The sequence below is a fragment of the Bombyx mandarina genome, chromosome A1 (genome assembly GCF_030267445.1).
Source record: "Bombyx mandarina strain Sakado chromosome A1, ASM3026744v2".
Taxonomy (NCBI): domain Eukaryota; kingdom Metazoa; phylum Arthropoda; class Insecta; order Lepidoptera; family Bombycidae; genus Bombyx; species Bombyx mandarina.
In genome coordinates this window covers 13,110,745-14,264,177 of record NC_143234.1, presented here as the reverse complement: position 1 = coordinate 14,264,177, position 1,153,433 = coordinate 13,110,745, and the positions used below count along the sequence as shown (strand labels likewise).

The 1,153,433-nt window shown below is 38.4% G+C and overlaps 19 protein-coding genes, 4 long non-coding RNA genes and 2 other non-coding genes across 36 annotated transcripts; 13 read left to right on the top strand and 12 right to left on the bottom strand.

Moving 5' to 3' along the window:
- Positions 1–34,089: 34,089 nt before the first annotated feature.
- On the top strand, positions 34,090–37,625 carry LOC149499569 (uncharacterized). The gene is made up of 2 exons (XM_089739691.1): positions 34,090–34,503; positions 35,071–37,625. Exon 2 carries the CDS (start codon positions 35,075–35,077, stop codon positions 37,364–37,366), a length of 2,292 nt encoding a protein of 763 aa, XP_089595817.1. The 5' UTR covers positions 34,090–34,503; positions 35,071–35,074; the 3' UTR covers positions 37,367–37,625.
- Positions 37,626–260,632: 223,007 nt separating this feature from the next.
- Positions 260,633–679,826, top strand: Sox102F (transcription factor Sox102F). Of its 3 annotated transcripts, XM_028170974.2 has the most exons (9): positions 260,633–260,883; positions 320,517–320,550; positions 398,095–398,150; positions 564,833–565,369; positions 587,434–587,578; positions 657,545–657,712; positions 663,905–664,127; positions 676,281–676,575; positions 676,994–679,826. In XM_028170974.2, exons 4-9 carry the CDS (start codon positions 564,837–564,839, stop codon positions 677,241–677,243), a joined length of 1,614 nt encoding a protein of 537 aa, XP_028026775.1. In that variant the 5' UTR covers positions 260,633–260,883; positions 320,517–320,550; positions 398,095–398,150; positions 564,833–564,836; the 3' UTR covers positions 677,244–679,826. The 3 variants fall into 3 exon arrangements, with proteins under 3 accessions (XP_028026775.1, XP_089596036.1, XP_028026767.1); XM_089739910.1 differs by lacking the exon at positions 320,517–320,550; XM_028170966.2 differs by lacking the exons at positions 260,633–260,883; positions 320,517–320,550; positions 398,095–398,150 and adding an exon at positions 507,001–507,397.
- LOC149499568 (uncharacterized) lies at positions 286,133–286,969 on the bottom strand. The gene has a single exon (XM_089739796.1). The coding sequence runs from the start codon at positions 286,967–286,969 to the stop codon at positions 286,133–286,135; it is 837 nt and encodes a 278-aa protein (XP_089595922.1).
- Positions 347,595–350,915, bottom strand: LOC149499567 (uncharacterized). The gene is made up of 2 exons (XR_016325622.1): positions 349,036–350,915; positions 347,595–348,591 (listed from the first exon to the last, which is right to left on the bottom strand). It is a non-coding gene; the product is annotated as an uncharacterized LOC149499567 (long non-coding RNA).
- A 1,198-nt stretch (positions 679,827–681,024) lies between the features above and the next one.
- pink (WD40 repeat domain-containing protein pink) lies at positions 681,025–693,672 on the bottom strand. The gene is made up of 5 exons (XM_028180925.2): positions 693,452–693,672; positions 691,951–692,061; positions 688,209–688,445; positions 684,895–687,138; positions 681,025–684,050 (listed from the first exon to the last, which is right to left on the bottom strand). The coding sequence occupies exons 1-5, from the start codon at positions 693,545–693,547 to the stop codon at positions 683,715–683,717; spliced, it is 3,024 nt and encodes a 1,007-aa protein (XP_028036726.2). The 5' UTR covers positions 693,548–693,672; the 3' UTR covers positions 681,025–683,714.
- A 2,611-nt stretch (positions 693,673–696,283) lies between these two features.
- On the top strand, positions 696,284–744,341 carry LOC114240602 (hemicentin-1). Its single transcript, XM_089739839.1, has 62 exons — positions 696,284–696,553; positions 697,724–697,962; positions 699,532–699,654; positions 700,374–700,457; positions 702,135–702,260; positions 702,639–702,801; positions 706,195–706,379; positions 713,421–713,478; positions 716,013–716,073; positions 717,131–717,351; positions 717,929–718,092; positions 719,276–719,405; positions 720,363–720,435; positions 721,906–722,105; positions 722,189–722,329; positions 722,538–722,675; positions 722,975–723,047; positions 723,199–723,398; positions 723,482–723,622; positions 723,831–723,968; positions 724,252–724,324; positions 724,476–724,675; positions 724,759–724,899; positions 725,108–725,245; positions 725,529–725,601; positions 725,753–725,952; positions 726,036–726,176; positions 726,384–726,521; positions 726,821–726,893; positions 727,045–727,244; positions 727,328–727,468; positions 727,677–727,814; positions 728,114–728,186; positions 728,338–728,537; positions 728,621–728,761; positions 728,969–729,106; positions 729,406–729,478; positions 729,630–729,829; positions 729,913–730,053; positions 730,262–730,399; positions 730,699–730,771; positions 730,923–731,122; positions 731,206–731,346; positions 731,555–731,692; positions 731,992–732,064; positions 732,216–732,415; positions 732,499–732,639; positions 732,851–732,988; positions 733,288–733,360; positions 733,512–733,711; positions 733,795–733,935; positions 734,147–734,284; positions 734,568–734,640; positions 734,792–734,991; positions 735,075–735,215; positions 735,424–735,561; positions 736,595–736,707; positions 737,357–737,590; positions 738,245–738,398; positions 739,876–740,489; positions 742,287–742,415; positions 743,445–744,341. The coding sequence occupies exons 1-62, from the start codon at positions 696,334–696,336 to the stop codon at positions 743,643–743,645; spliced, it is 9,291 nt and encodes a 3,096-aa protein (XP_089595965.1). The 5' UTR covers positions 696,284–696,333; the 3' UTR covers positions 743,646–744,341.
- Positions 744,342–748,155: 3,814 nt separating this feature from the next.
- On the top strand, positions 748,156–766,138 carry LOC114239751 (hemicentin-1). Its single transcript, XM_028170117.2, has 17 exons — positions 748,156–748,491; positions 749,273–749,502; positions 750,874–751,008; positions 754,029–754,115; positions 755,322–755,450; positions 756,593–756,755; positions 758,414–758,583; positions 758,899–758,968; positions 759,297–759,457; positions 760,073–760,244; positions 760,926–761,174; positions 761,566–761,638; positions 762,029–762,237; positions 763,334–763,520; positions 763,732–763,826; positions 763,976–764,126; positions 765,991–766,138. The coding sequence occupies exons 1-17, from the start codon at positions 748,284–748,286 to the stop codon at positions 766,112–766,114; spliced, it is 2,613 nt and encodes an 870-aa protein (XP_028025918.2). The 5' UTR covers positions 748,156–748,283; the 3' UTR covers positions 766,115–766,138.
- A 42,005-nt stretch (positions 766,139–808,143) lies between these two features.
- On the top strand, positions 808,144–892,302 carry zye (zona pellucida domain-containing protein zye). 8 transcript variants are annotated; one of them, XM_089739814.1, is made up of 11 exons: positions 808,144–808,269; positions 870,789–870,841; positions 876,462–876,736; positions 877,336–877,495; positions 877,959–878,156; positions 878,619–878,797; positions 879,297–879,432; positions 879,545–881,034; positions 881,155–884,736; positions 885,208–890,264; positions 891,307–892,302. In XM_089739814.1, exons 2-11 carry the CDS (start codon positions 870,809–870,811, stop codon positions 891,528–891,530), a joined length of 11,334 nt encoding a protein of 3,777 aa, XP_089595940.1. In that variant the 5' UTR covers positions 808,144–808,269; positions 870,789–870,808; the 3' UTR covers positions 891,531–892,302. The 8 variants fall into 8 exon arrangements, with proteins under 8 accessions (XP_089595940.1, XP_089595945.1, XP_089595939.1 ...); XM_089739819.1 differs by having other exon boundaries at positions 879,545–882,945; positions 883,897–884,736; XM_089739813.1 differs by having other exon boundaries at positions 879,545–882,945; positions 883,066–884,736.
- A 1,507-nt stretch (positions 892,303–893,809) lies between these two features.
- Positions 893,810–919,401, bottom strand: CYP49A1 (probable cytochrome P450 49a1-like). Its single transcript, XM_089739245.1, has 13 exons — positions 919,254–919,401; positions 916,406–916,518; positions 914,066–914,242; positions 903,031–903,196; positions 902,782–902,871; positions 901,246–901,362; positions 900,562–900,638; positions 899,853–900,048; positions 899,422–899,569; positions 898,735–898,898; positions 896,063–896,141; positions 895,395–895,595; positions 893,810–894,026 (listed from the first exon to the last, which is right to left on the bottom strand). Exons 2-13 carry the CDS (start codon positions 916,503–916,505, stop codon positions 893,919–893,921), a joined length of 1,623 nt encoding a protein of 540 aa, XP_089595371.1. The 5' UTR covers positions 916,506–916,518; positions 919,254–919,401; the 3' UTR covers positions 893,810–893,918.
- A 12,582-nt stretch (positions 919,402–931,983) lies between these two features.
- Positions 931,984–964,413, bottom strand: LOC114246256 (putative cytochrome P450 301a1, mitochondrial). Its single transcript, XM_028178713.2, has 8 exons — positions 963,904–964,413; positions 943,852–944,045; positions 939,735–939,936; positions 937,473–937,635; positions 935,839–936,008; positions 935,482–935,560; positions 933,712–933,909; positions 931,984–932,835 (listed from the first exon to the last, which is right to left on the bottom strand). Exons 1-8 carry the CDS (start codon positions 964,374–964,376, stop codon positions 932,728–932,730), a joined length of 1,587 nt encoding a protein of 528 aa, XP_028034514.2. The 5' UTR covers positions 964,377–964,413; the 3' UTR covers positions 931,984–932,727.
- LOC114246253 (uncharacterized) lies at positions 951,180–954,635 on the top strand. The gene is made up of 2 exons (XM_089739244.1): positions 951,180–951,333; positions 951,415–954,635. The coding sequence occupies exons 1-2, from the start codon at positions 951,219–951,221 to the stop codon at positions 953,970–953,972; spliced, it is 2,673 nt and encodes an 890-aa protein (XP_089595370.1). The 5' UTR covers positions 951,180–951,218; the 3' UTR covers positions 953,973–954,635.
- A 5,161-nt stretch (positions 964,414–969,574) lies between the features above and the next one.
- LOC114246279 (uncharacterized) lies at positions 969,575–971,388 on the top strand. Its single transcript, XM_028178741.2, has 3 exons — positions 969,575–969,935; positions 970,405–970,518; positions 971,061–971,388. Exons 1-3 carry the CDS (start codon positions 969,660–969,662, stop codon positions 971,385–971,387), a joined length of 717 nt encoding a protein of 238 aa, XP_028034542.2. The 5' UTR covers positions 969,575–969,659; the 3' UTR covers position 971,388.
- A 2,086-nt stretch (positions 971,389–973,474) lies between these two features.
- LOC149499566 (uncharacterized) lies at positions 973,475–974,868 on the bottom strand. The gene is made up of 2 exons (XR_016325581.1): positions 974,731–974,868; positions 973,475–974,354 (listed from the first exon to the last, which is right to left on the bottom strand). It is a non-coding gene; the product is annotated as an uncharacterized LOC149499566 (long non-coding RNA).
- Positions 974,869–975,146: 278 nt separating this feature from the next.
- On the top strand, positions 975,147–978,012 carry LOC114246293 (GDP-D-glucose phosphorylase 1). Its single transcript, XM_028178763.2, has 6 exons — positions 975,147–975,319; positions 975,718–975,853; positions 976,353–976,497; positions 976,680–976,782; positions 977,068–977,350; positions 977,511–978,012. The coding sequence occupies exons 1-6, from the start codon at positions 975,167–975,169 to the stop codon at positions 977,618–977,620; spliced, it is 930 nt and encodes a 309-aa protein (XP_028034564.2). The 5' UTR covers positions 975,147–975,166; the 3' UTR covers positions 977,621–978,012.
- Positions 978,013–979,146: 1,134 nt separating this feature from the next.
- On the bottom strand, positions 979,147–980,691 carry LOC114246313 (uncharacterized). The gene is made up of 2 exons (XR_003624823.2): positions 980,518–980,691; positions 979,147–980,323 (listed from the first exon to the last, which is right to left on the bottom strand). It is a non-coding gene; the product is annotated as an uncharacterized LOC114246313 (long non-coding RNA).
- Positions 980,692–990,917: 10,226 nt separating this feature from the next.
- On the bottom strand, positions 990,918–994,917 carry LOC149499565 (uncharacterized). Its single transcript, XM_089739243.1, has 2 exons — positions 993,493–994,917; positions 990,918–991,829 (listed from the first exon to the last, which is right to left on the bottom strand). The coding sequence occupies exons 1-2, from the start codon at positions 993,936–993,938 to the stop codon at positions 990,962–990,964; spliced, it is 1,314 nt and encodes a 437-aa protein (XP_089595369.1). The 5' UTR covers positions 993,939–994,917; the 3' UTR covers positions 990,918–990,961.
- A 43-nt stretch (positions 994,918–994,960) lies between these two features.
- LOC114246299 (uncharacterized) lies at positions 994,961–995,827 on the top strand. Its single transcript, XR_003624822.2, has 2 exons — positions 994,961–995,107; positions 995,184–995,827. It is a non-coding gene; the product is annotated as an uncharacterized LOC114246299 (long non-coding RNA).
- A 2,539-nt stretch (positions 995,828–998,366) lies between these two features.
- LOC114246261 (small integral membrane protein 20) lies at positions 998,367–1,001,027 on the top strand. Its single transcript, XM_028178719.2, has 3 exons — positions 998,367–998,646; positions 998,733–998,789; positions 999,285–1,001,027. Exons 1-3 carry the CDS (start codon positions 998,532–998,534, stop codon positions 999,335–999,337), a joined length of 225 nt encoding a protein of 74 aa, XP_028034520.2. The 5' UTR covers positions 998,367–998,531; the 3' UTR covers positions 999,338–1,001,027.
- A 10,568-nt stretch (positions 1,001,028–1,011,595) lies between these two features.
- Positions 1,011,596–1,025,827, bottom strand: LOC114246287 (WD repeat domain phosphoinositide-interacting protein 4). Of its 2 annotated transcripts, none has more exons than XM_028178753.2 (8): positions 1,025,582–1,025,827; positions 1,023,421–1,023,495; positions 1,018,864–1,019,041; positions 1,015,809–1,015,983; positions 1,014,630–1,014,841; positions 1,013,905–1,014,056; positions 1,012,755–1,012,843; positions 1,011,596–1,011,760 (listed from the first exon to the last, which is right to left on the bottom strand). In XM_028178753.2, exons 1-8 carry the CDS (start codon positions 1,025,634–1,025,636, stop codon positions 1,011,731–1,011,733), a joined length of 966 nt encoding a protein of 321 aa, XP_028034554.1. In that variant the 5' UTR covers positions 1,025,637–1,025,827; the 3' UTR covers positions 1,011,596–1,011,730. The 2 variants fall into 2 exon arrangements, with proteins under 2 accessions (XP_028034554.1, XP_028034555.1); XM_028178754.2 differs by having other exon boundaries at positions 1,012,755–1,012,840.
- A 375-nt stretch (positions 1,025,828–1,026,202) lies between these two features.
- Positions 1,026,203–1,030,067, top strand: LOC114246285 (uncharacterized). Its single transcript, XM_028178751.2, has 5 exons — positions 1,026,203–1,026,381; positions 1,026,491–1,026,568; positions 1,027,022–1,027,190; positions 1,028,602–1,028,695; positions 1,029,703–1,030,067. Exons 2-5 carry the CDS (start codon positions 1,026,504–1,026,506, stop codon positions 1,030,038–1,030,040), a joined length of 666 nt encoding a protein of 221 aa, XP_028034552.1. The 5' UTR covers positions 1,026,203–1,026,381; positions 1,026,491–1,026,503; the 3' UTR covers positions 1,030,041–1,030,067.
- Positions 1,030,068–1,046,256: 16,189 nt separating this feature from the next.
- LOC114246263 (salivary endonuclease) lies at positions 1,046,257–1,048,067 on the top strand. Its single transcript, XM_028178721.2, has one exon. The coding sequence runs from the start codon at positions 1,046,774–1,046,776 to the stop codon at positions 1,047,980–1,047,982; it is 1,209 nt and encodes a 402-aa protein (XP_028034522.2). The 5' UTR covers positions 1,046,257–1,046,773; the 3' UTR covers positions 1,047,983–1,048,067.
- Positions 1,048,068–1,049,760: 1,693 nt separating this feature from the next.
- LOC114246284 (uncharacterized) lies at positions 1,049,761–1,058,716 on the top strand. The gene is made up of 3 exons (XM_028178749.2): positions 1,049,761–1,050,023; positions 1,054,429–1,054,958; positions 1,057,174–1,058,716. Exons 1-3 carry the CDS (start codon positions 1,050,012–1,050,014, stop codon positions 1,057,286–1,057,288), a joined length of 657 nt encoding a protein of 218 aa, XP_028034550.2. The 5' UTR covers positions 1,049,761–1,050,011; the 3' UTR covers positions 1,057,289–1,058,716.
- Positions 1,057,172–1,136,907, bottom strand: LOC114246283 (alpha-N-acetylgalactosaminidase). 2 transcript variants are annotated; one of them, XM_028178747.2, is made up of 10 exons: positions 1,136,724–1,136,907; positions 1,097,868–1,098,262; positions 1,096,684–1,096,858; positions 1,067,173–1,067,266; positions 1,066,107–1,066,282; positions 1,065,214–1,065,375; positions 1,063,911–1,064,108; positions 1,061,177–1,061,344; positions 1,061,024–1,061,099; positions 1,057,172–1,060,373 (listed from the first exon to the last, which is right to left on the bottom strand). In XM_028178747.2, exons 2-10 carry the CDS (start codon positions 1,098,038–1,098,040, stop codon positions 1,060,264–1,060,266), a joined length of 1,332 nt encoding a protein of 443 aa, XP_028034548.2. In that variant the 5' UTR covers positions 1,098,041–1,098,262; positions 1,136,724–1,136,907; the 3' UTR covers positions 1,057,172–1,060,263. The 2 variants fall into 2 exon arrangements, with proteins under 2 accessions (XP_028034548.2, XP_028034549.2); XM_028178748.2 differs by having other exon boundaries at positions 1,061,027–1,061,099.
- Positions 1,136,908–1,149,482: 12,575 nt separating this feature from the next.
- On the bottom strand, positions 1,149,483–1,149,572 carry TRNAY-GUA (transfer RNA tyrosine (anticodon GUA)). The gene is given in 2 exon segments: positions 1,149,483–1,149,518; positions 1,149,536–1,149,572. It is a non-coding gene; the product is annotated as a tRNA-Tyr (tRNA).
- Positions 1,149,573–1,152,737: 3,165 nt separating this feature from the next.
- TRNAN-GUU (transfer RNA asparagine (anticodon GUU)) lies at positions 1,152,738–1,152,811 on the bottom strand. The gene has a single exon. It is a non-coding gene; the product is annotated as a tRNA-Asn (tRNA).
- Positions 1,152,812–1,153,433: the final 622 nt, after the last annotated feature.

Here is a 1,153,433-nt window from a genome sequence, read left to right as displayed (position 1 = left end):
TGGTGACCGGTTTTTTTTTTGATAACGCCATCTTGTTGTGTCTTTAAAGCGGTTAGTTGCCCTCAATTAATACAAATAGTATTATTACTCGCCAATAGATGTCGGGAAGAGTTGATTATTGAAAACACGAATATCATTTTCAACATAACAACATTTTCTGAAAATAAATCGTAGCTAGATCGATTTATCGCCCCCGAAATCCCCTGTAAACTAAATTTTATGGAAATCGTTGGAGCCGTTTCCGAGATTCAGATTATATTATTATATATACAAGAATTGCTCGTTTAAAGGTATAAGATGTAGTGTTTACCTACAACTTGAGACACGACAATGTATGTATTAGATTGTACCCTATATTCTGGCCTAAAAAGCAGAATGCGTTGTTTGCCGAAATTAACCAAAAAAAATGTACACTTCACCCACTAGTACTAAAGATAGAAATTCCATTGCTAAAACGAAGGGAATAGATCATGACTATTCGTAGCGCATAACATTGTCTGTTCAAAGCAGCTAAAATATCTCTTAAAAACATAGTTCATAAAGGATATGACGTCTGATGCATACGTGTTGAGCGATGCAACGGTATTCGGATTCTAGGCTGGTACCAATTTTTCTAATGAAATACGTACTCAAAAAATGTTCATGATTGACTTCCACGGTGAAGGAATAACCGTGTGTAATAAAAATCAAACACGCGTAATAAAATAAAATTTGCGTAATTAGTGGTGGTAGGACCTCTTGTGAGTCTGCGCGGGTAGGTACCACCACCCTGCCTATTTCTGCCGTGAAGCAGTAATACGCAGTAATGCGTTTCGCTTTGAAGGGTAGGGCAGCCGTTGTAACTATACTAAGACCTTAGAACTCATATCTCAAGGTGGGTGGGCAGCTTTTACGTTGTGGACGTATATAGGCTCCTGCAACCACTTAAAACCAGGTGGGCTGTGAGCTAGTCCAACCATCTATGCAATAAAAAAAACACAAACAAATGAAATAAGCAACACTTAAATTAAGAAAAATATATATTAAAGGACCCGCAGCGAATCGCGGCGAGTTGTAAACCGATTGTTCAGTGCTTACGCTCGAAGGTACAGTCAGTTTTTATGTTTGCCTCATTATGCGTACAGAGCGGTGATTTACGCCGTGACCGAAATATCATCGTGCTATTAACCGTGGCTCTCACGTCGAATTACGGCGAAACGTTCGACAAAAACCACCCGGCAACCCGAAAACATATCAAAGATTTAAAACTCGAAACGTTATTCTGACGGTCAATTTTATTTACGTAATGAAACCTTTGGAATCAATACGTAAATAAGTGTCTACGAAAATTGTTTTACCACAACAACTGACTGAGACAGATTTGATTGCGTTGAAACCATTTATTGTTAACAAATTGTTAACAAAAAAAGCACACAGATTTCTTTCTAATGAATTTTTGAATAACTACACGAACTTCGTATTTGGAATTTATTAAAGTTCAATTTGATTTTAAATCAATTAAGATTCAACAACCGAAGCGGCCTTATTGTAATTATCTAAGTTTTGTCATGGTTTAGTTATGTGTAACGAAAATGAGGCAATGACAAACATTACTTTTTGCATATATTTTTTTTCCTACCTAAGCTATATCAGTGGAACCTTAACTAGTAGGTGAGCTCACGGAGCTCAAACCTGACGACGTTGCTAACACGAACCCTAGCAAGAGCGGTGTTTCGCAGAATCTACCACCGGATCGGAAACGCGACCCACTGAGAAGATCCGGCGAGAAACTCAGTGGGCTGTGTCTGAGGGTTAATTTACTCGTGGAGCCCTTCGCCGCAAGCGACAGGTTCGACGAGAATGATGACCGGTGCTTGAGGTACCTAAAAGCACCGTTAATGGATCGGGAGGATCCGAAATGACGTGTTTGGGGCGACGTCGACTGCTTTCCATTCTGTAAGCAGGATCGGGAATGTAGTTATCGGCGGCCACGATGAGAGGGTTCTCGTGTCGTGTCGCTTTATCGAAGTGAAGCATCGACGCCGACTGCAGATACTTACTGATGGACTCTAAGTCCAGGTCGTCATGGAGGTCGACGTTCCTGACGAACCACGGATCTCCGATGGCTATCCTGCAAAAACGGGATTGAATGATTTGGAATGATTTTAAGTTAGTGCGGGCCGCGTGAGCGAACACTACACTTGCATAGGTCATGACGGGGCTTTTTGCATTACGCAATGTAACACATTCATATCGCCGGTGCCCGGGGTCATTGGCCTCCTGCATATACTATTAATTCCGTATTAGTGTTTTTGTGTGATATGTTTTAAATAGCTCCTAAAAATAAAATAAAAGCGTCATCAATTAAAACAGACATTCTACCAATGATTACTGCGCTGACGCAACTATAAGGGTTGATGTCGTTTGTATTAAGGAATCCACCTTTTTTTTTTGCTCTTGAAGGTGAAAGAGCTTATGACCCACCTGATGGTGAGTGGGTACCGTTGCTCATAGTCCTCAGCAATGCCAGGGACAGAGTTAAGCAACTGCCAACCTTTAAGGACTCTTGATAAGCCTCGTTTGAAGAAGGACATTTCATTACGCCTGGGAAACCCTGTATTTCATTTCGTCAATATATTTATATTTTTGTTTATAACCAATTTTATGGTTTAATATCGAGTTCTTTATTGTCATTATGTTATTGCGGACATTTTGAGTACTTCACTGTTTTCATCGGAAATAATTTAATCATTAATTTACACGAGATTAGAAACCGTAAGAATAGTTTTAATTAATGATTCATTAATAATTTAAACTATACATATAAATAAAATTAGAGTGTCTGTTTGCAGTATTGAAATAATCGCTTTTTATTACATGCATATGAATTTAAATATGGTACATACACCAAAATAATTTTTTTACTATTTTTGTCTGTCTGTCTGTTTGCTCCGGCTAATCTCTGGAACGGCTGGACCGATTTTGAGGAGACTTTCACTAATAGTTAGCTGATGATATAAGGAGTAACTTAGGCTACTTTTTTTAGACCAGCTTCGCCCCGCGGCGTCACCCGCAGCTATTGTCGTACCGCGCGCAACATGGCGGGCTTCGCCTATCAATCAATAATAAAATTTAATGTTTCCGAAGCGAAGCGAGGGCGGGTCGCTAGTTAACTATATAATTTAAATATATGTATGTCAAGAACGTTAACAATATGATAATGAAATTATGAACTATACGATCAAAATACACTGAAGACGTATTTAAAATATATTATATTACCGTAAACAAGAAACAGGCAATTTGGTTACCGTAAACAGGTAATTTTGTTACATATTATATTAACCTGAATTTTGGTCGGCTCTCGGTGAATTCTTTGTATTATCGGATCGTTGCAAAAAGGGCACGATCGAGGTCACGAATTCAGTGTTTTTCGACAAGTCCCGTAAGAGCAAACACGCACTGGAGCTTTGAATAGGCTGCGAGAGAAAAAGAAAACCTTTGCTATTTTTTTAATCAACAGTCATATCGGGAAAGTAAACTCTTACAATGAATATTCAAAGATATTTAAAATAAACATACCAATTTTTTTCTTATAGCTAGTTTCAGAATTCACTTTTTTAATTTTGCGACAGAAAAAGAAAACCTTTGCTATTTTTTAATCAACAGTCATATTGGAAAAGTAAACTCTTATAAGGAATATTAAAATATATTAAAATAAACATACCAATTTTTTTCTTATGGCAAGTTTCATCAGAATTACTTTTTTTAATTATTTGATTTTTCAGTTTACATTCTATCTTTAATGCTTACATTTTTAAAGGAAAATCCAGTAATTTACCTGATTTCTGATTCTTCACCTATTATTAGACATTCGAAGATTTTTTTTATTGAAGCAGATTTCTCAATAGTCTTATCAGATCTATCTAGTCTTGATTCATCATAACAATGATATGATAACAACGCTACTAGCGTTAGCATTGTTATGATTCGCAGTTCAAATGTCCTGGCAGTACCAAAATTGAATCTGTCCACAGTTATTCCAAGGGACACCAACTCTCTCCACTGTCGATTATTTTTTACATTCAGGCAGAGTTAGGCTAAGCCCAAGAATAATCATAAATCAGTGGTTGGTTTTTTAGATTCACAAATGTATGTATGAAACCGCGTTGTAATGCAATAATTCAGCGCTAGTGCGTGTGAAACTTGAAGGAATCACGAAAGTTCGATGGTAATTGTCGAATGCATTGTTCTCTTGAGAGATAAATGCCGAAACAGGCTTTTGTTTAATTAAAAATTTGCCTCGACCGAGAATAAGACTGGAATGTTTGATGTTTTTTTTTGTTTTGTTTTCTTGTGCGTAAAATAATTCCCTATTTACAAACTCTCTCTCTCTCAGGATCTCTCGTCCTGGTCGTCGAATGACGACCGGGTATCGAAGAGTTTGGCGGTATATGTCAGCAGATTGGGATGGGTTGCATGAATTTTACGCATCCTACCCATGGGGGCGGCACTGCTTTTCCTCTGGTGATCCTGACGTCTGTGCGGACCGACTTAAAAACGTGGTGCTTCGGGGGATGGAACTGTTCATTCCTTCTTCCAAGGTGCCCGTCGGGGGTCGCAGTGGACCCTGGTATAAAAATGCCAGTCGGGACGCTGCACGCCTCAAGCGGTCCGCATACGCGGCATGGAATGATGCCAGGAGACGCCAGGATCCTAATACCTCTGAGGAAAGGCGGAAATTTAACGCCGCTTCTAGGTCCTATAAGAGGGCTATTGCCAGGGCGAAGTCGGAGCACGTTGCCAGAATTGGCGAGCGACTGAAGAGCTATCCCGCCGGGAGCCGTGTTTTCTGGTCGCTCGCTAAGGCTGCAGAAGGTAACTTCTGCAGGTCTAGTCTCCCACCACTACGCAAGTCCGATGACAGTCTGGCCCATAGTGCGAAAGACGGCTGACCTTCTGGTCAAACTCTTCGCCTCGAACTCGACTGTAAACGACGGAGGTGCCACACCACCGAACATCCCCCGGTGTGATAGTTCCCTGCCGGAGATCTGCTTTACACAGTGTGCAGTCAGGCGGGAACTCCGACTCCTGGACGTCCATAAGTCGAGTGGGCCGGACCGGCATTCCTGCTGTGGTTCTGAAAAGGTGCGCCCCTGAGCTGACGCCTGCGCTAACGCGTTTGTATCGCCTCTCTTATTGCACTAACAGGGTTCCGTCTTCATGGAAGACTGCCCACGTCCACCCTATCCCCAAGAAGGGTGACCGGTCGGACCCATCGAGCTATAGGCCTATCGCGATAACTTCCTTGCTTTCCAAGGTGATGGAGCGAATTATAAATATACAACTCCTGAAGTATCTTGAAGATCGCCAGCTGATCAGTGACCGACAGTACGGTTTCCGTCACGGTCGCTCAGCTGGCGATCTTCTTGTATACCTTACTCACAGGTGGGCTGAAGCCTTGGAGAGCAAGGGCGAGGCTCTTGCTGTGAGCCTTGATATCGCGAAGGCCTTCGACAGGGTCTGGCATAGGGCACTTCTGTCGAAGTTACCATCTTACGGAATCCCCGAGGGTCTCTGCAAGTGGATCGCTAGCTTTTTGGATGGGCGGAGCATCACGGTCGTTGTAGACGGTGACTGTTCTGATACCATGACCATTAACGCTGGCGTTCCACAAGGTTCGGTGCTCTCCCCCACGCTTTTCATCCTGTATATCAATGACATGCTGTCTATTGATGGCATGCATTGCTATGCGGATGACAGCACGGGGGATGCGCGATATATCGGCCATCAGAGTCTCTCTCGAAGCGTGGTGCAAGAGAGACGATCAAAACTTGTGTCTGAAGTGGAGAACTCTCTGGGGCGAGTCTCCAAATGGGGTGAATTGAACTTGGTTCAATTCAACCCGTTAAAGACACAAGTTTGCGCGTTCACTGCGAAGAAGGACCCCTTTGTCATGGCGCCACAATTCCAAGGAGTATCCCTGCAACCTTCCGAGAGTATTGGGATACTTGGGGTCGACATTTCGAGCGATGTCCAGTTTCGGAGTCATTTGGAAGGCAAAGCCAAGTTGGCGTCCAAAATGCTGGGAGTCCTCAACAGAGCGAAGCGGTACTTCACGCCTGGACAAAGGCTTCTGCTTTATAAAGCACAAGTCCGGCCTCGCGTGGAGTACTGCTCCCATCTCTGGGCCGGGGCTCCCAAATACCAGCTTCTTCCATTTGACTCCATACAGAGGAGGGCCGTTCGGATTGTCGATAATCCCAATCTCACGGATCGTTTGGAACCTCTGGGTCTGCGGAGGGACTTCGGTTCCCTCTGTATTTTGTACCGTATGTTCCATGGGGAGTGCTCTGAGGAATTGTTCGAGATGATACCGGCATCTCGTTTTTACCATCGCACCGCCCGCCACCGGAGTAGAGTTCATCCGTACTACCTGGAGCCACTGCGGTCATCCACAGTGCGTTTCCAGAGATCTTTTTTGCCACGTACCATCCGGCTATGGAATGAGCTCCCCTCCACGGTGTTTCCCGAGCGATATGACATGTCCTTCTTCAAACGAGGCTTGTGGAGAGTATTAAGCGGTAGGCAGCGGCTTGGCTCTGCCCCTGGCATTGCTGAAGTCCATGGGCAACGGTAACCACTCACCATCAGGTGGGCCGTATGCTCGTCTGCCTACAAGGGCAATAAAAAAAGAAAAAACTTGCAATGATGAAGTGACGTGCCAGGAGACGATAATGTTTTTATCGATAATACGTTTTGATGAATTCCGTAGTACATTATTTTCTGATAATTAGATTTGTCGGGTAAAGAAGTGTTGGGATATGGAAACATCTAGGGAAAGTAGTGGTTTTTATTTTATTTATTTTTTTCCGTATAGGTAAACGAGCATTCTTGATGGTGAGTGGTTACCGTCACTGTCGGACAGCAATGCCAGGGGCAGAGCCAATCCACTGCTCAGAATCAAGTGGTATCAAGTGGTGCGGCTATACCCAATTTCAATTTTATATACCAATAATTAATACGTGAAGCCAAAACTTTGTATCCCTTTTTACGATATTTGGGGGGAACAGAGGAGTATGAAATTTTCCACACTTATAGAGAATATAGAGAAGAAGTGCACAATGCTAATATTTTTTTAAAGTAATGCATAAAAGATACAATAAATCAATAAAGAAAACATTACACACACTACATCATGTATTTGACGCACACACGCATGCATACTATTTATTGTCAAACTTTGGTTCTTGACGTCTGTTGTCAAATTGAGAATAGATTACATATTGTTTGTCTTTGTTAATATTTTTTATAGTGTAGTCTTGGCGAAATTTGTGATTATAGAAGTATAAAATATAATCATAATAGTGTATAGTAATCGGCAAACTTCTTGAGCAAATGACCTTGACTGCGCAGAACCGAATTTTAGATCACTTTGGTGGTGAGGGTGAGGCGCGACGGCAGGGGAAATCGTATCGAGCGCGTTATTGGTAGATCAGTCGAGCCTTGCGTCCCGCACCACGCCCTCATTCCGCTTGCTCCCAAAAGTACGCTTGCGTACAGTGGAAAGTCTATCGTTATTAATCGTTAAGTTATTTGTTATAATTGCTTGTGGACTTTGTTGCCATTGCTATTTGTTGAGTGTTTGTTGATTTTTTATAAAACATACACTATGCCGTGACAAACTGGTGTAGTACTTAAAAGAAAGGGTAGAAAATTTGTGTACGATGTATATTGCTTCATTATAAAACAGGGGAAGAATGATATGGAAAAATTAAAACAGACTTCGGAAGCAACAAAAACATCAGTGAGTACTGTTAGGTGCATTATTAACGAAGCTAAAGGCTCTGGCTTGCTCGCCGTGTTTCGGACTCCGGGTAAGAAAAGATCAGGGAAGAAGAAAGTTACCGGAATGGATAGTTTCGTTCAATCTGTAATAAAAATATGTAATCGTAATAACTACATAACAAGCAGCGAAACTCCGTACCGTAGAAAGGCTTCGAAAAATTTAAAGAAGATATAAATTTTAATGGCTCGGAATGAAGCTTACGACGAATTATGAAAGAGCTAGGCTTCAGATGGAAGAAAAGAACAGAAAATAATCGGAAGCTGGTAAATGAAAAAAGTAACATTCGATTACTACGAATCGAATATCTTCAAAAAATAATTAATTATAGACAAAAAAGAAGACCGAATCGACCGAGTTGTAAACTACGCCGATGAGCCCTATGTCGACTCATCACGATGATAGCGACTCGGGTGATGAAAACAGTGATGATGATGATGGTCAAGATAATGATAACGAAAAAAAAAATTACAAATACCAGCTTCGCTTCAACTGAACCAAGACCTGGCAACAGCTCTAGTTTTGACTTAATAGAAGGAATATCTATTTTACCCCAAGATTAAATTATTACAATTATTAACCTATATGTTTTGTTGATGTTCTAATAAATATATAAATAAATACATATGTTGATTTTAATAATTTAATAGCATTATGACGCAGAGTAACTAATGTTTTTGCACGTGAGTGTACCATGCGCAAACTTACCCCCACTACGTCAACAAATGCTCAAGAAGTTTGCCGGTTATTATACCAACTTACAATTCCAATTAATTATAGTCGTATTTCGACTACTGCGGGACCTCTAGTAATATATAAATCTACAGTGGTTTTACGGATGTTCCGTTATAACTACTGAACCATGCATCCGATCGACTTGAAACTTGGTATCCATGTAGAAAATACATGTGCTTAATGGATAGGCTAATATTTATATGAGTGTTGAACTCTCTAATAATAATGATAATAAATAATAATGCTAATTTTAAATGCCCAGCGAAGCGGGCGAGTACGGCTAGTAGTAGACATACAGGTAGATTCTTCTTTGTCGGTATAATTCTTGACAAAGTGATCGTAGTCATCACTTCAGGTGTTGGTGGCATTGCCGCAACTCTTCTCGCCTTCAGCACGATGCTTACGCGAAAGGTGTTCTGGCCGTCGTGGGATGTGGATGTCCTAATAACACCTGTAGATCTAACAGACATTGTCATGTACACGCGTCTTAAATCCGAAAGTTTTTTTTTTCTGATTAAAAATGAATTAAAAATAAATCTTCTGTAGTGGACTGAATTGCGAATATCAACCATTCTCAAGTCCACGTGAACACGTATAAAAAATCATCAAAACCGGTCCAGCCGCTTAGGAAGAGTTGAGTCACATACACACGCACAGAAAAATGAAATATATTTTATTTTTCCGAATATAAACGGATGTTTGTTTTTCACACAAAAACCACTTGATAGATTTTGATGATACCTCACAGTATTTGGCATCAGCGTACAAAAGTTGTGTGAACTCGTCCTAAAGGATCCATCAGGTCCAATAGCTGTTACATTAGACGCCTTTAGCTCTAACACTAAGAGCAAGCTTAGGGACCCGTACTCGTCGAACTCGGCAAAGAGTTCGACATACAAGCTAACCTAAACATCAGCCCGACTTTCCTGCCCGTTATGCCCGGTGCATCCAGGCCAAGAGGGGGAGACAGGGCTGCGTATTTTTCGTGGCTCTGGACCACCTCTCCAAGGGTGACCTCGCCCGGCTGTATTCAGTTAACGAACTGTTATACTTGCCGGGGGTGACGGTCGAGGGATGGCGTCCAACCCGGGGACCTGCGCAGTGTCACCGCTGCCAGGCCTTCGGGCACGCGTCCACGAACTGTCACCGTGCGGTCCGCTGCGTTCGATGTGCCGGCGAGCACATTGTGGCGGACTGCCCGAGGCCAAGGGATGGCCCATTATCCTGCGCTAATTGCGGGAAGGACCACGCCGCCACCGATCGGCGGTGTGTGGTCTACCGCAAGAGGGCCAGGATGATGGGAGTAACCATCCCCCCTCCTGTTCCACCGGTGCCACGGCCCAGGAATGTCCCAGCTCCAGCTGCTGCTCCTGTCGTGTCTGCACCCATCCCCAAGGGGAAGGGGAAGGGGAAAGGGAGAAGAGAAGAGGCGAATAGGGATACGACCGAGCCCGTTGTGCCGGATCCCCCACCAACCCCTGCGGAGGCAATGTCAGCTGACGAAGCCTCCTACAACGACCAACCCCCGACTAGTGACGGCCCGGTACTACCAGAGGCCCCATCGACCGAAACGAATTACCTCCGACAGCCCCCTCTTCCCCCCCGCCCACAGCGCGAGCGGCGCAGTGACCGACAGGCTCAACAGCCTGCAGGGTTCGCTGCATGGCTCCTCGTAATGTGGGAAAAATTGTCCGAGGTGGTCTCCGGAGTGATCCGCGAGATCGCCTCGGGAGCCAGCCCTTTCGGGGCTCTCTTGTCGGGGTTCTACCGAATGATTGCGCAGTTCAATGGCTAGCCAGGAACTGCGCATCATTTATTGGAACCCCGGCGGGGTAAAACCCCGCAAGAACGAGCTCTTGGTTCTCGCCCGGGAGTACAACCCTGAGGTTGTGCTCCTGGGCGAGACCAAGCTACGTCCTCGGGATGTGTTCAGGATTCCAAACTACTTCATGTACCGACGTGACGAGGTGAGTCCTGCCGGGACGCCGTTCAGGGGCACTGCGGCGCTCGTCAGGCGAGACGTGGTGCATGATCAGTTGGATTTGCTGGCCTTCACATCGACAAGGTCGATCGGTGTGAGGATCCACACCTCGGGGGGAGATATGCGGGTTTATGCCGCGTATAGACCCCCGGGGCCTGATTTTCACCCCGGGGACATAAGACGGGTCCTGAATTGCGACAGCCGCCCAGCTCTGCTGGTCGGGGACCTCAACGCGAAGCACGTCGCGTGGGGCTCCCGACTGAACTCAGCAGTGGGCAGGCGGCTGTTAGAAGATGCCGATAGGGGCGACTACTCTGTGGTCGGCCCCGACGAACCCACGCACATTCCGACCGCCGCGCAACTCCAGCCCGACGTGTTGGATGTGTGCGTTCATAAGGGGCTACGGTGCCCCTTAACTATTGAGGCACTGTACGACCTGGGTACCCCCCATCTCCCTATCCTGGTCACACTGGGAATGGGGCTTACCCGGGTTGCGACCTCGCCCCTACGACCGAAGGTCGACTGGGAGCTTTTTAGGAGACTCCTAGTCGACCTTCCCGTAATTCAGGACCCCAACACCCCTGAGGGGGTCGACGACGCGGCAGCCCGCCTTGTCGACTCCATCAGGGGAGCGATCGACCAGGCGACGACTCTTGTGCCCAGCGGCGGGCCCAGAGGTATACTCCCGGCCCATCTGAAAGCGATTATTCGCCGGAAGAGGGGCCTGAGGAGGCTCTGGGCGACAACTCGTTGTCCCAGGATCAAGCGCGAGCTTAATGAGCTGGAAGCGGAGTTGGCGGCGAAGATTAGCTCCTATCGGGGCTATGCGTGGGAGGAACGGATCGAGGAGGCCCGTGAGGACCCCTCGTCCGTGTCCCTCCACCGACTTTGCCGCCAGCTCTCAAATCGGCCTGCCCCGACTTGTCCACTCGTGGACGAGAGGGGCAACCGATGCTTCTCGGCTCAGGCCCGCGCCGATGTCCTGGCCGTAATGCTGGAGCGGCAGTTCGCTCCAAATAACTCTGCACCCTCAGAGGCCGCATTCCACCAATCGGTGGAAGAGAGCGTAGCAAGCCTACTCTCCTCCCCGGTGCCACCGTTGGGAGATGGTGATTTCATCACTCCCAGTGAATTGCGCCTCTCCATCAAGCGGATGAAGAGGCGCAAGGCGCCGGGCGAGGACGGTATTCCCTCCCTCGCATTTTTCCACTTCCCCGAAACGGTCGTGTCATGCATGACACGACTGTTCAATTCCATTCTGTCCACAGGACACTTCCCGGGAACTTGGAAATTGGGCAAGGTTATTGCCCTGCCCAAACCCGGCAAGGATAGGAGAAATCCCTCCAGTTATCGTCCGATCACTCTGCTGTCGCATATGGGCAAGTTGTTCGAGCGGCTGCTGCTGAGAAGGGTGTCGCCGCACATCCTTCTCAGACCCGAGCAATTCGGGTTTCGCAGCGGTCACTCGACAACGCTGCAATTGGTCCGCGTTATGCACCACTTGGCGGATCGGTCCAACGCGCGCCAGTACACGGCCGCAGTCTTTCTCGATATCGAGAAGGCCTTCGACCGTGTCTGGCATGCGGGACTGATCTACAAGCTGTTGCAGAACACGGACCTCCAGCACGCCTATGTGCGACTGCTGGGGTCGTACCTGGAGGGAAGATCCTTCCTTGTCGCGGTCGAGGGCGCAAAGTCGTCGGTGCGCCCAGTCACGGCCGGAGTTCCCCAGGGAAGCGTCCTGGCACCAGTCCTCTACGCTCTCTACACCAATGACATTCCCACGCTTGAGGGCAACCTCCAAGCGTGGGAAGCCGACGTGAAGTTGGCGCTGTTTGCCGACGACAGCGCCTACTTCTCGTCCTCTAATTTCCCCTCTGCGGCCATTTCGAGGATGCAGAGGCTGTTGGACCTACTGCCCCAGTGGCTGGACCGATGGAGGGTCGCGGTCAACGTGGGGAAGACCGCGGCTATCCTCTTCGGTCCGGTCCGCACAAGAGCCGTCCCAGGACAGCTCAGTCTCCGTGGAGTCAATGTCGAGTTTAGGCCCAGTGTCCGATACCTGGGAGTCAGTATCGACCGGAGTTTGAGGATGACCGCCCACGCCAAGTCGGCGTTGGCGGCCGCCCGCTATGCGAGGTTTCTCCTCCGGCCGGTGTTGGCCTCCAGGTTGCCGACCAGGACTAGACTCGGCATTTACAAGACGTATGTTCGTTCCCGTATCACGTACGCAGCTGCGGCCTGGTATCACCTCATCCCGCAGATCATGCGGGTGAAGTTACAGGCCCAGCAGAATCTGGCTCTTCGCACGATAGTCGGAGCAGGGCGTTACGTCAGAAATGACGTAATCGCCCGGGATCTAGATGTGGAGTCGCTCGAGGAGTTCATCCGGAGGCTAGCTCGTAATATGTACGAGCGGGCTGACGGTGGACCCCACGAGCATCTCCACAATATAGCTCCCTTGCACGCCAGACCACCTGATGGTCAGGCGCTACCAAGGGAGCTACTGGAACCCCCGGCTATGGTAAGATAGTCGGCTTAACCGGAGTGATATGGGAGTGCTCATAATGAGTGCCCCCATGGGACTGAGCTGTCCACACTCCTCATTTCCCCCCACACTGTTGGGGTGCCCCCCTATGGGGACCCATTTCTATCACCCGTTTGGGTGAACCACTCCCCCTTAAGGGGAGTGATTTACATCGGTCCCTCCCCGCGACGGTCTTCCCCTTCTGGGGAGCCCCTAGCGGGTGAGCGCCAAACCAGTGCCGCGGCTCCCCCTCTGACTTGTAGAGGTGGGGCCGCGGCATGGGGCCGGTGGCGGGCCCCACGGTTGCTGACTGTTGTCCCTGTATTGTATATAGTAGTTGTAATTAGGTTAGTTAGTTTAGTAGTTTTGTAGTTAGTAGTAGAAAAAAAAAAAAAAAAAAAAAAAAAAAAAAAAAAAAAAAAAAAAAAAAAAAAAAAAAAAAAAAAAAAAAACCGTAGGAAGAAGACGACAGCAGCCGGCGCCGGGGAGACTCCTCCACGGGCATCACTCCAACCATGACAAGCCCATCGTATTATATATAAGTATTTATTATTTTGTCGATGCTATGCAACCGTATACGCGCTGCGAACAGTCCTTCCCCGTCTCGTCCTGCATTTATACCACCCCTGCCCTATGTGGCAGGGAGCTCCGTCCCGGGTAGTGGGGTTTGCCCCGAGGCCCGTTCCATGCCCCCGTGAGGGGGTATGACGACCCTTCTTCTCATCAGCCCGCTGAGTTTCTCGCCGGATCTTCTCGGCGGGTCGCGATTCCGATCCGGTAGAAGATTCATTCGCAAAGCAGTTACCCTCGAGTTGTTAGGTCTCCTTTGGAGGCGCTCTGGTAGGTTTTAGCAAATCTCACCCCTCCTGGCTGAGCCCTTGCTCACCCTGGTGAAACTGGAAAGGCCTCCAGGTCACCAGTAATCCCTCAATCATAAAAAGGCAGTGTGAGGATTTTGAATTTTTTCAAATAAATAATTAGTAATAGAGCGTGCGGGGTGCGGTGATCGGATTTCACCTGGAAACTTGGAATATATATTTAATAATAATACTAATGGGAGAGTGTTTTTTGTGAGGCAACAGAGCTATGCACCACCATCCCGCCACAAACATTTAGTTTGAAGGATAGAACAGCTGTTCTACTATACAATCGAGACTTCTTATTCTAAAATGGGCATTCATGTAGTGATGTCTATGGGCATCAGCAATCATTTAAATTCGTTAGTAATACATGATTACGATCTTAGCTGAAAAGGCCTACTTGTTTATTATTATTAATTGTTTATTTTATTTTATTTTCTATAATAATATTTATGTACCTATTTGTAATTTAATTTTGGCTTAAGCGTGTATCTGAATATATAGGTTATTATTATCTGATAAATAAATGAGTTATTATTATTATTAAACCTAAGAGAGCCGTGAGTCGTTCATCTAATAAATGAAATAAAAATAAATAAATAAACTCATATTTGTTAGCACTGTCTCTTGCTCTATGAAAATAAATGAAAACGTAAGCTTATAAAAAGCTATGGTAGTGCAAAATAAAGTAAAGTTTTGTAAGATTAAGGCTATTTATGTAGGAGCACGCCTTGATGCCTTCGGGCGATGTCGGGATCGCTCGGGTGCGGTCGGTAATTGCACAGATGCCCGCTCGGGGCTAATGGCGCTACTGTCTAGCTTACTGGTTTTATTAAATTACATTCTATCTAGAATATTAACAGAAGTTCTATCTTATTAATACGCTTTTTTTTATTAGCTTCAGACGTATGTCTGTTTGTAACGGAATCTTTGAACATGATTTTGACCCCCTTCAAAACGTCGGATTAACACGAAATTTAGTATACTTATTAAGGACCGATGACAATTCAATATTTAAAAAAAATGATTGAATTACTCAACTAAAATATGAAAAATAAATAATAGTTTTAAAAAATCTAACAAAATACGCTTTTATAGAAAATCCAACTAAAAAATTGAAAATAAATTTCAATAAATTGGAATTAAAAATAGTTACGTCCTGTGAGCCCGCCCGGGTAAGTACCACCGCTCTGCCTATTTCTGCCGTGAAGCAGTAATGCGTTTCGGCTTAAAAGGTGGGGCAGTAAAAGCTGAGATTCGGAACTCATATCTTGAAGTGGGTAACGGCCTCCACGCTGTAGATGTCTAGGGGCTCCGGTGACCACTTAACATGAAGTGTGCCGTGAACGCGTCCACAAATCTAAGAAAAAAAAAGAAATAGAAAAAAAAGCGAGTTGATATTTTCTAATATAAATAAGAAACAAATTCTCCAATTAAACCTTTTCAGGTTGCTGCTACATTATATATTTAATTTTGTTTCTTTTTTCTTTTGATCGTTATTCTTTTCTGAAATTAGTTTTTAGTACTGTTATCTTTTTGAATGATACTTTTTTTTTGTTACATTATATTGTTCTTAATGAGTCATTTAGTTGTATTAATTGTCTTCATTTAAGCACCTTGGTATCTTGATAAACTGTGTCAGATAACTGCTGCGACAGTTTTAATTGCTAGTAGTTATTATGAATACTGCCTAAAATAATATTTTATTATTTATGATATACATGATTTTATTATTGTAATTTTTTATTATTTGATTTCCGAATAATTCTCTATCAGCTGAACCAGCAGTCTCCATAGTTATTGCTTACATACATATATAGTGTTATTTGTAGTATACATAGTTATGGTATAGTATATAGTACAACTCATTATTTTTCTTAGGGTTTTAAAATCATGATTGGCATCTTATCATCAGACACTTTCGAAACCAAAATGAATGTTAAAGTTTTAGGGAAGAAGTTACTGGTGGTAGGACCTCTTGTGAGTGCGCGCGGGTAGGTACCACCACCCTGCCTATTTCTGCCGAGAAGCAGTAATGCGTTTCGGCTTGAAGGGTAGGGCAGCCGTTGTAACTATACTTGAGACCTTAGAACTTATATCTCAAGATGGGTGGCGCATTTACGTTGTGAATGTCTATGGGTTCCAGTAACCACTTAACACCAGGTGGGCTGTGAGCTCGTCCACCAATCTAAGCAATAAAAAAATAAAATAAAAAAAGTTAAATGTAACAAACAATAGTGCCATGTATATTAATTCTAAATTTTAGTTTGCTTTGGGTTTATAATTACAATAAGTACAGAATATTTTTATTCTTAATTAGTGTATATGAGTTCGTGTTCAAAATCGAGTGGCCCGTTCTGTATCCAGCAAATGAGTGTCATAAATTAAAGAACAATCGAGTCGGTTTAAGATGTGATAAACGAAGCGCGCCGAAGCCTTAGTGCGAGCGATCGGAGTATTTAGCTGGTAGTTTTTAAAGCTGGTGCCTAAACAGGGATCAGTGTGCTTAGCGCGAGTTTTTTAACGTCTTTTGAAGTCGTCGTGGCCTGACGGATAAGACGTCTGGTGCATTCGTGTTGAGCGATGCACCGGTGTTCGAATCTCAGGCGGGTACCAATTTTTCTAACGAAATACGTACTAAACAAATGTTTACGATTGACTTCCACGGTGAAGGAATAACATCGTGTAATAAAAATGAAACCCGCAAAATTATAATTTGCGTAATTAATAGTAATGCGTTTCGGTTTGAAGGGTGGGGCAGCCGTTGTAACTAAACTTGAGACCTTAGAACTTATATCTCAAGGTGGGTGGCGCATTTACGTTTTGGATTTCCATGGGCTCCAGTAACCACTTAACACCAGGTGGGCTGTGAGCTCGCTCACTCATCTAAGCAATAAAAAAAAAGTTCTCGATATCGTAAAAGTTAACTCAAATTTGTATGGAGTTCGAACGTTTGTCTACGTTTGCCGCTAGGGGCGCTGTTCCCACTGCATACAAATTTGAGTTAACTTTTACACTATCGAGAACGTTAAAAAACTCCCACTAAGCATAGTAGTGCTAAACATTTATTTTTATTTTTCCCTACCTATGCTGATAGCCTTGACAGGCTATTTCAGCTTCTCCTTGACGTATAGGTGAGGTCACGGGGCTCAAACCGGGAGTGCTGCTAGCACTAGCCCTAGCAAGAGCCGTGCTTCGCAGAATCTACCACCGGTTCGGAAACGCGACCCACTGAGAAGATCCGGCGAGAAATTCAGTGGGCTGTGTCTATGGGTTAGACATTTATACATACAATTGTCGTTTTAAAGAGCTCGTAGTGCGTTTCACATTTTACAACAATGAAAGTGTCTGCATTGTATCAGATAATATCGCTTCAAAATCGTAGTTTACAAACAAAACCATACGTCAAAAAAATCAACATCTCATGAGAAACGTAGATCGTAATGACCATTTCTGCTTATTTTGGTTGTTAAATAACTACTTAGAGTGGTATGGTTTTTTTTTAAATATACACCTATCAATAACCTGACAATATTAGCCGGTGAGTTCACCTAGTTTCACCGATTAAAAAAAAACCTGTGCAATTATGAAACCACTTTCTCATACTTACTGCTGTACCTAAATCTGATTTTTAATTCTATATATATAAATGAATTGCTGTTCGTTAGTCTCGCTAAAACTCGAGAACGGCTGGACCGATTTGGCTAATTTTAGTCTTGAATTATTCGTGGAAGTTCAGAGAAGGTTTAAAAGGTAAAAAATATATTTTTTTTTTTTTTTTTTTTTTTTTTCCTACCTAAGCTGAGAGCCTTGAGAGGCTATATCAGCGTAACCCTAACTTTAGTAGGTGAGCTCACGGGGCTCAAACCTGACGATGTTGCTAACACGAACCCTAGCAAGAGTCGTGCTTCGCAGAATCTACCACCGGATCGGAAACGCGACCCACTGAGAAGATCCGGCGAGAAACTCAGTGGGCTGTGTCTGAGAGTTAATTTACTCGTCGAGCCCTTCGTCGCAAGCGACGGGTTCGACGAGAACGGTGACCGGTGCTTGAATTACCTAAAAGCACCGTTAGTGGATCGGGTGGATCCGAGATGACGTGTTTTGGGCGACGTCGACTGCTTTCCATTCTGTCCGCAGGATCGGGAATGTAGTTACCGGCGGCCACGATGAGAGGGTTCTCGTGTCGTGCCGCTTTATCGAAGTGGCGCATGGACGCCGACTGCAGATACTTACTGATGGACTCTAAGTCCAGGTCGTCATGGAGGTCGACGTTCCTGACGAACCACGGGGCTCCGACGGCTATCCTGCAAAAACGGGATTGAATAATTTGGAATGATTTCAAGTGTATGCGGGCCGCGTGAGCGAACACTACACTTGCATAGGTCATGACGGGGCGTATGCAAGTTTTGTAGAGTGTCACCTTATTTCTAAGGGACATTTTACTTCGCCTACATATCATCGGGTAGAGACGTCCTAGAATGAAGGCGGCACGATCGCGTACCGTCTTGATGTGGGGGCGGAATGTCATCCTACTGTCGAGGGTGACGCCTAAATATTTGACCTTCGGGGCCCACGGTATGGGCTGGTCGAACATCGTGATCGGGCGAACGGCGGGGGCGGGGGTATTGACGCGCCTAGTCGGGAGGGGGATGCTCAGCGTGGTGTTCGGAGGGCGACCCCTTTTGAAGAGCACCGCTGTGCTTTTCGTGGGGTTAATGTCGATGCGCCACTTCCGGAACCACTGTCCCATGGTGGTAGCTGCGGTCTGAAGTCGTCGATGAAGCAACGCCTTCTTCCTACACGAGTAGTAGATGGCGGTGTCATCGGCGAAGAGCGCCAGATGGGTCTCCGGAGACCGGGGTATATCGTTGATATACAGACTGAATAGTAACGGGGAGAGGGCGGAGCCTTGCGGGACTCCGGCTGAGACGTGACGGGGCCGGGAACGCGTTCCCTCGACTCGATATCGGAACGAACGGTTCGACAAGTAGTCTCGTATGATGAGCACGAGTCTGTCTGGCACTCCCATGTTATACAGTTTGAATATCAAACCGTTGTGCCAGACTTTGTCGAACGCCTTCGCTATATCGAAGAAGAGGGCTCCTGTCGGAATGGGTTTCCGCCTGTTCAGCCCTAGTAAGATGTGCTCCGTGAGGCGGTGCACTTGATGGACGCACGAGTGTCTGGCGCGGAATCCAAACTGCTCGTCTATAAGAATTTTATTCGCGGATACGAAATCCCAGAGGCGTTTACGAAGGAGCCGTTCGTATAATTTGCCTATCGCCGGGAGGAGACTGATGGGGCGGTAACTCGCGGTTTCGTTATTCGGTTTGCCCGGCTTGTGTATGCCGATAACGTCCGCTTCTTTCCACGCCGCGGGAAAGATGCAGTTCGTCATAGCAGCATTTAATATCGTGGCCAACATCGTTATCAGTTGGGCTGGTAACAGTTTTAGCGCGCGGTTGCGGATGCCGTCGGAGCCGGGAGCTTTCCGTGGTTGTAGGCTGTCGATCGCCTCCTTGACCTCGGAAGTGGTAATGGGGGGTAACGCGTCCGAGGGCGGCAGGGAAGCTCTGCGCTCGACCTCCCTGTCGACGAACTCGGTGTGTTCGGGGTCCGCGTGTTGAGTGCTGGTGGTGCACTGTTCTTGCAGTGCATCGGCCAGCAACTCTGCCTTGTCATCGTCATCGTAAGCCGGTGATTGGCCTGAGGGGCGTACGAGAGGCGGCATAGTGGCTATAGTTTCGGACTTGAGGGTCCTAGCTAGTCGCCAGTATGCTTGGTGGGTGGGCGCGAGTTCTTCTAAATAACTATCCCAGTTTTCGTTTCGGGCGTCGCTTAAGCGGGATTTGACCTCCCGCTGTAAGCGACGCATCCGAGTCCGGTTTGAATCCGTGGGATATCGATCGTAGGCCCGGATCGCCGCGTTTCTAATTCTAACGAGGTCCCTAAGATCGGGGGAAAGTCTGATGCGGTGGAAGCAGTCCTCCACATCGACTTGTTTCGAGGATCTTATGATCGCCGTCGAGACGTGATCAGTGAAGATGTTTATGGATTCGACGGTATCCTCGGGGGATGGAGTTGAATCCGGGCCGCAAGGGAGGATTGGTGGAGCGGTGTCAGCTAAGCACGTGCCCAGCTTCTTCCAATCCACCATGGTCCTCGTATCTGGTTCGCGGTTGACTGGGCGACCGAGCTGCATTACGACAGGTCGGTGGTCTGAGTCGAGTTCTGACATTGCCTCGATGGAGCGCAAGCGCAGAGTTACGTTCCTCAGCAGTGCCAGATCTATTGTGCTCGGACGACGCGCGGCGTTGTACGGATAGCACGTGGGGGTCGGGGGGTTGAATATCTCGAATGTGAGGTCGTCTATGAACGCGTCGAGACGCCTACCGTTCACATTCGTGCGATGGCAGTTCCACCTAGTGTGGTGGCAATTTAAATCGCCTGCCAGAATGACCGCGTCCCCCATACCGAGCAGTGTCTCGAGGTCACTGCTCAGTAGGGGTTTGTCAGGAGGGAGATATACGGATGCGATGACGATCGGCTGGTGTCCCGTCAGCGCGATGCGGCACACTGACGCCTCGATATGTAAGAGCGAGGGAGTATCGAGAGGGACGCAGTGCAGGGCCCTCCTATAGTAAATGACAGTCCCGCCCTTGCGGGTGGAGAGTCTGTCATTCCTAACCATGATGTAATTCGCGACTTTGGGGTCGCGACGCGAGGGCTTTAGGAAGGTCTCCTGCACCAGAAGGATGTCGATGAGATTGTCACGTAGAAACTCATAAACCTGGTCGCGCTGACGCGCGAGTCCGTTAGCATTGTAGAATGCTAACTTCAAAGAATGGGGTTTTAATCTCGCGTTGCACGCCATTGATTACCGGTAATCAAACCAGCGTGCGCTGGACGGACTCGATGACGTCGATGTACTCGAACGTCGCGTTTAGGCGGTCTTCGGCCGTGACCGCTCTGCGCATGGCGTCGGCGAATGCACGCATGCGGTCAATATTTATCGCGGCGATGTAGTCGCGAATAATTGTGAAGTCATTTGAGTGCGCGGGGCCGGGGCGAGGCGCGGGACCGGGCGCGGGCGCGGGGGCGGGGCGCGGCGCGAGTAGAGGTTGCGGCGCGTACCGCGGTTGGGGTGCCAGTGGTTTCCCTGCCAGCGTGAGCGGCAGCGGTTTTGCCCACGCGGAGACGGTGGGCACCGGTGCCGGCACGAAGGCAGGCTTCGGCGCACGGGGCGCCGAAGTCTTTGGGCCGACGGTTTTTGGAGGTGCGTTGGCCAGACGCTTCCGCGGGGCCTTGGGGCATCCGCGGTAGTTGGCTGTGTGGCCCTGCTTTTGGCAGAGCACACAGCTCGGAGGTTCGGTCGCGGTCTCTTTGACCCGCGAACAGTCGGCTGTCGCGTGGTCACCGAGGCACTTTACGCACCGTGGACGCGCGTGGCAGTTGCGCGCGGAGTGGCCGTAAAGCTGGCAGCGGTGGCACTGCCCGGGAGTGCCTTTTCTATATGGGGCCTCGACGGTGACCCCGGATAAGCCGCAAACGGTGCGGAGGCTTGAGGCAATCCGTTTGCCTTCGGCGGTTGGTTCTAACGCGACGAGAACCATATTATACGCGAATTTATCGCGCCCGCTGTGCATTCGGTGCACGCTTACAATCGGGTACGCCTGCCCGATGAGGTCCTCCTTGACTAGCTCGACGTCGAGCTCCTTCGGTACTCCGCGTATTACTACGCGGAGCTCGCGATCCTCCTGGAGCGCATAAGTGTGGAAGCTTATGCGTTCCTTTCGGAGGTGGGCTGTCAACGCCCTGTGGTCGTCCGGTGAGGCCGTTTTTATCTGTATACCGTGCGCGATGTTACGCGCATGGATGACGGCGACGTTTTGTGCCTTACAGGCACGGGATACGCGATCCCACGCGGTCTTGTCTTGTAAAATTACCGGCGGCGGCGCGGGAATTTTGCGGACGGTAAAAAATATATAAAAATGCTCTTAATTATATAAAAACAAACAGTTTTGGTTTATTCTTTGATGTGTCCTCCGTCGGACGGATTCCTTTTGTTTGTTTTAAGTTTATTTTATACAAAAGTTTAGGTCTTTTATTTATCGATTGAGGCACTACAAAGTCTGCCGGGTCAGTTAGTTACTTTATAATAACGAAAATAAATACGAAATTAATGATTCAGAAACCTCTTACAGGAACACCACGGCCTTACCATAGATCGCGTGTCCAAACGAAACGCATATTCCGATACATTGAGTGTATGTAAACGCATCCACTTACCATCGACAGCCGGTCCTGTTACATTGTAAAGTTGTAGTGTTGAAGCTACACTGTTTTATTGTTTTTAATTAGATAAATAAAACGATAGGTTTTTGTCGAGACAAGTCAACAACAACTTCCAATTCCATTTTTTCTTAGATGGGTGGACGACCTTACATTCCAGCTGGTGTTAAGTGGTTACTGGAGCCCATAGACATCTACATCGTAAATGCGCCACCCACCTTGAGATATAAGTTCTAAGGTCTCAAGTATAGTTACAACGACTGCCCCACCCTTCAAATCGAAACGCATTACTGCTTCACGGCAGAAATAGGCAGGGTGGTGGTACCTACCCGCGCGGACTCACAAGAGGTCCGACCACCAGTAAACTTTTAAAGTTAAACGTTGTTAATATGCATTATTTTATCTGCAGTCTATCTATAATATACACAAATAAATATCCAATAGTGTAAATTCCGACTTGAGAAAAAACGGCTGGAACGAATTATATGTAATTTTCAGAAAATTTTAATTTTGGCACATCAAAGTCTAATCCGAAATCAACCAGCAAATAGTTTTGAGTTTGACCAGTCAAAAGCTCAGGTATAAGTCTCTCAACTCTTTGTTTTTTTTCTGATTGAAAGATTACTGGTGGCCCGGAGGCCTTTCCAATTTCACCAGGACAGGTGGGCGAGCAAAGGCTCAGCCAGGAGGGTGGGATTTGCTAACAACTGCCCCTCTCAACTCTCACCATTGATGTCGGTGTATTTTTGTGGATCGATGGTGAACTTGTGCGGACCGATGCGAATGTTCCTGGGAATCGAATCCTCGCAACTATCAATTTTTGTATTCTAGAATGACTCTCACGACGCAGGAATATCTTCTTCTGCTTAATCGGTTCGCTCGTGAAGAGTTGTCGTGGTCGTGATCTGGGCTTGGAAGGGGCAGCTTTGATGCATCTCACCTTCAAGGAGGAAGGAGTAGCGTCATGCAATTTAAAATTTAACACAATCCATAAATATGCATATACATATTTTCTGGTGACATTATCGACTCATTTCAATGAAGCTTCAATAATTTTATAGAAAAGCTACTAAAGGAACATAATATTCGTTTTTTTTTTCAAGCACTATCATTTTAACGAGTTATATCTTTGTTTACTTTACTGCTTTCGTGAATCACAAATCAATGGATCTGAAATGAGATAGCTCTATGTCATTACATCAAAGACTGCTGATATATCATTAATTATTGAACAACACATAACAATTCAGAAGACATCCTATCTACGATATATATACGAAGATATACTTACTCGAATAAATTCAAGACTTTCACTTTATATAATATTTACGAGTAAACTTAAATAAATCTGAAATTATCGAACGCTCCCTTTGAGAAAAGAGAGAGAGAGAGCATACTTTATTGCACACCAAAACACAATTAACATCAGAAAACAGTCAATAAACAGATTTGTATAACAGGCGGTCTTATCGCTAAAAGCGATCTCTTCCAGACAACCGTTTAATTACCCAAAATTCTGGACAGATAAAGATACAGCAGGTATATTGCGGTATACTATTAACAACACATTAAAGAAAATACATTTATGTACATACAATAAATAGATATATACCGTTAAAGGCAATATGAAATCACCATAAATTTATTAATTTATTACTGGTGGTAGGACCTCTTATGAGTCCGCACGGGTAGGTACCACCACCCTGCCTATTTCAGCCGTGAAGCAGTAATGCGATTCGGTTTGAAGGGCGGGGCAGCCGTTGTAACTATACTGAGACCTTAGAACTTATATCTCAAGGTGGGTTGCGCATTTACGTTATATATGTCTATGGGCTCCAGTAACCACTTAATACCAGGTGTGACAGGCGGGTTGTGAGCTCGTCCACCCATCAAAGTAAGAATATTTTTTTTTGTTATATTTATGGGAAGGTGGTTTTAGAAGATAAGTCTGTTCTGTAACGATCGTTCGAAGTTAATTGAATGCGTTTCACAAAAAAGCTTTCCTTCTAAATGGTATTTAACGTGAAAAACTTGAATCATTAAAGCTCGAAGATAAAACAATTAAGTGAACTTTCTAACGAATCCTGTACCGGGGCTGGTTCAATTGAACCCGATCGAGGCGGAACCGCGGACACGTAACCGTTAACCAGGTCTACCTGTTCTATGGGCCGCTGGACGATGTCCCCTGAAGCGAAGCTATGCGATGCTAAGCGTGAAACGACTTTTTCTTTTATGAAGAATGAAGTCGTCGTGGCCTAATGGATAAGACGTCTAGTGCATTCATAATATGTAGCGATGCACCGGTGTTCGAATCCCGCAGGCGGGTACCAATTTTTCTAATGAAATACGTATTCAACAAATATTCACGATTGACTTCCACGGTGAAGGAATAACATCATGTAATAAAAATCAAACCCGCAAAATTATAATTTGCGTAATTACTGGTGGTAGGACCTCTTGTGAGTCCACGCGGGTGGGTACCACCACCCTGCCTATTTCTGCCGTGAAGCAGTAATGCGTTTCGGTTTGAAGGGTGGGGCAGCCGTTGAAACTATACTTGAGACCTTAGAACTTATATCTCAAGGTGAGTGGCGCATTTACGTTGTGGATGTCTATGGGCTCCAGTAACCACTTAACACCAGGTGGGCTGTGAGCTCGTCCGCCCATTTAAGCAATAAAAAAAACGAAAAAACCCACAGGGAATCCTGGTTTGGGGTCGTATGATCGTGTTTGATTTGTTTGTTTATATTTTATTATAGTGTCATTCTAGCATTGTCATGTCTAAAGCTTTCTTTCCAATAGCGTGGCATCGCTTCAGCAGGACTGAAGTACTTTCGCTGGACCAGCGTCCACAATGGCATCTATCGTATAAAAATATCAAGTGGCTTCACTCTACCTTATATGCAGTACAATAGGCGACGTGCCTTGCGGGACAGAGGGCGTAGAATGTAAAATGATGCGTTTTACGATATAAAAATGAAGTACCTATATATTTTATTTTAGAATTTTTTTCTTACACGAGACTGACGAATTTATTGTTGATAGGATGTGAAAATAATAATGTCATCCTTGAGATAATAGGAGATTTATTTATTTATTTATTTATTTATTTATTTAATTAGTCTACTTACAAATTAACAGTATAAACCAAAACATTTGTAAGGTATTAATAATTAGCTTAAGTAATTCCTGACAACAACAATAAATCGCTGCAAACCATCATGGAATATATCCATTTCCGGAGCACAGGCTAGCAAGCCATTGAGTAGCGAGACAGCACGATGCGTCGGGGAGTTAGCGGTGTGCTGCGTACGCGCGTGCGTAGTACTAAGAAGCTGCCGCTGGCGACGCACCCCTCCACACATACATCCGCGCATGTAGCCATCAGGCACATATAACGACACTGATTCCAGTGCAGTGGAGTTATCAATTTTGTTATGCAATAGCTGATAATAATGCACCATAAGAGTCATCTTCCGTCTGAGCTCAAGAGTATCTAATCCGACCATACCAGTCACATAAAGTGATGGATACAAGAACGGATAGTATCCATACATTTTCTTGAATAGGAACCTGCAAAATTTTTTATGTAGTTTTTCCAGCATTAGCTTTTGAACTGCTTCGCGAGGACCCCACACGAGTGCGTTATATTCAAGACTACTTCGCAAATAGGCATCGAACAGCATAACAATCACACGATGGCCTACAAAGTCGTGCGTCTGACGAATTATGAACCCGAGCAGACCACTACCCCTTTTACATATATTTTGTATGTGATCTTTGAACGTTAGCTTGGAATCGAAAATAACTCCCAGGTCACGCATAACTGCCACATGATTCAAAATGACTCCAGATAAATGGTATGGAAACAACACGGGCGACCGTGACCGGCTGTAAGCAACGACCTTGCATTTATTAGTATTAAAATGCAAGCGGTTACGCTCTCCCCATTCTGCAACCCGAGTAATGTCGCGTTGCAAAGCATGGCGCTCAGCATCACACCCGACTCCAACGTACAGCTTAAGATCGTCAGCAAACATAAGACACTTGGTCCTCTCACTGAGAATAGAAGATAGATCATTTATCATGATTAAAAACTGAGTGGGACCAAGGGTACTACCCTGACTGACCCCTGATCTTGTAAAATAAGTTTTAGATTTGAAACCCGCTAACTCAACATGCTGAGACCTATCAGAGAGATAAGAAGAAAATAATTTGAGGAGTTTTGGGGTAAATCCGAATGAAGCAAATTTCATCAACAGTACGTCATTATCGACACGGTCGAAGGCTTTTTCAAAGTCTAAGTATACAGCGTCGACTTGTTTCCCTGCATCCATTTCAGCAGCAACATAGTTGACGAAATTAATATGGTTAGTTGCCGTAGATCTACCATCTCGAAAACCATGTTGACTGTCAGTCAATTGGTTCCGGATCTGCGCACTAACATGTTTATTAATAATGGACTCAAATATATTTGCAAATACTGATAATACTGCGATGGGTCGATAGTTTTTCACATCTGTGCGGTCACCACCCTTGAAGACCGGAGTTACTCTAGTGTGCTTCCACGTAGATGGATATGTGGACATTTGGAGTGAGAGATTATAAATATGTAGTAGTGGTACACTAAGCACACTTATACAATCCTTAGCCAAAAAGGAAGGGATACGATCTGGACCTGATGCGGAGAACGGTTTAATGCGCTTCACAGCACAGCGCAGGTCGGAATTATCTACAGTCAATAAAGCTACTCGAGCACTGGAATAAAACTGTGATGTTATTGCTGCACTATGCTGGGCCTCAGTTGGATCTAATTTGGGTTCATCGGCTAAGAAAACTGAACTGAAGTAAGTTGCAAATGCATCTGCCGCGTATTGTCCTTCCACAGGTTTTCCCAAGTAATCATAATATTTATTACAATTATACCTACTTTGTCGCTTATCTTTAATAAACTTCCAAAATACTTTTGGATTATCACCGATGTCTCTCTCTATACTCAACAAATATTTTTTATACGCTGTCTCCATCAGATATTTTATTCTACTCCTATAATATTTAAACAATTCTAAATTTACTTCTTTTCCCTCAGCTTTGTACCTTTTGTGGTTAAAATGTTTGAATCTTAAGTTTTGTATTATTTCGGAAGTAAACCAAGTTGGGTATTTATTGGTTTGATTTGTTACTATACAACGTTTGGTCGGCACACAGTAGTCGAATATAGAGTATAATTTGTTATAAAATGTATTAAGAGCGATGTTCACATCCGTCTCAGAAACAATGTCACTCCAATCAATCTCAGCAAAAGATGCATATAGTACATTAATATCAGCTTTACGAAAATTCCATTGGAAGCCGCGATCCAGTACGTAGGCTGGATCGGATGATAGAGGGAGGGAGGGCATGCCGGCGCCGACACAGCTCCGCCTGCTAGGCCATCGCACGGATACTTCAAGCGTCGGATGATAGCAGTCCTCCGGCACGAGAGCACCGATTCCCCTCACAACACAGACACGCTCTCTGTGTAGTCCACTCAAAACGAAATCCAAGATACCTCCATGATGATTTGGAATAGTATTAAATTGCGTTAATTTACAAAAATTTAAGAAATATTCGAATTGCTCGCGTACATAGGTAGACACAGAATTTAAATTGAAATCACCAATAACAACTACTTCCACCGGTGCAAGTTTACAAATAGCATTTTCGATGGTTTGTAACACATGTATATACTCCATATTATTATAATTAGGCGGTAAGTATACTACACAACAGAGAAACTTAATATTTTTATAAGTTATTAATACAAATAAAACCTCCTGCGCAGCCGTGAGACCATCAATATTAGTAATACGGCGTGAGGAGAAAGTGTCGCGAACAGCGAGCAAGACGCCACCCGCGCCTGCATCGTTAGCACGATCCTGTCGATAGACAGTATATCCCTTAGGGAACAGCTCTCCATCATATACCGAACTAACAAGAAATGTCTCGGTAACAGCTATCAAATGTGCATTCGTATTCAAAAGTGATTTTTTAAATAAACTTAACTTAGATCTAAGACCGCGTACATTTTGATATAAAATATACACTGAAAACGATTTACCTATATTTTTTGTATTTTTAAATGTCGCTGGGCTTACGAAATCCCCGCCGCCATGGCTTAATGCAAATATCCTCTGGCCAATTTGCCGAAGACATAACCAAACCCTCCATTTTAACGGGAACGCTTATTTTGAAAGAGGCGTATTTACCGCGAGGTTTTAGTGACTCGACTATACATACATCTTGTTTACAAATCTGCGTAAGGTGATCGCGAATGATGTCATCGGTAGTTCCCTCCTTAACAAAATAAAGGTGTAAATACTTCCATCTCTCAGCAGCCTCGATGGTCATAGTTCCGGGCGTGGCCGTTCCTTTGAGTACATTAGCTGGTGGACCTCGGGAACGACGCGACTTAACCTCAACCCATTTTTCATTGAGTGTTCCAGATTGAACCTCAGCTGTCCCGGATGAAAGCGATAGTTGCGCTTTAGTGACGTTGTGATGGGTAACAGGGGCATCCAATGAAGGTTGATCCAGTGGCTTGTCATGCAAAGTGCAAACGGAATGTGCGGCAGACGTAGGAAATACTGCTGTCGCACTCGTTGTCCCTTTCTTGCGTCCAGATGCCATCGCTGTAATTGCTGACACGGCCCGAGTACGAGCCAATCGAATCGGTACTTTCTGCTTATTTGTTAACGCAGGAACAGAAATATCACTATCTTTGTGGGTACTTGTGTCATTAACTGATGTATTTGTTGTCATAGCCAGCACCTCACATTGATTTTTGATGATCGTATTTTGTTCAGAAATAACACGCTCTAACCGCTCGACTTTAGTAACCAAATCACTGACCACTTGGTGTAACTCGCGAACAGTTTCTTCAATGCGTAGCGAAGCCATTTTCTAATTATAATTTTGTTTTTGAGAAATACGAAAGTCACTATAACACGTCTATACTCGACCGACCCACTTAAGCAATCCGCAACCGAGATACATACAAATATGCTATTACAGCTAATTCTTCTCTTCTTCTTAGTCTGGTGGTAGGACCTCTTGTGAATCTGCGCGGGTAGGTACCGCCCCTTTGCCTATTTCTGCCGTGAAGCAGTAATGCGTTTCGGTTTCAAGGGTAGGGCAGCCATTGTAACTATACTGAGACCTTAGAACTTATATCTCAAGGTGGTTGGCGCATTTACATTGTAGATGTCTATGGATCTATGGGCTCCAGTAACCACTTAACACCATAAACACCAAGTGGGCTGTGAGTTCGTCCACCCATATAAGCAATAAAAAAAAAAAAGTCGGTCTCTTTATTGCTTAAAAGCGTATTTTGTTAGTTTTTTTAAACTATTATTTATTTTAAACGTCTTCGATAACAATTTTATTTCCGGATCACTTGAAATATTCAGTCGAAACGCAGAACTTAACGTTTGGGAGCATTGCGTGTCTCACAGAAACGCGAAAATCACAATTTATTGTCTAAGTGACGAGCGATAAATCGCGGCGACCGTCGCCAGTCGCCCATTGTGGACGCGGTTTTATTGGCATCGCGTTTATTGAATACGCCCGTTTCCGATTGTAGTGGAAATTGTTGATTTTAACATGAGAATGACAGTTAAAATGTACCGTCCCAGTGATTGCTGTGCGATTTTATTGAATACCAAAATCCGCAGTCTAGACTATCAAATTGCAATTTTAGTTGAACCTGGGAATTGTTATAGCGTGTTTCGAAGCAATTTCAAAGCGAACATGCGTTACAGTTCGAAGTAAAAGAGCGTAGTCACATCCAGCCGTATTATGCCTCACGTCTCTAGATTGAGAAGATTCATTGAGACATTAATGATCTTCGATAATCATCCAGCATTGACGAGCTGAAGTCGAAGAAGATATAATAATAATAAGAATATATCAATAATAATATTTATCTATTTCTCTTTTAAAGGTGATTAGATATGTTAGTTATATATTATTGGTCTTTTTGTAGTAAACGGTTTGTTCACAGCGAGAGCATATAATTGAATTAGAAGGTTGCATACCTTATAACTTCCCCATCATCTAGCCAAAGTCGGATCCTGACTCACAAACCAAGGCTTAGTCTTCACATCGGTTTGAAGGGAGTTAGGTTACGGGCATTATATATAAATAGGTCAAAAATTTGACACATCCAGCCTCAAGTTGATATGAGCCATTCGAGGTGTGATGTCCATGGGCTTATTCAGCGTACTAGTGCCAAAAAAATACTTATAGGTATACTTATAGGAAGATGCTTACCTGCTACAGATTTTATTAATGTCACCAGATAGGTGGTGGATTCCACTATGATCTATAGATTCGGCGACACCCAAACACCAGGTGGAAAGTGACTGTCCATAGAAGTTAAAAACAATCATAATTTCAGAATGTTAGCAACCTAATAATGACCATTACCTCTCAGGAACAAGTTAATAACATGTGTCGACGCACGTGTTTTAAGTGCACCAATAATCATAGATAGCGTTTTATTGAATAATATCATCACACAATTATCCAAAGCTGAAAGGGTAGTCGAGGTGCTTCACGATGATAAAGTTAATGTTCACACTAAATTCAAGTTTCTATCGGTTAATGAACTTGTAATTAGTGATTAGTGGTTATTCATTATGTTGATCTTAATTGAATTTCGAGTGCTTTTTAATATTAATATTTATTTCTACTCAATGGGCGAGCACAGCGATTGTTTTATTTAAAAAATAAAAACTTGAGCGAGTAGATTGTACTAAATACAATATAAATATTAAGTCGGAATAAAAAAAAGCTTATTACATTCGTTCATGTGTTGTTAATGAAACAAAAAATCAAGTTGTTGCTGTGCAAAAAGCTATTAATTATTATTATTTTATTAACTTATTTCTACACTTACAATTATTATAATTATTTTCGAACCTGCAAAGAGAAACAACATTGAAAGCTATTGCTTCAATATTTAGACCTTTTTTTAAATCTGCAAGATTTTTAATTTTTTAAGAAAGCACGTTATCTTTTTGAATGTCCAAAGCCAGAGAGCAATTCCAATTATAGAATTAACGTAGCTTCCACCATAGACAATACTATTAGACTATAGTCGAAGCTAATGCGCGGGAAATTTAAATGTACTTAAGGGCCCAGAGAGCTTCATTAACATGTATGTTTTTTTTATATTTTTTATTGCTTATATAGGTAGACGAGTTCACAGCCCAGCTGGTGTTAAGTGGTTACTTGAGCCCATAGACATCCACAACGTAAATGCGCCACCCACCTTGAGATCTAAGTTCTAAGGGTCTCAAGTATAGTTACAACGGCTGCCCCACCCTTCCAACCGAAACGCATTACTGCTTCACGGCAGAAATAGGCAGGGTGGTGGTACCCACCCGCGCGGACTCACAAGAGGTTCTACCACCAGTATGTTTGCTGAGTGTTGAATTTTCTGTGACTGTAAGTACACATGTGCGAGTTTACACGTATATAATGGGTACCAATGGAATTCGTGGGCGATTTCATCGTAGTCGTAGGCTAAATGACATTTTTTTTCGGAACCTCCCGATCATGATTATGATGCGTTCCAAAGCATCCGTCACCGCTTTCTTGAAGAGTTTGACGTGCAACGTAACCTAACGCACTTAATTTCTCGCCGGATCTTCTCAGTGAGTCGTGATTTCGACTGGGTGGTAGATTCAGCTAAGTACTGCTCTTTCTATGACAGATATTAGCCAATTCATACTGAGCCCCGCGAGCTCATCCACCAGTCAAGGTGAATTAAAAAATAACCTCAAGGCCTCTGCTAGGTATTTAGGCAAAATAAATAGGATTAATACTAGCAATAATACATCTCTGCTCGCGATACAATAGGCAACTGGTAAAACCCCGAAGAAACTCCATTAGAATAAGCATATCGAAAAGATAATCAGTTTATAAACTTGTTCCGAGTCAAAAATCAAATTTCACATTCTAAAGTGTGTCTTGCTATATGTCAGCGAGTACGTGAGATGTAACAAAGCTACGTACTGCATTTGACTCCGGCGTTAATTCCCAGACCTGCGCCGCGACATCGCATGCAAAACTACAATACGTATTACAGGCTAAAACGTGAGTATAACATGGATGTCCGGTTTTTTTTTATAGAGAAAATGCTTGTGGCTATGCGGCATTTGTATGACAGCTGGTCTAGCTCAGGGGCTCTGCTAAGAGGGAGAGTTTGACGGCAGCTTGAGAGGCTTGATAGCTTAAAGATAGCGGCTTCGCGAGTGCGTCTACGGTTGAATTGGGATTGCGATTCGCTAAGAAAATCCGTCAACTTAGTGGGCTGAGTTTCTGTGTTTTATTTCAAGTGAATCTCGTGTATGACTTGTGCTTTGAATTTTTTAGAAGTAGAGTCTAAAAAATACTAATAGTCCGAACGCTATTGGTGGATATTTGTATTTCTGCGCAATCTAGCGCAATTCAGGCATCGGTCAAATATGTTCTGTTAAATGCTAATTCCGCTAAAAAAGCTCCAGTTAAAGGTTTTTTTAGTTGTTTTTCTTTTATATTTTTAGATTCAATCATTTTAATTCTTCATTTCTCGTTCAGCCATTTTGAAGAGTAACAAACTGCCAAGACCGCGATATCATTTCGAGTGATCGAAGTCATCTGACATTTTGCACAATACCTGCGTACGTGGCAACCCATCTTGCATAAATACAACAATACTAATATATACTGCTTAGATACTGGTGATATGGTTATTTGTAAGCCCGCAAGTCTAGCCGGATCAGCCGGATTTTATAGGTGGGAGAGACTTAATACAATTTGATTCAGATTTCGCCTTCATATTCGAAGGTGTAGGGCAGTATTCCTGGTGTGATGTCTATGGGTGGCGATAGGCATTTAGCCATAGACTACGAAGTCGTAATCCATTTTATTTTTCATGCATTACGCATTTTTGTGTACAAGCTTTACAATGTTACTACGATGTTTAGGTATTAAAATTAAAGACATATCCACAATAAGTCTTGTAGTAGATCGACACCCATCGGACGGGAATAACAGTCTTGATATTTTCTTTATCCGACATCGCCGGGGCGGGTAATGTTACCTGTTTGCGGATTATTCGCAAATATTACTTGAATAGATATGTTCTGGCTGTCTCGGTCGGGGCACACTGAGTGGTTTTATGTAACATTAGTTCTTCTTTGGTCACATCTCCAGAGAAGAGCACTCGATGTAGAGACTAGTAGTCCAAGGCCGGGTGGAAGGCAGGAGATCACGTGGCCGCTCACCAACCCGCTGGACTGACCCAATAAAGAAGGCGACTGAGTCCACTATGGACAAATGTACTCGAAACGCTTCGAACCGCTAGACCTGGAAACGCATTGTCTGGAGGGCGGTCCTCGGGAGCATGGGCGACCTAACGGGTGCTTCTGCACAGCGCTGTATAGCGTCAGCGCAACCTCGACCACTTCGTCTTCTTCTTGCCATTATCTCACATTATGCGAAGCAGCATCTTCTCTTATTATGGTGTATATACATGAGATTTACGACCGGCCGCCTGCCTAGCGTCAACCCTTCTTGGGTTACATTTCTAGTAGGGATAAACTTCTGTTTCTTGTTTTGATGTTCCTTTCACTACATCCGTTTTTCGTTCTATGATTGCAATTTATTATTGGGTCATACACATACATAAGTTCAGGGTGTATGTTGTTTAAAAAGAATGGATTTTATTCAAATTAAATTATATCGGGACATGAATTACAGTTACCATTTTAAATACAAATGATAATCAAGCAAAAAATTATTAAATTACTTTTGTAACTTATTTTTTAGTTTCCTATTATCCCTTTCTGTGGACTGTTCGCAAAGGCAGTTGCTACATTTCGATATCATTTATTGTTGTTTGGTGAGAGTTATCGTATAATAAAATGCAAATATATCTTTAGTATATATGTCAAATATTTAAAAATATGCATATAATTATTATAAATAGATTAATTTATAATAAAATTTTAAATAAACATTTAGTTACACGCAACCGCATCACTTCTGTGGACTTAAAATTTCGCCAAAAAAATCAATATCTACTAAAAGTACTACTCACCACATTTTTTTTATACTGGCCACATTATAAAGCTAGCATTGGCCATTTTGGATACAGCTACTGAGCGTTGGCGATCGTTCGGAATATTTTTTATAAATTCAGTGGTGATTTCGTAAAAGATCGGTAGAACTTTTCTGTTCCTGATATATTTCGGTAAGTAATTATTGATTTCAACAATTATCACGTAACCGTATGGCCGTTCATGGAGTAATTTCGGAAATGTTTTTGTCTTATTTTCTAACCTTAAAAACTAAAAGAGCATTGTAATTTTTTTATTGAATGTCCTTTCTGTGGACCCCTTTTATGTGGACTTGAATGTCCACGCGAAAGACAATGTCTGCAGAAAATATCACATTATTGATTTCAAAACTAAAACACTGTCTTACTTATCTCTTAACTAGATGACGTTGACTCCTTTGGTCGTGCATGCTATTAAATCTACATAACATGAATTTTAAAAGAGGTTGTCTTGTATTTTGGCCAATGCCTACACGAAAGAAAGTGTCCACAGAAAATCGTTCTTAAGTTTTCCAACTGATTCAGCAGCTTGTTTGTAAACGTGAACAATGTGCATTGTGTATCATCGGTAGCTGATTTATATCCCCTGCTAGACCTCTGCTCCAAGACACGCTTCTTGCGTATAAACTAAAAGGGTTTGGCTTATTTGTATCTATTGCATGGTATGGTAGGTAGAAGTAAATATAGTTTAATTTGTTCCAGCTACATGATGCCACGTTCAAGTAGATCTAGGTTACAACTGAGTGAAGAACAAAAGAAAAAACGTAGGCGTGAGCAAAAAAAACTAAGTATGCGCAGAGCTAGATCAAAGTTAGATTCTGTTGCTCTTGAAGAAAGACGCAAAAAGGACCGAGAAAGGTATCATCGTAAAAAAGAAGAGGGGCTGATTAAGACCATTAAAGACTTGAAACCCCGAGACCAGCGACAATTACGGAAAATGTGGCGAGAGAAAGCAAAACTTAGACGTGAGAAAGAGAAAATAAAAAGAACGACTGAGCAAATGTTACACGAAAATACACCCCCTTCAAGTCCACAACCATCATCTTCACCACAACAATCATCTTTTTCACGAATTCGGTCAGGAAAAGCAGTAGGTGCACGGAATAAACGAAGATTGAAGGCTAAAAATGAATATTTAATAAATAGATTAATTGTTTTAGAACGAAAGCTAGCTAAATACAGAATGCGTCTACACAGAATTAAAAAAGGACAGAAACGAGATAACACTGTACTAGTCAAACGAAAAATACATGACTTTTTTATTGACGATGAGCATAGCAGACTCACAGCAGGCAAAAAAGAGACTATCACACGACGTAAAATAAAAAAGCAAATACGTCTGTTGAATGACACAATTCTCAATCTACACAAGATATTTAACAATAAGACGGGTTTAAACATATCATATGAGACATTTCGTAGACATCGTCCTTTTTGGGTGATATTTCCTAAAACAACTTCTAGAAATACCTGTTTGTGTCGTCAACATGCCAATAACGATTACATTGCTAGCGCTCTACATCAAGCTAAGATAATATCATTTTCTAACGCCACTGATGTTGCCAGGTCGCTTTGCTGTGATAACATTCTGAGGGTTTCTTGTCTTGAACGAACATGTACCCTATGTTTTGAAAAAACTTTGGACTATACGGTCATCAATGGGAATGACACGATTCTTTACCAAAGATGGGTCACTAAGAAAGTGCCCCAAATAATTAAAGGCAATGAAAAATTATGTCAAAAAACACTCAAAGAATGCGTCAGAACTTCTCATCAATTACTTGTTAATAAATTTAATATAAGTTTGTCGACATTTATGCAACATCTTGCAAATATAATGAACCAATACAAGGTTATTCGATATATTAAACAAAACTTATCGCCATCACAAAGTTTACTGCATATTGATTTTTCAGAAAATTATTCCTGCAAATATGGATCAGAAGTTCAGTCAGCCCACTTTGGTGGATCCAAATCACAACTCTCGTTACACACTTGCGTTTATTATTCTGTTGATTCTCAGCCACCAACAAACCTTATAAAAACAACATCCATTTGCACTGTCTCGGAGAACTTACGACACGATCCTGTACTCATTTGCGCCCACTTGAAACCCGTAATTGAAAAAATTAAATTGATTACACCAGATTTGACAGAGCTGCATATATTAAGTGATGGACCCGCTACTCAATATCATAATAAAACAATGTTCCATATGTTAGCAAACTATGTGAGCAAAATTTCAAATGTAGAAACTATTGTGTGGCATTTCAGTGAGGCTGGACATGGCAAAGGTGCTCCTGATGGCGTAGGTGGCTGTGTAAAACGCACATGTGACAAGGCTGTTGCAAATGGCCAAGACATATCAGGTATTGACAGTTTTGTTGATTGCGTAAAAGTCACCTGTAAAGGCATTGACATTATTCGTATTAATAATGATGTATCTGATATACAAAAAATTGCCGATGCTAACAAAGTACGCCCCTTCAAAGGGACCTTAAAAATTCACCAGATCACATGGAGCTCAAAATCTCCTAACATTATTCACTGCAGGCGACTAAGTTGCTTATTGTGTGCACCTCACATTAGGTGTACACATTTTGAAATTGGGCAAATTCAGATTGAATATATTTCACGAGATACAAAAGAATCTTCGCCTACGATATCATCATCTATTTTATCAAGGACGGGTACCCCCAGACCAGTATCTTCTATTGATACTGCATCAGCGTCAACCGTCACTGGACCAAGAACACCATCTCCGCTCGAATCGTTTTTAAACACACCGTCTCCTGAATTAACAACGAGAATAGTCCGTCAACCACTAACCCCACGGAAGCAAAATATAGTATATACTGACTCAGATGACTCAGCAACCCCCAAAAAATCCAGATTCCATACATTCTTTGATACCAGCGACACGGAGGACTCAATTCCATCCCCAAAAAAAGTTAAGTGTCAGTCGCTTTTTGATTATAGCGATGAAGAAAAATTTTAAAGTGTTTTTTATTTTAATATTAATAAACTACTGTTTAGACATAAGTATATTTTTTCAATTTTGATTCTTTTCTGTACGAGTCTGTCCCTTCTGTGGTCAAGAAAAAAATTAAAAACCCTCTATTTCAGCAAAACCTGAAAAACGATCTCGTTTTATATTATAATTTAGATACTATGATTAATAACTAATAAATGAAACTGATTTTGTAAAAATACGAACGATGTTTTTTTTTCCAAAAATTTTACCTTGTTTTGTGTATGACCCTATTATAATCATTTACATAAAAAATTTAGACCCTTAAACGCAAAAAAAAAATTGCGCTACCTGTAAAACAAAATGAATTTATTCCCAAAGTTTGGTAGAGTTGTTTTGTTTGTTTTCGAAATGTTTGACTATTCTGAAGATCAAATTTAATACAGACAAAATCTTGAATTGTTTTGGAGGTGATCTCAGTTTCGCTATAAGCTTTATAATATTATTATTGATGTCTATGTCTATGCTTATCAACAGATGACTTGTAAGCTGTAAGCACCCATCGGTACAACAGAAAAAAAAAGTGAGATTGTTTTTTCCTCAGTTTAATTAATTCTGGGTGTTTTGTGTGCCTCTCCCCTTAATCTGGACCTTGCCCGTAAGTACAAAGATACGCGCTAAGGGCGATTATATTCTGCTTTTTATTAACTTTGAATCGAACGATAATGAGCTTTTTGTCATTAATGAAATTAAATTCTGAAATTGTCAGCCACGGGCTTATGTTTTTGTTATTTTAAAGAATATTTTTTTGGGGATGCTTGCTTAGCATATTCGAGTTTTGATACTATTTCTTTTGATGCTTTTTCTGAACGAATTGGCAGTAAGTAACATTTAAAAATTAGACTCACAATCTAGTAGTGTTTTGGTATTATTTTGTGCAATATATTATATTCTTAATTATTTTTCTCTCTGTTATACTTGTTATATTTTTATGCTGTGTATAAACGTGTATAAGATTATATAATATATGTATGTATGAGAATTTTGTATGTTATGTTTATATATTATGTGTACCGTGTGTGTATTTGTGTATGTATATAATATCATTATTATATTTCTTGAACCTACCAGAGGATTCTTTACGTCACCCTTGGTTGACTGGTAGTGAATGCTTTAGACATTACGTCCGCCATTGTACTTTTGTGCATAAAGCTGAATAAATAATAAATAAATAAATCTTTATTCTAGGTTAAGAAATAAATATAACTATATATAGGCACAGTAGCGTAGGTATAGCTTGAATTTAAATTCTAACTCTTCAAAACATTCTAAAAGTAAGTGAATAGTTGCGCAACCAACTCGAATTCAAAGAGTTCGATGCCTAAAATACCCGCGCCGCTTTATCTAAACCATTTAACAAATTCAACGACCAGTATTGAATTTTTAATACAGTAGTCAAAAGATAAGAATGATAAATTCTTAAAATAAATATAAAACACGCTAATTAAAAAAAAGAATTCTATACATTAATCTTGTTTGTTAATCAATTCATCGGACTAGACTGTTTTAATTGATTTCGGGTAACTTACTATGGGAGATGGTGTTTCACAGGGATGTATTGAAATTATCTGGAGACTTTCAAATAAAAAATATTGGTGGTCTGTAAAGTCGATTTACAGACGGTAGTATTACGTGTTAACGTCAGTGGCAGAACTGTTCGAACTGCTAGCTCTGACGTCACGCGAGAAGAGAGATAAATGTGTCACAAGCCAACGCTTGGGCCGATCGAACCTCTCTATCGCTTATTCCACGCTCTCGCTTGCACGCTCAAGCTCAAGCGGAACGTGACACTTTTTCATGAGTACAGTCAGTGCTCATCGATTTACAAGACGTTATTACGTCAAAATAAAGTCTTCCTCCAAGCCGATTGGCCTGTCTTCTAGCTTGTAGTAAACTTTGATACACCGAAATTTCAATCAATAAGGTTTAAGCAGTCCAACAAAACAATGAGAACAAATCTAATTTTCCAATTCGAAGTGATAACGATAAATATTTATATTAAAGTTATAATTTAATATAACACGTTAAATTGATTGCTTCAGCGCTGTATAAGTTATAATAACCTAACTTTTGATAAATCTAAATAAGTTATCGTGATAGTAATATACGTCCTTGATAGATAGATGGCAGCACACGCATTCTAGATGCGACGTCATTTATGGATAATAATTTAATTTTGTCGAATTTTAATAAGTAAATATGCATAAAGCTTTGATGCTATAATAGATGGGCTTATTTACCCCCTTCGCCTTTTATATACTGAATGGAATCGAACTTAAAATCGCATAACCCAAAGAATTTAACAAACTGCTGAATTTTCCTGTTGTCAGAACCTGTGCTCTGTCGCTATAGGCTTTTTTAAATAATAATATAGATCGATATTATGATTGAGTACCTAGATTACCGGTATTTTGATTTTGATTTCCATCTGTTGGAAACTTATTATCATGTAGTTTTTTTGACTTGTGTTTTCGACTTGTATTACAGAAAAAAATATACATAATGGAACAGTGGTGAAATTGGCACATAATAAATATATTCTAATCTCACTTACAAAGTATGTTTTAGATCTTTCACGCGTTCGATGATACATATCTATGGAATTTTCCAAGACAAACACTACTCATTATTAGATATTAATAAGAAAAAGCGGTTACTAAAGGTGGACAGAAGAAAAAATATTAGAGAATTGTATGACGTTGATGTTGAAGTCGTCGTGGTCTAAGAGATAAGACGTCCGGTGCATTCGTGTTGAGCGATGCACCGGTGTTCGAATCCCAGGCGGGTATCAATCTTTCTAATGAAATACGTACTCAAGAAATGTTCACGATTGACTCCCACGGTGAAAGAATTACATCGTGTGATAAAAATCAAACCCGCAAAATTATAATTTGCGTAATTACCGTTGGTGGTAGGACCTCTTAGACCTTAGAACTTATATCTCAAAATGGGTGACGCATTTTCGTCGTAGATGTCTATGGGCTCCAGTAACCACTTAACACCAGGTGGGCTGTGAGCTAGTCCACCCATCAAAGCAATAAAAAAAAGTTATTTATAACGTTAATTACAAAAAAATATTACGTAACACAATAGTTTTATAGCACGCACTCTAACTTCGGCCCTGAACTCCGACGAAGCTAAGTGAAAATGTCTAAATCAGTCTTGATTGCTTAATTTTAATTTAACATTAAGCATTAATTAATAATTCGTGAGAGAAAAGCGGATAGTTTTTGTTCAATTAACATACATTGAATTGTAATTGTATCTTTACATTAAATTACATGAGTTTCTATGAGAAACTTTTAAATACGGACTGCTCATGTAATTCTCACCCACTGCTTAGGACACCTATAATTTATTCCAACTAAGATGTTATGTCACATTTTTTATCTATACTAATATTATAAAGCTTAAGAGTTTGTTTGTTTGAACGCGCTAATCTCAGGAACTACTGGTCCGATTTGAAAAATTCATTCAGTGTTAGATAGCCCATTTATTGACGAAGGCTATAGGCTATATAAAATCACGGTAAGACCAATACAAGCGGAGCACCAATAAAGAATGTTTCAAAATATTTTCACTCTCTACGTAAATGAAGTAAAATAAAATGCCAAAGTAACGTAATTCCACGCGGACAGAATCGCGGGCAAAAGCTAGTTTTGTTATAAAGTAGATGACCTATTGAGGTTCGCGAGAATCGGCTGGAAGCAGGTAGCACATGATAGGTCGTTGTGGCGAAGCTTCTGGAGTGCCTACTTCCAGCAGCAGACGTCTGTAGATAGATAAGGCAGTCGAGAAAGCCCTAGTGACGATAAGTGTTTACTATGATTCTTATTGTACTGTAAAAGTAACGTTGTGTATATTCATGGGCTCCGGTATCCATTGATTTCTAGATAGGCCGTGCGATCATCCATCCTAAGCAATAAAAGTAAAATTGTACAAAAAAACACTGGGGGTAGGACCTCTTGTGAGTCCGTGCGGGTAGGTACCACCACCTTGCCTATTTCTGCCATGAAGCAGTAATGCGTTTCGGTTTGAAGGGAGGGGCAGCTGTTGTAACTATACTGAGATCTTAGAACTTATATCTCAAGGTGGGTGGCACATTTACGCTGTAGATGTCTACCACATAGCATCAGGTGGGCTGTGAGCTCGTCCACCTATCTAAGCAATAAAAAAAACACCTTCAGATAGTGACTAGATGAGAGTAGATACACGTCTAAGCAGTACATACATTCAAGAGTCTATATATCGACTTATGTGTTTAAGGCAACGGAACACTTTAAAGGCGTCGTTTTAAATAAATATATACAAGTCCAGTTCGGTATCCCGTCCGGATAGTGAACCATTATTTATTACGCATGGATCATTATACATTTAATTACAGATCACGCTGCGTTGCTGATTGAAAAAAACCTTCGTGTATTCGGTTAAGTGTATGCACGCTTATATTGTTTGTTTAGCGGTCGAAATGGGGGGCTGGGTTAATATATTGTTCCGCCTCATTTCTTCTCACGTATTGAAATTCTTTTTTGACGTTTAAAGAAATCGTTGGAATTCGTTTCGGGTTTTCGTTGGTAACTTCTAATATGTACGATTAGATCCAGGCAGGTATGACAGTCTGTACCGTTCTCAATCAAGATAATAGTTTGTTTTTGGAACGAAGTTCCTTATGGGACGATTCGGAGGGGCACCTTAACCGGAAAAAACGTCCGTAACGTAAGATTTTTATTAGTAATGCACGCAGTGTACAACTTAACTTTGTAATAACGTACAAATTAGTAATGCACACAGTTATAATAAGGAACTTCGTTCCTATCCGGTGTCTCACGACACCACACATATTTTTTTCTTGTTTTGTATTTAGTAAATATAGTCATAGTTTAATAGTAACTATACTGAGACCTTAGAACTTATATCTCAAGGTGGGTGGCGCATTTACGTTGTGGATGTCTATGGGCTCCAGTAACCACTTAACAGCAGCTGGGTGCTCAGTGAGCTCGTCTATCCATCTAAGCAATAAAAAAAATATATATATGTGACTTTGGCTGATTTTAAAATTGATTCACTATGTAAATTAAATCTTGTTCACAATTATAACATGGGTTATATGTTTTTGAGCGAAACCCAATTCTTTTTAAATAAATGTACATAGATCAATTTGCTCCTTGTAACATCAGCTATCAACGTCACAAAGTGGGTCTTTGAAATTAACACGAGCGAAAAAGAACTTGAACAATAATATATTTTTTTTTTTAATGCTGATGTTATAACGATCGTTGTTGAGGTAAATATCCTCTTTCATATTACTGATAATTTGTAAACGAGTTCTATATACGTTACCAATAATCAGTTACGCAATAAAATCTTTTTGTTATTATATGAAAACAATGCACTAATGCCGGCGATCGTGCATACATAATTAAAAAGCAGGTGGATTCACTGATTCCTTGCAGATAATTTGCTTAACTGGTTCTTAGGCTGACACGTTGTACCAAGAAAGCGAATGGTTCTAACTTTACAGCTGGCCGTGTTGTGCATTGCTCGCTCTATAGCGAACGCCTATGTGCCTTCAAAGGAAAGACAGCAATGGTGAATGTCCAGTTAATAAATGTTGGTGTTTGTTGTTGTCAAAGCGAGGAGGACTGGTCAGTAGCATCATCCGAACGTCCGGTTGATGAGGTTCGCGTTGATTGACTTAAAACGAACATTGGTAGTTGATTATTTCGTTTGATTCCCGATTTTATAGGTGGATTGTTTACAGCCGTCAATTATCACGAGCCCATGGTAATTGTTTAGCTTGAAATAAAATATTCCGAGTAGTAAGTCAGTTGAAGTATAACAGGATAGAGAAAGTCTTTTATTTTTTTTATTTTCAAATTTTACTGAAAACTATCGAGAAATGTTTTAGCAATGAAGCATATTATGGAGTTAATGATTACTTAATAGACAAGTGGCTACCAAGTCTTCTTTTTCTGCCTTTATCCATATTATATGGAATTGGCTTAGCATGTCGCCTTATCGGCACTTAATTTTGAGCGTATAGCGTACGCTGAAACTTAGACCGTAATATGAACTGCGAAATTTTAATGTCTCAGAGCTCTTGAAACCGTTTAACGCCCTTAACAACTGTGAGACCGTGAGCTAATCCACGCGTCGTACAAATAAGATAAAAAGGAGATCACGACATAGGGGTATGGTTTATTTATGCTATAATATGTGTAATGTTGTTGGGACTGGGGAAAGTAATATTACGCTGGTAAGAGTAACGCCATCTATCGCCGAATAGCCGCACGAATATCGAAGGATTTAGTAACATCTAGAACCTCGAAAAGTGCAACACCATCTATTATCATATGGCGGAAACACATATCAAAGGTACTCGACTTGTAAGGAATGTTCTCGACGATCCTAGGGATGTCGTATTGACCATAAAAGCGTTGCAGATATGGCACGCGGTCAGTTAGTAATCGGAACTACCCTAAGCGAAACAGCGAACGGATGATATGAAGCGAAGCGGAAGAAGTGAATTGAGAATTTTAAAGTGTTTTAAGTGTTCTAAGCGTTAATGCAGTTTTAAGTTGTACTTTGGTGGAACATTTATTTATCCCGAACCTCAGCGCGTAAAAGTAATAATTGAAGTAATTGTAATAATTTAAGTAATTGTCTCACTTCGGAGCTCCTTGTTGCAATTTTGTTTTCTCACAGACTGCTTTCTACGTAAATTGTAAAAATAAAAATTAAGAATTTTTAGTTTTTGTACCGGCATTGTTTTTCAGAAGACGCATAAGTTGTTTGACTTCGATAATGGCCTTGTTGATCAAGTTACTAGCGATATCATACCACGGATCCGAGCTCTAGTCGGATATAATGTTTGTTAAAGGTATTTTGGTTTCGAGGTCTACATGAGCTTATTCTCGTCGCGTATGTACTTTTAAGAACTCAAGTTCGACTCAAGTTCAATATCAAACGTTTCTTTTTTTATAACTAAACAACAATAACCGAACATTACCGAATTCGCACACAGAAAAACGTCGCAGGTCAATCGGAAAAAAAATGCAACACTTAATTATAAAGATCACGCAACTGTTTCAAAGAATGGTAAGCCCTCTTGTTCTTTATTTTCTGGGAGATATGTTTTTTTTATAATACCTTGTCAGTCATTTCTCGCGAGCGGAGATAACAAAAGATAAACATTTGCATAATGCAGCGAGACTCGTTTTAGAACCAGTAAGTGGTACACTGTCGGACATTTGAACGCGTCTCTACAATTGCGTTGATGAGATAAACAAGTTAAATTCTGTGCAGTTTCAAAGGCAGTTTTTATTTATTTGACTTTATGTACGAAGTGTGCTAAGACATTGGGTGACGTAGAAAGCAATTGGATTTATTATTAACTAGCTGACCCGGCAGACTTCGTAGTGCCTCAATCGATAAATACACGACAAACAAAAGGAATCCGTCCGACTGGGGACACATCAAAGGAAAAACAAAATTGCTTGTTTTTATATAATTCCGAGCATTTTCATATTTATCTAACCTTTTAAATCTTCTCTGGACTTCTACAATTAATTCAAGACCAAAATTAGCCAAATCCGTCCAGCCGTTCTCGAGTTTTAGCGAGACTAACGAACAGCAATTCATTTTTATATATAGAGATAGATGGAGAATAAACTTTTTTTACACAACCAAATTACACACAGCATTCGTATATAATCGTATAATAAATATGACGGAGCGGCCGATAATATTGTCACGCTCATTGCGGGCTCAATGGAGAAATCCAGGCAAGAAAGTCAAGTTCTCGATATTTAGGAATGACTATTGATCAGAACACACAACTCGGTCCTAGGTTCAGTACGATCAATCCAATAATGGCGCAAAGCAGAGTCTGCTTACCCCTTTTATTTCACTATACCCCACCTCTGTATACATTTACAACGTTTGACTCTCGTTAAACTCACAGTGGATTCGATGTATCTTCATAATGCACTTACTAGTGGTAGGACCTCTTGTGAGTCCGCACGGGTAACTCAACCGCCCTGCCTATTTCTGCCGTGAAGCAGTAATGCGTTTCGGTTTGAAGGCGGGGCAGCCGTTGTAACTATACTGACCCCCGTATCTTTAGTCGTTTACACGAGCTTAACTCGACTCGACTCAACCTCCAACGCGCGTTTTGGTATGATTAGTCGTAAAAATAAACTCCACTCAAACGTCCTTGGAAAATTTTCCTAACCGGAGTGAAGTAAGCGAACTGTCAAGTCAAGGTACGTCGCGACGTACCTTGAACGTTCCTCAAGGCTGGTTTTCTATCAATGTCCAAATAGTATGTGGACCGCAAATGGAAATATATGATATTGTTGTGCAATGGCCTGGATTTGTTCATGATTCCCGCATATTTTGATAATATTTATTAATAAAGTAAATAGTTCGAGGTTAGACATTTGAAACTCTTTATTTTATTTACCTACATAAGAGTCATATTTTGCTTACTACCTGATAAATAAAGTCAATGCGATTATAAGTTTTATTTATATAATAATAAACTGGTGGTTGTGGAAAAGCACTTCAACAACACGATGCAACCAAAATCACACAAAAGCGGCGAATAAAAATACAAAGCCGGATTCGAAATCTAAAATAATAATAGGTTAGAAAATAAATAATACACTTTCAGATTTACCGCACGCACACATATTTACGAATAACTCAGCAACCAAAACATCAAACAAGTTCATCTAGTGTCAAACAGACAGCGGCAGCTTGACTTTGACATTAAACAATGACCATAGACTACAGAACTCTATGGGTTTGATGCTAGCTTGATCAAATTTTCATCAATATTACCTCACTTGAGGACAGTTTAGGAATATTGTAATGGTCGACTAAAAATACCAAACTCGAGTAAGTTTGGAGGGAATGCTCGAGCATCATCGATGAGTTAAGAGTGGAGGACTATTTTACGAAACGTCTAAAGATACGGGCATGAGACCTTAGAGCTTATATCTCAAGGTGGGTGACGTATTTACGTTGTTGATGTCTATGGACTCCAGTAACCACTTAACATCATGGGCTATGAGCATGTCCACCCATTTAAACAATAGAAAAAATATATTATAGTAATATACAATCAATTTACACTTCCAGTATCCATTAAACCACATAACAAAATTACACTTCGTATATTGCACGTCATAACTAGTCATCCGTCCGTGTTGATCAGGAAAACTGTAAATAACGAATCAAAAAGAATAACAATGAAAAAAATCGTTGAAGTAGCTTAAATTTGCCTAATCATGTAATGCGATCCTGTTTGAAGCGGTTGATTGTTTATTAATTAATAAAATAATAAATGAATTGTGTTTTTTTTTGGTCAGGAGGAAATCGCCGGACTTCCGGGCGGGGCATGTCAGAGTCGAACTGACTAAAACCTCCTGTCGCTCACAACCAACGTCCAAACCTCGCATGAGACAGAACTCATGAAGAGGCAGAGGGAGGAAAGTGAAGCGTTTAGTGCGGAGCACATCTCTCCCATCACGAGATGGTGCACTCGCAGAAGTCGAGCATCGCCTTCCACGACTCGTCGTCGCCGAGCATTGATGCCACAACACTCGGCAACGACAAGACCATGACTCCAGCACGGACCGCCGAGATTGGGCCTCCGCGCTCTGACCACACTGGGCTGATGAATTGTGTTTATTTGATGAAGTTTGGCTGAATGATTAAGTTAGCAATAAAACGTATTTTTCACATGCCATGTGCGCTGTTGCGAGTTCAAGTACCATTGAAGATAAACCGTAAGTAAGAAAGTTCTGTTTTCTGTCTGTATCAATGTAAGGTTTCACATATAATTCGATTTACATTAAATCCGAAAATCCAAATATGAAGACTTTGCTTAAATAGCTTTGTTTATAGCGAGCTGAATTGTAATGTCCTATTCGTTTTCATTTTATACCCTTAAAACAAACAAAACAAGTTAATCTTTAACATAATGGGCTATGTCCAACATGCGATCCTATTATGAAGGGGTTGCGAGGAACAATGGAGCTATAGTTAATTCGGGGCAGCAAGGCCAGAGCAATACCGCAGACAATGGGACAATTAACGCTACACGCAATTAAATCAGCCGGACTTGTTGTGCTTCTACAGACGGATTTTATAGAGCTGATGATAGTAACTCGATTTTAATTGGTGCGCAAATTTTATTGGATTGAATAAGAATTTGCTTGGTTCTCTATGATTTTTAGGTGAAAAATTTTTTTTTATCTTATCGCCTCATTTGATCAAACCGTTATTTAACTAATCGGCGATCACAAAATTAATGAAATATATTATATTATTATAAGATTTTAGTATAATTTATGTAAAATAGGCAATGTGCAGTTAGATCAAACTAATAATTTAAAATTCTTAATTTGATATCTAATGATGTTTAAAACTTCGTTGTACATAATAACTGTATGGATTTTTTTCTTCTATAAATGTGACATCCTCTGATCAGCTCTAATCTAACTGGTTCTATATTTGAAGGCTAGATAAGTGTTGTTTTTATATTCTAACACCATGCTCTTGGCTTTAATTCGAAACACGGCTCACTTGTGTTTTATAACAACAATTTAAATTCTGTGCTAAATTTCCACAACTTTTTTTCGGTCAGCGGGCTGAACCTGCCACGAGGTATCCGCGTTTAGGGGCCCCGCGGTGGGACTTGATGATCTGCAGATGTTGGGAGCAGACTGCGGGCCCAAGGATAATTTTAGGGCCCTACCGCACCAAACAACTCCCTTAGCACTCTCACACCCGACGTCCGATCTTCCCTCGGGGTCAGAAATGCGGTCAGAGTAGGGGAGTTCCTGCGGATTTCCACAAATACGTCAATTCAACCATACGTCCCACTCAATACTATACAAAACTAAAGATCTTTACCCAAGACCAAATTTTATTTAAACAGATTCTCCATAAATAAACGTACCAAAAGTTTATCTACACACTTAACTTATAATTTCCAATGTTAGCGACGCATGCAACGCGAAAATAGCCTACTGAGTTTCTCGCCGGATCTTCTGTGGGTCGTGTTTCGGATCCGGTTGTAGATTCTGCGAAGCACTACTCTTGCTATGGTCAGTGCTAGCAACACTCCCAGTTTAAGCCCCGTGAGCTCACCTACATGTCAAGGAGAAGCTGAAATAGCCTCTCAAGGCTATTTAGCAAGGAAAAAGAAAAAAAAAAACGCGAAAACGTTCTCTTCTGCAGCATATTCCACATAAAGCTGACTTGTAACATCTCTATACATTCCAGTCCCGTCTCGATACTATCCGCCCACTCTCAACGTATTGTTAGACTCAATCGAGCGAGTTATTATTGCAGATAATACTTTATTTATTACTTACACTCGTACATTGGCCTGTTTCGTAAAACAATGATTCGAGATGTTAATGAAATTTACTTTGCTGGTACGCTAGTAGGGTTGTTGAACGATATTTGAGGCGTTTGTTTAATTATCGATGTTAGAAATAGAAGAGTAACTGAACATAAAAAGAAAACATTTTTTTAATTATTCAGTGAGATAATTTGTTGTGAGCGGAATCTGATAATGACTCGTCTATTGAAATACTGTTTCAGGTTGGTGTCCGTAATTGTGTTAGCATTTAGTTATATTAATAATATTATTAATAAATTAGCATCAATACTCGTGAAATAATTTATCTTTTAGTATTATAAGGCAGTTTTTATGTGGATAGATCCGCCATTGAAGTCACGAAAACTCATTGAAATAAATAGTCCTATAATAACAACAAAAAAAAGGTAGTATTATTTTCATACGAATTTCCTCACTCACTATTCTACTAGCACCGTATATCTTATTACACTCGGTGGTCTGATTGTCGATTTACCTAATATATGTCGATATATAAATCTTGGTTCGAACTTGGAAAACAAAAAATAAACCCCAAATCACGGTAATGTAGTTACAAACTATCAAACCAGATACGCATTGAAATATTACCGAAGTATTTCGAGCCTAAGCACGATTTACGACTTGTTTTAATGTAAAATGACAAATTGAATGTGTTTATTCACCACTAAAAATTATTACTTTATTACGAAACACGATTCGTAAGGCGAAACACGTAAATGGCGAACAAAATTTACAATTCAGCCGTTTAAATACATTAAGTAAACTGTATTAGGGAATGGCTTATCGATATCAGATGCATCGATACAACTAAGTTTCCACCGGAAGCGAGATTATATTTAATTGGCGTGAAAACTCAATAAATGTAGATAAAAATCGGCTGTGCACGGACTGCGCAAACCAATTACTGCAACGGTGATGTGGTTCTACGCATCCAACCGCGGCCACCGAGTCCAGTGTCTCAGTGATGCGACACGTCAATGTATCGATAATTTAAAATGTCAAATTTCATATTCCTCCTCCTTGCGTCGATAATCCTCAATGCTGAGGGTCGTGGCCTCCTCTAACAACGTTCTCCTGTATTATCCTGCGCCAAACTGCCTATCCTCGGCTGTGTGGATAGCAACGTGGACTGAAGTATGAAAGTGGAGCGTATCTGGTCCGACCAGCGCATTGGACTTCTGCCTCTGGGCCTACTCCCGCATACCTTGCCCGGCAAATTTCATATTAGCATTCATTAACTTATTACGACCCACTTTCAACTTTATTTTTCCCTAATATTTTAATGATTCCGATATCGGTGATTCAATTTTTTTCCTATCTGTGCTGATAGCCTTCAGGCTATTTCAGCTCCTCCTTGACGTGTAGGTGAGCTCAAGGAGCTCAAACCGGAGTGTTGCTAGCACTGGCCCTAGCAAGAGCAACGCGCATCGCAGAATCAACCACCGGATCGGAAACGCGACCCACTGAAAAGATCCGGCGAGAAACTCAGTGGGCTGTGTCTATGGGTTAATTTACCGAGGACGGTGACTGGAGGTGATTCAATAACCTTCAGACAACCCATTGAGTTTCTTACTGAACCTCCTCAGTGGGTCGCGTTTCCGAACCGGCGGTAGATTCTGCGAAGCACTGCTTTTGCTAGGGCTAGTGTTAGCGACTTTCTCAGGTTAAGGTCCCGTGATCTCACCTACTCGTTTTGTGAAATTAATATGATCCCTCGAGGTCCCTAGAATATGTAGGAAAAAAATCATTCTAGCTACACATGTGAACTGGTTTCTGAAAAATAAAAAAAATAATGTAATTGATACCTTATATTTGTTAGAGCGTGTGCTTGCGAGATTTACTCACGAATTACTTCTTATTATGGTGGAACTTAACAAGACAATACATACGCAGATATGGATTAATACGAAAAGATCAATCGTATAATCTCGATAATCGATAATCGATCTCGATCGCTCAAAGCATCGACACGTCCCAACACTAAACTCGCATGCGGTTTCCGTTGAACTCGTCGCGGCTCTAACAACTCATTAGTCGGTACTCGACCAGGTTTTATTTGCGGCGACTGTATCCCCACGACAGGGTTAATTGTTTTAATTCGACCTTTTTATTCCTTAATGCTTTTACTGAAAGTAACTAGTGTTAAAAATCAAAACAATTAGCGGAAACCGTCTTGTTTTTCTAACATGCAAAAATATCATATTAGCAAAAGTACGGGTAGTCGGCTAAGAACATGTTCTTATTTTTTATTTTTTATTGCTTAGATGGATAGAACGAGCTCACGGCCCACCTGGGGCCCATAGACATCTACAACAAATGCCCGCAAACCTACCTTGAGACATGAGCTGTAAGGTCCAGTTTTAACAGTACAACGGCTGCCCGCTTTTCAAACCGAAACGCATTACTGCTTCACGGCAGAAATAGGTAGGGTGGCGGACCTACCCGTGCGGAATCACAAGACGTCCTACCACCAGTAAACTATAATTTGCAGGTTGATTTTTATTACACGATGTTATTCCTTCACCGTGGAAGTCAATCGTGAACATTCTTAAGTACGTATTTCATTGGAAAAAATGGTATCTGGTTGGGCGGGATTCGAACACCGATGCATCGTTACTTACCATTGCACCGGACGTCTTATCCTTTAGGCCACTACAACTTCTGTGTCATGTCATGTAAGTCAAAAGCCAGTAATACGCACGATGGTACTTTATAGCTCAAAAAAATTAGGAGAACAACGCTGGAAGGAAGGAAGGAGGCAGAATGTTCCAAACTCGCATTCTTAACTATCTCAACACAGATTGTTTGATCTCAACAAAATTTCGTTACAAGTAATTTTTAATAGACCAAAGTTACTTTAGTATCCTTGTAGTCAATTCTATTTATTATTACTAGTGGTCTCGTATGAGTCGAAATTCGACTATAATGAATTGAAATTATAAGTTTGAACATTATTATGGTTCTATTTTCAAAGGACTATTATACTTCTATAATCACAGATTTCGCCAAGACTACACTATAATATTAAACATAAACAATATTACCTATTCTAAATTTGACTACAGATTTTAACAATAACAAGTTGACAATAACAAAGAGTATATGGTGTGTGTCAAATACATGGTAGTGTGTGTAATGCTTTCTTAGTATTTCAAGTATATTTATGCATAATTTAAAAAAAAATATAGTATTCTGCTCTTCTCTATATTATCTATAAGTGTAGGAAATTGCATAGTCCTCTGTCCGCGCAATTTTCGTAAAAAGGGGTCAAAGTTTTTTTCACGTAGGTATTAATATATAGATACTTGATTCGTTCAGCAGAATAATCGGGTTTAAGCTACTTGTAGAGATTCCGAATCAGAAATTATATCAATTCAAAACATCTAATTAATATAATCATAAGTGGCACATGTACATTATATACATACGTCCTTTAATTAAAAACAAAATCGTAAGAATGTTAGGCTTCGTAACACAAATACTGTATTTTATCGTGCCGACGTCCGCAGGTGACACGTTTTGTCGGACGTTACAAAATATTCAATGTCGTGTATCGATATAATCGCGGGACTATTCCGAATATCGAGTTCGAAATCACGGCTACTACTTTTTGTATCGATTGTGTTTTTTAGAGATGGAAAGCGCCACACATGGATCCCGTTATGAAAACTTACAAATGAAAGCTATATTTCGTTGCGAGATAATATAACTTGTGACTTTTGAGCCGAAATGTTTCGGGGGTATAATGAATAAGACATCTCTACTCGCAATATTTAAGGTAGGAATAGGGTTAGAAATCAGTGAGCCAGCGGAAAAAATGCATTAGCTAGTGTTGCGTTGTGGTAAATGAGAGTGGACTGTATTTTTGGTTTTTGGATATCTTATTAGTCCTTATGCAACAAAGTAAAAATACTAGATGATGACCGGTTTTTTTTTTGATAACGCCATCTTGTTGTGTTTTAAAGCGGTTGGTTGCCCTGAATTAAGAAAATAGTATTATTATTCGCCAATAATGTCGGGAAGAGTTTGATTATTGAAAACACGAATAAAACAACATTTTCTGAAAATAAATCGTAGCTAGATCGATTTTTACCACCGAGATCCCCTGTATACTAAATTTATGAAAATCGTTGGAGCCGTTTCCGAGATTCAGATCATATACATATATATTAATATACAAGAATTGCTCGTTTAAAGGTATAAGATATGAATATATGAAATATGAAATCGATGTGTCGCCCTTGGCGGCTGGAATTGAAAGGAAAATTGTCATAGCGGACGTGGCTCGTTGACACTTTGACGTTCCTAATTGAAACAGCTAAGTAGATACTCCTTCAGCGGGGTATTCAGGAATACCAGCGGTACTGTCTGAGGTGGCCCGTCGGGCTGCCGTACCAAATTCAAATTCAAATTCAAAATCATTTATTTCAACTTGGATGTCATCAAAAACACACTTGTTGAATGTCAAATGTAAAAGAAAATGTTAACTCTACCACCGGTTCCAAAAAAAGCCACAGTCCTGAGAAGAACCGGCGAAACAAACTCAGCGGGCTTTTTTTTTTTTGTATTTTCTCAACTATTTTCTTTTTTTTTTAAACAAGAAAACATATTTACAGTATACAAAAAAACAAGTCAAAAAAATACAATTCAAATAAATAAAATAATAATGAAAAATGAAAAGGCCAGGAGCGAACGCCTCATTCCCACGTAGTGCCATCTAGTAAAAATCCTTAACTTTATAATATGCCTTGTTGCACAAACGTTCCTTGACAGTTTTCTTAAATCTATGAACAGGTAGTAGTGAACGTTTTGTGGGATCTTGTTGAAAAGCTGTACACCCAGCCCCCTGAAAGAGTTGCTTATTTTCTTAATTCGAGCCGCCGGCAACGCAAGCCTATGTTTGTTCCTAGTGTTCACATTATGCAAATCGCAGACTCTGGGAATTCTACAATGTTTTTACGCACGTACAATAAATTTTCAAAAATGTTTGGGACGCTAAAGTTAGAACTTTGATTCCTTAAACTTGTCCCTCAAGGATTCCCTCGGGTGCATATTATAAATAGCACGAATAGCCCTCTTCTGCAGGATGAAAATCGTTTCGACATCGGCAGCATTGCCCCATAGCAAAATGCCATAGGACATAACACTATGAAAATAACTGAAATAAACTAGACGTGCCGTATCTTCATCAGTATACGTTCGTATTTTTTTTACCGCAAACGCTGCAGAACTAAGTCTATTCGCTAACTTGCATATGTGAGGACCCCACTGCAGCCTGGAATCAACTGTTATACCAAGAAAAACTGTCGAATCAACAAGCTCCAGTGTCTCTCCACTTACAATGATATTAGTGTCTACTTGTCTAACATTAGGTGTGGTAAATTTTATACATTTTGTTTTTTTGTTATTTAATAACAGATTATTAACACTAAACCAATGTACCACGCGCGAGATAGCATCATTCACATCGTCATAATCTTCCAATTGTCGTTTAATTTTAAACAATAAGGATGTATCATCAGCGAATAATACGACCTCGTGACGGGTTTCAATAAACTTTGGTAAATCATTGAATACACAAGAAATAAGAAGGGACCCAATATGGAACCCTGAGGAACACCCATATTAAGTAAGACACCGGAAGATCTCTTTCCTTTAACGTCTACCTTTTGGATTCTTCCGGATAAATAAGATTTAATAAGTTCTAATGAAACGCCCCTAATACCATAATGGTGTAATTTCCTCAACAATGTATTATGCTCAACACAATCAAAGCTTTAGATAAGTCGCAGAATACCCCAAGGGCATTATGCGATTCCTCCCAAGCCTGAAAAATATTTTTAATAAGATCTACACCTGCATCAATAGTCGAACGGCCTCTAGTGAATCCATATTGTTTGTTATGAAGCAGGTTATTGGAATAGAAATGGTTCAAAAGCTGTTCCAAAATAATTTTTTCAAAAATTTTACTCAAAGTTGGTAGTACTGAAATGGGTCTAAAGTTAGTGGGGTCAAAAGTACTACCAGATTTAAACAGAGGTATTATTTTACTATATTTCATTAGATCAGGAAACACACCACTATCAATACAGTCATTAAATATTGTAGCAAGGTAAGGTGCGATTATTCAATAATGGATTTTATAACCTTCATTGATATTCCCCATAAATCACCAGTTTTTTTAATATTAATGAGCTTGAAATTATCAATTATGTTCTTTATAGCAATATTTGTGAACTTAAAGTTAACACTGCATTTATCAACATGATCTTGCAGTAATGATTCGGCGACGGTAGGAGATGAAATTAAAGATTTTGTAGTAGAAGATGGGATATCAGCAAAGTAGCGCTCAAAAGCACTGGCCACTTCTTGATGAGAAGTTATTATTTTATCATTGATTTTCAAAATTGATTCAGCATTGCTGTTTCTGACATTCCCAGTCTCCCTATTAATGATATTCCAAGTCATTTTAATTTTGTCAGGTGCATTTTTTATAAGATTGCCTAAGTGCAATGACTTGGCCAATGTACATACTTTTTTAAACAACTTGGAATATTTACAGACATACTCATGAAATGACTTATTATGATTATATGATTTTTCATGATAAAGGTCATATAATCTCTGCCTACTTTTGTGAATTCCAACAGTCGCCCATTCATTGAATGATCTTTTATTATGTAAGATCAGAGTTTTAGAAGTAAAGATGGCACTAAATTCATCATTAATGCAATTAAATAAATCCATGTAGTGAACATTAGGATCTTCACTATAACAAACATTCGCAATTTTTGCCAAAACTTTACCTCTAAACTTCTCCATACGTCTAATATTAATAGGAACAAACTGTAGGTTTCTTGAACTATTAACATCTGTAACAGATTTAATTTTAAAAGATATGAATTGTCCACTGTGGTCTGAACTTAAATGATTAATAATATATTTATGCAAAGGTTTACGTTTGTGAAAATATTATCTATACAGGTTGCCGATGTGCTAGTTTTTCTTGTGGGCTCTGAAAATAAATTGCTAAGGTTATATGATTTAACAATGTTCTGAATCTAATAGTGGCATTTGTATTTTCTAATAAATTTATATTAAAATCACCACAGATAAAAATATGTTTATTAGAAACAGAAAGCTTTAATAAAACATGTTCCAATATATTTTCAAAAGAATCATATAACGAATTCGGGGGCCTGTACACACTTACAACAATGAATTGCTCAAGCTCTACACATGCCATTTCAATAATCCGTTCCACAGAGAGGCTCACAATGTCTCTACGTTCCTTACATTTATAATTTTTATTAACAATGATAAGAGAGCCTCCTCGTATAGCATTCTCTCTGCAGAAGGAACTCATAACCTGGTGATTTTTAAAATTACAATTTAATTCATATTTTTTAAGCCAATGTTCAGTTACACATAGAAAGTTGACTTTATTGTAATCTAGAAACAATCAATTTCAAGTTCTTTACCCATCAAACCTTGTAAGTTCTGATGCACCAGGTTGATCACAGTTGTTTTCAAAGAAACAGTATTTGTTGATGGGCTGTGTCCAAATAAATCATATTTACTGCAAGAGGTAGACTCTGTTGTCTTAGTATTTAATTTAAATTGCTTGGAACGGATTCCAAATTAATAGATGTCATATTTTTTCCTGCTCAAAAGAAGCAGTAGGTTGATTAGCCAAATTCATGGCTAGATAAATGTGTAAAAAATAATGTAGCGAGTTTGCTACTTGTCTAAAATTGTAGCTACCTAAATAGTATTTGTTAGGTTTTGTCATACTAATACATTTATTTTTATCATGCAATTAATGTCAATAGTGTAAAATATATTTTGTGACTTGCATGGTGTCATGACATAATAATTATTTACATTTGAAATTGTTTGCATAAAATCATTAATACTATGTCTCATTTTGTTTTCCGCTGGCATACTCTGAATAAATGGAAATGCAAACATGATGATCTTTTTCACCTGTAGTGTTAATAATTGATTTATTTACCGACACGGCCGATGTAGAATCGTCGACAATCGCCTCGATGGCCCGTCGGTCGGGCGTCCTAGGGGTGGCACCGCGAGTCTGGTTCTAGTGTTGACCGCGGAAACCCCTGGGTTCTGACCCCAGGTGCAGATCGGACGTCGGGTGAGAGAGTGCAAAGAGAGTCGTTTAGTGGGTAAGGCCTTAAGCATCCTTGGACCCGCGGTCTGCTCTCAACACCTACAGACTGTCAAGTCCTACATACACGCGCACCCCCTAGACGCAACCTCACATGAGGTTCAGCCCCGTGACAGAAAAATATAGATACCCCTTTTTATTTTAATATTACTTTTATTTCATTAACTATTGTATTACTATTATATGGGTACAATAATAAACAATAAACCTTATTAGATTTGGTGAACCTTATTATTAAAGTGGGTGACGACCTTCGCACTGGAAGATTTTTGGTCTCAATTGAACACTTAGTAGTGGCAAGGTCAAGGGCAGTCAAATATAAAAAAAAAATGGACCACGACTTCTATAAGAACAGTTCTCACTTTTCACTCACTTGCAATCGAATTACAAAAGTAGGTGTAGAGACGGCCGCTGACATCCGAAGCTCGCGTGAACGATGCCATCGACTTCGCCGGAATCGAATACATTATCTCGAATGAAAGAATCCGAGTTCTCGCATTATTTGTATCAATATTCCACTCGATGCTCACAGCTCGATATGAAAATCGATATTTGTAATGATAGTGCTGTGATTTTATTTTACTTTTATTATTTTTGTATCAGTTGTATTCCAAATTCAATGAAGTCGTCGTGGCCTAAGGGACAAGACGTCCGGTGCATTCGTATCTAGCGACGCAATGGTGTTAGAATCCCGCAAGCGGTTACCAAATTTTTCCAATGAAATACGTACTAAAAAAATATTTACCATTGACTTCCACGGTGAAGGAATAACATCGCGTAATAAAAATCAAACCCCCAAAATTATAATTTGCGTAATTACTGTTGGTGGAACCTCTTGTGGGTCGGCACGGGTAGGTACCCCCCCCCCCCCTATTTCTGTCGTGAAGCAGTAATGCGTTTCGGTTTGAAGGGCGGGGCAGCTGTTGTAACTATACTGAGACCTTAGAACTTATATCTCAAGGTGGGTGGCGCATTTACGTCGTAGATGTCTATGGGCTCCAGCAACCACTTAGCACCAGGTGGGCTGTGAGCTCGTCCACCCATCTAAGCAATAACAAATAAATAAATAAAAAAGCGAAGAGGGACCTGTGGAAGTGAGAGCGTGACCTTTTGGATCTAATTTCGCTAAAGATTTTTGACCTAGTTCAAGTTTCATATAAACTGAACTAATTTTCTAGGACATATTTTTTTTAACTGTCTAACATTTTCGGTCTGCGCAATTCATATAGTATAGAAATATATGCTCTGAAATCTACATATGTTTGTTCCAGTGGCAGTGGAAACGACGGGTGTGTGGAGTTCGGAGGCCAAAAAGTTTTTGCCGCAATTGGCCACCGCCTCAGAGGGCAAGGCCACGATCCTCGGTTTGGGTTGTACCTGGTTCAGAGATTATCCATTGCCATACAGCGTGGCAATGCTGCTAGCGTAATGGGTACTTTCGGGCCGGGTGCGATCCAGCGTGGCTTGTTTGACTAGCCGATGCCTACGCGCGCATTGCTGTTAGCGTGGACCTATATGTTACTTATGACGACGTTTGTAGCTGAAAGTATGAAATAGATTATAAGTTGACAGTTTGTTACAGCCGGGATACTAATTAATAATTTGTGTCAATGAACTTTTTCGGGCGTTTGATTAATCATTAAGTGCAGTTGGATTTTTACGACGTACCTACATAAATTTACGCTTTTATTGGCTTGGTATGTATCGAGTCGGTGGCGTCATTTTTGGAGATTGCATCTACCCTTAACACTGCTCTCTGATCTCTCGTTGGAGAATTCTTCTCTACGTGTTTCTGTCGTGGCAGTCTTTAATGCTTCAGGTATAGCGTGTTAACTTAGATTTGTATAGAGTTGGAACGTTTACCTACGTTTGCCACTAGGGGCGCTGTTCCAACTGCATACAAATTTGAGTTAACTTTTACGCTATCGAGAACGTTAAAAAATTCGCACTAAGCATACTAATTCGAATGACCTTATTAGTCTGGCAGTTTTAGTTCTATGCTCGATCCAAGTCAATAATAATGTAATTATTACGTATTATGAGCGTTTTCATTATTACCTAGGTGAGTTTACTAACCCTTTGTAGCATTAAATATAATATCGATTATTTTACATCTTCTATATAATAAAAACCAATTGATTTGTTAGTCTCGCTAAAACTCGAGAACGGCTGGACCGATTTGACTAATTTTGGTCTTGAATTATTTGTGGAAGTCCAGAGAAGGTTTAAAAGGTAGATAAATATGAAAATGCGCGGAATTAAATAAAAATAACAATTTTGTTTTTCCTTTGATGTGTTCCCCGTCGGACGGATTCCTTTTGTTTATTTTAAGTTTATTTTATACAAAAGTTTAGGTCTTTTACTTATCGATTGAGGCACTACGAAGTCTGCCGGGTCAGCTAGTCGAAAATATAGTTGGTTTTCAATTATCATTTTTAACGAAGAGTGTTAATGTGGATAAAAACCATTCTATAACTATTTGTATAATGCGATTTTAGCTCTTATTCACAAACGAATTACGATCGAACAGGGCATAAGAAATAATATGCTTGTAATTATTTATTACGGTGCCTTCACGAGACAGTCCTAAACGAATGCATTAAATGTTTATTACGTGAAAGTTATATAACGTATTTCGTCAAGTGTCGTGATTGACAAACGCCTGTTGTATTCGCGAGTCACACAATTTTACAACTTAATGTGGCTTTATACAATAATAAGAATTATAAGTAATATGATAATAACCGTGTATAAAGTCATATGCGGTCATTTGGCCCCAAATTAAGATGACTATCAGAGACTGATATTTACAGTTAAATATTATCGAAACGGAGAGCAAGCAAACCTGTTCATCACATGATTATTACTAGTGGTAGGACCTCTTGTGAGTCCGCACGGGTAGATACCATATTTCTGCCGTGAAGCAGTAATGCGTTTCGGTTTGAAGGGTGGGGCAGCCGTTGTAACTATACTTGAGACCTTAGAACTCATATCTCAAGGTGAATGGCGCATTTACGCCGTAGATGTCTATGGGCTCCGGTAACCACTTAACACCAGGTGCGCTGTGAGCTCTTTCATCGACCTATGCAATAAAAAAATAAAAAAAATCTGTTCTTTTGAATATTTGATATCAAAACAGCTGAGATCTCTATGTCAATATTTAAAAACAAACTATAAAATTATCTCCAAGACCATCCCCAGCAGTTTCAAATGAAAAAAAATATATAGAACGCAATGTATTTCGAAATATAACGCATTACATTCATTTACAACCGTAGCACTTGATCTTTAATCTTCTTTAGAATATTTGATATCAAAACAGCTGATATCTCTTTGTCGATATTTAAAAAAACTGTAAAATTTTCTCTAAAACCATCCCTAGCAGTTTTAAATGAAAAAAAAAGATAGAACGCAATGTATTTCGAAATTTAACGCATTACATTTATTTACAACCGTAACACTCGATCTTTAATCTTTTTTAGAATTTTTGATATCAAAACAGCTGAGATCTCTATGTCAATATTTAAAAAAAAACTATAAAATTATCTCCAAGATCATCCCCAGCAGTTTCCAACGAAAAGAAAAAAAATTAGAATGTAATGTATTTCGAAATTTAACGCATTACATTCATTTACAATCACAACACTCGATCTTTAATCTTCTTTCGAATATTTGATATCAAAACAGCTGATATCTCTATGTCGATATTCAACCGTAACACTCGATCTTTAATCTTTTTTCGAGTATTTGATATCAAAACAGCTGATATCTCTATGTCGATATTTAAAAAAACTGTAAAATGATCTCCAAGACCATGCCCAGCAGTTTCAAATGAAAAAAAAAATAGAACGCAATGTATTTCGAAATTTAACTCATTACATTCATTTACAACCGTAACACTCGATCTTTAATCTTCTTTAGAATATTTGATATCAAAACAGCTGATATCTCTATGTCGATATTTAAAAAAACTGTAACATTATCTCCAAAACTATTCTCAGCAGTTTCAAATGAAAAAAAAAGATAGAACTCAATGTATTTCGAAATTTAATGCATTACATTCATTTACAACCGTAACACTCGATCCTTTTTTTTTTTTTTTTTTTTTTTTCCACAGGAGAAAATCGCCGGATCCCCACCCGCGCGGCAGGTGGGGTATGTGGGAGTTGAACCTCACTAAAAACTCCTGCCGCTCACAACCGGCGCCCTACCTCGGACCGGGCCGGAGCCCAGTCGGGGCCATTGAAACGGCGGGACAGGGTTGACGCAGAGCACATTACATCCATCCCACCGTCCCACGGACGCCGGACCGGTGGCCGCCAGCGACACGACCACCGGTTCCCTCGTTCAGCGGGCCGAGAGCCCGCTTTGATGGCGCCGCGTTACACCTTCCCCCAGAGCGGTCGGGGGAACGCGGTCTACCATCACCCGGCTTCCTATTGCGGGTGAGCGTGCAGAGCACGCCACCCCACGTCTGGGTCCCTCCCCGCACAAAACGGGTGGGACCCCTAGCTCTTAGGGGGCCAGGTCACGGATACGACCCCGGTCCCGACCCCCTGCTCGGCGGCGGCGGGTTTCTGCGTAGTGAGGAGAGCTTTCCCTCACTCGCCCCGCCGCCTCCTTCTGCGAGATGGTGCAGTCGCAGAAGTCGAGCATAGCCTTCCATGACTCATCGCTGCCAAGCATCGACGCCACGACGCCAGGCAGCGACAAGTCAGGTCCTATCTTTGCGACCAGGACACGGCGCTGCACCTCCCAAGCGGGGCAGACAGCGAGCGTATGCTCCGCCGTGTCCAGGTCGTGTCCACAATGGTGACACCTCGTCGTCGGCTCAGCCCCTATCCGGCGCAGGTACTTCCCGAAGCATCCGTGCCCGGTCAGCACCTGCACCAGACGAAAGGTGAGACGTCCTTCGCCACGATTCACCCAGTCATCAAAGACCGGGTAAACCGCCTCGACGGTCCGTAGCCCCCACGTGGGGTTGGCCAATCGCCTCGACCACGACTCGAGCACGGACCGCCGAGAATGGGCCTTCCGCGCCCGCAGCTCACTTTCGGGGAGACGCGCCACGCCCCTAGCACGAAGCTCGCTGCGCCACCGATAGTCGGCAGCGAGCGACTCCGCCTCCAGCTCCCATGGCGGCGTCCCCGCCAAGACACACGCCGCCTCGAAGGAGACGGTGCGATATCCGCGGATGACCCTGATGGCAACGGTGCGCTGCGGCCGGCGCAGGAACCGAGCCATAGTGGCCCGGTTGCGCGGCTCAGCCCACACAGGTGCACCGTACAGGGCCATCGATCGCACCACCCCCGCGTAGAGACGGCGCACAACCTGATCCGGTCCCCCAATATTCGGGAGCAGCCGGCTCAAAGAACCGGCCGTCCCCATCAATCGGGGGACCAGCTCCGCAAAGTGAGCACGAAAAGCCCACCGGCTGTCCAACACGAGGCCGAGGTACTTCAACTGCACCCCGACCCCTATCCGGACGCCTCCAACCACGATGTGGGTGTCAACTGGTGGCGCCCTCCGCGGCCCGTGAAACCACAAAGCCTCGGATTTACTGAGCGCCACGTCGAGACCCAGCCTCCTTATCCTTCTGACGACGAGGGCCACTCCCGCTGTGGCGAGACGGGCAGACTCCCTAAAATCATCCCCCCGGGCCACGACCAACGTGTCGTCCGCGTAACAAATAACGCGGAGGCCCGGGAGGAGGGCGCCCCTCAGCACCCAGTCGTACCCGATATTCCACAAGAGGGGGCCGAGAACCGACCTCTGCGGAACACCACGCACGACCGGAAAACGATGAAGGGTCCCACCGTACCCGGTACATACGACCGACCTGGCCCCCAAATAGGACCCAACCAGCCGGCGGAGGTAGAGGGGCACTCCATGCCTCTCCAGTGCCCCCCCTATCACGGTCCAGGGCAGAGTGTTAAATGCGTTGGCGATGTCAAGAGACACCGCCAGCGCCACCCCACCCCGAGAAACGGCCTCGTCCGAGAGGGACCGCACGCGAAGAATTGCATCCACGGTCGAACGGCCCTCCCGGAAGCCGTACTGCTCCGCCGACAGGTCAGGCCCCACCCCGACCAGGTGCCGAACGATGCGGGCAGCCAGAATACGTTCCAGCAATTTTCCCGCCTCGTCCAGCAGCACGATAGGACGATACCCGGCGGCTGTATCCACCGGGCGCCCCTCCTTCCTCAACAACACAAGTCTACCCGTCCGCCAGAGCGACGGAAACCGTCCCGACTCCAAGCAGCCATTATATAGCTCAAGGAGCCGGTCCCCCAGGGCACCGAGGGCCAAGGCCAATACCCGGCCGTAAACTCCGTCCGGGCCGGGGGCCGTGTCTTTCGCAGTCATCTTGACAACGGCCACCCGGAGCTCTGCCTCGGTAATACGGGGCACCTCAGCAGGAGCTTGGCCGTCGACGGTGTCAGACGGCCCGCCCATAGCGGGAGGGACAAAACCCTCCCGCTCCTGCGGGAACAACGCCGAAACGATGTCCCGCAGCTGCTGGGGCTGGAGACGCTCAGTCATAGAGGGGGCCCACGGGCGCAACTTGCCGCGTACCAATTTGTATGGGCTCCCCCACGGATCCGCTTCGAGCGCCTCCAAGAGTCTCTCCATGTTCTGCTCCTTGGCCCGCCTGATGGCCAGCCGCAGGGCGTCCTTCGCAGCGCGATATTCGCGGTGCAGCCGAGCTTCCTCCTCCGCGAACGCGACGGGCTCGTCGCGCCGCAGGCGGCGGCGACGGCGGTGTCTAGTGCACCGGCGGCTCGCCCGAATGGAGACCGCACGCAGTCTTGCAATTTCGGGCGACCACCAGGGCGACTGTCGCCGTCCAGAGTGCCGAGAGCCGACCCGGGGCATCGAGGCATCACATATGCGGTGCATCGCGCCCCGGAACCATTCGGCCTCGGTTTCCACATCGACAGGTTGTGGGCGCTTGGGCGCCCACGCCGCCACCATAGAGGCCTCCACCAGGAGCTCCCTGTTCAGGAGCTTCTGTGCCCACCTAGGGAATGACCGGGATGCACTCTGCGGGGGGTCAACCCCGCGGGCACCTGCAGCTGGCGTCGGCGCAGGGGCAGAAAGATCGTACCGGATATACCGGTGATCGGACAACGATTCCGCCCCACCACCACTCTCCAGCCGAGGATGCGCCGTGCGACGGGCGAGCTCGCGAACGTCAAGTCCACGATAGACTCGCCCGTCCACCGCACGCAAGTCGCGATCGAGCCCCTATTAACGATACAGAGACCGACCGCGACCGCCCACTCCTCCAGCAGCCTACCACGAGCGTCCGTGAATGGGGAACCCCAAGCGACAGACTTCGCATTGAAGTCCCCCGCCAGTATCACTGAACGGGGAGCGAGGTGACGAGCGATCACCTCTAGCCCGTCCAGGAACCGCTCGAACTCGACGGTAGGCCGATTCGGAGAAAAGTACACCCCGATCACGACGATATTTTCTAACTGTACCGCGACGATCCCGGGGCCCCTGGTCACCATCGCCAGGGGGGGGACCATCGCGGTTCTTCTGATATGTATGGCCGCCAAGCCATCAACGTCCCCAAACCAACAGTCATCCGCTGGGGGAACGAAGTATGGCTCGGCGACCACAGCCACGTCAATTGACCACTCCGCCATGGTCTGGAGCAACATGTCCTGAGCCCCAGCGGAGTGGTTCAAGTTTCCCTGCAGGAAGCGATAGGTGTGATCCATTAAGGCTGAACCACATCCATCGCTCCCTCCCCTACTCCATTGCCCCCGCTATCGGGCGCGAACGCCTCAGCGGGGGACATAGTGCCGGCCGGTGCTCCCCCGGCCAACCGCTTCTTTTGACGCCGCTTAGCTTGGCGGCGCCGATTTCGTTCTGCATTCTTGCTGGCCGGAGGGCAGGCCTTGCCCCCGGCCCGGTGGTCAGCCTTGCGCCCGGCCGCCGCACATAATAAGCAATGCGGCGCAGCCGAGCACACGGCCGCCTTGTGTCCCGGCTGACCACAGCGAAAGCACAATCCGCTGCGGTCAACCGCACTCGCGCATTTAGCGAGGCAGTGCCCAGTGCTGAAGCATCTGAGGCACCGCCAGGCGCGTGGCTCGAGAAGGCGCACGCGGGCCGCTATCCAGCCCACGCGTAACCTGCCCGGTTCCCCCGACGGTCTCCCGGGCGGAGGAGCAGCCAAGGAGGTGGCCGCCTCTATCGGGCAACGCACCCAAACAGAGCCAGCCCCGGTATAACCGAGGCGCAGCTCGCCTACAGTTATATTCTCCAGGGCGCAGTTGCCCCGGGCGGCAATAGCCGCCGCCACCTCATCCTTAGTGGTGCAGTCGTCCAGGCCGGTCACTCTCAATTCAGCCATTTTGACCGGCCTGTGCACTCGAACCTCCTCCTCAGGCAGAACCGTACGGAGCTTCGCCGCCAGACGCTCCGCGATGCCGGAACTATCGGCACCGGGACACTCTAGTAGCTTGGCCCCATTGGCCGTCAGCCTACAGCGGAGGCCCTCCCCCGCCCCGATCTCGTCTAGATCAATAGCCGCGCGCGCCCGGGAGACTACATCTCCGTATGACACGCCCTTGGCCTCGGCGGCCGGCAGCAGCGTTAAGACCACTGCCGCCGACCGCGGCGCGCGCGACGACTTCTTCTTCGTCTTCTTTTTCTTGGCGGCCACAGGCGCTCGACCCTGTTGGGGAGCAGCCTGAGACGCCGCAGTGGCCGGTGCTCCACCCACTTGGGGAGCTGTCGGTACGGCCCTCTTGGCACCCCGCCGCGCCACCACATTCCACCCCTCGTCCATGTTAGACGGGGGCGGGGGCAGCGGACGGGGTTGAGGCGCTTGCGATGTGCACTTCGCGTTAGCGCCGCCCCCCCGCTTGGCTCTGTCTCGCCCCGGGCCCGCCCTAGTGGCTGGAACCTGTACGGGGGTGGAGCGGGTCACTGCAGCACCCGACACCGCGGCATGTGTAGACGCAGGCCGTTGAGCGTCACTAGCGACAATACGTTTCGCTTCGAGAGCCGCCAGCCCGCCACCCAGCCTTTCCATTACAGCCTGGACGGTGCGATCGATAATCTCGTCCAGGCTGTAGCAATTCGATTCCGGTAGGCCCACGATCCGTGGCCCCGCGGATCCCTGCTGCCGCTCGACGGCCGCCGCCTCCCTAGACCGCGGCGACGGGAGACGCGAACGCCGCTGTACCGCGCGCGATGGTGGCAGCACGGGCCACGGGTCGCCAGCCGCCGCTGAGGGACAGGGACCCCGGGGGACCCCGGAGACCAGCGGCGACACCGCCGGCACAGATGCCGGAGGAGTCCGCGACCCAGCGGCACGTGGCAACGCGGGCGACGACCTCGTGGCGGCTACCCGCTTGGCAGCAGCAACCCTGCCATCGAGCCGCTGCTGCGCCTGTAGCTGTGCTCGGAGCCTCGAATTCTCCGCCATCAGCTGCACCACCTGGTCATTGGCGGAAGCAACCGAAGGCAGAACCTTCGAGACTCGCGAGACGACTTCCCGCAGCCTGCGGCCAGCAGCTTTGGTTTTGGCACTGGTCGCCGCATACGACTTGACGGTCTTCATGGCCCTGCCTATGACCAAGGCAGGGTCCCGAAGACCGCCCTCCTCCTCTTCTGTCGTCCGCCCGTCCAGCGAGGCGACAGACATCGACGCCGATGACGGCGCCGGTGACGGTGCGCCCTTCCCCCGAGCGGGTCTCCCTTTAGGGGGCGGCATCTCCTCCGCGGCAGAGGCCGAATCGGAGACTACCACCACTTTCTCCGGTGGGGCATCCGTGTCAGAGGACGACGTTTGCCCCTCCCCTTCGCGGGAAGAAACTCCCCTCGACTTTCTCTTCCGCCTAACTTTCCCTTTCGGGCCAGCCGCCTCACAGTCGCTGACGAGCGCAGAGCGCGTCGAGCCAGCGCTGGCACACCTCGGTTCGACGGGTTTTCCGCTGCCCGTCGCACAGCCCCCTTCATCGTGGCATGCTTTGCCCCCCCCAGAATACGTGGGGCAGCATGCTCCCACCGAGGTGGAAGCACGGAGGGATTCTCCACCTAGAGTGGTACCCTCCTGGGGTAATTTTTTCCTTAAGTCTGCCATCATTTATTTATTCCTTTATTATTTAACCAGGGGTCGGTCCCCTGGGACGGCCCTCACGACTGGACACCCTCCAGCCACTCATCCCATCGCCGGGCACGTCACAGGCTTAGGATTAGGGCATTTTTTATAGAGGTTTGCATCCTCGCGGCCCCTACTAGGCAGCGGCCCCCGCCCCCCACCAAGTGGGGATTACGGTATGGGACAACCCTTGGGACTAGACTCCCTCCAGCCATTCATCCCATCGTCAGGTGTCAAAAACTTGGGATTGGGGCATTTTTTTATAGAGGTTCGCATCCTCACGGCTCCTGCTAGGCAGCAGCCCCCGTCCCCTACTCGGTAGGGATTGCGGTGTGCTTCTTCGAAGCCACGCCGGTAAACCGGTACCCCCCTTTGGGGGGCCTTCCCCTGTAGCCGCCAAGAGGCAGCCGGGGACATGGCAACCAGCGACCAGAAGGGAGTGCCCTCCGGTTCACTTCTCATCCACGTGGGGTCTACCATTACTGACAGACCCACACGTCTGACCACGGTGTGGCCACGCCGGCGTACCGGTACCCTCCTCTGGAGGGCCTTCCCCTTTAGCAGCCAAAGAGCTGCCGGGGACATGGCCTAGCATCCAAGAGGGCTCCAGAAGAGAGCCCTCTCCCGCTTCACGCACCCTTTGTCCAGCAAAGGTGGGAAACGGGAACACGGTGTGCAGTCTTCTTTGTTCACGGCACCCCTGTGCAGACAACGCTGCTCCACGGTATCGGGGTGCACGCTTAAGCCCCACCGCCGCGACAAGGCGAGACCACGTTCGGTGGGGAACACTCGATCCTTAATCTTCTTTAGAATATTTGATATCAAAACAGCTGATATCTCTATGTCGATATTTAAAAAAAACTTTAACATTATCTCCAAAACTATTCTCGGCAGTTTCAAATGAAAAAAAAAGATAGAACGCAATGTATTTCGAAATTTAATGCATTACATTCATTTACAACCGTAGCACTCGATCCTTAATCTTCTTTAGAATATTTGATATCAACACAGCTGATATCTCTATGTCGATATTTAAAAAAACTATAATATTATCTCCAAGACTATCCTCAGCAGTTTCAAATGAAAAAAATAAGATAGAACGCAGTGTATTTCGAAATTTAATGCATTACATTCATTTACAACCGTAGCACTCGATCCTTAATCTTCTTTAGAATATTTGATATCAAAACAGCTGATATCTCTATGTCGATATTTAAAAAAACTATAATATTATCTCCAAGACTATCCTCAGCAGTTTCAAATGAAAAAAATAAGATAGAACGCAGTGTATTTCGAAATTTAATGCATTACATTCATTTACAACCGTAACACTCGATCTTTAATCTCCTTTAGAATATTCGATATCAAAACAGCTGATATCTCTATGTCGATATTTAAAAAAACTGTAACATTATCTCCAAGACTATTCTCAGCAGTTTCAAATGAAAAAAAAAGATAGAACGCAATGTATTTCGAAATTTTACGCATTACATTCATTTACAATCATAACACTCGATCTTTAATCCAATCGTTGAAAGCTTCGAACTATAGATACGATCTTCGTATCAGATCGAATTGAGTTGAGCTTTGTACGTAAAAGCTGTGTTATTGGCTGCAATAAATGACCTTTTCATTCTCAGAGATCCTTAAGTGATTTGAAGGCCAAACGTTTTCATTAATACAAACGTTCCAATTTATAAAATTGACTTTAGATATATTACGATTTAATTGAGACTTCGAATTCAAGTGTCGAGAGGAAAGATAAAAATTATATACTTAATGAAATAAGCTTTTATTTTTTCCCTAATTATGTAAAGTTTTTTTTTATTATTTTGATTTTTTTATCCTACCTATGCTGATAGCCTTGAGAGGCTATTTCAGCTTCACCCTAACGTTAGTAGGTGAGCTCGCGGGGCTCAACCGGAGAGTTGCTAACACTGACCCTAGCAAGAGCAGTGCTTCGCAGAATCTACCACCGGATCGGAAACGCGACCCACTGAGAAGATCCGGCGAGAAACTCAGTGGGCTGTGTCTATGGGTTAGTTCGCTCGTCGAGCCCTTCGTCGCAAGCGACGGGTTCGACGAGGACGGTGACCGGTGCTTGTGGTGCCTAAAAGCACCGTTAATGGATCAGGAGGATCCGTAATGACGTGCTTTGGGCGACGTCGACGGTTTACCATTCGGTCTACTGGGTCGGGTATGTAATTTCCAGCGGCTACGATGAGAGGGTTCTCATGTCGTGCCGCCTTCTCAAAATGGCGCAGCGATGCCGACTGTAGATACTTACTAAAAGAGTCGAGCTCCAGGTCGTCGTGGAGATCCACATTCCTAAGGAACCAAGGCGCTCCGACGGCTATCCTGCAGAATCGTGATTGAATAACCTGAAGGGATTTCAAGTTGGTGCGGGCTGCGTGAGCGAACACTACGCTTGCATACGTCATGACGGGGCGTATACAAGTTTTGTAGAGAGTTACCTTATTGCGGAGGGACAGTTTGCTTCGACTACAAAGCATTGGATAGAGTCGTCCTAGAATAAACGCGGCGCGGTCGCGTACCGTTTTTATATGGGGACGGAATGTCATCCCTCTATCGAGGGTGACGCCTAGATATTTGACCTTCGAGACCCACGGAATGGGCTGGCCAAAGAGAGTGATGGGACTAACGGCGGAGGTGTTTGCGCGCCTACTACGGAGTGGGATGCTCGAAGTGATGTTCGGAGGGCGACCCCTTTTGAAGAGCACCGCTGCGCTTTTCGTGGGGTTGATGTCTATTCGCCACTTCCGGAACCACTGTCCCATGGTGGCTACTGCGATCTGGAGTCGCCGATGAAGCAGCGACATCTTCCTACACGAGTAGTAGATAGCCGTGTCATCGGCGAAGAGCGCTAGATGGGTCTCCGGAGACCGGGGTATATCATTGATATACAAACTAAATAATAACGGGGAGAGCGCGGAGCCTTGCGGGACTCCGGCGGTCAGTTGACGGGGACGAGAACGAGTTCCCTCTACTCGATATCGAAACGAACGGTTCGACAAGAAGTCTCGTATGATGAGCACGAGTCTGTCTGGCACTCCCATGTTGTACAGTTTATAAATTAAACCGTTGTGCCAGACTTTGTCGAACGCCTTCGCGATGTCGAAGAAGAGGGCGCCGGTCGGGATTTGTTTACGCCTATTTAGTCCTATCAGAATGTGCTCCGTGAGGCGGTGCACTTGTTGTACGCACGAGTGTTTAGAGCGGAATCCGAACTGTTCGTCAATGAGAATTTTGTTCGCGGTAACAAAATCCCAGAGGCGTTTCCTAAGGAGCCGTTCGTAAATTTTTCCTATCGTCGAGAGGAGACTAATCGGACGGTAACTAGAAGTTTCGTTTGTCGGTTTGCCCGGCTTATGTATACCGATAACGTCCGCTTCTTTCCACACCGCGGGAAAGATGCAGTGCGTCATAGCGGCATTTAAAATTGTAGCCAACATTGCTATCAGTTGGACTGGCAAAAATTTTAGCGCGCGGTTGTGGATGCCGTCGGAGCCGGGTGCCTTCCTAGGTTGGAGGTTGTGGATCGCGTCTCTAACTTCGTCAGTGGTAATGGGGGGTAACGCGTCCGAGGGCGGCAGGGAAGCTCTGCGCTCGACCTCCCTGTCGACTAACTCGGTGTGTTCGGGGTCCGCGTGTTGAGTGCTGGTGGTGCACTGCTCTTGCAGTGCATCGGCCAGCAGCTCAGCCTTGTCATCGTCATCGAATGCCGGTGGTTGGCCTGAAGGGCGTATGAGGGGAGGCATAGTAGCGGTAGTTTCGGATTTGAGAGTCCTAGCTAGTCGCCAGTATGCTTGGTGGGAGGGCGCGAGTTGTTCTAGATAACTATGCCAATTATCGTTACGCGCGTCGCTTAAGCGGGAGTGGACTTCGCGTTGTAGACGACGCATCCGAATCCGGTTTGAATGCGTGGGAAGACGATCGTAGGCCCGGATTGCCGCGTTCCTAACTCTTAAGAGATTCCTAAGATCGGGGGACAGTCTGATGCGGTGGAAGCTGTCCTCCACATCGACTTCTTTAGAAGATCTAATGATCGCGGAAGAGATGTGATCGGTAATGATGTTTATGGATTCGACGGTGTCCTCGGGGGATGGATTCGAATCCGGGCCGTAAGGGAGGATTGGCGGAGCGGCGTCGGCTAGGCACGTGCCCAGCTTATTCCAATCCACCATGGTCCTCGTAACAGAGACTGGGTTGTGAGGGCGACCGAGCTGCATAACGACAGGTCGGTGGTCTGAGTCGAGCTCTGACATTGCTTCGATGGAACGCAAGTGCAGAGTTACGTTCCTAAGCAATGCCAGGTCTATAGTGCTCGGACGGAGCGCGATGTTATACGGATAACATGTTGGAGTTGGGGGACCGACTATTTCAAAGGTGAGGTCGTCTATAAACGCGTCGAGACGCCTACCGTTGACGTTTGTACGATGGCAGTTCCACCTAGTGTGGTGGCAATTTAGATCGCCTGCCAGGATGACAGAGTCTCCCATGCCGAACAGTGACTCGATGTCACTGCTCAGAAGGGGCTTGTCCGGGGGGAGATAAACGGATGCGATGACGATCGGCTGGTGTCCCGTCAGCGAGATACGGCACACTGACGCCTCGATATGTAAGAGCGAGGGAGTATCGAGAGGGACAACGTGCAGGGCCCGTCTATAGTAAATGGCAGTCCCGCCTTTGGAGGCGGTGAGTCTGTCATTCCTAACCATGACGTAGTTCGCGATTTTCGGGTCGCGACGCGAGGGCTTCAGACAGGTTTCCTGCACTAATAGAATATCTACAAGATTATCGCGGAGGAATTCAAAAATTTGATCGCGTTGCCGCGCGAGTCCGTTAGCATTATAGAATGCTAACGTAAGGGAATACGGTTTTTCTCTACCTTTTTGCGCCATTGATTATCGGTAAAGATTTTATAACGTACGCGACACGGACTCGTAGACGTCCATGTGATCGAAAGCGGCCGCGAGCCGCTGTTCGGGGGTTACCGACCTACGTATCGCGTCTGCGAACGATCGCAGACGGTCGAAGTTGACTGCGGTGACGAAGTCACGCACGAGCGCGAAGTCGTTGACGGCAGAGGGTTGCGGGGGACGGAACGCGGGCGCGGGGCGAGGTGCGAGCAGGGGCTGGGGCGCGGGGCGTGTCACGAGCGGGGGCGGGGGTGCGGTTTCCGTTCCCGCCTTCGTATACGGCAGCGGTTTTTTCCACGCCGACACCGTGGGAACTGCAGCCGGCACGAAGGCGGGTTTCGGCACTGAAGGCGCCGAAGTCTTTGGGCCGACGGTTCGGGGGGCTGGGTGGGTCGGACGTTTTCGCGGAGCCCTAGGACATCCACGGTAGTTCGCGGGGTGCCCTTGCTTAAGGCATAGGACACAGCTTGGAGGTTCGGTCGCGGTTTCCCTAACACGCGAGCAATCTAGTGTGGCGTGGTCGCCGAGGCACTTTACGCAGCGGGGGCGCGCGTGGCAATTACGAGCCGAGTGGCCGTAAAGCTGGCATCTGTAGCACTGCCCGGGAGTGCCACGTCTATGGGGGGCTTCAATTGAGATCCCGGATAGGCCGCAAATGGTCGTGAGACATGCGATCTTCTTTTTGGCCTCCGGGGTGGGTTCTAGCGCTACTAGAATCATGTTGTAGGGCTGTTTGCCCCGCCCACTGTGCATCCGGTGCACACTAACTAGCGGGAGGGACTGAGCGGTCAGATCCTCCTTAATGTACTCGATATCTAGCTCTTTTGGGACTCCGCGTATTACTACGCGGAGCTCGCGGTCCTCCTGAAGAGCATAGGTGTGAAAACCTATGTTCTCCTTTCGGAGGTATGAAGAGAGGGCCCTATGGTCGCCCGGCGTTGCGACCTTTATCTGAATCCCATGCGCGACGTTACGCGCATGGGTATAATTAATTTTATTTGCCTGAAGGGCCTGGGAAACGCGGTTCCACGCAGTTTTTTCCTGGAGAATCAGCGGGGGCGGGGCAGCTACTTTAGGAGCGGGCGCGGGTTTGGGACGCGGCGGTGGGGTTACACGGCGAGCGGAGTCCGACTCCGGTGTCACGACTACCTGCGGGCGGGAGGCGGTCGCGGATTTATTCTGCTTCGTCGTGGAGCTCCGGGACTCCACGGCGCGAGTACGCTTTTTACCGCGCGTTACGGTTTGGAACCCATCCGAAGTTCCAGGCTGAGGGCTTGACGCGGATTCGAAATCCATCTCCGATTCGGTATCGGAGCCTGAACTCGAAACGATCGAGGTCGCGACGGACGAAACGCGCGATGACGTAGTCGACGCGGGCGCGGGGGTGGGGGTAGCGTTAGGCGCTTCGTGAGTCGCTACGTCGGAACGTGCGCTCGAACTTGACGCGGCGGCGGGGGTCGCGCGGCGTGCCTCCGAGGCACGTTTGAAGTACGCGGCGACGGACGCGGGGGGGGAGGGATTGCCACGGGCGGCCCTAAACTCTAGGTACTCGGCCCTAATTGATGGGTACCTATCCCGGAGGAACCCGACAATATCACTAGCACAATCTTCTTCCATTTTTCGGTCTTCTTGCCCGGGGGGGGGCGGCCCCGGGACTTTTGTTGAACTCGCCGAAAGGCGAGGCCCCGGATAGGATTTGTAACCCCCCTGTGCTGCAGGACAGCAAGGAGCAGGGGGGGGGAATGCCTATGCCGTGAAAACGGCAATCGGCGGGGAAAAGGAAAGGAACCCGCTCGGGCTGTATAGTGCTACAGCAGGCAGAATCGCGAGCGGGGGTCTAGTCTTGAAAAAGACTGTTGTTTTGGGAAGGGTTAGGAAATCGCTAGCCTGTGAGTGCCACAGGAAGCCTGAACGTAGCGATTGGTTTTGCCTTGAAAAAGGCAGTTGGTAAAGGGTGGGTTCGCGGTTACAAAACTTTAGCGCACAAAAATGGACTCCGAGACGCAAATCGCAAGCGACCAACGGATCGGCACGTCCGCACTACCGAATTGTAAGCACGATGTATTCACGGTCACTACACTGTCGAGCACAGCTGTGAGTTCAGAGACGCAGCTCGCAAGCGGGCCACGGATCGGAAAGCACGTCCGCGCACGACCGAGTCGTGAGCGAGAATGTGTTATTTTGATACTTAGTAAAAATGTATTTATTATTCTAGATTTTATATCTGTTATTATTCGGTTATTCTTTTTATTTTTATTCCAGGAGGTTGTCAATTATCGCACTGTCGTTTGCGGTAGGCAGTGGGTTGGCTCTCTGCCTATGAGTGCTGACTTCCGATGCGAGATCATCATCATCATCAGGACGAGTCATCATCAGCTGAGCCGTAAAAATCTATTATCCAGGTGACATTTGTCACGTACCTTATTGTCGATTCGTCAAGATCACTGTATTGGTGATCGCTTTGTTAGTACAATTAATGAAATAATATGTAGTTAAAAGACTGTAACGCTTAAATCGCAAATCGAACTATTAATTGATTTAACCTTTTTTTTAACCTGATGATTAGGACATTAAAACGATTTTTTTAAAATATCCCAATTATATAATTACTATCATAGACACACCATCAGCGGCAATATATTTTTGTACAGTGTTTTTTTATTAATAAAAATAGTATTTTTACTAATCATATCTTATTATTTTAAATATTAAATGACATTTTATATTTAATAAGGTTTAAATATAGTAGAATAATGATAATAGTAATAATAATAGATTTATTTATTAGTCGAGCTCCAGGTCATCGTGGAGATCCACGTTCCTCAGGAACCATGGTGCTCCGAAGGCTATCCTGCAGAATCGGGATTGAATAACCTGAAGGGATTTAGAGTGGGTGCGGGCTACGTGAGCGAACACTACGCTTGCATACGTCATGACGTATACAAGTACACAAGTTTTGTATTATTTTGTTATACAAGTACACACGTATACAAGTTTTGTAGAGAGTTACCTTATTACGGAGGGACAGTTTGCTTCGACTACAAAGCATTGGGTAGAGTCGTCCTAGTATAAACGCGGCGCGGTCGCGTACCGTTTTTATGTGGGGACGGAATGTCATCCCTCTGTCGAGGGTGACGCCTAGGTATTTGATCTTCGAGGCCCACAGTATGGGCTGGCCAAAGAGAGTGATGGGGCTAACGGCGGAGGTGTTTGCGCACCTATTAAGGAGTGGGATGCTCGAAGTGGCGTTCGGAGGGGGCGATAGCGTAAAATCTAACTCAAATTTGTATGTTGGAACAGTGCCCCTAGCGGCAAACGTAGGTAAACGTTCCAATTCCTTTACTACGCTATACCAGAAGCATTAAAGACTTCCACGACAGAAACACGTAGAGAAGAATTCTCCAACGAGAGGTCAGAGAGCAGTTCTAAAGCTAGATGGAATCTGCAAAAATGACGTCACCGAATCGATAAAAGAAGAAGATCATTCCTATGCTATCTCATGACATGATTTGTTTCTATACGACTCTAGTGCAGATCGTCTGCTGTGTCTAAAGTTTAAATTATTACGGACATCCCTCAATATAGAGCTATAAAATTCAAAAACAGATTACAAAAAGGCTCTACTGTCTAATATCTGTACAACATTATCGAAAAGGTCACAGATAATAGATCGGACACTTTAAAACGAAAAGAGGCGTTCAATCTCTCCCGGTGATTGATGATCGAACGAATGAATGAATGACCGAATGGAATCGATTTTGTGGGCAATGGCTTCCATTTGCATATGTATGGGAAGAAGAAATGAAAGTCCTGATATTGAAAGACTCGAGGATATCTTTGTGCTTTTGATATTCTTAAGGATTATAGTCAGGGTTTTATGTAATTCAAATGTTAGAGTGGTTATTGTAAATCTGAATGTACTCGATATATCAGTATTTCAACGTAAACCCTTCATAGAGTATTCTAAGTAAAATGGATGAAGTCTTAAAGGCTGCCCATTATTTGGTTTTATTGAGTTTATACATGAATTATCAGAGGCATCAATATTAGATCGGAAACCTAATCAAAGGCTGCTTGTGTTGGAGGTGTATTATAAAACGGATTGTATATCTATTGAATGGAGTGTGATAAAGAGTCTCCGATTAAGATTTATGTTAAAAAAATTGTCATATTTACTGGCGGCAGGGTGTGCCGTTAGTAGGTACGATTAGTAATATGAGAACACAGTTTTAACAGATTTTTTCAACTTAGTTTGTATGTCCTTGAAATTTTTGAAAATGATGACACGCATGAGGCATCTTTGAAGTATCGATGATAGTACAATGATTTTATAGCTTCACTCTTTATGTCCTGACCAGGATTAACAGGATAAAAAAGAGATGAAACATTTTAATTTCTTATTTTTTATGTATCAATAGAAAATTTTAGATTTCAGAGCTTTCAAATTCTCTGAAATTCTCTCTGTAGTGAAACGCAGTCACCTCACTGTGATTGCCGCTGATTGTAAGAAAATCTTCGTCTATGCTTAATGAAATGTATATCATAGAAGTCTTGGCCTGACCGTTACGAATGCACGAGCACCCACTAATAATATTTTGACAGAAACCTTCCGTAGCAGTTCCAATGCGTCGTAAGTTTAATCACAGTCATCACAGCTAACAAGCATTTAACATTTGCTTAAGAATGACTTCCGGGATGAAGAAATAGCGTTGTGATATAAAAATCATTTCGGCACAATGTATACATTGCGTGTAGGCTTCGAACACGCAATAGAACTGGCATTGTTGTCATGTCTACGAGCTGGTTACCACTCATCACCAGGTAGCTTGTCTGTCCATGTAGACAATAAAATAACTAGATTATTAAATCATGTCAACGTAGCAGAAGATATCAAAATGCTCAACAGAAGCGAGACTACATTTGATCTCTCTCTCTATGTGTGATCTTTACAATCCCTCGTGGCAATAGCTAACTTGTACATACAATACTTGTTCACGAACCCTTTATATCTAGTACATACAGCTGTGATTCTCAAACACGAAAATTATTTGCACGGTAGTATTAAATTTACAAACAAAAGTGAATTCAATACCAAAATTGAATGAGAAGTAACAATTTCTTATACAAACGATAGCTTTTCAAAGCTCTGCCCGTAATATCGGAAGCGCCCGCCGGCGGATCAATGACGGTTAATGACCACTCTGCGATACGTTAGTAATAATGTGGATGTTCCACTTTTTTTTCTATTTTTGAAACAATACTTTTGCATGTTTGACAGTGAGATCAAAGTTTCAGACAAACTTAAAATTAAGTGAGTCTCATTTGTTTGGTAGCATTATTTGGATCTGATCAAAGTGCAATTTTAAAATTCAATTATAATTAATTACAGTGCTAAAAATATGTATTTTACTAACATTTAACAGTACACAGTGATATAGGACTATTGTTTATTTCTCGTTTTTCCTTAGTTATTTTTGCAAATAAGCATGTAATTATAAAAAAACTTTCGTCTATATCATTAACAGAGTTAATAGCTTACTAAGCCCTCGATAGTTTGGAGCATGGATGTTTAAATATTTTTACACACTTAGTAAAACAACCTTCAAGTTTTTTTATAAAATGCTATCCATGTTAACTCAACATCGAACGCTGCGTAATTCAGTCGCGTACACGAAACATACAATCAAACGCAGGTGTACCTACACCGAGACAATGCGAGTATTGGTCACGTACGCCAATCTTGACTTTTATTATTGAAATTATACGCCGATACGTTGGTGGCCAGCTCTATTTGTTTATACGCAATTTACTGGTTTTAGCGATGGTACAAACATTAAAACAAACATTTATGTATGTTGAGAAATTATCTTCTTTTATTATTTATAAGGCTTTTTGGGGGTATAATAACTACCCCATAGAAACAAGCCACTGAGTTTCTCGCCGGACTATCTCAGTGGGTCGCGATTCTGACCTGGTGGTAGATTCTGTGATGCACTGTTCTTTCATGAGCCAGTGCTAGCAAACTCCCAGTGAACTCAAGCTTACCAACCGGTCTGCGGTTGTAGGTAAAAAAAAAAAAACAATATCAAATAATCTCAGATCGCGCTATATGGACATTTTCTTTGCTGGGGTGTAGGGCTCGAACCAAATCCTTCCATTTGCATCGGATTTGGGCAGTCTGTTCTAGCTCCTCCCACGTCATGCCCAAGACACCTAGCTCCTGATCCACCGAGCGACGCCAAGTTGCTCTGGGACGGCCTCTCTTCCTTTTGCCAGACACTTTCCAGGTCAGTGCTCTTTTGGATAGGTGGGTATCGAGCTTTTTCACTATGTGCCCAATCTAATGCCACTTCCGTAAGGATCTCCTTCTCCATTGGTATCTTTTTTTTTATTGCTTAGAGGCTGGAGTAGCATTAGCAACGTGAACTTGTGTGGATTGTAGGCTTGTCTTCTTTATGGTCAAGTTCGAAACCCCGAAAAAAGTTTAAGTCGATCCACCAGTAGAATTCATTTCAGCTCACGTCTTCGATAAGGAAAAGTATTGAACCATTTTAGTGAGATCCATTGAAATTATTTCTTTAATACTAAATTGATAAAATCAATCGACTTGTAACAAACAATATGGCGTTTAATGTATATTCAATTAAATGTATTTAAAAAAAATATGATGCCATCGTGATTTACTTTTTAAAAACAAATTACTATTTTCTCCGGTTTTTGAGAGTCCGTAATTAAAAGTATTCTTACGGTTTATCTGACTGACCGTTTAAGCTAGTCGTCCGTGAGCATGAAAACTACAAAGTATTAGAAATATCGGAAACAATATAATGACAATAATAATTGCAAGTTTAAAGCTTAAAAATAATTTCGATTAGGATCAATTTAGCTAAAATTTTATGTAATGTAAGAAAACCTTTGAAAACAAACAAAACTGCATTATTCATTCATAGTTATTTATTTATCGAATTCCAAGGAGTGGATTAGTAACTAATCAAAAATTGCAATTCAAACGAAAGCATAGGTATATGTTTTTAACATAATTACACAGAGTAGATACAACGAACTCTCGCGTTGATTATTGCGGTAACAAGAGTTTCTCAAGCAACGGAAAACGGGTCCTGCACTTGTCCATTGACAATCTAATTGCAATCGATTATGTTTATAGAGCTGTTAATACCTGTTTCCGTTTGATTAGAAAAACACTTGTAATCGGTTTTTATAAATAATTAGTTTTGTTTTATTTTAAATTGAGTTTATCGCGCTGATGAATGTAGTGTTAAGAAGATTGAGTGAAGCTTCGTCGAGACTTTTAATTGATAACAGTTAAGATTTCCTTTTGTAAATTACTTTTCATTACGGTTCGGAATGAAATTTATGCTTCTCTAACATTTTTTTTTACCGTATTAGTGTTTTTAGTTTTATTTTTAAAATCTTTGACTAGTCAATTACGTCTTAGCTTTATATAAGTATTAATATTTTTTTATGTAAGCTACCTAACACAGCTGGGTTGTATAGAATGTTAGTGGTATGCGTACTGGTTTACACTGTTGTATTTTAATTGCCCGCATCTTGGCTAGGCTAGGTATACATTAATATACATTAATACAGCTTCTTTATTTAATAGTTAAGTCTATTTTGATCTCTATGAATATTTTACTTAGTTACACAACAATGTACCTGAGATCTTTTCAGTAGTCACGTGCGTGAAAACGGTTCTCTGAATGAAATCGTTTTTCGTGATAAGACCGCCTTTTGTGCATATTTTGCGTTTATCTGCTTTTCAATGTTAATTACGTTTTGGCGGCCCTAAAGACATCATAATGAATACTTCCGATCCATTAACGGTGCTTTTAGGTACCTCAAGCCACTGGTCATCGTCCTTGCCGAATCCGTCGCTTGCAACGACGTCACTCAACGAGTAAATTAACCCATAGACACAGCCTACTGAGTTTCTCGCCGGACCCGAGTGGGTCGCGTTTCCGATCCGGTGATAGATTCTGCGAAGCATTGCTCTTGCTAGGGCCAGTGTTAGCAACACCTCCGGTTTGAGCCCAGAGAACTCACTTACAAGCTAGGGTGAAGCTTATCAAGGCTATCAGCATAGGTAGGGAAAATAAAAAGTTTTGGTGTGCAATAAATTACACCCTCACCAACAATCATTATTCAAATCAGTGATATATAAATTAATTCAACCATTCGGGCTTATACAGTCATTACAAAATACAGATGAGGATTAGACTTCATGACTTAGGATGAGGGGCGGCGTTAAAATCACGTTGTCTGTGTATGGTTTTGAAAAAATAAAAAATGCAATGTTTTCATAGGTTGTACTCATCAGCACTATATTAATCTTTAATATTTTACAAAGTACACGCAACTGGATATGATTGTGGCGACCGGCGGGACAACTGACAAACAAACAGGATTCCGCTGTTGCGTAATTTATCATTTTGTACATTAACTTGTATTACACGATTATTGAACTGTTAAAAATGTCAGAAATATTTTCGATTCCAGTCTCATATGTGATATATACGTTTGGTAAATTCAATTTTTCCATATTTTTTTTGTATTGGAAGTTAAAATTATTTAAGCCGGACCACAGTTGGAAATATGTTAGTGTGCAAGGTTTGACAACGGAGGAAAGATCTTCCACGGAGCGGTTGATATTGATCGGTAGAATGACGGTCCGAATGTTTTGTTCAGAACTTGTATATATACAAGCTTACCTTGAAAATGTCGTAAGCGAGATTCAGGCATCTGTCAAATATCTTGTGTAGTATGATGGCTACTGCCACATTTACAATTATTTTATCGCATTCGCTTTAGATAGAAATGCGATTCAAGCGTGATCATTTCCGTTATCAAATTCTTTATTGCTAAAAGTGCCCCCAAATTCCTTGCGATAGAGGACAGATGTTAGAGGAAGTCTAAAAGTGGCACCTGTGACAGAGAAGCTGAGAAGTGCGCGTTTAGGATGGTATGGACATGTGATGAGACGAAATGAAAATGAGGTTGGTAAGAGAGTGTTAACTATGAATGTGGAAGGATATAGAGGAAGAGGTAGACCTAAGAAGAAATGGATAGATTGTGTGAAAGACGATATGGGTAAAAGGGGAGTGAGCGAAGAAATGGTATATTATAGAAGAGTATGGAAGTAGAAAACATGTTGCACCGACCCCAGGTGACAGGGAGAAGTTCAGGATAATGATGATGATGAGAGGACAGATGCGAATATTTCAAAATATTCTCTATCCTACTATTATTAGGTCGAGATAGGTTCAACGACAGAGAAATCACAACTGAAATGCTGCCATCCTCCATTAGATATAAGGTCGAAGTTTCAATCGCATCAGTGATTGCGCAAATTACATTGTTTGATAAAACTATTAATATTAATATTACATCGTGGCAGTGACTCTTAAACGCGAGTTATGTATCCTAAGTATTTTGAAAAATAGTACATGCTTGCCGGATTCGAAATTATGAATTATTTAGGTATATTTTTGGATATTTGGGTGCATTGACCCTAACATTTCAAAGAAGGTTTTTCGGTTCAATCTACTCACTACACCGGGATAAAAACAACAACGCGGGATTTTTTTTAGTAAATGAGCGTATTCCTTCTGCTTTGCTACATAGCGTAGTATTCAGTAATAAATTATAAATTTTTACACCATCTATACTAACATTTACAGTGCAAAGTTTAATTTAACAAGCTCTTATAAGGACATGAAGTTTGCTAGATTTAATCAGTATTAAAACGGAGTAATTTTAGACATGGTACAAGTAAGAAATATGTCTTATACTACAGTTATTATGGAGTGTAATTTTATTTAACGGGATAGCTTTTGATGGAATATAGAGATAATAGATTTTCAAATGAAGTTTTAGCGCAAAACGAAGTTCAATTTTTAAATACCTACTGGTGGTAGGACCTCTTGTGAGTCCACGCGGGTAGGTACCACCACTTTGCCTATCTCTGCCGTGAAGCAGTAATGCATTTCGGTTTGAAGGGTGAGGCAGCCGTGGAAGAACTCACAGCCCACCTGGTTTTAAGTGGCTATTGGAGCCCATAGACATTTACAACGTAAATGCGCCACCCACCTTGAGATGTAAGTTCTAAGGTCTCAAGTATAGTTACAACCTACCCGTGCGGACTCACAAGGGGTCCTCCCACCAATTTATAAGAACATATATATATATTTTTTACATATTACGTTATATTATCGTCGAAAATTTATTTATGGCTATCTTTAAAGTGTACGCAATGCACACGTTGCACATTCAAAGCTTGAGCGAGCCGTGTGCTCTTGTAACGTGTTTGTGAGCTACCTTCACTATACATTGCGGCTTTGATAAGTGATTTAATAAGCCTGCAAAATTTGAATTTATATTGACCTTGTGTGTTGGAATTATTGCAAAGCATTGAAGAGGTCGATTGCTGTTACTACTAACGTCGTCTTCTTATATTTATATAAAATCCAGATAATTAAAGTTAAGATAAATTGATCATGCGCCGTATTTGTCTAATCTATAAAAATATTGTATTAATTGTTTATTCAGATGTTTGGTTTACAATCACGCAAATATGGCAGAACGGATTTGAATGAAATTTTGTACATCGATAATCTAGAACTTTGACAAAAACTTACTATGAATATTATGGCTACAAATTCGTTGATTTCCATAGAGACTGTTAACTGTAAATAATCTTACAACCTACTTCTTAATTAGATGAATTTATTAAAAGGTAATTCTGTGAATTTTTACTACGAAATACAACATGTATTCCGGTCCGAAGAGATCACCCTTATTATAATGTGGCATCGACACGATGTTTTGTGACGTCACTATTTAAATTATACCGATTAGAGAAGATAGTAGTAGATAGTTTGATGTTTCGTTTCCTGCGAAAAAAAAGCGAAATGCAACAAGTGTACTTTCGCATTTGATTTTCGCATTATATAAAAATAGATTAGTGGAGTTGGTTGTATCAGCCCTATAAACATATACCGGTTGTACAAGTAAACAGTAGCTGTTGTTATTATAACATGCCTCATACATACGGGTACGTTGACTCCCTTTAATAGTAGATTGCGTATGTACTTGTATTAGAAGCTTGGGTTACATAGATATTTATGTGCTGTGAACTTCTACGTCTAGGACTACGACAGTATTTATTATAAAATACAGATTCAACATCCAAGGTTGGTAGGAACATTCAAGTTGTGATGCCTATTTTAGATACCTGTTCAGTATTCAACATATCGACGCTTGAAAGGCAAACGTGACTAAGCGACAATGCGTGAACTTTACAGTAGACTAATTTAAAGTTGAAATACCTGAAAAACATTCTATTTTAACGAATCTAGCTGTAGGAGTGAAATGATTTTAATAGACCTAGAAATATTTTTTTTTTTGCGCATCGAATATGGTTATTGCCTATCATTTATGTACAAAGCAGTTATTGTCGCTTAGTCACGTTTGCCTTTCAAACGTCGATATATATAATCAAATAAAGTAGATTCTTCAAATTTTTAGTTTAATTTCAATAAAGCTGGATAAGAAAAGTCTAGTTATTTGTTTGTTCTGTCGCTTAGACAGTTGATGTGCGCGCGCGTCTTTTCTTTTTAGAATGACTTAATCGTTATGTCGCTATGTACCGTCGTCGACACACCAACAAATACTTAGCACTGTGCGGGTTGAGAGCTCATCTTCTCATTCACATATTATCTGGCTTGTCCGATGCGTGTAACATCGACGTAAACTTTAGTTGGTAATCAATAACGGTCGATTTCGTGGTGTAATTTAAAAAAAGTAACGAGGTACTAATGATGCGATTGAAAGCCCTTCCTAATAGTATTTTATTTACTTATTTTTTCTTCTGGTAGCCTAAGAGGCTATTCCATTACGTCCGGACGGGTAGTTGAGCTCACTGGCTCAACCACAGAGAATTTTCTAACACTAGCCCTAGCAAGAGTAGTGCTTTGCAGAAGTTACCACCGGATCGGAATTGCGACCCACTGAGAAGATCCGGCGAGAAACTCAGTGGGCTGTGTCTATGGGTTAGTTCGCTCGTCAAACTCTTAGTCGTAATCGATGAGTTTGACGAGGTCGGTGACTGGTGCTTGAGAGGCCTAAAAGGCACCGAGAGTGAATCCGGGGGATCCGACAAGACACGTCTCCCAAACCCCTGGCAACGAGCGCCTTAAGAAATTTCAATATTTAAATTAAAATCACTACATTCATCTAAAGTACTTACGTACGTACCGCCTGTGTGGAATTTCAAAGATTCCCTCACAAACATTCAGTTTCAACATCTAATAAATAAATCATGTAAACTTAGCATTATAAGGAAAAGATTGGCACATCGGGCGGAGCCTACGGGCGACGTCTTACATAATCACACTCATTTTGTATGTATTAACTTGTATTCCACTAGATTAGGATTTGTATTAATTTGTGTTTCACTGTTTCCCGTTGGTTTTCTCTTGTTTTTTCGTTGCAATAGTTGTAGAGACGAGCTTACGGCCAATGATAAGTAGTATATTACTCTTCGGACTTATGTACATGGTTGGTTTGCAGAAGAAATTGTTAGGATGGTGCTATTCATCCGTGCAAGATTAAAACAGTCTGCCATTCATTCATACTGGACATCGCCTGGGAATACGTATTACGTCTTTTCTTGGGAGAACTTTCGGCCATTTGATGTTAAATAAATAAATATTTGCTAACAATCACACTGCGTTAACTGGTCCCGTGCTAAGTTCGTAAAGAACTTGTGTTACAGGTACATATATTTATTATACATCCTTAACCCCGGAAAAGACATTTCATATTTATCATACAAAATCTCTTCTTTTGGCGGGATTCGAACCCGCGACACCCTTGTGTAGTGACCATGTCACTTACCACTACACCAGACGGCCGTTAAGTGACTATTGAAACCTATATACACGTGAATACCTTGAATGCATAAATACACGTGAATGCAATTATGAACCATGAGTTATTCTATAAACAGTCAGGTCATAAGTATTGTCACACAGTAAAAACTTTTCTTTTAGAATGCTGGCCACAAAAAAGTTTATTGAATTCGAATTTCGAATTGTTCATGAAAATAAAAAGGGAATACTTTTAGAATTTTACTCATTTTTAAATATGGAGTGGACGCTTAAAGAAGACCGTGTTGCAGTTATTGCGTTGCATCGTTGCGGTTACGCGCCAATAAAAATTTTTAACATACTGAAAAATTTGAATATAACCAAAAGATTCGTTTATCGTACCATCAAACGATACAATGAAGACTCTAGTGTATATGACAGGTCAAGAAGTGGTCGCCCTCGGTCTGTTAGGACTCCAGCAGTGATAAAAGCTGTGAAGGCGCGAATTCAAAGAAATCCCAAACGTAAGCAGAAACTGTTGGCCCTTCAGATGGGGTTAAGCAGAACCACGGTGAAAAGGGTGTTAAATGAAAACTTAGGGCTTCGGGCATATCGAAGAAAAACAGGACATCGTTTGAATGCTCGTCTAATGGACCTGAGACTGAAGAGATGCTGCGCTTTGTTGAAGCGGTACGCGGGAAAAAAATATCGGGAAATTCATTTTTCGGATGAAAAATTTTTTACCGTAGAAGAGAGCTACAACAAACAAAATGATAAGGTGTACGCACACAGTAATGAAGAAGCGAGCAACCGTATTCTGCGTGTCCAACGAGGTCATTTTCCATCCTCGCTCATGGTATGGTTGGGAGTTTCTTATTGGGGCTTAACAGAGGTACATTTTTGTGAGAAAGGTGTAAAAACGAATGCAGTTGTGTATCAAAATACAGTCCTGACGAACCTTGTGGAACCTGTTTCTCATACCATGTTCAATAACAGGCACTGGGTATTCCAACAAGATTCGGCGCCAGCTCATAGAGCGAAGAGCACACAAGACTGGCTGGTGGCGCGTGAAATCGACTTCATCCGGCACGAAGACTGGCCCTCCTCCAGTCCAGATTTGAATCCGTTAGATTACAAGATATGGCAACACTTGGAGGAAAAGGCGTGCTCAAAGCCTCATCCCAATTTGGAGTCACTCAAGACATCCTTGATTAAGGCAGCCGCCGATATTGACATGGACCTCGTTCGTGCTGCGATAGTTGACTGGCCGCGCAGATTGAAGGCCTGTATTCAAAATCACGGAGGTCACTTTGAATAAACTTTAAGTTCATTTTGGTATATGAATGGTTACATAATGAATAAACTTGTTTCAATTATTTTACATTAAACATGTGACAGAATTTATGACCTGACTAGGTATAATACAATTAAGATATCGGACATATATTTGCGTCACCGTCATACAGGACTTAAGCCGCAACCAGCTAGTGGTGTATCAGATTCTGATCTGACACGTTCTTCGGTTCATTTCGGTTCCCTCTGTATTTTGTAAGGCATGTTCCATGGGGAGTGCTCTGAGGAATTGTTCGAGATGATACCAACGTCTCGTTTTTACCATCGCACCGCCCGCCACCGGAGTAGAGTTCATCCATACTACCTGGAGCAACTGCGGTCATCCATAGTGCGTTTCCAGAGGCCTCTTTTGCCACGTACCATCCGGCTATGGAATGAGCTCCCCTCCACGGTGTTTCCCGAGCGCAATGACATGTTCTTTTTCAAACGAGGCTTGTGGAGAGTATTAAGCGGTAGGCAGCGGCTTGGCTCTACTCCTGGCATTGCTGAAGTCCATGGGCGACGGTAACCACTTACCATCAGGTGGGCCATACGCTCCTCTGCCTACAAAGGAAATAAATTAGTTTTGGTCCAGTGGAATGTTTCAAAACACTAACGCGAACACACGGAAGGGCTGTCTTTGGGGTAGCCGGTTGATTTCAATGTTAAGCGCACTCACCTTTTCTTCTACCAGGCTCCGTTCTGGGAGAAACTCGGACGTTCGGGTAAAAGTCTAGGAGGATTGATTAGTGGAATGTCTTTAGTGATCCCACTGGTTTACTGGTGGTAGGACCTCTTGTGAGTCCGCACGGGTTGGTACCATCACCCTGCCTATTTCTGCCGTGAATAGTAATGCGTTCGGTTTGAAGGGCGGGGTACCTGAAGGTGGGTGGTGCATTGATGTTGTAGATGTATATGGGCTTCAGTAACCACTTAACACCAGGTGGGCTGTGAGCTCATCCACCCACCTAAGCAATAAAAATGTCGATAATAATGTCGTAATCTCGTGGGATATTCAGACCGGAGGGCGAGGTAGTGGTGAGAGTGGGCGGTCTGTGATCTCGTTAACACATTTCAAGTAGGTACGAGTAAAATACAATTGTAATCCCACCATTCAAGCTGATAAGCATGATGCATCGTCGCAGAAAAGGTCAGACTGGTTGCAGCCACCTGGTTGCAATATATCGTAGCATTAGTATCGGTTGAGGTTAAACTAAACTAATCTGTTGCTAGCATCGAATGGACATTATTCAGGTTTTCCCCGGATAATCACAAGCAGTTTAAATTTAGAATAACATTAGACTGCTTCTTGTCATGGATTCGCTAAGTTTGGATTCGGTATTATACGGAACCGCCCACAAGCAAATAAATAATAAATAAATAATAATAAATATTTACTAACAATCACGCCACGTTAACTGGTCCCGTGATAAGTTCGTATAGAACTTGTGTTACAGGTACCAGATAACGGATATAAATGTAAGATTTTTTTTATACACATATTATATATATATATCATACAAATATCTTCCCTTGGCGGGATTCGAACCCGCGACCCCCTTATGTAGTGACCATGTCACTTACCACTACACCAGACGGCCGTTAAAAAATAAATAAATTTAATATAATTAGCACATCCAAATTTTCTTTAATCCACAGACGTAATACTATAATCTCGTATGTATACTTCAAATGCGATACTATAGAAAGCAATTTGCATACAAATGAATTCTTCGCGTGCAATTCAACTTTTTACTATTGTATAATTTCATTAACTTACTTTAATAGAACTTTAAATATCTATATATTAATACGTGAAGCAAAAACTTTGTATCCCTTTTTACGAAAATTGCGCGGACGGAGGAGTATGAAATTTTCCACACTTATAGAGAATATAGCGAAGAAGTGCAAAATGCTACATTTTTTTTTAAATAGTGCATAAAAGATACATTTAATCAATAAAGAAAACATTACACACACTACATATCATATTGACGCACACACGCATGCATACTTTTGTTCTTGACGTCTGTTGTCAAATTGGGAATAGATTAAATATTGTTTGTCTTTGTTAATATTTTTTATAGTGTAGTCTTGGCGAAATTTGTGATTATAGAAGTATGAAATACAATCATAATAGTGTAGAAACTTACAATTCCAATTAATTATAGTCGAATTTCGACTACTGCGGGACCACTAGTTTTATTTATTATAAGACTTATTTTAAATTTTTAGATGACATATTATTGATTGATGTTTTAAATGAGTTTTTATGTTTTTCTTCGATGGATACATAATTTGTTTTGATAAAAATTACATACCAAATGATAAGTGGTTTAATTAAAGCTAATTGATGTGGGTCTGTCAGGCTGTGAATCAAATTATGTGGCTGTAGAGCTTAAGCAAGAACGGACGAGGATAATATCGGTTTTTATCTAACAAGTGTCCGCGTTGGTAGGCGATAAATTATATAACTGGAAGATAAAAGCGAATTAAAAAAAATGATATATTTTGTGTCGGTTTTCGCGTGTCGATCACACCATTAAAAGTACTTTTAGTACTTTTTGGAAATTAATTTCCTTATTCAATATTGTTTTCGACGCCTCGAACATTTTGCCTCCATGGACAGAGTCAGGATTCTATTATTATCTAGTATTTTCTGAGGGTGTTTGTTGTGGTGACAAAAATTATAAAATTTATAACTTATTTTTTTACATAATCGGATTGATGACAATTATGCGTATACTCTTAAAAAGCGGGTTCGATAGACGATGTATGTATATATCGGTAGGTAGCCACAAGTATTACGTGTACGGTAAGGTTTACGACAACGACCATCCGTGTCCTTAGAAACTGTAAATAATTATTAACGTCGGATATATGTGTGACGACGATAAAACCGCGAGATTCATCTGTAAAAATACCTTTACCACATTGACCACCGTTTAGTTCACCGGTGCCCTACGCGGCGCACTGAACTAGTTATGTCGAGTTCTGTTACTTTTTTTTTTCTACCTATTCTAGTATCCTCAAGGGGTTATTCTAGATTCACCGAGCTTGTAGGTGAGCTCACGGGATCAAACCTGACGACGTTGCTAACACGAACCCTAGCAAGAGCCGTGCTCGTTGAATCTACCACCGGATCGGAAACGCGACCCACTGAGAAGATCCGGCGAGAAACTATGGTTGTGAGTTAATTTACTCGTCGAGCTCTTCGTCGTAAGCGACCAGTTCGACGACCATGTTGACCGGTGCTTGAGGTACATAAAAGCACCGTTAGTGGATCGGGAGGTTCCGAAATGACGTGTTTTGGGCGACGTCGACTGCTTCCCATTCGGTCCGCAGGATCGGGAATGTAGTTACCGGCGGCCACGATGAGGGGGTTCTCGTGTCGTGCCGCTTTATCGAAATGGCGCACTGATGCCGACTGTAAATACTTACTGATGGACTCTAGGTCCAGGTTGTCATGCAAGTCGATGTTCCTGACGAACCACGGGGCTCCGACGGCTATCATGCAAAAACGGGATTGAATTATTTGAAGGGGTTTTAAGCCAGTGCGGGCCGCGTGAGCGAACACTACACTTGCATAGGTCATGACGGGGCGTATGCAAGTTTTGTAGAGTGTTACCTTATTTTTAAGGGACAATTTACTTTGCTTGCAAATCATCGGATAGAGGCGTCCTAGTACGAAGGCGACACGGTCGCGTACAGTCTTTAAGTGGGGGCGGAATATCATCCCTCTGTCGAGGGTGGCGCCTAAGTATTTAACCTTCGGGGCTCACGGCTGGTTGTACAATATGATGGGGCGAATGGCGGAGGTATTAACGCGCTTAGTCGAGAATCTGTTACTGAGCGCCTAGATTCCGTAACTTGGCCTTCTTTTGTTTGTTAATGTATATTTTTAATCTTTTAGGTCTCTTAGAAATACATAGGTTCATTCTCAGTATTTTCGGATTCGCCCTTCTTATAATCTACCAGATATTCCGGCGCCATTTGACATGACAGTCAAATGATTAATTATGTCTAGAGTCGAAAAATAAAAGGTAACCACTTTCAATTCGAACGGCAGACTAGCCTTACCTCATCGTATATCATTAGTGAATTTTCGATTGCATTGACATTATTGCAGGAGAGAAATAAATTACTATTGATAAAATAATTTATTGTAGCCAAATTTAGAATGGCCATTTGGATGCTAAAAGACTAATAAAAATGACATATTAAATTTAACTCACATAAATTAATGAATGAACTAGAACAGAGTCGGATCGGAATGTTTTGTTGTTGGTGACAATGAGTAGTTTCGAGATTCGATTATAAGTTGGAGTCAGTATCTTTTACGTATTTAGTATCAGCAGTCTGAATATTAATTTATCTGTTTTGTGAACTGTTTTGTGAAATGCAGTAATCAACTTTGTACTACTTCAATAATGTTACGTCAGTAAGAGTAAAGGCATCTATCGCCGAATAGCAGAAATGAATATCAAAAGAACTAGTAAAATCGAGAACGCTCGAGAAGTGCCTTGTGGTCGTCGTGGCCTAAGAGATAAGACGTCCGGTGCATTCGTGTTGAGCGATGCACCTGTGTTCGAATCCCAGGCGGGTACCAATTTTCTAATGAATTACGTACTCAACAAATGTTCACGATTGACTTCTACGGTGAAGGATAACATCGTGTAATAAAAGTGAAACCCGCAAAATTATAATTTGCGTAATTACTGGTGGTAGGACCTCTTGTGAGTCCGCGCGGGTAGGTACCACCGCCCTGCCTATTTCTGCCGTGAAGCAGTAATGCGTTTCGGTTTGAAGGGTGGGGTAGCCGTTGTAACTATACTGAGACCTTGGAACTTATATCTCAAGGTGGATGTCGCATTTACGTTGTAGATCTTTATGGGCTCCAGTAACCACTTAACACCAGGTGGGCTGTGAGCTCGTCCACCCATCTAAGCAATAAAAAAAATAAAAAAGTGCAACAACATCTATTATGAAATAGCGAAAACCCACATCTAAACGACTGGCCTTACCGAGAATGTAATGTAATGTAATGTAATTGTAGAGATGTCGTATCGACTATAAAAGCGTTGCAGAGATGACACGAAGGCTACTGCCAGTAATCGATTCTACTCGAAGCGAAACAGCGAACGGATCACCCGAAGCGAAACGGAATAAGGGAATTACGAATTGTAAAGCGTTCTTTAAGTGTTCTAAGTGAATCGAATGAATTTTATTTATCCCGAACCCCAGCCCGTAACAATAAGAATGCAATCTGATATTAATAGTGTCCCTAGTCGTTTTGGGATTCTGCCGCGCGCCAGTTACGGGTTCCAGCTTGAAGGGTAGGAGAGCTTTTAAGTGACGGTCATACGGATCTATCAGATCCAATAACTGTTGCATTAGATGTCTTCTAACACTAGAAGCAGGATTGTGGTAGCCGTACTTGAACTCTTTGCTGAGTGCAAGCTAGTTCATACATCAGACCGCTGAGTTTCTCGTCGGATCTTCTTAGCGGGTCGCGATTTTGTTCTAGTAGATGCATTCGCGAAGCTGCTGCCCTTGAGTAGTTTAATCCTCCTTCGAAGGCGCTCGGGCAGCCGTTGGCAAATCTCATATCTCCTGGCTGAACTCGTCCACCTGTCCTGGTGAAACTGGTAAGGCCACCGGACCACCAGTAATCCTTAATTTAAAAAAAAAAAACAATACAAGTGTGTTTCTGTCTCATGTCTCAAGGTGATCCGGTGCTATCACATTGAGATGCCTATAGGGACTCCAATATCCAGTTAACCACACGTAGACTTCGTTCATAAATCAACGTAATCAATATTTAATAATAGCATTCGTTTGCACGGTCTCTCAATTAAATGCACCGAATTCGAATTTAATAAGGCTCATTTAAATTTGTCACCAACAATAAAATGACATGGGATTGTACGTTCATAAATTCACAGAACGCTAGTCTAAGTGATAACAGGTTTGTCATAAATCACACGGCGGTTAATAGGTTCTTAATATATTGAAACGTTAGCGGATGCGGGAGGCTAGACTCCTAACACATAGATAAGTAATGGGGTCGGTGATTTACTGCATTTTATTTCGTTATTAAACACTATTGACTTACGCGTTGCATCACCGAGATAAGCTTCTGAATTTTCGGTACATTAATAGGCGCATTAAATAAATAAATTATATGTTTTAATATTCAAAATAGCGTCCGGCAATTAAATTGAACTTCATTAAAGTGTACATGCTATATCGGAAGCAGCAAAAAGTTATAATAGCTGAAACAAACCTACGAAATATATTAGATACGATGTTAATATTGCCATGCATTGTTTAAAGGAATTGTATTGGTTGTGTTTTTTCGTATAATTTAAGCACAATAAATCGTATATTAATAATATTTATGAGTTGACCATAGCTTGCCCTTGAGATTAGTTGAGAATGTTATTATAAAATAATAAAATAAATGTAATAAACATACCAAATTAAATACGATTTTTTATGAAACTAAATAGCAAAAGACAACTAACTACTTGCTTTTTTTTAACAACAATTCAATAAACTATTACGAGTATGATAAATTTGAACAGGCGAAACCCGACAATATTGCAGCAATCAAATAATAAGTCGAATATCCGATAAGTATCGACACCGGCCATTTATTTAACAAAACTGCATAGTTTAGACGTTATTATGAAACTAGATATGAAGTCGAACAACAAAATATAGACTTATTAAGTATACAGCGCAGATCAATGTATTGCACAAAAGTAGCTTTGTCGGATAATAATGTACGTAATAAATGAAATGTTCGCCTAAGAACCGTCTGAGAATTTTAGTTATAATAACTAGCTAAGGATTACTTGATTTTAATTAGTTACTGAAATTAATTTTAATAACAGCGAATCCTGGAATGTTATTTTAGTTAATTTTATGGAATATACTTAGAAGATGTACAAGCAATCTAAATCTGGAGCCTCTGGGTCTGCGGAGGGACTTCGGTTCCCTCTGTATTTTGTACCGTATGTTCCATGGGGAGTGCTCTGAGGAATTGTTCGAGATGATACCGGCATCTCGTTTTTACCATCGCACCGCCCGCCACCGGAGTAGAGTTCATCCATACTACCTGGAGCCACTGCGGTCATCCACAGTGCGTTTCCAGAGGTCTTTTTTGCCACGTACCATCCGGCTATGGAATGAGCTTCCCTCCACGGTGTTTCCCGAGCGCTATGACATGTCCTTCTTCAAACGAGGCTTGTGGAGAGTATTAAACGGTAGGCAGCGGCTTGGCTCTGCCCCTGGCATTGCTGAAGTCCATGGGCGACGGTAACCACTCACCATCAGGTGGGCCGTATGCTCGTGTGACTACAAGGGCAATAAAAAAAAAAAAAAAAGCATAAATGTATTTTAGTTACATTGCTGGTTTTTAATTGGACTTGTAACGATGAGTTTTTAGGTTATCCCTCCTCCTCGCGTCGTTTCCTCACTGCTGAGGGTCGTCACCATTATGTTTCGACAGGATGCTGCTTCTTGTAATGTTCCGCCAGCGCCTCCTATCATTGGCCGCATGAGGCATTGGGCCCGCATTGGACGCCGTATTAGGTTATCCAAAGTTATCGAAATAGCACAGTGGATCAGTTAGCTGAAGTGCCAGTGGGCTGGCCATATTATTTAGACAGCCGATAGCCGCTGGGTAAGCGTGTACTTGAATGGAGACCACGAATTGGCAAACGTGTTGCTGGACGCCCTCAGGCGCGTTAGAGTGACGATCTACGCACGGTGGCTGGCTAGAGCTGGATGAGAGAAGTAGTGGATCGTGCAACTGGAGAGGCTTATGTCCAGCAGTGGACTGCTATAGGCTGATCATAATGATCATTAATGGCAATAGATAAATGGCATTGGTAAGCATTAGCATAGAATAGCACAACCCCATCTATTCGCATCAGTGCTGAAAAAGGCGACAAAAGAATTCATTGGAGACGAGTAGCAACATTATCTGAGGATCATACTTGTTGCAACTGCCAACTGGCATTGCGATTAGTAGTATAAGTCAGTAAGGGTATGTATTACCATGTCACCGATGTTTTTTTTTTTTTTTTTTTTATTGCTTGGATGGGTGGACGAGCTCACAGCCCACCTAGTGTTAAGTGGTTACTGGAGCCCATAGACATCTACAACGTAAATGTGCCATCCACCTTGAGATATAAGTTCTAAGATCTCAAGTATAGTTACAACGGCTGCCCCACCCTTCAAACCGAAATGCATTACTGCTTCACGACAGAAATAGGTAGGGTGGTGGTACCTACCCGCTCGGACTCACAGGTTGTAATACCACCAGTAATTACGCAAATTGTAATTTTGCGGGTTTAATTTTTATTACACAATGTTATTCCTTCATCGTGGAAGTCAATCGTGAACATTTGTTGAGTACGTATTTCATTAGAAAAATTGGTACCCGCCTGAGATTCCAACACCGGTGCATCGCTCAACTCGAATGTATCTGTCTTATCCTTTAGGCCACGACGACTTCAAAAATGTCTATAGTCTTCATTAAGTATACAATTTACACAATGTTTATTAATATTTACACAATGTTTGTTAATTTAAAAAATAACCAAATAAATCTCAATTTACTGGTCCAATTTCGGATTAAAGTTCAACTACAACAGTAAATGAGTACAGTTTCTGTTTTAAATTCACACTAATCAGCGTGAGACCACAAAGAAACAAATAAGACTGCTCATAAATCTGGATTCATTAAACCAACGATGAAAATCAGTGACACAACTCTAACTTGTAAAATACGTCAGAAGCGAACGCGATTGTGAGATAGCGAATGATTCCGTGCAAGTAACGCTTGCCAGGCAATAATTTAACAAGTACACCCCTCCAGGCCATGAAAGCATTTCACGTTGATCCCATTGAAGGCATAAATCTAGAACTGACTTACTGTGTGAAGGCTGTTGCAGTAGCGTTATCAACAGAACACTCGAAACAATGTATTGCGAATGTATTTTGAGCTTTACGTATAGATGCAGTTAGGCTCGAAGTAGATGCTATTGATGCCACAGATGCGTAAGGGCCCATTGACGCAAACAATACAAATGCGAATGTAATCTATTTCTTAAATATTAGAGTACAAATTTGAAGTTACGGCGCTTGGATGGGATAAGACAAGTGGCAAGAACAGGTTATGGTGTAAGTTGCTTGAGGCATCGTTTAGCTTGGGAGTGGAACGCGCGAATTTATAAGACGTTCGGTTGGCACTCAAAAGCTGTTTCGTTATGGCTTGTACTAACACCGGCAATATTTATTGAACTGTACGTAATAGATTAATAAAAATATTCAAGACTTGCATGATAATAAAATTGTGCTTACCGTGCGACTTTGATTGGTCAGGCAGCTGTTTTACAATACTGCTGAATTAATTATTTTTTCCCTGCCTATGCTGCTAACCTTGAGAGGCTATTTCAGCTTCTCCTTGACGTGTAGGTGAGCTCACGGAGCTCAAACCGGGAGTGTTGCTAATACTGGCCCTAGTAAGAGCAATGCCTCGCAGAATCTACCACCGGATCGGAAACGCGACGCACTGAGAAGATCCGGCGAGAAACCCAGTGGGCTGTGTCTATGGATTAACTCGTCGAGCCCTTCGTCGCAAGCGACGGGTTCGGCGAGGACGGTGGCCGGTGCTTGAGGTATCTAAAAGCACCGCTATTGGATCAGGAGTATCCGTAATGACGTGTTTAGGGCGACGGCGACTGTTTACCATTCGGTCTACTTGACCGAGCCAAGTTCCCGGACCTCACATTATTGACTCCGTTATATATAACTAGTCAGGTCATAAGTATTGTCTAACAGTAAAAACTTTTATTTTAGAATGCTGGCCAGAAAAAAGTTTATTGAATTCGAATTCCGAATTGTTCATTAAAATAAAAATGTATACTTTTAGAATTTTACTCATTTTTAAATATGGAGTGGACGCTTAAAGAAGACCGTGTTGCAGTTATTGCGTTGCATCGTTGCGAATCGTCAAGTAGTGGTCGCCCTCGGTCTGTTAGGACTCCAGCAGTGATAAAAGCTGTGAAGGCGCGAATTCAAAGAAATCCCAAACGTAAGCAGAAACTGTTGGCCCTTCAGATGGGGTTAAGCAGAACCACGGTGAAAAGGGTGTTAAATGAAGACTTAGGGCTTCGGGCATATTGAAGAAAAACAGGACATCGTTTGAATGCTCGTCTAATGGACCTGAGACTGAAGAGATGCCGCGTTTTGTTGAAGCGGTACGCGGGAAAAAAATATCGGGAAATTCTTTTTTCGGATGAAAAAATTTTTACCGTAGAAGAGAGCTACAACAAACAAAATGATAAGGTGTACGCACACAGTAGTGAAGAAGCGAGCAACCGTATTCCGCGTGTCCAACGAGGTCATTTTCCATCCTCGCTCATGGTATGGTTGGGAGTTTCTTATTGGGGCTTAACAGAGGTACATTTGTGTGAGAAAGGTGTAAAACCGAATGCAGTTGTGTATCAAAATACAGTCCTGACGAACCTTGTGGAACCTGTTTCTCATACCATGTTCAATAACAGGCACTGGGTATTCCAACAAGATTCGGCGCCAGCTCATAGAGCGAAGAGCACACAAGACTGGCTGGCGGCGCGTGAAATCGACTTCATCCGGCACGAAGACTGGCCCTCCTCCAGTCCAGATTTGAATCCGTTAGATTACAAGATATGGCAACACTTGGAGGAAAAGGCGTGCTCAAAGCCTCATCCCAATTTGGAGTCACTCAAGACATCCTTGATTAAGGCAGCCGCCGATATTGACATGTACCTCGTTCGTGCTGCGATAGACGACTGGCCGCGCAGATTGAAGGCCTGTATTCAAAATCACGGAGGTCATTTTGAATAAACTTTAGTGTCATAAGAATCTATGTTTTGTTAAGTTCATTTTGGTATATGAATGGTTACATAATGAATAAACTTGTTTCAATTATTTTATATTAAACATGTGACAGAATTTATGACCTGACTAGGTAGATCTGGCAGCCCCGCACACCTGGTACATGTTGGACCGTCAATTAATCCAATTGCCTACTGCAATACAGCATATCAGACCATCATAAGAAGACACAAATTTAGATAGGAAGCGCGCTCGCTTTCTTGAAAAATGACACCACAGTTTCCATTGTCGGTACGTTCGACATTGTTTCTTATTATGTACGTTATAATGAATAATATAATGCAGCCCTGCATAATTCGTCTGATAAGCAAATAGCCTTTTACTTAGAACGAAATTGAATTAATTTTCCGACAATATTAAAACATCATTTTCAGGTTTCAAAATGGGATACGGGTTGCGGTGTATCTGGACTCAGATAGCGGCTCAGCACCCGGTGCCGGATGTCTGCTAATCAACACTGATAAATAGTTTAATTAAAATCTCTGAATACACTTCTTAATATCCATTTATGTCACAAAGCACACACTTAGCTGAACAGTGGACTTGACATTTTTTTTTTTTGGTGTAGCAATAAATCGTTTATCCGTTAGGATTATTTTTAAACACGCATACAATTTGCTGCTCTAGGTTCTTTATCATTTATTTATTGCTGTCGATATGCAAATGAGTTCACGGTCCACCTGGTGTTGAGTGTTTACCAGGGTCCATAGAGATCACATCGTGAATGATACGTAAAGTATGTACTTGGAGACAAGCTGTCAAACCTTCAAACAGGAATGCTTCATTTATGGTAAAATAGACATTTGTAGTTTTTAAACATACAGAAATATTCCTATTTTTTATTGCTTAAATGGATGGACGAGCTCACAGCCTACCTGATGTTAAGTGTTTACTGGAGACCATAGACATCTACGACGTAAATGCGTAAATTGAGATATCAATTCTAAGGTTTCAAGTACTATACTTACGGCTGCCTCACCCTTCAAGCTGAAACGCATTACTGCTTCACGGTAGAAATAGGCAGGGTGGTGGTACCGCCCCGCGCGAACTTACAAGAGGTCCTACCACCAGTCGTCCTGATACTTGCTCTTGAAGGTACCTGTAGGATTTGAACCTGGATATAGTCGCATCGCTTGCTAATACGCCGAGTGTCTTATGTTTAGGGCCACGTGTGTTTCTTGGAATCGTTTAAGTTATATTACATTTAATTAACATACAAATATAATTCCAGTTTTGTCTTTGTTCCCACAGGCATACGACCATAGGAAGTATCTTAAGGCAGCTTGCGGAAACTGTTGACTCGTAAACATCGTCACGTAACGAAAAATCGTTATGCCTACAGGAGCACTTTGCACGGCTGGAGTTTTGGAACGAAGTTCCTTATCGCGCGTTGTGAAAGGGGGCTAGACGGAAAAAATTCTTACGAAAAGTTGTCCGACACTTTTTAGATCCGTCATTCTGACCAATCAACGTGTAGGCGCTTATCGCGTGACATTGCTCGTATCCGATTGGTCCGCGTAATGAGTACAGTTTCTCGAGATAGCGTTTCAACAATAGTAATTTAGTTCATAGTATTGTTTTTTTCTTCTTCATAATGCCGTAATTTATTATTATAACTTAAAAGTAAAAATTACAATTCCTTCACTAATTAATCGAAAGGAACTTCGTTCCATCTGGGTGTCCCTTGACACCTCTAAAGTTTTTTTTTATTTTTTAAAAGGACTTTAATTCCGTATCTCCCGACCGCACATGTTTCTGTTTTAAATCCTACAAATGTGCGAGCGTTTATTTTGACCCAAACTATATGATTAAGCGGGCAACAATGTCGATGATATTAAAGTGTAAGCCTGGTCATTTATAAAATGAAATTTCGTCCTGTGTACATATAAAATGAATGCGACGAAAATTACTTTCAAATTTTAAGGAAATTACCATCGGTTATCGAAGACAATCTAGTATAAACCATATTTTACCGAAGGGTATACCAATGTAATCATTATATTTTGTCGGATGAGCTTGACTTTTGGCACCATCTGTCATTGGCGCAGAATTCATGCGCTTCAAGCAGCTATAGCTGTATTCTTCCACAGTACGTGTCCAGTGACCATACTTGCCACGTACCAATCGGCTTGTATGTATATTGACTTTGCATTTCCTGATCGGTACAACAAATCGGTATCTTTAAATGAGGCTTAAAAGGAGTCGAAGAAAAAAGTCGCGAATGCACTTCAAAACATCGAGACCTATGCGCGTATGGTGTTCGCTCACACGACTCGCACTCACACAGACATCCTCCTATCCCTGCAATTCCGCTTTTGCAGGTTAGCCGTTGGAGTTCCGTGGTTCATCAGCAACGTTGACTTACACCACGACCTGGGCGTCGAATCGATCTGCAAACATATGAAGTCAGCGTCGGAACCATACTTCGATAAGGCTATGCGTCATGATAATCGCCTTATCGTTGCCGCCGCTGACTACTCCCCGAATCCTAATCACACAGGAGCTATCACCAATAGCAATCCATAACACTTGCATTAGACGCCTTCAGCTTTAACACTAGGAGAAGGCTTAGGGACTCCGTATTCGTCGAACTGGGCAAAGAGCTTGACGTGCAACTTAACTTATACAGCAGTTCGTTGAGTTTCTCGCCGGATCTCAGCGGGTCGCGATTACGATGCGATAGTAGATTCATTCACGAAGCAGCTTCTTTTGGGTTGTTAAAAAAAACAACTTCCAAACCCAACTTTCTGCTACGTTTACCTATAGCATCTTTGAATAATGATTATTAATTTCCATTTTTTTTTCTAAAATCGACTTTATGCGACATTTGAACAAATGGTAAACCTGCAATTCCCAAACGATCTCTGAGACGGCTGGAATAACGATAATTTATTCAGATGACCGGTCTTTTGTTTTGCGGTAATAAACGGGTGGCTACTGGAAGAATTTTCAAGTCACCAAAAAACATATATATAACGAGACAATAATAAATTTCAATCTCACAAAACCGGTTCTTATAACTTCAGGCTGTGTCAAATTTGATATTTTATATTATTCATTGGATGGATATTTAACGATCGATTTGCTACTATTAGGTATACCTGTTGGTCAAAAAGGATAGGATTGGCCACCAGCATGCCTATACCTGAAACACTACCGTATAGAAACATGTGGACAAGAATTTTGCAGGGAGTTTTCAGATTCAGAATTCAAGATACCGACTGGGACGTAGAAGGTAGCTACTGCTACTTTTATGTTAGTGACCGTTGTATCTGTCACATTGAGAATACAGTTTAATTTTTTTTTGTCATAGTATCAACCTACCTTTTCGTCCTGAATGCTTAATTACTTCGATTTCATAAACTGCTTTGGTAGTACCGTCTTGTCAAGGTTCAACGCCCTAGCAATTGGAAAATAGAACTATTTTAGAATAGTTCTATTTTCCAATTGGTAGGGTTATTTCATTAGTTCAGTTCAGTTCATTAGTGAAGTTAGTTACTTTGAAGTGAGTTACTTTCACTTTTTTTTTTTTTTTATTGCTTAAGTATACATTCGGAATTCACAAAATAAAATTGTCTCCTTTACTGGTGGTAGGACCTCTTGTGAGTCCACACGGGTAGGTACCACCGCCCTGGCTATTTATGCCCTGAATCAGTAATGCGTTTCGGTTTGAAGGGTAGGGCAGCCGTTGTTACTATACTTGAGACCTTAGAACTTATATCTCAAGGTGGGTGGCGTATTTACGTTGTTGTAGTTGTCAATGGGCTCCAGTAACCACTTTACACCAGGTGGGCTGTGAGCTATTCCACCCATCTGAGCAATAAAAAAAAACAATATCTAAGTGATTAAATTGTCTACTGTAATCAAGGAAGCAGCGAGATGATTATAAAAGATTAAAACGTAAATGAATTATTATTTGAATAACCGAAGGTTTCATAAAAATGAAGGCTATCAGTAAATAAAGCGAGAAACAAAAGCCTTTAAGATTTAAAGTGTAGATATTGGTCAGAACGTGAAGTGTACGGAGCGATTATTCGCTGCCCCTCGACGGCAACGCCGCCGGCGTGCGCCACTCTTTATAATTTGATCACATTTGTAGCGCGGACAATGCCAGCCGAATGCCTGCCGAGACGACAAGCGAACAGGGAAATATATAGAGTTGATTCTTTTTTTTGGAACGAAGTTCCTCATGGGACGATGCGGAGGGGGGGGGGGTACCCTAACCGGGCGAAAACGTCCGTAACGTAAGATTTTTATTATTAATGCACACAGCTTACGACTTAACTTTGTAATAACGTACAAAAAATAACATATTTTTATTATATATTTTTTATAAATCATTGTGAATAAAATAAAGTTGATAATTTAGTAAATTAGTTTTTTATTTTTTTTTATCAATAAAAAAATCATAATAAAAAATGTATACCCGAATAATTATTTTCCTTATACCTCGAATAGAACTTAAAATTAATATTTTTATAATAAGGAAATTCGTTCCTATCCGGTGTCCCACGACACTACACATCTTTTTTTTCACTAAATAAAAATCTACTACATTGTTTGCTTCAAAAACAAATTTTGAAGTGAAACCAATCCTTTAAATAAAACTATTGTTACGGTTTTTATTTTTAATTTAATATTTTAATTTAATTTCTACTGACGTTTTTAATAGTTTCCAATTTTTGTGACGTACGACTAAGCTGTTACTGAACATCATTTAAATAGCATATCAGCTAGTTTGCTTTTTTAATAAATATTTATTAAAACTAGAGGTCCCGCAGTAGTCGAAATTCGACTATAATTAATTGGAATTGTAAGTTTGTACACTATTATGATTGTATTTTATACTTCTATAATCACAAATTTCGCCAAGACTACACTATAAAAAATATTAACAAAGACAAACAATATTTAATCTATTCTCAATTTGACAACAGACGTCAAGAACAAAAGTTTGACAATAAATAGTATGCATGCATGTGTGCGTCAAAAACATGGTATGTAGTGTGTGTAAGGTTTTCTTTATTGATTTAATGTATGTTTTATGCATTATTTAAAAAAAATATTAGCATTGTGCACTTCTTCTCTATATTTTCTATAAGTGTGGAAAATTTCATACTCCTACGTCCGCGCAATTTTCGTAAAAAGGGATACAAAGTTTTTGCTTCACGTATTAATATATAGATTTGCCTTTTGCACACTTGACTATTGGTATCTAGAGGACTTTTGGTTGCTGTTATTTTTGTGATAATATTGAAAATGATTTGTTTTCTTTTTTGGAAGGTTTAAAAGGATTTTTGTCATCACGCACTTTTGTGTGGTCTTCGCCCTGTTGACGTATCACTCACCCGATCAAGCTGAAACTTCATGAGGCAGTTTTAGTATTCAGGAGTAGGTACTCACTCATTAGATAAGAGACAGAAGACTACAGAGAATACAGCTTTTATATAGTACCATCGTATGTAACGCCACGAGTGTATGGCGAAGGAATCATTTTAGTATCCAAAATTTTCTGACGCAATCTGCCAAAGTATGAGTTTTCCTACATTATTGCCTATAAATTATAACTTAAAACACTATGCCGTCGAAATAGATCGATCGATTTTAAACAAGGCTAACATTGACATTGCTGCGCGGATTTCAATTGTAATTTTGGAACAGTGTGTGATGTTTTTAAAGGTTTGCAAATTCGTATCTAAAGCACTCGGAGGAGAGCACAACGTATGTTTTTTAATATGTTTCATCTTAGACGGGTAAAAAGCTGTTCAACCGTATTATCAACAAAGCACTGTTTCGTTTGGCTCGTGTTACAAAAAAACAGTGAACGGTTTTGTGTTTTAATTAAACCAACCGACTCCATTCCTTGACGTGTTCGCGGCTCCTTCAGCAGGTTCGCCTTAGGGCACGCCACAATACTTGGCTACTTTTTCCTGTACATAATAAACATTTGTATTCACAACGTACAACGCTGACCGAGACTCGCCCGGGGACCTCGCGTTACAAAGATTATCTTAAAAATTGCCTGTTCATTCCTAATTTCTACAGGGTAGAAAAAATTCGAGTGAGATGATTTAGGTCAGCTAACTGACTAAGACTAATGCGTGTGTACAAGAACTACTTTCTCACTGAGGTCAGTGTATCCTACACTGATGGTCTTTTTTATTGCTCAGATGGGGGGACGAGCTCACCTGGTGTTAAGCGGTTACCAGAGCTCATAGATATCTATTACGTACATGCCGCCACCTATCTTGAGACATGAGTTCTAAGGTCTCAGTACAATTACAACGGCGGAAATAAGCACCCTGCTTCCTATCCTAACCTAACCTGATTTCAGTGGTACCTATCCGTGCGGACTCACAAGAGGTCCTACCACCAGTAATAAGTATTTTAAGTGCTTCTACAAAATTCCCTTATCTCATCTGTAGCATTATCCTCTCCTTAATTAATTTCTTCACTACCTTTTCCCTCCCCTCGATTTCATAATCGACTGTCAATAACCCAAATGGGTATTAAAATTCTGTCCGTTGCTCTCACGAAGCATAATATGTGTTCCGTGTCTTTCCCCAAAAGAGGCCTTCAAAATGTATAAATTACTTTTCTAGGCAGATGCTTGGTTTTTTCCCTAATTGTTCCGGCGTTTATGCGTCTCTTATGCCCAGTAAAGCTATTCGCTGGACTGTTTTTGATAGTAACAAGAAAAACTGGCAGAACATTTTTTAAAAAATAGCAGAAGTTAGCGGGATTTTGTATCGATTTATATGCAAAATCGAGACTTAATTATCTGGTTCTATACAATCAACTGCCAATTTATGGAGAGATTCAGTCTACATGTCGCCAGTCATTGACATCAGGAAAAGACATAGAACAGTACTGTTAATTAAATTATGAAGAGATTTATTTAAAATAAGCTTATTATTAATGATTTAGAATTAGCGGCACTCTGCCTTCAACGCGATAACGAATTGGAAATATTTAAAAGCGTTTTAGAGTCAGTAAGATAGCTGTTCGTAATATAGGTAGCTGAACTTTTCCGTGGAATCGTGTGAATTTACAGAATGATATGACGTTTGAGCTACTTCACAAACTGGAAACTGTCAGTATGGAAATGGGGCTTGCTATTAATAAATCCAAGACCAAGCTAATGATTATTGACCGTTTCAAAGCTATCCAACGCAACAATCTCCTACATGACTACGAAACCGTAACCCAGTTCCCATACCTTGGCTCACTGATTACCAACAAAGGAAGTGGCGAACCGGAAATACGGAGACGGACTGGCATGGCAAAATCTGCAATGACCCAACTGAGCAAAATCTGGAGAGACCGTAATATTACCCACCGAACTAAAATACATCTGGTCCGCACCCTTGTCTTCTCCATTGCTCTATATAGTGCAGAGACGTGGACACTCAAAGCCGCAGATAGGCAGAGAATCGACGCTTTTGAGATGTGGTGCTGGCGACGAATGCTACGAATACCATGGACGGCCCGCCGCACCAACATATCTATTCTCAGGCAGTTAAAAATAGAAAAGATTCATCGTCTATCCACAATCTGCCTACAAAGAATATTGCGGTATTTTGGTCATATTGCACGTAGGGATACCAGCAATTTGGAACGCCTTGTGGTGACCGGTAAAATAGAGGGAAAAAGGCCTAGGGGTAGAGGTCCCAAACGATGGTCGGACCAAATAGCGGAGGAACTGGGAATACCTAACAGCGACGCACTCCACCGGGCTGCAGGGCGGGATCGATGGAGACAGTTGGTTGACGAAATCGGATGGAGTCACGATCCTCAGCAGTGAGGAACCGATCGAAGAGAGAGAGAGATGACGTTTGAGTGTCTCCGTAGTATAAGCGTAGTATAAACAGAGCGTGAAGTAATCGATCTCGAAGATGAAACCGAAGAAAGTTTCCAGCCTGAAATTGAAACTAATATGAGTTTGTTATTAAATTTAAAGCTACGTTTGTGCTCACATCAAGCAACGTGTCTGCACCGATATTTAAATCCAGCCTAATGATGTACCTGACACGTTTTAAGCTCCATCATGAAGGAACAAACGAATGTAAAAAATCAAACTTACCGAATTTCTTTTGCGTTCCACACGGACTGCTGCCATAAACTAATCGTTGCCGCAAGCAGTCGTCTCAGCTTAAAGAGCGTGACATCGGTTATAAAATTCAACTGCGATTTCGACCTTATGACCTCATGACTTAGGGTCCGTGGCGGCATGTACGTTGGTTCCGCCACTTAAGATCCGTTTGTCGTCTACCACCCCGCAACGACTCGTGGGTCGGGCGTCCTTGTAGTGGCGCTACAAGTCTGCTTGTAGTGTTGATCGCAGGAACCTCCCAACTCTGACCGGGTTGTGACCCCGGGTAGAGATCGAACGTTGCATGAGAGGATGCAAGAGGCTTGCCGCCGAGGGAGGCCGTTTGATGCCCTAAATCATTCTTGGGCCCGAGGTCTGCTTCTAACATCTGCAGACCGTCAAATCCCGTATACCCTGCGTTTCCCTTAGGCTTATTCTTTTTATCATATATCGTATTAAAGTTATCGTCCATATCACACTAATCTGTCATTGTTTCGAGTGTACGAGCGTTATCACACTATATGAGGTGGGAACAGTATGTTGAGATTTCTTGGTCTTTCTATCGGTCTCATCATGCTGAGGATGCTTAGAGGAACCGTATGATATTACAAAAGTTTCCATATATCATTTATCTACCTCGTTATGATAAAACATCGCAAGGCATATTACAGGCAAATAAAGAAAAAAGATAACCAAAATGAGATCTGATCATTCACATTATCTTTTAAAATATTTCGAATTTGCAATTCAGTTTTTTAATATGAAACCTACTACGAGTATAGCCACCACACAGCAACAAACACATATTTTATCATATTCAAATCACTGTAATAAAGACATCACACGGCGGTGTACTCAAACGAGTAGAGCGGAACGTAATAATCGATAACGTATCGATAAGGGATCGCCGTTTAATCGATTCATTAAAACAATTTAATCGAGACACATGCGTGTTGCTGACCGAGATGAGTTTCTCACATATATATTGTTGATATTCAATTAGTTTCAAAAGAAATTCTAAAATGCCGAATGCGAGAGAAAGTGGTTCCAGTTAGTTACGATTTGAGCTTCAGTTTTTTTTATTTTCACTTCGTTAATAAAATATGAAAAATATTATGCAAAATGCTAAACTACTTTTTATAGCCTAGAAGAGAAAGACGAGTATAAGGTCCACTTGAGGATGAGTGGTTACGGATGTTCATAAGCAGCAATATCAGGGACATAACGAATCTCAAACCTACTTCTTAAGCCTGTTTCGTAAGCTTAAGTTTTTTTTAAACAACGACTGATCGAATAGAATTCAGAATGAAGCAACCGAACAGATTGAAGCAACCAGAAGACTAATCATCATCTACTCTCATTATTCTTGGACCTTATAGTTATAACGGTAGCAGCAACCAAAGCACAGGTCATCGTACTTGCCCGCTAAGTTTCTCTAAAGATACTAAGAAGGATGACTCAGAGAAAATACAAGAAAATACGTTGCTATAGTCGAAATTCAACCAGTTTTCCCTGTTAAACCTACCAATCACCGGTATATTTAGCACCGTTATTACTAGTTTTAAGATGCTCCTGTAAAAAAACTCTCCACGAGACAGGCAGTGCCTAGTGTGGAGAGTTTTTAGCAAGCTGTTATGTGTAAATGTTTTCAAGGTTAATAAAATATAAATTATTATTATTATTAATCATTTCATAATGTTCGCTAGAAGCATATCGCGAGTCGCTGTCATTAAAGCTTAATTAATGAGTCAATTTTACAATACTTTATGATATGGAAATGCAAAACTTTTAATAAAAATTTTGTTGGGTTTTAAAGGCTCGTTTAAACGATACGATTCTCGAATAAAACGAGTAACGAGCGAAAATATCTGGTATGTATATGCTATATTTTTATTCTATCCATTGATTTTTTCCACTGAAAAGGAAGGTGTATTTTTAAAAATAAAAATTTTTCGATTTATTTACGTTATATTACCTGTCAATTTGGACTAGTTTGTTAATTAGAAGAATCGGTATGAAATTAAAGTCGGGGCGGAGTTTCAAGCAGTTATTTGCGACCCAGCCTTCTTTCTCTAGTCTTTAAAACTAATTAGAACTGGTCGTTCATTACACAGCATTGACCAACTGAGACTTCTTGAATAAGTCGTGTTTGCAGAAAATTCGATAGAAAATCGGATATAGGAATTTATTTTGGCTTCTCTATATCTTCTAGAAGGTTGTCCTTGCGATGGTCCGATCAAGTCAAGTTCGCAATTGGCGGTTGTTTGCATGAGTGTACCGGGCTCACCACAAACCGGGAGAAGTGGCAATTGCTCGTGAGGGGCATAGCATCTGCCCACAGCAATGATGCTGAATGATGACCACGACTTTTCTGACAAGAGTGATACGACAAAAAGAAAAATATTGTTAGATATTTATCTTCAGATATTTCATTCTCCGTCTTCCATGTACTTAAATATAATCGACCTTCCTTATATCCCTAATTCATATCTTGTGTTTACGAATTGTGAGCACATATTGTCCGAAACTGCTTGGGTGACTATGACTATTTGTGCCTGTGAGATTTTGACCAACGCTGATTTGTCTGGCCTCCTACTGTCATATAAATAAAAACCAGAATGTTCTATGAACTGTCATCCCATAAATTGCTTTTGATTTTGTCCCGATTGGTGCGATACTTTATTCCCAAAACGATAGTCGTATGAAGTGTACATATTCGCACCTGACAATCTCGCCGCTTATATCCGAAAAGCTCTCAATGTATACAGTCCCTTAATTATACAACATGACAAACACTTCCATTTACATAATAGCTTTTAATATCATCATTTAATTTAAAAGTTCTTCTGTACGTGTGTTCGTCTGAAGCCGGACTGTTTTTGATAATTTTTGTGTAGTTTTAGTAAATCTCTGAATGGTTTAAATTTATAATTAGATTCTCATGGCACTAGGATGACAATCCAAGGTTGCTTTTTCTTTAAGGATTAGGCAGGGCAAAATCTGTTGAGCTCTCTAGTTATTGATAACTTAAGTATCTGTTGCCTAAAACATTAACTGTCAAATCAAGCCGTGAAATTAAATCATCGATAAATTCATATCAGTATTAGAGCAATTTTGTCCTCAATTTTAAAAGTGCGATCAAAAGTCTTCACGTGATCGTTCAATGGTTAGTGAACGAAAAGAGATCATTGATAAATTAACAAAAATAATTTGTGCATTGAAAATAGGAAAACTGTAAGCTCATTCATCTATGTATGTAAAAATGCAAAACGCATTAAGGCCCACCTTTTCGTAAAAAGGCTTGTAAAGTTTTTCATATTTCATTCAAGTGCATATACTTTACTGTAAAACTGGACCTCAATTTATTTTTTATTGCTTAGGTGGATGAACGAGCTCACAGCCCACCTGGTGTTAAGCGGTTACTGGAGCCCATAGACATCTACAATGTAAATGCGCCACCCACCTTGAGATATAAGTTCTAAGGTATCAGTATAGTTACAACGGCTGCCCCACCCTTCAAACCGAAATGCATTACTGCTTTACGGCAGAAATAGGCAGGGTGGTGGTACCTACCCGTGCGGACTCACAAGAGGCCCTACCACCAGTAAAATGTCGACAAACTCCTTCTGAAGAGTTCTCAAGGCGCGGATTCGCCGACCAACAGTCGGGGTTAGGGACACCCAATGCTTCTGCATGAAGACGATTAGTGATAACCGCTATCATTTTATTACGGGTCACGCCACTAAAGCAAAACAGTTAAAAATGCTTTTCAGTCAATATAGGTACAATACTAGTATAGTTAGTTTCTTATCCTTTTTTTTTCCACAGGAGGAAATCGCCGGATCCCCACCCGCGCGGCAGGTAGGGTATGTGGGAGTTGAACCTCACTAAAAACTCCTGCCGCTCACAACCGGTGCCCTACCTCAGACCGGGCCAGAGCCCAGTCGGGGCTATTAAGACGACGGGACAGGGTTGACGCAGAGCACATTACATCCATCCCGCCGTACCAAGTTTCTTATCCTAGCCTATTCTAGACCCTCCTTCAGAAATGACTTCACCCTACTAACTAGTCATAATTGTAAATAGACATGCTTTAACAAAAACCGACTTCAAACAGAAAAAAAAAGATATTCCCAAAACAAATTAATATGCACTAAAAACAATAATCATCGAAATCGGTTGGCGTGATATTGAGTTATTGAGTTATTCATCTATTTGTCGCGCACAAACTTTACGCAAATAATAAATAAATATTTACTAACAATCACGTCACTGGTCCCATGATAAGTTCGTAAAGAACTTGTGTTACAGGTACCAGATAACGGAAATAAATGTAAGATTTTTTTATTATACACATACATATATTTAATATACATCCATAACCCTGGAAAAGACATTTATATTTACCATACAAATATCTTCCCTTGGCGAGATTCGAACCCGCGAACCCCTTTGTGTAGTGAGCATGTCACTTACCACTACACCAGACGGCCGTTTAAGACTTATATGGTTTTCTCATGGATATCATTATCAAAACTGGACTAAATTGGAAATGAGAGCACACGGTAAGCGCCAGCTTTCTAATAAAAAAAGAATCATCAAAATCGATACACAGTCGAATTGAGAACCTCCTCCTTTTTTGAAGTCGGTTAATAAATAACAGAAACAATATAGAAATAGCCTCTATTATAAATAAATAAACAATAAATACTAAAGTAACAAATCCCCGGCTTTCCTATGTCATAATGCAGTGCAGTAGCCGTCCGCCTCGCGTTTAATTGGCCACGAATATTTATTGTTCGCGATGAACATATCACCGGCTTCGACGGGGACATAAGTCAGGCCTTCTGTGCATCCTGATACTCCATTTTGTATCGGCCCGTGCGATAAGCGTGGCTACGAGTGGCGTGAAGTCGACATCGAGCTAAAAATATTATGTTCTGTGGTATTTAATGTTGACTCGAATTTGAGTCGTTACTTTTTAATAAGACAGTAATTATCTTAATAATTGGTTCGTTTTCAGATAGTAAAGACCAGAGTGACTTTTTTATTTTTTATTTATTTATGGCTTATATGGTTGGACGGGCTCATGGCCCGCCTGGTGTTAAGTGGTTACCGGAGCCCATACACAACGTAAATGCCGCCACCCTCCTTGTTAAATGAGTTGTAAAGTCTCATTTTTAATAGTACAACGGCCGCACCACCCTTCAAATTGAAAATCATTACTGCTTCACGGCATAGGCTGATCGTACCTACCCGTGCGGACTCACAAGACGTCCTACCACCAGTAATTACGGAAACTATAACTCTGCGGGTTTGATTTTTATTACACTGCCGTCAATCGTGAACATTTGTTAAGTACGTATTTAATTGGAAAAATTGGTACCCGCCGGCGGGATTCGAACACTGATGCATCGCTACATACGAATGTACCGGACGTCTTATTCTTTAGGCCACGACAACTTCAGAACTTCGACTAATTAATTTTGACGATATCACGGCCAATCTGGTGTGAAAGAGCAGCCTAGAGATAAATATTTGCCTCAACTGACCTTGAAACATGACATTGGAGTTTCGGTTTTATTGTATGAAGATCTAACCCAGTCCCAACCACAAGTAAGGTAATAATCGTATTTGGCGAATCAAAGGATAGGTACTGTAGAAAATTTAAGTCGTGTTCGTGACTGAGATGAAATCTTCGGGTGTCATGAAGTCTCCTGCAAATTTTTTTTTTTAGGTTAACACAACTGGATAAAATCTGCACACATAAACATTGAACTTATTCACATATAAAATAATACATTATAGAATTCACCCTTTTGGGTGTGAACACATCTTGCTTAAGAGCGTTTATGCTTAAGATAAAAATATCGTAAACTAATATTAGAACTAAGACAAAGAAAAAAAAAACAACAACAAAAAACTGCATAATATAAAAACTTACAAAAAAACAATCAACAATAAAAATAAAAAATAAAAAGAGGGATATTAATGTTCAATAAAAATCAAATGTGGCTAGTCTACAGCTCGGTGAGGATCATGGATCTTAAATTTATTTTAAGCGAGGCTGGAGAAGCGTGGCAAAAGTATTTAAGTAACTTAAATAGTAAAGTTTAATCAAAAAATTTAAAATTAAACTTAAAGAGTAAAATAGGGTTAAGTAACAAATTCCAATTCAAATTCTAATTCAAAATCATTTATTTCAACTTAGATGTCAGTATAACACGCTTGTTGAATGTCAAAATAGAAAAAACATTAACTCTACCTCCGCACCGGTTCCAAAAAAGCCACAGTCCTGAGAAGAACCGGCGAAACAAACTCAGCGGGCTTTTTTTTTGTTTTTTGTTTTTACTCAAAATATTTCCTTTTTTTTTAAATAAATAAAAATATTTACAATAAAGGAAAAAACAAGTCAAAAAATACAATTAAAATAATAATAATAAGAATAATGAAAAATGAAAAGGCCAGGAGCGAACGCCTTATTCCCACGTAGTGCCATCTAGTAAATAATCCATAACTTTATAATATGCCTTGTTGCACAAATGTTCCTTGACAGTTTTCTTAAATATATGAACAGGTAGTAATTGAACGTTTAGTGGGATCTTGTTGAAAAGTTGTACACCCAGCCCCCTAAAAGAGTTGCTTATTTTATTAATTCGAGCCGCCGGCAACGCAAGCCTATGTTTGTTCCTAGTGTTCACATTGTGCAAATCGCAGACTCTCGGGAATACCTCAATGTTTTTACGCACGTACAATAAATTTTGAAATTCAACAATATTGACTATTGAAATATTGATGTAGTAACATCGTCTCCACGGCATCCCAATGAAGGTGGATAGCGGTTTAACGAAGCTGCATCACAGGAACGTCTTCATTTATTCAACACGTTACAAAAAAAAAAAAAAAAACGAAACGAAAACGGATTACAATATCAATTTAGGAAAATGGATCGAGTGATTTATTGTACTCGTCTGAGTCGCTGCCATGACCCCTGTTGTGAGTTCAAATTGCTTGTTGTGTATACATTACGACGTATTGTTTTATGTGTATCTATATTAAAAAGATTTGATACTTGTAATCGATGTTGTTAAACAAATATAACCGCTATTAAATTTTTTTTGTAATGTTTTGACGTCATTGTTAATTTCAGGGAATAACAAAATTTATTAATTTCGCTTCTTACTATCATTAGTCTTATTTCAATGTTACACTTTTCTTTTTTTTATATTTCTCCTTCTAAATTCATTCTGCCTATTAACCTAATTTTATATCAGTCCTAAATCTGCTCCGTACCGTCATCCTAATCATTTCCGGCACAAGCATTCGTGTCTGATTTAGGCAGCGGCTTGGCTCTGCCCCTGGCATTACTGATGTCCATGGGCGACGGTAACCACTCCCCATCAGGTGGGCCGTATGCTCGTCTGCCTACAAGGGCAATAAAAAAATGAAAGGTAAACCAATACCACAGCTTCTGACTGATGCTATGACGTCTATGTCCTTCGGTAATAAATTAACACCAGGCAGACATGATATCGTTGGTTCATCAAAAATATTAATTTTAAGTTCTGTTCGAGGTAGAAAGAAAATAAAATTATTCGAGTATATATTTTATATTATGATTTTTTTATTGATAAAAAAAAAAAACTACTTTACAAAGCTATCAACTTTATTTTATTCACAATGATTTATAAAAAATATATAATAATAATATATAAAGAAACAGTTATTTATATAAAAAATAATAATAACCGTCATCACGTCGACTATACATTAGACACTGTATAGCCATCATACTAAAACTATACATAAATAATAAAAATCTTACGTTACGGACGTCTTTTTCCGCTTAAGGTACCCCTCCGCATCGTCTCATAAGGAACTTCGTTCCAAAATTGCAGCAAAAGAATTAAATAATGTACAATTTTAATAATAATTTAAAGTATTCTACAAATGTTGCTTAAGTTGTGAACAAGGATATTTAAGATCTCGTTGTCTCTCGCATTTTTTTTCTTCATGGGATATGCTAGTTGTGCGGCCAGTATTTAAAGTTAGGAATTAAAAAGCTGTTTGTATTATTTAATATAAATTATGTGTGAAATTAAATTATGTATTTTTTCAATCAACAATAAATGGAATAGCGTGTGGTGCACCATAAATTATAAGAAACACGTAAACGTTCGTAAATTTTATTTATGTATCTACATAATATAATAATATTGTGTACATCGGATATGTTTTTTAACGAAATTTTATGTTATTTAATCGCGAATGTTTTTTAAAGGATAATCTTTTTGAATTATTGCACTAAGTCGACGACTCCGAATGCCGAAGACATTTAATACTTTTTATTTATGTTAATAGTCGTATATTTTATTTTTGATTAATCAAATTCAGATTTTCATCGTAATTTACCGTTTTTACCGTTCGTTGATTGGTTGTTTGTTCTAATAAAATTAGAAAAGTAAAAAAAAAAAAAACAATTTTTTAAAATGATACTCGAATTCACAAAACATAATCTTTTTTTTTATTGCTTAGATGTGTGGACGAGCTCACAGCCTACTGGTGTTAAGTGGTTACTGGAGCCCATAGACATCTACAACGTGGATGCCGCTACCCACTTGGAGATATGAGTTCCAAATCTCAGCTTTTGCATTGCTGAAGTCCATGGGTGGCATTGCTGAAGTCCACGGGCGACGGTAACCACTCACCATCAGGTGGGCCGTATGCTCGTCTGCCTACAAGGGCAATAAAAAAAAAAAATAAAAAAAACGGAGTCTTTTTTTTATTGATTAGATGGCGGGACGAGCTCACCTGGTGTTAAGTGGGTACCGGAGCCCATAGATATCTATAACGTAAATTCCGCCACCCACCTTGAGATATGAGTTCTCTCAGTATAGTTACAACGGCTGCCCCACCCTTCAAACCGAAACGCATTACTGCTTCAAGGCAGAAATAGGCGGGGCGTTGGTACCTACCCGTGCGGACTCACAAGAGGTCCTACCACCAATAAAAAGGTTTAAAAGCCCCTGTAAATAGTATTCGAATGAAGTGTGATTGCAATACTTTTTGTTTGCAGTCTGTACGTTTCTTGTATTCGCGCTACATAAGTATTTTTCGGTCCAATTTATAAGTTCGAAGGTGTGAAAATAATTAATGTCCAACGAATGTGTCAGAATTCAGAATCTTATTCGTTTGTTTTAAAGCTGAAATTGAGGTATTTTGGGTAGCTGCTGAAAAAATTAATAAATGAGGAAACAAATGATAGAGACATTAATCAAACTGATACCGACTGCAATTCTGCTGTTAATGTAAATATATCTATTGCCATTGATTATTTTTCGAGATGCAAAATATATTTTTTGTATCGATCCCATCAATGAGGTTGATTTATTAATCAACTAAAAGTTGTTACCAAACTAAAACACATACATGATTCAAAGATAAATTTATAGATATATTAATTATATATATCGACGCTTGAAAGGCAAACGTGACTAAGCGACAATACGTGAACTTTACAGTATACTAATTTGAAGTTGAAATACCTGAAAACAAAATTTATTTTAACGAATCTAGCTGTAGTAGAATCTAGCTAGTAGCTGCAGGATTGAAATGATTTTAATAGACCTAGAAATCTTTTTTTTTGCGCATTGAATATGGTTAAGGCCTATCATTTATGTACGAAGTAGTTAGTGTCGCTTAGTCATGTTTGCCTTTCAAGCGTCGATATAATAACTGAGATCAAGTCACGCACGGTCATCCGGCGTCAAATTAGGATTCCCTGTGTTATGGGTACCAGAGATTGATATACATACATAAATGTGTTTAAATATATACAATATATGTATATAGATAAGAAACAACCAAAAGCAGAGCAAATAACCTGTTCATCACACGAATGTTTGCCCGATGTGGGAATCGAAGTCAATATTGAATTTTTTATTTATTGCTTAGATGGGTGGACGAACTCAGAGCCCACCAGTTAAGTGATTGCTGGAGCTCATAGACATCTACAATGTAAATGCACCACTCACCTTGAGATATAAGTTCTAAGGTCTCAAGTACAGTTACAACGGCTGCCCGACCCTTCAAATCGAAACGCTTTACTGCTTCGCGGTGGAAATGGGCAGGGTGGTGGTACCTACCCGTGCGGACTCACAAACACGCTACAAAATAACTTGTTAGATTAAAAAATACGGGTCAATGTTTCCAAATTATGTTATTGTGTATTGTGCTGTAGATGAGGAAAAACGCAAATCATTTTGGATCTTCCCGATCCAATATCGCTGCTTTTAGGTGCCTCAAGCACCAGTCACCAGCCCCGTCGAACCCGTCGAAGAGCTTGGCAAGCAAATTAACCCTCAGACACAGCCCACTGAGTTTCTCGCCGGATTTTCTCAATGGGTCGCGGTTCCAATCCGGTGATAGATTCTACGAAGCACTGCTCTTGTTAGGGTTAGTGTTAGCAGCGCCCTCATATAAGACCCCGAACTCACTTACTCAATCGGTGAATTTAGCATGACTCGAGGTAACTAGAATATGTAGCAAAAAAGGAGGAAAATACGTAGGTAAAAAAAAACGAACAGCAAGAAAACAGGAAGGAGGAAAAAAGGAGGGAAGAAAATAAGAAGAAAATACGGAGGATTTTTTTTTTATTGCCCTTGTAGGCAGACGAGCATACGGCCCTTGTAGGCAGACGAGCGTACGGAGTGGTTACAGTCGCCATTGGACTTCAGCAATGCCAGGGGCAGAGCCAAGCCGCTGCCTACCTAAAATACGTTAAATTGGCTAGCTCCAGACTGTAAATGTCACATTAAAAAAAACTCCACTTTAATTTATTATCCGTTCCAATCACTTTTACGCTTAGACCATAATACACAATCTAATTAAATACGAATAACGTCTTGCAAATTATTTATATTAAGGATTATCTTTTTCGTACAAAATAATTAAATACAATTCAATTAAATAAGCATTATATTAATAAATTAAATTAATTATGTATAGATTTGGAGTAATCAAAGCCGTTCAGAGGTCACGATCGGATATGGTAAGAGATAAACTTGTTTAATTATTGTTAGAACTATTTTAATCAAATATTGATTATCGGATTGATAAATAATTGATACTAGGGGTCCGTAGTAGTCGAAATTCGACTATAATTAATTGAAATTATATGTTTGAACATCATTAAGATTTTATTGTCAAAGTCTATGAAGCTTCTTTAATCACAGATTTCGCCAAAACTACACCATAGACAAATAATATTAAAGATAAACAATGTTATTAACCTATTTTCAATTTGACCACAGACTGACAAAAGTTTGACAATAAACAAGAGTATGTGTATGTGTGTGTGTGTGTGTCAAATACATGGTAGTGTGTGTAATGTTTTATTTATTGATTTAATGTATTATTAATGCATAATTAAAAAAAATTAGCACGCTGCACTCCTCTATATTCTTTATAAGTGTGGACAATTTTCTACCTCTCCGTCCGCGCAATTTTCGTAAAAAGGGGTACAAAGTTTTTGCTTCACGTATTAATATATAAATACATCACGACGTGACGTGACGTGGCCGTAGTTTTACTTAGTCTCTTATAAGTTGCACCGAGCCTTTAGTCCGCAAACAAGTACTCCGTCATCACATAGATCAGGTTGTGGTTATACACTAGTATACGGGCCGTTGCACCGACGCATTTGGCAATATGCGACATTTCACTTCACTAGACGACACAGTGCAAACTTAACAGGCACTCAAGCAATCTTGATGAATCACCTTATAAATTATGTATTGAAGTCGAAAAGATCAAGCCATAAAATTGTTGGTTGATACATAAATTATTTGTGAATTTTGTTTTCTCAAAAACTAACTTATTTAAAAAAAAATGCAATGCAAATAAGCGATTCTCTTGGATATTACGATAAGTAAATTTTTTACATAAATAATTTATTTTTGCTTATATTTTATTCATTAAACGATGTAGGCTAGACTTGTTCACATGAAAACGCGCGGAGACAGAATAATGAACAATGAAATGAAAAAAATAATGAAATAATTCAATTATTTTTTTATTTTATTGCTCTTATAGGCAGACGACATACAGCCCACCTGATGGTGAGTGGCTACCATCACCCGTGCACGTCAGCAATGCCAGGGGCAGAGCGAAGCCGCGGCCTACCGTTAAGTACTCTCCCTCCACAACCCCCATTTGAAGAAGGACATACATGGTATGAAAACACTGTAGAGGGGAGCTCTAATTCTAAAGCCGGATGGTAAATGGTAAAAAAGAGCGCTTTCACAAGTAACGGTAAACGGTAGGTAGCGGCTTGGCTCTGCCCCTGGCATTGCTGAAGTCCATGGGCGACGGTAACCACTCACCATCAGGTATGCTCGTCTGCGTACAAGGGCAATAAAAAATAAAAATAAAGTACCGGTCACCGTACTCGTCGAACCCGTCGCTTGCGACGAGGGACTCGATGAGCGAATTAACCCATAGACACAGCCCACTGAATTTCTCGCCGGATCTTCTCAGTGGGTCGCGTTTCCGATCCGGTGGTAGATTCTGCGAAGCACTGCTCTAGGGCTAGGGCCAGTCTTAGCATCACTCCAGCTTGAGCCCAGTGAGCTCACCTACTAGTTAAGGTTACGCTGAAATAGCCTCTCAAGGCTATCAGCTTAGGTAGGAAAAGAAAAATGGAAACGTAATGTAGATGAATACAGTGGCTCTAGGTAGTATGGATGAACTCAACTCCGATGGCGGGCGGTGCGATGGTAAAAACGAAATGATGGGATCATCTCAAACAATGCCTCAGAGTACTCCCCGTGGAATATATGGTACAAAATACAGAGAAAACTGAAGTCCCTCCGCAGACTCAGAGCAGCAAAAGCACTTTTATAAAGCAAAATTCTTTGTCCAGGTGTGAAGTACCGCTTTGCCCTGTTGAGGACTCTCCCCGCATTTTGGACGCCGACTTGGCTTTGTCCCCCAAATGACTCCGAAATTGAAGATTGCTCGAAATGTCGAACCCAAGTATCCCAATACTGGTGGAAGGTTGCAGGGATACTCCTTGGAATTACGGCACCATAACAAAGGGGCCCTTCTTCGTAGTGAACGCGCAAACTTGTTCTCCCGTGTCTTCAACGGGTTGAATTACACTAAGTTCAATTCTAGTTCTAATTACATACTAACATACGTCTGAAGCTAATAAAAGCGTATTAATGAAAATATAAAAAGTATCTTAGTATATTGTCTGAGAAATAAAATTATTTTTCTAACGTTTGAATTGGTTTGCTCTTCATCACATTTACATGGATTTAAATTAAAAACACATAAATAAATAATCCCAACCTTTTAATCCACACCTTTTTTATTTTCAGAAATAAATCAACAGATCCGCAGTTTTTAGTCGAATGCAAAAATTACTTATACGAAGTTGAAAGTTTGAATAACATATGAACTGTAGAAATAAACGTTCGCTCCTCATTTTAATTGGCGAAGACCTAGAATTCAGATTATGGCTTTATTACAAAACATCTAAAACTAGATAATGTTTTTGCGTATTTACTACCAAGTCAATGATTTAACTGTGAGTGTGAATTTATCGAGAACACAGTTCAGCTATGAGCTTAGATCACTTGAATATTGATGGCAACACTGTGGCATTAATTCTCCCTGTTTCTGAAGTGAAGAAGTGACGTGTTGCCGTATGGTCGGGTAGCCGCTACAGACCTCGACCTCTTTGTATTATTTATGAGCTCTAGTAAACATTCCACTCCACGTACGCTGGGCATATGCTATCCATGTAAATATATCGTTAGCGAACTGTAGCATAGGGGCATTCGATTCGATATCTATGGACTTTAGTAGCTGCTTAATACCACATGAAACCCATGAAATTACTTGTCTGAATCCAAATTAAGGTAGACGATTTGGTAAATGTGTTTTATTATTAACTAGCTGACCCGGCAGACTTCGTAGTCCCTTAATCAATAAATAAAAGACCTAAACTTTTGTATAAAATAAACTTAAAACAAACAAAAGAAATCCGTCCGACGGGGGACACATCAAAGGGAAAACAAAATTGCTATTTTATTTAATTCCGAGCATTTTTATATTTATCTACCTTTTAAACCTTCTCTGGACTTCCACAAATAATTTAAGACCAAAATTAGCCAAAACGGTCCAGCCATTCTCGAGTTTTAGGGAGACTAACGAACAGCAATTCATTTTTATATATATTTTTAATAGCTAATCGACAAAAATAATACACATACCTTTTTTAATTTTTTTCTGCGAGTACTTGCTCGAGCTAGTTGCCTTACCTTGTGTTAAGTGGACATCAAAAAACTCTTAGTGAAAAAAAGTTTAAAAAATTTATAATCGAAACCTTGAGGTGTTAGTGATGGTCCAGTTTCGAAGATTCTAGATTAATTACAGAAAAATAAAAACCAAACTTCGAGCCTAATAGAACTTACAGATCCAAAAACAGTAGGAGTCGAAAGTCAATATTTGAAAAACAAAAGCTAATCTAATTTTAGTTTCATTTCTCAAACAAAATAAAAGGTCATTTAAGTCATTCGCCCTAAATTCAGAAAAGTAACAGACTATTTTTAACACCGCCTTATTCAAGACAAAGGAATTTAGCCGGCACGTTTCAAAAGGTGCTCTCGAAATATAAAAATCTTTGTACTCACGAACGCAATCAGGCTCACGACACGAGATGGGACTCCCGGAGATAAATAAGAACAAAAAAGATGGATTAATTTTGGGGTTTTTTTTTTGGTAAGAAACCGCTTTGCTTCGGTTTTGCATTTTTGGCTACTGACGCGCTAAAGCCTTAGTGTTTGCTCATTTTGTACTCACAATAATTATACGACTAAATTATAGTGATAATTAATTAAAACCGATTATTCTCTTAGTATCGTAGCCAAACGTATGGTTAGGGTGTACTGTAAATCCGCGTCTGACAGAACTGCTTTGCTTATTTCCGACGAAAAACATGCGGTTTGATCTCAAAGACTTAATAGTCATTCATTGAAACAGCTCTGCCGTCCCAAATGTCAATCTCACCTGCACGCGCTGGATAGCGGTGGAGGACAATCGGGTTCCGTGATACCTCCTGCTAGATAACCAACGGGGCTTTGGCGACCGAAGAAGTAGCGGTATAACTACACGCCTACCTAGAGTAGAGGCTACAGCAGCCTTGAGGTGCAAATAATCTCTCAAATTCTGCTGGAACGGAAGGCAACGGGAAACCACTGCTACTATTTTCCATGAGAGTTATGGAAATGTCTGAATAAGACATAAAACCACGACAACTCCGCCAGGAATGTACGACTGAGAAGAACAAATATCGGGGTATAGACCTTGCGTCCCTATGCTTAAATAGTTACATAAAGACATTCTTATTGGTTTCAATCCACAACATTCATTACCCGAAAACTAAATGGAGAATTTATAAACAATCAATAAAGGAAGGCTCTAAATTTTTACAGCGCCATTATGTATTTAACATTCAATCTTTATCATCGCTACGTCGTAAACTAGAGCCGGTAATGTATTGGAATAGTGAATATTTATAATTTCATTATTTATTTATATTACACCAGTTTTAGTTATTTGTTTAACGCGATTTTAATAGTTTGTTGTTTCGTTTTGAATGAGACCGCTCACCCAAAAAAATTAGTTTGCATAAGACGAATAGATCCAAAAGAATTTTATACCAAAGTGAATTTTGCCATAAACCATTTATACACTATTTGTAGGAAGTCTAAAAACTATTCCCACATGTATGTATGTAACTAGTTTAACTTTGCCCTATTTGTAGACCAATCTTTGATTGGACTTTGGTTCGATCGATACCAAATTTCAGGGCTTACCCTAACGGTATTTTTGGGAAAATTTCATCGAAATTGGTCCAGCTATTTCGGATTCTATAAGGAACATACAAATGCACATCGCCTTTTGCGTAATAATAAAGATTTGTCAGTGCACATTACTGCTTTAATAACTTTAATATATAGTTTTAATAACGAACAAAATCATACCGAGGAACTTACAACTACACTTTATAACATTACAATTTCTTAAAAAATTATGTCCGCAAATACATTTGGATACCTTACCTATAAAGAAATCGAATTTTAAAACAACGAATCAACACACAGATACCCTATTAACATTATTATATGATCATAAATATCGAAAGTAATTAACAATGTTACGAATGTAAATAAGGTATTTTGTTCCATTTATTCATTAGATTAATGGAAATCTAGGGTCGTTTATTTTTTGCCAAAAACTAAAAAGCTATTGTCGGTGCGTTTAACATAGAAGGAAATTACAATAAAATACAGATTTAGCGATATAATAAAATAGCGGAATAGCATCTGCATTCATAAGCGTTTTTCAATCAACAGTTGTTTTTTTTTTAATGATTATTTGAACTGTTAAAAACCAATTAAGAACTAAAAGCGTTGATATGTTTTTTTTTTCTAAATGATGCTTTCATGTTAACATAAAATCACTATATCAGCGGCCTTCTTATCTCGATTTATTTAGAGATTCCGTTTTAGAATTATGAATTTACAAGTTTAAAAGTTTTGTATGTAAACGCCGAATGAGCTCCAAAGACCAGAGGGTGACCATGATTTTAAACGCACCAACATTTAATATTTACTGTTGATTATTTTTCTAATAATACGATTATTTATAGATTTCGAGTAAGAGAATATTATTTCAGTAATTTATGGCAGTGTGCGTAGTGTGGTTGCCTAATTCTGCAGTAACGCAGCCGTTTATTCCAATTAAACTGACTGGCAAGCCATTAAGAATTTAATCATATATCTTCAAGTGGGTTTTAACGAGCCCGCAATCTAAATCAAATTTGGATGACCTCTGCATGAATGAAGTGGGGAATCCCCACGGCGCGTGGACTTCGAATTTTAATTGTGTTACATTACGTGCTAAATTACTTTATTAAAAATATTTTCAGAATTCGTGTTCTTTTTTTATAATGTTTTCTCTACACCCTTTTATTGACAGCGATGAATATAACTATAAAAATATTCAAACCGGTTCAAAAATTATGGTTATGAACGTTTTTTTTTAATTTATACTTTATTAGAGCCGCACACCTATTAGAACGTTAAAATACACAAAGAGCCTTTTATTTACGAAATTAAAGTAGACCGGGTGTAAATTTAAATCTCAAATGCTTTTCATATAATTAAAATAGGGCACATAAATATTCCTTAATTTAATTTAAGCGGCCAATTAGCATTTATTTAAAATATTTATGTTTATATCTGAATGATAAAAAGAAAGCCGATTATTACCTATTAAGATTCACACGCTTCTTTTACTATTATTGGTTTTTATGGTTTGCCTCGTCTTCGAAATGTGATAAAAGTTGAACCTTTAAAAATTTTTTATTCTCATACAATAGACAACTTTTATGAGGGCACGAAGGCTCACGCTTGAATTACTATCGGAACTAAGAATATCAGCGTATTTCTAAAGGGTCAATCTAAATTTTTCTTAAAACGATACAAGAAAGTTAATTTTACAAACATTTATAAATGTAATTGATTGGTGCGGGTACAAGTTGAGGGTTCGTGAATGCTGTGAGAAAAATTAGCAGAATAATTTTGGATTGATGTGTGATCCGTTATTATGTTACTATTTTATGAAAAAAATAATTAAGTTCCTATTGCCGTATAGTACAATATTAGTGGTCGCTCGGTAATCGAAATTCGAGTATAATTATTTAATTATAATTGGACCATTTATTTTGAAAGTGGTGTAAGTCCATTTTTGAGAGAAATGAGCTATCACGTAATTCATGCTTAATTTAATGTAATTTTTTATGTATAACTAGTCCGTGTTTAATTTCTCAAAAAAATCCCATGTTTTGTACAACTTAAAATCGGTCGGTAAATGAAATTGCATAATCATCGATTAGGAAAGTGGTGTAAGTCCAATTGACAGAGGTAGGTGGCATAGCCAGACCTCATATGATTTGCCTGTATTTTTAAATCAACAAATATAGTAGTAACCTTTAATTTTCTCGAAACAAAAGAAAATGGACTTACACCACTTTCAAAATAAACCAATCCAATTATAAGTTTGAACATTATTATGGCTCTATTGTCAAAGACTTTACTTGTATAATCACCAATTTTGCCAAGGCTACACACTATAGACAAATACCTAATATTAAAGACAAATATTATTAATCTATTGTCAATTTGACCACAGATTTTCACAATCAACAAAAGAGTTTAGGTATATGCGTGTGTCTGTGTGTCAAAAACATGGTAGTGTGTGTAATGTTTTTTTATTGATTTAAGGTATCTTTTATCCACAATTAAAAAAAAAATTAGCATTCTGCACTCCTTCTCTATGTTCTCTATATGTGTGGGAAATTTCATATTCCCCGGTCCGTGTAATTTTCGTAAAAAGGCGTACAAAGTTTTTGATTCACGTATTAATATAATATATGCAATTATATACATAGTATATAAAAGTTAGTCTTCTTTATAACACAATATATACACCCGTGGTAGCGATGCATGTCTGCTACTGCAGTGGTTCAATATCCCTCTTGAAGAGAACTCCTCAAAGGCATTGTAGAGTTTGTACTGCCTCCCGGATGTTGATTCTTTTCCTAGCCAAGAAGCTGTCCAAGCTTTAGAAAAAGTAGAAGTCTGTCTCTGAAGCAAGGATTAGTACGGTGGGTGACCGTGCCTTTTTATGGGTAATTTTTCGTTTAGGGCATTACCTAGGTGTTGAAACAGGGTCTAACAAACATGAGGACTGCTTCGGTCATCAAAAATAATACGTTTTTCATTGCAAGTGACAAGTTTATGCATATGTTAAGAAACACAAGCTATAACATAACGCGTTCATCGCACTGGCCAGTTCATGCGGCACTTACTTAACGAGTTTTTTAAATTTTAACTTTGACCATTTGTCGGACTAATATGCTTTTGATGGTTGAATTAAAAGCTGTTGCTAACTCAGCGGTGCATTCAGCACCATTAGCTACCACAATCGCCTTTAATGCGATATTGCTGACTTTAATTTTCGGGCAACCACAATCCACTTTTTAGGCTGCGGCTTGCACTGGCATTCCTGAAGTCCGTGGGCGACGGTAACCGCTCACCATCAGATGGGCCGTATGCTCGTCTGCATAAAAGGGCAATAAAAAAAATATTTTTTTTTAGATCAAAGTTTCTAAGTATTTCTTACTTGAAACCAATCACGAGTCATGCGTTTGTTTGTACTATTTTTCACTCCGGACATGTCATTAATGCTGTCAGCCATTTTTTGTGGCATTGCTACCGGGACGGAACTCGTGTTATATAATTACGCACATTTACATTAATACATTAATATTGATGAAAAAGATACATATTTTATGTAGTGATGAGAAAGGACTAATCAATAAAAAATATTAGAAATTATTGCTGTATTTTTGCTGTGTTTGAAAATAAAATTCCATATTATAAAAATAAAGTTCATTTAAATTTAGGATTTATTGCCAGCCAATACATAAATTAGATTTCAAATGACAAGTATTGTAAAACGGAAACTTTGTAGCTAAAGAAAAGCTATCATTTACGCTTATGACAATGTAAATAATAAATAAATAAATAAATAATAATAAATAAATATTTACTAACAATCACGCCACGTTAACTGGTCCCGTGATAAGTTCGTAAAGAACTTGTGTTACAGGTACCAGATAACGGAAATAAATGTAAGATTTTTATTATACACATACATATATTTAATATACATCCATAACCCTGGAAAAGACATTTATATTTATCATACAAATATCTTCACTTGGCGGGATTCGAACCCGCGACCCCCTTGTGTAGTGACCATGTCACTTACCACTACACCAGACGGCCGTCAATGTATAGTAGTTATGTAGATTTTTGTGTGTATTTTTTGTGTTTCATACTTTTTTATTGTTTTTATTGGAATATGTTAATATTTGTATGTGTTTGTGTGTTCAGTTAATGTATCAATGCACCTACCATTATATTCTCTGCATTAATTTAACTGATAGATCATGGCTTAGACATCAAGGCCGCCATGAAACTTCTAACACTGTCAGTGTTAGAAGTTAGCACAAACAGCAATAAGTTAAAAAATTATTCACGAGAAATTCCAACTTAACCAACGCGTATGTACATAAGCTATCATGACAGACAATGTCTATGTATTTCTAAAATGATTTTAATCCTTGAATTTGTTATTATCGGTACGTATTTTTAGAGACTTACCCAAAACGATCAGGACGGTTTGAATCCTAATTAAATAAAGTTTTTTTATTTTTATTTATTTATTGCTTAGATGTGGCGTTAAGTGGTTACTGGAGCCCATAGACATCTACAACGTAAATGCGCCACCCACCTTGAGATAAGTTCTAAGGTCTCAGTATAGTTACAACGGCTGCCCCACCTTTCAAACCGAAACGCATTACTGCTTCACGGCTGAAATAGGCAGGGTGGTGGTACCTACCCGCGCGGAGTTACAAGAGGTCCTACCACCAGTACAAGATAAACATCTTGCTTATAACTAAATAGACTAATAATTTGATGTAGTCTTTGTGTAAATAGTGTAAGTCGCTTAGTTTCGGAATTAATTAATAATAAAAATAATAATTAATACCAAATATTTTGAATATCATGAAACGATTCAGTCAAGCTAATAATATGATATTCTTCTTCAATCTTAATCAATTCAAATTCATCTTTTTTTTATTGCTTAGATGGGTGGACGAGCTCACAGCCCACCTGATGTTAAGTGGTTACTGGAGCCCATAGACATCTACAACGTAAATGCGCCACCCACCTTGAGATATAAGTTCTAAGGTCTCAAGTATAGTTATATCTTCTATCAATTATTTCGATTAAATAAAACAAATTACCACGTCTCTGACTGTTTTTGTCGTTACCTACGTATGTTTTATAAGAACTAGGCACCCTTCAGAAATACAGCAAAATGTAAAAGGCACAATAAAAAAAACAGTCAACACTCTACAAGTAAAACAAAATGAAAAAAAATTATCTAAAGTCTGTCTGCGCATTAACGTTGAATTAAAATATTTTTAAATTTTAATTAAAAAAATCACCATCATCAATGCAGTCGAACCTAATTAAATATTATTATGCAATATTAAAAATCCTTAAGGATAACACAAAAATTGTTGATCAGATCTTGATTAAATTTAAGTGGACAAATAAGAAGCATCAAGAAAAGGTTCTGAAGTCACCACACACATAAAAATAAAGGTGAAGAGACAATTTACTTCTTTTTTGAAGTCGGCTAAAAATGAAACTAACCTTTAGGAGTCCATGGCTATCACGGAAGTATTTTTAGACAGAATAGGAAACAGCAAGATTTTTCGAAGAAAATCCATTGTTCGGAGTTCTCTGCTCCAGCGTTGCCTCAATTTTCGATAGGTTATTAAAAAATCAGAACGTTTGCATATCATTATCGATATTGAATTAAAACAGCTTAAATTTTTAATTACTAATCTAATAATATAGGAATCAATAAAATATATACAATCTGGGTAATAAAAAATCGTAAAATTAAATATTAAAAACTACCACGAATAAGCTTTTAGCTTTTTAGAATACGATAAAAAACGTAGGAGTTAAGAATTCAGTTTACCTCATGGAATAAATAAGTGCCGCATCGCTTCAGTTTCTTCAATGCTGAGGGTCATGACCACTTTCTCGCAACAAGAGTTTCTTGGGGATCACTCGACTCCATTTGATTCCTATCTGCTGCCTTGTGTACAGCACCGTGGACTGCGCTGTCGTGGTCCTTTTTCTTCCGTTAATGACCATTAACTTTTCTAAAGTGCCATAATCCTTTCTGTCAATGTGGCCAAAGTATTTCAGAATTCTACGCAGGCGGATGGTAAAAAGCTTTGTCTGAACCTTTAGTTCTTGCAGGATTGACACGTTGGTGCGATGTGCTTTCCAGGAAATCCCTTGCATCTTTCGGCAGTACCACATCTCGAATGCATCAATACGCTCACGATCGGCTTTCTTCAAGGTTCATGTCTCAGCACCCTATAAAATATGGAGAAAGCCAGAGTGCGTAAAAGATTGATCTTGGTTTTGAGGGAGATGTTTTTGTCCCTCCATGTCTTCTAAAGTAGCGTCATGGCCACTTTTGCCTTTCTAATTCTTGTTCGTATCTCATTTTCACATGAGCGATTACCACTAATGTTTGCGGTCAGGTACACAAAGTTGTCAACTACTTCTAAGTCAAGTCCCTCTGTGAGCTTAAACTTGCCTGTGCTACTATTCTAGCAGATTTATTCGCAAGTCATAACCACTTACCATCCTGCGAGTTCCGCCAATATAGAGCACACCACCTTCTGAGTTTCGCCAAAATAGAGAATATCACCTTGTGAGCTCCGCCAATATAGAGCACACTGTCCTGTGAGTTCCGCCAATTTAGAGCACACTGTCCTGTGAGCTCCGCCAATATAGAGCTATAAAAAAACATTCTGTACATGCAGACGTGTAAGTGCATTTTACATTTAACGGGCGCTAAAACGCATTACTTGTATAAATATGTCATTGTCGGATGTGGCGGCTTTTATCTGATCGTTTACATCTAAAACTTGTACGTTTTTATGGTTAATTAATTTTATTGATGATATCTCGATAATTCGGTGAAAATTATAAAAAATATATATATGCTCGTAAACTCGTTATCGGAGCGATGGAATTTATCTTTGAAATTATAGAAATACATTTTATTTTTCGGATATTGTGGGAAAGAGTCTTTTTTTTAATTTTGACAAATTTTTTGTCGACCGTGAAATTATATTCTAGTGGTTTTTAAATAAAGTTCAAATGATGATGTATTCTCGTTTGTATTTTTTTTAATATACTAGCTGATCCGCCAGACTTCGTAGTGCTTCAATCGATAAATAAAATACCTAAACTTTTGTATAAAATAAACTTAAAACAAACAAAAGGAATCCGTCCGACGGGGGACGCATCAAGGGAAAAACAAAATTGTTATTTTATTTAATTCCGTGCATTTTTCATATTTATCTACCCTTTAAACCTTTTCTGGACTTCTACAAATAATTCAAGACCAAAATTAGCTAAATCGGTCCAGCCGCTTTCGAGTTTTAGCGAGACTAACGAACAGCAATTCATTTTTAGATATACTTATATAGAGATACTATACTTATATAGATTACGAGGCCACTCTGCGGGATTGCATGAGCTGATTTTAACTAACGCTAAATTTACCACTGGAGTGGAACTCATTACTATCAGAGAGAGTGCGGTTCCAGAAATATGTTTTGGTCTTCCAGGCCTTCTAAATACATTATCAAACGAGGTTTTGAAAAGACTCCGTACTGGTGGTAGGTATCAGCTTATCTATGACCCTGCTATTGTTGTCCACGTTCACAAAAGGTAACTACGTTCACAGAGCGTGGATCAGAATCTCATCATAGTTAACTGACACCCACCTTGAGACATGAGTTCTAAGGTCTAACTTTTAACAGTACAACGGCTACCCCGTCTTTCAAACTGGAACACATTACTGCTTGTCGGCAAAAATAAGCAGGGTGGTGGATACCCGTGCGGATTCACAAGACGTCCTGCAACCGGTAATTATGCGAATTATAATTTTGCGGATTTCATTTTTATTACACGATGTTATTCCTTCACTGTGGAAGTCAATCGTTTGTTAAGTACGTATAGTATTGACAAAATTGGTACCTGCTAATAGGGTTCGAATACCGATGCATCGCTACTTATGAATGCAGCGGACGTCTTATCTTTTAGGCCCAAACTCGAATTTCATAAATAAGAAAACGTTTTCACTAACATCACTATGCATACAATTTGGGAAATGTAATCCCTATCGCACTTTCATTCCTCAGCCTCCAAAGAACATTGTAAGGAAAATTTTCCCCTACTATAAATTAAACAACAATAATCGCCGTTTCCCTCGTCGTAAATATGCTAATACAAAGGACGTAACGACGTCCCGGGGGCCCGACGGAACAGGGACCGGCGAGGGGACCGATGGGAAAAATGTAGACAATAAAGACTAAATTACAACCGGCCAATTGAGCCGCTTGTAAACTTGATCCCCCTATTGTTTCCGCACTTAAATGTTTATGGCGACCAACCGGTTTTGATCGTTTAGTTTATTTTTAATTCCTACTAGCTGACCCGGCAGACTTCGTAGTGCCTCAATCGATAAATAAAATACCTAAACTTTTGTATAAAATAAACTTAATACAAACAAAAGGAATCCGTCCGACGGGGGGACACATCAAAGGAAAAATAAAAAATTTATTTTTATTTAATTCCAATTTTTTATATTTGTAATTTTTGATATTTATCTACCTTTTAAACCTTCTCTGGACTTCCACAAATAATTCAAGACCAAAATTAGCCAAATCGGCCCAGCAGTTTTCGAGTTTTAGCGAGACTAACGAACAGCAATTCATTTTTATATATGTAGATTCCTATTCCTATAAGTATTATGAAACGTTAGATTATTAATAGTTACTGCTGTAGAAGAATAGGTACGAATTTAAAACATACCTTCTTTTTTCAACATTTAATTTTTTTATCAGTCACAATATCTGAACAGTATTTTACAGTAGCATGTTGTATCGAGACACAGATAGGTGATTTATTAATAGCTCATTTATTTTATTTTAATATTTAAATCTGCATTCACACCTTTCAGTGTGAACAAATTTTTTCTATTTTGTTTCATAAATTAATTCGTATGATAGAACTTAGTGAGAACTTAGAGCTTAGAATGGCGAGTCTTTTTTTTTATTGCCCTTGTAGGCAGACGAGTACACGGCCCACCTGATGGTGAGTGGTTACTGTGGCCCATGGACTTTAGCAATGCCAGGGGCAGCGCCAAGCCGCTGCCTACCGCAAAGTCTAATTTGACACGGCTCCGGTTTTGGTATACAAGGAACTGCCAGGACAAGAAATGTATTTCAATTAATAGTTTATTTATTTACATTGTTTAATAACAAACATAGTTCCTTTGACCTATATTAAGTGATTTTTTATAATTTCCTATTTATATAACTTTTTTATCGTTTTACTGGCTAACGAGCTAACTCTGCCACTCATCTTGAAACATGAGGTTGAACTTTGAATTGTATTGTATTACTACTGTCCGACCCTTTAAGCCGAAATGTGGTATACTTCAAGACATAAGCAGGGCTCTGGTATCCATCCATGGGAGTTCACAATACAGCTTACAAATAGTAATTAATTATGCATAAATTTTATAATTTTGAATTTTATCTGTCATTCCTTCATCGTGAAATTCGTTCTTCGATACGCTTAGTAAGCATTTCCTTGGATGTGTCGGTATCTGCTCGCAGGATTTGATTACGCATAGCTTGATTTAAATACACTAGACGTCTTATCCTTGATTCTACAACGTGTTGCGATAATTAATTCATTTTATTGTAAAAATATATATTGTGGGTAGTATAGCAGCCCGTTCCAACTAAAACGAATATTTTTCTTTTGGCTTTCGCCTCTTCTTATCCTTAGGTGCAGAACTATTCGTCCCTAGATTATCTGCGTATTCAGCTGACCTTACTTAGTGTCGTCGTGGCTTTTATTCACCATATGATATTCTTATCCTTTTCTTTTTCTTTAGGAAGCATAATCTTTTCTACAGTGTGTTCGTCATTTTGCCTCATCAAAGTCGCTATCATTTATGCGTTCCAACTAATGAAATCAAATTTTAATAAAGATTTAATGTTTAATATCTCGTGTGAAAATACTGCCAGTATCAAGATTAATATTTCTCAGTACATAGGTGCGATAATACAGGCCAATTCAGCCGCGTCAACGCTGCTCTATTTAGGTCTTCGTTTGTTCCGTGTGATACTTGATTTATACGATTGTTCATTTCTGGACGTGATGATTCAATTTTGACGTTTGTTTCTTGTGATGTTTCAAAATAAATTCTGAATTTTGTTCCAAATCTTGTTATCCAACAGGAAACCAGACTGTTGTAATGTACCGAAATGGTGGAGAGAATTAAAAAAAATACTTCTCATGAGACATTCTTTGAGGCCAAAACAAGCGACGAGCTACTCATTTTATGATGATGATAATGATGATCCATACTGATTTCCGCAACCAGCACCTTCTACTCTTGATGAGTATTGCTGAAGTTTAAGTGTATAACGTAAGTGTGATTCATTTAGCTTAGCAACTTCGAGCTTAGCAAATTATAACTATTAGATATAAATGGGATATTCGTTGTATTTTATAGAAATTATATTCATCTAGAAATTTATTCAAAGATAGTGTTGAATGAAAGGTCGTTGTACTTTAAAAAACATGCCGCATAACAATCGGTTCGTCGACAAAGTCAAAAACAGTCAGAAAACAAGTGCTATATTTATGAGTAGATTTTCCAAGATTCTGTCCACTTCGGCCGCGAAACAGCAATCAATTCTAGTTTCAAAGGTAGAATAGTTGTTATACTTTTTCTTGACCTTTTTAAAAAAACACACACACGCACATGATTGTGTAATTGCGTTCGTCTTCTTCTCAATCATGTCACTCTTGACAGAGTGGTCGTGATCATCACGTGTCATGGTCGTTGAGGGGACAGATTTGATCCGTCTCACGATGTACCGTCATCTCTCCCTGCTCAAGGCCTTTCTACTGCACTCATTTAGGGCATCTTTCACTATAGTAGTAATTTGGTAGCCCGCATTGGTGACACACGCTCGGTCTTGTACCATCTACCTTTTCCTATACCTGTCCCTGTACAACAAAGCGTTCTATGTTCCACGCATCCGCCATTATTTGAGATAAAAGCCCCCAGAATTTTTATATAGGACTGGACCACATCGCAATCCGCTTTTTGAGTCTTATCACATATGTATTATAACGGCCGTCTGGTGTAGTGGTAAGTGACATGGTCACTACACAAGGGGGTTGCGGGTTCGAATCCCGCCAAGGGAGGATATTTGTATGATAAATATAAATGTCTTTTCCAGGGTTATGGATGTATATTAAATATGTGTATGTGTATAATAAAAAATCTTACATTTATTTCCGTTATCTGGTACCTGTAACACAAGTTCTTTACGAACTTACCACGGGACCAGTTAACGTGGCGTGATTGTTAGTAAATATTTATTTATTAATTAATTTATTTATCACAGCAATTGGGTCAGAATTTCATATAAATATTATATATTTAACAACTAAATTTGATTTAAATACATATATTGGCATAATATGAACAATCTTAATTTCGGAAAACAAATGCTCTGATTTATATAGAAATTAATTATTTTATGAAAAAAACCAGCAGGCCACCCTCTTACTTATAATAATTATTAATTAATTTAATATTTAATGTATAACAGTTATTACATATAATATAATACATATAATACCACCACCTTACTCGCCCATCTGTCATGGTGAAACTGGAAAGGCTTCCAGGCCACCAGTAATCCTTTAATCATAAAAATAATAATATTTTTAAGTACCATACATAGCTGTAAGCACTTTCAACTGAATTAGGAGAAGGATGCATAGATTATGTCCAAACAAAAACGCAACCTCGATTCTTTTTTTTTTAATCAGAAGATTAGATTAATGTGAGAATATTTTGAATTTATTTTCCGTATAAAATAAAAAAGTGTATTTCAAAAAGATGTATTAAAAAAAAAAAGCGATAGGTTATCGAACGAATGACATTTAGAAGCAATATCTGGAAAGTCTGGCTGAGAACTGGATCCAGGTGTAATACTAGATTATTTACAAGATACGGTTTTAAAATTACAAAACTATAATTGCTGAATAAAATATGGAAAATTAATTAATAATTAAATCGTTTTAAAATTAACGGAGAAATGTCATTTTCGTTAGTTACTAGTGAGTCCCGGCAACGTTCCACTATGAAACTACAGATGTATGCGACTTATCGTAAGTTTGTGGTGATAAGACAGAAGCTTATTCTATAGCGCTAACAGCTGTGCAACTAAGTTTCATTCTTTCTTCTTTTTAATCAAGCTTCTTAATCAGCAATGCCAAGGGCAGAGGCGAGCCGTTGCCTACCGTTAAGTTACTCTCTACAAGCCTCGTTTGAAGAGGGTCATGTCATAGCGCCCGGGAAACATCGTGGAGGGAAGCTCATTCCATAGCCGGATGGTACGTGGCAAAAAAGTCCTTTGGAAACGCACTGTGGATGAACACAGTGGCTCCAGGTAGTATGGATGAACTCTACTCCGGCGGTGGGCGGTGCGCTGGTAAATGGTTTATCCAGTAACTAAGACTTAGCACACTTGCTGACGACTCTACAGGAAAACTTTCTGTATAGTATCATCGAGTGATTATAGATGGCGCGCCAGTACTTTCAAGAAATTGATGTTTTCATTATACTTTATTTTGAATACAACCATGAAAAGCTATTAGCTAATTTTCCCGGACTAGTGCCAGCGTCCGCTTTACCTCTTAAGATATTGGACGTTACATGAAAAATCGAGTAATTTCATTCAGGCCACGGGGCTCACCGGTGAGCCTATCTTACTGAACCCTTCGGAGCATGAGGGTCACCCGTGAGCTGCGTGATGGTTCCAACGTAAAGGCTTCTTACAAGCCACACATTACTGTCAAACGAAACGCGTATGCAAGTGAACCGCGTGGTCTTTTAGCCAAACCGAACGGCATGGTCTTGAAATCCAATAGAAACTTATAGTTTTTATCAAGGTTAAACCCACAGACACAGCTCACTGAGTTTCTCGCCGGATCTTCTTAGTGGGTCGCGTTTCCTATCCGCTGGTAGATTCTGCGTAGCACTGCCCTTGCTAGGGCCAGTGTTAGCAACACTTCCGGTTTGAGCCCCGTGAGCTCACCTACATGTCAGGGTGAAGCTGAAATAGCCTCTCAAGGTTATCAGCATATGTAGGAAAAAAAATCAAGTTTACAATTTAATATCTTTTAAAATATCTCAAATAATTTACGGTAGAAGTAGTTAATTTTTATTTTCCGTTCAACTTAACGCATTTTATGAATTTTAGAATGAAAATCTGAAGTTGATAAAAATTACTGATTCCCTGATTTTTCTTGGGCCAAATGGTACTCTAGGTCCACCAGTGGGTCCTAAATTGTACAACGTGTTAATATTTCAACTTATAAATAACTATGTGATAATTTTTAAGATAATATATTTTATTGATACACTAAATTTTAAGACATAGATAGACGGAAGATTGAGACATCGAATAGCTATACGCGAATTTGTTTAAAACAATTTTATGAAAACTAATCGTGATTTATAATTCTTTTTTATATTTTTAGTTAGGTAGACGAGCTTATGGCCCACCTGGCGTTAATTGGTTACCATAACCCTAAAAATTATCAACGTGAATGCCGCCACCGACCTTGAGAGATGATTTCTTAGGTTTACAACGGCTGCCCCACTCGTCAAACCGAAACGCATTACTGGTTCACAACAGAAATAGCCAGTGTGGTGGCACCTACCCGTGCGGACTCACAAGAGGTTCTACCACCAGTATAAAGACTAATCAAACCAAACATACTACCTGGAGCCACTGCGGTCATCCACAGTGCGTTTCCAGAGGTATTTTTTGCCACGTACCATCCGGCTATGGAATGAGCTCCCCTCCACGGTGTTTCCCGAGCGCTATGACATGTCCTTCTTCAAACGAGGCTTGTGGAGAGTATTAAGCAGTAGGCAGCGGCTTGGCTCTGCTCCTGACATTGCTGAAGTCCATGGGCGACGGTAACCACTTACCATCAGGTGGGCCGTACGCTCGTCTGCCTACAAAGGCAATAAAAAAAAAAAAAACCAGCAGAAGATGGTTTTTATACGAATCTAGTATATTTATTCACAGTCTATTCAGTATACAAATGGACGGCACATATGTTAGTTCACTTTATAGTTTGCTTTTCAATGAAGTTATCCAACATGTAAGGTAATTGTATAAATTAGACGTATTTGGTGCTTACTCGTATGCACGGGTATAGAATTGGGTAACGAATATGATAGTTATGATCTGCGTTCGAACGCTTGGCTCATTGAGACCAGTTTTTGTATGTTATTTGAATCAGATTGTATGAGTTTAAATAAGAATTTTAACGCGTTACTAGCTCAACGGTAGCCATTGGAGGAATTAGTAGTCAAAACAATAGAACTAAGCCCCCTATTCCCGACTGCTGTGTCAAGATAGGTATTGGCCGTATTTCCAAATCAAACGTAGCGATAACATCATAGATACAAAAACTAAAATAATTATTTGTTTAAATACTAATTGATTATTAAAGAACGCTGAGATAAAATTCACACGCATCCGATGACAATCAAACACGCAAGAATTCGTTCGACAGTCCTGACGAGCACTCATTAGCAACCAAAAAGAAGACATAAAAAGCATTCACGAACACCTCATACATCCCAATCAGCGCCACATCAACGCTAAAAGAAACGTTTCGACAACAAATCAGTGACAACCCTGGAGTGGCCGTACACATGGACGGTTAAAACGTCCAATGTCCAATGTGGTCTTTATTTTTTCGAATTTAAAAATCGTTGATGTATTTTTAATGTATAATATATAGCGGGTAGGTATCGCAGAGCGAAAGATATTTGAAAGATGTCCGAATCTCGTTAACGTTATCTTCTAGATAAGTTTGGATATATTCAAGTCCCGAACACTAGCATTCGGACCGTTGGTCTACCGAGCAATGTGTAATTGCTCGATGGGAGATCTTGACTGTGTCGTTATTCATAAAATTTTTTGCATAATAACTATCATTAAACATGTTCCAAATTAAATTGACGAGATTAAAACATCGTAACTTTTTTTAAAGCGCTCGCTAAGACAAAAATCTTGCATTAAAAATATCCGAAATTCTAAAAGTGATTAATCCGTCTAATTAAAAAAAATATCCATATACCAAATAGTGTGATCAATTATAATCGTACAATAATGTTCACAATTAATTATAACTAGAGAAAAAAAATGGCTAAAATTGTTTAAATCTAATATTAATTATTAAATTTAAATCCGAAAGTGTATTTTTAGTTTTGGCTTTCTCACGAACCAACGGCTTTTTTTGCTGTGATCTGTTCAAGAACGTTATGTATGCTAATTTTAGTACAAAGATTTAATATAGACAATACCACGGAATAAACCTTGACAATAAACAACAAAAAACAGTCAATCTGTTAAAAAAAATATGGAAAATAGAACATTAAAAATACATAATACATTTTTAACTGGTGGTAGGACCTCTTGTGAGTCCGCACGGGTAGGTACCACCGCCCCGCCTATTGCTGCCGTGAAGCAGTAATGCGTTTCGGTTTGAAGGGTGGGGCAGACGTTGTGACTATACTGAGAGCTTAGAACTATATCTCAAGGTGTGTGGCGCATTTACGTTGTAGATGTCTATGGGCTCCAGTAACCACTTAACACCAGGTGGGCTGTGAGCTCGTCCACAAATCTCAGCAATAAAAAAAATAAAAAAAACATAAAAACTAAGTCCAGCAAATGTTGGCACAAATATTGGCTATCTTCAAAACCCGTCATTCTAACCAACTATACCGACGGCTTTAAACAACGCGACACCCAATTAAGGGGGTTGAGGAGCAAATTTTTCACGACACAGCAAACCCTATTTGGTTCCAGCTCTCGTCAAAGTTCACAGCGAACTAAACTTGTACATACAAACGCCTATCAAGTCGAGATTCTTAACACTCCTGTACTTTATAAGGAGCCGCGTGTTAAATTAGTACACGGAATTGTTCGGTACAAGAGTGCTCTTGTTCCCTATGCGAATTGTCAATCGAATTTATCATTCTGTGCTTACAAGTCAACGCTTGTTCGACGATAGTCTTAGCTTTAAGTCTTACTCTTTGTTCTCAGGCTTCAAAAGGCCTTAATCTATATATATGTATATATAAAAATGAATTGCTGTTCGTTAGTCTCGCTAAAACTCGAGAACGGCTGGACCGATTTGGCTAATTTTGGTCTTGAATTATTCGTGGAAGTCCAGAGAAGGTTTAAAAGGTGAATAAATATGAAAATGCTCGGAATTATATAAAAATAACAATTTTGTTTTTCTTTCAATATGTCCCCCGTCGGACGGATTCCTTTTGTTTGTTTTAAGTTTATTTTACACAAAAGTTTAGGTCTTTTATTTATCTATTGAGGCAAAACGAAGTCTGCCGGGTCAGCTGGTTATCTATAAGTTTTTTCTATTTAGTGCCTTACTATGACTGATATATATTTAGTCTATTTATTGATAGCTACTGAACGTTGGCTACGGAGTCAATATATACCGAAGCTGAATTCTTGATAGAAATTGGATTTAAATTTGATGTTTTCTTGCTCTTAAAACTGGATCCCACAAATGATTCGCGGTAGACTTAGAGAGGCCGATGACGGTATGAATTAGTATTGCGGTTTAATATCCCGCTTATCACTTCTTACCATACTATCTGATGTCTCGAATATTTTACAATTAATTATAAAAAACGATTCTGGGATTGTTAATAAATTAAGACATAGCTATTCGGAATACATTAGAAGAATATTCTACATTATATTATAATCTGACGTTTGAAATATGACATTATACATAAATCTAAGGTTCAAAAGGTATCAGATTTAGCGTGTTCAAATCACTTTGTGGTCGTTACTTCGAAGGACAAGAAGGAACAAAAGTAACATCTTCCACCGAGCGGATGAAATTGCCCTTTGACCTCTGTCATATCTGTTCTATGATAGCTAGCACCACCACACCATTTTTAATGTACTGAGTTAAAATACTTAGATCAGAGACGGGCATCCCACTGTGGATATTATGCTTTTTGCAAGTATATTCATTTTAATAAAAAAAAAATCTACGTATCTTTGATAATCTAAGGAGCTATTCCAATTATATAATAGTATAATGAACAGATTTCCTTTTGTACATTTTACTTCTCTCATGTCCAGCGCTTCGATTTAGCTATTCATTTAACGCATATTTGGACAAGAATTTCTGTATTTATTTAATCCAACAGTCGTTAAGTTTATCTTTATTAGTCTCAGCTATGCTATATAATGGGCACCTCGTAAACACAGGGTCGCAGGTTGAAGCTACATACGATCAAATCTGGTTTGTCTGAAAGCATGTTGAAATATTTTTAAGTTTTTTTTTATGATTGATAGATCACTGGTGTCCCGGAGGCCTTTGTAGTTTCACCAGGGCAGATGTGTAAGCAAGGGCTCAGCCAGGATGCGTGGAATTTGCTAACAGCTACAGGAGACCTAACAACTCAAGAGTAACTGCTTCACGAATGAATCTATCTACTACCGGATCGAAATCGCGACCCGCTGAGAAGAACCGGCGAGAAACTCAGCGGACTGATGTTTAGGTTAGGTTGTACGTCGAACTCTTTGTGAGTTCGTCAATACGGTTATCGGAGTCCTTGAGCCTGCTCCTAGTGCTTGAGCTAAAGGCGTCTAATGCAACGGTTATATTTTGGCGTTTACTCTATGGTGCAATATTTAGCGCTCCTGACGGAAAGATCCAGGGTCGTGAGTTCGATTCCCATAGTGGACAACCATTTGTGTGATAAGCATACTTGTTTGCTATATGCATGGGTCTTTAATATCAATATATATGTGTTTATATTTAAACATATACAAGTATGTATTTCAGCCTCAGCTAACGATAATACCCAAGCTTGGGTTAGATTTGATTTGTACATAATTTGGACGTACTGAAAAATATCATTTCTAGATCTATACTTTTCTAGTGGTGGTAGAGTGTCTTGTGAGCGGTGCGGCTAGGTGCCACAATGCGGCGTTAAGGGGTTCTTGTTTGAAGGGTGGGGCGGCCATTCTAGAATAGAACGTTGGTATTTATAATGTTGATGTCTATGGCCTCCCGTAAATGCGATATGAATTCGTTTACCCATCTAAGTAAATTTAAAAAAACTAAACCGTTACTTACGGAGTCTTACACCAAATAGTGCTGAGACACGTTTTAGAGTCGATTTATTAATCCTTCGGCCCGATTAATACCGAATTTAAACTGTAAATTAGATTGAAAGAGCAACACTATGTCAAAAATATTATAAATGTTGAAATACATTAAGCAGTTCAGTGTCATACAATTGGAGAGTCCTATGTGCAGCAGTGGACTCCTACAGGGTCCTACAGGGTCCTACAGGGTGATGATGATGATTTCCTATTCGTACACTCTTGACAGAGTGGTCGTGGTCATGCATCAGTCGGATCCTGCGATACCGATGCTCTCGCGATGCGACGCCATGTGGCACGATGTTTCGCAGAGTGAGAGCAAACATTTATGTTGGAGTGAGTAACAGATTTTATGAGGTCGGTCCATCGTGTTGGAGATCGTCCGCGAGATCTTTTGCCCTCGACTTTCCCTTGCACCACCAACCGCTCAATGGAGTCCTCATTACGAGTGATGTGCCCGAAGAACTTGAGGATTCGTAATTGGACTGTTGACGATAGTCTCTCCTTGATGTTGAGCTCTTTCAGGATCGAAATGTTGGTACGGTGCGCGGTCCACGGAATTCTGAGGAGACGTCTCCAACACCACATTTCTAGTGCGTCGATCTTACGACGGTCTTGCATCCTCAGCGTCCACGTCTCAGCCCCATACAGAAAGATTGGAAAGACCAGGCATCTCATTAACCGAACTTTTGTATTTTTGGTTATTCTGCGGTCTCTCCAAATCTTTGTTAGCCTCTCAACTGAGGATCTTGTCAAATCATGATGATGATAGCATTTAGCAAACATTTAGGTAATGGTTTGCGTTTGATTTTGTACTAACGTATAATGATATTCATGAACACCAATAGGTTTGTTTGATTATGTGTGGGGACGCTTCTAAATGGTGATAGAATAAAATTTGTTGCGGTTAGAGATGCTTTTAAAGAGGTTCAGCTTCCCTCTAACGCCTCGTGCCTCAAGATTTGTTGAGAGTGTGGTATTGTAGGCTTCGAGAAGCACTTAACAAAAGTTGTATCGTGATCTAGTCTACAAGCTCATAGTGCTGATGGCAGATTGTCGGACACCAATAAAATACTTACCTCACTAAAAATGTTTGTTAATAATCTAACCACAAATGAGGACGTCGGCGCAATAGTGGCCTAACACACAATTTTTCATAATCTTGCTTATAAATATTTTATGTATATTGCAATTTATTTAAAATGTAATACATTTTGATGCAAAGCCGGTCTATCCATAGTTTCACCAATACAATAAGCTTTGTAAACATTATTTTTGTGCGTATTGTTTTTTTGCCTACTCAAATTCAAATTGATGAAAACTTAAACCTCATTGCTTTATAATAACTATGGTAAGCTTAGGCCACTTTTGCGCTGACGGCCTCAAATATAAGACGAATAAAATTGAAATTAAACTTGGTTGTTTCTTAAAAATCTCCATCGAGCAATTCCCACACATCCCGCAAAAAGAAACTCAACGCAGACCAAGAAGTCCATGCGAATTAAGACATCTTGCCTGTATACGTATAAATTTCACTCGAACAACATTATTCAAAGTAAAAGTGAATTCACAATCAGCTCCTCACAATTGGAAATCGTATGAGTATTAGAGCCGGTGGACAAATGAGGCGATTGGAAAGTGTATCATTTAAATAGAAAACTAGATACTGTCACACGTTCTTAAGGTACGTGTGTGTGTGTCGTGTAATAAGAGATACAGGGTGTTGATTTTAGTCAAAATAAATGAACGTTGCTTTACTCATTAAAAAAGGCTGAATAGAATAAGAGCTCGATTTCCAGTGAGTACTCAGTGACAGTTTTCTTATGAATGACTTGCAACAAACATCGATAATAATTTTTTTATTACGAATTGAAATACATGCAGCATTAAAAACTTCGTATTCATGTCATAAACAGGATTTTTGCCCTTACGTGGGTATTTAAAATGTATATATTTAAACATATATAAGTATGTATATCATATCTTTAGTTCCTATTCCGGGAACCCAAGTTTTGGGCCAGATAACCATGGTTAATTCGATCCCGATTTATTTAAATAACGACATTACAGTTTTATGCAAATGTAGCATAATTTTAATAAACTTCGCTACACAAATATTCAATCTTACATTGTTATTTGAAACGGCTCCAGATACTTTCATTAAGCATTTAGTAAACATTCCGCTTAAAGTACCTTTAAATATGAAAAACCATGCTCAGTAGGAAATTATAATTAAATAGTACATTGTGCACCAAGGGAGAAAAGTTGGACATTTCCTCCCGCGTGTAGAATTGCCACCCGAGGCGAAGGCGTGGGCTGTTCAGCGGGAGGAAAATCGAACTTTCGGCGTAGGTGGGAAAAAAATAACTTAATTTTTTCCTACTGAGTTTCTCGGCGGATATTCTCAGAGGGTTGCAAGTCCGTTTCGGTGGTAGATTTTGCGAAAATCGACCTGAGTCCAACTAGACTAAACCTAAGCTTACAAATGACCACCAAAAACATAATTATAGTAACGAATATTTAAATTAATAAGCCTTGAAAAATTATAAAATAATTCTTAGAAAAATCTTTATTAACGAGTATTTTCAGATTCCTAACAATTAAAAAAAATATCAAAATTGTTACATTACTGTTCTTACTTATGCTCTGTGAATATAAAGAAGTTAATATATCGAAATTACCTCACATGTGAACGATATATCCTCTAAACGGCTACCAGCGTAATAGCGTAGGGTAGGGCAGGAGAAAATCACTTTTACTCTTGTCTCTCAATGATAGATTGAATTCACTTTGCTTTTATTTATAACTTCCCTAGTCATATAATTATTGCGTAGGTGACCTAATGTTCATTTTAAACTGGAAAACCTTAGCATGGCTTAACGATATAATGATTATTTAAGTATGTTACGAAAGTCTAGCGACTCAGGTCTTTTCGTATTAAATTTTATTAGCAGACTTAGATAAAGGTGGATATCAAACAATCTTACGATATTTGAATTGAGGTTATTTTTTATAAGTGTCACTACATATTTTAAGTAAAACATCATCATTTTACTGTAGAACACTTAGTAATTAATAAGATTATTTATTAAGTAGATCAAGGTAAAAAAACATATCCTGTACTATCATACATTCAGTAATAGCCTCTCAAAAGTTTCAAATTCTCAAAACTATGGTTTTTACATGTTTATCGATTAAACTGATTTTTTTTTGTTTTTTTTTTAAATCAATATTAAAAAAATAAGTTAAGCTTCCCTCGTAAAAAATATCGAAAGTTGATCTAATAATAGAACTAGAGTAATCATAATTATGTATTTTGTACATTTATTTATTAACATCTATTTTTCCTTCAATTTATAAAACAAATTATCTTAACGTTCTTTTCTGTATCATCCTTCGTTTATTGGTATATTAATGCCTTAGGTATAAATAAATAAAATATTTTACATTTTTCACAGCTAACATGGTTGTATTCAAAATAAAGTATACTGAAAACATCAATTTCTTAAAAGTACTGGCACGCCATCTGTCGTCACTCGATGATACTATACAGAAAGTTTTCCTGTAGAGTCATCAGCAAGTGTGCTAAGTCTTAGCTATTGGATAAACCATTTACCATCGTACCGCCCACTACCGGAGTAGAGTTCATCCATACTACCTGGAGCCACTGCGTTCATCCACAGTGGGTTTCCAGAGATCTTTTTTGCCACGTACCATCCGGCTTTGAAATGAGCTCCCCTCCACGATGTTTCCCGAGCGCTATGACATGTCCCTCTTCAAACGAGGCTTGTGAAGAATACTTAAAGGTAGGCAGCGGCTTGGCTCTGCCCCTGGCATTGCTGAAGTCCATGGGCGTCGGTAACCACACACCATCAGGTGGGCCGTATGCACATCCCCTCAGAAAGGCAAAAATAAATAAATAAATAAATAAACGGTTTATTGAGAGCATTGAGGTCAAATATACAACATACGTACCGACTTTGATTTTTGTTTATCTCAAAGATAAGATAAGATTTATCTTATAGATCGTGCGGGAATCTTCCTGCCCAAGACTTTCTCACTTTTACTACCCTTCCGAATTCTTCTTTCCTTTCTAGATATTCTAGTGACCTCGAGGGGCCATACTAAATTCAACGGGCAAGTAGGTGAGCTCACGGGGCTATAATCTGACGTTGGCTAATACTAGCCTCAGCAAGAGCAGTGCTTCGCAGAATCTACCACCGGATCGGAAATGCGACCCGCTGAGAAGATCCGGCGAGAAACTCAGTGGGCTGTGCCTTAAGGATACTGTTGACAGTTACAACTGTTGTATATATATTAGTCGATAATCCCTTGACGCCAGATGAGCTGTGAAAGTTTTTCACATTTAGGAACAATTATATTTAAACATTACAAGTTTTGCTTTATCGTTTCCAATTAAAATCCATATAAAATTTATTGGCACAACGCGTTCTAATTACAAAATCATTTGTCACGGATAAACATTTGTTTAATGATTACGAAACGGCAAAGGGAAATCGTATGACACGACACGAAACAGTCGATCTATATGACTTCCTCTGCGGAGATGTTTGTGCGTTTATTTATGAGAATTCGCGATAATAAGTTTGAAGCTAACAAGCCTTCTGCACAGATTATTGTTTATGTTTGTTTCTATAAATACAGATTAAGACTTGGAAATTTTTGAAGACCGGTAGTTGAGTGGACTCACGTCGAAACGTTATTTCAATTGAACTATGATTCTACAGAAGTCATTCTCGCTCACGACTCGGTCGTGCGCGGACGTGCTTTCCGATCCGTGGCCCGCTTGCGAGCTGCGTCTCTGAACTCACAGTTGTGCTCGACAGTGTAGTGACCGTGAATACATCGTGCGTACAATTCGGTAGTGCGGACGTGCCGATCCGTTGGTCGCTTGCGATCTGCGTATCGAGGTCCATTTTTGTGCGCTAAAGTTTTGTAACCGCGAACCCACCCTTACCAACTGCCTTTTTCAAGGCAAAACCAATCGCTACGTTCAGCTTCCTGTGGCACTCACAGGCTAGCGATTTCCTAACCCTTCCCAAAAACAACAGTCTTTTTCAAGACTAGACCCCCGCTCGCGATTCTGCCTGCTGTAGCACTATACAGCCCGAGCGGGTTCCTTTCCTTTTCCCCGCCGATTGCCGTTTTCACGGCATAGGCATTCCCCCCCCCTGCTCCTTGCTGTCCTGCAGCACAGGGGGGTTACAAATCCTATCCGGGGCCTCGCCTTTCGGCGAGTTCAACAAAAGTCCCGGGGCCGCCCCCCCCGGGCAAGAAGACCGAGGAATGGAGAAAGAAGACGCTAGTGATATTGTCGGGTTCCTCCGGGATAGGTACCCGTCAATTAGGGCCGAGTACCTAGAGTTTAGGGCCGCCCGTGGCAATCCCTCCCCCCCCGCGTCCGTCGCCGCGTATCTCAAACGTGCCTCGGAGGCACGCCGCGCGCCCCCCGCCGCCGCGTCAAGTTCGAGCGCACGTTCCCACGATGCGGCTCACGTAGCGCCTAACGCTACCCCCACCCCCGCGCCCGCGTCGTTTACGTCATCGCGCGCTTCATCCGTCGCGACCTCGATCGTTTCGAGTTCAGGCTCCGATACCGAATCGGAGATGGATTTCGAATCCGCGTCAAGCCCTCAGCCTGGAACTTCGGATGGGTTCCAAACCGTAACGCGCGGAAAAAAGCGTACTCGCGCCGTGGAGTCCCGGAGCTCCACGACGAAGCAAACTAAATCCGCGACCGCCTCCCGCCCGCAGGTAGTCGTGACACCGGAGTCGGACTCCGCTCGCCGCGTAACCCCGCCGCCGCGTCCCAAGCCCGCGCCCGCTCCCAAAGTAGCTGCCCCGCCCCCGCTGATACTTCAAGAGAAGACAGCGTGGAATCGCGTGTCCCAGGCCCTTCAGGCAAATAAAATTAACTACACCCATGCGCGTAACGTCGCGCATGGGATTCAGATTAAGGTCGCAACGCCGGGCGACCATAGGGCCCTCTCAGCATACCTCCGAAAGGAGAACATAGGTTTCCACACCTATGCTCTTCAGGAGGACCGCGAGCTCCGCGTAGTAGTACGCGGAGTCCCCAAGGAGTTGGACATAGACTATGTTAAGGAGGATCTGACCGCTCAGGCCCTCCCGATAGTTAGTGTGCACCGGATGCACAGCGGGCGGGGCAAACAGCCCTATAATATGATACTCGTGGCGTTAGAACCCACCCCGGAGGCCAAAAAGAAGATCGCATGTCTCACGACAATTTGCGGCCTATCCGGGATCTCGATCGAAGCCCCCCATAAGCGTGGCACTCCCGGGCAGTGCTACCGATGTCAGCTTTACGGCCACTCGGCTCGTAATTGCCACGCGCGCCCCCGCTGCGTAAAGTGCCTCGGCGACCACGCCACACTAGATTGCTCGCGTGTTAGGGAAACCGCGACCGAACCTCCAAGCTGTGTCCTATGCCTTAAGCAAGGGCACCCCGCGAACTACCGTGGATGTCCTAGGGCTCCGCGCAAGCGTTCAACCCTCCCAGCTCCGCGAACCGTCGGCCCAAAGACTTCGGCACCCTCAGTGCCGATACCTGCCTTCGTGCCGGCTGCAGTTCCCACGGTTTCAGCGTGGAAAAAGCCGCTGCCGTATACGAAGGCGGGAACGCAAACCGCACCCCCGCCCCCGCTCGCGACACGCCCCGCGCCCCAGCCCCTGCTCGCACCTCGCCCCGCGCCCGCGTTCCGCCCCCCGCAACCCTCTGCCGTCAACGACTTCGCGCTCGTGCGCGACTTCGTCACCGCTGTTAACTTCGACCGTCTGCGATCGTTCGCAGACGCGATACGTAGGTCGGTAACCCCCGAACAGAGACTCGCGGCCGCGTTCGATCACATGGACGTATACGAGTCCGTGTCCCGCACTTTATAAAAATCTTTACCGGTAATCAATGGCGCAAAAAGGTAGAGAAAAACCGTATTCCCTTACGTTAGCATTCTACAATGCTAACGGACTCGCGCGGCAACGCGATCAAATTTTCGAATTCCTCCGCGATAATCTTGTAGATATTCTACTAGTGCAGGAAACCTGTCTGAAGCCCTCGCGTCGCGACCCGAAAGTCGCGAATTACGTCATGGTTAGGAATGACAGACTCACCGCCTCCAAAGGCGGGACTGCCATTTACTATAGGCGGGCCCTGCACGTTGTCCCTCTCGATACTCCCTCGCTCTCACATATCGAGGCGTCAGTGTGCCGTATCTCGCTGACGGGACACCAGCCGATCGTCATCGCATCCGTTTATCTCCCCCCGGACAAGCCCCTTCTGAGCAGTGACATCGAGTCACTGTTCGGCATGGGAGACTCCGTCATCCTGGCAGGCGATTTAAATTGCCACCACACTAGGTGGAACTGCCATCGTACTAACGTTAACGGTAGGCGTCTCGACGCGTTTATAGACGACCTCACCTTTGAAATAGTCGGTCCCCCAACTCCAACATGTTATCCGTATAACATCGCGCTCCGTCCGAGCACTATAGACCTGGCATTGCTTAGGAACGTAACTCTGCGCTTGCGTTCCATCGAAACAATGTCAGAGCTCGACTCAGACCACCGACCTGTCGTTATGCAGCTCGGTCGCCCCCACAACCCAGTCACTGTTACGAGGACCATGGTGGATTGGAATAAGCTGGGCACGTGCCTAGCCGACACCGCTCCGCCAATCCTCCCTTACGGCCCGGATTCGAATCTATCCCCCGAGGACACCGTCGAATCCATAAACATCATTACCGATCACATATCTTCCGCGATTATTAGATCTTCTAAAGAAGTCGATGTGGAGGACAGCTTCCACCGCATCAGACTGTCCCCCGATCTTAGGAATCTCTTAAGAGTTAGGAACGCGGCAATCCGGGCCTACGATCGTCTTCCCACGCATTCAAACCGGATTCGGATGCGTCGTCTACAACGCGAAGTCCACTCCCGCTTAAGCGACGCGCGTAACGATAATTGGCATAGTTATTTAGAACAACTCGCGCCCTCCCACCAAGCATACTGGCGACTAGCTAGGACTCTCAAATCCGAAACTACCGCTACTATGCCTCCCCTTGTACGCCCTTCAGGCCAACCACCGGCATTCGATGACGATGACAAGGCTGAGCTGCTGGCCGATGCACTGCAAGAGCAGTGCACCACCAGCACTCAACACGCGGACCCCGAACACACCGAGTTAGTCGACAGGGAGGTCGAGCGCAGAGCTTCCCTGCCGCCCTCGGACGCGTTACCCCCCATTACCACTGACGAAGTTAGAGACGCGATCCACAACCTACAACCTAGGAAGGCACCCGGCTCCGACGGCATCCACAACCGCGCGCTAAAATTTTTGCCAGTCCAACTGATAGCAATGTTGGCTACAATTTTAAATGCCGCTATGACGCACTGCATCTTTCCCGCGGTGTGGAAAGAAGCGGACGTTATCGGTATACATAAGCCGGGCAAACCGATAAACGAAACTTCTAGTTACCGTCCGATTAGTCTCCTCTCGACGATAGGAAAAATTTACGAACGGCTCCTTAGGAAACGCCTCTGGGATTTTGTTACCGCGAACAAAATTCTCATTGACGAACAGTTCGGATTCCGCTCAAAACACTCGTGCGTACAACAAGTGCACCGCCTCACGGAGCACATTCTGATAGGACTAAATAGGCGTAAACAAATCCCGACCGGCGCCCTCTTCTTCGACATCGCGAAGGCGTTCGACAAAGTCTGGCACAACGGTTTAATTTATAAACTGTACAACATGGGAGTGCCAGACAGACTCGTGCTCATCATACGAGACTTCTTGTCGAGTCGTTCGTTTCGATATCGAGTAGAGGGAACTCGTTCTCGTCCCCGTCAACTGACCGCCGGAGTCCCGCAAGGCTCCGCGCTCTCCCCGTTATTATTTAGTTTGTATATCAATGATATACCCCGGTCTCCGGAGACCCATCTAGCGCTCTTCGCCGATGACACGGCTATCTACTACTCGTGTAGGAAGATGTCGCTGCTTCATCGGCGACTCCAGATCGCAGTAGCCACCCTGGGACAGTGGTTCCGGAAGTGGCGAATAGACATCAACCCCACGAAAAGCGCAGCGGTGCTCTTCAAAAGGGGTCGCCCTCCGAACATCACTTCGAGCATCCCACTCCGTAGTAGGCGCGCAAACACCTCAGCCGTTAGTCCCATCACTCTCTTTGGCCAGCCCATTCCGTGGGTCTCGAAGGTCAAATATCTAGGCGTCACCCTCGACAGAGGGATGACATTCCGTCCCCATATAAAAACGGTACGCGACCGCGCCGCGTTTATTCTAGGACGACTCTATCCAATGCTTTGTAGTCGAAGCAAACTGTCCCTCCGTAATAAGGTAACTCTCTACAAAACTTGTATACGCCCCGTCATGACGTATGCAAGCGTAGTGTTCGCTCACGCAGCCCGCACCAACTTGAAATCCCTTCAGGTTATTCAATCACGATTCTGCAGGATAGCCGTCGGAGCGCCTTGGTTCCTTAGGAATGTGGATCTCCACGACGACCTGGAGCTCGACTCCCTTAGTAAGTATCTACAGTCGGCATCGCTGCGCCATTTTGAGAAGGCGGCACGACATGAGAACCCTCTCATCGTAGCCGCTGGAAATTACATACCCGACCCAGTAGACCGAATGGTAAACCGTCGACGTCGCCCAAAGCACGTCATTACGGATCCTCCTGATCCATTAACGGTGCTTTTAGGCACCACAAGCACCGGTCACCGTCCTCGTCGAACCCGTCGCCTACGACGAAGGGTTCGACGAGCGAACTAACCCATAGACACAGCCCACTGAGTTTCTCGCCGGATCTTCTCAGTGGGTCGCGATTCCGATCCGGTGGTAGATTCTGCGAAGCACTGCTCTTGCTAGGGTCAGTGTTAGCAACTCTCCGGTTGAGCCCCGCGAGCTCACCTACTAACGTTAGGGCGAAGCTGAAATAGCCTCTCAAGGCTATCAGCATAGGTAGGGAAAAAAAAAGGAAAAAAAAAAAAAAAAATACAGAAGTCTTAACCCTTAATTTGGCTCAGTCTGCTACAACGAACAATTAAATAAATAAAATCTGGTGGGTCTATGAAAACGTCTATACGGCTTAAATATCTAACAAAAACTTTAAAATATATTTCTATTATGGTAAAAAAAATAAAATTCTTATTTGGTAATCTTGTATCTGTGATTTTGAGACAAAATGTCGACGAAGCACAAGCCATCCGTTTTACTCAAAGTATTTATAATTTTTTATAAAGGTTTTACTAATAAATGTGCACGTTTGTTTACTGAAATAACTTTATAATATTGTAATTTATTAAATCACTTATAGATCTTGTAATTTTGTATGGTTTTGGTGACTTTTTTTTACTAAAAACAATGTTTGTCCGCCACAGCAAACAAAATCAATTTCATAAATATTTAGTGTTTGATTGATTTGTCCGCCACAACGAACATTGCCAAAGTTATTGCGGGCTACTAATATTTTACCTAATTATTAAATTTACATATTTATTTGTACTTATTTGCAAGAAATTGATGCAGGTAAGGAAAAGGAAATGAAGAAGAAGGAGAGAGGTGCATTTTCAGAATCGACATGCGATAATAACTGCCTACCTGTTGTTCGGTGGAACGATAATAAGGCTGTTACGTTTATAAGCACATGCGTAGCTAGGAACCCCATCGAAAAAATTCAAAGATATTGTAAGGAATCGCGAAAAAATGTTGACGTGCAATATCCTCAAAGTACGTCAATATAACAGGCATATGGGAGGTGTAGATCTTGCAGACATGCTGATATCATTGTACAAAATAGCTTTCAAAAGTAGAAGGTAGTACTTAGGTATTTTTGCACAAATAGTTGATATTTGCCTGAATAATGCTTGGCTTGTTTATCGAGTCCAGCGCGGGCTTGGAAGTAAAATTTCCCTAAAGGTATTTAGACATCAGGTATATGAAAACCTATTTTTGCCCAATCGAAGTGCCAAAAGAATGTAAGAGAACACTCAAAAATAAACAAACCTTAGGCAGCAAGACCTTCAAGCCCTGTAAAATATGATGTTGTAGGTCATTTCCCGTCAATTATGGATGAAAGACGTTGCAGATATTTGCCAGAAAAAATGTTTTTTTTGTATTTATACATTTTGTATTTATACACATTAAATTTACTGACATTGCGTTAAAATGCAATGTCAGACTTTGTTTTGTAACTGGCAAAAATGCCAGAAACTGTTTTCTTAATTTTCGTACTAAATTAGATGTGTAAATGTCATAACTAAATACTTTTTTATTATATCTGTCCACAAAATACTTCAACTTTTTATTTACCGCATACTTAGTACTGTCCGCTACACCGGACATGTATTTTTATGACTCCTTCATAACATAATTGTCAATGATCGCCACAGCGGACATTGATTATCTCAAAAATGGGAAATGATATATTTTATTTATTTATTTTACAGAGATCCTAATGTCTATACAGACATAGGAAAATAACAGAAATTAAAAAAAAATTGAAAAAAATTCTTGCCAAATTAAGGGTTAAGATACTTTGATTACTTTTATTACTAGGTAGCTAGTCTTGTGAGCCCATACGGGTAGGTACCACAGTCGTGAAGCAGCAGTGCGTTTTGGTTTGAAGGATAGGGCAGCCATGATTGTACTGTTATAACTGAGACTTAGAACTCATGTCTCAAGTTAGTTGGTAGTGTTTATGTTGTTGAAGAGCTCCGGTGAAAAAAAAATGGTTTAGAACAACAGGATGATAAATATTGAGTATTAACAGAAATATGCCAGTTGATCGACTAACAATGTAATGAACTTATTCTGCCATTCCCATAAGAGGAATGCTGGGTTTCATTATTTATTGATTTTAAACGAAATAAATGGAGCCCTTTATCCGTCTCGGAGTTAGAGGTTGCTATTGCATAGTGAATTCCTGAAATAATAGACTCGCGTATGTAAATAAGCCACGAATCTACATACATCAATCCCGTACTAGATCCGATACCAGGAAAGAGCCCACGACATGTGGTTGTCCATCGTAATCGACACGTGGCTCATGGAACAAGATTTATCCATGATTTTTGATTTTATTATTATTATTCTCAGTCGTATGCACTCTTGGCAGAGTGGTCCTGGTCATCACTTGGGTTAGTGGTGCGCTTCACCAGACGACGCCATTCCTCGCGTACCGCGGCCGTTCTTGTGCACTCGTTAATTATTTTTGATTTTAATAAACTTAAATTCACGCATTAGATCATCATAGAAACATTAAGATCACGCATTAGAGTTCACAGTTATAAAAGTTGAAAGACTGCTGAAAGACCTAGTGGCTTAGTAGCAGAAATAGGGTAACATATTAGTGTGAACCTGTCTGTACTCACAGCGTATTAACTATCAAAAATAATTACGTATAAATTTGGCCATAAGTTTTACATAATAATATGTACATGATATTGTGCATCTATTGGAAAAAAAATCCACCAAGTGCCAGGGTTTTTGTTGCTTACCTATTTGCTAAGGACATCTTCACCCTGATTCCAGGCGAGCTCACAAGGTCTAAAAGAGTTTGCCAACATCTGCCCTAGCATGAGAAGTGCTTTGCCGAGTCACGGTAAGGTTGCAAGACTACAGCAGGATTAGTAATTATGAGTCCAAGGCATAAAATTGGTGCCCGCATAGCTTCCATACGATTACACTGGATATGTTATCAATTGGCCCACTACCTCTGATTCATTCACATTGGTGCTTTTAATTCATTTTAGACAAAAATACTCTAATTTCAAATGAGAAAAGTACGTTTGTTTCATCAATTCCATCTAGAGACTTTTTTATTTTTATTTTTATTGCTTAGATGGGTGGACGAGCTCACAGCCCACCTGGTGTTAAGTGGTTACTGGAGCCCATAGACATCCACAACGTAAATGCGCCACCCACCTTGAGATACAAGTTCTAAGGTCTCAAGTACAGTTACAACGGCTGCCCCACCCTTGAAACCGAAACGCATTACTGCTTCACGGCAGAAATAGGCAGGGTGGTGGTACCCACCCGCGCGGACTAGCAAGAGGTTCTACCACCAGTAGACTGTTCTTGATGAGGCTATGCAAAAGCAAGCCAGATCAAAAAGCTAAATCGTTTAGCGATTTTATTTTATTTTCTCGTAAAACCAATGGAGAACTACAAAAGTGTTATAGCGATGTGGGAATGTGAGTAAAGAAGCCTCTTCATGTCACCGCAGTACACGACCGTGTTCGAAGACAGTTTTTGTATTAATCATTAATTTGGTTTGCTGATGTCTTAATCAGTCCTTCTTCTAGAATTTTCGAATGTGTGAACATGATCGATATGATTTAGTCGAAATTGTTCTAGAACAATTTTGTTAAATGCTTTAAGAAGAGACTGAATTGAGTTCATTTTTGATTACCCTAGATAGATCTCACGGTTATATTATTATGATGTTTAACTGCTAATGAAGTCAATCTTAAGCCAAACGATACTGCCTGTTGATCTTTAGGAACTAAATATCTCACTGCCAAATTGAAATTATTTTGTTCCTTTACGTTGATAGTTGATTTTGATTTTGTATTCATGATCCATTGTCTTTAAAGCGTTTTCCAATGAGTGGCTATCATAATATTCATAGCTATTGTTTGTATATTGTTAATGGGTAATGAAATTCGAGCGGTCGTGATCTCAACGTAACGTTGGTTTCTAGATTCTATTTATCGACTAGCTCGCTCGCAAAAGGCCAAACAAATAGTCTTTTTTTTTATTGCTTAGATGGGTGGACGAGCTCACAGCCCACCTGGTGTTAAGTGGTTACAGGAGCCCATGGACATCTACAACGTAAATGCGCCACCCCCCTTGATATATAAGTTCTAAGATCTCAGTATAGTTACAACGGCTGCTCCACCCTTCAAACCGAAACGCATTACTGCTTCACGGCAGAAATAGGCAGGGCGGTGGTACCTACCCGCGCGGACTCACAAGAGGTCCTACCACTAGTAATTACGCAAATTATAATTTTGCGGGTTTCAATTTTATTACACTATGTTATTCCTTCACCGTGGAAGTCAATCGTGAACATATGTTGAGTACATAATTCATTAGAAAAATTGGTACCCACCAGGGATTCGAACACCGTTGCATCGCTCAACACGAATGCACCGGACGTCTTATCCCTTAGGCCACGACGACTTCATACTAAAATGATAGACAATTTAAATTTAAATTCTTTTCCTTCGTTCATTTTCGATTCAACATTAAAAACAAACATTTAAAAGTCAATTCAAATCTTCGAAAATGCACGTTATAAAGGCCAAGATCACATTGCGATGGTCCGAGAGATAGCTTTGAAAAATCGTTTAATTATTAAATTGCCGCTTTTAACATAAGGGAAAAGGCGTTGTTGAGAACCGCGATAAATAAAAGTTAAGACAAGATCTTTTGAGAAATGATCATTACATACACCACATTCGGTAGTTATCTTAAATTTCATTTTGTAAAAAAATGTATAGAGCTGTTGCGACCTACTTGCGTGTTTTTTTTATCTATTACCAGTTATGTTATGAATTATTTTCTCGATCATATTTTTTTCCTACTTAATCTAGTAGCCTTGAGAGGCTATGCGAGCATAACCTAACGAGTAAGTGAGCTCACGGGGCTCAAACCTGACGATCAATCTTCAATGGTTTTGCATTACAATAAACTCGTTGTAGGGCAAAGGGAATTTTTTTTTCTACCTTTTTTTTGCCGATACATATTTCTTAACGGTTCTGTATTATTTCTTTATCTTTAAGCTAGACAACATTCATGACTGATAAGAACTAAATAGTAAAAACTAAGTTTTTTATTTTTCCTATATTAAAATTTAAATAAAATATTTAAAATGATATTCCGATTATTTATCTAGAAAAAAAAAACAACTTTAGCTTAGTACTTTATTTTAGAGCTTCATTTAGATTTTCGTGTGCATACTTTTGATGTTATCTAAATGAAATCAAATATGTATTTAACTTATTTTGTTTGTTTTTTATCAGCATATTTTGGGGGATGCAATTATCATAATTTAAATTTCACTAGTGTTTTTGTACAACTTATCACATTCACTGGATCTTTGCTACGAATATAGATACTTTTATTAGCAAGTTATCTAGTTTCTGTTAATTATTTTAATAATTTTTATTGCCCTTGTAAGCGGACGACCATACGCCCAGCCTGATGGGGAGTGGTTACCATCGCCCATGGACTTCAGCAATGCCAGAACAAAAGTATAACTTTATTTTTACTTTTATATGTAGATAGCTTAGTATTTTCTTGCAAAAACAACTCTTCAGTTCCGGACGGCTACTATAGAAATAATAAAATAATAACAGCTCTATATAATTACATCAATTGAACAAGCGTCCGAAACTCGCGAATGCTCGAAATATTTCTTGAGGTTTTTCTGTAAAAGAATTCATTACAATCTAAACTGTAGAGACGATAGATTTCCTTCGATATCATATCTAAGTGTTTTTAATGGCTCCCATGAGCACAAGAACCGACAAAACGCCGGTAGAGGAAACTTTATTTTTACTTTTTAATAACATAATTAAAGAAACACATCCATTAATGGTAGAGCTCCACATGCAAGTAAACGTTTTTCGGTGATAGGTTAAGTTAATGTGGAAATACTCGGGTTTTCGTATCCAAAATTGAGAATGCCCAGCGTCTGATCAATTCGATAGTTTAACTGTGTAATATTTTTGAGCAGGTGACTTTGTCTACATTAGTTGATCTTTGTTGTTATCTTCGTATGGACATATTTGTATAATATTTTTATTCGACAATAATGAATTTCAGTACATTTTATCTATTAAATTTTTTTAGGTAAGGTAGCGTTGTAAATGTTGCATTTGTATTAGGGGTTGATCTAAGAAACTTTTTCGAAATTATAGTTGATAGCAATTCGTTAGTAAATACATTACATAACAATTAGACAAATATTTTCGATTTTGCCGGCTGTATCTTATTAGCAATACCAACCACAAACAATTCTTGGTCACGTTGCGTTCTACTGGGATCTATTATCAATGAGGAGAATATTGTCGCCAATAAGCCTGATATCGTGATGATAGATAAGTCTGGGTTTCGTGCTGTGTTGGTTAATATTACCATTCTTCATGACGAGAAACTCGCGGAGGCAGACGATTAATTAGGACCTCTTGTGAGTCCGCGCGGGTGGGTACCACCACCCCGCCTATTTCTGCCGTGAAGCAGTAATGCATTTCGGTTTGAGGGTGGAGCAGCCATTATAACTTTACTGAGTCCTTAGAACTTATATCTCAAGGTGGGTGGCGCATTTGCGTTGTAGATGTCTATGGACTCCAGTAAACACTTAACATCAGGTGGGCTGTGAGCTCGTCCAGCCATCTAAGAAATAAAAAAAATATTAATAGCACTACTTAAAAGATATTAAATAATTAATCAAATGAAATAATAATTGTGCATGTAAAAAAATGTATTTGTCTGAATAAAGGCTTTATGATATAAACTAGTGGTCACCCGGTAGTCGAAATTCGACTATAATTTATTGAAATTATAAGTATGTACACTATTATGATTCCATTTTCAAAGACTATTAGGTATACTTCTTTAATCACAAATTTCGCCAAGACTACACTATAGAAAAATATTAATAACTAGCGACCCGCCCTCGCTTCGCTTCGGAAACATTAAAATATCCATGAAACCAAAAAATAAAATAAAAAAAATAAAAAAGTAGCATATGTTCATCAGGGACAATGTCGGCTTCTAATGGAAAAAGAATTTTTCAAATTGGTCCAGTAGTTTCGGAGCCTATTCGAAACAAACAAACAAATCTTTCCTCTTTATAATATTAAGTATAGAAGACAAACAATATTAAATCTATTCTCAATTTGACAACAGACGTCAAGAACAAAAGTTTGACAATAAATAAATAGTATGCATGTGTGTGTGCGTCAAATACATGGTAGTATGTGTAATGTTTTCTTTATTGATTTAATGTATATTTTATGCATTATTTAAAAAAAAAATAGCATTGTGCACTTCTTCTCTATATTCTCTATGTGTGGAAAATTTCATACTCCTCCGTCCGCGCAATTTCCGTAAAAAGGGATACAAAGTTTTTGCTTCACGTATTAATATATAGATTATAAAATTTATGAGTTAAGTAATTCAATTTCCAATGACGCTGAAGTTGGGTGACGACACAAATGACGCTATGGTATTCACTTGTCACATGGTACTAGAACCGAACCGAGCTAAAGAAAGTGATCTAAAAAGCCAAAGCGATGTTTTCTTTCTTTCTTTTTTTTAACAGAGATTTATAATCATGGAAAGTTAATTATTCTGCAGGACAGTAGCTGGTATTAAGCGTCGGTCGTTGAACGACATAATAAATAATAGCAGTTACGCAACAGGTTTCATTAGAACCACTGTAAATCTAGACGAGATGTAACGTCGGTAGGGATTGCAAAAAAAGTAATTATATATAAATATGTATATATCGCAATCACAAATCAAAATCGCAGCAAACAATTCATTAGTTACGCATATACGCAATTTTTTTAATTTTTTTTTTATTGCTTAGATGGGTGGACGAGCTCACAGCCCACCTGGTGTTAAGTGGTTACTGGAGGCCCATAGACATGTACAAGGTAAACGCGACGCCCACCTTGAGATATAAGCTCTGAGGTCTCAGTATAGTTACAATGGCTGCCCCACCACTCTTCAAACCTAAACGCATTACTGCTTCACGGCAGAAATATGCAGGGTGGTGGTACCTACCTGCGCGGACTCACAAGATTGTCCTACCATCAGTAATTACGCAAAGTAATTACGCAATACACAAGTTTAAATGCCCCATAGCTAAATACCGACAAACAGAACAGTTATCTCTCTTGTATCACAGAATTTTTTGAGACAATTCTTGTATCAGGAGACTTTAGGCCTTGAAGACTGTACAAGATTTAAATGCCCAGTCCATCTTGTATGTTGAAACTAAATTCACTGAAGACGATTGCCAGAAAATTAATGCCTTTTAGAGTGCCAAAGAACAGGATAATGTAATATCAAAGATTACGTCAAAGTTACTGCACAGAGAGAATATTTTACTTATTCAAACTGTTGTAGCGACGGAAGTTACGCGTTTTAAGACATGAACAGTTAAACAATTAACAAAGTCATTAAGCTATCATTAGCTATTCCAAATTTAAAGGAGGCTTGGTAGGATGAAAGAAGTTATTCCGGTGAATTTGATAAAATCGGAAAAACGCTTTCAATGGCAACATCGGCTTTAGTGCTGGTAACATTAAAAATAGAGCTTTATTTTTGTACAAAAACCCTAGCAAATCGAAATACATCGAATCATCGTGAAAAGCTTATGTGCCAATTAAGCCTTTTAACTTTGCCTTCTACAACAAAATCACACTTCTTTTCGATTACGGGTCTTGAACATCGATCTATCACCTATTGATAAAGTAAATCTCTGCTTCATTTTTATGAAAATAAGGTTAAATTTAGAACAAAAGTTATTGTAAATTTCTATCTCTTTCTGTCATTCATGGCGTAAGGTCGTAAGTGAATGTTAAAACAATCTAAACCGCACTTTATTACTTCGAAAAAAGGCATAGTTTAGGTTACAATTATTATACGTTTACATCGTTTTTCTCCACTTGATGGTATAGTCAGATTAGTTAGTCGATGCCATATTTGTGTTTGGCTTTTTTTTGTGAGGCGTTATCTAGTGGTAATAGATCGATGGTCTTAAACAACAAATTATCTGTATTTACAACAACAAAAATATATGTGTAGTTTTTATGCCCTCAGTACTTGACTTCTAATCTATTTGGCTATTAGCAAGAGTACGCGAATCGCAATGGTTATTAAAAGTGCATATTCTCAGGACATGTCCTCGGGGGATGCGCCAGAGTTTAACTATGGACAACGAAACTCTTCATTAACAGAATCCATAGCTTCGAATTATTGCGTGCTAATGGCTTTCAATAAAATTTATTGCATTGTGAATGTTTGTTTCATGTGAACGTTTTTATGTCAGTCCCTTATCTTTGCAGATTTAAAAAGAGTATTTATCGACGGTTGAAAAGCTATTTCGTTTAAGCGACATTTTGAAGTTGTCGTGGCCTAAAGGATAAGACGTCCGGTGCATTCGTGTTGAGCGATGCACCCGGTGTTCGAATCTCAGGCGGGTACCAATTTTTCTAATGAAATACGTACTCAAAAAATGTTCACGATTGACTTACACGGTGAAGGAATAACATCGTGTTATTAAAAATCAAACCCGCAAAAATTATAAATTGCGTAATTACTGGTGGTAGGACCTCTTGTGAGTCCGCGCGGGTGGGTACCACCACCCCGCCTATTTCTGCCGTGAAGCAGTAGTGCGTTTCGGTTTGAAGGGTGGGGCAGCCGTTGTAACTTACTTGAGACCTTAGAACCTCACCTTAAGGTGGGTGGCGCGTTTACGTTGTGGATGTCTATGGGCTCCAGTAACCACTTAACACCAGGTGGGCTGTGAGCTCGTCTACCCATCTAAGCAATAAAAAAAAAGCTTTGCAGGAGAGCCATTTAAAGTATAAAATTTTGGAAAAGAATATCAAAAATATCATAACAAAAAAAAATCTATAGCTATATGACTGGAGTAAACTTAATTGAGGTTCAATTAAAAACCCCGAACTGTTGATACGAATACCAAATAAAACGCACCTTTAATTACGCAGATAAATGTCGCGTATTAACCGAAATATTGCTTAAATCAAAATGTCCTTTTACCCCTCGTTATCAATTTTAACAATGGAAATGATCGATCTCGTTTATAAAAGGATTTTACTATTCCATTTGATAGAACATAATTGAAGATTCCATTTCCAGTAAAACTGGACTTCGTTTATAAATTTAACTGCAATTTTTTATTGATTTCTCCACTATTTAATGAATGTTATTATACATATTATTATAAACCTTCCTCTTCAATCACTCTATCTATTTAAAAAAATCGCATCAAAATCCGTTGCGTAGTTTTAAAGATTTAAGCATACGTAGGGACAGACAGATATAGGGACAGAGAAAGCGACTTTGTTTTATACTATGTAGTGGCTACTATGTAGCATTATAATTATGTTTAAGTTCTTAAATCAAATACCAGAATAAGACATTCGACGCATGACAGCTTTATAAAAGACAATAAATAACAACATTATGTACGGAATCCTATGACCCCGCGTCACATGACCCCGGATGAAGGGTTAATCTTCTAAGGGGTTGCCCAATAAATCATGTTACGTTTCAAAGTACACCGTAGGGTTGGCATTAACAAAGTTTTTTTAAACAGTGGTTTATTCTTGTCATTATTTATTAAATTACTAGCTGACCCGGCAGGCTTCGTAGTGCCTCCATCGATAAATAAAAAACCTAAACTTTTGTATAAAATAAACTTAAAACCTAAAAAAGGAATCCGTCCGACGGGCGACACATAAAAGGAAAAACAAAATTGTTTATTTTATTTTATTCCAAACATTTTCATATTCACTACCTTTTAAACCTTCTCTGTCTGGGCTTCCACAAATAATTCAAGACCAAAATTAGCCAAATCGGTCCAGCCGTTCTCGAGTTTTAGCGAGACTAACGAACAGCAATTCATTTTTACATATATAGATAGCTTTCGAAAATATATTCTGCCATTTTCTTGAATACAGAAGAATTGGTTGTCTCTCTTTAATATAGATTTAGCGGAATGTACAAACACGATCTCAGCTAAAATAATTTTAATAACACCTAATCTTTATGTGAAGTTTTTTTTTTAAATTATGGAATGCATTTTGATAAATCGTGCCTTAAATGCCGCCTCGTTAGAACAATTTCATGTGAATTCTAGTTAATATTTGCGAATAAAACTAGTAATATTATAAATTTTAATTTTATTGATACTATATAGATAAGTGATAATACAAAATTATTTAATAATGGAGTGTTTTATCTTAATGTTCATTCGAGCATGGATCTCACATTAAACTCTGGATTTTAATGTATAATCTTTATTGAAATCATAAAATTTTAAAAGATGCAAACATACTTATTTATAATTCGAATTTGATACACTAAATCAGTGGCTCTCAACCTTTTTACTCAGCTACATAAACAATAATGCATCTTCAATCCTGCACACTCAATGCCAATTTTTTATAGTTGAGATGAAGGTATATTCGTTGAATTATACATCATTAATATATTACAGTTTCAAGGTAATCGATATTTTTTTTAAATTATTGCTTAGATAGGTGGACGAACTCACGGCCCATCTGGTGCTAAGTGGTTACCGGAGCCCAAAGACATCTACAAGTAAATGCCGCCACCCAGCTTAAGACATGAGGTCTCACTTTTAACAGTACAACGGCTGCCCCATCCTTCAAACCGAAATGCATTACTGCTTTATAACAGAAAGAGGCGGGGTGGAGTTACCTACCCGTGCGGACTCACAAAACGTGCTACCACTAGCCAAGTTTTTTTATGGGCATACAAGTATACCCATAAGTTTTTTTAGAAGTATATCACGTGTCGTGTCCGCTAGACCAAGAGGTCTTCAAAGTGAACGACGTTTGGGAAGTCCTATCTCCTATAAACTTCGGTAAAGACTTTGAGCAAAGAGGTGAGCAAATTTTTCACTTTCATGGCTTTAACGGCTTTTACGCTTTCACGTTTCATTTTACGTTCTAACGGCACGGTTACGGTACCTCTTGCGACAATATTTTAAGGGTGTGTGGTAGAGCATCCTCGGAATTAGGACAGGTAGGTCTTCCTACTTATTACTGTCGCAAACTCGCTCATTTCTGTTCGAAAGGCAGCAAGATCGCTATTTCAGAAAAAATTGGCTTTTCACTTAATATGAAGTTAATAAAATAGAATTCATAAAAAAAATAAAAAAAGCATATATACTAATAAATTAAAAACTAAATTCATTAAAAAAATATGTTTAGCACAACCCTAATGTGTAATAACTCATTTAGTTGACACAGATGGCGTCGTTGTAGATCAAATGGGCGCGGATTAGTGTCCCGAGTGATTTATACACATCAACTATTTGTATGTAAATACGTTGCTACTTGTGTTCTTTTGAAATTCGATTGTTTTTTTATTTATTTTAATGCTGTAGTTGGTCAGACGAAGTCAAGGTCTATCTAGTATTCAGTGGTTATCAGATTTCATGAGGCCTTGAGAATGTGACCGAGCAATTAACGCTAGAGTAACTATCTATTATACCCTTCAAATTGGAATGCATGACTACTTTGGATCAATAAATAAGTAAAGAGGACGGTAGCTTAATAATAGTGCATATAAAAAAAAACCTTCGTGATAGGACCTCTTGTGAGTCCGCGCGGGTGTATACCACCACCCTGGCTATTTCTGCCGTGAAGCAGTAATGCGCTTCGGTTTGAAGGGTGGGGCAGCCATTCTAACTATACCTGAGACCTCAGAACTTATATCTCAAGGTGGGTGGCGCATTTAAGTTGTGGATGTCTATGGGTTCCAGTAACCACTTAACACCAGGTGGGTTGTGAGCTCGTCCACCCATCTAAGCAATAAAAAAAAAGTTGCCATCCACACACCCGAGGATAGGCAGAAAAGGCGCAGGATAATCCATGAGAAAGTTATTAAAGGAGGCCACGATCCTCAGCATTGAGGATTATCGACGCAAGAAAGAAGTAATAGGTACCTACGTTTGATATTGATCAAACAAGCGTTTCAAATGAAATATTAAGAGTAGTAATAATTTAAGATAAATGCAGAATTTTATTCAAAGAAACAACTCATAAAGTAGAGTTATTTATTAGACATGCTAAAGCAACCGTCTTTTTTCACAACTGCCTTAATATACATTTTAATTATTGATTGTCGTTGGTGTGAATTTTTCTTAATCATCAAATAGTTTTCTCTATCTTAAATATTTTTATATAATACTAGCTGACCCGGCAAACATTATTTTGCCATATATAAGATTTCTAGGGAATTTCTAGTGTAGAAAAAAAAAACTAACTTATTGTAAGTGTGTAAGGATGTGGTAAATGAGTGAAAGAGTTATGTAGTGCTGTGAACGATGAGGGAATATATAATAAAAATAACAAAACCTCATTCAACCACAGAATACCTCACTATAACAAAAAAAAAATCCAAATAAAAAAAAATATGTTAGGGGTGGACAACCAAACACTTAGGGGTATGAAAAATAGATAGTAGCCGATTCTCAGGCTTACTGAATATGCATAAAAAATTTCATGAGAATCGGTCAAGCGGTTTCGGAGGAGTATGGGAACGAATATTGTGACACGAGAATTTTATATATTAGATTATAAATAGTCGTCGTAATTTAATAATAAGAATGCGAAATTCATCCTAAATTTTGCTCCGCCATAAACTATGCTAATATTTAAAGTAACTGTTTTCTATAAAAATCTACAAATGATCCACATATCATATCTCGATTATTCTTGTAGAAATTAAAGCAAAAAACAGGTTATTCGGTTAAAAGTGCATTATTTTACTTAAATAATATATTTTTTTAAAGCTTTCTCGGATTTTCAATGAATTAATGCAAAAGAGACAGTGCACTTGTAGATTTAGTCACAATTAAAAATCTAATCATCTTATTCTAGCGTTGTATTTTCGTATAAGCCATGTAAATGATTCAATTAGTTGCAAGCCATTAAAATAATAACATTTACATAATATGTTTAACGAACTTAGAACCGACATTACTTTATTAAATAAATAAAATAGTTCAATCGTTTCCGAAATGCCGTTTTGAATTTAATATGCATTTAAAAACAAGTATATTGCATTTACATTAGGATATTCATAATATATACGATGAAGCAATAATATCAAATTATAATATTAAGTATTTAATTATATTATCGTTACATTAGATAGACTATCGATGCGAAAGATACGGTATCTAAATATTAAACAGTATTTAATGCGTCACAAGAAAAAAATCGTAAAAACACTTACAAATTTCTAATTAATCATAATGCAATGTAATTTGATATGTCTGCTGGATCTTTATTCGGTTAAATAGATCATAGGTACATTATGCACCCAACTGATCAAGTATTCCCTGTATGAAGCATTCTCGTATTCATAAATTGGGCCGATTAATTGAAAGAGCGAAGGGTTAAATCCCTCTTGACGTTTGTTTGACAAATAGGCAATGATTTCGGAGTTTATTAGATCGTTGCTTTGTGGGGTGGTCGTGTTGTGTACAATTACTAATGCGAAATGAATTGAGGCTTGCTATGCTTTTTTTTTTAAATTGAATATGCAATTTCGAAAAGGGCACATCTCTGAAAATGTAAAATGTTCAGGAAATGAAAAAAGACTGATTATTTTCTAAAGCAGTGTAAAATTTTAAATATTAACTTTTGAGATATATTTTAGTGTTAATTAGCAATTGAAAATTACGGGAATTATTATAAAATGGGTGTAGGTAAGCCTCAAAACTACATGTATATGAAAAAACGTATTTGACAAAATATGTGACATGTGTCCTTTTCGAAATTACATATTCAATTAATGTTACAAAATTTCGCAGAATAAGGTTTTTTTTTCCCTACCTATTCGCTAGTATCCTAAGAGGCTATCTCAGCTACGCCCGGACGGGTAAAGTGATTCATTCATTAATACTTCTATACATAATAAAGTCATTAAATTATGGCATGCCTACTCTTAACACTGACAAACCGACGCTAAGTACAAAAGCTCATAAATTAAGCTCAGCAAAAAACATTTCATGTTAAAAATCTTTAAAAAGTCGCATCAAGAAACTGAATGTAAGTGATAAAAAAAAATACTAGAAGATACCTAACTTTTTGATGCCTTGGAATTTATCAAGATGTTAAAGTGGCAATGGACGGGACGGCACATCATAAGAACGCCAGATGCAAAATGGACGAAGTCAATGAGAGATAATGGACCTGTAGGCACGAGATGACGAAGTAGGTCATGAACATCAACATCATCTTCATCAACAGCCCACAGTCGTCCACTGCTGGACATAGGCCTCTCCCAATCCACACCACTGAGCCCGGTCTACGGCTCTCCTCATCCATTTCTAGCCGGCCACCGTTCGAAGGTCATCGCAGTTCCTAGCCAGGGGTCGTCCCACGTTACGTCCTCCGCTGCGCGGTCTCCACTCGAGAACCCGTCTGCTCCAGCGATCGTCAGTCCTACGGCATATATGGCCAGCCCACTGCCACTGCAGCTTGCCGACTCTTCGAGCTATGTCGATGACTTTAGATATCTGTCGAACAACCTCATTCCGGATTTTATCCTTCAGAGAAACTCCAACTCCAGAAAGGTCATGAACACCATACGTATAATAATATTGCGAAACTAAAACCAAGGACTGAATTGCCCTGGCATTTAATCCAATCTGCTGGATGAGACTGGATGAGGTCTTTACGAGAAAGGAGTCGCAGTGCTCTTCTTCAATATCTAAATTATTTTTGGTAGTATATACTAGTAGTAGTAACTATACTTGAGACCTTAGACATTATATCTCAAGGAGGGTGGCGCATTTACGTTGTAGATGTCTATGGGGCTCCAGTAACCACTTAACATCAGGTGGACTGTGAGCTCGTCTACCGATCTAAACAATAAAAAAATATGCATGCTAATATAATTTTTTATAATAATATAGTCTGTTTGAAAAATTTCCAAGTCACAGACTTAATTAAAACTACTTTTACGAATTAATCTCGTGTTTTTTATTGTCATTTTATTTCTTTATAGTTTTTGTGATTGCTCACGACTGAGTCGTAATACGATGACACTAAAAAGATCGAAAATAAACAGTAAAATTACTTTTAATTAGTTTACTTTAATATTTAGGCTATAACGGCTTTTATATTTTATAATATACAGTATATATAGTAATTCCTAATTTATTATATTATTGCTAATTTAAAATAAAATGTCCGTGTAAGGTGAAAGGTATTTAATGTATTCTTTTTCCTTAAAATGTATTTTACATATGAATATATACATATATATTACTATAAAATGTAAATTTATTGAATAGAAAAAAATATGTATTCATAAAATACAACAGTTTATTGTGTGCTTCATAAAAAAAACATTTCAGTGAAAATTATTGTTAAACAATATTCAAATAAAGAACTTTGACATAATGAAAGTGACAATATGATAACGATAGTAATCTGAATTTAAAATTAAAGATTGACAATGAAACGAACAGAATGTTGTCAAAATTAATCTATGCCAATATTATAAAGAGGAAAGATTTGTTTGTTTGTATTGAATAGGCTCCGAAACGAATGAACCGATTTGAAAAATTCCTTCACTATTTGGAAGCTACACTATTTCCGAGTGACATAGGCTTTATTCTTTTTTAACAAAAATTATGGATCCTTACTAAAACTCCAATAATGTAACCCAAGGTGTAAATAAATTACCTAAAATGTTCTTTACATCGCGTGCCCTGCGAATACTATTGATGATAGAATAAAATAATGTACTACGACATTATAGAACACATGATTATTTACAAAAAGTGTCGCGACAGTATATGTCTAACTATTACAGCTATGCCGCAATAAGTGTTCTTTTATTTAAAAAAAAAAAACAGCGTCAAATATCGTTGAAATTTTTGTTAAAGACCCGAGCGGAGCCGGAGCGGGCCGCTAGTTTATTATAAATTTAAAACTGAGCCCTGAATCGAGGACTGAAGGTATGAAATTGAATGTTTAGTTTCACCCTATACGATAATATATTATTCAATGCATATCTTCTAACCTTTTCAAAAAGCATCACACATGTTGCTACTTTAGTTTACGATTTTATTGTAATTATAGTGATGATTAAAAAAATATGTCCAATAAACTAAGAAGACAAACTTTAAGTGAATTATTTGTAATTTATTATTTTCGTATTACTGCACATCTGGTTTATTGTTTAAAATAATTAATATTTAGACTAGAAAAAATAGAGTAGAATTTTATAAATAAAATATTATATTTATATATTTTATTAATAGATAGAGTCTAAAAATTTGTAGGCAGCGGCTTGGCTCTGCCCCTGGTGTTACTGAAGTCTATAAGGTCGGCCGTGTGCTCGTCTGCCTACAAGGGCAATAAAAATAAATAAATACAAAACTTAGAAAAAAACAACATGAATTCAGAAAATTTGTTATGATTTTGAAAATTGCCGGATAAGCTGAAATAGTGCCAAATAAATTTAGGTTCAGCCCAATATCATTTTTAATTTTCAATGTAGTTCAACAATCTGTGGTTGTGGGACTTGACGATCCAAATACTGTTAGTGTTAAATTTAACGGAAAACCGTAAGCAGGCGTGGTCTCCAAAACATCTGAAAAACTCATGTCTCTAAATGATAGTAACAAACATTGGGTAGCGTCACATTATTTCTGTTAAATGCTCCATTCAAAGTTGTGAAGTCAAATACTGTTTATTACTTTTTAGTTTTAATTCAATTTTGACATGACGTTTTAATAATTATTAAATAAAGCTTCACGAATCCTTTGTAATTCTATAAGACTACAAAGTGACAAGAATGGACTTGGACTTTTAATTTTTTTATCGTAAACGACATTTTTCGTATATTTTAAATAAATCGGAGAGGCAGAATTCAAATATTATTATAATCAATAAATTAGAAGATCATTTTCATAATTTATACGTATATTATTATTATGTACATAATAAGTTGAGTTAGATAATATATTTAAATATAAATTACTTTAACAACTGAGGTTATAGATTCTACAATAAATACTATTTCAGAGCAACAAAACAATTTAACTAAAACTACACAAAAAAAATTCACATTTATTTATTTTTGTTTAAACGGGTGAATGAGCTCACGTCCCGTCTGGCGTTAAGTAAAACAAAAACGCATTGCTGCTTCCGGCAAAAATAAACAGGGTGGTAGTATCTACCCGTACGGGCTCATAAGAGATATTTTTTTCGAAATACAGATTATTAATGTCATTGACTTGTGGATATTTTTGAATGTAAAGTAATCAACTAGCGAATACACTTTCGTGTTAATAACGGATATAGCTGTTGCTTGAATAAAGGTATTTTTATGAATTGATTGAAAAATTTCGTCCATTTTTCTACATACATACAAACTTACACATTCATAATATAAGTATAGATTATTAATGCAAAACCTTCAGTATCTTAGAGGTCAGTACCGAAGCCTGCCTCCTTTGATGTGGTTACACAGTTAATTTGAAAATGTCACTGATGGTCGATAAGGATTTTTTAAATAAAAATAGCGGTTTTATATTTTATTTCAACCGCTGGAAATTGCAATATTTTTTTTTAAATAATACCGCGTTTCATATTATAGATTGTATTAATTCATATCTGGTTTCAGTGTGCATTTTTGAATTTCACAAGCAAGTATAATTATCAATTATCGCAGAGTAATCGCAAACTGTTAACAATGCGATCGATCCTATAACACCCGAATTAAGGAATGCGATTTCACAATGATGTTTACCTTATACTGTTACAATATTTTTCCTTCGAGTGGCTGTATCGAAAGAATACAATAATGCGACTTACATATGTATATGATTTCTAATTATTATACATACAAACATTTAGTTATCCTGATCATTTAGTTATCTATATATTAATACGTGAAGCAAAAACTTTGTATCCCTTTTTACGAAAATTGCGCGGACGGAGGTGTATGAAACTTTCCACACTTATAGAGAATATAGAGAAGTGCACAATGCTAATTTTTTTTTAAAGTAATGCATAAAAGATACATTAAATCAATAAAGAAAACATTACACACACTACATACCACGTATTTGACGCACACACGCATGCATACTATTTATTGTCAAACTTTTGTTCTTGACGTTTGTTGTCAAATTAAGAATAGATTAAATATTGTTTGTCTTTGTTCATATTTTTTATAGTATAAGTATAAAATACAATCATAATAGTGTACAAACTTACAATTCTAATTAATTATAGTCGAATTTCGACTACTGCGGGACCTCTAGTACTTAATACAATACTTTATTAACACTGTCAAAAAAATTAAGATGAGATAGTTAGAACAAAAAAATATATTTACAAATGTTAAAAAAAGTTTTCAAGTAAATGGCTAATGTGGTATAAGCTTGAAATCGATAGAGCGGAAAGCTGTCTTGTGTCACACGCCCAATTTATAGTAACTGCTTATTAATGTATATTTATAGTTTAGTTAAAATGTCAATCGTTGAATAGTTTACTGCATGATAAGTTATAATAATACTGAACGTGGTTTCATTAATTAGTAGTCATGGCGTAAAGAATAAGACATTATGTATAATGTTAAAAAAACTCAATAAGCTTGGTGCACACAGGTTTTTACGCAACGCGCTTTTTTAATCCGCAAAATCGAACGGCTAATTAATTTACTTTTCGTTTTAAGAAAGCGAATTCTAATCCAGTTGCCACTCCTGTGTGTTGTCAAAGTTGAGACCGAGCCTTCTAGTAGCGTTCAAATCGGCTTAATTTTTTTAAAATTCAAATTTAAAGGCTTAAACTTTGTTAGTGTAGTAAATTGTGAATTCAATACATAAATAATGTATTTTAATCATATAACAAGTTATCTGGCGATGAATGTTGTAATTAGTGAAGTTCGAAATCTTAAAGCACTTGCTGATAATGTGCTCAAAAATTTATTATCACCTCCGAAGAAGCCTGTCACTCACGGACAACAACATTGCCAAATTCACATCTGACAATGTACTGACGTTAAAATGATGAATGCGGCGGCTTCCTGTAGTGGGCTTGAAAAAGCTGAGAAATATAACCATAACTCGCCCCCTGTAGATTCCTATATTAAAAGCTATGGATCCCTCCAGAACTGATGTCTTATGGATAATCTATATATAGATATAGATAGTATATATAAAAATGAATTGCTGTTCGTTAGTCTCGCTAAAACTCGAGAACAGCTGGACCGATTTGGTTAATTTTGTTCTTGAATTATTTGTGGAAGTCCAGAGAAGGTTTAAAAGGTATATAAATATGAAAATGCTCGGAATTAAATAAAAAGAACAATTTTGTTTTTCCTTTGATGTGTCCTCGGTCCGTCGGATGGATTCCTTTTGTTTGTTTTATACAAAAGTTTAGGTATTTTATTTATCGATTGAGGCACTACGAAGTCTGCCGGCTCAGCTAGCTACAATACATTTCTAGCGTAAAATTTTGGCTCTTTCGGTTCTATTGACTCTGTCAATCTTGAAATTCTTATGGCTTCTTTCCTTAGTCAACATCTTTAGCCGTTACTGAGAAAATTTGTGTTAAGCATTCGAACAAATAGGATGAGAATAGAGTGATCCTATAAACTAGACGGTGGAAGTTTTCCACCAATTTTTTTTTAAGACCGTAATTTATAAAAAAAATCATAACTAGCAAAGTTTGATAAGGCGATGTCATTCCACTTCGATAATTTTCATTGTGTGTAAGTAGAGGTGGCATTGATTGGGTCACACTAATACAAATTCGCTGTTGCTTGTCAACGAGACCTAATCCTAAAATAGGAGCATTACCCTCTTTGATTACTAATCACTTCAAGTAGGCTAAGTTTCCTTCGAACAAGCTTTATATGACCACTAGAATTCAGTTTTGACTATAACAATGTGTAAATACGTTTTTGAATTGCAAATTCTCTTAATATGTATGTTGAATTAGGCCATTCCGCTATGGAAGAATTTAGGTCTAAGCATGATTATGTTTGATCGATATAAATATAGAAGTCAGTTCTTGGGTCTCTTGTAAACGAGCAGGATATCTGAATGCGTTTGAGGTAGTGTTTATTAAGTTTTGCAATAGATCTCTCACCTAACTCATTAATAAAGCGTTGCTAGAGAAATTACATTAATGTGGTTTTATAGGAATTGGTTGGAGTTCTATAAGTCGTCGTGACCTAACGGTTAAGACGTCCGGTGCATTCGTGTTGAGCGATGCGCCGGTGTTCGAATCTCAGGCGGGTACCAATTTCTCTAATGAAATACGTACTCAACAAATGTTCATGATTGACATCCACTGTGAAGGAATAACATCGAGTAATAAAAATGAAACCCGCAAAATTAAAATTTGCGTAATTACTGGTGGTAGAACCTCTTGTGAGTCCGCGCGGGTGGGTACCATCACCCTGCCTATTTCTGCCGTGAAGCAGTAATGCGTTTCGGCTTGAAGGGTGGCAGTCATTGTAACTATACTTGAGACCTTAGAACTTATATCTCAAGGTGGGTGGCGCATTTACGTCGTAAATGTCTATGGGCTCCAGTAACCACTTAACACCAGGTGGGCTGTGAGCTCGTCCACTCATCTAGCAATAAAAAAAAAATTGGATTAATGCAATTATTTCTACCTGTGTAACTCTCGTTGCGTCTGACCAAATAATTTCTTGACGCGCCATTATATAAATTTAGAAACTAAGTCTATGTAAATTTGCATATAAGCACATACAATTGGATTATTAGATAAAATTAAATAATTGTTTTAGTTCCATTGCCGGTTATCTTTTAAAAGAGCTCAAATAGTTTTCTTGAAAAACTACTCTTCGAATACTAAGAAATAAGATATCTGGATGAAAATTCTAAGATCAAACATATTCCCACAGGGTTGCCAATAATTACCGTCTGTTTCTCTCGAAGCACAATATTCCTGATGCATCTCTTATTAGACTCAACGCTCGTAGCTTCCTAAGAATACGGTTCAATTTTAAGTTTCAGCGTGTGTTATTTAATTGGTGATTCTTTAATGAGAAGCGGCGGTCTCATCCATCAGTCGACGCCAATTACAGACGATCACGCGTTCGTTCAGCTGGCAACCCTATTTCACGTCATGTTTTTTATGATATGAACACTCGTTTACCGTTGCAAACGTTTTTCTATTGTGCCATTAAAATTAGACTAATTATTTGTAGATTATTTTTACATGAGTATTACCTACGATATTTTTTTTTCAATAATCTTCTTTTATAAATAAATAAAAAAAAACAGACTAAAATGTTACTTTCACTGGTGGTAGGACCTCTTGGGAGTCCGCACGGGTAGGTACCACCACCCCGCCTATTTTTCCGCCGTGAAGCAATAATGCGTTTCGGTTCGAAGGGTGGGATAGCCGTTGTAACTATACTGAGATCTTAGAACTTATATCTCGAGGTGGTTGGCGCATTTACGTTGTAGATGTCTATGGGCTCCAGTAACCACTTAACACCAGGTGGGCTGTGAGCTCGTCCATCCATCTAAGCAATAAAAAAAAAATATTCGAATTAATCGGAGGTCTTGAGGTCCCAGAAAATAACGTTCAAAGATTTCGTTATATATACACACAAATATACAAACATACATCTCAAGATAACAATCAAGTTAACAAACAAGAGTTAAAAATGATAAATGCGTTATCACCACAAAATCCCACCACTAAATGTTTCAAACAGCCAACAATTGTTATAAAATAGAGTGTCATAATTTTCACTATTAAGGTTCTCCAATCTGCTTTACTCTGCGACAGACATTGACAATGCCACTATCCTTTCCATTGCTGCCGTGACCTACTCAAACGTTATTTCATCAGACTCAAGCCTCAAAGCGGACGGTGCACTCCCGTTGTGATATGACTACGGTCTTCCAATATCATTAAATATGGCGGTAATCTCGTCTGAGCAGTTACATCACAAAAAAAAAACATTAATTAAGATTCTTTACGTTTAAACACGAAATCTAATAGATTTTTAGTAATAAATTTAATCGAAACACACAAAGACTGAGCTCATAGAATGTTCGCATAAATCAATCGAGTTGCACGTTTAAAACTGTTATCGATAGAGCCGTGCGTCTTCTGATGCATTAAACCTGTCACTTAACTACAGATAACAATATGATAAAATTGGTCTTTTGGATCGAACATTATGACTTTTGACCTCGGGTACGATTTGGTTATTGAAGATTTAGCGGAAACGCAGCGTGTAGTGAGTGTGAATTATTTAAATGGGTGGATTATTTCACTGCTTTTTTTTTTATTGCTTAGATGGGTGAACGAGCTCCCAGCCCACCTAGTGTTACTGGAGCCCCTATACATCTATGACGTGAATGCGCTACCCACCTCGAGATGCGTTACTGCTTCACGGCAGAAAAAGGTAGGGTGGTGGTACCTACCCGTGCGGACTCACAATTTTTTTATCCATTAAACTCACAAGAGGTCCTACCACCTACCACCTACCGTCCTACAAGTTCATTACTGGTAGGACTTCTTGTGAGATTACTGGTTATAATGATTAAAAAAATTGCAGCAATCAACACGGAGGAACACAAAATACACAACATAACGTATGGGTAATGTGAAAAAACTCAGCGAATAGAAATGTAGTGACTATACAGCACGACCGTCTTGTTGCGAGTGAGAGATTAAACAAACAAACACAAAATGGCGGAAGGCCATTGAGTGTTCCCAGCTTGAAAAAATATATTCGAATGTTTTTGTTGTATTTGTCTTTATTCAAAACATAATAAATATATGCGATCGATATCATTACTTATTTGGTCACAGCACTAAAACTATCAAATTAGAACGAGAAGCGTGATTGCTTTGTGACCGGAATAGCAATCAACTAGTCTATAATGTATTGTGTATTAACTCGAATAAGATATAAAATATTTATATGCCTACACAAATTGTGAATTAAATTAATATTTTTATATGTTCGACCGTCATATTTGTAATAAAGTTATATAGATTAAGTACTTATGATCGATTATTATTTAATGTCGCTACACTTTTATTTACTAGATTCAATATGCCACTGTACTCAACCTAATACATAAAACACAAAATAGAATGAAACACATAAATAATAAGATAGAAAACATATAAACCGCGTATTCAAAAAACAAAACCAAAGTAGTGTAAATACGAATTAATTGATAAAAAAAAAACAAAAAAAAAACCTGTGCGTCTGGGGACGCCCGACGGAAGTGATAACTTAAACTAATTTAAGTTGAACTATTTAATATTGAATTGAAATTGTTTAACTTAAGAACAGCTTAGGTTATTACTTAAATATTGTGTATATTAATTATGATAATGTAAGGAAAGGTTGTTTATGAATAAAATCTTTTATTTATTATAAAATATATTTTATTCTTAGTTACAATTCATGAATATGATGAATATGTAAATTAGAATTTTGTCTATGTACATTATTAGTATCTAGATTAAAAAAAATATATATATATATATTATATATATATATATATATATATAAATGGTTAGGAGTTGCATACGTTTTCACTACCGCTGCCGTATGAGTGAGAGAGAGGGAAGCCAGACGGACTGGCGTCGTAACACGTTACGTAACGAAACGATTTAACTTCTCATAAGGAGTTATCACTTCAAAAATTCAATGTAAATCAAATTATAACATCTAATAAATAGATATGTATGAGGTTTCGGACCACCCGATGCTAAATAGTCGGTTCTTATTTTAAATACAACGATCCTGTTATTGCTCGCCCTCAATTGAGGTCTCAATGTCATCAGTTTTAAGTAACAATTGTCTTTACTGAATTAGAATTCAATAGACATCGCAATAGAAATCAAAATAAGCAAACAAACGATGACAATCAGTCGCGGACATTTACTTTACACCCTGTTACTAATATAATTAATTTTAATTTTATTACTGGTGGTAGGACCTCTTGTGAGTCCGCGCGGGTAGGTACCATCACCCTGCCTATTTCTGCCGTGAAGCAATATTGCGTTTCGGTTTGAAGGGCGGGGCAGCCGTTGTAACTATACTGAGACTTTAGAACTTATATCTCAAGGCTCAAGGTGGGTGGCGCATTTACGTTGTAGATGTCTACGGCTCCAGTAACCACTTAACACCAGGTGGGCTGTGAGCTCGTCCACCTCTCTAAGTAAGGTTTCATTTGGTCGCAATATAAGTCATTCACGGATCGGCGATCAAAATAATAAGAAAAAAAAAAACGCTTTTCTTACTGCACTGTATCCTCTACACTTCACAAGTGTTAAAACATAAGTAAATACTCAAAGCATCGGTTGGAGGCTGGTTACTGTGGTTTGATAAATGGCACTAGCCTCGAGAGACATACGTGGGAAATTTTGATTTTATTACGAAATTATGTTAATATTTATTTGAACGAATCCAAATTAACAGTTTTAATACATTTGTGATATTGTTTTTATGTTTTTTTTAGATTAATGTAGTTGGCTTCGTATGGGAAAATTGATTTTTAAATTGTTGCGACATAGAGGCATTTATTCTCTAGCAGAAGAATGCTTCCAAGTGGATTTTAAAATAGGGTTGGGATGTAACCTCAGGCCGATGCTTGGCTCTGCTCCTGACATTGCTGAAGTCCATGGGCGACGGTAACCACTTACCATCAGGTGGGCCGTATGCTCGTAGATTTTTTTTGTTTCTATCAGTGCCTTCACATGCATATCATATTGTAGAGATTCTTAAGCAGCAAGGAAAATCGTAAAAGTATCATTGTTAGCTAAAAACACGATCTTTTCCAAACAATTCACCGACATTACTCAAGTAAGGCGATCTGTCAAAGGTTTAATGGTATCGAAACAATTTAACAACAAAAAAGGAGGAAACACACGTCCCCGAGCGCCACTTCCGTTTCCCGAACAGTAGAAAAAAAAACAAAACCTCGAAAGGCATTCGAGAAAAGTCTAGTCAACTCCGGGGTGTATTTACCCTATATTTTGAGCTTAATGAAAAAAAAAACCTTAGCAACATGTCACTACAGTTCAATTCCCTCTGACGCAGTTTCATTTGGACAGTGATGTGTGCAATTACAAATTGTTCATCGTTGAAATTTTACTAGAGATCCCGCAGTAGTCGAAATTCGACTATAATTATTTGGAATTGCAACTTTGTACACTATTATGATTGTATTTTATACTTCTATAATCACAAATTTCGCCAAGACTACATTATAAAAAATATTAACAAAGACAAAAAATATTTAATCTATTCTCATTTTGACAACAGACGTCAAGAACAAAAGTTTGACAATAAATAGTATGAATGCGTGTGTGCGTCAGATACATGGTATGTAGTGTGTGTACACATGGTATGTTTTCTTTATTGATTTAATGTATCTTTTACGCATTATTTAAAAAAAAATATTAGCATTGTGCACTTCTTCTCTATATTCTCTATAAGTGTGGAAAATTTCATACTCCTCCGTCCGCGCAATTTTCGTAAAAAGGGATACAAAGTTTTTGCTTCACGTATTAATATAAAGATATTGTAAACTTTCTCAGATTGAACCTTGTATTGCAATTTACATTTTAAATCACTAAATAAAATCGATTTTCCCCTACCTATTCATTGATCAGCCTAAGAGCTTTTCCACCTACTCTCTGTCTTTTAGGTGAGCTTAGGGGCTTCAACAAGAAGAGCAAGAACAGTGTTTCACAGAATCTATCACCGGATCGAAATCTTACTCATATCGTCTTTCATGCAATCAATCCATTTCCTCTTAGGTCTACCTTTTCCTCTATAGCTTTCCACATTCATAGTTAAAACTCTCTCACAAACCTCATTGTCATTTTGTCTTATCACATGTCCATATCATCGTAAACGCGCACTCGTCAACTTCTCGGTCACAGGTGCCACTTTCAGACTTCCTCTAACATATTCATTCCGTATAGACACCCATAGGGGAGTGAATCTAATCTACTTTCTTCAAATCAACCTTGACACAGAATAATGGCAAACGTTATCGTTGTACTATCTGTGTGTTGATTCGGTAACAACTGAACAAGAAGTAGTCGGTGAGCTGGTTTGCCGATATGAGCAAAATAAAAACTGATTTATTGAATACGATGAATGTTAAAAATGTTAAGATTAGATATTTTGACGTGACAACGTCTTATAATTCGATGGAGCCGGCTGCACGTACGAGAAAACGTAACGTGACGTCATGGTAACTCTCGTCAATTGTTTATAGCAACGATAATTGCGGCGATAAAGGTAATGATTCTTTCGATATTAAATATATGTTCAGTGATATATTGTCGAATATTCGTGCTTTCATCATTAAAATAAATAACATCGGTCTGCTAGTGTAGCGATTGTAGGTTATGCTATAATTGGCAAAACTATAACAATAACTTAACAGAACTATTTCACGATGAGTAAAAAACCATTCCATCAGTATTTTCTTATGTCACGTTCAACTATCGTCAGTAAACCGACTTTACAGACAACCGATTTTTTCCTAAATACTAGTGAAATTCAATTTATCGATAGTTTGATTCATCATACGCGTCCCACCACTAAGCTTCAGTAAGTATCCCCATAAAGGAAACCATTATTTCCGAGGGGCCACATACATTTGTATCGAGAATTTGAAGAAGTTCGACAGTTTGTTCTCGAGTGCATTTCACCATTAATCAACGTTTTGTTGGCGGCGTTATGAGAAAGTTTTTACCTGTTTTCCCTTCGTTGCGACGTTTTTCATTGGTAATTGATAGTCTGCATTGTTTGCGGTCGTGTGTATGTTTGTCTATGTAATGTGATACGTAATGGAATGAAGATATTGCTTAGATGGGTGTTAAGTGGTTATTGGAGCCCATAGACATCTATAACGTAAATTCGGTAGGCAGCGGCTTGGCTCTGCCCCTGGCATTGCTAAAGTCCATGGGTGACGTTAACCACTCACCATCAGGTGGGCCGTATGATCGTCTGCCTACAAGGGCAATAAAAAAAAAAAAATGCCGTCACCCACCTTGAGACATGAGTTTTGAGTTTCAGTTTTACGGTACAACGGCTGCCTCAGCCTTCAAATCGAAACGCATTACTGCTTCACGGCAGAAATAGGCGGGGTGGTAGTACCTACCTTTGCGGACTCACAAGACGTCCTATCATCAGTAATTAGTCTAATTTTAATGACTACTATAGAACGAGTATAGCTTTTCTCGAAGGCAAATAAATTCGTACTTATACTGGATTCTTTTAAGGCTTTAAAAGAAGAGGTAGACCTAAGAAGAAATGGGTGGACTGCGTGAAAGACGATATGTGTAAGAGGGGAAGAAATGGTATATGATAGATGAGTATGGAAGGAGAAAACATGTTGCGCTAACCCCAGGTAACTGGGAGAAGGGTGGGCGAATGATAATGACCGGATTCTTTTAATTAAATTTCCATGGTTAAAACTATATACTTTTATAGTTTAGTTTACGGAGTCAGTTAGTCGGTCGTTTGTGACCAATAAAACTGTAAAGCATCGAAACATCTGAAATAAGGGCAGTGTAAAACGCAAGATCACATCGTGACTCGGTGGTGCAGTATTTAGCGCCCCTGACTGTTGTGCCGAGGGTCGTGGGTTCGATTCCTAAATCACGCAAATAAGCTTTATGCAGGCTTTTATGTGATGAACAGCTCTGCTTACTCATTGTCTGGGTGTTTACTATCTAAATATATATTTAAACGTATATAAGTATGTGAGTCTCTGGTACTTATAATACAGGGAATCCTAATTGATGAGCCGGAGGACCATGCGTGATTTGTTCTCGGCTAGTAAGTCGTTTAAAAATTCATAAAAATAGTTTTAATTAGTAGTACTGTGACCCGCGAAAACCGAAAAAAATTACGAATTTTTCGTTCTTAACAGTAAGAGATTTTTTGTTACTGTCTGCGTTTTTTTAAGCTATTGCATAGCTTTTATCGCGGGCCTTGAGCGCGGCTTACTGTAATCATGAAATTCCGTAACGAAAAAAACCTTACATCCCTCACTCCGCCTACCATGTAGCTCGCTTTCAACACATTCACACGTTGCGCTTGTGTAGTGTTTGTGAATAAGCGCGTGGCGTGACGTCACACTGCATGCGCATCATGAAAAGTCTGCCCATCTCTCTCTCGCGCGGTCTAGCTTATGAGTGTGAAGGGTACAGTTAAGGTTTTGCTTTTATTAATGTTTAATATAGCGTGGTCTTGTTTTATTATTGTTTTATATTTAATATTAAATTATCATTGCCTAATTATAATTGCATAAGTTGATAAAAAATGCTATGCAATAGCTTTACCGCGGCAGTCCCCGAGTGCCACACGTTTGTTTTTTTTTTCCTTCCGAAAGCGTTCCTATGTCTGGGCAGCGTTATAGTGATTACTGCTGTTCACGGGCGTCAGTAATTTCAGGACACAGCTCAGATGCTGTCTCCTATTAATGACCAATTAAACTTACGTAGCTATTCGAATTTTACTCGTTTAAGCCGAATAAAGTTTCATAAAACGCAAAACCTTTTTTTTTTTTTTTTTTTTTTTTTTTTTTTTTTTTTTTTTTTTTTTTTTTTTTTTTCCTACCTATGCTGATAGCCTTGAGAGGCTATTTCAGCTTCGCCCTAACGTTAGTAGGTGAGCTCGCGGGGCTCAACCGGAGAGTTGCTAACACTGACCCTAGCAAGAGCAGTGCTTCGCAGAATCTACCACCGGATCGGAAACGCGACCCACTGAGAAGATCCGGCGAGAAACTCAGTGGGCTGTGTCTATGGGTTAGTTCGCTCGTCGAACCCTTCGTCGCAAGCGACGGGTTCGACGAGGACGGTGACCGGTGCTTGTGGTGCCTAAAAGCACCGTTAATGGATCAGGAGGATCCGTAATGACGTGCTTTGGGCGACGTCGACGGTTTACCATTCGGTCTACTGGGTCGGGTATGTAATTTCCAGCGGCTACGATGAGAGGGTTCTCATGTCGTGCCGCCTTCTCAAAATGGCGCAGCGATGCCGACTGTAGATACTTACTAAGGGAGTCGAGCTCCAGGTCGTCGTGGAGATCCACATTCCTAAGGAACCAAGGCGCTCCGACGGCTATCCTGCAGAATCGTGATTGAATAACCTGAAGGGATTTCAAGTTGGTGCTGGCTGCGTGAGCGAACACTACGCTTGCATACGTCATGACGGGGCGTATACAAGTTTTGTAGAGAGTTACCTTATTACGGAGGGACAGTTTGCTTCGACTACAAAGCATTGGATAGAGTCGTCCTAGAATAAACGCGGCGCGGTCGCGTACCGTTTTTATATGGGGACGGAATGTCATCCCTCTGTCGAGGGTGACGCCTAGATATTTGACCTTCGAGACCCACGGAATGGGCTGGCCAAAGAGAGTGATGGGACTAACGGCGGAGGTGTTTGCGCGCCTACTACGGAGTGGGATGCTCGAAGTGATGTTCGGAGGGCGACCCCTTTTGAAGAGCACCGCTGCGCTTTTCGTGGGGTTGATGTCTATTCGCCACTTCCGGAACCACTGTCCCATGGTGGCTACTGCGATCTGGAGTCGCCGATGAAGCAGCGACATCTTCCTACACGAGTAGTAGATAGCCGTGTCATCGGCGAAGAGCGCTAGATGGGTCTCCGGAGACCGGGGTATATCATTGATATACAAACTAAATAATAACGGGGAGAGCGCGGAGCCTTGCGGGACTCCGGCAGTCAGTTGACGGGGACGAGAACGAGTTCCCTCTACTCGATATCGAAACGAACGGTTCGACAAGAAGTCTCGTATGATGAGCACGAGTCTGTCTGGCACTCCCATGTTGTACAGTTTATAAATTAAACCGTTGTGCCAGACTTTGTCGAACGCCTTCGCGATGTCGAAGAAGAGGGCGCCGGTCGGGATTTGTTTACGCCTATTTAGTCCTATCAGAATGTGCTCCGTGAGGCGGTGCACTTGTTGTACGCACGAGTGTTTAGAGCGGAATCCGAACTGTTCGTCAATGAGAATTTTGTTCGCGGTAACAAAATCCCAGAGGCGTTTCCTAAGGAGCCGTTCGTAAATTTTTCCTATCGTCGAGAGGAGACTAATCGGACGGTAACTAGAAGTTTCGTTTGTCGGTTTGCCCGGCTTATGTATACCGATAACGTCCGCTTCTTTCCACACCGCGGGAAAGATGCAGTGCGTCATAGCGGCATTTAAAATTGTAGCCAACATTGCTATCAGTTGGACTGGCAAAAATTTTAGCGCGCGGTTGTGGATGCCGTCGGAGCCGGGTGCCTTCCTAGGTTGGAGGTTGTGGATCGCGTCTCTAACTTCGTCAGTGGTAATGGGGGGTAACGCGTCCGAGGGCGGCAGGGAAGCTCTGCGCTCGACCTCCCTGTCGACTAACTCGGTGTGTTCGGGGTCCGCGTGTTGAGTGCTGGTGGTGCACTGCTCTTGCAGTGCATCGGCCAGCAGCTCAGCCTTGTCATCGTCATCGAATGCCGGTGGTTGGCCTGAAGGGCGTATGAGGGGAGGCATAGTAGCGGTAGTTTCGGATTTGAGAGTCCTAGCTAGTCGCCAGTATGCTTGGTGGGAGGGCGCGAGTTGTTCTAGATAACTATGCCAATTATCGTTACGCGCGTCGCTTAAGCGGGAGTGGACTTCGCGTTGTAGACGACGCATCCGAATCCGGTTTGAGTGCGTGGGAAGACGATCGTAGGCCCGGATTGCCGCGTTCCTAACTCTTAAGAGATTCCTAAGATCGGGGGACAGTCTGATGCGGTGGAAGCTGTCCTCCACATCGACTTCTTTAGAAGATCTAATGATCGCGGAAGATATGTGATCGGTAATGATGTTTATGGATTCGACGGTGTCCTCGGGGGATAGATTCGAATCCGGGCCGTAAGGGAGGATTGGCGGAGCGGTGTCGGCTAGGCACGTGCCCAGCTTATTCCAATCCACCATGGTCCTCGTAACAGTGACTGGGTTGTGGGGGCGACCGAGCTGCATAACGACAGGTCGGTGGTCTGAGTCGAGCTCTGACATTGCTTCGATGGAACGCAAGCGCAGAGTTACGTTCCTAAGCAATGCCAGGTCTATAGTGCTCGGACGGAGCGCGATGTTATACGGATAACATGTTGGAGTTGGGGGACCGACTATTTCAAAGGTGAGGTCGTCTATAAACGCGTCGAGACGCCTACCGTTAACGTTAGTACGATGGCAGTTCCACCTAGTGTGGTGGCAATTTAAATCGCCTGCCAGGATGACGGAGTCTCCCATGCCGAACAGTGACTCGATGTCACTGCTCAGAAGGGGCTTGTCCGGGGGGAGATAAACGGATGCGATGACGATCGGCTGGTGTCCCGTCAGCGAGATACGGCACACTGACGCCTCGATATGTGAGAGCGAGGGAGTATCGAGAGGGACAACGTGCAGGGCCCGCCTATAGTAAATGGCAGTCCCGCCTTTGGAGGCGGTGAGTCTGTCATTCCTAACCATGACGTAATTCGCGACTTTCGGGTCGCGACGCGAGGGCTTCAGACAGGTTTCCTGCACTAATAGAATATCTACAAGATTATCGCGGAGGAATTCGAAAATTTGATCGCGTTGCCGCGCGAGTCCGTTAGCATTGTAGAATGCTAACGTAAGGGAATACGGTTTTTCTCTACCTTTTTGCGCCATTGGTTACCGGTAAAGATTTTATAACGTACGCGACACGGACTCGTAAACGTCCATGTGATCGAAAGCGGCCGCGAGCCGCTGTTCGGGGGTTACCGACCTACGGATAGCGTCAGCGAACGATCGCAGACGGTCGAAGTTGACCGCGGTGACGAAGTCACGCACGAGCGCGAAGTCGTTGGCGGCAGAGGGTTGCGGGGGACGGAACGCGGGCGCGGGGCGAGGTGCGAGCAGGGGCTGGGGCGCGGGGCGTGTCACGAGCGGGGGCGGGGGTGCGGTTTCCGTTCCCGCCTTCGTATACGGCAGCGGTTTTTTCCACGCCGACACCGTGGGAACTGCAGCCGGCACGAAGGCGGGTTTCGGCACTGAAGGCGCCGAAGTCTTTGGGCCGACGGTTCGGGGGGCTGGGTGGGTCGGACGTTTTCGCGGAGCCCTAGGACATCCACGGTAGTTCGCGGGGTGCCCTTGCTTAAGGCATAGGACACAGCTGGGAGGTTCGGTCGCGGTTTCCCTATCTCTAACGCAATCTAACGTAGCGTGATCGCCGAGGCATTTCACGCAGCGGGGGCGCGCGTGGCAATTACGCGCCGAGTGGCCATAGAGTTGGCACCTGTAGCACTGCCCGGGAGTGCCACGCTTGTGGGGGGCTTCGATCGAGATCCCGGATAGGCCGCAAATTGTCGTGAGACATGCGATCTTCTTTTTGGCCTCCGGGGTGGGTTCTAACGCCACGAGTATCATATTGTAGGGCTGTTTGCCCCGCCCGCTGTGCATCCGGTGCACACTAACTATCGGGAGGGCCTGAGCGGTCAGATCCTCCTTAATGTAGTCTATTTCTAGCTCCTTAGGGACTCCGCGTATTACTACGCGGAGCTCGCGGTCCTCCTGAAGAGCATAGGTGTGGAAACCTATGTTCTCCTTTCGGAGGTATGCTGAGAGGGCCCTATGGTCGCCCGGCGTTGCGACCTTGATCTGAATCCCATGCGCGACGTTACGCGCATGGGTGTAGTTAATTTTATTTGCCTGAAGGGCCTGGGACACGCGATTCCACGCTGTCTTCTCTTGAAGTATCAGCGGGGGCGGGGCAGCTACTTTGGGAGCGGGCGCGGGCTTGGGACGCGGCGGTGGGGTTACGCGGCGCGCGGAGTCCGACTCCGGTGTAACTACTACTTTCGGTCGAGAGGCGGACGCGGATTTCGTCTGTTTTGTCGTGGAGTTCCGGGACTCCACGGCGCGAGTACGCTTCTTTCCACGTGTCACTGTTTGGAAACCATCCGAGGTTCCGGGCTGAGGGCTGGACGCGGATTCAAAGTCCATCTCCGATTCCGTATCGGAGCCTGAACTTGAGACTACGGAGGTCGCGACGGACGATACGAGCGATGACGTAATCGACGCGGGCGCGGGGGTGGGGGTAGCGCTAGGCGCTTCGTGAGTCGCATCGTCGGAACGTGCGCTCGAACTTAACGCGGCGGCGGGGGGCGCGCGGCGTGCCTCCGAGGCACGGTTGAAATACGCGGCGACGGACGCGGGGGGGAGGGATTGCCACGAGAGGCCCTAAATGCTAAATATTCGGCCCTAATTGTCGGGTACCTATCCCGGAGGAACCCGACAAGATCACTGTCACAAACACTTGCACTTTCTTCCATGTTTCTTCTTGCTTCTTGCCCGGGGGGGGCGGCCCCGGGACTTTTGTTGAACTCGCCGAAAGGCGAGGCCCCGGATAGGATTTGTAACCCCCCTGTGCTGCAGGACAGCAATGAGCAGGGGGGGGGAATGCCTATGCCGTGAAAACGGCAATCGGCGGGGAAAAGGAAAGGAACCCGCTCGGGCTGTATAGTGCTACAGCAGGCAGAATCGCGAGCGGGGGTCTAGTCTTGAAAAAGACTGTTGTTTTTGGGAAGGGTTAGGAAATCGCTAGCCTGTGAGTGCCACAGGAAGCTGAACGTAGCGATTGGTTTTGCCTTGAAAAAGGCAGTTGGTAAGGGTGGGTTCGCGGTTACAAAACTTTAGCGCACAAAAATGGACCTCGATACGCAGATCGCAAGCGACCAACGGATCGGCACGTCCGCACTACTGAATTGTACGCACGATGTATTCACGGTCACTACACTGTCGAGCACAACTGTGAGTTCAGAGACGCAGCTCGCAAGCGGGCCACGGATCGGAAAGCACGTCCGCGCACGACCGAGTCGTGAGCGAGAATCATGCAAAACCTTTCGGAATATTTTCGTATTATATAGTACGTTCGTAGATTACTAGCTGGACACCCGCCGTACCTTTGAGTTCGCTGTGCCGTCGGCTGGTATTGATAGATTTTCTATATCCGTTCGCTTCCCTTTATGCTACGTGCAATTTTATCCGAGCACCGTTATGAACTTCCGATGTTGGGGTTATAGTGGATATGTCTCTTTTTTTTTAATGAACAATGTCACACTTGGTTTTAAGATATTACTGGAGGGATTCAAGTATTAAGAAATTTATAAGCATCATTCGACATGAGGTTGCTAATGCCTGTCCCGCTCTTCGAACTAAACAAAGACTGTTTCGTGGTAGTATTAGACAATATTCTGATGCCTACTCGTGCGACAATGTTACCTAATACCAGTAAATTCCAATTAACGATCGCAGTGCGCTGGCATAGGTAATGCTCAAGGAACGCTGCTGTCCATTCTCAGTTGGACGCCTTAGTCGCTTTCCACGATGCTCTCTGGAAGAGATGAGACCACAGTAGACCGAAACAACAGAGCATAAATTAATACTTGAGAGAGATATAATATCTCTCTCTCTCTTCCTAGCTAGCCATTCCACATGGTGGTGGGGTCAGATTACATTATTTTTCTCCTCCACTTCGCTCGGTCTTCGATATGATTGTCAGTAACATTGCGTTCCCTTTTGTTTTTCAGCACCAGATCTTTCTAACTTGTTTTATTCGGATCTTCCTTTCCAGCTGGGGAGATCGATCTGCAGCGCTGAATTTCCGAAGCAGTTTGATAAAGAAGATAAAGTTATTTATTTATCAATAATATATTAATTTATCATCGCCCATAATTGAATTTCAGTATTTTAACCGCTGTTCCGGTGTACCATTTGGCCTATGCTGCGAAGCTTAACGCATTCCGGTTTGAAGCGTGGGGCAGCTGTTGTTTTGCACTTAGACTTAGAACTCATGCCTCGAGGTGAGTGGCGACATTTACGTTGTTGATGTCCATAAGCTCCAGTAACAATTTAATGTGGGACATGAGCTCGTTCCCTCGTATAAGCAATACCATTATTGAAATATAAAGAAAATCACAAACACTACACAATCGCAACGTGTGAATGTGTTGAACGCGAACTACATGGTAGGCGGAGTGGGGGTGTTAGATTTTATTTTCGTTACGGAATTTCTTGATTCGCTCGCCACGCTTAAAGCCCGATAAAAGCTATGAAATAGCTTAATTATTAAAAAATATATTAAAATATGATTTTATAACTAAAAGTAACATCCACAAAATACTGTCGTATGATCGGGCAACGTTTCCTTGGTTCCTCTAAGAAAATGCAGCTGACTGGTGCACTCTATAGCTTGTACCAATAAATAAGTTTTCATTTTTATTAATATCTTAGTTACACAGCTCTTTTGATGTAACCGAAGCGATCATGATGCCAGTGATTCCTGATGTTTTAATAAAATCGTGGAACGTTGCTCGTTTCTAAATTCGATCCGTTATTGAACCCGGTAATTGAATTTAAATTTAACCTTAACATAATTGCTTTTGAAAATCTTTATGCCAATTATCACAATTTAGTAATATACGGTCGTTTTGTTGCAGACGGATATTGTGAAATACTAATATCAGCAGCGACTAGTGATGGGTTGGCTGTGAGTTCTATGATACTAAACATCTCTGATATAGTTTGTGTGCTCAGTGCGAGCTTTTTAACGTTCTCGATAGCGTAAAAGTTAACTTAAATTTGTATGAATTTGGAACGTTTTCCTATATTTGCCGCTAGGGGCGCTGTTCCAACTGTATACAGATTCGAGTTAACTTTTGCGCTATCGAGAACGTTAAAAAACACTCGCACTAAGCCCACTGATCCCAAATTGTACTACGCCCAATTTCCTAGACATGTCCTTTTCGAATAAACAATCGGAGTTCCCACGGGAGACCGTACCAGGGCCAATTACGAGTTTATTTAAAAAAGTAACAAGTGCCCCGCGCTCACATTCACCGCCCGGAGAGCAATAAATCGGAAACCAACACCACCGACGTGGGACATCCAATTTAACTTGAAACCTAATCATTTTCTTTTTTATTGAAATACTTCTGAGAATGACTGGCTCGGTAGTGCCGTTAGTTAACGCTCCTGACTGCCGAGTCCAGGATTGCTGGTTCGGGCTAATATTCGTGTGGTTGCTATTTAAACGCGTCTACCTATGAGTATTCCAACGTATAGGAAAGGGTGGACGCTACAAGACCACACGGGCGGTCCCCAATGCGGTGGACCAGGCTAGTTAAAACTGCACTGGGGGTCCCCTAAATCAGTGCTGTAGGTGACCTCAGCAGAGAGTGATGGCGGGACATTGTGATACCCATCAGGTCTGCCCCCTACAACACTAATTACATATTATATTATATATTAATTATTATAATACTTTTTGATTGATATGTAACAAGAATTTACTTTTTTAGATACTAGCTGACCCGGCAGACTTCGTAGTGCCTTAATCGATAAATAAAAGACCTAAACTTTTGTATAAAATAAACTTAAAACTAACAAAAGGAATCCTTCCGATGGAGGACACATCAAAGGAAAAACAAAATTGTTATTTTTATTTAATTCCGAGCATTTTCATCTTTATCTACCTTTTAAATCTTCTCTGGACTTCCACAAATCATTCAAGACCAAAATTAGCCAAATCGGTCCAGCCGTTCTCGAGTTTTAGCGAGACTAACGAACAGCAATTCATTTTTATTTAGATTGAAGATAGAAAATTATGATGAAGCAAGATATATGGATTGAAGTGATCACTCCAGTCCATTCCATTGATTTATCATAAGTAAATAGATGTCATTCTCGGGAGCACAACGTTATTTTTACAATAAACACAAAACATCAATAAATTTAAAGACTAAACCAACTGAGCTTGCATGATTGGGTCCTTTCTGGATGATCTCCTCTACGACCTGTCAATTGGATCTAGTTGGATCTAGTTGAATTAAATTTTATAGTTTCATAAAATTTAATTCAACTAGATTAAAAAATTCCGTCCGACGTTAGCTACACTACAAACATAACCCACGCTGAATGTTTAATTCAAAACAATAATCGGGTATGCGAGCCAAATGCGTGGCTCCAAGTTTCCGTGAACAAAAAAAAAAAACCAAGAATTTTTTTGTAAAGTTCATCAAAGCATCGAAACGCTGCTTACGTTCTAAGAAATTAAAATAATTATCGTAAGTAACTGAATCTAGTGGTAACATCACCGAAATGTATTTGATTACGAGAACTTCCGATGCTATCGACGATCTATGTAACGACCGTGTCTCGAGACGTGCCTGTAATGTGAGAATGTTTGTGCTTTATCTTTGAATTACACGGGCGTTTATAGTGACGAGCTAACTAATGAACAACAAGATTTTTTTTTAAAGAGATGTATTTTTTATTGGTGGTAGGCCTTCTTGTGAGTCCGCACGGGTAAGTACCACCACCCCGCCTATTTCTGCCGTGAATTAGAAATGCATTTCGGTTTGAAGGGTGGCGTAGCCGTTGTAACTATACTGAGACCTTAGAACTTATATCTCAAGGTGGGTGGCGTATTAACGTTGTAAATGTCTATGGGCTCCAGTGACCAATTAACACCAGATGGGCTGTGAGCTCGCCCACCCATAACCTATAAAAAAAAAGAGAAAATTCCACGGAAGTGATACAAATATGTCGATTTGAACATTAATACTACATTCTTTTTTTTTATGATTGAAAGACACTGGTGGCTCGGAGGCCTTTCCAGTTTCACCAGGACAGATGGGCAAGCAAAGGCTCAGCCAAGAGGGGTTTTGGGATGGGATTTGCTAACAACTGCCCGAGTGCCTCCGAAGGAGACCTAACCGGAGAAGATCCGGCGAGAAACTCAGCGGGCTGATGCATGGGTTAGGTTGCACGTCGACCTCTTGTTTGATTTGGACGAGTACGGTTACCATCCGTACCATATCCATTTCTGTAACCGAGAATTTTAGTTGCGAATTGTCCAGATGATCTTACATCGTAATAGAATTTTACTCAATGCTGTTTATCTACGGGCATATCAGCTCAATTAGTCGACCATCGATTTTTTCATTATATTTATAACTATAATGTATTCAGCTTCTCCTATGAGTGCTAGTCGTGTGGGATGTAATACCCGAGAAAGGGAGCTATGGTTTTCCTAATCCTACTGCAAAATTATTAAGCGCTCTAACTTAAGGGGGACGCTAGTCGTTCCTAGAGATCATTTTTAGTATCTCGAAATATTTTTACTTTCTCACCTGATAACATATCTTCTCACTTTTCGATAAGTATTCGTTTCTACTAAAAGCAAATAAAAATGCGACCATCATTTAAATTTTCTTTAGTTTTGTAAATATTGTCAGGTTATATGTCTCAACAATCAGCTACCAGAGAATTCTCAGCTACTTCGGTCACATTGCCGCCGATAGCCGGATAACTTAGGCAAAGTGATTGTGACGGATAAGGTGGAAGGTAAGAGACCACACGGCCGATCACCTAGCCGCTGGTGTGACTAAATGACCACCCTAAATGGGCTACCAGCCGCAAGCAGAAGAAGATGCAGAAGCTGAAACTGAGGACCAGACGAGGTGGAAACAACTCACGGGACAGGCCACGGTTAAGTTTCAGGGCTTCACGACCTTCAGTAATGAAGAAAGCGATGAAGAAGAAAATGTTTTTCGAATCAAAGGCATTTTGAATCTCAAGTTTGCTCGTCAAAATTCAATGCCGTGTATTCACAAAGAGTGCCGCGCGTAATTTCTTTACCCAACCCTATAAATCGATGGTTACTCCATATTAATTAGGTTGCATGTACCACGGCTACTGTACACCGTGCGCGTAATATATGCGTTCTGTTGAACATATTTAAATTTATTTATGAAAAATGTGTCCATTTATTTTATAGATACGACGGTTGCGTGTAGACCATATGTTTTTTGTTTAATTTACAGTAGAGTATTGTAGACTTTTTGTTTGTTAAGTACCTACCTATTTTAAATAATATAAATATGCTACTATATGTTTTACCTTCATTTTTGGGTGATTCAAGTTTTAGCTCGAAAGACAAAATGTTCAATTATTGATCAAAATTTGTGTAGAATTGGGATCACTCAAAATAAAATTATTCTAGTATTGTAACTTTTATTCTTTTTTTTTTAAATCTTCTATAATGTAATAATTAAAAATTAATTTACGCTTTATTACGTCTTACTCATTTTAATCGTTTTCGCCATCTTCCTTTACTCTGTCATTCTCTTGTTCCTTTCTTACCGTTTTCTCTCACTCACATCTTAACGCTCCACACTATTTTCATACGTTCCATTATTACCACACCTACAGTTGTAACCCGGATGAATTGAGCGTCATTTTTATATTTCTTACTAGCTGACCCGGCAGACTTCGTAGTGAATCAATCGATAAACAAAAGACCGAAACTTTTGTATAAAATAAACTTGAAACAAACAAAAGGAATCGTCCGACGGGGGACACATCAAAAGGAAAACAAAATTGTTATTTTTATTTAAATTCCGGGCATTTTCATATTTATCTACCTTTTAAACCTTCTCTGGACTTCCTAAAATAATTCTAGACCAAAATTAGCCAAATCGATCCAGCCGTTCTCGAGTTTTAGCGAGACCAACGAACAACAATTCATTTTTATATGTATAGATAAATGATTTTTTATTTGTTTGCCAATACAAATCTCGAGACACGTGCATGTACCCTGCAGCGTACTTTATGAATAATACAAGACTTAACTTTGTGTGGTTAAGTGCTTCTGTAGTGCCAAGTTTATGTGAACGACATCTATTCAATTAGAAGTTTTTAATAAGAAGTCAATTTCAACGAAGCATTATGAGTACTGTGAGATTGAAGATGTATTTGTAATCTATTTTTTATTTATTTTTTGCTTAGATGGGTGGACGAGGTCACAGCCCACCTGGTGTTAAGTGATTACTGGAGCCCATAGACATCTACAACGTAAATGCACCACCCATCTTGAGATATAAGTTCTAAGTATTAATCTTTGTTAATAAGTTCTAATTGTTGTATTTATTACTTTTATATAAGATAATGCACTTTAGTTTTCAATTATTTACCTTGACCATTGGTGTGCGTATGTATGTTAAGGTTGCCCTGTATTGTTCGGACGGAAAGTAATCATATTGTGCAATTAAAAAAATGTTTTAATATTTTAAAGATAGATAACATAATTGCTGTTTATAATTACGATATGCGAACGGTGAGCTTGTTTACGTAAAAATAGATTGCGACAAATGCAATTTTAAACGTACGCTCAATATAATAGTATATTTTATATACATTCGATCTTAATGAAAATTCATTATTATACTTTTTTTTTGTTTTTTTTTTTTTTTTTATAAGAGGCGGGTGGACGAAATCACGGCCAACCTGATCTTAAATGGTCACTGGAGCCCATCGTCATCTGCAACGTAAATGCCGTCACCTACCTTGAGATGTGAGTTCTAAGGTCTCAGTTTTTACAGTACAACGGCTGCTCCACCCTTCAAACCGAAACGCATTACTGCTTCACGGCAGAAATAGACAAGGCGGTGGTATCTGCCCGTGCAGACCCACAAGACGTCCTGCCATCAATGCGGGCTCTTGGCCCGTCGACCGAGGGAACCGGCGGTCGTGTCGCTGGCGGCCGCCGGCCCGACGTCTGGGGGACGGCGGGATGGGTGTAATATGCTCTGCGTAAAGCCTGTCCCGCCGTTTCAATAGCTCCGACTGGGTTACCCCGGTCCGGGGTAGGGCGCCGGTTGTAAGCGGCAGGAGTTTTTAGTGAGGTTCAAATCCCACATATGGCGATTTTCTTCTGTGGAAAAAAAAAAGCACCAGTACAAAACATCCTACCACCAGTTAAATAGATTTAACTGAAACATTTAAATGAAAAATATTTCAAACCAGTATTTCCTTTAGACTTTTTTACAGTAAGTGAATGCAACATTATTACAATCACTAGTTAGGTTATCGTTAACTTAATTACTATACATTGACGATTAATTATTCGAAAAACTAGATAACAAAATGTTTCGCGTTTAGAAATAGCGTGAACGGCACTTACCCTGACACCTCTAAGATCTAAGATAAAATCTAGATCATTTTGTAGTTTATCTCCCGCTGAATAATTGGCCGATCTGTTCTTTTATACATATTTATAGTGAAGTATCTGTCCGGTGATGTTTATGTTAATTAGGTGGACGCTACCTCAATAGAAACAGAGGGGCGGGTTGAATCGTTAATTCTTCAAGTCTTGATCACAGTTTTTTTACTGGCGGTAGGACCTCTTGTGAGTCCGCGCGGGTAGGTACCACCACCCTGCCTATTTCGGCCGTGAAGCAGTAATGCGTTTCGGTTTGAAGTGTGTGGCAGCCGTTGTAACTATACTGAGACCTTAGAACTTATATCTCAAGGTGAGTGGCGCATTTACATTGTAGATGTTTATGGGCTCCAGTATCCACTTAATACCAGGTGGGCTGTGAGCTCGTCCAGCCATAAAGGCAATAAAAAAAGTGAAATTTGATAGAATTATGTATTTATTTTTTGCCTGATTGAGTTCAGGCAATCATAGCGTATCTGGTATTAAACAATAGCACTTTAAGATGTGAGATCAAAGTCTCGAATGTGCAATGTAACGGCTGACTCAAAATATATCAATTCAAACATATCCAATAGATAATTTGAGTAATGAAAAAAAAGTGTTTTGATAATCAAAATGATACTATTTACTTGCGTGTTTATTTTAAATCTTTCAAACTAATTACTCGTACCAGCTTATACCCGAAAATGAAGGCTGTATTTTATTAAGATGCTTATGTTTAAATATTGATTAATAACTTTCACGCATTAAAAAACACGAATCATTTTCCGGCGCAGAGCTTAACCGAAAATTAAAGCCTAAAAGTCATATTGATTAGTTGTTGCGTGAAAGGAAGAATACTTTATATAATAATTATTATATATTATTATATAAACTAGTGGTCCCGTAGTAGTCGAAATTTTACTTTAATCAATTGAAATTTTATGTTCAGACATTATTATGGTTCTATTGTCAAATACTATTATACTTATTTAACATAATCACAGATTTCACCAAAACTACATTATACATAAATAATAATAAATACAAACAATATTCATATATTCTCAATTTGACCACAGACATTAAACACTAACAAAAGTTTGACAATTGACAATAAAGAACAAAGAGTATATTTCATAGACCTTTACTTCAGTGGTATATTTATATATAATATATGTGTTGTGTCATATACATGGTAGTGTGTGTAATGTTTTCTTTATTGATTTAATGTATCTTTTATGCATTATTTAAAAAAAAATATTGCACTGTGCACTTCTTCTTTATACTCTCTATAAGTGTGGAAAATTTCATACTCCTCCGTCCGCGCAATTTTCGTAAAAAGGGATACAGAATTTTTCCTTCACATATTAATGTATGCATAATCAAAATAATCATAAATAGATAATATATAAATATCAACCTTTTTTATATTAGCTACATTATATATATTAGCACATGGTGCTGTCTTTTTCAATATCATTGTTTTTTAATATGTTTATAATATGCTACATACATATATCTTCTTGTATTTACTCTAGGACACTGCACAGAGTCGTAAGCATATCCTTATTACGTAAAAGAGGTTACTTTTATTACTCGAATGTACATTTTTGAAATACAGTTTTTTCCACCTGACTAATTAACAACGAATTAATCACGAATTAACTGATATTTAACAATCATTCGATATACCCGACAGTGAACAAACTGGTAAGTCTACGATGACCCCTGACAAGACTAATGTTCGCGCCGGGCGTCTCCTGCATTGTGCTTTATTTGTATTCGATAATGTATACAATCTCTAATTACACGCAACGCCTTCTGATTGCTAGGGTTGCAGAATATTACTTTTAGAAATAAAAAATTAAAAAAGTGTCTACTTTATATGAATGTTATTTACAAAAATATGAATTTTATTCATACAGAGGTGAATTGAAAATCCCTACTTCAAAAAAAGATGATGTGTTTGTGGTTTATTGGTTAATCCATATTAAGCGGTTATATGAGGCTTTAGGCACATGATTGTTTTCTTTCACCTTGAAACAAAAACTGTTTCATTCACATTACATAAGTCTATTTTTTTCACTTCAAATTTACACTCTATGTGGGTTCTTTTTTTCATATGCTATTCAATGTCATCTAATGTAAGATTTTAAATTCGTTTTAGTGTCTTTCACCCTCAAAAACTGTTTGATTGCTTATTGTGATTACGATTCTCCACTAGATGTCGCTATGAAACTCAATCGAGTTTTTTTAGGAGGGTACCATAACTAATAATAATAAGGGTACCATAAGGCCGTGGGCGAACACTAGCCAGATGGTCCGAGCTGATTAAGAAACCAATTGGTGGTAGACCATGCCATCCATGATCGAACACCAGGGAGGAAAGTCACATGTAGTCGTGATCCTCAGCAGTGAGGGAATGATGAAGAAGAACCATAAATAGTGGCTCGAAGGCTTTTCCGCAGCAGAGAACGGGATTTCTTAACAGCTTCCCGAATGACTCGATCGTTTGTGACCGCGAAAGCTATAAAAATAAATACGTTAGTATCTTTGAAAAAAAAATTTTCAATATTTTTGAAAATAAGCAGTGAAGCAGTAATGCGTTTCGGTTTGAAGGGTGGGACAGCCGTTATAACTATACTGAGACCTCATAACTCATATCTCATGGTTGGTGGCGGCATTTAGATTGTAGATGTCTATGGGCTCCAGTAACTATTTAACACCAAGTGGCCTTTTTTTTATGATTGAAGGATTACTGGTGGCGCGGAGGCCTTTCCAGTTTCACCAGGACAGGTGGGCGAGCAAAGGCTCAGCCAGGAGGGGTGGGGTTTGCTAACAGCTACCCGAGCGCCTCCGAAGGAGACCTAACAGCTCAAGAGTAGCCGCTTCGCGAATGAATCTACTACCGGATCGGAATCGTGACCCGCTGAGAAGATGCGGCGAGAAACTCAGCGAGCTGATTCATGGATTAGGTTGCACGGCGAACTCTTTGTCGAGTTTGACGAGTACGGTTACCGAGGTCCCTAAGCCTGTTCCTAGTGTTAGACCTGAAGGCGTCTAATGCAAAGGTTATTGGATCTGATGGATCCGTAAGGACGTGTCTAGGGCGTCGACGGTGACTGGCTCCTGCGTGATACGATAAGGCGATTATCATGACGGCCAAGTGGGCTGTGAGCTCGTCCATACATCTAAGCCATAAAAAAATCTTTCACGCATTATTTGTTAAATGACAGCCCTATATAAATAAAATCCCTGCTAGAATCCGAGTCGTATAGGTGTTGTCTCAGCCCTAATTAGGAGGGGCCCGAGGTGTCGGGACCGTTGTCAATGTTTATTCTGGAACGTGTACTGAAAAGCCTTTTGTTAAATAGTAACTACCTTCTATTTGCAATTGTAATTACTTTACCGATTCCTACCTTACTGTTTAATGTTGAGAGTGTTGTTGGAGAATATCGATAATGACAATGCACTGTTTATTAATGTATTTAAAATCATTTTTAAGTCACAATGCTCAAGCGATTGCCTATTTCTGCCGTAAAGAGTAATGCGTTTCGGTCTGAAGGGTAGCGCAGCCGTTGTAACTATACTGTGATCTTAGAACTTATATCTCAAGGTGGGTGGCGCATTTACGTTGTAGATGTCTATGGGCTCCAGTAACCACTTAATACCAGGTGGGCTGTGAGCTCGTTCATCTATCTAAGCAATAAATAAATAAAGCGACTGTTTTAAACCTTGATAATCCGCCATTGAGGGTAGTCTTTTTCTTGTAACGTTTTTCATTTAAACAAAATGGCGGTAAAAGCGAAGTCAATTTCAAAGAACTCCCCATCTCGGTTCTACGTCATTCGAACTCATTAACGTCTTATCGCTTCCGGTTCAAAGCGTATCTATAGTTAAATATAATTTTCCTTCGTCTAAATAATATAGACTAATGACAATTCCAAATACAAATACAAGAGTTGTTACTTCGTGAAACTCATGCGCACGACTAGTATGTAACGGAACTTTTTATGTTCTATTGTTTTTCAAACGAACGCTCGTCATTGGTCGAAATATTTAATGGGAGGTGGTAAACGAATGTTCGATTGGACGAAACGTAATGAATGCAAAATAATGATGGCTGTCTGATTGGCATTAGGCGTTCTGTCGAATAAATTAATTAAGACACAATGTGGTAAAAAAAAACATATTTCTATTAGATTAATTGTTGAATCATAATATTTTGATTGATCTTATGAAGAACTAGCATTTTAAATTAATTTTCGTTATTCTTGTATTGATTATTCGCAAAAAGAACAGTATTGTTTTGAATCTGATAAAGTGTGTATACAGGGTGCTCTACAATTTCCTTAAACAAAGAGTGTTACTTCAGATAACTTAGCATTAAAAAGGCCATCGAAAATTTATGACGGCCCTTTTTTATTTCAATCTAATCTCGTACCCAGTCTCACTGGATAGCACATGAGGCGACTGATAACTGCTTTGGGTTACATCCCACAGGTTTTTTTTATGATTGAAGAATTACTGGTGGCCTTGAAGCCTTTCCATTTTCACCAGGACAGCCTAAGGGGCTATTCCAAATTCACGCGGACCGGTAAGTGAGTTCACGGGTTCAACTTGAGAGAATTGCTAACACTAGCCCTATCAAGAACATTTGCTGAATCTACTACCAGATCGAAATAGCGACATAAGAGGAAGATCCGACGAGAAAGTCCATGGGCTACCGTGAACCTATGATAAACAACTACATTTCAATTTCAATGTCATCAAAACGTTTAGCGTGATTTGTTAGACATCAAAAACCCACTTGACTCCGATGACCCGTTAATTCTTCATATCGGAGACTAGGAAAAATTATATTCAATTAATACACGTCATTGTGATCGAACGTATCAATAAAAGAAGTCGTTGGTAATTCATCGGTAGCCGAGACGAATTCTTAAATGCCTACATAACTCTTGTGTGCTAAGTTAATTTAATTCAATTATTCATAATGCGCTTAATTAATTTTGTTATTAAATAAATTTTGTCGTCGTAAGTCAGCCAAGGTTGTTTTTAATCGGATGATGAGACCTCGGGAAACATCACTAACCAGTCGTATCTCCGGAGTGTTGACAGTTGAATGAATGATTTTAATCGTAAGGGGCTATTCTCACAACGTGTGTACGGGTAGAGGAACTTGCAGGGCTCATCCTGGGAAAGCTTGTCGGTGGTAGGACCTCTTGTGAGTCCACGCGGGTAGGTACCACCGCCCTGCTTATTTCTGCCGTGAAGCAGTAATGCGTTTCGGTTTGAAGGGTCTGGCAACCGCTATTGGTTCAACTAAATGTTTGTTATAGAGTTACTGGCGGTAGGACCTCTTGTGAGTCAGCGCGGGTAGGTACCACCGCCCTGCCTATTTCTGCCGTGAAGCAGTTATGCGTTTCGGTTTGAAGGGTGGGGCAGCCGTTGTAACTATACTGAGATCTTAGAACTTATATCTCAAGGCACATTTACGTTGTAGATGTCTATGGGCTCCAGTAACCACTTAACACCAGGTGGGCTGTGAGCTCGTCCACCCATCTAAGCAATGAAAAAAATAAAAAAGCAGCCCTAGCGAAAGCAGTGCTTCGCTGATTCTATTACCATCCGGTTCAATGTTCAATGTTCACGATTGACTTCCACGGTGAAGGAATAACATCGTGTAATAAAATTGAAACCCGCAAAATTATAATTTGCGTAATTACTGGTGGTAGGACCTCTTGTGAGTCCGCACGGGTAGGTACCACCGCCCTGCCTATTTCTGCCGTGAAGCAGTAATGCGTTTCGGTTTGAAGGGTGGGGTAGCCGTTGTAACTATACTGAGACCTTACAACTTATATCTCAAGGTGGGTGGCGCATTTACGTTGTAGATGTCTATGGGCTCCAGTAACCACTTAACAACAGGTGGGCTGTGAGCTCGTCCACCCATCTAAGCAATAAAAAAAAATAAAAAAAAATTACCATCCGGTATCGCAACCCACAGAAAAGACCACGCGGGAAATTTAGTTGCTTATGTCTATGGGCTAGGTAGGCCGATAAGACATGTTTTGGGCGACGGCGGTTTTATGTTGCCCAGTCGCTTGGGTCGCATAGAAACCAAGATCAACACCAAGGGTTGTCATTTCTGGCCGCTTTTTCGAAGATCAGAAAGTACTAGATAGACTGAATAAGTTTATGCCTTAAAAATATGAGAGGAATTGTTTGAGGCGATCAAATCTCTTCCCATACAGAGTGCATCGGTGACCACCAAAAAGCTCATGACTGAAATACCTCACCTTCTTCATTGATAGTGCATTTTCAAATATAATAAATGTATGTATCACGAGGTACGATGGACTTTTTGTGAATTGGCGGTAGTTCTTTTTGACGTTCAACAAGTGTGTACTTTCAATTATGTTGAATATATATATTTTTTTTATTTTGATTTTGATTTTTTTAACTCAAATCTGTACGGAGTTGGAACAACGCCCCTAGCGGCAAACGTAGGCAAACGCTCCAACTCTCTACAAATTTGAGTTAACTTTTACGCTATCGAGAACGTTAAAAAACTCGCACTAAGCACACAAGTGGGTTACGGATACCATCACCAATATTACCCATTACGTAATATCACTCAGATTGAATAGATGCGTAGAGTGGACTGAAGTAATATGTATAATGCATTTGCGGAACGAGTTGTACGACTGCTTCGTGGCAGATATGAGCAGGATGGTAACGCGTACCTACTCGTGAGAACTAAAAATGTGCCCTGCTAAAGCTAGGTTACTCGAGTCAATAAAATATTGCTGTAGTTATAATCGATAAAACTTTTTTCTTAATTCCTCCGGCATTGGTGACCATGATTGAGTTTCTCAATAAATGTCAAGACAAATTATCAGTTTTTTAATCATAATCGAGACGGATTTACGATATTTATAGGCTGGCTGTCTCTTTAACTGGTATAAATATCACTGTTTTTAATTACTGATGCTATGTATTTATCTCTGTCGATTTAACGCTAAGTTTATTCGGAATGATAATTTTTCACTTAGGCTCGAGCACGCTTGCAGCTTGATTAAGGTGGATGCTGAGATTTTTTTATTTAAACATAGAGTAGAGCCCACGCATATGACAGTCTACAAGTCATAACCAACTTTGATGTGCTATTGAAATTTCAATATTATCCTTCGAACCAGAGTGCAATTTTCTATGACATGAAATAATAATCATGGATGCTTGCAATGTGTTCAGCGCATCGATCTAGGCAAGTTGAAGTGTCTCATCTTTGAGACTTGAGGTCTCAATTTTTGAGGGATGTCCTGACTCTTCACTCTGGAACCCGTGACTGCTTCGTGGCTACTCCATGTGAACTACCAGTAAAGTACTCCCATTCAAATCTATGGTGACAATATAATACGTAACATGTAATATGGTGACAATATAATATGATATGTGTGGCTCTGAAATGGATTTTCCTACCTGGGGTTCTTCGTGCACTGTAACAAGTCCTTCCTTAACAACAGTTTTACCGATTAACAGGAGGGGTACTCTCCAATACGTAGGTGTACTGGTGGTAGAGCATCTTGTGAGTCCGCACGGGTAGGTACCACCACCCCGCCTATTTCAGAGTTGAAGCAGTAATTCGTTTCGGTTTGAAGTGCGTGGTAGCCGTTGTACAATAAAACTCAGGCTTAAGAGTCTCAAGAGTGGCGGAATTTGCATTGTTGATGTCTATGAGCTTATGGGCTCCGATGACCCGTAAGCACACCCATTCACCTATACAAAAAAGACAAATACAAACAGTAGGTAGGACGCAATCTGGGCTGGTGATGTAAGCCGTGACATGTAGCGGCCAGTTTTGTTTGCTTTACAATGCGGGTTAACGAAATATTATTATAAACATAGATGATATGCGACCATTCAATGTAGTATGAATAATTATTGATTCACGTAGATGAATAACGCTATACATTTACTACAAACTAAGTGGTTAATTCCCGTTCGACTTCGGGAACCATTTGGACACACCCTGTATAACAAAGTTAAAATATTTATTGCGGTTTTTTCGTTCCATTAAGCAACTAGTAAATATTTGATTAACCTCATTGGTTGGTCTTTGACCGGGAATATTGTATTCATGTTGGTTTCTCGACCGCTTTAGGCTTTGTATAATAATTAACATTTATATTGATATTTGAGCGAACCTACATAGTCTAGTCTCAAATGCGTTTCCCAATATCCAAAATACAGAAGAAAATCTCAGCTCTAGACCGGTGAATTATAAACGCTTATTTACTAATGAAATTATTAATTATAAGCTGTCGATATTGACATAAATATTAAATCCCAAAGACATCTCCTACATCGATAGCAAATAATAAATACATTCAAAGCTTTCTTGAGCTTGAAGCTTCAGTGATTCCGCACCTCTGACCTTCCAATCTTTAACCATATAATTACTTGCAATTCAATTACTGGTGGTTCTTGAATCTGATTACGTTACGTCTTACTGGAGAGATCTAAATGTATTTGAGATGGTGATACGCGACTCGGATTAATTATAGTTATACGCAACTCTTTACTGTTATATTCCTTTCGAAATACAGTTATACTTGAATTGGCATTAAAAGAGTTTGAAGACATGAGTTCGAAGTCTAAGCTATATATATTTAGAATACCGACGGCTCTGACCTTCGAAGACCTTCGGCGTATTCGTCGAAGATTTTGACGTGAAACCCACCGCTCTTAGCTGAGCTCATGCTCGCCACCTAGCCTAGGGAATCTTGAAAATATATCTATGTCACCAGCAATCCATCTATATCAAAAAGCAGCGGTGATAGCTACCCGAGTGTATTCACAACAATTAATAAGAATAATAATTAAATTTTTCAAAAAAATTGTAACTGTATAGTGGATATGGTATTAGCAGCATATTCCTGACAAAATGTTAAAGATGATTTAGTGTGAATGCAGGCAGTGGACAGTAAACGACATTATTACATAACGAACTTTCTCGCCGGATCTTCTCAATGGGTCGTTATTCCGATTCGGTGGTAGATTCTGCCAAGCACTGCTTTTGCTAAGGCCGGTATTGGCAACTCTCTTAAGTTAAGTCCGTAAGCTAACATACCGTTCCGCATGAAGCTGGAATTGCCCCTTAAGCTACAAACGAATAGGTAGGAAAAAAATGTGTGGTGTCGTGGGACACCGGATAGGAACGAAGTTCCTTATTACAAAAATATTAATTTAAACTTCTATTCGAGGTATAAAGAAAATAAAACTGGAGGTTTCGCAACAACCCACGGTCATTCGGTAACGTGCGAACTTATTGTGATACACTTCATTCATGGTTGTTTGCTTAAGAGTTAGTGTATTGCGCAAACGAACGCTCTGAGATCGTGGTCAATTAATGATAAAAAATATGTTATTTTTTGTACGTTATTACAAAAGTTAAGTCGTACACTGTGTGCATTACTAATTTGTACGTTATTACAAAGTTAAGTCTTATACTGTGTGCATTACTAAAAATATTACGTTACGGACGCTTTTTCACGGCTAGGGTACCTCTCCCCAACGTCCCATAAGGAGCTTCTTTCCAAAAAAATACGAATTCAAAATATAATATTAATTTACTCTTAAATTCGATGAGGTTAAATAAAATAAAAGCACTAACCGTAAAAAAACCGTAGCGTGTGTTGCAAAGTTGCGAGCAACCGAAGAATGTGTAAGCGAATGAATGAAAATTGCGAAGGCGTCGCCGGGTCGCGTCGGATTGACCGCCGAGCGAACACCTGTGAGCGCTGCACGCCAACTAAGCACACATGCAACATGGACTATAATAAATTCTACATCAAAAGCGAAATCAAGAAGTTGAACTTCTTTATTCAATGAACAAACGCGACCATTCAAATATCCATAGCTTTGGTACCGATTGAGAGTGCAAGGGCATTGAGATGAATTACAATGAAATTAAGACCTTGTTCTTTCCCAAATATTACGTAGATTATAATACAGTAGTTAATGGAAAAGTATTAAAAATTTAATCCGGTAAATATCCACTGAGAAAGTCTGAATTACAATGACGACGAAGATGCTCTCAATTTTAAGTTTAGGCGACATTTCGCTTACTACGCAACATTTATCTATACCTATATATTAATACGTGAAGCACAAACTTTGTATCCCTTTTTACGAAAATTGCGCGGACGGAGGAGTATGAAATTTTCCACACTTATCTATATCTATACTAATATTATAAAGAGGAATGATTTGTTTGTTTGTTTGTTTGTTTCGAGTAGGCTCCGAAACTACTTGACCGATTTGAAAAATTCTTTTTCCATTAGAAGCCGACATTGTCCCTGATGAACATAGGCTCCTTTTTTTAATTTTTTTTATTTTTATTTTTTTGGTTTCCTGTGTGTTTTAATGTTTCCGAAGCGAAGCGAGGGCGGGTCGCTAGTAGAGAATATAGAGAAGAAGTGCACAATGCTAATATTTTTTTAAAATAATGTTTAAAATATACATTAAATCAATAAAGAAAACATTACACACACTACATACCATGTATTTGACGCACACATTACATACCATGTATTTGATGCACACCCGCATACATACTATTTATTGTCAAACTTTTGTTCTTGACTTCTGTTGTCAAATTGAGAATAGATTAAATATTGTTTGTCTTTGTTAATATTTTTTATAGTGTAGTCTTGGCGAAATTTGTGATTATAGAAGTATAAAATACAATCATAATAGTGTACAAACTTACAATTCCAATTAATTATAGTCGAATTTCGACTACTGCGGGACCTCTAGTCTTTGTAATTAAAGGTCCGTTTTATTTTTTTATTTTTTTTTATTGCCCTTGTAGGCAGACGAGCATACGGCCCACCTGATGGTGAGTGGTTACCGTCGCCCATGGACTTCAGCAATGGGCCGAGCCAAGCCGCTGCCTACCGAATTTATTGGTATTATTTGGTATTCGCTTCAACAATCCGATGTTTTTAATTGAACTTCAATTAAGTTTAGTCCATTTAAATAGCTGAAGAAGCTTTTTTCAAATTTTACACTTTAAATGGCTCTCCTGTAAAGTTGCAATTTGTCACTTAAATCAAACATCCTTTCACCCCTCAATATGTAATCGATGGTACAGGCTACTAAGTACTTGAAACTTTAATTTTAAATTGTCAAACGTCAGGTCTTGTAGCTGTAGGGAATATACTGTATACCCTGGCTATCAGAAGCATGAGGTTGCAATAACGTTTTTCAAAAATCCTTTATATATTAGGTAGTAAGTAAACTTGTAATTTTTACCAGTTTGGTAAATAAGCTATTTCCGGGCTGAGTTTTCAATTTTAAAATTAACTTTAATTAACATAAAATTTTATGCCTTTTAACTCTTTAAATAAACGTGGCGCACAAAACATTCCAATTAATTTTGCTTTATCTGAATTTTTATTTTCTTATCTAACTTATTGCTCTAGACGAATACACAAGCTCACAGTCTGGCTTACCTGGTGTTAAGTGGTTACCCAACCTTAAACGAAAATCAAAGATATCACACTGCTGCCACCCACCTAAGTAATGAAGTGGAAATCTCAATAGTACTGATTCCGTCTTGGATCTCAATCTCTGAACGACAATAGCTTAGTTTATTTAAGTAATTATTTATATAGAACCAATTAAAACATTAAGCATTCATGAATTGTCGGAGTCGTGGAGTCAGGAGATAAGAAAACGGATGCGATTATGACAAGTTTACAGTGAAAACATTTATTGATTGCGAAACTAAGTACATGTTGTTTAATCTATGAGATCCGGTAATCATTAGTGAGCGAAAACATTAGTAGAAATGCTTGTTTTTAAGATCTCTCCAAATACTATTTTCAATGTCGCTCAAGGCAAAATTTGAACCTAACAAAACTTCATATACCGAAAAAAATGGAAGCTAAGCTTGTGATTTTATGGTTCATCTTTTATGGCCACTCGACATAAACGATGCATGAGTAAACGTTGGTGACATATCCATAAGCTACGTACTGGTGGTAGGATCTCTTGTGAGTCCGCACGGGTAGATACCACCACCCTGCCTATTTCTGCCTGCTCTTTCTGTGTAATAACTCATTTAGTTGACACAGATGGCGTCGTTGTAGATCAAATGGGCGCGGATTAGTGTCCCGAGTGATTTATACACATCAACTATTTGTATGTAAATACGTTGCTACTTGTGTTCTTTTGAAATTCGATTGTTTTTTTATTTATTTTAATGCTGTAGTTGGTCAGACGAAGTCAAGGTCTATCTAGTATTCAGTGGTTATCAGATTTCATGAGGCCTTGAGAATGTGACCGAGCAATTAAGGCTAGAGTAACTATCTATTATACCTTTCAAATTGGAATGCATGACTACTTTGGATCAATAAATAAGTAAAGAGGACGGTAGCTTAATAATAGTGCATATAAAAAAAACCTTCGTGATAGGACCTCTTGTGAGTCCGCACGGGTAGATACCACCACCCTGCCTATTTCTGCCGTGAAGCAGTAATGCATTTCGGTTTGAAGGGCAGGGCAGCTGTTGTAACTATACTGAGACCTTAGGGCTCATATCTCAAGGTGGGTAACGCATTTACGTTGTAGATGTCTATGGGCTCCAGTAACCACTAGCACCAGGTGGGTTGTGAGCTCGTCCACCCGTCTAAGCAATAAATAAATAAACTTGTTAATGTTATGAAACCCTGTCGACATTATTATTTGTCAATTGGACAAGTAACAACATTTTAGTTTTTTTTCAGTTTAGTCGGTGGAGCGATCTCACGGTCCCCATTATATTTAGTGGATTATAAAAGGTCCAAAATACAAATCTAAGATTCATTTTGATCGCGATCATTAAAGTACCAATGAACTTATAATATAATGAGGAGATATAGGGTCTTTAGTGAAGCATTGTCGCTTGACCAAACTGTGATCAAATTTAAGCCCGCCTTTTCTGAATGGCCCAATGTAAACGCAGCCCTAGTCCGGCGTGCCTCGCCTGTGATTACAAGCGGACGGCACCTGTTTAAATGGTTTCCTTTAAAAAAACGAAACGCTTCTGTTTCGAGCTCCATTACGCTCTACCTCGCACAATGCCTTTAGCGTTTTGGGATCATTACTTACTTACAAAACGTAAAACTGGGGCGGCAGAATCATGCGCAACGTTTGTCACTTAAAGTCCGGTAGTCAGTCGCTTTTGTTCGTAAACTGCTGCGGTTTTCAAATAAGGGGTCCGAGGTAACAATTCGGGCACGTCCGCTGGATTCCTTTTCTTTTGGACGTGGCTAAATTGAGAAAATTGCCTGTGGATAATTTCGCATCGTTTCTTACGTCCTATGTTGATAAAGTGCCATTATTTCGCACGTAAACGGTCAATTAAATAGATTGTGTGGTGGTTGAAAGATGTGTGTCGAATTTATGTGTAGATATATGCAATGTTTCCGGTGTTCGAGTAGTCGTCGTGGCCTAACGGATAAGACGTCCGGTGCATTCGTGTTGAGCGATGCACCGGTGTTCGAATCCCGCAGGCGGGTACCAATTTTTCAAATGAAATACGTACTCAACAAATGTTCACGATTGACTTCCACGGTGAAGGAATAACATCGTGTAATAAAAATGAAACCCGCAAAATTATAATTTGCGTAATTACTGGTGGTAGGACCTCTTGTGAGTCCGCGCGGGTGGGTACCACCACCCTGCCTATTTCTGCCGTGAAGCAGTAATGCGTTTCGGTTTGAAGGGTGGGGCAGCCGTCGTTACTATACTTGAGACCTTAGAACTTGTATCTCAAGGTGGGTGGCGCATTTACGTTGTGGATGTCTATGGGCTCCAGTAACCACTTAACATCAGGTGGGCTGTGAGCTCGTCCACCCATCTAAGCAATAAAAAAAAAAAAAAAAAAAAAAAAAAAAAAAAAAAAAAAAAAAAAAAAAAAAAAAAAAAAAAAATTATCGAGAGTCGATTTTCGTGTTACAAATTCATTTCTGAAATTACGCAACTGTATTATATGTAGTTTGATTTTAAAGGATCTTGTTTTAAATTTCATTTGCGTTTAAAAGTCGACGGTAGACCATGAATGAAATAAACCATTTTTACATGATGGTCTGGTCCAATAATAAACATAAGGTTTTTGCCAGTTTTCTATACCACGTCTGTATCAGTATCTGTACTAGTATTAACTAGTATTTTAAAAATATTTTGTAGCTCACCGACTTCTACTACAGTAAATTTAGGCATTTTGACAAATCGACTGAATTTGGAATTTTGGATAATTACTGAATAACTTATTTCTGCTGAGTGACAGTATTGTGTTACAGATCGAAGGTTATAAGAGTATTTCTTTGTAATTCACCTTATGTCCCAAAATCTCTTTTTTTCTACCTATTCTATTAACCTCGAGGGGTTATTCTAAATTCACGGAGCTAGTAGGTGAGCTCACGGGGCTCAAACCGTGAGTTTTGTTAACACTGGCCTTAGCAAGAGTAGTGCTTCGCAGAATCTAGCACCGGATCGGAAACGCGGCCCACTGAGAAGATCCGGCGAGAAACTCAGTGGGCGGTGTCTATGGGTTAAGTAAAATCGCTAGCCACGTATGAGCTCTACGGACTCCACTTTAAAAATGAGTGAGTCGTGTCCTAATCTGCTTTTTGAACAAAAATCGAAAACATTAAAACCCGAATCGTCGATAACGATCGTCTCAATTTTTCGCAAACAATGCTCGTTTTTAATAACACGAAAAAGAAAAAAAAACGCTAAAAAACCACGCTATTGATAATGCAAAAAATAATAATAATAAATTACCGTGCGGTCAGTAATAAACAGCGATTTGCTTCGGGCGACTCCAAGCGCTACCAGTGCCTGCGAAGAATTGAGATAAAAAAAAAAAGAAGCATTCTTATATCAAAGGTGTATCGTTAATGCATTCGTTGCCTCGGGCTGCATGTCAGGCCTACATTGTTTTCTGAGATGTGATTTTAAAAAGTTGCAATTTTTTTTTCAGTGATTCATGTTCACTAATTTTTTTTGGGCACCTGTTTCGATGTGGCTACGATTGTATCATAATCGAAAGCTCGCTTACTCATAATCGGAAGCACGAGCATATGCCGGTGCTCATATATATCGAGTATCATAAAGAAGTCGTCGTGGGCTGAAGGATAAGCCGCCTAATGCATTCGTACCTAGCGCTGCGACAGTGCTGGAGTTCGAATCCCGCAGACAGTTACCAATTTTTCTGATGAAATGCGTACTTAGCAAATATTCACGAATGACTTTCGCTATGAAGGAACAACATCGTGTGATAAAAATCGAACCGGCAAAAATTATAACTTGCTTAGTTATTGACGGTGGGGAGTTTTATGAGTTCACGCGGATAGGCACCACCTCTATGCCTATTTTCCTGTCTATTTCGGTGTTCTTAAGTAGTTAGTATGGATAAACTCCAGTAACGAGTTGTGCGACGGTAAAAACGAGAAGACGGAATCATCTCAAATAATTCCTCATAAGACAGCTGTACAAAGACATTTTTTGCCACGTACCATCCGGCTTTGGAATGAGCTCCCCTCCACGGTGTTTCCCGAGCGCTACGACTTGTCCTTCTTCAAACGAGGCTTGTGGAGAGTACTCAACGGTAGGTGGTTCTGCCCCTGGGATTGCTGAAGTCCATGGGCGATGGTAGCCACTCACCATTAGGCAGGCCGTATGCTCGTCTGCCTACAAGGGCAATACAAAAATAAAAATAAATTATAAGATAATTAACAGGACAAATCTTTTTAACAATTATGATACTTTTCAGAACCGTTCTTAAACAATAAATTACAGCAACAAAAGGCGAGGTGTCGTATTTCTCATACAAATTATAATGTTGTACATCAAACCGTTTATAAATACAAGTGTAAATGAATGTATATAGAGGTGGTGTCACAGTGAGGTCGGAGTGGCTATTTGTCGCCAGTAACGAGCAACAATACGCGGCCAGGTCGCACGCAAATGCACGCCCCCCGACCGCGTGCATTTGTAACTCGAAGCTGTTATGATTGTATCACACTGAGTGCAAGCTAGCTGCTTTTTAATACACTTTCATTAGCTTCAGACGTATGTATGTTTGTAACGGAATCTTTGAACATGATTTTGACCCCCTTCAATACGTCGGATTAACTCAAAATTTGGTATACTTATTAAGGATCTGAGTGCTCAACATGCACACGTGTCCAGTATTGCATCATTGGGCCTTAAAGATAAGGGAATATAGCAGTAGTAGCTACAAATAACCTTGATTGTACTGTTGTTGATGTAGGGTAACTTATATACTTGACTTGATAACTTATATAACACTAACTTGTATATATACGTCGGTATCTAACTGACTGGTTTGAAATTCTGCGAGCGATAAAAGTGTTGATGAATATGATTAAAACAAATTTTGGTATGTCATTATTATATTAACTTTTGTAGAGCTTTCGAGTTTACAAGCTTTGTAAAGTGTTATATGTCGTCACGTCGTTGAATATTTTGCTGAGAACCGTAATTTTTTTTATTATAAAATATTTTAGACTTTTCGGTTTCATTTCACACATCATAAAACTAATAGTATCACATATCGGTACTGCGATTGATCTAATAAAAATTGTGACTGCTCTGCAGGAATAAAAAGTAATTTGAGGACCAATTTTTTTTAACTAGTCGCTTGTAACCGAAGGGGCTATTCTAGCTACTCCCGAACAATGACATATATTATTTGTGTCTCTAAAAGAATGATACAGGACCAGCCAGCTGCTGACGCGAAGCAACCCTGCTTCTAAAATGGACTGACAATATCATAATGAAATTGAAAATCATATTCGAGTTTTTTTTTATTCCTTATTTGAGTGGAAGACCTCACAGACTACCTGGTGTTAAGTGGTTACTGGAGCCCATAGACACCTAAAACGTAAATGCGCCACTCATCTTGAGATATAAGTTCTAAGGTCTCAGTAAAGTTACAACGGCTGCCAGTCAAGCCTTCAAGCCGAAACGCATTACTGCTTCACGGCAGAAATAGGTGGGGTGGTGGTACCTACCCGTGCGGACTCACAAGAGGTCCTACCACCAGTAATTACGCAAATTATAATTTTGCGGGTTTGGTTTTTATTACACGATGTTATTCCTTCACCGTGGAAGTCAATCGTGAACATCTGTCAAGTACGTATTTCATTACAAAAATCGGTACCCTCCTGCGGGATTCGAACACCGTTGCATCACTAGATACTAATACACCGGACGTCTTATCCTTTAGGCCACGACGACGACTTAGTCGAAGCGATTATTCTTAGCTGTGAATTTACTAGAACGGTACATTTAAAAACAACAGTCGATTTAAAAATTCTCGTTATTTATATTGTTGCCAGTGCAATTTATAACACATATTATATTAAAGATATATTTTGAAGCCAATCGTTATATATGGATTATAGGTAACGAACAACAATGCGCGCTTAGGTCGAGCGCCCCCCACCGGCGCACATTTGTTACACGTTGCGTGCGCGTCTAGCCACAACAAGTTGTTACTACACCGAGTGCAATTTTATATTATTTAGTTATCGATTTTGAGATGTCTTCAATTAAAAGAATATCTGCCCACCTATTACCAAATTTTTTTATATGTTGCTTGATGTGAATATTTATAATTGTTTTTTTTTTCTCTAAAATGGAACGGGGTCAATTTTTTATGTGATTATTCAGTGATATTTGGGAAAAATATGGATTTCTTGAAAATACTCACGCGTCACTTTCCTATGTTGATGGTACTATCAAACTTTCTCTTGAGTTTCGAACATATTCGTAAATCGAATACGGAGACAATGAAAATTACCTCGATTTCTTCTTTTAGGACTTTTAACGTGGTTCTAATGTTTGATTTTTAAATTAACTTCCTCGTGAAATTTGGACCTGTTATTATGTTTAAACAAATTAAGTAGTTCTGGCCATATACCTCCGTATCCTTTTTTAATAGCAGCGACGGGCTTACGACCCACCTGGTCACCTCCGAAAAAAACCTTCGAAGCCCACTGATCAGGTGACCGCCACTCGTTCACGCTATCATCAAAATCCCAAAATCCCATTACGCGGTTCCAAACTGCTGTTCACAAAAATAAAAAATAACAAATTCGTTTTCCAGGTCTCCCGTTGTGCCCCCAACTTAATTCAGCGCCATAGCAACGCGTAACTAGGCAACAGACCATCGGTTATGCATTACAGTCATTGTGTTCATTTGATAAATACACCGCAGCCAGACTCGTTAATAGAACGCTTCGTTACTTTCACGGCTATTATTTGTCTTAGATTGTACGTTTTATGTTTTGATTCCCAACCGCATAGACTTGGCCATAAACATTTTAGCAGAGACTTACATATAAGCTGCGTAATTCTTAAACATCAAACGTAATAGTACAATAGGACACTCGGTAATGATACACGATGACTACGGCTATGCTATTATGATCCATTAACGGTGCTTTTAGGCACCACAAGCACCGGTCACCGTCCTCGTCGAACCCGTCGCTTGCGACGAAGGGCTCGACGAGCGAACTAACCCATAGACACAGCCCACTGAGTTTCTCGCCGGATCTTCTCAGTGGGTCGCGTTTCCGATCCGGTGGTAGATTCTGCGAAGCACTGCTCTTGCTAGGGTCAGTGTTAGCAACTCTCCGGTTGAGCCCGTGAGCTCACCTACAAACTTTAGGGCGAAGCTGAAATAGCCTCTCAAGGCTATCAGCATAGGTAGGGAAAAAAAATGCTATTAAATAATTTGCGTAATTACTGATCGTAGGACGCCTTCTGAGCCCGCACGGTTAGGTACCACCATCCCGCTGTTATCCATGAAGAAGTAATGCTTTTCGGCTTGAAGGAACAGCCGTTGTACTGTAAAAACTGTGACTTAAAAATCATGCCTTAAGAGCGGGTGGTGGAATTAAAGGCTGGGTGAGCTGTGGGCCTAATTTAGCTATGAAAAAACATGTCGAGTTTATCAATGTATAGTAATGTTTAGTAATGTTTTGATTTACAAGCTTATGTTAACAGCTTAACTCTTACTTCCTAAAGATCGTAGATATAGCTGACTTAAAGGGAACGAAGTCAGGGCCCTGATGTTAAGCCATAAAGGCCCATAGACATCATAACGTGACGGACGCGACCCTGAGATATAAGGCCCCATTTTATGGTAGCTTTGTGAAGCAGTAATGCGTTACAGTTTGAAGGCTGATATTGCTACCATACAATTGAATCTTCATGTCTCAAGGTGGGTGGTGGCAACCATGTTATATGTATAAGTTTCGGTAGCATCAGCTAAGTCGTGACATCATTTACACGTCTATGCAATAACAACGTAAACCGAATTCCACTACTAATTTTGAGGTGAGGTGAAAAGTTTGCTTTTTTCAACGGGCGATTTCATACTGGTCAAGAAAAGCGTCATGAGAAAAACGAACCGAAAACTTAGGTTCGAAATTTAAGATATCGTACCATTCAAACTAGAATCTTATAGTTTCTCTCCGAAAATAATAATGAGGAACTACCCTCCAAAACATCAGTTTTATATTTTTTTAAACAAAACACACAATCACATAACTCATCTCTATTTTGGGCAAAGCTACTCAGTACCTTTTCTTGTTTTTCTAGGCTCTGTAAACGCTTGCCACAAACTTACGTATCTGGAATGCGGAGCGTTGTATTTTTCCTTGTGAGCATGTTTTTTGTGATCGCAATTGACCATCAAGTAACCGATCAGAACGCATTGTGGCGCCAATGAATAGATCGTCCACCTTCATTGTAAGATAATGCAGGGCGCATCTGACACACGGTTCGAAAAATCATCCAGCGAATCCTTAAAAAAATCTCCATGTAGTCGTCGTGGCCTAAAAGATAAGAGGTCTTATGTACTCGCATCGAGAGATTCAATCATCCCGGTGTTCAAATCCCGCAGCCTGGTATTAATTATTATTCTTCTAATGAAATAGGTACAATGTTCAGGAATGATTTGGACGATGATGGAATAGCGTCGAGTAGTAAAAGCTAAAATGGCAAAAAAATATAATTAGATTAAAATTATAATTAAATTATAATAGACCAAGTATCATGGACTCCGGGAACCATTTACCAGCAGGTATTCCGTGACTTCGTTCATCTGTAACAATAAAAAAACTCAAGAGCATTCCAATTGCCAAAATTCTAATATTTTATAGTTTTATAAGTAACAGTGTTTTTTTAGAATATAAATTTTCGTGGAGATAAACTACACAGTAATGAATATTACTCAATAGATTTTCTTGTTTTGGATTTTTATTTACATAGAGATATAGTACTTTATACGCAACTATGATTGTTGCAATTTCCAAAGGTGAATAAGTAATTGACACATTATCAACCATACATCATGTAGAAGACTTATGTTACGTTCCCAGCCTCATAACTGTTTGTTATTTATGAAAAGAAAAGCGTCTGAGTTTGATGGCCCATCCACGAAATTCGTTGCTGTGCTAGTGTTTATTTACATGGATTTTATTATTTTTGATGGCCGATCTTCAGGGCCGTGTGTCCAAAACCGACTCGTCTCTCCAGAATGGTGATGCAGCTTCAACAGGAAGCCTTCAGCTTTTGTTCTGCGCTCGAATTGATAAAAACGTCAAGCGAAGCAGCGCGACGTGCATTGTTTTGCGACCGGTTATTTTATACCATATATTTTATATTTTTTATTTGTTGACCATTGTTCGCGGCGGTGGGTGCGCGTATGAAGTTATAGCAACCATTGTTGTTTTTTTTTTGCAATTTAAACAATGTTGCCCCGATCATGTGGCTCGATCCACTTTTTTTTGTTAAGTTATTAAAACTCAAAATCATTTGTTCCTTAATTACATTTGCATGTGTTAAAGATATTAAAAGCGCAAAAGACTTTTAATTGCGGTTGTTAAAATAAATAAAATATGTACTTGATTTATTAAAGTTTTACCCGTTCATGTGTTTTTTGTTATTTCTAGGTCCACTTATGACGTATTTTTGTTTATTTTCATTCACGTATTCATTTTCAAAGATCAAAGTAGAAATAAAAAGTAAAGTTGAAATGAGCCTCACTTTGTTTTCGAAACTCAATGTCTAAATTACTTATTAGTTCGTGGTATATTTACTTTTAATTGAAGAATGCTGAAAACGAAGAAATGCCATGTTGAGACTTGAGGTCTGTGTCTCAGAAATAGGCAGAGCACCTAACTGTCTGGGTTCACAAGACGTCTTACCAGTAACAAAGCAAATTAGCTTTTTTTGGGTTTACTTTTAATTACACAATTTTATACTTTCTTCTTGAAAGTCAATCATGAACTCTAATATGTACATTAGAAAAATTGAGACCTACCTGCGGAATTCGGCCCGGTCGCATTGCTTGATACAAATATGTACATCGGGCATTTAATGCTGCAGGTCAAGACTACTTCTTTTAGAAGTATCCTCGATATAATATTCAAGTTTTATTTTTTATTACTTAGATGGGTGGACGAGCTCACAGTCCTCCTGGTGCTAAGTGGTTACTAGAGCCCATAGACATCTACGACGTAAATGCGCCACCCACCTTGAGATATAAGTTCTAAGGTCTCAGTATAGTTACAACGGCTGCCCCACCCTTCAAACCGAAACGCATTACTGCTTGACGGCAGAAATAGGCAGGGTGGTGGTACCTATCCGTGCTAAGGAATTACATTGTAAGTACCCGTCAAGTACGTTCCTAAGGAAGATTATTGTATGTCATTCCAAATAATAATCATTGCATGAACACAATACCAAGTGACATTTGAACATCGGCACCGGTGCATGGCTTAATACGAATATACAGCCACTAAGGTCTCAATATTAAAATATCATTATGAGGCTATGAATTTCCTGCTTGCTATATGCCAGAACTTGTTAACAACAAAGTACAGTGCAGCACCTGCAAAACACTCGGGCAGTCCGCGTCATTGATTGCCGCATTGTACCGTTCACAATAACTCGATTAGTGGCGGACGCACACCGGACATGCCACCGGAAGGTATAGCATGGATGTTCCTTATTTTAAACGTACCCTTGACGGGCTATTTTGATTTCATCTCCACTGGTAGGTGAGCTCACGGGACTCATAAGAGACGTTGGTAGCATCTGCAAGAGCAATGCTTCGCTGAATCTATCACCGGATCGGGATCGCGACCCACTGAGAAGATCCTTCGAGAAACTCAGTGAGGCTTCGATGATAACGATTCATGTTCTAGCCATAGCCAATAGAGTGGAGCAGATGGAAGATCCAATCAGCTATCATAGTCTAAAAACCTTCGTCAGGAACGTCGACCTCCATGACGACCTGGACTTAGAGTCCACCAGTAAGTATATGCAGTCGGGGTCGATGCGCCACTTCGATAAAGCGGCACGACACGAGAACCCTCTCATCGTGGCCGCCGGTAACTACATTCCCGATCCTGCGGACAGAATGGAAAGCAGTCGACGTCGCCCAAAACACGTCATCTCGGATCCTCCCGATCCACTAACGGTGCTTTTAGGTACTTCAAGCACCGGTCACCGTTCTCGTCCAACCCGTCGCTTGCGACGAAGGGCTCGACGAGTAAATTAACTCTCAGATACAGCCCACTGAGTTTCTCCGTCGTCAGGTTTGAGCCCCGTAAGCTCACCTACTAGCCACGGTTACGCTGAAATAGCCTCTCAAGGCTATCAGCTTAGGTAGGAAAAAAAAAAAAAACTAAAAAGTTGTTAAGCTAAAATGGTGGCGTCAGGGAAGCTACGTGTGACGTACGAACGGTCATGGTGGCGTTTCTTCGGCTAATCTATGACCAGCAGCAGATGTATTTCGACTGATAATACGATCACACAGATGTTCCGATGTGAAAAATAAAAAAAATGCTTGTAAAATATTTTTAATATTGTTTGTTCATCCACTTTGTCGTATTAAATAATAAGTTGGATAGTTTTTTAGATTTTATTAATATTTACTATAATGAGACAAAAACCATTGGTAGAAGGAAACTTCTACCAATGGTCATTGCATTTTCTCTCCATTACTGTTGATTGTACTGATAAGATAGATTATAGAAACTCAACAAATATTATCATTTATAATTTCGTTTAGTAGCTGTAAGTACATTATAGAATTTTTGTTTTCTTATCCACGTTTACCGAATGTCTGGCCATTCCCAATTAAGCGAGTAGCGAGCGACCAAAGCACAAAGGCAAAGATAATGGTCAGTTAACTTAGTTCCGAAGATAGTTCACTTAGACCGAACTTAACTTTATCAAGTTGCAATTAAGTTAGCTTTAATTGAATATTCTCACGGTCCGTATCACAATTACGACCTTCGGAACTAGACGATATCGATCGTATATCGTCTCTTTAGGTTATGCAAGCGTCCTCTTGACTTGGCAACTGGTTTTTGTCAGTATGGCGACTTGTTCGGAGTCAACAATCACATATTTCGCAATATTTAAACGAATTGATATTAGACATAAGACGAACTAAGAGTACCTTGAGGTATAGCGGCTTGCTTGGCTTGGATTGTCATCTTGATAATAAGTAAATCCCGAGTATTTAATACCCGTAAGTACCTAAGCTCCAACTATCTATTTAAACCGTTTTACTGTAGGCAATGGCTTGGCTCTACCTGGCATTGCTGACGTCCATAAGCGACGGTAACCACTCACCATCAGGCAGGCTGTACGCTCGTCTACCTACCCGGGCAATAAAAAAAATTCGCCTAAAACCTCGCGCATTCAGAAGCGCAGTAAAAGTGACTTGTTCTCTTTAGCGGCTAATTGGGATTTTATCAAACCTTATAAAAATGATTGTCACCATTATTCATTAGAACTAATGTCTCAAGGCGAGTGGCGCATTTACGTTGTAGATGTCTATGGGCTTCAGAAACCACTTAACACCAGGTGGGCTGTGAGCTCCTCACCCCATTAAAGCATTAAAAAAAATGGTATTGTATTTTCATTGCAATAGATCTTATGTGTGACAACTCTGCCGTAACGCCCACACATACGTCAGGTGTCTCGATCTTCGGTGACCACAAAAACTATCAAATATTCAAAACGTCAGAAATAATAAAATAATAAACAAAAAAAAGTAATATAACACCGATTTACGGTTCGGTTTTAATTTCTATATAAGTATTTACGTCGCAGATATTTGAATACAACGCGAATTCAAATTTAAACTAGCATCATTAATCTCACGGACGGAATTCGCTTGACAAAACTTTGAATGCATCCATTTAACGATAAACAAAGTCTCGTTTCTATGTAAATGGTCAGTGAACAGTCAGAGATATGGTTAAAGGGCATTTTTCCCAGCCTCCTACTAAGTACATGCCAATCTGTCAGTGCGCATTCACTTTGTAGATTGCATGCAACAAATCGGCAGTATTGCTGGAACGCATCGTACTGTGATGGCACTTTATGACGTGGCCTTATTTATAAGCGTTAGCGTTTTACTAATATGATTTCGAACACTAATAATAATAATTATAGCGAATCGAAACAATATAAAAAACTACACATTAAATATGTTAGGAAAAATAAAAATTCGTAATATCCCTTTTTAAATTATATTTTTACACAATAATAAAAATAATCTTAGAACTGTTATTTGTACAATAGAATTGGGAATACAGTGCTGATTATAGATCCGCATTAAAAACAATCTAAATATCATTGTCAAACTTTTTTTATGATTGATGCAATTTAAGGTCTGCATGAAAATAACTAGTATCTATCCACTTATTAGTCTGTATTTTACGTACAATCTTAGCTTTAACTAATAAAATTAGTAATAAAGACAATTGATCAGATATTCTGGTAGGCAACGATCTCACACTCGTATTTATAGGCTCTGTTTAAGATTAAGTTGACGATGAGTTGGTTTAAGAAACGCGCTAAAAGCACCGAACCATTAACTATGCACGAAGTCATTATCTAATTACGATACGTATGAAAATTGTCATAAAACGACCATAAAAAATGCAGCTTCCTCTCATCGCGTCACGTATTCCCACGAGTCAGATATTATTCGTAAGGTCAACGACCCGTTCACATAAAAATCATTATAATACGTTTCGTTTATAACTTTTATACCATACGATAAGATTGTCGGCGCAGCGCACACAAGAGGCGGCCTTCTCTACAGCGCGACAACACCTGTTCGTCAGCTTTGGGTTCGCCGCGAACGATTGTCAAACTCGTCCGGCGATTTGTGAGGGTGTGGAGTCATTATTAGTTTTTTTTTTTAGTATGGGACGATGCGTAGGGTTACCCTAACCGCGAAAAAACGTCCGTAACGTAAGATTTTTATTAGTAACGCACACAGTGTACGACTTAACTTTGTAATAACGTAGAAAAAATAACACTTTTTTTTATCATTCATTGACCACGGTCTCAGAGCGTTCGTTTGCGCAATGCACTAACGTTTATACAAACAACCGTAAGTGTACCACAATAAGTTCGCACGTTACCAAATGACCGTGGGTCCGGCGAAATCTCCAGTTTTATTTTCGTTATACCTCAAATAGAACCTAAAATTAATATTTTCATAATAAGGAACTTCGTTCCTATCCTGTGTCCCACGACACCACACATCTTTTTTTTCCATATAAGGGTGGATGAATTTAGCTACATTATTAACTGGAAATCTAAGCCTTAAGAGTATTTTAATACTGGTGTGTATTAAAGCTTTTTTTTTTCTCGGGCCGGGGGCCGAACCTCCTACGAGGTCCCCGCGGGCAGGGGGCGCGCGTGGTATGTGGGACTCAACAATCTGCAGGTGTTGAGAGCAGACCGCGGGCCCAAGGTATTTTAGGGCCCACCCACTAAACGACTCCCCCCTGCACTCTTACATCCGACATCCGATCTCCGTCCGGGGTCAAAACCCGGTCAGAGTAGGGGGTATTAAAGCATCCTTTAAGGTATAACAAGAAGTTTGATACTCTCTTATCATCAGTAATTTGTTATGAAGTTTGTTAACTCGTTTTTTGCTATCAGACGTTATTGCATCAGATTAGAACTGGTTCGTGAACGTCAATTGGGCACGTAGATTTTATTCTAAATCTTTACAGTCCTAACGTACGACTCTAAGCATTTCTTATTCGGGGTGATCAATTAAAAACAGACACATAATCGTATTCACGTCCTCGACGTCAATCTTGTGACTGATCAATCGGACGGTTGAATAATGAAAAGAAACCAATTTTTTTTAATTGTAGTTGCTTGGATTTTTCAGTCTTCGTTACAGGGTAAAAAGAAAAAAAAATGTATCGTCAATAATAATGAAAGCTAAGATCGTAGATTCGCCATGTAGACTTGAAAAAAAGGAATTAACTACAAACTCGGAATTTCGGTCACTTCTCGATGTAGGAGCCGACATTCATTCGCTAGTTTCTATGGGTTTCGGTAAGCACTTAATACCACATGACGCGTTTTCGGGTCAAACCATATGGATAAAGAAAACAGCTTTTGAAATTGTCTACTTCTGCCGTGAAGCAGTAATGCGCTTCGGTTTGAAGAGTGGGGCAGCCGTTGTAACTATACTTGAGACCTTAGAACTTATATCTCAACGTGGGTGGCGCATTTACGTTGTAGATATCTATGGGCTCCAGTGACCACTTAACACCAGGTGGGTTGTGAGCTCGTCCACCCATCTAAGCAATAAAAAAGGTAGGGAAAAAAAATACCACGTTCTAACCATATGCATGATACGATTTCCCAATTATTTAAATGGAATGCATGAAGTCGCGGGTAAAGACTAGTCTTTAGTAAGACTTATTCCCTTTTCTATTTTATTTTGTCCAGGTCCATATTTATTCCTTACTGATAACGCTTGATTGTCGACTAATTGGTTCTTAAGTACTGCACATTAATAAGATAAAAGGATTTAACGTAATATATCTATACGAATAAGTTTTGGTTTTTGTTTGTCTGTTTGTTTGTATGGAAATTTATTTTTGAAATGTTTCAATAAAGACATAGCGAAGATGAATCAAGAGTAGATTCTGACTGTAACATCGTCATTAAAAACAGAGATAAGATGATTTGCGATGAGACTTTGCAATATGAGTTTTTTTTATTTATTGCTTAGATGGTTGAACGAGCTTACAGCCCATCTGGTGTTAAGTGGTTACCGAAGTCCATAGATATCTACAACGTAAATGCCGCCACTCACCTTGAGATATGAGTTACAAGGTGTCAGAATAGCTACAACGGCTACTCCACCCTTCAAAACTGAAACGCATACTGCTTCACGGCTGAAATAGGCAGAGTGGTGGTACCTACCCGTGCGGACAGGAGGTCCCAGTACCACCAGTAAATTTATATTATTAGAATTATGAACTAATGATATATGTGGTACTGGAGGTCGTTGGTGTTTGTTATTACCTCTGCTTACCTTGAGAATGACATCCGAATCTGAATTGCTTTAATGCATCGTCGGTACAGACCCACTACTCCCACCACCGCCCACTAGTCCAGAATTGCAACATAGGGCTTGTATCACTTTTTCTTCGTTCCTCACTGTTGAGGATCGCGACCAGATGTGACTTTCCTCCATAGTGTTAGTTCATGGGTGGCTTGGTCCGCATAGTATAGACCGCTTTCTTAACCAGATCTGACCATCAATTGTAACACTTTTGCACAAATCTAATATGACAGTGACGCTTCAATGAGAAGATGATATTTTAAATATCATTTTGCTAGCTTAGCTTAAGCATAAAGGGTTTCATCGTATTTCTGATACTTGAGTTGTTTTGAATAAAATAAAAATAAAAATACTAAGATTTTTAAAAATATTTTTAAAATAAAAAAAAGAAAATTCTAATCGCAGCTGTCATCGGAGGTAACATATCGTTGAATATGGGTTTAATGAGACAAAGGGTTAATGAGTATAACAATGGCCGCCAGTAAAATATGGGATTTATATTTGTATCTCGGACAGGCCGGGCGATGATCTGATAACGCGACCACTTAGTTAAGGCGAAGTTTGTTTTAAGTGTATTTGATAACAAAAATGTTCTTATGTTCAAAACTAGGAGCATAGTTTTCCATTTTAAATATTTATATTATATTAGATGATGATGTTAGTGATGGAATGGATTAAACATAAGCGTGAATGCAGCCACCCACCTTAAGACTTACGGTCTATGGTCTCAATTGTGAAGTAATTACGTAAATTACAATTTTCGAGGGTTTATTTTTTATTGTATCATATTATTTTTTCATCTTGGATGTCATACGTGAGGCATGTATCAAGTTAGTATTTCAAATGGAAAATGTTGGTACTTGCCTGGGATTTGGTCAGCGGCATAGACTTATAGGTCGATAAGAGTATATCGTGTGTCTAGAAGATATAGTGACCGCCAGTTTGGTACCCGATTATCTACGGGTTAGTAGTGAAATTTTGCCTTCACTTTGCAACCAAATTGTTGAGAACTCATAAATATTGTTAATAAGGTCTTCAAATAAATATTGCTATTTTACACTTATATCTGAAGGATTAATTGCACTGAAAAGTTGATGCATTTGCATTAGTTCGAATTTGAAAAGTGGGTAGTATCAATCTACTTCATCGCCCCCTGGGAATTAACCGATTTACACACAATCAAATTTAAACATAATATTTTAAATATCACGCCTAAACGCACACAGGTGAAGCGTAGCCTTAACGCCACCTCGGTCACAAAGGCCACAATGATCAAATTTCGTTTTTATTGTTAATCCCGAACGCTAAATGAGCGACGCCACTAAACAAAACTCGTATGAAACAAGAAAAAATAATCATCTCACGAGATTCCGGGGACCGAATAATACTGTTGTGGATCGTATTTTTATTAATTTCACGTGTATTACGATTGTTATGGCCGAATGAATTCGTTTAAAGGTAGGACTTCTCGAAATTCGACAAAAAAATCTTCGGATAAATAGGTTCATCAGATTTTTAATGAGTGCGAAATTTAATTTCTTTATATTTTTAAATTTCTAAATACTTTCGGAATCCTGCATATTTCTGTGGTGTAACATTTATGCGTACCAGCTTTAAAGAGTAGCTGCTTGCGTTTAGCAATTAAATTTTTAAACTTGTGTACCCATCGGCTGTTAAAAACACAGTTTATTTATTAGGCTTTCTGGAAAATTCGATGTTTGGAAATAGCTCGTTTTGTAATTTTTTTGTTTGGCTGCTACATAAAAATAAAGCTATAAATTTCAGTGCTATATTCGTTGGGCATTCAAAATTAACATTATTATTTCTCACCCCCACAAAGATTCTCATCATTAACGCTCCCGCAACTGGTTTAAAGAGTCCAACACTCATATAAATATTAGCCTATACATTACGTACATGTATTTTCTACATGGATACCAAGTTTTAAGTCAATCGGATGGATGGTTCAGTAGTTATACCGGAACATCGGTAAAAACCACTGTAGATTTATATATTAGTATCTATACGCCTATACTATATCTATAATGTTAATTTTAAATGGCCAGCGAAGCGGACGGGTACAGCTAGTAGATTTATAAAATACGGCCCAACTGATTGAAAATGTCATCGTCGGGCATAGAGATCAGCTAATCGTAGAACCAGAACTTGGTTACAACCCAAGCAGAAACCTACCGGTGAGGTGTTGATCAATTGTTATTGTACTTTTTTTTCTAACTATTTGTTGTTAACTTAAGGGGCTACATTAGCTTTGCGCGGTTGGGTAGGTGAGTTCACCGGCTTATCCTGAGAGAGATACTGGATAATTACTGGATAACTTATTGCTGCTGAGTATTGCGTTACAGATGGAAGGATAGAAGAGTATTTCTTTGTAATTCACCTTATGTCCCAAAATCCCTTTTTTCCTACCTATTCTAGTAACCTCGAGGGGCTATTCTAGATTCATCGAGCTAGTAGGTGAACTCACGGAGCTCAAACCGGGAGTGTTGCTAACACTGGCCCTGGCAATAGCAGTGTTTCGCAGAATCTACCACCGGATTGGAATCGCGTCTTACTGAGAAGATCCGGCGAGAAACTCAGTGGACTGTGTCTATAGGTTAGTTCGCCAGTGTTTGAAGAGCTTAAAAGCACTGACAATAGACCCAGTGGCTCTAACTAGACATGTTTCAGGCGACAACGGTTTGCGTTGTCCCGTCGCCTGGGTCGGATGTGTAAATTGTACAAAAACATATCAAAGTATTCAAGAAACATCTTTACTACATCTGAATGTACTTTAAGGCTCCAAAACACTCACAATGGCACTAACAAGTTCGGCTTAAAAACCGCCAGCACTGATACAAAACAAAGATAATACCTTAAAGGTATCAATTGTCGCCTTCACGACAGTAATGCAAGCGCACTGAAGCGCAAAGAATGACGGAACAATGCCGTGTTATAGATCACGTTAACATTATGTTCACATGGTGAGCGCTGTCCACCATTGTCCACTTACGTTCGCCGTGAGCGTTGCTTGGTTTACATGTTACTGGGAATTGCGTCAATAATTTTTTTTGGTAGTATTAATCGAACTCCGCAGCACGGATCAAGTAAAGGCTGCTTTGGATAGTTCAATACACGAGTGGACCAGGAACGCAGTGGTGCAAATGAAATGGCGACGTACAAAAGAAGCACCAACACTCCTGTGATAACTTCGACAATTCTGTCAATAGGTATGAATGAAAAGGAAATGAACGAATGAAAAGGAGCTCTGGTATTCTCAAATATTAAAATTTAGTACATATTTTGTAATTAATTTTGATAATTTTTAAACTAATGGAATAAGTATTTGCAGCATCCTTAAGAAAAGTATGGTTTTGTTCGAATGGCCATGAGTGGCTCATGTAAGCCCACCTCGTCTCATTGTGTCGGCATTGCTCATTGAAGGAGGCTACCTATTGTTATTTCACTTTAATATAAAACAATACGCTAACCTTTTCACGTTGACTAAGATCTTTTATTTGTTCAAACCGCCCCTTTGTGGTTGCCGATGCGGCTTTTATCTTCCCGCGACTCATTAATGATCCTTAACTCTTTTTAATTCATTGATTTTTTTTCTTCAGCGCGTGAGTGAATGAAATTATTTATATCAATTCATTGAGGCTTGTACGACTGCTTCGAGGATGCCGGGAATGTAAGCTAATTTAATTTTCAGACTACCCCCCGGAACATGCGAAGAAGAGTTTGTACATATTGTTACGCGCTGGGGTCCGGGATAAATAAAACTTCTACCGAAGTACAAATAAAAACTCTATTAAACACTTAGAACACATAAGGAACAGCTTATGATTCTTAATTCACTTCTTCCACTTCGCTTCAGGTGATCCGTTCGCTGTTTCGCTTCGAGTAGAGCCACTGACAACTGTCTTCGTCTCATCCCTGCAACGATTTTATAGTTGATACATCTCTATAATTATCGAGAACATTCCCGGCAAGACCAGTGGTTTCGATATGTATTTCCGCTATTTGATAATAGATGGCGTTACACTTCTCGAGCGTTTTCGTTATTACCAGTTCTTTCGATATTCATTTCTGCCATTCGATGACAGATGGTGTTACTCTTACCGGCGTAACAATATTCTATACAACTCCAATTATATTCTGGGCTATAAAAGATTTACAGTACCCATCAATAAATATTGCACATCGACTTTTACAATGAGTCAATCGGCAAATTTCGCCTTCATAAGTATTTATTTGAAAAATCATATTTTTTTTATTGCCCTTGTAGGCAGACGAGCATAAGACCCACCTGATGGTAATGGTTACCGTCGCCCATGGACTTCAGCAATGCCAGGGGCGAGCCAAGCCGCTGCCTACCGCTTAATACTCTCTAAAAGCCTCGTTTGAAGAAGAACATGTCATAGCGCTCGGGAAACACCGTGGAGGGGAGCTCATTCCATAGCCGGACAGTACATGGCAAAAAAGACCTTTGGAAACGCACTGTGGATGACCGCAGTGGCTCTTGGTAGTATGGATGAACTCTACTCCGGTGGCGGGCGGTGCGATGGTAAAAACAAGATCTCTATCATCTCGAACAATTCCTCAGAGCACTCCCCTGAGAGCACTTTCAGGTAATACGAATGAAGACATATGGTGGTATGAATTTATATTGTTATATATTATTTCTATTTAAAATATTACAATAGCATATAGAGAGACGATGCTTTATGATTCTAGAAGAGATCAATAACACCAGCGTCAAACGAGCCAATAGAACCAAATCTAAAGTCAAAATGTAAGAATTTTGCAAAATTTTAACTTCAAAAACATGAGTGCACGACACTTCCAGTCCACAAAAAACTTTGAGTTGCATTCCATAATATCATTCTCACATAAGATACGTATGCTTGTAAGTAAGTGTTTTAGTGACATTTTCCATTTCAGCGGCGTTAAAATCACAACGCTGATGGAGTTTTTAATTTCAAACGAGAACGTTCCTCATTTATTAGTTCTACGCGGTTTTCCTTTAGGATTTTCGCAAGTTATGGCTATTGAAATCATTCATACATCATAGGGTTCGCATAGACCTCAAGTACAAAGCTGAATTAACGGAGCCATAACGCGATGTATCAAGTATCCAATCCAATCCAATACAATCAACCCAAATATATAAGCCACATCGAATCAGCACTAGTCCTATCTAAATTTTAACTAAAAAAATTGTCTTTTTTACAGAATGTATATCCATTTACATCCATTTTGAATCCAGAGAAAGCATATCTTAATAGAAAATACTATCACCCACTTATCGTTATTTAGATTAATAACAAATAAAACTTTTTAAACAACCATCCAGCTATTAGTTAGCTGTATCGTAGAACAAAATATATCTTGAGATTATATCAGAAACCGATACATTTTCCACACAAACTGGTACGTAAGTTAATACAAATGAAAAGAAAATAAGATTGTAATAAGCAGTTGTGTTTGTTGGTCAACAAGTGATTCGGGTCGGCTTTTTAATTCAATTATATACATTTTACCCGAATGTCAAATATAGGTGTCATTCTTTTATCATGGTGTCCTCAACAAAAAAAAACAGAAGTATTTTGACTGAAACATTAATTTTATTCTTTAATACAAAACTTAAAAGTGAAGAAGAAAATTGAATTACCTAATAAAACATAAAAAATAGCATTAAAAGTACTGACTGTGAAGCAAAATAATTCAATCGATACATATTCGCCTGTAATGCCTTTACTAAAATTAATGGTTTTTTTTCGCTTTTTGGTTAGTATTTTTAATGCAATCAGGCTCTTTTTTTTATTGCTTAGATGGGTGGACGAGCTCACAGCTCACCTGGTGTTAAGTGGTTACTGGAGCCCATAGACATCCACAACGTAAATGCGCCACCCACCTTGAGATACAAGTTCTAAGATCTCAAGTATAGTTACAACGGCTGCCCCACCCTTCAAACCGAAACGCATTACTGCTTCACGGCAGAAATAGGCAGGGTGGTGGTACCCACCCGCGCGGACTTACAAGAGGTCCTACCACCAGTAAAAATCTCTCTTTATCGGCTCTTTATCGGGAGGTACAATCAGCAAAACAATTTGTTTTTCGAATGTTCCGTGAAGTTACTCTACAAAAAAAAACCTCACGCGTCAGTGTTAGTGTGCCTTAGTAGACGTCAAACTTTATCAGTGACCGTCTGTAAGTTGGAATTATCTCGGCGACAAAGGGTACGAGATTGTGAACGCAATAAACCCTATGTTGTATTGAGTCGAGAAAATTTTATTGAAATACCTTATGAGCTCTGTAGATTAGCTGCATACGTGGAGTCGAAATACTAGTAATTAGACGATTGTTTTTTATCATAGCATATCATATCACAAGAGGATAGCCCAGTAGTTATCAGCCGTAGGAGAATTTTTAAGTCCTGTTTGATTGTTATGTGGTATATTTTCCGTTGTAAGACCTTTATTAACACGTCTTGTTTTTTACTCATTAATTAGTATTATATATGAAAATATTTATTAAGGAAACAGTCTTTTTATTTCACTTACGAATTAATTTTTATTTCACTATTTTAATTGTTTCATTAGTGTTTTAACTAAAGTGGATTTATTCCATGCTCTATTTTATCGAATATAATTCTTATTTAGAACAGAGTTCATCCGTACTATCTGGAAATACTGCGTTAATCGACAGAGCGCTTCCAGAGAACTTTTTCGCCACGTACCTACCACGTAGCTCTGGAATCAACTCACTCCATGGTGTCTTTCAAGGCTTTTGGAGCGTACATAGTGACAAGTAGTGGCGTGGTTGCTACATTGCTGACGTCCATTATCGACGAGAACCAATTACCTTCAGATAGCTCCCATGCTCATCTATCTACAAAGGCAATAAAAATACTACCTTTTTTTCGTGTAAGCATTACTAAAATACTTCCATAGCTCACATGAATCTAATGACACCACTTTAAATTATTGATCTATAGAGAGTGCCTTAGGCGTCAAGAACGCTACCGTATTCTTTTTGGATAATTTTGAAAATATAAATAAATGGCATAAAACCAGTTGCTAACAACACCACTACTGTAATTATTTCTATTCCAAAAAAATAAATTCATTCAGGACTATAGGATAAGATAGACAGTAGACACTACCGAAGAGACCAACCCTCAAAATTCATTGTGGCATTAACATTATGTACAACGGTATATATATCTATGATATATATTTTGTTTATTGTATGTATATATTTTCTAGAATAATGTATTATCTATAGTACACCGCATTTTTTTTTTTTTTTTTTTTTTTCCTACCTAAGCTGAGAGCCTTGAGAGGCTATGTCAGCGTAACCCTAACTTTAGTAGGTGAGCTCACGGGGCTCAAACCTGACGATGTTGCTAACACGAACCCTAGCAAGAGTCGTGCTTCGCAGAATCTACCACCGGATCGGAAACGCGACCCACTGAGAAGATCCGGCGAGAAACTCAGTGGGCTGTGTCTGAGAGTTAATTTACTCGTCGAGCCCTTCGTCGCAAGCGACGGGTTCGACGAGAACGGTGACCGGTGCTTGAATTACCTAAAAGCACCGTTAGTGGATCGGGTGGATCCGAGATGACGTGTTTTGGGCGACGTCGACTGCTTTCCATTCTGTCCGCAGGATCGGGAATGTAGTTACCGGCGGCCACGATGAGAGGGTTCTCGTGTCGTGCCGCTTTATCGAAGTGGCGCATGGACGCCGACTGCAGATACTTACTGATGGACTCTAAGTCCAGGTCGTCATGGAGGTCGACGTTCCTGACGAACCACGGGGCTCCGACGGCTATCCTGCAAAAACGGGATTGAATAATTTGGAATGATTTCAAGTGTATGCGGGCCGCGTGAGCGAACACTACACTTGCATAGGTCATGACGGGGCGTATGCAAGTTTTGTAGAGTGTCACCTTATTTCTAAGGGACATTTTACTTCGCCTACATATCATCGGGTAGAGACGTCCTAGAATGAAGGCGGCACGATCGCGTACCGTCTTGATGTGGGGGCGGAATGTCATCCTACTGTCGAGGGTGACGCCTAAATATTTGACCTTCGGGGCCCACGGTATGGGCTGGTCGAACATCGTGATCGGGCGAACGGCGGGGGCGGGGGTATTGACGCGCCTAGTCGGGAGGGGGATGCTCAGCGTGGTGTTCGGAGGGCGACCCCTTTTGAAGAGCACCGCTGTGCTTTTCGTGGGGTTAATGTCGATGCGCCACTTCCGGAACCACTGTCCCATGGTCGTAGCTGCGGTCTGAAGTCGTCGATGAAGCAACGCCTTCTTCCTACACGAGTAGTAGATGGCGGTGTCATCGGCGAAGAGCGCCAGATGGGTCTCCGGAGACCGGGGTATATCGTTGATATACAAACTGAATAGTAACGGGGAGAGGGCGGAGCCTTGCGGGACTCCGGCTGTGACGTGACGGGGCCGGGAACGCGTTCCCTCGACTCGATATCGGAACGAACGGTTCGACAAGTAGTCTCGTATGATGAGCACGAGCCTGTCTGGCACTCCCATGTTATACAGTTTGAATATCAAACCGTTGTGCCAGACTTTGTCGAACGCCTTCGCTATATCGAAGAAGAGGGCTCCTGTCGGAATGGGTTTCCGCCTGTTCAGCCCTAGTAAGATGTGCTCCGTGAGGCGGTGCACTTGATGGACGCACGAGTGTCTGGCGCGGAATCCAAACTGCTCGTCTATCAGAATTTTGTTCGCGGATACAAAGTCCCAGAGGCGTTTACGAAGGAGCCGTTCGTATAATTTGCCTATCGCCGGGAGGAGACTGATGGGGCGGTAACTCGCGGTTTCGTTATTCGGTTTGCCCGGCTTGTGTATGCCGATAACGTCCGCTTCTTTCCACGCCGCGGGAAAGATGCAGTTCGTCATAGCAGCATTTAATATCGTGGCCAACATCGTTATCAGTTGGGCTGGTAACAGTTTTAGCGCGCGGTTGCGGATGCCGTCGGAGCCGGGAGCTTTCCGTGGTTGCAGGCTATCGATCGCCTCCTTAACCTCGGAAGTGGTAATGGGGGGTAACGCGTCCGAGGGCGGCAGGGAAGCTCTGCGCTCGACCTCCCTGTCGACGAACTCGGTGTGTTCGGGGTCCGCGTGTTGAGTGCTGGTGGTGCACTGTTCTTGCAGTGCATCGGCCAGCAACTCTGCCTTGTCATCGTCATCGTAAGCCGGTGGTTGGCCTGAGGGGCGTACGAGAGGCGGCATAGTGACGATAGTTTCGGACTTGAGGGTCCTAGCTAGTCGCCAGTATGCTTGGTGAGTGGGCGCGAGTTCTTTTAAATAACTATCCCAGTTTTCGTTTCGGGCGTCGCTCAAGCGGGATTTGAGCTCCCGCTGTAAGCGACGCATCCGAGTCCGGTTTGAATCCGTGGGATATCGATCGTGGGCCCGGATTGCCGCGTTCCTGACTCTTACGAGGTCCCTAAGATCGGGGGAAAGTCTGATGCGGTGGAAGCTATCCTCCACATCGACTTGTTTAGAAGATCTTATGATCGCCGTCGAGACGTGATCAGTGAAGATGTTTATGGATTCGACGGTGTCCTCGGGGGATGGAGTTGAATCCGGGCCGCAAGGGAGGATTGGTGGAGCGGTGTCAGCTAAGCACGTGCCTAGCTTCTTCCAATCCACCATGGTCCTCGTATCTGGTTCGCGGTTGAGGGGGCGACCGAGCTGCATGACGACAGGTCGGTGGTCTGAGTCGAGTTCTGACATTGCCTCGATGGAGCGCAAGCGCAGAGTTACGTTCCTCAGCAGTGCCAGATCTATTGTGCTCGGACGACGCGCGGCGTTGTACGGATAGCACGTGGGGGTCGGGGGGTTGAATATCTCGAATGTGAGGTCGTCTATGAACGCGTCGAGACGCCTACCGTTCACATTCGTGCGATGGCAGTTCCACCTAGTGTGGTGGCAATTTAAATCGCCTGCCAGAATGACCGCGTCCCCCATACCGAGCAGTGTCTCGAGGTCACTGCTCAGGAGGGGTTTGTCAGGAGGGAGATATACGGATGCGATGACGATCGGCTGGTGTCCCGTCAGCGCGATGCGGCACACTGACGCCTCGATATGTAAGAGCGAGGGAGTATCGAGAGGGACGCAGTGCAGGGCCCTCCTATAGTAAATGACAGTCCCGCCCTTGCGGGTGGAGAGTCTGTCATTCCTAACCATGACGTAATTCGCGACTTTGGGGTCGCGACGCGAGGGCTTTAGGAAGGTCTCCTGCACCAGAAGGATGTCGATGAGATTGTCACGTAGAAACTCATAAACCTGGTCGCGCTGACGCGCGAGTCCGTTAGCATTGTAAAATGCTAACTTCAAAGAATGGGGTTTTAATCTCGCGTTGCACGCCATTGATTACCGGTAATCAAACCAGCGTGCGCTGGACGGACTCGATGACGTCGATGTACTCGAACGTCGCGTTTAGGCGGTCTTCGGCCGTGACCGCTCTGCGCATGGCGTCGGCGAATGCACGCATGCGGTCAATATTTATCGCGGCGATGTAGTCGCGAATAATTGTGAAGTCGTTTGAGTGCGCGGGGCCGGGGCGAGGCGCGGGACCGGGCGCGGGCGCGGGGGCGGGGCGCGGCGCGAGTAGAGGTTGCGGCGCGTACCGCGGTTGGGGTGCCGGTATCGTTCCTGCCCTCGTGAACGGCAACGGTTTCGCCCACGCGGAGACGGTGGGCACCGGAGCCGGTACGAAAGCCGGTTTCGGCGCGCGGGGCGCCGAAGTCCTTGGGCCAGCGGTTTTGGGGGGCGCGTTTGCCGGGCGCTTCCGTGGAGCCTTGGGGCATCCGCGGTAGTTGGCCGTGTGTCCCTGCTTACGGCAGAGTACACAGCTCGGCGGTTCCGTCGCGGTCTCTTTGACCCGCGAACAGTCGGTGGTCGCGTGATCGTCTAAGCATTTCACGCAACGCGGTCGCGCGTTACAGTTACGCGCGGAGTGGCCATAGAGTTGGCAACGGTGGCACTGCCCGGGAGTGCCGCGTTTGTAGGGGGCCTCTACGGTGACCCCCGATAGGCCGCACACGGTGCGGAGACATGAGGCAATTTTCTTGCCCTCCGGTGTGGCTTCTAGTGCTACGAGCACCATATCATACGCGAATTTGTCGCGCCCGCTGTGCATCCGGTGCACGCTTATGACGGGGTAGGACTGACCTACCAGGTCATTTTTGATTTGCTCGACGTCGAGCTCTTTTGGGACTCCGCGTACTACGACGCGGAGTTCGCGCTCCTCCTGGAGCGCATAGGTGTGATAACCTATGCGTTCCTTGCGGAGGTATGCTGTCAAGGACCTATGGTCGTCGGATGACTCTACTTTGATTTGTATTCCATGCGGAATATTCCTCGCATGGACTACATTTATCTTGTTGGCCTTAAGGGCCAGGGATACGCGATCCCAAGAAGATTTTTCCCGCAGGATGACCGGCGGCGGCGCGGGAACTTTTCGGACGGGCGCGGGCCCGGGGCGCGGCGACGGGGTTGCGCGGCGAGGGGAGTCCGGGGTTATTACGGTTTTAGGCCGCGAGGCGTTCGCGGTCTTTGGTTGTTTGGGCGCCGTGGGCGGATCCACAGCGCGGGCGCGTTTTTTACCGCGCGCGACGGTGGTGAACCCTTCCGAGGTTCCCGGTTGAGGACTCGCGGCGGACTCGTACTCCATTTCCGACTCGGAGTCGGAGCCGGAGCCGGCTTCGGAAGACGCGATCGACGCGGGCGCGGGGGTGGGGGGCGACATCGGCGAGTCGGGGATAATCGCGGCGGTGGCGACCGGTACGTGGGACGCTTTCTGGTTGGCCTTATAGGCCCGGAACTTCGATATTATGTCCGGGCAGAACTCCCGGACAAACTTCGCGAACATCGCGGGGTCGTCATCGTCGCACATCTTGGTTTGCCCGGGGGGGGCGTCCCCGGGACTTAAGGCACACTCGCCGAAAGGCGAGTCCCCTGAGTAGGAGTTCACCCCCTGCGCTTTACCAGCTACAAGGGGGGGAATGCCTATGCCGTGAGAACGGCAGTCAGCTGGGATTGGGGTGGAGAGTTGGGCAGGTGGGGCCCCACTGGGTTGTGAGTGCCACAACAAGCGGTGATCTCAGTGGGGGTTCAGTCTTTAAAAAGACTGTTTTGCACGCCGAATAAGATAATTAAATATAATAAATGGAATGAATGAATGATAATGAGTTGTCGTTTTCGATTGCAGAACTACGAACTCGAAATACGCTTTTCTGAATCAAGGTCGCGATGCCAGCGACAGAGCGTCCGGAATGCAAAACAAAGTCGCGATCAGAGCGACAACGACGATGTCGTGCAAACTAGACACACAATCGCGACAGCAGCGACAATTTTTCAGGAAAACGCGTCCGGGCTCAACAGCGTTGCGATCGGAACTGATACACCGCAACACACCTGCTATATTTTTATATTTTCCAGAATTTCTGTAAATTAAACGGTTGTCTGGAAGAGATCGCTTTTAGGGATAAGACCGCCTATTGTACTAATGTATCTGCTTTTTTGATTGTGTTTTTTAATTTAAATTGTATTTTGGTGTGAAATAAAGTCTATTCTCTCTCTCTCTCTATATCTATGGGCTTTGATGATGAATTAACAGTGTAAGATTGTCCTTAAAAAAATCTTAATATGTGTGGCGGGTAGCCATCATACAACGCAAGATAATTGACAGATGCCTGAATCTCGCTTACGACATTTTCAAGATAAAGCGCATATATACAAGTTCCGAACAACAATATTCGGACCGTCGGTCTACCGAGCAATATCATCCGCTCGGTGGAAGATCTTCCCTTTGTCGTATATTCCTACATATGGATACTTCTGTCAATAAAGCTTTTTAAGTATTTCCCTCTTGTGTCAACTAAATCAATTGTATTGGTTTCCTATACGCTAGTTAAGTAGTGTAGTTTGCAGGGAAATGTGGCCGGGTCAAAGGAAGCCATTGGAACATTGAACGTCTCCCAAAATTAAGTTACGTTGAAAGCTGTCTACCCCTTTGACGGTGATTAGTGAACGAAAACTTCAATTTGCATTTCATTTACGCTATGCTATAAAGTGAATTTAAGATAGTTTTGATATTTTTTAAATTGTTTTATTAATTCTTGAGCCCTTAGGGGACCCGTTCACGTAATGATATATATGGGCTCTAATAAAAAGGTAACTAGGTAGGTAAAATAGGTAAAAGTTGCTATAGAGATTATTAGTGTGTGTGCTCTGAGGAATGGGGAGTGCTTTGAAGAATTGGGAAGTACTTTGGGGAGTGAATTGGGAATTGTTTGAGATCTCATTTCTTTCATCATCTCATTTTTACCATCGCACCGCCCGCCACCGGAGTAGAGCTCATCCATACTATCTAGAGCCACTGTGTTTATCCGCAGTGCGTTTTCAGAGATATTTTTTGCCAAGCATCATCCGGTTTTGAAATGGGCTCCCCTCCACGGTGCTTCCCGAGCGCTATGATATGTTCTTCTTCAAACGAGATTTGTGGAGAGTACTTAACGGTAGACAACGGCTTGGCTCTGCCCCTGGCATTGCTGGCGTCCATGGGCGATGGTAATCACAAACCATAAGGTGGGCCATATGCTCGTATGCCAACAAGGGCAATAAAAAAAGAAAAATAGAAATCTTGATATACGGTAGATCGTATCTTAGGCGGCTTATCCTAGTATTAACGGAAAGCTGTTGACTGTCAAATCTAACGAGTTCCTGAGAGATTTTAATAAGTTTTCTTTCTTAACAAATTCTTGGAGTCACCACGGTCTATACGATAAAACACGTGGTTCATTCGTCTAAAGCGATGCAACTGTGTTGGTGTTTGAATCCCGCAGACAGATACCAATTTTTCTAATGAAATTTGCACTAAGTACATTTACACGAATGACTTTCACGATGAAGGAATAACGTCGTGTACTTACAATCGAACGCACAAAGATAATAATTTACGGAATTACTGTTAGGGCGTCTTGTGAGCTCGCGCGGGTAGGTGCCACCGCCCTGCCTACATCTGCTGTGAAGCAGTAATGCGTTTCGGTTTGAAGGGTGGGGCAGCTGTTGTAATGTTAAAACTGAGACTTAGAACTCAGGTCTCAAGGTGGCTATTGGCGTTTTGGTGTAGATTTTTATGGTCTCCGGTAACCATTAACATCAGGTGGGCCGTGATTTCGTCCACCCATCTAAGGAATAAAATATTAAAAAAACTCCGTTGTAATAAATTTGGTGAGACATCATATTTATGTATGTATGGCCATATTTTCTTTCTACTTGGTATTATTGATATTAGCTAAGGGCATAGACATAGCAACGTGCTTTTTGCGGGGACTGAAAATTTGCCTTAATTCGACTAAATTTTTTTTTTATACACGCGTCTTATTTTTTTTCGCTACGCTAAGTTGTTTGGTCTTTTATGAGTAAGTTTGTTGTGCACGAAGCAACGAAACTTTATATTGGTTTGGCACAGGTTGATACATTGTCATCATCGCTTATGGACATCAGCAATGCAAGGGGCACAGTCAAACCGCTGGCTACTGAAAATTTAATCAGCCAGATGATTCGAAGCCCAGTGTAGTAACATCTTGATACGAGAACACCAGCTGTCTTGTCCATAGGGCTACGGACACTTCATTATTATCATTTAAGATCTCGGAAAGCTTGATAATTCATTTCAGAAGTTTTTTCTGCCCACGTTAATGTAAATATTTATGTGAAGTATAAAGCAATGAAAACTATTAAAATATGTTTAAAGATAACGGTCTCCAAAAAATCATTGTATGACAACGTTTGGTACATTTAATAACCCTGGATGCGTGTTTCGCACTAGAGTTTTTTTTTTAACGGATATTTAAAAGATTCACGAAAATAAAATGGTGCTCATTTATTCTATGTAACTATACTTGAGACCTTAGAACTTATATCTCAAGGTGGGTGGCGCATTTACGTTGTGGATGTCTATGGGCTCCAGTAACCACTTAACACCAGGTGGGCTGTGAGCTAGTCCACCCATCTAAGCAATAAAAAAAAAAAATCTAAGCTGATCTTCCCTCACTGCTGAGGATCGTGACTCAGTTCGATTCCATCAACCAGCTGTCTCCATCGATCCCGTTTTGTAGCTTGGTGGAGTGCGTCGCTGACAGGTATCCCCAGTTCCTCCGCAATTTGGTCCAACCATCGTTTGGGACCTCTATACCCCTAGGCCTTTTTCCCTCTATTTTACCGGTCACCACAAGGCGTTCCGGAATAGTCATATTAGACCTAAGCATTTGGCAGTAGGACGTCTTGTGAGTCCGCACCGGTAGGTATCACCACCCTGCCTATCTCTGCCGTGAAGCAGTAATGCTTTTCTGTTCGAAGGGCGAGGCAGCCGCTGTACTATAAAATAGCGTATTATAACTCATGTCTCAAGGATCTTTATGATAATGGTATCAGTTATCTGTTGTGTAATCTTGTATAACAATATCTTTTACTCTGCAATTTTTCTTGGCATTTAAACAATACTTCAAATTCTATTTAAAGTTAAGTTAAATGTAGACGAAGATTGAATTCACAAAATTCAAGCTTAAATTCTTCAACACAAACTTCAAAAAGCTAAATAATAATAAACATATAGAATACACACGCGATTAAATTTTCAGCAGTATTCTTTGTAACTCGTTCTCTTGCTAGCAAAAATCTTGCCTAATTGACTTTATTTTTATTTTTATGTAGTTTAATCGAGTTTCAATATCACAATAATACTATTATAAATAGTCTTTCAACATAAACACACATTTTTTTTTATTGCTTAGATGGGTGGACGTTAAATGGTTACTGGAGCCCATAGACATCCACAACGTAAATGCGACACCCACCTTGAGATATAAGTTCTAAGGTCTCAAGTATAGTTACGACGGCTGCCCCACCCTTCAAACCGAAACGCATTACTGCTTCACGGCAAAAATAGGCAGAGTGGTGGTATCCACCCGCGCGGACTCACAAGAGGTCCTACCACCAGTAATAAGCGATAAGAACGAACAAAATATTCTTGTTTACACTTTGAACGTTTTTAATATCGCCGCAGCGTACAAAAGCTCCAGTGCGAAGCATATTATAGTCATCAAAGACAGATTTTATCTGAATGACAGATGACGTATCCTCAAATTTTACGAAGACCAGCAACCTACATGCGAGCAGGTTTTATCATCTGCCGACGAAATTAATTGTTTATGGGGTTTTTAATTTAAAAGACGGGAAATACTCGAAGCTTTTCTGCAAATTCTTCTAACGCCATCAACTTAATCATGGTTACGTACAAAAGCAGTAATTTGTTAATATTAAGGATTAAAAATAATTATGTATAATGGTATTTATAATTCCGTAGTAATAATATTAATATTTCAGTCATTCACGTTAACATTTCCAAGTTAAATTTTAATGTCGATAAAATAATCAAAAATATAATATATATTTACAAGAAGCATTTGCAGCAATTATTTTTGCACACATTGTAAAATAATTAAAATCAGCTAGTGATTAGTGACGCAGAAGACGGCTGTCAGTTGCCACTGTCGGTAGTTGGTCATTTTACAACATATGACGCAATTAAACGACGCCTATGCTTGAGTTTTGGGTCGTGTGATTTGTTTTATTTAGTGTAATTTGGTGATTCTTCAGATTTATACGTACACTAGTGACCCGCCCTCGATTTGCTTCGGAAACTGTAATTTATTATTGATTTCTCCACTATTTAATGCATGTTATTATACATATACACCTTCCTCTTTAATCACTCTATCTATTAAAAAAACCGCATCAAAATCCGTTGCGTAGTGTTAAAGATTTAAGCATACATAGGGATATAGGGACAGAGAAAGCGACTTTGTTGTATACTATGTAGTGATGATAGTGATATAATATTGGTGCTTTATTGACAGTGAAAATGCAAATGCATGCATTTGGGATGCTCGTTAATTGTCCATTGAAGCCTTAGTAAATTTAACGGTAGGCAGCGACTTGTCTATGTCCCTTGCATTACTGACGTGGTCCATGGTCGACAGTAGCCACTCACCACCTGACGGGCCGCATTCTTGTCTGCATAATTAGATAATTAAATAAAAAACTGTCTTTTAACCGGCACATTACTGCATTTTATTCAATTTCATACGACCATACAATTTGATTTCAGATAAATCAAATTCATTTCATTCAATTTCCTTTTTTTTTCATGAACTCGACACTGGCAATAACAGAGTCGTGAACTCGAATGTCATGCTGAAAAAAAAGCATACTTATACCCAGGTTCGTAAATTGATTTATTTGCTCTTTATTTTAATATTGATGTCTAAGCCGAGAGAAATGTCTCCTAATATGCTATACGCATATACTATGGAGTTTTATAATATAATTTCAATCAAGTACACTTGACAACAAAATATAGTCCAAAGATAGGATTATAAAAGCTAATACAAAGGTTTATCTGAGTAACAAACGTCGCTCAATAAAAAGTACGATGAACCTCGACGGTAGTTGGATGAGAAACGTGGATGCATTGTGTGTGTGTATAGAGGTGATACAACCAAGTGAAAATGCGGTTCTGTCAATTGTAAGCTCTGAAACGCGGTGAAATTATAAATGGTGAAAGTGGAACAGAAATCACTAATGGTGAGTGTGAGTGAGTCTGTAAAATTACATACTATTTTTTTCGAAGCTTTAAATAGGAAGAACACGGTTCATTGAGTACTAAAAGTAATGTCATCTTCCTTGCAATTTGAGATGCAAGCCTCTTATATCTTAAGACTATTATTTTACCTTTCAAGTAGGAGCGCGCAAGATAACTGAAGGATCTAAGCTGTAAAGCCGCCACTATTATAATGCAATTGAGATTTTAGCATCCTGACTTAAGTAAAGACATTCGCTTTATTGCATCTATCTGCTCTGGTAATCGCACCAGATCAGCCGTGTCCCATTTGCTCATATCAATAAAACATCATCATCATCATCATCAACAGCCCACAATCGTCCACTGCTGGACATAGGCCTCTCCCAAACCACACCACTGAGCCCGGTCTGCGGCTCTCCTCATCCACTTCTTGCCGGCCACCGTGCGGAGGTCATCGCACCACCTAGCCAAGGGGCGTCCCACGTTACGTTTTCCGCTGCGCGTGCTCCACTCGAGAACCCGTCTGCTCCAGCGATCGTCAGTCCTACGGCATATATGGCAATAAAACATACAAGCTTAAAATCTGACCTTCTCAAATATATCTACTTTGTTGTGGCTAGGATATCTGACGCTTGGAGGAACACAAACACTTACACCAAAAACCTAAAAATATAGACGAACTGAAAGCAATAATTTTCAGCACTATTATTGTAATTCAAAATTTTGTCAAATTCAAACTAGACTCATCAAAGTTGAGCAGTTGGATTACTCGGCGAGTAAATTAACCCACAGACATAGCCCACTGAGTTTCTCGCTGGATCTTCTTAGTGGATCGCGCTTCCGATCCGGCGGTAGATTCTGCGAAGCACGGCTCTTGCTAGGGTCAGTGTTAGCAAAAACGTCAGTTTTGAGCGCCGTGAGCTCACCTACTTGCCCGTAATGCTGCAGTGATCTATCAAGACCATCAGCTTAACTAGGAAAACAATAATAATGGATGAATGAAAAAATGGAATGAATGGATTATGTCAATGATATTGTTTGCTATAGCCGTTTTGAATACGCCTAAGATTTGAGAAAAAATTGGCCTAATACCATTGATTTAGTGAGGAACAACTTTCCAAATGTCCGACAAACACAATGACTGTCACACTAGTCGGAACAGCACTATATAAATCTGAAATCAATCCTGTGAAGTCCGCCGACCGGTGTGTAGCCGATAATGCGGAGACAAATACAAATTGATAAACAAAAAGAAACAAGATATAAACCCACATACTTTATACGTATTTAATGTATGGGATAATGGTGTAGAATACTTTGGTCTGGTTGTAGTTTCGAGACTAATTATTCGTTTTATAGTGAACAGTGGGACATTTAGTTTTGTTATTGAAGTGTTGACAAATAAATATATATCAAGGTCCTATTCGAATATATTACGTATCTATATACGAATTCGAATATATTACGTATCTAACGGCCGTCTGGTGTAGTGGTAAGTGACATGGTCACTACACAAGGGGGTCGCGGGTTCGAATCCCGCCAAGGGAGGATATTTGTATGATAAATATAAATGTCTTTTCCAGGGTTATGGATGTATGTTAAATATGTATATGGGTATAATAAAAATTTTACATTTATTTCCGTTATCTGGTACCTGTAACACAAGTTCTTTACGAACTTATCACGGGACCAGTTAACGTGGCGTGACTGTTAGTAAATATTTATTTATTTATATTAGTACGGGAAGTAAAAACTTTGTACCCTTTTTACGAAAATTGCGCGGACATTCCCTGTCTGTATGAAATTTTCTACACATATAGAGAATATATAGTAGTGCAGAATGCCAATTTTTTCTAAAAATGATGCATTCATAATACATTAAATCAATAAAAAAAACATTACACATACTACCGTGTGTTTGACACACACACACACATATATTATTTATTTATTGCCAAATTTTATAATATATTATTTATTTATCTTTGTTTATTGTCAAACTTTTGCTTTATGTCTATGGTCAAATTCAGAATAGGTTAATATATGTTAATATCTGTAATATTATTTATCTAAAGTGTAGTCTTGGCGAAATCTGTGATTATAGAAGTATAATAAATAGTCTTTGATAATAGAACCATACTCAATAATGTTCAAATTTATAATTTAAATTATAGTCGAATTTCGACCACTGCGGGACCACTAGTTTTAATAAGTTTACATGTTACGACATTTACCACATATCATCCAGCTTTGGAACGAAATCTCCCCTCCACGGTGCTTCCCCAGCGCTATGACATGTTCTCTTTCAAACGAGTTTTCAGCAATAGACAGGGGTTTGCTTTATTGGTTGGGCTATTACGCTTGCATTGCTGATGTCCATTAACGACAGTGACCATTTTTTATTACGTGAATCTTATGCACATTTACTTAAAAGGACAACCAAAAAAAAACCAACCCGCCTAATTCTGCCGTGAAGCAGTATGCGTTTCGGCTTGAAGGATGGGGCGGCCGTTGTAACTATACTGAGACCTTAGAACTTATATCTCAAGGTTGGTGGTGCATTTACATTGTAGATGTCTATGGGCTCCGGTTATCACTTAACACCAGGTGGGCTGTGAGCTCGTCCACACATCTAAGCAATAAAAATAATTAAATATTCGATAACTAAAACGGTCGTCTAATATTAAACGGTAGGCGGAGTCCGTCGACGCCACAATGCAATTACCGCTCTGAACATCACGGGCTAACGTCCGCAATAATGTCACTCGTTCAGTCTCGTCTTGCTTTATATCAATAATTTTTATTATCCGTATTCATTATCTCTGCTTTGTTTTTAGACTAGGGTGTACGAATATACGGCCTGCTTGGTGTTAAGTGGCTACCGGAGCCCATAGATATTAATAACGTGAATGCCGCTACCCAACTTGAGATATGACTTCTAATGCTCAATTTTATATTAGAACAGCAGCACTTTAAGCCGCATTATTCCTTCGCAGCAGAAACAGGTGGTGGTATCTACCCGTGCTCGCTGACAGGAACACCATCCATCCATAAAGGCGCAAATAAAAACTTCACAGGTGGGATTTTAGTTACACGATGTCATTACTTCAATGATGAAGTCATTCGTGAGCATGGTAATGCCTGTTTTAATTTGGTGAAAATAGCCACATAACTCTGACAGCTTATTTAAATTAGCATTAAGTCCGATAACACTATCTACAAATAACATAAGTTTGGCGGTCTTTAAAATGTTCGCCTCATAGAATTACCTGTACCTTAGACCAAACTAGATTAAAATTAGTGACTTATATGAAATTCTTATCAATTTCAGAAGGAGTGATAAATAAATTAATAAAATTTTACTAACAATCACGCCACGTTAACTGGTCCCGTACTAAGTTCATAAAGAACTTGTGTTACAGGTACCAGTTAACGGAAATAAATGTAATATTTTTATCAGACACATACATATATTTAATATACATCCATAACCCTGGAAAAGACATTTTATATTTATCATACAAATATCTTCCTTGGCGGGATTCAAACCCGCGACCCCCTTGTGTAGTGTCCACGTCATATACCACTACACGAGACGACCGTTAAAATTGATTCAAATTGATTAATTTATTGATTCAAATAAAGCTTATTTTTAGATGCAACCAAAGTAAATTTGTCATCTTTTTCTCTCGCACACTAAATCCTATAAATGTATACGGTTGTCACTATTAGAGTCAATTTTCGAGTGTCATCTCTGTCTCATAAACGATCTTTAACACTAATCATACCAACACTTACTGGTACCTATTTCTACCATAGCAGGTAAATAATTGTATACGACAAAAAAATACCAAAATAAACAAAACAAAAACAAAATAGTAATTAATTTGTAAGAAAAAGTCATGATGTAGTCAAATGTGCACAAGCAATAAGATGATACGCGCATTTTCAATACAAAAGTTCAAAATGTGTCATTTGACCCGGGTATGCTTAGTGTTAAAATCGTTCCCACTTAAATTTTGTTTAGTTTTCTTCCAATTATTCACACACCTACAAAGAATTTTAAAACGGATTTAAGAATTAGCTAGAAATATTCTACTATAAATAACGAAAATTACAAAATAACAAACTTCTTGTCGAAGTCTACTAAAGATTCCTTAGCCTTTGTAACTCTTTAATGGAAGCACAGTGTCGCGGGCACACCCAATTACCGTACAGCATCTATCAGCGGGATCCAGGAATGGTCAGCAAATGGTAACCGTCGCGGCGCCGCGCATTGCCATTGTCAGTGAAGCGGACAGATCAATGGTCAGTGGTAAAACGTGGTAACTAGAGGCTGTGAATGCTACAAATAGATGCACGTACGCATCTACTCAAATTTAATGTGGGTTGGGTCCTATGTATTCAGGTGAGCTTGTTGCCTTATTTATAAAAGGAATACGAACAAACAATGAAAAAAAACGGACAAATATGTAGTCTCTAGTTTAAAATAAAGCTTTATAATTCTTCTAATAATGTATCTAATATAAGATATAAGAAGACTATGGGCTATGGGTGGATTAACCACCGTTATAATATAGCATGACATTGTCAATGTCCGTGAATGACAGTGCAAATTTACCGTGACATACAAAACCGCAATCCCCATGTGTAGACTTCGACATGTGAGCTATCGTTATCCATATGACTGTTTCATCTTCTAAACCCGAATGCATGGCTTCGCCATTGACTCAGTCAGTAGTCTATGGGTTCACAATACCCTATTTCTACGAATATCTGGTGGTAGCACTTCTTGTGAGTCCGCATGGGTAGGTACCACCAACCTGCCTATTTCTGCCGTGAAGCAGTGATGCGTTTCGGTCTGAAGGGCGGGGCAGCCGTTGTTAAAAGTGAGATCTTAGAACTCGTGTCTCAAGGTGGGTGGCGTCATTTACGTTGTAGATGTCTATGGGCTCCGGTAACCACTTAGCATCAGGTGGGCCGTGAGCTCGTCCACTAATCTAAGCAACAAATAAATAAAAAATGCCCCCTTAGTTTTCAAGTCCATCCCTGCATTGGATTTCAAGCCATTTCAAGTTGACTGCTTCAGAATTTCGATTGTGATTTAAACTGTTATGTATATGTTTTACTGAACCAAGACCGAAGTGAAACGTAACATATTTATATAGTTTTGGCACTGATCAGCATATTAATGGGTGTTGGAATGTGGAATTAGAATAACTAAGTTTACATGTATTTTTTTAAGGTATCCACTTTTTTATTGCTTGGATTAGTCAACAGTTTCGCGTAGTTCAAACATGTAGATAACGTGAAATTTTTAATTAAGCTGACAATTATTAACAGCATCAAATATTCAAAAACATTTTACTTCTTTCTTCCTATTCGTACACTCTTGACAGAGTGGTCGTGGTCATGCATCAGTTGGATCCCGCGATACCGATGCTCTCGCGATGCGACGCCATGTGGCACGGTGTTTCGCAGAGTGAGAGCAATCATTTATGTTGGAGTGAGTCACAGATTTTATGAAATTGGTTCATCGTGTTTGAGATAGTCCGCGAGATCTTTTGCCCTTGATTTGTGATTTTTACTACTACTACGCAAATAAAAATACAACATAACTAAAACTACATTAAATACTCTACGTCAGCCAAACTACCTCTACATTTTCACAAAGCCACACAAACTTACGGACCCCATAAAAAATTCCACAACGGACGCGTATTGAAATTGTATCGTAAAAATATCGATTGTGCCCCGAGGCTTAGCAGTCATAATGAAATCAAACAAGTGCTCCGTTGGTAATTTCATGAGATCGAGCGTAATTGTAGAGGGGTAGGCATTACGACGCGTGCTCGCAATTATCTTTAGAGCGCGTAATAACCGTGGTAATATATCTATTGTGGTCGGAATAGCTTTGTTTAGTTACGGAACTATGTGAGTTTTTTAGGTAATTTTCAAATAAATTCCTGTCTAATCTTCACATGGTAATAGGCGGTTCGAACTCTTTTAATTATGAAATATTAGCCCAGTGATTTTCCGAAACGGTGGTAGATTCTGCGAAGCATTGTCCTTACTAGGGCCAGTGTTAGCGACCCCTCCGGCTTGAGCCCCGAGAGGTCACCTACACGATAGGCTAACGCTGATATAGCCTCTCAAGGCTATCAGCATAGATAGGAAAAACAAAGCGCAATAATGAAATACTTACGTAATGGTAAAGAAGGAAATGTATACTCGTAGTAATTATTGAAACAAATGTCATAGTTATGAAATATGAGATTTTCGACGGACCACCCATGTCTTTTTTTTTAATTTTTATTGCTTAGATGGGTGGACGAGCTCACAGCCCACCTGGTGTTAAGTGGTTACTGGAGTCCATAGACATCTACAACGTAAATGCGCCACCCACCTTGAGATATAAGTTCTAAGGTCTCAAGTATAGTTGCAGCGGCTGCCCCACCCTTTAAACCGAAACGCATTACTGCATCTGTGGAGTGTGGAGTGAAATCACCGCAAATCTCTTCAGATGAAACTTGAAAACAGGCTGCCTCGAGTACCTTATATATGTCATTGTATGTACATACCTACACCGGGTTGTAGACAGAAGTCTATGAAAATAATAAATAATAGTGAAGTAGCCGCCGGCTTGATCTTCATGATAAGACTATGGCATAATTCAGTCATAAGTCAGCTACCAACTTTTCTGAATACCAAATTTAAAAATAAAATTACAGGATTTTGAACTGGAAATACAAGTGTAAACACGATATTTTTAATTTTCGAATCATATCGACATATGAATGTTTGATTATATTTAGCAGGTAATTTAAATTCAAAAATAGATTTCGATTAAATAAATACAAATATTATAAATGAGTACTGAAACATTATCACTATTGAACGTAACAGTCGATTTTTGACTTGATATTAACGAAAATTGGGCCGACGACCTATTGAGGTTCGCGGGGATCCGCTGGATGCAGGCAGCGCAGGAACGGTCTTTGTGGCGAGGCTTGGGGGAGGCCTATGTCTAGCAGTGGACGTCCATGGGCTGATAGAATAGAAAAATAATAATAACGAAAACAGCCTCATTGTAAATCATGAAGCTTCTGCTCATTATTTTTACTTAGTTACAAAAATGCAGCGTATTTTCTCTTTCCAATTAAATATACATGGTCAGATGAGCTCAAGGCCAACATGGCCTTAAGTGGCTATCAAAGCCTATTTCCAGTTTGAAACATACTCGTAGTGTTTGTCAAATGATTCTACAAACAAAAGTTTTCACTGTTCGGTACGCTAATGAGCTGGATTGAATTTCCATTTCCAATTTGACCACCATTGAAGGTAAATATACCCTTTGTCAGATCTTTTGGTGTGCTCATAGATGGATAGTCAAGCTTCCTCTTCTACAACCTGTGGCCACATAATACTGAGTGTAGGTCTTTACATATGCACTCTTTTTGCTCTTTTGCCTTTCGCATCCAGTCCTTACCAGCTATTTAGACCAGGTCATTGCTCCACCTCATTAGTTTTCTGTCCACCTTACGACGTTAAGTTAGACAAGCTTTTTTTATTTATTGCACTTATAGGCAGACGAGGATAAGGCTCACCTGACGGTGAGTGGCTACGTCACCCATGAACGTCAGAAATGCCATGGGCAGAGCTAACCTGCTGCCTACCGTTGGATTATGTAATGTTAATCATTTAGCAGAATATACTCAACGAGTTTCTCGTCGGATCTTCTCAGTAGGTCCCGATTCTGATCCGGCGGTAGATTCAGCGAAATACTGCTCTTGCTGAGGCAGTTATTAGCGAGTCCTTCCAGGTTGAGCCCAGTGAGCCCGCCTACCTAACCACGCGTAGTCCGAATAGAGCTACCAAAGATCAATTAGGGAAGAACCAGAATATACTAGCCGGTAATCTGAAGACAATAATATAAGACAATAATTATCTTACTGGTGGTAGGACCTCTTGTGAGTCCGCGCGGCTAAGTACCATCACCTATTTATGCGGTGAAGCAGTAATGCGTTTCGATTTGAAGGGTGGAGCAGCCGTTGTAACTATACTTGAGACCTTAGAACTTATATCTCGGGGTGGGTGGCGCATTTACGTTGTGGATGTCTATGGGCTCCAGCACCAGGTAGGCTGTGAGCTCGTCCACACATCTAAGCAATAAATAAAAAAAATGACACCCGACCAAGAGTAAAATAATTGAAGTCCGACCACAATTTATTCAGTGTAGTGCATTATCTAATAAAACGCCCTAACGCTTTGTCTCACCGATCGTCGACAATCAAACAAGCCATTACACGGTTCTTCGCCTCGGTAATTGTTCACGCAAAAACTGTTATTCTTTTTACTGACACGCTTTGAGTGCTCAATGGTTCTGTACATTTTTAACTGGATCCAAAAAGGGGAAGAGGCTCTCAATTGTAATATTTTTTTGGGTGCTACTTCAGACCTTTTTCTTTCATTTGAAAGCTGTTGTTTCTCGTGTCGTCCCATTTTATGAAGATCAAATAAAGTAATTTTTGAAATACGATTACCTTTATAAATGCAAATTTAATTTAATACCTGGTGTTAGTTTGTCTGTTTTTATTTTATTTAAAAGATACTTTGTAGTATAAAGTTCACTTAATCACATGCGTGAGATTGAATAGTTGTTAGAATAAGAGTAGGAAAAGCAGTTAGTTTTAACCACTTATAACCGAGGTAGTTCGATTGTTTGCAACTTAAAGAAGAACTTGTTTTTTAAGATACGTAGAGAAATTATTGGCAATATATTTTTTTAAACAACTAATCCTACAATAGCTTCAATATAAAATTTAAAAACTCCAGATTGAATTATCGTTTACATATTATTATTTTTATTGCCTTGGCACGCAGCGAGCATACGGCCCACCTGATGGTAAGTGGTTATCGTCGCTCATGGACGACAGCAATGCCAGCCAAGTCGCTGCCTACCTTATATTGTTTGTTTACTTAATTGTTACCTTATATCTTTGTACTTTATATAAACCTTATACAATTGTTTTGATTGCTATTATGAATGTGACGTAACAGCGCCCGTAGCCATAGGACCAACTGTTTCTTAGCTTCGTGAATACATCAAGGAACCCAAACTAAGCACGTGCTTAACGTGTAATCCTGCACAATCAAACGAACACAAGTACCCCACAAAATATACCCGCTGTTTGAAACTCAACCTTATTTCCCTAGCCAGAAAGACCAAACCGATATTTTCCATCACCAAGCGATGTGCAACCAAGCGTTTAGCTACCGAATTTGGCCTATCGTCAGCTCGTCGAAGTCAGTAGACCTGAAAAATACAGGCAATTAGTCGATAATGCTACACGTGTTGTTTAATTAGTTAGGCAGCTTGAAAATTTATCGCCAGCAATTAATTAACTATAGAAACATTGCTTAATTTACGATGCAAATCTTGTATTTCTTTGCTAATTTTTTTCTTCGATTTTTGCTTGTTGTACACGTAATTAAGCTTCCACTTTAATGTAATTACGATATAAACCTGACAATAAATCTTCAAAGTGGTTTTAATGTTGTAATTACTTATTGTACACTATGGTAATTTATTTGTACGTTTTAGTATTAGCCCGACACGTTGGACTGACCAGATCCGCACTACCCTCGATACCACAGTTCACGATGCTCTACACTCGGCGGCAGATAGAGGCAAATGGCGTGGAATGGTCCGTAATAAGCTCTTGTTGCGAGGAGGTGGTCACGACCCTCAGAATTGAGGAAACCGAAGCAAGAAGAAGAATTTCAAGAAAACTCTGCAACTTTTCATTTATCATCATCATCTTAATCGGTTGCTCTTGACAGAGCATTGTCATGCAGAATTCTTGTTCATTAAAGCCTTGACAGATGTTTTCCATAGTAGTGAGCTGAGGTTTGGTGCACGCACTCGTTATGTGGGGTTTCAGTAAGGTCTTTCACCTGATCAGTCCAATGCATGGGGATTCGTCCACGAGATCTCTTGCCATTGACCGTACCCTGAACAACAAGCTTCTCGATAGACTATGCTGGACGTCACGATAAGTGTCCAAAATATCGAAGAATCCTGAATTGCACTATTGACGACAACCTTTGAGAGACATTTAGTGCTTTTAGGATTGAAGCGTTAGTGCGATGCTCAGTCCAAGATATACGGAGCATCCTTCTCCAACACCACATTTCTTATGCATCGATCCTTCTTCTTTCTCTTCCTTTCACAGTCCAAGTCCAAGCCCATATAAAAAGATGGGGAACATCAGTGCCCTTGTTAGTCGGACTTTGATGGTCTTGGTGATATTCCGGTCCTTCATTTATACTTAGCTTCAATTAAAGTTCAAATTAAGCAATTATTAAAGTTCTCAGACTTCAGTCTCGCGTTTACTACTTCATTTTATCAATTTTCATTTTATTATTTCCTCCTGCTTTAGTCCTTAGCATAATATTCAAATATAGACAGATAACAAACACCTTAGTTGTCCGTGAACACGTGTTGGAATTAAAAAAATACCTTAGTTAAGTCTAATGGCTAATAATTAATAAGTAATTAATAATAAGGTATATAAATACGTGAGTATTTAACTTCTTTATATATATCTTTGATTCCCCGCGCCGCGAGCACTCAATCTTTTCCTAGTGTCAATTCGTTAAAAGTATTCTAAAAATACAAGTTGCCATAATAAAAAACAAATTGAGATTCGATTTTGAAATTCGTTCTTTTTAAAAGCGATTCGTTGTTCCGATTACAATTCGAATTTAGAATACATGCGACGCTATAAAACTGTCTGTTTTTGACTTTCACCGTCAGTTCGGTCCCGTCTTCCCACGATGTTAGTTGTTTAGTAGGCAACAATTAGACAATTGTCGGCCATTTTAACGATCGACCATAAAATCGGGTTTCAGCCTCTCATTAACCGCATTCTTCTGATACTTCCGCTTTTATAGTTTTACTAATCAACGCTTCGAGATTAATACAGTCTCGTACGTAATGGCGTCGGTTGTGCTTAGATTAATTTTATTGGCTCGGTCTTCGGACAATTGGTCGTAGAGATAATTGAGTTTCGGATAGGGCGGCTCTTTTTGAAACTAAGTTTACTGTTAAAACACTACGTTGCTTATCATCTGTCCCGCGACTGGCAACAGCTTGATATTGTAATTAAGATTATTTGAATGTATTAATATTTTTTTTTACATTAAAACGATTTTAACACGACCCAAATATTGGGCGGGTTATTAAATTTTTGATTACGCCCGCGTAAACATCGGCGGATGTCTTTATAATACGAACCGTGGAATATTTTATTTCACAAAAATACGTGTTACATAAAATGTTTATAGCCACTGGATTTTGTCAAGTTATCTTCCTTGTGATGATAATACATACCTATTTTCAATTTTGTATCTGACTTATAATATTGAACCTTATTCATAATGAATCGAAATATTGGTATTGCTAGGATATTAAAACCAACAAAACTAAGATATGAATGATCCAAAAAAATGTATTAAGAATTAAATAGAAGGAAAAACCATAATTATATGTATATTTATCATAACGTCGAAAATTGATTTGCTCAATTTTTATTTTTTTTTCCTTAAAACATACAGGCAACTTAGGTACCTAATGTTTGCTATCCTTTATGACGTATATAAATATATATTAAATTAACTATAGAATGAAACTGTAGGTTAAGCCAAACGAGTCTTATGTCGACATCTGAAATAAAAAATATATTTGTTTAATAGCGAAAGACTTCAAAGATAACTGTTTTTTTTTAAGTTTTATTGCTTGAAAGGGTGGAGCACACGATCCACCTGGTATTAAGTGGTTATTAGAACCCATATTCACCAACAATATTAATGCTGTCACATCATGAGCTCTAAGTTTCAGTTTTAGAGTACAACGTCTGCCCCATCCTTCAAACCGAAACACATTACTGCTTCACGCTATAAAAAGGCGGGGCGGTGATGTCTAACGTTTGATTGTTGACACGATGTGATTCGTTCTTCACTCAAGTCGATTGTTGGCACGTGTCAGGTGCCTGATAATCATGATAATGATCCATGAGCACACGAATCAACCTAACGTGCAACGAAAATATCACCTTCAACCACATTATAAAGTACCGAATTCAATTACCCTATAATTAATTGTTGTGCAGTGATTAATGCATTAATTAAAAACGGAGGCGTCATAACGCATAAGTAATTATACAAACATCATAACGTAAAGTTCAGATCGTTCATTATCGGATTTCGTTTATTTGATTGAACAAAAAGAAAAGTTTGATATCTGTTCTGTAGATCCTAATTTAATCGATTTTATTTTTGTGTGTCCCATTTGAAGTCAAATAAGATGGCTTCTAATCTAATTACAAGCCGGCCGAAGCATAAGGCATAAGATGTAACTATCCCAATGAATTTTATTGAGTGTTGTGATTACATAATCTATCTATATTAATAAAAATGAATTGCTGTTCGTTATTCTCGCTAAAACTCGAGAACGGCTGGACCGATTTGGCTAATATTGATCTTGTATTATTTGTGGAAGTCCAGAGAAGGTTTAAAAAGTAGATAAATATGAAAATGCTCGGAATTAAATAAAAATAACAATTTTGTTTTCCCTTTTATGTGTCCCCCGTCGGACGAATTCCTTTTGTTTGTTTTAAGTTTATTTTATACAAAAGTTTAGGTCTTTTATTTATCGATTGAGGCCCTAAGAAGTCTGCCGGGTCAGCTAGTTTAATAATAAAAAACCTTTAATCTCATGAAAGTAACTTATAAAAACCAAAATTTAATCTATGTTAATTAATTAACTAACAAATATGCTTGTTGCATAATAATTAGGTACTATTTCCACTTGCATGAACCCTTCCTCGGGTAAAGGCCTCCTGCAAAGATTACTCCAGACTACATAATATATCATTTAGCAAGGGATATTTTCTCGAATAAGAATTAATAATTTTAAAATAAAGCTAAATTTAATTTAGAGAAGAATTTCTACAAAAGCTTGGTTCGCAATTAACAGATTTTCAAGAGAAGCTTTCAAAATACACGCAAGTCTCAAACAACATTTTGACTGTTGAGTTCACTTGACGATCATTACACTATCGTATTAATTTCTACATGTCATATAAGCTGATTATCTGTGACGGAAAGTCTTTAAAGATATTTGGTGGTCTTGATGTCTATGGGCTCCAGTAACCACTTAACACCAGGTGGGCTGTGAGCTCGTCCACCCGTCTAAGCAATAAAAAAAATACCGCCTATTTGTAAGTCTAATTTTTTTTCTGGATGTGGTCGACCTCTGACCTCTGACCTCTTCCGAGGTTGCCGCGTATAAGGTACGCGCGAGTACGTGGGGCTCAACAAGAACAAGAAGGGTCGTCGTACCCCCTTTCGGGGGCACGGAACGGGCCTCGGGGCAAACCCCACTACCCGGGACGGAGCTCCCTGCCACATAGGGCAGGGGTGAAGTAGATGCGGGGAGGACATGGGGAAGGTACGCTGTTCGCTGCGTGTTCGGCGGCAATTTACATCTATATATACTTATATATAATACGATGGGCAGTCTGGTCGCGGCTCGATGCCCGCGGCGGTGACACCCCGGCGCCGGCTGCTGTCCTCTGCTTCCTTACAGCTAAATTTTTTTTTTTTGTTTTTTTTTTTTTTTTTTTTTTTTTTTTCCCTTATTATCTAACTACAACTAACTACAACTAAACTAAAGCTAACTAAACTACTATATACATACAGGGACAACAGTCAGCAGCTACGAGGGGCCCGCCACCGGCCCCATGCCGCGGCCCCGCCTCTACAAATCAGAGGGGGAGCCGCGACACTAGTTTGGCGCTCACCCGCTAAGGGCTCCCCAGAAGGGGAAGACCGTCGCGGGGAGGGACCGATATAATCACTCCCCATAAGGGGGAGTGGTCCACCCAACGGGGGTGGGAAATGGGTCCCCATAAGGGGGCACCCCAACGATGTGGGGGGAAATGACGAGTGTGGACAGCTCAGTCCCATGGGGGCACTCATTATGAGCACTCCCATATCACTCCGATTAAGCCGACTATCTTACCATAGCCGGGGGTTCCAGTAGCTCCCTTGGTAGCGCCAGACCATCAGGTGGTCTAGCGTGCAAGGGAGCTAAGTTGTGGAGATGCTCGTGGGGTCCACCGTCAGCCCGCTCGTAAAGATTACGAGCTAGCCTCCGGATGAACTCCTCGAGCGACTCCACATCCAGATCCCGGGCGATTACGGCATTACTGACGTAACGCCCTGCTCCGACTATCGTGCGAAGAGCCAGATTCTGCTGGGCCTGTAACTTCACCCGCATGACCTGCGGGATGAGGTGATACCAGGCCGCAGCTGCGTACGTGATACGGGAACGGACATACGTCTTATAAATGCCGAGCTTAGTCCTGACCGGCAACCTGGAGGCCAACACCGGCCGGAGGAGGAATCTCGCGTAGCGAGCGGCCGCCAACGCCTTATTGGCGTGGGCGGTCATCCCCAAACTCCGGTCGATATCGACCCCCAAGTACCGGACGCTGGATCTAAACTCGACATTAGCGCCACGGAGACTGAGCTGTCCCGGGACGACTCTTGTGCGGACCGGACCGAAGAGAATAGCCTCGGTCTTCCCCACGTTGACCGCGACCCTCCATCGGTCCAGCCACTGGGGCAGTAAGTCCAATAACCTCTGCATCCTCAAAATGGCCGCAGAGGGGAAGTTGGATGACGCGAAGTAGGCGCTGTCGTCGGCAAACAGCGCCAACTTCACGTCGGCTTCCCACGCTTCGAGGTTGCCCTCGAGCGTGGGAATGTCGTTGGTGTAGAGAGCGTAGAGGAATGGTGCCAGGACGCTCCCCTGCGGAACTCCGGCCGTGACTGGGCGCACCGACGACTTGGCGCCCTCGACCGCGACAAGGAAGGATCTTCCCTCCAGGTACGACCCCAGCAGTCGCACGTAGGCGTGCTGGAGGTCCGTGTTCTGCAACAGCTTGTGGATCAGTCCCGCATGCCAGACACGGTCGAAGGCCTTCTCGATGTCGAGAAAGACTGCGGCCGTGTACTGGCGCGCGTTGGTCCGATCCGCCAAGTGATGCATGACGCGGACCAATTGCAGCGTTGTCGAGTGACCGCTACGAAACCCGAATTGCTCGGGTCTGAGAAGGATGTGCGGCGACATCCTTCTCAGCAGCAGCCGCTCGAACAACTTGCCCACGTGCGACAGCAGCGTGATCGGACGGTAACTGGAGGGATTTCTCCTGTCCTTGCCGGGTTTGGGCAAGGCGATAACCTTGCCCAATTTCCAAATTCCCGGGAAGTGTCCTGTGGACAGAATGGAGTTGAACAGCCGTGTCATATATGACACGACCGTCTCAGGGAAGTGGAAAAAAGCGAGGGAGGGAATACCGTCCTCGCCCGGCGCCTTGCGCCTCTTCATCCGCTTGATGATGAGGCGCAATTCGCTGGGAGTGATGAGAGGCCCAACGGTGGCACCGGGGAGGAGAGTAGGCTTGCTACGCTCTCTTCCACCGATTGGTGGAATGCGGCCTCTGAGGGTGCAGAGTCATTTGGAGCGAAACGTGGGGCTCAGTGGCTGAAGATGTTATTCATTACGTTAACCGCCTATAGTAGTCCACTGCTGGATACAGGCCTCTCCAATTTGGACGCCAATGAGTAAGGTTTCTCTCACCAAGCTCTTACCTGGCAAATTTTTATTTCTACCCTGCCGTCACTCCGCCGTGCCTGAAACATTACTGTATACTTATCCATCACTATTCTTCAGTATAAATTATATATCGATACGTCTACTCTAGTCTAGTGTTGCAATCTAAAAAAATAATCAAATCGATTAAAAATAATTTACCGAGTGAGTAGCGCAGCGCACGCATCCTCGTTCCAAATATTTGTTAATATCGATGTTATATGAAATACGACCGTTAATTAATGGAAGCGTAATATCTTATAATTGTACATCGAGTTGATTTACGTGCGGTGGGCGGGCCGGGGCGAATTCATTGTTTCGGAGTTTCGCGGTTCTGGTGTAACGGTTTCGGGAAATGGTTTCAGGGTTCGGTCTTTGTGATGGACGCAGAGATTTTTTAATATATTTTTTTTTCGTTGCTATCAACCTTAGGTTCTAGTTTTTATTTTATTGCTTAGATGCGTAGCTGGCAGTCCACCTGGTGTTAAGTGGTTACTGGAGCCCATAGACAGCTAAAACGTAAATGCGCCACGCACCTTGAGATATAAGTTCTAAGATCTCAGTATAGTTACAACGGCTGCCTCACCCTTCAAACCAAAACCCGTTAGTGCTTCACGGCCGAAATAGGCGGGGTGGTGGTACCTAACCGCGCGTTCTCACAAGAGGTCCTGCCAGTAAAAAGTTCTAGTAGTTCAAAGTAGTTCGAGTTGTAGTTTCATTGTACGGTTTTTAACGCAGCACGTACTTGTCCGACCAGAATGCATGTTTAAAAGCGGAAATCGGTAAGAAACAACACAAACATAATGATTAGCGGCCGTAAATGTTTTGGTAAGTTGACAGTTTTACAGGTAGTCTTAAAATTGTATATATCAGTACCATTGCTATTTTTAGATTGTTTTCAGAACGTGTTGTTATTTTGGTAATAGAAAGACGGCAGTCGATGGTATTTGCCCCTAAAGTTCCACAAAAAGCTTTATCATAGATATGTAAATAGGCAAATAAAAAAATTACCAGCTTGACTTTGAGAATTCGATTTAACTGCTTCATTATTGTTATTATTCGTAAACACGTGTGATTATTGCGAAAAATATTTCGAATTGATTATAATAAAAGACGTTTTAATAAATGTCTTTTAATTATTAATAATCTATTCTACTTTATAAGCAGTTTATATTTAAAAAAATAATAATTACACGTTGCTTATTTTACAACTATTGAAGTCCTTTAGGTGAGCCATATACTCGCACTCTATCGATTCAGCTTAATAACTCACAAATGAAAACCATGAGGCATATTTGGTGGATATTAAATCGCTCGTCCTATTAGTAAAGTCGCGACCTTATCGAGTATGTACTATGCCCCATTCATTTTTATTATAAAATTGTTAATTCTTGTTAAAAATTGCTTTCGCAAATATACTCTACTCGGCTGCTCGTTACGGTATACTATCATTTTTATTGATTCGAGATTGGGTAGAAACGATGCTGTCAATATGACATGTGTCATTCAACCTACTTTTTTTTTTTTAAATATTTAATTTAAGAATACGTCTATTCGATACTCATTTTTAGACAAAAAAAATTATTTTTTATTGAAAAAATTGATATTCTATCGAAACATAAATTTAAGATTGCTTCGTGGTAACGATGGGCAGGATTTCAGTACTAAATTATTCGGGCTCACAATATACCTAAAAGTGGTTAAGTAGGTAGCACTATTAACTTTGCCGAGTCTATGAGCACCGGTATTACTTATTATCACATTACATCAGCTGCGCTGCATAAATGCGTTAGTAAAAAGTACATGAAGCAAAAGTGAAACAAACGTAATGTGAATTTAATGGCTTTGTCCTTGTGTGTAATGAAAATAGAGAAAAATTAAGAAAATGTTATATGCCCATTTCGTAATTGAAAAACTAAAAATTTTAGTCTAAATGTTAATGACACAAAACATGTCGCCTAAAAACGTATGAAGTCAAGGAAACGCCTAAAAGAAGAAATAGGAAAATTCCCTCCTTGTGACACTTTCCATTGGATATTTGTAGATATAATTCCCTTGATGTGACACCTTGTATTGGATATATGAAAATTTAACCCAAGGAGAGTTAACGTCAGGCAGTTTTATTTCTGCCGTCAAGCAGTAATGCGTTTCGGTTTGAAGGGTGGGGCAGCCGTTGTAACTATACTTGAGACATTCGAAATTATATCTCAAGGTGGATGGCGCATTTACGTTGATGTCTATGGGCTCCAGTAACCACTTAACACCATGTGGGCTGTCAGCTCATCCATCCATCTAAGCTAAAAATTTAAAAATATAAAAGACAGCCACTCCTAAACCTCATGCCAAATCTCTATGCAGCATAATGTAGAATAAGCGCAAGAAGGCTTTGTCTTGATATGTCGGGGTGCGTTGTTCCACCAGACACTCACTTGGGACTTCGTAAATAAAGACAAAACCCTGAAACCAGTTCACGTATGAAACAGGAATACTCGTTTTTTAAAACCACTCTCTGATTCACGAACTACACGATAACAGTTACACAGACAAAAAACGCTAAATGCTACATGAATCGGGAACACAACAAAACATAGGGTACGAGCATCGTGGAGCGCTGGCCAACTGGACATTACAGGAGGTGACTAGTTTTTTTCCTAATGCTGCAGTCAAAGTACGAAGTATTGTTTTTGACGAAATGTCTGAGTACTAAAGACGTTTGAAGTGGTTTTTTTTTCTAAAACAAGATCCCTTAGTGCGATATATAAATTGTCAATTTAACAGTTTATATAAATACCGCCATTAGTGATAATTGAGTCAAGTTGTCTACAGTCAGCTGTAGTAAACCTACAATCGTCTCTGTCCATCATTTGTCGTCCGCTACACTTATAGTCTTAATTTTAAAGTTATCTGGGAGCTGTGCCGTTATAGATTCTTCATTAAAGACGAGAGATGAATAAAATTGAAATAGTGTTTGCAAAAACTGTGGTTTTAATACCATCAGCTGTGTCGACAAATCGACTGTATCAAGCGTTGTTGTAATAGCTACTGCTAGTATCATTATCTCCGTTTGTCATTGCGGAATTTTAACAGTCTTATTCATGGTGTTTTCTTCGGTTTTCGAGAGTCGAGATAGTTTTGACATAACCAAAACTATATTTTTTTTCGAGAAGTTTTGAATCTCAGTTCTCAGGCCACGTAAACTGTAAATTATTCATAACATCGGTTAATATAATAGAATTTAATGACAATAAAAATCGCGAGATTTAACTGTAAAAGCAGTTTTAATGCAGCCTTATTCATAACGAGTTATCGGAAGTTTATGATAGCGCGGAAACAAAAATGCAAAACAGCGTTATTCAAAATGACTAACACTATGCAACTAATATAAAATCTTAAGTGGTGAATGGTGCCACTAAATTGGAAATAGAAAGTATGTGTATTTTTTACTTTAAAAATGGAATAGTTATATTTTAATGAAAGGGAAACAACATGGAAATTGGCACTTTAAAAATAAACTTCTAATTGTAGCACAATTAGAATTAAAATTAAAACAATTAAAACAATTCCACAACATGAGTTACCATTAATTAAGTACCATCAAAATAGTATTTTAACGCAATGTCTTATTTCATAAAGCGTCTGCAGCACGCACATTAAAACCTCCAAGTGCATTGTATTACAAATTGTAATATTTTCCTTGTACGGTGTCTTTATGTGTTTTAAAACGATAAAATAAATTTACACCTGAACTTACGTACTTAGAGTGAGAGATACGAACGTTCTAACCACTACGAGATAAATGTTAGATTTTAGATAAGCTTAGTTGTTACATACGAACGATTTTGTTGTTGGAACAGTTGTTTTTGTAACTGCAATTTTGAATTCTGCTTACTTGTCTAAAATTATTTAAGCGTCAAACAATCGTCCTCGCCGGAAATTTTCAAGTCCAGATTGAAATCGCAATACTTTGCACAATAATATGGCTCCTATGATATGACTGTATAAGTTCCTACTTCTTTTGTATTTTATCTTGTATATTTTTAGTATTTATTTGTATTTAATCGTATGTAAGTTTATCTTATATGGTATTTATTTTTAACATTTGTATATAAGTATATATTTTTATGTAAGTTTATTAAAATATAGCACTGTCCAGGTAACTTATTCCTCTCCCTGCAAGGTTGCCTGGAAGAGATCGCTTTCAGCGATAAGGCCGCCGATTTATATCACCGACTTTTGTTTTATTAGTTTACTCTGTACATATTAAGTTGTTAAATAAATAAAGAGTTATGTTATTATTATTATTATTATTACTAAAAATACATTTTTACTCTTATTGATTATCCAGAGAAAATGGTAACTAGAATGTCAATGACGTCAGCCAATTTCATACTCGAGATCAAAATTTCAATGATAATGTCTCAAAAGCTAGACCTTTCTAAGCGAAACTTCTGCTTTAATGCAGAATAGTATCTATTTGCATGTCCATTCGTTTTGAATTCAGCTTATTTGCCTAAAAGTACTAAAAATACTTTTTTAATATTATTGATTATCCAGAGAAAATGTAGAATGTCAATAACGCCAGCCAATTTCATACTCGAGGTCAAAATTTGAATGGTAATGTCTCAAAAGCTACACTTTTCTAAGAGAAACTTATATTTTGATGCACATCTATTCCCACATCCATTCTCTATCACTAATAATGCTTTATTGAAATTTTGATTACACAAGTTAATGGCGCACGATAGTCGGTTTAGATGAAGTGGCACACCAGGTTAGAGCCCCGTCAGCTACTCGTTTGATAACGCTGGCATAAGACTACCAGACTAAGAGCTAAGACTACCAGAATAGGTAGGGAAAAAAATGAAGTCCCTGTGAACGTCTTCGTGGCCTTGCCCCATATCATGTGAGGTCAGCGCAGTTTGTCTTCTTATGATGCTACATAGGGATTTGGTACGAGTTTTAAGGTTTTGGTTTTTTAAGGTTTTGGTGAGAGAGAAAGAGAGCAGATAATATACTTTATTGCACACCAAAATACAATTCATATTAAAAAACAGTGAAGAGACAAGTATAATTGTATAATCACGATAATTAATCAATCGTTTTTGGATCTAGTACTGTATTAGACTCTTCTTCTTTTTCTCCACCTCATCCCACTAGATAGAGTCGGCACAGTTGATTTGGCTATTGCATTCTCCTTTATCAGCCGTCATTTCAATACTCACTCCTCTTTCTCTCATATCGTCATTTCGACATTGCATCCATGTCTTCTTCGGTCGATCTCTTCTCCCTTTAATCATTTCTATACATCTCCTAGTCACATGCATCTCCTCTCTACGCATCACATGTCCATGCAACGCTAACTGTCCGCTCTTTAATTTGTCAATCATCGGGGCTACATTCACACTTCCTCTGATATACTCATTCCTTATCTTGTCCATTCTTGTCACTCCACACATTCATCTCAACATTCGTATCTCTAGTGATCTATTAGATTTTTTTATTTTTTATTTTTAACCAATTACGCTAAATTTAAGTTGTATAACTACCAAAAATATAAAAACATTACATTTTATTCGTTTTTCTGTATTTTCGACCGAACCGATTTGACTGAACTAATTGCCCTAATAAAACATTAGAAATCAGAGGTCCCATATCTATGGTCGCAAGTAGCCGCTTTTCATCAGCCGGGCTGTAGCCATATGTTCATCACAGACAAATATAAAAGGACAATATTATAGCATCACACAAACGTACTAGGAGCTCTACATACCTGAGTTAACAAGTCGATCCATAAGGAAAGTGAAAAAATCGAATATGTGTGAAAATTCACCCAGAAAGCTTAAAAGCTACATCCGGTTGAAAGAACTAAAAATTTATTACCCGTAAATTTTTGGTGCGGTAAATTTCAAAGTTCGTTTTAAGACGTAGGGCAGGCTCGTTGACCGTAAGCCATCAATTCTCACTATCTAGTTTTGTGGCTTTATGGCTGTTTATTTAAGACGAGAATATTATGCGCGTTGAATACTTAATGAAGCTCATTTAAGCTTAGTTCAATATTGATCAGGCAGTTCACTAATAATAAGAAATCTTAGAAAAAAAAATCATCTTGAAATAAAATAAATTATATTGCAACAAAGTACAACAAAAAAAAGTAGCATCAACTTTTATATGTGAACCATCTGTTGCACTCTGCACTGTGTCACCACTCCGACCATAAAGTAATTGGTCAAGTTGACCCGGTGTACGCACCTCTATTCCCGGTTCCTATTTTAAACTTAAATGATGTTACTTACAATGCTTTAGTTTTTGATTAAAAAAAAAAAGCATTTAACGTGTGATGTTTCTGAATTTATTTTAATCATTTTTGCTTTGTCGCGTTACTTCAAAGTTCCAAAAAAGATATGTACAAAATAAAATCATTCGTTCTAATATGAAGAGAAGACGAGATATTTGTGGTGGTCGGTTGTATTCTAACCGGATAGGTGGCGTGGTAGTGTTCATACTGGTTTTTAGGCTGGGATAGCTACTATTACAACACAATTAAGACTTAGACCTGGTAATGATTATGAGCTCATCTCAACAGCGATCTCTTCATACCGGTTGAGCCAACCTCATCCGCCCTTCTAAGCTAAGCCTCTTAGTCGTTAGTCTGAGCCAAAAATTGTTAATGCTAGTACTCAACTATCAGTGGAAAACTACCGGTTAGCTTTTAACCCATTGACATTACATAAGCTTTTTCACATTTATGATAAGTTGAAAAATATATGTAATCAATTAACACGTCGATAAGTTTGTAAACAGCTTATAGTAATATAATCCATTAATAGTAAATAAATATTTTGATGCTTACAAACATTTCCAGAATCGTGAATAGTAATTTATCATTAGATTTGCAACGTGCCTCCACTAATTCGATATCCTTACCGAATTCAGTCCGCAGTTACACTAGCTTTGTTACATTCAAAATTCCTCTGCTACTGATTTCTGCCCTAACTCAATAACAATAGCCGATGGTAGAGCGCCTTGTGAACCCCTACGGATAGAACCCAACATCCTACCTATTTCTGCCGTGAAGCAGTAAAGCGTGTCGGCTTAAAGGGTGGGGCAGTCGTTATGCTATAATACTGAAACTCAAAATTCAATTATCTTAAGTTGGGTGGCAGCATTTAGGTTATTGACATCTATGCACTCCGGTAGCCACTTAACATCAGGTGGGCCATAAATTCGTTCACCCTGATCTAAACAATAAAAAACAGAGATAATGAATACGGATAATAAAAAATATTTATATAAACCAAGACGATACTGGAAGTTCTGAACGAGCGACATTATTTCGGATGTTAGCCCGTGATGCTCAGAGCGGTAATTGCATTGTGGCGTCGACGGACTCCGCCTACCGTTTAATATTAGACGACCGTTTTAGTTATCGAATACTTAATGTATTAATATAACATATTCTTCAATTTCCGCAAGTCGTAGACACAATCTAAACTACGTTCCATGGTCACGGATATCCATGACCACGAAAACTGTAAAATTAAAAGTCGGAAATAGTTAAATGACAATAAAAAACGCGAGATTACATCTGTAAAAATAGTTTTTAATAAATAATTGTAATTAATGTGCAGTGTCTCGTTAATTTAATCCAATTTCAGCTTAATTGCTTGGTATGTGTTTAAGCGTCAATACTGCCAATTGTACTTTCGTTTTTTTTTTTGTCATGTATTGTTTTCTTTTGAGGAAGTGTGAAAGTATTGATCCGGTAATTGACAAATTAAAGAACAGACGGTTAGCGTGATATAGACAGGTGATATAGATATGGTGGTGCAATGTAGAAAGGGAAGAGGTCGACCGAAGAAGACATGGATGGAGTTTGTGAATGACTATATGAGAGGGAGAGGAGTGCGATTTTTTTATGATTGAAGGTTTACTGGTAGCCCGGAGGCCTTTTCAGTTTCACCAGGATAGGTGGGCGAACAAAGCCAGGAGAAAAGGAGTGAGTGTTAAGATGACGGCTGAGAGAAGAGAAAGGAATAGAAAAATTCGCTGTGCCGACCCCACCTAGTGAGATAAGGTAGAGACAAAGAAGAAGCATTGTTTTCTTTATATGCAATTTATCATAAATCTACGATAATTAAAATAATATCTTGGTTGCCAACTAAAAGAGTCTTAAAACACATCGTTTCGTTGAAGTTTTCAAACGCAAAACAACGACACCTACAATCAACATTTACCAATCACTGCTCGGCGCCATTGGTAGCGAATTAGAAAAATATATTACTGATTAGATTCAGATACGTAATTTATTGTCCACCAAGCACAATGCCCGCTCGAGCGAGAGCGACAGATGTTTAGAGCGAGAGGTCGGAATGGGCCTTGCAAGGTAATTTCAGTTGAGCGCGCGCAACCTAATCGTCAGGTTGTCAACATTCGTGACAACGTAACCTATCCCGATATTACGATCGCTTTAAACGGAATGTCCGGTACAGTGAGAAAGTAGGTGGAAAATGACAGTTTTTCACGAAATGTCACTTTGACAGTTGCAGTGGAGGTCCGATTTTATTTTTTTATTTGCATATGCTGTGTGAGTGCGTGTGATTGTTGGGCTGTGATTATGGATTGTTGCTGTTAATTATTGATTATTTGCGGGACATGAGGTATGTCAAATTACATTGATTTTTTTACTGATGTTCTTCTTATTAGAATTGTATGAGCGAAAGGGTCTTTCATTTTGGTCAAATGGTGATCCCAATAGCTACCTATTAAAATTTAAATTTGCAGTAAAGTAGTACAAAATGTATTTGACGCACAAAGAAACAAAACGCAGCGTAATAGCAAGTCGAACTAAATAATAAAAAGCATATTTTTCGTTTAATAAAATTATAGATGTCAATTGGTTCTTGATAGGTATGCAAATTTTTCAAATCAGGCGGACGTCTTGAAGAAAATCAGAATTTAAAATTCCATTACACAGATAAGCTAATAAAAGCGTGTTAAAAATATTAAGACATTCTACATTAGACGTTTTGAAACTATGTTTTTGAGACAAAAACAAATTAACTCAGAGCTTAACAATCAAATGTCACTAACAAAGATATTTACCACAATCTAGAGTGAAAAGAATACAGTAGTTGTTATCAATCAACACTAGAAAAAGCGTGATATTAAAATCATTTTTATTTTCTCATACATCATGACAGAGATTTCATCGGCGTTTGATTGTTGTAACCAGCGCTCATGGGCCTGGTTTTGCTGATGTCCACAAGCGACGGACGTTTACCAAATGCGCTATACTAGTCGTCTCCTTAAGGCAATAAAAATACTATATTCATCTAAAATTATACGGATATATATCGTATTTCTTCAGTAAAATTTGTGTATGTATGTATGTGTGCCAGCTTAGAAAAATCTCCACGAAAAATCGGTGCTAGCTAGATAAGAAAAGATTTGTAATAAGCCTTCAGTGATACTTAGTGGTACGTCTAGGCTCTATCCTTCAACTAGATGACTGACAGTAACTACTTACCCTCAGCTAAAGTAGAATATAGTTAAGCAAAATCAGCAACTTCAGCAATAGAAATATTGTTTTAATTATAATCAATACGTGACTATTTATTTAGAGCCCACTGAGTTTCTCGCCGGATCTTCTGAGTGGGTCGCGTTTCAGATCCGATGATAGATTGTGCAAAGCACTGCTCTTGCTAGGGCCAGTGTTAGCAACACTCCAGCCTGAGCCCCGTGAGCTTACCTACACGTCAAGGAGAAGCTGAAATAGCCTCTCAACTTTATCAGTCTCGGTAGGAAAAAAATAAATTATTGAACACAACAGAACAAAGGTTAAAGCCAATTTTATCTGAAAGTGTCACTGTAAAATATATTACGCGAGATGGAAATGTATTCAATACACAAATAAATTTCAAATTATAAGTAAGTATATATTGAAGGTTTTTTAACGTTATCTGAAGATAGGTTTTCGTCATTTAGTTGATGATCCTAGTCGCTTCGTCATTGAGCACAAATCTTTCTAATATCTTAGTACTAGTAAAATGGTATAAAACTTAAGTTACCTGTGTGTAAAACATGAGAATTCAGTTTATAGAATTAAGGCGTAGAATTGAGGCTTTGAGACGTGAGGTCTAAAGCACAGTTGCATTGCCTTCTTCTAGCTGGAAAGCCTGACTGATTAGTGGCACAAGTAAGCAGTAACTTCGCCGCGACGGCTTAAAGTGCGCCTATAAAGATAGTTTGTGGACGTTGTATACCGAGAGAGCTTTCTTGGTGGTAGGACATCTTGTGTGTCCGCACAGGTAGGTACCACCACCCTGTCTATTTCTGCGTTTATGCGGTAATGCGTTTCGGTTATAAGGGTGGGGCAGCCGTTGTACTATACTGAGACCTTAGAACTTATATCTCAAGGTGGGTGGCGGCATTTATGCTGTAGATGTCTATGGGCTACGTTAACCGCTTAACACCAAGTAGGCCGTGAGGTCGTCCACCCACTTATACAATAAAAAAATACAGAGAGCGCTGCTGTCAATTCCCCGATGATTCTCTTGGACACCTTCTACGACTCGCAATTGTTGATGATCCTAACGAATATAAATCGAATCTAATCTACATTTACTCTACATTTCACAGTTTTCTATACTCTATATTTTAGTAATTAAGTGCTTAAAATAGACGACTGCAGTTTAAGTTTGTTTCAAGTTAACACGTGTTGCGAGATAAATATTAGGATGCACTTTTTTTTTAAAACATCTATCTTTGTTTTACAGCAATATTGACTTGCTCTCCTGACGTTTCGTGCTCAAATTTATGTGGTCGCGTGCGCTTTATCTGTAATACACTTTAAACTTAAAGATAACGAGTATATAAGTCTTAAAATTTCCAATTTTTATTTAGTATATTATTCTTAAAATTTAGAAAATTTTTCATTTTGTTCAATGAATTGCTTCGTTAATTTATCGTGTATTTTTTTGGCTTCAATTAATGTATTCACTGACGGTCTACCTGGTTAGTGGTTAGTGGTCATTAACGCCTGTAGATATCCAACGGGAATACCGGCTTTTATTGACTTTGGATACATTTTTAACCTTCTCCTCCTCGCGTCGTTTCCTCACTGCTGAGGGTCGTGACCATTATATGTCGACAGGATTTTGCTCCTTGTGATGTCCCGCCAGCGCCTCCGATCATTGAAGCCGCATGAAGGGCGTCGTGGAATGGGATCTCTAGTATGGTGCGGATGGTGCGTGGTGCTAGACCTAGTCTTTAAACAAAAGACATGATAGATTCCTAACAAAACAAACTGGACAAAGCTATCCATCGGAGCAGGCCAGCCAATATATCCTCTCCGAATTTTCATCATCAGTACATGGATAGAGACTATTGTTTTGCATGATTGGAACTCATTAAATAACCATTACGCTTGTCTTGAAATATAACATGGGATGCGTCTATGCCTATTCCAATATCTCTAACTCATATTCTTTTTTTCTGGTAGGGGACCTTATAGGGTTTATCTGTGCCTAGGGAAAATGTTTAATACCCTAAGCTAAAGGTATTAACAACTGGATTTCCTTAGTACTCGGTAATTCTAGCTTTTGTGTTTAATTTCAAGACACCTTTTACTTTAGTTACCGGTTTTGCTGATTTGAAAATGTTCTGCATATATACCTATACATAGTACGTTTGTATATATATAATCTGATAGAAGAAGTATCTTGTCTATTGCGAAGCTGCTTAATAAATCATTAGTATTGTAGTGATGGCTTAAAGCTGCAAAGGACTATTTGAATAAAAGCAAGTTCTTCTCTCTCCAGTCGATTTCCTCATCTCTGATGGTCGTAACCACCTAGATCCGTATCTTTCTTCCTCACGATGCTGTTATCTCATCCGGTCTTCAGTTACTCGTAGAGCATCGTAGGCGGTAGTAGGACAGGGGGTGGATCTGGTCTGACCAGTGATTTGGGTTCCTCTTTTTTAACACTGGAGAATCCATTTGCGGACACCCGGTCGAGGTGGTAATGGCGATTTGGGTTCCTTGCAAAGACAATTACCCCGTAAAGCGAAGGAATTTCGATAGTCGGGAAATACTAGTAATTATTGTAATCCACAAAGCATTTGTTACAACCTGCTCTATGCGTGGTAGAGCGTGATGGATTCCGTAAGCATGGCAATTGATACGTTGAAAGCCTGCTCGCATATCTTCGACGAATATATATTTTTGAATGAGGCTTCGGATTCAAGAATGCTGATTGTCTTTTAAGACTTACATATAAAAAAACTTATATTGATAATGCCCTTTATCTGAGATCATAATTAACGCAGGGATTGTTATTTAATACAAATAAATATTTCGTAAAGTTTTTTGAGTTGTTTTAACGTAAAAACCATAAAAAAATTACAGACAAAAAACTTATCACGAAAAAAAACAGCAAAAAACAAATCAAATTGTAAATAAATTAAAACGAAATTAAAATATAATTGTTTGTCTGCATATTCACCAGTTAGTAACGCGTGGACATGCATCAGACACTGATTGACAAGCGTTCGAAATCGTATCAGAAGCTATTGACGCGCGTTGATGTCTTTCTTTAGCGAGGTGTCGGAGCCGACGGAAGCTCCGCTCAAGAAATTAACTTTCTAATGAATTGAATAAAAGTGTCTCGTGCATTAATTTATCATTGTATATGTATGTAGGTTTTTAGGTTCTAATTACTATAGACAGCTTAAGTTAAATCTTCGGTTAACAATAAATGACCATGGTCGATTAATATTGGGTATGTGAACCGAAATTCGATTTTAAACATTATGAATGTGGGCTGCAGTTACACTAGTATAAATTTGCAGTTAATTTTTCTTTTTTATTGTTTAGATGGGTGGACGAGCTCACAGCCCACCTGGTGTTAAGTGGTTACTGGAGCCCAAAGACACTTAGAATATATATACTATATGTATACTCTAAGCATAGACATCTATGACGTAAATGTGGCACCCACCTTGAGATGTAAGTTCTAAGGTCTCAAGTATAGTTACAACGGGTGCCCACCTTTCAAACTGAAAGGCACTTCTACTTCACGGCAGAAATAGGCAGGGTGGTGGTACCTACCCGCGCGGACTTACAAGAGGTCCTACCACCAGTAAAAGTAATTTCATGAAGCATTTGTCTAATACGTGTATCAAAGGCAGTGTAAGCCTCTTTCGGTTAAGCTTATATAAAATTAGACGAGGAATATTTTTAATAAATATTATTTACGTAAAACATATTTAATATATTTAGCGGATTCTTAAAGCAATTAAGATTAATTACCTTAACAGTGCTCAAGAAACTTTGAATTATCCATTGATGCGGATCATAACTAAACAATCTTCAAGAATGAGATATATTTACACTCATTTTTTTTTTTTTATTGCTTAGCTGTGTGGACGAGCTTACAGCCCACCTGATGTTAAGTGGTTACTGGAGCCCATAGACATCTACAACGTAAATGCGCCACACACCTTGAGATATAGTTCTAAGGTCTCAGTATAGTCACAACGGCTGCCCCACCCTTCAAACCGAAACGCATTACTGCTTCACGGCAGAAATAGGCGGGGCGGTGGTACCTACCCGTGCGGACTCACAATAGGTCCTACCACCAGTAATTACGCAAATTATAATTTTGCGGGTTTCATTTTTATTACACGATGTTATTCCTTCACCGTGGAAGTCAATCGTGAACATTTGTTGAGTACGTATTTCATTAGAAAAATTGGTACCCGCCTGCGGGATTCGAACACCGGTGCATCGCTTCAACACGAATGCACCGGACGTCTTATCCGTTACGCCACGACGCACGTTCGTACGTTCCTAAATAAAGTTTTCAAATAATTTAAAATTTTACTATACTCATGGAAAATATCAAATAGTGATATAGATCCGACTTCCAGATCACACTGAGTCTACCCGATAGAACTTCTCCACCCGACCGAATCATAAAATGTAAGAGCGCCCAAAGCTTTTTCAGCCTGCCTTATATAGACAGCGACAACCTATCCGAACATGAAATGTATCAAAAAAGTAAACCATCGATCACTTAAATATAAATAGGAAGTCGTCTAACAACTTTTTTGGGTTTTTACGGAGCCCGAACCGACGACCTGTTAAAAGTCGCGGAAAGCCGCTGGATGCAAGCTACATAGGACCGTTTAATCTGGTGATGACGTCAGTAGGCAAAAAAAGGATAGTCAGGTATAGTCAATGTCAACAACTACTAGGCTATGTAAGAGGAAAATCAGGAGTCGTAAAATCTCTTGCCTATTAAGTCAGCAAATAATTTTGCGTTAATAAGAAAGGTTGGAAAATTTAGATTCTAGTGCGCATGGGCAGATGTTCTGACGGGTCGACCACTATTAAGTAGCATTAAGGTCCCAGGAGAACGCTCAACGCCTGTCTGCCACCTGCCTGCAGCGCATAATGCGCTACTTTGGCCACGTTGCCCACAGAGGTGTAGACAACTTGGAACGTCTGAAAGTCACTGGGAAAGTAGAAGGAAAACGTCCTAGAGGCCGGAGCCCCAAACGTTGGTCCGACCAGATCTCCGAGCAAACCAGCGGACCACTTAGCGCTGCACTACACCAGGCAACTGACCGGAACCGATAGAGACTGGCAGTCGACAAGCTAAAACGGAGTCACGATCCTCAGCAATGAGGGAGCGATGGAGAAGAAGAAGGTCCCTGGGATACAGCAAGGCGATCGCCCACCTTGAGACAGTCGTGTTCTGAACAAATAAAAATTATAAATTCCCACGCATTAACAAACATTTTACAATCGTAATTAAAATGGACTTATCTGTTCTGTCACAATGAAATCAAAATTACGGCACGTTTTCGTCATCAATTCATTCTTAATGCACTTACAGTGTTTTGTTAAATTAATTTAGAATTTTTAATTGATCATTAACTATGTTAATTTATAGGAAGCGTCGTTATCGAATTAATGAGCCGAAACGTAAGTCCGAATTGTCTTTAGTTGCAGCGGATTTCCTACTACTAAAACGGAGGGCTTTAACGAGATTTGTTTTGTTGATATTCCTCGATCGCCTATTCGATTTGTGCGTATTTGAAATGTTGGAATTTTTTTTAAATGCCGTTGTTGCGTTTCCAAAGCTTGAATTAGCGTTCGTTAGATGGCGCTGGGCATTGTTTCTAACAAATATATACGTATGTATACATATGTATAAAAAATAATCAAGGTTTTGATATTGACCGGTTGATATTGTGTAACATCGTGTAATAAAAATCAAACCTGCAAAATTATAATTTGCGTAATTACTGGTGGTAGGACCGCTTGTGAGTCCGCACGGATAGGTACCCCCACCCTGCCTATTTCTGCCGTGAAGCAGTAATGGGTTTCAGTTTGAAGGGTAGGGCAGGCGTTGTAACTGTAGAACTTATATCTCAAGGTGGGTGGCGCATTTACGTTGTTGATGTCTATGGGCTCCAGTAACCAATAAACACCGGATGGGCTGCGAGCTCATCCACCCATCTAATCAATAAAAAAATTTATCGAAGCAACCGGACCGGAGCTGTTAGTCTTCAAGAGCGCTCAGACAGCTAGCTGTCAGCAAGCCCATTCATCTCATCTGAGTCCTCAAGTTCACCCACTCGTCCTGCTTAAGCGTCAAGGTCTCTAAGACAACCCCAATCCTTCCAATCGCTGCCACAAACAATCGAAATACATAACAGGTAAGTGCATTGTAATATTGTGGCCGGAAACACAGTCGATCCAATTTTGATAGATAGCGTATCATTCGTCAGATCCTCCGGTCATCGTCCTCGCCGAACCAGTCGATTGCAACGAATGGCTCGACGAGTAAACTACACAACCCACTGAGTTTCTCACCGGATCTTCTTAGTGGGTCGCGTTTCCAATCCGGTGGTAGATTCTGCGAAGCACTGCTCTTGGTAGAGCCAGTGTTAGCAACACTCCGGCTTGAGCCCCGTGAGCTCACCCATACGTCACGGAGAAGCTTTCCTATGCTGATAGCCTGATGGCTTTGAGAGGCTTTTTTATTGCTTAGATGAAAGGACGAGCTCACAGCCCTCCTGGTGTTAAGTAGTTAATGGAGCCCATAGACATCTACAACGTAAATGCGCCACTCACCTTGAGATATAAGATCTAAGGTCTCAAGTATAGTTACAACGTCTGCCCTACCCTTCAAACCGAAACGCATTACTGCTTCACGGCAGAAATAGGCAAGGTGATGGTACCTACCCGTGCGGACTCACAAACGGTCCTACCACCAGTCATTTTAAGTATTTAATATTGTTTTTAAAAGCAAAAAACAAAAGGCACGTGGCGTCACCGTAGGCGCTCTCGCGTGTTGCATGCAACTTAGTTTGCTGTATGTTTTTGCTCTCGTTTTTAATGATAATCGGACGCTTAAATTGAAATCTGTTTATTTCTGTTAACTTTATAGTGATAAAGTGTTTTTTTTTTTATGTTTAGATGATGAAATCGCGAGTGAAATAACGAAAAAAGAACGCGTAGTTTTAATTGTGTTTTTTTTGTCCCTGATGGAGGAAGAGTCTATTTGTACTGTCTATCTATAGAACCCACTCTTATGAAGGGGCGAAGATCACTGTCTTTGGGACTCTGGACCATAGTCTTATTGTCTATTAAATAAGCGCTTAAAACTATGGCCCTGTTCCAGTTCTCAAACTTTAATCATAGATGTTGCAATATGTCATTGTAATCGAATCCAAAACTTATTCTAAAAAAATTATGAAGGCATTTTATTCATTTTAATGTTATAGAAAAAATACTGTTGCTGTTTTATACAAAAATTTGAGTCATTTTTAAACGGTTTTTTTTTTTATTTATTACCTTCACGTGCCATAACTGAGTGAGTGTAAGTAATAATATGTTAACGACATTATTGAAAATGTTGGTGTTCAAGATCTAGACAGCGTGAAACGAAACGCATATGCGCATTTTTTTATATTATCTGTACATTTTTCACTCACTCGCTAATTTCGCGCCTTTTTATAAATTTTCAAATATTTTTATATAATTATTATTGTCGGACTAAAAATGACAGTTAATATCACTTCCACAAACTGACTTATTATTTGTGACGAGCGTGGATATTCGGAAATTCTCTTGTGAAAAGCGTTAAAAAAGTACTTCTGTCTTCATCATTTTGTGCAACTCATAAAAATGTCATAGAAAATTATACTAAAGTGCGAATAACGTTTCAAATATCAAATAATATATGTTATTAGCATCTAAAAACAAAACTAAATTTTTAAAACAATTTCTATTTAATTTTAAATGAAATACTTAATGTCTTGGAAAGATTAGTTTTGGATTAGAAGTTTTTATATAAAACACATTCGAAATCCATCGTCGACAATTTCAAATCTTCAAGGAAACAACGAGTTCGACTTTAGAACATCCAATATATATTTAATCAGTCAGTTTTAGTATCATTTGAAAGCGCGTATAACTGAAATAAATACTAGAACAGTTTTAAGAATCCAACAAGCATTTTTGGGACAATTTATAACATTCATCCAGTCTCGGATTTCATTTTAAATATAAAGTAATGCAAATAAACGGAAATCATAAACACGAGCTCGGACAATAAAATGATTACTAAAACTAAAAATGAAAATATCGTATGATTTTGCTAAAAATAACAAAATTTATGGCATCCTCGTGACTTCGAAAAAAGATTTGCTCGCCGATAAAAACGATAAATTATCTGAATTGAATACGACGTCATTGCTATGCAATCTAGTGTACTATGAAGCGTTGTGAAAAAAAAACTCGACTCGAAGCCGACATTTTTGGCTTTTAATTTTGCGTATTTATTTCGCATTTTTTAAGAAAATTCACAACATTTTGAAGTGAAAACTTCTTTAGAATCGTTGTGATTTCAAACCGGATGCAACGGAAAAAATGACAGGTAAGAGACACAAATACGAAAATGTGTAGGATGAAGCCAGCAAAGAATGAGACAGAAATATACATACTATTTAATACAGCGCCATCTGTGAGATTTTTTAATACTAACGTGTGTATGAAAGCTCTTGTAGTGAATTTTAATTTAGGATTATACGTGAAATTAAAATATCAATTCACAGAGGGCCCTACCTTACAATTATTTACTAATGACAAAATTTTACATATACTTAAGACGTTTAGGATAATTGTATTTTAATTTTGGAAGGTTTCACTTCTACCACGTGTGAATTGCACACATTTTGTTTTTTTTATTATAATTTATTTACATTTAACTAAAGTATATAGGTATTATTTTGTTCGATAACTTTTTGCCGTTTTATAGGTAGGGATATGATCCCATTGCTATAGAAATTTTGAGGGCTTCTGATCAAAATACCGCGACAATTGGTTTTGGCAGTCCTCTCGTGATGTTAACCTGACATAGCCTAAAGAATTCGGAAGAGACCGAAACAGGTGGAAATCTGAAGGTGCAAGGTCACGACTATATTATATTAATACTACGAATTTATAAATTCTTAATTTTTAGCGTTTCAGCAGCTTTATCCTCACATATAACTTGTTTCATGCGAAAGCTTCACCAATACTTTTCTCGTTCTTGAATGGTATTAGACTTAATTAGACGTACCTATCTTAAGGGAAAGCTTGTCATTCAATAATATTGAGATCAAATATTTAGTTGCTTGAACTATAGTAAATAATATCACGCCGATACTTTAAAAGTTCTTCACGCACCGTTTATAAAAAAAGATCATTGATGGTGGTTATGGTTTTAAAGGGAAAATATTGGGAAAATTTTAAAATATTATTTAACGTTGATAATGTTTGTTTCTTTATTACTGATAAACGTGTGCGCCTGTTCTATCTGATTGAGATGAAGTTTTTTATTTATGACCCTATAGGGATTTTTTATCACTGTACCATCAAAATACCATCAGTGTCTTGCGAGAATTTTTAATAAATAGATGCATGTAACAATTGTCATAAGAAAGTGTGATTGGGTTCCACCACTGATCGATTTGATGAGATGAGATAGGCATGGCATAATCACTGCCTATTAAACGGAGATGTCAGCTCTCTATCGATGCCAGGAAAAACAACGTTCACTGATCAAAATATTAGTAACTGTCTCGTAAATTTTTCACACCAAACAAAATGTTATTAACAATAAATAAAATGTTACGAAGTTTTTATTTCCCTCACTTAAGTTATGATTGTGTATTTTTGTGCGCTTCTCGACCTCATAACTCATTAAGTTTTTGTTGGATTAAACTTATTGTCACAATGTGAGATGATTGCTTTGCTATAAATTGCTATAAAAAAAAAGAAAAAAACTATTCCATCTCAATATTCAATAAAATTATATTATGTTATGATATAGTATAAGCTAATGTTTGACGGTAACTAAAAATACATATATACATATAAGATTAAATTTAACAAATATTAGGCTTTTTTTTTCTTAATAAATTTGGAGAAAATAAGCAATGATAGATCGTCAAGGGGGTATCTAATAAAATATGAAGAAGCCACTCAATTAGTCTAATGGGCTAAAGTCAACGGAAACAATTATCTTTTTAATAAACTACTTACTTACACATTTGTAAGCCTTCGATATAAAGCAAAGAAAGTTACTTCCCGCGTCCCATAAGGTACGTGTAGTTTGCGCGTCAAATAATCTTTGATTAAAATGACTTTTTGGCGGGAACGCGAGTAATAATGTTGTGTGATTTGTTTTATTTTGTCTATTTAGTGTTACTTCAGGTTTAAATGTGTAATAACTGTGATTTATTAACTGTTTACTATCTGTAAAAGTGCACAAATGTGGGAAAATAAAACAAAGCCACTGAACGTAGCTTCTCGGGATCCTCCAAAAAGTCCACTGGAAAAGTCTTTGTAAATTACCACCATTTTACCGAGATTATATTTCATCCCATATCATCTCATCTCATTACATTTCATTTTCATTTCATGCCATGTTTCATATTAATCAACTTCATTTCATTTCATATCATCATTTTTCATATAAAATAAGTTTTCATTAAAATTAAAAGACTTGACCTAAAAGGTCTTAGTTACCAGGTTATAATATCCCTTAAAAAATATTTTCAAAATTTCACAAATGAAATACGGTTTTTTTTTAATAAATTTTTAGTGTTAACACCTAACGTTTCTTGGAATATTTCTATGAACAAAATATTTAGGCTTAAATAAATTATTAAGATCATCAAGATATTCAATATCGTATATAGCTTATTATTTAGCAGAGCCCTCTTGATTTCACTTGTGCCTCGCGTGTATAGGGACAACTCAGAAGTGTTTGTTCGGCCTCTGTTAGCTGATTTTCTCTTCGAATGATTGTGTTGAATGTATTGTGGTCAGTAATGTTGACACCGTTCACTTTTTTTTAAATTTTCGGATGACAATTGTAAATTTGCTTAGAAATAACACCGCACGGACTCTGTCGTAATGTAAATACTCATCTTTTAATGCGATTTGCGTCCGTAATTATTGTTTTAAATGCGTCAGTGGCCTATCAGGATTATATACGTTCCTCTAGTATTAGGTTATTAGGATTTTAGGTTGTTTTTGAGGCGAAAAGGATCTATGGTATTTATGGTACATAAATATGAGGGCTCTCATTTTTTTTTTATTTGGTAAAAATCTTTAAAACTTTTGAAAAACTTTATGCCAACATTTTGAAAATTACTAGTAAGTATTTTAATTTTATTTTTATTGCTTAGATGGTTGGACGAGATCACGGCCCACCTGATGTTAAGTGGTTACAGAAGGCCATAAACGTAAATTCCGCCACCCACCTTGAGACATGAATTCTAAGGTCTCACTTTTAACTACGGCTGCCCCGCCCTTAAAGCTGAAACGCATTACTGCTTCATGGCAAAAATATGCAGGGCGGTGGTACTTATCCGTGCGGACTCACAAGACGCTTTACCACCAGTAACAAGATTGATATTTGCTATCGTCGATTGACTCAGAAAACTTTGAATTCGTTTGACTACTGCTAATAAGGGCCTTTTATTTCATATTTACCACTGCCGCTAATAACGTAGCGATTTAATCCAAAAATCAAACCAATTAAACTAATAACTTGCGTTACTGTTTACATATCGAAGTAACAATTTGAAAAAAACCTAACACATTTAATTGTGGTCTTTTATTTCGATTGCGTCAGAGTGCCTCTTCTAAATCCAAAAGCCAATTACATCAAGACAATAAATACCTAACTGTTGTCCAATGCTGAGTTAGTTTACAATCGACCTGGCGCAGTGTACAAGGCACAGGAGAGAAGCGGGCGGCGAAGCGAATGTGTATTACGGCTTAGTTTTTTTACTTTTAATCGAACGCTTGTGGGAGCTATATAAATATGTGAGAAAATGATATAGAGCATTCCAGAATGATTAAACAATAAAATAATTACTTGTGTTTTTTTGTGCTATAATGAGAAAATAACATTTAGTGCCCATAATCTCTTTTTATTTATTGCCCTTGTAGACCTAATAATCTAACTTTTAAACTCTTTTAAAACTAATAATTATTAAAAATTAAACAGTAAACAGTATTAATAAACTATACAAAACTGAGCTCTTTCTTTTCACTGAATGACAGTCTTTACTTCATGCCACTGAATAACACTGAATGTATGAAGAAAAATTAAAAAAAAAACAAAACAGTTTTAAATAATAAAGGTTTTTATTTACGTGTAAATAATAAATAAATAAATGGTCTGATCAAGAAATGTCAAACAAACCAAGCTCATTGAAATACTCATCTTTTCTGATACATTTACATATTGGATAATATATTTAAATTTGTTCTAGACTTTGACTCTAGACTCTCCATTATAAGCGCTAATATTTAACGCGTACTTAGGTGCTATTGCAAGCGTCTTGGTAACAGGTAGACCAACCGAAATAGCGCGCCAAAATATTTAAATGTGGTAATCGCGAAAAAACGGTTTAACTGGTGTTCAATAATGCTGTTTCTAAATTTATAATCAAATTTATGTTCTAAAGTATTGCTAGGTGAATGACATTTGTGATATAAAAAATATATAATTAATTCAAGTATATTATAACCCGCTACCGCTTGTCACGTGGACAGTTAATGTACGCACAGCGCGGACGCTGCGTTCCACTTTTTAGAGGGTCTACCTGCAATCCCCTATAAGGCTACACGTCCACTGTACATTTCTTGCGAAACTCGCCTGGCTTGTACTCTGTTACATTGAAATAGTCTCGTGGATGAGGCACTTAATGAAGCAGAAATTGTTTTGTAACAATTTATTATTATGATACAACGTAGTCCGAGGAGACAAGTTTAGTTGTTACTAAACCAAAATACTGTACCATGGGTCCAATTCGCGGTCGCAATAATTATAAACGTGTTAAAGTTATTTGGGATTTGCTGTCTTAGTGTATCTGGTATGTGTATGTTTCCGTTACCCATAGCAAAGAAGATAATCTTAGATTTATCTTGCTAGCTGTAGAACATTGAAATCTATAATGAATTGGAGGCAAATCACACGTAGTCACTTGGACCAAAACTAAGATTTCCTATCGTACAAGAACCATAGTGATTGTCATACTAAAACACGCTTAAACATACAGATATTTAAGATTTAAATACGAAGCGAATATATAATTTCGCCACACGAATGTCTGCTCGATGTGGTACCCAAAACCATGACCCTCGGTCCAGAGTTAGGGGCAATTAGCTGCTGGGTAACTGCATCAGTTGATGTGTTTGTCTGTGTTCCTATTTTATCCGTTTGTAAGAAGCCCGAGCTAGTAAATAAGGATTTCGTAATAAATCTAAACAAAAGCAATAATAAAAAACGGATATAAATTATAATTATGTAGTTCTACTATCAATAAAATTTAAAAATAGTTAGCAAAATACATAGTTTTCGAAAGTTTTCATTTTTTTTTTTATTGCTTAGGTAGGTGGACGAGCTCACAGCCCACCTGGTGTTAAGTGGTTACTGGAGCCCATAGACATCTACAACGCAAATGCGCCACCCACCTTGAAACATAAGTTCTTAGATCTCAGTATAGTTACAACGGCTGCCCCACCCTTCAAACCGAAACGTATTACTGCTTCATGGCACAAATAGGCGGGGCGGTGGTACCTACCCGTGCGGACTCACAAGAGGTCCTACCACCAGTACAATTCATTGTTAGATTTTAATTTAAAATGTCGTTCGACAAAATTTAGAGGTTACATTAACGTAACGCATTCATTGGCTTTTAACGCGCTCATGAGCTCTAAATAAAATAACGAAACATTGGACGTTCTCGAATTTCAAGAGACAAAAAGCAGTATAATTTAAATAAACACAACCGAATCTCGTTGTAAAGCTCAATAAGTCCGCGCCTTATCCCGCATCCGAGCATATGGGTGCCAAGAACATACATGGAAGTTTAATTTCCGTGGCGTTGTGTTTCGTTGTGGCTATTTTCCGAACGAACTCCGACCCGACGAGTAAAAAAAAAAGCCTGGCCATTAAATAAAAGGCGTTCGCTTCTAAGCTCATAAAGTAAGTGGCCGGCTAACCGTTTATTATCACGCACATAAAACCAGCTAATAGCCGTATTACAATTACGATTTCTAAATTGTAAATATACAGGGGGCTTCGGTTCAGTTCTTTAAGCTTTCGGGTCCCGATGAAGATGAGTGTTTATGGTCGAGATGAGCGCAATGTTTATGGAGGCTAGAAAATAATTTGATTTTTTTTTTTTTTTTTTAAATGTATTGAGTATCATTTTTAAGCAATTAGTTTAATGAGTTATCTATGAAAAGCTTTGGATACAAAAGAAAATTTTCTTAATGCAGTTTCGACAAAATCCCAGCCTTCTTTTATATTTGAATATTTTGCCCTAAAATTGTCAATAAGTATTTAAATTTTTGGTGGTAGAGCGTATCACAAGCTTTACCGAGTAGATCCCTACGTCCTGCTAATTTTGCCGCGTTCCACTTTAGGGGTAGATAGCCGCTATTAAAAAAAAAAAAGACCGCAAGCTATTTGACATGAAGACATATGATCTCAATTTAATTTCAAAATCCTCTAAAAATAGAAATAGTTGTTGTATCCAAACATGACGCTTCAACGCATCCCTTATGACATCCCCCATATAGCCACAAATTTGGTGTTTTCATCTTGTAAAATTTCTTGATAGTTTTCTAGTCGACAAGAATGGTATTATCTACAGGGTCGTGGGAACAATAGCTCAATCTCGGTAATGCGTGCGCGCACCTGTCAGATCATCATATTAGAGGCCCGTACCAAGTGTTCTCGATCGCTTTTTAGATTAAAAAAAATTTTTTTTTTGGTTTAGTTCGTTATTGCTACTTATCATTCTCATGGGTTCAGGGACGAAACAACAGTGTAATTGTAGTATTCGGTTAAGGTTAGTGTATTTCATATTAAGAGATAGAAATATTGCGAGTTTTGCTGCATGGAAACTGTAACTAAAATAATTTCTATATTAGTTTCTACCGTAACACATCTAGTGCGATTGCAACAAAAAAGCAATTGCTCATCAAAAGTTGAAACTGCGTGTAACTATTTTCTGTTACTTTATTATTATTATTATTTTGCACTGGGTGTGGTAATGACGTCACTATCATCTTTGTATGAAGTTTTTACCGAAACGCACAGATCACAATAAAAAAGCTATTGTATTATAAAACGTATAGACAAGGCAAGTTAGGGTAAACACTTATCTCATAATATACACTTAGGCTCATAACACATACATATCTAGTTTAATTAAGCAAATTTACATAATTCGCACTTTCCTTGTTGGGCGATAATATTTTGATCGAGTTAAACAGTGTTTTTAGGAACCTCAAGTACCGTTCACCGTCCTCGCCGAACCCGTCGTTGGCGACGAAGGGCTCAACGAGTAAATTAACCCGTAGACACAGCCCACTGAGTTTCTCGTCGGATCTTCTCAGTGGGTTGCGTTTCCGATCCGATGTTAGATTCTGCGATGCACTGCCCTTGGTAGGGCCAGTGCTAGCAACACCTCCGGTTTGAGCCCCGAGAGCTCACCTACACATTATGTTGAAGCTGAAATAGCCTCTCAAGGCTATTAGCAAAAGTTGGGGGGAAAAAACAAAGATCGAGTTATATTCACGATCGAATTCCCAGAGTAGGTCACTCTGTCAGTCTATCATAGCACCGCTACACTCAACACTTTACTTATCATACGATAAGCTAAAACAATGGTAGTCATCGTACCGATCGTGATGAGAATTGAGTGCTTGTTTTAAATATATTATATCTTTTTTTTTTGTAACACCTTAAATTCTTATTAGTTCATACTTCGTTGCTTGAAAATGTTTTTAAATGTTAAACAGATTTTGCAAAACTTTATGGAATAACTTGATAGAGTTCTATGATTTAGTTGTTAGTAGCCAGCCCCATTAATTCCTAATTAACAGAATTTGATGATCTGTCGAAATCAGTGCCTTTGTTAACACTCTTTAGTATCTGGAGCCTGGACATAAGTGTTCATGTACCATGTTTGTAAAGAAATTTCCAGAAACCACAACACAGGAAAAAATACGAGTACAAAGCCGGCGAATGTAGATTTTTTGATCAAGGCATCTAAAATTTACCCAAATGTAATCTGTTGGGTTTCTTTAGTAAAAGTAGTACTTTTTTTATCCTCTACCTGTGCTGATTGAGAGGCTATATCAGCGTTACCCTAGCGTGTAGGTGAGCTCACGGGGCTCAAACCGGAGGCGTTGCTAACACGGGCCCTAGCAAAAGCAGTGTTTCGCAGAATCTACCACCGGATCGGAAACGCGATTTACGTAGAAGACCCGGTGAGAAACTCAATGGGCTGTGTCTATGGGTTAATTTACTCGCCGAACCCTTCGTTGCAAGCGACAGGCTCAGTGAGGACGGTGATCGGGTAAAAGTAAAATTAAACCTACATTTACAGTTTAATATCACCTTTTTTATTGTCATTTTTAAGGTCCGTCGTTGAATCATTCGTGACCACGAAAACTGAAGTGTTTCAAACATACAAAATAACGTTATATTAATGAAAAAATTATATAACACGAGATTAAATCGTAAAAGTAATTTAAAATATTTCTACGACTTGGGAAAATCGAAGAAAATACTAAACTACAAGTAGTTCAATTAATTTAATTTTCCATGTACGCGATGCCAATTGAAGATATTAAGAGACTCTTAATATACATATTTCTGCAGAAGACGTAGACATAGACAATTATTTACAGCAATATAATATGTTGGTAATATGAAAGTTTTTGTCACTTAAAAATAATTATTGTTGGTTTTTGTGAAAACATTTCGTCACGCACGCAGCTTTCGTTCCTTTTGCTAATTAAATCACCAATAAATAGTTAGATTAAATAAATTCGAGTGCCCTTATTCAGTTTTTAAACGCGATATATGTAAAATGATGTATATGCATAAATATGCTATTTTAAATAACGAATTTAGTACTGTCAATTTATTTTTAAAATTTCTAACCAAATTTCCTTTTCACGAACATTAGCAATGCATAAAAATTCTAAATCAAGTCTTAAAGCATTTCAACATAAGAGTCACTTTCAATTAAAATTTAGGTGAAGCGTGGGCGAATCCGTCACGTATTTTACTGCAGTGCACGTAATTAACATACTATTTTGTTAAGTTTTATAACCTATCAAAATGTTACAGGTCTCAAGATGAATTAATCAAAATAAGACAAACTGTGATAAGATATTTTGTGGACCTCTAATGTGTTTCATAGATAGCGCCGGTATCATCTCACATTGCGTACTCTATAAGTAAAAAATCCCATAGACACAGCTGACTGAGTTTCGCGCCGGATCTTCTCAGGTAGGGATTTAGATCCGGTGACAAACTCTGAGAAGCACTGCTCTCGCTAGGGCCAGGATTAGCAAATTCACTCCGCCTAAGCCCATGATATGGGATAGCTCCTTAATCAACCAGCGAATAAGTAAGAAAAAAAAAAGTAAAAAGTTAGTAATCTTTATTTACTTTTTGTTATGAACCGAAAAAATATACGTCAACAGGCGATCTCAGGCGTGATTTTATGCATACCAATAATATAGTAACATAAGACGGGTGGTAGGACGTCTTGTGAGTCCACACGGGTAGGCACCACCACCCTGCCTATTTCTGCCGTGAAGCAGTAATGCGTTTCGGTTTGAAGGGTGGGGCAGCCGTGGTACAGTAAAAGTGAGACCTTACAACTCATGTCTCAAGGGTGGGTGGCACCATTTACATTGTAACTGTCTATGGGCTCCGATAACCGCTTAAGATCAGGTGGGCCGTGAGCTCAACACACATCCAAGCAATAAAAAATAAAAAAGGAAGATTTATACACGGAAGCTTCTTACAGAAGTATTCATCTGGTGCTCAGTAGTTACCGCAAAGTGAATATACTCGATATGACATGAGGTCGAAGTGGATGAGGTCGAAACGCACGATTGTTTCTCAGAATAAATAAACCAAATAGTGGTGACGAGCCCGCGGGCACACAATACCACTGCTCCCCACATACATACCTCTTGTAACAAACGTCAGTAATCAACTTCGAGTGACGGATCACATGTCATTTGATTTTAATTGTATGATTAATTGAATCAAAATTTGCCATTGAATTTTCGATTCTAAGTCCGGAACTCTAACACACGTTTTACTGTACAACCATCGAGCCATTGTAATTAATTAAATTATTAATTGTATTCATAACACGAAACTCTTCGAGTGTTCATTTTTATTCAGTTCATTTCACTTTCTTTTTTGTTGCTGAAGAAAAGATCGTATAGGTAGATAGATAACATTGTCAATTTGATATATTTAACAATGACAGCGATTTTATATGCTTCAACGGATACAACTGGTAATTGTTATTTTTAAATATAACAATTATTGTCGTTCGATTTAAAAAATAATTCAAAGTGAGCTTTTTCTTTGCTACCAATGCTGATAGCCTTGAGAGGCTATTTCAGCTTCGCCCTAACGTGTAGGTTAGCTCACGGGGCTATAACCAGGAGTGTTGCTTACACTGGCAACACTCCCGGCAAGAGCGGTGCTTCGCAGAATTTACCACCGGATCAGAAACGCGACCGTTATACAGCTTGTAAATCAAACCGTTGTGCCAGACTTTGTCGAACGCCTTTGCGATATCGAAGAAGAAGGCTCCGATCGGGATTTATTTACGCCTATTTAGCCCTATCATGATATACTCCGTGAGGTGGTGCACTTGTATGCACGAGTGTTTGGCGCGGAACCCAAGCTGCTCGTCTATTCATATTTTGTCTGCGGTAATGAAATCAGCCAGAGGCATTTCCGAAGGAATCGTTCGTATATTTTGCCTATCGCTAAAGGAAAGAAACTAATCGGACGGTAACTAGATGTTTCGTTTTTCGGTTTGCCCGGCTTGTATATACCGATAACGTCCGCTTCTTTCCACACCGCGGGAAAGATGCAGTGCGTCATAGCGGCATTTAAAATTGTAGCCAACATTGCTATCAGTTGGACTGGTAAGAGTTTTAAGGCGCGGTTGCGGATGCCGTCGGAGCCGGGTGCCTTCTAAGGTTGGAGGTTGTGGATCGCTTCTCTAACTTCGTCAGTGGTAATGGGGGGTAACGCGTCCGAGGGCGGCAGGGAAGCTCTGCGCTCGACCTCCCTGTCGACTAACTCGGTGTGCTCGGGGTCCGCGTATTAAGTGCTGGTGGTGCACTGATCTTGCAGTGCATCGGCCAGCAGCTCTGCCTTGTCATCGTCATAAAGTGAGCTTAATTTTATGGAACTTATTTATACGTGTCGTAACGTGAATACCCACCCTTAATGCGAAATGAAGAGGACATTGCAATTCTATTGTAGTCTAATTGCCTCATTAATCAAATTACAACACATATCCTATTTATCTAAATTATTAGCGAGCGATATTTTTGTTCAAATTTATTAGTTAAATAACTATATTTAATAAAAATATTTATAATATAATAAATTCAAATTTTTGCTTCGTAATCCTGCTTCGATTTCAGATTTACGGATTTCCGAAAATATCAATAAAAACAATCTCATCACACATACACATATAAATGTTAATTTATGTAGCCGTGATTGTTTGTTGTTTGGTTTCACGACGAATTAATTAAAATCGATTGCTATAAATATTAAGTTATTATATATTATTTTAAACTAGCTCCGTTCGCTCGACTTTATTTGCATTTATAAAAATTGTTATCGTTATAGAATATTTAAATAAAATTAAAAATTAACGCTCAATAATACATTGCGCAGAATATTGATATTCACTGATATTTCCGTTTAATCTTTTATTCAATCGTACAGATCCAAAACGAGATGCTCTTCAGGTGAGGTCTGGATAGAGTTGGACGTGGTATATGCCTCTACTATTTAATACGAGTATGGTAGTCTTTGGTTTTGTTTTTTACTTCTCATCAGGCTGAAATCACTGGACCTCCGAGCCTAATCTACGTCTGAATCTAGCTAGACGACACTCGGTTGACACACCGGAGATAGATGAAGCTTTCTCGCGGTGCTTTTTTTTAAGTAGAGAGGATTACTTGTGGCCCAAAGTTCTCCCCAGCTTTACCAGGATAGGTGGGCGAGCAAAGGCTCCAAAGGAGACCAAACAACTCAAGAGCAGCTGCTTCGTGAATTAATCTACTAACAAATCGGATTCGCGACCCGCTAAGAAGATCCAGGGAGAAACTCATGAGGCATCACAATATACATCGTCATCTAGACCGAACCCTAGCTTCGTTGATATTTGACAAAAAAAAACATAATTTAATGTCATCAATCATGGCGTGTGAATAAATAAATAAATAAATATTTACTAACAATCACGCCACGTTAACTGGTCCCGTGATAAGTTCGTAAAGAACTTGTGTTACAAGCACCAGATAACGGATATAAATGTAAGATTTTTATTATACACATACATATATTTAAGATACATCCATAACCCTGGAAAAGACATTTATATTTATCATACAAATATCCTTCCTTGGCGGGATTCGAACCCGCGACCTCCTTGTGTAGTGACCATGCCACTTACCACTACACCAGACGGCCGTTGAATAGTATGTAGCTGCCACTATGAGACAAACTCATTGCAGTTTAGCAAAAAACTCATCTGGAGTATATAGTGGAGTATTTATATATGCCGCTCAAGAAACACAAAACATACATATTTAGGTTAAATAGTTTTTTGTCGATTTAAATTACACCACTTTAGTCAATGAAATTAATCACTAAAGGTCCAGGTTTAATATTTATTTACATACAACAAGTTGAACACGCACAAACAGGAAGCACAGCACAGACGAAGAATAATTAGTTCATAGAATTAATAGTAAGATAGAAAAGCAAGGTGGAAACTGAATTTAATAAACATACAGGAAACAAAGAGTTACGAAATAAGTAAGCTATCGATAGGCGACATGCGATCTGCGTGGTGTCGAGAGAATCGCTGTCGGTTGGGACGATGCGCCGGAGCGGGGTTGTCTCCCCGCACACTCCACTGCAAATACCGTTAGAATGTGCGTTTTCGTTGCACATTCTATTGGCGTTATTTTATCGTGTGATGTCGGTGTAATTATAATAAATATGTAAATATACTAATATTATGGTTGTAGTATAAATGTGTGCGTGTTATTATTAAATGTATTTATTATATGTATATATTATATAAATGACAATATACATAGTAAGTGTGCTAGTGTGTGTCTGTGTGTGTTTGTGTGTGTAGGTGGATAGGTAGATGCCACATCACTCCCCCGCGGAGACCGTTACTACGGGCGGTAAAAGTCAGGGAAGTGTACTCTGCGACCTGATCTGGTACGCCTCTCTATGCTAATTTCCTTTTCAGGTTGGTGTTTTGGTGGTTGTTCATCAAGTAAGTAGGCTGGTTTCACTCGGTCTATCGTTACTTTGATGGATTTCCCTTTTATGAGCAGTGTCAATGTTTTATCATCTCTGTGCAGCACGGTGTGAGGTCCTGTGTATGCAGGTTGTAATGACCTGCGCTTTGCATCATCTCTCAAATAAACGTGGCTGCATGTCTTGAGATCTTTAAATATAAAGGTTGGTTTATGTCCGTGTCGTAATGCTGGTTGTGGTTTTAATTGCTGGGCGAATAAACGTAACCGAGCAATAAAGTCAGACACATCATTGGTTGGTGTCACACTAGGACTGTCAAAAAATTGTCCCGGTAGTCTCAACGTTTCGCCATAGACCAATTCTGCTGAGGAAGATTTCAGGTCTTCCTTGTAAGCGCACCGTATGCCAAGTAAAACTAACGGTAGTATCTCCGTCCAGTTCTCTTTGGCGTGGCATACAATAGCGGCTTTTAGATGGCGGTGAAATCTCTCCACTAATCCATTGCAGGAAGGATGGTACGCAGTAGTCCTTTTATGAAGAAAACCTGTCAGCTCCGAGAGATGTTTGAACAGTGATGATTCAAATTGAGTTCCTCGGTCTGTGACTATTTCTGTAGGACAGCCAAATCTTGACACCCAGCACGTTAGTAGAGCCTTGGCTACTGTTTCAGCTGTTATGTCGGTTATTGGTGCTACTTCAGGCCATCTTGTAAAGCGATCTACGACGGTCAGACAGTAGCGGTAACCTTGTGATATCGGTAGAGGACCAATCAGATCAATATGGATTTGTTGGAATCTGGCTTGAGGTAGCTGGTAAGTGCCTAGAGGTGCTGATACATGGCGTGTTACTTTGGCACGTTGACATGCATAGCACGATCGAGTCCAGTCTCTACAATCCTTGTTTATACCGGGCCATACGAAGCGCTGTGAGATTAGCTTGATTGTAGCATTGGCCCCGGGGTGACTGAGGCCATGGATATTATCAAAAACTTGACGTCTAAACTGTCTTGTTATGAACGGTCTAGTGTGTTCAGTGCTGATATCACAGTATACGCTGGTTGTTGTTGCAGGAATTTGGATTTTTGTAAGACGCAGCGACGATCCCTCTTTTAACAGATCTTGGAGCTCTGCATCAACGGCTTGATCTTTAGCTAGCTGTGCATAGTCCAGTGGTGCTATTACTTCTTCTATTCTAGATAGCGTGTCAGCAACTACGTTGTCCTTTCCCGAAATGTGACGGATATCAGTGGTGAACTGAGATATGAATTCCAGGTGACGATGTTGTCTGGGTGAGCCTTTTTCTTTACGTGCGTGGAATGCGAACGTTATAGGTTTGTGGTCCGTGTAAATTGTGAAATTTCGAGCTTCCAGCATGTGACGGAAATACCGGACTGATTCATATATCGCAAGCAACTCGCGATCGTAAGGTGAGTATTTGCACTGACTGGGACTTAGCTTGCGGGAAAAGAATGCCAATGGTTGCCATCCTCGATTCTTGTATTGTTGGAGTACAGCGCCGATGGCGTTCTCAGACGCATCTGTGACCAATGCCAGTGGTGCTTCGCAGTCTGGATGTGCCAATAATGTGGCACGGCACAGACTATCTTTACAGTCTCGAAATGCTTTTAGTTCCTGTTCGTTAAAGTTGACAGGATGTGAGCCCTTCACTGAGCCTGTAAGGAGGTTGTTCAATGCAGTTTGAGTTTGTGCAGCTGATGGTATAAATCTTCTGTAAAAATTAAGCATCCCTAGGAACCTTCTAAGCTGTTTTATGGTTTTCGGCTCAGGAAAGTTTTGGATGGCTTCTACTTTGGCTTCGAGAGGTGTTGTTCCTTCAGCCGAGATCGTGTATCCCAGAAACTGCACCTTTTCAACTCCGAAAACACACTTGGAACTATTTATGACCATGCCATAATTTTGAAGACGCTTGAATATTTCGCGTAGATGCGATTGGTGCTCATGCTCGTTATGCGAAAAAATTAAAAAATCGTCTAAGAAAGTGTAGCAAAAGTCAAGTCCTCTAGTTATTTCATCGACGAATCTTTGGAACGTTTGGCCAGCATTACGCAGACCAAACGTCATGAAGGGGAACTCGTACAGGCCAAAAGGTGTGGTAATAGCTGTCTTTGGTACGTCCTCTGGAACAACAGGAATTTGCTGGTAAGCCTTTTCTAGGTCTATTTTGGAGAATATGGTACAACCATTGATGCAGTGGGCGAAGTCTTGGATGTGGCGTATCGGATAGCAATCAGGTATTGTACGCGCGTTTAGCATGCGGTAATCGCCACATGGTCTCCATCCCTTGTCCTTTTTTGGAGCAAGGTGTAACGGTGATGCCCATGGACTCTCTGACGGCCTAGCGATGCCATTTCGTATCATTGACTCGAACTCTTGTTTAGCGATTTTTAGCTTGTCAGGAGCCAGACGTCGAGGGTTGCAGGAAACTGGTGGTCCAGGTGTTGTCCGTATATGGTGCACGGTGTTATGATTAACTGTACGCGGAGCTCCAGAAGGTCGAGTTATATCTGGATATTCCTTTAAGATTTCGTGATAGTTCGTCTTCACCAATATCGTGCGAATCGAAGAAATGACGTCAGACCGGGCTGGTGTTGCAGATGTTTGTAATGTGGTTGTATTGTCCACAAGACGTTTGTGTCGGCAGTTAACAGATAAGTTGTAGAAACTTAGAAAGTCAACGCCTATTATGGCTTTGGAAACATCGGCTACTACAAATTTCCATGTATAGTTGCGGCGAAGTCCAAGGTCCAATTCCAAATGTTTATATCCGTAAGTATTGATTAGTGTCCCGTTTGCAGCGTAGAGTTGATAATTGGTTCTTTGTCTTCGTTCTTTAATTGCAGTCCGTGGAAAAACACAGAGGTCGCTTCCTGTATCTACGAGAAACTGTGTTTTGGTTTTTCGGTCCGTGATGAACAGGCGACCAGAACCAGGGCAATCGTGAGTCGCCATTACCGACTGCCCGGGGCGTTTCCCGAATAGAAATCGCAGGGTTTCACGCATTTCTTCGCTTTTGTGCCGAATTTTGCATGGTACCAACAGTTGGGATATTTCTTGTGAGAAGAATGTGATCTGCTAGTGCTACGGCTTCTTTTTTCTCTTCTATATGTGGGCCTTGATCGTATTGTGTCTCGAGTTGATAAAGCGTGGACTTGCTTGGTGAGTTGTGCTATCATTTTGGCCATTTGGTCGATAGTATTCTGTGTGGTAGCAGAAGTACTAGCGACTACAGGTGTTGCTGGTACTATATCATTCACCCTGTCTGCCACCTCGGCGAGTGTCTGAAGCGGAGTTAAAGGCTGAGCAGCCAGGACTGCCTGTATGCTGCTGGGCAAACGGCTGGTCCATATCGTCTTCAAAAAATCCTCTGGAATGTTCGGTCCTGCCAGGTGTTGCAGATGACGTAAAAACTGGGAAGGCTTACGATCACCGAGCTCTTCGTGCATGAGAAGCTGTTGCACTTCCTTTTCACGTGATGCGGATAGTCGCTTAGTTAATTCCGTTTTTAATTTCTCGTATTTGTTTGTTTCAGGTGGAGCGATAATTATGTCTTTTACCTCGGCAGCATAGATGTGGTCAAGTTGGGCGGTGACGTAATAAAATTTTGTTGCGTCACTTGTGATGTTCGCCAACGCGAACTGTCCTTCCACTTGTGCAAACCACAATGCCGGTTCCTGCGGCCAAAACGGTGGGATCCGTACTCCGACACGACATGATTCACCAGATGAGTCAATGGAAACGTGCGCTTGGTTTTTCGAATCACCGGCGATATTTTTTGTTGTATTCATTTTATTTTATGTTTAAAATGTTCTTGAACCGGGGTCACCACTTTAGGTTAAATAGTTTTTTGTCGATTTAAATTACACCACTTTAGTCAATGAAATTAATCACTAAAGGTCCAGGTTTAATATTTATTTACATACAACAAGTTGAACACGCACAAACAGGAAGCACAGCACAGACGAAGAATAATTAGTTCATAGAATTAATAGTAAGATAGAAAAGCAAGGTGGAAACTGAATTTAATAAACATACAGGAAACAAAGAGTTACGAAATAAGTAAGCTATCGATAGGCGACATGCGATCTGCGTGGTGTCGAGAGAATCGCTGTCGGTTGGGACGATGCGCCGGAGCGGGGTTGTCTCCCCGCACACTCCACTGCAAATACCGTTAGAATGTGCGTTTTCGTTGCACATTCTATTGGCGTTATTTTATCGTGTGATGTCGGTGTAATTATAATAAATATGTAAATATACTAATATTATGGTTGTAGTATAAATGTGTGCGTGTTATTATTAAATGTATTTATTATATGTATATATTATATAAATGACAATATACATAGTAAGTGTGCTAGTGTGTGTCTGTGTGTGTTTGTGTGTGTAGGTGGATAGGTAGATGCCACACATACATGCATACTATTAAATTATGGTTTCTTATAAAATCTTTTTTTATTTCATTTTCAGTATTATTTTTCTTTGTTTTCTTCTTGGATAAAATTACCGTTTAAAAATATTATCGTTTTTAAAGTACTCTGAGTTTCTTAACTTATGTGTTCAGTGTGTTTGAGGAATATTATGTTGTACTATAATTACAATTGTATACATCTATATATATAAAAATGAATTGCTGTTTGTTAGTCTCGTTAAAACTCGAGAACGGCTGGACCGATTTGGCTAATTTTGATCTTGAATTATTTGTGGAAGTCCAGAAAAGGTTTAAAAGGTAGATAAATAGGAAAATGCTAGGAATTAAATAAAAATAACAATTTTGTTTTTCCTTTGATGTTTCCCCCATCTGACGGATTTCTTTTGTTTGTTTTAAGTTTATTTTATACAAATGCTTAGGTTTTTTTATTTATCGACTAAGACACTACGAACCCGGCAGGTTAGCTAGTTTGATAATAATTTTCTATATAACTTTTACTTGTGAATGTTCAAATAAGTTACTTAAATACTTACATTTGTTTTCAAATCTGCAATATACAGACACATTTCCGTTTGCTTCAAATTGGCTATATAGAGAAATCATGTTTCATATAATAATATGTTTATAAATTCATCCAAAATTGCTTTGTTATTTGCTCTTTTGTAATTTAATAAGAATTTATGTTCGGCACAGACGCTAATCGACGCTTATATTTCATATTTACATGAAAATTTTCGGGTTAACGAAACTTTTATAAATTCACATCTAGAAATAACACGCAAAATGTCAAAATTTTGAACATTATTAATATTTAATACGAACAAAATGATAATTTCAAAAAAATAAAAAAAAACAAGGATGAAATTTTCTACTCTCTCGACTAGTTTTTTTAAGATCAGTGATTAAAGATTTGACTGTTCTCGAATTTTTTCTCGTTAATGACAATATGAAAAATTAAAATAAAATATCAATTTAGTCCACACCATTTAAAAATTTAATCAGTGAGAATAACTGTTCTAAATTTTAAATTAAATTAAATTTTTCCTGATTCACGTGCTATTTTCAATATTCTTCTAATTATAATTTTGCTCTGTGGTTCAGAGATTGATTTTTGAATTATGCGTCTTAAATATATATTTTTTTTTTACAGAAGAAGCGTTTAGGCCTAAAATCTGGACAGTGTTGCTTTTTATCTCACATAGTACCACCGTCCACTGCGAAATCTCGCATCGAAGTTGCATTGTAGCAATGATTGGTCTTCGACTCCGTAATGTTCGCAACACACGTCCTAAAACAACCCGGCCGACACAATACAAAGACTTGAAACTATTCCAAAAATCTATTGTTACATAGTGGTTTTATTTCCATACTTAATCCCTAGTAGCGTTGAGGAGCTATACCAGCTACGCACGGTTCGGTGGGTGATCTCACGGGCCTCAACTTCGGAGGACTTGTTAACGGTAGCTTTAGCGAGAGTAGTTCTCCGCTGAATCTTACTGATGATAGGACCTCTTGTGAGTCCGCACGTGTAGGCACCACCAACCTGCCTATTTCTGCCGTGAAGCAGTAATGCGTTTCGGTTTGAAGGGTGGGGCAGCCGTTGTAATTATAATGAGACCTTAGAACTCATATCTCAAGGTGGTTGGCGGCATTTACGTTGTAGATGTCCATGGGTTCCGGTAACCACTTAACACCGGGTGGACTGTGAGCTCGTCCACGCACATAAGGAAAAAATTTTTTTTTTTATAAAAAATCGATAAAAGGAAAAATACGACACCACAAAAGAAGAAGAAAAAAACTACAGTATATATTTTAGCTTGCGAGAGAATGAGATAGAAGACTTGATGGCTTCACTTCTAACTTTTGTGAACTTCAAAACGTCTTTTTTATTGTACGTTTTTATAGCTCGGTCTTAAAATAACAATTGTAATTGGCAGCATTTACGCTGTAGATGTCTATGGGCTCCGGTAACCACTTAACACCAGGTGGGCCGTGAACTCGTCCACGCATTTTTTTTTATTGCCCTATTAGGCAGACGAGCATACGGCCCACCTGATGGTGAGTGGTTACCGTCGCTCATGGACTTCAGCAATGCCAGGGGCAGAGCCGAGCCGCTGCCTACCATTTAAGCAATTAAAAAATATCTACGATCGCAATTGCGTGCGCGTTCATACGGCGACTCGCGAAAACGTCACAATTGTACTAGTCAAACATTAGAAATCAACTAGTCGTAAACTTAAGTGGCGTTGTGAAATAGATTTAGTTTTTTTTTTTTCGAAAACAAACGTCATCGCGTGGGCGTAAAGGGACGCCGCCTCAGCTTGTTGTTTGTCAAACAAGTGCACCGGACCGGTCCGACCGGGGCGATCTGAATGTGACAAATCCCGTAACATTAAAGTGAAAATTATTGGAATGGCTTATCGATATACGAAATTTTTTGAATTTTCAAATATTTTCTCTTTTTCTATGTTGGAATTCGTGTTAGCGGTATTCTAGTCAGCTGTTTTAATTTAATTTAGCGTTTCGGTTTGAAGGGTGGGACAGCCGTTGTAACTTTACTTGAGACTTTGTAGATGTCCATGGGCTCCAGTAACCACTTAACACCAGGTGGGCTGTGAGCTCGTCCACCCATCTAAGCAATAAAAAATAAATAAATAAAATTATCTATGCATTAGTGAATTTTCTTTTTGATTCGATTTGTGTCGCGTTATTAAATAAAAATAATAATAATACAACTCATGGCTTTTCACACAGATTTAGATTATTCTTCTTCTCAATCGTACACTCTTCGCAGAGTGGTCGTGGTTATGTATGTCTTATTTAGACATTTCCATAACTCTCGAAATAGTAGCAGTGATTTCCCGTTGCCTTCTGCTCTAGCACTTTTAGAGATTATTCGGACCTCGAGGCTGCTGTAGCCTCTACTTTAGGTAGGTGTGTAGGTATACCGCTACTCCCTCGGTCACCAGAGCCTCATTGGTCATCTAGCAGGAAATACCACGGAAATCGACTGTCTTCCGCCGCCATCCAGTGCATGCAGGTGAGGTTGGCATTTGGGACGATAGAGATATTGATTACCTTCCCCTTACCTCCCTTAGCTTAGATTATTACAGGTACATAAATAAAGGAAAAAAAACAATGAAAAGGCAAGAGGAGGTGACTCGGCTAATGCTGTTCAAAGTGGATACATCAAGCAGCGCTGATTTTAGTCACTCCCATTCTCTTTGGTTTATTTAGTCAACCCTATTCCCTTTGGTGTATTGCCCACAATCCCGATTTAAGGTACGTGTGTACAGACTTAAAACGTGGTATAATCTACAATAAAAAAAATATCAAATGAAAAGATGAACCCGAATACAAAACATACATAGTAACAACAACCTGTGGGCATCTTATCAGTTTTATATAAAGTTTCGACATAGATATTTCGTTTACACGTCTTTTTTTATTGTATTTTAATTGGAATAGAAACAATTTATTGTAACATACAGAAAAAAAGAAGATAAGTAGGTTCTTTTAAAGGCATTTTCGAAAGTACTTAATACTAACACGAAGCACATCAATCTCTTTTTAAAACCCGTTGTTTATTATTCGAAATTCAAATTACTTCACAACAAACACTAAGTACGTATTCAAATTACGAATTAATAAACTAATAAAGAGTAAAACGATGTACGCCGGAAGCGAGACGAACGAATACAATCTCTAAACGACCGGAAGTCGGTAATATTATATTGATTGCAAACGCATCGGTTCGTTGGAAACATGATTGTGAACTAGAAAATAGGCAACTGTCTTGTTTTCAATGACTTTCCGCTGATCGGTTTATATAAGCATTATACACTTAATGTTTTTTTGTGATTCGCTTACGGCCATTGGTTAGAGATCTTTTAGCTCTAATAATCCTCTGTTTTTACACTTGTACTTTTACTTTTGTAGGGGAATTTGCCAACATTTTCAAAGAACTCGAGTAGCAAGTTCAGCTTTTGAATTCCGTTTATTAATGGAAATTATTATTATTATATTAATAGAAACCCAAAGGGAAAGTAAATTAAAATAAAATTCGCATCCAAGCTTATTTTGTTTGCCTTAAAATGACAAGATACTCGCTATTTCTAGAAGCATATGCCTTAGTACTTTACGAATTATATAACTATTACTCCCCTTACTCCGAAATCAAAACAAAACTGAACTCTCTTTTGAATGGTTCTGTATGTTTTGTGTTTGTATTACCCACAATATATTGTTCTTCTTCATCTTCTTGACCTTATCCCACTGTGTGGGGTCGGCGCAGCGTACCCTCTTTTTCATTTAGGCTGATGACGTCATCTCTCCACTGACACACTTCTCTCGCATAGCCTCAATCACAAAGTCCATCCAAGTATTTAAGGTCTTCCCCTTATTCCTATTATTTTTTTATATAAAGATCTGTCTGTTAAGTTATTAACCAGCAGCAATGCCCTATACACACGACGTCAATAAACACAACAATCCTATTTGAATAGCAGCTTTGAGCTCACGCTTGAAATAAGCAGCATGGCGATACTACCCACGCGATACCCATGTGATAATAGATACTAACAACAGTGGACTATCAATTGACGCCCAATTTTGACAAACAGCGTGTATTCACATCCAAATTTGACAATATTAAGCATATAATTAAACTAACTAGTGGCCCCGCATTAGTCGAAATTCGACTATAATTAATTGGAATTGTAAGTTTGTACACTATTATGATTGTATTTTATACTCCTATAATCACAAATTTCGCCAAGACTACACTATAGAAAAATATTAATAAAGACAAACAATATTTAACCTATTCTCAATTTGACCGCAGACGTCAAGAACAAAAGTTTGACAATAAATAGTCGGCATGCGTGTGTGCGTCAAATACGTGATATGTAGTGTGTGTAATGTTTTCTTTATTGATTTAATGTATATTTTAGCATTATTTCAAAAAAATATTAGCATTGTGCATTTCTTCTCTATATTCTCTATAAGTGTGGAAAATTTCATACTCCTCCGTCCGCGCAATTTTCGTAAAAAGGGATACAAAGTTTTTGCTTCACGTATTAATATATAGATAAAGTTTGAAATTTCACACACGGAACACTCGCGTAATATACGCAATTAAATCGTAAAATTGCTTCTAACATATTGTTATTACGTTTCATTCTTATCGAAAAGCAGATAGCGTGCTTATTATTTATTGTAAAATAATCATGGTAATATCATGTTAAGATACATATAAAAAGCTAATAAATTTAATATGTTATTGCTATATCTATCGCTTGTCGGATTTGAAGGAGTGTCAATATTAGAATTAGTTGATTGACCGTTTGGAACACGTATTTCACTTTAAATAAATTTTTGAAATATCAAACGCTAAATCTGTTGCAAACTTGATTTTTAATAAGACTGTTTCTTTTTTGACAACGACTTTAGGACGTATCGCCAACTACACGGGTAAGTATCACCAGATCAGACCACCACATTTGAGTCCGGTTGTCTCATGGCGGGTGGCGGCATTTACACCTACGTTATAATAGCAACATATGTTCTATTTGCATAATCGCAATTAATTACACCCCGATTTGACTAACGTGGCAACCATCGACGCTTCAGATACATCATCATGGATCGTTCGGATTCTCTCTCAGTGCTGCACTGTTAATACCTGTGCTAGCCTAAACAAATGCACACAGATCACCGGGATCATCAGTGTTCGATGTAACACTTAACCCATAGCATCAATCAGCACGCTGCGCTTATAGCCGCATCTTCTCAACAAGTCGCGATTGTTATCTAATCACATGACTACTACAAATATTGTGTGAATTTGGCCAATTGAAAAATGTCTCAGTATCAAACTAGACATTAAAACTAATATACTAGTCGAATCATACCCAACCTCGAATATACCATTTCCCCGTCTTGGGACTAATCGAACAGATTCGAGAACATTTTATCGTTTGAACCAGAATGCTTGTCGATCGACACGTAAGAAAAAGGTGGCCCACTTGTGGAACTCGTCACCCGGGCCATTAAAATTGCTAAAAGTCTTCCAACCGGGTCGCACGACACAAGACTTTGTGATTTCCAAATCAATAGAAACCGGTATCTTAAACCAGCATCTCCAGACATACGAAGCACAGCGGAAGGCTTTGATAGTGTAGCGGTATTTATGGACAATTCGAACAAATGCGATAAATAGCCAAACTCTTGGGTCGAGGTTGAATTATCACTCACCTAAACCAGACTCTGCAGTACTTTTAATGGTTGGTAAGGCGCATTGTAATCCTCAAGAATGGGTGCTACCATCCCGCGTAGTTTTGAATGCGTTTTAGTTTGAAGGATAAGTCAAGCGTTATTTTTTTATTTTATTTATTATTGCTAAAATAGATGGAGCTCACAGCCCACCTGGTGTTAAGTGGTTACTGGAGCCCATAGACATCTACAACGTAAATGCGCCACCCACCTTGAGATATAAGCTCTAAGGTCTCAGTATAGTTACAACGGCTGCCCCGCCCTTCAAACCGAAACGCATCACTGCTTCACGGCAGGAATAGGCAGAGTGGTGGTATCTACCCGTGCAGACTCACAAGACGTCCTACCACCAGTAAAAAGTTATACAATACAATCAACCTGTTTCATGGTAGGTGATCAATATTCACGTCGTTATGTTTATTGGTTTAAGTAGTAATTTTGTAGTGAATTGGTCGAGTGAGCTTGTCCACAAATCTATGCAATAAAGTAATCAAAAGTATCCACAAAGAATTAGAATGAACTTCGCTTCAGGATGTTTCCTGAGCGCCATAAGATATTTTGTTTCAAACATTACTAATTGGCTGTGGCTCTATCATTGAGTTATTCCTGAGCCTAGAGATGAGTTTACAAAGGCAAACAAAAAAGATGGACCGTTAGATTAACTTTAAAATCTATGTGTGGCGGCAGCCATCACACAACGAAAGATATTTGACAGATGCCTGAATCTCGCTTACGACATTTTCAAGATAAGCTTGCATATATACAAGTTCCGAACAACATTAGGACCGTCCTCCCGATCCACTAACGGTGATCTAGGTACTTCAAGCACCGGTCACCGTCCTCGTCGAACCCGTCGCTTGCGACGAAGGGCTTGACGAGTAAATTAACTCTCAGACACAGCCCACTGAGTTTCTCGCCGGATCTTCTCAGTGGGTCGCGTTTCCGATCCGGTGGTAGATTCTGCGAAGCATGACTCTTGCTAGGGTTCGTGTTGGCATCGTCGTCAGGTTTGAGCCCCGTGAGCTCACCTATTAGTTACGGTTACGCTGGAATAGCCGCTCCAGGATACCAGTTTAGGCAGGGAAAAAAAAAAATTAGGACCGTCGCTCTACCGAGCAAATATCACCCGCTCGGTGGAAGATCTTCCCTTTGTCGTATGACCTACACTATGAAACTTTCATTTCGAGTAAACAAACAGACAAGGCTACACGCAACGAGTTCAGATTACATGTAATGCGGTATCTAATGAATAAGGAAGCGGAGAAGATTGGCATATCAATTTACAATGGTAATGGGTCGGCCACCTGCCCGTCCAGAAGACAATTTCGAGAATTCGCATGGTTTCGCACAAATTGTTTACTCGTTGGCGGTTGTGAGGTGATGTTATTCTGGATACGGTAGTTGCGAAAAGACGAAGGCAAATTTTTAAGAATTTTTTTTTCGAAATTTTATTTAGTACTAGCTACCGGCCCTTGCTTCGCTACGGAAACATTAAATTTTATTATTGATAGCCGAGTCCCACGGTTATTGTCGTACCGCGGGTGACGCCGCGAGGCGTAGCTAGTCTAAAAAAAGTAGCCTAAGTTACTCTTTATATTATCAGCTACCTATCAATGAAAGTCCCGTCAAAATCGGACAGACAGATAAAAATTGTAAAAAATGTTATTTTAGTGTATGTACCGTATATTCATTAGCATGTAGTAAAAAGCGGCTATTTCAATATTACAAACAGACACACCAATTTTATTTATATGTATAGATGTAGATGGATGAACCAGCTCGCTTTCCACTTGTCGCACATACGGTGCAATAACATTACTTATGCAAATTTTCAACAAAAAAAATTCAGCATCCTATTATATAATTCTTATATAGTTCTGCTAGACTATAGAAATAAAATGATAATATTTAAACTACAACTTTAAACTTCATCAATACAAGCAAACATCTCTCTCATCTGACTAATAACTATTAAAAAAATTATTTTCTCATACTCAGTTCAGTGTTAACATAAAAATTGCATAAGTGACTTTATAGCACCGTATGTGCGTTGTTATTAAGTCATTATAGATAACTACATATCACAAGATGAATGCCGCCACACAACTTGGATCTGTGTCAAATTTATTAGTTAACATGCCCCACCTTTTAGATCGGAAGGCATTGGTGTTTCTCGAATGGAATAGCCGGGATTGTGGTACTTACTCCCGCAAACCACAACACCTTACCAGTATTTTCTTTTTATTACTATACAAAACGTTGTGCATTAGCGAATTTCTGAATTTAAGATAAAATAAATCCGATTCAAAATAATCTCACATTTCATCTTGCAGATATCTATTCTCGTCGCAAAATAATGTATCACTTCTAAATTCCACGCATATTCAGTATAAATGTACAAAAAATTTAAGATGACATTTTTAATTCCAATAAAATTAACATCTAATTTTACAACTTAAACTAGAAAATTTGTGTGTGTTGCTTCACGATGATCCTTTATGTTTCACGTAACATTAATTTCCAGGCATTAAGCGTGTCCGAACAAGCTCATAAAGTCTTTAATTTTAATATTAGATCCTTACATATCGAATTAGCGTTTTGTCGTACTGACCACTCTTATCTAAAATATCTCCTCTTTGGTTAAGAATTCAAATTTATTAATTCATTTAGCTGGTACATTTGAGTTTTGAAAACAGTCAATCATTTGTTTTTTCCTCATTATTTTTTTTCTTTTGCCTCGCTTATTACTGCTCAATGGAAAACATGAAATATCGGTATGTTTACAAGAACGAGTTCTACCGTGGCACCAGTGCTGCAGAAACAACTCGAAGGATCAATGTTGTGTACGGCGCTGGTGTCGCAAAAGAAAGCACAGTACGTTTTTTGCTTCAACGTCTTCGTTCTGGAAATTTCGACCTTCACACACACTGCAAAACAAACAACCACTAAGTTAGATGAGCTACAATTGGAATATCTGCGACATTCACGGTACTCCCCGGACCTTGCTCCAACAGATTACCATTTTTTCCGGAATTCGGACAATTTATTACAATGAAAAAAATTCAATTCCGATGCGGCAGTCCAAACCGCCTTCAAAGAGTTTATTAATTCTCGCCCCCATGTTTTTTTTTAGTAAATATATCAATGAACTACCTATGAGATGACAAAAGTGCATAGATAGCAATGGTGCATACCTTGATTAATTAAATATATTTTACAAAAAAAAAACTGACTTTATATTCCTCCCGTATAAAACGCCAATTTCATATTTAAGGACCTAATAATATTACTATATCAGCGGACCTCGTTTTAAATCTGTACTGAAATTAGCTCTGTAACAATAGTGTTTTAAAATTTTACCACATCCATTGAGCACACCATATTTATTATGTTCATTGGACGCCGTAAATGAAGATTCAGTTATAAGCTCAGATTTAACGTTCTTGTATAACATTACTCCTTGCGGTACAATAACCACTGTTACATGAGCCCTACATAGCGTCGGATAAATCTACACAAAGTATCCAAGCCATGTGGTTGTCTAAGAATTATTACCATGTTGCGATGACCTCTATGATCTCAGCGTTTCCTTTATCTTACGGGTCACGTTACAACGGTGAGTTGCTAATAGCCTAGTAACTGTAAGTAGATGCTGGTTTCACTTGTTAAGATTTTAATAGTGGCTGATAGAGATATTTATATTGGACCATTAAATTTAGCTTCCTACTACTATGATACTGGAATTATGTGTAAGCTGTTTTTGTTCATATGATTTATAGTCCATTTTATAATGGCAAACGGGTCCGCTGTAATGCGTTTCACAATAATTTTATGGGACCAGTAAAATTAACAGTTACTTCACTTTGCGTAATTCGACGATAGCTGTAACCTATCATCGTGATAACTGGTTAGTGACGGATCCAAGACATCCGAATTTATTGATACATCTACTGTTAAGTATTGCTGGTAACCGTTTCCAAGCCTAGTTATTTTTCTTTTATTATATTTATTTATTTATTTTTTATTTATGTTTTGTTTATGTTATGATAGTCGTCGTGGCCTAAAGGATAAGACGTCCGGTGCATTCGTGTCTAGCGATGCACCGGTGTTCGAATCCCGCGGGCAGTTACCAATTTTTCTAATGAAATACGTACTCAACAAACGTTCACGATTGACTTCCACGGTGAAGAAATAACATCGTGTAATAAAAAATCAAATCCGCAAAATTATAATTTGCGTAATTACTGGTGGTAGGACTCATCCACCCATCTAAGCAATAAACAAAAATATAAAAAAAACATTGTAATTCTAGTGTTGTGCCGCATTTAGGTTTTGGTACATTACATTAAAAAAAAGCGAAAATGTTTCATGCGTTATGTAATTAAGACCTTAAATAAAACGTGTTTAAGGTAAGTAAATAAGTAAACAAGAAATAGTTTTTTTTTTTAAATACAGGGTACTGTTTTATTATTTATTACTTAGATGCGAGTTAAAAGTTTCAACTCTATTTATTGACAGCAGACCTAAGCCTTCAGACTGAAACGCCTGGATCCTTGGCAGAAATATCCCAACTAAGTACCACAGGCTTCCAATTTGCTTTATCACCAGTTAATTAATATAATTTTACTGGTGGTAGGGCCTCTGGTGAGTCCGCGCGGGTAGGTACCACCACCCTGCCTATTTCTGCCGTGAAGCAGTAATGCGTTTTGGTTTGAAGGGAGGGGCAGCCGTTGTAACTATACTGAGACCTTAGAACTTATCTCAAGGTGGGTGGCGCGTTTACGTTGTAGATGTCTATGGGCTTCAGAAAATGTTTCATGCGTTATGCAATTAAGACCTTAAATAAAACGCGCTTAAGGTAATAAATAAGTAAACAAGAAATTATAATGAAATAGTTTTTTTAAGGAAAATACAGGGTGCTGCCTTTTATTTATTTGTATGTGAGTTACTTAGATGCAAGTTAAAAGTTTCAATTATATTTATTGACAGCAGACCTAAGCCTTCAGACTGAAACGCCTGGAACCTTGGCAGAAATATCCCAACTAAGTACCACATGCTTCCAATCTGCTTTATCACCAGTTAATTAAGTTTATATTAGACTGACGCGTAAACAACAGTCAAGTGTCTTTCTAACACGCTTTTATTGGCTTGGTATTTATGTTAGTATGTAACGGAACCTTTGAATTTAGTTTCCACTTCAAGACATTCGATTAACTTGAACTCCACACGCGTTTAGGATTGATGACAATATAATAATTTACGTTGCAGCTCCCGATAAACTGGTCGGTCTTCTTCGACGCTCGGACGGTTCTTAGTGAAGCCACTCATTTGAATTCAGCATGTGCTCCTAGACCTATTTTAGTGAATCACAAAAACCAGATAGGTTGCTTTTTTTTCTACTCATTCGCTGTTAGTCTAAGAGGCCAACTACGCACGGAAGGGTAGGTGAGATCACGAGATAGAATTTCCTAACACTAGCCCTAGCAAGAGTAGTGCTGCGCAGAGTCCACCACCAGATTGAAATTGCGACCTATTGAGAAGATCCGGCGAGAAACTCAGTGGGCTGTATCTATAGGCTAGTTCGCTCGTCGAACTCGTGAACTCTTGACTCGTCGAACGGAGAGTGAGTTCAGGGGATCCGCCAAGACATGTTTCGGGTGACGACGGCTTTGCATTGCCCCATCGCGCGACGCTGCCCGTGCGACTAGTCCACCAACTAAAAGTTACTCAGCGAGCTATGGAGCGAGCTATGCTTGGTTTGTCATTGCGAGACCGAATACGTTATGAAGTCATTCGGGCAAAAACCAGGGTGATCGATATAGTTCGCAGAGTCAGTAAGCTGAAGTGGCAGTGGGCTGGTTACATATGTCGCAGGACCGATAACCGTTGGGGTAGACGTGTTCTGGAGTGGAGACCGCGAACCGGTAAACGTAGTGTAGGCCGCCCTCCTGCTAGATGTAGCCACGACCTGCGCAAGGCAACTGACTGGATGCGTAGAAACGAAGATCGGGTTCAGTGGCGAGCTTTGGGGGAGGCCTATGTCCAGCAGTGGATTGCCGCAGGCTGATGATGATGATGATCGCGATCGGATAAGATAGGCTGCAAGCATCCGGAAGAATCCAAAAGGTAGACGTTAAAGGAACGAGATCTTCCGGTGTCTTACTTAATATTGCTGCAAGCGTCCGGAAGAATCCAAAAGGTAGACGTTAAAGGAACGAGATCTTCCGGTGTCTTACTTAATATGGGTGTTCCTCAGGGTTCCATATTGGGTCCCTTCCTATTTCTTGTATATATCAATGATTTACCTAAGTTTATTGAAACCCGTCACGAGGTCGTATTATTCGCTGATGATACATCATTATTGTTTAAAATTAAACGACATTTGGAAGATTATGACGATGTGAATGATGCTATCTCGCGCGTGGTACATTGGTTTAGTGTTAATAATCTGTTATTAAATAACAAAAAAACAAAATGTATAAAATTTACCACACCTAATGTTAGACAAGTTGACACTAATATTACTGTAAGTGGAGAGACACTGGAGCTTGTGGATTCGACAGTTTTTCTTGGTATAACAGTTGATTCTAAGCTGCAGTGGGGTCCTCACATATGCAAGTTAGCGAGTAGGCTTAGTTCTGCAGCGTTTGCGGTAAAAAAAATACGAATGTATATTAATGAAGATACGGCACGCTTGGTTTATTTTAGTTATTTTCATAGTGTTATGTCCTATGGCATTTTGCTATGGGGCAATGCTGCCGATGTCGAAACGATTTTCATCCTGCAGAAGAGGGCTATTCGTGCTATTTATAATATGCACCCGAGGGAATCCTTGAGGGACAAGTTTAAGGAAATCAAAATTCTAACTTTAGCGTCCCAATACATTTTTGAAAATTTATTGTACGTGCGTAAAAACATTGAAGAATTCCCCAGAGTCTGCGATTTGCACAATGTGAACACTAGGAACAAACATAGGCTTGCGTTGCCGGCGGCTCGAATTAAGAAAATAAGCAACTCTTTTAGGGGGCTGGGTGTACAGCTTTTCAACAAGATCCCACTAAACGTTCAACTACTACCTGTTCATAGATTTAAGAAAACTGTTAAGGAACGTTTGTGCAACAAGGCATATTATAAAGTTAAGGATTATTTACTAGATGGCACTACGTGGGAATGAGGCGCTCGCTCCTGGCCTTTTCATTTTTCATTATTATTATTATTTTTTTAGACTTGTTTTTTCTTTTATTGTGAATATTTCTATTTATTTAAAAAAAAGAAAATATTTGAGAAAAAACAAAAAGAAAAAAAAAGCCCGCTGAGTTTGTTTCGCCGGTTCTTCTCAGGACTGTGGCTTTTTTTGGAACCGGTGGTAGAGATAACATTGTTATTTGTATTTTGACATTCAACAAGTGTGTCATACTGACATCTAAGTTGAAATAAATGATTTTGAATTTGAATTTGAATTGAATTGAATTTGCAACCCGTTACATTACAAAATTTTATTTCTACTGTAATCTACAAACATAACATTCCCACGTTTAGAACCGTCTTAAGATCACTCTATTCGCATTAGAATTAACAATAAATTGTTCACTTAATGCGACAACGACAAATGGCTGCTCATATTTTTGTGTAAATTCGAAGTTTCCCTTAACATTGTAAGCCTCGGGGTCAACAGAGAAACATCAACATCCATAAAACATCACCGTGTATCGTTTTACTTGAGAAATAGCCTCGAACAACACCGTCGGAGAACAATGCACATTATTTATCCGCCGTATTTTGGAGTCTGTGAGAAAAATTCTAAAGTCGAAAGTAATTTATTCAAAAACCTACGGTAGAGCTGTTGATGGAATGACTCTATCCGCTCTGTCGATTGTAGAGATGCATTCGATTTGGTCGTATATTAAATATTTACATCTATTTCGTTTGGTCATTGTAAAAATTTTGAAGAATCTATATTTATCGCTATCGTCTACGAATTTTTTTCCAATCCAATCGGCATACTTAGAAGCTTATGTTAATTCATTCGTCCGTGGGAAATTTAGTTCTGAATGAAATGTACGTATTTTGCATAGAAATTTGCCATCTATTTGGTTTGAGAGAATTTTGAGAGCGTACATTTTAGTTCAGGAATTCAAGGAAATAAATAACAAGCAATAACACTGAGGTTTTATTTGATATCTGTCGGTATATAAAATTCGTTAAAACGGATTTATTATAACAATAAAATGAAATCAGCAAGAAAATCTCTAAAAATAATATGCATGCTATTGCACTTTGACCTCCGAACTTTAGTACTGTTAAATTATGAATCTAATAATCTTTTAATTTATTGATACATATTATATGAAGACTACTTTGACTACAGTAATTGCTGTTTGGTAAAAAATATCTTTGATTTGCTTTAAAATGCAATTCATAGACAAGTTTGTAGTAAGCAGTTGTAGATATACTGAGACTTTAGAACTTGTATATCAAGGTGGGTGGCGCACTTAGATGTCTATGGGCTCCAGTAACCACTTAACACCAGATGGGCTGTGAGCTCGTCCACTCATCTAAGCAATAAAAAAAAAAGTATCTCACTTTGACAAGTTTAACTTGGGTGTAAAATCTTCAGTGTAAAAGATTTTCACCAATGACAAAACCGAAGAAAATGTAAACAAACTGTAAGCGATAAGATATAAAGTTATATAAACTAAAGTATCTCGTAACTGACATTCCGTATGCTCGATTAGCCCACTGAGTTTCTCGCCGGATCTTCTCAGTGGGTCACAATTCCGATCTAGTAGAAGATTCAACGTAACCCTGCTCTTGCTAGGGCTAGTGTTAAGAAATTCATCAGGCTGAGCCCCGTTAGCTCGTCGCCTACACATTCGGCAGTATAACCCTAATAGTTTCCTAGGATAGGTAGAATAAAAAAAGCTCAACTATGAGTAAATGAGACTGACCATCCATAGACAATAAAGTGTTTCACAGGCGTAGTCGTAGAGCTTAATAAAATCGTTGTACCGAAATACAAAGCTGAATAAAGTTTACTGAACCTTTAAGAGTTCTTTTTTCGAACTTTTAAAACGACATTCTATAAATAAACATAGCGTTTGATAAAACAAAAAGAATATATTGATTTCGACAATAAAATCAACTTAATGTGAGAATTCAAAGGTCACGCATATTTCGAAAATATAAAATACAATTCTGACCACTAACTTTCTGAATATAACAAAAACATCTAACACTTCAATCTCTTCTATTTTAATCATCGCAATGATTACAGCTGCGTTTTAAATTATTATAATTACCTCATTTCCATAATAATATTAATATTGAAAACACAATAACGACAAAATTTTTGGAAATCGATATGACCGTATCGAATGTAATCGTGTTTAAAACACACACAACTAACAGCTTCGTAATATATTTGATACTTTAGAAAGATGAATTACCCTTGATACGATACATCGATTTTTACTTGTATCGATTTAAAAAACACATCGTTCAAAGACAGAACGTTTCGTCACTTCATTCCAAAATTGAAAATACTTTTTAATGTATGTACATTGTTTCTTTGATTTTAATCTTATTGTAGTGTTGTTATTTGGTAATGTAGGACTGTTTCAGTGACGTTATTAAAAAGGGACCACTAGTCCCTTTTTAATCCCCTTTAGCAGTACTTCGCAGAATCTACCACTGGATCGAAATCGCGACCTTCTGAGAAGATTCGATGAGAAACTCACTGGGCAATAACCTGCCAACAGTCGTACAGCCCTATATGTTTCCACTATATTTTTACACAATATTACTGACAGTTCATTTGACTTCTAATTTTATGTCGTAGGGCATCACTAACAACATCTAACACGTACTTAAGAGGTAGATGATATATAGAACGCTTATGTTTAGATATCCTCATGCGCAGACGACAAAATCTCGCGTTTGTTCGCTTCAGGCTTTTTCTCAGAGTAAGATATTGATAGTGTCATAGATCATAAAGTCTATGGCGAGACTATACGCTAATATACGCACTCGTAAGAGTATACTAGTGAACGAGGGCAGAGAACAGCTTGTTCACTACTATGCATGAGTTATATATTTTATATCATAGATTTTATACCATAGACTATTAAATCTGTGTTGTTTTTCGGCTATAATTCTTTTTATTTTTTTAACTATTATAAAAAAATACTATACTATTATACCTTTTGTTTATGCATATAGATAGAAGAGATATAAATAGCCAATAGATAATTGCGACAGGTCAATTAATTTCATCCTCTATGGCTAAATATGCGCGACTAACTGTAAAAGTGATTCCAATTTCTTGGTTGGTATTATTGTTTGAGAAATTTGGCATTGGGGGTCTAAAATACACATGTTCTTATTTTTTATAATTATGTATTAGTGTTTTTGACATTCACAGCGCAGAATAAAATCTTCGTTTGTGCATTTTCGAAGGTGGAATACTTTACGTACAAAAAACTAAGCCTTTTTTGTACGATAGTAAAAATATTTTGGTTTGAATACATGCAATTTTTTCCTCGTTTTGTATTTTCCTCTTAATTATAACAAATATAAATTAATTATTATAATATCTTTGCTGTATTCATTATTTTGAAAGATCATAATTTTATAATAATGTCTTGCATCTCAACTTTTGATTTGCCTTATTTTTAAATAAAAAACACATAACTATAAACCAGTTTATAAATTGGAATCTTGCATCAAACTTCTATATCTTAATGAGTATTATGAGTTGCGTATGAGTGCTAGTAGATTAGTGCCTATATACTATCAAGAGATCGATATATACAGGATGTATTAATATGATGTGTGTGTTCTAAGCAGATCGTCACAGACACAAGGCATATTATAACGCACGATAATTTCTACTTATTCAATACAGAATCAGTAGCTCCGTGAAAATTTTGGACTTATTTGAACATACTTCTGCAAAGTCATTTCAATTTGACTTAAAAACTTCTCTGTACCTAAGAGCTTATACTTTGTTTCAGGATAAAATTGGTTTTAAGACTGGCTCTTGTGTACATGACGTGCCTACCTTAGGAATATTTAACTTTAAAATATTATAACTTAACATTCCTTTACACAACTCAATCTATGCAACGTAAAACCCTATTATAAGCTAAATAACTTGTACTTAATCTCTAAATTACGATTATTGGGCAGTAAATTTCTTGTATAATACATTCTAATTTGGTCCAGTGGAATAGAATTTGAATTTCAATAGGTTTTTGTGGAGTTGACCATTAGTTGAGAACATTAACTTTGTGTTGGGCTTGTGATTGTAATCGTGGCTTTAAGTAGGTGTCAATTAAAAACAAGTAGTGTTTTAAAATAACGAACTATGAATGGTTTAATCAGGGTAAATCTTCCTGGTGTAAATAATCAAAATAAAAATAAAAAAGTGTACTAGGTGTACGCGACTTTTTGGCGGGAACGCGAGGAGTGAAGTTGTGTGATTTGTTTTATTTTGTCTATTTAGTGTTTCTTCAGGTATAAATGTGTGATAGCGGTGGTTTATTAACTGTTTAATATCTGCGAAAGTGCACAAATGTGGGAAAATGAAATAAAACCGCTGGACGTAACTTCTCGGGATCCTCCAAAAGGTCCACTGAAAATATCTCAGTAAATAACCACCATTTTACTTTCATACCATATCGTCTCATCTCATTTCATTTAATTTCGTCCTAATTGATTAATGTCTCAAATTAATCATCTTAATTTCATTTCATTTCACCCCGTATTATCATTTTTTATAAATATAATAATATAAATTATAATAAGACATGACTTAAAGGTCTTAGTTACCAGGTCATAAAATCCCTTTAAAAATAAGGTGTACGCAAGGATAAGAAAACAGAAATCCTGTCTTTAACGCTCACAAAGATATTACTTATCCTTATGTAATTGATTTAATTTTTTTCCTTGCTTCATACATACCCGGATATGGCCCATCTTATCATGAGTAGCTATTGGTGCTTATGGACACTCCTTAGAGCTTATTCTAACAAAACATTTAGTTGGAAAGGAGCTTTTCTTTTCTTTACCGTCATGCGTGAAATAAAATTTCAACTGTATTAGCATGACGGTCCTCTCTATTATTTCTATTGTAAGTCAAACTTGGTGGACAGCCGCTAGATAGAATTGTGTTGACAATGAGTTACCTTTTCATCAAAACTAAAAAAGTATTCTAGAAATGGATAGATTATTTCGGAAATCCAACACGTGTCCAGTATCTACAGACAAAAAGGCTCCCAAAATACTTACGTAAATAAAATCATAGAAATAAAAATTTAAAAATTTAAATATACGAATCCGAATGATTAATAAGACAGTCAGATAATAAAGTAACAGTTACCACACATGCCACGGTTTGTGAGCAGACAAACGGACAGACACCTGTTCGTGTAGACATTAATTACGATCACGTAATTAGGGTCGCTATACCCGGAGCCACGAACGGATTGATGTTGGATGTGGCATATACGTATTCTCTTGATGTGTTTGTTTTTCGTTCAACTCAAGAGGCTGCCGGGTCATTTGATGTTACTTATTTGACATTTGACTTTTCAGCAGATTTGAAAGTTAAACGATTCGGAACAGGTCTGTTGATTGAGACTAATAAAAAGAGGTCTGATAAATGTTTGTTAAAAATCATATTATTGTTCTTTTATTGCATAGATGGGTGAAAGAGAGCGCGACACCTAACCGTCAATACCGCCACACCCTTTAAAACATGAAGTCTAAGTAAATTGTTAGTTTAACTGTCCAATCTCTCAAACCGAAGCAATATACTGCTTCCCGAGAGAAACAGGCAAAGAGGTGGGCACCTACCTACGCTTGTGAGCTCACAAAATGTCGTAGCCCTTGTAAATGTTATTTAGACAAAATTCTTGGTTCAATTAAAGAGGTATCCTACGTTCTCGACTAGAATTTTAAAACTCATATAAAGAAATTAGTTCATTTCCAATTGTGAACATCAATACAACAACAGACAATAAACTTGGTCCAGACGAGGTCGTAAAATAAAAAAAATGACCAGTTTTTTTAATTTGCCTCAAAAAATAATTATTTTTCGTGACACGCTGTGATTTAATGTATCCAGTTATTTGTATTAATTGTGCCACTGCCGGCTTAATATTCTTAATAATATAATAGATGACGTGATGTTGTCTCGTAACGGAAAAGGATGAATCGAATAATTTCACAGCCAAATTCATTTCTAGAATAAACGTTATTTATTGATTCATAATTATAACATTCACATCAAATTGAAATGGCAATCGATTATAGTTAGGCTGAATGGCATCGAAATTTCGAATTCTACTTAATCTTGTTTGTAAAATTAATATTTGTATGTCCATTTTCGATACGATCGCGCATTTATGTGACCGAGACTATAAAAAATATTTGTATTTTTTATTTTTTATTTTCGACATTTTGCTATTGACTTGCTTTTTCCTTTTGCTCTTTTCCCACATTACGTTAGATTCTATATAGCATCTCCTCTTATCATTTTTATTTTTTTTATTTTACGAGATTTTGCTATTGACTTGCTTCTTCTTCTTGCTCTTATCCCACGTTACGTTAGATTCTATACAGCATCTCTTCTTATCGTTTTTAAAATTTCCGACATTTTGCTATTGACTTGCTTCTTCTTTTTGGTCTTATCACACATTGTGTTAGATTCTATACAGCATCTCTTCTTATCGTTTTTAAAATTTCCGACATTTTGCTATTGACTTGCTTCTTCTTTTTGGTCTTATCACACATTGTGTTAGATTCTATATAGCATGTCCTCTTATCAATTTATTTTTAAAATTTCCGACATTTTGCTATTGACTTGCTTCTTCTTCTTGCTCTTATCCCACATTACGCTAGATTATATATAGCATCTCCTCTTATCATTTTTATTTGTAAGATTGCCGAGATTTTGCTATTGACTTTCTTCTTCTTGCTCTTATCCCACACTACGTTAGATTCTATATAGCATCTCCACTTATCATTTTTATTTTTAAATTTTCCGACATTTTGTTGTTGCCTTCCTTCTTCTTCTTGTTTACCGGCCGTCTGTCCGACATCAATCCTCCTTGGTTTATTTCTACGTACACCAATTGCGATGTGCCATAAGCAGATAATATTTATGTTTTATTTTTTGTTTTCTCATTTACTTCATCCATTTTTGGTTCTACGATTTGCATTTTATTATTATAATCATTTACGCTAAAATATAGATGTTCAAATATCAAAAAGATAAAAATATCACCTTTTATTAGTTTTTATTGTTATTGACTTGCATTGGGTGATTTATTATTTTTTGTTTAATTGAGTTTTATTAAATCAAAATGTTAGTGACGATATGAACTTTGTCTAGAAAGCATAAAATTTATTTAGGTTATCTCTACTTTTTTTATCTTTGAAAATGTAAAATTTGCGAACTAAATGAACGGAAATCATAAAATTATGTTCTTTCGGAACGAAGTTCCTTATAGGACGATGCGGAGGGGTACCGGGAAAATAGGTCCGTAACGTAAGATTTTTTCTATTTAGTTTGTTATGAACAGATGTCACTGCACGTAAATTCAACAATTCCTGAATCGCGGTCACGAGATGTTTCACAGTTGATTTACGTTCTCGCATTTCTCTTGCTAAGTCATACCTACCTGGTGTAGGGGATACCGTGATCATGCAGGTGGACCCCCAGGGCGAGGCTGCACCTTTGCACTGCGGAGTGGTTGACTCTTGCGATTATTTTTATTTTTATCAATAAAAAATCCCAAATTAAAAAATTTATACCCGAATTTTTTTTTTTATACCTCGAATAGAACTTAAAATTAATATTTAATAGTACGGAACTTCCTTCCTATTCGGTGTCCCACGACACTACACATCTTTTTTTTTTTTATTGCCGTGATGGGAGGACGTGCTCATACGCCCTACTGGTTTTAAGTGGTTACCGGAGGCCATAGACATCTACAACGTATTGACACAATTGGTTTCTACAAAGTATTGACGTTGTAGATGTATATGGGCTGGTATGATATGAGTTCTAAAGTCTCAGTATAGTTACAACGGCTGCCCCATCCTTCAAACCGAAACGCATTACCGCTTCACGGCAGAAATAAGCAGGGTGATGGTCCCTACCCGTGCGGACTCACAAGAGGTCCTAACACCAGTTTTAAGATGTACCTTAAATATTCACCCTTACCGCTACTTGTCTTATTCGAGTATAGTTACAACGGCTGCCCCGTCTTTCAAACCAAAATGCATTACTACTTCACGGTAGAAATAGGCAGGGTGGTGGTGGTACCTATCCATGCGCACTGACAAGAAGTCCTACCACCAGTTTTAAGATTTACCTTAAATATTCACCCTTACTGCTACTCTTCTTTTTCGGGCAATGCTATGAAAGCAAGACTTTTGGTCTGCATAAAGCCTCATGTCTCAATGGCGGTGTTAGCTTTATTAATGGCCACTAGTGACGCAGGCCAGCCAGTAAGTTTTATAAGAATAAATGAATATACTTCACAAATACCTTATCCTGAGATTCGTGAAGCCTGGTTCTAAGGCACAGTACAGGCAAGCACAGTAACTTTTTTTTCTCTCTCATACAACTCGGATTAAGGGGATTAGTATCAATCATCCCACAAATTGGTAGTTGCACCAGCGCTACCACGGGATTAAGACTTTACAAACCAGATTCACGATCGTTGATTGGATAAAACTTATACCACTTGACGTTTATTATAAAAAAGTTAATTGTCGTTGTTTTAAATGTTCGCATTTGATTGATTTGTTCCTGTTTTTCATTTGGTAATAAATATCATATATAAAAACTGTTTATGCAAATTTCAAAGGCATTGGGACATAATGTAAAACTAATAGTTTTTTTATAGCTTATATGTACAGACGGGCTTACGGCCTACCTAATGTTAAGTGGTCACCGGAGTCAATAGACATCAACGTAAATGCCGCCATCCATCATGAGACATGAGTTCCAAGTCTCAATTTTCAATGCAGAACGGCTGCCCATCCCTTCAAAGCGAAACTCATTACCGTTTCACGGAAAAAATAGGTAGGATGGTAGTACCTACCCGTGCCAAGCAGAATTTTTGTTTTTTATGCTCACGACCCACCTAGTGTTACGCGGTTACCGGAGCCTATAGACATCTACAACGTAAATGCCGCCACCTACCTTGAGATATAACTTCTAAGATCTCAGTATATTTACAACGGATGCCCTACCCTTTAAGCCGAAACGCATTACTGCTTCACGGCAGAAAATAGGTAGGGTGGTGGTATCTACCACCAGTAAAAAATCTTCCATAACTATATCCAATTAGAAATCATGTCGATGCGTTTGGCGTCTGCTTTAGCCAATTTTTGAGTATTTACTTTCTATTGTTTATTATATGCTTTAAGACATAACAATATTTATGAAAATTATTGTGTGTTTTTTTTCTAAAAGAAATTGATGTAGTAGATGTTGACACTACTAAGTAGATATAGAGAACTTCTATCTTCATAAAACAAAATAAAATTCATATAAGATAAGGAATACCAGTATATATTTTTCGAATTACTGTACCTTCATTTTTTTCTACCTTTGCTTCGCTTTATTTCAAGTTAGAGCCATCAATTTATCAAACAAAACAAATACCATTTTCTCTACTGTTTATCGACTGATTTTTTTTGTTTAATGCCTCTTAACAAACTTTAGTGTGCTCAATTTCTTTTGGAAACATTCTGGGTTTTTTTTTCGGAACTTCAATAGCACAACGAAAGAGAAAATTTAATATACATAAATGAATTTAAATCTCGATGCGTCAATGGCTATTTTTGAATTTAGATTATTGAATTATTAAAATTCACCAAATCTATCACCGCTGTCGTTCACCATAAATAAGTAATCTACAGGAGGATCATTAATTAAAAATTTCGAGTTAAAACGGCTACATATATCTTAAAGCCCACCAACAAAGCTCGAAGCTCCGTTAAAACGAAAGCCGCACCATTTAATTTATATACACCATCTGTATTGTTTCAATTATAAAATATGAAATAAATGTATTTTGGTGACGCCCAAATTGCTGGATCTTAAGTGTCATAATTCAGAGCTTTCCGTTGAAGTAATTATTTATTTTTCAAATATCAATAAACTAAGATGCGCCCCGAGCGATGTAATAGTATAGCTTCGGTCACGCCTTTATTGTGTTACCGCTTAAATGTTTCTAGTCAAAACGAAATACTTTCACTTGTTTTTTGGGTGAGTGCAATTTTATATATGAATTTTTAAGCTGGCTATTACGGCTGACCTCGGCATTTAATTCTATGAACAAAACATTGGTTTGTGTACACCATTATAATACATTCTTCAAATAAGTTTCACCTCAAATAGCTTTGTTACGTATGATGAACATATTTTACAAATGATTTCACTTACAAAAATTGTATTTTTCAGCATATTATAGAAAAAAAAATGCCGCTTAGATTTTACACTAAAAAATATATTGCTATTCTCACGAGCGTTTTCTTTTATAGAATAATTAACTTACCTGTCCTTATGTAGCTGAAATAGCCCCTAAGGCTAATAGCGATTATGTACTGGAAAAGCCCACTGAGTTTCTCTCCGGATCTTCTCAGTGAGTCGTGTTTCTGATCCGGTGGTAGATTCTGCGAAGCACTGCTCTTGCTAGGGCCAGTGTTAGCAACGCCTCCTGGTTTGAGCCCCGAGAGCTCACCTACACGTTAGGGTTACGCTGACATAGCGTCTCAAGGCTTATCAGCTTAGGTAGAAAAAAAGGGAATCTAAATAATGCCGATATACTTTTCATACTTAGATAGATTTATTTGTTTTTTTTTTTAAGTATTTTTACTTGTTATTTTTAGATCCTAGAAATTCGACCTTACCCTGTACGAATTAACATCATCAATAAAAGCTTTCGATTCCACCAAAATCAAAAGACCACATGATTGTGTCGTCAGTAGATAAAATCAAACGTCGGACGCAAAGCAATAAGGATGATATTAGAATTGTAAGAGACATACAACTTTATTGTTTTAGTAAGAAATATTGAGATAGTCTAATATAAACTTGGAATATAATTGTCACCATCAACAATCGTAAACATTAAGCAATAAAATAAAACTTGACTCAGTTTTATTGTCTTACAATACGTACAAATATCACCCTTCTCGCTCGACAATTCTGTGTTCTATGTAAGCGTGAATGGGACACAAAATAGATCTGCCTATTTTATTCGACCGTAGATTACTGTGGTAAATTTTTATTGATTTACGCCACTCGGATAGTGTTACGAAATCGTTTTTTTTTTTAATGAACGCTAATAAATAATTAGCGGCTTCATTATTGTTATTACATTGAATTAAGTTTTAGAATTGTCTGTTACAAAATTTTGTTTGTAGTTATAGGTTTAATTACGTTTTCGAACGCTGAATTTAAAGCCTTGGCCTCTTTAGAATAAATTTACTGAGTTACCTACTACTAATATTAGTGCGTACTAAATACGTATCTGTTCTGGGTACGTACTTAGAATGAGGGCTGAAATTACTTGGAAAAATCATACTTTATAATAAAAAAGTGAGTATTGTTCTACCATGAATAGATGGGTGGTAAAAATTGATTTAAAAATTAAACAAAAAACACAATCGAATTAAAAATGCTAACTGAAAATAAAAAAAACAAGCCCTATAACTTTATTTGAAGACAATATAAATATTTGTTCAGTACGTGAAGGTATTCAAGAGAATAAATTACTATCCGGATCAGAAGCTACTGTTCCTCTTTTATTTTCTCGGCCACCAAATCAAAGAGTCCACTTCTAACATAATACACGCGTTACTCCTAAAACTCAGATGTTTATAATAACACCTCATATACTGAAATCCTTCAAAAGTTGTAATGTACCAAAAAATTAGAATTGTATACATACGCTCAAAAATAATTACTCTATTTTGGCAGTTGAGTAAGAATGATTAAAGACAGCCAAAATGACACACGTATATTCTCAAACAACCAACTGAAACGCCTTTAAAAACTCGTAATCTATTCACAGTATCACAGTTCATCGACAAGTTAATGATTCGTATATAAAAATCTAAAAGCAAGCGTTCCGTTTGTCTGTCATAATTCATGATACAGAAACCGCACGCAGACGGACGCTGGGCAATGTGACACCTCCGCAGGTGGGTAGAAAGTCGCCATCATCCGACCACAATGAATATCGACGCATACCACTGATTCAATTGAATCGTTCTACCATTAATTATGTTGCTCTATTCGTACAGACAGCAAAGTAATAGTTTTTTTTTTCCCATATTGCACTCGTTATGAGCTCGTCTAGAGATCACATCGAATCCGTTGCTAAGCAACCAGCATATGACAAACTATTTTTTTTCCTACCTAAGCTTGATAGCTTTGAGAGGCTATTTCAGCGTTATGAGCTCACGGGGATCAAACCGGAGTGATGCTAACACTGACCGTAGCAAGAGCAGTGCTTCACAGAATCTACCACCGAATCGGAAACGCGATCCACTGAGAAGATCCGGCGAGAAACTCAGTGGGCTGTGTGGCTCTATGGGTTAATTCTTTCGTCGAGCCCTTCGTCGCAAGCGACGGGTTCGACGACGATGGTGACCGGTGCTTGTGGAACCTAAAAGCACCGTTAATGGATCGGGAGGATCCGTAATGACGTGTTTAGCGCGGCGTCGACTGTTTACCATTCGGTCTACAGGATCGGGTATATGACAAATCATAAGTGTCATCATATGAAGCTCATTCGGAAAGTCTTTTTCAGCCCACGAATTATTTGAGATGTTACTATCATCTCGTTTTTACCATCGCACCGCCCGCCACCAGAGTAGGCTTCATCCATACTACTTGAAGCCACTGCGTTCATCCATAGTGCGTTTCCAGAGATCATGTTTGCCACGTACCATTCGGCTTTAGAATGAGCTCCCCTCGACGGTGTTTCCCGAGCGCTATGGCATGTCCTTCTTTAAACGAGGCTTGTGGAGAGTATTAAGCGGTAGGCAGCAGCTTGGCTCTGCCCCTGGGATTGCTGACGTCCATGAGCGACGGTAACCGCTTACCATCAGGTGGGCCGTATGCTCGTTTGCCTGCTCGAGCAATAAATAAAAAAAGCCGTAGACATACAATAGGTTATTTACTATCTTGGCTGATTTCCATGAGTGTAACTATACTGAGACCTTAGAACTGATATCTCAAGGTGGGTGGCGCATTTACGACGTAGAAGTCTATGGGTTCCAGAAATGACTTAATACCATGTGGGCTGTGAGCTTGTCCACGCATATAATCAATAAAAAAAACTCTTGGATGAAACATGAGTGTATCGTTCTTCGATTGCATTAAAAGCGAGTTCTGGAATCGATGTTTTTTTCGCTTTAATAATAATAATAATAATAAGCCTTTTATTTCATGCAAATAATAGATTACATGCACGTTTCAAGTATGAAGAAGAAATTATAAAGAAGAAAAGAAAAAAGAAAAAAAAGGAAAGAAGAAAAAATAATAGTGATGCTGTTTACACTTGTTTACCCCTTTCTCCTTCCTCCTCTCATCCCTCTTCCCTCCTGCCCCTCGTTTAAAAAATTATAAATGTAGATAGTGCTTTTAAAAAAGTTTATAGTGTGTTTTTCGCTTTACGACACACAAAAATAATAACAAACTATTACGGTAACTGTACTGTATTTTTTAATTGTGATTGATACCTGATTTTGTCCAACCGACCGTGATCTGAGATCCGTTCGGAGAGATGTCAATCCGATTATGTCATTTTGCAGCTAGTAGTTAGTACTCGGGGTGTTATTTTCCACTATTGCTTTTGTTGTTTGAGTGTGGAAGCGGAATAGAATCTTCGAAGTGCCGGAGGAATGTTGTTACTATGTCCCGTTTTTTTTTTATTGCTTAGATGGGTGGATGAGCTCACAGTCCACCTGATGTTAAGTGCTTACTGGAGCTCATGGACATCTACAACGTAAATGCGCCACCCACTTTGAGATATAAGTTCTAAGGTCTCAAGTATAGTTACAACGGCTTCACGGCAAAAATAGACAGGGTGGTGGTATCTACCCGTGCGGACTCAGAACAGGTCCTACCATTACTAATTACGTAAATTATCATTTTGCGTGTTCGATTTTTATTACACGATGTTATTCCTTCACCGTGGAAGTCAATAGGGAACATTTGTTGAGTACGTATTTCATTAGAAGAATTAGTACCCGCCTGAGATTCGCTCAACACGAATGCACCGGACGTCTTATCCGTTAGGCCACGACGACTTCTTTTTATAATCACAAGTTTTTCACTCAAGCATCAACTTTGAGTAGAGTTTATTTGATGATCTTTCTACCGCGTACATTTATACGAGTTGTGATGTTAACGGCCGTCTGGTGTAGTGGTAAGTGACATGGTCACTACACAAGGGGGTCGCGGGTTCGAATCCCGCCAAGGGAAGATATTTGTATGATAAATATAAATGTATTTTCCAGGGTTATGGATGTATATTAAATATATGAATGTGTATAATAAAAATCTTACATTTATTTCCGTTATCTGGTACCTGTAACACAAGTTCTTTACGAACTTATCACGGGACCAGTTAACGTGGCGTGATTGTTAGTAAATATTTATTTATTTATTCATATTATATTTATTCAATTGGCTCCAGCGGCCATTTTACACTGGATAGACCAGGAGCTTGTTCAACCATCTCCGCAATAAGAAAACTGTCCAGAAGCTTTTAAGTACCTACATGAGTGAAGTTTCTATTCCAAAACGTTCTCTTCGATCTATACCGGTGCTCTCTATCTCTACCTCATTCATTAATTTTTATCATCATCTCACGGGCATTAGGTGTAGCTATATGTAAGCGGAAAGTACGATCTTGGCTGATTCTGTCGCGAATTCGCCTTCCTGTTTGACAATACAGAGAGCTCAGCATATCTTAAGATAGGCGGTGACTTTCACTAGTGATGGATATACCTCAGTAGCCACTTACAATCAGATGAATGATGAAAAATAATATGAATTAATTTAAGTTAGACAATAAAATAAAAAAATAGTTGAAAAAAATCCAAAAAATACGCTTTTATAGAAAATCCAACTATAAAATACGCAATTAAAAAAAGTGTCGGGTGCTTTTCAGGATATTATCAAAATAACCCTTCTACTCATATCTGTTCATAAAATATTTATAACTACTGATACCATGCATCACACGCTTTTTTTACAATAAAATCATTTTTTATTACACTATTTTTAATTCAAATATATTAAAATTTATTTTCAAATTTTTTGTTGGATTTTCTATAAAAGCGTATTTATTATTTATTTTTAATTTTTTAGTTGAATTCCAATTTTTGCAAATCTTTTTTTTTTTTAATATTGAATTGTCATTGTTCCTTAATAAAGTATGTCAGAGTTAATCCGAGATTTTGAAGGGGGTCAAAATCATGTTCAAAGATTCCGTTACATACATACCTACATACGTCTGAAGCTAATAAAAGCGTATTAAAAAAGATGGCTACTGCTATTTTACCTATTCCTCGGATGCATCATAAACTCGTTATAAATTACACATATATATTCTCTGAAAGTGGATTTTGAAATACAGACATCTTTTTTTTTTTTAATAATGTATGCACTTTTGAATACTAATCAATTAGGACGAAATCTCTGACATGGAAAACGAATCAAATTTATCTTTTTATGGTGCGTAATTTAGAACTGCTTATCGTGAGTAAAAAAAATATTCAACTTTCGTATCTATTTGGCAATCAATTAGCAATATTATTTTAAAGGAATTTATTACTTTGACAGACTTTTTCGTTTGTATTTCATTTGGTCGTTGACAAGTAGATTTAACGGTAGGCAGCGGCTTGGCTATGCCCCTGGCATTGCTGAAGTCCATGGGCGACGGTAACCGCTCACCATCAGATGGGCTATTAGCTCGTCTGCCTACAAGGGCAGTAAAAATAAAAGATTTTAAGATTTCTAAGATGCTTTTTACTGGTGGTAGGACCTCTTGTGAGTCCGCACGGATGGGTACCACACCCGCCTATTTCTGCCGTGAAACAGTAATGCGTTTTGACTTGAAGGGTGGGGCAGTCGTTGTAACTATACTGAGACCTTAGAACTTATATCTCAAGGTGGATGGCCCATTTACGTTGTAGATGTCTATGGGCTCCAGTAACCACTTAACACCAGGTGGGCTGTGAGCTCGTCCACCCATCAAAGCAATGAAAAATAAAAAAGATGCTGCTTCTCAGAATATTCCAAAATTATTATAGCATTGTACTACATTTGTAATAGGATTACTATTTCGAGCGGTGAAAGGCTGTTTGGCTTAAGCGACAATTCGCCTAATACGCGACATTTATCTTTGTTATCAAACGTTCGTTTTATTTGGCATTAGCATCAACAATTCGATGCTTTTAATTGAAATTCAATGAAGCTTACTCCGTTCAAATAGCTGAAGAAGTTTTTTTTTTGTTATGATATTTTTTTCAAATTTTATTCTTTAAAAGGAGGGATTTTCCTTTTAAGGGATCTTGTAAAGTTACAAAAATGTCGTTTAAACCAAATAGCCTTTGACCTCTCGATTTGAATAATTGTAAATCTAGTATAGTTTCTTAATGAAAACAACCCAAAATAATATTTATTCCTCAAGCTATGTTTTAGTAATCATCACTCTACTAACTTCCTTTTAGTCGTCAAATGAATTAGTGAAATCACGACGCTGTATTTTTTTAGCACATTTGAAAACTTCAAGCTTGTTTGCATTATTATCTACCCAGGGTTTTTTATTCGAAAATCATTATTCAATTTTACTATGTTACTTAAATACTATTTTATGTATGTAGCTATTAAAGTATTTCTTAAGCGTGCTGAAACCTGTAATAGCTTATTAAAGAACGAATAAAACACGAATTGTTCCATTATTATTAATGAAAAGAAATCACGGAATGTTTCTTCCATATTTTTTTCTCAAATTAATCTAGAAGTTTCTATTGTTAACAAGAAAATTATCTACATTAAACAACCCGCGGTAGAAATTCATTCTGTATAAACTAAACTTAACAAATCGTTCGCCTCGATAACCCCTTCTGAATAAATCAATAATTTTCAAAATCTGTCGACAAACGATAGAGTAATTGATTAACTTAACTTAAAACAAATTAAAGTCGATTAAAAAACTTTCTCATTTCTTAAGTGTATGGTCAAAAAGCGACCGTATTTGTTGTATTTTAATAGTTATATCTCTACGTAATAGTGGTTATGGTGACAATAACATTTCATAAAATCTAAAGTTAGTCTTGTTTACACGGGAATAAAACTGCAAGTTCATTGTAATAGCTATTGACTATATATTCCTTACCAACGATAAACAGTCTCCATCACCCAAATCACGTCACTTCGGCTCCTTTTTGTTTTTTAACGCTGGGCAATCCATTTACGGATACCCGGTCGAGGGGGGTAACGGACCGGGTTATGTCGGACTCCGGCGCCTCCTGAGAGGAAGAAGGGGAGAAGAGAAGGGTCGAGGTCCTTCACCTCCCCTAATTTCTCACAGGAAACTACCCCTTGACCATACGGGCGACGATAGCCCGCAAAGAGAAGTCCTGCCCCAACACCCGGGTGCTCCCACCGTGGGAACGTCACTTCGGTTCCTCCCGATCCACTATCTGTGCTTTTCGGCATTCTAAGCACCGTTCTCTGCGAGCCTGTCGAATCCAACGAAGGGTTTGTCATGAAAATTAACTCACAGACACAGCACACTGACTTTCTCGCCGGATCTTCCCGGTGGGTCGCAATTCTGACCCCGTAGTAGATTCAGTGAAGCATTGCTCTTGCTAGGGCTAGTGTTAGCAAATTCGCCAAGTTGAGTATCGTGAGCTGGTGAAGCTAGTATAGCCCCTGAGGTTGCTAACAGAGGTGGACAAAGATAAAGTAGCAATCGCAATAGCAATGAAATGCAGTTTTTGTAAGTCGACCAGCATAACTTAGCTATGGTAGCTGATGATAGATAGCTAGCTTCTTGTCGTTTTTATCTTATTTTTTTCCATTTCTCATTCCTGAATTCCATTCCAATACTAATGTTTGAAATTTCAAGTCTAGCTCATCAGAATTAAGTTTAAAATGAATTGCAACAACCGACCTGGATTCCAATCATTGCAGAAACCGTGCTAATAAAAGTCGTTTTAAAATGTTCAGAATTCCTTTACGTTAGCGCTAGATATTTTTGAAGAACGATATAATTATATTTAAACGTATTAACTGGTTGGATATAAATTTTTACTTGTCAGTCTGTGACATTTCTCATTCCTCATTCATTCCTCATTCCTCATTCTTCTTCATTCCTCAAATCGCACCGTCTACTAATACTAGTTGATATTTCACGAACTTTTTTTTAAAAATCTATATATTAATACGTGAAGCAAAAACTTTGTATCCCTTTTTACGAAAATTATGCCTCGGAGGAGTATGAAATTTTCCACACTTATAGAGAATATAGAAAAGAAATGCACAATCATAATATTTTTTTTAAATAATGCATAAAAGATACATTAAATCAATAAAGAAAACATTACACACACTACATACCATGTATTTGACGCACACACGCATGCATACTATTTATTTATTGTCAAACTTTTGTTCTTGACGTCTGTGGTCAAATTGAGAATAAATTTAATATTTTTTTTGTCTTTATTAATATTTTTCTATAGTGTAGTCTTGGCGTTGAAAATACAATCATAATAGTGTACAAACTTACAATTTCAATTAATTATAGTCGATTTTCGACTATTGCGGGACCTCTAGTTAGTATTATTAACCGAGAGACTTAAATTCCCTTTCATTTGTAAGTCTTTAGTTGTACAGGAGGTACCAGAAATGATCAGAATATAACAATTTCTCTATTGAACTTTATGTGTGACGTTTAGGTAAGCGACTGAGACGTATTCAAATCTCCGACTTACTTTTGAGATGCACGTATGATTCCGCCGAGCCACACGATCCAACTTATTGCTTCATAACTTTTGTTTTTAGCTGTAAAACACATTAACCATTGTGGCTCTTATGAATTATTTAAAAAAAATAAAAAATAACAGATACCTGATTTTGCTCAACCGAGCGCAATGAGAAATCGTTCTGACAGATGTCAATCCGTATCTTTTTATGTAAAGTTTTTTTTTTTATTCTTAATACAAAAGCTTTTTACGACAGCGTTCCAAATGAAATCGATTGTAGTGAAGTTTTCTTTTTTATTTATTTATTTGACGCAGGTCATAATTCGTTACATCTTTATTTGGTTTAAAGGATTATGGACAATCCAAAAGTGCACCATGCCATCTGCGAATACATGGTAACTGGATCCACCTTGAGACATGAGGTCGAGTTCTCAATTGGTCGTCCTGCCTTCGAAACTAGAACACGTGAGTGGTTCGTGCTCAAATTTTGAGCGAGATATTGGAATCTAGCGGTATCTAAAACATCCTATATTTTTAGACCAGTAATATAATGAACATCAATTAACCAAAATAATTAACACTACATTTTTGTTTTTCAGGTACATCAGTAACTACACATTCGATAGGATCAACGTAAGTACAAAATTAAACAAGGCCATTTATTTATTAAATACATATTATACGACATATTATATTTTCTAATACACGTTTTAAACATTTTCTATACTCGGTGTTAATTCTTCTCAATTGTCACTTAGAATTTTCCAAGAAAATATCCGGATGTCTGCATTCTGGTCACTTTCTCAAGCCGCGTTTGAATAGTCTATTCGACTTGATCGAGTTACTTACTTTAGTATTTATTGAATAATTCATGACCAAAAATGAGAATTGCACATGAGGGTTTTTAAGATCGACCGTTAAACTCAATACAAAAATGATAATCATAAGCGCAGTCCAGAAAATACTATACTAAGCTGTAAAAAGTACTCTTAAAACTTAAAAACGACTCAGAAGTCAAGCATAGCTATTAACTGAAAAAATTGTCTATATTTCGCGGCCAACAGTATTGTTTTACGAGGTCACTGTCGCTCAGGTACATCACTAATATGCCAGGGCTAAAACCATATCGCTGCTTACTGCTAAGAATTGTTTTCAAAACTCGAAGAGGACAATAACTTGAAGACTGACTTGCACTGTGCAAGTCAAACTTTATTTTATTTTTTTATTGCTTATATGGTTGGACGAGCTCACAGCCCACCTGGTGTTATGTGGTTACTGGAGCCCATAGACATCTATAACGTAAATGCGCCACCCACTTTGAGATATAAGTTCTCCCCACCTTCCCAACTTCCACCCCAATCCCCAGCCGACTGCCGTTTTCACGGCAAAGGCACTCCCCCCCTTGTTGCTGGTAAAGCGCAGGGGGTGAACTCCTACTCAGGGGACTCGCCTTTCGGCGAGTTGCTTTAAGTCCCGGGGACGCCCCCCCTGGGCACAACCACCATGGCGGACGACGACCCCGCCATGTTCGTCCTTTTCGTCCGGGAGTTTTGCCCGGACATCATGACTCAATTTAGGGCCCATAAAGCCAAACTAGCAGCTCAGTCCCGCGCACCGCTCGCCGCCGCCGCGAATATCCCAGACTCGCCGATGTCGCCCCCCACCCCCGCGCCCGCGTCGATCGCGTCATGCGCGGCATCGAGCTCCGGCTCCGACTCCGAGTCGGAAATGGAGTTCGAGTCGGCCGCCAGCCCCGAACCCGGACCCTCGGATGGGTTCCAAACCGTCACGCGCGGCAAAAAACGCGCCCGTGCCGTGGAACCGTCCACGGCGCCAAAACAGCCTAAGGCCGCGAACGCGTCGCGTCCTAAAGTCGTGGTCACACCCGACTCCCCTCGTCGCGCAACTCCGTCGCCGAAACCCGCGCCCGTCAACAAAATCGTCGCGCCCCCGCCCGTAATCCTACGTGAAAAATCCGCGTGGAACCGGGTATCCCAGGCCCTTACGGCCAACAAAATCAACTATTCCCAAGCGCGTAATCTTGCGCACGGGATTCAAATAAAGGTCGCAACGCCGGGCGACCATAGGGCCCTCACTTCTTACCTCCGAAAGGAGAGCATAGGATACCACACCTATGCACTCCAGGAGGACCGCGAGCTCCGCGTAGTAATACGCGGAGTACCAAAAGAGCTCGACGTCGAGCTAATCAAGGAAGACCTAATCAGGCAAACGTACCCAATCATAAGTGTGCACCGTATGCACAGCGGGCGCGATAAATTCGCGTATAACATGGTTCTCGTCGCGTTGGAACCAACCGCCGAAGGCAAACGAATTGCCTCAAGCCTCCGCACCGTTTGCGGGTTATCAGGGGTCACCGTCGAGGCCCCACACAAAAAAGGCACTCCCGGTCAGTGCCATAGGTGCCAACTGTATGGCCACTCCGCGCGCAACTGCCACGCACGTCCGCGGTGCGTAAAGTGCCTCGGTGACCACGCGACAGCCGACTGTTCGCGGGTCAAAGAGACCGCGACCGAACCGCCGAGCTGTGTGCTCTGCCAGAAGCAGGGCCACACAGCCAACTACCGCGGATGCCCCAAGGCCCCGCGGAAGCGTCTGGCCAACGCGCCATCTAAAACCGTCGGCCCAAAGACTTCGGCGCCCCGCGCGCCGAAACCTGCCTTCGTGCCGGCACCGGTGCCCACCGTCTCCGCGTGGGCAAAACCGCTGCCGCTCACGTTGGCAGGGAAACCACCGGCACCCCAGCCCCTGCTCGCGCCGCGCCCCGCCCTCGCACCCGGTCCCGCGCCTCGCCCCGGCCCCGCGCGGCCTGCCGTAAACGACTTTTCAATCGTGCGTGATTATATCGCCGCGATAAATATAGATCGCATGCGCTCGTTCGCCGACGCCATGCGCAGGGCAGTCACGGCCGATGACCGCCTATACGCGACGTTCGACCATATGGACGTCATCGAGTCCGTCCAGCGTACGCTGGCTTGATTACCGGTAATCAATGGCCAACAACGGTAGGGTAAAACCGCGTTCCTTAAAGTTAGCATTTTATAATGCTAACGGACTCGCGCGTCAGCGCGATCAAGTTTATGAGTTTCTTCGCGACAATCTCATCGACATCCTTCTGGTGCAGGAGACCTTCCTAAAGCCCTCGCGTCGCGACCCCAAAGTCGCGAATTACGTCATGGTTAGGAATGACAGACTCTCCACCCGTAAGGGCGGGACTGTCATTTACTATAAGAGGGCCCTGCACTGCGTCCCTCTCGATACTCCCTCGCTCTTACATATCGAGGCGTCAGTGTGCCGCATCGCGCTGACGGGACACCAGCCGATCGTCATCGCATCCGTCTATCTCCCCCCTGACAAACCCCTCCTGAGCAGTGACCTCGAGACACTGCTCGGTATGGGGGACGCGGTCATCCTGGCAGGCGATTTAAATTGCCACCACACTAGGTGGAACTGCCATCGCACGAATGTGAACGGTAGGCGTCTCGACGCGTTCATAGACGACCTCACATTCGAAATATTCAACCCCCCGACCCCCACGTGCTATCCGTACAACGCCGCGCGTCGTCCGAGCACAATAGATCTGGCACTGCTGAGGAACGTAACTCTGCGCTTACGCTCCATCGAGGCAATGTCAGAACTCGACTCAGACCACCGACCTGTCGTAATGCAGCTCGGTCGCCCAGTCAACCGAGAACCAGATATGAGGACCATGGTGGATTGGAAGAAGCTGGGCACGTGCTTAGCTGACACCGCTCCACCAATCCTCCCTTGCGGCCCGGATTCAACTCCATCCCCCGAGGATACCGTCGAATCCATAAACATCTTCACTGATCACGTCTCGACGGCGATCATAAGATCTTCTAAGCAAGTCGATGTGGAGGACTGCTTCCACCGCATCAGACTTTCCCCCGATCTTAGGGACCTCGTAAGAGTTAGGAACGCGGCAATCCGGGCCTACGATCGATATCCCACGGATTCAAACCGGACTCGGATGCGTCGCTTACAGCGGGAGGTCAAATCCCGCTTAAGCGACGCCCGAAACGAAAACTGGGATAGTTATTTAGAAGAACTCGCGCCCACCCACCAAGCATACTGGCGACTAGCTAGGACCCTCAAGTCCGAAACTATAGCCACTATGCCGCCTCTCGTACGCCCCTCAGGCCAATCACCGGCTTACGATGACGATGACAAGGCAGAGTTGCTGGCCGATGCACTGCAAGAACAGTGCACCACCAGCACTCAACACGCGGACCCCGAACACACCGAGTTCGTCGACAGGGAGGTCGAGCGCAGAGCTTCCCTGCCGCCCTCGGACGCGTTACCCCCCATTACCACTTCCGAGGTCAAGGAGGCGATCGATAGCCTACAACCACGGAAAGCTCCCGGCTCCGACGGCATCCGCAACCGCGCGCTAAAACTGTTACCAGCCCAACTGATAACGATGTTGGCCACGATATTAAATGCTGCTATGACGAACTGCATCTTTCCCGCGGCGTGGAAAGAAGCGGACGTTATCGGCATACACAAGCCGGGCAAACCGAATAACGAAACCGCGAGTTACCGCCCCATCAGTCTCCTCCCGGCGATAGGCAAATTATACGAACGGCTCCTTCGTAAACGCCTCTGGGATTTCGTATCCGCGAATAAAATTCTTATAGACGAGCAATTTGGATTCCGCGCCAGACACTCGTGCGTCCATCAAGTGCACCGCCTCACGGAGCACATCTTACTAGGGCTGAACAGGCGGAAACCCATTCCGACAGGAGCCCTCTTCTTCGATATAGCGAAGGCGTTCGACAAAGTCTGGCACAACGGTTTGATATACAAACTGTATAACATGGGAGTGCCAGACAGACTCGTGCTCATCATACGAGACTACTTGTCGAACCGTTCGTTCCGATATCGAGTCGAGGGAACGCGTTCCCGGCCCCGTCACGTCACAGCCGGAGTCCCGCAAGGCTCCGCCCTCTCCCCGTTACTATTCAGTTTGTATATCAACGATATACCCCGGTCTCCGGAGACCCATCTGGCGCTCTTCGCCGACGACACCGCCATCTACTACTCGTGTAGGAAGAAGGCGTTGCTTCATCGACGACTTCAGACCGCAGCTACCACCATGGGACAGTGGTTCCGGAAGTGGCGCATCGACATCAACCCCACGAAAAGCACAGCGGTGCTCTTCAAAAGGGGTCGCCCTCCGAACACCACGCTGAGCATCCCTCTCCCGACTAGGCGCGTCAACACCCCCGCCCCCGCCGTTCGCCCAATCACGATGTTCGACCAGCCCATACCGTGGGCCCCGAAGGTCAAGTACTTAGGCGTCACCCTCGACAGTAGGATGACATTCCGCCCCCACATTAAGACGGTACGCGACCGTGCCGCCTTCATTCTAGGACGTCTCTACCCGATGATATGTAGGCGAAGTAAAGTGTCCCTTAGAAATAAGGTGACACTCTACAAAACTTGCATACGCCCCGTCATGACCTATGCAAGTGTAGTGTTCGCTCACGCGGCCCGCATACACTTAAAATCCTTTCAAATCATTCAATCCCGTTTTTGCAGGATAGCCGTCGGAGCCCCGTGGTTCGTCAGGAACGTCGACCTCCATGACGACCTGGACTTAGAGTCCATCAGTAAGTATCTGCAGTCGGCGTCCATGCGCCACTTCGATAAAGCGGCACGACACGAGAACCCTCTCATCGTGGCCGCCGGTAACTACATTCCCGATCCTGCGGACAGAATGGAAAGCAGTCGACGTCGCCCAAAACACGTCATCTCGGATCCACCCGATCAACTAACGGTGCTTTTAGGTAATTCAAGCACCGGTCACCGTTCTCGTCGAACCCGTCGCTTGCGACGAAGGGCTCGACGAGTAAATTAACTCTCAGACACAGCCCACTGAGTTTCTCGCCGGATCTTCTCAGTGGGTCGCGTTTCCGATCCGGTGGTAGATTCTGCGAAGCACGACTCTTGCTAGGGTTCGTGTTAGCAACATCGTCAGGTTTGAGCCCCGTGAGCTCACCTACTAAAGTTAGGGTTACGCTGACATAGCCGCTAGGGCTATCAGCTTAGGTAGGAAAAAAAAAAAAAAAAAAAAAAAAAAAGATATAAGTTCTAAGGTCCCAAGTATAGTTACAACGGCTGCCCCACCCTTCAAACCGAAACGCATTACTGCTTCACGGCAGAAATTGGTAAGGTAATGGTACCCACCCGCGCGGACTCACAAGAGGTCCTACCACCAATAATTACGCAAATTATAATTTTGCGGGTTTGATTTTTATTACACGATGCTATTCCTTCACCGTGGAAGTCAATCGTGAACATTTGAGTACGTATTTCATTAGAAAAATTGGTACCCGTCTGAGATTCGAACACCGATGCATCGCTCAACACGAATACATCGGACGTCTTATCCGTTAGGCCACAACGACTTCAATTCAACCTTCAAGTGACTATACAATATAATCATTTAAACGGTACTCAATCATCTAGTACATACATTGTGCTTGATCTTGACTTGAATCGCATCAGTAATACATCGACCGTTTGTAATTAATATAATTCGTATTCTTAGGGCGATCTTTCCTAATGAGAAGAGCTTAGTAAATAAACAATATAATTGTTTTTTATAGTTAATAAAGCTAAGTTAGTGAAATAATGATTGATTTTATTACACGGTCAGCATTTATCGTTAATAATTTCCACAAAAGAGTTTGACAAAATCTATTTATTATAGATTTAGTACACGTTGATCGAAATCAATAGAAAAATCTACTTTGACGATTTTTGCTGAAAACGAAAACAATAAAGGGAAAACAAAATTGTGATTTTTATTCAATTTGGAGCATTTTCATATTTATCTAGCTTTTAAACCTTCTCTGGACTTCCACAAATAATTCAAGATCAAAATTAGCCAAATCGATCCAGCCGTTCTCGAGTTTTAACGAGACTAACGAACAGCAATTCATTTTTATATATATAGATTAACAGCCTTTAAGGCTGAAAATCATTTGATATGCACATGACTTTTACACAAACACTCAATAACACTAAAGAATCAGTCAGAGTTTCCAGTAATACAATAATTTCGCAGTCTTATCAACAATATTGTTACTAAACTGCACTTGCAATATGATAGGTTGATTAACATACAAATCGCCTACAGTACTATGTTGGGTGCATGCGATGGCAATCGAAACTCGAATCAAAATGTATTCGACATGAAACGGGATAAGTTTAAGAGGAATGCCGGTGAATGCGCCTTATTTGAAAGTTGATCTAATTTTAGAAAGAAATTATTGTTATTGTGTTGTTGGTTCGAATTCCGTATGTGAGGAGTGAGATAATGAAAAACGTGTCTTTTTGATGAGATGCTTTGACGTAGGCTATTACGTAATCGTTTCTAGAAAATAAAGGAATTGAATTCTTCGTTTCATTAATTAACTTGAGTATTTTGAATGAAACCTATAAAGTTGTAAAAAAGTATCTTATTTAAATATCAGGAAAGGTTTTTTTTTGTCTAAAATTTGAGAAAGAAGTAATAATTTTACGAGCTGAAAATTTCAGGGCCTTTTATATTAGTGGAAAGGAAGTTTAATTTGCCAATCACAGTATTATGTAATTTTCGTCTTAGTAAATATGGTTATTAGGGACCCTTAATCTAAAGCTAGCTCTGACACGTATGTACATACGCAACACAACTAATTGCAGTCAGTACATTACCCGTAAAAAAATGTTTTTATACTATCCGAAATTGTTAGAGCTGTCTATTTGCCTTTTAGAATTTTTGTAGGCATATAAGATGATTTTTTTTATTGCCCTTGTAGGCAGATGAGCATACAGCCCACCTGATGGTGAGTGGTTACCGTCGCCCATGGACTTCAGCAATGCCAGGGGCAGAGCCAAGCCTCTGCCTACCGCTTAATACTCTCCTCAATCCTCGTTTGAAGAAGGACATGTCATAGCGCTCGGGTAACACCGTGGAGGGGAGCTCATTCCATAGCCGGATGGTACGTAGCAAAAAATACCTCTGGAAACACACTGTGGATGACCGCAGTGGCTCCAGGTAGTATGGATGAACTCTACTCCGGTGGCGGGCGGTGCGATGGTTTTTTTTTTATTGCTTAGAAAGATGGACGAGCTCACAGCCCACCTGGTGTTAAGTGGTTACTGGAGTCCATAGACATCTACAACGTAAATGCGCCACCCACGTCGAGATACAAGTTCTAAGGTCTCAAGTATAGTTACAACGGCTACCCCACCCTTCGAACCGAAACGCATTGCTGCTTCACGGCGGAAATAGGCGGGGTGGTGGTACCTACCCGTGTGGACTCCCAAGAGGTCCTACCACCAGTGATTACGCAAATTATAATTTTGCGGGTTTGATTTTTGTTACACGATGTTATTCCTTCACTGTGGAAGTCAATCGAGAACAATTTGTTGAGTACGTATTTCATTAGAAAAATTGGTACCCGCCTGCGGGATTCGAACACCGGTGCATAGCTTCATACGAATGCACCGGACGTCTTATCCTTTAGGCCACGACGACTTCGAACCTCACCTATCCCTGCGGACTCACTAGAGGTCTTACCACCAGTAAAAAAAAAAGTTAATTCTCCCAATAACTTACTAAATATACCGTTTACAACCGTGCAGCCACTCGCGCGACTAGTCGACAAGTAATGGCTAACATCCGAGTGTTTGCGCAAAGTCGCCATATGCCGCTTCCTTCATTACGAAACTGGGCGTGAAACGAGATTTTTCTCAAACCAGTAATCGTAGACCGCTTTTCTGGGAACACGAGAATGCTTAATCGCCGTGAATCACTTAATTGGGCAAATTTACTGTTTATATACGACTCAAGTTATTAGGAATGTGGATGTTTTATTCGCTGATAAGAACTAATTATACAGCTAAGATAGAAAGCGACGGGAGTGCTCTGAGGAATTGTTCGCGATGATACCGGCATCTCGTTTTTACGTTTGAAGTCATCGTGGCCTAAAGGATAAGACGTCCGGTGCATTCGTATGTAGCGATGCACCGGTGTTCGAATCCCGCAGGCGGGTACCAATTTTTCTAATGAAATACGTACTTAACAATTGTTCACGATTGACTTTCACGGTGAATGAATAACATCGTGTAATAAAAATCAAACCCGCAAAATTATAATTTGCGTAATTACTGGTGGTATGACCTCTTGTAAGTCCGCAGAGGTAGGTACCCCCACCCTGCCTATTTCTGCCGTGAAGCAGTAATGCGTTTCGATTTGAAGGGTGGGGTAGCCGTTGTAACTATACTGATACCTTAGAGCTCTCTGGGGCAGCCGTTGTAACTATAGACCTTAGAGCTCATATCTCAAGGTGGGTGGCGACATTTACGTTGTAGATGTCTGTACGCTCCGGTAACCACTTAAAACCAGGTGGGCGTGTGAGCACGTCCACCCATCTAAGCAATACAAAAAAAATTCTTCTTTTTTATTTAAAAATGAAACATGTTTGTTTGAAGGAAAATAATTTTACTAATTAAAAAATCTAAATTTCCGATTTAAACGCAATCGTATTGAGGTAGGTCATTGACTTCCACAAAAAAGCCGTTTGATTAATTAGAAAAAAAAAAAAAATTGATAAGAAAACGATTTGTAAAAATAGAGATTAATGAGTGAGATCACTCCATAATCCTGCAAAAGTATGCCGCGTAGGATTTATACATTTCAACAGTCCCTAAATTCTCGAAACCACTGAACTTCAAGATCTCCAACTCAAAAGCCTTCAAGGTTTTATGATAAAAAACGTTTAATTCATTGCTTAAATTAAGAATTAATTCAATATTAATAGCAGTGGTCTCGGTAGGCACTACACAATTGATGACAAAGAAACATTAAATTCCTCCAGAATGACACTTTTGTTCCCAAAAGCTGATTAGTCACAGTTTCTTAGTAATCTCTCGGAGAACCCGCCTTTTCCTCATTTCTGAGTTGAATTTTTATCGATACCGCTAATAGATTCACGAATAGAACGGACACATATTAGATAAATTTTAATATTACGTAACTGAGAATTCGGCGGTTACTGAAACAAATTGATAGTATTTTTTTTCTTCTGTGGCCAGTGTTTATACGAAGTATGTAATCATGGTCGATTTACACAAAATAGCTCAGAATTACACTTCGTCTTTGAAAATCGAATATAATTTACTACACCAGTGAACCTTCTAGAATTATTGTTAACTTTGAAAATATTTAATTCTATGTAAAGTAAGCACGCGTAGTTTCCGTCTGGCCTCTGCGAAATTTGGACACTATTCTACTCATTTAATATGTAGGTAACACAATCGATTAATTCCCTCATACGTACGACGATTAACAAAAGACTCTGTAACGTATTCATATTTACGCGTTAAGCCTTTAAAGCGATATCTGGCTTAAGTATAGGCTGTAACAAATTCCAAATTAATAACATTCCTTTGGGCATCGCGCCGCATCTTCCGCTTATACGGGATGTTCAATTTTACGATGAATTAATTTTAAGATTATTTTTCTTTTGATTTCACTTATAGCTTAAAGTATAGGTAAAATTACACTTAAAATATGGTTTGCCGGTACTCGAAAATTGAGCCTATTTTTATTGAAACACACATGTTTTTTGAAACAATATTTCTTTTTAATCTAAGTCATAAATTATGAACTTTTTGTATAAATTATGTGTCTATTAGCTAGAATACAGAGAAAAATAGCATTGTCTTGTTTTAAAATTAACATAGCCTTGAAATATTCGAGAATGAGAATTAGAGTTCAATGAACTTAAAGAAAAGAGTTTTATCATATCCATTATTTTTTTTGGAACTACCTGTATGTATATATCGACTGGTTTTCAAACACCTGTCTGAGCTGCCGATACAAACAGGTATAAATAACCTAATCGAGGTGAAATTCGTCGCTTTGGGAAAGCATCTATTGTGTGCGCGCATACACATACATATGTATAGGAATGTATTATGTATTTAGATGATAGGCTGTTGCGTGAGAATCGATGTTCGGAGAATTCGAAATTTTATCGCGTATTTTTTGTCTTAAATCGAACGTGCAGAAGTAGCTGCCTCTCATAACGGGTTACTGACCCTATTTTCTTTATTTTTTATGATGGAAGTATTACTGGGGGCCCGGAGGCCTTTCCACTTTCACCAGTACAGGTGGGCGAGCAACGAGCAAGGGCTCGGCCAGGAGGGGTGGGATTTGCTAACAGCTGCCCGAGCGCCTCCGAAGAAGACCTAACAACTCAAGAGCAGCTGCTTCGCGAATGAATCTACTACCGGATCGGAATCGCGACCCGCTGAGAAGACCCGGGGAGAAACTCAGCGATGCATGGGTTAGGTTGCACGCCGAACTCACTGTCGAGTTTGACGAGTACTGTTACCGGGATCCCTAAGCCTGCTCCTTGTGTTAGAGTTGAAGGTGTCTAATGCAAGATTTATTGGATCTGATGGATCTAATTAACGGGTAGTAATAATACTTCATTCTTCTATTTAATATGTTATATTTCATAAAACAGGAATTACAAACAACAAAGAACGAAGAGCGGTTTTCAATTTCAACATTAAAAACAAAAATGTAATCAAATTACCCAAGAACCTAAGCTAAAACGATTTTAATCGTCGACATAGGCCTCGTTAAACTGGATACTATTTAAAATCGATTCGTCACGACCAATCGATACTGTGTACGGATAATTAATTTACAGAACAGAAGTCGTGAATAAAATCGATATAGAGAGAGATATGTTGATTGCGATTGATATATTTCAAAGTTATTGTTTAGATTTGAATTTTTTTATAGAACACCAAATAGATTTAATCGTACTTATAGTGTTTTTTTTTTATTTGAATGCTGACGAACTTGTGGCCCACTTGAGAATGAGTGATCACCGGCGCTCACGAACGTCAGCGATCTCAGGGGCTTAGCCAAAGCACTCCTTTCGCTGAAGACAGATATAAAAATACGGTTGATATCCTCGTGGAGATTCACAATACGGCCTCCCATTTTAGGCACGAAATGTTATTATTTCATGAAAATTGGAAAAAGTAGGGAGACGAACTTATGACCCAACTAATGGTTGGGTGTGGAGTGGACTAATGGAGCGATTAGGGTGTATATAGGTTTATAGTTTAGACCGTGGGAACCCCCTACTTCGCCTGGGTTCTGACCTTGGAGAAGAACGTGAGCGTGGAGGTACATCGCTTAGTCTCATGTTCAAGAGTTCGTGGATGGGTCGTGTATTAAAACCTACGAATTAAGGGTTATGTAAGTATTGCGAAATCATCTGACTTCCTGCCGAATAAACAGACCAATTGGTATAGAATATCCTTGGTGTATTTTAAATATATATAATATATAATGTCAATAACCCGACCATGTTATTGGTTGTATTACATGTTCAGTTATCAATAATCAAAAGTCGTTAATTAAATATCTAACTGTCCATTGTTTGAGATTAGAGACAACGATGAGATATGTTATCAGGTAAATGCTGAGCCATCCAAATTAGTCATAGCCTAAAATTATTATCGAAATAAATTTAACCTTTCATACAATGGTAATAAAGACGAAAATTGCCATTTCGCAAATCCGTAGACCTGTTTAAATGATTTTGGTGTCGATAATATACGACTATGAATAACATGATATTATTGTTCCTTATTATTTCGAGATATAAATTGTTGAAGATTTTACAGTACCGGTTAGTTCATGAGGTTGTTTAATTGATAATATAAAATGACCAAATAAATCAAGACCAATTAGGAAATGGCATCTTTTCCATATTTTGGATTATCTATATATTAATACGTGAAGCAAAAACTTTGTATCCCTTTTTACGTAAATTTCGCCGACGGAGGAGTATGTAATTTTCCACACTTATAGAAAATATAGAGAAGAAGTGCACAATGCTAATATTTTTTTAAAATAATGCATAAAAGATACATTAAATCAATAAAGAAAACATTACACATACTACATACCATGTATTTGACGTACACACGCATGTTTATTGTCAAACTTTTGTTCTTGACGTCTGTTGTCAAATTGAGAATAGATTAAATATTGTTTATCTTTGTTAATATTTTTTATAGTGTAGTCTTGGCGAAATTTGTGATTATAGAAGTATAAAATACAATCATAATAGTGTACAAACTTACAATTCCAATTAATTATAGTCGAATTTCGACTACTGCGGGACCTCTAGTATAGTTTCATCGGTTAATGAATCTTTTTTAGATAAACTGGAATTAAGAAAAAAAAAGGGAGCCATTCGATGTACAAATCACATCAGATCATCATTTAAACAATGGAGTGTTTTTCAAAACAAACTTTCTGAGACGAAATACAGCATTGAGGTATTGCTGTTAAACCTAAAACCAGCTCCATACTTACCTCAAGACTTGGATCCGAACTGATTAAACTTTCTGACTGAATTATTTAATATTTAAAAAGAATGTTCGCGTTTTGTGTGTGAATGACGTGTGAGTGTTGAGATGACGACTGATAGAGGAGTATGGAAAAGAAAAATTCTCTGTGCCGACCCTACCTAGTGGGATAAGGCAAAGACTAAAGAAGACGAAGAATAAGAAGATCACGTTTTTTTTTGTTGTTGTTATTAAACACAGTTTACAAGTTTATTGTTTCTCCAATTAACGCCGCGAGGGACGCCGCCCCGTAGGGAGGCCCAAGTACCGCTGGTCTGACGCTATGGAAGGAAATTTACGGGAGCTCCAATTGTCGGACTGGCAAGGTGTTGCGCAGCGCCGGGATAAATGGCAAAGCTTATTGTCGGAGGCCAAGACCCACTTCGGGGTCAAAGCGCCAGCTCAGTAGTAGTATTCTATTTGCTATTTTATCAAACTAAAAAGCGAACTGCGTACGTTTTATCCTAATCCAAACGATTCTCGTTTCGGAGAAATCTTAACTACTAAACGGGGCATATATCGTATGTATCTTAATCCCGTCTCTGTACCTGTTATCATAAATCTAAATCAAGATAAGCGACATTTGAGATTTTAATGACGCTGACAATTTATTAATGCGACATCGGGATCCGTGGAATGTAGCTGTGTGCGGCCATTGTGGCGGCTGTTCTTAATTGTCTTTTTAATTGTTTGTTTTTTATTGCTCTAGACGGGTGAACGAGTATAGGAGCCATCGGTGTTAAGTTACTAAAGATCATAGTAACTAGCTTGTAGCAGGTGAGGTTGTAGAGCTCTCAGTGACACCAAGGACAGCCATAGAAGGAGGAGAATCATAAAAAAAACCTCTCGTTGGAGAAGTCACAACCGTCGATATTGAGGAAGAACTCGCCGCACCCGTCGCTTACGACGAAGGGCTCGACTAGTAAATTAACCCATAGACACAGCCCACTGAGTTTCTCGCCGGATTTTCTCGGTGGGTCGCGTTTCTGATCCGGTGGCAGATTTTGCGGAGAATTGCTCTTGCTAGGGCCACTGTTAGCAACACTCCCGGTTTGAGCCCCGTGAGCTCATCTACACGTTAGGGCAAGGCTGAAATTAGCCTCTCAAGGCTATCAGCTTAAGTAGCAAAAAAAATGGAATGTAAATAATGCTAATTTACTTTTCACACTTAGATAGGTTTATCTGTTATTTTTAAGTATTAACTTGTTATTTTGAATCCTAGAAATTCGACCTTACCCTGTACGTATTAACATCATCAATAAAACTGATTAAAGCTTGAATAGATAGGAAAAAAAGGCCCAAGTTTAATGGCAACATAACCAATGCGATTTCATTGGGCTGCTGCGACCACTCACCAACAGGTAAGGTGTGGGTTCTATAGATCAACTGTCTATGCAATTAAAATAATCGTATTCATTGTGTATACATTTGTTGCATGAAAATGAAGTAGACATTTTTATCTTGCTATTTCACGAACAGTCGTCTCTGGTTTGCCGTATACGGGTTGGGACTTTTTTTTTTTATTGCCCTTGTAGGCAGACGAGCATACGGCCCACCTGATGGTGAGTGGTTACCGTCGCCCATGGACTTCAGCAATGCCAGGGGCAGAGCCAAGCCGCTGCCTACCGCTTAATACTCTCCACAAGCCTCGTTTGAAGAAGGACAGAATATAAAGTATAAAGTTCTTATGTATAAAGTTCGTGCATTCGTATCGAGCGACGCGGCTTGTGGCTTCAGATTTGAGTATCGGTAGGGCGTCTTATGAGCTTGCACAGGTAGGAAGCAGTAAGGCATTCCAGCTTGAAGAGCGGGGCAGCCGTTGTACTATATAACTGACACTTAGAATTCATGGCTCAAGATGGGTGACGGCATTTATGTTGTTCATATCTGTGGGAACCGATAATCACTCAACACCAGATCGGCTAGAAGCTTGTTCACTCATGTCTTCATTATTTCAAAGATTTGTTATTTTTAAGAAATACGGGCCCGCAAATTGAAATGAAAATCTCGTCATTACGCTCTGCGAACAATAGCAGCGAACTATGTATTCATAATTCGAAGAACCAATTAATTTTATTTCATTAAAACACGATATCACCTATAGATATATTCGGCAGCTGTGTTTTAAATATATAACCTGTAATAATATGTAAAAGCCTACTGTTCCGCACAAGGCTATGAATGCTTGATCCCCTAATTTATTATTGTGAAAGTAGATTTGTAAATTTCACTTTCACTTGTAAGCGCGGTTTGGTTGATTACAATTGAATTTGGTACTAAAGTAGCTTATATGTTAATTGATTAAAAATTATAATGGATCTTCTCAATGGGTCGCGATCCGGTGGTAGATTCATAGCAATTCATTTAAGTTCAGCCCGTGAGCTCACCTACCGGTCCGCGCGAACTTGGAATAATCCCTTATGTTTTTTTTATTGCTTAGATAGGTGGACGAGCTAACAGCCCACCCAGTGTTAAGTGGTTACTGAAGCCCGTAGACATTTACAACGTAAATGCGCCACCCACCTTGAGATATAAGTTCTACGGTATCAGTATAGTTACAACGGCTGCCCCACCCTTCAAACCGAAACGCATTACTACTTCACGGCAGAAATAGGCGGGGTGGTGGTACCTACCCGTACGGACTCACAAGAGGTCCTACCACCAGTAAATACTAATACTAAATAAGTAAAAAAACACAGTACATATTTTTTGCACAAATCAATATTAATCAGAATCATGTGTAGGTCAAGCTTTTTATAAAATATATTTCGGCTTATGGCAACCATACCATTATACCAAGGACTACGTCGAGAAAACCAAAAAATCCTGTTTCTACATAATAAAAGGTGCTAAATTCATTTTTCTTCATTTTTAACCAAAATTTTTAGCTTAGCACCGCAGTTAACCTAAGTACGCTATTTTTTTCGTTGGTTCAATGGTTGTTTTTATTATGTCAATGGTATAATAATATGACGAATCTATACTAATATACAAATCTACAGTGGTTTTTACGGATGTTCCGTTATAACTACTGAACCATGCATCCGATTGACTTGAAACTTGGTATTAATGTAGAAAATACATGTAATTAATGGATAGGCTAATATTTATATGAGTGTTGGACTCTTTACACCAGTTGCGGGGACGTTAATGATGAGAATCTTCGTGGGGGTGAGAAATGATATTGTTAATTTTAAATGCCCAGCGAAGCGGACGGGTACAGCTAGTTAGTTTATAAATGACAGTTTCGAGGCTTTATTAATGAAAGAGGAGCTTAGAAACACTTTATTTTGAAGCTTTTGGTTGTATTTCATGCATGGGTCAACAAGGGCCGTAGCCCATAGACACGGACAACGTGCATGCCGGCTCCTTGAGACATGAGGTCGCAGTCTCATTCGGATTATGTCATATATGTGCTAGTTCATTCGGCACCAATTCATCCGTGAGCTCGAATGAGAAAACAAACCTTTGCTTCTTTTAAACCTTCTTTACTTAACAAACACTTAAATGTAACTTAACAAAAATAACACAGCTAAAGTTGTTCGCAATCGAGTGTCAAGTGAGGACTAAGTAAATTGTTTACTTAAATGTGTTTTGTATTTTACCGGCGTTGAAGGACGAAAGCTTATGGAATCCTCACTTTGCTTTAATATACTACTTAAACCCACAATATTCATCTTTGAATTCGAGCTTTACATAATTTGTATCTTATTAAGTATTGACATTGTCAAAAATCAAATTAATGAATAGTCACGATAGGCAGCGGCTTGGCTCTGTCCCTGGCATTGCTGAAGTCCATGGGCGACGGTAACCACTTACCATCAGGTGGGCCGTGTGCTCGTCTGCCTACAAGGGCAATAAAAAAGTGACCTAAAACATGAAGAAGTTATTTAAAAAATGTGTTGATTTAACAACAAAATTAAATATCTATGGGGGCTCATTCCGGGCGTAGCTGAAATATTCTTTTAGGCTACCAGAAAATAAATAGGGAAAAATATGGAGGACGATAACAACTTACCATCAAATGAGCCGTATGCTCGTTCTAACCTCTAAGCTAATGAATAGCCGCAGAAATTTCCATGTGAGCATTTACATCGATAAACTATATTGGACATTCGGAATGCCACATAATACTCAATATAAACCCATAAAAAAGTTACTAAGTCGCAAAATATTCCCAAAGTAATAATATAGTTTGTATTTCAATTGTTATTAGAGTATCACCATTGAAATGCTTCAATTATCATAAACTCAGGTCGTCGTGGCCTAACGGATAAGACGTCCGGTGCATTCGTGTTGAGCGATGCACCGGTGTTCGAATCCCGCAGGCGGGTACCAATTTTTCAAATGAAATACGTACTCAACAAATGTTCACGATTGACTTCCACGGTGAAGGAATAACATCGTGTAATAAAAATCAAACCCGCAAAATTATAATTTGCGTAATTACTGGTGGTAGGACCTCTTGTGAGTCCGCGCGGGTGGGTACCACCACCCTGCCTATTTCTTCCGTGAAGCAGTAATGCGTTTCGGTTTGAAGGGTGGGGCAGCCGTCGTTACTATAAATGAGACCTTAGAACTTGTATCTCAAGGTGGGTGGCGCATTTACGCTTCAAATTATTATTAGAATATTGAGACTCACTAAAATAGTCTGTGAAATGTGTTGCAAAGCTTTTGTAAAACAATCTTCGTATACTATGATATAGACTACTCATTATCCTGTTTACGCTGTAGGTTTCAATCGAATTTAAGTCTTAAGCTGCACATAATTAAATTTAAAATGCTTAGAAGAAAGAGTTCGAAACACGTGGACTAAGATTTTCATAAACGCAGATTAGATTTTCTAGAAATGAGTGAGAGCTGTTTTAATACATTTTTCCGCTGACTCTCCTTAATAGGGACGCATCGTTGCTTTATGAAATATATCAATAGAACGGTCTAGGTAATGAGCAATATCACATCAAGCCTACGCACAAGGCACACGTAACTTCCATATTCCATAGCCATAAACTTAAAGTTTCAAATTTTGAATGAAAATTCTTTAGCACCGTTTTTACTGGTGGTAGGACCTCTTGTGAGTCCGCACGGCTAGATACCACCGCCCTGCCTATTTCTGCCGTGAAGCAATAATGCGTTTCGGTTTGAAGGGTGGGGCAGCCGTCGTTACTATAAATGAGACCTTAGAACTTGTATCTCAAGGTGGGTGGCGCATTTACGCTTCAAATTATTATTAGAATATTGAGACTCACTAAAATAGTCTGTGAAATGTGTTGCAAAGCTTTTGTAAAACAATCTTCGTATACTATGATATAGACTACTCATTATCCTGTTTACGCTGTAGGTTTCAATCGAATTTAAGTCTTAAGCTGCACATAATTAAATTTAAAATGCTTAGAAGAAAAAGTTCGAAACACGTGGACTAAGATTTTCATAAACGCAGATTAGATTTTCTAGAAATGAGTGAGAGCTGTTTTAATACATTTTTCCGCTGACTCTCCTTAATAGGGACGCATCGTTGCTTTATGAAATATATCAATAGAACGGTCTAGGTAATGAGCAATATCACATCAAGCCTACGCACAAGGCACACGTAACTTCCATATTCCATAGCCATAAACTTAAAGTTTCAAATTTTGAATGAAAATTCTTTAGCACCGTTTTTACTGGTGGTAGGACCTCTTGTGAGTCCGCACGGCTAGATACCACCGCCCTGCCTATTTCTGCCGTGAAGCAATAATGCGTTTCGGCTTGAAGAGTGGGGCAGCCGTCGTAACTATACTGAGACCTTAAAACTTATAAGCCGACTTAACCTAACAGGTGTATGGCTCTAATAAAGAATAAAAAAAAATAAAAAAAGTTGGTGGCGCATTTACGTTTTAGATGTCCATGGGCTTCAGTAACCACTTAACAACAGGTGGACTGTGAGCTCGTCCACCCATAGACGCAATAAAAAAAATCGATTAAACGAAAAAAAAGACACAAAAAAGGAAGAAAAAGCTACAACAGGATTTAGCTTTCGAGAGAATGAGATAGAGAACTTTTGATGGCTTCCCTTCTAACTTGTGTGAACTTCATAACGTCTTTTTATTGCACGTTTTTATAACTCGGTCTCAAAATAACAATTGTAATGATAAAATAAGAGATACAATACACTTGTAGAAAACAATAGTCTTGTCAACATATGTGACTGCCCACTCCTTACAGATAAAGGCGTGATGTCATACCATAGCTCGTGAGCAAACGATTTGCGATCATAAAGAAACTAGATGAACCAGTATCTTTAGTTCGGTAGGTTATTATATTATTATGTGGTCATTATACTCCATAGATGTCGCAACTTGAATATGAGTTCGAAGTCTCAATTACGTATCGACTTAAAACAAGAACATAATCTCATCAATGCAGTAAAAAAGCAACATGGTAGCAGGCCGGAAGTCATCATGGCGTAAAGGATAAAAGGTCCAGTCCATTCGTATTCGACAACTTAGCACTAGGTTGACCGTGAGTGACCGTAGTATAGTATAGTATAGTATAGTATAGTATAGTATAGTATAGTATAGTATAGTATAGTATAGTATAGTATAGTATAGTATAGTATAGTATAGTATAGTATAGTATAGTATAGTATAGTATAGTATAGTATAGTATAGTATAGTATAGTATAGTATAGTATAGTATAGTATAGTATAGTATAGTATAGTATAGTATAGTATAGTATAGTATAGTATAGTATAGTATAGTATAGTATAGTATAGTATAGTATAGTATAGTATAGTATAGTATAGTATAGTATAGTATAGTATAGTATAGTATAGTATAGTATAGTATAGTATAGTATAGTATAGTATAGTATAGTATAGTATAGTATAGTATAGTATAGTATAGTCGCATCAAGCGATGCATCGGTATTCGAATCGTGCAGGCAGCTACCAATTTTTCTAATGAAATACGTAATTGGCAATTGTTTACGATTGACGTCCACGGTGAAAGAATAACATCATGTAATAAAAATGATACCCACAAAAATATAATTGGCGTAATTACTGGTGGTAGAATATCTTGTGAGTCCGCACGGGTAGTTACCACCATCCTGCCTATTTCTGCTGTGAAGCAGTAATGCGTTTCGGTTTGAAAAGCGAAGAAGCCACTGTATTGTAAAAACTGAGACCTTAGAACTCATATCTCAAGATGGGTGGCGGCATATACGTGGTATATGTCAATAGGCTCCGGTAACCACTTAAGATCAGGTGGGCCGTGAGCTCGTCCACACAACGAAGCAATAAAACAAATAAAAAATTACCATCGTTACAATACTGATTTTTAGAACGAATGCAATTCACGAAGATTGTCCAACAGAACTGTTTTAGTTAAAATTGCTTGACGACGCTTGCAGCTGAAAGTAAGTATTGTACTTTTTGACGAAGCATGTTGCTGATAACTTTATTTCTGTAATCTGACGAAGCATGTTGCGGATAATAACATGTACTTTTAGGTTAGGAATATTGTGTTCTTTTTTTTTTATAATTGAATAAAAATTTACCATTAGTAAGCTGTTAAAATTGCCGCATCTAGTGACTATGACTACATCTATGACACAAGCGCAAAGTATTAAAACACAGTGTAAAATCAATGTTTGCTGCGAGCCGTGGCTATTCTCAATGCTGCCGCTTGCTATTTACAAGTTGGAAATTGTTAAAATTATATTCATAACAATAGCCTTTGTGGCCTAGATCAAGATTTCTAACTTAAGGAGCGGTCTTGTCTTATAAATAATGCTTAGTTATTTAGTTTTAGAGAACTTGTTACTTAGATATATATTAATAAGCAGGTCAGAGGATATATATCGGATCCGGTTATTATTCAGAAAATACAATTATACGACCTTTGCTTCCTTGATATTCTACCCTAGTTCCTGCAGTGCTTACGATAGTAGAGTCCTTAGTAGAGCAGTTTCGATAGTGCGCTTGAGTGTCAATATGATGTCAACGCACTATTACAATGCAAGTTTACTTGGGCATCAACAAAAGCTCCACACGGCGCAGAGCTTCCCATTTTTTTATTCATGACAATAACAATAAAATACTTGAAAAGAAAAAAAATGAAGAACCTCACTATTTTTAATTGCAATTAGTCAAAATAAAAATACAATGCATCTCATAGCAATAAAATACAAAACGACTACACAAAGGTCAAAGCTACATAAAAGCTCCGAAGTTCCCAATCAGCTCGACAATTAACCAACTTTTCTATAAGCGCCAATTAAGGTAGCCGATACATTTGTTACCGTACACAATGGAAACACAATCAAGTACAATTTTGATTTATAAACCAAAAATTTACAATCAATACGTTTATTGTGTATGGAAAATTGAAAATCATATCTATATAGATAAAAAACAATGTTTGTCGGTCTGTCCACTATGCGTTCGTAAACCATATAGTATAATCGTGATGAAACTCGGTACCGTTTTTGTTGGCCCTCTATGGAAGGTTTTTGTCGAAGTATCATTAAAGTAGAGTCAGTAGCGCACGAGTAGCATCACCAAATAATAATAATTTAAATAATAGTAATGTACTTCCAAAAAATGTATGATTTAAATAAAAAAATTCAGCAATCTCCGAACTAAAGACAGCATGTATCATAAATACATATAATAATATATATATCCAACTACGTAAGTTAGGTAGGTATAGGTAAACATAGGAGCATACTATTTTTGACAAATAGTTCGAACTATAAATGTAGTTATCCGAATAAGCATCGAAGTAATTTGACAGATGGTATTGCCCCTATCTATATATTAATACATGAAGCAAAAACTTTGTATCCCTTTTTACGAAAATTGCGCGGACGGAGGAGTATGAAATTTTCCACATTTATAGAGAATATAGAGAAGAAGTGCACAATGCTAATATATTTTTTTAAATAATGCATAAAGTATACATTAAATCAATAAAGAAAACATTACACATACTACATACCATGTATTTGACGCACACAGGCATGCATACTATTTATTGTCAAACTTTTGTTCTTGACGTCTGTTGTCAAATTGAGATGCATTATTGTTTGTCTTTGTTAATATTTTTTATAGTGTAGTCTTGGCGAAATTTGTGATTATAGAAGTATAAAATACAATCATAACAGTGTACAAACTTACAATTCCAATTAATTATAGTCGAATTTCGACTACTGCGGGACCACTAGTTTTTAAAACTGTGTGTGTGTGCTTAAGAGAGTTGTGTGAAAATAGTAGGTTTGAAAAAACAAAATTAGCTACAGCTTAACAGAATATTTTCCGAGTCATGAGGTGATTAGCAAACGTCCAAGCAAAGCATGACCGGGTTTCACCAGTCAATTACATTTTTTAATTTAAAAACTGTAGTACAGAGATAGAATTACTATTATTCCCTTCGGAATTCACCACGGATAATAGTCATAATTGAAACTATAATACTTTTACGGTTTAATCTTGACGGACGACTGGTATCTTCGGTGGGACGCGATCACAAGAACAGTATAAAAGTATTCGAAGCGTCGGCAATAATAAACGCGAGATTAAACCGTAAAAACAGTTTTAATTAAAGATTATGTGTGTGCGTGTGTGTGTGTGCGTGTGCATGTAAAAGCGTTTTGGCTAATTCGAATACATCAAATTGAAGTCGGATGTGTATCATGTCTTTTGAAAAAAAAAAAAAAAATTATTTTTTGCGTTTATGTTTTACTGAAAATAAAACTGCTTGACGTTCCATTGCCAAGAGCACCTAAAATAAAAAATTAAATCGTCTAATAAGGAATTAATAACTGAAATAATTAATGACCGGGAAAAGGTCACGCACGAAAATTCTGCCCCCAATTCGGATTCTCCGTACCTTGGGAAACAAATACTGATATACATACTTATTTATATGCGTTTAAATAAAAATATATTTAGATTATAAAAACCCACACGAATATTTTCCTGATGTGGGAATCGAACCCCATGACCAGAGTAAGACTCTACTGCTGCACTGCACTACCGCACTACCGAATCATTGCCATATACTAATTTTTATATTGATTCCAACTCTATCTAGAGTCTACTATTTCTATTTATACTAAATAGAGGAAGCTCTTTTAACCATTTTAACAAAATGATAGCCTTCTTGAATACATCTCTACATGTCTACGTAGTCACATCTCTACATTTTTTGCACGATGGGCACTATGCACTGTTATATTCAGTATTAAGATACAATTTTAATTCTCAGATGAAGAGCGCTATGATTGGGAATACAGCCATCAAGCCGAGTTCAGGCATGGAAACAAAATTTATTTTATTTTTAAGGAATATTTACAAATATTTGCTCTATACAAAACCCGCATTCCACACAATGATAACACCACGAAAATAACTTTAAGGAATGCACGTACAAAAAATTATATCATATTAGAAAATACGCAACGATTTCTACCCAATTTAATTATAAGCAATTAAAAAGGTAACAGCATAGTTCATAGCTGTCATATTATATTCTGGAAAATGTTTTAAGAAACGCAGCAGACATTATCTGTGGCAAGTTGTTCAGATATATGTCGAAAACTAGTAGACTTCATACATTGTAAATTGTTACTACATATTACATATAGCATGAGCAATAGCTTATTAGATACGACGTACAGTGTTACAGTAACTTATGGAATTAAGCTGAAAAACCACGCTCCATTCAATTCAATAGAATAAAAAAAAAAAGGAATTGGCTTTTCTCGGGAGTTCGAAATCCGCTCTCGAACTGATTACGTTTAGTTACTAAACTTATTATTTTATATAGCGATCTAGGATATTATTTCTTAAATCATTTTGAAGCTATAGTACTTACTTATTCGGTATTCCTCGCGAAATAGTTAAAGAAATAATATGTGTTCCCTAAATCTTCATAGTCCACGTTGAGCGCTTTCCATCTAGAGGACTGTAAACACATCTACCCTTGTGTAGGGTCACATACCCATGCTTAATAACGTACACGGCGTGTTACCTGGCTACGTAATGCAAGGTGTCATCTTCACCATTCCACGCTTGTGTGAAAAGGGTATTGGGACGACAGTCCAGTTGTAACGGTCATACAGCGAACACAGTTCCACTTAGATAGCTATAATAAAACTGTATGTACCTATTGTATTTTCGGTAAATATACAGTGTGTGAGTTAATAACGACTTTCATTTACAACAACTGGGCTCATCCTAAGCTATCGTTATCAATAAAAATGTCATTAGTATTCAGGTAGACTTCACAGCGTAATTCTAAACGGATTCATGCCTGCTTGCTGCTTGAATATTGACTGCATACAAAATCCGAACTATAATTAAACACAATCAGACTTAACAGAGATTCAACTAGATGCTAATAAATCCATTAATATACACGGAACCTTCGCCCGAACGAGTGAAATGCGCGCTTGTCTGGTTTTTCATTTACAATACCAGTACCGCTTGTCTGACTCGACAGTGTGTAGGAGCGTTATCTCGAAAACGTCTCACTCGGATTACTGTTGACGATCGCTATCTTAATGTAATCAATGGTCAAATGATTACAATGTAAACGAGTTGAAACGTAAGCTTTTTGAGTTTTACAACTCTAAATAATTACCGTCAGCTTTGAGTATTGAAGGAGATACAGATCGAATGCGTTTGAGGGAAACGGTCTGTTCTGTTTTCCGTAACTGTATAGTATTTAGGCTCTACAAAACAAGTGGAGATAAGCTTGTTTTTTTTTCTTTGGAAATAACGGATTGCTGGTCACCCGGAGACCTTTCTAACTTAAGTTATTTGGACTACGGGAATTTTCTAACAACTACCCGAAGACGTCCAAATGAGGTAAAACAAAGCAAAATAAAAATGTGAGCTGTGCTAGCTAACTATCAACCATATACTGATACACAATGATTTACATAATTATGACATCATTCGATGTCCTGCTTAGCTTGTCGTAAAAAAAATAATATTTTAGAATTTATTTTGTGTATTGAAATTTCACAAAAATATCCATTGGACAATCGTTTCAGGCTTTTGATAGCTGTATTTCAATGTGAGTCGATCCTAAGCCGAACCTAAATCACTCCTTACTCCTTACTAGATCTATCATCAGTGCTAACATCTACCCGTTCTTTCTAGTAAAAAATTAATTATTATTCAACAATAAAAAATAAAACTGGTTTGTATATTTAATACAATGATAACAAAATTTTAAGCTATTTTTTTTAGAGCAGTTTCATTCAACTTTCACTACCAGACTATAAAGCTTTACGAACTTTATCACCAGCATCCGCTTTGTTTGAAGCGAACGTTTTGGTAGCCTATTCGAATCTGGGATGAACTCTACTTTAAATTGTTTTCAGGTCTAAACAACTAAGTACATGTGCTCCTGACATTGCTATTATGTGACGCAGACTATGCGCAAGAATAAAATCTAAGTCTTTACTAGTGGTAGAGCGTCTTATGAGCCCGCTCGAGTAGGTACCACCGCCCTGCCTATTTCTGCCCTGAAGCAGTAATGCGTTTCGGCTTGAAGGGTGGGGCAGCCGTTGTACTGTAAAACTATGACTTAAAACTCATGTCTCAAGTCTACACATTGTCTTCTAGCGTACATATAACACACACATGCGACAACCGGTAAGTAGACCCGATAAAATACTTTGTAAGAAATTGCAAGCGCCCCACAAGTTTTTAAGTGTATATATAATATATAAAGTTTCAAAAGCTAGCCAGCTTTCAAAGCTAACACAAATTCCCATGTGCATTACAAAATGCTTACACCTATGTCCGTGTTTGCAGCTCATAAAATTTGGATGAGACGAAGCGATCTTTTAAAAAGAAATGGCACGCGGTTTTATTTAATTCAATATCTACCGTCCCTTAAACTCAAAAAAAAATTGTATGGAAATGAGGAAAACTACAAAGATTAGAAAGAATTTCGTGGCAGCAAAAACTTGCTCCAAAGCCTTAGCTAAGACAAAACTTATGGTTCCTGAAACTATTAGCTTTGTTAACGACACCCGGAAATCACTACACAGTATAAAACAAAGTCGCTTTCTCTGTCCCGATATCCCTATGTATGTTTAAATCTTTAAAACTACGCAACGGATTTTAATGCGGTTTTTTTTAATAGGTAAAGTGATTAAAGAGGAAGGTTTATATGTACAACAACATCCAGTAAATGGTGGAGAAATTAATAATAAATTACGGTTTCCGAAGCGAAGCGAGAGGGGGTCGCTAGTATTTAAATAAGTCGTAACGTGATAATGGCATGCTTAATCAACATCAAAGTAGTGTATGATTATTTTTTAAATTGTACTTAACTATTTTATTATTACTCTTAAAGAAAAACTTGTAAGCTTGAGGGTAGATATTATCTTGTTGAACACCAAGTAAAACGAAGTCACCTTTGGTTTCTGATTTAATCAACAATATGTTAACTTGACAATTCACTTTAACACTTGTCCAACTTTAACCAGTACGTACAACAGTCACTGAATCACACAACGTAACAACGATATAGTAAGTGCACCGGGCAAACGCAGTCGAACGAATCTTCAATTCAAGGCACGTTCCGCCTTTTTATACTAGCCGGCGCAGCGGGCTTATGAGTCACTCTGTTGCAGCTGTTGTTTACGAGTGGAACGACACGGCCGGCGCACCTGGCTTGTGTGAGTCACTCCTATTGCACGTGCTATATAACATAAATATCATTAACGCCGTCACGGCCATACTGACGTGCGCTCGTCCTCGTGCGCGCATTCTTATGGTATGTCTGTGAACAACAAACGTTCGTTCATCCTGACATTAACGGATGCAACTTAAAACGTGGTCTATGATATTAACAATCTAGTACGGTTCGGCTCGCATAATTCTTCAGAAAATCCTATACTGGCTATAAATAACCTTCAGACTGCTTACATACCTGGGCCAGTTCATTTAAAACTCTTCAGGTATGTAAGTATGTCCCTTTTAACTTAGACCGGAATTGTTATCCCTTCAGTTTTTCGAACTGGACCGGATAATGCTAGACCGAATCGCAATCCCTGTAGCTAATTGTTGTGGCTAATCTGGATGAAAATCCCTATAGCCAAGCCATTGGACCGGACAGACCCTTCAATGACTTCACACTTTTTTTTTTTTTTTTCTCTTTTTTTTTGCTAGTCCGGATTAACATCTCTCTAGCCACATCGTGTACGGTAGCGTTTGTTAAAACATTTCTTAAACCAGAACATTTATACGGAATTTCTTCAGAAATAGTGCGAGACCGACCATCGTTTTCTATATTTCCAACACCTGCACCTGAGGTGCCTGAGCTTACAGACATTGTATCACTACCCACAGACTATGTTTGCTGTATCGCTATTTGCGGACAAAAATTTCGCTTCTATTGTCAGTGATAGAGTCGTCATCATTAAGATCAGTTTCATGAACAAGATTAATTAACCCATCTGTGTACGCCGTCACGTCATCGTCACTATAATTTTCAGAAATTTCTAGTAGGCCTGACGGGCCTCGAGGTATTTCACGTAAGTTTTCATGGGGAAATTTGTACACTCTATTAGAACTATTTACATGTCTCAATTCATACCTATCGTTTTCCAAAACTGCAGTAATGTTGAAGGGATCTTTACATTTTCGGTCAACTTATGAAAACAAAATCCCCAGCGGAAAAAAGTTTGACTTTAGCTTTGCCTCGACTAAACCAAGGGATTATCACTCTGTTGAAACTTTAGATATTTCAAGTGAACTACCCTGAACGGTAAACATCTATTCTATTGGAGTAAACCCTGTTACTTGACAACGTGTACTATTAAGGGCGAGTTGAATATCCCCTAACTGCTCTTGCCATGATTGGTCCGAGTTACTTTCAGATCAAAGAGTGACTTGTTCATGAAACCGCTTACCATTGAATAAATTACTATGACTTTGTTTTATAAGACTACATTCTGACCCTGAATGGAACATAAAGGGGAAGCCAAAACCACTTATCTGTAACACACTGAAGCTCTGGAACACACGTTGACGTCTCTGGTTGCACCTGCCACAGCACCTGGAGCAGTGTCGTTTTTCTTCTTGTAGCGCATGGAACACCCAGAAGCTACATGACTCGCATCACCGCACACGTAACAGCTGACTTGCAGGCGAGAGCCGGGCGCCCACGGATGAGGAGGTTGTTCAGGTTTTGCTGGAATATCGAAAAAAGTTTGAGAGCAGTATCTGTCGCAACACCCTTCGGCACGATGGCCAGGTTTTCCGCAGAAATGGCAGCTTCCACGGAAAAAAAACTTCGAGAGCGTTTTGGTTCTTTATCAGGATTTTCGTTTTTTCTTTTGAGGGTAAAGCCACGTAATGTGTGAAATAGACGATTTTTTGTGGTAATAACGACAGAGTTCAATTCCCGACGGATTGTTTCATCACACTGCGACAGTATTGATATAACAAATCCGGTGGCTATTTGTTCTGGCACATTAGCGTCGGGAATCTTCTTTATAAGTTGCCATAGCCGGATACCGGCTTCAGCTGGTCCCTTTTTGCTTTCCATTTCAAATTTAATAACCAGGTCGAAGTGGTCTTGCATCATTAGATAATTTTGTCAGCATCTCTTTAATAGTAGGCCAGGATATCTTACCAGGCTGTATTTTTGCGAGGAAAGTAGCAGCTCGAGCCTTAAGCGAATGTGTGAGAGTCAAAATTAAATCGACACCATCCAATACTTCAACTACTTTAAACGGCCCTTTAAACTTCGTATCTAATTTCGTTTGATTATGCTCTTCGTATTAATGTGTGGACGAGCTCACAGCCCACCTTGTGTTAAGTGGTTACCATAGACATCCACAGCGTAAACGCACCACACACCTTGAGATAGAAGTTCTAAGGTCTCAGTATAGTTACAACCGCTGCCCCACCCTTCAAACCGAAATACACCACTGCTTCACGGCAGAAATAGGCAGGGTGATGGTACCCGTGCGGTCGATGGCACTATACGGAGCACCCGTCTGGTGCCACGTCCTTACCCACGAGAACGTCGCCGCGCTGCGACGCCGGCAGCGCGCGATCGCAGTCAGAGTTATTCAATGATACCTCACAGTCTCCTACGAGGCGGCGCGCCCTAGCGCAAGTGCAGCCGGAGCGCGGGGGCTCCAATATCGGCAGTCCGTGCTGGAGGCGTGGTCTCGTCGTTTGGCGGACCCGTCGGCCGGCCTCCGTACCGTCGAGGCGATCTGCCCGGTTCTCGCGGACTGGGTGGGCCGCGACCGCGGAAGTCTCACCTCCGGCTACCTGTGCAGACTCACAAGACATTTTACCACCATGCAAACTTCTTACCGCAACAAATCTTACCAGCCACCACGCAAACTACAATTTTACGGGTTCCACCTCTCTTACACGATGTTACTCCCACACTGAGGAAGCCAACCGCGAATTCATGTCAAGCACGCACAAGCACGCACTTCACCGGAAAAACCTGCATCCGCCAGCGGAACCTGAACACCGCCGCATCGCCAGACACGAACGCACCGGACGTCTTATCTTACAGGTCACGACGACTTCAGATGTGTCAATTTTTCTTCCCCACGGAAACTTGCTTGCTTTCTTGTTTGCTTGCTTGCTTGCTTGCTGGAGCCCGAAGTCATCGAACGTGTAGTGTTATTGGTATTGAATCGAGTAGATTCTAAAATTTCAGCGACAATTCACAGTCTCATGTCCTGGTTTACTGTACTAGTGCCATGTAACTCTAGCAGTAGTCATTGGCTTAAAAACGATTCGTGTCGGAACTACCCACTCGTCATGACAGATCCATTATTGCGATCGAAGTTTCACTTGAGATTTGCACTTGCCTTAATTTCTTGCAATAGCTTGTTACGTGTTGTATTTCCGTTAGTAAATGCCATGTGATGAAGTCGACAGTCAAACTGGGCAACATGAGCCAGAACGTAAGATGTGACGATTTCTTCGTGGCTCAGATCTTCCATCGAGGTAACAGAGACGTTATTACACGACTTACGTATGCTGCATTCACGCTCTTGTGTCGTACCACTACTAGTATTCTGATCTGCATCATGTTTTTTTTGCTGTACTTCGAACATGTTCAAACACGTCACGCCAGTGAGTGTAGAGTCCTGATCTCACTTCTGATGTAAGCTTGAGGGTAGATATTATCTTGTTGAACACCAAGTAAAACGAAGTCACCTTTGGTTTCTGATTTAATCAACAATATGTTAACTTGACAATTCACTTTAACACTTGTCCAACTTTAACCAGTACGTACAACAGTCACTGAATCACACAACGTAACAACGATATAGTAAGTGCACCGGGCAAACGCAGTCGAACGAATCTTCAATTCAAGGCACGTTCCGCCTTTTTATACTAGCCGGCGCAGCGGGCTTATGAGTCACTCTGTTGCAGCTGTTGTTTACGAGTGGAACGACACGGCCGGCGCACCTGGCTTGTGTGAGTCACTCCTATTGCACGTGCTATATAACATAAATATCGTTAACGCCGTCAAACTTAATAAAACATATTTGCCAATAAATATATTATTAATCTAATCAGTGATCACTTGTTAATTCATTCGACTGTTTCTCAGAACTGAGTTATCTAGGGTTTAAGTCGTCTTGCTGATCGCTGGAATTCGTTAAAAAATGACACTTAAATAAGTCAATATTAGGGTTTATAATCCACATTGATTCCACTTGAACACAATGCTACCGCGACATTAAAACAATGCTGAGATATTTTTTTCAATCAACACACAAACAGATCATTACATTTAAAAAGATTCCTACTAAAATTCTCCAAGTTTTGGCAGCCTCAAAACTTTGAAGTACACCAATGCGAACTATATTTAATATCCACGCCAATCTCCGTTGAAGACAGGTCAAAATAACTTTATTATTTTCTCTTATACACAATAATATCAAAGAATGTTTAACAGTAAAGGGAAAACCAGTAATGCAAGTTGCTTCCATCGCGCTCTTCCATTCGGATTAGCGAATGAGTTTACCGGCTATTAGTGCGTGATTTATGGTGTGACTTGCTAGGGCCCGATGGACTGCGTTGCGTGAATCTTAGAGACAGGTCTGAGTCGATATTTTTTTATGCTTCAATAATGTTTTCACAGTTATTAATGTGCTTCTGTTAGCTTGACTCGTAACGTGTATGCGTATGTAACGGGATCTTTTAATGTAATTTTCACCAACTGTATAGCTTTGGATTAGCTTGAAATTTCACACCGTATCTATAGACAGACAAAGGTTACTGTTAACATTATTTTATTACTTCGGCTCAATGCCCCAATCAGGAACACAAGGTTAAAAGAAATTACGTATTTAATTAATTAATTCGGCTAACTCTTCAGCTGTGTTTTTTTTCTTAGTATTTTATTTTTATATTTTTAAATACAATATTATAATTCGTAACTCGTTTAGACTAAAAAAAATTTAGTGCGAATCAAATTTATTATAGCAAGTAACCTTTAGCCAGAATCTAGAAGCTTCATTTTATTTTAACTATCGTTTTCAAACCAAAAGTGCTGAGGTTCAGGACAGAAAAGAACAGCATTATATACCTATCATTCACAAAAAACTACCAGCAATAATTACGGAACTAAATCGAAAGATTTGGTTTTTAATATTACGATTTATTTAATTAATCGAGGAAGTAATTTGTCGATATATACCAAGTAGAGTGTATTTACTTGGTATATATCCACAAATTATATAACTATATTATAATTATATAATATAAGTATAGAAGGCGCCTTGCTCACGAGAAAACAAATGCTTGGAGGGGTACATAACATAAAGTAGATTGTCGATATAACAAAACTATCGATAACTGAAAGTATGTTGGGACATCCCTAAAGTCAGCAGGTCGATAGATACAGGTGCGCTGAGTTCTCACCGGGCCGCAGTGTGCGTGCGCACACATGCCGATTTGTCCGCTGATAAGATCTCCAGTTCATCTCTTATTTTAATTTGTTCACTCATTACAAAGATTCTGAGTCAGTTGCCTTCTCATTTCTGCGCTATTTTGTTTTGTGTTATCCATTAAACTAGAATATACTTTGTATTATAATGCGTTGTTATACAGTTTATCAGCTCGGCTCACGATTATAAACTACATATGACCACGATTTAATACGACAATGGCCCAACCCTGAATCGACAAAAGACTTTCTATTTATAACTTAATTTACCAGTTTACCGGTCAAAAAATTCATTATTAAAACATAAATTTTACTCGTGGTAGGACCTCTTGCGGGTCCGCACGGTACCACCGCCCTGCCTATTTCTGCCGTGAAGCAGTAATGCGTTTCAGTTTGAAGGGTGGGGCAGGCGTTGTAACTATACTGAGACCTTAGAACTTATATCTCAAGGTGGGTGGCGCATTTACGTTGTAGATGTCTGTGGGCTCCAGTAACCACTTAACAACTATGTAGGCAGTGAGCTCGTCCAACCATCTAAGCAATAAAAAAAATGAACAATAATTATATTTAAACTGATCTAGAATATTTTATTTATTAAATAGCATTGTTTTTATTAAACATGGAACTTCGCTTCCATATATATTATGTATTTATTGCATAGATGACCAGTCTCTTCCGGCCCATAATTTTTTTATATAAAAACACGTCTTTAATAATATTATTTTTTAGAGATAAGATCAAAAATTTACATAAAGCATATTGAAATTTGGATGAATTGACGATTCGTAAGATTATATTGTACGATCTTAACGTTTATTATGGATCATCAAAAACGATGTTAGATAAGAATGAAAATATATAATTCAAGCGACATAATATTTAAAAAGAATACCTTTTAATATTACATTGAAATATTACTGTATTCAAAAAACGATATTTATGACCGAATATATAATATAATGACCAAAATATTAAAATATGTATAATATAATCGCGTATAATAAAATCTATCTAAAAGAATTTAGTCTTGCAAGCAGCAAACATCCCCGGCTTGTCTATGTGTACCACGTGGTCCAATTTGAATGTTGATACAGATACACGTCATTTCGGATCCTCCCGATGCACTAACGGTGCTTTTGGGTACCTCAAGCACCGGTCATCGTTCTCGTCGAACCCATGGCTTGCGACGAAGGGCTCGGCGAGTAAATTAACCCACAGACACAGTTCTAGCCGGATCTTCTCAGTGGGTCGTGTTTCCAATCCGATGTTAGACTCTGTGAAGCGCTGCTCTTGCTAGGGTTAGTGTTAGCAATGTCGTCAGATTTGAGCCCCGTGAGCTCTCACCTACTTATTAGGGTTACGCTGACATAGCCTCTCAAAGCTTAGGTAGGAAAAAAACACGAAACAACCAAACATACTATTGAGTCTGAAACATGTCTCTGTCGATTCGTAATTAAATTTCTATTACTAAATTTTCATTAAGTAGAGTAAAAGATTAAATAGTCCATAAAATAAAATAAATTATAGATGGGTAGATAACATTATTTTGCAACTTCATCTCCTAAGGTTTGAGCTTCCACTATACTACTACATATGCTATGCTAACATCCAATAGCATAGATTCCAGTAACTAAGTACCTCAGCTATTTAAAGGATCGCGTTAAAAAAAGCATTTTTTCATCAGGAAACAAGTTAGAAGAAAAGCTTAAGCTTAAGCTTATCTAAATACAAAACTTGGCTCAAAATACTAGCAAAGTTCCAAGATGCACAAAATTTATTCAAACATTATTTATTATTCGCTTAAAGATTTTAAATTAGATAAATAAATAAACTAAGAGTCAAGGCCGTGAACGAGTCTATAAAATTGTTTCTCAATTAATCACATCCGTTGAAAGCAATTATCAAAGCGATTGTGTTTTGCACAGGAAATTATTTTAAATTAATACCTTTTATTAATAACGGAGTGCTGTGATTAAAAAATTTCAAAACACAGACAATAATAGATACTAGTGGCCCCGCAGTAGTCGAAATTCGACTACAATTAATTGGAATTGTATAATAAGTTTGTATACTATTATGATTGTATTTTATACTTCTATAATCACAAATTTCGCCTAGGCTACACTATAAAAAAATATTAATAAAGACAAACCATATTCTATTCTCAATTTGACAGCAGACGCCAAGAACAAAAGTTTGACAATAAATAGTATGCATGCGTGTGTGCGTCAAATACATGGTATGTAGTGTGTGTAATGTTTTCTTTATTGATTTAATGTATATTTTATGCATTATTTAAAAAAAAAATTAGCATTGTGCACTTCTTCTCTATATTCTCTATAAGTGTGGAAAATTTCATACTCTTCCGTCCGCGCAATTTTCGTAAGAAGGGATACAAAGTTTTTGCTTCACGTATTTATAATAGATAGATGTTAGTTACGTACAAATTTTAATCGACCACAAATCATTATTACGACAAAAATAAGTGCTTTGTATATTCATTCATATTTTAAAACAGCGATTCCAACATTTTGACTATTATTACTACCTACATGAACAAACTTGTAAAATTGTTACCGTAATTCAAACGTAAAGCAAATGCCATCGACCTAATGAATGAGGGATAAGGTTAGTTTCTCGCTGAATTGGCACGTATGACTGATTGACTAAAATAGCTAGGACGATATACCTACCAGAGCGGCCGCACAATACCCCCTAAAATCTTTAATACACGAATAAATAGCTGTTAAATACTGAATTCAAACTTCGATTTGAAAACGTATAATAGCTGGCAAACGGCCAGCCGTTTTTACATAAAACACGGGTTGAGGTAGTACTTGTACTTCCTATGTCAATGTTGGTAACATTTTCTTTCGTCTATAAACTCCAGAAACAACTTAACATCAAGTGGGCCGCAAGCTCATATGCAATAACTATTAAAACGGCACGATAAACTAAGCGACTAATTTAAGCTATTGACAGAGTAATTCATAGTATTTAAATACACGTCGGATAATGGCTGTGAAATTCGACCTTGGTTTCTTTGAATTATTTTTTTTATTGCTTAAATGGGTGGACGAGCTCACAGCCCACCTGGCATTAAGTGGTTACTGGAGCCCATAGACATCTACAACGTAAATGCGCCAAGCACCTTAAAATATAAGTTCTAAGGTATCAGTATAGTTGCAACGACTGCCCCACCCTTCAAACCGAAACGCATTACTGATTCCCGATAGAAATAGGCATTGTGGTGGTACCTACCCGTGCGGACTCACAAGAGGTCCTACGACCAATAAATAATATTCTAGTTACTCTAGAGAAATACTCTAGCTCCTCTCCTGCATAATAAAATCAATATTTGTCTGTTCGTCACGTTTATTTTTATTAAGCTTCGCGAACTCTTAGACCGAACCTTCACCGGGTTTCGCTGGTAAGTCATAACGGATAATGAATTTCCTTAGAAAAAAAAAAAAAAACTCGTCTTCAAATATGTGTGCGTAATAATAATCTAGAAAGTGGTATGACGAGCGCACACATGTGGACTGTCGTTCATTAGGTGGCCACAGAAGTGTTGCTATGGAACCAATATGGAGTAGATGTGGCATGTACCATTAAAATTTTTGACTTTTGTTTCGAAGCGTATGTAGTACATGAAAGATACAGCGAATCGTGATCTAATTAAACTATAAAAAAAATATGCGTGGTGTCGTGGGACATAGGATAGGAACGAAGTCCCTTATTATAAAAATATGAATTTTAAGTTCTATTCGAGGTATAAAGAAAATAAAACTGGAGTTTTCGCAACAACCCACGGTCACTCGGTAACGTGCGAACTTATTGTGGTACACTTCATTCACGGTTGTTTGCATAAGAGTTAGTGTATTGCGCAAACGAACGCCCTGAGATCGTGGTCAATGAATGATAAAAAATTAAGTAATTTTTTGTACGTTATTACAAAGTTAAGTCGTACATTATTTGTGCATTACCAAATCTTACGTTACGGACGTTTTTCCCGGTTAGAGTACCCCTCCGCGTCGTTCAATAAGGAACTTCGTTCCAAAAGCTGTAATTAATACGAAAATCGATGTAATTAGACTCAAGATTAAAATTGTGGATCATCTCTTTGCGTGAATACAGAAAATACGCGTATTTGTGACCTCTTGTAGCTACAGTAGTAGTAGTGATTACTTCAACACTATGTACCAATAATATTAGCATCTTGGCTTTACATTTCTATTTGAGAATCACCGACCTTCAAAACGAGCTTCGTAATTGTACGTGACCATTAATTTACTAACGTAGATGACAATTCACAGTTTCTTTGTAAATCTTACATATGAATTAATAAATGTAGGAATTCTGTTTGTTCATATTCGGAACACACGACATTACAAAAGTTTCTAGCATATAAAATTCCGAACTGGAGAATGCTTATTTAAAGTACATATTAATAAGCGCTCTAGATTTTTACCGATAATGAGTGAAATTCATCAATAATTTATTATACCGCTATTATACTACTACTAGGTGGCCCGGCAAACGTTGTTTTACCATATAAATTATTTCTAGGAAAGATAAATAACCTAGATACCGACTGCAGTGCCATCTGCCGGGCTGATTCGTAAATCTAAACCATTCTCAAATCCACCTGAAGGTACACAGAAAATTTCATCAAAATCGGTCCAGTGACAAACACACGCACAGAAAAAAAATATATATAAAGATATGCCACATCCAATGTTTCTGGAATCCGGCTTCACACACCGGTTTTCGCTCCTTTTACTGTTACTTGTAAACAGATACGCGTTTATTAAGGATGTAACCTCTCTTAGATATTACTTACATTGTACTGAATTATTGCGAAAGATGATAGAGCTTACTGCGCGTTGGAGCTATGAAGGCTTACATGAGTTCATTATCTAAGTTCGATAAGTTTTCTTGACTTTACTGATGGTAAGACATGATTGGCTTCTTTTAATTTTTTATTGTTTAGTCTAGTGTTTTTTTGTTATATTATTTTGTATTTTCATAGTGATAATATTCAAATCTCACGAAGAATTCAAATTCAAGCGTCGGCGAATAATATGATAAATAATATAATATAAACTAGTGGTCCCGCAGTAGTCGACATTCGACTATAATTAATTGAAATTGTAAGCTTGTACACTATTGTGATTCTATTTTCAAAGACTATTTTATAAATCACAAATTTCACCAATACTACGCTATAGAAAAATATTAATAAAGACAAACAATATTTAATTCTCAATTTGACCACAGACGTCAAGAACAAAAGTTTGACAATAAAGAAATAGTATGCATGCGTGTGTGCGTCAAACACATGGTAGTGTGTGTAATATTTTTTTTATTGATTAAATCGTTGAGCCGTTTCCGAGCTTCAGATTATATACATATATATATTAATATACAAGAATTGCTCGTTTAAAGGTATAAGATATAGTCCAAAGCACTCTCGCGAAAGAATCTTTTCATACATCACTTGAAGAGAGATAAGTAAATGTCTAAATTTTATCTAATATAGCTGTTCTTAGATGGGTCCATTTTCAACAGCCGCACATTCCAGCCGGATAATTTATGAACTTAAAAAATTTCAATCAAAAAACACGCCTATCAGCTTTCTTGAGCACATCAAATGTATTCTAGCGATCCGAACCATAAATTTCTATGCCTAAAACAACATTCACTAACGAAAACCACATTTGCTAAAATATATGAGCCCGTTGGTCACATAAACATTAGAATCAGTCTCGTGAACAACTTTCCTAAATTCTCGAGACGAGGTCAAGGTCGTATCGTAGCGATATTAGAATGATTTAAAAAAAAAAAGAAATGGAATGAAAATCATAATAAATTAGGAACGGAATTTTTTTGTATGTTAATGTATGTTTTTTATTCTTACATTTTACGACTATTAGAATTCGTGTCACCGTTTGAAGGGCCGGTTGTCTGTGCTGCTAATTCAGTCACGGCTTCGGCAATGATGTTCACATTGTCATGTTTGATCTATCGTTTTACGTTCGTCCTCGCCTTATTTTCTGGTACTATCTAGTATTCAGGTCAGCAACGCCAGAAGCATCTGAGACACAGAAGATTAAGTACTTCCATACCATATAATGAAAGATAATAATATGTCATAGCACTGCCTTCTTCTTCAGTCCTGTGCACTTTTACTGGTGGTAGGACCTCTTGTGATTCCGCACGGGTAGGTACCATCGCCCTGCCTATTTCTGCGTTAAGCAGTAATGCATTTCGGTTTAAAGGGTGGGGCTGCTGTTGTAACTATACTAAGACGTTAGAACTTATATCTGAAGGTGGGTGGCGCATTTACGTTGTAAATGTATATAGGCTCCAGTAACCAATAATATTTACCTTATGGCTTGGCTCTGCCCCAGGCCTTTTTTTTTGGATAGAGATTTGGTTGGAGTCGTTGACATAGCTGATGACTGTGAGCAACATTACGATACCCGCTAATTATTAATTACGATTTGCTATAAAGAAAGAAAACAGCAAAACCGGGAGCATAGCAATAAAAATAGAGTTTAATAATGAGACAGTAGAATATTGGATTTTAATCGACCATCAAAGGCTGGACCGAAGGACCAACGCATTATGGCTATTTAACTCCCCATTTTATGTTCGGCCAGGTCGTTTTATGCTTTCAATGAAAACGCTTAAAATAAACTTTGAACAATTAAAATTTCTATAGTTATTGCTTTACACTTCTAATACATACATATACGTTTTCGGTATTCCATTATGTAATTTTTTAATTTTTTTATTGCTTAGATGTGTGGACGAGCTCACAGCCCACCTGGTGTTAAGTGGTTACTGGAGCCCATAGACATCTACAACGTAAATGCGCCACACACCTTGAGATATAGTTCTAAGGTCTCAGTATTGTCACAACGGCTGCCCCGCCCTTCAAACCGAAACATATTACTGCTTCACAGCAGAAATAGGCGGGGCGGTGGTACCTACCCGTGCGGACTCACAAGAGGTCCTACCACCAGTAATTAGCAAATTGCAAAAAAAAAAACGGTGTTTCCCAATCTTTAAATTATAGTTTTTTTTTTTGTATAACAATTCTATTTATTTAAAATAGTGTAATTTTTGCGCGTTCATCCATAACTATCGCTAAATGTACTAAAATTATTTTGTTATTAAAACTACTAGAGATAATTCTGGGATATGACAAAAACTTTCCCTAATATGTACAACAAACAAACTTTTATTTTGCAAACTCAATTAATTTAGAAGTAAACCGACGGCCTAGTTTGTGTGCACCAACCCAAGTACACCGGCAATGGAAATAAGACCTTAATGCATTAAACCTAAGTCTCATTTACGTAATAGTAACAGTGCAATGAAATCGAAACGTATTATTGCTCTGCGTCTTATGAACTTCTCATATATTTAATGCACCCATATACTGCGAAAATCCAACACCCTGTATGCTAAAATTTCCCTAAAACGATATCAACCAGTAAAATGTCTCCAAAAGCTTCAAAGTAAAAGATCGACCGTAAGGTTTCTTATATCGAATTACATTTTTTTTTTTTTTATTGCTTCGATGGGTGGACGAGCTCACGGCCCACCAGGTGTTAAGTGGTAACCGTGCGGACTCACAAGAGGTCCTACCACTAGTAAAAAATTCTCAACGAAACGGCGACTGTGACTATTAAGAGTCCTTTAAACACACTACCATTGAAAGGAAATATCCTTTTCGTAAATGTTAACTGATTCATCGCCACTAATGCATTCTTGAATTTCCGACCACAACCTTCCTTCGCCCACTTTCCAAACGCGATTTGAGAAAAAAACAATAAAGCACGTTCAAATAACAAGTATAATATTCACATCGCTAACTCGGTATTAAATAAAAATAACATAACGTAACCACACAGATCCGTATGTTAGCTGAGAAACTGTCATCGATGTAAGCATCGTGACCTCGGCCGATTGTTTCACTACCATGATTGATGTACCGACCCGCTGTGCACCTGTCTAGTTGACGTTTGGTGCAAGTTATAACATTATAAATATTTAAGTGTATATTTTTTATAAACATTTTTTTTAATAACAGCAAATGAACTTATGAATAAATATTGGAAACGAAAGGCTTAACGTTTATTTTAATTAATTGTTTTTTTATTTTTTATTTATTGCTTAGACGGTTGGACTAACTCACGGCCCATTTAGTGTTATGGGGTTACCGGAGCCAATAGGCATCAACAACGTAAATGCCGCCACCCACCTTAAGACAAGGTTCTAAAGTCTCAGTTTTTGCAGTACAACTGCTGCCCCACCCCTCAAACCGAAACGTATTACTGCTTCACGGCACAAATAAGCAGGGTTGTGGTCTATCCGTGCAAATTCGCAAGACGTTAATAATTATTACGGTAGGATAGTAATTTTAAATGTCAAAATATGGAAGTGACATTTGTCGTTCGGTCTTTGTTGCCATTTTTATTAGGTATACTATTACGAGTATACGATTTCCATAAATAGTTCGTAACTCTTCAAACTACTTAGAAAACTTTAGTGAGTATACTTTTTTTCTTGTTTTCTGAGTTTCTTGCCCATTGCACTCACCGTTGAATTCGCATGCCGTACTAGTGATAAAATCATTATAAAGTCAGACCATTAAAAAGCGCCGGTGAAGGACTAATTGAACATAAATTATTTTTGTGACTTTGTTCACTGAATCTAGGTATACTCCAAGCAAACACATATATTTTTTATAAGGCCATATAATGGCATGTTACGAGAATTCAGTATGAATCTGTCATCGCAACGTAACTTTTGACCCCAGACGGTGATTGTTTCACTACAAGATTGATGTACCGATCCGCAGAGGTTCTGGCGTGATTATCGTTGTGGTGCAAGTTGAACGCTTATTAACATTTTTAGATCTTTACGACGACTTTAACTTAGAACCAATTGAGTAAGTATCTGAAGACAGTGTCAGAACGGTATTTCGAAAAACTGTTGTGATACGATAAACATCTTATCGTAGCCACCACAATTACATCTCCGACTCGGAAGATGGAATAACATCGACGGGAACACATCCGGCACCCTAAAAATGCCAGGCTTTTAAAAGTTCTAAGCACCGGTCACCATCCATAGACACATCCCACTGAGTTTCTCGCCAGATCTTCGCAACCGGTCATGATTCTAATTCATTGGTAGATTTAAAGAAGCACTGCTTTTGCTAGACATAGTGTTTGCAAGTCCTTCCAGGTTGAACACCGTGAGCTCGTCTACCAAACCTTTCCCCTTTCCCTTTAATAGAAAAAATAACTAATTTCTTAAAATAACTGACATTGGTTGATAGAACCAATAGCTCAATTGATCGGCTGATTAGGTAAATCCGTAAATTATCGTGAATTCGTGTTTACTACTTTTACAAATAGTCAGATGACAATTTTATGTGATAATACAGGCTCGATCCATTACCATGGATAATATATTGTTAACCAGCTTCTAACTTTAAGGTCAAGCTTCAGGGTAAGTGAATTCGAGAACTGGTAATTATTTGTTTTTTGATTCCATCATTATTTCTTTAATTTTTATTACAATTACTGTTCTAGTGAATCGCTTCTTCTTCTAAATTAGGTCATATTATATAAACAACCCGATGTTAGTGTGAAATCAAACATTAGGTATTATACCATCAAATAGAGACTGTCATACATAGTGTTCAAGTGGATAATCGAACAATGATTTTATATTTAGTTCTTATTGAATAAGACACCAACACTTCATGGCAGAACTATACTTCTTGAATTAGGTTATGTCCAAAAAAATCAATTATAAAACGACTTTAAATATTTTTTTATAATATAAACCCTGATTTAGCAACTCATCAATAAGCAACTCAACTTAACTCAACTTTTTAAATTATTTAGTGAGTTTTTAATTTATTTTCTTTAACTATCAAAATACTTTTAAATGCAATTTTTATTGCATTCTGGGAAATTAAGGGTTAAAGAAAAAGGGCTTATTCTTAAAAACAAGCTCTACAAATTTTAAGACATTAAAAAACAGTATGTCCATATGAGAGATACTATTTGACAGTCTTCTTCAAAACCCTTAATAAAGTCCCAATAACGCAGCGATGTATTTAGCAGGTGATTGAATATTTTAGGAATATTTGCACGCAAACATCACCCCGCACATAAATGTACATATTATTTTCTAACTAACCACTGCCTTTCGAAGCCACTCGCCTTCACATACTACTAACAGAAAGATAGATCAAAATTTAAGTTCAACGACCTTAAAACAAAAATATTTAAGCAACACTATACATATTTTGATAAAAAGAAAAATCGTCGATCCGTTACACCGATGCTGGATTTTAAATCTCCACCCTTTTCACTCTTACCAGAGTGGTGATTCTGTTGAATTAAACGGAATGTTCTAGACTAATGAAATAACATTTTTTCCTTACTTAATTTCTGGTAGCCTAAGGGGCTATTCTAGCTACGCTAGGACTGATAGCTGAGCTCATGTGCTCAACCTGAGAAAAAATTTAACACTAGCCCTAACAAATCGTCTTCTCGCATTAAAACTGTATAATCTAAAAACTTACTAAATTTTACAGGAGAGTGTTTTAAAGATTTAACATATATTATGATATTTTTAATATTAGTCATCTTTGCAACATTTATTTTTTAGTTTTTACCAGTCACATTATTTGTCTTTTAAAGTAAGATAAAATTATGTATTAATTTTGTTAATATTAGTCAAAATATACGTAATCTAAAAAAAAACGAATCTAAACTACGCTCTTTTAACAGTTTTTATGAGAAAAATACTGGTGATACCAAATGATTCGGAATATTAACTCAATTTCGAATATTTTTGGAAATTGTACACTTTTAATGCGAAAAGATGAAATAATGTTGTTCATCACGAATTCAAAGCAATCTTCAAAGCATGAATGAAAGCCAATTTAAGCACGACGGTGTGATGCGCGGATGAATCGACACAAAAGATTTTCGGTTTCCCATCTTGTTCGTACTAATGACAATATTATTATAAATCGATGTTGAATGTTTGGAGATACTCGTCTCGTTGCTAAGCGCTTGTTGAACGCTCGGTAGAGATAGCAGATTTATTTATCGCATGGACATCTCTACGATACGTGTTATTAAAAAATACAGAATAAGTAAGTATATATTATAATTTAAAAACGTTTTGTCTTAGAAAGTAGACGTACTGACAGCCCATCTGAAGTCACCGTTAGCCGCTGTCTAATAGGAAGGGGAGGGAGGTAGGGAGTCCATTTTTTTTTTGTTATTGCTTAGGTGGGTAGACGAACTCACGGCCCACCTAGTGTTAAGAGGTTACTGGAGCCCATAGACATCCACAACGTAAATGCGCCACCCACCTTGAGATATAAGTTCTAAGGTCTCAAGTATAGTTACAGCGGCTGCCCCACCCTTCAAACCGAAACGCATTACTGCTTCACGGCAGAAATAGGCAGGGTGGTGGTACCCACCCGCGCGGACAAATGTAGAAAGTAATGCTAAGAAAACAGAACTGTAATTCGTCTCTAGGTAGAGCACATTTAATTGTCATGAGCATGTTCGAGGTGCTTTCATAATTAATAAAAGCAATTGAATCTTCAACTCCACGTCTTAAAACGGACAGTTTCGTTATGGCGGTCCAGAACCCGTTCGTATATGTGAAAGATAAATGCTTGTTATTTGAAAGTACTTTTTTTTGTGACGTTAGTTAATTTGGCAAATGAAGTTGTAATATATCGGCATAGTTTTCAGTAAAACTAACGGCATTTCGTGTACAAACAGACGAGCTTGTGGCCCATGTGTATTGAAGTGGTTACCGGAACGTATCTAAATCACAACGCGAATATTAGCATGAACCTTCACACAAGAACTACGTCTCATTTTTCTCTTTATACTATTTTACTCCTCAAACCAGAACGCATTACTGCTCCAAGACAAAGCACTGTAACAAAGTGCTAATTATAAATAATTATAATAGACCGTAGGTGTTGCTAATGCTTCATAATAAGAGCTATTAACATATTTAAATTTAATAATATTTAATTAGTGTATAGCTCACGGCTGGATTTTTATTGCTTCAATAGGTAGATGATCATATAGCCGACCAGATAGTAAGAAGTCGCCAATACTCACTGACAGCAGCAATGCTAAGAGAAAAGTCATCGTGGCCTAAAGGATAAGACGTCCGGTGCATTCGTATCTAGCGATGCAACGGCGTTCGAATCCCGCAGGCGGCTACCAATTTTTCTAATGAAATACGTACTTAACATATATGTTCACGGTGAACCTCGGTGAAGGAATAACATCATGTAATAAAAATCAAACCCGCAGAATCATAATTTGCGTAATTACTGGTGGTAGGACCTCTTGTGAGTCCGCACGGGTAGGTACCACCACCCTGCCTATTTTTGCCGTGAAGCAGTAATGCGTTTGGATTTGAAGGGTGGGGCAGCCGTTGTAACTATACTGATACCTTAGAACTTATATCTCAAGGTGGGGGGTGGCCTTTACGTTGATGTCTATGAACTGGGATGACCACTTAACACCAGGTAGGCCGAGAGTTCGTTAACCCATCGTAGATATTGATAAAAATTCTCATGTCTGATACTGACTTTATACATACGACTCCATACATGAGCATTACTATCCTAGTATATGATCCTATCCTATCCTAGTATATGATTATCGTCCTCAAAATTTTGTGTCATTTCGTCCTGTCTTCAGCAACTCTGAGAGCATTGTAGATTGTGGAATCTACAGTGGTCTGGACCTGGAGAGATGAAAGTTTTAGCTGCATTTAAGTTACAGAAACCATGGCGATCAGGCCAAAACATATCACAATTTCGTGCATAACAATGACAGTGACGTAATTAATCATCATGCCTTTTTCTATCATTTGACACTCATCGCCAACATCCACCAATAGATTTCATTAATTTCACTTGGAATTACCTACAAGGCGGATTTAATGATCATTCTATTCTGAAATTTTAAAAAAGAGTATTCATATAAGTAATAAAAATACTGCATCCAATATTTTTGTTCCAACGGTACATTCAAGCACAAAACTCGATACAAACCGACAATTACATTATCAAACACAAAACGCGGAGTCATCACGCTCATTGTTAAGTGGTGAACAGTAATAAAAAGAAATCTATTGTCATTCAGAAGTTTCAATACGGTAGACTCTCGAATAGACGTCATTAAAACGTTTTTTTTATTGTTTGTTACGGAACGGTAAATGTTGCGATTGGTAAATCAGTTTTGTTGTTGATTGTAATTTTAAATTTTATGCTTGTTGTAAATTTCGAATATATTATAGATTTTCGAACTTGATTTGAATTCTACTCTATTCCACATTATTTCAATTCACGTAACCCGAACACAATGGGAATTAAACCGCCAAATAAAGTTAACAGTTAACGTATTAAGCTTATAAAGATATTTTCGTAATCAAATATTATTTTACTTTGTCTCAACGTTTAAGATTTCTCAGTCCAATGTAACAAACTTAACAAAAACAAAGTTTTTATTACATTCTTTGGCATATTCAATAAATTATTTTATACCTAAGTCAATCTACTATTACTCATATGAAATGTAATGAATACTAACTACAATTTTTTTATTCGTATATTCCCATTATTTGGCAAATAAGGACCATAGTATCTACCATACAAGAAAGCTTATAAGACATTTTACTTTAAAGCACTTATTCAAGATCAATAAATTAAATGCCACATCTAAAGTAAAAATATATTGGTAATACCAGTTTTATCTTAACAAGACTTATTACTAAAGAAGCGTACGTTGAAAAGATGTCATTAAAAACTCTTGTGATGTGAAGAACCCGTCAGGCATGCGTTTTACGAAAAATATTTAGTTACAAAAAACTTCTCAAAATTCTAAATTAACTGAGGTACGATAGTCAAAGTCAAAAATTACTAGACTAGACTAGACTAAACTGGGGGACTTTTTAATGTTATGTATCATTTAATTATCAATTTAAACTACTTAAACTAAAGCTTAAAGATATTTTTTATTAAAAGCACGAGTATCTGTTACACTATGTTAACGCTAATTTGCGAAATAAATCGAGCGGGCTTTTAAGTTCGTATATAAGCTTATATAAGACTAATAAGCGTGGAAGCGTAAGCTTGCTCGGGAATCGGATCTGTACTATTGCGACCATAGTTTAATTTTTTGTAGTAAGTCAAATTAATATGTGGTCGAATTTATGAACCAGTAATAAATAAGAGCTCTAATGTTTGATCTCGACAGTGTTTTATCATTTTAATTTTAATCAAAGCAATAATTTCGTAATATTTTAATTGTAGTTACATATTTAAAAACTACGAAAATTTGTTAAGCAATCCAAATTCAACTTTCTCCTACGCGGTTTCAAGTATCAAAAACATTACATAGAACACGATTGTAACCAATATGTATCGCGCCTTCTGTGCTCTCTTACGCTTTTGTTTGTTATAACCATACAGATCAGTTCATAGACCGCCTGCTATTAAGTTTTCACTGGAGACCACAGTAACCAAAACGTGAGTGCTCCATTTCAACTTATCTCCTAACGATTGTCGTTTGTTTCAAAGCCATTGTGATTTGAAACGAACTTGACTTACTGTCTACAACTCCACTAGTGCGTAACCTCCACGGGTCACGCAACATAATTGATTTACGCCGCACCGGACTATGCATTAACATATGATAATGGTTGACCTCTGACCCGGCTCTTAAAATTTCACTTCACTATTTTAACAAGCGTCTTTGTGAGGCAATACCTTAGGAGCTGCGGGTATTGTGTTTCAAAATTACACACCGCATCGATCGTGTTTGTGAGCACGCCTACTTACTGCTTGGTTAAGGTTTTTCGTTTATTGAGCGCTTAATCGAAACCCGTAGATAGCATGAAGCCATTGCCGCGGCGTCTCTTGGAAGACGAGGTAAGATTCCCAAATGCGGAAAAGCAATAGGGATGTGTCGTAACATCATTGTGTTCAGAGTTTTGATAAATTTCACGTGTTTAGTTTGATAGCGCAATTTAGTTCTTTCTTAGTTTATATAATTTTTTTATATTGCTTAGTTGGGTGGACGAGCTCACAGCCCACCTGATGTTAAGTGGTTACTGGAGCCCACACATATCTACAACGTAAATGGCCACCCACCTTGAGATATAAGTTCTAAGGTCTCGAGTATAGTTACAACGGCTGCCTCACCCTTCAAACCGAATCGCATTACTGCTTCAAGGCAGAAATAGGCAGGGCGGTGGTACTTATCCGTGCGGACTCACAAAACGTCCTACCACCAGTATGCTTAGATTATTGCAAACAGATATATTTTATAAACATGAATACATCAGTAGTACTTAAACAACTAATCGGCTAAGCATATCACTTCAAGAATATCAATACGTTGCTAAATGTGAGCACTCGTAGATATTTTCAGCTTTTTATGACCATTAAAGATATTTCCGAAGTTCAAAGTCTATTTTGAAATCTAATTGTAAACTTAATAATAATACACTGTGAGCCGAGCACATTCTCGGACCTGCCATTGGAAAAAACGGCATGTACAATACTACTGATTCACACGTGTACATTACTGGTGGTAGGGCGTCTTGTGAGTCCGCACGGGTAGGTACCTTACCTATTTCTGCCGTGAAGCAGTAATGCGTTTCGGTTTGAAGGGTGGGCCAGCCGTTTTACACTGAGATCTTAGAACTCATATCTCAAGGTAGATGGCGGCATTTACATTTTAGATGTCTAGGGGATCCGTTAACCATCGGATAGGCCGCGAGCTCGTTCACTCAACTAAGCATTAAAAAAATTAACAAAATAAAACCATCGAGTTTAATGCTCATGGAACCGTAAGCCACTAACTATGTCACGATACGTATAATTTATAACACCGTCTTAAAGCACTCATCAATATTTATTTATGTTCAAACTAAAGTTTTTGTCAGTGATTTATTTTTGTATTATTCGAGTGTTTGATTAAGGCACCGACAATTATGTATTGTTAGACGAAGTTTGAGGTCGCTTGAAGAACTCGAACCGGATCCGAGGTTCAGTATTGAGATGTTTCGTTTATAATTCATGTAACCTTAATTTATTAAGGACTTTTTCCTGTTTACTATTCAAATACATATTATTTATTATATTGGCGATAATTGTAAAATGAAACTGAGAATCATGAATAAAATAAGTCACAAAAGTTTTTGATTTTCGAAAGCTCTGTGGAAAAGTCCACTAGTCGAATAATGGTGAGATTTATCTGTCAGTGTTTTAAATCATACTTTAACTCTAACTTTAAATACTCTAACTATACTCTAGCTTTAAATACTCATAAAATATCAAAGCTATGGATGTGATTTTCACCGGTGTGTTTAAAATAGTTTAAATAGGCTTTAATTTACATACGTGGTTGTTTATTGAAATCGATTATGAAAGATATACTTATAAATTTTCAACTAACAGATAAGTTTAAGTACTAAAACTAAATGCAATAACACTTATATTCTCAGACGAGAGTACCACAGAATACGATAAAAGAAATCAATAAATGACAAGCATATTGAATTGCGTAAATAACACAATGGCTTTCGCCCGCCATAGCTTTCGCGTAGGCCAGTTAATTGTGAAAGCTCCTAAACAAAAGCCACGAAGCTCGGTGGTCTGGGACCACCACAAGTGAACACACACTGAGTATTCATGTTTGTTTAACGTCTACTGTGACTTGTTTACATAAAGAACAAACGACGAATCTTCATACTTTTACTGTGGCTTTATCAAATTTGGATGTGGCAGTTTGCATTGACAAAATTATAAATGCCGCGAACAAATCACTGGGTTTTATACTTAGGAATGGTAGGGAGTTTAAGAAGGTTTCCACTACGCTAATCCTTTACAACAGTTATGTTAGAAGCAAACTTGATTACTGCAGCACTGTGTGGTGTCCTACATACAAAACCCATATTAACAGGATTGAGAGAATTCAAAAAAGTTACTTCGCCACATGTCGTACCCTTTTAGGCCGCCTAATTATATTGAATCTTATGTTGATAGGGCTAAATATTTTAAAATGCAAACATTGAGTGATCGCCGCGATATGTTAGGCTTGTGTTTTTTACATCAAGTTATGAGCGGTGCTGTCGACTCCCAATCCATCCTCAATAAATTATCTTTGAAGGTGCCATCCAGGTTACCTCGTCGCCCCGTTGCTCTTTTCAGCACCCGCTTTAGCAGAACCAATCTAGGCAAGCACTCACCTGGGTTGTACCCAACCACCCTGTCTATTTCTGTAATGAAAGAGTATTGCATTCCGATTTCAAGAGTGGGGCAGTCCATATCCTACCTATTCTAGTACTACTATTAGAAGTAGTGTTAGTAAGAATACATGTAGTAGTACTAGTAGTAGTAGTAGTAGTGATAAAAGTAATACCAATAATTTAATTTTGATGTACAAAAATTATAGGGATCTAATACAATTATAATAGATTGGACCGGGATTCGCCGTATATCATTATTAGCTCCGTAAAGTTATCCGCTATTTTTAAAGGTGTTTTTTTTAAGATCTGAGGAATTGCTTGAGATGATATCATTATCTCGTTTTACCATGGCACCGCCCGCCGCTGGAGTAGAGTTCATCCATACTACCTGAAGCCGCTGCGTTTATCCACAGTGCGTTTCCAGAGATCATTTTTGCCACATGCCATCCGGCTTTGGAATGAGCTCCCCGGTGTTTCTTATTATTGCCTACAAAAAAAAGATCAAGTGTTGAGATTTATTGACTAAAAAAAAATCCTTTAATTTAAATTTAAACAAATTTTTTTTATTGCCTATGTGGGTGGACGAGCTCACAGCCCACCCGGTGTTAAGTGGTTACTGGAGCCCATAGACATCTACAACGTAAATGCGCCACCCACCTTGAGACATAAGCTCTAAGGTCTCAGGTACAGTTACAACGGCTGCCCCACCCTTCCAATCGAAATGTTACTTTCAATGTTAGCATGTCCACGATTTTTCGTCCAGCAATGTAAGCGTTACAATTGTTTGCCAGAGACCAAATGTGTGCTCATTTCGTTTCGTAATTGAGACCGATTGTTGAATAGAATTGACAAATATGTTTGTTCCCTGTCTTTATTAGTAGCCAATATACTTTAAAACTACAGCTATTTTCCGTATTCGTGAGTGAGCGTCTCACACTACTTCGAATCTAGTTCAAATAGAGATGTGAATGCTCTTTTTCTTATTGACTTGTTTGCGTGAACGATTTGTGTACTTAGCAATTATGTAGTTCTAGGTTTTTTTTTAATTTAAATATATTCTACAAGTCTGCTAGTTACTTGATTAAAATGTTTGTGAATTACTTTTGTTTATCAGGGCCATGAAAATTATTTATTTTTTCCTTAGATTTTCGCGAATTATACACAAAATGTAAATTACTTGTAAGGTTTTTTTCTCGCATCTATTGTTTTTACTTTTTTTTATTTTCCACTGCTTCGCGTTCCGAATACATTACAATTTCCGTGGCAGTTGACAAATTTAACGCTGATTAAGCCATATGACTCTTTTTTATCAAACCAAATCAAATCAAATCATTTTTTATTTATTTAACATAAATGAAAGCACATACTTGTTGAACGTCAAAAAGAACTACCGCCAATTCACAAAAACTAGCCTCCGTCCTGAAAAGAAAGAATATTAGTTTTTTTTTAAATAATTAATTATTTTATTTTTTTTACTTTTGTACTCCGAAAAAGAATTTTAAAATCAAACGATTAAATCATACCAAATATGCTGTTTGTTTTTACGATGTGCCATAATTATATACACGTGTTAAGCGAAGTACTAAAGAATTTATTCTATTCGCTAGAGTAAAAATATTAGTTTCCTGTATTATGCAGATAATTAATTTTACCGAAACGCGTGATTACCTATATTACCGAAAGTATTATTTAAAGTTAAGTAAATTGTGAACTTTTTCAGTAGGATCCATGAAGCTGTAACAATAAAAAAATAAAACAAACACATACTTTTTGTATGCACACGCATATAAATTTAGAAAAAGTTTCTTCTTGCCATTGAATGTAACCATCTGGTGGGCTGTAGTTTGAGGCTTTCATTTTAGTCTCATTGTCAATAAAAAATCCTTGACCCGCTCAGAGAAATTCCGCTTGCACCGAAGCAACAATTGTAAAGACGTTACTTATTATAAGACACTTACAGACAAACGGAATTCAGTACAGTTATTCGAGCTGTTGACATAACACTTTGTCTCGCGCACTCGTTATTACTGATTACACAAAAAAAAAACATAATATTCATGGGTCAATAGCACTCTTGACACTGTTCGGCCCACTGAGTTTCTCGCCGAATCTTCTCAGTGGGTCGCGTTTCCGATCCGGTGGTAGATTCCGCGAAGCACGGCTCTTGCTAGGGCCAGTGTTAGCAACACTCCCGGTTTGAGCCCTGTGAGCTCACCTACACGTTAAGGCTGAAATAGCCTCTCAAGGCTATCAGCATAGGTAGGGAAAAAAAATAAGACACTGTTGTAGACACTGGTCTCATCACACGACGTAGCTTTCACGAAGCCCCAGAGCTTTTCATTAAAGTGTAACTTTTTGGGTTACCATTGCAATTTTGTGTTAATATCATTATTAATTTCTAAAGAAACTGATAATTTTAATGCATGTTTTTTAACGCATCAATTTTCATCTTATTTAGTGTCTTAATGTTCGGTGTTAATCACACAAAACTTGAATAGCTTATCTACAGCTTCTGGTGTAGGTTCGTTTCAGATATATCTCTATCTACCTAGGATGTATTTTTATTTCTCTGGTGGTCTCATTGGTGACGGCATGGATGCGAATTGCAATTGCGATGCAATACAAAATTATATATATATATTTAACTCGAATGGTCTCTTAGGCTACCAGAGAATAGATGGAGTAAATATGAAGCTACGATTCTCTGTAGAAGTTCGCAAGAAGTTTACAAAATACTGTGATTCGTTACATATGTTTACGGGTAAATTAATTATGACGCACTACATATGCTGATTATCTTATAAAATATTAGCCGATTTCGAATTAGCATAGAATTTTAACATATAAATTAATAATACCGTCCTTTCATAGCGCTACGCTATAAAACTAATCGATTCTGCTACAATATAACCGGCTATCGATTAATCGTGTTCGATATATCGTGCATAGAAACATCATCTGTCAATCATGAATGAGAAATCGATGTTGTTTGATTGGCGGAGGAGCTATGAAGATCTCACTTCGAATGTTTTGTCAGCTGTTTTTTTAATTAATGATCGCTGTGAGAACTATATTTTTATCGACTGATGATGTAGTAGTATACACGTATACCAATCTATGTATCGGCGGTTATGATATTGTAGGGAAATAATACGCAAGTTAACATAATTGGTGCTAGTTATATCGGGATACTAACTAATCTGCCTTAAGCCGAAATATATTTTACCTACACATGATTCTGTTTAATATCCATTTGTGCAAAAAATACGTACTGTATTTTAGTATTAGTATTTACTGATGGTAGGACCTCTTGTGAGTCCGCGTGGGTATGTACCACCACCCTGCCTATTTCTGCCGTGAAGTAGTAATGCGTTTCGGTTTGAAGGGTGGGGCAGCCGTTTTAACTATACTGCGACCTCAGAACTTATATTTCACTATTACTGTTTACAAAGAATTTTTCAATTCGTACTGGTAGTAAATAGCTTGGCCGTACTCCCGGCGTGGCCAATAGGCATGAATGGTGACCAGATCGAACCTCTCGTCTCTCATTTACAACAATGCTATAACATGACGAGATGCTTCTGCGCTTAAAAATTTTTTTTGCTCTTTTCTATTCTTAAGCCATCAAACTCTCCGCGTGTAGAGTTGAGCAATTAATCGAAAAATATTATTTTGAAAACAAAGTTAATAAAAGGTCGTTCTTTTTATTCCCAACGACCTTTCGGCCAATGATTCGAAAATAAAAAAATCTATTCAGTATCTGTTTGTAATTAAATTGAAAACGTATAGTCATTGCGATTAATAATAATTCAAATGAGATTTAATCACAAAAACAAACAACTATACGTGCTAATAAAAACTGTTAATTCAATAATGATGGGTAATATAAATATTGACCGCTTCATCGGTTACTGACCTGAGTACTCCAGGTGATCTCAGATTGTTAAAAAAAACATAAGTCTGGGCATAGAGTAAAAGCCCCTTATTCGCGCTTCCTTGACTCGCGTTTTCACTATTCGCGGATTAAAAAATGCGACCCAATTCCTATATTCGCGGGTGGCTAAAGATTTCTTTATTCGCGGATCAATCATCAAATAAGTGCAATCGGCACATACATGCACATTGATAAAAATAATAATATCTTTTGTGAACGCGCTTTTTCATATTCACTGTTTCGGTATACGCGGTATATTTACGGAACGTATACCCTGCGAAGGAGCTTTTACTGTACATGTTTTTTTCACGTATTTTACACATACCTAAATGACACTTCATACTCAATCCTGTGGACCGAATGGTAAGCAGTCGACGTCGCCCTTAACGCATCATTACGGATCCTCCCGATCCATTAGCGGTGCTTTTAGGTACCACAAGCACCGGTCACCGTCCTCGCTCATAGTACGTAACAAAATACCAGAAATAGTTCGGCTATTTAGTTTTTAGTCTTTCATCTTTGCAGCACAGAAGCACTATACCTACCCATCGCATATATTATACATTTGTAAAAATATAGACTTATATTTCCGACGTCACAGTTAACTTTCTCTCTCGTCCGTCGACTTCTAAATGGCATGGGAATGAACAGTTTTTTTTTTAAAGCATCATAAGATTCGCAATTACGGGTCGTATGTCAGACAACGATTATATACATGTATCAATAAATACACGTGACCATAACAATCAATTAAGGAGGATGCGAGAGATAGTTTGGAACAGATTTTTCGGAGGCCACAGATATACCAAGGATTAAAGGTGGCAATGGAAAAAATACTATAATAAGGTGATAGTTAATGTCAAAGTGAAGAGAGGACTAAAAACTTACCGTTATTCATTTAGGCTTAAATGCTAGAAGTGTAAGTATGTATTTGACATTTAAAGTGAAAGTGTCAATCATAACAAGCTTAAGCTCGTAGCTGCTAGCTAGCTACCATATAACACAAGATATTTGATAGATGCCTGAATCTCGCTAATGACATTTTCAAGATAAAATGGCGCATATACAAGTCCCAAACGCTAATATTCGGACTGTCGGTCTACTGAGCAATTACATCCACTCGGTGGAAGATCTTCCTGTTGTCGTAATCAAAAAAGAGTTTTGAGACGGCACCATTAGCGTCTGCGTGATGTGAACCAAAATGCTAACAGTCCTTAAATTTGATTTATCTGAAAAAATAAAAAAATAAAACAATCTTCATATTTAAAATTTAACGAATTCATCACAAATATTGTACACAAACAGACAAAATATACCAGAACGATTATTACTATATCCTACAAACGATACATCAAAATGACGTAAATATGTATAGTGGCAGTGTGCATCGATCATCATCACGACGAGTCTAGTAGACGCATAGCTCTGTATGAAACTAGTTTATAATATGATCGCGAGTTACGATTGTCTTGCCATTAGACCGCGGGCACACATGTAATTTAGCGCGTTCAATTATATAGTTTATTGTTATGTTCAGATGAACTATTTTGTGTCCAAATTAGGGGCTTTTGTATTATATCTAATTTGTGACATGTCGCACGTTTTTTGACGCATTTAACAAAAATGCTGTCTATGCGATATTTGATCTATGACAACATATGCGACAGTTCATTTTAATCATCATTCTACGTAGCTACGATCAAAAAGTTCAAACGACGTCTATAGACTATTAGTCGTGGAGTATTAGAGCAACTTGTAATTGTAGAGGCAGTTATATTGTGAGCCCACACGAGGTACGACGCTCCTGCCTATTTCTAGAGATATTTTGCCCCTCGTCTCAAGTTGAATAGTAGCATCAACAGTATCACGTGTATAGGCTAATAGACTAGGCTGCCTATCCTCAGTAATTAACTCTATTTCGACTCTATATAGACGACTCGTCTATTTAGTTATTTAAAGAAGGCCATTGAAAAATGACCACTGCCAGTGAACCGTCGTCTTTGTTCAATCGTTTTTTCGGTGCTTTTAAGCTCTTCAAGCACCGGTCACCGTCCTCGTTGAACTCGTCAACTCGTCGAAGAGTTCGACGTGCAAACTAGCCCATAGACACAGCCCACTGAGTTTCTCGTCGGATCTTCTCAGTGGGTCGCGATTCTGAACCGTCAGTAGATTCAGCGAAGCACTGCTCTGTCTAGGACTAGTGTTAGCAATTCTCTCAGGTTGAGCCCATGAGCTCACTTACCAGTCCGCGCGAAGTTGGAATAGCCTCTTAGACTACCAAAGATTAGGTAGGAAAAAAATTGCTTTTTTTTTCAGTCTAGAAAAGTCCCACTTGTCAAGTTTCTGTCTTAGTCGATGTCTAGTCATTGTAGGTCGTATTTCATGTCAAAGTGGTTGCACTACAGTAATAATAATAATAGAATTTTTCAAATTTTTTTTATTGCTTAGACGGATGGACGAGCTCACAGCCCACCTGGTGTTAAGTGGTTACTGGAACTACAATGTAAATGCGCCACCCACCTTGAGATGTAAGTTCTAAGGTATCAGTATAGTTACAACGGCTGCTCCACCCTTGAAACCGAAACGCGTTACTGCTTCACGGCCGAAATAGGCGGGGTGGTGGTACCTACCCGGGGGGACTCACTAGTACTACCACCAGTATGTTACTTATACACTGACGCCCGGTTCCAATATCCAAAAAACGAATCGTTTTATATTACGATCCGTTACAATATCTACGAATCGTAGGACAAAATAGTTCCTATAAAAACGACTCGTTTTTAAAATTACTGATGACTTGCTACTAACGGATGGGAGGGCTAACATAGCGGTTCGTACTGCGTTTTGTATGGAGACTGTTGTCTGTAGTGTTCCTATATTATTTTAGAAATGTCAGTGAGCTGTCAAAACTACCACGCGTAGAGCATTATTTAACCTACCGATTTTGTTCGGTTGTGCTTTGGAATTTTTGTGTTTGTGTTTTTTCTTTTAAAATGTCGAGTTCAGAAAGTGATAACGAAGTTTTAATGTTACTGAATTCAAGCGACGATTCAAGTGATGATACGCGAAGTAATAGAGTGTATAAAACAAGAATCAATTATTATTCAGAGCTCGATAATCAGGAGTTTCAACTAAGATTTCGGCTCGACAAGCAGTCTGTGCAATTACTGTTAGGTGAAATTTATCCTTTTTTAAAGGTAAAAGGAACCAGGTTCGTATTTTTAATGCCAGCTGTTAATTGGTATTTTATGAAGTAGTTAACTATTTAACACGTGATTACATGAAAATAGTATTTACTAGTTTATTTTAATTCTAGGAATCATGGAATATCTCCCTTACATTACAATTTATCAGTTTGTAATGAAATAAACGAACAACAAAGTACGACGCTAACACAAATTTTTTGGTATTTTGGCGCGGTCCGGCCGACATCTGGCGTTTCCTTTGTCTCTTCATGGCGTTTTGTTCACTTTACAGTTAAAACTAAAGTAACTGTTTTTAAATTGTGAATGTTCAAATAAAATTACATATGTGATGAATTATAATTAATTTATATTATTTTAAAACATTTATGTAAAAATACTAATAAAAACTTATGTATTTTGAAAAGAGTTTTATTTCTAAAGGATCTTTGTGACACAATCATTTGCATTAACGAAACGCAGAGGGATTCGTTAGTAAGCAGCGCGCCGACGGATGCTCGTAGGTAACGCGGCAAGTAAAATAGTTGTGGAACGCTAATATACGCCTACGTATTGGTAGCATGATTACGATTAGCTGTTATAATACAATGACGATTCGTTATTTTTTGGAACCGGGCATAAGTACTTGCGCGATTTTAAATCAAATACATTGTGTGTTCAGAGCTCTACGATAGCCGCAGTTTGGTTTGTTTGTTTGTTACGCAATATGAATCATCCACTTTCAATGTGCAGGTGTGGGCGATCGCGTAGTGTAAAATGTATACAGGGTGTTTTATTTAAGCGAACTTTAAGTTATTTCTAGGTAAGAATTGTAGGGGGTAGCTATGTGAGTAACTACCTATAGAAGTAAATCTTTGGTTGACTGGTAGAGAATGCCTTAGGCATTAAGTCCGCCAATGTAAATTTTACATGAAGTGTAATAAATAAATAAATAAATCTAGTATTTTTTATCTAACCTTAGGTCTGTTAAATTTAAGGCTTTTGACTCTACCTACTCTTTACTTTTAAATGACACTATTTTTATGAATTACATAATCACTTCTAAATCTACTATCCACCAGAGACAAGTCTGGTAATCTATTCAAACTCACAATAGAGCCCCTATTGTACTAATAATTAATGATATGATTCAATCTATCGCTTACAGAGAGAAGCCGACGAATACCTTCTGATAATTTTCATATTAAGAACAGCTCTACATATTAATGTAAAAATATTTTACACTAGAAAATTTCAAATCGTATGTACCATAAATATGGAATTCACATTTATAGAATACTGTTTGGTTAAATTAACATTGAAATGTTCTGAAGAATATCATAACAAATTATTAATATATTCAATCACATTCCGATTTAAATTATTAAAATTTTATACAATGTTCTTGTATAAAATTGCAATATTAAAATATATTCAAACGTTACTAAAATTGCCAAACATATTTATAGATGATTTTTATCATGCTGTATCACGACAACCCAAAGCAAACACTAGGCAGGTTGCTCTACTTTATCGCGAATATAATTTACTGTGAGAAATCAAAAGGCGAAGCTTGTAAGACGGCTTTCATTATGCAAACGAAATTCTATAGCATTTTTAATGTAATTTAGCAATTTTTACGATTCAGACGGACGGTTCGAATTTACGAAATCGCGTGGGAAAAAAATGTTTGTTTTTATAATTGTTATTAACTAATAGTTTTATTTACGATCAATCAAAGATAACGAAAGCTAGACGCGATTTAGTGTTTACGTAATTATTAAGAAAGAATTATGAGCCTTTGAATGAAGCATGTTAAGGTTGTTTTTTGCTTTTATACAAAATAATCAAATACACCTTTTTGTTGTCCGTTTTATAACCTACTCACAGTGTAGAGGTCGAAATATTTTATTATAGTAACACGTCTGACATGAAACGACGTGCTAATGAACTGTGGATTACTTTGACGTATTTTGTTTGCAATCTTTTCGATCGTAAAATAGTATAAAGTCATCCACATCTGATCAACATCGTCTTCAATACAAACGTGGACTTCCAGACATAGGCCACTAGCAAAACGTCGCCTTTATTAAATTACATGAAAAATTAATTAATATATTTAGCAAGCGGCTGGTATAAATGCAAGTATTGTTAACAAACTACCTACTACACATATATCATCTACTACAATACCACAAGATTGCAATATATCTTTCATTGAGTACCATCTTCCAACGAAGATCGAATTATTGAAATGATTGAAACTTTAAGCGCAACAGATTTAAACAAAGAATGATTGCCTTTGCAAAACTACCACCACGAGCTTTTTCAGCTACGATTATCTCATCCCTAAGGTCGTTTTTCTTTGCGACTTTGTCTCGATAATCAGCTGTTTCATCAGTTGAATAATTGAAACAATTAAAATGACAATTGGTCCCTCCGGAATCCGGTTACTGCACTGTTGAAGGTCTACTTCTATTTTATGAAAACAATAAATGCATTCATTCCTATGTCATTTTTCTTAGAACTCTTTATTTAAGAATAACAAATCGAAATCACCCTCAAAGAACAAAGTACAAATAAATATTTGGTTTAGTGTTTTAACAAAATTATCTATACTAATATTATAAAGAGGAAAGATTTGTTTGTTTGTTTGTTTCGAATAGGCTCCGAAACTACTGGACCGATTTGAAAAATTATTTTTCCATTAGAAGCCGACATTGTCCCTGATGAACATAGGCTACTTTTTTTTAAATTTTTTTAATTTAATTTTTTGGTTTCATGTGTGTTTTAATGTTTCCGAAGCGAAGCGAGGGCTGGTCGCTAGGTTAGGTTATAACTACATATTACAATTGAAGTAAGTTAAAGTAAAGCTTAAAAGCCGTTGCTTTAACCCTCTTCCTGTTTTTTCTTTTTCTTTATTGCATAGTTGGGTGAACGAGCTCACAGCCCACCTGGTGTTAAGTGGTTACCGAAGCCATAAAAATCTACAACGTAAATGCCGCTACCCACCTTGAGATATGAGTTCTAAGGTCTCAGTATAGTTACAACGGCTGCCTCACCCTTCAAACCGAACGCATTACTGCTTCACGGCAGAAATAGGCAGGGTGGTGTTACCGGCCCATGCGGACTCACAAAAGGTCCTACCACTAGTAAATATGCAAATTAAAATTTTGCGGCTTTGGTTTTTATTACACGATGTTATTCCTTCATCGTGGAAGTCAATCGTGAACATTTGATACGGCATTTGAACACCGGTAAATCGCTCAACACGAATGCACCGAACGTCTTATCCCTTAGGCCACGACGACTTCAATAATAGTAGAGTCCGATGAATTTTAGCCCAAAGAGTTAGTAAGTACTGAATCGTCCTGCGAAACACAAATGGAGATAAATTGTATTATCATTTAAAAGAGAAGCTGAGTTCATTTTACTAGCAATTCTCAAGCCGGTCGTAATTTTTTTTTTGGAACCGGTGAAGTTATCATTTTCTGACATTCAACATAATATTCTGATGACATTTAAGTTAAAGCAAACTTGATTTGTTCCATTTCCATATTAAAGACGTATAGATTATATTATATGCATGTATTAAAGTAAAATAATGTCTCATTTATGATAACACTATCATTAAAACTATCGATAAACCGTTGGTTAATTAACGATGATTATGTAATTAGCGATTTCGTTTTGATCTTCGTAAGGTTACTGTGGCTTCAAATCTCGCATTAATAAAGTTAAATGCTAAATAACTAGCTTTTTATAGCCCTACTGATGGTAAGTGATTACCGGAAGCTATTATTGCTGTTTGTGGTGAAACACAGGTACGGCTAACTGTTTTCTAGCTCTGAAGGATTAGCATAAAACGCTTCTAGAGTTGTTCCAGAGCTTTTTAGGTGAGACCTCTTAGACCAGTCATTCTCAAAGTTTTTTGTGACGACTATACACTAATAAAAACGGATTGGTGATCGCAGTATGTATGTTCAATATTCAGAGAACGTTGATGTCCATTCTCTGTTGGACCTCAGTCTGTGGTTCATTAAAGTATTTGGGTGTGTTAAAAGTAACACACTCAAATACTTATTTATAAAATAATAATCGAGTAAACAATATTGCATTGAATTTATTTGCGAATATGCCCACCTGGTGTTAAGTCGTTACTGGAGCCCATAGACATCTACAACGTAAATGCGCCACCCACCTTGAGATATAAGTTCTAAGGTCTCAAGTATAGTAGTAACGGCTGCCCCACCCTTCAAACCGAAACGCATTACTGCTTCACAGCAGAAATAGGCAGGGTGGTGGTACTTACCCGCGCGGTCTCACAAGAGGTCTTAACACCAGTAATAATTCACATATAGCATATATTTGTAATACATATTCACATCAAAGATTTAAACCGGCACATAAAAACGTTCTGGAAATATGTGTTGATATTAACACCACAATATTATTATCTTACATCTAATTACGACCTAAAGAGAACGATCCAATTGTTAATTAATTCACGCGGCGAACATAACAATCGATCAAAATAATGCCTCGCCAGTTAGTCGGTAAACCGTCGGATAATATTTAATTTATTAGTTCACTAAAAATTCCCGTCAATCTCCAGAAAGAATACTTTATACAACTCAAATACTTTATCTAACTTGCGTGCGTGCAACTTATAAGAACTCAGATGAGGTAGCAAAAACTTAAAAGTTTGTTTTAAAATCCAAAGGTACAGTTACATAAAATGCTCTAGACATTGACGATAGGTCTCGAGATAAATCTGAAGCTTAAGAAACAAAAGTGAATGCTAAATTGATCATTATTAGCTTGAGTCTTTTTAAATGTGAATTTATTTACTCTAGTTGATTGGACGGGCTCTCAACCTATCTGATGTTAAGAGGTTTCTTTATATGTAGATAACATGAACAGAAAACCTCCACCCACATTGAGACACTTTGAGGCGGAAACAAGAGAGTGATATATGTCCTTGTGGTCTCACAATACCCACTATCATTACATTACGTTTTTACAAATCCATAATAGTGAATTCTACTAAAAAAAATAATTAAAGTTACTTTTCATTGAGTTTGGAAATACATACTTTTTTTTTATTGCTTAGATGGGTGGACGAGCTCACAACCCACCTGGTGTTAAGTGGTTACTGGAGCCCATAGACATCCACAACGTAAATGCGCCACCCACCTTGAGATACAAGTTCTATGGTCTCAAGTATAGTTACATGTGCATTTAAAATCAAATCGGTTTTCCCAGACACATTGCCCAGACCGACCCACCAAACAGAATAACATAACTTAGTCTACACTAGCATGAAATCGCCGCTACATTTAACAGATGTGGAACGTAAATCAATTTTTCGCAACAATACATCACAACACTCAAACTCGAAACATAACCACCGATTCAAGTTCATAAAACTTTGGTTCATATTGTTTTAGCGCAAGGAGTGTTTTCGCTCGCGTTTCTCGTCGTGGTTACCACGTTTGCGCTTATGTGGAATCGTAACAATATACACTTGCAAAGCCTGAATGGTTGCGCCAGATCTTAAGTATTAACACAGGAACTATTGACATGTTATTGCGTATACAATAATTTATTGACATCCTCTACAGTACGAGTTTAGTTAATTTAAATGAAGGACAATTATCGTAGTATTTATTTTTGATTTAATTAATTGCCTTTGGTTAGAATATAAATTGTGCTTTTTAGGGTTATTGTGTTTTTTGAACGTTTTTATATTGATTGATGTTTCGAAATTGATTCAACTGTTTCCATGGGTTTTTATGGGCTCAGATGAGGTCATAATCTACGGGGTTAAGGTGCACTTGTAGCACGACGGAATGTGGGTAAGCGCCTCAAAGCATGAGGTCGAAACGTCAATTGTACTGTTAAACATTTGTCTCCCATTGACACCAGAACTGGTGACTGTTTAAACATTAAAGTAATAATCGGAATGGTGCGTCCTAAGCGTGTAAGCTATCTACAATTACCATAAGTCGATGTCTAGCGTATGCCTCTACTAAACATTTTTGATATGCAGTACGCATGCAAGATCTATGGGACAACACTTAAAGATATGTAGAGACCGAGAGAAGACAGACTTATTTACAACATTATGACAAAGTACTGTGGAAGCCTTTTTTTGAAGTACTTATAATCTTGGAAACATCACATGATATCATTGCATCTCGAAATCCATTAGGACATTTACTTTGCGATATAAGTTCACTGAACCCTAAACTCGTCAAACTGTGTGCCACTAATCATCATCATAGCCGGTTGCTCTTGACAGAGCAGTCGTGGTCATGTGGAATCATTGTTTATTAGAGCCTTGACAGATGTTCTCCATAGTTTGCGAACTAAGGCTTGGCGCACGCACTCGTTAAGGAGGGTTTTGGTAAGGTCTTTCACTAGATCAGTCCAGCGCACGGGGATTCGTTCACGAGGTCTTTTACCATTGACCCCACCCTGAACAACAAGTTTCTCGATAGACTCTGCTGGCCGTCGCGATACGCGTCCAAAATATCGAAGAACCCTGGATTGCACTGTTGACGACAGCCTTTGAGAGATATTAAGTACATTTAGGATCGAGGCGTTAGTGTGATGCTCAGTCCACGAGTCCATGCTATTAATAATACTCCTACGCTGATAAGAGTAACGCCATCTATCGCCGAATAGTCGAACGAATATTGAAGGATCTAGTAGCATCTAGAACGCTTGAGAAGTACAACGCCATCTTTTGTCAGATAGCGGAAACACAATACTCGAAGTGTGCAATATTCTCGATAATTCTAGGGATGTGGTATCGGCTATAAAAACGTTGCAGAGATGGCACGCAGTCAGTTAGTAATCGGAACTACTCGAAGCGAAACAGCGAACGGATCACCTGAAGCGAAGCGGATGAAACGAATTAAGAATTTTAAAGTGTTTCTGAAGTGTTTTAAGTGTTCTAAGTGCTAATACAGTTTTAATTTATACTTCGGTGGAATTTTATTTATCCCGAACCACAGCGCTTAACAATATATTTTTTTTCATGAAAAACGTTCGACTTAAATACTAGAAATCCTAATAAAGCCTACCTTAATACACTTTGGACAGACAAACGCACAAATCAAGGTTAAAACAAACACTATTTTCTTATATGTAGATATGTATATACACGAAACAATGATTATGCAAATATATGAACCGATTTCCAATGGCCGCTATCTCACATGTCCGATCTGCAATAATGTGCGAGCCTTGACATGATATAAATGGAATGATTTATTAAATTCATCATCGCGTTTCTACATCATTACGTTCATTAAACCTTCACTTTGCTTGTCATTGTTACGATATAATTATTTGTCGTAAATAGTGTGACTGTGTTTTTTGTCGGTAAACAATTCAGTGTTTCGACGACCGTCTGGTGTAGTGGTAAGTGACATGGTCACTACACAAGGGGGTCGCGGGTTCGAATCCCGCCAAGGGAAGATATTTGTATGATAAATATAAATGTCTTTTCCAGGGTTATGGATGCATATTAAATATATGTATGTGTATAATAAAAATCTTATATTTATTTCCGTTATCTGGTACCTGTAACACAAGTTCTTTACGAACTTATCACGGGACCAGTTAATTAACGTGGCGTGATTGTTAGTAAATATTTATTTATTTATTTATTAGTGTTCTTTGTGTTTGTGTTTGTGTTTGTTTTGAAATTAACTTATCTGTGTCATAGGTATTGTGTGTTTATTTAATAAACTAAGCAGCCCTTTTTTTCAATTGTATCACTGACAATCGTAAGGGTAGCCGCTTTGCCGTTTTTTTCACTATTCATTGGTAGCCTAAAGGAGTTATTAAATAAGTTTTTTTTTTTTTTATTGCCCTTGTAGGCCGACGAGCATACGGCCCACCTGATTGTGAGTGATTACTGTCGCCCATGGACTTCAGCAATGCCAGGGGCAGAAGCCAAGCCGCTGCTTACCGAAAATTACTCCCTTATATTAATTGCTCCCTTATAAGGGCTTATAAGTATCACAAAAATGTTATACCACCTTGAAGCGTGAGGTTAAACTCTCAATTGCGTTGTATAAGACTGCTACCCATCCATAAGAAGCTAGAATAGTTCAATAGGCTACCAGGGAATATGTAGGAAAAATAAGTTCGGAATGCAATTCAACAAATGTGCACTCTATGTCAATTAAGAATGTAACAGTACGTATGGGCGTATTAAGTATTCAACTATTATTTTGGGGCCTTTTTTATGTCCTTAACGTCTTCCTGACGTCATCGACTATAAACTCTTTATTCTTTAATTAATTCATCTATATACAAAGAGACAAATACCAAGTAATATGTACACTTGTCGTTTTCAAGCGTTTTTAACCGTATCAATAAAAAATAAAAAATAGTCGTGACCTTTCTTTTTCATAATATGCATATTAAATTATATGAAAATGTTGTATTTAAAATGTATCTAAATCTCGGAATGTCGGCGGCTATCAATCGATTATGATAGAACCGATCATTGGGCGAGCACTGGTTTAGATAAAATGTTGGTCGCCTTGTTTCGAAATATGAACATTTCAAATAATTTCCCACTAGCTTAATGGGCCCAGATCTTGAAGGACAATTATCTTTATGATCAATACGCTGTGAACAAAGCTACGTCTGAAGAGCTTCTAGGGTGTGGTGTGAATTCACGCGGGTTTGTTTAAATTGCAAGATCTTAATTGGGTACTTCTTTTCATAGGTAATAACTTCACGTTGTATTTGAACCCTAGCAGAGTGGAATCTTTGAAATATATCAGTTTTTTATTAGAAACTGACTTTTTCCACACTGTAGTTGAACAGACGCGTTTGCTACATTTAGAAACGTAACAGATCTTCTAAGAAATACGTACTTACAGAAGAGTGTGCTCATGAATGCTCACTGTCTGCAGTTTATCAGCAGTTTAAATGTATTTTCCAACAACATCTGCCACGATTGCATTGAATACAGCCAACTTTAGTGAAAAACAAAAATTGTTTCGTCTCCACACATTTCCCTGTCCTTCACTATAAATTGTTTGACAAAGGATATTGTATGGAGAGAGGCTCTCTATTGTTGTTTGTTTTAGCCGCAACCGGTGACAAGTTGTTGACTTGGCTCACGCGAGCTCATCATGTTGCTCTACTTGAATTTTATAGACATTTAATTTTAAATGCCCATTGACAAGTGGGACGGTTGGAATATTAAGCAATTGATACTTCGACTTTGTGTGTATGGTTTTTTTTCCTGCCTAAGTTGCTGGTCTAGAGAGACCAGCGTCACCGAGCTAGTAGGTGAGCTCACGGGGCTCAAACCTGACGACGTTTCTAACACGAACTCTAGCAGGAGCCGTGCTTCACAGAATCTACCACAGGATCGGAAACGCGACCCATTGTGGGCAGGCGTATTCAAGTTGTAATATCAATATACTTCAATAATCACTTAAGACCAGGCTGGCCTGCTCTACCACCAGACAGTGCGAAAATACTTGAAAACTTTAATACAGAATCAGTATCGAATGCAAATTTATTTGAAAACTAGCCGTACTCGCCCGCTTCGCTGGGCATTTAAAATTAACATTATTATTTATTGTCATTATTATTAGGAAGTCCAAAAATCATATAAATAGCCTATCCATAAAGTACATGTATTTTCTACATGGATACCAAGTTTCAAGTCAATCGGATGCATGGTTCAATAGTTATAACGGAACATCCGTAAAAACCACTGTTGATTTATATATTAGTATAGATACCCTCAATGTAATATTCGAATTCCAATTTGAAAATTCGCTTACATTGTCCATAACTTCTATACGCGTAACCAATTAATTGTTTCATTGTACACCGACCCTAAATCTAGTCAAGTTCGAATCGACAAGGTGGCTGTCGTACTATTGACAGCGCCCTGCTGACTGCAACGCAGGTACACACCGTCGACTGTATTTCATGTCATTGTGCTGCTATGAATAAATAGCTGACTAAAAATAACCTGCTATTTTTCTTTAAACCAGTTTACGTGGTATATCTCACGGAGTGTCTAATTTTAAGCTGTTCCTTACTTTTGCTGCATGGTATCTTTTTTTTTATTGTTTAGTTCGGTGGACGAGCTCACAGCCCACCTGGTCGTTAAGTGGTTACTGGAGCCCATAGACATCTACGACGTAAATGCGCTACCCACCTTAAGATTTAAGTTCTAAAGTCTCAAGTATAGTTACAATGGCTGCCCCACCCTTCAAACCGAAGCGCATTACTGCTTCACGGCAGAAATAGGCAGGGCGGTGGTACCTACCCGAGCGGTCTCACAAGAGACCCTACTATCAGTAAAAAAATAAACTAAAGGAATGTAGATTTCTACGACTATCTCGAATTATAACTGATCAATTAATATCTGAAGACACGTCAGAACCGTTTGTGGTCGCCTCTAATTACATACCCGAGTCAGACGACGAAGCAAAATGCAGATGCTGTCGCCCTAAGCACGTCATTTCGGATACACTCGATCCACTCTGGGTACATGTAGATATTTTAAGGACCGGTCACCGTTCTGGTCAAACTCGTCGAATGCAACGTGCAACTCAGCCCGCTGAATTGATTGTAGGCAACGGCTTCGCTCTGCCGCTGACATTTCTGAAGTCCATGGGCGACGGTAGCCCCTCACCATCTGGTGGGCTGTATGCTGCTTACAAGGGCAATAAAAAAAAAAACTCGCAGGGTCATCTCAGTGGGTCGCGATTCCAATAAAGTAAAGCATTGCTCTTGCTGGAGAAGATGTTAGCAAAGTCACTCAGGGTTATCGACCGTGGTTCTGGCCCAGCGGGATATTCCGTAGGATAACTCACTCTAACCGACGCCATCTAAGTGGGCTTCGGATAGCCTGCCGACCGAGAGGGCCGGTGGTCGTGGCGCCGACGACAACCGGTCCAGCGTCCCGAGGGGGAGGGTGATGGGAGAGATTAAAAAAAAAAGAGCAGTCAAATGATAAATAACCAAAAAATAACCAATAGTTTAAGTTCAATACTTAGTGAAAGTATTACTGCTGCAGCGGCTGAAATATCACCGACTGCCTCACAGTTCTAAAACTAAATACATTATTGTTACAAGCGCAAGTATCAATTTAATTTATTATTCGAAGTAGAGCATCAGTTCGTTCGGTCTCATCGAATTGAGAACAATAGAAACTTCAGTGGACAACGGCTCGAGATTAAGTTTGAAATATTCACAATCTCATTCCGCGCCCGTCCGTCTGACATACACTTCAGAAAGTTTCAACATAAAATCAACCTTATTGCACGCGATTATAGAACTACCGTCTCGGCAAGAATTAATTCGAAATCGTGAAATTTAATACAATGAAAATTTTTATTTACGACACTCGTAATAGAGTTTAATTTAGTGCTATGCGTGTGTCATTAATGTATTTACGCGTAACAAACGACCTTCATTGACACAGTGCTTTGACCCGTGGGAAATTGATTTTGGGCCGTTCAAAAACTATTTATCACGTATTATTTTGGTTTCTTTTTCATTTTATAAAATAGATAAAAGCTTTCTATTCTCTAATGTATTCTGTTTATGTTATAACCTTTGGTGTTTGGCCTTCGTTGCTGTTTGTTTTTTATTAAACGGTGTACTGTGACGCCGAGAAGTGTTTTATAATTTATTAAACAGTCGCGAAGAAAATTCAAATCGATTTTTCGATATGTTTTGGAACAATTTCAAATCGACATTACGTTCCATAGTTTGGCATTATTTAAATACCATTTTATAGTAGTTAAGATTCTTTTTTGCCTTGCGTTAGTAGCCAAACAACAATACGACCTACCGAATAAGTTTGGAAACTGCCGTATTTCAATATTTCAACCTAAGCATTTCTAATTGTAACTGGTTCTAATTTATATAAATAATACAATTTTCTAAAATAACTTATTTAAAAAGAATAGTGTAGTTGGACCTCAATGAAAAAAAAATTGGGCTCTCAAGCTATAAGCATAAATACTTGTAAAATGAGCTTTAACACTAAGGAGATATAATCTATAATCGGGTTGACAATAAATACTAATAACGGAGGGTAGCTACACTGCCTATATCCACTGAGACTTTGATTTTATATGCTGTTAGCAAATCCCACCACTCCTGGCTGAGCCTTTGCTTGCCCACCTGTCCAGGGAAACTGGGAAGGCCTTCGGGTCACCAGTAATCTTTTCTTCGTAAAAAAAAGATGTGTGGTGGGTCGTGGGACAACGGATAGGAACGAAGTTCCTTATTATAAAAATATTAATTTTAAGTTCTATTCGAGGTATAAAGAAAATAAAACTGGAGGTTTCGCAACAACCCACGGTCATTCGGTAACGTGCGAACTTATTGTGGTACACTTCATTCACGGTTTATTTGCATAAGAGTTAGTGTATTGCGCAAACGAACGCTCTGAGGTCGTGGTCAATAAATAATAAAAAAATATGTCATTTTTTGTACGTTATTACAAAGTTAAGTCGTACACTGTGTGCGTTACTAATAAAAATCTTACGTTACGGACGTTTTTTCCCGGTTAGGGTACCCCTCCACATCATCCCATAAGGAACTTCGTTCCAAAAAAGCATGGATATCATGCCTCAAGGTGGGTATGCTCAGAAGACGACTAACATAGACAAACTTTCCTTCCTATGACCGTTTATCGGTTTATTTAAACCGACAAACATTTAATAAATTAAACGGCAACTATAATCAACTATATTTTCTACTATTAACTGCAACATAAACATATAAATATATAAAGGTATAAAATTATTCATAACAGAATATAGAATTTCATTTAGCGTCAAACACAGAGTTTGAATCGCTCGTAAAATATATTACCTACGTACATTTGTATTTTTATTTTTATTTTTAAATAAAGGTCCGTTAAAATGTATTACTACTTATTGAGAATCGTTTAATTAGGGACCCCCCGAAGGTCGTGTATGAGTAATACCTTTTCTTGTCATAGACGGCCGACGTATGTTGGTCTCTAAGGAATTATCTCAGAGTAATTCTCAGTATTCACTTTTTTGTGAAAGTAATAAACACAGATTTGAACAGAAATAGAAAAGGTAGTCGGAAAAAAATTAACATATCCGTCAACAACGACAATACAAAAATTGCCGATCAGATCTTGATAAAATGATGCATTAGATAATAAAATGAGATCACACGAGAAGCATTAACTTTCTAATAAAAAAAAGAATCAGTTATATCGGCTCGATAACCCAGACAAAAAAAGAAATTAAAGTTTTGAAGTGGGTTAAAAAAAACAATGAATACATTCATACGTGATAAAATATAAATTCGTATGAACTGAGAATAAACGACATTTTCCTATCTGTTAAGCCTTGTTCGGACTAGGCGAGTATTTTAGTCGAGTACCGAGTAATTTAGTGGCTAAACTACTCGCTACTCGCCCGAAAAAATAGAACACGGCACACGACTAAAATACTCGCCTAGTCCGAACAAGGCTTTACTGCCACGAATATTTAATGCATACGGTAGAACTGTCATATGTGACTTGGACTTCATATCTACAATCTATTATTATCTACAACTTCGATAATTAATGACTAAATAACCTTGAGCTTATATTTATGAATTAAAAATGAAAATTCCCTTTGGAACTTGAATTTCTACTCCAAAATATCCCTAGATTTTACAAAAATTAAACCGATGCTGCATTTATTGTAGGTCTCCACTTACCCAAGCTTACAAGGGTCTGCCGTTTCGGGTTGATCAAAAAAATCCAGAGGTCACTTTATTTTGGTTAATGTACAGTTCAATCATTACGCCATCTCTTGGATAATTTGTCTCTTTTCTCACGTCCCATCGAGTAACGGCGGGTGGTTCGAGTTAATACAAAAAAATAAAAGAAGAAAATAACAGCTTAATATTCATATTAATACTTTTAATGTTTACAATTCGTAATTGTCTATTTTGATATTTGATTTTCATGAGTGTTTGGAATTTTAAAGAAAGTTATCTTATGACAATAAATTTTATTTAAGCCTTATGGCTTAAAAGTTGTTGTTACGATATGATAATCTCGTTAACAATATGTAGGTTTATTCCATCTATTCGCTTTAAGTGCTCAGAGAAACATAAATAAGAATCTAAATAGCGAAATATAATAGCGATTGGTTGTCACGCTAAATAAGAATGACGTTGGAATCTTGTCTTGTGTTTTGCTTTACGACTTCTCGCTATGCCATTTTGCCAGTCTACAAATTAAAAGTATATTCGATTATTTCATACATATGAATTTAAAGTGGAATAAGATGAAGTTTATATCTTTGAAATTGCAATCAATTGGGATTAAATAAAATAAAATTGAATTAAATGAAAATTAACGAATAAGATGACATGAAATGAATTAAAGTCATAGCTTTTTTTTCCTACCCTAAGCTGAGAGCTTTGAGAGGCTATTTCAAATTGCAATAAATTGGGATTAAATAAAATAAAATTGAATTAAATGAAAATTAATGAATAAGATGACATGAAATGAATTAAAGTCACAGCTTTTTTCTCCTACTTAAGCTGAGAGGCTATTTCAGCGTAACCTTAACTAGTAGGTGAGCTCACGGGGCTCAAACTTAACGACGTCGCTAACACGAACCCTAGCAAGAGCCGTGCTTCGCAGAATCTACCACCGGATCGGAAACGCGACCCACTGAGAAGATCCGGCGAGAAACTCAGTGGGCTGTGTCTGTGGGAAGTCACAGCAAAATGGCAGTATAATACTGAGACTTCATTGAGCTTTTGGATGAACATGGGACGCCACTTCCAGCAACTTTATTAAATTTTCCAATACATGTGTACTTTCTAAGATCTAACACTAAGATAACAAAACAAACACAACTCGCACAATTTTGCTACTAGCGTTACCACCAAAAAATCGCAATGTCGCAAAAAAAAAAAAAACTGGTGTCGTGGGACACCGGATAGAAACGAAGTTAAAAATATTAATTTTAAGTTCTATTCGAGGTATAAAGATAATAAAACGATCATTCGGTAACGTGCGAACTTATTGTGGTACACTTCATTCACGGTTGTTTGCATAAGAGTTAGTGTATTGCGCAAACGAACGCTCTGAGATCGTGGTCAATTAATGTTCAAAATATATTATTTTTTGTACGTTATTACAAAGTTAAGTCGTACACTGTGTGCATTACTAATTTGTACGTTATTACAAAGTTAAGTCGTACATTGTGTGCATTACTAATAAAAATCTTACGTTACGAACGTTTTTTCCCGATTAGGGTACCTCTCCACATCGTCCCATAAGGAACCTCGTACCAAAACACCCCCACTTATCTTCTGATCGAATTCGGCACAGGCAATACCGTCCATTAAAATCCTTGATCTGCAATTTCATTAACTATGAAGTCGTTCTATTATTAATCTATTTCCAGCTCGTTCCCTTCCCTTCCGTTTTAAAACAATCAGCCCCATGTCTGGCCCTTCGAAAATAATGGAACTCACAAAACGAATGGACGCAATGGCCCTCCGGAAATACGAGCAGACGGGAAATAGATTTTTGAAACGCCGAAGCCGAATTTCGGGATGGACAGACGAAAAAGATTCGTTTTACTGCCTAGTCGGTGTTAAGCGGTTACTGGAGTCCATAACAATGCCAATGAAGTCACAAACCTTGAGATATGAGGCCGGATATCATAAATAAACCGGATGACGTTATTAATTTTTTTTATTGCTTAGCTGGGTGGACGTGCTCACAGCCCACCTAGTGTTAAGTGGAGCCCATAGACATCTACAACGTAAATGCGCCACCCACCTTCAGATAAGTTCTAAGATCTCATTATAGTTACAACGGCTGCCCCACCCTTTGAACCGAAACGCATTACTGCTTCACGGCAGAAATAGGCAGGGTGGTAGTACCTACCCGTTGGGACTCACAAGAGGTCCTACCACAAGTGAAATCGCGGCAAAAATTATTGGTAATTCCAACAAGTGTGTTTTCTACGCGAGACTTCTTCAAAAACGCCCTACTAATCACAGTTAAAAAAAAAATTTAAAAAAAATGGCAGATTAATTTTTGCTTAAAGCGATCAGTAGCCCGATATTTCTATTGCCAGATGTCAAAGGTTGTGTAATATTTTCAAATATTAACACTTCATAATCCTGCTAATATGAATCGTAAAATTTATATTACCCGACAAAATCGTTATTGGATCTCAAAAATATATTATTCATAATGTTTGCATTAAAAATTACGACTTAACAGAATTTTTAATTTTTATTTTATTTTACACTATTTTTAAATGTATGTTATCGTGTCGTGAGCTTCTGAAATGCTTAAAGGCATCCCAAGCACTTCCTTTTAATAATTATTTTGGTAACCAAGCTATAATCAATGAAAGGTAGTATGCGAATTTTAACCAAAGATATTTTTTATAGAGCTACAGCTTGTTATAAAATAAAATCACTTCCAGTAGACACTTAAAGTATTATGACGTATACAAAACAAGAACCTTGAATAACATTAATTTTTTTTTATTTATATTATGTATTTGATCTTACTATATAAATAATAAACTAATCATGTCGTTTTTAGAAAATATTGTTAAAATTTTCGTTACATTTCAACATTAATTAAAAAAAATTTAACAACAATTTTTTTTCTCAGTTTTGTTAAATAAGTAATTAATTATGTATATTTTTATTTATTTTTTGAATCAAATATTATATAATACGATAAAATCACAATTACATATATTATCTTGATAATGAAATTTGTTATATTGCATGTTCATACTTATTGGTTATAATAAACACATTTGGAATATTTCCGCAGCTATAAAAGCTCTAGTTTGTTTCAGAATATGGTTTGGTTTGTCACCGCTAGATGTCGCGACTAGGTTGTTTCTACGAAAATTCATGAAGATTCTTAATAACATATTTCTATGATTATGAACATTGAGCTAAGGCTTATTTAAAAAAATTAACTATACAAAATAAAAATGAACCTCAAACTGTTTGTTTGACCTACCACCTACAACAGAAATTATAATTTTACGAAAATCCAAAACCAATTCAATTAATTACACAATTTTCGTAACTCGTAAAGAAATCGGAGATATTTTTTGATATGCTATGAATATAAAAGAGAAAAGTTTTTTTTCTATTGCACAATACTTCAACTACCACGCTATTTAAGTACGGCCCCAGAAAATTCTGGATAATAGCGAAGTCTACTTTAAAACAATGGCAGAAAACTACGCACGCAATCATTGTAAAGATGCGCATCCCAATTGTGGCTTAATGGTCGCCGCTATGAGCGTTAATCGCTGAAATTATTTACGGTTCGATTTATAAGCTGAAGCGATTTAAACAATATGAATGATTCGTTCATATATACATTTTATAAATTTTTATGATAAAATTTTTCCCATCGACCATAGATTGACCACTTACATTAATGGTAAAGTTACTGTCGCTCATAATCGAATCAGACTAATTTTGTTCTATTGATCAATGGAATAAGCTAAAATAGTATTAGGTCAGCATTTCACCTAATACTAATACTAATATTATAAAGAAGAAAGATTTGTTTGTTTGTTTGTATTGAATAGGCTCCGAAACTACTGAACCGATTTGAAAAATTCTTTCACTGTTTGGAAGCCACACTAATCCCGAGTGACATAGGCCATAATTTTTTTTAGAAAAAAATTGGGTATCCTTACTAAAACTCCAATAATGTAAACCAAGGTGTAAAAAAATTACCTAAAATATTCTTTACATCGCGTGCCCTGCGAAAACTATTGATGATATAATAAAATAATGGACTACGACTTTGTAGAACACACTATTATTTACAAAAAGTATTGTAACAGCATATATCTAACTATTATAGTTCTGCCGCAACAACTGTCTTTTATTAAAAAAAAAATAAAAAACGTCAAATATCGTTGAAATTTTTGTTAAAGACCCAAGTGGAGCCGGAGCGCACCGCTTGTTATAATATAATCAAAGTGAGACAATCATTAAATTACGATTTCGACTACCGACATCTCACATTGATTACCTAAAAAATATTTAAGTATAAACGATTTATTACGTTTGTAAATATGGATTATGTATTCGAGTGTTTATGGAGTGGATTATATCGTCTCCTCGCATCAAAACTGTATAAACTCAAAATTTATTAATTTTACAGGAGAGTGTTTTAAAGGTTTAACATGTGATATTTTTAATATTGATTATCTTTGCAACATTTTTTTTTACCAGTTACATTATCTGCCTTTTAAAGTAAGATAAAATTATGTATTAATTTTGTTAATAGTAGTCAAAATATAGGTAAACTAAAAAAAAGAAAACTAAACTACGCTCTTTTGATAGTATATATGAGAAAATATTGGTTATATCAAATGATTCCGCATTTTAACTCGATTTCGAATATTTTTGGAATTGTACACTTTTAATGCGAAAACACGATATATCCGAGGCTTTTAAATAATAAATTAATAAAGATAATGGCGGAAGATGATTCCATTTAAGCCAGCTACGTAATTACTTTGAAACGCCAAGTGGGAGACAAGGTCGTTCTTAGCTTACAGTAGTGGTAGGTCGCTTTCTTTGTTCAATATCCGAGAGCTTTATCAATTAAAGCTTATATTTACCCAATACTTAAGTATGAAAAAGAGTTGTAAATTAGCAGCTTTTTTCTTTGATTGGGAAATCGAAAAAACGCTGATATCTTTAAAATTAGACCTCAAAATTAATCGTTAAGATAAATCTTGGTAAGATAATGCCAGACTAACGAGTGACGATACAATGCCGCGACAATCGGCGGCGGGTCCTTTCATCTTGACACTTTGTCTTTTAAACTGAGGTCGCTGTAGATTGGCCTCGTTTATTTTTTAAATTTCAAATTATTCGTAATTATAAGAACGCTTAGTACGAATCGACAAATACCGATACATCTGGGCCCAGCGATAATGTTTGTCGGATTTAATCATGAACATTTAATTATTTTAAAGAATTCAATGTTTTTTTTTTTGGACGTCTTAAAAGTCGAATGAACACCGGTTGAACGCACGAAAAAGTGTCACGTTCCGTCTGAGCCTGAGCGTGCAAGTAAGAGCGCGAAACAAGCGATAGAAAGGCACAATCGGCCCAACCGTTAGCTTGTGACACATTTATCTCTCTTCTCGCGTGACGTCAGAGCTAACAGCTCTAATGCTTCTGCTACTAACGTTATCACGTAAAACTATCGTCCGTAAAGCGACTTTACAGATAACCGATTGTTTTTTCGTAATGTAAATTCTTCTAAAAAATTAATTTAATTTCGTAAGAACAGACATTTGATATTTTACTTGGAATAAATTATTCCTGTATATACTTAGTGACATTAAACGCTTAGCATCTGTTAGGTTGTAAAACTGTTTATGATCGTCGACTTCCGTACTTAATACCGACTTATACTATAGCACTTATGTTCTAACCCACCTACTTGCGTATAGCACTCCTACTGATGATCAGGTATGTAAAGTTGCCAGAACATTGGTACTTACCTTTTAATGACGTCATCTTTATCACCAAAAGGATCACCCCATTTCCAAACATGACTCGAAATAAAATTCGTGAAAGGTATAGATACGGTTACAGAGTCTGTTTCTCCTCGTTTCTATCTTTGTAGCGATATTGAGAGCACAACAGAAGATCTTAGATAGCTTAGAAATCCGGAAATTCGGTAGGACGTTTTGTGAGTCCACATGGTTAAGTACCACTACCCCACCTATTTCGGCAGTTAGAGAACCGTTTGAAGGGTGAGGCAGTCGTTCCACTGTAAAAACTGACACCTTAAAAAGTGGGTGGCGACACCTACCGGTAAGCACTTAACATTAGGTGGATCGTGAGCCCGTTCACCCATCTATGCAGCAATTAAATAAAAATACTTAAAATATTATAAATATTTAAAATAAAATTATTAATTACTAGCCCAAGTAACCTTGTAAGTAGGAACATTTAATTTTGCATTGTAAAAAGCAGTTACTTTGAAAATATTTTTTTGTACTTAAATATATAACTATATATAATATTATCAGCTGTAAAATTTCAAGTAGACAATTTAAATTCGATTTAATACGCAGCAAACATAATACAATCACGAACTAAAGTGAATCCTTTCTTTTTTTATAACTACCCGCAAAAACTCGACACACGCCAATGCACAACAAATCGACTACACGCGTTATTGGTTTATCGAAACGCTCAGTTAATCTGCGAATTTCACCTGGCGGCGGCTTCCTTTGTTCTTGGAGCTTTTTTTTTTTCCTCTTAACTTTTTAAACAGGAATCGTTCGCGTGGCTCGTTCAGAATCCTCACGGCAAATATCAAAGGATTACTCTCGCGATGATTGTGAGGATAATATTTAAGTGTCTTTTTGAGCACACGAATAACTAGTGCTCAATATTTTCACGTATTCAGGATTACGTTTATGGTTAGATTGTTGGTGATAGGATAGGATAAGATAGGTTGGTGAAGACATCAGTCTGTACAGCTGTTGAACTGAAGATATGTGATTAAGGTCTCCAAAAGCTTCTACTCATGAATCCTTGCCAATCCGTAGGTACATCAGCTCCGATTTTTCCTGATCTTCATAATTCCCAATTGTTTGTCTAAACAACTGATAGAGTATCTTGCAACCTGCAGACGATTTTTGAACACAATGAAATACGTACTCAACAAATGTTCACGATTGACTTCCACGATGAAGGAATAACATCGTGTAATAAAAATTAGTGAGTCCTCTTGTGAGTCCGCGCGGGTAAGTACCACCACCAACCTATTTCTGCCGTGAAGCAGTAATTGCGTTTCGGTTTGAAAGGCGGGGCGACCGTTGTAACGATACTTGAGACCTTAGAACTTATATCTCAAGCTGGGTGGCGCATTTACGTCGTAGATGTCTATGGGCTCCAGTAACCACTTAACACCAGGTGGGCTGTAAGCTCGTCCACCCATCTAAACAATAAAAAAAAATGTATTCGTAATATATTTTTTCATATTGCAATGCACTTACTACAGCGCTCTCTGCATTGTTCTTGGTTGACTAGCAAAGTATTCTTAGGCATTAAGTCTGCCCGTGTACTCTTGTAAATAAAGTTTAACAAATAAATAAATAATATAGTGCGTGTTACTCAGTTGGCTTGATGTTCGCTGTATTAAAATCACCATTAATACATAATTTTCTTGATTAAATATATATTTTTAATTGTATTGTTTTTTTGCAGTTAACAACGCTTGGAAGACAAGATTCCAGTTGATCTTCGTGATGAGTTAGAAAAAGGTAGATTTCTTTTAATACTTATATATTATCTCTGATCGGTGTTTGACATTGTTAAACTCCTCTGGATTAAAGATCCCAAACTATAATGACATGACGAAAATAAGTGCACTCAGTAATTAAAGTAATATTTAATACAAAAAATTAAAAATATGAAATAAAAGTTAATTAACAATCATTTTCACCTCACTGTTCGTAATCTCAATTATTTCAGTCTCACTCATTTATACATTACAAAGTTTGATCTTCAATCAAGTGCTTTATTTATTTTATGGAATGCCAAATGCATAGCTTTAATTATCCGAAGTGATTATACAATTGATAATCGCACCTTAGGTGTAAAATACAACAAAAACCATAACATAATACAAATTTTAGTCCATTAGTAAGCATTCCAAAGAAAAATAAGTGATTTTTGTTTGACGCCCAAAAGGAAACCGTAATGTATGAAAAACTAGGGTGAAAAACTTGAAAACCTATCGCCATTCGATCTTTAGCCATTTGCTAATTACACCGCAGACGGAATGTCTAATATTCTGCAACAAACTTTTAATGCCGCTTGCAAACGTTCATAGCTTTAAGTAACTATGTTTTGAGCTTAATCGATACTTACAAGTATACCCTATGAGTCAAACGAGTCATTGTATGTTTAATTCTTTTGAACTTTCCCGATACGTTTTCATTTTCTGTTCTTGAGTAAAGAAATTTACTATAATTTACGATAATAAGAGTTTTTTTTAATTATCCGCTAAACAGTGATTGCCCAAATTAATGAATTCATTTATTGTTATAAAAAAAAAACATGCAAAAATCAATGAAGTTTAACGATGTTCTATTCTTTTTTTTATTTATTTTTTTATTGCTTAGATGGTTGGACGAGTTCACAGCCCACCTGGTGTTAAGTGGTTACTGGAGCCCATAGACATCTACGACGTAAATGCGCCACCCACCTTGAGATATAAGCTCTAAGCTCTCAAGTATAGTTACAACGGCTGCCGCACCCTTCAAACCGAAACGCAATTACTGCTTCACGGCAGAAATAGGCAAGGTGGTGGTACCTACCCGCGCGGCCTCACAAGAGGTCCTACCATCAGTAAAATAGAATAAAATTCTTGAAATGCGAAATATATTTTTTTCTGTAATTTTCCCACGTAAATTTGCTATTCATGCTGCATCGTTGTCCATATATGGTACGATAGCGATTAATAAAATTGTTAAATAAATTAAATAGTGAAACGTTTATACAAGTTAATTTAAAATAAAAATAAACACGAGTAATAATATTAAATGCGTGGGCGTCCACACCTGTTCCAATATCGGGTCACGATCGTGAGTTCGATGACTTCACGTCAGACGAAATGTCGCCCGTATCGCGTGAGCCGTAGGCAATCTTGAGAGCATTTCTTAAAATGTCTATGGTTTTTTTATAGTGACAATTGCAATCCATCAAAGTTCGTGTATGTAAGTATGGTAATAGAACGTCAACACTGTCACAAAAGTCTTTCAAAAGACCTACACGAGCATTCTCCAAGCAAAATGTGTGTTCTTCAAATCTTCAATACTTTTTTTATTGCATATATGTGTGGACGAGCTCACAACCTGGTGTTAAGTGGTTACTGGAGCCTATGACATTTACAACGTAAATGCGCCACCCATCTTGAGATATAAGTTCTAAGATCTCAGTAAAATAACAACGGCTACCCCACCCTTCAAACCAAAACGCATTACTGCTTCACGGCAGAAATAGACGGGGTGATGGTACCTACCCGTGCGGACTCACAAGAGGTCCTACCACTAGTAACGGACCATGTAACGGACGGGGCTCTGGCGACCGGGCAATGGCAATATAACCATACTCCCCACTGAGATCAATCTGACCTCGGTTGGATGAGGCTACAACGTCCAACGAGACAGTTTAAACATATAAACTGTCTGTGCATGCAGGTGGGGTTGACAAAAGCGTCGGATACGATCTTAGTTCCGTTCTCCCCTTACTCCCCAGGGTTCAGGATAGGGTCAATGGTAAAAGATCCCGTGGACGAATCCCTATGCTCTGGATTGAACAGGTGAAAGACCTTACTGAGACCCCACTTAACGCAAACCATGGAAAACATCTGTCAAGGCTTTAATAAACAAGAATTCCACATGACCACAACTGCTCTGCCAAGAGCAACCGACTATGATGATGAGGCTAAAGTATATGATCGCGGTGTTTTCGTTTCCAATAACGAGACTGTGCCTATGCTCATGTATACTGCAAGCAGGTACTAACTACGTCTTCTAAGGAAATATGTACTTAAAATTTTCTTACAGCTTGTACTTAAAGAAAATTCACGAATGACTTCCAAAATGAAGGATTTTTTTTATTGCCTTTGTAGGCAGACGAGCATACGGCCCACCTGATGGTGAGTGGTTACCGTCGCCCATGGACTTCAGCAATGCCAAGAGCAGAGCCAAGCCGCTGCCTACCGCTTTAATCGCGAGTAAATAATCGCGAAATAAAGATGCAAATAGTAAAAAAATATAAAATAAATATAGGAGTAATTAATCGCGAAATAAAGATGCAAATTGTAGAAAAATATAAATGGAAAGTGGCTAAAATTTTCAATATTTCCGTAATGTATATGATAGAGCATATTTTGAGTCCGTGCGGGCAGATAAACAATTCTGCCTATTTATACCACAGAGTGGTGTACCATTTTGACATTTGTTCATTTGATATTTCGGTCCCATATTTTAAAGTGCGTAGTGACATTCATCCGTGTGTAAAAACAAAAATGTGAATCACAATATTGTATTTTTAAACTATCTGCTATATCTTTTAAAGGTCACAGAATAAGAATTGACAGAAAGACATGCAAAACTTGTTGAATTAATTAAGGTAATAAAACAAAAATCGATATTTTCGATTATATTATTCTAGATTTGAATTACAGATTCGGATCAGATTTGACTTATTTACATTACGTGTATCTGTTTTTAGTCTTTTTTTTGTTGCTTAGACCCGTGGCCGAGCTTACTGCTCTCCTGCTGCTAAGTGGTTGCCGGAGGCCATAGACATCTACAACGTAAATGCCGCCACCCACCTTGAAATATGAGTTCTAAGGTCTCAGTTTATACAATACAACGTCTGCCCCACCCTTTGAACCGAAACGTATTACTGCTTCACAGCAAAAACAGGCAGGCTGGTGGCACCTACCCGTGCGGACTCACAAGACGTCCTACCACGAGTAAAGAAAATTGGGTAAATTAATACTGCATTATGTAAATATAATATTAATGATATTCAAAGAACGTCATGGTAAGTTACTTTTGAGTACCATATTCTTTTAATCATCACTGGTCCATCCATCCAAAATAAACATTAAACATTGAGTCTGACAAGGCATGGCTTCAGAACCTTTTGTAAGATATTTGATGGTCGATATCTGTACGTACTTGTTTGTATCTCCATTTCTTATTAAATCAATTAAATCGAAAATAGAATCCAGTATTAACTTACGTAATAACAGTCTTGTCGTAAAAAGTTATGGTGGTCCAAAAGATAAGACGCCCAATGCCCAATCAGTATGGAGTAATGCAAATGCTGAAAATATGTTACGAATGACTTCCACGATGAAGGAATAATATCGTGTAATAAAACCAAACCCTACAACTATTAGAAGATCTTGTGAATCCGCAGGGGTAGGTACCACATTGTGATTATTCCTGCGGTGGCGCAACAATGCGATCTGGTTTGAAGGGTAGAGCAGCCGTTGTACTATAGAGCTGTCAAAAACTCAAATTCAAACTTCAAATTCACGGCTCAAGGTGAGTGGCGACATTTACGCTGTTGATGTTACGATCTACTGGATGCGATAACCACTTAACAGCAGTAGCAACGTGAGGTCGTACAAAGAGAGAGAGAATACACTTTATTGCGCACCAAAAGTCAATTAACATTATAATACAGTCAACAATCAAGACTCAAGCAATAAAAAAACTCAGCTGATTTTAGCTTTTAGCTGATTTAACGGTAGGCAACGGCTTGGCTCTGCCCCTGGCATTGCTGAAATCCATGAGCGACGGTAACTACTTACCATCAGGTGGACCGTATGCTAGTCAGCCTATAAGGGCAAAAAAAAAGGTTTGATCGAAGATACAAATATGTATAAAATAACACAAATAATATATAAATTACCTCCTTTTTAAATTTAAAGTCAATAGTCTAATCATTGACGAATAATAAATCCATTTTTTAACTAGGACCACGTATTTTCTACGTTTTTTTTTTCTATCTTTGCTGAGCGGTTATATCAGCTTCAGCCTAAGTTGTAGGTGAGCTTACGGGGCTCAAACCGGAGTGGTGCTAACACTGGCCCTAGCAAGAGCAGTGCTTCGCAGAATCTACCACCGGATCGGAAACGCGACCCACTGAGAAGACCCGGCGAGAAACTCAGTGGGCTGTGTCTGTGGGTTAGTTCGCTCGTCGAGCCCTTCGTCGCAAGCGACGGGTTTGATGAGGACGGTGTCCGGAACCTTCTACGTAACTTAATCTATGTCGGAGAGCTACTCCGGTATTGGCTGCGAGCTTCCCTTTGTGAATTATAGCAGGCTCCGAACCGGGGGTCGGACGGCGTCAATACCTTGATGGGCCGCAATGTTTTCACCTGAACGAACATGAAAAAATAAAATCACTGAAATATGGCAACAGATGCCGGAGCACGATCGGAAGACTCTTTCATTATTGGGAATCTCTTTGAGCCACGATGTACTTTTTTATTCATCTGCATAGGTACTCTAGATGGAGAGGCTGACAGTAGGTACATATGGTTCTTAGTGATTTATTTTTTCTATATAACTAGCAGACCCGGTCACACGTTGCTGTGGCGAAGGTTTTTGTTTCTAAATAACACGTGGCCGGCTATGCTAATACCAAAAATTAATAAAGTAAGAACAATTGGATATCACTCTATTACGGTTACTACGAAATAAATTTCACTTATACTTTAGCCTCAGCAACACGTGGTGTTTATGCCATTAAATTGTAGCTTATGTGAAACGTTGGTATTTTTAAACACAGCGTCATGTATGAGATATTAATGTCAGACAGTATTACAATTGTCTGTAAAAACTGATTTAAGGCGCCATCTGTTTTAGACTTATGAAACTTACAATTAATAACAATAATTAACATAAGAAATCATTTTATTGTTAATTAATAAATATTGCGACCATTAATGGAAATAAAAACCATCCTATGGCCTGGAAGTTGGAATAAAACACATATTTAAAAAAAAAAGTTAAAGTCGGTTCAGTAGTTTAGGTGTCCATCGCGGACAAACAACGTCACACGTAATTTATATATATTAAGATATCAGTAGTGTAGCTTCTTCTTTGTAGCCCTTGTAGACAGACTGAGCATATCTCCTACCGGATGGTAAGTGGTTTCCGTCGCTCATGGACGGCAATGCCAGGGGCAGAACTAAGTCGCTGACTATCAAAATAGAATTTTTATTACGTAATCTATATCTCGAATTTATAGTCTGGTCGTCATAGATTTTTATCCTTGGCTTATTTGAAGATATGCAAGGCAATGGGTAATGGGTGCTTTACCAGCTAAAACCGTGCCCCGCTTATTCCTGTTCCTATAAAAAAAAACAATAATCTAAAAATAAGAAAAACAGAATTTACAGACAAAAAACTTGAGCGACCAAAACCCAATATCAATTTGCAAAGAGTAGAGAAAGGGTGAAACTGAACATGTCTTAAGAGGCACCTGAAAATTTCATACGTATTTATAAACGACCAGTTTCGATTGAGCTTTGCTAACCGCCAAGAATCTGTGTGCAACGTTATCTTTAAGTTGAAGCTTGGGAAGAGTCAAGGTAAACTGGTTATAATACATCACTATCTTTGAGGGGTCGGTCGATTTACAACCCTTTAGCTGCAGATTTATGTGGCGTTCCTCTCGGGGTAAGTTAACCCTCACATGCAGAAAATATCACGTTTCTTTTATTAATGTTTGACTAAAATAGATCGAGGGTTTTTTTGAGATGTCTGTTTTGGTATTATTTGGGATTCCGCGTTTTATCTTCTTAAAGGACTGTATTAAACTTTACTGTCATTGTGTTCGTGTGATGGCAAAGACGTTGTCCTGTCAGATACTCCTGGTTAGATCTCGGTAGATCTCACACTACTCCCTTTTAGGCATTTCAATCACTAGTCAAATTCCCGTCGAAGCAAGACTTCGCTGTACAACCTAGCCTATACGTCCATTGACTACCTCGCCGGATTTTTTCAGCGGGTCGCGATTTCGATCCAGTGGTAGATTCAGCGAAGTACTGCTTTTGTTAGAGCAGATCTTAACAGGTTCTTTTAGGCTTTTAGTAGTGGTAGGACCTCTTTTGCGTCCGCACAAATAGGTACCACCACTCTGCCTATTTCTGTCGTGAAGCAGTAATGCGTTTCGGTTTGAAGGGTAGGGCAGCCAAAATGTATCAAATTTCTTCATTAGATTCAGTCATCTTGACAGTACGAAAATTAAATAAAAATCACACATTTTCCTAATATGAATTTGGAATTATCTTCTTTAAATTTTAAACTTTTAATGATACCAAAACCAACTAGATACAAATAGTATTCGTGGTCGAGGCGGTTGGCCAACCCCACGTGGGGTCTACGGACCGTCGAGGCGGTTTACCCGGTCTTTGATGACTGGGTGAATCGTGGCGAAGGACGTCTCACCTTTCGTCTGGTGCAGGTGCTGACCGGGCACGGATGCTTCGGGAAGTACCTGCACCGGATAGGAGCTGAGCCGACGACGAGCCGGCGGAGCATACGCTCGCAGTCTGCCCCGCTTGGGAGGTGCAGCGCCGTGTCCTGGTCGCAAAGATAGGACCGGACTTGTCGCTGCCGGGTGTCGTGGCGTCGATGCTTGGCGGCGACGAGTCTTGGAAGGCTATGCTCGACTTCTGCGAGTGCACCATGTCGCAGAAGGAGGCGGCGGGGCGAGTGAGGCAAAGCTCTCCTCACTACGCAGAAATCCGCCGCCGCCGAGCAGGGGGTAGAGATCGGGGTCCCGTCCGTAACCCGGCCCCCTAAGGGCTTCGGGCTCCACCCGCTTTGTGCGGAGAGGAGCCTAGGCGTGGGGCGGCGTGGTAGGCCGCGTTCCCCCGACCGCTCCGGGGGAAGGTGTAGCGCGGCGCCATTAGTGCGGGCTCTTGGCCCGTCGACCGAGGGAACTGGCGATCGTGTCGCTGGCGGCCGCCGGTCCGGCGTCTGGGGGACGGCGGGATGGATGTAATATGCTCTGCGTAAACCCTGTTCCGCCGTCTCAATAGCTCCGACTGGGTTTCAGCCCGGTCCGGGGTAGGGCGCCGGCTGTGAGCGGCAGGAGTTTTTGGTGAGGTTCGACTCCCACATACCCCACCTGCCGTGTGGGTGGAAATCCGGCGATGTTCTCCGGTGGAAAAAAAAACAAAAAAAACAAAAAAAAAAAAAAGACGAATAGTATAGCCAAAGAGATTTTATTACAAGTTCATACATACTATAATGCGAAAAGACTTTTTCCCAACTTATTATTTATAAAACTTAGTTTTGAGTGCATTCGTCTATAATACTCTTATAGCTTGCTATAAACTGCTATTTTAAGAAGCTTTCGTTCTAAAAATAAAATCTAATAATAAACTGCGATTTTCAGATTATTTTTATGTTTATTTTATAGACCATATAAAAATTTAAATGCTGACATTAAATTAAAATATTGCACATTTGAAAATTTCATTTTTTTTTGGAATAGGAATAGGACTTTAGACTTTACTCATAGAAATATTCTGACGATTAGAATTAAATTATTACTGCTATTTTGGATCGGATCGTTACTGGTTGAAACATTATTTTTAATTATTTAATTGTATGTTTAGCATTAAAGTTCTATATTGGTTGTAATTGTCATAGAACAGATAAAATCAGGTAAAAGCTTGTATTGATATTTTCAAGTTATACTCACATTTAAAAATGCTCCTGATAGAATATTTGTGATCGTTAGTTTGCCGGGTAAAGAAGAGGGCTGGGTGAAAGATCTTACCTGTAAGGTTTTTCTTAAATTCATACGCTTAAAAGTATAGCTAAAATTCTTCCAAATTAGGAAATTCAAGAAATATTAACAAAACATTCCACCAAATTTCCTAATTATAAATACAATTCAACCAAACTTCCATTTTTTTTCGTTTTTCTATTCAACTACGAAACAATAAAAATTATTAACATTTTTTTCGCGGCTTGCGTTGCATTTTTACCTTTTTTGTAGTAAAATTTTAAAATGTATCGAATTTCTTCATTAGATTCAGTCATCCTGACAGTACGAAAAATAAATAAAAACCACACATTTTCCTTATTTGAATTTGGAATTATCTTCTTTAAAATTTAAACTTTTAATGATACCAAAACCAGCCAGATACAAATAGTAGGTATAGCCATAGAGATTTTATTACAAGTTCATACATACTATAATGCGAAAAGACTTTTTCCCCAACCTATTAAATTCGCAAATTAATATTTTTTTCGTTGCAAGGTATCATTTTGTTCATCATACGTCGTTCATATGTCGAGGATAGCTTAACAATTAGATCTGTTACAAAACCCAGGGGTCTAAACCTGCTATGACAAATTCAAAATATTATACCTTTAAACGAGCAATTCTTGTATATTAATATATATATGTCGGCGGCGGCGCCAGGGATGGCTAAGCGGTAGTTTCCGTCATCACTCGTATTTGGTTGAACTCAGTTTATAAAAAGTCAATAAAACCTTTTGAATAATAATTATTGAAACTCAACACACACAACTTTCACAATGACAGGATAAACCGACAGTTTCGTTGCACATACCGACAGACCGACTGACTGACTGACTGACTGACTGAAACGGACGGAATCACTGTCTGACACGAATGCCACGACTCTGTCCACGTACTGCCATTTTATAACTGTGGCGTTACGGAGTCTACCCTTCATTTTGTGATATTTACTGTTACGCAGCTACCGGCACGTCACAGCGTCGCTCCGCTGCTGCGTTGCTCGCGGCCGTCGATGACATCGCGCCATCAATTTGCCTCGGTGGCAACTCGTGGCAATGTTTTTGCTTAGATAGGTGGACTATGCACGAGCTCACAGCCCACCCGGTGCTATGTAGTTATTGGACCCCACAGATTTCCACAACGCAAACGCGTCATCCACCCCGAGATACAAGTTCCAAGGTCTCAGAATAGCTACAACCGCTGCCCCACCATTCAAACCGAAATACACACTGCTTCACGGCAGAAAATAGGCAGGGTGATGGTACCCGTGCGGTCGATGGCACTATACGGAGCACCCGTCTGGTGCCACGTCCTTACCCACGAGAACGTCGTCGCGCTGCGACGCCGGCAGCGCGCGATAGCAGTCAGAGTCATTCAATGATACCTCACAGTCTCCTACGAGGTGGCGCGCCCTAGCGCAAGTGCAGCCGGAGTGCGGGGGCTCCAATCTCGGCAGTCCGTGCTGGAGGCGTGGTCTCGTCGTTTGGCGGACCCGTCGGCCGGCCTCCGTACCGTCGAGGCGATCTGCCCGGTTGTCGCGGACTGGGTGGGCCGCGACCGCGGAAGACTCAGCTCCAGCTACCTGTGCAGACTCACAAGACATTTTACCACCACGCAAACTTTTTACCACAGCAAATCTTACCAGCCACCACGCAAACTACAATTTTACGGGTTCCACCTCTCCTACACGATGTTACTCCCACACTGAGGAAGCCAACCGCGAACACTTGTCAAGTACGCACAAGCACGCACTTCACCGGAAAAACCTGCATCCGCCAGCGGAACCCGAACACCGCCGCATCGCCAGACACGAACGCACCGGACGTCTTATCTTACAGGTCACGACGACTTCAGATGTGTCAATTTTTCTTCCCCACGGAAACTTGCTTGCTTTCTTGTTTGCTTGCTTGCTGGAGCCCGAAGTCATCGAACATGTAGTGTTATTGGTATTGAATCTAGTAGATTCTAAAATTTCAGCGACAATTCACAGTCTCATGTCCTGGTTTACTGCACTAGTGCCATGTAACTCTAGCAGTAGGCATTGGCTTAAAAACGATTCGTGTCGGAACTACCCACTCGTCATGACAGATCCATTATTGCGATCGAAGTTTCACTTGAGACTTGCACTTGCCTTAATTTCTTGCAATAGCTTGTAACGTGTTGTATTTCCGCTAGTAAATGCCATGTGATAAGTCGAGAGTCAACTGGGCAACATGAGCCAGAACGTAAGATGTGACGATTGCTTCGTGGCTCAGATCTTCCGTCGAGGTAGCAGACGTTATTACACGACTTGCGTATGCTGCATTCACGCTTTTGTGGCTTACCATTGCTTAAATTGATAAGCGTCGCAGCAAGAATTTTGCATAACGAGCGAGAAATAAGTCGCAAATGCCTCCATGTGACACTTACTTGTGAAATCCGCGACAACATGATAAGGCACCGCCTTTCAGGTCCTCACTGAAGACTACAATGAGCTATGCACCATCCAGTAGACGTTCATCGAGGTACATATCAACCGTAGCGCACCAAGCACATGGATCGGCATCTGTCTGTTCCCGATGAATTTCCGACCCGTGATCTCAGATATCTCAGATACCGTTACTGGTATTCTGATCTGCATCATGTTTTTTCGCTGTACTTCGAACATGTTCAAACACGTCACGCCAGTGAGAGTAGAGTCCAGATCCCACTTCTGATGTCGGCGGCGGCGCCAGGGATGGCTAAGCGGTAGTTTCCGTCGTCACTCGTATTTGGTTGAACTCAGTTTATAAAAAGTCAATAAAACCTTTTGAATAATAATTATTGAAACTCAACACACACAACTTTCACAATGACAGGATAAACCGACAGTTTCGTTGCACATACCGACAGACCGACTGACTGACTGACTGACTGAAACGGACGGAATCACTGTCTGACACGAATGCCACGACTCTGTCCACGTACCGCCATTTTATAACTGTGGCGTTACGGAGTCTACCCTTCATTTTGTGATATTTATCAAAACAACATTTCATCATTTAAAATAATAATCAAAACCACCGTCTTAATATTACTAAAAGTCGTCAACCACGACACGGCCATTCTGTCACTTTGACGTTTGTGTATCGTTGATATTCCGAACTATTGACCCAGATGCGACATATATATAATCTGAATCTCGGAAACGGCTCCAACGATTTTCATAAAAGTTAGTATACAGGGGATTTCGGGGGCGATAAATCGATCTAGCTACGATTTATTTTCAGAAAATGTTGTTTTATTCATGTTTTCGACATCTATTGGCGAAAAATAATACTATTTTTCTTAATTGAGGGCAACTAACCGCTTTAAAGACACAACAAGATGGCGTTATCAAAAAAAAAAACAGTCATCATCTAGTAGGTATTTAAAGCTAACACTTATGCCGTCATCTTGCATCAATAAATGCCGGCAATAAAAAAAAAAAAAAATTCAATACACAATAGCCGTCCAATAATAGACAAGTAATTCTGAATCTCTCAAGTCACTGCAAAACAAAATAAAAAACAAATACACTGCCGTGCACTAAAACTCGGATATCTAGACTCATTACGCGAAGAGTGCATGGCCGAACGTGGACGTCGTATCGATGTCAGTTAATTTTCCACCCAGTGTAATTACCATGTTTCGCTTTGTTTTTGCTTCCAACTTTATTTGCATAGCGGGGCAAGGGGCTCCGCGGGCGATCGGACAGTGGAAACAATAGAGTTGTGTTATAGTAAAATAAATTTTAAAAAGTGCATATACTTGAGATTTTAGAACTTATATCTCAAGGTGGGAGGCGCATTTACGTTGTAAATGTCTATGGGCTCCAGTAACCACTTAACACCAGGTGGACTGTTTGGTAAACTCGTCCACCCATCTAAGCAATAAAAAATAAAAAAAGTCTTATTTCTATTAATGCGATTATCTTATACTTCTCGAGACAAGACGTAGGCATCGAATTCGAAGTAGCGAAATGATAAAAGGAGAGCGAGGATCCAGCGTCTGTACAACTTTGCCAACACTGAGCGAAATAGAATAAGAAAATTTCTTCGAAGCTGAAATAGCTGCATGCTTATTGCTTAGATGGATAGATGGGTGATGGCCCACCTAAGGTTAAGTGGCCATCGGAGCCCACAGCATTAACAGCATAAATTAAGCCACTCACCTTGAGACATGAGTTCTAAGTCGGTTTTTACAACGACTGCCCGACTTACAAACAACCGCATTATTGCTTCATGGCAGGAATAGACAGAATGGTGGTACCTACCCGTGCGGGCTTACAAGTCGTAGTACCGCCAGTATTCGGAATAACAGTTTGCTCTAAATTTCTCGACATCTATATGAAGCAAAAACTTTGTATCCCTTTTTACGAAAATTGCGCGGACGGAGGAGTATGAAATTTTCCACACTTATAGAGAATATAGAGAAGAAGTGCACAATGCTAATATTTTTTTTAAAATAATGCATAAAGTATACATTAAATCAATAAAGAAAACATTACACACACTACATACCATGTATTTGACGCACACAGGCATGCATACTATTTATTGTCAAACTTTTGTTCTTGACGTCTGTTGTCAAATTGAGAATAGATTAAATACTGTTTGTCGTTGTTAATATTTTTTATAGCGTAGTCTTGGCGAAATTTGTGATTATAGAAGTATAAAATACAATCATAATAGTGTACAAACTTACAATTCCAAATAATTATAGTCGAATTTCGACTACTGCGGGACCTCTAGTTTTTCATTAATAATTATTGTTACGATAAACACATGCCATACGTATGTTATAGAGAGTTTTGAGCTATGAAATTAAACTAAATTATTTTTCCTGCAGACGTCTTGTAAAGCATTTAAAAGAACTTGTATTCTATTCACGCTGTAGAACTTGGCTTAATGGTTTTTTTAATACGCTTTGTTTGTAACGGAATCTTTGAACATGGTTTTGAACCCCTTCAAAACGTCGGATTAACTCGAAATTTGGTATACTTATTAAGGACCGATGACAATTCAGTATTAAAAAAAATTGAAAAATTTGAAATTCAACAAAAAAATGATAAATAAATAATAGTTTAAAAAAACGAACAAAATACGCTTTTATAGAAAAGCCAACTAAAAAATAGAAAAAATGATTTTATTGTAAATTAATTTTATTGTGTGGAATGATTTTCAGGATATTATCAAAATAACCCTTCTACTCATATTTGTTCATAAAATATTTATAACTACTGATACCATGCACCCCACGCTTTTTTTACAATAAAATATTTTTTTCTTACACTATTTTTAATTCAAATTTATTAAAATTTATTTTCAATTTTTTATTTTGGATTTTCTATAAAAGCGTATTTTGTTAGTTTTTTTAAACTATTATTTATTTCAAATTAATGGTAAAGCTGCGAACAGTGAAGCGTTATGCATACAAATTAAAATTCACATATGTTGTGTATGACTCATATATAAATACTGTGTAGGTTTTAATTTAATGATATTAATTGCTGTTTCGATTATTTCGATACATAATTATCAAGAATGCATTAATCGTTCCTGTCTCCGATTTTCGAACCAAAAAAGCTCGCTCACTTAATATAGTAAAAAATAATAATACGAAAGTTTAAATTCCTGAGCTGCAAAACAAGAAGTAACTGAACAAAAAGCGTTAATTTTCTTCTCATATGTCAGATGTCCCAAGCTAATGGCATTTACCCATTAATTAAAACCACAGCCTTTTTTTTCATATTAATCACAGAAACAACTGATAGTTAATACAATAAATAACAGTTTAAAAAAAAACGAACAAAATACGCTTTTACATAGGCGGCACTGAAAATTTCGGGAATTAACGAAGTGACACAACATTACTATTTAAAAATGTATTTATTGCTTTTCGAAGTATTCTCCGCGAAATTTGACACATTTTTCCATACGATGGAACCAATCATTGAAGCAACCATTCCATTCGGAAGTTGGGGTCTCCAAAATGGCCGTTTTGTAGGCGTCCACAGCTTCTTCAGGTGATGAAAATCTCTGTCCACGCAATTTATCCTTTATTTTAGGGAAAGTATAGAAATCATTAGGGCTTAGGTCGGGGCTGTACGGCGGATGGTCTAATAATTCTATGTTTTCTTGCTCTAAAAACTCTTTTGTTCTGTGCGCGGTGTGAGAACTCGCATTGTCGTGATGGAGGATGATGCGGCGGTTGCAGTTCTCTTTACGGAGTTCAGAAACGACCTGTGGCAAACAAATGCTAGCATACCATTCTGCATTAACCGTTCTTTGTCCCTCAAGAGGAATAGTCGTAGCATGGCCGGTTTTGGAGACAAACGTGGCCACCATTTTTTTTGCAACACTCCGTGAACGAACAATTTTTGTTGGCTTTAACTCATTTTCGAACACCCAAACTCGTGACTGGTTTTTTGTTTCGGGTTCGTACGCGTATATCCAGGATTCGTCACCTGATACAATGTTGTATACAGCATTTGAGGATCCTGCGTGGAATCTTTCGAGAGTTCTTACGCACCAAGTAACGCGAGCTGCTTTTTGCTGTTCACAGAGCGAATGCGGTATCCATCGGGAAAACAACTTTTTTACACCTAATTGTTCATGCAAGATTATTTGTATTTGACTCATGCCAATGTCTAAAGTTGCCTGAATTTCGATCTTCCTCAATCAGCTTACGCACAGCATCAACGTTTTCTTGGGTGACTGCAGTTTTTGGACGACCTTGACGGGGATCATCACTGAGCTTGACACGTCCACGTTGAAACTCAGCAAACCAGCGATAAATTGTGGTTTTGGATGGGGCTTCATCACCAAATGCAGAAATAATCCGGTCAACACACTGTTTTTGTGTTAAACCACTTCGAAAGTCATAATAAATCATCGCTCTTGAATTTTCTCGAGTCAATTCCATTTTCTCAACGACTAAACAAGTTTGACAAAACCTCGTGACAAGACCGAGAATCTTTTTTAAAATAAATAAATGGTATTCGATTTTTAAAACCAAGGAGTTTTCAATTAAAAAGATTTTAATATGACAGGAACAGTGGAAATATTCCATTCCCCATACTTTTAGTGCAGCCCTCGTATAGAAAATTCAACTAAAATGATTTTATTGTAAAAAAAAGCGTGGGGTGAAAAATCATTTTTTTAACACTATTTTTAATTCAAATTTATTTTCTAATTGTTAGTTGAATTTTCTATAAAAGCGTATTTTGTTAGTTTTTTTAAACTATAATTTATTTTTCATTTTTAGGTGAATTTAATTTTTTTTTTAAATATTGAATTGTCATCGATCCTTAATAAGTATACCAAATTTCGAATTAATCCGACGTTTTGAAGGGGGTCAAAATCATGTTCAAAGATTCCGTTACATACTAACATACATACATACATCTGAAGCTAATAAAAGCGTATCAAAAAGTACTTCTTTGTATAATAACGTTGTAATATATTATTAAATATTTATATATTTTCGATAGTCGAACAGGAGTCGATAACAGCTAATTAGTGTGTAGTAGTGTAGCCTATGTTTTTTTACATTAATAGAACAAAAAATAATGAAAATTGTATCTATCGTGTATATTATTCGATCATCGCGAAACTGGTTCCCAAAGCAAACTGTATTTGCACTGGGCATCACCCACAGACACAGTCCACTGAGTTTCTCGCCGAATCTTCTCAGTGGGTCGCATTTCCGATTCGGTGGTAGATTCTTCGGAGCTCTGCTCTTGCTAGGGCCAGTGTTAGCAACACTCCGGTTTGAGCCCCGTGAGCTCACCTACATGCTAGGGCGAAGCTGAAATAGCCTCTCATCACAATCCATAGCAATCAGCATAGGAAAATAATAATAAAAAAACTGGGCTTGTCGCGTAACTAAATCCAAGGACTGACACCCACTGCTTGCGAGATACTACCGTAAACATATACAAGTAATGATTATGGACGAAAAAAAAAGAAAAAAATATATATATATTCTATTATCGGCTCAACGTTATTTCGTGTTCCAATCTAAGGCTCTGAAATAAGCTAATAGAGACATTGTTTGGATGCTCGTTAGTTTGATCGAGATGGTCGCCGTGGGGGTCGCTCGCTGCTACTCGCGATTCCACTGATAGCCCATTCTCTAAGCCTTATGTAGTTTAAAATGCTTTTGGGATGTGCATGCTTCACAGTGCTCGGCGGATTCTGTGCGAATTCTATTTAAAACTATTTAAGTCTTGCCCTGCAATTCACATTGGATATTTTATAAATATATTATAGTTAAATAATATTATATCGAGGGGTGAAAGTTTAAGCGACATTTTGGAAAGTTTACAGGAGAGCCATTTAAAGTTTAAAATTTGATTTAAAAAAAATATCATAACAAAAGAACTTCTTCAGATATTTGAATGGTTTAAATATAATTGAAGATCGATTAAAAATATCGAACTGTAGATGTTAATACCAAATAAAATGGACCTTTAATTACAAAGATAAATGTCGCGTATTAAGCAAAATGTCGTTTAAAACAAATAGGCTTTTTGATATAATAGTGGTGGCGTGACCAGTGAGACCAGAAGGGTAGGAAAGTCGAACAGCCGTTATAGCTTACAACAATCAATTCCGATCCGGTAGTAAATTCATTCGCAAAGCAGCTGCCCTTGAGTTGTTAGGTCTCCTTCGGTGGCGCTCGGGTAGCTGTTAGCAAAACCCACCCCGCCTGGCTGAGCCTTTGCTAGCCCACCTATCCTGGTGAAACTGGAAAGGCCTCCGGACCACCAGTCATTCGTTTTACCTCCTCTTAAGTCAATGGAAAACATTACCGTACGTCGATAGTCGGATAAAATAGAAGTGTGAATATTGTTATTTAAACTAAACATCAGTTTATTTTAAATGACGGTTGACATTTTGAAATCTTTTACGAAATATCAAAGAAGAAAAGATCAAGATAATAAAATGTATTTAAAACTTTTTCAAGAAAAAATCTGGTACAGAATTGTAAATTAACAAACAGAAAATAATCCAATTTGCAGTTCTATTCTGGCTTTGCATTCGCCGTTATTTAAATTTAGTTTATATCTTGGTTTCTCGGGGAAATTCCAGCAAACCCTAGTAAGACAGCAGTAAAATTAATAACTTAGGAAATTTTTAGCAGTAAACCTACAATCACAGAAAAAAGTGCTTGCAACTGAGATTTAGAGCTCATAATATCTTAAGGTCAGGGGTCGCATTCACGTTATGATGTCCACAAATTTCGGTAACAACTTAACACCCATTCTCGGCGGTCCGTGCTCGCATCGTGGTCGAGGCGGTTAGCCAGCCCCACGTGGGGTCTACGGACCGTCGAGGCGGTTTACCCAGTCTTTTATGACTGGGTGAATCGTGGCCGAGGACGCCTCACCTTCCTTCTGGTGCAGGTGCTGACTGGGCACGGATGCTTCGGGAAGTACCTGCACCGGATAGGAGCTGAGCCGACGACGAGGTGCTACCATTGTGGACACGATCCGGACACGGCGGAGCATACGCTCGCTGTCTGCCCCGCTTGGGAGATGCAGCGCCGTATCCTTGTCGCAAAGATAGGACCAGACTTGTCGCTGCCTGGCGTCGTGGCATCGATGCTTGGCGGCGACGAGTCTTGGAAGGCTATGCTCGACTTCTGCGAGTACACCATCTCGCAGAAAGAGGCGGCGGGGCGAGTGAGCAAAGCTCTCCTTACTACGCAGAAACCCGCCGCCGCCGAGCAGGGGGTCGGGACCGGGGCCCGTTCGTAACCCGGCCCCCTAAGAGCTTCGGGCTCCACCCGCTTTGTGCGAGGAGGAACCTAGGCGTGGGGCGGCGTGGTAGGTCGCGTTCCCCTGACCGCTCCGGGGGAAGGTGTAGCGCGGCGCTATCAATCGGGCTCTTGGCCCGTCGACCGAGGAAACCGGCGGTTATGTTGCTGGCGGCCACCGGTCCGGCGTCTCGGGGACGGCGGGATGGATGTAATATGCTCTGCGTAAACCCTGTCCCGCCGTCTCAATAGCTCCGACTGGGTTCCCGCCCGGTCCGGGGTAGGGTGCCGGCTGTGAGCGGCAAGAGTTTTTAGTGAGGTTCGACTCCCACATACCGTCCCCATCCCACAAATCGCCGCATCCCCACCTGCCGTGGGGGTGGGGATGCGGCGATTTCCTCCTGTGAAAAAAAAAAAACACTTAACACCAGCTACCGCTGTGCATAAATGGAAATGAATTATCTAAAATACCACAAGTGAATTCCTTATATAACGTGATTGATATATTTAAATTTTATTGTAATAAATTCAGTTAAAAAAATATCGAGAATGAATGATTTTTTATAGTTCCAAATTTTTATTATTTTGTATTAACTATTTTAGCACAACTATTTTCCATTTTGGTGCGGTGTTCGAGTTGCATTTGTTATTTAGATTAAATACAGTGCTGTTATTTTTCATATCATATCGACGTTTGAAAGGCAAACGTGACCAAGCGACAATAACTGCTTTGTACATAAATGATGGGCAATAACCATATTCGATGCGCAAAAAAAAAAAAATTTCTAGGCCTATTAAAATCATTTCAATCCTACAGCTAGATTCGTTAAAATAGATTGTTTTTCAGGTATTTCAACTTTAAATTAGTCTACTGTAAAGTTTACGCATTGTCGCGTTAGTCACGTTTGCCTTTCAAGCGTCGATATGTAATGTGTATTAAGAATTTCATGATGAACAAAAACATGGAATAAAGAGCTTGCTTTAAATTCTTCGTTCGGAGTCGCAGAAAATATTACAGAAGGCTTACGGTACCCGATACTATCTTAAAAAATACGTGCTTATGCGTGGTACAAATAAAAAACGGTCGAGATGTGATAGAGATTTGCCTCGCTCTGATGCGTACCTAGTATAAAGGCAATCCCACCAACCAAACTGGAAGGCAAGACTGATTCGCAGCAGAAATAGGTAGTACAGTTCATACTTGAATGAGCTTAAAACCATATGGCGATCGTAGTAAGGTAGTATCGTACCTGATACCGGTTTTATTGGAAATTAAGAATTCAAAAATGTCAACCATGATAGCCGACATAGACCGAATGATTACGGGGTTTAAGACAGTGGGCAGAGCATATTGCTCGTAGATCAAATGACTACTGGAGCCGAAAAGCTCTCGAGTAGCGACCGTGCACCGAAGGACGTATCGTGGCCAAGTTTCCCACAAGATAGACCAGGGGCTCTTAAACTTATTTTGTCTACTGCCCACTTTGAGAATAAATTCTTTTTTAGCGCCCCCATTTTTTCACCTACTTAAAAACCACTATAGCGAGAGCTCAGTCGGTGTCTAAGAGTCATCCTAGATGAAATTACAAATCGCCTCCCAAACCTCTACACAACGCCCCCATTTTTTTCTGGGTTTCTTACCGCCTCCCTTTGGGCCTGTAGTGCCCGAAAGGGGGCGTTATTGCCCACTTTGGGAAATGAGGAGGTAGACCGACGGCCTATTGAGGATTTCGCGAATTTGCTAGATACAGGCAGTTGGGACCGGTGGTTATGACAAGGCTTGGGGGATGTCTGTAACCAGCCGAGCACTTTGTGGGCTTATAGATAAATAGATAGATAGACTTAAAAAAAGTTTTTTGGTTAAAGAAACTAAGCTTAATAATCCTCAATAAAAGTCTTTAAATAATTAAAATTGCGACTACTTACTACGTATAGTCGTTAAACACGTATTTATTTACAACGTAAGTTTAATCAAAAGCTATTGTGCTAATGAATGGAAACGCTCGTAAAATCAAAGTATTTGCACTAGCAATCAGACACTAACATTACACAATTCAGCTGCTCCAAGCTTTACTGTTCTATTTCGGGTAGCATTAGGAATCCTGTTCACGACCCAACAATAACCAACTATTAATTCCCAAACCCACAAAATACCATTTTTGTATGAGTCTGTTTCTATGGTTTGAAAACAATAATTACGTTAATAATTTTTGATGTTTCGTAGTTGAATAGAAAAACGAAAAAGACGGAAGTTTGGCTGAATTGTGTCTATAATTAGAAAAATTAATGGAATTTTAGTTAATATTTCTTGAATTTAATAATTTGAAGGAATTTTAGCTATACTTAGTAAATTCTTAGTAGGAAACAGCATTAATAAAGCTTACAAGTAAGATCTTTTACCCACCCCTCTTCTTTACCCGGCAAAAAAACGATCACAAATATTCTTTACTGGTGGTAGGACCTCTAGTGAGTCCGCACGGGTAGGTACCACCGCCCCGCCTATTTCTGCCGTGAAGCAGTAATGCGTTTCGGTTTGAAGGGTGGGGCAGCCGTTGTAACTATACTGAGACCTTAGAACTTATATCTCAAGGTGTGTGGCGCATTTACGCTGTAGATGTCTATGGGCTCCAGTAACCACTTAACACCAGGTGGGCTGTGAGCTCGTCCACACATCTAAGCAATAAAAAAAATAAAAAATAAAAATTCTATCAGGAGCATTTTTAAATGTGAGTTTATCTTGAAAATATCAATACAAGCTTTTAACTGTTTTTTTCTGTTCTATGACAATTACAACCAATATAGAACTTTAATGCTAAACATACAATTAAACAATTAAAAATAATGTTTCAACCAGTAACGATCCGATCCAAAATAGCTGTTCTGTCTAATTAATACTGCCATTTATATACTAATATCATGACGAAGTAACTGTTTAAAACAGGCGTATTTAACTCCCGTTTATTTTTAGTTCTCAAGTAATAATTTAATTCTAATGGTCAGAATATTTCTATGCTAAAGTCAAAAACCTATTCCTAAAAAAAATGAAATTTTCAAATGTGCAATATTTTAATTTAATGTCGGCATTTAAATCTTTATATGGTCTATAAAATAAAGATAAAAATAATCTGAAAATCGCAGTTTATTATTAGATTTTATTTTTAGTACGAAAGTTTCTTAAAATAGCAATTTATAGCAAGCTATAAGAGAATTATAAACGAATGCACTCAAAACTAAGTTTTATATATATTAAGTTGGGGAAAAAGTCTTTTTGCATTATAGTATGTATGAACTTGTAATAAAATCTCTTTGGCTATACTATTTGTATCTGGCTGGTTTTGGTATCATTAAAAGTTTAAATTTTAAAGAAGATAATTCCAAATTCAAATAAGGAAAATGTGTGATTTTTATTTATTTTTCGTACTGTCAAGATGAGTGAATGATGACTAATAACTAATGAAGAAATTCGATACATTTTAAAATTTTGCTACAAAAAACGGAAAAATACAACGCAAGCCGCGAAATAAATTAGCGATGTTTATGGAGCTAGTGCAGTGTCTGTGAGAGTAGCACAAATTTGGTTTAAGCGTTTTCAATCCGGAAATTTTTATGTCGCGCTATTATGGATAAAATGGATGCCACTTTTGAAAAAGTGGAGCAAGATCGGCATATCAGTAGTTACGACGTAGCTGAAGAAGAAAGGAATTGACCACAAAACAGTTTTGGCGCATTTGAAAAAACTGGGTACGCAAAAAAGCTCGATATTTGGGTACCTCACGAGCTTACTGAAAGAAACCTAATGAACCGCGTACTCATGTGTGAATCTTTATTACGACGTAATGAAACCGAACCAGCTATGGTAAAAACGAGATGATGGTATTATCTCAAATAATTCGACATACTACCTATGGAACATGCGGTAAAAAAAAAGAGGGAACCAAAGTAGGTCTCTTCGCAGATCCATAGATTCCAAACGATCCGTTAGAATGGGACTATCGACAATCCGAACGGCCCTCTTCTGTATGGAGTCAAATGAATGTAGTTGGTATCTGTAAGCCCTAACCCAGAGATGGGAGCAGTATTCCACACGAGGCCGGACCTGTCCTTTGTGAAGCAAAAGTCTTTGAAAATCTACTTTCGATTCATGACACCATATTAAAAATTAGAAATCAGCGTCCTATTCGTAAAGCTATTAGTTTTAAGCTTCTTATCAGCCCACAGACGTCCACCGGTCCTGCGCTGCCTGCATCCAGCGGATCCCCGCGAACCTCAATAGATCGTCGGTCCATCTTGTGGGAGGCCTAGCTAGCTTATCGATTTGGAATTAAACAGCTTTTTTCACGATTGCTTTATAAGCAGTGGATTATGATATTTCTCAGAGCGTAGTGCAGAATAGGCGGTGTCTTTTTTAAAACAAGGCGTATGGCGTATGGAGAGTATTTAATGGTAGACACCGGTTTGACTCTGCCTCTGGCATTGCTGAATGAAGTCCATGGGCGACAGAAACCACTCACCATTAGGTGGACCATACACTCGTCTGCCTACAAGGGCAAAAAAAAGATATGTTTGAGCCACGCTAAATACCTAAGATCAGGTACGAGATCGTCGGCGTTAGATCAAAACATTTTATTGTCCGACCGTGAATCGTCACCCTTAATACATATAAACACACTGTCACACAACGAAAACACAATAAACATATTTCGTTCAGTTTTGTCACTGTTTCGTTTATGACATTTGAATGACGCTGAGTTATTTTATTATTGCATTCTATTCCTGTAGACGTTTCTGAGAAAATCGAAACGAAGGGTTGAAACTGTGACTTTATATACAGCGTGTTCTTTTTCAGTATTCGTTTTCGGTCATTCAATCCTTTCATTCATTTCGTTCACTCGAATTACTTTTGTTGATGAGTTCAATCACAAAGCTGTTAATAATTATACTTGTGGTAGGACCTCTTGTGAGTCCGCACGGGTAGGTTCCACCACCCCGCTTATTTCTGCCGTGAAGCAGTAATACGTTTCGGTTTGAAGGGTGGGGTAGCCGTTCTAACTATACTGAGACCTTAGAACTTGTATCTCAAGGTGGGTGGCGCGTCTACGTGGTAGATGTCTATGGGCTCCAGTAACCACTTAACACCAGGTGGGCTGTGAGCTCGTCCAACTACCTAAGCAATAAATAAATAAAAATCAGTATTAACCATTACATATTTTTTTTATGTTCATATAAACTTATCATTTGTCTTTGTCGAAAAAACATTCATATAGACAATAATACCACTAAGACTTCGAATTTCCGTCTCGGCGATTACTTGCTGATGTCTATAGGCTTCAGTTTCTTTGGCAGTTATGAAATTCTAAAACATATTCATAAATATGCAAAATTATATCGGAAATTTGAATAAATTTCAACTTTACAATTAGCTATATTCTGAGTTATTCGATAGTTTTCTGATTTCATATTAACTGCTAAATTTTTAATATTCTACCAATATATGTTTGGCTTAATTAATAACCGATCTATTAAGTATTTTTTTATTCCTGTAATTGCTTAATGGTTCCAGTTAGAGTTCAGATATTTAAGATTTTAATTTTTAAAATATTATTCTCATACATTTTAAAGACTTAAGCGGTCATTTTACGTATAAGATTTATTTAAATGTTAACCCAAAATCGACAGTCTAGAAGTCGAGACACATTAAAAATTCGACGAGTTACAAATAAATTAGGCAGTGAATTTGGCAAACAGTCGATCGTAGCTATGTCTCCAATAAAGCAACATAAATATTTTTATTCAAATTAAATTCTCAAAAAAAAAAAAAATTGAATCCTGAACTTTACCTGAAAGTAATAACGTGCGCTTTCTACATTCAGATTCCTTGATCCCGAAGCGAGGTTGAAGCTTAAAAGCTTCGGATCTAGGTCGAAGCTTAGGTATTAAAAAGATCACAGTCTATTTTACGTTCAGGAATCATATATTTTAAATTCAATATTTCCGATTAACCAGAAACATCGAGTCGGCCCCAACGATTGGAAGTCTTTGAAAAGTAGCGCGCACATATTCAAAGCAATTACAATTAAATTGAATTTGCCGCCAAAACAAAATTCGGCTAAACGCGACTTTACACGTGTATCGTAAATTGGAGACAAAATATATTAAAAGATAACCGAGGGTCGCATATTAACACACTTGACGGTGAAAATTCTACAACGATTTTATTTAATTCAGTGATTTAAATAGATAACTATAATCTTTGATCGGTTTGTTATTGCTCTCCGATGATCTGCGAAATTCGGTTTACGAGCTAATAATTCAATTTGAATTGTGGCGTGAATTGTGTTTAAAAATACTTTAATTTCAATAAAACAGATGAAACACCAAGCCAGACTTACTGCCAGACCTCAAATAAAATTTTGGAACGAAGTTCCTTGTGGGACGATGCGGAGGGGTACCCTAACCGGGAAAAAACGTCCGTAACGTAAGATTTTTATTAGTAATGCACACAGTGTACGACTTAACTTTGTAATTGCGTATAAAAAATAACATATTTTTTTATCATTTATTAACCACGATCTCAGAGCGTTCGTTTGCGCAATACACTAACTCTTATGCAAACAACCATGAATGAAGTGTACCACAATAAGTTCGCACGTTACTGAATGACCGTGGCTTGTTGCGAAACCTCCAGTTTTGTTTTCTTTATACCTCGAATAGAACTTAAAATTAATATTTTTATAACAAGGAACCTCGTTCCTATCCAGTGTCCCACGACACGACACATCTTTTTTTTAATAAATGTACACCCTAGTAACAACAATATTCAAATATCGATCAAAAACATCTGTAATCAATAAACCGGATGTACTATTATAAAATGAAAATAATTAATTCGATATTGTACTTTTAGTGTACTAGGGATAAAAGACGTCCGGTGCATTCGTGTTGAGCGATGCACTGGTATTCGAATCCCAGGCGGGTACCAATTTTTCTAATGAAATACGTACTCAGCAAATGTTCACGACCGACTTCTACGGTGAAGGAATAGCATCGTGTAATAAAAATCAAACGTGCAAAATTACATATTGCGTAATTACTGGTGGTAGGACCTCTTGTGAGTTCGCGTTTCGGTTTGAAGGGTTGTAACTATACTTGAGACCTTAGAACTTATATCTCAAAGTGGGTGGCGCATTTACGTTGTACATGTCTATGGGCTTCAGTAACCACTTAACACCAGGTGCAATAAGCAATAAAAAAAAATTACAATTGCCTATTAGCCTTATAGAGATAAATTGTACTCCTAGTATTGTGCTGCACTTAGGTTTTGATACAATACATAAACAAATTAATATTTATGACTGACGCGGGACATAGAGCTGACGGTCCATCTGGTATTAAGTTAATGGAGCAAACCTTACTTAATCTCTATTAAGGCTTAACACTTTGTTCATGGGTTGTTTAATTACGTCACTATCGCTGTAACACTATTTCGAATTAAAAAAAAGCACTATACTGACATAAAAAACTTAGTCTTCTTCTACTGAGCGCAATTCATCTAATCCGAGACAAGAACGCGCAATACCGTATAAATTTCACGAAGACTGGATATCAAATCTGGATACCCGCGGTCCTGTAACTCAGAGCCTTTACACTATTAAACCAATAAGGCGATCATATTAACACGATAAATCATTTCAACAAACTATATAATAGGTATATCTGATCGCGTGTGCGGTCTTAATATAAACGTGCCATAAAAGGCATTAAAGCATGTTACATATCAATAAACAACTTAATCAAACGTTTAATTGCCACAAAAAAAGAGACGTAAAATGTAACTTCGTCAGTTTAGCGATTAAAAAATTAAAACTTTTATGCGTGTTCTTTAAAAATAAAAATAAAACACTAGATGATGACGGTTTTTTTGCCAACGCCATCTTGTTGTGTCTTTAAAGCGGTTAGTTGCCCTCAATTAAGAAAAATAGTATTATTATTCGCCAATAGATGTCGGGAAGAGTGGATTATTGAAAACACGAATAAAACAACATTTTCTGAAAATGAATCGTAGCTAGATCGATTTATCGCCCTCGAAATCCCCTGTATACTAAATTTTATGAAAATCGTCGGAGCCGTTTCCGAGAATCAGATTATATATATATTAATATGTATAAGTATACAAGAATTGCTCGTTTAAAGGTATAAGATATAATATATTTTATTAGCGCTAAGTGGTCACTGATCTTATATTCATCATGACTTGTGTACCAGCGTTCTGGATGTGAGATCGAACCCTGTTTGTAGTATATAATAGCTTGGTCACCCTTAGTACCCACTCCTCGTCGCACCCGAAGGAATCGACAAGCGAATTAACCCATAGACACAGCTCACTGAGTTTCTCGCCGGATCTTCTCAGAGGGTCGCGTTTCCGATCCGATGGTAGATTCTGCGAAGCACTGCTCTTGGTAGGGCCAGTGTTAACAACACTTACGGTTTGAGCCCCGTGAGCTCACCCACACGTTAGGGTGAAGCTGAAATAGTCTCTCAAGGCTATAACATAGGTAGGAAAAATGTGTGGGTCGAAACATCATCAAACTATATGCAAAAAATGCGCTCTGATCTTCCTAAGAAAATAAGAATGTGGTTAAAGTCAGCTTTGTCAAGATATTTGAGTTCATTCCAAAGGCACATAAGCTATTGGAAAAAATACTGTTGAAAGTTCTCTAAAACTAACATTTTAAAGACTTTTTATTTACAATATTTTCTTTATTTTGTAAATTATAGTTTGTACAAACATATTTTAGATAAAGAAACTATTTGTGACGACAGTTCAGATAAACTCTGCGAAATCAAATGATCGATTTTGGATGCTAATCTTATAATATTGCAAACGATATTAATGAACGAGTTTATTTATTTTTATTTATTTATTTAGACACACCAACAGCAATACACACAAAACATTCAAGCTTAAAATTAACATTTATAAAATTAAGTACTGATATGTAAGCCAGTTACAGGCATGTACAGCAATCTCTTATAAAACACACTATGACATGTTACAGCAATTTTACAAACAGCGGAAAAACAGGCTAAATTTAAATGGTCGTAAAACGATTTCGATTTTTCAGCGCTGTTGCTGGCGCAATGGTAAGCTGAAAACTGCAGTTATAACAATAGCAGCAGAAGAATCTGTGTACCCTCTTATTTAACCGTTCTCACCATCAGAAAACGATGACTCGATCACAACAGACATTCACGATGTCGATAGTTTTCCGACGAACACTTTCAACTCGAAAATAATTCTTGAAATCCATATTTTAGGGATGACCACAAATATGATCTTATTTTGTTTCGCTCGCATAATCAACCATTGCTTAGTATGGCATAAAGATGGGTTGAAACCTAGTTAAACTGGTATATCTGCTTGAAAAAAATAATTACTTAGGCAGTTATTCTAGTCATTATTAATTTTAAATCTTAAATGCAACATAATACCATAATCGGTCGGGTTTTACTTTTGGAACAGAAAATAAAATTAATGTGCGCCTGTTTGAATGTAAATATTCGCATTATATTTTGCCATCTGGGTATTCGTCGATAATAAATTTTGATTTTTACAATTTATTCTCGTAACAGAATATCAGAATAATTAGCGAGTTGCTGTCTCATTCCAAAGACGGACGTGCTAGAATTTTCCCGAGAAATCAAGATATAACCTAAATTTAAATAACGGCGAACGCAAACTCAGAACAGAACTGCAAATTGAATTATTTTCTGTTTGTTAATTTAAAATTCTGTACCAGAATTTCTCTTGAAAAAGTTTTAAATATATTTTATTATCTTGACCTTTTCTTCTTTGATATGATCGCTGCACATATAATACAAATTTCGTAAAAGATTTGAAAATGTCAACCGTCATTTAAAATAAACTGATGTTTAGTTTAAATAACAATATTCACACTTCTTTTTTCTCCGACTATCGACGTAGGGTAACGTTTTCCATCGACTTATGAGAAAGTAAAACTCGTGGCCCAGAGGCCTTTCCATTTTAACCAGGACAGTTGAGCAAGCAAAGGCTTAGCCAGGAGGGGATGGGATCTGCTAAGAGTAATAAAAAGTATTTTTACCGGTTGCAATAACTTCATGCAATATACTAAAATATAATACGTTCATTTTATAACTTCACACAAAATACCTGATCTGCTATAAAAATAATCTATAATATAATAACAAAATAAATAAATAAACAAATAAATGTCAGATAAATTTATGCTCATTACTGAATTCTATTTTTAAATTAGTCAAATATTCCGCTGCACTAGATATCATAGACGAGATAATTTTTGACAGATAACTGAATTTATTGAACGACATTTTCAATAAACAAATTTGCATTTACATAGGTTTCTAATAATAACATTTGGACTGTTGGACTGTCAATCTACTAAGCAATTTCACCCGCTCGATGGAAGGTTTTCCCATCAATCGATTTCCCCAAAAAGCGATACTCCGAATCCCTTTGAATTATGAAACGGTAGTCTTAACTGTACAAAGCCTTAGACTGTATTTAAATATGTACCTTCATCATGACAGAACTAGAATATAAATTATACTGTAATAAAAATCAAACCCGCATAATTATAATTTGCGTAATTAGGTAGGTCCTCTTGTAAGTCCGCACGCGTAGGTACTACCACTCCGCCTATTTCTGCCGTGAAGCAGTAATGCGTTTCGGTTTGAAGGGTGGGGCAGCCGTTGTAACTATACTGAGGCTAAACTAATATCTCAAATTGAGTGGCGCATTTCCGTTGTAGATCTGTATGGGTTCCAGTAACCACTTCTGAACTCGTCCACCCATCAAAGCAATAAAAAAAAAGAACAGAATAAACTATATGGACTCCCAACACTCCCCATCATCAAGAATTAAAAATAGTGAGTTGCAACAAATTCAAATTAACATGCTTTTTACAGTAGTCCACAAACGGTAGATGAACTCACGCCAATCTAATGTTACTCATCGCTCACGAACAATAAAAATAATTTCTAAAGTATATGTCTTTGTGTCTTGCAAAGAATCACTTTCCAACCTAGTTTGAATAAGAACGTGCCAATAGATATATACTAAAAATATATACAATTTGACGAAGATATTTCTGAAATCTTTTTATGACGATTTAAATGAAAAAATATACTTTTAAAACTCATTCGGCTTCCTAATTGAGTTACAAAGACAGTTAAAGGGTGGCCACACGGAAATCTCGAAATAGATAACTAACACGTGCTTCCATTAAAAAACTACTTAGATGTCATTGACTGAAAGAGATGAACAATTATAATTTTGGTGTTTGATTAAAAATACAATATATGCAGTGTACAGCTGTGTTTCTTGCAGCAAAAGCTGTCCCATTAAGCTTCGGGCTATTTTACGTGGTGGGACTGCAAACTAGCCCATAGACACAACCCACTGACATTCTTGCCGGATCTTCTCAGTTGGTCGCCATTCCGATCCAGTAGCAGATTCAACGAAGCATTGCTCTTGCTTGGGCTAGGCTTAGCAACACTCCCGGTTTGAGCCCGTAAGCTCACTTACCAATCCACGCGAAGTTCGAATAGCCCCATTGGCTACTAAAGATTAGTTAGGAAAAAAAAAATACGTGACGGACGCAATATTCTGTTTGGAGTCCACGAACGGATTAAAACCAATGAACTATAATATACTACTTATTAAAGTGAGAAAAACAAACATGATTGCCTAACTTTAAGAATCAGCGGTCTGAAGTTGGCGCTCAAAAAGTCGTGAGAAAATCTTCTCAGGTCAATTGATTATCGAACCATCTAGAACATTAGGCCACTGTACGAATACAGAATCCATAAACGGATACGTCAAAAGCATGTACATAAATAAAGATCACGTTATATCTAATTACTGTATTGGAATTCAAAAACTTTATTATAGCCATTCGCAATAGTTTATTGTAAAGACATCGAATTTTTTTCACGTTTAGCTTTCCCATCGATAAAAATAATTCGATATGCAAATGGCGTATCGTTGAAATTGTATAAAAACTATTTGGTAAATTCTTTATTTTGTGTGCCAGTATCCTTCTTTTTTTTTTCTATCGGTCTATTATAAGAGATTTATTTAATACTTTCGAAATTTAATTTGGTTCAAATAACTAATATTTTATCTTTAAATAAAAAAATTGTGCGTATATTCTTTGACAGACAGAATCGGAATGATCAGATTACTATTTTTAAAACTAATAAAGACGAATTATGTTGTATCAGATTTAGAATGAGCTGTTACTATTCATTAGTGCTATGACATGACCTTCTTTTAACGAGGCTGGAATATAATACGGAACGATTGACAGCAGCTTCGTTATGGCACTGATATTGTCTATGACATCTATACCTGTACATCTACAGGTTTGCAAGCCCATCTGCTTTCAATAACAATTAAAGATATTGCAGGAAGCACTCAAAATTAACCCTTAACCGTTTTGTTAATCGTAGGGATGTTTTTTGTACATACAATTTTCTTTTGTTAAGGGTTACAATTTTTTTGTACAATTTATTTATGAATTTAAATGGGCCCGCAAGTCGGAGGGTCGACGCTAATTTGAAGTTTACGAAGTTTTATTTTTATGATTTCGTAAAAGGGGTCGCGTTTCCCTCGAGACAAATAGCATTGGGAGTGTTAGTTTTAATTTGTCCGCATTTTAAATTTAAGTTTTTATGTTACTTAAAATACGTATGAGTCTACTAATACGCTACAAATTCAAATTTAATTTCAACTTAAATGTCACCATTGCATATTCGGTTTGAAGTCGCCGTGGCCTAAAGGATAAGACGCCCGGTGCGTTCGTATCGAGCAATATAACTGTGCCGGTGTTCGAATCCCGCAGGCGGGTACCAATTTCTCTGTTGAAATACGTACTTAACAAATGTTCACGATTCACTTTCACGGTAAAGCAATAAAATCGTATCGTAAAAAAAAACCCAAAAAATTTTAATTGGCTTTATTACTGGATACTGCGTAATTCTATCCTGAAGCAGTAGGCAATGCGTTACGATTTGTAAGAGGGGACAACCGTTATACTGTAAAAGTTGAGACTTAGAACTCAAGGTGGGTGACGTCAGTTACTTTGTTGATGTGTATGGGCTCCAGTAACCACTTGACTTTAGGAAAGGAAACACACATCGCTTGTACTATACTTTAAATAAGCACAGTGTCAGTAACAGTATCCTTTTTAAAAAGAGCTCCTGGACAGTACATCTCAGCAACTTTTAACCCCTGATCCTGATATTTCAAAAGCTCATGGGTGGAGATGAGAATTTTCCACCAGATGCGCTATCAGTTTACATATTTACATATCTACGAATATTTTTTAAATTTTACATACAAATAAACCAGTATAGATCTGAGGGAACAATTAAATAACTCTCAGAAATTTACTAATAAAATTCATTTAAAGAAAAAAGGACTCTCATACAAAAACATAAGACGCAACTTACCCTGCTCCGTCCGCTAAAACTATTAGACATCAAAAAGTCACATATCACTAAGCTTCTCGTTGTAACACTGTCGTCGAAGTTTGATTGGATTGCCGGTCTAATCTGGACAGTGCATTACTCGCAGATTACAGAGCGGTGAAGTTTCAAGGGGCTGCTACGAAAGATAATGATTGTGGCAGAACGCTTCTCGACAGAAAGGCAAAGTTGCTGTAACTAAAAGCAAAGATCAACAGGAAAACTAAATTTATAAACAAATCATTGACTTAAGCGTTATTTAGTATCTTCCCGAAATATTATTTGGACTTAATTTGATCGTCATGATCAATTTAAAAATGAATACGTAGCTGCCGATCGAGGTTATGTAATCAAGAAGATTCAAGAACAAATTTCATATTCACACTAAAACATATTAGATTTTAAATCATCACCGTTTCCTGTGCCGTCTCGTCTATAACTCGGAGAGACATCAGCTGCTCGGATGCTAATGGCTTATTATTAAAAAAAAAAGAAAAAGAAAACGAAGCGTTTCTATAAAATTGCTAAATTAATAGCGTAATTCTGAACGTGTTAAGGCGACATCAAAGAATTAGCGAGAAATACGAAACGTATTTTAGAGTATGGTGTATTGCTACAATAATTTAGGGTTCTGTATTGAAACTTGTTTATACTTCAGTCACCGAAGACAGATTCAGGTTTTGCTAACACAGGCAACTTTTTACTTTGAAGTACAGTCAAGTTTGTTTGAGCTTAGAAAGGAGAGTTATAGATGTTTGTTCTCACGATCTATCTTGCTTAAATGACGAAAAGCCAAAATCGATATGGTAATCATCGTTCTCCTCTTAAGTGCTTTTTGGCGTAATTAAATAACGGAATGGACAAGATCAAACGACTGGCATACGTTTCCGATTATGAATACCTTGGAAAAGATCGTGGTGCTCTTGAAAAAGCTAAGGGATTCTCGCAAAAAAATCGCATGCTTTTAACTGAAATATTATAAGGAATCATCGTTCTTAAAAAACACACTTAAAGATTCGTTCGCACTCGCGTAGTACCAGAAACCAACGAAAATTTACACGTTCCGGAAACATTATGTAAAACGGACGATAAATCGTATCGGGTACCCCGCCTTTTCTTGATATTTTCAACGAGAGAAAAACTAATAAAACTATCAAATTATAGCGATATGTATGCTGTAGTTCCGTGGACTGGAACATAAACAACAACTTTTTTTATTTACGTGAATTATTTTGCTGTCGAGTACAATAAAATCTTTGTCCGCTTATAGTCCGACAGTCTGGTTTTGATATTTGATTGAAATACAATTTTTTCCCTACCTACTTGCTGGTAGCCTATGGAGCTACTCCAGCCACTCCTAGACGGATAGGTGAGCTCACGGGCTCAACTTGAGAGAATTTGCTAACAGTAGCAAGAGGAGTGCTTCGCACAATCTACCACCGAGTCTAAATCGGGACCCACTTTGTCTAATGAAAGATCTAAACAATAATCTTCTTTGGTACATTTCAACCATGCTATTTAAGGGTATATTGGAAAATTAGTCTTCGTTTTAGTTCATCGGTTATCACAGTTCATAGCTACTAGTGAACATCATTAATACCAGATAATACCTAGTCAGGTCATAAATTCTGTCACATGTTTAATGTAAAATAATTGAAACAAGTTTATTCATTATGTAACCATTCATATACCAAAATGAACTTAACAAAACATAGATTCTTATGACACTAAAGTTTATTCAAAATGACCTCCGTAATTTTGAATACAGGCCTTCAATCTGCGCGGCCAGTCGTCTATCGCAGCACGAACGAGGTCCATTTCAATATCGGCGGCTGCCTTAATCAAGGATGTCTTGAGTGACTCCAAATTGGGATGAGGCTTTGAGCACGCCTTTTCCTCCAAGCGTTGCCATATCTTGTAATCTAACGGATTCAAATCTGGACTGGAGGAGGGCCAGTCTTCGTGCCGGATGAAGTCGATTTCACGCGCTGCCAGCCAGTCTTGTGTGCTCTTCGCTCTATGAGCTGGCGCCGAATCTTGTTGGAATACCCAGTGCCTGTTATTGAACATGGTATGTGAAACAGGTTCCACAAGGTTCGTCAGGACCGTATTTTGATACACAACTGCATTCGTTTTTACACCTTTCTCACAAAAATGTACCTCTGTTAAGCCCCAATAAGAAACTCAAAACCATACCATGAGCGAGGATGGAAAATGACCTCGTTGGACACGCGGAATACGGTTGCTTGCTTCTTCACTACTGTGTGCGTACACCTTATCATTTTGTTTGTTGTAGCTCTCTTCTACGGTAAAAATTTTTTCATCCGAATAAGAATTTCCCGATATTTTTTTCCGCGTACCGCTTCAACAAAGCGCGGCATCTCTTCAGTCTCAGGTCCATTAGACGAGCATTCAAACGATGTCCTGTTTTTCTTCGATATGCCCGAAGCCCTAAATCTTCATTTAACACCCTTTTCACCGTGGTTCTGCTTAACCCCATCGGAAGGGCCAACAGTTTCTGCTTACGTTTGGGATTTCTTTGAATTCGCGCCTTCACTTTTATCACTGCTGGAGTCCTAACAGACCGAGGGCGACCACTTCTTGACCTGTCATCTACACTAGAGTCTTCATTGTATCGTTTGATGGTACAATAAACGAATCTTTTGGTTATATTCAAATTTTTCAGTAGGTTAAAAATTTGAATTGGCGCGTAACCGCAACGATGCAACGCAATAACTGCAACACGGTCTTCTTTAAGCGTCCACTCCATATTTAAAAATGAGTAAAATTCTAAAAGTATACATTTTTATTTTCATGAACAATTCGAAATTCGAATTCAATAAACTTTTTTGTGGCCAGCATTCTAAAAGAAAAGTTTTTACTGTGTGACAATACTTATGACCTGACTAGTTATAATAATCAACTTTAGTGACACAACACGCTAGGTTCAAATTCACAACCGGGTGACGGATGGTTGCTGATGGCTGCGGAACATAATGATCGACAAGGGTTTCCCGAGGATAGTTGGCGGTACCATCCACGTGGGCTTCGGATAGCCCGCCAATCCATAAGTCCGGTGTCCAGTGGGGACAGCCAGCCAGCTTTCCTCGGATGAGCTCTCTCATTTGGAGTTACTCGAAGCGGAAGGGGTCACACCTGTCCTCTTCCAATGATAGTGCACAAGCGGTGCAAGTCAATCATTCTAAATCAGACTATCTCCTTCTAGAAGACAAAGACAAAGATAAATAATTAAATATTTTTTCATTTATAAGTGTCGCTTTTCAAGTATTATTTCCGTTTCATTTAGTGTCAGGTTACACTTCAAAAATGTCCCGAATTCAACTGGAAACAAACATTCATATTAAATAAAGCTGCTGCGAGAGATGTACATCCAGAATCTACCACAAGTTTCACTACATCCAGAATCTACATAAAAAAATCTTTAACAAAAACTGACTCTGAGCAAGATTCCTTAGGTGAATCTTGATGGTAACGTCAATAGCACGTCATAACGACTGGACAGACTAATATATTATCATATCAGATCTTCAGACCTGAAATATTTACAAAATAAAAATACAAGTATCAAGAATCCCGAATGACGTATAGTCGTCCAGAAATTATGAGTTACGATCGCGGTCTGCTTCCATACGACATGGTGTAAAAATTATAGTCAGTCACTAAACTATTTATAATATAATAGTAAAATAATTTTCGGTCCCAATTATCCGGTCGCCGACAACTTTTATTGGCATGTTTATTCTTATTATTGTTGCTTCTGTTTTAATGTATATTGTAAATTATAATAAAAATTCTATTCTTTGAAACATTGTATCCATTAATCCTGCCGGTTTTAGCGCTTGAAACTGCAATAGTTTTAAATACCCGTAGCCTAAGAGATTAATGTCCGACCACCGAAGGAATGCGATCGGATCGAGTAGAATTTAGCACAAAATTATAACATTTATTTTAAGTTGACATTAAGATTTCTTTTTTTACGATAAGTAATCATTAGTATGGCAAATAGAGAACATTATTTTAATGTAAATTCAAGGCCAGTTAAAATTCACATCGGCCGCTTCGAACGCATTCTTTCAGCGACTGCACTCTTTTTTCCTACCTAAGCTGATAGTCTTGAGAGGCTATTTCAGCGTAACCTTAACTAGTAGGTGAGCTCACGGGGCTCAAACCGGAGTGATGCTAACACTGGCCCTAGCATGAGCAGTACTTCGCAGAATCTACCACCAGATCGGAAACGCGACCCACTGAGAAGATCCGGCGAGAAACTCAGTGGGCTGTGTCTATGGGATAATTCGCTCGTCGAGGACGGTGACCGGTGCTTGTGGTACCTGAATGCACCTTTTATGGATCGGGAGGATCCGTAATGACGTGCTTTGGGTGACGTCGACTGTTGACCATTCGATCTACAGGATCGGACTGCACAACACACGCTTTGTGTACAAATAATGCGCGTATCATATTTCAAGCCCCAAAAAATCGCCCAAAACACGTTATTTTGGATCCGCCCGATCCACTATCGATGTTTTTAGGTGCTCTAAGCACCGGTTACTGTTCTCTACGAACCCTTAGAATGCGACGAAGGGCTCGGCGAGCAAAGTAACCCTCAGAAACAGCTCATTGAGTTTCTCGCCGGATCTTCTCAGTGGGTCACGATCCCGATGCGATGGTAGATCTTGGGAAGCACTGCTTTTGCTAAGGCTAGTGTTCGCAAATTCGTCAGGCTGAGCCACGTGAGCTCTCCCTACCCGTTAGGTAATGCTGGCATAACCCAAAAGAAGGTTAATTACTGAAAACGAAGATAAAACTTATTCATGAGCCTCTCAAGGCTGTTAACGATCTAGACATTTATCATCTTACATTAGATTTAAGGCGTCGCCGCAACATGTCTTAGGCGCCCCATGCACTCGTATCGTATCGAAGTAACTGTGTCGATATCCAAATACCGCAGACCGATACCAATTTTTCTGGTAAAACATTTACTTGATAAATGCTTACGGTTAATTTATATGATCAAGGAATAGCATCATGTAGTAAATTTTGATTTTCATTATAGGATTTTTTTTTTGTATAAATACTTTGAAGATAGATCTCAAGTTTTAAAGGCGTCATTCACGTGATGTCTATAGGCTCGGGTACCCACTTAAAACCAAATGACCCGTGAACTCGTTCATCAGTCCACGCAATAAAATAAAATAAATATCGCCACAATCATTAACTACCCGAGGTTAAAGTATGACTTGGTCATTTTATTTTAAGAACGCGAAGAATTCATTGCAAATATTTTAGGATCAAAATTAAATTCGTCGAGGGATCTCCGTAATCCTTGTTTGTACAACGTGGGTAGACGCTAATATGACAAGAGAATTAATTTACATGTGCTTCGGTCGACAAAAGAATCTTAAGTGACGTCACTGCTTTGTTTATTTTCATTGAGCTTAGACTAACTCCTTTAAAGTGGTCGTCGGACTCTTTGGCAAACAACGCCAAGGACCTTTGACGACAATCGACCTTTTGCATTTCACCGTGCGGGTCATTCTGCCTATTCGTGTCGTATGCTTATATTTCAACACGTCATTTCGGATCCTTCCGATCCACTAACGGTGCTTTTAGGTACCTCAAGCACCGGTCACCGTTCTCGTCGAACCCGTCGCTTGCGACGAAGGGCTCGTCGAGTAAATTAACCCTCAGACACAGCCCACTGAGTTTCTCACCGGATCTTCTCAGTGGGTCGCGCTTCCGATCCGGTGGTAGATTCTGCGAAGCACGGCTCTTGCTAGGGTTCGTGTTAGCAACGTCGTCAGGTTCGTGCCCCGCGAGCTCACCTACTAATTAAAGTTACGCTGAAATATCCTCTCAAGGCTATCAGCTTAGGTAGGAGAAAATATATATATATATTTTTTAAAGGCAGAACAGTCCATATCGATATAGAATCTATACACACGATATAGAACGACATACAACCGTGTAGTGCCAAAAAGACATTGACTGCATTCTGGCAAGAACGATGTCTCAAAACGCACTGTGAAAGCGAAATGAAAGCACTACATCGCATTAACAGTTATAAAAAAAATATCACACGTTTGAGCTACGACTTTTTTTTGTTGCTTATGAGGATGGACGAGCTCACGGCCCACCTGGTGTAAAGTGGTTACAGGAGCCCGTAGACATCTACAACATAAATGCCGCCACCTAACTTGAGATATAAGTTCTAAGGTTTCAGTATAGTTACAACGGTTGCGTCACCCTTCAAACCGAAACGCATTACTGCTTCGCGGCAGGGTGGTGGTACCTACCCGTGCGGACTCACAAGAGGTCCTAGCATCAGAATATGGAATCGACATAAAATATATACAGCTTAATCTGTAAGAAAAAAAAATCTACACTATTTAGTGTTTAAATAGAAAACTCTTTCAGTTGAAAAAGCTAGACATTAAATAAACTAAAACTAAACTAAAAAACTAACATTGAAAAAAGAAAAGCACGAAGAATATTAGTTATTAGTTAGTCTAACATAAATCTACCCTCTTTGATCAAAACAGAAATTTCTTTGCAAAAGCTAATTTACAACACTAAGCTCACAAAGCTCCGGTGGAGTTGTGAAAGGACTTGTTGTATGAAAGGGAAAGTTTTATAATACGGAAAAGCAACATTACAATAATACTCCTTTATGAGTCTTAGTGGAAAGCAATACAAGTGTAATACGTTCTGACGATAAGTTTATGAAAGGCCATACGCGTCTGTTGGAACGTTGTATATAGCAAAAAAAAAACATTTTATATTATTATTTTCTATGAAAAATGGGCCAAAAAGCTTGACTGCCCACTGACAGCTTCTGGACATTTTGAAAATAAATTTGATCGGACTCATTTTTGTTAAACTGTTATTGGACTTCAACTTCACCTAATGCTGTCGAAATTTGACGATCGTTACATCAACTTGAATTATAATTATTATTGCAATAGCCGAAATCAAAGAATCGGTTCTTTTGCCAAACTAGACGTGCATTCTTCTATAGAGATGAAGCTTCAAAATGATCTTGTATCCAAAGGTAAGATGCTGAATTCAGAGAAATATTTTCACGTACACACATAGTTTGGATTACTGAGAACTTATACTTCATGGTGAATAGACTTACATACGAGGTGACAATGATTTAGAGGCCATTGTGTATATCTGTATAGGTACCTCTTTTGAGCTGAAGCGTAATTAATAAGACCTTTAAAAAGAAAATCAACTTTCTTGCCCAAGAGCAACAGAATTGCTCATTTCTCTGGATTTACCAGGACTTACTGGTAGTAGGTACCACCACCCTGCCTTTTTTTTTGCCCTTTTTGGCAGACAAGCATACGGCCCACCTGATGGTGAGTGGTTACCCTCGCCCATGGACTTCATCAATGCCAGGGGCAGAGCCAAGCCGCTGCCTTCTGCGGTGAAACAGTAATGCGTTTCAGCTTGAAAAGGGTGGGACAGCCGCTGTAACTATACTAAGACCTTAGAACTTATATCTCAAAATGTGTGGCGCATTTAACTTGTAGATGTCTATGGGCTCCAGTAACCATTTAACACCAGGTGGGCTGTGAGGTCGTCCACCCATCTAAGCACTAAAAAAGTAAAAATAAAAACTCACATTGGCGTATGTCGTGTGTCGTTTTAGAAATATCTAGTTAGTATGGAAGATATCAAAAACAGTGGGATCAAATTAAAGGTATGGTAAACGCAGCTTCAGCTTCAGAGTCTTCGTTCAGTTCGTGCTAGAAAAGAAATGGTCACATAGTTTCAGCAGTAATCTCAGAAGAAATTAGCTCCTTATTTCCCTGATCAAGCAGTGGAGTCTTAAATTAAAAGATATTCAAACTTGTTTTAGGTTTTTTTTTCCATTATCCCGCAAATATTCATCCGGTAAAAACATTAAATCAGAAATACACTTGCTTATTGTTTCTATGGCGTAATTTAAGGCGAAGCATAATAGTGACTCTGGCAAGATTAAGACGTAGTATTCACGGAAAAATTAAACTCAAATTTGAAATATAAAAATATATTAATTTTGTTAAATAAATTATATTTCTATGCGTATATATGATTTAACAAATTTACACGTGATAAACACATAATAACGTGAATGCATGCTTAACTATTGATTTATATTCAGATCTATCTAAATAAGCGATCCAAAACAATAGTTTTATATTTATAATATGGAAGAAACAAGAAAAAAAGTCATAAAACGAATCTAACTGTAAAAATCATAAATTCTAAAGCTATGTCAAATTTCTTAGACATGATTAAACTGAAGTATTTTAAACGACAAAAATTTGTAAAATACAGAAAATGAACGAGGATTCATACCGAAACAGTGATAAACATCAAATTTTTGTGTCTACTAAAAATAAAGCTATGTGTACATATTATGCTCTACATATTTTGAATTTTTCCTTGTTTATTTCGTTCGTAAATTAAAACACAAAAAATTTACAAGACACTAGGTCACGCAATAAATACTAGGAATTTAAATAATATATAATCTTAAAATACTAGAAATAATTCCTTTAAAGAAAATTTAGTTAAACCCTTACGATCATCTTATAAAACATTAATGAATTCATTTAATTTTTAGGAGAATTTGCAACTACGCGTTCCTAAAGTACGACAAGCATTGTACAGAAAAGGGAACCCGTCATAATCCCTAATATTCGCCTCTCTCGATCATAACCAAGACCGGCACCACAAAGGTGACGTAATAACAACGGCTAATCCCCTATTGTGGCGCCATCTCTTGACAGATTGCCAGCAATTTCAATAGAGATTACGCGGCGTGCCGCTAGGGGCGTTTTGTTCGCATTGTGAAAAGCCCTATTGTAGGGATAGACTGGGGATAATTTGTTTTCGCTTGATGCCAGCTTCAATGTTTTGATGTGGGCGTTAAAAAGTACATATATTCGTCAAAAAATGAGCTTTTGTAAAATAATTGCAGAAGTAATTGGAGCCTCTATTATATACAATTATCTAATGCATTAGAGTGCGAGAGTAGCCACGGTAATGTAACTTATCCAAATTAGTTCACTAAGTAGCTTGAAGCTTTTCGTTTATAGTCCGGTATTCTAATGATAATTGAAGTATTGAAGTGACATGTGTTGCTCGGAATATATTTGTTAGTGTACGCATATGTATGTATGTGTGTGCTATGAGTATATTAGTAGATTCCGACAGTATACAGATTTGATTACGTCACAAACATTTCATTCGTCATTACCTATATTATTGAAGTTTAGCATACTTTACTATTTTTCTGGTCGCAGGCGTCTAAAATGTTATTCTTTGACATTTCAATACTACTCGTGTTGTGCTAATTACCATAAAATACGTGATATGATACGGTAAAAGTAGTTTCATTTTCATCAGATATATGTGTTTTTTTTTTATATTGGAACCTAATATTTTATTTAGATGATTGTTTTATCTAAAAATAAATATCAAAATTCGAACAGCTTCTGCATATATTTTTTTCATTCTGTCATCCAACAAATAACAATTCTGAATTCTAACGTAATTCATTTAAGACTGCATTTGTTTATTCGCACAGCCCCGTATAAAACATTTAACCCGAAATTATTTAGTTGTGTACAATGTCAGCGGGATGATGGATAGGACCAATAATTGCGTCACAGTTGACGAGAGGGGGAGTAATTTGCGCGAATAGGGGGCTCGGTTATTGATGACCTAAAATGTTTTATTTATTTATTTATTTATTAGGAACCTATTTCTGTTGGTAGGTTGTAAGACGTACTGGTGGTCGGGTGTCTTGTATAGCCTCACTGGTGTGATCTAAAGGTTGAAGTCTGGAATGAGCTCCCCTCCACGGTGTTTCCCGAGCGCTATGACATGTCCTTCTTCAAACGAGGCTTGTGGAAAGTATTAAGCGGTAGGCAGCGGCTTGGCTCTGCCCCTGGCATTGCTGAATTCCATGGGCAACGATAACCACTCACCATCAGGTGGGCCGTATGCTCGTCTGCCTACAAAGGCAATAAAAAAAAATTAAAAAAGTCGTCGTGGCCTAAAGGATAAGACGTGCGGTGCATTCGTGTTGAGCGATACACCGGTGTTCGAATCTTAGGCGGGTACCAATTTTTCTAATTAAATACGTACTCAACAAATGTTCACGTTTGACTTCTACGGTGAAGGAATAACATCCTATAATAAAAATCAAACCCGCAAAATTATAATTTGCGTAGTTACTGGTGGTAGAACCTCTTGTGAGTCGGCGCAGATAGGTATCACCACCCTGCCTATTTCTGCCGTGAAGCAGTAATGCGTTTCGGTTTGAAGGGTAGGGCAGCCGTTGTAACTATACTTGAGACCTTAGAACTTATATCTCAATATGGGTGGCGCGTTTAGGTTGTAGACGTATATGGGCTCCAGTAACCACTTAACACCAGGTGGGCTGTGAGCTCGTCCACCTATCTAACAATAAATAAATAAAATTATAAATAGTACAAATAACAAATAACAGGAAGAAAATATTGTAAAATTATTGTTGTGATTTCTGAAATTAGCTTCTTAGTTATGATTGAAACAGTTTTTCGTGCGAAGTCTTCCTCATTCCTATAATCCTCCGCAGACTTATTACCCATTAGCCAACGGACGTTTCAGCATCTCCGAATTACAACATAATTTTTCTTATTTTCGATATTCTAAATTTAAAAATTTAAAAACAATATAATATCAAAAAAACAAAAGATATCTCTAATGCTCTTTAATGATTTTACCGAATAACATTCTTAACGTTTTTTGCTTATCTCGGAATGTGCTTCCGGACGATCTCGCTGCGAATTTAAAAGATTAAAATCGAATCAAACATAGACAATAACGTTTGATTTAAGAGCAAAAAGCATTTTTTTTATTTTGCGATATTCTAAATTTAAAAACTTAAAAATAATATCATATATAAAAAAAGGTATATCTAATAGGTAACGAAAGCTTTTTAATAAGTTTATCGATTAAGATTGTTAACGTTTTTTGCTTATCTCGGAATGTGCTTCTGGACGATCTCGCTGCGAATTTAAAAGATTAAAATCGAATCAAACATAGACAATAACGATTGATTTGATTTGATAAGTGGATATAAAAGCAATTTGTTAAAATGTTTTTTGTTTTATATTACTTCAAATAAATAAATTTATCACAAAATACTATTTATGATGTCAAAATTGTCAAATCAAGGTGCTTAGTGATAGAAGTATAAACAACCTATTGGAACTGTGATTTTTGATCAAATTAGGTTTAGCGGTTAGTGCCTCTTACTTCAATACCACGGGATCCGGTACGATTCCCGGTCGAGGTAATTTTTTTACTACCTAGCTATGTGAGCTCTCCGTTTATGTGATGATGGATAGTTACCAGAGCCTATAGATGCATAAAAGACACCTTGAGACATTAGTTTGGAGTCTTAAAGTCGTCGTGGCCTAAAGGATAAAACGTCCGGTGCATTCGTGCTGAGCGATGCACCGGTGTTCGAATCCCGCAGGCGGGTACCAATTTTTTTAATGAAATACGTACTTAACAAATGCTCACGATTGACTTCCACGGTGAAGAAATAACATCCTGTAATAAAAATCAAACCCGCAAAATTATAATTTGCGTAATTACTGGTGGTCCGTCCTGCCTATTTCTGCCGTGAAGCAGTAATGCGTTTCGGTTTGAAGGGTGGGGCAGCCGTTGTAACTATACTGAGACTAGAATTCATATCTCAAGTTGGGGAGCGGCATTTACGATGTGGATGTCTATGGGCTCCAGTAAACACTTAACACCAGGTGGGCTGTGAGCTCATCCACCCATCTATGCAATAAATTAATAAAGTCTCAATTGTTGCTGCTCCCCTTTTTGAAACCCAAGATTTAGGCAGAATAACGCTATCCAGGCTTACGTTGCAGTCTACCGCCGTATTTGTAAAAAAAAACATTGATATTCGAGTTTAGCATACATTACTTGTCTCGTGTGAGAAAAAAAAATTGACGAGAGTAACGGCTGCCCCGAAGAAAAAAGAAGAAGAGAAGATGAAGAAGGAAGAAAGGGTGAGGAACGAAGAGACCGTCCCACCCATCATGCTCATGCCTGCTATATATCATCTCGCAGTTCATCATTCCTGCCTCAATAGGCAGGGAGATTTGGCCCAGGCAGAGGGGTTTCCCCGAGGCCCGTTCCGCGCCCCCGCAAAGGGACGCGACGACCCCACGGAGATGGCTTGACGAGACCAGCTCAGGACCGCTGATTTTGGAATTCGAATTTGAGTTCGTTCGTTTTCTAGAAACTGACGTATTCTAAGATTTCCCGTATATACGGTACGGTTTCGTTTTTAATTTCGTAACGGCGGCGCTGTCACTTTAATCCCTTAGATTAAGCGTTCACTGTCCGCGTGTCGGCCATTTGACGCAGAAATAATCCCGGGAATGCGTATGAAAAATTATTGTTACGTGGAAAAATAGATGTGTAGGCTCGTCACGCTGTACGCTTTGATTGAATGCAAACGAATTTTTCATTAGGACGTTATTATGCGAGGTTTAGCCAATATTAAAATAATAAAAATTTACAAAAAATTATAATTTCATTATCAAGTTAAAGTCTGATTCTATGCGTTGAACAATTTGCACGATCAGGATTTGTTTGAGTGTTTTTTTTTTATCGCCCTTATAGGCAGACGAGCATACGGCCCACCTGATGGTGAGTGGTTACCGTCACCCATGGATTTCAGCAATGCCAGGGGCAGATCCAAGCCGCTGCCTACCGTCAGTCGTCACTTCTCTTTTATCATCACACCCCTCACCACCGGATAGGGGTTCACAGGGTCTATTTGAGATCTGTGCCTATGATCCAGTTTTGGAATGAACTTCTGTCCATAATGTGTCCTGGGCACTGGTTCATTTTCATAAGAGTTCTAGAAGCGAAAGGCACCTCAGAAACAATTTGGCTGGATCTTTTTGAACACTCACCATCCAGAAGCTTTTTTTTAGCACACTACAGACCAGTACAGAAGTTGAAGCTTTAATAAAACAGTTTTTATTATTATTATTGCTTAGATGGGTGGACGAGCTCACAGCACACCTGGTGTTAAGTGGTCACCGGAGCCCATAGACATCTACAACGTAAATGCGTCACCCACCTTGAGATATAAGTTCTAAGGTCTCAGTATAGTTACAACTTTTACGTTAGCTGCCCCACCCTTCAAACCTTCAATAGGCAGGGCGATGGTATCTAACCGTGCGGACTTACAAGAGGTCCTACCACCAGTAAGTTTATTTTATTACAGTGAAATTACTTTCGAATTTGTGTCCCGAAGCCACTAGCCACTTTCGTCTATGGGTAATCCTAGCACAAGGTAGACCACCAAAAAAACATAGACGCGTTTTATTTTCAGTAAAGCTAAAGCAAACAACCACGAGCCCGTCTATTCCCGTCACGAAGAAGACGTCTGTTGCTGTTCAAAGAATAATAGATTTAAAATTGTAATCATCGAAAAACGTTAAAATTCCTTCAAAAAGATTTGCATACTCACCGACTTTAAGCTAACACAAAACCTGATTGTGTATACGAAAAATTAATTTGACAGGATGCATCAAGAAAATTTATTCTTTTGAAAAAGGAACGAAAAACAAAACCGAGTCGACGCCCGAGACACATAAACAGTAAATAACAAAATTAAAATCCCGCTTCGCTCGAACGCAACCAACATATTACAATGCTATATTGAGCCGATAAATCATACCACGTTAACGCTGGCCGTAAAAAAAAAAATTAATGCAATACGTCAAGAGAAAAAAGAAAAAAAAAGCGCGGCAATTTGTCATTCGTTTTCGACAATGACGAAAAACTGAAAATTCCTATTGTCTCATCGGTTTGGTCCCGATAATCACCTGTCAGCGCGACTAAAACTATTGTCATCGTGAGATTTCCACACTTCGAATTTCGAATCCACCCGAACAACTCGAACATACTAAAACCGACCTTAACACACATGCTTTACAATCTAAATTCGTTCAACGATAACTGACATTCTAAAAACGCTCGCCATTAAGAAGACAAAAATAATATTTACATTTTCTTTATTTTTTATTTAAAGCGAAGATTGAATTGTTCTCTAAGTTTTTTAAAACAATGGCGTATATTTCTGGAAGCGTCGACTAAAGTGACAGGTGCTGATTTGTTAGCGATTCCTCGGATGCCAGAAACGTGTGGACGTCAAAACACATAGGTTAAGAGGAGGAATGGCTTTTGTTATTTTCGATACGCTCGCCGTTAAATTACGCGCGGATACCGGCGCGTCCATTATTCGAATTCTTTCTATCAATTTACGCAAATTTAATTCTGTGTAGTTTCACTGATGACGTCTTTGAATGTTTCGCGTTTCGCACGACTCATTCATCGTGAAGCTTTGAATATGGAATTAGTATACATATTTTTTTTTTTTTTGTTAGAATTCCGATTTTTAGGACAGACAATACAAATTTGCAAAACGGAATTTAATATCACGCCCTCCTAATCTTTAACACAAAAAAACAACAACAAATAACATGGCTTAAAGGTCTAGATACCAGGCCATAAACTCTAAAAAAAAAAAACTTATAAACCAACTGTCAAATAATTTAACTGTCAAAATATATTTTAACGTTTTGTCTTTTTTGAGTTTCAAAGACTAAATGACGTAAACGAGGACAATTAAAACTAATAATAAAAAGACTTAGCGTAATAACAAGTGGAATTTGTATGACAAACTGACAGAAAAACATGATTTTAGTTTAGTTGAGAAAGCTAATTTACGTCAAAAAGCCAAGGTCGCAAACGAGCTGCTAAAATACATTTTTATTATAATGTACTTCATACATATTGCACAATAAACGCGTTAAATAATTTGTTCGCTTAATTCATGTAACAAAACGTTGCAAATGTATTAAAATTTGTAGGTTTGTTTGTTCGTTTGTGTGATTTAATTTAGATTCTGGGTTATTATTATTGGGAATTTACTGGTGGTAAGACCTCTTGTGAGTCCGCGCGTGTAGGTACCACCGCCCGGCTTATTTCTGCCGTGAAGCAGTCATGCGTTTCGGTTTGAAGGGTGGAGCAGCCGTTGTAACTATACTTGAGACCTTAGCACTTATATCTCAAGGTGGATGGCGCATTTACGTCGTAAATGTCTATGGGCTGCAGTAATCACTTAACACCAGGTGGCTGTGAGCTCGTCGATCTTTATTGTCTCCGACCTCTGGATCGTCTTCCATCCACTTAGAGGGTTTTCTGGTTACTAGTGGTCCCGCAGTAGTTTGAACATATTATGGTTCTATTGTCAACGACTTATATAATCAAAAATTTCGCTAATACTACGGTATAGACAAATAATATCAAAGATAAACAATATTAACCTACTCTCAATTTGGCCACAGACTTTAAGCAATAACAAAAGTTTGACAGTAAAAAAAGAGTATATATTTTACATATATGTGTCTGTATCAAATACATGGTAGTGTGTGTAATGTTTTTTTATTGATTTAATGTATTATTAATGCTTAAAAAAAAAAAAAAAGAAATTAGCGTTCTGCACTCCTTATCTATATTCTCTATAAGTCTGGGAAATTTTACACTCCGCACAATTTTCGTAAAAAAGGGTACAAAGTTTTTGCTTCACGTATTAATATATAGATATGACCAAAATATTGGAGCACTCTATGTAGGCATATGGATAGTCTCTGGTCAAGTTTTAGCTCGTTGAGGATGGAAGCGTTCGTCCGGAAAGCCGTCCAAGCTCAATTTAGGAACGTAACATAAAATATTAAAATAAAACACAGATAAAATCAGGAGTCTAACACTATTTTGTCAGTAACACACAGTACATAAATATAATGAATGACAAAATATTCCGTTTCATTTGTAATAATTTAAATAATTTATATTTTAATCCACTTTAATAAAATTTCTGATTATTGTTTTAATAAACAATAGCGGAACGACAGCTACGGTTGTGCGGCCGCGTAACGACTGTGGCTGACGTGTGGGACATAGAGTAAAATATGAGAAGGGCTGTTTAAAAGTAAAAAATATTTATAGAAGATAAAATATTTTGTACTTTTTTCTTTCCCTTGTAGGCACACAGCCTATCTAATGGTGAGTGGCTCATGGACTTCAGCACAACCAAACAGCTGCCCACCATGTACCGTTAAGCTGATAAGTTACGTCAGGAGCTACTTTTGTTGTGTTTTTAATTGTGTCAAAAATTAACTGTGTAATTATATTAACTGTATAGCTTTAGAACTAGCTCTCACAATACACGTTTTTCTTAATCTGTATAATTAAATTAATGACGTGCACATGATGTTTGTAAACGTGAGCGATAAAATAAATAATATGTAGTTTAAAAACTCTAACAAAATACGCTTTTATTAAAAATCCAACTAAAAAATAGAATATAAATTTGAATTATAAATAGTGTAAGAAAACATGATTTTATTGTAAAAAAAAGCGTGGCGATCTTTTCAGGATATTATCAAAATAACCCTTCTGTCTACTCATATCTGTTCATAAAATATTTATAACTACTGACACCATGCACCCCACGCTTTTTTTACAATAAAATCATTTTTTCTTACACTATTTTTAATTCAAATTTATTAAAATCTATTTTCTATTTTTTATTTATATTTTCTGTAAAAACGTATTTTGTTAGTTTTTTTAAACTATTATTTATTTTTCATTTTTTAGTTGAATTTAAATTTTTTCAATATATATTTTTATATTGAATTTTCGTCGATCCTTAATAAGTATACCAAATTTCGAGTTAATCCGACGTTTTGAAGGAGGTCAAAATCATGTTCAAAGATTCCATTACATACATACGTCTTAAGCTCATAAAAGCGTATTAATATGATTTAATTTTTAAGCCTTAATAAAACATGCTATAAGCTTTGAGTAAAAAGAAAATCACGTCTATGTCCCGTTTAATCTATGGGCAAACTACGAAGGCGGCTCGCAACAAAAATAGCCGCTCAAAAATATTGAAGAGCGATGAAATGTGCTCGTCAAACAAATATGTGAATAACAACAATTGACGACAACCGCTCGTTAGGTTAGAGTACCCTGCTGATGACCAGCGTGCGATATATACATGGCGTTAGGTACCATTCCGGGCAAGGGCAATGAATTGCTATCCTAAAGTAAGCAAAAAACACTGCTCGTAAGCATCAAACACAGCTGTCGTTTCAGTGAGTTTAAAATTCTTTAACCCAGCAATGTATCGAGAGGGTCGTCTCACCTATCCTATGATGTTCTGCGTACATTGCGTGCAATTGTGTAAATATCGATGAAATACCATTTTTCCTTCATTATTTTTGTGCGTTTACGAATTGTTAGTAATGCCATTACTAACAATGTAATTTATTTTTGGAAGTTTTTTTTTATTGCTTAGATGGGTGGACGAGCTCACAGCCCACCTAGTGTTAGGTGGTTACTAGAGCCCATAGACATCTACAATTAAATGCGCCACCCACCTTGAGATATAAGTTATAAGGTCTCAGTTTAGTTACAACAGCTGCCTCACCCTTCAAACCGAAACGTATTACTGCTTCACGGCAAAAATAGGCGGGGTGGTGGTACCTACCCGTTAGGACTCACAAGAGGTCTTAGCACCAGTAAAAAGTTCATTAAACAACAGTAGGTTTCTCAACTACCCAACAAGCGTAATAAAAAAATCCTTATATTTCTTAAGTTCGAAGGTTCATGATTGTTAGATATTCAGCAAATTAACATATTTCTCATACTTTATATATCACGCATGCTCTACAATATGATAGGTGAAACGTGAAATTCCTCGGATCTAATGAATTACCTACCGCGTTTTTTATTTTTTATTTATTATAATAATAAACGTCAAAATGAATACATAACGGTTGACAAATCATTCGTTTCCTCGGCTCATCGCTCATTCACCGTGACAAGTGCCCACGCACAACACTATTTTTAGCGGTAACTAGTGCAATTGTGACAACTATAATAGTGATGTAGCTCTATATTGATCGCCGAAAACCAATTTGATAAATTTGAGGAACAGTTATTTGTGGCTCGAAAATCCCGAACGAAATAACGTTAGTTTTAGAAATAATTACCATTTAATGCATTTTTATTTTATTATTTTTGTTGAATAAGTTAACAGTTTTACGTGACTCTGTCGATCGTGCGATCATTTTAATAATATTTTTTTTAGTTCGATTTAACTTCGAATTCGAGTTTCATATTTTCCCATCTCTAACCTCTAACTGTTACAGCTAGCATGAACTAATTGCGAGGGCAATTTTCATAATTAATGACAACGTTATCCTTAATACTGGTTATATGACAAGATCGAATTTGTTTATTTATATTTCAATCTTCTTGCAAACTAACAGTTCAGCCAAAACATTTGTAAAGTAACAAACAGCATCAAACAAGGAATTCCGCAGCATCGAACTAATTTAATTCACAAATAATATAATTGAAACCATTATGCATCCCAAACTTTTTTATTTATTTATAATATAAGTAATAAATTCAAAAAATAATAATGAAAATTTCCGAATATAAAAAACCAAGTTTTTCTTTTGGGTTGTGAATAGTGGGAGACATATTGAAAAGAACGAAATCCCGGACAGCAAATAGCTTCGATAAACATGCTGACGACGATATAAAATCACCCGCTCCAGAATCATTAAACACTACACCATTGAGGCGACCACTATTCACAAAATTATTCACTGCTTACATACGTGCGCTATGCAAACAAAAAGCTATTGATACAGCCCTACAACCGTCCAAATAAAATTAAAACAAAAAATAAAAATAAAAATGGTTTTCATTTTTATTTTATTATTAGCATAGAAGTAGAAACACAATTATAATTTGCATCTGCGCTTGAACTAGCTGATAAAACCTGTATCTCAAACACCAGTGTTCCTCGTACTAAGAATACAACAGCTTTACTTCACATACATAATTATTAGACAAAAATCCAACTGAAATTCATGGATTGCTTAAAACTGACAATATGTGAGCTTAAAATATTACAATTTACAAAAGTTATAGAAATGAATGTATTAATGTACTATTGTAGATTGAAAATCGAATAATCTTAAAATATTACAAAAAAAAAAATGTAAACACAAAAAGCAACATAAATCTTTGATGCAAAGAAAATTCGTTACTCATAACATTCGCGATACGACCATAATTTTAATTACCATATACGAAGGATATAATCTGGTAGTCGAAATCACGTAACAATGGTAGTTGAACTGAAAAATTCCAAATCACACGAGCAACTAAACGGAAATCACATAAATATAGACATTTATCTTGACCTATATCGCGTCCGACAATCCACAAAAAGCAATAACATTAAATTTGAGAAGTCCAAAAATACATATATCGTTAAACAAACGACATACAAGCGTGGTACATTAGCGGGAACCAGTGATTTAATGAATGGCAAAAGGAACATTATAAAGTTATTAGATAATGGTCTCGAATAGCTTAAGATGAAAATATATTTATTACTAATGTTTATTGTTCTCGTAACTGAAGTTTGTTTTCGTCTTTTCACACGATTCGTACGATTTATTAATTTTGTTTTGTCGCTTCGTTTCTGGTTTTGCCTGTAGATGATGGCTTTCGTTGGTCTAATCCTCCTACGGTAAACCATACGCGGTTTACCGTAGGAGTACCAAACGGGTAACCATACGCGGTTGGGTTGGTCGTAGATCCGGCTGGAACAGCGGTGATTACTGTGTTTACAGGAGCTGATGACAGCAAACGTAATGGCTATGCTGTCAGTCGACATTGCCAAAGACATACAGGTCAGTTTGGGCTACTCATCTCTCAGTCAACCCGTGGTCATGTTATTGACGAGAACCGGTGTTTTCACATTCCCAATCCACTAACGGTGCTTTTAGGTACCTCAAGCACTGGTCATCGTTAAGTAAATTAACCCTCAGACACAGCCCACTGAGTTTCTCGCCGGATCTTCTCAGTGGGTCGCGTTTCCGATCCGGTGGTAGATTTTTCGAAGCACGGCTCTTGCTAGGGTTCGTGTTAGCAACGTCGTCAGGTTTGAGCCCCGTGAGCTCACCTATTAGTTAAGGTTTCGCTGATATAGCCTCTCAAGACTCTCAGCTTAGGTTAAAAAAAAACCTCCACCTTCCTTCACTTTCACTCACTCACGTCACTTTGCTTGTTTATATTTCCGTACCTATTCGCTGGGCTATTCCAGTTACGCCTGGATGGGTAGGTAGGAACTGGCTAACTCTAGCCCTAGCAAGAACAGTGCGTAGCAGAGTCTACCACCGGATCGGAATCGCAACCCACTGAAAATATCCGGCGAGAAACTCAGTGGGCTGTGACTTTTCTCATTACTGAGGGTCGTGATTCTCTCGGTGCATCATTATCTCATGTACAATTGTTCTCCATCTACTGCGATTCTTGGCTTCGTGGAGCTTGATTAGTGCTTGAACGTTGGTTTAATAGAGGAGATCTTCCTATTCGTACACTCTTGACAGAGTGGTCGTGGTCATGCATCAGTCGGATCCTGCGATACCGATGCTCTCGCGATGCGACGCCATGTGGCACGATGTTTCGCAGAGTGAGAGCAAACATTTATGTTGGAGTGAGTAACAGATTTTATGAGGTCGGTCTATCGTGTTTGAGATCGTCCGCGAGATCTTTTGCCCTCGACTTTCCCTTGCACCACCAACCGCTCAATGGAGTCCTTGAGGAGATAGAAGGAGAGAGAGGAATAGAGGAGATACATCTCCTCAAACGCTCGAGTTGAATGAATTGATATAAATCAGTACGCATACACTATTAATCTCGAATCTTCAATTTACCTAATGCGTTTCGGTTTGAAGGGCAGCCGTTGTAACTATACTGACCTTAGACCTTATATGTCAAGGTGGGTGGTGCATTTACGTTGTAGATGTCTATGGGCTCCAGTAATCGCTTAACGCCAGGTGGGCTGTGAGCTCGTCCCCCCATCTAAGCAATAAAAAAACACCTAAAACTTTAAATTATTGCACTCAATCACGTAAGCTTAAATAAAGCTTTCTGTTAGCACCACCACAATTTTCCGTGAAGATGTCTATGATTTTCTTAGTGTGTATACATAATTTAAGTTTTTCAACATAAATTTTTCACACGATTGACCGAGCAATTTGCTAACTTCATTTATTCATCCTGCAAAAATCATCCTTACTACGACTCCATACATTTTTAAAGGAAAACGAATGTTTTAAATCAGTGTGAAAGTCTCACCCAATTAAAATCTTTATTTTGTACCAAAAATAACAATGGTGTAGAGATGCGTGTTTTTTGTTTTGTTTTTGTTTGTAGTAAAGCGTTACTAATAGTCCCCGAGACATCACTATACATCAGCCGCGTGCAACTATCTTGTTTATAGAGAAGTTAAGCGTGGTTATTTCTATTGAAATACAGGGTGTGTTTTTATTAAAAATTTTATTCACACCAAAAAAAACCTAAAGATTGGATTTAAAAATAATACGGCCATTACAAGTGCATTCTGAGTGTCGTGAGAGCTAATGCCAATGCTCCTTCTGTTTCGGCCGTCAAGTGATCATGCATTTCTTTGGCAGATGAACAACTGATATTATGTATCCATAGTTGAATGTTAGAGAAATTCACATTATTTATGAGGACAGTAAAATTTTGTATAGGTCCTCTGTAGATTTACTCCGCAATGATCACGTCCTGTATAAGGGTATGCGGAACAGCATCTTGATAAATACGGGCTGCGCAGTGACAAATGGTAACGGAGTGTTTTTACGTATTTTTAGACTTAACGCGGTGTGGCCCGCCCTACTAATTGGACGCGCAGTGTGTCCTCGCCTTAGCTTGTGTATCGACACGTGTTTTACCGGCTACATCGTTTATGTGTTTCGTAATTTATTCACGAGAGTAATTTATTAATATTAATTTAAGTTTAATTCATGGTACTGCATCTAAAATGATATCTATATATTACGTGAAGCAAAAACTTTGTATCCCTTTTTACGAAAATTGCGCGGACGGAGGAGTATGAAATTTTCCACACTTATAGAGAATATAGAAAAGAAGTGCACAATGCTAATATTTTTTTAAAATAATGCATAAAAGATACATTAAATCAATAAAGACAACATTACACACACTACATACCATGTATTTGACGCACACACGCATGCATACTATTTACAGTCAAACTTTTGTTCTTGACGTCTGTTGTCAAACTGACAATAGATTAAATATTGTTTGTCTTTGTTAATATTTTTTATAGTGTAGTCTTGGCGAAATTTGTGATTATAGAAGTATAAAATACAATCATAATAGTGTACAAACTTACAATTCCAATTAATTATAGTCGAATTTCGACTACTGCGGGACCTCTAGTTATTATTAATTTTGTAAATTTAAGGTTCTATAATACGGACATTGAGAACAACATGGTCAATGTTTTATATCGTATCTACTACAAATCTGCTTGCGAGTTATTTGTTATGACATTTTCTTTGGTTTATACGAAATTTAAACTTAATTAAAACTACTTTTAAGCTTTTGTCTCGTGCTTATCCATCATGTATAGATAAGCTAGATAGCCAAAGGTATAAAGTATTGAAAACGTCAGCCAAAAAAAATATCGTAAAATTAACCGTAGTTTTAGGTGTGTTCTTTATGGTATGATACCATCAGCTCCTTTTGCCATAATTCCATTTCTCATCAGAGCATATTCCATACCCTTTTTCCATCCATTTTTGGAAGACAAGTTTGAAAAGTATTATTAAAAGGCGGAAAAACTGATTATTGTTACAATTTGCAAAAATTTTTTTATTGCGCTAGTAGGCAGGCAAGCATTCATCCCACCTGATGATGAGTGGCTACCGTCACCCATGGACTTCAACAATGTCAGGGGCAGAGCCAAGCCGCTGCCTACCGCTAAATAAAAATAGGGTAACCATACGCGATTGGGTTGGTCGTAGGTCGTCCGGCTGGAACAGCGGTGATATTGTGTTTACAGGAGCTGATGACAGCAAACGCAATGGCTATGCTGTCAGTCGACATTGCCAAAGACATAGAGGTCAGCTTGGGTTACTCATCTCTCAGTTTACCGGTGTTCATGTTATTGACGAAAACCGGTGTTTTCACATTCCCGATCCACTAACGGTGCTTTTAGGTACCTCAAGCACTGGTCATCGTTAAGTAAATTAACCCACAGACACAGCCCACTGAGTTTCACGCCGGATCTTCTCAGTGGGTCGCGATTCCGATCCGGTGGTAGATTCTGCAAAGCACGGCTCTTGCTAGGGTTCGTGTTAGCAACGTCGTTAGGTTTGAGCCCCGTGAGCTCACCTACTAGTTAAGGTTACGCTGAAATAGCCTCTCAAGGGTATCAGCATAGATAGGGAAAAAAGGTGTTTTCAAGGTGGTAGGTATGGACGTTGGCCCCGTGGTCATGGTGTTTGCAACAGTAGCCGTTGATAAGCTCCTGTATCAGTCAAATTGGAAGCGGCTCATAATTAACTTTATTTTCTTTTTCATTTAAATTTAAAATGACAATACCTAATATATTATTTTCATAATAACGATTTCGTAATACCAAGGAAACACTTAATAATGTTTTGAAAATATTCTCAATAAAACTTAACGACTTTAACACGTATTAATGTAATCAAATTTTATTTTAAGTATAAGGAGACAGACAGTCATCATCAGATATATTCTGTATTCATTAGTATCTTTCATATTCAATTATGAAAATATTTAAAACGAACAAGTCCTAGCTCTTATAACGATCGCATAAAGTTCAATATTGTTAACAATTATTCTTTCATTTCGTATGGTTTAATATGATGTTTATTGGACAGAAAATGGTAAATTATGCTGAATTAAGACTTCCTCCGGTCGCAAGACAGTGAACAGGAAGCCCAAGTCATATTTTTAATAGTGAAATGCTTGAAGCGCTAACCCACAAATTAAAATGGATTATTAAATATTACAATAAATGTAACGTGTGTCGTGTAGTTTGATAGTTTGCCAAATCCTAGTCGGGAATCAGGAAACGTATTTGTGATGGTAGCATTATTGCTTGTACCTAAAACATGATCGAATGCAAAACGTCACCGACAGAAAAGTTACAATAATTCAACTCCATAAGTCCAGATGCGTGATAAAGCACAATACTAAAGCCACAGTGAAATTGGTATACAAGGATTATAATTACACTTTTTTTTTAAATAAATAAAAAAACTTTTTTTACTGGTGGTAGGACCTCTTGTGAGTCCGCGGTAGGTACCACCACCCTGGTACCACCTATTTCTGCCGTGAAGCAGTAATGCGTTTCGGTTTAAAGGGTGGGGCAGCCGTTCTAACTATACTGAGACCTTAGAACTTAAATCTCAAGGTGGGTGGCGCATTTACGTCGTAGATGTCTATGGGCTCCAGTAACCACTTAACACCAGGTGGGCTGTGAGCTCGTCTACCCATCTAATCAATAAAAATAATAATAATAAAACACTTTCACTATCGGGTGTTGTTTGGTTCGACAAACGTAAGTAAGTACATTAAAAACCTCGGACCACCCGTAGAATGAAAAGCGTTATAAACAAAAAACAGAATATTTATTTCAATGTTTATACGCTATTGATTTCGTTGCAACATCTGATTGACTACCAAAAAGCACTATTAGCATACAATTAAGATTATACTAATTGCCACAGAATAGACTTAGGATGTAGAGATCGTGATCAACTTTGAGATGCTGTGTCGATAAGATAAGACGTAGCCGTAAAATTGATTTTGTTATCTAAGTATCTACTTAGGGTAGACAATATACCGTTTTTATTTCGATAGTAGTACTAGCTGTTTAAAATTTTGTTTTTTGTCGTATTTAAACAGCTTTGTTAGAAGAGCCTCATCGAAGTAATGAAGGGAGTATGGAAACTGTGCTTGAAGACAGTGAGCTCACAAATCTTTGTAGGGTTGTTGTGTTGTTTGAAGGGTGGGGCAGCCTTTGTAACTATACTCAGACCTTAGAACTTATATCTCAAGGTGGGTGGCGGCATATACCTATATTGTAGATGTCTATGGGCTCCAGTAACCACTTAACACCAGTTGGGCTATAAGTTCGTCCAGCTATCTAAGCAATAAAAAAAAAGGTGGCAGCTTTTATGCATCTATGGGCTCCGGTAGCTACCCAACACCACGTAAACGGCTTTGAAGTCGTCGTGGCCTATATAAATAATATAAAAGAATATGTTCATACGCCTCTCAGCTGGGTAGGTCAACTATCCCGTAGCTCCGTGCTCCAGACGGTGTCTATCAGCCACGATAAAAGAATAAACCACGATTGTTGACTCCAAAATTTAGTTTATTTGGGCAGAGCCAAGCCGCTGTCTACCGTGAAGTACTATCCACAAGCCTCGTTTGAATAAGGACATGTGATAGCGCTCGGGAAACACCGTGGAGGGGAGCTTATTCCACCAAACCGGATGGTACGTGGGAAAAAAAGCAAAACTGGTACTGTAACAGGAATTCTATAATTCTATTTTACCTTAAAACATTCGAGTACATGTCAAACTAAAACAGTTTGAGAAGCACTTGCTAATTGATTGTTTCAAAGGATGATTCGCGTAAAACTCAAACAGGAATCACTTAAACGTTCTTACTTTGAACCCTTCTTACAACGTAAAAACAATTGATTGATGTACTAAGTAATTTCAACTTAAGCTTGCAATTTTGAGAGAATTTAGGTATTCTTCTAATTATTTGGAGACTAGCGGCCCGCTCCGGCTCCGCTCGGGTCTGTAACAAAAATTTCAACGGTATTTGACGTTGAAAAGAACACTTATTGCGGCATAAGTACAATAGTTAGACATATGCTGTCGCGACGCTTTTTGTAATTAATAATGTGTTCTACAAAGTCGTAGTATATTATTTTATTCTATCATCAATAGTTTTCGCAGGGCACGCGATGTAATTATTTTAAACAGTTAAGAGGTATTAGTGATCTCGATTCCATTAACGCGTCGCCTATTGTATTATGGTAAAAATAAGTTTTTTTTTATTGCTTGGACGGGTACATGATCTCACGGCCCACATGATCTTGAGTGGTTACCAGAGCCCATAGACATCTTCAATGTCAATGCCACCCACCCATCTTGAGACCTAAGTTGTAAGGTCTCACTTTTAACAGTATAACGACTGCCCCGCCATTCAAACCGAAACGCATTACTACTACTTCACGGCGGAAATAGGCAGAGTGATGGTACCTACCAGTGCGGACTCGCAAGCCGTCCTACCACCAGTAATTACGCAAATTATAATTATGCGGGTTTGATTTTTCTTACACGATGTTATTCCTTCACCGTGGAAGTCAATCGTGAACATTTGTTAAGTACAACACAAGAACAACTTCAAAAGGTATGAAATTGTCATCTATACGACCGGCCTCACTATCTACCATAGTCACCTACTTACCTACTCAAACGTGAATCTAAAATGTGAACCTCTGCAGCGCTGTAAATCAGCCAGCGAATGTGACAAGTCCGCAATCAATTGCGTCGCGTCGAATGTCCAATAAACATCCCGGTACTTAGCTTGTCTCTAATTAACCCTAAACAGACAACGGATTCACCCGAACGTAAATCTTTGTCACTAATAAGGCACTAATAGGGATGGCGCTGATAAGACAGTAATTGATATTATTTATTTGTTATACTATAAAAAAATTGTCCGATTTTGCGAGAGTACTTTTTTTGTGCTTACTACATGCAGATGAGTTGTTTGAGATGTTGCCGTCGTCTTATTTTTAATACGCTTTTATTAGCTTACATACTTATTAAAAATAGTGTAAGAAAAAAATATTTTATTGTAAAAAAGCGTGGGGTGCTTTTCAGGATATTATCAAAATAACCCTTCTACTCATATCTGTTCATAAAATATTTATAACTACTGATACCATGCACCCCACGCTTTTTTTTATAAAATAATATCATTTTTCTTACACTATCTTTAATTCAAAATTTATTAAAATTTATTTTCTATTTTTTAGTTTAGGATTTTCTATAAAAGCGTATTTTGTTAGTTTTTTTAAACTATTATTTATTTTTACCAATATATTATCGGGTGTCACCAGAGTATGGTATGTCATTGCAATTGCACAACCGCTTGTTTGTAAAACCGCTGGATTGATCGGAAGTGCGATTTGACGAACCTTCTCCGATCCGATCTTCTCAGCGGGTCGCAATTCCGATTCGGTAGTAGGTTCATTCGCGAAGCAACTGCTCTTGAGTTGTTAGGTCTCCCTTGGAGGCACTCAGGTAGCTGTTAGCAAATCCCACCCTTTCTGGCTTAGCCCTTGGCCCACCTGTCCTTGTGAAACTGGAAAGGCATCCGGGCTACATAAAAAAACCTAGGACCTAAGCTAGGTAAATTAAGATTTAAATGAAAACCTATTTATCGACTGGCCTACCGACATTAGATCCTACTTGATGACCATAATTGATTTCTGAGCTAACAAAAAAAAAAAAAATTTCAGCGATAATTCTAAACGTGCCAACCCTACAGAAGGAACAGTAAAAGTGTACCTTTAATGGACGACAGTTTTACGTTTATCTCGGTAAAAACAATAATTGGAGCTTTCCTTGTTTTTTTTTTACATACTTCCAAATATATTATTACAATACAAATTGAATGTACTAAAATGATGAAATAAAATACTTTTAAGAGAGTTTGTTGTAAAAAATTCCAGTTTATTTATCGAATTGAAGTTTATTTTGCCCGAAGCCTGACCCATTTGAGATTCAATTTCCATCAACTTAAGTCAACTTTGGTCAGAGCCTCATTGAATTGACTTTTTTAAATATTGTACATTTTTTTCTTCATACAATACATATATGTAAGACATTATTTAAGCAGCGAGTCTTATAGCTTATGACTATTTATAATAACTGGGAACAAATCAGACACTCACGCACGATCATTCGGCAACAAATTAAGATTTCCTATGTCATAGCTAGCAGAGACTGACATACGGATGTACATACACTTATATACGTTTATATAGATAATAAATACACACAGAGAAAATAAACCTGTTCGTCACACGAATGTTTTCCCAATTGCAGTCTTAATCTACGGAAAGGCACGTGATAATATATTTTCAATTATGAAATTTCTCAAATCTCTGTACCAATCGTAAAATACATTTAAATTATATACACGCCTCGGAAAAAAACAAGAGAAATACGTACGAGTATAATACGTGAAGCTTGTTCACAGTTGATAGGAAAGTACTGTTACATTGTCAATACAATTGCGGATCGTTCATTGACATCTACAACGTAAATGCGCCACCCGCCTTGAGATATAAGTTCTAAGATCTCAGTATAGTTACAACGGCTACTCCACCCTTCAAACCGAAACGCATTACTGCTTCACGGCAGAAATAGGCAGGGCGGTGGTAAGTACCCGCGCGGACTCACAAGAGGTCCTACCACCACTAAATGTTCGCTTACTCTGTAAATTAATCAAAATAACAACGAAGAACGCGGCTTCTTTATGTCGCAAAGCAATAATATATTCTAGTTTCAAGAGTGAGACAATCGCTATACTGCAATTGAGACTGCATAGGTCAATTGTGAGTGACGTAAATCACATTATTGTGTCTAGTTAGACCTTAAACTCGTTCTTTAAGACATTGACTGCGGGACCATTTTTAAAAGTCAGTGCGTATGAGGTCTTTTCGAACCAAGATTGGACTTCTTTACAGTGCGTACAGATGCCAAGACAATAAGGGCGCCGCCACCGAAATTATCTACGATACACTTACACGACAACAAATTCTTTGTGGTTGAGTATCGATAAGTAAGTAGGTACAATAGGCACAGCATATAACTTGTAAATAACAAAACATATAATGCATTTATAGTACAAGCATCCCAAGATTTACGTCAATACAATACAAAGTCAAAATTAACAAATGATTAAAAAAGTACATTGAAAATGAAGATTCGTAAAATTAGGAGGCGCTTCTTGGGCCGTTGGCGGGGGTCGACGTGGCCCTGAGTGCGTATGAGACCTGATAAGCCTCACAAAGGACCCACACACGGCCATAAAAATCTGGGTATAGTTTCCGTACCGAGCAAATACGGGTATAACTGCCGCATCCGAGGTCAGACACGCATAGGGATTTTTAAGATAATGCAGTAAACGCATTTTTTTTTATTGCTTAGATGGATGGACGAGCTCACAGCCCACCTGATGTAAAGTGGTTACTGGAGCCCATAGACATCTACAACGTAAATGCGCCACCCACCTCGAGATAAAAGTTGTAAGGTCTCAGTATAGTTACAACGGCTACCCCACCCTTCGAACCGCAACGCATTACTGCTTCACGGTGGAAACAGGCGGTAATGCAGTAAACGTGTTAAAAGCAATAAGAAAGACAACAACAAAAAGTAACGCTAAAATTTAAATAAAAAACCTAATCACGAAAGGGGAGAAGACATTATGTTTTCATTACGGTGTTTCTGAGGCTTTTTAATGTCTCCCGGGTTTATTGTTATAATAAAATTGAGCATAAATTATTTGGCACTTATTTTGGCTGATTTATTTATTGCGCACTTTGTATTTTCGGGACTATTTCTACCTTTTTTAGGTAATATTCTGTTGCGAGAATTGAATTCTTCGAATCGTATAGCGTTTTGTTTACAGTCATATCATTTTATGTAAATACTGAGATGGTTATTAAATTTTCGCGTTTGCTTTATGGAGTTCTATATGTAATTTAAAAAGACGCCATGATCTCGGTCCGAAAGAAATGCCTAAAAGAAAAGGAATTTTTTATTTTATTTTATTGCTTAGATGGGTGGACGAGCTCACAGCCCACCTGGTGTTAAGTGGTTACTGGAGCCCATAGACGTCTACAACGTAAATGCGCCACCCACCTCGAGATATAAGTTCTAAGGTCTCAGTATAGTTACAACGGCTGCTACCCCACCCTTCGAACCGAAACGCATTACTGCTTCACGGCGGAAATAGGCGGGGTGGTGGTACCTACCCGTGCGGACTCCCAAGAGGTCCTACCACCAGTGATTACGCAAATTATAATTTTGCGGGTTTGATTTTTATTACACGATGTTATTCCTTCACCATGGAAGTCAATCGTGAACATTTGTGGAGTACGTATTTCATTAGAAAAATTGGTACCTGCCTGCGGGATTCGAACACTCGTGCATCGCTACACACGAATGCACCGGACGTCTTATCCTTTAGGCCACGACGACTACTTTGGTAGATTCTTATTCTTTTAAAAAGTGGCTTACAAAAATTTTGAAGTCGAAGTAAATATGTTAGTTGCTTTAAACCAGTTGCTCGAACGTAAGTGGCTGACAGGATCGATTATTTCACAAAACCAACTTTTGATAATTAGGGAGTTCAGTAATTTAACTCTGCAAATAAATGTTAATTTCCGCTTATTTTAAGAATAGTCCCGTCATTATACACTAAGTTTTATTTTTAATTATTTTTTTATCACTTAAATGTGTGGACGGGCTCACAGCCTATCTGGTGTTAAGTGGTTACTGAAACCCATAGACATCTACAACGTAAATGCCGCCACTCATCTTGAGATATAAGTTAAATATTACATAATATGCACATCTCTTTATACACAATTTCTCAAGCTCGATTTCACAATTCGAAAATCAAAACGAATTAAAATAAAACACAACAGTAATTTTTCTAATATTCGAGAATTACAACGATTAATTATATTCTTTACGAGTCGCATTGGAAACATTCGACAAAAGTCACGCACACAATACATTTTTCATAAGAAATATGCTTTTTAATCCTCCACGGCAACAGAAATGATGTAGTGTGCATTTAGTGGTTCTATTTCTGATGCTTTTTAACGATTTAAGCATCTGTGAGTGTGTACATTTTGGATAAATAAATTATGGGTAGTCTATAAAAGACAATACGAACGGAAATGCGCTCTCTCTGTACACTTTGTAACTTAGGTTGGATGCGGAAATTCTGTCAATTTGAATCTATGGTTCTTGTATTTTCTATGCTCGGGAGTTGTAAACTAAATTAAAATTACTATTACAGTTTAATCTTGTATTTATTCTTTTATTTCATTGAATCCCTGTGCATCCGTGACCACGAAAACTGTAAACTGTTAAATTGTAACTGTAAAAAAGAGTCACTTGTTTTAATTAAGCGCGGTTTATTGTAAAGCGTCACTAGAATTTTATGTATTTTCCATGTTCGGGAGTCGTAGACTAAATTATAATTACTATTACAGTTTAATCTTGCGTTTGTTATTTTTAATTCAATCCACGAACATCCATGACCACGAAAACTGTAAACTGTCAAATTGTAACTGTAAAAACCTGTGCATCCGTGACTACGAAAACTGTAAACTGTTAAATTGTAACTGTAAAAAAATATCACTTGTTTTAATTAAGCACGATTTATTGTAAAGCGCGACGCGAAGGTGAACCCAACAAGATATTACGTCGCTTTAGTAATAACGATCTTTATTGCCACGATTATACAAATAAGTCTCGCACAACACTTTCGCACAAGTAGGTTGTTGTGCCACAAAGGGGGGTCTTCTGTGTTTCCACGAATCGATTGACGTATTAAAACTGTGTGTGGCCACGAAATTAGCGAATTTGTGTTCTAGCCGTGAAAAATATTTTATATTATACGCTTTTAGAGGACTATTTAGATGTGTCGAGAAAAAATCAAACAAAATATACATCACTATAGTTAAAGTGTAAACAACCAGCTGTCTATAATACTTGATTGGCATACGATTTCAATTTTGTATGGTTCGTGAATAATATGGCTAATAACAAGTAAAGATTTAGTTGATTTAAGTAATTTTATTGCAAATTTATTTCGATAATCTATGAGTGCAAATTGAATAATTCGTGTACTTGTAATAGTATTAGTTAAACTCTGGCTGTTCCAATACTACATTTGTTTAGTTTATATGACACCGTTTTATGACTATTTATACATTCGATAAAGCCTAGATGCGACCAAAGATCATAGGATCCTTTTTGTTTCATCAAATCTATTTTAAGCAATTCTGTTTCTTGTTATTTTCAAACAATCAATATTCTTTTCATTTAATCTACCGTTTGATAATTCAACCTATTTTTTTCAGTATTTACAATGATACAACTAGACAAGTACTAATTGTGCTATCAGAACTAAAATTCTTCGTTCGTCAAGCCAATTTACGTTTAATTTTAGGTAATTTATTCGAATTTTGAGCGTTTTTTTTTTTTTAAACCTAAGCTGATAGCCCTAGGGGCTATGTCAGCGTAACCCTAACTTTAGTAGGTGAGCTCACGGGGCTCAAACCTGATGACGTTGCTAACACGAACCCTAGCAAGAGCCGTGCTTCGCAGAATCTACCACCGGATCGGAAACGCGACCCACTGAGAAGATCCGGCGAGAAACTCAGTGGGCTGTGTCTGAGAGTTAATTTACTCGTCGAGCCCTTCGTCGCAAGCGACGGGTTCGACGAGAACGGTGACCGGTGCTTGAAGTACCTAAAAGCACCGTTAGTGGATCGGGAGGATCCGAGATGACGTGTTTTGGGCGACGTCGACTGCTTTCCATTCTGTCCGCAGGATCGGGAATGTAGTTACCGGCGGCCACGATGAGAGGGTTCTCGTGTCGTGCCGCTTTATCGAAGTGGCGCATCGACGCCGACTGCAAATACTTACTGATGGACTCTAAGTCCAGGTCGTCATGGAGGTCGACGTTCCTGACGAACCACGGGGCTCCGACGGCTATCCTGCAAAAACGGGATTGAATAATTTGGAATGATTTTAAGTGAGTGCGGGCCGCGTGAGCGAACACTATACTTGCATAGGTCATGACGGGGCGTATGCAAGTTTTGTAGAGTGTCACCTTATTTCTAAGGGACATTTTACTTCGCCTACATATCATCGGGTAGAGACGTCCTAGAATGAAGGCGGCACGGTCGCGTACCGTCTTGATGTGGGGGCGGAACATCCTTGTCATCCTTCTTACGTATTTTGTTTTTGAAATTTTGGATCCTTTATAAAAATGTTTACGTTATTAGTTTAGATCGTAGTTTTAGAGGGCCGAACCTCCACACACCGCGGCGCCTTCTGAAGGGGTGGGTCTAATGTGAGAACGCATTAATCATTCAGCTACTACTCCGGTTTTGTTGGTTCCAGGGTGGCTGCCGAGCACCGCGATGTTAAGATAGTGTCAATAAATAGAAGGATTCTTTTTTTTAAATATTTAATAGAAACTTTAATTTTTTTTTTTTAAACTTACCGATCTTATTTAGATTAGAATGTTTGCGTTCGTTTGGTACAATTGTTATTGGCATGTTGGCGCTTGGACGATTTGAACAAATCATAAATTGGTTCAGCAGTGGTTATAGAAAAGCGGTTTTCACCAACTGTTTTTATTGCCTTTGTAGGCAGACGAGCATACGGCCCACCTGATTGTAAGTGGTCAACGTCGCTCATGGACGTCAGCAATGCCAGGGGCAGAGCCAGGCCGCTGCCTACCATTAAACAACATGTCTGATTGTTTGATCGCATAGAATGACACGACCGCATCTCCTCTCGTAGTAGTCCTGGTAGGGGACTATAGGATTTGCAGGAGAATCAGCAGCGAGGTTCTCTGAATATTAAATCTGCATACTGCATACTGCTTATAAGGGACGGGTAGGCGCTAACATCCTACTTATTCGTGCAGCTAAACAATCACGCCTACCGATCTGAGGGATGTGGTAGGCAATAAAATTGAGATTTAGACTAAGGTTTAGATTTCTATGAGCTCAGGAACCACTTAAAAGGAAATTAGTCACGGCCTAATAAGCGCGTCCTAATCAATAAATAAATACAAGATAAAAAATAAGTGTAATTTATTTACTACTTTCACTTGTAGAGCACACATAAACATAACTATGTACTTAAAAAATTTAAGGCCGCAGTCACATGGGAAACCTTTAAAATATAAAAAATAAACACATACGTAATTGAATAATTACGACCGGCGGTTTCCGTTACATTGCGCGTTGAAATTACACAAAAATTATCTTACTTTTGTTGATCGTGGCTTACAATGCGCAGTGTGACAAAAGTACACAGTATCGACATACTGTGTATCGACATAATGACGAACAACGACCGTGTGACAAAAAAACCATTTACAATACCTAATTATACTCTTCATATCTCGAGTATTGGCTGCGAGTGTCAATAAAAGTAAATTACTTGAATTATTTTTATTATCTATATGTGTTTTATAATATCTATGTAAGGAAAAAAAAATGTGTGCTGTCGTGGGACACCGGATAGGAACGAAGTTCCTTATTATAAAAAAAATAATTTAAAGTTATATTCGAGGTATAAAGAAAATATAACTGGAGATTTCACACCAACCCACGGTCATTCGGTAGCGTGCGAACTTATTGTGGTACACTTCATTCACGGTTGTGTGCATAAGAGTTAGTGTATTGCGCAAACGAACGCTCTGAGATCGTGATCAATGAATGATAAAAAAATATGTTAATTTTTGTACGTTATTACAAAGTTAAGTCATACAATGTGTGCATAACTAATTTGTACGTTATTACAAAGTTAAGTCGTACACTGTGTGCATTACTAATAAAAATCTTACGTTACGGACACTTTTTCCCGGTTAGGATACCCCTCCACATCGTCCCATAAGGAACTTCATTCCAAAACATTATCATTTAAAATCTTTAAAGCTCTTTAATTTAAAAAAAGGTTTTTCTTATACTGAATCACTCACCTGTCTGTCATTCAGTGGAAAGAGAGTTCAGTTTTGTGCCTATAGTATAATAATACTGTTGAATTTTTTATATTAATTTTAAAAGAAAGGCTTTGAATGTTGTTTTCTTATTATATCACAGAAAAGGCAATTAGGTCTTTTATTGTTTATTAATGTTGAAGTATCCTTTTTTTCCTACCTATGCTGACAGCCTTGTGAGGCTATTTCAGCTTCTCCTTGCCGGGAGTGCTGTTAACACTGGACTTAGCAAGATCAGTGCTTCGCAGAATCTACCACCGGATCGGAAACGCGTCCCACGAGACGATCCGGACAGAAACTCAGTGGGCTGGGTCTATAGGTTAATTTAGTCATCGAGGCCTTCGTCGCAAGCCACGGGTTCGGCGAGGATGGTGACCGGTGCTTGAGGTACCTAATAGCACCGTTAATAGACTGGGAGGATCTGTCATGACATTTTTAGGGCTCATACCATATCCCATATATATAAGTATCTGATTCCCAAACTACAGTCAGGCCTAGTTTGGGGTCGGTTGACCACTTATGACTTTTCCCACGTCCATGTCATTAGTATTCTTAAATTTGCAAATGCTCTTTTATTGATCAATGGAAGATGAGCTCGCGGTCTGCCTACTGTTGTGTGGTTAAAAGAGAGCATAGATATTAGAATCAACGTCTGTCTCCCTTTGAGAAATACTATTGAAATCTTAATCGCATTATAACGGGTGTCTTGCTCTTCGAACCGCTAGACTGCTTCGCGAGAGATAGATACAACGTACATTAAATAGATCTAAATATACAACATCATAATATGCCATACTAATAATAATAATAATAATAATAATAATAATAATAATAATAATTTATTTATTAACCTTGAGAACATTTACACATCACAGTTTGCTAAAAACTGCCGGTAATGATTTGAAATTCAATCTCAATAGTATATTCTTCGATTTTCGCGACTCATAAACATAACGGAAATTACTTTCACGATTTAACATCGCGTTTTTTGTTGTCATTATACTCGACGGTGCTTAGTGGGGAATTTCATTACCAATCCGGGCGTTTGTCAAAGGCTAATCACGTAAATAATTCTCGGTATGCGCTTTTCGGGTGACTTTAGAACCACTTATAAAATTATCAAATCAAAATCAACACGCATTAATCGGATGAAAACAGATTACTATTGGAACGCAGCGAAAGCGGTCCATAACGTCCGATCATCAGTCTAGAAGTGAAGTTATTTTTGTTTGCCTACCCACTGCTAGTTACCTTGGGGGTTAAATCTCTAGCTTCACCGAATGTATAAGCGAGCGCATAGAGCTCAGCCTCAGAGACTTCACTGACACTGGCCCTAGCAAGAACAGTGCTTCTCTGTATTTAGTATCGGATCGGAATCGCAACCCACTGAGAGGATCAGGCGAAAAACTCAGTGGGCTGAATCTATGAGTTAAGTTGCATGTCGAAGTTGTCGAAAGGTGCCCGTGATCGGGAGGATGCGAAATGGCTTGTTTAGGGCAATGGCGACTGTGTTGTTCGTTCGTCTGGTTCGGGTATAGGGAGGAGATTAAATGACACACTCATGACATGAAGTGACACTCTTCTTATACCTCGCTCAAACTCAATCGACATAGACATTTCGCAGTGTTTTCAACGCCATTACCGAACACGCTCAAGTCGATGAAAAAATCCAGATATAGTTAGAACTTTGAGAGACAATTGGACTGCCTTTCATCCCACTGCTGGATACGGATCTCCACACACGCGATAGATAATGCAGTCCTGGCAGGCGAAGCTGCGGGTGAATAGCTAGTGATAAACAAACCAAAACTGTACCTCTAAACTATATCGACTCACTGTACCCAATTTAAAAACAACGAACATTCTATAAAGAAGTAACACCCTCATTAATTTGTCCAAGACGCATTGTATGATCCCCCATTGAGAGGCGCATCGTGTAATTACAGCACAAAGTGTCATGTCGTCTACTCCAGTGTTTAAGAGCGTGTAAGGTCTATACAGACGCCTACAATACTTTGACTTTGTCTCACTTCGCAATTATAACACCCTCTATATGTCTCGACCAATTTAATATTGCTTTCAGAAATTTTTTATTTCAACCTTAACGTGATCTGATAGAGGCGAATTTTTAATTCAATTCCTCTGTTAAATTGTTTCGGAAAATAATTTTTCGGTTTTGTGTGTATTGTAATTTCTTTGGTTATACATTTCTTTCTGTGTCCTTTATTTGAACAAGCTTTGTATGTGTATTGGAACACCAATTAGTGATTTTGCGTTTACAATATTTATTTTTGCCGACAATATACAATAAATTCAATACGTAATGAATATAATGGAAATTAAATAACAGTTTTGTGTTTATGACAACATAAAGATGGAAAGAACAAATATTAAAGTCGTCATGGCCTAAAGAATAAGACGCCTGGTGCAATTATATCAAGCGATGAAACAATGTTCAAATCTTGCAGGCGGGTATCAGTTTTTCTAATGAAATACGTACTTCTCAAATTTTCACGATTGACTTCCACGGTGAAGGAATAACATCGTGTAATAAAAATCAAACCCGCAAAAATATAACTTGCCCAATTACTGGTGGTAGGATGTCTTGTGAGACCGCACGGATATATACCACCACCCTGCCTATTTCTGCCGTGAAATGGTAATGCGTTTCGCTTTCAAGGGCGGGATAGTCGTTGTACTGTAAAAACTGAGACCTTAGAACTCATCATGTCTCCAGTTGGGTGGCGGCATTTACGTTGTAGATGTTTAGGGGTTCCTCTAACCACTTAGCATCAGGTGGGCCGTGAGCTCGCCCACCCATCCAAGCAATATAAAAAATAAAAAGTAAAATAAATTGTGGTAATTGTAAAAATATCGCTTACTTCGAAATTCAATTCTCAAGGAAATTGACTATTGAAACATAGCCACATTTCAATATGCTTAACCCGATATATTAGACCAAATAATCTTGTTCAAAAGCTCAAAACCATCTAGTGTCCCTGCTTCTAAAATATACCAGAAACATAACTGGAAATTTCAACAAACAACTGTAAGATTTCAATTGGACGTGCCTTATATTTATTAAATAATAAAGCATGCGTTGAAACGTTTTGGAACATTCTTTTAAAATTTTTATTCTGATTACAACACAAAAATAATAAACGCAGCTCAAAAACTAAAGAAACACGCTTAGATAACAACACGAACTAACAATGAATTTCATAAAAAAAATTATCCTTTTGATACTGGTCAGGATATTAGGGCCAAATTGTAAAATTACTGTATGGTTATCGATCCATGATGCGTGTGCAATATTCAACTGAATCGGACGTCGTGAAATCGCCAAAAATAACGTTCGAAGATACCTTCACATCAAACAAAGATACATACATACCAAGCCAATAAAAGGTGTTAAAAACAGAAATGTTTCAATACCAGATTACATATTTTTCATAATCTTACGAAGCTTCGGTATAAACGTCGTACGTAGAGAACCAAAACTACCCTAAAACATCTGAATTCGCTACAAAAACCAATCAAATCAATAATTCAACACAACTGACCTATCCAATATCCAAATAACAATACCCATAAACTAAAGCGAGGGTAGGAAGGGCAACTTAAAATTTAACGATTGTAATGAGAGTGGGCATAGCATCCATATTTAATTGGCGCTCGCAGAGGTCTACTTTATAGCTCTCGAGGGTACAGGGGTGATTTTACATTTTTTTTTTCAAATGCCCGATCGCTCGAGTGGCATTGTGAAGAGGACAGTGTGTGCTGGTTCGGTCTGTGTGGATACCCTCATTCTGGTGAGTTTTTGGACTTTGTGGAAGTTTTATCACCGAACATTAAGCTTGCAACAATTTCATCATAGACTAATGATGTAAAGTCATATCTATGAGTGTTAATAATCTTCCTCTTCTTTTTCTCCATCCTATTCCACTAGGTGGAATCGGCACAGAGAATGTTTCTATTCCATTCTCCTCTATCAGCCGTTATCTCAACACTCACTCCTCTTTCTCGCATATCGGTTTTCAGACACTCCATCCATGTCTCCTTCAGTCGACCTCTTCCCCCTCTACGTTGCACTACCTTTCATACATGTTCTAATCATATGCAACTCCTCTCTACGCATCACATGTTCATACCACGCTAATAGGTACTGCTAATAGGGCATATTGTGGTGAGTGTTAATAACACAGATTTTTTTTTTATAGCTACTTTTAATTTTTACTTTGATCTAAAAAGAGCGGAATGGAAAAATAATAATACAACAACGGCTGTCTTTGCAACCGGAACCTTTAGCCTTCCTTAAACCTAAGCCCACAAACATCTTAATGTTAATCCCGCCACTCTCCCCATCCCCCAAATATAGATTAATTGTTGTAAAATTATCTAATAATAGTGAAGCCAGTGGATCGGTTTTTTTTATTTGACAACCTTTGCAAATGAACGAACGTTTTGAACACATACGATTAAGCCATAATGAGTTTTCGTGCTGGTGATCATTAATACCCATGAACGTATCTTTAATGATCCGGTTCATATAGGAGCCAATAATCGTTGATCTACTGGCCACGTTTTTACGACCGCTCCCAGTCCACTGACACTACTCTTAAACGCTTTTAGTTCTATTCTAACCCTGGGATCAGGCATCACTGTATTCATCAAACTCATCGAAGATCAGATTTTCACCGCTGTCAGGTCTCCGTCGGAGGTGCTCAGGCGGTTGTCAGCAAATAACATCACACTTGACGGAGTACGTGCTTATCCGCCAGTTCTGACGATGCTGGAAAAAACTTCGGGCTATCCTTCCACCCAAAAAAATCTTAATGTTGCTCCATGAAAAGTATGTCAACATTTTGGCACGCGCTTAACATGGATTCTATATCGAAGCAAAAAAAGACTCGATAAAGTTGTAATAATAAAAAAAATATTGATCAGGCTATCCATGTATACCCGAGACAGCTTCCAGAGCGGTAGCCGTACCGCGAAAGGAAAAAAATATATATAAGCGAAATAATATCGAAAAGCCATAAAACAGAGAGCACTGTACCGCTATAAAACACAAACAAACACGCGAGATAATCGAAGCGAGTGCTGCGCTACTTATTGTACCTCTTTATGTGCATCATAATATTTTACTACGAACTTCGGTAAAAGCTCTCCGAAAGCTATATCTCTATTTCTCCGTTTTCCTTTTTCAAGTTTCGAATAAGTCGAACGTTCGATCATTTATGTTAGAACAACTATGGAAAGTCGTTATCGAGTTATTAAAGGTAGCGAAGCTTTGAAGTGTGAACAAAGAATATTCGAAAGGTTTTTTTTATAAGTTGGGAGTTTATTGGTATGGACTAAATAAACAAAGTACCTACGTAATAAACCTATTCAACAACACACACTTTCATAGCACGAAATAAGAAAATATGGAATCTGAGACTGTAATGTAATAAGTTTTTTCTTGCGTAGATAAATATATGAGTTCACGCCTCGCGGTTTGCTATATGTTACTGAAGCCATTCTTAGACTTATTTCTATGACGTCTTAGTTCTAGAACGTCGTCTAGAATGTCATCATTAATGCTACGACTCACCCTGTGACAATGTTTCTGAGATCGTAGCCTCAATTGTATTGCATTGACGGCTATCCCACCCTAGGAACTGGAACGCGTAACTTTGCGGCAGGAATAGGCAAGATGGTGCTACCTATCCGGACGTGATTTTAATACTCTATACGATCAGTAAATGCTGATCAGCATTTAAGTTATGTTGGTATAATTCTAAGTGAATGCTGCTGTCCATTTTCCGGGGATTCCCCTAAATAGCCTTTTACAAGATCCTAAAGAAGAAACGAAGAGGTGCCATTTTATATTCAAATTCAAAGGTCATCAACATTCTTCGACGATTCCAAACAGTCCATAGAGAAGATAAGAAAATTTTAAATTATTTATTTATACTATATGAGTCTGTCAACAGTTCGGTGTAGCGTGATTTATCCCCCATAAGAACAGGTCCCATACAACAAAACGTTCCGACACGTCTTTAAAATCCCCATAAATAACCTATAATCCCTACACCAATGGAACTGGCTATCGGCAGTGTGAAATACCGTTCTTCTTTGCTGCGGCACTCGAAATTGAACTTTAATATCCATTGAACATTACGTAGGGGGGATTCAGAGGAACAGACGTACAAACGCAGCGCTAGATCACAAAGCAACCGATAAGGTATGCAAACACAGCAGTTAGAGTTTCAGATGTAAAACAGACAAAAGCGTAGCGTACTAATCCATGTATTGTTAACAGGAATCCAATTTAAAATTCCATAGAGGAGTACAGACAAAGCCTGATTGATTGCACCTTAAAATGTATTTTTCAACGTAAGCTGATTTGTAACACTGTTTTTTTGGCATCTTGTATATCGTATGTATTATCTAATATATTACAAAGCAATTTCAAATTTCAAACGTTTTAAATCTGAACTCCTTCTATAGTTAAAACAAAATCAAACTGTATATACAATAATTGCTTAGAGGATGCAATGTCATTTTGTAATGGCCTAATGGGCTATTTGAGTTGTTTGATCAAAATTAATTTCAATAATATCGTGCCACCATTTACCACCCGGTAACTTATCGTTCATTTTGTATTTAGCTTTTACGATTGCTTTGTTGATGCATTGAATAGCAATTACGTTATCTCTAACTACAATCGTATCTAAAATAATTCCTTTTGCATCCATTTTAATGATCATTCCAATCCAATTACCTGCCTTTCTCATCAGCCAACTGAATGGAGTAGTTTTGTATTTCAGTTTCATTTTCAATGTTGTCTTTTTACTAAAAGCCGCCTTCCGGTGGACAATTGCCAAGAATCGACTTAAGGACATCGTTTACGCTTCTCTAACTTATTGATTATTCGTATGTCCGTCCCTGTTCAATGTGAATTCTCTGAATGAATGGATGTTTTTATCGTTTTGTAATACCGCTGGATCTTGCCAACTAGTGAGTGAATATAATTTTGTCAGTTTGCGAGTATGTGGTAATGAGGGCTCTAGAATTTGAGTTAGTTTATTGGGTTCGGTTCTGTATTCTCAATGAAATTATTATTTGTATTTATAGCGGGCTGCTGTAGCTGGGTGCATTATTTTATTGGATGTTATGTAGAGTAAAGAATGCTTTATTGTACTCTTGATCTCTTCTAGACATCAATCAGGTGGACAAGAATAATTTCAGGAAATAAATTAAATGATCGGTTTGATAAAATAATACATCTACAAATATATAAATGTTGCGTACGCATATCTAGTGCGAAATTAGTGTAGCTATTTTAATGCAAGACAAGCTTTTTAGATTCAAATAACCATTTGCTATTTTTTTTAAATCGCAACTGGAAACAATCGTATAATTATACTACTATTTTACTATAATCTATGGACAATATAAGAAAAGATTTTTTAGATTATTAATCTAAAGAAAATTCAGTGAATTTAAATTTTACTTAACAACTACATAGTTCCATCGCAACTAATACTTAGTTCAAGACCAAATAATTTCGACACGATATCTGCGCTCGAGTCAGACTTCAGATAAATTTCTCGCGTTGTATCGTTTTATTATGTCTATAAAATAATGTTCATTGTCGGTTCGCATTGTTGTTGCAGACTAAGAAGCCGATAGGAAATGCTCTCTTGAAATCACCGCATTTCATCTGAGCCTGTAGCCATTGAAAGATTCAGAGATGTACGTCGATATAAATCACCGAAAATTTTTGAATTAACTTTCTTAGCTTAAAATGACATACCCTCTATTTTAATAATTAGTCGTCGACCTTCGGTTTAGTTATTGGGACATTATAAATTTATACCTAGTTATTTAAGTACGAATGATCTAATTATTGAAGATAAATTAAAACTATGTTTTTATTTCTTGCACATATTGAGGTATTCTGCAGTTCTAAACATTCTAATGCATGGAGTCAGTAGCCAAGGATTCGGTTCGAACGTATATTTCTGTAACAGCATCAATGAAAACAAGATTCATTCAGATATCCCGTTTTAGACGTAACTGTAAATTATTATGCTAAGTTATAATATATTTAGTTTCAGGGTATATGCGAAGTGGACTATTATTCCTTGACGTACGAAGTTCCTATTCATTCGTAACAGTTTGTCTTATTGTGTTTGAGTTTGAATCGAAATTGAAACTACTTGTACAGGATTGAAAGTTTCAAAGCAATTATAGAAGTTCATCCTGCAGTTTTCATATATTTTTTTTTAATTGCTAGATGGGTGGACGAGGTCACAGCCCACCTGGTGTTAAGTGGTTACTGGAGCCCATAGACATCTACGACGTAAATACGCCACCTACCTTGAGATATAAGTTCTAAGGTCTCAAGTATAGTTACAACGGCTGCCCCACCCTTCAAACCGAAACGCATTACTGCTTCACGGCAGAAATAGGCAAGGTGGTGGTACCCACCCGCGCGGAATTACAATAGGTACCTACCACCAGTAATTACGCAAATTATAATTTTGCAAGTTTGATTTTTTTTACACGACTAGCTGACCTGGCAGACTTCGTAGTGCCTCAATCGATAAATAAAAGACCTAAACTTTTGTATAAAATAAACTTAAAACAAACAAAAGGAATCCGTCCCACGGGGGACACATCAAAGGGAAAACAAAATTGTTATTTTTATTTAATTCCGAGCATTTTCATATTAATCTACCTCAAGACCAAAATTAGCCAAATCAGTAGAGCCGTTCTCGAGTTTTAGCGAGACTAACGAATAACAATTCATTTTTATATATATATAGGTAGATGTTATTCCTTCACCGTGGAAGTCGATCGTGAACATAATTTGTTGAATACGTATTTCATTAGAAAAATTGGTACCCGCCTGGGATTCGAACACCGGTGCATCGCTCAACACAAATGCACCGGACGTCTTATCCCTCAGGCCACGACTACATCAAAATCTGGTCTTATATCTCTGGTTGTAGAGCATATTTGGAAAATAAGACTGCAGCTATCACATTATAATTAGAATTTCTACCTTATCTTAAACTAACGGTGGCATTTGTTTAGATATATCTTTAGCGCTTAGCGGATTTTGGTTTAGGCTACCCGTTACAATAATAAAAAACTGCCATTGTCTATAAGCACGAACTGTTAGAAAATTTTATGTTACATTTGGTTGCATTGAGCCATTGTTCCTTAAGCCCGATTTAACGATGTGTACTCCTTGAAAAATGTTGTGAAATAACGTACTACAGTTTTACGTAATACATCCTTATTAGTGACAGCCCGTAGGATTAGCAAGCTGAAGTGGGCAGTGGGCAGGCCACATAGCAAGAACATCGGACGGTCGATTAGACAGAAAGATTCTTGAGTGGAGACCACGTACTGACAAACGCAGTATGGGACAGCCACCTACCAAATGGACTGAGAACCTAGTGAAAATCGCTGGGTCACGTTCAATACAGGTGGCAGCAGACAAACCTCGCTAAAAATCAACTGGAGAAGGTCTATGTTCAACAGTGGACTGGACAGCTATAAGCTGAGATAATAAACCGAGACCAAGACAATGCTCGTTCAAACTTTGGTCTTCCCCATGATCGACTATGGTGATGTGTGCTACTTTGACCTGAATGCAGATCTACTCAATAAACTTAACCGGCTTCTCAATAACTGCATTCGATTTATTTACCTAGTCAGGTCATAAATTCTGTCACATGTTTAATGTAAAATAATTGAAACAAGTTTATTCATTATGTAACCATTCATATACCAAAATGAACTTAACAAAACATAGATTGACACTAAGACTATAATAAGATTTGACACTAAAGTTTATTCAAAATAACCTCCGTGATTTTGAATACTGGCCTTCAATCTGCGCGGCCAGTCGTCTATCGCAGCACGAACGAGGTCCATGTCAATATCGGCGGCTGCCTTAATCAAGGATGTCTTGATTGACTCCAAATTGGGATGAGGCTTTGAGCACGCCTTTTCCTCCAAGTGTTGCCATATCTTGTAATCTAACGGATTCAAATCTGGACTGGAGGAGGACCAGTTTTCGTGCCGGATGAAGTCGATTTCACGCGCCGCCAGCCAGTCTTGTGTGCTCTTCGCTCTATGAGCTGGCGCCGAATCTTGTTGGAATACCCAGTGCCTGTTATTGAACATGGTATGAGAAACAGGTTCCACAAGGTTCGTCAGGACTGTATTTTGATACACAACTGCATTCGTTTTTACACCTTTCTCACAAAAATGTACCTCTGTTAAGCCCCAATAAGAAACTCCCAACCATACCATGAGCGAGGATGGAAAATGACCTCGTTGGACACGCGGAATACGGTCGCTCGCTTCTTCACTACTGTGTGCGTACACCTTATCATTTTGTTTGTTGTAGCTCTCTTCTACGGTAAAAATGTTTTCATCCGAAAAAAGAATTTCCCGATATTTTTTTCCCGCGTACCGCTTCAACAAAGCGCGGCATCTCTTCAGTCTCAGGTCCATTAGACGAGCATTCAAACGATGTCCTGTTTTTCTTCGATATGCCCGAAGCCCTAAGTCTTCATTTAACACCCTTTTCACCGTGGTTCTGCTTAACCCCATCTGAAGGGCCAACAGTTTCTGCTTACGTTTAGGATTTCTTTGAATTCGCGCCTTCACAGCTTTTATCACTGCTGGAGTCCTAACAGACCGAGGGCGACCACTTCTTGACCTGTCATCTACACTAGAGTCTTCATTGTATCGTTTGATGGTACGATAAACGAATCTTTTGGTTATATTCAAAATTTTCAGTATGTAAAAAATTTGAATTGGTGCGTAACCGCAACGATGCAACGCAATAACTGCAACACGATCTTCTTTAAGCGTCCACTCCATATTTAATAATTAGTAAAATTCTAAAAGTATACATTTTTATTTTCATGAACAATTCGAAATTCGAATTCAATAAACTTTTTTGTGGCCAGCATTCTAAAAGAAAAGTTCTTACTGTGTGACAATACTTATGACCTGACTAGGTATAATCTTCGGAAATACGATCACGTATCTTCTTATCGCTCCCAACTCAAATGGCTCCCCATTCGTCAACGCCGTAGCTTGCGTGCTCTCAGTACTCTTTTCTCTTTGTTGCACTCCCCAAATCCACCTGCTTATTTAACTAATTCCTTTCAATACTTAGGGTCTGACCACAGCCGAAATCTTCGTTCAACTCACAATCTTCTTCTTCGCTGTCCTCCACATAGTTCTGACTTTTTACATTCTTCATTCACAATTCAGTCTATTCTTCTATGGAATGCGCTCCCACTCAAAATAAGGTCGGCCACTACACGTGAAGCGTTTAAGACGAAGGTTCGAGAACTGTTTCTCAGAGAGTTAGCAGAGTCATCTAATTGATAATATTTGTTTATATATGTTTTAATATGTATATATTTATATATATCTATATACTTATGTATATGTATTTATTTAAGTACTATGTATTATGTATGTTATATATACACATAATATATGTTTAAGTAATATCCCCTTCACACTACACCTACCAAGCTTCATCTCTGCACTCCCCTAAGGTAAACTGTTAGAGAATGCCTATGGCATTAAGTCCGTTTTTATACTTTCTAGAATAAGAAGTTATAAATAAATAAAAAATAAATAAAGAAAATGATAATCCTTATTAGTTAAAGACTGTTCAAGAAATCCTAGAGCCTAAAATATCGGACGAATTAATTCACTGGCGCCCATAAAGAATGTTAATTTAAACACCATATTATACCGAGATATGACGAAAATGGTCAGCGTCATTCTAATAATCCAGACTGTATTACCACTTTTACGATCAAAACCCGGAGATATGAAAACAGATATGCAAACACGCCTATTCATGGACCGTCACAAACAAACAATTGGACATGATCGCTAAAGTCATATTCACAAACGATACAATATTATAGCCAATCTCATTACGATTAATAAGCACGGATAGATTAACTGAGTAATAGGAACAGTTGATTACAAATATACTAACAGCGTAGCAGGGTTTTAGATTAGCGATAATGATTCGTGATGTTCGACATTTATTAGTTTCTGGTACAAAGAACATTTAGGAGAATCGAATCTACCGAGAGGACTTAAACACAGCCCCTCACTAGTAACACGACTGCGTGTACTGACCATCAAAGCTTTAGATAAATGTAGAGGTATAGACAATGATTAGGAAGCTAAATATTTAAAGGCGTCAAGAAAATATTATTAAGAAGAATCTATGGAAAATCATGATCAAAGAGCTGTCTCTAGAGAAATTGACAATCCAAGAATTATAGAATAAGAATAAAATAATATCGAAGTAAACAATAATAGTTACATTCTAGCGAAACCCCTTACTAGGAAAACGCAGTACCATCAAAACTTTAGATGTGTGTATAGATATAGACAATGATTAGGAAGCTAAATTTTTAAAGGCTTCAAGAAAACATTATTAAGAAGAATCTTTGGAAAATCATGATCAAAGAGCTGTCTCTAGAGAAATTGACAATCCAACAATTATAGAATAAGAATAAAATAATATCCAAGTAAACAATAATAGTTACATTCTAGAGCAACCTTTAGCTTACAAGCAAGAGCACACCGTACACGGGTTAACACTGGTTTAAATTTAATAACCCATTAAACGTCTCGGGTAGAGATTTACACCCGCAAAACTGCAGCAATGAAAATTTTATTAACATTCGTTGTAATTTCCCATGACAGCTTGTTATATGCAGAGCATCGCCGAGCATTGATATCGATAGATTTATCAGCCGAATAATAAACAAACGTATTTTGGAATTTAGTGCAAAATTATTATTTTTTTTCTAAAAAAATACATTTTTTCCTTTTTATTGCTTAGGTGGATGGACGGCCTCATAGCCCACTTGGTGTTAAGTGGCTACCGGAGCCCCTAAGACTTCTATAACGTAAGCTCGGCCACCCACCTTGAGACATAAGTTCTAAGGTCTCAAGTTCAGTATAATGGCTGCCCCGCCCTTCAAACCGAAACGCATTACTATTTAATTTTCACGGTAGAAATAAGCAGGGTGGTGGTACCTACCCGTGCGGACTTACAAGACGCCCTACCACCAGTAAGGTACTTATCGAAATGGTCTTTTCTTGAGTCGGGAGATTTTGCTCCTCGCCTGATGATCTGGGGGGGCTCAAAGGTACTAGTACTACCAAGACTACTAACCACTGAACCACTATCCTGCACTCTGTCCCTAACAGCTGATTCTGACCAGGAGAGGGAGAATGCTTGCAGCCAACGCTGCAACTAGACAGACAGCCCCTGACCGGCGGAGTCATAGGTGAAAACGACTCTGTGTCTCTCATCACACTATTTTTTTTAACAAACATGATTTTGAAGTACAAAGATTAAATGAAGACTTTCTCGGAATGAAGTAATAAAAAAATTATTATGAGTACATTTGAGATTTAATTACTCACTATCGATAAAAAAATAATTAAAATTAAATACGTTTTTTTTTTCTTTCAAATACTTATCACAGAATTAATTCAACCATTAATCAGCTATACACCGATACGGATAATCTCATAAACATCTATATCGACGAAAAACGCCCACATAATTTACAATAAAACAAAAAAAAAACACTTTCAATATCTAAGAACAAATACAGATCACGTTACACAACTTAAATAAACAATTTATAGGGATAATAAACAAATGAGAGGACATACGGATCGAGTTTACGATTACACTGTTCGCGACAAGGCGATTGAGATGTAACTAACGCCTACGAGATGCATTGTATTGCACGAGGGAACACGATGAGGTCCGTGTAGATCGCCGAACGAAGTACAACGAATGTGTGAAATGTTTATCAACTTTGTAGCGAAGGCTTAAGTGTTAGTATTCTAAATTCAGCTTCAGTTAATGTAGTCGAAGTGACAGAGCTTTATTTCGTTTCTACGCTCCATTCACATACCCGATCCTGTAGACCGAATTCAACGTCGCCCAAAATACGTCATTACGGACCCTCCCGATCCATTAACAATGCTTTTAGGTACCACAAGCACCGGTCACCGTCCTCGTCGAACCCGTCGCTTGGGACGAAGGGCTCGACGAGCGAATCAACCCATAGACACAGCCCACTGAGTTTCTCGCCGGATCTTCTCAGTGGGTCGCGTTTCCGATCTGGTGGTAGATTCTGCGAAGCACGGCTTTTGCTAGGGTCAGTGTTAGCAACGTCGTCAGGTTTGAGCCCCGTGAGCTCACCTACTAGTTAAAGGTACGCTGGAATAGCCTCTCACGGCTCTGAGCTTAGGTAGGAAAAAAAAATGGCTCGCATATGGTCGCAAAAGACCAAAAGACTGACGTTATACCTGTCATTCGGCCAATAAACTCTCAGCTGATATTCTTCTTCTTCTTCTCAGTCGTGTCACTCTTGACAGAGTGGTCGTGATCGTCATGTCGTGTTGGAAGGGGCAGACTTGATTAGTCTCACGATGTCGCGCCATCTCCCTGCTCGAGGCCATTCTACTGCACTCATTTAGCTGATATTAGTGCCCCGATAAAGCTATCCAAAAAAAACGAACCGTATTTAAATGTTTACGTATTTACACAAATTCTCTTAAAGGTTTTTACGACCAAAATCAAAGTATTTTTTTTTTCTCAAGCGAGCTTTTACAGGCCCTTTCTTATTGTCATGACTTTACCACCGATTCGGAATAATTTAGCGCTTAGAAGTATCACAGAGAAACTAAGGGGCTTACTCTTTTCAATATAGGTACGTACATACATCACTAAAACCGACCTAAGTGTTTTTTTTAATTCCTGACTTAGTTAAAAAGTTCTAGACCTATAAGGATGAGCATAATTCTCCAAAAGGTCGTGTGTTTTACGACAGTCTTGAGCATGCAGGCCCATCCACTTCAACGTAATTGTCTCCTTTATTTATTCACGTAATAAACTGCATATAAAATTCTTGTTAATTCTCATTAGCGAATAAGTTGAAATTGGAATGGTGAATTAGTTTTGTTCGTATTTTTTTACAGACTAAGTAAATACGCATCTATTGTTGTCTATGTTTATGAGTGAATTACAATAGATAATGTGAAAATGCACTTTGTTATTTGCTTACTTACTTTGTTATATGTATAGCCGTTGTAACTATACTGAGACCTTACAACTTACATCTCAAGGTAGGAGGCGGCATTTATGTTGTAGATGTCTATGGACTCCGGTAACCACTTCACAGGTGGGCTGTGATCTCGTCCACCCAAAGCAATAACAAAAAAAAACATGAGTTAATGTAAGGTCAATGGTAGATTGTAGACAGCGGCTTGACTCTACTCCTGGCATTGCTGAAGTCCTTGAACTCCGGTAGCCACAGAACCGAGCGATGTAAAGCTATCATTACCCTGCCCTTCTCCCAGTTACCTGGGGTCGGCGCAACATGTTTTCTCCTTCCATAATATTCTATCATATACCATTTCTTCGCTCACTCCCTTCTTACATGTATCGTCTTTCACGCAATCCATCAATTTCTTCTTAGGTCTACCTCTTCCTCTATATCCTTCCACATTCATAGTTAACACTCTCTTACCAACCTCATTTTCATTTCGTCTCATCACATGCCCATACCATCCCAAACGCGCACTACTCAGCTTCTCTGTCACAGGTGCCATTTTCAGACTTCCTCTAACATATTCATTCCGTATTCTATCCATTCTCATTACTCCACACATCCATCGCAACATTCGCATCTCTGCTGCATGCATTCGCCTTTCATGTAAATCTGCAGTAATATGCAAAAATGGAGCAATAACATAAATAGCTTTAATTTATTAAATACTATACTAACTATTATTTATTCATTGTTTCAGGTAATATCGCGATCTGGACGTGATCAAGTCCCGTTATTTCAACCGCAGGAACAGCGGGATAAACGCATTGTTGGCAGCAACAAGTAGGGTGTGATTGACATAGGGATGTGCCTACGAACGAAAGTTTATAAAATTATTTAATTTGAAGGTATAATTATAATTATATCATTGTTAATTCATGAATTTAATTAATTGAAATTAAGAAAATACGGATTATTTCACATTCGGTTTAAAAAAAATATAGCCTTTCTTAATTCGCCGCTAAAACACCGAATTAAAAAGTTGAAAGTACACGATTGCGGTATCGCATTGCGGTAGTTAGCAGAGTTCCGCTGCTAACTTCGTGCTACGACAGATGTCATCACACTAACCAACCAGCCTTCTTGAAGGGTGGTGCCTCCGTCCTAATAACTGTCATTCGTTTTTAGAGAACATTTCTAAATTGTTCTAAGACAACAAACAAGATCGGTGTACTCAATATTTCTCTTAGCTCGATCACACTATTCGCCCCTTCGATGTCTGACGATGGTGTTAATAATTGTGGCTTCTCCGACTTATATGTTGCTGTTGTAATGTTAACAGGAAAATATTATAATAAAATGCCAAAGCTTGTATAAACAAAATGTGATTTCTATAAAAAGAGAATAATTCGTATGAACATAAAATAATGATAGATTGCGGCGACAACCCTATCAACAATGTACCCCTGATAATAGGGGTGATACGCGCAAACATTTGTCTTGTTGTAAAAGGGGTGATTTAACCGCAATCAACAAGTTGTCAACGGATATGACAGGGATTTAACATACCATCATTGCATTGGTAAGTGAGACCGATATTTACACCATAAAAACGGCATCATTTAAACTAATTTTACGGTTTAATTTTGCGTTTAATATTTTCAATTTATTCATTCCGACGTACAAATACTATACGGTTGATTATAGGAGCTATAGAGAAATTCTTTTGTGTTAAAAAGTAGTCTTGTGGCTACGATTCACGAAAATTAAACTACTATAAAACAGTAGATTTACTGGTAGCTTGATGGCTTTTGAGCCCGCAGGGAAAGTATTATACCTAACTAGAGGTCCTGCAGTAGTCGAAATTCGACTATAATCAATTAGAATTGTACGTTTGTACACTATTATGATTGTATTTTATACTTCTATAATCACAAATTTCACCAAGACTACAATATAAAAAATAATAACAAAGACAAACCATATTCTATTCTCAATTTGACAACAGACGTCAAGAACAAAAGTTTGACAATAAATATTATGCATGCGTGTGTGCGTCAAATACATGATATGTAGTGTGTGTAATGTTTTCTTTATTGATTTAATGTAACTTTTATGCATTATTTTAAAAAAATATTAGCATTGTGCACTTCTTCTCTATATTCTCTATAAGTGTGGAAAATTTCCTATTCCTCCGTCCGCGCAATTTTCTTAAAAAGGGATACAAAGTTTTTGCTTCACGTATTAATATATAGATACTGTAGTGAAGCAATGCGTCCAGATTTTAACTTAAAACTCGTGTTTCAAGGTGGACTTTGTATTGTCCATAGACACCAGTACCAATTAGGCCGAGATTAATGGTTTCATTACGCATTAAAAACCGGCAGAGATGTTGCATTTATAAGATTCAAAGTGGTGTTACTTTTCGAGTAGTCTATTTCTTGTTGTTGCATTGTGCTAGGAATTTTCACTGCTTTACATCAGTATCTCTAGGAAGTATCGATCAGCCCTGTATACCTCTAAAGAGCTAGTCTTTGATCTCAAAGTGTCACGGTAATTTTGCACAGTAGCTTGCAACTTCACCATATTCAATGTCGTCCTAGGCTGCTACGATAATTGCATGTAAACTTTTTATTAAAACAGATATAGCTTCTCTTTAACTCTGAGCGGCTAAGGCAACCATCTTACGAAGCTGTAATAAATTTATATCACTTAAAGTCTTTAGAGACTGGTTCGCCTTTCGTATACCTTACCTTGACTGTCTGCAATCAGCCCAAATCTTTGGATGGCAAGTCATTTCCCCTCTAACCAGTTCTTCAGTTAAATCAATCAAGCGTTTATTATTGAGACGCTAATTGCGTTGCAAGTGCGAAACGTGTGCGCTTCCGTCGCAACCGAGCCGCGAGATCGTCGCGTCCGGTACACGATCTTGTCGCTTCATTTAATCATTTGTGGCGCTGTTGTTTATTGAGATAATAATTTATTTATTTTACTTCACATGCTCCAAAGTGCAGTGATACACTTAGTACCTAAGACATTCTCTAGCGGTCAACCAAGGGCGTGTAGAGGGTAATGTGGAATAAATTAGTTTGGTAGAAAAGTAGTAACGCAAATTAGACTTTTCCAGAAGCTAGATCGAACTTTTACGAGATGATTCCGTTCCAATCCTATTATACAGCGATAGACAGCGGCTTGGCTCTGCTCCTGGCATTGATGAAGTCCATGGGCGACGGTAACCACTTACCGTCAGGTGGGCCGTGCGCTCGTCTGCCTACAAAGGCAATAGAAAATAAAATACAATGATGTGATTGCCGAACTTTTCAACTATAGCGATTAGATGTCTCCCAATGTCTGGTATAGCGCGCAACCCAATATTATTATGTATTGTTTTGTATTACATAATAATATATGTATTTTTTTATTTGCTTAGATGGGTGGAAGAAATCCACAATTACAATATAGGGTGTATCAGTTTACGAACAGAAAAAGTAATGTTTCGATATTGGATTTGATTGGCTGCGTCGTGCTAAGCTAAGCTTTTTGAGCTAGCCGTTAACTCTCCACCGCATCTTACCCTGTCGCTGCTACTTAGTTTTTTATAGCTTAGATGAGTGGACTAGCTGATGGCCCACCTGTTGTTAATTGGTTACCAGAGCCCATAGACATCTACAATAAAAATGACGTCACCCACCTCGAGGCATGTGTTCCGAGGTCTCAGTTTTTACAGTACAACAACTGCCCTACCTTTCAAATTGAAACGTATTACTGCTTCACGGCAGAAATGGGCAGAAATAATAAATACATTTACAAAATTTACTTTTATCTATAAACAAATGTCAAATTCCCTTTCAAAGGTTACTCGTTAATCCAACAGCTCGCCTAGACGTTTTGTCTCAATGACGTCAGCATATATTCTCTAAGCGCATTCATTCCGAAACAATACGAATATAGTTATATAAATAATAGGCTACGTACACACAGCGCGGTCCGCGATGTCCATACTTAACGGAATGCTCCCAAAATAGACTACAATAATTCATAACATTATGCGCGTGTGCCGAGATGTTAATAAACTCGCGTCTATGCGAATTGGTATGTGCTATTTATTTTTCCACCTTTATCATATTTAATATTAGACGTGCTCCCGGATCCGTTTGCCTTAAATTTGCTATTACAAAACTGAAATTTGTTATTTCTCTTCATTTTTGTTTTTTTTTTTTTCCTCCGTCTTATCCCACTAAGTGGGGTCGGCACAACTAATTTTTTTCTTCCATTCTCTTCTATCAGCTGTCATCTCAACACTCACTCCTCTCTCTCTCTCTCTCATATCATCATTCACACACTCCATCCATGTCTTCTTCAGTCGACCTCTTCCCCCTCTACCTTGCACTACCATTTCCATACATCTCCTAGTCACATGCATCTTCTCTCTACGCATCACATATCCATACCACGGTAAAAGTAAATTTGTTATTACTTTGATATAACAAAAACAAAAGCCTTTGGATTTAGATTTTTTTTGTGAGGTTTAGTTTAGCCCAATTTTCACATGTGTGACTACAGACGGTTCACACAATACAGTGCGTCGTCCCGTACGATAATAAGCGGAAACGTTGTTGGGACACCGGGCCGGCAATCGCTCAAATGCCACTTTAATTTAATTATAGATTTAATTAATGATAAATTTAATTAAAATATTATCGATCATGACATTTTTATTATTATAATACATTCTTAAGGACGGGTACCAATTTTTCTAATAAAACACGTACTTAACAAATGCTCACGATTGACTTTCACGGAGAAGGAATAACAACGTGTAATAAAAATCAAACCCGCAAAATTATAATTTGCGTAATTACTGGCGGTAGGACCTCTTGTGAGTCCGCACGGGTAGGCAGCACCACTCTGCCTATTTTAGCCGTGAAGCAGTAATGCGTTTCGGTTTGAAGAGTGGAGGAGGCGTTGTAACTAAACTAAGACCATAGAACTCATATCTCAAGGTGGGCGGCGGCATTTACGTTGTAGATGTGTATGGGCTCCAGTAACCACTTAGCACCAGTTGGGCTGCGAGCTCGTACATTCATCTAAGCAATAGAGAAAAAAACACTAGAATCTAAGGCTGACAGCTACGAAAAAAATTATTAAAAATCTCTGCGTCGATCACAAAGACCGAATCTTGAAACCGTTTCCCGAAACCGTTACACCCGAACCGCGAAACCCCGAAACAATGGGTGGGTGGCGCATTTACGTTGTAGATGTCTATGGGCTCCAGTAACCACTTAAAACCAGGTGAGCTGTGAGCTCTGAACTGGTCGGTAAAGGTCACGACCTTCAACACTTTTTTTTTTGTGAATGAAAGATTACTCGTGGCCCGGAGGCCTTTCCAGTTTCACCAGAAAAGAAGGGCGAGCAAAGGCTCAGCCAGGAGGGGTGGGATTTGCTAACAGCTGCCGGAGCGCGTCCGAAGGAGACCTAACAAATCAAGGGCAGCTGCTTCGCGAATTAATCTACTACCATCTACTACCGGATCGGAATCGCGACCCGCTGAGAAGATTCGGCGAGAAACTCAGCGGGCTGATGCATGGGTTAGGTTGCACGTCGACCTCCTTGTCGAGTGCGACGAGTACGGTTACCAGGGTTCCTAAGCCTGCTCCTAGTGTTACAGCTGAAGGCGTCTAATGCAAAGGTTATTGGATCTAATGGATCCGTAAGGACGTGTCTAGGGCGTCGACGGTGACTGGCTCCTGCTTGATCAGGATTCGGGGAGTAGTCAGCGGCGGCAACGATACCCTTCAACACTGAGGAACACGATGCAAGTGGGAAGTCACATAACATTACTTCTGAAATGTGTACGACTCGTCGATATTACATCTATATATTAATACGTGAAGCAAAAACTTTGTATCCCTTTTTACGAAAATTGCGCGGACGGAGGAGTATGAAATTTTCCACATTTATAGAGAATATAGAGAAGAAATGCACAATGCTAATATTTTTTTAAAATAATGCTTAAAAGATACATTAAATCAATAAAGAAAACATTACACACACTACACACACACGCATGCATACGCACACACGCATGCATACTATTTATTGTCAAACTTTTGTTCTTGGCGTCTGTTGTCAAATTGAGAACAGATTAAATATTGTTTGTCTTTGTTAATATTTTTTATAGTGTAGTCTTGGCGAAATTTGTGATTATAGAAGTATAAAATACAATCATAATAGTGTACAAACTTACAATTCCAATTGATTATAGTCGAATGTCAACTACTCCGGGACCACTAGTTTCTATAATAACCCTAAAACTTCGTCGGCATGTAACACAAAGATCACCGAGTGGTTCTGCGAAGAGTGTCCTTTTAATAAACGCGGACGTCAAACGTTTTGAGCACAAAGACAATGAACGCGAGGAAATGGGTGTGTAACTTCGTTTATGTGGCTTCTATTGAAAACGGGCCTATTACGGCTGTTACGTTTTAAAGTGCGCCACATGTGAAGAAAAGTGAAAATTCGGTTATACAGTGATGTCAGTTTAGTTACGATTGGCGAGCTTAATAACGATAGTGACGCGAAAGGTAATAGGACCACACCACAATCCACCACAACATAATTATCGTTATATGCGTTATAGCCTCGCGTCATAAGGATAGTGACGCGAAAGGCAATAGCACCACACCACAATCCACCACAACATAATTATCGTTATATGATAATACTCGTAATACATTTTACTCGTATTTCATGTGCTCCAAGAAAAGTAATCTATTTAACCCACAATTTTCAGATCTACAGTTAAGGGCGCTTAGAATTACACCGGCAACGCAGTCAGTGACCTAGTAGTATATAATTTAGTACAGATTTAGTAAAAAACAATGCATTATCAAAGTGTTCTGAAAAAACTGTCGATAGCGTAAGTATTTATTGTCATTGAGTCATCGTGTTCTGATGGTAACACGTAAAAACTAGAAAGCAAATGCTCAGATTTATCTATTCCTAGCATCCTACCCACAGGATTCAGGCTACCCGTGATCATGGCGCTTGAGACGACCGAAATATAGAAAACTCATTAAACGTAAAAATCATCCCCCACAGCCCACTGATTTTCTCGCCGGATCTTCTCAGTGGGTCGCGTTTCCGGTCCTGTGGTAGATTCAGCGAAACACGGCTCTCGCTAGGGTCAGTTTTAGCAAAGTCTCCCGGGCACTTACACGCTCCTTGGAGCTAGTATATATCCCTTGAATTTACTAGCAATAGGTAGTGAAAATCGTGGTAAAAACCAGTTCAATACATGTATGATTTTCAAACCGGCATTCAGCCGCGCTTCACTAATATCAGTAGGCACCACGCATCGCCCACCGTTCGACGGGCATACGTTCGTTTGCACTAAGAAAGTCCTAAAACAACATCCATTAAAACAATACAAAGTAAAACATAAATAATTGTTTAAGTGCTTTCGTCGGCAATGAGACAATGGCTTCTCGTTGGCAAACGCATAAAACTGTTCCGTCGACGACTCTAAACGAAAAACAACAATGTTGTGTGTTGTTTAATTGAATAAAGAGCGAAGTACACAGTTCTGGCTTGTTTTTAGGCTTAAAAATGAAGTCTGGGTCCTTTGTTTAAGCTTAGCGATGATTTTTTTTTCCTACCTATGCTGATAGCCTTGAGAGGCTATTTCAGCTTCGCCCTAACATGTAGGTGAGCTCACGGGGCTCAAACTGGAGTGTTGCTAACACTGACCATAGCAAGAGCAGTGCTTCGCAGAATCTACCACCGGATCGGAAACGCGATCCTCTGAGAAGATCCGGCGAGAAACTCAGTGGGCTGTGTCTATGGGTTAATTCGCTCGTCGAGTCCTTCGTCACAAGCGACGGGTTCGACAAAGACGGTGACCGATATTTCTTTGTTGACTTATCAAGTCGAGTGATTCACGGGACGCTCTGTCTATTTTCTCGCTCTCGATGTTCCTAAATTATATCTTTTACCCTTTAGCCGTAACCAATCTGTCGCGAGTTCAATTTTACTCTCAACGCGCGTAAAGAAGTTTCAAACACCAAATGTTTTTTTCACATTGCTATTTCAACATCGAAATGTAAATCAGCATCGCTTGTCCACTGTGAGCGCGCCCTAAAACCATCATTCATATTCCTCGTACAGATTTAGCTTGGACATTGTCTCCGCAGGCCGTAAGTCAGACACAAAACGAACGTCTCGGATAGCATCGTGACTTGAAGATTATTAATTACTTAAAGGGCGTTGGTTAGAAAGATATTTCCATTCTTGGATCGTTGACAGAACGAGATGCGATGGCCTTTTGAATTAGCATCACAACTGTTTTCGCACAGATGACTTAATGAAATGCGAGAGATCGAATGGATTTAAGAAGCGGCTTGATTGATATAATAATCCCCTATACATATTACAGGAAGATGCATTATAGTCGCATAGTAAAATCTTTGAAAAATGGAAAATTACTTTCGAATTTTTAGGTTTTTTTTTTAAACATGATTTTATTATTAAAACTAATTTTACGCTTTAATCTCGCGTTTATTGTTACCGAAGTTTCAAATACTATACAGTTTGCGTGGTTATGGACGACAGACCATCAAAATACGCAAGACTTAGCCGTAAGAATTGTTTTAATTATGTCTACAACTCGCCACTAGCCGAGTAAAACATTAAAGTAATGAGCTCGCTACATACGCCATACTCATTTTCAAGACAGTTTATTTATCATTAAAACAATGAATAATTCCGTTGATTTAATTTAATAATAAGTTCGGTTTTGTTTTCATTGCCCTTGTAGGCCAGCATACCGCTCACCTCATGATTAGTGGTTACTATCGGCCATGGACTGCAACAATGCCAGAGCCAAGCCCCTACCTATCAAAGTTTTGCTATTTAAGCGAATTTATTTTTATTTTTAAATGACATGCTTAACATTAATTACAATAATCGCATTATGTTTTATATCAAGGACGTACCATCGCATGTTATTGATTGGGTGATTGGCAAGGAGGAGATCCACCAGAGCCTATTCACCGATCCAGGCAAAAAAAATAGACTAAGTCTTTTCGCATATTAAACCACCAAACCAAACAAGTAAATATCCTTTTAAAATCCAACTGAATTAATAAAGTTTAGTTCGCATTCAGTCATTAGCACCCGACACTGTGTCCCGGTCGATGTTAATTGGCCGTAAATTATTATAATATGTTCTCTGCTCACCCCGCCCCGTTCAGGTTCGAATGTGGATCGTATTATTTAGATTTATGCGCGTCCCGATCACGGAAACATAATCTTGAACAGTGAAGCTTCATTATACTTTCGGCTCGCTGATATAGTGTAGTCTAGTTTTATTAGGACCAGTGAAATTCGGTCGCGGTAATCGCATGATAAACTAAAGGTCTGGAGTGCTATCTTTAACTGGTGGTACTTACTTAGGTGGTGGCAAAACTGTTCTTTATACCAAATAGCCTTACATCTGTCGATAAGTACTTAATATGTACATACAATAGTACAATTATTGATGGTAGGACGTCGTGTGAGTCCGCATGGGTAGGCACCACCACCCTGCCTATTTCTGCCGTGAAGCAGTAATGCGTTGCGGTTTGAAGGGCGGGGCAGCCGTAGTTAAAAGTAATCCTAGAACTCATATATCAAGGTGGGCGGCGGCATTTACGTCGCATGTGTCTATGGGCCTCGGTAACCACTTAACATCAGGTGGGCCGTGAGCTCGTCTGTGAAACTAAGCTATAAAAATAATAAGAATTTTTTTTGGCCAGGATCGGAAATAAGATTCAGGAACGCCCAAAGGATAAACATTACACAAACATTCTCTTTCGTACAAATGAAGGTTTTTTTATAGACCTCTTAGGCATACGGCCCATCTGATGGTGAGTGGTTACCGTCGCCAATGGACGTCCGGAACGCCAGCGACAGAGTCAACCTTCTACCCACCGTCAGCCACGATTTTCGTTTGTCAAGAAAAACTACTAACAGATAACGGCTTTTAAATATCTACGAGCAAGATGCTCCGACCGGAAATCGATCATGGACTGACTGCAACAACTGTACTATATCATGTCAAATATACGATATCTTATACCTTTAAACGAGCAATTCTTGTATATTAATATATTGTAATTATATAATCTGAATCTCGGAAACGGCTCCAACGATTTTCATAAAATTTAGTATACAGGGGATTTCGGGGGCGATAAATCGATCTAGCTACGATTTATTTTCAGAAAATGTTGTTTTATTCGTGTTTTCAATAATCAACTCTTCCCGACATCTATTGGCGATAATAATACTATTTTTCTTAACTGAAGGCAACTAGCCGCTTTAAAGACGCAACAAGATGGTCATAGTCTAGTATTATATTACGCAGCAAAAATTACAACAGATAATGTATTATTGTGCATGTGTTAGTATTACGTTTATGAGTACACACAAAGTATCTCTTAATTTCGCCTCCCCCCGCAGACGAACGACACAAAGTTGGATCTGATAGTACGGTCTGCAGAAACACACAAATATTTATTTATTGTTTTTTTTCATTATAAAATTACTAAGGCTTGTGACTAGTGTTTGTTATCCGCGATTTCACAAGTTTGTTCAAGGATAATTGTCAGTAGAGTTTCAGGTGGGAATTTTTTTTTCGCGATCAACTGTAGCCGATGTCACCCTTCTGGCCTAAAACTATGACTTTAAAAAATAATGTCATTCCGTTGATTCATTTTGACGTGAAAGAAGGTCCAATACACACAAAAGAACAAATAAACACACTTTCACACTTATAATGTTAAGTATGGAAGTACCTATGGATTGATACTTCGTGTACACAAAAACAATTTTGTTTGTTCCAGAAAGTTGCATTCTAAGTTAGTCAATTCTCAAACTGAAACTTATAAATACAATGTCTTCAGTATAAATGGGCATTGTGTTTATACAGATCCATGGTAGACTCTACCAGCTATCAACCCACATATATAGAGACATACATAGAGATGAAAAGGCTTTACAATGGAGACTTGAGAATGAAGAATGGCTTTACCTTGGTTAGTGGATGAGCTCACGAAGCTCAGACTGAGATAATTTGCTAACATCAGCTCTTGCAAGAGTAATGTTTCTCATTCGCGAAGCAGCTACCCCTGAGTAATTAGGACACCACCGGTGGCGTTCAGGCATTCGCAAATCCTGGCTGACCCTTTACTCACCCACCTGTCCTGGTAAAACTGGAAAGGCCTCCGGCCCACCAGTCCTTTCTCCATAAAAAAGTAGTGTTATTGAGAACATCCAACGAGAAATTCAGTAGGTTGTGTCTATGGGTTAATTTGGATAGCGCACGGCGACAGTGGCTACGCTTTGTCTCGTCTGGGTCGGGATTAATTTACATACTTGCGGTAGCTAGCATACGATAACAGAGCCGTACCACCATCTCGCAGAAGCTAACTAGTGCCAAAATAACTTGGTGATCGTAGAATATCCCTTAAAATTAAAAATATATGATATTAAAAAATAAAACATTTTATTTTCAGACGCTACCGAGGGTGGCTCACAAAGCCGACTGCTCTTTTCCTCCGGGTTTCCTCCGCGTTTTCTTTTTCGTCCCCCCTCTGCACCCTCGCATGCCCTCTGTCCAACGATGCGACAGTATTTTTGTCTCTCAACAGTGTGTTTGTACATTTTGTACGTTTGTGTCGGTTTTCATGGAAAAAATATGTTTTCTTTTTTCTAAGCCTTTGATATTGTAATATTTGTAACCAGTTTATTGCTATCCTCGTAATGTTATTTGTGTTTTCACCTCATGCTTTCTTCAAACAAGGTTTTGAGAGATTTTTGAGAAGTAGGTGACCGCTTGGCTTTGCCCCTGGTATTGCTGATGTCCATAAGCGCCCGTGACTATTTATCATGAAGTACATTTCATGGTTATCTATCTACCTACAGCGATAGTAAAAAAGGGTTTGTAGATAATGTTACTAATGGTAGGACGTCTTGTGAGCCCATGCGACTAGGTACCATCACCCCGCCTACTTCTGCCGCGAAGCATTAATGCGTTCCTTGTTTGAAGGGTGGGGCAGCCGTTCTACTATTCAACTGAGATGCTCATTCGCCAATCTCAGATTTCAGTCTTGCATTTCCCAATAACTTCTTCTTTTATTACACTTGGTAAATAGGTGTATAATGATCGTATGATATTGGAAACATGCTTCACCATTGTGGTACCAAAACTCGTTCGCCTGGTGACAAGAAACATAATTCAACGGCCGTCTGGTGTAGTGGTAAGTGACATGGTCACTACACAAGGGGGTCGCGGGTTCGAATCCCGCCAAGGGAAGATATTTGTATGATTATCTGGTACCTGTAACACAAGTTCTTTACGAACTTATCACGGGACCAGTTAACGTGGCGTAAAAGTTTAAAAAAAAAAAATCTAGATTTTAATGGTTTTTTTTTCGATGTTACCAATATGAGATTAGATTAGAATTTAATCGTAAAAGTGGTTTGTGTTTATGACTCGTAAAAGTCGAAGGAATTACAACAAGAAACATACTTTGAGACAAATATCAGATACGTATTTCAGTAATGTCGGAACGTTCGTCTCTAAATCCCAATTACCGCGGTATCTATCTCAAACAAAAGTCGAAATCGTCAAACAGTTCAAAGTGCCTAATAATTTTAACGTAACAGTGTATTTAGTTAATTATCTTAAAGGGAAGGTATTTCGTCAGGAATATGGGGTGAATGGAGCCGAATAATTACTAAACAAGTAACCCCCACCCTCCTTTATGTTAGGGGTGAAAGACTACCCTTCTAAAGATGTACAGGTACAATAATTTATGTGTATTATTTAATGTATATGTTTGGGTCTTTGAAATGTTGTTATTTCTATTTTAAAATAAATCACATTTCATGTGTTTTATAATGGGTTGAATGTTATACTTGTTACGTGGCAAAATTGGTAATGATTGTTTTCATTAAAGTAGTTCACAGACGAACTGATGGTCTAATCGTTGTTAAGTGAATTCATGAAAAATTATGAGGCTATTTCAGCTTCTCCTTAACACGTAGGTGAGCTCACGGGGCTCAAACAAAAGTGTTGCTAACACTGGCCCTAACAAGAGTAGTGCTTCGCAGAATCTACCACCGGATCGGAACCGCGACCCACTGAGAAGATCCGGCGAGAAACTCAGTGGGCTGTGCCTATGGGCTAATTTACTCGTCGAGCCCCAGGTTCGGCGAGGACGATGACCGGTGCTTGAGGTACCTAAAAGCACCGTTGTTGGATCGGGAGGATCCATAACGACTTGTTTTGGGCTGTGTTATAGTGCTGAGGAAACATCCAACAGGGAAGTTCTAAAACCGCATGGTACGTTGTAGTAAGGATTCGAAAGGGATGTGTGAATGAATCCAGTGGTTCTGGGGTGGAATGGACGCCCAAACAGTCGGACGACGAATATGCTCAATGATAAATGATTGAACATCATGATGCTTGTTGGAAATGGTCTATGTCTGGGAAACATGTAAATTTAACTCGTCCTTAACATCAATACCGAATTCAAATAGTAGATAACCAGAATCGTCACAGTACGGCAGCCTATAATAAATTACCCACATTCAAGCAAAATGGTCGCCTTTATGCGAGCCTCCACACAAAAGCCACATAAAGACAAACAAACATCTATAGGGACTTTACGAAGACGTTGACTCAGGGGTGACCTAAAAGCTTGAGGGGGGAGAGCAAACCCCTCTTTGCGCAAACTAAAATATCTAAATAATCTACGAAAATCGACCTTATTTCTTGACTTCACAAAGACGACATCAAACGTAAAAGTATGTTTGTTAAGATGCGTCCACACAAGAAGACCTGTTAAGAAGTATGACGTAACCTCGATTCGGTTGTATTTATAAGGAGGAGCGGGTGGTTGAGGGATCGATTTATGTTGGCCAATAGCGTAATATCGATGTATGAATTGTGAGTAATGATGAAGTCGTATGTAGGAGTTATGTATATGACGTTTAATGTTCGTCTCATTCAAAAATTAAAAAAGTATCGACCTTTTGCTTATTTTTTTTGTGTAAATTGGAAATGGCATAGAAAAAGGTACGTGCTGAGTTTTATCATTACTTGCCCATAGACAACTTTACTTTTTTACTGGTGGTAGGACCTCTTGTGAGTCCGCACGGGTAGGTACCACCGCCCCGCCTATTTCTGCCGTGAAGCAGTAATGCGTTTCGGTTTGAAGGGTGGGGCAGCCGTTGTAACTATACTGAGACCTTAGAACTTCTATCTCAAGGTGTGTAGCGCATTTACGTTGTAGATGTCTATGGGTTCCAGTAACCACTTAACACCAGGTGGGCTGTGAGCTCGTCCACACATCTAGGCAATAAAAAAAAAAGACAACTCACTGAGTTTCTCGCCGGATCTTCCCAGTGAATCGCGATTCCGAACCGGTGTTAGAATTAGCGAAGCACTGCTCTTGCTAGGGCTAGTGTTAGCAAGTCCTCGAATCCGCGCGCAGTTAAATAAATAGCCTAAGAGGCTGCCGAAGGTTAAGTAAGCATAAAATCAATTATTGGCTGATTCTTTCGTATTCCCTGACGAGTTCCAAACGGGTATAATCTTGACACATTTGTTGTCGTATTGTGTGACGCAAAATCATAATGAAATTTGGCTCGGATCCACTATATTAATATTAATTTTGTACGAGAATATTTTAGATATTAACTGCTTAGACATTATCACGGAATAAGTTGCTACCTGAGCCTGTATAAACTCAAATCGAAATCTTAAGTTAATTACTTTAAAGGCGAATTTCGCATACCTAATCTCGAACCAGTCGCAGAATTCAGAACAATTTTATTGTAACCAGTCACAATATTAGTAAATTAAAAAAAAAACTTTTTTTTTATTACGTTGGTGGGTGGATGAGCTCACGGCCCAGTTGATGTTAAGTGGTTACCAGAGCCCATAAGCAAGTACAACCTAAATGCTGCCACCTAGCTTGAGATATCATCATCCATTCCATCATCTCGTTTTTACCATCGCATCGCCTTTCCAGGGCTCTTTTTGCCACGAATCATCCGGCTTTGGAATGAGCTCCACGGTGTTTCCCGGGCGCTATGACACGTCTTCTTCAAACGAGGTCTGTGGAGAGTACTTAACGGTAGGCAGCGGCTTGGCTCTGCCGCTGGCATTGCTGAAGTCAATGGGCGACGGTAACCACTCACCATCAGATGGGCCGTATGCTCTTCTGTCTACAAGGGCAATAAAAAAAGTGTGAGTTCAAAGATGTTAAATATATCTAGTACAACGGCTGCCCCATCCTTCAATAACAATAAAAATACATTTCGGTATTATCGTGCAACTGTGGTACAGGGCACGAATCTCGTTCGAGCACAGGAGTACGTGGTCACCCAGCGACACCTGTCCCAGCATCCGGTCTCGGACGATGCTTCTTAATGAACTCGCCTTGTACAGTTCAGATTAGTTGCAGAAATACAACGGAAGCTAATGATACTGGAGACAGACTTACTAACGCAGACTTACTTCGCGTTGTTGTACAAATATCTTCTAAAGAAGAGTACTTTTAATATAAAAGCTATCGTATGTCTTTTTATATCTTTTCCATCATATATATACAAAATTTCACGATGATCGGTTGTGTAGTAGACGTGAAAGAGTAACAATAAAACAAACTGTCGCAATTGTAATATTAGTTCGTATGCTTGAGACGAGTTCCGTAATTCTTAAATAATTTTTGTCAAGAGAAATGGCTTGAATTGATGGCAGAAAGAAATTGTACAGTCTGAATTGAATTTTCTACGATAATTCGTAAGTAGAAAGTCGTAGTTTTGACAATTCACGTGGAAGACTACACTTTTAGTTAATCATTTATCATATAATTCCTACCTTAGTAAGACGAACTGTGTTGAAGGTTTTTCATTGCTCTCAGACGGGTGAATGAGCAAATCAAATCATATCAAAAAAAAATATTTAACATAAATGAAAGTACATACTTGTTGAACGTCAAAAAGAACCTCACAACAAAGCTCATCGTCTATCTCGTGTTAAGTGGTTATTTGAGCACAGAGAGGTCAATAACGGAAATGCCGTCACCATGAAGCATCAGTTCTAAGTCTCAGTTTTACAGTACAACGGCTGCCGCACCCTTCAAACCGAAACCCAAAACTGCTTCACGGCAGAAATAGATGAGGTGGTGGTACTTATCCATGCGGGCTCATAAAACGTATGTGTACCACCAGTAGGTACCATCCAACAGTACGTGTTCGATGATCTATCAAAAAAGTATTGGCATTAAACATGGCATAGGTAACGGTAGCGCATAAATTAACTTGGCAGTTTGAGCAAATTGTTTGGCAGTTTGAGCTTATAAAAATTTGACTATAATACTGCAGCAGCACAAAAGAAACGATGTTAATAAAATTTGGAAATTACCAAATAATTCAAATTATGACGTCAAATCGGAATCGAGTTACTGTTCACATTGCGACTGTGTACTCAACTTATACTACATTTCTTATAGCCCGCGCGTTTACGTTCGCTTCTCGAACGAACTCGATCGAGGGTTCGTGGGAATTTCGTATTTAAGCCGCTCGCGTTAAAATTCAGATTCCTTTGTACGCGAACACGATGAACTTGATCACGGCTATGTGACTATTTTAGTACTTAGATTATTATTGTATGAACTCGGGACGCGGCTTAATGGGTAGGAATCCTAACAAATGAAATAGAAGCTGAATACGAGTCGAATAAAAATTCACAACTAATATAGTGTTTATGAAAATAAATTACCTTTTAATAAATTCATAATCAATATTTCGATGTATTCTTTGAACAAACAGAGATGAGGATAGTTTAAATATTCACTTCGATTCTTTCTATATCGACTCTTTCTCTTTCTAGTAGACTACATAATAATGTTCTGATGTTCCTAATTAGTAGAGTTAAAATTTGATTGCAAACGGTCCGCCATATTTATTCTTTTTTTTCCGGTGGCTCGGAGACTTTTCCAGTTTCATCAGGACAGGTGGGCGAGCACGGGCTCAGCCAGGAGGGGTGGGATTTCCTAACAACTGCCCGAGCGCCTCCGGAGGAGACCTAAGAACTCAAGAGCAGCTACTTCGCGAATGAATCTATTATCGGATCGGAATCGCGACCCTGTGAGGAGATCCGACGAGAAACTAAGCGGGCTGACGCATACTTCATACGTCATACGTCATACCCATAAGTTAGGTAACGGTTACCAGAATCCCTAAGCCTGTTCCTAATGAAAGCTGAAGGCGTCTAATGCAAGTGTCGTAGCGTGTAAAATCTTTGACAAAATCTAGACATAAACTAAGACAGAGACTTGAAAGGGATTCGAAAAGAAATGGAACGAGGGCGCACGTGACTGGCGGCAGTGAGTATTTCCAATGCCTTCCTAAAAGACGTACACAAACCAAACGACAAAGAACTAACCAACCGCTCAGCAAGAGTTATTAAATCTAATGGATCCGGTTTTTTTTCTACCTATGCTGATAGCCTTGAGAGGCTATATCAGCTAGGTGAGCTCGCGGAGTGGTGCTAACACTTGCCCTAGCAAGAGCAGTGCTTCGCAGAATCTACCACCGGATCGGAAACGCGACCCACTGAGAAGATCCGGCGAGAAACTCAGTGGGCTAGGATCCGTAAGTACGTAACAATACTATACACACGAAACCGTAGTTCGCACTAATTCGATCCAAAATGTTCTTGCATTAACAATATTTATAACGGTCCACTATTCAAATTCATAGAATTCGGGTCCATACGTCTTCGCAATGCGAATAATAACAATCAGAAACAACATTAAAATAAGCAACGTTAGCAATTAATTTCGTCCACCTGCGCTTGTTGCATAACGCAATCCATCTTACGCACACATCGCTGGTGTTCGAATGCAACAATGGATTCAAATATAGAACACGCACACAATAGAGCGACGAGGCATTCCAATTCGGCGAGCTATTGTCAAATTACGCGCTCCGATTGGTCGGCTCTCACAATAGGCCACGCCTACACAATGCTCTATTGTTACCGACTAACGGATTCTGCGTTGTTATATACAGTATGTACTTTTATTCGTAAGAAAAAATTCAATATTTCAAAGGCTATATCGTCTAGGCGGGTGCTTTTTGACGAACTTTGTATAGCTTTTAATAAATTACATGTTATATCTGTATGTACCAAGGATGATGGATGACTAGTGTGTTCTAGTTAGAATGTTATCATATTCAATGCCTAAGCTGTGCTTAATACCCAGTTAATAGGTCCAATACAGGCCGGCAATGAGCTCTCCCAAACTTAGAAGCAGCTACCTAATATTAGCCTATCCATTAATTGTTAAAAACCATATCGAGGGAAGAAAGGTTGTTTGCTTTAAGCGTCATTTCTACAACTTTACAGAAGAGCCATTTAAAGTTTATAATTTGGAAAAAATATCATAAAAAAAACAACTTCTTCAGCTATTTGAATGAAGTAAACATAGTTTAAACTCAATTACAAAAGAAACGAATTGTTGATGCTAATACCAAAATAAAACGGACCTATAAAATTATAAAGACAAATATCGCGTATTAAGCGAAATCTAACTATACTTGAGATCTAAGGTCTCAAGTATAAGTAACTATACTTGAGATCTAAGGTCTCAAGTATAAGTAACTATACTTGAGATCTAAGGTCTCAAGTATAAGTAACTATACTTGAGATCTAAGGTCTCAAGTATAAGTAACTATACTTGAGATCTAAGGTCTCAAGTATAAGTAACTATACTTGAGATCTAAGGTCTCAAGTATAGTTATCTACTTATATCTCAAGGTGAACTGCACATTTACGTCGTAGACGTCTATGGGCTCCGGTAACCCCTTAACACCAGATGGGCTGTGAGCTCGTCCACCCACCCATCTAAGCAATAAAAAAAAACCAACAAAGCATTTTACCCCTTGATATATTGCTTACAAGTGACGTCATATGTATGCTTCCATAGCATTTACTAGAAATGCGTGTTGGTATGATCCGAATATTTGTCTAGTACTGTGCAAAGGAGTCACTATACCTATACACTGGCAACAAACATAATAAAAGTAGCTATCAAAGATAATTTTTTCAGCTACTAAAAACTTTTTAAATTCGATTAAAAACGTAGTCACGGTAAGTAATGGACGTGGATTTTCAAGGAAACCGATGTTTTTAAAAGCTCCAAAAGCACATTAGTGCCGAACGTAAGCGCGTAATAAATTTACGCTTTTTTAGGATACAACAACGAGCTCCTACGAGCTTTGCGTTAAGTTTGCGGGTTCCGTGTATGAGTTAACATGGTTTAGGTTTTTTTTTCCTACATAAGCTTAGAGTCTTAAGAGGCTATATCAGCGTAACCTTAACTAGTAGGTGAGCTCACGGGGCTCAAACCTGACGACGTTGCTAACACGAACCCTAGTAAGAGCCGTGCTTCGTAGAATCTACCACCGGATCAGAAACGCGACTCACTGAGAAGATCCGGCGAGAAACTCAGTGGGCTATAGGTCAGCGCGCGTGAAACTTCGCTGCTGAAACTTTAGAACATCTGTTTATTTATTGTTATCACTACAAAGTATGTGCTATTCTAGAAATATCTTCCTTCACACAATAAAGGTATTGAAAAGGCAAGTATGGATGTTCTCGTCGAAATAGGTCGGTCGGTTAGGCAGCCGTTGTAACTTGAGACCTTAGAACCTATATCTCAAGGTGGGTGGCGCATTTACGTTATAAATCTCTATGGGCTTCAGTAACCATTTAACACCAGGTGGGTTGTGAGCTCGTTCACCCATCTAAGCAATAAAAAAAAGCCACGTAGATAAGATCTCCTAGAGAGCGGCTTATGTAGCTCTATATGGCGACGGAACGAATGTTGCAAGCTTGTCTTATAAATGTCGTTAGCGCGATTCAGGTTCTTGTCAGACTGTATTCTATGATAGCTAAAGTTAAAATGGCCACGAAAACCGGTTATTTTTGCTTTTCGATGGTCAGAAGAGCTGTCAACCACAATGCCGTCTACTTTGAGGCAAGAAAGCAAAGGCTCAATCGACTTTTGCACATTACGAACCGGAATACATTGTTGCTTCGTGCTACGAATAGGCAAGAGAGTGGCACCTACCCATGCGGGCTCACAATGCTGGGAATACCACCACCAGTACCTAAATTCCGGTTGGGATCGCAAGAAGCTGGTTTAATACTCAAAGAATGGCTCGCCCACTGGGTTTCTCGCCGGATCTTCTCTGTGGGTAGCGATTTCGATCCGGCGGTAGATGCTGCGTAGATACTGCTCTTGCCAGGGCTAGTGTTAGCAAATTTTCTCAGATTGATCCCGTGAGCTCACCTACCCGTCCGGGGCGTAGCTCGAATAGCCCTTTAGTCTACCAGTAATTAGGTAAAGGAGGAAAAAAGCCGCTGCCGGTTCGCCTGCAAATTCCGATACTAATGGAAATAGACACTATTAGGTATACTAGACCAAATTGTACAACCATCTCTTGGTCTATATTGTCTAGGAGACAATTATTAGACTTTTTTTTCTTATTTGTTAATATTAAACTATAGTTTTATATGAAGGTATCTCACTGAGTTTCATGCCGGATCTTCTCAGTGGGTCGCGTGTCCGATCCGGTGGTAGATTCAGCGAAGCACTGCTCTTGCTAGGGCCAGTGCTAGCAACACTTCGGGTTTGAGCCCCAAGAGCTCACCTACATGCTAGGGTAAAGCTGAAATAGCCTCTCAGGGCTATCAGCATAGGTAGGGAAAATAAATGAAGGTACAAAGCAGGAGAAGACGTTCTTCACGGTCTACCATAAACATCTCTGGATACAGAATTAACGTATGCAAAGCTAACGTGAACTTAAAAGCGTCCGACGGAACCCCGAACCGAAGTCGACCACTTAAACAGTCCAAATGGAGGCCGCTACTTATTCCTTCGGTAAAAGCTCACTTTTAAAGTAAAACGGTCATCGGTAATATTGTACGGGGAGCCTACAAACGAGTATTAGTTCAGAGTAATGGCTTCATTACGGGGAGACGTTTAAAAATAATGCACGAAGCTTTTTTTATATGGATGTAGTAAAGCTTTTTTTTTAATGGTAACAACTCAGCGATACCGCTTCGAATTTTTTTTAATTGCTATATAATAATAACAAGATTCATTAGACTTAAGAAACGCTGGTTGGTGGTGGTAAAGGCGGATATTTAGGACAATAAGAATGCCGCAGACCGGGAAAAGTCTAGGAGCTTGAGTAGGAACGCGGACCCTGGCATTAGACCGGGAACACGCTAGGTTTTTTTTTTTCTTTTCTTAGATCGTTGGACGAGCTCACAGCCCACCTGGTGTTTACTGGAACCCATAGATATCTACGACGTAAAAGTGCCACCCACCTGGAGATATAAGTTCTTAGGTCTCAAGTATAGTCACAACGGCTCAGTCAGTGTTAGTAACACTCCCGGTTTGAGCCCCGTGAGCTCACCTACTAGTTAAGGTTACGCTGAAATAGCCTCTCAAGGCTATCAGCTTAGGTAAGAAAAAAAAGACACTTCAAAAATGTTACATAATTTTCTCCTAGACAAAATAGACCAGGAGATGATTCCAAAATAGGTATACTTGTCGTAAAAGGGGACTAAGCAATTGACTAGAAAACGTTACTTCCTGATGGCATGGCCTCCCACATTCCTACCAATGTCGCAGCGAAGCAGACATCCGTTCCAGTTTGAGGTAATAGTTTCTAGAAGAAAGGAGAGTTTCACTATTGAGACCTTGACGTCCGAACTTCAAAGCGACGGTACTAAGGTTGTGATCTCTGTGGAATCCGGCAACCACATAACAACAGACGTGATTAATGAGCCTTCAATACACCAGCAATGCCTTCAATGCAGCGAAACTGCAAATCATTTGCATGCTTCCACTGGTGGTAGAACCTCTTGTGAGTCCGCGCGGGTAGGTACCACCGCCCTGCCTATTTCTGCCATGAAGCAGTAATGCGATGCGGTTTGAAGTGTGGGGCAGCCGTTGTAACTATACTGAGACCTTAGAACTTATATCTCAAGGTGGTTGGCGCATTTACGTTGCAGATGTCTATGGGCTCCAGTAACCACTTAACATCAGGTGGGCTGTGAGCTCGTCCATCCACCTAAGCAATAAATAAATAAAAAAAGATAATAGTTTTGTAACGTCGCCTTAATATCCTGATCAGTGTCATTGGATAAAACGAAAGATAGTTTTTTTTAAGTTTTTATATATAAATATTTTTTTAGTTCGCGCTATAGGTACCTACATATTTTTTATATACCTACCGACAATTTCGCACAGAGGCTCTTTTAGATATTTCTCTAATGATAATAATTATGGCCACTTATGTTAGCGGTAGGCAGCGGTTTGGCTCTGCCCCTGGCATTGCTGATGTCCATGGGCGACGTTAACCCCTCACTATGAGGTGAGCCATATGCACGTCTCCCTACAACAAAAAAAACATCGTCATTATCTATAAAGCATTGCCTAGAAGAATATTAATGATGTGAGGATATAGTGACAATTACCACTAGCTTCACCTTTTAAGGTGGATTACTAACATGACCAATATAACACTAAAACAGTTGCAAGTTTCAGAGAAACTGCTGAGCCTCGAATTAGCAAGCCAAACCCATTTAATACCATATAATCTTCATTCCAAACGACAAACCATGTAACCCCCACCGACAGACGAAGGGTTAGGTTACCATCGAAATATCTATAATGTCCCGGTTCGTAAACAACAAGGGAACCCGTTATCCGGGGAAAATAAATGTAGTGTTAATAATGTCGGAGATAGGGTGAGTGAACTATCTATATGCGTAATCACAAATGACTTTGATCAATGTAATAATAGCATCGTGTAATAATGAATGTTAAGCTCGCACAGGACGGTTACGCCATTCTACTATTCGTGACGGCGATGCAATAGTGCGTTCTCTTTTGGTAGGTGGACCAGCATCATGTCTCAAGATTGACGATTGAAGATTGATAAGCACGTCAGTCTAGCTAGGCAATAAAAAAAGACATATCAATATCATAAAATAATTATAAGTCCAATTGCTACTAGATATGCTCCCAGCAGATTACCAAGTGTAGTTTTAGCAATTACAAATATATAAAAACTTCTAGTAAAAAAAATCGATTTTCGATACACCCTAGTATAGTCACTAGTAAAACCGAAATTTCCGTTTCCCGTACAAATTTCGATTGGCATCGAACAAAAATCGAATCGGAACACGGCTAACGGAAATGCCACAATGAAACGAGCTACGATTTCAGATCTGTCCGCTTATAAATAGATGCGCCGCGGACGCGTTAAATGACGCCAATTAGCCGTTCTCACCTTTAGCCGACACCGATACGGGACTTTATAATGAACGAACCGAATGAATCGATTATAACGTTTTTGAATCGAAATACGATTTCGAATTAATTCGATCTTGAAGAATCGATTTTTTATTAATGTATTATGAGTATGATATGTTAGGTTGATTGTGTCTATCGCTTTCGTTGTTGATGCTATTAAGACAATATTTCCTGATGTGCCCCAACAAGAACATCATAATCGACTCAAAAAAGCTAGGAAACATCGATTTAAAAATCGATTTTATCATATTGGTCAATGGACATACGAGTCGCCGTATTGTAAACGTCGCTCTCATATACCAGTGACGACAACAATCACAGAAAAAAATATGATTGACAAATAAATACCTGAATCTCGCTAATAACATTTCCACGATAAGTTTGCATATATATGCTCCAACCAAAAGATTCAGGCCATTGGCTATGTGGAAGGTTTTCGACCACATCGCCAATGTCTAGATTGCTGTTTATTCTATAAGTTGTCGATATCGTCTAAGTACATATTAGTACGTAAGTATAATATAATAAAGTGCTAGTTTTTTTATGTTATTGCTTAGATGGTTGGACGAGCTCACAGCCCACCTGGTGTTAAGTGGTTACAGTAACGTAAATGCGCCACCCACCTTGAGATATAATTTCTAAGGTCTCACTATAGTTACAGCTTATCTTTTGGATGTAAATCTAAAGGAGTAAAACGTTAAACATTAAAAAAATAATCCCAAACGTAAATCGAACCTCAAACGACACGCTCCTATCGGATCGATCAACGCGGCCTCTAATAATTAAACGCCCAAAACAAACCGACTTAAAACCATTTTATCTAAACATCTTCGCTTCAGAAGGAGCTCCGAACAAACAGACCGACGTCTTGTACAAACAAAACACCAAAAACCAATCAAGTAATTGCGCATCCCCCTCTCGGGGGGAGGCAGTCGATAATCTGTTCAGGGGGGCACGTTCCAAACAAAATTTACATTCAAAAACCGAATAGATTGTGCCATTCGTAACGTCGAGTGTTCGAATTACAAAAAAAAAAAACGCGATTCGTTTTTTGTATTTCTGATTTTAAATTCAATTCGAAATTTAAAACTAATGGAAGCTATATCGTCAGGAAATTAGGTACATTAGTAGGTATTTTCCGTTAAATACATTTTTCAAATTCCGGTTCCATTATTCGATTGGAAATTTTGAATTTAAATAGCGTTCTAATAATTCGAAATTTAAAACCTTGCAAAATCGATCGTTTAACAATACGCGCTTCTTAAAGACTAGATAATAGAGACGGGAGACGTCCCGGGCAGATAATACCCCACTTTAGGGTGCCCGTCACCCCACCCACAGGCACACATTCCTCCACGCCTGCGCCCCGATGTGGGTCACATTGTTGCCTTCAAAGGAGCCGTCCTATTTATAGGTACAAATGATAACAAGAGCACAGAAAGGATTACTAATTAATCAAAACGACGATCAGATATGAAAATTGGCCTAATGATATAAGAGTCGTAATACTGATGATACAATTGATTTGTAACTTTGACCTATCATGTGCCTCAGTTGAAAAAATGCATCAGTTTTTTTTACAGCAGGCAGCGGGTTGGCTCTGCCCCTAGCATTGCTGATGTCCACGAACGACGGTGACCACTCACCATCAGGTGGGCTGTATGCTCGTTTGCCTAAACGGACAATAAAAAAAATACCTTTGATTTAATTTTGTAGTTTGTACAAAAATCGAGGTAGAGGCTATGTCCGAGCCTGAAGCTGCGATCGTTTGATCGAGAGACGCACTGCCGCTGTGCCACGAGCGCTTCAAACTTACCTATACGCAACGCCATATTTTATTAAATCGATTGCTTAAGCTAAATGACCTCAGTGGATTATCTCGTTTTCATAATTTAAAACCACTTTTACGGTTTTTTATTAATTTATTTAATTTAAATTGCGGCCGATGACCGATAAAACTCTGAAAGCATTTGTAACAGCCCAAAATGTAAAATCAAACGAATTAAAAGTATTTTTTTTAATAATGACTGCGAAAAACAAAAGCCTATGGAGATACTAGAAGTGGCTTCAAGAAACATAATTCAAAATATTTTTACGGCTCATAAAGCTTGTCGAAACCGTAAAAAACCCTTCATTAAAACCGTAAAAGTACTTTTAATTCGTTTATTTCAATGGGTCTTATTTGAGAATTTTCACGAATTTTTCTTTTCAATTAACCCTAAATGCGTGTATTTATTCTCGACCGGAGATTATTATTTTTGGATAATCGGCCTTTATGCATGCACAGAAGACCTAAAATCATTTGAAGAGTCTCTTGCAGCATCACATTATATCGTTGACAGTGATCCATTGTAAATCGAACAAAATGGTGGTAGGACCTCTTGTGAGTCTGCGCGGGTGGGTACCACCACTCTGCCTATTTCTGCCGTGAAGCAGTAATGCGTTTCGGTTTGAAGGGTGGGGCAGCCGTTGTAACTGTACCTTAGAACTTATATCTCAAGGTGGGTGGCGCATTTACGTTGTGGATGTCTATGGGCTCCAGTAACCACTTAACACCAGGTGAGCTGTGAGCTCGTCCACCCATCTAAGCAATAAAATATATATATATATATATATATATATATATATACAAATATATATTTTACACCATTTAAATTCTTAATTATGCAGGCTTCGATATATTTTTTTAGCATTTAAATATTTTTTTTACATTAGCAAGCTTGATGTTTTAGATAGGAATATGTCTTTTAAATTGATTCGTTATTGTATTAATTTATCTCGTTTCTGACGTATATTCTCGATTTAATCTTCGAAAAAATCAGATTTTATATCATTTTTATCGACTAATAAAGTCATGGGTCGTAAAAGAACCGCCTTATTTTTAATATACCTAAAGAATTAATTGACATTTCTTAATGTGAACATAAATGTTATTGTAAAACTAATAACGTTAAAATTTACGGTGCCTGTGTTTATTGTGGGAATCGATCGTATATATACCTATATATTATGTTTAGATTTTATTCGTGAAACTAAAGCAGTGTATTCATGTGAGTAATTAAAAAAGAAAATACCAATAGAGATGGGACATCCGACTTCTGCCGGTTGTTTGTAATAAATCGACAGCCTTCAGATTACAGATTTTCCTCTATCTAAATTTCGATTTTAACAACCGTTATTTACGCATCCCGATTTGTTTTAATCGATATAAAAATTTGTAGAGCGTCCACATAATCAGTCTGGCGGCTCTATAATTAGGCGTTTGACGTCATCGGGGAATCGTTCGGCGGTAAAACGATCTCGACAACAATAGCGCTCGCCAATCCCACAATCGGAGCCGCACACAATAGAACGGTTCTCTCTGGCCACGCCTCGGGCCGCACAATGCCAATACGCCCAGCCGAAAGAAAATTTCCTCCGCAAATACAAATGTAACCGAGATTGAATTGAGTTTTTAAACGCCCTCATAGACCGGGCGCACACCCACCTGAGTTTCATTGTGGTGTGCGAAAAACGTCTCACAATGCCCGGCTATTCACCGGTGTACGCACACTGTGCAGCCTCTTTCGCACGCGGAGACGGTCGCCTGGGCGGAGCCTAGAGCGGGACGGCGCCTCGCCTAGCGACCGAAGAATGCGACCGAGCGGGACCGAGCGCACGCACACATTGCCGGCTAGACAAGGATGCCCTCAAACTCTTTGTATAGATTCCACGGAATGGAAGCTGTTATTCCGCATAGACAATTGATTGTAACTGACCCTCTGAATAGAACGTTAGAAAATTTTTGCATATTCGGATGTAGGAGCGCGCGTCCGATCGCGATGCTATATTAAATAGGTACGTTTGATTCATTTTATTAATGCAAAACGGTTCGAAGGACGGCATTGTTCGCAGGGCAGTGACATTAGTTCGGTGCGTCCTTGTCGCACGTGCGGCGGGGGGCGGGGGGCGGGGGTTGTCCGTTATTGTAGCGCGCGCGTATTGTCGGTCTTCGATCTGCCAGCATTGTGTATCGGCGGAGCGCGTTCGCTAGACGTGTGACTCACGTTCCGAATTCAAATATCCGAGTCGCGTTCGATCGCCGATCGTTACGAACCACGAGTTTAATTCGGGCACCATTATTTTTGTGTACTGTTTTATTTTATTGTGTGTTTTGTGTTTTATATTTTGTTTTAGTACTTTATTTCGCTTGACAGTACGTTACTGTTGAGGTTTAGTTTTGTGGAAATAATGCCGGAGCACCGGTGTGATTGGACAGTTTAGCGTGCTCAGTTTGTTTCTGTTTCAATTTGTTTTTGTTTCAAAAGTTTTTTTATTTATTTTATTTTTGGTTTCGTCAAATACCTTCTTATTATTCAGATGTCTGTGAACGCGAGAGGAACAATGGTAACGCATTTGAAGGTAACATTGAATTGAATTTAATTAAGATTAGTTTTGTGACTTGCCGTATAGTATTGTGAATCAATTTTGATTTCATTACATTGCAAAACCGAAATGTGTAATTAATATTGGAGGGAAATTGACAGCATATTTTATTGCATTAACGGCCTAACGTTTTACCAGAAATGAATCACCAATAAAATGTGATTTTTTTTCTTCATAAAATAAAATTTACCGTGACAGTGTTAACAATCATTTGACAAAATTATTATTTTTCTCGTTCATAATCCTTTGATTTTTTACATAAGGTTCATTCAACTCGCTACATAGTAATTTTGGTATTCAATGATTGAAATTAATAAAACAATAAATGGAAACATATTTTGCACTTAATACCGGTGAATGAAAAAAAAAGTGAAATAAAAATAAAGGATATTTTATTCAAGATTATAAAGAAAAGATTTTAAATAGGTATCCGTCAAATATTTGAATTCTTAACTTAAAATTTGTGTTTTGATTTTTATTTTATTTTCGATTTATTGCGTTCCGATGTCGTGTTTTATACCTAAGTGAGAATTTGAATGCATTTTAAAATTTTGTTCCGTAACTATAAATTCCGGTGCTTTTTTTTTTATTGTTTTCAATTTTATTTTTATTTCCTTTTTAGAATGTTATAGTACTTATTTGAAATCTATCTTCGATTTTATTTTTATTTCCTTTTTAGAATGTTCTAGTACTTATTTGAAATCTATTAGACAAAATACGCTGACCAAACTCAATTATATGGTTCAAATCGGTCACAAAACCTGTCTCAATCCAACTGTTCATCTTGAGTTAGAATCGGAGCCTAATAATTATCTTGTTTATTAGATCGCATGCTACCACCGGCAGGTTCTAAAGCTAAGATTTAGTGTCGAATATCGGCGATTTAGGAAAATATGTGAATTTAAATTTAATTTATGAGTCTTCGTTGCCTAAAGGATAAGTTGTCCGGTGCATTCGTGTTAAATGATGCACCGGTGTTCGAATGCCAGGCGGGTATCAATATCTCTAATGAAATACGTACTCAAAAAATGTTCACGATTGATTTCCACGGTGAAGGAATAACATCGTGTAATAAAAATCGAACCCGCAAAATTATAATTAGCGTAATTACGTGTGTCCGCACGGGTAGGTACCACCACCCTGCCTATTTCTGCCGTGAAGCAGTAATGCGTTTCGGTTTGAAGGCTGGGGCAGCCATTGTAACTAAACTCGAGACCTTAGAACTTATATCTCAAGGTGGGTGGCGCATTTACGTTTTAGATGTCTATGGGCTCCAGTAACAACTGAACGCCAGGTGGGCTGTGAGCTCGTCCACCCATCTAAGCAATAAAAAAATTCAAACAGCGATCTATATTTCGGATTTAGACAAATGTTTAGGCATAAAACTTATCTGACAAGGAAAGCAGACAGTAAATTAAAGTTCATAAGGCATAGTATGTTCCGAATACCTAAATTATTTCTTACTGAGTCGGTGGCATAGCAGCTAACCTACTCGGGTAGAAGATCGAGATTTCGCTTCCCACATCGGGCAAACATTCGTGTAACGATACCTTGGATTTGTGGATGTTTAATATCTGTAAATACATTTAAACGTATTTAACCCGTTGTACCATTTGCAACCCACCCGTGGGCCTTCCGTACTATCATTCGGGCCAAGCCAAAATCAGGGAACCAGAAATTTTTATTACTCAAGATTTTTATTGTAATATTTGTAAAATGCGTTAATTTGCACGGAAGATAAAAATTAGCGACTTTCGGCTCACGGGTGATCCTTATGGCTTGAAGGGTACAGTAAGATAAGGCTCACCGGTGAGCACCGTGGCCTGAATGAAAATACCAGATTATTCATGTGGCGTTCAACGCGTTACGTAGGTCGCGTACGTACGTACTGTTCCCATGGCACAGGGGGTCCTATCGTAAATAGAGGTTAGATAATCATGCGTGATTTGGCCTATAGCTATTTATTTATTCCAAAACATATATACTCCGATAAACAGGACAGTTTAAAAAAAAACATTTAACGCTATTATTTAAGTTATATTCCGAGGTTCGTATATTAATTGATTGGGTTTCGAAGTTAATAATTCGCATTGGCCTGCCGGTATGACTTGCTTCATATGGTGTTGCGTGTAATGATCTAATGTTTCCTAATCTGATAAATTTTGTAAATAGATGGGTGGACGAGCTTACAGCCCACCTGGTGTTAAGTGGTTACTGGAGCCCATAGACATCTACGACGTACATGCGCCACCCACGTTGAGATATAAGTTCTAAGGTCTCAGTTTAGTTACAACGGCTGTCCCACCCTTCAAACCGAAACGCATTACTGCTTCACGGCAGAAAAAGGCGGGGTAGTGGACTGGCGCGGACTCACAAGAGGTCCTACCACCAATACAATTTACATTAAAATAAATAATGTAGAAACTTCTCAATCACTAACATTTACGACGTGTACAACTATATTACCTTAGCCGCGACCCCATGTAGTGCTCACACGACTCTAGACTTTTTATAAGCAACTTAATTCTCCATTTTCTTTATCTAAGCTCGATCAATATGACATAATAACGTTTGGTTATTTATTAATTACAATATTTTTTAAATTACATTAAATATGAATATTTCATTTAGTGTCTTTAAGGTAAACATCGACTTTAAAAGTTTAGCGTTGACTTTGTATGCGTTTAAATTTTGCTTTTTTGTATATAGAAATAATAACGAGGCGTGAAATGCTATTTGGTTTAAGTGACATTACGTTTAATACGCGACATTTTATCTTTGTAGTCAAAGGTGCATTTTATTTGGTATCAGCATCAACACTTCGATGATTTTAATTAAACTTCAATTAATTTTATTTCATTCAAATAGCTAAAGAAGTTTTTTGTTGTGATATTTTTTTTAAATTTTAACTTTAAATGCTTCTCCTGTAAAGCTGGAAAAGTGTTGTTTACACCAAATAGCTTTTCATCTGTCGATAATTACTTCTTCTTCTTTTTCTCCACCTTATCCAACTAGGTGGGGTCGGCACAGGTAATTTTTCTCTTCCATTCTCTTCTATCAGCCGTCATCTCAACCCTCACTCCTCTCTCTCTCTCTCATATCGTCATTCACACACTCCATCCATATCTTCTTCGGTCGACCTCTTCCCCCTCTAGCTTGCACTACCATTTCCATACATCTCCTAGTCACACGCATCTTCTCTCTACGCATCACATGTCCATACCACGCTAACCGTCCGATAATTACTTAAGACATCAAATAGTACAATATAATAGTACAATTAATGATGGTAGGACGTCTTGTGGGTCCGCACGGGTAGGCACCACCGCCCTACCTATTTCGACCGTGAAGCAGTAATGCGTTTCGGTTTGAAGGATAGGGCAGCCGTTGTACTGTTAAAACTGAGACCTTAGAACTCATGTCTCAAGCTGGGTGGCGGCATTTACGTTGTAGATGTCTATGTGCTCCAGTAACCACTCAAAACCTGGTGAACTGTGAGCTCGCTCAGCCATCTAAGCAAAAAAAAGGGAAAATATATCGAACTGAAATGGTCGGTAAAGGTCACGACCTTCAACACTGAAGAACACGATGCAAGCAGGAGGAAGTCACATAACATTAATTCTGAACTTAATAATACGTCATGTGTACGACTCGTCGATATGATATTTCTATAATAACCCTAAAACTTCGTTTTGTAAACTTAATAAAACATTTTCCCGTGGGAATTAGATGGTTTTCCGGAATATAATTTAAGTTTACGTCACTATCCTGATCTAAAACTGTATCTTTAAGAAAAGCAAGTCAATCCGTTGCTTGGTTTCGACGTGAAAGAAGGATAAACAAACATATCTCATCCATACGAGTATCTTTAACCCACAGACACATTCCACTGAGTTTCTCGCCAGATCTTCTCAGTGGGCCGCATTTCCGACCCGGTGGTAGATTCTGCGAAGCACTGCTCTTGCTAGGGCCAGTGTTAGCATATTCGCCAGGCTTAAGCCCCGTGAGCTCACACCTACTAGCCCAGCGACGTTGATATAGTCTCTCTAGACCATCAGCGTTTGTAGGGAAAAAAAACGAGTATTATTAATATGGATTGTATGTTAGACTCTAGAGAGTCACAGAGCCTCATTGAGACAAGCGATGGTATTCGCAATTGGGATTTAAAGCGGTAGGTTCACTAGATTCCGTGTCTGGGTTGCATTAACAACATGGAGTCTACATTCAAACGCGTGCTTTAGTTGGAATAGCCTCTTAGGCTACCAGCGACTAGGTCGAAAAGAAAAAAAGATGTGTGATGTCGTGGGAGACCGGATTGGAACGAAGTTCCTTATTATAAAATATCAATTTTAAGTTCTATTCGAGGCATACAGAAAATAAAACTGGAGGTGTCGCAACAACCATCGGTCACTTGGTAACGTGCGAACTTATTGTGGTACACTTCATTCACGGTTGTTTTCATAAGAGTTAGTGTATTGCGCAAACGAACGCTTTAAGATCGTGGTCAATGAATGTTAAAAAAATATGTTGTTTTTTGTACGTTATTACAAAGTTAAGTCGTACACTGTATGCATTACTAATAAAAATCTTACGTTACGGACGTTTTTCCCGGTTTGAGTACCCCTCCGCATCGTCCCATAAGGAACTTCGTTCCAAAAGACGTACCATCGAAACAGAGAGACTTTAAAGTATCACCAAAAAAATATTACCGAGAACACGAAAATCATAATATCCCAATTGTATTCAACAAATATTATTTGTTAGGTTAACTAACAGGAAACCCGAGTATTTTTATTTATATAAAACAGTGGCCGCAATGAAAACAGTCGTAAATCCAATCGAATGTAAAACGTTAGACATTGCCGGATGTGTTATAAAAAATATATATATTATTGTATGAGTATATACATATAGATATGTGTGTGTGTATTTGAACAGACGCGCGCTCCGAGCTCAGAACCGTAATGCACCAAACGAAGTTGCGGTAAATTTTAATAGTCGATTAATAAATAAAAATCATAGGATGTGGTTTTGTTTGAGATGTTTTTTTTTTTTTAATATTTAGTTTTAATTTTAATTACCACAGCGGTTCGGCTCTTTAATGCATGTATTTACGTTTCGTAAGCTATCGCATGTGTCTGTTACTTTGATTTTGTGAAGGATTTGTGTTGAAATTTTTGAACACGGCTTGGAGGTTTTTAGAGAGAGAGAGAGAGAGAGTATTATTTATTGTACATCAAAAAACAAATAAACAGTGCGATACATTAAACACAAAAAAGTACAATTGGCGGTCTTATCGCTAAGAGCGATCTCTTCCAGACAACCATCAGGTGGACAAGAATCATTTGGAAACGAACTACTACTACTACTTTTAATAGTTTGTCAAGATTTAATGTTGATTTAAATTCTTCTTTTTTAGCATCACACCTCCCGCCACCGAAGCAGAGTTCATTTATATAATCTGGAACCGCTGCGTTCTTCAACAGTGCGTTTCCAAAGATCTTTTCGGTTTTTTTCCTGATAGCCTTGAGAGGCTATTTCAGCTTCGCCTAACATGTAGGTGAGCTCACGGGGCTCAAACCGGGGTATTGCTAACACTGGCCATAGCAAGAGCTTTGCTTCGCAGAATCTACCACCGGATCGGAAACGCGACCCACTTAGAAGATCCCGCTAGAAACTCAGTGGGCTGTCTTTTCGTACCATCTGGCTTTGGAATGAGCTCCCCTTCAGGGTGTTTTCCGACGCTATAACATGTCCTTCTTCAAACGAGGCTTGCGGAGAGTACCTAATGGCAGGCAGCGGCTAGACTCTGGACCTGGCATTGCTGACGTCTATGAGCGACGGTAACCGCTCACCATCAGGTGGGCCGTATGTTCATCTTACTGCAAAGGCAATAAATTTTACTTTTATAATAAATAAGGCTTTATATAAATAATACTTTTATAATAAAGGCAATAATTATAATTTAAATAATTTTTACTGGTGGTAGGACCTCTTGTGAGTCCGCGCGGGTAGGCACCACCACCCGGTCTATTTCTACCGTGAAGCAGTAATGCGTTTCGCCTTGGAGGGTAAGGCAGCCGTTGTAGTTATACTTGAGACCTTAGAACTTATATCTCAAGGTGGGTGGCGCATTTACGTTGTAGATGTCTATGGGCTCCAGTAACCACTTAACACCAGGTGGGCTGTGCGCTCGTCCATCTATGAAAAAAATAAAAAAAAACCTAAATTAAAAATACTTAATCCGGCCCTGTGTGATTCGGCCGAGCTCCGACGGATCTATCCGAATATCGACGACCAAACCGAACTGATTTTTGCAAATTAAAATACCCTCGTTTTTTTTCTTCTTTAGAATCCGCGCCACATTTTTCTCACGGCTCGGGTGTTAAGCGCTCACTCGATAGGCATCAAAACATAATTCTTATTTGTGTATATGACTGCTGTCTTGACTGTAGTTGAGATTAGAAGCGATCGGGACACGTGCATTTTCACAAATCGACCAATCAGCATTGACTGTGATAATAAAACCCTCTGACGTCATAGATACAGCTACAATAGACTAAAAACTAGTAAACTAAACTATTAGCACTTGTACCATTTAAAAGTGATTTAAAAAAAAAAAAATATGTATGCTCTTGTGATAAGTAAGCTTACTGATGGTAGGATCTCTTGTGAGTCCGCACATATAGATATCACCACTCTGCCTATTTCTGCCGTGAAGCTGTGTGCGTTTCGGTTTGAAGGGTGGGGCAGCCGTTTATGAGACCTTAGAACTCATATCTCAAGGTGGGTGGCGCATTTACGCTGTAGATGTCTATGGGCTCCGATAACCACTTAACACCTGGTGGGCTGTCAGCTTGTACAATCACCTATGCAATAAAAAAAATTAAAAAAGTATATAACAAACAAAAACATAGTAGTAACACGTCGTTACAAGATCAAAGTTTCTTTTTTTTTCATTTTCGAACCCGGCCAAATTAAATAAGTCGATCACGTTCTATGCAACAATCGTAACTCACATAATTCAGCAGTATTACCGCCCCGATATATTCGTTCCCTCCATTTTTATTAATTCCCGACACGTATTTTCGTCTTTCTATACGCTCTGCTGTGAACATTTGTGTAATAGAAAACACGAATGTTTATTGACAGAATTTGACGAATATCGTTGACGCACTATTGTATTGACCACGTTGACGCGCCGTTCTATTGACTCCGCCATCTTTATAGATTTAGAACTCATGTGTAAATTGTGAGTTTGTTTGTTTGTCTTTGTTCATATTCAATGTTCTCGGTCCGTACGTGTTTAGGAATGTAAATTCTTTGTTTTAAATAAGGGGGTATTAAGTGGGCGTTTGTTATAGACAAGAGATTTAAATGTACGAAGTTTGAATGAATTTTACCGAGGCTTTTGTTCGATTTTTGAATGCTCTTTCTGTCGTGTTTGTTTAAGGTTTGAAATATCAAAGATGGCGTATTACGATTGTATAGCTTTTTTTTTGTATTTTGAAAATACGGTGCCACTGTTTCATGTGTACCTACCGACATGAAGCAATCATTCTAGGTTTCCAAACTGACGCATATAAGTACATACATATTTCCATGTTCACTTTTTTTCTTCCTACCTATACTATGTTAGCCTAAGGGGCTATTCCAGCTAAGCCCAGACGGGTAAGATATTGATGTTTTAATAACACTTTCAAAGACAAATTGATACATTTATGGTTTTGTAGTTTCGCCGTCTATTCCGCAGAGTCTAAAGACGAAATTCTAAAATCAACGCGTCCTTCTTGTCATGATATACGGAGTCGCAACGTGGACACTCAGGGTTCGGCTGGTCCACAAGCTTAAAGTCACTCAGCTGTGGAGAGGGCTATGCTTGGAGTTTCTCTGGAGGATCGAATCCGGAACGAGGTTATCCGACAGAGAACCAAAGCTAACGACATAGCACAGCGAAGTTGAAGTGGCAATGGGCTGGTCATATTAGCCGGAGAACAGATAACCGTTGGAGTAAACGTGTTCTTGAGTGGAGACTGCGAAGTGAAGGGTGGCTGGCAGGAGCTTGATGAGGGAAGCCGAGGATCGTGCAATGGACCTGCCTAAGTCTAGCAGTGGATTGCTATAGGACGTTGATGCTAATGACATTTCATGATCGTATTCATTAAATAACGGATCATTCATAATATTAACAACTTTCACAGTTTTCTAATGATTATCCGATAACTAATCATGAATAAGAGAGTTAATCGTCAGCAAATCGACGATAATAAGACAACAGAATTATTAAATATAAAGAAGATCGAAACTGCCTCTCGAAAATAGAACCTATTAAAGACACCTTTGAACTCATTGTACTTTGAATACTTCGAATACTTGCAAATCGAATTTTCTGAACGTCCTGTCGCTACAATGCCTACAGGTTTATCAAATCACGGAGCGAATCTTCGTCCCCTTTAATGCAATTCCATTCGATTTTTATGCTAAATAAATTTCATTGTACCGTTTACAATTGACTGCCCCTGTCGTAACCCTAGCGCATTGTGGACTTCAGACACCAGTCTTCCGTTTCTTTCATTGTCTTGTCTTAGAAAGGGATGTAGGATTTTTGAGTATGGCGCAAGGTAATAGAGGCTTACGTTCTAGGGTTTTGAGTTTTGGCTTACCAACGTGTTCTTTTTTTTCATCCTACCTATGCTGATAGCCTTGAGAGGCTATTTCGGCTTCGCCCTAACATGTAGGTGAGCTCACGGGGCTCAAACCGGAGTGTTGCTAACACTGACCCTAGCAAGAGCAGTGCTTCGCAGAATCTACCACCAGATCGGAAAAGCGACCCACTGAGAAGATCCGGCGAGAAACTCAGTGTGCTGTGTCTATGGGTTAACGTGGTCTTCTTGATGGCATTACAGAACTGTTTTGGATAGTCCTGTAATTTCAATGGATAATATTAAAAGAAATGACAAATCATCGTCTGCGTAGTAGACGATATAGTATACTCGTAAACTTTAACTTTACTTACCTACATTTAGTTGCAATTGTAACGAAAATCTATAACATATCGAGGAGTGAAATGTTATTATGTTTAAGCGACATTTTTGCAACTTTACAGGAGAGCCATTTAAAGTTGCACATTTGGAAAAAATATCATAACAAAAAACTTCTTCGGCTATTTGAATGGGGCAAGCATAATTGAAGTTCAATTAAAAATATCGATTTGTTGATACGAATACCAAATAAAACGGACCTTTAATTACAAAGATAAATGTCGCGTATTAACCGAAATATGGCTTAAACTAAATCGCTTTGCACCCCTCGATGTCTCAAGATAGGCGGTTGCATTCAAGTTATTCAAATATCACATTGGTAGTGAGTACGTCTGGTTATCTACAGATATACTATCAGCAATCTATGTTAAGGTTTGACCACTGAAGACTTGCAACGTCACACTCGCGACCGCTTCTGAATTAGACCAATCGCGAACTACAAAAGAAAAAGTAGGTGTTGCAACGCATTGTCCTCTTTCGTTTCGAACCCTTCAGTTTGTGAAGCACGTGTTTTATTGTGCAATTACAGGATAATTACGCGCGGGACGATCGCGCGAGCAGAATGCTAAGGAAGTTCTATTGTTCGCGTATAATAGAATTAATATATACGCGAAGAAATAGAGCAGGAACTCACTGACCTGGTATTCGTTGTATTATTAACCGACTTCAAAAAAGGAGGTAGAAATCGAAGAGAATTTTGATAATCTTGCAAAATGTGGTGGAAATTAAATGTTTTGGATTTTAATCAAATCGTACATCGAATTAAATATCTTCAAAGCATACCTGTTGAATGTCAAAACACGTTACCCTTACCACGGATTCAAAAAAAAAACCACAGTACTTAGAACGAATAGAAATGAATCGTTTTTTTAAAGGAAGACCTTTATCGCGATCGTTTCCTACGTTTTCGTCTTTTTTCGAATGTATCATTAATATGGCTCCAGACACTGAACGCCTGATGCAGAAGTGACGTCACTACCGTGTTTTGTTTTGACAATCACCTTTGCAATACACGGAAGAGACTACAGCATCATAATTTTGCGTTACAGAATATTTGTCACGGTTATTCTATTCAGAAAAAACGTCTCTAACTCTAACAGTTATTCTTGACGCGTTAGTAGTGTTTTCCTGTTCCAAAAACTTCAAATACCCTACAAATCGATTTATTCGTCGGATACCAATACGTTAAAATCAGCACAACACCTTAGTAACGCATACGCTAATCTTAAACTAATTACAGATGATACTGAAGGCAGTGATGAAACAATTTCTTTAGATGTTTAATACTAGCGGACCCGATAGAAGTTGTCCTGTATGTCTTATATAAAAAAATTACAATATTTTCTGATTAAGTTGCAAAAATCTGGAATATTTTGAAGAAATAAAAAAATATTACATTATGCGAATCTAAACCTATCTCGAATTCATTAGAGCACACACAAAAATATTCATCAAAATCGTTCCAGCCGTTTAGAAGGAACTCACTAACACACACACAGACAGATGAATTACTTAAGGTAACACTACAAAAAATAAATTCTTCATCAAATAAGGTTACAGCGTATACGTCTAAGGATTACGTGCTCTGCAAATTCTGTACCTCCCCGCTGTTTTGAGGCGAATTCTTACCGATCTTGGTATAGTACTCACCTTATGATTTGACAATCAATTCTCCTGCATCCAGCATATCGTCCGCATACATCAAACGCAATCGATTCATGTATATCATACGTGCCGTCGGACGTATCGCACGGATCTTGGAAATAAAGAGTTTCCTGCGCAATTGTCATGGGATTCGGCGCCCCATAGTCTGAAGGAAATGCCCATTATGATATCCCACAATGCGCGCACACACGTGCTCCGGTTACGTGTGAGAAAAGATTGTTCATCGCGCCGTGAATATTATAGTTATTGTTTACATCGCATCATTGCGTTGGATGATTGAGATTTCAGAATACATTTATAATAGCCGGCAAACTTCTTGAGCATTTGTCGACGTAGTGGGGGTAAGTTCGCGCATGGTACACTCACGTGCAAAAACAATATTTACTCTACGTCATAATGCTATTAAATTATTAAAATCAACATATTATTATGTATTTAATATAGGTTAATAATTGTAATAATTTAATCTTGGGGTAAAATAGATATTCCTTATTAAGTCAAAACTAGAGCTGTTGCCAGGTCTTGGTTCAGTTGAAGCGAAGCTGGTATTTGTAATTTTTTTTTCGTTATCATAATCTTGACCAGTATCATCATCAATGTTTTCACCACCCGAGTCGCTATCATCGTGATGAGTCGACATAGGGCTCATCGGTGTAGTTTACAACTCGGTCGGTTCGGTCTTCTTTTTTGTCTATAATTAATTATTTTTTGAAGATATTCGATTCGTAGTAATCGAATGTTACTTTTTTCAATTACCAGCTTCCGATTACTTTCTGTTTTTTTTTTCCATCATTCCGAGCCATAAAAATTTATATTTTCTTTAAATTTTTCGAAGCCTTTCTACGATACGGAGTTTCGCTGCTTGTTATGTAGTTATTATGATTACATCTTTTTATTACAGATTGAACGAAACTATCCATTCCGGTAACTTTCTTCTTCCCTGATCTTTTCTTACCCGGAGTCCGAAACACGGCGAGCAAGCCAGAGTCTTTAGCTTCGTTAATAATGCACCTAGCAGTACTCACTGATGTTTTTCTTGCTTCCGAAGTCTGTTTTACTTTTTCCATATCATTCTTCTCCTGTTTTATAATGAAGCAATATACGTCGTACACAAATTTTCTACCCTTTCTTTTGAATACTACGCCATAGTGTATTTTTTATAAAAAATCGACAAACACTCAACATATAGCAATGGCAACAAAGTCAACAAGTAATTATAACAAATAACTTAACGATTAATAACGATAGACTTTTCACTGTACGCAAGCGTACTTTTGGGAGCAAGCGGAACGAGGGCGCGGTGCGGGACGCAAGGTTCGACTGATCTACCAATAACGCGCTCGATACGATTTCCCCTGCCGTCGCGCCTCACCCTCACCACCAAAGTGATCTAAAATTCGGTTCTGCGCAGTCAAGGTCATTTGCTCACGAAGTTTGCCGGTTACTATACGTTTATTGAGGGCCTAAAAAAATTCATACGCGGGTAGCAAGAAAAAAGTATTTTATGGAACCGGCAAGATTTGTCAGGACTTTTTGGCTCGTACGCGAGGAGTGTAGTTGTGAGATTTGTTTTATTTTGTCTATTTAGTGTTTCTTCAGGTTTCAATGTGTAATGGTGGTTATTAACTGTTTAATATGTGCGAAAGTGCACAAATGTGGAAAAACGAAACAAAGCCGTTGGACGCAACTTCTCGGGATCCTCCAAAAAGTTCACTGAAAAAATCTCAGTAAATGACCACCATTTTACTGAGATTACATTCCATCCCATATCATCTAATCTCATTTCATTTAATTTCATCCCAGTTGATTAATGTCTCAAATTAATCATCTTCATTTCATCTCATTTCATTTCACTCATTTTTCATAAAAATAAGAATATATAAATTAAAGTAAGACATGACTTAAAGGTCTTAGTAACCAGGTCATAAAATCCCTTAAAAATGGAACCGATAATGATATACGTGTTTCCTTACTTATGTATTTATATTTGAAAATTCCTTGTCGATATTGATTTGAAGCGTCCTGGTCCAATAAACGACTTATTTAGTTATGTAACTTTATTTTTGGTATTAGCACATAATGTACGAGCGACTTCCGATAGTTGAGAAATAGAATCATGTTAGAAAATGACAACTGAACGAACTATTTCAGTTGAGAGATAATAAGGACAGGTGGATACTCTTACAAGGCGTTGAACATTCATTGCATAAGCTGGTCACCGTCCTCGCCGAATCCGTCGCTTGCGACGGAGGGTTCCTCGTGTAAATTAACCCATAGACAGAGCCCACTGAGTTTCTCGCCGCATCTTCTCAATGGGTCGCGTATCCGATCCGGTGGTAGATTCAGCGAAGCACTGCCCTTACTAGGGCCAGTGTTAGCAACACTCCCGGCTTGAGCCCCGTGAGCTCACGTACACGTCAAGGAGAAGCTGAAATAGCCTCTCAAGACTAACAGCGTAGGTAGGAAAAAAAATGCATAAGGCACCGCGATCCGTCCCGAAGAGCTCAACTAATCTGAATATCGTTAACAATTTCCACCCGCGCAACGCGAGCCGTTGAATACACAAAAACGGGCCGCATATAAAAATGTCTAGTCAAACAGAGATTAATGCTATTTCTCCACGAGACCGGGATGCGACTGAAAGTAAACACGTTCCCGTCTCTCTGTTTATATAAATGGAAAAATGGCCGACGCTACGATAGACATATTGCTTTCTTATTGTGTCCGGGATTGATTGAAGCGACGCTTCGGATTGCTGGCCGGAAATTTATGTAAATAGCTCGTTATTGAACTAATTTTTCTGAAGACGAAATCGTAAACTAGGAACTTTTGGCAAAAAATAAAGTTTTATAACGTCTCGACTAAAGATGTCTAAATATGTCTCATAAATTGAAATTAATCAGTGCAACGTGTAATATAAAAACATGAAATAATAATATCAAAACCAATGGTCTTTATATATCGATCCGTTAGATATCTTATTATCATATTTTATATGGATGTAAAGCAGATTCCATAAACTATGTTTTCTGTAATATTAAATATTATTGAGTATATGTAGCGACTGATTATAAAACAACGTTTACAATAAAATCATTTTTTCTTACACTATTTTTAATTCAAATTTATTAAAATTTATTCTCTATTTTTTAGTAGAATTTTTTATAAAAGCGTATTTTATTAGTTTTTTTAAACTATTATTTATTTTTAATTTTTTAGTTTAATTTTAATTTTTTCAATTAATTTTTTTTTTTTTTTGTTATTGGTTTGTCAGCGGTCCTTAATAAGTATACCAAATTTCGAGTTAATCCGACGTTTTGAAAGGGGTCAAAATCATGTTCAAGGATTCCGTTACATACTAACATACATACGTCTGAAGCTAATAAAATCGTATTAAAAAAAGGTGGAACGGCAACACATCCCTGCCAACAAAACAAAACTCTATTTACGTTTGATCGAATTATAATGTAAACTATCACCTTATCCGAACTATTTTCGTCGTTGTTATAATATTACATTCACGGACATCAATCAAAATCCACAACATTATTTACGACATATCTCTCATACAGACACACATTGTCTTCTTCTAATCCTGCTTGCTTCCTGTATCGCGCCGGCTTCGATGCTTGAACCCATAAAAAAATCTTTATTATGAACAATAAAGCGAACGATAGCCTTATTTTACGATTAAAAAAAAACAACGTTATAATAATAATCAGACGGTTTTCGCTTTCGGGATTTCCGTTCTTGTCTGTAATATGTTACGTCTTTGATTCGACGAAGAGTTATTCGGTAAGAAGTGGTTTAGATGCGTCAATGTTCTGGGAAAGTGAAGATAAAAATGGAATTTGTATGGATGGAAGGCGGTGAAGTACCTGTCTTTGATAGAAGGCAGTTTCACTATTAAGTATTTGGGTTGACACAATGTATCTTTACGATGCTGTATCAATTTAATTTTATTAAAAAAAAGTGTATATTGTAAGTGTTCCAGCTATTTATAATTATGTTATGGAAAGAATGGAACTTCCCATTTCATGTAGTCAACAAGACAAACTCAATGAAACCAATTAATTAGAAAAGTGATTGAATCAAAGACCAAACAAAACACGATTCATTAATGAATGAACTATTTTAATCGTAACATGATTTCTAAAAATACTCTGAACGATAAGCTGATGTATTGTGCTCGTAAGGAACACATGGGCAGTAGTGGATATGGGGCCAGATATATCGAATTTCCTATTAATACCAAAATTCCTGCCAATTTTTTTCGTGTTGAACGCACATGCTCTTGTTTGCAATTATGTTTGAATATTGGCGTTATTTTTAGGTCTTATAATATTGAGAGAAAGTGAGGAAAAGAGGATAGATGCTCTCGAAATGTGGTGCTGGAGAAGAATGCTGCAAATATCGTGTCAATTCTACAGGAACTCGGCATCAAGCAGCGACTATCCTCCATCGTTCAGGGTCGCATTCTCACTTTCATCGGACATGTGACAGGTGACGACTCAGTGGAGCGCCTTGTAGTGCAGGGCATGATAGAGGGTACAAGACCGCGCGGCAGATCACCGTTACGATGGACCGACCAAATAAAGGCAGCTCTAAACGGTCCCGTTAACGAGTGCACAAGAAGGGCCGCGGTATGCGAGGAATGGTGACATCTGGTGAAGCACACCACCACCCGAAGTGACCCGACCACTCTGCCAAGAGTGCATGCGACTGAGAAGAAGAATAATATGTCCAACTTTAATGCAAATATAGGTTTTACTAAATTAGATTAGAGTGCAAAATATACTGGCAGTGTATTTAGTAAATTACCGCTAAAATGTTACTATAAAAAATATGAACTATAGGGTCCCTAAAACTAAAGGTCCCTTAAGTGTCACGATAATCATATATCTTCTTTTCAACGAGGCTTAGATTGCATAGATTGTGAAGTGGTCATACTATTAGAAGGTCACGAAGATCGTTCATTTTTGGAGATAAATCTATAAATTGATTCGTTTTTAAAATAATAATTATAAGTAAATTAACAATTTCTTGCCCACAATAGTCTAAACTGTACTCAATGTCCAATCTGATCATTCGGCCCTATATTATTGGTTCAATCGCAATCGTATCTTGTATCAATGGGTGCATTGATGGTGTCAATGTCCCTGTGGGAATCATGGGCTCATGAACTGCCTATTGTAACGCTTAATCTAGTTTTAGGACAGTATATTTAAGCTTGTTGCTTGACCGTTGAGTAGTTATCTCAATTGTAGTGATATGGTTTTTGAAGATAAATATAAAATGCGTTTTTTTTGGTTTCAGGTAAGATGTTTTAATACATTCCGTATTAAAGCTTCCAAAGCACCCTATCACGTGCTGCTACTGGTAAGTCCTTGATCTCTCTTGTACTTTTAAGATTGTCATCTAATCATTCAACGAATTTTGACACAATTAAATCTTTGAGCACAATTGTAAATCAAATATTCAGGAAATTGTAGATGTTATCGAAATTCAGTATCCGTGGTAGAACCGAAATCATTATCAAGCAATTAAAATACGTATTAAATTACCCGTGGCGCCTCGATCCCGACATTACAAAGGCATTTTGTTCCTCATCAAGTGTAACCAGACGTCTGGTCCGCCATAGACAATAATATCTTTGTGGAAGCAACTGGATGCACAAAGACCATTGTGGTCGAATCAATTAGCTCTGTATGTTACGATTGTAACATTGTCTTAATGTATCTCTCGTAAAGTACATTTTATAGTTCTATTTAAGGATCTGAATTTATCGACCTGATCCTGTTACGGTGGCGTTAAAGTTTAAAATTACAAACGGACGGACCAAATTTATAAGTTTTTTTTTATGTCGTAAAATATTGGGTGATAATGGTGTTATGTTCGAATAAAATGGGACGAAGGTATTAAAACATGTGGATTAAGTAATTAACGTAAAAATTTTTAGACGTTGTGTGGATTTTGTTAAGGCAGAGGTAGTTAAACTTACGATCCTTTCGTGATTATAAGCTCTTAAAGTTTAACGTGCGAGATGCTATAGGCAATACAGATGCTGATTTTTTTTTAAAAGTATACTGGGTTTTTTTTAAACTTTCTACATTAATGTTTTACATTCGCAATTTCGACTTAACATCAAATTGTGAAAAATAATAAACAGAACAGTGTGAATGAATATACATATATTCTAATACCTGTCAAAGAATATCATATTTCAGGAAAAAACCACAAAAGGTGAACATCAAAGGCAAATCTTAACTTAAAAATAATCAGAACATTCTTAAAACACACAACTAATGGAATCAAAAGATAAGTTTTTGAAGAGGCAGTCATTACCGAGGAGAAACTTAAAACCGACACATGTGTCACATATCGTCCAGGATTGCGACGCCACATGTGAAATGTGGATGAAAAAAAAAACAACACAAAAATCTGTTGTCACTTCTTTCTCCCTTTGACAATAAAACCCCGATCCCTTGACTTTCGCTATTGATTTGAATCTTAATTTGTACGGATTAGAATCTAATTCGGGTTGTCGGGCTAACGTTTTGCCGGTCGCTTTTGCCTGGTTTTTGGTTGTCGATCGCTTTTTGTCCAACCTTCCGTAACCTTTAGCCTGACACGGTTAGTAGATTAGGCATATTGTTAATCGTTTTTGTCTCTCTGCACGTGTAGTTCTTTTTTGTCGGTGACCCTGGCTCTTGAGCGCTTTTTGTTTTTGCTGTCAAACGTTCGAGATTTCGCATATGGTTCGGAACACGATATTCGCATTATTCGTCCTTTGGGATCCATAGTCTTCGATTTCTGTGCATGTCTTTAATTTACTTAGCTTTAATTTTGCTTAGATGTGTGGACGAGCTCACAGCCCACCTGATGTTAAATGGTTACTGGATCCCATAGACATCTTTTTCGAATGCAATCAGGACTTCGAAGTTATCCAAGGTCAGTTTCCGAATCCACTTGTGTGTGATGTTAAAAAAAAGCAGCAATTTGCAACCGGCAAAAAATCATAGCAGTTGTAATTCCCACCAAATGTTATACAAGACAATGCCGACGCCGCTATGAATAAACGTTGAGATGCACAAACGCCGCGCGAATCTAAAATTGTATTTCATTTATTCTTTTATTTTATTTTTTCTTTGAAACTCAGCGGAAGTTCTAATATTGTCTGGGCCCGTCCAACCGTGGCCGTTGACAAAATTAATGGTTTATTATGAAACAATGAACCGACTGTTCTTCTTAATGAAATATATATATGCGGAGATACAAACGGGATATTGTACGGATGTAGAAGCACGCTAGAAAAGTGAAAACGTATTTACGTATTTCTGTCGAACAAGAAAATTTTTACTGAGATTGTTTTTTGTTCAAAAATGTCTTTAAGCTTCAGACTTAAGAGACAGTTTTTTAAAACACCCTTATTCGAATTGGATCAGATCAGTTTTGAGATTCAGTACAAATTCAATCCGAAACAAAAAAAAGTTTTCATATTCCTGTTTTGCTTATTACAAAACATACAGTTACAATAATTCACTTTCTAGTCATCTTGAAAAGCAATTTAGAATAAATCTTACAGTTCGCAAAAAAAAAACAAAAAGTTTTTCATATTCCTGTTTAGCTAATCACAAAACATACAGTAACAATAGTTCGCTTTCTACTCACCTTGAAAGGTAATTTAGATTATATCTAAACACTCTACATATTTATCTCACAAATTATATTTCGTTCCTTAAATAGTAAATATCGGGGATTTATGATCAGAATCGTCGAGCGAACAAAAATAATAGAATTGTGCTATCTAATAATAAAACGGTCGCTTCCGTTCGCTCTTTTGGTTTATTTCAGTTTGTCGACGCGAATATTATACGCGTTATGTTGCTACGTACTTAAATGACAAGTTGGGGGACAAAATAAGCAAAATAGGAATTCATTTACTGGTGGTAGGACCTCTTGTGAGTCCGCACGGGTAGGTACCACCACCCCGCCTATTTCGGCCGTGAAGCAGTAATGCGTTTCGGTTTGAAGGGTGGGACAAACTGAGACCTTAGAACTTAAATCTCAAGGTGATGTCTATGGGCTCCAGTAACCACTTAAAACCAGGTGGGCTGTGAGCTCGTCCACACATCAAAGCAATAAAAAAAAAGAAAAATATCTATACAGCTCTAGGCGTGATCTTTGCTGTTTTTCAGGTTTCCCATTGATAAACAAGAAGGAAACGTAAATTTAAATCTTGAAGTGAGGTTACGATCTAAATGATGTTAATCGGACATCGGAGCCATAAATACCGCTATTTGAGGTACAAGATTGAAGGCTCGATTGCATTGTTCAGACGGCTTTTCTATCACAATATCGGAAGGCACGGAATACTAACTCGCGTTTGTACTCCACGTGTGCATACATATTCTACATACCTATCTAACTTAATATTCATAAATATATGATAAAGGCAAATTTATTTCTCAATTTAATCACTGAATAATACTAATAACCCGTCGCTTACATCGAAGGGCTCGACGAGTGAATTAACCCATAGACACAGCCCACTGAATTTCTCGCCGGATCTTCCGTTTCCGATCCGGTGGTAGATTCAGCGAAGCACTTCTCTTGCTAGGGCTAGTGTTAGCAACACTCACGTCAAGGAGAAGTCGAAATATCTTCTCAAGGCTATCAGCATAGGTAGAAAAAAAGAAATTAATAACTACGCTGTTTACAGTCTGTTATCAGCGCATACCAAAACTACTTTGGTCACCGCCTCGAAAAGTAGATGGTAGTAAGTCATGTCGACGGGAAAAGATCACGTAAACGGTCGCCTACCTGTTGGTCAAAACTGGACGTATTTAGGACTGGCGAAGATAGACATGCGTGGAGAGGAATTATGAAACAGATGATAAGAGAACCGTTATCAAACTCGAAATGACCTTCAGAAAATGATGATACCGACTCAAAGAAGAAGAATCACAAAACGAAGAGTTACTAATTGTTTAATAATTCGATTTACATTTGGGGGGTTTGACCCACAGTGCCTTCTATATTACGGCCCTGTAGTAACGCTCATTCAGATGCGAGCCCGGGCTTTTCATATTTTACTGCACGATGATCCAACTTCGGTTTACACTTTAATTAGTTTCATGTTAAACAGTAATTTTGTCGCTTACAATGTTTTATTGATATTTTTATTGCCGTTTTAATAATCATTGTTAAATGTTTTATGATTTGTAATTAAACTTTTTTTTCGAGGTGAAATTATTTTTGGAAATGGCAATATTTTTTTGGATCTCGGAATAATCACTTTTCTTACGTGTTTTTTTTTTTATTTGTCTTTTGCAAGTTCGAGACTTTTGTATGCTAGCTGCTAAATTACCATCTAAATTTATTTATAGATAGCTGACCCGGCAGACTTCGTAGTGCCTCAATCGATAAAAAAAAGACCTAAACTTTTGTATAAAATAAAAAATAAACATAAAACAAACAAAAGGAATCCGTCCCACGGGGGACACATCAAAGAGAAAACAAAATTGTTATTTTCATTTAATTCAGATCATTTTCATATTTATCTACCTTTTAGACCTCTGGACTTCCACAAATAATTCAAGACCAAAATTAGCCAAACCGGTGCAGCCGTACTCGAGTTTTAGCGCGACTAACGAACAGCAATTTCTTTTTTATGTATACGTATATAGATAATAAGAAATTTAGTGTTAGTGAACCTTGTGTACCATTCGCTATCATTTGTTCCAGATTAAAGGATGAGCTAGTTACACAGTGCAATACGATTTAGAATTCGTCCTCATTTGTCAATGTAGCGACTTTCATATTTAGATGGATTCAGACGTCGGTAACCATTTAATATGGCTTGGGACGAGAGCTCGTCTGTCCGTTTGTTGTAATAAAAAGGGCGCTGTACTTTTTTGCTGTAGGGTAAAGCCGAGATAGATGCCCCACTTTTTGAAATAGTCATCTAATTTTAAAAATATTAATTTTATATGAATTATTTCTATTAATGTACTTAGCTCAATCCTTTATGTTTAAGTAATATATATTTTTTTTAACCTATCAAATACAGATTTTGCAGAAATTCGTTTTTCGTAGCACCTTTTTTGGAGGATAGATGCCTGCAGTGCAGGATAGTTGCCCTTTATACCGTGTAAATGAAAAAACCAAACCAAATATCTAATGATTACGGGAGCCAATTTACTCTCTACTCACAAACTGAATTTGAGGTCTAAATCACATTGTGACCCCGGCTGTCTTAATCCGTTATTAATCTGACCGAGCAATAAATAACTATACTGAGACCTTAGAACTCATATCTCAAGGTGGGTGGCGGCATTTACGTTGTAGACGTCTATGGGTTCCAGTAACCACTTAATATCAGGTGGGCTGTGAGCTCGTCCATCCATCTAAGAAAAAAATTATAAAAAAATGGATTCTTTCAAATCCCAAATGCTTACTTTGGTATAAGTACATGCGAAAAAAGCTTCCGTAAATTTTATATGAAAAAAAATTAACACGTACGTAATTAAAATCAATGATATGACATTTTAAAAGTTGCTTATCAATTTTTTGTAAGTAATTGTTGCGGACACTTCAGAAATGCAGAGAAACGGTATTTGTCTAATTTTTTTCTCAAAAGAAATCGATCAAAAGATTTGAATAAAGCGTAATTTTTTTTATTATAATAATGGATTAATGAAAAAGATCGTTTTGTACCACTGAATTTCCTGCTCTGTGTCTAAGAACGGTCGGTTTCTCAAAAGACAATAATACATCACTAGAAAACAATAATTCATAAAAATAACAAAGTATAATAATTCTAAATTACATTGTTGGCTGTGATTTAGAGACGGCACACTCGATTGTGCTCTTTGAGGTTAATTTCGAATTATACTCACCGCGTAATTGATTGTTCTGTTTGACAATGTATTTAAGATTACAAGACGGCTAGACATTTTAATGCGTCTGCTGGCATTGTTTGAATTTTCGTAATCTTGTTCGATTCTTAACTGCGATCGTACCGTTGTCTGATACACACAGATATAAAGTGCTTCCCAGAAACGTTCGCCACGATTTCAATCGGTATCTATTTAATAATATGTCAGACAAAAACTTTTTTTTACGAAAATTGCGCGGACGCAGGAGTATGAAATTTCCCATGATTATGGTTTATATAGAAGAGTAGAATGCTGATATTTTTTCAAAATTATACATAAAAATACATTAAATCAACAAGAAAAACATTACACACACACATGCATATGTACCGTTTTGTTTATTGTTAGTCTTTTTTTTTTAAAAGGGATTTTATGACCTGGTAACTTTACTTATAGGTTAGGTCATGTCTTATTAAATTAATTTATATTTTTATTTTTATGAAAAATTATAATATGGAGTGAAATGAAATTAAGATTATTAATTTGAAACATTAATCAACTGTGATGAAATGAAATGCAATGATATAGGATGAAATAATCTCATATTCATCATATTATTTGTCTATAGTGTAGCCTTAACGAAATTTGTGATTATAGATGTATAGTCTTTGACAATAGAACCTTAATAATGTTCAAACTTATGATTTAAATTAATTATGGTCGAATTTGGACTACTAGACGGCCATTAGTTTTACGAGTATTAATATCACATTTTTTTTCTATATGTCATTGGTTGTCAATTTTTGAAAATAGATTCGTGCTTTTGATTACACAAGAGCGATGCTAGCGGATTCTTTAAATGAATCACGTTAATGAATTTTAAATGTTTTCCGTAATGTTTGACATGACATTTTATTTATTTTATAGCCTGTTGTTCTTTTTCTATGAATTATAGGATTTTTTTGGAATATTTCATAGTATCGTTACGTAGTTTTAATGTAGTTTGGAATTTAGAAACCCGGCATTTATAATTGTTGTGGTTTATGGGATATTGAACGAGATTTACCGAAATTAACTTTGGGGCAATTAGTTCAATATTCACATCGATCGTTGTATCAGTTGTAATAATTTCGTGATTGTTTCTACCGAACTTCGACCACCAATTTTGCCTCTTTTTTATTTTATTTTATTGCCCGTTTAGGCAGACGAGCATACGGCCCACCTGATTGTAAGTGGTTACCGTCACCCATGGACTTTAGCAATGCCAGAGGCAGAGTCAAGCCGCTGCCTACCGTTCAACTGACTGACTTGATGACTTTGATAATTTTGACAGATGTGACATGGATCTGAATGAGATGCTTACATATTCCAGCAATTGCTATACCATTGTAACTGAATCTTGGGCTTAATGTCTCAAGATGGGTGGTTGCATTAACTGTCTGTCCATTCCCGTCACTATTTGACACTAGTTTGGCTATGAGCTCTGTTAATCTAGATGTTTAGAAGAATAACAGATATCTCGAGTCAATTGAGTACATAATAATAAAATGCCGATAATCCATGCGTTACTGAATGCATATTAACTTCAATGAAGTCGTCGTGGCCTAAAAGATAAGACGTCCGGTGCATTCGTATGAAGCGATGCACCGGTGTTCGAATCCCGCAGGCGGGTACCAATTTTTTTAATGAAATACGTACTCAACAAATGTTAATGATTGACTTCCACGGTGAAGGAATAACATCGTGTAATAAAAATGAAACCCGCAAAATTATAATTTGCGTAATAACTGGTGGTAGGACCTCTTGGGAGTCCACACGGGTAGGTACCACCACCCCGCCTATTTCCGCCGTGAAGCAGTAATGCGTTTCGGTTCGAAGGGTGGGGTAGCCGTTGTAACTATACTGAGACCTTAGAACTTATATCTCGAGGTGGGTGGCGCATTTACGTTGTAGATGTCTATGGGACCCAGTAACCACTTAACATCAGGTGGGCTGTGAGCTCGTCCACCCATCTATGCAATAAAAAAAATATCAGAATATTCTAAGTATAATACGGAAATAAAGGTGCTCAGATATTTTCATGAGCAGAAAATTTTACCGAATTTTCCCCTCGAAAAGTTTCCATTACACGTTTTGAAGTAACCTACAATCCTTGTTTATGCAGTTATCTCGACCATTCAAACGTACAAAAATACAGTATAATCTGTCGGATTAGAAGAAATTAAACAGTACGAACCAATAAAACCTTCATCTCCATTACAATACGGTACACTTTCGCACATAACGATGTGGAGCGCACTTCTGTTTTATTGTTGGGGCAATATTTTATGGTCGGATTGTGTACAGAATTAGAAATGTTAAGGTCACTTCATACAGATGAAACTTTTCGTGTAGCGTTTTAAACATACTATGAAATTACAGCTACAATACCAGTTCAATCACTTTTGCTCGTATATCTTTTTTTTATTGCCTTTGTAGGCAGACGAGCTCACAGTCCACCTGGTGCTAAGTGGTTACCGGAGCCCATAGACATCTACAACGTAAATGCCGCCACCCACCTTGAGATATGAGACTATGAGATATGCATTAATAGAAATGAGACTTCAATCTTATGTCCTAAACTGCATTTATTTATGACGTCGATGTTGACGTGTCGGGCCATTTCGTTACATGAAAGCTGTGAGATCGATTGACTTTCTTCAGTTAAAAAAAACGCCACGCTTGCAACCATACAAAAACGCCACGTTTTGTCGTTTCATAGTGAACACGACTTTACGCTGTAAGACATTTGAACGCACTCTACAAATGTAGTGTTCAATCATACGACTGTGCTGCTATCTTTGAGATTATAATGAAACTTTTATGGCTTCAATTTCGTTTTCAAAAGCAGACAAAGGTTTTTATAAATAGCTCTTTTTGTATGGCACAATCGTATGTCTTGTTATACTTACTACAGTGCTAGCATCTAGGGTCAAAATTTTAAGCGACATTGTCTTCCCATATACATTAAGAATCTTCTTACAAGCTGACCTTCGAAGATAATTCAGAACCTTTCATGCAAAGTTATTAACTGTATTACTGTTAGATGAATATATTATAGCTTTTGATGTTATTGTAACGGTAGCCATTATAGAATAAAATATATTTTTCAATTGTCTGAATGGCGCTAACGACATTATCAAGATGAGTTTTCATATACATATATAAGGTGGAAAATCATCCTTTTGTCGACACTTCCACAAACTCAGTGAAAAAATTCTGTACAATTAATGCTGATATCGATTTCCCAACCCTTTATCTTCATATAGTTAGAACTACTTCCAAATTATCCGTCTGGATCACTAAATGTAACCCATTTTCCAACCTAAGTCCCTAATTCCTACACCCAATATTCCTGTATTTCCAGAATACGGCAGACTTGGTTGGTTACTTAATTACTTGTTACTTAATGCAATGAGTTTTAAATCCTATATCTTATCGTGAAAAGTCGTATTTACTTTGTAGTGTGTATAGGCTCCTGTGACTATTAAACATTGAGAGGGTCGAGATTCTGTTGGCACAGTTGGCAGTAAAAAATCTATCACACTTCCATCTCTCAATAGTCATAAAGCAAAATTACATTATTGTTAATTAATTATTTTCTTTAATTTCCACGAATCATAGACTCTGTTCTGACTATTTCCGCGTTTTATCATTTTATTTGTATAATGACAATAAAAACACTAGATAAAATCGTATAATATAGCATAAAATAATTATATCTGCGATATACCGTAAAGCCAAATTCCATTAGAAGTTCACAATCACAATTGTTTATTTCATCGACCTGTTTATTGAATAGCACAAACCGTAATATACTAACTCCAGCTAACTACAAAACGACGTCCAAGATTTTATTGTCATTAAACTACAACATGAACGCGCCAACTAAATGTAATGACTATCGGAAAACAGCTTTAAAACAAACAAAAAAAAACAAAAAATTAAAAAAGAACCGACAACAATAACTATTGTGCTACCGGTTGCAATCATTACCGATGATGACGCAAACATTACTAAAACACGCGTTGAAAAACCATCAGCCAATCATCCGGAAGCAGCCGAACTAAAGAACAAGACGAATGAAATTCAAGTTGATAATAAAGACGCAGAGGGCCAACATAATAGTAAAGAGCTTAATGATTCGGAATAGAGTGGATGTCTGAATGCGTGGAGCGAACCATGAAAATCACACTGAGCTAAAACCTCTTGCAGACAATGAACACAATCGGTCAAGGACTCAATCGTGAAGGACATAAAGGGTTGACGAACAACTGGGATGTTTTTTGTTTTTTTTTTGCCAAACATGTTTTGAACTTATGGGTACGTGAACTTGTCTTTGTTTGTTAAAAAAGAACCGTGTCTTTGGTCGTGGGTAAAGGTTAAAAATTGATTGATTTTGTTGGTTTAGTGAATTGATTAAAAAAAAACAACAAAATTAGTTTATAAATCGTAAGAAAAACATTTTAACGATAAAATCTGTCTAAAACGTAAAATGACAAATCATTTTACTAATGCATACCACAGATCAATCTAACAAATTGAAACACGTTGCGAACGAGAAGATCGTATGCAAATTACGTACGATTGTAAAATCAGTGGTGAGTCAGTTCGGGGCAATGTACCAACTTGGACGCATCAAAGTGAGATCAACTTGAATAAAGCTTCAGAGTGGACCGGCCCGAAGGGTTAGTACACAATGTCGGCGAAGCCTAAACAAAAACTGACAACACAATAGCCAGTGGTCCAACAACAGTGGCCGCTCATAAATCAACCTCCGACAAAAGTAACAATGGTATTGAGGGAACCTTATAAGAGATCTTAGCATTGTGTTTATTCTTTGATGTTCACTAATAAAACCTTTGATTAATATCGTATATAGAACCAGTTGGTATGCAAATAATGGCGTTGAAAAGGTCGGATTCCTCGCCGGCAGTCACACGTGCTGGGGTGTGTACAATGAAGCTAATGCTACATCTTCTTCACAATGCTTTTGTTGTCATACATTTCTTATAAGAATTGACCGTTCGGATGCTGTGGAACGTCGAAGGGCGACTGGTGATTTTTTAAAAGATTATTCTGAACGAGATCCCGCCAGGTGTTGGGTCGCGATCAATCAAAGGATTTTATTATTACGTTTTGTTCATTTTAAATTATTGTAGCAGATTTACCGAAGAATATTGTATTATATTTTTTGTTAAATTTCCATCCACCAAACGTTAAACAAAATTTACGGCAAATATCATGAACAATTATTATTAAAATCCCTACGATTAACTAGCTTCGTTAAACAAACACACGTTAATTGATTGAACTGAACGTCAATTGATTTTGTGATCATTAATAAATTTAAATCAATATTCAAAACAAGATGAGTCTTATCCGGTTTAGAATGAGATTAAATCCAACAGACAACTAGAGCAGTGACCAAAGCTAGTGACATAATCGTTTTATCAACAATAACCTAAATAACAAAAACGATATATAATAATAATGTTGGTACAAGCAAAATAGTTGACTGCGTATACATTTTGGAAGGTTAAATTTTTAAATGATTTCAATCTGTGCGAGAATCATTTTTTTCTATATATTTTTTCTATGTCTTATATATACCTCAGGTATAGGACAAGATGCGGTCATCCAAACATCAGTCAATGCTAGTTGGTAATCGCAATAAGCTAATCTATTACTCAGATAATGGTATCACGGAAAAATATGAGGTGATGCTATCCTAAATCATAATGGCTTATTACACAAAATACTTATTACAAAAGCTACCACTCGTTATGCCTAGTCTTGCTGCCACAAAGCTCGACAACGGATAGTTGGAGCCTAACAGTGCGCGCTACCCCTTCTTATTTTTGCCTACCTATCTTCCAAAAGCCTCGAAGGGTAGTTCTGGTTAGTGGACGAGGTCGCGGGGCACAGCCTAAAAGAATTCGCTAGGGTCTGCCATAGCAAGAGCATTGCTTCGCTGAAACTATTACCACTGGATCGGTATGATCCATTGAGAAAATCCGACGAGAAACTCAGTGAGCTTCCTTACTTGCGGATTAGATATGTCTTAACGAATACAAAAGTGGGTTACTTTAGTTCTCCAAAAATTTTGTAGTTAATACTCGTTGTGCCTGATAGGTAGGTAGGTAGGTACCTTTAAGCAACATGTCGACACTTCTTATACCATATTCGTGTCTTGTTTTTAATACGCTTTTATTAGCTTCAGACGTATGTATGGTTGTAACCGAATCTTTGAACATGATTTTGACCCCCTTCAAAACGTTGGATTAACTCGAAATTTGGTATACTTATTAAGGACCGATGACAATGCAATAATTAAAAAAAAATTGAAATAAATTAAATTCAACTAAAAAATGAAAATCAAATAATAGTTTAAAAAAACTAACAAAAAACGTTTTTATAGAAAATCCAACTAAAAAATAGAAAATAAATTTTAATAAATTTGAATTAAAAATAGTGTAAGAAAAAATGATTTTATTGTAAAAAAAGCGTTTTCTATAAAAGCGTATTTTGTTAGTTTTTTTAAACTATTATTTATTTCTATTATAATATTATGAGTGAACCAATCCACAAATACTAGTCTTCGAAACACAATGATATAGTTCATCTGTTAAAAATCATGACATCGACAGGTCAAATGTACGATAAGACGGCCCGTATTATGTTTTAATTTCTATAATTGATCGACTCGGTATTTATTTTTTTATCAGAAACTTTATCTTTTAGTCGATGAACCGTAGCTAATACACGTTTCACGGAAATACCACTTTTTGAAGCGCTCTCCCTCGCGTGAGAGGTCACTGGTTCGATACCTGTGCAACTTGAAGTTTTTCAATAGTGCTCACATTTCACCTGCCTGAGCGATGGTATATTGCTAATGGTATGGACCAGCCTGGTCCATCCGGTGTTGAGTGTATTCCAGCCCATATATTTTTTTTAAGTGTTCTTAGTTAATCCGATTGGTCCGAAATTATGTGCACTTATTGATGGTACTTTGGAGCATATTCGTCACATTTCTGGCTGCGTAAATTCCGTGCTATCGAATTGGGTCAGATTACCCGGAAAAGGGTCGGACACACCCAATACAATCTGTGTACAAAAATTTGGTAAAATTGCTTAAATGTACGATCACTTGCAAAACATTTTTATCAGTAACAAAACTTGTTTTCCCGTTTCTCGGGATGATGAGGTTATCGGAATTTCCATTATCAAATTCGTTCGAGTTCACTATTGTTTGTGAATTAAACTATTGTTCTAAAAATTGTTCTCTGTTGTTATTCCGTTATACATGTTTTTTTAATAAGCACATCTCGTTATAAATATCTCTTGTTCGTTTTGACCTTTTATTTTTTTTCTAAGAATTGGCATTGTAAAACCAGTTAGATACTGAATTCGGATTCGTAAGAGAAACGTTTTTGAATATTCCTCTTTCAAACGGTCAGGGTTTTCGCGTAACAAAATCAAATAGTTCTGTATTCATATTCGAAAATAGGTTTCCATAATTAATTTTCCGTCGAGAACGACTGATGACGACACGGGCATTTGGGCATCCACAGGTTCCTTTTGGAAGCCAATGACTTTAGTGAAACGAAGTTATCTTGTTTAAGACAAAACCACTAGCTTGCACTGCACTTGTTACCATATCCTTTGCTTCATTACCAAATTGAACTTGGCCAATTTAACTATAATATTTGCGCTTGACAATTTTGAGAAACTCTCCTCTTTTACAAATTGTTCCTCGGTCTAAGCGTAGCAAAATTGATGACAAGCATTTACTCAATGCCAAAATTATCGGCAAATTCAAATTTATCGTTAAAATATTTGAAACCGACAAAGAACCTTTTCACAGTTTATTACCACTAACCCACCCGAATAGTTATCATCACGCCACCCGTTTTCATCTATGCCATTATCATTTATCAAATAAACAACTTCAGCGCGTGAAATAACGTAATTCACATTAAAATATGCATGTGCCCCGAAGTCCTTGATCTAAAAATTAACGATGATTTTCAAGAGCCATATAGTAAGCGTCTGTTGGATTTTTTTTATTGAATCTAAAATATTCTACATTCGTATAGAATAACATCCGTTTCCTGACGAAATGATTTTTTGTTATTCTCAACAACAAGAACACGCTCTGTCTGTTTCTGCCACTGTTATTAAACAAATGATATATTAATTCTTTTTTTTTATTTCAACGATAAACATTTTTTTTTAAATTACGCGATTTCTAAATCCGCGGAACGTTTGCACGGTTGAAATAGATTTTCGTATGCACTCTCTGTCTCTCATATATCGTTCTGGGATTTTTTTATTCGTAATTTTTACGCGCACAGTTTTGCACATGGTACATTTATAAACGAGTTTACGAGTAGTGCATTAAATAAATATTATTATGATGCTGGTTGTGTACATTTTGCTTTGAAGACTACTAAGATTTCCGGAAAGCGATGATGGCGTTATTTTACTATCGAGATTTTGGTTAAGTTAATGTTTTATCTACATTATCAAACGGAATAAGATCCGTTTATAAACTATAACCCAATTAGAACACAAAGATCAGTTTGTATTTACATTATAGGCATTAGATGTTAGTGCTCAGAATGGCGAAATTTTGATAGGCGCGTAATTTAGGATTTGTTCAAAAATCTTTCTCGATTTAACTGTCATACTTAATATTTGCACATTTACGATTAAAAAGTTTTTGTTTAATATAATTTATTTGAGAAATTATGTTTCGGAATCTATTTGTTATGTAGGTAATGGATAATGGGGCGATATTTTTCAGAGTGCAGTAAGTACGGCCCTGTCGAGCGGTATGTGCATATGTGTATTTTTTTTTTTTTATGATTGAAGAATTACTTGTAGCCCGGAGGCCTTTCCAGTTTCACCAGGACAGGTGGGCGAGCAAAGGCTCAGCCAGGAGGGGTGGGATTTGCTAACAGCTACCCGAGCGCCTCCGAAGGAGACCTAACAGCTCAAGAGTAGCTGCTTCGCGAATGAATCTACTACCGGATCGGAATCGCGACCCGCTGAGAAGATCCGGCGAGAAACTCAGCGAGCTGATTCATGGGTTAGATTGCACGGCGAACTCTTTGTCGAGTTCGACGAGTACGGTTACCGAGGTCCCTAAGCCTGCTCCTAGTGTTAGAGCTGAAGGCGTCTAATGCAAAGGTTATTGGATCTGATGGATCCGTAAGGACGTGTCTAGGGCGTCGACGGTGACTGGCTCCTACGTGATCAGGATTCGGGGAGTAGTCAGCGGCGGCAAGGATAAGGCGATTATCATGACGCATAGCCTTATCGAAGTACCGTTCCGACGCTGACTTCATGTATTTCTGGATAGATTCGAGGCCCAGGTCGTCGTGTAGGTCAACGTTCCTCACGAACCACGGAGCTCCGACGGCTAATCTGCAAAAGCGGGATTGTAGAGATTGGAAGGTGTCTATGTGTGTGTGGGCCGCGTGAGCGAACACCACACTCGCGTAAGTCATGACAGACTTAATGCAAGCTTTGTAAAGTGTCACCTTGTTCCGAAGCGACATTTTACTCCGCTTACAGATCATGGGGTAGAGTCTACCGAGAATAAACGCGGCACGGTCACGGACTGATTTTATATGCGGGCGGAATGTCATCGATGCATCCAGGGTAACGCCCAGGTACTTGACCTTCCTGGCCCAGGGTATGGGTTGTCTAAAGAGAGTAATCGGGGGTGTGAGATTCCTCCTGCTAATCCGGGAGGAAATCCCGAATTCACGTTTATAAACTGTTCGTTATGGTATATTTTTGCCGTAAAAATATTTTTTTTAGAACAAGTCTCGAAATTTATATTACATCGCTGTGCTATAAAATCGGTAAGCTTATTGCAGAAAATTATGACAGAACATTGTTATTCTCATAAACAATGGACGTACAAGACACAGGCCACCAATATTGTAACAATGTTGGCGGAATGTCACTTTATAATAATGTGTTGTCATAGAATAAATAGAGGTGTAGACTGCTCGTTGAAAAACATTTTTTTAAGTACTTTGGTTTTGTAAATTCTATTCACTTTAATTCTAGAATTAATTGTCAATAACCTGTAGATTAAGCAATATGGTTATACACCCACTTAAATGACAGTTCAGAAACAAAAGCAAAATCCTCTTTCCCCTTATCCCTTTTCAAATTTGATTTTTTCACGACATAACCTTGCAGTAACTAAGAAGTTTTAATACCTTAATTTAAGGAGTATTTAATTGTCTACTAAACACAATTTATTTCATTAAGCTAGCATTCTTGGTTTCCGAAATTTATAGGTTTTTTAAGTTGGGGAAGGCCTATGTCCAGGAGTGGGCAGATAAGGGCTGATGATGATGATGATGACATTCTGAAGTACCTATTTTCCGCCCGTAATTCAATTTACGTGCTGCATCTAAATAATCTACAATTTATTATTAGGGCTCTATCTAGTACCTTTAAATTAGTGGGAATCGTTTGTAAATTGTATTGCCCGTCTACATTTATATAATCTATAATATATAATTTTGTCTCTCCCAATTTGTTACGATAGCGACGCCAAAGTCTCTCAGTCTATATGTGCATTCGCGTTTTTGTTGAGATATCCGCACGTTGATATGTCTAATGCATTCTTTTGACAATTTTACGCGTTTGATCTCCGACGATACGAATCTATACATTTTCATTGTTTACCACTTTTTTTACCATTCACCATCCGGCTATGGAATGAGCTCCCCTAGAGGGTGTTTCCCGAGCGCTATGACATGTCCTTCTTCAAAAGAGGCTTGTGGAGAGTATTAAGCGGTAGGCAGCGGCTTGGCTCTGCCCCTGGCATTGCTGAAGTCCATGGGCGACGGTAACCACTCACCATCAGGTGGGCCGTATGCTCGTCTGCCTACAAGGGCAATTAAAAAAAAACCTTTAAGATCTGTAGCGTTAGTTTCAGCTTCGGAATTTATTGTAACTGATGCGCTTTGGTAATGAAGTAGAATTAATTGTTGTACGGTTTTTGTATTCCAATATAATTAGTGTAATTTACTTACCACCGGGTGGGCCCTATGCCACCTGCAACAGCCGTAAAAATACTAATAATAATACCTTTGCGAACATTAAATTAAAATTCGTTCGTTTGTAACAAAATGCTTTCATTAACTTAATAATATCGATAAGCTTGTGACATTTTTACCAGCTCACAAACTGCACGAGCAAATGGATTCGTGGAAACAATTATGGCGGTTTCGTGTGTTAATACTAAATGTTATGTTTGGACATCAAAAGGATTTGTGATATAAGGGCGAATTGTGTGCAAGAACTGTGCCAAATTGAGCGCGAGCTTCGAAAAAAAAAAACCTCATTGTTTATGTGACCGCTTATTAACGAATGATTTATTCGGAGCTCAGTGATGTTGGACGAGAAATCTTTTTTTTTTTCGAACACAATTTCCAAATTTAAATATAAAGTTTTTTTTTTGTTTTTTTTTTTTTAAAAAGAAACGGAAACCTTCCTTGTTTGATTTCGAAATGTAGGTATTTAATGAATTACAAAAAAAATATCTTCAAATTGTTTTCTAATTTCGAATCCCAGTACTTAGCCAACTTTAGTTTTATGTTTGACTAGCGGCCTGCTCCGGCTCCGCTCGGGTCTTTAACAAAAATTTCAACGATGTTTGACGTTGTTTTATTTTTTAAATAAAAGAACGCCTATTGCGGCATAACTATAATAGTTAGACATATGCTGTCGCGACACTTTCTGTAAATAATAATGTGTTCTACAAAGTCGTATTACATTATTTTATTCTATCAACGATAGTTTTCGCAGGGCACGCGATGTAAAGAATATTTTAGGTAATTTTTTTACACCTTGGGTTACATTATTGGAGTTTTAGCAAGGATCCCGTAATTTTCTCAAAAAATATTATAGCCTATGTCACTCGGGAATAGTGTAGCTTCCAAACAGTGAAAGAATTTTTCAAATCGGTTCTCTAGTTTCGGAGCCTATTCAATACAAACAACCGGTCACCGTTCTCGTCGAACCCGTCGCTTGCGACGAAGGGCTCGACGAGTAAATTAACTCTCAGACACAGCCCACTGAGTTTCTCGCCGGATCTTCTCAGTGGGTCGCGTTTCCGATCCGGTGGTAGATTCTGCGAAGCACAACTCTTGCTAGGGTTCGTGTTAGCAACGTCATCAGGTCTGAGCCCCGTGAGCTCACCTACAAACGTTAGGGTTACGCTGAAATAGCCTCTCAAGGCTCTCAGCTTAGGTAGGAAAAAAAATACAAACAAATCTTTCCTCTTTATAATATTAGTATAGACCAGGTACCTAATTCGCTAAAATCGAATAGAATATCAATTGTGTGTTTTACAATGTTTTTATTTGTTTTATTTTATTTTGATATCGTTCGAGATCCGAAAAGGCATCGTTAAGATTGACGTTTGTGATTATTTATCACCGAATTTATTTATTAATCGCGAATTTTCGAACAATAAAATCTAGACGAAAAGATCATGTTTTTTATTTATTCATTTATTTTATTTATTGGGTACCAACATGTTTTTTTTTTAATATATTTTTTTTAATATTTACTAACATTCACGCCACGTTAACTGGTCCCGTGGTAAGTTCGTAAAGAACTTGTGTTACAGGTACCAGATAACGGAAATAAATGTAAGATTTTTATTATACACATACATATATTTAAGATACATCCATAACCCTGGAAAAGACATTTATATTTATCATACAAATATCCTCCCTTGGCGGGATTCGAACCCGCGACCCCCTTGTGTAGTGACCATGTCACTTACCACTACACCAGACGGCCGTTAAATGTTATACATCAGCACAGAACATTACAGGTATCATATACATTGATTTCACATTAAATGCTAACACAATTACAGGTACCGACTGCATGCATTGATAAAAAAAGCGGTTCGTTGTATATTTATTTTTTATTGCTTAGATGGGTGGACTAGCTCACAGCCCACATGGTGTTAAGTGGTTACTGAAGTCCATAGACATCTACAACGTTAAAAAGCCACCCACCTTGAGATATAAATTCTAAGATCTCAGTATAGTTACAAAGGCTACCCCACCCTTGATTTAAATTTACGTTTCCTTCTTGTTTATCAATGGGAAACCTGAAAAACAGCAAAGATCACGCCTAGAGCTGTATAGATATTTTTCTTTTTTTTTATTGCTTTGATGTGTGGACGAGCTCACAGGTTTTAAGTGGTTACTGGAGCCCATAGACATCACCTTGAGATTTAAGTTCTAAGGTCTCAGTTTGTCCCACCCTTCAAACCGAAACGCATTACTGCTTCATGGCAGATATAGGCAGGGTGGTGGTACCCATGCGGACTCATAAGAGGTCCTACCACCAGTAGGATCATGTATCCTAAACTAATCATATTTATACATTGAGTTCCATTACTTAATAACATCTCATCTTAATGGATTCACGACGATGCACAACCGAGTCAATGAACGCCCCGCTATTCTGTCAATATTTATTTACTTATTTTCTATTTATTTATTTATTTATTACACTTCATGTAAAATTTACATTAGCGGAATTAATGCCTAAGGCATTCTCTACCAGTCAACCAAAGGTAATGCAGAGTAAATAGTGGTAGGTGCAATAAAATTTATATTAAGTTACAAAAACATACACAAAAAAGTATACATATCTATACAATCACATATACATACATAAATATAATAGCTTATACAGTATTAAAGTAATACAATATTATGTCAATTCAAAAAAAAAAAAAAAACTACTATCTCAAAGTACAATAGTTGAAATTAAAGGAATTACATCATCAATCAAGCGTCACTCATATAGATGAGCTTTTAACGTACTATAAACATTACACGTCACTGAAAACCGTGGTAATATGTATAAGGGTCAACGCGTCTCGTTGCGAAGGTAAACACAATAGCGCCGGTCTCTTTGATGCGACAAAACTAATCAACGTTTATCAAAGCAATTTTTCTCATGACGTTCCTGTTCAATGGACATTGTTGTGATTCGGTTTTGATGTATACAATATTTTTGCGCGAGGCAAGATCACACGAATTTCACTAAAATATATTGTGGTTGGTCATTTTGAAAACACTCCGATCTAAATGAGATTAATTGAGTAGTGTATTGAAATGTTCCAAAAAAATAATGATAGATTGCTGGTGGTAGGACCTCTTGTGAGTCCGCACGGGTGGGTACCACCACCCTACCTATTTCTGCCGTGAAACAGTAATGCGTTTCGGTTTGAATGGTGGGGCAGCCGTTGTAACTATACTTGAGACCTTAGAACTTATATCTCAAGGAGGGTGGCGCATTTATTTACGTTGTGGATGTCTATGGGCTCCAGTAACCACTTAACACCAGGTGGGCTGTGAGCTCGTCCACCCATCTAAGTAATAAAAGAAAAATTTTTGTTGATTAACGAAAATCTCTATAACACAAAAGATTTTTCCTTACTTTCGATCTTCAGTGAAGTCAAATTTCCGATACCAAAATCATTCGTTTAAATATATCGAGGCATTAATCTGTCTATTCGGATTGTCTCCGCCACGTTTTCCTTACTGAAAAGCGGAAATCGATTTTAATCTGTCTCAATCGATGTCTCGTATCGACACCCTCTTGTTTGTCATATCGATTATAACGCTTCATCACACATTTATTGGGTTCACAACCCCTAGTTGTGGAGACCGGGTGTCTTAGTTAATAATATTTTCAGTTTTGTTGTGTGCTTTGGATGTGTGATGCTTTTACGGCTTAGCTGCATCGCGCAGTAATGCGTTTCGGTTCGAAGGGCGGGGCAGCCGTTGTAACTATACTGAGACCTTAGAACTCTTATCTCGAGGTGGGTGGCGGCATTTACGTTGTAGATGTCTATGGGCACCGGTAGCCACTTAACAGCAGATGGGCCGTGAGCTCGTCCACCTATCAGAGCACAAAAAAACTACATTTTCGACTCGTAGAAAATACCAAACAAACTTAGCAACAAGGTATTATTACAATCAAACAAAGCGTTCCTTAAACGTGGGAACAACTTCGAACCACAGTCGAGCGTCATCCAGTAATGCAAGATAACCGCAAACAGCTTTTCACAGTCCATTTTCTTCAACCGCATCGTTCAACGACAAAAACAATGTTTTAAATTTAACTCGATTAAGCACTGTGTTAGCGCGTTAACGTTGACAAATGAAGTTGTGGGTGAAAGAGGAAGGTAACTTAAATTATTCTTTATTTGGTCATAATATTATTAGAGCGATTAGCGTTGGAATGTGTTAGCCGTGGGCGTTGTGATATTACGAGGTTGAATGATCATTTAAAACGTCGTTTAGTTAATGGCTATATTTGTCAATGAGAGTAGAATGTCTTAACAATGAAACCTACGTCACGATGTCCGATATATGAAAAGAAATTGTAGTATTGCATTTTTTTTACCCACCTCGATGCCGAAATCTAATCAGTGCACAACATTACGAGTTCTGATCTATAAAGATTCGCTACACGCGTATTCTCGATGTCAAGTCAAATATATTATTAACAATCAAATTCTTCATTACATGTTCCTAAAATTTACAGATGGTTACAATATGAAACTAGAATACGTGGTTTTGTAGTGCTGGTATAAAACCAAGACCGGACGACCTGGTCACATCTAAAGACTCGAAGCTCCACTGGTGCTAAGAAGTCTTGTGAGTCCGCGTGGGTAGGTACCACAACCCTGCCTATTTCTGCCGTGAAGCAGTAATAGGCAGAAATAGTAATAGTAATAGTATGCGCTTCGGTTTGAAGGGTGGGCAGATGTTGCACTGTAAGAACTGAGATCTCAAAACTCATGACTTAAAACAGGTGGCGGCATTTATGTTGCAGATGTCTGTAGGTTCCTTTGACTACTTAACATAGTAGATGGAGCCACCGGTATTATAGTAAAATCCTTACATAGATATTGGCACAATACTCATTTCTAATTTAAGCATAAACATTATCCATAAACTATCAACAAGTAAGGTACTAGGGAAGTCAAATTTCACTAATGGAGAACTGAGCTACTGAGAGCCTCAAAGCAAACGTCCACTCTGCCGAGGCTGAAGTTCGAGTAGGGAAAAGCCTTAATTTTTTTCTCAGTAACGAAAATACTATTTTGTGAGTTACCACTCTTCACTCTTAACAGTTACAGTAAGCCGCAATTCGTGATTGTGCCTCCTTGAAAGGGTTAATAATGTCGAGAGATTGTGTCGAACCTCAGTAATTCTGTTATAAAGCTCAGATTGAGCTATTGTGGGCTTCAGAACGGGGTTCTAAGATGTATGTCGTGCAGAAATGTGTTTTAGCTAACAATGTGTGATTAGTGAGCGGCAACACTGACTTACGGCTGTTAGTGTTGCCAGTAATACAACATATCGTTGATTATTTGAATTTACATTTTGAAATAAATTTTAACATTTTGGTAATTAATCATAGTTTCAGTTTATAAAGTGGATAATTAAAATTTATTGTAATTCAAAAGTTAGATGAAAGTGGCTGTCCACAATGCTGTCTTCGATTAGTTTTAGGGATTGAGATTTCTTAAGTTCAAACGTAAAACTTTATTTAAAAGTTAATTTAAATTTTAAATTACTTTTTCATACTTACTATTTAATGACATGAAGATAAGTACATATTCAGATATCAAAATAGTACGACAAAAACAGATCGTCGAATTGGGAAATTTATTACTTACTATCTCATTTTTGCATAGACAATCGAACAGTTTACAAATGAGTATAGAGATTTTGGTTTTTACGAAGCAATTAAAACAACAAATAAAAGTTCTTTGACGATTTATAATAAAAAAAATCGCCGTTTAAATGGCCACCAAAGTCACGTCCGGCGTAGGCGGTGTCCCTCAAGCAATAGAGCTTTGACAAACGCTCATACGCACTACGGACAGATAGATAGGTAGGTAACTTCACATTGACAGTAGTAGCAGTTCTATTTTTCCAACTGGAAAGGTAAAGGTATCATACCATATAGCCTAATCTTTTTAAAAAAAATTTAGAAAAATATGTAGTGAAATGAAATGAAGATGATTAATTTGGAACACTAGTCAATTGGCATAAAATTAAATGAAATGAGATGAGATGATATGGGATGAAATAATATAATCTCAGTAAAATGTTGGTTATTTACTGAGACTTTATCAGTGGACTTTTTTTTTTTTATTGCTTAGTTTGGTGGACGGGCTCACAGCCCACCTGATGTTAAGTGGTTACTGGAGCCCATAGAAATCCACAACGTAAATGCGCCACCCACCTTGAGATACAAGTTCTAAGGTCTCAAGTATAGTAACGACGGCTGCCCCACCCTTCAAACCGAAACGCATTACTGCCTTACGGCAGAAATAGGCAGGGTGGTGGTACCCACCCGCGCGGACTCACAAGAGGTCCTACCACCAGTAAAAACTTTTAGGACTTTTAGGAAGATCGCGAGAACCTACGTCCAGTGACTTTGTTTCATTTTCCCACATTTGTGCACTATCACAGATAATAACCAGTTAATAAACCACCGGTATTACACATTTAAATCTGAAGAAACACTAAATAGACAAAATAAAACAATTCACACAACTTCATTCCTCGCGTTCCCGCCAAAAAGTATCATTAAATAAGTGTCATCGCCTAACCGCGTGAATTAATTATCTTTGACATATTATCTAAAGCAATAATGAAAAAAAAAACGGGCGATTAATAAGTATGATTCACGAAATCCGTAAAAAATATATAAACAAATATATAATGTATAAATAAGAGTTAAAAGTGATAAATAAACGCTTCAACTATCGCGTACTTTTCGTAAAGGGTCAAACAAACATCGGGTCTTTTATATCCGCAAATGATATTTTATGGAACAAATATTCCGACCGCGGACCGGGCAAAAATAATATGTGCGCTCCGCCTAAAATATTCACAAAGGTGTAGTACTGGTACTGCGGGGGTTGCCTTATGAATAATATATCAATCATTCGATTATTATTCGATGTTGCTGTAACTGGTTGTTTTGGACACTAATAAAATATTTAATTCTCGATGGAAAAAAAATTATGGGCTACCGAGAAAAGGATCTAGTTGAAATTCAGCTCGATCGGAACCATTTGGTCTACACAGAGAAGTTACTGTACCGTGTGTTTCATGGAAAAAATGACTTTGAAAAATATTTGTTATTAGTAGTTAAAAAAAAAGTATATCAAAGGATAAATGACTGGTGGTTAGGCGTCTTGTGAGTCCGCACGGGTATATACCACCACCCTGTCTATTTCTGCCGTGAAGCAGTAATGCGTTTCGGTTTGAAGGGCGGGGCAGCCGTTGTAACTATACTGAGACCTTAAAACTTATATCTCAACGTAGGTGGCGGCATTTACGTTGTAGATGTCCATGGGCTCCGGTAACCGCTTAACACCAGGCGGGCCGTTAGCTCGTCGACCCATCTAAGCCTTAAGGCTTAATTAATTCATTGGTTTATCTTTTAAAAGATAAACCAATGAATTAATTCGAAAATTCAACTTAAAGGTTCGTAGTTAAAACAAAAAAATCGATACAATAATAATCGCGTTAATATTCAACACGGAATATCGCATCTCTAAGTCACGATGTCGGCACGGCTGCATTGTGACAATAAGTGACTGGGCCCCCAAGGCCCTTGAGGGATGTAGCAATCTTCTCGATTTCCCCTCCGACATTGCAGGGTTAATGTCGTAAACTACACTACGAACTAAACTCTGTATTTCATCTACTTTTTATTACAGGCAACACCATAAATAGGTACAAGCCAAAATAAGTTTTTACGTCATCAAATTTTTTGTCATTATATGAAATTATTTTATCTGTGGTTTTTAACTTTTTGTTTCATATTGTAGTCGGATCGTTAGAAATAATGAAATCAATGCATCTGAGATCATTACAGTATATATTTGTATTTATATGTATGTGCACATATATTTCATTAATACAGTAGTATTTGTTTCTAGAGCACCATAAATTGCAGTTTGGAGTCAGATGATTGGGTGTCATTTGTCTTTTTTTCTTTTATTCTACAGAATAGGATCAATGGAAACAGATTGAAGAGAGAGAGAGAGAGAGAGAGAGATACAAATATGAGTTAGTTTTTACGTTATTAATATAACTGTGCTTTTTTAATTCAATCTTTATCTTTTGCCACATCAAATCTTTAAATACGTAGGTAATCGCCAAACATTTCTCTTTGCCCCTGAGATTTGAAAATAATTCTCAATGGGTGGGTACCTACACTATTCGCTAACGGACGCTGCATCTTAGAGACGAGTTTCAATTTAGATTATTGCTTCGTTTACTAATGCCGTCTTAATGAAATGACTGTCTTGTGTGCGATCGGGAATTTCGGTGCCGCGGTTTTATACCCGCTGTAACTTTTGTGTGGAATATTCTGGATGTTTCTTAATACTGATTCCCGTGACTTGAAATAATTTAGACAGAATAAAATAGCTGATTTAATTATTTTAAAGACTACGAGGAAAAGTTAATGCGAATATCAAAGTAAATACTTCTAGCGGTTAGCTATCATAGAACACAATATATTTGAAAGATACCTGAATTTCGTTAACTACATTATCAAGAAAAGCTTGCGTCAGTTCGGTGGAAATGACAAAGGGCAGAAATACCTTTCACTGAGCAAGTGAAATTGCTCGATACACTTGACGGCTCGAATGTTTTTGTTCGGAACTTGTATTTTTTTTTATTGCTTAGATGGGTGGGCGAGCTCACAGCCCACCTGTTGCTAAGTGGTTACTGGAGCCCATAAACATCCACAACGTAAATGCGCCACCCACCTTGAGATATAAGTTCTAAGGTCTCACGTATAGTTACACGTATAGCATATGCGGTAGGCATTTGACAAATAGCTTGTCTTCTGTAATAGTCTGCCTCTACATACCAAATCAAAATTCATAAAAGACAAAAATTGATTTAAGCATCAAAACCGACAGATAATTAAAAGAAAACATCAGTAAAGACAATGTTTGTTTAATTCTCCGACCATCTGAAATTAGCAGTGATAATTTATATAAAGGCGAAATGGAAAGGTTGTCCCGTCGCGCTGATTCGCTACTCTTTAATCTTTCATCGTAACAAAACTCGGGTTCGTAACAGGATTGTCTGGCCGTTCATTTACTTAGCAAATTATTCTTTGTCGAAACGGAAGAGAAGGCTTTGAATCCATTAATTCCGCGTCGGGTCACAAAGAGGTGGCGCGAATTAAAATAATATATTCTACAAGTTCAATGGGATCCCTCCGTCCGGTGCTTCTATAGCGAGAATAATGTATTTAAATCAGAGACCGCTTTCAGATGAAGATGTCCCGCTTTGTGAACGAAATAAGTGAGCACGTACGTTGTCATTAGGATGTGTTTTATGTGCAAATTATAGGGCACCCATTTTTGTGCTCGTTCGTATTTCAACTGCAACAATCCAGATTCGTTAGACAGGTTACGAAATGATATTTTCTGTTTATATATTATTTATGGATCAGTCCATTTATTTGCCACGAATGCTGTATATTAAGCACAAATGTTTAATTAGAAATCCAGACAAACGTACATACAACGGCAAATTAATCCGCGCCGTCAAAGGGTTTGTGAAACTACCCCCTGTTAACAGATAATTTAGGATATGATCACCCCATAGCTGAATATTTCGGAACAAACATTTCGATGTATTTATTCTGGTGTTTATTTTGAAGCGTAATATGTCGTGTTCCACTTTGATGTCGTGAAATCGCTTCTGTTCTTTGTCAGCCGCCCAAGGATTTACATCTATTGCAACGATCATTTAATTCTCTGTTTTACTACCATCTATTTTAGTTCTAGAATCCTTTGTAATTTGATAGGAGCTTGTAACATTTCCGAATTGAGCTGTTCCGTATGGAATTATTGCATATGGTTGGTTGGAGTTTGTTTGGCAGTTTGAATGGTTCATTATACGTAGGGATACTTTGAACAGGACGCGGATAATATTTGCGATGTAAACCATTGTTTATGATTTGGACAATTGTTTGTGTTTCGATGTCAAAGGGATGTGCACTTGTTTGTTTTATGCAATGACAAAGAGTACGGATGAAAGGAAGAATATAAACAATGCGATCAATGAAATTTGTTTATCTGTAGATGCAACTGTTTTGAATTTTCCAGTTCTGATATTGCACGTAGTAGATGACTTTGATGAACTTATTAAAAAAAAAATGAAATCTATTTGTAACTACATATTTGAAATGTCAATAATGTTCAATTGCTAAATTAGATATTGATAAAGATGCACCTTTTTGGTCGTCAATATTTTTTAAACGAATGGATATGACTGAGAATTGTGGAGTTACCAAACCAATTGAAAATGTGAAGCTTTTTAAATGCTAACTCAATTGAAATTCTGAGCCAACTCTTCAACATTGTTTCGCCGACAACTCCTTAAGCTCTCAAACCGAACAGCTCAATACTAAGCTTTCCTTTTCCATTAAACTTTGAAGCACCATCTTGTTCACTCGTTTCCAAGCCGAACTATATACGTCGAGCATTCTGTTTTGCCTCTTTTTTGCAATTGATGCTTGCTTAATTTAGTATTCAATGTAGTGGAAAGAGTTTGCTGGCTTTTTCAGTTTCGAGTATTGTTAGTTCTTTTTGTTTTTGGTTTTCGAGGTTCGTTCTGTTATGCGCCAGTGGATGTTGGGGCTGGGTTCTATCGACTCAAGCATCAACGTGATGTCACACTGCCGATTATAACTACCTATGTTTTACCAACATATGGAGCACTGTAGCAACGGAAAACCCGATTCATCGTCCAAGAAGCAAAGAAGTTTCGTCGTCTGTAACCTAAAATTGTGTTCAGACGTGAAACGATTCTAAAGCCCAAAATATTGTTTGTCTTTCTAATATGACTAGAGGTCCCGCAGAAGTCGAAATTCGACTATAATTAATTGGAATTGTAAGTTTGTACACTATTATGATTGTATTTTATAGTTCTATAATCACAAATTTCGCCAAGACTACACTATAAAAAATATGAACAAAGACAAACAATATTTAATCTATTCTCAATTTGACAACAGACGTCAAGAACAAAAGTTTGACAATAAATAGTATGCATGCGTGTGTGCGTCAAATACATGGTATGTAGTGTGTGTAATGTTTTCTTTATTGATTTAATGTATCTTTTATGCATTATTTTAAAAAAATATTTGTATTGTGCACCTCTTCTCTATATTTTCTATAAGTGTGGAAAATTTCATACTCCTCCGTCCGCGCAATTTTCGTAAAAAGGGATACAAAGTTTTTGCTTCACGTATTAATATATAGATAATGACAATACTATATAATGTTGATTCTAATTAAACTTTCTTGATCTATCCGTAAGATGAACACTATCCGTATGCTACTTAAATGCCTTCAGAGTGGCACGTACAAAATACCAATTAATAGCCCCATTAACTATACAAGCTATGGCGTGCAAATTTAGAACTATGCTATATTATTAACTTATCCGGATGCGACCTCGCCTGGCACTGGAGCCCCCTTATACCACAGCGTGAATGTCGTCGCAGTCTGAGATATTAAAGCCGCAATATCAGTATATTATTCATTTCATACCCGATCCGGTAGAATGAATGGTAAACAGTCGACGTCGCCCTAAACACGTCATTACGGATCCTCCCGATACATTCAGTGCTTTTAGGTACCTCAAGCACCGGTCACCGTCCTCGCCGAACCCGTCGCTTGCGACGAAAGGCTCGACGAGTAAATTAACCCATAGACACAGCCCACTGAGTTTCTCGCCGGATCTTCTCAGTGGGTCGCGTTTCCGATCCGGTGGTAGATTCTGCGTAGCACTGCTCTTGCCAGGGCCAGTGTTAGCAACACTCCCGGTTTGTGCCCCGTGAGCTACTAGCTCGGTGAATCTAGAATAACCCCTCGAGGTTACTAGAGTAGGTAGGAGAAAAATATATTCATTTTTAAAATATGCAAGGCGATGTTTGATACTTACTACCGTTTAGAGGTAAATACATACAATATTTTTTCGAATAAAAAACAAATCGATTGTGCTAACTGTTTGGAAACTTAACAATAAATCTTTTTATTCGGTAAAGCACAAATCTTTCTTCATAAAGCTACTCACGTTTATAATCACTCCATCAATACGCAGCTGACAATTAAGGTGTATACAGACTCGCCCGCTCTGTCGATTCTCCCTAGACAAGAGAGGCTGATGAGTGCCCCATTGTGCTCCCGTCCTTAGGTCACTGCGAAATGAATTGCGAGGAAAACGAACGAATGTAGTGCAGTTACAAGTCGATGTCGGTACCGTGCTGGTTTTGAGTAGCCTTAGTGCACAAAGAATAAAGTTCGTTTTGCAATACGCGAATTCCAATAAAACAGGTAGGTCCTTCTCATGTAATTATTTCGTTATCTTTGCAATTGTTATAATTCTAAGAAATCTAAATAGGGTTTTTAAATATGATGACTTTGTATTAGTATTACACATTGTAATTATAATTACAGCACATATTATGCTGATTTATATGTTACATAGTTTTTTAATTTCCAATAATATTGAGTGTCAGCCAATTGCTCATGAATTGCAAACGCATTACTGCTTCACGGCAGAAATAGACAGGGTGGTGGTACCTACCCGTGCGGACTCACAAGAGGTCTTACCACCAGTAATTACGCAAATTATAATTCTGCGTAATCGATGGGAAAGAAAAAGAAGAAAAATATTAAATGCAATTTACTTATTCCTGTACTGTCCCCGTTTATTAACAAGACCGCTGAAGCTTTCACATACATATTGTTTGAATCTTAATATTAAAAAGTTAAAATATTTTTCTTATTTATTCAAAAGAAATCCTAACAAATCGGATTTGTTCGTAAAAATGAAACATCAAACGCTTTTAATAGAAAGCATGCAAGTGTTACAAGAATTGTAGAAAAAAATTGCTATAATTATGAGACATGTTCCTCCACCCACTTGGCTGTCGCGCCCGATAGGTAATTTCCCCTATTGTCAGTCACAAGAAAACATTTTACAAAGACGTAAAATAAATGGATGTGACAAAGTAATCTCTTCCGTTGTGAATATTTACGAGTATATCAAAATTAATTTATTAATCATTTCGTCGGATGGTGTTTGATTATAACCATGGATTCGGGTTTGGGAGGAGAAAACTAGCTCGCAGCTATCGTTCAAAGCATTTGAAAAATAAATCAAAGAAAATTTTCATAGTGTAAAATTAACACCGATTTATTTAACTTCATGCACAAAGGTACAATGACGGACTTAATGCCTGAGGCATTCTCTACCAGTCAACCAAGGGTGGTGTAGAGAGTTCTGTGGTAGGCGCATTACTTATTGCGAAAATAACAACAAACAAAATTATAAAGATAACAAATTACTATTTGATTTTTATTGTTTTGCGACACTCTCTATTCACAATGTTCTTAAGTCTAAAAAAAAATATGTCCTGAAAACACTCTTCATTTACTTAAGATCAAAGAGCTCACCGCCCTTCGCGCACCTCTCAAAACCCAATACATTACACCGAGACAAATTATTTAAAAATAAATACTTAAAAATGAACCGAATGTTTTGACATCGTCTCAATCTTTATCTATACACACAGAAATAAACATGTCACTACTTATTTTTTGAATTAAATACAATTTACGATTGTTTTCGGAATGTTTCTCATCCGACAATGTGCTTTCTTAATTTCGGTTGGCAGCACTGGAGTATTTTATGGTTATTGAAGAAAAGATGCAAGAACGCAAATTGGTTTAAAAAAAAACCTACGCTGTGCTATAAATTGTTGATTTATAAGCATTAAACTCTTCGTGTTCAAACTGCAAGCGACTACAGCCGTGTCGTGGAATAAAATCCAAATAATTTTCTACCACTTTTATCATTCTGATCAAAAATTTCTGACAATTATTAATATACTAGTAGAAATGCTAATCGTTTACTCCAAACATTATTATAAATTTTCATTAACTTCAACATCTGTGTACCTTTGATTATATTTATATAATCCAAGCGGTATACTTTAGAATATAAGCATAAGATAAAGATCTAGTTGTATGTTCTTAATGATCTGCTATTTTATATTTGGTAGAAATATCACTATTACTTATCTGAAAATGATTTAGATAAACACTGCTTTGTTTCTTGTCACATCCAGTAAAACATGTAGGTAATTCAACGTTCGTTACGGCGCTCACAAATGACTGTGTGAGGATTTTCTTGTAATACATTCAATAATTCTCGGTCCCCCTCGCTCTAGATGAATAGGGCACAATTGTACTTAACGTTTTTGACATTTCCATTTACGCTTATTCTTTGTGAATATAAGGCTTCGGATATTGTTAATTAAGTTTTTTTTTCTTGTAAAAAAATGTATATTATTTTTTGTTAATCACTCAGTCTCGCTTCGAGAACTGCTTCAGGCGTGTCTCTGTAATCAGGGGCTAGAAACTGTACACAAGCAGTCAAAATAATTCCAATCCAATAATTCCATTTACTGGTGGTAGGACCTCTTGTGAGTCTACACGGGTAGGTACCACTACCCTACCTATTTCTGTCGTGAAGCAGTAATGCGTTTCGGTTTGAAGGGTGGCGCATTTACGTTGTAGATGTCTATGGGCTCCAGTAACCACTTAACACCAGGTGGGCTTTGAGCTCGTCCACCCATCTAAGCAATAAATAAAAAATATGAGGTCTCAAAGTCGAGTATTATCATGTAACGCACATTCCAAAGCGATACAGCCGGACTATTTCTCTACAGAACCAGACAGGATGGTGATACATATGCGAACTCAAAATCCACCTTCGGATCACCCGTAAACAGCGTTTTTAATAACACTAATACATATTTAATTTAAACTAAAATATTTCGTTAAACAGAACAAGACGCTTTTAAAAGCTCTAGACGGAAAGTCTCCAGTTTTCTCGTCGAGCAAAAGAAAAACATCTTCCCCGTTTATTCAATTACGGGCGCCTCACAATATTTCTGTATTAAATTTTTTATGTTTTTTTTTTATATTTTTTTTTTTCGTTTTCATTGTGTTCGAGTGCTGAGGGAATGTTATTCGCTCGCTTGATTCGATCAGGCCATTTGTCGCTTTGTCGGAATTTCCATTTCATTAACTCATGTTTCTAAAGATTTAAAATTCGATTTTTTTTTAAGAAGCAGAGTGTTTTTAAATTGTTAATAACTGTATAGCTCTTTAATATATTTTGCTTACTTTTGCTTTATTTTTGTAATAAATAAATGATAAATAAATAAATGGGAACATACCAGAGACTGACATCAATGCGTATACACATACATTTAAATATATACACACATATTTCGGAGTAGAGTTCATCCATACTCCCTGGAGCCACTACGTTCATCCATATCTTTTTTGCCACGTACCATCCGGCTATGGAATGAGCTCCCCTCCACGGTGTTTCCCGAGCGCTATGACATGTCCTTCTTCAAACGAGGCTTGTGGAGAGTATTAAGCGGTAGGCAGCGGCTTGGCTCTGCCCCTGGCATTGCTGAAGTCCATGAGCGACGGTAACCACTCACCATCAGGTGGGCCGTATGCTCGTCTGCCTACACGGCAATAAAAAAAACTATATAAACCTATATAGATAATACATACCCAGACAAATAACAAACAAATCTGTTCGTCACACGAATGTTTTCCCGATGTGGGAATCGAACCTACGATCTTCAGCGCTACAGTCAGAGCCGCTAACTACTGCACCACTGAGTCAGCCAAAAGTTGTAATTACATATGTTTCTTGAAACAATGTTTTGAATCAATACATATGACTTATACTGCAAACGTTACAAGGTAAGCACTGATATGACTCAGACACCTTCAATGTAATATTTTTATAAGCTATAACTAGCCGTACTCGCCCGCTTCGCTGGCCATTTAAAATTAACATTATTATTTATTGTCATTATTATTTCAGAGTCCAACACTCGTATAAATTTAGCCTATCCATTAAGTACATGTATTTTCTACATGGATGCCAAGTTTCAAGTCAATCGGATGCATGGTTCAGTAGTTATAACGGAACATCCGTAAAAACCACTGTAGATTTATATATTAGTACTAGCTGACCCGGCAAACGTTGTGTTGCCTTAAATAAGATTTCTAGGGAAATTCTACTGTAGAAATAAAAACCTCATTTAACCACATAATACCTCATTATAAACTAAAAAATATATCCAAAAAATTAAAATAAAAAATAAATGTTTGGGGTGGACAACCCTTTTCACTTAGGGGTATGAAAAATAGATAGTAGCCGATTCTCAGACCTACTGAACATACTATTGATACACAAATAAAACCAACAAAACATGGCTGAAAAATGTATAGTATTGTATAGCTCTCAAATATATTAAGTGTATAATCTATGATGTATAGTGAGTAAGTAAGACAGGAGACCGGCTTCGTCCCCATCCCTACTACGTGATGTTTGCTGGATCAGTGGTGACACCTGGTGGGGATAGCTGATCGATTGATAGTTGATCTGTAGTCGACCGGCGAGCGCGGGAGATCAAATTCAATTTAAAAAAAATCATAATTAAAGGAACTTGAAATTATAAACTCTGAATAAGAATTTATCGTACTACAATTATAATATTTGATTGCCATCTTGCAACCTTATTGCGGATGGAAAAATAGGGGTTGATCGTATAAGAGTGAAAATTGAGAGTAATATGATTTTTTTATTTTAAGTCATGATAAAATTAAATAAAAAACTTGCCAAAAAAATTAAAGTTTATAATTAACAAAAAATAGGGGTTGATCATAGAGGGATGAAAAATTGAGAGTAACATCAGATTTTTTATTTTAATTCATGACAAAATAAAAATAAACATGAAAATCTTGCCAAAAAAATTAAAGTTTATAATTAACAAATAAAAAATAGGGGTTGATCGTAGAGGGGTGAGAATTTCAGAGTAATATGATTTTTTTATTCTACGTCATGACAAAATAAAAACAAAATTCTCGCAAAAAAATAAAGTTTTTAATTAGCAAATAAAAAATAAGGGTTGATCGTAGAAGGGTGAAAATTGAGGATTGTATGTATTTTTGTATGTTGTATCATAAAAAAATAGAAATTAAAAATTTTGTCTACAAAATAAAAATAAAAATTTAGGGGTGGACTACCCCTAACATTTAGGGGGATGAAAAATAGATGTTGGCCGATTCTCATAGATACCGGATAAGCACAAAAAATTTCATCAAAATCGGTCAAGCCGTTTCGGAGGAGTATGGCAACGAAAACTGTGACACTAGAATTTTATATATTAGATAGACTAGAGGTCCCGCAGTAGTCGAAATTCGTCAAAATTCGAAAGTCGACTATAATTGGAATTGTAAGTTTGTACACTATTATGATTGTATTTTATACTTCTACTAGCGACCCGCCCTCGCTTCGCTTCGGAAACATTAAAACACAGATAAAAAAAGTAGCCTATGTTCATCAGGGACAATGTCGGCTTCTAATGGAAAAAGAATTTTTCAAATCGGTCCAGTAGTTTCGGAGCCTATTCGAAACAAACAAACAAACAAATATTTCCTCTTTATAATATTAGTATAGCTAATGACAAATTTCGCCAAGGCTACACACTATAAAAAATATTAATAAAGACAAACAATATTTAATATATTCTCAATTTGACCACAGACGTCAAGAACAAAAGTTTGACAATAAATAGTATGCATGCGTGTGTGCGTCAAACACATGGTATGTAGTGTGTGTAATGTGTTCTTTATTGATTTAATGTATCTTTTATGCATTATTAAAAAAAAAAAAATTAGTATTGTGCACTTCTTCTCTACATTCTCTATAAGTGTGGAAAATTTCATACTCCTCCGTCCGCGCAATTTTCGTAAAAAGGGATACAAAGTTTCTGCTTCACGTATTAATATATAGATAATAAATATTTAGACAACGCTAATTTCAGTACTATCACAATCTAATGTTGTTAAAATTTAAAATTTAGTTTTTTATAAAACTTTTTTTCTTCTTTTTTTTATTGCTTAGATGGGTGGACGAGCTCACAGCCCACCTGGTGTTAAGTGGTTACTGGAGCCCATAGACATCTACAACGTAAATGCGCCACCCACCTTGAGATATAAGTTCCAAGGTCTCAAGTATAGTTTACGGCTGCCCCGGGCAGAAATAGGCAGGGCGGTGGTACTTACCCGCGCGCACTAACAAGAGGTCCTACCACCAGTAATTACGCAAATTATAATTTTGCGAGATTGATTTTTTATTTTGATTTTTTGAAAACTAGTATTAAGTGAAATCAAAGCGCCTGTAAGAAATCATGTTTATAATAATATGTTAAATAGCGTATCTCGAATTCAGCGTAATTGTTTATTTCCTTCGACCATACACAGATTGCGCGCATCGCTGTCGTAGACCCACCTGGAATCCTTCTAAGACGAGCGGGCTGCAATTTCCTTCGGCTAATAGTTTTGAGTCTACACTCAAGATAACAAACCGGATGTCCATCACTGATTAATTCCTAGATCGAATACACATGTAAATACTAGTTGATTTTCCGATTAAAGGCAATTACGGTGAAGGAAATCGATGTTAGTATATTTTTCCCTAAACTCTATATGATTTATTAGAATTTTCATACGATGTTTGAAAATTGATAATATCTTAAGGTAGACAGCGACTGCTAACTCGTAAAAGAGCCGACTATTATTTGCAAAGAGCTACAAGTTAGTAGATGCTGTTTCTATGACCAAATCGTTGTTCGCATTATGTCCAATTAAATCAAGAAAATTGAATCCCGCAAGTCACTGGGGTACTTTAGAATTGTTGAAACTGCAAGCATCGAATTAAGCAAATTTAATCAACAGATATTCATTTAGTAGACATTATAATTACCTAAGAAAATATTAGAATTAATATTTTTAGCCTATCAGACTAGATAGATAACATAAATTTGTTATTCCAAATATTGATCTACGCTTTTGTTTTTGTTATTAAACTACCTAAGCTTGAAAACTACCTAATCAAATAAGTAGTAACGTAATAATTAGTAACATAATAATAAGTAACAAAGTAAACTTTTTTTTTTTTGCTTATATGGTTGGACGAGCTCATAGCCCACCTGGTGTTAAGTGGTTACTGGAGCCCATAGACATCCACAACGTAAATGCGCCACCCACCTTGAGATATAAGTTCTAAGGTCTCAAGTAAGTTACAATGGCTGACCCACCCTTCAAACCGAAACGCATTATTGCTTCACGGCAGAAATAGGCAGGGTGGTGGTACCCACCCGCGCGGACTCAGAAGAGGTCCTACCACCAGTAAATCTAGAAAATTTGTGGGATTTCGCTGAATTTAAGTTAATTTTCCTAAATCCCTTTCGGATTGTAATCCCTACTTCAATACATGCTAATATCAAGTGATTCCCCGACATAAGATCTTAAACGTCGTCCAACCTGGAGGATTGGGGTTCCTCCTTGAAGGATATTTAAATTTTATCATTACTCAGACTATTACCGGTAGCAACCTAGCTCTATTTTCAATAAACCCTTAGCCACAGAAAACAAGATCGAAAGTAATCATTAAAAAATGCTCAGAATAATAATAACATTGTAACATGACAATCTCTCAATGAATTCCTGTTCAGTGTAATACGTTGTATCTAAAATCAACTGTCAAACGAGAATAGAACTAGATTTACATTTAACGATTATAAATAAACCGACAGACAGTATATTACGGTTATCTTGTAATTTGCATGTTGTCTATGGGATTCGAAGATTTAAGTCTTAATGTATATATTTGTAAAGTCCGAATTATCAATGAATGGTATTAAGTTTTATTATGGGAACCGATTTGAATAGTGACACTTGGAATGTGGATGATGGTTCAATAGTCTTCGGGCTCGGCTAATAGTGTTAAGGCATTGGGCTTGTGATGTCCATAGGCCTTACGATGACTCCATTATGGCTAAATTAAAACATCGCTATATTAACTTGCTCTGACAGCCAAAAAACCAAGACCACTCCACTACGTACTCTGTAGTCGTCGTGGCCTAACGGATAAGACGTCCGGTGCATTCGTGTTGAAGCGATGCACCGGAGTTCGAATCCCGCAGGCGGGTACCAATTTTTCTAATGAAATACGTACTCAACAAATGTTCACGATTGACTTCCACGGTGAAGGAATAACATCGTGTAATAAAAATCAAACCCGCAAAATTATAATTTGCGTAATTACTGGTGGTAGGACCTCTTGTGAGTCCGCGCGGCTGGGTACCACCACCCTGCCTATTTCTGCCGTGAAGCAGTAATGCGTTTCGGTTTGAAGGGTGGGGCAGCCGTTGTAACTATACTTGAGACCTCAGAACTTGTATCTCAAGGTGGGTGGCGCATTTACGTTGTGGATGTCTATGGGCTCCAGTAACCACTTAACACCAGGTGGGCTGTGAGCTCGATCCATCCATCTAAGCAATAAAACAAACAAAAAATATATATATATTTTCGTAACAACATTTCGACTACCACGAATCTTTACAGAATTCAAAATGTCCCAACTAAAATAATGTTACATTTCCATTCAAATAGACTGGACAAATAAATCAAACAAAATCATGTTAGAACAAAATCGATTCAAAACAATTGTTTTTAAAAGGGTGCAATTTTGTTTTACGAAAACAATTTGCAGCCAATTTAGCGCGTTCATTGTGAGCCGCCCCCGGCGGACGTGAATTTGAATCAGCTGTGCCCTATTGAACACTGTCGCTTTATTTTATAAACGATTTCATAACTTCACGCCTCGGTAACTGACGTGGGATGGACAGGAAAGGATTTAGGGCTTTACGTGTTGTGCTGTTAGAAATCGCGCGATTTTGTTTGTAGCTAGCTCTCCCAACTCCAAATAGAATTCAGGATGACTTTTTTCTAAATTTTCTAAAATCTTTATTAGGGTAATTATGAACTTTGTAAAAAATACCAAATCGATTTCGTTATTTGAACACTAATGTGCTTACTAACAATCAGCATTTAAGATTGTTTAATAAGATTAGTACTTACATGTGACGTACTACGGTAGCTAATATAAAGAACTGTCATATAGTTTCTCGAACGTGAGTGAGTAGCCTTTTTCATGGATATCTTCAATGTTAACGTTTAGGGAGGAGACTTAGTTCACTTTAATGTTTGTGTGGTTAAATAATATTTGAAGTACTCTAAGATACCATTTCTAGAGGATTCTAGAAGATGGGATCTAATTTTACCCGCTGAAGAGTTATCGACGATACGTTACTAGACTATCGCTAATAATTCAGAATTGTCTCGATGCCAGATACAAAACAGCTTAAAACTCACCTGGTGCTAAGTGGTTACCGGAGCCATGAGACATGAGGTCTCACTTTTAACAGTACAACGGCTGCCCCGCTGCTTTCATTACGAAACGCATTACTGCTTTACGGCAGAAATAGGCAGGATGATGGACCTACCCGTCCGGACCCACAAGACGTCCTACCACCAATAAAGTGTCTTCGCAAGCCCAGATATTTTGAATACAATGCCACTTCTGATTCCATTTCTCATTACGTAAAATCACACGCTTTGAAATGTTTTCAAGTTAATGTTTTAATAGAATTAGTAGGAGTTCGAAACTTTGTACAGTTATTGTCACTTGTCTGACAGTTTCTGATATAATAGCATCAACGTGAAATAAATAAGAAGTGGACATTTCGCTTAAAAAAAATTATATATTTAAAAAAGAGTACAACATGTTTTTCATTTTGTATTAAACATAGCATGCCGAGCTCACAGAAATCCTAATAAAAATGCTGTATTTCTTGATTATTGGAACAGAGTCTTATAACAAAACATAATCAAAATTTTGCAATGCTAACAAACATTTAGGTTCCGTAATATTGACCTGTCAAATTTCCCGCCACTTCTCCGTATTGTTCCCGCCACCGCGTGACGTCATTGTTTGCGTAGTGAAAAGGAAATTAATAGTTACGTTCGCAAACATATGATGCAATCGAATGGTCTTTATGGCTTCAGGAATAGAGACACTTCTTGTAAAATTCTGCTACTAGTAAAATATGTAAGATGAAAACTATGGGGACGCGTTGTGAATGCAGCCGGTAAATCAATTTCAAGATTTATTTATTGTTAGGTGTTAAACAAGGAAATAGTTATTTATTATATTAAATTATGAATTTACGTTGTTATTTTGACTTATGCGAATATATTGAGGTTAATTTATGTAATTTTTAAACATGGCGGCTACATTGTAATGACGTCAGTACTGTCCTTCAAAGACATTTTTTTGACATATGTGACACGTTTTCTTAAATTAATACAGAGTAGTAGTAAATTTCATATATTTTAATCAATACAGAATACATATATATTTTTTTAAAAGTATATATCTTAAAGTAACATACTGTTACATATATTGTAAGAAATTATAACAATAAATTTAGTTAGTGTACGTTCAAAATATTTATTTATTTATTTTATTATTATTTGTGGTAATAGGTTAACAAAGACGGTGCTTAATATTAATAAGCACTATCACTATGTCCTGCTAGTAAAGCGTAAAAATATTACGTTTAAGTATAATCTACATAAAAACATTGAACTTAAATTATGATTATTTAACTCTATTCTACTTTATCATCTAAATTATCTAATTTTATCATCTAAATATTCTGACATAGTATATATAGTAAGCCTTATCTAATAAAAATACTCGCAATGTTTTCTCAAAATCTTGTAAATCTACTGTCTTCAAAAATTTTATAAGTAGTTTATTATATATTCTTGTTGAAATACTAAAAAGACTTGTCATAAAGGGCAAAAAAACGGGAAAAAACGTTAATAAAATAATTCGCAAAGGTCTATTTTCAAATTAATCTTAGAAGTGTATGCGGAAACTACAAGTATCATTTGATTAATAATCAGATAATGCAATAATCGATGTCATCTTTTACCTCGTTTGCAAGTAAGAAGAACCTTTGGCCTCCAACAAAACAAAAATAGTAGCGGTAATTTGCTTACGCCGCCGGTAGCTGTAGATACGAATTGTTGCAAGTTGACTATTAAGTGACTACCCTTATAAATTGGTTTAAAGACAGCGTACTCCGTAAATTCGGATGTGGCATATTCATTTTTGTTGCTGGTTTGTATGTGAAATAACAATATTTGTTGCTTGTCTGCTATTAAATAAATAAGAAACGCCCATCAAAAAACTAACTAATTTATCCATTGATGTATTGAGTATTCAAAATTACTAATGTTTCTGAAGCTAGGTTCCGTGTTATTAATATTGGAAATGTTGGACGCAAAGTTCCATAATTAAAATACTCTTAAAAAATTACAAAATACTCTTAACAATTGTTTTTATCTCCATTTCACATAGAATTATTAGGTACAGGTTAGGTACAATACAATCAAGCAGTTTTAATAATAATTATGATACTTAACTTTTGTATGATATGTAAAAATAACCTACTTTTATTAAGTTATCTATTATTGAATTGAAATCATCGTCAAAATACCACATCCATTAAAACGAGCGCACTATATATCGTACATCTGTACTGCAGTCACGGTCTCTGCGGGCCCCTGATTCGATTTCTGGTGACTGTGTTATCGGGTCTTTCAGTATTGATCTCATTCGCATTAAATTTAGCGTTTGTTTTGTTTAAAAATAGAACTTACTGTCGGTGGTTTTATTCGAAGGATGCACATAAACTAAGTCACATTTCTTTGATTTTATACATAGACTAAAAATTCCAGGGAGTTTTTTATTTGTTTTTGTTTTATTGCTTAGATTCGTGGACGAGCTCACAGCCCACCTGGTTTTAAGTGGTTACTGGAGCCCATAGTCAACTACGACGTAAACGACGTCAGCCACCTTGAGTTATAAGTTCTAAGGTCTCGAGTATAGTTACAGCGGCTGCACCGTAGGGGGCGCAATTTTTTTATTTTTTTTTATTGCCCTTGTAAACAGACAAGCCTACGGCCCACCCGATGGTGAGTGGTTACCGTCGCTCATGGACTTCAGCAATGCCAGAGGCAGAGCCAAGCCGCTGCCTTCCAACCATTCGAACCGAATTTCTCATAGTTACGTATGAATATTAGAAATAACCGAATCAAAACAATGTGCTTATTATGGAAGTATATGGTAAATCACAAAGTATCCATTTCATAATATTTCCTAATCAATTCTCGTTCTCGTTTCTAAATGAACAAAACTGACTGCTGTAACATTTAAGCAATAAATAAGCCGATATTTGATTAATGACAACAAACGGACACCTTGCCTTCTGAAGGCGGTGTAATTAAGCTAATTACTGGAGTCCAATTAGTTGAGCCAATGAAGCGAATTTCTAACTAGTCTGGAGCTTGGTGACAAATACGTTTGGTGTCTGACCTGAGATCTCGATCAAACAGTAATACCGTTTGAATGTTGTTTACATTTGTCATTTATGTCTTGTCGTCGAGGCGCTTGTAAACAAATTAAACACTTCCTATGTCTGAAGAGGAGAAACCAAAAGGAGGTCTTTGAATCAGATTTTCGCGCAACAATTTTTTCGTATAGGACAAATCCACTTTCCAACTCCACGACAACGTTCGTTTACAAAGTTGGAAGCATAATTGTTAACTTGATATTGCTTTTTTACAGAAACATGTCATCTAAACGGAAGTCGCCACCGTCAAAATTGCAAGAAGGTGCCGCCGAGAACGCCAATACTGAAGCGGGACCCGCTACCCTGGATTTCGCAGACCACCCCGAGTCTTCGGACGAGCAACACAGCTACTACAAACTCTCCCCAAGCTGCTCAACAAGGAGCTCGATCAGCGAAGACGAACAGCCCAACGAAGACGAAAGACCAAGCAAAAAGCAACGTTTCGAATCATTAGAGATGACCAACAATCTATTAGTCCCATCGTCTTTTCTAAGTCTGCACCAAATAAACGATCTGCAGGCTCGGAGACGTGGCTCCTCAGAATGCAGCAGTCCTGGTGCTGAGGCAAAGGTTTTGGGTCTTTGTAATAACAACAACTCATTGCTGAATCATAACAGTGCATTATCTTTGGCGCATCCTCATAAGAGGTCCATGGATGACGTGCTCAAGAGGTTGACCTCGAAAATGAACAACAGTACAATTAAAGAAGAAAAGCGGCCGACTCCGTCTACCACGCCAGTTAAGCAGAACAAGTAAGTACAACGTAGATATTAGAATATGTTAACAAAAAAGAATCCCAACCGAATAGTAGTCCAAGGCACTTAAATGTGCATCATTAAGGAAAACTTAAAAACTGCTTCCTATCACCACTTAGTACGGTAATTTTCGCTTGTTATTACATTGCATTACATTTTGTTTTCTGTTCCGTAATTTATTTATTTTTCTTGAAATGTTGAAGGAACAACAAAAATATTTTTGAAAAACCAACAATTCTGTGTTTTATTAATCGCACAGAAGATTTTAGCTTAGCTATTGGCAATTGAATCGGTCGAGAATTAAAGGATAATAAGGCATCTAACCTATTTGATATAAAAATAAATAGTTAATTTATCATAACGTAATCTGAAATGGTTTGCCACAAATAAATGACGGTTACTATATTTTATTATTATTATTTATTAAAGCCACGGCACAAAACAAGCACACCACAAAGTAAAATATTAACCTAAACCTTAAACCTGTAAAGGTGCCAAATACTGTAGCATCTTTCATTATTTAATAATAAATGAAACAAAAAAATTTGCATAACACAAGCGCCGGAGAATTTGCCAACGACAGTAAATAAAACGGCTCTAGTTTATTTAGTAAACCGTAAACATTAATAGGTAGTAAATAATTAACTGTTAACTCTTAAAGAGCTATAAAACGTAATAGCCGTGAACTTTAAGGAGGGATAAGTAGCTTTTCCACAACTACTATATTTAACGGCGATTTTAGGAGTTTACCAATCGTTATAAGGTTTATTATAGTTATAATTTTTAGTGTAACTAAAATGCTAGGAATTAAACTCAGTGTTGTTCTATATTTGGTTCGTGTATGGAAACATATAGAAATTATCTATCTCTATGTAAAAAAATGAATTGCTGTTCGTTAGTCTCGCTAAAACTCGAGAACGGCTGAACCGATTTGGCTAATTTTGGTCTTGAATTATTTGTGGAAGTCCAGAGAAGATTTAAAAGGTAGACGAATATGAAAACGCTAGGGATTAAATAAAAATGACAATTTTGTTTTTCCTTTGATGTGTCCCCGTCGGTCCGATTCCTTTTGTTTGTTTTAAGTTTATTTTATACAGTTTATTTATCGATTGAGGCACTACGAAGTCTGCCGGGTCAGCTAGTAATGAAATATAAACGGAAAATAATTTGATAAGTTAAGCTGATTTCTTCGTTTGAATACGTTCGCATCATGATATTCGATAATCACTTCGTGTATTATTCAGGTAACGCTACTAGCTCTATTGATGGTTAGATTACTGAAACGCCCTAGATTGAAATTCCTATATTAGCCTATACTATAAATAGTAATTGTTTTTTATCAACCTTCATTTCCAGTATTTAAAATAGAGAAAAACTTTAAAATTTCGGTTAATCTTCGATAGAAGGAAGGCTATTTAAGAATGCATTTTAATTACTAGTAGATACCTTTTGTCTGTTATAAGCAATGTTTGTGTTACTTAAATAAATAAAACTGAATGTCATCAAAATGTATTACTTATTATTAGTGAACGTGTCATCTTAAAGCCTTTCATTAGGATCCGAATTGAAACTCGAGTAATCTTTACTATCGCATCCAAATACAAATATAGCGGAATATTTTTTTTTCCATTTACGTTTGTAGATTCTTAATCGCCAAAGCAAAAAAAAACAAAGGTAATGAATCATTTAATTTATCATTCTGTAAGAATATTTTTTTAATTGATGCCCTTTAGAACTGAAGCATCGATGTGTGGTAAACCCGCAAACTATAACCAATACAGCCGGTCTGGCTAACCTGCATCGCTCGAGGTCGTTGAACCCACGCATCAACCGACTGTTATTGCATTACATTACATCTAGTGCAAAATGAATATATAGAAAGAAAATATAACATTATTCGTTAGTTTTTTTGGTAGTTAAGGATTTTAAGAAACTTGCAACTAAAAAAGAATTAGTACTTATAAGAAATATTCCCAAAAGGCAATTAAAAGTTTCTACAGATAGATTTAAAAAGTTAATATTAATATACAACTGCATAAAATATATTTGGATTGGAAAACATTGTAGTGACAATGTAAGTACCTATACCTATTTCTGCCTCAAAGCAATCGTGCATTACTATTTGACGGGTGCGAAGAAATTCATTGACCAAAGAATCTTTAATATAATTTACAATGTAACAACAAGCAATATGGAACACTGTTACAGTTCCAAAGAATTATCTATAACCCTAATAACGAATTGGAGGGTATTCTTTCGTAAAAATTAACGATTTCCCTTGCGAACCCGACCGCAAACAAACGACTCTAAAAGCTAAATATCTATTAAAAGTTTAGTTAAGAACGGCTTTTAAAGGTTTTATAGTGGTCTTGCGGTGGTCTTCACATTGTTTTTAATGAGCCATAATACGACCAATTAAATTGGAGCCGTCGACATGAGGCTGTCGCACACTGTTGTTTAGTAGTTAGAATAAAAACTCGTTCGTGCTTTATGTAAGTGGAACTGTAAATTCGTTTTTATTAAAATTTGTAAATTTGTATATATATTTTTTTCGTGTATATAATTCATTGGTCACTCGTGGAATCTACAGATATTGTTCGTAGCCCATATTGGAAGCACGGGAAGGTGTTTTCCTTCCTAATCATTACTGCAAGAAAGCCAGAGTTCCACTTCAAAGGATAGTTTCAATTCGTTTAGAAAACAATTAAAATCTTTTACTGGTGGTAGGACCTCTTGTGAGTCCGCATGGATAGGTACCAACACCCTGCTTATTTCTACCGTGAAGCAGTAGTGCGTTTCGGTCTGAAGGGTGGGTCAGCTGTTGTAACTATACTGAGACCTTAGAACTTATATCTCAAGGTGGGTGGTGCATTTACGTTGTAGATGTCTATAGGCTTCAGTAACCAGGTAACTTAACACCAGGTGGGCTATGAGATCGTCCACCCAACTATGCAATAAAAAAAAATTGCGTTTCAATAATAACTTAAAAGCCTTGTCTCGCTTAGAGCCATCTTAGAGCAGTTAAAATTCAAACAAAACTCGGACTTTTGGGCGATTGCATAAAAAAACACCTGGTCTCTGGAAGGCGCTTACTTTGAGCTAATAATAGTTGGTATATGTATTTCGTTCACTTGCGATAAAGATACACATTTTCGGCAATTTCGACTTAGAAATTACAATATTCTCATTATTACAGAACCCGTCAGTATCTTTGTTGCAGCTAATTGGCGTTTCGAATCTGGGGGTTCTTTTCAGAGACTAATTCTAAAAGAATCTATGAACTTTGGCATCCACTCATCACGAGATTAGTTCTGCCCATTCGAGCCAAAAAAAATTTATTGCTTAGATGGGTAGACGAGCTCACAGCCCACCTGGTGCCATGTGGTTACTGGAGCCCATAGACATCTCACCTTGAGATATAAGTTCTTGGGTCTCAGTATAGTTACAACGGCTGCCCCACCCTTCAAACCGAAACGCATTACTGCTAAAGAACATCAGCGTTATCATTTCGACTTAATTGGTTCAAAAACTCAATTGTTATGAACGATTCGAATAGACAAAACATAAACACAAATAGGAAAAATGCCAGATCTAATTAAATGGTTAATAATATAATTATAATAAACACATAAAGCTTATCGACAATAATTATTTCCGTGTATCTATGTAAACAGAACCTAAGTACGTTATAGGATGGATCGGAAACCTGGATTACGACTGCAAACCGATATAAGATTTAGAAGTTTGCAAAGCTTATGTCCAGATTTTAGTTCACCTAAGTTTGCTTTATTTCACAGTTACAATTTTTTCGAAGATAGACACCAGTCTTGGTCGCGTCTTAAAACAAGTCAAAACAGTCTCCTGTGAGCACGAAAATCATGGTTCGTTTTAAAATCATGGGTCATTTACTGGTGGTAGGACCTCTTGTGAGTGCGTACGTGTAGGTACCACCACCCCGACTATTTCTGCCGTAAAGCAGTTAATGCGTTTCGGTTTGAAGGGCGGGGCAGCCGTTGTAACTATACTTGAGACCTTAGAACGTATATCTCAGGGTGGGTGGCGCATTTACGTTGTAGATGTCTATGGGCTCCAGTAACCACTTAACACCCGGTGGGCTGTGAGCTCATCCACCCATCTAAGCAATAAAAATAAAAGTGATCGTCATAAGACCAACCAAACCCGGACACCGATTTGGTTCGCTAATAAAGACTTTGACAGCAACCGAGAAACGAATACAACTAAAAATCGATTCAAATTTGACTACAGTTAAAAAATATTTACCTCACCATACTAGTGATACATATGTTCCTCTAGATCGATAAATAATTTATAGGCGTCTCTATATAACTCTATACAATAAACAAATAAGGTTCAAGTCTCAATTGCATTGTGATTGTCTCCTGTAAAAAGGGACGCACCCACCTCCGCGGCAGATGTAAGCAGAATAGTGATACAACAGTGATAAAAGAATCCTAAGAAAATACTTTTCATGACCATGGTAAAGAACCTTTTTTTCCCTACCTAAACTGATAGCCTTGAGAGGCTAAATCAGCTTCGCCCTAATGTGTAGGTGAGCTCACGGGGCACAAACCGGAGTGGTGCTAACACTGACCCTAGTAAGAGCCAGTGCTTAGCAGAATCTACCGCCGGATCGGAAACGCGACCCACTGAGAAGATCCGGCGAGTAACTCAGTGGGCGTAAAGAACCGTCGAACACAGATATTCATAAAACTCTGCCATTCCTACAATCAAATAACAATAGACACGCAAAAAGACAACACGTAAACAAACAAACACGCTTCTCGTTAACCAATCACAGTTCATCGGAGCGATCAAAGTGTTTTCGATTGCTCTTTAATTGTTATAAAACAATTATAATATATATATATAAATAAACATACAGATACACGATTATTATTAATAATTGTTATAAAACAATTAAAATGAAAAGTTTGTAACGAACTTGATTGCTATTTCTAAATCATCGGTAACGACAATCAATCCATTATTTAAATTATTTCTTACGAAAATATAAAATACAATATATAAATTGAGGGCTTTAGTTGTCTAGCAATAAAACAGTTATTTTGCCAATTGTATTAATCACATTGAACGCACAACTTGTCAGATGATAAATAACTCGTAGTTATAGAACAGGTTTAACCGAGAACAAAAATTTATCTCGGCTTTCTTAATCTGTGTAATAAGAACCCCAATCTATTATTAACTTTAACGCTAGTTTTCTAACTCTAGTTATATATATATACATACATATATTAACGCGAGTTTGAGAATTGGGCATTAAAACTATGGCATTTATACCATCTATAATGGTAATTATGGTAATTTTGGTAATTTATTATGGTTATTTTCGGTAATACAGCCTCGAGTTTCCAACGAAAAACGGCTAGTGTTTTAGATTAAAAAAAACAGTATCGAACAGAGATACGGTATTTTTTTAAATATATTTTTTTAAATTTCTAAATAAATAAAATTAAAAAAAACGAAATACGGTAAATGTCTTTAAAATAGACTAAGACGTGATCTATGTCTGTTTGTAAATTAATGAGCAAAACTGCAAGTCATCGTGAACACGTTCCGTTAATCCCAAATATATTTTTATAAAATTTCTGGCGTCAATAGCAATATATTTTTGATGTACACTATTTTTTTATTGCTTAGATGGTTGGACGATCTCACAGCCCACCGGGTGCTAAGTGGTTACTGGAGCCCATAGACATCTGCAACGTAAATGCGCCACCCACCTTGAGATATAAGTTCTAAGATCTCAGTATAGTTACAACGGCTGCCCCACCCTTCAAACCGAAACGCAACTGCAGAAACAGGCAGGGCGGTGGTACCTACCCGCGCGGACTCACAAGAAGTCCTACCACCAGTAAAATGAAACAGTTTCCAGTTTCACGTTTATCCAGACTCTAACAGAGATTCATAATCGCTTCTACGTAGTTTTAAACAAGCTTATAATTAAACTAATTAAGCGCAATCAAAATAATCCCTGTGCCCAAAACGTCATAAGATTTAACGAGACAAAAGTCACCGCTAACAATGCTGACTGGGTAACGTTTAATGTCAAATTACCGCGCGTAACTGTCACGCTGACATGTGATTAGCCGGTTTTATTATGCGCTGTTTATAAACTTTGGACGTTGTGTTGCCATTTGTCACGTAATTTAGTGTTCGCAGTTTGATTTGTCTTTTTTTTTTAGCTGTAGTCAAAAGCTATGTAGGTATTATTATGTAGGCGTGTATGCGATGTCTATCCACACACGAATTTCGTGACAAATATATATCAGATAGTTCAATAGGGTTCTGGTTATCACTCAGACAGTCTTCGACGGTAAAACCTTAGTTAGTCACCGCTTATCGTTCTAGACAATTTTATTTCGGCCAATAGAAAGCATTTGTTAAATGTGATGATGGAAATGGTAGTGCAAGGTATAGGGCGAAGAGGTCGACCGAAGAAGACATGGATAGAGTATGTGAATGACGATATGAGAGAGAGAGGAGTGAGTGTTGAGCTGACGGGTGATAGAAGAGAATGGAAGAGAAAAATTTGCTGTGCCGACCCCACTTAGTGGGATAAAGTGAAGAAAAAGAAGAAGAGGCCTTCTCTTCTTCTTTTAAACTCACTCACACTAAAGATCATTTCTCGCGTAAGAAACCATACGCAATGACAGCGATCAGTCACTCAAATACTCTGTGAATGTTTATTTCGTCACAAAATGATTTCATCAAAGTTTCCTATATTTTCGATATTATTTGATCGTAGTATCCTAGAAAAATAATAATAATAATAATAAACTGCATTCAATATAGATTCACTAATTATGTTAACTCTGTAATTTAGTCTTACCCAGGGCTACTATACTTTTGACTTTGAAGTAGCAAATTTTAAATAATTTTTCTATACCCTTCACTAGTGGTGAATGAAATCTGTTTTGTGATAAGTTCTCGCAGAAGCTAGTCTGTTATATCTTTTTGGTTAATTGATCGTTTGTCTGTTCATTGATCTGTTGATGTTGTAATAATAACTTGAAAATATCGTGAATAATCCTCACTATTATGTAACGGATTCTTACCACAATATTCACCCTGACTTCCCCATATTGCAACCCTGTTAATGATTTTAATAAAACTCGTTAAATAATATCTAGTGTGGATTATTCACGATAAATAAATAATCCATTACATAATACATTCGTCAATAACATATTATGCGCCTCAGAGAAATGTGTATAAATAACAATGCAGCATACTTAGCAACGAACAAAAACATCCGCCATAACCATTATAATAATGATCGGTATTGACAAAAGCTATTAAATTATAACGAGATACTGAAAGATAACGAAATGTAAATATTGACTCGTCTGCAGATAGGATTGACATAATGACCTATGCGATCAGAAATTATATTAAAACCAACTACTGCATTATTGTATAGAGAAGTGCTAAGTCCGTACGCAGTTTTGCATAACACGATTGTATCTTTTGTCGGATTTGAAATGGTCGATATAAAATTTAATTCACAAGCGAAGTCCGGTGATGGCGATAGTCTACCACGAATTAACGGCCGTCTGGTGTAGTAGTAAGTGACATGGTCACTACACAAGGGGGTCGCGGGTTCGAATCCCGCCAAGGGAAGATATTTGTATGATAAATATAAATGTCTTTTCCAGGGTTATGGATGTATATTAAATATATGTATGTGTATAATAAAAATCTTACATTTATTTCCGTTATCTGGTACCTGTAACACAAGTTCTTTACGAACTTATCACGGGACCAGTTAACGTGGCGTGATTGTTAGTAAATATTTATTTTTTTATTTTATTAATTCATAGAACGTCAAATGCCTTCTTTATTACCTTTGTGGACAAAAAAATCATACGCTTCACCTCATGGTGTGTTGTTACTAATGCTCATGAATGTCAGTAATGCCAAGGACATAGCTAAGCATAGGTGGGAAGCGACCTATAATATTTGTCATCAAGTAAATACTCCTGTTCATAAGGTCTCTCGTTCATTTTAATTATTATCATTTTGAGTAATTGTATAGTTTTTACGAGTAGTACTTTAGACACTTTCAAATGTCATTAACATCTCAATTTTTGAATCATAAAGCGCCGTAGTATTTAACAACCCAAATAAATAATAGTTGACAAAAACTAACAAAATACGCTTTTATATGATATCAGTAGCTATAAATATTTTATGAACAGTAATTTTGATAATATCCTGAAAAGCACCCCACGCTTTTTTACAATACTTAAAATCATAAATTCTTACACTATTTTTAATTTGAATTTATTAAAATTTATTTTCTGTTTTTTAGTTGGATTTTCTACAAAAGCGTATTTTGTTAGTTTTTTAAACTATTATTTATTTTTCATTTTTTAGTTGATCTTCAATTTTTATTTTTTTCATAATTTTTTAAATATTGAACTATCATCGGTCCTTAATAAGATAATCAAATTTCGAGTTAATCCGACGTTTTGAAGGGGATCAAAATCGTGTTCAAAGATTCCGTTACAAATCTACATACATACGTCTGAAGCTAATAATAAAAGCGTATTAAAAAAAAAAACGCGTTAAGTTCCGTAGGTACGTACAATTTCTATTGTAATCATTAGAATTTCCATAGAACAAGGTTCCGTGTTCAGCGTCTCGTTTCTAAAGCAGAAACTGTTATGCTTCCTCGCTCTCGATATCACTGGGCTCGGTCGGTATATTTAGAACATCATATCCTTCGCCGACCGACGGCCATTACGCTGTGAGCCATCACGCAACGCTGCGGTAAATCTACCTGCATTAAAGCGCTATTGTCCCTCTGGCGTGGTCCTAATTAAAGGCAGCGATCGTCGACGGAGGGATTAAGACGTGAACGCGTAATGTACAACAATCCATCTCGTTTATGACTTGTTGTGAATCCAACTTAACGCGTGTGGCGTAATTTACGAGCGAAAAGCTTAAGAGTTTCTTCGTGTGTGTGTTTACCGGCCAACTATTTCCTGGTTGGTTTAATTGCAGCTCCTTGATTACTAAATTAGCTGGGCAAGATAATTTGATGATGAAATCGATTTGATTTTTGGGGGGTTTTTTGTATTACGGAGGAAAAATATTTCGTGAACACGAGTTAAGTACTGTTTCACTGGAAAATTTGGTACTTTTTCCCTTTTGGGCATGACGATTTTTTTCGTTTATTTTTTATTTAAATAAGTTTCTTTAAAGAATGCTTTCACTGAGCATTCCATATCTTCCGTTCCGTGCAGCTCTTATAGAAATATTCATTTCTGTGCTCCATTCGGAGTACTTAATTAAACACTTATTTAATACCTTAGTTTACTAATTCATATAAAATCAATTTGGATAAACCCATAATATTTATTTATTACTTCATGTAAAATTTTCACTGGCGGACTTAATGTCTATGGTATTCTCTACCAGTCAACCAAAGGTAGTGCACAGTAAATAGCGGTAGGTGCAATGAAATTTATATCAAATTACAAATACATACACAAAATATGTATATACATATATACCTACATACATATATATATACATACATATAATAATAAACAGTAAAGATGTTTTGTTTTCACCACAAACGTTCTTCGAAACTCTGTAATTGTTCAAGTCGCTTTCGCTTATGCTTTACACCGAGTAAAGAAAGACAAAAAGTTAACAATAGAACCGTAGCGTAATTTGTGTCGTGGTATATAATATATGAGTGTAAAGTAAGTGTTACAGATCACAAAAGCTTAAGGAACATTAATTAATGTGAATATTTCGGTTCTTGATTATGAGTGATTGAACCTCGGGGCGTCTACGTCTGGTCTTTACTTAAATTGAGATTGAGGGTAGTCGATAAACCTTCGTTTTTTTTACTGACAAATGACGACCATATTAGTGATATATCCATTAGCGCCTGTTCCATGTTCTTTAACACGGAACAGATTATAAATTTTTATTCAATTAGAACTGTAGTATGGATGGTTAAATTAGATTTGGTAGGCCGCAGTGTAAGCACGCAAAAAAGGCAAGAATAGGTAATGAGACTACGACCTCATGCTTCAAGGTTAATGTTGGCATTCACGTCTATATGATTAAAAATGTAAAACTAGAACGAATTTCCAGTTTGTGTGAAGAAAACAACCAGTTTGAATACAACAAAGTTGTCCATTTCACTATGACGTCACAAGTTAATAAGCTCCTTCTTCTTCAACCCGTGACCATCCCATTTTGCCTTTCGCATCCAATCCCTACCAACAACATTGACCAGGTCTTTGGTCCATCTCGTTGGCTGTCTGCCTACGTTAGGACGTCCAGTACGAGGTTTCCAGTACAGTATTTTTGTGCCCCACCGATTGTCAGTTAATAAACTACTAAATTTTAATACATGCATCTAAGAGTATGAGTATGTAGTACTGTGATTTTAAGTCACAGGAGCACGGGACAACAACGAAGCTAACATACAAAAGTTTTTCAAACGCATGTCGCCTTCCTACAAACAGCGATTGACCAAATTTTTACTGACTTATACGGCTATTGTGACGTTAATTGTACCTTGACCTCAATATGATATCTACAGCCAGCGACAACATTAAAAACATAAAATACGTACAAACTTACCGCCATTTATTGGCAGTACCCGACAATAAATGTTTCACATCGACTTGTAGAAAGAGACAACACTACATATGTGACGTTACAGTCGTCATTCAATAAACACCGGTGCTTTAGTTTTGTGTGACAGCGAAAACCTTCTCCTCCTCGCGTCATTTCCTCACTGGTGAGGGTCGTGACCATTACATTTCGACCCGCCAGCGCCTCCGATCATTGGCCGCATGAAGGGCTTCGTGGAATGGGATCTCTAGTGTGGTGCGGATTTGGTCGAACCACCTTGTCGGACTGCGCCCGCGCGGTCTCTTTCCCTCGATCTTCCCTGTCACGAATAGTCTCTCTAAGCTATCCGGTGTTTTCCGAGCAATATGACCGAAGTACTCGAGTGCGCGGCGAAGGCAGAGTGTGGACAGTCTAGTCTTGATCTGCAGTTGGTCTAAGATAGACAGATTGCTTCTCTTCGCTGTCCCAAGGTATCCGGAGCATTCTTCTCCAGCACTACATCTAAAATAATCCACGCTTTTGCGATCAGCCGCTTTAAGGGTCCAAGGAAAAAACAAAGACAAAATTAGCCGTTGTCTCTTTCCACATGTCGACGTGCAATATTTATTGTCGGGTACTGTACATCTTCATGGATAGTTTCCAAGGCTGGCCGACACAATAGTACTTGCTACATCGAATACAATAAGGCTTTGTGCCAAACAATAACTCTTTATGCAATAGTGGAAGTGATTGGCCAGCGCGCCGCCTCACACGATTTACTCAAACGGCTTATTGAATTTCTATTGTTGTCCATTTAATTGTGCTGTTGTTTATTGCAAATTGTGTTTTATTTAAGCACTCTATTGTGTGAATAATGTGTTAGACGTGCTTCTAGTTTCGCCTAATCGAAATGGCCGGACGTGTCATGGACGATATGGTGGTTCGCGCTGCCAGTCGGTTCAGATCAGCTTTCTTACCCTTCATTAAACAAAAAAAAGGGTGCGTGTACTTATGTACGCGCGTAAGAAGTTATACTTTATTTTTATTAAATTTATTTCTTTTTTTTTATTTAAATTTTAATCAATTTGAAAAAAAATCGATCCTCAAATACGCATATTGGACATTCCTTTTCTTGACATCGTATAAATTCGGTAATTCTCGGTGCGGTTCGGAAAGTTCACCTGCGGCTATATTCAGACTCGCCAAGTTACGTCGGTCGTATTGTAATGAGCGATTTAGTGGGCAACTTCATTCTGTTAATTTTGCGTCACGGTGCGCGCGCATCGTAAAATTTCATTCTCATCAATTTTTCATAACGCGCCTAAGGAAATATAACTTCAAAAAGCGAAGCATACTAACGAATGCCCGTGTGAACTTATACAACATATTTTACTTGTGCCGCGAAGATAAGAGAACGAATACAAAATTGCAATAAAACAAACAAATTTCAATGTCTAATGTAATCTTTGCATTATCCGCGCTGGCCTGCTCCAATTAAAGCTATAACAACAATTAAAACACTCGTCTTCATAACAGAACGAATTAGTGAGGAACAATCATAACGACGAGTCAAATGTTATCTATCGTACGCTCTGTATTTGATTTGCAGCTAACTTTTGGCATTCTTTTCTGCGGAAAAAAATTTAAATAGGTAGTTTTATCGTATTTTCGCTACCATTTTCCACAAGTCGCAGAAAAATTGAACACTACATTTAAAAGACTTAATAAAGTAATTTTCGTTACCGCTATAACATATCTGATAACCGACCATGAAAACGCTAAAGCATTCGAAACATGGGTAACAATAGAATGACAATAAAAACGCGAGATAATAATAGCTAAGCAACAACACGAAATCAACTCATAATATATCTAACTTTTACTGTTACAAAAGCCGGACTGACTTATCTGCGCAAGGATGACGTTTCCAGCATTCCTAGTCGACTCGATTGGGCAACAGCAAATTAACTATCATTGCAAATTACGTTGCATAATACCCTAGTTTGTGGTCAACGTTTTCCCGCCATGGCGATTTAAATCGGAATGCAATACGGCGCAACGATTGGCTCATGCAATATTCAGTTGGGCCAATCGAAGCGCGGGCTGTGCTGCCAGTGCATCAAAAATTCCATCTGAATATAGAGTCAGTGTGGCAAGCTCTAAATATGATAATGCCCTAACGTGGTCGTGCTATTCGAAATGAAGAATTCATGTATGGCCTTTCGTTTACTATACGGAATGTGTTTTTATTTGAACGTATCGGATAGTTTGGAAAACGTCAATTCTATTTGCGAAACTGATCGAAGAACAGACGTGCCACTATTTCGTATTTATGAAGGACTGTCTGTGCTTTCTTTTAAAACATATTTTTATTAGCTTCGTATGTATGTATGTAAGTACTTTTGTATATGACCGAATCTTCGAACGTTATTTTCACCAACTTTAATACGACCGATTTACTTGAAAATTTTCACATGCATCAGGGACTAATAACGATACAATAATTGTATGAGTTTGCTCTTATATCGTCCAGTATGAAAAGGATAATAAAAATGAAATTAACTGTTAGTTCGACTTGTTATTTAAGAGTATTTTTCTTCGTTTTTGAAAGACACATATTGTTATTAGCATACCTGGCCAGGTGAGTCGCAACACTAAAAACGAATCTTATACTCGGTTACAAAAAAAATAAGTGGAATATCCCGCACGGGTAGATACCACTGCCCTACCTACTTGTGCCGCGTAACCCGTTATGATGTCAAATAGCATCGGTAACTACATACCTGTAACGCCATTACTATAATTGTTTTCTACGGACTATAGTTAATAATGTAGCTTCAAAATATCGTGTAATAAACTTGAATTATTCTCAAGAATTTCGCTCGACTTTAGTGCTTTCCAACGTAATCCCATAGGTTTCCGTTGACCTTAACCTGATTTAAAATGCCATCAGTCTCCCCTCTGTACCGCGACCACAAAAACTACATGACGAACTGCGCAGTGCCTGCCGCCTTTAAATAATAATGAGAGTATTGTTTGATAGTGTACCGTGGATAGGATTTTGAAATAATTTAATAATTTTATTTCCCAAGTGAAAATAAAAACACATAAAAGATACGTAGATAGGAATATCACAAGGAAATTAGATAAAAAGCAAATCTTTCGGTTTTATTTTATAGCAAAACAAGATTGACCAGATTGTGGAGTGCTGTCGTAGACACCGGCAATTATCTCCCGGCTATCAGTAGGTTATCGATCCAGCTTGTGGAATCATCATTTGGCGAACCTCGGAGGGCAGCTATAACCAGCAATACACGTCTGTAGACTATTGATGATATCATCTTTACTCGTTGCGACAAAAGACTTAATTTTTTTTTTCTTCCTACTTATGCTGATATCCTTGAGAGGTTATTTCAGCTTCTCCCTAACATGTAGGTGGGCTCACGGGTTCAAACCGAAAGTGTTGCTAACACTGGCCCTAGCCAAAGCAGTGCTTCGCAGAATCTATCACCGGATTGGAAACGCGACCCACTGAGAAGATCCGGCGAGAAACTTAGTGGGCTGTGACTATGGGTTAATTTACTCGTCGAGCACTTCGTCACAAGCGACGGGTTCGGCGAGAACGGTGACCGGTGCTTGAGGTACCTAAAAGCACCGTTAATGGATCGGGGGGATCCGTAATGACGTGCTTAGGGCGACGTCGACTGTTTATCATTCGGTCCACAGGATAGGTCTTATTTAACACTTAAGTATTTATTTTACTAAACACACTATAACAAATGAACTGCATTTAAAGTTCCGTTACACATTATTTTATATATTACCTAAAATACAAATAGCCCATACCCATTTGAATATTTAAATAAAATTAAAAAATTTATGGGCATATCTATATTAATCTTGTGTGGCTGTCGCGAAGGGACAAACAAGACGGATAACCCTGCAGCCGTTGTCTCGCGTTAAGGGATTTTTTATTGTTGGCAACAAATTGTGTCGGCGTGTGGCAGCCCTGACGGTGCATACTTTATGTCATTCAAATGATGTGTGCTCTACAGTGCGCCTTTATTGTATGCTATTATTCTTTCGGGCACTATTTCAAACGAATGTTTTTGTTTTTCATTGCTTTTAAATAAATAAACTCGTCCTCTCTGTGTTTCCGTCACATAATATGACGTATTCTTCTTGAAGGAGGTAATTAAAAAGTGTCATTCGTAGATAAAATCTGAGGTTTTTTAATTAAGTAACTCTGAAATCTTCTGATCACAGCCTTAGTGCCAATCATATTTTTTAATAGAATAGACAACCTTAACCTCCTGTCGCAATTATATACATTATATGTATTTGTTTCCTCGTTTTTGGAAATCAATAAAGCTAGGACTTCCATAGAACTACAAAATCATGAAATAATCTGATTTAAATCGTAATGCATAAATAAAATATACTGAATGTAAATCAATCTGATACAATTTAAAAGACATTCATTAAATGGTCTAATCATGATTTTAAGTAATTTCAAATATAACCAGCCTATTTCAATCGACAAAAAAAAACAATTACATCCCATTGCCTCGTCACAAGCAAACTTTTTAGAAAATTCGTTACCCGAATATTGAAAAGAAAATTAATTCGATACCAAGATGCCCGCATCTAATTAACTGACAATTAATAAGCTAAAGATCGTTGCGAAAGAAACGTCAAAGAAACCTCATAAAATAATGTCGAAGCAATTATGTTCTAATTTGATTCCTATCAAAGAAATGTTGAAAAATTTGATCGAGTCGTGACGGGGGCTAAGAAAAATCAAAGGGAACTTCCGATGAAAGAATCGAAGTTGCACAGAATATGTTTTTCACAATTACGACGCCGGCAGGTGGGCTCGGGGTTGTCAGCTTCCAAAAAAAAAATTCTATTTTTTATGATTGGCCTCATTCACATTCGTCAACAGATGATCCAACTCTTCCTAAGCTACTAAGAAGTTCGGCTTCTGCAATACTCATTTAAAAAGCCGATGCTAAGGGTCGTGGCCCGGTATACTTACATAGGTATACTGACTATAAAGTCACTGTCTCTGGTATTGACTATAAAGTCAGTATATGTAAAGATAGGATATAAATCCTATCTTTCAGCCCAGAGATGTCCACTGCTGGACATAGGCCTCCCCCGAGCCTCGCCACAACGACATAGGCTGCTTGCATCTAACTTACTGACGCTTATAACTACTTAGTTAATAAATAATAAGAAGTCGTAATTTACTCAAACGTTTAAATTTAAAGTTTTCGTAAATAATGAGTTAGTCGAAACATATATTATGTACGTTGTGCAAAAGAAACAAAAAAAAATCGTTAACTTCCGTCGTTTTACTTACTGTAGCAACCCCAGGGCGTGCCTATCGAGTTTCTTTTAAAAAGTTGAGAATACTTTTCAAACACAGGATGTTTCTCGTTATTGCTAATTTAAAATTTGAACGTTCGATATTCGAAGTTGAAATACGATTTCTAAGTTGTTCATAGGAATAATAATTTTAACGACACAGAATATACTATATATTATTATTATTATTATAATACATATATGTATATGATACCTGGTGAAAAGCAGAGGGGTTTCATTATTTAATCTAATATTAAAATAGATTACCGTAAGAGTAACTTTTCAAAATAAATATGTTAAAATTTTCTATAATTTATTTAAATCAAATTCAGATGCAAATAGTTATATTCTTTACGATAAAATCATAGTAGCTTATTGCAGAACACTATGTATATATTAGGAATTCATCACGTCGGGCCCATGGCATCCATTTTAATGACGTCACCCCTGTTCGCGACGCAACCCTTAAGAGTAAGGGTTTGTATCCTTTTGTTTACGGAAAACTTCGAAATTTTCGAAATTTTCGGTATTGAAAATCGATTATCCGTCTTCTTTTGCTTGTCGTATTTTTGAAGATGTCGAATGCAATCTAATAGCATCCTATTGGCGTCAGTAGTTCAATGATCTTGGTAATATGTACCTCTACATAATCTTTAGGACATATGTACATACATTTTCTATACAGTCCAACAGTAATTTACTGGTGGTAGGGCCTCTTGTGAGTCCGCACGGGTAGGTACTACCACCCCGCCTATTTCTGCCGTGAAGCAGTAATGCGTTTCGGTTTGAAGGGTGGGGTAGCCGTTGTAACTACACTGAGACCTTAGAACTTATATCTCAAGGTGGGTGGCGCATTTACGTTGTGGATGTCTATGGGCTCTAGTAACCACTTAACACCAGGTGGGCTGTGAGCTCTTCCACCCATCTAAGCAATAAAAAAAAAAGTAAAGATCGTTCTTTTGAATATTTATTCAGTGAACAAGAGTTTGGCAGCTTTTTTCGGAAATTATAATATGACGTCTTCTATCACTCAATAAGACAATTCATAAGATTTGTGTGTGCCCATACTTTCTCACACTGTCGATCTATTTCGGCACAAACTCTACATTAAGGATACTACGAGTATATAAGTAATGATAATTCAAGAGCTAACATCTCAATAACCAACTGTAAAACACGTATATATGAAATTCTAAGAAAGTTCTAGAAAATACAAATAAAAAGACGACTGCTGAAAATTAACTTTGAACTAAAACAGAAGAGAACTTTAAAAGCGCTCGTGTTCCGTGAATCGGAACAATCGAATAATTTGTAAATCGATACATCGATTGACGGACAATCATTCGATTAGAGCACCCTAGTTGTCCCGCAAGCTCAATTGATTGTTTTAGCTTCATTATTGGACTGGGAAGCTTGCATTTTTTTTATAGCTTAGATGGGTGGACGAGCTTACGGCCCACCTGGTGTTGAGTGGTAACCGGAGCCAATAGACATCTACAACGTAAATGCCGCCACCCACCTTGAGAGATGAGTTCTAAAGGCTCACTTTTAACAGTCCGCCCCGCCTTTCAAACCGAAACGCATTACTGCTTCACGGCAGATATAGGCAGAGTGGTGGTACCTACCCTTGGGGAACCATTAGACGTCCTACCACCAGTAAACATTACCAAGCTCAATTCTACTGTCAAAATCTTCCAAATCAACTGATATTGTGAAAGAAAGAAGATATTGAAGATACTCAACTACAAGTTGACAATAATATAACAATAAAAGTCTATTAAACCGTACAAATAAAAGGGAAACTTCAGAGCCACGAGTCATTTGAAACTAGTTTCAAATTGGTTCGCAATCTTGTAACTGTCAATTACTTACACGTTCAACGCCGATTATAACTAAAGACAACTCGTTCATCTCATAAATTACCGTTTCCTCAAAACTTGCGTCCAGTGTGCGAGCGCATTGAATAAAAATAAAAACAAAAAAAAACTTAATTACGGGCAATTAATTTATTTTTCCTCTGAATTCGCTCTCAATAAGCGCTTGCGAGAAAGCGGTCCTCGCGCTGACAATATAATGAGATACATTGAGAAATTCTGACAGTTTAAAAATGAACAATTGCACAAATAATGCTCCACTTTTTTGCAATTAACAAAACAAGTGCACGGCTTTTCCCCCTATGCGCTTTAATTTGGTTTTCTCGGATCCGGCGATCGACTTTCCCTTCGGTAACTTTATGGTGCGAACGTCAGAGGAATGTCAAAATATCCGATCACTTAATTATGACTTGAACTGGTTTAGTTCGCACCAGACTTGTTGGTTTTTGATAATTGAACTCACAAGAACGCGTGTTTTACACAGAAGTCCGTCGGGAGATCGGTTTTTATAATTTATTACGATAATAAATATTAAGTTGAATACTTTTTATACGTTAGCAAAATTGATTATGCGTGATCAATCAATTGATTCTGCGCTGGACCATCAGTGAAGTCATTGAGAATACAACTATATTCGTGTAAATTTCTACCAGTAACATAAAAAAATTTTCGATTTAAAAAATCGAATAAATTCAATTCAATGTGCTTCTTTAGCATCACTGTTTTAAAAGCTATCTAGATTTTTGTACCTCGTCCTTAGTACATAAATATTTTATCTAAAAACCACATTTGATTCGATATTAGGTACATATGTGAGTTCATCAACTTTGCACTTAATAACTACATACATATGTACCAAATTCATGTAAGCACATAATATACGCGATAAAAAGTTGTATGAACAGGTGCTTTATTTAAAATTCCGAGTTTCAATAAATTTTGAATGTAGTGCGCGATTGCAGTCTCCCGTATCGAGCTGCGGAATTGAAAGACGCCTGTCTCATATCAATAATTCAGTTCCGTACTCTGATGGACTTGTTTGCGGTTCCGATCTAAGCCCTTACTATGGTGACGATTTATTGTTCCTTTAAAAATTAGACGAATAAAGAAATAAATCTTTTAAAAATAGTAAAAATCATTTTTATTATTGTTTAAGTGAGTGATCGAACTCACGGCTCCTTTTGTTAAATAGTCACTGAAGCCCATAGGCATCAACAACGTAAATGCCGCCACCCACCAAGGTCGGTGCGTCTCAAGAGACATGACTTTTAGGTCTCAGTTGTACAGTACAACGGCTGCCCCACCCTTCGAACCGAAACGCATTATTTCGTCACGGCAGAAATAGGCAGGGCACCCACCCGTGCGGACTCACAAGACGACCTATCCCCAGTAAAAAGTAATAACTTATTCAATAGAAGCCAAAATTCCTTAAAAATCATTGAAATAAAAGATTTAGTTGAATGTTAAAAAAAATGTCTAGCTTATTTTTCGTTCGCGCTAATTATTGATTGGTTGCTAAAAATACATGCTACATTTGTTTTTAGCAATAAACAAATCACGTAGGTATGTGGTACAAACCCGATTTGTACACGGATTTTCATTATCTATTGACTTCAACAATTACTTCTACTTTCGTTCGAGTTGTAATTTTAATATCGAGTACAACAAGTAATCGCACTGCGGAACTTCAACATTCTCTTACGATGTCCGTATCATGTGTCTGGCTTATTTTGTGATTTATTTAACAATTATTTAATACGTCCATCATTTTATATGAATCCACGTAAATGTGCTGAATTAGTTGCGATATACGATTGTTAGTCTAATTTAAAATGCGTTCATTGCTTTTGAATGTGACTCAAAGATTCGATTATATTGTAATAAGAATTCCGAGCTATAGAACTAAAACGCATTACTGCTTTACAAATAGACCAGTACTATACTAGTACATTACCATACAATTAAACTTTTAAACTGGAAGCTGATTTGTGAGAAACTTCAGTAAGAGATTAATTTGGTTGTGTCTTGGAATAGGACCACTCCATCTTTTGCAGTGAATGTCGCTAAAGGCGACTAAGGAATGCATCGGAGACTAGTCAGCAGTTTTATTTTTTAATTTTTTCATATCAGCGTACTGCAATCGGAAGTTACTGACAATTAGAAGCCTATGTGCGTAGATACCACTATGTTGTTCAGTTCTGTACTAAAATCGAGATTTCATGGCTCAAGGTTGCATTTACGTTGTGCTGTGAATTGGCTCCGATAACAAGCTTACACCAGGTGGACCTGTTCACATATCTAAGTCATATTAAAAAAAAACCAGTAGATAATATACAGATTTTCCTCAGTTTTCACGGGTCGTATTCGTCGAGTCGTATATCGTCTTAGTCTCGCGTATTTTTAATATTGTATGCAATTCATATTTATTATTTTCAACATTACCGCGAAAATTGTATAAGAAAATTTTCTGATTTCCGAAAATTTTGATTACAAAAAAAAATGCGTTATTAAGCCATAAAAGTAATTTTAATTATGTAGTACGTAAGTTTTTAAGATCTACAAATCATTTCGTACCTATGAGTTTTCCGAGTAAAATTGAACTTCGATAAATTCTAATTGCAAAATCAGAATAGTCCCACTTAAGAAGAACTCGCTCGTCCGAATTAGATTATTAATAAATAAATAAATGTCGAGTTTACGATCTTTAATTTTATTAGCTAGACTTTTGGAAGGATCATCAAAGACTCGTAGCACGATTATTAAAAAAAAAAACATTATAACATAAAAAAAAACATCACTATAGTTAACCTCTAGCCTTATGAATTTCGCAAAAAAAATTGCGTGGGCGACTTCTGTAGATAAAACAATAAAAATGAAACGTAATAACTTTAACAGGTCTTTGAATAGAGTAATATTAACATTTCGTCAAATGCAAAATGAAAGTTTTCACGTAACTAGTGATCCCCTAGTAGTCGTAGGGTAGTCGAAATTCGACTGTAATTAATTGAAATTGTAAGTTTGTACACTATTGTGATTCTATTGTCACAGACTATAAGCAATAAGAAAAGTTTGACAATAAACAAATAGTATGCATGCAACAAATAGTGTGCGTGTCAAATACATGGTAGTGTGTGTAATGTTTTTTTTATAGATTTAATCTCTCTCTATATCCACTATAAGTGAGGGGAATTTCAATCACCTCCGTCCGCGCAATTTTCGTAAAAAGGGGTACAAAGTTTTTACTTCACGTATTAATATATAGATAAAGCAATATACGCGAACATAATGATTCATAAGGCTATTCTTCTTAGCAACATTACAGTCGCGAACAAATTCCGATTATCTTAGTGATGTATCAAAACCAAACTAAAACTTTTGAACTTAAAAGCTTTCAAAATGCAGCGGTTTGGCTCTGCTTAAGGCATTGCTGACATACATGGGCGACGGTAACCACTCACCACTAGGTGAGCCGTATGCTCGTCTGCATACAAAGTCAATAAACACTTGTGACATATCAAAACATGCTGTCTATACCAGCTCTAAAGCTTCCAAAAGAGACAATGAGAAGAACTAGAAACTACACGGGCTATTTATTTTTTTATATCTAAGAGTTTCCGGTGACCATTTAACATTACTTTTACTGTTGTTAGGGCCTCTTGTGAGTTCTTACGGGTAGGTACCACCACCCTACCTATTTCTGCCGTGAAGCAGTAATCCGTTTCGGTTTGAAGGGTGGGGCAGCCGTTGTAACTAAACTGAAACCTTAGAACTTATAATTCACGATGGGTGGCGGCATTTACGTTGTAGATGTCTACTGGCTCTGGTAACCGCTTAACCAGCCAGGTGGGCTGTGAGTTCGTCCACAAACTTAAAAAAAAAAATATGTAGGCCGCGAATTCGTTTAACGATGAACGCAATAAATAAATACGCTTTTTTGGGGGATTAGATATTTCTTTCGGTGTAGAAGTTTCTTAGATATTAGAAAATATATAGGCAGTTGCCTGTGAAATTGATCTTGACATAGTCGCATTACTTCACCGACAAATCTACGTATTTATTTAGTGATTTGTCTAAGATTTCATGGAACAGTTTCGTTAATCTAAAATAATTAATCTTAATTAATGATGTATTTAAAATATAGCCTATTTGTTTTTGCCGACAAAAGCCTATAAACACCGTTTTTGTTCACAGCGAGCGACGAGGAGTTCTAGACGCGGCGGCGATCCAAGCCCTTGCCGGAGAGAGTGTACTGGAGAAGGAGAGGCAGGTCTCCGAGCTGATACTGCAGCTGCAGATGGTTCGGGAGCAGCTGTTAGCCCAACAGGAACACGCCAAGGTAAGATCCTAATTCTTCTAGCACCATGCTTTATAGCTTCCTCATTAGTGTCTATTGGCAATAGGAACCCTCGGACACAGCCCACTGAGTTTCTCGCCGGATCTTCTCAGTGGGTCGCGTTTCCGATCCGGTGGTAGATTCTGCGAAGCACGGCTCTTGCTAGGGCTCGTGTTAGCAACGTCGTCAGGTTTGAGCCCCCTGAGCTCACTTACTAATTAAGGTTACGCTGAAATAGCCTCTCAAGGCTATCAGCTTAGGTAGGAAAAAAAAGGCTATATGAATTTCACTGCAATGAAAACTTTTCAATTTATAACTCTTTCATTACAAATCCAGTCGGCAAGTACGTGGAACATTTGTTATTATTTAAGAATGGGCTGTGTATGAAGTATTCCAAGTTATAAATGATGATTTGGGAGTGAAAACAATCGAATGTCGGGCAATATAGGCATCACACCACAGGGACCACGTATGATTGACCAACTACCCTAGATGCTAGAAAATGGAATGGTACAATCTTGTTAATGAGCTAATCGATGCCAACTGGTGGTATTGCGTCTTGAGAGTCCGTATGGGTAGGTACCACCATCCTCCCTATTTCTACCGTGATGCAATATTGCGTTCTGATTTGAAAAGACAGCTGTTGTACTAAATACCTTGGAACTCATTTGTCAAAATGGCGGCATTAACGTTGCTGACGTCTATGGGCTCTGGTAAGCAAAAAAAAAAACGTTAACCTAACCAAACATAATTGCTGAATGTATCACATGTCTTAATTGAAACAAAAATATGTTGTAACCTAATTGCGTTGTTGCCAAATGAATGTATAGAGGCCATGATTGAAGATTAGCACGGCGACATGTTACAGTAGAGAAAACTGCCAGTAAGAAAATAACTAAAAAAACTAGAACTTTCTTCGGATTTCGCGAGTTGCGAGTGACCACGAAAACTGTAAAGCATACGAAAAAACGGAAATAATATAATAATAATATATCCAAAATAAAACAGTAAAAGTAGTTGGATTATTTAACAAAAAACAACAAGTCAATAATAATTTGTTAACTCTCATTTATTTTAAAACAAATACTAATAGTAAATAGGTATTTACTAATTAATTAATTAAAATCACTTATTCATTGTGATCCATTATCTGGTTAACCCGGGAAACTGCACAGATACTTTTCCTTGACAACCCAGGCGAGGCCGCGAGTAACGACTAGTATAAAATTAAATATACTATTACTCTATTATAAATATACTATTTATTGTCTTGTAACTCCAGTAATTCCCGGTCGAAGTCAGTATTTTTGTGAAAGATATTCGAGATTTCATGTCTGATTGTTTTTATAAATTTAGTCCGCGTGATAAAAACTATTATGATCATTAAATATACGACCTTTATTAAGTATATTTTACACTATATTTTTTAAAGCTTTCACTAACATTACGTGTATGATTAAAATACTATTTAAAAAATTAACTACACAAATATTTATTTACACTGCCGACTATGACTAAACTATGTATTTATATAATATAATAATAATACATAAATTTTTGATAATACAATTTTTTTACAAGGAATTTAATCTATATAAATACAAAATGTATATAAAAAGAACAACACTAAATACCAATTCATTTTTAGTACACTTCAATTTACATTTATCAGTAATCTTTCATCTATAAAATCCATTCAGCGCATCGCAATAAAGCTTTATATTTGTATAGATTCCAATTAGAATTGAGTGGCGTTACTGTTTGTGAACCTTTCATCCCTCCTCTGTTCAGGCTATTCGCATGCCAGATCACGAATTCAAAAGACACGGCCAAAGGTCCATTATTCTCAATACGTATTTTTTTCGTTTGGTCATTTATAAATTTACTAGCTGACCCGGCAAACTTCGTAGTGCCTCAATCGATAAATAAAAGACCTAAATTATTGTATAAAATATACTTAAAACAAACAAAAGGAATCCGTCCGATGAGGGACACATCAAAGGAAAAACAAAATTGTTATTTTTATTTAATTCCGAGCATTTTCATATTTATCTACCTTTTAAACCTTTTAAGTCAATAATTCAAGACCAAAATTAGCCAAATCGGTCCAGCCGTTCTCGAGTTTTAGCGAGACTAACGAACAGCAATTCATTTTTAGGTATATACCTATAGACTGAACTACATTTATCAATGTCATAAAGCCCACTGAGTTTCTCGCCGGATCTTCTCAGTGGGTCGCGTTTCCGATCCGGTGGTAGATTCTGCGAAGCACTGCTCTTGCTAGGGCAAGTGTTAGCAACACACCCGGTTTGAGCCCCGTGAGCTCACCTGCACGTCAAGAAGAAGCTGATATAGCCTCTCAAGGCTATCAGTATAAGTAAAAAAAAAACCGAATATGCCAAAACGTGATACTTATCGTTTTCTAATACAAAGGAAAATTCTTCAATGTCAATGACAATGATCAAATTCTTGGTGCCGGCAACTATATATTTTCCCCAACCTATTCGATGGTAGCCTAAGGGGATATTCCAGTTTCTCGCGGATAGGTAGGTAAGTTCACGAAATTTGCCAACACTAGACCTAGCAAGAGCAGTGCTTCGCAGAATCTACCACCGGATCGGAATCGCGACCCACTTAGAAGATCCAGTGAGATACCCATTGGCCTCGGCAACACGTAAAACTCATACATAACACACGTAGATACTTCAGTACCGTAATTTCAAATGTTTCGATATATCGCACACAAGTCATGTTCATATTACGTAAAACACACACACACACACACACACACACACACACACACACACACACACACACAGACACGCACACAAAATTTTCATTTTCATCGTTACCGTAGTTCACGTCAACATCCCATGACATCTGTCGAAACCTTGACTAGTTAATTATAATTATCATGTTTGTTGTGTCTTCCAGCTGAGAAGAGATCGTTTAGAGTTCGTTGTGTATTATATTAATATTATGTATTTTCGGATACCAGCGGGCAACGGTCACGCGTCGCTTTAAATGTCCTAAAACATGCGATAGATAATAATATGCGCACGGCTTATTGAAGTTTTCTCAACGCCGCTTAAGGTTCATGAACGATTTTAATTTCGATTTTAATTTTAATTTCGATCGCACGCAAATAACACGAACAAACAGGCTACTCTACAAATAAGGAATTTAGAAATCAGAGCAAAAAAAAAAGAAAAACCCATTAGTTTTCGCAATGTTATGTTTTATGGTAATGTAGTAAATTCGTATTTATTTTTTCATTAGTACTTCCTAAGCTTTTTTCCTATGCTGGTAGCCTTGAGAGGCTATTTCAGCTTCTCCTTGACGTGTAGGTGAGCTCACGGGGCTCAAGCCGGAATGTTGCTAACACTGGCCCTAGCAAGAGCAGTGCTTCGCAGAATCTACCACCGGATCGGAAAGGCGACCCACTGTGAAGATCCGGCGAGAAACTCAGCGGGCTGTGTCTGTGCCAACTGTGTCTATGGTTTAATTTACTCGTCGAGCCCTTCGTCGCAAGCGACGGGTTCGGCGAGGACGGTGACCGGTGCTTGAGGTCTTAGCTTTCATGAATCGTAGAAAACAACGGTTTTTCTTACATCGTGTTTGTGTTACCAGACCACCTACCTTAGACACCTTTAGTAGTATTTCTTTCGGTTTTAGCGAGTCTACAACTAATACATAATTAAAACTTACTTTTACGATTTCATTTCGTGTTTTTACAACATTTCCAAAACCAATAAAATAACCCAAAACGTGAGATATAATGACAAAAAAAGAAGCCATATTAAACCTTAATTAAAATACATGAAACCCAATATTGTTCGAATCAATCCAAATTAAATATGCAAGTACATATCTGCGTGCTTGGTAGTTGATTGGTGTCAAATTTCTCAGTATTTATGTAGGGTAAATTTTATTTGAATTGATAAATAAAGCCGGCGTCTGTCGATCGATTTTTAACCAACGGGGATAACATGACGAACGCTGAATTTTAAGATGCGATCATTCACCCTCTCACCCTGTAAACAAATTAGGTTTGTTACGCCTTTTCTTGAAGGACGATTCTGTTTGAAGTTAACTTTACAAAGGTCTTCGTTGTACACTTGTTTTCCTTCTAGTTCGATTCTGTCTACCCTTTTCGAAGGGATCCGAGGTTCATATGTACCTACTTTGACCGTTGGCGTATTGTAAATTCGCTAAGTCGGACACCATTATCCGAGAGTGAAGCAGCCGTTACACGCCACAAAAAAAAAGCCAAGCATTTATTTCGTATTTTTCTCTCTTTGTAAACGGACATAGAAATCCCGCCCAATTTTCAATTGAATCAGAAATCTATGCTTTCTTCACATAAAAGAGATATTTTTCAATAAACCCATAACACAATAGACGTCCTCTCATTTATCGTTGCGCGGCGGCGCCGTACTTCTACAAAGACACTCTCATACTAATGAATCAGCGATAAAAACTCGAACAACACTCGATCACATACCCTCTGCACAGGGATGACTGATTTAAAAAAAAAAAACTTATGACCCCATTGCAAAGAAAGAAAAAAAAAACAAGCGTCATCAATTTCGATATTGTTAGACCTATATTTCTGTACGTTCGTTTACGTATTCTTAATTACGTGTCACAAAAATATTAATAATCGGCTCAACTCTATTTAGAACACAACCGATATGTACATTAGTATTATAATTTAATTTTCGTTTGAAAAGATTCGTTGATTATCGTTGTTTTGAAAACAGAAATAATACGAAGGTACATCCCTACGATTGTTGGCGCTATAGATTGAAGAGGCCTGCCGACTACAGCGCTGCAAATGGGAACGGCTAATGGCGGGCGGCGCGTTCGCAATCGCGTTTTTTTTTTTTTTTTGAAATAGCACGTCCCTTTGTCGACTACGTTCCCGGATGCGTTCCGAATAGCCTTCGATACTGGCTGTTTCGATTTCGATTTTCAAATTTTTTTTTCCGGTTTTTTTTTTATTTGCCTCCTTTTTGTGTTTCGAAAGGTTTGTTCGCTGTTCTGTGGTTCGATTGATCAATATAGGGATTCCACAATAAACAGACGATCCTTTTGAATTTGTATGTATCTCTCGACGTTATTTACCGATTTACAACGGCAAATACATTTTTTTTAATATTTCAATTAAGATTACTAGTTTTTCATGAACACAATGATATATTAAATATCACTGTCACTGTCTGTGTGTGTAAGAAAATGCTTTCAATTAAGATAGTCGTATTCTCATCTTCCTTAATAAAAACGATGGATATAAACCTATGTACGTTTTTCATGTCTAAAAATTATTATGTCTCAGTATACAGATGACTAATTAAAAAAAACTCAGTAATATAACAACAAGCTGCATACATGTCCTTAACAAATATTATGCGAGCGCGACTCACTCACACGTATTAAACCTCGTTCAATGAAAACGCGTTATCTACAGCGAAACGTCCCCTCGATTGTAACCCCCAATGGACGAACGGAAATATGAAAATGAAACGTCGAAACGCAACAGACGACCGCTCGCGTCGGAAGCAGAACAAAAAATGAACACAAACGTGCGCTTAATTCGCAAAAAGCCCGTTTGATGTCGCTAATTGACAATCAGTCGGGAGTCGCGTCTCATTGGTGCGATATGCGTTCTGTTTTTAAAAATTAAAAAACAAAAATTAAGGAACACAGGGCGAGGTACGTTTGACTAATGTTTTTTTTTTTGAAATCTTCTAATTACCTGGATGACATATGTATAATTTGTATACAGACTTAGAAAGGTATAGACAGATGTAATTAATTAGATTTGGATGGTTCGTACCTAACCTATCTCAAGTTTCAATTTCTCTGGATTGACGGTGATCCTAATGTACTTGTTGTAGGTTGTAATGATAGGTACCAACATGCATTACTCATTTATGTGCTCCGCTTTATTTGGGTAGTTTTTTGGTTCTTTTAGCACGAATCATAGTCGCGGTTGTAGGTATTTAATTGATTTTTGTTTTGTTTTATTTTACATTAAGCGCTGTTTTCAGTGCAATTAAATTACTTAAGCGCTAAAAAAAACGCTTTTTTTTTCTAACATTAAATAAGTTCTTAAATCGTTTTTGAGATTAATAAAATCAAAATATTTTCTAGGAAGTAATAAAATAATTTGCATCTTCGAAAACACATTACTAGCGAACGGTTTCCGTGAGTATTACAAGCGAACTTGTTGTTTCAATGCAATTAAAATGTCACAGATACTCTAAAAAAATGTGTCGTTTCAAAAAACTTCCGACACACGTCAGCGATAGTTAAAATGGAAATTTAAAAAAGTATTCTAGGGGTTAAACGGATGTCAAACCAATTAGTCGGTGAAAAGAAAACCGGAGAGTGGACATGTAGAGTGTTTGCGGCAGATGTGGAAATAAATTAAAAACCTCAACGTCAAATTCCGACGCAACACAACATAATATTTAGTGATATTTTCTGCACGTTACACGCGAAAATGAAAACTTTAGGATATTGGGTAAACGGCCGTCTGGTGTAGTGGTAAGTGACATGGTCACTACACAAGAGGGTCGCGGGTTCGAATCCCGCCAAGGGAAGATATTTGTATCGTAAATGTAAATGTCTTTTCCAGGGTTATGGATGTATATTAAATATATGTGTATAATAAAAAATCTTCTATTTATTACCGTTATCTGGTATCTTACAAGTTCTTTACGAACTTATCACGGGACCAGTTAACGTGGCGTGATTGTAAATAAATATTTATATTATTTATTACTATTTATTGGATTAAAACGTTCGCTTTTAAAAGAAATAAATTCAAACACAACAATAAACAATAGTTCTGATTTGACTTTTAGTTATGTAGACAAATGTAATAATAATTTATATATTGTTACCGAATTTGGAGTTATCCCCAAAAAGTGCATAGCTTGTGACAAATAAGTTTTTGATAGCTACAACAAAACCTACAGGTTCATTATGACTATGATATAAACATATTCAGTCTCGTCCCTCTCACTGTCCAGATATGCGTCAGAACCCAAAGCTATATATGACTGTTCATAACCTAGCATTTTCTTCGGTTTTCCCAAAAACCAGCATTTTATTTGTTTCATCAATATTTATCATTTTTCGATTTTTCCTCAAAATCTAGCGTTTTCCTCGGATTTCGCGTGGCGCAGACATAGTCATATTTGCCTATAACATATAATCTTGCGTTTTCATTTTACTATACGTAACATTCGGAATATTATCAAGAAATAAATATTTTTAAAGAAAAATAGACGGTACGGTAGGACAATATTCATATGTGGAAGTTCAAAATAGACATCTAGACCGTAAAAATAGGTATATTTAACTGTATAGTTTTTTAAATATTTATTGTGAAATACGAAGTTTAGTAGAATTATTTTATACACACTATAATTTAAAGGGTTCTTTAGCACGGTTTTCATATTACATTTAGTTATACCTACATTTAGTTCATCTGCTCTTTACATCTCTGTCTTCAGTCTACCCAACGCTTGCAACAGCACCGAAATATCGAGAACCCATAGACATGTATATAATAAAGACGGCGTAAGTTCTACTCTATTCTCATTTACAATTCTGTGACAGTCAATTCTATAGTTTCTTGTACACTCTCATTACCAAAATAATTTACCACAACGATCTTAAATCGATATAACACAAAGAATACTACGAAAATTACAGTAGTTTTCAATCGATATTTGATGTACTGAACGAATGTTTGATGCAAGTCGAATCGATTTTAAACGATCATTCGAATACCTGAAAATTTGCTTTCAGCTTCAACAAACCCACACATAATGTAGTAAAAAAAATTTAATGCATTTCCACAAAGATTCGGCCTCATAAAACCGCCCACGATAAAGCACACCAATAGACTTCCGGTCTAAACCATAAACTTCTATTTACACCTACAACACGCGAACCATTGTTTTCCCAATGATAAAAGACGAATCAAATTATTGGCTGAATTACGTGCTAGACAAAATTCAACTTAAAACGTTTGCCGTAAAGCGTGTATTCGCAGTTGAGCCGTTTTCTCTAGGGCAGTACAATGCGATAGTAGGGATAACAATAGTCTATTGTTATACCCGTCCTGCTTGCGCTTACCGATATCTTTGAAGCTGGAAGGGGACAGTCGTAATAGCCGTTCCGCTCTGACACAATGTGCTGTGGAAATGGGCGCGCCTTTGTTTCCCATTGGATATGTAACATGAATTTTCTGCGCATGCCCGTTATCGATATTAATTTTAATCGTATTAAGGGATATTTCGGTTGCCACGTATATTTTAATGCAAATAAGATAGCAAACTCGTTCGCGGTTTACGATCGCACGCTTAACGATAGCGTTCGCATAACGATTTTACTGATTTCGCATCGAAATGGAAGATAGGTACTTTTACGAGTTTCCGATTCGATAGTACCATGGAATACATTCGGTACATGTTTCTTACAAGGTCGGTACATGAGTAGTCGAGTGTCGTGTCTGTTATCGATTTTATTTTTATCAAAAATGTGAATTATATCCGATTGAATCATGCATGATTCATTGAAGTAACGTTACATAAAAATGACTCACCAATCTATACTTCTATACTAATATTATAATATTATAAAGAGGAAAGATTTGTTTGTTTGTTTGTATTGAAAAGGCTCCGAAACTACTGAACCGATTTGAAAAATTCTTTCACTGTTTGGAAGCTACACTATTCCCGAGTGACACAGACTATAATATTTTTTGAAAAAATTAGGGATCCTTACTAAAACTCCAATAATGTAACCCAAGGTGTAAAAAAATTACCTAAAATATTCTTTACATCCCGTGCCCTGCGAAAACTATTGATGATAGAATAAAATAAAGACTTTGTAGAACACATTATTATTTACAAAAAGTGTCGCGACAGAATATGTCTAACTATTATAGTTATGCCGCAATAAGTGTTATTTTATTTAAAAAAATAATACTACGTCAAATATCGTTGAATTTTTTGTTAAAGACCCGAGCGGAGCCGGAGCGGGCCGCTAGTATAGTATACAAACAATACCTACTGAGTCACAGGTAGTCGAGTACTTCTAATTATACTTCTAATTCTTTACAAGACGGCCTCGCATTTAGCGACGGCGCTATTAAAATTCTAGTCGACTCCAAGACTCGAGTTTTTAATTTGTTAGAATTATGTTAGCGGTCTATTCGGAATATTCTGTTTTGATGGATCATCGTTAAAATAAACGCGATATGTAACGAAATGAATAATCGTTTTTGTCAGACGAGACGAATCGATTATATCGAAAAGTGATTTCGTGTGGGTACCGCTCTATACCAGTTTCGATATTTTTCAGTTTTATAATGAATGACGCAAAGTAAACATGGAATTCAGCTGTCTTGTTTTGAAGCGTTGATTAAAGGTTTTCATGTCGTATAATTATAGATATATTATATATTTTAATAAATATAACGTAAACGATTTGTCAAGGGTAATACGAACAGTAATCGGAGGATATTTATTTCAAATGCGGTTACGCTGAATTTAATCTCGGTTGCTTCTGATTTATCTTTTTTTTTATTGCTTAGTTGGGTGGACGAGCTCACAGCTCTGGTGTTAAGTGGTTACTGGAGTCCATAGACATCTACAACGCAAATGAAAACCTTGAGATATAAGTTCTAAGGTCTCAGTATAGTTACAATCGCTACCCCACTATACAAACCGAAACGCATTACTGCTGCAAAAAGAGGCGTGGTGGTGTTACCTACGCGTGCGGATTCACAAGAGGTCCTACCAACAGTAAATCTGTATCTGTTATTATTTATAATGTAAAAAATATTAATCAAAGAAACTGTTGTTTTATCTGACCCAATCCCTGGTAACTTAACGAATATTTCACGGATTAATATTATTTTCACTAGACACTGACTGAGGAAACTATATCTAGCGCTATCTCGAGAGTACTTCAACGATAGCTTTAGTCCATATCTAAATGGGTAATGAGCAAGTAATTCGAAGAGATCGAGGTGCTTCTTCATCATCTCAAGATAAATCATCTCCTTTTCTTCTATTTCTCACACTTAGCTCGTCCGTTTTAATAGCATGAAAACATTCGTTGTTATATCCTTATAAACATTACAATGAAATTATTCAATAAATTCTAGAAGTAGATGGTCTTGCATTCAATTTTTTTTTTCAAACATCGATTACAGCTATGATTACTGTTCATTCAATTCAATTATTTTATTGACTCCAGTATAATACGAATGTACAATCTCTGAAAAAAATATGTACCTATCAGAAAACAAAACAGAAAAATACGAGAAATCGATCAATAAACGCGATGCGAAAATGGATTCTACGTCAACGCGAATCTGTAACAAAAAGCCCAGAAAGTAAATTAACCCAAAGAAAACTCATTTACCGACAAGACGATTGCAAGAAACCAGAGTATAATCGGTGAATTCCGATGAAAATCGGAAAAAGATCGGAAACCCGGTTCTTTGTCGCCCCTATTCAGCTCGAGGTACACAAATGCTTTTCTTTGGGTTTCTTTCACGGTTTTCAATGGGGCAATAAAGGTTCCCACGGACACAATGAGCTGAGAAGGCAAGGAGAATGATGAAAAGTTGTGAATCTGGGCCGCGTTCCCGCCCGACTTAGGGATGCTACTACGGTTTTTCATGTCGATAGATATGTATTATTTTTGACACTTCATGTTTTTAGTTCATAGTAAATTTAACTTTGTTAGTTTCTAAGAAGATCTTACATTTCATTGCAGCAGTATCCACGCCCTGCTTTCTATACATTCGTCTAGCTTTGTATAATTTTTTTCTTAGAATTTATTTATTTTATTTATTTCAGATTTTACATCCATTTTACATTCATTAATAATAACATTTCATATAGAATACTAAAATGAGATAAAAACAATAACTAAAATTTCGGAATAAAATAAAAATAATAAAACAAAAAATTAAAATGAATGTCAAAACTACCTTAACCTACAGGCTGGTTTGGATCCAGAGTGCTCAACATGCTCACGTGTCCAATGTTGCATTATGGACAGTCCAGATTTATCCGTGAGGCGAACAGCCAGTGTTAGGACCTCTAGTAAGTTCACGCGGGTAGGTACCACCGCCCTGCCTATTTCTGCCGTGAAACAGTAATGCGTTTCGGTTTGAAGGGTGGGGCAGCCGTTGTAACTATACTGAGACCTTAGAGCTTATTTCTCAAGGTGGGTGGCGCATTTACGTTGTAGATGTCTATGAGCTCCAGTAACCACTTAACACCAGGTGGGCTGTGAGCCCGTCCACCCATCTAAGCAATTAAAAAAAAAGATACGTTTACGAATGATTACTGCGCAGCTATCTATTCGCGCATCCGCAAACATCCCCGACGCACCGCATTTATTGACCTCATGTAATAAGGTGAGATTGAGATATCGACTCTCAAATTTCTATGATCTGCGCTTAACCACTTAACACCGGGTGAGCTATGCGCCCGGTCACCGATATATACTTAGTCGCCGTCCTCGTCGAACCCTTCGCTTGCGACGAAGGGCTCGACGAGCGAATTAGCCCACAGACACAGCCCACTGAGTTTCTCGCCGGATCTTCTCAGTGAGTCGCGTTTCCGATCCGGTGCTAGATTCTGCGAAGCACTGCTCTTTCTAGGGTCAGTGTTAGCATCCGGTTTGAGCCCCGTGAGCTTACCTACTAGTTAAGGTTACGTTGAAATAGTCTCAAAAAAAAAAGTCACCGATACCCATCGTAAAAATGTCAATTTTATGTTTTTTTTTTTCTTTTTTTTTTTGCTTAGATGGGTGGACGAGCTCACAGCCCACCTGGTGCTAAGTGGTTACTGGAGCCCATAGACATCTACAACGTAAATGCGCCACCCACCTTGAGATATAAGTTCTAAGGTCTCAAGTATAGTTATAGTCTTAAATAAACCTACCCATAAAATCCAGTGCTCAAACACAAAATCGCGTCACAGCTCCGCGGGATATTCTCGACACTTTCTAATTATTTCTGCGGCTTTCTTCGCTACCAGGGACCGAACGAACCGAATGAATAAAGAATGGTACTCCCCGGGAAATACCGGCTTTGTTAGAATGCTCATTCAGGTACGTATTGAGCGAATAAAAACTCACGAAACGATTTGTTGATAAAGATTCTCTTTTTTTTGTTGTTGTTGTCACATTGAATTGAGTTTTTGATTCGTAAAAGTAAATAGCACAGTAGAGTAATACAGTCAAAGAAACTGCATTACCTCAAAACTGTATTAGTTCGTTCTGTGAGAAATGAAATTTCTAGAAATATTTTGATTTACAAAAATAGACGGTAGTTACAACAATATTTAAAAAACTCGAATATATACAACTACAATTAAATACGTGAAATTAAGCCGTAAAAGTAATTCTTAATAGTTTATTATAATAATTGAAAAACGTATTTAAATTAATTAGATTTTTGTATTTATTCACTATTGTATTACAAGTCTCATGACTGTTATCTGTCTGTTGTGCTAACTACACCGCTACATTTCATTTTAATTTGCGGATGCTTTGAAAATATTTAAATTAGAACGTTTATTCTTCATCGTTAATCGAAAACTCGTTAATTTTGGGATCATCAAATTATCAACTATAAATTGTAAATAATACAATAGATACAAGACAGTTTCAATCCTTCGAGCGTAATTATAAAATTAAATTCACATTTTTTTTTTTTTTTTTAAATTATGTATTAATAATACATTAAATCAATAAAAAAAAACCATTACACACACACTACCACGTATTTGACACATACTCTATGTTTCTTGTATAAATGAATTGCTGTTCGTTAGTCTTGCTAAAACTCGAGAACGGCTGGACCGATTTGGCTAATTTTGGTCTTGAATTATTTGTGGAAGTCCAGAGAAGGCTTAAAAGGTAGATAAATATGAAAAAGCTCGGAATTAAATAAAAATAACAATTTCGTTTTTCCTTTGATGTGTCCCCCGTCGGACGGATTCCTTTTGTTTGTTTAGGTATTTTATTTATCGATTGAGGCACTACGAATTCTGCCGGCTCAGCTAGTTTTATTATAATTAACTCAAGTGAAATTATTTAATTATATTTCGAGAGCCGGCCCTGTACTGCGCTCAGTTTTTCTTGCTTCGAAGCTGCGGTTAATTAATTTAATAAGTTATATCTGAAAAGACCTGCCCGCCGAGGACCGCCTGAAACGGACTTCCATCTTCACAGCGCCTTCACAAAGAACTATTCAACTTTATGTTTCAAAAGAGAATTTCATTATTGGCACGCGAATAGAATTTTCCAGTTTCTAGCCGCTAACATTTATAATACTTTATACTTTTATTTGACTTATATTACTTTATAAGCTATATAATTATATCAAATACTCCAGAAAATGAAAGACTTAATTGTGTTTTCTGTACGAATTGACACTATAAAATTAAACCAAAATAAAATCATTTAACAAAATATTCACTCACCTGTAACATAAATAGGAAAACAGCTTTTAAGGCCCTTAAAATACAATATATTTAAATGAATATTTTTAAAAATATTATTGTATTGGTTTAGGTAACACAGAACTTACAGAAATATATACATTATTATAACGAAAATGAACAAAACAATTCGATTGCTATTCCATAAACAGGCTTAAATTAATGACATTACGAAAGATTTAGTTATCACGCACAAATCTAAAGTACCGCTTTCGTAAAAAAAAAAAAAATATTGCAATCATTAAAAACGTTCAAATATTTCACAAGACCTCGTAAGATGGCGGTCCTTTTTAATGTCCTTTAATGGAAATTCGAGACGCGATTTATATATTGTCTGTAGCCCTCGCACGGAGGAACTGAATTTAGGCAATAATTTTAATGACTTAGCTATGTACGCACCTACCATATATGCTCAAAATAAAATGGGCTCTAAAAACGTAGGACCATCTATAAAACTTTTATCGATTTGATAATGATTAGACAAGGAAAACTACATGACCACTAATACATTGGATCGTTAACCCAAATCGTATATTGAAGTACCTGGATTTGACACACAATTTATTTCCCCCAAGGAATTTAATGTATACAATTAATTCTCAGAAAAAATCGTGGTGCCGAGATTCTTTAGACACCATTGACACTAAAAGAAACAATCAAATATTTTAGGTGAAAAATGCAAATTCTTTTTTCGATTAATTACAATTAAATACCTCAGTACACATACCGCACAAAAAAAAAACGGAAACTGTGTTTTATCTGCAATAAGTTTAGTTTTGAATTAAATAAACTATGTTGGTACCACCACCCCGCCTATTTCTGCCGTGAAGCAGTAATGCGTTTCGGTTTGAAGGGTGGGGTAGCCGTCGTAACTGAGACCTTAGAACTTATATCTCAAGGTGGGTGGCGCATTTAGATTGTAGATGTCTATGGGCTCCAGTAACCACTTAACACCAGATGGGCTATGAGCTCGTCCATCCATCTAAGCTATAAAAAAAAAAAAATGTTGACATTAAAATCGTTTTGCATCGTAATTCTCCTAAAGGCTTCAAGTGATCGATTTATTTAATCTTAAAATGTCTATAATGAAATATAATGCCATCCGTTAAATGTCTCCCGTATCACATCTAAGACTAAAATAGTATCCGTTTTAACAGAATTAAAATTAATCCTCACATAAAATGAGGCGATTCGCTCCCTCGTTCTCACACGGACATTGACTTAACATAAAAAAGAAAACTACTTAAAAAAATTGTATAATTTTTACTGAATTTCACACCCATTTTTTTCTATATGAATCTTTGGGAAACTAGTCACAATTAATATCGTTCAAATATCATGAATTACTTCCAGAAAGCAACGGAAATAATTTGACTCTTAAATTGAGTGCAAGTAAATATATATTTTTTTGTCTTTAAGATTTATGTCATTCTAAACGATAATGTTAAATAACTTAGCTGGGACACGAATCTAATGCCTGCCTATATATAAACAAGGTATTGAATAAGTCCAAACATGCCGGTGAAAATTTGGTTCGGAATCACACGACTTCAGTTATGTAAGACCTTATGAAATGCTTCTTGCCCTGGGATTAAGTTCCTTTGAGGTGCCTTAAATGAATGTAACATGGAGCATTGAGACAGCGAAAGACCCATCAAATCTGCCCCCTCCAATTCGACATAACGTTCACCACTACTCAGTCAAGAGCAAACTGATTAAGAACAGTAATATCTGCGAAACACATCTTGCTGTGGCCAGTGTTAGCAACACTTCCGGTTTGAGTCCCGAGAGCTCACCTACACGCTAGGGTGAAGCTGAAATAGCCTCTCAAGGTTATCAGCATATGTAGGAAAAAAAAGAACAAGAAAAACTTCATACTGGTGGTAGGACCTCTTGTGAGTCCGCACGGGTAGGTACCACCACCCCGCCTATTTCTGCCCTGAAGCAGTAACGCGTTTTGGCTTGAAGGGTGGGGCAGCCGTTGTAATTATATTGAGATCTTAGAATTTACATCTCAAGGTGGGTGGCGCATTTACGTTGTAAATGTCTATAGGTTCTAGTAACCGCTTAACACCAGGTGGGCTGTGAGCTCGTCCACCCATCAACGCAATAAAAAAAATAAAAAACAACCCCAACGTTGCTACCGTCTATAATCGCGGATTAAGCAAACCATCAAATGTCATATTAATGTTTCTTTTGCAGTATAGTAACGCAGGAAAATGCGTATCTTAATATAACGTCCATGCAAAAGACAGAGCGACCACCCAACAATAGCGGGGCAATTAATAAAACGCTTGTATTTTTGTGTTTTTTTTTTTAAGTAAAAACGTAACTCCGCATGCCTCATGAAATCCCGGCATATCTCGAAGTGTCACGTTCTTTGAGTTATTGTGATTGTTCCTTTTGAATGCGCCTTCACCCGGTTTTGTTTTGAACTTCTGCAGCTTACTAATCGAATACATTGTTTCTTTAATTAGTAAGGTCCTTCGGATGGATCGAATGCAATAAAAACTAATCGTCGCTGTCAAACCAAAATCTGCAATGTGCAAAAAGTCTATTTTGAATTAGCGAGTAAAAACATTTTCGTATAAAATTTTATATGAAGGTGAATTTTTAATAACTATATCAAATGAATGCTAGCTAGATAAATATTAAAGCTATAAACACATAACGGTTTTTTTTATACGGTAGGTAGGGCTGTGAACTATACGAAAAAGTCAAAAATTAAAAATCTCAAATAGTGCACATAGCAGATTTTGGCTTGACAACGAAGAAATATACTTTTTGTCTTCGTCGCGGTCCGAAAAATCAACTGATCAAACGTACTAATCATATTAAAGATCGTAAAAATGACCATCTATTCGTGACTTTGTTAATTTTTTTAAATGACTGACATGACATGATTAGGGCCCATACGGTATTAACCGTACTACCGGATGGATATCACAACTGAATACTCCGGTGGGTCGTAAGCTAGAAGTCTGAATTGTATGAGATAACGGTTATAGCACTTGTCAATAATTTAACGACAAGTAGGTATATTTATTGTTTATGGTATATTATTTTAAGTTCTTATGAAGGCTGGTTTGCTTTGCGGCTGAAACAGGCAGGATGGTGGTACTTACCCGTGCTGATTCTCAATAAGACCTCTTTAAAAGTTTAATATGTCAACAATAGATCTCGAATTTATGAATACCGGCTTCGTATATCTTAGGTCGTTTGAAAAACGCTCTACTTAGTATACTTCGGTGCTACGAAAATATAATAATAAAATATTATAAAAAATACTAATTTATTTTCAGACAGTAACAGAGACGTCTACGATCTTAGTTCATTAGTATTAAGTATTGGTATTAGGCATATTAGTATGACGTATTAGGTATTACTCTCACCATCTTATACCTTTAAATGAGCAATTCTTGTATATATATAATCTGAATCTCGGAAACGGCTCCAACGATTTTCATAAAATTTAGTATACAGGGGATTTCGGGGGCGATAAATCGATCTAGCCACGATTTATTTTCAGAAAATGTTGTTTTATTCGTATTTTCAATAATCAACTCTTCCCGACATCTATTGGCGAATAATAATACTATTTTTCTTAATTGAGGGCAACTAACCGCTTTAAAGACACAACAAGATGGCGTTATCAAAAAAAAAAGTCTCATCTAGTTATAAATATATACCAAACCGGGCGAGAAAATAACGTTCTTGATATTTAAAGTTTGCAAATGATCACGACACACAGCACAGTTTCTTTTTTTTAGTTTTAGAGTACGTGTTTCAGTAGAAAAATTGGTACCCGCCTGGGATTCGAACTCTGGTGCATCGCTAGATACGATTGCATCGGACGTCTTATCCTTTAGGCCACGACGACTTATTATATCTTTAATATCTAACTACATCTATTTTTAATATGTAAGCCATTATCGCCAAATTATTGAACCATGACAATGATGGATTTTTTTTGTTTCTTACTTTATTTTTTATTGTATCTGTTAATATCAGGACTAGATTTGTATAAAAGAAAATTCAATAATAGATCATCTTCAACATCTTGTTCTTGTCTAAATAGAGAGAGAGAGAGAGAGAGAGATAATACACTTTATTGCACACCAAAACACAATTTACATTCAAAAAAAATCAAAAAAAGCAGATACATTTGTACAATAGGCGGTCTTATCGCTAAAAGCGATCTCTTCCAGACAACCGTATTCTTCCACCATATTCGTACCATATTCTTAATTTGAATAGAAGTGATATTTTTCTTAAAACAATCGGAAATTCATTTTGGCTTCTTATAAGCGATTTCGACTGTCAACAGCGCGTTCAGAAAGCAATTTCAAAGCGGCATCGTTTTTAATTCGAGCCCCCGTAAACAGATTTATCGCGGACACGATCTATTGTGGCTTGATATTATTTTATATTAATAACATGCTTTTCATTTGTTACGATTTCAAATTTGACTCGGTGGATTTGATTTTTTTTAAAACAGCTTCGACCAGAAATATCTAATGTCGAGTGAACACGTAAATTTTTCATATGATATTTATAAATAGTCCATTATGTCTATGGATATTATAAGATTTCAATTCTTGGCGTATACGTAAAAATTTCAAGCCGTCATTAAAATACTATTGAATTCGTTCGAAAAGTCATTCAGTTAGTTCTTAATTCTGATACAAAATACTAATAATGTTTCTTAAATTATTAATAACAAATCGATTTTAGAACGTCTAGAATATGTTTTTTTTTTTTTTTTCAGCACGCAATGTACGACTAGGTTTTCAACTGATCCGCGGGGTCAACAACCTTGTCCTGTTTCATAATTCTCTTTAGCTTTATAGCTTGTAATGTTTTTTATTTATTGCTTAGATGGGTGGACTAGCTCACAGCCCACCTGGTGTTAAGTGGTTACTGGAGCCCATAGACATATACAACGTAAATGCGCCATCCACCTTGTGATAAGTAAGTACTAAGGTCTCAGTATATGTAATCTCTTTATATCTTCTATCCGACTAAATCGACAAAAGCGCGTCAGTCGATACGGCGATGGTCAGAAAAGCTCTCTGCATCAATAACCACGATCTCAAAGTTAAACGTCAATATAGATAACGTTTTTTAATGTTAACAAAACATTCTAGAAATGTCTGCCCGCGATTCGAACACGGACGAAAAAAAAAAAAAAAAAAAAAACAGAAAAATATAATGAAATCAAAGCGGACACGAAAAACTTAGATGAAAATAATTAATGCGATACAAAGAAAACATTTCAGGCCGTCAACATTGTCATAACCGTATACAAAATTGTATATCCTGTTATATTAGTTTTACGACGAGGCAGATCAAAGAGCTATCCTATTATTATCAATATTGTCACGGCTCCACGCCCACAGGCTAACCTAAAAACCCGCGGTGACATCTAGCGCGAACGCGCGTTTTAAAGTTTCTAAAGATTTCAATTTTCCGAAAACATTCGAAGCTATATATTGATGAGTCGTAACGTTTTTTTATGACGAACGCTTAAAGAATAACACAATTAAACACAATACATAAGTGTAACAGCGGTTTAAAAATACAGATTTAGATTTGGAAATTACTGGTGGCAGGACCTAGGTGGTAGGACGGGTAGGTACCGCCGCCTTGCCTATTTCTGCCGTGATGCAGTAATGCGTTTCGGTTTAAAGGGTGGGGTAGCCGTTGTTATTATACTGAGACCTTAGAACTAATACTTCAAGGTGAGTGGCGCATTTACGTTGTAGGGCTCCAGTAGCCACTTAATACCAGGTAGGCTGTGAGCTCGTCCACCCATCTAAGCAATTAAAAAAAAAAGTTAGCAATTGAATGATGTTCCATATATGTTTGACGAATGTCTGGGATTTGTTTGAAGCGCGCCTTTACTTACCTCGTTCATATCATAGTGCATTCTTTGTTTTTTTTTTTATTTATTGCCCTTGTATGCAAACGTGCATACGGCCCACCTGATGGTAGGCCGTATGCTGCCTACCGTTAAGTACTCTCTACAAGCCTCATTTGAAGAAGGATATGTCATAGCGCTCGGGAAACACCGTGGAGGGGAACTCATTCCAACGCCGTATGGTACGTGGCAAAAAAGATCTCTGGAACATTGTGGCGGAAGGTGCGATGGTAAAAACGAGATGATGGTATCATCTCAAACAATTCCTCAGAGCACTCCACACTTTGTCTAGCGCGAATCAAATTCCTTACTTTTGAAGCAGTTTTTTCTTTTCGTGTTTATATATGTCGGCGCAACGTCACTATTTAGTTAATTAAAAATCGTTAAAGTTAACTGTTTCCATAATACTAGAGGTCCCGCAGTAGTCGAAATTCGACTATAATTAATTGGAATTGTAAGTTTGTACACTATTATGATTGTATTTTATACTTCTATAATCACAAATTTCGCCAAGACTACACTATAAAAAATATTAACAAAGACAAACAATATTTAATCTATTCTCAATTTGACAACAGACGTCAAGAAAAAAAGTTTGACAATAAATAGTATGCATGCGTGTGTGCGTCAAATACATGGTATGTAGTGTGTGTAATGTTTTCTTTATTGATTTAATGTATCCTTTATGCCTTATTTTAAAAAACATAAAAAAAATTTTTTTCGTAAAAAGGGATACAAAGTTTTTGCTTCACGTATTAATATATAGATTACGCAAGTCAACAACTGTTTATGACAGTATTTAAGAGAAGTCATGATTAAGTTGCCCCCACTCTCTAATATAAATTATGAGTGACTATTGTCACACAAAATCCGGTTACCCAGTCACCGTCCTCGTCGAACCCGTCGCTTGCGGCGAACGGCTCGACGAGCGAATTAACCCATAGATACAGCCCACTGAGTTTCTCGCCGGATCTTCTCAGTGGGTCGCGTTTCCGATCCGGTGGTAAATTCTGCGAAGCACTGCTCTTGATAGGGCCAGTGCTAGCAACGCTCCGGTTTGAGTCCCGTGAGCTCACCAACACGCCAAGGAGAAGCTGAAATAGCCTCTCAAGGCTATCAGCGTAATCTAATCTTATGTCTCAGTGTCGTGTTTTTTTATTTATTTTTGATAAATGAACCTGGTGCAATCACATGTCTGTAGACGATAACCACTTATTACCAGGTGGGATGTCTGCACGTGACCATTAAAAAACATTTGCAATTGTCGTGTGTAGTCACTTCAGATAGACAAGTAAGAGCGTGTATGCTTGTGAGGTGCTGCTTTGATCTCGCCGAAATATAGGGTTGACGATTTTAAGAATAATATTTATTTTATTTTCCAATTCGAAGACTTCTTATTTACGGACCGTTTTCTACAAAGTGATTAATCGATACATAAAAGTATTTTATTTATATTAAAATTAAAATGACTAAATTATTTAAATAAGGATTCGATGCTTATCTTTTTCTATATTTATTCTGCAAAAACCGATTAGTTTCGTAAACAAACAAACAAATCGATGTTTTTGATCATCAACTAAACAGTTATAGCGCTCGACTTCGAAAATAATTGCAATAAATACAAAAATACTATAGTCGTTAACCTGCGATCTTGATGTATTTAGATTGTTTTTCTAATAAAAAATAAAGAAATATTTTGTTTATTTGTGAATCGCATTAAACAAAATCGAATATCGCATCAATAAATAAACAAACATAATGTAAATTCATGCATTTCAATGAACAGATTTATTCTCTCGACCGTTCTTTGATAGTAAAAGATTCCATAACTTGTTTTTTTTAAATTTTATATTTCAATTTTTTTAAATTGGAAATTTTTGTGTTCTAAAGTTCGCAGTGATGATCGTGCATGTACTTATTTTAATTCTGATGCCAAGAAGTTGCTAAGAAACAAAGTCAGAAGATCCAGCAACCATACTATACTTCAAGTGTACAAGGGACTTAGTTCCTAAAGCCAAGGGGTACCTAGATACTTCCTAAACGAAAATAAAAATTTAATCGACTAACAAAAACACTCATCTTTTCAAGAGATTGAGACATTACAAGCCATAAAGCTAAAGATAATTTTATTTATTTTTTTATTTATTACACTTCATGTAAAATTTACATTGGCGGACTTAATGCTTAAGGCATTCTCTACCAGTCAACCAAAGGTAGTGCAGAGTAAATAGTGGTAGGTGCAATGAAATTTATATTAAGTTACGAACACATACAAAAAAAAGTATATCTACATATATACAAAATCACATATACATATACATACACACATACATACATATAATTGATTGTATAATACAGATCCCTATTTAACTGGTTTATTGCCTGGGAAATAGACTCCACAGTCGTCTGTCTATAAAGCTGCAAGTCATCAGCATATAGATGATACGCACACTGAAGATTATGTGTTAAGAAATTAATGAAAATATAAAATAATAATGGAGACAAAATACTGTTACAGGACAAGGTCGTTGACCCCGCGGATCGGCTGAAAACTTAGTCGTACATTGCGTGCTGTGTTCAAAACAACCTAGAATATGATATTAAGGTGTTGATTTTTTTTTCAGAAATCATCGTCACTGTGACGTCTGTGTTTCCAGGAAATATGACATTATGCGGTACATATTTGATATATCGACATTTTCGTGGATTTTCGGGAGTCTGACGCGAGCTTGCTAATAATAAAAGCATAAAATAAACCAAATTCTACTTCTCTTCTTATACATATATATATATATATATATATTATAAATAAAATGACATAAATTAAATGATTTTATTTATCTCCGGAAACTATGAGATCATTTTGATATATTTATATATAGGCAAAACATATACGCTAAGTACCCAAAAGCTAATTTTCATTTTCTCCACTGTTTCTCAACTTTATTTTATATTAGTAAATATACGAGCTATAGCATTTTTTATTCCTTTATAGGGAGACGAGTAAATGACTCATCTGATGGTAAGGCCGTCGCTAATGAATCTCACCAATGCCAGGGGCACAATCAAGTTTGCTTAATGCTTATTACTTTACCTCAATTAGTCTTAAAATTTCTTTAAATAAAATAACAAAATAGTGTAAAATTATGTATTATATAACGGGCGAGAGCTAGTGCTAATTGCACTACAGTCATAAATAGCGCGTATCATTCACATTATTAACGATATTCAACTCGTTAATACACTCCGAACGGGCTGTCAGCAGTAGCTCAAGTGCTCAAACTCCATGAATATCCGGCTTTATCTGTTTCTGCAACGAGAAATCACGCACTGATGGATGATTGCCGTGATTCTATTGCAAATGTGACTTCGCACTGGGTCTTCCGATCTCAATACAAAGTATCAATAATAAAAATCTTAGATAAAAAACAAACAAAATTTTCATTCGCATACTCACAATTTGGCCCCTACAAAATACGTATAAAATATTAAGTCTGAATCGAATTTAACCTCAAGTAATGTTTGGCAACCCTAAAAGCCACAGAGTACTAACAGAACAGAAGTTTACGTTCGCATCATTCAAATGCATGAAGTCGCTATTTACGTTTGAACGGGCTCTCATCACAGATTGTTATTGGAATAATAAAGATGTAGAGGTATACAGCATCCGTCTATCTTTAAGATCGTTACTGTTTTCTGAGTATTACTTTATCCATTGCGAAACCGGCTTGATTCCGCGAACTGACACTCTCTGTTGTTTATTAATCTGTGTTTATATGAACTAGTTTTATGGTTGATACAGGATTGAATTTTTTTATGTTTTAATATTTTTTTTGTGGATTCATTCAACCTGTCTTTAGGTCAAAATTTGTATTAAATAATAATAAAACTACAATTTTGACACAACCTTCAGAATATATTTCTTAGTGTGTTACATTGATGCCTAGTGATCGATTTAAAAATATAAACGCAAAAATATTGTGTGATTTCTAGGGTAGAAAGTTGTTTGAATTACACTGACGCGTTCTATAAGCCATAGAGAGTATTGTCCACTATGTAAGACTTTATGTTCTATTTAGGTTGATTGGTCCATTCCCCAACGTAGACACAAAAAATCAACGACCTTATTTTCAACCTATACGCTAGTAACCTAGGGCGCTATTCCAGCTACGCTCGGATGGGTGCGTGAGCTCACAGGCTTAACCAGAGAAAATTTACTAATACTAGCCCTAGCAAGAGAGTAATGCTTCGCCGGATCTACCACCGGATCGGAATCGCGACCCACTGAGAAGATCCGGCGAGAAACTCAGTGGGCTGTGTCTATGGGTTAGTTACAACCAATAACGTGTCGAACGCAATTTAGTGTGCGCCATATAAATGTAATGTTATTGAAGATGTCATCCCAAAATTTTCGTCCCTTATGTTTGCTGTTTAGCAGTCACATATTGGAAAGATTTTATTACAAAAACAATCTTATGACCAGCTGTCGTATTTATCCTTTTTTTAATGACCCAAGTCTTGGCCCCTTGATATTAGATACTCGTTTGATAATTAACTTAACTTTTTCCTGTTCTGCTCTTGTGACATTCGAGATATTACTCAAGCCATCCTGTGTTCTGGTTTCAATTCTACAACAATGATTGCAACAATTTAATTGAGACTTCGTATGTCGCAACATTATTAGGTGCACGTGGTAGTATCAAGGGATGTTTGGGCGGTTTCAAGTCGTACTAATCGTATTAAAATGAAACAATACGAAATGCTCCATATTTTAAATACATAAATCTGCATTTAAAGCGTTCGTATATCAATATAACAAACAAAAATGCGCAACGAAACGACAAGAACCTGACATGAAAAAAAAAATTGACAAGTTTAATTACACACGCATTTTAATTTATTATGTTTAACTAACCAAACAGTCGCCAAGTGTTATTTACGACATTTTTTATTACACCTGGAAATATTTTTGGCCTTACAAAAAGAACGCAGGTGACGCCTATATCAAATAAAAAAACTCGTAAAATTTTATTGTTACGAGTGACCAGGATTAGTTGATCTGCTATTAAAATAGACCGAAAACATTCGTAGGTCACTTCGCATTTTGTTATCGAAGTCTAGGTTAAATTAACCTTTCTGAACTAAGAGTATGTATGTCGCGAGGGATCAAGGTGGAATTGCTTTGCAACCCGTGAAAGCATCTTTATTAAATTGTAAATAGACGAACACACAAATCTGTCCTCGAGACGACATATAAAACGGTATCGTCGCCATTCGACTTGTCCGCAAGTGTACAAGGCATAATGTATGGAAACGAAGCAATAGCCATTAATATGTCCCCAAGTGTAAAGGTCGATCAATTTAGGTAAATCAAGTTGGGCATGGATTTATTCATGAATAAATTCATTAGAGTTTTTTTTTTCTATTGTTTTATGGAAATAGGAGAAATCGATCGTGACAAAGTGATATTGCATTTGAGGAATTTACTATTCGAGATTAGGTATAGCACAGTAAATTACTGTGTGCTTTAAACAATGAAAAAATAAACGTTCCACATTCTAAGGTTTCATTTGGGAATCTCTCCGGATGTTTTATTTATACCCAACACGCTTTTATTTAAGTAAACTGTATAAATCTATCTATGTTACGATGTAATTTTCACGAACTACATTAAGTCCAATAATAATAAAAAATTGCTAACTAAACAGACCAGGGGTGCGGAACAAAAAAAAAACAAAAAAAAAAACATTTTAGTCTTTAGTTCAGATTGAATTACAAGCGTATTGCTTAGAGTTTTTATTTAAGTAAGTTTATATTAAATTTAGTTCTCACAATATGCAATAGGTTTTCATTTGATTCCCACAAACCGCATACGACATCAAGAATTTCCCAAGAGTAAGTTCTCCAAAGATACCATATTAGTCTGTCTCGAATGCCAAAATATGTCCAGTTTCTGAAGAGGAAACAGAGGAGTGCTACGTTGCCATGGACGAAACATAACCCGCATGTCCTTTTAAGGCCCGTATTAAAATATCCAACGTCATTAAAAAAAAAACTATCATAATTACAATTAAAAGATTTTCTTTGAACGCCGCTTCAAACTTTTACACGGAAAGAAACCAAGTGCAAAGGGCTAAAGTCCACAAAGTGCCTTAAATTTTTTAATTGCAGCCCGCTTTATGTTACGGCTTTGTGCATTCAGACCGTACGTGTGAGAAGGTTTAAAATATGCGGACTTTGACGACGGACGATGCCTTCGCACGGTACAAGTTAAAGGCGTGAAGCGGTTTCATGACCTGTGATGGGAAAATATGAAATTCGTATCGCTCGTCACTTGGGAATGAAAATTGACTAGTGGTCCCCCGGTAGTCGAAATTCGACTATAATTAATAATTAACATTATAAGTTTGTACACTAATATGATTCTTTTGTCAAAGACTATTATACTTTTATAATCACAGATTTCGCAAAGACTACAATTTAGACAATTAATACCTAATAAAGGCAAACATTTCATATTTAATCTATTCTCAAATTGACTACAGACTATAAGTAATAAAAAAGTTTGACAATAAACAAATATATGTATATGTATATATAAAAATATAGTAGTATGCATGCGTATGTGTGTCAAATACATGTAAGTGTGTGTGTTTTTTTTTCATTGATTTAATGTGTTTTTTATGCATAATTTAAAAAAAAATTAACGTTCTGCACTCCTTCTTCAAATTCTCTTTAAGTGTGGGAAATTTCATACCCCTCTGTCCGCGCAATTTTCATAAAAAGGGGTGCAAAGTTTTTGCTTCACGTATTAATATATAGATTAGTGATCCGAATTCGACCGTAATCATTGACACCTCAAGGTTTACATTCGTTTCATAAATTGCTTTTTAGGTTACAAAAATCATGAACTTTTGTGCCTTAATTTTCTTTAAAGAATCAACTGAGTCGTCATGGCCTAAAAGATAAGATGTCCGGTGCATTCGTGTTGAAGCGATGCACTGGTGTTCGAATCCCGCAGGCGGGTACTAATTTTTCTAATGAAATACGTACTCAACAAATGTTCACGATTGACTTCGACGGTGAAGGAATAACATCTATACTAATATTATAAAGAGGAAAGATTTGTTTGTTTGTTTGTTTCGAATAAGCTCCGAAACTACTGGACCGATTTGAAAAATTCTTTTTCCATTAGAAGCCGACATTGTCCCTGATGAACATAGGCTACTTTTTTTAATTTTTTTTTTTTTTTTTGGTTTCATGTGTGTTTTAATGTTGCCGAAGCGAAGCGAGGCGTGAAGCAGTAATGCGTTTCGGTTTGAAGGGTAGGGCAGCCGTTGTAACTATACTTGAGACCTTAGAACTTATATCTCAAGGTGGGTGGCGCATTTACGTTGTAGATATCTATGGGCTCCAGTAACCACTTAACACCAAGTGGACTGTGAGCTCGGCCACCCATCTAAGCAATAAAAAAAAACGGTGTCGTTTGCCAATGTCCCTGATATTGCTAAAGTTTACTAGTCCATTTATCAGAACTCTACAGTAAATACCAAAATACACTAGCAATATTTATACGTCATTAAAAATGATAAAAATAAATGTCTCATGTTAAACCCGCGTTCCGCTTACATTTGAGTCTGTAGCGTTATAATTTAATAGTGCCTCCTTAGCGACACCCTGTGTGTGAACCTAACAAGGCACCTGGATCCGTGCGATATGGATATTACGCTCATTAGTGGGTGTTTATTTCTCAATTTAGATCGAGAAACATTATTCTAAGTTTATTCATAATACTGTCAAGTCACACGGCTGAATTACAGCAAAGCATTTGTCCATTGAAGATGTAACTGCAATAAAGATGCGATAAGAATTAGAGATACATAAGGATTAGCTACGATAAATCAATAGTGTTACAATAATATCTAGATTTGCTAGAGGTATTCCCATTGTAGCGTATATGTGCTCCCCCGCAACTACTTACCACCAAGCTCGTGGTCAGTTAATCTGCAAAATGAAAAATATAAATAATATTTAATATCAATAAATAAAAGAATATTTACTAACGATCACGCCACGTTAACTGGTCCCGTGCTAAGTTCGTAAAGAACTTGTGTTACAGGTACCAGATAACGGAAATAAATGTAAGATTTTTATTATACACATACATATATTTAATATACATCCATAACCCTGGAAGATACATTTTTTTTATATATATCATACAAATATCTTCCCTTGGCGGGATTCAATAGGTAAATAAGTTCGAAAAATATGAATGTACATACTAACAATTATCTTTTTTTTTGTTTCCAGGTAAGGTTCACACAAGACTACATCACCTACACGGTACGTAAAATTAACGCATTCTAATTGTTACCGACAATTACTTCGATTAAAATCTAAAAAAACTATTACGTAAACGAAACTCATAAAAACGGCACCATATTTTAAATTACGTTACCGAAAAATGCTTAAAACGGTAAACTTGTACCTCACTAATTAAACAAAAGAACAACATTAACGTTCGTACGTCGTTATAAAAATATATTATCAGATATAAAGCACAGCAACTCACACAAGTAATTAATAACTTGAGTTCCCACAAAAATAGCCGACAAGTCACAGTTTAAATGTATAATTGTTGCTATTGCTATTCCTTTTACGCATACAGTAAGTTTGTACAGTGCGAGCAAGATAACAGATGCTCTTAATCGTCAGACGTTACGTATACACGAGAGTTACGACTTAGTTGCTTCGCTGTGTTACGTAATCGTAATCTAGCAACTGGTTGTTAGATAGGTAATTATACGTAAAGAATTAGGCTGACACATTTTTTTTAAATGTACTTCCAAGTTTTATTAACATTTTATATTTGTCTTGTAAGAAAATGTATTCCATTATTTGATTTTTTTTGGCTTACATTTTTTCATAATAAGAAAACTCTCAAATTGTTTTGGTTTTTTTTTGTCATTTTCGAGTAACTCATTTTTTTAACGTGATAGACTTACCAGACGTGACATAGATATCTATGATAAATATATAAAATCCCATAGACACAGTCCACTGAGTTTATCGTCGGATCATCTCAGTGTATCGCGATTTCGTTCCGGTGGTAGATTCTGCTAGGGGCTACTTACAAGGGTAGTATCAACCTTTCCAAACTCTTCTCAAGTTGAGCCCATAAGCTTACCTACCCATCTGGGTGCGGCTGAAATAGCACCCTATGCTACCTACCAGGGCTACCAACGAGTAATAGGTAAGGAAAAAGATAATAGATCACTTGATAAAAACTTGATAGAAAGTGTAAAATTTGGGAAGAAAGATAAAGGAAAATAAATAAATTGGCTAATAATTTTCATGACCAACACAAATCAAGACCGTCGTTTTTTATACGGAAACTAGCGGACCCGATAGAAGTTGTCCTGCAAAAATGCATTCAAGTCGATCCAGCTGCTTAGTTGCAGTATAGATAAATAACCTACATACCGACTGCAACGCCATCTGCCGGGCTGATTTGTTAATCTAAACCATCCAGGGTGTCACCCAAAAAAATATTCAAATCGGTCCAGCCGCTTAGGAGTTCAGTGACAAACACACGCACAGAAGAAATATATTTTATATATAAAGATAAATTAATTCATACTAAAGTATTGCCAATAGCATGTTACTTATCTGAGAGACATTAAATAACTTCAGATTTATTTGCTGGTGGTAGGACCTCTTGTGAGTCCGCGCGGGTAGGTACCACCGCCCTGCCTATTTCTGCCGTGAAGCAGTAATGCGTTTCGGTTTGAAGGGTGGGGCAGCCGTTGTAACTATACTGAGATCTTAGAACTTATATCTCAAGGTGGGTGGCGCATTTACGTTGTAGATGTCCAGGGTTCCAGTAACCACTTAACACCAGGTGGGCTGTGAGCTCGTCCACCCATCTAAGCAATAGAAAAAAATAACTACGTGTGTAAATAGTATAAGCTGAACATTTCCTTCTAAAAACATTAACAGTTTAATGAATTACGTAATTAATTACAACGTAATATAATTTTAATGTACGTAGCTGTGATTATATAAATAAGAAAGGAAAACATAGAGAAAAACCCAACGTCAATATCGAAAAACAAGAATAAGTTTTTGCATAAATTCTTCGTCGCTACAAAGTTGGATGCAGTAAACTTGTCATAAAACATGGATATAAAGTCAAGTGTTTTACTAGAATAGGACAATATTTTTTTTTACTACGATGGATTGAATTTTCGATTATCAAGAGCAAAAAATTAAAAATAACAATTTTACATTCAGTAAAGTAACAATTGGCTAATAATACATTTATTCGGTGCTAGGCAAATTGGCTTTATTAAACTGCTGTGAACTTTTAGATAGAATAAGGTAATTGATAATTATTTCGTATTTTGTAATATAATAATGTAATTACAATCTTTTTTTTTTCCCTACCTATACTGATAGCCTTCAGAGGCTATTTCAGCTTCGCCCTAACGTTTGTAGGTGAGCTCGCGGGGCTCAACCGGAGTGTTGCTAACACTGACCCTAGCAAGAGAAGTGTTTCGCAGAATATACCACCGGATCGGAAACGCGACCCACTGAGAAGATCCGGCGAGAAACTCAGTGGGCTGTGTCTATGGGTTAGTTCGCTCGTCGCGCCCTTCGTCGCAAGCGACGGGTTCGACGAAGACGGTGACCGGAATTACAATCGAAAACTGTTGTCTTATTGTTAAAAAGGTATGACTTAACGATCAGCTCCAACAACTGAAGACAGAGACACACAACTATACTATGCGCTATGTCCTTCTGCAAATGAGGCTTGTGGAGAGTATTAAACGGTAGGCAGCGGCTTTTCTCTGCCCCTGGCATTGCTGACGTCCATGGGCGACGGTAACCACTCACCATCAGGTGGGCCTTATGCTGTTCTGCCTACAAGAGCAAAAAAAAATGTTAAACGGAGAGAATTTTAAAGATCCCACGTCAAATATGAAACTTAAATTCAAAATACCTAACAGTAATTAATAATTGCCTAACATAGCTTAAAAGTATTAACTAGAATCTAACTTGTTCGTCGGATTAGTGATATACAATATAACTTAAAGCAATTGAGGAACGCCCGAAACTCTCCCACACTAAATTCCGGGCTCTAAACGAAAATACCAACAGATTGAACAAAACGCGATTAAATAAATTTAATTCATACATTACAATTCAATGCAAGCGTAATGTACAAAAATATGATTGTTAATAACCACTATTATTTCTCTAAGCGTTTTTAATTTCACGGTTTTTAGTTTCAAACTTACAAATTAACATATTCATACCTCTGAATTTTTTCTTCTAAAAACAATCTCGTTTCGATACATGTACATTGTTTGTTAAGTACAATTTGATCTCTACTGTATTTAACATAAAATCTGTTTTTCCTACACTCGATAATTGTAAATACAACGTTTCGTTGTTGACGCTCAGAATTTATTTAACATATAAAAAGACCTACTGTTGCGACAAAACGTTTTGTATGATTACTTCGTATGATAAATCTTCGTAATGCGATATTCGATTTGGAACCTTGTGACCTAGGGCTTAGCTGCTATTATCGGTCGGGTGTAAGTTGAAGCGTTTTATAAACGATGCAATAAAAGTATAAATGATGGTAATCGCTAGTTCACACCATAGCGGCGGTCAGTCCCACGCCTCGAAGTATCGGCAGTGCTGTCAATACTCCCAGCCCACTTTAGACGCTTGTAACGAGGTTCGAGCGTGGTGCCAATGTCAGCGGACACGAAATAAATATTTAAACGCTTTTTAACAGCTTTTATAGATAGTTAAATTGATGTGTATGTAGATGAACCTACTTATATTAGTGTTAGTCAAATTCTCGAAATTGGACCATAGCTACTGACACCTCAAGATAGAGATTCCTTTTATGTATGTTAAGATTTATAATAAATCTTAAAGAAGTTTTAAGAAGTTGTACAGGTGACACATAAATGGTATTTAGAATATTCAAACAGAAGATACATAAGAACTGGTGAAGCAATAGCTTAAATGTTATTTATCTTTACAGAGTAACTCAGTTCGTGCTATAGTTTTACTGGGCTAAACTTTATTTTATGGTCCATAAAATAATACATTATAAAAAAAAATTCTACATATTTGTATAATATATATCAGTCAAATTATCAATTATTGTATCTCAAAGCTGCAACCTTATTTTCGACAAATACGTAATATGTTCCTCAAAAATTCGCCATCACCATAACCCTAACTCATCAATCAGACAAATTTCCAAGAAACACTTAATTTACATCCTTAAATTCTACAAAATAGATACATACTTATTTCATTGATTTACATTTAATTTTCTGTTTGAATTATTAATTATGTTTTATATATGCACGCGATGAATATATTTGGTCTTCGGTTTTTATATATTATGTAACACATTTGTTTGTGTAAATTAAACACACAAAAAAACCCAATTTAGTATCTTATAGTAGAATTTTACTTTATGAAATTTCAGATTCAGTTTTGAAGTGTTCATTATAAATGGCATATCAATGGCGATGCAGTTACAAATCTATTTAATGTCAAAATTTACGAATGTACAGTAAAAAAAGTAACAGACGGTTAGTTGGGAAAAAAAATCGGTTGTCTGTAAAGTCGGTTTATTGACGATAGTTGAACGTGACAACGTCATAAGAAAATACTGATGGAATGGTTTCATTTTCAATTATCGCAATTATCGTTGCTATAAACATTTTTGGAGTTTACTCCTTTAGAATCGATTTACATATATAGGCCCGGGGTATGAAAATTATGGGGACCAAAATCGTACTAGCATGTCACACGAAATGCGTTATGCGCCTAGCATGTCACACGAAATGCGTTATGCGCCTGATTGGCTCCTGATTGCGTGATGCGTGCGCGCGCCAATCAGGAGCCAACGCGCGGCCGCGTTATCGCAGGTGACGCCGGGCTGCTGCGCCGGCAGTCCGCCACAAAGCCTCGTACTGATCGCGCGTTTCTCTCATTATTGTATTTTCATATATTTGTTAGTCGTTTGTTTTGTGTCTCGTTAATTTGTTAATAATCTGTTGTGTATCGTGTTGTCGTAATATAGAACTATTTCTCGTATTGTTTCGTTTAATTTTTTATATCCAGTAAACTCCAGTCGTGCGTCGGAGCGGACACACACACTTTTTTTTTGGAGTTTACTCCTTTAGAATCGATTTACATATATAGGCCCGGGGTATGAAAATTATGGGGACCAAAATCGTACTAGCATGTCACACGAAATGCGTTATGCGCCTGATTGGCTCCTGATTGCGTGATGCGTGCGCGCGCCAATCAAAATCGTACTAGCATGTCACACGAAATGCGTTATGCGCCTGATTGGCTCCTGATTGCGTGATGCGTGCGCGCGCCAATCAAAATCGTACTAGCATGTCACACGAAATGCGTTATGCGCCTGATTGGCTCCTGATTGCGTGATGCGTGCGCGCGCCAATCAGGAGCCAACGCGCGGCCGCGTTATCGCAGGTGACGCCGGGCTGCTGCGCCGGCAGTCCGCCACAAAGCCTCGTACTGATCGCGCGTTTCTCTCATTATTGTATTTTCATATATTTGTTAGTCGTTTGTTTTGTGTCTCGTTAATTTGTTAATAATCTGTAGTGTATCGTGTTGTCGTAATATAGAACTATTTCTCGTATTGTTTCGTTTAATTTTTTATATCCAGTAAACTCCAGTCGTGCGTCGGAGCGGACACACACACTTTTTTTTTTTATTGCCCTTATAGGCAAACGAGCATACGGCCCACCTGATGGTGAGTGGTTACCGTCGCCCATGGACTTCAGCAATGCCAGGGGCAGAGCCAAGCCGCTGCCTGCCGTTTAATACTCTCCACAAGCCTCATTTGAAGAAGGACATGTCATAGCGCTCGGGAAACACCGTGGAGGGGAGCTCATGCCATAGCCGGATGGTACGTGGCAAAAAAGATCTCTGGAAACGCACTGTGGATGACCGCAGTGGCTCCAGGTAGTATGGATGAACTCTACTCCGGTGGCGGGCGGTGCGATGGTAAAAACGAGATGCCGGTATCATCTCGAACAATTCCTCAGAGCACTCCCCATGGAACATACGGTACAAAATACAGAGGGAACCGAAGTCCCTCCGCAGACCCATAGGTTCCAAACGATCCGTGAAAATGGGATTATCGACAATCCGAACGGCCCTCCTCTGTATGGAGTCAAATGGAAGAAGCTGGTATTTGACACTACATTCACTTTTCATTGAACTTCATACTTGACGAAACCATGTAAATGTATTATTGTATAGCAGCTGTCCACGCGGATGCATCGCTCACTCAAGAGAGAGACAGATGTCGAACGCTGCCAAACGCGGAGGCCGATTGTGCCTCTTTGTCGCTCGTTGCGCGCTCTCGCTTGCACTTCAAACCTTAAATAGAACGCCTCAGAGCGAGATAACGCCGCACGAGTCATGTTTTTTCGTGCGTGCAGCCGGCTCCATCGAATTATAAGACGTTGTCACGTCAAAAAACAGACACTCAAAACAAAGTACCGACAGAAAAACAACAACGGAAACAATAAAGGCAATCAAAGCTGCTTTACATAATCTCTGAGTCTATTCATATTTACGTAAGCTTCAGTTGTCAGTCATAAACAATGGCTGTCACAAAACAAGGTATATTTTCCTATATGGGCGCATGGTAACGGCTTTTGAATGCAACTTCCTATATGGGGATCGCCTTCCATATTGTCTTCTTGAGCTTAGTATTCTTTACTTCGTCCTGAAGGCTTTGTGTGGATGTTAATGCGTGAGAAAGCTTTTAAGATGGCCACTTAGAATTAAATCTTATTTTGATTTTTTTTTAAATATGTTTTTTTTATTGGCGCATAGTAGTAATCCATGTCTTATCGATTATTGTTTTTATTGCAAAACATTAAAGTAAGGTTCTCGCTACATACGCCACAATCCTTTTCAAGACAGTTTATTTATCATATAAAACAATGAATAAGGAATTATTGAAGACTGATTAAAGTTTATTGTAAGTTCGTTTTTTTTTATTGCCCTTGTAGGCAGGCGAACATACGGCCCACTTGATGGTGAGTGGTTACCGTCGCTCGTGGACGCAGCAATGCTAGAGGCAGAGCCAAGCCGCTGCCTACCGTTAAATATGGCATGATGATTTAGACACTTTTGCAGGCAATAATTTATTAATGACTTAGTAGTGATGAACGAAAATTAGGTCAATAATTTTACGAAACTATAATTTACAATAGATTTAAACCTGATCGTCGGTTTTTGAATTTTTTATCGATATTGAAAATATATGTATATTTTTTTATTGTTTAGATGGGTGGACGAGCTCACAGCCCACCTGATGTTAAGTGGTTGCTGGAGCCCACATACATCTACAACGTAAATGCGCCACCCACCTTGAGATATAAGTTTTAAGATTTCAAGTACAGTTACAACGGCTGCCCCACCCTTCAAACCGAAACGCATTACTGCTTCACGGCAGAAATAGGCGGGGCGGTGGTACCAACCCGTGCGGACTCACAAGAGGTCCTACCACCAGTAATTACGCAAATTATAATTTTTCGGGTTTGATTTTCATTACACGATGTTATTCCTTCACCGTAGAAGTCAATCGTGAACATTTGTTCAATACGTATTTCATTACAAAAATTGGTACCCGCCTGGGATTCGAACACCGGTGCATCGCTTCAACACGAATGCAGCGGACGTCTTATCCCTTAGGCCACGACGACTTCAGTTACCAGTCAGGCTTAAGTTACCATTTTAGGGTTTCTCGATTAGATCGAGAATTGATCGTGCGACTAAGCGTCAACTGAAGCCCAAAGAAAAAACCTTGAAAGTAAAGTCAAAATCTCGATAGTGACTCACCTAGTTATAATATTTTATGGGTTGGCGTTATAAACAGATTGATCGCTTCATTGTGAAACGAAAATTATATTATACCAGTTTGTCACTAGTTAAATTGCTTATACAACTTGTAAATATATCAATAAACCTTCAATTAAATTGTATTCACGTCCTCTAGAATGTGGTAACAGATCTCAATAAACTACAATTTTTGTTGTAATCAATTTTATAGGATGTTAGTTTTAAAACCTATATGAAATTCAACGGTACTAGAGGTCCCGCAGTAGTCGAAATTTGACTATAATTAATTGGAATTGTAAGTTTGTACACTATTATGATTGTATTTTATACTTCTATAATCACAAATTTCGCCAAAACTATACTATAAAAAATATTAACAAAGACAAACAATATTTAATCTCAATTTGACAACAGACGTCAAGAACAAAAGTTTGACAATAAATAGTATGCATGCGCGTGTGCGTCAAGTACATGGTATGTAGTGTGTGTAATGTTTTCTTTATTGACTTAATGTATCTTTTATGCATTATTTTTAAAAAAAAATAGCATTGTGCACTTCTTCTCTATATTTTCTATAAGTGTAGAAAATTTAATACTCCTCCGTCTGCGAAATTTTCGTAAAAAGGGATACAAAGTTTTTGCTTCACGTATTAATATATAGATTATTACAAAAAGACATTTTTTTTAATTAAAACAATATCTATAAATATATTAAATTTTACAAACAATACGTTTTGTGTTCATTATTCGACCGTGAGAAACTCGCGAATGTATTGCAAATACTTTTTTTTTTTTTGTTCAAAAAGAACATTTAATGATTCCGCCGACGCGCCTCACGACAATGCCTGACGAGCGTCGACAAAGGAATAAACCGAGCGGGGCATAGACAACGAGCGAACGTTTTGTCTCGTCCATAGACAAAGGCTCTTTCATTGGCGGAACAATGGCGGTCGTCTTCGCCTCATTTATCATACAGGCAGGTTACTTTCATCTTATAATTACAATGTAAGACTTCAGACATTCAAGGAATTAATTTACGAATTGTTTTGTTTTTACTTTTTGAATTACTTTTAATTTTACGAATTAAATTAAAATGTTTCCGTTTAAACAAATCTTGAGGGTAGTCTTTAAGTTATAAAAAGTTTAATAAATTAATTACTTTTGTCTCAAATCAAAAATGGTCTTTCTTACTTATTTAACACATAGATTCTTATTACCGAATACCGACTTTCGAATAAAGTGTTTTATAAATATGTATAAATAACGTCGTATTAAACAAAATTTATATATAAAATTCTACGCTTTTCATTAAGTCATTTATCTAAGCTAAAGCACAGTGTAGATAACTATAATCACAAGGAGCCTTCAAGTTTTTTAATTCAAAAGTAATGTAATACATACACACATACATCGAAAAATAAACTCTAAGGTCGAATTCGTAAAATGTAAAACTTAATGCACATCAAAAAATATCTACATCTTTGTACCAAAGAGTAAATTACGTCCGTATCAAATAACGCACCGAACAAAAGTAAACGTAATGTAATTGTACTGATTATTACAAAGATAAGGAAAGGACCTAAAAAAAAATCAAACTGGAAACCTCTTTTTTAAAACAATAGCTGTCCAACACGCGATGAACTCCAATTTTTATAATTGGCAACCCGAAGCCGGTTTTCTGATCTGTGGTCGAATTCGAGTGTTGCCCAATTAAATGAAAAAATAAAAATAAAGAACTTGTCGTCTTAATCTTTTGTACAGGTCTTTGATCTTTAGTAATATACCAATCCGGTATCATATGAAAAATTAGTGGCTAGTTTTAACAATTCCGGGGAAAACGTAATGTCGCCTATTAACGCGTATAAACAGAACTTTAATTGTTAATTAGTGAAAGTTTTTCTTTCATTCTTTTTTTTTTTCGTTATCTTTGCTGCGTTTTGTTATTGCTTAACAGGTTTCGTGATGACGCGATTTTGTTACATTAAAGAAAATAAAAATGGTGCCGTCCATGCCTCTTGAATGTTTTCTTTGATAATGCGTTATTTGATCCTCTGTTTTTGTTATTTCAGGTTTATCTTTAAGTTTGTTACGACCACCTTGATTGATTTAATTGATGCGAATTCAGTACAGTTTTTAGTTTTATTGAATTACGTACATCAATTTTACAATGATTTTTAATAGATTTATAAATGAAAAAGCCAAACCGCAATTTTTCAAAGTTTTTATTTGTTGCTTAGATGATTTGACCGCCTTTTATTAAATGGTTACCGGAGCTCATTGACACTAACAACGTAAATACCGCCATGAGTTTTAAGGTCTCCGTTTTTACAGTATAACGAACGCATTACTGCTTCACGGCAGAAATAGGTAGGGCGGTGGTACCTACCCGTGTGGACTCACAAAACGTCCTACCACCAGTAATTACACAAATTATAATTTTGCGGTTTCGACTTTTATTACACGATGTTTTTACTTCACCGTGGAAGTCAATCGTGAACATTTGCTACGTACGTATTTCATTAGAAAAATTGGTATCTATAGGCGGATTCGAACACCGGCATTGCTGAATACGAATTCAAATGGCTTCTTGGCCTGTAGGCCACGACGACTTTAAGTCAACGAATTACGTCGTTTTCTGACCTCGATCTTTTTATTAAGGCGCGGAATATCTAGTAGATTCTGGGAAACACGAATCCGAAGATGCAATAACAAAAAGAAGGCAAAGTTAGGCAATTCAGGTGCTTAGTAACAGAAATCGACATAAGTATTACAATGCGCCGCGTAGGGCATCGGTGACCTACGCAATTCGCTTCTTTCCTTACCAATGCTAAACTTCAAATTAATGCATTATACTCTCCAAGTTTGCCACAGAGAACAAAAAAGCAAATAAAAGTCAAAATGTCAAATTGTGACGTTCAATTTTCAAATTAAATACATAAAAAAAAAGAAACACAAAAGGCCGCGCAGCACGCGCTTTTGACTGCCGTCGGTGGTACCACAAAGCAATGCGCTTCAGCCAGTCGGAAGCTTTGGAGTGAAGCTCAGCGCTGTGAGCTCAGCAGTGAAGCGGCTTCGGCTGTATTGCCGTTGTTCCGAGTGCACTTGCGCGCTAATTGTTTGCGGAAAGGGTTTCGAGTATTGTTAGACACTGTACAGTCGACAAATTAATGTTTATTTTAAATTAACTTTCAATTAAAAGAGATTTTTGTAGATCGTTCGATTTGTATTTAATATGCAACTTTTTTGTCGGTGTAAATAACATAAAGCACCTTTCCCTACATATTTACTGGTAGCCTGATAGGTGAGCTCACGGGGCTCAATATGAGATAATTGCTAACACTAGTCCAAACAAGAGCAGTGATTCGCTGAATCTTCCACAGGATCGGAATCGCGACCCACTGAGAATATCCGGCGAGAAACTCAGTGGGTTGTCTCTATGGGCTAGTTCGATCGCCGATCTTTTCGTCGTAATCGACGAGTTCGACGAGAACGGTGACCGTTGCTTGAATAATTGCACTAATAATTGAATAATTGAATAATGCACCATATTGATTTTACTAAAATATTGTTCTAATGTTACTAAATTTCGTAGAACGTGTGCAATTAAGACAACACATCATCTCTACAATTTAAAGGGTGAATTGGAAAGAGAAAAAAAATCTAAACGGGTTACGTAATGGAGTTTAAAAATAAAATTGCATTTCTTGTGCTGACGCTACACGCGCTACAAGGCGGCGGCAATTTTTCTCTAATTAAAGTTATCCCGATTGTCGTTTATACAGCGCGGTCGGGCTTCGTTTGTTGTGGTCCGCGACGCGTGCCATTTGAAGCCCACTTATGCTTTTTAGTGCCCGCGTTTACCCTTCCATTCGGGAACGAGCCATCTCGTTGTAATTGTTTCATGGGCGCGTGCTTTACCCGCAGCGGGAGGGTAGAGCTTTTTTCGCTCTCTTTATATAAAAAGCCTAGTGATTTTTTTTGTCTTTTTTGTGAACTGTACTTTTAATTTGCTTTAAAAAAGAGCGCTTTGATTGATTCATTTCATCAAAGCAACGTCGTGTGAAAATCCATCAATTTTACACTGTCTAAATCAGTGATAATTTAAGACTAAGTTACGCTTCACTAAATATGCCTTCAGCTGGACCGATGGATTTGATAAATTAAAAAAATTGTTACATTTATCCAGCACGCATCAAAAGGAAACTTGACAACAACAAAAAATACGTACGAACCAGCGATTTCTTTCAGTTCTTATCTGAGAGTCGCGAACACATTAGCGTTCCGGGAAAATTTAACGCATATTGTGCGTGTGCGACAGATACGCTCAAAAAAGCTTAGATAAACATAGACAAATCGTGCGGCGATGACGCAGCGCTCCCGTTAATGACGCAAAAATACGGTATCTGCCCTCGGCGTGACTGCGAGACAAAAATGCTTGTTTGGAAACGCGATTGACTGGGCACGTCCGCTCGCGACCTGACCCGCGAACTTCTTACCCTCAAATTTGGCACTTAGTTATTAGCAGATTTAAACAAGGAAAACACATTTACGTATCACGCTTTTAAATCAAAATTTGTCAATTTCAGCGGTATATGTACAGAACAAAATTAATTGAATTGATCACCGCAGCAACCTCCCTATTTCTGCCGTGAAGTAGTAATGCGTTTCGGTTTGAAGGGCGGGCCAGCCGTTGTAACTATACTTGAGACCTTAGAACTTCTATCTCAAGGTGGGTGAAGCATTTAAGTTATAGATGTCTATGGGCTCCAGTAACCACTTAACACCAGGTGGGCTGTAAACTCGTCCAACCATCTAAGCAATAAAAAAAATCCAAATTGATTAATTTACTCGTCGAGATTATTCGTCTTCTTGTTCGTCGTTATACAATCGGCACCCAAAAAACAGGGTGTTCAAATTCGCCCTCGACACCGGTCAGGATCGCCCGATCCGCGTTACCGATGTTTGATTTTTCTCACACCGGTCCCGCTGATGGCGATTTAATTGGAATTGATGATTGTGCGGAGTTGTTTTTAAAACCAACTATCAGTTAGGGTTGCAGGGACAGGGGCCCTTGTTAGCGAGTAATGAAGTTTTGAGTGGTTTCGGGCTTATAGAATTGGATGCGCAGAACGTCGAACGCGATTTTAAAATTTGGATTGCACTTGTTGCTAGGGTTGTTACGGTAAAGTTATTGGATTACGAAATATGTAATGAGGAAACAGGTATGCATTCTGTGTGTCTATGTAAAAGCCACTTAAATCGTGTAATAAATTTGACATCATTATTCCTGAAGTTAACATTCCTGAATGCTTAAAAGAGAAAACAGACTTCAAAAGTCAAATATAAATATCGACCTCAACACTTAAGAAAAGTTGAGAACCCAAACTTGAGATACCAAAAACAATAACTATAATTTTCAATATTATTAACAATGGACATATATAATACAAGCGGCCCGCTCCGGCTCCGCTCGAGTCTTTAACAAAAATTTCAACGATATTTGACGTTGTTTCATTTTTAAAATAAAAGAAAACTTATTGCGGCATTACTACAATAGTTAGACGTATCATGTCGCGACACTTTTTGTAAATAATAATAATGTGTTCTACAAAGTCGTAGTATTATTTTATTCTATCATCAATGGTTTTCGCAGGGCACACGGTGTAAAGAATATTTTAGGTAATTTTTTTACACCTTGGGTTACATTATTGGAGTTTTAGTAAGGATCCCTAATTTTTTTCAAAAAAGGTTATATATATAGCCTATGTCACTCGGGAATAGTGTAGCTTCCAAACAGTGAAAGATTTTTTCAAATCAGTTCAGTAGTTTCGGAGCCTATTCAATACAAACAAACAAACAAATCTTTCCTCTTTATAATATTATTAGTATAGATAAATAAAACTAACAGTGGAACATAGAACCTCCTTCTTTCTTTGAAATCAGCGAAGAATACTTTATCAAATGCACACCTAAACCTATCCGCATTAACACATCAAAGCTTACTGAGATTTCATAAAACAACATTTGCAATAAATACATTAGAAGCACCTCGGTGGCCGCAAACAAAAGTCCTCGTAACGCAAAAACATAAGCGGATCACGGTAATCTTGCCGCAAATACCTTGATCCTTTTCGCTCGCCATAAAAACCCTATATGCCGAAAAGAGATGGCGACACGTTCATTATTAAGGGGGTTAATGGTATCATCAACAGTATTACACGATTCCATTAAATACTATCCCTATTAGCAAGGGTAACAGAAGATCTTTGTTTAGTCCGATAAAAATCTCTTTGACAATTTGTTTTATTCAAATTGAGCTTCCTCTGAAGCGTGAGGCTTAATGTTGTTGTTTTTTTTATTGCCCCAAATATAGTCTAGCTCACTGCAAATTGGGTATTAAGGTTGAGGTTCAAGTAATACTGGTTTTAGGCTTGGTACTGGCAGCGTGCGATGTCAATAATCTCTTTAACGCTATGGAGTTTCAATTAAAATCAACGAGCGACAAAACACATTTTTATTAAGTACTAGCTGAGTTCCGCGATGTTACCCGCGGATGTTGTCGTACCGCGGTTGACGACGCGGGGCGAGGCTAGTCTAATAGAAGTAGCCTTAGTTACTCTTTATATAATTAGCTACCTATTAGTGAAAGTCCCGTCAAAATCGGTCCAGCAGTTCCAGAGATTAGCGGGAAAAAACAGACAAAATTACTTACGCATTTAGTAAGCAGTGGTTATTTTATTATTACAAACGGACACTCGCAATTTTATTTATTTTGTATAGATAAGATTAATATTAACTTTATTGTGGTTTTCTTGAAACAGTTGTCTTAAACATCATACATACACCTCAAAATTTCATAACGACCGACCCAAAAAAAATCTAAATTCACAAGCAAAATTTATCTACTTGCGTCGGCAGATAAAAATCCTACAGAAGAATTATTAAGCCCCTTTCATACCCTTATGGCTCACAACGAATCCTTCGATAAATCATTTGTCTAAACAAACACACGACCCCAGAGGTAAAACCGACGGAATTCAAATTAACAAAACAGATTACGTTCGAGTTCAAAAGCAACCGGTGTCGCGTTATATACATATACTTATTCGCGTACATTAGATTTTTTTCAAAAGGAACTTTTTTTTGTTTGTTTTATTGCTTGGATGGGTAGACGAGCTCACAGCCCACCTGGTGTTAAGTGGTTACTGGAGCCTATAGACATCCACAACGTAAATGCGCCACCCACCTTGAGATATAAGTTCTAAGGTCTCAAGTAAGTTACAACGGCTGCCCCACCCTTCAAACCGAAACGCATTACTGCTTCACGGCAGAAATAGGCAGGGTGGTGGTACCCACCCGCGCGGACTCACAAGAGGTCCTACCACCAGTAACAGTACAGTACAGTGTGTATGTGGTTGTAAATCATCTAAAAAAACCTCCGTCCCTAATTCTATCACTAAACAAAATTCTATAGTTATTCTTGATTAAACCGAAAGAATATTTTTGCATTAAGAGCGTTGTAATGTGGTATTCGATGCAAGTAGATAAATGTAAAAAAGTTTCAAAAGAAAAAGGGAAAGCAAGGAACTAATGAGTGGAAGTGGGGCTCGGAAAAACAAAATTTGCATCCCTTGTGTCTTGAATCCCCAAATATCACGATGTGATTGCTATTAATCCATCATGGAATTTACATTTGAACGCCTGTCCCATCTGATCCCACTGAGTTTCGCACTAGATCTTCTCAGTGAGTCGCGATTTCGATCCGATGGTAAATTCTGCGAAGCACTGCTCATTCTGGGGCCAGTGTTAGCAAACTATCTCAGGTCGAGCCTCGTGAGCTCGCCTACCGAACGTAGCGTAGCTGAAATAGCTCCTTAGGCAACTAGCGAATAGGTATGAAATAAGCGTACAGTGCATATACATACACCTACTTCCTCTTCATTATCAAGTACCTTGACGAATCCACCGGAATAGTTTCCTGTCAAATAGGTCGATCCGGTTCTGCGGGTTCATTCACCCGAAGCTACAGTAGACGAACACTATTATTTAAATTGACTTGGATAATCAGGACCTTCCAGATTGACGCAACTAACCAGACCATTAGCGCAGTTGTACGGCATGTATTTTTATTTTCAAATAAAGCGATTTTTCTGGGATACAAAAACAGTGTTACAGCGTGATAAATTTACGAGATCATCTTCATCGTCATCTCAGCCTGTCCACCGTCCACTGCTGAACATAGGGCTCTCCAACTGATCTCTATCGGCCGGTCCGTTGCCACATTCATCTGACCCAGCTATTTTCAATGGCCTTCCCACACTGCGCTTAACAGTACCTGGTCATATAACTTAAGAGATGCACACATTTAAATTTCAAACACCTTTGTTTTCGATCTCACATTCAATACCTTTTTAGACAACAAAAAAAATGTAAAAATAATAAGCAAGATCTGAAGCTGATTAACATTCTAATTACAAATAAAAACATCCCCCTCGTTTATATCAAAGGTTTTCTGACTACCCTCCGTTCGTCCCCACTCAATGGAACCCATCTTAAAAAGTATCTGATTGTCTGTTTACATTGCTTGTGTTGAGTTTGGATTATTTAAATTATGTTGTGCTCCACAAGGGACATGCGATACGATACTATAAAGATAAAAAATGCTATGTTTAATGCTCGCTTATTACATTCCGTTATATATGTTAAGTAGAAATTATGTAAGCTTTAAAAAACAGAAAAAAAAGTAATTGAAATAACATAAAAAATTGTGGTTACAGCAAATTTACCTAATTTAAAAATGCTAAGATTATTATTATAAATGAACAGTCGTGAAATGTTGTACTAATATAGCGTAGCATCGCATCAATCAAATGGTACATCAATACAAGGTAACTACCAAATTTATAAAACCCGAATTTTGTACAAACAACACCACCCGGACGGCTCTACATAAACTGGAGGCTTTATTAACATTCGTAATCGTCTGAATCAAAGGCGTTAAAGTCTGCGAGTTTTGCGTTGATTGTTTACAAATAACAGACTTTGACAAATTATGTGCTCTGTTTATTCGTTCAATAGAATTCAATTTTGATTTATTATGTTTGAAATAGGCAATATTTTATTTAGAAAACGAACACCTGAAGGTACAGCAGTATTTACTTTTCACACCTTATTTAAAATGTATATTTAAAAACTAGACGATAATTTCCAAACTATGGAGCTAAAGTCATTGCCATTAGCTTCCCTTGTAAAATCACAAAAAAAAAACATAAGCAAAATACAAAATCATTTACAATAAAAAGCGGTCTATAGATACGAGAGATACGTATAATACGCCTTTTCAATGTGAATCTAAACATTCATTCATTGACCGTTTGCATAAATTATAGGAAGATTCAAAAGCCCTTTTGTACGAAAAGGGCGGATTGGAAAAATTAATTTAGATTTACTTTCAACGCAAAAGGTTCTTTTTTTTTAAAAAGAAATTTTAAAGACTCATTCATATCGCTTTGATGTCATTTTTATTTTACATATTCTTGCTTATTCGTTTCCGTAATTAGTGTTTATTATCTTAATTGCTCAACTAAAGTTTATTTTATGTTTCTTCTTGTTTACATGGGAGTGATTTGGGGTGTTGTTCGAGATTATCTCTTTATTTACCACTTCACTTTTTTTTTCCTACCTATTCTAGCAACCTCGAGGGGTTATTCTAGATTCACCGAGCTAGTAAGTGAGCTCACGGGGCTCAAGCCGGGAGTGCTGCTAACACTGGCCCTAGCAAGAGCAGTGCTTCGCAGAATCTACCACCGGATCGGAAACGTTACCCACTGAGAAGATCCGGCAAGAAATTCACTGGGTTAATTTACTCGTCGAGCCTCGACGGCGACCGATGCTTGAGGTACCTAAAAGCACCGTTTCTGACGACGTGCTTAGGGCGACGTCGACTGTTTACCATTCGGGTATACACCACTTCAGCAGAGCTTATCAATATCATTTGTTACCGTTGCTTTCATCTACAGTGCGTTTTCAAAGATCTTTTTTGCTACATACCATCCGGCTCGGGAATGAGCTCCCCGCCACAGTGTTTCCCGAGCACTATGACATGTCCTTCTTCAAACGAGATTTTCAGAGAGTCCTCAGCAATAGTCATGGGCTTGGCTGTGCCCCTGACATGGCTAACGTACATGAGCGACGGTAACAACACAAATGTCCACAAATGTCATAAAAAAGAATACCAAAAGCACTCACTAAATGTGTTCAGAACTATAGCTCAAATACAATTCCGGACTTTGTTTTCAATTTTATTTTTACCGAAATCGCCCTGACAATTTTACTGTTTCCGGCAGAGGTTATTCTTAAATTTATCAAGTGCCGAAAAGAAGATTCCTTAAATATTGGAGTTGATTTATTGGGATACAGTGCCGTTGTGAAATTTCAAGTAAACATCTCTTTCAAAGAGCTCAAACAATATGTACATAGTTTTGAATGTTAATAAAAAAAAAATTACGATCACATTCGCGGGGTACACATGTAATTAGATTTTTCAAATTTGCTGTCTTATTTTAACAGTCCTATTTTATTATTGGTATCTTTTTTACTTTGATAGCATAAACACAGTATATTGTATTCCAAAGCTACCTATCTAACATCAATTTTTAAATAAATCCACGAATCCAAACTGAATCTTTAAAAAAAAAAAATACATTCACTATTAAACAGAACGCACGTCACTGAAAATTGAAAAACAGTCAACTTCAAAAACAACTGGCCATATATTCGATTAATTTGTAAGTAAAAAAAGGCTTTCGTATTTAGACAATTAAGATCATTTCTGCTCGATTTAAAATGCACGTCAAACTCTTCGGTTCTGAATTAGCGATATAATGACAAGTTACAATACAAAAGTCTCTTGCGTCAAACGACCAGCAAATAGATTTGAATCATGATACATATTCAAACGATTCTCTACTGTATTCGCTTCGGATATAGACGAAATTCGCGTACGCTGACACTTCAAAGAGTAACTCAGGATGTGAAAATGAAATTCCTGATCAGACTAGTAATAAACTTACTTTAGTTTAAGAGAAACTTCACACTAGCGGTTTTATCGCGCGTTTTATGATTATTGTAGAACTGATTGTCGCGCGATTAGATGAAACTGAAAGTTTCGGTCAATAATACAAACCTCATGAATGCAAACAATAATGTTTTGTTTGTTTTAACCCATAGACACAGCCAATAGTTTCTCGCCGAATCTTCTCAGTGGGTCGCGTTTCCGATCCGGTGGTAGATTCTGCGAAGCACTGCTCTTGCTAGGGTCAGTGTTAGCAACACACCCGGTTTGAGCCCCATGCGCTCACCTACACGTCAAGCTGAAGCTGAAATAGACTCTCAAGCTATCAGCATAGGTAGGAAAAAAAAACATTTTTGGTTATTTTATAAAAAAAAAGACGCTTGAGCCCTAATCAAGCTCAACTGGAGACCTTTCTAAAATTGGCATCGCAAACTTAAGATTTCATCATTGACGCTACGTCTAAAATAAAATAATAAAATTTGGTTATGGCAATATAAATACACTACATATTATAATACGCACACGGCACTTAAAAAATATTAAGATTAGGTAAGAAACGAGAGGTAAGATGGGTGGACGAGCTCACAGCCCACCTGGTGTTAAGTGGTTACCAGAGCCCATAGACATCTACAACGTAAATGCCGCCACCCACCTTGAGAAATGAGTTCTAAGCTCTCAATTTAGTTACAACGGCTGCCCCACCCTTCAAACCGAAACGCATTACTGCTTCACGGCAGAAATAGGCAGGATGGTGGTATCTAGCCGTGCGGACTCACAAGAGCTCCTACCACCAGTACAACTTATTTTAAAGATATTACTGTAGTTAATAAACCTATTCCTGGATGCTAGAGAAATGAAATTAGAAAATTAGCGTCAGTCAATCCAAGAGTTACGTAAGCCCGATTGCCGACCAAAGGATATTTTTGAGTTTCAAAGACAAACTGTATTCTTAATGATTTATTGCGATTTAAATAGGAAAATCATCAGTTTATAGCTGGATATAAACGAACGTTTTTAATATTCAGTTATAAAACAACATTTTGAAGTTCGTCTAATGATTTAACTATTAAACAAATTAAAAGCAAACTGAATATTAAATAAATAAAAAACGAATATGTCATCTTTCAAAGAAATTATCAAGTAAAATGCTGTTTATATTATTTAATTCCTTAGTGCTCAGAAGTCACGTAAGTTTTATGATCGAATATAAATATGATCGTATTTACGTCATCGTGAATTCGAATTGCAATAATTTTCTACAATCAGTATGTTTAGTGCGAGTCTTTTAACGTTCTCGATAGCGTAAAAGTTAACTCAAATTTGTATGGATTTCGAACGCCTACGTGGCTATGTTACTGCAGCTAGAGATTGATACACAGGACTTCCGCACGGACTGGTAGGTTAGCTCACGGGCTCAACCTGAGAGAATTTGCTAAGACTAGCTCTAGCAAGAACAGTGCTTCGCTGAATCTACTACCGGATCGGAATCTCGACCCACTGAGAAGATCCGGCGAGAAACTCAGTGGGTTGTGTCTATGGGCTAGTTTGCACGTCGAACTCTTCGTCGGAGTCGATGACAGTATCGGTGACCGGACTTATTAGAAACCCGCACCAGGCAGATGTAAATACCCTGTATATATTCGTTGCCAAACAATCTTACCCTCCACTTTGAGGGATGGGGCGGCCGTATATAATACAAAACGCTTTTCAAGGTGGGTGTTGTATCTTCTAAACTCAGCGGATTGACGTATGAGTTAGGTTGCACGTCGAACTCTGCCAAGTTCGACGAGTACGGTTACAAGAGTTCCTATGCTTGCCCCTGCTGAGCTGAAGGCGTTTAACGCCAGAGTTACAGGATCTGATAGATCCACAAGGACGTGTCTAGGGCGTCGACGGTGACTGGCTCCTGCGTTGGCAGGAGTCGGAGAGTAATCAGCAGCGGTAACGATAAGGCGATTATCATGACGAATCGAATATTATCTTATCGAAGTTGAGTGTTGCCACCCTGTATGATTATTGACTCCAAACAAACAAAACAAAAAAGTTCATAATATCTGCGTCCACCGTCCACAGATACGTAGAAAAAATACGATTGAAATTTCACAAAAAAAAAAAAAAACTGCTCCATTAAAGAACTCCTAATAGTCATTCCGAACATCTGCTTAATGTTAGACTAACAGACAAAAGGCCGCTGTTACAGTATTTAGACCGCAGGCGTTACATAGAACAGTGCGTGATGTTTGTTATTTTATAAATTGTATATCTCAACATTTATTGTGATACGAAATGTTTATAAAGTCAGCATTCAACTAACTAGATACACGTATATACGTATATACGTCTATTTGTATATGTATACATTTTTTTAAACATCTAAACGTATGCGAGTTTATTTCGGACGATTGGTTTTAAAAGTATGTGTAATGTATTTGTATGTATTATAATTTAAAATGTATTGTAGTGTTGGCATAGTTCTAGAAGTTCGAATCCTATTTAAAAAAAAAAAAAACTTTTATTTCAAGACACCAGTCTCATATTGTGTTAGTATTACAAATAACTTACGAACTATGTTAGTATTTAAAATAAATAAAATGTATTTAAATATTTATTGATACCTCAAAATTTAGGTGCGTTTTACGTTTTACAGTTTCTCTTTTGTTTTGTATATTGCAAAGGTGAGGAAAAACAATTAGTAATAGGCGGGAATACGTCATACACAGCTATCCGGCCTCAAACTAGAATTCCCTGTACTATGGAAAATAATAACTAACAAAAACACTTGTACATGTGTATGACATGACACGCGTTTCACGTTAGAGGAAATCTGAAAGTGACAGACAAGGTGAGAAGTGCGCGTTTGGGACGCAATGGACATGTGATGAGACGAAATAACAATGAGGTTGTTAAGAAAGCTTTAACTATGAATATGGAAGGCTTTAGAAGAGGTAGATCTAAGAAGAAATGGATGGATTGAGTGAAAGACGATATGTGTAAGAGGGGAGTGAGCGAAGAAATAGTTTATGATAGAGGAGTATGGAAAGAGAAATTATGTTGCGCCTACCCCAGGTGACTGAAAGAACTGGAGGAAAATGATAATGATGACACCCAGCTAAATAGAAAACAAATTTGTTCAGCACCCGAAAGTTAGCCTGATGTGAATCGAATCTAATATCCTCGGCCTAGTAGGCAAAATAAAAGAACCCTCTTTTAAATTGCTTGGTTGGTTGGTTGCTAATGGGAACACTAAAACTCATCAAGGGCCATCGCTGTCAATGTAACACGACCCTGTTGTAAATCATACGAAAATGGCTTTATTGATTGATTACAATAGGCAGATGTACGCACGTGATATTTAGCGGTCATAGAAGCATATGGACACCACAACTTGAGTAGCCCGCAGAGTTTCTCGCCGGATCTTCTCGGTGGGTAGCGATTACGATCCGGTGCTAGATTCTGCGAAGCACTGCTCTTGCTAGGGCTAGTGTTAGCAACGTCGTCAGGTTAGGGCCACGTGAGCAAGTGAATGAACTTGAACTTGAACCTTCAAGTTGAAGTTTATATTTATTTATATTTCATTTAGTTCATTTAGGTTGAACGTGTTGCAACATCTACCACAATTTAACCCGGAAAACTATACCAATTCGCGGTATAAATGGGCAGGTTTTTTTATTATTGCTTAGATGGGTAGACGGGCTCACGGCCCACCTGGTGTTAAGTGGTTACCGGAGCCCATGGACATCTACAACGTAAATGAGCGACTCACCTAGAGATATAAGTTCTAAGGTCTCAGTATAGTTACAACGGCTGACCTGCCCTTCAAACCGAAACGCATTACTGCTTCACGGCAGAAATAGGCAGGGCGGTGGTACCTACCCGTGCGGACTCACAATAGGTCCTACCATCAGTAAAACCAGGATATTGGTATATTTCGGTTAAAGGTCACGATAAACACAACCCCACATAAAGACGATGTTTTGACGACTACACGCTGGTCCCGCTGGTGGTACACCGGTATACTCAGAGAGCGCTGCCGACTGATTTTTTCCTACAATAAAGATAAAATAAATAGACACAGAATCATCAGTGAATACAAAATAAATATTTATGTTTCGGAGCCGTATTGTTTCGGTGAAAGGTTGATTACTTTATAAACTGCGCCACGTGAACGTGCGCTGAGTGAATTATAATAATCCTTTTATTTATAGAAACGGGTTTCATCGCTTTCGATACATCCGTATTGTATGGAACGTTTGACTGTTCTTTGTAGGTGGTAGCACCTCTTGTGAGTCCGCACGGGTAGGTACCACCGTCAGGTTTATTGGCAACAATATACCTATCCGTGATAATAGATCGGTCCCAGTAGAGCGTAACATGACCATTATCAAGAACTGGTTGAGGTTGGTATTGGTAATAAGGTACAGCAGAATCAAGAAAACCATATTTCAGAGCAAGTTGTTGATTGATAATCCTAGCCATCCGTTTCGGTTTGAAGGGTGGGGCAGCCGTTGTAACAATGCTGAGACCTTCGAACTTATATCTCAAGGGGGGTGGCGCATTTACGTTGTAGATGACTCTAGGCTTCAGTAACCACTTAAAACCAGGTGGGCTGTGAGCTCGTCCACCCATCTAAGCAATAAAAAAAAGAACAAGAAACGTCTATGGAATTGAAAACAATATTTACGGTAGTAGCAATTTTCGGGTGCTTTTAGGTACTTTTTCGGTACAAGCACCGGTCACCGTTCTCGTCGAACCCGTCGCTTGCGACGAAGGTCTTGACGAGTAAATTAACCCTCAGACACAGCCCACTGAGTTTCTCGCCGGATCTTCTCAGTGGGTCGCGTTTCCGATCCGGTGGTAGATTCTGCGAAACACGCCTCTCGCTAGGGTTCGTGTTAGCAACGTCGTCAGGTTTGAGCCCCGCGAGCTCACCTACTAGTTAAGGTTACGCTGGAATAGCCTCTCAAGGCTACCAGCTTAGGTAGGAAAAATTTTTTTTAAGAACAAACCTGCAAATGGATTTGCGAAGGCCGCCATAGTCCCGTCGCTTGCTGTACAAGTATGAGCTTCGAATACCATGAACATTTCCGAGTACAATTTCCAATAATTTCTCGAATCATCTGGATCTATTTATTATATTTTTTTTTAAACGAGAACATCAAATCTAGAAATCGTTTTGAATAAATCTAATACCGAGCCGTCATCGGGGCGATTACGTTGTTTTAATAAACTCGCTTACGGTTTTCGGAGCACACTCGCGACTGACGTATGTCAGCTGAGACGGGCGCCACTTATCATTGTGAGCGTCACTCGTCGGCACGCGGTTAGTGCCCAAAATGTAGCGAGGCGTTTTAAATAGTTTTAAAACGATAATGGTGTATTCACATAGTAGAAATAAAATAGAAACGAAAAGTTGAAACTCTAAAATGAAATTATTCTCATAAGAACACTCAACGAATTTTACATCTCAACAATATTCAAATCAAAGCAACAAAATGCAGTTGCAAGGCAGAAATCAAAAAATTCAAAGTTACTTTACAGCCGGTTTGAGCCGGGTGTAATTGGAGGAGACTCGAGCTAACCACCCGGATGGGGGTAACAAGCGGTTATCCGGGTAAGTAGCGATGGTAACGAGCCCGGAAGAGCTGTCGGCTTCAGACGGAGCTCCGCGTCTTCACTTTGAGGTTGCAAAGGAAAGGAAATGTTAATGTTACATTTTCTAGTAACAACATCATGATTAAAACTACATTTATGGCTTAATCGCACATATCTTTTTATTTTTATTGCTTAGATGGGTGGACGTGCTCACAGCCCACCTGGTTTTAAGTGGTTACTGGAGCCCATAGATATCTACCACGAAAATGCGCCATCCACCTTGAGATATCAGTTCTAAGGTTTCACTCAGTATAGTTACAACGGCTGCCCCACCCTTCAAACCGAAACGCATTACCGCTTCACGGCAGAAATAGGCAGGGTGGTGGTACCCACCCGTGCGGACTCACAAGAGGTCCTACCACCAGTAAAAAGAGTATATATCTTGTATATATAATAGATATTGTCCGAAAAAGTGGAACTCATTCAGTGTGGGTCCAAACACGGCTTCTACGGTCAGTGCTAAACTTAAATAAATCACAATAAGACGGGTCTTAAAGAAATATTTTTTCATTTCTACGTTACTTTCCCGAGATTACAGCCCGTCCATTAGCCACAAAGGACAGGTGTTGAGTGTGCACTAAGCTTTATTAATCTTTTCTCTCGTTCGGCTTCGCACTTTTGTGGAATCATCTCTATTGACGTGGACAAAGCCCATGCGTTATAGGGCTTATGTTCTTAAGTAATATTTTATGTGGAAATGTGGCTTCAATTTTTTTTATCCCCCACTTTTTTTTTAGTTATACTGGATATACGGGCTTAAGGTTCGTCTGATGATAAGATTGCCAGAATTCATAGACACCATTAGGTATAAAAGTCTCCATTGTACAACGGCTGCGCTACTGCTGGTGAACTACTTAGCGATTGGCGAGAATTCTCCTTAAAACCCAATCAATCCTAAATCAGAGGAATATGCGGCGGAATCGTGGACAGATAAATGACATTCAAACCCGCGTATCTGATTTATCAAATAAAATATCCCAATACGACAAGGTTGCTGTTTTGCTGTTTTCTCACCGATATTAACTCAAATTACAATAAAAAAATCACTAGAGACAAGCGCAACAAATTTTCTGACCATATTATAGGTATTTCTGGAATGAATTAGGGGAGTGCTCTGAGGAATTGTTTGAGATGATACCATCATCTCGTTTTTACCATCGCACCGCCCGCAACCGGAGTAGAGTTCATCCATACTACCTGGAGCCACTGCGTTCATCCACAATGCGTTTCCAGAGATCTTTTTTGCCACGCGCCGTGCAACTTTGGAATGAGCTCCCTTCCACGGTGTTTTTTGAGCGCTATGACATATCCTTCTTCAAACGAGGCTTGTGGAGAGTACTTAACGGTAGGCACCGGCCTCGCTCTGCCCCTGGCATTGCTGAAGTCCATGGGCGACGGTAACCAATCACCATCAGGTGGGCCCTATGCTCGTCTGCCTACTTCTTCTTCGTCGCTTTCTTCATTGCTGAAGGTCGTGTCCCTGAAACTTGACCGTTGCCTGTCTCGTGAGCTGCTTCCATCTCGTCCGGTCCTCAGCTGCTCGAATGGCGGTTGCGACTGGCAACCCAGTTAGAGCGGTTACTTGATCAATAAAATATATATTAGGTATTTAGCTTAGTGTAAGGCTCAGAGCGACAGAGGAAAATATACAAGACAATTCTATCACGTTGGAATGTCTCAATTCGGTTCGTTCTTTGATAACGTAATTCCGAAACTTTTAACCTCACTCGTACTAACGTAAAAACGCTAAGAAAGCGAAGCACAACAAACATTGAAAGAAACCACATTGTAAACTCTTAATTAAATGAACTGTACATTTATTTTTAGACCGAACCACTCGACTAGTTCAGAAACAAAAAGCCGTATTTAAAAGTGAGTCGAAATCAAAACGCACGTTTGTTTTCAAAAAACCGAAGGAGCATTTTCCCTTGGACACTTTAAATACGACTTTATGGTTCTGATGTTGCTATTTGTTTTCATTACGGAGTCTGGTTTTGTTTTAAAAATGTGGTAAATTATAGAATTGAAAGTGAAGCGGAATAATGATGGTACTCCACAGACTCTATCGCCCACAAAAGGTCATCTTGGGAAAACGTTGGCTTGATGTAGATAATCTTTTTATTTATTTGTGCCGTGAAATGTTTTATGCGTAAAATTAAATTTAAATTTTTAATAAGATAAATAATTGAATACAGTCTTGTTGATGAATGATTGTAATTGGTACGATACCAACGAATTCCTAATTAGTAGTCGGGACTTTTATAGTTCAGACATACTTTTTCTTCTAGTTTTTAAATTAATACATAAACATTTAAGTTATCAGAGGACCGTGTTTGTATTTTATGTAAGACATTCTAAAAAAATTAGATTAATGTACAAAGAGATCGAAAAGTAAAATTTATTATTTGATTCCGTTCACGAAATATCGACCTAATAACACATCCACGTTTATCCAACGCCATTATTTCCGCCGACTAACGGAAAACAAAAATAAACATAAGAGTAGACGAGGAATAAAAGAAAAGTTGAAGTGGGACGAGCAGCCCGGAATAGGAAAGACTGGGTGAGGCAGATAGGCGGGGTGGGGTCGAGAGCACGGGACGGGGTGGGGTCGTCTCTGCCCCACGGGACTCCACAACGGACTTCCCTTTTGGTTTTGGGGAGCGCTTTTGTTTATCGGGATTTCACGCTTTTGTGCACGTGTATACATTAGGCGTGTTTTTTTCTGTTTATTAGTTGAGTCCGGATGATATCGCATTGAGAAGAAGTTGAATAAGCTTTGTTAAAGCTCAAATGAGGTCTAATTCGCTACTTGTTGAAAATATTTTTAAAGGTCTTTAGTTTCGTTTTTTTTTTTTTTTAAATTGTAAAACCGAATATAGTTTAAATAGATTCTATAACTTAAATGTGTCTTTTAGAATCGTTCGAAGATGAGGTGAGGGGAATGTCCGAGTTATAGTTTGACATTTTCTAGATCAGGATGACAGGTACCATAATTGGGATTGCCTCACTATTGTAGATCACACACAAAAAACAATTCACGGAGACAATATACATTCGTCAGAAGATCATATTTCCGATTCCTAAATTTACACATACCATCGAAGTGTACAGCGCTTCAATGGGGTCATTGATCTTTAAGATAATACTAACAGACATTGCCGACACTGTAAACAGGATCTAATAGATTTATCCGAAGAACGTTATTTATTTCAGTTAAATCAATGGTTTGATTGTTATCATGCAGTATTTGTAATGTTTTTTTATTTAATCATTGCTTAGATGGTGGACGGCCCATCTGGTGTTAAGTGGTCACCGGAGCTCATGACATCTACAACGTAAATGCCGCCACATACCTTAAGATATGAGTTCTAAGGTCTCAGTATAGTTATAACAGCTGCCCCACCCTTCAAACCGAAACGCATTACTGTTTCACGGCAGAAATAGGCAGGGCGGTGGTACCTACCCGTGTGAACTCACAAGACGTCCGACCATCAGTAATTACGCAAATAATAACTTTTTCGGGTTTGATTTTTATTACACGATGTTATTCCTTCATTCCAAATTAATCATTAAGATCGTATTTCATTAGAAAGATTGCATCGCTTGATTTTAATGCACCGGACGTCTTATCCATCATAGACCACTATGACTTGTAAACAATTGTGACAATAATATCTACGATTCGCGGGAACTTTACGTTATTCCCGAGTCAGTTCTCGTGCATGTAGTAGACTCTTAGTCCACGCGATACTCGTGTCGTGTCGTCTCGTATCGTCTCGTGTCGTGGTAGTTTGACACGTATCGGCTCAGTTGGAGCGCGCATAATTCGACAAATCGTGGTACTGCAATTCAATGAATGCGATGATTTGACTTTGTCAGGATTTTATGGTTGACGCAACATAGAGGATATAGGATATAGAGGATATCCCTTGGGAATATGAGACGTAGGCTAATTGTGTTTGAAGGGTGTGGTTTATGTTAGTTTAAGCATACTTTAATTGGCTCGGGTGTAAAGCAACATCCTTAGATCCGTACCAAATGAAACTTGGATCTCGAGTTCCAGGTAGGTGGTAGGATCTCTTGTGAGTCCGCACGGGTAGGCACCACCACCCCGCCTATTTCTGCCGTGAAGCAGTAATGCGTTTCGGTTTGAAGGGTAGGGCAGCCGTTGTAACTATACTGAGATCTTAGAACTTATATCTCAAGGTGCGTGGCGCATTTACGTTGTAGATGTCTATGGGCTCCAGTAACCATTTAACACCAGGTGGGATGTGAGCTCGTCCACCCATCTAAGCAATAAAAAAAAGGTGGGCGGTGGTATTAATTTTAAGATCGTTTTCGTCTTAATTAACCTCCTTGAACTAACAAGTCAAAATTTTCTACAAATTTCTTGTAATTTTTAGTAACGACTTACTTAAAGCTTCGATGGCGACTGCGTGCAATGAAATGTCTCATGAAAAAAACAATTTATTGTTTCACGGCCACAAAAATTTAAGAGTCCACCCGAGAAAATTCTGTAAAACTTGAGTGCTTTTAAAAAACTAGTAAATAAGCAATTAAAATAAATAAATATTACACGAATTCAGTGTAATAAAACTCGCACGGAACTAAAACAGTAAATAGCGTTATCAATAAAGAACGTTAATTTATTAGGTAATTCGTATAAAAATTTCAACACCTATCTAGGAAAGCGTTCACCAGCGCGCAGAAGGTCAGTGAAAAATATGTCTGAATTAGCATAATTAAATTTTAAATTTAATTTTATTACACATAAAACTAGCAACGTAAAACCGGAGACTTTCAAAGTCTCAATATATTAAGTACTCGGTGGTGTCGTGTGATCTTTAATAAAATTAATTAAAAATAAAATTGTATGTAACGGATCAGAGGTAGGAATTTCTTGTGTCAACGCCAGAAAACCGTAAGACAGAAGAACGCCGCATTTTAAGTCCCGCCAAATGTTAAAATAAAAATGTTTTTTTTTTTATTGCTTATGGCTTATATGGATGGACGAGCTCACAGCCCACCTGGTGTTAAGTGGTTACTGGAGCCCATAGACATCTACAACGTAAATGCGCCACCCACCTCGAGATATAAGTTCTAAGGTCTCAGTATAGTTACAACGGCTACCCCAACCTTCGAACCGAAACGCATTACTGCTTTACGGCGGAAATAGGCGGAGATGGTGGTACCTACCCGTGCGGACTCCCAAGAGGTCTACCACCAGTAGTAACACAGATTATAATTTTGTGGGTTTGGTTTTTATTACATGAATAAAAAAAAACATTTAAAAATGTATAAGTATAATCTGACGAAGCGTGTTGCGGATAATAAGATGTTTAAAAAAAGTGTTATTTCATTATTGCGAAAAATAAAGATCATTAATTTATGAATTAATCTACGTATTAGGGTGCCAATTTGTTTTTGTCGAACATCGACCACCGATCGAGGGACTAGCTTATAAAAGAAATATGTTTCGGCGGCGGTGAACTTTTATGATTTTATGTCTTCCCTCTGAAGGCGGGGCGCACGGAACAGGATCGCGCTGTAAATCATGAAACGACGCCACATCACAGAGCCAAAGTCTTTTTGAAACTGTGCTACTGCATAATGTGAATTATAACAATTTTTAGACATCCGGGCTTCGACAACTGCTTCGGGAGCTTAATTTGAAACACGTTAAAGTCGTTAAGCTACACGTACGACGAATCTTTGTAGTTCAGTTGAAGCACGGTAGTAAAATGATAAGTGAAAAATAAGCTCGAGCTTATTATGTTATCCGACACAAGTGGAACATGGTTTGATGGATATAAAATAACTTAAACTAGAGGTCCCGCAGTAGTCGAAATTCGACTATAATTAATTGGCATTGTAAGTTTGTACACTATTATGATTGTATTTTATACTTCTATAATCACAAATGTCGCCAAGGCTATTCTATAAAAAAATATTAATAAAGACAAACAATATTTAATCTATTCTCAATTTGACCACAGACGTCAAGAACAAAAGTTTGACAATAAATAGTATGCATGCGTGTGTGCGTCAAATACATGGTATGTAGTGTGTGTAATGTTTTCTTTACTGATTTAATGTATCTTTTATGCTCTATTTTTAAAAAATATTAGCATTGTGCACTTCTTCTCTATATTCTCTATAAGTGTGGAAAATTTCATACTCCTCCGTCCGCGCAATTTTCGTAAAAAAGGATACAAAGTTTTTGCTTCACGTATTATATAACTTAAATCCCATCACTTTAATGGTATTGTCAGAGCACACGGATACATACCACCACCGTATTCGAACAAAATATGTGTCCAACCTGCATGACCGATTATAATTGAGGCCGTCAGCGCAAAAGTGGCCTAAGCTTACCATAGTTATTATGGAGCAATGAGGTTTAAGTTTTCATAAATCTGAGTTTGAATAGGCAAAAAAACAATACGTGCAAAAATAATGTTTACGAAGCCATCTGTTATCTATGGGTAAAACTATGGACAGGCCGGTTTTGCATCATAATTTATTTATTTTTAAATAAATTGCAATATAAATAAATAATTAAAGGATGATTATGAAAAATTGTGGGTTAGGCCACTTTTGCACTTACGGCCTCAATTATGCTTAGAATAAAATTAATAAACATCATCCCTCTCACGAGAACAAAATCATGTTAGTTATTCTATGAACACGATCAGATAAACGGATTCCACTCAATCATCGCGGCACAATAAAAAAACCCCACAAAATGGCACATCCCATTATGTGGAACGCAAAATGCACAATCACCAACGCGGTTAATGGCATTCGATGCATTCAAGATTTAAAAACGCAATTCACGCGTCAGTCGAATTATCAATTATAATGAAGTAAAATCGCGCCTTTCGTAAGCAGTTTCGTTAATTAACCAAACCACACTAGATACGGCCCTGATGTATATTGGTGGCAGACGCGCTTACGGTCTACGGTAGTATTGGTCAGTACAATTTTATAAAGTACCTACACTGAATAAAAATAATCACAATACGGACTTATATACAAAAAGTAACTGACAATAATACTGACCAGTACAAAACGTCAGATGAGATTAAGTAGAGATCAGACGATGTGGAGCTGAATTAAATCGCGAGTATCTATAAGCCAATGCAGTAGTGTGTAGTCAGTAGTGAGTAGTCTATGAGACAATGTAGCGAGTATTCGCCTACTCGTCTTATAGACAAGAGTAACATAGCCAATAGGATCACTGAGGCTGCTCTTTCTTTTTTCCTATCTATGCTGATAGCCTTGAGAGGCAATTTCAGCTTCGCCTTGACGTGTAGGTGAGCTCACGGGGCTCAAATCAGGAGTGTTGCTAATACTGGCCCTAGCAAGAGTAGTGCCCTCGCAGAATCTACCACCGGATCAGAAACGCGACCCACTGAAAAAATCCGGCGAGAAAGTCAGTGGGCTGTCTGTGGGTTAATTTACTCGTCGAGCCCTTCGTCGCAAGCGACGGGTTCGGCGAGGACGGTGACTGGGAGGCTGTATGGAACCCCCAATTTGCTTATTTCGTAAACCAAAGCTTCACTGAGTGAGGTGTGAATTCATTACGGTTGTATCGTTAATATTCTTCATAGTGATACTGATAATGATTTGGAGTTTGTATAAATTCAAATTGACGGGACATATTTATCGTTTCTCATAATTTGTATATTCAAGCTATAAAAAGGTCTAAAGCTAAACATTTTTGAAAATGAATAAATAAAGCATTTGATATGTTTAATGCCAAGAAGTTACGTAGTTTTTCTTCTCAATATTAACATAAATTGAAACGGGGTCATTATATATTTCTCACGATAAGCAACATCTTGGTCGCTTTATCGAACATAAATTTACAATAAAAACTATAAATGTTTTATAATTGTAATGGGGCGTCATTAAAACTAAGCAAATTATTAATGAAAAAATATTTTTTTCGCGTTAGGTTTTTTTATTTGAATAAATTAAAAAAATATAAATTTAAAGTAAAGAGATAAATTAGCCGCTCTATGCATATTATTGTAGGTATTTCCGGTAATAAATGATTTTTTTTTTCATCAAATAGATAAAGAAATTATCTGCCAAGATATTCATTTTAGTATTTATTACCGTATTTTTTTTTCAGATATTTTTTTATAATTTTATCTTTTAATCGTTTGAAATTTTTCGAATCACCTCGAAAAGATTATTATGTAAATGGTACATCACTATTCGATGAAAATCAAACAAGAAAGCCATAACTCGCCGATTAATTGCCTTCTCATTTAACTTAATACACATTTTAATTCGATTTTTATAAATTAATAAATGAAATTTTCGTATAAAAAATACTAGACTTATTTTTCTCTATTTTTCGGAAGACTACGGAATATCAGTTACAGTTAGCTATGAGAGATAATTTTAATTACTTATTACTAATAATTAATTATTATATTAATCACTAATTATTATTACTTATTATACTATTATTACTTATTGCTATTAATAATTAATTACTTATTATTCCTTCACTGGTGGTAGGACCTCTTGGGAGTCCGCACGGGTAGGTACCACCACCCCGCCTATTTCCGCCGTGAAGCAGTAATGCGTTTCGGTTCGAAGAGTGGGGTAGCCGTTGTAACTATACTGAGACCTTAGTACTTATATCTCGAGGTGGGTGGCGTATTTACGTTGTAGATGTCTATTGGCTCCAGTAACCACTTAACACCAGGTGGGCTGTGAGCTCGTCTACACAACTAAGCAATACAAAAAATTAAAAAAAATACCGTGGAAGTCAATCGTGAACATTTGTTAAGTATGTAGAACGTAAGAACGTATTTTATTAGAAAAAATAGTATGTAATTGTCTGTGGAATTCGAACAATGATGCATCGCTTGATTCGAATGCACCAGGCGTCTTATCCTTTAGATCATGACGACAACAAAAATGTTATTTAAAATGCAAAAGCGGCTCTATTGATTTGTTCTTATATCACAAAATAGAAGGTCGCACCTATTCAAAAAAAAAAAGGAATTTTGTGTAATGTGTAATCCAGAAAATAAATTACCACTCTAAGTAGCCAAAACGTAGGAAACATTGTCTACAGTAGGTAATCGTTTTCAACGTCTGACAAGCAATTATTAGTTATTTGTTAATCTGAAAAAGCACAATGCAATCTAAAATCGGAATGCTATACTAAATATTCCCCTACCTTTAGTGTAGATGTCGAAGTAGGAGAGTAGTGGGGGAGTCGTTTATGTTCACCCTTAGTGGAAGTGGACTGGCCACATATGTCGTCTCACTGACAATCGGTGGGGCACAAAAACATGGAGTGGAGACCTCGTACTGGAGAATGGGTTGCATTCTAAGAGACGAGAGATTCTAAGATACGGGTTGAAGAAGAGTGCCCCTTTATAGACTTATAAAAACCGTCGTGGCCTAAAGGATAAGACGTCCGGTGCATTCGTGTTGAGCGATGCACCGGTGTTCGAATTCCGCAGGCGGGTACCAACTTTTCTAATGAAATATGTACTTAACAAATGCTAACGATTGACTTCCACGATGAAGGAATAACATCGTGTAATAAAAATTAAACCCGCAATATTATAATTTGCGTAATTACTGGTGGTAGGACCTCTTGTAAGTCCGTACGGGTAGGTAACACTGCTCTGCCTATTTCTGCCGTGAAGCAGTAATGCGTTTCGGTTTGAAAGATGGAGCAGCCGCTGTAACTATACTGAGACTTTAGAACTCATATCTCTAGGTGGGTGGCGTGGTGGTGGGTGGTACGTTATAGATAAGCAACAAAAAAAAACATTGTAAAAGTTACTATAATTAGTTGCAAGAAATATGAAGCGCTTTTTTTATTTTTTTATACTAATATTTGGGTAAAATTAAATGAAAATTCGCAAACAAATTTCACGTTACCGCCATTCGTAATTTTCAGGAAAAATGATTTTAACCCTCAACCGCCCAGCGACAGAATCTTCGAAGTAGTGAGGCCCTTATAAATCAAACGAGACTTCGTTAATACGCTCACTTCCTTCACGAAACTAATTGCAACCATCAATCCAGTACCTTTGACTATCGAGAACAAAGTCTTAATGAATTCTAAAAAAAAAAACCATTAAAAAGATCAGAGAACACCGGACATTCCTTCCTTGAACATCCTAGAGCGTGACGCGCACGATTCTCAACTTTATTCCCGCAGAATACAGATTAAGTTATTGTTGGAGCTCAATAATGAACGGACGTCAGATTGACGTAATACCCGCGAACACAGTCATAATATTTATTGTCGCCGGATTATTCGGCCTCATTTATATATTGATTGTTATTACAATTGAAAGACAGTCGAAACAATCCCGGACGACCGATCTAGAATTTTCTACAGCGTTATCAATGTTCGTAATCTATATATATATAAAAATGTATTGCTGTTCGTTAGTCTCGCTAAAACTCGAGAACGGCTGGACCGATTTGGCTAATTTTGGTCTTGAATTATTTGTCGAAGTCCAGAGAAGGTTTAAAAGGTAGATAAATATGAAAATGCTCGGAATTAAATAAAAATAACGATTTAGTTTTTCCTTTTTTTGTTTTAAGTTTATTTTATAAAAAAGTTTAGGTTTTTTAGTTATCGATTGATGCACTACGAAGTCTGCCGGGTCAGCTAGTATACGATAAAAATATCGTTAGCAAAGATCGGTAATCGAATCCCGAACTACAAGTGATCAAATGACTAAGCTCTAAATTTAAAATGCAAACCGCTTAATCATTACCCGTATGAACTATGTTTAGTAGTAGAAATCTCGATCAATCGAACCGAAACGGATTATTTTTTTGATTATTTTATTTAATTATTTATATTTTTAATTTTTTTAATAAATAAAAAAAATCCGATTCTAACTATACTTACCATTTCGACGAATAACGAGACGATTAATCATTATCGACATTACAGAATAAATCGTAACTCGTAAAATTAAATGATTATCATTATTTGAAAATGCTACGTGTATTTTGTTTGTTCAAAATAATGATACTATTATTTGAAATATTCACTCTCGATTCTATATAACAAAAGCTAACACTCATAAATGTCACCGAAACATAAAAATTCCAGTTGCCGCCCTCGATCAAAAGCTCTGCGCGCACTAAAAGCTTCACCTAACGTATTTTCTTGTGTTTCATTATGTCCGTAGTTTATTGTGGCTAAATATTCGATTTGTTTGTTTTTCGTACGCCGCTTTGCATTGTATTATAAATAAAAAGTCATACATAAAGTTCTGAATAATACAACTGACGGACTGTATTCACACGAACCAATTCCTTACATTAAAAGTTATATAGTGTGTACTTAGTACATTTGAGGCCGTCAGCGCAAAAGCGTCCTAACCCACAATTCATATTCGTGCTTATGTATTGCAATTTATTTAAAACATAATAAATGTTGTTGCAAAATCGGCCTGTCCAAAGTTTCATACATATATACATTTATTTATCCAATTTTCCAATAGAGTATACCTACACACAATACAATTATTTTTAAAGGAGTAATAAATAGTTCTTAGCGTGTGTACTCCGAGAGCTAGAGGAAAACACAGTATTCATAGAAACACGACTATGTTAACACCGATTAGAGATTAAACTATACATCAAACAAAGCATTAATAGAAAAAAAGTATATAACAAAACCAACATTTTGCGTTTGATATCATATCATTTCCTACCTTATCACTACTAGCCTAAGGGCTATTTCAGCTACTCATGGACTGGTAGGTGAGCTAGCGGGCTCAATCTGAGAGCTTACTAACAATGGCCGTGACATGAGCAATTCTTCACTCCGCCCACTGAGTTTCTGAATCCATGATCCTAAGCGCTGCTCTTGCTAGGGCTTGTGTTAACAATCTCTCTCAGGTTGAGCCCGTGAGCTCACCTACGCGTCTGTGGCGTGGCTGGAATAACCGCCTAAGGTACCAGCCAATAGGTAAGGAAAAAATTGCTTTGTTGAATCTACCACCGGATCAAAATCACGGCTCACTCAGACGATCCGGTGTGAAACTCAATGGCATTGCATGATGAAGTCTTCTCGACAAGTTCAATGAGAATCTTATACCTTTAAACGAGCAATTCTTGTATATATATAATCTGAATGTCGGAAACGGCTCCAACGATTTTCATAAAATTTAGTATACAGGGGATTTCGGGGGCGATAAATCGATCTAGCTACGGTTTATTTTCAGAAAATGTTGTTTTATTCGTGTTTTCAATAATCAACTCTTCCCGACATCTATTGGCGAATAATAATACTATTTTTCTTAATTGAGGGCAACTAACCGCTTTAAAGACACAACAAGATGGCGTTATCAATAAAAAAACGGTCATCATCTAGTTATATCATTAATCGAAGTTGTTTGCAAACAAGTTAAGAGAATGGAAAAAATACATCATTTGTTAGATAAAATACTAGGAATTTGGTCAAAAAATTAAATAAAAATACATTTTGATACGAACATAAACAAATATTCGAAACACCGTAATGTTAGCGGTGCGCGAAACGCGGGCCAATTGCGGAAACCTATTAAATAAAAATACGCACATTAGATAAATCGTTTGAATTTTAGCACATGTGTCCCGCAGATTACGAGCACAGATTACAGTTTTGTTGTTTTTAATAAAAAAAGTTTAATACGTTAGGCTTAATACGCGTTATGGCGGCTATTTGTCAGCGAAGTTTTAGGGTTGACGCGCGATAACATCGGTTTTATTTATGGTTGTCGATTACGTATGTTTTCATTAGTCGTTTTTATTTTAGGCGGGAACTCGCGAGTCTTTTTATGACGTTGTAATTTTTGAAGTGAAACTTGTTACGGCGCATGAGGGAAAAAATTTTACAGATGTAACGTCACGCAGGTATGCAACGGAAGTGTCGAAAATTTTTAAAACAGCGCCATCTATGAGATTTTTTAATACTAATATGCGTATGAAACCTCTTGTAGTGAATTTCAATTTAGGATTATACGTGACGTTAAAATATCGATTCACAGAGGGCGCTACCTCATACTATAAAAGATGATTTACAATTATTTACTAGTGACAAAATTTTACATATATTTACTTACACATTTAGGATAATTGTATTTTAATTTTTGAAAGTTTCACTTCTAACACGTGTGAATTGCACACATGTTTCTTTTTTTTTAAGCCCGGTCCCCGAAGGACTTGAACTGGAAACACCTTCGGGCACCGCTGATCGTAAACTCACACATGGATGGAGTTTTATAATGAAACTTCAATAAACCTAAAACAATAATCAAAAATTACTTAATTATACTGGAAGCATAACCAAATCGAATAGCAGTAATAATCGCTCATTATTTAGTAACTCATAATAACATTTGTTACGCGCTGGGGTTCGGGATAAATAAAAAAATTCACCAAAGTACAACTAAAGCTGTATTCAACGCTTAGAACACTTAAAACACTTAACAAACACATTAAAACTCTCAATTCGCTTCTTTCGCTTCGCTTCAGGTGATCCGTTCGCTGTTTCGCTTCGAGTAGATCCGATTACTAAATGACTGCGTGTTTTTTTTTTTTTTTTAAACCTATGCTGATAGCCTTCTCTGATACCACATCTGTAGTATTGTGTTTCCGCTATCTGACAATAGATGGCGTTGTGCTTTTCGAGCGTTCTAGCTGCTACTAGGTCCTTCGATATTCGTTCGGGGGTAAATGGCGTTACTCTTACCGGCGTAACAATATGACGCTCTTTTCATTTTCAACTACCACATTCTAAAATGTATAACTCTATGTTTTCTGGGTATAAGTCCGTATTTGTATGCTTTCATGCACATACGCTACACACAAGTAATCACAGACCTCTGACGTAACTGAATTAGTTACAAGAGATCCATGTTGGTCGCAGTAGCGGTGGTCTCAACCTCCCATATTAGGTTACGATGCCATTGAGCTTCTATATATACTTAACACCAGGCGGACTGTCGGCTCGTTCATTTATCTAAGCAGTAAAGATGTTTCTATTAGCAAACACTATAAGGAGAATGATTGTCTCTGGTCACCTTCGTCTGCGAAGGCTAAGCAATAAACAAAAAAAGCTTCAATTGTATTTCTATATTTTTTTCGTTTTACTATTGCTGTCCTGCTCTATCCAAACTTCGCATAGATAAAGCAATATAGATTATAATCAATTATTGTAGTGGACATCCAAAATATTTATATGAACCACAGACCCAGTAATAAATTCACTGATACCCAAAGTTATTGGGCTCGACTGGATAATCGTTATCTTTGCGCCGCCAAACTCATGATTTCATTTATCCTTTCAGGATATGTGACAGTTTGATCATTTAACAAAATCGCTTTACCGACTAACCCGATACGTATCTTTCAGGATGCGAAATGCAAAACATTAAGCACATTCAAAAACCTGGACCGGCTTCTTTGGTTCGTGGAAATTATTTTTGTTACTTCCGAATGAGAAATAATTTCTGACAATAATAATATTAACCATCCATCGCTTATTTTGTTCCGCGGAAAATAAACATATTTCGCGAGAATTACAGAGCACATATTACGATTTGATGACAATAAGTCATTTGATATAAAAAAACATTTACGTACATTATAATAATATAGCGGTAGGCAGCGGCTTGGCTCTGCCCCTGGCATTGCTGAAGTCCATGGGCGACGGTAACCACTCACCATCAGGTGGGCCGTATGCACGTCTGCCTACAAGGGCAATAAGCCAAGCCGCTGCCTACCGCTGTTTCTACCCTAAAGCAGTAATGCGTTCCGACTTGTAAGATTCTAATATAAAACCGAGACTTTGACTCTGACCCTTTGACTCTTAATCTCAACGTGGATATCGCATTTACGTTGTTGAGATTCATTGAATTATTTGACGGAACGTGGTTATGAGTTATCAAAGAAAATGCCATTCACGCCGTGATAAACACATATACCAGTGGAAAGTCCAGCCAAAGTCAGCAGTAACATTGTTACCGCAACGAAACAAGTCAATAAATAAAGCCAATATGTTAACGCGCAGTTTTCGATACCCAGCTACTTATGATCCGTGTTAAAACGGATACGTACATCAGCACATTATCCGATTGTCGTCACTTATGTATTCGCGAGAACTCAATCTGTACCATCAACAGTTCAATGCGATCTTAATGCAGCCTATAAAATGCGCAGTCATCGGCAAAACCGAAGCAATTAATCCGTATAACCTTTCTTTTCTGAACGTCCAAAGATTTAAAATGTACATCAGTTGATTTGTGCACGCATTAAGCACTCGTTTCTCTCTCTCTCTCTTCCTTTTGAAACTTCGACAATTTATCGTCGTAATACAAATGCGTTGAGAACTTTATCGTTACGATTATCGGTTTGAGAACACATGAGACTGATGTCGAGCTTATTAATGTTTGAATATCGCAAAAGTTACGGTTGGATTTTTTATTTTTTTTTATTTTATTGTTAGATGGGTGGACTAGCTCACAGCCCACCTGGTGTTAAGTGGTTACTGGAGACCATAGACATCTACGACGTAAATGCGTCACCCACCATATCAGTTCTAAGGTCTCAAGTATAGTTACAGCGGCTGCCCCGCCCTTCAAAACGAAACGCATTACTGCTTCACGGCAGAAATAGGCAGGGTGGTTGTACTTACCCGCACGGACTCACAATAGGTTCTACCACCAGTAATTGTTGACCAGGGTCAATAAAAGAGATAAGCTCCCGACCTACTCAATATTAGGCGTTTACAAAAGCCCAAATAGGTACCGTGTACCATTTGGGTTGGTAGATTTTTTTTATTGCCCTTGTAGACAGACGAGCATACGGCCCACCTGATGGTGACTGGTTACCGTCGCCCATGGACTTCAGCAATGCCAGGGGCAGAGCCAAGCCGCTGCCTACCGCTTGTCTTGTAAGCTCGCACGTTTACTCCAGATTTGCCTATTTCTGCCGTGAACCAGTTGTGCATTCCAGTTTGAAAGGGGGGGCAGTCGTTGCACTATGAAATCTAAACTTAGAGCTCATGTCTCGGCTGGGTGGCGGTATTTACATAGTTGATTTATTTATTTATTTTAATCTTATTGATAATTATTATTGATATTATTTTATTATTGATATCTTTCTTATACCTTTAAACGAGCAATTCTGGTATAATATATATATAATCTGAATCTCGGAAACGGCTCCAACAATTTTCATAAAATTTAGTATACAGGGGATTTCGGGGGCGATAAATCGATCTAGCTACGATTTATTTTCAGAAAGTGTTGTTTTATTCGTGTTTTCAATAATCAACTCTTCTGGACATCTATTGGCGAATAATAATACTATTTTTCTTAATTGAGGGCAACTAACCGCTTTAAAGACACAACAAGATGGCGTTATCAAAAAAAAAACCGAGCAAAGCTCGATCAGCATCTAATTTTTATTTATATGAACCGGTAACCACTAAACAAAAGGCAGGCCGTAAGCTGCTAGGCTGCCTATGTAAATATAAAAAAAGACTTCTAACTTGAGAGATAAATTGAAGTCACTATTTCGATGCTACCAGCCATTGATATAACTATAGTATAACATTTTCTCCTAAGTTTCTGCACCAATATACTTTATCTTGTATGCTGCTAGCTACTAATTGATAAAATTTTATTAAAAAAATTTTATTCAAATAACAGTAGGTCAAACTAAAAATAAATTTAAGCCTTGATGTGTCACAAATTACGGTTGAATTTCAAACACTGGGTGAATACTAGCATATTTAAATCAACACAGAATAAATGTGAATTGATTCCTCTTTATCTTGTTTTTACCACATCACTAGTTTCCTTATGGTATAGATATACTTTTTCAACGTATTTTTTCATTTATTTTATTATCGTAACAATATTTCGGAGTACGTTAGTAATTACGTTTTTTTTTATTGCATAGACGGATGGACAGCTCACAGCCCACCTGGTGTTAAGTGGTTACCGGAGACCATAGACATCTACAACGTTAATGCGGCCACCCACCTTGAGATATGAATTCTAAGGTCTCAATATAGTTCCAACTGCTGCCCCACCCTTCAAACCGATAGCCCACTGAGTTTCTCGCCATCAGTGGGTCGCCTTTCCGATCCGGTGGTAGATTCCGCGAGGCACGGCTCTTGCTAGGGTTCGTGTTAGCAACGTCATCCGGCTTAAACCCTGTGAGCTCACCTACTAGTTAAGGTTACGCTGAAATAGCCTCTCAAGGCTATCAGTTTAGGTAGCAAAAAAAATCAAACTGAAAAGCATTACTGTTTCGCGGCAGAAATAGGCAGCGCGCGGACTCACAAGAGATCCTACTTCCAGTAAATATTATCAGTATTTTTAATATCTATATTATGAAAGGTTTATTTGTTTGTTTTTTTTTAAATAGGCTCCGATTTGAAAAATGCTTTCACTGTTTGTAAGCTACATTATTCCCGAGTGACATAGGCCAAACTATTTTTTTCCAAAAAAATTAGAGATCCTTACTAAAACTCTAATAATGTAATCCAAGATTTAAAAAAATTACCTAAAATATTCTTTACATCGCGTGCCCTGCGAAAACTATTCATTATAGAATAAAATAATGTACTACGACTTTGTAGAACACATTATTATTTACAAAAAGTGTTGCCACGGCATATGTCTCACTATTGTAGTTATGCCGCAATAAGTGTTATTTTATTTAAAAAAATAAAACAACGTCAAATATCGTTGAAATTTTTTTTAAAGACCAGAGCGGAGCTAGAGCGGTCCGCTTGTTATCGATAATTTTAAAATTATTTTTTATTTTTATTACAGAGCATAGGCAACATGTCGGCGGAATTAGAGCTGCAGAGGCTACAGCAGGAACAGCTGCGAAGACAGGAGCTGGTCCGTCGTGGACAGCACGGACTCTATCCTGGACCACCGCTGGCCTTGCTGCCTCTGTTGGAGCAGATGAGGCCACAGCAACCTCAACCACCGAACGTGAGACTTCTTTACCTTACCGTTTCGTATAATCGGGGTAGATTAGCAAAGGACCTCAAGCGTTTGATTTTAGTTGATTTTGGCTATAGACATGTTTGTATATATCAACATGAATTTGTCATTAGGTTGAAATCTTTACAATACACTCTATAGTGGTAATCGGTAAGTAGCGGCTTATAAACGGTAGGCAACGGCTTATAAACGGTAGGCAGCGGCTTATAAACGGTAGGCAGCTGCTTATAAAGGGTAGGCAGCTGCTTATAAAGGGTAGGTAGCGGCTTATAAACGGTAGGCCGGGGCTTATAAACGCTAGGCAGCGGCTTATAAAGGGTAAGTAGCGGCTTATAAACGGTAGGCAGCGGCTTATAAACAGTAGGCAGCGGCTTATAAACGGTAGGCAGCGACTTAGCTCTGCCCCTGGCATTGCTGACGTCCCTGAGCGACGGTAACCACTCACCATCAGGTGGACCGTACGCTCGTCTGCCTATACGGCAATAAAAAAAAATGTATTTTCTTTTTCTTTAAGTCTCATTACGAACGCGCCGTTAGTAGATCAATTACTAAGTTTTAGCACGCTATTTACTTGTACATACAAAAATATTCTCGTAATAGTGAATCGATTAATAAACATAGTTAATAATAAAGTTACTCGACGCTTACACTTGTATTTTAGCTTATATGCTTATAAAATATAAAATGGAAATTATTTTAAAATAAAGAAACACGTGTAGCCTGATTTTGAGTTTTTTTTAACGCGAATAAGAAAAAGAAAAAAACACTATCTGTTTTATTTGGCGACTGAACTTATTAATTGGAATGAATAAATTTATGTTCACGTACATAATAATAGTCAAGGCGAATATTTTTCATTATGCGTTTCAAATTATTCCACAAAAATGTCACGAAACAAATTAGTTGTTTCTGAATGTCGATACGAAACACGTATTTTTGTTTCTGGTAGTGATGCGACATCTATTCTTCGATCTTTTTTATTTATTTATTTATTTACTATCAACCCGCCCTCGCTTCGCTTCGGATACATTAAATTTTATTATTGATAGCTGAGTCCCACGATGTTACCCGCGGCTATTTTCGTACTGCGGGTGATGCCGCGAGGCGAGGCTAGTCTAAAATAAAGTCTAAGTTACTCCTTATATCATCAGCTACCTATCAGTGAAAGTCTCGTCAAAATCGGTTCAGCCGTTCCAGAGATTAGCCGGAACAAACAGACAGACAGACAGACAGACAAAAATTGTAAAAAATGTTATTTTGGTGTATGTACCTTATATAATCATAAAATATTATGTTCATATACATAGTGTAGTAAAAAGCGGTTATTTCAATATTACAAACAGACACTCCAATTTTAATTATATTATGTATAGATTGCTTAGATGGTTGTAGACATCTACAACGTAAATGCGCCACCCACCTTGAGATATAGGTTCTAAGGTCTCGGTATAGTTACAACGGCTGCCCCACCCTTCAAACCGAAACGCATTACTGTTTCACGGCAGAAATAGGCAGGGCGGTGGTACCTACCCGTACGGACTCACAAGAGGTCCTACCACCAGTAATTACGCAAATTATAATTTTGCGGGTTTGATTTTTATTACACGTTGTTATTCCTTCACCGTGGAGGTCAATCGTGAACATTTGTTGAGTACGTATTTCATTAGAAAAATTGGTCCGGAGGGGACCACATTTTATGTTACATGTCGTTTAACTTATAAGATACATGTGAGATGAACAATTATGTATAATCTATCTGAGAACAGGTGCAAAGAACAATTATAAAGAATAAATAAAATAAAAATATACTAATGACAATTAATTTCTGTGAAGTTTTGCGTTTGTGTTTGTTGCATGTGTGTGTGTGAATATACACGTGTCGGTACACATGTAATCCATTTTTCATTACCGAATAAATAAGCAGACTATTAATAAGGACCTGATATAAAAAAACGTTTTCTTTCGCAAACTTTGATATATTTTTTTTATCTTCAAAACACCGACAAACATACTTTCGCGCTTATTAATTAAATTAATAATTATTCGTTTATAAATAGAGATTAGAATACATATCTGCATAATTAATTTTCTTTCGGAATTTTACATCGTTTTTAACTCGCAAGTTTATTTATTTATTTAAGCTGAGCTTAAAATAACCTTCGTTACAAATTCGTCGAGTCATGTTAGAAATTAATGAAACTTAAGATTGTTATCTTTCTTTCCTAATTTACGAGTTGAAGATGTTATGTGACACAACAGGATGAGTTCGCATCAAATAAGGCGTCCAAGGGCTACCACCGCTCTGCCTATTTCTGCCGCAAAGCAGTCCCGCGTTTTAGTTGGATCTCCGGATGGACTGTAATTATTTCAACTATATGAGACTAGCCTTATTTCTAAAATAGGGATGTGCAATCTTTTTTTTTATTGCTTAGATGGATGGACGAGCTCACAGCCCACCTGATGTTAAGTGGTCACTGGAACCCATAGACATCTACAACGTAAATGCGCCACCCAGCTCGAGATATAAGTTCTAAGGTCTCAGTATAGTTACAACGGCTACCACACCCTTCGAACCGAAACGCATTACTGTTTCACGGTGGAAATAGGCGGGGTGGTGGTACCTACCCGTGTGGACTCCCAAGAGGTCCTACCACCAGTGATTACGCACATTATAATTTTGCGGTTTTGATTTTTATTACACGATGTTATTCCTTAACCGCGGGAGTCAATCGTGAACATTTGTTGAGTACGTATTTCATTAGAAAAATTGGTCCGGAGGGGACCACATTTTATGTTACATGTCGTTTAACTTATAAGATACATGTGAGATGAACAATTATGTATAATCTATCTGAGAACAGGTGCAAAGAACAATTATAAAGAATAAATAAAATAAAAATATACTAATGACAATTAATTTCTGTGAAGTTTTGCGTTTGTGTTTGTTGCATGTGTGTGTGTGAATATACACGTGTCGGTACACATGTAATCCATTTTTCATTACCGAATAAATAAGCAGACTATTAATAAGGACCTGATATAAAAAAACGTTTTCTTTCGCAAACTTTGATATATTTTTTTTATCTTCAAAACACCGACAAACATACTTTCGCGCTTATTAATTAAATTAATAATTATTCGTTTATAAATAGAGATTAGAATACATATCTGCATAATTAATTTTCTTTCGGAATTTTACATCGTTTTTAACTCGCAAGTTTATTTATTTATTTAAGCTGAGCTTAAAATAACCTTCGTTACAAATTCGTCGAGTCATGTTAGAAATTAATGAAACTTAAGATTGTTATCTTTCTTTCCTAATTTACGAGTTGAAGATGTTATGTGACACAACAGGATGAGTTCGCATCAAATAAGGCGTCCAAGGGCTACCACCGCTCTGCCTATTTCTGCCGCAAAGCAGTCCCGCGTTTTAGTTGTATCTCCGGATGGACTGTAATTATTTCAACTATATGAGACTAGCCTTATTTCTAAAATAGGGATGTGCAATCTTTTTTTTTATTGCTTAGATGGATGGACGAGCTCACAGCCCACCTGATGTTAAGTGGTCACTGGAACCCATAGACATCTACAACGTAAATGCGCCACCCAGCTCGAGATATAAGTTCTAAGGTCTCAGTATAGTTACAACGGCTACCACACCCTTCGAACCGAAACGCATTACTGCTTCACGGTGGAAATAGGCGGGGTGGTGGTACCTACCCGTGTGGACTCCCAAGAGGTCCTACCACCAGTGATTACGCACATTATAATTTTGCGGTTTTGATTTTTATTACACGATGTTATTCCTTAACCGCGGGAGTCAATCGTGAACATTTGTTGAGTACGTATTTCATTAGAAAAATTGGTACCCGTCTGCGGGATTGGAACACCGGTGCATCGTTTCATACGAATGCACCAGACGTCTTATCCTTTAGGCCACGACGACTTCAAATTCAATTTTTATTTTGTCTTAAATTTTTAAATTTTTGTCTATCTGTCTGTTTGTCTGTTTGTTCCGGCTAATCTCTGGAACGGTTGGACCGATTTTGACGGAACTTTCACTGATAGGTAGCTGATGATATAAGGAGTAACTTAGGCTACTTTTTTTAGACTAGCTTCGCTCCGGCGTCACCCGCGGTACGACAATAATCGCGGGTTACATCGCGGGAGGCTGACGCAGTTTGTGATCACTGAAGGCCGTTGACCTCACGTCACGTTGATTCACTAACATTGCGTGCTAAATGCAATATTTAGAACCTGATTATGCATTATATAATCATGTTAAGAATCGCCCTTTCTTACATCTGTCTATATCTTCGGTATCGTTTCTCATACAGGGTGCTGTTAAATGTATTTTGAACAATGAACATTTTAAGGGTATTAAAATTCCAGGGATTGAATAGATTCGATATTTGAAAATTTACTATTAATCATAATTTGAATCATCACAAACAACATGTGCCTGTAATTAGTTGGAACAACTTTCGGCATTTCAAATAACGAATGCGGCTATGCTCTCTGTCGTTTTGGAAGCGATGCGCGTTGGATATTTTATAGATCAATCGAAAGGCCTCTTAAAAGTACCGCTATAATCACTTCTAGTAATAATTAGTTTTCTTTTATTGTCCTCATAGGCAGACGGGTATACAGCTACCTGTTGGTGCGTGGCTGCCGTTGTCCATGGACATTAGCAATGGGCAAAGTCAAGCCGATGCCTGACAATTAATTGGTTACTAAAAGTCATGTTTAGTTAATCTATCTATCTATATATATATATAAAAAAGAAATGCTGGTCGTTAGTCTCGCTAAAACTCGAGAACGGCTGGACCGATTTGGCTAATTTTGGTTTTGAATTATTTGTGGAAGTCCAGAGAAGGTTTTTAAGGTAGATAAATACGAAAATACTCGGAATTAAATAAAAATAACAATTTTGTTTTTCCTTTGATGTGTACCCCGTCGGACGGATTCCATTTGTTTGTTTTAAGTTTATTTTATACAAAAGTTCAGGTATTTATACATTGAATTATATCATATTCAGAAATTTATACATTGAGGCACTACGAAGTCTGCCGGGTCAGCTAGTTAGTATTTTAATATTTTTGTGGAAATTTCCGTATCTACTCGGCTCCTACGTAATATAAACTTTGAATAGCATCGCTAATCGTTCACACATGAACATCACCTCGAAGTTGACAGTACATATCCGTTTCATTAAAGTAAACACAATGTCAATTACGAGTTTTATAACTAAACAGGATATTAACCAATGTTTAAACGCAGACGAGACGATTGCCAAAGCATAATCGATATACGTGCGCTTCATTATAAAATCGATTACGGTTTCATTATTTTTTTTGTTTTGGTTGGTTGTCTTCGTTCTAATAACGATTGAAATATATCGTGATTTTTTGGCGGGTTAATTATTAACTTCGGGGTCATAGGTTAACCCGTGAAATGTTTTAGGTTTCGCATCCGACGGGTGCGTGCGTTTGGTTGCAAAAATCGATTTAAATAATTAACATTATAATTATCGAAACAGGTTCAAGCAATACTTAATGTTCGGTAAGAGTTAAGAGGTATGAAGTCGTCGTGGCCTAATGGATAAGAGGTCCGGTACATTCGTATCAAGCGATGCACCGGTGTTCGAACCCCGCAGGCGGGTAACATTTTTTCTAATGAAATACGTACTTCACAAATGTTCACGATTGACTTCCACGGTGAACGAATAACATCGTGTAATAAAAATCAAACCCGCAAAATTATTATTTGCGTAATTACTGGTGGTAGGACCTCTTGTGTGTCCGCACGGGTAGGTACCACCACCTCGCCTATTTCTGCCGTGAAGCAGTAATGCGTTTCGCCGTTGTAACTATATTGAGACCTTACCACCTCAAGGTGAGTGACGCATTTACGTTGAAATGTCTATGGGCTCCAGTAACCACTTAATACCAGGTGGACTGTGAAGTCGTCCACCCATCTAAGCAATAAAAAATCCATACAAATTTGAGTTAACTTTTACGCTATCGAGAACGTTAAAGAACTCGCACTAAGCACACTTTATCCACATAGCACCGGACGAGCCAAGAGCGCGTTCACCGATGAAGTCGGAGAGATAAAACGCGAACTCCTCCAAGTTGTACGAAATGTGAATTCAATTAAATTAAAATTTTATTTGTCCAGATGCAGTCAGCTCCGTGGCCAGCCACAGCCCAGCTAGCGCAGCTCTCCGCCAGCGCCCGATCCCCACCGCCCCAAGACCCTGATGCGCCACTAAACCTCAGCAAGCAGCGTTCTCCGTCTCCCCAACAACCCATGATGCTGTCGAGATTCGTGCCCTACCCACCAATGGAAGAGAAGTCTCCGTATATGCAGAAAGACGACGACTACAACAACGCTTGCAACAGTAAGTTTCTTTATTTAATTGTGACTGTTTTGGTCGTTGCTGACGGTACAGCTGAAACTTTGAGCTCATGTCTCAAGACTCCGGTAACCTCTGAATACACTTAGAGAGTCAACAGATCGCTTGCTTCCATCTGCAAGACAAAAACAGCTCACGAAACATTCAATGCTTCCATTGAAAGCAACCACGAAATAAATAACTGTTTTGCAAACTCTACACAGTTTTATTTTAGATATCAATACTTCGAAATTATTAAAATGGACAGGTCACTTTATATTGTCATAAACGTCTGCGAAAGCTAAAATTAGACAACGAAAAACATATCTTTCGCGTAAAAGTGTTTTTTTTTTTTTATATCCAAATAATAGAACGCATCAATAAAATTTTATTTTAGATTATTCTATCAGGTATTTCACCTCGTCGATGATACACGTGGATGTATCTAGATCAGTTGTTTGATGAAAAGAAAAGACGTGTAACACTTTAAAATGAATCAGACGGCTTTGTGACGTATTTACATATACATCCACCGACGCGTGTAACTTCGAAATGAGAATAAAAAAGGCATTTTTATGAAAGCGTGTTTTAGGTATCGTTCACACGTGAATCCGTCTCAAGACATTTATTTAATAGTAGCTACTCCCAGGGATTCACCTGCAAGGAAATTCAATTTAATATTATGGCAAAACACACATAAGACGTTTCTGAAAGATACGTCAATTCTCTTATATATATAAAGACGGATTATCAAATTTGTCTGAATATTAAGTGTGATGGGGAAATTAACTCGGGTCCCTTGTATTACTTAAAATTAATGTAATCAAAGCTGTACTTCATTACATGTATGATCTAACTTATTTGTGAACAAAAAACCCGGAATTGCAAATCTGAAAATGTGCCTTAGTAATTTTTTTTTAATCCGCCCTTAGTGACACAATATGAGTATGTCATCTATTCCACATCCCATAAAATAATCCTATTTAGTATTTGTCTCCTCTGTCCGTTGAAGTCTACAATCGAAAACGGAAAAGAGTTTTGATCTTTGGCTGCGTTGTGGTATAAATACTGAAATAGTAAATGTATGCACGCCTCAATTGGTGGATTGAAGTCTAAATTATGTACATATTAGAGTCTGCCGCTTAAAAGCTATCAAAAGATCTTAATTATAATAGCCTTTGCGATTTTTAAACATACAATACGCAACTCCTTTGTCTCACTGTATAATTCCGTCATTGTCGATTTCATTTTTTTCCTGCAAATTCCCTAATTCCTAACTATTTTACCGACTGCCAAGGCTCGGGGTAGGTCCATAGGTGTAGGAGAAATCTATTACTGCCGTGAAATAACTGCGAATCCCAATCGGAAGGGTAGGATCTACCGGAGTGTCACTCGCGTCTGTGGACTTCACTTACCGCCACTTGTACACATATTAGCTAATAGAAAAAAGCACTTATATAAGAACGCCACTTTCACATCCTTATATTTAGGTACATGTATAGAAATTTATTAACAGATAAGTTCATCCATACTACCTGGAGCCACTGCGGTCATCCACAGTGCGTTTCCAGAGGTCTTTTTTGCCACGTACCATCCGGCTATGGAATGAGCTCCCCTCCACGGTGTTTCCCGAGTGCTATGTCCTCTCTTCAAACGAGGCTTGTGGAGAGTATTAAGCGGTAGGCAGCGGCTTGGCTCTGCCCCTGGCATTGCTGAAGTCCATGGGCGACGGTAACCACTCACCATCAGGTGGGTCGTATGCTCGTCTGCCTACAAGGGCAATAAAAAAAAAAAACTTTAAGTTATTGTTCTTCTTCTTCTTCCTAGCGCTGTCTAGATCTAATGTCAGGATCCGCTTTCTAACTTCAACTCCTCTACTTTACCCGGTCTTCGGCATTATTCTGGGTAAGGTTATTTTCCGCCATCATCTTTACCACGTCCAACCAGCTTTTCTTGGGTTTTTCTTGGGCCTACCGTGGAATCTTGGTACTTTAAGATACCTATCGTAAAGTAAAAAATATAAATAATTAATACTGTTGTCGTTTTTTTCTCTCAAATCAAATACCGCTTTAGACTTCAGCGTGAGAATTCTAAAAACGGACCCAAGAAGATTTGCATCGTACAATAATAACAGTAATGTATTCGGAATTAGGCATTCGTTATTTAGGTATTTTAAAATTCATAAATACGTCCAATATATAACCAGTTTTCATTGGTAGAGTTACGCGAATGAAACTTAGATTTAATTGTGTTCTTTTGTCTCGCATTTCTTGCCTTGTATCCGGGAGTGAGAATCGAAATCGGGGTACAGAAAGTTTTCTAAAATTATCACTTTTTTTGTTGTTTAGACGGGTGGGAAAGCTCACGGCCCACCCTGGTGTCTAGTAATACCGGAGCCCATGGGCATCAACAACGTAAATTCCGTCAGACAACTCGAGACATAAGCTCGCAAGGTTAAACCGTAAAAGTCGTTTTAGTTCTCTCTGTGATTCTCGAAAAGCGAACACAGATGCTAAGATATTAAGTCTTCGAAAAAAACGCAGTCATTTACTGCTGTTATAATTTTTCCTACCCATGCTGATAGCCTTGAGAGGCTATTTCAGCGTTACCCTAGCATGTAGGTGAGTTTTCGGGGCTCAAACCGGAGGTGTTGCTAGTACTGGCCCTAGCGAGAGCAGTGCTTCGCAGAATCTACCACCGGATCGGAAACGCGACCCACTGAGAAGATCCGGCGAGAAACTCAGTGGGCTGTGTCTATGGGTTAATTTACTCGCCGAGCCCTTCGTCGCAAGTGACGGGTTCGGCGGGGATGGTGACCGGTGCTTGAGGTACCTAAAAGCACGGTTCATGGATCCGGAAGATCCGTAATGACGTGTTTAGGGCGAGGTCGACTGTTTGCCATTCGGTCCGCAGAATCGGGTATTTACTGCTATGTACCGCTCATTGCTGCATCTCTAATTTAAGTAAATCAAGTGTCGATTACGGGTATAATTCGTATTCCAATACTTGGGCCTCTTGTCTAACTTTAGACGAATCATGTGATGATTAAAGGATATAGGAAGTACTAAAATCCAGGTACTAAAGTACCACTTACTGGTAGGACCTCTTATGAGTCCGTGCGGGTGGGTACCACCCACCTGCCTATTTCTACCGTGAAGCAGTAATGCGTTTCGGTTGAAGGGTGAGGCAGCCGTTGTAAATATACTTGAGACCTTAGAACTTATATCTCAAGGTGGGTGGCGCATTTACGTTATAGATGTCTATGGGCTTTAGTAACCACTTAACACCAGATGGGCTGTGAGATAGTCCACCCAAGTAAGCAATAAAAAAAAAAGTTGTTACATTTCTTCTCAGCCGTTTGCACTCTTGGCTGAGTGAACATGGTCATCAGTTCAGGTGGTGGTGCGTTTCACAAGATCCCTATAATAACCGTTAAATCAAAGCCAGTCAAGAGCTAGTTTTCCGATACAGGCCCGGTTTTTTCGATTCGTGGTTTTGGATATCAATAAAGAAATTATAATTTTTTGAACTGACTCAGTTATAGGGCCGTAGTTTGCACCTCTGGTTCGTGGGCTTTAAGACCGTTTTATGGTAGATCTGATTCGGACGAAAGTTATTTTATTAAAATTAATACGTGAAACTTTGTATCCCTTTTTACGAAAATTGCGCGGACGGAGGAGTATGAAATTTTCCACACTTATAGAGAACTAGATGATGACCGAACTTCGCTCGGTTTTTTTTTTGGTAACGCCATCTTGTTGTGTCTTTAAAGCGGTTAGTTGCCCTCAATTAAGAAAAATAGTATATTCGCCAATAGATGTCGGGAAGAGTTGATTATTGAAAACATGAATAAAACAACATTTTCTGAAAATAAATCGTAGCTAGATCGATTTATCGCCCCCGAAATCCCCTGTATACTAAATTTTATGAAAATCATTGGAGCCGTTTCCGAGATTCAGATTATATAATACAATTAATATTGCTCGTTTAAAGGTATAAGACACGATATAGAGAAGAAGTGCAGAATGCTATGTAATATTTTTTTTAAATTATGCATTAATAATAAATTAAATCAATAAAAAAACAATACACATACTACCATGAATTGGACACACACATATGTATAATCTATGCTTATTATCAAACTTTTGTTGCATATAGTCTGTGGTTAAATTGAGAATAGGTTAATAATGGACTTTTTGGCGGGAACGCGAGGAGTGAAGTTGTGTGATTTGTTTTATTTTGTCTATTTAGTGTTTCTTCAGGTTTAAATGTGTAATAATGGTGGTTTATTAACTGTTTAATATCTGTGAAAGTGCACAAATGTGGGAAAATGAAACAAAGCTGCTGGACGTAACTTCTCGGGTTCCTCCAAAAAGTCCACTGAAAAAATCTCAGTAAATGACCACCATTTTACTGCGATTATATTTCATCTCATATCATTTCATTTCATTAAATTTCATCCCAGTTGATTAATGTCTCAAATTAATCATCTTCATTTCATTTCATTCCATATTATCATTTTTCATAAAATTAAGAATATAAAGTAAAATAAGACATGACTTAAAGGTCTTAGTTACCAGGTCATAAAATCTCTTAAAAAAAAATATAGGTTAATAATGCTTATTTGTCTATAGAGTGGTCTTGGCGGAATCTGTGATTAAGGAAGTCTATTATTTTTCGATAATAGAACATTAATAATGTTCAAACTTATAATTAGAATTAATTATAGTCGAATCTCGACTACTGCGGGACCACTAATTTCATTAAAATCACACGTGACAAGAAAATTATCTTTGTTATGGAATTGCTTATAGAATATAAATGCGTATTTGCTTGTTCGACTATACGAAAGCGCATGCGATCATTAATAGCTGAGTGCAAATGTTGTGAAACATCACCGAAATAAACGGGGAATCTTGGATAAATAGTTGTGAACATCGCGAAATTAAGTGTACCGCTTCGAAGGCAGGGCTGCATTCAGTGGGGCCCCGAGATATTGTTTACTTTCTTTTATTTTATTTTATTAGGAAGACAAATAGTAAACTTAAACTATATAAACTCTAACCTTACAGCCAAACACCATTTAAATGTCTCCGCATTTAAATAACTACAAACGATTGGGGCGTCGCATCGCCTAGAATTAAATAATTAAAGTAACACGTAAAACAAAAACAAAAATAAAACAATTTGAGAAATAAAACAGAAAAACGTAGTAAATAGAAAATAATTAATTAAATATTTGCATTCAACCATCGACTGACTAATGTTCTCCTAATACTAAATTACTACCGGTATCAAACTCAGATTATATAGACCGCGTTTGTATTCTGCCCTTTTTTCATTGCTTACATAAGTGGACGAGCTCACACCTGGTGTTAAGTGGTTACTGGAGCCCATAGACATCCACAACGTAAATGCGCCACCCACCTTGAGATATAAGTTCTAAGGTTTCAAGTATAGTTACAACGGCTGCCCCACCCTTCAAACCGAAACGCATTACTGCTTCACGGCAGAAATAGGCAGGGTGGTGGTACCTATGCGCGCGGACTCACAAGAGGTCCTACCACCAGTAAAAACGACCTACTCGCTGGAAGCCTAAGAGTCTATTTCAGCTACATGCGGTCGGTTAGACTGTGTTCGAAATTCAGTATTATTTAGAATTTTTTGAAAATTACTTCTTTTTGAAGTGAAACTTCTTTAGAATCGTTGTGATTTCAAACTTGATGAAACGAAAAAATAAGTCCATAGAGACACAAACACATAAATGTATAGGATTCAGCTGTCGAGAGAATGAGATAGAACACATTAGACTTTCTCGGTCTCCTCTTTGTGCGACTCTTCGTAGCATCCCCACTATCGTCTACTAAACATTGTCCATATGTATGCTCTTGTGTAGTGGGATAGTCAGTATATCTGTATCTTATTTAAAAGTTTCACTTCTACCGTGTGTCTTGCACACACACATACTTTTTTTTATAGTTAATAAAATGAGGGGACATGTTTAACATTTCATGGGTTTACTTAAGGGTGATGCAGCACCCTGGATTTGTGACCTAGGTGAATGGTGTCGACAGTCTGTAATATCCAAGCTCCATCAATTACAAGACCGTTTCAAAATAATTTTATAAAAAGCATTCCAGTATTTTGAAATAAAAGGAATTATATGATTAGTTACATTTCTCTATTTAAGTATAATATATAATAGCTCATTTGAAAAGTTGGGAAATATTTAGAAAATTGAATTGAAATATTTATTTTACGAAAAACTATGTCATTTAAAACGCAGGTCGCGCTATCATGTAGTGTCAGCAAAACAACAAAAGTATTCCTATAATTTCAATGTAATTCGGCCCTGTGCGCTTACATATATCCCAGATTTAATCGCTAAATATAATTAATACATCTCATAAGCTGCAAATTTGTTATATTTGAGTTTATATTAATTTATACAGTTGTAATGAAGACATTGTGGTTTCCAGGTGAATTGCTAGCACCGTGCAGTGTCGCTATTGTTACCTTGAAAACTCGCCAATATTAGACACAATCAGACATTGTAATCTTTTGTGGGGGTTGTGAAAATATCTTGAGTACAAATTTTATGCATCCTAACTTTTACCTTTCTGAATAAGAAAATAAATAAATTTATAGATTATTTCAGCCTCGTAGTGATTGACACAGTGATTGACATAGATATAGATAAAGTAGTCCCGGTGATTGACAATTTAAAGAGCGGACGGTTAGCGTGGTATGGACAGGTGATGCGTAGAAAGAAGATGCATGTGACTAAGAGATGTATGGAAATGGTAGTGCAAAGTAGAGGAGGAAGAGGTCGACCGAAGAAGACATGGATGGAGTGTGTGAATGACGATATGAGAGATAGAGGAGTTACTCTATAACGTAAATGCCCCACCCACCTTGAGATATAAGTTCTAAGGTTTCAAGTACAGTTACAACGGCTGCCACACCATTTAAACCGAAACGCATTACTGCTTCAGTAGTCGTCGTGGCCTAACAGATAAGACGTCTGGTGCATTCGTGTTGAAGCGATGCACCGGTGTTCGAATCCCGCAGGCGGGTACCAATTTTTCTAATGAAATACGTACTCAACAAATGTTCACGATTGACTTCCACGGTGAAGGAATAACTTCGTGTAATAAAAGTGAAACCCGCAAAATTATAATTTGCGTAATTACTGGTGGTAGGACCTCTTGTGAGTCCGCGCGGGTGGGTACCACCACCCTGCCTATTTCTGCCGTGAAGCAGTAATGCGTTTCGGTTTGAAGGGTGGCGCCGCCGTTGTAACTATACTTGAGACCTTAGAACTTGTATCTCAAGGTGGGTGGCGCATTTACGTTGTGGATGTCTATGGGCTCCAGCAACCACTTCACACCAGGTGGGCTGTGAGCTCGTCCACCTATCTAAGCATCTTTTCTAAGATCTAAGCATCTAAGATCTTTTTTGCCACGTACCATCCGGCTATGGAATGAGCTCCCTTCCACGGTGTTTCCCGAGCGCTATGACATGTCCTTCTTCAAACGAGGCTTGTGGAGAGTATTAAGCGGTAGGCAGCGGCTTGGCTCTGCCCCTGGCATTGCTGAAGTCCATGGGCGACGGTAACCACTCACCATCAGGTGGGCCGTATGCTCGTCTGCCTACAAGGGCAATAAAAAAATAATAAAAAAAGCGTTATATAACAAAGAATACATATACGTAAAAATACATAAAATCCCCGTTCTTAAAACAACAACCATTAATACAATCAGGTACTACATACAAAACGACCGCAGAATAAATTCTATCTAGTCGGCGTCATCACACTTTAGTTCCTGAAAGGCGTAATTTATGGCCCAAATGAGTATTATATGTCATAAATATCATATAATACTGTACGTAGTATTAAGACTGAATAGTTGGCAGCGTATCAAAACATTACAAAATCGTTCGGTTTCCTTTAAAACAAGAGGATCGCGTAATAGATGCAGTCCGAGATTCGAACTTCCGCTCGTCACAACGATCCCGCATTGGGGTACAGTCAGTCACACAAGTGCATCGCATTAATTTTCCGATTAATAGATTTGATGCATAGGTACATTAATGAGATACGCTATATATAAAAAAAAACAGTTATGTGTCAATAGCTTTAATATTTATCTATAGCTTTCATTTGATATAGTTCTTAAAAATTCACCGTCATATAAAATTTTATACGAAAATATTTTTACTCGTTAATTCAAAATAGAGTTTTTGCACATAGCAGATTTTGGTTTGACAGCGACGATATGCTCATATAGATATACTGAGATATGCTCATGCTATGGAATGCTCTGAGAAATTGTTTGAGATGATACCATCATCTCGTTTTTACCATCGCACCGCCCGCCACCGGAGTAGAGTTCATCCATACCAACTGGAGCCAGTGCGGTCATCCACAGTTCGTTTCCACATATCTTTTTTGCCACGTACCATCCGGCTTTGGAATGAGCTCCCCTCCACGGTGTTTCCCGAGTGCTATGACATTTTCTTCTTCAAACGAGGCTTGCGGAGAGTATTGAGCGGTAGGCAGCGGCTTAGCTCTGCCCCTGGCATTGCTGAAGGGTATGGGCGACGGTAACCACTCACCATCAGGTGGGCCGTATATTCGTCTGCCTATAAGAGCAAAAAAAAGGGCAAAGTGGAAGTCACCAGACCGCGTAGAAGGTTGCCCATGCGATGGACAGACCAAGTCAAGTCCGTAGTTTGAGGTTGTTTGCTTGACTGTACCAGACTCACCACAAACCGGGAGAAGTGGTGATTGCTCCCGAGACGCATAACCTCTGTCCACATCAACGATACTGAATGACGACCACGACCGCTCTGACAAAAGTGATACGACAAGACTAGTCACTATCAAGCCATCCAGCCGTATGGTTGGCAGCGGCTTGGCTCTGCCCTTGGCATTGCTGATGTCCACGAGCGACGGTAACCACTTACCACAGACCGTACGCTCGTCGACCTAAAAAGGCAATAAAAATGATTAAATCTACAGTTACAAGAAAACCTTTCAAAAACTAACCGAGTCGAACAGCAGCACTCGCTTGATCTAAGCATATTTTGTAGTTTCATACATATAAAAAACTCAGTTCTCATTAAAGTAGCTATTAGTAATAATCGCGATTAAGCCTTAATTTTGTTTGTATTCTGATCTTATTGTAATAAAGTAGCTTAACAGTTTTCAATTTGTTATTCACAGCTAAAACAAGACGCGTCGTGTCTTCACAAAAAAAAAAACAATACTTCATTGCATACAACAATAAAACGAGTCGAAACAATAAGTCATTTAATAGCACTTCTATTGACATGTACACCACTGTCCCACCACTCCTCGTCCCGAATCAGCTTCAGCTAGGATGTCATAAATTATCTAACAGCGTGTCAAATTCATTCGGAGAATGTCTAAGCCGTATGTTTCCGCGCTGTCGGATTTATTAATTGTAAGCGCACTTGTTGGCGAATATGTCAGACGAAATGCTTGAAGCCGTCGACCTGTTTACGAAGTTGAATGAGCGTACAGATATTACGTAAATTGCGATTAATTCGGATTCTCCTTTAGTTTGTGACGTACAGTCGCAGCTGCCTTGCTAAGTTGTGCACTGGTACGGGTAATTGAACATTATTGAACAAAATATTAATATAAAAGATAGAGAGATAAGAAATGTATAATTTATTGCACACCAAAAAAAATCATACAAGTCTTTATTTGTTAAAGATAAATTGATTAAATTTTAAGAATATCTGGCTTCTGAAAATTTACTAAATACTTCATTAAAAATAAAATATAGGATAGGTAATATGTTACTGCCATCTACAGGAGCAATGAGAAACTAATCGAAGCGAAGCCATCTAGTGACCGACGCCCGTAAACATTTTTGTTGATTGTTTGAGTTGCTTTTCTATAACTAATAATTTATGTGTATGGTTCGCACAAAATTCAATTGTTCACGAACAACACTACAATATTCCCTGACCACGAAAACTATACTAAATACGTAACGCAATGAAATAGTAAAATGTAAAAATTGATTAAGCGAGATAAAACCGTAAAAGTGATTTTAATTTCGTCCACGGCTCTCGAATAACGCATCAAATATCTCGAACCATTTCCCCTTCCCGAGCACGCACTCTGCTAGATAGCGAAAGTGATCCCATACTTCAATGAAAAGTGAAAGCCCACCTTTTCCATATACGAGCAAGCGAACTGGGCTAATGATTTGATTAGTTGATTTATGAGGAGCACACATCAGTTGGCTTCAATCAGCAGCCACAAGTTGTTTAGTGTACCGACAGCGAATGAAAGTTTCGTATGAACACAGTCGAACTATTTTTACCTGCCCGCGTTCTAAGCCGACAGGTGAGAATGGTATATGTTTATATAAATAAAAATAAACTCGAAACACTCTTAAATAGTTCATTCTTAATCTGGTTTTAACGATTGTTTTAATGCCCGCGCTCTCTGCGCTTCAATAATTTACGACGAAGCTTAAAATGGCTTCCGATTGTCTTCTTGTATTTTATTGTTTCTGTAAACAACATTTCTCGGATTAAAATGTACGTTGTAAAATCATTTTTCGTAACTCAAACGGACATTTTATATTTAAAGATTAACTTAAAAATGAACATCCTAACGTTTTTACTGGTGGTAGGACCTCTTGTGAGTCCGCGCGGGTGGGTACCACCACCCTGCCTATTTCTGCCGTGAAGCAGTAATGCGTTTATGTTTGAAGGGCGGAGCAGCCGTTGTAACTATACTTGAGACCTTAGAACTTATATCTCAAGGTGGGTGGCGCATTTACGTTGTGGATGTCCATGGGCTCCAGTAACCACTTAACACCAGGTGGGCTCGTCCACAAATCTGAGCAATAAAAAAAAAAAAACGTTATGTGAAAACTATGTATGAATAAAACTAGGTAGGTCTCGTAAATGATGAAAAATATTTTTTTTTTTTACTTTAATGTAATAAATAAACATTCTGTCCCTTGAATGAATCTTAGAAACTTGTATTATCTAGCTTAGCAACTTACAGCTCTTACCTACTGTAGTAACTTTGTTAGAGCCTAGTGAAAGTGATACAACATAGGTAACACTTGAATATGTGTTTAATACTAGTAGTAACACGGTTAGGTTATGTAAACGGTCCTTACTCGCGCTTCCTTCATTCGCATTTCGGTATATGCGTATTTAAAAAAAATTCGACCCAATTCCTATATTCGCGGACAAAGATTTCTTTATTCGTAAATCTAATCAGTATACCTATCGGTACATAAACATTGATAAAAAGGATTCCAATAGGTAGGTATCATTTGTATCCAATATGTAGGTATCATTTGTTTTGAAGTCGTCGTGGCCTAACGGATAAGACGTCCGTCCGTCCGGTGCATTCGTGTTGAGCGATGCACCGGTATTCGAATCTCAGACGGGTACCAATTTTTCTAATGAAATACGTACTCAACAAATGTTCACGATTGATTTCCACGGTGAAGGAATAACATCGTGTAATAAAAATGAAACCCGCAAAATTATAATTTGCGTAATTGGTAGGACCTCTTGTGACTCCGCGCGGGTGGGTACCACCACCTTGCCTATTTCTGCTGTGAAGCAGTAATGCGTTTCGGTTTGAAGGGTGGGGCAGCCGTTGTAACTATACTTAAGACCTTAGAACTTATATCTCAAGGTGGGTGGCGCATTTACATTGTGAATGTCTATGGGCTCCAGTAACCATTTAACACCAGGTGGACCATGAGCTCGTCCACCTATCTAAGCAATAAAAAAACACGCTTTTCCGTTTTCACGGCATTTTTCGGAACATATACCCGGCAAATAGGGAACTTTTACAACCATGCGATGATGCACTATGACAGCCCACTGAGTTTCTCGCCGGATCTTCTCAGTGAGTCGCGGTTCCGATCCGGTGGCAGATTCTGCGAAGCACTGCTCTTTTTAGGGCCAGTGTTAGCAACACCTCCGGTTTGAGCCCTGAGAGCTCACCTACACGCTAGGGCTGATATAGCCTCTCAAAGCTAAAGGAAGGAAAAAGCACGATGACTATTAGTTTCTATAAGCACTTAACCCTAAGCCATTTATTAATCTAAAAAAAGTTGATAGATAATTTTTCATCCTCAGCTTCCTCGTGGTCTCAGTCTCCAGCCGAAGATGTAGAGAAGGCAAAATTGGTACGTCAGCCTCGCCGCGACGAGACCGGAAAACCGCACATAAAAAGACCCATGAACGCGTTCATGGTTTGGGCAAAGGACGAGCGCAGGAAGATACTTAAAGCGTGCCCCGATATGCACAATTCCAACATATCCAAGATCCTGGGAGCCAGATGGAAGGCCATGTCGAACGCTGAGAAGCAGCCTTATTACGAAGAACAGTCAAGACTATCGAAACTTCACATGGAAAAACATCCTGATTACAGGTTAGTTTTTTATTTTATTTCATTGCTTAGGTGGGGGGACGTGTCCACGGCTGATGTTAAGTAGTTACCGGAGCCCATAGACATCTACAACGTAAATGCCGGTAAAAAAAAACGGTAGGTGAGATGAGTTTATTAACACTGACCCTAGCAAGGTCGTCTTATTTATTTGTATATAGATAACACTCGTCCCATAATTTTAACACAAACTACAAGAATATATTACATACGTGTTAAATGCACGACTTTACATTCTATTTTATTATTTTTCTTGTTTCACAACATACCTATTCAAATAGTCTACGACATTATGCGGAAACAACCTGTACATACGTGATGCTAATAAATCTTTTGCCTGTCCCATTTACAAGTTATTTGTGGAGACCGTACAATTTATATCAAAACGAACGTTAACTTTCAGATATCGACCAAGACCGAAAAGAACGTGCATTGTTGACGGGAAGAAGATGCGAATATCCGAATACAAGAATCTGATGCGGACGCGCCGACAGGAAATGCGGCAGCTTTGGTGTCGCGACGGGGGCAGCGAGCTTGGCTTCCTGCCGGGGCTCTCGTCTCCGGGCCCCTCGAACAGTTCCCCTCCCCCGAACGGGGGCAGCTACATGAACCAGTCGTTCTCCCCCCCGCTGTCCCCCGGCGAGGAGGATTGAGGGTCGGCGCGCGGCTGGCCCTACCCGCACGCCGCGCCGCACCTACTCCACGCACACCACCCCTGGTAAACCATCGCGAATTTAGACAATTCGACTTTGGTCCGGAACGCTAAAACATTAATTCGGAATAGGCAATCGGACAATATCACAAAAACTCTATAAACGAAATGGAAACTGCTATTTCATAAGCTATCTTCCTACTTATAAACGCGTGACGTCATACGTGGGTACATAAACGACGTCATTTGTAGTGTTTCGAGAACGATTTAAAAATATTAGGAAATGTAATTTAATCTTGTGATTTAATGTAGCATTAAAATTAATGTGTATTCATTTTAATTATTTCAGATAAATGTGTTGATTCATTAATTATCTGTATGTATCTTTGTAAAATTACATATTGATTTTCGAAACCCCCCGATTGCCTATTGTATTGGTAACGATATAGTATTTGGCTAATGAACGTAGTAATAATCTAGAAATATTTATTATCATCTTAGCTCCTCACGTGCGATATCAGCAGGCAAATTAGATACTAAATTAACCTATGTAAGTGTAAAGGTATGGCTACAAGGATCTTTACGTCATTATACGCTATCCGTCACTGCTTTTGTAAATAAACATGAAAACTATAGAAGTTTACTTAATCAAACTAATTGTTGATAAACTAGTGTCTCGAATCGGATCTCTCGTATAAACATTTATATTAAAATAATGAGATTATTCCATTAGAGAATTAAGGATTTGTAACGCATATCTCATTGTCTATACTAAAGTTTTTTTTTTTTTTTTTAATAAAATCATACATCACTTTTAATTGGAATGTTGTAATTTTTTTTTTCATATATATTTTTTTTTAAATATCGTTTTTGTTTTTTTATCTGGTTACATAATTCATTTTCTTAAGAGCATATTATTTTGAAAAGGTGAATCGGACTGTGTCACAGAATACCATCATCACAAGTAAATACTACGTGTAATCTGTATATAATCATGTTGTTAGCTTTGTAGATAACATTCACATAATAACACTTAAGTAATATCCGGCTAATATTTAGGTATTGTAAGTTCATATATTGATGTAGAGACTTAGGATTTAGTGAAACTTTTGACTTTTGCGTGGCCATGTATAAAAATTAGTTCGAAGTAAAATATAACGAAAACTCGTTGTTACGAAGTTAATATGCGAAACCAAAAATAAGCTTTGTGCTTTGAAAACGTTTGTGTTGTGAACACACATGGGAAGCTGTAATCCAGTGAGATTATATGCATAATGATTTAAATACTCATATTTTAAGAGATTGGTAGAAGACATTTCTACGGTGAATGTAAATAGAGTAATAAAAAAAACATGGTTAATGTTCTTTTAATGTCGGTTAAATAAAAATATGTGTATACTTAAAGAAACTCACAGTAAGTATAATATCTTCTGACAACATTTTAGCATTTAGGTTGTTGTATGAGAACTGAACATTCACATTGTGAACATTCGTGAGTTTTTTTTGTTTGTTTTTAATTGTAATAAACTCATAATAATTAGGAATTTTAGATGAAAATGTCATGATATGAATGACAGCAAAATTAGGTGAATCGCTATAATTGAAATGCCATAACTAGGTCAATTTTAATGATGTCAATTTGTCGAAAACCCTAAATTAAATACGAATAATGTTCTTATTCAGTCGACATTTTGTAAACAAGTTACGAATTCATACAAAATAAAATACTTTCGTGCAAAAGGACCTGATACTACTGCACGTGACGTTTTGACATTTCGTGACTGTAAATTTTGACACGTGCGCGTATTTGGGGCAGCGTTATTTAAATACTAAAAAAAAAAACATATTGAATTTTTCGCTTTATCGAATCGTGCAATTTATTATAAGTAGGTTTTAGACGAATAATAAACTGTAGCCACACACACGCATATTAAATATTGTATCAAGTAGATTTAGTACTTGTGTAGTTGTAACTTGTAAATCGAGTAATGTTGATGTAGACGCCATTTCTATTGTTATTTATTTCATCTTAGCGTATTTTGTTTTGTTTCATTTTATTATTTCTTAATAATTTTTGTAAGTAAAATGCCAGTAATCGAAGATTATTTAGCGTACGTTCGTGGCTATTAATATGACGTTTTAAATTAAGTAGTACATGCTAAGGGTTAGTAATGTGGTTAAATTATTTATTTTTTATGTTGAAATACTGTATATAGATTGATTTATTTCGATGTAAAATGTTATCTGTGGTTATATGTAGCGATACTTAACTTGTCAGTGAGCGATCTCGATCGATTGATATTACAGCAGCAACAGTACGTACTTCTTGCCATAAACACTCTTGTTAGTACGCAATGTACTTAAAAATTTGTTAAAATTAATGAATAGTTTTTTTTTAATTGTTTTTTTTTTGTTATTGTCTGAACATATTTAATTAGGATTGGAGGATCTGTTTTTATTTCTTTCTCAAATCATTTAAGTAGCTAGAATTTAGGTTTTGAATACCAAGTATAAAAATTCAGGACACATTATCTAAAAATTGTGCCAAAACCCAGAAAGTATAATAAAATCTAAACATTAAAAACACTTTTGTTTTATTTATGGAAACTAATTTTATTTTGGTTTGAAACATTACGTGTTTTCTAGAGATGCACCATAGAAGGAATTTTTGGAAAACTAAACGATGGTTATGTTTATTCATACATTTTGACGTGACAACGTCTTATAATTCGATTGAGCCGGCTGCACGCGCAAAAAAACATGACTCATTGAGGCGTTCCATTTAAGGCTTGAAGTGCAAGCGAGAGCGCGCAATGAGCGACTAAGAGGCACATCAATCTCCGCGTTCGGCAGCGTTCGACATCTGTCTCTCTCCTACTTGAGTGAGCGATGCATCTGCGTGGACAGCTGCTATACAATAATACATTTAGGTACATGTTTTCTTCAAGTATGAAGTTCAGTGAAAAGTGAATGCGGTGTCAATTGTCCATACAAAATATCTATCAAACAAATAAAATTAAAATTTTCTTTTGAAAAATGAAACCATTCCATTAGTATTTTCTTATGACGTTGTCACGTTCAACTATCGTCAGTAAGCCGACTTTACAGACAACCGTTTTTTTTTGCCTGGCTATTCACTGGTAGCCTAAGGGGTTATTTCAGCTACGCCCAGACGGGTAGGTGAGCTCGCGGGTTCAACCTGAGAGAATTTGCTAACACTAGCCCTGGTAAGAGCGATTCGCGGAATCTACCACCGGCTCGGAATCGCGACCCACTGAGAAAATCCGGCGAGAAACTCAGTGGGCAATATTTATACAATAGCTTTTTTGTATTGCATAGTTGGGTGGATGAGCTTACAGCCCACCTGGTATTAAGTGGTTACTGGAGCCCATAGACATATATAACTTAAATGCGCCACCCACCTCGAGATATAAGTTCTAAGGTCTCAGTATAGTTACAACGGCTGCCCCACCCTTCAAACCGAAACGCATTACTGCTTCACGACAGAAATAGGTAGGGTGGCGGTACCTAGACGTGCGGACTCACAAGGTCCTACCACCAGTTTGACTACGTAGTAAACCCCTGTTTATTTCTGCCGTATAGCAGTCACGTGTAAATCAATGTGGATTGCAGCAGATTGTGGATTACTTTCAGATGTCTATGGACCTCAACACCTGGTGCGTCACTTCCCCAACTTCGCCAGAACTAGATAATCTAAAAACATTAATTTTCACGCCAACTGAAATTATGAATTGATAAAGAATTATAAAAGAAAAAAAACCTTGTAATACACAAAACATATTTATTTGTTAGTAATAAAAAATATTCCTTTACATTCAGTTGATACATCTATACATTCTATATTCGACATTTAAACTACTTATTTGAGTTAAATACTAAGGGGTATTGTTTTATCCTACTAAATATTATCAGTACAAAACATTAATATGCTGCTAATTCTGATTGGAGAAACTGAGCATTTTTAAGCGTATAACATAGAGGTTCGAAGGTTAGGTGGTATGTTTGTTCATGACCTTGAACCGTTATATGCCGATAATTGTGCCAATCAACAAAACTGATCCACTAATCCAATAATGACGTTTGATATCGAGGGATGAAAGGCTTGATACGCGACATTTATTTTTGTAATTAAAGGTGCGTTTTATTTAGAACTAGCGACCCGCCCTCGCTTCGCTTCGGAAACTGTAATTTATTATTGATTTCTCCGCTATTTAATGGATCTTATTATATATTACATATAAACCTTTCTCTTCAATCACTCTATCTATTAAAAAAAAAACCGAATCAAAATCCGTTGCGTAGTTTTAAAGATTTAAACATACATAGGGACAGACAGATATAGGGACAGAGAAAGCGACTTTGTTTTATACTATTTAGTGATTAGCATCGACAGTGCGATGTTTTTAAATGAACTACAATTAAGTTTACTCTATTCAAATAGCTGAAGAACTTTTGTTTCTTATGATATTTTTTCTAAATTTTAAAGTTTAATTGGCTCTCCTGTAATTTTGCAAAAATCGCGCTTAAACATTTATTAGTCGTTCACCCCTCGAATTATGAGCAATAACATAATATTTTACATCAGTACATAAGTTTTTTGGTTTAGTCTTCAAAACGAAATAAATCAAATACGTACTTACGTCGATATTACGACGATCAGAAAACTGCCAAGTCACGAACACAATCTTTCATATATAGGTCAAATCGGTATAATATCGAGTTTCCCTACCGCTAATCAACAAATATATAATAATAAAAATGTATTTTATGACGGCTGTCCTTAAGAACCATAATGCGTGATAACGCGGCAGAAATATACGTCCTAATTAAGAGTAAAAACAAACAAAAGATATGTTTTGCATAACTAACAAACTAATAAAAACTAAAGAAAAATCGTGTACTAGCATGTATTCATAACAAAAACAATTATTTGTTTATATTTTTATACATGAGTTATTTTTAGAACCATCATTACAACGATAGATATATTACACAAAAAATATATTCGAAAAGTTTAAAAAATCAGTGTTACTCTAATTGGACAATTAAATCACCATTTTTTTTTCTATCTGGCAACACACGCAAACTTGTTTCCTCGTATATTTTTCCCTAAACTAAGATTAGACAGAGATACATATTATTATATATAGCAAATCAGTATTTTTCTATAGATATGATATGACATAGTATTAAAAACCAGTGACATATTATTAACGTAATTATTACGAAAACATTTTAAATAGGTGCTTAATGATGACAGAAAAATATTTGTGTTACTTTAGAAAATTCGGTTACCAAAGAGCTTTATGGGCATTTGCGCTGTAGATGTCTATGGGCTCCAGTAAACACTTAACACCAGGTGGGCTGTGAGCTCGTCCACCCATCTATGCAGTAAAAAAGAAAAAAGAAAGTAACCTTAAAATTTCCGTATAAATAATGCATCGAGTGAGCTTGCACTCCGGCTCGGCTTACATAATACAATTGAGACTGCGACCTCATGTCTCAAACTCGACAGCATTTAGTGTGGCCCCTTTTAGTCTCTTAACCTCACAGAGGGCAAGCCGAGGTTAGTTGACGCAATGATTTTTACTATAATTCATAAGAGCAATGACAAAAACTGAACTTTTGTTAGTCTATTGCAGTAAATTGTTGTTTTTTTTATAAATTCCCATATTCTTCCCTCATTTCGTGGAATATAAAGTCGAGAAAGTTCTTTACCAAATTCCAGATTTTTTTCCCTATTAACATTGCTGACAAGACGGTTGCTGATACATTCCTGATATACGGTTTCAAATTAGTGCCGTTACGAAGTACAGTTGTAATAATATATTATATTAACTAAGCGTATGGGTTTAATAAATAATATGCGACAGTCTCATAAAAAAAAAATATCTATGAAAAACATTAGGATATTTCTCTTCGAAGAATATAATCATATGATATCTAAAAAGTAAAATTAAGAAAAATAAGCTTTATGATCGCAGCTTAAGTACCAAATTAAAATGATAAACCTATTTAGAACATTTAAACTATGATATTCTAATCCGTATCTAGGTACTTATTATTATTATTCACAAAATAAATAGCACTATAAAATTTTGTTTCATACACTAAGTACTGTATTACAATAAAATTATTATATTTAAATAATATCGATTTAAGGCAAGCTCTACTACATTGATTCGCACTTAACGAACTAGGTAGGTAATTAATTACCTACTTTAATAATAAATAAATAAACGTTTTAATCGCATTTATTCGTGTGAAATAAATCGATTCATTATAAATATTATTAAAAGTGTTACCATCCTAAAAAAATATATGAGAATGCCCCAGTGTTGCTACTATACAAAAAAAACCTACCTTACGCGTAGATTTTTCAAGCAAAAGGCCAATGATATTTTATCTGATACACGAAAAAACTATGAATGTTATTAATAAAATTAATCTTTCATTTCACATCGACGCTTTTACACGCACAAGCGTGCGGGCACAATTTCAGTTTGTTTAAATCCAAACACGCACCGTGGAAAGTGTGGCCGCATTTAAAAACCCAGAGTCCGCCATCTTTGATCAAAACGTCATTTCGTAACGGCAGCCCGCACAGAGCGCAATCGGATACCCCGTTGTTAATGTCGGCTATGTTATCTAAAATGTCGGTGAAATCGTTTTTATCGTTCGAAGCCAACGGCTTCAGGCCCCAGTGCCGGGACTTCGCTGCCACCGATATCGGCAAGGAAGTGTTCTTCAGTTGTCCTCCTGTTGTGTTTCGGAGAAGATTGCATATCTGTTGAAAACAAAGCGATTTTGCTTAATAATAAAATCGTATTCCTTTATTTTTATTAACTGAATTATAAACTTATGAGACTCTGAAAAATTGGGGGGGTTGGGGTGAAGTGGGGTAAATTGAATTTGGTTCAATTCAACCCGTTGAAGACCCAAGTTTGCGCTTTCAATGCGAAGAAGGACCCCTTTGTCATGGCGCCGCAATTCCAAGGAGTATCCCTGCAACCTTCCAAGAGTATTGGGATACTTGGGGTCGACATTTCGAGCGGTGATCAATTTCGGAGTCATTTGGGGGGCTAAGCCAAGTTAGCGTCAAAAATGCTGGGAATCCTCAACAGAGCGAAGCGGTACTTCACGCCTGGACAAAGACTTTTGCTTTACAAAGCACAGGTCCGGCCTCGCGTGGAGTACTGTTCCCACCTCTGGGACGGGGGTCCCAAACACCAGCTACTTCGATTTCACTCCACGACACCACTCTTATGCAATCTATACATATAAATAAAATTAGAGTGTCTGTTTGTAATATTGAAATAACCGCTTTTTACGACATGCATATGAATAGGTAAGGTACATACACCAAAATAACATTTTTTACATTTTTTCCTGTCTGTCTGTTGGTTCCGGCTAATCTCTGGAACGGCTGGACCGATTTTGATGAGAATTTCACTAATAGGTAGCTGATGATATAAGAAGTAACTTAGGCTACTTTTTTAGATTAGCTTCGCCCCGCGGCGTCACCCGCAGATGTTGTCGTACCGCGCGCAACATGACGGGACTCGAAGCGAGGGCGGGTCGCTAGTAAATAAATAAAAGTCACTAGAAATAATATTTAATAACAATCTTACCTCATGTTTAGAGTCTTCATATCTATAGCTGGTGTATAGAGCGTCGACTAGTTGCGCTGTCACCGTCGAATCATACTTCTCGAACATGGTAACCATCAGGCACGTGTGATAGAACTTGACGGTCACCTCGCCCGGCTCTATCAGACGTGAATGCTCCTCCATTATCCTAAGTGAGTTCCTCCCGCCGACGCTTTTGATCATCAGCGCCCCCAGATCGTCCCAGCACAGCGTGTCCTTGACGGAAACGTTGCTGAACTTCTTCGAGCAGTTCAGACAAACGTTCGCGTGCAACGTGGCGTACAGCTGGACCGCTCTACTCCAGCTGTCCAAAGTGAACTGCGGCAGGAAGTTGTGCAGCAAACTCTCATCCAGCATCTGCATTAATATCCTCAAGATATTCACGAGATCTTCGTTTCGTCTCAAATATAAAATTTTCCTCCACAAATACGGCATCCGTTTGCACGTGTCGTAGCATTGCTCTTTCGTCGGACTAGACCACTGTCTCTCGATGAATTCGTCGATCAGCTCGAAGAAGATCGGGTTTTGCTTGGTCCTCGCGTAAGGAAGCGGGTAGCCGCACTCGCAACCAAAGTCCGTATGTTTCTGGCCCTTTAGATTAACTGATATGCAGGAGTCGACAAAGTATTTGTACAGAACCTCATCACTTATGATGCAGTCCAAGAACTCGGCCCGTTTCGTCGTCTCGCTTAGATACTTCAAGAATATATTGTTCGGTACGTATTTAGATTCCTCCGGCGAGCCGACGGACGCGCAATAATCCTCCAACAGTCTCATCAATTCGTAAACTGACCTAATATCACAGGCGAAGCTTTCTATAATAGAAATTAAATTCGATTTTTCGTCTTCCTTACCGACAAGGCTTAACCTAAAATATTGATAGAGAGATTTACAGATTTCGTCTTTGTCTGAACTAATATTATTTTCTATTTCTATGGCTTTTTGACTAGGTTGTTTGAAAACTATATCGCGTTCCAATACAGGCGTTTGATCAAGAGCTAAAGGTTCATCTCTTGATATTATTTTGGGAGTTTGGGCGGGGGGCACAATTAGTTTCTCTTGCGGTTTCTCGACACTGAGGTGCTTCATTTTCCCTTCGAAGTCGTCCCATTTCTCTTTTAAAATCTTTTTACTCGTATTCAATCTGTCCGTGACCGACACACTGAAGTCTTTCAACGTCTGCATGGCCTCCGGTGGTATGTTACCGAAACTATATTCTTCGTTATTGTCGATTGTTTTATCCATTTCACTCATCAATGAAGTTTGTGCGTTATATGTATTGTCGACCACGTAAATTCCAGATTTCACTTTCTTGCCTTCGTTCTCTTTCAATCTTTCAAACTTCACTAACAGACTATGGATAGTTTTCAACAGTTCTTTATCGTCAATTTTCTCTTTCAGACCGGCGAGGATGTGCAGCCTCGTTGACATCTCGTTGGCCAGTAAATAATCTTTGTATTGAGCACACAAATTCGCACATAAACGATGCTTGTCATCGACGTAACATTTGATCAGGAATTTGTCTATTTTCATGAACTTCAAATTGATTAACGACCCGTTATTTAGCCACACGTATATCGCATCACCGTAGACCTTACAGTCGGCTATGCTTTTGTAACGAGCGCACCAAATCGTGTGGTCAACATTATCCAAGTTGAGAAAGAAAAGAGCGTCTTTCTTGTACGAAAATATGACGCCATTTAGATTGTAGATCCTCGGAAAGTTGACCGATAGGCCGTCAGCGTTAATCGTGGCCATTTCATCGAAACTATGTCTTTCGTTTTCATAAGCGTCTACTGTGAGAATATTCATGGGACTCTTTCCTAAAATCTGTTTGAACTGGTGCGTCCTTTTGACTGTCCCATCGACGGCGGCTTCCCACAGCCGAGACGAGGGTCTGGCGGCGAAGACCAATGTGTTATCCAGTCCCCTACCGATGGCGAAGCTGCTGTCCTCATTGATAATACTGTATTTCCTGACTTCCGAATAATCCTTAACTCTGTTCGTGTTAATCTCGACGGCGTTCTCTTTGTTGACGAAACAAGCACCGAATTCGCCGTCCCTTAGTTTCTGGCCTATCTGCCTGTATTGTTCTTCGGTCGTGTCGCATAGATAACACCGGGTCAACGTCGATACCAATAGCATATACGATTTTACGTCAATTTGACATACACGAGAATCCAAATTCATGATCGTTTGCGACGAACTCTGGAACATTGTTTTCGCCTGAAACAGCGCAAGCGAACACTCACTCACTTATAGACCATAGACGGGAAATATAGATAGACCATTTACCTATGCGAGAAATATAGACGTAATAAATGAAAAACATCTCAAAAAAATTACAAGATGATTCGTGATTATTTCTCAAATTATGATTACAAGTATTCGTCACTTATTTAAAGTAAATTCGGCAGTTTTCTCTACCCTATTAGTGAACGTCTTATTTTGCAAATGGTGCGACAATTATGATGGTACTAACCCATCGACAATTCCCACCAACGACATGGTTATTTTTTATTATGATTCTTCACATTTTATATGCAACCATAACTGAGGGTCAGCTGGTGTTAAGTCGTTGCTGCCGCCTCTTGAGATCAAGTGGATGACCCCACCTTCAGACACGAGGTCGAACTCTTAATTGAAGACATTAGTGGATGAAGGGGATATGAAACAATTTGTGATTTTGCGAAAACGGGCAACAAACTTTTGTTACTTGTACTTTTTATAGCCTTCAAACCCGGAGTTTTAAGGTCTAATATGGTTTATAGGCACATAGCACCTTCATTCAATGTTAAAACAAAAAAATTTAAGAATGGTACTTAACCCCTTCATCAACCCATGTCTTCAATTGTATCACGACTCTTCAAAGCCCGAATAACTGATTCGCGGCACATATGTATGTAGGGCAGTAAGCAAGTATTGGTTTCAATTTGTCTCAACTGGTTCCAGAGTTCTCTACTACGTCATTCAATCGCACCACTGGGTATAAAAAGGCGCAAAATAAACGACTCATAAGTAAGAAACTAATTTACTGGTGGTAGGATCTCTTGTGAATCCGCACGGGTAGGTACCATCACTCTGCCTATTTCTGCCGTGAAGCAGTTGTGCGTTTCGGTTTGAAGGGTGGGGCAGCCGTTGTAACTGTACTTAGACCTTAGAGCTTATATCTCAAGGTGGGTGGCATATTTACGTTGTAGATGTCTATGGGCTCCAGTAACCACTTAACAACATGTGGGCTGTGAGATCGTCCACCCATCTAAGCAATAAATAAAAAATATCGGCTGTACACTCACGATGAAACTCTGCAGCTGCAGGACGGCTATCTTGCCTACGTCGTCGCCGCTAAAGAGCATGTTGCCGCTCCAGGCCAGCGCGGTGACCTCATTGCCCTGGTGCTCCTTGGACGTGACTACCGAATGCAGGGCGTTGGGTCCCTGTTCGCACCCTGACACCGTGATAACGCCACGCCCGTTCGCGAAGCCGACGTGCTTCTCGTCAGCCGATATTGAAAGACGCGTGATAGCGCCATCCTGAAGTTAAATAAGGAAATTTGTGTGCTTATTTATATATTCTTTATGCATATAATTTAAATAGACGCAGAAGATCTCCAGCTATATCGGCACTTCTCAGAGCCTGACGTTGAATCGGCTATTGCTGCGATGAACAGTGATCTGAAGTCTATCAGTGAATGGACAAAAGCCTACGGTGTGCAACATTAATCCGGGAAAATCACAGGCTATCATTATAGGGGGTAAACAATTGCGCAGTAGACTCAGCGATCCTATACTCCCCCCAATTTATTTGGATGGGACTCAAATAACTCTAACCGATTCAGTTAAAAACCTGGGTGTTATTATAGATCGACATCTTTCGTGGAGTTCTCACGTTGCTGAGATTAGTAGGAAGGTGCACTTCGCCTTGCACTCGTTGAGATGTTTGCAGGGCTTCTTACCTCAGCATACAAAAATATCTCTCGTCCAAGCTCTCATTCTACCCATAATTGATTACGCCGATGCCTGCTACTTGGATGCCACTGAGGAGCTCTCAAACAAGCTTGAGAGGATGCAAAATTTATGTATCCGTTTTATATACAATCTCAGAAAATCCGATCATGTTTCTCATTTTCGCAAAGAACTTAAATGGCTCCCTATACGCCTTCGTAGGAATACTCGTCTCCTATTCAATATCCTACATAAGCCCACTTCTCCCTTATATTTACGTGAGCGATTCTCTTTCATTCGTTCTCCTGATGCTCCCTGCAGGTCCAACCAACGTTCTGTTTTGTTATTCCCTTCTCACAAAACCAATTTCTATTCTCACTCCTTTACTGTGCACGCGGTCAGACTGTGGAATTCGTTGCCGGCTGACATCCGAGTTTGCAAGTCTGTTTCTGCTTTTAAATACAAGGTCAAACAATTTTATCTCTCATCAACCGAATGATCATGGTTCCAACTCTTCGAATATATGAGTGTTACTGTGTTACTTATAATATTTTGTACTCAAGTTTAACAATATTTGGTATGTGTATGTGCATTATTATAATTCTCATGTTGTATTTGTTATATTAGTTATGTGTTATTTGTTCTACACACACTTATCACTTTTTATTATTATTCTCATTATCCTCTCGCAGGTCTGCTGGAAGAGATTTCTTAAAGAAATAAGCAGTGCCTTTGTACATAATTTTCCTATTACTCTGTAATATGTCTTTTTTTTCTGTGTGTACATAAATAAATAAATAAATAGCCTGACCCAAACAAGGCTTCAGCGGCCTCGAAGCATTAAATCTCTTCCAAAAGCACTGCCATGGAAGGACGTGGGACCCCACCTTGTGTACTTTCCCAAGAAAGCCTCATTTAATATACAGACTCTAGATCAAGTGATGTCGGTCGTAACAGGCAAGGTATGCGGAAGAAGGCCCAGATGAGAAGTGTAATGCGCTGGTCGGACCAGATACGCTCCACTCTCAATACTTCAGTCCACGTTACTATCCACATATCCGAGGATAGGCAGGAATGGCGCAGAATAATACAGGAGAAAGTTGTTTGAGGAGGCCACGACCCTCAGCATTGAGGACTATCGCCGCAAGGAGGAGGAGGATGCATATGCTAGATGGGTGGACCAACTCAAGGAGGTGACTGGAGGCCAGATACAGGGAGCGGTACATATGGCGCAGAACCGGACCGAGTGGAGAAGATTGACATACAGTCACGATTTTCAGCATTGAGGGAACGACCAAAAGAAGATAAAGAAGAATGCATATGCTCTACGTGGAAGAGGAATTGCCACCAGGACTTATGGCAGGATGCGCGAGAGACCTATGCGAAAGCAAAACAATCTTTGCCGATGTCAAATGTTTAGAAAAATTAAATTAATAGTAGGTATGTAGCTAAATATGAATTAAGGTTAACAACCTTAACCGTAAAGGCTTATTTATCTTTATCTTATGCATAAAAATTCAGTGGCGAATCTAATGCCTAAAGCATTCTGTGCCAGTCAACCAACGATGGTGTAGAGTCCTGTGTTAGATGCATTCCTATTTGAGGAAAATTTTAATAATATTATATACATATATAAACACACGCACAGTATACATTCATAGACATAACATACAACACCGTACATATTATAATAACATAATGGTAATACAAAATTCAGATATATGTATATCTCTATACATATTGTCATACATATATAATCATATACACATTTATAAGACACGAAAAACAAAAAAATATTGTGAGAATAGGGCACAGAAAAACTACAAGACACTAGAGTAATGAATACAGTAATTATTAGATGTTAATGCTACTTTTCGTTCAGAAATAATGCCGAAGCTTTATTTTGAAAGCTAGACGATCAGAGAATAAACATGGCTATTTGTCAACTTGTACATGGCCCTAAACTAGGACACCCTGTATTATGGGAAACAGAGAGATAATAAAGTGATATGCAAACTTAAATACTCAGAGACAGAGAGAGAATCATAAAAATCTCAAAGTGAATGCTTCCGCCCACCTTGAGACTTGAAACTTAATGCCTCAATGATAAATAGGCAAATAAAAATTTTAATAGTTTTATTTTTATTATGCAATGCTATTCCTGATCGTAGACAGCATTCGTGAACGTGTATTTTTCATTTAAAAAATTGTGTCTGTCTGCGAGATTTGAATACAGAGACAGTGGCAGACAGTGGACTGATTCGAATCAGTTTCAAAAGGTCTCAGATCTGAGTAGAGCTGTAGATACGAATTAAAAAAATAATATTATTAATTTGTAAGTCATTAGATTAATAAAGTGGGTAGTATTCACTTTGTTTTGTTAACGTTAGATATCCAAATTCATCTTTATATCTGATGCTACCACCACCAGTACAACCGGTACTAAAGGAGATTCAAAATCCAATTGCATCATATAGAAATAAGAATTTTCTTTGAACACTACTTTTCCTTGACATAAGATATTCTACACGTGTGCATCATAATGAATTCGTGACACTCGGTAGCTATTTATTTAGGTGTTTTTACTTAAAGCCATGTTTAACGAGGAAAGTGTTTTATTTTAAATTTAAAGGCGGAAACCGGAATTAATTTAATTAAAAGAATTTTGAATATATTAACGAGGAAAGTGTTTTATTTAAAATTTAAAGGCGGAAAACGGAATTAATTTAATTACAAAAATTTTGAATAAGATATTTGTGTACTTGTCTGTTTATTACCTATCTGTTATTTAGCATTCTTTAGCAATAAACAATTCTCTGTTAAAAGAAAAACGTCTGATAGTAACATTAATATGTACAATTACAAATTACACTAAAAATGAACCAATCACAATTGAATCTTTGATAAGATATTATGAAACGGACAGAAACAAACACATAGGTCAGTGTAAACCTTTTTCAGACCAGACGTGATTGCAATAAATGTATCTTATAATAAAATTGTATATCCTATAGTTTATGAATCTTTTTGTAACCCAGATTCACATCTTTATTTTTGAAAGTGTAATTTCTGTGGATATAACATAATTACTTACCTTATTTGGAATAAGTTGCACAAATTCACACGGATTCTTGTTGAATATGTAAATACCACCACTCGTAGCTCCAAATGCTAACAGCGATTTTGAAACATCAAAGCATGTGTACTGAAAATTGAATTTAATTTGCTATAAGAAATTTATAACAGAATAAAGTGGTGACTTTTTGGGGAGAACATGAGGACTGGAGTTGTGTGATTTGTTTTATTTTGTCTATTTAGTGTTTTTTCAGGTTTAAATTAAATGCATAATAATTGTGGTTTTATTAATTGTTTAGTATATGTGAAAGTGAACAAATGTGGGAAAATAAAACAAATCCGTTGGACGTAACTTCTCGGGATCCTTCAAAAAGTTCACTGAAAAGTCTCAGTAAATGACCACCATTTTACTGGGATTATTATATATATTATATTTATGTTATGTCACTATTGGTTTCCTTCGTTTTTATTTTTCATATACCGTAAATAATTAAAAGTGAATCATAAAAATCTTATTACTTGATGCTGGCTAATGCACAAACCGTGCCAGAGACAAAAGATAAGGAAGAAGAATATAGTGGTATGTTTCAATCTCATTTAACTGTAAAAAATGTGGTCTAATACATCTCATCCATTTCTCTCTTACTTCCGTCTCGCGCTGAGGCCACATCTACAATTTCAAACAGAGCAGGAAAAATATGATTATAATACATAAATCTAAGATGTTGTATTGAACATTATATTATATATAGCCATACTTCTCTTACATTTGTCAACGGTATTTGTGCCTGAAGCCTTTTCTATATTTCTTTTGTCTACATTCATAATGAGTGATCATTCTTTATATTTAGTAAAGCATTTGTACAGTTGCCATGAGGTTTTAATTTTATAATTCAAACCTTGCATCTAAGCACACTCAATTTACTCTTTAATGAATGTTAACTTAAGACTTTAAATAGCAAGTTGTATAATACAAATTGTGTTATAATATACAAAGTCATGACGTCCATGGAAAAGAACAGTAATTGAGATAATAATTTCAATTCAAATTAATAATAAAAATTTGGATGAGAACAATGTATAGATTAGCCCCATTTATGATAGCTTACAGAAATATATTTGAAAAAATAGGGATAATTATTGCGTAGATAAGAGTTAGCTCTCGTGGGGGGCGTAACAGAAGAGATGTAGTGGTTTACACATCATTAACATTGTGTAACTGGTTGATAAGTACAATTACAGCTATAATTAAACTCTCACTTAGAGCGAAAGACGGCTCAGTTACCTATATATTCGTCGTATAGGACTTGAAGTAGTCATAAATCCCAAAATGACCAGAAATAAAAATTGGTAATTAAATAGATCGAAAACAAACAAAGATATACTGGAAAACAAATACTGGCTGTTTTTAAATGAGCAGGAAAATTTTACTGATCTCGTTCACGAGTTACAATTAAAAGCGTACATCTATAATCGGGTTATTTAAATATTTTTTGAACATTCGCCAAATAAACACTCACCTTTATACGTTGTACATTTTTGATTGGGTAATTAATGCATTCTGTAACATTTGGAAGTTCCAGCAATATATAAGGAGGAGGCATAATATTCGACATTTTTATACTATCATTTTTCTTATTTACAAAATGTTTTTTATTTATTTAGATTTAAGGCAAGAACTCATACAGTGCCTTCACTCAATGTGAAAATGACGATGTCAAAATTGACACTTATAACTTCGAGCTTAATGACAGTGACACTGACAGCATAGACAAAAACAATTATGTTAATGCAGTTGCTCACCAACTTACGTTCAACATTGTGTGTTTAAGGTATTTTTGAGAGTTGAATAAAGTGACATTGTTCGCATTGTGATGTTCGTTTCGCAACTTCATAAATGACCTCTAATTGTTATCAATTAACAAAATTAAGGTGGAAACGATCAGAACTAGACTTCGAAAATGTGAAGCTCGTGGCTATCTACAAATCATGGTTATCATCCCAATCTACAAATCCAGTTAGGCGGTTAATCTTGTTAAATATCATCATGGGGTTCCGAAATTATTTTGGATATAAGACCACTTTTTTCTAAATGAACGGATACCTCAGACCTCTAAAGGCAAATTACTATAAAAAAATTATTTCCTATTGATACAGAATACTTGCGAGTATTGTTTTGATGCAAAATCGACAGGTTATCAATTAAATTCATCTATCCAGAAAGGAACGCATCTGAACGAACAAGACGCATTTTTTTTACGATTGATGGATTACTTTTGGCCCGGAGGCCTTTCCAGTTTCACCAGGACAGGTGGGCGAGAAAAAGCTCAGCCAGGAGGGGTGGAATTTGCTAACAGCTGTCCGAGTGCCTCTAAAGGAGACCTAACAACTCAAAAGAAGTTGCTTCGCGAATGAATTTTCTACCGGTCGGAATCGCGATCCGTGGAGAAGATTCGGCGAGAAGCTCAGCGAGCTGATGCATGGGCTAGGTAGCACGTCGAACTCTTTGCCGAATTCGATACGGTTACCGGGGTCCCTACGCCTGCTCCTAGTGTTGAATTGTGAAGGCTTCTAATGCAAGATTTATTGGATCGAATGGATCCGTAAGAACGTGTCTAAGGTATCGACGGTGACTGGCTCCTGCGTGATCACGATTCGGGGAGTACACAACGGCGGCAACGATAAGGGGCTTACATGACGCATTGTCTTATCGAAGTAACGTTCCGACGCTGACTTCATGTGTTTTCGGATCGATTCAAGGCCCAAGTCGTCGTGTAAGTCGATGTTCTTCTCGAACCACGGAACTCCAACAAATAATCTCCAAAAGCGGGATTGTAGGGATTGTAGGGGTTGGAGGGTGGCTTAAGCGAGTGCGAGTCGCGTGAGCGAACACCACACACGCATAAGTCATGACGGGCCTTATGCAAGTTTTGTAAAGTCTTAGGCTTGTTCCGAAGGGACATTTTACTCCGCTTATAGATCATGGAGTACAGTCTGTTGAGAATAAATGTGGCATGGTCGCGGACTGATTTTATTAGCGGGCGAATCCATCCAGGGTGACTCCCAGGTACATGACCTTTCTGGCCCCGGGGAATAGGTTGGCTGAAAAGTGTGATGGGGGGTGTGAGTTTTCTTTTCCTAATGTGGAAGGAAATCCGTGTAGAATTACCCCCCTGAAAAAGTACCGCTGTGATTTTAGCTGGTTTGATTTTTTTTTATTGTTGCATAGGTGTATTGATGAGCTTACGGACCACTTGATGTTAAGGGGTTACCGGAGCCCATAGACATCTATAACGTAAATGCCACCACTCACCTTGAGCCATGTTCTAAGGTCTCACTTTTAACAGTACAGCGGCTGCCCCGGCCCTCAAACCGAAACGCATTACTACTTCACGGCAGAAAATAGGCAGCGTGGTGGTGTCTGCCCGTGCAGACTCGCAAGACGTCCCACCACCAATCTATGCGCCATTTTCGGAATCATTGTCCTAGGGTTACAGCTGCGCTCTGGAGCTTAGTCGCGGTTAGGGAGTTCTGTTGGAATCTTTGGCGCAGTAATTAGTGACCCTGAATCGTGAGTTGGATTCCTGCATCGGACAAACATTCGTGTGATGAACAGGTTTGCTTGCTCTTTGAACTTATTTAAGTACTAGTTGTACCCGTCCGCTTCGCTGGGCATTTAAAATTAACATTATTATTTCTCACCCCCACAAAGATTCTCATCATTAACGGCCTCGCAATTGGTGCAGGGAGTCCAACACTCATATAAATATTAGCCTATCCATTAAGTACACATATTTTCTACATGGATACCAAGTTTCAAGTCAATCGGATGCATGTTTCAGTAGTTATAACGGAACATCCGTATAAACCACTGTAGATTTATATATTAGTATGGATTTATATCAGAATCAATCCCTGGTTCCTGTAGTACGGGGAATTTTCGTTTCTACCCAGATGACCGTATGTGACTTGTCCCCGGATAATTTAATATTATAAAATAATAATAAAATATATTTTTCTGGACCGAATTGTGAATATAAATGTGTAATGTTCTTGTAATCTAATTGTGTAATCTAAGCCATTCTCGAATTCACTAGAACAGACAAAAAAAAAACATCAAAATGAGTCCATTTCTATATGAAGATTGTACTAAAATGTGTCCGGTCAGAAGAATTATATTAATATTATTTTGATTTAATAATCTGTAAACAACTAGAATTAATAACTAATTTACTTGGTTTCGTAAATAATTCATCCAAATATATTCCGGTAATACGATAAATTGTTTTCCGCATGATTAAGGTAAACTATTTTTGTACATAATATGACATACGAAGTGCAACTACAAATAGTTACTAACAGTAATTAAAAGGGCTTTGTCGGTTGTGGTCGTAACGCGAAAATGCGTTTAATTCATTTCATATTACTCCTGTACTGTTTCGGAAATATACGAACGAAGAATGAGAGCGGCCGGAGTCTCACTTTTGTTATAGATCGCTCGTATTCACTGCAACTTCTAATAAAACAGTTCAAGGAAGCATCATTGGATCTCACCAGTAAATTGATGGGACGTAAATCAAGTGATATCGTTAACGTAGCACTTATTGTGTTCGATGATCCAAGTAAGTGAGATAATGTGTTCTTTGTTATGTTAGTGTGTGATGTGGTTCTCAAATTTTAGCCGACCTAAAAAAAGGAGGTTGAATTTTTTTGTATCTGCATAATAATATATTCTTTTTTTAGTTCTTTGTGAAATGATTCAGAAATAAAAAAAAATGATGTTTTCTCTGTGTGTTCTCTGATGTGATCTCATTGATATTAAAATTAACGCGTTTTAAACTTGAAACCGATTTTCAATTATTTATTTATTTTTAAAATCACTTTTTCTCCTACCTACGCCGAAAGTTCGGTTTTCCTCCCGCTGTACAGGGAAGAAAGTCTAACTTTTCTTCTCGCGGTACAGAGAAGAAAGTGTAACTTTTCCTCCCTGGGTACTGACAAGTGCGCATGCGCGTTAGTATCTACGTCTGCTCTCACGCACCTAAAATTCTCCGCCATTGTTGTGCTCGGGTAATTTGCAATATTGTGTTTAGTGTAAAAGTGAAAGAAACAAGGCAATAAAATTTAATAGTGAAGTATTAAACAAAGATGAGTTCATCTGACAGTTCTTATTCAATTAGTAGTAGTTTATTTAAAAATTAAAAAAAACAGTTAAATTGTTTTTTTATGAGTATGGGGGGGTTCCGCCCCCCTACCCCCCACCAGGGCTTCGCCCCTGGTCCTCAGCTCGGTGCTCCACGAACTTTTGGCCTGGTAGGAGAAAAAAATAGTATGTGCACCGCGGGACAAAAGTTTTTTATTTTTTTTATTGCTTAGATGTGTGGACGAGCTCACAGCCCACCTGGTGTTAAGTGGTTACTGGAGCCCATAGACATATACAACGTAAATGCGCCACACACCTTGAGATATAAGTTCTAAGATCTCAGTATAGTTACAACGGCTGCCCCACCCTTCAAACCGAAACGCATTACTGCTTCACGGCAGAAATAGACGAGGCGGTGGTACCTACCCGTGCGAACTCAGAAGAGGTCCCACCACCAGTAATTACGCAAATTATAATTTTGCGGGTTTGATTTGAAGTAGGATATCTCATCCCGCGTGTTTGCCACCCTCGCCCGGTGCACATTGTACTATTCACGGTGTAAAAAATTCAATTACCGAGTATTATTATTATAGGGTTCTTTAATTATTTTTGTTGTATTATCTAATATTGGTATCGCTTTTGTTTAAAGCATACAAGCTTGTAGTGGACACCACGGACATTAGTGAGTTCGAGAAAAACTTAAAATCACTGGAAACTTACTACGACATTAAAAACAAAGATTGCCCTGAGATGAGTCTGTCTGCTCTCAAAATGGCTTTGATTAGGAGCTTGCCGAGATCATATATACTTCTATTCACCGACGCTACAGCAAAAGATGTATGGCTTTTGGACGAAGTTAAAATACTATCTAAGGAAAAGCAGAGCAAGGTAAGATCTATGTTGTAATAATAATCGTGTAACGTTAATTATTGATTTATCGACGAGCTTTACTTTTTTACTGGTGGTAGGACCTCTTGTGAGTCCGCGCGGGTAGGTACCACCACCCTGCCCATTTCTGTCGTGAAGCAGTAATGCGTTTCGGTTTGAAGGGTGGGGCAGCCGTTGTAACTATACTTGAGACCTTAGAAGTTATATCTCAAGGTGGGTGGCGCATTTACGTTGTGGATATCTATGGGCTCCAGTAACCACTTAACACCAGGTGGGCTGTGAGCTCGTCCACCCATCTAAGCAATAAAAAAAAGAGCTCACAACCTATTTTTTGTTAAGCGGTTACGTGAGCACAATATAGACATTACAACATATATAGTTAGTGGGAAAAACTGTTTACAAATTTTCACCACGGCGGTGCGCTGGTTCAATATTTTTGAAGGAAGTTTTTGCGGGGGCGAGTATCGCTAAAGATGCACAAAAAGAGGGGCAGGCCGAGGCTAGGTTATGAGGAGTAGACGTACCCGCCAACCCGTGGCTAGCTTCTTCCAGGTTGCAGAATTCAACGTCACTGCTGGACGACGCGTAATGGCGGTGGCTGGCCTGACGACTTGACACAGCACTCTTCTAAATTATTTGTCCATAAAAACTGGGATACCACTCGCGCAACGACGAATATGATCGTCAATAAGAGTTCGTATAATAGAAAATTAATAAGAGTCCAAAAAATACTTATATAGGTGACAAAACAAGCGGCGTGTGCGTGTACAGCGCGTGCGGTGCGGTCGGCGATTGTCTTTTTTATTTTTTACTTTTGCTGATATGTTTTCTTTTATAACTGGCCATGCCAGAGGTTTTATGTCTACTCTCATTAAAAAATAACCAATAGTATCAGGTACCTTGAATCATGAGCTCCAAATTTCAATGTACAATGTACAACGGCTGCTACATTTGTCGAGCCGGATCGGCATTGCTGAAGTCCATGGGCGACGGTAACCACTCACCATCAGGTGGGCCGTATGCTCGTCTGCGTACAAGGGCAACAAAAAAAAACATAAGAAGATCATCAATATATTCGTTGACAAAAAATGAAGTTTTATTTTTAGTAGACCGAATAAGGTAAGATAGGATGCGGCGTGAATTGAAACGCGAGAAGTGGGAGTGAGACGCTAGCGATGAAAGAGATGGCATAATGACGATTGAAGACGGTCGTAACACGTAGTAGTATGAAACGTATCAAGAGACTGATAGATCAGAGAGGAGAAAGTAGTTATTATTGGTTAAAAATAGATAAGCACCTATGCTCGATTTTGAAACACAAACAAAGGATAGGCACACTTTTACTGATAATTGGGTATAACAATATGTAATGCGTAATCTCAAATTGAAATTGTCACTTGAGAACGACAATCGACCGTTACAAGCAACGCCATTAGCCGAGTTGAAATTTAAAGCTGTTTAAAACAAAAACATATAGCAGATGCTAGATGCCGGTAGATACCGGCTTTTTGTTTATTGAAACTACATCCATAACTATACAAACTTCATATATTCTTTTATTATTCTCAGGTATTTTTCATTTTGACTGGAACATGCGAAGACGCTACGAAGGCCGAACGTAAAATTTATTCCGACATTGCCACAGAAACGTCCGGTGCCGTTCTCCATATTCACAACAACAATACCCTGGAGGTAAATGATATTTCAGCAACCTCCTCCCATCACTCTGACTCATGCATGTCAAGGAACCACGGCGACCACCACACGAGAATACTCTGAACGATAGGTGCATGTGGCCCTGTGGATTTTTTTTCCTACATATGCTGATAGCCTTGAGAGGCTGTGTCAGCGTTACCCTAGCGTGTAGATGAGCTCTCGGGACTCAAGCCGGAATGTTGCTAACACTGGCCCTAGCAAGAGCAGTGCTTCGCAGAATCTACCACCGGATCGGAAACGCGACCCACTGAAGATCCGGCCAGAAACTCAGTGGGCTGTGTTTAAGGGTTCATTTACTTTCCGAGCCCTTCGTCGCAAACGACGGGTTCGGTGAGGACGGTGACCGGTGCTTGTGGTACCTAAAAGCACCGTTAATGGATCGGGCGGATCCGTAATGACGTGTTTAGGGCGACGTCGACTGTTTTCCCTCATGGCCCAAGGCTGATTGCAGATATGCACAAAAACTTTTATTTTTTATTTTACTCTAAAAGTCATTAATATCACCTATTTTCGTTGACTATCTACTCATGCGCTCTGCTAATGGTAGTTTTTGTTTACCTGTCTTTAATACATTAAATGGATGTATTTTCCTATTATTTTTCCAAATAAATTAATAAGTAAGAAAATATTTTTATAAGCCTCGTTATTAATATATTTATGGAGACTTATGGTGTTAATTTCTTTTTGTTTTCTAGATTATCAATAGTTTTGATTTCTTAAAAAATGAAATTAATTCTATAATAACGGAGACAACGCATGATCCTGATAAAACTTACGAGGTTAGTATTTATTGTAAAACTTACTCACTCAATTCTGAGCAATAAGCATTTGTTTTTGTGATGGAAATGAAAGACGATGCTCCGTCAATTTACGTCTAGAATTTGTATGGCGGTTTGTATGAAAAAGCGAACAGATTACGGATCGCTTGTATGAGGAAATAATAAATTAATTAATTAATGATACATCTTTAAAAAATAATATTTTAATACCAAATGTTTAACAAAAAGAAAACTGACTTGAAGTTGAGAGAGAATATCATAAATATGGCTGAATCATAAAATCTTTTGACGCTTAATAAATACATTTGAACTAATATACTCCTCCTTTTTTGAAACTGATTAGAAAAAAAGGTTTTGTAATCTGTCGAAGGATAAAAATAATTTTTCATATTTATTTAAAAAAAATCTTATCTAATACATATTAAAATCGATAAAATAATGAACACATTTCTATTTATTAGGTAATTGATAGAACAACTGTTCCCTTACAAAATGTCTCTGAGATAAATCTTAGGTTCCCCGCGCACTAGGCAGCCTGGCTGTGTAGCTAAGCTGCAGCGGTCCGGCCGCAATATTTGAGCAAAACATTGATGTAAATGTACCTACAAAAAACTAATACTATGTTGTCTAAATAATACTTAATAAAAGTACATGCTAACCAAATTTTTTTTTTTTTCATTTTCTGTTATATTGTCTTCGCACATTGTAATTGTGATTTCTTTCCATTTTCTTCTCTTTAAATCACGATCGCTGCATTCTTCTGACGGCATTTTATTTCCCGAATGAATTTCTCTGTATCGAAGGTCATTTTGCAAAAAGTTTCGGAACAAAAAAAAACATCTGGCTGCTACAAGTGCGGGGTGACTGACGGCAGCCACATACATTCGCCAACACTCGCTCTGGATGCCGTGCAACAGGCGCGTTGTATTGGCTGCCGCAGCCAAGAGTTCCGGGCTGCCTAAGGGCGCGGGCTCCCATACAACGCCATATGCTCGCCTGGCTGCCGCAGCCTGGCTGCCTAGTGCGCGGGGAGTCTTAAAATACCGGCGCTTACGCCGCTAACTCAACACTTCCTAGACTAAATCTATATTTGTTCACGCTCATCACGCAATATCCTCAAAGTTTGTATTTTCGGTTACATCTGGGCATCAAAATCTAAATTTAAATTCTCATCGTGTCTGAACTGACTCTGAAGTCATCGTTGCCTAAAGGATAAGACGTCCGGTACATTCGTATGTAGCGATGCACCGGTGCTCGAATCCCGCAGGCGGGTACCAATTTCTCTAATGAAATACTTACTTAACAAATGTTCACGATTGACTTCCACGGTGAAGGAATAACATCGTGTAATAAAAACCAAACCCGCAAAATTATAATTTGCGTAATCACTGGTGGTAGGACCTCTTGGGAGTCCGCACAGGTAGGTGCCACCACCCTGCCTATTTCCGCCGTGAAGCAGTAATGCGTTTCGGTTAGAAGAGTGGGGTAGCCGTTGTAACTATACTGAGACCTTACAGCTTATATCTCGAGGTGGGTGGCGCATTTACGTTGTAGATGTCTATGGCCTCCAGTAACCACTTAACACCAGGTGGGCAGTGAGCTCGTCCAGGTAGTACGAGTGGAACTTTGTTATCAAAAGTTTTACTTTGACAATGGAGTGCTTAATGTTCATTACAGGTGCAAGCTGATGAAGGCGTGGGGGACATTACAGTATTGGCATCAGGGGAAGCATTGGAATTCCAAGTCAACTGTGCGAATCCTTTGTGCAAAGTCAATTATGACCGTTTTTCAAATACGACCAATGTAAGTATCTATCTACTGGTGGTAGGACGTCTTGTGAGTCCGCACGGGTAGGTACCACCACCCTGCCTATTTTTGCCGTGAAGCAGTAATGCGTTTCGGTTTGAAAGGTGGGGCAGCCGTTGTAACTATACTGAGACCTTAAAACTTATATCTCAAGGTGCCGGCATTTACGTTATAGACGTCTATGGGCTCCGGTGACCATTTAACATCAGGTGAACCGTAAGCTCGTCCACCCACCTAAGCAATAAAAAAATAAAAAAGTATCTATTCATTCACATTGTTTCAACTTTACTTGCGCTACGGAAATATTTGGAATATTTAACTATTTTTAGCATAATTGCAAAAGAAGCATTTACACTTGTTTTTTTACCGATTCAGATTGCTAAAGTGAACAACCCCAAAGGAAAAGTGAATGTTTCCCTTAAGGGAAAAGGCGATGTCTTCATAAGTGCTTACTACTACGCTACTTTCAACTTCACATATGGATTTTCAACTGATACACCAGCCAGAATTGAAGATACGCGGACAAAACGAGAAATATGTAAGCCATATTATTATGTACATATTGGTCTATTTATTTTTACTTATTTACTTTGTGTAACGGGCTCACGTTCCAATTGGTGAATAGTGGTAGCCATTATCCCCGGGATATGAGATCGGAATCTCAACTGCGTTGAGCGACTGTTCAAAATAGACAGGATATTGGGGCCAATCCGAGCGGGCTTTGAGCTATCAAGGGTAACACCGTTCTCCAGGTCGCGAAGAAAATTTATCTGGTGCCTGCCGCAGTAAGCTTTTCAAGGACCCTCAATTTGTTTTGATAGGCGAAAGGAGTTTCTGATGTGGAGCAATCGGCTGATGAATGGGGTACAGAGCGCTCCTCGCTTTTCCCAATTCCTAGTTTGCCTAGGGCTCTATCTAAATTGATTTCGTACAGCCTATTAAAGGATGTCCCCAGATGTGATGCTGCAGCTCGACAATTTGTATTGGCAAGCCCTACCCCTTGCCTCACCCCCCACTTTCTGTCTCACCGAGGACCAAACTAAGTTGGTGGAAAAGTGACGATAAGACTTTGTAGTGAATTCGATTATCATTTATTTAACGTCTCAACTTGCGGTGTTTCCATTCGGAGATTCAACTTCTCACCAGAAAAAGGTAATACCGTCCTGCCTATTTCTGGTAATGTTCCGAGTTTGGGATAACAGCCAATGCAGTTGAGATAAGCCGGTTATTCCTTTTTTTTTTCTCAGGAGGAAATCGCTGGACTTCCGCCCTTCTCTGGGAATGGCGGGCGGGGTATGTCAGAGTGGAACTGACTAAAACCTTCTGTCGCTTAACAACCAACGTCCAAACCTCGCATGAGACAGAACTCATGAAAAGGCAAAGGGGGGAAAGTTAAGCGTTTAGTGCGGAGCACATCTCTCCCATCACCCTCCCTCTCGGGACGCCGGACTGGCAGTCGTCGGCGCCACGACCACCAGCCCTCTCGGTCGGCAAACTGTCCGAAGCCCGCCTAGATGGCCCCGATTAGAGTGGGTTACCCTACGGAATACCCCGCTGGGCCAGAAGCAGCGTGGGTCGAGGATAGCCGGCCTTCCATCACCCGAATGCTCTTGTGTAAAACGCGTGCAGAGCAGCTCGCACGTCGTCTTCTTAGGCCCCCCTCGCCGGTCCCCAGACCGACATGTGAGGGGGACCCGAAACACTTAGAAAGCCAGGGCTTGCGACACCGCCAAAGCCACCCCACCCCTGGAAACGACCTCCTCCGAGAGGGCCCGCACGCGAAGGATCGCGTCTATCGTTGAGCGGCCCTCTCGGAAGCCATACTGCTCCGGCGACAGATCGGGTCCCACCTTGACCATATGCTGGATGATGCGGGCTGCCAGAATGCGTTCCAGCAGCTTGCCCACCTCATCCAGCAACACGATAGGACGGTACCCGGCAGCAGTATCCGCCGGACGCCCCTCCTTTCTCAACAGCACGAGTCTGTCCGTCCTCCACGATGAAGGAAACCGTCCCGAATCGAGGCAGGAGTTGTAAAGTCTCAAGAGTCGGTCCCCTAGGGCACCAAGAGCCAAGGCCCAAACCCGGCCATGGACACCGTCTGGGCCGGGTGCAGTATCCTTCGCGCACGGCCACACGGAGCTCCGCCCCCGTTATATGGGGCACCTCAGCAGGGGCTTCGCCGTCGTGGTCCGGCGGCGCGTCCATAGCGGGAGCGACAAATCCCTCCCGCTCTTGCGGGAACAACGCCGAGACGATGTCCCGCAGCTGCTCAGGCTGGAGACGCTCCGTGACCGGGGGGGCCTATGGGCGCATTTTATTGCGCACCATATGATAGGGCCGCCCCCACGGATCCTCATCCAGCGTCTCCAAGAGACCCTCCATGTGTTGGTTCTTGGCTCTTCTGATGGCCAGCTGCAATGCCCTCTGCGCAACGCGAAATGCGCCGTGCAGCCGGGCCTCTGCCGCTGCGAACGCAACCGGATCATTGCGCCGCGGCAGGCGGCAGCGGCGATACCTGGCGCACTCGCGCCTCGCCTGAACGCACCCCACGCAGAGTTGCGCAATTTCGGGCGACCACCAGAACGCCTGGCGATTAGGAAGTCGAGGGCCAATTCGGGGCATCGACGCATCACAGATGCGACGCATCGTGTCCTGGAAGCACCCTGCCTCGCCCTCGACCTCGACCGGGTGTGGAAGCATGAGTGCCCACGCTGCCACCATAGAGGGTTCCATCAGGAGCTCCTTATTTAGGCGCTTCAGTGCCCACTTAGGGAATGACCGGGACGCACCATGGGGGTGGTCCCCATGGACGTCCGCGACTGCGGAGTGGGACGAGAGATCAAACCGAATATATCGGTGATCTAACAGCGTCTCCGCCCCCTCTCGCCCCGATCCCGCCCAGGAAATGCCCGAACTTCTCTTAGTTCTCGTACTTCGCGGACTTCTCTCCGAACAGTAGGCCTGTTCGGCGAGAAGTACGCCCCGATCACGACGATCCCTTCCAACTGCACCGCGACGAACCCTTGGCCCTGGTCACCATCGCCAGAGGGGGGATCGCTGCGTCTCTTCTTATGACTATGGCCGCCAAGCCACCATCGTCCCTGAACCAGCAATCATTTGCCGGGGGAACGAAATATGGCTCTGCGACCACAGTCACATCTATAGACCACTCCGCCATACTCTGAGACAGCATGTCCTGAACTCTGGCGTAGTGGTTCAGGTTTCCTTGGAGGAAGCGATAGGTGCGGTCCATCACTGTTAGACCACATCCATCGCTCCCTCTCCTTCACCGCTGCCCCCACCCTCCGACACCGGCGCCGCAGCGGGGATTACAGCGTTGGCCAGTGTTCCTCTGGCCGATTTTCTCTTCTGCCGGCGCTTTGACTTCCGGCGTCGGTTGCGTTCGGTGTTATCACCGGACGGGAGGCACGCCTTTCCTCCCGCCCGGTGGTTTGCCCCGCGCCCAGCCGCAGCACACAGAGCGCAGTGCGGGGCGGCCGCGCAGGACGCCGCTTTATGGCCCGGCTGGCCGCAGCGGAAACACAGACCGCTGCGGACAACCGAGCTGGTGCACCTGGCGTGGCCAGGCACGTGATTCAAGCAGGCGCACGTGGGCCGCTATCCAGCCCACGCGCAGCCTGCCTGGATTCCCCGACGGTCTCCCGGGCGGAGGAGCAGCCAGGCAGGCAGCCGCCTCCAACCGGCAACGCACCCACACCGAGCTGGCCCCGGTATAACCACGGCGCAGCTCGCCCACGGTTACATTCTCCGGTGCACAGTTGCCCTGGGCAGCGACGGCCGCCCTCACCTCATCCCTGGTGGTGCAGTCGTCCAGGCCGGTCACTCTTAATCCCGCCATTTTTACCAAGCCGGTTATTCCTAGCTAGTTTAATCTTTATTATTATTACAAAGGTTTTTTTTGTTTCAGTTAAATTGAATTATTTAGCTATAAACGTGACTGGCAACGAACACAATTGCAGAATCAATGAAGCCCTAGTTACGGATTTAAATGATACACAGTTGATATATTTAACTCTCAAACTTAAGATGGTATCAGATTATTTCTACGTAACTGAGAAGGCCGGGTTTCCTCGAAATTCGTTCAAACTTGTGGTGAGCTGTCTATTCATTACTATACGAAACATGATTTTTATTATTATCTATACTCTATACTAATATTATAAAGAGGAAAGATTTGTTTGTTTGTTTGTTTGTATTGAATAGGCTCCGAAACTAATGAACCGATTTAAAAAATCTTTCAATGTTTGGAAGCTACACTATTCCCGAGTGACATAGGCTTATGAAAAAAATTTGGCTTTTGAAAAAAAATTAGGGATCCTTAGTAAAACTCCAATAATGTAACCCAAGGTGTAAAAAAGTTACTTAAAATATTCTTTACATCGCATGCGAAAACTATTGATGATATAATAAAATAATGTACAAAGACCCGAGCGGAGCCGGAGCGGGCCGCTTGTATTATATTATCTATACATATAAATAAAATTAGAGTGTCTGTTTGTAATATTGAAATAACTTCTTTTTACTACATGCGTATGAATATATATAAGGTACATACACCAAGTTAACATTTTTTACAATTTTTGTCTGTCAGTCTGTTTGTCTGTTTGTTCCGGCTAATCCCTGGAACGGCTGGAACGATTTTGACGAGACTTTCACTGATAGGTAGCTGATGTTATAAGGCGTAACTTAGGCTACTTTTTTTAGACTAGCTTCGCCCCGCGGCGTCACCCGCAGTTATTGTCTTACCGTACCGCGCGCAACATGGCGGGACTCGCCTATCAATAATAAAATTTAATGTTTCCGAAGCGAAGCGAGTGCGGGTCGCTAATTATAAATAAATGTGTCGAAATTTATCTACAGGATAAATTAATATAATTATTTAAGGTTTATCGAAGGTGATTTTAATTGGTCATTTGTGTTCCGACTTCGAAGTTTTTTCTAATGCACCATTGAGTGAATGAGCTCACGGCTTAAGTGGTGATTTCCGTCAGCCATATTGTAATAGTGGTCCTATAATGTGCTATGATGCCAGTATGTGGGGAAAAAAGAAAGATTGAAGCCTTAGAAAAGCTGGACTAGGTTTGTAAAGAGACTCGGAGAATGTGTTGAAAAATAAATCATTAAGTTATCAATAGTCATTATATTCTATCTCATTCTCACTACTTTTTGATCCTCCTAGTACTTATACAATTAATAATTAAAAGTCTTACACCACAACTCACAAAGTAGGAGGCAGCGGTCACATATTGATGTCTTGAGCTGTAGTAACTGGTAAACAATGAAGGCTAGCTAGTGGTCCTCCGGTAGTCTAAATTCGACTATAATTAATTGAAATTATAAGTTTGTACACTATTACGATTCTATTGTCGAAGGCTATATTATTATATTGGGTTGTTCGGAAAGTAATTTGGTTTTATGTTAACTCTACCACCGGTTCCAAAAAAAGCCACAGTCCTGAGAAGAAACGGCGAAACAAACTCAGCGGGCTTTTTTTTTTCTCAAATATTTACTTTTTTTTTTAATAAATAAAAATATTTATAATAAAGGAAAAAAGCAAGTCAAAAAATATGTATGCTTGAGGGTAGATATTATCTTGTTGAACACCAAGTAAAACGAAGTCACCTTTGGTTTCTGATTTAATCAACAATATGTTAACTTGACAATTCACTTTAACACTTGTCCAACTTTAACCAGTACGTACAACAGTCACTGAATCACACAACGTAACAACGATATAGTAAGTGCACCAGGCAAACGCAGTCGAACGAATGTTCATTTCAAGGCACGTTCCGCCTTTTTATACTAGCCGGCGCAGCTGGCTTATGAGTCACTTCTGTTGCAGCTGTTGTTTACGAGTGGAACGACACGGCCGGCGCACCTGGCTTGTGTGAGTCACTCCTATTGCACGTGCTATATAACATAAATATCGTTAACGCCGTCACGGCCATACTGACGTGCGCTCGTCCTCGTGCGCGCATTCTTATGGTATGTCTGTGAACAACAAACGTGTTCGTTCATCCTGACATAAACGGATGCAACTTAAAACGTGGTCTATGATATTAACAATCTAGTACGGTTCGGTTCGCATAATTCTTCAGAAAATCCTATACTGGCTATAAATAACCTTCAGACTGCTTACATACCTGGGCCAGTTCATTTGAAACTCTTCAGGTATGTAAGTATGTCCCTTTTAACTTAGACCGGAATTGTTATCCCTTCAGTTTTTCGAACTGGACCGGATAATGCTAGACCGAATCGCAATCCCTGTAGCTAATTGTTGTGGCTAATCTGGATGAAAATCCCTATAGCCAAGCCATTGGACCGGACAGACCCTTCAATGACTTCACACTTTCTTTTTTTTTTTTTTTTGCTAGTCCGGATTAACATCTCTCTAGCCACATACAATTCTCTTTTTTTTTTTTTTTAATCTGCGTGTACGGTAGCGTTTGTTAAAACATTTCTTAAACCAGAACATTTATACGGAATTTCTTCAGAAATAGTGCGAGACCGACCATCGTTTTCTACATTTCCAACACCTGCACCTGAGGTGCCTGAGCTTACAGACATTGTATCACTACCCACAGACTATGTTTGCTGTATCGCTATTTGCAGACAAAAATGTCGCTTCTATTGTCAGTGATAGAGTCGTCATCATTAAGATCAGTTTCATGAACAAGATTAATTAACCCATCTGTGTACGCCGTCACGTCATCGTCACTATAATTTTCAGAAATTTCTAGTAGGCCTGACGGGCCTCGAGGTATTTCACGTAAGTTTTCATGGGGAAATTTGTACACTCTATTAGAACTATTTACATGTCTCAATTTATACCTATCGTTTTCCAAAACTGCAGTAATGTTGAAGGGACCTTTACATTTTCGGTCAACTTACGAAAACAAAATCCCCAGCGGAAAAGATTTTGACTTTAGCTTTGCCTCGACTAAACCAAGCTTCTGTTTGTGCCCTTTTTTTATGTTTTCGCGGGCCTTCGACCGTGCTAAATCAAAATCTAATCTAGAGGGATTATCACTCTGTTGAAACTTTAGATATTTCAAGTGAACTACCCTGAACGGTAAACATCTATTCTATTGGAGTAAACCCTGTTACTTGACAACGTGTACTATTAAGGGCGAGTTGAATATCCCCTAACTGCTCTTGCCATGATTGGTCCGAGTTACTTTCAGATCAAAGAGTGATTTGTTCATGAAACCTCTTACCATTGAATAAATTACTATGGCTTTGTTTTATAAGACTACATTCTGACCCTGAATGGAACATAAAGGGGAAACCAAAACCACTTATCTGTAACACACTGAAGCTCTGGAACACACGTTGACGTCTCTGGTTGCACCTGCCACAGCACCTGGAGCAGTGTCGTTTTTCTTCTTGTAGCGCATGGAACACCCAGAAGCTACATGACTCGCATCACCGCACACGTAACAGCTGACTTACAGGCGAGAGCCGGGCGCCCACGGATGAGGAGGTTGTTCAGGTTTTGCTGGAATATCGAAAAAAGTTTGAGAGCAGTATCTGTCGCAACACCCTTCGGCACGATGCCCAGGTTTTCCGCAGAAATGGCAGCTTCCACGGAAAAAAACTTCGAAAGCGTTTTGGTTCTTTATCAGGATCTTCGTTTTTTCTTTTGAGGGTAAAGCCACGTAATGTGTGAAATAGACGATTTTTTGTGGTAATAACGACAGAGTTCAATTCCCGACGGATTCTTTCATCACACTGCGACAGTATTGATATACCAAATCCGGTGGCTATTTGTTCTGGCACATTAGCGTCGGGAATCTTCTTTATAAGTTGCCATAGCCGGATACCGGCTTCAGCTGGTCCCTTTTTGCTTTCCATTTCAAATTTAATAACCAGGTCGAAGTGGTCTTGCATCATTAGATAATTTTGTCAGCATCTCTTTAATAGTAGGCCAGGATATCTTACCAGGCTGTATTTTTGCGAGGCAAGTAGCAGCTCGAGCCTTAAGCGAATGTGTGAGAGTCAAAATTAAATCGACACCATCCAATACTTCAACTACTTTAAACGGCCCTTTAAACTTCGTATCTAATTTCGTTTGATTATGCTCTTCGTATTAATGTGTGGACGAGCTCACAGCCCACCTTGTGTTAAGTGGTTACCATAGACATCCACAGCGTAAACGCACCACACACCTTGAGATAGAAGTTCTAAGGTCTCAGTATAGTTACAACCGCTGCCCCACCCTTCAAACCGAAATACACCGCTGCTTCACGGCAGAAATAGGCAGGGTGATGGTACCCGTGCGGTCGATGGCACTATACGGAGCACCCGTCTGGTGCCACGTCCTTACCCACGAGAACGTCGCCGCGCTGCGACGCCGGCAGCGCGCGATCGCAGTCAGAGTTATTCAATGATACCTCACAGTCTCCTACGAGGCGGCGCGCCCTAGCGCAAGTGCAGCCGGAGCGCGGGGGCTCCAATATCGGCAGTCCGTGCTGGAGGCGTGGTCTCGTCGTTTGGCGGACCCGTCGGCCGGCCTCCGTACCGTCGAGGCGATCTGCCCGGTTCTCGCGGACTGGGTGGGCCGCGACCGCGGAAGTCTCACCTCCGGCTACCTGTGCAGACTCACAAGACATTTTACCACCATGCAAACTTCTTACCGCAACAAATCTTACCAGCCACCACGCAAACTACAATTTTACGGGTTCCACCTCTCTTACACGATGTTACTCCCACACTGAGGAAGCCAACCGCGAACACATGTCAAGCACGCACAAGCACGCACTTCACCGGAAAAACCTGCATCCGCCAGCGGAACCCGAACACCGCCGCATCGCCAGACACGAACGCACCGGACGTCTTATCTTACAGGTCACGACGACTTCAGATGTGTCAATTTTTCTTCCCCACGGAAACTTGCTTGCTTTCTTGTTTGCTTGCTTGCTTGCTGGAGCCCGAAGTCATCGAACGTGTAGTGTTATTGGTATTGAATCGAGTAGATTCTAAAATTTCAGCGACAATTCACAGTCTCATGTCCTGGTTTACTGTACTAGTGCCATGTAACTCTAGCAGTAGTCATTGGCTTAAAAACGATTCGTGTCGGAACTACCCACTCGTCATGACAGATCCATTATTGCGATCGAAGTTTCACTTGAGATTTGCACTTGCCTTAATTTCTTGCAATAGCTTGTTACGTGTTGTATTTCCGTTAGTAAATGCCATGTGATGAAGTCGACAGTCAAACTGGGCAACATGAGCCAGAACGTAAGATGTGACGATTTCTTCGTGGCTCAGATCTTCCATCGAGGTAACAGAGACGTTATTACACGACTTACGTATGCTGCATTCACGCTCTTGTGGCGTACCACTACTAGTATTCTGATCTGCATCATGTTTTTTTTGCTGTACTTCGAACATGTTCAAACACGTCACGCCAGTGAGAGTAGAGTCCTGATCTCACTTCTGATGTAGCTGTTGTTTACGAGTGGAACGACACGGCCGGCGCACCTGGCTTGTGTGAGTCACTCCTATTGCACGTGCTATATAACATAAATATCGTTAACGCCGTCAAATACAATTAAAAATAATAATAATAATAATAATGAAAAATGAAAAGGCCAGGAGCGAACGCCTCATTCCCACGTAGTGCCATCTAGTAAATAATCCTTAACTTTATAATATGCCTTGTTGCACAAACATTCCTTGACAATTTTCTTAAATTTATGAACAGGTAGTAATTGAATGTTTAGTGGGATTTTGTTGAAAAGTTGTACACCCAGCTCCCTAAAAGAGTTGCTTATTTTCTTAATTCGAGCCGCCAGCAACGCCTTCGAGGATAATCCCAGGCCACTCAAGTAGTCATAACGTCATGTATATTCGTAAGTCACGTCTTATTCGCCGGTTCGCATCAACGAATGCCTTTATCGCGTCTTTATCAGCTTCAACCGGCCTTCCCAAACGTGGTGCATCTTCGACATCAAAATTGCCGGATCGAATTTAGCGAACCAATTCTGGCACTGGCGTACTGTCAACACACCTTATCCATCGGTCACTTTCTTTCTGGCTTGAACAGCATTTTTACTCTTTCGGTAGTAAAACAGTAAGATATGTGGAAAATGCTGCTTATCGCTCTCCTTGTTAGAAGTCGTCGTGGCCTAAAGGATAAGACGTCCGGTGCACTCGTGGTGAGCCATGCACCGGTGTTCGAATCTCAGGCGGGTACCAATTTTTCTAATGAAATACGTACTCAACAAATGTTCACGATTGACTTCCACGGTGAAGGAATAACATCGTGTAATAAAAAAGAAACCCGCAAAATTATAATTTGCGTAATTACTGATGGTAGGATCTCTTGTGAGTCTGCGCGGATAGGTACCACCACCCTGCCTATTTATGCCGTGAAGCAGTAATGCGTTTCGGTTTGAAGGGTGGGGCAGCCGTTGTAACTATACTGAGACCTTAGAACTTATATCTCAAGATGTTTATGGGCTCCAGTAACTACTTAACAACAGGTGGGCTGTGAGCTCGTCCAACCATCTAAGCAATAAAAAAAAGGGACCAACCAAAAATTACTGCGTAGAATTAATTGTTATTTTTCACACACAAGCCTTGCTGTATGAGGTTTTAAAGCATATAAAACTTATATGGCTTAAAAGTGAAGTTGGGTGCAACAAAATACAATTAAATCCTCTGTTGGGAAAAAACGAATTACTTTCCGAACAGCCTATTACTTCTATAATCACAGATTTCGCCAAGACTACACTTTAGGTTAATATTAGTAAAGACAAACAATATTTAATCTATTCTCAATTTGACCACAGACTCTATAAGCAATAAAAAAAGTTTGACAATAAAGAAATAGTATGCATGTGTGTGCCAAATACATGGTAGTGTGTGTAATGTTTTTATTTATTGATTTAACGTATTTTTTATACATAATTTAAAAAAAATATAACATTCTGCACTCCTTCTCTATATTCTTTAGAATTGTGAGAAATTTCATACCACTAATCCATCCGCGCATATTTTCGTAAAAAGGAGTACAAAGTTTTTACTTCACGTATTATTAAATAGATATTACCCAAAATTGAGAATTAATAATTCATTTTTATTAATAACATCAGGAAATATGTTCACTTAAATAACACATTATTTTAGATTACTGGAGTTGACATCAAAACAGGACAATCGGTACGAAGTGTGGCTATTATAGAAGGTGAGCAATAGATTAAAATATCCAAAATATGCAACTTGTATGCGTTTTTGGAGAACAAAAATGCTAAATCTTTATATACATATATAGTCATATAATTTTACTGTACGTGTGTATATCGCTGAACTCTTCCAAAACGGTTGGATCGGCTTGAATTAATTTTTGCAGGACAACATTTGTCGGGTCCGCTAGTATATCTGCTAGTATAATCTACTTAACTAATATTATAAAGAGGAAAAATTTGTTTGTTTGTTTGTATTGAATAGGCTCCGAAACTACTGAACCGATTTGAAAAATTCTTTCACTGTTTGGAAGCTACACTATTCCCAAGTGACATACACCCGTATCTTTAGTCGTTTACACGAGCTTAACTCGACTCGACTCAACCTCCAACGCGCGTTTTGGTATGATTAGTCGTAAAAATAAACTCCACTCAAACGTCCTTGGAAAAATTTCCTAACCGGAGTGAAGTAAGCGAACTGTCAAGTCAAGGTACGTCGCGACGTACCTCGAACGTTCCTCAAGGCTGGTTTTCTATCAATGTCCAAATAGTATGTGGACCGCAAATGGAAATATATGATATTGTTGTGCAATGGCCTGGATCTGTGCATGATTCCCGCATATTTTGATAATTTAAGTTTGATAATATTTATTAATAAAGTAAATAGTTCGAGGTTAGACATTTGAAACTCTTTATTTTATTTACCTACATAAGAGACATATTTTGCTTACTACCTGATAAATAAAGTCAATGCGATTATAAGTTTTATTTATATAATAATAAACTGGTGGTTGTGGAAAAGCACTTCAACAACACGATGCAACCAAAATCACACAAAAGCAGCGAATAAAAATACAAAGCCGGATCCGAAATCTAAAATAATAATAGGTTAGAAAATAAGTAATATACTTTCAGATTTACCGCACGCACACATATTTACGAATAACTCAGCAACCAAAACATCAAACAAGTTCATCTAGTGTCAAACAGACAGCGGCAGCCTGACTTTGACATTAAACAATGACCATAGACTACAGAACTCTATGGGTTTGATGCTAGCTTGATCAAATTTTCATCATTATTACCTCACTCGAGGACAGTTGAGGAATATTGTAATGGTCGACTAAAAATACCAAACTCGAGTAAGTTTGGAGGGAATTCTCGAGCATCATCGGATGAGTTAAGAGTGGAGGACTATTTTACGAAACGTCTAAAGATACGGGCAATAGTCTATAATATTTTTTTTTTAAAAAGGGATCCTTACTACAACTCCAATAATGTAATCCAAGGTGTAAAAAAAATTACCAAAAATATTCTTTACATCGCGTGCCCTGCGAAAACTATTGATGGTAGAATAAAATAATGTTCTACGACTTTGTAGAACACATTATTATTAACAAAAAGTGTCACAACAACATATGCCTAACTATTACAGTTATGCCGCAATAAGTGTTATTTTATTTGAAAAAATAAAACAACGTCAAATATCGTTGTAATTTTTGTTAAAGACCCGAGCGGAGCCGTCGCGGGCCGCTAGTAAATATATTATAAAGAGAGACTGACTACAGTATAGCACTCTTGGTCACTTATTGTGGACTTATTATACATATATACCAAACCGGGCGAGAAAATAACGTTCTTGATATTAAAAATTTGCAGATGATCACGACACACAGCACAGTTTCTTTTTTTTTTTGTTTTAGAGTAGGTACGTATTTGTGTAGAAAATTTGGTATCCGCCTGGGATTCGTGGTGCATCGCTAGATACGATTGCATCGGACGTCTTGTCCTTTAGGCCACAACGACTTCTTATATCTTTAATATCTAACTACACATATTTTTAATATGTAAGCCATTATCGACAAATTATATTGAACCATGACAATGATGGAAAAAAATTGGATTTTTTGTTTCTTACTTTCTTTTTTATTGTATTTGTTAATATGAGGACTAGATTTGTATAAATAAATTCAATAATAGATCCTATTCAATAATAAATTATAGTTTCCCAAGCGAAGTGAGGGCGGGTCACTACTAGTAATACATAAAATGAATGGAAATTTTTAAGTGTCCGCTGATCACCGCTGTATTTCGTTCGATCAGTCTAACCTTAGAAGCTCTAATCATTATTTGTCGTACACAATTATGTCCATGAAATAAATAAAAACTTCAGAGGTGTCAAGGGACACCCGGATGGAACGAAGTTCCTTTCGATTAATTAGCGAAGGAATTGTAATAATTTTTTTAAAGTTATAATAATAAATTACGGCATTATGAAGAAGAAAAAACAATACTATAACCTAAATTACTATTGTTGAAACGCTATCTCGAGAAACTGTACTCATTACGCGGACCAATCGGATACGAGCAATGTCACGCGATAAGCGCCTACACGTTGATTGGTCAGAATGACGGATCCAAAAAGTGTCGTGACAACTTTTCGTAAGAATTTTTTCAGTCTCCCTTTCACAACGCGCGATAAGGAACTTCGTTCCAAAAGCTCACTTTAAAAACTAAAAGCTTTCACTCATTTCAGGGGCTCCGCATAAAAGTCGAGCCGTTGTTAATGAGAACGAAACTGTGTTTATTCCTCGCTCGTAAGTAGATTTTTTTTACTACTATCAAAATCAAGCTATCACATTGAAATAAATTTTAATTCGTTCGACTGACTTTTGATTGAAGTCTAAACTAGAATTGAGGCCGTCAGCGCAAAAACGGCCTAACCCACATTTTTTCATAATCATGCTTATATTATGTATATTTCAGATAAATGTGAAAATGCTCGGAATTCAATAAAAATAACAATTTTATTTTTCCTTTGATGTAACCCCCGTCGGACGGATTCCTTTTGTTTGTTTTAAGTTTATTTTATAAAAAAGCTTAGGTCTTTTATTTATCGATTGAGGCACTACGAAGTCTGCCGGGTCAGCTATAGTAGAATTATTTTGTCCGTGCAGTTTGGGTCATAAAAAATCGAAGCGGTGCAGCGAGTATTTCGCTCTCTCTTCCACTCACGAGCCATATGGACGGGCATAGTGATGCGCATTATTGTTGTAGATAATCGTTATCGATAATGTATTTAGTTTTGTCCTTTTGTGGGTTAGTGATAAAAATTAAAGAAAAAATCACTAATCGAACACTTACACCACATATCGCCGCAGCAAGTTAACGAGAACGGCAGAAATTAACACTTTGTAACTTTTTGGGATCTATTCTCATTTCATTGAAAATTTTTTTACACATTGTTGATAATAACACGTGCTTGTGCTGGTATATTTCTGCCAACAAGCAAAATATTTGAATAAATTCTGCCGTTTTGGTACAAAACAAAGGAGTAGTCACTATGTCACTAAAGAATTTCAGAGAGCGAATGCACAAAATCACATTTCTCTTCAACATATATACCTACTATAATTTGCAGGTAGGTACAACAAATGACTCATAACATAACAATGTCTCACCACCCTTCGTATACCATCCCGCCGCCGTGTATGACTCATTTGTTTTTATCGATAATGCGCCTGCGCAACATGCTCACCGCCCTAGCCGGGCTATGTTTTATTACCCAAACTGCACGGACAAAATAATTCTACTATAGTCGACTATATTTTTTTATGCGTACGTGTGTATTCTAATGGTCATTAATAACGACAGACTTGCAACGCGACATGCAAACTATGGAATCGAATGGAATTACATGAGCAAATTGCCAGAGAGGAAACGTTATTACAAAATACCGTTCGTGTACAAAGAGACGGAAACGGGGTTGATCCTACCGAATGTTTTGCTCGGGCACAATGGAGAATACGAATGCATTGAGCGTTCGCACTCGAAGGGGAATTCCGAGAATTTCTACGTCACCAAGCAAAAAACGAGTAAGTATCGATTTCCCTACGATCGAATCGTTTCTTTTTTTTTATTGCTTAGAAGGGAAGGACGAGCTCACAGCCCACCTGGTGTTAAGTGGTTACGACCCCATAGACATCAACAATGTTAATGCGCCACCCACCTTGAGATATAAGTTACAACGGTTGCCCCACCCTTCAAACCGAAACGCATTACTGCTTCACGGCAGAAATAGGCAGGATGGTGGTACCTACTCGTGCGGACTCACAAGAGGCTCTACCACCTTAGAACCTATATCTCAATATGGGTGTCGCACTTACTTTGTAGATGTCTATGGGCTCCATTAACCATTTAACACCAGGTGGGCTGTGAGCTCGTCTGCCTACAAGAAAAAAAAAAAATGCATATTACATATGACAAAGTGAGAGGTGGCATTCTCATTATGATCTATCTATGCCGGTAAATACGTACCGTCTAAGCAATGACAACAAAAAAATACCAACAGTTATTTAGAACGAATCACCACGTGCTTCTGGGCTTGAGCTTGAATATAGTAAGCATGGTTATGGGACTGCAGAAGAAGTTGACCGATGATTTTGTCCTCAGTCCTTGAAGTCACTAAGGCTCCCACAGCGATAGGAGAACGATATAGTAATTTGAAGGTCCAGTACGGTAATAGAATTGAAATGGTGTGTGCTATTAAAGGACATCCTCAACCAATAATGAGATGGTACAACTCCAATAATGCCTTATTATCGCCCACCAGTCAGGTAAGTAAACTTTTGTACTACCGTCACAATCTAAAAGCCGGAGAGGCACTTTCATACTATGCATCGCTAATTCAAAACGCTTAACCACAAATAATGTCCTCATCATCACCATCATCATCATCATCATCATCGATAACTTGAGAGATAATGTGAAATGAAGAGAGACGACCTAAACACGTTATTACGGATCCTCCAGATCCATTAACGGTGCTTTTATAAAAGTTCAAGATTCCACAGGAGCTGTCATCGAGAAAATAAAGAAATGGAAATAGTATAGGTACCTCAAGCACTGGTCACCGTTCTCGCCGAACCCGTCGCTTGCGATGAAGGGCTCGACAAGTAACCCATAGACACAGCCCACTAAGTTTCTCGCCGGATCTTCTCAGTGGGTCATGTTTCCAATCCGGTGGTAGATTCTGCGAAGCACTGCTCTTGCTAGAGCCAGTGTTAGCAACACCTCCTGTTTGAGCCCTGAGAGCTCACCTACACGCTAGGGTAATGCTGATATAGCCTCTCAAGGCTATCAGAATAAGTAGGGAAAAAAAAGAAAAAAAACGAGGAGAGACTTTAGTGCTTTGTTTTGTTGTACCGCCCCCATGAGCGATTGTTAGAAATGAACAACTTGTCATATTTTCACGCCACACTGCGACTCTCGCCAAACAGTATTCATCCTTACAATTTAAAAACGATGTACTTACTCATCCAACCCAGAGTTTTCAGAAAAGCATTTATGGCAAATCGGTTCATTTCAAGTTTTTTTATAGCTTTAATAGGTGGTCCAGCTCACGGCCCATCTGGTAGTAAGCGTATTAAGCGGTTCCCGGAGCCCATAAGCATCTACAACATATGCAGTCACCCACATTTTATAAAATATTCGCATTGCTATAAATGTTTTTTTTTAAACGAGATTCGAAAGTGGCTTTTGGAAAGTGGGCAGTGACTAGTGTGACCCTTGTCCATGTGTAATATCTTCGAAGACAGGAAAAAAGGTGTTTTTCTTATTAAAGGTCGCTTAGGTTCTAAGGACCTAATTGCAACTGCAAGATACAGCAACCTCGTGACAAATCTTTAGACCAAGGCAAACGCACGAGGCTGCTAATGATACGCACCTAATTCTGTGTGATTTTTTATTTATTTTATAACTGAAATGCTTACTGAACTGAAGTTCTTTCATGATTTCCAGAAATATCCAGATTTTGTGTACAGAAGTATATTGACTGTGGAATCTGTGCAGAAATCCGAGAAATACGTATGCAGAGCGAGTAATAAGGTTGGACAGATAAGCGTAGAGGTGAACGTGACTGTGTTAGGAGGTAAAGCTTTCTTCTTATTGCCTTTCTTAGGCGGACGAGCATGTGGCAGACACTTGACGGTGAGTGGTTACCATCGCCCATGGATTTTAGTAATACCGGGGCCAGAGCCAAGCCGCTGCCTACCAGACTTTAACCTACCCCTAATACTCCTTTTTACTGGTGGTAGGACCTCTTGTGAGTCCGCACGGGTAGGTACCATCACCCCGCTTATTTTTTGCCGTGAAGCAGCAATGCGTTTCCGTTTGAAGGGTGGGGTAGCCGTTGTAAGAATACTGAGACCTTAGAACTTATATCTTAAGATGGGTGGCGCATTTACGTTGTGGATGTCTACGGGCTCCGATAAGCACTTAACACCAGGTGGGCTGTCAGCTTGAACGATCACCTATGCAATAAAAAAATTAAAAAAGTATATAACAAACAAACCTAGTAGTAACACGGCGTTACAAGATCAAAGTTTTTTTTTCTGTGAGTCCGCGCGTGCATATCTCATATATCGGGTATATCTCAAGGTCGGTGGCGCATTTACGTTGTAGATGTCTATGGGCTCCAGTAACCACTTAACACCAGGTGGGCTGTGAGCTCGTCCACCCATCTAAGCAATAAAAAAAACTCTTACTACTTTTAATACACCTCTTCGAATAACCCTTGACTAATTGATTTAGACAAGAGAGTTCATGGACGATCTTGGACTATCGCTGTCACGTTGTCATCGTTTTCACGGTAGATAGGTATTTCATTCAAATTGCTATATTTATGCCAGCGCCAAACATCAAAAGGACCGTACGCCGCCTAACTTAGATAATTTTATTGCCAATTTTGTTTTGGAGAGCATATCCTATAGTTATTGTATCACATGAATATTAAAAAAATATATTACAATATCAGTAATTACTTACTATAGGGCACTGGATCATTTTGAAAAATGACAATTGACATATGTAGCTCTTGAATTTGCAGACAGACCAAAGTTCAGACAATCTCTGATCACAACTGCTGCGATGGAAGGCACAGATGCTGTAATCCGGTGCAAGTAAGTAGCTGATTCCAAACCCTCGCTTAAGACGTAATGCTTTCGTTAGTACCCTGTTAAATTGAATTTAAACTCATTATTATGCAAAATTCATTATACTTAGTCTGGCCATATATACAGTTACAATTAAAAATAAACAAAATATTATTTTGAATTTGGAATTGTCATTTTTATATGATTGCTCATTGAGTTTTCTCATTTTGGCGCCAATACATTGTATAATATTTTGCGATATTAAAATGGAGCGGGGTGATAAAGAGAACCGAATCGCTGTGATTGCATTACACAAAGTAGGTATAGAGCCAAATGCAATTTTTAAAACTCTTCATACCTACGCTTGGTATTAGTAAAATGTTTGTGTACCGGGCTATTAATAGGTGCAATGAGACCTCCTCTGTTTGTGACAGAAAAAGATCTGGCCGTCCACGTAGTGTTCGTACGAAAAAGTTGGTCAAAGCAGTAAGGGAAAGAATTCGAAGAAATCCTGTCCGGAAGCAAAAGATTTTATCTCGGAAGATGAAGATAGCACCTAGAACCATGTCGCGTATTGTAAAAGATGACTTAAGACTTGCAGCCTATAAGAGGCGTACTGGTCATTTCTTAACTGATAATTTAAAAGAGAATAGGGTGGTAAAATTGAAACAACTACTGAAGCGGTACGCAAAAGGAGGTTATAGAAAAATTTTGTATACGGATGAGAAAATGTTTACAATTGAGCAACATTTTAACAATCAAAATGACCGTATTTATGCTCAAAGCTCTAAGGAAGCTTCCCAATTAGAGTCCCAGAGTGCAACGTGGGCACTATCCGACTTCAGTGAGGGTTTGGTGGGGTGTTAGCTATGAAGGAGTGACTGAGCGATACTTTTGTGAAAAAGGTATCAAAACATCGGCACAAGTGTATCAAGATACCATTCTTGACAAGGTAGTGAAGTCCCTTAACAACACCATGTTCAATAATTATAATCAAGAATGGTCCTTCCAGCAAGACTCGGTGCCAGGTCATAAAGCTCGGTCTACACAGTCTTGGTTGAAAACGAACGTTTCGGACTTCATCAGAGCTGAAGACTGGCCGTCGTCTAGTCCCAATCTTAATCCGCTGGATTATGATTTATGTTCAGTTTTAGAGAGTACAGCTTGCTCTAAACGCCATGATAATTTGGGGTCCCTAGAACAATCCGTACGATTGGCAGTGAACATTTTTCCCATGGAAAGAGTGCGTGCTTCTATTGATAACTGGCCTCAATGTTTAAAGGACTGTATTGCAGCCAATGGAGACCACTTCGAATAAGCTTTTTATACTTTAAATTATTTTATATTTATTTATTAAACTAACACACTGTAAAAGTAATAAATGTTATTTGCAATCGATTTTTTTTATTTTTAATTGTAACAGTATTTATGGCCAGACTAAGTAAATCCAAGATTTTTGAAATAATAGTTTTTGTAGCTGTTTTGCCAATGTTTCAGGATAGCTGAAGGCAAACCTAAACCAACCATAAAATGGATAGTTAATTCGAAGAGCCCAAACACAAACAAAGAGCTCTCGTCGCATATTGGAGAAGAATTAATTCTCAGAAACATTACATTATCTCAAGCGGGTCACTACATTTGCGTTGCCGAGAATACATTCGGTCGGGCTCAACAAGATACGGATCTTATCGTGCAAGGTGATGGTGCAGTTAATAATAAAATATCAAGAACGTTATTCACTTTAACCAATATTTTTAAATTTTCGATATATATTTTTTAGCTCCTCCGAAGATCCTCCGCAGAGAAGACGTACCTAAAGGTATCGTGGGAGACGTCGCTCTGAGTGTTCCTTGCACTGTCATCGGATATCCGGTGCCGACGGTGGTCTGGAAAGCCAATGACACAGTCACACTCCACTCAGGTATTTTACATATTTTAATTTACACCAGATTTAGTAAAAAAAAATCTTACGACCGGGCGGTAATAAACTGAACTATTTGTAATTAAAATACTGGGTAGGTACTATATAATCAACAATAGAACTAACATACCTCTTCTCCTTTCCTTAACCTAACCGTTGTACGTCAGACCATGAGTTGATGGTGTTTAAAAGCATTCTTAAATTTCAGGCAGCAAGTATAACATCACCAAAGGAAACACATTGATCATTAACAATCTTGAACACGCCGATGCCTATACAAAGTACACTTGCGTTGCGAAAAATACTTTTGGTGAAGTTAATCAAACCTTTGATGATATTATATACGGTAAGTGTTCCTTTACTGTTCTTTTTCAACTCACAGCATGGCCACGCTGATTTTACTGATACTAAAAGGTACCTTTATACTAAAAAGAAAACACGCGAATCTACTCAATTTTCTATTAATTAGAATGGTTTATAGGGCATAAATGGCCATTTCAGATCATCCTTGAATTGTTTATATTTTAAGAGATGGATCAAAATCTGATCAAAACTTCGAACACTGCATGTCATACTTTGCAAATATGGTAGTCTGCAAATATGGTAGTCACAAAGGACGTACTGTAGAAACTTGTCATTTTACAGAGAGACCAAAGTTCAGAAAACCTGTGATCACAACATCTGTGATGGAAGGCAGAGATGCTGTGATCCCGTGCAAGTAAGTAACTGATTTTAAATTATCGTTTATTACGTAATGCTTTCATTAGTACCCTGTTAAATTTAATTTAAACTCATTATTATGCGAAATTCATTATAAATCCAAGATTTTTGAAATAATAGTTTTTGTAGCTGTTTTGCCAATGTTTCAGGGTAGCTGAAGGCAAACCTAAACCAACCATAAAATGGATAGTTAATTCGAAGAGCCCAAACACAAACAAAGAGCTCTCGTCGCATATTGGAGAAGAATTAATTCTCAGAAACATTACATTATCTCAAGCGGGTCACTACATTTGCGTTGCCGAGAATACATTCGGTCGGGCTCAACAAGATACGGATCTTATCGTGCAAGGTGATGGTGCAGTTAATAATAAAATATCAAGAACGTTATTCACTTTAACCAATATTTTTAAATTTTCGATATATATTTTTTAGCTCCTCCGAAGATCCTCCGCAGAGAAGACGTACCTAAAGGTATCGTGGGAGACGTCGCTCTGAGTGTTCCTTGCACTGTCATCGGATATCCGGTGCCGACGGTGGTCTGGAAAGCCAATGACACAGTCACACTCCACTCAGGTATTTTACATATTTTAATTTACACCAGATTTAGTAAAAAAAAATCTTACGACCGGGCGGTAATAAACTGAACTATTTGTAATTAAAATACTGGGTAGGTACTATATAATCAACAATAGAACTAACATACCTCTTCTCCTTTCCTTAACCTAACCGTTGTACGTCAGACCATGAGTTGATGGTGTTTAAAAGCATTCTTAAATTTCAGGCAGCAAGTATAACATCACCAAAGGAAACACATTGATCATTAACAATCTTGAACACGCCGATGCCTATACAAAGTACACTTGCGTTGCGAAAAATACTTTTGGTGAAGTTAATCAAACCTTTGATGATATTATATACGGTAAGTGTTCCTTTACTGTTCTTTTTGAACTCACAGCATGGCCACGCTGATTTTACTGATACTAAAAGGTACCATTATACTAAAAAGAAAACACGCGAATCTACTCAATTTTCTATTAATTAGAATGGTTTATAGGGCAGAAATTGCCATTTCAGATCATCCTTGAATTGTTTATATTATAAGAGATGGATCAAAAACTGATCAAAACTTCGAACACTGCATGTCATACTTTGCAACTATGGTAGTCACAAAGGACGTACTGTAGAAACTTGTCATTTTACAGAGAGACCAAAGTTCAGAAAACCTGTGATCACAACATCTGTGATGGAAGGCAGAGATGCTGTGATCCCGTGCAAGTAAGTAACTGATTTTAAATTATCGTTTATTACGTAATGCTTTCATTAGTACCCTGTTAAATTTAATTTAAACTCATTATTATGCGAAATTCATTATAAATCCAAGATTTTTGAAATAATAGTTTTTGTAGCTGTTTTGCCAATGTTTCAGGATAGCTGAAGGCAAACCTAAACCAACCATAAAATGGATAGTTAATTCGAAGAGCCCAAACACAAACAAAGAGCTCTCGTCGCATATTGGAGAAGAATTAATTCTCAGAAACATTACATTATCTCAAGCGGGTCACTACATTTGCGTTGCCGAGAATACATTCGGTCGGGCTCAACAAGATACGGATCTTATCGTGCAAGGTGATGGTGCAGTTAATAATAAAATATCAAGAACGTTATTCACTTTAACCAATATTTTTAAATTTTCGATATATATTTTTTAGCTCCTCCGAAGATCCTCCGCAGAGAAGACGTACCTAAAGGTATCGTGGGAGACGTCGCTCTGAGTGTTCCTTGCACTGTCATCGGATATCCGGTGCCGACGGTGGTCTGGAAAGCCAATGACACAGTCACACTCCACTCAGGTATTTTACATATTTTAATTTACACCAGATTTAGTAAAAAAAAATCTTACGACCGGGCGGTAATAAACTGAACTATTTGTAATTAAAATACTGGGTAGGTACTATATAATCAACAATAGAACTAACATACCTCTTCTCCTTTCCTTAACCTAACCGTTGTACGTCAGACCATGAGTTGATGGTGTTTAAAAGCATTCTTAAATTTCAGGCAGCAAGTATAACATCACCAAAGGAAACACATTGATCATTAACAATCTTGAACACGCCGATGCCTATACAAAGTACACTTGCGTTGCGAAAAATACTTTTGGTGAAGTTAATCAAACCTTTGATGATATTATATACGGTAAGTGTTCCTTTACTGTTCTTTTTGAACTCACAGCATGGCCACGCTGATTTTACTGATACTAAAAGGTACCATTATACTAAAAAGAAAACACGCGAATCTACTCAATTTTCTATTAATTAGAATGGTTTATAGGGCAGAAATTGCCATTTCAGATCATCCTTGAATTGTTTATATTATAAGAGATGGATCAAAATCTGATCAAAACTTCGAACACTGCATGTCATACTTTGCAACTATGGTAGTCACAAAGGACGTACTGTAGAAACTTGTCATTTTACAGAGAGACCAAAGTTCAGAAAACCTGTGATCACAACATCTGTGATGGAAGGCAGAGATGCTGTGATCCCGTGCAAGTAAGTAACTGATTTTAAATTCTCGTTTATTACGTAATGCTTTCATTAGTACCCTGTTAAATTTAATTTAAACTCATTATTATGCGAAATTCATTATAAATCCAAGATTTTTGAAATAATAGTTTTTGTAGCTGTTTTGCCAATGTTTCAGGATAGCTGAAGGCAAACCTAAACCAACCATAAAATGGATAGTTAATTCGAAGAGCCCAAACACAAACAAAGAGCTCTCGTCGCATATTGGAGAAGAATTAATTCTCAGAAACATTACATTATCTCAAGCGGGTCACTACATTTGCGTTGCCGAGAATACATTCGGTCGGGCTCAACAAGATACGGATCTTATCGTGCAAGGTGATGGTGCAGTTAATAATAAAATATCAAGAACGTTATTCACTTTAACCAATATTTTTAAATTTTCGATATATATTTTTTAGCTCCTCCGAAGATCCTCCGCAGAGAAGACGTACCTAAAGGTATCGTGGGAGACGTCGCTCTGAGTGTTCCTTGCACTGTCATCGGATATCCGGTGCCGACGGTGGTCTGGAAAGCCAATGACACAGTCACACTCCACTCAGGTATTTTACATATTTTAATTTACACCAGATTTAGTAAAAAAAATCTTACGACCGGGCGGTAATAAACTGAACTATTTGTAATTAAAATACTGGGTAGGTACTATATAATCAACAATAGAACTAACATACCTCTTCTCCTTTCCTTAACCTAACCGTTGTACGTCAGACCATGAGTTGATGGTGTTTAAAAGCATTCTTAAATTTCAGGCAGCAAGTATAACATCACCAAAGGAAACACATTGATCATTAACAATCTTGAACACGCCGATGCCTATACAAAGTACACTTGCGTTGCGAAAAATACTTTTGGTGAAGTTAATCAAACCTTTGATGATATTATATACGGTAAGTGTTCCTTTACTGTTCTTTTTGAACTCACAGCATGGCCACGCTGATTTTACTGATACTAAAAGGTACCATTATACTAAAAAGAAAACACGCGAATCTACTCAATTTTCTATTAATTAGAATGGTTTATAGGGCATAAATGGCCATTTCAGATCATCCTTGAATTGTTTATATTTTAAGAGATGGATCAAAATCTGATCAAAACTTCGAACACTGCATGTCATACTTTGCAAATATGGTAGTCTGCAAATATGGTAGTCACAAAGGACGTACTGTAGAAACTTGTCATTTTACAGAGAGACCAAAGTTCAGAAAACCTGTGATCACAACATCTGTGATGGAAGGCAGAGATGCTGTGATCCCGTGCAAGTAAGTAACTGATTTTAAATTATCGTTTATTACGTAATGCTTTCATTAGTACCCTGTTAAATTTAATTTAAACTCATTATTATGCGAAATTCATTATAAATCCAAGATTTTTGAAATAATAGTTTTTGTAGCTGTTTTGCCAATGTTTCAGGATAGCTGAAGGCAAACCTAAACCAACCATAAAATGGATAGTTAATTCGAAGAGCCCAAACACAAACAAAGAGCTCTCGTCGCATATTGGAGAAGAATTAATTCTCAGAAACATTACATTATCTCAAGCGGGTCACTACATTTGCGTTGCCGAGAATACATTCGGTCGGGCTCAACAAGATACGGATCTTATCGTGCAAGGTGATGGTGCAGTTAATAATAAAATATCAAGAACGTTATTCACTTTAACCAATATTTTTAAATTTTCGATATATATTTTTTAGCTCCTCCGAAGATCCTCCGCAGAGAAGACGTACCTAAAGGTATCGTGGGAGACGTCGCTCTGAGTGTTCCTTGCACTGTCATCGGATATCCGGTGCCGACGGTGGTCTGGAAAGCCAATGACACAGTCACACTCCACTCAGGTATTTTACATATTTTAATTTACACCAGATTTAGTAAAAAAAAATCTTACGACCGGGCGGTAATAAACTGAACTATTTGTAATTAAAATACTGGGTAGGTACTATATAATCAACAATAGAACTAACATACCTCTTCTCCTTTCCTTAACCTAACCGTTGTACGTCAGACCATGAGTTGATGGTGTTTAAAAGCATTCTTAAATTTCAGGCAGCAAGTATAACATCACCAAAGGAAACACATTGATCATTAACAATCTTGAACACGCCGATGCCTATACAAAGTACACTTGCGTTGCGAAAAATACTTTTGGCGAAGTTAATCAAACCTTTGATGATATTATATACGGTAAGTGTTCCTTTACTGTTCTTTTTGAACTCACAGCATGGCCACGCTGATTTTACTGATACTAAAAGGTACCATTATACTAAAAAGAAAACACGCGAATCTACTCAATTTTCTATTAATTAGAATGGTTTATAGGGCATAAATGGCCATTTCAGATCATCCTTGAATTGTTTATATTTTAAGAGATGGATCAAAATCTGATCAAAACTTCGAACACTGCATGTCATACTTTGCAAATATGGTAGTCTGCAAATATGGTAGTCACAAAGGACGTACTGTAGAAACTTGTCATTTTACAGAGAGACCAAAGTTCAGAAAACCTGTGATCACAACATCTGTGATGGAAGGCAGAGATGCTGTGATCCCGTGCAAGTAAGTAACTGATTTTAAATTATCGTTTATTACGTAATGCTTTCATTAGTACCCTGTTAAATTTAATTTAAACTCATTATTATGCGAAATTCATTATAAATCCAAGATTTTTGAAATAATAGTTTTTGTAGCTGTTTTGCCAATGTTTCAGGATAGCTGAAGGCAAACCTAAACCAACCATAAAATGGATAGTTAATTCGAAGAGCCCAAACACAAACAAAGAGCTCTCGTCGCATATTGGAGAAGAATTAATTCTCAGAAACATTACATTATCTCAAGCGGGTCACTACATTTGCGTTGCCGAGAATACATTCGGTCGGGCTCAACAAGATACGGATCTTATCGTGCAAGGTGATGGTGCAGTTAATAATAAAATATCAAGAACGTTATTCACTTTAACCAATATTTTTAAATTTTCGATATATATTTTTTAGCTCCTCCGAAGATCCTCCGCAGAGAAGACGTACCTAAAGGTATCGTGGGAGACGTCGCTCTGAGTGTTCCTTGCACTGTCATCGGATATCCGGTGCCGACGGTGGTCTGGAAAGCCAATGACACAGTCACACTCCACTCAGGTATTTTACATATTTTAATTTACACCAGATTTAGTAAAAAAAATCTTACGACCGGGCGGTAATAAACTGAACTATTTGTAATTAAAATACTGGGTAGGTACTATATAATCAACAATAGAACTAACATACCTCTTCTCCTTTCCTTAACCTAACCGTTGTACGTCAGACCATGAGTTGATGGTGTTTAAAAGCATTCTTAAATTTCAGGCAGCAAGTATAACATCACCAAAGGAAACACATTGATCATTAACAATCTTGAACACGCCGATGCCTATACAAAGTACACTTGCGTTGCGAAAAATACTTTTGGCGAAGTTAATCAAACCTTTGATGATATTATATACGGTAAGTGTTCCTTTACTGTTCTTTTTGAACTCACAGCATGGCCACGCTGATTTTACTGATACTAAAAGGTACCATTATACTAAAAAGAAAACACGCGAATCTACTCAATTTTCTATTAATTAGAATGGTTTATAGGGCATAAATGGCCATTTCAGATCATCCTTGAATTGTTTATATTTTAAGAGATGGATCAAAATCTGATCAAAACTTCGAACACTGCATGTCATACTTTGCAAATATGGTAGTCTGCAAATATGGTAGTCACAAAGGACGTACTGTAGAAACTTGTCATTTTACAGAGAGACCAAAGTTCAGAAAACCTGTGATCACAACATCTGTGATGGAAGGCAGAGATGCTGTGATCCCGTGCAAGTAAGTAACTGATTTTAAATTATCGTTTATTACGTAATGCTTTCATTAGTACCCTGTTAAATTTAATTTAAACTCATTATTATGCGAAATTCATTATAAATCCAAGATTTTTGAAATAATAGTTTTTGTAGCTGTTTTGCCAATGTTTCAGGATAGCTGAAGGCAAACCTAAACCAACCATAAAATGGATAGTTAATTCGAAGAGCCCAAACACAAACAAAGAGCTCTCGTCGCATATTGGAGAAGAATTAATTCTCAGAAACATTACATTATCTCAAGCGGGTCACTACATTTGCGTTGCCGAGAATACATTCGGTCGGGCTCAACAAGATACGGATCTTATCGTGCAAGGTGATGGTGCAGTTAATAATAAAATATCAAGAACGTTATTCACTTTAACCAATATTTTTAAATTTTCGATATATATTTTTTAGCTCCTCCGAAGATCCTCCGCAGAGAAGACGTACCTAAAGGTATCGTGGGAGACGTCGCTCTGAGTGTTCCTTGCACTGTCATCGGATATCCGGTGCCGACGGTGGTCTGGAAAGCCAATGACACAGTCACACTCCACTCAGGTATTTTACATATTTTAATTTACACCAGATTTAGTAAAAAAAAATCTTACGACCGGGCGGTAATAAACTGAACTATTTGTAATTAAAATACTGGGTAGGTACTATATAATCAACAATAGAACTAACATACCTCTTCTCCTTTCCTTAACCTAACCGTTGTACGTCAGACCATGAGTTGATGGTGTTTAAAAGCATTCTTAAATTTCAGGCAGCAAGTATAACATCACCAAAGGAAACACATTGATCATTAACAATCTTGAACACGCCGATGCCTATACAAAGTACACTTGCGTTGCGAAAAATACTTTTGGCGAAGTTAATCAAACCTTTGATGATATTATATACGGTAAGTGTTCCTTTACTGTTCTTTTTGAACTCACAGCATGGCCACGCTGATTTTACTGATACTAAAAGGTACCATTATACTAAAAAGAAAACACGCGAATCTACTCAATTTTCTATTAATTAGAATGGTTTATAGGGCATAAATGGCCATTTCAGATCATCCTTGAATTGTTTATATTTTAAGAGATGGATCAAAATCTGATCAAAACTTCGAACACTGCATGTCATACTTTGCAAATATGGTAGTCTGCAAATATGGTAGTCACAAAGGACGTACTGTAGAAACTTGTCATTTTACAGAGAGACCAAAGTTCAGAAAACCTGTGATCACAACATCTGTGATGGAAGGCAGAGATGCTGTGATCCCGTGCAAGTAAGTAACTGATTTTAAATTATCGTTTATTACGTAATGCTTTCATTAGTACCCTGTTAAATTTAATTTAAACTCATTATTATGCGAAATTCATTATAAATCCAAGATTTTTGAAATAATAGTTTTTGTAGCTGTTTTGCCAATGTTTCAGGATAGCTGAAGGCAAACCTAAACCAACCATAAAATGGATAGTTAATTCGAAGAGCCCAAACACAAACAAAGAGCTCTCGTCGCATATTGGAGAAGAATTAATTCTCAGAAACATTACATTATCTCAAGCGGGTCACTACATTTGCGTTGCCGAGAATACATTCGGTCGGGCTCAACAAGATACGGATCTTATCGTGCAAGGTGATGGTGCAGTTAATAATAAAATATCAAGAACGTTATTCACTTTAACCAATATTTTTAAATTTTCGATATATATTTTTTAGCTCCTCCGAAGATCCTCCGCAGAGAAGACGTACCTAAAGGTATCGTGGGAGACGTCGCTCTGAGTGTTCCTTGCACTGTCATCGGATATCCGGTGCCGACGGTGGTCTGGAAAGCCAATGACACAGTCACACTCCACTCAGGTATTTTACATATTTTAATTTACACCAGATTTAGTAAAAAAAAATCTTACGACCGGGCGGTAATAAACTGAACTATTTGTAATTAAAATACTGGGTAGGTACTATATAATCAACAATAGAACTAACATACCTCTTCTCCTTTCCTTAACCTAACCGTTGTACGTCAGACCATGAGTTGATGGTGTTTAAAAGCATTCTTAAATTTCAGGCAGCAAGTATAACATCACCAAAGGAAACACATTGATCATTAACAATCTTGAACACGCCGATGCCTATACAAAGTACACTTGCGTTGCGAAAAATACTTTTGGCGAAGTTAATCAAACCTTTGATGATATTATATACGGTAAGTGTTCCTTTACTGTTCTTTTTGAACTCACAGCATGGCCACGCTGATTTTACTGATACTAAAAGGTACCATTATACTAAAAAGAAAACACGCGAATCTACTCAATTTTCTATTAATTAGAATGGTTTATAGGGCATAAATGGCCATTTCAGATCATCCTTGAATTGTTTATATTTTAAGAGATGGATCAAAATCTGATCAAAACTTCGAACACTGCATGTCATACTTTGCAAATATGGTAGTCTGCAAATATGGTAGTCACAAAGGACGTACTGTAGAAACTTGTCATTTTACAGAGAGACCAAAGTTCAGAAAACCTGTGATCACAACATCTGTGATGGAAGGCAGAGATGCTGTGATCCCGTGCAAGTAAGTAACTGATTTTAAATTATCGTTTATTACGTAATGCTTTCATTAGTACCCTGTTAAATTTAATTTAAACTCATTATTATGCGAAATTCATTATAAATCCAAGATTTTTGAAATAATAGTTTTTGTAGCTGTTTTGCCAATGTTTCAGGATAGCTGAAGGCAAACCTAAACCAACCATAAAATGGATAGTTAATTCGAAGAGCCCAAACACAAACAAAGAGCTCTCGTCGCATATTGGAGAAGAATTAATTCTCAGAAACATTACATTATCTCAAGCGGGTCACTACATTTGCGTTGCCGAGAATACATTCGGTCGGGCTCAACAAGATACGGATCTTATCGTGCAAGGTGATGGTGCAGTTAATAATAAAATATCAAGAACGTTATTCACTTTAACCAATATTTTTAAATTTTCGATATATATTTTTTAGCTCCTCCGAAGATCCTCCGCAGAGAAGACGTACCTAAAGGTATCGTGGGAGACGTCGCTCTGAGTGTTCCTTGCACTGTCATCGGATATCCGGTGCCGACGGTGGTCTGGAAAGCCAATGACACAGTCACACTCCACTCAGGTATTTTACATATTTTAATTTACACCAGATTTAGTAAAAAAAAATCTTACGACCGGGCGGTAATAAACTGAACTATTTGTAATTAAAATACTGGGTAGGTACTATATAATAATCAACAATAAGACTAACAAACATCTTCTCCTTTCCTTAACCTAACCGTTGTACGTCAGACCAAGAGTTGATGGTGTTTAAAAGCATTCTTAAATTTCAGGCAGCAAGTATAGCATCACCAAAGGAAATACATTGATTATTAACAATCTTGAACACGCCGATGCCTATACAAAGTACACTTGCGTTGCGAAAAATACTTTTGGCGAAGTTAATCAAACCTTTGATGATATTATATACGGTAAGTGTTCCTTTACTGTTCTTTTTGAACTCACAGCATGGCCACGCTGATTTTACTGATACTAAAAGGTACCATTATACTAAAAAGAAAACACGCGAATCTACTCAATTTTCTATTAATTAGAATGGTTTATAGGGCATAAATGGCCATTTCAGATCATCCTTGAATTGTTTATATTTTAAGAGATGGATCAAAATCTGATCAAAACTTCGAACACTGCATGTCATACTTTGCAAATATGGTAGTCTGCAAATATGGTAGTCACAAAGGACGTACTGTAGAAACTTGTCATTTTACAGAGAGACCAAAGTTCAGAAAACCTGTGATCACAACATCTGTGATGGAAGGCAGAGATGCTGTGATCCCGTGCAAGTAAGTAACTGATTTTAAATTATCGTTTATTACGTAATGCTTTCATTAGTACCCTGTTAAATTTAATTTAAACTCATTATTATGCGAAATTCATTATAAATCCAAGATTTTTGAAATAATAGTTTTTGTAGCTGTTTTGCCAATGTTTCAGGATAGCTGAAGGCAAACCTAAACCAACCATAAAATGGATAGTTAATTCGAAGAGCCCAAACACAAACAAAGAGCTCTCGTCGCATATTGGAGAAGAATTAATTCTCAGAAACATTACATTATCTCAAGCGGGTCACTACATTTGCGTTGCCGAGAATACATTCGGTCGGGCTCAACAAGATACGGATCTTATCGTGCAAGGTGATGGTGCAGTTAATAATAAAATATCAAGAACGTTATTCACTTTAACCAATATTTTTAAATTTTCGATATATATTTTTTAGCTCCTCCGAAGATCCTCCGCAGAGAAGACGTACCTAAAGGTATCGTGGGAGACGTCGCTCTGAGTGTTCCTTGCACTGTCATCGGATATCCGGTGCCGACGGTGGTCTGGAAAGCCAATGACACAGTCACACTCCACTCAGGTATTTTACATATTTTAATTTACACCAGATTTAGTAAAAAAAAATCTTACGACCGGGCGGTAATAAACTGAACTATTTGTAATTAAAATACTGGGTAGGTACTATATAATAATCAACAATAAGACTAACAAACATCTTCTCCTTTCCTTAACCTAACCGTTGTACGTCAGACCAAGAGTTGATGGTGTTTAAAAGCATTCTTAAATTTCAGGCAGCAAGTATAGCATCACCAAAGGAAATACATTGATTATTAACAATCTTGAACACGCCGATGCCTATACAAAGTACACTTGCGTTGCGAAAAATACTTTTGGCGAAGTTAATCAAACCTTTGATGATATTATATACGGTAAGTGTTCCTTTACTGTTCTTTTTGAACTCACAGCATGGCCACGCTGATTTTACTGATACTAAAAGGTACCATTATACTAAAAAGAAAACACGCGAATCTACTCAATTTTCTATTAATTAGAATGGTTTATAGGGCATAAATGGCCATTTCAGATCATCCTTGAATTGTTTATATTATAAGAGATGGATCAAAATCTGATCAAAACTTCGAACACTGCATGTCATACTTTGCAACTATGGTAGTCACAAAGGACGTACTGTAGAAACTTGTCATTTTACAGAGAGACCAAAGTTCAGAAAACCTGTGATCACAACATCTGTGATGGAAGGCAGAGATGCTGTGATCCCGTGCAAGTAAGTAACTGATTTTAAATTCTCGTTTAATACATAATGCTTTCATTAGTACCCTGTTAAATTTAATTTAAACTCATTATTATGCGAAATTCATTATAAATCCAAGATTTTTGAAATAATAGATTTTGTAGCTGTTTTGCCAATGTTTCAGGGTAGCTGAAGGCAAACCTAAACCAACCATAAAATGGATAGTTAATTCGAAGAGCCCAAACACAAACAAAGAGCTCTCGTCGCATATTGGAGAAGAATTAATTCTCAGAAACATTACATTATCTCAAGCGGGTCACTACATTTGCGTTGCCGAGAATACATTCGGTCGGGCTCAACAAGATACGGATCTTATCGTGCAAGGTGATGGTGCAGTTAATAATAAAATATCAAGAACGTTACTCACTTTAACCAATATTTTTAAACTTTCGATATATTTTTTTTAGCTCCTCCGAAGATCCTCCGCAGAGAAGACGTACCTAAAGGTATCGTGGGAGACGTCGCTCTAAGTGTTCCTTGCACTGTCTCCGGATATCCGGTGCCGACGGTGGTCTGGAAAGCCAATGACACAGTCACACTCCACTCAGGTATTTTACATATTTTAATTTACACCAGATTTAGTAAAAAAAAATCTTACGACCGGGCGGTATTAAACTGAACTATTTGTAATTAAAATACTGGGTAGGTACTATATAATCAACAATAGAACTAACATACCTCTTCTCCTTTCCTTAACCTAACCGTTGTACGTCAGACCATGAGTTGATGGTGTTTAAAAGCATTCTTAAATTTCAGGCAGCAAGTATAACATCACCAAAGGAAACACATTGATCATTAACAATCTTGAACACGCCGATGCCTATACAAATTACACTTGTGTTGCGAAAAACACGTTTGGTGAAGTTAATCAAACCTTTAGCCATATTATTACTGGTAAGCGTCCTTTAAATGTTCGTACTCAATCCACGGCTTGGCATAGAACGGTCGGTATGACTCTTGTTCTGTTAGAAAGACAGATATCCACAGTTTGCACTATATATGACGGAGTAGGCTGGCACCATCAGACAAGTCCGCTTGGTTCGGATGCTCGAGTCGAAATGCTTTATGCGGTTTTTTTTTCATACCTAAGCTGATGGTCTTGAGAGACCATTTCAGTGTAATCTTAACAAGTAGGTGATCTCGGGGGTCTCAAACCTTACGATGTTTATAACACAAAACCCTAGCGAGAGCAGTGCTTCGTAGAATCTACCACCGGATCGAAAACGCGACCCACTGAGAAGATCCGGCGAGAAATTTAGTGGGTTGTGTCTGTGCGTTAATTTACTCTCCGAGCCTTTCGTCGCAAGCGACGGGTTCAACGAGAACGATAACAGTTTTGTGCGACAATAGTCACTCGTATTTATAGTAGAAAATGGGGGTAGCTTAGTCATGAATTCTCTTGAATACCGTCTTAAACAATTGTTAACATGCGGAGCACTAAGAAAATAGTTAACTTTAACTATTTTTAGTTAACTAAATAGTGACGTTGGGCTGACATATATGATGTATTATATTTCTTTGTTTACTGCACTTTTACCCTGGCGACAATGATGGGATTCAGTGTAAAAGTGTAGTAAGCAAACTACGGTGTTTGCTTACTACACTTTACACACTTACATACCTTTTAATGTGACACCATACAATATCTAAATGAATGCACCAAAGTGTAACGTTGGGCGGTTTGATGTGTTTCCATTTCATTTCATTTTCTTTTGTAATGGCGGTCCTTTTTGATTTCGCCAAAGTCAAGTTTTAACCACCGAAAACGCGGTAAAAGCAAGAAGAACGCTTCCTGACAGATTATTATTTGACGGGTGACGTTAAGCTCCATTCCGGCGCGTTCATGATAAAAATATTTATACTGTATATTGTATGTATGTATGATGTATTATAAATAATAAGATTTATCTTCGTATTTGTATTTCAGAAGGACTCGTTGACTTTGGAGAATTTCGCGAGATTCATTCACTAGAGAACGAAACAGTGAAAATCAGTTGTCCTACACCAAACGCAGGGGGCTATACCATTCGTTGGTTTGAGGTATGTATGAATGAATTTATTGTTTTTAAGCTATTGCATAGCTTTTATCGCGTGCTTTGATCACGGCTACCGAATCAAGAAATTCCGTAACGAAGATAAAACCTAACACCCCCACTACGCCTACCATGTAACTCGCGGTCAACACATTCACACGTTGCGTTTATGTAGTGTTTGTGTATAAGCCCGCGGCGTGACGTCACACTGCATGCGCATCATGAAAAGTCTGCCCATCTCTCTCTCGCGCGGTCTAGTTTATGAGTTTGAAGGAGACAGTTAATGTTTATAAATATAGCGTGGTCTTATTTCATTATTGTTTTAATATTAAATTATTATTGTCTAATTGTAATTGCATAAGTTGATAAAAAAGCTTTCCCAGTGTTATCCCGTTGGGGTAATGTATGTGGACCAAAAGTGACTCCGTCCAAGGACAGAGGACGTTGTTGTGGGTAGTCCGAGATGTGCTCAAAAATTTGAATCATCGCAGCTTCCGGCTAATTTATTTGACGGCGTTCTAATTATATACGATACTATCGAAATTTCGGGAACGTTAAATGACAAAAACTGACAGATGTGGTTTTGTTTTTTTTGTTCAATGGTATTGTCATAGAAAAACATCGTCTTCGCACGTTTAATTACGGGCTTTTTTCAGGATAAAAAGCAAATGAAAACGAACGAATCATATCTAAAACTCGAAAAATTGAAGGAAGAGAGTGTCGAATATTATACGTGCCGTGTTAGTGACAGAAAGGGATCGAATTCCACCACATTTGAAGTGAACGTTGGGAAGAAGCCTAGGTTTTTGGCATACCACAGCCCGCTGGTAAAATGGCAAGGACAGAACTCCCTAGACTGTAAAGTGTCAACATCGCCATCTACAAATACGGTAAGTCTGGGGTATTCTTCGAGATGATTCCTTCGTCTTCTTTTTACCATCGCACCGTTTGCTACCGGTGTAGAGTTCGTCCAAAGTGCGTTTCCAGATATAGCCTTCTGAATTAACTTCTCTCTTTGGCGTTTCTTTCTTTAGACCAAGTTTAGGGAGAGTCCTAAGCAGTAGGGATTGGCTTGACCGTGTTGACTTGAAGAATTCCATCAATTGGGCCGTATGCCCACCAGCCAAGGGCAATTTGAAGCGCTGCGAAATATAAACAACTAGGCATGAGTTTTGCAAAAGCTTAAGAGCCAATACTTAAAAAAATATTGCATCTAATATTTGATAGGCGCTTCACTTTCATTCGTGAGTTACAAATTAATACATAATATAGAAAAAAAATTTTACCTTGATCGCAACTTTGACCAGCTTTGGTGTTAGACGTCTCCCAATGTTCAGTGGTTATTCGAAGTCCATAGAGATTACAACGTAGATGCCTCCACCCACTTTGAGAAATGAGGGAGGTCTAAATTCTATTATACATATAAGGGCCGTCCCACTTTTAGAAACAGAACGCATGACCTGGCTGGATGGCGACAGAAAAGTCATAATTTTGGTTATCGAGCATTTTTTTTCTTCAATGTCACATCCTTGGTTTTTTAATAGATCCAGTGGTTCCACAACGGGAACCTTATCGTCAACATAACAACTAATGATACAGCTCCGTTGGCCTGGCGAGTTTTCGACTGGGGACAGTACGTGTGCCAGATAAAAAACATCCACGGTACTCTGACAAGGAGCTTCAACGTAACTTCGGATGGTAAAAAAATTCAATGTATTAAAAGTGTGTGTGTGTGTGTGTGTGTGTGTGTGTGTGTGTGTGTGTGTGTGTGTGTGTGTGTGTGTGTGTGTGTGTGTGTGTGTGTGTGTGTGTGTGTGTGTGTGTGTGTGTGTGTGTGTGTGTGTGTGTGTGTGTGTGTGTGTGTGTGTGTGTGTGTGAGAGAGAGAGAGAGAGAGAGAGAGAGAGAGAGAGAGAGAGAGAGAGATATTTGTGATAATCGAATTTCTTCAATCAATTTTACTAATTTCAACCGTAAATCGAACCGTGAATTCACGTCGCAGGGATCAGCACTAGTATCCACTAAACCCAAATCATTGGTCATGCTGTTTAAATTAAGTTCGATTTCACTGAGTAATTTTCGCAGTTATGGTGATCGTCAAACTCGCTGAAGAGTTCGAGCTAAACATAAATCTATAGCATTATCCATTTTTCTCACCGGATCTACTCCGTGCGTTGATTTCGATAAAGTGGCAGATGCACAGGCGAAGCAACTATTGTCGATTTAACCCCCTCTGGGATTCTCGGGCAGTTGTTGGCAAACCTTCCCAGTCAACTTAACCGACCCCACCTAACTAAGGCCTTGGATTCGCCCAGCCCAAGACCGCTTTAAGACCATTTGCGATGCTTTTAACACCGAAAAAAATTATATTCACACTGTTAAGTCCATTAGGACCAATTCGCTTTTGTTATAAAACAGACATATTAAATTCGATTACAAGAACCAATTTATTATCTACTAGCGGCCCGCTCCGGTTTCGCTCTGGTCTTTAACAAAAATTTCAAAATAAAAAATTATAATACACATTAACCATTATATCTGCGTCAGGTTCCTAAAAATTGAAAATTATAAAGGCAGTATGAATAATTATTATTATTTAAATGAACTTTTATTTTCATTTAAATAATATATTTTGTTTTTATCTATTTTTTTCACTATTTTTATATTATTATTTTTCTAATTTTCGTAACATTGTTGGAGTTTTAGTAAGGACTCTTAATTTTTAAAAAAAAAAAGAATATAATCATAATAATAATAATAATAATGTTTTTATTGCAAGTAACCATGACTCATATAAATTGTTAATAAGACTTAGACCTATGTTAGTAGTTATATTTACATCACAATGAATTACTGTCGTAACATCCCATGGGAGATGACACCACAGCGACCCATGTATACACAGTCCAGCCTGCTTGCGATCATGCTCAGGATACTGTTGGAGCTGGCCCTCACTCTGCTTGCCAGTGATGCACACCTCTTACGCATGGTAGCGTAAAAACAATCTATGTGCTATATAGCCTATGTCACTCGCGGATAGTGTAGCTTCCAAATAGTGAAAGAATTTTTCAAATCGGTTCAGTAGTTTCGGAGCCTATTCAATACAAACAAACAAACAAATCTTTCCTCTTTATAATATTATTATAAGTATAGATTTATTTAAAATTTAATTTCCAGAATGCCTCATCAAGGAAAACCTTCGACGTACTGTATCAAACGAACCCTTGTTGCTCTCCGATACCTTAGAATGGCCTAAGGTTACGAAGACCAATAATTTCTTGAATATCAAAACCGAGACATACACAGTTGCATGTCCCAACGACGGGACTTCAACGAATAGTTTCCTTCACATTCCCGGTGAGAGTCAGGTCGAAGCAACTTGCGCTTACGAAGACAAATTCTGGGTTAAAGGAAAACTCTTCAAGTACACGGACTTGAATTGCTTGCGTGCTTACCGGCTCGGAGTCATCGAAACTAAACAAAGATGCCACGAAGGCGCCGAATTAGTAAAAATAGGTTACAATATGAATGATTTCTTCAATCTCTTCGATATATGTTTCGACTATACTAACAAACGGCCGGTGTATTCGCATGTGATGATGTCAGAATTTCTTGCTCAAGATGAAAAAAGAATTGATCCTTGTGAAGGTTGTTACGCTATGGGTAAACTAGTGAACCCTACAGACGTTGTCGGCAGTGGACTTATTCAAGAGAGCTATACGTATAGCACAATCATTAATGCTGTCCTTATATGGCAACCGCCTCCTGAAACTGATGAGAACAAAAAGCGGGTACGTATTTTACTGCTTTAAAAGTATTTAGCTGTGTTTTTTTATTGCTTAGATGGATGGACGAGCTCACGGGTCACTCTGTGTTCAGTGGTTATTGAAGTCCATATACATGCCGTCGCCCATCTTGGGGCAGGAGTTCTAAATTTCAGTTTTATAGCACAATGGCTGCCCCTGCACCACTCTTCATTACCGCTTTACGGCAGAAATAGGCGGGTTGGTGGTACGTACCCACGGGGGCTCACAAGACTCTCTGTCAGCAGTAAAAGTTTTATGGTAATACGCGGCTCTCTTAGAGTCTTGAGTACTCCATGAACTGAAGAATAGGTACCGGTGTATTGGCCCGGAGCGATGCGACTGTGATAGCGTTTGCACAAGTAGACACTTAAATATCTGTGGTAATACTAATTATATAAGGTAACAATAAATACGAACTAAAACTAAACGATTATAGATTAGCAAAATGATTGTGGGATATTTGTTATTGTCGCGAAGCAGTACCGCATTTCGATTGCAAGGGTGGGGGACAATCGAATGAGCATGATTTAGCGTAGCATTTTTAATGGGGATGGGTTCTGAAAACCAATTTAGAGCTTACCCTTCGGTGGGGGAGTGTTTGAATCATCCATTATGCAGCCAATATATTCTTTCAGCGTAGATCATAAACGTTGGCTGAACCTAGACCTTACTCTGTTACCTTTGACGATTATCGACTGAAATAACTTTTGCGGTTTAATTTCGCGTTTTTTGTCTTCATATTATTTTCGATGTTTTGAATACTGCAGCTCTTTCTTTTGGTTACGAACGAAACACATTTACTCGTTGACGTTTGAAAATTGGGCTTACCACCATCTATTTTTGTGTAAAAATGTGGTCTAGTAATGAATTAACGATATCTTGAGGTGTTGTTTATTTATTTATTTCAATGCTCTCGCACTCTATACGCCTAGTTAATTTGTTTCCATTAGCGAGAGTTTTGTCAAATCTTATACACCTTTGACGGCTAACTTCATCATGTCGCTCTTTGCTTGTACGCGAACCACTTAAACATTATCATAATATACTCGTTGAGTGTCTGAGAATATTAACTACTTTCGCTTGACATATGAACTAGCCCTTAAACACAACCCACTGAGTATCTTCTCGGATCTTCTCAGTAGGTCGCGATTTCGATCTAGTGGTAGATTCTGCGAAACACACGAAACGAAGTCGTCGTGGCCTAAAGGATAAGACGTCCGGTGCATTCGTGTTGAAGCGATGCACCGGTGTTCGAATCCCGCAGGCGGGTACCAATTTTTCTAATGAAATACGTACTCAACAAATGTTCACGATTGACTTCCACGCTGAAGGAATAACATCGTGTAATAAAAACCAAACCCGCAAAATTATAATTTGCGTAATCACTGGTGGTAGGACCTCTTGTGAGTCCGCACGGGTAGAGGTACCACCACCCCGCCTATTTCCGCCGTGAAGCAGTAATGCGTTTCGGTTCGAAGGGTGGGGTAGCCGTTGTAACTATACTGAGACCTTAGAACTTATATCTCGAGGTGGGTGGCGCATTTACGTTGTAGATGTCTATGGGCTCCAGTAACCACTTAACACCAGGTGGGCTGTGAGCTCGTCCATCCATCAAAAAAAAAAAAAACACTGCTCTTGTTAGGGCCTTTGTTAGCAGTTAGATCGTGAGCTCACCTATCGATCCGCGCAGTCGGAATAGCCCCTTAAGTTACCAACAAATAGGTAGGGGAAGCAGCGATGAACGTAAACCAGATCTAAATTAAGTAAATCTTTCCGTTTCAGATTAGTTTTCAAGATTTAGAGAAGGAAGTGCACCTTCTTACTAGAATGTTCGAAAAGATTGAAGTTTGGACAGGCACCTACAAGTATATTGAGATTGATGGACAAACAGTACCCAAGTATTTGTGGAAGGTAGGTTATTGCCTAAAAGTTTTTGCAATTTCCTGCAACCAATATTAGCTACCGACTACCAGGAATACGATGAAGATTTGGATGAGATTTTGAAACACGTCCTTTTCGGATCCGCATATTTGATACCGGTTACTGCACTGGTACCTAAGGTCCAACTCACAGCAGCCAATAGCTCACCAAACTATTGTATGGAATAGAAGTAGTTGTTTTATTAAAGAAGGCGGGTGAGCGGTGTGGTGACATTCACGTTATGGTGTCTATAGGAACTGGTAACCAATCAACAGTACGACCTTGTACCCATTAAACAAAGCGCTGGGCCATTGGACCAGCCGGGTATTCCGGGACACCAGCGGCACCGCCTGAGGTTACCTAACCGACGTAGAGTCCTAGAGATAGCGCCGCGAGTGTGGTTGTGGTGTTCACCGCGAGAACCTCCCTACTCTGGGTTTGACCCCGGGCGGAGATCGGATGTGGGGTGAGAGAGTGTAAGAGAAGTCGTTTGGTGGGCTAGGCTCTAAAACATATTGAAACCTGCGATCTGCTCCCAACACTGGCACCGATACTTAAACGCGATTACCTTATGGCCTCTGCCCGAAACAAAGTGTTTTGGCATTAGAAGTATTAGAACAAATTAACATTATTATTTCTCACCCCCACAAAGATTCTCATCATTAACGTCCCCGCAACTGGTGTAGGGAGTCCAACACTCATATAAATATTAGCCTATACATTAAGTACATGTATTTTCTACATGTTTACCAAGTTTCAATTCAATCGGATGCATCGTTCAGGACTTATAACGGAACATCCGTAACAACCACTGTAGATTTATATATTAGTATAGATTGCTATACATGCCGGTAACTGGCTTACATTACATACCAGTACTTAATTTTATACTTGTCAATTTTAAGCTTAAATGTTTTGTGTGTATTGCGTCTAAATAAATGAATAAGTAGTGAGAAGTGCTCCCTTGGCTTTTTTCTTTTACAACCGAAACTTCAAGCATATCAATCAATTTTGTTTCAGGTGGTCGGCATACCTGAAAACGATGATATGAAAGTAGCTTATGTTTACGTCAATCATCCGAACGAGAGTGACGCGGACGTTTGGTGTGACGGTACCTCTGCGGAAGAATGTAATGAATTATTGAACTTCAAATTAGATAAATACGCTTACTGCTGCGATATCCAGACGTTTTACAAGGAGACAAGATTCAGTTTCGAGTGAGCTGACGTGTTGTTACGTCGTAACAAAATTCTAAAATATAAATTTAACTATGTATATAGTTATTTTGTTTGTTTGTGTGTAATGATTTTTTGTATTAATTTTATATTTTAGAATTTTGTTACGGCGTAACAGTGTTAGGACTTAACTCTATCACGCAGTCTTTAGATTTGATGATTATGACACTTTGGTTCTTTTTATAAATATACTAGCTGACCCGGCAGACTTCGTAGTGCCTCAATCGATAAATAAAAGACACATCAAGGTGACACATCAAAGGAAAAACAAAATTGTTTGTTTTAATATAATTCCGAGCTTTTTTATATTTTCTCACCTTTTAAACCTTCCCTGGACTTCCACGAATAATTCAAGACCAAAATTAGCTAAATCGGTCCAGACGTTCTCGAGTTTTAAGCGAGCGAGACTAACGAACAGCAATTCATTTTTATATGTATAGATTAGTATAATTACAATAAAGAATCAATTTAAATAGCAGTCTTATTATACAAATATATTGTCGATGTTAAATTTTACCAGACTTTACCAGAGATGAACTTTAATAGAATTATACTACGTTATGCTATTTAGAAGCTTCGTAATCAAGAATAAATGTAATAACAATATGAAATGTAATAACAATATGAAATGTAATAACAATATGAAATGTAATAAAAGTTAAATAAAATAAGAATAGTTTTATTACAGCTTTTTTTTTGTTTTGTATTCGAGCGCTGTTTTATTGTTAGATAATCCCGCAAATACTCCATTAACCTGTATACTATATTTCTGGCGCAAACCAGCGATGGGCTTGGAGGTCGCAACAGTCGTTATACAATGGAATTGAGATTTCGATCTCTGTCGTGGCGTGCAACTTCTTTGACGGGACATACGGCTCACATTTTTTTTCCTACCTAAGCTGAGAGCCTTGAGAGACTATTTCAGCGTAACCTTAACCAGTAGATGAGCTTACGGGGCTCAAACCTGATGACGTTGCTAACACGAACCCTAGCAAGAGCCGTCCTTTGCAGAATCTACCACCGGATCGGAAACGCGACCCACAGAGAAGATCCGGCGAGAAACTCATTGGGCTGTGTGAGCTGTGTCTGTGAGTTAGAACTGCTCACAATGACTGGATGTAAGCTAAGAGACAGACTTGAACAGTTGTGATTCAAAAAGAAACAAAAGAAAAAGGAACGAGGACGACTGCTCACGAGCAGTGGTCATTTTTCATGTCCTTGTAGTTTGTTATTTGTCCCTCGCTTTCGCGAGATATTATGCTCCGAACATATAAAAGTCGAACACGCCAATTCAACAATATCTATAATGTGTACAATATTAAAATATAACTAAAGTAAAGTAAGCAACACTAGGCACTAGAAAAGACGAATTAAAATTAAAATTACGTTTTTACAATCAACTTAAATCGACGCGCGCGAATCTCGGTGCATGACGTCACGGGAAACCTTTTTTTTGAAGTGAAACTTCTTTAGGCGCATGAGGGTAAAATTTTTACAGAACGTCACGCAGGCATGCAACGGAAGTGACATCAAACTACTATTTAAATTAAGTACTTGTCAAATGTCAGTAGCAGTAGTTGTTGTATTTTTCCAACTGGAAAGGCAAATGTATCATATCATACAGCCTAATATTTTATAATTTTTTTGTGAAAAATGTTAATAGGAATTGAAATGAAACGAAAAGAATTTGGAACATTAATCAAATAGCATGAAATTAAATTAGTCAATTCAATTGGTAAAATATTAGTAATTTACAATTTAGAAATCTAAACATAATGTGACTGTCAACACTGAGGTTTGAGATTGACATTTGACAGACTTTGGCGGGAACATATCTTCCTTTTTCCCTTCCTCTAAGTCTCGGAAATGTAAAGTTTTAGATTTGTATAAATATAAGCAACACTTATAAATTAGTTCGCGAAAAAAGTTTCACTTCTGACATGTGTGCTTTGTACGCATGCACTTTTTTTTTAACTCTGGGGAATCCATTTACGGATACCCGGTCGAGGGGGGCAACGGACCGGGTTATGTCGGACTCCGCCTGCGCGTTCGGGAACTCCGATCGCGACCGATGACGCCCGAGTGCGGTCGAATCTTGCCGGCTACACCCTTCTTAAAGACCTAAATAGACGACAAATAACAAATCGACCGTTCAGACCTCATTCATGTCGTATGTGTGTGGGCTACTTACTCTATACCGTTTCTAAAACTAACTACCCTAACATTATAAACTTCGATCTCTCGAAATCAATAATTGTCTACGCTTGAGCCTTTCAACAGTAAGCAAGCGAAGAATATGTATATTTTTATAGATATAGTTAAAACTACTTTTTCAACACAACACGCCCTGGATATGTCCTTATGGATTCTTCCGATCCATTAACACTATTATTAGACGCCTGCGGCTCTAGCATTAGGAGCAGGCTTAGGGACCTTGGTGACCTTACTCGTCGAACTCACTGATTTCCTTGCTGGATCTTCTCAGCGGGTCCCGCTGATTTTGTTTCGCCGGTTCTTCTCAGGACTGTGGCTTTTTTTGGAACCGGTGGTAGAGTTAACATTGTTATTTATATTTTGACATTCAACAAGTGTGTCATACTGACATCTAAGTTGAAATAAATGATTTTGAATTTGAATTTGAATTTGGTCGCCATTTTGATCCGGTAGTAGATGCATTCGTGAAGCAGCTGCCTTTGAGCCTTTAGATCTCCTTCGGAGGCACTCCGGCTGCTGTTACTAAAACCCACACTCCTAGCTGAGCCCGTGCCCTCGCACATTTATTTTTATTGCCGTATAGGCAGACGAGCATACGGCCCACCTGATGGTGAGTGGTTACCATCGCTCATGGACATTTAATACTCTCCACAAGCCTCGTTTGAAGAAGGACATGTCATAGCGCTCGGCAAACACCGTGGAGGGAAGCTCATGCGATAGCCGGATGGTACATGGCAAAAAAGATCTCTGGAAACGCACTGTGGATGAACGCAGTGGCTCCAGGTAGTATGGATGAACCCTACTCCACTGGCGGGCGGTGCGATGGTAAAAACGAGACGTTGGTATCATCTCGAACGATTCCTCAGAGCACATGTCCTGGAAAAACGGGAAAGGACTCCGGGCCACCAGTAATCGTTTCTTCGTAAAAAAATAATTATAACAAAACACAACAACTAGATCACAACCAATTCATTGTACGTACTCAGCTTAAATTAAACATAATACGTAGAAATTGAGTGTGTATCTGAAATTACGAAGAATAAAATCCTACGGTTTCTCTTATCAGTATAAGCGGAAATGTGTATATATATATATATCAAAACAACAGACCGTTTTCAAAGTATAATGCACTCTGTTATATATTTATTTGATGAGGTTATCAGTAATGCTCTTACTTTATTGCATTATTAAGGAGAGCTTTGCAATTGACGTATTAAATAAATAAAAAATAAATAGCCAGGAACAAATCACGCGCGGTCATTCGAACCCGATTTTGGATTCCCTGTGTTATGGGTACCAGGGACTGACAAACATATATATTTCTTCTTCTTCTAATGCTTGGTTGCTGCTTTTGAGAGACTTCTCCATCTCTCTCTATTTGTGGAGGTACGTGTACATTCAGTAAGGGAACATAGATGACTCAATCAAGTCTGTCCACCTTGTGGATGATCGGCCGAGAGCGTTGACCGTCTACTCTTCCTTGAAACACTAAACGTTCCAATGAGCTTTCATTACGAATGATATGTCCAAACATATTAAGGATTCGTGAACATATACAAACATAATTTTTTTTTTTTTTTATTGCTTAGATGGGTGGACGAGCTCACAGCCCACTTGGTGTTAGGTGGTTACTGGAGCCCATAGACATCTACAACGTAAACGCGCCACCCACCTCGAGATATAAGTTCTAAGGTCTCAGTATAGTTAGAACGGCTACCCCACCCTTCGAACCGAAACGCATTACTGCTTCACGGTGGAAATAGGCGGGGTGGTGGTACCTACCCGTGCGGACTCCCAAGAGGTCCTACCACCAGTGAACTAGTAAATATATACATAATGCCTGTTCATCACACAATGTTTGATTTTTTGAAAACAAGCTGATATTTGTGCAGTCAAAGTTCGGAACTGCCGATAAAAATAATGTATCTGCACCGCTTTGTGTAGTTTCAAATTCATCTATAAACTCTTTTGTTACTGTTATAAGTTGAAAGAGCTAAAAAAGCAATTTAGATTCGCCTAAATATCAAGGAAGAGTAGACGGTCAACGCTCTCGCGGCCGATCATCCACAAGGTGGACAGACTTGGTTAAGTTATCTACGAAGTGTTCCCTTACTGAGTGTACACGTACCGCCACAAATAGAGAAAGATGGAGAAGTCTCTCAAAAGCCGCAACCAAACATTAAGACTTACGTAACCACGACCACTCCGCCAGGACTGAACGACTGAGAGGAAGAAGAAGAAATATCATGAAGGTAATACTATTTCTCAATTAATTGGAAACGAGAGCGAAATGTCTAACTAGCCCTTAACAAATACGTAGAAACTCGCAAAGCCCTCATTGTTTGCAATAGTCATAGGCGTACGCGCAAATTAATTCAGTTATTATCGAATTAAAACTAAAACCAAAGTGATGTCGCGCAAATATTTCAATATTTTACTTCTGTTTATTATCATGATAGCCGAAATAACGTGCAAAAGTTTTACAGTTGTTATCGATACAACGGAATCTATGGACGATGAGATTAATATTATAAAAGCAAACATTGGTGAAGTTGTGAGAAATTTAAACAATAAATCGACAGTGTCTGATTACATTCTTGTGCCTTTCAATGATCCAGGTATGTTAACAATAAACTTATCAATGTAAGACGCTTTAATTTTGTGATTAGTATTTAAGGGAAACAATCTTAAATCAATCTTGCTTAACAATAGCATCTTGTTCGAAATAAAAATATGTTTCAAATGTTTTTTGTTTAGCGCGTAATGTAATACAATACAAAGATCATTAATTTACATAATTAACGCAAGTTTTTATGTAAAACACTAGCAGACCCGGAAGACTTCGTAGTGCCTTAATCGATAAATAAAAGACCTAAAATTTTGTATAAAATAAACTTAAAACAAACAAAAGGAATCCGTCCGACGGAGGACACATTCAAAGGGAAAACAAAATTGTTATTTTTATTTAATTCCTAGCACATTTATATTTATCTACCTTTTAAACCTTCTCTGGACTTCCACAAATAGTTAAGACCAAAATTAGCCAAATCGGTCTAGCCTTTCTCGAATTTTAGCGAGACTAACGAACAGCGATTAATTTTTATATATATAGAAGATATTCAATTAAACAATTACACTACTTAACCTATTATTGACATGTAGGATCCCTTTGAACATTTTTATTATTTTTCATATTTCATTTTTATATATAAGTATAATATGTAAAATGTAATTTTTATAAGAATATGTAAAATGTAAAACATATTCAATGAAAAACCATTACTTAGTTTAGTAGTTCGTTTCGGCTTCGGTTTTAGAAACAAGTCCAATACGCTGCTCGCTCATACCACAATGTTGATCCCGAAATATAAGTGTGATAAAAAAGTAAATTGATTATAGATGTGGGTACCGCATTGATAACAAGAACTGCCGATGACTTCATATGTTCTTTGACTACATTAACCACGAGCGGTGGTAAAGACTGCCCAGAGAACTCTTTGGCCGGAATCGAGCATGCCTTACGTGTGAGCGACCCAGAGTCAACAATATACGTCTTCACGGATGCATATCCGAAGAATTACGGAAATATGCCATCAGTTTTGGATTTGTGCACTAATAAATATAGTCAGGTGAGATATTATTTTTTTATTGTAAATAATAGATAGTTTTAAAATTACCATTGTTTTTTCGTAAAAACGCTTAAAAAAATGTATTACTACTGGTAGTATGACGTCTTGTGAGTCCGCAACAGTAAGTACCACCTTCCTGCCTATTTCTGCGGTGAAGCAGTAACGTGTTTCGGCTTGGAGGATGGGGCAGACGTTGTACTGTAAAAACTGAGACCTCAGAACTTATTTCTCGAGATGAATAGCAGCATTTACATTGTAGATATCTATGGGCCCCAGGTAGCCACTTAACAACAGATGGGCCGTGAGCTTGTCCACCCATTTAAGAAAAACCGTCTAAAAATGAACACCATGCATCTGGTAGTTTAGTGGGTATCTGAGTAGTCATTAAAATGAGTTTGAAGCTTTCTATGCTTTGGTGTGGTTTACTCCTGTGGCATCCTTCAAACCGGTAAAAACGCGCGACTACATCCACGACAATAATACCAACAATAATACCCGTATCCACTATGAACTAGAACCTCCTGCGTCGACCCTGTCCCGCCGTCTCAATGGCCTCAACTGGGCTCCGACCAGGTTTAGTGAGGTTTAACTCCCTTATACCGGATTTCAGTGATTTTTACCTGTAAAAAAATCAACTAGAACCTCAAGGCGGACGCCTATTCTTTTTAATTTAATTGTTACAATCATTTCTACACCTGATAGCGTCAAAATGTAGATGGGAAATATGAATTCATAAATAAGACACTTTTTGGTGGTGGCATTATGGTAGTATGAACATTTTTAGCTGGCATCATTAATTGTTGTTTTTAATACGCTTTTATTAGCCTCAGACGTATGTATGTTAGTATGTAACGGAATCTTTCAACATGATTTTGACCCTCTTCAAAACGTCGGATTAATTCGAAATTTGGTATACTTACTAAGGACCGATGACAATTCAATATTAAAATAAATATTTTTTTTTTTTTAAATCCAACTAAAGAATGAAAAATAAATAATAGTTTAAAAAAAACTAACAAAATACGCTTTTATAGAAAATCCAACTAAAAAATAGAAGTTAAAATTTTTATAAATTTGAATTAAAAATTGTGTAAGAAAAAATGATTTTATTGTGTGATTGTATTGTGTAAAAAAGCGTGGGGTGCATGGTATCAGTAGTTATAAATTATAAATATTGTATAAACAGATATGACTAGAAGGGTTATTTTGATAATATCCTGAAAAGCACCCCACGCTTTTTTGCACAATTTTAATTCAATTTTATTAAAATTTATTTTCTATTCTTTAGTTGGACTTTTTATAAAAGTGTATTTTGTTGTTTTTTTTTAAACTATTATTTATTCCTAATACAAATTTAGCGTTTTCTTGCAGGTCCATATAATACTGACCGGTGTATGCTATATGTCGGCCAGAAATTCCGCTGGTCGTCTTGACTTGTATTATGAAGTCGCGAGGGCTTGTGGTGGAGTTGTACTGCAGTTCGAGTCGGCGCATAACCTCAGACAGGTAACATAAATAATAAGAGACTCTTGCGCTGTTGACGGTACTTTCGGCTATACATTAAAACTCCATCTAACAACTCAAAGTGGGTACCGGCAATAGCTCTTTCTATGTATATTATATCTATGTAGAATGCGCGAAATCATGTGAAAAGAGTGTGAAACGAAACGTTACGGTATGAGTGAGAGGAAATGGTAAGAAAAGGAGAGAACAATGAAAGAAAAAAGCCAGATGACGCAGACGCTTGAGTGAGCGATGAGTAAATGATTGTCAATGATTGGGGGTCAGTCGACTTGAGGTAAGGCAATTCGGGACGCGCTGGTCTAAAGAGCCGATTATTTAGTTACTCCACAATGGAGTAAGACATACCTAGTATCTCAAAAGGTGTCTTTTATTTATTAACTAGCGACCCGCCCTCGCTTCGCTTTGGAAACATTAAATTTTATTATTGATAGGTGAGTCCCGCCATATTGCGCGTGGTACGACAATAACTGCGGGAGACGCCGCGGGGAGAAGCTAGTTAAAAAAAAGTAGCCTAAGTTACTCCTTATATCATCAGCTACCTATTAGTGAAAGTCTCATCAAAATCGGTCCAGCCGTTCCAGAGATTAGCCGGAACAAACAGACAGACAGACAGATAGAAAGACAGACAGACAGACAAAAATTTAAAAAAATATTATTTTGTTGTATGTACCTTAAATAACTAGTCAGGTCATAAGTACTGTCACACAGTAAAAACTTTTCTTTTAGAATGCTGGCCACAAAAAAGTTTATTGAATTCGAATTTCGAATTGTTCATGAAAATAAAAATGTATACTTTTAGAATTTTACTCATTTTTAAATATGGAGTGGACGCTTAAAGAAGACCGTGTTGCAGTTATTGCGTTGCATCGTTGCGGTTACGCGCCAATTCAAATTTTTAACATACTGAAAAATTTTAATATAACCAAAAGATTCGTTTATCGTACCATCAAACGATACAATGAAGACTCTAGTGTAGATGACAGGTCAAGAAGTGGTCGCCCTCGGTCTGTTAGGACTCCAGCAGTGATAAAAGCTGTGAAGGCGCGAATTCAAAGAAATCCCAAACGTAAGCAGAAACTGTTGGCCCTTCAGATGGGGTTAAGCAGAACCACGGTGAAAAGGGTGTTAAATGAAGACTTAGGGCTTCGGGCATATCGAAGAAAAACAGGACATCGTTTGAATGCTCGTCTAATGGACCTGAGACTGAAGAGATGCCGCGCTTTGTTGAAGCGGTACGCGGGAAAAAAATATCGGGAAATTCTTTTTTCGGATGAAAATTTTTTTACCGTAGAAGAGAGCTACAACAAACAAAATGATTAGGTGTACGCACACAGTAGTGAAGAAGCGAGCAACCGTATTCCGCGTGTCCAACGAGGTCATTTTCCATCCTCGCTCATGGTATGGTTGGGAGTTTCTTATTGGGGCTTAACAGAGGTACATTTTTGTGAGAAAGGTGTAAAAACGAATGCAGTTGTGTATCAAAATACAGTCCTGACGAACCTTGTGGAACCTGTTTCTCATACCATGTTCAATAACAGGCACTGGGTATTCCAAAAAGATTCGGCGCCAGCTCATAGAGCGAAGAGCACACAAGACTGGCTGGCGGCGCGTGAAATCGACTTCATCCGGCACGAAGACTGGCCCTCCTCCAGTCCAGATTTGAATCCGTTAGATTACAAGATATGGCAACACTTGGAGGAAAAGGCGTGCTCAAAGCCTCATCCCAATTTGGAGTCACTCAAGACATTCTTGATTAAGGCAGCCGCCGATATTGACATGGACCTCGTTCGTGCTGCGATAGACAACTGGCCGCGCAGATTGAAGGCCTGTATTCAAAATCACGGAGGTCATTTTGAATAAACTTTAGTGTCATAAGAATCTATGTTTTGTTAAGTTCATTTTGGTATATAAATGGTTACATAATGAATAAACTAGTTTCAATTATTTTACATTAAACATGTGACAGAATTTATGATCTGACTAGGTATATTCATATGCGTGTAGTAAAAAGCGGTTATTTCAATATTACACACTCTAATTTTATTTATATGTATAGATAATAGGGTAAATTTTGGAACGAGAACAATGAAACTAAAGTAGTGAATCAGTTTTATATTAAGCGCCAAGCCTCATCCCAATTTGGAGTCACTCAAGACATCCTTGATTAGGGCAGCCGCCGATATTGACATGGACCTCGTTCGTGCTGCGATAGACGACTGGCCGCGCAGATTGAAGGCCTGTATTCAAAATCACGGAGGTTATTTTGAATAAACTTTAGTGTCATAAGAATCTATGTTTTGTTAAGTTCATTTTGGTATATGAATGGTTACATAATGAATAAACTAGTTTCAATTATTTTACATTAAACATGTGACAGAATTTATGATCTGACTAGGTATATTCATATGCGTGTAGTAAAAAGTGGTTATTTAAATATTACACACTCTAATTTTATTTATATGTATAGATAATAGGGTAAATTTTGGAACGAGAACAATGAAACTAAAGTAGTGAATCAGTTTTATATTAAGCGCCAAATTCCCAATTCTACCTCTTTCTCGTATCTGCGCAAAAACTTCTTCCAATCCAAAAAAATATTCTAATATTCTTCGTAATCATTCCGCATCTTAGCCAACAACTTAGTTACGTGCCAGTTTTTCTATTTATTCGTTTGTTTCCCAAATCATGGCGTAGGATTAACATCGTAGAAAGCAAAAGACGCTGCAAAAATCAGTTGAACATAATCAACTGTTCTGTCTTTTCTGTTTTATGATAGCTACCGCCATATGTGGCGGTAGCTACTGAATTTCACAAACGAGATTGATAAGTGTACATAATATAGATATATTTAAGTTACAAATAATAATATTTGGACTGTCTGTTTATTGAGCAATTTCGCTCGCTCAGTGGAAGATCTTACCTTTGTCGTTATCAAGTTGTTGTGGCCTTTTCTGATTTTTGCACCTCGTCCAATTGTGAGTCTAATTCATATTTTATTACAGGCATTTTCATATATTAATGAGCTGAATAGAAACGCGTGGAATGAAGTAATAGTTCACGACAACATCAGAGGACAGAAACAGATAAATGTGAGTTTTAAGACAATGCTTCGTCTTGGCCCCTAATCAATAAAAAAAAAATAACTAACGAACGTAGAGAATTACGAGTTAATAGCTTTTTATTGTTAATTTTTATTGTTTTATTGTTTATGATCGCTTGAAGTCGTAGGGGCCTAAAGAATAAAATACCCTGTGCATTCATATCGAGCGATATAGTTTTGTCAGTGTTCGAATCCCGCAGGCGGGTACCAATTTTTCTAATGAAATACGTACTTAACAATTGCTCACGATTGACTTCCACGGTGAAGGGATAACATCGTGTAATAAAAATCAAACCCGAAAAAGTTATAAGTTACATGATTGTTGGTGGTAGGGCGTCTTGTGAGTCTGCACGGGTAGGTACCACCACCCTGCCCATATCTGCCGTGAAGTAGTATAATGCGTTTCGGTTTGAAGGGTGGGGCAGGCTGTCTGTACTGTCAAAATAAGAACCATAGAACCCACCTTTCAAGTTGGTGGCACCATTAAGATTGTTGATGTCTATGGGCTCCGGTAACCACCTAATACCAGGTGGGCCGTGAGTTTGTCCATACATCTAAGCAACAAGAAAACAGTTGGGTAAATGGTAGGGACGTACTAACATCTCTTCGAAGTCATCGAGAATTCCAGCTTAAAGGAATAATTATAATAAAAACTAGCTGACCTGGCAGACTTCGTAGTGCCTTAAAAAAACCTAAACATTTGTATAAAATAAACTTAAAACAAACAAAAGGAATCCGTCCGACGGGGGACACATCAAAGGGAAAACAAAATGGTTATTTTTAATTAAATTTCGAGCATTTAAATATTTATCTACATTTTAAACTTTCTCTGGACTTCTACAAAAAATTCAAGACCAAAATTAGCCAAATCGATCCAGCCGTTCTCGAGTTTTAGCGAGACTAACGAACAGCAATTCATTTTTATATATATATTTAGGCAGCGTAACTCGGACAATGGAGGTTCACAATATTTATTTAGACTTTAGACCAGTCCCAGACTCGGTTCCAAAGTCCAGCGGCCCGGCACCTTCAAATAGGACCCCATTACTGCTGCGCTGTATAAGGGCGATGGTGCCGGCTTCTTACCAAAAAATAGTAATGGTGTAGTTGGGGCATTTAGGTGCTCCAGGAGGAACATGAGTTTATTCACCTAGAGCAATGAAAATCATGAGCGCAACAAACTTTGACCTTTCAGTTTCTACTTAATCGGTATAGCAAAGACGCAATGGTAGTCGTTTATGGAGGAACTGTCCAGCTACAGATACAAGATGAAAAGGGTCTGATTGTAACTTTAGATCGGATTATTGACACCAGAAACGTCCAGGTGAGTTATATTGACATGGTTAATGTGGAAATCGGTCCACGTTATTAAAATAGCAGTCGTTATACATATCCCTTTTACTAAGTTAAACTACATACTAAACTAAACTACTTCTTTTTAGTAGTATACTTCATTACTTAAGGTCGCATCCTTGAAAGGCCTTCGTGGCTCTTTGTACCATTAGCTTCCATTTCCTTCGGTTTTCGGCTTCTCTCAAGGCGGTCGTAACAGAGAGTCCGGTGAGCGCGGTTACCTGATCTGACCAACGGTTTGGCAGCCGGCTGGGGGGTCTTTTCCCTTCTACCTTGCCCACCATAGCCAATCTTTCAAGGTCGTCTGGTGGCCGCCGAGCAATGTGACCAAAGTAACCAAGAATCATTTGATAACAAATCGTAGACAGTCTTGTTTCTACGCGAAACTAACTACACTAGCTAACTAAATTACACTATATTTAGATTGACCAGGTTGACGTGGTAGAGAAAATCGTTGCTATCTAAAGAATAAGACGTTGGCATTAAAATCTCGCAGGCAGCTAGTTACTGTTTGTTGCAGTGAAATACGTGTTTAACTCACGTTCACGAGTGATAAAGCTCGATGATGTAATAGTATCGTGCAATCAAAATTAAGCCCTCAGAAACAGGTTTTTGCTTAAGATACATTATTAAACGTTCGCACGAATAGGTATTAGAACCAGTCAATATTATTTTATGGTGATATAATCAAGGTGAGTGACAGAATTGAAACTCCTATGGACACTGTAACCACTCAACGCCAGATGAGCCGCGAGCTCAACCACATCATCTAAACATTAAAGAGCAACTTAAAAACTACTATACTAGAGCTGTGGCAACAAACGCCACAAAATATAATCTCGAAATCGGTGAAAGCGAATTTCTTTTGATTTTGAAACGTAAATAATAATAATAATAATAAAACATTTATTTCAGAAAAAATCCATAAAATAATAATAATACAATCAGCACACAAACAACAACAATACAAATAGAAAATGAACAATATACTAATTCAATTAATTAAATATACAAAGGAAATGAATTAGAAACACATAATTATATCAATACAGTAGTAAGCACTCTATGTCAATATTAGCTATCATTATAAACATAACATTGCTAATTTTTCAGATGTTCCGAATAGAACCGAAACAAGGGAAATATTGTATGTTCATTCGGAGTCACGAGGTAGTTTCAGTAACGCTGTACATAAAAAGTGATTTGGTCTTCTGTTTCGGATTCTCACCTAAATACCCTAAATCATTGGAGGAGACCAGCACTAGGCCTATGGCAGGTAAATCATTTGTGGCAGTTTCATTAATAACATAAGTATTTTGTTGCAATTATATGGATCCGAAATGGAAAGATCTTCGTAACGATTTGTGTAATGATCTGATAAATCTGCGCAGCATAAGATTTTATTGTATTGCCCGACTGTAAACTATTCTTACTAGTTGTCGCCTAGTTTTCAAAATCCGACTTCTTCTTCTTTTTTTTTCCACCTTATCCCTCTAGGTGGGATCGGCACAGCTAATTTTTCTCTTCCATTCTCTTCTATCAGCCGTCATCTCAACAGTCATTCCTCTTTCTCTCATATCGTCATTCATACACTCCATCCATCTCTTCTTCAGTCGACCACTTCCCCTTCTACCTTGCTCTACCATTTCCATACATCTCCTAGTCACATGCATCTTCTCTCTACGCATCACAATACATGTCCATACCACGGTAACCGTCCGCTCCTTAATTTGTTGCATACCGGGGCCACTTTCACACTTCCTCTGATATACTCATTCTTTATCTTGTCCATTCTTGTCACTCCACACATCCATCTCAACATTCGCATCTTTGCCGCATGCACTCCTCTTTCATGGTTTACTTTCGTCGCCCAATACTCAGATCCATACAGCACGATAGGCCTAATGATCGTTTTGCAAATTTTTCCCTTATTATTATTAAGTATTATTTTAAATTATAAGTTTGAACGTTATTATGGCTGTATTGTCAAAGACTTTACTTCTATAATCACAGATATCGCTAAGGCTACACTATAGACAAATAATAAATATTAAAGACAAACAATATTAATGTATTCTTAATTTGATCACAGATTTTAACAATAAGCAAAAGAGTATATGCGTGTGTGTGTGTGTGTGTCAAATACATGGTAGTGTGTGTTACGTCATTTTTATTGATTTTATGATTCATTATTTCATGATTCATGATTGATGAATTTCATTTTATATGCAAAATTAAAAAAAATATTAGCATTCTGTACTCCTTCTCTATATTTTATTTAAGTGTGGGAAATTACATACTCCTCCGTCTGCGCGATTTTCATAATAATGGGTACAAAGTTTTTGTTTGACATTTTAATATATTATATTCTTATCAATAATCCCAATAATTTTCTTTCAAGTGACAACTACAAGCAATACTCCACGTATTTAACAGAGTTTTAAACAAGCCATAGAGAGAAATAGAAAGAGAGAATAAATACACTTTATTGCACACCAAAACACAATTTACATTTAAAAAAAGCTACAGATAAATACAGATACCAAGTTATAGAGACGTCAAGATTTTTTTTTTTTTTTTTATCGCTTAGATGGGTAGACGAACTCACAACCCACCTGGTGTTAAGTGGTTACTGGAGCCCATAGACATCTACAACGTAAACCACCGCCACCCATCCACCTTGAGACATAAGTTCTAAGGTTTCAGGTACAGTTACAACGGCTGCCCCACCCTTCAAATCGAAACGCATTACTGCTTCACGGCAGAAATAAGCAGGGTGGTAGTACCTACCCGCGTGGACTCTCAAGAGGTCCTACCACCAGTGAAAGATTACTCTAAAAATATGCGCTGTGTGGTTATAGTTCAATTAAGGCAACAACTTACCTTTCTGGTAGGTTAAACTAAAAATATTTTTACCGCATTCATTGTTCCCAGGTCGTTCAAACTACATACTAATAAGCGTAGTGGACACAAAGATACGATTGGTTTCGTTGGAAATGAAATGTGGTAATATGACGACTATCATAAGCTTTGAATATACAACCAACGAAAGGTATTACACGAGCAGAGCATTTGTGGATCCCAACAGATTATGTCGCATCACGGTGAGTCGATTCTGTTACGCTAGCAGATGAGTAGACGGTCTACTGTTCATCAAATCCCGATAACAGACTACGCAAACATGAGACTCAAGTTTCGCGCCCTCTTTACGTCGTATTCCTCACTGCTGAGAGTCGTGACCAAACTTTTGTATCATCTTCGCACGCACGATCTTTCTCCATCTGTTCTTGTCTATGGCGGTGTGGAGGGCGTTGTGAAATGTCTCTGAAAATGAAGTCTCGCGTAATGATATGTAAAAGAAAATTGTAAGAATTCTATCGTATTTAAATCAATTGTCATGAAAGAACAATACCTTTCAGGCAATAGGAGAGGATGAGAATTCTCAAGGATTTATAGGTGCTACAAAGTTACTCAAGCCACAAGAACAAGGCAAGTATAACAAGATTCAAAGGTACTAATAAGAAAAAAATTAGAAAAAAAATAACGTACTTAGATCCTAGTCCTTTTGTTTTAAGTAGAAATCCAAGGTATCAAGCTCGTGTCAATATCTGTCCCAAAGATTTCTTGCATTGCGGTTCGCAAAGATAAAATTGTGCTTTCTTAGAATGAAAGCCTTTAAAAATTTTGAAAACCGTGTCGGGTGCCTATGTATTACCTATGCGCTGCGGTAACTACTGGATACCAGATGATCTGTCAATTTTTCTGCCTTTAACAGCAACAGATTATGTACAATAAAAAATTACTTATTCTTTTACAGTGTCAAATATTTCGGCGCTAAAACCAACTGTAGTGATTATTGATCCAGAATATACGCTGTTCGACTTTGGCACCGATGTTTCATTGACGTGCAAAATAAAAGGACATCCAGAGCCTGTTGTGAAATGGGAAGATGATGACGGCCACTTACATCCTTCCGAGGTTAATTACAATCGCGTGGTTCCAGATGCATTCGCGAAGCAGCTACACTTGATCTATTAGGTTTTCTTCGGAGACACTCGGGCAGCTCTTAGTAAACCCTACCCCTCCTGGCTGACCCGGTATTTGGCCACCTGTCCTGGTGAAACTGGAAAGGCCTCCGAGCCACAAGTAATCCTTTCTTCCAAAAAAATGTGATAGGTCTGAGGTAGTCTTCATATTGCTACCTACTACTATAAGAATAGGTTGTTGGACTTTCACTGTTATTGTCATTGTAAGGAGACGATTCAATGTCCCATCTGACAGTCATTAGTTACCTTACGCTAATAGATGTCAGCAGTGGGATACAGCAAAACTGACAGACTGCCTATCCATAAAAAATCTCTTCCCAAGTCCATTTGATGAAGGATATGCCAAAGCACTCGGGAAACACCGAGGAAGGAAATTCCAGTTGTATGGTGTCTGGCAAAAAATATGTCTAGAAACGCACTAACTATGAACTGTTCTACTTAATATAAATGAACTCAGTGGTGGTGAGCGGTGTAATGATAAGAATCGAAGTCCCTCCCTAGACCTCTAGACCCGTGAGAACAGCATAGTCACTTATTTTGTTTTTAGCTGATCCTGCTCGAATTACCCTCGACTTACATCAGTTACGTTACCATAACGAACATAACAAGGAACATGACCATTTCCTGCAGAGCTGAGAACACAGAAGGTTCATCTGAAACCAGTCTCGATGTTTATATTAACAAGACATTTACTTTTGACATTGTGCAAACGCCGTCAGGTATTTAGTTTATTTTTATTCAATATCAATTTGAAGGGTAGGTAGGACGACTGGTCATAATAAGATCTTATCTAAATCTCATTTTTCTGCCATACGAACCTACAGAGGTAGGTGACATTATCTTGTTTATTTCTACCGCGAAGGAACTATGCGCCTTATTCAAAGAACTTAGAGGTTCCGCAGTAGTCGAAATTTCAACGCCAAGATGACACTAGAAAAATATTAATAAATACAAACAATATTTAATCTATTCTCAATTTGACCACAGACGTCAAGAACAAAAGTTTTACAATAAATAAATAGTATGCATGCGTGTGTGTGTCAAATACATGGTAGTGTGTGTAATGCTTTCTTTATTGATTTAATGTATCATTTAGCAATATTTAAAAAAAAAAATTACCATTGTGCACTCCTTCTCTATATTATCTATAAGTGTGGGAAATTTCATACTCCTCCCCGTCCGCGTCATTTTCGTAAAAAGGGATACAAAGTTTTTGCTTCACGTATTTATATATAGATAGATGGTCTTTAAGCAATTAAACTGAGTCTTGAAATTATGATAAAAATAATTATAAATTATGGATGATTTTTTAAGACTTCACCAGCCAATTTTCACCATAAACAGCCCAGCAATAGAATGCTTTTTTTTGACATAATAACGCTTCTTATACTATTTTTCAGATATAACAATAGAATACGGTGAAGAAGATACAGTATTTTGTGAGGTGTCTGCTTACCCCGAAGCCACCACAAAATGGTATCACAACAACTCCGAAATAGTCTCCTCCCAGAATCTCCAGCTGATACCAGACGACAATGCCATGGTTATTAAAAACATGACTTTAGATTACACGGGCGATTACAAATGTGTCGTCGAGAACGTTGCTAATAAAAAAGAATTTGATTTCGTCATCAATATATCCGGCTTGGGTAAGTTTAGGCTATCTTTTGTAGATAAATCATAACAATAAATGCGGGAGTCTTATTTTTCATTACATTAATACCAACGGAAGATTCGTGAACCCCGACTACTGGAAAAAATAAAAAAAGGTACGAACCGACATTGCAGGAGCAGAATAAAACCAAACCGCTATTAGCTGCCATAAAATTTACTAGAATACTGTAATATAAAAATTGCTTTTTTAGGGGTCGAGTCTAACGTGTGATTATTTTAGTTTTTGAGGTAGACTCATAGTCGCTCACCAAGTATTAATGACACTTGAATAAGTCAAGAGACCGTAGAGACCATTTTCCACTTTGGATATTCACATTAAATTCTCTATAGTAAAAAAACAACTTAAAACTGATATTTCATTTGCAGAGTCCCCTCAGATTGAAATAAATACACGAGAAATCGTATTGAGACCAGGTGATTCAGCGGAACTCAACTGCAGGTACACTTCTTCTTCTTCGTCTCACTTCGGCTTCCTCATGTCATGACCATCTCCTCGCAACAAGTTATACTAGAGCTCATTTTTTTAATTTTATTGCTTAGGTGGTTGAATGATCTCACAGCCCACCTGGTGTTAAGTGGTTACTGGAGCCCATAGACATCTACAACGTAAATGCGCCACCCACCTTGAGATATAAGTTCTAAGATCTCAGTATAGTTACAACGGCTGCCCCACCCTTCAAACCGAAACGCATTACTGCTTCACGGCAGAAATAGGCAGGGTGGTGGTACCTACCCGTGCGGACTCACAAGAGGTCCTACCACCAGTTATTTGTTTTTCATTGTATCACCAATTAATGTATCGTTAAATTGGGAAACGTCTCATTTCTAGGATCTTGAAAGGAAATCCTGCCCCTCTTATCACTTGGCAGCACAAATCTGCAGACGAATTCGCTTCTGACGAACTACTCGAAGATTCTATTATAGTTGGAAATAAGCTTAAGATTTTATCTATTAAAAAGGAACATGAAGGAATATACCGATGCACAGCTGTAAATCTCAAGGGCGAAAGCTCAGCGGAAGTAACGTTGAAAGTTCAATGTTAGTATCTACATAAAGATTGGCAGTTGAGCGCGTGTGACGAGCTATAAAAAAATGGACTCCCTCGTCGAAGATCTTCCATTGGCATGATCTGACCCTGAAAAAAGCGGTTACTGAAAGCCCATGAAAAACTCCTCCTAAATACATATCGAGGTCTTAATTGTATTAGAAATAAAGTTTCCGATCAGACCAAAAACAAGACCTCCTAGTGCTTGGAGTTACTAATAACCAGTATTAGTAGTTACTGGGTCAAGTCGCCATCACACTGATGGTCAGATCTAATGTGATACCTGAAGATAGCATTAATGTAAGAGCCTCCGTTTGAGTTTTCATTGCAATGCAGTGAAGTCCAGGAAAGATATATAAAAAGAAAAAAAGAAAAGAAAGATCACCTCCAATAACCCAAGGAATCTTTAATTTATTTGTTTTTTAGTTCGATGGTTCTATAATGAAATATTTGTGGAAATGGTCTTTATTTTTGTGAAAATGTTTCGAAAAGGATGCTTTAAATCTTTTAAATTTACCACCCTTTTTGTGATTAGATTCCCTTCAACACGAGATTGATAGATTTCCAATGATTATAAGACATAAACGATTTACAGTTTTTGCACTGAGTTCGGTTAAACTATTATATGAAATAATAATAATTGATTGTCTGTAAAGTCGGCTTACAGACGATAGTATCACGTGATAACGTGATCACGTCAGTAGCAGAACTATTCCAACTGCTAGCTCTGACGTCACGCGAGAAGAGAGATTAATCCGTCACAAGCCAACGCTTGGGCCGATTGTGCCTCTCTATCGCTTGTTTCGCTCTCTCGCTTGCACGCTCAGGTTCAGGCGGAACGTGACACTTTTCCGTGCGTGCAGTCGGTGCTCATAAAAACTATTTATAAAAAGTTATCACGTCAAAAAGTTTTATTTTATTGCCCTTGTAGGCAGACGAGCATACAGCCCACCTGATGGTGAGTGGTTACCTTCGCCCATGGACTTCAGCAATGCCAGGGGCAGAGCCAAGTCGCTGCCTACCGCTTAATACTCTCCACAAGTCTCCACAACTTTTCATTAGTCCCAACTGTTTTGACTTGAATTGCAGTTGCTCCTGTCATTAAAGATGATGTTATATACCCCCAAACTGTGCCGGTGAAGGAGGGAGATAATGTGGAACTACTTTGTGACGTCACAGCATCACCGGAGGCTGTAGTTAGATGGGAAATGTCACAAGATGATGTTATAATCCCACTGGATCAAAGACACGTTACAGATGACCAGAATACACATAGGTATGTTCTGGGATTGCTCTTTTTTATTTAATGGCAGATAAGCTAAGACTTATATTTACTCATGGTTAAACTTGAGGTCAAAAGTCTTGAAATGTGGATTTTGTTCCAAACCTTGAGAAGGTCAATGTGCACCAATAGATCTGAAAAAAAAATTGATTTTTAATGATTAAGCGCTAAGCGAATGGTCTAAGATCTTATTGTCTTATTTCAGATTCACTGCGTTGTGGAGAGATTCCGGTCATTATCACTGTATTGCCGAAAATGCCCTGGGAACAGCAAAGAAAACCATTCTAGTAAATGTCTTAGGTCAGTATCGATTAGATCTCTGTCGAAAACCATTCAAAAGAAAAAGCAATACAATTACTATCGTGTTTGTATTCGTAGCCAGTTATGATTTATATTTAAACTGTGGTCGACTTTATAAATATTATCTTTTTGTTTTCCTCGTGTTTCAGTGGCCCCATACATCGAAACACCACAGTCAAAAACATTGACAGTTCGTTCAGGCTCAACTGTCAAACTAGCGTGCAACGTTCTATACGGTAATCCGGCTCCATCTTTGAAATGGAAATTCATAAATAAGGATTCAATGTCTAGGATACTCAGGTAGTTTATTCTTTTTTTATTCTTCACTTCAGCAATAACCAAAATTTACTTCTTAAGCCAATAGAAGTCTTAATGATCAGGAGTAACTACAATTTTTGAAATTTCTCTGTAGGTACATGCGACGAATATTGACCCGCGCCAGCTACCACGGCTACTTGTTGATATTAGTTGTTATCTTAGCTCTGTTAACATCATCTTTACCTAATCAAAAGATACTGTTGCTGACCTTTGTGAATTAAGAAATACTGATACCATACTATACGTATAAGCCGCGCCGATAAAGACGCGAATCTAAAATGGCGGCGGCGATCATGCGCGCTCACTCTAAACTATTGCTGTCTTTAGTCGCACACGGCGCGTACTGCATTCAAAAAAAAGATCAGTTCTGACTTTGTTGTTGGGTTCGAGTTTTTTCACGTTCGAGTTGTGCGAGTTAGATGACTGGCAGCAAAAGTGTCTACGCAAGTTGCATCCCAGATGAGACACCTCCCCCTCTGCCAGGGTATAAAGTAAAGTAAAGTCTCATTTGTTTTTTTAAGCTATTGCATAGATTTTATCGCGGGCCTTCAGCGCGGCTTGAGAGCGGAATCGTGAAATTCCATAACGAAAAAAACCTTCCACCCCTCACTACGCTACTATGTAGCTCGCGTTCAACACATTCACACGTTGCGCTTGTGTAGTGTTTAAAGTAAGAAGTCTAAACACCCATTTATGTACTATCAAAATATGTGATATAATTTCGTGGGTATGGGTGGTATAATTCGTTTCTTTATTGGCCCGGCTTATATAAATACAGATATTAATGTCTGATTTTCAAAATGAAAACCTCTTTGACGTCGTTGAAATTCGGCGAAACGGAAATGGAACATGGAAAGTGACATAAGAAAGAAAGACAGCCAGCTATAAGTTTTTACCGCGCATGAGCTGCGCATATGTTTCATATTTTTCGTTTTTTTTTTCCGACCCCCCCTTTTTTTTATTGCTTAGATGGGTGGACGAGCTCACAACCCATCTGGTGTTAAGTGGTTACTGGAGCCCATAGACATCTACAACGTAAATGCGCCACCCACCTTGAGATATAAGTTGTAAGGTCTCAGTATAGTTACAACGGCTGCCCCACCCTTCAAACCGAAACGCATTACTGCTTCACGGCAGAAATAGGCAGGGCGGTGGTACCTGCCCGCGCGGACTCACAACAGGTCCTACCACCAGTAAATTATTGCCTACCGTGCAATACATGTGCACGTATACACATTACATCGTGAATGCTGCAGTTCATATTTAGAAACGATATCGATGTCTCAAGCTACATCAGAATGTTTATCTAACAGTTGAAATAGCAACACTTACTTGATTCTCGGCAAATGCATGCATCCTTGTGATCTCATAGTGCTTCCCATATAAATAAATATAAAGGCTACCAGTAAGCTTTAGAAATGATATGGATTTTTTACATTTTCGCAAATTGCCAGAAACCTTTCTTTTTAATCAATATTTTGTGAGACTGTAATCTATCTATCTATATATATATATAAACGAATTGCTATTCGTTAGTCTCGCTAAAACTCGAGAACTGCTGGACCGATTTGGCTAATTTTGGTCTTGAATTATTCGTGGAAGTCCAGAGAGGGCTTAAAAGGTGAGAAAATATAAAAAGCTCGGAATTATATAAAAACAAACAATTTTGTTTTTCCTTTGATGTGTCCCCTTGATGTGTCTTTTATTTATCGATTGAGGCACTACGAAGTTTGACGGGTCAGCTAGTCATTAATAAATTATTAAGTAATCTGTACTTTAACTTTGTTGTTTCGTGTGACGTCAAAGGGTTGTCTTGAATTAAAATGTTGGGTGTTTTAATTTACAGAAACAACAGGACGAGTTCGTTAACCTTGAACAATGTCAACAAATTAAATGAGGGTTCCTATATGTGCATCGTGGACAATGCGCTAGGCTCTGACAGGATTAAATATCAATTAAAAGTTGAATAATAATTAAAAAAAAAATTAATATAAATTACAAAATATACATACATTAAGATTATTAATGATTTATGATGATTAAATAAAATATATATTTTTTTATTTGTGATTTTATTTTGTTGTAAAAGATGAATGAAATAGACCGAGCTTCAATGTTTAAGGGAAAAGCTGGTACCAAGGCGTTAGTAGAATAATTAAATAATTCACGGTGTTTCCCGAGCGCTATGACATGTCCTTCTTCAAACGAGGCTTGTGGAGAGTATTAAGCGGTAGGCAGCAACTTGGCTCTGCCCCTGGTATTGCTGAAGTCCATGGGCGATGTTAACCACTCATCATCAAGTGGGCCGTATGCTCGTCTGCCTACAAAAGCAACAAAAAAATAATAATAAATCTGGTGACTTCAGGACTGAGAGCCTGTAAAAAATACATTGAAAACGACATTAGAATCCATTATTATTTTCTTAGATTAAGTTCAGAAAAAAATTTTAAATAAATAATAATTTATTTCAAAAAAACAGCTTAATTTGTTTGTCAACCGCTTTTATTTATTTGTAGCTATTAATGAGTTTTAGTATCAGTGGCAAATATATGTACTTATATCTTTCAAAAAAGAATAGTTAAGTGCTATTCACCTTCGCCTGTCTTCCATTTTTTCGGTGTAGTAGCTATGAATCATATTAAAATAGTTTTTTTTTTTGGAAATACAGTTTTATTTCATTAAAACGTCAATAGAAAAAATCAGAGTAAATTTTTTAAGTAAAATAAATCTAAATCATGAGGCGTCAGTGTCAAGATCGAATTTTGATTTTGCGAACACTACCAAGAATAATAATATAACACAAACGAATTAGTGAGTGCGAGCGAGTGCCATGAAGGCTGCGACAATGACATTAAGAACCAGACCACGTTTTTAGAAACGCTATAATTATTGGTGTACAGTTGACAGCCAAACATACATTTTAATACAAAACGAATGATGCCTTTATTACGTGCGTACGTTTTATTCGTGTCTCAAAGAGTTTTCAGAATTAGCACTAGAAATCCCAGTAAAATTTGGCCATGACTTGACACAATAAGAACCAATTTACATCGACGAATTGTACATTTATGTAGGTTCGGAAAGAATGGAACTTATGGAAAGTGCGTGGAACGGAGCGTTAAGTTGTGAGTGAGAGAAAACGTAAGAAAGGCAGAAAATAATGAAAGAGAAAAGCAAGATGGCGAGGAAGATTGAAAGATCAAGGCATAAAAAAGGATCAGTTAAAAATATCATAACAAAAAAAACTTCTTCAGCTATTTCAATGGAGTAAACTTAAGTGCAATTAAAAATATCGATCTGTTCATGGTAATACCAAATAAAACGCACCTTTAATTACAAGGATAAATGTCGCGTATTAAGCTTAAACTAAATAGCCTTTTAGCCTTTCACCCCTCGATGTGGTATTACAAATAGTAAATAGTGGCGACATTCATCCGAATTTAAATAAACCTGAATTAGATGCAACTCGCAAATGAATGTACTCGGAGTTGCTAGTGATGTGCAACGAAATGTTTTTAAACTTGAATCGATTATGAGTTTTTTTTTCTTCTGAAGATAAATATTCAAAAAACTAAAACTATCTATTGGTTATGCATAACTTTTTTGGGGGTAGATGAACCAAATCACATAGTAACAAAAAGAACAAACTCCGTGTCTTAAAACAAAGTGGTATTGACACAAAAGTACTTACTTAGCTTCTTACAGTTTTTTTTTTGTTGCTTAGATGTTTGGACGAGCTCACAGCCCACCTGGTGTTAAGTGGTTACTGGAGCCCATAGACAACGTATTTGTATGTTTATATATATTGTTTTGTATCTTGTAATATGTATATATTTTTAGCAACGGCTTAATAATTTAAATAAATAAAAAAAAATACAAAAGTGGGCAGGAACGATCGACACAGAATATTAAATCTAAGACAAGTGAACGCTGCGCGCACTTCCAGCAAAAGTGATCCGAGGTGGTGTCATGTCCCCGCTGGTCGGTCGGTTGCCCCTCCAGATGACGAGTTGCCCCTCCAGATGACGTCACGAGTCCACGTGAGTGCTCGTCGTCAATGGCTCCGCCCATCGACTTTGACTTAAGAGGGAGTCGCCTCTAATACGGCCTCTCCTGACTGGTGGACGTCCACGTTCACCTCGATGTCATGACAGTCTTCAATCTCTGACGATGCAGGACTCACTGTGTGCACAGCGTTGCTATCGGGGTGTTCTATGATATCGTCATAGAAATAGATTGTTTGCATTACAATCATGATTTTGGTACCATGAACCATTAGTAAAAGTTAGTAGTTTTTGTGAGCATTTTACATCACATTTCAGTGCGTTCATGTATAGTAGGCTCTTGTTGAGTTACGTTAGATGTACTGACGACACGGCACTGTTACCATATCGGGTGTATAATATACTGTGAGAGTAAAGTCTGGTTGACATGGCCAAGTTAACATGTCAAGCTAATACACTCGTAACGTGAACTGCTTTACCACGTCACACCTTTACGTGAACTTTGTTACCACGTCATAACATATACGTGAACTATGTTACCACGGTACAACATCTACGTGAACTATGTTACCACGTAAATCTCTGCGTGAACTATGTTACCACGTTACAACATCTACGTGAACTATGTTACCACGTAAATCTCTGCGTGAACTATGTTACCACGTAAATCTCTGCGTGAACTATGTTACCACGTTACAACATCTACGTGAACTATGTTACCACGTAAATCTCTGCGTGAACTATGTTACCACGTTACAACATCTACGTGAACTATGTTACCACGTAAATCTCTGCGTGAACTATGTTACCACGTTACAACATCTACGTGAACTATGTTACCACGTAAATCTCTGCGTGAACTATGTTACCACGTAAATCTCTGCGTGAACTATGTTACCACGGTACAACATCTACGTGAACTATGTTACCACGTAAATCTCTGGAAGCATGCAGTCAACCCCAAGAATGTTTGACATTACGCGTCACTGGTGACTCAACTAGTGCCTGAACCCTACGAGGACTCGGCCTAACCTGACCTCCACCAAAAATTAAATCAACTCGTGAATCTGTAGACTAGCGTTCGCGAGTCAACCAGAGGGCCCATTATGCCCCGTATCATTATTAAAGTTCCGAGTTTGTCAGTCAGACCTCTGACCATCTTAATACAGAGCAACGATCTCCTGGCGCACTCGACGTATGAGGCAAAGCAATCTGATGCTAATTGCATAGCATTATAAAGAATATTGGCATACTCTAACTTTCGCGGACACAACGGCTTAAAGTCTTTTACGAAGTTACCCCACGTCCGGTCACTAGACAATCACACGTGTAACAAAGTACGCTCATCACTCTTAAGACAGCCCAAAACTCGTGACAAATACTCAGTGCCTTCCCAGTTAAGGATCTAGTCCATTCTACTTCCTTACACAATGTGTCTATGTATTGCACGGCAGGGTAAAACTTAGAAATAAAGTAACCATGAGCTAGATCTGAATTTACGAATCTAATGGATTCGGTTAACTTCCGTGCTGATGTGGTAGTTGCCTTTTTATTGTCACAACGCGTGGTGGAACTATTTTACATCTATTCTCAAACGCGGGTACAATCGACACGGCGATGGAGCAACACGGCGTCCCGTTTGCATGATCACCGACCTGGACAGTCGGACTGTTGTCTAATTGACGTATTGATGGAGTGTGTTGCCGACTAGTAACATTTTGAACCCTTCGAATGTTATTTCCACCCATCGAAACTGAGCATTCAGTCTCGAGCATGTTCTATCGCGTCAATAAAAATAGACCCTAAGGTCGGTTGTGATAAAGTCGTTGAGCTAGTTACTTGGTGATTTATTACATTTCATAAGAGGGTATCCGACAAAAAAAAATCTACTTCGCACCAAGAATCGATATCATTAACGCTGGGGGCAAAATTAGAAATATAAAAATGGTTCGACCTTACTTTGGACAGTGTACTTAATGCTCCGATGATCCTGTCTGTAGCGTCGTACGCGCGGGACTCTGACGGCGGCGGTGATGTGATTCCCAACGCCACCACGGGTCCGGCGCCACCACCGTCCGCGGTCGAGGGACGTGCGTCTTCTATCTGCGACCCTAGCGGGCTCGACTCACGCGCAACGTTCACATTTGAGTTTTAAGCAATTAAACGCGCCAATATTATTCTCCAATATTGGTCTCGAACATTCGGCGAATGCGAGCGTCCTCCTACCCTGCTTCCAGTTACACGTATATCGGTCATTACGTTGTTAATTTAATGCAAATTTTTAAAATAAACTGTACGCCAGGATAACCCAAAAGCGGATGGGGCACAAGCCCTATCCTACTTCTGATTTTAGCAACGGCTTAATAATTTAAATAAATAAAAAAAAATACAAAAGTGGGCAGGAACGATCGACACAGAATATTAAATCTAAGACAAGTGAACGCTGCGCGCACTTCCAGCAAAAGTGATCCGAGGTGGTGTCATGTCCCCGCTGGTCGGTCGGTTGCCCCTCCAGATGACGAGTTGCCCCTCCAGATGACGTCACGAGTCCACGTGAGTGCTCGTCGTCAATGGCTCCGCCCATCGACTTTGACTTAAGAGGGAGTCGCCTCTAATAATATTATTATATGTAATGTTTACTGTATGCACTAGGTTAGTGTTCCTAATTCTTCTTTCCTTCTGCGGTCCTACTCGAAGAGATTTCGGCATGAAATATGTACTGTCCGTGTACTTACTCTGTATCCTTATTGTCGTGTTTCTTCTAACAGCTGTGTGTACAAAATATTATATATTAAATAAATAAATGATTTTCGTTCGGTCCAGTCGTTAAATTTTTGACACACACGAGTCTAATAGTATCGTGTAATGTCAAACAACGATGACCCGATTTCGCAAGCAGCCGCGAAAATACGATCTGTTGCAGAAATATTTTCGTATGTAATTTTATCATAATAATAATAATAATAATAATATAATGTTTTGACAGTTTAATATGGTTGCTTTATGCTCACGCGGCATGACGAAGCGACAGCGGTATCGCGGTACTGTCGCCATAAAAATTAATGTTTTTATTTATTTTAAGATATACTTTTTCTTTTTATTGTTTTTTTTTATACTGTCTAAATCATTAGGTGAAACTAATTCAGTTTATTTTTTTAATGATCTAAACGAACTAGCAAGTGTTATGGTCATTTCCGAAGTACACCCAGTGTTGTCCAATCCCCATGTTGAGCCAAAAGTTCAAAATTTCGATTGAATTGTTTTTATTTAATATATTTGTAAGCATATCGATGAAATTGTTTTACTATATGCAGCTCTGTGTTAGAGCGTCTTATAACTTCACATGGGTAGGCAGAATCATCCCACCAATTTCTACCATGTAACATTTTTTACTTACCGGCATGTAGGGTTTTCATAGTCATTTCAGGCAAACTTGCTTATAAATTACATGATTATAAGTAGTCATTGTCCGTCATGGACATTAGCAATGCCAGAGGCATAGCCAAGTTGCTGCCTTCTGTTGCGTGAGACCGTCGATAAGCAAATGGGGCCGTTGAAATCCCGGACGGTAATAATCACTTAACCCATTTAGTTTGATTTTTTTTTATTGCTTACATAGGTGGACGAGCACACAGCCCACCTGTTGTTAAGGGGTTACTGGAGCCCATAGACATCTACAACGTAAATATGCCACCCATCTTGAGATGGTCTCAGTATAGTAATTACAACGGCTGCCCCACTCTTCAAACCGAAACGCATTACTACTTCACGGCAGAAATAGGCAGGGTGGTGGTACCTACCCGTGCGGACTCACAAAAGTTCCTACCTACAAAAAAAGACATGTACGCAAATTAAGACGCATAATACTCCTATGGTAACATTAGATCGGAGATAAAATACGTACATCCAAAACGATGAGTAAATCATATCGGTACAAATGTTCATACTAGATGCATATTAAATATGTGCACATTAATAAATTAAGGTCTTCATATTACACTGCAGCGAATACATAAAGGCGTATGGTATTCAAAATTTTGTTTACATAATTCATTTCGCATTAAGCGAATCAAAGATTTACAAATCGCTACCTTAAGAAATATCAACTTTACATAAAACAAAAGACGACCGATTCGATTGATGTTAACATTGAATACAACTAACAATGCCGAGTCTTTTGGGCACAATCAATAAATGCCAATTGTAATCAGTCGATGTACGTTCTCACATTCGAATAAAAACGTGGACAGATAACTCTGGCCGGGTCAAGGGTAGAACCAGGGACAGACTCAGGTTTGTATTAAGGTGCCACTCCAGTCTTAGACCTTTGAATTCGTCGTGGCCTAAAGGATAAGACGTCCGGTGCATTCGTATCCAGCAATGCAACGGTCTTCGAATCCCACAGGCGGGTGTACCATTTTTTTTCTAATAAAATACGTACTTAACGAATGTTCACGATTGACTTTCACGGTGAAGGAATAACATCGTGTAATAAAAATCAAACCCGCAAAATTATAATTTGCGTAATTACTGGTGGTAGGACCTCTTGTGAGTCCGCACGGGCAGGTACCACCACCCCGCTTATTTCTGCCGTGAAGCAGTAATGCGTTTAGATTTGAAGGATGGGGCAGCCGTTGTAACTATACTGAAACCTTAGAACTTATATCTCAAGGTGGGTGGCGCATTTACGTTGTAGACGTCTATGGGCTGGGCTCTAATAACCACTTAACACCAGGTGGAGTGTGAGCTCGTCCACCCATCTAAGCAATTAAAAAAAATTTGCTGCTCATCTTGAGGGAATGTGCAGCAATGGAAAATCTTAGCCCTGGATTCAGGCATCATGACACTCGGAATTCCCGGACACGCGAGTGGTAGACAATCTACACGGGAATCGCGTGCGCCTGGACCCACAGGTTAATTCTAAATAATACTTTAAGTGTAATATTTGGTATCTTCTAGGATCCTAAATCCTCTTTCTCGGTTATGTCATTGCATACTATTATCGCTTTTTTTTATTGCTTATATGGGTGGACGAGCTCACAGCTAACCTGGTATTAAGTGGTTACTGAAGCCCATAGACCTCTACAACGTAAATGCGCCACCCACCTTGAGATATAAGTTCTAAGGTCTCAGTATAGTTACAACGGCTACCCCACCCTTCAAACCGAAACGCATTACTGCTTCACGGCAGAAATAGGCAGTCTACAGCTTTCGAACTTTTGAAACATTATTAGTGTTAGTAAACAGTGCGTTCGACTTATTCTCTGCATAACCTTTTCGCTATTTTAGTTTCTAATAACAAACAAGGTTATTTCTTTCTCAAGCAGAAAGCGTTAGACTTGTTGAAATCAATCAGAATTTAATGATGGAATCGAATTTGGATGCGATGCCGAACTTGGATGAAACGGAACTAGACGAGGATAAGACCACCGGTCGGAGGCTGCGGTCTCAGATACATTAGAATAAGAACCATTTTTTAGACTTGATAGCTAGATTCTCAATTGTATTGTAAATATGTTGTGGTACCACTAAAATAGAAATTCATATCTATATTTCTGCCTTAAAGGCAGAGTATACGACCCACCTGATAAGAGGTTACCCTCCCTCACAGCCCTCGGCAGAGTCAAACCACAGGCAGTAGGAAGGATCCAGTTGCCGAAGATCCATGAGCTTACGGTACGCCTTACTTCTAGTAATTTACTACCAATAATTTGTAGAAATGCCATTAGTTGTATTGAATCGTGGCAATGAAATAGTAAAGTATAACAGAAACTAATATATTATATTATGTGATGTTTATGTCACGCCGGTAATAGTAACGCCATCTATCGCCAAATAGTCGAACGAATGTCGAAGGATCTAGTAGCACCTAGAACGCTTGAGAAGTACAACGCCATCTATTGTCAGATAGCGCAAACACAATACTCGAAATGTGTGGAATATTCTCGACAATTCTAGGGATTTGGTATCGGCTATAAAAGCGTTGCACAGATGGCACGCAGTCAGTTAGTAATCGCAACTACTCGAAGCGAAGCAGCGTACGGATCACCTGAAGCGAAGCGGAAGGAGCGAATTGAGAGTTTTAAAGTGTTTGTTGAGTGTTTTAAGTGTTCTAAGTGCTAATACAGTCTTAACTTGTAATTTAGTGGAATTTTTTATTTATCACGAACCCCAGCGCGTAACATTAAGGTACATTATTTATCTTTAAATATCCAATTTTGTTAAACTTTTATTAGTCATACGATCCGCGTCTTTTGGGTGGATGATATTCACTCTATGACAGATTTATACCTGAGATTGTCTGTGGCAAATAAAGTTCAGTTCTACTACATGTTTCAATTAGGGGGTTTTAATTTATATACCGAGTGCGGCCCTGCATTCAAATCTCATTTCAACTAATTCAATTTGTTTTGTAAATTCTCTTGAGAGTTTTATTACAAACATGCTTTTGGTGAATTAATATAGCGTAGAACCGCGAAGGTTATGTTTACAAGAAAAAAAATGTTTTAGCATTTAAATGGTTGTAACATCACACCTCGAGTTATGCCTAAACATGTTCTCGTGATGTTTTTATAGCTACTCTGAATTATAAATTTTTGTTGCTTAAGAAAAGAGACGCAATCTGCCTGATGGTACGTACCCCTGCTTATTGACTTCCACAGTGTCGGGAAAACTGCTCCCTACAAATCTTTTAAGCCTCGCCACCAGTAATAAGCGAAGTATCTTTATGCGAATGTCTTTATTACACAATTTTATTAACTTACCATGATAGTGAACATGTTCTTTTTATTATTATTTTTGGAACGAAATTCCTTATGGGACGATGCGGAGGGGTACCCTAACGGGGAAAAAACGTCCGTAACGTAAGAATTTTTATTAGTAATGCACACACTGTACGACTTAACTTTGTAATAACGTACAAATTAGTAATGCACACAGTGTACAACTTAACATTGTAATAATGTACAAAAAATAACATATTTTTTTATCATTCATTGACCACGATCTCGGAACGTTCGTTTGCGCTATCTACTAACTCTTATGCAAACAACCGTGAATGAAGTGTACCACAATAAATTCGCACGTTACCGAATGACCGTGGGTTGTTGCGAAGCCTCCAGTTTTATTTTCTTTATACCTCGAATAGAACTTAAAATTAGTATTTTTATAATTAGGAATTTCGTTCCTATCCGGTGTCCCACGACACCACACATCTTTTTTTTTATTTTATTTATTAGGCACACAATACACATCACAATCTAAAAAGATACATAAAAAACACAAGTAAAAAGAAACAAAATCTAGCTTGCAACATAATATTAAGCCATGTGCGCACGACTAAGCAAGACAAAGTGCTGAGTTTGTACATAAAGGTCCTTACATCTATACGACAAAACAACACGATAACGAAAACTAATCTAACTTAAAATGTAAGGAAATAATTTTATTAACAAGTAGCTAACCCGGCAGACTTCGTAGTGCCTCAATCGATAAATAAAAGACCTAAACTTTTGTATAAAATAAACTTAAAACAAACAAAAGGAATCCGTCCGACGGGGGACATTACTAAGGAAAAACAAAATTGTTATTTTTATTTAATTCCAAGCATTTTCATATTTATCTACCTTTTAAAACTTCTCTGGACTTCCACAAATAATTCACGACCAAAGTTAGCCAAATGGATCCGGCCGATCTCGAGTTTTAGTGATACTAACGAACAGCAATTCATTTTTATTTAAACAAGACAGATATACAATTAAAAATTACACTACTTAACTTATTATTGACGTGGAGGATGCCCTTGAACATTTTTATAAACGTCACTAACGTCTATGTAGTTATTTGAAAAATTGGTACTTCTTTGTGAGATTTTAACACTGGCCCCGTCGCATCGGTTCACGCGATCATATGTCTTATACTTTAGTCCACGCCGACTTCTAAAGTGTTTTGTTTTTATTATGTTTGAGTGATTACTGGTGGCCCGGAGGCCTTTTCTGTTTCACCAACAAGCTGCCCGAGCGCCTCCACAGGAGACCTAAAAACTCAAGAGTAGGTGCTTCGCGAATGAATCTACTACCGGATCGGAATCGCGACCCGCTGAGAAGATCCGGCAAGAAACTTAACGGGCTGATGTTTAGGTTAGGTTGCACGTCGAACTCTTTGCCGAGTTCGACGAGTACGGTTACCGGGGTCTCTACTCCTAGTGTTAGAGCTGAAGGCGTCTAATGCAAGGGTTGTTGGATCTAATGGATCCGTAAGGACCTGTCTAGGGCGTCGACGGTGACTAGCTCCTGCATGATCAGGATTCGAAGTATTTTGTTGTTGCAACTGGGACATATTCAAGTTCTGCAAAGCTAAACACGGCCATCTTGTTTATCGTATCGGGACCACGAAGATCATTATGGTGCTGACAGAATCCGGCAACGATATAACACCAAGTCGACAAGTACGTCAAAAAGGCAACCGGTTTTATTTAGATATGTAAAAAATAATATCAACCTTAGATCTTAAACTAAATTATAATTCAATGCTAAAACCAGTTTCTCAACATTAGCTTCGTTGTTTAATTTTAGCGAAGCCACACCCTTTCCTGTTTGCCAAATCGACTTAATTTTATGTCAAGGTTAAATGTGCCATCGCACGTATACGCAAAGTAGCATTTGCTTTAATCTATACTAATATTATAAAGAGGTAAGATTTGTTTGTTTGTTTGTTTCGAATAGGCTCCGAAACTACTGGACCGATTTGAAAAATTCTTTTTCCATTAGATGTCCCTGATGAACATAGGTTCATCAGGGACAATGCCTATGCTACTTTTTAAAAAAAAATTTAAATTTTTTTTTTTGGTTTCATGTGTGTTTTAATGTTTCCGAAGCGAAGCGAGGGCGGGTCGCTAGTTTAATCTATAAAATCCAATGAGTAAAATATATTTAAAATAAATCTTGTTTAAAAAAACGCTTTAAAAATAAACAGAATTAAAGATCAAAATTAATCATTTAACCGCTGATAGGGTCACAGAATAAGTAACGAAATAAGCTAACGTAAGAAAATTATAGTAACGCCAGTCTTCGATACGTGCTTAAATTTATTTTCATGTATACCTAACAGCAGATGTTTCGGAAGCATGGTAAAAATGGAAATGGAAGAAATCCTTTATAAAGAAAGTTAGATGTAATAAATCAATCATAAATAGAAATTCAAGCTAATAAAAACATGTTTAAAAGGGATAGAATTATGTACTTTTACGATTAAAGAAAGTTAGACGTAATAAATAAATTATAAAGATAAATTCAAGCTAAGAGAAACGTGTTTAAAAGGAATATAATTACTTTTACGGCTTAAAGGTGGACGAGCTCACAGCCCACAGCCCACCTGGTGTTAAGTGGTTACTGGAGCCCATAAACATCTACAACGTAAATGCGCCACCCATCTTGAGATATAAGTTCTAAAGTACAATCAAGCATGTCTCAAGTATTGTTACAACAGCTGCCCCACTCTTCAAACCGAAACGCATTAGTGCTTCACGGCAGAAATAAGCGGGGTTGTGGTACCTACCCGCGCGGACTCACAAGAGGTCCTACCACCAGTAAAAACATATCTGTGAACTCCAATTGTCATTATTATTAGGGAGTCCAACACTCATATAAATATTAGCCTATCCATTAAGTACATGTATTTTCTACATGGATACCAAGTTTCAAGTCAATCAGATGCACGGTTCAGTAGTTATAACGGAACATCCGTAAAAACCACTGTAGATTTATATATTAACTAGCTGTACCCGTCCGCTTCGCTGGGAATTTAAAATTATCATTGTTATTTCTCACCCCCTAAAATATTCTCATCATTATCGACCCCGGAACTGGTGTAGGGAGTCCAACACTCATATAAATATTAGCCTATCCATTAAGTATATTATTATGTATTTTCTACGTGGATACCAAGTTTCAAGTCAATTGGATGCACGGTTCAGTAGTTATAACGGAACATCCGTAAAAACCACTGTAGATTTATATATTAGTGTAGATTAGTCACTGGTTCTCATAGTACAGAGAGACCTAGTTTGGTGCCGGACGTCCGTACGTAACTAAACATATTTTATGTAATTGTGCTTATAAGGTTATATAATTGAGATCTCCAGCCTCATATCTTATGGCATTCACGTTGTAATATTTATGTGTTCGATAACTGCCTAATAAAATCAAATAAGCTCTGAGCTTGTTCAAATACCCAAGGCAAACAATAAAAGAGTAAAGTCCAGGCCTAGATTCCTTAGATAGATATTTTGGACTAGTCAGGGCAGTAAAATGTGTTGTCTGAGAATTTATTAGCTTTTAGTAAAAAAAAAAATTACATGGGTGGACGAGCTCACGGCCCACCTGATGTTAAGTGATTACCGGAGCCCATAGACATCTACAACGTAAATGCCACCATTCACCTTGAGATATGAGTTGTAAGGTCTCGCTTTTAACAGTACAACGGCTGCTCCACCCTTCAAACCGAAACGCATACCGCTTCATGGCAGAAATAGATAGGGTGGTGGTATCTACCCGTGCGGACTCACAAGAGGTCCTACCACCAGTACTACAGAATGCGCTTAATTCTGTTGTATCAAAAACAATATTTTTGTTTACATCGACTAGCTTATGACCTAGTATGGGGTGTGTAAGCTCTTAAAAATTTTGATGCTTGTCAAAACATATAAGAACAAATAAACTGATTGTTTTACCTATATTTAGAATATGATTACGATCAAGTCAATCATTCTCTTGTTTCGTCATTGTTCGCGATGATCTTCTCACGGTACATCAGATTATATGTTAGTACCAAATAAAGTACGTCTAGAGGCGTTACGAAAGTTTGCGTAGCCTTTTAAAAATCACGACAATTTCTATGCAGTGCAAATAATTTGTAGTAATGAAAGACGAAGTTAAGAAGTCGTCGTGGCCTAAAGGATAAGACGTCCGGTGCATTCGTGTTGAACGATATGCACCGGTGTTCGAATCCCGCAGGCGGGTACCAATTTCTCTAATGAAATACGTACTTAACAAATGTTCACGATTGACTTCCACGATGAAGGAATAACATCGTGTTATAAAAATTAAACCCGCAAAATTATAATTTGCGTAAATACTGGTGGTAGGACCTCTGGTGAGTCCGCACGGGTAGGTACCACCGCCCTGCCTATTTCAGCCGTGAAGCAGTAATGCGTTTCGGTTTGAAGGGTGGGGCAGCCGTTGTAACTATACTGAGACCTTAGAACTTATATCTCAAGGTGGGTGGCGCATTTACGTTGTATATGTCAATGGGCTCCAATAACCACTTAACACCAGGTGGGCTGTGAGCTCGTCCACTCATCTAAGCAATAAAAAAAAGAAGTCGATTTTTTTTATCGTGGCCGCGTTTGTATCTTTTGGAAGATAATCTTTTATGGTCTTTGCCAAAGTGAAGAGTAATATGAATATTCGCATCACAATGGCACCAGCCGTTTGCTTAAAGATCTTATTGCACTGCGAGATTTAAATTATTTCTTTTTTCAAATATTGACGACTAGCTTTTGCCCGCGATTCCGTCCGCGTGGAATAGTTACTTTGGCATAACGCTAAATTTTACCCCCACTTCGTTTGCGTAGAGAGTGAAAATATTTTTGAATCATATAAGTATAATGTTACGGAGCTATTTAAACCCCTATTTTGAAACATTATTTATTGGTGCTCCACTTGTATTGGCCTTACCGTAATGTTATATAGCATACCTATAGCCTTCCTCAATAAATGAGCTATCTAACACTGAAATAATTTTTCAAATCGGACCAGTAGTTCCTGAGATTAGCTTTATAATATTAGTATAGATAAGCAGACATAATGCGGAGAAAGTAGTTGGAATCTAAATTTCAACACCTCTGTTTTCTTTCGATTAAGCTCGCGACAATTGATTTTTCCTCGGGTTAGTTCAACCTCATTGCTGACATGATATTATGTACATTGCTGACAGTTTGTATATTCATGTACGTGGTTTTGGCATAGCCATGAGAAGGAGTTTCAGATAAATACCAGAAAAATCTATAGCAAGATAAATTAAAAAATATATCTCGAATATTTTAAGTAAGCGAGGTTTGTGGATAATACTTAACTGTAGGCAGCAGCTTTACCCCTCAACATGAAGTGGGCCGTATGCTCGTCTGTCTACAAGGGCAATAAAAAAAATTTACTGGTGGTAGGACCTCTTTACTGGTGGTAGGACCTCTTACTGGTGGTAGGACCTCTTGTGAGTCCGCACGGGTAGGTACCACTGCCCCGCCTATTTCTGCCGTGAAGCAATAATGCGTTTCGGTTTGAAGGGTGGGGCAGCCGTTGTAACTATACTGAGATCTTAGAACTTATATCTCAAGGTGTGTGGCGCATTATGCTGTAGATGTCTATGGGCTCCAGTAGCCACTTAACACCAGGTGGGCTGTGAGCTCGTCCACACATCAAAGCAATAAAAAAAAAAAATGTGAATTGCACGACTGCTACTTTGCTTAACTATGCACAACTAAGTTACCGATCTTCGACCCAAGCACCTAACACTATTATGACAAATAATAGGACACTGATAATAAAGCGATGGACCAACAGTTTATTGGGAAATACATAATATTTTCACTTTCGCACCCACTAAGCGGTTCGGTGACAATACGGTACTTTTTATTGAAATTATTTCTCTGATTGTTGTAAAAATATGTACGAAGATATTTTTTTTATTGCTTAGATGGGTGGACGAAGTCACAGCCCACCTCGTGTTAAGTGGTTACTGGAGCCCATCTACGACGTAAAAGCACCACCCAACTTGAGATATAAGTTCTAAGGTCTCAAGTATAGCTACAACGACTGCCCCACTTTTCAAACCGAATCGCATTACTGCTTCACGGCAGAAATAGGCAGGGTGGTGGTACCCGCGCGGACTCACAAGAGGTCCTAGCATCAGTAAGTATTTATGTATATGTCTTTTGCGTAACTAAGACAGGGTTGGATAAAGTTTAAAGTAGGTACATGCGTGATTAGGTAAGTGTATGTAAGTAGTAGGTAAGTAATAAGTAAGTAAGTTAATAGGCAGCGCCTTGGCTCCGCCCCTGGCATTGCTGAAGTCCACGGGCGACGGTAACCACTCACCATCAGGTGGGCCGTATGCTCGTCTGCCTACAAGGGCAATAAAAATAAAAAAAGTAGGTAGTTTCTCCTCCTTGCGACGTGTTCCTCACTGCTGAGGGTCGTGACCGCCCTTTTGTATCACACACAACGAAGATATCTCCCAAAAATATAATACTATTAGCACACGCGAACAAACCTTAGATATATGATTTTGCCCACGTCTCTCTAACCACGCGAATTACTCTTGTATTCCACTTTGAGAACTAGGTCAATAACTGCCATATCATTGATACTACCAATGTTTTGCGGCAGAAATGAGCAGGGTACCACAATAACAATTTATTATCAAACAAGATTCTTCACCATTTCGTCCCATTTCGCGATTATTGTGTGTACTCTTGCGAAGCGATTTTAGAAGTTTGTTGGACGTTCAACTTTTGGCCTTTTGTTGTTAACTGTCAAAGTGTCAACAACTGTGAGTGCACTTTTGTTTGTTGACAGATGTCTAATCAGTCACGCCGTGTCTCTCTATATTAGCTTTATAATGTTTTGAAGTTTAATTACCCGTGCTTGCCTTTAAGCTTTGTTTTCAAATTAGATATTTTTATCTAGACTAGTGCTCCCCTGGTACTGAAATTCGACTATAACTAATTGAAATTATAAGTTTATATATTTACACTTTATTACTTTATTATTTAGTTATACTTCTTTAATTACAGATTTCGTCAAGACTACACTTTAGACAAATATTAATAATGAGAAAACAGTATGAACAAATTATAACTGACAGACTGCAAAGACAAGTTTGAGAATAAACAAATAGTATGCATGCGTGTGTGTGTGTCAAATACATGGTAGTGTGTGTAATGTTTTCTTTATTGATTTAATGTATCTTTTATGCATTATTTTTAAAAAATATTAGCATTGTGCACTTCTTCTCTATATTCTCTATAACTGTGGAAAATTTCATACTCCTCCGTCCACGCAATTTTCGTAAAAAGGGATACAAAGTTTTTGCTTCACGTATTAATATATAGATTACTATTTGCGTGATCAGATTGGAGCTCTTCGTCGCAATCGAAGAGTTTATTTCCCTAATTTTATAAATGATCTCACGGCGCACCTGATGTTAAGTGATTAACGGAGCCCATAGACATCTACAACGTAAATGCCACCACCTATCTTGAGATATAAATTCTAAGGTCTCAGTATAGTTCCAACGGCTGCTACGCCCTTAAAAACGAAACGCATTACTGCTTCACGGCAGAAACAGGCACGGTAGTGGCACCTACCCGTGCGGTCAAAACGCGAACTACTGCCAGTAATTACGCAAATTATTATTTAGGTTTGTTTTTTATTATACGATCTTATTCCTTTACCGTGCAACTCAACCTCGAACATTTGTTTAGTACGTAATTTATTATAAAAATTAGTACTGTCTGCGGGATTCGAACCCCGCTGCCTCGCAAGATACGAATGCACGGGACGTCTTATCCTTTAGGACACAACGACTTCAGAAAGTTCGACAAGCGTGGTGACCTGTGCTTGAAGGCTCTAAAAGCACAAACATATTACATTGCAAATCTAGAGTAAGCCTTTTTTTTTTGTCAGGAGGAAATCGCCGGACTTCCGCCCTCCACTGGGGATGGAGGGCGGGGCATGTCGGAGTTGAACCGACTAAAACCTCCTGTCGCTCAACAACCAGCATCCAAACCTCACATGAGACAGAACTCATGAAAAGGCAAAGGGAGGAAAGTGAAGCGTTTAGTGCGGAGCACATCTCTCCCATCACCCTCCCCCTCGGGACGCCGGACCGGCGGTCGTCGGCGCCACGACCACTAGCCCTCTCGGTCGGCAGGCTATCCGAAGCCCGCCCAGATGGCACCGGTTAGAATGGTCTATCCTACGGAATACCCCGCTGGGTCAGAACCAGCGTGGGTCGAGGATAGCCGGCCTTCCATCACTAGAGTAAACCTAGAAACATTCAAATCCTAAAATACTTATAACAGAACAACCGAATTAATATTATATTACAAGAAAAACTATAATTAACGGATCAAACTAATAAAAACATATCGTGGGCGGATCTTCGCATCCTTCTTTGTCATATTAATTGAAATTCAAATGACAAGGTTGAGTGACAATTATTTATTGAGCCACACGTTTCGATGGAACAATTTAATTAAACAGTAGCGGACGCGAGAATTTATGTAAAACTAATTAATAATAAACTAATTAATTCATCCTGGGCTTTTTTGTCTGAATACTTTATAATTAGTTTTCGCGAAATTCAAGATATTAAAATTGGAAACTAGCATTAAATCTCGAATGGAAGAATTATTAACATGTCGTAATTGTAGTAAGAAGAAAAATCCTTGAATATGATTCTAGTATATGGCAATAGTCCTGTTGGGTTAGTTAGCACCATGAAAATACGATTTTTGTTAAATTTTAATAAGGGCACACGTCACACACAATAGTTGAAGGTTATAACAGCGCTAATACTGTAAAAATATGGACTCAGTCTTAAATCAGAAGTGAAATTCACGTCTGACCATCTAGCGCATTGGGAAGAATTTGCACCTATATTTGACTATTGCTTAGGTACGTTCGTAGTGGAAAAATATTTATTTATCAGTCGGACTGATATAATTTAAGACAAACGAATAAAATGTCAAAACATTTCATCTGTTTGTTACTTGAAAATCGAAATTTTACTGTAAGTGTTTTGTAAAGAATGAAATACGCTTCGTAGAACTAAAAAAGAATTAAATAAAAGAAACAATAACAGAGAAAATAGAAGAAGTATATCCCTTTTTTTTTCCTACCTATGCTGATAGCCTTGAGAGGCTATTTCAGCTTCGCCCTAACGTTTGTAGGTGAGCTCGCGGGGCTCAACCGGAGAGTTGCTAACACTGACCCTAGCAAGAGCAGTGCTTCGCAGAATCTACCACCGGATCGGAAACGCGACCCACTGAGAAGATCCGGCGAGAAACTCAGTGGGCTGTGTCTATGGGTTAGTTCGCTCGTCGAGCCCTTCGTTGCAAGCGACGGGTGCGACGAGGACGGTGACCGGAATATCCCTATGGCCTCCCTAAGGCAACGTGCTTTGGATATCTGGAGATATAACCCAAGGAGGGTTGATATCGGACCGGCGATCGATCGTAAAGCTCTTGCCAAATCTCTATTCAGCGTAATAAGAGGACATGAAAGGCAATAATAATAATAAGAAGAAGATAGACTGAAAACATACCCACAGTTATTGGAATTTATTACTTCGAATCAAGCGAATATGGATATAAAATATCGCAGCTTTAGAGTTGATGTGGCATAACTGAAAATTTTTAGAAAATAAGTTTTATACTTTGAACTACTTATAAACATGTATTGTATCAGTTTATAAAATTAAATTTGTACTATGAAAATTTTATTTCAATTTTAATCTAGAAAAGGACAAATTACACTTTCCGTCTCATTTAAATCAATCGCAAACTTTAAGCCTTATGATACGCATTTACCAAAAAACAAGAATTTTGGATTAAGCTTCAATTCTAAAGATGCGATATATAGACATGCAATTATGTTAGATAAGCGCAAAACGTAACATAACAAGTTAAACTCTTTTGCAAGACAAGTCATCAAACTTAACCAATAATAATAATATTCTTACCAATTACAATTATTTAACAATGGGATTGTGAACGGAATGGTTATTTGAACAATATATTGAGTGTGTCAAAGATGATGCAAATGTTAACAGTCACAATATATATTACGTGTCATTGAACTTTGACTTACATAGGAGTCGCTTTGTGAAATTCGTTGAAGCTATTTCAAGATTTTTATATCGACTTAGTGCAGCGCGACTTAAACTTAACTGCCCTAGTATTTTGGTTTGGACAGTGAGCTATTTCACGATTTTTATATCGACTTAGTGCAGCGCGACTTAAACTTAACTGCCCTAGTATTTTGGTTTGGACAGTGAGCTATTTCAAGATTTCTATATCGACTTAGTGCAGCGCGACTTAAACTTAACTGCCCTAGTATTTTGGTTTGGACAGTGAGCTATTTCAAGATTTTTATATCGACTTAGTGCAGCGCGACTTAAACTTAACTGCCCTAGTATTTTGGTTTGGACAGTGAGCTATTTCAAGATTTTTATATCGACTTAGTGCAGCGCGACTTAAACTTAACTGCCCTTGTATTTTGGTTTGGACAGTGAGCTATTTCAAGATTTTTATATCGACTTAGTGCAGCGCGACTTAAACTTAACTGCCCTAGAATTTTGGTTTGGACAGTGAGCTATTTCAAGATTTTTATATCGACTTAGTGCAGCGCGGCTTAAACTTAACTGCCCTAGTATTTTGGGTTGGACAGTGACCAATTTCAAGATTTTTATATCGACTTAGTGCAGCGCGACTTAAACTTAAGTGCCCTAGTATTTTGGTTTGGACAGTGAGCTATTTAAAGATTTTTATATCGACTTAGTGCAGCGCGACTTAAACTTAACTGCCCTAGTATTTTGGTTTGGATAGTGAGCTATTTCAAGATTTTTATATCGACTTAGTGCAGCGTGACTTAGCTGCCCTAATATTTGGTTTGAACAGTGATTAGTCTGTGTAAAAGATCATAGATATTGACATCAAAGCGTTCGTTGCCTTCGAAGGAAAATAAACGTTACGTCTTTCTTCAGAGTTTTTTTTTTGTCGCTTAGATATTCGGACGAGCTCACATCTGGTGTTAAGTGGCTCTAAGTCTCAGATTTATTATACCAACGGCTAGCCCACCCTTCAAAGCGAAACGTATTGTTGCTTCGTGAGAGAAATAAACAAGGCAGTTCAACTGAAAAATCGGCTTTCGCCACTTATATCCTCGTAAGCTTTTCTACAATCTACAGTAATAAAAACGAAAACAAGTTACCGCCAACCCCTAACAATTTTATAATTAAAAAATCATTGATGTGTTTCCTTAAATTCTGTTATATCAAAACAACATGTGCCCGCAAATATTACGTGTAAACAGTTTTACAAAAACAATTTTAATTAATGCAGTCCAGTGTGATGTCTAATGTCCATTGTGAACGCGCAATGAACATCATGCATTACCAGTAACGGTTTGATTAACAACTTAAAACCAGGCGCATAGCGAAACTAAACTATAGCAAGAAAAATATATGAAAACCCCTAGAGTTTCTTTGCAGCAATACACTTCGACAATCTAAGAGAGTAATATCAAAGAACGATCTCCGACTAGCAATAGAACGCTCATCTTAAAGTTTTCCAGAACATTCATCTGCTTTAATCAACTTCGAGAAAAGAAGTTTTATGTTTTATGTTTGGCCCTTTTTACAGATTACTCCGTTGTTTTTGGAGTGGACTTGAATTGTTTTTCTTTCACATTACTAAGAATCTTCATATTGTTAAGTACAGGTGATGTATTTGAGTCTAGAAGTCCTTTTTTTATTGCAAAATGGGTGGACGAGCTCACAGCCCACCTTGTGTTAAGTGGTTACCAGAGCCCATAGACATCTACAACGTAAATGCCGCCACCCACCTTGAGATATGAGCTCTAAGGTCTCAATGTAGTTACAACGGCTGCCCCACCCTTCAAACCGAAACGGATTACGGCTTCACGGCAGAAATAGGCAGTGTGGTGGTACCTACCGGTGCGAACTCTCAAGAAATCCTGCCTTAAGTAAAATTTTCGTTACATTGTTATTAAATAGTCTAATAACATTTAATCTTAAAAATTAGGCTGGCCACCCAATAACCAGACTTAAAAAACAAAAAGAAAAAAGGTTTATTCTCGAAATGTAATTTTCTACGAAACTTAATTGTTTTTTTAATTTTAATCGGACAACACAGGACAAGGCTGAAGAGTGATGTTACTTACCTTGGAGAACTGATATTAGGAACTGTCAAAATGTTTGAATTGATGTTGACTCAACGGGTTTACGAAGACCTTTTAAGGACGATTCTTTATGAGTATTCTGAGCGGCTGGGTTTAAGGTATTTTTTTTGTTAGAAAATTTATTACAAAAAGAAATAAACAAAACACTCCATTGACGAGCAGGCTACAAATAAATGATTTTTTTAATGATGTAATACTTTTTCGATATCTTCTAGACCACCCTTTCCCAAAGTGGGTGATAGCGCCCCCTTGTGGACTCTGCAGGCCTAAAGGGGCGGTAAGAGACCAAGAAAAAAAAATGGAGGTGTTGTGTAATTTCATCATTTGCGATTTGTAATTTCATCTTGGAGGACTCTTAGACACCGACTGAGCTCTCGCTATAGTGGTGCTTAAGTAAGTGAAAAAATGGGGGTGCTAAAATATAATTTATTCTCAAAGTGGGCAGTAGGCAAACTAAGTTTGGGAGCCCCTGTTCTAGTCTGTAACCTGGCATTGGTGTTGTGTATCGGCGATGGTAATTGCTTACGAGAATCCTAAGTAATTTTAGCGATTTGAGCAATGTCGTAATGTTTTTTTTTTATGATTGAAGGATTACTGGTGGCCCGGAGGCCTTTCCAGTTTCACCAGGACAGGTGGGCGAGCAAAGGCTCAGCCAGGAGGGGTGGGATTTGCCAACAGCTACCCGAGCACCTCCGAATGTCGTAATGTGTGAAGATTCTTAATGCATACACGTGTGTTTTGTAAAATGATCCATACCGTCACGGACACAGCACGTATCTACAAAACAAAATCAGACGACGTCACGAAATGATGTAACTTTCGTTTATTAAAACTTTAACATCAAATTAATGCCCAGCATGTGTTTTATTATACCATTATGAATTAGTTAAGACTCGTTACGAAATCCTTATGTTTTTTTGCCAATAATATTTTATTTGTTGTCATTAAATGTTGCTTAATATGACCGTACCTTGGATTTAAGTTGAATACATTCAACTTAGGCGACAATGTTTCCGAATTTCTGTTTTTTTTTTCGCGTTGTAATGCAAATTTCTACACCATGAATTATTTAAATTTGACAGATGTCAATTATGTCAAAGTTACTGATGATTACATCAGGACTTCATGTTTATTTATGTATGTGGGTATTGGCATACGTCCTCTAATAAAAAAGCGACCATAACAACTAGCGCTTCAAGTTTTATTTTCATATTTATATACGAAAACTATAAAAAACGTATTCGGTTGAAAACTAATATGTAGTTAAGAAAATGGTACTCAAATGTTTTGTGTTTGTCCCTTTTATCTTTATGTATATAATTCTACTGTACATTTATATGTCACTGAACTCCTCCTAGGCGGCTGGACTGATTTGGATTATTTTGTTTGTACGCGTTTGGGTGGGGCCCTGGATGGTTTAGATTCACAAATCAGCCCGGTAGATGACACTGCAGTTGGTATCTAGGTTATTTATCTATACTGCAACTAAACCGCTGGATCGACTTAAACGAATTTTTACACGCTTTGTATTAGCTTCACTTGTATGTATGTTTGTAACTGACTCCTTTAGACGCGATTTGGACCCACTTTAAGCGGCCAGATTGCATTTAAACTTTGTAGATTTATCGAGGACCGATGACAATTCAATATTTAAAAAAAAATTGAAATTCAACTAAAAAATTAAAAATCAATGATAGTTTTAAAAAACAAAAAAACACTAATAACACCATGCACCCCACGCTTTTTTTACAATAAAATATATTTTTTTACACTATCTTCAATTTAAATTTATTACAATTTATTTTCTATTTTTTAGTTGAATTTTATATAAAGCGTGTTTTTCAGTTTTTTTTAAACTATTATTTATTGTGTATGCATTCACAGGAGAACGTCTGTCGAGTTTGCTAGTCTATATACAATGTGTTCGTGCACCAGTGTCGGAGACTTAAGGCAGGTAAAATATGCGGATTTTTATCGATAAATCACTATTCCAATTTTCTCTTGGCCCCTCCATACTAGAATGGCAGCCATTTTGTTTTTTTTTACTTCGCAGCTCAGGCGCCCGCGCTGATTTAATCATTGCTGTCGATGTAGACGTTTTAGGAAGACGAAAGAGGTGTCATTTGAAAGCTAACAATGTAGACAATCAAATTTATTATACTTTTAATTCAATATCTTTTTCAAAAAATAACAAAAAAAGTATTAATAAAATAAAGATTTAGTCCTTTTTTTTGTTTTTAATTTTTGTCACGAAAACTAACCCTGTCAAGCAAAATTTTTTTTAATTGTTTTCTCATGATACAAGATATTTTCACACAGATCTGATAGTTGACCGTCGGTCTATCGAGCAATATCACCCGCTCGGTGGAAGATCTTCCCTTTGTTGTAAATCTCCACAATACGTTTGTGTTCATACTATATCAAATCACAATCGCCCGAACATAGAATCTAATAAATAAACATAAATTCTTATTTTAATTTTATATTTGTTTTAGTACAGATCTTCATTTATTTTCGATTTTATTACTAAATTATGCGCTTAATTACTACGATGCTTAAGTCGATAACCTCAACTGTAGTCCTCGAGCTGTCTACAATATTTTTAACAGAAGATACGAATTTTGAAATCGTCATCTCATTCTGAAGAAATATGTAGTTTATAAACACTATTCTATAAATGGTCCTGACCACAATTCTCAAGCAAAAAAATCAATAATTGCCTTTGTAGGCAGACGAATACACCAGTAGACCCTGGTGGTAAGTGGCTAATGTCGATCATCAATGACAGCAATGTCGTGGGTACAGACAAGTCACTGCCACGTTTAACGAATGCCCGATACTCTAACGCCGTTAAGCATTTACGGATAACTTAATGCATGTACATAACAGTGCTGTTTCAAAAAAAAAGAAATAAAATGAAGCTTTTTGATTAAGTTTTTGACTGTGATACTTTGCTCACGACTAGAGGTAGCTATGCACTTGCTATGCTACGTATGTTTGTTTTTCGTGTAACATATTCTTTGAACATCATTTTTATCGATTTCAAGATATCTAATCAATTTTCTAATTTGCAAACGCTACAAAGGTCGATGACAGAACAATATAATTAAAATTTCGCTTCAATATCATGATCAGTACCAACTATTAGCTCAATTTGCTATTTAAGCGCGCTATTTTTAGTATTTAAACTACATAATGAAATTGAACTATTTAAAATATTTTATGGTTCAAAGTTAGATGTCTATGGGCTCCGGTAAACACTTAGCACCAGGTGGGCGATGAGCACGTCCACCCATCTATGCAATAATATATATATATATATATACATATATACATCGACTATAAAAGCGCTGCAGAGATGGCACGCTATCAATTAGTAATCGGAACTATTATATATAAATATATATATATATATATATATAATAGCAACAAAACGGATACGGTCAGATGACCTTCACACAACGCCCTTTCTGAGAAGACGAGAGGCCTGTTCTGACTTCTAACACGTTCAAGGCACCGGAATTACAATCGCACGAGAATAAATTAAAAGGTTAACAATGTTTACCGGTGATTGTCCGTAATGGTCCCCCTTCTGCAACCCTAAATCCTATTTAGCGATTATGCTCGGGTTTTTCAGATTTAGGGGTGATACCGGTTTTTCAAAACACCCATCATCACCCAGCGATGCAGCGGTGTTCGGATCCCGCAGGCGGATACCAATTTTTCTAATGAAATACGTACTTAACAAATGTTCACGATCGACTTCCACGGTGAAGGAATAACATCGTGTAATAAAAATCAAACCCGCAAAATTATAATTTGCGTAATTATTGGTGGTAGGACCTCTTGTGAGTTCGCACGGGTAGGTACCGCCACCCCCGCCTATTTCTGCCGTGAAGCAGTAATGCGTTTCGGCTTGGAATAAATTTAATGACTCATTGTTAAAACTTTTAATGCTATTTTCTATGTATTATGAAATAGACTTGTTGACATTGCTCTATGCACATATATAAATACATTCAATTATTATAACAATGTTTATCGAAGATTGTCCGTAAGACACTGGAGCAGACGGGCTCTCGAGTAGAGACCGCGCAGCGGAAGACGCAACGTGGGACGCCCCCTGGCTAGATGGTGCGATGACCTCCGCACGGTGGCCGGCAAGAAGTGGATGAGGAGAGCCGCAGACCGGGCTCAGTGGGGTAGATTGGAAGAAGCCTATGTCCAGCAGTGGACGACTGTAGGCTGATGATGATGATGATGATGATTATAACAAAATCGTTGCCATGTTGGCAAGATGAGAAGAATAGGTCGTTTTAATATTAAAATTTAAATAAATACATAATAATAAATTGGGACAAATAACGCACGGTCATCCGGCTCCATATTAGGATTCTGTGTTATGGGTACTAGAGACTAATAAGCAATCAAATAATAAAAATCAAACCCGCAAAATTATAATTTGCATAAATAATGGTGGTAGGACCTCTTGTGAATACGCGCGGGTAGGTACCACCATCCTGCTTCACGGCAGAAATAGGCAGGGCGGCGGTACCTACCCGCGCGGTTTCACAACCACCAGTAATTACGCAAATTATAATTTTGCGGGCTTAATTTTTATTACACGATGTTATTCCTTCACCGTGGAAGTCAATCGTGAACATTTGTTCAGTACGTAATCCATTAGAAAAGTTGGTACCCGCTTGGAATTCGAACACCGGTGCATCGCTCAACACGTATGCACCGGACGTCCTATCCCTTAGGCCACGACGACTTCAAAGGTTTGTAGACTAGCTGCGGGATCCGGACACCGGCGCGGCATAATCATTTGGTGGTAGAGTTAACATTGTTATTTATATTTTGACATTCAACAAGTGTGTCATACTGACATCTAAGTTGAAATAAATGATTTTGAATTTGAATTTCACTGCATGCATGCGCCAAAATTCATTTCTTCATATAAAGCTATTCAAGAACAAAAAATGTTCGCCTTGCGTTTTTGTCATTACTGACAAAGTCAATGACTGTATTTTTTTAAATATTCAGTATTCAAGATCCGAGTGTATTTGCTTTTGCATAATGAGTCTTTCCGGTACACATAGGTTAGCAGAATTTTGAAATTTCTGCGTGAAAGTCGAAGTCGTCGTCGTGGCCTAAAGGATAAGATGTTCGGTGCATTTGTATCTTTTTTTTTTTAATGCCCTTGTAGGCAGATGAGCATACGGCCCAGCTGATGGTGAGTGGTTACCGTCGCCCATGGACTTCAGCAATGCCAGGGGCAGAGCCAAGCCGCTGCCTACCGCTTAATACTCTCCACAAGCCTCGTTTGGAGAAGGACATGTCATAGCGCTCGGGAAACACCGTGGAGGGGGGCTCATTCCATAGCCGGATGGTACGTGGCAAAAAACACCTCTGGAAACGCACTGTCGATGAACGCAGCGGTTCTAGACAATATGGATGAACTCTGCTCCGATGGCGGGAGGTGCGATGATAAAAGGGAGATGAGGGGGGATCATCACAAAAAAAAAAAAAAATGTTGCATTTTTCGGTTCCAGTAACCACTTAACACCAGGTGAGCTATGAGCTCGTCCACCCACGTATGTAATAAATAAAAATAGAACAAGTAGTGCAAAGGTCAGTACCATATTATATCATTTGTACTCTCTGTCACGATGCGGGACGTTTGAACGGAACATATTATGAAAATGATAAAGCTTAAAATTAACAAAAACAAATTTGTTCGCGACTGTACTTCTTAATCATAGTTTCGCAATAATTCACACATCATCAAGTCATACGAAAGCTTCCTGGTGCGAAGTAACTTCTTTTTTTTAAACAAAATCGTGATCTTCACTATTTTAACTATAAAATATTATTTATCGTATAGCGTTTAGAAGAACCGCTTACAATGCATATGGGATTAAATTACATTTCATATATATATCTAACATTTAAAAAAAAACAATATTTAAAAATGTTTCTTGTGCAATAAAACAAACGATCGTTTCCGTGTATATTGAGTCATCTGCGAATATGTTTTTAAATTATTTCTCAAGATATGTACGTTCTTATATTTGTGAAGCTATAGTTCCATTTAGTTTTTAAAGAGATTAAAAAATCGTTCCACTTTTATTTTATTTTTTTTGATGTCGTAAGATGGGTGAAGGAGCTCACAGCCCACCTGGTGTTAAATGGTTACTGGAGCCCATAGACATCTACAACGTAAATCCGCCACTCACCTTGAGATATACGTACTAAGATCTCAGTATAGTTACAACGGCTGCTCACCCTTCAAACTGAAACGCATTACTGCTTCACGGCAGAAATAGACAGGGCGGTGGTACCTACCCGCGCTGACTCACAAGAGGGCCTACCACCAGTTCATACCGCCTTGCTTCAAGAAAATTGTGAAGGGATAAAGTAAAAGTTCATCGTCCAGCGTTCATAGACACTGGTAATGCTCGACACTACCTTGCCACCGCTGTAAAGCAATAGACTTCTTTTTCTAATTCGATAGGTGGATGAGCTTACAACCCACCCGGTATTAAGTGATCACCGGAGCCTATAGACATCAACGACGTAAATGCCGCCACTCATCTTGAAATGCGTTCGAAATCTCAGTTTTAGAGCACTACCCTACCGTTCGAATTGACACGCTTTACTGTTGCACGGTAGAAATAGGCAGGGTAGTGGTACCTACCCGTGCAGACTCACAAGACGCAAGTTATCATTTTTGCGGGTTCGATGTTTATTACACGATGTTATTCCTTCATCGTGGAAGTGGTTCAAGTAAGTATTAAATAACAAAAATACCGATCATTCTCAGCAGGATTCGAACGCTGGGACTTTCGCATCGGATCGGATCCATTGGGCGTCTTATCCTTTAGGCCACGCCGACTTATCTTAGCGCAGTGAATATTATTTCTCAATATAACCGTTGTCGTGTACAAGAATTTTATTCACAATTTGTATACTACATATTGTTACGCCGATAAGAGTAACACCACCTGTCGCCGAACAGTCGAACGAATGTCGAAGGAACTAGTAGCACCTAGAACGCTCGAGAGTTACAACGCCATCTATTGTCAGATACCGGAAACACAATACTCGAAATGTGTGGAATATTCTCGATAATTCTAGGGGTGTGGTATCGGCTATAAAAGCGTTGCAGAGAGCGGTCGCAGTCAGTTAGTAATCGCAACTACTCGAAGCGAAACAGCGAACGGATCACCTGAAGCGAAGCGTAAGAAGCGAATTGAGAGTTTTAAAGTGCTTATTGAGTATTATAAGTGTTCTAAATGCTAATACAATGTTAACTTGTAATTCGGTAGAATTTTTTATTTATCCCGAACCCCAGCGTGTAACAATATAATATTATCAAATGAAAAAGTCAATGTGTATTAAAAATATATCAAATACTCGTGATATATTCGTCGAACAACATAAATCATATCCTGGCTGGTTACTCGTCCATATTAAAAGAGTCCAAAATTTAGTTTTAATCATAATAAATTATATCTTTAAAAACGTTTTATTAAATTTATTTATGTCTGTATACCTAAAGACCGTCTGAGCGGGTGTCATCGTCGCAAATCAATTTCACAATCAGTACGTTCTCGCTGGCATTGTTTAGAAATAACGCTTTAGCACCGCGGTGGTAATTGAAAACGCGGATCGGCTGATCGTATCGGGGCTATTACTCAATGTCGCTATCGTAGTATCGACCGGGCGATTTCATTGTTTTCGGCAATAATTCTCTTTGTTCGTAACTGTGAATTTTTATAGTGCTCGCTTATCGCGCCAATCGTTGTTCGAGCTGTTTTAGTATGAAACACTGAATGTGCCACAACGTCCGTACGTGAATATTAGCCGCAGAAGTAAGGTAATACGATTCTTTTCATGGGTTTCATGGGTGAATTGCGCTATGATACACAGGGCTACTTATTTTTTTTGGATTAGGGGCTCAACCTCCTACGTGGTCCCCGCGCTTAGAGGGCGGATATGTGGGACTGGACGGTCCGCAGATTTTCGGAGCGGACCGCGAGCCCAGAATTTAGGGCTCTACCCACTAAACGACTCCTCTGCACTCTCGCCCAAGCGTCCGATCCCGAAAGCGTCCCCGAGCGTCCGAAAACATGAGTTCTAAGGTTTCAATTTTTACAGTACAACTACTGCCCTACCCTTGAAAGTGAAACGCATTACTGCTTCACGGCAGAATTAAGCAGGTTAGTGGTACGTACCCGTTTGCCACGTACCATTCGGCTTTGGAATGAGCTCCCCTCCACGGTGTTTCCGACTATGACATGTCCTTCTTCAAACGAGGCTTGTGTTAACGGTAGGCAGCGGCTTGACTCTGCCCCTGGCATTGCTAAAGTCTATGGGCGATGGTAACCACTCACCGTCAGGTGGGCCGTATGCTCGTTTGCCTGCTAGGACAATAAAAAAGGACTTCCAAGACGTGCCACCACCAGTAATTACACAAATTATAATTTTTAAAATTCAAATTTTATTATACGACTAGCTGATCCGGCAGACTTCGTAGTGCCTCAATCGATAAATAAAAGACCTAAACTTTTGTATAAAATAAACTTAAAACAAACAAAAGGAATCCGTCCGACGGGGGACACATCAAAGGAAAAACAAAATTGTTTTTAATTCCGAGCATTTTCATATTTATCTACGTTTTAAACCTTCTCTGGACTTCCACAAATAATTCAAGACCAAAATTAGCCAAATCTGTTCAGCGGTTCTCGAGTTTTAGCGAGACTAACGAACAGCAATTCATTTTTATACATACATATGTCTTCACTTGATGCCTTGACACCGTGGAAGTCAACAGTGAACATTTGTTAAGTACGTATTTCATTAGATAATTTAGCATAGTGGGATTCGAACACCGGCATTGCTCGATACGAATGCATCTCGGGAGTCTTATGTTAACTTCGCTTAAATGTTTGCTTTTACGGCTTGGCCACGGGGATCGGCGGTGCGAACAGCGAAGCGGTGGGCGAGGCGACCATTCGCGCAGCACCGTTTGCAGGCCACGGGTACTCACGTTCGCCGCCGCGACTAGTAAGGAAGTCCGACAGCGAAATGTCTATATTGAAATTATCTCGATATTGCTTACAAATTAATAGTTTTTTGGTTCAGGACCTATTATTTGGAAAAGATTGTGAAGTACATGATTTGAATAAGAATCGGAGTATACCTATAGATGGAGAATTCCACAAGAAGTACGAGAAATACTTTGAGTGGCTAGACTTCCAAATAGCTGGTCTAGCTAGTATTTCAGCTATATATTTTTTTTATTGCTTAGATGTGTGGACGAGCTCACAGACCACCTTGTGTTAAGTGGTTACTGAAGCCCATAGACATCCACAACGTAAATGCGCCACCCACCTTGAGATATAAGTTCTAAGGTCTCAAGTATAGTTACAATGGCTGCCCCACCCTTCAAACCGAAACGCATTACTACTTCACGGCAGAAACAGGCAGGGTGGTGGTACCCACCCGCGCGGACTCACAAGAGGTCATACCCCCAGTAATTACGCAAATTATAATTTTGAGGGTTTCATTTTTATTACACGATGTTATTCCTTCACCGTGGAAATCAATCGTGAACATTAAAATTTGTTGAGTACGTATTTCATTACAAAAATTGGTACCCGCCTGATATTCGACTACCGGTGCATCGCTCAACACCGGACGTCTTATCCGTTCGGCCACGACGAGTTTAAAAATATAAAAAAAAAAATTAATAAAAAATATAAAATATAAAAATTTCGGCGTTCATTTTTCGCGGCGAAAACAACTAAACTCATTTAATCACTGCATTATTCGCCGCGACTACCGCTCGACTCCGTGGCTTGCGCCGTCCTTATTCATGCATTTGTTTTGCTCGCCCGCCGCATCGTAAGTCGCCCGCGCGATTCGCTCGGTACATTCCGCCGGTCGCTTCGCCGGTCGCCGGTGCGCGTGGCTTGTTAGGTACATTTCTATGCGCTTGTTTTAGTCGCTAGACGCTTCGCCGTTCGCACCGCGCGAATATTCGTATCCGCGAATGTCCCGTGGCCAGGCTGTTAGAGTATCAAGGCTACAACATTTTTAGCACGAACATTTAAAAAATTTACAAATGCACTAGACAATAAAGCCAATACTAATCGTTTTACAACCGAAATAAACTGCGATAAAAATATATTTATTTCAACAAACAATAAAAATCAAAGTCGAAACAATAATACGAAACATTATGATCGATATAATTAATATTTAGATTTAAATTTTTGCACATTCAAAACCAATATCAGTTACATTAATAGCTCGAAGGATTTTAATTATTAAAATTCGCTTCTACTAAACGATATTTCGCAATAAAGTGGAATGATTGTGCGCTCAATATTTCGGTTCATTGTACGCGATGGTCAGTTTTCACCTTTACCTAATCGTCGGTAGCCTAAGAGGCTACTCCAACTTCGCGCCAACCGGTGGGTGAGCTCACGAACTCAACCTGAGAGAGTTGCTAACACGGTTTGAGCTCACGAGGCTCAAGCCGGATGTGTTGCTAACACTGGCCCTAGCAAGAGCAGTGCTTCGCTGAATCTAACCACCGGTCACCGTCCTCGTCGAACCCGTCGCTTGCGATGAAGGGCTCGTCGAGTGAATTAACCCATAGACAGAACCCACTGTGCTTCTCGCCGAATCATCTCAGTGGGTCGCGTTTCCATCCGGTGGTAGATTCTGCGAAGCACTGCTCTTGATAGGGCTAGTGTTAGCAGCACACCCAATTTGAGCTCCGTGAACTCACCTACACCTCAAAGCCTATCAAGGCTCTCAGCATAGGTAGGGGGGAAAAAAAGCTGAATCTACTACAGGATCGGAATTTCAGCTCACTGAGAAGATCCGGCGAGAAACACAGTGGGTTGTGTCTATGGACTAGTTCGCACGTAGAATTCTGCGTCGCAGTCGACGAATTCGAGGAGGACGGTGACTGGTGCTTGAAGAGCCTAAACGCACCGAGCATGGATCCGGGTGATCCAACAGAACACACAAAACACAAGCGACTTTGCTTTGCCATGTCGCCTGAGATATGTAGTTAGCGGCCACGATAAAGGGGTTATCGTGCGGCGCCGCTTTTTCAAAGTAGCGTTCTGATGCTTCCTTAAGAAACTTACGTATCTGTTCTAGATTTAGATCGTCGTGAAGATCCACATTCTTCACATACCAGGTTACTCCGACAGCCATCCTGCAGAAACGGTATTGATGACTTGGAGAGAGTTAACGTGTGGACTGGCCGCGTGAGCGAACACTACCCTTACATAGGTTAACACCGTAGTTATGTATCCGAATCCGGAATAAATTATTATTTTAAAGCGAACGAAGTAAACAATTAACTAATTATTCTACAAAACAATCATATGCTACCATATTGTCATCTGAAGCACCAGCGATTACTTAGTACATTGAATTTAATATATGCTTGTGGATTGATGGTCCATCTGTTAGTGAGTGAGCCTCTCTAGAACACATTCTAGCGCTTAACTCAATACTCGAATGGTATGTGGCAAAAATGATCTTTGGGAAAGCACTGTGGATGAACGCAGTGGCCCTAGGCAGGATCAACGAACTGTGTTTTTTCCCTACCTATTCGGTGATAGCCTAAGAGGCTTTTCCAACTAACGAGATTTTTTTAACTGTCGTATAGGCAGACGAGTATACGGCCCACCTGATTAGTGAATGGTTACCGTCGCCCATAGACTTCAGCAATGCCAGGGGCAGAGTCAAGCCGCTGCCTACCGGAATAATCTGGATAATCCGTAGCTGGACGGAATAATCTCAGAACAATGTAAGGTTTACAAATATATAGGCAAAAATTGTCTTAAAAATGTCCTTAGTGGGATTCAGTTGATTTTTGTAAAACCTTCGAGAGCTACCGCTGAGCTCTGAACTCTAAAAGACTTGATGTCTTTTAGCATTTATTTTATTAGCTTAAATAGAAAGTTGAGCAAGTCAAAGCCAAAGATAAGTTACGTGGTGTAATTAGAAAAAAAAAACGAATATGACATAAGCGACTAGTGTTGAATCCCCATCACCTAAATCTAAACTAACAATACTAACAAAATTACTAAACTAAAACTATTATATTTCAACTTCAAATATAACAATTAGAAAAGAAGTAGGCAAGCTCAGTACTAGATGCATATTCGAATTTCACAATACATTCAAATTACACAGATGTGAATACGGAATATACAAAGCGGGTATTTGCTAAGTTTAAATATCAATCCAGTTACCGGCCGAGTCGAAGGCGGTTCATGTTGATTATGATATAATTGACTTGTAATTTCGCCGATTCGACCCAGAGGTTAAGCGGTGAAGCATAAATTGTTTTGTGCGAAGGGTTCTGGAGTTCTCATTTCGTTTGAACAACGGGAATGCGACGAATTCCAGGTTTCAAGTGGTTACCGGAGCCCATGGACATCTACAACGTAAATGCACCACCCACCTTGAGATATAAGTTCTAAGATCTCAGTATAGTTACAACGGCTGCCCCACCCTTCAAACCGAAACGCATTGTTGCTTCACGGCAGAAATAGGCAGGGTGGTGGTACCTATCCGTGCGGACTCACAAGACGTCCAACCACCAGTAAAGGTCTTCAGTTCCTCTACTCTATTGTTTGAGATGTTAATCAAGTATGATGGCCACTCACGATCAGATGAGCTTGTATCCTTGCTACCAGTGAAGGAATCGAAAAATGTCATATTTTATTCATTCATAACAAAGTCATAACAAAGTCAAAATGATATTTTTATGAAAATACATAAAAATCTATTTCTACTTTTACTACTACTAATGTATTGAGAGAAACTATATAACTATATAACTCACATTAAAATTTTAAATACAAATAAAAAAGAGACAATTTTAAAAAGTCATTGAAATTACTGACCCTTATCAACAACAGGGGTTTTTCTTAATTTGTTCGCGGTCCCCTAATAATATTTCATAATAAACAGTGTTAAGATATTCTTCACGTCAATAACTGTGTGTTGCATGAACCGGCGTTGATTCACGGCTTTGTCTCCCTGACTTTCTTAAGAGAGATACACCACAGTCTTATGAAATTGTAGGCTTTGATAGTTCCAATAAAATAGATTGTCGTACGCTTGAAAATTTTTAATTTAATATTATCATTAAATTTATTTATTAATATATTTTTATTTTATGTCTCCTCCAAGATTCGTGTCTATCTAAAAACCTGGAAGCGAACACCCGATTTTGCTTTTCTAATTTTTTAACCGTGTGGTTTTTTTAGACCAGTGACATTTTGTGAACACTCTTTTATTGGCTATATATGTGTGTATGTTGTGTTTAAGGTACCTAATCTCTGAACAGCATTCTTACATACCGACTTGTAGGCGTTCGATAAACTTAAAGAATCGCACACGAACTAATTTATTCAAGCCTGCTTTTTTTGTTGTTCTTACAATATATTATTTTCATTGTGCTTTCATTTTCTTTATTAGGCCTTGATAACAATTAAGTACTTAATTGATTGTACGGAAACAAAAAAAGAGTGACAACAACGACTTTTCAGTATTTAATTTCGTTGAATTCTTATATCGAACCGTATAGGACATAAAATCGTACGACACAGAAGCCCAAACAATTACAAAGCTTACATAATTTAAAGTACTTCGCAGTGTGGCCTGAGGAATTCTTTGCGGAGATTCTGTTATATCTATTTTGTGGTCACTAGAGCAAAGGTCATAGTGACTAGTTGGAAACACTGCTCTCATTAGTTTTCAGAGATCTTACATGTCATGTACCAACCGACTCTGAAGTGTATATAGGGAACTCCACGGTGACTTTTTTACTGGTGGTAGGACCTCTTGTGAGTCCACGCGGCTAGGTACCACAACCCAGCCTATTTCTGCCGTGAAGCAGTAATGCGTTTCGGTTTGAAGGGTGGGGCAGCCGTTGTAACTATACTGAGACCTTAGAACTTATAACTCAAGGTGGGTGGCGAATTTACGCTGTAGATGTCTATGGGCTCCAGTAACCACTTAACACCAGGTGGGCTGTGAGCTCGTCCACCCATATAAGCAATAAAAAAATAGACTCCCGAGCGATATGACATATCTCTCTTCAAATGAGATTTGCATTAAGTGATGGACAAGTGAAGATCTGTGCAGGGTGGCTGGCAGGAGCTGGATGAGAGAAACCGAGGATCGTTCCTAGTGGCGAGTAATTGGAGAGGCCTATGTCCAGCAGTAGACTGCTATAGGCTGGTGAAGATGATGATAGGCAACTTAGCTAAGTCCCTGGCATTTCAATTTCCAATGGGAGCCGATGTGTACTCGTAGTTAGAGATATTTAGGATCCCTCTATACCTTTAATCGTCTTAATCTTCTTAAGCTCATAGTGCAGTGAAACATTCTGGCTAGGGTCTATGGATTTCCAAATAAAAGCATTTAATCTCATTTTCGTTTTTAGTGTCGCTATTTCGTCACATCGTGTTTCAAATTACAAACTTTCTTATTAAATATTTTTCACTTCTATTAAAGCTTCCCATACTATGAAGTAGTTCAAATATAGAAATATTTGACCGCTGACTGGGACAATGCGTATGTGTCTCATTCTGTATTCAGTATTCTGTATTAAGTACTGAATGTATTAAGACGCAAATTTTTTTTAGGTACCTTGAAGGTTATACGGTCATTAAAAAAAGCTTAGTGACCACAAATCGTTTGCTTAAGATTTCTAGGTCACGAAAATTTACTTAGGACCGATGAGTGAATACATATTTTTAAAAAGGCGGTCAGTCTCACTAGAATAATTAGGAAGATAACGCTGACATTTTACGAAGATTTCTAAAAGTGTATGTTTAATGTTGCTAGGCTGTATTCTCATACCCGCTCCTGCGGACCGAATGGTAAACAGTCGACGTTACCCTAAGCACATCATTACGGGTGCTCCCATTTCATTAACGGTGCTTTTAGGTAACTCAAGCACCAATCACCGTCCTCGCCGAACGCGCCGCTTGCGACGAAGGGCTCGACGAGTAAATTAATCCATAGACACAGCCCACTGAGTTTCTTGCCGGATCTTCTCAGTGGATCGCATTTCCGATCCGGTGATAGATTCTGCGAAGCACTGCTCTTACTAGGGCCAGTGTTAGCAACACTCTCGGTTTGAGCCCGTGACCTACTCGCCTGGTTACGCTGACATAGCCTCTCAAGGCTATCAGCTTAGGTAGGGAAAAAAAGGCTGTATTGATAATAACTCTTCATCTACTTATTTTGCCCAGTTTTTTTTTTACCTAATTGCTGGTAGCCTCGAAGAGTTATTCCAGCTTCTCCGGCGGCGAGCTCACGAGGCTAAGCCTGAGAGACTACTAGCAATTTCGCTAGCAAGAGCAGTGCTTCGTTGAAACTACCGCCGGGTCGGAATGGCGATGAAAAGGTCCGCCGAGACACTCAATACATTGTGTCTTTAGGATCTCTGAAGTCTGAAGGACAGTAAAGTAATATACATATATAATCATAGTGCTATGCGGTTAGAGTACTCGATTTAATCAAGGCTTAATGATCACCGGAACTCATAGACTTCAAAATATGAATCCTTGATAGCGTTCATCTTTGGACACGAGTTCAACGTCTCAATTATAATGTACGATGGGAGGGTTCTCCTTAGAATGGATAGTGTGACTGTTTGATAGCAGATATAGGCAGAATGGTACTACCTAGCTGTCCAGACTTACAATATCCCCCTACTGGTAGTACCTTTACTAATTGCTATTACATGAAACTCTTCATCGAGGAAGTCGTTTGTTAATATTTGTTCACTGCATTATTATTATTTTTCTAAAAATTGGTTATTTGTGAAGGGATGTGAGCCTCGATTTTGTCGTTTCGTTTACAAGCACAGGGAATCCTATCATTTAAGCGGCGACGATATGAATATCTGTATGCTTCGACATCCACTTAACATGAGATGGTTCGCCGGTCATCTTATTTTATTTTATTTTTTTATTGCTGAGATGGGTAGACGAGCTCACAGCCTACCTGGTATTAAGTGGTGACTGGAGCCCATAGACATCTACAATGTAAATGTGCCACCCACATGGAGATATAAGTTCTAAGGTCTCAGTATAGTTGTACAGCTGCTCCACCCTTCAAACCGAAACTGCTTCACGGCAGAAATAGACAAGGTAGTGGTACCTACCCGTGTGGACTCACAAGAGGTCCTACTACCATCTGATCATTAATAGAGCAATAAAAAATATAGTTTTACGACAAAAGCAGAATGGTGGTAGTTAATGATAAAAGCCCAAAAAATTCTTAACGGCTTTATTAGTAACTTGGTAACCAGTGATCACTGAAATATGTATACAAATTGATTTGAATATTTTAAAAACATCGTGCAACCAAACAGATTTAAATTATAATAAAATTGTGCAGTGCGTGTCTAGCTTGGACTGTGATAAAATATTCAAATTTATTTATGTCAGATTAGTTTTTTTATGTGAACCAATAAGTTTAATTTGATTTAGTTTGCATTTTTACATCAACTTTGAATATTAATACGTGAAAATAGAAAAATAAATTTAAATTATTGTTTGCCGATGTCCTTTATCTCGAATCCTTTAATGTAAATTATTTTGTTTAATATTATATAGCATTTACTGGTGGTAGGACCTCTTGTGAGTCCGCGCGGGTAGGTACCACCGCCCTGCCTATTTCTGCCGTGAAGCAGTAATGCGTTTCGGTTTGAAGGGTGGGGCAGCCGTTGTAACTATACTGAGACTTTAGAACTTGTATCTCAAGGTGGGTGGCGCGTCTACGTTGTAGATGTCTATGGGCTCCAGTAACCACTTAACACCAAGTGGGCTGTGAGCTCGTCTACCCATGTTAGCAATAAAAAAATTTAGTCTATAGATTAAAATAATGTTGTTTTTTGTGAAATCACGGGAAATTTTTAATTAAATGAAAAATATAGAATTTAATGGACATCGAATTCTGATATCAAGCGCTGGTATCAAGTTCAATTAAATAAAAATTGTAAGGCAGAGATTTGCAAATAAAACTTATTAAGTATTTTAATTTAATTATGTAATTTGGCTAATGACTCTCTGCTAGCACTCAGGTAGTTTATCAAAATCTATTAGGGATTAGGTCGATACGGAACTAATCTTTCACTGAATGAATTTTTTTTTATCCAAATTACGGTTCATTGACACCTTTTTTTTATATTACCTAAAATGCATTAACATACCAACTGCAACCCAAAGCGTATTTGTAGACCTCAATCACTTTAAAACATTAGAACGATCATGCCGCCCTTTAGATCGGAACGAATAATTGTTTAGTAACAAACAATGATTCTATCTCCCTAAGTAAATCTCAACTTAATTTACGAATAAATTAGATAAGTATGTCACCTTTGTGACTCGCATCAAATTATGCCAACGTTGCCCACTGAATTTCTCGCCCGATCTTCTCAGTGGGTCACAATTCCGATTCGGCGGTAGATTCTGCGAAGCACTGCTCTTACTGTGGCTAGTGATAAAAAATTCTCTCAAGTTGAGCCCGTGAGCTCACCTATCCATCCGGGCGTAGCTGAAATAACCTTTTAGGCTACTAGCAAATGGTGAGGGGAAAAAAGTATCTTGAAAATTTGAATTGTATTCCTAGTGCGTTTTTAACTATTATTGAATATTTTCATCACACTGCTGATAGATAATGAATTTCGTTACTTTGTTGTAAGGATCAAGATATTGGACTTTAATTTAAAACAATCAAAATTGGTATTAACTAATACATTAACTAATACATTATGCATATAATTTTTATAAATCACCAGACAGAAAACCTTTTATTGCTTCGATTAGGACAACTTCGAACAAGAAACGATTTTAATAACAGTTTTGTTTTATGTAAAACGCTCAAACATAAAACAAAATATTCAAAGGGAAATTTAAATTATCAATAAATTAGGATACTTATTACCATGCTATTCGCCACGAAATTCCTCCATAACCGGCTCATTAATGAAATACCAGTTAAAAAAAAATTATTAAAGAAAAACTATCGTCAACGATAAAGTAAATTTAGTGGTGACATAAAAATGGATGCCTTTAACAGATTGAAGGTTAATGGAGCCTACCTACAAAATTACACAATAAATATTACAAATATATGATTAATCTTTACAATGCGGTGTACGAAAGTAGGCGTTCACTAAGCAGATCAGGTTGCCGTCCGTTTTACATAATGTGTAAATATAGTAAGAGACTTGCTAAAATGCACATAGTTCAGGAAACTGGTATTCCAAGCTTCAGAGATTAGAGAATAGAGTTAATGTACACAATTCGCGAACACCTATCCGAAATCCAGGTTTGAATGCGAATGTAATCAATTTTCATAACGATCGAATGATCGCGTGCGACAGTTGACCTCACTGATGTCTTTTGACTTAATTGTAATACATTGCGGCTAAAGGACCAAAAGACCAGAAAGGACCATTAGATAATTATTATTTTATTTATTTCAATTGTTGCCAGATGAACCGCTGATTTTGAGAAAAATAACGCTATAGTCCGATTTTTATGGTGGGGCTTGGGGGAAGCCTATGTCCAGCAATAGACGTCTGTGGGCTTATAGAAATAGAAACCCCCCATAGTCAGTATCTTTGTGTTCAAGATGAGTTCGCCTGTGTATTTTCATTTCTTCAACCTCAGTTAAGGTCTGCTTTTCTAGAAAAACTCAGCAATTGCTGTATAAGCTCAGCACTATAAGCTCTCAGCAATATAAGTCACATATAATTATGTAAGCCATTATTAATACTTTTTTTATTTATTTTACCAATTTCCATGTTTTTGCTTTAACTGTGAAAACAACACCCAATCTAACTCTTTCAGAAAATGATGTATTTCCCCGACTCACCGCCACCCAAAAGAAGTATAAAAAATCGCCTCAAACGTTTGAACCTTTTTTATATTGCTTTACAAACAACATTTTTAATATTACATCATCTTTGAGTATTATGTTCTTATGACTCATTCGTGCCGAAATGGTTAGCTGAGCGTTGATCATTAATAGAAGATTCTTGTATAACTTCTTACATGTAATATCACGAACAATAGCTCAATGGAACAGATCATTGTTGGATTTGAACTTTTGTATGTAATTATTTGTGAATTTGTAATCTCAAGAGCATCGTCGTGGGGTAGGCGAGATCACGTTTTTTTTTTAAATCATAACTAACATTAAATATTTAATATTCGACTACACAAGATGCGCTTATGTGGTGCTTCGTGACTATTCGGATGGCAAACAAAAGGTTAAAGATAAATTGTCATCCATAGCCCACTGCTGCGACTCCTGTATGATCAGGACTACAGTGGTGATCAAATCAAATTATTTAATAGCGAAGAAACCCCCCCCCCCCTATAGATAGACATAACACAAGGAGAGTAGTAAAACTCACACCAAATCTCTATGTGGCATGATAAGGCGACATTTAACACTGATGGAATCTGTGTTTCATGTGTTTGATTTCGTGGCCCATCTGTTTTTTAGCGGCTACCACAGTCTATTGAGTTCACAAACCTTTCATCCTCCAACACAAACGATTCCACTCCACCTTGCACTCTCACACCCGACGTCCGATCTCCACTCGGGGTTAGAACTATCAGAGTAGGAGGGCTCTCGCGGTCAAAACTTCCTTCCTTAATTCATTAGTAATGTCCAATTTAAATTCGACTACAGACTTCAGCAGGAAACGTTTTCCGACGGCTTATTTCCGATCCGAACTGATGTTATATTTCAACAGCAATCAGAGTCTGATCTTATTTATTTGAGGTCTGCGATTTTCTCCATCCACAAAAATGCTGTATACGCTAGTAATGCTGATATATATTCACTAGGCGTTAAGTGATATTGTAACCTTCCAGTTTGTCGAAGACACCACACCCAACCTTGATGTCTTGAGTGAGTCGCGATTCTAGTTCAGGTTCTTTCATGAAGCAGTTGCAGTCAAATTCTTAGATAATTTTTCACCACCTGGCCAAGCCACCTAGTTCGACCATTTAAACCGTACACAGGAAACTCACCTCGCAAAAAATTAAGTAACTTAACTTTGACAATGACAATGCTATCATCACCTTATACAGATGATAAGAAATATGTCGTATATTTAGAAAAAAAATTATTAACCACCTGTGGGATTAGAACCTTAGTAAAGTTGCATCGCTCGATACGAATATACGGAGCGTGTTCACTTTTGAAAAGATTCACTTTTTTGAATATTACAGCACGTTTGTTGACAATGATAAAAAACCTTTCGTAATTTAATTAATATTTCCTACCTATGCTGATAGCCTTGAGAAGCTATTTCAGCTTCACTCTAACGTGTAGGTGAGCTCACGGGGCTCAAACCGGAGTATTACTAACACTGGCTACCACCGGATCGGAAACGCGACCCACTGAGAAGATCCGGCGAGAAACTAAGTGGGCTGTGTCTATGGGTTAATTCGCTCGTCGAGCCCTTCGTCGCAAGTGACGGGTTCAACAAGCACGGTGACCGGTGCTTGTGGTACCTAAAAACACCGTTAATGGATCGGGAAGATCCGCAATGACGTGTTTTGGGCGATGTCGACTGTTTACCATTCGGTCTACAGGATCGGGTATACAGTTTCCAGTGGTCACGACAAGAGGGTTCTCATGTCGTGCCGCCTTCTCAAAGTGGTGCAATAAGGTCATTAATGATTAGATGTATAATTTCTTCAACAAATTTCGAAGGGCCTCACGAGGTACCCTATTTATCATTGCCGCTAGTCAATGATGCATCTCATTGTTTTAGGCCCCGTAATAAATCAGGTGCATTAGTGACGTCACGCGGGTCGCTGCAGCTGAAGCTATATAAAGACTCGCGCTGTGAACTCGCGCGAGTCGGATGACACTCGCGCACGCACTGTGACCTGACCGAGTGAAACGCCGCCGAACATTCTGAGAATACGTAAAAGTGTGTGTGCAGTAGTAGTAGTGTTGGTGTGAACTTTTTTTTTTATTTCTTGCCAGGTGAGATTATTTATAGATAATACAAAAAAAAAAATTAACAAAGAGGTTGTTATTTTTTTTTTGTAAATTTTTTCTTATAAATTTATGTGGTTTATCGAAAGGAAAACTTACATTGGGTGCGCCGTTCAAAAGACTTCAACGCGCGAACAAATCAAGCTTATTACACATTAATGCATGCGAATGGACTTTTTTTTTTTAATTAGATTGCAGATTAAATACAAAACAACAAAAACATATTCGATAAATTATTCAGTTCATATAATCATGAAGCCGGTTTCGGCTACTTTTTTGTTATTATTATTTTAAATTTAGTAAATATTAATTATCAAAATAATTCAATAGTTATTGACTACAGAGTACAGTCGAGTAATAAATAATTTTCGGACAGACTTTTCGCTTGATTTGTGAATTGAATGGTTAGTGACAGCAAAGTTCAATGGTAAATCCTGGACAAGTTCGTTCTGAGAGACATTTTAAATTTAGAATAAAAACTTTGACCTGGAACCGATGACTTTGAAACGTTTATTATTATTATTATTATTACATAATAGACGCGACTCCCGGTTTGACCCGTGTTAAGTTTTTTATCCAGATAATCTGAAACATTTTCCCGGGATAAAGAGTTACGTGATTCTCTAGTCCTTATACAGCTAGTTGATTAGTAGATGCGTTGGTAGGTACGTAAAATCGTTAATCAGCTAACGAAATGTCCTATTTACATTAGCAGATACGGGTCATATCACCGTGATAAAATAATCCTCTATGTTAATTCAGGCTAGAAAGTATCTGAGTAAGAAATGTTTTAAAAAAAAATTTACGATTCAGTAGCAAACAAACATGTAATAAAAATAATTTGTGTTATTACTGGTGGTAGGACCTCTTGTAAGTCCGCATGGGTAGGTACCACCGCCCTGCCTATTTCTGCCTGCGAAGCAGTAATGCGTTTCGGTTTGAAGGGCGAGGCAGCCGTTGGAACTATACTGCGACTTTAGAACTCATATCTCAAGGTGGGTGGCAGTATTTACGTTGTAGATGTCTATGGGCTCCGGTAACCACGTAAAATCAGGTGGGCTGTGAACTCGTCCACCCACCTATGCAAAAAAAAATACAATAAAATTTCTTAAATATATATTTAATGTAATATATATTGAATATAAATTTATATGTTAATAGGTAGTATAGTTTAGAAATTCCTTCATCCTACCGTGACGAGTCTTCCACCTACATCTCAAGGTCTACCATAAAGTAAAACTCAAATTATCATTATCAATACATTAAAAACACACCTCGCATATTTCCATATATCTGCTATAAATGTAAGTTGTATAATAGTGAAGGTATGTTTAAGACAGCTTTATCACTATTTGGGTAATATTTAGAGGTGTTTTGAATATGTTCATCTGGTCTTAAGTGATCAGCGGAGCTCAAAGAGATTACAACGTGAACACCGCTATCATTATTACTGGTGGTAGGACGTCTTTTGAGTCTGCTCGGGTGCCACCCTGTCTATTTCTGCCGTGAAGCAGTAATGCGTTTCGGTTTGAAAGATGGGGCAGCCGTTGTACTATTAAAAGTGTGACCTTAGAACTCATGTCTCAAGGTGGGTGGCGGTATTGACGTTGTAGATTTTCCACCCATCTAAGCAATAAATAAATAAAAATATCACTATGAAACTAGAGAACGAAGCCTTATTAAAATGTGTATAGTAACTATTTTTCCTTGAATTTATCAACCAATGCACTTATTACGCTCTTTTCGGCGTGTTTCTTCGCTGACTGATAGATAATACCTAAGGCATTAAGTTTGCAGATTCATATTAAGCCGTATGAAGTGGAATAAAAATTAATATACGTCATATCCGGGTCACGATTACAGTCTTAAAAATACATAGACGTTGAATCCGTAAACAGTAGTAGGATAGAATAAAACAAAACTGGCAAGCAGACTCTGCTCTGTCCCTTCATTGAGGTGTTCAGAGTTATCCTGAGAACTGTGTTGGCTCAATTAATACATTGTAAATCTATTATTAAACTAAATATTAAGAACATTACCTTCTACCCCGGTTTCTAATTATTACCTCACAATGAGTAGTCATGAGCGTGATAATATTGCCAGCCGCTCTGACATATTTTTACTGGTGGTAAGACCTCTCGTGAGTTCGCGCGGGTAGGTACCACCACCCTGCCTATTTCTGTCGTGAATCAGTAATGCGTTTCGGTTTGAAAGATGGGGCAGCCGTTGTAACTATACTGAGATCTTAGAACTCATATCTCAAGGTGGGTGGCGGTGATGTGGTAGTTTTCTATGGGCTCCAGTAACCACTCAACACCAGGCGGGCTGTGAGCTCGTCCACTCATCCCACCGTATATAGACGGTCGCTTAAATCGAAGCGCATATGAACATAGACATGGAAATACTTTATCGTGTTACAATGCATCTTATCTTCGATTTCGGGGAAGCGTTGAAGTTACACAAGGTAGAAAGTGCAGTGCGAACCAGACCCGGGTCGCGGGGCTCCGCTTCTTCATTTTCCGTCCTATTACTTAACTATATAGTAGTACACAGAACGCTCTACGTAAATGTTGCATTGATGAGAATTCTTAGTTCATAAACGCGTCGTGTCCGAAACATCGCAATCTATTGTTGTGGGTTTTGAATAGGGTTGACGCGTTCCCTAATTTTTTATAGAAGGAAAATCTCGAAATTGTAAGATGATATAAAAAAAAATTTATTGCCTAAATCAAATCAAATCAATACAAAAAAAAAAAGTATTCAACATAAATGAAAGTACATACTTGTTGAACGTCAAAAAGAACTACCGCCAATTCATAAAAACTAGCCTCCGTCCTGAGAAGAACTGGCAAGAAACTCAGCGCGCATATATTTTTCTTAAACATTAGATTTTTTTTAAATATTCATTTTTTTTTTTTTATTTATTTATTTAATATATTTTGTACACACAGCTGTTAGAAAAGAAACGTCAATAAGGATACAGAGTACAAGGGCACTACTTATTTCATGCTGAAATCTCTTCCAGTAGGCCCGCAAAAGGAAAGAAGAATTAAGAATACAAACCTAGTGCATACAGTAAACATTACATATAATAATATATACATATTACAAGATACAAAACAATATATATACATACAAATACACACACACATACAAATATATAACATACACACATATACTTACTTTATATTATAATACATTATACAAATATATATAATTTATTTAAGATGGTAAGGATAAATAATGTTCCTTAACAGATTTCTTGAATGCTGCTATGGTTTTGCACGCTCGTATGCTTGGAGGGAGGGAATTCCAAAGTATAACTGCTTGTACAGAAAACGATTTTGCGTAAGCATGTGTTTTATGAACAGGGCAATTGAGGAGAGTTTTAATGTGGGTTCTACAAGGAGCAATGGAGGGACGGGCATAGGTAAAGCGATCACGTAAATATTGTGGGTAGTTAGGATTATGTAGGATATTAAATAGGAAGCACAACATTCTAGTATTTCTGCGGAAACGGACTGGGAGCCACTTGAGCTTTTTGCGAAATTCAGAAATATGATCATATTTTTTGAGACCAAAAATAAAACGGATGCACAAATTTTGCAAACGCTCAAGCTTATTGAGAAGCTCCTCAGTGGCATCCAAGTAGCAAGCATCAGCGTAGTCCAAAATGGGTAAAATGAGACTATGGGCAAGAGAAATTTTAGTTTCCAAAGGCAAAAAATATTGGAGACATTTGAGTGAATGGAATGCAAAGTTAACATTCATCATTTTTACAAGGAGTATTATAACGTAACAATTATTGCAATATTGAAATGCCCGGAGCGAGCAACTCATTCCCACTTTGTGCAATCTTCTAGATAATCATTGACTTTATAGTAAGCTTTATTGCACTTAGATTGGTGGACGAGCGCACAGCCCAACAGGTGTTAAGTGGTTACTGGAGCCCATAGACATCTACAACGTAAATGCGCCACCGACCTTGAGATATAAGTTCTAAGGTCTCAAGTATAGTTACAACGGCAACCCCATTTTTCAAACCAAAACGCATAATGCTTCATGGCGGAAATAGGCGTGGTGGTGGTACCTACCTGTGCGGACTCACAAGAGGTCCTACCACCAGTAAATACATATGATAGAACATAATAATAATAATAATATTTGAAACTTTCATTAGACCTTATAACAAAAGACTAAAAAATTGTGATGGGTGGTGGAAAATTGTGGTGAATTATGATCTGAATTTTATATCTAAAAAGTCAGTAAGCAGTTTTCTAAATGATTCTTGTCTACCTCATGGTTGTCTGGAAGAAATCGCTTTTAGCGATAAGACCGCCAATTGTACTTTTATCGCATTGAAAGTTTAACATTGTTTTGGTGTACAATAATGAATACTCTCTCTCTCTCTAAGCTGTATAAATAGTATAAACCTAATGAATCCAAATATTAGTCTACTTAATAACCCCTGCAGGGCTCCGTAAAACGCTTCTGAACGTCCTTGTGAAAAAACCGTTACCAAAATTCGCAGTAGCCTCAAAGAGATTTCTATGAATTCGTAATAAAAAAATATTTTGCAAATATAAATTCGGTGCTGATTTTGGGTAATCATTTTAAAGGTACAATTTCAAATAATAATAAAAAAAACTCTCTATTGAAGGTACAATTTTAAACAATATAAAAAATTTAAAAAATCTTCAGAGTGTCAGCCCTACAGCCCTATCTATCATCTCCCGAGTTACCTTAACAAGTTGCTCGATTCGGCTCATAGTCGAAGATTTTTAAATCTTGACCCCTTTGTTTTTCTCTGAGGTCGACTGCTACTTACTCTAAGGATGCGTTTCCTATCCAGATCAAGATAATCAAATAAAAACAATTACGAAATATATACTCAGAGGTGGAACGTTGAAGGTCGCATTTTAATTGTTACGCTAAATAAATAGAATCTTAAAACGGTTTGCTATTTAATACGCAGTTGATACATTAGCAAAAATATTAATGGTAAAGTCATAACGATTTGTCAATGCTTGCGGAGGTCTAATTTATTGCGAAAACTTTATTTATATTTAATTTTAGATCGGTTTTTGAATATTAGGTCACTCGAACAATAATTAGTACCATAATTTGCATTGTAACAAATGAGAAGCCTATCTTCCTATCTCTGAAGCAATGACGGTCTCAAGAGTATGTTAAAACAATAAAACAAAACAATATAATGTTTCGAACTATAGTCTCAAAAGCTGTCGTGGTTTTACCTAATGGTATTAACTCTAACCCTTACTCTAACCCTAACTCAGGCCGACCCATCTGCAATAAAACAGTAGATTTTCCAATTACGAATAAAATAGTTATCTATACTAATATTATAAAGAGGAAAGATTTGTTTGTTTGTTTGTTTCGAATAGGCTCCGAAACTACTGGACCGATTTGAAAAATTCTTTTTCCATTAGAACCCGACATTGTCCCTGATGAACATAGGCTACTTTTTTTCATTTTTTTTTATTTTTTTTTTTTGTTTCATGTGTGTTTTAATGTTTCCGAAGCGAAGCGAGGGCGGGTCGCTAGTGTAGGATATATAACAAGATCGTCGTGGCCTAAAGGTTTATGAATTCCTCGTGGCCTAAAGGATAAGACGTCCGGTGCATTCGTGTTGAGCGATGCACCGGTGTTCGAATCCCAGGCGGGTACCAAATTTTCTAATGAAATACGTAATCAACAAATGTTCACGATTGACTTCCACGGTAAAGGAATAACATCGTGTAATAAAAATAAAACCCGCAAAATTATAATTTGCGTAATTACTTGAGACCTTAGCACTTATATCTCAGGGTGGGTGACGCATTTACGTTGTAGATGTATATGGGCTCTAGTAACCACTTAACACCAGGTGGTCTGTGAGCTCGGCCGTCCATCTAAGCAATAAAAAGAAGATTGTTTCATATCTACATAATATGCATATATGTAAATTACTTAAATAGATACTTGTGTTCGCAGAATCATCGAAATTAGACCGTGATCGCTAATACCTCAAAATTTACATTAATACGATACCGATATGTTATAGTTACTCTTTTGTTTTATAAAATTTAAACCAAAGTTCGTCGAAAAAATCGTTGATAAACCATCTAGAGATTTCAACGTCATATCTCTAGATCCGTGGCAGTATTCACGATCTCTATTGGCTTAAAAAGCCATTAAAATACTGTCGCGAGCTAATCCATATGTGGTTTGTTATTTTTTCGTATTATTGTTCGTATTCGGGATATTATACTCCGAACATATAAAAGTCAAGCACACCAACTCAAAAATATCTATAATGTGTACAATATTAAAATATAAACCAAAAGTAAAGTAATCAACGCTAGGCACTGGAAGACACAAATTAAAACTAAAATTACGTTATTACATTCAACTTAAATCGACGCGCGCGAATCTCGTTGCATGACGTCACGGGACACCTGCGCGTTCGGGAACTCCGATCGCGACCGATGACGCCCGAGTACGACCGAATGTTGCACGCTACACATACATGTAATAAAATAAAACATTGATTCCTTTAAGTATTCGATAGGCACGCAGTGTAAAAAAATTAGCCTTGTTCGCTTTCCATTGCGGCCTCATAAATTATGATATAATTCCAACCATGCTACTTTTTTTTGTAGTTCTGGAACGATTACTTGACACTGTATCCATTATTTATTTTTTATTTATTTATTTATTTGGGAAACAAACAGTACAATTATGTGATACGTCTTCCAACAAAAACTCTTTCGCAATACAGATTGAGTATTCCACGCATTATGTTCGTATTTGTAAACAATGAGACGGCTATTAATGCACGGACATACCGTCGTTTTGAATCACTCTCATACATTCAATGTGCCGACCTACATGACCGAGATTCAAAAAGTCGAGATTGGAAAATTATAATCGCGTATTCAGCTGTTTTTTTTTGTGGTTTGCTGCTACCGTCGTAGTTCAAATATGAAAAGAACTTATTACGCGTTATTATATCTTCTTTAAGAAATAGAAATATGTGTCTCTCTTATGAATGAATGAGTGGCACCTGTGACAGAGAAGCTGAGGAGTGCGCGTTTGGGATGGTATGGACATGTGATGAAACGAAATGAAAATGAGGTTGTTAAGAGAGTGTTAACTATGAATGTGGAAGGATCTAGAGGAAGAGGTAGACCTAAGAAGAAATGGATAGATTGTGTGAAAGACGATATGGGTAGGAGTGGAGTGAGCGAAGAAACGGTATATGATAGAAGAGTATGGAAGGAGCAAACATGTTGCGCCGACCCCAGGTGACTGGGAGAAGGGCAGGATAATGATATGTCTCTCTTATGAATGTAATTGGTTTCTGGGTTTTTAAGTGGCATAGTAAAAGAAAAAAAAACGCGCTTAAATTATAAACAGAACTAATTATTAATGTCATATTTGTCATAAAATTAATGTATTGTCACCGAATCTTCATCATTTGATCATTTTTAAGATAATCGGACTTCTTGAAGTTGGTGAATATGCGTTCAAAGATTACTTTACATACATACATACCAAGCTAATAAAATTATGCTACAAAGCGATACCGTTTGGTGGTAGGACCTCTTGTGAGTCCGCACAGAAAGGTACCACCACCCTGCCTATTTTCAGCCGTGAAACAGTAATGCGTTTCGGTTTGAGGGGCAGCCGTTGTACTATAAAAACTGAGACCTCAGAACTCATGTCTCAAGGTGGGTGACGGCATTTACGTTGTAGATGTCTATGGGCTCCAGTAAACACTTAAAACCAGGTGGGCTGTGAGCTCATCCACCCATCTATGCAATAAACAAAAAAAAGTATAGGCAAGAAATTAAAAATCACCCACCAACAAGTAAACACTTGTTCGGCTTTAAATTGAAGTTACAGAGCCAGTACAACGTCTCTTACGAATTAATTAAGCGGATTTGAATTTTTAATTACTCAGAACCATAATACAATAGTTGAGTGGAACGAAGCGGTGTTCGTAAAAATAACTTTCTCCCTTGAAAATCGTAAGTGGAACTAAACTTATTGCATTTCCATTTTTGTTGTGTGGACTCAGCGAAACTTCGTCGGACTGTCCATAGTATAAAATAAAGCTACCCACAAAGAAAAAAAAAAAAATATTGTGCTTCCTTCTTACCTTGATGGGATTCATCAATACGATCATTGCTTACGACAATTTTGACACACACACACACACATAGGGACATAATGATAACGTCTCACAGTCAAGCGTGTAGTCAAAGTACAAGATGTCATTTTCCAGTTCCCATTACAACCAATATCAGATAGTTTCATTCGTTGTTACCGTAATAAGTCAAACCGATCAGTGTTCTATCTTTAACATTGCCTTGTTAGTTGGAGATCCGTCGTCACCAATGGGATGAGATATTTGGCCCTATATTCTTTCCCAAGGTCAAAAATGATTTCCAAAAAAATGTTTGTAAAAATCGTTCCGTGACTGTGGACAGTGAACTTAAAAAAGTAGTAAATAATAGACTTATATTGTATAGTATATAATAGAGAACGTTATATTATAGAACTATATTTTATCCAAAAATCTTTAAAATTAATTTTTATTTTCGCAACATCAGTGATCAGGCTCTAATTCTGATCCTAATTAATCTCTATCTAAATATGAAAATTCGTTAAGTGCTTTCAGAGGTATGTGCGAATGATCAAGCAGACGGAAAAAAAGATTATGATACATACCGATTTATATAATAATATGACCTATATTCTTCTTCTATAGTCTATATATATAACAATGAATTGCTGTTCGTTAGTCTCGCTAAAACTCGAGAACGGCGGGACCGATTTGGCTAATTTTCGTCTTGAATTATTTGTGGAAGTCCAGGGAAGGTTTAAAAGGTAGATAAATATAAAAATGCTCGGAATTGAATAAAAATAACAATTTTGTTTTTCCTTTAATATATCCCCCGTCGGACGAATTCCTTTTGTTTGTTTTAAGTTTATTTTATACAAAATTTTAGGTCTTTTATTTATCGATTGAGGCACTACGAAGTCTGCCGGGTCAGCTAGTAATAATATAATTCTTCTTTGGTTACACACCGAATCGTACTGTTTTATTATAATGTATTGATTTTCGTTCATTTTAATGTTCGATTTGCCCAGGAATTATTCTGAGAGACTGCAGAAAATTTAAAATACACCGTACTATTTCACTGATGATATTATTCGTAATTAGTTATCAAAGCTTTGTAAGCCCGTTGTAAAAAAAAACACGAAATTGGCATTCGATTTGATAGAGCTCAAACATTCATTAACATAAAAAAAATAGTAGCATCGTACGTTCGTAAAAAAATAAACGTTCAATCGGATTATATAGTGTTTTTTAATCTTATTTGTTTGCTTTTCGAAAAACGGTTTTACTATGAATAAGAACATAAATTAGTACCTAGTTTTCTTTATTTTTATCTTATCTTATACCTTTAAACGAGCAATTCTTGTATATATATATGATCTGAATCTCGGAAACGGCTCCAACGATTTTCATAAAATTTAGTATACAGGGGATTTTGGGGGCGATAAATCGATCTAGCTACGATTTATTTTCAGAAAATGTTGTATTATTCGTATTTTCAATAATCAACTTTATCGATAATCAACTTTATGACTCTTCCCGACAACTATTGGCGAATAATAACACTATTTTTCTAAATTAAGAGCAACTAACTGCTTTAAATACACAACAAAATGGCGTTATAAAAAAAACGAGCAAAGCTCGGTCATCATCTAGTTTAACTTAAGTAGACACATTTCTTTTATTTATAAAATTCATACAAACCTATAGTTTTCGCAAAACATGTGGCAACTCTAAACGATCTTTGTTTCTTTTTAAGGCATCGATTTATCTTTTTATTGTCTCAGAGCTTTTAAGTTTCCGTTACGGTTCGGACGACCTCCAGACTCTAGATGTATAATAAATTAGCTTAAAATCACACACAAAAAGAAGCTTTGTTCGACTCGAAAGCTAAAACGTCGCGGCTATGTAGCTTCGGTTACGTTATCGGATATAATTTATAATAATAATTATAATGGTTTTGCTAACGTTTCATAATATGTCTTGACAATCGAATTTATCATCTGTTACCATCTGTTTATCATCATCCCTTAACACTAGGTGGGCTGTGAGCTCGTCCACCCATCTAATCAATAAAAAAAAAGTGGTAAACGCTGTATATGGACAAAAGTTCATTACGTCCTGAATTCTAGTCGTGGTCGAGGCGATTGGCCAACCCCACGTGGGGGCTACGGACCGTCGAGGCGGTTTACCCGGTCTTTGATGACTGGGTGAATCGTGGCGAGGGACGTCTCACCTTTCGTCTGGTGCAGGTGCTGACCGGGCACGGATGCTTCGGGAAGTACCTGCGCCGGATAGGGGCTGAGCCGACGACGAGGTGTCACCATTGTGGACACGACCTGGACACGGCGGAGCATACGCTCGCTGTCTGCCCCGCTTGGGAGGTGCAGCGCCGTGTCCTGGTCGCAAAGATAGGACCTGACTTGTCGCTGCCTGGCGTCGTGGCGTCGATGCTTGGCAGCGATGAGTCATGGAAGGCTATGCTCGACTTCTGCGAGTGCACCATCTCGCAGAAGGAGGCGGCGGGGCGAGTGAGGGAAAGCTCTCCTCACTACGCAGAAACCCGCCGCCGCCGAGCAGGGGGTCGGGACCGGGGTCGTATCCGTGACCTGGCCCCCTAAGAGCTAGGGGTCCCACCCGTTTTGTGCGGGGAGAGACCCAGACGTGGGGTGGCGTGCTTGCACGCTCACCCGCAATAGGAAGCCGGGTGATGGCAGACCGCGTTCCCCCGACCGCTCTGGGGGAAGGTGTAACGCGGCGCCATCAAAGCGGGCTCTCGGCCCGCTGAACGAGGGAACCGGTGGTCGTGTCGCTGGCGGCCACCGGTCCGGCGTCCGTGGGACGGTGGGATGGATGTAATGTGCTCTGCGTCAACCCTGTCCCGCCGTTTCAATAGCCCCGACTGGGCTCCGGCCCGGTCCGAGGTAGGGCGCCGGTTGTGAGCGGCAGGAGTTTTTAGTGAGGTTCAACTCCCACATACCCCACCTGCGGCGCGGGTGGGGATCCGGCGATTTTCTCCTGTGGAAAAAAAAAAAAAAAAAAAAACGTCCTGAATTCTGAAGGCTGAAGGGCTCTAAGGTCTCAGTAGAATAGAACTTTCATCCAGTCTGAAGCCTATCCCCAGTGCGGATTCTGGTGTTCGAATGCCACTCCCCCAGATTCCATCTCTTCTAAGAGCGATACTCTCTGCGAACAACCAGCAACATTCTAGCCTCAATGGTTATTTATACCAATGAGAATCCTATTACACCGATAACAATCGACTACTTGACTTGCTTTTTTAAATTTATTCTTTTTTATATTCGCTTGTTTTAATCATTCTGCGATCGCATAAAATGTCAACATTTATTCTTTGTTTTTATATTAACAAACATTTTTCTAATCTATTCCGTTTTTTATTAATTAATTCGTATTAAAATTGTTATTTATTTAACACTTTAACGAGCCATTTGACATTTGTGATAATAATTATTTATCATTAATGACTTAGAATGAGTATTTCGATTTTATAGCTGTAAAACCTGAGTCTTAATGAATTTTCGTTTGGAGATAAATCAAAATGTAGCAACAGAAAAGAAATCGTTGTCAAAGGCTCATCCTTTCAGTCATTCGCTTGATAAAACGGGAATAAAAAAGTATTACTCATTATTACTGCTTTATTAAAGGGATTTTATGACCTGGTAACTAAGACCTTTAAGTCAAGTCTTATTTTAATTGTAATGAAAACTTTTTTTATATGAAAAATGAAATGAAAAGAAAACGAAATGAAATGAAATTAAATGAGATGAGATGATTATGGTATGAAATAATATAATCTCAGTAAAATGGTGGTCGTTCCCTGAGATTTTTTCAGTAGACTTTTTGGAGGATCCCTAGAAGTTACGTTCAGCGGCTTTGTTTCATTTTCCCACATTTGTGCACTCTCACAGACACTAAGCAGTTAATAAACCACCGTTATTACATATTTAAACCTGAAGAAACACTAAATAGACAAAATAAAACAAATCACACAACTTTAATCCTCGCGTTTCCGCCAAAAACTCTCCATTATTGATGCTTACGCGTATTTTGAACAAATTGCTACAAATATCCGTTGCGAAAGATGGGCATGCTCTAAAGTATCATGCAGTTAAGACTTCGCCTAAAGTCTCAAGATTGCATTCACAATCTGCTCAATTAGACCGCAAAAAAAAGGAAAAAGCATCATTATAATGTTTACCGTATTGTATGTTATGTGTATGTTTGCTATGTTTTTTTTTTCAGTTAATATTCGTAGTACAATACTTAAATACCACCAGGCACCGTTGGTTGACCGATATTTTTTTAATTTTTTTTTAAATAAATAAATAAATAAATATTTACTAACAATCACGCCACGTTAACTGGTCCCGTGATAAGTTCGTAAAGAACTTGTGTTACAGGTACCAGATGACGGAAATAAATGTAAGATTTTTATTATACACATACATATATTTAACATACATCCATAACCCTGAAAAAGACATTTATATTTATCATACAAATATCTTCCCTTGGCGGGATTCGAACCCGCAACCCCCTTGTGTAGTGACCATGTCACTTACCACTACACCAGACGGCCGATAAAGAAAGTTTTTGGCATTAGGTCCGCCTCTGTACTCTTGTGTATAAAGTTGAACAAATAAAACTAAATGAAAATTTATAATCTTCCAATCAGTAACGCTTATTCGATTGTCACGCCAATAAAATCCGTTTATAGGCACATTTACTATTTATTACACGGCTCTTTGTATTACGGTTTCGGTGAGAGAGCAAGTGAAATTGTTAGTTGTAAGTTCAAAGGGCAGCCTTGACCAGATTAAGACGGGAATCCGATGCTTTGTTAATTTGTTTATGTACGAAACAACTACATCGCGGTAGGCAGCGGCTTGGCTCTGGCCCTGGCATTGCTGAAGTCCATGGGCGACGGTAACCACTCACCATCAGGTAGGCCGTATGCTCGTCTGCCTACAAGGGCAATAAAAAAAGAAAAAAAAGGAAAAACTATCAAACTTATGTTCGGATCGAAAAAAATTTTTTTTTTCTTGGTAGTGTGGAACCGTGTTGTAAAATACCGCGTAATAGGAGTCTTACCTGCATTCTCAAAACTACAGTTAAATGTAAAGAAGCAGAGTATTAAGTATTTAAAGTTTAAAGAGAATAAGTTCAAAGCAGACATTCTGTTTTAATAGAACATATTAGACATACATTGATATGTATATTCATCTCTTTCCTGCACTATATCTAATTGAAATTACAGCCTCTACACGACAGAGAGGTCTAGATTTTTCTAAATTCAGCTCCAAGGAACATACAGAAAAAGCATATTAGACCTCTTTTCACACTTCAGGTGGTCAATAGAAAAAGTGTTGCTTCTTTTTCGGGGCCCTGCTTAAACTCCCACTTAAAAGTCGAAGACGTATACAATAAATGTCACAATTTAGTTACTATACAATTGAGGTGCCATGACAAAATCGTGAGAAATACATGCAACAAATTCATTATTTTGAAGGGAGATCATCAATAAAAACTATTGTTCTTTAATCACGATGACGTATGTCTGGAAACTTCGATTATTTTCTAAATTCAAATCATGTTGAAAGAGTTGAAAAACTTCTTGCGATCGACCTTTTTGTGAGAACTGATGGTAGGGCGTCTTGTGAGGAGGGGTATGTACCAACGTCATTCCTATATCTGCCGTGAAGGTCGGTTTTAAGGGTGAGGCAGCCGTTGTAGTGTAAAGCTGAGATTTAGAACTCATATCTCGAATTGGGTGCCAGTGGTTACGTTATTGATGTCCATGGGTTCTGGTGACCACTTAGCAGCAAGTTCGCTAGCCCGTCTAAACAATAAAAAAATGATTGGCTAAGATGTATAATAGCTATTCTAAGGGAGTCGGTACTAAATACCAACATAAGCCCACTATATCACTGGTAATTCCTTCACCGTAAGATTGTTTCGTGAGGACATCTTACGTTTACCTTTCCTTAAAAAAAAAGGTATCTATATATTAATACGTGAAGCAAAAACTTTGTACCCCTTTTTACGAAAATTGCGTGGACGGAGGAGTATGAAATTTCCCACGCTTATCAAGACTATAGAGAAGGAGATCAGAATGTTAATATTTTTTTAAATTATGCATAAAAAATACATTAAATCAGTAAAAAAAAACATTAGACACACTACTATTTATTTGACACAGACACGCTTATAGAAATGTGACAATAGCACCTTCTTAATGTTCAAACTTATAATTTAAATTAACTTTGGTCGAGTTTCGACCACTGTGCGACCACTAGTTTAAATAAATACAAAAATAAACTAAAACAAGTGACAAAATGGCTGAAGAATCGAAATATAAAAGCTATTCGTAGGCGAATGTCAGAGGTCGATAAGCGAAAGTGTAGTTACGTGTGCATTGCATAACACATAGTAAATATGAGTTTTATTGCATTCACATGTGTTAAAGCGTATGTGCCGGTGAATAGATCGGTTAGGCAATGTCGTGTGTAGCCCGGATTCTGATGGGTGACCGTTTTTAGATGAATCACGTAGTCTGCGCTTCTACGCGAATCACTAGGTCGGAAACAAACGGACTAAGTTGGCCCAATAACCCAATGGCAAATTTGTAAAACAGATAACCATTTATCGATATCGGTAGTAATCGATAGTATTGGTTACGCAGAATTACGAAAGACAATATTATTATTATTTATTTTTTTAGTTATGAGATATAAGTTCTAAAGTCTCAAGTATAATTACAACGGCTGCCCCACCCTTCAAACCGAGACGCATTACTACTTCATGGCAGAAATACTCAGGGTGGTGGTACCTATCCGCGTGGACTCACAAGAGGCCCTACCACCAGTAATTACGCAAATTAAAATGTGCGGGTAAATTTAACAAACTTATTTACCTACGCATTGTAAGGTTAAAAGCAACCATTTTGGCCAGTCAACACGGAGACGAGGAATACAATTCCTTCGTGTTTATTATTTTGGCATTGTAAAGTATTTAAGCTATAAATGTTTAGCAGGACCAATCTTTGTGGTGAGGCTTGGGGTGGCCTGTGTCCAGCAGTGGACGTCTGTGAGCTGATAGAATAGAAAAATAAAATTGTATTGTTAGAGCATCTACATTATTTATCAGTGGCTGTTTCTGGTCCGACCAGGGCATTGCATTTCTGATTTGTTTTTACTAAATAGATAAACATTTATAGAATGCTAATAAAAGATCGAGGTATTTAATCACGAAATATCACTGTCTCGATGATATCTTTACGACTGTCAAAGCAGGGACCAATTCAGCCACATCACTTACGTGAACTGAAACAAAATGAACCTAATGCGGCTTCCACAATTTACTTTCAAGCTTACAGTGCATTTTAAATGTAAAAATAAACTATTTGTATTTAGTTATAAGTATAGTTATTATTTTACTGTAATTTACGTCATCAAGTGGATATATAGGTAAATGTGGCAGTCGGCCTAGAAGACTTCCGTGAGATCTTCTTTATTGTTAGCATTGTACCATTGACTTTTCGATTCAAATCGATTTTCGTATCGATTAAGCATATAGTGTTATACCACAATACATTATAATAGTCAATTTGAATTTCAATTCATATTTTAATTATTTTTCCTTGAGTTTGTTGTTTTTCAATTCGAATTTAAAAATAAATTCGATCTCATAACATCTTAGTGACATGATCTTTGTATTTTGATAGATGGTAGGTAGTTTTTGAAAACTGTTAATGTCTAGTTTGACATTTCAAAACGTTTTACGAAATTGGTATTCTGTTTATATATGACATTCAAATTCGCGAATTTACGACAATTAAACAGACGAGATCCAAAACTGAAACTATTTAATATTAACTGAAAAGATTTAATATTACTGGACTTAAAAGATTTAATATTAAAAACACTTTATTCTAGCAACGCGCGGAATCGTGCGATTTATCTCTTCCACAGACTATACAAGATGCAAGGGATCCCTTCTCAAAGCCTAAGTCGTAAAAACGTGCTTTTCTAGCTAGAGAAATTATGTTAAATATGTAAAATTATGTAATATTAAAAATGTTAATCTAAAAACAGATGAAGTCTTCAGCGGTTGGCGTCGAAAAAATCACATTGCTTCTGATTTTTCATTGGGGTTTTGTCGCCTCATTTTGGCGCGAAACTAACACGCGTTTGAACTACTCTCAAGTAATACATACATTCCCTTAGGCCATCAACTTGTTTGACGATATAATAAGGCATTATATTATTTATTGGGCTAACAGGTTCGAAGAGTTTACGACCTATCTTCTGCAGGTGTATCTCATACCAAACTTCCAGTCTTACAACAAGTCTAGCTCACCATATGTCCTACAAAGCTCCTCCTCCTCCTCGCGTCGTTTTCTCACTGCTGAGGGTCGTGACCATTATATATAGACAGGATTTTTATATAGAGACAGGATTTATATATAGAGACAGGATTTGTAGGCAGACAAGCATACGGCCCATCTGATGGTGAGCGGTTACCGTCGCCCATGGACTTCAGCAATGCCAGAGGCAGAGCCAAGCCGCTGCCTAAAAAACGCATATTCAAACTTCGGTATAGTAGCAACCCTTGAAGCGGAAATATCAATTAAATACACTTAATATTTTTACTTAAACTTGGTTTAAAGGCCTTATTAACTATATTGTTCAATGACGCGAAGAAACAGCACAATCTTCTTCGAAACAAATATTAAATAATTATAGTTCCACTACAAAAAACAAAAAAAAATCGACGTAACACTGACGGAAGTGTTTCAAGAACACTCTCATATAGGCATTGAAAACGAAAGTTTGACTGGTCATGCTAATACAGTTATACGCTCTGATGCTCTCAAAATAAGAGTCAATATTGATTGATGGTATGACTTGTGAATTATTAAGTATTGAATATACGGTAAGACGATCGTGAATGAGAAAGGTATATTATTATATACATATTTAGCTAATACTAGAAAGGCGTATTTTGAGCTTGCACAGTTGGGATGCCCTGCCTATGTACTATGCCATTGAGGCATAGATCTATGTCTTAAGATGGATAACGGTATTCAAGTTGTGATGCCTATGGGCTCCTATGACCACTGAACACGACGTGGACCGTAAACACTTTCAGCCATATAAACAATGAAAATAAAAACTTTGTGTTTCTGAATTGTGGGTATTTTTAATACGCTTTTATTAGCTTCAGACGTATGTATGTTAGTAACGGAATCTTTGAACATGATTTTGACCCCCTTCAAAACGTTGGATTAACTCGAAATTTGGTATACTTATTAAGGACCGATGACAATTCAATATTAATAACTTTTATTGAAAACACACAAAAAATTTAAAAAATTGAAATTCAACTAAAAAATGAAAAATAAATAATAGTTTAAAAAAACTAACAAAATACGCTTTTACAGAAAATCCAACTAAAAAATAGAAAATAAATTTTAATAAATTTTAATTAAAAATAGTGTAAGAAAAAAAGATTTTATTGTAAAAAAAGCGTGGTTTTTCGCTTTTTTACAATAAGCTCCCACGCTTTATCTTTTAGCATTTTATTAAATATTTATTATTTTTAGCTATATTTAATAAACTTCGGTTTACGTCTGGAATTTTGGAATAAATTAATATACTTGATTAGTCATTAAAGAGATTAGTTTTCAAAACGCACGCTCACCCACTGAGTTTCTCACCGGATTTTCTGAGTGCATCGCGAATCTGATTCAGTGGTAGATTCAGCGAAGCGCTGCTCTTGCTAGGGCTAGTGATGGCAAGTCCTCCCATATTGTACCCCGTGGGCTTGGCTACCAGAGAATACCGGAAAAAATGGAAGCGAATACACCAACGTAAAAATTATAGGACATTAGACAGAGGCTTGCCTATACTCCTGTTAGAAATACCAGGACGTCAGTAATCATGTTTGTGGGTGACGAAGCTTGCTCAACATCAGTATAAGCGTATATTCGTTCGCCTAAATTGGCAAACAAAAATATTAATAATAAGAAAATAATGGGTTTTTAATCTTAATTCATTTAGTCAGCATTTAACACACGAACAGCTGTTTGGTATGAAGCGGGGTCAACAACCGACTTGGAATTTGCTTTAGATTGCGGGTTCACACTAAAATTACACGCTTTATAATTAGTTTCTGTTTATATGACCATAAATACCGTGGACTGCCATGAGAACTAACGTGCCAGTTCTAAGGGAGCTAAACATCCGAAAAAGGCTCTCTGCCATCTGCTGGGAACGTGTTATGAGCTTCTTCGGACACATCATACGGTCTCCCAGACATGAATTAGAGAAGCCCATAATTGCAGGTCTCATAGAAGGCAAGCGCACCGTGGGCAGAACACCAGCTAGATGGTCAGATCTAGCAAGTGAAGCACTAGGTGGTAGTCTGTACCATGCAGTCTATGCCACCCATGACTGAACACTGTAAAGGATGTCACATGTGGTCGCGATCCTTAGCAGTGAGGGAACGAACGATATAGATAGATAGACCATATAAAATGGTTTAATATTCCCTTTTCAGGTTAACTGTCCTCGGATCGCTAAGTATAAATATGAATTTCAAATAACCAACACTAGCCGGCAATGTACGCAATACAAAAATTTAATATCAATCACATAAAATAAAAGACTGTAAATGTAAGAAACAAAATTTTTAAATATCAAGAACAGTAATAATGAAATGAAGCAATATTTTTAGTATATAAACTTAATCCCACGCTTCATTCAGAATTATCTCCTTATATTACATGTGTAATTGGCCATTGTTGTTACAATTCTCGCTGTGAATACGGTTTATCAAATAGACCAATTTTTATCTGTGCTCATCTATTTGGTGTTACCAGACTGGAAATTGTGTCATAATAATATTGTTGAAGTTTCAAATTATTTTTTATCCGTTGAAGGTTACAATTATTTGACTCTGTTGAAAAGTTATTCTGTTCAAAGCTTTTAATTTAGATAGATTAGGACAAATATGGAGGAGATACTAAGCTTGTACGGGTTGATACCGCTGCGATTTCTACTCCGAATATAATATCGATTCAAAGAGTGAATTTCAGGGTTCAATGAACTCTGAAAGAGCAGCGGAATTCAAGTTTTCAAAAATTAGCATTTATTTAGCCTTAATTCTACATTAAATGCCTTGAAATTCCGTAACAACGAAAACAATAATGTATTCAAAGAAATGTCAATTATAAGAGACTCGGAAAAATCTAAGGCGGTAAAATTTTTTTTTAATAATTTGTTTTTCTTTCTTTTGCAGGTAAGGCCTGTTCAAAGTTTGACCGTGAATAAAATTATGTTATCGTAAGTATGATATCGTATCTCACAAATATATATATAAATACAGATAATTTGTTTGTCTTCTTGTTAATTCAGCTTAATTAATGATATCAGAATTTTACAAAAATAAGTCAGATTTGAGCAAAATGGAATGAGAATTTCATAAATTTAATCTACTAAATATTAATTATTAAGGATCATTTAAAACCTTCAGGTCAAATGTTGATAAATTTAAATAAGACCATATCAGAAGCATCATCTTTTAAACAAAAAATCAATCATGAAAATCAATTCACCAAAAAAAAAAACTGAGGTAACACATAAAGAAGTTGAATTGAGAACTTTCCCCTTTATTGAAGCTGGTTAAAAAACACGAGTTTTATTAAAGTAATCACGCTTACCTTGTTAATACCAAATCTGGACTTCAATGATGAGACAATAATTTGGGAATTATACTCGCGACTTAGCAAGGTCTCCAGTTGGCATGAATTTATGTAGCTATTAATAACATGATTTTCACTCCCTTCAAAACGTTGGATTAACTCGAAATTTGGTATACTTATTAAGGAACGATTTCAATTTAATATTAAAAAATAATATTGAAAAAAACAAAATATTCAAAAATTGAAATTCAACTTAAAATGAAAAATAAATAATAGTTTAAACAAACTAACAAAATACGCTTTTATAGAAAATCTAACTAAAAATAGAAAATAAATCTTAATAAATTTCAATTAAAAATAGTGTAAGAAAAAAATATTATATTGTAAAAAAGAGTGGGGTGCTTTTCAGGATATTATCAAAATAACCCTTCTACTCATACCTGTTCATAAAATATTTATAACTATTGATACAAAGCACCCCACGGTTCTTACATTATTTTTAATTCAAATTTATTAAGATTTATTTTCTATCTTTTAGTTGGATTTTCTATAAAAGCGTATTTGGTTAGTTTTTTTAAGCTATTATTTATTTTTTTATTTTCTTTTGCTGTTTTTGACCAGACGGTCCATTTGGATTCGAAATTATTCATGTATTAATAAAACCTTTAACCTAACTATCTAAAGTCGACTAGTCTTAACATGTCCGTGAGCATTAAATATAGTAAATTTAAATTATGTAATTAAATTATGTAAATAATCTTGCTATTATTGTAAATTAAAATTGTTTTTGTATTTAATACGAATTAATATGTATGTATATATTTATATATACGACATGTCCTTCTTTAAAAGAGGCTTGTGGAGAGTATTAAGCGGTAGGCAGCGACTTGGCTCTGCCCCTGGCATTGCTGAAGTCCATGGGCGACGGTAACAACTCACCATCAGGTGGGCCGTATGCTCGTTTGACTACAAGGGCAATAAAATATATATATAATATATATATTTACATCATAATATGTATTGATCGTCTGTATGGAATACATCTACAAGTTAAAATACGTAATGAAGACAATTAATTTTAAAATAATAACGCTATTTACATAATTTATTGTATTGTGACGCAAATATTTGTCCTTAATAGATAAATATACCGAATGTATTATTTAAAAAACATATAAATGGGTCAGGAAATTAAGCTTGTTTATATTAAAGACCTTTTATTTCTGCACTATTTATATATTTAATTCTAAATTGTATCATAGTTCATTCATACTACCTGGAGCCACTGCGTTCATCCACAGTGCGTTTCCAGAGGTCGATATTGCCACGTACCATCCGGCTTTGGAATGAGCTCCCCTACACGGTGTTTCCCGAGCGCTATGACATGTCCTTCTTCAAACGAGGCTTGCAGAGAATACTTAACGCTAGGCAGTGGCTTGGCTCTGCGCCTGGTATTACTCAAGTCCTTAACGATCGTAACCACCGGTGCATTCGTGTTGAGCGATGCACCGGTGTTCGAATCCCGCAGACGAGTGGTGGTAGGACCTCTTGTGAGTCCGCACCGGTAAGTACCAGTAACCACCAGCCCCAGTAACCACTTAACACCAGGTTGGCTGTAAGATCATCCACCCATCTAAAAAAAACTCACTATAATGAGCCGTATGTTCGCCTTCCTACAAAGCGAATTAAAAAAAAAACTTTTTGGGACACCTAAAGTAGAGTACATACTATAGTATACATAGTAGTATATATGTATATACATAGTAGACTAGACTAAAATGTAACAAAAAAGAAAACATAGAAGGCTTAGTTATTTACAATAACGTTTTTCCCTGGTTATCTTGGTTTTTTGGATTCTGAATAAAACGATTGTACCGTCATACGGTCCTTGATAAATACCCATATATTCAGGTCGATCGATTCTCTTGAAGTTACAATAATAATAATAATAGCCTTTTTATTCCTAAACATAGGGTTACAAGAGGTCCCTAAGTTCGGTGTGCCTTTTGGCATAGGCCTCCTCCAATTTCTTCCAATGGGTCCTATCCCTTGCTACTCTCAGCCAGAATGGTCCCGCTGTCTGCTTCAAGTCATCTTCCCATCTCCTGATTTGACGAAGTTAATTGAAGTTAGTAATAATTAAAACTAGAAATTATTATCAATTTAACGTAACGTAGCGTTTTAAAAATGTTTATCTTTTATTCAGCTATTTCCTTATGCTAACTCAATAACAGCAATTTGGACTAAAAGCCATATACATAACCATTAAATGTTATTGATGAACTTATATGAAGATTCTCGTAAATGGTTACGATATTTTACGCAAATTCACACTACGTAAATAATTCGATAGTAATGTATTACCAAATGTGAAGGCTTCACTAATACTTCTCCTACGCAATTATAGATATTAATATTATCAAATGTTTTTTTTTTTTTTTTGCGTAATCGATAAGGAATACGGCCCTGTCTAAATCTTATGTGGTTTACGGGGCTCTATATCGTGTCTCTATCTCTATCACCTCTATCAATACGTGCCGTAATGTGATTTACCTGTACCCACCTTGAGACATGAAGACGAATTTAAATTGGACATTTTTTTTATTGCTTAGATGGGTGGACGAGCTCACAGCCCACCTGGTGTTAAGTGGTTACTGGAGCCCATAGACATCTACAACGTCAATGCGCCACCCACCTTGAGATATAAGTTCTAAGGTCTCAAGTATAGTTACAACGGCTGCCCCACTCTTCAAACCGAAACGCATTACTGCTTCACGGCAGAAATAGGCAGGGTGGTGGTACCCACCTGCGCGGTCTCGAATTGCCTGGATTGCCTATACACATAGGTAATTTCGAGGTAGAAATGAATACAAAATGGCGTTACAAATTTATGCGATTTTAAGCAGTGACTTGGCTAATCTCCTGTCATTGCTGATGTCCATGAGCGACGATAGCCTCTTACCATCAGGTGAGCAGTACGCTCGTCTGCCTACAAAAAAAAAACTGGTTCACAACACCCACCACTAGAAAGCATGGGGAATTTCTATAAATAGTTTTTTTTTTTTAAATATTAGATGACATTATTTTCTGTCTTCAAATTACAAGTAGGTATTTATTTTTCAATTAGGAACGAATTAAATTTACAATCGTTATACAATATAAATGCGACTTCAATCGTAAATTGAAAGGCTCTAATAACTGTGATAACTGCATAATCTACAGCAATAACAATAAGTACAAAATGGAACAATTTTGTTGCTTAATCGTAATTTAATTGCATACTAATTATATGCGCTGGTTTGACCAGATCCCTCTATATATATTTTATTAATCCTACCTATGCTGATAGCTTTGTGAGGCTATTTTAGCTTCTCCTTGATGTGTAGGTGAGCTCACGGGGCTCAAACCGGGAGTGTGGCTAACACTGGCCCTAGCAAGATCCGTGCTTCGCAGAATCTACCACCGGATCGGAAACGCGACCCACTGAGAAGGTCCGGTAAGAAACTCAATCGGCTAGCGCTATATATATGATCCTATTCACAATAAGTAGGTAGAATCCGTCTATTTAGGCACTAAATCTTCAATTATGTAACCGTTCTTAGGTAAACCGCAAACTTGGCACCGATCGGATGAATTTTAAATGTTATTGGAACTGTGCCTAGGTTTTATAGTCTCTCATATCTAACATCTAAAGGTACTTACTGTTTACTGTTTATTAGTGATGTGCAAATAATTCTGGTCGCAACGATTGAACTTTGATTTCGAATCCGAATTGTTCTTGTTTTATTGAAGTATGTAGATAGCTCACGGCTCCACTGATGTTAAGTTTGTTACCGGAGTTCATGGACCTCAACGACGTAAATTCGGTGACCCACATTGAACCAAGAGTTCTAAGTACCAGTTTTACAGTACAACGGCTTACTGTACTTAACAATGTTACTGCATGACGGAAAAAATAGCAGGGGTGGTGGTACCTACTCGTGGGGATTCACAAGAGATCCTACCTAATTACGCAAATTATAATTTTGCTTGTTTGATTTTTATTACACGATGTTATTCCTACACTGTGGAAGTTAATCGTGAACATTTCATTAGTACGTATTTCATTAGAAAGATTGGTACCCGCCTGCGGGATTCGAACACCGGTGCATCGCTAGATAGGTTTATACCGAACGTCTTATCCTTAAGGCCACGACGGCTTGCAACGATGCAACTCTTTACACTTTTTTTTCATTCATAGTGAAATCAAATGACTTGATCTCATTTACATTAGTAATGAAATCTAAATATGAAATTAATCACAGAAAAACATTAAGTTCGAATTTCTTAAACATGACCATATTTAGTTTTATTACACGAATAGCTCATTTCTGAAAGTGTTCTTCAAAAAAACTAAATAAATTTTGTTGGAAAATTTGATAAAAATAACGAAATTAAAAATTCAATTCGCACACGAGAAACAAAGTGAAGTCTAAAACCGTTGCACTTAATCACATAGAATTATTTATGTATAGTAATATTTTTACATACTACATTGTCACTTTTTGATGAACTTTTTGTTAGGATATAAATTAATCAATTATGATAAAATGAATCAAAAGAAGAGGCAAAGGGGGGAAAGTGAAGCGTTCAGTGCGGAGCACATCTCTCCCATCACCCTCCCCCTCGGGACGCCGGACCGGCGGTCGTCGGCGCCACCAGCCCTCTCGGTCGGCAGGCTATCCGAAGCCCGCCTAGATGGCGCCGGTTAGAGTGAGCTATCCTACGAAATACCCCGCTGGACCAGAATCAGCGTGGGTCGAGGATAGCCGGCCTTCCATCACCCGGATGCTCTTGCGTAAAACGCGTGCAGAGCAGCTTGCACGTCGTCTTCTTAGGCGCCCCTCGCTGGTCCCCAGACCGACATGTGAGGGGGACCCGAAACACTCAGAGGGCCAGGGCTTGGGCGAGTTCCGCCTCCCTGGCCCCCGCTCGACGGCGGCGGGATTGTGCGTCTCTCACGCGCCCCGCCGCCTCCTTCTGCGAGATGGTGCACTTGCAGAAGTTGAATCATTAGGACTTGGGTTCATTGTTTTATGAATTTATTTCGTTCGAAACGCGAAAATGACACACGCCTGACATTCTAAATTAAGCATCTATTAAATGTCGATTGCGTTTAATACATATAATTTCGATGAAGTTCAGTATGCGGGAATCCAAGAATCATGATCGAATACAATATAGCATTTACCTATCACGATGAGACGAATGTGCGGCGTGAATGCAACGCTTTTGCAATTGTTTGTTTGTTTGGACGAAATAGTAATGATGGAAATTCGATTCCATTAAATTCATTCTTCAAATTTTAAGACGTTTAATAGAAAAAAAAATGGTTGCATGTATATCTTTTAGTTAATAAAATCGCCTGAGGAATAGTTTTCGTATTTTGTTCCCCTACTTAATCATTGGTAGGTTATAGGGCTATTCCAACTTCACGCGGACCGCTAGGTGAGCTCACAGACTCAACCTGAGAGAATTGCCAACACTAGCCCTAGCAAGAGCAGTGCTACGCTGAATTTATTACCGGATCGAAATCGCGACCCACTGAGAAGATCTGGCCAGAAACAAACTCAGCCAGGCTGAGCCCCGTGATCTCGCCCACACATATATATTTATATACAATATTTATTTATTTATGGCTTAGATAGGTGGACGAGCTCACAGCCCATCTGGTGTTAAGTGGTTACTAGAGCCCATAGACATCTACAGCACAAATGCGCCACCCACCTTGAGATATAAGCTCTAAGGTCTCAGTATAGTTACCACGGCGGCCCCACCCTTCAAACTGAAACGCATTACTGCTTCACGGTAGAAATAGGCAGGGTGGTGGTACCTACCCGCGCGGACTCACAAAACGTCCTACCACCAGTAAGTAAATCAGTTCAGTAACTCTAATGTGACCCCTCGAGGTTACTAGCAATAGGTACGCCAAAAAAAAACTGAACATGACTTAAGTACATATTTAATTAGAAAAATACCCACACCGTCAGATCGATCGAAAGCATTACACCGGGTGACTTAATTAGACCACGATTAGTTATTAGAAAATGCTCAAGTCCTTAGCCTTCTCTAGTCTTATTACCACATTCCCACCCTGTAATGCAGAAAAAAGTAACAAATATGCGGTTATGAAATTCGTTAAGCCATATTATGTCCTTGTGCTAAAATATTGACACATAAACTATGAACTTTATACATATTTGAGTTATTTATTTAAAAAAAATAATGATAATAACAATATTCATTATACAAATGACGACCATTAAAAAACACATTAATTTCTGATCAAACAATTAATTCCCCATCAAAATTTAATATCCGATCGAGACTACACCGGTACAGAACCTTAAAGGTCGTATTACAAAACCGTGTTGCATCTCAATAAATGTTTATTTATTACAAATAATGAACGTGTGTTTGTTATTGGCAGCCCGGTTTTGGTTGTACGCGACTTGAATTTATTAAAAGTCACGAATCAAGTTTCGGCTCTGTAATGTATTTCACGTATCAACGCGTCCGGACGACAGCGCCATATCCTTGTTTATGCAACTTTAAGAATTTAGAAACGATATAAAACTTAGAACGATTATTCGAAGATTCTTACTGCCTACCACCTCTTGTGAGTCCGCACGGGTAGGCACCACCACCCTGCCTATTTCTACCGTGAAGAAGTAATGCGTTTCGGTTTGAAGGTACTGAGACCTTAGAACTTATATCTCAAGGTGGGTGGCGCATTTACGTTGTAGATGTCTATGGGCTACAATTACTACGTAACACCAGGTGGACTGTGAGCACGTCCACACATGTAAGTAATAAAAATAAATAAAAAAAGATTTAAGGAGTTTCATTCGAGCTAACAACTTAGCTTTGTCTCTAGAATTACTGGTGTTCAATAACGGTGACCACTTACCAGCAAGTCAGCCAATGTCCGTCCATCTAGCTTTTAACAAAAATAGAAAATCCTTGAAGCCGGAACTCGACAAGTCCGCGTCACCTTCGACCTTTGAATTCACCAACTTCTTTTATTTGAGTCCAAACAAGGAAGCGGCGTATAGGTGATCTTAGATCTTAATTTTCCAGATGATCTCGAGTCGTTGACCGTATTCATAGGGAGTGCTTGGATTAATTAATTTACCATTTTATACAACGTGACTGGAATAGACGCTTAGGCTACCAGCGATTGGGGTATGATAAAAAATTATAATCCAACACCGGAGTAAAGTTCATGATTTAGCTTCATTTATATTGACTGTCCAGAATGTTTAATGATATCAAACTATGGAGTGAGCTTTTCTACACATCGTTCCTGATCGCTATAACTTGATTGCAATGACGTGTTTCACGGTTAGGCAACGGTGTTCTCTTGTCACTGACATTAGCGATGTCAACAAGCAACTTCTACTGAATCGTCCTGCACTGTTGTTTGTCTAATACAAAAAAAACGATTATTTTATTCGGGTCAATGACATGTTTTATATTTTATTACACATCGAATACTTCACAGTTTTCGTGGTCACACTGACGAGGGATCTGATATTTTCAGTATTCCAAATTTTAGCTATGCGTTATCATACAAATAATGATCAACTTGTTGATTTTCACAAAAATAGTATATAGATTATTAATTAAATGTTTTGTATTTGATTTCAAATATTTTCCGTTAAAAAAATTTCCTTTCAATTGATTTAAAAACAAGTGAAATACAGACATCACTGCGGCCACCGTTATATTATTATGTTATTTGTGGAAAACGATTGAAACAACAAATTCTACCATTAAATATAGAATATTCATCATATAAGGCAATTTGTTTATGAAATTAAAACATTAAATTCATAATATGGCCATTAATTTTACATTTTTTGAACGCACTGAAGATAACAATTAAAACCTTAAAAAAGAAAACCGTCATTATATTTTTTTTTGTGAGAATTATCCGATTTGTTTTTTCTAGATTCTAAATCAAATTTTTCTAATAAAATACGAACTCAACTCATGTTCACGATTGACTTCCACGGTGAAGGAATAACATCGTGTAATAAAAATCAAACCCGCAAAATTACCGAGAGGACTGGTGGTCGTGGCGCCGACGACCGCCAGTCCGGCGTCCCGAGGGGGAGGGTGATGGGAGAGATGTGCTCCGCACTAAACGCTTCACCTTCCCCCCTTTGCCTTTTCATGAGTTCTGTCTCATGCGAGGCTTGGATGCTGGTTGTTGAGCGACAGGAGGTTTTAGTCGGTTCAACTCCGACATGCCCCGCCCTCCATCCCCAGTGGAGGGTGGAAGACCGGCGATTTCCTCCTGACAAAAAAAAACCGCAAAATTATAACTTGCGTAATTACTGGTGGTAGGGTCTCTTGTGAGTCCGCACGGGTAGGTACCACCACCCTGCCTATTTCTGCCGTGAAGCAGTAATGCGTTTCGGTTTGAAGGGTGGGGCAGCCGTCGTAACTATACTGAGACTTTAGAACTTATATCTCAAGGTGGGTGGCGCATTTACGTCGTAGATGTCTATGAGCTCTAGTAACCACTTAACACCAGGTGGGCTGTGAGCTCGTCCACCCACCTAGGCAATAAAAAAAACATAACGCGCTATCTCAGCCTCTTAATGGTATCTCTCAGCTATTTTTTAATGTTTACTTACATGATATAAAATAAAAATATATTATAAGTCTGACGAGACTTGCCCTACTAACACAATTGTATACATAACCAATAATGATAAGAAAAATAAATTAAAAACATGTCAATTACCACCGAAACTTTTCAAACGTGTTAATTGAACCGCGCTGCATTTTATGGTGAAATATAAACGGGCGTGGTCTATGTCAATATATAAAAGCTTTTTCATTAAGAGCGCTCGAACTTAAAAAAAAAAAAAAACAAAAAACTGTTTAAGTGATATTGCAACAATTTTTTATTTATTTTAAAGGATATTCATATGGATTATAATTTCAACGATATGGCCGCCGAGACTCCACTCTAGGTGGTATGTCCTGGTGGACCAATTTTGTATGACATCTTCGCATAAATGGGACTAAATTTTACGAAGAACGTAGCCCCACAGAAAGGGGCATCTGTAATCTTTCATTCAAAAGAAAAAGGAAGTAAAACAAACTATTTATTGTACTAACAAAATATCGTTACCAAATTTCTGTGTTCGATACTTAACAAGCGTAAACATACGCCACTTGTCACAGTCTAAACACATAGTAGCCGTATTATCTACGGACCTAACTTTGAACAAAAGTGCGAGACACGATCCGACACACTGAGAGCGAAAGTGAGGATATGCGGTCATAGTTTACTGCCCTGTGGCTTAATGCTTCTGCGGTTTTAAAGTTATATACGGACTACGAAATAATTACGTTGTTATCAAACACAATCGAAAGCAAGACAAGGCAGTGTAATTTCAGGATTGATTACACGACTTTTATTAATGACTAGCGGCCCGCTCCAGCTCCGCTCGGGTCTTTAACAAAAATTTCAACGGTATTTGACGTTATTTTATTTTTTTAAATAAAAGAACACTTATTGCGGCATAGCTACAATAGTTAGACATATGCTGTCCCAACACTTTTTGTAAATAGTAATGTGTTCTACAAAGTCGTAGTATATTATTTTATTCTATCATCAATAGTTTTCGCAGGGCACGGGATGTAAAGAATATGTTAGGTAATTTTTTTACACCTTGGGTTACATTATTGGAGTTTTAGTAAAGATCCCTAATTTTTTTCAAATAAGATTCTAATAGCATATGTCAGTCGGGAATAGTGTAGCTTCCAAACAGTGAAAGAATTTTTTAAATCGGTTCAGTAGTTCCGGAGCCTATTCAATACAAACAAACAAACAAATCTTTCCTCTTTATAATTATAATATTAGTATAGAAAAGTCATAAGTTTTGAAGATCTTATTGACGTTAATGACATTTGGAAATAAATCGGTACTATTGAGTTATTGACCAAATCTCATGCTGTAGATATTTTTGGATAATAAATTATCACCGAAATCATAACCCACAACAACTCAATTAAGTAAAAATTGTTTCAAATTGCTTATTGTAAATTTATATCTTTTAATGTATTTGTACGTATTAATAACTTAATGTGGTAAGTAATGTATTTTTTTCGTCACATCTGCGAATTACACTTGAGTTATTGTGTTGCTGACATCAAATAACTTTACATTAATAGCACATTGATTGTCAATTGTTAGATAAACAATAATTCAGTACTCAGCGAGCCTTTTGTTTGTTCATTGTTCGATACATTGAGAGTTGACGTAACAATTTTGTCAAACTTCGCGGATTTGGGGTTACTTTGATTTTTTTAAATATTTTCGCTCTATACAAACCGGGCGTCTTAGAATTAAGACCACAGATGCTTGATGCTGACGTCATTAAGAACATCGATCAATAATTGTATGTTTTTATTACTTACGCTTCGTAGTACCTCAATCGATAAATAAAAGACCTAAACTTTTGTATAAAATAAACTTAAAACAAAGAAAAGGACAAAATTGTTATATTTATTTAATTCCGAGCATTTTCATATTTATCTACCTTTTAAACCTTCTCTGGACTTCCAAATAATTCAAGATCAAAACTAACCAAATCGGTCCAGCCGTTCTCGAGTTTTAGCGAGACTAACGAACAGCAACTCATTAAAATTAAAAATTGCGGGTCAACGAGATACACAAAAAAACTGTCAGTGAAATATGACCTTTGATACGAGAATCAACAAAAGAACTTTTCGCACCTCTAAAAATAGATTCGTATTTTTTTTTTCGTATCTTCAAATCCGGACGTGCGTGAATAAATTGATGTATTTATCGATTATATTTACGATTTCCCGTATCAATTATAAATAATTAATTTGCAAATTCATTTACTGTATCTGAATGTTAATTGAATCGCGTTATAGCTCCTCGATGTTACGGTGTAGGATTTCGTGTTTACATTTTTATATTCATCCTTTACAGCATTTGGTATTAATGTTAATAATCCCACTAATATTATAAATGCGAAAGTTCGAGAAGGTGAACGTAAAAACAACTAAAATTGGTATATTTCTGCGGAATTTGAACACGGGCATCGTCGCATCTCTCGATACAAGGGACCGCGACGATATATTGTTAGGTATATATTTGGTGAAATAATAAAATAAAGTGCTGAAATAAAAACTCAATTCAAATTTAATTGTAATCATAAAAATGCCATTGTTTCTTTGGGAATAACGACGAAGGCAATATCTTCCGCCGAAGCGGGTGATATTGCTCGGTAGATCGACGCGCGACGGTCCAAGTGTTTTTTTCCTACCTATGTATATAGCCTTGAGAGGCTATTTGAGCTTTACGTGCTACTACAGCTAACGTGTAGGTGAGCTCACGTGGCTCAAACCCGAAGCATTGCTAACACTGCCCTTAGCAAGAGCAATGCTTCGCAGAATCTATCACTGGATCGGAAACGCGACCCACTGATCCAAGTGTTGTTGTTCGGAACCTGTATATCCAAGCTTATCTTGAAAATGTCGTAAGCAAGATTCAGGCATCTGTCAAATATCTTGCGTTGTATGATAGATACCGTCAAAATTCCTTTGTTACTTTCCTTCAGTGAAAGCTTTCGCAAAAAAGCGCGATACTTATTATACTATACAATTTTTTTTATGATTGAAAGATTACTGGTGGCTTGGAGGCCTTTCTAGTTTCACCAGGACAGGTGAGCGAGCAAAGGCTCAGCCAGGAGAGGTGGGATTTGCTAACAACTGCCCTGGTTATGGACGTCAGCAATACCCAGTCAAGCCGATACCTAGGATAGAATAGTGTATTTTGACGAAGGGTTAATATCCACACTTATTAATGTCTCGTTAAAAAATTGTGAAAAGGTTGTTTGTCCTTATCATTCTTGTTGCCATCCTTTTCATAGCGTCACGGCTTTAGAGACAAAATAGTATTTTCAATAGACAGAAATTAGGTAATGCATTTGGAGGTAATAAAAAAAGTGAAAGAAACCGCTCACAATAAACAACATTGAAATCTATGCAGTTACCTAACAATTTCATAGATTTCATATTTAAATTATCACGGAGCATCTAAACGAAATATTGCGACAATCACACGAGATAACCCGAGTAAGAAGAGGTCACCCATCCGAGGACGGGCCGTGGTTACTATTGCTTAACAACGTTCCGACATAATGCGTATATTGACATAAATTATTTACCAGTAGCTTTGTGTGCACTTGTCTAATGTTACATGGTTTTGTAAGGCTTTTGTAATATACGGGGCATTTTGAAACTGTACCCACAAATCTAATAGGGAATACTTAGTACGGAAGTACATATAATTATACATTCTTCGCAAATTTGCGCGTCATCATTACTGGAGTAGAGTTCACCCATATTACCTGGAGTTCATCCATACTTCGATAGGCAGCGGCTTGACCCTGCCCCTAGTATTGCTGAAGTCCATGGGCGACGGTAACCACTCACCATCAGGTGGGCCGTATGCCCGTCTGCCTACAAGGGCACTAAATAAATAAAAAAGCCAGTGCGTTCATTCACAGTGCGTTTCCAGAGATCATTTTTGCCACGTACCATCCGGCTTTGGAATGAGCTCCACTCCACGGTTTTTCCCGAGCGCTATGACATGTCCTTTTCTTCAAACTAGGCTTGTAGAGAGTATTAAGCGGTAAGCAGCGACTTGGCTCTGTCCCTGGCATTGCTGAAGTCCATGAGCGACGGTAACCACTTATCATCAGGTGGGCCGTATGCTAGTCTGCCTGGCAATAAATAAAAATTAAAAAAAAATCTAATTTTAATCGTATAAATTGCGTGAAGAAAAGTATTATTATTAAAATACCAAAAGCTCCCCCTTGCTGAGCTGACGAACCCCACGCTTTTTTACAATAAAATCATTTTTTCTTACACTATTTTTTAGTTGGGTTTTCTATAAAAGTGTATTTTGTTAGTTTTTTTAAACTATTATTTATTTAGTAATTATTTTTATTGTATACATGCACTCAAATGCAGTTACTTTGCCTATTTTCGTTGAAGTTAAGAATGAGAGTTGAAAAAAGCAGGTAAATCATTACCACTGATATTCCCGCCACGTAGTATCTAGATCCAGTAAACACTTTATGAGTTCCTATTAGGATTCACTAAGATTCACGAATTTGTATTTGTCCAAAAATGTAAATACGATTAGGACTGGTTCGATTGAACTTTATAGTTAAAAATAAAACAAAATAATAATCTGGAGCTATTATCGCAGGCAATTACGGAGAAGAAGAAAAGGAGCTTAAACAAGACCCGTTTTATTAGTTCAATAATAAACATTTAGGATCATCATTAAGTGTTCTAAAGAGAGAAAAAAAGGATGCAATATGCAAATAATTACTATCAAAATTCTTGACATTTGGCAACACTATCCGTGATATTTAAGTTGATACAATTAATTTAATTGAGAACGAAGCCATTTTTTATTAAATGCCGCCTTTTTTGGACTAGTTGGCTGAACTGAGCTTTTAGTGGGGAACTTTTAGTTGGATATATTATTAGCACGGGAAGTTAGGTAGATATGTCTATATCAGCTACAAAGCGGTGATGATCGAATAAAAGATAACGCGGACTTACTACGCCTTCATTAAGGAAGTCCATGGTTTTAGTGACGTGTAATGTAACAAATGCTGGCTTCAAAAAAAAAACAAGATAAAAAAATGCGAGATGTCAAAAACAAAATTTCAAAATTCCTGTAGGTCACATACAAAGAAGGAATTATATTTGAACGCCCTCGACACAACTCGACGACGTGCAAATGTCTGCCTGTAATAACCATATATTTTTTAATTTAAACATTCATGTAATTATTAGTATGTTATGAAATAATCGTTACTAATTCTATATTAATTAAAATTAAATTTAACTAAAATCAATGCCACCTTCAAATTTCCTTTTTATATCATGGACATTTTGAAAAAAATTAAGGTATTATTTAAAAAAAAATATATTGGCAATACTAAAGCAGATGAACGACTACTAAATTTATATAAAAAAAGGTCATTTTAATCGTCTTCACGCGTATATTATGTATGTAGATTACTCGTACAAAATTATCAAAAAGAACAGAAAGCAATAAAGTACCATTATTTTTGGTAAAATACAATTGTATTTGTGATAAAAAAAATATAAAACTTTATGACTGTAGTCTGACCTCATAGCGCACAGTGACATCTGTTTAACAGCGTATCGTTAAAACGTGGACATGTCAAGGGCTCCGTATATTAAATAAATTTATTGCAAGCTCAATTTCGTGATAATTATTGATTTCATGGCCGCAATGAATGTGATTGTTTTAATAAATATATCTTAACTTAACATTTAATTTTGTGCATAATACGGAATCATGATTTAGGTGTGGCTTAAATTGTGGCATAAATAGAAAAAATAATTGATGTATTATTTTTTTCAATGATACGCGTTCCTAAGAAAATCATTAAGAACAAAAACGCTGTCCCGAAAAATCTAAACTATTTTGTTTTTCTCAATAAATTTTCTAGTTTTATTTGAATCCAAGTATGTGAGTACGGTAGAGTAACAAAATATGGATATGCCTTAAAATAGTCATGAAATAAGTCAATAGTAATGAAATAAGGTTGTATAAGTATTCTAATGGATTCTAATTTATTTATTAGTTCTAATATTCTAAAGGGCTACAATTGGTAGCCTTCTCTCTTTGGAACAACGCAATCCAGCTAAGTTCTGTGGTTAAGCAGACATGCATTCTAGTTTAAAGAGTCGAACAACCGTTTTCCAATTAACTCTTAATGTGAGTGACTGTTTTCAATTGGTGGTGTTCTAGACCACTGAGTATCACAGCAGATTCTTTCATTGGGTCACAATTCTGATCCGGTGGTAGATTCAGCGAAGCACTGCCCTTGCTACGGCTGATGTTAGCAATTCTGTCAGGTTGAACCCCGTGAGCTCAGCCACCAAACAAGGTGAAGAATAGCACTCTGAGGATACTAGCATATAAATACACTAAAAACAGTTGTTTTACTCCTGACTTAATAGGATTACACTTGAACCAAAGCTCCCAGTTTTTTAATTGCAAGTAATCGTAAGATACGCTTCAAAAGTCAGGTAAAACAATTCCAGGATATTTCAAAAATTAAATCATCAGCCGTGACATCATTTAGCTACTCCATCGACTAAGCTGCGCTGCTTCTCTTTTATTTTAATGGTTTTTTCGTGTGTACCCTTGAACCCTAAGCCGGTCGACCAATAGATTATCGTATTATCTACGTAGCTCATCAAACGTGTTAAGTGCATCGAATATTTTCTCATGGTCACTCGGTATCCGTTGTTCAAGGTTCAAATCAACTTGTAAAGTAAATATGTTAATTTTGGAAGTATCATCGTCATGCGGATTTTGTTGGGTTTTTTTTTGGGGATTCCGATGGTGTCTGGTATTTATGTATTATGTAGTTAATGATGCAAAATGGAATTTGATTTAATGGACGTAGGTAGGTATTCTATAATTATTTTTTCCTTAAACGAGTGAAGAAGCTTGCAACCCAGTTGCTGTAAAGTGGTTATTGGTGACCATAGCATACATATGTCATAATAATTTGTTACACGTGTTGACTTAGTAACTTTTGTGTTTCTTGAGTAACAATTACGAAGTTAAAGATTAGAAAACCGGAATTTCGTGAACCGATAAATGGACTCTAAATTTCGTATTTCACCGGTATACTACACTCACTGCACTACGCAGACCCTAATTTCAATTATATTTTATTTATACCGAATTAAATGTGGAACCCTAAATTATAATAATTACGTAACCCAAAAGTTAACATTTGACCGCACATCCCACGTGGCTATTTAAATATAAATACGGGTATTTAATTATTTCATGTAGTTTTACGATAACGCAACGAACGTTCCGAGTCCCACACGTGGGAGTCGAATTGAATAATGAATGAAGCGTAAAATTTGCAAATTCATTTCTTTGCGCATATTTTCAGTTTTCTCGTTTGCCGCTTGCCTTTCCTTTGGCAGTGCGAGCGAGATGTAGCGAGATGATTTTGTTTTCCCACTTATTCGCTGGTAGCCTAGGGAAGCTATTCTAGCTACGCCCGAACGGATAGGTGAGCTCACGGGCTCAACCTGAGAGAATTTCGTAGCACTAGCCCTAATAAAAGCAATGCGGACATTTTGGCGGGAACGCGAGGAGTGAAGTTGTGTGATTTGTTTTATTTTGTCTATTTAGTGTTTCTTCAGGTTTAAATGTGTAATAACGGTGGTTTATTAACTGTTTAATATCTGTGAAAATGCACAAATGTGGGAAAATAAAACAAAGCTAGGTAGCTACTCGGGTTCCTCCAAAAAGTCTACTGAAAAAATCTCAATAAATGATCACCATTTTACTGAGATTTTATTTCATCCCATATAATCTCATTTCATTTAATTTTATCCCAGTTGATTTTTCATAAAATTAAAAATATAAATTAAAATAAGACATGACTTAAAGGTCTTAGTTACCAGGTCATAAAATCCCTTTAAAAAAAAAAAGAGCAATGCTTTGCATAATCTACTATCGGATCGGAATCGTGACCCACTGAGAAGATCCTGCGAGAAACTCAATAGGCAAATGATGATATGTAGGAGTCAACTTTTTTTTTCCTTCTTATGCTGATAGCCTGGAGAAATATCAGCGTTACCCTAGCGCGTAGGGGCTCAAACTGGAGGTGAAGGAATCGACGCTATCCTATCTCCAAAGCGAAACGCATGATTATTTCGCCCCGAACACAGACAGTAGACAGTAGACAAATGAAAACAAAATGAAACGAACTAAATGGTGATCGTTCAGTTTTTTTTTTTTGTTCTGCCATTTATAAATATTTGAAACCTGTTCGAATTCTGACAATAATCGTCTTAAAAGTTGTCACGAATGTGAGACGATAAAATCCTAAGTTTTAAACACAAAAAATAATAATATTTAGAATTTTATGTAACTACCACGTTTGGAATGATGGCGTTCGAGAATTATTCGAAATGTTTTGATGAATTCATGTAAGGCTGGTCAGCAAAGATTTATTTTCTTTTCTTTATTTAATATTATAAAGCTGAAGAGTTGGTTTGAATGCGCTAATCTCAGGAACATACTGGTCCAATTTGAAAACTTATTTCAGTGTTAGATAGCCCATTTATTGAGCAAGGATATAGGCTATATAATATCACAGTAAGACCGATACAAGTGGAGCACCAATAAACAATGTTTCAAAATATTTTCATTCTCTACGTAAATTAAGTGGGAGGTAAAATTTTGCGTTATGCCAGTCACTATTCCACGCGGACGGAGTCGCGGGCAAAAGCTAGTCATTTAATAAATCGGCGAATGAATTGTTAGTACAAGTTAAATGTTTACTGATGTTAGAAAACATTTTGAGACCGGCTGGGTTCTCCCTATCCTGTCCCTTTTACAGCGAAACAGCCATGCATACTCGATTGAATGATAGGGTTCTTAGACAGCCCACTGAGTTTCTCGCCGCATCTTCTCTCGGTGGTAAATTCTGCGAAGCACTGCTTTTGCTAGAGCTATTGTTAGCAAGTTCTCTCAAGTTCAACCCGTGAGCTGACCTACCCGTAATCTATTTATGTGTAACTTGAATAGGCCCTTGAACCACCAGCGAATAGGTAGAAAAAAAAAGGTAGGACATCCGATATTACAATATATGCAATCGAAAATTAACCTCTCGTCTGGAGGTAGGAAGTAATAATTAAGCTGATTGCTACGGGTTTCGCTAACTACTTATTACAGAGTGACACTTAAGCATCTGTTCTAATCCCAATCTAAATCTAATTCCAATAAAAAATATTAAAATTAAATTATGTTTATTTACATTCAAATTACCAACTCTATATTAATACGTCGAACGAAATATCAATAAAGCTTAACGTTCAGCTATGCCGATGATACAATTCTGGAATATTAAAAAATAACTCAGATTCTTTTTTTTCAATTTCTTCACTTATTTATTGCACTTCATAAATATTTTTATGATTGAGTTTGTGTTTAAGATATTCTCTAACACATTACCAAATGGATCGTGATAAAGACATTATAGTTAGTTAGTTGAATGGTAAGCGGTAGCTTGGCTCTGCCTCTGGCATTACTGAAGTCCGTGGGCAACGATAAGTGCTCACCATCAGGTGGGCCGTATGCTCGTCGGCCTACAAAAGCAATAAAAAAAATTTGTGAGTACCTTACCTAGTCATTTTTATAAAACATTTTCGAAAAAATAAATAAAAAATTTCAATTGAATGTTACTACTTTCAATTTCGTTAAGGAACCTAAATATTAATATTAATATTTGATAATTTGCAAATTCTGTCGTCTATTTTATCGGGATATTTTTTTTACTTTTACTTATTTATTTATTTTAAATAAATCGCTTTAAATGTTAGTTACAATTAATTATGCAACATTTCATCACAATACAAAAACATTTGCATGTTTTACGTTTCTACTCTCGAACTAATCATCGAACAATTATTTGTAACATTTAGATGATATTTTGTTTCATAGATAAAAATAAAAATATTTTCCGTATCTAAGTTTTACGTTGCTTTAGTGGGCGTAAATACTAACGCATCGACCTTGACATAAGTTTCATATTTGAAAGGTTATTGTAATAATTGTAATACAATGTCTAAATACAATGCGATGATTTATAGTGTTGGTTACGAATTCCAAAATTTTTTAATCAATGTTTTTTTGATATTATGTAAAATTATTTTTATTGGTAGTAAATTTTTTTTTTATGTAACCTAGTTTTTCGGTCACATTACGAGAAAAAAGGGTGACAATCTCGAAAAACTAATCATCACCGGCATAGTGGAAGGAAAGAGGCCTATGGGCGTAGTCCCATATGCTGGTCCAATCAAATTAAGACGACATTGGACTCCAGCATCAATGTCGCTATCCACTGCGCAGATGACAGGAGGGCACGGAGGAATAGTATAATAATATAGTCCAAAAAAAGTGCTCCATTAAGGTTACGACCCTTAGTTTAGTGGGTAGGGCCCGGAAAACATCCTTGGGCCCGCGGTCTCGCGGTCACCAGACAAGTCCCACATACACCGCGCGCTCCCTAGGCGCGGGGACCTAAGGTCATGCTCCTAAGGTCACCCTCAGCACTGAGGAACACGGCGCAAGGAGTAAGGATGTATGTGAAATAAGAACACTAAAAGTTAATGCATCTTTTTAGGATTGATTTAAGGGAATTTATATAAAAAAAAAATTGATTTATTTTAATGAACACTTCTAAATACATAGTATTTTAAATTAGTATGATCAAAATTTAGTTGATCTGGTATTCAATTCATAAATACAGATCAACTTACGGTACTGATCATAAATTACATTTTTGGACATCAACAATGTAACTTAAATCTTAATTTTAACTACATTTCTTCAGGATGCTTTGTAGCTCGTCAGCAGTGGGTTGCGGCTTGGCTTGGCCCTTAAGCCCTTTGGCTAATATCTATAAGCGATGGTGCCCACTTAACCTCAATTGAGACATAAGTTCACCTGCCAACAATGGCAACAAGAAACTCCGATCTCACAAGGAATCTATTTTTCGTACCACCAATGTAGCAAATTTATCCATTTTTGTCCATCGATGTAACAACTTCAGAATTTCCTCCCAAATACACATCCAAAACTCACAAATACGTGTACACAGCATCACAGACGGCACAAACGATCTTAACGTCGATCACGACATAGAAAGCGCTGTGAGAAATGCAATTCTATTGTCTGTTGAACTATTAAGGTACGTCACGTAATGTGCATGCAATAAGTATTGTTCCTAGCCTTTAGTGTATTGAAGAAACGTCCTTAGACTTCAATCTGAACTTACGGTTTAAATATATATTACAATCCAGCCTATTTTTACCGTGGAACACGAATGAGATCCGGCTTTTAAGGCCGGGGTAATCGCTTTAGTACATTTGCGAATTTCTTCTCCAATCTCAAGTTGTGATGTGATATGAACACCCCATCCACGAGATGCAATAAATAACCGTGTTACTGATGTCAACATCGTGTAATAAAAAAAACCCGCAAAATTATAATTTGCTTAATTACTGGTGGTAGGACCTTTTGTGAGTCCGCGCGGGTATGTACCACCGCCCTGCCTATTTCTGCCGTGAAGCAGTAATGCCTTTCGGTTTGAAGAGTGGGGCAGCCGTTGTAACTATACTTGAGATCTTAGAACTTATATCTCAAGGTGGATGACGCATTTACGTTGAAGATATCTATGGGCTCCAGTAACCAATTAGCACCAGGTGGGCTGTGAGCTCCACCCATCTAAGCAATAAAAAACGTGGTGTAAAAAAAAGGAAACAGTTCGCGAACGAGGATCATAAACTTTTTCGTGAACACTCATGAGCACCGCCTCTTTTATTTGCACAGTTCATAACGTAACTCTAACCAATTCCCGAATTTCCACTCCATTAATTACTTTAAAAGCATCATTAGTTATATTCGTGTCTTCGAGAATTCTTCCGTCTCTTTGTCGTGGCGATAATTAGCGTCTAATTGTGAATCTTCAGCACTTCGGTTATATAATATACGAAAGCTATCGTTTTTAACGTCTTGCACAATCTTTTTATTATTGGTCGACATAACTTTAACGTGTCTATATATTACTAACTGACCCGGCAGACTTCGTAGTGCCTCAATCGAGAAATAAAGTATCTAAACTTTTGTATAAAATAAACTTAAGACAGACAAAAGGAATCCGTCCGACGAGGGACGCATCAAAGGAAAAACAAAATTGTTATTTTTATTTAATTCCTAGCATTTTCATATTTATCTACCTTTTAAACCTTCTCTGGACTTCCACAAATAATTCAAGACCAAAATTAGCCAGATCGGTCCAGCCGTTCTCGAGTTTTAGCGAGACTAACGAACAGCAATTAATTTTTATATATAGATTATAGTTACAACATAACAGTGGTATAGCTAGCAGTAAGCAGTATGGAGCTACTAGATAAAATTGTTAATTACACTTAACAACACTAAATAGGATTAAACTTAAATAAGTAACTGAAATCCAGATATACCATCGCGCCAGATCTCCTGTATCCTGACGGTTATAAATTTTTGTCATTTAATTCAAGCATTCGTTCTTTCCACGAGAAACTTCGACGATGAAGAAACAATAATAATAATTGTATATAATCAATTAATATATAATAATAATTTATACATTTGTGTCAATATGAATTGTAGAGACAATAGACATAGTGAACACGTACGTATAGGTGTTATTAACCTTGTTATTGTGGCCGCCAATTACATACCCGACCCAGCGAGGGGGCAACGCAAAACCGACGTCGCGCAAAGCATGTCTTGTCAAACGTCAGACCCACGGATCCACTCCCGGTGCTTTTAAGCTCTTCAAACACCGGTCACTTTTTCCGATCAGGCGGTAGATTCTGCGAAGCACTGCTCTTGCTAGGGTCAGCGTTAGCAACACTCCGGCTTAAGCCCCGTGAGCTCAGCCACACACGTTAGGGCGAAGCTGAAATAGCCTCTCAAAGCTATCAGCATAGGTAGGAAAAAAAACACCTCGTTGAACTCCTGCGAACTTGCCCAGAGACCCAATCAACTAAGTTTCTCGCCGAATCTTCTCAGTGGGTCAAGATTCCGGTAATAGATTCTGCGAAGCACTGCTCTTGCTAGAACAGTGTTAGCAAACTCTCTCAGATTGAGTCAGTTAGCTCATCATCCGCGAGTATTCAGAATAGTAATTAAGGCTAGCAACGATTAGATAGGGGAAAACAAGGCAGTATCGCCATGCCTGTTTCCTTCACAAAGTAGTAATAGGTTTCGGTTTTGTTGTAATCTATGGTAATTTTATAATACTAGTTTATATTAATCTACGGTCACTTGTTTAAAAATGTCTATCATGGTTCCTCTTTCCGTTAATATAATTGTCTAATAACACTAATGGTCTCCTTTTACCTCAACAGGTTTAATGAAAGACTAATCTAATTGTTGTACAACGGTTGACTCTTCAAAGTCGTTTCCCAAGGCGTATGATGGATTACATCTGTCCATCCAACATCAGAAGTGAACTCGGTATGAAGATAAACAGTAAAAAAATTTTGACAACCAAATCAGATATCGCATTGAACATCACCTCAATTCGTAATAGATGGATAATACGCCCACGGGCTCTTCCAAATGTCAGACTGGAAAGCGACTTGGGCAAGCACCGGTGCGGTAATGACACGCGCTGATGGTATTTATCGAGCCGTCATTTCGCGTTTGTCGGTCATTGTGTAATTATGCCGTACGCAATTGAGTTTTATTGGCATAAGTAGGCATTTTTGGGGTATCCGGCTGGTTTTTACTGGTAGGACCACTTGTGAGTCCGCGCGGGTAGGTACCATCATCATCGCGGTAGCCCCCCTACCTCATCCGGGTTCTGACCTCGGAGGGGATCGGACGTCGGGTGTAAGAATGCAGGGGAGTCGTTTAGTGGGTGGGCCCTAAAATCCTTGGGCCCGCGGTCTGCTCACAACACCATGCAGATCGTTGAGTCTCACATACCCCGCGCGCCCCTTTTGCGCGGGGACCTCGTAGGAGGTTCGGACCTCTACCCGAAAAAAAAAAAAAAGGTACCATCACCCTACGTATTTATCCGTATCCGGCTGGTAAGGTCCAGAAGCAATATTGGAATGAAAATAAAAATAAAAAAAGATTAAGTAGGTAATAAACTTTTAAAGCAAATCTTGTTAGGTTCTAACCATTATTAATATACTAACATTCTAGAATCTAGATGATGGAATATATTTCGGCTTATAGGAAAATTCCCTTGAACCCGCATGCATTACTCTCAACTCCACAAATGTACATAATACTATGTGCTTTTTTTAGTTGAACCTTTTCACTTCAATAAAACTTTTCGGATCTTGCCTTAATTCTGTTTAAGGTAAACCTTCATATTTGTTCTATTTCAAACGTAATGTATTTGTAAGATATATCTTATTCTCGATAAATTCGTTCGAAATAATAGATAGCATCTATTGAAATAATAAATTAAAAACGGCATTTTTATTAATAATATTAAGTTATCATAATAATTTGCTTATAAAACGTTCCCACGGCGATTACTGTACATTAAAATATTAACAAATATACAAAACAATACGGGGTTTCATTGAAGCGATAATTGTAAAGTTCGAATTTAAATTACAATAGCAAATTATTTGTGAATTAATCGGGCTCTCTCATTTTTAAAGCAAGAAGATGGGACACGAATTATGCGCAACATAAAGCAAATATATTATTAATTTAATTAGAATAATATAATTATATCGTCACTAGCTGACCCGGCAGAATTCGTAGTGCCTCAATCGATAAATAAAAGATCTAAACTTTTGCATAAAATAAACTTAACACAAACAAAAGGAATCCATCCGATGGGGGACACATAAAAGTGAAAACAAAATTGTTATTTTTATTTAATTCCGAGCATTTTCATATTTATTTTCGTTTTAAACCATCTCTGGACTTCCACAAATAATTCAAGACCAAAATTAGCCAAATCGGTCCAGCCGTTCTCGATACGGGATCTACTGTGGTGTACAAAAAAAAAGTGGACTAAAATAATACAAAATTCATGGATATAATATTTCATTCTTATTATATTCTGTACATATTACAGCATTAAGAACGATTTCTCATCAACAGATTTAAAACAAATGTACGAAAGCTTTTTAGAAGAAGAAAAAAAAACAGAATTAAAATTTTTATTTTTCGAACTGATTTTTTGATAAATCCGCTGTATATAAGACTCGGCCTTACCACACAGGTGATTTAAATTGATGGCCCGAGCATATCGAGTCAATAAAGAGAATGCCATTTAAAGGTCATGATGACTCATAGACGCTATGATGAGAACTGATGAGCTGCGATGCAATACTGCAGACAGTTTTATAATATACTAGCGGCCCGCTCCGGCTCCGCTCGGGTCTTTAACAAAAATTTCAACGATATTTAACGCTGTTTCATTTTTTTAAATAAAATAATACTTATTGCGGCATAACTATAATAGTTAGACATATGCTGTCGCGACACTTTTTGTAAATAATAATAATTTTATTCTATCAACAATAGTTTTCGCAGGGCACGCGATGTAAAGAATATTTTAGGTAATTTTTTTATACCTTTGATTACATTATTGGATTTTTAGTAAGGATCCCAAATTTTAAAAAAAATTATATCCTATGTCACTCGGAAATAGTGTAGCTTCCAAACAGTGAAAGACTTTTTCAAATCGGTTCAGTAGTTTCAGAGCCTATTCAATACAAACAAACAAATCTTTCCTCTTTATAATATAAGTATAGAAGTACAGATTGATTATATTGAGCAGATGAGTTCAATAGTCGGCGATAGTTTGCAATTGTTTTTTTTCCTCATAACGATAGATATTATTGACATTTGATCAAAATACCGGGAAATTGGCTATAAAGGACTGCATTTTTAAGTTTATATTATAGATTTAACACGATCGTGTCAAAGCTAAAATAGACCTGTGGTTATTTTTGCTTCTTCTTCAATTATTTCTTCCCCATTGCTGTACAAAAGCAGTAATTTTTTTTTTCAAATAAACTTTTTTGCGTGTGACAACATATTTTGATTAACAAAATTATGCTACGAATTTATTACAATGAAACTATTCTAGTAAAACGACTTATTTCTGGGCGTTAATCTTATACCTTTAAACGAGCAATTCTTGTATATTAATATATATATATTCTGACTCTCAGAAACGGCTCCAACGATTTTCATAAAATTTTGTATACAGGGGATTTCGGGGGCGATAAATCGATCTAGCAACGATTTATTTTCAGAAAATGTTGTTTTATTCGTGTTTTCAATAATCAACACTTCCCGACATCTATTGGCGAATAACAATACTATTTTTCTTAATTGAGGGCAACTAACCGCTTTAAAGACACAACAAGATGGCGTTATCAAAAAACCAACCGGTCATCATCTAGTATGAACATAAATACCGTGGACTGCCATGAGAACTAACGAGTCCGTTCTAAGGGAGGTAAACATCCGAAAAAGGCTCTCTGCCATCGGTCATCATCTAGTTACATTTTAACTGTCGTCAATGAACTCATTAGCTCATTTCGCAATTGTGTAAAATCTCAATCGAAATTTCGTTGAAAAATATTTATTCGATACTCCTTCTTGCATCGTGATCCTCAGTGCTGAGGGTCGTGACCTTTCGACACTAAACCAATAAAACCATTCGAAGATCCTACAGAATCGGAAACATTCGATTACAGTCGTGATATTATTATAAGGCCTTCTCCGTTCCCAATTACCAAACGAGCTAACCAATAGACGCATGCCGGAAACAATTGCGGAACTAAGCAAAGGTTCGCGTAATCATTGTAATTTGTAAAATTGTTTTTGCTTTTCGTAGGGCACGCTGTAAGCTCGCATTTGTTAGTTTCTACCGCTGTGCATACTTCTGTTATCTTATCGATTTCCTACCTATGCTGACAGCCTCTATGATATGTCCTTCTTCAAACGAGGTTTGCGGAGAGTACTTCACAAGAGGCCGCGGCTTGGCTCTGCCCCTGGCATTGTTGAAGTCCATGGGCGACAGTAACTACTCACCATCAGGTGGGCCGTACGCTCGTCCGCCTACAAAGGCAATAAAAAAAGACTGGATGTTCTCAAGTCAATTTTTTTTACATGCTCAACTCATTCTGGCGAAGTATCGTCTAGGCATTAACAAAATGTCTACTTAGTACTTTCTTAGGTTTTCGCCACAAATTGTATATACAACTTTTACAATTTTCATGGCCCCGGATGTTTTGTAAAGTATTCGTAACGTGGCAAATAATAAAATCTAAAAACGCGACATTAAACAGTAAATAAACTATATATTAATACGTGAAGCAAAAACTTTGTACCCCTTTTTACGAAAATTGCGCGGACGGAGGAGTATGAAACTTTCCACACTTATAGAGAATATAGAGAAGAAGTGCACAATGCTAATATTTTTTTAAAATAATGCATAAAAAATACAGTAAATCAATAAAGAAAACATTCCACACACTCCATACCATGTATTTGACGCACACACGCATGCATACTATTTATTGTCAAGCTTTTGTTCTTGACGTCTGTTGTCAAATTGAGATTAAATATTGTTTGTCTTTGTTAATATTTTTTATAATGTAGTCTTGGCAAAATTTCTGATTACAGAAGTATAAAATACAATCATAATAGTGTACAAACTTTCAATTCCAATTAATTATAGTCGAATTTCGACTACTGCGGGACCTCTAGTCCATATAATTATCTGATATAAAACTTCAAATGTTACCGACAGAATATCCGCTAAGGATTGTTCAACTTTTGCCTCTGACCCGACGCTAGCAAAAAATGTTTTGAAGATATATAAATTTTAATGTAATTAATTCAAATTTAAATAGTATTTCTGTGTTAATTTGAAACGTAAAATGTCAAGGTCTTCATTCGTGTCCTGTTATTTACTAAAATGGACCGTTTTGAGATGAGCTTTATAGTGTTCATATTAATTTGATTATAATTTTCGAATAAGTTATTTGCTATTTAGGTCGTTGAATATAATTTGAGAAGCCGATTTAAACAATATTCGACATAATGGAGGGCAACTTTGTTATTATTTCAAATTACTAATGGTTTTTAATCGGTACGTATTTCATAGATTTTATTAAGAGTGTATACATACATACTGGGTGTTTGGAGACCGCTTCCGAAAACGAAGACAGACGATAGTACTAATAACACCTTTGATCATGGAGTTATTTAAACAAAAATGTTGTAAATAAGTATTTGTACGATCGCGCGTATGTGCGCCGCGCCGCGCCCGCGCGTTCCTTGACCCGAGCATCAGCTGTTTTTGATTTTGCGTTTCATTGCTGGTTTTTTTTTTTATAAAACTATCGTTTCATTTAAATCAGGATCGATTTTTTTTTCCGTCCCATCATCAAAGGTGTCATTAGTACTATCGTTTTCGGACGCGATCTCCTAACACCCAGTATATGATATTTTTTTCCTACCAAATCTAGTAACATCGAAGGGACTTACTAGATTCACAGAACGAGTAGGTGAGCTAACGGGGCTCTAACCTGACGACGTTGCTAACACTAGCCCTAGCAAGAGTAGTGCTTGACAGAATCTACCACCGGATCGGAAACGCGACCCACTGAGAACAACTGATCCCTTTCACGAAAAGATGAAGTGTCAGAATATTAATCAAAAGTATGCACAACTTAAATTATACATCAAATATTTAAAGTACATAATCTTTATTACCGTTATAGGCAGATGAGCATACGGCCCAACTCATAGGAAGGAACTACCGTTGCTGATGGGTTTCGGTAATGCCAAGGGCAAAACGAAACCAATGCATCCTCTAATAAAATATATTTATAACAAAGAAATACTAATAAAAAAATAAAAATTGTGAGCCGTCACGGGACGCCTGGCAGATGTGAAACATCGACATTATTTTGTAAAAGTAATATGCAGAAAAGAACAGATTATGGTAGGAACTAAATATGTCATAATGATAAAATAAAATATTACGAAAAAATAATTTGTTTTCAAGTAAAACACAGGTTATGTGTACTGTAGTAAACAACACTGTACACTACGGAGTATACACTATAGGTATCCGAGCTCAGTGTAGCGAGTGAGATGGCTTAACGCCGGAGCGAGTGGGAGAGAATCGCACAGTCGATTGCGCATGGCGACGCGTCGCCACACCGTACACACTACTGCATATAGACTGTATATATATACCATCATATACGGAATGCCTCGCCACGCCAGAAATCGGTTTTACGTGCGGCTATAGATGTTTCACATCAAAACAAATAATATGAAAATACACAAAAAATTGAGAGCGTAGAAGTATTTGTGTGCTAGTACATGGCAACACTGTAACCTAATGCGTAACTAAAATACTTTACGATCAATCGTATGTTTTATTACCATCTTGACACAAATAACGAATCGATTCCACGTAAATTAACGCCAAATGAACAGGAAAAAATCAAATGTAACTGGCATGTGGTAGTTCATTCACAATTCCACTTAAGCATGGTTCACATAATCATTGCTTCACTAACATACAAAACCGCAAACAGAATTCTTACGACCTTTGACTTTTAACTTATGAAGCGCTTTGAAATTGAAATTTGCGACGATTATCGTCTTGCTTTCAATTTAAATATTAAATACTAGCTGACCCGGAAGACTTCGTAGTGCCTCAATCGATAAATAAAAGATCGAAACTTTTGTATAAAAAAAACTTTAAACAAACAACAGGAATCCGTCCGACGGTGGACACATCAAAGGAAAAACATTTTTTTTTATTTTTATTTAATTCCGAGCATTTTCATATTTATCTACCTTTTAAACCTTCTCTGGACATCCACAAATAATTCAAGACCAAAATTAGCCAAATCGGTCCCAGCCGTTCTCGAGTTTTAGCGAGACTAACGAACAGCAATTCATTTTTATATATACAGATAGATAGATAGATTAAAAACACGGAATTGAAAATCGACTGTAATATGGATGACCTGTTACGACATTTATTCGTTGTGATGACCTCGACCAATTAAACTAGTTACCAGTATATTACATTGTTGTATATATAAAGTCGAGAACTGATGTTGTAGTACTAAAGAAATAGACACGTGAAAATAATTCTTCCACTGTCTTTCACTAACTGAATGACCTATGAACTTTTAGGGCGTGGTTCGGTAATAGCCAATTATGTCCAAAATATTAATCGATTGTCGGGAGTCAATAACATTAATAATGTGCCAATCAAATTGGATTCTAATTAACATCATAAAATAATATAATTGGAATATAAAACGCGCATTATGTACGGTAAATGTATATGTTTGATTTCGTGTTATATTCCGTTGTTGGATGATTAAGATATAGGAATTCTTTACGTTTCTGCTTATAATATAATGGTGAAATTACAGCAAGACTGTTATAAACTCACAGCCCACCTGGTGTTAAGTGGTTACTGGAGCCCATAGACATCTACCACGTAAATGCGCTACCCACCTTGAGATATAAGTTCTAAGGTCTCAGTATAGTTAAATCAGCTGCCCCGCCCTTCAAACCGAAACGCATTACTACTTCACGCCAGAAATAGGCAGGGTGGTGGTACCTACCCGCGCTGACTCAGAAGACGTCCCCTGCCTATTTCTCCCGTTGTAACTATGCTTGAGACCTTAGAACTTATATCTCAAGGTGGGTGGCGCATTTACGTCATAGATGTCTATGGGCTCCAGTAACCACTTGACACCAGGTGGGCTGTGAGCTCGTCCAACCTTCTTAGCAATAAAAATAAAATAAAAAAAGAGTTTTACATGCGTATGCACCGCAGGATTCGGCGAAAACTGATCAAGATAATTTCGAATTTAAACTATGAGATTTTTTCACAGAATTATTGCCAAAATCGAAATAAAAGCGGATCGTAACTACATATAATTAAGCGAAATATAATTTTGGATGCGTTCAAGGGCGCCCAAGATGGCCATCTTAAATTAAAACAATGGAGCGTTGAGTAATAATGTTTCGTTTCATAAAATCCTTGTGTGTCGTGCTTTAAATTCTCACATGTTCAATAAGAAAATGTTAATTGTTGTGAAACACTATCACGTATTTGGACACTTGAACTTCAATTATTGTATATGTAATTATAATATAAGTGAAAAGCTATTTGATTAAAGTTAAATTTTTGCAACTTTACAGAAAAACCTTTTTTTTTGGACGATCTCACAGCCCACCTTATGTTAAGTGTTTACTGGAGCCCACAGACATCTACAACGTACATGCGCCACCCACCTTGAGATATAAGTTCTAAGGTCTCGGTATAGTTACAATGGCTGCCCTTCAAACCGAAACGCATTACTGCTTCACGGCAGAAATAGGCAGGGTGGTGGTACCTACCCACGTGGACTCACAAGAGGTCCTACCACCAGTAGTTACACAAATTATAATTTTGCGGTATCCATGTATGTTCTATATGGATACCAATTTTCAAGTCAATCGGATGCATGGTTCAGTAGTTATAACGGAACATCCATAAAAACCACTGTAGATTTATATATTAAGTATATAGATTATTTATAGAAAACCCTATTTTAATATCAGGTACTTTCTTCTTATATAAGCATTGCATTATTTGTGACGATTTAAAAGTTTCTTCTTCTTTTCTTAACTAACTATATTTCGATTATGATAGTCTATATATATAAAGATGAATTGCTGTTCGTTAGTCTCGCTAAAACTCAAGAACGGCTGGACCGATTTGGCTAATTTTGGTCTAGAATTATTTGTGGAAGTCCAGAGAAGGTTTAAAAGGTAGATAAATATGAAAATGCTCGAAATAACAATTTTGTTTTTCCTTTAATGTGTCCTCCGTCGGACGGATTCCTTTTGTTTGTTTTAAGTTTATTTTATACAAAAGTTTAGATCTTTTATTTATCGATTTAGGCACTACGAAGTCTGCCGGGTCAGCTAGTATCTTATAATATCAACTGTTTCATTTCATTTATATACGCCTTATTTTTGGTGGTTTACCCAAGTCTATATTCTCACGGCTATTCATTATTACTAATGTCCGCTAACGCTATTTTTGCTTTGTTGAGAGCATTCGGCATTAACTAAAAGGTCACTGTACGTAATTTGGAATATTACGACAACAGCTGATGAATACGTTAAATGCGTGTGGTATAGCAGCGGTGTGAATTAATATTACTTAAAAATCCTTTTTAATAAGTTAATAAGTTGGGTTAAATAAATTGGGGCAAGTAATAAAGCAGATACACTGGTGGTAGGACCTCTTGTCCGAACGGGTAGGTACCACCACCCCGCCTATTTCTGCCGTGAAGCAGTAATGTGTTTCGGTTTGAAGGGTGGGGTAGCCATTGTAACTATAGTTGAGACCTTAGAACTTATATCTCAAGGTAGGTGGCGCATTAACATTGTAGATTTCTATGGACTTCAGTAACCACTTAGCTCCAGGTGAACTGTGAGCACGTCTACATAACTAAGCAAAAAAAAAAAAAATTTAAGAATGTCGAGTAAGGACCATCTGTATCTATAAAAAACAACTTCAGGTCCCCTAACAATACATTTTTATAAATTGATTGACTAAAATACGTATTATATTATAATACATTACTTACAACTTCATAATTATGACAAAGATTGGAATGATTGGATGTCAAAACTCGGTATTTAAATAAACAATATTATTTGCTCATCAAAAGAATAAATCTGCAATTTTATTGCAACAGCTCATATTTTAATCCAGTGTCAAGTCAATTTCCTGTGTATCTATATATTAATCCGTGAAGCAAAAACTTTATACCCCTTTTTACTAAAATTGCGCAGATGGAAGAGTATGAAATTTCCCACACGTATAGAGAATATAGAGAAGGAGTGCAGAAGGCTAATGTTATTTTTAAATTATGCATAAAAAATACATTAAAACAATAAAAAAAACATTACCCACACTACCATGTATTTAACACCCACACGCATATATACTATTTTGTTTATTGTAAAAGTGTGTGGTCATATTGGGAATAGATTAATATTTTTTGTCGTTAATATTATTTATCCATAGCTTAGCTTTGGCGAAATCTTTGATCATAGAAGTACAGTTTTTAACTATAGAACCATAATAATGTTCAAACTTATAATTTAAATTAATAATTATGGTCGAATTTCGACCACTGGGCGACCACTAGTTTAAATAAAAATCAAGTTCGATTTTTTATTAAAAACTACTCTTAATAAATTAAGACATGCACCAAAGTATAAGAACGTCAATATAAGTAGAAGTGAACGTATGAGCTAATTCAATGGATGATCTTTAACTAAGTATCGTCTTGTCGTGACCTGGAATTCTGTTCAAAGGTTGCGGTATACATGCTCGAAAACATCTTATAATTGAAAAATAAATCCATCAGAAACTTCTTGTGCGTTTACAAAAACAAAATATAGTAAATTTATAAGTTCTCTTTAGATTATAAATCTTTCAAATAACAGATAAACAATAATATAGAAAAACAGTTTTACCAATGACAAGTTAAATGTATCGTCCGCCATTTTGAATTTATTCAAAAAATGAATCGAAGTTTTCTCAAGCGCCATTAAATATTATTATTTTTTCTGAGGTTCAATGCAACAAGTTGACACAACTCAGAAGGGTGAAAAAGAAAAAAAAACATTTAAAAGTACAAAATAAATACAAAAATGATCTCAATTCTGAACAATGTGACTCTTAAACGTGTAATTAATATTCCATGACGCGGCAAGGCTTTGTTTACTACCGTAACATCGATAATAAGCGTATAAATATAATACATTTGTATACGTGATTTGAACATTATGATTTTGAGTTTTTTACTAATATATTTACAACTTAATAAAATTGACATAAGTTTTTATTGTGTTGTTTAAAAATAATAGATTTTTAACGATAAAACAGCACTGTATTTATTTTTGTGATTTTCGCTTAGTAGCCCTGAAGGTTTTAAGATATCCTATTCTCGCAAATCCGTTCAGTAGGTATATTGCAAAATAGTTTCGTTTGAACTTTTATTAATTGGCAAATTTGTTTTCTATTCGTGTAATTAAATTCTAAGTAATGTTATTATATTTTTATAATCATAGAACTAATGTTACTTTGTTTACTAATTTTTTACGTTTGTTGTTACAGGTAAAACTTCGAATCCAAAATGGTCAATTCAAACTTTTTACAGCACGGTATTTACTTAAATTATAATTTTTCTTTTCCTATTAATCTATCAACTAGGTTTATAATTATTTTTCTTATATCTATAATGATTGGCCATCGTATTCAAGAACTACTAATTCAAGAACTATCTAGGATTTAAAGTAATATAAGATACAAAAACCCTTTGATTGGTCGTTCTTTCTAATCATGCAATGGAATTCAGGGGTCACCTGCGCTTAGCGTTAGTCGTAGCGGTAATGTGATTTATGCTACAATTTCGATAATTTAATAGTCAAAATAGATTGAAGTCGTCGTAGAAGTATAGGGATTGGAGAAGCCCGGTATCTTCGACACTTATCTGCTGAAGAACAGCCGAAAATTAGACAATCACGCGGCGGTAGCTGTGATAGAATACAAAATATTTGACAGCTTCCTGAATCGCGCTAACGACATTTTCAAAGTAACTTTCATATACGCAAGTTCCGAACAAATGGACCACCCCCTCAGACACAGTCCACTGAGTTTCTCGCCGAATCTTCGCAGTGGGTCGCGTTTCTGATCCGGTGGTAGATTCTGCGAAGCACGGCCCTTGCTAGGGTTCGTGGTAGCAACGTCGTCAGGCTTGGAGCCCCGTGAGCTCTCCTACTAGTTAAGGTTACGCTGGTATAGCCTCTCAAGGCTCTCAGCTAGGTAGGAAAAAAAAATGTACCGTCGGTCTACTGAGCAATTTCTGGAAGAACAGTTGTTTTCCGTTAACTCAAAAAATCATTTAAAGATCTACAAGTCCTCTGCTAGTTCGAAAGTTTCATCACGATAACATTTTCTAATCGTGGCTATCCTATATTAAATCTAACCGATGCACAAAGCCGTGCCACATACTTTTGTCAAAGTTCAAGACCCGACAAATTTAAAATTCTCAACAGATTTTTGCTTACGTAACCGTTAATGGTCATGCGATCGACTCATTACACGAACTCCGCGAATGAATTTTAAGCTATTTGGTAATATAATTATCAAATAGTTTGTTGTTATTGTAAATGTAGTAATAACTTTGTAAGTGATTAGATTTAGTTTTGAGCGATATTCGTGTTTACAAGTCTTGAGGTAATCAAACGTTATCAACGAAATTTGAAAGAATGTTCTAGAAAGTTCTATGCTTATTTTAAGAAAAATAACTTAAGCCTAATGATTTTTTTGGGGTACAGGTTTATTTTAAATATTATTAATAGCTCACAACTGACCCAGTGTTAAATGATTACCGGAGCTCAAAGATATTTTTTCTTTAATCTTTATTGCAAATATAGAACAAATTGCGAACTTAATGCGTACCTTTTTAATCTACGATCCGGTCACAACATACAAAACGTAAGGCAACGCTTAAGGGGCGAGATATGAAAAAACTAATTATTGCCAAAGTTCGAGGTCTCAACTATTTAGATATGTCTGTCCGATTCTTAGATCTATTTAGCTTAATACGCGACATTTATCTTTGTAATTAAAGGTCCGTTTTATATTAGTATCAACAATTCGATATTTTTAATCGCATTCAAATAGCTAAAGAAGTTTTTTGTCATGACATGTTTTCCAATTTGTTTATTTTCTATTTTATTGCTTAGATGGGTGGACGAGCTCACAGCCCACCTGGTGTCAAGTGGTTACTGGAGCCCATAGACATCTACAACGTAAATGCGTCATCCACCTTGAGATATAAGTTCTAAGATCTCAATATAGTTACAACGGCTGCCCCGCCCTTCAAACCGAAACGCATTACTGCTTCACGGCAGAAATAGGCGGGGTGGTGGTACCTACCCGTGCGGACTCACAAGAGGTCCTACCACCAGTAATAATCTATAAATGGCTCTCCTGTAAAGTTGCAAAAATATCGCTTAAACCAAATAACCTTTCACGCCTCCATATATATCTATACTATTATCACAATATTTATTATACATTATCTTATCTTATACCTTTAAACGAGCAATTCTTATATATTAATATATACTTATATAATCTGAATCTCGGAAACGGCTCCAACGATTTTCATAAAATTTAGTATACAGGGGATTTCGGGGGCGATAAATCGATCTAGCTACGATTTATTTTCAGAAAAAGTTGTTTTATTCGTATTTTCAATAATCAACTCTTCCCGACATCTATTGACGAATAATAATACTATTTTTCTTAATTGAGGGCAACTAACCGCTTTAAAGACACAACAAGATGGCGTTATCAAAAAAAAATCGGTCATCGTCTAGTAAAATATGATAATCAACAGTAATAATCAACTGTTAAATATTTCGCAAATGAAAACAAAACAAAAACATATCGTGACCAACGTATTATGTAAGATGAGTCAAATCATTCAGCAAATGAGCACGTCAGGTACGCGAGACCTATAATTATAGAACCTATGGATTTATTGCTTGACCCCTTAAAATTGTGAAATTTAACTGTGCAACGAACGCTTTGAAGAATACTGAATATTTCTCTGAAGTAATTGGAAGTTAATGTTGAATGTGTTATTCGCTTCTCATAATTACCGGGTTGCATACAGTTCTCACACTTGGTTAAGCGCTTAAGTGTCTAACACTTAACTATTTAACTACTCGATAAATTATTAAGGTAAATCTAAGTATATTTCAATTTAATTTTTTAGAACGAAGTTCCTTATGGGACGATATGGAGCGGTACCCTAACCGGGAAAAAACGTCCGTAACGTAAGATTTATCATTGTGAATAAAATAAAGTTGATAACTTTGTAAAGTAGTTTTTTAATAACAAATCATAATAAAAAATGTATACCCGAATAATTATTTTTTTATACCTTGAATAGAACTTAAAATTAATATTTTTAAATTAAGGAACTTCGTTCCTATCCGGTGTCCCACGACACCACACATCTTTTTTTTACGTTTTTTTCGTGCCTTTATAAATTGATGCATCACTAATGTATGTCTTCGAATACGACTAAATGAAAAAAATAATTTTTATCAATTTACTAGCTGTACCCGTCCGCTTCGCTTTAAAATTAACATTATAATTTCTCACCCCCACAAAGATTCTCATCATTAACGCCCCCGCAACTGGTGTAGGGAGCCCAACACTCATACAAATATTAGCCTATTCATTAACTACATGTATTTTCTACATGGATACCAAGTTTCAAGTTAATCGGATGCACGGTTCAGTAGTTATAACGGAACATCCGCAAAAACCACTGTAGATTTATATATTAAGTATATAGATTATTTATAGAAAACCCTTTTCGTTAAATCTTCAAAAACATAAAAACAAATAAGATAAATTCGGATTTAGATACTTAATTTCGTGTTAAACAGATAAAGCTAAGTTAAATAGCAGACGAAATTACTTAAATAGCAGAACAAAAGCCGACAAGACACCACGATTAATATGTCTGTTGCTTCAGACGGCCGAAGCTCTGTAGCCTTAAGTATTGCGAAACAAACGTACCTACATCTTGTAGTTCCACACGAAATCGATGTTACGAAAACGTTTAAGCAGTTTAAAATAAGTGGTCTTCGAAGGCAGATGAGTAAAAGACCGCACCCGTTGATATGGCAATGCCAGGGACATTGTTTAGTGTCCGCAAGAGACGTTTTATCGATTTTATTATAATCGTTTATAGAGTTTCGGTACGGCAAACTCTTTAACCAAAAAATCGATGTCTGTTTCTTATCGATTTATGAATTGTAATATTAAGATCGATTATTCAAAGAAATCTAATTATTTATTAATTTGGGAAACCAACAGTACAAATTAACATAATATTTACAAAAATAGCTAAAGCAATGACTAGATATGTTTCCACGATCAAAACATACATATAAGAACAGAATGAAAAAAAAAGAGAAATTTAAAAATTTAAGTTTACACAAATAAACAAAATAAAGCAACCCAATACGCACATATTAGTACATCAACATAAACTATAAAACTTAATAATACTCATTGGACCAAATCACCTTAGAAAAAAACTTTTCGACCACAGCTTCCCTCTGTGCAGCCACGGCTTTATATCGCAGATCTGTACTCAGCTATGGAATATGAATGAATCTGTATTCTTTCTCAAAATGAAAATGGCTTACATACCAATTCTGGTCTAAATCAATTTAATAGATTAGGTATCAAAACGTAACTGACAGAAAGAGTTAATTTTGTGCTAATAATATTATTTGCGGTGTAAATTTTAATTCATTTTACTAATTAATAAAAAAAAACCTTTACCGTTACATTTTTTTGTAACAATCGATTATCACGAATGAAAGCTTTTTTTCTGGTACAAATTAAGCTGCCTTGCATCCCAAGTCGCTCAATAAAACCGCCTTGCTAAAAACAGGTTGAAAAAAGTTAAGTTTCACTAGATGTCATGAAGGTCTTCGAATCTGACTATTTTGATGATGAAGATAAAAATGATCATTCAATGCATTATTTGTTTTTTTTTAATTGATTTAAATATACGAATTCGAAGTTTAGTAAGTCAATACAAATTGTGATTCTGAAATAACCGCTAGTAAACAATCACTGTCCTTTTGGATTTGTGGCATTAAACGGACACGGAGAGGACGCATCGCAATGTCGCTGTGAACGTGCGACATTTTCAACTATGTGACTTGAAAGTCTAACTTCGAATTTATCGAGCGCTTTTTCAGAGATGCATCGATGCAAGCGTCGACTTCCACATCATACTGCATTGTAAGACTAATCTTACAATGCAGTATGATGTGGAAGTCGACGCTCAGAAAATTAAGCCCGTTGTGATAATGTTTTTCGATCACTTGCAAGTGCGTACAAAGTCACTGCATAGTGAGAAATGTCAAATTCAACTTAATGGACTGTCCTCAGTATATTAGGTCTGGTCAGTTAATATAATATCGGATTACCTACGCACACCTTACAAGTTGCGGGGCCATTATGAATCATCTATTCGTAATTATCGCCACCCTTGTGCTTAGTGCGAGTTTTTTAACGTACTCCAGTAATAGCGCCCCTAGCGGCAAACTTAGGCAAAAAACTACAAGACTTACTCTTCAAATGTCACACGTCATCCACAGATTTACTGACACTGGACATAAGTCATTGTCTATTGAACGAGTCAATAACAAGTCTACCCATAAACAATTACGATCGCAGCGCAGGTAATTTATCTGACGTTTCCAATCTAATATATCACAGCTATTTCCATTGATGCTCCGGTATATGATTAAACCAACTTAAATTGGTTTAATAATCGTCCAAAAAAAAACCTTTAGGCACGAACCGCAAAACGGTCGTGCAAAGTCATAAATATCAGTTACATAACGTACAATCGAGTATCGTATCGATACCGAATGCGATATGACGAGTCGATACCAGTATACTTAAAGATTCAGACGTTACGAATTCAGATTTATTGTTGGGAACGATGTTAATGATGATTATTATCGGCTTTGTGTTCGTATTCATTTTGGATATGCCATTACGCCGTTTAAGGATATTGCCGCTTAAGAAACAAATTTACCCAATGTTTTTATTTTTAAATACAATCTATATATTAAAGAAGGAAGTTTGTATGTTTGTTAATCGATTACGGGAAATCAGCGGGACTCAAACACGAGTTTTTATGTTTGTCACTGGGTCATGGGAAATCAACAGTACTCAAACCCAAACGTCGTGGTATAATAACCAATATCAATAACTACACGATTCTGTGCATGCATTCATATTTGGCCTGGCTAATGCCTTCTATGTTTAAAGAACAGACACGAACGGAAGGTCCTATGTCTTTAGTCATTTGGCACTGGTTAGTGCTTGCATTTCTTCGAGCGCATCCAGGCATATTAGGATTTATAATTGACGCAGCGTAGTTGGAACCGGGAGATCCTCAGGAGGACAGTTCGGTTGCCAGGTTGTTGCACTATTAGCACCACCCAGGAGTCACGTGTAGGGTAGCGGTGGGTAATCTCCTACGGACGTTATGCAACTTCGACCCCTGTTTCACAAACTGTAAATTTAAATTATAACCACGCAGTGTAAATGAATGCCATACGATAAAATAAATAAACTACACGATCAATAAGACGAAACGAAGAGCTACCTTGGAGTGACTGCGTGATTTGTATGATTGCTTCGCGACAGGAATAGCCCGTACGGATACCACGATGGTCTGACTTGGTGCTTTGAATAGGAAGTTTCCTATGTATCCCAATGGTGGTTGATGATGGAAGTCAGTAATGCCAAGAGCAAAGCCAAGCCTTTGCCTGCCTGGGAGGACTACGTTGAAAACGAATTCAAAGATTTAACAGCTTGACAATGAGAAGAAGACAACGAAGGGAAGGCTTATCCCTCAGCCAGATACTACGTGACGAAAAGAATCTATCAATGTGTATCTACCGATGTACCAATTAGATTCGCAAATAAATAAATCTTTAGCCGCGAATATAGGAATTGGGTCACATTTTTTTAATCTTTTTTTTATTGCTTAGATGGGTGAACGAGATCCCAGCCCACCTGGTGTTAAGTGGTTACTGGAGCCCATGGACATCTACAACGTAAATGCGCGATCAACCTTGAGATATAAGTTCTAAGATCTCAGTGTAGTTACAACGGCTGCCTCATCCTTCAAACCGAAACGCATCCGCGAATAAAGGAATCGCGAAGGAATCGGAGCTTTTACTGTATTTTGTTTTCTAAATGTTTTTTCGTGAAAAGAAATTCATAAATGCTTAACTTGCACTTCACTGTGACGCCTCAATGGATGCTACGTACATGTTATTGGTATTCAAGATTTATGGTTTCGAAAACACGCGTCAGGGCGCTTTTCAAATGCTAGATGATGACCAAGCTTTGTCGGTTTTTTTTTTATAACGCCATCTTGTTGTGTCTTTAAAGCGGTTAGTTGCCCTCAATTAAGAAAAATAGTATTATTATTCGCCAATAGATGTCGGGAAGAGTCATAAAGTTGATTATCCATAAAGTTGATTATTGAAAACACGAATAAAACAACATTTTCTGAAAATAAATCGTAGCTAGATCGATTTATCGCCCCCGAAATCCCCTGTATACTAAATTTTATGAAAATCGTTGGAGCCGTTTCCGAGATTCAGATTATATATATATATATATATATACTTCACTTACATTTTTTAATATTTGAAAATTCGCGCCTGGTCGTCCGAATTCTCGACAACATCCGATCACCCGAGTATGTGAATCAGGTAAATCTACATACGAAACGCTACATACAAACGAAGATTAATCTGATTTACGCGACAATGCAAATGCTTTTTGCAATTCTCATTGTAACAGTATGAGACCATTAAATTCTCTCACGTCAGATCGATATTAAGTATACTCATTAATTATGCTAACATTGTAAGGTGATATGTTGGGTAAAACTATATTTATGGGCTTAAGAATATTTAATTAAGTTTTTTCTCATTACCTCTATGTTCTGACGTTGATAATCTTAAATAAGAACGAAAAGCAGTCGACGTCGCCCCAAACACGTCATTTCGGATCCTCCCGATCCACTAACGGTGCTTTTAGGTACCTCAAGCACCGGTCATCGTCCTCGTCGAACCCGTCACTTGCGATGAGGGGCTCGACGAGTAAACTAACCCTCAGACACAGCCCACTGAGTTTATCGCCGGATCTCCTCAGTGGGTCGCGTTTCCGATTCGGTGGTAGATTCTGCGAAGCACGGCTCTTGCTAGGGTTCGTGTCAGCAACAACGTCAGGTTTGAACCCCGTGACCAACCCGGTGACGCTGATATGGTCTCTCAAGACCATCAGCTTAGGTAGCAATAAAAAAAACATCATGGAACACACGACAGCTACACGGCAAAACTAGGCGGCTTCGGTGGCTTAATACCTTTTGAAGGTCTTGATATCTCACTGCTTGTACCGTAAAATCAGTTCATTTGTTAGTGTGTCAGGGTCTGTGTCCTGACCGGTCCGACTGGTTCGGCCATCCCGCCGCCATTACATCACATACGAATCAATTGTACAACAGAAGCGGACATTTAACTTATTTTAATCATCTATACAATAATGGGCTACCTACTGTGAACTTACTGTTAAATTCACATACTAAGCGTGTTTTTATTTTTTTATTGCTTTAATGGGTGAACGAGCTCACAGCCCTCCTGTTGTTAAATGGTTACTGGAGCCCATAGACATCTATAACGTAAATGTGCCACCCACCTTGAGATATAAGTTCTGAGGTCTCAAGTATAGTTACAACGGCTGCCCCGCCCTTCAAACCGAAACGCATTACTGCTTCACCTGCCGTCAGTGCATACCCGGGCGGACTCACATGAGGTCCTACCACCAGTAAGTTAAATCATCTTTACAATAATGTTGTACCTACTAAGAATTAGTTGTTAAATTCTCATGATAATGTAGCGTGTGTGTCACATGATGACCATGATGTAAATACAGCACCGGGGGTCCGATTTCGAATTCCGCTCGGAGTATCTTGCGAGGGGGGGAAAGCTATCGGGTTTAAGAGACATTTTTAAAACTTTACAAGAGAACGATTTGAAGTTTAAAATTTGGAAAAAATATCATAACAAAAAAAACCCATCTTCAGCTATTATTTGAAAGCTTATTTGAAGTTAAATTTAAGACATCGAATTGTTGAGCTAATATTAAGTAAAAGAGACCTCTTAAATACAAAGATAAATGTCGCGTATCAACCGAAATGTCGCTTAGACCAGATAGCCTTGAAAGGCTGAAAACCAAATACTGTTTTTGTTGCACACTCCTGGTATGTACTCTAATATATTTGCAGAATTCATAACACAAACAAAACCTTGTCTTGGGCCCGTTGGATCAGAAATGTTTATAATTATTTTGTAAATAAAAAAATGTAAACTAACTAACTATAATAAAAAAAATTCAATCTAAAAACTATTTATGATAGATCTCAATTAAACTAAAACGATTATCATTCAATCAATATTTATGTGAATAAATTATGATTTATGTGTAAGTCACTAAATAAATTCGAATAATCCTAACATATTATAGTTTCAAGCTTCACCGATCAAACCGGATTATGTAATAATAATATGTGCATTAGCGTATAGTCTATCTATGGTTTACTCGTCTTCTATTTACGCTCAAATGACGTCATAGGCGTTGAGGTTGCGGTCAACCCTGTTTAGTAAAATAAACGCGGCTATTTTAAAAAAAATGAATGGTTTGCTTACACTCTTCTTGGTTTCTTTAAAGAACAATATAAGAATTAGTATTTAATATCTGTTACATTTATATCGTATGTAAATATAAATAATTCTCAAGGAAAAACAAAAATTAACTCGCCTTTTCTAAATAACAATTAAATTGTACGTTATTATTATTTCTCTGCGCAGTTAAGAAGAAATAATATAAACAAAACATAACATTCAAATTGTTTACATGTAAAATAAATTATTATCATAAATACATGTCAAGATTCATTCACTTGAAAAATCATAAGTTAACGAACAAATAAGTTCCGCATTTTGACTTGGTATCTCCGGGTGTGGACCGTGAACTTACAGCATTGGTGTTCGACTTAGTCAAAAGGTCAAATCTATGTTTAAAAATACGTTAACTTGCCATTGGCAGAAAACAGAATTTTATCATCAAATTTGGTACCTGTATCAAGCGTTTTTAAGCCACATTCAACACTTAGAATTAAACATTGCCGACAGAGCAGTCAATGAACTAACCTTAACCTTTTTTTTATCTTTTCCAGGTCCCCATGAAGCGGTTGTCATGCGCATAGCGACGCTGATTGCACTCGTGCAGGTAATAAATCACTTTTTTTTTTTTTTTTTTTATAACAAGTAAGAGGCAAACGAGCAAGACGGGTCACCTGATGGTAAGTGATTCACCGCCGCCCACGGTCACCAGCGTTTACGCCAGTGCGTTGCCTACCCTTCAGATAAGAATATGCTCTTTTCTTGAATAACCCAATGTCGCAGTTGTTGGGGAAGACCGCTGATGGCAACGAATTCCAGAGATTTACTGTGCGTGGCAGAAAACTGTTTTTAAAACGCATTGTAGTGGAACGCCAACCATCCAGATGGTGCGGATGATAGTTCCGGCGAGACGATCGGTTGCGAAAATCAGCGGCTTCTATTAAATTGAACAACTCCTCGGAACACTCCCCATTGTAAATTCTGTAAAGTATGCATAGGGAAGATAAATCCCTACGCAGTGCCAAAGGATCTAGCCGATCGGTAAGTACAGGATCGTCGACAATCCGAGATGCCCTACGTTGAATTCGGTCAAAGGGAGATAGCTGATAACCCGGAGCCCCGGCCCAAAGGTGGCAACAATACTCCATGTGAGGCCGCACCTGCGCCTTATACAGCTTAAGGCGGTGAGCCGGCTTGAAGTACTGTTTGGCCCTGTTGAGTACTCCGAGTTTTTTGGAGGCCATTTTAGCCTTGCTCTCCAAATGACCGCCAAACTGGACAACACTCGAAATGTCTACGCCCAGAATGCCTATGTTCGGCTTGGCACAAAGGTGAGTGTTTCCGAAGAGTGGCGATGCGACAAAGGGGGCTTTTTTAGCGGTAAACGCGCAAACTTGAGTCTTAGAAGGGTTAAACTGGACTAGATTTAGTCCCCCCCAATCGGAAATCTTCACAAGGGATGATTCGATTTCAGACACAAGTTTGTTCCGACACTCATCGACGTGATCCCGAGAGATATTGCTGCGGCCGAAATACAGTGCATCCACGGTACTGTCATCCGCATAGCAATGAATGCCACTGGTATGCAACAAATCATTGATATGCAGAATGAACAATGTCGGGGATAACACGCAGCCTTGGGGAACACCAGCATTTACGGTCCGGGGGTCCGAGCATGAGCCGTCTACGACGACTTTAACTCTCCGTTCCGCAAGGAAACTGCCGATCCACCTACAAAGTCTCTCAGGAAGCCCATAGGAAGGAAGCTTCGATAGTAAGGCTTTATGCCAAACCCGATCGAAGGCTTTCGCAATGTCCAAACTAACGCCTAGTGCCTCACCCCTACTCTCAACCGCCTGCGCCCAACGGTGAGTTAGTAAAGCCAAAAGATCACAAGCTGATCGGCCTTTGCGGAAGCCATATTGGCGGTCGCTGATCAGCTGGTGCTCTTCCAGGTAGCCCATGAGCTGGCGGTTGATTATGGATTCCATAATTTTGGAGAGCAAGGAGGTGATAGCGATAGGCCTGTAGTTGGACGGATCTGAGCGGTCGCCTTTTTTAGGGATCGGGTGTACTAGAGCCGTCTTCCATGAATGTGGGACAACGCCGAGGACATAAGAGTGTCTGAATAAGCGCGTTAAAACCGGTGCCAGCTCTGGAGCACACACCTTCAGCACAATAGGAGATATTCCATCGGGCCCACTCGACTTGTTGACATCCAGGGAGAATAGTGCTTTCCGCACAGCACACTGTGTGAAGCGGACGTCCGCCATTGTGGTTTCACACCTCGGGATGGTAGGAGGAGTGTTCCCCCTGTCGTCAAGAGTCGAGTTTTCCGCAAAGATAGAGCCAAGAAGATCGGCTTTCTCCCTTGCGGAATAGGCCAATGAACCATCCTCCCCACGCAAAGGTGGAAGCGTCGACCGACAGAAATTACCCTGGACAGCCTTGGCGAGAGACCAGAACGCACGAGAGCCAGATGGCAGGCGCGCCAGTCTCTCGCCAATTCTCCCAACGTAATTTGACTTTGCCAATGCAATTTGCTTCTTAAAGAACCTGGAAGCAGGAACTTAATACATAAATCATTAATAAATGATATTGTTTGTTATAGAGTTCAGCTAAGATCTTTTGAGACAGATAAATAAAAGTCTCTCTGATAGTAATATGATGTCTTCGTCTGACAGATGGCTAGTTTAATTAAAAAGTTTAGCTTTATTTAATAGACATAGAATAAGCGCTAATTCAGACACTGTAGGCCACGATGGGTTACTCTTCCTTTATTCAAGTATGGCAATTTGCTTCACGCGCCGCCATTGCTGCCAGTGTCGAGTTTATATAAATCTTCAATTTAAACACATACTATGTAATGATATAAAGCGAAATTATATGAAGCTGATTGATTTGAGACTTTAATCAATTAGGATATAATTAAATAAAATTACGGAGACTATTTCTGTGCACGTTTTGGGAGAACCTGAGAAGCTACGTCCGCCATCTTTGTTTCATTTTCCGACATTCATGCCCTTTTACAGATGCTAAAAAGTTAATAAATAACCGTTATTTATACATTTAAATCTGAAAAAACGATAAATTATCAAAATCAACAAAACTGCACAATTTCTCTAATCGCGTACCCGCCAAATAGTTGTACAGACAAACCATAGAGGTAACAAAACATATAAACCACGGATTGAATTTCAGCATCACTTTTAATTTGAGGTTGAAGTTGAAATTATATGTAGGTGAACCAATTGCCGAGGTTAGGAAATAGAAATACTGACTACAATTGTTACACTACAGTCCTAAACGTTGAAAATTAGAAACGATTTGTAATTTGGCACAACATACTTCGCTTATTTTAAAAGGTTAATGTAACAAACGTGTAACTAATGTTACTGCGTAAAGTGATTTAACTGACGAAAGGTTAAAGATCAAACAGCCAATTAGATGCCCATTTAAATTTTCAACGAATTCCCTGTTGCCAACATCAAAATGTATAAAAACTTTATTCTTTAAAATCGATTACCTACTGAGCACAATTATGAAATTTGCATTTTACCTCGTTTCATATTGACTAATGTAAATACTATTCAAATAAGACAATAGATTAACAAATATCTATGAATATTCATATAAAATAATGCTTCCTCTTACGTCTGGACAGATTTTATCAAACCGCTCAAATAGCTTTCTTACCTATAAGAAAAGTAATGTGTTTATTTTGAATTGATTAATGATAACGTGATGATAACAACTGACGACTGATGCGTGATCAAGTTTTTCTTTTATTGGTCTTGCTTAGTGTAGGACATCACGGCCCACGTGATGTTAAGTGATATCGACACCCAAGTTACAGCGTGGTCGCCCACCTCGAGATTTCAGATATGAGTCTCAATTGTGAAACTAGTTAAAGAAATTACTAGATAACACTTTCCCACGACATTTTATTCGGGGATTAAACTGAAGAAGTTGCAAACCAATGACCAAAGAAGCGCTAATTTAATATCGAGGTTTTATTTGGATTAAGTGCTCTGAGGATACCATCATCTTGTTTTTACCATCGCACCGCCCGCCACCAGAGTAGAGTTCATCCATACTACCTGGAGCCAATGCGTTCATCCACAGTGCGATTCCAGAGATCTTTTTTGCCCCGTACTATCCGGCTTTGGAATGAGTTCCGCTCCACGGTGTTCCCCGAGCGCTATGACATATCCTTCTTCAAACGAGGCTTGTGGAGAGTACTTAACGGTAGCCAGCGGCTTGGCTCTGCCCCTGGAATTGATGAAGTCCATGGGCGACGGTAACCATTCACTATCAGGTGGGCCGTATTCATCTGCCTACAAGGGCAATAAAAATTTTTTGGATTATTTAATTCCTTTTGACGGGTAGATAAACTCATGGCGGACTTGAAGCTGTGATAGGAACCCAAATTCATCACAAAGATGAACGTCGCTAGTCACCTTGACGCCTGTATGAATTTTAATGTATCAATAGCTGTTTATCTTTATTTGGCAGCCGGTACAGATCACTACTAAGTTTAATAATAGCTCAGACATAAACAGCACGGCAACCATTGACGGCAACCGTCTCGTGGCCGTATTCATGAAAAGATATTGAAATTTAAATCGTTTATTAACATCTTGTAAAACAACATTCTAACAAAAATGTTTTCATAACATCAACCTTTTTTTAAATTATGAGGAAACAAACGTGAGAGCGGTACATACATTGCACATTGTTTTGTATTTTGAACAATAAATTAGAGATCTCACTGATAAATAACATTACAATTAATTCGGATCTCAGGGAACGAACATTGCACCACGCTAATATGATTTGATAGGCTGCAAATTAGCAATAAGCGCCTATCTGACAAATTTATCTGTCTGACTATCGTGATACGCTAGCGACAGAGTGAATCATTCAAGTTCGAGACATAATAAACATAATTTATTTACCGTAGGTATGCACCTATTGCCTGTACCTAATGCTTTATTATTACGTACCTATATCTGCAGACAACGCTATCACTAAAACCAACTTGTTTAAGATTAGTAGAGTAGGTAGGTACTCATGTCATTTGCCCAGTGAGAACAATGAACCAAGAGTTGATTTCAACTAACAATATATTATTATGTACATATTCCATAAGCTTCAATGCGAGAAATTGAACCAACACACAATACATAAAAGAAAATAAAATAGAAATCCCGACTGCACTACTGACTAAAATGCGAAATAATATTACTATATTATAGACAGAACTTATTTATCCTTTTTTTGTTCCCGACTGCAAAATAATTAAAATAAAATAGAAATTGGTGATCAAAACATTTTAAATTATGTTCAATTAATGTGGTCGTTATTAAGTAGGTATAGGTCATGGAGTTAAACTAACTCTATGGTATAGGTACTTAATATTATATCCTCCATGATTCTAAAGCGTAAAAAATTAAAATTGATGGTGCTGTACCAAAGATGGCGTTTCTGGCTTTCTTGAAAGTCATGCATTTTATGTTCCTCCCTTCCCCCACAAATGCCCACAATAGGTACCTATTAGTTATTTTGGTAACTTGCTTCTTCAAAAAATGGAGTTTAATTTTAATTTTAATTCTCGGATGGAATTTCAAAAATAATAATGTAGTCCTGAGGTAGACACCGATATGACTCTGCCTTTGACATCGTTGATGTTCTGGGGCCAGGGTGTTCTATCTCCATCAGGTGGGGTGCAACATAATACACATAAACTAGTATTAGAAAAGCAACTTGAGAAATGTTTACGGGCGTGAGCCACTAGATGGCTTCGCTTCGATTAGTTTCTTATTGCTACTGTAGATGGCAGTAACATACTACTTATCCTATAATTTGTTTTGAAGGATTTTGCAAATTTTCAGGAACCACTAATTGATAAAATTTAATCAATTTGTCTATAACAAATAAAGACTTGTATGATTTATTATTTTTTATTTTTCTGTGTTTAGGTACACAATAATTAAATGTCTTATCTTTAACAACATTTAGGCTTAGGGGCATACGCTACAAGATGTCGATAGTTTCCATACAAAAAAATATATAACCTATACATAGTATCGCAGTTTTAGGCAAGAAACGAAAAACAATTTACATATTAAATACCTCAATTTATAGATATAACAACAAACTTAAATTAAAGACTACGTAAAAATTAAAAATATTATCTAATTTAATCAATATGTAAATTTTCACAGCTGTCGCTCGCTACAGCTGTTTCAGACGAGTTCAACACCCTCACAGCGGCTGAGTTGAACCTACAGCTCTCTCCTGAAAATGCCCTGTCTCCATTCTACGAGAGCTCTGAGGAAGGTGTCACCTTTGTCAGAGGCTCGAGAGCAGCCGACTCGCCATTGTCACCAGACATAGATGTTCAATGTTCAAATGATTATATCGATGTGACAGTAGAATTTTCGGATATTTATGATGGAATTATTTATAGTAAAGGATATTTGAGCGACCCTAAGTGCAAGTAAGTTCTACTTTCTATGTTCTATATGTAAACACCCAGTATAAATTTTGTGGATAGCTAATAGTCACCAAAGGATACAGGAAATGGAAATTGCTCATCAATTTTCATCAGTAAAAATGAAATGCTATCCAAACTAAAGACATCTCTCAATTATGTCTTATTTCCAATTATTAAGTGTTAGAGTTTCGATCCGAAGAATAAGAAAACCATATTAGGGTGCTACTGACACTTTAGTTCATGTCTTAAAAATGAGAAGATGTTTAAATATCTGTAATAAAGCAAAAATAAAAGTCATTACCTAGCTGTTATTCAGCTGTTTTTTTTTTGTTTTGTTTATTAGCCATTGACAAGCTCTAGTTTATGAAAAAAATATTTAGAAATAGTCTTCTGTTTTCATCATAAGTCAATACAAACAAAAAAGTTAATGTAACACATAAAATGAATATAAAACTTTGTGTTTCGCTGATGATACAGTTACCGTTCAATAATTATAATTGAATTGCAAATCATTAGACACACACAATTCAATTTAAAACAATAGTAAAGGATTTTTCTTATTGAATTGTACTACATATTAATTTCTATTAATAATTTTGCAGATATGTGTCACTGGGAGGCAGCCAATCTAGGTACTCATTCCGAGTTCCCTTAAATGGTTGCGGCTCTAGACCTCTCTGCAATGCTTGCGGCACTATCGACAATGTTCTCGTTTTCCAGGCTGATGACTTCATCCAGGGCTCAGCTGACTTTGCCCGAAAGGTCAGATTGATTTTTGATCAACTAAAGAGTATTCTCATAAACTAGCTTGGAAAATATTACCTAAAATGCAACCTGATTCTGTCCCATATTTAATGAATTTGAATTTTCTATGATTACAATTATGCTAAGGAACTTGCTTTAGAACCCACAAATTGACTTATCTATTAGAACTTCAACATATACATAAAATCCAGTAAATTATCAATCACACATTTTACTATCAAGACTTAACAGAAATAATTATAACTCTAACAAATTACTGAAAAGTGATTTGAAAAGTGAAATACATTCATATTAAACTTATTAATAGGGGTCCCATTCGCCGGGAGGAGAATTGACACATTCAAGCAAAATATAATAATTTCAAACTTGGTTCATGAATTAGGAATCAGTGAACACCCAACAAGGTGCAGTATAACATAGAAAATGCTCCCTTTCTAAAAATTTAAAATAATATTCCCAGATATCATGTGTTCGAACAACCCTAGAAGTATCTGCTGGATCAGATGGCAGTGCAGGTGCTGGAGCTTTAGCAGTTAGAGATGAACATACTCTAAAACTGAAGCCATTTATGGTTGACATGTTAGATATAGTTGCTGTCCAAGGACCAGCTGGAGGTGTCGAGTGCTGGATGGATATACAGAAGGGAGTGTTCCCTAATGTGAGTATAGTATGCTAGTATATTTTTAATAGTGTACTGAAACTGCCGTTATTACTTTAGTACCGTCACCCATCTTGAGACAAAAGTACCAATTGTAGGAAAATGTAATAGAATGACTTGTCCTTTTTTAAGACTTAGATTGGTGGACGGGTATCGCCTAGATGTCTAATACTTGGTGGTTGTAATGGTTACCGGAGTCAATGGACATCAACAGTTTAAATGCCACCAGACAGCATGAGATTTAAGTCTCAGTTTTATAGAAAAATGGCTGCCTCTCCCTTGAAATCTCAAGTCACCCTACAACCAGGATTCAATATAGCAATCATAGCTTTAATTTTGATAACAAAGAGTAAAACCATACTAAAAGTATTATCATGGCTTTGAAAGCCATAACATGTACTGATCGAAATCATTATTGACATTAGCTATTACAATAATATTTTTTTTCATTTTTGTTTGCAGACAACCCCGTTGAAAGATTTAATCAAGATAGGCGAATATCTGACTATTCTGGTGTACCTGAAAGATGTAAGAAACCAGTTCAATCTGAAGATACACGACTGCTGGGCCTATGATAGCGACAACTATGACAGCCCCAAAACAAATAAGATTCAACTTACAGACAAACAAGGATGCCCAAAGTATGTATGCTACTTGCATTCTTGAGTACATTATAAATGACTATAAATACTGGCTATTACATTATGCTGGTAAATATTGAACACTACAAACAGGGATACTGTCTGATTTTATATTTGGAAATTCTTGCAAACTTCTTTAACATATGTATGTATGTACGTCAATTGGGGCTGAAATGATCCAAGACCTCATTTACTACTAGTATACAAATGATTAGGCGCATACAATATTAAGCAACGATATTGGTAATTAGATTAATGTGGAATTTTAGATTATTATCATTATTATTATTATTAAGAAATACCTGTTAAACACTGGTTAAAAATAAGAAATAACGAAAATAATAAAAAAATTATAGTATTAATGATCAAATGTATCATTATTATAGGATTAATTTAATTTATTGCATTATTCGACAGAGATCAGCTCAGTTTTTTCTCTCTCTGTAATGCACTGACTTAAGCTTCTAATGTTTTTTTTTATTTTATTTTGTGTTTCAAGGAAGAAGAAACTAATTGATTTGTGGCAGAAGTCAACAAACACAGGCAAGAGTGGAGCCACTTTAATTGCATACAGCAAAGTGAGCGCTTTCCGCTTCCCCGAGACTGATCAAGTTTACCTAACGTGCAATGTAGAGGTACGAGCTTTATTTTTATTTATTTATTTCGTATCTGATGTTGGATGAAAATTCATTTTCCATTCATTGTGGAGAAAAGTGTACCTAACATTTTAAAATTAAAATTTTCTAGCTCTGCACAAGCAGTTGCGATGCAAGCTGCGATGGAATTATCAAGGAAGTGTCAACAACAATCAGACCGGATAGATGTTATCCGGGATCAAGAGAGCCTGGATGTCAAACAGCCACAGCGCCTCCACAAATCAAATGCTACCCTGGTTCGACAGACCCAAGGTGTCCTCAACCAACGACATCGTCACCACTGAGATGCTATCCTGGCAGTAATGACCCGCGTTGCCCCAAACCCACTACTCCTGAGGCACCCAGATGCTACCCAGGAAGCTCCGACCCTCGCTGTCCTCAACCCACAACACCAGCTCCGCCAAGATGTTTCCCGGGCTCGACAGACCCACGTTGTCCTATACCTACCACTCCTGAAGCACCCAGATGCTACCCAGGAAGCTCCGACCCTCGCTGTCCTCAACCCACAACACCAGCTCCGCCAAGATGTTTCCCGGGCTCGACAGACCCACGTTGTCCTAAACCTACCACTCCTGAAGCACCCAGATGCTACCCAGGAAGCTCCGACCCTCGCTGCCCTCAACCAACCACACCTGAGGCACCTAAATGTTTCCCGGGCTCGACAGACCCACGTTGTCCTAAACCTACCACTCCTGAAGCACCCAGATGCTACCCAGGAAGCTCCGACCCTCGCTGTCCTCAGCCCACAACACCAACTCCGCCAAGATGTTTCCCGGGCTCGACAGACCCACGGTGTCCCAAACCCACCACGCCTGAAGCACCTAGGTGCTACCCAGGAAGCTCCGATCCTCGCTGTCCTCAGCCCACAACACCAGCTCCTCCAAGATGTTTCCCGGGCTCGACAGACCCACGTTGTCCTAAACCTACAACTCCTGAAGCACCCACATGCTACCCAGGAAGCTTCGACCCTCGCTGTCCTCAGCCCACAACACCAGCTCCGCCAAGATGTTTCCCGGGCTCGACAGACCCACGGTGTCCCAAACCCACCACGCCTGAAGCACCTAGGTGCTACCCAGGAAGCTCCGATCCTCGCTGTCCTCAGCCCACAACACCAGCTCCCCCAAGGTGCTTCCCTGGTTCGAGTGACCCACGTTGTCCGAAACCCACCACTCCTGAGGCACCCAGATGCTACCCAGGAAGCTCGGACCCTCGCTGCCCTCAACCAACCACACCTGAGGCACCTAAATGTTTCCCTGGGTCCACAGACCAACGTTGTCCTAGACCAACTACTGCTAAGCCGGTGTGTTACCCAGGATCACCTGATCCTAAATGTCCGCAACCGTCGAGACCTACCACTCTGAACCCACCAACATACCTTCCGCCGTCAACTGCAATTCCGAGATGCGACCCAGGAAGCTCTGACCCTCGCTGTCCTCAGCCCACAACACCAGCACCACCGAGGTGTTTCCCGGGATCGACAGACCCACGGTGTCCCAAACCCACCACGCCTGAAGCACCTAGGTGCTACCCAGGAAGCTCCGATCCTCGCTGTCCTCAGCCCACAACACCAGCACCACCAAGGTGTTTTCCGGGCTCAACAGACCCACGTTGTCCTAAACCCACTACTCCTGAGGCACCCAGATGCTACCCAGGAAGCTCCGACCCTCGCTGTCCTCAGCCCACAACACCAGCACCACCAAGGTGTTTCCCGGGATCGACAGACCCACGGTGTCCCAAACCCACCACGCCTGAAGCACCTAGGTGCTACCCAGGAAGCTCCGATCCTCGCTGTCCTCAGCCCACAACACCAGCACCACCAAGGTGTTTCCCGGGCTCAACAGACCCACGTTGTCCTAAACCCACTACTCCTGAGGCACCCAGATGCTACCCAGGAAGCTCCGACCCTCGCTGTCCTCAGCCCACAACACCAGCTCCGCCAAGATGTTTCCCGGGCTCGACAGATCCACGTTGTCCTAAACCTACCACTCCTGAAGCACCCAGATGCTACCCAGGGAGCACCGACCCTCGCTGTCCTCAGCCCACAACACCAGCTCCTCCAAGATGTTTCCCGGGCTCGACAGACCCACGTTGTCCTAAACCTACAACTCCTGAAGCACCCACATGCTACCCAGGAAGCTCCGACCCTCGCTGTCCTCAGCCCACAACACCAGCATCGCCAAGATGTTTCCCGGGCTCGACAGACCCACGGTGTCCCAAACCCACCACGCCTGAAGCACCTAGGTGCTACCCAGGAAGCTCCGATCCTCGCTGTCCTCAGCCCACAACACCAGCTCCTCCAAGATGTTTCCCGGGCTCAACAGACCCACGTTGTCCTAAACCCACTACTCCTGAGGCACCCAGATGCTACCCAGGAAGCTCCGACCCTCGCTGTCCTCAGCCCACAACACCAGCTCCTCCAAGATGTTTCCCGGGCTCGACAGACCCACGTTGTCCTAAACTTACCACTCCTGAAGCACCCAGATGCTACCCAGGAAGCACCGACCCTCGCTGTCCTCAGCCCACAACACCAGCTCCTCCAAGATGTTTCCCGGGCTCGACAGACCCACGTTGTCCTAAACCTACAACTCCTGAAGCACCCACATGCTACCCAGGAAGCTCCGACCCTCGCTGTCCTCAGCCCACAACACCAGCTCCTCCAAGATGTTTCCCGGGCTCGACAGACCCACGTTGTCCTAAACTTACCACTCCTGAAGCACCCAGATGCTACCCAGGAAGTTCCGACCCTCGCTGTCCTCAGCCCACAACACCAACTCCGCCAAGGTGTTTCCCTGGATCAACAGACCCACGTTGTCCCAAACCCACCACTCCGGAGGCACCAAGATGCTACCCAGGAAGCTCCGACCCTCGCTGTCCTCAGCCCACAACACTAGCTCCCCCGAGGTGCTTCCCTGGTTCGAGTGACCCACGTTGTCCGAAACCCACCACTCCTGAGGCACCCAGATGCTACCCAGGAAGCTCGGACCCTCGCTGCCCTCAACCAACCACTCCAAAACCAACCACACCTGAGGCACCTAAATGTTTCCCTGGGTCCACAGACCAACGTTGTCCTAGACCAACTACTGCTAAGCCGGTGTGTTATCCAGGATCACCTGATCCTAATTGTCCGCAACCGTCGAGACCTACCACTCTGAACCCACCAACATACCTTCCGCCGTCAACTGCAATTCCGAGATGCGACCCAGGAAGCTCTGACCCTCGCTGTCCTCAGCCCACAACACCAGCACCACCGAGGTGTTTCCCGGGATCGACAGACCCACGGTGTCCCAAACCCACCACCCCTGAGGCACCTAGATGCTACCCAGGAAGCTCCGACTCTCGCTGTCCTCAGCCCACAACACCAGCACCACCAAGGTGTTTCCCGGGATCGACAGACCCACGGTGCCCCAAACCCACCACGCCTGAAGCACCTAGGTGCTACCCAGGAAACTCCGATCCTCGCTGTCCTCAGCCCACAACACCAGCACCACCAAGGTGTTTCCCGGGCTCAACAGATCCACGTTGTCCTAAACCCACTACTCCTGAGGCACCCAGATGCTATCCAGGAAGCTCCGACCCTCGCTGTCCTCAGCCAACAGCACCAGCTCCGCCAAGGTGTTTCCCGGGATCGACAGACCCACGGTGTCCCAAACCTACCACCCCTGAGGCACCTAGATGCTACCCAGGAAGCTCCGACCCTCGCTGTCCTCAGCCAACAACACAAGCTCCGCCAAAATGTTTCCCAGGCTCGACAGACCCACGTTGTCCTAAACCTACCACTCCTGAAGCACCCAGATGCTACCCAGGAAGCTCCGACCCTCGCTGTCCTCAGCCAACAACACCAGCTCCGCCAAAATGTTTCCCAGGCTCGACAGACCCACGTTGTCCTAAACCTACCACTCCTGAAGCACCCAGATGCTACCCAGGAAGCTCCGACCCCCGCTGTCCTCAGCCCACAACACCAGCACCACCAAGGTGTTTCCCGGGCTCAACAGACCCACGTTGTCCTAAACCCACTACTCCTGAGGCACCCAGATGCTACCCAGGAAGCTCCGACCCTCGCTGTCCCCAGCCCACAACACCAACTCCGCCAAGGTGTTTCCCTGGATCAATAGACCCACGTTGTCCGAAACCCACCACTCCTGAGGCACCCAGATGCTACCCAGGAAGCTCGGACCCTCGCTGCCCTCAACCAACCACTCCAAAACCAACCACACCTGAGGCACCTAAATGTTTCCCTGGGTCCACAGACCAACGTTGTCCTAGACCTACTACTGCTAAGCCGGTGTGTTACCCAGGATCACCTGATCCTAAATGTCCGCAACCGTCGAGACCTACCACTCTGAACCCACCAACATACCTTCCGCCGTCAACTGCAATTCCGAGATGCGACCCAGGAAGCTCTGACCCTCGCTGTCCTCAGCCCACAACACCAGCACCACCAAGGTGTTTCCCGGGATCGACAGACCCACGGTGTCCCAAACCCACCACCCCTGAGGCACCTAGATGCTACCCAGGAAGCTCCGACCCTCGCTGTCCTCAGCCCACAACACCAGCACCACCAAGGTGTTTCCCGGGCTCAACAGATCCACGCTGTCCTAAGCCCACTACTCCTGAGGCACCCAGATGCTATCCAGGAAGCTCCGACCCTCGCTGTCCTCAGCCAACAACACCAGCTCCGCCAAAATGTTTCCCGGGCTCGACAGACCCACGTTGTCCCAAACCCACCACTCCGGAGGCACCCAGATGCTACCCAGGAAGTTCCGACCCTCGCTGTCCTCAGCCCACAACACCAGCACCACCAAGGTGTTTCCCGGGCTCAACAGACCCACGTTGTCCTAAAACCACTACTCCTGAGGCACCCAGATGCTACCCAGGAAGCTCCGATCCTCGCTGTCCTCAGCCCACAACACCAGCTCCTCCAAGATGTTTCCCGGGCTCAACAGACCCACGTTGTCCTAAACCTACCACTCCTGAAGCACCCAGATGCTACCCAGGAAGCTCCGACCCTCGCTGTCCTCAGCCAACAACACCAGCTCCGCCAAAATGTTTCCCGGGCTCAACAGACCCACGTTGTCCTAAACCCACTACTCCTGAGGCACCCAGATGCTACCCAGGAAGCTCCGACCCTCGCTGTCCTCAGCCCACAACACCAACTCCGCCAAGGTGTTTCCTTGGATCAACAGACCCACGTTGTCCCAAACCCACCACTCCGGAGGCACCCAGATGCTACCCAGGAAGCTCCGACCCTCGCTGTCCTCAGCCCACAACACCAACTCCGCCAAGGTGTTTCCCTGGATCAACAGACCCACGTTGTCCCAAACCCACCACTCCGGAGGCACCCAGATGCTACCCAGGAAGCTCCGACCCTCGCTGTCCTCAGCCTACAACACCAGCTCCCCCAAGGTGCTTCCCTGGTTCGAATGACCCGCGTTGTCCGAAACCCACCACTCCTGAGGCACCCAGATGCTTCCCAGGAAGCTCGGACCCTCGCTGCCCTCAACCAACCACTCCAAAACCAACCACACCTGAGGCACCTAAATGTTTCCCTGGGTCCACAGACCAACGTTGTCCTAGACCAACTACTGCTAAGCCGGTGTGTTACCCAGGATCACCTGATCCTAAATGTCCGCAACCGTCGAGACCTACCACTCTGAACCCACCAACATACCTTCCGCCGTCAACTGCAATTCCGAGATGCGACCCAGGAAGCTCTGACCCTCGCTGTCCTCAGCCCACAACACCAGCACCACCAAGGTGTTTCCCGGGATCGACAGACCCACGGTGTCCCAAACCCACCACCCCTGAGGCACCTAGATGCTACCCAGGAAGCTCCGACCCTCGCTGTCCTCAGCCCACAACACCAGCACCACCAAGGTGTTTCCCGGGCTCAACAGATCCACGCTGTCCTAAGCCCACTACTCCTGAGGCACCCAGATGCTATCCAGGAAGCTCCGACCCTCGCTGTCCTCAGCCAACAACACCAGCTCCGCCAAAATGTTTCCCGGGCTCGACAGACCCACGTTGTCCCAAACCCACCACTCCGGAGGCACCCAGATGCTACCCAGGAAGCTCCGACCCTCGCTGTCCTCAGCCCACAACACCAGCTCCGCCAAGATGTTTCCCGGGCTCGACAGACCCACGTTGTCCTAAACCTACCACTCCTGAAGCACCCAGATGCTACCCAGGAAGCTCCGACCCTCGCTGTCCTCAGCCCACAACACCAGCAACACCAAGGTGTTTCCCGGGCTCAACAGACCCACGTTGTCCTAAACCCACTACTCCTGAGGCACCCAGATGCTACCCAGGAAGCTCCGACCCTCGCTGTCCTCAGCCCACAACACCAGCACCACCAAGATGTTTCCTGGGTTCGACAGACCCACGTTGTCCTAAACCTACCACTCCTGAAGCACCCAGATGCTACCCAGGAAGCTCCGACCCTCGCTGTCCTCAGCCCACAACACCAGCTCCGCCAAGATGTTTCCCGGGCTCGACAGACCCACGTTGTCCTAAACCTACCACTCCTGAAGCACCCAGATGCTACCCAGGAAGCTCCGACCCTCGCTGTCCTCAGCCCACAACACCAACTCCGCCAAGGTGTTTCCCTGGATCAACAGACCCACGTTGTCCCAAACCCACCACTCCGGAGGCACCCAGATGCTACCCAGGAAGCTCCGACCCTCGCTGTCCTCAGCCTACAACACCAGCTCCCCCAAGGTGCTTCCCTGGTTCGAATGACCCACGTTGTCCGAAACCCACCACTCCTGAGGCACCCAGATGCTTCCCAGGAAGCTCGGACCCTCGCTGCCCTCAACCAACCACTCCAAAACCAACCACACCTGAGGCACCTAAATGTTTCCCTGGGTCCACAGACCAACGTTGTCCTAGACCAACTACTGCTAAGCCGGTGTGTTACCCAGGATCACCTGATCCTAAATGTCCGCAACCGTCGAGACCTACCACTCTGAATCCACCAACATACCTTCCGCCGTCAACTGCAATTCCGAGATGCTACCCAGGAAGCTCCGACCCTCGCTGTCCTCAGCCCACAACACCAGCTCCGCCAAGATGTTTCCCGGGCTCGACAGACCCACGTTGTCCTAAACCTGCCACTCCTGAAGCACCCAGATGCTACCCAGGAAGCTCCGACCCTCGCTGTCCTCAGCCCACAACACCAGCTCCGCCAAGATGTTTCCCGGGCTCGACAGACCCACGTTGTCCTAAACCTACCACTCCTGAAGCACCCAGATGCTACCCAGGAAGCTCCGACCCTCGCTGCCCTCAGCCCACAACACCAGCAACACCAAGGTGTTTCCCGGGCTCAACAGACCCACGTTGTCCTAAACCCACTACTCCTGAGGCACCCAGATGCTACCCAGGAAGCTCCGACCCTCGCTGTCCTCAGCCCACAACACCAGCACCACCAAGATGTTTCCTGGGTTCGACAGACCCACGTTGTCCTAAACCTACTACTCCTGAAGCACCCAGATGCTACCCAGGAAGCTCCGACCCTCGCTGTCCTCAGCCCACAACACCAGCTCCGCCAAGATGTTTCCTGGGCTCGACAGACCCACGTTGTCCTAAACCTACCACTCCTGAAGCACCCAGATGCTACCCAGGAAGCTCCGACCCTCGCTGTCCTCAGCCCACAACACCAACTCCGCCAAGGTGTCTCCCTGGATCAACAGACCCACGTTGTCCCAAACCCACCACTACGGAGGCACCAAGATGCTACCCAGGAAGCTCCGACCCTCGCTGTCCTCAGCCCACAACACCAGCTCCCCCGAGGTGCTTCCCTGGTTCGAGTGACCCACGTTGTCCGAAACCCACCACTCCTGAGGCACCCAGATGCTACCCAGGAAGCTCGGACCATCGCTGCCCTCAACCAACCACTCCAAAACCAACCACACCTGAGGCACCTAAATGTTTCCCTGGATCCACAGACCAACGTTGTCCTAGACCAACTACTGCTAAGCCGGTGTGTTACCCAGGATCACCTGATCCTAAATGTCCGCAACCGTCGAGACCTACCACTCTGAACCCACCAACATACCTTCCGCCGTCAACTGCGATTCCGAGATGCTACCCAGGAAGCTCCGACCCTCGCTGTCCTCAGCCCACAACACCAGCACCACCGAGGTGTTTCCCGGGATCGACAGACCCACGTTGTCCTAAACCTACCACTCCTGAAGCACCCAGATGCTACCCAGGAAGCTCCGACCCCCGCTGTCCTCAGCCCACAACACCAGCACCACCAAGGTGTTTCCCGGGATCGACAGACCCACGGTGTCCCAAACCCACTACCCCTGAGGCACCTAGATGCTACCCAGGAAGCTCCGACCCTCGCTGTCCTCAGCCCACAACACCAGCTCCGGCAAGATGTTTCCCGGGATCGACAGACCCTCGGTGTCCCAAACCCACCACCCCTGAGGCACCTAGATGCTACCCAGGAAGCTCCGACCCTCGCTGTCCTCAGCCCACAACACTAGCACCACCAAGATGTTTCCCGGGATCGACAGACCCACGTTGTCCCAAACCTACCACTCCTGAGGCACCCAGATGCTACCCAGGAAGCTCCGACCCTCGCTGTCCTCAGCCCACAACACTAGCACCACCAAGATGTTTCCCGGGATCGGCAGACCCACGGTGTCCCAAACCCACCACCCCTGAGGCACCTAGATGCTACCCAGGAAGCTCCGACCCCCGCTGTCCTCAGCCCACAACACCAACTCCGCCAAGGTGTTTCCCTGGATCAATAGACCCACGTTGTCCGAAACCCACCACTCCTGAGGCACCCAGATGCTACCCAGGAAGCTCGGACCCTCGCTGCCCTCAACCAACCACTCCAAAACCAACCACACCTGAGGCACCTAAATGTTTCCCTGGATCCACAGACCAACGTTGTCCTAGACCAACTACTGCTAAGCCGGTGTGTTACCCAGGATCACCTGATCCTAAATGTCCGCAACCGTCGAGACCTACCACTCTGAACCCACCAACATACCTTCCGCCGTCAACTGCGATTCCGAGATGCTACCCAGGAAGCTCCGACCCTCGCTGTCCTCAGCCCACAACACCAGCACCACCAAGGTGTTTCCCGGGCTCGACAGACCCACGTTGTCCTAAACCTACCACTCCTGAAGCACCCAGATGCTACCCAGGAAGCTCCGACCACCGCTGTCCTCAGCCCACAACACCAGCACCACCAAGGTGTTTCCCGGGATCGACAGACCCACGGTGTCCCAAACCCACTACCCCTGAGGCACCTAGATGCTACCCAGGAAGCTCCGACCCTCGCTGTCCTCAGCCCACAACACCAGCTCCGCCAAGATGTTTCCCGGGCTCGACAGACCCACGGTGTCCCAAACCTACCACTCCTGAGGCACCCAGATGCTACCCAGGAAGCTCCGACCCTCGCTGTCCTCAGCCCACAACACTAGCACCACCAAGGTGTTTCCCGGGATCGACAGACCCACGGTGTCCCAAACCCACCACCCCTGAGGCACCTAGATGCTACCCAGGAAGCTCCGACCCTCGCTGTCCTCAGCCCACAACACCAGCTCCGCCAAGATGTTTCCCGGGATCGACAGACCCACGGTGTCCCAAACCCACCACCCCTGAGGCACCTAGATGCTACCCAGGAAGCTCCGACCCTCGCTGTCCTCAGCCAACAACACAAGCTCCGCCAAAATGTTTCCCAGGCTCGACAGACCCACGTTGTCCTAAACCTACCACTCCTGAAGCACCCAGATGCTACCCAGGAAGCTCCGACCCTCGCTGTCCTCAACCCACAACACCAGCTCCGCCAAGATGTTTCCCGGGCTCGACAGACCCACGTTGTCCTAAACCTACCACTCCTGAGGCACCCAGATGCTACTCAGGAAGCTCCGACCCCCGCTGTCCTCAGCCCACAACACCAACACCACCAAGGTGTTTCCCGGGATCGACAGACCCACGGTGTCCCAAACCCACCACCCCTGAGGCACCTAGATGCTACCCAGGAAGCTCCGACCCTCGCTGTCCTCAGCCCACAACACCAGCTCCGCCAAGATGTTTCCCTGGATCTACAGACCCACGTTGTCCCAAACCCACCACTCCTGAGGCACCCAGATGCTACCCAGGAAGCTCTGACCCTCGCTGTCCTCAGCCCACAACTCCAGCTCCGCCAAAGTGTTTGCCTGGATCAACAGACCCTCGTTGTCCCAAACCCACCACTCCTGAAGCACCCAGATGCTACCCAGGAAGCTCGGACCCTCGCTGTCCTCAGCCAACAACACCAGCTCCCCCAAGATGCTTCCCTGGTTCGAGTGACTCACGTTGTCCGAAACCCACCACTCCTGAGGCACCCAGATGCTACCCAGGAAGCTCGGACCCTCGCTGTCCTCAGCCCACAACACTAGCTCCCCCAAGATGCTTCCCTGGTTCGAGTGACCCACGTTGTCCGAAACCCACCACTCCTGAGGCACCCAGATGCTACCCAGGAAGCTCGGACCCTCGCTGCCCTCAACCCACATCACCAACTCCGCCAAGATGTTTCCCGGGATCAACTGACCCACGTTGTCCTAAACCCACCACTCCTGAAGGACCCAGATGCTATCCAGGCAGTTCAGACCCCAGATGTCCAAACCCGACGATTCCGACACCTAGTTCCTGTTATCCAGGTTCAAAAGATCCAAAATGTCCTCAACCATTCGCCCCAAGCAGCACAAATCCACCATCCACGTATCTACCACCATTCCCTGATGAAAACGAAATAAATGCCGACAAAAGAATATCTGCTAACGAATTATCGGATGATTCTCTTCTTGGCCCAGGTAAGGAGCGTCACTCTTTCACTATACCATTTCACCTTTATTATGTACCAAATACGACGTATACGACAATGTTTCGTGAACTTTGCAATACTTAACCTCTTTGATAATGTGTCAGAGACAAAATGCCGGCAACTATAATATTATAAATTTACTAAAAACGGGACGAGTGCGTGTAAAATACAAGACAATGCTACCGAATTACGACTATTATCGTTATTAAGTTAACCCTGTTAGTGCTAAGCTTATTTTCACATAAATTGCAGAAAAAGCTAAAGGATTTTTGAAAAAGAAATCTTTACAAAAAACTATAACTTAAATAAAAATATATTGCTTAGATGGTTGGACGAGCTCACAGCCCACCAGGTGTTAAGTGGTTACTAGAGCCCATAGACCCAACTTGAGATATAAGTTTTAAGGTCTCAGTATGGTTACAACGACTGCCCCACCCTTCAAACCGAAACGCATTACTGCTTCACGGTAGAAATAGGCAGAGTGGTGGCACCTACCAGCGCGGACTCACAAGAGGTCCTACCACCAGTAATTACGCAAATTATAATTTTGCGGGTTTCATTTTTATTACACGATGTTATTCCTTCACCGTGGAAGTCAATCATGAACATTTGGTACATACGTATTTCATTAGAAAAATTGGTACCCGTCGGCGGGATTCGAACACCGTTGCATCGTTAGATACGAATGCACCGGACGCCTTATCCTTTAAGCCACGCCGACTTCATAATGCTAATGACACGCATTCTAAACTCTGACAACAGATCGTAAAACTTATTTTCTAAACTAGTTCATGATAAAATAATACTCTAACTGAAGTTTAATGAACTTAATGCCAGAATCTGTTCTGACAGTCTTCAATTTAAACGACAGCCAAATATCTAACCTTTATGTTATAAAATTACGTGCTGTTATTGCTGCTTCAATAAAAAACACGAAACGTCAAAACACCGAGCACAGATTAGTTTAATCGCTTTTACCAATAATGACATCATTATTTATAATTTAATCTGCGTTTCATTATTTTTTTTAGATTTTTTCCAGTCCGAACGAACCAAGCCTAGGTCTAGAACAGCGAGAGACGTCAGTGGTATTAGCGAGGCAGTAGCGAATACGAGCAACGGGATATTTTTGGCAATAGGAGCAACCGCTTTCATGGTTCTCTCTGTTACATTGATGATTTACTTGTTAAAATGCAGCAGGAAGGAAAACAGAAAAACCGCGAATCCTATTGCTAAAATCGAAAACCTTTGTTAATATAGAACGTGTGTACAAATGAAATTTGTTATTTTAATGTGATATTATGTTTTTATACAGTTACGTTACCATTCTTACAAGTACGAAATGGCTGCGATTTTTTTTTTTTTTATATTTTATTTAGTAAACGACCTGTCACTGCCTACTTTTAGCTTTATATTTTTTCGGGCGCTTCAAAATGCCTATTTTATAGTTACATAAAATAGTGCCATACTGACTTGTATTAAAGTATTCTCAAAAGATATATTATGTATGTAATTCCTAGTCAAAGTATATATGATTTTGCATTGTCAATTTTTAATGAAATCCTCGTATGTACATCTAAAACATTTATTATTGTCATTGATTAACGAATATACTCATTTGTGATATTTTTTTATTGTAAATATATTTTTTTTATCTGTACAACTTTGTGGCCATTCATTATTTAGAACTTATATACTCTATATCATAATTTTATATACATTCTCTTTAAAAAAATGTCATTTAATGTACACATAATTACGTACATAGAAAATCTGTTGCGTCATGTGTTTTTAACGTCGGTCATGAATGTAATGTCACATTTGACAGCTGAGTTATTGTTTTATTGACACTTAATTTAACGAACCGAATTTGGACTACTCGAACTTACGATTCAGAGGCAAAACATCATGATCGGTGTTGAGATTATCCACGTTGAGAATGAATATAAATATATTAATAATGTCATTTTAAATGTTAGCGCGATTGCTTTTTGAGACAATCTAAATAAACATTCTATGAATGTCTAGACTTTGTTTTATCCCTACCTGGTAGCCTAAGGAGATATTCCAGCTACGCTCGAATGGGTATTTGAGTTCACGGATTAAACCTGAGAGAATTTGCTAACTCTAGCCCTAGCAAGAGCAGCACTTCGCTGAATAAGCCACCGGATCTGAATCACGACCCACTGAGAAGATCCGGATCTCAGTGAGTTGTGTCTGTGAGTTAGGTTTCGCGTCGAACTCTTGGTGATAAGCGGTGCTTGAAAAGCTTAAAGCAACAAGAGTAAATCCGGGGATCCGACTAGACATGTTTCGGACGACGGCGACTTTGCATTGTCCCGTCGTCTGGGTCAGATAAGGTAATTAGCAGCGGTTATCGTGTCACGCCGCTTTATTAAAATAGCGTTCTGCCGCTTCCTTAAGATCCTTAGGTATCGATTCTGTGGTAGCTATCATAACCACAAGAAATTTAACAGATGCCAGAATCTCGCTTACGACGTTTCAAGATAAGCTTACATATATAAAATTACAAGTCAATAGCGGAGCACCCAGTGTAGGTCAGACCCAGACTCCTCTGAACAAAAGCACTGGCGAGTACCGTCGAAGAGTCTAGCCCAGTGATTCTCAACCACTGTTCCGCGGCACCTTTGTGTGCCGCCAAATTTCAAAAGTGTGCCGCCAAATTTTGCGAATATATAATAATGTTAATATTATTAAATTATATCATTTTAAAAGAAAAATATTTTAAACATGAAAATATATTTAAATCCACAAAAAAAAAAGTATATTTTAGTTTATTTCGTATATTAAAAATTTTTGATAAACTATTTATGCAGTGTGTTGTAATAAGTAAATAATTATTTTTATCTTTTTTTTTGTGTGCCGCCAAATTTTGAAATCGTTAAATATGTGCCGCAACAAAAAAAAAGGTTGAGAATTACTGGTCTAGCCAATGCTCGAGCGCAGGGCCGTACTCAGCGCAGGGCCGTACTCAATGCAGGGCCGTACTCAGCGCAGGGCCGTACTAAACGCAGGGCCGTACTCAGCGCAGGGCCGAACTCAACGCAGGGCCATACTCAACGCAGGGCCATACTCAACGCAGGGCCATACTCAACGCAGGGCCATACTCAACGCAGGGCCGTACTCAGCGCAGGGCCATACTCAGTACGGGGCCGCCCTCGGGCTCGCCACGATTCTAAAATTAAGTCGTCTTGAAGATCGACATTTCTCACGTACCAAGGTGCTGCGACGGCTATCCTGCAAAAACGGGATTGGACGATTTGGAGAGAGTTAACGTGAGTGTGAGTGAACACTGCCTGACTATACGGTTCCAAATTACGATTCCCTGTGTTATGTGTACCAGAGTCTCACTTGCATACTTTTAAACATACTAAACACCCGGACAAAGAGTAAAAGAGCTTGTTCATCGCACAAATGTTCGTCCGATGCGTTAATCGAAGCCGCAACCCTCATTAATGCACCAGTCAATTAAATAACTATTTAAGAGTAAAGTCATACATGAATAAAAAGCAGTTTTATTTAAAAATATATATTTATTTAAGACGCGTTAGTTTCGTGGTTAGCTTGTGTACGGTCGGGAGGTTTGTTCACGGCCCGCCGTCTGTCGGACGCCGTGGTGACGTCACCGCTCGACAAGCCTCAATCGGATCGGGCCGTTTGGCGTGTACATCGGGTGGATGTGATACTCGAGTGGCTCGCGGCGGTACTCGATCTTGAAGGCTTGGATCATCTGCACGAGAAAATATGTCGGAACGTTACTCAGCAAAAATTAAGATAGCTTGGCTGGAAGGTGTTAACGCATCCGCCGTATAGTCCTGACCTTGCACCTTCAGATTTCCACCTGTTTCGGTCTCTTTGGAATTCTTTAGGCAGTGTCAGGTTAACATCACGAGAGGACTGCCAAAACCAATTGTAGCGGTATTTTGATCAGATGCCCCAAAATTTCTATAGCAATGGGATCATGTCCCTACCTACAAGATGGCAAAAAGTTATCGAACAAAATGGTTCCTACATACTTCAGTTAAATGTAAATAAACTATATTAAAAAATGTTGTGAATTTTCTTAAAAAATGCGTAGAAACTTTTTCCCCAACTTATTCACTCTGACGATCGACATTGGACCGTAACGTATACACCACAAGGTTTATTTAGCACTGGACATAAAAATAAGTCTAAATTCTAGGGTCCTTTAGTAGCCATCATTGATTTCGTTAAGTAAATTAAGTCTAATGCAATTAAGACAATATTTGAATGAGCCATGACAGTTTCTTTTATGGCTTAGATGAGTGGACGACCTCACGGCATATCTGGTGTTAAGTTGTCATTAGAGTACATGGACATCAACAACGTAGCCACAATCAACTTTGAAACACGAGTACTAAGTCTCAGTTTTTAAGGTAGAACGGCTGTCGCACCCTTCAAGCGCATTACTGCATCACGGCAGATATAGCAAGAACGGTGATACTTACCCGTGTATTCTCACAAGACATCCTACCACCAGTAACAATTACGGTCGGTAATGCGGTATACGGTTGGTTAAGTTAACATTACAAGATTTTTTTTTTATTTTTTTTATTGCCCTGTTAGGCAGACGAGCATACGGCCCACCTGATGGTGAGTGGTTACCGTCGCCCATGGACTTCAGCAATGCCAGGGGCAGAGCCAAGCCGCTGCCTACCGAAAATAGATATCCATAGATAGACTTCTGAGTCCGCACGGGTAGATACAACCACCCTGCCTATTTCTGCCGTGAAGCAGTAATGCGTTTTGGTTTGAACTAGTAGCCGTTGTAACTATACTGAGACCTTAGAACTCATATCTTAATGTGGGTGGCGCATTTTACATTGTATATTATATCTATGGGATTTTATTTCAGAAATTATATAGAACAGACAAAGCCGTATGGGCTTAGATCCCCTTGCCTTTTCTGATAAGGAAAAATTGTACCAAAAAAAATGTCTACGGGCTCTAATAACCACTGAACACCAGGAGGGATGTGAGCTCGTCCACCCCTCTAAGCAATAAAAAATAAACATATTCGAATGCCGCCACCGGCCCGAGTGATCTAAGCTTCAAAAACAATGGCTCTTTTTCTCACCTTACAAATGACTGTATGTATTTCGAGTTCAGCGAATCTCCGTCCCAAGCACATGCGTTTGCCGTAGCCGAATGGCAGCGAGGCGAAGGCGTGGTGGCGCTGCGCCGTCCGCTTCAGCCAACGCTCCGGCCGGAACTGGGAGGCGTCCTTGAAGTACTCCTCGCTGTTCCCCATCACGTAATGTTGGAATATCACTTGGGTCTGAAACAAGTTTATTTCGAGATGTGAAACGCTATTTGGTATAAGCGACATTTTTGCGACTTTGCAGTGTGCTTAGTGCGAGTTTTTTAACGTTCACTATAGCGTAAAAGTTAACTCGAATTTGTTTTATTGGTCTTGTAGGCAGACGAGCATACGGCCCACCTGATGGTGAGTGGCTACCGTCGCCCATGGACTTCAGCAATGCCAGGGGCAGAGCCAAGCCGCTGCCTACCGCAAAACAGAGTATAGAGTTGTATAGAGTTGGAATGTTTGCCTACGTTTGTCGCTAGGGGCGCTGTATAGCGCGTGCTTTTTTTTATAATATGTACAATTTATATAATATTTTTTCAATAAAGGTACGTAGCTGCCATAGTACTATACACTAGCTTTGCTTGACCCGAAGAAAATATGTCCGCCACTTTACTCTTGTGCATTAAGTTACATAGATTAAATAAATAAACACTCACCCCTTTGGGTATGTTGTAACCGCATATGACCGTATCTTTGGTGAGTTGTCTCCCGTTGCCAATCACAACAGGGTACATCCTTTAACGAAAAAACAAAATAAAAAATGCATACATTTTTTTATGTGCACGTACGAAAAAGTGTCACGTTCCGCCTGAGCTTGAGCGTGCAAGCGAGAGCGCGGAACAAGCGATAGAGAGGCACGATCGGCCCAAGCGTTAGCTTGTGACACATTTATCTCTCTACTCGCGTGATGTCAGAGCTAGCAGTTTAAATAGTTCTGCTGCTGGCGTTATCACGTAAAACTATCGTCTGACTTTACAGGCTACCAATTATTTGCTCTATAAAATTCTTCCAATGGCCCTGATTAATGTAATTTTTATATATGTAACCTCTTTAAGTTTTATGACATGAATCTTAAAAGAGGTTAATATGTTATGTTAAAAGATGTGACATAAATGTTAATTTGAATATTGTAACCACAGAAATAAATCAAGAATATATTATATATAAAAATAGTGCTTTTTTACAATAAAATTATTTTTCTTAGACTATTTTTAATTCAATTTTATTAAAATTTATTTTCTATTTTTTGGTTGGATTTTCTATAAAAGCCAAATAAAATTCTAAAATCAAATTTCTAAAATATATTTATTAGTTTTTATAAACTATTATTTATTTTACAGTACAACGGCTGCCCCGCCCTTCAAACCGAAACGCATTACTAATTCGGTAGTAACGGTAGGCAGCGGCTTGGCTCTGCCCCTGGCATTGCTGAAGTCCATGGGTGACGGTAACCACTCACCATCAGGTGGGCCGTATGCTCGTCTGCCTACAAGGGATATAAAAAAAAAAAAAAAACTTCACGGCAGAAATAGGCAAGGTGGGGGTTCCCACCCGTGCATACGAGACTCACACGACGCGCTACCGCCAGTAAAAATGCGATAGTCGTGGTAAGAACCCGCCAAATAATATTGTTAATAGAGTATCTAGCCGCCAAAGTTTCAAAACAATTGATTGTATTATGGTCTTTCGTCCGAGTCCACGCATAGTATTCAGAACGTCCGAAATAATTTAATGATAATATTTAAAGATAAATTAATTAAGACCTTAATTTTAGTTTCAACTATACTAATATACCTATATAAATCTACAGTGGTTTTTACGGATGTTCCGTTATAACTACTGAACCATGCATCCGATTGACTTGAAACTTGGTATCCATGTAGAAAATACTTGTACTTAATGGATAGGTTAATATTTATATGAGTGTAGTGTGCAGCTCGCCTAACCTTATATTTGTAACTGCACACACTAAATTATGACAGTATTACACGAATTGTCGACTTGAACAGTTCTCTTTTATTTCACCTACAACACTCCAATACATGGCGACCCTTAGCCAGCAGTTAAAATTTTGCAACATACGTAAAATACGAGAGTAGCTGAATAAAATATGAAGAAATATAATTATGAAGAATAGTATGAAGAATAGAAGTTTGTAAAACGAGAAGAGGAAAGAAGATTTTCAAATTACAGAAGATGAAAAAAAAAACCCTCAGGAGATTGATTTGGATGAAGCGATGTAAACAATTTTATAAAGGAAATGAGCCATTTGAAAGATTCTCCCAAGTTACTTGTTATTAAAGATGTGACAAGAATTACTGACAAAGACACAAAGACTGTGATCCTAAATGACTTCCACCTGTTACCCACGAGTGGCCACGCGGGGGTAAACAGAATGTTAAATAATATTAGCAAGTATTATTATTGGCATCAAATAGACATCAAAACATCAAATAGACATCAAAACAAAAGTTATGAACTCAAGTCTCTTACCATGCCTGACGTATGGGTGCCAGACGTGGAAGTTCTCCTCTAAAGCCACAAATAAAATCAGGACCTGTCAAAGGGGGATGGAGAGGAGTATGCTCAAAATAAGGAAGATGGATAAGGTAAGGCATACTAAGATAAGAAGAACCACTAACGCGACCGACGCCCTGACTTATGCACTAAAACTAAAATGGAAATGGGCTGGCCATGTCGCGAGATATACAGACCAGAGATGGACTGCGAAAGTTACATCTTGGAGCGGCCCAACGGGCAAGAGAAGTCGAAGGAGACCACTAACCAGATGGGAAGACGATCTTAGACGAACAGCTGGCCCAAACTGGATAGACGTAGCACAGGATAGAGACGCTTGGGCATCTTTGGAGGAGGCCTTTACCCGATCCGGGGTTCTTGCTAACTAAATTTTACTGATTTAGTACAAAACTCTTTTACATCCTAAATACTTATACATACATTTATAATTATTATATATTTTTTTTAAACTTTGTAAAGCAAGAAATAAAGGGCTTATTATATTATTATTATTATTATTGACCAGTATTACACGAATTGTCGACTTGAACAGTTCTCTTTTATTTCACCTACAACACTCCAATACATGAGTGTTGGACTCCCTACAGCAGTTCCGGGAACGTTAATGATGAGAATCTTTGTGGGGGCGAGAAATAATAATGTTAATTTTAAATGCCAAGCGAAGCGGACGGGTACAGCTAGTAATTAAATATAAAGAGACTCGCGAAATTCGAAAGCAATCAAAGAGGTTATTTTAAGGAAGCAATGGATTATAAAATCGTTAGCACCTTCTAATTTACATAAAACAAACCTTAAGACTTCCTTAACGGTAGCCTTCAGATAGGGCATCTGGTTGAGGTCCCCGGGCGACATCGGACGACCTTGTAGAGCCTTGGTCGCTTCTTCGTATATTTTCTCTTGGACGTGAGGCCGCGAAGATAGCTGATACAATATGGATGCTACTGCGGTAGACGTCTAAAATTAAAAATAAACGAATTCTCTATGGGCAGAGCTCAATTCATCCGGTAGCGATAGCTAGAGTCTATGGACATGAATTTTATTGTTGTTTTATAAAGAGTAATTGATCAGAATTTAAATATTTTTCATCAATTTCGGATATTCAATCGTTGATGATGAAAAGTCATGCCTTAACTCAAATATAAAATAAGAAACATTTGACTTACTAAGCATAAATAGTTTATTAGTAATTTTGAGTTTTACGAAAACGGAATGTAACGCGTATGCACGTTGCATACATGACCCGCAATGTACGAAGCCGTAGAGCATTGACCCCTAGCTTAAGCTAATTGTTTTGTTTGTACTACATTACGCGCAATTTGTAAACATTTGTAGACATAGTAAACCACAATTTATCGAACGCGAATATTTCTTTATCGTATCACGAACTTCCAGCACCTATCGGCATTCGTTTTCGGGTACAGCTTCCCCGTAGTCGCCATTGACCAAATACGTGGTGATGACGTCATTAATGTTTTACCGTGTCAATCCCGACGAGGAACATGTCCAGAGCGGCCACAGCCGCCACCCTGGCTCCAGCGGCGGTCACCAAGTCCTGCAGCAGCGACTTGCTGCTTCCGTTCAACTTGATCTCTTCCAATGCCTTATCCACGTGACGAAGAGTTACGCTGAAACGAGACATTCACATTACTGGTGGTAGGACCTCTTGTGAGTCCGCGCGGGTAGGTACCACCACCCTGCCCATTTCTGTCGTGAAGCAGTACGCATGCATGCGTTTCGGTTTGAAGGTTGGGGCAGGCGGTGTAACTATACTTGAGACCTTAGACCTTACATCTCAAGGTGGGTGGCGCATTTACGTCGTGTATGTCTATGGGCTCGAGTAACCACTTAACACCAGGTAGGCTGTGAGGTCATCCACCCATGTTATGTCTTAACACGAAAAAACCTCACCTGAGGATAGTGTCTAAGGCAGCGACGTATCGCCGGAACATGGCGGTGGGGTAGAGCCTCCACCACGGCGCCCTCAGCTCCAGCTCTCCGACGCACAAGAAGAACGTCTTGACGGCGTCGATCAGGCGCTGACTCTCGGAACCTTCGCAAGCTTCGAAGCAGCCCAGCCGGGTGTCTAGGGCTATGAGGCCTAATGCTATGAAAAAAAATGAAATTCGTGTTTTATTGAAGACTAGCTGACCCGGCAGACTTCGTAGTGCCTCAATCGATAAATAAAAGATCTAAACCTTTGTATAAAATAAACTTAAAACAAACAATAGGAATCCGTCCGACGGGGGACATCAAAGGGAAAACAAAATTTTTAATTTTATTTAATTCCGAGCATTTTTATATTTATCTGCCTTTTAAACCTTTTTTGGACTTTCACCAATAATTCAAGATCAAAATTAGCCGAATCGGTCCAGCCGTTCTCGAGTTTTAGCGAGACTAACGAACGACAATTCATTTTTATATATATAGATGAAGATAGGCTGATCGAGTTGCCACTAAAGCTATTTGTGATTACGAAAGTTCTTGGACACAAAGATACCGAACACTATGACACGGAAGAAGTAGTATCGTATATCACTGTTTTTTTACTATTTCAATTTTGGTATTCTTATTAAGAGATCACTTTATTGATAGCATAATATAAATAAAATCTGCTCACATTCAAGAGACCACTTGTGTATTTCGTTTAGGAAATCTTCAGGAGTCTCCATGTTCTCGTCACGTATTTTGCGAATCCTGAAAGAAAATTAACTATGAGCTAAAAGTAGAGCAACACTTTATAGACAGTCTGTGACTTTCTCTATTTCGTATAACCAACTCTTAATAATGTCAGTCCTCAGATGGGGACTTTAGAAAACTTGAGAAAGCTAAAGTCCCCATCTGAGGGCTGACATGCCCCTAATGTCTGCCCTGGGCAACTTTCTCAATTTTTTTGCGCAGGGCAGACATTTAGGGGCTTTTCCTCCAAGACTTCCGGCTAAGCCCCATCAAAGACTCTTTATCTCCCGACACTCGATCCCCACCCGGGGACAAAATCTGGACGCGTTACATTAGACCAAACCTATTTCTCCTAGTCCAAGATACTTTAAAATGCCTATTGATTTGCAAAAGATCTAACCTCGAATTTCTTGCCAATTCTTGTCAGTGTCAAAATCATGACGATTTAAAAGCAGTTACGTGCGTCTACTTGAATATTACATTTAGATGTCGATTTTCTCCCACAACGCAATTCAGGAGATTAGATCAAGTCTTATCCTTATTGAGGGGAGGGGATTTTTATTTTTTATTTTTATTCACCTGGAAGGCGTCCATGCTTTTTTTCTATTTTAGTGTTCACACGAACCTTTCCACAAAACAATCAGCCACTTCAGCCACCGGCGCCGTGTACTGGGCAGCCGCACCCGCACTCAGCGCCACTCTTGACACCTTCGTCCTGAACGCAGACCACGAGTCTCCATGCCTACAACCACCATATAGAATAGTCCTACTACCGCGGGGTGGTAGTACGAAGTGAGGTTTCGTTACAAGCAATTTCGCTTATTATCCTACCTTTGAGGGTTGCAGCCATTGTACTATAAAAGTAAGACTTATAACTCATATCTCTAGGTGGGCGGCGGCAATTGCCTTGTAAATGTCTATGGGCTCGGGTGACCACTCGACACTGGGCCTCCTGTGAGCTTGTCCACCAATCTTAGCAAAATAAACTTTTGGTAATACAAACCTTCGGTGACGCGCGAGTGGCATCAACAAATTGATGTTATATAATATTTAGAGATAGTCTCACACCGAATCCAACTTCGCATTGAACTTGTGTTCAATAATATTATCTATTATAACCTTTTTAAAAATATTAAAAAAAAACATCAAAAAACCCTCTTTTTTTTAATATAGAACAAAAAATAGATTTGCGATAGAAAATAAAGATATATTCGTTAGGAATCCAGAGGCAAAGACCTCCTCATATCAACCGGTGTCTTCACCAGGCTCCTAACCCAGCTGGATAACGAAGGTCTCTTAAGATTTTGGTCCCTTTTTTTTTTGTATTGCTTAAATGGGTGGACGAGCTCGAGGACGAGGATTAGGATCCTTGTATATACTCTGAACGACTTGAACTCCCGCAAAGATTAAAAATTGTATGATACTTGTATACATGTTTATTATATTTTAATGTGGGAGTAACGAGATCGAGTCGTTCCGTCATATAAACCTACTTTCTGAATTAATTACTCCGAAGTTATTTTCATTGTAGATGTAGGACATAGTAGGCGTGCACAGGTGTAGATGGCACGGCCTGCTTGAGGCTTGGGCTTAAGTAAGTTTACAGGACCCATCTTCTTCTTCTACATCGTTCCCTCACTACCGCGGATTGCGACCACATGTGACGTTCTTCTACTGTGTTCGATCATGGGTGGCATGGACTGCATGGTACAGACTACCACCAAGTGCTTCTCTTACTAGATCTGACCATCTGGCTGGTGTTGTGCCCCGGCGCGCTTGCCCTCTATGTGACCCACAATTATGAGCTTCTCTAATTCATGTCTGGGAAACCACATGATGTGTCCGAAGAGGCTCATAACACGTTCCCTTTTTCGGATGTTTAGCTCCCATAGACATCGTGAATGCTTTGACCTTGAGACATGAGGTCGAATTCTCTATTGTGATGTAAAACGCAACTCCTACTTTCAAAATTTCATCTACTATCTGTAATAGCTTACGTAGAAAACTGAACTGGTCTTTGAATCATCGTATCGTGTATACAAGCCTTATTACTGCCTATTTCTCTCGACTACTATGTCAAGACATTTAATGAATAGTCTCGGAGTGAAAATCATTAGAGTAAAATTAACATTAGCTAATTAGATAGTGCAATTCGTCTCACACAGCAATAACTCCAGCGCAGTTTTCCTCGGCGCTAAAGAAATCTTTTCGGAGCGTGTGTTTGTAGTAATTCAGCGAAGGCATTGAAGGACTGAAAAGAAACATACATTATTTGTAAATCGTACCTAAATAACTCAGTTACAATAGTTCAAACATGACGAATATCCAAGGACCTTCAATTACAATGCCCACCAATTCAATAAGGTCTTTTTCAGGATTTTGGGAGTTTTTAAAGGAAATATGGACTCACCGATGGGGTGCGACATCCTCTCCTCTAAACACCCTCTCGACTTCGTTAGCATCAAATACGAACAGCATATCCGGTCGCCCCAATAGACCAGCCATCTTGACACACTTCCCGTATTTCGCGCGCAGAGATACGCATATCCTGTCAATGTGTTCGACTGAGTAGCTCCCTGAAATAACGTTAATTTATGGTGTTGAGACCACAGATAATACACAGGCGATTAATTTTGAATAGCCCGCCATTTGTCATGACAGCTATCACTATTTGACAGATGACAAGTAAAAACTGCGTCATTTTAATAAAAATGGACCCTATCGTATCGAAATTATTAAAATTAAACTACAAATAGAAAGGTTTCGGAAATAGAACGAAAATTTCGCGGTCGCAAGTTTGCATAGCTAAAACATTATTACGCAAAGCACCTTCTTTGTCAGCATTTGTAAAGTTGGTGGAGAAAATTGAAGTGGTAAAAATGTGAACTGCTGGGGCAGGCTAGTGATGTGAAATATCCTTGGGCCCGCGGTCTGCTACCAACATCTGCAGATCGTCAAGTCCCACATACTCCGCGCGCCCCTAAGCGCAGGGACCTCACAGGGGATTCGGCCCCCGGCCCAAGAAAAAAAAAAGCTAGTGATGTGAAGAATCGAATTCGTCCACATCGCCAAAGAACAACTTAAAACATTTGGCGCTTAATGTTGATCAACTTTCGGCCTTGTCTATGACACGTTCGAATACTTTAATAGTAGATACGTTTCGAAACAAACGGCCGTCATAGATTAAAAAGTTTATAAGACACAGATCAATTATTTCGTAATCATTTCGTAAAAGTCAATTTCGTTTGCATATAATATTTGACCACAGCAAAATAACTAACGAACACAATCTACCAGTGATGTCGCTGAAAATGTATAAGAAGTAGATTATTGACACCAGTTGTTTTTTATTAGGGATACGAGTGAATTATTAAATGGTGGTAACCGACACATGAACTTAACAATTCACAATCGTCTTTTTTTGCCTACCTATGCTGATAGCCTTGAGAAGCTATTTTAGCTTTACCCTAGCGTGTAGGTGAGTTTTCGGGGCTCAAACTAGAGGTGTTGCTAGAACTGGCCCTAGCAAGAGCAGTGCTTCGCAGAATCTACTACCGCCAGATCGGAAACGCGACCCGCTGAGAAGATCCAGCGAGAAACTCAGTGGGCTGTGTCTGTGGGTTAATTTACTCCTCGAGCCCTTTGTCGCAAGCAACGGGCTCGGCAAGGACGGTGACCGGTGCTTGAGGTACCTCAAAGCATCGTTAATGGATCGAGAGTTTTGATGTTAACGGCTACCCCACACTTCAAATTAGAATCTGTAAAGGCAATTTGGTTTAAGCGACATTTAAAGTTCATACGTGACATTTGTCTTTGTAATTCAAGGTCAGTTTTGGAGTTGTCGTGGCCTAAAAGATAAGACGTCCGGTGCATTCGTATGTAGCGATGCACCTGTGTTCGAATCCCACAGGCTGGTACCAATTTTTCTAATGAAATACGTACTCAACAAATGTTCACGATTGACTTCCACGGTGAAGGAATAACATCGTGTTATAAAATCGAACCCGCAAAATTATAATTTGCGTAATTACTTGTGGTAGGACCTCTTGTGAGTCCGTGCGGGTGGGTACCACCGCTCTGCCTATTTCTGCCGTGAAGCAGTAATGCGTTTCGGTTTGAAGGGTGGGACAGTCGTTGTAATTATACTGAGACCTTATTTTTTTTTATTTTTTTTTTTATTGCTTAGATGGGTGGACGAGCTCACAGCCCACCTGATTTTAAGTGGTTACTGGAGCCCATAGACATCCACAACGTAAATACGCCACCCACCTTGAGATATAAGTTCTAAGGTCTCAAGTTTTAGTTACAACGGCTGCCCCACCCTTCAAACCGAAACGCATTACTGCTTCACGGCAGAAATAGGCAGGGTGGTGGTACCCACCCGCGCAGACTCACAAGAGGTCCTACCACCAGTAATTACGCAAATTATAATTTTGCGGGTTTTCATTTTTATTACACGATGTTATTCCTTCACCGTGGAAGTCAATCGTGAACGTTTTTTTAGTACGTATTTCATTAGAAAAATTGGTACCAGCCAGATTCGAACACCGGTGCATCGCGCTCAACACGAATGCACCGGACGTCTTATCCGTTAGGCCACGACGACTTCAAAAATTGGTACCAGCCAGATTCGAACACCGGTGCATCGCGCTCAACACGAATGCACCGAATGCACCTTAGAACTCATATCACAAGATGAATGACGGCATTTACGTTGCAGATGTCTATGGGCTCTGGTAACCACTTAACACCAGGTGGGCTGTGAGCTCGTCCAATCGTCCAAGCAATAAAGAAAACAAAAATAATTCTCGTATAATCTAAAAGTATCAAGTAAATGTTGCTTAGTCATTAACACTAATAATTTCCTTTCCAAATAGAGAAAGAACCTTTCACAATCAAGATTAGAAGTAGGCTTTAACACAGCGATTCTCAACCACTAGCACTGTGCCGCGGAATTTTTGTATATCACTAAATTCTTAGTGTGCTACTAAATTTTAGAAATGTTTGGTTAATTATGTGTAGATATTTCTCATTAAAAGTTTCCTTATTATTATCTTGTAATTATTTTCTTAACAAAGGTACAATATAAAAAATAAATCAAATCATAAACTATATTGCACATTCTAAATTGTTTTTATTGCTTAGATAGATGGACGAGCTCACAGCCCACCTGGTGTTAAGTGGTTACCGGAGCCCATAGACATCTACAATGTAATTGCCGTCACCCACCTTGAGATATGAGTTCTGAGGCCTCAGTATAGTTACTACGGCCATCCCACCCTTCAAACCGAAACGCATTACTGCTTTACGGCAGAAATAGACAGGGTGGTGGTGCTTAACCGTGCGGACTCACAAGAGGCGTTACCACTTATATTCTTATATACTTTTCAATTTTTATAGTTTTGCAATCATCAACTTCTAAAATCTTTATCTTTGTGTGCCATCAAATTTTGAAGTCTCTGGGCCGCGATAAAAAGGTTGAGAATCACTGCGTTAACATAACGTGCTTTTAAAAGAAAGTGTGTTATAATTTTGTTACGAATCAAATTACTTTCAATTGAAGTCGCTGCGTTTACTGTGAGTCTTGGGCGTAAGAATCGGTAGATAGAGCGCAGTGTGTAGCCCACACGAGTTAAACTAATACTTGTGACAAATTTCCTTATACGAAATTTTCGGTATTATACTTATAGCTTAATCATCTAGAATCGAGATTCTAGATTCTTCTAGAATCTTAATTTATCATCAAACCGAAACGCATTACTGCTTCACGGCAGAAATAGGCGAGGTGGTGGTACCTACCCGTGCGGACTCACAAGAGGCCCTACCACCAGTTATTACGCAAATTATAATTTTGCGGGTTTGATTTTTATTACACGATGATATTCCTTCACCGTGGAAGTCAATCGTGAGCATTTGGTAAGTACGTATTTCATTAGAAAAATTGGTACCCGCTAGCGGGATCCGAATCCGCGTTTCGGTTTGAAGGGTGGGGCAGCCGTTGTAACTATACTGAGACCTTAGAACTTATGTCTCAAGGTGGGTGGCACATTTACGTTGTAGATGTCTATGGGCTCCATTAACCACTTAACACCAGGTGGGCTGTGAGCTCGTCCAACTATGAAAGCAACAAAAAAAAACCACCGACTGGGTTGCTCTTAAACAGTATGTTAGGCGACGACAGCGACAATGTGGACCGCATCGCAAGCCGCAGCCGCCGACGCGTCGTCCCATCACCATCACCGGGAGGAGACTGACTCCTCACAGCTCCATACAAATTTGAATTAAACGCGATCGAGAATGTTAAAAAACTCGCTAAGCACACTGATGCCGATTTCATAAAATTAAGAATGCTGTACCGTCCTAAAAAGAAAATACTAAACACGTTTTTGATTTCGTCCTCGTTTCGTCGTTCATAAATCATCTATATATTAATACGTGAAGCAAAAACTTTGTATCTCTTTTTATGAAAATTGCGCGGACGGAGGAGTATAGAATTTTCCACACTTATTGAGAATATAGAGAAGGAGTGCACAATGCTAATATTTTTTTTAAATAATGCATAAAAAATACATTAAATCAATAAAGAAAACATTACACACACTACATACCATGTATTTGACGCACACACGCATGCATACTATTTATTGTCAAACTTTTGTTCTTGACGTCTGTTATTAAATTGAGAATAGATTAAATATTGTTTGTCTTTGTTAATATTTTTTATAGTGTAGTCTTGGCGAAATTTGTGATTGTAGAAGTATACAATCCGATCATAATAGTGTACAAACTTATAATTCCAATTAATTATACTTAGTCGAATTTCGACTACTGCGGGACCACTAGTTGTAATAAATCTATCTACGGTTAATTTAACATGTTGCATAAGGAAGGAAATATGCCGCATGCATCGTTACACTGCATACACACAAGTAGCGTTTCTCTGTATACACAATAGTATAGTTTTCGTAATGTTGTATCGTCCGGTCACCGTCCTCGTCGAACCCGTCGCTTGCGACGAAGGGCTCGACGAGCGAATTAACCCATAGACACAGCCCACTGAGTTTCACGCCGGATCTTCTCAGTGGGTCGCGTTTCCGATCCGGTGGTAGATTCTGCGAAGCACTGCTCTTGCTAGGGCCAGTGTTCGCAACACTCCGGTTTGAGCCCCGTGAGCTCGCCTACACGTTAAGGCGAAGCTGATATAGCCTCTTAAGGCTATCAGCATAGGTAGAGAAAAAAAAGTTGTATCGTTTGAAATACATTTAATCACATACATATATCATTAATGATTGATAATGAAATATAGTTATTAAATTATATAAAAAAGTATATATAATTAATATATTTTATAGTTAAAATGACTTTTGTTAATAAGAATGGTAAATAAATAATAAATAACTGGGAACTAATCACGCACGGCCATCTGTGTCATAGATAATGTATATAAATTAGATCTGTGTGGTGGAACAGCGCCCTTAGCGGCTATCGTAAGCAAACAAAAATAGGCAGCGCCTTGGTTCTGCCCCTGGCATTGCTGAAGTTCATGGGCGACGGTGACCACTCACCATCAGGTGGGTCCTATGCTCATCTGCCTACAAAGGCAATAAAGAAAAAAAAAAAGTTCCACCTCCATACAAATTTGAGTTAACTTTTACGCTATCGAGAACGTTAAAAAACTCTCACTAAGCACACTGTTCCTAATTTAAGATTCCCTGGATCCCTTCCTTAAAGGATAGCAGAAACTAACAAACATACTTATATACGTTTAAATATGTACATATATAAATAATAAACAAAGTAGCCTATGTTCATCAGGGACAATGTCGGCTTCTAATGGAAAAAGAATTTTTCAAATCGGTCCAGTAGTTTCGGAGCCTATTCGAAACAAACAAACAAACAAATCTTTCCTCTTTATAATATTAGTATAGATTCTTTCGAGATACACAAACTGATGGCGATGTTAATTTTTATTTTTTACTAGCTGACCCGGCAGACTTCGTAGTGCCTCAATCGATAAATAAAAGACCTAAACTTTTGTTTAAGATAAACTTAAAACAAACAAAAGGAATCCGTCCGACGGGGGACACATCAAAGGAAAAACAAAATTGTTATTTTTATTTAATTCCGAATATTTTTATATTTATCTAACCTTTTAAACCTTCTCTGGACTTCAACAAATAATTCAAGACCAAAATTAGCCAAATCGGTCAAGCCGTTTTCATGTTATGTCGTGACAACGGAAAACGGGTTTCATTTTTATATATATAGATAGCTAAAACAGACATCAACTACAAGATAGATTTCATAGATATCAAAAAAGTAAATAGCGGCACCCAACTTGAGACATGAGTTCTAAGTTTCCATTTTTACAGTACAACGGCTGGCCCATTCAACTCTTCACCCCGAAACGGATTACTGCTTCACGGCACAAATAGTCAGGATGGTGGTTTTTTTTTATTGCCCGTCTAGGCAAACAAGCATACGGCCCACCTGATGCTGAGTGGTTACCGTCGCCGATAAACTTCAGCAATGCCAGGGGCAGAGCCAAGCCGCTGCCTACCGTTAAGTACTCGCCACAAGCCTCGTTTGAAGAAGGATATATGTCATAGTGTCCAGGAAAAACCATGGAAGGGAGCTCATTCCAAGCCCGGATGGTACGTGGCAAAAAAGATCTCTGGAAGCGCAATGTGGATGAACGCAGTGGCTCCAGGTAGTATGGATGAACTCTATTCCGGTGGCGGGCGGTGCGCTGGTAAAAACAAAATGCAAACAAAACAAATATGCCCATACTGGGCCGACAAGGCCCACAAGACGCCCTACCACCTGTAATAAAACACTATTTACTATAACAACACTATTATACCTCTCTAAGTCGAAGCCTCAGAGCAATCTCAAGTTCAGTATAAAACTTGGTAATAGTATAATTGAGGCCTATAAAATCCAAGTCTGTCAAATACTCAGGTAAACTACAAAAATCGTCCCTAAACACGTCATTACGGATCCTCCCGAAGGGCCAGTGTTAGCAACACGCTGAAATAACTTGGTTCGGATAGCTACGATATTTTTTAATTTTAAAACAGATTTATAAAGAATAAGAATATTACTAACTAGCGACCCGCCCTCGCTTCGCTTCGGAAACTTTAAAACACACATGAAACCAAAAAAAAAAATAAAAAAAAAATTAAAAAAGTAGCCTATGTTCATCAGGGACAATGTCGGCTTCTAATGGAAAAAGAATTTTTCAAATCGGTCCAGTAGTTTCGGAGCCTATTCGAAACAAACAAACAAACAAATCTTTCCTCTTTATAATATTAGTATAGTTATATTATATTACTAATAATCTGAATTTTAAATGATGAAACTTCGTTTATTAGTACTTAGTACTGAGTAAAAATAATTTTTTTGAACTGAATTTGTTAGAGATTTAGCTGCATTTGTTATAACATGAAAACACTAAAGCGTGTCCAATTAACTAAACAAAATAAGGCCATTGTTAATCCATTTCACGACATTATGGCGTTTAGCTGCTTTGATTTTATAGGCCTCACTTATGGATGTCTATTTCACAAGAATAAATCATATACTAAAAGTTATAGAATATTTGAACATTTGAGTAAGAAATTAAAACAAAAAAAAGGTGCGTGAAAATTTATTCCGCGCAGCGCAATGTTACGCGCCAAAATAAGTGAGGTTATTAACTCTAAATGACGCGTGGGGAATAAAAATGGCGACCTTGTCCTACATCATTTTCACAACACAGCGACGGACGCAACGCAGGGCGTACATAAACATTTAAATTAGAATTTACTTTGTAATCGTGCGCAATAATTAAAAACACTACCGCGTATGTAATGTGGGAAATCCGTGTGTTTTATAACTGTGGAAACAACATCATACTACTTGAGTTTTTTTTTTTTCGAGAAATACGTAATTACGCAAATTATAATTTTGCGGGTTTCATTTTTATTACACGATGTTATTCCTTCACCGTGGAAGTCAATCGTGAACATTTGTTGAGTACGTATTTCATTAGAAAAATTGGTACCCGCCTGCGGGATTCGAACGCCGGTGCATCGCTCAACACGAATGCACCGGACGTCTTATCCGTTAGGCTACGACGACTTCAAACAAAACATAAAAACAAACAATTTTGTTTTTCCTTTGATGTGTCTTTTATTTATCGATTGAGGCACTACGAAGTCTGCCGGGTCAGCTAGTATTTTATATAATATTTATTAACTTGTTCATCTGTAAACATCAGAGTTTAAATTCAGAGAGATTGTTATGAGACAAATTTATTGTATGTATGTAGATATTTAAAAAACCGTTATAATATCGTCATTTATAATTTTAATCATATACTGCGAATCTTTGCAAACTAGAAATTTATAACCTACATCCATTTTAAGTTGGCGCTACAAAAAAAAAACGCTACAAAGCAACGGGATCTGTTAATCAAACCTGTTCTTAAATTTCTAAAAGCAAAATATTCTTGAACATCGTAGGTTGTGAAAGTTTTATTTCGGTATTCGGGTTAAAAATCTGCATTATTTCCGAAACAAAACCGGTCTTTCAAATATTTAATAATCTTGCTATTTTTGGGTGGCAAAAAAAACTAAACTTTTATAAACACATAATTAATATAAAACTTTATTAAAAAAGAACACCGACTTAACTAAATTAAATAAAATGAAAATATCTGCAACGAAGTCACTCAAAAACTATTCGTCAGATCTTGGATAAAACTTAAAAGGGACTATCTGTCACAAGCCTTAGCTTTCAAAAGAAAAAACAATTCATCCATTGTCTAATACGGAGTAACATCCGTATTTTTTACGGATGGTAATCTATATATGTATATAAAAATGAATTGCTGTTCGTTAGTCTCGCTAAAATTCGAGAACGGCTGGACCGATTTGGCTAAATTTGGTCTTGAATTATTTGCGGAAGTCCAGAGAAGGTTTAAAAAGCAGATAAATATGAAAATGTTCGGAATTAAATAAAAATAACAATTTTGTTTTTCCTTTGATGTATCCCCCATCGTCAGACGGATTCCTTTTGTTTATTTTAAGTTTATTTTATACAAAAGCTTAGGTATTTTATTTATCGATTGAGGCAGTACGAAGTCTGCCGGGTCAGCTAGTCCGTAATAAAAATACAATCGAATAGATGCTTCCTATTTTTATTGATGTCGGTTAAAAATTAAAATTTTTGGTTACCTACTCAACATTTTTCTGCCATATAATTACTTTCCTTCTCATCATATTTTATCTATGGTAGTAGCGATGAAAAAACCAGAGTATGTAATTAAAACACGCATCAAATGAATCAAAATCTTGAGGTGTTGAGTGTTTATAGTTGAATTCTAATCATTAATCTAATTACTAGTCTAAAACGAAAAGGCAATCAATATTGTTTTCCTTCAATTTTCTTAAAATTCAAAATAGCATTTATCTAATTTCCCAATACAGAACACCGAATTTCGATACAACCAAGGCCAAAGTTAATCTAAAATTGTAATCTATGGCATTAAGCATCTCGTAACAACATAAACATAATATTTAGCTCGTTATTTTTAAACCTTGCAACATTCGCCATGCAATTCTAACAATAATTACACCGTTTACGATTTCTCAAGTTTCTCTATGTATTAAAAAGATTGCGGGAAAATGTTAAGAATAGTTTTATATATACGGTACATAGTACATAATAACATTTTTTTAAATTTTTGTTTGTCTGTCTGTTTGTTCCGGCTAATCTCTGGAATGTCTGGACCGATTTTGACGAGACTTTCACTGATAGGTAGCTGATAATGTAAGGAGTAACTTAGGCTACTTTTTTTAAACTAGCTTCGCCCCGCGGCGTTACCCACGGTACGAAAATAACCGCGGGTAACATAGCGGGACTCTGCTATTAATAATAAAATTTGATGTTTCCGAAGCCGGGTCGCTAATACAATATATAGTCGTGGCGCTGTTGGTTGCGCAAGGAAATCTTTGATTGATGTCGAAAGTAAAAATTACATTTGAATGTTAAGAACATTTTGATGGTGTCTATAAATACAATGGCGGTTCGAGTGATTATTTTTATTCAACAAGTTTTCTTCATTGATAGTAGGTACTTTGAAGGCTTTATTTCGCGTTTTTACCTGCAACGATTTTTTATACAACAGATAGGTATGTTATCTTCATGGTAACTGACTCTTCAAATCTGATCGCGCCATATATATCTACATACCTACCGATATATTACACACACATGTTGACAAGTAGCATTAATGAAAAGTACAAAAGATGGGATAAGCGCGTGATTAAAAAAGATAGCTATAATTGGAACGATTGCACTTGTTATATTATTATTGCATTTGTTTAGACGCGACTAAAGACGAAACGTCCCGATTGGCCGGTTTTCGAGTCTTCACTTGACGTGCGCTTGAAACATACTTATCTACTTCTTTTTACATATAAAATATCATTGTTTAACTGTCAATAAATTGTTACTGACGCTTTGAATACTTTACAATTTTCCTTGGTATAAAGTAGACGGTAGAAAAGTTACTTTTGTTATTTAAAAGCTAGACGATGATGTCAGGCAGGTTGCAGTCAAAACATGGAGTAGAATAGCCAGAGAGAGACCAGGATGGCGTAAGCTGCAGGAGGCCTGGTGGTAGGACCTCTTGTGAGTCCGCACGGGTAGGTACCACAGCCCTGCCTATTTCTGCCGTGAAGCAGTAATGCGTTTCGGTTTGAAGGGTGGGGCAGTTGTTGTAACTATACCGAGACCTTAGAACTTATATCTCAAGGTGGGTGGCGGTATTTACGTTGTACATGTCTATTAGCTCCAGTAACCGCTTAACACCAGTTGGGCTGTGAGCTCGTCCACCCATCTAAGCAATAAAAAAAGGCGTTTGCCAACTGGCAAACCGACTAACAGAAAATAAAGAAGCAGCAAATACGCTAACAATTTTAATTGTCTAAAATACATATTATCCTTTCTGCAGTTGAGGTGTATAAGTGCAGTAGTATAACATAATTGTATATCTGTTGTCCGAATATAAGGCTTTATTATTATTATATTTAAAAAGATAGCAGCCCCGCGATGCTACTCGCGTTATTGTCGTACCGCGGGTGACGCCGCGGGGCGAACCTAATCTAAAAAAAAAGTAGCCTAAGCTACTCCTTATATCATCAGCTAACTATCAAAGTTCCGTCAAAATCAGTCCAGCCGTTCCAGAGAGTAGCCGGAACAAACAGACAGACAGACAAAGTTTAAAAAAAATGTTTTTTGGTATATGTACTGTGCATACATACTTACGCATTTAGTAAATAATGGTTATTTTATTATTACAAACAGACACTCAAATTTTTATTATTTGTAGGTATAGATGTCTATAAGTTCCCAAAGCGATCTAAAATTCAAAAATAATATTTTCATTGTTAACTTACCGATATAAGGAGTGAACCTCCAAGTGTTTCCAAGTAAGGGCAGTGGCTTTGGACCTGGTACATCTTCCCAGGGTTTGACAGAAGACGATACTTCGAAGGCTGTAGCGTCCACGACGTGAGTAGATCTGGCTCGCTGGATGTGGACGGGACACGTGGAAAGCATCGAATTTTTGGCACCTAGTAAATGAATCATTATCATAACTAGAGGTCCCGCAGTAGTCGAAATTCGACTATAATTAATTGGAATTGTAAGTTTGTACACTATTATGATTGTATTTTATCCTTCTATAATCACAAATTTCGCCAAGGCTACACTATAAAAAAATATTAATAAAGACAAACAATATTTAATCTATTCTCAATTTGACCACAGACGTCAAGAACAAAAGTTTGACAATAAATAGTATGCATGCGTGTGTGCGTCAAATACATGTTATGTAGTGTGTGTAATGTTTTCTTTATTGATTTAATGTATCTTTTATGCACTAGTTAAAAAAAATTAGCATTCTGCACTCCTTCTCTATATTCTCTATAAGTGTGGAAAATTTCATACTCCTCCGTCCGCGCAATTTTCGTAAAAAGGGATACAAAGTTTTTGCTTCACGTATTAATATATAGATACAAAATCTAATTTTATGTCTCGAATTTTTTAAAGAAAAATCGATAAGTTCCTTCTTCGATTTTCACGAGTCATAGATATGATTAAAACAACTTTTACGACTGTCCGTGTCCGTGACCACGGAAACTGGAAAGTATTCAAAACGTCAGGTATCATAAAACGATATGAAAAAAAAAAGTGCGTGCGTACAAAGTACACATGTCAGAAGTGAAACCTTTTTGGTGAACTAATTTATAAGTCTTGCTTATATTTATACAAATCTAAAACTTTAGATTTCCGAGACTTATGCCCGTATCTTTAGACGTTTCGTAAAATAGTCCTCCACTCTTAACTCATCCGATGATGCTCGAGAATTCCCTCCAAACTTACTCGAATTTGGTATTTTTAGTCGACCATTACAATAATCCTCAACTGTCCTCGAGTGAGGTAATAATGATGAAAATTTGATCAAGCTAGCATCAAACCCATAGAGTTCTGTAGTCTATGGTCATTGCTTAATGTCAAAGTCAAGCTGCCGCTGTCTGTTTGACACTAGATGAACTTGTTTGATGTTTTGGTTGCTGAGTTATTCGTAAATATGTGTGCGTGCGGTAAATCTGAAAGTGTATTATTTATTTTCTAACCTATCATTATTTTAGATTTCGGATCCGGCTTTGTATTTTTATTCGCCGCTTTTATGTGATTTTGGTTGCATCCTGTTGTTGAAGTGCTTTTCCACAACCACCAGTTTATTATTATATAAATAAAACTTATAATCGCATTGACTTTATTTATCAGGTAGTAAGCAAAATATAACTCTTATGTAGGTAAATAAAATAAAGAGTTTCAAATGTCTAACCTCGAACTATTTACTTTATTAATAAATATTATCAAACTTAAATTATCAAAATATGCGTGAATCATGCACAGATCCAGGCCATTGCACAACAATATCATATATTTCCATTTGCGGTCCACATACTATTTGGACATTGATAGAAAACCAGCCTTGAGGAACGTTCAAGGTACGTCGCGACGTACCTTAACTTGACAGTTCGGTCACTTCACTCCGGTTAGGAAATTTTTCCAAGGACGTTTGAGTGGAGTTTAATTTTACGACTAATCATACCAAAACGCGCGTTGGAGGTTGAGTCGAGTCGAGTTACGCTCGTGTGAACGACTAAAGATACGGGTGTTAGAGGAAGGGAAAAAGGAAGATATGTTCCCGCCAAAAGTCTGTCAAATGTCAATCTCAACCTCAGTGTTGACAGTCACATTATGTTTAGATTTCTAATTTGTAAATGACTAATATTTTGCCAATTGAATTGACTAATTTAATTTCATGCTATTTGATTAATGTTCCAAATTCTTTTCATTTCATTTCAATTCCTATTAACATTTTTCACAAAAAAATTATAAAATATTAGGCCGTATGGTATGATACATTTGCCTTTCCAGTTGGAAAAATACAACAACTACTACTACTGACATTTGACAAGTACTTAATTTCAATAGTAATTTGATGTCACTTCCGTTGCATACCTGCGTGACGTTCTGTAAAAATTGTACCCTCATACGCCTAAAGAAGTTTCACTTCAAAAACTCTAAACTAAACAGTAAAAAAGCAGTTTTAATTAGATTCTGTGATTGTAGAATAAATATTGTAGATTAAACTGTAGATTAAATTAAGTCGAAAGACGCCAATTTTCATGCTTAAAAAAAAAGAAAGAAAGAAGGTATACCCATTTCCTTGCTGCCTTCCGATACTTGCTGGCGGCTGGCCGTGGTGCAGATGCTCCTCTTCACTGTCCTCAAGGGCCACATCACTGCAGTTCCCCTCATGGTGTACCCCTACCTGTATTCATTATTTATCAGAAAACCCTTTTGTTATTATAAAACCACTCGCCCGTCACCTGTCTGTATCGAGTTGGTGAATACCTTAAAATAAACTAATGGTCCCGCAGTAGTCGAAATTCGACTATAATTAATTGAAATTATAAGTTTGAACATTATTATGGTTCTATTGTTAAAGACTATTATACTTCTATAATCACAGATTTCGCCAAGACTACAATATAGACAAATAATATTAAAGATAAACAATATTAACCTATTCTCAATTTCACCACAGATTTTAAGCAATAACAAAAGTTTGACAATAAACAAAAGGGTATATATACATAATATGTGTGTATGTCAAATACATGGTAGTGTGTGTAATGTTTTTTTATCGATTTAATGTATTTTCAAAGTATAATAAAAAAAAAAATTAACATTCTGCACTCCTTCTCTATATTCTCTGTAAGTGTGGGAAATTTCATACTCCTCCGTTCGCGCTTTTTACGTAAAAATGGATGCAAAGTTTTTGCTTCACGTATTAATATATAGACGTAATTCGAAGTCGGGAAGGTTCAAATCTTCACAAACTTCCGCGCATACGAAAACATTAAATAAAGTACGAATCAATCATAATACAGTCACGTCTACAATGGACGGACTTGTTTCTACATCTATATTATCTCTTATAGATAAACATTTATTATATTGTATTGTGCAACAACACGTTACTTTAGTTGTAGTATAGATATAACCATTGCATTTTATTTATTTTATTTTTATTTATTTATTTATTTGGGAAACAAATAGTACAATACAAACATATAAAATTTTAAAAAAATATATGTAATACAATAACCAAACATGTTTCCACAATCAAAATCACATGTAAGTAGAGAGTGAACAAGAAGAGAAATTTAGAAATTTAAATTACAAAAAAACAAAAGCAACACAATACACACATATTATTTTATACATCAACTATACTACTTATCGGGCTAAATCACCTTATAATTTTGTGTTAGGTAATTAGTAAGGCAGTCAATAAACGATCGTCGACCAAAGCACTCGTATCATTTAGATAGCCCACACATCACATGGCGACCCTGCCAGTGGTACGTCGCGGGCGCGCCTCTTGTAAAGTATTATGGTGTGAATTTATTTGAACGTCGCCAATAGATGGCGTTAGTCGTAAAATTAAATTGCGCTATCGATGTGTGATATTATATTCATGTTTATGGGAAATGTATTGTGAGCAAATCGCCCGGTAATCGTTCTCGTCGAACCCGTCGCTTGCACGGGCTCGACGAGTAAATTAACTCATAGACACAGCCCTACTGAGTTTCACGTCAGATCTTCTCAGTGGTTCGCGTTTTCGATCCGCGATCGAGGTTACTAGAATAGGTAGGAAAAAAAATCAAGAAAATCTCATCTGACGAGTAGCGGTCCTGCAATAAACACCACCCCTTGAGACCTATAATATTGGGCAAATTTTAATATTTGTCCATGGTTCTTCCAGGAGGAAGCGTCAGCCCGTAATTTGTTCATATTGCGATATGAAAGAGTCTACAGCGGGAATTTTTCGTCACAATACGACTTATCTATCTTCTTCTTCTATATATATATATATATATATAAATGAATTGCTGTTAATTAGTCTCGCTAAAACTCGAGAACGGCTGGACCGTTTTGGCTAATTTTGGTCTTGAATTACTTGTGGAAGTCCAGAGAAAGTTTAAAAGGTATATAATTTTTAATTATTACCTAATTAATAACCTAATTAAATTAGGTATTTTATTTATTGATTGACCCACTACGAAGTCTGCCGGGTCAGCTAGTTTTAAATATAACTTTAAATATGAATGGCCTACAAAAATCATGAGGCGTGGTTCGTTCGTCACGAAAGAATTTTTAAATGTTTGAGAACCGGTATTAGGTAAATGTTTGAGTATTATTGTGTAGACAATAATCCCAAGCTAACGCATTGATTGTTTTTGACACGGAATAGGTTTTTGAATAGAAGTGGAAAATAATTCTAATTTTATTTAAAGGGTAGACGGAAAATGGCAACTTCAAAGCACTGTTTTATTTATTTATGTTATGATCTATTAAAGCCATTAATCAACACACAAGTATCACGAAAAGATAAAAATCAGATCCTATAGGTATACCATCTTTGCCAGAAAGCAGCAAGTTTAGCACGTTTTTAGACTAAATCCAGCGTCAAATTATTGTGTTTTACCGTTTTAATGTTGTGGTAAGTGGCGGGACTGAGTGTCCTCATGATGTCTGTGGACTACGGTGACCACTTAACATATAGGTATGCAACAAACAAACAATGACAGAATTACGTTGTTGCCATAATATTAGCACAGTTAATAATGTAATAGAATTGTCTATATGATTTGTCATTGTACTTTAGTATGTAATGAATAATTGTTTACGTGCGTATACTTAGGTAGTTTTAATGTAACTCATATACAATTATGGTGGCACTAAATAAATTATGTACAAACTTGTTCGTGGTACTTCAAACAATCAAACAATCAAACTTCAATTTTCAAAAATAATTTGCGCAAAATGGATTACGTACGAAAAATGACACAAATTAGCCCTTTTTTTAGCGTTTACAAATTAACGAATTCTTTCCTGTTTCAAAATTGTTACCAAACCATAGTTTATTTTATTAATTATTTAGCTATTAATTAATTATTTATTTATTATTAGTTAACAAAAACATAAATATAAACTTACCTATTGCACACAGTTCACAGTTCACGCAGCTATGCACGATCAGAATCACACGATACACACACAAGAATTAATTAATTAAAAATATCACACCCAATTTTTTGTTTGTATACGCAACGAGCGCTCCATAGTAGTACGTAGTACGACTGAACGATAGAAATGATCCATGTACTTACTTTCTGCGGGCGCGTTTCCAATGACACACGCGATTAATGTCGTACGAAAATTTGACGGCCGTAAAAATAACTCGTTTAAAAATTTTGGGGGACAGAGGAGCTCCTGACTCACCTGGCGACTGTAATGAGAATCTACAATCGCAATAAAGACAGGTAAGGTATTTATCCATATGAAACTAGAGTATGCTCTGACTGAAGGTAAGGTATTAATTATATATTTTTTTATTGCTTAGATGGGTGAACGAGCTCACAACCCACCTGTTGTTAAGTGCTCACTGGAGCCCATAGACATCTACAACGTAAATGCGCCACCCACCTTGACATATCAGTTCTAAGGTCTCAAGTATAGTTACAACGGCTGCCCCACCCTTCAAACCGAAACGCATTGCTGCTTCACGTCAGAAATAGGCAGGGCGGTGGTACCTACCCGCGCGGACTCACAATAGGTCCTACCACCAGTATATATATACCAGTATATATAGTATATATGTATATTTTTATAATATTCCAAGCAGCAATGGAAACGAACTTCGTAATCTTCTCGCCGACAGAGCCTGTTCAAGCCCAAACGAGACTGAAAGTAGCCACTGTTTAAAATCGTATCTAAACATTAATACGTAGGTATAGTTCGTTAGGATTGTCAAGGCATTTCATTTTATTCTTTTCTATTACTAACTATTTCTATTCTTACTGGTGGTAAGACCTCTTGTAAGTCCGCACGGGTAGGTACCACCGCCCCGCCTATTTCTACCGTGAAGCAGTAATGCGTTTCGGTTCGAAGGGCAAGGCAGCCGTTGTAACTATACTTGAGACTTTAGAACTTGTATCTCAAGGTGGGTGGCGCATTTACGTTGTAGATTCCAGTAACACCAGGTGAGCTGTGAGCTCGTCCACCCATCTAAGCAATAACAAAAAAGTAATAATATTTTACAGCTATTTAGGAAAAAACCGACCAAAGTCACTCCTGACACAAGCCAATAAGTAAAAGCATAATATTATTCTATTGAAAAATGACGTCACTGTTCATTCTTAATTTTGACAGAAATAGATTGAAAATTCTGATTAAAGACGAGAGTCTTTAATTATTTATTTTAGTCATAAAACTTTACTGAGAAAACTACTTAAACAAAAACACTATTGGGATCCTAATGCTAACAATCATCATAAATTTGATATATTAAAGAGTGATACTGAAGTCCAGGCAATGAATTCACAACTAACAACACTTATAATGCTAGATTCTATTTGTCAAACTCAGAACAAATCAGCCGATTTAAATAAAACAAAAATATTATCAATTAGCCTAATCTTAATTTGATCAGTGAACATCATAGCAAAATGACACTTGACCCATGTCACCAGTGACTTCCCCGACGAAGGAGGAACATTGAAAAATAAAAAATCAAACCGTCAATCATCGACATTCCGATATCTATGGACTCCGCTAACCACGTAACAAAAGGTGAGCTGTGAGTTCGTTTCCCCGCCTAAGCAAAAAAAAACAACTATTTAAAAAAAAATTCAAGCACATAGCGTATGTATAGGTATTGTAATATTTTCTCACTGCTTCTACATAAGAAAGTAAGATTTCACTAGCTTGGCTTGAACACGGCTCGTCTGGGAAAATACTCGTATATGACAATGACAGTTGTAAAGGAAACTTAGGTCGTATGTCATTTGATACCTCGTGCATTCAACACAAGAGAAAGGCGTTCCGCTCTACGCTTTATTCGTGTACTAGCTTTTGCCCGCAACATCTTCCGCGTGGAATAGTTTACAAATAAAATGCTTTATTTTAGAACAAATTTGGTTAGCATAAAAAACGTTATAGTCAGCCAACCATAACATATAGACATATACTGTCGCGGACTTTTTTTAGATCATTTAAAGGAGAATAATTCTCTCATACATTATTTTAGCGAAACTTTTACCGTTTCTACAGCGCACGCAGCGGAAGCTCTCAAAAGGTAAAAATAACCCCGATTTTGAAAAATCCTTATCGGTGCTCCGCTTGTATTGGTCTTAGCGTGATGTTATATAGCCTTTTTCGATGAATGGGCTATCTAACACTGAGAGAATTTTTCAAACCGGATCAGTAGTTCCTGAGATTAGCGCGTTCAAACAAACAAACTCTTCAGCTTTATAATACTCGTATTAGTATATTCAACTTAGTCATATCACATATGTTCATAGTCAAAACAGTATATCTCTGGTACCGTATTAAAAAAAACACAGTCGAGAACATGTGTGGCCAACCACTCGATCGTGGCTATTAGTCCATTATTTTCAGCGCAACGATATTCCAATTCAGTGGAAGAACCGTAGCCCTAGAATATCTGAGTCCTTGAGTTCACTTATCAGTGCTCACTAAGCGGTAAGATCACTGGACCAGATACAAATCTTTAATCCCAAAAAAAACCTTGATAGCTTTCTTAAAGCTGTCCATACGTAATAATTAAAAGTGTTGTGGGCCTTTTGCAAAAATCTCTCAAACGTAAGCCGATGTTTTACCTAACAAATGAATATACTTCATTCAATATGAAATCGAACGAAATATGCTTCTAACTCTTTTGTCCGTAGTAGATCTTGTAGGTTGTATGATGCTAAGTTCTCTAATGCTGACATCTTTTGCTTGTCACTTGCAGCGTATAGAAAAGCTATTTTAAAATATTTATAAGGTGATTTAGTCCGATGAGTATTATAGTTTTATTGTGTAATTTATGTATAAAATAATAAGTGCGTATTGTGTTGCTTTTGTTTTTTTTTAACTTAAATTTCTAAATTTTTCTTTTCTGTTCACTTTTAATATGTGATTTTATTGTGGAAACATATTTGGTTATTGTTTTAGCTATTTTTTTAAATATTATATGTGTGTATTGTACTGTTTGTTTCCCAAATAAATAAATGTAGCTAATAAAATAAATACGAGTTATGTTCCGGATACCGCCCTGCTTCTCCTCTGCTATTTATGTTGCTCCAGTTTGAAGTACCAGACAACAGTTGTACGAACAGATGAGGGTTCTCGAGGTGGCTAGAACTATAATGAGGAAGGTGTTAACTGCGTTTTACGATTTAAAAAAAATTTTAGTCAACCAGCTGCTAACATTAGGAACAGTGATAGTTCAGGCTACAATGCTTCATCTTCATCATCATTCTGCTGCCCTTCTCCCAATCACCTAAGGTCTGCGCAACATGCTTTCTCCTTCCATACTCTTCTATCAAATACCATTTCTTCACTCACTCTCTTCTTATACATGTCGTCTTTCACGCAATCCATCTATTTTTTTCTTAGGTCTACCTCCTCCTCTAAAGGCTTCCACATTCATACCATCGTAAACGTCATTTCGTCTCATCACATGTCCATACCATCCCAAACTACCTACTAAGCTACCACGCTTCTAAAGTTCAAATATTTGGACTGCTACACCTTACACATTTTATAGCCGGAATCATATTCAGGCAGTGAGGTATTTCTATGTACCGATTTTAAGGATAGTTTTATACCCTAACTGTTTAGACTGTATGTCTTCAAGCAGCATTAACTTTGAGGTGAACGAGCGTGAAGTGAGCGTATGAACCTATGCGAAAATTTGAATAAAAATACCGTAACCTCTTTAATAGACTACGTTGATTTATTTTTGCGATGTTTGATGTTATTTGACAGGCTCAATTGCTCTTTACCAGAGCCTTTGTTTAATATTAAATACTATGCTATCTGAAGAATGTAATAGAACGGAATGAAATGAAGATGATTTATCTGAATTTCATCATGGGATAAAATTGGATGAATCGAATGAGAAGCGAAGAGATTTGGTAGAACCCAATAATTCACGTCCAGCGATTTGGGTGTCGGTAGCCCATACTATTTTCTACTTTCACAGATATTAAACAGTGAACGACCCACCATTATAACGCATTTGAACCTGAATAAAAACTAAATGAACATAATAGAAATGTTCACATAATTTATCTGTTCGCGTACCTGCCAACAAAAATGACGTATTTCTGTGATGAGGCCCCAAATGTTGCCACAAACTGTAACGGAGTGAAATTATTTCCGGCACCGATCTTAACTCGTTTAAAAACTCAAGAGCGCCTAGCTTAACGGTTTGTTTGATAGAAAGAAATATCTCGAAGGGCCCCGATGGTCTTATTCGTTTTGTTCTGCGACTTTCAAAAATCAAAATCACCGTTGGTTCTGTGAGAGTTCAATAATGTAAATATTTTAAGTACATGATGTTATTCGCTAAGCTAAACTAAATAACTAAATATTTAATAACAATCATGCCACGTTAACTGGTCCCGTGGTAAGTTCGTAAAGAACTTGTGTTACAGGTACCAGATAACGGAAATAAATGTAAGATTTTTATTATACACGTACATATATTTAATATACATCCATAACCCTGGAAAAGACATTTATATGTCGCATCCGGGTCAATAGTTCGGAATATCAACGATACACAAACGTCAAAGTGACGTGTACAGAGCCCTATAAATGCGGCCGTTCTATCTAGCGCTGATTCCCAGCCGATCGTCATCGCATCCGTCTATCTCCCCCCTGACAAACCCCTCCTGAGCAGTGACCTCGAGACACTGCTCGGTATGGGGGACGCGGTCATCCTGGCAGGCGATTTAAATTGCCACCACACTAGGTGGAACTGCCATCGCACGAATGTGAACGGTAGGCGTCTCGACGCGTTCATAGACGACCTCACATTCGAAATATTCAACCCCCCGACCCCCACGTGCTATCCGTACAACGCCGCGCGTCGTCCGAGCACAATAGATCTGGCACTGCTGAGGAACGTAACTCTGCGCTTACGCTCCATCGAGGCAATGTCAGAACTCGACTCAGACCACCGACCTGTTGTCATGCAGCTCGGTCGCCCACTCAACCGCGAACCAGATACGAGGACCATGGTGGATTGGAAGAAGCTGGGCACGTGCTTAGCTGACACCGCTCCACCAATCCTCCCTTGCGGCCCGGATTCAACTCCATCCCCCGAGGATACCGTCGAATCCATAAACATCTTCACTGATCACGTCTCGACGGCGATCATAAGATCCTCGAAACAAGTCGATGTGGAGGACTCCTTCCACCGCATCAGACTTTCCCCCGATCTTAGGGACCTCGTTAGAATCAGAAACGCGGCAATCCGGGCCTACGATCGATATCCCACGGATTCAAACCGGACTCGGATGCGTCGCTTACAGCGGGAGGTCAAATCCCGCTTAAGCGACGCCCGAAACGAAAACTGGGATAGTTATTTAGAAGAACTCGCGCCCACTCACCAAGCATACTGGCGACTAGCTAGGACCCTCAAGTCCGAAACTATCGTCACTATGCCGCCTCTCGTACGCCCCTCAGGCCAACCACCGGCTTACGATGACGATGACAAGGCAGAGTTGCTGGCCGATGCACTGCAAGAGCAGTGCACCACCAGCACTCAACACGCGGACCCCGAACACACCGAGTTCGTCGACAGGGAGGTCGAGCGCAGAGCTTCCCTGCCGCCCTCGGACGCGTTACCCCCCATTACCACTTCCGAGGTTAAAGAGGCGATCGATAGCCTACAACCACGGAAAGCTCCCGGCTCCGACGGCATCCGCAACCGCGCGCTAAAACTGTTACCAGCCCAACTGATAACGATGTTGGCCACGATATTAAATGCTGCTATGACGAACTGCATCTTTCCCGCGGCGTGGAAAGAAGCGGACGTTATCGGCATACACAAGCCGGGCAAACCGAATAACGAAACCGCGAGTTACCGCCCCATCAGTCTCCTCCCGGCGATAGGCAAATTATACGAACGGCTCCTTCGTAAACGCCTCTGGGATTTCGTATCCGCGAATAAAATTCTTATAGACGAGCAGTTTGGATTCCGCGCCAGACACTCGTGCGTCCATCAAGTGCACGGCCTCACGGAGCACATCTTACTAGGGCTGAACAGGCGGAAACCCATTCCGACAGGAGCCCTCTTCTTCGATATAGCGAAGGCGTTCGACAAAGTCTGGCACAACGGTTTGATATTCAAACTGTATAACATGGGAGTGCCAGACAGACTCGTGCTCATCATACGAGACTACTTGTCGAACCATTCGTTCCGATATCGAGTCGAGGGAACGCGTTCCCGGCCCCGTCACGTCACAGCCGGAGTCCCGCAAGGCTCCGCCCTCTCCCCGTTACTATTCAGTTTGTATATCAACGATATACCCCGGTCTCCGGAGACCCATCTGGCGCTCTTCGCCGATGACACCGCCATCTACTACTCGTGTAGGAAGAAGGCGTTGCTTCATCGACGACTTCAGACCGCAGCCACCACCATGGGACAGTGGTTCCGGAAGTGGCGCATCGACATTAACCCCACGAAAAGCACAGCGGTGCTCTTCAAAAGGGGTCGCCCTCCGAACACCACGCTGAGCATCCCTCTCCCGACTAGGCGCGTCAACACCCCCGCCCCCGCCGTTCGCCCAATCACGATGTTCGACCAGCCCATACCGTGGGCCCCGAAGGTCAAGTACTTAGGCGTCACCCTCGACAGTAGGATGACATTCCGCCCCCACATTAAGACGGTACGCGACCGTGCCGCCTTCATTCTAGGACGTCTCTACCCGATGATATGTAGGCGAAGTAAAATGTCCCTTAGAAATAAGGTGACACTCTACAAAACTTGCATACGCCCCGTCATGACCTATGCAAGTGTAGTGTTCGCTCACGCGGCCCGCATACACCTAAAAACATTTCAAATTATTCAATCCCGTTTTTGCAGGATAGCCGTCGGAGCCCCGTGGTTCGTCAGGAACGTCGACCTCCATGACGACCTGGACTTAGAGTCCATCAGTAAGTATCTGCAGTCGGCGTCCATGCGCCACTTCGATAAAGCGGCACGACACGAGAACCCTCTCATCGTGGCCGCCGGTAACTACATTCCCGATCCTGCGGACAGAATGGAAAGCAGTCGACGTCGCCCAAAACACGTCATCTCGGATCCGCCCGATCCACTAACGGTGCTTTTAGGTAATTCAAGCACCGGTCACCGTTCTCGTCGAACCCGTCGCTTGCGACGAAGGGCTCGACGAGTAAATTAACTCTCAGACACAGCCCACTGAGTTTCTCGCCGGATCTTCTCAGTGGGTCGCGTTTCCGATCCGGTGGTAGATTCTGCGAAGCACGACTCTTGCTAGGGTTCGTGTTAGCAACATCGTCAGGTTTGAGCCCCGTGAGCTCACCTACTAAAGTTAGGGTTACGCTGATATAGCCTCTCAAGGCTCTCAGCTTAGGTAGGAAAAAAAAAAAAAAAAAAAAGCGCTGATTCATTCGTGTCCGAGCCGTAGTACAGTACGGATCTCTCTGAACGTTGTTACGCTTCTCGTGAAATATACGCCACGCACAAAGTTCTCGTGAAGTTTTGTTTCGGAAGCCCAAACATGAGTCATCGTCGAGAACTTAATGACCGTGACGTCAGCAATGGTGACGTCACACTATGTAAAACATTCCTTCAGTGTTTCTCCTCCGACATATATTTATCATAAAAATATCTTCCCTTGGCGGAATTCGAATCCGCGACCCCCTTGTGTAGTGACCATGTCACTTACCACTACACCAGACGGCCGTTAAATTCGCTAAGCCTGTATTTCAAATTTCATTAAATCGAATTTGCATTAAAAATGTCTGTTATTTGTTAAATTAAGTAGGTAATTGTTGGATTTTCGGCGTGCACTGCGGTACCATAGGTCTGGTGTAGCCGGTGTGGTGGAGCTCGATGGGGCTTAGTCGGTAGTTGGTTTCGCGGGGTGAGCGCCTCACGCACATTTTTCAAGGCGTAGTCTCCTGTGAGGAAGTCGAAGAGGTGGAGGACCTTCGCCCTCCTCGTCTCCCTCTTCCTCTCGGGAGGTGCCGGAGTCCAACACACCGGGCGCTACTCCCCATGACCGGGTATTCGTAAATGGATTCCCAAGTTTTAAAAAAAAAGGTAATCGTTGGATACTGCATTTTTGTGCCTTTGGATGGTGGTTAAAACTTATTGTCAATGTGGGAAACATCATACGGAAAAGACACCAGCTTAAAGTATTTCGCATCAGAAGAGCCTAGTTTCAAATACTTCGCATCAAAAGACGCTAGTTTAAAGTATCTCGCATTAAACTACTTTAAATTTATCTAACAACAGAGCCAAGATCATAATTACAGGGAGTATTGAAATCATTTCCGAAAAAAAAAGACCGTCGCACCATTAATTACAAAAAGACGGCTTCTCTCACCCGGTACGCCACAGACGAGTCAGAGCTTTTCAGGGAACACTGAATCGCCATTTTCGCGGCAGAAAATATAATATGTTAGTCAAAAATCGTATGTTCTAAATCACAGTCAGCCTTTTTTCTTTTCCCTACCTATGCTGATACCCTTGAGAGGCTATTTCAGCTTCGCCCTAACATGTAGGTGAGCTCACGGAGCTCAAACCGGAGTGTTGCTAACACTGGCCCTAGCAAGAGCAGTGCTTCGCAGAATCTACCACCAGATCGGAAACGCAACCCACTGAGAAGATCCGGCGAGAAACTCAGTGGGCTGTGTCTGTAGGTTAATTCGCTCGTCGAGCCCTTCGTTGCAAGAAACGGGTTCGACGAGGACGGCGACCGGTGCTCGAAGTACCTAAAAGCACCGTTAGTGGATCGGGAGGATCCGAGATGACGTGTAAACGAACAGCAATTCATTTTTATATATATAGAAGAAGATAAAATATAAATGAAAGTACATACTTGTTGAACGTCAAAAAGAACTACCGCCAATTCACAAAAACTAGCCGCCGTCCTGAGAAGAACTGGCAAGGAACTCAGCGGGCATGTCTTTATTTTATTTTTTAAATATTCATTTTTACAAGAGTATCACGAACATAAGTCCCTTTATTTTTGTCGTTTAGGATTTGCAGCCGTTATATCAATGAGGCACTTGAAAGGCTGAAGTGGTGCTTGTGGTACTTAAAAGCACCGTCAATGGATCGGGAGGATCCGTAGTGACGTAGTCAGCCTACCACCTCAACAAAACAACTTACTGTATTCTTTAGAAATGAAAACACTCATTGTAACGAACGTAGATTTCGGAAACAAAAAACACGCTGTTGACTCAGTAGTACTACACTTTCTATTTCGTTTAGCGATTCGATGTCCATTCAAGCGTCCTCGCGTGACTCAGCAGTGTTAATTCAATGTTACGGTCGTAATGTCGTGTCAAATTCCTAATAACACAGCACACATGCCTCTCGGTTGTGACCGTCATTGGTAACTAAATATATACCTCAATATTTTGAACCGTATTTTTGTTTACCGCTATCGAAGTTTATGCTCACGCAGTGCTCCCAAGCAAAGCAAAGCTGCTATCGCCTAAAACATGTCTTGTCGGATTCCCCGGATCCACTCTCGGTGCTTTCAGGCTCTTCAAGGACCTGTCACCGTACTATTTCGATGACCGAACTAACCCACAGACCCAACCCACTAAGTTTCTCGCCGGATTTTCTCAGTGGGTCGCAATTCCGATTCAGTAGTAGATTCAACGAAGCACTGCTCTTGCTAGGGCTAGTGTTAGCAAGCTCTCTCAGATTCAACCCGTGAGCTCTCTTACCCGTAGGTAGGGAAAGCCTCCACCGCAGCACCGGCATAATCTTCGATCAATGGCATAATAGAATTTCTTAAAATGAGAGCCAAGGGCATCTTATCATTTAGACTAGTGACTCTGTGACAGTGACCTTTTTTACTCAGTTACGCCTAGGAACGCTCGCATACCCTTTACAAATTCGACCCATTACGAATACAATTTTCCGACTCCGGAAAAAGTCTGCTTGGTTCGAATTCTGTGTCATTTAAGACGGCGTGTTCGTTATCCGAGAATGATTTTAATCCAATCGACTCTTATTTACCTCGCCTACGGCCCTAAGCGTGTAGGCGAAACTCAATTACCTCATTCCGCAAAGAGAAGACCTCATTCCGCGAAACATAATAGTTTAATAGGCTCTATAAAATACTATTTGTCCCGGACATTGGCCACGAATCAGTTTTATGCTTAGACAAATATTAATTTAGCGAGTAATGTTGAATGTGTACGGTAAAGAATTTTATTTCAGTATACCGAGATTTTTATGATAATAACACGGTTGAATTAATATCTCAACAATGATAATAATAATGGCGGGCTCAATTCATGAAATTTGTTTTTTTTTATTGCTTAGATGGGTGAACGAGCTCACAGCCCACCTGGTGTTAAATGGTTACTGGAGCCCATAGACATTTACAACGTAAATGCGCCACCCATCTTGAGATATAAGTTCTAAGGTCTCAAGTATAGTTACAACGGCTATTCAAGCCGAAACGCATTACTGCTTCACTGCAAAAACAGGCAAGGTTTTTTTTTTTATTGCTTAGATGGGTGGACGAGCTCACAGCCCACCTGGTGTTAAGTGGTTACTGGAGCCCATAGACATCTACAATATAAATGCGCCACCCACCTTGAGATATAAGTTCTAAGGTCTCAGTATAGTTACAATGGCTGCCCCACCCTTCAAACCGAAACGCATTACTGCTTCACGGCAGAAATAGGCGGGGTGGTGGTACCTACCCGTGCGGACTCACAAGAGGTCCTACCACCAGTGAAAAGGTAGTGGTACCCACCTGTGCGGACTCACTAGGCGTCCTACCACCAGTAATAAATGTGTGGATGTGTTGTACTATTAGTTTCCAAAATAATGAAATAAATAAATGTGTACTATTTAAATTGCTTGAAAAATTGCGAATTATACACGAGAGATTTTTTTTGTGTGTCTCAACACCGAACGAATGTTTCCACTGCTGTTCTAATTGCATTTCAGCTTAAATTAATTTTAAATTTTAATAACAATTATAAATTTTGCACTAGGGGTGACTCATAATTATATTATATTAAAAAAAGCTAATTAAATTTATTTAATTCCAGAAAATGGAAAAATCGATTATTATCTTAAATTTTAATGTCCAAGGAAATAAATTGATTAAATCATTTTGATTATTAATTTTTACCAAAAGTGCCAAAGTGAAGTCCATGGGTAACCACTCACCATCAGGTGGGCCGTATGCTCGTCTGCCTAAAAGGGCAATAAAAAAAAAAATTATAATTTTAATTACACGATTCTCTATCTTTTATGTTGAACTAAACTAAGTCACTACAAATAATCTATACTGTGTATTTATATTTGACATTCTTCAACTCGCTGCTAAGCAGTCGCGCCTACAAACTAAATATTAACTAATTTCCTCTTAGACATAATTTGAGTTGTGTAAGAACGATATTTACCGTGCAAACATCCCGCGCAAGGTACATCGAACAAAAAGTTATCGCCGTTTTAACATTTTCAATGTAATTAGCGTTATTGTCTATATATTAATACGTGAAGCAAAAACTTTGTATCCCTTTTTACGAAAATTGCGCGGACGGAGGAGTATGAAATTTTCCACACTTATAGAGAATATAGAGATGAAGTGCACAACGCTAATATTTTTTTTTAAATAATGCATAAAAGATACATTAAATCAATAAAGAAAACATTACACACACTACATACCATGTATTTGATGCACACACGCATGCATACTATTTATTGTCAAACTTTTGTTCTTGACGTCTGTGGTCAAATTGAGAATAGATTAAATATTGTTTGTCTTTATTAATATTTTTATAGTGGCGAAATTTGTTATTATAGAAGTATAAAGTACAATCATAATAGTGTACAAACTTACAATTCCAATTAATTATAGTCGAATTTCGACTACTGCGGGACCTCTAGTTCTATTAAAAATGTTTATTTAATACGCTATTTCGTTCACTCTGTTCGTCCAGTACTTGACGTATCTCCGTTTCCGGGTTCTAATATAGGTCGGAGTCTATATTAGGTTTCGTATTCGGTATCTGAGTTTTTTTGTTGCAGTATTAAATGAGGATGAAAGGCGATTGCATGCAGCAGAGATGCGAATGTTGCGATGGATGTGTGGAGTAACGAGAATGGATAGAATACGGAATGAATATATTAGAGGAAGTCTGAAAGTGGCACCTGTGACAGAGAAGCTGAGAAGTGCGCGTTTGGGATGATATGGACATGTGATGAGACGAAATGAAAATGAGGTTGGTAAGAAAAAGTTTACTATGAATGTGGAAGGATATAGAGGGAGAGGTAGACCTAAGAAGAAATGGATGGATTGCGTGAAAGACGATATGGGTAAGAGGGGAGTGAGCGAAGAAATGGTATATATTAGAAGAGTATGGAAAGAGAAAACATGTTGCGCCGACCCCAGGTAACTGGAAGAAGGGCAGGATAATGATGATGATGAATAAATGAGAATACCGGTGATGCCCATTGTCATCACAACGTGTTTTCCGCCACATATCTTGAGACACAAGGTCAAATTTTCAATTGGACTATACATATAATGAATTTCCCTTCGATTGGGAATGGAAACACTTTCTTAAGGTCTCTTTCGATGTTTGATGACGATAGTAATAAAATAAAAAAAACTAAATTATAAAAAAAAAACAATCATAAAATTCATAAGGAGTCATTTTTATTAACGAACAATTTTATTACAGATTTCTATTTTATTATTCATGCCGTTACAATAGATCCATTGTCACTTAAGTATATTTAACAAAAACGTATTTGAACAATTGAGAGCACATTAAAATATTCTTAAACATAAATGTTAACGAATTATTTACTCGACATTAACTTTAAAAAAGCCGAACTCCAAATGTACACCGATTTTTTGGTTACGGACTCTAAAAAGAAACGGTCTACGAAATCGGGCCGATACAATGCCACATAATAGTAAGCTTTATTGCGATTTAAATAAACATCATTTCCGTGTAACGTGCAACTAAATTATAAAATTTAATGTCTATGTTTAGTGCGAGTTTTTTAACGTTCTCGATAGCGTAAAAGTTATTTACCAATTTTGTATGCAGTTGGAACAGCGCCCCTAGCGGCAAACGTAGGCAAACGATCATTCCATACAAATATGAGCTAACTTTTACGCTATCGAGAAAGCCCACTGAGTTTCTCGCCGGATCTTCTCAGTGGGTCGCGTTTCCGATCCGGTGGTAGATTCTACGAAGCACGGCCCTTGCTAGGGTTCGTGTTAGCAACGTCATCAGGTTTGAGCCCCGTGAGCTCACCTACTAGTTAAGGCGACGCTGATATAGCCTCTCAAGGCATCAGCTTAGGTAGGAAAAAAAAGCCCTATAGAGAACGTTAAAAAACTCGCACTAAGCACACTGATAGAAGTGATCATCGTTCAATCATGCGCAGACGCAGAGGTCCGTCCGGCGCGTACATGAACGTAACGGCGTAGTCCAGAGGCTCGTGGTGGTATTCCAGCCGGTAACGGCTCAGCAACTAAAGAGTAAAATTTAAAAGAAAACGGTAAATTGGATCGTCTAAATCTACGTGACGTAACTACTATCTTATACCTTTAAACGAGCAATTGTTGTATATTAATATATATATATATATAATCTGAATCTCGGAAACGGCTTCAACGATTTTCATAAAATTTACTATACAGGGGATTTCGGGGGCGATAAATCGATCTAGCAACGATTTATTTTCAGAAAATGTTGTTTTATTCGTGTTTTCAATGATTAACTCTTCCCGACGTCTATTGGCGAATAATAATACTATTTTTCTTAATTGAGGGCAACTAACCGCTTTAAAGACACAACATGATGGCGTTATCAAAAAAAAACCGAGCAAAGCTCGGTCATTGTCTAGTATATAACTAACAGATGTACTAGTAATTTGTATTTAATAGAAAAGCGATGAGTATTCTAGATAAAACTGTATAATTGTGATATTTTTTGTGAATCAAACGTTTAAGCCAAGCTAACGATAAGTTAATTTCATAAAAAACGTTGATTCAATAATCGCTTAGACACAACATCAAACGTTGGTAAACAAATACGTGTAATAAAAATCAAACCCGCAAAATTATAGTTTGCGTAATTACTGGTGGTAGGACCTCTTGTGAGTCCGCAGGTACCACCACCCCGCCTATTTCTGCCGTGAAGCAGTAATGCGTTTCGGTTTGAAGGGCGGGGTAGCCGTTGTATCTATACTTGAGACCTTAGAACTTACGAGTATATCTCAAGGTGGGTGGCGCATTTACGTTGAGGATGTCTATGGGCCCAAATAACCACTTAACACCAGATGAGCTGTGAGCTCGTCCACCCATCAAAGAAAATTTAAAGAGCGTCTTAAGTAAGGTAATTTTACCTTAGCCAACAACACTTGGATCTCAAGGTCAGCGAATCTCCGTCCCAGACATATCCTGGCGCCAAACCCATACGGCAGGGAGGCGAACGGATGCAGCTTCCCGCCGCCCTCCAGCCACCTCTCAGGCTTGAACTCCAGAGGATCGGAGACGAACTGCTCCATATTTCCGGTCACGATCGTCGGGAACACCACTTGAACCTACAAGACTCGATCTTATTATCAACATGTTGTGTAACTTTTGCCTTAAATTTTATTAGCATTTCTTTGCTTATAGGGGCCCGCTCTGGCTCCGCTCGGGTCTTTAACAAAAAATTCAACGATATTTGACGTTGTTTTATTTGTTTTTTAAATAAAAGAACACTTATTGCGGCATAACTATAATAGTTAGACATATGCTGTCGCGACACTTTTTGTAAATATATAATGTGTTCTACAAAGTCGTAGTACATTATTTTATTCTATCATCATTAGTTTTCGTAGGGCACGCGTTGTAAAGAATAAAAATATTCTTTTAGGTAATTATAACTATAATTTAGGTAATTTTTTTTCACCGTGGGTTACATTATTGGAGTTTTAGTAAGGAACACTAATTTTAACAGTGAAAGATTTTTTTCAAATCGGTTCAGTACTTTCGGAGCTTATTCAATACAAACAAACAAATAAATCTTTCCTTTTTATAATATTAGTATAGATGTGAATGTTTCAGTGGGTCGCGATTCCGATCCGGTGGTAGATTTAGCGAAGCACTGCTCTTTCTAAAGCTAGTGTTAGTAAGCTCTCTCAAATTAAGCCCGTGAGCTCACCTACTCGTCTGCGAGAAGCTGGCATATCCCCTTAGGCTACCGGATAATAGGAAAGTATTGTAACAAAAAGTACAAAAAAAATAGATGATTAAATTTTTTCTAAGCCTTCTGATGAAATTATTTTATGTGCGTTCAAGTGGATTCGATTATGGCTTAGAATCACAATTCGGTATTTTAATATAACTAGTATATATATTTGTTCATTTTGAATCAACACAGTTCAGATTGTTAAAGCTCATTCAAAAAAGATTAAAATTTTCGACTTTAATATGTCTATACAATATCTGACGGGCTAGTTGAATCTAAGGCACAATTTATTTAGATATTCAGTGTCAAAACAGATTTATCGCTTACATAATTTACATTTACTAACAACTATTACTAAAAATAAAATAATAAATAATGAGATTGATTCTAGCTATCTTCTTTCCAAAATTTCATTTAAATGTAGTCGTATTTCCGCGCGTTCTAAACAGACCTTCCACATGTCCACGGCTCGAACGAAATATGCTTCTAATTCTTTTGTCCGTAGATTTTGTAGGTTGTATGATGGTAAGTTCTCTAATGCTGACATCTTTTGCTTGTCACTTGTAGCATATAGAAAAGCTATTTTAAAATATTTATAAGGTGATTTAGCCCGATGAGTATTATAGTTTTATAGTGTAAGTTGATGTATAAAATAATATGTGCGTATTGTGTTGCTTTTGTTTTTTTGTAATTTAAATTTCTAAATTTCTCTTCTTGTTCACTTCCTACTTATATGTGATTTTGATTGTGGAAACATATTTGGTTATTGTTTTAGGTATATTTTTTTAAAATATTATATGTTTATATTGTACTGTTTGTTTCCCAAATAAATAAATAAATAAAATAATAAACTTAAAGAATGATCTCAGAGGGTACATTAAAAAATTAATTTTAATTTGCGTAATGTGAGCCGATCGCTCGATGTAGTGCTTGTACTTACACCTTTTGGAATGTGATAACCACATATGACGTCATCGTCTTGCAGAGTACGACCGTTGCCGATGACCGTTGAATACATTCTGAAACAAAAACAACGAACATCAAAAATGAGGCTCACAACATGCCCTACCATTTTTTATTACCCTTCTAGACAGACGAGAGCATACGACCCACTTGATGGTGAGTGATTACCGTCGCCCATGGACTTCAGCAATACCAAGGAGAGAGCCAAACCGCTGCCTACCGTTATGTACTCTCCAAGCCTCGTTTGAAGAAGGACATTTACCACCAGTGATTACGCATGCTACAACTGCCTACGACCGCGACCGAAGACGACTTATCTCCTCAACAAACTTACCTAAAAACTTCTCTGACGAAAGCCTTCGTGTAATGCAGCTTGTCCAAGTCCGAGTAGGTCAGAGGCTTGCTCGGATCCGGGAGGACCCTTCTGATCTCCTCCGCCATCTTATCCTGTTGCTCCAATCTTGTTGCTGCTTGGTACAGGATCGAGCAAACCGCCATCGAAATCTATAATTGTTTTTATTGCTTAGATGGGTGGACGAGCTCACAGTCCACCTGGTGTTAAGTGGTTACTGGAGCCCATAGACATCTACAACGTAGACGCGCCACCCACCTTGAGATACAAGTTATAAAGTCTCAGTATAGTTACAACGGCTACTCCACCCTTCAAACCGAAACGCATTACTGCTTCACGGCAGAAATAGGCAGGGCGGTGGTACCTATCCGCGCGGATTCACAAGCGGTCCTACCACCAGTAATTACGCAAATTATAATTTTGCGGGTTTGATTTTTATTACACGATGTTATTCCTTCACCGTGGAGGTCAATCGTGAACATTTGTTGAGTACGTATTTCATTAGAAAAATTGGTACCCGCCTGCGAGATTCGAACACCGTTGCATCGCTTCAACACGAATGCACCGGGCGTCTTATCCTTTAGGCCACGACGGCTTCATAAGGCCATAAGGTCAATACTCATAAAAGAGTAAGATGGTTTGAACTCCGTGAGTTCACCTACACGTCAAGGAGAAGCTGAAATAGCCTCTCAAGGATATCAGCATAGGTATGAAAGAAAATTAGATTCGAAAACCGATGGTTGATTGTTTTCTTAACAATTTCGTCGACTATTTTAGTTTAATCTGGTGTGTTTCTGTTATTTTTTGGGTGTCAAAGTAAAAACAATCTTGATTGGGATACAATTCTAAAGGAGTTCACGTTTTTTATTATTATTTAATTCGTGATTAATAAAAAAACTATAAGTAATACGAAAGTTTCAATCACAAAATGAGGTGATTTTGATTATCTTCTAAGTCTAAGCCTAGCAGCTCGTGGAAATACATGAAAATAATACATTTTCTTTTATTTATTTATTATCAATAATAGTATCGTGTTATTTATTGGATAGTCTAAAAAAATATTATTAATGAATTACGAAAAAACCACTAAATTATTATAGATAAATCGAAAAACAATTAAAATTACTTTTACGGTATTTTACGAGTCATAGACATAATTAAAACGATTTTTACGCTTTAATCTTAATTACTTCTTAAGTTTAACAATTTTAATTATAGCTAATTTTACGGTTTAATCTAGGATTTATTATTTTAATTTCATTATTACGGATGTATCAAACAATTTTTATGATCACGGAAGACTAAAGTGTTAAACCTCTATATTTTAATATTGTGCAATCATCACCAAGAATTACCCACAGACACAGCCCACTGAGGTTCTCGTCGGATCTTCTCAGTGGGTCGCGTTTTCGATCCGGCGGTAAATTCTGCGAAGCATGGCTCTTTCTAGAGTTCATGTTAGCAACAACGTCAGGTTTGAGCCCCGGGAGCTCACCTACCAGTTCAGTGAATCTAGAATAACCCCTCGAGGTTACTAGAACAGTAGGAAAAAAAGAAAAAGAAAAAATATAATAAGGTAGCCTCTACTCACAAACAATAAAACTCTGGGTACTCACCGTATCAATCCCAACAAGGATCAAGTCTAACGCCATTATGGTGGCTATCTTTGGATCGCCTTCGCTCCTCAGAACCCGTTCGAGCAGCGAGAGATCGTTCTCTGACGTCACTTTCTTCGTCTTCAGCCTTTCAAGTGCCTCATTGATATAACGGCTGCAAATCCTAAGCGACAAAAATAAAGGGACATATGTTCCTAACACTCTTGTAAAAATGAATATTAAAAAAAAAAAAAAAAAAACTCATATTTAAAAAAAGTTTTTGTGAATTGAGTTCTTTTTGACGTTCAACAAGTATGTATGTTGAATAAAAAAATTTGACTTGACTTGACTTTATTTGACTACAATATACAGGATGTTTGTTAAGCCACAAGATCCTAACCAAGTCGTGTTACGTATACAAGTGAGACGTGAGATTGAAGCTTTGGTTTTTTTATGGAAGGGAATACTGTGTGCTTAATGCGAGTTTTTTAACGTTCTCGATAGCGTAAAAGTTGACTCAAATTTGTATGCAGTTGGAATGTTTGCCTACGTTTACCGCTAGGGGCACTGTTTACCGTTACTGTAACTTTTACGCTATCGAGAACGTTAAAAAACTCGCACTAAGCATACTGTTCCTGTTTGAAAAGACGGCCGCTATCTGATACAATGCCCCTAGCGGCAAACGTAGGCAAACGTTCCAATTCCATACAAATTTAAGTTAACTTTTACGCTATCGAGAACGTTAAAAAACTCGCACTAAACATACTGTTCCTGTTTGAAAAGACGGCCGTTATCTGATACAACGCCCCTAGCGGCAAAAGTAGGCAAACGTTCCAATTCCATACAAATTTAAGTTAACTTTTACGCTATCGAGAACGTTAAAAAACTCGCTCTAAACATACTGTTCCTGTTTGAAAAGACGGCCGTTATCTGATACAATGCCCCTAGCGGCAAACTTAGGCAAACGTTCCAATTCCATACAAATTTAAGTTAACTTTTACGCTATCGAGAACGTTAAAAAACTCGCTCTAAACATACTGTTCCTGTTTGAAAAGACGGCCGTTATCTGATACAATGCCCCTAGCGGCAAACTTAGGCAAACGTTCCAATTCCATACAAATTAAAGTTAACTTTTACGCTATCGAGAACGTTAAAAAACTCGCTCTAAACATACTGTTCCTGTTTGAAAAGACGGCCGTTATCTGATACAATGCCCCTAGCGGCAAACTTAGGCAAACGTTCCAATTCCATACAAATTAAAGTTAACTTTTACGCTATCGAGAACGTTAAAAAACTCGCTCTAAACATACTGTTCCTGTTTGAAAAGACGGCCGTTATCTGATACAATGCCCCTAGCGGCAAACTTAGGCAAACGTTCCAATTCCATACAAATTAAAGTTAACTTTTACGCTATCGAGAACGTTAAAAAACTCGCTCTAAACATACTGTTCCTGTTTGAAAAGACGGCCGTTATCTGATACAATGCCCCTAGCGGCAAACTTAGGCAAACGTTCCAATTCCATACAAATTAAAGTTAACTTTTACGCTATCGAGAACGTTAAAAAACTCGCTCTAAACATACTGTTCCTGTTTGAAAAGACGGCCGTTATCTGATACAATGCCCCTAGCGGCAAACTTAGGCAAACGTTCCAATTCCATACAAATTAAAGTTAACTTTTACGCTATCGAGAACGTTAAAAAACTCGCTCTAAACATACTGTTCCTGTTTGAAAAGACGGCCGTTATCTGATACAATGCCCCTAGCGGCAAACTTAGGCAAACGTTCCAATTCCATACAAATTTAAGTTAACTTTTACGCTATCTAGAACGTTAAAAAACTCGCAATAAACACACTGGTGGATCTTTCCAGTTTCGCCACGATGTGATGATACTATTTAGGCCGATACCACACAGTCAAAAAAATCTCAATCCAATAAAAAAAAAATCTTCAAGGAGAAAAATACTTTTATTTTTATTTTTTATTGCTTAGATGAGTGGACGAGCTCACAGCACACCTGGTGTTAAGTGGTTACTGGAGCCCATAGACATCTACAACGTAAATGCGCCACCCACCTTGAGATATAAGTTCTAAGATCTCCGTATAGTTACAACGGCTGCCCCACCCTTCAAACCGAAACGCATTACTGCTTCACGGCAGAAATAGGCAGGGCGGTGGTATCTACCCGCGCGGACTCACAAGAGGTCCTACCACCAGTAAAAAAGCCAGTAAAAAAGTACTTTTAAGCCAGGCTCATAATAATATGTATGACTAGGATTACTCACTCAACAAAGAAATTCATGTTATTCACGTATTTACTCCAAAGCGGTGTCGGTATGTATCTCCAATAAGGCGCCTTTAGTTCTAAAACTGCAACGTTTCGTAAAGCAAACTTTGCGGCATCGATGATGCGTTGCGGTTCTGAATTGCTATTCAACTGTGGCGACAGACAACCCAGCCGGACGTCCAAGGCGACGCGGCCGATACCTGTAATCATTCATAGATGGCGTTAGTGGACTTTGAAAAGTAATCAATAATAGATGGCGTTAGTGGACTTTGAAAAGTTATCTATGATCTAAAATACTTTTTTAATACATACGCTTTTATTAGCTTCAGACGTATGTGTGTTTGTAACGGAATCTTTGAACATGATTTTGGCCCACTTCAAAACGTCGGATTAACTCGAAATTTGGTAGGTATACTTACTTATAAAGGACCGATGACAAATCCAATTTTAAAAAAAATGAAAGAAAAATATTTAAAAAATTTAAATTTAACGAAATAATGAAAAATAAATAATAGTTTAAAAAAGTAACAAAATACGCTTTTATAGAAAATCCAACTAAGAGTACAAAATAAATTTTATACATTTCAACTAAAAATAGTGTAAGAAAAAATTATTTTATTGTAAAAAAAGCGTGGGTTGCATGTTATCATAAGTTATAAATATTTTATGAACGGATATGAGTAGAAGGGTTATTTTGACAATATCCTGAAAAGCTCCCCACGCTTTTTTACAATAAAATCATTTCTTCTTACACTATTTTTAATTCAAATTTATTAAAATTTATTTTCTATTTTGTAGTTGGATTTTCTATAAAAGCGTATTTTGTTAGTTTTTTAAACTATTATTTATTTTCCTACCTATTCGCTGTTAGCATAAGAGGCTATTCCAGCTACGCCCAAACGGGTAGGTGAGCTCACGGGCTCAACTTGAGAGAATTTGGAAACACTACTGAATTACTACTGAACGGTAGGCGTGGCTCTGCCTCTGGTATTGCTGACGTCCATGGGCGACGGTAACCACTCACCATCGGGGGGCCGTATGCTCGTACGCCTGCATGGACAATAAAACAAAACACTAGAGCCCTAGCAAGTGCAGTGCTTTGCTCTACCACCGGATCGGAATCGCGACCCACTGAGAAGATCCGGCGAGAAACTTAGTAGGCCGTGTCTATGGATTAGTTCGCTCGTCGAACTCTTCGTCGTAATTAAAGAGTTTGACGAGGACGGTGATCAAAAGAACAAACACGATGAATCAATTACTTAATTCGTTCAATCGTGACACTAATTGGAATTCAATTACAAAAGATTCTGGTTATTACTTTAAAATAAAACGTTGTTTTATTTTTGCTGCGTATCTTCGGAAAATTAGGAATTAAATTAACGAAGAAATTTCTAATAATAATTTGCACACAATATAATATAACAACGGAGAACTACTTCTTTATACGTGTTTTTAAGTATAAAAATATGTAAAGGTCAGAGTAAGTATAAAAATATGTAAGACAAGAGACAAAGAAAAGTAGAAAATCTTGTATTTCTAATGAAAAATATTTAGCTAAAGAATGCAATGTGATTAGTCTATCATTATTGTCATAGATGGCGCTAATTACAGTTGATATTGAATATAAATGTTGTGACTGGACGTGGAAAATATTTAGAAATGTATAAAGTAATTAATTAATTATTATTTATTAATTACTTAAGTAACATTAATGTTTATTAAAATTTTTATAGGATTCTGAGAGGCAGCAGAACTTTAATTGTGATGCATCGACTGTACTACCATATCCGTTAGTAAAATTCATTCATTTAGTGTTATCCAGTCTTACTATCGCTGCGTTACCTTTAATAATTGACTACTAATAATCCTTATAAGATACAACCAGCGTTCTAGAAGCGGTCAGCGGCCATGTTAATACGTTCGCGTGAGCAACCTCATTTCTGAATAGGTATTGCTACTGTGGCGCACCTTTTTCCCATACAAAGCTTAGCAACGTCCAAAAATGTCCCGCCGTAATAAGTAGGTACATCTTATGATGATTTAGGGTACGCGGCTGTGTAGGCTATGTAAATCGAATGCGTTGCAGCGCTAAGTAGATGCGCCATAGGAATTTGCCCAAAAAATAGACGTCCAAAGACGTTCGGACATATTATGATAATCTAGAGGCCGTCATATGACGCTGCACCATTTCATAATTTTTTAAAAAAAAAAACGTAAGACGTTGAACGTGTTAATTGTGTGTATGTAATCTGCGGCAGTCATCAGCACAATAAATTAAATTATATTAACTACGAGCGACCCGCCCTCGCTTCGCTTCGGAAACATTAAATTTTATTATTGATTCATAACTGAGTCCCGCGATGTTACCCGGCGTTATTGTCGTGCCGCGGGTGAAGCCGCGGGGCGAAGCTAGTCAAAAAAAAGTAGCCTAAGTTACTCCTTATATCATGAGCTACCTATCAGTGAAAGTCCCGTCAAAATCGGTCCAGCCGCTCCAGAGATTACGGAACAAACAGACAGATAGACAAAAATTTGAAAAAAAATGTTATTTTGGCGTATGTGCCGTATATATGTTCATATGCATGTAGTAAAAAGCGGTTATTTCAATATTACAAACAGACACTCCAATTTTATTTATATGTATAGATGGAGGTAATTAATAAAGTAAATAGTACCTAATAAAAATAAATAGTTAACTTTTTTAAATACTGCATTATTATTTTTATCTACACAAGTAACGAACAATATTAAATTTTTCAACCCAGCATACTTAACTCTGTTTAAAACTGCTATATTCATATTATTTCCATTTCCTATACTAACGCTATTGCAGTGACTCTTCCAACAATAACTTTCTGTTTTAGATAGACACTTTTTCAACTTGTCCCCTGTATAAGATGGTGCTTCTACTTTCCATGATACATAGAACAACTGGTCTGGAGTTCTTGTTTTTAAGAAAGAATGGTTACTTTTGTCCCGAAGGCTTTTACAGTTTTAACAGGACAGGTGAGCGAGGTCGCTTAGCCGGGAGGGGGCTTCACTGGTAGGTACCACCCTGCCTATTTTTGCCGTGAAGCAGTAATGTGTTTCGGTTTGAAGGGTGGGGCAGCCGTCGTAACTATACTTGAGACCTCAGAACTTATATCTCAAGGTGGGTGGCACATTTACGTTGTAGATGTCTATGGGCTCCAGTAACCACTTAACACCGGGTGGGCTGTGAGCTCGTCTACCTAAGCAATCTAAGCAATAAAGAATAAAAAATCTTGTCAACGTCGTTCATGGACATCAACAATGTCATCAAGTCACTGCCTACTGCTATATTATAGTAATAAGATCTTTGTTACTGTTACAGTGAGGCCTACTCATTAAGATTCAATCCCGATTCTGCAGGATAGCCGTCGGAGCACCATGGTTCCTGAGGAACGTGGATCTCCACGATGACCTGGAGCTCGACTCTGTCAGTAAGTATCTACAGTCGGCATCATTGCGCCATTTCGAGAAGGCGGCACGACATGAGAACCCTCTTGTCGTGGCCGCTGGAAACTACATACCCGATCCTGTAGATCGAATGGTAAACAGTCGACGTCGCCCAAAGCACGTCATTACGGATCCTCCCGATCCATTAACGGTGCTTTTAGGCACCACAAGCACCGGTCACCGTCCTCGTCGAACCCGTCGCTTGCGACGAAGGGCTCGACGAGCGAATTAACCCCTAGACACAGCCCACTGAGTTTCTCGCCGGATCTTCTCAGTGGGTCGCGTTTCCGATCCGGTGGTAGATTCTGCGAAGCACTGCTCTTGCTAGGGTCAGTGTTAGCAACTCTCCGGTTTGAGCCCCGTGAGCTCACCTACACACGTTAGGGTGAAGCTGAACTAGCCTCTCAAGGCTATCAGCATAGGTAAAAAAAAAAAAAAAAAAAAAGTAAGATTGAAGCTTAATGCTTAATTATTTATTATCTTTTTTTTTATTGCTTAGATGGGTGGACGAGCTCACAGCCCACCTGGTGGGCCCACCTGATTACTTTTGGCCCTAGGGCTTTTCCAGTTTCACCAGGGAAGTGGTCTATTGAAGTATTTCATTACAACTACATAAATAGCTAAATTCCAACACTCACATTCCAAAGACCATCTGTGAATGTCGTTGTCGAACTCATGAGGCAAGTCCCCGTTCTCGTCTCGCGCGTCTACCATGTACTTAATGAAATCCTCCGTGACCATCTCGATTGGTGCCACGTACTTCTTCACCGTTTGAGGCTGGAGTATGGGTCGTTGAACCTTGGAACGAAATCTACGCCATTGATCACCGTGTCTAAAACAAGAGATTTTTTTTAAAATAATTTCTTTTGATTTCGGATAACCTAACCTTTAATCAAGCGCATAGGGAGCACGTGGGATATGTGGGACTTAAAGGCCTGTAGATTTTGGGAGCAGACCACGGGCCCAAAGATTTTAACCAACAATCTCATTTGAACCAACCCTTAGCCAACCGTTACCTTTAAAAATTCTTATTAATTCACGATTTAACGAATCTAATAGAATAAATCGTGGATATTTCAAAATATAATATGCAAATCATATGCAATTTTCTTTTAATTAAATTATCTTGTAAAGAAAAACACAATCTGAAACATTACGGCAGTTTCACCTAACACGTACAAAAATAAATTCAATTAATAAAACTTACAAATTCGTATAGTTAATCTTTATTTGTATATAACAAGAAGACCGATCATCTATTTACACGTATGTAACTTTTTTTAATGATAGCCTTGAGAGACTATTTCAGCTTCGCCTTAACGTGCAGGTGAGTTCACGGGGCTCAAATCGGAAGTGTTGCTAACACTAGCCCTAGCAAGAGCAGTGCTTCCCAGAATCTACCACCGGATCGGAAACGCGACCCACTGAAAAGATCCGCCGAGAAACTCAGTGGGCTGTGTCTATGGATTGATTTACTCGCCGAGCCTTTCGTCGCAAGCGATGGGTTCGGCGAGGACGGTGACCGGTGTTTTTTTTTTTTTTTTTATGATTGAAAGTTTACTGGTGGTCCGAAGGCCTTTCCAGTTTCACCAGGACACGTGGGTTCACCAGGACACGTGGGTGTGACCGGTGTCTGTGGTACCTAAAAGCACCGTTAATGGATCGGGACGATCCGTAATGACGTCTTTAGGGCGACGTCGACTGTTTACTATTGGGTCCACAGGATCGGGTATGTAGTATGTAACGTAATCTCATTAATAATATAGCTATTTACGAGTTAAATAAACACGTTAAAGAACGAATTCAAATCGACTAACTGCTTCACGAATATAAATCGCGTGCTTATGAAAAACCCATCATTTTATTATTATGTTGGCTTGTTTTTAAATTACGCCATTTGTAAGGAAACCGCCCGAAGCAAGAGCGAACAAAATACGCGATTGCAATCGCCATGATAATCAAAGGCTCTTCGTATTCATAGTTTAGCTGGTACGACTGTATATATGAGTCATATAAACTATTTCGCATGTAATCGCTAACAGAAGAATGTATATAACAATAGTAAAAGAGCTGGGGAAAATCACACATAGTCACAAATCATGCGGCCTCAAATTAGAATTCTCTGTGTACCAGAGACTGATAAATATACTTTAAAAATTTATCAAAGAGCAAACAGACTTGTTCATCACACAATATTTGCCCGATATGGGAGTCGAACCCACGACCCGCGGCGCATTAGTCAGGGCTGCTAGCTACTGCACCACCGTGTTAGTTAATATCACAATTGCAATATTAATTGTTATAAGCTTGGATCGTTAATACGAAAACTTAATTGCAATTCGTAGCATCAAATCTGAGGCCTTTTGTCAGAGACACTTTTGCCTTTTGTTGATGAAATTAAAAATTTCTTAGATGACAGGGAAGCTGATGATAGGTGGCTTGAAAATAAACTGTTTTTTATCAAGCCACCCCAAAACGTAACATAACCACAGCATAACGAAACCTTTAGTGTGACGTCACTGGTGGGCAGATTAAGACCATTACTGACACGCATGTAATGATGGTAATTAGGGTATCTGATCAGAAATCATGCTGATTTCACAAACGGTTAATGCTGATGTAAGATAATTGAACGGTAATTGAATACGTGAAAAAATTAATAAAACTGTAAAACACAGAAATTTGCCCTATAATATAACATCACACGTTACCAATATTAATTTGGATTGTTTTGTCAAAAGCGTAGGCGTTGTAGGCTTGTTCTATAAAATATCGGAAGTGACTTCACAATCGACCTTTCGGTTAATTTTACTCTATCCAAATCCTTTCGAAGCCCGAGAATTGTCCAAAATGAATGAAAATGAACTACAAAATCTCCAGTAGCAGAAAAGGGGCACCTTAAAAACTTCGCAGATTTGCCGTAAAACTGGTTTTTAGTCTATATGATTGCTCACTAATAATAATTTGAGAGCAAACTTAAATAAAGAAATTCCACATCAATTCTGACCTTGACAATACTACGCAAACTGAATTATAACACACTCCCATTTCGGATAGCCATGCGGCGGTAACTATGATAGAACAAAAAATATTTAACCGATGCCTGAATCTGTCTAACGTCATTTTCAATATAGGCTTACACTTAAACAAGTTCCAAACAACAACATCTGTGGCAGTCCACTAAGTTTCTCGGCGGATCTTCTCAGTGGGTCGCGTTCCCGATCTGGTTATAAATTCTACGAAGCACTGCCCTTGCTTGGGCTAGTGTTAGCAAATTCGCCAGGCTGAGCTCCCCCGTGAGATGGCCTACGCGTTAGGTCCACCTGGTATAAACCCTCGCCGATCGCAACGTCGGTCTACAGAGCAATTTCATCTGCTCGATGGAAGAACTTCCTTTTATCGTTATCTTCCAAAGACATAACAATATCGTATTAAAAAATATAATTCTATATAAATTTCACAGTAAACTAAATTTTGAATTTATTCCAGTAGCCTTTCTCGGGTGAGTTTTGAAGATCGTTTCGAAGATCGGACACAAGTTGTTAGGCAAAAGGAGGTTTTAATCGGTTCTACTCTCGCATGCTTCGGTTGCCGTGCCGAACGCGAAGCCAAAAGACCAGAGAAAAAAAACTGCCCGCGAAACCTAAGTTTAGGTACAATGAAAAATACAAATTGACATTGACAGATGAGTGTAAATTAAAAAAAAAAACAATTTTTTTAAAGTCATGGTATAATGATCGCCCTAAATAGAACAATCCAGTTGGCAACCAAATTACGAACTTCCCCAAATAATGAGAAAGACAAACGCTTACGTAAGTGCTATGTTTTATTGCGTCTATAACAGTCTCTGATAGTTTAGTCTATAAATAGATGACACGTGTGAAATACCATTGAGAAAACTCTTCGATTTGCTTCGATTTGCTTCGATTTGCATTAAGCCGGTGCAATTACTGGAGCCCATGGGCATCGCAACATTAATGCACCTCGAAACTTGAGTTGTATACCTCAATTGTATAGTTATTACGCAATTTTAATTTTTTTCTGGTTTTATTCATATCACACCGGTGTTATTCCTTACTAGGGCTTACATGCTGGATTGGAAGATTGCACTGTCATATCGCTCGAGACAAATACGCCGACAGACTTATCTTTTAGACCACAACTTATCCATCAAGTACTTATCCTTGAAGTCGTCGTGGCCTAAAGGATAAGACGTCCGGTGCATTCGTGTTGAGCGATGCACCGGTGTTCGAATCTCAGGTGGGTACCAATTTTTCTAATGAAATAGGTCCTCACCAAATGTTCACGATTGACTTCCACGGTGAAGTAATAACATGTAATAAAAATCAAATCCGCAAAATTATAATTTGCATAATTACTGGTGGTAGGACCTCTTATGAGTCCGCGCGGGTAGGTACCACCACCCTGCCTATTTCTACCGTGAAGCAGTAATAAGTTTCGGTTTGAAGGGTGGGGCAGCCGTTGTAACTATACTTGAGACCTTAGCACTTACATCTCAAGGTGGGTGGCGCATTTACGTTGTAGATGTCTATGGGCTCCAGTAACCACTAAACACCAGGTGGGCTGTGAGCTCGTCCACCCATCTAAGCAATAAAAAAAACAACAATCACGGTCAATGATACGAAACAATTTGACGTTACGCGATCGGTCGCGACTCGTCTGCAAACCATCTGCAAAATTGTTGCTGTTGCTAATTTTTACGTGATAAGGCCGCGGGTAAGTGTCGCGAGTTGTCCGCAAAAGAGAATTCCGAACGTCGTCAGTTCATTGATGCGTATTCGTGATCCTAATTACAATTCAACGCATACCGTCACGCAAGCGACAAACGGCATCTCAATAGCAATGCGGACCTGCTAGCTTTTACTTTGATACAATTCGTGACGTTTATATAGACATTTTTGTGTTTCATCATAATTATTTGTAGGCAGCTTATATTGTTTGGTAGGCAGCGGCTTGGCTCTGCCCCTGGCATTGCTGACGTCCATGAGTGACGGTAGCCACTTACCATCAGGTGGGCCGTATGCCTGTTCGAGAAATAAAAAAAACTCGCGTTTTTTATTAATCACTAGCGGACCCGGCAGACTTCGTAGTGCCTCAATCGATAAATAAAAAACCTAAACTTTTGTATAAAATAAACTTAAAACAAACAAAAGGAATTTGTCCGACGGGGGGCACATGAAAGGAAAAACAAAATTGTTATTTTTATTTAATTCCGAACATTTTCATATTTATCTAACCTTTTAACCCTTCTCTGGACCTCCACAAATAATTCAAGACTAATATTAGCCAAATCGGTCCAGCCGTGCTCGAATTTTAGCGAGACTAACGAACAGCAATTCATTTTTATATACTTAGATTACATTATTTCCGATGGATACAAATTATTACGAATAGGTACTGTAACGTTTTGACCGACGCTTGTCTGAAGAAATTAGTTTTAATGTTTATATTTTATATATTTTGGTTCTTTCCTTTTATCTTCATAAGCCGGTATTGATATCTTGATCATTATAATTTAGTTGGAATTGTCCTAAAATTAAGTAGTTCTTCAATAATATACCTCGTAATTATACGTTCCCTAGACCACACCTTGTCGGAACGGGCCGGCCACGTATTTGCATCATACTAATTCTAAGCAATAAAAAAATTAAAAAAATACTCTTGTGAATTCTATTTGTTGTACATGTGAATTCTATACACGTGAATTCCGTACTTAGGGAACGTACCCATACTACGTGACCCGTTTAGGGGGGGGAGCGGAGTCTTTAAAATACTACGGTCAGTCACAGGAGCGGGGGGGTGGCTCAGGTTTTTGTCACGTAGTCGATTTTAGTGAGAGAAATCTCGTATTTTTTCGACCTATATTCGAATATAGCGCGCAGTGTTTAGCGTTTTGTAAACTCACACTACATAATTCTACTAGTAATTTAAGTGTGCATGCAGTCTTATGCAATAAAGACGAGTATGAACCAAACTTTTCTTTTTACAATTTTTGCCTGTGAAATGATTAAAAATCATAATTATGAATTACTACGTGAAAACTAAAGGGAGAGAGGGGGGGTCTTGGCATATATTAAGAGTGATCACCGAGGGGAGGGAGAGGTCGAAAAAACTAAAAAAATAGGTCAAGTAGTATGGGTACGTTCCCTTACTAGTGCTTCGTAAAAGCAAATCCATTTTTGTAATCTACTATATAAAAATAAGTCGGGTTTTCCTTCCTGACGCTATAACTCCAGAACGCACGAACCGATTTCCACGGTTTTGCATTCGTTGGAAAGGTCTCGGGCTCCGTGAGGTTTATAGCAAAGAAAATTCAGGAAAAAATTCAACAGAAAAGCGGGAAAATCTTTTTTATTAACGCGCCAGCGGCAACACATTTATTTGACAACTGTCTATTGTGTACTACTAATCAATTGAATTGTCCTTAAAGCATAAAAAATCACTTAATGACACAAACAACATTCGTTTAGTAATTAGATTTAAAATAAGAATTTAATCAATCAGAAATTTAGCTTTATGATTATTTTTCCTGGGTTCTTAGCTTTGAGTTTATTATCAGTATAATCTATTTTATATGTTGTTTGATTTACGTTAAAAAGAATATAAAGTAACAAATTAAAATGTTGTAAAACGCTACTTATTTCAAAACGTTTCTAAGCGTTTTGTAAGTTATCAAAATGACATCCATCAAAGTGACGTTTTCTAAAGTCGGGGCGGAATAAGCCCCCAGTTAATTTCATATGACAAACCGGTATTGTGTTTACTGTGAAATTGTGAAAAAAAAGTAAAAAAAATTAGTTATTCGTTTCCTAACATTTCAATTGGAAAGCATCAAATCAATCACGTGTATTGTGCAAATTTTGATTCAATTTCAACAGCAGGCATTTGTCTTTAAGGTCCTAAGTTGAACTGTGTAAATTATGTGGATCGTGCATTTGAAGTTAAATTCACCACTCTGTCCATAGGCCAAAATGCCTAGAGGACGACGTGCGAACATCGGCCGCCGCACAAGACATGCAAGCCAGCAACAAGTGTATTCACAGAACTTAAGCGAAGAAAGACAAAATATAATAAGAGAAAATACCCGATTGAGACAACGCGTGAGCACACGAAGATCATTGGCATCATACAATCGCTTGGCATTCCAATATGATCCCACTGCGAACTACAGTGATGATGAAAATTTAGATATTGGACCAATGACGACTATATGCCGATATTGCAATGCGTTAAAGTTCAAAAGAGAAACGGCTGGATTGTGCTGCGCAAGTGGAAAAGTCAAACTAGATCCATTACTTACACCACCACAGCCACTGAAACCATTGTTCGATGGAACTGATCCCGATTCCAGCCATTTTCTTTAACACATCCTTGAATACAATAACTGCTTTCGCATGACTTCCTTTGGCGCTAATATCATTCGAGAAGGCGGCTTCATGCCGACTTGCAAGGTAAAAGATACAAAACACATAACCAATCACTCACACCAACACAATGAATTGCAACACATAACAACTACATATACACCACACACTACACCATCACACGATCAGAAGTTACACCGTATTCTTCAACAAATGATTGTTTGCAATTACAGATACAAGGACAAATATATCATTTGCATGGTTCAATGGTGCCAACACCAAATGAACCGCATCAATTTCTGCAAATATATTTCATTTCGTCGATGGTGGATCAGCTGAATGTGCGGTGCAATATACAGGGAACTCAACAGTTAAAGAGACGAATTATTGAACAGTTGCAAGCATTTTTTCACGCTAATAATGTTGTGGTTAATATGTTCAAAACAGCATTGGAACGAATGCCATCGGATACGCACAAATTTGTCATAAGAGCGGATTGTACCCCAACAGGTGAACATGTGCGAAGATTCAATGCACCCACCGTTAATGATGTTGCTGCAATTATTGTTGGCGATCCAACTAAATCGCGAGACATTGTCGTTCAGCGAAGAAGCAATATCATGCATCGTGTAAACGAGACACATCGTTTGTACGATGCGTTACAATATCCAATCATTTATTGGCAAGGGCAAGACGGATACGACATCACGTTGAAGATGGTCGATCCAATTACAGGTACAATATTCACACACTAATTATTGCTATTATTGCTATTATTGGTTTCCATTAACAATTCATTTAACTTTGCATTTTCAGGCGTATCAACGAATAAAAATCTAAGCGCAATGAATTACTATGCGTATCGTATGATGATTCGTACACATGAGAAGAATGCCATTCTGAAGTGCCGTCGGCTATTCCAGCAATTCGCTGTCGACATGTATGTCAAAGTCGAGACTGAACGTTTAGCGTTCATCCGATTCAATCAGGCAAAGCTACGATCTGAGGACTATATACACTTGCGTGATGCTATTCATTCAGATGGTGATGTTCAAAACATTGGACGTCTGACGATTCTCCCATCATCTTATATCGGAAGCCCACGCCACATGCACGAATACGCTCAAGACGCTATGACGTACGTGCGAAATTATGGAACTCCGGATTTATTTATTACGTTCACATGCAATCCGAAGTGGACGGAAATTGAACGTGAGTTAGAACCGGGCCAAAAACCGCAAGATCGCCATGACATAATCGCCAGAGTATTTCAGCAAAAACTCAAGGTTATGATGGATGTGCTTACTAAGTATCGAGTTTTTGGTGACACACGCTGTTATATGTACTCGGTGGAATGGCAGAAGCGTAGACTACCGCATGCTCATATCCTAATCTGGTTGCTGAACAAATTACATTCAAATGAAGTGGATGACATCATATCAGCTGAAATTCCTGATCCAGTCACTGATCCCCATCTACACGACATTGTGACAACACAGATGGTGCATGGACCGTGCGGTGCATTAAATCCATTATCGCCTTGCATGGCTGATGGAAAGTGCACAAAACGATATCCGCGACCGTTAGTTGCTGAAACAGTCACAGGGAACGATGGATATCCAGTTTATCGTCGGCGTTCAAAAGAAAATAATGGTCGAACTATCAAAGTTAAAGTTCAAAATCAAGAGATTGAGATCGGAAATGAATTCATTGTACCATATTGCCCGCTGCTATCAAGAATTTTCGAAACACATGCAAACGTTGAGATTTGTCATTCGGCCAAATCAATCAAATATTTGTGCAAGTACGTCACAAAAGGCAGCGACATGGCTGTGTTTGGTATTGCGTCGGAAAATGCGAATGACGAAATCAGTAACTTCCAAATGGACAGATACGTCAGTACTAATGAAGCACTGTGGCGATTATTGCCATTTCAAATTCATGAAAGATATCCCACAGTTGTACATTTAGCAGTGCATTTGGAAAATGGCCAAAGAGCTTACTTTACTGAGGCTAATGCGGCACAACGAGCTGAAAGACCACCATCGACAACATTGACTAGCTTCTTTGCAATGTGTGAAGCAGATCCATTCGCAGCGACGCTGATGTACGTTGAAATGCCCAAGTATTACACTTGGAATCAATCAACAAAGAAATTCCAACGTCGCAAACAAGGAACCCCAGTTCCAGATTGGCCACAGGTGTTTTCCACTGATGCACTAGGTCGCATGTATACTGTTCATCCTAGAAATGATGAATGTTTTTATTTGCGACTGCTGTTGGTAAATGTACGTGGACCAAAATCATTTGCGCATTTGAAAACTGTGAATGGCCACCAATGCCAAACATATCGAGAAGCATGTCAACTATTGGGTTTGCTGGAGAACGATTCTCATTGGGATTTAACACTTGCGGATTCAGTTGTTTCATCAAATGCGTACCAAATACGAACGCTGTTCGCAATTATCATCACCATATGTTTTCCTTCACAACCAATTCAGTTATGGAACAAATTCAAAGACGACATATGTGAAGATATCTTGCATCGCTTGCGCATTCAAACGAATAATCCTGACATCCAAATAACCGATGAAATCTACAATGAAGGATTGATTCTGATTGAGGATCAATGCTTGACTATTGCAAACAAGCTACTGATTGAAGTAGGAATGATTGCGCCAAATCGATCGATGCACGATGCATTCAACCAAGAATTAAATCGAGAGCTGCAATACAATGTTGATACATTGCAGGAATTCGTTCGAAATAATGTGCCGTTGCTAAATGAACAGCAAAAACAAGTATACGAAACATTAACGCAAGCGGTGGACCATAATACTGGTGGTCTATTCTTCCTGGACGCACCTGGAGGAACAGGGAAAACATTTGTCATTTCATTGATTTTGGCCACTGTTCGATCAAGATGTGATATAGCTTTGGCGTTAGCATCATCTGGAATTGCGGCGACTCTTCTAGATGGCGGTCGTACTGCACATTCTGCGCTTAAGTTGCCACTCAATTTAAACACAATTGATACTCCAACATGCAATATTTCCCGATCCAGTGCAATGGGAAAATTGTTGATGCAATGCAAGCTCATTGTTTGGGATGAGTGCACAATGGCACATAAGAAATCACTTGAAGCACTTAACTTCACACTGAAGGATCTTCGGCGAAATAACAACATCTTTGGCGGCTTGATGATATTTTTGGCAGGCGATTTCAGGCAGACGTTGCCAGTAATTCCCCGTGGAACGCCTGCAGATGAATTGAATGCTTGCCTGAAGGCATCACCTTTATGGAATAACGTAAAAACATTATCGATAACCACTAATATGAGACTTCAACTTCAAAATGATCAAAGTGCTGCATAATTTTCCAAACAATTGTTATCTGTTGGAAATGGAAAAGTCCCAGTTGATGCGACATCTGGATTAATTACTCTTACCAACGACTTTTGCCGATTTGTAGACTCTCAATTAGCTCTTATTGAAAATGTTTTCCCAAACATTAGTGAGAATTATCAGAATTATGCTTGGTTAAGTCAACGAGCAATTCTTGCCGCAAAGAATAGTGATGTACACGCACTGAATTTCACCATTCAATCAAAAATTGCTGGCGATTTGGTGACATACAAATCCGTTGATTCCATAACAAATCCCGATGATGTAGTAAATTATCCAACGGAGTTTTTGAACTCTCTGGAGTTACCAGGATTTCCACCACATAACTTGCAACTCAAAGTTGGTACAGTTATTATGATATTGCGTAATTTGAATCCACCGCGACTTTGCAACGGTACTCGACTTTCGGTAAAAAGACTTATGCCGAATTTGATTGAGGCAACCATTATTAACGGAAAGTACGCAGGTGAAAATGTATGTATTCCTCGAATACCAATGATTCCGACTGATCTTCCGTTTGACTTCAAACGATTGCAATTTCCAGTTCGCCTTGCGTTCGCAATGACAATTAACAAGTCGCAAGGCCAATCGCTTAGTGTTTGCGGGATAAATTTAGAAAATCATTGTTTTTCACATGGGTTATACGTTGCGTGTTCACGAGTTGGGAAACCATCCGCTTTGTTTGTGTTAACGTCAGACCAAAAAACAAAAAATGTGGTTTACCAAAGAGCACTTCAATGAAACGGATAATTTGCGGACACGTTTTTTTTTTTTTTTTTTTATTGCCCTTGTAGGCAGACGAGCATATGGCCCACCTGATGGTGAGTGGTTACCGTCGCCCATGGACTTCAGCAATGCCAGGGGCAGAGCCAAGCCGCTGCCTACCGCTTAATACTCTCCACAAGCCTCGTTTGAAGAAGGACATGTCATAGCGCTCGGGAAACACCGTGGAGGGGAGCTCATTCCATAGCCGGATGGTACGTGGCAAAAAAGACCTCTGGAAACGCACTGTGGATGACCGCAGTGGCTCCAGGTAGTATGGATGAACTCTACTCTGGTGGCGGGAGGTGCGATGGTAAAAACGAGATGCCGGTATCATCTCGAACAATTCCTCAGAGCACTCCCCATGGAACATACGGTACAAAATACAGAGGGAACCGAAGTCCCTCCGCAGACCCAGAGGTTCCAAACGATCCGTGAGACCGGGATTATCGACAATCCGAACGGCCCTCCTCTGTATGGAGTCAAATGGAAGAAGCTGGTATTTGGGAGCCCCGGCCCAGAGATGGGAGCAGTACTCCACGCGAGGCCGGACTTGTGCTTTATAAAGCAAAAGCCTTTGTTAAGGCGTGAAGTACCGCTTCGCTCTGTTGAGGACTCCCAGCATTTTGGACGCCAACTTGGCTTTGCCTTCCAAATGACTCCGAAACTGGACATCGCTCGAAATGTCGACCCCAAGTATCCCAATACTCTCGGAAGGTTGCAGGGATACTCCTTGGAATTGCGGCGCCATGACAAAGGGGTCCTTCTTCGCAGTGAACGCGCAAACTTGTGTCTTTAACGGGTTGAATTGAACCAAGTTCAATTCACCCCATTTGGAGACTCGCCTCAGAGAGTTCTCCACTTCAGACACAAGTTTTGATCGTCTCTCTTGCACCACACTCCGAGAGAGACTCTGATGGCCGATATATCGCGCATCCCCCGTGCTGTCATCCGCATAGCAATGCATGCCATCAATAGACAGCATGTCATTGATATACAGGATGAAAAGCGTGGGGGAGAGCACCGAACCTTGTGGAACGCCAGCGTTAATGGTCATGGTATCAGAACAGTCACCATCTACAACGACCGTGATGCTCCGCCCATCTAAAAAGCTAGCGATCCACTTGCAGAGACCCTCGAGGATTCCGTAAGATGGTAGCTTCGACAGAAGTGCCCTATGCCAGACCCTGTCGAAGGCCTTCGCGATATCAAGGCTCACAGCAAGAGCCTCGCCCTTGCTCTCCAAGGCTTCAGCCCACCTGTGAGTAAGGTATACAAGAAGATCGCCAGCTGAGCGACCGTATAACGCTTCGATTCAGTATTTACTTTGGATTCAATTTCATTTACTTAGAGAAGTTCAACTAAATAACACTTCATTTTTGTAATCGAAATGAATTCATTACTGTTGTGAAATGAAATTTTTTTTTTCCTTTTCAAATATCAAACAAACAAAAAAAATTCTTCATCTTTTAATCACCAAACGAAATGTTACATAAAATGAAGCCATCTGGTGGCGAAACGGAGCTCGCCGGGTTTGCTAGTGTCACTATAACAATCACAAAGTCCTTGGATCTAAGGATATTGGCACACGATCTCACCTTCAAACATAGCTGTATCATCGTGCTAACGAAACATCAGTTATATTATGCGGACGAATTTCGGCATATGAATTTTTTGGTTTAGAAGACTGTGTGTTTAGCTTCCCTTCCTTTGTCGCTAGGGGCGCTGTTCCAACTGCATACGAATTTAAGTTAACTTTTACACGATCGAGAACGTTAAAAAGCTCGCACTAAGCACACTGACGCCCACGGAATCGATAATTAATTTAATTATTAAATAATTTAATAATTATTAAATATATTTAATTATAATTGACAATTAATTATCTATTCCGTGCTGACGCCAACAAATAAATATATCCTGTAACAAATTGGTTCACGGGTTGGTGGAGTTTCTTAGCTATAGAACGTAATAGCTAAAGATACGAACGTAAATACATAATAGAAGTTTTTATTAGTAACATTTCCAAACCAGTCTTAACTCTTTATGAAGTTCAAAGTCTGAATTTGAATTTTAGTGGATTTCCCTAGATTATTTCTAGAAATATCGAAGATAATTTCTCCATGACATATACAGCAGCAGCTATTAGCGTTGATCCGTTATACAACACGGCTACAGTACGTATTCTTTATTGATTCCTCAAAGAAACTTGATTGATCATAGCAGATCGATGTAAAATCTTCTTAGTTAAATGTAAAATTATTAATACCTGCCTACGACGTATCGCGCAATCACGTTCATTAGGCCACGGACGTCAAATCTGTTTTTCTGTCGCAACGTATGGTTCGAATGATAGTTATTAAGTACCTACAGCGTTTGTCAATGGAAAGTTCTGGAAAATCACGATTTCAATAATATATTTAAATAACAATTACATACGAAAATCTATATATATAAAAATTAATTGCTGTTCGTTATTCTCGCTAAAACTCGAGAACGGCTGGACCGATTTGGCTAATTTTAGTCTTGAATTTTTGTGGAAGTCCAGAGAAGGTTTAAAAGGTAGATAAATATGAAAATGCTCGGAATTTAATAAAAATAACAAATTTGTTTTTCCTTTGATGTGTCCCCCGTCGGACAGATTCCTTTTGTTTGTTTTAAGTTTATTTTATACAAAAGTTTAAGTCTTTATCGATTGAGGCACTACGAAGCCTGCCGGGTCAGCTAGTAATTTATAAAAATGATCTTTGGTCATTGGCCGACGGAATACATAATTTTTGTATTTCAAATAAAAGCGTTTGGAATTGTACATCTTTTCGCAACTCTATAGAGCGGGTTTATTATGTTAGTTGAAATATACAATTTCACAACTCAATATTACAGCACCTGGCGATAAATACTGCACATCGACTTTTGGAAAGATACTTGTCGGCTAATTTCGGCTTTGTAGAGCGTTATCTCTGTCGCATACTACCTATGTGACCTTACAGTCGTTGTTAAAGTTTTTTTTTATGATTGAGGGATTACTGGTGATCCGGACAAGGACCAGTGGGCGAGCAAGGACCCAGCCAGGAGGGTCGGAATTTGCTAACAACTACCCGAGCGCATCCAAGGGAGACCTAACAACTCAGGGATAGCTGCTTCGCAATGAATCTACTGCCGGATCGGAATCGCGACCCGCTGAGAAGATCCGGCGAGAAACTCAGCGGGACGATGTTTAGATTAGGTTGCACGTCGAACTCTTTGCCGAGTTCGACGAATCCGTTACCAGGGTCCCTACTCCTAGTGTTAGAGCTGAAGGCGTCTAATGGAAGGGTTGTTGGATCTGATGGATCCGTAAGGACGTTTCTAGGGCAGTTGGTAAAGCGCGGTAGGATGCGATCGTTTTACTGGAGGTAGGAACTCTAGTGAGTCCACGCGAGTAGGTACCACTACCCTGCCTATTTCTGCCGTGAAGCAGTAATGCGTTTCGGTTTGCAGGGTGGGGCAGCCGTTGTAACTATACTGAGATCTTAGAACTTATATCTCAAGGTGGGTGGCGCATTTACGTTGTAGATGTCTATGGGCTCCAGTAACCAATTAACACCAGGTGGACTGTGAGCTCGTCCACCCACCTAAGCAATAAAAAAAAATACACTATTAATGTTTCGTGCGACAGAGATAAGACTACGAAGCCGATATTAGTCGATTATGTATGAATAGTTCTGAAGATAAATATATACATGACGTATGGATACTTTCAGATTTCTAGAACATACTTAAACAAACTACATACGATGCTCAATGAAAACGATTTCTTTCAAAAAGCAGATCTATAATTAGAAAACCTGGTATTACGTATAAATAAATATTTAACTATTTATAAACATTTGCTTGTTCTCTTTTCTATAAAGGAATTTCTACTATATCACAATATTACACATATCCGATTCCAGCCATTCACAATAATTGTCAATAAACTTAACATACATACAAATTGAAGTGTAAACTTATCGCAAAGTTTATAACACACCGAAAGATAAGCTACGGTTCACCTACTACTATTTTATTCTGTACTTACTAGCTGACTCGGCAAACTTTGTTGTGCCTCAATCGAGAAATAAAAGAACTAAACTTTTGTATTAAATAACCTTAAAACAAAAAAAGGAATCCGTCCAACGGACACATTAAAGGAAAACCAAAATTGTTTGTTTTTATATGATTCCGAGCATTTTCATATTTTTTCAAACCTTCTCTGGACTTCCACGAATAATTCAAGACCAAAATTAGCCAAATCGGTCCAGCCGTTCTCGAGTTTTATTTATTTATTTATTTTTATTTATTTATTACAAATTTAAAGTACATGTAACGTAAATTATCTTTTTAAGTATTGATGCCTTTTTGATAAGACAATCATAGCTCGGAACATGAACTTTAAATAATAGGACCGCCCTTTCTTTATTCTGATATTCGCTAGTTTTTAATTTAATTCAGGAGTATTATGATGGACAACAATGGAATTTAGGCTGGCTAACAACGCGCTAAGGTGACCCAAGCGAAGTACGAAAACCGATTTGCTTAGTACTTTCAAAACAATAATGTCATTCTTTTTTTAGTGCAAAGACGGCCCCAATCTTATATGTCAGGATCGGCAACGCGGTCTATAGGTTATGTATAGGCACGTGTTGCAGTTTGAACCTTGTCTAAATGCGTAAATAAGTTTATTTTTCAACATCGTTTGACAAATGGAGTCAATGACGCAACGTTAGACTCTTAAAAAATCAATTAGAGATTGAATCATCAAAAAATATTGAACCAAATTATATTACAGAAACATAACCTGAGCTATTCTCGTAGATGTTAACAAATAACTTCGCTTCTCCATTGGACGTCCGTCTTTACCAATGTCATATTTGTTAGCTTTCATTTTAGCACAATACAACGAAGGCCGCTTAGTAAGTGACATAAGTGTACCAAAGTGTAACATGAGACAGCAAAAACGAGAATACAATATCATTGGTGTTGATAAGAATTTTTGAAGGTCACTTCATAATATGTGTCCTAAATTAATATGCTACAAGGTTGACTTTAAAACATCGGCCTACAGTTCTCCGTTATTTGCGAAAAACAATCATAAATTTCGTGTAGTACAGGTATGACAATTCACAAAATACTCTGGTATATTTTGGCAAAAGTATAACTCTACTAAATCTGGATTCAACTTTCATTCGTTACACTTGAAGTAATTTAACATGTATATCACGTCATACGGGGTACGCTTTCGCCGTGGCCTGCTTCTCAAGTGGACCAAGTGTCATTTGGCTATAAGAAAAACAAAAACAAAAAACTAACAAAATACAGGTCGATGACCCCGCACGGTTATACCAGTGTTGAGCTACTGCCGACTGAGACCAATGTCGGCTAGTGAGAAACTTTATATTAGCCAACTATTTCGTTACAAATGTTACAATCATGACCTCTATGTCAAGAGTGCAACGCCGAAGAAAAATAACAATGAATGTTATGAACATCGTGAATAAATTTTAACTAATGTTTCAATTTTATAATTACAGATTAGCACATTCATCGATAGCTGAGACTATATAGAATATTTACATTTTCTATATAGAATATATAAATACGAATCACAAAATAGCTTTGATTAAATACACGTCAAATAGGTATAATCATAGTTTAAAATCTGTTTATGATATTCATTTAACCCTTGAAGGTAAAGAAGTTCCTTTTCGAACATACAAAAGGTTTCTTCGATAAAACTTACATTATTTTTGTTAAGAAAAAGAGATTCGTTTCTTTTTGTAATCTTTTAATAATACCACAACTTTTACTTATTAATATTTATAATTAGCATTTAAATTAAGGTATTAGAAATTCAAATCTATTCTCAGATATTCTTGCAACCGAAGTAACCCCACTATCACACAAAGGTGATGTTTAGTTATTAAACAATAATTTGCTTACGTTGGACGTAGAGGAAATATTTATTTTTATGTGTGTACATTGTAGGTACTTGTTGCCGTTTTCTCAATTGTTAGTCTTGAGTTTCTTTGTCGGAGACTGTTTAAATAGAACCATAATGGAATACAAATTTATTTTTCAGTGTCTACTACAAGCAAGGTTTCTTTTTATGAATTATCGGATAGTTTGCATAGATTTTGAGCTACATGGGCATATCTAGCTCCCTTCAACATCTTTAGAATATAACCTCAAAATAATTATAGAAAACCATTTTGAGAAACAAAAATTCTTAGTTTACTTTTTTAGTTTAGATATAATTGATTTACATTAATTTTCGTTATAATTGGATTATTTTTTCTTATTATACTAGAAAGTTGATTTTTGTAGCACTACTTTTATGCTACATTTTGCGGACAATGACCTAAACATCATTGTTTACCGTCTGTAATTCTAAAGATGTGCATATTAGCATATAATTTACATAACCAAATAATTGCACGTATGCTATTTAAACTATATGTTTCAACAAGAAATTAAACAAACTTAATGGTTAAAAAGAACAAAGGAAATTAAACAAAATAAACTGTAGATCAATAATTGTCTATGGTTAACTTTTGGGTGGCCTTGACCTATTTCTGTCGCGAAACATTCGATTGCGTTCCGGTTAAAAAGAGTGGGAAACCCGTTTTATGTACAATACAATTGATATTTCTACCTCATTTCTCATTGTTGATTGCGTTATTCACGCTGTATAGCCTCGGCGTTTCTATAATTCTTTAATACCAGGCCGTGAGATAGTTCATCCATTTATCAAAAAAAAAAATTTTTTTTGACCCAAATAAAATATATAATATCCAAATTTGATACCATGAATCGATCTAAAGCCTCTAATGTCGAAAAATACTGAAACAAAACTGAAAGTCACACATCACCAAGAAAACTTTTTCTTTTCTCTCTCTCTGTTTGTTCCGGCTAATCTTCCAAATGTCTAAATCGATTCAATATCGACGGGATTTCCAATAATGGATATTTTTATGTAACAAGGATTAACTTAGGCTTACTATCTAGAAAGAGAGTTCGTTTTTCACGCAAATAAATTAAAATCTGTGAACAAAATGCGATTAAAATAGGGAAATTAATTTATAATTGTCACAATACCAAATTCCCAACAAAACGTGACAGTGCTTGGCTAACAATTACATACTGCCGGTTTAAATTTTGTAACATGACATTAATCATTTGGGAGTTTTGTTGGTGCTGCCAGATTTGTAGTTGTCTGATTTGTAATGTACAATGAACTTATACTTCAACAAGGTTTCATGTATATTATCATTTGTAACGTCAGTTAAACACTAGCATCATAACTTAGGTCACGTTTACAATAGGTACCTACCTACGTGCAAATACTAAACAATTTACTTTACGCGATGATAATCTAACATGGTATGGGCCATGGGCATTCGTGACGGCTTCATTAAGGATTGAAACTATGACATAGGTTGTGAATTAACTGACAGTTAACTCGATGGCTTAATGGTTAGCACCCCATCGTGGATATGATTTCGGGCAAGCATTCCTGTGGCGAATTGGTTTGTTTGCTCTGTGTCATTAATATCTGTTTATGTATATGTTTATGTTTATAAGCCTCTGGTTCACCTTGTAGAGAAAATTCTGGTTTGGTGCCTTGTGGTCTTGTTTATCCAATAATTTATGAATGAAACTATAATTTATTTAATGTTGAATTTCTATTTATTTATTTAAACAACTGTTTTGCCTATTCGTCCGTAAAACTAATAATCATTTACCGTTTTAAGGAATCCATCAAATAAAAGGACTGGTTTTACAATATCACGTTTCTGCTTGAAGATTTCAAAATATCATGACAGTGTCATTTAGTTAATTAACCTACATACTTCAAAAACGAGAATATTTTGTCTCTTTTTTGCTTTTATAATGAATGGCGCGTATAACAGAGACGCCGAAAATTCGCCCTTTCATTTTCGGACGGTGGCCATGCGATGCTTGTTATCAAAATTGCGTGAGCAGGTTGTGTTAGAAACTCTCCGGTTGAGCCCGTGAGCTCACCTATCTGTCCACGAGAAGTTGGAATAGCCACTTAGGCTACCAGCGAATAGGTAGGGAAAGATATCAAAATTGTGTGATCGAGGGAGGGGGACTGTGTGTTTATGTGTGTATACCTTTTTGAACAAAATCCACAGGACTTTCACGACTCATTGAAAAGCATAATTTTCAATTTGTATCTCCTTCATGTTAAATGTCAAAGCGACACGACCTTGACAAAACACATTAAAGTCTCTGTGCGAGGTTTGGGATTTGCTAAATGTTTTTCTTCTTCGAACGAAGCAATTTATGGGAGGATAGGAAAATGTCAGATTTACATCTAATATCTTAAGGTGGGCAGTAGCATTCTCGTTGTAGAGTCTATTGATTCCTTGAATCGTTCTATAAATTAAAGTTTTTTTTTTATCTCGTGAAAGTCTTTAGTGTTACCAACAAAATAAAAATAGTTTCGTTTCTTTTTAAAATGTCTTTAACTGAATAGAAGCGAATACGTAAAATTCATTTAAATCTTCATTTGATTATGGTCGAATTTCGATCATACGATACTATAATAGTAGAACGAAATGAGCAAAGACTTACTAGCACTAAGCACAGACTTCCTGGCGCTATGTAGGTCGTTGTATAAAAAAAGTTCGTCACTAATTTATTCAAGCTCTGTTACTGAGTTTTATGACACAAAATCCGGTTTGGCCTTGTCGGTACAAAAGTAATCTTTGTGACGGTGAAAGTTGCAGCGCCGCGGATAACGGTACATCTCTGCTTTTCATTAATCACACACACACACGCTAATCGTAATTTAATATGATACACTGTTAATTTAGAAGATAACACAATAATACTACAGCAAAATTCATTCCTTTTCAAAGTCTTATAAAGTTTTTATATCGTTTTGAGTGCAATTGAAAAATTGAGAAACAATTTCACATAACTTTCTAGATCACTTTTTTAATTACAAATAAATGCTATTGATCTTTGAAAAAATTAAGCAATCTAACAGTATAACTTTTTGAAACTGTTGATAATAAAGTTAAATTTACCATTTCGATCGACCGTTTAATTTTAAACAAACTATTTATTGTAACGAATCAGGAAAACTTACACGCCAACAACGCCCGGGAGTTCGCCAAAGAAATCCTTCCTGACTTCCGATTTGTATTTGACGAGACACGGCATCGCAGGCCTGAAGGGGGTCTGTCCCTCCCTCCTATACATCCTCTCGATCTCGTCAGCATCATAAACGAACAAAAGATCGGGCCTTCCGATCAAACCGCCGAGCCGAACGATTCGGCCATACGTATCCAGAAACTGTTTGGTCACTTTCGCGAACTCGGATATATCGAACTGCCCTATAACGGGGACCATTCGCCACGTATTCCCCAAAATAGGGATAGGTCTAGGGCCGGGAACTTCGGAGTAGGGACGGGCGTTTGCGAATATCTCCTCATTTAACTCCGCGGTCGGGGCTATTTGGGAACGTTGCCGCTTAGAGAATGGGCATGACGATGAGCTACGTGTGCTTTGAAGCTGTATAGGTCTGGCATAGGCCGCGAAGGAGCGTAAAGCGCGACCCATGGCGGCGGAGCAACTGATCAACTGAACGTTGAACACCAGACGTACCGGTCCCGTTGTATTGCTGTCATGGTCGGCAATTAGCCCGTTCTCCGAGTGCGATTATTATTTATTTGACTTTCGATTGTTATGTATGCATTTAGTTATTTTTATTATTCCTATTAACGGTGAAGTTGTCTTGAATTTAAAAATTTACGATGGTAATTTGGTGGGATATAAAAGTTTAGTGTTACGACATTGGCCGATGTAGTAGGCTTTTATTGGGAACTAAGTCCCACACGATGTGAAAAAAAAGGATGTACCTGTTTTAATATAGTATTTCGTAAATACATAATTTGTTTTAAATTATTATTCAATTGGTATCTTCTCATACTCATCCCGCAGTAAATTTGTTTCCTTACATTTATGATCAAAGGGCACTACAACGGGTCTCCTGAATGACTTTAATTTCCTTAGTAACGGTAGACCTTTAGACATTAGGTAGAAATGAATATGATGATAATGATGGTGCCATCCATATTACATACATTACATTGAGTATGATGGTACTCCAATCCAATCCTATATGCTATCTGCTTCTGTATGCTTCCAATCCTATATGCTACTAAGATACTCTTTTATTTTTCCCTACCTATGCTGATATATATATATATAGATAGATGAGGTGTAGGTGAGCTGACGGGGCTCTAACCGGGAGTGTTACTAACACTGGCCCTTGCAAGAGCAGTGCTTCGAGGAATCTACCACCGGATCAGAAACGCGACCCATCGAGAAGATCCGGCGAGTACTTTCCTCTTTTGGAATTAAAAAAGCCAAAACAACTCTGTTCGTTTGTCTATGACTAAACCGTTTTATTTGGATTTTTTTTCTTTAATGTACAAAAGTTTTGCCTCCTTCTCGAATGTAATATCGTAGACTTCGAAATTATCAGGGGAACAATGACTTCATTGTTTGTCTGCACCTACCATTGAAATATTACTAATATATAATTGCTGGTTTATGTGAATTTTCGCGAATATATTATATATATATATTTTTTTTTTATTAGAGTAACAATACACAACACATGCTATAAATATACATAAAACATAACAAAAAGTAAAAAAACATAATCTGGCTTGCAACTTAAGCCATATGCGCACGACTAAGCAAGACAAATTTTAATGTGCTGAATTTGTACACAATAGTCTACCAAGAACGAAGAAATATAAACCGTTTATAAGAAAGCCCGCTCGTTCGAATTTAGGTGCTTACTCTCCCTTAAACAGAATCCTTTGGGACTACAATAATGTCCACGGTAGCGCGGTCTCCGTCAATGTTCCTTCGGAGTTGTCCGATTGCGCTGAACTTATTGTAAGTGAAATAGATGTTTTTTCTGATTGTCTCACTACTTACAGGAAAAATCTGTCGCGGATCATCTCCCAATTAAATTAATCTTAAGCAATGAATGAAATGTATTCAAATCTTAGCTGTATATTTTTTTTATTTTTGATGTTAATGCACTGTCGATTGCACCTATAATTGAGGTGACATCTGCCATGAACTTTTGTCAATTTGTCAATGTTTTGTATTGATGATCACTTTGTTGGTGCGACTTAATAAATAAATAAATAAATAAATAAATAAATAGTCCTTAAAACTATACGAAAAAACAAGACGATAACGAAAACTAATCTAAGTTATAATGTAAGGAATAATTTTACTTACACTATACAACAATGACACTACTTAAACTAGTATTAACTTATTACTTTAACTTTAATATAGTATATTTTTTAAAATACATGGCAGCAACTCAAGTATTATGCTTCCAATTTATAAATGTCACAGACTTAAAAGGAAGAGGGCCTATTAATTAAGTCTAGGTTTAACGGTAGGCGTCCCAATGGAAACATGAATCGTATAAATAGAACAACGAGTATGTATGTATTTATCATTGAAATTTCTATTTAGTTAAGTCTTGTGGCTTTCTAATTTATAATAAATATTAAGTGCTTGTTGCAAATTTCTGAGGTAATTTTATAGATATGTCTACATACCTACTCTTGAGGCTTTAGCAAATTTTACCACGACCGAAAATGAGACTTACTTACGTATACTTTAATGTATAGTTTTAAATGTATGTATATGGTGGCAGGACCTATTGTGAGTCCACACGGGTAGGTACCACCACCCTGCCTATTTCTACCGTAAAGCAATAATGCATTTCGGTTTGAAGGGTGGGGGGCAGCCGTTGTAATTATACCTTATAACTTATACCTCAAGGTGGGTGGCGTATTTACGTTGTAGATGTCTACGGGATCCAATAACCACTTAACACTAGGTGGGCTGTGAGCTCGTCCACACATCTAAGCAATAAAAAAATAAAATTTGAAAATTAAAATGTATAAATCTATATTTGAGTACGATTTGATATACTTAGTGTTTATTTATTTTTTTCATTTTACAAATTACTAAACACCTGTATTCACACCTCGATTCTTTTCTAGGCATATAGTTTACTAGTATTATAAAAAAAGGACATATTTAGTGAAGATTAAAAAAATTAAGAGCGATAAAAAAATACTTGTACTTGTACTAGAACTTGTACTTTCTATTTCGCGTTTTCTGACTGAGCATGGTAAGTTCAGACCTGCGTATTTTAATTGATTGAGTGACCTTACTGCGATTTCTCAACACACGGACTCAACTACGCACAAACTGAGAGAGACGAGAATGCAACCTCAAGCAAGATGTACGCTTAATATGTAAGGTGGATAAATTTTTTGAAAAGTCGACTTTAAATGTGCATATTTTTACGCGCTGGGGTTCGGGATTAATACAAAATTCAACCGAAATATAAATTGAAACTGTATATTAACACTTAGAACACTTTAAAGCTCTCGATTCACTTCTTCCGCTTCGCTTCAGGTGATCCGTTTCGCTGTTTCGCTTCGAGTAGATCCGATTACTAACTGACTTCGTGCCATCTCTGCAACGCTTTTATAGTCGATACGACATCCCTAGATTTATCGAGAATATTCTGGGCAAGACGAGTAGCTTTGATATGTGTTCCCGCTATCTGACAATAGATAGCGTTGTAGGTATATCTCGAACGTTCTCGATGTTATTAAGTCCTTTGATATTCATTTCTGCTATTCGGCGATAGATGACATTACTCTTACTGGGGTAACAATATAAAATACAATTAATATTTATCCTATGGAAATTCATGAAAACTCCTTTGTTAACCGACTCTTACGACATAATTAATAATGAATAATGGCACAATAAATAGCATGACAGTTCAAAACGTACGTCAAATTCCATAGACATATAATAAATGATCGGTGACGCGTTGTAGTCCCGCTCATAGATTATACACTTATTATATTTGAGAGTCCCGCTTCTCTCGATAGCAGCTCTTCTCACTATTGTTTTAATGCTTAGACGGGTGGGCGAGCTCTCGGCCCGCCTGACGTCAAAAGGTCACCGGACCCATAGACATCAACAACTTAAATTCCGCTATCCACCTTGAGACATGAGTTTTAAGTCTCACAATGGCTGCCTACCCTCTAATAAGATGCCTTAGTAAGATATTTGTCGAAGGCTCCAAGTAATTATTCGAGATGATCCCCTTTAGGCATCATACCTCCCATCACTGAAGTACAGTTCACAAACGGGCTATAAAATTGTTTATTGGAAGATATCGTTGGAAGTGGGGGTGGATGAGCGTTTGTCAAATGAATAAGTACTTTCATGATCTTCCGAATAACATCCTGTCATAAATATTAAGGTGATAAAGCTCATTAAATAGCATATTTACCATTGACTATAACTTACCTGAGCACGCAGTTCCTGCCTATATCTGTCTATTTCCTATATCCTGCCTGTTTCATTCTTCAAATCAGTTAAATACGGTTGAAATTTCAATTTAAATATCATAAGTTTTTGAGGGAAGGAAAGAGAAGTCGAGGAAGATCGCCACCCAGGTGGACGGACATTGTAAGGGAAGTCACAAACACCAGCGTCCCGGGCGCCATTAAGCAGGCCGAATGCAGGCAACGTTGGAGGAAGCTGGTGCAGAAACTAGATAGACCAAGGTGGTCACGACCCTCAGTTATGAGGAAGCGACGAAGAAGAAGAAGAAGTTTTGGAGATCCTCACGTTGTGCTCACGTATGATAGTCTGCCTATCGAGGTAAGATAATAAAACATTCCTTTCACTTTTTTTATTGTTTCAGATTTAACTAGGCCGATTTCATTTCATGATAGTACATCGTTTTGCTACAGCGTTATTTGAAGGATGATTGCTGTTATCTGTTAGGGTAATTATGCGCATTTAGACAGCGGTGGATCTCAAGTACATGCAGCCAATGTGCGTGTAACATTTATTTAATTATAATGACTAGCGTGCATTTGTTTCTTTTAAATAAACGTTTTAATTCAGGACTTGTTCTATACGCATACCTACCTGCTATTATGAATACATTATTTTAGCACGTACCTAATATGAGAGCTGCTGTGTACTGAAACATAGATGGTTTACTAATAAACATATTACTTGCAATGGTTAATTACAAATAGGTTACAACACAGTTACAGTATTAAATGGTACTCTTCTTTTTTCGGACAAGGGCCGATCCTCATACGGGACTTGACGGTCTACAGATCTAGGGAGCAGACCGCGGGTCCGACATGTTTTTAGGGCCCTACCTACTAAACGATTCTCTAACCCAACGTCCGATCTCCGCCCGAGGTCAGAACCTGGGTGGAGTGTGTAGGTTCTCGCATTCAACGTTGCTAAAAAATTGTACCTGCCTGGGAGATTTAACCAGCAACACAGTTGCATCGCTTGTTGCCTGCATGGATGCAGGCAGCACAGGACCGATCGTTGTGGTGAGGCTTGGGGGAGACCAATGTCCAGCAGTGGACGTCTGTGAGCTGATAGAATAGAAAAATCGCATCGCTTAATTCCTAACTATGAGTGGTGTGAGCTGTAGCTTCTGGTTTAAAAGTATAATAACGCTGGCTTAATAGTTTAAAGACCGTTTACCAACTGTGAAAGTGAGAGTGAAGAAAAGAGTAAATGAAATAAAATCGCTGGAAGTACCTAAAAAAACATTGTATTCTGAGTAAATTCCAATCGATTCACTGATACACGTGGCTTTAGCCTGTGTCAGATTTGGCTGTATGGACTATATAGCCTTTACCTATTCAATGGATAAATCAAACAAGTCTTATCAATAACAACATAACCTATAAACTATAAACAATGTTTTTTACTAAATATTAATGAGTATCAACAATGACTGCTGATTTTGCTAAAGAGAAAGTGTTCTGGACTAGAAAAATGAATCTGAAGTTGGTTAAGTTTATCGAAAGCCGCCCTTATATGTGGAATCCTAAAGATCCACTATACACTTCAATATCGGCAAAGGATCAAGCTTATTCGGATTTCGCTTCAAAATACGGTGACGAATTCAGTTGGCAAGCTGTTAAAGAACGTTGGACCAATATAAGGTCCACGTACAATAATTATTTAAGGAAAATAAAAGCAAGCCGGACGAAAAGAGACGGGGAGGTAAGCCAAGATATTTCATTTCACAATTAGTACGTATTTGTTTTATATTCTGCAACATATTGGAATAAACATTGGCTGTTGGAATGTTTCAAGTTTTTTGAACCAAAAGCTTATTTACCCTGGTGTTATTTGAAAAAAATTAAATTCGAATCACATTCAACTATTGAGTTTCATTCAAACCTTCATTTCATTTCATTTTCTTTTGTAATGGCGGTCCTGGTTCATTCAAACCGAAAATATCACTTTGAAAGCGACATCAATAAAAAAGAGCGTAAAAATATCAACACTTAAAACTATTTAAGCTCTCATCTGCTGAACTGTAACAATAAAAAAAAACAGGAAGACCTGTCTCAGTTGTTCATATGTCAATATTTTTTTTAAGGCCATAGAAGCTTAAATAATATTAGTGTATGATTGCATGTATCCTTCTAAAAAAAAATTTTAAATATCTCTTGTACCCTAATTCCAGATATATAAAGTGAACTGGCATCTCTGGACTGCCTGTAGTTTCTTATTAAAATTAAATAAAGAAAACAATAGTGAATTGAGACTATTTTTGAATGAAAATGGTGAAAGTACACAGGTAAGTATTATTGCTTATTTTGCTCAGGTCAAGATCCACTAAAAGTTGCTGAGCCAGTCAGTTCGGTCTAATATGACCTAACAACTTAGCAACTTAAACCACACAGCACATTCATATAAAATTGCACTTGAACAATAAGAACGGTCATTCAACAACCTGTTTCCACTGAACCGGGGTGCAGTCCTTTTGATTGTAACATTTAACATTAGGTAGGCAGATAGGCAGTGGCTTGGCTCTGCCCCTGACATTGCTGACGTCCATGAACAAGGGTAACCACTTACCATCAGGTGGGCCGTATGCTCGTCAGCCTACAAAGGCAATAAAAAAAATTGTATTTAACCTTAACCTTAAACATTTATAGCATAAAACACTTGTACATATTGTGTTTATTAAAGTAAATAAAATTCTGACTTGCTATTAATAAACATTCATACATAATTTCTTATTTATATTTGTTTTTAATAATTTCTGTACCAATCTAATTTTTAAACTGAATTAACTAACATGCAATAAAGAAAAATCTAATATGTCATTTTCCACAGAACACAGACCAGATAGGAGAACAGTGTCAATACTATCCAGATGAAATTGAAATAAAAAGTGATTCTGAAATTGAACCTGTGAGCTTAAATATGGACTGTTTCTCGATAGCTGAAAGTTTAGCATCCGTCTTCCGTGGTATTCAGCATGATGCTTTCGGTTTGGAGAATACAAAACACGGTCAAATAGGCAGAGCTGTAATAAGAAAACTAAATGAAATTAGCTCTTATGAAGCTGCACAAATGATGCATAAAATCACAGAAATATTGTTAAGATATGACCGATCAAATCCTATCAATCCTAATAATATAAAGGCTGAGATAACTTAAAGGTTGTTTTATTGCTTCATTTATATAAAATACTAGCTGACCCGGCAAACATTGTTTTGCCATATATAAGATTTCTAGGGAATTTTTAGTGTAGAAAAAAAAACTAACTTATTGTAAGTGTGTAAGGTTGTGGTAAATCAGTGAAAGAGGTATGTAGTGCTGTGAACGATGAGGGAATATATAATAAAAATAACAAAACCTCATTCAACCATATAATACCTCATTATAGCAAAAAAAATGTACAAATAAAATAAAAAAAAATTGGGGAGGACAACCCTAATCACTTAGGGGTATGAAAAATAGATAGTAGCCGATTCTCAGGCTTACTGAATATGCATAAAAAAATTCATGAGAATCGGTCAAGCGGTTTCGGAGGAGTATGGGAACGAACATTGTGACACGAGAATTTTATATATTAGATGTATTTAGTTCCTTGTCCCTGTCTCTAGATCGGTAGTAAAGAGCATGTGTGTCATGTTATCTTCTCAGCTTTCGGAATAACACACATGTACAAATCTTATAGGTGTTGACAGCATCTTAAGCACGCATCATCTCTCATTTTATTTCTAGATAACAAATAATTAAACAAGCTTCAATCTTACTGAGTAGGCCTCGCCGTATCAGTAACAAAGAACTTATTACTATAGTATAGCAGTAGGCATTGTTGATATCCATTAACGACGTTGACCACTTACGATCAAATGGGCCGTACGCTCCTCTTTTTATAACTGTCATTTAAAAAACCCTAATATGTAGAGTAAGTAGGAGTTCTACTCTATGGTTCGATTTTTGGGCGGGAAAGTGAAGTCTGAAGTAAATAGTTTTGAATTGTTTGTTGAAGTTCTATTTATTGTTTCTTCTAGTTAAAATCTGGTATTATTGGTGGCTTCTTGAAAGTGCTCAAGTATGGATAATTAAAACGACTTTTACAATCTAGCAATTTATATTGTGATTAGGTTTTTTCGGACGCTACGAATAATTTACATTTTTTTTGCCTTATTTTTACTGTGAGATAAAAAAATCATTTAAAAGTTATCTTTTGGTCTCGTTCAATTATTAACTACTTGTTTTTTCTTAACCCAATAAACTTTTTGAAAGAATTAAACTCAAGCTTATGAGTTTATTATAATATTTTTGGTCGTATAATAACTTGGATATGCTATCTGTGCCTATCCAATAGAGGAATCATCACGAATCAACCAAAAAATTATAATCGATTAATTAATACAAACGGTATGTACCTATGTATGTAGGTACATATCGTCTCATAAATATTACATCAATATGTATTATCTGGACTTTTTCGCGAGAATGCGAGGAGCGTTGTGTGAATTGTTTTATTTTTTCTATTTAGGTTTAAATGTGTAATAACGGTGGTTTAACTCTTTATTATCTGTGAAAGTGTACAAATGTGAGAAAATGAAACAAAACCGCTGGACGTAGCTTCTCGGGATCCTCCAAAAAGTCCACTGAAAAAGTCTCAGTAAGTAATCACCATTTTGCTGAAATTATATTTCATCACATATCATCTCATCTCATTTCTTTTCATATTAATCAACTTTATTTCATTTCATTCATATTATCATTTTTCATAAAGACTAGACTGTATGGTATGACACCTTTGCCTTTCCAGTTGAAAAAATAAAACCACTACTATATCGCACACTTAGATCTAAAGAGGTATTAACTCAAAAAAGCACTTTTTTCAGAAAACACGAAAAACTGTTTTCTGTGTCCCTGTGTACTGCAGGAGCGTTTTCTTTTTATAGTTTACTTTATTTATACACAATAAGAATTATCTTGTAGTCATTTTGTGTTTTATACACGTTTTAAGGTAAAAAATTGGAATTTTTAAGTTATTTCCCTTTTGCTTATTAATGTACGTATATTTGCTATACTAATTTGAATTGAGCTTGTGTTGGTGAATTAAGGTTTTAGTTGACTCTCTTTTAAGAGGCATTATACAATTAGATCGCAATAACTTTTTGAATTATATAAGATAAGTCCAATTAACAGAGTGTGGTGTGACCAACAGTAAGAGTATAATTTTGATAATAAAAAATAAAAAAATAAAAAAAACTACTGCAGTCAATCAATATTGTATATTAGTTCTATTATTATTAATAGCATTAACTTATGTCAGTCTCATAAACCCAAATGGGTCATAGTAACTCTTAAACATTCTTGAGGGCTCTAAAATTTTGTGTACTTGAGTACCGATATTTAGGCTTTATTTGTTGCGAGTGGCGTACTATGAATTTTCTTTGCCTTTCAAGATCGCTGAGTGCCCAATATGCGTCAAAGACCTGTTGTCTTGACATCTCGTCCACTTTATCTTTGCATTTTAGGCGACATTTGTCTCCACAGGGTGGTCCAACCTTTCTTTCTAGTATTAGTTTCTTAGATTTTGACAAGGACTGATAGGCTTTGCCAGAACTTCTCAGTTGTTTCGCGATTTTCGACTTCCACGTTGCTGGTTTACGTACTCTCTTTTTGCCCTTTTTTTCGATCTCAATACCAGATTCAGGAACCTAAACATTTTCCGGACCTACTTGCTTACTATCATCTTCGGTATCCGACGAACTCGAGTTGCTGCTGCTGGTGCTGGACGAAGTCGCCGATAATAATGAAGGTATGACCTTAGGTGGGAGCTCATTTTTGTTTCACAGTTGAAAATTAGGATCTTCATCAGAGTCGTCAATTCACTTTCATCGCTCCGGATCGGTGAAATATAGTAGTTCGGGGCAACATAATTTTGTTGTTTAGATGGGCTACTGCTAGGTACAAATTTTTAACCGGTGTCAAGACAGCATGAGTTTCATTGGATGAAACTTCATCACTTGATGATATTATCTTCAAGTCATCTTCCACGGTTGCATGTTGCGTAGAAGTGATAGGAGGAGCGATATTTTCTTCATCCCGTTTTTTATCATATTTACTAAAAATCGCCCGCAGTGCATTATTTTCCTGAAATATAAAATGTTTATGTTACGAACTTACCGAGTCACGTGCTCCAAATCGATTTAGAAAGCCGATAAAAAAACATTTTGAATCTTTTTAGCTATTTTGTAAAAAGATATTTGTCAGAAATCATCTAAAGGGATCTAACTTGAAAAATTGGCAGTAAAAAAGGAATAAACTTTGTTAATGCTAAGATGAATATTAAATTGTACTAAGACCTAAAAACTCCAATCGCCAATAACGAAATAAGTTTAATTTTGATAAGATTTTACAGATAAAGGAGGGCATAAAATATGACTCAACAAAATAGACACAACTACAAAATCAAAAATGTTTCAAGAATAGGGTAACAACTCAAAATAAAAATAAAAACTTTACTCACCTTGCCAGCAATATAGGTTTAACTTAAAATGTTGCATCTATTTAATCAGCAATAACCATCTAAAAGGTGACAATTCAAATTAACTCCAATTTTTTTACGGAGAGCACGTGTACTCCGCTCGTAATTCTGATTGCAACTAGCATTGTTTCCGTTTAGGCGCGAGAGGGGCTGGCTCGCTCGTTCAACAAAAGGGACTCTAGGTGCCATCTAGCGTTGAGTTTTGTACTTATTTTTAAATCTGTTTTATTGGTCAGATAGGTATCCGTATAGGAAATTAAATGGTGAGCATAACTCAATCATACAGATTTTTGACTTAACTCTCTTTAGATCTAGGTGTGCGATATGTCAATGTCGTTTTCAAAAACAGACAAACTGCAAAACTGCATTAAATAGGTCTATGCATTTAAAGCATGCAAACTAATTGTCACTAAATACTATGGAAAGACAAAATGAATTCAAAAATGTACCAAAATTATTCGAGGAAATACTTAAAAAAAAATGGGACGAAATACACGAGGGACCTAAAGTGTTTCGTTACAAAATAAAAGAAATAAATGAAAAATATTTACAAGAAAAATATCTAATTCAGGTACTTTTTATATTCAAATTCATACTAATATTAGTAAGTTTATTTGTTTATTACATTTTTACGACTCAACTAGTTAACCGGTCATCGTGAATCATTGGGTACACACTGGTTCTTCTGGGTAAAATCATGTCATATGCGTATACATATTATGCATCATACATATGTTTTGTAAGGGTGAATGGTACAAAAAATTAACTTGTATAGTGTTGTAAAGTAAAATGTAATAATATAAGAATCAAAAGGCTGTTTGGATATACTAAAGAAAAAAATTCATCACTCTGTGCATCATCATCTTATTCAATATTAATATATTTGACTTGATCAATTAACTTTTAATTATTCGAAAGCTACTTCTGAACATTGATAGTAATTTTTTTTAAGTTTCTTGACAATTTCAGTTAAATCCTGATCGTGGCAAAAAGAGAAGGGAGCCTGAAGCTATACACAGTCTTTCTCAACCATTTGATGAAACAAAATTTAATTTCATGAAGGCATCATCTAATGAGATTTTACTAACTCTTATTAACGGAAATGGTAAATTAATTCTGTTTATAACAAATTAAAACTGTAACAGTCAAAGATATCGTTTATTGATGTGTGAAAGATAGGTAGCTCATGTACACACAATTTGAAACCTTTCCTCTATTGACTCATAAGGACTCAACAAAACAAAGGTGGCCAACCTGATGTAACTATTTTTGCCCTCCCTACATGCATGCCATCAGAGACCCACTGGGAATAACAAATAGGGATGTGAGCTGTCGTATTTTATGTTTTCGACATAACTTTTATTAGTAATATTGTACAGTTACTAGTTTAGGCAGGCATGGGATGCTAATTATATAAGTATTATTTTTGATTATTTAATTATTAACTTGATCACATGTGTTCTGTAACAAATCAGTTCATTGTGCGTCTGTCTTTATGCAACCTGCACATAGCAATCATTTTATTAAAAGGAGTCCTATATTATTATTTCCTCCTCATTTCTCAATTTGAAATGTTTCTTTAACTAATATCCATTCTTTTGCAGAAGAACATGTTTTCTTGGTAAACGTAAGTCCAATTGCACGTTATCACATATTATTCTGTCCTTCCATGGGAAGTTGTCTTCCGCAAACAATAACACTAGATAGTCTAGAATTAGTCGTCAAAATGATGTTTGCGTCGCAGGACCGGTGAGTGTAGGCAAGTAGCGTTTGTGTTTGCCTTTTGCATGTTTAATTTCCAAGCTTTGATAGAAAAGAAAGAGCTCATCAAAGATACAGCTTTTCATATTCACATACAACAGCTCCTTTAAAGAACACTAGAACTAAAATGAATTACATTGTGTTGCCGTAACATAATATTAATGTTGCAGTGATCTAAGAATTGGCTTCAACAGCCTCTGCGCATTTGCATCAGTCAATCATCTGCATTACCATTTATTATTTGAAAAGAGGACATTGTATATAGAGCAAGTGGTAAGAAACATAAATTGACCAATAAAACTAATTCTCTTCTTTGTAAAGCACATAATTAGGTATACATGAAGTTTGTTATGCAATATATTTTAAACATTAATAATAAGTAATACCCATAAAGTATTTAACTAATACTATGACCCATTTTGATTGATGTGATAGTTTATTTTAATATCAAGGAGGTATGTCTTCATATTAGACATTCATGTTTATCTTTTCTGGTTTATGTTTGTGGGTGCTAAAAAAAGCACACAATTTTTTTTATAATTTGAGTACTTTTTTCAGAAATGGAATCATTTAAAAGGACCTGTATATTTCAAGGAAGATTATCCTGTTCCAGCATTTTGTTGCAATATAAAAAAACTATCAGAAACTATCAATGCTTATATTCTTATAAAATATTTAGTGGATAAATCTATTGCTCACAATGTTTTAATAACAAATCGAAGATCACAAGAGACAGGAGTTCATGTTATAATTTGGCCTCGGAAAAAAACAGAAGGCGCCAAACAGTTTACAGATTTTAATGTTGCCATATGTGAACTCAGTGGATGGATTCCTATTTACGGTAAGCGGTATTATTTGTATGATTACCCTTCTGAATTACATAGTTCATACATAGCAAGTTCTACGATATAGGTAGGTACTTGAAAAACAATAATGTTCAAAATATCTCATTCATATTGTGATGATTAATAACTATTGGTAACAATATCAATTATTTACAGATGAAGAGACATACAGAACAATAACAGCAGAACAAATTGAAGATGAATTAAAGAAATGGAAGTTAGATGATTTTTTTGAGCTATGTGAAGGAATCAAATCCTTGTATTGAGTACTAAGCATTTAAAATATATATTTATTATGTTGTATTACAACTATTATAATTTTAGAGTGGATGGATGTTAGCAGTTTTCTACCTCTAGACAAGGCCTAACTGATTATTCACTTTAATTGTATTTAACTCTTGATAAATCAACACACAGAAAGGATTTTCATATCAAGCCAATTAGTTGTCGTCTGCAGTCACTAGATGGAATTGTTTCAGATTTTAGTTTGTAGGTTTGAGAAAATAGATGTTTGTGACTTAGACCTCAAATTTATCATAGGATGGATTTTCTTTCCAAAAATATTTGTAGAAAAATTATTTAAGTTCTAAAACTATTTATTCATTCACTGTATGATCATTTTCTTTGAGTTATCAAATATAATCATATATAATCTAAATCTGTATTATGTCATTCATTTAAAATCACAGATTGACAAAGAAAACGTTGAAAATTGACAAACATTCCCAATGTTTACAGTGTATCTGGTTTTATCTTAATTTCTATTTATTTAATCTTTATTAATGTCTGTTTATTTTATGTTAAAATTGTTATAGACAGAAATTATATTTATGTATCATAGATCATAAATTATTTACTGTTTTTTATGTGGAAAGCAACAAAATTACCAATATACAAGCGATCCGCCCTTGCTTCGCTGCGTGTCGTGCAGTAGTTTTCGAGTTTATCGCGAACAGCAGACATAGACATGACATAAGACTTTATTTTATAACTAGCTGACCCGACAGACTTCGTAGTGCCTCAATCGATAAATATAAGACCTAAACTTTCGTATAAAATAAAACAAACAAAAGGAATGCGTCCGACGGAAGACACATCATAGGTGTAAGTCGTGGCCTAAAGGATAAGACGTCCGGTGCATTCGTTTATTTTTATTTAAATAGAAGATAATATGTAGTGTTTGTTAAATCAAATCAACAAAGGTATTAAAGCAATAAAGCCTAAAGATTATGTCAAACAGAAACGTGGTCGTTGTGCTAATCTTGCGCGGTACATTTATCTTATAAAATAATATACCAATTTTTCATATACAATTATCAAACGAAACATAAAGGACCCAATTTTTACAGTAATCTCCGGTTGTATTTGTTTGATTTTTTCTTCACAATATCTCCACCTCTTTGTATGCTGTCCTGATGATGGCAAGAGACAGAATCGCATTCATAATAACTCGATTATAAGCAACGAATCATCCGAAATAGCAGACGGTGTTGAGGTCGAAAAGAAAGTCACTTTTTAGCTCCCAGTCATACCCGGTTTTCCACAGCAGCGGGCCATGGACAACACGCATGACCAGAAACCGGTGCATAGCTACATCGTAATCAGTGCAAATAGACGACCTGGTGAACCGAAGTGGGAGCCGATAAGTGATAAGAAGAGCACTCGTGTGTTGTTCGAAAGTTCCCTTATCAAGCATCAGAGATCAAATCGATAGGTACATTGCAGGCAATTTATTTCCTCAAGTGATTCTAGTCCATCTGATGCTTGCCTGGAAGAGATCACTCTTAGATACTTTTTTATTTAATATTTTGCATTTTTATTTAGGTGTACAATAAACCATTCTCTCACTCTTGATTAAATAAAAGATCTTTATTGCATAATATCTCTAAGAGTAACCAATTGTTTTTCTCCTCTTCTATTATTTTAACTGATAAAGCAAAAGCAGCGGGTAATATTTTTCAGACATTTAGTTTGTCAGTGAAGTAGATTCAAGGCTACATCAGTTTATTCTTATTTATTCTGACTGATACAACATCAATAATCCTCATTCTTAAGCTTTATCATATTTGCTCATTTCCACACCACCTTTGAGGTAGAGCACTGTTGGCGCGTTTTTTTTATAGTGGTATCCCCTGTAGGCCTAGTCCACTTATTTAAACGATCCTAACGCGGGAATTTCTTAGGAGGTTCTTTAATTAAAAAATTTAACTAACTTTAAGTTCACACTGGACTCACTTTTTTGAGACAGGAATAAAAGTCTTGTTTGAAACCTTTTTAAAAAAACTCACAATGTTAAAAATTGAGGAATTCAATAAATGTGCTTCCTTAATGCACAACCAGTTTATATGGATTCAATCTTAACTTAGGAGTATTTGACAAAACATGGATTTAATTGATAGTACCATTGAATGTTTAAAATGGAATTATTTCAGTTGTTTAGTGCTCTGGAATCGAGTACATAGGTGATGAGAATTTAATGAAAAATAGTCAAGGAAACTAAATTTTGTTCTAATGTTCTGAATTAAACTTTTCAATAGTTTTTCAACAACTATTGAAAAGATTTTATCGAAAAGTTAAAACCGTGATCGAATACTTTTTAGTATCGTTATTGGTAAGATTACAATGTACACTGCACAATTACGTGTTGCTATTAACCAATTATTATCGGAGAAAATGGCGACGATATTCATGGGCGACGCGTTATAGAAAAAAAATTTTTTTTTAACGTTATTCAATTGTGCACTTTGTTCAAACCAATATGGACTAAAAAATTCGGCCACGATAAATTGTGAAACTAGGTGAACAAAGCAAAACTGAATATTTCAGTTCGGCATTGTTCCTTGGTTGTCATAAAATACCTTTCATCAGCATCCAGTCATCTTAAACATTTTACTATTTCCTTTAAGTGGAAAATGCCTTCAATTAACTCCGAAATTTCAAAACGTTTTCTTATCTCGACCGCCATTTTTCTGAGAATGTAAAAACTATGATTGCCCAACCGAGTCTATTCATACATACATTATTATTTTTTTCTCATAAAGCAGACGGCAGAAGTATTGCGTTTATACCAAAATTTTTTTAAGTAGCCAGTTGCCGCTACATCAACGCAAATGAATTTGTAGGTAACTTAAGACGTAATAGAGTTAGGTAGTAAAATCCTTACGTGGTTGAAGCGTTGTAGTAGTTTCGTACTTAATTTCATGAAATGAAATTGAAAAGCATAATTTGAAGAATTCATTTCAGTCGTGCTTGCTGAAGCTCAAATACATTAAGTGTTTAATCCATAGATTATACACTTAATGTTTAATCTATGCTGAAGCTGTTCCTAAAAACGTAGAATTGTCGAATGAATATATATATATATATATATATTTTTTAAGGGATTTTATGACCTGGTAACTGAGACCTTTAAGTCATGTCTTATTTTAATTTATAATCTTATTTTTATGAAAAATGATATTATGGAGTGAAATGATATGAAGATGATTAATTTGAGACATTAATCAACTGGGATAAAATTAAATGAAATGAAATGGGATGAAATATAATCTCAGTAAAATGGTGGTCATTTACTAAGATTTTTACAGTGGACTTTTTGGAGGATCCCGAAAAGTTACGTCCAGCGGCTTTGTTTCATTTTCCCACATTTGTGCACTTTCACAGATATTAAACAGTTAATAAACCACCATTATTACACATTTAAACCTGAAGAAACACTAAATAGACAAAATAAAACAAATCACACAACTTCACTCCTCGCGTTCCCGCCAAAAAGTCCGTGAACTATTCCTATCACAGATTAATCATTAAATTATTAAGTTTGGCTAAAGAGTTCATCAAGTTGATTTAAAGATGAAAAATGAAGAAAACCACAATACTACGCACCCCAAAAGAATTTTCACCTCTTTCACTGGCACCAAGATGCACCCATGGAGTTAATAAGTACCTACAATCTATGGATGCACCATATTGGTTTCGATTTTTCTATTGGAAAGGCAAAGGGAACAGTCTAAACATTAAATTATTTCGAAAGAAATATTGAAATAGTGTCGAATCTAAATAATTAATGAAATCTAATAACCTAAACTGAATGAAACGAAGCGAAATATGACCTTTCACATGGCTTGAAAGAATAACCTTTCAGCAAAATGGAGAATTGACTGAGAATTGACGTAATTTTTTTTTTTTTTTTTTATGATTGAAAGATTACTGGTGGCCCGGAGGCCTTTCCAGCTTCACCAGGACAGGTGGGCGAGCAAAGGGTCAGCCAGGAGGGGGGGATTTGCTAACAACTGCCCGAGCGCCTCCGAAGGAGACCTAACAACTCAAGAGCAATTGCTTCGCGAATGAATCTACTACCGGATCGGAATCGCGACCCACTGAGAAGATCCGGCGAGAAACTCAGCGGGCTGATGCATGGGTTAGGTTGCACGTCGACCTCTTTGTCGAGTTCGACAAGTACGGTTACCGGGGTTCCTCAGCCTGCTCCTAGTGTTAGAGCTGAAGGTATCTAATACAAGAGTTATTGGATCTGATGGATCCGTAAGGACGTGTCTAGGGCGACGACGGTGACTTGCTCCTGCGTGATCAGGATTCGGGGAGTAATCAGCGGCGGCAACGATAAGGCGATTATCATGACGCATAGCCTTATCGAAGTAACGTTCCGACACTAACTTCATGTGTTTGCGGATCGATTCGAGGCCCAGGTCGTCGTGAAGGTCGACGTTCCTCACGAACCACGGAGCCCCGACGGCTAACCTGCAAAAGCGGGATTGTAGGGATTGGAGGGTGTCTATGTGTGTGCGGGCCGCGTGAGCGAACACCACACTCGCGTAAGTCATGACGGGCCTTATGCAAGTTTTGTAAAGTGTCACCTTGTTCCGAAGGGACATTTTACTCCGCTTACAGATCATGGGATAGAGTCTACCGAGAATAAATGCGGCACGGTCACGGACTGTTTTTATATGCGGACGGAATGTCATGGATGCATCCAGGATTACTCCCAGGTACTTGACCTTCCTGGTCCAGGGTATAGGTTGGCCGAAGAGGGTGATCGGGGGTGTGATATTTCTCCTCCTAATGCGGGAGGAAATAAGCGGAGAGTTTCCCCTTTGAAATAACACTGCTGTGCTTTTCGCTGGGTTGATGTCTATGCAAGGGCGGATCCAGCTTTGGCGCTAGGAGGGGGTCACATAGTCAAATTTTCGATGCGCTCGTTCCCAAACGCTTGCCGTCATACAAAGTTATTATATTATATTAAATTAATTAAATATTGAAGGTATGTAGTTACATAAAATCTGTATAGTGACAAAATATATAAATAAAATCATTATGTTCAATTAGTGGTTCACCTAAGTCCCGGAACCAGCTCAGGGGGGGGTCATGACCCCATGACCCCCCCCCCCTGGATCCGCCGTTGTGTCTATGCGCCATTTTCGGAACCACTGTCCGAGGGTTAACGCTGCACTCTGGAGCTTACTCGCGATTAGGGACTTGTTTCTACTTGAGTAGTAAACGGTTGTGTCGTCAGCGAATAAGGCTAGCTGGGTCGGCGGCGACCGGGGAATATCATTGACAAATAAACTAAATAGGAGCGGAGAAAGAACGGAGCCTTGCGGGACTCCAGCCGTGAGTGGTCGCGGGGAGGAGCGGGTTCCCTCTACTCGATATCGAAAAGAGCGGTTAGACAAGAAGTCCCGTATGATGAGCACGAGACTATCCGGTACGCCCATGTTGAAAAGTTTGAAAATCAAACCGTTGTGCCAGACTTTGTCGAACGCTTTTGCGACGTCGAAGAAGAGGGCTCCCGTGTAGATCGGTTTTGGTCGGTTAAGTCCCACGAGAATGTGCTCCGTGAGGCGGTGCACCTGTTGTACGCATGAGTGATTTGCACGGAATGCCCTTTGATGAGACGAAGTCTCTGAGGCGTTTGTATAGCAGACGCTCATACAGTTTGCCTAGAGACATGAGGAGGCTAATCGGGCGGTAGCTCGTCGGATGATTTTTTGGTTTACCGGGTTTATGTATGCCGATAACGTCCGCTTCTTTCCACACCGCGGGAAAGATACAGTTAGCCATAGCGGCATTAAAAATAGATGCCAACATCACGATGAGTTGGACGGGTAAAAGTTTAATAACACGGTTAGATATACCGTCGGAACCGGGTGCTTTGCGAGGACGTAGGTCTTTGATCAAGTCTTTAACTTCCATCGGGGTGACGGGTGGTAACGCATCCAAGGGTGGCAAGGAGGCTCTGCGTTCTACCTCACTGTCTACTAATTCTACATGAACAGGGTCCACGGATTGAGTGCTGGGCGTGCACTGGGTTTGCAATGTATCGGCCAGCAGCTCTGCATTTTCGTCATCATCGAACGCCGTGAGTCGGCCTGAGGGGCCTACGAGGGGGGGCATAGCTACTACCGTATCCGATTTGAGAGTACGAGCTAAGCGGTAGTAAGACCTTTGAGAGGGCGCGAGTCCTAAGAAATCAGACCATCTGGCATCTCGGACTTCGGCGATGCGAGACTTTACGTCGCGTTGTAGGGCACGCATTCGAGTACGATTTTCCACGGTAGGATACCTATCGTAGGCGCGGATCGAGGCGTTCTTAGCTCTAAGGAGTTCCCTAATATCGTCGGGCAATTTGAAGCGGTGAAGGAAGTCCTCCGCTACAACTTGCTTCGATGACCTATCTAATGTCGAGGTGATGTGTGACGTTAAGATGTCTATGGCTTCAGCGGTATCCTGAGGAGACGGGGTAGAGTCCGGGCTAAACGGGAGCGATGGTGGATCAGATTCAGCCAGGCTAATGCCCAGCGTGTGCCAATCCACCACTGTCCTCGTGACGGGAACGGAATCGGGAGCGCGACCGGGCTTCAAAATGACGGGACGGTGATCTGAATCTAACTCTGAAACTACTTCGATCGAGTGTAAGCGCAGAGTAACGTTTTTTAATAACGCTATGTCGAGTATATCCGGGCGATGCGCGATATTTAGCGGGTAGTGAGTCGGGGTTAGCGGAGCGATGATATCGAAGGCGAGATCATCGACTAACGCGTCGAGCCGCCTGCCATTAGGGGTTGTGGTATGTGAGTTCCACCTGATGTGTTTACAATTTAGGTCGCCCGCCAGAATGACAGAGCTTCCCATGCCAAGTAGCGCCTCGATATCACTGCTTAGAAGGATCTTATCCGGAGGAAGATAAACGGACGCGATAACGATCGGTGCGTGCCCAATTGACGTAATCACCTCTTGGGAGTCCGCACGGGTAGGTACCACCACCCCGCCTATTTCCGCCGTGAAGCAGTAATGCGTTTCGGTTTGAAGGGTGGGGCAGCCGTTGTAACTATACTGAGACCTTAGAACTTATATCTCAAGGTGGGTGGCGCATTTACGTTGTAGATGTCTATGGGCTCCAGTAACCACTTAACACCAGGTGGGCTGTGAGCAGGTCCACACATCTAAGCAATAAAAAAAAAAAGTTTACCGAGCTCAGTAGTGTTTTTGAAAGAGCCCGATAGGTCACGTTTTTCTCATAATTGACTCACACTCTTTTACATTTCAGAATTCGAAAAAATAACACAAATCACTTCTTAGCACTGAAGACAAATAGGTAGTTTAAGGGAACATTTTAAATAATGGCATCCAAGTTTAGATTTGTGAATTGATATAGTTCAAATGTAATTATCTATACAGGTATGTGTCATTTTTCTCTGCGAATTATTAATGCAACACGCAATACGCTCATTTCTACACCACCTTTGAGGTAGAGCACTGTTGGTGCGTTTTTTTTAAAGTGGTATCCCCTGTAGGCCTAGTCCACTTTCATTAACTTATTATAAAAGAAAAATGTAATATTGGTAATTTTAAATTTAATAGATAAAAATATGTATATGTATATTACTACAAGGTAGGTACGATAAATGTAAAGGGGTAAAAAATTTTTACAGAGGAGTTTCGAATTTTAAAGTTATTGACATTTAATTATCAAAGCAATATTTTTGTTTTAATAAAGTACATTTGAGTTTTACTTCTACGTTCTTTATTATATTCTTGGTAATTTTTTTTAAATAATAATATTAATCAAAGGTTATTAATTGAAGTAAAACAGTCACAAATGTTTTTACGCGCTTCGTTTTCGTTCATCGGCATCATTTAATCGAATATCCTTTATGGAATAATGTAATCAGATTAGTCCCTAAAACGAGATAAATAATGATGAAACATGAACCAGCGCCAAAAAAGCGACAAAACGCCCCGAGGAGCCTTCACCATACACCGAGAGCTGGGGCCAGCTCTAGATGTGCTGAAGATGTGACATTTGAGGGTACGAACCCTCCTCACATTACGATCACCGACCGGCAGACTATAGAAACGGTCGGAATGTCAACCCTAATTCTCTAATGACTAAATATTGTTTATGTCATCATGTTGCATTATGACATCCACCGCCACTCCGCACTCTAACCCTGAGAATGCTGATTAAAATCGTCCCTAACATGTAGATAAAGTAAGATTCGTATAAAGGGCTAAACAAAACATGATTTCCCGAATATGTTGTAAGTACTTACACAGGACACTGCAGTGGATTATTTCTAGTTTTTTTTCACTACAGACTCGTCAATGTCAAGATGGCGACGAAATTTAAGGGAATGGAAAAAGTTAATTCTGCGCATGTCCGAATTCAGAATGTATTGAAGTTATTGATCAATGTAGTCTCTGGTCATGTTCATCATATGTTTGTTTTATCGATTACAAAAAAATAATTATAATTGATTTTGATTATTTCGAAAAATAGTCTATTTAATTTAACGCCCAAATTCTCTTTAATCATTCCGCTCTCGAGGCAGGCCAGCTGATAGCCATAGCAAACTCGGAGACCAGGTTAAGCCATGTGTAAAGTCCTACAATTACCGACAGAGAAAAGTCAATGATAGTCGTCAATAAGGACAAGGAATTGCTGTTCGCATCAAATTGCCGGTTTGTTACAAGACCTAAGACTTAGTTCTCGAAGCTTGTCGTCAAAGTCTTGATAGCTAACGAGATGCCAATTTCTTACTTACGATTTCCTGTAGCTAGAGATCTCATAGCGTCATTGCGGCCGACGCCAACAAAGCGATTATTGGTGTGGACTTCTCGCATCCCAGGTTGATCGACGATAGCGTGGTCAGCTTATCAACTGTCAATCAGAAGAAGTTACTTCATTGGCCGGTATCGAGTCCATGGACATCAAAGCAGATTGCATGGAAGCAAGGTTGAAGCGATCCAACAGTTCCCCATCCGAAAAACCATCAGAAAACTAACACGATTCCTAGGCATGTGCCAGTGATACGCTGAGGGCTTTTCAACACTGCGAACAAAACCTGAATGATGCTACCCTGCTAGCACACTCGAATATTGCCGCAGACTTAGACCTTGTTGCAGATGCAAATCGGACACTGTTATCGGCGGAGTAGAAACAGCGCGTTAATAAAGAATGGCAGTAATCAGCTTTCTCCAGTCGTAAACTTGGTTCAGCCCAGAGAGGAAACACTCAATTTAGTCGGAGCGGGAGTTGCTGGCGATATACAAAGCTATTCGGTATTTTCCGAAATTTGTCGAAGATCGACGCTCCGCCAATTCCGCCACTTCGATTTTATACCCCAAATTCGCTACAAGTTTTCTATATATATATATATGGGAAAGATAACGTCGTGGCAGACACCCCCTCTCGGGAAGGGGAACTGGCAAAATCGGTTAACATGGAAATTTTTGCTACGTCACAGAAGAACGACACAGAGATCGAAGGCGGATATTGGTGACGTGATCACCGCTGGGGAAAGCAACAAGAAGTTCGGTTTTACGACTACCTTTACACGAATCATCTAACTAATCGAATGGCGTAAAACTATTTTTACGATTTTAATCTGTCGCTTTTAAACTTTATTTTACTACTTTACTTAAAACAATTCGACGGTAATTAAACTAAACACAACGTTCAAAGGTCTATCCATAAGAGCATTTTCGTCCGTAATCACGAAAGCTGTGAGGGGTCCGAAACAAGAAAGATACAGTTAGAAGTTTTGATCGTGTCTTCGACTCGCGAAGGCCGATGAAAACCCTACCACTTGAACGGCTTTTTGAGCTTGCATTTTGGGCTTGAATTTCATACTGAATTCGGAAGAGATTATTGGCTTGTAGTCGAGTGCACCGATAAAGGTGTGGCGTCTAAAGACCACACCTAAACTGCGCAATTGCATAAATGCAAGTATTGATCGATTCAATTTGATGACCCAGACTATTCTGCTCAGATCTATGATCGCAGCCATTTTCAACAATTTTAATAGCGCTTTTTAATTTTAACGATTCTTTCTACAGAACCATATCCCAGGGCACGTAATTAGTTATAAACAATGTAATAATTTAAAAATAAAATAAAATTCCACCACATGTCTGTTTGTTAATTTTTTTTTTTAATTTTGTATACTGCAAGGAGAGCACTAGCCATAAAAGTAATTGCAGCTATAAAACAGTAACGTCTTGACACGTCCTTAAGTTGCTGACGTTGCTGCTGTTCCACCTGTGACACCTCGTCGTTAGTTAGGACGTTTTTTTTCCTACCTTTGCTGATAGCCTTGAGAGGCTATTTCAGCTTCACCCTAACATGTGTAGGTTAGCTCACGGGGCTCAAACTGGAGTGTTGCTAACACCGACCCTAGCAAGAGCAGTGCTTCGCAGAATCTACCACCGGATCGGAAACGCGATCCACTGAGAAGTTCCGGCGAGAAACTCAGTGGGTTGTTGGGTCGTATAATTCGACTAGCCGTACTCGTCCGCTTCGCTGGGCAAAATTAACATTATTATTTATTGTCATTATTATTATTAGGAAGTCCAACACTCATATAAATATTAGCCTATCCATTAGGTACATGTATTTTCTACATGGATACCAAGTTTCAAGTCAATCGGATTCGAATTTAGTAGTTATAACGAAACATCCGTAAAAACCACTGTAGATTAATCTCAATAGAAAAACGGCAGTTGAAATAGCAGTCTGGAATTTTTTCAAATCTCACGCGACGTCATGAGAAATTTAGGTTATAAATAAGACATTTACACTGAGCGATTCCAACAGGGACTTCTACCGATACCTTAAATTTCGTTTTCGCTCAAGTCATATCCAGCTGCATAATTAAGAAATACTTTTGTTTTGTATTAAGAGCACCATGCTCAAGAGTCATGATTCGAAATTTCGTTTATATAGACTACACCGTATAACGCGTGAGTGGAGATCCATGCTCAGTTCCCAGGATTGAAACTATTTCCATACAAAATCACATTCAGCGGTTAAGCGCCACTGAGTTTCTCGCCGGATCTTCTCAGTGGATCGCGTTTCCGATCCGGCGGTAGATTCTGCGAAGCACGGCCCTTGCTAGGGTTCGCGTTAGCAACGTCGTCAGGTTTGAGCCCCGTGAGCTCACCTACTAGTTAAAGGTTACGCTGAAATAGTTTCGCAAGGCTATCAGCTTAGATAGGAAAAAAAGAAGGTATAAGCATGAATAGAAAATAATTCTCAAAATGACTTGTTTACGTCCTATTGTTCATTTATAGCTATCGCCTTTCTGTTTATATTCATTTTCTTAATGCACAGTCACACTGGATTCTACGGTTTTATTGTATGCATTAATGAAAAGGACATTTCATTTTAATTATCAATCAGAAAATCCTATTTTTAGTCAACAGTAGCGTCGAAGTCTGCGCATGTCCTGAATTCTACAGGAATGTGCATTGATTAGCTTCGGAACGGGCGTGGTCCCGTCTGCACCTGAAGCGGATGCGAAATTTAATATAATTTCATACTTGCAGCGTCAATTATTTTTGCTTAAACTATTTAAACATTCAGCGCACACCACGAAAAGATCGCAACTTTCGATGACTGACGTTGCCATTTTTCTTAAGTACCTATATAAAAAATAATTCTACCGATCTTCCTCAACACATCTTTATGTCTTGTCTATATATATATATATATATTTTTTTTTTTTTCCTAACTCCTAACCGGATGGAGCGGCTGGATCGATTTGGAAGATTTTTTTTTTATGCATTTGGGTGGCGCCCTGGATGGTTTAGATTCACAAATCAGCACGGCAGATGGCGCTGCGGTCGGTACGTGGCTTATTTATCTTTCCTAGAAATAATTTATATGGCAAAACAACGTTTGCCGGGTTAGTTAGTATATATATAAATGTCCATAATTGAAATTCCTCATACTTGTGCTACGTTTTGAACGCGCCACGAAGTATTGCCAGAATGTAGAAAAAAAATCAACAAACCGTACATATTCTAAGTAAAGCAATCGTTTCATGATTTATACCATAGATTATACATTTAATTTATACCAACTTGGGACTCGTTAGGTATGTCGACGATGGATTTGAAAATTACGTTTTAAATTCTACGCAGGTATTTTACGAAATGATCACACTCGAATATGGAGTCTGGTGTATCTTAATCGGTAATTTGTATATATATTGTACCGAGACAGATCAAAAGATTAGCTATTGATCAGTCCGATGTGCCTACATGTCGTTTAGGTAATAGAGTGACTACCCTCAATAATTTCGGGGTATGTATCAATACAGTTGACATAGCTAATTTATACCTGAACGCACAAAAGTTCTGCAGCCAACAAGATAGTGATACCAATCCTTTTTTTTTCCTAGGTACCTAATATGATAAACTCGAGCGAGTAGGTGAGCTCACGGGGTTCCAGCCTAAGGAGTTACTAACACTAGCTCTAGCAAGAGTAGTGCTTTGCAGAATCTACCACCAGATCGGAAATGCGATCCGCTGAGAAGATTCGGCGAGAAATTCCGTGGGCTGTGGATACCCATCCATGCGCGCTCGCTAGAATCAGAATACCTACAATATAGGAAAGTAACAGTGATGTACTGTTGTATTAAGAAAGTTTTAATAGATTCTACTGATGTGATGCTGAGACTCAAGTACAGTGTACTTAGTGAAATTTTTTACGGAGTTGGAATGTTTGTCTACGTTTGCCGACAGGGGCGCTGTTGCAACTGCATACAAATTTGAGTTAACTTTAACGCTATCGAGAACATTAAAAAACGCGCACTACGAACACTGAAAAGTTTAAAAAAGTCGAGATATAACAGCCTGGCCACGGAACATTCGCCGATACGAATATTCGCGCGGTGCGAACGGCGAAGCGTCTAGCGACTAAAATAAGAGCATAGAAATGTACCTAACAAGCCACGCGCACCGGCGACCGGCGAAGCGACCGGCGAAATGTACCGAGCGAATCGCGCGGGCGACTTGAGACGCGGCGGGCGAGTGAAACAAAGCCATGAATCAGTACGGCACGAGCCACGGAGTCCAGCGGTAGTCGCGGCGAATAGTGCAGTGATTAAATAAGTTTAGTTGTTTTCGCCGCGAAAAATGAACACCGAATTTTTTATTGCTGAAATACTAGCTAGACCAGCTATTTGGAAGTCTAGCCACCCACAGCATAAATTTAAACATATAGTGAAGAGATTATGGGAAGAAATAAAAAAAAAATCCAGATTCTGAAGGTAAGTAGTATTTTTTTTATTTATAGTTACAAATAATTAATAGTTTGCAAAGTAGTCTTTAAATTGATTTCTTATGTCTATAGCACGTAACGTGGCTCTATTGTTCCGTCGAGACGTTATAACTTGATTAGGGGTAGATCTAGAATGCATGTACCGTCTAAAATCGGGATCATTATTTCCATCTTTTTCTCTTACAATATTATGCAGTAGACATCCAACTTTAATAATTAGTTTTGCATGTTTGGTGTCTGTTTCTATTGCTTTGAGGAAAATTCGCCACTTATTAGTCATAATACCATAAGCACACTCAATTGTCACTCGAGCTCTTGACAATCTTTTATTAAAAATTCTTCTTGAATCATCTAAATTAGTCGACGGAAAGGGTCGCATTAGATACGTCTTCAGTGGATAGGCTTCGTCGCCAACTAGAACGTGTGGCAGTAAAATATTTGACCCAGGTAATATTTTTGGCGGTGGCATATTAAATCGATTGTTAGTAAGCAATTCATTAAATTTTGAAAAATGAAACGTTCCTCCGTCACTTTGCCTTCCTTTCCCACCAATCTCGATTACAGAAAATTTATAATCTGCATCAGAAACTGCTTGTAGAACCAATGAAAAATTTTTTTTATAATTATAATATTGACTACCGCTCCGTGGTGGCTTCTGAATTCGAAAATGTTTACCGTCTATGGCTCCTACGCAATTAGGGAATTGCCATCTAGAGAAATACTCTTCTGAGATTTTCCTTAAATCTTCACTCATTAATTTTGGTGACATATGCTGAAAAACCATTTTTTTCCAAATTGCCTTGCAAGTTTGATATATCGTTTTGGCCACAGTGCTTCGGCCTAGGGAGTATGATTGAGCCAGAGATTTAAAAGTCATCCCAACGGAGAGAAATCTGAAACATAAATTGTTTTTTCTGTATTTTATAATTTATTTATTTTATTTTTACGATATTTGCGGGGCTAACAGCTGTTGCTTAGAAATATCAATGGAGTAAATAATAAAAACCATTCACAATATGCATATACATTTACCATTTTCATTATTTCTGTTTGTTAGTATCTACCCTAACTTAAAAATTGTAGATTAATTTAGTCATTTTTTTCAGTTGGTGATCTCAAAAAGAAATGGAAGAACCTGAGGGACACATATAGTAAAGAGCTAAAGAAAATACCTAAACCTCGTTCGGGTGGTTCGCCCTCAAATTATGAACCAACCTGGAAATACTTCACGCTATTAGGATTTTTGAAAGATGAGTACATGCCTTTAACTGCCGAATCAAACTTAGATGAAGGAGACAGTGTAATAATAGATTACGAAGACAATGATGATATATCCATTGAAGCTATAAATGAAGTAAGGTCACCACCTTCTCCGACTCGAACATCTTCACCGATTGAACCCTCTACATCTAGTTTTCAAAATTCAAGAAAAAAACGACAAAATATACAAGATATTCGATCACAGTATTTAGAGATTGAGAAAAAAAAACTGAAACTTTTAGAAAACGATATCTCTAAAAATACACCAGTCGACAATGAAAAAAAATCAGATGACTACCATTTTTTAATGAGTATTTTGCCGGAAATAGAAAAACTACCTATTATCCAAAAGATAAGGTTAAGAAATAAAATAAACCAAGCTCTTTTAGACGAAATAAATGTCACGATGTACGGTGAACCTTATGGGCATGGTTACTCTACTCAATCAAACAATAATAATTTTAATAAGAAATAGAGACATAATTATCATAGAAAAGATTATCTGAATAATTCATAACTATTGAAATTAACATAAAATACTGATTAAAAGTAACAAGATGTTGTTTGTTTGTTTTAATTACACGAAGAATTAATATTTAATTTAGATTTTTTCAATAAACAACAGAATTATTTAAAAGTATTTTATTTTATGAAATATATATACAGGGTGACATTTAATTAGCTGGTCATATTTTGAGTAAAAGTAGTTCCACTTTCTGATCGCGCGCCGCGACCAATCAGGGGCTCTCGTTGTCGGCTCCCGGTGCGACTCAAAGAGTAGCGACCGAGGGGCTTTCCTTTTAGCAAGCCGCGCGTGCGCCTTTACTGGCGCCGACGATTCTCTGAAACCACCGAAGCATACACACGAGAATACGTCCGCACCTCGCTCGCTACCATTCCTTTTCGAACTTGTTTGTGGGACCCTCTGGAGTATTCATACCCAGTGCTCCAGCTGGACAACTCAAAAAGTTATAAAAAAATCCGTTTGCGAAAGGTTCTTGGGAAAAGATGTTCACATTCATGGATACTATAGATACCTACCTAATTCTTCAAATTATGATCAGCTAATTAAATGTCACTTTTATATATAGGTATATAGACAGATTAATGTAGCTCACTGAGTTTCTCGCCGTATCTTCTCAGTGAGTAGCGTTTCCGATCTGATGGTACCTAGGTGGTTAGCAACACTCCCGGTTTGAGCCCCGTGAGCTCACCTACACGTCAAGGAGAAGCTGAAATAGCCTCTCACAAAAAATAAGTAAAAAAATTTATATGTATATAATATGATATACTTACCTTAATGTCAAAAACAATTTTTCAGCGGCACTTAAAACTCTATTTGCATTGACTTTTTTTTCCAATTCTGGTTGAATATTCATAAGGACATAATCGAAGGTTTCAACACTCATTCTGGTATACTCGAAAAAATTTTCAGGATACTTTCTGTATTTCTCGTACTTCTTGTGAAATTCTCCATCTATACCCCGATTCTTATTCAAATCATGTACTCCACAATCTCTTCCAAATAATATGTCTTGAACGAAAAAACTGTTACTTTCTAAGCAATATCGAGATAATTTCGTTGGAGACATTTCGCTGTCGGACTTCCTTACTAGTCGCGGCGGCGAACGTAAGTACCCGTGGCCTGCAAACGGTGCTGCGCGAATGGTCGCCGCATCCACCGCTTCGCTGTTCGCACCGCCGATCCCCGTGGCCAGGCCGTAATGTTGCATACCTAACATCTACCACGAGCCTAATATAACTAGGACAGTAACTATTAAGAAGTCAGCTGCTAAGATAAGGATTTTACATTATTGTCATGAACGAACAGTCTGTCTGTACAGAAGATATTTGTAGTATTATTTTGCCATCATCTGTAATTTTACGACTTGACATATTATCTCTAATTCTACCTTGATTAGTGGTACTGCTAGGATGAGAGCTCTGGTCAATATTTGTATCATACCTGTTACAGCAGTAAAGCAGTAATGCGTTCCCGTTAAAAGACCTTATCTACCGTGTCGATGAGAGATTTATGAGATGAGATATATTTCTTATGAGATACATTATAAGGTGTGCCTTGCTCTGCTTATGTCGGCAATGAAAAAGATTTTAAAAATCAAGTAACAACGGACACTAACTGTACTCATCAATTTAATAGGTAAGAAACGGAAAATTTGTCGCAGACAACTTCACTGAATATTCTAGATGTTGATAATATTAGCTCAGCATCTGAAAAACTTGTGTGATGGTCGATCAATAGACTATTTTCACATTTCATGACATGCGCAGCATGTCCCGCAGCCTCTATGAACTATTTAATGTTACATAGAATGTATTATGACTTATGATGCACCTAAGTAAGACACGACTTAATTTTATCTTTTTTTTATTGCTTGGTTGGGTTGACGAGCTCACAGCCCACCTGATGTGTAGTGGTTACCGGAGCACATAAACATCTGCAATGTAAATGCCGCCACCCACGTTGAGACATGAGTTGTAAGGTCTCACTTGCTTCCCCGCCCTTCAAACTAAAACGAATTACTGCTTCACGGCAGAAATAGACAGGGTGGTGGTACCTTCCCATGCGGACTCGCAAGACGTTCTACAACCAGTAAAAATTAAATTAGATTAAATCAAAAATGGATTATGTCTTTTGTACAATATGACCAGCATGGATGACCTTTTAATGCTTGTATTCATCGCGCACTGCAAGCAACAAGGTGTGGTCGATCTATAATACCTCTCACCACTCAACCCTGTGAGTTTTATGACATGCGCAGAGCATCTCGCAATTCCCTCTGAATTCTGAATTACGGGCGGGCCTCATTTGACGCCGCACCGCATCCCGAGCTGGTCGCTCCAGAGTTACGCAATCGTCCACTGTTCTACAGTACCCCTGGCTTCTAAAGTAAGAATCTTAGATTTATAGCTGAAATATTAATTATGTTTCATTTCGTTTTATCCGTTTTTTTCTTCTCCAACAGATGACTGTGCTCAAAATTACATCAGATCTAAATCGATTGGATGATAATATGAGAATTCAAAGATTAATAAGAATAAAGAAAATCGGGAAGTACGGCTGAGAACATTCTATTGAAGTGTTAGGAATCTCTTAGGAGGTATACATTTTGTTCAAGAACTGTGCGATGTTTCGTAACCGGTATATTGCCGCCATCTTGTGATTGAAGAATCAAAATGGCGCACCAAACAGTGTTCGATGTTTTATAGAAATCAAATTAAATCGCAAAATTTAGTCCGGTTACGAAATATTAAGACTTAAAGACAATTATGGTGAATTTTATTGTGTACTTTATTGTGTTACTATTTGCTAAACATAGGCATTGTTTGTTTAACGTTGGTTCGATTAATTACAGTAATTCGTGATCTTATTTTTGATGATCCTAAAAGTGAATCATTTAGAGACTTGAAAATTTAGTGAACAGTGTCTGTGTTTAACATTGTTACTTATGCTGCGCGATCAATTTTGTCTTGTTACAAAATTGATAAATGTTTTATGTATGTATTTTTTTAACTGATGTATTTTTTGTGTATCTGTTATGTTACATGAATTCGCCTTAGCATTTGCATTGACAGACGTTGACACATGTGAGTATATTCTTGGTTTGTTTTTCTGTGTATTATTTAAAAAAAAAAGTGGACTAGGCCTACAGGGGATACCACTATAAAAAAAACGCGCCAACAATGCTCTACCTCAAAGGTGGTGTGGAAATGAGCACACGACTTTGTCATCGGTATGCAACATGGGCTAGTTCTCGATTTGTCATAGAAGTCGGAGTTTACTCGCAGTCAGTCTTGCTAGTCTCCGGATTCGCACTTCAGTCCAGTCATTTTAGGCCAAATTAGGATCTGGGAAAATAGACATACCCAGTGTATTACCACGTAAAAACTTATATTTTGGCATCCTAAAACTATTTTCAAAATGTATATATTTATTAGTGGCTGTGGCTCAAGATATGGACGCAGGAAATTGGGGTTGCAATGCTCTAGCTTGGGGCTAGTGTAATGCTTATCTCAATGCTGTACCATATCAGACCGATATTAATGATGATAGAATATTTGATCCAGAAATTATGAATGACTTGGAGACAAATGTCATTGAAGACGGAAATGAAGAGGAATTTGAAATTCTGTAGTAGAGGGACTATGACGACGAAGATGAATAAGAAAAAGAAGAAAATTGAAATTAGAACTTATTCTCAAAAAAATTATTTTAATAAAAACCTTAATTAAAAATTTAATTCTTTTCTTCTTCATTAATATAGAAAGTCATTAGTATAAATTAGATTAGAATTAAAATACAATTTAAGTATTTTCCTCAACAATTTCTTAATTACAGGTAAGATGTGTTATTAAATAAATTGACACTTAATTATAAATAGATAAGTAACGAAAAAATTGAATTTAATCTAAAAGTTTATAAAAAATAATCATTTTAGGTTTAGCAGTAAGACGTGCATACGGCCCACCTTAAGATGAGTGGTTACCGTCGCCCATAGACTTAGCAATGCCAGGGGCAGAGCCAGGCCGCTGCCTACTGTTAAATTATAACATTAATATTACGAGTTTTTGATCGAGACTACCAGTTGACCTCAGATAATTCTTTGACCGCGCGCTCTACGCCCTCTATCTCGAAAACAGTTCAGGGTATATGTATAAATAAAATACAGGCTCGTATATTGAATATTTGCGTTTATTCTTATTTTATTAATTTAAATTACAATTTGCCATGCACAGGCCTATATTGCTGAAACGGAAGAGAGAGTTGCCAAGCGCCAAACTTAAAATTAGCAACTTTGAACTTAGGTGCTACCATTACAATATTACAAAATAATTCTAATGTTCATATTTTGATTAAAGAGTTTAAAAAAATGTCAAATAGAAAAGTTGTGGAGAATTTAATTCTCTACAATATTAACAATAAATACAAACAGCGTAAAACCCATAGAAAACGATATATTTGCAAAAAATGTGAAAAAAATCGACTTTGTACCCTTGATCCCTGATTTTAAAACTTGCGGCTATCCAATTATATGTGAATTTGTAGAATAGTTTTAGGATGCCAAAATACAGGTTTTCATGTGGTAATATACTGGGTAGGTCGATTTTCCGAGATCAACCCCTTTTAATGACTGGACTATACAAGCCTCTTAAACACAGCTATTCATAGGAAATAGGATGTATCTGGACTGATCTCTGGTAAATTTGCGACATCCTGAGGTACTATTTATTGATCAGAGCGTGCTATTGTAGCGTGGTATTTGATACGTTCACAGCGGACATTTTGTTATATGTATTATTATACCCTAAATATATTTTGATCTCTTTCCTACACTAAATCAAATTGAAGTTAATGCGTACGATAAAGAAGTCTAGGTTTGTCTTAGACTACTGTAAGGAAAATAGCGAGGCGTTTTAGACCTTATTTCAGTAATCTAGTATTTTCTTATTGGTTCTTTGGTATTTGTCGAAATGCATACAATTGTGGGGAATAAAGTACTTTAGGCCATATCTTTTTGGTAAAAAAATCACAATTATAACTGACCATAAACCGTTAATATATTTGTTTGGAATGAAAAATCCGTCAAGTTTTTTTTATATTTTTTATTGCTTAGATGGGTGGACGAGCTCACAGCCCACCTGGTGTTAAGTGGTTACTGGAGCCCATAGACATCTACAACATAAATGCGCCACCCACCTCGAAAGATTGGTAAAACATAGATTAACATTAGAACAATACGATTTTAATATCACTTAAATTTATCATTAAATTAAAAGAAAAGATAACTGCGTATCGGATGCATTGTCTAGGTTACCAACAAACTTGGACGAATTAAAATGTATGAACTCAATATTGTTAACAGTAATGACTAGAGCACAAAAGAAAAAAATAAGCGACGTGGAGGATGATACAGAAACTCATATCAATATCAATGACACGGGCAATCGGACTGATCACCCGAAAGTTGTGGAATTGTTGCGGATACTTTCCCAGTTCTTTAGAAAAATCAATTGAAGTTCCAGTAAATTTGTAATATTTTACATAATTCTAATAAAATAATTTTTGGTTTAGGTAACATTATTTATCTCCCACTCCAAAAATTTAGCTTAGGCTGTATGAGCAATATTTCTTTTACTACTCTTAGTGGACAATAATTAAAAAAAAAATGTCAGTTGAAAATCAGCTGGTTAGCAATAATATAAGTTCAGGATATTATTTGTTATATGGTTAAAGTCGAAATACAAATTATCAAAATCGATAAAACTCATAATTCTGAATGTCTGTACACATTTCATGAAAATAAAATTTTGAAATGGCATTATTTCGTGGTTGGCGTTACACAGCTTTTATCGGCGGTTTCATTGGATTATTAGGATTAACTCTTTATCCAATAGCAATAAGTCCGATGATGGATGTCTCAGAATACAGTAAGATAATAAATTATTGCTATTACAATTTCTTCATTATTCACTACTTTGTTTCTTAACTTGACTGTTGTTCGATTTAATTTCAGAACAGATTCAAAAAGAAGCTAGAAAAAACATACGACAAGAAGACATCCAACCTGGAAGTAAGTTTAAAAGCTATTGCCATGGAAACTTTAGTAATAAAGTTGAAAAATAATTAGAAACTTTGTATTTATTGCGTAGATGAATGAGCTCACGACCCACCTGGTGGTAAGTGCTTAACGGAACCCTCAGATACCACATGGACGTTGTCATTGACTGTGGGACTTAGTTGTTTATCTCAATTGTATAGTATTTAAAGTGGTAAGTAACTAACTTTATAAAATGAATAGGCCTATAATAATGATTTTTGAGGATATATTGGATGTGAGCTCCCATCACACATATAAACAACTAGTAACTGCAAAGTTGTGAATGATAAACTTAGTGGTATAGTTAGTTATATTTGACATGGTTGACGGAGGTGGGTGGCGGCGTTTATGTTGTAGATGTCTATTGGCTCCGGTAACCACTTAACACCAGGTGGGCTTTGAGCTCATCCAATCTTAAAAAGAAAACAGAAGATGAAAAATCATTGAAAATGTACTCTGTCTTTACAGATATGAAAGTATGGTCCGATCCATTTGAACGAAAGAAACCAGAGCATGATTGATACAAACTCACCTTAGGTAGTTTTCAGATTTACTTTATTAATTAGTATTGTAAATAAAAAACTTTCAAACAATAAAATTGAGTTAAGTCATTTAAGATTTTTTTATTAATATTGTTGTACTTTTGATTCGTGTAGCTTATACTCTTGCTTCTTCGGCTGATGATATCTAGATTCCATAGATCTTAATTGTATTGTACAATGAATCTCATCAATATATATAGATTGTGGAAGACTATCTAGATGTTAAACATCAGATATGGTTTATATTTAGAAAAGTAATAAAACATAACACAGTGTATAGATATTTAATTTTGAAATTGCAAATAGCGCAATATATTCGCCGATTCAAATACTTTTAAAGCCTTATAAAACAGTGGAGCACTTTTATACAAAAATATTTAATTTTGTCATATTCGTCGAGATATTTACATGTGATTTTTTCCATAAACTATACTGTAAGCGAATATCGTACACGAATAGTTCAATATCGCCATAAGTAAATATTGTGGAAATATAAGCAAGCTGCCTCATATTAATTTGGCCTATGGATGCATCGTTACTTACATTCTAGTTGTACCTTTTGAAACCATGTCGAGTGGTGAAAGGATATTTAATTTAGCAACATTAATACATTGAAATGCTTAATACGCGACGTTTTTCTTTGTAATTAAAGGCCCGTTTTATTTGTTATTAGTATCAACAATTTGATGTTTTTAATTGGACATCAAGTTTACCCCATTCAAATACTTAAAGTTTTTTTGTTATGAATTTTTTTTCAAAATTTAAACTTTAAATGGTTCATCTGTGGAGTTGTATAATTTTGCAACTCCACACTCGTTACCTATCACACCTAGTTATAGTTAAATTTTTTTTAGTCTAAACCGTTACATAAATTTTGAATTTTGAACAGTTTAAAAATAAACAGCCATTATTATATACATAGATACTTTGGACTATTATTGTATTCGAATTTCGAACTCAATTTCAAGTTCAATCCTAAGTTTTATTGTTACCTTTTTCCAATGTAAAATCGACCAAGTTAATATGAGGCATAAGCGAGCCGTAATAAGTACTACAAGAACTAGGCAGTGTTAACGCATTATGTACAACTAATGAGATGATCTTATTTAACTTTTCTAAATATATATTGTGGTAGAAGTCTTTTCAAAATTTGGAATTGGATGCTATCAAACATTATTAAGATAATTTCTAAATTTTTTTCTTTCACTAGGATTAGTTGGAAATATTCGAAGGTTCGATGTAAAAATTGACATTTTATTTAATGATAAGAAAAAGTGTAGGTAGTTTAAAATTTACTAATCTACACCATCTGATAATTAAAATGTGCTTAAAGAAAGGACATTTTTCTATTACATAATTCTATGCTATATAAAATTGAGTGTCAGTTCAGTGTATCTAGTATTTAATTTATTTCAATTTGTTTATTGAAAACCATTTACTATTATTATTATTTGATCACATCTACATTTTTCAAAACAAATTATATTATTAATTTTACAAATTCTTTTTTTTTTTTGGCCGAAATTTATAAATGGAAGAGAATCTCTCCTTTAGACAGTTGAAATATATACTCATATTGTGAGTACATTCTGAAATCAGTATTAAAAAAAAACCTATCTGAAATATACATTTTAAAATGCTCTAAATATATATTATATTCTATGTAAACGAAGTGGATAGTATGCATTACAATATTTTTTCTAATGGAAATATATTAAACAAACTGGAAAGACAACATATATATTTTTTTTAATAAATAAATAAAAAAGTAAAAAAAGGTAATGAAACATACAATACAAATAGCAATTTAGGTTTATGGTCTATATTTTAATAAAAACTACATAAATTCCTTTCCTTTAATCGTGTAATTTACTAAACGTAATACAACACAAGAAAAAATAAACATTCATGCTTTTTTTTTGATACAAAAATGATAATATTTTCTGAGCTGATTCATACAACAGGTCTGCTCTGGTCGGAGGTCGCGGCTATACTAAGCTCCACCACTCAAACTTAACCCAGCCTCAATACATTCAATATAAAAACCGGCAAACTTCTTGAGCATTTGTTGACGTAGTGGGGGTAAGTTTGCGCATGGTACACTCACGTGCAAAAACATTACTTACTCTGCGTCATAATGCTATTAAATTATTAAAATCAACATATGTATTTATTTATATATTTATTAGAATATCAACAAAACATATAGGTTAATAATTGTAATAATTTAATCTTGGGGTAAAATAGATATTCCTTCTATTAAGTCAAAACTAGAGCTGTTGCCAGGTCTTGGTTCAGTTGAAGCGAAGCTGGTATTTGTAATTTTTTTTTCGTTATCATAATCTTGACCATCATCATCATCACTGTTTTCATCACCCGAGTCGCTATCATCGTGATGAGTCGACATAGGGCTCATCGGCGTAGTTTACAACTCGGTCGATTCGGTCTTCTTTTTTGTCTATAATATTACGGTTTTACATAACAATAAAACCGATATTATGTGCCGAGAAGGAAAACATACAGCATTGTATTATGAAGAAGCAGTGTGTACTTAGCTTAAATTCCTTGTCTATGTCCAACCATTGACAGTCGATTTAGTTCCATCTTTAGCCGCTAGGTGCTGCCAGCAAGTATAAAGGAAGCGCAGCCATCTTTGATCTTCATAGTCTTCACCAGGAAGAACTTCCTGCAATGCTGTATGTTTTCCTTCTCGGCACATAATATCGGTTTTATTGTTATGTAAAACCGTAATATTGATGTGCCTTTGGAAAACATACAGCATTGTATTATGAAGACGTGTTTGTTATCTGCTGGTGAAATTATTAAGCACAACGCTATGATGAAATAGGTAAAGCCATAATAAAATTATGAAGCGCAATGATAATGTTCATAATTTATATAATTATTAAATCGAAAAAACCACAGCTGTTAACTTTCATGTTCACTCGATAATTAAAAAATATTTTTATGTTTGTAATAAACATTTTGTCTTGTATATACATCATGTAGGAGCAAATGTTTTGAAAAAAGAATCGTGAGGATCTTTAGGAAGTTCTATTATTCGGCAATAATTATTGTAACCGTTTGGATGATTTGCAATTGCGTCTAGAAAGTATTTCGTCCATTAGTTCATTATCAATCCATCTCAGAGGCTACTGCTGATCTACAACTTCTGAGACGCGTTGATGCCACTACCTCGTAAGGTTGAACGAAGACCAGTTTCCAATTACAGTACGGGATGCCGCTTTTGTGACAACACACATAGTTAGAAAAAAAATCTTACGAATCTTACTGGGCATATGTCTTTAGTTTCATGTTTAGAAAGCACTTATGCTTATTGACGAAAATGGATTTCAATTTTAGACCCAAAGACTGGTATCAGAAAGATGTTTTCTCCGTTATCTGAAGATACTGAAGATACTGAAAGAAACTATCTTTAGAAATGTTGAGCAAAGTAAGGTCATTAACTCTGCGTCCAGTAGCCAGCAACATGGTTGTTGGAGTCCTTCAAGCTACATTGAGAAGTGAGCTGGCGGTTGGGTTTGAAGAAAACCAACTCATGTGAATGGGACTATACTAAGTAAAGTTGTAATAAGTAGTTAAATTTTGTTTAACTATTCAGATGCTTTTTTAGAATAGCAATTTTTATTAGAAAGCTTGAGAATGTTTGCTGTCCTACATGTATGTTGCCCGCAGAAAGTCGACAGCGCTGCTTTATGCAGAAGGATTGTTTTATAGGCAAAATTTTCTTTTTGGAAAAGAAGAAAGAATTTGGCAACATCTGCAGACTTAGGATCAATTTTAAAACTGTAGCACCATATGCACCCTCTTCTAGTTGCTGGTAAGTATGCTGACCAAGTGGATTGACACCAGCTAATTTTCAATAAATCTTCTCCTGTTTAGACCAGTCTATTATTTGTACAATCTCCCCCCCCCCCCTTTCTAAGCTTTCAGGGTTAATGTTTAACCTGTGGAGGAGGCAGGTTTTGGATTTCGTGCGAGTTATCTAGCGTTCGGGATCTGAGGGCTTGGAAACCCAAATGCTTTCGCTCAGTCTGGGAACACTACCAGGTAGGTTCCCTAGACACTGTTGAAGTGAGTCAGTACTTTGGGGAGAAGGTTGAGAGGAGGAATTCTCCATGCTAGTTGCATCCTCTACGGTCTGCTGAAGGTATCCAATCTTGGTCGGCGAATGGGTTTATATCCGGATGACCCCACTTTCGAAAAACTTTTGTGGTCACTTGTGGTAAAAAGTGCCATTTCGCAGGTTGATTTCCTCGTGATAGCCTGTCGGCTATGATGTTGTATCTCCCCGAGAGATTATAAGCTGACAGTTATCTTGAACTTATCGCTTAGGTTTAAAAATCGAAAGGTCAACGTTAGTGAAATACTTTCAGATTCATTTTGATTGTCACTACCATTGCAAATAGCTCTTTTGTGGGTGAGCCGTTTCTGTTGTTGAGCTGACCATAGACAGGACGTTAATATTTTGTCTAATTGTAACCCCTACCCATGTCCGAAACTTCCGTTACCAGGAAATGGTTGGTTTTGGGTCTCGGCAATGTTTGACATGTGGCTCCGCGTCAGCACTGCATTTGTAACCCCTACACATGTCCGAAGCTTCCGTTGCCAGGAAATGGTTGGTTTTGTGTATCGGCAATGTCCAACATGTGGCTCCGCGTCAGCACTGCATTTAATTGTTAACACATGCAGGATGGCCTGTTTTTTACGGGGGTGTTTTTTCTTGAAACTTCGCAAGAAAATTTGCAAGTTAGCATAGATTGATGTAATTCCGTCAGAGTTTGAGCTAGGATGTTGTTGAGTGGCCACTTCATTTCTCGCAATTTTCCATCGAATCCCTAGACAAGTCATCTCTTGAACCAGTGTACTAATTGATTTTTTGTAAGGCTGACTTGGCAGCCCAAATAATCCAAGAGCTTTACAGCTTATGTGGCCTGAAGACTCAACTTGGACTTCTTTTGATGGACCTGGTGGGATTTGCGTAGGTGGGATAACACTCAACATCCCTTTGCACGCAATGTTTCCGCGACCGAGCATGCTATGCAAGCAAAAAAGGTGTATTTGTCTTCATGGACCAAGAAAAAGTCGCGTAGGTAGGTTAACATTTGACTTCCCTATGTACGTAAGGTCTTCGCGACCGAGCATGCTATGGGAGCAAAAACGTTTATTTGTCTTGGTGAAACAAGATCAAGTCGTGTAAGTAAGCTAGCACTTCGATTTTGCACGCAATGCCTCCGCGACCGAGCATGCTGTGGAAGCAAAAAGGTGTATTTGTCTTCAAGGACCAAGAGAAAGTCGCGTAGGTACGTTAACATTTGACTTCCCTATGTACGCAAGGTCTTCGCGACCGAGCATGCTATGGGAGCAAAAACGTTTATTTGTCTTGGTGAAACAAGATTAAGTCGTGTAGGTAAGCTAGCACTCGACTTTGCACGCAATATCTCCGCGACCGAGCGACCGGGCGACCGAGCACCCTATATAATGGAAATTGACATGCCAGCCCAGATAATCCAAAACCTTCACAGCTTCTGCAGCCTGAAGTTTCAACTTGGATTTGTTTTGGTCGACCAAAAGGAAGTCACCTAGGTAGACTAGCACTCGAGTTCCTTTTGCACGCAAGGTCTCTGCGACCCAGCATGTTATGGAAGCAAGAAAGGTTAATCCAAAAGCTTCACAGCTTCTGCAGCCTGAAGTTTCAACTTGGATTTGTCTTGGTCGACCAAAAAGGAAGTCGTCTAGTAGACACTAGCACTCGAGTTCCTTTTGCACGCAAGGTCTCTGCGACCCGCATGTTATAGAAGCAAAAAGGTGTGGCTCTGGATTGTGCCAGATGTTACGGACTATGATTGTTTATAATGTTTGGCTTGCCTTTTGTACGAGATCGTGACAAATAGGATTGTAGCCCTCCGAGGGACTGAATAGATTTCAATTTAGTATTATCAAACAAAAATTCCTCAATGAGTGGTGCGTTGGCAACAGGATACTTTGTTAAAGATCACGGAAATGTTAGAGATCACGGAAATTAAACTTTGACGTCTTATTTCTATGCATACGGCCCTTTTTTCCGCATACAATTTGAAACGCTTTTTCGGATAATTTGTACGACGCAGACGATTTGCCAAAGTTTTCAGTAATTATGTTACAAAGATTATTAGTTTAAATCTGTTGTGTTTTTTGTCAAAATTTCCGTATTGACAAGCTCAATTTGTTTACAACAATTTCCGTTACATTAATTGTTACGCATAGTTGATGCATTATTAGATTTGCAACGTTACTGACCTGGTGGGATAACGAGCCGATTCGAAGATCGACAGTTACCTTTGAATCCAGTCGTTTCTTACGCAGAGACTCCTTTTTTTCTTTTTCGCTTGACGAGCTGTTCGAACGCGAGGCGTCTCACAGTGGGTCGATACTATGATTTTAGTGACTTAGGCACCAACTTTGTTTTTTTACATTTTTCTTTATGTAGATACATAGAGCTCGTTAATCTAAATAATAATTGTTTTGGGCAAAAATTACAAAAACTTTATAGTTTGGTCAGAAAAATGTGTTTTGTGATTTTTTTGTATGGAGCGGGTCACATTAAATTAAATTCCTGCTAAGTATCGCGAGGTCCCGCTTTGAAACTTTATTTTCCTTACACCTTGTCTAGTCTACTATCATTTGATGCTATGAACATGTGCATAAAGTTGCAACTCTGCCAAATAAATGGATCGAAAAAAATGAATAAATACATAGAATAAAAACCTTTATATTTTTTTTCGTAAGTGCTTTTAAGTTAAATTTGATATGGATTAGTAAGTAAAAGCACGTAATGATACCCATCATTACATAATACCTAACAACAATACATTTAGTAGGTCTCTAATTAAGCAATATCTCTAATTATTAGGATAGTTAACATTATTTAATGAGGATAACTAGTTAAGCAGCCATTACTGGGTAGTAGAAAATATAGTAAACATTTGTTTGCCTCTGGAAGTATAAAGTGACCATGTTTATTATATACTAACTAGTGTTCGTTTATTCGTACTACTACTAACATCTCGTGATTGTCGTTGTGATCTTCCTTTTTCCGTTATAATGAATAATTTTGTAACAATTTAGAATTATTTATGATTTTAAGAGAGCAACTACAGTCGCTGTCTGATAATAAAAAACTCTTTCAATTCCTACGAAATCAAATAAACGTGACCGAAGAGTAAAAGTATTGAGCTCCAAAAATTCTGTACGCACTTTTGTTCAGATATAAGTGCAATATGAAAACGAAGTAGTCGCATGTTAGCACAGTTTATAAGGAAAAAATGTGATTGGTTAGAAGGTGCAATAAACTGGCCCGTAGGAATGATACCTGAAGCTATCAACACTTCACAGGAAAGGCTCGAGATTTCTAATACTGAAGATGTTGAAAATGTACCACCCTCAAATGTACTACAGAAGCCTCGACATCTACTTTTATACCTCGAAAACCTTTTGAAGAATTGGGATCCAGGCAAAAACGAAGACGCATTGAACAAACTTACCAATCGCTTTCATTATCCCCGGATGAAATGAAAGCTACTACAATTGATAGATTGAGAAACACTGGAAATGAAGATGTAGGAGAAATAATGAACCACTAGTCAAATCACTCCGAAGATCTAGAAAAAGTTAAGGAGTGTTTAAGTACAAGTAAAGTGAAAAGTAGCACATATTCTCCCGATAAGGCACTATTAGTTTCACTTAAATTAAGTGGCGGTATATAAACCTACGAGAAGCAGCAAGTGAAAATGGGTCTGATACCCTTCTTAATATAAAATTAAGCAAGAAAAGACCAAATGTTATCCAGGGAAAGACGAGGTAATTATTACTGAAGAAGGAGCTGAGCTGCTATTAAAATGCAAGCATTACTAAACTTGGCGCTATATGGGCTTTTAGATGTGATTACTTCGGATTTGGACTCAGCAAGAGAGCTACTGCTTATAATCAAATAGGCTTTGATAGAGCCCCAGGTCAAAGTAATTATAAACAGAAAACTGAAACAGAGTTTAATGATTCATCTATTTTTATGGTCAGTCTAGTTACTATAAGGCTTCAGGAATTTGATGGAACAGTTGTTTGGGAAAACGATCTACCCTAATCAACTTTTTATTGCCGTCCAATAATGTTTAAATTTACAAAAGAAACGCAGTCAACAGTGGCAATTATAAAAGCTAGCATAACAGAAGAAATAGAAAGACTTCAGCCATCAAAAATAAAACAAGTTGAAGTGAAGCATCAATTGCACATGACGATGATAGACGGCAAAATAACCTCATATTTGTCAGAAACATTTTCTGCTGTCTGTGATATTTGCAAAGCAAAACCGTCAGAGTTTTTTGGAGTCACTTGCTTGTCAAAGAGAAAATAATGATGAAATATTCCAGTATGGAATGCCATCTTTACATGCCTGGATAAGATGCATGGAGTGCTTACTTCATATCGGTAAATATAATTTTATTACTTCACAATTTTTTCATCGTATGTAGTTTCCTGTGAGATTATTTTTATATGACACTTTTTTGTTTGCGTCTTATCGTTTGGACTTCAAGAAATGGGGTTGCAAGGGGGGATGACAAAGAAAAAATATCAATCAGAAAGAGCGCTATACAGCAAGCGTTTAAAAAGGAATGCGGTTTACTTATAGATGTTGTCAAGCAAGAAGTAGGAACAACCAATGATGGCAATACTGCCAGAAGATTTTTCAGGGATGCAGAAGGAACAGCCCGCATAACAGGAATGCGTAAAGATTGAATAGAGAGGTTTCACTTGATTCTTCAGACTGTTGCATCTGGAGAGCGCGTGGACCTTTCCAATTTTTCAGAATTTTGTAGATATACTGCAGAATTGTATGTTAATTTATATCCCTGTTATTATATGCCTTCCAGTATCCATAAATTGTTGGCTCACGGCGGTGATATACAATAATGAAGAACTTTGTTGCCATTCGAATAGGTAAGCTCTCGGAAGAGGCAGCGGAATCTCTCAATAAAGATTTTCGGAAGTATACAGAGAGTTGTTATTCTAGAAAAATAAGTGGAACGTCGACTAATGAGGATATTTTACACAATCTTCTTTTGTCTTCTGACCCAAAGATCGAATGGTGAAACAAAATATACAAAACTTAGAGAGATTGCTTAATTAGAGACCTACTAAATGTATTATTGTTAGGTATTATGTAATTATGGGTATCATTACGTGCTTTTACTTACTAATCCATATCAAATATAACTTAAAAGCACTTACGGAAAAAAATATAAAGGTTTTTATTCTATGTATTTATTCATTTTTTTCGATCCATTTATTTGGCAGAGTTGCAATTTTATGCACATATTCATAGCATCAAATGATAGTAGACTAGACAAGGTGTAAGGAAAATAAAGTTTCAAAGCGGGACCTCGTGGTACTTAGCAGGAATTTAATTTAATGTGACCCGCTCCATACAAAAAAATCACAAAACACATTTTTCTGACCAAACTATAAAGTTTTTGTAATTTTTGCCCAAAACAATTATTATTGAGATTAACGAGCTCTATCTATCTACATAAAGAAAAATGTAAAAAAACAAAGTTGGTCCCTAAGTCACTAAAATCATAGTATCGACCCACTGTGCGTCTCCATCGCGTCTCGCCTGGACGTTTTCCCTCTCGGAAATTATGGAGCTTGACTCAACATCACCTCCAACAGATGACGCGTGATTCATGGCGTCCGATGATAAGATTGGTAAATAATACTCGTAATGATTGCAAAATAACACTCATAGAAACACAAAATAAATATTTTTTGCAATTAATAAGAAGTCGAATAAATATTTGTGGATTTGCGACTTCACAGTACGAAAGTACACAACGCTATGAAGATCAAAGATGGCTGCGCTTCCTTTATACTTGCTGGCAGCACCTAGCGGCTAAAGATGGAACTAAATCGACTGTCAATGGTTGGACATAGACAAGGAATTTAAGCTAAGTACACACTGCTTCTTCATAATACAATGCTGTATGTTTTCCAAAGGCACATCAATTAATTATTTTTTGAAGATATTCGATTCGTAGTAATCGAATGTTACTTTTTTCATTTACCAGCTTCCGATTATTTTCTGTTCTTTTTTTCCATCTGAAGCCTTCATAATTCGTCGTAAGCTTCATTCCGAGCCATTAAAATTTATATATTCTTTAAAATTTTCGAAGCCTTTCTACGGTACGGAGTTTCGCTGCTTGTTATGTAGTTATTATGATTACATCTTTTTATTACAGATTGAACGAAACTATCCATTCCGGTAACTTTCTTCTTCCCTGATCTTTTCTTACCCGGAGTCCGAAACACGGCGAGCAAGCCAGAGCCTTTAGCTTCGTTAATAATGCACCTAACAGTACTCACTGATGTTTTTGTTGCTTCCGAAGTCTGTTTTAATTTTTCCATATCATTCTTCCCCTGTTTTATAAAGAAGCAATATACGTCGTACACAAATTTTCTACCCTTTCTTTTAAGTACTACACCAGTTTGTCACGGCATAGTGTATGTTTTATAAAAAATCAACAAACACTCAACAAATAGCAATGGCAACAAAGTCCACAAGCAATTATAACAAATAACTTAACGATTAATAACGATAGACTTTCCACTGTACGTACGCAAGCGTACTTTTGGGAGCAAGCGGAATGAGGGCGCGTACGGGACGCAAGGTTCGACTGATCTACCAATAACGCGCTCGATACGATTTCCCCTGCCGTCGCGCCTCACCCTCACCACCAAAGTGATCTAAAATTCGGTTCTGCGCAGTCAAGGTCATTTGCTCAAGAAGTTTGCCGATTACTATACAAACATTAATAATTTACTTCTATTTTAACATGATATATTTTAATGTTAAATAATATTTCTTTAGTAGATAATATATGAAGACATCACAACAAATTGTGTTTGGTTGATATCACCTGATTGACTTTGGACGTAAATAAAGTTTTTTTTTACTTTCTTACTAGTTCTATAACGCTGTTCGTAATTTAATATCGTAGAATTTGTTACTTAAACTTTTTTTTAAGTAAATTTGTCATGTAATATGCGTTTACGTGCATCGATCAATAAAACTATAAGTTAATAAAACTAAAAAAAAAATACAATTTCTAAAAAAAATACATACGTAAAAATGCAATTGGTGCCCTGTCTTTTGCATTTAAAAATTCACATTTATTTTAATGGGAATCCTACGCATGCAAGCCTTATTATAATAGCACGTTTAACTATTGTTTTATTTCAAAGAGTTTTTAGATTGTGACTACGCTATAATATTACTGCTATTCGTCTAACATGATTATAAAATGACTCGCATAATCTTGCTTGCTCATTCAACGAAACAAAATCATCTGTTTCAGTTGTAAAAATAACTATCCATGCAACTTTGATCTGAACTGCGAGGTTATTCTAACATATTATGACTTATTGATATACCTAGCTCACTCACACTACAAAATTTATGCGCGAAAAATCATAAAAATTTTTTTTATAAAAATTTCGAAATCATGGGAATATTGTTTTGTTAATCGTCCGCCATTTTCAATTTTAGGATTTTCTTTAGAGGTTACGTTACCACTAGAGATTTACGCGCGACAAAATATTACGAAAATTTCGAAGTTACATACACACGTCAATATAATTTTTTGTTAATCCGCGCCAAAACCTTTTCAATTTTAGAATTTTCACAAAAACTTATTTATCACTAGAACTTTACGCGCGAAAACATTACAAAAATTTCGAAATCACGTCAAAAATGGTTTTTTTTCTTCTTTCATATCACGCCATTGTTTTCAATTTTAGAATTTCCTTAAAAACTAACATACCGTTCGCGACATTTACGCACGAAAAAAATAGTACGAAAATTTCGAAATCACGTAAAAAAAGTTTTTGATTTTTTTTTATCAAACCTCATTAACGACTTTTCAATTTTAGAATTTCCTTACAAACTAACATATTATCATTCGCGATAATGACGCACGAAAAATTCTGAAAAAATATAACGAAAATTTCGAATTCACGTCAAAAATTGCTTTTTTTTCTTTCAAAACGCGCCAAGGGATTTTCTTCAATTTTAGAATTTCCTTAAAACCTAATTTACACAAGTATTATCACTCTTTATTATTTTAACATGCGTTACTATTCAACACTTACTTAGTCAAATTTAACGTTTGCAATTTGTAAAAGACGTTTGCATGTTTATTTATTTATTACGATCACATTTCATACGATTGTTTTTTTTTTGTGTTTTTGTATATTTCTTTTTTAATTCACTTGTAACACTGTTAAAGTTCGAATAAAGTGAATTTTATTGTACAGCAGTCATCATTGTAGGAATTCGTCGTCGTCACCAACCTGAAATATGTTCAATTACTCACAATAAAACTAAGATTAAGTAAAAGTAGTAAAAATTACTTCATTAATTCTTACTGGCGGTAGGACCTCTTGGGAGTCCGCACGGGTAGGTACCACCACCCCGCCTATTTCTGCCGTGAAGCAGTAATGCGTTTCGGTTTGAAGGGTGGGGCAGCCGTTGTAACTATACTGAGACCTTAGAACTTATATCTCAAGGTGGGTGGCGCATTTACGTTGTAGATGTCTATGGGCTCCAGTAACCACTTAACACCAGGTGGGCTGTGAGCTCGTCCACCCATCTAAGCAATAACAAAAAAAAAGTACAAACGAAATCTGGTTAGAATATATCATTTACGATTGAAATCAGTTATGTTGTTTATTATAGATGGGGAACGATTTTGCTGATGTCCATAGGCGACGACGGTTACCATTAACCAAACACCGAGCCGTAAGATGATCAGTCACGGTCGGCAAATAAAAAAAAAAAGCTTCCATTCACAATCACGCGAATATCAATCTGTAAATGTATTTATCGTGTCTCGTATATTATATCCTGGTTGAGCCTCGTTAGTTCGACTTTACGTCAGGTGAAGCTATCATCGAGATTACTAACGATAGATAGACAAGGTCTCAAGTATAGTTACAACGGCTGCCCCACCCTTCAAACCGAAACGCATTACTGCTTCACGGCAGAAATAGGCAGGGTGGTGGTACCTACCCGTGCGGACTCACAAGAGGTCCTACCACCAGTAATTACGCAAATTATAATTTTACGGGTTTGATTTTTATTACACGATGTTATTCCTTCACCGTGGAAGTCAATCGTGAAATTTGTTGAGTACGTATTTCATTAGAAAAATTGGTACCCGCCTGCGGGATTCGAACACCGTTACATCGCTACGTACGAATGCACCGGACGTCTTATCCTTTAGGCTACGACGACTTCGATATATTTCGATTAGAAACCAAAGTTAATGCAATTGATGATGATTACCTGCAAGAAATATTCAAAGTCGGACCGATGACAGTTTCCTTCCGCTGCAAACGTGAACTTGTGGAAGGTGCCGTCCTCGCATATCACTACTGAAACAAATAAAATAACACTAGAGACGTCAAGCAGAGAACATGCCGCTTCCATACATTCCTAGATCTGTGTGTGCTTAGGGCGAGTTTTTTTTAACGTTCTCGATAGCGTAAAATTTAACTCTATGCAGTTAGAACAGCGCCTCTACCGGCAAACGTAAGCAAACGTTTCAAAATCCATACTAATTTGAGTTAACTTTCACGCTATCGAGAACGTTAAAAAGCTCGCACTAAGCACTTTGTACGACAAAGTTATTCGAACTAGAACAGCTTAATTAATATTGAACCATCATTGAGAATTTTATAAGTTTTTGTGGTGGTGGTGCGGTGTGGTGAAAAAGGTGAACGAGCTCACGGCCAACCTGGTCATAAGTGGTCACCAGTGCCCATGGACATCTACAACGTAAATGCCCACCTTGAAACATGAGTTCTAAGGTCTCGGTTTTAGCAGTATAACAGCTGCCCCGCCCTTGAAACCGAAACGCGTTACTGCTTCACGGCGGAAATAGGCAGGGCAGTGGTAGTAATCATCACATAACACAAGATATTTGATTGTATATACAAGTCCCGAACAACAACATTCGGGTCGTCGAGTCTGCTGAGCAACATCACCGGCTCGGTGGAAGATCTTTCCTTCGTCGTTAAGCCCCCAAAGGTGGCGCTACCCGTGTGAACTCACAAGACATCCACCAGTAACAACTCATTAGTAGTTTATTGAGTATCCTGATGTAGTATAGTAGCTTGCAGTGGTGCGATAGTGCAGTGCGGTAGTGTGATGCGGGAGTGCGGTACGGTAGTGTAAAGCGGTAATGTAATGCGGTAGTGTGATGCGATAGTGCGGTACGGTAGTGTAATGCGATAATTCGGTACGGTAATGTAATGCGGTAGTGCGGTATGGTAGTGTGATGCGATAGCGCGGTACGGTAGTGTAATGCGATAGCGCGGTACGGTAGTGTAATGCTATAGTGCGGTACGGTAGTGCGGTGCGGTATTTTGGTGCGGTAATGTGGTGCGGTAGTGTAATGCGGTAGTGCCGTGCAGTAGTGTGATGCGGTACTGACCGACAGCGCTGTCGTCGTCGGTGAGGGCGCAGAGGGCGCGCGTGTCGGGCGGCGCACGCGCGGCGGCCACGTGCGTCCCGCGCGCCCACACGTGCACCGTGCCCTTGTCCGATACGCACACCGCGCGTCCGCCCTGAGCGCTCAGACTTATACTGGAACAACAATCAACGAGGTAGACAGTCGCTTGGCTTTGACCTTGCTGCTGTCCATCAGCGACCGGTTAAGTACTGACGGGTCGTAAGCCGATCAGCCGGCGGTGGCAATGAACAGATAAAACCAGTTCTATACAGGGTGTACTTTACGAGTACCACCAATTTGTAGCTTCTACGACTAGCTTACGATATTAAAAGAAACTGATTGTTAGTCAAAAGATGCAATAGTGTTAAAGTCAAAGACAAATGAATAATCTATCGTGTCACGGGATTAAGACAAAACACTGTCTTCAGAAATTAACATATGCACACATGAGAAAAAAATCGGAACTTGATCACAATATGAGTAGGTAGGTTTTCCATTATCCATGATTCAGCATAGAAATTGTGAAAATTCTGGCACCTTAGTAAGAAGATCGAAGAGAGAAATCGACATAATTACTTCAGTGCGCCGCGTAGGGCACCGGTGACCTACACGGCAGTCAACGTGTTAAATGAAATTCTTAAGCCACAACTACCATTGACTAGACCGTCCTCTGCTACGTACTAATGATTCGATTACAAAGGACTCACCAGTAGACGTCGGCGTAGTCGGAGCCCCGCCTGAGCTCGTGCAGTAGCTGCCTGGAGACGGCGTCCCAGAGGCGGACCAGGGTGCCGCGCGCGGACGCCGTGGCGAGCCGGGTGCCGCTCCCGCTGACGCACACGCACACCAGCGCCGAGCGGTGGCAGCGCACCACGCTCGGCGCGCTGGAGCCGCCGTCGCGGTGCACGCTCGACACGTCCTATCGTACCGCACACAGCTCTTAGCACGTTGAACGCCCACCGATGGGCCTAGCATACCGGTCGAGCCAAGCCCAATTTTTACTGGTGGTAGGACCTCTTGTGAGTCCGCGCGGGTAGGTACCACCACCCTGCCTATTTCTGCCGTGAAGCGTTTCGGTTTGAAGAGTGGGGAAGCCGTTATAGCTATGCTTGAGACCTTATTGAACTTATATCTCAAGGTGGGTGGCGCCATTTACGTTGTAGATGTCTATGGGCTCCAGTAAACACTTAACACCAGGGATAGGCTGTGAGCTCGTCCTCCCATATAAGCAATAAAAAAAATCAAGAAATCCGTAACTTTTAGTTTAAAATTAATAAAATTCTATATTTTGCAGGGTAGATAAAAATTAGCGACTTTTACCGTTTAGTTTTTGAGGTATTTTAAAAGACTTATCATCTTAATAAAAACTAAGACTTTCTATTGAAAACCTAAACGTTCGTTTCAGGTAAAGGGTCACGCGGCTCACTTCCATACGCGTTTTGTTTGATAGCTGCAATCTGTGGCTTGTAGGAAGAGTTTACGTTGGGAAACCTTACGGGCTCGCCGGTAACCACTCATGGCCCGAACGGTTCAGTAAGATAAGGATCACCGGTGAGCACCGTGGTTTGAATTTGTTTTCTTTTTTTTATTGCTTAGATGGGTGGACGAACTCAGAGCCCAACTGGTGTTATAAGTGGTTACTAGAGCCCATAGACATCTACAACGTAAATGCGCCACCCACCTCGAGATATAAGTTCTAAGGTCTCAGTATAGTTACAACGGCTACCCCACCCTTCGAACCGAAACGCATTACTGCTTCACGGCGGAAATAGGCGGGGTGGTGGTACCTACCCGTGCGGACTCCCAAGAGGTCCTACCACCAGTGAAAATATAGATAAAGCATACTCTCTCTCTCTCAGTTGCAAGCTAATTCGTTTAGGACATACGAGCAACTGCAGGGATCCAGTGCGGTGCGCGGGCGCGGCCAGTATCTGCGTCGCGTTGGGTTCCGTGGCGATGGCGCACAGCGGCCTCGCGGAGGACGGCGTCCGCAGCAACGCGACCCGCTGGAACGTCGGCAACGCCAACACCTGCACGCTGGACGTCAGGACAACGGCCACCCTGAAACGCACAGCTCTACTGTGACTACGTTTTTGAAGTGAAACTTCTTTAGAATCGTTGTGATTTCAAACTCGATGAAACGAAAAAATAAGTCCATAGAGACACAAACACACAAATGTATAGGATTCAGTCGGCGAGAGAATGAGATAGAACACATTAGACGTTCTCGGTCTCCTCTTTGTGCGACTCTTCGTAGGATCCCCACTATCGTCTTTTTTTTATTGCCCTTGTAGGCAGACAAGCACACGGCCCACCTGATGGTGAGTGGTTAACATCGCCCATGGACTTCAGCGATGCCAGGGCCAGAACCGAGCCGCTGCCTACCTCAAAAACTAAACATTACCCATTTATATCCTCCTGTGTAGTGGGATAGTCAGTATATCTATATGTATATCTTATTTATAAGTTTCACTTCTACCGTGTGTGACTTGCACACACACACACACACACACTTTTTATTTTTTTATTGCCTAGATGGGTTAATGTTACTTACTATTGTTGATCGAAGAATTAATGTAAAATAAATTACTTGGGAGTCGTGTAAAATTCACTGAAATATTTGTTTTGAATATTAAGCTATATTTGACGAATTGTTATGGCTGCTTCACGGCCAAAATAGGCGAGGTGGTGGTACCTACCCGAGGGATTCACAAGAGCTTCTACCGCCAGTAATTACACAAATTATACTTTTGCAGGTTTGATTTTTATTATACAATGTTATTCCTTAAGCGTGGAAGTCAATCGTGAGCATTTGTTAAGTACGTATTTCATTAGATTGGTACCCGCCTGCGGGGTTCGAACACCGGTGCATCGCTACAAACAAATGCACCGGACGTCTTATCCTTTAGGCCACGACGACGACAAAATAGTGATCAAGTTTTAAGGACCAAGGACCATGTGCGTGCACAGAATTCTAGGACGTATTGCCTGGTCGGAGAATGCGACATTCCTTTGCGTTAGAACGATCGAATCAAACGCTTAGATTAAAACATCTGTAACTTTCCATGCCTCAAGTACTGAACTATGTGGAACCAGATCCAGAAATAAATTTGCAGGCTTTTTTCCTCCAATTCTTGTTTTATCCCTTAACCTAACTACATAGTCCTTTTATAAGGCAGTGATTCCCGCACGGGAAAATGCCGCTCTTACCGCGAAGGATATATCTCAGGGTATTAAGTTTGAAGGTCATGTACATCTCAATTACATATGAGGCTGTCAGCCCAAACGTGGCCTGTAATCTTAGTTAGTATGGAGGCAATTAGGTTTGAATTTTCATGAGTTTGAATTTGAGTAAGCAAAAAAACAATACGCGCAAAAATAATGTTTACAATGCTATCTGTTATCTGTGGATGAAACTATGGATAGGCCGGTTTTGAATCAAAAATTATTATATTTTAAATAAATACCAATATTACATCATATAAGTTTTAATATAAAAAATTATGGGTTGGGCCACTTTTGCGCTGATGTCCTCATATGTGATGTCTACAGACTGGAAGTCGCTTAGGCTGTGACCCGTCTGCTTATCAGCACGATACTACAACTGCTACGCATTTTTTTTAAGCCAGTGCTTTTAGTACAATTTGACTGATAGAGTACGACGTGTATTCAATATGAGGGTATTAGGTGAAGGTCATCGTTATCTAATCGGAAATACCGTATTTAAATATTCATGTAAAAGTCTAGACGTATTGTTTATGGGTTGTCGATTTGTATTTTTTTTTTAAAAAGAGGTTAAATTACATGAAACCATTCCTAGGTTACCGCCTTACAAAAGAAAAGCGTAATACGTGATATCCGTTTGCCTCAAATACTTTTTTTAAGTCGATTTAAAAATCAAACAACTGCAGCGATTTTAATGATTATTTTACGGGTCCAACACGAAAATATGTATAAGGTTTAATATTATAATCTATATTATAATTTCAATTAAAACATTAAATGAATCGAAATCTTGGATGTGAGAGGTTATAGTCGAATTTCGACCAAAACTGGACGAACACTAGTTTTTGTAAACGAATTTTTTTCTGTTTACTTTAGATGAATATATTGCGAGTTTTAGTTTCATTCAAATTTAAACACCCTGTATTTATTGATTAATTACGCTATTCACTAATCCTTTTTGAATTAATAGACTGTATCAATTAGCTACCGAATTACGCGAACAACAACAGCATTGCAACCCAAAAAGGATGACACTGACCGTCTTCCAGTGCCTAGTTAGCGAATTACGGACCGCGAAGGTCAAGTTTTGATTGGCGCTCACAAACCTAATCGCAAGCCGTTTGCTTGTACAATAATTCTATATCGTGATTATTCATTAGTTATTTCCATTGATGTATTAAAAAAAAGATACAAAAATAAAATAAAATTAAATCGATCACATAAAAGTATAATTATGGGTATAGAACACAATTGAACTAACTCTTAAAATACTAACTAAATGTCTTATAATAAAAAAATATACAAATATTCGTCTTCACTCCATGTCCTGTCCTGCCGGCTAACTTCGGTCGTAAAATTTGATTGGTTATTGTACACTGCTTAGTATTAGCAACTTTAAACAATGCGTGTAAGGTTGAATATGCAAAAGATATGTTTATAGTATAACTATAACTACGTAGATATAATTGGTGAGTGTTTGGGGACAGTTTCGAGTGCTAATTTTGTATGAGACTGTGCATCTTGGGTTTTTATATATCAATGGTTATTTCGTATTATCTACTGCAGCAGACGACGACACCGCTGCTTCTCAATCGCCAACCGATGGTCAATACAGACCTACAAAATAATGGCGCCATATTTTTTTTCTCTCTGAAATCTTGAAATGGTTTAAGGAGGTTTGGTTTTATAATAAATTAATAACATTTCGCAACGTACTTATCCTTCCTGGCCCGCAAAGCTCGTATAGGCGACTTGAAGACCACCTCAGCTTTGAAGGCACGTTGCTGGTCGTCCAAGAGGAGGAGGCTGTACGGCTTCCGAGCTTTCACCACGAGCAGCCAGTTGGTGCGGAACACCATCTCGCATAGGGACACCTCGCCCAGCTCCTCTTTGCCTGAAGGTAGTTAAGAAATGAGAACTTACTGTACATAAGTTCGTCGATGATCTTTGGAAAACGCGCCACCTTTTCCTTTTCCCTACCTAAGCTGATAGCCTTGTGAGGCTATTTCAGCGTAACCTTAACTAGTAGGTGAAGCTCACGGGGCTCAAACCTGACGACGTTGGTAACACGAACCCTAGCAAGAGCAGTGCCTTGCTGAATCTACCACCGGATCGGAAACGCGGGTCGCGTGAGAAGATCCGGCGAGAAAATCAGTGGGCTAACCGCGTCACCAAGACATATGACTCTTCATTATTATTGCATATACAAGTGAACAAGCGCAGGGCTCGCCTGATGTTAAGTGGTTACCGGAGTACATAGTGTAGACAATGCGAATGTCCCTACCCAACTTGAAGACTTTATCTGAATTTTACAATAATTTCCCAAAACTATACTCTTTGCGGGTTTTGATTTTTGATACACGTATGCTTTCCTACATCGTGGGAGTCATTAGTAAATAGGAGTATATATACATGACGGAGTGGCTGGGGCCGTTAGAGAGGTCCGCTCAGCTCGTCTGCCCGGGCCGGAATGTTTTGTGGGTTTTTTTTATACCTATTCTAGTACTCTCGCGGGTTTATTCTAGATTCACCGAACTAGTAGGTGAGCTCACGGGGTTCAAACCTGACGTCGTTGCTACCTCTAGCCGTAGCAAGAGCAGTGCTTCGCAGAATCTACCACCGGATCGGAAACGCGACCCATTGAGAAGATCCGGCGAGAAACTCAGTGCGCATTTTGTGCGACAGCAGTCAATCGTATTTAAAGTAGAAAGTGGGGGTAACTTAGTGATGAATTCTCTTGAATACCGTCGTAAACAACTGTTGACCTGCGTAACATTAAAACAGCTACCTTTAACTACATTTAGTTAGTCAAATAGTGACGACGTTGCGCCGACATATACTTATAAAGTTACTTATGTATTCATCAGTCCACTGGTCTTCATTTATTAACCGACCTCAAAAAAGGAGGAGGTTCTCAATTCGACTGTATGTGTATTTTATTTTTTTATGTTTTTTACCTCATAACTTTTGACTGGGTGAATCGATTTTGATAATTCTTTTTTTATTAGAAAGCTGACGCTTCTCTTTTGGTCCAATGTTCAATTTAGTCCAGTTCTGATAATGGTTTCCATGAGAAAACCATATAAGTCTTAAATTCGCATTAAGTACGTGCGCGACAAATAGATGAATAACTCAATAACTCAATATCACGCCATCCGATTTCGATGATTATTGTTTTTAGTGTATATTAATTTATTTTGGAATATCTTCTTTTTTTCTATTTGAAGTCGATTTTTGTTAAAGCATGTCTATTTAAAATTATTATTTACCATAAGTACTACATATACTAAATCGAAATAGATTCTCTCGGTGTGATATAAAGACGCTACGCCATTAACAGCGTGAACTTATATTTGGTTTTATCATGTTGATGCATTATTCACACAGACGTCTTCTGTACACAACCAAGATAGGGTAATCGCTATTTAGATTGTGATTTAAACGTAATGGGATTGATGTAAAAAAAAATATAAGACCACTTCATCACAGTGGCATTTTATTTTATTTTTTTAGGATTGAAGAATTACTGGCGGCCCGGAGGCCTTTCTAGTTTCACGAGGACAGGTGGGCGAGCAAAGGCTCAGCCAGGAGGGGTGGGATTTGCTAACAGCTGCCCGAGCGCCTCCGAAGGAGACCTAACAACTCAAGAGCAGCTGCTTCGCGAATGAATCTACTACCGGATCGGAATCGCGACCCGCTGAGAAGATCCGGCGAGAGACTCAGCGAGCTGATTCATGGGTTACGTTGCACGGCGAACTCTTTGTCGAGTTCGACGAGTACGGTTACCGTACCAACACGACAAGATGACAATTCACATGTCTGCATTTGTAAAGTTGTGACTAGTTTAAGTATTCAACGGTATGCAGCGGCTTGGCTCTGTCCCTGGCATTGCTGACGTCCATGGGCGACGGTAACCGTTCACAAGTTGGTGACACCGATAGTTGAGTCGTATGCTAGTCTGCCTAAAAGGGCAAAAAAATGACAAGGTGAAATAAAGTAAAGTAAGGTTAGGCTTAGGTTAAACTAAGGTTCCCCCTACTCTGACCGGGTTCTGACCCCGGACGGAGATCGGACGTGGGGTGTAAGAGTGCAAGGGGAGTCGTTCAGATCGTCAAGTCCCACATACCCCGCGCACCCCCTAGACGCAGGGACCTCATAGGAGGTTCGGCCCCCAGCACGAAAAAAAAGGTTAAACTAAAGTATGGTATCGTATGGTATGGGGTACGGTACCACAATATATTTTAATTATTTGAACAGCGAATCCACGGTCACTGGCTTTGTTTGAAGCTCAACTAACGAGTGTTCTTTGTTGTGTATTTGAATTAAAACGTCACTATTTTAATTGCGGTCTTAACATATTAAAAGCTATTACGTTTTAGTTTTCAAGTAATTGAACGAGTAACGAAACAAGAAAATACGTTTGAATATTTATACACTATCGACCTTCCTGAATTCGTACGCACGCTGCATAATAATAAGTCCGACGATTGAATCGGAACAATGTGCGGTTTGACTTTATGTGACGCGTTGATTATATCAAGCTTTATATGGTAATTAAATAATAGTTTAAAAAAACTAACAAAATACGCTTTTACAGAAAATTCAACTAAAAAATAGAAAATAAATTTGAATTAAACATAGTGTAAGAAAAAATGATTTTATTGTTAAAAAAAAGCGTGGGTTGCTTTTCAGGATTACTGATACCATGCACCCCACGCTTTTTATTCGCGATCGAAAACGCGACCCACTGGGAAGAACCGGCGAGAAACTCAGTGGGCTATGTCTATGCGTTAATCTACTCGTCGAGCCCTTTGTCCCAATCAACGGGTTCGGCGAGGACGGTAACCGCGAGAAGTGGTTTTTTTTTCCTACCTAAGCTGATAGCCTTGAGAGGCTATATCAGTGTCGCCTTAACTAGTAGGTGAGCTCACGGGGCTCAAACCTGATGACGTTGCTAACACGAACCCTAGCAAGAGCCGTGCTTCGCAGAATCTACCACCGGATCGGAAACGCGACCCACGGAGAAGATCCGGCGAGAAACTCAGTGGGCTGTGTCTAAGGGTTAATTTACTCGTCGAGCCCTTCGTCGCGAGCGACGGGTTCGACGAGAACGACGACCGGTGCTTGAGGTACCTAGAAGCACCGTTAGTGGATCGGGAGGATCCGATATGACGTGCTTGGGGCGACGTCGACTGCTTTCCATCCTGTCCGCAGGATCGGGAATGTAGTTACCGGCGGCCACGATGAGAGGGTTCTCGTGCCGTGCCGCTTTATCGAAGTGTAAAAAATGAATTCCACTACTAAAAGTTCAACATTAATATCTCCTTCTAATCTCTCGAACAAAATTCGCATATAACAGAACAACGCTTTTCAATTTTTTAACGAATCCGTGTCTCCGTAATTGGCACTAGGCCCAATTTGGTCTTAGTTAATTTTTTTTTAGGTCAAGTCAAACTAACGCTAAAAATAAGCACGCGAGTGCGTTACAAACGTATGAACAACGAAACAATGTGTGCTATTCGCAATGAATTCGATATAAAAATTTAAAACTTTAACATATTTAACCCGAGTATCACACACGTCACATATACCATTATTCGAGGGGTGAAGGCTTCTTTTTTTTTGCCCTTGTAGGCATACGAGCTACGGCCCACCTGATGGTGAGTGGTTACCGTCGCCCATGGATTTCAGCAATGCCAGGGGCAGAGCCAAGCCGCTGCCGACCGATTTGGCTATTTGATTGCTGGCTATTTGATTTAAGCGTGATTTCACTTAATACGCGGCATTTATCTTTGTAATTAAAGGCGCGTTTTATATAGTATTAGTATCAACAGCTGTCCGATGTTTTTAATTGAACTTCATTTAAGTTTACTCTATTTAAATAGCTAAAGATGTTTTTTTTGTTATGATATTTTTTCCAAATTAACTTTAAATGGCTCTCCTGTAAAGTTGTAAAAATGTCGCTTAGACCAAATACCCCTCGATATAATTTATAATAAAAAAAAATATTGCTTAGATGGTTGGACGAGCTCACAGCCCATCTGGTGTGAAATGGTTACTGGAGCCCATAGACATCTACAACGTAGACGCGCCACCCACCTTGAGATATAAGTTCTAAGATCTCAGTATAGATACAACGGCTGCTCCGCCCTTCAAATCGAAACGCATTACTGCTTCACGGCAGAAATAAGTAGTGTGGTGGTACCTACCCGCGCGGACTCACAAGAGGTCCTACCACCAGTATATATGATTCAGGGGTAGGATAATACTTACTGTAATGCGCCTTCTCGACCAGGGGCTCCACATTATAGACACGCAGGCCAGTCTTAAGACAGCATGTGAAACAGCCTGCAAATTACAAATATTATAAGTCAACGACCCGAAAACAAATACATCACGTATTGGCCCCAAATTACGATTGCCTATACTATGGGAAACAGACCCTGAAATACGTTTATATACGTTTAATTATGTGCTTATAGGGATACTAAGCACTCAGATGAAGGGCTAACTAAACTGTTCGTCACACGGATGGGTGACATGTGGGAATTGAACCCACAACTGTCAACCCAGCAGTCAGGGGCACTAACTAATAATAAAAACTTAGTGGTTCATATAGTTTTTAAGACTAGTGCAAAAATATATATAATGCAATGGCGTAATCCATTCTTATTGAATATAAGCATTTACGAATACTTATTTATACAAAAAAAACTTTTTATAACACTCTAATCTTATCCAGGCATCCTAAATTAATAGCCAGAATAGGTTTTGGTATACAGAAGATAAAATCAGGATTCTGGTACCAATCTGTATTGGTTCACTCACTACCGCAATACTTAGAACTGAAATACAAGGAGTTGATCTTAAAGAAACTATGTATGTCATGATCTGTGAAAAAGAAACAAATCAATATCCTAGATGACTCAACTAAGTTGTCTACATCTTATCCGGCAAAACTAGTGTAATTTATATGAGCTGTGTTTAGTGATGAAGGTTAGAGATTACGCAAACCATCATTAACGGTTATAGTGACTGGTCATTATCTGCTCGGTAATTAATTTAAGAAATAAATGAAGATAACGACAATGTCAGAATCTTTCTTGTTTGTACACAAGGTAGCAATTGGAGGTTATTGAATGATTAAATGTATCTTATGCTGTAAAAAGAGAATAAGGCGAGAGTTGTCATAATACAAACAAACGGGTTTTGTTGTCAGTAGCAGTTTGAGCGAGCAGAATATAATTACTATTCTTGATTGGCTGAAAGATTCGTTTTGACTACCAACTTAAAACTATAACTTTGGGTTAGGCACTGAGCACATTACATTTACTGAGGTCAGCTTCGTGTGATTTATGAAATTTTAAAATGTTATTATGTTAATTTGACATAACGAGTTTTCAAAACCAAATTTGTTTAATGAAGTTGCTAGTTAATTGATGTATTTTTGCAATCTAAATAGATAGACATAATTGAAATTAATAGACATTATATAATTTATTTTAGTCATTCTAATATTTATGTGTATCATTGCTTTAAATAGATGGATACCGAGACAAAGTATAAAATAGTAATTTATTACATTATACACACCAACACTAAACAACTATACTAAGTACAACATCGAATTATAATTAATACCATATGAGACATAAACTCATAGCTAACCTGGTGTGATTGGTAACAAGATACCATGGAAATTCCAAGGGAAATGTTACCACTTGAAATATGATGTCAATATCCAATCACATTGAACAACAAGTTTTCCACCCCTCAAAATGCTATACTACTTTGTGGCAGAAATAAGCAAGATGCTGGTAGTTACACAGGCATAACAATGTACTAGATTTAGAATATAATAATTAAATAATTTAGAAGAAAGAAAAACTATAGTAATTTCACAGACATAAACCTATAAAAGTTAATTTACATATTATACTTCTGTTCATTGTTAACTAAAGCCAGATAAAGTACAAACATTTAATTCTCAATAAAAAAATATTCTTACAAGTACAATGTAATTATTTATTAGTCTTTGTGCGTTTACAGTGTAACAACATTATTTCTTAAAATTTATGTGTATAAAACAAATAGCATGTGCCACATTCGAGTTGTTTAATGAAAATTGCGTTTCAAATCGAAAGTGTTGGTCGAGTGTCGAGGCCAAGTAATCTTACGAGCGGACAATAGTGAAACCACGTAGAATGAAAAGAGCGCGTGGGCACTACTAAAAATATAAACAACACGTGGAAAAAGCGCGGTCCGCATCGCATCGTATCATACCGTGATAACTATGCCGCGTACACGGTCATTCAAAAACATTCAACACAAAGCCTTGTCCACGATCACCCCGGATCGAAACCCCACGCGTTCTCCACGCTGACGCACCTGAGAACAAAGACCTAAGGTTGACGAACTAGGAAGTATCGCATACCTTGGTCCTGATTGAAACTCAAGCTCGTTATGCCACTGCTCTTCCGGCGCGCCATGTCTTCGACGCCGTGAAATTATCATAAACATTGATTTGATATTTTGAATATTTTCACTTTGGACATTTTCACTTCAATAATTTAATACGCACATTTATTATTGTTACATGCTCCCTGTGTGTGGTACACAGCTGATTTGATGACGGATGACACAAAAACAACTGTGTTGTCAGCGGCAAGCACCAAACAAGTTCTCTAATGCTGCCAGAATAAGTCAAACGATCCATTTTAGTAGAAATTAAACTTGCTTTTTTGTTTCTTGCTGAGAATGATTTTTTATTAATAAAATTTTGAGTATTTCTTTGACTTTAATCAGTCAACAATGTGATTATTATTATTCTCAATTAATTCTGCTTTTATTTTCTAAAAGATATCTGTACAAAGCTGAAATGGAACATTAAAAAAAATCAGTTTGGCGTACCATTTTACTATTTCAATAACCAATGATAATTCTCTAAAAAATAAAAAATGAAATGCCTGTACTTATCACAAGTTTTTATCATAAAATCTCAGTAACAAATCTAAATACAGTCTGTTCACTTTCATTATTTAATTTTGACGGAAGACGTAATTAAACAAAAAAATGGCAACTAGACTTCAAAAATGATTAATTTATCTTCTCTCTTCGAAGAAATTTTTATTCAATTCAAATTTTTAGCTTCAAAGGTTATTTTAAATTATGTAGGGTGTCAAATAGCAAGATTAGTTATAATAAATCTAAAAAATATAAACTTGATAAACTAAGGTAATGTTACGTGCAATCAAACACATTATTGCAATAGCTATTTTTGTGCATTATTTACCCAAATGTTTTGTTGTTGAAACTATTTTATATCTCACATGGCTATTTTCAGAATCTCAATCAAGATGGATTTTGTTACGAATACTCATAATGACTACCAGTGGCCGTTTCCAAAGCCCATCGTAGGAAAGTAAGACTTTTGCGCCTATTCAAAGCTAATCGCAAAATTATTGTACAACGTTTATCCATGCTTTGAAGTTTTGCTAACGTTTAAACAAACTATTCGACGTTAATTGCAATGAATTATCGGCGTTAAGCTCGCATTATGAAGACTGTCAGAAGGTGTTATCCAGAATAATATAAGATAGACCATATGGGTAATATTTCTTGACAGTATTGTTTGGGTTTATAGAGCTCGGATTGGAAAATACCGTAATGCTTCTATCTATTATCACGCGTCCTCTTTCTATAGTCTATAGATTAGTGGAAGTTCTATATATTAGTGGTAGGCAGCGGCTTCTGCCCCTGGTATTGCTGAAGTCCATGGGCGACGGTAACCACTCACCATCAGGTGAGCTGTGTGCTACTGACGAGCAATATACTACCCGATAAAAAAAAACTAATACAAAAATTTGAACACTAGACCATGCGAACCCCCAACGCCGTCAGGAGCTCCACCCGCTCAACGAGCTCCAGTTGCGCCCTACTGTCATTGCGATGCTCATTCCTACTCACCGAGAGTAGAACAATACAAACAGCTGCTCGAAAAAGAACAGAAATTATGCCAAGACTATGAACAGCTGCGGAAACAGGTACCTATCTTGAGCGACTTCAGTGAAGGAATGACACCATGTAATGAAAATCAAACCCGCAAAATTATTATTAAATAACTCGAAAAAAATATATTTTACGTAGTTCGTTTGGTGGTAGGACCTCTTGTGAGTCCGCGCGGGTAGGGTGATCCACCCTGCCTATTTCTGCCGTGAAGCAATAACGCGTTTCGGTTTGAAGGGTGAGATAGCCGCTGTAACTATACTGAGACCTTAGAACTGATATCTCAAGGTGGGTAGCGCATTTACGTCTTAGATGTCCATGGGCTCCAGTAACCACTTAACACCAGGTGGGCTGTGAGTTCGTCCACCCATCTAAGCAATAAAAAAAAAGAACTTGCAGCGCTAGTCAGCATAGAGCAGAATATATTTGACAGATGACTGAATCACGCTAGTGACTTTTTCAAAATAAGTTTGTCTAAGTTCGGAAAAATAACATTAGCAGCGACAATTTACCGAGCGATGGATAATCTTCCATAAGTCGATCCTAGACCGACACCACTCAGCGGGATGACGTAGCGTCGCGTTCAGAGAAGTGGGAGTGACATTTAAGGGGGACCAAGGGACCAACGGAGAGAGAACGGCAGCGTCTTTATTTATTGCATAAACGGGTGTGGAGCTCGCAGCTTACCTGACGCTGGTTACTGGGGTCAATAGACATGACTGAGTCAAAACTGCCGCCCACTTTGAAATGTATGTAATGCAAGCGTTCCTCTTTGCCAATTGGTATTTACTAGTGGTAGGTTTGAAGGGTGGGACAGCTGTTATCATAAACATTCGAAGCTTTGACCACCTCTGCCCTTCATAATAAGGACTTTTCGGTTTGTTAAGTAGTTTAACGATTGTGACTACTAACAATGGTATGCGAGTTGCTTACCTTTTTTATTAGGATTTGATCTTCTTGCCTAATCGCTCGTAGCTTCGAGGGGCTATTCCAGCCACGTTCAGTTTGGTAGGCGAGCCCGTGTGACTCTAGCAAGAGCAAGGCTTAGCTTAATATACCATCGGATTGGAATCGCGATCAGATCAGAAGAGCCGGCAAGGAACTCATTGCGTTGAGCTTTTGGGTTAGGTTGCACGTCAAACATTCGACGAGTTCGACGAGAATGATGACCGGTGCTTGGAAAGCCTAAAAGCACCGAGAGTGTATCAGGAGGAACCGATAGGACGTATTGATGGTGATGGCAACTGCGCGTTGCCACGTCCTCTGGGTCGGTTATAATATTAGAGGCAGCCACGATAGGGGGGGATTGTCGTTACGCGCCGCTTTTTAGAAGAATTCTCTTAGTATTGGTTAACTGACTACATAATAATGGTAGATTTGACGTATCTTAACCGCCGTTCGTATTACCAGTCTTTGGCAAGATACGAGAGCCGTTGATGAACTTTTCAGATGGTCAGCGTCACAAATGACATCCTAGATCATCCTTGCGATGACCTGGACTCGAAGATGACAACGATGTATCAAGCCACGTACAAGAAGAGATGTAAGTTCCCGTTCTAACTGAACCTTTCTTAATCAGTTTTTCGGTCAGTTTGTGTACCGGTATGTAGTAGGATAAACGTTTTTATATAACGTTTAAATATTTATATGACAGTAAAATGCGAATCACAGACTTAAAAAACTGATGAAGCAAAAGAAACCTCGAAGGAGAAAACAGATAAGCCCCTCATTATGGCACGAGAGATATAACCCAAGGAGTGATGACGTCTGACAGGCAACCGGGCGTAAACCTCATGTGAAATCCGTAAGCAGCATGATAAGAGGACGTGCTGTGCCTAACCCATATAATGTAGGATAAGGGCCAGAAGAGGGTTAAATAAATTCATCCGATGCTAAGATCTTCGAACCTAACGTAACACCATCGGAGTAGAGTTCATCCATACTATCTGGAGCCACTGCGTTCATCGACAATGCGTTTCCAGAGATCTTTCTTGCCACGTACCATCTGACTTTGGAATGAGCTCCCCTCCGCGGTGTTTCGGAGCGCTATGATATGACCTTCTTCAAACGAGGCTTGTGGAGAGTATTTAATGATAGGCAGCGGCTTGGCACTATTCCTGGCATTGCTGAAGTCCATGGGCGACGGTAACCAATCACCATCAGGTGGGCCAACGTTTGCCTACAAGGGCAATAAAAAAAACAAGTGTAAGGCCACCACCAATCACGTCGAAACATGACGTGAAAGCCTTCATTGTATTTGAACGGGGATTTCACTCTTGAAACCGGTTCGCATAGCCGCATCGCGGGATAAACAAGGAGGGTAGTGGTTGTTGTTGTTCTTAGGGGCTTTTATCGGCCTCAGTGCCAGTAATAAAAGTTAATTTAAAGGGAATTCACTTTAAGTTAGTAAGATTGAAGTGACAATATTGATTTTAAAATGTAACCGATTGAATTTATCAAAACATCATCAAATATACTTTTTAATAATTAAAACAGATACAGGGATTAGAAGTAAAGATTTATCCACATTCATCACATTTAATTCCACAGCATTCCCGGTAGCCGATTACAGAACTATCATGGCCTCGTCGCAATCATCAGCTCCGATTCCTGTGGAGTCGAATCGTCTTGGCCTCCTTCGCTGCTACAAAGATCCTACTCATTTCTCCGAGAACCCTCCTAAAGTCAGGCCTTCGATTCATCCTCCGGCACCGATCCACACTGGAGTCACGCCACAGTCGATAAAGACTTGGTTCTCTGAGTTTCCCGGCAGGACTGAGTACATGGACACGTATAGCGCATCGGCGAAGGCTTGCTGGAGGTCGATGCAGAGGTACAAAGAGCCAATGCCTTCGACCAGACGTAGGGCGGATGATAATTGCGTTTGAGTTTTTTAATAAAGAGAAGATATATTGTTGGTTGTTTTATTAAATCAAGACATGTCGTTGTGGCCTAAAGGATAAGGCGTCCGTTGAAAACGACCAGTCACCGTTCCCATCGCTTGTGACGAAGGTCTCGGCGAGTAAACTAACCCATAGACACAGCCCACCGAGTTTCTCGCCGGATCTTCTCAGTGAGTTGCGTTTCTGATCCGGTGCTAAATTCTGCGAAGCACTGTTCTTGCTAGGGCCAGTGCTAGCAATGTCTCCAGGCTTGTGCCCCGAGACCTTCCTACACGTTCGGGTTACGCTGACATAGCCTCTCAAAAATGAAAAAATATTGAACGATGCGACAATGTCGGTGTACAAATCCTGCAATCTTTTAATGAAATACACACTAAACACATGTTCACTAATGACTTCCATGATGAAGGAATAAAGGCACGTAATATCTAAAGCAAACCTAAGGTTTGCATAACTACTGGTATAGGAAGCCTGTGCCACACGGGTAGGTAGGGTAGGTACTACGGCCTTGTCAATTATTTCTGCATCGGAGAAGTGTATTTCGACTCTTCGAGGATCGGATAAATGTAATGCAATAGTGTTCAAGCTTAAACTTTGTCTTTGGTTGGGTGTGTAAAATTCAATTAAAACAAAAAAACCATTTATACAGATAAAATCCATCCATTATTTCACTTCTACATTCAGTGGGATTATAGATGGTAATTTTATCTATACTAATATTATAAAGAGGAAAGATTTGTTTATTTGTTTGTTTGTATTAAATAGGCTTCGTAACTACTGAGCCGATTCGAAAATTCTTTCACTGTTTGGAAGCTACACTATTCCCGAGTGACATAGGCTATAATCTTTTTTGAAAAAAATTAGGGATCCTCACTAAAACTCCAATAATGTTACCCAAGGTGTAAAAAAAATATCTAAAATATTTTTTACACCGCGTGCCCTGCGAAAACTATTGATGATAGAATAAAATAATGTAGGTACTACGACTTTGTAGAACACTTTATTATTTACAAAAAGTGTCGCGACAGCATATGTCTAACTATTATAGTTATGCCGCAATAATTGTTATTTTATTTAAAAAAATAAAACAACGTCCTTGAAATTTTTGTTAACGACCCGAGCGGAGCCGGAACGGGCCGCTAGTTTCTTATATTTTGGATTTCATTTAAGAAAGTTAGTCGTGTACAAAATTTGTTATATGTTGCGGATTCTCTTACAAAACCTGATCTGGAATTGCACTACATTTATGAATTAGTTTGACATATAGTTACAAAAAAACAACTAATTCATAAATGGTAACTTTCAATGCCTATGGTGTAAAGTTATATCTACATAATTTATAACAAAAACACGTAAAACTTAATTATAAGGGATTTTTTAACAGAAACTTACTTATAGGTAATTGAGAATCGATTTTTCGAAGTCAATTAAAAAGTACCTAGCTGTATGTCTAGTCTATTAAAATTAAGATGTTTCATCAGAAATCTTCCCTTTAAACATTTTGTGGATACATAATTTATTGTATTCTTTTTATAATGTGTTTTCCCAAACTATTCTAATTTAAAAAAAAACATGTGGCACTCGGGGACTGCCCGGTAAAGCTATTGCATAGCATTTTTTATTAACTTATGCAAGGTAGGCGGAGTGGGGGTGTTAGGTTTTATTTTCGTAACGGAATTTCTTGATTCGGTCGCCGCGCTCAAAGCCCGCGATAAAAGCGATGCAATAGCTTAAAAAACATTGTTTCTGTATACTTATTCTATCCATTTGGGTCGTTCAACTGATTATGTTGGAACTTTTATTACAGTTGTTAGCAATCCAGTTGATGGCATCTATAATACCAGTATCACAGTATTTACAAAATGGGCAAGACGATACAGTTTGAATTGTTTTAACCAAAGCGATGGTCTGCGCAGAGTTCTTGTTAGCAGCTTAACTTGTAGCGTTAACTCTAATCTGTGATGAGTCTAATATCTATTACTAGGGACCGGCCCTCGCTTCGCTTTGGAAACTGTAATTTATTATTGATTTCTCCACTATGTAATGGATGTTATAATACGTATAATCCTTCCTCTTCCATCAATCTATCTATTAAAAAAACCGCATCAAAAGCCGTTGCGTAGTTTTAAAGATTTAAGCATACACGGGACAGATATAGGGACAGAGAAAGCGACTTTGTTTTATACTATGTAGTGATAGTCTATGTGCTGTGCGAAATAGCTGAATCAAATCATAATTAATTAATCTGTGAATCAAATTGAATACGTATCGAGGGGTGAAAGGATATGTGCTATAAAGTGCCTTTTATCCACAGATTCGGTAGAATCTGGCGCCAAGTTCCGTTCAAAAATCCCGTTGACGTTGTAAACGGAGCGCCAGACTACCGACTGTGTTTACTGTGAGCAGAACAGTTTTTTGAGGTTGCGAAATTTTATTTAATTCTACGGTACTTCTGGTTCCTAAATTGTATATTATATCAATCACTCACAACTTTATTTTACTGATATTAACTAGTTATATCAATTACAACAATTAATCTACTTGAAATTATTAATTTTATCGCCACAAACTATGGCTCGCTCAAAAATTTCGATCCTGACTTTTTTCGATGTAAAAAGTGACATGCCACAGACTATAAATATTCGAGAATGGTAATCTACGGCCGCCAGGGTGCGCTGGAATTATTCCTATTTGTAATGGATTTTATGACCTGGTAACTGAGACTTTTAAGTCATGTCTTATTTTAATTTATATTCATATTTTTATGAAAAATGATATTATGGAGTGAAATGAAATGTGATATTATGGAGTGAAATGAAATGAAGATGATTAATTTGAGACATTAATCAAATGGGATGAAATGAAATGAGATGAGATGATATGGAATGAAATATAATCTCAGTAAAATGGTGGTGGTCATTTACTAAGATCTCAGTGGACTTTTTGGAGGAAACCGAGAAGTTACGTACAGCGGCTTTGTTTAATTTTCCCACATTTGTGCACTTTCACAGATATTAAACAGTTAATAAACCACTATTATTACACATTTAAACCCGAAGAAACACTAAATAGACAAATTAAAACAAATCACACAACTTCACACCTCGCGTTCCCGCCAAAAAGTCATTATTCCTACATAAACTGTAGCTTCAAGGGGATAGTTTGCAGTTCTTATTGAACGGTTTATACAATAAATAACGTTAATGTTGTTACTGTTAGTATTTTAGTTTAAGTACTGCCGAAGCAAGTACTGTTGTTACTGTTGGAGAAACAATTTTGTTTTGTAATGTAATACCGAAATACTTTACGAGATGGCGTTACAAAAAATCCCTTCCCAAAACTATAAAACCGTTGTGATTGTCTACGAATAATAAATAATATAATAACTAATATTTATTCGTAGGTGATTGTTTAAGATGCTATGAATATTTCGGTTTTGATTTCATCAAAATAACTTGAACTTTACTATTGAATTCCGAAGAAAATTCTAATGAAGGCTGAGTTAAGTTCAGCTTTTTATTTAAGCCTCTTACTGTAGTTTTTAAATTACATTTATGCGGATTGATGTTTCAAGGCTTTCAGATTTTAATTTTAAATTCTGAAATAATTAAGAACAGCGTCATCTACGCTTCACATTTGAAACAAAATTTTATTCGGTTTAAATTTGTAAAAGTTGATGTTGATTATTATTACACTGTAACGCAGCGTTCCGTTTCGCGGGGCAACAGCAGCCAAAGGGAATGTGACTCAGGTCCGTGCCGCGACGACCCACCCCGCGCTACCCGCGCCCGCGCATCTGTTGCATCATTCGCACCCCCAATTAGTGCGCGCCAATTAAGTGTATAATCTATATATATTAAGTGTATAATCTATGCTATGGTGCGCGCCAGACTTTAAAGCGGAATACACGCGTCCCCGGTCGATACCGGAACTGACAACCCGAGAGTCTCATGCCAGTCGGGCACCTAACATTAAACTGGCAGCCCAAGCGCGGGCCCTTTAACTAGTATTTCGGAGTGAATCTACGTAATTACGACACGTACTCGTCGTCAGTCACGGCGTCAATCCGATTTTCAAGACGTTGAAGAAGAAATTGGTTCAACCGCGGGACCGACGCCAACATTTACCGCAAACAACATGGCGTCATTACAAGAAAGTCAAATGGCAGCATTCGAACGCCTACTCGACCGAGTTTTTGAGCATAAAACTCAACTCGAATCATCAGCAACACCGACGTCGGAGCCGACATCGCCGCCTTCCTCGACGCCCGCTCACCATTCTGGGAACTTCGCGTCATGCACGGCGCGGTTCAGCGGAGCGCCCGGCGACTCACTCGACGGTTTCCTTGACGCGGTCGAATCATACAAAGATTGTGCTGACGTAGGACACGCCATCGATGTTACTAACCGGAAATGCAGCCGTGTGGTGGCAAGGCGTTAAAGCTAGCATCACTTCCTGGGACGACGCTTTATCATCGTTACGAAGCGCTTTCGGTGATTGCAGACCGCCCCATCGAGTCTACTTAGAGCTCTTCAAAATGTCGCAAGGACAAAGAGAGAAGACGGAGATCTTCGTTGCCAGAGCACGAGCTCTACTAGCTCGACTCCCACCTGGTGACTCTCACCTTAGTGAGAAAGTTCAAATTGATATGCTTTACGGCCTTCTACACCGTCGTGTTCGTAAAAGATTAAGAAGAGACGAAATAACTTCATACGACACGTTATTAAAGAAAACGCGCCATATCGAGGACTCCATCTACGAGACCAGTCCGCCTGAATTTATTCATCATCCTTAGCGAGCGACGCCACGTTCATCGGGTAGTACCGTAGGCGAAGTTCCCGCCGGTACTTCGACTTCGCAGCATACATACGCGCGGATGACGCCGCGGAAAATATTCAACTCGGGCGCCGGTGGCGGCCCGCCACGCGACGACAGCGCTGCGCCGAGCACCGTTCGAGTCCCCGCGCCTCGCTACACGAACACTGATAATGTTATCATCTACGTCGATTGTTAAAAGACTGTTCTGTGTTTATTGCAAAAAGTACGGACATATTCGTGATGAGTGTTTAAAATAAGCGTCAAAAACGAAATTCGACAACGAAAATACGCAAGCTGTATCCTCGTGTTACGGGTGTGGTACCAAAGGTGTTACTCGGTCTCAGTGTACAAAGTGTAACGCAAGTTATTACGCCGTCGACGCTGCACGGACCCGATCAGTCACATCCGATTTACCTATTGGTAAAGTAAATACACAGCTGTCAAGTTCAGTGAACTCTATTCATCGCGACAGCTCGTTGCATACAGCTTGCACTTCAAACACCGTAAAGTCGTCCATTTATATTAATAATCGTAAACAATGTTTTGTTGATAATGAAAATAATTATTATCCTACCGATTTTAAGGCGATTCTTCCTCCGCGCTTTTTCGGTACTGATAACAAGGTTAGACTTCAAAATTATTCTAGACTTAATCATAATATAAACAATAATATTAGTTCTAGGAATAGGCCCCTGATGCGTTACTCGAGTGGTACCAAACCAAAACATAGTTATTCCGAGGTACCAAGTGGCCGCGATAGGGTGGGTGACCATGATGAACGAAAATAGGGTGACCATGGAAAACGTCGGACATTTTTCGACGATTAATTCTAATGTGAAAAGTGTTGCCCAGAGTAACTACTGAGCACCAGGTTAGGTTAAGACCAATTTTAAGTGTTCAAATTTTAGGTATACGAGGTAATGCTTTGTTGGATACGGGAGCTAAGAGTAGCGTTGCCGGTGCGTTGCTTTATGAATTGCTGTTAAAGCATAACCATCCGTGTGAGGAAACCAGGCGTCGGGTGAGGCTTGCAGACGGTTCCGCGCGCACCCGCCGAGTTTTGCTCACTACTCTAGAAGTAAGGATAAGTCCCGAAAGGTCAGAAACCCTTGAATTTACTGTTTTTCCAGATGCTCAAAATAATGAAACTTTGCTTGGCATGGATTTTTTGGTGGCGGCAGGTATTGTGCTTGACTTTGCTTCATCCACTTGGCATTTTTCGGGAAAACGGGTTACCTATCCAATTGAATATGAGTGCCCTAAGCCATGCATGTTTGCTTCTACTGCTGACTTCCTGCGTGATGATAAGGGTTCTATGCTTGGCTCCGATGAACGGCAGCAGCTATCACATTTATTGCAGCAGAATGGAGACATCTTTAGGGTGGGGGGAGCCCCAACCCTTTACGCCGAGCACCACATTGATACCGGTGATCATCCGCCTATATCGGTACCGCCGTATAGGCTCACTCCTGTGCTTCAACAGCGAGGAGAGGTTCTCGCAATCGATTTGTTCGGGCCACTGCCAGAAGGAGAGCAGGGGGAGCGATGGGTACTCCTGGTAGAGGATGTAGCTACAAGATGGGTAGAACTCTACGCACTTGTTGATGCCACCGCCGTGGCTTGCTCCCGAGTCCTACTGGAAGAGTATTTCCTTCGTTATAGCTTGCTTATGCGTCTAGGGGTGTAACACGTAAGTTCATGCCACGACGGGATGGCCCGTATCGCGTAGTAAAAATAGTTAGTCCTACAACGTACTTCATAGCAGACTTGTCAAACAATGTCATCGGCAAGTATCACACCGCGGATTTAACCCACTCTCCGTCAAATTCAAGTACGGATCCAATTATGCCAAAGAGGCAAAGAGGAAGGCCGCCGCGTCTTCAGACTAACAGTCCCAAGTTGGACTCGGAACGCGTTCCCAACTTGGAGGGGGAGTATGTAACGCAACGTTCCGTTTCGCGGGGCAACAGCAGCCAAAGAGAATGTGACTCAGGTCCGTGCCGCGACGACCCACCCCGCGCTACCCGCGCCCACGCATCTGTTGCATCATTCGCACCCCCAATTAGTGCGCGCCAGACTTTGAAGCGGAATACACGCGTCCCCGGTCGATACCGGAACTGACAACCAGAGAGTCTCATGCCAGTCGGGCACCTAACATTAAAACACTAATTAATTGAGCGTTTCATTAGCTTTTAAGCTGAGTGACTACAGTCAAAACCGTTTACTGCGACATCGTTTAGAACAACATGCCGGTTATAATAACCTAGAACAAAGGTCCCGGCTGAATGCCATATGACCGCCTTATTAAAAATATTGCTTTCTACGACATTGGTAATAACGACATACCTCATAAAACGACCACATTTAACTAATATTTCGGAGAATTAGATCTGTTAGAACGACCGGCTAAGCTGTATTGTAAACAATTTGAATAGGTACCCACATTTGTCTTCAATGACTATTAAAATCAGGAAAGAAAACAATAGGATTTCGTTTAGTGTAGGGTTTTTTTTTTTCTTAGAAACAAAACATGTGCATGTAGTAGAGAGTACAGTTGTGCACGAGCTACGGAAGATATTGTACGAGATGTTCAAGAGGAAGATGACTAACAGGAAGACTCTGAAGAACAATTTACTGTGCCAACTTTGAATGATGGTATCAATGCTGTTAGTGTATTAAGAAAGATTGTTCTTTTTAATGAACAGTTCAAAATCCACAGCAATTATGACGATACGTTAATTAAAATCCAACGTGAATTACAAAATACCTATGCACAGCAGAAGTGCTCCAAACACACCAAAATTACAGATTTTATGCTCACAGAAAAATAATATGCATTGTACTTATGTTTAATAAACAAAATGCACATAGTTGAATAAATATATTTTTCCAATAATTCCCTATCGATTTGTTTGTACTTGCACGATACACATTAAACATCACCGGTTGTTACGACTATCGGTTTTTACGACTGAATATGAGCAGTCCCTTCGGTGTCGTTATAACAGATTTTGACTGTATTTATAATTTATTTTTATTAAGTAATAAATGAGCAAAAAATAATACTTAACAAAAAGATATGAAATCCGAACAAAAACAGTTTCACTGTAAAAAATTGCGCCAAGTCCACGTTTATAAAACTCATCTCAATAACATTTGCACTTTACAAAAAAAAGAAGACTTCAATAGCTTTCATTCTCTACAAAAATATGTGAAATACAAAAAAATACCAAGAAACCGTCATAAAGATGAAAAAATTAAAAAAAAATTGTTGAAAATTTAAAAATAAAAAAATAAAAATTTTATCGTACTTGGCGCGCGTCATTGAGTACCCCAAAATTTTTCGGAAGAATTTCAACCCGAGAAAAAAACCATTTTGCTTTAATATACAGTGAAAGCTGAAAAAGTTACCCAGGTTGTCTTTTTCGCTCTTGTTAGCGTTTTATGAGAAATTGAGACAGAACTACGGTAATTTTCAACAGCTCTCACTATATACCTATGGGCTATTATATGCCAAATCGACCACTTTTGCGTTCGACCCCTTTAGATTCAGCTGAAACTTTATTATTCTTTTCTACCCTTTGAAAAACATCTTTGAGAATTTTTTCAAATGTTTTGAAGCCAACGTGTACATACGTATCGACTCGTAAGTAGCTTGTATTTGTATAAGCGAACACGAGAGGGTGTTTAGTTCAAATCATAAAAGATGAGTGGGAAATGAAAAAAATTCAAATAACATACGTATGAGATGTCGATTTTACTTAACTTTTGTAAAACTTATTATGAAATAATAATTCATTAATTACATTTATGCATTTCATAGGTTGACCTACTTATAAATTCCTAAACATTGAAAGGATGTTCATTTATCCTGAAAAATTTGGGGTACTCAATGACGCGCGCCAAGTACGATAAAATTTTTATTTTTTTATTTTTAAATTTTCAACAATTTTTTTTTAATTTTTTCATCTTTATGACGGTTTCTTGGTATTTTTTTGTATTTCACATATTTTTGTAGAGAATGAAAGCTATTGAAGTCTTCTTTTTTTTGTAAAGTGCAAATGTTATTGAGATGAGTTTTATAAACGTGGACTTGGCGCAATTTTTTACAGTGAAACTGTTTTTGTTCGGATTTGGTATTAGCATCAACAGTTCAATGTTTTTAGCTGAACTTCAATTAAGCTTACTCCATTCAAATAGCCGAAGAAGTATGTGTAAAGCTTAAGCTTTAAATGGTTCTCCTGTAAAATTGCAAAATGTTGCTTAAACCAAATAATCTTACCTTTCGATATAATGACGTTAAAAAAATGGGATACTAAAACCGTAAAAGTAGATTTAGTTACATACAAAATATATGTATCAATTTTCCGGTATATAAAGTAGATTACACGTTCAATGTTTTTATCATTCTTTACATTGTTACATTATATTGACGTTTACAGACCACCTATCAATTTAATTCCACACTTAGTTCAGTGCCCTGTGCTAATTTACAGATAAGTAGTAATCAAATAATTGTACTTTCTGTAATCTTCGGACGGCTCTCGGGAGTTCATATTGTTATTAACATATTCATTATTTGTATTCATAGTATTCTGCCGGATCTGTGGTATCCATAATGCATTTGTGAAATCATGTAATACTATGATGGTTAACCAAAATAGTAATAGAATCTGAAATAGTAAATAAAAACGTTAAAAATATGTGTTGAATTTTCTTATTGCATATGAAGAGCCATAGCTCTTTATATGCAATAAGGGGCCGCCTGCTCATAAACAAGCGGGCCCATCTGATGGTGTGTGGTTACCGTCACACCTAGACAATAAAAAGGGACACAGCCAAACCGTTGCCTATTATAATAGTGCAGAAAAAAATATTCGTCCCATAATTAAACATCTATACTAATATATAAAACTACAGTGTTTTTTACGGATGTTCCGTTATAACTACTGAACCATGCATCCGATTGACTTGAAACTTGATATCCATGTAGAAAATACACGTACTTAATGGATAGGCTAATATTTATATGAGTGTTAGACTCTCTACACCAGTTGCGGGGGCGTTAATGATAGAATCTTTGTGGGTGTGAGAAATAATAATGTTAATTTTAAATGCCCAGCGAAGCGGACGGGTACAGCTAGTAGGTGTATAATTTCGTATATAAAAATTAAATAAGAACTGTCCCACCTCTCAAACTAGGATTTAAGACTGCTTAAGTATTCAGGAAGGGATTAAATGAGCACTATCTATCGATTTAGTATTACTTATATGTCTTTATTTTATGTATTTCATTATATATGGACGTGTATGTTTATGTTATTTATGTGTGTAATTGTGTATGTATATAGTCTGATATATTATGTATTAGATTTTTTTTTATAATTATTATTGTTATTGTGTATTGTATCAATAAGTAAATTGATTAGATTATACTCTTCTACCCATTTATGTAAAGCTCTCCCTCTTTAAGAACGGTTAGCTGGTAGATAACTCAATTGTTAAGCTCGCCATTTTATAATTTTTCGCAATTATTGTATTGTATTATCTGTGTGTACAATAAAGAATTAAGAATTCTTCAAAAATGTCGAGCGACACGATAACCCCCTTATCGTGGCCGCTTTTATTTATATAACCATCCCAGACGACGTCGTCTTAAGCACGTCTTATTGGTGCTTTTAGGCTTTCCAATGTAGTCCATCGACACAGCGCACTGAGTTTCTTGCTGGCTCTTCTCAGTGGGTCGCGATGGTAGGTCCCGACGCGGTGGTAGATTCAGCGAAGCACTATTCTTGCCAGGGCTAGTGTTAGCAAGTTCTCTCAGATTGAGCCCCGTGAGCTCACCTACCGGTCCGCGCGTAATTGGTATAGTCCCTTAGGCTAACAACGATTAGGTAGGAAAAAGTTCATAGCGGCAAAAGTAGGCAGGACAGTGGTACATACCCAGGCGGGCATCGTCTAAGCCTCAAAACCGCGATGAAATACGTTTTCAATATTTTGTGAGCTTGAATTTGATTAGATGAATCTTTGTGCGTGGAATTTGGGTATTTGATCTATATAGGTCTTCTGGCATTTAGTTCTCTCGGGGCCTAAAGGATAAGGCAACTGGTGTAACCGGATCAATTGACGTGACTAGCCGGAGTTCGAATACCACTGGCAATTCACATTTCTCTAAGAAAACACCACGACCGGAATTAACGAATAACATCGGGTACCGAAAATCAAAACCTCAAAGTTTATGTAAACACCGATGGTAGGACATATTTGAAGACGCCACGGTCAGATATCACCATAATTCCTGTCTCATGGCCCACGTATTCTTGTTTCACAACCATTAGCTGTGACATCTATAATAATATTATAAAGCTGACGAGTTTGTTATATGATATAACATCACTGTAAGACCAATACAAGTGGAGCACCAATAAAGAATGTTTCAAAATAGGGGCTTAAATGGCTCCTTAACATTCTATAATTCAAAAATATTTTCACTTTCTACGTAAATTAAGTGGGAGGTAAAATTTAGCGTTATGCCAAAATAACTATTCCACGCGGGCGGAGTCGCGTGCAAAAGCTAGTAAATTAATATTTATAAAATTACTTACAAATTTGTTCGTCATTGTGCTTGTTTCCACGTGTGATTGTTTACAGAGCTCTCGGACAAAGAGTGTTATGAATATAAACATTTATTATATATTTGTTACGGTTATTAAAAACCAACACGTCCGTGTTCCCGTCGCTCTCATATAGGTCTGAGTCACAGAGAAACTGCGACACATACGAGCTTCGATTCAATCTGCATTGTTTCCGACTGGTCTGGTAGCCGTATTTTACTAATGATGTTTGAACAGATTCACTAATTGCGCTCCGTGATGCGGTGATCGCAGCCAGGGAGTCCTCAAGTCGTTTCTCTTATATGTGCTATCTGGATGTCGGTGGATTTTCACGGTCATGGTCGTCATTACCTTGGAGTGCTATTGCTGGTGGATATATAGGCTCTTGATTTTTTTATTGCTTAGATGGGTGGACGAGCTCACAACCCACCTGGTGTTAAGTGGTTATTGAAGCCCATAGACATCTACAACGTAAATGCGACACCTACCTTGAGATGTAAGTTCTGAGGTCTCAGTATAGTTACAAAGGGGTTTTTTTTTTTTTTTTCGGGCCGGGCGTCGATCCTCCTACGAGGTTCCCGCGCCTAGGGGGCGCGCGGGGTATGTGAGACTCAACGATCTGCAGGTGTTGAGAGCAGATCGCGGGCCCAAGGATTTTAGGGCCCACCCACTAAACGACTCCCCTGCACTAATACACCCGACGTCCGATCTCCGTCCGGGGTCAGAACCCGTTCAGAGTAGGGGGGTTCCAGTTACAAAGGCTGCCTCAACCTTCAAACCGAAACGCATAACTGCTTCACGGCAGAAATAGGCGGGGTGTTGGTACCTACCCGTGCGGACTCACAAGAGGTCCTACCACCAGTAAAGATCTGAAATCTATTTTTCATAATGCTTAGACTGGCGAAGATCTCACTGCTCAACCTTTAATAAGTGGTTACCTGGTATTACGTAGGAGTCAATAGACATCAACAACATAAATATCTCAGACATGAGTTCAAAGTCTTATTTCTATAGCACAACGGCTACCCCGCCCTTCAAAGCAATATCGATGACTGCTTGGCGGAAGAAATAGGTTGGTTGACGGTATCATCTGGAACCGCTGCGTTCATCGACAGTGCGTTTCCAGAGGTCTTTTTTGCCACGTACCATCCGGCTATGGAATGAGCTCCCCTCCACGGTGTTTCCCGAGCGCTATGACATGTCCTTCTTCAAACGAGGCTTGTGGATAGTATTAAGCGGTAGGCAGCGGCTTGGCTCTACCCCTGGCATTGCTGAAGTCCATGGGCGACGGTAACCACTGACCATCAGGTGGGCCGTATGCTCGTCTGCCTACAAGGGCAATAAAATAAAAAAAGTCTACCCATGCAGGCCCATAAAAAGCCGGCATTATAGTCTTTACACGTTTGATTTTTATTATGTTATTCCTTCGCCGTGTAAGTCAATCGTGAACATTGGTTAAGTGCGTATTTCATTGAAATAAATCGGTATTCGAACAACACACACACGCATCGCTCGGTACGAATGCACCGGACGTCTTATCCTTTATTTATTTAGTTTATTAATCATTAATGATTTATAATATTCTTCGTTACCGAGATCGATAATTGCAATATAGTTCCATCTTATTTTACCAGCAAAGATGAAGGCCCAAATTGTATTTGTTTATTTATTTATACTTATTGTACACAAAAAAGAAAATACAACAAAAACAGATTTAAAAGAATGTCTAAATACTATGTACAAAGGCGAGCTTAACTCATTCATGAGTTTCCTTAAAGCAAACCATTATCAGTGAGTAATACGATGTATAAGAGGGGAAAAGTGTACAATATAAAAGGTATTAAAGCATGACTGTTAAATTAAAGTTCAAAAAAAAAACACAATCATTATGACACAAATGAATACGTAATATATCTAATATAAGATGCAAAATACATATACTTAGTCTGGCTATAAATACTGTTACAAAGGAAGACAAAAAAAATTATATGGCAAAAAACATTTCTTACTTTTACAGTGTGTTAGTTGAATACATAGATATAAAACAATTTAAAGTATAAAAAGCTTATTCGAAGTGGTCTCCATTGGCTGCAATACAGTCCTTTAAACGTTGAGGCCAGTTATCAATAGAAGCACGCACTCTTTCCATGAGATAATTTTTCACTGCCAATCGTATGGATTGTTTTAGGGTCTCCAAATTATCATGGCGTTTAGAGCAAGCCGTGCTCTCTAAAACTGACCATAAATCATAATCCAGCGGATAAAGATCGGGACTAGACGACGGCCAGTCTTCAGCTCTGATGAAATCCGAAACGTTCGTTTCCAACCAAGACTGCGTAGACCGAGCTTTATGACCTGGCGCCGAGTCTTGCTGGAAGGACCATTCTTGATTAATGTACTTGGTGTTGTTAAGGGGCCTCACTACCTTCTCAAGAATGGTATCTTGATACACATGTGCCGATGTTTTGATACCTTTTTCACAAAAGTATGGCTCAGTCACTCCTTCATAGCTAATACCCCACCAAACCATCACTGAAGTCGGATAGTGCCCACGTTACACTCTGTCGACTAATTGGGAAGCTTCCTTAGAGCTTTGAGCTCATTACATATGGTCATTTTGTTTGTTAAAATGTTGCTCAATTGTAAAAAAAATCTCATCCAAATTTTTTTTCTATGACCTCCCTTTGCATACCGCTTCAGTAGTTGGTTCGATTTTACCACCCTATTCTCTTTTAAATTATCAGTTAAGAAATTACCAGTACGTCTCTTATAGACTGCAAGTCCTAAGTCATCTTTTAAAATACGCGACATGGTTCTAGGTGCTATCTTCATCTCCCGAGAAAAAATATTTTGCTTTCGGACAGGATTTCTTCGAATTCTTTCCCTTTCTGCTTTGACCACCTTTTTCGTACGAACACTACGTGGACGGCCAGATCTTTTTCTTGCATTTGTCTCCATACCTACTTTGTGTAATGCAATCACAGCGATTCGGTTCTCTTTATCACCCCACTCCATTTTAATATCGCAAAATATTGTACAATGTATTGGCGCCAAAATGAGAAAACTCAATGAGCAATCATATAAAAATGACAGATTCCAAATTCAAATGTAATATTTTGTTTATTTTTAATTGTAACAGTATTTATGGCCAGACTAAGTAAATAAACATACATAAAACAATAACCTAAATACAAATAAAGTGACTTATGACGACGCTTGTAGCTGAAAATAAGTATTGTACTTTTTGAAGAAGCATGTTGCTGATAACTCTATTTCTATAATCTGACGAAGCATGTTGCGGATAATAACATGCACTTTTAGGTTAGGATTATTATGTTCTTTTTTTTATAATAAATAACTATTGAAATTTAAAAAAATTAAAGTGACAGGAAATGTTTCTTCATTTGACTCTTAAAAACTTCTAGAGAGGAACTGGCACGAATAGGTTGAGGGAGAGAATTCCATAATCGCACTTGTAATAATGATTCATTTATTTATTATCCAATTAGTAACGTACATCAGAATTTTTGTCGCATTCTCAGCAAATTCTTCCGTGACCTTCGCGTATTGTAGACTACGCGAGCGTGTCAGCATAATGGCGATGAAAATAATATTTTATAACAAATTAGACGTGTCCAATGGATTTGAGAGGAAATATCTATTTTTGTACATTTATTTTAAAACGTTCCACAATGAAGTCGTCGTGGCCTAAAGGATAAGACGTCCGGTGCATTCGTATGTAGCGATGCACCGGTGTTCGAATCCCTCATGCGGGTACCAATTTTTCTAATGAAATACGTACTTAACAAATGTTCACGATTGACCTCTACGGTGAAGGAATAACATCGTGTAATAAAAATAAAAAACCCGCATAATTATAATTTGTGTAACTACTGGTGGTAGGAAGGACCTCTTGTGAGTCCGCGCGGGTGGGTACCACCACCCTGCCTATTTCTGCCGTGAAACAGTAATGCGTTTCGGTTTGAAGGATGGGACAGCCGTTGTAACTATTCTGAGACCTTAGAACTCATAATAATATCTCAAGCTGGGTGGCGGTATTTACATTCTAGATGTCTATGGGTTCCAGTAACCACTTAACACCAGGCTTGCCGTCCTTGGGCCCGCGGTTGGCAGTCGCGGACCAGTTCGACATAAACCGCGCGCTCCATAGACGCGGGGACCTCGAAGGAGGTTCAGCCCCAGACCGGAAAAAATGCTCTTGAAATTGGTCATGTCTTGTGGAAAATTATCTACTGGGATTTCAATTAGATTGCCAATTGCTTAATTCAGAAGAATCCTTTTTTTTTTTAAAAACGTCTGACACCTTGAACGCTGACAAATTAACTAGCCTTTCTAGCCACTATGAGCATTCGTGAACACTACACGTTTGTTAAAATAAATTCGTTTAAAAATAAAAATAGGCCTACCAATCTATTTTTGCAAAATAATTTGGCTTCATACAAGTAATATGAAACGTGTTTAAAAATATAATTGTGATCACTTGAAAAATAATCTCTACGTGATGATAATTGTACACTGCGTGAGTGTTTGGTGATGGCCTCTTAAAAAAAAAGTATAACGGTGGCCTTATCAAGACTAGACACGTACATTTTTAAGATCAGTAAGTAGTCAATCTAATCGATCAATCCAACTTTAGGTCTTATATAATAATAAAAATAAAAAGAAGGAAACCAAAGGAAAAAGTAAAAAAGAAGAAAAGAAAAAGAAAAGGACAAATTAATAAAATATATAAACCTGGCCCACGAGACTACCGCCATCAGCGTCAATCTATTTTTTAAAGTTAGTGTTTTAAAAAAATTGTATTTTTGATACCTTTTAAAAAAAATTGTATAATTAATAAGATTTCAAATAAACATAGTATAATAATAATAACAAATCTTTATTTCAGAAATACCATATGTAAAATAAATAAAACTAAATTAATTGTGCGGCGAATCGAGAAGTCCACGTCCATTAAACTATCTACTTCAAAAAAATTTGAAAAACAAAACCAAAAACATCAATTTACTGCAATTTACTACTGAAGTATGTTTAAAGGTCTATGCAATTTACCAATTTAATATGTAAATCCCATTGAAGTAAGGTCTATGGTAAATCTTTCATCATTTTGACATTGACATTTATGACATACGTCAAAAAAATTTATAGTAAAGTAATTTCAAATGCATAAAAAACAAATTTAGATTAAAATAACAAAATCTTCAAGTATCCAACGAGATATAGCTAAAGTAAATACTAATCAACCAATGAATAAATAAATAAATTATGATCCTAAAATATCTGATGATGATATTGTGCGTGTTTAACGTAAAACCTGGACAAAGATGCATTTTGAATTCAAGACGAGACTTCGGTCAGCCTCTCCCTGTAATTATTCGCAATGGCAGGCTCCTAGAGCCCACAGACAAATACGGAAACGTTGAAATAGACAATGGGGAAACTCTGACTTTAAGCTGCGGAGAGTCGAGAGTGAGGCATCCAAACGCGAACAAGCATTTCGAAGTTGCGACGGTCACGTGCCAGGGCGGTGATACGTTTACGAACAACGATTGGATCACAGCGCCCTCTAGCTTCTTATTTTTCTCGTGTGATATTCCCCCGGTATACAAGAGCAAGCGTACAAATCGGACCTGTCACAATAATAACAAGATTTTTGAAGTCGGCTACCCAGTCCGCGACGATTTCTACCCAATTTACGAAACCTGCTTCGACGAGTGGCGTCTCACCCCCCTTTATTCTGTTTACACGCAGAAGCCTTATAACGCTCAGTTCCAGCAACACGTCGAACGGCCCTACTTCGTTGAAGACGACGCGTATCGTCACTTGTCTGTGTTCAAACTATTCTCGCCTAGAGGCTTAGAGGCTGCTGTTAGAAAACGTGTCGGCGGACACGCTGCCAATGACTACATTACCGCCGAATCATTTCTGTCTAGAGGACATTTAGCAGCTAAAACCGATTTCGTATACGCGTTTGGGGAGAGAGCGTCCTTTCATTATGTCAACTGCGCCCCGCAGTGGTACGGTTTCAATAGCGGAAATTGGAACACTTTGGAAGTGGATTTGAGGAACCGCGTCCACGCAGCCGGCTATGACACCGTTATGTACACCGGCACGTATGGCGTGATGGAACTACTCAACAGCTCTGGGAGTACGGTGGACGTGCATCTTTACGACGACGTAAACAACAATCCGCTGATACCGGTGCCGCTATATTTCTACAAAGTCGTATACGAGCCGAGCTCTAAGCGCGGTACAGCATTTGTCGGAATCAACAATCCATTTTACAGTTCTGTCAGTAGAGAGAGCGTGATTATCTTTTGCCCTGATCAATGCGCTAATAACACCCAATTTTCATGGTTGACTTGGAGTCCTAGAACAAAATCTGAGGGAATCTGCTTCTGCTGCACGGTGGAGCACTTTAGGCAAGTCATTCCACATTTACCACCATTCGAAGTGACCGAATTGTTAAGTTAGCTTTGTGTGCTGCGAGTTATTTGGATCTGAATTCAATTTGAATTGGGTTTGGAAAATGTGTAGTGGAATGACTAATTAAATAATTTAATTATTGAAATGATTATAAGGACGTGTATGAGAAATAAATTGTAAGAGTATATAAATAAAGAGTATATAAATTGTAATAATAATGCATAAGTCATACTTTTTTTCCTACTTATTCGCTAGTAGCCTAAGAGGCTATCCCAGCCACGCCCGGACGGGTAGGTGAGCTCAACCTGAGAGAATTTGCTAACATTAGCTCTAGCAAGAGCAGTGCTTCGCATATTGTTAAACCACTTAACACCAGGTTTGCTGTGAGCTCATCCACCCATATAACCGATAAAGAAAACTGCCCATGAACGTAACGTAAAAAAGTGATGATGGAATCATTTCAAACAATTCCTCAGAGCATTGCCCATGGAACATACGGTACAAAATACAGAGGGAACCGAAGTCCCTCCGCAGACCCAGAGGTTCCAAGCGATCCGTGAGAATGGGATTATCGACAATCCGTCTATTGTTTCTCTTTTAATGGAGATGCGAAATTTTTTAATCAATTGAATCATTTCATTATGTCCCAGATATTATACCTTACCGATACCTTCATCGTGGATGTCGTTTGTAAAGACAAGAACGTGCATATTTTGGAAAAGATATGGTATCTGCTCGCGGGATTGTAACTCTCTCTCTTCCTAGCTATTTATCCTACACGGTGGTGGGGTCAGCTTTCCCGATTCTACTCTTCCACCTAGCTCTGTCTTCGACATCCTCGTCAGCAATATTGCATTCCCTTTTGTCCTTCAGCACTACATCTTTCCAACTTGTCTTGGGTCTATCTCTATTGTAACCTCAGCATGATTTTGAGATTCGCCCCCTAAAGTGCTACAAGAACGCACAAGATCTGCACGAACGCATGATTGCTTTTCAAGGGAAATATAATGTTAGTGCTTGATACTAAATGTTCTTACAAAAATTTTACGGGTTTTTACGATCTTACCCGCACGGGTAGATAGCAACGCCCCGCTTATTTTGGCGCCAAACATTAATCCGTCTCGGATCAGGCTTAGGAACCCCGGAAACCGTACTCATTCGCGAAGCAGCTACTCTTTAGTTGTTAGGGCTCCTTCGGAGGCGCTCAGGCAGCTGTTAGCAAATCCCACCCCTTCTGGCTGAGCCTTTGCTCGCCCACCTGTCCTGGTGAAACTGGAAAGGCCTCCGGGTCACCAGTGAGCTTTTAATCATAACAAAAAACCGTCTCGGAGGCATTTGAGGGCCAGTAACTTCTAAGCATATAAGTCGTGATCTCGTTTCGGCCTAAAATACGGCATATACGGACTAAATTACTAAATTTATGTATATACAGGGTGTCCCACAGAGAATGAACAATCCTGAAGCACCTTACAGTAGAGCTATTGGGGACTCAAAATAAAAAAATACCAAATTTCATGATTAAAATTTAGGTTCCGATTAACTTTTATAAAAAATTACACTAGCTACTCATACGATTTCCTGCATATTCCATAGTATAGTCCATGTAGAATATTATAATACCAAAAAGCCTATGGATTTCATTTATTTGTAGCTGTGGTATATTCCAGAAACGCACAGTAGTATGGAAAATATAATATTATATATGTTTTTAAATACGTAATTTGGGTACTACTTGAGATATTTTTTTTTGTGTCCCGAATAGCTTTACTATGAGGTGTTTCAGGATTATCCATTCTTTCTGGGACATCCTGTATATAGTAACGAAGTAGTACAGAGATGTGGACACCAGCTACAAGCTCAGGCGCTATACCAGTAACTTCCTAAATAAACTACCATTGTAGATAATTAACGCGACATTCGCACGACATGACGAACTAACTAGTCTGCTCATAGTCGATTGGGTAATGATCAATTACCGATTATGAACAGAAAATTACAGTAATTCATTCCTGTGTTAACGTTGTTTGAACGAAGCTCAGTCCTAACTGATCCTTTGTTGGATGCGGTGTGCTTCAAAATGCATTTTGTGGTGAGTTTTATTTATTTATTTAAAACTAGCTGACCCGGCTAACTTTATTCCGCCTTAGAGGCAATAAATGAGCAGACTTTTGATTTTATCAAGATAAATTTTTTATTGGGATGATTTTAATGTATATTAAAAAAGCAATATTTTAATGATTCTTTATTGGCCATGTATTTGAGTTGTTATTATTATTATATTTTCTTGTTCTTCTTCAGTCCTTTCACTCGCAATGTTTCGAACCTCTAGTTGCATTACAGCTTCGCATGGAAAGATTTGATCGTGTTGGTCGCGGCATGGCTTTCTTAATGATTGCCTATCTCGGCCCAATAAGCTAATAGAAACTCGAAACAAACAAATTTTCAGCCAAATAAGTTCAGCCGTTCTTGAGTTATAAATAGTGTTGTAACTAACACGACTTTCTTTTATATATATATATATATATATAAGATATGTTTGTGTTCAGTTCTAAATTAAGTATACAATGATTTCACTCAATGTCACGCTCAGATCAATAAACTGTTTTGAAATAATGATAAACACATTTTTTTTTATTGCACATGGTGTGTGGACGAGCTCACGGCCCACCTGGTGTTATTTAGTTACTGGAGCCCATAGACATCTACAACCCAAATACCTCCAGCCACCTTGAGATATGAGGTCTAAGGTGTCAGTATAGTTACAACGGCTGCCCCACCCTTCAAACCGAAACGTTTCGAACACCGTTGCATCGTTAGATACGAATGCACCGGACGTCTTATCCTTTAGGCCACGACGACTTCAAATATATTCAATAGGTACCTATAATAGCCGGCAAACTTCTTGAGCATTTGTTGACGTAGTGGGGGTAAGTTTGCGCATGGTACACTCACGTGCAAAAACATTATTTACTCTGCGTCATAATGCAATTAAATTATTAAAATCAACATATGTATTTATTTATATATTTATTAGAACATCAACAAAAAATATAGGTTAATAATTGTAATAATTTAATCTTGGGGTAAAATAGATATTCCTTCTATTAAGTCAAAACTAGAGCTGTTGCCAGGTCTTCGTTCAGTTGAAGCGAAGCTGGTATTTGTAATTTTTTTTTCGTTATCATAATCTTGACCATTATCATCATCACTGTTTTCATCACCCGAGTCGCCATCATCGTGATAAGTCGACATAGGGCTCATCGGTGTAGTTTACGACTCGGTCGGTTCGATCTTCTTTTTTGTCTATAATTAATTATTTTTTGAAGATATTCGATTCGTAGTAATCGAATGTTACTTTTTTCAATTACCAGCTTCCGATTATTTTCTGTTTTTTTTTTTCCATCTGAAGCCTAGCTCTTTCATAATTCCGAGCCATTAAAATGTATATCTTCTTTAAAATTTTCGAAGCCTTTCTACGGTACGGAGTTTCGCTGCTTGTTATGTAGTTATTATGATTACATCTTTTTATTACAGATTGAACGAAACTATCCATTCCGGTAACTTTCTTCTTCCCTGATCTTTTCTTACCCGGAGTCCCAAGCACGATGAGCAAGCCAGAGCCTTTAGCTTCGTTAATAATGCACCTAACAGTACTCACTGATGTTTTTGTTGCTTCCGAAGTCCGTTTTACTTTTTCCATAATATCATTCTTCCTCTGTTTTATAATGAAGCAATATACGTCGTACACAATTTTTCTACCCTTTCTTTTGAATACTACACCAGTTTGTCGCGGCATAGTGTATTTTTTATAAAAAATCAACAAACACTCAACAAATAGCAATGGCAACAAAGTCAACAAGCAATTATAACAAAATATAACTTAACGATTATTAATCGTTAAGTTATATTTTTCACTGTACGCAAGCGTACTTTTGGGAGCAAGCGGAACGAAGGCGCGGTGCGGTACGCAAGGTTCGACTGATCTACCAATAACGCGCTCGATACGATTTCCCCTGCCGTCGCGCCTCACCCTCACCACCAAAGTGATCTAAAATTCGGTTCTGCGCAGTCAAGGTCATTTGCTCACGATGTTTGCCGGTTACTATACCTAATCGTTGAAAGTTGAATAAACTCACGCAATCAGTATTATCTAATAAATGACATTGGCTCTTGTCATCTAATAATTAATTTCGACCGTTTAATATGATTCACAGATTTTAACTAAACAGCTTTGTAATTTTAAGTTCTGCTTGTGTTATCGGAAATTGAGTCTAGTGCCGTTAAGAAATTCAAGAATCGACGATTAGTATAAAATATATAAAGAAAATTTCATGCCAATCAGTTAAAAAATTGAAGTACAATCAATAATAATGTTTTAATATACGCAAGTATGCAAAGCCAGATTTAAACTTAATACCACTCCTGGGAATCGGAAAAAAATCCGCCCCAGTACTGGGACTTTACTTAAACTTATATGTAGTTGATATTTTTTATTTTTCAAAATTAAAATAACTGATTTATTGCGGAAACTTTGTTAAATGTTATATATTTCAAAAAAATAAATAACTTTTTTTTTCTAACAATTTTGGCACCAAGGGTAATTCATAATTATATTACATTTAAAAAAAAACTAATTATATTTTTTTAATTCCAGAAAATAGAAAAAATCGATTATCATTTGAAATCTCCAAGGCAATAAGTTGATTAAATCACTTTGATTATTCATTTTTGCCAAATGTGCCAGAATTATAATTCACAAATAATGGATTAATTGAATTTCTTGAATTAATCAATTAAACAGAAAATCATTAATTAATAGAATTAATTATTATAATTATATTAAGCAATCTTGATAGGACTAAAAATATTTTTTCCCACTTTCCAAATTTTGCCGCCCTAGTCACTTGTCCCGACTGCCCCTAGTGTAAATTCAACACTGCAAGTATGACCACGTGTCTACTTATCACCCTCAAATAACTTTTCTCCCATAACCTCAGCGTCTCAATCTACATGCTCTTACTACACTTTGCTCCATACTGACGGGCCCAATTCCTCCCTCATATTTGACACGGTACTTTAAATATTAGGTCTTTACCTACGAAATTGTAAGCAGAAAGTTAAACTTTTTTTTAAATTTACGAGTATTTCTTTCATTAATAATATACACCCGTAGTATCGATGCATTGCAAAATAAATTAACATTAATTAATTAGCATCAACAGACCGTTATGACTCTAGGTACTTGAACCATTGTACCATGGTTCACTTGCAGACTAAATTAAAATAATAATAATAATGCTTGGTTCGAAGTAAGTATCAGTTGAATGGAATATTTTAAAAGTAATCAACTGATAATTATTTTTAATAAATGTATCTTTTTATTTCATTGGTTTTGTTATTATATTGGGTTGTTGTTGTTGTCTTTTTTTTATTGCTTAGATGGATGGACGAGTTCACAGCCCACCTGATGAAGTGGTTACTGGAGCCCATAGACATCTACAACGTAAATGCGCCACCCACCTTGAGATATAAGTTCTAAGGTCTCAGTATAGTTACAACGGCTACCCCACCCTTCGAACCGAAACGCACCATTGTTTCACGGCGGAAATAGGCGGGGTGGTGGTACCTACCCGTGCAAACTCACAAGAGGTCCTACCACCAGTGAAAATAAAATAAATAAATTTGTCTGAAATAAAATAAATCATTCATACATTCATTCAATACGTACAACTCTAGTTTGGTGTGTCCGAATTTTCTAGTTCAATCTTTTCAGTTTTGGAATTCAGTTCCTCTTAATGATGGCCTAACTTTCAAAACAAGGGCTCGGTGACTCCTGAACGAATTAGCAGGAACATCTTATAACGAAACTTGCAATCTTATTAAGTGTTGGAATTTTCTGTACAATATACCTACTATGTGTATTTTTGTCAGAATATTATGTAATAATAATATGTTATATGTACCCATATATGTATTATATACGTATGTATGAGTATATGAATGTATAAATTGTAAATTAAATTATTATATATACGGCATTATATGTAATGTGTTTGTATGTGTACCGCGTGCGTTTTGCTTTTACATATATAATAATATATTTTCAATCAATACTCTTCGATCCTCGAGCCCCGATTAAAGATCTCCCAGAGCGCTTTCTACACCACCCTTGGCTGACGGGTAGAGAAAGCCTTATTAAGTTCACCACTGTATCCTGATGCATAAAGTTAAATAAATAAATCTATACTTATTACTTATCTTAATACATATAAATCACGTGTCACGTTGTTTGTCCGTGATGGACTCCTAAATTACTTAACCAATTTTAAATTAAATTTCCACACCGTGTGCAGTTTGATCCAACTTGAAAGATAGGATGGTTTTTATTTCGATTAATATATTTATTAATTAACAATAAAAATTCCTAGGTCCACACGGACGGAGTCGCGTGCAAAACCTAGTAAATAATAAAATTGTTTTTTATTTATTTACAGATACTTATATGTGTTTTTGCACTTACTGTACATGCAGCTGTCATCGATCGCGGTCTTCAAACACAATTGAACATGAATCGAGAAGTGAATAAGACTGAAACTATTATTGATGATAATGCTAGTAATGTTTTAAAAGGAAGCAATAATGAATCTGACAGTAAAGCCGAGTCACGTGATGTGTTAAAACCAAGGAGCCCCAAGAATATTGAAGACGGCTTAAGTCGAATTGAAACCATTGATTTTGGTAGCACAGCGGGAGTGGTTAAGGAGTATAATGGAGAAGCCGTTGTCGAAAAACCCACCGATCGTTTGACGGAGGATATTAATGAAAAAGAAAACGAGTTTGAGCCTAAATCCAACCACGATTTCTTCGAAGGACCCTCGATCTTCCCGATCATAGACTGTCCAGAAAACTGCACTGAACTGGATTTTAATGAGTTCATATTCAACGAAGATATTCAAAGTAAATACAAGGATGAGTATTATGATGACGCGAACGATTTCTTTCTTGATGCGTCTCGATTTAAAAGGTGAGTTTTTATCAATTTAAATGTGCAATGATTTATTGTCAATACCGACGGTTTGGTCGTAGATTATCTGTTGTGAATACGATTTAGCGTTGCTCGTCATAGTATTGGTTTGGAAAAAGTGGTGAATAATATCTATACACGACGCCATACCACTTGTCTAAGCTGGTAGTCTTAGAAGATGATGCCAGCGTCACCGAGCTAGTAGGTGAGCTCACGGGATTCTAATCCGAAGACGTGGCTAACACTAGCCCTAGCAAGTGCAGTGCTTCGCAGAATCTACCACCGGATCGGAATCGTGACCCACTGAGAAGATCCGGCGAGAAACTCAGTGGGCTGTGTTTTAATTTACTAGCTGAGCCCTTCGTGGCAAGCGACGGGTTCGTCGAGAACGGTGACCGGGATAGTGACGTCTATCTTAATTTGATAATCTACGTGGGTCTATCTGCTTAGCAGTAAGTGGGCTTTTTTTTTTTTTTTTTTATGCTTGAAGGATTACTGGTGGCCCGGAGGCCTTTCCAGTTTCACCAGGACAGGTGGGCGAGCAAAGGCTCAGCCAGGAGGGGTGGGATTTGCTAACAGCTACCCGAGCGCCTCCGAAGGAGACCTAACAACTCAAGAGTAGCTGCTTCGCGAATTAATCTACTACCGGATCGGAATCGCGACCCGCTGAGAAGATCCGGCGAGAAACTCAGCGAGCTGATTCATGGGTTAGGTTGCACGGCGAACTCTTTGTCGAGTTCGACGAGTACGGTTACCGAGGTCCCTAAGCCTGCTCCTAGAGCTGAAGGCGTCTAGTGCAAAGGTTATTGGATCTGAGGGATCCGTAAGGACGTGTCTAGGGCGTCGACGGTGACTGGCTCCTGCATGATCAGGATTCGGGGAGTAGTCAGCGGCGGCTACGATAAGGCGATTATCATGACGCATAGCCTTATCGAAGTACCGTTCCGACGCTGACTTCATGTATTTCTGTATAGATTCGAGGCCCAGGTCGTCGTGTAGGTCAACGTTCCTCACGAACCACGGAGCTCCGACGGCTAACCTGCAAAAGCGGGATTGTAGAGATTGAAGGGTGTCTATGTGTGTGCGGGCCGCGTGAGCGAACACCACACTCGCGTAAGTCATGACGGGCCTTATGCAAGTTTTGTAAAGTGTCACCTTGTTCCGAAGGGACATTTTACTCCGCTTACAGATCATGGGGTAGAGTCTACCGAGAATAAACGCGGCACGGTCACGCACTGATTTTATATGCGGGCGGAATGTCATCGATGCATCCAGGGTAACGCCCAGGTACTTGACCTTCCTGGCCCAGGGTATGGATTGACTAAAGAGAGTAATCGGGGGTGAGTAAGTGGGCTATAACATCGACAAACTGTATAAGCTGTTATCAGAAGGAAGAAAAGCTCGTGCTATTGACTTTCCGACCTCATATCTCTTTATATTCTTATCAAGAAACAGTAACAGAAAGTAGACTAATGACATTGTTGCATGTGCTATATATAGTAGTATAATTTAAAATGATTATTGCAACATTTCAAATAATGTTAATGTTTACAGTTGAATCATTCGTTTGGTTCCTAGGAATATTATTTGATTCTTTGTTCATTGTTAATGTATACAGTAATTATTGTTCCGTATTGTTACTCATAAAATACGATTTAAAATTTATAATCTCGTAATTAGTTCATGTTACATAGAAATTGACTAGTATATAGGTATTTTGTTGAAAATTACTTCTAAAATTATAGCTTTTTTTTGGGCCGGGGATCAAACCTCCTTCGAGGTTCCAGCGCCTAGGGGGGAAGTGAGATATGTGGGACAGGCCCGCATTTCAGCAATAGAAATTAGCTGCATAACTATCTATTAAATATAATTATAGGCGTTGTTAGACCAAAAGCACTTTTCACTTAAATCTGTGCCAGTCTAATTGACGGGTTTTTTTTATTGCTTTGATGGGTGGACGAGCTCACAGCCCACCTGGTGTAAAGTTGTTACTAGAGCCCATAGACACCCACAACGTAAATGCGCCACCCACCTTGAGATATAAGTTCTAAGGTCTCAACTATAGTTACAACGGCTGCCCCACCCTTCAAACCGAAACGCATTACTGCTTCACGGCAGAAATAGGCAGGGTGGTGGTACCTACTCGCGCGGACTCACTTGAGGTCCTACTACCAGTAAAATAAGTTAATATAAGTTAGATTTTTTTCGTTTCCAGGAGTGTGAACATTATCGAGGAGGAGAATCGCGCGGTCACCGTTCCCAGCTACAAGATCTCCGTAAAGGATATGAAATTTAGCGATACTAGATCGTTCAACAATGTACATACTTAACATTTCCAAGTATTCTGGTCATACAATGTGAAGCGAGGGCCACAAAGCCTTCATTGTTCTTTTAACAGTGGACCAATTAATGTCTTAGTCGAAGGCATAATTAAAATTACATTTAAAATTTAATCTCGCGTTTTTTATTGGACGCCATTTTGTTTCTGACGTTTTGAAAACTTTACAATTTTCGCGCGCTCGTTGTAAATAATTGTTATTCTAATATGACGCTTTTATAGCTTCAAGGAGGGCCGTGGGGGATTTTGTATACCAGATATTCATCATATCAATAAACATGGACATGTACGGAAACGGATACGACGACATTAAAATAAATATGTAGAACTTTTTGGCGGGAACACGAAGAACGAAATGGTGTGATTTTTTTTTCTGTTAATTCAGTATTACATAAGGTTTAATTGTGTGTTTCAATGTGCTTCTGTGAAAGTGCGCGAGTATGGAAAAATTAAACGAATTCATTAACCATCATTTTACTGATAAATTTAATTAATTTTAGCATAAAAGTCAGGGAATTTTGTTATTGTATACCTCATAAAAAAGCCATATATATTATGATATTAGTGTTAAGAATTCTTGTACGTGTTTGCATTTTAAGAGGCTTGAAAAAATATTATTATTATTATGATTACCGAGACTTTATTTCAATTCATTCATTTAATTTCATTCAAATTGTTTAAAGTCTTAATCAACTTCATTTCATTTTGCATCTCATTCTCGTACAAGTAAAACTTAACTATTAAAACGAAATTTAGCGTAAAATATTCAAGAATAGGACTTGAGCATGACTCTCAACACACACACATGACACAGCTCTATCTAATCGCCTCGAATAGAGCAGGACAGGTATATTAAATACATTACTACTCCTCCTACTGAAAACGTCCGTGTCCAATAAAACGATGAAATCTTTTTTCTTTTCTTAATCGCTAAGCCTATGGAGCAATTATAGCTATACTCACGAACTGAACACGGAACCTGTATTTTGTATTCTCGTTCGTAACTGGCATTATCAGACGGGTCGGCTTAGTCCCTGGCATTGCTGATGTCCATTAGTAACCACTCATCATTGGGTAGGCCGTATGAATCGTCTACATAGGCACTCTTAAAAAATCTTTTTTTTAAAACGCAAAGCTATTTTGTTTTATTTTTATCACACCTATGGCTGTGTTATTTTATTTTACTGTATTTACGTGGATATCGGAGCCTTTATACCTAGCAAGATGCCGACAAGTCACTTATTTTGATGCATGAGGTCGACCATCCCATGCTTAATTGTAATCTTCATTATCGACTTAAAATGTAATGTAGATTAAGCATTTCTTTAAACCTACTTGTAGAACAACTTAAAATCTATCTCTTTATAATTCTAATTTAGTTAAATAAAAATAAAACGAACAAACTGTACTTAAATTCAAATTCATTTTTATTATTATTTTTACTACATAAAAATTCTTAAAATTTACGTGTACCTAAAATGTACAAATCTTAAAATCTAGGTACGAAGTAATGGCAAAGTAAATAATTACAATAATATACGAATTAAGGCCTAATCGTACCACAAAATATATATTTTTCTGGTATGGCCACCCTCCTTTAAAAAAAAAAAACATTTTTGCTTCGTCTTAAAAATAAATACCTACAAGTCGATGATTTGTTTCCCATTTTTTCTCAAAATAGCGTGATTAAAAAAACCTTCAATCTAAGTATAAATGTCACATCGAACTTCAAAATGTATAAAAATTTAATTTATCAAGTTAATGTAATTTAAAAAATATAATTGCATTATCTATATTATATTGCCATCAGCGTTTTATTCGCATTTAAAGTGATCTAAGAAGCATCAGTGAATTATTAAGGACAAATTATGGGCCAATAAATATTAGAAAAATGAACAAACTAATTTTTTTATCAACTCATAAGATTTTAGTATTTTTAGGCCTTAACCGTTCACACTTATAAGGATGAAATATAAATAACATGTCGTTTGTAGGCAAGAGACGTGTTAGGCGATGGTAACTATGTTGAGTCGCGGCACGTAGCGCGGGAAAGCGAAGTTTGACGTTTAACTTGTCAAATAACTTTTACAAAATGGACTCCAAAATTTACAAGTTACGATTGCCGCGGTGGTCACCCTGATATCGATTGATCCATTCAAGTTTTTAAAATACACTCACTGGCCGATTCTAGTGCACAAAAAAAAAGACTTTTTTTTTTCAAAATGGCATTCTATTTGAAATTCGAATCGGTTCGACTCATTCATTTATACCTAGTTTGGATTTGGATGGACTTAACAAGGGTAACACGGTCGCCCATTTCAGGATATTCGGTCAAAGTTTCGAATATATTATTGTTCAACGGCTAACCTCCATATATGTAGTAAAATTTGGCAACTGTTTCGCGGCAGAAATAGGCAGTATAGCTATACCTACCTGTTCGCTTTAAATCTACGATCTATGGATTGACAGAAATATAAAATGCCACTGGGTTACGGGCCTTAGAGTAAAAATAAGATATTCCAATGAATGCTAATGTTTCGCAAAATAGTTTGTAATCAAACTCGTTAACATAGAGAGCGCTAATTGTAATTTAATTTACATGATGAAACCGCGTTCGCTATCTAGATGGCGCTGTATCCGGTCAATAATTTTCATAAATATTTGCATGATTGCACTGAATTCCGTAGTGATTTTATTTAAAAATCTGAATAAAATTTGAATTTTTAAATTGATTTAAAAAATGATCGTAAACTTATATAGACCAAATAAAAAGTAAGAACTTGTAAACTTTAAATGATTTGTTCTTTAAAATTGTTAATAGAAAGTAAAACGAAAACTACACTACCTACTCAGATCTGAAAAATAATTTACATCACTGCCCTCTGTTAATCAAAAACTGTAACTCATCAAACCAATAACGCGTTATTTCATTTAGTACCGCAGGCGGGAGATAGATGGCGCTGTAACCTATTTCTTGGTCAGTCGGAACACGTCGTTGAGTGGCGTGTACGGAGTCCGCGTCGTTATCGCGTTGAAAGCGTAGCCCGGTTGCGCGTCTGCCCTCAAAATCACCACACCTGCAAGATGAATACGACAATGATAATTAGTATTATGGGAAGACCAGCTTTCAGGCAGCCCAGCGTCAAATGATCACTTATAAACACTATGGCACCTAGTGACCAGAGAGCAATAGGCAAGGTTTTTTTATATATTTTATTTGCTTAGATGGGTGGACGAGCTCACAGCCCACCTTAAGTTGTGTTAAGACAACGTAAATGCGCCATCGACCTTGAGATATAAGTTCTAAGGTCACAGTATAGTTACAATGGCTGTCCCACCCTTTAAGCCGAAACGGATTACTGCTTCACGGCAGAAATAGGCGGGGCGGTGGTACCCACCCGCGCGGACTCACAAGAGGTCCTACCACCAGTAATTACGCAAATTATAATTTTGCGGGTTTGATTTCTATTACACGATGTTATTCCTTCACCGTAGAAGTCAATTGTGAACATTTGTTGAGTACGTATTTCATTACAAAAATTGGTACCCGCCTGGGATTCGAACAACGGTACATCGCTCAACACGAATGCACCGGACGTCTTATCCCTTAGGACACGACGACTTCAAATTCCCACACGTGTCTTGACGAGGGCGACCAGAACACTTATTTCTATTGATCTTATAGCTTTTACGATTGCTTATATTATAGACGTAGGACGACACTTTCTACCTGAGGGGTTGACCTTGACCTTGATCTTCGTCTGCGGCGACAGCACGCCGTAATCCACGTCCTCGTACAGGTCCTGCGGGAGATATGGCAACGAGTGAGTCGTGTGGTCACCGTCGAGTCCCCCCCCCCACTGGGGCGGTCCTCACTCACCTCGACCCTGTAGCCGGTGGGGTTGCTGAGCCCCAGCTCCCTCAGCGTGACGGCGACGTCGGAGGGGGTCCCGTCCGTCCTCCTGTTGACGAAGGCCACGGCGTACGAGTAGAACTGACCCTGCTGGATGGGCAGGATGGGGCGGGACCAGATTTCGATGCCGCGGTGCTGGAACATAGAGAACGGTCGCGATTTTCAACTTTACTGGTGGTAGGACCTCTTGTGAGTCCGCACGGGTAGGTACAACCACCCTGCCTATTTCTGCCGTGAAGCAGAAATGTGTTTCGGTTTGAAGGGTGGGGCAGCCGTTGTAACTATACCATACTGTAACTAATACCTTAGAACTTATATCTCGAGGCGGGTGGCGCATTTACGTCATAGATGTCTATGGGCTCCAGTAACCACTTAACACCAGGTTGGCTGTGAGCTCGTCCACCCATCTAAGCAATAAAAAAAAACATAAAACTATTGTAGTGAAACTTCTAACGCGACTTCCAACAAGGTTGCGTTAAGCGTTTAACGCTACCATGGAATAGAAAGAGATAGAGTGAATGCGTGGCACTCGAACGCATGCGCGTATACCTTTTTTTTTTTTTTTTTTTTTTTTTTTCGGGCCGGGGGCCGAACCTCCTACGAGGTCCCCGCGCCTAGGGGGCGCGCGGGGTATGTGAGACTCAACGATCTGCAGGTGTTGAGAGCAGATCGCGGGCCCAAGGATTTTAGGGCCCACCCACTAAACGACTCCCCTGCACTCTTACACCCGACGTCCGATCTCCGTCCGGGGTCAGAACCCGTTCAGAGTAGGGGGGTTCCCGCGGTCAACACTACAACCAGACACGCGGCGCCACCCCGAGGACGCCCGACCGACGGGTCGTCGAGGCGATAGTCGACGACCAACGACGTCGGTCTCCGCGGTACGGCGGCCCTACCAGGCCGCCCGGGCGGTGCCGCTGGTGTTCCGGGATACCCCGCTGGGCCAGAACCAGCCTGCCGGGTCGGAACGCGATACACCGCCGACCGGGTTGCTCTTCAACAGTATGTTCGGCGACGACAGCGACGACGAAAATGCGGACCGCATCGCAGTCCGCAGCCGCCGACGCGCCGTCCCGTCCTCCTGGTGCCAGCGCGCTAGAGTGACGGTAGCGTGCGGCGCAGCCTCAACCCCCTTAGGTCGCCCCGTGACCATCACCGGGAGGAGACTGCCTCCTCATAGGGGCTGGAGCTGGACAAACGCCCTCCTCCGAACCCCGGCTCGACGGCGGCGACACGGCGCCGAGAGGGAAGAAGAGCTCTCCCTCTCCCGTTCCGCCGCCTCCTTCTGCGAGATGGTGGACTCGCAGAAGTCGAGCATCGCCTGCCAGGACTCGTCGCTGCCGAGCATCGTAGCCACGACGGTCGGAAGCGACAAGTCCGGTCCTATTTTTGCAACGAGGACGCGGCGCTGCTCCGCGAAAGCGGTGCAGTACGCGAGCGTGTGCTCCGCCGTGTCCTCGTTGCAGCCACTGCAGTGGTGGCACTTCGGCGTCGGCTCCCTCCGGGCGACGAGGTGCAGGTAGCGACCGAAACAGCCGTGTCCCGTGAGCACCTGCGTCGCTCGGAAGGTGAGACGTCCTCGGTCGCGATTCACCCAGTCCGAGAGGACCGGGCGGATCGCCTCGACAGTCCGTCGCCCGTAGGCGGGGTCCGCCAGGCGGCGAGACCACGCCTCGAGCACGGCACGCCGAGATTGAAGTTTCCGCGCTCGAACTTCCGCCGCGCCGGGACGCGGCTCCCCCCTGGAGCGGAGATCGCATCGCCACGCGTAATCCGCAGCGAGCGCCTCCGCTTCTAGGTCCCAGGGAGGCGTCCCAGCTAGCACGCACGCCGCCTCAAACGAGACGGTGCGGTATCCACGAACCGCCCTGACCGCAATCGCGCGCTGCGGACGTCGCAACGCCGCAACGTTGTCACGGGTCAGGGCGTGGCACCACACGGGAGCCCCGTACAGTGCCATCGACCGCACCACCCCCGTGTAGAGGCGGCGCACTACCACGTCAGGCCCCCCGACGTTCGGCAACAGCCGACTCAGCGAGCCGGCAGCCGCCATCAGTCGGGGACCTAATCTTTCAAAGTGAGCGCGGAAGCTCCAACGACCGTCCAGTACGAGACCGAGGTACCGCAACCCGGTTGCCTCGATCTCAACGCGAACGCCTCCGATCACGAGGTGGGCCCCCTGAGGCGGCGCTCTCCGGGCCCCGTGAAACAACAGGGCCTGGGATTTATCAAGCGCCACCTCCAGACCCAACCGTCGGATCCTGCCGATGACGAAGGCCACCCCCGCGCAGGAAAGACGAGCAGACTCGCGCAAATCCTTCCCCCGGGCCACGACCAAAGTGTCGTCCGCGTAGCAAACTAATGCGCGTATACCTGAAACAAGCCCGCGCGAGTGTTAGCAACGAGTAGCATTCAATATTTTAATGAAGTATTTAAAAAAATACATAATAATATGTATTCATTTTTCTATCTATAATTTAAAAAATATATAATATAAATGTTGAAGATGTCGCATCTCTTATACACAGCATTGCCTATTAGAAGAGCAACGTGATTTAAGGATGAAAAATGAAAAAAACCACATTAACCAAAAAAGAAGTTTCACTTCTTACACGCGCTCCGTTTTTTTTTAAAGGTTTTTAATCTCACGTTTTTTTTGTTATACCTTCCAGTAGAATAATGCAAAGGCCAGTTTGAGTACCTTGTAGATCCTCCTGCCCTGTATGCCGAGGGGGTCCTGGTCGACCTCGATGATCTTCCTGTTCTGCAGTATGGCCTTGTACTCCGGCCTGATGGTGCGCAGGTCGACGCTCATCAGCAGCGGCGCGGCAAGGATCGCCCACAGCGCGAACTGCGTCTTGCTCTGCTCGTACGATAGTCCAAAGTTGCCGACGATTAACTGTTTCGAAGAAGGCAATCCGGTTAGCTTATTTTTTGTTATTGCTTAAATGGGTGGACGAACTCACAGCTGACCTGGCGTTAAGTGGTTACTGGAGCTCATAGATATCTACAACGTAAATGCGCCACCCATCTTGAGATACAAGTTCTAAGGTCTGAGTATAGTTACAACGGCTGCCCCACCCTTCAAACCGAAACGCATTACTGTTTCACGACAAAAATAAGCAGAGCGGTGGTACCTACCCGCGCGGACTCACAAGAGGTCCTACCACCAGTAATTACGCAAATTATAATTTTGCGGGTTTGATTTTTATTACACGATGTTATTCCTTCACCGTGGAAGTCAATCGTGAACAATTGTTGAGTACGTATTTCATTAGAAAAATTGATACCCACCTGAGATTCGAACATCGGTGCATCGCCTCAACACGTATGCATCGGACGTCTTACCCTTTAGGCCACGACGACTTCAAGTCTCATAAGTGGACCCGGCATGTGGCGCTGCACTTAGTCTCTAGATTTTCCGAATTGCTTCCAAACAAATTCTGAATGGAGGGTTCGCATAAGAAGTAAGAAGTTTCACTTCGTTCACTTGCATTAAGTTGCACACACACCATTATTTTATATTAATTTTTTAATCTGTCAAGTTAAGCATTATTCGGATTCACTAAAAATATATTTATACAGGGATTCTGTTGTATCGCAGCTACGTTTTAAGGCGCTGTTTTGGAAAAGAACATACGTCTTATTACATAAATCGTCATGTTACAGTAGCGTTATATAAAATACAGGTCACGAACGCTGGTCATCGTTCTCGTCGAACCCGTCGCTTGCGACAAAAGGCTCGGCGACTAAACTAACCCATAGACACAACGCACTGAGTTTCTCGCCGGATTTTCTCAGTGGGTCGCGTTTCCGATCCGGTGGTAGATTCTGCGAGGCGCTGCTCTAGCTAGGGCTAGTGTTAGCAACGTCGTCAGGTTTGAGCCCCGTAAGCTCACCTACTTGTTAGGGTTACGCAGACACAGCCTCTCAAGGCTATCAGCTTAGGTAGGAAAAACAAAAAGTTATGTTACAATAGCGCTGTATAAGTAAAGGCCACGGACCATGTCGGGGTCGTTCCAGTGGCCTGGTCCAGCGTTGGGCACGATGACGTCTTGGTGGTTTCCATAGTAGTCTATGATAGACTCGACGGAGGCCCACGAGTCCTGGATGTCGTCGAAATTACGCCACAGATTGCAGTGCTCGATTATTGACGAGAAATTTGGCTGAAATAGAGCAAATAAATAAATAAGCAAATTAGTTAATTTATTAATTTATTTATGTACACACAAAAAATAAGACATAGTACAGAGTAATAGGAAAATGATGTACAAAGGCACTGCTTATTTCTTTAAGAAATCTCTTCCAGCAGACCTGCGAGAGGATTATGAGAATAATAATTAAATTTGGTCCGTTTGAAGATCACAATGTTTTTTTTATTATTATATACTCAAGCAGGTTCATCATAATTTCACCGCCGGTTCGCAAGGCGAGTTCCATCAATGAAGAGAAACTCGTTATTTTCTCTTTTCCAATATAATAATATATTTGTTAAATTACATAGTTTCGTTTTTGCGGGTTTGATTTTTGTAACACTAGTTTTTATTTTGTTTCCTTCACCGTGAAATTCAATCGTGAACATTTGTTAAGTACATATTTGATTAGGCAAAAATTGGCACCCGCCCGCGGGATTCGAACACCGATGCATCGCTAGATACGAATTCACCGGACGTCTTATCATTTAGGCCAACACAACTTCAATTTTTTTTCCTTTATTGATGCACAAAACAAATTACAACCATCGAAATTATAAGTTTTAATATTTAAAAACAATTTGGATTGCAATTCAAAACAGGTGCATATGTACATGTATATACAAACACATATATGCTTATATTATATTAGACTTCTGAGCTAGCCGATTTATGTGTAAGCTCTTTTAAAGCGTGGTTTGTACCTGTAGACCAGCGTAGATCTGATAGACGGGCCAACTACAGGAGTACACCATCTGACGACCGGTAAGATTGAGCTGTCTCCCGAACTCAGGGTAGCCGTAATCCATGTCCGTTGGCAGGGCGTAGCACCCGTCCAGCTTAACGTAGTCGACGCCCCATGAGGCAAAGGTTGTCGCATCTGTATACGAACACGATGTAAACAATGTTATTACTTGTAACCAGTGGTCCCCTGGCAGTCGAAATTCGACTATAATTAATTGAAATTTTAAGTTTGTACACTATTATGGTTCTATTGTGAAAGACTATAATCTATACTTTAGACAAATAATACTAGAGACAAACAATATATAATCTATTCTCAATTTGACCACAGACAATAAGTAATAAGAAAAGTTTGACAATAAACAAATAGTATGCATGCTTCTGTGTGTGTCAAATACATGGTAGTGTGTATAATGTTTTTTTTATTGATTTAATGTATTTTTTATGCGTAATATAAAAAATATTAACATTCTGCATTCTTTCTCTATATTGTCTATAAGTGTGGGAAATTTCATACAACCCGTCCGCGCAATTTTCGTAAAAAGGGGTACAAAGTTTTTTTTTTTCACGTATTAATATATAGATAACTTCGAACAAGTCACGCACGACTATCCGGCCTCAATTTAGGATTCCTTGTTTTATGGGTACTAAAGACTGATAAATATATGTATTCAAAGGACTTTAAAGGCTTCCAAAATGAAACAAAGTTCAGATTTGCGTCTATGTTATCGAGTGATATATTTCCAGAAATTAGCAATAATTGTTTTAGATCAACTTGTTCGGGTTCTATAGTACTATAATAAAGGAAATAACGTTGTGGTCATGTATAGGAAAATTGTTGTTGTTGCTATTTACCACGCGTAGATCTTCTACCGATACAAATAAATTAGATTTCTTGATATTATCGTGAGCGCGAATCAGGTTTTGTCGGTGTATAGATTAATCTAAAGAATTTCTGAGTATTTCAACTTTTTGTCAACATTTAAGTTGCTTGAAAACCATGTTTCGTTTTTAAGTCAATCTTACCTCCAGAAAGATGGCCGACGACTCCGGGGTAGCCAGCGCATGTGAAATTCCCATAATCTTCGTAAATGCCGAATTTCAGACCCTTGCTGTGTACCTAAAGAAAGAGATAATAATTAATTGCATTTTTAGTTCATTTGAAAGCAAACATTTTTACAAGGTAACACTTTACTTTGGAATTAATTTCCCTAAATGGATTTTTGTTTCCGTGTTTTTGTTCTTATGTTTACAGTCATATACAGCGTCTTGGCTATATATAAGGCCGAAGAAGTAGAAGCGGCCTTTTTTTTTTTTTTTTTATTGCCTAGTTTTGTGGACGAGCTCACAGCCCACCTGGTGTTAAGTGGTTACTGGAACCCATAGACATCTACAACGTAAATGCGCCACACATCTTGAGATATAAGTTCTAAGGTCTCAGAATAGTTACAACGGCTGCCCCACCCTTCAAACCGAAACGCATTACTGTTTCACGGCAGAAATAGGCGGGGCGGTGGTACCCGCCTGCAGGATTCGAACACCGTTGCATCGCCATATACGAATGCACCGGACGTCTTATCCTTTAGGCCACGACGACTTCGGCCTAGCCCGCATTTTCATATTCGTGCTTATACAATAACTAGCGACCCGCCCTGGCTTCGCTTCGGAAACTGTAATTTATTAATTGATTTCTCCACTATTTAATGGATGTTATTATACATATAAACCTTCCTCTTCAATCACTCTATCTATTAAAAAAACAGTATCAAAATCCGTTGCGTAGTTTTAAAGATTTAAGCATACATAGGGACAGATAGATATAGGGACAGAGAAAGCGACTTTGTTTTATACTATGTAGTGATGCAATTTATAACATATATAAATTTTGATTCAAAACCGGCCTACCCATAGTTTTACACATAGCTAACAAATGGATTTATAAATACATATTACTTTTGCGCGTAATATTTTTGCCTACAAAGCAGTGTAAAAGTAAATTCAAACCTCACTATCTCCATGCGAACTATGGTAAGCTTAAGCCACTTTTACGCTGACGGCCTCATATAACCTTAGCAATTTTTTTTTTAAATCTAATGCAATAATATAAAACTTAACAATAACAATAAAATGTATGTAAAAAAATATACAACACAATTCGTTTACGACTTCCGTCAATTAGTTCAGGTTTTAACAATAATTGATGTAATTTTACGATATCGGCTTACAAAAAAAAAAGGTATAATTTTTTATATTTTATAAAATAATACCACACGCCCTTGACGGTTGCCTGTTCCAAGTAATGCATAACGTAATAATAAAGAACAAGTAAGACACGGTACGTATAAAGTAAGGTTTATTGAGTTTATTTGATTTTCATGACCACACGAAGGCCTAACATAATTTAAAACAGTATATTTGTGTTAACAGCAAGGCATTTCGTTCAGAGTCTTAAAATGAGTCTTCAGAAACAGACAGCGGCTCAGACGTAGCCATGACAAGACAAATGTTTTAGAAATAAAAAGATATTGTAAGCAAACCAAAGCGACGCGACGCCATTAATGTAAAAAACCGGACATTTTAGGCGGGAAAGTTGATTCGTTTTACGAATCGCCTAACCTATAAAATTATGCACCATAATTAAATATTTGTCTACAAATTTGGCTACACCTTTATTATTAATTAAAAAAATCAATGCATAGGTATTATTTGTAATAAAACATGTAAAATATTTTTTTTATCAATCCACAGCAGTAAGTCGGGTACTAAGCGCGTAAACTTTAAATGTAATTTCGAAATGTTGCCAGAGTGATAATGACTAATCAAAAAGCAAGTTTTAGTAATATTTCCATTAATGAAAGTTCAAATGTTTGTTAATAACTAATTTCCAATAATACAATTTTAGACAATAAAAAGTTTAATGTACTGAGAAGTACATGTATCTTCGATTAATCTATTTTTTATTGCTTAGATGGGTGGACGAGCTCACGGCCCACCGGGCGTTAAGCGGGGTACCGGAGCCCGCCCCTCCTTTGCTCGCTCACCTGTCCTGGTGAAACTGCCTCCGGGCCACCAAAAATCTTTAAATCAGTTAAAAAAATCCGGAGCCCATAGACATCTACAATGCTGCCACCCACCTCTACCATTCTTTCCTACCCTGAGACATGAGTTCTAAGCTTAGTTTTTACAGTACAACGGTTGCGCCACCCTTCAAGCCGAACCGCATTATTGCTTCACAGTAAAAATAGGCAGAGCGGCGGTACCTACCCGTGCGGACTCACAAGAACTCTTACCACCAATAAAAAATACATTAATCGCACTGGCCCCAATACTGGATAATACAGTAAATACCTGCCTAAATGAATGTCATTGTTACGTAACATATTAAGCAAAAACATTAATAATATGATTGCAATCGTGATTCGTAGCTGATATTATATTGTTACAAAAGTAGTTCGTTAGCATTGACGTATCAAGGCCGACATCAATTGAATGCAACAGTTACTGTGTGAAATTGTATTTTATGATTACCCGACAAACCGGGCCCGCTTTAACGACCAATCTTTAACTTCGATCCGATCGCCACATCAAAGAACCCAATCTCTACGATCAACCCAGCGAAAAGCACAGCGGTGATATTTCAAAGGGGAAACTCTGCTACGTACACCTAAACGCAACTATACTGAGACCTTAGAACTTATGTTTTAAGGTGGGTGGCGCATATACGTTGTAGAAGTCTATGGGCTCGGGTAACCACTTAAAACCGGGTGGGCTGTGAGCTCGTCTAACAACTTAAGCAATAAATAAATAAAAAACTCCACACGGATTTCCTTCCGGTTTAGGAGGATGACTCTCACACCCCCGATCATCCTCTTCGACCATAACCATACCCTGGAACCACCACCAGTAATCCACTAACACAATAATCCTTCAGTCATAAAATATTCCAATCGTAAGTTTCTATCGTAAGATATATCAGAAACTAGTGTAACTCTTTGAGGCTATTAGTAGTGTGTGTGTGTGTTGTAGTCCTAGGGTACCCCGCTGGTACATAGGGCCCTCACAAGTTGTTTAGTAGCAGTAAATAGGGCTAAATAAATCAAATTCTACTTGGAAACGATCAAATAGGACGTCCCACCTCCCAACTATATCTCCCAGATGTGGCACTGTCCGCTTATTACTTGTTTTCTTCGATGGCAACAATTTGGCTCATATATAAGAGATATCAAAGAATCGCTTAACATGTGGATAAATTCAAAATAACTCCAAATTCAAACGAACACTTATGCCGTAAAGGTTATCGAAGTCTACCAGAAAGATGAGAAAGAATTGTGGCTAGCAATGAGTCAATACTTTCATTTGTAGACGTTTTTTCACTATCAAATTGCATTTTCATCTATACTAATATTATAAAGAGGAAAGATTTGTTTGTTTGTTTGTTTCGAATAGGCTCCGAAACTACTGGACCGATTTGAAAAATTATTTTTCCATTAGAAGCCGAGATTGTCCCTGATGAACATAGGCTACTTTTTTTATTTTATTTTTAATTTTTTTTTTTGGTTTCATGTGTGTTTTAATGTTCCCGAAGCGAAGCGAGGGCGGGTCGCTAGTGAATAAATAAAAAGCGAGAATTTAGTTGCGGAACTTATATTACCTACTAGAGGTCACGCAGTAGTCGAAATTCGACTATATTTAATTGAAATTGTAAGCTTGTACTCTATTAAGATTCTATTTTCAAAGACTATTTCATAAATCACAAATTTCGCCAAGACTACACTATAGAAAAATGTTAATAAAGACAAACAGTATTTAATCTATTCTCAATTTGACCACAGACGTCAAGAACAAAGGTTTGACAATAAATAAATAGTATGCATGCGTGTGTGCTCCAAATACATGGTAGTGTGTGTAATGTTTTCTTTATTGATTTAATGTATCTTTTATGTATTATTTAAAAAAAATATTAACATTGTGCACTTCTTCTCTATATTCTCTACTAATATATAATATAATAATATTATAAAGAGGAAAGATTTGTTTGTTTGTTTGTTTCGAATAGGCTCCGAAACTACTGGACCGATTTGAAAAATTATTTTTCCATTAGAAGCCGACATTGTCCCAGATGAACATAGGCTACTTTTAAAAAAAAAAAAAAATATTTTATTTTTTTGGTTTCATGTGTGTTTTAATGTTTCCGAAGCGAAGCGAGGGCGGGTCGCTAGTAATAATATTCTAAAGAGGAAAGATTTGTTTTTTTGTTTCGAATAGGCTCCGAAACTACTGGACCGATTTGAAAAATTCTTTTTCCATTAGAAGCCGACATTGTCCCTGAGGAACATAGGCTACTTTTTTAATTTTTTTTTGGAGTTTATTGGAGTTTACTCCTTTAGAATCGATTTACATATATAGGCCCGGGGTATGAAAATTATGGGGACCAAAATCGTACTAGCATGTCACACGAAATGCGTTATGCGCCTAGCATGTCACACGAAATGCTTTATGCGCCTGATTGGCTCCTGATTGCGTGATGCGTGCGCGCGCCAATCAGGAGCCAACGCGCGGCCGCGTTATCGCAGGTGACGCCGGGCTGCTGCGCCGGCAGTCCGCCACAAAGCCTCGTACTGATCGCGCGTTTCTCTCATTATTGTATTTTCATATATTTGTTAGTCGTTTGTTTTGTGTCTCGTTAATTTGTTAATAATCTGTTGTGTATCGTGTTGTCGTAATATAGAACTATTTCTCGTATTGTTTCGTTTAATTTTTTATATCCAGTAAACCCCAGTCGTGCGTCGGAGCGGACACACACACTTTTTTTTTAATTATTTTTTTTTTGTTTCATGTGTGTTTTAATGTTTCCGAAGCGAAGCGAGGGCGGGTCGCTAGTTCTCTATAAGTGTGGAAAATTTCATACCCCTCCGTCCGCGCAATTTTCGTAAAAAGGGATACAAAGTTTTTCCTTCACGTATTAATATATATAGATACATACACAAATATAACTTTATATATTATGTATATGGACTGCACGAAACGTGAATTTCAATCACGTGAGCTACATATATATTAATAAATTCATTGATACTGTCATCCAAATTCAAGGTAATTTATTTATTTATTTCAATAGTTATTATCATCGAGGATACGAATAGAAACTTCCTATTGACCTCTAAATATGTATTTTACTTAATCTAGCCATTTTATTTATAAAAAATACATTTACCGGATTTTTTTGGCTTGCATCTTAAATGTACACATGTAAATAATAATAATAATAATATAGTTAATATAATTATACAGTGTTTTTAAAAATTGTATTTTTAATATCTTTTTTAAAAAATATTATGTAATTAATAAGATTTTAAATAAATATAAATGAATGTATAATAATAATACATTTTTATTTCAGAATTAAATTCCATATGAAGTGTTAGTTCTTAAAAAATGCAGTTCATTTTATTTATTTTACATTGACCATGGTTGGTCTTGAGCCAACATGGACTTCATTCCAGTGCCTCAGTATAGGGCAGCAATAGCGACTCCCTATCGCGGTCAGGAGGCTGTTAAAGTCGGCAGCTACTGGATTGTGCTGAAGCGTTTCGGACTATAACGCAGCAGCATGCTATATCAACTACAACGTCAATAGAATACGTAAAGTAAGACGAAATTTACCGGAAATATGTCTATGCGCTAAGTAAAACCACATATTTCGTAAATATAAAAAATCGATCAATTCGTAACACTTAAACGACTGTATTGTATAAAATATAATACCACTAACTTGTCTATTTATGCCTGTGCCTATTGCCTAAGAGACTATTCCAGCTCCGCCCGGGATACGCTTCGGGTGGTTGAGCTCACGGGCTCAAGCTGAGAGAATTTGCCAACACTAGCCCTAGCAATAGCAGTGCTTTGCTGAACCTACCCGCGGATCTAAATTGCGACTCACTAAGAATATCCGCCGAGAAACTCTGTGGGCTGTGTCTATGGGTAATGCCGTTTTACTATACTAATGAGGCTTAGAACTCATGTCTCAATTTGAACATAATTTGGGATGTTCATCTTTAAGAGCTTCACTAATCACTTAACACCATATGGGCAGGAAGTTCGAAAGCCTGTTTGACCAAAAAAAATATGTAGTGGCGAAATACTTATGATAAAAATCTAGTCATACATTGAGAATGAATCAGTCGTGTCGGGCAAGTAATCGGCCGTTTCCTCAGGATATTAGCTTCTGAACCTGAGACCGGTAGTTGCGCAATCACCGGTCTAGCTTCAACTTTGGCATTTGGATGTATGAGCTTTAAGATATCGTGCAAACGCTATTAGCTACTGCGTATGTAAGTTTTAAAATAGTAATTGGCAAATCGAATTTTATCCTGCTATTCGTAATCAAGGCAACCCATTGCCGTGAGATACAAAAAAAATAAAACAGTTTATAGGAACGAATAACAAAATAAAAATCATGGTATGTAGGAGGAACATAGATTGATGAAGCCTAAATAACGTAGGTACTAGTTTTTATTTATTGCCCTTGTAGGCAGACGAACATACGGTTCACATGATGGTAAGTGGATACCATCGCCCATGGACTTCAGCAATGCCAGGGGCAGAGCCAAGCTGCTGCTTACCGAACAAATTAAAAAACATTAACACACAATTGAGACCGTCAGCGCAAAAGTGGCCTAACCCATAATTTTTCATATTCGCGCTTATATATTGCTATTTATTTAAAACATATTACTGTTTTATGCAAAACCGGCCTATCCCTAGTCTCACCCATAGATAACAGATGGATTTGCATTATTTTTGCGCGTATTGTTTTTGTCTACGAAGCAGTGTAAAAGTAAATTCTAACCTCATTATCTTCACACTAACTATAATAAGCTTAGGACACTTTTGCGCTGACTGCCTAAATTGATTAATGGTATTTTCTAATACACACTTTTTGAATATTGTCGTGATGTAATTTACAAAAAGCCGTCAATCATTATGTATTCTCTACTTGCCTATCGGCCTTAAGAGGATATATTGCCTTCACCGTGATAGGTAAGTGAGCTCACGGGGCTCAGCTTGAAAGAGTTTGCTAACACTAGCCCTAGCAAGAGCAGTGTTTCTCTGAATCTACCACCGGATCGGAATACCTACTGAAGGGGAACTTAGTGGTTTGTATCTATAGTTTTAGTTGCACGTCGAACTCTTTGTTCTGAAATTCGGCGAGAACGGTGACCGGTGCTTGGAGTGCCAAAAAACGCCGAGAGTGGTTGTGGAGGATCCAAAATGCCACGCCGATGGCGGCTATTCATTGTCCGTCGCCATGAAACACCAGATCGAAATCTTGTGACTGATTCAAGAAAACTGTCACGGTACGTTTGTGTGGCAAAACACGTTATATAGTTAACTAGCTGTGCCCGTCCACTTCGCTGGGCATTTAAAATTAACATTTATTTCTCACCCCTACAAAGATTCTCATCATTAACGCCCCCGCAACTGGTGTAGGGAGTCCAACACTCATAAAATATTAGCCTATCCATTAAGTACATGTATTTTCTACATGGATACCAAGTTTCAAGTCAATCGGATGCATGGTTCAGTAGTTATAACGGCACATCCGTACAAAACCACTGTAGATTTATATATTAGTATAGGTGATTGTAAATTAGACGTCATTACGTGGGGGCGGCATGATTACTCCTCCCAGGCTGTTCGTTCCATATACATTTCATATAAGAGCCCTACTAACATTACTTGTTTAACTGTTCACATTGACCCGAAAAATCTGTAAACTACCGTGGGAACTAACCACATCATCTCAAACTTATGAACCGATTTCAAAAAGGTTAGTTAGTAGTACACAGTTCATTTCACTTGCGTGCTCTTATTGTCAAGCAAAGTGATATCACAGTGTAATTGTTTGAATTTCAGTCGTTAAATAATTATTTTTAGTTAGTTTAAGATAATACCATGCTTTTTTTTCTCTTTCCTTCACAGGGGTTGCTTATGCATGACCCCTGGAAATTGATATTCAAGGAAAAGGAACATTGCCTATCTTCAAGAATTCTGTTCTTGACTCTTTTGATGAAGATCCAAGGGAATGTTATATATTGTGACCTAACCATGGTTTCGAGTTACCGCTTCATTTAAGATAATAGAAATTGAGATTATAGAGCTCAAATTTAACGGTAGGCAGCGGCTTGGCTCTGCCCGTAGCATTGCTGAAGTCTATGGGCGACGGTAACCACTCACCATCGGGTGGGCCGTGTGCTCGTCTGCATACAAGGGCAATAAAAAAAAATCGCTTTTGTAGGCGTTTCCTAATCCTAATCACGAGAACAACCTGAAAGAAACTTATCATCATAATACCGCAAATTTGTGTGATCGAGTTACGATTCCGTAACGAACCTGAGTCGCCGCAATTCTTTTACTCTGTAACAACACCATAAGCGAGCGCGTGAGAAACACGCCCGAAACGCGAATCAAGGTCTCGAGATTTGTCCCGAGATTAAAACGTTAGTACGACTACAAAATATCTTACGGTGTCTATCCGACGTGTATCCGTCATTGTGGGGGCCTCTATTGTGTTTTCGTTCACATCAAATATAAGGGCTGTTGTGTTTTGCGAGATATCAATTGTTTGTATGTGAAACCGGCGTCGGGAAAACGAGAACGCCACTGCAATCGTTCTTTGTTCTTGTTACATTTATTATATGAGCAATTAAGCCTTACTGGACAACAATGTTTTAGGATAAATAAACAAATGAGAACAAATCACGGTCGTCCGGCCCCAAATTAGGATTCTCTGTCTTATGGATACCAGAGACTGATATACATACTTAAATACGTTTACAATATAAAAATATATAGATAATAAACACCCAGTTAAAGAGAGCAAACAAACTTGTTCATCACACGAATGTTTGGCCGATGCGGGAATCCAACCCACCGACCTCAACGCAACAGTAAGGAGCGCTACTGCTCCACTGAGTCAGTCAAAACATAATCGGACCAATTCCATTTTACTTATACTAAGTTGTGAACCAAGAGGCAGGTAAGCTTCTGGTCTTCTGAAGCGCATCGTACTATTTTTTATGAAATATTAAATACATACTACTCGACAAAGCAAATCAGCTAATCCTTACGAGATTACACGCCCTAAATTCGTCAACAGCAAAACAATGAAATCACGATTTGAAATAAAAAATTAAAATAAATAAAATACTTAAAAAAAAAAAAAAAAACTATTTCTCTTGAGATTTTTTTATTTAAAAAACGAATTAAAGATTCGCACACCAAAGTAATTCGTAGAGGAATATTAAAAACAACGTACCTATGTGTTAACGTGGACAGTCTTAACGCTGAAACCAATCTATTTCAGATACCCTTATGATGGACAGGAATGTATGTAGAAGAAAATAAATAAATGAAAATCACATGTAGAAGTTTCAAAGTGCTCAATTACCGTATAACAGTCAGAAAAACAAAGACGTTGAGAAGCTTTTTGGGGAGACAAATGCAGTTCGAATGGCGCAGGATCGGACTGTGAAGCGGATGTACCGGACGGACGCCACCCCGTAGAGAGGCCCAAGTACCGCTGGTCTGACGCTGTGGAAGGCAATCTACGAGAGCTCCAAGTGCCGAACTGGCAAGGTGTTACGCAGCGCCGCGCCGGGATGGATGGCCGTTTATTGTCGGAGGCCAAGACCCATTTCGGGGCCATAGTAGTGATTTTCTTATTCGACTGCGACGGGGCAACGCAAAGTCTCAGTCACCAGAAACATATCTTGTCGAGTCCCCGGATTCACTCTAGGTGCTTTTAAGGCCTCCAAGCACCCATCACCATCGATTACGAGGAAGAGTTCGACGAACGACCAATAGACACAGCCCACTGAGTTTCTTGCCGGATCTTCTCAGTGGGTCGCGATTCCGATCCGGTGGTAGATTCTGCGAAGCACTGCTTTGCTAGGGCTAATCCTAGCAAATTCTCTCAAGCTGAGCCCGTGAACTCACCTACCCGTAAGGGCGGAGCTGGAATATCCTCATAGGCTAACAGCGAATAGGTATTATAAAAAAATGGGGTCATAGTACCAGCGCATTAGTACTAATAAGTTTCTTTGGGAAGATGTTTGGTTTTCGGGTGCCAGGGTATGATCTTTGTTACATCGCGACGTTATTCGGATTCCGAACAAAATCCAGGCTCATTGTTGCCGAATGTGAAACGCTGTATAAAAAAAAGAAGGAGGCTATAAGGCAAATTTAAAATTTCAAGCCTCGAGGCAAACAATACAGGTGCTACGGCATTCGGGATGCGCCCCGGCACAATGGCCTGTCGCGTGACTCACGTACAATGTCAAGGTGAGCTGTCATCTGTCGACTGACAGCTGTTATTGTGTAACATTCTCTGACAGGTGTCACGGAAACGCGCTGAATTAAACCAGTAGCTACGTATATAATGAAACTCCATACCGTCGCTGTCACACAAAAATCTGCTATGTGTAAAAACTCTATTTTGAATTAACGAGTAAAAACATTATAGTATAAAATTTTAAATGAAGGTGACTTTTTAAGACCTATATCAAATGAAAGCTATAGATAAATATTAAAGCTATAGACACATAACAGTTTTTTTACACGGTAGATAGGGCTGTGAACTATACGAAAAGGTCAAAAAGTAAAAATCTCGAAAAGTACACATAGCAGATTTCGGTTTGACAAAGACGATACACAATTATTGTTACGTTCAATGTATTTTAATATCGAAACGTTTCCTCTTAGTAATATCGTATCTTTGACATTTTTATATCTGCTATGTCCCTGGCTTCAAGAAATTAAGGCTATAATAATTGTCATCGACTTTAAATAGAAATTATCGAATGCTTTAAATACATTTGAACTATTTTCGTGGTATCTAACCTTTTCATTGTTACGATGAGTGAAAATAATATTCAGTATTAAATTTAGACTGAATGAAACTAAAGTTAATTTGAAATAATTAATCTATGTTTTTTTTTACTAGCGGTAGAGTGTCTTGTGAGCTCGCATGGAAAAGTACCCCCACCCCGCCTTAATATGCTGCAAAGCAGTAATGCATTTTCGGTTTGAAGGGTGGGGCAGCCGTTGTACTATAGAACAGATATTTAGAACTCATATCTCAATTTGGGAGGTGGCATTAACGTTGTCGATGGTTGTGAACTTGGTAAACGTTTACCGTCGACTGGGCCAGATCTCGATCACCCATTAACCGTTAATCACCGGTTAACGCAATAAAAAAGTCTATTCTTTTAATCTCCGGTTTCTGAAGTTAATATGCACGTTGAAATATTAAACCGTAAATATTGCGTGGTTTGCGCTAAATCGAATGATCTCGAAATTGAAAACAAATTCGAATCGGTGCGTGTAAAACCAGTTATTTCTGAACCAGTGACCGAAATGCTGCAGTCGATGCGTCAAATCAATTAACTCTCTCTCTCTGTCAGTGCCCTTTTGAAAGCGTAGAATCTTTATAAAAACTAAGATTGCTTCCGCATTGTTCAAGTGATGACTTTTAAACGTCTTTTGATAATTCTCATTCAATAAAACATCACCAGAACAAACTTATTTGTAAGCTTTTACTAAATATTAGCTATTGCTCAAACCGTAATCTACTTAATGTAAAAATGCGTAAAGCTCCGTGCTTGCATCCTATAACTTGACGATGCTGAGGTGCTAAATGCCATAATGACGTATAAAAGTATTTTAAAATTTTCTTTTTTCTGTAGACAAAATCTTAATGTTTATGTTCTATGGCGCGTTCCGTCTCATCTTCACCATAGTTGATCAATATATTTTACCCTCAAACTCTATGATGTTAATAAAAACTTCGTTAAAACAACACAATATGTACCTATCTAAGTACATTTGCATCCCAAAAACTGTTTTTTTTTGTAGGTTTTTTTTTAGTACATACATTCGTTTCTATTTTTATATGTAGCGTTCTATATAAAATCGGAATTACGCAAGCCATTAACCGAGTCAAGTTGTTTAGAATAAATCTAAACATTATAGAACAAATAAACACAAAACGTTTTAGTCGAAATGATAAACAAACAAAAACTAATCCACAAAAACGAATCAATGATCCAGCGCGATAAACAGAAATGAGAATTAAAAGTTTTTGATTCGAACTTGACCCAGTTCGTCCGCTTTGGGCGTTGCCCGTTTTTACACTTTTACCGCGACCTTGCCGCCGCCGGAATAAATGTCGATCGTATTTCTCACGGTGAACATGTGCTAAATGAACTGAGGAAGGCCGCCTCCGTGATTTGTGTTATTGCTTTATTTAACTATTAAATAATTTAGGCCACAGAATCTTACATGAGAGATTGGAGGGTGACAAATATGTTATGCATTACGAGTGATCAACCCGCTGAGTTTCTCGCCGGATCTTCTCAATGGGTCGCGATTGCTGTCCAGTGGTAGATTCTGCGAAGCGCTGCTCTTGCTACGACTAGTGTTAGCAAGTGCTTTCAAACAACAAAACAAACAAAATCTAAGATTGATTATCTGTGTTTTATTCTCCGTTAACTACAGTACCAGTACCACAACTTAACGCACCAGTGTTGAACCTACGACCTCCTGACAGGCCGTATAACACTCCTCAGCTATAGGCCTCATATTATTCACGAATTAAGCTTATCATTTATACTTTAGAATCACATAATTAATTTATTCTCAATTTGATCACAGACGTCAAGAACAAAAGTTTGACATTAAATAAATAGTATGCATGCGTGTGTGCGTCAAATACATGATAGTGTGTGTAATGTTTTTTTTATTGATTTAATGTATTTTTTAGGCATCATTTAAAAAAAATATTAACATTCTGCACTCCTTCTCTATATTCTCTATAAGTGTGGGAAATTTTATACTCTTCCGTCCGCGCAATTTTCGTAAAAAGGGATACAAAGTTTTTCCTTCGCGTATTAATATATAGATATTAAGAGTTTAATATCTGCACGTGTATTAATATTAAATGTCGATTTTTTTTGTTTGTGTGTGCGACCTCGAAAACGATCTGATTTGGGTGTAAGTTATCGTATTACCATATTAGTTTCATCAACTTCCAATCTTCTTGTCTTGTTCAATGTCAAGGAGCAATTTATAGACGATTAATTAAATTAAATGTCAATGTCCCATAATAAATATTGTGATGCGTCCGTTACGATTTAAATATGTTGATTTGAGTATTAATTGATCCATTATAATAATAAAGACTCAAACGGCTTAGTGCTTATTTCTAATCTGTTTGTCGTCCGATTTTCTGTTTTTGTTTAGCCTAGTTTTAAAAATCTATATATGAGTCGACTATTATCAAAGCCGGCAATGTGACTTTTGGACAATTATTGGTAAATCAGAAAAACGAATTATTGACTTTGTATTCCATTGGCAGTCACAAAACTCTTCTGAACGACATCTTAGATAAATAACAGGTTAAGTATTAACCTTTATTTAATGCAGGTTTTGAACCGTATTCTTTGAAGGAGACGATTATAATCAAATCAATCTGTATTGACATATCAATAACATTTTTTTGTCCAAATGCACAGATTGCCACCTTTGATAATAGACGACTCATATATAAATGAATTGCTGTTCGTTATTCTCGCTAAAACTCGAGAACGGCTGGACCAATTTGGCTAATTTTGGTCTTAAATTATTTGTGGAAGTCCAGAGCCGGTTCAAAAGGTAGATCAATAGGAAAATGCTCGGAATTAAATAAAAATAACAATTTTGTTTTTCCTTTGATGTGTCCCCCGTCGGACGGATTCCTTTTTGTTCGTTTTAAGTTTATTTTATACAAAAGGTCTTTTCTTTATCGATGGAGGCACTACGAAGTCTGGCGGGTCAGCTAGTTTTAAAATTAAATAAATAAAATGGTTTGAGAACAGTTTTTTTTTGTCACTTTTGTAAGTTTTTTTACTGGTTATAGGACGTCTTGTTTGTCCGCACGGATAATTACCACCGCCCTGCCTATTACTGCCGTGAAGCAGTCATGCGCTTGCTGAGCTTCTAGTCTTTAACGTGAGAACCGCACGTGACACAGCTTAGCCAAAAGTGTATCAAAACTTCTCGCCCTCAACTTTGTACAGAGCATTTCGATCATGCAACAATGTGTACTGGTGGTAGGACCTCTTGTGAGTCCGCACGGGTAGGTACAACCGCCCTACCTATTTCTGCCGTGAAGCAGTTATGCGTTTGGTTTGAAGGTTGGGTGGCGCATTTACGATGTAGATGTCAATGGGCTTCAGTAACCATTTAACACCAGGTGGGCTGTGAGCTCGTCCACCCATCTAAGCAATAAAAAAAATTTAAAAAAAGGGTTGGTTTCATTTGGTACACCGGGATTAAGAGAGAGTGCAATTAGTTTATTGTTATAATTAGAAAATTCTTCATTATTGTGGTATTTTATTTTTGTTGCTTAGTTGAGTGGACGAGCTCACAGTCCACCTAGTGTTAAATGATCACCTGAAGTCATAGATATCAACAACGTAAATGCTGCAACCCGCCTTGTGACATTTGGTCTAAGTCTGTTTTTACAGTACATCGCCTGCTCTAGCCTTCAAACAGAAACGCATCACTGCTTCACGGCAGAAATAGGCATGGTGGTGTATTTCCTCTAGTCTTTGTAGGCAGCGGCTTGGTTCTGCCCCTGGCATTACTGAAGTCCATGGGCGACGGTAACCACTCACCATCAGGTGGGCCGTGTGCTCGTCTGCCTACAAGGGCAATAAAAAAAAAAAGTCTGCCAATTTCGGTCCCAGAAAAATCTTGCGTTCTGATTTGCGATTAAAACTACAACCTTATGTATGAATTGGCATGGCGGCATCCGTGTTATATTGTCCGTGGGCTCCATTCAATAATTCGACAGCCGGCGGACGTGAGTGACTCGAGATACTATCGATAACAATAAAAAACGTTATAATTTCTCAGCTCACCGCTCATAATGATCACTGCCGATTGCCGCGGACAATTTAGCCGCGAAAGCGAGAAAGTAGATCTAGGTTTTCACGAATTACCTTACTTACAAAACCTAAACTAGGTCTCGTGCAACTTTTACAAAATACGTGACGTATCAAATGTAAAACAAAACAATACCACACTGCTATTATAACTAATTAGGAAGACGTCATTTTGAATATCGTAATGAACAAAATCATTGTTGAAAAAAAAACATAATAGTTCGTCAAATGATATCATAAATTTTCGCAAATACTAAACGTTTTATCAGACGCCACTACTGCCAGTTTAATCTCAACGAATTAAATAAATCTATACAATCATAATCTTCGCGTTCCCGCCAAAACACTTACACAGTCACAGATTATATACACCCAGCCTTCGGTGAACAAAAGGCGACTACATATATGTACCAAGAGAGTTTTAATAAAAAAAGCTGTACTAAATTATATTATTATTCTTGATCGACATTACAAAACTAATGCAGAACATATGACAAAATACATTAAAATTATTCACCGAAACTAGGAAACAATGTTACATTGGAAAAACAGAAGGTACAAGCCGGATATGATTCGTTTTATTGGTGATTATTAAACATTCAACAAATAATGTATTTACATACCGACCTACCATCTTTTTGGTTACCTACTGGTTTTTTCTAGATTGGGTAAGCAGAAAACGAGTTAATGACGTTGCAGGTTTCATTAACATTGTCTATGGCATAAAAATTTAAGCGGAAACGTGAGTGATTCTCTAGATTCAAACTTTTCATAATGGCGGCTCATAAATCATTTATTATGCCTAATATAATATATTATAATTGTTAATTTTAATATCAGATAATATTTTTGGAGGAGAACTATAAAAAGTGCAACATTGGAATAGTTTTATTTTATGCGCCACGATCCCAATTCTAAATTTCATACTAAGTATATGGTACTATACGGAAAGGTATATTATTATTATTTATATGTGCCATATTTTATAATTATATTTAGTATAAAAAATATTTATATAGCGTAACTATATTTATTCACATAAATTGATGAGTTTATTATTATAATGTGTAATTCAATTATTTTGTTTTTAGTTAATATTGCATTAATTAATTTTGTTGTCTCATATTTTTAATCTAAAGTGTTAATTTAAGCTAATGTATTTATTTATGGTAAAACCAACTATTAATGTATGTATTTAAGTAATAGTAACAGAGACACCCTGCTTACTTCTGCCGTGAAGCAGTAATGCGTTTCGGTTTGAAGGGTGGGGTAGCCGTTGTAACTATACTGAGACTTTAGAACTTGTATCTCAAGGTGGGTGGCGCGTCTACGTTGTAGATGTCTATGGGCTCCAGTAACCACTTAACATCAGGTGGGCTGTGAGCTCGTCCACCCATCTAAGCAATAAAAAAAAAAAAAAAAAAAAAGACAGTAAGAATTGGAATCTGCTCTCCTTTAAAACTACAAGACAATCTTGACCGCCCTGTCAATAGTGTAACAACTAAAACAGAGACTCACAAAGGAATTAAATCAAATCAAATCAAAAATCCTCCGTCCTGAGAAGAATTAAATATTAGATTTTTTTTAAATATTAATTTTTACAATGAGTATTATAACGTAACAATTATTGCAATATTGAAATGCCCGGAGCGAGCAACTCATTCCCACTTTGTGCAATCTTCTAGATAATCATTGACTTTATAGTAAGCTTTATTACACAGATGTTCTTTAATAGTTTTCTTAAACCTATGTATATGTAGGTTCTGAACATCTTGTGGGATTTTGTTGTACAGGCGCACAGACAAACACCCCAATGAATTTCGTATCTTATGTAACCTACTCATCGGCACAACAAGCCTGTGTTTGTTCCTAGTATTTCTATTATGTATGTCCGACTTTTTAGGAAACTCCTAAATATGTTAACGAACATACATCAAATGTTCAAAAATGTACTGGGATGGCATAGTGAGAGCTTGGATTCCCTTGAGTGCATAATATAGATAGCACGTATAGCTCTTTTTTGCAGAATAAATATCATTTCTAATTTCCTCACCGGATTCAAATTTGCGTTAAAACATCATTGAAAACTTAATTCGTAGCATAAACTCTGTTCAGACTCACATTCGCTATTGGCTTCCTACAAACTGTCAAACTGTTGTAAATAAGTAGGTAAAAAATTACAAAATTGTATGTACCAATCTAAAATGAAACTTTCGAGAGAGCTGGAGCCTGTACTAACTCTAAGACTTGTTAGGACTCCAGGTTTCCTCCTTCTTAAGAGACCGCTTACTTTATGAGCAGACATCATGTTAAAAGACCTTAATGGGTTATGTGCTTTTAAGTAAATTCAGGTACATAATGGTGTGAGTTAGTATGTCTGCGAGTGGGTGTTACATGCTTTTTTTCCACACCTAATGGCTGTTAGCTTAAGGGGCATTTCGAACTACACGCAAACTGGTAGATTAGGTCACGGTGCTAAGCACGGTTCACATCACAGTGACAGGTCTTCTGTTCGGACCTAGTCTAAATCATAAAGCCTTATTGACATTAGGTCTTTGTTATAGATTATATGGTTTTTTTTATTGCTTATATGGGTGGACGAGCTCACAGCCCACCTTGTGTTAAGTGGTTACTGGAGCCCACAGACATCTACAACGTAAATGCGCCACCCACCTCGAGATGTAAGTTATAAGGTCTCAAGTATAGTTACAACGGCTGCCCCACCCTTCAAACCGAAACGCATTACTGCTTCACGGCTGAAATAGGCAGGGTGGCGGTACCTACCCGTGCGGACTCACAAGAGGTCCTACCAGCAGTAATAATGGCATAATAGTGTTATAATATGTTGAACAGTTCTAAAATATTGTCCCTCATTGGCAATACTACAATAAATCGATTTTATTTAATACTCTTCGAACATAATTCCTATTGAATGTCCAAGAATAATCACATGTTTTCTTTAGCAAAAAAAAATAATATCCAGAATTAATTCTTCGTAAACAAAATGCCATGTGCCGATTCATTTAGTACGCAAACAGAGTACATTGAACTCGCAAAGCTGTCAGCCACGTGTCAAATGTTTGTTCCAACAATATCAAACGTGTCGCAGGAGGTCGAGTTCAAATGTGAATCACAAAGCAAACAGATATCTTAAAACGGACGTGTGATGATTGATTGGCGATAATGAACACGTTTGAGTAACGACAAAACAAACAAACTAGTTGTTTTGATGGTTCCGTCGCGATTTTTTCCCCTACCTCGTAATCATTGGTAGCATAAGGGGCTATTCCAACTTCACGCGGACCGGTAGGTGAGCTCACGGGCTCAACCTGAGGGAATTGCTAACACTAGCCCTTCAAGCCCTAGCAAGAACAGTGCTTCGCTGAGTCTAATACCGGATCGAAATCGTGACCCATTGAAATGATCCGGCAAGAAACTCAGTGGTTGTATCTATGGAATAGTTCTCACGTCGAACTATTCGTCGCAGTCGACGAGTTCGACGAGAACAATGACCAGTGCTTAAAGAGCCTATAGAGGGTTATCGTGCCGCGCTGCTTTTTCAAAGTAGCGCTCTGACGCTTCTTTAAGATACTTACGTATCGGTTCTAGATTTAATTCGACGTGAAAATCTATATTCCCGGTGATCCGACGGCTATCCTACAGAAACACGATTGGATGACCTGTAGAGAGTTAATGTATGTACGGGCCGCGTGAGCGAACACTACCCTAAGTTTTGTAGTGTCACCTTGTTAAGAAAGGACAATTTTGTGGCGATAATGAATAAACATGACATACGTAGTCCTGGATCCTCAATACGACATTCGCCTGCATAGAGCACAAGTATATTCGAAATATTAGATAGGGCACAGGTGTGTATATGGTTTAGAAAAAATATATATATTATATATCTCTGATAAAAGATTTTGTCATCATTATTTTTGATGACTTTTAGGACAGGATAAAAGACGAACAGCCTATGGCCGTAAATAAATGTAATAAAAAATACTGTCACAGATTTGTGTATTTTGTCGGCAGACTTGTCGCTTTGAAGACAGTGAAAAGTATAAAGTTCTGTGCTATAAAATCAGAATCAGTTTTAGAGGCGCAGTTCTCCGTTCAGGCGAACACTTAATATTATCTCGACGCAATAAAATAAAGTCATTTTAAAGCATTAATGTGTCTTAAAGTGTGTAGTTCTATTAACTTAATTGAACGATTAATTAAATAATAGTTAATACATCAGACTTTCACTTCGAAGTACGAAAATGGCGTTAACCAAAAATCGATTTCAATCGAATTGAACAAATAAAATTAGCACTTCGTTTTGATCACAAGTATTAAATTGACTAAGAGCGACACGAAATACAACGTTACGCGGTGAGAGAATAAAGTGCAAATTCATTTATTTTAAACTTTCATTTAAGCTCTTTCAATTCTGATGGAAATATTTAGAGCGATGGTGCTCAAACTTTACGTTTCAATTTAATATTTCACATTAGTACGATTTCCTTAAGGATAAAATAAACTGACTAACTTTTTCTTGAATTTTACATTCATTAATGCATAATGACAAAATTTATCTGGATGCCTACTAGTGAAGAACTAACGCATCTGTTGGAAGCCATTTGTTATTCCTGTTGTAAACAAATCTCTATTACGCTAGTAGCAAGATCAAGGGACACTTAATACTTTATTAATTTGACCGGCATTTTTGAATTTAATGAGAAGATAACGGTAGGTGACGTAGTATAAATGGCGTGTCCGCAAATCGGAAGCCGGAGAAAGCCGATAAGAAGCTTGTCTAAAAAAATGACAAATGATATGTGTACATGGAAGAAAAAAAAATTTATTTATTTCTTAGATGGTTGGACGAGTAGAGTTAAGTGGTTACTGGATCTCATAGACATCTATAACGTAAAGTCGCCACCCATCTTGAGATATAAGTTATAAAGTCTTAGTATGATTACAACGGCTGCCCGACCCTTCAAACCGAAACGCATTGTGTTAGTATCTGCTATACGATTTTTCTGAAGGTAATAATGAAGGCAAAATAATTGAACTCACGGAAGTTTCCGCCAAAATAATAGGGGCCAGATACGACGCCGAATTATACGACTTAATCTTATTCTATCTATAAACTGGCTGTCTGTAAAGTCGGTTTACGGACGATAGTTTTATGTGATAAGGTCTGCAGCAGAACTATTCCACCTGTTAGCTCTGACGTCAAGCGATAAGAGATAAATGTGTCACAAATCAACGCTGCAAAAACGGGATTGAATGATTTGGAAGGATTTTAAGTGAGTGCGGGCCGCGTGCGCGAACACTACACTTGCATAGGTCATGACGGGGCGTATGCAAGTTTTGTAGAGTGTCACCTTATTTCTAAGGGACATTTTACTTCTTCTGCATATCATCGGGTAGAGACGTCCTAGAATGAAGGCGGCACGGTCGCGTACCGTCTTGATGTGAGGGCGGAATGTCATCCTACTGTCGAGGGTGACGCCTAAATATTTGACCTTCGGGGCCCACGGTATGGGCTGGTCGAACATCGTGATTGAGCGAATGGCGGAGGCGGAGGTGTTGACGCGCCTAGTCGGGAGAGGGATGCTCAGCGTGGTGTTCGGAGGGCGACCCCTTTTGAAGAGCACCGCTGTGCTTTTCGTGGGGTTGATGTCGATGCGCCACTTCCGGAACCACTGTCCCATGGTGGTAGATGCGGTCTGAAGTCGTCGATGAAGCAACGCCTTCTTCCTACACGAGTAGTAGATGGCGGTGTCATCGGCGAAGAGCGCCAGATGGGTCTCCGGAGACCGGGGTATATCATTGATATACAAACTAAATAGTAACGGGGAGAGGGCGGAGCCTTGCGGGACTCCGGCTGTGACGTGACGGGGGCGGGAACGCGTTCCCTCGACTCGATATCGGAACGAACGGTTCGACAAGTAGTCTCGTATGATGAGCACGAGTCTGTCTGGCACTCCCATGTTATACAGTTTGTATATCAAACCGTTGTGCCAGACTTTGTCGAACGCCTTCGCTATATCGAAGAAGAGGGCTCCTGTCGGGATGGGTTTCCGCCTATTCAGCCCTAGTAAGATGTGTGATGGACGCACGAGTGTCTGGCGCGGAATCCAAACTGCTCGTCTATGAGAATTTTGTTCGCGGATACGAAGTCCCAGAGGCGTTTACGAAGGAGCCGTTCGTATAGTTTGCCTATCGCCGGGAGGAGACTGATGGGGCGGTAACTCGCGGTTTCATTTTTCGAGATTCTGCGAAGCACTGCTACTGCTAGGGCCAGTGTTAGCAGCAACACTCCGGTTTGAGCCTCGTGAGCTCACCTACACGTTAGGGCGAAGCTGATATAGCCTCTCAAGGCTATCAGCATAGGTAGGGAAAAAAAAGAGCCGATTGTGCCTCTCTATCCCTTGTTCTGCGGCTCAAGCGGAACGTGACACTTTTTCATGCATGCAGCCGGTGTTCATTGATTTATAAGACGCTATCACGTCAAAAAATATGTTGGTTCGAATTTATCACGGAAACGTCTCACCAGAAAACGACAAAAATACAATATGTAGCTTCATCTTGTAGACGATTAATATTTACGATCCTTATGACGTTAGATAACGTTAGAAATCGCAAAAATTCAACACAGCTAAACATTATAACCGCCGCATCGTTCCACGCGTTATAAATTATAAATAATAAAAGCTAAACATAGTTCGTTGAAGGCAAAAATCTATTTGAATTGTGGCTTTACGATCACGAATAATGGATGCCGTGTAATTACTTCCTTGCAATCGTTTATTGTTGCACACAAACGCTACGCTACTGTGTCCGCATTTGAACACGACGCCATTTTGCATGACAAAAGCGCATAGCGCGCGATGACAGCCGGATAAACAGCTTAAATGAAAACATGATCCCTTATTTTTATTGTTCTAGGAATCTGTGTGTGGTGTCGTCCTGGAATAGTACCACTCGATCTCTTCCCGTGGATGTCTTAAAAAGTAACTGATCGATTGACAGGAACATAAGCATCAGTGTTATTTAGTAATAATAATCTATCATTTTTCCACTTTTAAAACAATACTATGATGTGTTTTTAAGTCAAAAGAACCATATAAGTACCTTAACAAGTGTCCGCTGAAAGAGAGCAAATTAAGATGGCGCCGATGTAGCAAGTGGAAAGATTTTAAAAACAACGCCATAAGCTATTGAGTAGGATATTCAATTAAGAAGAAAAGAAACTATGAGCTCCAGTAACCACTTAACGCCATGTGGGCCATCAGCTCGTCTAAGCCCCTAAGCAATAAAAAAAATAAACTTCCTACGTAAATATAATAGTAATAAAAATATATACCTAGTCAGGTCATAAATTCTGTCACATGTTTAATGTAAAATAATTGAAACAAGTTTATTCATTATGTAACCATTCATATACCAAAATGAACTTAACAAAACATAGATTCTTATGACACTAAAGTTTATTCAAAACGACCTCCGTCATTTTGAATACAGGCCTTCAATCTGCGCGGCGAGTCGTCTATCGCAGCACGAACGAGGTCCATGTCAATATCGGCGGCTGCCTTAATCAAGGATGTCTTGAGTGACTCCAAATTGGGATGAGGCTTTGAGCACGCCTTTTCCTCCAAGTGTTGCCATATCTTGTAATCTAACGGATTCAAATCTGGACTGGAGGAGGGCCAGTCTTCGTGCCGGATGAAGTCGATTTCACGCGCCGCCAGCCAGTCTTGTGTGCTCTTCGCTCTATGAGCTGGCGCCGAATCTTGTTGGAATACCCAGTGCCTGTTATTGGACATGGTATGAGAAACAGGTTCCACAAGGTTCGTCAGGACTGTATTTTGATACACAACTGCATTCGTTTTTACACCTTTCTCACAAAAATGTACCTCTGTTAAGCCCCAATAAGAAACTCCCAACCATACCATGAGCGAGGATGGAAAATGACCTCGTTGGACACGCGGAATACGGTTGCTCGCTTCTTCACTACTGTGTGCGTACACCTTATCATTTTGTTTGTTGTAGCTCTCTTCTACGGTAAAAATTTTTTCATCCGAAAAAAGAATTTCCCGATATTTTTTTCCCGCGTACCGCTTCAACAAAGCGCGGCATCTCTTCAGTCTCAGGTCCATTAGACGAGCATTCAAACGATGTTCTGTTTTTTTTCGATATGCCCGAAGCCCTAAGTCTTCATTTAATACCCTTTTCACCGTGGTTCTGCTTAACCCCATCTGAAGGACCAACAGTTTCTGCTTACGTTTGGGATTTCTTTGAATTCGCGCCTTCACAGCTTTTATCACTGCTGGAGTCCTAACAGACCGAGGGCGACCACTTCTTGACCTGTCATCTACACTAGAGTCTTCATTGTATCGTTTGATGGTACGATAAACGAATCTTTTGGTTATATTCAAAATTTTCAGTATGTTAAAAATTTGAATTGGCGCGTAACCGCAACGATGCAACGCAATAACTGCAACACGGTCTTCTTTAAGCGTCCACTCCATATTTAAAAATGAGTAAAATTCTAAAAGTATACATTTTTATTTTCATGAACAATTCGAAATTCGAATTCAATAAACTTTTTTGTGGCCAGAATTCTAAAAGAAAAGTTTTTACTGTGTGACAATACTTATGACCTGACTAGGTAGTTGAGATTTTAAATACTGCTATAATAAATACACGAGTCACTAAAAGTATTAAATTTTCAATACAGCCATAATACAGCACACTTTACTCTGTTTAAACTGCTGTATTCATATCATTTCCATTTCCTATACTAGCGCTATTGAGGTAGGTCTTCGCACAACAACTTGCTGTTTACAGGTGAACACTTTTTCAACCTGTCCCCTATACAAGATAGTGCTCCTTACTTTTACCCTCTTTTTTTTAAAAAGGGATTTTATGACCCGGTAACTAAGACCTTTCATGTGAGGTCATGTCTTATTTTAATTTATATTTTAATTTTTATGAAAAAAGAGAATATGGAGTGGAATGAAATGAAGATGATTGATTTGAGACATTAATCAACTGAGATTAAATTAAATGAGATGAGATGTTATGGGATGAAATATAATCTCAGTAAAATGCTGGACAATTACTGAGATTTTTTCAGTGGACTTTTTGGAGGATCCCGAGAAGTTACGACCAGCGGCTTTATTTGATTTTCCCACATTTGTGCACTTTCACAGATATTAAACAGTTAATAAACCACCTGAAGAAACACTAAATAGACAAAATAAAACAAATTAAACAACTTCACTCCTCGCGTTCCCGCCAAAAAACACTTTTACCCTGCATTTACAAGAAGCACAGATAATCGCAACTCTCTCATTGTGTATATTCAAAAGTATTTTTACTATCTGTTTTATAACAGTGGTTCGCGTGCACAAATCCAGAGGCTCACGATAATATCAAGTTATGGGACATTGCGTGCGCAACAGTCGGCCGGCATTTCCAAATGCCAGTTTAGTTACGGCTTTAACACTTAATCTTTTAGGTTATTGTGACATTTCCTTTAAATCAAACACAAAAACAAATGTCAATCTATGATGGTACTTGTGTAGACGGTTACCCATAGACACAGCCCACTGATTTTCTCGCCGGATCTTCTCAGTGGGTCGCGTTTCTGATACGGTGGTAGATTCTGCGAAGCACTGCTCTTGCTAGGGTCAGTGTTAGCAACACTCCAGTTTGAGCCCCGTGAGCTCACCTACACACGTTAGGGTGAAGCTGAAATAGCCTCTCAAGGCTATCAGCATAGGTAGAAAGAAGAAAAAAATAGACGGTTCTAGGTCATGAACTTAAGGGAAGGAATTGTATTTTTTTTTATTATTTTTTTATTGATTAGATCGGTGGACGAGCTCACAGCCCACCTGGTGTTAAGTGGTTACTGGAGCCCATAGATATCCACAACGTAAATGCGCCACCCACCTTGAGATATAAGTTCTAAGGTCTCACTATAGTACCATGTACCAGCATTTCAGCCCCAAACGTATAGGTATAGTACGTAATTAGATCCTCATCAATATATAAATAATATATCAATGGCTTTTACACCACATTCATTTTTAATTGGCTTCGGTAACCGTTTAACATTACTCGGCATAATTAGAGCAACAGAAAAAGAACTAGGTTGCACGTCGAACTCTTTGCCGAGTTCGACGAGTACGGCTTCCGGGGTCTACTCCTACTGTTAGAGCGGAAAGGATCTAATGCAAGGGCTATCTGATGGATCAATAAGGATGTGTCTAGGGCGTCGACCGTGACTGGCTCTTAGTGATTAAAATTCGGGGAGTAGTCAGCAGCGGCAATTATCATGATGCATACATAGCCTTATCGAAGTAGCATTCCGACGCTGATTTCATGAGTTTTCGAATGTATTCGAGGCCCAGGTTTTTATTGCGTGTGCGTCCGGTCCCCATTCCGAAATCAAACCCCCAAACTGATGCGATAGCTGAGCATATTCCACATGTCTTCCAATTACTTTTTAAACTCATTTTATTTAAAATTTGCATACATCATACCGAATGTTTATTTCGCAACAAAAAATGTATCGTACGAGCTCGTTGCCCAAAACTCAATATAAATAAAAAAACACGCGACTTTTTATGGACTGCAATAAATTCCACACACCTTCACACATCGGAATTACAATATGAATTGTTAATTAATGAAAATCATTTACGTCGATCAAATGAATTGACCTTAAAAACTTGTTTATTTTAATTTACTTAGTGATTTAACGAGAATCGTATCAAGGTTTTCCTTTCGGGACTTAAAGAAGATACTTTGAATTGGCCAGCCCACTGAGTTTCTCGCCGGATCTTCTCAGTGGGTCGCGTTTCCGATCCGGTGGTAGATTCTGCGAAGCACTGCTCTTGAGCACCGTGAGCTCACCTACACGTCAAGGAGAAGAACTAGCCTTTCAAGGCTATCAGCATAGGTAGGAAAAAAAATAAAAAAATATGGAACTGTATGTACTAGACTTTTTTTTAATCTAACGCGGATAGGTTCCTCCGTCTCGCCTTATTCAGCCACGTAGAAATCATGTTCGGATCTCGGATCGACCTACGAATGAGACATGAAATTCATCCGGACATTTATTCAACCTACAAAACGATTTTGAAAAAATAATTTAAAATTAATATTAGTTGTTTTATTTTATTTGACTTAATCATTTAGTTCTCAATTCGTGGACATAATTTTATATTAATAGTGTTGGTTTTGTATGTTTCATCTAAAACTCGCAAATATTTACCTATTTCGTGTTGGAACATGTTTTTTTTTTCAAGTTCAACGACTCCTAACGGGCTTATTATTGCTTTTTATTAATTTTAAATGTCAACAGCATCCGGATGGTGCCAGAATGAATAACGTCTCAACAATTTAACGACCGTGGTTTATGTTTGTTTAAAAAAAAAACCCAAAAAACTTTATGAAGCTTTACGGGATTCGAAATTTAAAATGAAAATTTGTTTTGAAATAGCAACAAAATTAGTCGAATATGAATTCGAATTTCATTTAAGTATACATCAAATAAGTTTTATTTTAATTATAGTATATTCTAATATATAGGTGGTGTGGGCGTATGTATATGGATATTACAGGCGATCCCATTCCTGCCGCTAAGAAATTATTCGTTCCATTTTGAAGCCATCTATGGCCATCTAAAGTCGGTCTAAAGGCTGCATTCACATTGTGACGTGTAGAGGCTCCTGTGACCAATTAACACCAGTTCCGTCACCGGATAATGCAATCATAAAAAACTGCGAACGTGAATAGTTTACCATAATACATATTATGTACATGTTTATAAAAAGAAAAGTGAAATTAAATGAATTAGTTTATATAAAAGTTAATCAAAATTACATTGTGTTAAATTTCCGTTATTATATTGTCTAATACTTCAGACCTATGCAAACGAAAAAATCAACGAATAAAATTGAAACCAATTCATAATGAGGTTTTATTTAAACAAGTATTACACCCTATATTAATATATATATCCTCTGTACAACAAGTGACTCTCACTCGATATCTTCTTCAAATATTTTACCAATGAGGATGATAAAACAGTTAAAATTACGAAACATCTTGCATCAAGCCTTTCATATAATAATGATACGGAATAATACGAAACGATTCTCACGGCTGCTATAATGTGATTCATTTCGTAATACAATACCAAGTCGTTCTATTGATGCGAAAAAAATTAAGCTCCCTCCAAATAAAGGCATGAATCTAGTACATTATATACCATATGCAAAGAGTTCTCGTCATAGAATCAATGGAGAATAATGAGATGGGACTAAATCAAAAAAACTATGAACAGTAAAACCTTCGCATTACTAAACAAACTGTTGATGGATACGGTATATGACTGAGCAGAGTAATCAACATGGGTGTCTCCCTAACTGGCGTGCATCTTGAAATTTTAAGGTAACGTCTTAATTAAATCACAATAAAAGCTATAATATCCATAAAACCGAGACTGAATCGCGACAATCGTGGAACGATTATGGAAAATTGTTGTTTGGGCCATTCAAGCTGAACGAATATCGTGAGCAATTATTATTATTATTATAATTATTAAATCTTTATTTCAGTAAAGAAACCATACATTTGGTTAGGAAGACTTATAATCTATGTATCTATGTAACATGTTACTATTTGACTATTGATTCTTTCTCAAATGGCTGCTGCAAAGGCTATTAAATAGCAGTCCCTCGATCTTGCTCGATATGATGTTGATGCGAACGTTAAAAACTCGCACTAAGCACACAGAAGACTGACGTCACTATCATGCACTCGACGCAATAACGATGAAACATTCGATTCGTTTTCTTATCTCCGCAAATCGATTAAGTACATTATTATGTAAGTTAATGAAACGTCTTTATAAAACGCGTAGGTACGTACGCTTTGCTCCAGATAGTAAAGAAAAGGTAGGATTTTATTGAAAGCCATTTGACCGTGTCCACGTTACAGATTACGCAAGGCCACACTTTCGTTTTATTGAATGTAAACAAATTAGACGCGTGTCCGAAACGTGCTGTATAGTTTTTTTCGGAAAACGAGTTGAACTCAAAATCATAAAATTTTTTTTTTTTTTCAATGTGTAGCTCAATCTAACGACGTAGGTAATTTGAATTATACAGCCAGAAGATTTCAGGTAGAGACACAATATATTTTTTTGTTTGTTTAATTACGCTTCATCTATCTATATATTATTATATAAAAATGAATTGCTGTTCGTTAGTCTCGCTAAAACTCGAGAACGGCTGGACCGATTTGGCTAATTTTGGTCTTGAATTATTTGTGGAAGTCCAGAGAAGGTTTAAAAGGTAGATAAATATGAAAGTTCCTTTTGTTTGTTTTAAATTTATTTTATACAAAAGTTTGGGTGGGTCTTTTATTTATCGATTGAGGCACTACGAAGTCTGCCGGGTCAGCTAGTTATAATATAAATTACAAGTATAGGTAATAAAGATATAAATAACCCGTTCATTAGTTTTCTTTAAGAAATCACCGGTAGTGAAATAAATTTACAAATATTACAAAACGATTGAGAAAAGTCTATAACACAAAAATCTAATCATTCCATGAGAATAGATATCGTCAAAACTGCTTGATTTCAAAAACTTCCAAACCTTAGTTCAAACCAAGTTTAACGGCTTCAGTTTTCCGTGATTTTAATGACACTACTGCATAAAATTATAACTTAAAATTAAACACGACGCGGACAATCTTTATCGACAAAAATTTTATAAATGTCATAATGACAAATATGACAAAAAAGCGCGCGAATTTAACTTGACATATTTCTCTATTGATTGTCGTCTATAGTCTATGGGATCCGAAAACGACTTTAGCTCACGCGAACAGCGAAGAAAACTGGCCAGTTCTATAAATATGTATTCTACGTACCCAGTTAAGTGTATACGTAACAATTGCACATGCGCTCACGCACTCATGCGATCACACATAACCGCTGCTATTTTCAAACACAAACAATTCATTACTTATGATAAACAGCATATTTATGGCCTATTAGGTTCGTCGAGGAAAGACATTTATCTCGCTTGTGAAATATTTATTTTAGAGATTTATAAATCAAATTTCACTGTTACCGTTCAACAGTAAATTACAAAAAAAAAAAACATATTGGATGTCTTTCATCAGGCTTAATTAGCATTGTTTGTTTTTAAGATGCTATAATTCAAGTTCTGTTACTGCTTGAAATGATTGAAGACATTTGAAACGGATACAAAAAAAGAAAACAGACATAGAGGTAATGTTACTATTTTAAATTGTAATATCTCTCTGCGCAGCTGTAACGAAATAACCGAGCCCATATTTTGGGTGGATAGCCGTTCGTACTATGTAGGATTTTAGTTTTACGTTTTAGGGTTGTGGCAATTAAGGTTAGTAGCACAGTGACTAAATTATTATTAGTATTTTATCACCAAACAAAACGCATATCTTAATTCATACTCAGTAAGATACATAATCGATAATTCAAAGTACTCACATAATCGGCTAAGCTCTTCATTCCGTAAGGGAACCGTTCTCTGTCCGGCACTAGTCTTCCCCTCTCATCCCTCTCCCGTTCCAGCCAGCAGTCGTCCACGTTGATGTACTCATATCCAGCCGCGGCATACCCTTCGGTCACTAAGATATCGGTCATGGTACGGAACAGACGATCGCTGGAAGAAAAAAACAGGATAAGACCTTAGCGAGGACAAACGTTGCATTCATTATCGGCGTTGTTGTGTAGACTTGAGCCTCGTGAGCTTACCTACTAGTTAAGGTTACGCTGAAACAGCCTCTCAAGGCTCTAGGCTCTAGCTTAGGTAGTAAAAGAAAGCCTATCTACTGTTAAGTGTTTTTATTATAATTTTTTTATTGCCCTTGTAGGCAGACGTGCATACGGCCCACCGGATGGTGAGTGGTTACCGTCGCCCATGGACTTCAGCAATGACAGGGGCAGAGCCAAGCCGCTGCCTACCGCTTAATACTCTCCACAAGCCTCGTTTGAAGAAGGACATGTCATAGCGCTCGGGAAACACCGTCGATGGGAGTTCATTCCAAAGCCGGAGATGCTACCAACATTGTGACATTAGGTTGAGCGTCTCAATTTTTTAATGACTGTGGCACTTCGAATTCCGCCATTAATATATCGAATCATCTAGCCTTACTGGCTTAAAATAAGTCATATCGCTTTGAAAAAACAGCATTAGTATTTTTGTAAGAAATCAAATGTATATATTTTATTTATTTCAAAATGACATCTAATTTTCGAGAATGGAGAACGACTAGAAGTAGGCAAGTCGATCATCATTGGAATTATTGTTCTACTTTTAAAAGTATTTATATCTGTTATTAATTTATTTTTTATTGCTTAGATGAGTGGACGAGCTCACAGCCCACCTGGTGTTGAGTGGTTACTGGAGCCCATAGACATCTACGATGTAAATGCCCCACCCAGCTTGAGATATAAGTTCTAAGGTCTCAGTATAGTTACAACGGCAGCCCCACCCTTCAAGCCGAAACGCATTACTGCTTCACGGTAGAAATAGGCAGGGTGGTGGTGGCATACCTACCCGTGTGGACTCCCAAGAGGTCCTACCACCAGTGAACACTGCACGTCTGGTTCTTTAGGCTTCGTTGACCATTCACGCCTCCCTAATCTACTAGTCAGTAAAATAAACTCACCTGATACAATTTTCAGGGTCATTCTTGCAATCGGTATTACACCTAAACCGTTCCCAGGCCAACCAGCCCATGGGCGGCGTCAGCACCAAGCCATTGTCCAGTCCCGAGATGTTACCCGACAGAAACACCAACAAACAAACCGTCGACACAGCGATAAACTTCCACGAAGCCATTTTGTATCACAGATAAAATAATAAACAAAAAAAAAAAAATGAACCAATAGATTATCTTCCGCGAACACTTATGCACATAGTTTTTTGTTTTTGTTTTGCAATATTATAAATTTTAATTCAACAATTTTTCTGTGGTTATTGCTTCGCGCTGTTTTTCCGCTGTTGTCAACTCGTTGGCATGTCTCGTTGGATTGTCACGTGAAGTTGAATACGTTCGGTTATCTGTGAACAAAAAGGAAGTGTTCTAATCGATATGTGGATAATTAATTTTCTATGGGGTCAAGTTCGTGAGGTCGTGACGTAAGCAGTGCATTCAGTTCTTACTGATTACAAGCTAGGTCAATTGGTGTTTTCGTAGATTAATATTAATATATAAAACGTTTTCTGAACCTAATACAAACATTAATTGTAATTTATTTATTTTATTTATTTATTTACGTAGTACGGACTCACAAAAAGCTCAATCACTAATAGATAAAACTCAAGATGTTTAATTAAATTGAAATTATACATAGGTATTGAATACTGATAACATAACAGTAAGAACAATTTTTTTTTACTGATTACGTTACATATCTATATATTAATACGTGAAGCAAAAACTTTGTATTCCTTTTTACGAAAATTGCGCGGACGGAGGAGTATGAAATTTTCCACACTTATAGAGAATATAGAGAAGAAGTGCACAATGCTTATATTTTTTTAAAAAAATGCATAAAAGATATATTAAATCAATAAAGAAAACATTACACACACTACATACCATGTATTTGACGCACACACGCATACATACTATTTATTGTCAAACTTTTGCTCTTGACGTCTGTGGTCAAATTGAGAATAGATTAAATATTGTTTGTCTTTATTATTATTTTTTATAGTGTAGATTTGGCGAATTTGTTGATTATAGAAGTATAAAATACAATCATAATAGTGTACAAACACAATTCCAATTAATTATAGTCGAATTTCGACTACTGCGGGAATACTCTAGTATTTAAAATTAGTCCAAATGCACATCGTGAATACTAACCGCCTTGAGAAGTTAGACTTATACAAAATTAGCATTGTACCACGGTCAAATTGCATCTTAAGTTCTGTACTAACGTCTTCAAGGTAGAACCAATTAGACTATAAAAATGTATGTCTAATCTAGTCAATTATCTTCCTTAATACTTTTGTCATTAGTGCTATGTTTAGATAGGGTTAACATTATAGTTATTCGTACATTTTTGTTTTTGTATCAGTCCAGCTGGCTTTTCTTGATTTCGGCGCTTCGAATATTATCCGCCGGCATTTGTATAAGTGCTTACGTGCAAGACTTACAATGTACTAAAATAAGTACAGCTACTATATTATTATATTCGACAATTAATGTTGTCTCTTTAGTTTTTGCTCGCATTTTTTATGGTTATTATGTATATGTGTTTTTTTCCCGGATCCTTTTAAGCGATTGTGGTCACATACGACTAAGCGTGTTCGGCGTTGTTAGACAATAAAAAAAGATATTAAAGTCGTATAAGCAGTATTCATTATTTCCATAACTCGCGAAAACCGAAAAAAATATTATACAAATAAAAAGTAACAAAAAAAAAATTACAGAAACGCAACGGTTAAGAAAATATTATAAGGGCTGTTTTTTTTAAATTCTACGGGTTTTTTCCACGGCTTCTCGATGACTCAGACTCTACTCGTAACCACAGCTTCCAAATATGAAGAGAACTCATGAAATATGACGTAGTGAGAACCCCTCAAACAAATATTGTCCACTGAGTTTCTCGCCGGATCTTCTCAGTGTGTCGCGTTTCCGATCCGGTGGTAGATTCTGCGAAGCACGGCTCTTACTAGGGCCAGTGTTAGCAACACTTCCGGTGAGCTCACCTACATGTTAGGCCGAAGCTGAAATAGCGTCTCAAGGCTATCAGCATAGGTAGGGAAAAAAACTTTAATATTTATGTAGGACTTCAGTTAGAACGGAACCTAAGAATATAGTGTGGAACGGAGCATTGAAGGTATGAGCGAGAAAAAACGGTAAAAAGGAGAAAGCAATAATGAAAAATAAAAGCAAGATGGCGAAGCAAAATGTCAAAAAGACGTAAATTAATTTTTAGTTACAATAATACGTTGTGAAACGTTTAAAAAGATTGCAAATTTGAAACTTAGACCGAAGAAATTAAAATTACTACTGTAATTGATGACATTTACTGGTGGTAGGACCTCTTGTGAGTCCGCGCGGGTAGGTACCGCCACCCTGCCTATTTCTGCCGTGAAGCAGTAATGCGTTTCGGTTTAAAGGGTGGGGCAGCCGTTGTAACTATACTGAGATCTTAGAACTTATATCTCAAGGTGGGTGGCGCATTTACGTTGTAGATGTCCATGGGCTCCAGTAACCACTTAACACCAGGTGGGCTGTGGGCTCGTCCACCCATCTAAGCAATAAAAAAAAACCATTTAATGTAATGTCATCCACAACTCAAACCCCTTGGCACACATCTGATTATGACTATATAGCCGATTGCAGATAAATATAGAAAGGAAAAAAAAGTAACATTAATAGGGACAATTTTGGGAAGAGAATAAAACCACAACAGTAAATCATTTTTATTTTATACTCCACGATCCAAATTCTACATTTATCATGTTCAAATAATTTGATAGCCCTGTCTGCAGGCCAACAAATAACATAGAACAAAGAGTATCATTAAATGATATCATACATCTAGGGGCCTGCGTGGCACAGATCAAAATCGCTACGCGTTATTAAATTGCATTAATATATTATTATACGTGTAATAAGCGTGTAATCAAACGATATATAATATTTATTACACTGGAAAATAGCTTTAAAAATCCTTGTCTTCTTATTTACATTGAGGCAGTTTTTCTTGTTATATTCGACGAGCCAACAATATATTGGTGGTAAATCTTTATGGACATTCAAAGGGAATGTGATTTGAAATATTGCTTAATCCAAATGTTATTATGTTATGTAGTAGTAGGTAGCGGTAATACTAGGTGGAGCGGTTACTGGAGCCCATAGACATCTACAACGTAAATGCCGCCATCCACCTTGAGATATGAGTTCTAAGGTCTCAGTATAGTTACAACGGCTGCCCCACCCTTCGAACCGAAACGCATTACTGCTTCACGGCAGAAATAGGCAGGGTTATGGTACCTACCCGTGCGGACTCACAAGAGAACACCGCACCGCACAGAAACACCGCAAAAGAAGTTTCACTTCTTTCGCGTGCGCAAAGTTGCGCGCGCACCATTTTTTATTTTTGTTTTTGAAGCAAAATCTCGTATATTCAAATATGAATTCCTAACATCGCTCGATCGAATAGTAAACAAAACCACTCATTACGCTGAATTACGAAACGTAATTAATTCAATCATGTTGAAGATTATAAAGTTTTATATTGCAATTGAACAAATCAAAGGAATGATAATTAAAAAGCAATCATTTGTCCGCTATTAAAGGGGTGTTGTAATAATACGATTGTTGCCACAACGACCCGACGTATGAACGAATACTGCTCGTCGCGGGTAATCTTGTTTTTTTTTTTTTGTGCCCATTCCAATGACCTCAATTTTTCAGTCGTCAGGGAGTCAGTCGCTAACTATTGCACCACAGAGTAATTCAATACTATCAGTCATAATAGCTCTCAAAATAATATGGAGTTTAGGACTTTAAGTTAAAAAAGTTACGAAGTTACTAAATCGGTGTTTCTCAACATGGACCCAACGCCCCACAAGGGGACAATTTAATAATTAAGGGGGGCAATCGCACTGAATTAATATAGAACATCTGTTTTGAAATTATTTTGAATTTGAATTTCAGTTTTTTTTGAAATGTTTTGAATTATAACTTACTGTTCTGATAACAATGTCGTAGTGATTTCTTCCTAAAACCTATCATTTATGTTTTTTAAGTGAATAAATCATTTTTTTAATGTTAAATATTATGTATGGGGGGCATAAAAAATTTAGAAATGTTACTGTAGGGCATGGCACAAAAAACTTTGGGAAACACTGCACTCAAAACACATATAATATGTACAGTTATCCATAAATGTGTATCACCAACGCATACCGCCCACGTTTCACTGCGACTATCACCAAGAGCTCATACCGTCCGTGACCTAAAAAGATATGGTACCTATTCAAAATATGGTATATTTTTCCCAAAATGAGACCGTTCAGAAAGGTCACTCGCTGTAGCTTAGATGATATATCTCTGTATGCTCCGAACACGCACACATGGCTACAAATCAACTGTAGAGGTGGCGTAAATAGTTTTGATCGTTTGAGAAATTTACAAATTTAGAGAGAGAGAGAGTATTCTTTATTGTACACCAAAAAACAAATAAACAGTGTTATACATTAAACACAAAAAAGTACAATCGGCGGTCTTATCGCTAAGAGCGATCTCTTCCAGACAACCATCAGGTGGACAAGAATCATTTGAAAACGAACTGCGCGCGGTGTACCAATCCAGTGAAATACACATACATATACACATACATACACACATACATACTTACATATCTCCGTAAAATTGTTCCGTAAAAAATTTAATACTCTATGGGAGTTTACTTTTTTCGTATCTTAATTTAAGCAGGCAAGCTCACTGAATCTTAGTAGTTTTGATCTTTTAAGGTGTTAGAACATGACTCGCCACTCACCCTACCCACCCTTCGAAGCCTTTCTAATATTAGAAATCTGTGTTGTGCGGTGTTAGACAACAGTTTTTTTTTTATTGCCCTTGTAGGCAGTCGAGCATACGGCTCACCCGACGGTGTGTGGTTACCGTCGTTCATGGACATCAGCAATGCCAGGGACACAATGAAGTCGCTGCCTACCATTGAGTACTCTCCGCAAGCCTCATTTGTAGAAAGACGTCTTTAACTTAAGTAACTCCAACATTTTGTAACCTAGAATAATAATTGATCTAAGCCGGCGCCGGCAGCGATAATCGGCGCAATCGTCAGTGTTTTACGACATTCGCAAGATAATAACGGCTTCCAGTTTCTAGATAGACTTTTATGAATAGTCTTGGCACATAGTTTTTATGGAGTGACACTTTATTAGTACTTTCTTTTAACTTCTACTTATCACTAATGGTTAGTGCTTATCTAAGAACTATTATCCTCTTGTCGTGATAATAAAAATTCAAGTCAAAAAAAATTTTTTTTTATTGCTTATATGGGTCGTCGAGCTTACAGCCCTCCTGGTGTTAAGTGGTTACTGGAGCCTATAGACATCCACAACGTAAATGCGCCACCCACCTTGAGATATAAGTTCTAAGGTCTCAAGTATAGTTACAACGGCTGCCCTACCCTTCAAACCGAAACGCATTACTGCTTCACGGTAGAAATAGGCAGGGTGGTGGTACCCACCCACGCGGACTCACAAGAGGTCCTACCACCAGTAATTACGCAAATTATAATTTTGCGGGTTTCATTTTTATTACACGATGTTATTCCTTCACCGTGGAAATCAATCGTGAACATTTGTTGAGCACGTATTTCATTAGAAAAATTGGTACCCGCCTGTCGGATTCGAACACCATTGCATCGCTAGATACGAATGCACCAGACATCTTATCCTTTAAGGGACGACGACTTCAAATTCTTCAGTCTCTGATAAAACAAATGATTTCCTGTTTTATTGTGATTTGTTCCTAATTCTAGTTGTATGTAATATATTTATTATTATATCTAGTTTACTGCTTTTTTTGGAATCTAATATTAGAGATGAGTTGATAAACGCTATGAAGATATCTAAAACGTATTTATCACATATTCAGGAGTGAAATGGATTATCTGTAGTAGGTACCTCCAGCATGATTTTTGATCCGGTAATGAGACTAAAAATACTTAATTATTTTTTTTGTAAATAAGAAATTTTGTTTGCAGCTTTAGATTTTTACGTAGTGATGTTTGTTTACGAGACCGAGACTAATGGATTTGTATGATTTGATACAACGTGAATCCGCGGGTAGGACTATTATTTAAAAAAAACCGATACGCCATATTTCCGAATGCTATTATCACAATTGTTCGCAATTACTAATCGTCATGCAGGAATAAAAGAGAATAGCATTGTAATTTTACAAAATTGCCTGCGAATAGCATTTGTCAAACGAGCCTGACAAAAGATATGAAGCTAAATAAAAAGCATTTCATATATGACTTTTTTAACTGACCCAGCAAACGTTGTTTTGCCATAATTAAAATTTCTAAGGAATTTCTGGGGTAGAAAAACAAACTAACTTATTGTAAGCGTATAAGGATGCGGTAAATGAGTGAAAGAAGGGATGTAACGCTGTGAACGATGAGGTAATATAAAAATAACAAAACCTCATTCACCCACATAATGCCTTATTTAAAAAAAAAAAGTCCAATAAATAATAAATGTTAGGGGTGGACAACCCTTATCACTACTAAATATAAAAATAAACATACATATACATAGATAAATATAATAATAAAATAGATAATAGCCGATTCTCAGACCTACTGAACATGCATATAAAATTTCATAAAAATCGGTCAAACCGTTTCAGAGGAGTATGGTAACTAAAATTGTGACACGAGAATTTTATATATAAGATATTCAAAGCCAAAATCATTTTATCCATAGCATTCCGTTATCATGAATTTGATCGGTATTTCGATCCATACCAAGTTACGCGTACGCAATGGTCATCAATTCTTTTTATCACCAGTAAAGTTCAAGTCAAAGCTGTGACAAAAAAATTTGCCTCCGCGGGAAACATTGATACTATTTTGTATAGGTATAAGATACATTAAAGGATAGTTTACGACAGGAAATTCATCTAGCATAATGAATTTTAAAAAATACATATTATTATATTAAGAAAAAGTCGCTTGCGCATGGCGACGCGTCGTCACACTGTACACACCACATACTTAAATACATATAGACTATATATAGACTACATATCGACGCTTGAAAAGCAAACGTGACTAAGCGACAATGCGTGAACTTTACAGTACACTAATTTAAAGTTGAAATACCTGAAAACAAAATTTATTTTAACGAATCTAGCTGTAGTAGAATCTAGCTAGTAGGTGTAGGATTGAAATGATTTTAATAGACCTAGAAATATATTTTTTTTGCTCATCGAATATGGTTATGGTTATTTATCTACAAAGCAGTTATTGTCGCTTAGTCACGTTTGCCTTTCAAGCGTCGATATAGACTACATATAGACTACATATATACTACATATATACTACATATAGACTACATATAGACTACATATAGACACCATATAGACTACATATAGACTGTATATATACATCATATAGTGGGGCGACCCGTCGCCACGCCAGCAATCGGCTTTACGTGCGACTATAGATGTTTCAAAAGCATTTAGTACCTAGTGAAAAGATGCGACCGTAAGACCGTTCAAATTAGTTTGGCCAAAAAACTCGAAGCTAATTTATTTAAATGCGATCACGTTTTGGTTCCAATTTTTCAATACACCGAACGAAAGCCAACGACAGCTCGCATTGAATAATGTGTATCGATGGACTGGTGGCCCGCGCGGACGAGGATTGCGTAATATTTACGTAAGGAACTGGATATTAATAGTCTGTTTGGAACGTAAGTCGAAACGCGAATGTAAAAGTAGAAAAAAAAATGTAAATTGGACGTCTTGATGTTAATGATAATGACGTTCAAAAGTTCCTTAACAAACAAAGATTTTTACATACCGATCTTTTTTTTTTTATTGCCCTTGTAGGCAGACGAGCATGAAGTACCGCTTCGCTCTGTTGAGGACTCCCAGCATTTTGGACGCCAACTTGGCTTTGCCTTCCAAATGACTCCGAAACTGGCGACCCCAAGTATCCCGATACTCTCAGAAGGTTGCAGGGATACTCCTTGGAATTGCGGCGCCATGACAAAGGGGTCCTTCTTCGCAGTGAACGCGCGAACTTGTGTCTTTAAAGTCTCTGTCTCCATTTGGAGACTCGCCCCAGAGAGTTCTTCACTTCAGACACAAGTTTTGATCGTCTCTCTTGCACCACGCTCCGAGAGAGACTCTGATGGCCGATATATCGCGCATCACCCGTGCTGTCATCCGCATAGCAATGCATGCCATCAATAGACAGCATGTCATTTATAGACAGGATGAAAAGCGTGGGGGAGAGCATTGAACCTTGTGGAACGCCAGCGTTAATGGTCATGGTATCAGAACAGTCTAATAAGAGCGTGTTAAAAATCGGTACCTTTAGAGTTCTACTGGAATGACGTCACACTGTGTTACCGACTTGCCCCATGCCCTACCACTAGTAAAGTACACAAACATACAAACTTGATACAGTTGTGGTCGCAGCCAGTGTCAAGACTTTCTCGAACGTGCTTTTCATTACAAGCAACGGCTAATTGTTGACGGCGTTTGTAATATTGTAACATTCTAGTTCGACAGGTGTACTAAATGCAGTTATTAATTTGTCTCCCAAGTCAATGTTTTAAACCTATAGTGACCTCAAGGGGTTTGCTAGATTCGGCGAACGAGTAGGTGAGCTCACGGGGCTCTGACCTGGTAACGTTGCTAAAACTAGCGCTAGTAAGAGCAGTGCTTAGCGGAATCTACCAGCGGATCGGAAACGCGACCCACTGATAAGATCCAGCGAGAAAATCAGTGGGCTGTGTCTGTGGGTTACGCGAGTCTATAAGGCAAACAGGAAGCAGGATTTGGATTGTTTTTATTACTTTCATAAACAGAAGAGCATACGGCCCTCCTGGTGGGTGGTCGCTGCTCTTATGAACCTCAATTAGAGAAGAGTTGTGAAGTTTGAAGAAGAGATTTTTAAGAAGAGTTTAAAGTCGTCGTGGCCTAAAGGATAAGACGTCCGGTGCATACGTGTTGAGAGATGCACCGGTGTTCGAATCTCAGGCGGGTACCAATTTTTCTAATGAAATACGTACTCAACAATTAATGTTCACGATTGACTTCCACGGTGAAGGAATAACATCGTGTCATAAAAATCAAACCCGCAAAATTATAATTTGCGTTATTACTGGTGGTAGGACCTCTTGTGAGTCCGCACGGGTAGGTACCACCGCCCTGCCTATTTCAGCCGTGAAGCAGTAATGCGTTTCGGTTTGAAGGGTGGGGCCAGTCTTAGTAACTATACTTGAGACTTTAGAACTTATACCTCAAGGTGGGTGGTGCATTTACGTCGTAGATGTCTATGGGCTCCAGTAACCACTTAACACCAGGTGAGCAGTGAGCTCGTCCACCAATCTAAGATATAAAAAAAAAAAGAATACATGGCAAAATTATCATCGGAGACATATTCAATTCAATCTCCGTAAAATATATGGTACCAAACTCAGGGAGCACTGCAGTCTTTCTGCACGCAAGGCTTCCAAGCGAACCATGAGATGAAGATCGAAATGTCCTCTTTAATAGATTAAAAAATTATTACACAGCCTTGCAAAATTCAACTTTGGAAACGACCACAAAAATAACGAAACTTTAATTTATATTATGTTTCTATTTTCAAAAAAGCTACCTGAATTCACATTCCGTATTCAAATTCCTATAAAATGAATTTTCGTAAGAATTTGCGTAATCAAAACTGTGTTGATATCTAGGCGCGAGAGTGGCCGAGACTTGAGCTTGTATCGAGCCGTAAATAGGTCTAAGGAGACCGGTTTGCATGCAACAACGAATTCGAATAAGGGCTCGTTCATATCGATACATGCAAAACTATTGTTGTGAACACACCTTTGTTAGCTTGCTGTGTTTGTATTGGTGGAATGTTTGAACGTTTTCACAGACTTTAATACGTCCGGTCAGCTTGAAAGTTTGAAGACGCATCAAGCGTCCATGACGATACAGCGATTTTATGAACTTACCTCTAATATCCTAATCAAAATCAATGGGAATTAAATAAAAATTGTTTTTTTTTTATATCTTAAATTGGTGGACGAGCTCACAGCCCACCTGGTGTTAAGTGGTTACTGGAGCCCATACACATCTACAACGTAAATGCGCCATCCACCTTGAGATATAAGTTCTAAGGTCTCAGTATGGTTACAAAGGCTCCACCCTTCCAACCGAAACGCATTACTGCTGCACGGCAGAAATAGGCAGGGTGGTGGTATCTACCCGTGCAGACTCACAAGAGGCCCTACCACCAGTAATTATGGAAATTATAATTTTGCAGGTTTGATTTTTACTACATGATGTTATTCCTTCACCGTAGAAGTCAATCGTGAACATTTGTTAAGTACGTATTTCATTAGAAAAATTGGTATCCGCCTGCGGGATTCGAACACCGGTGCATCGCTCGACACGAATGCACCGGACGTCTTATCCTTTAGGCCGCGATGACTTCAAGAAGCTCTAATATCCTAATCAAAATCAATGGGATTTAAATTAAAAAAAATATATTAACTATTAGTTCGAAAAAGGGCTCATTATGCAACTGAATTAAGAAGCTATTTACCTACCTACGTAACTAATTACTAAAGTAAGCTACATTCATTATAAACTTGATTATTAGCGAATTATCTTAACGATACTTCGACGTTGCTTTGAGATTTTTTATTGCTTTGCATTACGTGGTTACTGTAGCCTATGGACATCACAAGACGAATGCCGTCATCTACCTTGAGACCTGAGATCGAAGCCACAGTATTATTGTATGTTTTATTTTATTATTTAAATAATGCTTTATTTTAGAGCAAATTTGGTTAGCATAAAAAACGTTATAGTGAACCAATCTTAGCATATAGACATATGCTATCGCAGACTTTTTGTTAAATCTTTTAAAGCGGAACAATTCTGTTATCATTATTTTAGCGAAATTTTAACCGTTTCTGCAGCGGAAGCTTTCAAAAGGAAAAAAAAACAATTTTGAAACATTATTTATTGGTGCTCCGCTTGTATTGGTCTTAACGTTATGTTATATAGCCTATAGCCTTTCTTAATAAATGGGCTATCTAACACTGAAAGATTTTTTCAAATCGGACCAGTATCCTGAATCCTGAGATTAGCGCGTTCAGACAAATAAACTCTTCAGCTTTATAATATTAAGTACTAGCGGACCCGGCGAACTTTGTTCCGCCACACGGTTTGTTTCAAACACATCAACCAGTCAACTTCAAAATTCTACTATAATTAACACAATTAACCATAGAATATATTACGTTTTGCTGTCAGTTGCGTTTTGTTATAGTTACCACGTTTTATGTCAAGTCCCACGGGAATGTGATAAAAAGTATCCTATGTCCTTCTCCTGGTTCTAAGCTACCTCCTCACCAATTTTCAGCCAAATCAGTTCAGTCGTTCTTGAGTTAAAAATAGTGTAACTAACACGACTTTCTTTTATATATATAGATAAATTGGCGAGCTCGCAATCTATGAACAAGTAAAAACCGAAATCAGCTCCGATTGGCTTACTCTTAATACGTTTTCAAGCTTAATGTAGTCAAACAAATAACTAAACACTTTCTACGTTCGTATTAAACAACGCCAAAAGCATTGTAGTTCTGAACGAATCGCGTGACGAAAACCAATAATCAAATAACATAACTATAATATCAAGTTGGTCAAACGAGTCACGCGTCACACTTATAACTCATGATGAATAAATCACATTCGTAAATCGCATATATGAAAGCGACAACGCTAAATACATAGTTAATAATTTAATGCAAAGTTACGATGAAACGGAAACGACTCTGCGAGCACGGCGATGAAAAGAGACAAACGTATATATTTATAGGATTTCGGACGCGTAAGACCGAAACAGTAATACGTCTCAGAGTGTAACTCAGGGTCTTTTTTTATTTTTTATTTATTTTTGTATTGCTTAGATCAGTGAACGAGCTCACAGCTCACCTGATGTTAAGTGGTTACTGAAGCCCATAGACATCTACAACGTAAATGCGCCACACACCTTGAGATATAGTTCTAAGGTCTCAGTATAGTTACAACGGCTACCCCACCTTTCAAACCGAAACGCGTTACTGCTTCACGGCAGAAATAGGCAGGGTGGTGGTACCTACCCGTGCGGACTCACAAGACGTCCTACCACCAGTAAAAATACAATACATAGTTAAACAAAATACATAATTAATATTTAACGCAATGTTTCGATGAAACGGAAACGACACTGCAAACATGGCGCTGAAAAGAGACAAACGTATGTATGTATAGGATTTAGGACGCGTAAGACCGAAACAGTAATACGTCTGAGAGTTTCACTTCAACAGCGTCTTTTTATTTATTAGGGTTGAAAGCTTTATAAGACATTTCACTTAATACGCTACACTTATCTTTGTAATTAAAGGTGCATTTTATTTGTTACTAGCTGACCCGGCAGACTTCGTAGTGCCTCAATCGATAAATAAAAGACCTAAACTTTTGTGTAAAATAAGCTTAAAACAAACAAAAGGCATCCGTTCGATGGGGGACACATCAAAGGAAAAACAAAATTGTTATTTTTATTTAATTCCGAGCATTTTCAGAATATTTATCTACCTTTTAAACCTTCTCTGGACTTCCACAAATAATTCAAGACCAAAATTAGCGAAATCAGTCCAGCCGTTCTCAAGTTTTAGCGAGACTAACGAACAGCAATTCATTTTTATATATAGAGATAGAAGATAGATTACCATCAACAGTTCGATGTTTTTTGATTTGATTTTGACTGTAAAGTCGGATTAATCTTTATGCATCCGTGTGTACTCACAAAACCATAATATGGAGAGCTGAAAGCCTTTCTTGTTTAAGTGACATTGGTTTAATACATTGACATTTATCTTTGTTTACAGGTCCGATTTGTTTGGTTTTAGTATCAACAATTTAATGTTTTAAATTGAACTTTAAGCTTACTCTATTCAAATGGCAGTTTTTTTTTTATAATACATTTTCCAAATTTTCAATTTTAAATGGCTCTCCTGTAAAGTTGCAAAAATTTCGCTTAAGCTAAACAGTCTTTCGCCCCTCGATATGTTTACTCGTGTTTTTCGTCCGTGTGCTTAGTGCGAGTGTCTTAACGTTCTCGACAGCGTAAAAGTTATATCAAATTTGTATGCAGTTGGAACAGCGCCCCTAGCGGCAAACGTAGGCAAACATTCCAACTGCATATGAAATTGAATTAACTTTTACGCTATCGAGAACGTTAAAAAACTCGCACTAAGCACACTGAAATATTATGTTTCACGGCGCCGATGAAAAGTTTATCGTCGATAAGAAACTCGGGATCGATATGAGATAGAACACGTGTTATACACACGGGCAATATGCGTTTTAAAGCAAATCGCATTTCTATTGTGTATTATTTATTTAAAACGAATTATTTTTTATCAATCTGCTATTGTTACACAAACTTTATATATTAAGGAAAGGTTGAATGCACCGCTGCTTCTATTGTATATGATATCGTATGCAACTAAAATAATAATAAAATTTGAATACGTTCAAAAATTTCATAGTTATAATGGTATTTTTTCGAATTCCGACAGTTTCGCCTTACGAAGCATTAGATGTTAAATGGCCCAAATTGGTACGGAAGATAACAAGCGCTAATTCTGTTAATTACCTTCAGTAATCGGAATTTCAATCGATACCTTTTTTCCCTTACCTAATATTTGGTAGCTTAGGCTATTTCAACTACGCGTTGCAAGTAGGTGATCTCACAGGCTCAATCTGAGAGAATTGCTGACACTAGCCCTAACAAGAGGTGGTATGGATGCTATCTACGAGTATAACTCACTGAGTATCTTATCGTATGTTCTCAGTGGGTCGCGTTTCCGATCCAGTGGTAGATTCTGCGAAGTACGGCTCTTGCTAGGGTTCGTGTGAGCAACGTCAGGTTTAAGCCCCGTGAGCTCACCTACTAGCTCGGTGACGCTAATATGGTCTCTCTAGACCATTAGCTTAAGTAGGAAAAAAAAGCACAGCTATAGCATAAAAAATCACTCGGTGGGACAAACTTAATTATTTTATGTTAATTTAAAAAATCAATCCTATCAACATTCTTATGGTAAATAGCAATGTACATTTTTTCGTGATTTGCAAAAATTATACTTAATTTCATTGAAAAAAGCCATTCACAATTCCTTGACAATCTTCTTCGCGCTAAGTCAATAAAATTATCAACGTGTCTACTTAAAGAAAGCATTAAAATCGTGTCGTGCGCTAATCTACAGTATTAATTTTACGAGCATGTCTAATTTGTCGTTTATCTAGACTGTTAGATGCGATGGTTAACGAAAACGAAAGTGCAGTGAAAACAATGAATCTAGTGTTGTAACAAACGATGTTGATTCAAAGGCTTATTCTGTATAAAAGAAGCGAGTGATGTCTGTTCATAAAATATGTTAACTGAATTTCGAGGGGCTATTTTGTTTAAGCGACATTTCGCTTAACACGTAACATTTATTGTTGTAATTAAAGGTGCGTTTCTTTTTCTTTTTTTTACGTGACAACGTCTTGGAATTCGATGGAGCCGGCTGCGTGCACGAAAAAACATGACTCATGCGGCGTTACCTCGCTCTGAGGCGTATTTTCTTATGACGTTGTCACGTTCTACTGTCGTCAGTAAACCGACTTTACAGACAATCGTTTTTTTTTTCTTTTCCCTTTTATTGCATAGATGGGTGGAAGAGCTCACAGCCCACCTGATGTTAAGTGGTTACTGGAGCCCGTAGACATCTACAACGTAAATGCGTCACCCATCTTGAGATATAAGTTCTAAGATCTCAGTATAGTTACAACGGTTGCCCCACTCTTCAAGCCGAAACGCATTACTGCTTCACGGCAGAAATAGGCGGGGCGGTGGTACCTATCCGTGCGGACACTCATAAGAAGCCCTACCACCAGTGAGATGGTGAATGGTAACCAGAATTAAAGGTGCGGTTTTTTTTTAATTGCTTAGATGAATGGTAGAGCTCACAGCCCACCTGGTTTTAAGTGGTTACTAGAGCCCATAGACATCTACAACATAAACCCGTCACCCACCTTGAGATATAAGTTCTAAGGTCTCAGTATAGTTACAACGGCTGCCCCACCGTTGGTATTAGCATCAATAATTCGATGTTTTTAATTGAACTTCAATTAAGCTTACTCCATTGTATTAGTGGTCAGGCGTATTGTGAGGCGCCACGGATAAGCACCGCCATTTCCACTGCGAATCAGTGGTAATGCAATGCAGGTCAGAGTTCGAGTCAGAAAATGAACTGTGGAATTCACGACATTGTTAAACACGGCCTCTGGTAAACTATTATATTACACTATTATATTAGTATTTAATAAAATAGCTATCAAATTGTATAATTAGATTAGAGTGAATGCTTTTAAACAAATACGTAGTGACAGCGGTAGATTAAGTGAAGTGAGATTAAGTGATTAAGTCATAGAGCTTTAAAGTAGATTAAGTAGACGTCGTGATGTGACGTGAGTATTTTTTTAATAAATCATCTATATATATAGAAGAAAGTCGTGTTAGTTACACTATTTATAACTCAAGAACGGCTGAACAGATTTGGCTGAAAATTGGTGGGAAGGTAGCTTAGGATCAGGAGAAGGACATAGGATACTTTTTATCACGTTTCTGTGGGATGTGACATAAAATGTGGTATAACAAAACGCAACAGATATGGAATAACAAAACGCAACTGACAGCTAAACGTAATGTAGTTTATGGTTAATTATAGTAGAATTTTGAATTTGACCAGTTGATGTGTTTGAAAGAAGCCGTGTGGCGGAGCAAGTTCGCCGGGTCCACTAGTTTACTATAAAAATGGTTTTATGTGTCATATAAAAATACAGTACATTCAACTATATATTTGAGAAGAAAGAAAGAAGAGTATCTAAGTCTAAAATAGGTAATTAAGTCGATTCGGGTGAATCAATCATTCCCCTCATCCCCATCTCTCAATCTTGAGCATTCATACCACCTTGAGCTGAGATGCTCAGTAAAGTGCACGCTATTCTATTTGCAATCTCTCTTAGCGCCTGACCATCTAATTATATCAATTACGATGACATTTTTATCTATTAAATAAATAAATTACTTTTTATTATATGTCTTATCTAATAAATAACAATATATCTATTATATAGTGATAAAGGAACAGAAAAAACACCTTTGCATCTTCGTTCTTATAAACAGTAAACGAAGTGTCATAACAAGACACGGGAAATTAGAACAATGCACACACGAGTTTGAATACTATTTGCTGTATATATTGTTCCACAGTAAGATAATGAAGATGTCACATTCAGTGGTGGTAGGACCTCTTGTGAGTCCGCACGGGTAGGTACCACCGCCCCGCCTATTTCTGTCGTGAAGCAGTAATGCGTTTCGGTTTGAAGGGTGGGGTAGCCGTTGTAACTATACTGAGACCTTAGAACTTATATCTCAAGGTGGGTGGCGCATTTACGTTGTAGATGTCTATGAGCTCCAGTAACCACTTAATATCAGGTGGGCTGTGAGCTCGTACACCCATCTAAGCAATAAAAAAAAAACATTACAATCAAATCGAACACAATACTAATTAAATTGTAGTCACATAATTGTGATAAATAATTTAATTGAACTAGTGGTCCCTCGGTAGTCGAAATTCGACTTTAATTAATTGAAATTTTAAGTTTGTACACTAATAAGAATCTATTGTCAAAGACTAGTTATTATATTTCTATAATTATATTTCGATTTCACCAAGATTACACAAAGACAAACAATATTTAATCTAGTCTCAATTTGACCACAAATAGTATGCATACGTGTGTGTGTCAAATACATGGTGGTGTGCGTAATGTTTTTTTTTAAATTGATTTAATGTATTTTTTATGGATAATTAAAAAAAATTATTAACATTCTACACTCCTTCCCTATATTCTCTATAAGTGTGGGAAATTTCATATTCCTCCGTCCGGCAATTTTGGTAAAAAGGGGTACAAAATATTAGTGCACAAAGAACAATATATCTATTTTAAAGTGCGTGATAAAGGAACAGAATAACACCACTGCGAAGAAGTCAATGACTGAAAGATCACACGATTAGCTCGCACTAAGAATTCTCATGAACTGCGGTCTTCAGAAAAAAAATACATTGTTTATTACTACCCAAAAAACTACCGAAAATACATGGCTTACAGTGTACAACTATTTTTGTCTACTTACAGAGACTACCAAAATCGTGATATGCTCTTATTCACTTTTTTTATTGCCTATGCAAGCAAACGATCATACGGCCCACCTGATGGTAAATGGTTACCGTCCCTCATGAACGTCAGCAATGCCAGGGGCATAGCCAAGTCACTGCCTACCATAGTCACTTTAATTGTATGTAAATATTATTGGAACGAAGTTCCTTATGGGACGATGCGGAGGGGTACCCTAACCGGGAAAAAACGTCCGTAACGTAAGATTTTTATTAGTAATGCATACAATAAAGATTTTAATGTCATCTAAGAAAACGTGATTTACATTGTAATTTCTATAAATAAATAAATAAATAAATATTTACTAACAATCACGCCACGTTAACTGGTCCCGTGCTAAGTACGTAAAGAACTTGTGTTACAGGTACCAGATAACGGAAATAAATATAATATTTTTATTATACACATACATATATTTAATATACACCCATAACCCTGGAAATACATTTATATTTATCATACAAATATCTTCCCTTGGCGGGATTCGAACCCGCGACCCCCTTGTGTAGTGACCATGTCACTTACCACTACACCAGACGGCCGTTTAATTTCTATGGATTTGGATAGCCGATTCTAAAGTTTCATTTGCGTATAAACAAACATATTTTATGAAACAGAACCGCAATATCATTACGTCATCACGTCGAGTTTCTAGTTATCCCTCGACCGTTACATAACACTATCCCGCTAATCATCTGCAATAATAACATATTACGAGGATTTTAATGCGCATTAAGATTTCATTTTAATTTTTTTATTTTTATTGCCTAGATGTGTGGACGAGCTCACAGCCCACCTGGTGTTAAGTGGTTACTGGAACCCATAGACGTACAACGTAAATGCGCCACACACCTTGAGATACAAGTTCTAAGGTCTCACGCATTACTGCTTCACGGCAGAAATAGGCGGGGCGGTGGTACCTACCCGTGCGGACTCACAAGAGGTCCTACCAGCAGTAAATTCATTGATGAACACTTGCCTAAAACACGTCCTTACAGATCCTCCCGATCCATTAACACTGCTTTTAGGTACCACAAGCATCGGTCACCGCCCTCGTCGAGCCCGTCGCTAGCGACAAAGAGCTCGGCGAGTAAATTAACCCTCAGACACAGCCCACTGAGTTTCTCGCCGGATCTTCTCAGTAGGGTTGCGTATCCGATCCGGTGGAAGATTCTGCGAAGCACTGCTCTTGCTAGGGCCAGTGTTAGCATCAATCCGGTTTGAGCCCCGTGAGCTCACCTACTAGTTAAGATTACGCTGAAATAGCCTCTCAAGACTATCAGCTTAGGTAGGAAAAAAAAAGAAAGATGAACACCTTTAGTTACATATTCGGCATTTTTGAGCGAGTGTTTGCTACACGTCACTTCAGATCCTATCCACTATTGGTGTTTCTAGGCATTCGAAGCATCGGCCACCGTTCTCGTCGAATCCGCCAAACGCGACGAAGGGTTCATCGTAAAACTTAACCCATAGACACAGCCCGTTGAGTTTCCGGATCTTCTTAGTTAGACGCGATTCCAATTCAGTAGACTTTGTGAAGCACTGCCCTTGCTAATATTAGCAATTTAGCCAGGTTGAGCCCCATAAGCTCGCCTACATTTTCGATGAGTTCAGAATAACCCCTAGAGGCTACTAGGTAAAAATAAAAGGTGTTCACTAGGAAAACCGCACGCGAAATACGGACACTTCCACAAAAACTGATCAACTTTATAACCGGCTATTTTCATTGTTAAGTACTTTGACGATACTATCTCATATATTAATTGATCATAAAAGTTTAGATGTATCTAAAGTCTTCATAGTAGTTTTTATACTAATTTCAATTGGGATTGTGGCGCAAAAAAATAAAGCCATTCCACGGTTACACTTTTATTGTTCTGTTCAATAATATTAGCTGATATTATAATTAAAAATTAACTGACAACTTTTTTGGGCTTTGATCGTTCAACCTTCTTCGCCATCTTGCTTTTCTCTGTCATTCCTTTTTCCCTTACCGTTTTCTCTCACTCACATCTTAACGCTTCGTTCCACACAATTTTCATACGTTCCATTTTTACCAATCCTACTTTATATTACATATTATACATATAGACGAGGACGCATACTTCTGAGTATCCTGCATATACATATAAGTATATACCATACGTCGTCCAGTCATAAGCGCTTAGATTAATGATTTTAAATAGTGTGATATTTCAGAGCTCTTAAAAAAAGCTGTATTAATTTCCGACAAAAAAAAACACCAATTAAAATTATCTTCAAATATAAATCTAATCTTAAACAAAAAATATTCAGTGCATAAAAAAAAATTCGTCAAAAACAATAAGCTATCTTCGATTCGTAAAAGAAAGTAACAATAATTACTATTATGCAAACGTTTTTTTTGGTGAATATGCAGAATGTTAATTACAATACAAAGAATAGACTTTCTCGTGTTGAATATGGGCTCCGTGTACTAAAATCGTTGCAGAGTAAACATAATTCAGTCACTAAACTCTTTTGTTTCATTATTAAACTGAACATTACGAAATAAAAAGATATAGACTGGGTCTCGATCACGAACACTCACTTATTTACTTACCTAAGTATCGCTATTAGGTTTTTTTAGTCTGAGTAATGGAAAATTTTAATGTGAACTGATTACTGGTGGTAGGACCTCTTGTGAGTCCGCACGGATAAGTACCACCACCCTGCCTATTTCTGCCGTGAAGCAGTAATGCGTTTCGGTTTGAGGGGGGGGGGGGGGGTCAGCCGTTGCAACTATATTGAGATCTTAGAACTCATATCTCAAGGTGGTTGGCGGCATTTACGTTGTAGATGTCTATGGGCTCCAGTAACCATTTAACACCAGATGGACTGTGAGCTAATCCATCCATCTACGCAATAAATAAATAAAATATATAGATACTTATACATATTGAAATTTATACATATATAGATAATAAGCACCCAGACGAAGCGCAAACAAACCTGTTCATCTCACGAATGTTTGGTTTGCCCGTATGGGGAATTGAACTCCAGACCCTCGGCACAACAGTCAAGGGCGCTAACTTTTTTATGATTGAGGGATTAGTGTTGTCCCGGAGGCCTTTCCGGTTTCACCAGGATAAGTAGCGCTAACTACTGCACCACGGAGTCTATGAGATTTGTTTGTAAAATTCAAAAAGATTCGTTTGGGACAATAAAGGAAATTAGCTCTAAGGGAATTTGTACAAAAGCTACTTTTGAATACAATAAATGTGATATATTCTAAGTATTTTTTAAAACGTATACCTTCAACAGTGCGGTAACCGGATTCCGGAGGGACCAATTGTCATTTTAATTGTTTTAATTATTCAACTTTAAAAGCAAATACATTAAACGGTTGATCTGATCTGAACCGACTGTAATGTTATTACACTGTGTCTAGTCAATACGCAACTGTATGTTAATTGAATGAAAAACTCATACAATATGTAGTTAGAACAATACAAATTGATGAATCATAATGTGTTGTAATAAATGTAGCTTCCCTATGATTTAGATAATATTCGTGATCGAAATCAAAGTATTAAAAATGCCAAAAAAAGGTGTTTAAGTTGCCTCTCGCGACGGCCAGAACAGTCTATCGAGACACTTATTGTCCAGGGTAGGGTCAATGGTAAAAGATCTCATGGACGAATTCCCATGCGCTGGACTGATCAGGTGAAAGACCTTACTAAAACCCCACTTAAGGAGTGTGTACGTCAAGCCTCAGTTCGCAAACTATGGAGAACATCTGTCAAAGCTTTAATAAACAAGAATTCCACATGAACACGACTGCTCTGCCAAGAGTACAGGCAGCGGCTTGGCTCTGCCCCTGGCATTGCTGAAGTCCATGGGCGACGGTAACCACTCACCATCAGGTGGGCCGTATGCTCGTCTGCCTACAAGGGCAATAAAAAAAAGAAAGGTACCCACCCGACTATGATGACATTGTCTCTGATGCACACGTTCGAGAAATTTCTTTCAATTTCATTTATAAAGTTTTAAATACTGTCTGTATTTTCACTAAGTAAATAGTCTCATTAATACGATTATGTTTCGCGTTTTATCCTTCAGAGCGCGACGACTTTCCCTCGCACTTAACACAAATAAACGAAAAATAATAACTAAATTGGCAAATCTATATTCCCGCCAAATTGTCCCAAATTTTTTTAATTTATTATATTGCCAGAAGACAAAATGCCAAAACTTATGTGAGCAAGAGCACTGTTCCGTTGTAAGACTGTTGATTGAATTTAGCTTGATATTCGAAATTGAGTAGTAATATGGCTGTTCCTTTTATTGGATACAAAAAACAAAAATTACAAAACGGCACACATGTTAGTTCTTTCATGTAAAGATTTTTGATGTCATAGCTCCTTATGATAGGGTAATCTGCTGCGTTACGTAACGCGTTAAGCTTTACTCAAGTTTTTTTTTTTTAATTCAATAGTTGTTGCGTTGTGGTAATTGAGCGTGGACTGTATTTATTGTTTGATATATTTATTGCACCATTATATGTCAAATTGAAGACGTAGTTTAAGAAAATTATAAAATTTATGTCTTGATCTTGGCGCCTGATTTTGAAAAGGGATATTTTTGTCATTATTTGTAGTTGCCGTAAGGGGGGGTTATGCCGTAATCGCCACGCTTGGCAGGTGGGTTGGCGATCGCAGTACTCGGTGCCTAGTAACGTAGTGTAGGACGCCCTCCTACTAGATGGAGCGACGGCCTGCGCAAGGCAGCTGGCAGTAACTGGATGCGTAGAACCGAAGATCGGGTTCAGTGGCGAGCTTTGGGGGAGGCCTATGTCCAGCAGTGGACTACCGCAGGCTGATGATGATGACGATTGCTGTCATGGCGGACGTCAATCGCTGACATTTTTACGTTCAAAAATTAAACAATAGTTTGACTTAGATTAGTTTAAGTTATCACTACTATCAGGCGTCCTGAGACGCACACGTTTTTTTTTTCATTCTTATAACAATTCACAAATCAAAGCATAAATATTATTTATGTTATCTTACAAACCTCGCGATCTTCAATAAAATACCAGCGTACTTGTTTAATTCACTACGTCTAATTAAACTACGTCTCTGTCTACTCCATTAGTGCATAGAGATTGAACGTATTAATTCAATAGTCACGGATAGACAGACAGCTGTAAGGAACCATTAGCGATGCGTAATAAACATGAATGATGTGGGTAGTTAGGAAACAAAAGAATATTATACAGATCAACTGCTTTTGCAATTGAGAGAAAAAAAACGTATCTCTACACTTGTATATGTGTTAAGGAAGAAGCGGCAAGCGATTTACGATTGTTTTTTAAGTGAAAGGTTCATACCACCGTTGAGCTTTGAAAGTCGATGAAACGAAAAAGCGACACTAAAAAGAGACAAACATACTATAGGATTTCGAAATTTCTGGAATTAAAGTTATCAAATTGAAATGTTATAATATTTTTTTTAAATGTGAAGTATGTCTGATTATGACAATGCTATTGGAAAGCATGAAATGCATGCCAACGGTTTTTTTAACGATGCTATTGGATAGTATTTACACAGGATTGCTTCACTGGTGGTAGAACCTCTTGAGAGTCCGCGCGGGTAGGTACCACCACCCTGCTTATTTCTGCCGTGAAGCAGTAATGCGTTTCGGTTTGAAGGGTGGGGCAGCCGTTGTAACTGTACCTGAGACCTTAGAACTTATGTCTCAAGGTGGTTGGCGCATTTACGTCGTAGATGTCCATGGGCTCCAGTAACCACTTAATACCAGGTGGGCTGTGAGCTCGTCTACTCATCTAAGCAATAAAAAAAATTTAATAATAATAAGTAGCTGCTTTAGAACACCACTAGATCTTTATTGATTCGCACTTTACGTAGTCAAAATATTCTAAACTTCCTAAAGATTTTGAGGTCTTTATATTTAATTCAATTTAAACGGAATTTGAAAGTAAAATCATAGAATGACACAAAAATGTTTGAATTTAGAACTTTAATTTTTTTTTTTTTAAACTCAAAACCAAAATTTTATCACGAATTTTGAACCATGAAGGTTTCATTTTAATTGAAAGGCACTACTTTATTGTAACGGCAAAATCGACCGCCATTAGTTTGAAACTGTAAGAATTGCCAACGAAGACCACAAGCATGGATGCAATTAACAAACTCACGTTCTCCGCGTAGCTAAGCTAACTGAAGTAATATGTGTCTGTACAAACGATTTCCATGTTTACGCAAGGCAATATATTTGCAACTTTACAGGAGAGCCATTTAAAGTGTAAAAAAAAAAAGAAATCATAAAACAAAACCTTCCGTAGCTATTTGAATAGAGTAAACTTAATTGAAGTTTAATTAAAAATATGGGATTGTTGATGCTAATACTAAGTGGAAACTCAGCGGGCTGATGTTATGAGTTACGTTGCAACATTAACAGTCGTATATAAGTGACGTAACAATTTTACTAAATACGTACACGACCTATTAGTACTAACATTACTTTGTAGTACCTTTCAGCTGATATCTAATGTATTCTATTAAAATGAGCATAATTAAAATTGCAAAGGAAACTTCTCCCTCGTGCCTCAAAGGAACTGTACAAACTGAGATCTTAGAACTCATATCTCGAGGTGAGTGGCGGCATTTACGCTGTAGATGTCTATGGGCTACTAATCGATAACCATTTAACATCAGGTGGGCCGTGAAATCGTCCAGCTATCTAGCCAATAAAAAAAAATGGTTGGATGCTGTCCAGGATTATCATCGGTGCACAAACGCCCTGTGGACGAGCTCACAGCCCACCTGGTGTTAAGTGGTTACTGGAGCCTATAGACATCCACAACGTAAATGCGCCACACAAATTGAGATAATAATATAAGTTCTAAGGTCACAGTATAGTTACAACGGCTACCCCACCCTTCAAACCGAAACGCATTACTGCTTCACGGCAGAAATAGGTGAGGTGGTACTTACCCACGCGGACTCACAAGAGGTCCTACCACCTAGTTATTGATCTACTTCGTGGGAAGCCTTTTGTTCGTGGAGTAAAAAAAAATGTGGGTAGGTTAAAAAAAACAACTCAGAATTATCCAGTCTTCAAACCTTCAATGAATATAGGATAAAAACACATTTAGGTTTTAGTTTTTGCACCGGCAAACGTACAGAAAATATATAATATGTGAATGTCACATTTCGTGCGTGTGCGACAAATCGTAAGTATACAATTACCATTGTAATGTATTCATTTTGTAATTTTGTGAATGAAAGAAGTATAAACAAGCCGTGGCGTTTCGAGATTACTCGGTTATTAGTTCGCATTCAGACGCGCGACCGGCGAGGGTCGTGACAATACATGCAGCCACTGTTTTAATTCTCTTACTTTTGTTCCAAACTTCTCTTTGTTAAAAACTGTTTGTAACATGTCACGTTAGGCTGTAAACAATGTTTTTTCAAGTGAAAACTTCTGTAGGCGCATTAAGCGCTTTTTGTTATAGGAAGAACGTATAATATATCGGTATAATCGTCCATGGGCGACGGTAACCACTTACCATTAGGTGGGCCGTATGCTCGTCTGCCTACAAGGGCAATAAAAAAATACTCGACCGTGTGGTGTTCGCATTAGAAGATTTTTGGATTATTTTAATTGCTTAGATAGGTGGACGAGCTCACGGCCCACCTAATGTTAAGAGCTTACCAGAGCCTGTATATATCTACAACATAAATGCCGCCACCCACCTTGAGACATGAGTTCTAAGGTCTCAGTTTTTACAGTACAACGGCTACCCCACCCATTACTGCTTCACGGCAGAAATAGGCAGGGTGGTGGTACCCACCCGTGCGGACACTCAATTTGTCCTACCACCAGTAAAGGGTGTAATCTTGTCAGTTCCTGTCACCGACATTCTTAATATGTATCGGTATACCCACGGAATAGATAAATAAGGTTGGAAAGGCCTTTGCTCTAATTTTGTATTAGAACCAGTGTCGCCGCTTCATCCCCACTATTTTAATTTCTACACATACACATACTGTCATTACAAGTATTTCGCACACAACAAAAACACTCACACATAAATCTCAGGACAGATATTCGTTCGCAAACTAGCACAAAACACCCGTAGGCATGCACACTCACACATGCAAAAAGGTAATAAAAATGTTCATACACGCTAGTGCTTGATAAAATCGATATTCTTTATCGATAAATTATCTGATGAATGAATGGAGAAAATGAAACATGAAATAAATATTGAAAAAAAAAACTATTTTACTTTTATTAATTACAAATAGTCACTGTTCCTGGAATAAAACGTATTTGTTAAGCAGTTGGCGCTTGCTATTAATTGCGAATTAATTTTTCAAAACTAAGTGTATTCTGATTTTTTAATGGTAAAATCATTTTCAGTAAAATGTTTAGAGCAAATAGTACTCGTCTTTGTCTCCTCTACCTGTCACGTCAATCCATTGTTCCCTGGCGTTAGGTTCTTTAGGAAAACTAAAATTTTTAATTTACTGCATAAGTCAAATAGCATTTTACTTAGAGTTTAATACGTCTTAGACAATATAGTAAATACCCATAAATGAGAGGTCTACATGTCCCTTTATATTATACCTTCACATTAATTCAATGATAATAATTCAATAATAATAATACATATTTATTTTACTCAAAATACGTCTCACTAAGAATATACTAGGTATCATTAATTAAATATAAAATAATGCAAAAATTATCCATGTCAAATATAAATATAGTCGAGAATTCTGTCGATGATTTTATTTCACCACATGGTCACCTCACTATCGACAAACTGCACCACGGCCAATCAGGGCAAAGGCCGAAATTTCAAAGATTGAAGTGTAGAGAACGCAATGCATGTAGTACATTGGAAGCTGACTTGGTCATTGCGTTCATTGGGCGAGTACACATCGCGCAATGTATGCTATTTATAACTTGCTGCAATAATATTGTTAATGTTTGGAATTTCATAATGCTCAGTATATTTTTATGTTTTAGACAAATAATATTGTGATTAAATGGTAATTTCGACTTACCGATCGAAAGATATACCTCCTCGCTCTATACTTGAGGTCTGATTTTTTGTTTTACTAGTTATAATTGCACAACACAGCACTATAAAGCGGAGATCTGTTCGCCCAAGTAGTCCGAAGCGCACTAAGCGCGGTGAATGAAAGAATCGGTCGAGTTATGTTTGTATAATCATAACTGTGGCACGCTTGCCCCGCCTACATTACCATTCCAACCTTATTTATCTATTCTGTGGGTATACCTGTAGCTATACAGGTGACCGACTGTGCAACATTAGTGCTGTGTAATCTCTTAACTAGTAAAGTTGAATGGATTAAGTAAAAAGTGATTGCATTTTATATTAATTGTGATTGTATTATGTATTGAATGTCTACTATGAATAAGGAATAATTTCGTGTAATAAAAATTCAAAGCGCAAAAAAATATAATGTCCGTAATTATTAATTCAGACCAGATATCTCAAGGTTATATATATTTTTTTTAACGAAGAATTACTGGTGGCCCGGAAGCCTTTCCAGTTTCACCAGGACAGGTGGGCGAGAAAAAGCTCAGCCAGGAGGAGTGGGATTTGCTAACAGCTGCCCGACCGCCTCCGAAGGAGACCTAACATCTCAAGAGCAATTGTTTCGCGAATGAATCTACTACCGTTGTGTTGCACGTCGACCTCTTTGTCGAGGTCAACGAGTACGGTTACCGGGGTTTCTAAGACTGCTAGAGCTGAAGGCGTCTAGTGCAAAAATTATTGGATCTGATGGATCCGTAAAGACGTGATCGAGGTGAGTAACGATGTCACATTGTGATTTTTATGAGCTCCGGAAACCACTTAACACCAGTCCATAGTCCACGAATAGGTCTACGAAAAAAGAATTAGCTCCGATTTACGGCTATATTACAGACTAGCGGCCTGCTCCGGCTCCGCTCGGGTCTTTAACAAAAATTTCAACGATATTTAAATAAAAGAACACTTATTGCGGCATAACTATAATAGTTCAACATATGCTGTCGCGAAATTTTTTGTAAATAATAATGTGTTTTACAAAGTCGTAGTACATTATTTTATTCTATCGTGAATAGTTTTCGCAGGGCACGCGATGTAAAGAATATTTTAGGTTTTTTTTTTACACCTTGGGTTACATTATCCCTAATTTTGTTCAAAAAAGATTATAGCCTATGTCACTTGGGAATAGTGTAGCTTCCAAACAGTGAAAGAATTTTTCAAATCGGTTCAGTAGTTTCGGAGCCTATTCAATACAAACAAACAAACAAATCTTTCCTATATAAAAAATTATAATATTAGTATAGATTTTAGCTTAGCAAAAAATTTAGGAAACGTTAAAAACGTTATGCAAATATAATACGTATTTCAACGTACGAATGTGCATTTTTACGTAAAGCGTATGCGAATTAAGGGCATTTGTAAGATTGCGTTCGTTGTTACTGCGAAATTCTCTGTGTCCACGGAGATTTGTTGCACATGGGATATCGTTAACACGAATTGACCTGTTTATTTGACCGGATTCAAACCCACGTGATTAGGTAGGCAGCGGCTTGCCTCTGATCTTGATATTGTTGGGGTCCATAAATGGCGGTAACCACTCACCATCAATTGGGCTGTATGGTCGTTTGCCTATAAGAACGAAATAATAAAATGACACCAAATTGACATACTCATAACATTCACTCATATTCATAAGAGTAATTTTGAACAAACTTCTATTTAGTAATTACATAATTATTAAGAAACAGCACAGTATTTCCGTGACACATATTATTTTTAAGCTCTTTTCATTTTTTTGGTTCCGTAGTGTTGAGATGATACCGAGGGGTGAAAGGATATCTGGTTTAAGCGAAAATTCCCTTAATGCGCGATATTTCTCTTTGTAAAGGTCCGTTTTATTGGTAGTATCAACAATTAGATGATTTTAATTGAACTTAAATTAAGCTGAGCCCCATACAAACAGTTTTCTTTGTTTAGATATTTTTTCCAAATTTTAAACTTTAAATGGCTCTCCTGTAAAGTAGAAAAAATATCGCTTAAGCCAAACAGCCTTTTACCTCTCGATATGATGATATGGATGCATAAGGTCTGATATGTCAAAAGCCAAAATGGATGACGTCAGCACTGTGACCAGCATTGACATTGACATTCGACTGACATTGAATTACATTAGACTTCCGAGTGTTAAGTGCGCAGTTGTCGTGCTCTCGATAAACGAGGTCTGAGGTTCAATTGAAATGACTCTGACAATTAAAAGATCTCTAGGACAATTCCATTTGCAAGTCATTAGCGCTAATCAACTATGTACTAATCGTCTTTGTTAACCTAAAGGTCAGATTAGCGTTTGAAATTTGAGTTTTCTTTTTTTTTTACTACTGTAACCCTTTGCCTTTTTGACTACCAAACTCTTTTTCTTCAAACTCATTGCGCGAATTGCTTATTGCTCATTGGCGAAGTACTTAAGAAAAGTGAAAAGATCATCGTCAATTAGTAAGTACCTTAGAGACTTTAAAAATAATAATAAATTTAGTTTATTTTAATAAAATTAGATGGGATGGGATGAGATAAAGTTGACAGCCGGTCCTAGCTGGATGGGGATTGCTAAATATACACAACAATGGAAGATTTTAGAGGAGGCCTAAGCCAATAGGCACACTCAACCGAGACATTCTGGAAAATATACCAAAAATAAATGAACAGTCTTAAAAGTTCAAGATATGGGGGCTCATTGATTGATTGATGTATAGAATAAAATAGTTGAATGTTCCATTGAGTTTGATCGCCTACCCACGTATGATTGTAACAAAAAACACTGAAGTATGAACCCAGTAGACGATTATGTCTTCCTCCTACTCGCTACCTTCATATTTTTTTCTCTACCATTTGATATAATACTATGTATAACGTAATGTGGGCAGTACAATCATCTCACTAATTCTACGTGCAAAGCAAATCTTATTATTTTACTGAATTACTATAACAAAACAATTATATATAGAAACTAGTTGTACCCGTTCGCTTCGCTGAGCATTTAAAATTAACATTATCATTTCTCATCCCCACAAACATTCTCATCATAACCGCCCCCGCAACTGGTGCAGGGAGTCCAACACTCATATTAATATTAGCCTATCCATTAAGTAGATGTATTTTCTACATGGATACCAAGTTTCAAGTCAATCGGATGGCATGGTTCAGTAGTTATAACGGAACATCCGTAAAAACCACTGTAGTTTTATATATTAGTATAGATTTCTAGATTTTTGTCTTGGCTTGTCCGAAAATTGACATTTAACCTCTTCTCATAACGGTAATAATAAGGAAAATCCGTCTCCGTTTCATCTATAGAAGATTAATGCCGCGTTTTCTCCTTGAAAATAACCAAGGTCGGGGACTTCAGCCGCTTCCTACCAAGGCAGTCAATCTAAAGACGTCAAAATTATATCGAACAAAAAACGTATGAATGCGCGTATATAGAGAATATAACGATTTCCACAGCTCAGCACGACAAGCAATAAATCCTTTAGCAACGAGAATTCACACGAACCATTGTTTTGTGAGACGGCAAGAAACAAACATTCTTACTTTTGTATCTTCACGCTTGTTTAGTTATCGGGTGGATAGAGTACTACCTGTTTTTGTTTCTAAGTTAATTAATACAAATCTTACTTTATTTGTTAATAACAAAATCGAATAGTAAACTTATTTAACGACAATGATACACAATATTAATATAATTTTTTTCAATTCTTGATAGGGAATTCATAACGTTAATAGTTGTGAAGAATCATATTTCAAAAGCGGTAGTCGAATTAACATCTTCATTGAGGCTGGTGTTGACTAAGAAAACAATGTCCCTCTCACTCATGCGGACCGATAATTTCAGGTGCTTTTAAGAGTTCGAAAGAGGCAACTAAATACTATAAATTGTATACAGTATGTTTTCGCATATTTATGGCATTTTAATCTACCCTAGTGCCAGTTGCCACGCACCAGAGGAAATATCTTTGACGCATTGCGAATAAATATTGCGAAATTATGATAAAACTATTTTAACGGTTTTATCTCGGTTTTTTTTTACTGACATTATATTGTTTTTGATATACGCAATTTCTAGTTGTAAAGCACACTGAACGTATTGTAATCAAATCGAACCAAAGTGTATTCATTAGCTCAGTTGTCGAAACGAAGCCCCTTATTGCATTGCGTCATAATATAGGCAGGATCGTCGTACTAACCTGTGTGGGCCCACAAAATGCCCTTTCTTCCTTGTAGGTATAGCTCTTAGCAGATCGGTCGTGGTAATCGATTCAGACGTTGGTAGCAAGCTTTACAACATGCTGCCACTTCTCTTCGACGAAGGCCTTCCTCGTGCATTCGCGTAATGATGATGAGTCATTCACTGCCGCATTCATCTGGTCAGTGCGCCTCATAGGCGATCATCCTCGTGGCATGGTACCCTCAACCTTACCCTGGACTACAAGTCGCTCAATAACTACGCAAAATGCTCTACTCTGAAGTCGTCGTGGCTTAAAGGATAAGACGTCCGGTGCATTCGTGTTGAACGATGCACCGGTGTTCGGATCCCAGGCGAGTACCATGTTTTCCAACGAAATACGTACTTGACAAATGTTCACGATTGACTTCCACGGTGTAGGAATAGCATCGTGTAATAAAAATCAAATCCGCTAAATTATAATTTGCGTAAATACTGGTGGTAGGACCTCTTGTGAGTCCGCGCGGGTAGATACCACCACCCTGCCTATTTCTGCCGTGAAGCAGTAATGCGTTTCGGTTTGTAGGGTGGGGCAGCCGTTGTAACTATACTTGAGACCTCAGAACTTATATCTCAAGGTGGGTGGCGCCTTTACGTTGCAGATGTCTATGGGCTCCAGTAACCACTTAACACCAGGTAGGCTGTGAGCTCGTCCACCCATCTCAGCAATGAGTTATATTAAAAAAAAAACATTATGAAATTACGAATTCCGCTAAAAAAACTTGCAATAATTATATTATGTTAATCGTGACCCAGTTACGTAATATAACATTTTTGTGTGTATCTTTCATTCTTTATTGTCAAGGCGGACCGGTTGACGGTAAGTGAGAGTCCTGGATAAGCGTTATGTAAATCTGTCGGTATTATTTATGATATACAATCAAACATGCTGACACGAGGAATTTATTGTGGCCCGATTATGTTTATACGTAGGTGACTTGAGTAATTCTTTGGGCATCTGCTGCATTTTTACTGGTGGTGGGACCTCTTGTGAGTCAGCACGGGTAGGTACCTCCACCCCGCCTATTTCTGCCGTGAAGCAGTAATGCGTTTCGGTTTGAAGGGCGGGGCAGCCGTTGTAACTATACTAAGATCTTAGAACTTATATCTCAAGGTGGTTGGCGCATTTACGTTGTAAGATGTCTATGGGCTCCAATAACCACTCAACATCAGGTGGGCTGTGAGCTCGTCCACCCATCAAAGCAATTAAATAAAATAAAAAAAAGTCTGCCAATTTTTGTTACGATTATATAACCTTTTTTTATTTAACTCTAACAATATACCAATTATTAAATTTAATATAGAATAGTTTTAATTTAATTAAAATACATTGCCATGATCGTGTATTAAAATAATAGCATGTTATAGAAATGTATAGAAAACGAAAACAAAACTTAGCTTTCCGTTAGCAGGTTATTATTATTGGTTGACTATACATAATGGCGTTGCTCAGTAGCGAGGTGAATGGTAGCCTATATTATTTCCCTCAATATCATTAATATCATTTTAGTAGTTTGGCCATGAAATCGTACTCGACAGTTGACAGTTGCTTACATTTTTTAATTATCTTTTATCTATCTATCTATATATATAAAAATGAATTGCTGTTCGTTAGTCTCGCTAAAACTCGAGAACGGCTAGATCTAGATTTGGCTAATTTTGGTCTTGAATTATTTGTGGAAGTCCAGAGAAGGTTTAAAAGGTAGATAAATACGAAAATGCTAGGAATTAAATAAAAATAACAATTTTGTTTTTCCTTTGATGTGTCCCCCGTAAGACGGATTCCTTTTGTTTGTTTTAAGTTTATTTTATACAAAAGTTTAGGTCTTTTATTTACCGATTGAGGCACTACGAAGTCTGCCGGGTCGGCTAGTCTTATTATAAGAATAATAAATAATATTATCGATATAACTTCAAATTCGATTGATTCGAAAGAAAAATGTATCCGTGAACTGATGAATATAGTTTTGCAAATTATTCAAGATTATCACAAAAATGAAGTTAGTGTGATTAAGTTTTTTCTCAAATATCTTCTGTTCTATATTAAACTAGCCGCCCGCCCTCGTTTCGCTTCCAAATATTTCATGTTTGTTAACGCCTTTGCCTTTATCTGCGTGTCGTCTATAATCTATATTAAGCTAAATACTCTGTAATTAAAATATAATCTGTCTCTTAACACTTTTACGAGGAACAATTCCCGCTTCTTTTTCTACCTACTTCATTCAATTTATACAAGCTTCTTACTTCTTTACTTTATCACTTCATTAATTCATCAAAAATACAAACTAAGCATCTCTACTCTAAACAAATTATTGTACAAATATGAAATAAAGTCTCGTTGTTTTCTAATGACGAATTGAAGGTGTCGGGACGTTTATTAGATTTATTAAATTTATACATCGTTAATCTACTTAATATATTATAGTAGTACAATTAACATCTGGTAAACAGTTATATATTTAACTCAGAGATGCAATTCCCCGGTTCAAGTTTTAAATATCATATTAGCAAAACTCATGACGCAAACAACAGAGGATTAAGACACACGAATTTGACCTAACACGTTGTTTGAGAGCCGCTGGATCAAAAATACGCTGCTAATTGTAGTTTTGTATTTGCGAGCTTCCCATTTGCATCGTGACGTCACAGTTCCCTGAACCCGGAACGTGTGAGATAACCTTTTGAAGGTCACAGAACAAAGGTTCAAATTACATACAAAATTCAATCTCGAATTATCTTCGTAATCTATTTCACGAAATCGAAATTTGGCAATACAATACTCCCGCCCACGTCGCCTTGACTTTTGACGTGAGCTCTGTAAGGAAATAAGTAATTACGTGCCAAGGAAGATTAGTAAATAATTGGATGAGGCTATGCAAGAGAGAACGAAGTTGTATATTGACTCAACGATATGATTAAAAAAAACACCTTTCACGATTTCATCTGGCGCTTGTTTTAATCATTTTATATGTAGTAGTAGAGCTTATTTGTAAGCTCACGTGAGTTGGTACCACCAAGCCACTGGATCAGTATTTTATGAAGATTTCAATATTGGTAGACATTAAAACAAATACTTTTGCTCTTTATTATTTATTATACATTTGTGACTTTTTTATCGCGTTAGATAATTGTACTAACTCAGGGCCCGCCTGTTGCTAAGTGGCTATCGGAGTAAATAAAGGACGCAACACGGATACCGCCAGCCACATTAAGACCGAAACAAAAAGTGTCAACTATACTGGTATAATATCTATACCGCTATATAAATCAATACGGGTGACTTCTTCGCGGCAAAAATAGGCATTCAAACAAACCTCTAATTAAAAAATTGATGATTACATTTCGAACAACAACATCCATTTTTATTGCGTCAAAAAAAAGAAAACGAGTTGGAAAATCCACAAATATTAATTACAATTATATTATTTAGAACCGGACGTAGAGAATTATATGATTGTTTTAATGTATATTTCATTGTACACGCTAATATTTAATTGGTTCTTATGATTAATAGATATCATAAGTTTCAGATAAATCTGGGTTGTTGTAAATATCATTATCACAAGTGGACCAAAGACTAGGGGTAGGATGTTATGAGGAAACAAATATTTAACCCCAAGCTCTCCCTTTAGTTCGTTTTTGGGTGTTAGTTCGAATCCCACAGGAGGGTACCAATTTTTCTAATGAAATACGTACTTAACAAATGTTCACGATTGACTTCCAAACATCATGTAATAAAAATCAAACCCTCAAAATTATAATTTGCGTAATTACTGGTGGTAGGACTCCTTGTGAGTCCGCACGGGTAGGTACCACCACCCTGCCTATTTCTGCAGTGAAGCAGTAAGCCTTTCGGTTTGAAGGGTGGGGCAGCCGTTGTAACTATACTGAGACCTTAGAACTCATATCCCAAGGTAGGTGGCGGCATTTACGTTGTAAATGTCTATGGGTTCCGCTAACCACTTAAAATCAGCTGGTCCGTGAGCTCGTCCACCCAATATTTGCTATGTGTATGTGCATTACTATAATTCTCATGTTGTATTTGTTATTTTGGCTGTTCTACACACACTCATCACTTTTAATTATTATTCTCATAATCCTCTCGCAGGTCTGCTGGAAGAGATTTCTTAAAGAAATAAGCAGTGCCTTTGTACATAATTTTCCTATTACTCTGTACTATGTCTTCTTTTCTCTGTGTACATAAATAAATAAATAAAAATATGCAATTATAAAATAAAACATTTTTATATTGATTTTATTTAAATCGGTTTGTCTCGATGAGGTTCGTCCCTATTAAAAAATCGCCCAAACGCGTCCGTCATTACATTCGTTCACACACGACTTTCCGTGAGCCTCGTCGGAACGAGTTAGTTTTTTTGCAACGAGAAAGTTAATTTAACAGTAACCGGAGTTCTAGCTGAATTATGGAGTAATAACAGATACGTAGTGATAATTTTGCGTTTTTTTTTCCTCAACACGGACACGAGAATCCGTCGACATTATCGAACACAAGCACATTTATTTAAACTAGAGATCCCGCAGTAGCCGAAATTCGATTATAATTAATTGGAACTGTAAGTTGGTACACTATTATGATTGTATTTTATACTTCTATAATCATAAATTTCGCCAAGACTACACTATAAAAAATATTAACAAAGACAAATAATATATAATCTATTCTCAATTTGACAACAGACGTCAAGAACAAAAGCTTGACAATAAATAGTATGCATGCGTGTGTTCCTCAAATACATGGTACGTAGTGTGTGTAATGTTTTCTTTATCGATTTAATGTATCTTTTATGCACTATTTTAGAAAAATATTAGCGTTGTGCACTTCTTCTCTATATTTTCTATAAGTGTGGGAAATTGCATACTCCTCCGTCCGCCCAATTTTCGTAAAATGAGGTACACAATTTTTGCCTCCCGTATTAATATATAGATTTAAATTTCTTTATTTTTAAAACCTGTCTATGTCAAACGAAGTTACCCTTACCATCGGTTTCGAAAATTAGCTCGTCTTTAGAAGAATTGGCGAAAGAAGCTTGTCCTTTTTTATTAGTTTTATAGTAATTTCATTAACCGACTTTGAAAAAATTGAGGATGCTCATAATTTCACAATTTTTTTTTATATGTGCTCTTTAGTTTCATTACTCAATCATTATTTTCACATAACGATTTACTTAAGACCTAAAAACTTCCTTTCTCGAACCTACGAATAGGAAATTGATAAAAGTGAAGAGAATATTACCTCCCGGACCGTTTGGTATTAGGTGGGTTTTGAAGCTACAGACACTGCCGTTACCACCATGTAGGCATGACTGCTTCGCAGTTGAAGTGGGTTGGATGTTTCACAATATGCTCTACCACTTACTGCCCAGTATCGGCCTATCCACATAGCAAAATCCTATATTGGAACCGGTCATTGTAAAACGTATGCTATGTAATCTAGAGATTCCTTCTTTTTTATTGAAATTCGGTTAAACATTTTGTTCAAATACCGGATACTCAACACACAATACATTAGAAATATTACTTTAAAAAAAAAAAAAAATTGAAACAAAATTCAAGTGAATTAAGTTTACGCTAAATAAGTCGCTTAATGAATTAATTTTGTCATTTTCCTTTTAAATCTTATTTCCTGTATAATAATAATGTGATCTACGAATTCTTTTCAAATTAATATTTTTTGTATAATTATAAAGATTAAGCGGCAAGGAAGCGTAATTTATTAGCTTACTAATGACAGATAACTTTGAGGCTAATCGCGTCATTAAGAGAACATTTATATGTTAGAACTATGGAGAGTAGAGATAATGAGCACCATCTCAGCAAATATAGGGGAAAATTGAAAAAGTGTTCAACCATTAAAACAACTTTTACGTTTTTTAAATTAAATGCTGTGTAATTTTAAAAGCGGATGTTCGGATTTAATGGACCACGTGCCAGACTGACTTGTCAATTCTGAAGAAGCTCGGTATTACCACAAGGCTGTCTATATGGTTCCAATGTATTCTCCAGTACCTTTGGTCACATCGCTAGCAAAGGCCCTGATAACTTTGAAAAACTGATGGTAATTAGTTGGGTTAACGGGAAAAGATCACGCGGACGCTCACCGACCACCTGGTCTGATCTGGTAAAGACGTTCACCGTCCTACCAATAACCGAGGATATAAAAACCGCTAAGATAGACGTGGAGAGGTATGGTACATCAAGCGATCGGCGCTTCAAGCTGGATACTGTGGCGGTAGCCATCACAGGACACAAGATATTTGACAGATGCCTGAATCTCGCTTACGACATTATCAAGATAAGCTTATATAAATACAAGTTGCGAACAACAACACTCGGACCGTCGGTCTACCTTTTTTTTCCTACCTAAGCTGAGCAGTCTAAAGCAGTGTTTCCCAAAGTGGGCGATAACGCCCCCTTGTGGGCGCTGCAGGCCTAATGAGGGGCGGTAAGAGACCCAGAAAAAATTGGGGGCGTTGTGAGAGGCTTGGGAGGCGATTTGTAATTTCATCAAGTAGAACTCTTAGACACCGACTAAGCACTCGCTATAGTAGTTTTTAAGTAGGAGAAAAAATGGGAGCGCTCCAAATATAATTTATTCTCAAAATGGCAGTGGACAAAATAAGTTTGGGAGCCCCTGGTATAGAGAGACCATGTCAGTGTTACCGGGCTAGTAGGTGAGCTCACGAGGCTCAAACCTGACGATCTTGTTAATACGAACCCTAGCAAGAGCAGTGTTTCGCAGAATCTACCACCAGATCGGAAACGCGACCCACTGAGAAGATCCGGCGAGAAACTCAGTAAGCTCGGTCTATCGAGCATCAACACCCGCTCGGTAGAAGATCTTCCCTACACTATACCTACAGACACGACTTTCAGCAATGAAGAGACCGACAAAGGAAAGTGGATGATTATTTTAAAACCGTAAAATTAGTTTTAATTGCTTTCGCATCTCGTTCGGAAAACCGAATGGGTATGTACTACACTATGTTAAATAACGAATTTCATTCGACAATTTTCGATATACATTCGTATAGATGTAGTTTGCTTTATGTAACTACTTAATGAACGAGTTTGTAAGACCTACTTATACATACCACTCTGATTATGATTTACAGACGCGTACATGATTTTTTAATTTTATTGCTTAGGTGGGTGGACGAGCTCACGGCCCACCTGGTTCTAAGTGATTACCGGAGCCCATAGACATCTACAACGTAAATGCTGCCACCCACCTTGAGATATAAGTTCTAAGGTCTCAGCATAGTTACAACGGCTGCCCCACCCTTCAAACCGAAACGCATTACTGCTTCACGGCAGAAATAGGCAGGGTGGTGGTACCTACCCGTGCGGACTCACAAGACGTCCCACCACCAGTAAAAAAGTTTTTTACATTAATACAACCACTTTGGTTATACTTTGGAATACTCTTGGCAGACTAGTGAAGATTTTTATTTTCCTACTACAAGGTACCGGATCTCATTGACGCAACAAAGTGAATTCCTCCGCCCATCTTGAGACATTTTAGGTCGAACGTAACAAAATTGGGTAGGGTTGCTCTATCTACCCGTGCGATCTCACAAAACGTACGAAAAAAATACTGATATATTGATTAAAGTATTTCTTAACAACAAAGGAACTTAATTTGATACACTCGTTGATGTCTTTTGTTTGGCGAAAAAAAATGCGCGAACGCATCTATAAAGAAATTTGTATTTATACTGTGTATTTTATAAGAATATATTTTTGCGAATTTACATTATATTTTTCTCAGATCGATGAGATAATCGTAGTACCGTTTCTTGTATTAGGTAACAGAAATCAAACGAAGCGGATGTTAATAAAAATTTTAAAAATAAAAAGCACATAATTTTAACCAAACGAAACTTTCGCTGGTATCAGAGGCGCGTCTCGTGCGGGGATTAGATCAACGTACGCCGCGTCCAGAACTGTTATTACGAGTTTAAACGACTTGTTATTATCAAGCGTTTAACTCTACGCAACATTGTTATGTACGATTATGAAGATGAAAGTAATTTAATCTGTTTTTTACAACGCACGCTATCTCATCGAAACAATTAATAATTATAATAAATTACAATTAAATTTCGCTCACCGTTCCAACGGAATTGTCACGAATAATCAAGAATACTGCGAAACTGTATTAAATCAGCACCGATTTTCACGTCACAAATTTGTTTTCGACTAAAAATTCGAATGGACGTTCGAAATTTGAAACGCGAGCGGATATTGAGCGATGCGAGCGACCGCGTTCGATGCGAAGCGGCGACTGAGGCTAATACGCGCGAAACGCGGCGATCGAACCCCCGCGCATCGGTCAGCGCAGGTTGCTGACAGCTACGACGAGCTCCTCAAGACGTTACCTTTACATCGACCCTTCAATACGACCATACCTTAATATTTCCCAAGCAAACAGCGCAATGTACAGTGACTTAGCATTTAAGTTCGCAAGAGAAAATTGCAAATAATATAATTCACGCGAGGACAACGTTCCAATCGATTCTCTGGAGTTGGCTCGTCCGATGCATAGTGGACATCGTCAACCCGCTATTTTAGCTGGCACGAATTAAATTACAATTTCTACTTTAGGTTAATGAACTTATGCATACGTACGGATTTTTTTTTTATTTTCTAAAATCGATAATTTATTATCATACGTTTTTTTTTTGTTGTGTCGAGTCAATGTCCTTGTTATTATCCTTGAAGCGCTGTTAGTTAACGGTTTGCGCACAGTCTCCTCATAGAATAACGGTTTTACAAGTTTTTAATATGAAATTTGAAAGAAAAATCGTAAATCACAGTTGTAGCTGTAGATTTGGTCTATTGAACACAAGGAACGCATACAAAAACCAGTTCCGTGGTTAACCCGTGACACTCAAACAAACAAACTTACAATCGTCAATTGGTGATTAGTCTTCTTTTATTTTCCCTACCTAATAGATAGTAGCGTATAGAGCTATCCAACTACGCGCTCAACCTGAGAGAATTGCTAACACTAACTGTAAAAACAGCAGTGCTTCGCTATATCTACCACCGGATCGGCACATGGAACAAGCACACGTCTATTATACTTTTTTGCTAAATTGCTGGCCAAATGATGTCGATCTCAAAGCTCATCAAATATTAACACTAATCATACCAACACTTACTGTAACCTATTTCTACCATAGCGGGTAAACGGTAGCGGTGTACGACAAGTATTAGGTACTCAAAATAATCAAAACAAAAAAACAACAACAGTATATAACTGTAGATTAATTGGTAAGAAAAGTCATGAAGTCAAATGTGCAAAAGCAATAAGATGATAGGTGCATTTTCAATGCAAAAGTTCTTGACCTGTTATGGTATGTTTAGTGTTAAGTAATCAGCGAAGTTAACACGTATCACACCGTGACCACCATCACCCACCTTGAGACGAAGCATGCAGTTTACTCAAAAATCATTATGACTCTACCGCTGATCCCGAACGCAGTTCCCTTTTTCCTACCAGTAGCCACGAGGGCCTATTTGGATTAGCTTGAGAGACTTTATTTTTAGACTTTAGCCATATTAGCCGGACAACCGAGAGCCGTTGGGGTAAACGCGTTCTTGAGTGGAGACCGCGAACTGGAAAACGTAGTGCAGGACGCCCTCAGGCTCGGTGGAGTGATGATCTGTGCAGGGTGGCTGACAGGAGCTGGATGAGAGAAACCGAAGATTGTGCACAGTGGCGAATAATTGGAGAGGCCTATGTCCAGCAGTGGACTGCTATAGGCTGATGATGATGATGAGAGACTTTACAAAACATCTGCTCTAGCTAGAGCAGTGCTTCGCCGAATATACCACTGAGAAGAGTCACCAAGAAGCTGAATGACACTAAGATAACTATTAAACTTGTAGGTACATTTATTGACACCAAACACGTGTTCGATACACATGCATTAACGTTACATATGTATATTGTGTGTATATAATTTCATCAGAGTCGAAAGCGAATCTTACGTCGACCTTGCGAGACGGCAACACGCGTTGCGTAACGCCGCATTACACGTGAACTGTAACGATTAACGTTCTCGTACACTAAGCGGATCCGGAGCTGTACTCAACGAAACAAAGCCGCGTGGTCACAGCGAGGAACCCGCGAGAGAATACTCCTGACTAAGAGAGCTCTCGTTAAATATCTAGTCCAGCCATAAGTTCTGTTATAAATGAAAATACATTTTTTTTTTTTATTAATTATTGTAATATTATTAAAATTTATACCTAAATGCTTATTAAAGTCTCAGCAAAAAATAAAAAATAAAATTCTATTCGAAATGGCCACCTTTGGCGTTTATAAAGTATAAGTCTGGCCATAAATACTGTTACAATTAAAAATAAGCAAAATATTACATTTGAATTTGGAATCTGTCATTTTTATATGATTGCTCATTGAGTTTTCTCATTTTGGCGCCAATACATTGTACAATATTTTGCGATATTAAAATGGAGTGGGGTGATAACGGGAACCGCATCGCTGTGATTGCATTACACAAAGTAGGTATGGAGCCAAATGCAATTTTTAAAACTCTCCATACGCTTGGTATTAGTAAAATGTTTGTGTACCGGGCTATTTATAGGTGCAATGAGACCTCCTCTGTTTGTGACAGAAAAAGATCTGGCTGTCCACGTAGTGTTCGTACGAAAAAGGTGGTCAAAGCAAAATAAAAAAGCTTCAGGTCTTTTTTAATAATAGGCGACAGAGTCCTAGCGGGAATCTTCATTTCTCGCGATAAGATTTTTTTGGGTTCCCGCATCGGGTATACATTGTGTGATAAATAGGATTGTTTGCTCTTTGTCTGGGTGTCTATTATCTATGTATATATTTAAACATATACCTAGTCTTGCCATAAATACTGTTACAATTAAAAATAAAAATAAATCTATTGCAAATAATATTTATTACTTTTACAGTGTGTTAGTTTAATACATAAATATAAAACAATTTAAAGCATAAAAATCTTATTCGAAGTGATCTCCGTTGGCTGCAATACAGTCCTTTAAACGTTGAGGCCAGTTAACAATAGAAGCACGCACTCTTTCCATGGGAAAATTTTTCACTGCCAATCGTACGGATTGTTTTAGGGACTCCAAATTATCATGGCGTTTAGAGCAAGCCGTACTCTCTAAAACTGACCATAAATCATAATCCAGCGGATTAAGATCGGGACTAGACGACGGCCAGTCTTCAGCTCTCATAAAGTCCGAAACGTTCGTTTCCATCCAAGACTGCGTAGACCTAGCTTTATGACCTGGCGCCGAGTCTTGCTGGAAGGACCATTCTTGATTAATGTACTTGGTGTTGTTAAGGGGCCTCACTACCTTCTCAAGAATGGTATCTTGATACACTTGTACCGATGTTTTGATACCTTTTTCACAAAAGTATGGCTCAGTCACTCCTTCATAGCTAATACCCCACCAAACCATCACTGAAGTCGGATAGTGCCCACGTTGCACTCTGTCGACTAATTGGGAAGCTTCCTTAGAGCTTTGAGCATAAATACGGTCATTTGTTTGTTAAAATGTTGCTCAATTGTAAAAAATTTCTCATCCGTAAACAAATTTTTTCTATGACCTCCCTTTGCGTACCGCTTCAGTAGTTGTTCCGATTTTACCACCCTATTCTCTTTTAAATTATCAGTTAAGAAATGACCAGTACGTCTCTTGTATGCTGCAAGTCCTAAGTCATCTTTTAAAATACGCGACATGGTTCTAGGTGCTATCTTCATCTCCCGAAATAAAATATTTTGCTTTCGGACAGGGTTTCTTCAAATTCTTTCCCTTACTGCTTTGACCACCTTTTCGTACGAACACTACGTGGACGGCCAGATCTTTTTCTGTCACAAACAGATGAGGTCTCATTGCACCTATTAATAGCCCGGTACACAAACATTTCACTAATACCAAGCGTATGGAGAGTTTTCAAAATTGCATTTGGCTCCATACCTACTTTGTGTAATGCAATGGCAGCGATTCAGTTCTCTTTATCACCCCACTCCATTTTAATATCGCAAAATATTGTACGATGGATTGACGCCAAAATGAGAAAACTCAATGAGCAATCATATAAAAATGACAGATTCTAAATTCAAATGTAATATTTTGTTTTTTTAATTGTAACAGTATTTATGGCCAGACTAAGTATAAGTATGTTTACCAGTCTCTGGTACTCATAACGCAGGCAATCTTAAATTGGTGCCGATTGACCGTGTGTGATTTGTTCCCAGCTATTTTTATTTTTATTATTAATTTATAGATACAATATACATGTTGCGGTTTCTCAATTGTCTCATAAGTAACCGAAACGAGATAATTGGTTGAGAAACAAAAGATAAATCAATGCCACTGAAGGGAATAATCACTTCTACATATTTAAAAAAAATAAGCCGTCTTCACAGGAAATACATTATTGAAAACAAAAACAAAAAAATTAATTTGAATCTGAGGTCCAGTATAATTTTTTTTAATAATTAAAAATTTTTATTAAATATTTACTTGAATGTAGGTACTGGCTCGTTTTGATCGCCGCTCTGCGTTATTGTAAAAGCTTTTGCGTGTTGTGTCTTAAGTAGTCATAGTTGCCGCTTTGGAACAAAAAATAAACATTAGAATCTGTGTAGCTGAATGCGAGATATCGGAGACAAAACCTAACGAAAACGATTGAACTTGCATGTAATAGACACAAAAGGGCAGGCATACACTACTTATGAAGCCCGATGAAGCCCGCATGGTACTGTAGGGAAAGTGGGAGGGTCGAAAGTGGGCATTTCACAAATCACCCCACCGATTGCTTCTTCGATCGAAGTCATCTATACACATCTTTTGCTACTAAATAAAATTGCTTTTTAGTTTTTTTTTCTTTTTTAAATCTCGAACATTCTATATTTGTTACGCACGTGTTATGTAGTTATATACAAAATATTAATTTAACTACAAAATATACTTCACTTTTTTTTAAGAATACAGTTACTGAACCGGATAGGTGTGTTTTTTTTCAATACGAATTCGCTTTCTTTACGTAATATACCTATATATTTTTTTCGAAATTCTTATAAATTCAACCACAACACGAATATAGAATATGTTGAATGTAAATATCAAACACAGAGCAATGCCGGCGTGACCGTTACAATAAGACAAACGAGGACAATTGAATTTTAAATAATTATAATATTATGAAGGTGTTTTAGTTTTTTAATTGTCGGACAACGTTCGTCTGTCTTGGATCACAAACGTGCTCACGCAGGATGGTAGTCGTTAAAGAAATCTTACGTCCCACGCGTATGCAATCGTATATCGATAAAAAATAATTTGAAACGCAATTCAAACTACTTTTTAGGCAGTCACCGTCCTCGTCGAACTCGACTGAAAACTGAAGAGTTAGAGGTGCGAACTAACCCATAGACACAGCCCACTGAGTTTCTCGCCGGATCTTCTCAGTTGGTCGCGCTTCGGATCCGGTGGTAGATTCTGCGGAGCACTGCATTTGGTAGAGCTAATGTTAGCAAATTCTCTCAGGCTGAGCCCATGAGCAGACCTACTCGTCAGGGCGTAGCTGGAATAGTCTCTTAGGCTACCAACGAATAGGTAGGGGAAAGAAGCTACTTAATTTACTCGTCGAGCCCTTCGTCGCAAACGACGGGTTCGGCGAGGACGGTGCAAAGCACTGCTTTTAGGTACCTCAAGCACTGGTCACCATCCTCGCCGAACCCGTCGATTGCGATCCATTAGCGGTAATGGATCGGGAGAATCCGTAATGACGTGTTCACGGTGACGTTCGACTGTTTACCATTCGGTCCACAGGATCGGGTATGTAATTTCCGGCGGCCACAACAAGAGGGTTTTCGTGTCGTGCCGCCTTCTCAAAGTGGCACAATGATGCTGACTGTAAATACGTACTGACTGAGTCAAGTTCCATATCATCATGGAGTTCCATATTCCTTAGAAACCATGGTGCTCCGACGGCTATCCTGCAAAAATGGGATTGAATGACTTGAAGGGGTTTCAAGTGAGTGCGGGCCGCGTGAGCGAACACTAAACTTGCATAGGTCAGGATTTATATTTGACATGAACTGTAAATAAAGCCCTAAATGAACAAATTCCTTTTTATTTAGTGTATAAAATAATAACAGAGAGTTTATTTAAGTTTTAGCCTACTTCAAATATAGAGGACGTTATCGGCTGTTTTTTATATATCTTATCAATTCAGAGGGAAATGAAAAAAATTGTCTTCTTTTTATTTGCATTCGATCACGCGTGGATGAAGCTATAGGACGAATTTTCTGTATGCATGAACGAATTTCGGGTCAAGGATGTTAATATCACAAAAAAAAACTAATTGAAAATATCATTAACTTCTTCAGACGACTTTTTAATGTACAAAAAACATTAGTCTATTCTTTATTGCGATTTGTTTGTTTTATATTTACAAAATTACAAAAGGTAAAAAAGGAAAAAATTGTGAATGTTCATTAAAAAAATTAAGTCCACACGTGTGATCGTTTAGCGTAGAGTTAACACTTTGATTGTCGTGTAGGTCACCGGTGTCCAACGCGGCGCACTGAAGTTGATTTACTGTTACTAAACTTCTGAATTGCCTAACTTTTTTTGTTGTTAATATATGTTTTAGTCTTTTATGTCGCTTATAGATTAATTCTTAGTGTCTTCGGATTCGTCGTTTCCAGAATCTACCAGATATTCCAGCACCTTAGTAAGAAGATCGAAGAAAAAAATCGATATATTGATTTCAGTGCGCCACGTAAGTCAACGTGTTAATTTTTTTTATTGCTTAGATGGATAGACGAGCTCACAGCCCACCTGGTTTTAAGGGTTACTGGAGCCCATAGACAACTACAACGGAAATGCGCCACCCACCTTGAGATATAAGTTCTAAGGTCTCCGTATAGTTACAACGGCTGCCCCACCCTTCAAACCGAAACGCATTACTGTTATAGGCAGGGTGGTGGTAGGTACCCATGCGGACGCACAAGAGGTCTTACCACCAATAATTACGCAAAAGCATTGCTAACCTTCATGGTAGTCAACGTGTTAAACGTTGGAAGTCCACGTGGCCTAAAGGACAAGACGTCCGATGCATTCGTATCTAGCGATACAACGGTGTTCTAATCCCGCATTCGGGCCCCAATTTCTGTAATGAAATACGTACTTAACAAATGTTAACGATTAACTTCCACGGTAAAATAACATCGTGTAGTAAAACTCAAACGCGCAAAATTATAATTAGCGTATTTATTGATGGTGGGACGTCTTGTGAGTCCGCACGGGTAGGTACCCCCGCCCTGCCTATTTCTGCTGTGAAGCAGTAATGCGTTTCAGTTTGAAGGGTGGGGCAGCCCTGAGGCAGAGGTGTGATGATAAAAAGGAGATGAGGGGATCATCTCGAATAATTCCTTGGCTGGTCTAAGGATTATTTGGGTCAGCTACGAGGGTAAGATTCGCTGACTACCTCGCGTCTCTAGGCTAGCAGTTCAAACACATCTAGTGCATCCACGATACAGCGGACTGATTCTATGGGAATTTGAGTCTCTCGCATTACTCGATACAACCGCATTGGATGTCTCTCCACAGGTCGCCGACCGGGTCGCTTACGTTGTTTAGGGTTCCATATATTTATTTATTGGAACGAAGTTCCTTACGGCAGGCTTGGAGGGGATAGGGATTTTGCTGCGCGTCCGAACTGAAAAAAATGTGATAGTAAAACCGTAAGAAAAAATCCGTGGAATAAAACCGTTAAATGAGACGTGCGCAGGCGCGACAGCCGCATACACAAGCGAGTAGTGTATAATACCTTTCTCTTTCTCCCTCTTTCTTTTCGTTCTCTCATCCATTCTCTTTCTATTTTAAGTAATTTATTATTTTTCCTAAAATACTGAATTTCCTAAATACTTTCTTGTACTTAAATAAAAACTAATCAGCAAAATTTAAGAGAAAAATCAAGAAAACCTACATAAAATTGAGCACGATTTTTTTATACTTTATGCACAAAACAAAAGTTGTACACAGGCGGACTTAATGCCATGGGCATTCTCTTCCAGTCGACCATAGGGTAGTGCAGAGATAATGCATGGTAGATGCAATAACAAAAGAATAACAAACAACAACAAAAAACAAAAAAGAACAAAATCAAAACAAAAATCTTCCTTAAAGTAACATCTCAGTATTATATAATACACATAATGTTAGATATAGGTACTTATATACATTACATATAACTTTGTATGCATAAACAAACATACTACAATTTAATATACCTACACATATATAAAATATAAAATACATATATACAGATAATTACACACAATATAATATACATGTAAAGCAATAATATATAAATACACATGAAAATACACAATTTAGTATTATAGTTAAGAATGACTAAAAAAATATATATAAATTCATACTAAGCAGAAAGTCGTGCGACCCGGTCGGTCGCGGTCGCCAACATCGGAATGCTACCATTAGACTACGCCAATAGTCCAAGCATTTGACGCGCGATATCTTAGCATAGCATAGCAAGTATCGTGTAGCCGACAACGCGTTTGTCAGCGCGGCTTCTCACGTGCATGCAAAACACATTAGAAAGGATTAGTATTAAATTCAAGGCGTTCCGCTCGAAGCTGTGAACGATATCTAGATTGAGTTCAGTTATGTTTTAAATTTTTGATATTATTAATTGTTTTTTTATGTTGATATTTCGATATTAGTTGGCCTGCGAAAAATACATTAACTACTACAAACTAATTACAGAAGCGAAGTCTTTTCTTTTTTCATCGCGCCGAGAGCCGAGCTTTTTGTGAGGTCCGCGCGCCGATAGACGCGATAGAAGATTCTGCGAAGAACTCAGTGGGCTGTGTCTGTGGGTTAATTTACTCGTCAAGCCCTTCGTCGCAAGCGACGGGTTCGGCGGAGACGGTGACCGGTGCTTGAGGTACCTAAAGGCACCGGTAAATGGATCGGGAGTGTTCGTAATGACGTGTTTAGGGCGACGTCGACTGTTTACCATTCGGTCCACGGATCGGGTATGTATCTTCCGGCGGCCACGACAAGAGGGTTTTTAACATCGGGTGGGCCGTGAGCTTTATGTTTTTTTTTTTTTATTGCTTATATGGTTGGACGAGCTCACAGCCCACCTGGTGTTAATTGGTTACTGGAGCCCATAGACATCTACAACGTAAATGCGCCAAAACTCAAAAGCACCACATGTTTTCGTTTCGGATATCGCTACTCTCGGTACAATGTTAACTGTTACCCTTCTGTATTAGATTTAATATATAATTATGATCTCTTGAAAAAAAAATTGAATAAAAATAGAACAGTGTAATAAACTAAAAGTTTTTACGGAATGTATCTTTATATTAGTTTCGTAACAAGGAGCGAAACGAGCGCGTAAACACACGACCGCCAATTGCGTATTGCACCGCATATTTTACTAGAACGACTAGTAAATAATTTATCTAATCTTTTTTCCGTGGGTGTCGTAAAAGGCGACGAAGGAGCTCAGAATTATCAGCTTTGCCAGCGTAACCGGACGAGTAGGTGAGCTCACGGGGCTTTAATCTGAGGACGTTACTAATACTAGTCCTAGCAAGAGCAGTGCTTCGTGGAATCTACCACCGGGTCGGAAACGCGATCCACTGAGAAGATCCGGCGAGAAACTCAGTGAGCTGTGACTGAAGGTGAAGCTGCAGCATTAACTCAGCAATATACCAGTGAACTGCGATTTCCAGTCGCCATTTACTATTGTCAGCCCACACTGACGGGCACCATTACTCTGTCTATTTTCCCTAAGGCTATGTATTAAAGACTATGTACTATTCAAATTTCGGAGACAAGATAGAAATCGTCGAACGAAAAACGAAACCTGCCTATCTCTGCCGCGGAGCAGCATTATCTGAATAGTAGGGTGGGGGCAGCCATTGTACGGTAATAACACTAAAAAAGTACGCGCACTTTTTTCTCGAATAAATCCAGACGAGTGCTCTTATGAAAATGATTATACTATCCGTTAAACACATGAAAACGATAGGCGAGTGCGCTTCTTTAATTAACTATATACGTGTCGTGAGCGTACGTGTTCGGAAGCTGTATGTTTCCACGCCGCGTCTAATAGACGACGCCGTCTGCGCGTCCCACAATATGTATCAAGGTCGGATTCTCATCCGGATCCAGCGTATATATTAAATTTAATTGAACACCTTTTTTGTTGCCACTCACTTAACGTGAACGATTCGAATGATGTAATTTAATCGGTATGTAGCTCACGGTGTGTTTCGTTCGTTCAGTAGCTCGCGTCGCGCCCTAAACACGTCATTACGGATCCTCCCGATCCACTAACAGTGCTTTTAGGTCCTTAAAGCAACTCGTCGCTTGCAACGAAGGGCTCGACGAGTAAATTAACCCATAGACACAGCCCACTGAGTTTTTCGGTGGATCTTCTCAGTGGGTCGCGTTTCGGATCTGGTGGTAAATTCTGCGAAGCACTGCTCTTGCTAGGTTCAGTGTTAGCAACACTCCCGGTTTGAGCCCCGTGAGCTCATCTACTAGTTAAGGTTACGCTGAAATAGTCTCTCAAAACCATCAGCTTAGGTAGGAAAAAAAAAGCTCGGGTCGCTAGCTCTCATCCCTACCGGTGGATGTTATAACCTGATTTCCGATTGCAAATTTTCTAGCAGTGAAGATGCCGACGATCTCTGGACTAGCTTAGTGTAGCGTTTAGCCTACAAGAGCTCACAGACACATCGCCACGTTGTAAATTCAAGCGTTCACGCCCGGATGTTATGCTTGAGAAACATAAAATACGCATTAAAATACGCTTAAATAGCCTAAAATACGTCTTTCGTTTAATAAATCGTTTCCTTTCAAAGATTACTGGGGACGGCGGGCGGAGCATATCGGAGTCGAACCGACTAAAGCCTCCTGTCGTTCAACAACCAACGTCCAAACCTCACATGAGACAGAACTCATGAAAAGGCAAAGGGGGGAAAGTGAAGTGTTTAGTGCGGAGCACATCTCTCCCATCACCCTCCCCCTCGGGACGCCGGACTGGCGGTCGTCGGCGCCACGACCACCAGCCCTCTCGGTCGGCAGGTTATCCGGAGCCCGCCTAGATGGCGCCGGTTAGAGTGAGCTATCCTACGGAATACCCCGCTGGGTCAGAACCAGCGTGTTTTTTTTTTTTTTTTTTATTGCCCTTGTAGGCAGACGAGCATACGGCCCACCTGATGGTGAGTGGTTACCGTTGCCCATGGACTTCAGCAATGCCAGGGGCAGAACCAAGCCGCTGCCTACCGCAAGTCGAGGATAGCCGGCCTTCCATCACCTGGATGCTCTTGCGTAAAACGCGTGCAGAGCAGCTTGCACGACGTCTTCTTAGGTCCCCCTCGCCGGTCCCCAAACCGACATATGAGGGGAACCCGAAACACTTAGAGGGCCAGGGCTTGGGCGAGATCCGCCTCCCTGGCCCCGCTCGACGGCGGCGGGCTTGCGCGTCTCTAACGCGCCCCGCCGCCTCCTTCTGCGAGATGGTGCACTCGCAGAAGTCGAGCATCGCCTTCCACGACTCGTCGTCGCCGAGCATCGATGCCACAACACTCGGCAACGACAAGTCGTTTCCTATTTTTGCGACGAGGACACGGCGCCACCCCTCCCATGCGGGGCAGGCGACGAGCGTATGCTCTGCCATGTCCAAGTCGCAATCACAATGGTGGCACTCTGCCGTCGGCTCGGCTCTGCTCCGGTGCAGGAACTCACCGAAGCAACCATGCCCAGTGAGGACCTGCGTGAGCCGGAAAGTGAGGCGTCCTCTGTCACGATTCACTCAATCCACAAGGACTGGGCGAATCGCCTCGACGGTCCTACGACCAGCCGAAGGATCGGCCAGCCGCCTGGACCATGATTCCAGCACGGATAATGACGTAAATACCGTCACCCACGGGATCGCGCATAACTGCATCGCGTTAGAAACAGAAATATGTATTAATCTGAACTATGAACACACGGAAGCGTCAATTATCGCCAGAATCTAAGGGAAAATTACGGAGAGCAACAACAGTATTTGAAAACGCTACTATTTGACGTATTCCTACTAGGAATTTTCAATATTCGTTGCGTTGCAAGCGCTATGTAAGCGCTATGCGCATAAGTACATACAGCTTAATTACTCTGGTTCCAAACCGTGAAGAGCCCCGCCAGGCGGTTTTAAAGAGAAAATTAGCAGGTAATGTTGTCTCTTATGTATGTAGCAACTGTACGATAGCTCAGTTTTATTGAATTTTAAAGTTTTAAAGAATTACGGATTTATCGTCGACTGCTAAAGATTTCAAGAGATCCGGCGAGAAACTCAGTGGGCTGTGGGTTCGAACAGCAACGAATGCTTAAAACCATTCGTGGCAATGGTATTGGTTCCCAACCCTAGCGTCTTTGTTTGGCTGAATTAGATTCACATGGAATAAAGTTGTGTTTGTCACCGGACTTGAAGGTACAGATGGAGCGACTCAGTAGTGAGATTAGTCAGTAGTCTAATTACTATTTAATTACCAAGACGTGACCTTCGTCGAGATCCGTGAAGAGACAGTGTATGTTTTAACGATCTTGATATTTAAGTTAATCGCATTATTTTAACATAAAAGTCGAATTATACTTGTACGAAACTAAAACATGGCGATCTCGGCCGAGGACTCCAACTTTTTATGTACCTATCGATCTGAAACAGTATTATTGACCTTTAAAAATTACGTATTTCAATATTGTTCAGACTTTTTGTAGGATTACTTGAATATTGTTGCGAAAAACAAATTTATTAACTTCACAAAAAGATTCCTTCGAGCCGGATTTGAACCAGCGACCTATGGATGTCCACATGTATACCAACTACAGTCCACCGCTCTACCAACTGAGCTATCGAAGGCTTGCGTAGGATGATAAAATTTTGCTAAGCATTCTAATTATTTTTATTTTGAAAAATTAATTATCAACTTATCACACTTCTTATCAGAGTAATTTTATGTAGTTCAATTTTATCGACTATTTAGTTTATGAATATTACACAAGTTTTTTTTTTTGTTTTAATGAAAAATTGTTTTTGAACATATTTTTTTTAATAATTACTCTCAAAACATAAACGCATCTATCAAAGAATACATCAACAATTTAGTTGATTGCTTTTTTCTAACGTTTGTAATTAGCAAGGTTTTGTTTTCGTGAAATTGTAGATAAACCCAGTGCAGCGGGATTACTTAGGACTATTACTGTATAATAGTAACTTTCAAATGGCCTGTACACGTAAAAATAATCAAAACTTTAAACGCTAATTAATATTAAAAAAATAAATATACTAAATAAAATATTAATAATAATTGTAAATTAACGCCATCTATTGGTTATTGCGCGAACTTAATGAACTATATCTGTAAATCCTATGATAGCATACCCAATTTGAATTAACATTCCTTACACTATTTTCTAAGCGCTATAAAATTTCCCTTCTCATAAAAATATAACTATATTAGTCTAAAAGAGACCTTGGCAACGGCTTGACTGCGTCAACACACCGAGGCCTATTTTCGTCTTAAGAAGCAAAAAAATATTTGATAAAAGGATTATACATTGAGTTGTCTCGGCCTAATAGATAAGACGGCCGGTATACTCGTACTGAGCGAAGTGAATACGCCCGTGTTCAAATCCCAGACAGACTGATACAAATTTTTCAAATGAAATACGTATTTACCATATGTTCACGAATGAGTGATGAAAGAATAGCATCAAACGTAAAATTAGAAACGACATAAATTAAAATTTTCGGAGCTACAAATGTTCACCTGACGCGGGAATCGAACCCACGACCCACGACGTAACGGTTAGGGCAGATAACTACTGCACCACCGAGTCAGTCGTTTTTTTTACACGCTTTAATATTAGCTTCACTTGTATTATGTTTGTAACTGACTCTTTTAGACGCGATTTTGACTCACTTTTAACGGCCAGATTTCATTCAAACTTTGTAGATTTATCGAGGACCGATGACAATTAAATATTAAAAAAAAATATTGAAAAATATTTAAATTCATCTAGAAAATTAAAAATAAATATGTAGTAGTTTTTTTACAAACGCTTTTTTTACAATAAAATATATATTTTTTTTACACTATTTTCAATTAAAATTTATTAAAATTTCTATTTTTTAGTTGAATTTTATATAAAGCGTGTTTTTTAATTTTTTGAAACTATTATATTTTTAATTTTTTTATTAGATCCAAAATTAATAATACATATTAGGTTAATTCGGCTAAGTCAGTCGATTTATAAGATTATAATTATGCAGTAAAAAAATGCTATCGGTAAAATGTTTGCCCCGCCCAGTGTGAATTTTAAGGTCGACGACTCTATTGCCTCGATATGACCTTTTAAAACCGGAACAGAAATTTAATTACCTATTCCATTTTAAAATCTAGTCTCAGCTTAAAAAAATTATTATAATAAAAAAAAATATTGCCAAACTTTGGATGGAATGTAGGATCCATTTAGAATAGTGATAAATCTTCAGTTGTGGATTTTTTTTAATTAACTTTTGTATCTGCGGTGTGGCTAGCTGACGACTTACTGGATTTTATGATAACGATTTGACTGGACCGCGACTTGGCTGTGCTCCTGGGATTGCTTTTTTATTTTTTATCTATATATTAATACGCGAAGCAAATATTTTGTACTACTTTTTACGAAAATTGTGCGGACGGAGGAGTATGAAATTACCCACGCTTATAGAGAATATAGTGAAGTAGTGCAGAATGCAAATCTTTTTTATTACGCATTAATAATACATTAAATCAATAAGAAAAACCTTACACACCCTACCATGGATTTGGAAAAAATAAAGACGATCTCCTTTGAAAATGAGTGCGGTTTATTATTTATAAAAAAATAATTATAAAGTTACTTTAAATTTAATATATTGTATCAAAAAAAAAAAAAAATATCTAAAATTATGGGCGACGCGATAAACAGGGCCTAGGGAGGCATCAAGCTTAAATCCATCACTGCTTAGCTCAATAATGCTAAAAAGTAATTTTAATTTAACGTAAACTACAATTTTAAGTGATGTAGGTATCTATAGTCGGATTTTTTATTAGACGAAGTAAACTGACGTTTACTGTGTTGTCAGTTTTTGATGAAATAAAAATAGTGTTGTGACAAAGTGAACGATTGAAAAAACTCCTGAATTAATGAAATTGCCTCGATTGTCTAGTGAATAGTTAGTATGCCGAACTGCCGATATCGGGCACGGGGTTCGAATTTTAGCCGTGCTTTGTACATACCAACGAGTTTTCGACGAAACATTATGTTCCTATGGTATCTACCTGTACTGAATACCGAGTGTTTTAAACATTAAGAAAAACATTGCGAGGAAGCTTGTAAGACTGTCCTATTTCCAATGCATCATATAGTTGAAACTATAGATGTATAAAATATAACAATTATAGGTACATAGGTAATGAAAATAAAAAAAACTGATTGTAGTTACATACTACTAGTAACATATTATTATATTGGATCACTTTAATACAATTTTATTGTAAAATATAAATAATATTCTTTTATAGTTTGAAATTAATGAGTAACTCTTCACACTCATTGTTCATTTATGTGATTGAACGAGAACTGAACGCATCACTATTACTTTAAATATAGCAACATTATTTCACAAAGTGACATTAGCTACTGTCAGCTGGCTTCGTCTAATTAAAAATCCGACTATAAGGTACAGGCCACTGACCTTACTTAGTGTCTATTAAAGCTCACTTTGTTCGTGTGTTCTTTAGTTATGTCACGATCATTGTAAATGTACTTACCATCTGATGGTAAGGTCCTCTGCCAACAAAAACTCAATAAAAATAAGATGAACAAAAAATTTTAAGCATTGCTGCTGTCCGCCTTGAGAGATGTTACAGAAATTTTCAAATGAAACATTAAGGTGCGGTTGGAACAAACAAAACAAAAAGACGCGCCTTGAGAGATGTTTGAGAGATTTTCAAACGAAACATTCATGTGCGGTGGGAACAAACAATACAAAAAGATGCGCCCCCGGGTGGGCTCGAACCACCAACCTTTCGGTTAACAGCCGAACGCGCTAGCCAATTGCGCCACAGAGGCAGTTAAGCAACTTGTTGAAATTAAGGATCACTAACTTATGTATAAAAAAAAGAGTTAATCATTAAAAGTCGCTTTCTCTGTCCCTATATCTGTCTGGCCCTATGTATGCTTAAATCTTTAAAACTACGCAACGGATTTTGATGCTGTTTTTTTTAATAGATAGAGTGATTGAAGAGGAAGGTTTATATGTATAATAACATCCATTAAATAGTGGAGCAATACTTTTATTTTTGAGGTTTCTAATGTGATGTCGTAAATAATCAATAATAAAATGTCATGTTTCCGAAGCGAAGCGAGGGCAGGTCGCTAGTACCTAATACAATATTTTTTTCTAGTTGTTCTAATAACCTCGAGAGGTCATGCTAGATTCACCAAACGAGTAGATGAGCTCTAAGGGCTCTAACCTGACGACGTTGCTAACACTAGCCCTACCAAGAGCAGTGCTTCGCAGAATCTACCACCGGATCGGAAACGCGATCCAATGAGAAGATACGACTACCTCTAAATTTATTAAATACTAGATTAACCGATTTTGAAGAATCTTTTTCTAATTATTTCAAAGCTGATGCTTCTCATGGCGTATTTAATTTTATCAATATCCATACCAGTAGCGTTTTTTCAG

Coding starts and splice junctions, on each gene's coding strand:
- LOC149499569 (XM_089739691.1), top strand. CDS start 35,075: ATGATGCCACGTTCAAGTAGATCTAGGTTACAACTGAGTGAAGAACAA.
- LOC149499568 (XM_089739796.1), bottom strand. CDS start 286,969: ATGAATACAACAAAAAATATCGCCGGTGATTCGAAAAACCAAGCGCAC.
- CYP49A1 (XM_089739245.1), bottom strand. CDS start 916,505: ATGAGGGGAACTGCAGTGATGTGGCCCTTGAGGACAGTGAAGAGGAGC. Junction 899,570..899,852: donor GCCTTAGACACTATCCTCAG/GTGAGGTTTTTT, acceptor GTCTCGTTTCAG/CGTAACTCTTCGTCACGTGG. Junction 898,899..899,421: donor TCCTCGTCGGGATTGACACG/GTAAAACATTAA, acceptor TTTTAATTTTAG/ACGTCTACCGCAGTAGCATC.
- LOC114240602 (XM_089739839.1), top strand. CDS start 696,334: ATGCGTTTAATTCATTTCATATTACTCCTGTACTGTTTCGGAAATATA. Junction 723,048..723,198: donor GATGCTGTGATCCCGTGCAA/GTAAGTAACTGA, acceptor CCAATGTTTCAG/GGTAGCTGAAGGCAAACCTA. Junction 726,522..726,820: donor CTTTGATGATATTATATACG/GTAAGTGTTCCT, acceptor GTCATTTTACAG/AGAGACCAAAGTTCAGAAAA.
- LOC114246293 (XM_028178763.2), top strand. CDS start 975,167: ATGGAAAGACAAAATGAATTCAAAAATGTACCAAAATTATTCGAGGAA. Junction 976,498..976,679: donor ATGTTTGCGTCGCAGGACCG/GTGAGTGTAGGC, acceptor TTAATGTTGCAG/TGATCTAAGAATTGGCTTCA. Junction 977,351..977,510: donor TGGATGGATTCCTATTTACG/GTAAGCGGTATT, acceptor AATTATTTACAG/ATGAAGAGACATACAGAACA.
- LOC114246256 (XM_028178713.2), bottom strand. CDS start 964,376: ATGGGTCGCGCTTTACGCTCCTTCGCGGCCTATGCCAGACCTATACAG. Junction 936,009..937,472: donor TCCTTGTTGGGATTGATACG/GTGAGTACCCAG, acceptor AAACAATTATAG/ATTTCGATGGCGGTTTGCTC. Junction 933,910..935,481: donor GTTATCACATTCCAAAAGGT/GTAAGTACAAGC, acceptor CGAGTCTTGTAG/GTTCAAGTGGTGTTCCCGAC.
- LOC114246279 (XM_028178741.2), top strand. CDS start 969,660: ATGACTGCTGATTTTGCTAAAGAGAAAGTGTTCTGGACTAGAAAAATG. Junction 969,936..970,404: donor GGACGAAAAGAGACGGGGAG/GTAAGCCAAGAT, acceptor CCCTAATTCCAG/ATATATAAAGTGAACTGGCA. Junction 970,519..971,060: donor AAAATGGTGAAAGTACACAG/GTAAGTATTATT, acceptor CATTTTCCACAG/AACACAGACCAGATAGGAGA.
- LOC114246253 (XM_089739244.1), top strand. CDS start 951,219: ATGCATCGTGTAAACGAGACACATCGTTTGTACGATGCGTTACAATAT. Junction 951,334..951,414: donor GATGGTCGATCCAATTACAG/GTACAATATTCA, acceptor TTGCATTTTCAG/GCGTATCAACGAATAAAAAT.
- LOC149499565 (XM_089739243.1), bottom strand. CDS start 993,938: ATGTTAGGTATGCAACATTACGGCCTGGCCACGGGGATCGGCGGTGCG. Junction 991,830..993,492: donor AAATTGTTTTTGACATTAAG/GTAAGTATATCA, acceptor TTTATGTTTCAG/ATTTCTCTCCGTTGGGATGA.
- Sox102F (XM_089739910.1), top strand. CDS start 564,837: ATGTCATCTAAACGGAAGTCGCCACCGTCAAAATTGCAAGAAGGTGCC. Junction 657,713..663,904: donor AGCAACCTCAACCACCGAAC/GTGAGACTTCTT, acceptor TTATTTGTCCAG/ATGCAGTCAGCTCCGTGGCC. Junction 664,128..676,280: donor CTACAACAACGCTTGCAACA/GTAAGTTTCTTT, acceptor TTTCATCCTCAG/CTTCCTCGTGGTCTCAGTCT.
- LOC114246285 (XM_028178751.2), top strand. CDS start 1,026,504: ATGGATTTTGTTACGAATACTCATAATGACTACCAGTGGCCGTTTCCA. Junction 1,027,191..1,028,601: donor ATGAACAGCTGCGGAAACAG/GTACCTATCTTG, acceptor TGAACTTTTCAG/ATGGTCAGCGTCACAAATGA. Junction 1,028,696..1,029,702: donor AGCCACGTACAAGAAGAGAT/GTAAGTTCCCGT, acceptor TTAATTCCACAG/CATTCCCGGTAGCCGATTAC.
- zye (XM_089739812.1), top strand. CDS start 870,809: ATGCGCATAGCGACGCTGATTGCACTCGTGCAG. Junction 878,157..878,618: donor AGAAGGGAGTGTTCCCTAAT/GTGAGTATAGTA, acceptor TTTTGTTTGCAG/ACAACCCCGTTGAAAGATTT. Junction 890,265..891,306: donor TGATTCTCTTCTTGGCCCAG/GTAAGGAGCGTC, acceptor TATTTTTTTTAG/ATTTTTTCCAGTCCGAACGA.
- LOC114239751 (XM_028170117.2), top strand. CDS start 748,284: ATGTCGCGCAAATATTTCAATATTTTACTTCTGTTTATTATCATGATA. Junction 749,503..750,873: donor GCACTAATAAATATAGTCAG/GTGAGATATTAT, acceptor GTTTTCTTGCAG/GTCCATATAATACTGACCGG. Junction 762,238..763,333: donor AGTAACGTTGAAAGTTCAAT/GTTAGTATCTAC, acceptor CTTGAATTGCAG/TTGCTCCTGTCATTAAAGAT.
- LOC114246263 (XM_028178721.2), top strand. CDS start 1,046,774: ATGATCCTAAAATATCTGATGATGATATTGTGCGTGTTTAACGTAAAA.
- pink (XM_028180925.2), bottom strand. CDS start 693,547: ATGTCGAATATTATGCCTCCTCCTTATATATTGCTGGAACTTCCAAAT. Junction 688,446..691,950: donor TGCAACTTATTCCAAATAAG/GTAAGTAATTAT, acceptor ATTTAACTTCAG/GATGGCGCTATCACGCGTCT. Junction 684,051..684,894: donor ATGAAGACTCTAAACATGAG/GTAAGATTGTTA, acceptor TGTTTTCAACAG/ATATGCAATCTTCTCCGAAA.
- LOC114246284 (XM_028178749.2), top strand. Junction 1,054,959..1,057,173: donor GATGCGTCTCGATTTAAAAG/GTGAGTTTTTAT, acceptor TTTCGTTTCCAG/GAGTGTGAACATTATCGAGG.
- LOC114246261 (XM_028178719.2), top strand. CDS start 998,532: ATGGCATTATTTCGTGGTTGGCGTTACACAGCTTTTATCGGCGGTTTC. Junction 998,647..998,732: donor GATGGATGTCTCAGAATACA/GTAAGATAATAA, acceptor ATTTAATTTCAG/AACAGATTCAAAAAGAAGCT. Junction 998,790..999,284: donor AGAAGACATCCAACCTGGAA/GTAAGTTTAAAA, acceptor CTGTCTTTACAG/ATATGAAAGTATGGTCCGAT.
- LOC114246287 (XM_028178753.2), bottom strand. CDS start 1,025,636: ATGGCGCGCCGGAAGAGCAGTGGCATAACGAGCTTGAGTTTCAATCAG. Junction 1,014,842..1,015,808: donor CTGGATCCCTGCAGTTGCTC/GTATGTCCTAAA, acceptor GCGGTACGATAG/GACGTGTCGAGCGTGCACCG. Junction 1,014,057..1,014,629: donor GACTACGCCGACGTCTACTG/GTGAGTCCTTTG, acceptor TTGTTGTTCCAG/TATAAGTCTGAGCGCTCAGG.
- LOC114246283 (XM_028178747.2), bottom strand. CDS start 1,098,040: ATGGCTTCGTGGAAGTTTATCGCTGTGTCGACGGTTTGTTTGTTGGTG. Junction 1,061,345..1,063,910: donor AGGGCAGGAGGATCTACAAG/GTACTCAAACTG, acceptor TCTATGTTCCAG/CACCGCGGCATCGAAATCTG. Junction 1,060,374..1,061,023: donor CAAGGTCAACCCCTCAGGTA/GAAAGTGTCGTC, acceptor TTCATCTTGCAG/GTGTGGTGATTTTGAGGGCA.